General features: G+C 47.0%; 2 protein-coding genes across 2 annotated transcripts; both read right to left on the reverse strand.

Moving 5' to 3' along the window:
- Positions 1–114546: 114546 nt before the first annotated feature.
- LOC138296107 (zinc finger protein 879-like) lies at positions 114547–647317 on the reverse strand. Its single transcript, XM_069234965.1, has 7 exons — positions 647187–647317; positions 599482–599605; positions 513432–513542; positions 450841–450963; positions 348468–348572; positions 180917–181027; positions 114547–115417 (listed from the first exon to the last, which is right to left on the reverse strand). Exons 1-7 carry the CDS (start codon positions 647208–647210, stop codon positions 114693–114695), a joined length of 1323 nt encoding a protein of 440 aa, XP_069091066.1. The 5' UTR covers positions 647211–647317; the 3' UTR covers positions 114547–114692.
- A 207759-nt stretch (positions 647318–855076) lies between these two features.
- DACT2 (dishevelled binding antagonist of beta catenin 2) lies at positions 855077–931806 on the reverse strand. The gene is made up of 4 exons (XM_069234966.1): positions 931145–931806; positions 913010–913142; positions 903674–903973; positions 855077–858541 (listed from the first exon to the last, which is right to left on the reverse strand). The coding sequence occupies exons 1-4, from the start codon at positions 931376–931378 to the stop codon at positions 856734–856736; spliced, it is 2475 nt and encodes an 824-aa protein (XP_069091067.1). The 5' UTR covers positions 931379–931806; the 3' UTR covers positions 855077–856733.
- Positions 931807–1039608: the final 107802 nt, after the last annotated feature.

Below are 1039608 nucleotides of genomic sequence, written 5' to 3' on the forward strand. Positions count from 1 at the left end.
TTACCTCCACCAAACTTGGACTGAAGGATCACTGGACTGTGGGGGTCACTTGGATCCAGCTCCTGTGTTCTAGGGACCACGCTCGTCAGGATGAGAGGGGACCCAGAGGATCGGTGATGCAGTCTTTTGGTGCCTGCGTTAGCAGGGGGAAGATTCCGTCGGCCCACAGGAGATTTCTTATTGGCTTCCAGTGCGAGGGTGAAGGCAGACAGCCCTCAGAGCATGCACCACCAGGAAAGAGTCGAGAAAGCCGGAAAGATGAGGCACTACAATGTTGCTGGTAATTGTCTTGCTACTTTGTTGCGGTTCTGCAGGTGTCCTGGAGCAGTCAGCGGTCGATCCTTGGCAGAAGTCGAAGAGGGAAGTGCAGAGGAACTCTGGTGAGCTCTTGCATTCGTTATCTGAAGAATACCCCAGAGGAGAGACCCTAAATAGCCAGAAAAGGAAGCTTGGCTACCAAGAAAGGAGGTTTGGCTACCAAGAAAGGAGGTTTGGCTACCAAGAGAGGTAAGAGCCTATCAGAGGGGTCTCTGACGTCACCTGCTGGATCTGGCCACTCAGAGCAGTCCAGTGTGCCCCCAACACCTCTGAATCCAAGATGGCAGAGGTCTGGGACACACTAGAGGAGCTCTGGGCACGTCCCCTGGGAGGTACTGGTCAGGGAAGTGGTCACTCCCATTTCCTTTGTCCAGTTTCGCGCCAGAGCAGGGCTGGGGGATCCCTGAACCGGTGTAGACTGGCTTATGCAGAGATGGGCACCATCTGTGCCCATCAAAGCATTTCCAGAGGCTGGGGGAGACTACTCCTCCCCAGCCCTTCACACCTATTTCTAAAGGGAGAGGGTGTAACACCCTCTCTCAGAGGAAATCCTTTGTTCTGCCTTCCTGGGCCGGGGCTGCCCAGACCCCAGGAGGGCAGAATCCTGTCTGAGGGGTTGTCAGCAGCTGCAGTGGAAACCCCGGAAAGGCAGTTTGGCAGTACCCAGGTTCTGTGCTAGAGACCCGGGGAATCATGGAATTGTCCCCCCAATACCAGAATGGTATTGGGGTGACAATTCCATGATCTTAGACATGTTACATGGTCATGTTCGGAGTTACCATTGTGAAGCTACATATAGGTAGTGACCTATATGTAGTGCACGCGTGTAATGGTGTCCCCGCACTCACAAAGTTCAGGGAATTGGCTCTGAACAATGTGGGGGCACCTTGGCTAGTGCCAGGGTGCCCTCACACTAAGTAACTTTGCACCTAACCTTTACCAGGTAAAGGTTAGACATATAGGTGACTTATAAGTTACTTAAGTGCAGTGTAAAATGGCTGTGAAATAACGTGGACGTTATTTCACTCAGGCTGCAGTGGCAGGCCTGTGTAAGAATTGTCAGAGCTCCCTATGGGTGGCAAAAGAAATGCTGCAGCCCATAGGGATCTCCTGGAACCCCAATACCCTGGGTACCTCAGTACCATATACTAGGGAATTATAAGGGTGTTCCAGTAAGCCAATGTAAATTGGTAAAAATGGTCACTAGCCTGTCAGTGACAATTTGGAAAGAAATGAGAGAGCATAACCACTGAGGTTCTGATTAGCAGAGCCTCAGTGAGACAGTTAGTCACTACACAGGTAACACATTCAGGCACACTTATGAGCACTGGGGCCCTGGGTTACCAGGGTCCCAGTGACACATACAACTAAAACAACATATATACAGTGAAAATTGGGGGTAACATGCCAGGCAAGATGGTACTTTCCTACACCAAGTCAGCCTTGTCAGAGCACACTACACTGGTGTATTTTGATCCCCATAAAGAGTTGGAGTTATCCGTTGATGCCAATCCCACTGGTTTGGGAGCAGTTTTGGCGCAGAGACAATCAGATTGGGAGTGGGATCCAGTGGCTTATTCCAGCCATGCGTCAACAGAGACTGAACAGCGTTATTCTCAAATTGAGAAGGAGGCCATTGCAGTGCATTGGGGCTGCGGGCATTTCCACCTCTACCTATACGGACAGCCGTTCATAGTGCATACTGATCATAAGCCATTAATACCACTGTTTAATGGATCTTCTTCCAAACCCCCACCACGAATAGAAAAGTGGATTCTGCAGTTGCAGGATTATCGTTTTCAAGTGGTATACAGGCCTGGCTCTCTTAACCCAGCTGATTACCTGCAAGACATGCCCGACCAGCTACTCCTCAAGAGATTGCTGATGCAAATGAAGTTGAGGAGTATGTGAGGCTGGTGGTAGAAAGATCTCGCCCCTTACCTATTTCCATTGATGAAATCAAAGAGGCTACAGATGGTGATGAGTGTCTACAGCTTGTGCTGTCAGCCGTGGAGTCTCCGTACTCACAAAGTTTGGGAAATTGGCCCTGAACGATGTGTGGGCACCTTGGCTAGTGCCAGGGTGCCCACACACTAAGTAATGTGGCACCTAACCTTCACTAAGTGAGGGTTAGACATATAGGTGACTTATAAGTTACTTATGTGCAGTGAAAAATGGCTGTGAAATAACGTGGATGTTATTTCACTCAGGCTGCAGTGGCAGGCCTGTGTAAGAATTGTCTGAGCTCCCTATGGGTGGCTAAAGAAATGCTGCAGCCCATAGGGATCTCCTGGAACCCCAATACCCTGGGTACCTAAGTACCATATACAAGGGGATTATATGGGTGTACCAGTGTGCCAATGAGAATTGGTAAATTTAGTCCCTACCCTGCAGTGACAAATTTAGAAAGCAGAGAGAGCATAATCACTGAGGTTCTGGTTAGCAGAGCCTCAGTGATACAGTTAGGCACCACACAGGGAACACATATAGGCCACAAACATATTAGCTCTGGGGTCCTGTCTAGCAGGATCCCAGTGACATATCCAACACACTGACAACATAGGGTGTTCACTATGAGCACTGGGCCCTGACTAGCAGAATTCCAGTGAGACAGTAAAAACACCCTTACATACACTCACAAACAGGCTAAAAGTGGGGGTAACAAGGCTAGAAAGAGGCTACCTTCCTACACTCTGCCATCATCCTCATGCTCCTTTGTTATTACCTTACACCAGTCATTGTCCCACTCTGTTCTCACCTCCCTCTGCCATTAGCCTTCCACTCCTCGCTTGTTAGACTTCTCTGCCATCGCCATCTTCTTTGATCACCGTAATGTTCGGCTACATTGTATTCATTGAAATGCTGGTTTTTTTTTGCACATTTGTGCAAGCTTTACTAAGTAGTTGTGGCTGCCTATAGTATCCAACATTCAGTCTATCTTACAATGTGTGCAATTTTTTTTTTTAAATGTGGCAGACAGTGCATCATTTGTTTAAAAAATAAATAAATAAATATCTACAAGGGCCCATTGTTTTGTTCACAAGCTCCCAGCTAGTGCCACTGAAGTTCAGGGTACTGAATACCAAGGCTGTGTAGTCTCGATTACCCTCTACCTCTTCAATCTCTCACCAGACAAACCCTGCCACTTTCCTTACTGTTGGAGGTTCTTTTTCATTCCTGCATACTCCCTTTGTCATAGTTTTCCCTTGTTGCGCTCCCTCCTTCCCTCCTTCTTTCCCCCTAGTGGGTTTTTCTCTTGCTTGCTCTGGGTTAAAACTCTGATGAGGAAAAATAAGAGCAGTCTCCAAAATGCAAGAGGCCCCAGATGCAGCCATCAGCTCAAATTCAGCACTTGTGGAAGAGGAAAAAACAGCCTTTTCCCATGTTTCCATTAGCATGCATGCCTTTGCCGTGCAAATGAAGCTACGATGCATGCCTCTGCCACATATGGTAGCAATAGGTGAGATATGTGTATTTATAAGTCTGTATATAGAGAATATACATATACTGAATATTTTTTCAATAATGGAATTTTTAAAAGGAGATAATTCTAGAGTTCAGCGGTGGGTAGTGGTAAAACGTGGTGAAGGTAATTTTCGGATTTCGGGTGGGTAGGGCCGAGGAGGGAGGTAAAGGTTATTTTAGGGTTCAGGGAAGGGTAGTGGTAAAAGAAGGTAAAGGTAATTTTTAGGGCTTACGGGGTGAGTAGAGCTAAAGGAAGGAAAGGGTAAATTTATGGTTCAGGGAGGAAAGTAGTAAAAGGAGGTATGGGCAATGTTATGGCTCAGAAGAGGAAAGCGGTATTAGTAAATTTAAAAAGTAGGTTTGAGGTTACCCCCACAAAAAATAAATAAATGTATATAAATATATGTAGAATTATGTTATTTGAAATATAAATATTTATACACACTCACACATAAATAATCATACATAGACTTACCTTACCTGCATTTGCCATGCATGGTAAAGTCATGCATGCTTAAGGTACCTGCATGGTACAAGCATGCATGGTAATGGCTTTGTAAAGACATACATATGTGGCAGCGTATCATACTGAGTGTAGTACATTGGCTAAACTCATGACTACATACTGACAAACACTTTCTGTTACAGGCTGGGTCCTCATAACACTATAAACAGATATCACTAATCTCTACTGTAGTTCAAATGACTGACCCTCATGCTATATAAACAGAAGTCTGGAGTGATTGTATTAACCACCTCAGCTTTCCCAGCTGAAGAAAAGTATTTCTTATAGTTACATTAACTTGAATTGTTTTGTGACTTAGGTGTAGGCATTACACATAATATACAGCATAATATACAGCATGCTGCTGGTGAAAAGGCAACAAATTAGTTATAGAATACATTATTCTTTTTTATCTAAGCGTGTGGTCCTGCTCCCACACTCACTGATCCCTCCCATTGTTTTAGGAGCAGTTGCTGTGCTTTTTTATTTGCTGTCTGCACTGCTCCAAAGTCCGTGAACATGACTGAAAAACAAACTATTTACTCTATCTGTGCAGCATGTCACAGGGAGTCACCAAGATATGCTGCACAGATAAGAATAAACAGGTTAAGGCCTCACAAAATTTAACAGAGTGGAGGGAGGAGGAGTTCACGTCTCGCTGTCAGGCCTCCATACATACCTGTAGGAAGAACCAAGAAGTGCTATGAGGCATGGACATCGTTCTTGACACCCTGCTCCTCCAAGTAGCTAAAACGAACGTTGTCTTCAGCTGGTCCCAGAGAGACATGCATGGGAGGGCACCTTACAGTGTCCTTTGTGCAGACAGCTTTAATCAGACATTTTTAAAAAGTGCAACAAAAAAAAAAATCAGGAAAATAGCGATTCGTGAAATCATGAAAAGCTGGAGGCTCTGGTTAAGGTTCCATGCGAGTGTAGGCGCACTTCTTGGTGGCGCTATTGTTTTTGCCCCTTCTAGAAACTTTTCGATTACTGGGGAGGTGAGGAAGCTTTTCCCTATGCATCCCATTGTGTAGGCTGCTATAGCTGCTAGGTGTACTTTTAATGGCACATAAGTTAGGCTTTTCCCTAACAGGTGTGTAAGCTATCTGAAGACAGTCATTTCATGTGTCCTCCTGAAACAGACCAGATTTCTGGCACCATTTGGCTGTGTAACATTTCCTCGTTGTTGCTTTTCTTGTTTTCTGAGGACCACCAATGCTTTCTCTGGAAGTCCCAGGTGACCAAATTCTATGTTTTCAGGAGCTATGCCATTAGACTCAATGGGCCTCATTACAAGGCTGGCAGGCCGTGGAGAGTAGATGGCTGCAGTGTGGGCGGTCTCCCCCCGGCCCATTACGAGGTTTTTCACTGGGCTGACTGGTGCAAACCTCAGAAAACTGAGATTTCCGCCAGTCAGCCCAGTGGAAACCATGCGGCGGCATTGACCTCGTCTCATCATGGAACCGAGGCCAATGCCGTCGCACAGAGGCCCTTGGTGTGAGAGGAGGCCTCTTTTTGCATGGTTAGCCCCCACCTTTTTTGTCTGATGTTGATGTGTTCTAGAAGTTGGTAGTGCCCAGGGCCCCTGCTAAACAGGTTCCATGGGCCAGATCTCGTTCCCTAAAACTTGTGATGCTTGGCACAATTGATTACACTCTTAAATACCCCTGTATGTCCCTAGTAAATGGGTACTCCAGTACCCAGGGCAAGAGATAGGAGGAGTAGGCCCCTGGGGGCAGCAGCACGGATTGTGCCACCCCCAAGGGCCCTGCACCCAGATGCACCCAGCTTTGCCAATGCAGGCTGAGTGTACTGGGGAAACCCTGAAAGGTTAAACACGACATGGCACACTCTGTGTGTCCTGCCCACCATACACTGGATATGTTATGGGTAAGTCACCCCTTTAGCAGGCGTTTCAGCCCTAAGGCAGAGTGCACCATACTATAGGTGATGGCATAGCTGCATGAGAAATATGCCCCCACTGTCTCCTTGCTAAACCTGAGATATAGTGACTGAACAGAGCAGCCATTTTAATGTATGTACTGGGCACTGGTCAAGCACGTGTTCCCCAGCTACGTAACGGCCACCCTGCACCCTGGGTTGTTTGGTATCAAACAACTCAGAATATTAAATCCAAACTGATACCAGTGTTAGATTTAACCTTAAATTTACTAAGGGGCCACCTTAGAGGTGCCCCCTGCAAAAGCTAACCCTAACTGGCAGAGTTTCTGGCTGGTTCCATCCAGCCGCCACTCCAGACAGTCAATATACAAACCTGGGGGAGAGCCCTGGCTCTCTGGTTTGTAAAACAATACCCTTCCTGGGTGGAGGAGCTAACTCCCCCTCCCTCAGGAATGTGCAACACCCTGGCGGTGAGCTTCAAAGGGCTACAGCTCCTGAAACTCGAGCCCCAGGCCTGCTGTTAGCAGCAGAAGGCTTCCCCCTTTCCAAACCCCCCCTTTTGGCGGGAGCGAAGGCGGGAAGCCAGACAAAGGGTAGTCATATTGTCTGTCTGAATTTGTATTGACTTGTTCCACAATTGTTTCTTAAAGGCTTTTAAGGTTAGGTACACTCCCCTCAGTGGATTTATGGGTTGTACGGATTCCTTTGGTTTTCATACTCCTCTGATGTTGAGTTTCTCCGTAGGAGCTCCCCCTACCATATGTGAAGCTTCCCTGGTGCTGGTCACTGTTTGAGCTGGTGTCATAAAGGGTCTTCCTGTCATTACATTCACCTTGTTCTACCATCTCTTTTCCTCCTGCCCTCTGCGTGACAACCACTAGATCTTTATAGCTCCCCGTTGCTTGCGATCATTGGCTTTGGGCCCTTTCCTGGATTGGTTTCATGTGTAGCCTCGCATGTGGAGTTAGTAGTATGCAGGAAGCCATCATTCCTAATAATATCCCACCAGTCCTCACTGTCAGAGACTGATCCTTCTGGTAACAGAGAGCTTCTTGTGTTATGGCCAGTACTCTTTTCTCACACGGAAATGCCCTTGTTTCCACAGTACATATTTTTGCTCCCAAGAAGAGCTTCTCCTGTTCTGGAGTAGGTGAAGACTTCTCCATGTTTACTATGAACCCCAATCTGTGGAGCATCCTCATCTCTGTATTTAATCAGTCTCTGCGCTTGTATGCGGAGCTTGCTCTCCCCAGTCAGCTGTTCAGGTAGGGGCACACATGTATTCCCATTCGTCCCAGGTGGGTGGCTCCGGCTGCCAGACACTTTGTGAATACTCTGGGAGCCGGATACATGCCAAAGGGCAGCACTCTGAATTGGTAACGTTTTTTGTTTATTATGAAGTGCAGGAACTTCCTGTGCCTATGATTCATTGGAATGTGCAGATATACATCCTTTAGGTCTATGGTTGCCATGTAATCTCCTTACTGGAGTTGAGCCTCCCGTAGAGTTGTCATCTGAACCTTTGTGTTCTTATGAACATGTTTAAGAAGCAGAGGCCTAGAATGAGTCATAGTGACTTGTCTGGTTTCAGTGTCAGGAAGTATGTCGCGTAGATTCCTTGATTGATCTCTTTTGGGGGTACCTTTTCTATTGCCTGTTTTAGCAGTTCTTTTGCTTCATTTTAAAGAAAGACCTTTTTTTCTTTTGTGTGGATATTGTACTTTGGGTCCAGTTGGTGTCAGTTTTTCCTTGTTTATCCAATTGTCATGTTGCATTGTGCAGAGAATCAATTTTTCCAATGTGACCTTCCACTCCTGGTGGAAGCCTCCTATTCTTCCGACAACAGGTGTTGTGTATGGGTGGAAGTCCAGTTCTAGTGAGTTACCTGTCTGCTGTTGCCGCCCCTCAAGACGGCTGTCCTTTGCCTCTCCCTCATCTACTAAAAGACTGTCTCTGTGGAGCCTGAAATTGCCACTGTTGTTTGCGCCTGGCCGATATGTTGGAAGGTTTGATGTGATGCAACAGTTTGAAAACCTCATCTTCCTGTTGGTCTTCTAATAGGGGTCACTCCCCTTTGCTGCTGGCCCCTAAGCTATAGGGCTCCCATCGACTTGGCTGTGTCATTATCTTTTTTGATTTGTTGCAGTGTATCATCTGCTGCATTACCAAACAGGTGTTCTCTGTTGAAAGGGGTGCTGATAATGTTAGCCTACAGCTCGTTTTTGAACCCAGATATTCGTAGTCAAGCATTTTGCCATAGGGTCGTTAATTTCACCAGTTGTCTTGCTGCTGTGTACGTGGCGTCGGAATTTCATTAACTCAGCCATCTCCTCCCAGTTCTGATGGGCATACTTGTTAAGCAGGGCGTTGGAATTTGCTGGGTGCCACTGTGTTGCTGTTCCTTTCAAATGTTCTTCCCACCATTTCTATCCTTTGACTTTCTCTATCTGGAAGTGGTTGGTATATTTGCTCTTTTCCAGACGGTGGCTACAAAGATGGAGTCTGCCACCACATTGCTGCAAATGTATGCTGGGTCCTTTAAGGAACTTTCGTGTTTTTCTCAAGCATGGCTGTCACTGGCCTGCAGGATACTGTCTCTTTAACCACCTCTCTCCCCTGGTCCAAGATGCTCGGGAGCATCGGAAGAAATTGACTTCTCCTCGTCCAGTTGGACTCTATTCATCTCCTTCGCCTTCTTACCAGCTGTTTATTTATGGTAATGTCATCTGGGGTGATGGCCTCGATGGATAAGTGTCTACGGCTTCCTCAGGTGAATCTGCCTTGAGGTCTTGCTACTGTTCGACACCTTTGTCCCCTCGACATCCTGATAAAGGCCCTGTTCTGTCAAAGGCTCCTCTTCATAGAAGGGCTCCACTTGCATCTTAAGCATCAAAGGGCATTCCAGCTCCTAAAAGTCTCTCTTCCTGTGAGCTTTCCATCAAAGGTTTTGATGGTATACAAATTCCCCGGAGGGAGGCATCTTTTTGTTTCTTTTTTTAAGGCTTTGCAGCCATTTTGGGCTTGAGTCATCTTTTCTTGCACTTGATTTCGAGAGCACCTTCTTCAGCGTCTAGGGTAGACACTGCTCTCTACTTCTGCGTCAATGTTTTGGCTGCTGTTGACTGTGCCACCGTCTTCCTATCTTTATCTTGACCTTGATCCTCTTTCGATGCCGGTTCCTTCTCAAAGGCTTTTCTACCTGTTATCCTTTGTATGGGACCTGAGGGTTTTTTCCTGCCTCAACTCCTTTGGTTGGTGAGATTTTTGGCACTGAGGCAGTCTTATGTGGTTTAGAGGCTGGAGTTTTCAGCTTAACCACTCCCATTTTTTTTCAATGTTACCTGTGTGCACTTCTCCTTTGGTCTCTTGTGCTCTTTTTCAACATCGTTGATAACTTTTTAAGCATCAGAGCCTTCTTCTGCTTAAACAGCAGCATTATCCTCTTTTTCGCTAGACAGTCTAAGATCTCTTTTGTAAAGTTCTTTCCTTCTGCCCCCTGCATGACATGGTGTGCCATCCTTCGTTTCTCTCGTGTGCAGTATTTTTTGGTTTGAACTCTGTGTAGCACGCCTCGCAGGAGTTGGTCTTGTAGTCTACTGACAGAGATTGCACACCTAGTGGTTGTCCCTCTGGGAAAACCTATGGTGGCACTCTGGGTAGAAACAAAATAACGTGTTCTCCATTTGATGGAGAGCAGGGAGCCCCTGTTCACACATTCCCCATTTTTATCGCGATGCAAGCTCCACTTCTTTTAATATTTTTCCCATGTAATAACTGGAATATCTGAGTAAATCTCCCTTACTTCGTTATGGAGATGATGCTTCTCCATTTTCTTTGACAAAATCATGTTTTACTTCCTCTTCTTCCCCTCGGTGATTGGAGACATTCACAATGCTTCCAGACCCAACGGCATAAAAAAAAAACTGAGGATGGCGATCATGCGTCAGGACGTCCAGGGAGGGCGTCTGACATCAGAGGAGGCTAGTAGGGACCGTTGACCCCAAACAACAAAGCAGGCTTCTGGACCCAGCCAGTAGATAGTGAAATAATGTACAGCATGTGAATCCAGAAAAAGTTGCACTGCAAAACCCTTATAGCCCTTTAAACCAAGTGTACTCATGCACTCAGAGGCATTTGCAAAAGATGATGTCACTGTATTCCCAGTAAACCAAGATTACAAACTTTTCTTCCTTTGATCCTGTATCCCCTCTGGCTCCAGGGAAGGGTCGCTAGGAAAAAAAGAATGTGGAGTGGTTACTTCTTCCTTTCACTTTCTCTCATGCTCCACCCATTTCTGCTTCTCTCCTTCCAGCCCCCGATTGAGTGAAAATCACAGCCCAGACACCAAAATTGTGCATTCCTTTATTTCGCTCTCCTTCGCACTTAGAGGTCCTAGTCACTCACCTGGTCTGCCACAACTCTCTTGAGTAGTGGTGGGCTTTCTCGCAACCATGAGTAACATCTACCACTTGTCGTCGTCCTTGCAGTCAGTTGAGGCAACCTCCTCATCTGTTCCTTGGTCTGAGCCTGTGCTGTACTAGGTCTGCTTTGTTACCCTGTGTGAGGTCTTCCCCTCCCTGCCCCACATCAGTTTTCCTTATCGTTTCTTTGACCCGCTGTTCTTGCTCCCACCCCCTTCTTCTCCACCCATCAACTTCTTCTTCCTTTTTAACTTCCTCTGTTCAGCCCCCTTTCTGTGAAATGCTGTTCTTCATTAGTTTCACCATTTCCTTTTGCCTCCTCCCCTCAACCCTCCATTTTCCCGGGTCTGTTGTCTGTATCTCATTTTCTCCTGTTTTCACCCCTTCTCTGATGATCTGTCTGTTTCTCCATATGTTAGGCAGTGCATCTGGCAGTGAGGATGAGGAGTTTAGACTGCAGGTAACTTGCCCTTTTCCTCACATTTTTATCGTTTAAAAAATGACGGCGACCATTTTTAAGTTTTCTATTGTAAGGGCTCGATTCACAAAGGCAACTTTAGACCTTAAGTCCAAGTTTAGGCTTGAAGTCTAAGTTTAGACTTCAGGTCTTAACTCAGACTTCAGGTCTAAACTTAGACTTAGGCCTTAAGTTTACCTTTGTGAATCGGGCCCTATGTTTCCAAATGGTTCAGAGAGTCCTTGCTGCGTAGTCAACATACTTTGTTGCTGCAAATAGGACCTTGCTAGCAGAAATGCTTGTAGATTGTTTATTTTTCTCTTGAACATATGTTTAGAATCTGAATACAGTGTAGTATTTTAAGTTGTGTTTTGGAAAAAGTTAAATAGTTTGACATACTGAGTGTACGTTTACCTTGAATAGGCATTGAACTATATTTTTGCAGCACATTTTTGGAGTCATTAATTATGTGAGGAAACTGAAAGGATCTGCTTCATTGTCAAAGATTGTTAAAATATCCACAATCCATATCTTGTGCTTAACTCAGTGGTGATGTAAGGGTGAGTGATATGATTGTGAACTATATAATGCTGATGAATGTTTTATTACTGTTCTACGAAAAAAAAAACTTAAATGTATATCAGAATCAGAGAGTGTGTACTCACCAAACATATAAGGTAATTACCCTTGTTAGTGAAGAGGGTGATCTTTTATCATACTGAAATAACAGATTACATAGATACTATGTTTATGAAAATCAGAGTGGCGATATCCATTGTCTTGGTTTTCTCTCTCATCCTATTCATCTTTTCCTGCGTCTATCACTAACCAAATATTGCTAAAGTTTAGGGCTGGCTGTGGATACGTAGGAGTGATGAAAAATTAAAAGTTCCCGCTGGATCCAGAATATAACATTAGTGCATTCTGAAAGTTACCCAGGATACCGACTTTTGTGCTAGGGACAGCATCTTAACAGAAATTAGCAGACTGTGCCAGGACTGGCAATTTGCCAGGAATTACCAGCATTGTGCCACGGCCAGTATGGCGCCAAGAATTACCACCACTTTCTAAGTGGAAGCATGGTGCCAGACATTATACCATGGTTGTGCCATGGCCTGTATTTTATCAGATATTGCCACCAATATGCCAGGGATTAAGATCACTGTGATAGGGCCTTCACTTTTCCAGAAATTACCACAAATGTGTTTGTCTGCAAGTTGCTAGGTAATACCAGCGTTTTACCAGGAATAACCACGACTGTACTGGAATGTTAAGTACACAAACAAACAAGCAATGAAAGGATTGTTTACATTAATCTCTGCCACAGGCTATTGCTTGGGGCAAAATTGCAAACCACTTGTTTTTGCCTATTGGGCCACTCTAGACAGAGATCCATCCTATGCAAATCAGTCTTGTTCCTGCTCCAAAAAGAACAGTCTAGTCCGAACTGCCAGGCTGTCTCCCCTCCATAAAGCAACACAAGCAACCCATGTCTGGTTTGGACCGAATTGTCGTAACTGAGGTATAGCTTGCATCCCATGGCACAGTGTACAGGACCCACGTCTAGGCATACCCATTGCATATAGGGCACCTACTGTAAAAACAACAGCGATGAAAGGAATGCTTGAATAAACTCTGCCACAGGTGATCGCATGGGTTAGTAGTCTAGACCATCGTTTTTCGCCCACTATGCCACCCTAGGCAGAGTCCCGCCTTTCACAAACCAGTCTTGTTCCTACTCTAATAGGAAAAGTCCAGCCCGAACTGCACGGCTAGGTCCCCTCCAGGTAGGAACACAAGAATCCCCAGGCCAGTATTCTTGGGTGTGGTTTCCATGTTCACTGTGCCATAGGACTCATACTATACCTCACTAACGAGACCTAAGGAGGTTGAACCGGTTCTGTAAGAGCAGGATTAAGACTGATTTGCATACAACAGGCCTTTGTCAAGAATGGCATTGTTGGCAAAAAAAACAATGGTCTGGAATGAGGCCCTGAACGATGGCCAGTGGCTGAGATTAATTCCCCTGCCTTGATGTTTTTGTAATGGGGCTAGAATTTTGACTGGAATTACATCCAGTGTGCCAAGGCCATCATCTTGCCAGAAATACGACTGTTCTACCATGGCCTACATTTTATCAGAAAGTACAGCCACTGTTTGACTGCATGCTGTCAGGATTATCATCATTGTATTAGGGCCTGCATGTTTCCACGAATAACTACCATTGTATCAGTGTCTGCAGGAAGCCATGTTATTCTTCATTTGCAAGGGTCAGCAGATGGTTAGGAATTACAACCTTTGTGTCAAGTCCAGCAGTTTGTGTGGAGGCAGTGGGCAAAAAAACCTCACTTCTCACCTAAACACTCATTCAAACATATTAATGCACACACCAATGCGCACTTTCACATAGACAAGAATATGCATATAAATCGCACACAGACATACACAGACGCTCACTCACACACACAGTGTAGATACTTTTTTGGTTACTTACCTTTCTTCTGGCCCCTTGATGCCGTTCCGGTGGCAGGTCTCCTCTCTACTTACCCTAACACAGCTCTCAATCTGCATTTCTTGGAGGGAGAAGTGAATATGAGTGCCTTACATGGCTTGTAGTGGATGTTGAAACACAGTGGGTACCGAAAGGGAACGCCGAGAAGGGGGCATGAAGTAGAAGTGTGGAGGTGATATAGGATCGCAGTTGCACGGGTAAGGGTATTCAAGAAGTACTGCATGCTTGAGAGAGGGGATCAGGCTGAATTGTTGAACTGGTGAAGGATGTTAGCAGCTATCAGCTGTGCTGGAAAAAGTGGGGGGCAAGCACAATGGATGCAGTGGGGGAGATATTTTCTACCCTGTGCCAATGTACGTCCAGTGTACCTCCAAGGGTACGGGAGGCAGAGCAGGCATTGCAGCGAATGGACTTGTTCCAAATGTCCTTTTCTATCTATGGTTTGTCTTAGTGGTGCTAGGCAACAGGAGTCATTTAAAAGGTAAAATGATGACACCTAAAATGGAGAATATAAGAAGAATGCCTTCTCCCTCAACCTTATGAATTCTCCCAATGCGCCAGCATTCGACGGATAACCTTCCCAGCTCTCCACGTCGACAAGGACATCACAATTGCACAGCTCCACATGCGACTCCGTCTGACATCACCGTGACAATAAGAGGTCCTCGCCGGCATGCTGACGTCAGTTTCACCCATTTTTTACGTACCTTTGAGGCGAACAGGTGAAAATGGACCTCACGATAGCTCAAATTAATACATACATACCATATTGATGGTAACACAATTTCAACAATCATTTATATATAAAATTATTGAAACATATATACACCTGTAACACAGAAGTCTTGGTATGACCAGACAGGCAATGGGGAGGTGGGTGGGACTGTGAGGAATCCACAGGTAGCTAGTGTATCCACCAGAAAAAGCGTTACAGAAGGTAAGTAACTTGTTCTTCTGATGGATACAACTACCTGTGGATTCCTCACCTTATGAATAGAGTCCCAAAGCAGTACTGCACTCGGAGGTGGGTGCCTGACCGTTCAAACCAAGAAATCCTGCAACACAGAATGTGCAAAATGGCCGTCCCTCCTAACTTCCGAGTCCAAACAATAATGCTTTGCGAAAGTGTGGAGGGAAGCCGAACATGCTTCCTTGCAAATATCCACCACCAGAACACCTCTAACAGGGACGAAGTGGCAGACTTAGCCCTGGTAGAATGAGCTCTAATACCCTCAGGAGGAACCTTCTTTGCCAACGAGTAACAGATCTTAATGCAAAGAATGACCCACCTGGATATGGTTCTTTTATGGACCGCTCCGCCCTTCATCTTTCCTACATATCCAATGAAGAGTTGGTCCTCCAACCGAAAGTCCTTTGTTCTCTCAATATAAAAACTGAGAGCCCTTCTGGGGTCCAAACGATGGAGTCTTTCTTCCTCCTTTGAAGGATGAGGATGAGGAGGAGGGTAGAAAGAAGGAATGGTAATAGACTGGCCCATATGAAAAGGAGTGACAACTTTAGGGAGAAAAGCCGCCCTGGTTTTGAGCACCACTTTGTCAGCAAAGAATTAAGTAAAGGGAGGTTTAACACTAAGGGCCTGAAGCTCACTCACACACCTAGCAGACATAATAGCTATCAGGAAAAATGTCTTAATGACTAATCTTAAAGGACAAGAATGCATGGGTTCAAACGGTGAACCCATTAAAAAAGTCCAAACCAGATTTAAATCCCACTGAGGCATAAGAAACGGAGTGGGAAGAAATGTATTTGTTAAACCTTTCAAGAATCTAACAACAGTAGGTGATTTAAACAGGAAGGTTGATCCGGAAGGCAAAGAAAGGCTGACAGTGCCGACAAATAGCCTTTGACAGTCGCAACTGCACAACCCTTCTGTGCTAAAGTTGACGCAAACAACAGAACATCAGACAGATGGGCCCTCAAGGGATCAATTTGTTTCCCTCCACACCAAGCCACTAATTTTGCCCACCTGTCAGCATAAACAGTGTTAGTGGAGTGTCGCCTGGCCGATAAAATAACACCCACTACCGCTGGTGGGAGAGAGAAAGAACTCAGATTGACCCGTTCAATCTCCAGGCATGAAGGTACAGGCTCTGGAGGTGGGGGTGTAGAACCTGCCCCTGTGACTGCGAGAGGAGATCTGCCCTGAGAGGGAGACGGAGCAGAGGGCACAATGAGAGTTGGAGAAGGTCCCTGTACCATAGCCTTCTCGGCCAATCCAGAGCTATTAAAAGGACTTGAACCCGATCTTGACAAATCTTCCTCAGAATCTGAGGAATCAAGGGTATGGGGGTAAACACGTAAAGCAACTGGTCGCACCAAGACATCTGAAACGCGTCCCCCAAAGCTCCTTGCACTGGATACTGGAGGCTGCAGAACAATAGGCAGTGCGCGTTCTCCAGAGTGGCAAACAGGTCTATCTGCGGAGAACCCCACATACAAAAGATGTGAAGGACCAGATCCAGATGAAGACGCCACTCGTGATCGGCCGAGAAAAGCCGACTGGGACTGTCCGCACGTACGTTGAGAACTCCGGCCAGATGATTCTCTACCAAGCAAACCTGATGGTCCTGAGCCCAGGACCAGAGCCGCAGAGCCTCGCTGCAGAGAAGGTACGACCCCACTCCTCCCTGCTAGTTGATATACTACATCGCAGTAGTGTTGTCCGTCAAGACTTGAACTGACTGACCGCGAAGCGGCGGGAGGAAGGCCTTGAGAGCCAGACATATTGCCCGCAATTCTAACAGATTGATATGAAAAGTCCGTTCCACTGGAGACCAAAGACCTTTGATCTCCAGATCCCCCAGATGAGCTCCTCACCCTAGAGGGGAAGCATCAGTTATGACCCTGGCCACCACAGGCGGCAGTGAAAACGGCCTTCCTTGGGAAAGGTGCCGTCCACTGCCCAGCATTGTAGATCCGCTGCAGTGTCTCTGGAGATCGATATTGACTCCTCGAGAGCCCCTTTGTGTTGAAACCACTGCCTGCGGAGGCACCATTGGAGAGCCCTCATGTGCCAACATGCGTGAGTGACCAACAGAATGCAAGAAATGAACAGACGGAGCAGGCACAGGACCTTGAGGACTGGAACAACCGCTCCATTTTGAAACATTGGAATCAACGCCTGAATGTCCTGAATCTGCTGAGGCGGAGGATAGTCACGATTCAATGTTGTATCCAGTACTGCCCCTATGAACAGGAGGTGGTGAGAGGGCTCCAGGTGAGACCTGGGCAAGTTTATCGAAAAGCCCAGACTGAACAACAACTGAGTTGTCATCTGCAAGTGATGCAGCTTAAGCTCTGGAGACTTGGCTTTGATCAACCAATCGTCCAAGTAAGGGAATATCGATATTCCCTTCCTTCTGAGACTTGCTGCAACCACTGCCATCACCTTCGTGAAGACTTGAGGTGCTGAAGTAAGACCAAACGGAAGGACCGCAAACTAGTAGTGTTGCGACCCCACCACAAACCGGAGATACTTCCTGTGCGACTTGAAAATAGGGATATGAAAGTAAGCATCCTGCAAGTTGACAGACACCATCCAATCCTCTTTGTTCACAGCCAGAAGTACCTGCACTGGAGTCAGCATTTTGAATTTCTCCTGATTGAGGAACCAATTCAAAATCCTCGGATCCAGGATAGGTCTCAATCGACCATCCTTCTTGGGGATCAGGAAATATCTTGAATAACAACCCTGATCCCTTTTCTGCTCTGGAACCCACTCCACCACACCTTTGAATAACAGGATTTGAACCTCCTGCTGCAACAACAGGAGATGGTCTTCTGGACAAAACGAGGGATGGGGAGGAATGGTAGGGGGGAACCCCTGAAAAGGAAGAGCATATCCTTTCCTCACGATATTTAGAACCCAGGAGTCTGATAACTACCACTCACAGAGAAAAGGACGTAACCTCCACCCTACAGGAGAAGTGTGGCCCAAAATGTGCAAAAAACTAGGGCTGCTTCCCTTGTTGTTGTCCCCCAGAGCAAGAGGATGATGCAGGGTGCTGCTGGGTGGATCTACATGGGAGGCTGGCAGGCTGTTGGAATGCAGACTCTGGTCTCCCATGGGTAAACGGCTCCACGCCCAAACCCCCTGAACCTCCGAAAGGACCTGAAAGGGGTAGTAATGGAAGCCTGCAGACCCAGACTTCGCTGTGGCCCCACTGTCCTTAAAGCGTCTACAGCAGAGTCAACTTTAGCTCCGAGCAGCTTTTCTCAATCGAAAGGCAGATCCAATAGAGTGGTCTGGACATCCGTAGAAAAGCCAGAGAACCTCAACCATGCATGCCTCCTGGTAGTGATTGAGGTACCCATCGCCCTGGCCACTGAATCTGTAGAATCCAGACCAGACTGGATAATCTGCTTAGCCGCAGCTTTAGCGTATGACCGGAGCTCACCAAATTCTCCTTGCATCTCCTGTAGCAAGTCTGGAACCATAGCTTTAGCCGAGTCCATCAGGGTGTGGACTTATCTCCCTAACACACAAGTAGCATTTGCTGCTTTCAGGGCCATAATGCAGGAAGAACGAGTCTTCCTGGCCGACTGCTCCATTTTCTTGGACTCCCTGTCTGAAAGAATAACAGGGAAGGAGCCTGGTGCAGAACGTGTGGAACATGAGGCCTGAACTACCAAACTCTCCAAAGTGGGATGCTTTGACAAAAGTCCTGGATCTCCCGGAGCCACCCTATACTGACTTGCCATAGATCTGTTCACAGCTGGGGATGACACAGGCTTCCTCCATACCTCTACAATAGGCTCCGTAAGAGCATCATTAAATGGAAGCAGGGGTTCTGCTGAAGCCATAGAAGGATGCAGGACCTTGGTATTTGTTTTAACCTTAGCAGCCGGCAACGAAAGATCCAAGAAATTTGCTGCCTTCCTGACCACAGAATGGAAAGAGGCCGCTTTCTCTGTAAAATCCGCTGGAGATGAAAGATCCCACTCTGGGGAAATGTCTAGCCCACTGGTTGAGTCTAGGCCTTGATATTCCCCCAAGGGCTCAGCAATCTCTCCTTCTTCCGGTAGCTGTCTTTGATACTCCTGTTCCTCAGTGCTCTTCTGCGTGATCTCAACCTGGCCTCCAACCTCAGCGTCAACATAGAGTTAGCCGACGTCGATGACACCGGCTTCAAGACTGATAGACGCGGACCAGGAGAAGAAAGAGACACTACGATCCAATCTGGATCCATCCGGTGCCGGAGCTGATCCCATTGGTGCTGTGGACACCTGAGGCTCCGTCATCGGCGTCGACTGATAAAGCGATGTAATCGGCGACGCAGGTCTGTAAGGCAATGTCATCGGCACCAGAGGCCTTTGAGGCGAAGTCATTGGTGCTGAACCAGCACCCTCAGCTGGATACAAGAGCATGAACGGCGCTGCCTTATAAGGGGCCGGGGAACCCAATGTAAATGCCAAAGGAACAGTGGGACCAGCCGGCTCACCAGCAGGTGCCATAGCATTAAACATGTTAAACATGGCATTTGGGAAGGCAGGATACTGCTGATCTTCATGCAGCACTCGGCCGTCTAGGCATCAGAATCCTGCACCCCAGGCAAAAAGCGAGGACTCTCTTGAGGTGCAACCACCTCGAAGACCGATAGTGCCGGAAAAGCCTGAGGGCTTTGCGGCTGCTGAGTAACCGTAGGATTAACCTTCCACGTCGAACGGCGCTGTCTAGATGGAGACCTGGATCTTGATCGGCTTCGAGCCGAACAACGCCGTGAAAAGAAGTGTGAGAAGACGATCTACGATGACTTCTGTGGCCTTTCTTCGCTTTAGCCAAAAAGAGTTTGGCTTCTCTCTCCTTCAGTGCCTTCGGATTCATGCTTTGGCAGGATACACACTCCGACGTCATGCTCCGAACTTTAGCACCAAAGGCAATCATCGTGAGGGTCCGTAACCAACATGTGTCCCCCACACTCTCGACAAGGTTTAAACCCCGACTTCCTAGGAACTTGTAACTAGAGACAAAAGGGAACACCTTTGAAACTGTAGCAAGAGTTAGGAGAAAACCGTTAGCGTCGAAGGTAGGGAAAAAAGGGAACTGACGTCAGCACGCTGGCGAGGACCTCTTATTGTCACGGTAACGTCAGACGGAGTTGCGTGCGGAACCGTGCAATTGTGACGTCCTCGTCAACGTGGACAGCTGGGAAGAAGATTTTACATCGAATGCTGGCGCATTGGGAGAATTCATAAGTTGAGGAATCCACAGGTATCCATCAGAAGAACAAGTCTCTCTCTCCTTTACTAACACTCTTTCTGGTAGACACTCTAACCTCAGATTCCTCACCTTTCCAATAATTTCAGACACCAGACTGGATCCTGATTTCTTAAATCAACTGATCTCAACAGGTAGTGCCATCAGAGACGGCAACAACGTTGTGCCTCCCAGAAATGACAGAGTGGAGTCACATATAGGTGCCAGTCCTGCACATTGACTTCTTGTAAACAGCAGTACCCGAAGACGCGGATCAATTATGACAAATCAGAGAAGACAGTGTGTCACACTTAACGTAGGACCTTTTTTTACTTATAGTTTGTTGAAAATTTGTGGGTAAATACAACAACACAGGACATGTCTGCCATAGATCAACATGGAGAAATATAGGACCTATTAATACAAAAGCAGTGTATATACAGCGGCACCGGTAAGATGCTGTTGGAAAAATAAAAGATACACAATAGGTGCCCAGGTGCACTCTGAGGTTACCTACATGTTAGCCTGTCTAACAACAAAACAGACAGATACAGAAAGTTGGGAAAGGACAATAGAACAAATCTCAAAGCATAACAGTTCCTGGTCAGTTATGGTGAAATGGGTTTGAGGATAAAGATGTTATGCCTCCTTAGGGTATAGGTGGCGGTCTCAATAGATAAAGGGGTGAACCAAAGCACCCTCTGAAGGTTTCAAAGTGAAATTAGTCAAAGAGATGTAGGGCTTGCAGCATATGTGGGGTAAAGCATGTATATTCCAAACGGGTTGAGTAGTGGATCAGTAGACGCCAGATACACTGAAATTTAGCCTCAGTGTGTGCTAAGCAGTGCGACAGCTGCTCCATTGCCATGACATGACATAGACGAGTGAACCACTGAGCCATGAAAGGGGCGGAGCGTTGATTCCACATTAGTGCAGGGAGTTGTTATGCCGCATGAAGGATGTGACTGATAAGCGACCCAGTTACGGTCATCGATGCTAGTGTGAGAGGAAGTATACCAAGAACTGCCTAGAGATAAGAGGCAGGGAGTGGAAATCCTATAGTGGCTTTAATGTGTTTGAGGATTTTTTTTTTCAGTAAGTAGTGATGAGGCTACATGACTACCAAATATGACAGAAGTCTCCTACTACTAAGCCGCATCGTCAGCAGAGGGAGGACATGGAGGGGTATGTAGTGGAGGTGAGTTGGTGTATAATACCACATGTGTTTATATATCCTCTCTAAGAGATAAGCTTTGATAGGTCTTGGGTATCTCTCGCCAAAGGACATCCTACTGCTTAGGCGAAATGTCCTCTGTAGTTGCACCCTGCCAGTGCGATTGGTAGGAATAGCTTTGAGGTGCTGCTGAGTGATGCTGTGTTTGGTATGTTTTGGGTATCAGGCCCTGGGAGCCCGTGTATGCCCTTACCAATTTTTCAAAGGGGATGTATGGCCTAGTTGCTCCTGTGTAGTTGGACGGATGAAGCTCCCAGTCTCTTAAATGGCAGTACTGCAATCTCGCCATTTCTGGGATGTGGTAATCAGCTTTACATTGTTCAAAACGTTTGATGAATAGCCCTACAAACAGGTCACGTAGTGTCCAACATTCCCACTCCCCACAGCTAGGAAAAGACTGAAAGACTAAGGCAGCAGTGCTGGTGTAAAATTAGGATTACGTACACTAGGTGTGTTGGGGGATGGAAAGGTGGTGCGTTCCCTTTTGGTTACTAGCTTATCCCAGATGTCGAGCACCATCTTAGTGGGGATGGCCAGGTATACACTGTGAGGCTAAGCGTGCCCAGGTAACCAATCCAGATCTCACAAGGGCTGGCAGGCCACCACACGGTCCATGTGGAACCAGTGTTTATCACTCTTGCACTCCACTCATTCCGAGATATATCGTAAGAGGGCAGCGCAATAATATTGAAGAAGGTTAGGGCACGCTAGGATGCCCCTGTTCCGTGGCTGGATCAGTAGAAAGGTAGAATTCCTTGGTCGCTTGCCATTCCAAATAAAAGAATGGATGTTGCATTGTAAACAGAGGATATCCTCTTGGGGGATCGGAGTTCACAGGGTCTGGAAAACATATAAAGCTCCAGGAAGTATGCTCATTTTTACCACATTGATCTGGCCCAGCCAGATGTGTAGTGGTTTCCACTGCCGGAGATCTGCCAAGATGGATCTCCGTAGTTGCTGCCAGTTGGCCTGCGTTAAGGAAGACAAATTTGGGGTCAGATTGAGCTGTAAATATCAGATGCCATGGGACAACTGGAAGGGTACTAGGCTCTGTAGTGCATGTATGCCCTGCAGGGATATGGTCAGATTAAGCACGTAGGACTAAGTCATATTAATTTTGAAGACTGATACTGCTTCAAATTTGGTAAGGCACATGCTAATCGCTGGCAGAGAGGTCACGGGCTGCAAGATAGGAAGTAGAAGGTCATCTGCAAACAGGCTGATGTTATGTGTCTGCCGCCCAAATGGGATGCCCACCACATCTGCCATGTGGCAGATGGTGATAGCTAAGGGCTTTACCACAAGGGCAAATAAAAGGCGCTAAAATGGGCATGCTTGACGTGTGCCCCTTTGAATGCCAATAGGGTTCTTGTGATGCCTGTAGACTCAAATGACAGGTTTTGGGGCTACATAGGATGCCTTAATCTTAGATGTCATTTTTGGTCCTAGGCTTATTTTGCCCAAAACTGCCCTGAGGAAGGACCACTTCACCCTATCGAAAGCCTTCTCTGTATTTATGAGAGAAGGCAGTGTGATTTCTCAATCAGGTGCACAATCCAGTGCACTTTGTCTGCTCCTTGCAAATCACATAAAGCTCACCTGGTTGGGGTCAATAAGGCCTGGCAAGTGGGGCTCTATTCTAGTCACCAGGAGTTTGGTGAATAGCTTTGTGTACTTGATAAGAAACGCTATGGGGTGATTGGGAAGGGGGTTGCAGTAGTTAGGGTCCTTCCCCAGTTTAGGGAGATTTCCGCTGCTGTTGTAGTGGGCGTGGGGCCCATTTTCTCCATAAAGGAGTTAAACAGCTGGAGCAGACGGTCTTGATGTTCAGGCAAGCATAACCAGTAGCCCGTCAGGGCCTGGAGATTTACCAAGGGGGAGAGTTTGAATCATGTTACGGAGCTCTGAAAGGGTGATCAGTGCTTCAAGAAGTTCCACATGGTGGGGGTGGTTGGGTTCCCAGTCGCAGGCAACCAAATATTCCTCTATCAGGGCTGGAGAGATCTCACCACTCAGCTTTAGGGACTGGTAGTAGTCGTAGAACGCCCCTTGGTTGTCACTCTCAGTGACTGCCCAGGCTCCGTTGTGCAGTTAGAATTTAGCTATTTGTGCTTTAGCCCATGCCCGATGGAGCCGTCTAGCTAGCATTGTGCCTACTTATTCCCACCCTTCATAATAGGTTTAAGGGATAAAATAAGCGTTCCGCTCTATTGGTGAGAAGAGCACTCATTTGACCATGCAACACAGCAAGCTGTCACTTGTTGCGTCAAGTGGGAGTGGAGTGGTCACGCTGGTCCAGCACCTTAATCTCCGCAGCCAGGTTAGTCTCCACCATTTGTGTTTCTCTTGCTCTGGTAATGGCTATAGTGGAGATTACACGCCCTCCCCCCAATAGTTGCCTTGAAGCCATCCTAAAGCACGTACAGTGAAGTGCAAGGGAGGCCATTTAACTCACAGAAAGTGACAATGCCTTTGCGTATCTCCGCCACAATAGACCTAATTTTGAAGGTGCTGCTAGGGTAAGCGCAATCTTGCAATCACAGGGCTGCTGTGTACCAGACGAGTTGTACGTGGGCATGATCAGAAATTAAAATGTTCTAAAGGGTGCTGTGTCAATATTGCACAAGAGGGAATGTGTTATAAAGATATAATCAATGCATGAATAGGATGTATGGATAATGGTGTAGAATGAAGAATGAATAATCTTTACCGTCAGGGTGTTTATAGAGCCAAGTGTCATCCAGTCCCAGCTCTGTGATGTCCCTTTTAAGCAGAGTAGATATAGCCCCAGTGCCTTGGTACGTGGTTGACTTACGATCTAATTCAGGGTCCCACACTAAATTGAAGTCAACCCTGACGATGATGTCTCCTTCCACTCCCACCAGTTGATCATGTAGGACCCATCTCAGTTACAGTTCTTGTGCTTGGTTGAGTAAATAAATATTAAGGAGTGTGAGTGGTGTTGTGTCTTTGAACATGGCAATGCTAGGAAGCGTCTGTCTCCATTCCTCACAACTTTAGCCACAACCGCGCAAAAGACCGCCTTGAAGAGAATTCCCATGCCCAAAGTCTCGGCAGAAGTGTACGCCTAGTATTGCAATGGATACTTTGGGTGTGCCATCCGACTAGTGTCAGCCCTGAATGTCAGTGTCGTGTTGCAGTATGTAGCCCCATATCTACCTGCGCTTGATAGGCAAGATGAGGCCCCACACATTGAGAGAGAGCAAGTAAGTTCCCATGGCTGGAGTCATCTAGAAGCAGTACAGACTGTGAAGTCCGAGGGACAGAGTTGTGGTGGGTGGAAGGAGCCAAGGGGCCATGTTGAGGCTCAGGAGCAAAGAGCTGTACTTCACTCTGCTCTAGTGCCAAAAAGAGTGTACCGTTTCCCTGGTGCAAGGTCCCCCCCAGACGTCCATGTTGGTGTCCTGTAGGTAGTGTGCCTACCAGCGGAGGAGTGTGGTTATATTGTGTGCTGACTGTAAAACACGTATGCAGGAGCCCTGCGCAGAAGTCGACCTAGTAAAGAAAATCAAGCAGTAATAACCAATAACAGACCTAACCGGATCCAACACACATATCCCCTTCCCATGGGAATCAGCACAGAAATGCTCAACTCCACTTGAGGAGTCACCGCCTTGGGGTGCAAATCGTGAAAGTGTGGCCATCTTGGACAGAGTTCAGTTCTGAACTTGAGGGGGTTGGTCAATGCAGCCTACAGGCCCCCGTGTTGAGGAGCCTGCTGCTTGCGGTTGCAGAGTCTGACGGGATCAGTGAGGAGATGCCCTTGCCCCTACAGTCAAGGATCATGGCTTTACAAAGATCCCAGGAGAATAGCAAAGGAATGACCCCACTGGTATCAAATGTCCATCTCCCAGAGCTTGTCAGTGATCGGCTTGAAATCACGGTGCCAGCGGAGTGTGGAAGGGGAAAGATCATAGGAAGAGCTGAATGGTGTGACCCCAAAACAACAGGTAAGCCTTTACTCTGGAGGTACGCAGCATAGCCTCCTCTTCTGTGAAAAAATTGACACGTGCAAGTATGTCAGGGGTGGAGGCAGAGCCAAACGGTGAGCCCTATCCGGGGCCAGGGTTCTCAATGTCCCTGCAAAGCGCAAGACGGAGCTCCGTGGTGAACGCCATGATGTCAGATCCTTCAGGCCTTTGAGGGATAGCCCTGATGCAAATATGTCTGTTAGCTTCTGTTTTCCAGATCCTCTTATTTAGCTTGAAGCTCAAGTTGTTGGTCTTCTAGCGCAGCCACCTAACACTACAGCATTTACTGATCTTCAGATCGGACATCCACTGTTCGCCCCAAGTCATCAACATGTCCCCGATTTCAGAAGCGTCTCACCGAATGTCTTTAATACAGGATTTTAAGTCCACCTTGTGCAAGCCAACTTCCATGCGAATCTCCTGCAGGAAGTGATCCAGGTAGTCTTCTGTGAGGGGAGGTGCAGTTGAGTCCCCCCTACGAGTGCAGTTGATAGGTGCTGGATTTCCGTATACACTGTGGGGTTCTTGCTCCAGAGGGCAGTAACTGGGGTGTCCTTAGATGTTTTGGAGCGCAGCCTTGTGTCGGAGCGTTGTGGTGGCATATGGTAGGAGCAAAGTTGGACTGGGCTAGCACAAGTTGGGCAGGAGGCACTTGGAGGAGAGAATAACTAGGTTCCAGTGTTCCCACGCAGGCCAGGCAGACGCAGTCAGGGTAGCACTGGGTCACATTGCCTTCTAAGGATGTAGTGCTCCCACGACTAAGGGAGAGCCAGGGAAGGCCAAACACTCAGATTACAGTGTCACCACAGTCTTGCCCTACAGGCACGACCTAAGGAACAGCTTTTCCCATGCCAGTGCCACCACCATTCAGGTAAATCGTCTGCCCAGGCCAGCCTCCGTGTTCAGGGTCCACAGCATCTGCAGGACCACAGGCCAAACAAGAGGAGGGTCCATCAGCAACCCACCAGGAGCAGACCAAGAGGCCCACGTTCGCTCAGGGACCCGCCAGTGGTGAGTTCCAGATGTTAGCTGCAGCACGCGGGTCCTGCAGTCCCTGCTGCTGGGTGTCTACTCGTCACAGGTGACCCCCCTACTGTTGGCATCAAAGGAGTCCGGCTGGGCAAGGTTGATCACCAACATCCTCAGAGGGCATCCAGCAGATCGGGCTTGCAGGGGCTCCTAGCCGAGACAGGCTGTTCTTCAGGGTACGGCAGCTAAGTTTGGCAGTCTCACCACCACTGTGCCGCAGCAATGCACTCTGGGTCTGCACTGCCAGCCCAAGGCCTCCCTTTGAGGGCTCGGCTTGTTCTGGGGAGAAGAGAAAGCCTGCGTCAGCAGGCCTGGTATGTGCCCACCGAGGAAACTAGCAGGTGGGCTCTCCTGTACTCAATGTCTGTTCAGGGCCCTTTAGCTATAAAGCCTCAGTGCAGTCACTCTGCCCTTTGCAAGAACTGTAACCGCAATCTTCTGCATGTCCCAGCGGCAGGGTTCTCTGTCATTCCAGGGCCAGGTCAGACAGCTGCAGTTCTCCACACTCTAAAATGGCAGCTCGGCAGCACAGAGTTCCTCTTCTGGGTGCCTCTGGATACCTGTGGCAGGCTAAAGCAGTCACGCCCGGGGTCCTCAGGCGAGAGGTAGGCTGGCAGTCACTGACCCCAGGGTCATATGATTTGTTTCTTTTATCCCTGGAGGAGCAAGGGACGGCTCCTCAGACTGAAAGGCGGGCCCTCACCAGGTCCCGGTTGCAGAGGTGTAGCACATTCATCTTGACGGCCAGCTATGGGCAACATGGATACCCTCTCAGGTGCAGGGGAGGATCGTTGGTGCCCTGGCAGAAGTATCTGTCCGGCGACACCATCCTGGTGCTGTAGATGCCTGTAATACACTAAAAGTGGCCTGGAGGAAAGAGAGGAGACATGTATTTATATTCCATGCTTGGACATGCCACCAAGGGACCTTTTTAAACAGTTGTAGAGTCCACTCTACAGGATATGGATGATGGTGAGGAATCTGAGGGTTAGAAGGAGCATCCACCAAAAAGAGCATTACAGAAGGTGACTTGTTCTTCTGGAGGGTACTTTTAACTGCAGACTCATCACCTAAAGAATTGACACTCGGGGGTCATTACGTCCTAGGCGGTCTTTTTGCAAGACCGCCGAGGGACCGCCGTACGGAAGACCGCCTGTGCAGGCAGTTTGCCGCTCAGCGTATTATGACTGCTCTCTGTCGTTATTCTGACAGAGAGCCGCCAACAGCCATACTTGCGGGTGGCGGGGAAGTGGAGCTTGCTCCACCTCCACCGCCATACCAACAGAACACCCCCCAGCGCATCACGTCCTGTGATTCGCCGTGGCAGTGTTCTGTTGGCGATGTGGTGTTGGCGGAGCTGCCCCCATGGCTCCCGTCCCCTCCCGGAGGATCGACGGACCAGGTAAGTCGATCATCCATTAGGGGAGGGGGGAGGGGGGGATGTTGTGTGTTGTGTGCGTGCATGGGGGTGTGCGTGTGTGTATGTAGAGGGGGTGTGTGAGTGCGTGTATGCTTGCGGGGGTGTTGTGTGTATGGGAATGAGTGCGTGTATGTCTGTGGGTATGTCTGTATGGATGTGTGCGTTATGTTTGAATGTGGGTGTGCATGTCTGTGTGTGTGGATGTTTGCATGTATGTTGGTGTGTGTGCGTGTATGTGTGTTGGTGGTGCCTGTGTGCATGAGTAATGTGATGTTGGGGTCGGGGTGGGGAGGGGGGTCCTGCCACCTTTGGGGGGTGGCAGGGGTGGTGGGGGGTGTAGGGGAGGGAGTGGGGGTGGGGGTGGGGGGTGGTGGAGGCCCCTATCAGTGCCAGGGAAAGAATTCCCTGGCACTGATACTGCTTACCGCCATGGATTTCATGGCGGTTGAAACCGCTGGAAATCCACGGCGGTAAGCCGGGTCAAAATACCACTGGCGGTATACTGACGGCCGCCGAGCTGGAGACCCAGGTCTCCAGCCCGGCGGTCATCTCCGCCCTGGCGGGAGGGATGGAGAACCGGCGGATGACCATGGCGATAACCGCCATGGTCATATACCAAGGTAAGACCGCCGGTTCGCCGCCATCCGCCAGGGTTGGAATGACCCCCTCAGTCTCCTAAAGTAGCTCCTAAAAGGTGGACGGTCCGAGAAATAGACCCATACCAAAAAATCCAGCAGAACTGAGTGAGCAAAATGGCTCTCTGCAGACTTGACTGTTGAGGAATTAATGCTTGTTTAGTGCAGCCGCAGATGCCTATGTAGCTGCCTGATGGATGATCATTGAAGGAACACCCATGCCAAAGCAATTGTGGTAGACTTAACTCTTGTGGAAGGGACAGGTTATCCCTTGGAGTGCTTCTTCTTGACCACAACACACCACAACTTAAAACAAAACATCCTTTTCTGTACTGCCATTCCCTTAGAAGCAGCAAAGTCACAAACAGCTGGCTGTCTACACAGTATTCCTTCCTGTGCTCAATATAAAAGCTGAATTCTCTTTGGATCTACTAACTCAAAATAGGGGAGGGGAGATTTAATGAAAGGGCACCTGAACTTCCCCAAAAACAGCTTAAATAACTGAGAGGAGGCTTCTATGGAAAGTCTTAATGATACCTATTGCCTAAGAAATAGTTCTAATTATTTAAAAGGACTCTCACCCACACCGACGTGTGGCTTGCTTCCTCATCGAGTCCTTCATCTGGTACATCTAATATTACTGGGTGGGCTCCACCCTTCTTTTGGAAGGAAGTCTTTCATGTTTATCGCAAGGGATCTGAAGTTTTAAAATGGCCTGCAGGCAAATCCTTCTAACTTTTGGCTAATTAAAATCAGAGCTGGATGTAAATGGAGCTACTATCTGCTTCAACAAATGGCAGTCAACCGATTTTAACTAGGCAAATTTATCATAAGAATAAAATTAGAAGGAATTAACCGCAGGCCATTTAAAAATTTATGTGAATACCTGAGGGGCAGAGGTGAGGCTGAAGGGCAGGATAGCAAACTGGAAATGCTCCAACCACACCACAAACCGCAAGTAGTGTCAGTGGGACTGCAGGATGGTTAATTAAAGCATGTTCTTGAAAGTTCAAGGACATCAGTCGGTTGGGTCCATGGCAGAAAATGCATGTGATAGCGTAAGCATCTTGAATTTGCCCTTCCATAAGAAAGCATTTGAAGGGATGAGGCCCACTTGATGCCACTCCATTGGGGACTACAGACCCATGATCACCACCTCTCCTAGGTGGCTTTCCCAATACAGCGATGATGCATTTGAAAATACATTTAGGGCCATCTGTACAAACACATTTTCCCATAGACACAGAATGGGCAAAACTGTTTGGTACATTTGGCACTTAGTTCTTGGTGAAGGGGAGAGCAAGAGTGACCTGCCAAGAGGTAGGTGGGCACCCACCTACCATCACTGAACGCCCTGAAGGCCCAAGTGCTATGCCCACCAGATCAGGAGGCTGATGTGGAGCTGGCTGTCCAGCTGTGACCAGAAGCCTCTGATCTCCACATCTCTCAGGTGACCTCCCACACTCCAGCAGTGGCAAGTCTGTCACACTCTAAGGGTTGGGTGCGAAAGGGAAAGTGGACTGCTGTATATGATGTGGGTAGGAAATAAATGGCAGGGCATAACTTCTTTAAACAATCTTTAGCATCCACTGATATGAAGTGAAGGATTTTCAGCCAGGTAGGAAAAGCTGGATCCTGCTCCTACCGGGCGGCTGCAATCCTAAAAGGGGAAACTGGAGAGGATTGGAAGCCACGGAGGTAGGTGAGGAGAGGGTGGAATATTGCTGTCATTGATGGTGTGCATGTCCTCCGCCACAACCACATACTCAGAAGTGAAAAGTGTGAGCTAGTTACTGTACTGTACTGGCGGTAAGGGCTGCTGCTGTCAGGAAGCTAAGCTCTTTGAATAACCCCTCTACTTTTTATACTGCTGGTGGAACTGGTGGGCTGGCTAAAGTAACCCTAGGGAGCGAGGTATAACGTGGCTGTCCATGAATAGTTCTGGTGCCACACTTGCTTCCAACCAAAGGGGCCTGGATTCATCCATTAGGGGCACCTGGCCATCACCACAAATCCAGTCACACTCTTCCCGAGGTTATTCCCTACAATGACACAAGTGCCTATGGTGCAGACAATATACTCCATTGTGTCGAGATCAGCCAGTAGGATTTGTTGGCAACTTGTCCATCCAGACTCATTTAGGCAAAGGTTGTTCTGAACTCCTCATGGACAGCTGGCGAAATCTCGCTGGCTATGTCTCAAAGTGCATGCATGCGGTGGCCCAAAAGACAGACCACAAGAGAACTCGGGGCTTGACTGGTATACTCTCTTGGTGAATGAGTCAATGTGTTTTGACTCACTATCTGATGGACAAAAAGAGAGAGTGTTTGGGTTAACTTTGCTAGTGGATGCTCGTACAACAAATCATTCTGGAGTCAGATGCTGATCAGGAAAGTCAGGGTACCAGGGACAGGCCTAATGGCCATACCTGCCAACTATGGAACTGGGAAACAAGGTTCGAGTCCTAGCGCCAGGTCAGCTTCATGTGATTTTACCAGTAAAAGTAACAACTTAAAAAAGAACAAAAAGCCACCTAACAAGGCGACAGACTAGAGGAGTTGAGCATGGCTTTGTTCAAGTAGCCATCAAGGTGTCCTGCAGAAATTTAAAGGCAGTAAGAGCTCAGATAAGGCAAGCATTATGCCTGGCACACTGTCTTCGATGTATTTAGACTCTGTCTATGGAACCAACATAGTCATGAGTGGAGCTCAGGACAACAACTGAAGAATGTGGGAGCCTTAGAGAGGGAACATGGCGGCTGGCTGACGCGGAGCCCTGGGCCGGCCTGGAGGCGCGTATACAGAGCATGCACCACCCCTCGCCCAGTTTCTCGGGGTCGGCGGCCACAGCAGAGGTAACGAGGGACAGAGAAACTGCATCTTTGCTGCGCCCCGCTATTTGGATGCGGGCCACCCAGGAACTACACCGCGGAAGACGTGTTGTAGCAAAGATTCATCTTCGGGGAGAAAAGGGTAGGGTCAGCACAAGCTGCACTCCCGTTTCTTGGTCGGAGGACACTGCGAGGACGGAAAATAAGGACGTTTGGAGCATAGGAAAGATTCTGCCCTTCCATCAAGCTACTACACAGAATAGAGGTACTTTGCTTTTGCAGGGGGGGTTATATATATGTTTTAAACCCCCACAGCTGTTATTTCTCCGGTATGGAGTGGGTCCCCCTACTAATGGTAGGATGCAGAACACAAAAGGGGTGATCCTAGGTAGAAGGAGAGGAGGGGGTGGAGGTGGGAATAAGAGAAGTGATTTGGGCTATTCCCTGAGAAGTAATAAGAAAAACTCAAGCACAAAGAGAAGTTTAGTACCTCAGGTTGTATCTCTGCCCCCTGTAAGGGGCTGGAGAATTAGCGAATCGGGGGTGGCTGGGGAGCAGTCACCTGGGAAGACCAGTAGCTCTAGTCAACGAGGGGCTCGTCAGAATTCTAGAAATGTTGTCCCGGACTCCAGAAAAACCAAAATTACCTAGTCACTCAGGACATATTTTAAGATCCTCCCAGGCACGCAGGAGAAAGAAAAAGGGATGGAGGAAGCAGGTCTAGGGCCCCCTGAGGACAGCCCGGTAGGTGCAGTGGGGGCAGTATGGTCTTGCACATTGAACTCTCACCTAATAGGTTTCAGTTGCTTCAACCTCATGATTTACACCAGAGAAATTAGTGGCAGGGTCTCAGATCAAGAGGCAGCTCCTAGACTCTCTGCTAAAGGTCCTAGAAGGTGGCAAGATGGGAGACCAATAGATAAGCAAGGGGAGGAGGTGGTTCAGCACAACATTGAGGTAGCTCCCACCCAGTCCCCAAGAGATGAACTTCTAGGCAATTCTATTGCAGGGATGATACGGGACTTAGGAGGGGAAGTGAGAGGAGGCTTTGAGATTTCAAATACTAATCAAAAAGAGATTAGAGGTTTGTGTGAAATTCTCTGGCAAAAATTGGATGATTTAGCTGAGCGGATGGCTGCTTTGGAATGCGAGGTTTCTGATTTGAGGAGAGCAACTGAAGAAAACAGGGAGGCGATTCATCGGGTGAAACAGGGGGAAGAAAGTCTGCAAGTGAAGTTGGAAACAATGGAGAACAGAATGAGGAGAAATAATTTGAGACTGCTGAAAGTCACGGATAAACTGGAAAAAGAGTCCGCTTGATTAAGCAGGGTACCCAGATTGAAGAAGAGGAAGAAGTCTTATTAAAGGATATTCAGCGTGTGCACAGAGACCCCTTTAGGAAAACAACTAATAGGGATAAACCTAGGAAGATTTTGGTATGCTTCACACTTATGCTATTAAAGAACAGATTTTATCTATGGCGCTGAAGAATAAGACTGTATCTGCAGAGGGTACTGATTTTGAGATCAGATCAGATTTATCTACTACGACTCTGAACAGGCAATGGGAGCTGGGGAAGAGAATTGATGTTCTGAAACGATTGGGGGCTATGGCCCAGTTGAAATTCCCTGCAGCCCTGAAGGTGATGGTAAACAACAAAATATATGTATTTAAAGATATTCGAGAAGTAGATGGTCTGATTAAGTCACTGGATAAGGACTACCAGCCTTTGGGATAGGAGCACCTGTATGCATTTAGTTGTTCGATTTTTTTTCTTCGTTATCTCCAGACCAGTGGAGCCTTCCAACGGCAAGGAGCCGTGTCAGGAGACAGGGTGGGTTCTCTCAGGAAAAGGATGGAGGGGTTAGGGGGATATGGGGGTTGGGGAGGTTGGAGAATGGCACAGGGTGGGGAGCATGTGGGGAAAACAAAAACAAAAAACATTTGCCCTGATTCAGTTAGGAAATGGTTACTCTATTCTAGGGCAAGGGTGACAGTGTGCGTGAGGAGAGGATATTGGGATGAAGGATGAAGAATTAAGGCTTCTCTCTTGGAACGTAAACGGTTTGAGAGTAAGGGCCAGACAACAGAGGTTATTGCAATATTACAGGGACTCCCAAGCTACAGTGATAGTTTTACAAGAGACACATTTGTCCGGGGGTGAGTGCAGTAAGTTGTTTAAGCCACTTGGTTGGATTCAGCATATCTTATGCTCCTCCCAGGCGGGAGGTAGCAAGGGAGTGGCCCTATTAGTAAAGAACCATTGCAAGATCTCTTTTCAGTGGGGAATAGCGGACAGAGCCAGGAGGTGGATAATAGCGAGGTTACTGGCTTTTAATCAGCCCCTCTCGATAGTGGGATATTATGTGCCAAATAGGGATGATGTCCGGCCTTTGCGAGAAATATATTATCATCTGCTTCAATTTACAGATCCAATAATTTGGGCAGGAGATTTTAATACTGTTTTGGACTATGACCTTGATCGGTCTAAATCGAGCAGGGCGAAAATGAATGAGAAAATTAGATCTCAGGTAATGAATATGATGTCCCATTTTGGATTGCATGATATCTGGAGAGAGAGGATGGGAGCCAGGCAGGGTTATACTTTTAATAACAAGAAGTATAAACATCAATCCAGGATTGACTATGTATTAGTTGATGGAAGACTAAAGGATTGTGTTGAAGAGGTGCTGCATGTGGGAGTGCATTTGTCGGACCACTCAGCATTGAGGTTGTACTTCAAGTTTGGCAGGCGTGTAAGGCAGTTTAGGTGGACGGTAGATGGACTCTCCTCTTAGATTAAGCTATTGTGGGAGAGTTAAAGAAGGACACGGAAGAGTATTTTAGGCTAAATGAAGGCTCAGCAGCACCAGAGGTGGTTTGGGATGCCTATAAGGCATTTATGTGAGGCAGATTGATGAGAGCAGCCTCCTTTAACCCCTTCGCTGCCAGGCCTTTTCCCCCTCCTGTGCCAGGCCTTTTTTTGCCTATTTGGGGCAGTTCGCGCTTAGGCCCTCATAACTTTTTGTCCACATAAGCTAACCAAGCCAAATTTGCGTCCTTTTTTTCCAACATCCTAGGGATTCTAGAGGTACCCAGACTTTGTGGGTTCCCCTGAAGGAGGCCAAGAAATTGGCCAAAATACAGTGAAAATTTCGTTTTTTTCAAAAAAATTGGAAAAAGTGGCTGCAGAAGAAGGCTTGTGGTTTTTCCCCTGAAAATGGCATCAACAAAGGGTTTGCGGTGCTAAACTCAGCAGCTTCCCAGCTTTCAGGAACAGGCAGACTTGAATCAGAAAACCCAATTTTTCAACACAATTTTGGCATTTTACTGGGGCATACCCCATTTGTGCAATTTTTTGTGCTTTCAGCCTCCTTCCAGTCAGTGACAGGAATGGTCATGAAACCAATGCTGGATCCCAGAAACCTAAACATTTCTGAAAAGTAGACAAAATTCTGAATTCAGCAAGGGGTCATTTGTGTAGATCCTACAAGGGTTTCCTACAGAAAATAACAGCTGAAAAAGAAAAATATTGAAATTGAGGTGAAAAAAACATCAATTTTTCTCTACTTTTTACTCTGTAACTTTTCCCTGCAATGTCAGATTATCGAAAGCAATATACCGTTACGTCTGCTGGACTCCTCTGGTTGCGGGGATATATAGGGTTTGTAGGTTCATCAAGAACCCGAGGAACCCAGAGCCAATAAATGAGCTGCACCCTGCAGTGCGTTTTCATTCTATACCGGGTATACAGTAATTCATTTGCTGAAATATAAGGAGTAAAAAATAGCTATCAAGAAAACCTTTGCATTTCCAAAAAGGGCACAAGATAAGGTGTTGAGGAGCAGTGGTTATTTGCACATCTCTGAATTCCGGGGTGACCATAGTAGCACGTGAATTACATGGAATTTCTCAAATAGATGTCTTTTTTACACACACCCCTATATTTGGAAGGAATAAATGTAGAGAAAGACAAGGGGCAATAACACTTGTTTTGCTATTCTATGTTCCCCCAAGTCTCCCGATAAAAATGATACCTAACTTGTTTGGGTAGGCCTAGCACCCACGACAGGATATGCCCCAAAACACAACGTGGACACATCACAGAAAACAGAGCTGTTTTTAGCAAAGTGACTACCTGTAGATTTTGGCCTCTAGCTCAGCCGCCACCTAGGGAAACCTACCAAACCTGTGCATTTCTGAAAACTAGAGACCTAGGGGAATCCAAGGAGGGGTGACTTGTGTGGCTCGGACCAGGTTCTGTTACCCAGAATCCTTTGCAAACCTCAAAATTTGGCTAAAAAAACACATGTTCCTCACATTTCTGTGGCAGAAAGTTCTGGAATCTGAGAGGAGCCACAAATTTCCTTCAACCCAGCGTTCCCCCACGTCTCCCGATAAAAATGATACCTCACTTGTGTGGGTCGGCCTAGCGCCCGCGACAGGATATGCCCCAAAACACAACGTGAACATATCACAGAAAACAGAGCTGTTTTTAGCAAAGTGACTACCTGTAGATTTTGGCCTCTAGCTCAGCTGCCACCTAGGGAAACCTACCAAACCTATGCATTTCTGAAAACTAGAGACCTAGGGGAATCCAAGGAGGGGTGACTTGTGTGGCTCGGACCAGGTTCTGTTACCCAGAATCCTTTGCAAACCTCAAAATTTGGCTAAAAAAACACATGTTCCTCACATTTCTGTGGCAGAAAGTTCTGGAATCTGAGAGGAGCCACAAATTTCCTTCCACCCAGCGTTCCCCCACGTCTCCCGATAAAAATGATACCTCACTTGTGTGGGTAGGCCTAGCGCCCGCGACAGGATATGCCCCAAAACACAACGTGGACATATCACAGAAAACAGAGCTGTTTTTAGCAAAGTGACTACCTGTAGATTTTGGCCTCTAGCTCAACCGCCACCTAGGGAAACCTACCAAACCTGTGCATTTCTGAAAACTAGAGACCTAGGGGAATCCAAGGAGGGGTGACTTGTGTGGCTCGGACCAGGTTCTGTTACCCAGAATCCTTTGCAAACCTCAAAATTTGGCTAAAAAACACATGTTCCTCACATTTCTGTGGCAGAAAGTTCTGGAATCTGAGAGGAGACACAAATTTCCTTCCACCCAGCGTTCCCCCACGTCTCCCGATAAAAATGATACCTCACTTGTGTGGGTAGGCCTAGCGCCCGCGACAGGATATGCCCCAAAACACAACGTGGACATATCACAGAAAACAGAGCTGTTTTTAGCAAAGTGACTACCTGTAGATTTTGGCCTCTAGCTCAGCCGCCACCTAGGGAAACCTACCAAACCTGTGCATTTCTGAAAACTAGAGACCTAGGGGAATCCAAGGAGGGGTGACTTGTGTGGCTCGGACCAGGTTCTGTTACCCAGAATCCTTTGCAAACCTCAAAATTTGGCTAAAAAAACACATGTTCCTCACATTTCTGTGGCAGAAAGTTCTGGAATCTGAGAGGACCTACAAATTTCCTTCCACCCAGCGTTCCCCCAAGTCTCCCGATAAAAATGATACCTCACTTGCGTGGGTAGGCCTAGCGCCGGCGACAGGAAACACCCCAAAGCGCAACGTGGACACATCCTAAATTTTGGAAAAAAACAGAGGTGTTTTTTGCGAAGTGCCTACCTGTAGATTTTGGCCTCTAGCTCAGCCGGCACCTAGGGAAACCTACCAAACCTGTGCATTTCTGAAAACTAGAGACCTAGGGGAATCCAAGGAGGGGTGACTTGCGGGGCTCGGACCTGGTTCTGTTACCCAGAATCCTTTGCAAACCTCAAAATTTGGCTAAAAATACACATGTTACTCACATTTCTGTGGCAGAAAGTTCTGGAATCTGAGAGGAGCCACAAATTTCCTTCTACCCAGCGTTCCCCCAAGTCTCCCGATAAAAATGATACCTCACTTGTGTGGGTAGGACTAGCGCCCACGAAAGGAAAGGGCCCAAAACACAACGTGGACACATCACATTTTTTTATAAAAAGCAGTGCCTACCTGTGGATTTTGGCCTGTAGCTCAGCCGACACCTGAGGAAACCTAGCAAACCAGTGCATTTTTGAAAACTAGAAACCCAGGGGAATCCAAGATGGGGTGACTTGCGGGGCTCTGACCAGGTTATGTTACCCAGAATCCTTTGCAAACATCAAAATTTGGCCCAAAAAACACTTTTTCCTCTCATTTCGGTGACAGAAAGTTCTGGAATCTGAGAGGAGCCACAAATTTCCTTCCACCCAGCGTTCCCCTAAGTCTCTCGATAAAAATGGTACATCACTTCTGTGGGTAGGCCTAGCGCCCACAAAAGGAAATGGCCCAAAACACAACGTGGACACAACATATTTTTTCACAGAAAACAGAGGTATTTTTTGCAAGGTGCCTACCTGTGGTGTTTGGCCTGTAGCTCAGCCGGCCCCAGGGGGGGGGGCAGAAATGCCCTAAAATAAATTTGCCCCCCCCAACCCCCACCCTCCCCCGCCGGGAGCGACCCTTGCCTACGGGGTCGCTCCCCCTGCGTGACATTGGCACCAAAAAACAAATCCCCGGTGCCTAGTGGTTTCTGCCCCCTTGGGGGCAGGTTGACCTAAACTCAGCCAATCTGCCCCCAAGGGGGGCAGAAATGGCCTAAATACAATTTGTCCCCCAGGGGAGCGACTTTTGCCTGATGGGTCGCTCCCCATCTCTAAAAAAAAAAACAAAGAAAAAAAAGAAAAATTCCCCTGGCGCCTAGAGGTTTCTGCCCCCCCCCCCCCCAGGGGCAGATCGGCCTAATAATAGGCCGATCTGCCCCCGGGGGGGGCAGAAATGGCCTAAAATAAATTTCCCCCCCCCCCCGGGAGCGCCCCTTGCCTACGGGGTCGCTCCCCCTGCGTGACATTGGCGCCAAAAAACAAATCCCCGGTGCCTAGTGGTTTCTGCCCCCTTGGGGGCAGATTGACCTAAAATTGGCCAATCTGCCCCCAGGGGGGCAGAAATGGTCTAAATACAATTTGCCCCCCCAGGGGAGCGACCCTTGCCTGATGGGTCGCTCCCCATCTCTAAAAAAAAGAAACAACAAAAAAAAAAAAACACAAAAAAAAATTGCCCTGGCGCCTAGAGTGTTCTGCCCCCCCCCCCCCCCGGGGGCAGTTCGGCCTAATAATAGGCCGATCTGCCCCCCGGGGGGGCAGGAATGGCCTAAAATAAATTTGCCCCCCCAACATCCACCACCCCCCCGGAGCGACCCTTGCCTACGGGGTCGCTCCCCCTGCGTGACATTGGCGCCAAAAAACAAATCCCCGGTGCCTAGTGGTTTCTGCCCCCTTGGGGGCAGATTGACCTAAAATTGGCCAATCTGCCCCCAGGGGGGCAGAAATGGTCTAAATACAATTTGCCCCCCCAGGGGAGCGACCCTTGCCTGATGGGTCGCTCCCCATCTCTAAAAAAAGAAACAACAAAAAAAAAAAAACACAAAAAAAAAATTGCCCTGGCGCCTAGAGTGTTCTGCCCCCCCCCGGGGGCAGTTCGGCCTAATAATAGGCCGATCTGTCCCCCGGGGGGGCAGAAATGGCCTAAAATAAATTTGCCCCCCCAACCCCCACCCCCCCCCCGGGAGCGACCCTTGCCTACGGGGTCGCTCCCCCTGCGTGACATTGGCGCCAAAAAACAAATCCCCAGTGCCTAGTGATTTCTGCCCCCTTGGGGGCAGATTGACCTAAAATTGGCCAATCTGCCCCCAGGGGGGCAGAAATGGTCTAAATACAATTTGCCCCCCCAGGGGAGCGACCCTTGCCTGATGGGTCGCTCCCCATCTCTAAAAAAAGAAACAACAAAAAAAAAAAAACACCAAAAAAAAATTGCCCTGGCGCCTAGAGTGTTCTGCCCCCCCCGGGGGCAGTTCGGCCTAATAATAGGCCGATCTGTCCCCCGGGGGGGCAGAAATGGCCTAAAATAAATTTGCCCCCCCAACCCCCAGCCCCCCCCGGGAGCGACCCTTGCCTACGGGGTCGCTCCCCCTGCGTGACATTGGCGCCAAAAAACAAATCCCCGGTGCCTAGTGATTTCTGCCCCCTTGGGGGCAGATTGACCTAAAATTGGCCAATCTGCCCCCAGGGGGGCAGAAATGGTCTAAATACAATTTGCCCCCCCAGGGGAGCGACCCTTGCCTGATGGGTCGCTCCCCATCTCTAAAAAAAGAAACAACAAAAAAAAAAAACACAAAAAAAAATTGCCCTGGCGCCTAGAGTGTTCTGCCCCCCCCCCCGGGGGCAGTTCGGCCTAATAATAGGCCGATCTGTCCCCCGGGGGGTCAGAAATGGCCTAAAATAAATTTCCCCCCTCAACCCCCCCCCCCCCCCCCCCGGGAGCGACCCTTGCCTACGGGGTCGCTCCCCCTGCGTGACATTGGCGCCAAAAAACAAATCCCCGGTGCCTAGTGGTTTCTGCCCCCTTGGGGGCAGATTGACCTAAAATTGGCCAATCTGCCCCCAGGGGGGCAGAAATGGTCTAAATACAATTTGCCCCCCCAGGGGAGCGACCCTTGCCTGATGGGTCGCTCCCCATCTCTAAAAAAAGAAACAACAAAAAAAAAACACAAAAAAAAAATTGCCCTGGCGCCTAGAGTGTTCTGCCCCCCCCCCGGGGGCAGTTCGGCCTAATAATAGGCCGATCTGTCCCCCAGGGGGGCAGAAATGGCCTAAAATAAATTTGCCCCCCCAACCCCCACCCCCCCCCCCGGGAGCGACCCTTGCCTACGGGGTCGCTCCCCCTGCGTGACATTGGCGCCAAAAAACAAATCCCCGGTGCCTAGTGGTTTCTGCCCCCTTGGGGGCAGATTGACCTAAAATCGGCCAATCTGCCCCCAGGGGGGCAGAAATGGTCTAAATACAATTTGCCCCCCAGGGGAGCGACCCTTGCCTGATGGGTCGCTCCCCATCTCTAAAAAAAAAAAAAAGAAAAAAAAAAAAAATTTGCCCTGGCGCCTAGAGGTTTCTTCCCCCCCTGGGGGCAGATCGGCCTAATAATAGGCCGATCTGCCCCCAGGGGGGGCAGAAATGGCCTAAAATAAATTCCCCTCCCCCCCAGGGAGCGACCCTTGCCTAAGTGGTCGCTCCCTTTGCGTGAAATTCACGCAAAGAAAAAACTCCCTGGTGTCTAGTGGTTTCTACCCCCCTTGGGGGCAGATTGGCCTCATCAAAATAGGCCAATCTGCCCCCAAGGGGGGCAGAAATGGGCAAAATATAATTTTCCCCCAAGGGGAGCGACCCTTGCCTAAGGGGTCGCTCCCCACCAAAAAAAAAAAAAATGAAACAAACAAAAAAAAAAGGGTCCCTGGTGCCTAGAGGTTTCTGCCCCCCCTGGGGGCAGATCGGCCTAATAGTAGGCCGATCTGCCCCCAGGGGGGGCAGAAAAGGCCTTCCCGAAAATATGCCCCCCTGGGAGCGACCCTTGCCCAAGGGGTCGCTCCCTTTTGTCAATAAAAAAAAAAAAAAAAAAAAAAATCCCTGGTGTCTAGTGGTTTCTACCCCCCTTGGGGGCAGATTGGCCTCATCAAAATAGGCCAATCTGCCCCCAAGGGGGGCAGAAATGGCCAAAATATAATTTTCCCCCAAGGGGAACGACCCTTGCCTAAGGGGTCGCTCCCCACCTCAATAAAAAAAAATGAAAAATAAAAATAAAAATAAATGGTCCCTGGTGCCTAGAGGTTTCTGCCCCCCCTGGGGGCAGAAAAGGCCTTTTAAAAAAAATGCCCCCCCTGGGAGCGACCCTTGCCCAAGGGGTCGCTCCCTTTTGTCAATTTCTAAGAAAAAAAAAAAAATCCCTGGTGTCTAGTGGGGTTTCAAAAGCCGGTTTGCATGCAATCCGGCTTTTGAAACCCTCGGAGGGACTTCAAAGGGAAGGAAATACTTTTCCTTCCCTTTGAAGCCCCTCCGGGCCTCCCAAGTGATTGAAAAAGAAATGCTTTTGCATTTCTTTTTCAATCGCGCTGGAAGCAGAGCTTCCAGCGCGACGAGGGAGGCCCCTGTGACACATCAGCGCGCGCGCGCGCGCTGACGTCACAGGGGGGGGTGGGGGGGGGTCGGGGGTGGAAGGGGAAGGTCTTCCCCTTCCATCCCCGACTTGGGGGGGGAAGGGGGGTGCACGGGGGGCGCGCTAGCGCGCCCCCAAGTTCCCCTGTGCCATGGACGAGATGATCTCGTCCAAGGCACAGGGGAACTGTAGCCTTGGACGAGATCATCTCGTCCAAGGCACAGAAGAGGTTAAAAGGAGAGTATATAGAAATAAGATTACAGGTTTGGAAGAGCTTATACAGATAGCAGAGGAACAACTATTAGGCAAAGAAGGTCGGGAGGAAGAAAAGGAACAATTAGCCAGGACAATCCAAGAACACCGCAATAAACTCATAGCTGAGTTAGACAGAAGAGTCAAAGAGAGGTGTGAGGTCAACAAGAGGACCCTCTTTAAATACGGGGAAAACTGTGGAGAAATACTAGCGTGGCAAACAAAAGCTAAGCAGACGAGGTATAGAGTAGTGGAGATTCAGGGGGGGAACGGAGGATCTTCCTGTACAGTGAACAAGGGAATAGAGGAGGCATTCTGGAAGTACTTTCGGGATCTGTATGGGGAAAAGTTAAAGGCGCCTCCAGGGTGGGTCCAAGCCTGGTTGCAGGGTGTAGATCTCTTTTCCCTGGGTGATGAGGACGAGGATAGAGGGAACTTGAATGAAGGAATTAGGCGGGAGGAAATGGAAGGAGTGATAGCCTCTGGGAAATCTGGGAAGGCGCCAGGCCCAGATGGACTACCTCTGGAAGTGTATAAGGTTTTAGGAGATAGTATAACTGACATTTTGGTAGGATTGTGTGATGGTATTTTTAACCGGGAAGGTTCCTTGGACGAAATCACCTTGTCCTGCACCCGGCCCATGGGGGGAGCACTAGCGCTCCCCCGTGGGCCCCACAACCCCGGTCGTGGATGGAAGGGGAATCCCTTCCCTTTCCACCCCTGACCCCCCCCCTCGGCAATCCGATGAAGTCAGCACGTTCACAGCGTGCTGACGTCATCAAGTATTGCCGAGGGATGCGCTGGAAGCCATTTGCTTCCAGCGCGTCGGCGAGAGAGGACTCGCAGGTGAGTCCTTCCCTCTTTGGGGGCTTGGGGGTGGGGAACAGACACGGGGAAAGGAAAGGGTTTTTCCTTTCCCCCTATGCCTGTTTTCAGTGGATTTTTCCTCCATGATCGCGGGCAGGGCCCACGTTCGTGGACCAGGAATCCCCACTAGGCACCAGGGATTTCTTTTTATTGTTGGTTTTGGGAGCGACACCTTGGGCAAGGGTCGCTCCCATTGGGGACTATTATCTTCCTATTTCTGCACCCCCTGGGGGCAGATCGGCCTATTTTCAGCATGTTTTTTGGGAGCGACCGCTTGGGTAAGGGTCTAATTTATTTTCCTATTTCGGCCCACCCTGGGGGCAGATCAGCCAATTTTTCGGGCGATCTGCCCCGGGAGGGGGGCAAAAACCACTAGAGACCAGGGAAATTATGTTGGGCATGTTTTTTTGGGAGCGACCCCTTGGGCAAGGGTCGCTCCCATTGGGGGCTAATTTTTTTTCCTATTTCGCCCCCCCCCCCGCCCCCCCGGGGGCAGATCGGCCGATTTTTCGGACGATCTGCCCCCAGGGGGGGCCTAAAACCACTAGACACCAGGGAAATTATTTTCTTTGTTTTTGGGCAGTGACCCCTTAGGCAAGGATCGCTGCCCCGGGGGCAATAATTTTTGTAAATGTTTCGCCCCCCCCGGGCTAGATCGCCCATGTTTTTGGCCGATCTGGCACCCGGGGGGGTCAAAACCCACTAGGCACCAGGGATTGTGTGGTGTGTGTGTGTGTTTGGGGCACCCCTTGGGCAAGGGTCGTCCCCCCACAGGGGGGACATTTCGTATTGGCCATCTCTGCCCCCCTTGGGGGCAGAGGGGCCTATTTTTGTAGGCAGAAATCACCAATATGGCAGGGATTTTGTTTTTGTTCCCCTTTTTTTGTTTAGTGCTGGCGGTGCCCCATTTTGCAAGGGTCGCACCCTAAAGGGGGCACAGAGCTGTTGGCCATTTCTGCCCCCTTGGGGGCAGATCAGCCAATTCTTTTACGTCCATCTGCCCCCAAGGGGGGCAGAATCCACTTAGGCACCAGGGATCCTGTGTGTGTGTTTTGTGTGTGGGGGGCGGCACCTTTGGCAAGGGTCCCCCCCCCAAAGAGGGCACGTTAGTGATGGCCATTTCTGCCCACCTTGGAGGCAGATCAGCCTATTTTTTTTGTTTAGGTCCATCTGCCCCCAAGGGCGGCAGAAGGCACCAAGATGTCAGAGTTTTTTTTGGTTCCCTTTGTTTTTTTTGTGCTGGGTGCACCCCCATTCGCCCCCTTTGGCAAGGGCCGACCCCCAAACAGGGTACACAGCTGTTGGCCATTTCTGCCCCACTTGGGGGCAGATCAGCCTATTTTTATTTAGGCCCATCTGCCTCCTAATGGGGCAGAAGCCACTTAGGCACCGGGGACAATTTCTACGTTCTTGGTGGCGGGGTGTTTGTCAACTGGCGAAGTATTTGTATTTGTGATTATAACAGTTTATTTCTTCTTTTTGTTCTAGTTCAAAGCTTTTGCTTCCTTTGCTGTGGATCCTTGCGGTTTTGGCAGCAGTTGTCCTGCGGTTTGCATAGTTGCATGTTTTAGGTAAGTGAAAGCAATTTACTCCAAAGGAGTATTGTTGACATGCATGAATGAGTAGTTGCTGGTGAGTAGCTTTTTCAGGCAAGTGAGTGGTATAGTTTTTTAGTACATAACTCTTTCTGATAAAGCTACACTTTGTTTATTACTTATTTTAGTGCTAGTTGTTGTTGGCAATCCATTTGTTAGTGAGGATCATGGCTAGCCACAGACTGACTGCTCAGCAGGTTGTTGGCATGCTCTTTGAGTCGTCTTCAGACCATGATTACGAGACTGACTCTGCATCTGAGGCAGAGGAGGAAGTGAGAGATTCTGGCAGTGAGTTTTCTGTCCAAGAGTATTCTTCTGATGAGGAAGCTACTCAGTGCAGATGAGGACATTGATGTGCCAAGAGTGCAGCAGCCTGGGGCTGAAGGGTTTCCCATTAGAAGACCTGACACCTGGATTGCCCCAAACATGGATCAGCCACAGTTACCTGCATTTACTGGTCTCCCAGGGTGTAGAGTCAGTACGGAAAACTTTTTGCCTGTCCATTTCTTTCACTTGTTTATGGACGATGTATTTTTGGAAAAGATTGTGGAGCAGACTAAGTTGTATGCAGAGCAATATTTGAGGGACAACGCTGCCAGACTTAGGCCTCAGTCTAGACCTACTCAGTGGGTTCCCACATATCTGGAAGAGATGAAAAAGTTTTTAGGTTTGACTTTTTTGATGGGGTTGATCAGGAAGCCGTCACTGGCTTCTTATTGGTCTACTAGTCCCTTGATGGCAACGGCTATATTTCCTGCAACTATGACACGTAATCGCTATTTGCTTCTTCTTCGTATGCTGCATTTTGTAGACAATGCTTTAGCCTTGCCACGAGATCACCCTGATTGTGACCGTCTTTTTAAGATTAGACCTGTCCTTGATCATTTTGTAGATCGGTTTTCAGAGGTCTATGTTCCAGGCAAAGAGATAAGTGTGGACGAGTCTTTGGTCCTTTTCAAGGGGCGTTTAGTTTTTAAGCAGTACATTCCTAGTAAGAGGGCACGGTATGGGATTAAATTGTATATGCTGACAGAAAGCAGTACAGGATATGTGTATAATTTCTGGGTCTACACTGGTAGGGATTCCAGTATTGACATTTCTGGTTGTCCGGCCACTTTTGGAGTTAGCGAATAAATAGTGTGGGAACTTGGTAGACTGTTAACAAAGGTCACTATTTGTACGTAGATAATTTCTACACTGGAGTGCAGTTGTTCAAGGAGTTGTTTAGAGTGGACACTGTTGCTTGTGGCACAATCCGTTCTAACCGGAAAGGCTATCCAAGGGAGCTTGTCTGAAAAAAAAACGTGAGAGGGGACAGTGCAGTGCCTTGCGGAATAATGAGCTGCTAGCTCTGACACTTTCAGACAGGAGGGATGTGTACATGCTATCTACCATCCATGATGAGAGTACTTCCCCAGTGACTGTTTGGGGTCAGGTTGCGGAAGTGCGCAAACCTGCGTGCATTTTGGTCTACAATAGGCACATGGGTGGTGTTGACAGAGCAGATCAGAGGTTGGAACCTTACACTGCTCTTCGTAAGTCTTACGTGTGGTATAAAAAGTTGGCCCTACATTTATTTCATTTGGCAACTTTTAATGCTTTTATTATGTTCAAAGATTGTTTACCTGAGTCAAGGATGACATTTGTTAAATTTCAGGAGTCAGTGATAGAGAGCCTTATTGTGGTGGAACGGGCAAGAGTTCCTAGAGTAGAAGTGGTGGAGGAAGTGGCTAGATTGAAAGATCGCCACTTTCAAGATCACATTCCTCCCACTCCCAAAAAAGACTTGCCCACAAAGAAATGTACAGTATGTGCCCGGAGAGCAATCCGGAGGGAGAGCCGGATGTACTGCCCCGAATGCCCTTCAAAGCCTGGGCTGTGTGTGCCCGGCTGTTTTAGAAGTTACCACACTAGGAATTTTTTTGGGGTAATACCATGAGCGTAAACTGACCTGTTTTATATTTTCATATGTTCAGTTTCACTGTTGGCATTACTATAATGTATTTAGTTAGAGCTTTTGTGTTTGTAGTTTTGTACTTATTTAATAATTAGTTAGTGGTTTCTTTGTTGTTTATCAACGAAAAAAAGTGATGGCGGTGTGCGTGGGGTGGCGCTTGGCTGGTGGTGTGCGTGAGGTGGTGCTTGGCTGGCGGTGTGCGTGGGGTGGCGCTTGGCTGGCGGTGTGCGTGGGGTGGCGCTTGGCTGGCGGTGTGCGTGGGGTGGTGCTTGGCTGGCGGTGTGCTTGGGATGGCGCTTGGCTGGCGGTGTGCTTGGGGTGGCGCTTGGCTGGAGGTGTGCTTGGGGTGGCACTTCGCTGGCGGTATGGGTGGGGTGGCGCTTGGCTGGCGGTATGGGTGGGGTGGTGCTTGGCTGGCAGTGCCAGCCAAACGCCAGTCCACACACTCATCAGCTGGTGTGATTGCTGTATCAGGCATGTCGGCGTATGAAAGTGATGGGCCCTTGACTGGTGCTGTCTGTCGATGCGAGTGTTGTAATGTGCTGGGCCCGTGGCTGGCGGCGTGAATGGTCTTGTGCATGTCATGTATGAAAGGTGTGTGAATGGACTGTAAAGCAGTTGGTGCCCTGACGTGGCTTTACAGCTCACGAGCTGTGTGAGTCATTGGTTCAGTTTTTTGGCCTTTCAGTTATTACCAGTGCATTTCACTTTTGTGAAATCTCTTGTTAATAAAATTTTATCTACTGAACCATCACTCACCCTCGTGCCAAATCCAACCAGTATGTGTGGTAAAAATGTAAAAACCTGCTCTGCTGTAATCAGGCGTCGCAGCACACTGGTGACACACTAGGGGGGGTATTACAACTTTGGAGGAGGTGTTAATCCGTCCCAAAAGTGACAGTAAAGTGACGGATATACCACCAGCCGTATTACGAGTTCCATAGGAAATACGGCTGGTGGTATATCCGTAACTTTACCGTCACTTTTGGGACGGATTAACACCTCCTCCAAAGTTGTAATAACCCCCTAGGTGTCTCAGGTGGGACCCCGATGATGAAGCATGCCACCAACTTGGTTGGTGGGTGAGGGGTCTTTTTCACATAACCTAAGTGCGTTTCTTTTCACAATTTTTGTGTTTGGCACATCACAGACATATGTGGACACATCAAAATGATATATTACAAAACTACCTTTGTTTGTGGGGGAGGGGGCACCTATGTTTTTGGTCCTGGGTGTGGCCTTCATCTAGGGAAACGCACCAAACCCAGACATTTTTTAAAAGTAGACACCCCAAGGAGTCCAGGGAGGTGTGGCTTGCGTGGATCCCCCAACATTTTCTTACCCCGACTCCTCTGCAAACCTCAAAATTTGCTTAAAAAAGCTAAATTTTCCTGACTTTCGTTTCTACGATCACCGCTTCAACACAAAATTCCTACTCCCCAGCATTCCCCTCAGTCTCCCAAGTAAAATGACACCTCACTTGTGTGGGTCCCCAAAGCAGAGTCAGCCTAAAGATGTATAAAAGAAGAATATGTGCTTGTCAATTCGCTGTGCTATCCCCATAATCTCTACAAGTTTGTGGCCTTTTTCTGTTACAGGCACCTGGCCCAATCACACAAGTGAGGTATCATTTTTATCGGGAGACTTGGGGGAACGCTGGGTGGAAGGACATTTGTGGCTCCTCTCAGATTCCAGAACTTTCTGGCACCGAATATGAGGAAAACATGTTTTTTTGCCACATTTTGAGGTTTGCAAAGGATTCCGGGTAACAGAATGTGGTCAGAGCCCCACAAGTCACCCCATCTTGGATTCCCCTAGGTCTCTAGTTTTAAAAAATGCACAGGGATGGTAGGTTTCCCTAGGTGCCGGCTGAGCTAGAGGCCAAAATCTACAGGTAGGCAGTTTGCAAAAAACCTCTGTTTTCTGTCAAAAAATGGAATGTGTCCACGTTGTGTTTTGGGGCATTTCCTGCTGCGGGCGCAAGGCCTACCCACACAAGTGAGGTATCATTTTTATCGGGAGACTTGGGGGAACATAGAATAGCAAAACAAGTGTTATTGCCCGTTGTCTTTCTCTACATTTTTTCCTTCCAAATATAAGAGAGTGTGTAAAAAAGACGTCTATTTGAGAAATGCCCTGTAATTCACATGCTTAAATGGGCACCCCGGAATTCACAGATGTGCAAATAACCACTGCTCCTCAACACCTTATCTTGTGCCCATTTCGGAAATACAAAGCTATCAAGAAAACCTATTTTTCACTCTTTATATTTCAGCAAATGAATTGCTGTATACCCGGTATAGAATGAAAACCCACTGCAGGGTGCAGCTCATTTATTGGCTCTGGGTACCTAGGGTTCTTGATGAACCTACAAGCCCTATATATCCCCGCAACCAAAAGAGTCCAGCAGACGTAACGGTATATTGCTTTCAAAAATCTGACATTGCAGGAAAAAGCTACAGAGTAAAACGTAGAGAAAAATTGCTGTTTTTTTCACCTCAATTTCAATATTTCTTTTTTTCAGTTGTTATTTTCTGTAGGAAACCCTTGTAGGATCTACACAAATTACCCCTTGCTGAATTCAGCATTTTGTCTACCTTTCAGAAATGTTTAGGTTTCTGGGATCCAGCATTGGTTTCACGCCCATTTCTGTCACTGACTGGAAGGAGGCTGAAAGCACAAAAAATGGTAAAAATGGGGTATGTCCCAGTAAAATGCCAAAATTGTGTTGAAAAATTGGGTTTTCCGATTCAAGTCTGCCTGTTCCTGAAAGCCGGGAAGCTGGTGAATTTAGCACCGCAAACCCTTTGTTGATGCCATTTTCAAGGAAAAAAACACAAGCCTTCTTCTGCAGCCCCTTTTTACCATTTAAAAAAAATATATATATATATTCACTGTATTTTGGCTAATTTCTTGGCCTCCTTCAAAGGAACCCACAGAGTCTGGGTACCTCTAGAATCCCTAGGATGTTGGAAAAAAAGGACGCAAATTTGGCGTGGGTAGCTTATGTGGACAAAAAGTTATGAGGGCCTAAGCGAGAACTATTCCAAATAGGCAAAAAAGGCCTGGTACAGGAGGGGGAAAAGGCCTGGCAGCGAAGGGGTTAAGGAGGGGGCACTGTTTCCTCCTTCTTGGAGGAAGGCAACTATCACTTTAATTGCCAAGCCAGGGAAAGCCCCCTCAAGATGTGAATCATCCAAGCCCAGTCCTAGACCGGATTTTACCCACATTGCGCTCCAGAAACCACAAGGTCCTCCTCTTCTGTCAGATGACATCTTTCATGACCATCATGGAAGATTACTTTGCATTCCATGGCTTCAAACACCTCCGACTAGATGGGACCACTAAAGCAGAAGACCGTGGCTTGCTGCTGAAAACCTTCAACGAGCCCACCTTTGAGTATTTTGTCTTCCTGCTAAGTACTTGCACTGGTGGACTTGGCCTTAACCTGCAGTCTGCAGATACAGTCATCATCTTTGACAACTACTGGAATCCGCACCAGGTTACAAACCCATTGACTTTTTCTTATTTTGAGGGAGTTATCTTGATTTCCTGAGGTAAAGCATAAAAGAATGGGTGGATATATGAACTGTTTACTCATAAGTTGCTTAGCAGTGTAATGAGTCCTTTGATAGTGAGGAGATGATTTTATGCTGGTTATGCACACTTTGTTCCTGGAAATCAAAGCTGGATAACCTGTCTAGAGTAATTTCCATAAGACGTTTGGGTCATTGATGTTCTGTGTTTTTCATGGAAACACTTTCTCAAGTATGGAGGGGCATTACCAGAAACAAATGATGGTTTCCAAAAGAGCACAAGATGATGCGCAACTTGTAAGAAAGCTGGTGTTTTGGCTGCAATGCCTGGAGAGGATCCTGCTTGGTGTGCTGTGAAAGTGAGGATGGTATGGAGTAAACAGGAGATGAACTGCTAAAGATGTTTCTAACACAAAGCTATCTGTGGATGAACAGAATAGTGAACGGTGGGCGTGAGCCCTAGGATATTACCGAAGATTGCTTATAGTGAGACAGATAATCGGTTCCTGTTGTTGTGAAGGGTAATTTTATTGCAGGATTTGATAACGTGGTGCGCTGCATGGTTTGTTAGAGTACACCAGTTTTTGGTTTGGGTATTGCTAGAAAGTTTTATACTGTTGTATTCTTTGGAATCTGGCAGTGGTAGCAGCTGAAATTTACTATGGCTGTATATTATGAAAGTACCCTACAAGAGTTTTGTGTGGAGGGACATTTGTGAAGGAATGGTGGATGGCAGAGTGGAGTGCTTCTGAGCATGAGACTGCTACAAATAAATGTCATGTCATTTAGTTGGTGCTGCTGGGAAAGGCCAGTGGAGAATGTATTGTTGGGAAGGATCTTTATTCAGCAGTGGAACAGCAATCTTTCTCCTAGCTGACTGACCTACGTGGCATATAGAGGCAAACTGTGCAGTATATGTGATAATAGGCAAATTACGTGGCACTTGTGGCTATGTTATTGAGCTATTTTTACTTTTAACAGCCATAGATACTGATACAAGTGAATCCTAAATGGTTTAGAAAATCGAGGCGCCTTATGAATAGCTGGTCCAAAACACATATACTGGTATACACTTCAGAACAGTAACCTACAATTATCCAGAATTGGATCTTTCATGGATTGAAGAGTTTGAATACATTAATTTCCTGTTGTCGAAGTGGGAGAGACACAATCCCTCAGATTTTCACCATACGTCGTATGTGAAGGGAGTCTCAGTGAGTTCTGCTCAGTTTTTCTTCTTCAAGAAGGTATTTCAAGCTTATATTTCTACTATGTCTGACTCTAAAGGCCTTTTCTGCCCCTGCAAGACCTGTGGGAAGAAAAGGGTGCATGTGGATGACTCACAAAAAATTGCATTTCTCCAGATCTAATCTTTTGGGGGCAAAGGTTGATCTTTTCTAGAGGTGGAAGGAGGGTCCATGTGCCTCTTTTCGTGCCCAATGCCAGTATATTCAGATTTTTATACTGACCTTTGCAGGTGGTTCTGAGGCAAGTTATTCTCCAGTTTTTGGTACTTTACTGGTAGATGCTGTATGTGAAGAATCATAACTCTCCTCCTCCGATAATGGGCATTATCTTTGGAGCCACAGTAAAAGTCTGCCTTCCCTGTCCTTTAAAGTTTTCGGAGAAAAGGTGCAACATATTTTGCAGTCTCTCACCTAATGCTCTGGATAGAGGCAATATATACATGCCTTGTTTGGGTCCTCTGAATGGAGTCTTTTCTTGCAGCAGGTGTCACAGGCTCTGAAAAGTCCTTTTTTGGAAATATGGGAGCTACTGTCCAGTCAAAAATCAGTAGGCAGAAGAAATAATGCTTTTTCAGAAGAAAATTCCTTTGAAAAAACTGTGAGGAAACTGAGCTAAAGGAGACTCTCCATCACACGACATGCAGTAGAAAATAGTAGGGAATCAGCCTCTTTTGGGAGTGTTATTGAGGATGCTATTGTCTGATTGGTTATGGGTCAAATTTGGCTCTTTTTATGAAAGGACAGAGATAGGCTAATACACTGACTTGTCATTGCTATTATAGCCTGTGATGGTGATATATATTTCTTAAGGTTCAGTGGGACTCCCAGTAAGACAGCTGGGAATGGTTCAAGCATGTGAATCTATGAAGGATACCATTACTGTAGAACTACAGTGTAGGAGTCTGGCCCAGTGTGTGGTGGACACATATGGTGTTACACCTTATACTGGGTCCAGGCAACCCTTATTAGATAGTGTTAGTGTCTAGATAGCCAGGGCTCTACAGTGGTAGCTGTGGATGAGCAGCCAAAACTTGTCTAGGGGTAGTGTGAAGCACATGCAATACCACAGTAGTTACACAGTAACTTATCACACATGAAAGGAACCACACTGTGTTGCATTACCCATTTTCTGGGAAAGTAGTATTATTTGTTCACACATTTATTTCAGCTACCTGTGCCTGTTTTACTGTGGACTCTCTGTGTTTCAGGCAACCTGGCTTTTTAAAGTGGTGAATTTTTAAAATTCGTTTTGCCGTGACTGTGTGAATTAACTTGCTAGTTTGTGGCACATGACTTCATAAACCCCCCACCCCTGTCTTTTTTTAAGTACAAAGGCTACATACATCTTGCAGAGTGTGTTTTAGGTGACTGTTTTAATCTGTTTCTGTGATTTACATTGTGTTTAGAAACTGTCTGCTCCCCCTGTTTTTTTGCCTTAAAAAAAGCCACATTTCAGAGCGTGCGACCAGCGGTATTCCAGTGTTTGGTTTTAAACAATCTCTCCCTTACCTGGAAAGTAGACTCTGCTAGCTCGGAAGTGTGGATTCAGCCTGTCTGTATCCAGGGAGATTCTGAATAGAGCAGCAGCTGCCTCCTCTCTGGCCACAGGGACTGGACTTCAGTTAACTTGCTCCTTATATAAGTTCCTATTGGTTGTTGCATATGTTGTTGTAATAGGCTGTTGGGAGCTGGTCTTTCCATTGGTTGCTGGCTCCAGGGCTGGGGCTATGATTGGTGGATAGGGCTGAGAATCTGATTGGCTGTTGGTTCTAGGGCTGTGATTGGTGGATAGGGCGGAGAATCTGATTGGCTGTTGGTTGTAGGGCTGTGATTGGTGGATAGGGCTGAGATTATGTTTGGTTGCTGGTTCTAGGGCTAGGGCTGTGATTGGTTGTCAGGATTAGGGCTACGATTGGTGAACAGGGCTGGGTCTCCCATTAGTTGTTTGAATCAGGGTTAGAAATTCGATTGGTTAGAGTTAGGATCGGGTTCCTATTGGCCAGTAGGGCTCAGGGTGTCTCAGCCCGGGCGTCTCAGCGAAGGGCAGAGAGGACAATGGCAGTTGCCTGTTTGGGACTAAGGCCAGAAATGCTGCCCAATTCACTAATGACCAGGATTGATTTCAGTCCCTACACATACATCAACATGCAAACACATTATCTGCAAAGACATCCAACTCATGCATCACAAACTGATCGCAGACAGATTGCAATGTCCCATCACCCAACACAATACCCATTATACAACACATATCCTCCACAACTACAACAGTCAAACACCTGCATTCTAACAACAAACACGACTCTGTCCACTCCCACAAACACACCCACACAACACAAAACCACACTATACATTTCTCTCAGTCTCAGCCTTCCAGATACACACTCCCAGTTCATACTAACCAACAACACTATCCTCTGTTTGCTCCACACAGACCACCTTTCATCATAACAATGCCCAAACCCAGCCTTCCAACACATCATCTACAAACACCCTTCCCTTCCCTTCACCAATTACACACAACCATACAATCCCCACACTTCGCTCCACCATACATATTACCTCTTCCAGTCATCACAACCAACACTAACTCCCCTGACACACATCCATCGCCTCTTACACACCTCGCACATTCATCTCCAAAACACATCAACACCCCATCTAACACTCTAATTCCACTCACTAGCACTATCTCACATACAAATCCCTCACTAAGAACAACAACATCAATATCCCCTCCCACTATTCCACAAAAAGAATACAGACCACACACATCAGCACATCCAATCAACACAAACTTTCATTACACTTATCGTCATACCCCCTCCCACCCTCAGGACTACCCAAATAATACAAGTCCCGTCCTATCTTCACCCCTACTTTCTCACTCTTCACAAACACCTACCACAAGCACCCCAACCCAGCAACTTTCATCCACTCGCCTCTCCTCCATTGCACAATTTAGTCTTACATCATGATCCACATGCTCCTCAACCACCCCAACCCATACTCTATCCAAACTAAACAGCCGCAAACAAAATAAACAACATGCCACTCTGAACAACCTCGCATCCCCTTGTCTATTATATAATAAGACTACCCTACAAGAAACAGTACACTATTCATGTCTCTCTCTGCCACCAAGACCACCACCCACACACACAGACCTAACAAACTGCCTCCTTAACCTTCTGGAAGAGGAACACTATATTGAAAAGCAAGACTATGGTGAGCCTCACACAGTTATCACAACTAACAACACTCCTGTTTCAAGCTCATATGATACTACTTACCCTTCTCCTAAACAAAACAACACTGCCACTAACACACCTTTTCTAAACTGCCAGCTCATAAATGCTCAATCACTCTAAAAAAACAAGCACCACATCTACGACATGCTCACAGACACACAACCTGACTTAATATTCATAATGGAATCCTGGTTGGGAGATGACATGGCCCCAGTGTTGCACGAAGCCCTTCCCCCGGGCTATCAAACCATCACACAAAACCGTATAGGCAAGAGAGGAGGTGGACTAGCTATTATATTCAAACAGGCAATAAACCTCAGAAAAATAGACAACATTTCTATACAAGATTGTGAAGCCCTCCTCACCAGATGCCACCCTACTCCAACTTCCTCCTATTACTTTCTCCTTCTTTACAGACCTCCACCTAACAACTCCACATTCCCAGATGCTTTTCTAGATACATGCTCAAACCTTATTACACTATACTCCAACCTATGCATTCTTGGAGATCTAAACATTTGGTTTGACAAACCCAATATGCCCCTTCCAAAAGCTATCACCACTGGCCTAGTCGCATTGAACCTACATCAGATTGTACACAATCCCACACACATCGCTGGACACATCCTAGATGTCATTTTTGCTAAGCCTGAACTACTTACCGTTCATAGCATCACACCAATCACTTGGTCAGACCACCATTTGATAACTTTCCGACATAAAACTCCACAAATCAACACACCCCACAACTACTTACATACATGCACCTATCGACCATGGAGCAAACTCAATTTGGATGACTTAGAAACACAACTAACAGCCAACACAGATCTAGATACAATTAATTATGTGCCAAAACTTTATGAGTGGCTACAGGAAGCTTTTGATATCTTAATACCACTCAGCAAAACTAAACAAGACAAAAGAACACCAACACCTTGGAGAAACACAGAACTTAAAAAGATAAAGCAACAAATCACAAAGTTGCAGCGCACCTGGCTCAACACAAACAACAGTCAAGACAAACTGCAGCTACACAAACTTAACCGAATATACAAATCATCAATCAAAAAAGCTAAACAAAGGTACTACTCAGACAGAATTCAAAAAGCTCAATCTACAACCAAGGAATTTTATAAAATTCTCAATGAATTTCGAAAACCTACATGCATGGAAGGAAGTCATCCCACTACTCAAGATTTCACAAACAAATTGACAACTCACTACACAACCAAGGCAGACACATTGGACTCCTATTTAAAACAGAAGAAAACCATCAGCACCAACCCCTTTCCTAAAATACCTTCTAAGAATAAACCAACCTAGCCTCTACAGTCCTTCCAACAAATATCTCAAGGTGAATTTATGGATTTGGTCAAAGCAAGTAGACCTTCCGGTTGCCCTTCTGACCCTTGCCCACCACAAATCTTCAAGAACATTCTTCTATCTACTTCTGCTGCCACACCTGTAAGAAGAATCATCAACAACTCTTTGAACTTTTCCTATAGACCTGAAAAGGGCATACATACGACCGTTATTAAAGAAAACAAACCTAGATCCGCAAGACCCCAACAACTACAGACCAATCACAAATGGACCTATCCTGGGCAAACTGATAGAAAGAGCAGCATTCTCCCCGATGTCACAATTCATTGAAGACAATTCTATACTTTCAGACTTCCAAACTGGATTCCGCCCAGGAAGAGGCACTGAATCGGCACTCATAGCAATCTGGGATGATCTTAAAAACACAGTTGACCGCAATGGAGTTGCTGCACTACTTCTCTTAGGCCTCTCGGCTTCCTTTGATACGGTTGACCATGACACCCTAATTCAAAGACTCCACGAAGCCGGCATACAAGGGACTGCTCGTGACAGGATTACTTCCTATCTTCAAAAAAGACCTAATATCATCTACTTGCCCCCCTTCTCGTCCAAACCCTACCTCACAAAAGCAGGGGTACCCCAAGTATCAATCATCACACCTTTGCTTTTCAACATCTACATGATATCATTACCAGAACTGATCAATGATTTCTATCTCACATGCTACAACTATGCAGATGACACACATATACCACTTAAATTAGAATGCCCCAAAAACATTGAAAACTCAGAAATCTACAGTTGCCTCAGAGTTGTTGATCAGTGGATGACCTGCAGCCATCTCAAACTAAATACCTCCAAAACAGAAATAATAATTTGTGGTGACTGGAAAAGTTATGACCCTCTGTGCGTCTGGCCTGATGATCTCGCACCACCTCCTCAATTATCCAAGGAAGTAAAAAACTTTGGAATCACCAAGGATTCCAAGTTAACTATGAATGCCCAAGTGGCAAATTAGCACGAACAAGCTTCATCACCTTGAAGACTCTACGACGCATCTTCCCCCAGCTCGTATTTCCACACAAGGTGCAAGCTACTATCTTGCTTGTACTATCCAAACTGGATTATGCCAATGGCCTCTACCATAAATCATCTCTATCTATTACGAAAAAACTACAACATATTCAGAACTCCGCAGCCAGGCTACTATTACGTGTAAAACCGCAAGCCCACATCTTCCCTGCCTTGAGAGCACTACACTGGTTACCCGTTGCCAGAAGACGTACTTTCAAGCTGCTTTGTATCACCCACAAAGCTATACATGGAACAGGACCGCTTTTTATCAGAAACAAAATAACCAAATACATCCAACAAAGAAACCTCTGCTCAAGATTGGCTCCCCGCCGTAGAACACCAACAAACAAGAAAAAGACTATAGGTGGTACATCCTTCTCCGTTCAAGCAGCCAAACTATGGAATTCATTACTCCCAACTATAAGAGCCACAGATAACTTTCTTGTCTTCAGAAAACTACTCAAGAGTTGGCTCTTTCCTTCATAACCACCATATTCAAACAACTATGGACTGCATATGCCTAGGTTGATAAATATTTTTTCTGATTATGTGTCTATTTCTAGTTACGTATAGTTCTTTCGAAAATATGTATTGCTACTATGTCATAACAATAAAATACACACACACTCTTTAAATCTGTTTGACAAAGTATATTTACCCATGGTTCTAATTATGTATTGTATCTACATATATGTGGGCATATGTGTGTTGCTTGGCATGTTCGTGGGTCATTGAATGGCTCCTGGGTGGATTGTTATACTAGATATCTATGAATCCCTGCCCTCATCTTATCGCGCTTATCTACCCATCATCAGATGTCATTTCTCTATCTACCTATCCTCCATTCCCACTCTGACTCATCCCAAATCCATTGAGGAGGAGAAGGGAAGAGTCTGTGGAAGGGTTAGGGAGATCATAGTAGCAGGGTGAGATAAATGAGGGAGAATTTAGTAGGGTTGTTTGGGAGGTCATGATAGTAGAGTGAGGTTTGGTGAGTTAGATGTGGAATCGGAGGGAAGAGCTTAGGCAGAGTTATTTAGGAGATTAAAGTAGTAGAATGGTGTAGGAGGCTGCCCTGGCTTATAGTGGGTACCAGAGGTACTTAGACCTTGTGCCAGGTCTAGTTATCCCTTATTAGTGTAGAAGATGTGTTTCTAGCAGCTTCGGCTGATAGAAGGTAGCTATGGCAGAGAAGCTTAGGCTGAACTAGGAGACATGTAAAGCTCCTACTATACCACTGGTGTCATATGCACAATATCATAAGAAAACACAATACACAGAAGTACTAAAAATAAAGGTACTTTATTTTTATGACAATATGCCAAAAGTATCTCAATGAGTACTCTCAGTATAAGGATCAGATATATACACAAGATATATGTACACAATACCAAAATTATGCAGTAATAGCAAAAGGAAGTAATGCAAGCAGTGTACAATAGATTGCAATAGGAGCACATAGGTATAGGGGCAACACAAACCATATACTCCAAAAGTAGAATGCGAACCACAAATGGACCCCAAACCTATGTGAGCTTGTAGAGGGTCGCTGGGACTGTAAGAAAACAGTGAGGGTTAGAAAAATAGCCCACCCCAAGACCCTGTAAGGTAGGTGTAAAGTGCACCTACAACCCCCAGAGAGCACAGAAGTCGTGATAGGGGGAATCTGCAAGGAAAACCAACACCAGCAATGCAACAAAAGTGGATTTCCGGACCTGAGTACCTGTAAAACAAGGGGACCAAGTGACACATAGACTAAAACAACATATATACAGTGAAATATGAGGGTAACATGCCAGGCAAGATGGTACTTTCCTACACCCCCCCCCAAACGAAGGACTATAAGACTAGCCATGACCTGATGAGTCTTCATTGTCTAAGTGGAAATATCTGGAGAGTCCATCTGCATTGGAGTGGGTACTCCCAGGTCTATGTTCCACTGTATAGTCCATCCCCTGTAGAGATATGGACCACCTCAACAATTTAGGGTTTACACTTTTCATTTGTTTTAGCCAAAGTAGAGGTTTGTGGTCTGTCTGAACAATTAAGTGAGTGCCAAACACGTATGGCCTCAACTTTTTCAGTGCCCAGACCACAGCAAAGGCCTCCCTCTCAATGGCAGACCAACACTTTTCTCTAGGGGTCAACCTTCTGCTGATAAAAGCAACTGGTTGATCCTGGCCCTCAGAGTTAAGTTGTGATAAGACTGCCCCTACCCCTAATTCAGATGCATCAGTTTGAACAATGAATTTCTTGGAGTAACATGGGCTTTTTAGGACAGGTGCAGTGCACATGGCCTGTTTGAGCTCCTCAAAACCTTTCTGACAGCTAGCTGTCCACAATACCTTTTAGGCATCTTCTTGCTAGTGAGATCATTAAGTGGGGCTGCAATGGAGCCATCGTTTTTAATGAATCTCCTGTACTAACCAGTGAGGCCTAGGAAGGCTCTCACCTGGGTCTAACATGTAGGGGGAACCCAATCCATGATTGTCTGGATTTTCCCCTGAAGTGGTGCAATCTGTTCTCCACCTACCAGGTGTCCCAGATAAACCACCTTTCCCTGCCCTATCTGGCACTTTGAAGCCTTGATAGTGAGGCCTGCCTTTTGCAGGGACTCCAAAACTTTCCAAAGGTGGACCAGGTGATCATCCCAGGTGGAGGTAAAGACAGCTATATCATCTAGATATGCTCACTAAAAGCCTCCAACCCTTGCAGGACTGTATTCACCAACCTCTGAAAAGTGGCAGGTGCATTTTTTAACCCAAAGGGCATCACTGTAAATTGGTAGTGCCCTCCTATAGTTGAAAATGCAGTTTTAGCTTTAGCATCCTCTGATAATTTGATCTGCCAATACCTTGCAGTCAAATCAAAGGTTCTTAGATACTTGGCAGATGCCAGTGTATCTATGAGCTCATCTGCCCTGGGTATAGGGTGAGCATCAGTTTTTGTTACCTGGTTGAGACATCTAAATCATTTCCTAGTAGACAGTCTACAGGTAAATCTGAAGCAACCACAACTTTCTTTGGACCGGTAACCCCCACCCCCAACTGAGATTCACAACAGGCATGGGGTGGCTAAGAGTGTTGTTATAAGCGTCTGTCGCTTGGTACTGGTGACCAAGTAGGTGTTGTTCAGGGTGTACCAGTTTCTCTATTACCATGGTAACACTGGCACCTGTGTCCCTGTAAGCCTGAACCTCAACACCATTTATTAGGGGAAGTTGCTTGTACTTATCCATATTAAGGGGACAAGCAACCAAGGTGGCCAAATCAATGGCACCTTCAGAGACTAACACAGCCTTTGTGGTCTCCCTAACAAGACCAACCCCAACTAAATTACCAAAAGTGAGCCCAGCTACTCACTTGGATTTGCTATTAGTAGGTTTGCTCCCACCACCACTGCTATTACTAGGGGCACTAGAGTTTGCAGTAGCGGTTGTGGTAGTGGGAGGTTTGGTGTTTTTCTTTGGACAACTGGCATCAGTTGTCCAATGGCCTTTTACTTTACATAAATAACATCAAGGCTTTTTTACTTGATTTGAAGAGGATTTGGACCCACCAGAGTGTTTTTGTGGGCCTGATGAAGACTCAGTTTTACTTTTGTCCCCACCCTTGTCAGAAGACTTACCATCCTTCTTCTTGCCATCCTTGTCACCCCCTGTATGAAGTTTTCTGTCCACTCTTATTCTGACCCATTTGTCTGCCTTCTTTCCCAATTCTTGGGGAGAGGTCAGATCTGAGTCCACTAGATATTGGAGTAACAAGTCAGACACACAGTTATTCAGAATATGCTCTCTCAGAATAAGATTATACAGGCTTTCATAGTCAGCAACTTTACTGCCATGTAAACACCCCTCCAAGGACTTCACTGAACAGTCAACAAAGTCTATCCAGTCTTGTGAGGACTCTTTTCTGGTGTCTCTGAACTTAATCCTGTATTGTTCAGTGGTTAAGCCAAATCCATCCAAGAGTGCATCCTTCAAAACTGCAAAATTGTTAGCATCACTTTCTCTAACAGTAAGGAGCCTATCCCTACCCTTTCCATTGAAAGATAGCCACAATATAGCAGCCCACTGCCTTTGAGGGACCTCCTGTACCATACAGGTCCTCTCAAGTGCAGCAAACCACTTGTTAATGTCATCCCCCTCCTTGTAAGGGGGAACTATCTTGTGCAGATTCCTGGAATCATGCTCTCTAACAGGATTACTATCAGGAATACTGCTATTGCTGCCACCGTGGGGTCCAAACCCCGATCTCTGTCTCTCCTTCTGCAGGTCTAGGGATTCCCTGTCTAGAGCCAGCAGTTGCTGTTTAAGCTTCAGCCTGGTCTCTTCCACTCTCGACTTTTTGAGTTCCCTTTCTAACATGTTGTCTTCAGGGTGGGTGGGTTGGGAATGCTTGGACACTGAGGATAAATTGGAACCAACATAGGGAGATCTGTCCCTAACAGCTTGGATTCTGACAACCTGGCCTCCAGGAATAAAAACATCCCTACTATGACGGGAGCTCCTATTACTACCAGCATTGCTCTGAGGTCTGCTGACGGGCAGATTTGGAATAGAACCCTCCACACCTCCCTCAAGGGGTTCCCCTGAGTCAGAGTGTGAGCTATCTACTAACTTCTCAGTTGAAGTGCCAGCTAGGGACTTATCATTCTCGATGAGCAGGTTAAATAGAAATTCTATTGAAGGATTCTTTCCTATCACTAAACCTCTATCAATGCAGAGACTCCTTAGGCTCTTAAAGTTTAAATTGTCATATGTTGTATTGACCATTTTAAGAGAAGTTCCTACATCAGACATGATAGAAGAAGGTTTAGAGACAGTGAGAAGAGAGAAAAAGTTTCAGGACTTTTTAAAGAACAAAAAAAAAAAAACAGTTTTCAAACTTTTTGAAACTTTTTAAAAGTTTAGAAGTACTTTTCAGCACTTAGCAGACAGTGTAAGAGAAGAAAAGCAAAACGTTTTGGTTAGGTGTACATACACTGAACTTTTTTTGTATATTATTCTCTTATGAAAAGTACAAAATGACAAAGTGGTAAGTAGTTACAAGTACTTATCCCACCGCTGCACAACCAATGTAGGAGACTGGCCTGGCTTGTAGTGGGTACCAGAGGTACTTACACCTTGTGCCAGGTCCAGTTATCCCTTATTAGTGTAGAATGAGGTGTTTCTAGCAGCTTAGGCTGATAGAAGGTAGCTATGGCAAAGCAGCTTAGGCTGAACTAGGAGACATGTAAAACTCCTACTATACCACTTGTGTCATATGCACAATATCATAAGAAAACACAATACACAGATATACTAAAAATAAAGGTACTTTATTTTTATGACAATATGCCAAAAGTATCTCAGTGAGTACCCTCAGTATGAGGATACCAAATATACACAAGATATATGTACACAATACCAAAATTATGCAGTAATAGCAAAAGGAAGCAATGCAAGCAGTGTAAAGTTACAATAGATTTCAATAGGAGCAAATAGGTATAGGGGCAACACAAACCATATACTCCAAAAGTGGAATGCGAACCACAAATGGACCCCAAACCTATGTGAGCTTGTAGAGGGTCGCTGGGACTGTAAGAAAACAGGAAGGGCTAGAAAAATAGCCCACCCCAAGACCCTGTAAGGTAGGTGTAAAGTGCACCTACAACCCCCAGAGAGCACAGAAGTCGTGATAGGGGGATTCTGCAAGGAAAACCAACACCAGCAATGCAACAACAGTGGATTTCCAGACCTGAGTACCTGTAAGACAAGGGGACCAAGTCCAAGAGTCGCAACAGTGTCGAGAGTGGGCAGGAGCCCAGGAAATGCCAGCTAAGGGTGCAAGGAAGCTGCCACCGGATGGGAGAAGCTTGGTGTTTTGCAAGAACGAAGAGGACTAGGAACTTCCCTGTTGGAGGATGGATGTCCCACGTCGTGAAGAAGCTTGCAGAGGTGTCCCCACGCAGAAAGACCACAAACAAGCCTTGCTAGCTGCAAGGGTCACAGTTAGGGTTTTTGGATGCTGCTGTGGCCCAGGAGGGACCAGGATGTCGCCACTTGGAGGAGGAGACAGAGGGGGCGCCCAGCAAGTCAGGGAGCCCTCACAGAAGCAGGCAGCACCCGCAGGAGTACCGGAACAGGCACTTAGAAGAGGAGTGAACCGGAGTCCATCCGAAGTCACAAAAGGGAGTCCCACGACGCCGGAGGAGAACTCAGAAGGTTGTGCACTGCAGGATAGAGTGTCGAGGACCCAGGCTTGGCTGTGCACAAAGGAAATCCTGGAAGAGTGCACAGGAGCCGGAGCAGTTGCAAATCACGCGGTACCCAGCAATGCAGTCTAGCGTGGGGAGGCAAGGACTTGCCTCCAACAAACTTGGACTGAAGAGTCACTGGACTGTGGGAGTCACTTGGACAGAGTTGCTGAGTTCCAGGGACCACGCTCGTTGTGCTGAGAGGGGACCCAGAGGACCGGTGATGCAGTCTTTTGTTGCCTGCGGTTGCAGGGGGAAGATTCCGTCGAGCCACAGGAGATTTCTTCAGAGCTCCTGATGCAGAAAGGAGGCAGGCTACTCCCAGAGCTTGCACCACCATGAAACAGTCGAGAAACTCTGTATAGTTCTGCACAAACTCATTAGTCATCTCCCTCGCAGTAGTGTAATGGTTATATTCCTCCCCCACAATTTCTTGTATCCACCGTGCCCCGTATCGCTCTTATTCAGCCATGCCAAGAATCAAACTGCTTTATTGCCCACATCATATAGGCTGCATTGTGTGGCAAGGTACAATTTTTTTGCCTGTTGATGTGCATGGGCCTGGTATTCTTTAGAGTATCTCAATGGCACACATCGTAGATGAGTCCATTGTGGCTCCTGTCTTTGCTCCAGTTCTATCTGTTTTGTCTTAATCTTTTCTATTTCCTCTGCCTCCCTTTTCTTTTTGTGTGCTATACTAATTTGTGTTCACCTCTTAGTACTGCCTTTTATGGCTCCCATAGTGTGGTGGCTGATGACACAGATTCTTCATTCTCTTTAAAATAGAGCTTCATGTCCACTTTAATTTCACTGGCTATAACCTTGTCCCTGAGTTCCCAGGTGTTTTGTGCTTCAATTGTGATCCATAGTGGCGAGTGGTGTGATAGATTCCTGCCCATTTATTCTGCCTTCTTTATTTCCTGCACCTCCCCCGCCGGTGGAAGGATGTAATGTACCCTGGAGAAGACTTTGTGAGCCCACAAGAAGTAGGAATAAGCCTGATCAGTGGGATGGCAGTGGCACACAGTCTGACAGCACTAGGGTTGTGACGAAGCCTGAAAGTGTTGTTTCTCCCCTGCTCCCCGTAGCCTGACTGGTGCAATCTAAATGAGGGATCATTACTCCATTAAAATTCCCTCGTATGATGTGTCGAGTAGAGTCTGTTTCCAGTAGTATCCCTGGCACTTTATTCAAAGTTGTTTTCTGCAATCTTGGGGCGCATATACGCAAATCAGTGTTGTGTCCCTCCTACCCCACATTCCCTTAACCTCCACATGTGTCTCACTAGGGTCTGACCATGTTTTTTTGACTCTAAATGTTATTTTTAAGTCTAACATATCACTTTGGGGCCCCTTATTGACACAGGTTTTACGAGCCTGTTGCACCACAGCCTTTATCCCGAGCTGGGTGGAGTCCATTATTGTCCCAATTTTTAAAAAAGGCGACCGACATAACCCAGCCTGTTATAGACCAATCTCACTACTTGACACCCTTGCAAAGATTGCAGGTCGTATTGTGCTTAACAGGCTGCGGGAGTGGACGGAAGCTAATAACATATTAACGGACCTACAATATGGCTACAGATCTGGGATAGGGACTGTGGAACAGGCCCTGAATTTAGATATGTTGATTGGCAGATACACGAAGGCCAAGCCAGGTGCCCTATACCTTGTATTTGTAGATTTGACCTCCGCATTTGATTGCGTAATTCATAGTAAACTTTGGCCCATCTTGCAGCACATGGGGGTCGATAACACAATAGTTCACTTTATTAGGGAACTATATTCCGGAGCAACAGCTAGGGTACTCTTCGGGTTTCAGGGGAAGTGCACTTCCTCTTTTCCTGTAAATCAGGGGGTACGCCAAGGTTGCGTCCTTGCACCTCTCCTGTTTTCCCTTTACATCAATGAACTAGAGGCTGTCTTGTCCACAGAATGTAGAGACCTCCCACAACTTGGCTCCTGACAGATTCCAGCATTAATGTAAGCTGACGACGCTGTTCTCATGGCACGCACCCCACTAGCCATGCAGCGATTATTGGACATTTTTGCTAACTACCTGGAAGACCTAGGCCTCAAAATTAACCACTCGAAAACCTACATGATGACTTGCGGCATAAATTCTGGCAAAAAATCCCACATTACATTAAATGGCACTAAATTAGATGATACAGAAACGTTTTCATACCTAGGAATTATGTTTGATAACAAAGGCACTTGGTGGCAAGCTATTAATTCCAGGAAATAACTTTTCACGAAAACTATTATGGCTGTAAAAAAACGTTTCCAAAAAAGTTGGCAGGGCCACTCCCAAAGATATGCTGACAATTTACAACGCGAAATGTGTCTCTGTTGCAACGTATGGGGCAGGCCTATGGGGATATAGGAAATGTAATGTCCTGCAGTTAGTAGAAAACGATTTTTTAAAATCCATCCTAAGTGTTCCAAAATCTACCTCAACCATGGTGTGCCATTCAGAAATAGGGGTAACATATATTATAGACTTATTAAGCATCCAACCAATTTTACTCTGACATAAAGTGTGGACCTCTGAATCCGCAGGCTTAAATAGGGCTATTATAGCAGATGCACAATCACTAAACCACTCGTTGAAAATTCCTTGGCTGGATTATATAAGGAACTTTTTTATGGTCTTGGGATATCCAGAGTTTTATTGCACACCAGAAAAAATGGAAATACTTTCTAGGAAAGATCTGAAAAAAATGTGTCTCTCCTATTTGGCGGAGGGAAGGTGGGCAATAGAGTTGAAGAAATCAAGTGTGATGAGGAATCTTTTGCTTCAGCAATCAGACAGCATGGAACCATATTTAAAATATGTTCTGAACCCAAGGCATCGATATGTCCTCACACGCTTAAGATTAGAGACATTTCATCGACTCATCAGCTTTCCCCTTACCAACGATTGGAGCCCAGTGCTGGAAAAATGTCACTGTGATTTTAAATCAGATCAAAGTACAATGCATACTGTTCTATTTTGTACATTATACTCTGATTTAAGGAAAGTGTTTGTTATACCACTCTTAAAATTTTTGCAATTTACACAGTGTCGACCTGCTTTTTTTTATCTGCTGACCCTTCCATCAGTCCAAATTTGTAATTCCCTAGCGTACCTGTGTGCAGTTATGAAGTCTTGATCACATTTTTTGAGTAAATATAGGAGGTCTTCCATGTTTAAATGATTTCAGTAATGTCATTAGTTTTTATTTCCCAAAATGTTGCTTTTATTGTTCTTACTGTTACTATTGTTTTTAATGAGTAACTGATTCTAGACTCTTGTCGCAAATTTTATGGTACTGTTTTAACTTTTAGAAGTTTTATTTATTTATATTAAGTGGATGCTGACTGGTGTTGTTCTGTATATTTATGTGCTTTTATGATTGCGACAAAAAATCGAATAAAGTATTTTGATGATGATGACTCTAAATGTGGGTTTTTTCTTGATAAGAGTCGCAACTCCCCGGGCTCCAGTTGTAAATCCAGCGTGTGCCAGCATCTTATAGGGCCCTCTTCCCAAAAAGTCACATGTGCCATGTAAGTGCGTCTCCTGGAGGAGGACCAAATCTGGTTTCAATCTCTTTACGTATCCTTTCACTAATCCTCTTTTGATTTTATTCCCTAGGCTCTTTACATTCCATGACATTTTTTAACATTTCCTGTCATCAGACCTTTCTATCACATTCATCTATGCTACGTGGTGGTATGTGTGTGTAGGAAAGTACCATCTTGCCTGGCATGTTACCCACATATTTCACTGTATATATGTTGTTTTAGTCTAGGTGTCACTGGGACCCTGCCAGGCAGGGCCCCAGTGCTCATAAGTATGTGCCCTGTATGTGTTCCCTGTGTGATGACTAACTGTCTCACTGAGGCTCTGCTAACCAGAACCTCAGTGGTTATGCTCTCTCTGCTTTCTAAATTTGTCATTACCAGGTTAGTGACTAAATTTACCAATTCACATTGGCATACTGGTACACCCATATCATTCCCTAGTATATGGTACTGAGGTACCCAGGGAATTGGGGTTCTAGGAGATCCCTATGGGCTCCAGCATTTCTTTTGCCAATCATAGGGAGCTCTGACAATTCTTACACAGGCCTGCCAGTGCGGCCTGAGTGAAATAACGTCCACGTTATTTCACAGCCATTTACCACTGCACTTAAGTAACTTATAAGTCACCTAAATGTCTAACCTTCACCTGGTGAAGGTTGGGTGCAAAGTTACTTAGTGTGTGGGCACCCTGGCACTAGCCAAGGTGCCCTCACATCGTTCAGGGCAAATTCCCTGGACTTTGTGAGTGCAGGGACAGCATTACACGTTTGCACTACACATATGTCACTACCTATGTGTAGCGTCACAATGGTAACTCTGAACATGGCCATGTAACATGTCTAAGATCATGGAATTGTCATCCCAATACCATTCTGGTATTGGGGGGACAATTCCATGATCCCCCGGGTCTCTAGCACAGCACCCGGGGACTGCCAAACTGCCTTTCCGGGGTCTCCACTGCAGCTGCTGCTGCTGCCAACCCCTCAGACAGGTTTCTGCCCTCCTGGGGTCCAGGCAGCCCTGGCCCAGGAAGGCAGAACAAAGGATTTCCTCTGAGCGAGTGTGTTACACCCTCTCCCTTTGGAAATTGGTGTGAAGGGCTGGGGAGAAATAGCCTCCCCCAGCCTCTGGAAATGCTTTGATGGGCACAGATGGTGCCCATCTCTGCATAAGCCAGTCTACACCGGTTTAGGGATCCCCCAGCCCTGCTCTGGCGCGAAACTAGACAAAGGAAAGGAGAGTGACCACTCCCCTGACCTGCAACTCCCAGGGGAGGTGCCCAGAGCTCCTCCAGTGTGTCCCAGGCCTCTGCCATCTTGGAAACAGGTGTTGGGTGCACACTGGACTGCTCTGAGTTGCCAGTGCCATCAAGTGACGTCAGAGGCTCCTTCTGATAGGCTCTTACCTCTGTTGGTAGCCAATCCTCCTAACCTGGTAGCCAAACCTCCTTTTCTGGCTATTTATGGTCTCTGCTTTGAGGAATTCTTCCGATAATGAATGCAAGAGCTCATCAGAGTTCCTCTGCATCTCCCTCTTCACCTTCTACCAAAGGATCGACCGCTGACTGCTCAGGACGCCTGCAAAACCGCAACAAAGTAGCAAGACAACTACCAGCAACATTGTAGCGCCTCATCCTGCTGGCTTTCTCAACTGTTTCCAGGTGGTGCATGCTCTGGGGGTAGCATCCCTTCACCCTGCACCAGAAGCTACGAAGAAATCTCCTGTGGGTCGACGGAATCTTTCCCCTGCTAACGCAGGCACCAAAAGACTGCAAAACTGGTCCCCTGGTTCCCCTCTCATCCTGACGAGCGTGGTCCCTGGAACTCAGCAACTCTGTGCAAGTGATCCCACAGTCCAGTGACTCTTCAGTCCAACTTTGGTGGAGGTAAGTCCTTGCTTCCCCACGCTAGACTGCATTGCTAGGTACCGCGTGATTTGCAGCTGCTCTGGCTCCTGTGCACTCTTCCAGGATTTCCTTCGTGCACAGCCAAGCCTGGGTCCCCGACACTCCTTCCTGCAGTGCACAACCTTCTGAGTTGTCCTCCAGCATCGTGGGACTCCCTTTTGTGACTTTGCGTGGACTCTGGTTCACTCTTCTTCTAAATGCCTGTTCAGGTACTTCTGTGGGTGCTGCCTGCTTCTGTGAGGGCTCCCTGCATTGCTGGGCGCCCCCTTTGTCTCCTCCTCCAAGTGGCGACATCCTGGTCCCTCCGGGGCTACAGCAGCACCCAAAAACCTCTACCGCGACCCTTGCAGCAAGCAGGGCTTGTTGGCGGTCTTTCTGCATGGGAATACCTCTGCAAGCTTCATTGCGACGTGGGACATCCGTCTTCCAAAGGAGAAGTTCCCAGCTCTCTTCTTTCTTGCAGAACTCCAAGCTTCTTCCATCCGGTGGCAGCTTCCTTGCACCCTCAGCTGGCATTTCCTGGGCTCCTGTCCACTCTTGACACTGTCGCGACTATTGGACTTGGTCCCCTTGTCTTACAGGTACTCAGGTCCGGAAATCCACTGTTGTTGCATTGCTGGTGTTCGTTCTTCCTGCAGAAACCCCCTATCACGACTTCTGTGCTCTCTGGGGGTATCAGGTGCACTTTACACCTACCTTTCAGGGTCTTGGGGTGGGCTATTTTTCTAACGCTCCCTGTTTTCTTACAGTCCCAGCGACCCTCTACAAGCTCACATAGGTTTGGGGTCCATTCGTGGTTTGCATTCCACTTTTGGAGTATATGGTTTGTGTTGCCCCTATACCTATGTGCTCCTATTGCAATCTACTGTAATTCTACACTGTTTGCATTACATTTCTTGCTATTACTTACCTAATTTTGGTTTGTGTACATATATCTTGTGTATATAACTTATCCTCATACTGAGGGTACTCACTGATATACTTTTGGCATATTGTCATAAAAATAAAGTACCTTTATTTTTAGTAATTCTGTGTATTGTGTTTTCTTATGATATTGTGCATATAAAACCAGTGGTATAGTAGGAGCTTTACATGTCTCCTAGTTCAGCCTAAGCTGATTTGCCATAGCTACCTTCTATCAGCCTAAGCTGCTAGAAACACCTCTTCTACACTAATAAGGGATAACTGGACCTGGCACAAGGTGTAAGTATCTCTGGTACCCACTACAAGCCAGGCCAGCCTCCTACATTGGTTGTGCAGCGGTGGGATAAGTACTTGTAACTACTTACCACTTTGTCATTGTGTACTTTTCATAAGGGAATAATATACAAAACAGTTCAGTGTATGTACACCTAACCAAAAAGTTTAGCTTTTGTCCTCTTAAACTTTTTACAAAGTTCTGAGAAGTTTCTCTAAACTCCTAAAAGTTTTCTAAAAGTTAGAAAAGGTTTTTTCTCTGTTCTTTAAAAAGTACTGAAACATTTTTTCCCTTCTCACTGTCTCTAAACCTTTTGCTATCATGTCTATAGAAGACTCTACTCTTAAAATGGTCAATACTACTTATGACAATTTGAATTACAACAGCCTAAGGTGTCTCTGCTTAGATAGAGGTTTAGTGATAGGAAAGAACCCTACCAAAGAATTTCTATTTAACATGCTTATTGTAAATGATGAGTCCCAAGCAGGCACATCAAATGAGAGGTTAATAGAAGGTTCCCAATCTGACTCAGGGGATCTCCTTGAGGGAGGGTTCTGAACAGGATCTGCCCCCTAGCAGGACACCCAGTAATGTTGGTAGTAATGGAGGTTCCCATCACAGAAGGGAAGTCTTTATTCCTAGAGGCCAAGATGCTAGGGTTTAGTCAGTTAGGGACAGATCCCCCTCTGTTGTTTCAAACTTGTCTTCTGTGTCCAAGCATTCCCAACCCACCCACCCTGAGGATAACTTGTTAGAAAGGGAACTCAAAAAGTTGAGGGTTGAAGAGATCAGACTGAAGCTTAAACAGCAACAGCTGGCCTTAGATAGGGAATCCCTAGACACTGAAAAGGAGAGACAAAGGTTGGGGTTAGGACCCCATGGTGGCAGCAGCAGCAGTATTCCTGATAATAATCCTGTTAGAGAGCATGATTCCAGGAATCTGCACAAGATAGTCCCCCCTTACAAGGAGGGGGGATGACATCAACAAGTGGTTTGCTGCACTTGAGAGGGCCTGTATGGTACAGGGGGTCCCTCAAAGGCAGTGGGCTGCTATATTGTGGCTAGCTTTCATTGGAAAAGGTAGGGATAGGCTCCTTACTGTTAGAGAAAGTGATGCTAACACTTTTGCAGTTTTGAAGGATGCACTCTTGGATGGATTTGGCTTAACCACTGAACAATACAGGATTAAGTTCAGAGACACCAGAAAAGAGTCCTCACAAGACTGGACAGACTTTGTAGACTGTTCAGTGAACGCCTTGGAGGGGTGGTTACATGGCAGTAGAGTCTCTGGCTATGAAAGCCTGTATAATCTTATTCTGAGAGAGCATATTCTGAATAACTGTGTGTCTGACTTGTTACACCAATATCTAGTGGACTCAGATCTGACCTCTCCCCAAGAATTGGGAAAGAAGGCAGACAAATGGGTCAGAACAAGAGTGAACAGAAAAGTTCATACAGGGGGTGACATGGATGGCACGAAGAAGGATGGTAAGTCTTTTGACAAGGGTGGGGACAAAAGTAAAACTGAGTCTTCATCAGGCCCACAAAAATCCTCTGGTGGGGTGGTGGGTCCAAATCCTCTTCCAATAATCAACCTAAAAGGCCTTGGTGTTATTTGTGTAAAGTCAAAGGCCACTGGACAACTAATGCCAGTTGTCCAAAGAAAAACACCAAACCTCCCACTACCACAAGCCCTGCTGCAAATTCTAGTGCCTCTAGTCATAGCAGTGGTGGTGGGAGCAAACCTACAAATAGCCAATCCAAGGGAGTAGCTGGGCTCACTATTGGTAATGTAGTTGGGGTTGGTCTTGTTAGGGAGACCACAGAGGCTGTGTTAGTCTCAGAAGGTGCCATTGATTTGGCCACCTTGGTTGCTTGTCCCCTTAATATGGAGAAGTACAAGCAACTTCCCCTAATAAATGGTGTTGAGGTTCAGGCCTACAGGGACACAGGTGCCAGTGTTAACATGGTGATAGAGAAACTGGTCTACTCTGAACAACACCTACTTGGTCAGCAGTACCAAGTGATAGACGCCCATAACAACAATCTTAGCCACCCCATGGCTGTTGTGAATCTCAACTGGGGGGGGTTACTGGTCCAAAGAAAGTTGTGGTTGCCTCAGATTTACCTGTAGACTGTCTACTAGGGAACGATTTAGAGACATCAGCTTGGGCAGAAGTGGAGTTGGAGGCCAATGCAGCAATGCTGGGCATTCCTGGGCATATTTTGGCTTTAACAAGGGCTCAGGCCAAGAAGCAAAAAGGACAGGGTGACTTGGATCCTGGAACAATGGACCAAGTGCTCCCTTAAGCTAGGGGTAGCAAGGGTTAATCCCTACCCACTAGCCCTCCCCTCTACAAATGATTCTCCTACTGAGGAAGAAGAATTTCCTCCCTGTGCAGAACATTCACCAGATGAGCTGGCAGCAGACATTGCTGAGCTTTTGGGTGGAGGGGGGCCTGCCAGGGAAGAGCTGAGTGTGGCACAGCAAACCTGTCTCACATTTGGGGGCCTCAGACAGCAAGCTGTCAAACAGCAAAATGGGGATGTCAGCGACTCACATAGAGTTTACTGGGAGGACAACCTCTTTTACACCGAGGCAAGGGACCCAAAACCTGGAACAGCCAGGAGATTGGTCATTCCTCTGCAGTACAGAGAGTTCCTCCTAACTCTGGCACATGACATTCCTTAGGCTAGGCATCTGGGCCAGATCAAAACATGGGAAAGGCTTGTCCCTCTGTTTCACTGGCCTAGGATGTCAGGGGACACAAGAGATTTTTGCAAGTCTTGTGTGACCTGCCAAGCCAGTGGCAAGACTGGTGGCACACCAAAGGCTCCCCTTACTCCACTACCTGTGGTTGGGGTCCCCTTTGAAAGGGTAGGGGTTGACATAGTTGGCCCCCTTGATCCTCCTACTGCTTCAGGCAATAGGTTTATCTTGGTGGTTGTGGACCATGCCACAAGATATCCTGAAGCAATTCCTCTAAGGACCACTACAGCTCCTGCAGTGGCAAAGGCCCTCCTGGGAATCTTTTCCAGGGTGGGTTTACCTAAAGAGGTTGCATCAGACAGGTTTAGCAACTTCATGTCTGCATACTTGAAAGCAATGTGGAAGGAATGTGGTGTAACCTACAAATTCACCACTCCTTATCATCCACAGACTAATGGACTGGTAGAGAGGTTTAATAAACCTCTCAAAGGTATGATAATGGGACTCCCTGAAAAACTCAGGAGGAGATGGGATGTCCTGTTACCTTGCCTCCTTTTTGCTTACAGGGAGGTACCACAGAAAGGAGTGGGCTTTTGCCCCTTTTAACTCCTCTTTGGACACCCTGTAAGAGGACCACTAACACTTGTGAAGGAGGGTTGGGAACAACCTTTAAAAGCTCCCAAACAGGACATAGTGGACTATGTACTTGGCCTAAGATCCAGAATGGCCAAGTACATGAAAAAGGCCAGTAAAAACCTTCAGGCCAGCCAAGAGCTCCAGAAGCAATGGCATGACCAGAAGGCTATTCTGATCCAGTACCAACCAGGACAGAAGGTGTGGGTATTGGAGTCTGTGGCCCCAAGAGCACTCCAGGACAAATGGAGTGGACCCCATCTCATTGTTGAAAAGAAGGGTGAGGTTACCTATCTGGTAGACCTGGGCACTGCCAGGAGTCCCCTTAGGGTGATTCATGTCAACCGCCTAAAACCCTACTATGACAGGGCGGATATAACCCTGCTCATGCCAACAGATGAGGGACAGGAAGAAGTGAGTGACCCTCTCCCTGATCTCTTTTCCACCACTGAATGTGATGCTTTAGTGGAGGGAGTAGTTTTAGCAGATTGTCTGACTGCAGAACAGAAAGACAACTGCATAAATCTCCTTGGACAATTTTCTGAACTCTTTTCAATTGTGCCAGGCACCACATTCTGGTGTGAACACACAATTGATACTGGAGACAGCTTGCCTGTCAAAAGTAAAATCTATAGGCAGCCTGACCATGTCAGAGACTGCATAAAACAAGAAGTTCAGAAAATGCTTTATCTAGGAGTGGTTGAACCTTCTGAAAGCCCATGGGTGAGTCCTGTGGTGCTTGTACCAAAGCCTCACTCAAAAGATGGAAAAAGGGAGATGAGGTTTTGTGTAGACTATAGAGGTCTCAATCACGTAACAAAAACTGATGCTCACCCTATACCCAAAGCAGATGCGCTCATTGATACACTGGCATCTGCCAAGTATCTTAGCACCTTTGATTTCACTACAGGGTATTGGCAGGTCAAATTGGCTGAGGATGCTAAACCTAAAACTACATTTTCAACTATAGGAGGGCACTACCAATTTACAGTGATGCCCTTTGGTTTCAAGAATTCACCTGCCGCTTTTCAGAGGTTGGTGAACACAGTCCTGCAAGGGTTGGAGGCTTTTAGTGCAGCATACCTAGATGATATTGCTGTCTTTAGCTCCACCTGGGATGAGCACCTGGTCCATCTTTGGAAAGTTTTCGAGGCCCTGCAAAAGGTAAGCCTCACTATCAAGGACTCAAAGTGCCAAATAGGGCAGGGAAAGGTGGTTTATCTGGGACACCTGGTAGGTGGAGAACAGATTGCACCACTGCAGGGGAAAATCCAGACAATCATGGATTGGGTTCCCCCTACAACACAGACCCAGGTGAGAGCCTTCTTAGGCCTCACTGGGTATTAAAGGAGATTCATTAGCAGCCCCTCTTAATGATCTCACAAGTAAGAAGATGCCTAAAAAGGTATCGTGGACAGCTAGCTGTCAGAAAGGTTTTGAGGAGCTCAAACAGGCCATGTGCTCTACACCTGTCCTAAAAAGCCCATGTTACTCCAAGAAATTAATTGTTCAAACTGATGCATCTGAATTAGGGGTAGGGGCAGTCTTATCACAACTGAATTCTGAGGGCAAGGATCAACCAGTTGCTTTTATCAGCAGAAGGTTGACCCCTAGAGAAAAGCGTTGGTCTGCATAGAGAGGGAGGCCTTTGCTGTGGTCTGGGCACTGAAAAAGTTGAGGCCATACCTGTTTGGCACTCACTTTATTGTTCAGACAGACCACAAACCTCTACTTTGGCTAAAACAAATGAAAGGTGAAAACCCTAAATTGTTGAGGTGGTCCATATCTCTACAGGGAATGGACTATACAGTGGAACATAGACCTGGGAGTACCACTCCAATGCAGATGGACTATCCAGATATTTCCACTTAGACAATGAAGACTCATCAGGTCATGGCTAGTCTTATTGTCCTTTGTTTGGGGGGGGGGGGGGTTGTGTAGGAAAGTACCACCTTGCCTGGCATGTTACCACCATATTTCACTGTATATATGTTGTTTTAGTCTATGTGTCACTGGGACCCTGCCAGGCAGGGCCCCAGTGCTCATAAGTATGTGCCCTGTATGTGTTCCCTGTGTGATGCCTAACTGTCTCACTGAGGCTCTGCTAACCAGAACCTCAGTGGTTACGCTCTCTCTGCTTTCCAAATTTGTCACTAACAGGCTAGTGACTAAATTTACCAATTCACATTGGCATACTGATACACCCATATAATTCCCTAGTATATGGTACTGAGGTACCCAGGGTATTGGGGTTCCAGGAGATCCCTATGGGCTGCAGCATTTCTTTTGCCACCCATAGGGAGACCTGACAATTCTTACACAGGCCTGCCAGTGCAGCCTGCGTGAAATAACGTCCACGTTATTTCACAGCCATTTACCACTGCACTTAAGTAACTTATAAGCCACCTATATGACTAACCTTCACCTGGTGAAGGTTGGGTGCAAAGTTACTTAGTGTGTGGGCACCCTGGCACTAGCCAAGGTGCCCCCATATTGTTCAGGGCAAATTCCCTGGACTTTGTGAGTGCGGGGACACCATTACACGTGTGCACTACACATAGGTCACTACCTATGTGTAGCGTCACAATGGTAACTCCGAACATGGCCATGTAACATGTCTAAGATCATGGAATTGTCACCCCAATACCATTCTGGTATTGGGGGGACAATTCCATGTTCTCCCGGGCCAAACTGCCTTTCCGGGGTCTCCACTGCAGCTGCTGCCAGCCCCTCAGACAGGTTTCTGCCCTCCTGGGGTCCAGTCAGCCCTGGCCCAGGAAGGCAAAACAAAGGATTTCCTCTGAGAGAGGGTGTAACACCCTCTCCGTTTGGAAATAGGGGTAAAGGGCTGGGGAGGAGTAGCCTCCCCCAGCCTCTGGAAATGCTTTGATGGGCACAGATGGTGCCCATCTCTGCATAAGCCAGTCTACACCGGTTTAGGGATCCCCCAGCAGTGCTCTGGCGCAAAACTGAACAAAGGAAAGGGGAGTGACCACTCCCCTGACCTGCACCACCCAGGGGAGGTGCCCAGAGCTCCTCCAGTGTGTCCCAGATCTTTGCCATCTTGGAAACAGAGGTGTTGGGGCACACTGGACTGCTCTGAGTGGCCAGTGCCATCAAGTGACGTCAGAGGCTCCTTTTGATAGGCTCTTACCTCTCTTGGTAGCCAATCCTCCTAACCTGGTAGCCAAACCTCTTTTTATGGCTATTAAGGGTCTCTGCTTTGGGGAATTCTTCAGATAACGAATGCAAGAGCTCATCAGAGTTCCTCTGCATCTCCCTCTTTACCTTCTACCAAAGGATCGACCGCTGACTGCTCAGGACGCCTGCAAAACCGCAACAAAGTAGCAGGATGACTACCAGCAACATTGTATCGCCTCATCCTGCTGGCTTTCTCGACTGTTTCCAGATGGTACATGCTCTAGGGGTAGCCTGCCTTCACCCTGCACCAGAAGCTCCGAAGAAATCTCCTGTGGGTCGACGGAATCTTCCCCCTGCTAACGCAGGCACCAAAAGACTGCAACACTGGTCCTCTGGGTCCCCTCTCATCCTGACGAGCGTGGTCCCTGGAACTCAGCAACTCTGTCCAAGTGACTCCCACAGTCCAGTGACTCTTCAGTCCAAGTTTGGTGGAGGTAAGTCCTTGCCTCCCCATGCTAGACTGCATTGCCAGGTACCACGTGATTTGCAGCTGCTCCGGCTCCTGTGCACTCTTCCAGGATTTCCTTTGTGCACAGCCAAGCCTGGGTCCCAACACTCCTTCCTGCAGTGCACAACCTTCTGAGTTGTCCTAAGGTGTCGTGGGACTCCCTTTTGTGACTTTGCGTGGACTCCGGTTCATTCTTCTTCCAAGTGCCTGTTCAGGTACTTCTGTGGGTGCTGCCTGCTTCTGTGAGGGCTTCTCTGGGTGCCCCCTCTGTCTCCTCCTCCAAGTGGCGACATCCTGGTCCCTCCTAGGCCACAGCAGCAACCAAAAACCTCTACCGCGACCCTTGCAGCTAGCAAGGATTGTTGGTGGTCTTTCTGCCTGGGAACACCTCTGCAAGCTTCATCGCGACGTGGGACATCCGTCTTCCAAAGGAGAAGTCCCTAGCTCTCTTGTTTTTTGCAGAACTCCAAGCTTCTTCCATCTGGTGGCAGCTTCCCTGCACCCTCAGCTGGCATTTCCTGGGCTCCTGTCCACTCTTGACACTGTTGCGACTATTGGACTTGGTCCCCTTGTCTTACAGGTACTCAGGTCCGGAAATCCACTGTTGTTGCATTGCTGGTGTTTGTTCTTCCTGCAGAAACTCCCTATCACGACTTCTGTGCTCTCTGGGGGTAGTAGGTGCACTTTACACCTACCTTTCAGGGTCTGGGGGTGGGCTATTTTTCTAATCCTCACTGTTTTCTTACAGTCCCAGCGACCCTCTACAAGCTCACATAGGTTTGGGGTCCATTCGTGGTTCGCATTCCACTTTTGGAGTATATGGTTTGTGTTGCCCCTATTCCTATGTGCTCCTATTGCAATCTACTGTAATTCTACACTGTTTGCATTACTTTTCTTGCTATTACTTAGTTAATTTTGGTTTGTGTACATATATCTTGTGTATATAACTTATCCTCATACTGAGGGTACTCACTGATATACTTTTGGCATATTGTCATAAAAATAAAGTACCTTTATTTTTAGTAATTCTGTGTATTGTGTTTTCTTATGATATTGTGCATATGACACCAGTGGTATAGTAGGAGCTTTACATGTCTCCTAGTTCAGCCTAAGCTGCTTTGCCTTAGCTACCTTCTATCAGCCTAAGCTGCTAGAAACACCTCTTCTACACTAATAAGGGATAACTGGACCTGGCACAAGGTGTAAGTACCTCTGGTACCCACTACAAGCCAGGCCAACCTCCTACAGTGTGCTCTCTGCATCAGAAACCTTGTGCCTGTGTCTGAAATGTATTTCTTCCCCCAACTACTACAACAAACCACTCCCTCGCCCCGCACTCCTTCGCCCCCCACCCCCACACTTACTGTTTTCAGTCAACATGACAACTATGCCGCAGGAAGGAAAGAGGTATGTTGCCCTCCCTCCCCCACAGATCAAGATCCCTCCCTGTAACTTTTGAGACCTCTCAACTTTGGTACCTGTGAAGTCTCAAAACAGGTATAAGAATGTTGTGTCACCATGGGTTCCTTGGAGGGGTGGGGCATGTCTGGGACCCAATCTTGTCTCCCCGTGCTCCACCCAGCTCGTCAGTCCAATCACACAAAACAAGACCACGAGAGAAGTTGCCCATACAAACCTGGAAAAAGGTCTGGACCACTTCTCTCGTGGTCTTGTTCTGCGTGTTCCTCTTGGTGCTGAAGGCTGTCCCTCCTTCTGTGACTGATGAATGATTGGTCTTCGAAGTGGGACATTGTCTCGGAAGGGGAGTCCCCAATCTTTGCTTGTTGGACATACCGGTTGGACAATCCCTACTTAGTTTTTTTGGGCTAGCCCCTTCAGGATGGGCTCTGTGCTTTCTTCCTTCTTCTGGGGTGTCTCGTGGAGGTGGTGGGGCTCCTCTACCCAGGACCAGGCCTCCTCCAGTGTATTAAAAATATGGATTTACCATGAAATAGAACTTTCAGCTTTGCATGGAAGAGCAACATAGATTTGATTTTCTTTGCGGTCAGTTTCAACTTGAGTGCTTCAAAGGTACGTCTTTGCTTTTGCACCTCTCGGGACTAGTCCGGAAATATCATGATCTGTGTTTGGTCATATCAGTTTTCTCCCATTTTGTGTACTCCTGGAGGATCAGGACTCAGTTCTGATAATTGAGAAACCTGGCGATAAGAGAATGAGGTGGTGGTGCACCCACCGGTGGTTTGGCATTCAGGGCTCTGTGGGCTCACTCGATGACAAAGCAGGAGGAGAACCAGGTCACTGGGAAAGAGTCTTTTAGCCACTTTCTAGAAAGTATATTGCACTGGGGTTTTCAACTCCCTCTGGAAAGCCAATGAAGTGCAGGTTGTTCCTGCTCACGCAGTTTTCCGTGTTGTCTACCCTCCAGGCCATATTTTTCAAGGCCCCTCATAGTTCTATGACCTCGGCTCTTAGGGCAGTCGTCTCATCTTCCACTTTTGATATTCTGCCTTCCGCTTGGGTCTTTCTGTAACAATCCGTAGGTCTTGTCGGATTAGGGCGACTTCGGAACTGACCTCCCCTTTTTTCCCCTTTAGGGTGTCATGTGTGAATAGCCTCCAATAGTTCTGCTGTAGAGGCCATGCCCGGCACCTCCTCCCCAGAGGTGGCCTGTCACCCCACCACATTAGTGCATCAGTCCATTCTGCCTTGTTTCAATTGTTTGGGGTCTTTGGCCATATCAGATGGATGTCAGGGGGTCAGTGTTCACAGTGTATGCTCAGTAAGGGGTCTCTTCATGTTGATTTAGTCTCTAAAGATTCCCAGAGGGAGGGGATGGGTCCCAGAAGAGAAAGTGCCACTGTACAGTCTGGCTCCCTATGGTAAGTCACTTCTACCACTACGTCATTAAGGTTTGCCTTCTCTTGTTTTTGGTGTGTGGTCTGGTATTCCCTGCCACCCCAAGTTGGGATGTTGTGTTCGGCATTCTTCAGGTATCCCTAAATTGTTCAGGCTTGCCATGTCTCTGTCTCTTCCATTTATGAGGTACGCATGGTCTTCTGCCCCAATTCCCCCAATGTGACCACTATTTTCGCTGAGTTCCTCGTCTTCATCTCTGCCGCAAATGACATGTGGCTGTCTTCCCTATTGGTGGGCTGGAGTGTATAGAGTCCGTGTTCACCCACTCTGCACCCTGCATTTCATATCTTCCACTTCAGTGGGGGGGCTTTCATGTTTCTATGTGCGTTTCCCAGTGTTCAATTGCCCTTTAATGTCCCCTTCCTCTTCGCCAGATATTTGTGTCTGTCTTGCCGGGTTCTGTTAGTTTCTCTCCAGGATTTCATCAATTGCCCAGTGACGAGGCCGTGGAAGATGGGAATCAGGAATCACTCACCAAACAAGTATGTTCTGTATCACAGTGTTGTCTATGCCACCTGTGTCCCTGTGTTGCTGCTTTCACTGTATGGGATCTACAGCTCCGCTTTGTGCTGTGTGGGCTTAGTTGTTAGTCCCTTGGCAATTCACCTGGTTTCACTGCCAATGGCCTGATTACTCTGTTGTAGAGGGAGTTCACGCTGGGCCCTCTCTGCACCAGGTACTTGTATTGCCGGCTCTCCCCTGATGGCTTCGGGCAGGCAAGGGTTATCAGCCATCTGATCTGTAGCCCATGTTCCCCTCCTATGGCACTGTGGACTTAACTCTGGTGCTCCTGTCCTTCCCAGTCTGTGTTCACTGCCAACGCCCAGGTCTCTCCACCATGCCGCGACTTCCCTCCATCCCGCCGCGTGAATAGGTATTCACGCCGTTGGTGTTCTTTCAGTGGTCTCCACCTCTGCAGCAATAGGGCTTGTCTCCCGGTTTGAGGACCTGGCGCAGCAGTCATGGCAAGGGAGACACAGAACATGCACCGCTCTTGTCTAATCATGCTGCACCTCACTGCCAGCCCGCCACCTCCATATGCCGCTTTGGGGCTGTGGTTGTTCACTTCTGGTAAGTGGTATACCGGGGGAGCTAGTGGAGGGGTTCTGGAGCACTTCGCCTCCTGTAGTGTGTATGGAGGACTCACCCCCGCCCTCCCTTGGCTTGCAGCAGGCTCAAGTCAGGGTCCGGGACTTCGCCTCAATGTTGTGTTGGTAAGAGAGGGGGGGCATCGTCTGCTGTTCTGCTCGTGGTCAGGGGTGGGGAGTCTCGGCAATGCACACTTCACACCCCCAAGTTCCCTGCCCTTTACCCCATCTTGAGAGCCTCGGCTGGACCAGTGGGATACGTGCAGTATGTATTTTAAACCTGGTATGAGAGTTTTCAGTCCAGTTTTACCCACTGAAAGTCACTCTTTTTGGCATGGTTACCCCCACTTTTTTCCTGCGATCAGTGTGCTTAGACTTTCACTGCTAACCAGGACCCAAGTGATTATGCTCTCTCCCTCTAAATTTGGTTGCCTAGCACTTTGCACACCCCACAATTGGCATACTGGTGCCCCTTTATAAGTCCCTAGTATATGGTACTTAGGTACTGAGGGCACTGGGGCACCAGAGGTTTCCTAAGGGCTGCAGCATGTATTGTGCCACCCATGGGAGCCCCTGCAAAATGTGTTGGCAGGCCTGCCATTGCATCCTACGTGAAAAGGTGCAAGCACTCTTTCACCACAGGTCACTATACCAGGTCACTGTAAGTCACCCCTATGGTAGGCCCTTCTAGCCCAGAGGGCAGGGTGAAGGTCCCTGTGTGAGAGCAGAGGTGCCCCTTTGAATTCCAGTAACATTGCACTGGACTTCTTAAGTGCAGGGAACCATTTTACCTGTGTATAGGACACAGGTCACTACCTGTGTCCTGCTACATAATGATAACTCTGAACCTGGGCAGGTTTGGTATCAAACATGTTTGAATCATACCCCAATACTGTTGCCAGTATTGGTTGTATGATTCCATGTGTTGTGGGGGCTCCTTAGAGGACCCCCAGTATTGCTCCTACCAGTCTTCTGGGGTTTCTGGGCCAGCGCTGCTGCCAGCCCTCAGACACGTTTCTGCCCTCCTGCTACTTGATCAGCTCAGGCAGAGGAAGGCAGAACAAAGGATTTCCTATGGTAGAGGGAGGTAACACCCTCTCCCTTGGAAATAGGTGTCACAAGACTTGGGAGGGGTAGCATCCCCAAGCCACCTGTTGGCTTTGAAGGGCACATTTAGCGCCCTCCTTACATAAACCAATTTGCACCAGTCCAGGGACCCCCGGTCTCTGCTTTGGCACAAAACTAGACAAAGGAAAGGGGAGCGACCAAACCCCTGTCCATCACCACCTCAAGGGCCGTGCCCAAAGCTCCTCCAGGTGGACACTCCATTCTGCCATCTTGAAACCGAGATGGGCAGAGGCCCCTAGAAGCATCGGAGTGGCCAGGTCAGGCAGGTGACGCAACAGCCCCCTCATGATAGGTGGTCACCTTACTAGGTGACCAAGCCCCTTTTAGGGTTTTTTAGGGACTCCCTTCAGTGTGGGTCTCCAGATGTGACGTGCAAGACTCACCAGAACTCCTCTGCATCATTTACTTCATCTTCTGGCCACTGGAACCGCAACTGGACTCTTCAGGAACCGACAATCTGCGACTTCAGCAATGACTCCGCTTTGAAATACTGTTTCTCTGGCTCCTTTCAGCAATTAAAACACTTCCCTGGCTGTGCATCCTCTGAGGTCGGCAAGAACTCAGCCTGCACCAAGAAGCAAGAAGGAATCTTCCTTGGAGTGAAGGAGTCACTCCCCTGCATCAGCAGGCACCAACTGCAATGGCGACCGGCTGTATGGATCTGCTCTCCTCTAGAACTGCGTGGATCCTGCATCAGAGGTGGTGGTCTGGAGTGGTCCCCTTGGTCCTCTCAGCCAGCTGTCCAACTTGGGAAATGGTAAGCCCTTGCAGGACAGTTCCCCTGTGCAGCACGATTCTGGCAGCTACCAAGGCTTGTTGGCTCCTGCTCCAAGGGATCTTCAGTCTCCCAGTAGCCCAGGCCCCCAGCACTTCTTCCTGCAAAGCACTGACTCCTCTCTGCTGCTCCAGCAACTCCTCTTCAGGTATGCTGACTGGGCCTCACTGCAACTTACTGTACCTGCTGCCAGTGAGTTGCTTGTGGGGGCTGTGACTGCTTCTGTTGGCTTTCCCGACTGCTGGTGGTCACCTCGGACTCCCCTCCTTGGGTCGAGTCCCCTCTTCAGCCTTGCAACTCTTATTTTGCTACTCTTGCATTTGCCAAGGCTTAGTGGTGGTTCTTCTACACCACTGACCATCTGTGACCCGACAACCAACGTGGGACACCATTTGCACTGCTCCAAGGACTCCTCTTCAGTTCCTGGGCTTCACAGCGGGTCTTCTTCCCTCGCCAACCTGCTTGTTTGGTCCTGTTCTCGTACAATCCTTTTTCTAAGTCAGTCCTCCTGTTATTTCTTGGGAAACCCAGGTACTTACCTCTGCTCTTCTGGTCGCTGGGGGGTCACTCTGATATTCATCTCTTGGGGTTCCTAGTTCCTCCAGCTCCCCTCTAAAAACTCCACATCCTTGGGTGGGGGACTGTATCTCGCATTCCACTTTCTTAGTATATGGTTTGGCCCCTCCCCTACGGACCCTTGTATTTTCACCAAGTATTGCTAATGCTTTCTGTTTCTGTGCTATTCACTGATTGCTATTGTGTATGTGTATATATATATATATATATAGTGTGTAACTACCTCCAGTGGGGGGGAGGGGGGGAACTGCCTATGAGTATTCTAGTGTTGTGTTACTATAATAAAGTACCTTTATTTTTGTGACAGTGTGTGGTTCTTTCGTGTGTGATATGGTGCTTTGTGACTATAGTGGTATTAAATAAGCTTTGCATGTCTCCTACAATAGTCTTGGCTGCTCATCCGCAGCTACCTTGAGTGGGCTCTGGCTTCCTAGACACTGCCTACACTTCAATACTAGGGGATACCTGGCATAAGGTGATTACACCATAGGTGTCAACCACACACGAGACCAACTTCCTACAACGAGCTAGAGGAGCCAGCCTGGAAAGCTGTTAATCAGCCATTTTGCTGGCCATGCCATCTAGCCCAATTCTTAATCGACGCATACTAAACTTGCCAGTCATACAGCATAGGTCAGTGCAAGCCCTCTGCTAACAAATTGAATATGCACAAGATATTTGGTTAGTGCCTTCAAACTGGATTTGTTTTGTACACTCTATAACATGAATATACCTTATTTTTTTAACATCCTGAATTTGACTTGTGTTGCACTACCAGTCCATCAAGTTAAAAACAAATGTTCCTTCCTGTGGCCATGTTTCAATTATAGCCTTTTTGAGGGCTGCATAGTTTTATTTATGCATTAATACATTCCCAATGGGAGTGTATTTTTAACCTTATCCCAATGACAGTGCATGCTAGGATAAAGTTGTGATAGTAAAATATTAATTTCAAAGCTTTTATGCCCAGAACAACTTCACAATATATAGCTGTCTAGTTATTGAGAATGTGAACGTTTTACTGTGATGTAGCAAAGGCTTCTCTCTCCTTGGCTCACTCTCTCTTGTGCTCAATAAAGGCACTTAGTAGCTAGTCCCAGCAAAAAAAAAAAGTACGATTCATCACAATCTTGAAAGTGAAATTCTATTTGTATTGTCCATCCAATCTGATTTTGAATTTAAGCTCTGGACTTAATCGGCCTTTACATGTGGTGCTTAACCAACTGCACACATTTATATTTCTTTCACGCAGCAGGCACCCTGGTGAAAAGGCATGTTTCTTCTTTAGCTCTCTATGCCTTTCTCTGCTTCGCAGCAAGGATCACCTCCCCCTGCCCTCAGTGAGTGGCCACTAGAGCCAAGTTATGGCTGTCTTACTATGTAAAGCATCAGAAAGTTTGCTTTGGTAATCTGACCTACAGGAATGGCCCCTTGGAGCGATTAGAGCAGGCAGCCTGCTTTGCAGAGATATTGTTTATCACTGGTAGCTGATGTTGCAAAATTGTAGCTGCTTTATTCTCCTTCCTTGCTTGCTTTAAATCCACAGAGCATATTTGCTATGGCAGCGTTGCTATGGGCCTCGGAGCAATGGCCTAAGAGAGGGGAAAAATGAGGCAGAGGAGACACCTTGATTTGGGAATCAGAGAAATGGGAGGGAGACAATGGTGTGAGAGGGGAGTTAATGTGTTAACAAGGCTCAGAGGAGACATCTAGCTTCGCAAGGCAGTAATTATCATTAAATTAACAATGTTGGCACTGGGGCACTTCTGCTCAGGGGCCCGCATCACAATTATGAATATTTTAATTTAAAAAGTGGGCATGGGGACTAATTTTCTTTAGGGCAGATGGACCCTTATTAGAAATAGGGGTGAAACATGTTGAAGTCAGTTTTTTTTCAGACAGGGACAGAGCTTATTTCAAGACTGAAGTGATGGCCAGGCATTGTAGGGAAAGAGTGAAAGAAGAGGAGATAGCCTGCTTCTCAGGGCTGCAGCCATCATTAGTACAGTAGGTTTTGTTGCACTGGGGCCCACGTGACCCTAATTGTGTGGCGTAGTGTTTTTGGGCAATTCTGTTTTTGTTTGATACCATTGCTCTTTTATAAGTCTCACATTTAATGTGAATTACAAGCTACAGAAAAGCACCAATGAAACATTCTGGTAATTCTCGCTCCCTGTGATCAGCCATGCTCCTCCCATTCCCCACATCCTTGATATAAAGTTTTGGAGGGAGGCCCAACATTAACACGCTTTGCTAAAGGGGGTCTCTGAGCAAATAATTTTGAAGACCGCTGTTGTAGGGTGCTGCTTTTACACCCAAAGCGTACTTGGAAGGTCATGCTCTGAAGCATTGTTGCAAACAGTTCAAATAATTCTATCACTAGTGCTATTTTCCACATTTAATTATTTCTAATGGCATCTGCCTGTATTTAACATTTTTCCTTCTCAGCCAGCTGCTAAACAATGATTGTACGTAACACACTGTGTATCAGTTGGTATTACTAAAATTCACTTTCTCGCAATGTCATCTATGTTTTGTTTGAGTCGCGGTCTCAGTATTGTCTCATACTCAGAGCAGGGACAGCAGCCAGTGAGTCACTCAGGAAATTGTGTTCAGACTTCTGTACAATCCTTCTCGCGTGAGTGTGTACTACTAAAACAGAAAATGTGATGCAGTCTCTGAAGCAAGACTGTCCAACCAATAGTGGTCAATGATAGAAGGAGCCATGCCAACATTTTTGAATATTCACTACGGAAATGATTCCCATTCAGATTTGTCATAGGTAAATGTATCTCATGTGGCTATACTGAAATGTAATACAACAGTGGTTACTGTAGACTTGTTTAGGATAATACACTTTCTTAATTTGCAAGTGCAGAATTATGCATTTATAAAACATATACAAAAAAATTGAGAAGGAAATACACATCATTGTATTTGCAAAAATCATCCAAGGAAAACAATACTTAATACAATTTATTCACAAGGACCGAATAGGCGAATAAGTGACAAGTGCATATTTAAAGGGAGAAGCATGGTTCTCGATTCCAAGACATGGTTACTCTGGTCTTCTCTAGATTTCTCTAGAGATGATGTCTTCAATGAAGGTAGCTGAAGCTAGTACGTTGCGTACCTGTAAACCCAAAGGTATAGTAACTGCCTTCAGATATTCTAGATTATTTACAGAAGGATTCAGCAATATTTCAACAACTTGATCAAGGCACTGGATGGCCCTCAGGCTTGATATTATCCTAGAACACAGTAAGCACAAACTCAAGCAGATCAAAGAATTATAAAAGGCCATTCTAGAATGAGATTCACCAGCAGATGCCAAAAAAAAAAAAAAACCTAAAGAAAACAAACCACTGCCAAGCTCAACCAGATTGAACTCAATAAAAAAACTCAAACAACATCATAAAGGACATACAGCTCCTCATTGAGGGAAAGTGATAGAAGCTTGTGCGAACACTATAAGAACGAACAAAACAGTCACATTATCAGAATTATCAGCAGATTCATACAATCTAGATGTGGAACCGGGTGGCAGTATTGCATTACAGAACCCACAACAGACTTCTCTTTTTGTCCTGGGTCAACAGTGGAAGCGGGGAAGGGCACGGCATAGAAACAACTTCCCACCGGGCGAACGCCAGTTTTTAGCTGTTCTCTGCACTTTCTGTTCAACAGAGATTTCTATATTGAGCAAAGGTCTCTTATTTGTAACCAGTTAGAGATCAACTGGTTCTGCATACAACTGGTTCAGCAAACATACCGAGCTACTAAAATTCTTTTAGAAAATGGGACTTCAGACCTTTTTTGTTTTTTTAACCGACCATGAGCCCACTCCCAATTATGACATCACGGACTTCTGACTGAAAACCACATTACAACTACCTAGTGCACTGGTACCCCTGGAGGTAATACAATTTGAGAAACTATTGTTAAAAGATTTCTATCCTCTCAATCTCTCAATCTGAAACATACCTGTGGCCCTCACAATATTAGCCCTTCAGAACCCAAGACTTTTCTTTATCTGAAGAACAATAACATAATCACTGTAAAACCTTCCAAAAAAACAGGGGTGGCTGGTAATCCACGACAACCATGAATATGATCAAGATAGTAACTGACAAGTTAATAGTCATGAATACTATACACATCACCACAATTATTTGACAGAAATAAGGGATATCATCAATACTGTAACTTCAAAGTTTCTATTCTTGAACAAAAAAAAGCCTAGAATCCCTGTATTATATACACACACTTCAGAATGTGCATGAAAGCATGGGGAATCCTCCAGGTTGACCAATTCTCACTGGGCATGGCCCCATCCTGCCCCCCCATTTCTGACATTTGTGGGACCGCCAAAGGGGTCGCTCCCCAATCTGCACTGGGGCCCCACATTAAATCATGGTTGCCAGGCGGTGTGCCCATCAACAGGGGTCTCGGCTGAGATCCCACATGACTGTAGAGTCCATGCTGTGCGCTCTTACAACGCTGCATTGCGAGCAGGGTGATAAGAGTTGCTCACCTGGTGGCCTGGTTGAGGCCCGCTGAATATTAAATATCAAATATTACTCCAAGCTCTACACAGCAAAAGCAGGGGCACCAGGTCCTGCATTACAAGACTATCTAGATGACATTGCTATGCTCTGGTTGACATCCGCCCAACAACAGTTCCTTAGCGAACTCTTCTCTGCTGAGCAGGTATTGCAGGTGATAGATTCACTGGCTGGGATGCGTGCCCGGGTTGGATGGGTTTACCAGGGCATTGTACAAGAAGTATAAGGATATTCTTAGCCCTAGACTTAAATCAAGGGTATGCCGAAGCTCTCGAGGCTGGAGCTCTCCCTGAATCAATGAGAGAGGCGGTTATTACCCTTTCCCTGAGGAGGACCCTCTAGATTGTGGGTCTTATTGCCCCCTTTCCCGGATTAATTTTGACAATAAGATTCTGGCCAAAATTATCACCACCCATCTCTCACTCTTGTTGGATACGATTATCCCCCCCACTCAGTCTGGCTTTGTTCCACACCATTCTACCTCCATAAATCTTCGTACTATCTTTGCAGTGCTAAACAGAGTGTCCCCTGAAGTTTCGGCAGCGGTTGCCTTATTGGATGCCGAAAAGCCTTTCAATTCGCTTGAGTGGCCCTTTTTTCATGCTTAGTAAGCTCGGGTTTCCCCAGGGCTACACCAAACTGATTTCCCTGTTGTATTTGCGGCCCACAACAGCCATACGGCTTAATGGAGAGCTCTCCTCCTTCTTCCCCATAACACGTGACACACGGCAGGGGTGTCCTCTGTCCCCTTTGCTCTTTATTCTGGCAATGGATCCACTGGTGCGCCACTTACGTGAAGGGCATATCCACAGGGGACTGCGATGGACCACTGGACCGCTCTTGGTGTTGCTATACGCAGATTATATTTTGCTATTTGTTCATCATCCGTACGTTAACCTTGCACCAATATTGGAAGAAGTGACTCGCTTTGGCGAATTCTCAGGGCTGCATATAGATTGGAGTAAGTCGAAGCTTTTTCCACTGACTGACGTTACCCGTCCACCTGAGACAGAGTTCCTTTTGCCTTGGTGCTCTGACTCGGTGATATATACACAGAGAAAAGGAGCAAGTGCTACGGCTCAATTATGGACCTGCGATGGAGAGCCTCATCACCCTGGTGGACAGATGGGTAAAGCTGCCGATCTCTATGGCGGGCCTGATATCGCTCCTTAAAATGGTGGTTCTCCCACAATTTCTGTATCTATTTTTAAATATTCCGATCCAGCTTACTAACTCCTTTTTTGTGACACTTTGGGACGTCCTCTTCCCCGGGGGTGTTCTACTACATTGCAGAGATATTCAAACTCTTTCCATGACCATCTGTGTATGGCGTAAACTAGCTCTCTTGATTCACTGCAACACTTTGTATTCTCCAGCTCTGACACTGATTGATAATCCATTTATACCCATTACACAGGAGGCACTGGTTCAGTGTACATTAAGTACTTTTCAACTTCATACCTTTGGTGATGTTTTCCAAGACAACCACATATTTTCATGCACCACAGATACTCGATTCACAGATGCCACACAATTGCAACATTTTATACTATGTCGTCTACAACACGCTATGCGTACATGCTACGCTACCTCTCCATTAGCTCCTGCCGAGTTTGCATCACTTACCCGGTGGCTATGGGACGCGCTTGGTATCCAGACTCTATCTAGCTTGTATTAAGGCTATTCCGGTTCTGGATACTCAGCTCAGGGAATCCTGGGAGGGGGATCGAGGTCGCCCATTATCCCAGAAAGTCTGGGATGCATACTGCGCACAGACCAGGTTCGTTTCACCTAACCAGTGCCATAAGCTAGTCCACTTCAAGTTCCTTAGGAAGGCATATATCACCCCCAGGGACCCTGCCCGAATGGACCCAAGCTGTTCTTCCGCTTGCCCCAAATGCTGTGCTCCAATTGCTGACTCTTCGCACATGACTTGGACCTGCCCGAGAGTCAGCCACTTTTGGTGCAAGGTGTATGACAGATTGTCAGCCATTGTTGGTTGGCCTCTGCGACCTGACCCTCTTAAGGCCCTTCTCGGCTATATGGGTCACTGAAGTCCATAAGATGCCTCACTACAATCTCACTCCTATTGGCTAAACGGAGATAGCGGTGCGATCGGGATCCAAACTTGCGCCTAGCATACATTCTTGGTTGGCCAGCATCACGTATTGCAACACCAATAGCGAACTCTATGCCACATAGCAGCCTGTGATGTCTAGGCCTACAGATATTTGGCAGCCGCTGAGGGACTATTTGAATACACTAGCTGTAAGGAAATGCCTCCTTGGCATGGTTACTCCCTAACGGTTTGCCTTTGCTGATGCTAAGTTTTGATTGAAAGTGTGCTGGGACCCTGCTAACCAGGCCCCAGCACCAGTGTTCTTTCCCTAAACAGGACCTTTGCTTCCACAATTGGCACAGCCCTGGCACTCAGATAACTCACTTGTAACTGGTACCAAGGGCCCTGATGCCAGGGAAGGTCTCTAAGGGCTGCAGCATGTCTTATGCCACCCTGGGGACCCCTCACTCAGCACATGCACACTGCCTCACAGCTTGTGTGTGCTGGAGCGAGAAAATGACTAAGTCGACATGGCACTCCCCTCAGAGTGCCATGCCAACCTCACACTGCCTGTGGCATAGGTAAGTCACCCCTCTAGCAGGCCTTACAGCCCTAAGGCAGGGTGCACTATACCACAGGTGAGGGCATATGTGCATGAGCACTATGCCCCTACAGTGTCTAAGCAAAACGTTAGACATTGTAAGTGCAGGGTAGCCATAAAGAGTATATCCTGACCAGTTTCTTTCAGTCTACCACAACCAGACGAGTTGCTGGCCACATGGGGAGAGTGCCTTTGTCACTCTGTGGCCAGGAACAAAGCCTGCACTGCATGGAGGTGCTTCACACCTCCCCCTGCAGGAACTGTAACACCTGGCGGTGAGCCTCAAAGGCTCACCCCCTTTGTTACAGCGCCCCAGGGCATCCCAGCTAGTGGAGATGCCCGCCCCTCCGGCCGCTGACCCCACTTCTGGTGGCAAGGCTGGAGGAGATAATGAGAAAAACAAGGAGGAGTCACCCACCAGTCAGGACAGCCCCTAAGGTGCCCTGAGCTGAGGTGACCTTTAGAAATCCTCCATCTTAGCTTTGGAGGATTCCCCCAATAGGATTAGGGTTGTGCCCCCCCTCCCTACAGGGAGGAGGCACAAAGAGGGTGTAGCCAGACTCCAGGACAGTAGCCATTGGCTACTGCCGTCCCAGACCTAAAAACAGTAGTTAGGGGCACCCCATAACCCAGGAAATCAGATTCCTGCAACCTGAACTACAAAGAAGGACTGCTGACCTACAAGCCTGCAGATACGATGGACGACAACCGCTTTGGCCCCAGCCCTACTGGCCTGTCTCCAGAGTCAAAAACCTGCAACCAGCGACACATCCAACAGGGACCAGCAACCTCTGAAGCCTCAGAGGACTGCCCTGACCCCCAGGACCAAGAAACTCCAGTGAGCAGCGGCTGTGCTCAACAACAGCTACATCTTTGCAGCAAACAAAGAAAGCAACTTTCCAAGAACTCACTCTTCTCGCCGGAAGAGTGAGACTTCACACTCTGCGCCCGACGCCCCCAACTGGAGATTCCAAGAACAAACACAACAGGGAGGACTCCCCGGCGACTGCGACCCAGTGAGTAGCCCGAGACGACCACCCTGGGGCCACACAGCGATGCCTGCAAAGAGAATCCAGAGGCTCACCCTGACCGCGACTGCCTGTAGCAAGGGACCCGACGCCTGGACCAAGTACTGCACCCGCAGCCCCCAGGACCTGAAGGAACCGAACCTCAGTGCAAGAGTGACCACCAGGCGACCTGCTGCCTAGCCCAAGTGGTGGCTGTCCCGAGAAGCCCCCCCTGTGCCTGCCTGCACCGCTAGAGTGACTCCCGGGTCCCTCCACTGTTTCCTATCTAAAACCTGATGCCTGCTTTTCACACTGACCCGGCCGCCCCTGTGCCACTGAGGGACTGTTTTGTGTCCCCCCCAGTGCTAAAAAAAAAAAATCCTGGTCTGCCTCCCGAGAACGCGGGTACTTACCTGCTGGCAGACTGGAACCAGAGCAGCCCTCTTCTCTACAGGCCCCTATGTGTTTTAGGCACCTCTTTGACATCTGCACCTGACTGGCCCTGAGCTGCTGGTGTGGTAACTTTGGGGTTGCCCTGAACCCCCAACGGTGGGCTGCCTATGCCCAGGAACTGAGACTTGTAAGTGTCTTACTTACCTCACAAACTAACCATTACTTACCTCCCCCAGGATCTTCTGATTTTTGCACTGTGTCCACTTTTAAAATAGCTTATTGCCATTTTGACAACGACTGTATATGTTATTGCTCTAATTCAAAGTTCCTAACTGACCTGTGTGGAGTACCTTGCATTTTATGTATTTACTGCAAATCTTGAACCTGTGGTTCTTAAAATAAACTAAGAAAAGTTATTTTTCTATATAAAAAGCTATTGGCCTGGAGTAAGTCTTTGAGTGTGTGTTCCTCATTTATTGCCAATGTGTGTAAAACAAATGCTTAACACTACCCTCTGATAAGCCTACTGCTCGAACACACTACCACAAAATAGAGCATTAGAATTATCTAATTTTGTCGCTATCTTACCTTCTAAGGGGAACCGTTGGACTCTGTGCACACTATTTCTTACTTTGAAATAGTATATACAGAGCCAACTTCCTACACTAGCTACTTCTCCTCCAATGTCACAAACTTCTGCTGATGCCAGCTCACGTTGATTCCACTCTGTCCATATTATTCTGTCTCTTTCAATACCACTAGTCTTTTGTCTGCCAAACCTGATTGCGCCCATGGTTGCAAACGGCAATATATTATATATGATTTGTACTGATGTTCTTTCACATACATGTGGTACAGTTTCCATGTTTGAACAGCATTCCTATACGTCTGTTCTTTGATATGGTTTAAATGATAAATATATATTTTTTTTTAAAGAGTACACATTTCATAAGTGTGACTGAAGACTTGGATTTTGTTCCCAATAGAGAACTATTGAGGACTCCTGTTATTGAGTGCATGTATGCCAATATCCCATAAGAGGGTGGGATACAGGTACTTGAGACATTAGTTAATAAGAGACATGAACCAGTTGAGGTATCTACTGACTTTATTGAGTGCTGCTCTCACTAAAACATCTTTCTTTTCCCATGGTAAATACTATTGCCAACTAAAGCAGACTTCTTTAGGGGCTTCTTTTCTCCTCCAACTCTGCCGTCCGCTTTGTAGATTCGCTAGAATTGGCCCTTATTCTGAACACCACTAACATGTTTAATCAGAAAATCTGCATAGGGACGAGATGCATCAATGGTGTATTCTTGTTTTGGTCAAGCATCCAGATTGACTAATCTGACTTTATTGTAAGGTTGATAAAATAGTAACATGAAATTAACTTTACAGCAGCAGAGGAAAGATAGACTACCTAGGCTTCATGGTTAGGATCTTGGGGAATATGTTGTACACATCCCTCTTTAGGTAACCCACAGAGAGGAACACCTTACTACAAAACAACAGTTTTCCTCTCAGAGCTTTACAAGGCAGTCTCACATTTGGGCAGTTCCTATGTATCTGCAGGACCTGCAAATTCATGGATGACTTCATTAAGGATTCTGAAATGTTGTCATATAAACTGATTGACAGGGAATATCCCAGGAAACTGGTAACAAGTTTTCTCAAAAGGTTTTGGTACTCACACAGGGACATATATTGCTCCAACCCAAAAGTAAACAACCACTCAATAAGAATGTCTGTGTCACCATATCCTGACTCACTAACTAAATGATAAAAAAAAGTGTGAATCAGCATTGGTATGTCATGTGAACTGGTGAACCCTTTCTTGAGGTCCTCTTATTTTCTTTAAAGCGTGTTCACAATCTCAGAGACCTCTTAGCAAGGACATGTAAACTTGCTGACAACACCAACACAATGCAATCACTATAGAATGTACCATCACGTTAAGCTCATCATATTTGTTTCAACTGTGTTGCCCTGCCCACAATTTCACCACAAACACCAGTCTTCCATTGCCACCACATTAAACAGGACCTGGATTTCTTATCAAACTGTACCTTTAAGAATGTCATCTATTGCATCTGCTGCCCAAGCAACCTGATCTATGTAGGGCAGACCTCCCAAAAAACTAAAGGACTGTATCGCCTAACACTGGAGTAGGATTTTCAGTAAGGTACAAAGTGTCCCCCTAGTGGATCACTTCATATCAGTCAATATTAATGAACATGACATCCAATGGCAGGTCACTGACAGCGTAATAAGTTCCCCTGCGGTAGTGACATTGATCTCCTATGGAACAGACTGGACTGTAGACAGATCTTTTCTTATAAATCTACAACCAATGGTCTAAACACTGTGTAAGAATGGAATGGGTACTATGATTATGTACCTCTAATAGAATTCTTTAGAATAATATACATAGATGATTAAGGTCCTTCCCTTTGTTCATAACATAAACAGTATTCTGCAACCTTAAGCGATGTTGCAACCCATTGACCTACAACCCTTTTTTATCTGTTTGCATATGTTCTCATTTATGTTGCATATATTGCTACTCAATAGCCTGGTTGTGCACCTTTCAATTTTGTTATTTACTATACTTGTTCATGACATGTTGTTCAATAGCATCTCCAACATATGTGGTGTTTTGATATTATTATATATATATATATATATATATAATGTCACTTACCTAGTGTACATCTGTTCGTGGCATGTAGTGTTGCAGATTCACATGCTGTGAAAATCTTGCCATCTAGTGTTGGGTTTTAAGTGTTACAAGTTGTTTTTCTTTGAAGAAGTCTTTGATGATAGTGCACATGGGCATCAACTCCTTTGTTAGATTGTTTTCACGCAGAAGGGTGAAGTAAGGAGTGAAAGATTGTGTATGTACAACTATAGATATATAAGAAGTAACTAAGATGTCCATGCAGATATATACATATGTATAAATGAGTACTACAACGACTACAGGCTCCTGAGGAGGAGGGAGGGTGTATGTGAATCTGCAGCACTATATGCCACGAACAGATGTACACTAAGTGACATTTTCTGTTCAATAGCATGTGTAGCTGCAGATACACATGCTGTGCATAGACTAAAAAGCAGTTCTACAGGCTAAACACCGCTTATTTGGGAGGAGGAGTTGAAGTGGTTTGAAATAGTGTTTTTAACACTGCTTGTCCAACATTAGCTTGTTGTCTAAATGACACATCTACACAGTAATGTTTTGTGAATGTATGTGGTGTGGACCATGTGGCAGCTTTGCATATATGTGCCACTGGTATATTTCCTAAGAATGCCATGGAGGCACCCTTTCTTCTAGTGGAAAGTGCTTTTAGAGTTCTTAAAAGCTGCCTTTTTGCTCTAATGTAGCATGTTTGAATACATCTTACAATCCATCTAGCCAATTCTTGTTTTGAAATGGGATTACCTTGATGCGGTTGTTAGAAAGCAACAAAAAGCTGGTTAGTTTTTAACGTTTTTTGTTCTGTCTACATAATTCATTAGAGCTCTTTTAAGATCAAGAGTGTGTAGAGCTCTTTCAGCAGTAGAGTCTGGCTGTGGAAAGAATACTGGCAATTCCACCGACTGATTAATGTGAAAAGGTGAAACTACTTAAGGCAAACTTTTTAGATTTGTCCTAAGTACTACTTTGTGTTTGTGTACTTGGAAGAAGGATTCTTCTAGAGTAAATGCCTGAATTTCACTTACTCTTTTCAATGAAGTAATTGCTACTAAGAAAGCAACTTTTCATGTGAGAAATTGAATATCACAAGTGTGCATGGGTTCGAATGGGGGACCCATAAGTCTTGTGAGCACAATATTAAGATTCCATGCAGGAACTGGTGGTGTTCTGGGTGGAATAATGCGTTGAAGTCCTTCCATAAATGCTTTTATGATAGGAACTCTAAAGAGAGAGGTATGTTGTGTGTTTTGTAGGTCTGCTGATATGGCCGTCAGATGAATCTTAATAGAGGAAAAGGCAAGATTTGCTTTTTGTAAATAAAGCAAATAGCACACAATATCTTGTACTTATGCTTTGAGTGAATCTATATTTTTAGGTAGGCAGTAGTATACAAGCCGTTTCCAGTTATTTGCATAGTATTGTCTGGTTGTTGGTTTACATGCTTGTTTTAAAACATTCATACATTCTAATGAAAGCTGTAAATATCCAAACTCTACGGCTTCAGGAACCAAATTGCTAAGCTGAGGTCACTGGGGTTGGGACGCCTGATTTGGCCTCTGTTCTGAGTTAATAGGTCTGGCCTGTTTGGAAGCTTGTGATGGAGCACTACTGACAGATCTAGGAGTGTTGTGTACCAGTGTTGGCGTGCCCACGTGGGAGCAATGAGTATCATGGTGAGAGAAGTGTGACGCATTTTGTTGACCAGAAACTGAATTAACAGGAGAGAGGGAAAAGCGTAAGCAAATATCCCTGACCAGTTGATTCATGAAGCACTTCCCTTGGACTGAGGGTGTGGGTTTCTGGATGCAAAGTTTTGGCATTTTGATTTTTTGCTTGTTGCGAAAAGGTCTATGTTTGGTGTTCCCCACATCTGAAAGTAATATTGAAGTACCTGTGGGTTAATCTCCCATTCGTGTATTTGTTGCTGCGTCCTGCTTAGAAGGTCTGCTAGCTGGTTGTGTATTCCTGGGATATATTCCGCTAGTAGGTGAATGTGATTGTGAACTGCCCATTTCCATATTGTTTGAGCTAGAAGGGACAATTGGGATGAGTATCCCCACTCTTGTTTTTTTCAAATAATACATTGTTGTAATGTTGTCTGTTCTTATTAAGACTGTTTTGTGTATGATCTGAGGTTGAAATGCTTTGATGGCTAAGAACACAGCTAATGATTCCAAGTGGTTTATGTGGTAAGTTGATTTTATTGAGTCCCATTCCCCTTGTATCGTTAGATTGTTGAGATGGGCTCCCTAACCTGTCTTTGACGCATCCATTGTGATTATGGTCTGTGGCACTGGTCTTGAAAGGACCACCCTTTTGTTAAGTTGTTGTGATTCCACCACTGCAGAGATTTGTAAGTTTGGCGGTCCAACAAAACTAGATCCTGTAACCAACCCTGTGCCTGAGACAATCGTCGTGAGAGACACCGTTGCAGTGGTCTCATGTTTAGTCTTGCATTTGGTACTATTGCTATACATGATGCCATCATTCCCAATGGTTTCATGACAAATCTTACTGTGTAAGTTTGGCTGACCTGCATTTGTGCTATGAGGTATTGAAAAGCTTGTATCCGTTCTGGATTTGGGTATGCTAGTGCTGTTTGAGTACTGAGAATTGCACCTAGATAAGGTTGAACTTGTGCTGGTTGAAGATGAGATTTTTGGTAATTGATTGGGAACCCTAGTATATGTAGCGTATCTATTGTGTGTGTTGGCATTGTAGAATGGTAGTGGATTTTACTAACCAATCGTCGAGATAAGGGAAGACATGTATGTGGTGTCTTCTGAGGTATGCTGCTACTACAGCTAGACATTTTGTGAACACTCTTGGTGCTGCTGTTACTCCAAAGGGTAGTACTTTGAATTGGTAGTGGTTGCCTGATATTACAAATCTTCGGTACTTGCGGTGAGATGGATGTATGGGAATGTGGAAGTAAGCACCTTTTAGATCTAACGCAGTTAGGTAATCTTGTTTTTGTAGAAGGGAGTGACGTCTGGTAGAGTGACCATGTGAAAATGTTCTTATAGGATATATAGATTTAGAGGTCTGAGATCTAGAATGGGTCTGAAAGTACCATCCTTTTTTGGTATAAGGAAGTATAGCGAGTATACTCCTGTCCCTTGCTGTGAGATGGGAACCATTTCTATTGCCCCCTTGAGTAATAGAGCTTGTACTTCTTTTTTTAGTAGAACAGTGTGTTCTAGAGAGAGTCTGTGAGAATGAGGGGGAATATTTGGTGAAGTGGAGATGAGTTCTAGGCAATAACCATTGCGGCTAATTTAGGTTGCCCACTGATCTGTGGTGATGTTCTGCCAGTGAGAATGGAATTGTTGCAGTCTTCCTCCCACAGGAGACGTATGAGATTGTGGGATGTTTGGGAAGTCATTTTTTAGTGGGTGTGGAAGCACCCTTTGAGGCTGTAAGAACCTCTAAATGACCCTCTTGAATAGTACTGCTGTGCTTGTTTTGGATGGGAGGTAGAAGCCTCTGCAGTTTGGGTTTTATAACCTCCCCTAAACTGTTGTTTCCAAAAGGAACCCCGAAATGTGTGGTATAAAGAGCTCCCATGGCTTTTGCGGTATCAGAGTCTTTCCAGAGTTTTTCAATGGTTGTGTCTACCTATGGGTCCGAAGAGATGCTGTTTATTAAGTGGCATATTAAGCATTGCCTACTGTATTTCAGGTTTAAAACCAGAGGCCCTCAACCATGCATGTCGTCTGATTGTGATGCTGGTATTAATTCCTCTAGCTGCAGTGTCAGCTGCATCTAGAGCAGATCTAATCTGGTTATTTGTTATGGCCTGACCCTCTTGTACAATTTGCTGCACCCTCTGATGGTGGTCTTTGGGTAGGTATTGCAAGACTTCTTGCATTTCATCCAAATGTGCCCTGTCGTATCTCGCCAACAGGGCCTGGGAATTGGCGATAGGCCATTGGTTGGCTGCCTGTGTTGCCACCCTTTTTCCTGCAGCATCAAATTTCCTGCTCTCTTTGTCAGGGGGTGGGGTATCCCCCGAAGACTGACTTAGCACACTTCCTGGCTGCACTGACCACAATAGAATCTGGTGGTAATTGCTGTGTAATGTAGATTGGATCTGTTGGTGCATGCTTGTATTTCTTGTCAATCCTTGGTGTTAAAACCCTAGCTTTAACTGGTTGTTTAAATATTTTGTCTGCATGCCTAAGCAAACCAGGAAGCATTGGTAAGCACTGGTATTGCTTATGGGTTGAGGATAGTGTTTTAAAAAGAAAATCCTCTTCTAAAGGTTCTGCATGCATTTGTACCCCATGGTATGCAGCTGTCCTAGATATAACTTGGTTATAAACCGTAGTATCCTCTGGTGGGGATGGTTTAGTAGGGTAGAGATCTGGATCATTAGACGGTACAGGATCCGAATCATACATGTCCCATGGGTCTACAGTGTCCCTCTGTGAATAAGTATGGGAGTGTGATGGTGATGGTAGTGGAGTGATAGGTTGTGGTGAGAAAGAAAGCTGCAGTGAATGTGGTGGAGAAAGCTGAAGAGGTTTCGGCTTTTCCTTCCGCTTAAACATTTTTGCCGGTGGTGGGGCAGTATCAAGAGTCTCTTGAAATGCTAGCTTTCTTTTAGTCTGTGGCGGTGGAGAAGTAATCATTTTGGCAGTCTCTATCTGGATTTATATTCTTCTCCGCTTGCTGTCCATAATCTCCAAAATAGGTTGAATCTCAGATTCCTCTATTTGATGTTCAGAGGTTAGTTTTGTGCCCTTAGAGGAATGTTCAGTGAATGTTTTGGGCACATGTTTAATTCGGGCTGAAAGTCCTGTTTCTTCTGTATAGGATGATGTTTTTGGCTCCGAAGTGGATCCGAGGTGTTTTGGTCCCGAAGCCATTAGAAGAGGTTTCGGCTTCGAAGCTGAACGCATTATTTTCGGATCTGAAGATTGTGGGCATTGGCTCGGTTCGGAGGTTGAGGTTCGCATTTCCTTGCTCGACTCCCGACACCGAAACAGGCGTGGCCTGTTGATAGAGTGTTTTGGCCTTTTTTCGGTGCCGAACCCAGGGGTCGGTTGGCGATGGGTGGAACCATGGCATGACAGCAATGATGCACCCAAGACATTGCTTGATTTTTTAAAAGTGGGTGTTGGGGCAGGTGTACTCACATACTGCGCCGCTGCAATTGGCTGGCTATCGTCTTCTGATCTTTGTTCGGAGTCGGAATCGGGGATCGAAACTGGCGCCTGTGCCTGCTCCTCTTCGGGGGTGTCGGTGGTGGACTCTGTGTGCTTCGACACCATCTCCAGTCTTCGTGCCCTTCGATTGCGTAGCGTTTTCTCCAATCGAAACGAGTGACATGCCTCACAGCTTTCCTCACGATGTTCGGGAGAAAGGCAGAGTTTACAGACCAAGTGCTGGTCGGTATAAGGAAATTTTGCGTGGCACCGAGGACAGAATCAGAATGTAGTCCGATCCATCAGGCTATGGCGGAGTAGGCCCGAACAAGCCCAAGAAGGGCGCAAGCTCCTGAAAGGGCATTTTCTTGATCCCAACGGTACTATCGGATCAAGTGCAGAAGAAACCGCGTTCTAAACAATACCGACGGTATGAGAAAAGTTATTGTTAATATAGAGTTTCCGAATCGAAAGTCTTGGAGCGAGAGGGAACACGTCCGAACCCAACGGCGGAAAGAAAACAATCTAACAAAGGAGTCGATGCCCATGCGCACTATCGCCAAGAGGAGGAGTCACTCGATCCTGTGACTCGAAAAAAATACTTCTTCGAAGAAAAACAACTTGTAACACTCCGAGCCCAACACTAGATGGCGAGATATGCACAGCATGTGTATCTGCAGCTACACATGCCATCGAACATATATATATATATATATATATATATATATATATATATATAAAATAATATCACTTATCCAGTGTACATCTGTTTGTGGCATGTTCCGCTGCAGATTCACATGCTGTGCATTACTCTGCCATCTAGTGTTGGGCTTGGAGTGTTATAAGTTCTTTTTCTTCGAAGAAGTGTTTTCGAGTCACAAGATGGAGTGACTCCTCTTTGGTTCCATTGCGCATGGGCATCGACTCCATTGTTAGATTGTTTTCCCGCAGAGGGTAAGGTAGGCGTGATAGAGTATATAGGTAAAAGAAAAGAGATGTCCATGATAAGGCAAATATATACGTATATACATATGTACAAATGTTTGTAACTTAAACGACTAAAGGCTCCCGGGGAGGTGGGAGGCTGCATGTGAATCTGCAGCAGAACATGCCACGAACAGATGTACACTGGGTAAGTGACATTTTCTGTTCAATGGCATGAGTAGCTGCAGATACAAAGCAGTTTGTCCTCCCATAAAAATGGTGCTGGTTAGCCTGTAGGAGTTGAAGTTGTTTGAAATAATGTTCTGAGTACAGCTTGGCCTATCGTGGCTTGTTGTTGTGATAAAACATCTACACAGTAGTGTTGAGTGAATGTATGTGGTGTTGACCAAGTGGCTGCTTTACATATTTCAGCCATTGGTATATTGCCTAAAAAAGCCATTGTAGCACCTTTTTTCCTTGTAGAATGTGCTTTAGGAGTAACTAAGAGTTATCTTTTGGCTTTAATGTAGCATGTTTGGATGCATCTTACAATCCATCTTGCTAAACCTTGTTTTGATATGGGTTGCCTGTATGAGGTTTTTGGAAGGCTACAAACAGTTGTTTAGCGTTTCTGAATGGTTTAGTTCTGTCTATATAGTACATTAAAGCTCTTTTGATGTCTAATGTATGTAGAGCTCTTTCTGCCACAGAATCTGGCTGTGGGGAGAAGACTGGTAGTTCCACTGTTTGATGTATATGAAATGGTGATACAACCTTTGGAAGAAATTTTGGGTTTGTTCTTAGTACAACTTTATGCTTGTGTACTTGGAAGAACGGTTCTTCAATAGTAAAGGCTTGGATTTCACTTACTCTTCTTAAAGATGTAATTGCCACTAGGAAGGCAACCTTCCATGTTAAAACTTGCATTTGGCAGGAGTGCATGGGCTCAAATGGTGGTCCCATAAGTTGTGTAAGCACTATGTTTAAATTCCAAGAGGGGACTGGAGGTGTTCTGGGTGGAATGATGCGCTTTAAACCTTCCATGAAAGCTTTAATGACAGGAACTCTTAATAAGGAGCTGTGCTGCATATTTTGTAAATATGCTGAAATTGCAGTAAGATTAATTTTTATGGGAGAGAATGCTAAATTTGATTTTTGTAAATGAAGTAAATAGGATACATTGTCTTTTATTGATGCAGTCAGTAAGACGGTCTATATGTTTAGATTGACAGTAATATACAAATCTTTTCCATTTGTTTGCATAGCACTGTCTAGTAGTGGGTTTTCTTGCTTGTTTAATAACTTCCATACATTCTGATGGGAGTTGTAAATATCCAAACTCTACGACCTCAGGAGCCAAATTGCTAGATTGAGTGTCTTGGGATTTGGGTGCCTGATTTGGCCTTTGTTTTGTGTCAACAGATCTGGTCGGTCTGGGAGTTTGGAGTGTGGTACTACTGACAGGTCTAACAATGTTGTGTACCATGGCTGACGTGCCCATGTTGGTGCTATGAGTATCATTTTGAGTGAAGTTTGATGCAACTTTTTGACTAGAAACGGAATGAGTGGGAGAGGGGGAAAAGCGTAAGCAAATATCCCTGACCAATTGATCCATAGAGCATTGCCCTTGGATAGGGGATGTGGGTGTCTGGATGCGAAGTTTTGGCCTTTCGTGTTTGCGCTTGTGGCGAACAAATCTATGTTTGGTGTTCCCCATTGTTGAAAGTATTTTTGAAGTACTTGAGGATGAATCTCCCATTTGTGTGTTTGTTGGTGATTTCTGCTGAGGGTATCCGCTAATTGATTGTCTATCCCTGGAATGTAATGTGCTAACAGGTGAATTTGGTTGAGGACTGCCCATTTCCAAATTTTTGGGGTAGAAGGGAGAGTTGGGACGAATGTGTCCCTCCCTGTTTGTTTAGGTAATACATGGTTGTAATGTTGTCTATTTTGATAAGAACATTCTTCTGTGTGAGAAGAGGTTGAAAGGCTTTGAGTGGTAGGAAGACAGCTAACAACTCCAAGTGATTTATGTGTAGGTGTTTGTGTTTGGCATCCCATTGTCCTTGAATGTTGTGATTGTTTAGGTGAGTTCCCCAACCAATCATTGATGCATCTGTTGTAATTATGGTCTGAGGCACAGGGTCTTGAAATGGCCGCCCTTTGCTTAGATTTGTGGAATTCCACCACTGAAGGGACATGCATGTTTGGCGGTCTATCAACACTACATCTTGAAGTTGACCATGTGCCTGTGACCATTGTTGTGCAAGGCACTGTTGTAAGGGCCACGTGTTTAGTCTTGCGTGTGGAACAATTGCAGTACATGATGCCATCATCCCTAAAATCTTCATGACAAATCTGACAGTGTACCATTGATTTGTTTGTATTTGTGTGATTACATTTTGGAATTTTTGTATCCTTTGTGTATTTGGACATGCTACTGCTTGCTGAGTGTTTAGTATTGCACCCAAATACTGTTGTGTTTGTGCCGGTTGTAGATGTGATTTTTGGTAGTTTATTGAGAACCCTAGTGTGTTCAAGGTTTGTATTACATAATTTGTATGATTTTGGCATTGCGTATGACTTTTTGATTTTGTTAGCCAATCGTCTAGATATGGAAAGACATGTATATGTTGTCTTCCTAGGTAGGCTGCGACTACCACTAGGCACTTTGTGAATACCCTTGGAGCTGTTGTTATTCCAAAAGGCAACACTTTGAACTGATGGTGCTTTCCTTGAATGACAAACCGGAGATATTTTCTGTGTGCAGGATGGATGGGTATATGAAAATACGCATCTTTTAGGTCTAATGCTGTCATGAAAACATGTTTTTGGAGTAGTGGGATAACATCCTGTAGTGTTACCATGTGAAAATGTTCTGACAGGATGTAAAGAGTAAGGGTCCTCAGATCTAATATTGGCCTGAGGGTGCCATCTTTTTGGGGAATTAGGAAATATAGGGGGTTATTCTAACTTTGGAGGAGGTGTTAATCCGTCCCAAAAGTGACGGTAAAGTGACGGATTTACCACCAGCCGTATTACGAGTCCATTATATCCTATGGAACTCGTAATACGGCTGGTGGTATATCCGTCACTTTACCGTCACTTTTGGGACAGATTAACACTCCTCCAAAGTTAGAATAACCCCCATAGTGAGTAAACTCCTGTCCCTATTTGAGATTCTGGTACTGATTCTATTGCTTGTTTGAGTAATAGAGATTGGACCTCTTCTTGTAAGAGACTTATGTGTTCTGTGGATAGTTTGTGTGACCTTGGTGTTATATTTGGAGGAGTGTGTATCAATTCTAGGCAATAGCCATTGCGGATAATTGATAGTACCCAATTCTCTGTGGTAATGTTTTGCCAATTTGTGTGGAGCTGTTGCAGTCTTCCCCCCACAGGAGAGGTGTGGAGTGGAAGGGAATGAGAAAAGTCACTGTTTAGGGTGTTGTGTAGGTTGCTTAGAGGTCTGAAATTTCCCTCTATTTCTGAGTTCCTGTTCTCTATATTAACCCCTGAAACCACCTTGTTGGTATTGTGGTTGGTAGGTTGGTTGTGCCTGTAATGTGGATGTCTCTGTTGTCTGTGGTCTGAACCCACCTCGAAACTGAGGATTCCAAAAGGATCCCCTGTACGGTGTTGAGTATAGTGTGCCCATTGCTTTTGCTGTGTATGAATTCTTTATTAGTTTTTCTATGGCTGTGCCAACTTCTGGCCCAAAAAGATGCTTTTTATCAAATTCCATATTTAACACAGCCTGCTGTATTTCAGGCTTAAAACCCGAAGATCTGAGCCATGCATGCCTACGTATTGTCACTGCAGTATGGACACTTCTAGCAGCGGTGTCTGCTGCATCTAGGGCAGATCGAATTTGACTGTTAGTAATGGCTTGCTCTTCTTCCACTACTTGTTGTGCCCTTGTAAGGAAATACCTCCTTGACTTGGTTACCCCCTGACTTTTTTCCTTTGCTGATGCTAAGTTTTGATTGAAAGTGTGCTGGGACTCTGCTAACCAGGCCCCAGCACCAGTGTTCTTTCCCTAAACTGTACCTTTGCTTCCACAATTGGCACAGCCCTGGCACTCAGATAGGTCCCTTGTAACTGGTACCCCTGGTACCAAGGGCCCTGATGCCAGGGGAGGTCTCTAAGGGCTGCAGCATGTCGTATGCCACCCTGGGGACCCCTCACTCAGCACATGCACACTGCCTCACAGCTTGTGTGTGCTGGTGGGGAGAAAAAGACTAAATAGACATGACACTCCCCTCAGAATGCCATGTCAACCTCACACTGTCTGTGGCATAGGTAAGTCACCCCTCTAGCAGGCATTACAGCCTAAAGGCAGGGTGCACTATACCACAGGTGAGGGCATATGTGCATGAACACTATGCCCCTACAATGTCTAAGCAAAACCTTAGACATTGTAAGTGCAGGGTAGCTATAAGAGTATATGGTCTGGGAGTTTGTCAAACACAAACTCCACAGTTTCATAATGGCTACACTGAAATCTGGGAAGTTTGGTATCAATAAATGTATTGTAACATGCACCCAGAGGGCATCTTGGAGATACCCCCTGAGTACCAATCCGACTTCTAGTGTAGGGCTGACCAGTTTCTGCCAGCCTGCCACAACCAGACGAGTTGCTGGCAACATGGGGATAGTGCCTTTGTCACCCTGTGGCCAGGAAAAAAGCCTGTTCTGGGTGAGGTGCTTTACACCTCCCCCTGCAGGAACTATAACACCTGGCGGTGAGCCTCGAAGGCTCACCCCCTTTGTTACAGCACCTCAGGGCATCCCAGCTAGTGGAGATGCCCGCCCCTCCGGCCACTGCCCCAGCTTTTGGTGGCAAGGCTGGAGGAGATAATTAGGAAAACAAGGAGGAGTCCCCCACCAGTCAGTACAGCCCCTAAGGTGCCCTGAGCTGAGGTGACCCCTGCCTTTAGAAATCCTCCATCTTACATTTAGGAACAAGAAACTCCCGTGAGCAGCGGCTCTGCTCAAAAACAGATACATCTTTGGAACAAAGAAGCAACTTTCAAAGAACTCACTCTTCCCGCCGGAAGCGTGAGACTTCACACTCTGCACCAGACTCCCCCGGCTCGAAAATTCAGAGAACCAACACCACAGGGAGGACTCTCAGGCGACTGCGACCCTGTGGGAAGCCCAAGACGACCCCCCTGGACCCCCGCAGCGACGCCTGCAGAGAGAATCCAGAGGCTCCCCCTGACCGCGACTGCCTGTAACAAGGGACCCGACGCCTGGACCAAGCACTGCACCCGCAGCCCCCAGGACCTGAAGGAACCGAACCTCAGTGCAGGAGTGACCCCCAGGCCACCCTCTGCCTAGCGCAGGTGGTGGCTGTCCCGAGAATCCCCCCCCTGTGGCTGCCTGCACCGCTAGAGTGACCCCCGGGTCCCTCCATTGAATCCTATCTAAAACCCGACACCTGATTTGCACACTGCATCCGGCCGCCCCTGTGCCGCTGAGGGTGTGTTTTGTGTGCCTACTTGTGTCCCCACCAGTGCTCTACAAAACCCCCCTGGTCTGCCCCCCAAGGACGCGGGTACTTACCTGCTGCCAGACAGAACCGAAGCACCCCTGTTCTCCATAGGCGCCTATGTATTTGGGCACCTCTTTTACCTCTGCACCTGGCCGGCCCTGAGCTGCTGGTGTGGTAACTTTGGGGTTGCCTTGAACCCCCAAAGGTGGGCTGCCTCCCCAGGATCTGTTGAGTTTTGCACTGTGTCCACTTTTAAAATAGCTTATTGCCATTTTAACAAAGACTGTATATGATATTGCTCTAATTCAAAGTTCCTAATTACCTGTGTGGAGTACCTTGCATTTTATGTATTTACTTCAAATCTTGAACTTGTGGTTCTTAAAATAAACTCAGAAAATATATTTTTCTATATAAAAACCTATTGGCCTGGAGTAAGTCTTTGAGTGTGTGTTCCTCATTTATTGCCTGTGTATGTACAACACATGCTTAATACTACCCTCTGATAAGGCTACTGCTAGACCACACTACCACAAAATAGAGCATTAGAAGTATCTAATTTTGACACTACCTTACCTCTAAGGGGAACCCTTGGACTCTGTGCACACTATTTCTTACTTTGAAATAGTATATACAGAGCCGACTTCATACATTGGTGGATCAGCGGTGGGGTCTAAGACTTTACATTTGTTAGACTACTCAGCCAATACCTGATCACATGACTAAATTCCCAAAATTGTCATTAGAAACAGATTTTTGAAATTTTAGCTATTTTTCTAAATTTTTAAAAGTCCTGCTAGGGCCTTGTGTAAGTGCCTGCTAGCATTTCTTTTAGAGTTTAAAAGTTAGTAAAAGTTTAGATTTAAGTTCTAGGAGTAGTTTTTAGATTCTTGAAAAGTTATCCTAACTTTTAGAGAAATTATATCTAGCACAGATGAGATGGTGGTGGAACTCAATCTCACCCCTTACCTGCATCTAGGGTTGTCAGAGCTAAGGACTCTCTGTAAGTTAAAAAAATATAAAAACTGGGCCCAACCCTACCAAAGTTAAGCTCCAGGAGCTTTTGACACAGTTTGCAAAGGACCACCTCTCTGAGGATAATCCTACAGAGGGGGGAGCTAGTGACCAGGAGGATGATTCACTCCCTCCTGTCCTAGTTAGGGAGAACACGGTCCCTCAAACCCTGACTGCACAAGTGATAGTCAGAGATACTGGTTCTTCTACAGGGAAGACCAGTATCTCTGGAAGCATTGAGGGCAGCCTCAATGAAGATGACCTCCCGTTAGCCAGGATGGCCAAAAGATTGGCTCTGGAAAAACAGCTCCTAGCCATAGAGAGGGAAAGACAAGAGATGGGCTTAGCTCCCATCAATGGTGGCAGCAACATAAATAGGGTCAGAGAAAGTGCTGACATGCTAAAAATCCCCAAAGGGATTGTAACAAAATATGAAGATGGTGATGATATCACCAAGTGGTTCACAGCTTTTGAGATGGCTTGTGCAACCAGAAAAGTAAACAAATCTCCCTGGGGTGCTCTCCGTTGGGAAATGTTCACTGGAAAGTGTAGGGATAGACTCCTCACACTCCCTGGTAAGGATGTAGAATCCTATGACCTCATCTCATGAAGGCTACCCTGATTGAGGGCTTTGGATTCTCAACTGAGGAGTACAGGATTAGGTTCAGGGGGGCTCAAAAATCCTCGAGCCAGACCTGGGTTGATTTTGTTGACTTCTCAGTCAAAACACTACATGGTTGGATAAAAGGCAGTGGTGTAAATGATTATGATGGGCTGTATAACTTGCTTATGAAAGAACATCTTAAGTAATTGTTTCAATGATAAACTGCATCAGCATCTGGTAGACCTAGGTCCAATTTCTCCCCAAGAATTGGGAAAGAAGGCAGGCCACTGGGTCAAGACAAGGGTGACCAAGACTTCCACAGGGCGTGACCAAAAGAAAGGGGTCACAAAGCCTCCCCAGGGGAAAAATGTTGAGACATCCAATGGGAAAAAGTAAAGTGTCTTCTACAGGGCCCCAAAAACCTGCTCAGGAGGATGAGTCCAAAGCCTCTTCACAATCCTCATTTGGGTATAAGGGTAAAAACTTTGATCCCAAAAAGGCCTGGTGTTGCATCGGTACTCAGCATGGACACCAAACTGGAGACAAGGCCTGTCCCAAGAAAGGTTCCACAACAACTACTACTCCAGTTAGCACTGGAATAGCCAGTCACCAGGTGGGATCAACAGTGTGCCCAGAGCAAATCAGGGTTCACACTGAAGCTACATTAGTCTCAGAGGGTGGGGTGGACCTAGCCACACTTTCTGCCTGGCCGACTAACATGCAAAAATACAGGCAGCAGATCTTAATTAATGGGATTAGAGTAGAAGCCCTGAGGGATACAGGTGCCAGTGTTACTATGGTGACAGAAACTGGTTTCCCCAGTACAATACCTGGCTGGACAGACCTATCCGGTCACCAATGCTGACAATCAGACTAAAGTCCATCCCATGGCAATGGTAACTTTAGAATGGGGAGGGGCCACTGGCCTGAAACAGGTGGTAGTCTCTTCTGTTATACCAGTAGAATGTCTGCTTGGAAATGACCTGGAGTCCTCAGCATGGGCTGAGGTAGAACTCAAAACCCATGCAGCCATGCTGGGTATCCCTGAACTGGTGTGTGTCAAGACAAGGGCACAGTGCAGGGCTCAGGGTGAAAAAGAAGTATTGGAGTCTGGAATAATGGCCCAACCTTCCAAGAGAAAAGGAAAGAAGACTGGGGAACCAGCTTCAGCACAGCACAAGAAACAGAACCTCTCTTCCCAGGAAGATGTTCTATCCCGTGAGGGAACTGAGTCCATGGAGCTGGGACCTTACCAGGTTGAGCTCTTGGGCCCAGGGGGACCCTCAAGGGAACAGCTGTGCAAGCGGCAAGAAACGTGTCCCTCTCTTGAAGCCTTAAGACAGCAAGCAGCTCAGCAAGAAAAGGGAAATGTCAGTGGAACACACAGGGTCTATTGGGAAGATGGACTCTTTTACACTGAGGCAAGAGATCCCAAACAATTGTGCCATAAGGAGGGTGGTAGTGCCTCAGGAGTATAGGGAGTTCATTCTGACCTTAGCCCATGACATTCCCCTTGCTGGGTATTTGGGACAAACCAAGACATGGGAGACGTTAGTCAATCATTTCTATTTGCCCAATATGTCCCAGAAGGTAAAGTAGTCTTGCACCTCCTTTGTCACCTGTCAAGCCAGTAGTAAGACAGGTGGCCATTCAAAGGCCCCCCTCATTCCACTTCCAGTGGTTGGGGTCCCCTTAGAAAGAGTGGGAGTGGATATAGTGGGTCCACTTGAACCTTCCACAGCATCAGGGAATCCGTATATCCTAGTAGTAGAGGATCATGCTACTAGGTACCCTGAAGCAATTCCCCTTAGGTCCACTACTGCCCCTGCAGTAGCCAAAGCACTCATTGGTATTTTTACCAGAGTGGGGTTTCCTAAGGAGGTGGTTTCTGACAGAGGTACCAACTTCATGTCAGCTTACCTGAAACCTATGTGGAATGAGTGTGGGGTGACTTAAAAATTCACCACACCATACCATCCACAAACCAATGGCCTTGTTGAGAGATTCAACAAGACATCGAAGGGCATGATCATGGGACTCCCAGAAAAACTCAAAAGGAGATGGGATGTCCTCCTGCCATGCCTGCTTTTCACCTACAGAGAGGTGCCTCAGAAGGGGGGTAGGGTTTTCCCCCATTGAACTTCTGTTTGGCCATCCTGTTAGGGGACCACTAGCTCTTGTAAAAGAAGGCTGGGAGAGACCTCTCCATAAGCCTAAACAAGATGTGGTGGACTATGTACTAGGCCTACGTTCAAGGATGGCAGAGTACATGGAAAAGGCAAGCAAAATCCCTGAGACCAGCCAACAGCTACAAAAGATGTGGTATGACCAAAAGGCTGCTATGGTTGAGTTTCAGCCAGGGCAGAAAGTCTGGGTTCTGGAGCCTGTGGCTCCCAGAGCACTTCAGGACAAGTGGAGTGGTCCTTACCCGGTGCTAGAAAAGAAGAGCCAGCCTACCTGGTGGACCTAGGCACTAGCAGGACCCCCAAGAGGGTGATCCATGTTAATCGACTCAAACTCTTCCATGATAGGGCAGATGTAAACATGTTGATGGTTACAGATGAGGACCAGGAAGCAGAGAGTGAACCTCTCCCTGATCTCCTCTCCACTGGGCCTAAGGATGGCACAGTAGATGGAGTGATCTATTCAGACACCCTCTCTGGCCAACAGCAGGCTGACTGCAGGCAAGTCCCCCAGCAGTTTGCTGAATTCTTTTCTCTGACCCCTGGTCAGACACACCTGTGTTCCCATGATGTGGACACAGGAGACAGCATGCCTGTCAAGAACAAAATATTTAGACAGTCTGACCAAGTTAAAGATAGCATCAAAGTGGAAGTCCACAACATGCTGGAGTTGGGAGTGATAAAGCACTCTGACAGTCCCTGGGCTAGCCCAGTGGTCTTGGTCTCCAAACCTCGCACAAAAGATAGCAAGAGAGAGATGAGATTTTGTGTGGACTACAGAGGGCTCAATTCTGTCACCAAGACAGATGCTCACCCTATTCCAAGGGCAGAAGGACTCATTGACAAATTGGGTTCTGCCAAATACTTAAGTACCTTTGACTTAACAGCAGGGTACAGGCAAATAAGAATGGCACCAGGAGCAAAAGAGAAAACAGCATTCTCTACACCTGATGGCACTACCAGTTTACTGTGATGCCCTTGGCTTAAAGAATGCCCCTGCCACCTTCCAAAGGTTTGTGAATCAAGTCCTTGCTGGCTTGGAGTCCTTTAGTGCAGCTTGATGATATTGCTGTCTTTAGCTCCAGCTGGCAGGATCACCTGGACCACCTGAAGCAGCTCTCATTTTGCATTCAACCCTCCTGTGTTATAGATACCCTGAGCCCCCGATGATTCTGGCGCTCCTGGTAATTTTACCAGCAAGTAATCCTGGGACCAGCATTATTATATCTGTAAGTGCATGTAAGTTTCCGTATAGACAGATCGCATTATCCCTACTCAGAGATTTATTGAATACTTTCCCTTGCTTTCAGACCACTTGAGCCCTCTCCACTATTGGCGCTCCATGGTACTGTGACCCCCCACGGGATAAGTTTAGACCTCCTGACCCTGGGACATCCACATTTTCTGTAGATGCCATTTACCACCAGACGGTTTTTCGCACACTGGATTCTAGGTGAGTTTTGTTCCCTAAACCACCGATTTTATTGTTACACAAAGATTAATCAACCCCTGACTAATTTAGTGATTCATACTACCGTTAGGTGCTACCAGTCAAAATGTTGTTGTCCTGATGATGACCCCTCCTTGATTTACCTCCAATTCGGGGTCGAAACGTTGACATAACCTAAAGAGTGGATTATACCAATACAAAAGATTCTTTGTGAGTCTTCAGGGCTTCCTGGACCGCAGAAGCCACTGCAATTCCATAATTGTCTTCTGACCACTTCTTGCACATACTGTATATATCACCTTCACTCACCTGCAACTCAGCACCTTCACTGTTTTTAACAGGAGCACCTATCTAGATGAATGCAATTTGGATATACAGAATGACATGTTTAAAATAAATTTACATGCAGATTTCACAAACCACCCTATTAGAAAGATTGGCAAACCTGGGTCTCCAAAGGATAGCCCTATCTTGGATGACCTCTTTTTTAAAAGATCGCACTTTTCAAGTCTTCTTCTACATCTCTACATCAAAGTCTCATGCTCTTAATTCTGAAGTCACACAAATAGTAACCTTAAGCTCAATGCTATCTATGTTCATCCCCTTGCGAACATTGTGGAAAGATGCAGCCATACCGTGGTTCTCTATGCAGATGACACTCAAATCATCTCCGTCACCTGCTCAGGGCCAAAATTCCGATGCCCTGAAGTCCTGACTGGGTAAGATCTCATTCTGGATGAACACTTAACTCATTAAAGCTTACTGGCGACAAGAGCGAGGTGATGGTGATGTGTAAGAACTCCCTGCTATGGGACCCCGAGCGCTGGCCTGAACCCTTAGGCACTCTCCCAGAACCGGTCTTAAATTTAAAGAACCTAGGATTTTGGCTAGATGTCAATCTGTCAATGAAACCTTATATTGCCAGGTTAGCTTCTACCTGCTTTGCGTTTGGAAATGGCTGGAAATATCATCTGGATGCTCGGTTAATACCTCACCATTGTAACAAACATTTACAGTTTTCTTTCTCACAAAGCACATATCACAACATTCCTGGCACTGAATGAAACTACTTTGAGTGCCGATATACTGCTTATGAAAGAGCAGAATATTGTCACTCAGTGAAGCCAGTCTATAGATAGACAGAATTTTAATAAGAACAAAAGGTCTTGGTTAATGCCAGACCTAATAAGGGGTGCAGTGCACGCATGGTATATGTCCTTGCATTAGTGTAGATTTATGGCTTTCATGAATTAACAAGAATTTATAGAAGTAGGCCAGGAAATTGCACTCCTAGAAAATATTTGTGAACTGCATTTTAGCACAAGCAACTATGCATTTGTCAGTTTTGCTCATGAGAAAATCTGTTGATGTTTTATAAGTTCATTTTCTCTCACGCCACCTTTTTCCCAACCCTGAAAGAAATTTGATTTCTACTCTTGTCAGGAGTAAATGATCAACCTTTCTCAGTATGGCACAATAAAGGAATTGCTAGTATTCAAACCCTACTATATTATGATCTCAGGCAAACTCAGAAAGGCTATAATCAGAGCTTTTTTTATAATCAAATTGCTGCCATAATTTGTCACTTCACTAAGTGGCACCAAATGGACAAGTGAATTTTTTTACCGGGCAAGTAGATTTATGGAGCAATGGACATGCAGATATTTTATAAAATCTCACCCCTTTGCCTATGTTTCCCGTTTAACATACTGGGCTTATCCTTGCTTTTCTTTACTGTTATCCTGAAAATATGTCGTGGCTCCTGCATGTATAGAGAAACGCCAGACAGCTATATTTTAGTGCTAAACAGCAGAAAGAACATTATTAAAGTTACTCAACCCAGATACCACAACAGTCTCAAATCTCGAAGTCTTTCCTTTTTAAAAAAACATTTCTATAGTAGTTCTCAATACTTCACCTCGTATGCATGTTAAGTGCAGTTCTCTCTACACGGCACAATTTGGGAAAATCAAGTGTTTGCTGTTTTTATGCAGAATACATAGAAGTGCAATCCATACAAGAGGCATGTCAGTACCAATAAAACGTACAAGTTTGTAGGTGTTTACCTATGTTTGCAAGTAATCCCTGATATATCCGCAAACACTAAAAATTCTGAATGCAGAAAAACCACATTAGGAAAAGATCTTTGCCCATCCTGATTATGCACAGTACGATTAAGAATTTATATTTGCATAGCGGACAATGTGTACACCCACACTGAACTTTGGGCCACAAGCATCTTGTAACTTTGGCCCTTGAATTTTCATCTTTCAAAGTTTGAAAAGTGAAATGAAAAGTGGTATGCATTTTCTTCTGAAATAATGCTTTTGAGCGAAGCTGGGTAATATGCGTAAAAGTAGGTATATGAACATAGAGTAGTGTGAGATAAGGAGCGCACTTCTAAATATTGTGCACAGGTTTTCAGTTTATTGTTGGAACGGAAAAAGTTTGCAGAACAACAACATTTCTTCGTACTGTCCTTTGTTTTCCTTTCAGTATTTTCAAGGTAGAGTGGATTTATCTTGTTTTAGTATGGTTTTGCCACTCATGTAAATACTGTGACTGTGATGACCTTAGCTGCACACGGTTTTATCTGATTATTCTACAGCCTTTATTTAGAAGATATTTTAGGCAATTTACTACAAAAAGCAATCTGCTTAATTAGTATTCAGTTTATAATAAGTATTTACATTTCTGGCCAACGTTCATATTCACTAAATTCCTAGAGCTTATTGTTACGTCGAGCACTAGCATCCACTAAGCTTCTTGATGATATTGTAATGTATGCTGGAGATTGAAAGAAAAAGTGAGCCTATTATGAGACAAGAGAAGTCTTCAGTAGATTAGTACAGTAAACTATAATAGAGTCGACACTCGAGGGAATGTCACATTATTGCATTCTCTTTCTGTAGGTAAATCAACCAGTGCAACTGTTTTGAAAAACAGCATGAGAAAAACTCCTTTAGCTGCCACGTCAAATTTCCCAACTAGATCTCAGTGAATGAAGTCTGGGTTTTAATTTTGTTCCATCACAAAATTACAATATTCAAGGCCTACGATTCACTCACTGATCTGGAAATAATATGCTCAATTTAATGCATTCTCTCTTATTTCCCGTCAAAGTTTTTTGCTTGGGATATTTTATAAACGACTTTTTTGTCAGCTATATTATACTGAGGCCGTATTATTTGGCTGTTTTTTTTTTATTGCTGAAGTAACTTCATAACGCAGTAGAAATGTATACCACACTGGGTTTACATATTTTAGCAAATCATATTTTACTGTTCAGGTTAGGCTTATTTATTAGCTTATGCAGTCAATGTGGTCATTATATTTTACTTTCTTGTTTCATTCGTGTACGGTGGTGGAGTTGTTGTGTACACATTTGTATTTTCTCATCTCCCACATTCTAACTTGCCTAACCAGGAACTGTTTTTCTGACGGAATCTGCTTCTTCAGTGAAGTTCAGAAAAGTGGCCGGTGTTACCAAAACATTTCTTAGCACATATTTTCGTGGTATTTTATACCTTTTTCCTTCCCTGCTTGCCTAGTCACGTATATGCTGTTCTATAATCCCCATTTATATTAAGTAGCATATACGTCTCTATAACATTGCCAGGGTCTCTCTCCTCTCTTAAAATCTCTTGTGGTTCTACACGTTTAATTGTTTGCATTGTCAACAAAGGTTTGTTTCACCGAATTCAACATTTATTTCAGTTGTCAATTTTATCTATTTTCCCGATGTTATTCCTCTTTGTTATTGTTTGTGTTATCTTTCCTCTTGATGGTGGTGGGAGAGAAAGAGAGAGATTGAATTGAAATATATACACACACATTCTCTGTCTTGGAGGACTCTGAGCTATGTCGTGCATACCATTTTACATACACGTACTTCTCTTTTCTTGGAATCATTAACATGTTTACAATGGCCTAATATTTTCGCATCGTTGTTTTGTTATCAGAAACATTTGCATTATTACTATCAATTGCAAGACGTCTAATGTGGAGGCTAAAATGCGTTAACTTTTTTATTCTTGACAAATGTGACCATAATATAGACCAATATATACCAACTACTTTTTGAACTTTTGTGCTTTGGGTAGTATAATAATGTTATGCAACAAAACCCATCATGTGAAGGAAATTGTTTCAATCTCTGGTATGTATCTGCTGGTGCCTCTTTAGGTTAGATGTATTGATGAATCGACTGTTACATACGCTGCATATATAAGGCTTTTCTCCTGTGTGCAATCGCTGATGTACCACAAGGTGTGGCAACTGTCTGAAGGCCTTACCACACTGACTGCAAATGTATGGCTTCTCTCCAGTATGCACTCGCTGATGTATTATCAATGTTCGTGAATTCTGGAAACACTTTCCACATTCTCTACATATGTATGGCTTCGCTCCCAGATATGTTCCTTGATCGTTGTTGAGGTTTGTTGGTTTGTGTAATTTTTTTGCACATTTTCTGCATGTATTCTGCTGCAGCCTTCTGTTACCTTGATGATAAGCAGCGTCATTTCCTGACTGTTTAAAAGTATTTCCGCATTTGCTACAAATATACATTTTCAGTAAAGTTTGTGTTTTTTCATACAGATTTGAAGTTGCAGATCCCCTTAACGCTTTCCCACATTCAGTCCAGGTATACTGTCTGTCTTCTCTGTGAGCTTCCTTTTGTTTAAGACGATGTGGCATTAGATTTAGACTGGAGCCATTTTCACTGGAAAAAGAAAACGTTTCCCCTGGTTTGCTTCTATGATGGCTAACATTTAACTTGTTACTAAAATGTCTCTCATGTTCAGTGTTGGTAGATGTTCTTTTCCAGCTATATGCTTGCTGTTTTTTAACTGGATTTGATGACGAGCTGGTACCTTAAGTATGTGGAAAAACATTTTAATAATCAGCACAGAAACGGAAAAGAACATTTAGAAAAGCAGTAGCGCTGTGGTCTATCGTAGTGGCAGTACACAGTATCGTTCATGTTACTGTCACTAGTGCAATATACATTTACAACCGCAGAGAGAGCAGTTAAAGATTTTATCAAAATGTTTGAGGCAAGGTCAAAAAAAGGGATGCCACAGCAGTTTGTGAACTTCAATCGTGTACTTTGCACAGAGATCCAAACAAAACTTTTAAAAAAGAAAGCATAGATTCAGTACAATAGTGTTACGCAAAGAAACTTGTGATAGGCATCACACATGACAGGGCAGTTTGAGGTCTAGGTCTCAAAGCAGGGGACAATGTTTATGGCGTGGAAGATGAACATATTCGCAGGAGATTCAGAGTCATTCCAGATTTCTGCATAACCATGGACAATGTGAATCAGTTCCACTGAGTTTCAGTATGCAAATGAATTATATGTAGATATCATGATCTGGAATGGATATGGCCCTACTGGATCAATATAAGACACGCCTAGTTTATGATAGCAATTGGGACGCGCGCATTAAGGAGACGGAGGGGGCTGAAACCACAACGCCCAGGATCCTTTGCGGCAGGAAGCCGCGGTTGCTGTTTCCTTTCGCGCCAGGAGGTCCATAAATTCAGACTTGCCCTCCATTGCGCGGGACGCGCACATTAAGGAGACGGAGGGGGCTGAGACTACAATGCCCAGGATCCTTTGCGGCAGGAAGCCGCTGTTGCTATTTTCTTTCGCGCCAGGAAGCACATAAAATCAGACTTGCCCTCCATCTGCGCCCGTCCGCGACCGGATGAGGCTGGGCCGGGCTTACTCTCGTTTAGTGTTTATTATTATTATTTTTACTTTTTGATAGGTCAGCTTTGTAGGAAAGTACCATCTTGCCTGGCATGTTACCCCCATTTTTACTATATGTATGTTTGTTTTTGCCTATGTCACTGGGATCCTGCTAGCCAGGACCCCAGTGCTCATAAAGTATGCCCTGTTGTGTTTCCTGTGTGGTGTTTAACTGTATCACTGAGGGTCTGCTAATCAGAACCTCAGTGTTTTATGCTATCTCTGCTTTCCAAATTGTCACAGCAGGCCAGTGACTGATTTTACCAATTCTCATTGGCACACTGGAACACCCTTATAATTCCCTAGAATATGGTACCTAGGTACCCAGGGTATTGGGGTTCCAGGAGATCCCTATGGGCTGCAGCATTTCTTTTGCCACCCATAGGGAGCTCAGACAATTCTTACACAGGATTGGCACTGCATCCTGAGTGAAATAGCGTCCACATTATTTCACAGCCATTTTACACTGCACTTAAGTAACTTATAGTTCACCTATATGTCTAACCCTCACTTGGTGAAGGTTAGGTGCAAAGTTACTTAGTGTGTGGGCACCCTGGCACTAGCCAAGGTGCCCCCACATTGTTCAGGGCAAATTCCCTAGACTTTGTGAGTGCGGGAACACCATTACACGCGTGCACTACATATAGGTCAATACCTATATGTAGCGTCCCAATGGTAACTCCGAACATGGCCAAGTAACATGTCTTTCCGGGGACTCCACTGCAGCTACCTCTGCTGCCAACCCCTCAGACAGGTTTCTGTCCCCCTGGGGCCTGGGCACTCCAGTCCCAAGAAGGCAGAACAAAGGATTTCCTCTGAGAGAGGGTGTTATACCCTCTCCCTTTGGAAATAGGTGTGAAGGGCCTGGGAGGAGTAACCTCTGGAAATACCTTGAAGGTCACAGATGGTGCCCTCCTTGCAGGGATCCCCCCCCAACCCTGCTCTGGCGTGAAACTGGACAAAGGAAAGGGGAATGACCACTCCCCTGACCAGCATCTCCCAGGGGAGGTGCCCAGAGCTCCTCCTGTGTGTCCCATACCTCTGCCATCTTGAATGCAGAGGTGTGAGGGCACAATGGACAGCTCTGAGTGGCCAGTGCCAGCAGGTGACGTCAGAGACACCTCCTGATAGGTGCTTACCTTTCTCTGTAGCCAATCCTCTGTGGGCTAGTAAGGGTCTCTCCTGTAGGCATCTCACCAGATAACGAATGCAAGAGCTCGCCAGAGTTCCTCTGCACTTCCCTCTACGACGTCTACCAAGGATCGACCGCTGACTGCTCCAGGACGCCTGCAAAACCGCAACAAAGTAGCAAGACGACTACTAGCAACCTTGTTTCGCTTCATCCTGCCGGCTTTCTCGACTGTTTCCAGGTGGTGCATGCTCTGTGGGTAGCCTGCCTCCTCTCTGCACCAGGAGCTCTGAAGAAATCTCCCGTGGGTCGACAGAATCTTCCCCCTGCAACCGCAGGCAACAAAAGACTGCATCACCGGTCCTCTGGGTCCCCTCTCAGCATGAGGCGCGTGGTCCCTGGAACTCAGCAACTCTGTCCAAGTGACACCCATAGTCCAGTGACTCTTCAGTCCAAGTTTGGTGGAGGTAAGTCCTTGCCTCCCCACGCTTGACGGCATTGCTGGGTACCGCGTGATTTGCAGCTGCTCCGGCTCCTGTGCACTCTTCCAGGATTTCCTTTGTGCACAGTCAAGCCTGGGTCCCCTACACTCTAACCTGCAGTGCACAACCTTCTGAGTTGTCCTCCAGCGTCGTGGGACTCCCTTTTGTGACTTCGGGTGGACTCCGGTTCACTTTTCTTCTAAGTGCCTGTTCAGGTACTTCTGCGGGTGCTGCCTGCTTCTGTGAGGGCTCCCTGACTTGCTGGGCGCCCCCTCTGTCTTCTCATCCAAGTGGCGACATCCTGGTCCCTCAGGGACCACAGCAGAATCCAAAAACCCTAACCGCAACCCTTGCAGCTAGCAAGGCTTGGTTGTGGTCTTTCTGCGTGGGAACACCTCTGCAAGCTTCTTCACGATGTGGGACATCCATCCTACAAAGGGGAAGTTCCTGGTCCTCTTCGTTCTTGCAGAACACCAAGCTTCTTCCAACAGGTGGCAGCTTCCTTGCACCCTCAGCTGGCATTTCTTGGGCTCTTGCCCACTCTCGACACTGTCGCGACTCATCGACTAGGTCCCCTTGTCTTACAGATACTCAGGTCCAGAAATCCACTGTTGTTGCATTGCTGGTGTTTGTTCTCCTTGCAGAATCCCCCTATCACAACTTCAGTGCTCTCTGGGGGTAGTAGGTGCACTTTACACCTACCTTTCAGGGTCTTGGGTTGGGCTATTTTTCTAAAGCTCACTGTTTTCTTACAGTCCCAGCGACCCTCTACAAGCTCACATAGGTTTGGGGTCCATTCGTGGTTCGCATTCCACTTTTGGAGTATATGGTTTGTGTTGCCCCTATACCTATGTGCTCCTATTGCAATCTACTGTAACTTTACATTGCTTGCATTACTTCCTTTTGCTATTATCTGCATAATTTTGGTTTGTGTACATATATCTTGTGTATATTTCTCATCCTCATACTGAGGGTACTCACTGAGATACTTTTGGCATATTGTCATAAAAATAAAGTACCTTTCTTTTTAGTATAGCTGTGTATTGTGTTTTGTTATGATATTGTGCATATGACACCAGTGGTATCGTAGGAGCTTTACATGTCTCCCAGTTCAGCCTAAGCTGCCTTGCCATAGCTACCTTCTATCAGCCTAAGCTGTTAGAAACACCTCTTCTACACTAATAAGGGATAACTGGACCTGGCACAAGGTGTAAGTACCTCTGGTATGCACTACAAGCCAGGCCAGCTCCTACAACCACCAGGTACCCACCACTGTAAGCCGGGCCAGCCTCCTACAAGCTTTGGCTGTCAGATTCTAAATAAGACATTCCGTTTTTAACTTAAGTTTTGTTTGTCCTGATGGGGAAACGTAAAAGGGACCATGGAAAGGGGGGTCCCTGCCAGGAGGCCCCCGTTCCTAAGCTGATAACTAGTTATCTTACCTCCGTGATGGGTGTTATTGAGTCGGAGATAGGGAGTGTGGAAGCTACTTTAGAATCAACCCTGGAGAAGACTGGGAAAGGTGAGACGGAAGAAAAGTCCTCCCATGTAAAATCCTCAGTAACTAGGATAAGGAATCCCTGTGTCATAACAGACATGGACCCCCGAATTGATCAAATTACTCCTATGACCTCCAAGAGCCCACCCCTAAAAAAGAGCAGGCATGTGATCTCCCCCCATGTTGTAGACCTCCCTTTAGACTCAGCCTTGTCCACTGTAAAATCTAATGCACTTGGAAAGGACTTAGTAGGAACAGAGAACAGAAAGGGGAAGTCACAACCAAAACCATCAAAGAGAGCTGCTGGGAAACAGATAAGAGAGACTAAACCCCTGGAATTCTCCAATGATTACTTTAGCCAGCTCGAAAATCATTTTAGTGATAAAAGCTGTGCTCCTTGGTCTTGGAGAAAGTGGCTACTCTTGAGGAGAAGGTTGATTTTTTATCAATGGCAATGAAGCCATAATTATCGAGAGCAGAATTTCAGCCTAACTGTTGATCTTTCATGTCCATCAGTTCAGGTTATTTTGCCAAATCGAAAAGATAGGCTGTATCACGCCCAGAACTCCGCTTTAAAGCCCGTGAACCCGGTGCCCATAGATTATTCTACAAATATGCTATCTCAGCAGAGAATAGTCAAGCAGGAGGGTCTTGAGGGTTCGGCGCAGTCTTTGTCATCAGTGCCTACATTAGCGTATACAAGAGATCAAACACCTTACCCAAGGCTCCCGCTGGCTTACGCTCCATATTTCTTAGTTCTGGAAAATGTGCCTACATTAGGAAGTTCATATCCCGAATCTCATACGTCATTGCTAAATAAAGTTACACATTGGGTTGGAAAGCATTCAGGTGGAGGGCAGATCTTTTCAAGGATATTCCAACTGTAAGAAGGGTCCCCTGGGTCGATACATCGCCCAAGTCCTCAAAAGGGGACTGTATAATTATAAATTTCAAGAGCCCGTGGCTAGTTAATGCTTTGTATCATTACTTTTTAACCACAATTCAATTCACAGGATCCATTGAAGTACAACGCCTAACCGAGTTAATTTTTCCTTCATCCTAGCCTTATCTGTCTGATCCAACTGACTTTGGTAAACAGAATTTTAGCCATCCTTATGTCCCTGAGCTGCCTGATACCGCTCTGACGCTGTCCAATAGGTCTGAGCCCCTGGGCTCTTCTAGAGCAATTAGACTAACCAATAGTAACTGGGTCTTCTCTAGAGGAGAATCTAGAGACAAACATATTGCAGCAGCCCAATTTGTACTCCGAGGGAGCTTCTAATATATTTGATATGACAGGCTCAGGGATTATTTCCTGGAATGTGGCAGGACTAAGATCAAAAATGGGAAGCTCTGACTGGCTAAGATTAGCGACAAAAAACCTTTATATTTGCTGCCCAGAGACCTGGCCCATAGAGCCTCCTCATATTAATGGTTACACTACATATAGCATTCCTGCAATTAAGTCCCCCATGGATAGAGCTAAGGGAGGTCTGGCTACTTTTGTATCAGTAATGGCAAAGGGGGTGGACGTGTGTGTTATGGGTACATCTCCTTTTTTTTTTTGTTCTATTCTTGCAATTAGCAGTGTCATTTAATGTGTTGTTGATTAACTACTATAACAACACTTTTGACCTCTGCAATACTAGTGTGATTGATAACCTCGAGATGATGATATATAAGGTAATTAATATAAGCAAGAAGGAATTAAGAATAATATGGGTTGGTGATTTGAATGCTCATTTGTGTGAACCAGAGTTCTGAGATTGCTGTGGGCTTCTTGATGAATATGATTGCCCAATGCAGCATTTTAAACACTCTCCTTATGGGAACGCTATTAATCACGTGATAGCAGCCAATTCTTTGCTCTTTCCAAAACCAGTAGTAGAGGGGGTACCGACGTTTATAAGGGGAGATGCCCACCCCATAACTGATTTTATTATTTATTCTAGAGAACTCACCCCCTTTGTCGGGCAGTTCAGGGTGACGCTAACTTGTATTAGCAACCATAATCCTTTAACTATAGAAACAAGTTTGGTTTGAATAGTGACTTAAGAGTAGAGGAACGACACCCAGATATGAAGTTTTCAGCTCTGAAAGGTTTGACCATTAAATGGGGAACAGTAGATAGCAACAGTTTTTTTTAAATACTTAAGGTTGAATAAATGGACAAATGTTATGACAGCCCTGGGCGAAGATACGCCCCCCCACAAAATTATTCATGCCTTCTCTTCCCTGACAAGGTATATGACTGAAAAGCTGCAGTGTCCTAGTACCAACAGGGAAAGAGGACCTCAATGGTTTAATCATGCATGTACCTCCTCTCTAAAAAATCTAAAGAAAATAACCAATCTCTTCCCCCAAGATCGATATGCTATCAAAATTGCAAGAAAGAGATATAAGGATGTACTTGCTACTAGAAAGGCTGAATTGAGAGAGTCTGCTTGGGAGGAACTGATTGAAGCAAGTAAAAACAGAGATACAACTGCCTTTTGGCGAGTGATTAATTCCCCACTACTGAATGATAAGGCCAAAATGACTATGGACACTCATTCCAGCACAGACTTGGGTGGATTATTTTTTAAAAACTTTTATCATAGAGAATAATGTTTCTCACAATGATGTGAACTGTTCTATGACAATAACAGATGCTCCGATTAGTGTGGCTTTTAGTAATACAATAAGTGTAGCTGATGTAAAACAGGCTATCCAAGATTGCCCCTCTGACAAAGCCTCTGGCCCAGACAGAATTCCATCTGATTTATATAAAGCGCTCCCAGATTTTTGGGGACCACTGCTTACTAATGTTTTGAGGTCTGCCATGATAGGCCCATTAGTAGACACTTGGAGCGAGGCGATCATTGTCCCGATTTTTAAGAAGGCAGGCCATTTATGCTATCGCCCAATCTATCTTTTGGACAGCTCAGTTAAGATTCTAGGGCGAGTGCTTTTAAATAAGCTGGAAAACTGGGCAATGGAGACAAATTGTTTGTCAGAGGTGCAATTCGGGTTTCAACCAGGGTTGGGTACAGTCGAACAAACCCTGAACCTGACTTTGATAGTCCAAAAATACACTAAAGCTAAAAGGGGATGTGTACATTTAGCATTCATGGACTTGTCTTGTGCTTTCGACACAGTCAACAGAGAGAAACTGTGGACGGTTATGTTAAATATGGGGGTGGATAAAGATATAATTGTTTTACTTAGAAGACTTCACACTTGCACCTCTGCGCGAGTTCGATACTCCCAGGAGGGAGATTTAACAGAGAAATTCCCCTCATTAAAGGGGATCAGGCATGGTTGTGTGCTGGCCCTCTTTCTTTTCCTTCTTTATATAAATGGGTTAGAGAAATTTCTTTGTGAAATGGGGAAGGATCTGCCAATTATTAATAACTCCCCAATTCCAGAACTTTTGTACACGGATGACGCCGTTCTTATCTCAAGGACAGCAATTGGTCTCCAAATTTTACTGAATGCTTTTAACACATTTATGGGAAACCTCGGTCTTAAAACCAATAGATAAAAGTAATTTGCGATGAAGAGTGGGCCAAAGTTAGTAAAAAAACAAAACATTTATTTTGGAAGGGGAAGAAATACTTAAGGTCCCATATATTACGTATTTGGGGGTTCCTATTGACGTAGATTTTAATTGGAAATTTTTAGTAAATATACGTTTAACACAATTCCAAAGTGCCATAGATGCTGTTTTTAGATTTTCGAAAAAGTTGGGACATAAACCTGTAAAAGAGATGGTGACTGTTTTTATTAGTAAATGTCTCTCTATTGCGACATTTGGAGCAGGGGTCTGGGGTCATGCTGAATGTTCGAGCTTCCAGGTTGCGGAAAATAAGTTCCTAAGGAGGTTATTAGCAGTTCCGCAATCAACTTCAGTAACGTTGTGTCACGAAGAAGTGGGCTTGAGAGGTATATCTGATTTCATAAAGCTTCAACCTGTATGGTTATGGTTAAAAATTTGGTGAAAACCTGAAGCCTACTTATGTAGAATGGTGATTCAGGACTGCCTCTCATTATCACTAACATTGGCCATACCCTGGCTTAGGTATGTCCACTCTTCTCTCTTTTCCCTTGGATTAGGGGAGTTTTTCCTCAAGCCTGACCTTTTGACAAAGCTGGATATTAAAAGGGTTAAGGAAGTATATTGGCAGCAAATTTTTGATTTAAAGCTAAACACAGGTATAGATAAAAAATCAGGAGAGGAACCAGTCACAGCAATTACATCCAATGTTATACTTGGTTACTACCAGCCTTGAGCACAAAGGTCCTTACCAGGCTACGTTTGAATTCATTACATTACTTGGTAGCATTTCCCATTCGCGGAACTTGGTTCAAGAATCTTTCACCGTGTTGCTGTGATGGAAAAACACTTCAAAGCACCTTGCACTTTATACTCTTTTGCACTTTTTATGATACCCCAAGAAAAAGCTTTTTACGCCCCATTTTTTGTATAAAAACCATTAGAACTAGCCACCTTGCCTTTTCGCATTTACACAATCTAGGTGACGTAGAGACAATATAGGCTGTGATAAACTATATATATGCTGCTTTTAGAATTAAAAATTTGCACTAATAGTGTTATTTATTAATTTAATGCTAAGAAATTTGTATGTATGTATTTATTGTATGTCTTTTATGGTTTATATGAACAGAATAAAGTATTAAGGAAGAAGATAGCAATTGGGTACCAATGAATGCTGAGACTCAAACCGAGGATGTAACCTGAGACTTGTGAGACAACAAATGGTAAACTGAACCCTTGCACTCCATGGCCAGATTCTTAAAGCCCATGTATCAAATTTCAACTTTCATGGAATTCAGAGAATCCCCAGAGTCTTTGTAAATAATTGGATTAAAGATATACTCCAAGACTCAAAATTTATTCATGCAGTAGTACAAGTTACCTACCTTCGGTAACGAAATATCTGATAGAGACATATTCTAGTGAAGATTCCCTACCTTAGAATTTCCCGCAGGCATCAGCCTGGATCCAGAGATTTTTTCTTTGAGCAATACCCTTGCATGTCGGTAGGTGGCGTTGGTCGAATCTGCGGGCATCGTTGGCGTTGTAGTTGCCGTGATGACGTCTGGAGTAGTACATAGATGCCGCCTCAACGCAGTGACGTCGGTTTCTTTTAACGACTTTCCACGCCAAAGCACAGAGCCCCTGAGAACATTGAGATTGTTGCGCTAGAGCTAAGGACCTGAATGGGGAATCCCTGTCCCTAGAAATCAGTTTGCAAGTGGGAAGGATGGGTGGGCGGTAAGGAATCTTCAACTAGAATATGTCTCTACCAGATATTTCATTACCGAAGGTAAGTAACTTGCACATCTGATAGACTTCTAGTTGCACATTCCTTACCTTAGAATACATACACAAGCAATGCCAACCTCAGAGGTGGGCTGCGAACTAAGATCATACTAGGAAGTCCTGATGGACCGAACGACCAAAGCAACCGTCCTGACTGACCTGACTGTCCAGGCAGTAATGTTTAGCAAACGTGTGCAGGGATGCCAATGTAGCTGCCTTGCAGATATCCAGGACAGGAATTCCACGTGCTAACGCAGTGGAAGCAGCAGTTATTCTGGTGGAATGAGCGCGCAAGCCCTCAGGGGATTGCTTTTTGGCCAAAGCGTAGCACATCTAGATGCAAAGAATTATCCATCAAGAGATGGTACGTTTTTGCACCGCTTTCCCTTTCTTCAAACCCACATATCCAACAAAGAGTTGATCGTCCACCCGGAAATCTTTAGTACGATTGAGATAGAACGGCAACGCTCTTTTTGGGTACAGACGGTGGAGTCACTCCTCCTCATGAGAAGGATGTAGGGATGCATAAAAAGTAGGCAAGGTGATGGACGGTCCTACATGAAAAGGCGTAACAACTTTGGGAAGGAAGGAAGCCTTAATGCGCAACACCACTTTGTCAGGGTGCACAGACAAGTATGGGGTCTTCGAAGAAAGAGCTTGAAGCTCACTCACTCTGTGAGCAGAAGTGATAGTAACAAGAAGGACAGTCTTGAAAGTTAGAGGGCAATTGTGCATCAGCTCAAAGGGAATACACATTAAGTAAGTAAGGACAAGACTGAGGTCCCACTGAGGCATGATAAATGGAGTGGGAGGAAATAAATGGGTGAAACCTTTAAGGAATCGATTGACAATAGGAGACTTAAAGTGTGAAGGCTGATCAGGTAACCTAAGAAAGGCCCCTTTAAGGGTGCCCAAACCAGAGCCCTGCTGGGCTAAAGAAAGAATGAACAAGAGAACCTCAGACAGAGGAGCAGAGAGGGGATCAACAGATTTGTTGGTACACCATGACACAAATTTATGCCAACAACAGGCGTATACCGTTTTGGTGGAGGGACGCCTGGCTGCCAAGATAAAGTCACAGACTTCGGATGGAAGGTCAAAAGCCGTCAACTGCCGCCGCTCAGTCTCCATGCATGAAGGTGGAGATTGGACAGGTTTGGGTGGATAACCATCCCCTGCTGCTGCCACAGAAAATCATCCTGAAGAGGCAGTCTGAGTGGAGGATTGGTGGCCATGCTCAATAGCTCTGGATACCAAACTCTCCGTGCCCAGTCCAGAGCCACCAAGATAACTTGGGCCAGGCCGTTCCTGATCTTCTTGAGAACTCTGGGCAGAAGTGGTATAGGCGGAAAGGCGCAAAAGAGGCTGGAGTTCCACTCGAGACGAAAAGCGTCTCCGAGCGAGTGCTGCCTCGGAAACTCCAATGCCCAAAGCAGCTCACATTGCGCGTTCTCTGTGGAGGCAAACAGATCTAACCAAGGCTCTCCCCACTGCTGAAAGAGACCATGCGCCACCTCCGGATGGATACGCCATTCGTGATGGGCTATGCATCAATAGCTGAATTTGTTGCTCTGGCGTTCAGAGAGCCCGCAAGATGTTGAACCACCAGGGTAATGTCCTGATGTTCCAGCCATGTCCAGAGGCGTAGTGCCTCCTGACAAAGGGTCCAGGACCTTACTCCGCCCTGCTTGTTGCAGTACCACATGGCAGTCGTGTTGCCAGTGAACACTTGCACTACTTTCCCTTTGAGAGAGGGAAGAAATGCTTTCAACGCAAGCCTGATCGCCCAGAGCTCCGAGAGACTGATATGCAGCCCAGACTCCTCTGATCTCTGCCTCTCCTATGCGGCCGCCCCAACCTAGAAGTGACACATCTGTCACTATAGATAGATCTGGCTGGGGAAGGGAAAGGGATCTGCAGTGGACACTATGCAGATTTGAAAGCCACCACTGCAGGTCTTTCGAAGTCCCCACTGAGATCTGGACCATGTTGGAGAGATTTCCCTGATGCTGCCCCCACTGGAACTTCAAATCCCACTACAGGGCCCGCATATGCCATCTGGGATGTGTTACTAGCAGGATGCAGGAGGCCATGAGGTCCAGCAGTCTCACAGTCAGTCTCACCAGAACCGAGACGGAGGCTGAAAGATCAGAATCATAGCCCGAATATCTTGCACTCGCTTTTCTGGCAGTTAAGCCTGGAACTGTGACCAGAACAGCTCTGGTGAAAGGGAGCGTCTGAGAGGTAGTCAGGTGTGACACTGGCACAATGACAGTGAACCCCAGCGTGTGCAGGAGGTCGGAGACAACCTTTTGGGGGGAGTCCGCCTTTAACAGTCAGTCATCGAGGTAGGGGAAGACTGAAACCCCTAACCTGCGCAGATGAGCTGCAACCACCGCCATCACTTTCGTGAACACCCAAGGGGTGCTGGTAAGGCCGAAGGGGAGCACAATAAACTGATAGTGCTTGTGACCTATCACAAACCTCAGGTAACATCTGTAGGCAGGCAGGATGGGATGGTGGAAATAAGCGACCTGCAAGTCCAACTCTCCCATCCAGTCTCCCCGGTCCAAGGCAGACAGTACCTGAGCCGTGGTGAGCATTTTGAATTTCTCCTTCCTGACAAAGTAATTGACGTCCCGAAGATCTAGGATAGGACGTTAATCCTTGTCCTTTTTCAGCACCAGAAAGTAGCGGGAATAACAACCACAACCTACTTCTGGTACAGGGACCTTCTCTATGGCTCCCTTGGGCAAAAGAGCTGCGACTTCCTGGCGGAGAAGTGCCAAATGATCCTCCGGAACATCGCTGACTGATGGAGGCATAGTTGGTGGGGCAGATTCGAAGGGGAGGGAGTAGCCCCTTCGAACTATCAGCAAAACCCACCTGTCCATAGTGATGAATTCCCAGTGGGGCAGGTGATGGCGAATCCTGCGCAAACTGGATTGGAGTGAGAGGACGGACTAGGAGGGTTTGAAGGCTGCAGCGGGGGCAGGGGTGGACTGGGTAGACCTCTGGTTCTCTGTCCTAAGCCCAAGTTGGATTCCGCGTCCCCAGCCACACATCGGCTGAACAGCATGGGTGGCACAGAGGCTGGGATGGGGACCCGACAGGGAGCCCCTACCCTGGCCACGAAAAGGACAAAAGGCAGACTGCTGGGGGCGAGGGGCAGTGGAAAGGCCAAGGGACCAAGCCTTAGCCTGGGAGTCCTTGAACCTCTCCAAAGCAGAGTCCGCCTTGTCTGCAAAGACACAGGAGCCATCAAAGAGCATGTCCATAAGAGACTGTTGGACATTCCCTGAAAAACCCGAAGTAAGCACCCAAGCGTGATGCCTCAAGGCCACTGTTGTCGCAACCGATCTGCCTACAGAGTTGGTCGTGTCCAGCCCACATCTGAGTGTGAAATTCGTTCCATCTCTCCCATCGTTGACAGCTTGGGAGACGATAGCACGGGCCTCCTCCGTTATCTGTGGCAGAACTTGTGCAACCATATCCCACAGAGAGTGGGTATAGCCGCCCAAAAGGCAAGCAGAGTTCACGGACCACAGCTCAAGACCAGAGGAAGAAAACATATTTTTTCCAAATTGTTCCAGCCTTTTTGATTCCCTACCCGGGGGTGCAGAAGGGAATGTGCCAGAGGAAGAGGAAGCCTGGATGACAAGACTCTCAGGCGTGGGGTGTTGGGACAGGAATTTAGGGTCGTTCAGGGCAGGCCAATGGCGGCGTGCGGTAGTTCTGTTCACAGGAGCCCCTGTGTTGAGTTTGGACAAAGTATCCAAGAGGACATCGGTGAGGGCATCATTGAATGGCAGAAGGGGCTCAGATGTGGAAGCCCCTGGCTGAAGCACCTCCATCAGGAGATTTGACTGGACCTGTACATTAGGCAGCTCAAGGGCAAGGACCTCAGCCGCCCTACTGACCACCATAGAATAAGTTGCGCCCTCTGCCGTAGTCACGGTAGGACGAGACAGCATGCCAGCGTCTGGAGAAGTGTCCAGGCCACTGGCCTCACCCAACTCGTGTGCCCAGTCCAAATTAAGGTCAAATTAAGGCCATCCTGGTATTCAGAAGGGTCCAGAAACCCCTCCAATCCTTCCCTGAATTCGTACCCATAAGAAAAAGGGTCCAAATCTGACCTGGGGTGAGTAGGCCGCATAGAAGACAGAGACGGGGTCGACAGGGATGAGGATCGGGTCGACGTCGATGATGGGCACCACTGACGTCGAAAGCATCGGCAATCGAACCGGCGCCGGGGAAGGTCTCAGTGGTACCGGCATCTGTGCGGATCCGAGAGCAGATCCGCAGGGGACCTCGGTGGCCGGAGTCGAAGCCGCCGGCGCGGAATCTGAAGGCCCCCCGACCGAACCCCTTGGGCCCGAAAGCACCGTAACGGGGCGGTCTGCCCAAAAATGAGATGCAAGGCCTCATAAAACTCTTTCAATTGGGCAGGGGTCGCTCTAGCTCCCGGAAATTCAGGGAAGCGCTGAGCAGACCCAGGATCTGGCTCTGAAGACGGAGGCCCCTGAGTGTCGATGCTCCTCCCGCATCGCATGGGCCGAGCGACGGGGTGAAGTCGAAGGGTAACAGGACCACTTCAACGACTTCTTCAAAGTCCTTGGGCCCAGGTAAGAAGAAGAAGAATGGTGGTGGCTCCGTGAGCAGTCTCAAGACCGTCCCCTCGAGCGAGACCGGGACCTACGCAGAGGCGAGCGCGGGCCACAATGAGATGAGAGACAGGTCCCTCAAGGCCATCGGGTGCATGGCACTCGGAGCACGACTTCGGGTCATGGTTCCTCTCCAAGCAACTCAAACAGACACGATGCGGATTTGTCACCGACATGATGCAATGACAGTCCTCGCACGGCTTGAAACCGGTCTTCGGGGACATCTCGATGCACCAAAAACTCACCAAAAAACTCAGCAAAACGTTTGAAATCAGTCAAAAAGAGACCAGGGTAGCTCTCTCCGGAGCATCACGAGACGCGGAAAGAAAATAACTGACGTTACTGCGCTGAGGTGGAGTCTATGTACTAGTCTTACATCATCATTGCGACTATGACGCAAACGATGCCCACGGAGTCGACTGACGTCACCTACCGATGGATCTCCGGATCCAGTCTGACGCCTTGGGAAAATTCTAAGGGAAGGAATCTGCAACTAGAAGTCTCTATCACATTTTCTATCTGAATATTTTGCATGAGTAAACAATGGGGAAATGTGCATTTTCATATGATTATTCTCCTCCAAAGCCAAGAATGTTTTACCTGGTAGAGAAAATAATTTGACAGCCCCCTCCTCCTTACACACACATACACACACACACACAAACCCCCACTCCACCCCCCTACTAAACGTTGGGTATTGCCTCCAGCCTGGATTTATACCTACTCTTGTCTTTCACATAATTAGTTTTGTCTGTATTTTCACATTAAGAAACAATCTGCAAATTGTTGGAGGACATATTAAACATACAATAGAGTGTGAGTTCACTCAATAGGCCCAGTATCCCTTCCTGGATCAGCTACTTACCTATGCCTCAATCTACGAATGTGAGAAATCCACCTAATACATGGGTTTTCAGTATTCATAAGTGTTGCTTATTGTAGGAGGCTGGCCTGGCTTGTAGTGGGTACCAGAGGAACTTACACCTTGTGCCAGGTCCGGTTATCACTTATTAGTGTAGAAGAGGTGTTTCTAGCAGCTTAGGCTGATAGAAGGTAGCTATGGAAAAGCAGCTTAGGCTGAACTAGGAGACATGCAAAGCTCCTACTATACCACTGATGTCATATGCACAATATCATAAGAAAACACAATACACAGAGTTACTAAAAATAAAGGTCCTTTCTTTTATGACAATATGCCAAAAGTATCTCAGTGAGTACCCTCAGTATGAGGATAAGTTATATACACAAGATATATGTACACAAACCAAAATTAGGTAAGTAATAGCAAGAAAAGTAATGCAAAACAGTGTAGAATTACAATAGATTGCAATAGGAGCACATAGGTATAGGGGCAACACAACTATATACTCCAGAAGTGGAATGCAAACCACAAATGGACCCCAAACCTATGTGAGCTTGTAGAGGGTCGCTGGGACTGTAAGAAAACAGTGAGGGTTAGAAAAAGAGCCCACCCCAAGACCCTGAAAAGTAGGTGTAAAGTGCACCTACTACCCCCAGAGAGCACAGAAGTCGTCATAGGGGGGTTCTGCAGGAAGAACAAACACCAGCAATGCAACAAAAGTGGATTTCCGGACCTGAGTACCTGTAAGACAAGGGGACCGATAGTCGCAACAGTGTCGAGAGTGGGCAGGAGCCCACGAAATGCCAGCTGAGGGTGCAAGGAAGCTGCCACCTGTTGGAAGAAGCTTGGAGTTCTGCAAGAAAGAAGAGGACTAGGAACTTCCCCTTTGGAGGATGGATATCCCACGTCGCGATGAAGCTTGCAGAGGTGTCCCCACACAGAAAGACCGCAAACAAGCCTTGCTAGCTGCAAGGGTCGCAGAAGAGGTTTTTGGGTGCTGCTGTGGCCCAGGAGGGACCAGGATGTCGCCACTTGGAGGAAGAGACAGAGGGGGCGCCCAGCAACTCAGGGAGCCCTCACAGAAGCAGGCAGCACCAGCAAAAGTACCTGAACAGGCACTTGGAAGGAAAGTGAACCGGAGTCCACGCGAAGTCACAAAAGGGAGTCCCACGACGCCAGAGGACAACTCAGAAGGTTGTGCACTGCAGGAAGGAGTGCCGGGGACCCAGGCTTGGCTGTGCACAAAGGAAATCCTGGAAGAGTGCACAGGAGCCGGAGCAGCTGCAAATCACACGGTACCCAGCAATGCAGTCTAGCGTGGGGAGGCCAGGACTTACCTCCACCAAACTTGACTGAAGAGTCACTCGACTGTGGGAGTCACTTGGACAGAGTTGCTGAGTTCCAGGGACCAGGCTTGTCAGGATGAGAGGGGACCCAGAGGACCAGTGATGCAGTCTTTTGGTGCCTGCGTTACCAGGGGGAAGATTCCGTCGACTCACGGGAGATTTCTTCAGAGTTTCTGGTGCAGGGTGAAGGCAGGCTACCCCCAGAGCATGCACCACCTGGAAACAGTTGAGAAAGCCGGCAGGATCAGGCACTACAATGTTGCTAGTAGTCGTCTTGCTACTTTGTTGCGGTTTTGCAGGCGTCCTGAGCAGTCAGCGGTCGATCCTTTGGTAGAAGGTGAAGAGGGAGATGCAGAGGAACTCTGGTGAGCTCTTGCATTCATTATCTACAGAATTCCCCAAAGCAGAGACCCTAAGTAGCCAGAAAAGGAGGTTTGGCTACCAAGAAAGGAGGATTGGCTACCAAGAAAGGTAAGAGCCTATCAGAAGGAGCCTCTGACGTCACCTGCTGGCACTAGCCACTCAGAGCAGTCCAGTGTGCCCCCAACACCTCTGTTTCCAAGATGGCAGAGGTCTGGGACACACTGGAGGAGCTCTGGGCACCTCACCTGGGAGGTGCAGGTCAGGGGAGTGGTCACTCCCATTTCCTTTGCCCAGTTTCACGCCAGAGCAGGGCTGGGGGATCCCTAAACCGGAGTAGACTGGCTTTTGCAGAGATGGGCACCATCTGTGCCCATCAAAGCATTTCCAGAGGCTGGGGGAGGCTACTCCTCCCCAGCCTTCACACCTATTTCCAAAGGGAGAGGGTGTAACACCCTCTCTCAGAGGAAATCCTTTGTTCTGCCTTCCTGGGCCAGGGGTACCTGGACCCCAGAAGGGCAGAAACCTGTCTGAGGGGTTGGCAGCAGCAGCAGCTGCAGTGGGGACCCCAGAAAGGCAGTTTGGCAGTACCCGGGTACTGTGCTAGAGACACGGGGGATCATGGAATTGTCCCCCCAATACCAAAATGGTGTTAGGGTGACAATTCCATGATCATAGACATGTTACATGGCCATGTTCGGAGTTACCATTCTGACGCTACACATAGGTAGTGATTTATGTGTAGTGCACGCGTCTAATGGTGTCCCCGCACTCACAAAGTGCGGGGAATTTGCCCTGTACGATGTGGGGGCACCTTGGCTAGTGCCAGGGTGCCCACACACTAAGTAACTTTGCACCCAACCTTCAGCAGGTGAAGGTTAGACATATAGGTGACTTATAAGTTAGTTAAGTGCAGTGGTAAACGGCTGTAAAATAACGTGGACGTTATTTCACGCAGGCTGCAGTGGCAGGCCTGTGTAAGAATTGTCAGAGCTCCCTATGGGTGGCAAAAGAAATGCTGCAGCCCATAGGGATCTCCTGGAACCCCAATACCCTAGGTACCTCAGTACCATATACTAGGGAATTATATGGGTGTACCAGTATGCCAATGTGAATTGGTAAATTTATTCACTAGCCTGTTAGTGACAAATTTGGAAAGCAGAGAGAGCATAACCACTGAGGTTCTGGTTAGCAGAGCCTCAGTGAGACAGTTAGACACCACACAGGGAACAAATATAGGCCACCAACTTATGAGCACTGGGGTCCTGGCTAGCAGGATCCCAGTGACACATAAACACACTGACAAAAAGGGTTTTCACTATGAGCACTGGGCCCTGGCTAGCAGGATCCCAGTGAGACAGTGAAAACACCCTGACATATACTCACAAACAGGCCAAAAGTGGGGGTAACAAGGGTAGAAAGAGGCTACTTTCTCACACGTATACAGGTTAAATTTCCCAAATCATGAGTCCATGTAGCAGAATATCAAATTTGTCCCTCAAAACAGCACATGAGATGGGCAGGGTGTAATCTCATTAAAGCCCTAGCGAATTTTCTGGTGTGGAAAGTGTTGTGGTATGTTGAGGGTGAAATTTATGATTACTGGCCATTAAATAACATCATGTAGTATGTCACTTAAGTTAGGGAGTAAACAAATTAAATTATTTTAATGCTGCTAGGGCTCAGGAGGGAGAGGACAGGTACAGCTACTGGATGCAAAGAAATGGAAGAACAAAGTACTATATATAGGATCAATTGTTTGGTCCATGAATCAAGTGGATAAAGATTGTTTTCAGATGAACTGAGGAGGTCACTTTAGGTAACAGTCAACATCAGATTCCATGCAGAATCCTTATTCATGCTTGCACACCTGTTACCTACATTGGTGAGCCCAGTATTATAATGTAACTTTGGGACCAGGTGCTTTTGTTTTTTTCGCCATTTTTGGGATGCCTTTTACTTAATAAGTCACTTGTTGCAGTGATCTACACTGAGGATGGACTTTCAATTCATATTTTCCCTTTGATTTTAGGTTCAATTATGAGACAACTTCCTTGTTCCTTTTGTGTTCTTGTCCTAAAGAAAATGCCTCTAAGTCTTAAACAGTGAAACATGTAAATCTTCCCCTCACTTTGGTCTTCACATATCCATGAGATTTTAATATGTACAGGAGGGGGTGTACTCATTAAACCTTAACCACCGCCCTGCTTTCAGCGTCTCATCAGTAGGAAACACTTCTCTACACTGAAGAAAAACGTCATCAGTCAATGCAATAACTCCCTTCCCTTCTCATTACACACTGAGACATAGCATTCAGGTGAGTTTTCTGTAAGCCTGTCCAATTTACTTATTCATTTGTACCACTAGTAGCTTGATGAATAAATAATACCCAACATTGCCACCATGCCTTCAAGAAGCAAGCACCCCTCGTGAGACGGTAGGGACAGAGAAACTACTGCAGCTATGATCCCTGATGTTGCTTCTGTAAGGTGTCTCCTCGAACCCTTCTGTAGACTCAGTTGGATTGTCTACTGTATTGCTTGAATCATTATTTGGGTTGCCCGAGACAAAGACAAACTTCTAAAAGGTATTATGTAGACTTTTATTTTATTGAATATGTATTTCTCATGATATTGGGAATTACCATTTAGCAGTATACTTTTTGACTGATGTGGGTGTAGTAGTTATGACTGACTGGAGAGTGCCTCAATCGTTGTCCCTCTTGGATTTTTAAGTATTGACACAGATGGGTTACTCACCCTAAACACCAACCCTACGGAGACTCAAACAGGCCTACTGAGTAAGTAAGATCCAGTAGGATTCAAAGACCCCCTTATCATATAGGAAAAAAAGTGGTTAAACTCCTGGCATGGCTCATTAGGAGGGAACTGGAGGCTGGATGCATCTGAAGAATAGGAATAGGGTACAATTGTGATGGCGAGGTTCTTTTCTGCCTATTATCAAGGGTATTAGGTGTCCAGCTATGGCATGTCCCAAAGGGAGGCCATGTACTTTGATGTGAAGCTCCCAATGTGGCAGCTAAGCTGAACGAAGATTAACAGGCAAGTACTGGAGGTAGACATCAAGGAGGACAAGGTCAGAGCACAAACCGCTGAGTTAAGGTTCTACAGTGCTTAAGTAAAGTCTCCTATGGTATGCTAGCAGAGGGACTGATAATGGAAGACCAGAGAATGGCTACGGTACCCTTATATATGTAAGAAAGGTAAACCTATAGACTAGTGTACTGTGTCTGATCTCATTGATGAAGGTCAAGACGAAAGTCATTGCCAAACCAAACAGCAACTGGGGTAGTGGAAGAGCTAGTGAATGCCAGATCTTGGGGATTTTTGTCAATGATAGGAACCCAACTGAACGTTATATGACTGCACTGTCTAGATGTATCCAAAAAGGTAACTGAACCACTATTGATTTTATTGTTGACCGGTGAGAAGGCAATTGACTCAATGGAATAAGTTTCTGTCCTTTGTAATGAAAAAGATGGGTCTGTGTACCAACGCTTGCCTAATCAGAATTATTATACATGCAACCCGTTTGCATGGTCCAGGTGAATGAGGCATTGTAGTGTTGTTTCCTCTTGGCTAGGGTACGTGATAGGTCCTTTAATCAGCAGTTCTTTTTGTCTTGGTTTTACACCTCTTAGCCATGTGCGACAGGAGGGATGTGTTAGTCAGAGAGGCGCAGTAGGGTATGGAAAGGGAAGACAGAATGTGTGGATGATGTTTTCTTATATGGTGCAAATCCCAATGATGCCATTAAATGGGTCCTGAAAAGTTTAGCAATCTATGGCAACATCCGCGGTCCTGATGATTAGAAATAAATCCATACTATTTTAAATACATTTCTGGCAGCCTGCACATCAAGAGACAGTTTCAGTTTTTGGAATCAGAGAATGAGAGCACTGACAAAGTGGTGGGTAACCTTGGAGCTGTACACCTCAGGCTGATGGTGTTGAGTATCTGGAGGTATACTGGGTTACTAGGTAGCCCCGGCTGCTTGTGGATGTAGACCGTATGGTAGCCAAATGAGCTACAGCCCAAAAATGGGGAAGTGGATTGTATCTGTGACTGGAAATGTGGTGTAAGAAAGATATAGTTTTATAAACTATGTGTTATAATGTAAAAAAGCAAGTTCTCCACTTAGTCCATATTTCCAAGATTTCTTTATTGATTTTTATTATTGCTACTTTAAATACACCACATTGTAGCACTGCGCCCATAATTTATATTGCAGTACGAGCAATTATGACTACAAGCCTTGAAAAAGCAGATTCATTCATGACGTTTTTGGACAGGTGCTGCTTAAGTGCGTGCTAACAATGGCAGTCAGGAAGGGGAGGAACAATAAAGTAAATATAGAACAATAACTAAGGCAAACCTATGTGAGCTTGTAGAGGGTCGCTAGGACTGTAAGAAAACAGTGAGGGTTAGAAAAGTAGCCCACCCCAAGTCCCTGAAAAGTAGGTGTAAAGTGCACCTACTACCCCCAGAGAGCACAGAAGTCGTGATAGGGGGATTCTGCAGGAAGAACAAACACCAGCAATGCAACAACAGTGGATTTCCGGACCTGAGTACCTGTAAGACAAGGGAACCAAGTCCAATAGTCGCGACAGTGTCGAGAGTGGGCAGGAGCCCAGGAGATGCCAGCTGAGGGTGCAAGGAAGCTGCAACCTGTTGGAAGAAGCTTGGAGTTCTGCAAGAAAAAAGAGGACTAGGAACTTCCCCTTTGGAGGATGGATGTCCCACGTCTCGATGAAGCTTGCAGAGGTGTTCCCACGCAGAAAGACCTCAAACAAGCCTTGCTAGCTGCAAGCGTCGCGGTAGAAGTTTTTGGGTGCTGCTGTGGCCCAGGAGGGACCAGGATGTCGCCACTTGGAGGAGGAGACAGAGGGGGCGCCCAGCAACTCAGGGAGCCTCACAGAAGCAGGCAGCACCGGCAAAAGTACCTGAACAGGCACTTGGAAGGAAAGTGAACCGGAGTCCATACGAAGTCACAAAAGGGAGTCCCATGACGCCGGAGGACAACTCAGAAGGTTGTCCACTGCAGGAAGGAGTGCCGGGGACCCAGGCTTGGCTGTGCACAAAGGAAATCCTGGAAGAATGCACAGGAGCTGGAGCAGCTGCAAATCATGCGGTATCCAGCAATGCAGTCTAGCGTGGGGAGGCAAAGACTTACCTCCACCAAACTTGGACTGAAGAGTCACTGGACTGTGGGAGTCACTTGGACAGAGTTGCTGAGTTCCAGGGACCAGGCTCATCAGGATGAGAGGGGACCCAGAGGACCAGTGATGCAGTCTTTTGGTGCCTGCGTTAGCAGGGGGAAGATTCCGTCGACCCACGGGAGATTTCTTCAGAGCTTCTGGTGCAGGGTGAAGGCAGACTACCCCAGAGCATTCACCACCTCGAAACAGTCGAGAAAGCCGGCAGGATGAGGCGCTACAATGTTGCTAGTAGTCGTCTTGCTACTTTGTTGCGGTTTTGCAGGCGTCCTGAGCAGTCAGCGGTCGATCCTTTGGTAGAAGGTGAAGAGGGAGATGCAGAGGAAGTCTGGTGAGCTCTTGCATTCGTTATCTGCAGAATTCCCCAAGGCAGAGACCCTAAATAGCCAGAAAAGGAGGTTTGGCTACCAGGTTAGGAGGATTGGCTGCCAAGAGAGGTAAGAGCTTATCAGAAGGAGCCTCTGACGTCACCTGCTGGCACTGGTCACTCAGAGCAGTCCAGTGTGCCCCCAACACCTCTGTCCCCAAGATGGCAGCGGTCTGGGACACACTGGAGGAGCTCTGGGCACCTCACCTGGGATGTGCAGGTCAGGGGAGTGGTCACTCCCATTTCCTTTGCCCAGTTTTGCGCCTGAGCAGGGCTGGGGGATACCTAAACTGGTGTAGACTGGCTTATGCAGAGATGGGCACCATCTGTGCCCATCAAAGCATTTCCAGAGGTTGGGGGAGGCTACTCCTCCCCAGCCTTCACACCTATTTCCAACCAAAGGGAGAGGGTGTAACACCCTCTCTCAGAGGAAATCCTTTGTTCTGCCTTCCTTGGCCAGGGCTGCCTGGACCCTAGGAGGGCAGAAACCTGTCTAAGGGCTTGGCAGCAGCTACAGTGGGGACCCCGGAAAGGCAGTTTGGCAGTACCCAGGTACTGTGCTAGAGACCCGTGGGATCGTGGAATTGTCCCCCCAATACCAGAAAGGTATTAGGGTGACAATTCCATGATCTTAGACATGTTACATGGCCATGTTCGGAGTTACCATTGTGACGCTACACATAGGTAGTGACCTATGTGTAGTGCACGCGTCTAATGGTGTCCCCGCACTCACAAAGTGCGGGGAGTTTGCCCTGAACGATGTGGGGGCACCTTGGCTAGTGCCAGGGTGCCCACACACTAAGTAACTTTGCACCCAACCTTCACCAGGTGAAGGTTAGACATATAGGTTGCTTATAAGTTAGTTAAGTCCAGTGGTAAACGGCTGTGAAATAACGTGGACGTTATTTCACGCAGGCTGCACTGGCAGTCCAGTGTAAGAATTGTCAGAGCTCCCTATGGGTGGCAAAAGAAATGCTGCAGCCCATAGGGATCTCCTGGAACCCCAATACCCTGGGTACCTCAGTACCATATACTAGGGAATTATATGGGTGTACCAGTATGCCAATGTGAATTGGTAAATTTAGTCACTAGCCTGTTAGTGACAAATTTGGAAAGCAGAGAGAGCATAACCACTGAGGTTCTGGTTAGCAGAGCCTCAGTGAGACAGTTAGGCACCATACAGGGAACACATATAGGCCACAAACCTATGAGCACTGGGGTCCTGGCTAGCAGAATCCCAGTGACAGATAATAAACACACTGACAAAAAGGGTTTTCACTATGAGCACTGGGCCCTGGCTAGCAGGATCCCAGTGAGACAGTGAAAACACCCTGACATATACTCACAAACAGGCCAAAAGTGGGGGTAACAAGGCTAGAAAGAGGCTACTTTCTCACACTTATAGAGGTTAAAGTTCCCAAATCATGAGTCCATGTAGTACAATATCAAATTTGTCTCTCAAAACAGCACATGAGATGGGCAGGGTGTAATCTCATTAAAGCCCTGGCGAATTTTCTTGTGTGGAAAGTGTTGTGGTATGTTGAGGGTGAAATTTATGATTACTGGCCATTAAATAACATCATGTAGTATGTCACTTAAGTTAGGGAGTAAACGAATTAAAGTATTTGAATGCTGCTAGGGCTCAGGAGGAAGAGGACAGGAACACCTACTGGATGCAAAGAAATGGAAGAACAAAGTACTATATATAGGATCAATTGTTTGGTCCATTAAGCAAGTGGATAAAGATTTTTTTCAGATGAACTGAGGAGGTCACTTTAGGTAACAGTCAACATCAGATTCCATGCAGAATCCTTATTCATGCTTGCACACCTGTTACCTACATTGGTGAGCCCAGTATTATAATGTAACTTTGGGACCAGGTGCTTTTGTTTTCTTCGCCATTTTTGGGATGTCTTTTACTTAATAAGTCACTTGTTGCAGTGATCTACACTGAGGATGGGCTTTCAATTCATATTTTCCCTTTGATTTTAGGGTCAATTATGAGACAACTTCCTTGTTCCTTTTGTGTTCTTGTCCTAAAGAAAATGCCTCTAAGTCTTAAACAGTGAAACATGTAAATCTTTCCCTCACTTTGGTCTTCACATATCCATGAGATTTTAATATGTACAGGAGGGGGTGTACTCATTAAACCTTAACCACCGCCCTGCTTTCAGCGTCTCATCAGTAGGAAACACTTCTCTACACTGAAGAAAAACGTCATCAGTCAATGCAATAACTCCCTTCCCTTCTCATTACACACTGAGACATAGCATTCAGGTGAGTTTTCTGTGAGCCTGTTCCATTTACTTATTCATTTGTACCACTAGTAGCTTGATGAATAAATAATACCCAACTTTGCCACTATGCCTTCAAGAAGCAAGCACCCCTCGTGAGACGGTAGGGACAGAGAAACTACTGCAGCTATGATCCCTGATGTTGCTTCTGTAAGGTGTCTCCTCGAACCCTTCTGTAGACTCAGTTGGATCGTCTACTGTATTGCTTGAATCATACTAACTTCTGAAAGGTATTATGTAGACTTTTATATTATTGAATATGTATTTCTCATGATATTGGGAATTACCATTTAGCAGTATACTTTTTGACTGAGGTGTGTGTAGTAGTTATGACTGGCTGGAGAGTGCCCCAATCGTTGTCCCTCTTGACTTTTTAAGTATTGACACAGATGGGTTACTCACCCTAAACAACAACCCTAGGGAGACTCAAACAGGCCCACTGAGTAAGAAAGATCCAGTAGGATTCAAAGACCCCCGTATCATATAGGAAAAAAAGTGGTTAAACTCCTGGCATGGCTCATTAGGAGGGAACTGGAGGCTGGATGCATCTGAAGAATAGGAATAGGGTACAATTGTGATGGCGAGGTTCTTTTCTGCCTATTATCAGGGGTATTAGGTGTCCAGCTATGGCATGTCCCAAAGGGAGGCCAATGTGGCAGCTACGCTGAACGAAGATTAACAGGCAAGTACTGGAGGTAGACATCAAGGAGGACAAGGTCAGAGCACAAACTGCTGAGTTAGGTTCTACAGTGCTCCTATGGTATGCTAGCGGATGGACTGATAATGGAAGACCAGAGAATGGCTACGGTACCCTTATATATGTAAGAAAGGTAAACCTAAAGACTAGTGTACTGTGTCTGATCTCATTGATGAAGGTCAAGACGAAAGACATTGCCAAACCATACAGCAACTGGGGTAGTGGAAGAGCTAGTGAATGCCAGATCTTGGGGATTTTTGTCAATGATAGGAACCCAACTGAACGTTATATGATTGCACTGTCTAGATGTATCCACAAAGGTAACTGAACCACTATTGATTTCATTGTTGAGCGGTGAGAAGGCAATTGACTCAATGGAATACGTTTCTGTCCTTTGTAATGAAAAAGATGGGTCTGTGTACCAACGCTTGCCTAATCAGAATTATTATACATGCAACCCATTTGCAGGGTCCAGGTGAATGAGGCATTGTAGTGTTGTTTCCTCTTGGCTAGGGTACGTGATAGGTCCTTTAATCAGCAGTTCTTTTTGTCTTGGTTTTACACCTCTTAGCCATGTGCGACAGGAGGGATGTGTTAGTCAGAGAGGCGCAGTAGGGTATGGAAAGGGAAGATAGAATGTGTGGATTACGTTTTCTTATATGGTGCAAATCCCAATGATCCCATTAAATGGGTCCTGAAAAGTTTAGCAATCTATGGCAACATCCGCGGTCCTGATGCTTAGAAATAAATCCATACTATTTTAAATACATTTCTGGCAGCCTGCACATCAAGAGACAGTTTCAGTTTTTGGAATCAGAGAATGAGAGCACTGACAAAGTGGTGGGTAACCTTGGAGCTGTACACCTCAGGCTGATGGTGTTGAGTATCTGGAGGTATACTGGGTTACTAGGTAGCCCCGGCTGCTTGTGGATGTAGACCGTATGGTAGCCAAATGAGCTACAGCCCAAAAATGGGGAAGTGGATTGTATCTGTGACTGGAAATGTGGTGTAAGAAAGATATCGTTTTAGAAACTATGTGTTATAATGTAAAAAAGCAAGTTCTCCACTTAGTCCATATTTCCAAGATTTCTTTATTGATTTTTATTATTGCTACTTTAAATACACCACATGGTAGCACTGCGCCCATAATTTATATTGCAGTACGAGCAATTATGACTACAAGCCTTGAAAAAGCAGATTCATTCATTACGTTTTTGGACAGGTGCTGCTTAAGTGCGTGCTAACAATGGCAGTCAGGAAGGGGAGGAACAATAAAGTAAATATAGAACAATAACTAAGGCATATTCTTCTGTACATGTATTCAGGGAGACAGTCAAGAAATTGGGCATCATCACTGCATTTATCACATTTGGAAAAAGAATGCCACACAGATGGAATGCAGGAGACATCTCACAGAAAGCCAGTGGGGAAAGCTGGACCGCAACCGCTAAAGAAAGAGGGGCTTTCAGAATAACAAATTGTCCCATTACATAGAAAGGTTTTTTTTTCCAGAGGCCTGTGTCTTCCTGCACTCTCAGGTTGGCACTCTTTGCAGTACCCTAAACAGACAGACTACTACATGCCGTCACCCCAGGGAGAAGGGGAGCTTTCCTGCGGCGAGTGACAGTGAGCTTAGCCAAGAGCAGAGCTATGTCAAGGAAGTAAGCTATTGTTTTGTTTTTTCTTTGCACGTGGGTAGGAGCCCAAAGCACAAGTATCCCATCTGTGTAGGGCAGCCAACTCTGGTGGAAGGTGGCGACAAGAGCAGTAGGTGGTCGCCCCATGGAGGAACTTGTAGACCTTGCAGGAAACAGCTATACTCAATACAGCGTGAAGAATTGGATGCGTGTGAACCTTGCCTTTTGAGAGACAGCAGCCCTATAAGCCAGCACTCTGTACTATTGTTTGTCAGCAAAACCCAACCCAATTTCATGTTACCCTCAGTTCCGAAGGCTGGCAAGGGAGGCCAGTGTGCTCTGCGACAGACGTTGTCATCCAACTGATAAGCTTCCAACTATTGCCCATGGTGTGAAGGTACTGTATAACTGCATGAGTTCCATCCGACACCACAATCTCCCAGGTGAAGTGCAAAGCACAAGCTAGTGTGTGGTATGTTAGGAATTGCCTTTTATATATGTTATATTGGTGCACTAGCTCGTCAAAGGGTAACAAACTGCTGTCCTGGAAAAGATCGGCCACAGTTGTTATACCTTCAGCATGCTAGCGCTGTAGCACAGAAAATGTCAAAGGGCCCCAGAGCTGAGGGGAGCCCAGGAGGAGAATGGCAGTAACATAGGAAAGAGTTGGGCTGAAATGGGCAGGCTCTTTTGGAAGTAATAGTGTGCCACCTGGAGCAGACAAACTTCCAAACCACTCCACAGAGCTTTCTCATTGTCAGAGCAAATAGAATTACGTGGTATGGAGGGCTACATTGCATGGCAAGACGTCCAAATTATGGAGAACATTCTCTGACAGTGTTATTTTCATTCAATTAAGCTACAAGCATTTTTTTGTGTGAAATATGTACATTATGTGGCAGAAAAACTACATCTATAACTATGCAGCAAGTACTGCAGACACAGAATCACAAAATCACTGGTGCTCACGGCAGTCCATTGATGTAGCAACAATTTGTATATGAAAGTTAAACAAAAGCTAACCATTCTAATTCCAATTATCTGGAGGAGATGGAAGCCGGGTAAAAGACAATGGCCCTCATTCTGACCCTGGCGGTCGGTGATAAAGCGGCGGCCAACCCGCCAACAGGCCGGCGGTCCAAAATATGCAATTCTGACCCTGGCGGGAACCGCCAACACAGCCCGCCGCATTAACACTCCGCCCGCCACGGCGGAACAAACAAACAGTGCGGCGGTCCCCGCCAACAGCCAGGCGGCAGACAATGTACCGCCCACCCTATCACGACCCACCAATCCGCCACCTTTTCCGGGGCGGGAGCACCGCCGATAAAAACACGGCGGAAACAGACTACGAACGGGAAAACGCTCACCTCCACATACACCACGCGAGATTCCGGCAGTATGGAACCCGAGTTGCAGGTCATCCCCGCACTCCTATACCTGCTCCTGTACCAGGAGCACGCCCGGCGGCGCGGAAGACATCGGTGAGTACTGCACCTACGACACAGGGGAGGGAAAAGATTACCGGCACACACCCACCCACCCACACCCACTACAACACACACATCAATGCATTCCCACAGATCACTGTCACAACCCACAAACCCCCCCCTTCCGAAATAATGCAAAGACCAAAAGAAGAGATCTCAAACGGGCAGATATATTGAAAAATGGACAGCAGTAATCCAAATAAATAAATAAACTATGTACAAAATATATACAGCTACTAAATGTAGTCCAACCACTGTCCGTGGACCACAGGGGTCCTGAGCAAAGGGGCAAGGCCCGGTCCCACGACAAGAACTCCACGGAGAGAACACTGCAGGGGCATCAGAAAGAAAAAAGGACAGGCACCTCAGGGGGAAGGGAAGGGGGGCACCTCAGCCACTTGAGTACACAACGCCAGATCCACGAGGGGACTCCATGACCACTGGCCCATCCTGGGGAGAGCAAAGCCACAGTCCAAACAGTCCATACAGTGGGTGGCCTGCCCACTGGGCCATCCTGGGGAGAGCAAAGCCACAGTCTATACAGTCCATACAGTGGGTGGCCTGCCCATTGGGCCATCCTGGGGAGAGCAAAGCCACAGTCCAAACAGTCCATACAGTGGGTGGCCTGCCCACTGGGCCATCCTGGGGAGAGCAAAGCCACAGTCCAAACAGTCCATACAGTGGGTGGCCTGCCCACTGGGCCATCCTGGGGAGAGCAAAGCCACAGTCCATACAGTCCATACAGTGGGTGGCCTGCCCACTGGGCCATCCTGGGGAGAGCAAAGCCACAGTCCATACAGTCCATACAGTGGGTGGCCTGCCCATTGGGCCATCCTGGGGAGAGCAAAGCCACAGTCCAAACAGTCCATACAGTGGGTGGCCTGCCCACTGGGCCATCCTGGGGAGAGCAAAGCCACAGTCCAAACAGTCCATACAGTGGGTGGCCTGCCCACTGGGCCATCCTGGGGAGAGCAAAGCCACAGTCCATACAGTCCATACAGTGGGTGGCCTGCCCACTGGGCCATCCTGGGGAGAGCAAAGCCACAGTCCAAACAGTCCATACAGTGGGTGGCCTGCCCACTGGGCCATCCTGGGGAGAGCAAAGCCACAGTCCAAACAGTCCATACAGTGGGTGGCCTGCCCACTGGGCCATCCTGGGGAGAGCAAAGCCACAGTCCAAACAGTCCATACAGTGGGTGGCCTGCCCACTGGGCCATCCTGGGGAGAGCAAAGTCACAGTCCATACAGTCCATACAGTGGGTGGCCTGCCCACTGGGCCATCCTGGGGAGAGCAAAGCCACAGTCCAAACAGTCCATAACAGACTCCACTGCCACTGGAGGAGGCATGTTGGCCAGAGGACATCCTGCAGCCCTGCCCGAGACAGATCCTGCCCTGCCACGTCTGCCAAAGGGCCAGCGGTTCCTGCCTGGAAGGGCCCAGTTCAGCGGTTCTTGCCTTGAAGGGCCCAGTTCAGCGGTTCTTGAGACGGCGGTCCCCAGCGGAGCGGTGCTGGAGACGGCGGGGCCCAGTTCAGCGGTTCTTGCCTTGAAGGGCCCAGTTCAGCGGTTCTTGAGACGGCGGTCCCCAGCGGAGCGGTGCTGGAGACGGCGGGGCCCAGTTCAGCGGTTCTTGCCTTGAAGGGCCCAGTTCAGCGGTTCTTGCCTTGAAGGGCCCAGTTCAGCGGTTCTTGCCTTGAAGGGCCCAGTGCAGCGGTTCTTGAGACGGCGGTCCCCAGCGGAGCGGTGCTGGAGACGGCGGGGCCCAGTTCAGCGGTTCTTGCCTTGAAGGGCCCAGTTCAGCGGTTCTTGAGACGGCGGTCCCCAGCGGAGCGGTGCTGGAGACGGCGGCCATTCTATGGCCAACTGCTCATTGCCTGGTGGTGCCCTCCTGGGCAGCGGGGATGGTGCTCCTTCAATGCCCACCTGGGCTGTGGGTGGTGGGGCCCTCCTGGCCAGCTGGGCTGGGTCCTCCCTGGGCAGCGGCTATGGGGGTGGTGGGCTCTCCCGGGGCAGCTGTGCCGGTTCCTCCCGGGGCAGCGGCTATGGGGGTTGCGGGCGCCTCCTGGGCAGCTGTGACGGGTCCTCCATGGGCAGCAGGCCTGCTGCCTGACTTCTCCGCCTTGCTGCCCTTGCCCTCCTTAGTCGGGAGTCTGTGGCCCTTTCCTCCCTTTGGAGCTGTGGCTGTTGACGGTGGCTGGCTAGTGTCCTGGGGGGATATCGAATCCGGGCTCCGGCGGCGGCCCTTCCGCCTTCTGCTCCTCTTCCCAGGGGGTAGGCTGGCTGTCCCCTTGCTGCTGGGCGAAGATCCAGACCTGCGGGCTGGTGGGCTCCAATACCCCTGCACCCTTGTCAAGGGGGCTGCAGGGCTGGTGGTGGCTGAGGTGCTCTTTTTACCCCGACGAGAAGGAGGGGGGGGCTCAGGGTCAGGAAAGAAGGTAGCAGTAGAGAGATAGATTTTCTTGGGACAATGGAGAGTGGTAGGTACAGTGGGTATGGGAGTGGAGGGAGAGGATGTGGTTGTAGGCGAGACAAGTTTGCTGTCTTTGGGTGCAGGTGCAGGAGCGGGAGGCTGTCGTGAGGTGGATGGCTGTTGGGTGGGTGGGTGGCTGCGTTTGTGTGGTGTGGAAGAGGGGGTGACAGACACAGTGGGAGAGGACACAGGGGACGTGTAAATGGCAGTGGGGGTGGTGACTGCACGTGTGCGGACTGGAGTGGAGGGTATGCTGGTGATGGAAACACTGGCTGATGGTGAGGTGAATGAAGGTGTGAGTGTAGACGTCACAGGGAGGGAGGAGGGAGACGAGGAGGTGGGGGTCACAGAGGTGGTAGTGACTGTTGGCATGTCTGCATCGGAATGGTGCTTGTGTGAATGTCTGCGTGATCTGTGGTGCTTATGTTTGGATGAGCTGCTCTTGGGTGTTGAGGTGTGTGCAGGCTGGTCTGATGGTGTGGGTGGGACAGGCAGAGGAACAGGAGACTGGGAGGAGGGAGTTAGTAGAGGGAGGCAGGAGACAGGGACAATGGCTGCCGTCAGTGCTGAGGCCAGAGCCTGGAACGATCGCTAATGGGCAGCCTGACCCGAATGAATGCCCTCCAGGTACGCATTGCTGCGATGAACCTCCCTCTCCACCCCCTGGATGGCATTCAAAAGGGTAGTCTGCCCAACAATGAGCGTTCGGAGGAGGTCAATGACCTCCTCACTGAGGGCAGCGGGGGTAACAGGGGCAGGGCCTGAGGTGCCTGGGGCGAAGGAGATGCCCGGCTTCCTAGCAGAGCGGGCACGGGGTGAACGCTGAGGGGCTGCTGGGAGGGCGGAGATGGTGCGCTAGGTGGCGGCTGTACCTGTAATGGCGGGGGGCACGGATGGTGCCACCCCCGCAAGGGAGCTCCCTTCCGAGGACGTGTCTGTGTCGCTGCAGGGTCCAGTCGTCCCCGTTGTGGAGCTCCCCTCGCCCTCCGTCTCACTGGTCCAGTCAGACTCTGTGGCATGGCCCTCCTGGGCCATGTGAGATGCAGCTCCCTCCTGCCCCGATGCCACTTCTCCTCCGCCTGATGATGCTGATGCACACAAGCACAGAAAGACAAACAAAAAGGGGGGGGAGAGAGAAATAAAGAGATTTTGAGTACATGGATCACCAGTACAGTTAGCGGACATGACAGACACAGATGCCCCCTGCACTAAGTTGCGCACTTGGGGTCCGCTACGCATTCCGTGGAACATGCCCTACACGCCTAGAGTTGACAACTGCACCCATGGATGACACGGCCCAGGGATGGCTGTACTGACACACTACTGAGGGTGGTGGCTGGGGACACAGGGGCTTACGGGGGTGCCCAGCCTACAGATATCGCCCTGGCCTAGGGGGACCCACAGCCCTCCTCCCCCACCCAGACACCTCCACTGCGCGACAACAGAGTAGATAATGCTTGTACTCACCCCCTTGTGTCTGCTGTGCTGCCCTCACGCGCCCATCCAAATCAGGGTAGGCCACCGCCAGGATCCGGAACATCAGGGGGGTCAGTTGACGGCAGGCACCCCACCTACGTTGGGAGGCCATCCCCAGCAGAGACTCGGCGGTCTTCTTGGTCCCGCGGCGGATGTCCTCCCACCTCTTGCGGCAGTGGGTGCCCCGTCGATGGTGGACCCCCAGGGTCCGGACTTCCTTCGCGATGGCACGCCAAATCCCGATCTTCTCATGGGCGCGGACCTATGTGACACGTACAGGGAGGGAGAAATACCACGTTCAAGTTTGTCTGCATTTTCGTTGCCAGTGGCCCAACGCCCCCCATCCCCGCCAGGCCCCCCGCCAGGCCCCCCGCCAGGCCCAACATGCCCCCCATCCCCGCCAGGCCCCCCGCCAGGCCCAACATGCCCCCCATCCCCGCCAGGCCCAACATGCCCCCCATCCCCGCCAGGCCCCCCGCCAGGCCCAACATGCCCCCCATCCCCGCCAGGCCCCCCGCCAGCCCCAACATGCCCCCCATCCCCGCCAGGCCCCCCGCCAGGCCCCCAAGCCAGCCAGTGGCCCCAAATCCATATTGAATTAAACTCACTTGTTGGTCTGGAGGACCGTAGAGTAGCGCATACTGGGGGAGGACCCCATCCACAAGTTTCTCCAACTCCTCTCCAGTGAAGGCAGGGGCCCTTTCCCCAGTCGCAGCAGCCATTGTCCCTTCCAGACCGAGGTCACAGCAACACTTGCAGTATAGGTCCTCTCCTGTGAAAGTTCAAGTCGCAAGTGGATAAGTAGATAGGAAATGGCGGTCACGTCCGTGGCGGTGCGTACCGCGGCGGTGCGTACCGCCACCACCGGCGCCCTTCGCCATTGGCTCCTGAAACCCATAGACTTCAATGTTAACCAATGCGGCTTCGCGCCGCGGTCTTCGACCGCCGACCGCCGCGGTGTGCCACGCCAGCGCATTGACCTCACATCCCATTGTCACACTTCACAGGTCAGGCAGCCGCCATTTCGAGGGTCCACATGGCTCAATTTCAACTGCGTCACACAGGCCTAGGCCTTGCATAGCCACTCAGACACGCCATTCACTGCATAGAGAATCGTTTACTGTGCAAGCTGTGAGTACGTACCTGTGGGTTGCTTGACTCTGTGCTCCATGTTGTCCTTCCTAGGCACCGTCCGCTGGGTTTGGCGAGGAGACGGATGAATCCTCGCGTGTACCGACCGCTGGTGGACCTGTCGACAATGGAAGAACGCCACATTATCCTGACCTACCGGCTTGACCGTGCCACTATACATGAACTGTGTGCCCAGCTGGAGCCCGACCTGATGTCCCCCATCCGCCAACCCACAGGGATTCCCCCTCTGGTGCAGGTCCTGTCAGTACTCCATTTCCTGGCAAGTGGGTCATTTCAGACAACAGTGGGAATTGCTTCTGGGATGTCTCAGCCCATGTTTTCAAAGGTGTTATCCAGAGTGTTGTCTGCCCTGATGAAATACGTGAGGAGCTACATCATTTTCCCTGAGGTGGGCGAATTGGCTACAGTGAAGGGTGATTTCTACACCCTTGGACATATTCCCAACGTCACTGATGCCATTGATGGGACCCATGTGGCTTTGGTTCCCCCAAGAGACAGGGAGCAGGTGTACAGGAACAGAAAAAGTTACCATTCCATGAACATCCAGGTGGTGTGTTTGGCTGACCAGTACATCTCGCGTGTAAATGCCAAATTCCCAGGGTCAGTGCATGACGCCTACATCCTGAGGAATAGCAGCATCCCTTACGTGATGGAACAGCTAGAGAGACACCGTGTATGGCTATTGGGGGACTCTGGGTACCCCAACCTGTTGTGGCTACTGACCCCAGTAAGGAATCCCCGGACCAGGGCAGAGGAACGGTACAATGAGGCCCATGGGCGTACTAGGAGGGTGATCGAACGCACCTTTGGCCTCCTAAAGGCCAGGTTTCGGTGCCTGCATATGACAGGTGGATCCCTAATGTACTCACCTAAGAAGGTGTGTCACATCATCGTGGCCTGCTGCATGCTTCACAACCTGGCTTTGCGCCGCCAGGTGCCTTTCCTGCAGGAGGATGGTCGAGACGGTGGTGTTGTGGCAGCTGTGGAACCTGTGGAGAGTGACGAGGAGGAAGACGACGGGGCTGAAACAGACAACAGGGACAGAATCATTGAACAGTACTTCCAATAGGACACAGGTAACAATTCAAACATAATTTAGTAAATGTGAACTACTCTCCTGCATCTCTGCTGCCTGTCTATTTGCCCCAGTGTATGATGACTGAGTTGTGGCTTTTCCCTCCCTATTTCAGATCTGGGGTCCCCACTACGAGTCCTGTGCTTCGTTTCCCCATGGACTACAGCTTTGTGGCAGCTGTTTGTTGACTTCACTATGTACAAGGACATATTTGCACTGTCATGTCAATTACAATATTTTGAAATCACAGCCAGACTCCAGATAGTTTTGTGCAAAATAGGTGTTTATTTCAGTGCTCAAAATGGGATGGGTGGTTTCAAGTGGGTGGGGGCTATGGTGAAGGAATGTCCATGGCAGAGTCCAGAGTAACAGTCACACAGGTGCATTGTCCAGAGGCCTGTGGAGAGATGGAGCATGGGCAGTTCAAGGATGGACAGGGTGACAATGTGGGACAGTGGGATGACATCAGGTGGTATCCTTTGCTGGCGGGGGTCTTGACATCCTACTCTGTCTTCTTGCGAGATCTCAGGGCCCTCTTGCGGGGTGGTTCTTCTCCTGCAGGAGGTGGGGGTCTGGTGGGCTGCTGTTGTGCGGGGGCCTCCTGTCCACTAGCGCCGGCGGAGGTGGTTGGCTGTTCTTGGTCCAGGCTAGTGGCAGGGGCCCTTTGTTGTTGTGGAGTGTCCGTCCTGGTGTTGATGAGGTCCTGCAGCAGCCCTACCATGGTAACCAGGGTGGAGGTGAGGGCTCTGATGTCCTCCCTGTACCCCCGATAGTGTTCCTCCTGCAGTACCTGGATCTCCTGGAACCGGGCCAGTACCGTCGCCATCGTCTCCTGGGAGCGGTTGTATGCTCCCATGATGGTGGTGAGGGCCTCGTGGAGAGTGGGTTCCCTGGGCCCGTCCCCCCACCTTGTCGCACAGCTGCCCTCCGAGTTGCCCTGTTTCCCTGGGCCTCTGCCCCCTGGCCGGTGTGCCCACTACCACTGCCCCCAGGTCCCTGTTGTTGTTGGGGTGGTGGGTTATCCTGGGTGCCCTGTAGTGGTAGACACACCGCAGATTGACGCGCCCTGGAGACAGAGGCATGGGCCCGCTGGGTGGGAGCTGTGCTGGTGTTCCCAGAGGGGTTTGGGTCTGTAGTGGCCTGTGCCTGTGTGAGGGGAACCGACTGTCCAGAGGTCCCCGATGGTCCGGGCTGGTCATCAGTGTCCAGGTCGACAGAGCTGCTGTCATCGCTGACGGCCTCTTGGGTGGGGGGTGTGGAGAATTCTGGGCCCTCCGTGGCGGTGTGTTGACGGTCGGGTCCTGCAGGGGTATAGAGGTATGGTTATAGTTTCAATGTGTGGCATATGGGTGTATCTGTGGGTTCCCGTGTCCCCAAGTGCTGGCATTAGTGTGTGGGGGCTTTGGTGAGGGTGGCTTGTGGGGGGGATGTGTATATGCATTGGGCATGCTTTGGTGATGGGTGTCCATGCTTAGTGGACGCATGCAGGCCTAGGTTTTGGGATGTGTGGGTTGTGATGGTGAGACATTGGCAGGGAATAGGTGTGCTGGGGGTGGGGGTGAGGATGGTGGTGGGGGTGAGGATGGTGGTGGGGGTGAGGATGGTGGTGGGGGTGAGGGTGGGGTTCGAGGATGGGGGTGAGGGTTGGGGTATGATTTGGCATGCAGGTGGGGGGGAAGCAGTAGTGAAGGTTCAACTTACCAGTGTCCATTCCTCCGCTGACTCCTGCGAGGCCGTCAGGATGCAGGATGTTCAAGACTTCCTCCTCCCATGTTGTAAATTGTGGGGGTTGAGGTGGGGGTCCTCCGCCAGTCTTCTGCACGGCGATGTTGTGCCTGGATACCATGGAACGCACCTTCCCCCGTAGGTCGTTCCATCGCTTCCTGATGTCTTCCCGATTTCTGGGGTGCTGTCCCACAGCGTTGACCCTGTCGACAATCCTCTGCCATAGCTCCGTCCTCCGGGCAATGCTGGTGTATTGGACCTGTGTGCCGAAGAGCTGGGGCTCTACCCGAACGATTTCCTCCACCATGACCCTGAGTTCTTCGTCTGAGAAGCGGGGGTGTCTTTGGGGTGCCATGGAGTGGTGTGTATGATGTGTGGGGTGGAGTATGTGTAGTTAAGTGTGTTGAGTGTGGTGGTGTGTGTTGTTTTGTGTGTGGATATTGTGTGGGTGATGGTGTAGTGTGCCTCTGTGTGATGGTATTCTGTGATCGCTGATGTGTCTCTCAGTGCTTCTTTCTGAATTTTTTGTCGTAGGGGTTTGTGGGTGATGTGGGTGTGTGTTTTATATTGTATTGTGTGTGTGGGAGTGGTGTGTGTATGTGTATCAGGTGTGTGGAATTCAAATCGTCCAATGTGGCTGAGTTTTGTTCGTTTGTGTGTATTCTGACCGCGGCGGTGTGTACCGCCAATGGAAAACCGCGTTTGAAAGACCGCCGCGTGGATTCGTGGGTCGTAATGGCATGGGCGTATTTCTGTTGGCGTGACGGTGGAGGTTTGGTCACCTCCACTTTTCCGCCGACCGCTGGTCTGGCGGTCTGTTGTGGCTGTCGGATTTTCAGAGGTTTGGCTGCTGCGGGTCAGAATGACCGTGGCGGGTTACCGCGGCGGAATTATGGAGGATTTCTGACCGGCGGTAGGCGCCTTTTACCACCGAGGTCAGAATGACCACCAATATTTGGAAAGGGAATCTCAAAGGGCTCAAAGTACAGTACTATCACACAGCATAGTGCCCCCTTAACAAAATAAACACAAGCACTCAAGAATAATAGACTCAATAAAAATAGAAAGTGTGGGAGAAAAGGATGATTTGTCTCAAGTATACGAGAGCAGGTAACGAGCAGTAAAGGTATCATGATCCTAGTTCATAAACTTCTCGCAAATAATAAACAAATCAGTCACAAACACTCCACTATGAATTATCTGACGTGCACCAACAAAGGCTGTATGGAAACGCACAACACTAATCAATTGTACAAAGTTTAGCAACGACTCCAAAAACGAAAGCTAGCACTACCATAGCTGGCACCCACTTTATGTACAGCAGCAAATATCTGAGCAATAAAACAATGAGCAGGGTTACCCCATGACACAGTACACATCCAGATGACTTAATTTGGATGTTATAATATTTAATATCGTCCTTCCTTTTAAGCGCACCACTGTAGGGATAATTCCTAATAACAAACCAAATCATCAAGAAGTACGTGGGCCAGGGCAACACCCACAAACTGAAAACAACCTGACAGTGAGAAACGACTGCTCATGGAGTCTAAAGATATAAGCTTATCAACAAGGCCGTGGGCCAGGGCTAAGTCCACACATTCAAAACAACCTGCCATAGAAAAACTAATGCTTATGGAGTAACACAACATAACTATCACTTGGTTTTGGTAGTTAATCTACAGGATATAAATATACCAGTGGCCAAAATATCAAAGATAAAAACAGATGTATCTAACCTGCCCAAAAGACCCTTAAAACTCAAAATAATGTAATCTGGCTGATCGATTTTCCATCTTTCCTAATGCTTTCATTAGTACTGTCATACACAAGGCATCAATGATACCCTGAGGAGATTTAGTGCCTGATTTAGAGTTTGGCAGAGGGGTTACTCTGTCACAAACGTGAAGGAAATCCCATCTGGGGCATTACAAATTCCATAGGCTATAATGGAATTGTAATACGGCGGGCGGAATATCCGTCACGTTTGTGACAAGAGTAAACCCTCTGCCAATCTCTAAATCAGGTCCCTATTGTTCTAACCTGCAAAATCAATTATTGGTTAAGAATACTTGATGCCATTAGCCTGTATAATAGTGTAAAGAATGCTAAGGAACAAGAGACACTCCCATGAATATATTTGCAATTTCTAAATTTATCAGACATTACAAGTATGCTTACTCTACGACAATTTGTTTCTGACACCTAACTATTTATCTTTGATAAGCCTTACATTTAGAAAAGTGGCACTATTGTGGGGGTGTGGCTACTGCCCAAGAAGATGGTCGCTTAGAGCAGAAAGCTCCGCCGTGGCTTTTCCAGAGGCCATACCACATCCCGCCTTGCTCTCAGACGATCGTCAACATAGTGGAGATGGGGGCTCTGACTGACCTCACTTGGCTTGTGGGGGGGATGTGTATATGCATTGGGCATGCTTTGGTGATGGGTGTCCATGCTTAGTGGACGCATGCAGGCCTAGGTTTTGGGATGTGTGGGTTGTGATGGTGAGACATTGGCAGGGAATAGGTGTGCTGGGGGTGGGGGTGAGGATGGTGGTGGGGGTGAGGATGGTGGTGGGGGTGAGGATGGTGGTGGGGGTGAGGGTGGGGTTCGAGGATGGGGGTGAGGGTTGGGGTATGATTTGGCATGCAGGTGGGGGGGAAGCAGTAGTGAAGGTTCAACTTACCAGTGTCCATTCCTCCGCTGACTCCTGCGAGGCCGTCAGGATGCAGGATGTTCAAGACTTCCTCCTCCCATGTTGTAAATTGTGGGGGTTGAGGTGGGGGTCCTCCGCCAGTCTTCTGCACGGCGATGTTGTGCCTGGATACCATGGAACGCACCTTCCCCTGTAGGTCGTTCCATCGCTTCCTGATGTCTTCCCGATTTCTGGGGTGCTGTCCCACAGCGTTGACCCTGTCGACAATCCTCTGCCATAGCTCCGTCCTCCGGGCAATGCTGGTGTATTGGACCTGTGTGCCGAAGAGCTGGGGCTCTACCCGAACGATTTCCTCCACCATGACCCTGAGTTCTTCGTCTGAGAAGCGGGGGTGTCTTTGGGGTGCCATGGAGTGGTGTGTATGATGTGTGGGGTGGAGTATGTGTAGTTAAGTGTGTTGAGTGTGGTGGTGTGTGTTGTTTTGTGTGTGGATATTGTGTGGGTGATGGTGTAGTGTGCCTCTGTGTGATGGTATTCTGTGATCGCTGATGTGTCTCTCAGTGCTTCTTTCTGAATTTTTTGTCGTAGGGGTTTGTGGGTGATGTGGGTGTGTGTTTTATATTGTATTGTGTGTGTGGGAGTGGTGTGTGTATGTGTATCAGGTGTGTGGAATTCAAATCGTCCAATGTGGCTGAGTTTTGTTCGTTTGTGTGTATTCTGACCGCGGCGGTGTGTACCGCCAATGGAAAACCGCGTTTGAAAGACCGCCGCGTGGATTCGTGGGTCGTAATGGCATGGGCGTATTTCTGTTGGCGTGACGGTGGAGGTTTGGTCACCTCCACTTTTCCGCCGACCGCTGGTCTGGCGGTCTGTTGTGGCTGTCGGATTTTCAGAGGTTTGGCTGCTGCGGGTCAGAATGACCGTGGCGGGTTACCGCGGCGGAATTATGGAGGATTTCTGACCGGCGGTAGGCGCCTTTTACCACCGAGGTCAGAATGACCACCAATATTTGGAAAGGGAATCTCAAAGGGCTCAAAGTACAGTACTATCACACAGCATAGTGCCCCCTTAACAAAATAAACACAAGCACTCAAGAATAATAGACTCAATAAAAATAGAAAGTGTGGGAGAAAAGGATGATTTGTCTCAAGTATACGAGAGCAGGTAACGAGCAGTAAAGGTATCATGATCCTAGTTCATAAACTTCTCGCAAATAATAAACAAATCAGTCACAAACACTCCACTATGAATTATCTGACGTGCACCAACAAAGGCTGTATGGAAACGCACAACACTAATCAATTGTACAAAGTTTAGCAACGACTCCAAAAACGAAAGCTAGCACTACCATAGCTGGCACCCACTTTATGTACAGCAGCAAATATCTGAGCAATAAAACAATGAGCAGGGTTACCCCATGACACAGTACACATCCAGATGACTTAATTTGGATGTTATAATATTTAATATCGTCCTTCCTTTTAAGCGCACCACTGTAGGGATAATTCCTAATAACAAACCAAATCATCAAGAAGTACGTGGGCCAGGGCAACACCCACAAACTGAAAACAACCTGACAGTGAGAAACGACTGCTCATGGAGTCTAAAGATATAAGCTTATCAACAAGGCCGTGGGCCAGGGCTACGTCCACACATTCAAAACAACCTGCCATAGAAAAACTAATGCTTATGGAGTAACACAACATAACTATCACTTGGTTTTGGTAGTTAATCTACAGGATATAAATATACCAGTGGCCAAAATATCAAAGATAAAAACAGATGTATCTAACCTGCCCCAAAGACCCTTAAAACTCAAAATAATGTAATCTGGCTGATCGATTTTCCATCTTTCCTAATGCTTTCATTAGTACTGTCATACACAAGGCATCAATGATACCCTGAGGAGATTTAGTGCCTGATTTAGAGTTTGGCAGAGGGGTTACTCTGTCACAAACGTGAAGGAAATCCCATCTGGGGCATTACAAATTCCATAGGCTATAATGGAATTGTAATACGGCGGGCGGAATATCCGTCACGTTTGTGACAAGAGTAAACCCTCTGCCAATCTCTAAATCAGGTCCCTATTGTTCTAACCTGCAAAATCAATTATTGGTTAAGAATACTTGATGCCATTAGCCTGTATAATAGTGTAAAGAATGCTAAGGAACAAGAGACACTCCCATGAATATATTTGCAATTTCTAAATTTATCAGACATTACAAGTATGCTTACTCTACGACAATTTGTTTCTGACACCTAACTATTTATCTTTGATAAGCCTTACATTTAGAAAAGTGGCACTATTGTGGGGGTGTGGCTACTGCCCAAGAAGATGGTCGCTTAGAGCAGAAAGCTCCGCCGTGGCTTTTCCAGAGGCCATACCACATCCCGCCTTGCTCTCAGACAATCGTCAACATAGTGGAGATGGGGGCTCTGACTGACCTCACTTGGCCCACAATCCAGCCCCTGAGACAGCTGTAGCTTAATGGCTTGCCCAGAACCATATGGCGGCCTGAATGCACAGACAGTTCTCTACTGACCCTAAAATGGCCACCACCGGGACAAACACCCAAGAACAATATGTGAGTGAGTCTCTTTTGAACTGTATTGTATTGGAGATCCATCACACATTCCCATGGTATGTGCACATTTAAAATAGCAAGAGCTCCACAAACTGATAAAAACACCCATCTGACCTCATGATGCCCGCCATAATCACTAATCTTCGGATCGAGGGAAAGTGACCCCACCACACCAGTGCAAGTCTGCACAATATTGGTCCACCCAACTCATTTATGCCTTAGCCACAAAGAAAGATGGACCCTTCCCACCATCACTCTAATTTTCTAATTTGACTGGGATCTTCATCACCTAGCCCTACACTATGGGGGCTCATGGCATATCGCTCTTGAATTTATCCCACCGCTGACATGTCAGACCAGAGGTTTCATGAACCCAAGGGTACCAGGGGTGAATTGAAGGACACAAAACCTGCTACGAATAGATCCAAGCAAATGCCAACCATGCTCTGGATCTCATCATGCAGAAACTCGACGCTGGTGCAAACAACTAAAGACAGCAAAGACTCCCTGCAAAACAACCTCTCAGGTATTAAACTGGATATACCTTGATTAGGAGGGAGAGTAATGGAAGCAGAATCTTGTATTAGTCAACAAGAGGACTACAAATTAAACGCTTCAAAAACCCAGCCCGCCACCACTTCAAGATTAGTCAGAGAGAGAAACCTTAAGGACTTGGAAGACAGACACTGAACTGGGAACTCTTTGGTCTTCTAGAGGGTGTGGAGGATCAAGCCTCATCAAGTGTAGGCGTCACAGAAAAATGGACGTCACAAACTCTGGGCTTGAGCTTTAGTAAAGACTTCAAAATAACCAGAGCTCACAGAGTCCCCACCTTTAAGCTGAAAGGCAGCTCAACGTCCAGAGCTCTGATCTTCTGTCCTCTTCGATACTTAATCTTACCCCACATGAAGAAAGTACAAAGGATCAACTGGAACAGCTCCTCCATAGGTTATTCACAAGACTACTCCAAAGTTACGGTGAGAAGGAGGAAAGCTTTCATAACTCAAAGAAAGACTTTGAAGAACCTGGAGGTACAATTATCCTTCAATGGACCTGCTTGACTACAAACCACCTATAACTATAAAACCTCCATATTCGAGGATCCAGTGAGCTTGGAGTCTTTCACTGCAGAGATTCAGGACTTAAATATGAACTTTTAAGTTACCTCCTTTTGGTCCACTAACCCGCAGGTAATACATGACTATCCCTTAAAATCTTATGGCAAACTAATAGGGTACTAACTCCTCTTTAAGCTCATAAAAGCCCAAGCATCCAACAACAACCCAAAATGGCCTAAAATTCCTTTCTTTTTGACCAATTAACTATCTTGGTTCCAAAGCCCTACTCCTATAATACTGCCATACCACACTCTTACGGTCATGGTAATTGGTTCAATCTAATAACTAATAATCTACTACTCACTACTAAATCCACCACCTGGCTGGATTTACAGATTTAGTTGCATGCACCTAACCTCTAACCTACAGCTATAAGTTGTATCAAAGTTCCTAGTTCAATACATCAGCAGTAAGTGCTCATTTACACAAAGACATCTACAGTCAGGGGGTTGTTATGATAAGCTGTTGTCTTTACACAGACATGACAATCTGTAACAGTCCCTTATGCCATGTTGCCCATCACTTGTGTTGACCTAAAGATCTTTAAGGTCGCAATGACCTCACAATGCGATTATAGGTTTCCTCTTCTCCAAATATACACACAACACTTGGTATAACCATTGGTTGCTCAGTATAGCTAACTTTTTTAGCCTGATATATTGGGTCCCTAGATAGACCACCATTTGTCCACCTACAACATTTCTATTTTTAATGCCCCAGGCCAGCGGGTCCAAAACTGGACCTAAATGCTACTTTTGGTGAACTTGATGTATATTAGGCATAAAGGAACCACCCTCACCTGTTTAAATAATTCCACTAAATGACCAGTTTTATGTTGCAGTTACCAGCACGTTGCATTAATTCGAGTTTACAATATTATATGTCTAAAATGTTGGTTATTTGAAATATTTCACAACTATGCAGTACAACAAATTAGAAATCACCAATATCACATATCAGGCACTTTAAGATACTTTCCTTCTCCTCTCTAGCTTTCTGTCTGATTATTCAGCGATGATGGACAAGTTACTATACTAACTCAAGTGCGATCATGTAACCGTTATCTCCACCCTCAGCAACATGCATCCACTCCCCTTTTCACTTAGCTCTTCACACCATAACTTCATTCACTGGATAAGCCCAGTTCATGTACTCCTCATCCTAGGCCAATTCCAGGGTGTGGCACTCCCTTTTTGACTCTGAGGGCACATTCCCATGGCATCCATCGGCTTACCTCTCATTGCAATTAGCACCTCATTTGAGTGCCTACTCAGGTACATCGATTTCTGTTATTATTTTCCACTTCTTATTTATCTCTCTCTCTTCTTCTTTTCTCACTTCTTCCCTGCCTCCCCACACACCACACTTCCCCATACCCTTCATATTCCCTGACCCATACCCCTCCTCCCTTCCACAGCCCATCCATCCCCTGCACGTCTCCCACTCTTTACTCCCCATTCCCTCTCCCATGCCAGGTGGCATTGAGGCCTTCACTCTAACCTACCTGTCCACATCAAATCTACTGACAACCGCTACAAATCACAGAATTATAATAATGCATAGTGTAAAGATATTATCCCTCAACATGAAGGGATTGGGCCACCCTACAAAACACCAAAACATTCTGGACTACCTTCTCAAACTCAAGGGTGACCTGGTTCTCCTTCAAGAAAATAAGGTTGCCTTGAAGGAAGCCATACTTTTATGCAAATAAGAGTTTAACGACCTATCCTGTACCCCAGCTATCAAAACGAAAAATGACCTTATTACCCCGATATCTAATGCCTCAGGCCTACACATTACATCCTTAGAAGCAGACCCAGGGGGCAGATGGCTAATAACAAACCTCCAAAAAGATGATAAAGAGCTGGTGGTAGTAAACGCTTACACTCCTAATTAATGATTGTCCATCCTTCCTGTTACAGCTACATAAAAAACTAGTACACATCCTTCCAGCGACTTTAACCTCTCCGTGGGAAGGACATCCTTGATAGGAACTCCTCTTGCTGCTTTAGACTTAACAAGGATCACAAGCAAATATTAAAACTTTGCAGGCCCCTCGAGCTGAAAGATGTGTGGAGACTATTTCATTCTACAGGTTAAGACTATACTTACTTCACCCACCCACACAATTCTTTCTCTTGCATAGATTATATCTTAATAGAAGATGACCACGTCCCCTTAACATATAACCCCACAGTCAAACTGATCCTGGTTTCTGACCATGTATGCATTTCCCTCCTATACGACATTACCCTTCTCTGCAAAAAACATAATACGTGAAGAATGAATAACCTTTTCATTGAAGACCTCATCTCAGGTAGAAGATTAAGAAAGAAATCACACAATTTATTGAAATTAATAGAAACTCAGACCTTAACCCTGAAATTGCCTGGGGCACCCTGAATTTGGCCATATGATCAAATGAATACTCGAAGACTCAAACTTAAATAAACTGGAATAAGAAATACATTTACTAGAGAATGACCTTAAAGTAAAGCCAGACAAATCATGCCTCAATCATCTAACGAAACTGAAATATGAATTCAATAAAATCTGAAGCAACTAGGCACACATCATTGTACAAAAAGAACAAAGGCATCACTGTGTGTGGGAGCAATGGGGCAGGAAAAATTCTGGCCTTGTATCTTACACAAAATTTCGGTCAACCCAAGATAACCTCTATTATCAAGGAAAACAGCTCATCGTCTACCAAAGAAGCAGATATTCTCAACACCATTGAACCATTCTACTGCAACCTCTACTCTAAATGTAATAACACCTCCTACAAAACCTGTCTATAATATCTAAATAATTGCTATTTCAAAAATGGACAATAAAACCAAATTACAGCTAGAGGAGACTATTTCTCAAAGACAAGTCATAAAAGCAATCAAAATTCTAAAACCTGGAAAGGCACCAGGGTCCGAAGACTTCCCCGCCTCCTTCTACCAAACATGGGGTACATCCCTCATTTCCCCTGTGGAAAGCCTCTTCTCCCACTTTTCAAATACAGGAACGGTATCAGGGACTGTAATCCCCAAAGCTGGAAAGGACCCATCTTATCTCCAAGAATTACAGCCCAATCTTTCTAATAAATATTGACTGCAAAATATACGCAAAAATCCTAGCCCTCAGCCTGGAGCCCATCCTACAAACAACATTACACCCTTCACAAATGGATTTCATTAAGGATAGATTTAGTGCAGATAATATCAGAGTCTTCAGTCATGTCATTGAGAAAGCACACTCCCTCAACCAACCTGCATGTGCAAGTGCATTAGACTCAGAAAAGGCCAGTCTTTTTTTAAACTTTGTTTATTGGAGTTTCATGAAGGTACAACATTTGGCCGAACGTGATAGCTCTTGGCGCATGATATATATACAAATGTATACAGAACAGCTGGTTCGCAATCGGTAACATAATTAAGACATAACTTTTCTGTGTATAATGTTGACATCCAGCATATACAGCGCATAGATCTCGGTTGCATAGCCTTGCAGCCCCCCTCCCGCTCTGGCCATAGGACATCTGTGGCCATCGTTGCTTTTACCATTTAAACTATTAACGTTTTAACTAAAACTTGTAACGATGTGCTGTTAAGACATTTCGGTGCTATGTAATGGCTGGGGCATTCAAGGGTATCTGAGCTATCTAATTTGGGAGGTTGGTGTCCTCACTGTTGTCTCTCCTCGGCACCAGTAAGGGAGTGGGGCCCCCAAGGCAGTCCCAAGCACCATCCCCACTGAATCAGTGGATACAGTACACATGTGTTGGCGGCAGAGCAGTGGCCTCTGCCCCCTACCTCCCGCAGCTGAGATATCCCGTCTTCTTGGTGGCAAGGCATATGCTCCGTCATATCTCCGCTTCCCCTCGTATGGGTCCATAGTCCAGCACTAACAGGGGGTGCCCCCACCCATCTCCAGGACCCCATCTGCCTCTCATCTCAGTGCTTCCCAAGCCTACAATACCTCAGCCCACAACATGTCCTCCGAGCCTCCTCCCTGCCTAATGCGTGTAGTTCGGCCTGGGCCCAGGTTGATACATCCCGTTTCCAGTCCGCCAGGGCCAGGCCCGTGGGGGACTTCGAGGTCATAGCAATCCGACGCCTGAGCAACACCAAAGCCAGGTCCAGGAACCTGCTGCCAACTCTTTTGGAGGCAGGTCGAGCATGTAAACCCAACAGAAAGAAGGAAGAGTCCAGGTTCAATTGTGTATCAAAGGCACCCGTTAAGGACCCCAGCGCTCCCCGCCAGCACTCTATATCTCGGGGCACTCTCATATCACGTGGTCCAAGTCTGGATCCATAGCGTTGCACTGGGGCATTCCCAGGGTTCGCCTCCGTAGTAAGGTATGTTCTATGTACATAATTGTATTGAATTAAATGGCAATGTGTATTGTGCGATACCCTACGAGGGTGTGCTGGCACTTTCTGCTGCTCTGTGTCCGTCAACTCCTTGCCTATTGTCTCCTCCCATTTCACTCTTTGTGTTTGCAGGGAATCTAGCGTTACCTCAGTAAGGGCCCTGTAAAGCCTAGCAATCAAGTGGGTGTCCTCCCCTATTGTCAATAAAAGTTGGAGTATTCTATGCGTCTCTGGCTCTGCGTTCACCGTGGCCATAGTCCCCGTATAGCATGTGTCAATGTCTGGTATAAAAGAAATTGCCCTCCGGGACTCCACTCTCCTTTACCAGTGCCGTGAATGGGCGGAAGACCCATTCACAGAAGCAGTCTCCAAAGGTCATCACTCCTGCCTGTATCCAGGTCCTCATCTGGTTTCTCGATAGGGTGCAGTTCGGTGTCCCCAACGGTCTCCCTGTCAGTTGTATTTCAGGGGATTAGGCCACAGTCGCGCCCGTGTCTCGGACACCTTCTCCAACAGAACAAGGCCACCGTCAGCATGACATTCCGTGCCGGGAGATGGATCAGAGAGCTCAGCATTCATGCAACAGTAGGTCACCTCTTACCTCCACTCAGGATGTAATCAGATCAAGCCGGTTCTCACCCGCAAGCCACCTGGCAACCCACTGATGCTGACAAGACAAATAGTATAATTCAAAATCTGGTATGCCCAATCCACCTCCATCAGTGTGGCGTCGAAGACTGGAGAGAGATGTTTGCTGTTGGCCCCCATCCAAGAGGAGTTTCCCAGGGAGCGTATTCAGCTCCCTAAACCAACCCACCGGTATATTCACTGGGAGGTTAATGAAGTAGTATAGGAGACGGGGCAACATAATCATTTTGGACAGTGACTCACGAGCCACCATAGATAGCCTAAGAGAGCGCCAAAAAGCCTTGCACGACCTCAGAGACTGAAGAGTTTTACATAAGTTGCCATCCCGTAGGTCTCCCAGACCGAGGAACACTTGCATAGCCAAATACTTGAATGTGCGGGAGGACCATGTAATATCCCCAGGACAGGAAGGGGGACATTCTATATCCGCGGTCAGTGGAAAAACGTATGTCTTTTTCCTGTTCACTCTGAGACCGGATGGACCACCGAAGTCCTCGAGCAGATGGAGCGCCCAAGGGATCCTTGATGTACCATCCCGTAGGTAGATTAGTAGGTCATCCGCATAGAGCGATACAACATGGTCGGTAGAGCCCCACTGTACCCCCCTATCACGTCCCTCCATTCGGAACTGAGTCGCGAGTGGCTCGATAGCCAGGGCGAACAGCAAGGGAGAGAGAGGGCATCCCTGCCTGGTGCCTCAGAATATGGGATAGGGGTACAATACTGTTCTGCCAGTTCGGACCCTCACCATTGGGAGGCAATACGGTAGTTCCAGCCAACGCACCCAATTTTCTCCCAAGCCCATGTGCATCATTACTGCCCTTAGGTCGTCCCATCTTATTGAGTTGAACGCCTTCTCAAGGTTCACTGAGAGGAGTACAACTCTGGGGTGTCGTTCTTCGTGTGGCATATGTACAAGTGAAAATAGTTGCCTAAGATCCAGGGAGGTATAATGAGCAAGTATTAAACACTTCTGATTCTTGTGTATGAGGTGGGGAACATGCCGGAGTAGCCTGTTAGCTAGGGCCTTGGTCAAGATCTTGAAATCACAGTTCAACATGGATAAGGGTCTGAAGTTGGTCACCAAGGCATCATGTGATTTGGTCTTGGGTAAGGGGACCACCAGTGCCTCCCTCAATGTTTCAGGGAGCATGCCCCTTTTGAATGCTTCTTTAGAGCTTGACTAATGCGGAGGCGAGGATATCTGCATAAGTCTTATAGAACTCCATAGGGAGTCCATCTATGCCTGGTGTCTTGCCAGCTGCGAGTTGTGAAATGGCAGTTTTGACCTTGTCTAAAGTCATTGGCTCCCCCAGGGGATCCCTGTCAGCAAGCGCCAAGGTCCTCAGTGGGAGCGAACGTAAGCGCCGTCCAATGAATGTGGTAGGTCTTCCTCAGGTTGCCTATAGAGGAACGTGAGTATGTTTTGAGTGCTTCATTTATGTCGGACAGCACGTAAACATGACCCCCATCCGTCCCACGAACGCTTGTGATCGGGACACCCTCCCCACTGGGCCGCACCGGCCAAGTCAACATTCTGCTGGATCTACCCACCTCAGCATGAAGAGACGCTAGGTGTTTCTGGTAATCGTGGCAGCGCAGCCTTTAGGGTGGGATTGTAGGTCTTTTTTGTACTAAGGAGTTGTTGCCGTGACGTCTTGTCCTCGCCCTGTTCGTTGTCCCTGTCGTGTATCTTCTTTTCTAGGTGGTTTAATTCCAGTTCAAGGGTTTGTCTACTCCCCACCGATTGTCCCATACAGTAGCCTCTTGTCCTAACTTTTAGGGTTTCCCATTCAATGGCCCTCATTATGACACTGGCAGAAATTCCCACTTACTGACACGCTGACGACCGCCAACTTACCGCCGCCGTGGCGGATATCGTTCACCATATTATTACACACACACACACCAATCCGTCAGTATTAAGCCACATACACAAATCCGCCACACCAAAGGTCAGTGATAAACTGTGGGTATCAAAACCCACACCGCTACGCCAACATAACTACGCCCACCACATTATGAACTACGAATCACTACAGCGGACATTCAACGACTGGAAACCATACATACCGCCGCGCTCACAATGGCCACGCATATACAGAACAACACCATATTGGCCAATTCAAACAACACACACCTGACACCCATTCACGCACCACACCCACACCACTATAAAACACACACCCACATTACCCACAACCATTTACAAACAACAATTACTGGCAGGAGATTGACACCAAGACCACTGACAACTAGAGCCACACACTATTCATACCTATAAACCACTCATGCACTACACATCACACACCCTGACAAATCACCCAACACACCCTCACCAACGCACCTCACAGAACACCCATGGCACCACAAAGACACCCCTGTTTCACAGAGGCAGAGCTAAGGGTCATGGTGGATGAAATTGTCCGGGTAGAGCCACAGCTATTTGGAGCACAGGTGCAGCAGATAGCAATAGCTAGGAAGATGGAGCTATGGCAGAGAATCGTGGACAGGGTCAAAACAGTGGGACAGCACCCAAGAACTAGGGATGACATCAGGAAGAGGTGGAACAGCCTACGGGGGAAGGTACATTCCATTGCAGAAAGACACCAGCTCGCTCTACAGAGGACTGGCTGTGGACCCCCCCGCCTCCTCCCCCACAACTCACAACATGGGAGGACCAAGTCTTGGCAATACTGCATCCTGAGGGCCTGGGCGGAGTAGAAGGAGGACTGGACTCTGGTAAGTCAACTCTCTACTACTATCACCCCCCTACCTGCATGCCATCACATACCCTCAACTCCCATCACTCCACCACTTCCCACACAGCCCACCATCACATCTCACTCATCCCAATGCCAAGCCCTGCATGCCGTACCAATGCATGGATACCCCTCACAGCCCTGCATGGCCACTCATCACTAAAGCATGCACACCAAAGAGTACTAACAATCCCACCATACACTAACATACACAAGTGAAAGGTGCCAGGGCAAATCCAAACAGAGAGGGGAAGCCACGGATGTACAATATGTCAGACACAGAAACCATAACACATCATTTACATCCCCACAGGTACCCCAGCCAATGTCAGCGAAGAGGAAGTGCCAGCACTATCCCGTCCTGGCACCTCCATTGCATCAACTGAAGAGGCCTAAAGTGATGACAGTAACTCTGGTCTTCAGGATCTGGATGACCTACCTGGCCCATCAGGGACCACTGGACAGCCCACCACCACAGAGCCTTTGCCACCAGGAAACACCACCACAGCACCCACCCAGCGTACCCATACCTCTGTCCCCAGGACACATCAATCAGCAGTGTGTCCACCTCTACAGGGACCCCAAGGCACACCTCGCCCCCAAGACAATCAGGGACCTGGGGTCAGTGGCAGTGGGCACACGGTTCAGGAGACAGAGGCACAGGCCAACAGGGACACTGGGAGGACTACTATGCGCGAGGGGGAGGACAGGCCCAGGGAACCGAATCTCCAAGAGGCTCTCGCAGAGATCCTGGGAGCCTATCAACATTCCCAGGACACGATGGGCCAGATCCTGGATAATGTGGAGGAGGAACAGGCGGCTGCAGGAGGGACAGTACCAGGGGATCAGGGAGGACTTGCAGGCCATCAACAACACCCTGATCTCCATTGCGGGGGTGCTGGCAGACATAGCCAATATTATGAGGGAGGCAGTCTCACACCAGCAGACCCCTGCCACTAGCCAGACATCTGAACAGCCTTCCACCTCCATTGCCTCTAGTCGCCAGGAGGCCTGTCAGAGGACGAACAGGCCACCAGCACACCTCCCCCTGCAGAAGGTGAACCACCCGCAAACGTTCCCTGCGATCCAGACAGAAGCCAGAGACACTTGCCAAGACCCCCGCCAGGAAATTAGACTCTCCTGATCGTCACTCTTGCGTCCCAATCTATCACCCTGTCCACCCTGAACTGCAATTCTGCACCCCTTCCTATGTCCCCATGGACAATGCACCTGTGCTACAAACAGACTGGAACAATACCCTGGACTTTCCTCCATCATCACCCCATCCCATTGCACTTGCCCCTCCATATATTAGCACTTCCATAAACATCCTTTGGAAAAAAAAACATTTTGGATTATGTCATGTATATCAAATATGTATTAATTGTAACAGGTACAAACATTGCACATCAAATGTACAGAGAATAAGGACCTGTAGCTGGCTGTAGTGATCACACCAGGAGTATAAATAAGGTCACCAACTTCTGCAAAAAGAATTGCCAGAGGGAACAGTAAGTGAGCATAGAAGTTGCAAATATCAGCATGCCATTGGCACACAAATTAAAACAAGTCATTGAAATGTGAAGTAACACTGTCTTACCTGTGTGTCATTGGAAGTATTGTCGGATAACATTTGTTCTGTTGCCCTCATCCTCATCCTCTGCATCCTCATCCTCTCTGTCCAGAGGGTCTGCTGTTGCCAACGGGCATCTCCAGCCTCCTCCTCCTGCAGGAATGGGGCATGGCATCTGAGGGCCAGGTTATGCAACATGCAAAATGCCACCACTATCTGGCAGACCTTCTTTGGTGAGTAGCACAAGGATCCACCTATTAGATGGAGGTACCGGAACCTGGCCTTCAAGAGGCCAAAGGTCCTTTCAATGATCCTTCTGGTTCGCCAATGTGCCTCATTATAACGTTCTTCTAATCTTGTCCTTTGCATTCCTCACAGGGGTCAGCAGCCATGATATGCTTGGGTAACCAGAGTCACCTGCAAATATTGAGGGACAACATTTAGCCACACACTATCCTATATGGCCCACATTATACCCATACACCAACATCTACTGGGTGGGAACCAGGGCTCACCTATTAGCCACACCCTGTGCCTCTGTAGTTGGCCCATCACATTTGGGATGCTGCTATTCCTCAGGACAATGGCATCATGGACTGACCCAGGATACTTAGCATTGACGTGTGAGATGTACTGGTCCACCAAGCACACCATCTGAACATTCACAGAGTGGAAACTCTTACGATTCCTGAACACCTGCTCATTCTGCTGGAGGGTGGGGGGGGTGGGGGTGGGAGGGACAACAAATGCAATATGTGTTCCATCAATTGCCCCAATTATGGTGGGGATATGTCCCATTGCATAGAACTCTGCCTTCACAGTGGCCAAATCCTCAACCTGGGGTAAAACAATGTAGCTGCACATGTGTTTTATCAGGGCAGACAACACTTTTGTCAGCACTATTGAGAACACTGTCTGTGACATTCCTGCTGCCAAGCCCGCTGTAACTTGGAAAGAACCAGTTGCCAGGAAATGGAGTACAGATAGCACTTGCACAAGAGGGGGGATCCCAGTGGGGTGACGGATAGCAGATGTCAGGTCAGGCTTCAATTGGGCACACAGCATAGTGATTGTGGCCCTGTCGAGTCTATAGGTGAGTAATATGTGCCTGTCTTCCAGTGTAGCCAAGTCCACCAGGGGTCTGTACACGGGGTATGTCTCCTTCTCCTAATCATCCACAGCGGTAGGTATCTAAGGGACAAAGGAGTGAGCAGCCGGCCACAAACAGACCAATGGAACCAGAACAGAACTTTGTATCCTGTAAACATGAAATGGGTCATTGTGATTTGTCCAGTATGCGCTAATATCTCCTGTGACGCAGCATTATTCCAGGGCCTTACCTCCCCACCTCCCCTGAAATGGCATCTGCCTGTCCTGTGTGGAGGGACAGGTGGGAGTGAGGTAATTCCACTGACATTGTACGCCGTTGAGGGAGGCGGTTGGGAACTGCCATGCAACTCCTCATTGGCTAACATTGGCTAATGGTGATCTACGCTGGCAGTGACGGTATGCACCACCGCGGACGTGACTGCCATTTTCTATCAGATTCCTCACTTGTTACCTGACCTTCCATAGGAGAGGACCTACACTGCATGTGCTGCTGTGACCTGTGCGTGCCTGGAACCTACCAGGCCCGTGTGACCGGGGAAAGGGCCCCAGCCTTCACTTCGGAGGAGTTTGAGAGACTTGTGGATGGGGTCCTACCCCAATACCAACTGCTGTATGGGCCTCCAGACCAACAGGTAAGTACACTGTGAGCACGATGCATGTGGCATGAATACATGGAGTTGTGTGTGTGATGGCCTCATGTAAGGGGGGGTGGATGGATGTCCTCTTGGCGGTGTACAGGTTGTGTGCTGGGCCATGTGTGTGTAAATGGTGATATGAAGGGGTATTGTGGGCTATATGTGTAACAGGCAGGACTGTTTGTCTAATTCTATTTTCCTGTGTGTATTGCTTCTGCAGGTCAGCGCCCATCAAAAGAACAGTATATGGGGTGCCATCACCAAGGAGGTGCAGACCCTGGTGGTCTATGGCAGGCCAAGCACCCACTGTCACAAACAGTGGGAGGACCCGAGACGCTGGGCACGGAAGACAGTGGAGGCCCAGCTGGGGATGGCCTCCCAACGAGGAAGGGGTGCCCGTCGAACCCTGACCCCACTGATGGCCCGCATACTGGCGGTGGCCTATCCAGAGCTGGATGGGCGCTTGAGGGCAACACAGCAGCCACAATGGGATGAGTACAGTGCCCATCATTACAACTTATGCATGGTAGGGTGGTATCCGGTTGGGGGATGTGTGTCAGTGGGTGCCCATAGGCCAGGCCTGACATTGCAGCATAGGTCCTCTGGTGGCTAGGGTGCAGAAGGGCAAATTTAACTACCTAGCTTGTAGGCATCCACTACTGGTCAGTGCTGCGTGGATCATAGGGGTGCTGCATTTGCTGGTGTGTGTCCCTCCCCATGCCTTGGAGGCATGCTATTTCTATGGTAGTGCAATGCATATTGCGTAGACCTGTTCCCTGTGTGTGAGGGTGCTGTGTACGCCAACTGTGGTGTTGGTGCAGCCATTGACCCAGTGTACCCTTTGTTTCTCTCCCCCTTTTCTTGTTTTGTTATCCTGTCCTTATGTGCATTAGCATCATCTGGAGGAGGAGCAGAGGCACCGACGACGGAGGGAGCTGTATACCACAGGACCCTGGAGGCAGAGTCCACCGACGCTGAGGGCACCAGTGGGACGGAGGGCGAGAGGAGCACCACAGCGGAGACTGGAGGGGACAGTTCAGACACAGATACCTCCTCCGATGGAAGCTCCCCGGTGGTAACGGACACTTCTGTGACCACCCCAGCTACAGCTACATCTACCACCCCGTACCAGCACCGCCCTCCCAGCAGCCCCTCGAGTTGCCCGTGCTCGCTCACCCAGGAGGGTGGGCATCTCCTTTGCCCCAGGCGCCTCAGGCCATGCCCCAGTTAGACCTGCTGCCCTGAGTGAGGAGGCTATTGACCTCCTGAGATCCATCTCTGTAGGGCAATCAACCATTGTGAATGCCATCCAGGGGCTAGCAGCCCAGATGCAACAATCTAATGCATTCCTGGAGGGCACTCACACTGGATTGGCGGCCTAACAGAGATCGATTCAGGCTCTGGTCTCCTCTCTGATGGCAGCCATTGTCCCTGATTCTACCGTCCCCCCTCCAACTTCCACTGCCCAGTCCCACTCCCCTCAACCCCAACCTATCCCAAGCACACATACAGATGAGCATGCACACAAGACAGCACCCAAGAGTGTCACAGGCAAACACAAGCACCACACTTCATCCCACAGGCACTCACACAAACACCATCCAGTTGCAGACACACCAACATCCACTATTTCCACTGTCTCCCCCTCATCCCCCTCCACTACCTTCTTCCCAGCCACGTCCACACACACACCTGCATGTACTACATCATCATCATCCACTACCAGCATCATCACCACACCAAGAAGAACACACACCTCACTAGCAGACACCTCCACAACATCCATGCAGACGTCCCCTGTGTCCTTTCCCACTGTGTCTGCCCTCCACCTCCTAAGGTACACAAACGCAAGCACTCAGACACCCAACAGCCATCCACCTCACAACAGCATACAGTTCATGTACCTGCACCCAAAAGCAGCAGACAGACACCTCCAACAACCCCTCCCTTATCCTCCACTCTCATTCCTTCTCTCTATTCCCGCCCCAATGTCCCTAAAAAACTGTTCCTATCCACCACTGACCTCGTCCCTATGGCACCCCCCGTCATGCACTTATGGACAGGGTATCACAAACCCAGCCAAGCACCGCAGCCACACAGTCCAAGTCCTAATCGCACTCCCTCATGGTGGAAAGGGATCCAGGCCACATGTAATGAAGGGGAAGGAGCCTGCCACACGAAAGGCCAAGGAGTCTGCCCCAGCAGGCAGGAAGATCAAGGAGCCTGCCCCAGCAGGCAGGAAGGGCAAGGAGCCTGCACAAGCAGGCTGGAAGATCAAGGAGCCTGCACAAGCAGGCTGGAAGATCAAGGAGCCTGGACCAGGAACTGTGACGGAGCCCCCACCAACAACCATGGTTGTGCAGCCGTCCGAGGTTCAGGAGATTGGCAGGAGCCTCCCCCTACCGGAACCACCACCACTGTGCAGCCATCACTGCCAGCGGACGGTATGTAATCCTGCGTCCATGGGCTGCTGTGGACTCCAGAACCAGTGGGTATGACACCCACCTTATAGACTGTGGCCCATCACTCCACAGGATCAAGCACAGGGCACGCTGCCCCCTCCAGAACCAGTGGGTACGACAGCCACCTGAGAGACTGTGGCCTATCACTCCCCAGGATCAAGCACAGGGCATGTTGCCCCCTCCAGAACCAGTGGTCTTGTTACATCTCTCGGCTGAAGTGCCCCCCTCCCACATCCCCCCGAGGTGCCTGCCTATTTACAAACTGATGCCCCTGCAGTGTTCTCTCCGTGTTGAAGCAGGTGACATTTGTGGCCTTGGACTTTGGCCTGTGGCCAACGAAAATTGAGGACTGGGCTGAATCCCTTTTTCTGTACATATGTATATATCTATTATTTTGCCTAACTTATTATTTCTACTGTGCTGATCTTATTACAAACCTTTGCAAAATAGTTTTGTCCTTGCATTATTCAGCTGAGTTACACTGTCAAATTGTTTTTTTTAATGCATCTGGTTGTGTGTATGGTGTGTGTGTGGGGTGTGTGTTGTGCATGTGTGTGTCACTGTCAATTTCCTCCTCCCCCCTCCCTGGTGTGCTAGGCGGCTGTACTCACCGTCGTCGTCTTCGCCGGCGTTGGTGTTCGTGGTGGAGCAGAACGTAAAATAACATCGGTAACACATACAGGGCCTGATTCTTACCTTGGCGGTCGGCGGAGAGGCGGCGGTCGGACCGCGAACAGACCGGCGGTCCAAAAAATGGCATTCTGACCGCGGCGATCACCGCCGCGATCGACCGCCACTTCCCCACTCCGACCGCCACGGCGGTCATGACCGACGGGCTGGAGTTCGCACACTCCGGCCCGGCGGTCGACCCAAGACCGCCAACCGTATCATGACCCTGCTTACCACCGCGGTTTTTGGCAGTCGGGAATCGCCATGCGAACCATGGCGGTAGGCACTATCGGGGCCAGGGAATTCCTTCCCTGGCACTGATAGGGGTCTCCCCCACCCCCCACTGCCCCCCACGAGTCCTCCCCCCACACCCTCCACGCCCCTGCCACCCCCCAGAGGTGGTACGAACCCCCTGCCCCCCCCACCCCGACATGCACATACACGCACCCCGACATGCACGCACCCCCAACATGCACATATGCACACCCCCTACACACACACATACACAACGGGGGCACATACCCGCACACATACATGCCGACATGCGCACCCGCCGAACTACACACATTGCCCAAAGGCACAGCAGCACCCCCCGCCCGCATGCACGCACTCACACACCCCCTCTACACACCCCCATGCACGCACACATCACACAACACCCCCCCACCCCCTCCCCTCACGGACGATCAACTTACCTTGTGCGTTGGTCCTCCGGGAGGCGACGGGAGCCATAGGGACGTGACCGCCAACAGAAGACCGCCAACAGAAGACCGCCACACAGAAATGTGGGTCGTAATTCTGGGGGCGGTGTTCTGCTGGCGTGGCGGTGGAGGTTGACCAGTCTCCACTTTCCCGCCGACCGCCAGTGTGGCTGCTGGCGGTATTCCGGCGGAACGCTCCCAGCGGTCGGAATACGCGCAGCGGCATACCGCCGCGGTCGGCGGTCTTTGCCGCGGCGGTAACTCGGCGGTCTTGCGAAAAGACCGCCAAGGTCAGAATCAGGCCCACAGTTCTGGTTCCATGGCGGCATGGTTCTTCCCTGAGTCTCCAATGGTGAGTCCTTTCACTTCTGAGCTCAGTTTCCGCCAGGTTTTTGATGTTGTTGGTACCGCTCCGGTAAAGGTGGCGGAATGTCTGGTCATAATATGGTGGGCGGAACATTGACTTCCGCCTGGTTGTAGGCAGATCCCGCCGTTGTGGCTGTTGTTTCCACCCTGGCAAATGCAGCACTCCTGGTGTGGTACATTGGCTGTCTTTCGGAGATCCTTCCGCTGTGGTCATAATTTGGCATTAAGTACCACCAGCCTGTTGACTGTAGTACTGCCACTTTATCACCGACTGCCATGGTCGTAATGAGGGCCTATGTGTCATGATGCAGTGGACGCCTTATTAATGCTAAGATGTTCCAGGGGGTCACCTTTGGAGCCTCATCACAATGGTGCAAGTCAGAGTCAGTAGAGCGGGTATAATGGTCCAAGTTCCCTCCGCTGTGGTCTCAGTCAGGGTCCACACTCCGCAGCGATGCCAATGCCTCTAGGGCAGCTCTTCTGTCCAACGCTTTTTGTGCTGGGGTCAGACCAGTACTCGGTCGGACCCTGAAACGTCTCTTCGATCTTCTGCGTCCACACTATGTTGCCAGTCTCATTTTGGCTTGGGGGTCTCCCCCTGCTTTATGTGATTCCAGCCACTCCCATGCTTCTTCAGTGGTTTGGAAGAAGACAGTGTTTTATCCATGATTGCTCTCAGGTTGGCTGGGAACAGGAGCGAGTACTGAATGCCCCCGTCTCTGAGTGCTCTCTTCACTGTGCCATACGAGGCCCGCCTGGCCTGTACCTCCACCTTTAAGTCTGGGAAGAGGGTTACTGCTCCATTGTCGACACAAAATGGTCCGGCCTCTCTGGCCCGCTGCAGCAGTATGTCCTTGTCCCTGTAATGCAACAGCCTAGCCACTACTGTTCGTGAGGGACGGCCCGGAGCAAGAGGCCTCGCCAGCACCCGATGTGCCCTTTCCAATGCAAAGAAGGGGGTGAGTTGCTCTGGGGCAACCCTCGACCTCAGCCACTCCTCCAGGAAGGACAACATGTCAGTGCCCTCGACGCCCTCCGGAACACCAATAACTCGTACGTTATTCCTTCGGCTCTGGCCTTCAGCGTCTTCGGCTCGTCGTTCCAGCCATTGAATACGGTCGGTCAACTGTAAGACGGTAGCTTTAATTTCCTGGTGCGCTGGGGCCAGTTCAGTGAGCTTGGTTTCAGTGCACTGAACTCTGTCTGCTAATTTCTGGTGATTTGCTCTGAACAGGCCCAATTCTGTAGGCACCTAGCCAATTTCCCATTGGAGCGTTGTTTTTGGATTCCTCTATGGCTCCCAGGATCCTGTACAGCGTGGCCTGTAAAGAATGCAGACCAGGGATCTCCATGTCTGCTTGGGTCATGTCACTTGTGCGGCACCGCCCCTGTGACTTAGGTCTGTTCCGGCTTTTGGTTGTCATTCGGTGTGACAGGTGGTAGATTCAAAGGGAGGCCGGTGGGGGTCTCCCCGGTCTCGCTCAAAGTCGCCTTTCCACCCCTCAATGCGAAGCTGGCCAGTGGAGGGCCCAATGACATGGGATGGGTCATCGCCGGTAGTACCTTTTCCTGGTATGCTGTTTACCCTCACCGATGTGTCTGCCAAGGATGTGGAAATGCAGGTGTGTCCTAAAGCCAGTGGGCCTGTCTATTGCCCCTCGGGGGTGCTACATGTCTCTGTATTGGATCGTAGCAGTGGCATGGATTCATCTGGTGCCAAGCCCATATGGTCCCCAGTAGGGCCCTATCAGACTCCAGGGGTCCTGGTCTAAGGGCACACTGTACTCACGATGCCTCCGGGCGTCCAACGCACACCCCCACAACGTGTCCGGTCATCCAGCACTCCAAAGGCATCCCCCTCGCTGAATTGTACACTAGAAGTGTAGGGTGGCCCAGTCCAGCCTCTCTTCCGGTATTTACCGCCCCCCCCCCGGGCTTGTCGTTATTTATCGCTCTGATTGGCGAGGAGTCCCGTCTCACTTCCTCACTGCGTCTTTGCGGGCCCTGGGCCTAGAGCGCTACCCCGTTGCTTGGCCCCAGGTGCCGGCCCCCCTCTGCGCCTTCCTCACCTTGGGGGCGTCTCCGGGTCCTCCGAGCTGCACAGGTCTGTCATGGCCCAGCTGCCTTACCAGGCGCACGTTGGCAGCAGGTGCCGCCTCATCAGCTGCTATTGTTTCCAGTCCAATCTGTAAGGGGCCCATCTCGCTGCTGTAGTGTGTCGTTGCGGGCCCTGGGCCTTCATCGCTGCCCCACTGCCTGGCCCCGGTTGCTTGCCCCCCCCCCGCAGCCCCCTCCTCACCACGGGGGCACCTCTGGATCTCAGAGTTGCACCGGTCCGTCGCAGCTTAGCTGTCTCTCTGGGCACACGCTGCTGTGGGTGCTGCCCCTTCAGCCAAAGCATCCTGTCGCCCAGCTCGCTTGCAGTTCGCTCCACGCAGCTCCGACCCCACCACGGGTCTCCTAGTTATGTCCCCAGTAATCTCCTGCGATCAGTGCCACTTTCAGAGCCCCGATGGGGCAGAATCAACAAGATATTTGCCGGGCCGGAGGGGAGCAGAACATTCATGCATCTGCCGTTATCGCCGGTCAGGCCACGCCCCCCCGACACAGAAAAGGCAAAGGCCAATCTTGTGGTCTTTCCTACAAGCCATTCTTGCAGTATTTAACTTAGGAACCAATCTCTCTAAAATTATTTTGGCTCTACGCAAGGAACCCAGAGCCAAAATCAACATCAACAGAAACTTGTCACAAAGCTTCAGTCTGCAACAAGGAACTAGATAAGGTGTCCCCCCCTCCTCTTCCTACTTACTCTGGAACCACTGCTCATCAGAATTGAGGAGAACCTGCTCATTCTCTGCATCCATTTCCCATCCAGTTCACAAAAACGTTCTCCTTTTCATATGCAAGGCTACTTCCTCCCTACCCAATATCATATCAACAATAGATTATGCCATTGTCTCAGGCTAAACCCTAAGGGCAAAAGAGGTTTCACCATTGAACATTCATTGCAACAACTCAATTATAGGGGATCTTGGTCTTAAATGGGGCCCAGACAAAATAAGATACATAGGCACCTGATTCAATTGTAACATCAGAGAATCAATCGATCTCAATGAGAAAACTACCCTAACCAAAATTAAAGACTTCCTTGACAAATGGGAAGCCAGATTTATTACCTGGTGGGGGTGCATCAAGACAATCAAAATGATGATCTCCCCACTCATCAACTTCTTAATCAGCATGTCTCCAATACACCTATCAGATAACTTCTCATACTTAACAACTTTTTGTGGCAGTTCAAAAGCCCAAGAATAGCCCTTAAAAAATATGCATCCCAAAGCAAATTAGGAGACCTCAACCTCCCAGACTATCACAGATTCCAGACTGCCTACCTAGCTCGACAAGGACTCTACTGGCTGCAGCAAATTAGTATAACTCTCCCTGCTTGGATCACTATTGAAACATCTCTAGCCCTATCACTATGACTCACAGCACTTATCACCACCAAGACTATATAAACAGAATACTCAGCAAACATTCTTTCTCATACAGTACAAGTCCTATGGAACAAAATCACCAATAAGCTTTCTAACAAATGCACCACTCCAATTTTGTGTCAATATGGCATAATGATAACCTTAAATCAGAGGACAAAACAAGAAAAATGGGCACACAAGTGCATCCTCTTGATAGGCAACCTAGGTTCTCCTTTAGACCCCATTCCCTTCTCACACCAAATCTTGTCGATCTCGATTTCTACACATTAAAAAAAATTAAAGCTATTATCGCAAAAAACAAACCTTCAACATCACCCGACATTTCTTCAACATTGACGATTATTGCCAAGGAAGGACATACAGATTCCAAAATGTATTCCTTACTAGCCCCCATGACTTCTTCCCTAAAACATCCCATCCAAGGCAACTGGGAATTTCACTTATACAAAATGAACACCACATAGAATCCACCCTTGAATTGGCCATCAATTTGGACCAAACGCCAAACTAACATTGAATAAAATCACACCACCTCTTGCTCAATGTAGACTATGGGCCACCTACATGACCAACTGGACCCCCAACAAACTAGGTCTTTCAGATTCAGACAATTGTTGGAGCACGGAGGAAACGGGTGACCTTCTCTATATATATTCTACTAAATTGTACCCACTCCAAAAAACGTATCTCTTGTCCTCTGCCAGTATACTACCTTGGGGTATCCTGCAGCACAATAATGCTAATGTTTAACCCTAAAGCTCCTAAATCCCCAAATCCACCTCTGTTTCTTAAAATCTACACTGCCACATGCTCTAAAGACATCAGAAACTACTGCAATTATATGTCTTTGTGTCAACATGCCTATGATATTAACTAAGTTTGTACTATTGCTGCTCATCATACCCCATTATGTAATGGCTTTATTTCTTCCCTCTCTACTGTATTTCTATTGCTTGTTATATGGAGTCTCAATAAAGATATTTTGAACACAAAAAAAAAAAAGAAAAGAAAAGTGGTACTATTACGGTAACACTGTTTGCTGTGTTGTACATTAACCTATATGTGTAAAAGTGAATACTGAAGTAGTATCTTTAAATATGGAAGTATTTGTGGCAGATGATGGGCTGCAAAACAGCATATAAATATAGCCACAAAAGAGCATCATTTAGGCTAGGATGTAGATTGAAATGGTCTGTTCCACATGCAGAACAGTTAAATGCCAAGTGGAAATGCCAAGGACCTAGAAATAGCAAGGGCCCGATTTAAATAGTGGCAGAGAAATCTAAACCCCACAGGACATAATAGGATTGAGATTTTAGCAGACGGGATATCTGTCACCGTTGTGACAGAGTAACGCCTCCACCATTATCTAAATCAGGCCCTAACTCTCAAACTTGTTATGAAATTGTTTTAATACATGAGTCATAGAAAATGAGCAAGATTCGGCAAATGCTAGAAATGGACATCCATTTCCTATTGATGATCACCTTTAGAAGAGTTGCAAACTTGTCACAGGAACTAACTACTAATAAACAGAAGTCCCTTCCACTAATTAAGTGCCTTTCCGACAAAAAAAAGTTTATAGATGGCTCATGTTCTTTGAGTTATTTTACTCTTCTGCAATTAGGATCTGTATAAATTAATCTTACCTCACCTTGTGACTAGTTGGCATTTCCTCCAGCTATATTTTTGAAACTCTGAACCTGGGAATAAGTATGCTGTCTCCTTAGTCATTGGTATATTTTTACTCGTTGTTTGGTAGCAAAGTTTCTAATTTTTTAAAACACGTGAAGACCCTAAGCATACGAATGATGACCATATATAGTCATTTTGAATAGCTGCTGAAGAATAGTGTACCACAGGGGCTAAACTATACATCAGTGATAACAAGCATTGGCAAAGCCGATAGATCTCACCTATACAGCAGCTATTGGGTCTGGCAATGCGTTTTAGCCATGTTTTACATCACTGTGGCTGCTATTCGGCACAGCTAAAAGCTAGTGGCGTAGAGTGTCGTAAGGGAGTAGAATGTTGCAGTGTGGATTTGTTGGAGTGTTGTAGAGTGTTGTACAGTAGAGGGGAGTAGAGTTCAGTGGCAGAGGGTGTCAGAGTGCAGTGTCGTTTAGTGGAATGTCGTAGAGTGGAGTGGATTTAGATAGTGGGGTCGATAGAACAGGGGAGAGTGGGCTGGATTGGAGTGGGTGGACTGAATGGGGTTGATTAGACTGGAGTGGGGTAAATTATGGTGTGATGGATTAGACTGCACTGGGGCATGTAGATTGCATTGGAGCGGGTGGAGTGGTTTGGACTGACAGGACTAGGGTATGGTGCACTGGATTGGGGTAGGGAGGATTGGACTGGAGTGGGATGGGGTTTGGAGTGGTGTGGATTAAATTGTTTTGGGGTGGGTGAATTGCATTGGAGTGGATGGATTTGATTAGAGAGAGATGACTGGAGTGGGGTAAATTGGATTGGGGTGGTTGAGAGTGGGTGAATTGGAGCTTGGTGAATTAGACTGTATAGGAGTGGACTGGATTGCGTGGGGTGAACTGTGATGGAATGGGGTAGATTATATTGCATTGGATGGATTGGGTGGACTAGATGGGAGTGGGGTAGCTTGGATTCGAGGTTGTAGATTGGTTTAGAGTGGGGTGTATTAGACTTTAGTGGGTGTACTGGAGTGGGGTGGATTCATCTGGGGTGGGGTAGCATGGATGGATTGGAGTGGGGGAATGGATTGGACTGGGGTGGTCTGGGCTGGGGTGAGGTGAATTGGATTGGGTGGATTGGAGTGGAGTGGAGTGGGGTAAACGGAAATGTTGCGGATTGGACTAGAGTGGATTGAACTGGATTGGAGTTGGATGGTCTGGATTGGGCTGGGTGTACTGGAGTGGGGTGGACTGTATAGGGTTAAGGTGGAATGGATTTGAGTGGTTGAATTGGAGTAGGGTGGATTATATTGGTGTGGGATGGATTGTACTGGATTGGAGTGTGGTGGATTGGAGTAGGTTGGATTGGACTGGACTGGGGTGGGTTGGACTGGAATAGGTTGGGGTGGGTTAGATTGAAATGAGATGGGGTGTACTGGAGTGGGTGGGTTTAAATGGGATGGATTGTGGTGGACTGGATTGGAGTCAGTGGATTGGAGTGGGATGGTTTGTAGTGGCTATGAGTGTGGTGGATTGGGGTGGTTTGGATTGGGGTGAGGTGGATTGGATTGGCATGGGGTTGATTGGGCTGGGGAGGATTGGCTTGGGGTGAATTGGATTGAGTGGGGTGGATAGGAGTGGGGTGGATTGGACTGGATGGGGGTGAAAAGGATTGGGGTAGACTGGAGTGAGGCCGATTGGATTGGGGCGGATTGGAATGTGGCAGATTGGAGTGGGGACAATGGAATTGGGGTGGATTGGTGTGAGGTTAATTGGTGTGGGTCGGATTGGTTTGGGAGGACTGGAGTGTGGTGGACTGTTTTGGGGTGAGTGGTTTGGATTGGAATGGGGTGAATCAGACTGGGGTGGATTGGACTGAGTGGTATGGATTGGAGTATGGTGGACTGGATTGGGGGATTAATGTGGGCTGAGGTGGGAAGGATTGGGATGGATTGGAGTGGGGCAGATTGGATTGGTATGGGGTGGACTGGGGTGGACTGCACTATTATGTGTTAAAAGTGTTTAAGCATAATTTAGGAAATTACACAGCTTTGAGTTAAAAACAGTTGACAAAATAAATGGAAAAAGAGATAACTAAAGAAAATAAAAACTTTGCTATTTTGTTTGTCTTGCTGGGCACATTTATGCTAGTCACACGCCTTCTGTTTGCAGGGCTTTAATAGTTAAAAAGAAATACCTCAATCACGTCAGGAGCAGGGGATGAGCACCGATTAAGTTGACTCAATCAGTGCTTGGCTGCTCTTCCACTGAAAGGAATCACAATGATGCTAGGACTGCAGTGATCTATTACAAGGCTGTAAGGAAGAGTGTCATACAAGCTAACAAATGGTAAGCAATGAGCAAACTCCAAGCCCTTTTTGTTAAGAACAGTACATTGCAAGTGAGATGCATAAGCATGCGCATGCTACTGCAGGCTCAACCCTAAAAAAGGATATAAAAGGTTGTACATCCAAAGACATTTGAGTTATGATGCTTTTTAAATTCTAAAATGAAAATCAAGTTTTACTCACCTGTTGGCATACTGACACTTTTTCTTCTCTCATTGACCTGACTGTCTGTGGAGGAGCTTCCACTCTCTTCTTTAATGGAAAATTGAACAATTGATTTGTCAACCACTGCCACTGGAATGAAAATAAAAACCTAACCATTTAATTAATGTATACAGGTATATTATTACATCACATTAATACATTTACATTTTAAAGGGTGTGTCCTCTCTGGAAAAATGGAGAACGGAAGGGCAGTGATGAATATGTTTAACTCTACAAAAGTAAGTTATTAATTAGGAACAGACTGGATCAAGACAGGTGATGAATGTCACAGTAAGCAACAGTTAAAATGTTAGGAAAAAGGCTTGAGAAGATATCTGACAACAAAATCAGAGGTGAATAAATGATGAGGTAACAAGGGTATGAAGTAAATCTTATTGAGTGTTAAAACAATGTTGAAGTTCAATCCCTGTGGTGACAGAATATTAGGGCTCACTCAATCAAATCTAAACTTTACACAAATGAATCCCACGAAAGAAGCATTTCAAGCTCATCTGAGGAGATCATTTTTTCTGTACTTACCAGAGAAAGAAAATGTTTACCAACTCACAAATACATTTTTTATTCCATGGATTGTGAACTGATCAGAATCAAATCTCAATATTTAAAAACACAGGAGCCTTAGTAATTTACTAATGCTATAGTCAGAGCTACTTTCCCCAATTCTGCATAATGACAATCTATCAAAATTGTGTTGGACAACTGTTCAATCTTCAAACAAATGTTAGTATTGAGAAATATACATTTTGAATTATATTAATCAGTTCTTGACAAGAAATGACATATTTTAAACTGATTAAATCTCAATGATTCACATGCATAAATGGCCGGGTTAACCACCTTTGACTGTGCTTCTGCACTGAAGGTACTGATATGACTTTTTTGGACCTAGTTATTACAACACATTGAGCACAGAAAAAGTCTGAGATGTATTTCCATAAACGGTTCTCTTGTCTACTGCTTTTAGCTGTGGAGTAGGATTCCAACTTTTTTGAAATTATGAAAGAATTCATGGTGTACTTCTGAAAATCTGTCACTGTTGCAGATATCCAGAGTATTCAACTGCATAATCAATTCCACCTATGGTAGTGTAATAAGTACACATTGGCACAACCAGAAATGTGTTCAAAAAAGCATTTACACAGAGTTAATATTTCTTTAGTTTCTCCATGTGGAAAAAGGTTTCCCTTGTCGAAAGACATTTGCTACATCACTATCAATATTTACCATATATTCTCTTTATATTCTCATCTATCATATCCTCAAAACATATTTACTTTTGTCTTTACCAGGAGGGAATTTATAGGTTTCAGCATGGGAAACTATCTCTCCTTATAAAGTGTTTGTGATCAGGCGCAAGCATATATCTTTGTGGGTGTTCAACAACCATTACAGATGGGGCCACCCTGGATCGACAACAAACCTGCCACAAGTGCTAGACTAGCCCACGTGGACATTCTACCAACTGACCGACTTATTTTCAGGTATAAAATCTAACCTTTGGAATTTACCTTTTCAAGTAACACTTGCACACATAAGGAGCATAGAACACTGAGCAATCACCTCTGTTATTCATTCTCTATAGTGGTAATATGGTTTAACATTTCTAGATGCAGAACACAATTTCCCTCAAACAGGCCTTAACATTATGCACCCTCTTCCTAGTCCTATTTCTACCACTGGGGACTAATTTAGCAGTTCAGAGACATTAGTCCGAGGCAACATAATGGCCCTAACACAGGGCCTCAATACGAGTCTGGCAGTCTGATGCATTCCTGGTGGTCTGACTGCCAGATTACGACCCTGGCGGTCAGACCGACAGGAGACTGCTGCTACCGCTAGTAGTATGGTTCCCAAAGGGGTGACGGCGGTTGGAGTCATGGTCAGCCACATCAGTGCTGAGTTCAGTGCCGCTGTGCTGATCACGAGTCCCCTTTCCGCCATCCTTTTCATGGCAGGGTCCCCACCATGAAAAGGCTGCCAGAAAGACACTGCTGGGGACCACAGGGGTACCCCTGCACTGCCCACGACCATGTTGTGGGCAGTGCAAGGCCTCCCCTGCCCAACACCCTTAGAATGCATACTGTCTGCTACTGCACTGTTTCCACTGGGCTGACAGGTGGAAACCTAATATGGAGCCAGCGGAGGGAGGGGGGACAACATCATCTCTGCAGCGGTCTCTTCCCCACGGGGCTGGCGGTTGGCCCACTAACCTCGTAATGAGACCCAAAGTGTTCTGTAAGCATGGATTCTTTGGGCACATTACTTATGACCATAAGAATCATAATTATAACATAAATCTATAGCTCTGAAAGAAAATTAAGCGTTGAAAAACTTGTATAATAAACCTGGAAAGGCCGAAGTGAAAAAAATGAGAATTCCAATCTGCAGGAGGAATAAAAACTTATGCACGATAACAGAAAATATTAATAAGTCAAATGTAGTAGGTTAACAACGTCCCAAACATACTTTATTTTTTAATCTGTTTATAAACCTTAAACATGGGCATCCGGTGCTTATACTTAATGAGAAAGCATGAATAAGGAAAAATGGTCTTTTATTGATGTGAACCATGTAGGCATCAACATGCTTTTTACATTACTTCTAGTAGGGAAGTCACAGAACATGTAATCAATAGTAGAGACCTTGTGGAGCATCTGTAATTTTTCGGGAGATTGTAGTTATGCTAATTTTACAGCTTTGAGACATAGGGGCTCATTACGAGTTTGCGGTCGGACGAGCTGACTGTCAAACTCATGGGGATCAGGCAGCTGTCAACCCGGCTACCTCACTCCCGCCGTATTATGATGTACCCACTGGGCTGAACGGCAGGAACATCATATTACAACGTTGTTGCCTGTCAGTCCTGCAGGAAGACTGCTCTGGTATTGGTCTTGGCTCCCTTAAGGGTATGAGGAGTAGACCATGTGGCATCTTTACATACATCAGCCATTGGTACCTTTCCTAAAAATGCCATTGACGCACCTTTCTTCCTTGTAGAATGTGCTCTAGGAGTGATCAAAAGTAGTCCTTTTGCTTTTATGTAGCATGTTTGTATGCATTTAACAATCCATCTTGCTAAGCCTTGTTTAGATATAGGATTGCCTTTATGTGGTTGTTGAAAAGCAACAAAAAGTTGTTGTGTTTACCTAAAATCTTTAGTTCTATCTATATAGTACTTAAGAGCTCTTTTGAGATCTAGAGTATGAAGAGCTCTTTCTGCAACTGAGTCTGGCTGTGGGAAGAAGACTGGCAATTCCGCTGTTTGGTTGATGTGAAAAGGATATACTACTTTTGGTAGAAATATTGGATTTGTTTTAAGTACAACTTTATGTTTGTGAACTCGGAAAAAAGGTTCCTCAACAGTGAACGCTTGTATTTCACTAACTCTTCGTAATGAAGTAATAGCTACAAGGAAGGCAACCTTTCATGTTAAAAAATTTATTTGACAAGAGTGCATGGGTTCAAAAGGTAGGCCCATGAGTCTGGTAAGTACCATACTTAGATTCCAAGAAGGAACAGGTGGTGTTCTAGTTGGAATCTTAATCCTTCCATGAAAGCTTTAATGATAGGGACTCTGAATAGAGAAGTGTGTTGAATAGTTTGTAAGTATGCAGATATTGCAGTAAGGTAGATTTTAATGGATGAGAAAGCTAAATTTGATTTTTGCAAATGAAGCAGGCAGCATACAATATCTTGTATAGATGCTGTAAGTGGGTCAGTGTTTTTAGATTGACAGTAGTGAACATATCTTTTCCATATGTTAGCATCACATTGTCTGGTAGTAGGTTTACGTGCCTGCTTAAGCACTTCCATACATTCTGATGGAAGTTTTAGGTAACCAAATTCTATGACTTCAGGAGCCATATCGCTAAATTGAGAGCACTGGGGTTTAGGTGCCTGATTTGACCTTTGTTCTGTGTTAACAAATCTGGTCTGTTTGGGAGTTTGGAATGAGGTACTACAGACAGGTCTAGGAGTGTTCTGTACCAATGTTGACATGCCCATGTTGGGGCTATGAGTATCATGGTCAGAGATGTCTGACGTAGTTTGCTAACCAGAAAGGGAATGAGTGGGAGAGGGGGAAAAGCATAAGCAAATATCCCTGGCCAATTGATCCTTAGGGCATTGCCCTTGGATAGGGGATGGGGGTGTCTGGATGCAAAGTTTTGGCATTTTGCTTTTTCGCTTGTTGCAAATAGGTTTATTTCTGGTGTTCCCCACTTTTGAAAGTACTTTTGAAGTACTTGGGAGAGAATCTGATTGTCTATTCCTGGAATGTATTCTGCTAATAGATGAATGTGATTGTGAATTGCCCATTTCCATATTGTGTGGGCTAGCAGAGACAGCTGAGATGAATGTGTCCTGCCCTGTTTATGGTAATACATGGCCGTCATGTCTGTTTTTATCAGAACAGTCTTCTGTTTGAGAAGAGGTTGAAACACTTTTAGGGCAAGAAACACAGCCAATAATTCCAGGTGGTTTATGTGAAATTGTGTCTGTGCAAAGAAGACTGTGCACATTCCGAGGGTGCTGGGCAGTGGGGCCCTTGCACAGCCCATGTCATGTGCAGTGCAAGACCCCCCTGCACAGCTTTTTCACCAGCCTTTCCATGACGGTTGAACTGCCATGGAAAGACTGGCGAAAATGGGACTCGCCGTGGCTGAGCACGAGTCCGACTGCTGTCAGCCTGTCGAGAACCATGTTCCTGGTAGGGATGGCGGTCCAACCTCTAGGGTCTTAATGTAGCTGCCGGACCCCCCTAGAGTGCAGTGGTCTGACCGCCACCACAATTCTGGCAGTCCTTGGACCACCAGACTTGTAATAACGCCCTTAGTTTGTTCTTTGAGCTTTTTGAATGGTGAGGTTAAGATTTTTTCTAAAGTAAATAATTTACATATTGTTTTATTATATCTGTTTTATATAAGATTGGAGTTTTAATAGTTTGATATAATAAAATATGGGATTATATAGGATTTGTCATTTTGGTTAAGATTTTGATATCAACTTTTCTGGGACTTTTGCAGGTGCCTTTATATTTTATAGTATACTTTTGGCTTTTATTTCTAAGTAGTCTAGTCCTTTGTTGTTTATGAAAAACTTTATTTTAACCCTTTCGCTGCTATGCCTTTCCCCCACTAGTGCTGAGCCTTTTTTGGCTATTTGAAGTAGTTTTTTTGCTTGGGGCTCCATAACTTTCTGTCCACGTAAGATATCCACGCCAAATTTACATCCTTTTTTCCAAACATCCTGGGCATTCTAAAGATACCCAGGGTTTCTGGATTTCTCTTGTGGGGGCCAAGAAAATAGGCATAGTATAGCAAATTTTGAGTTTTTTGGAAAAAAATAGGGAAGAAGTGCTTTAGATAAAAACGTCTGTTCTTTTTCCTAAAAATGGCATTCACGAACAGTTTGCTGTATTAATGTCACCATCTTTCCATCTTTCAGGAGTATGCAGAGCTGAATCACAAAACTTGATTTTGTGCCATAGTTTGGGCATTTTTCTAAGAGGTTACCTATTTTCCCTATTTTTTGTGCTCTCAACCTTTATCCAGTTTGTGGTGGAAACCAGTGTGAAACCCAGGGGTGAGCCAGAAAAGCAATAGATTTCTAAAAAGCATTTGTGGCAACATTTTCATCTGTAACTTTTTGTCACAATGGCTGATTGACAAATACAGTACACACTGGCCCTCATTACAACCCTGTCGGTTGGTGGTAAAGCGGCGATAATACCACAAACAGGGCAGCAGAGAAAAAAATGGGATTAAGACCGTAGCGGAAACCGCCAACATAGACAACCACTTTAACACTCCGACCACCACGGCGGTGCAAACAAACAGCGCGGCGGACACCGCCAACAGACAGGCGGAATACAATGTACCGCCCACCCTATCACAACAGGCCTTTCAGCCACCTTTTCCGGGGCGGAACCAACATGAACAAAAGCACGACGGAAACAGTACACAGAAGGGAAACCACTCACCTCTCCACACCCCACAAGAAACCAGGACGCCATGGAGCCCGAATTGCAGATACTGCCGATTATGGTCTTCCTCCTCCTTTATCAGGAGCTTCAACAACGGCGGCGACGACCACAGTAGTACTGCACTTACAACACAGGGGAGGGAAAAGAGTGACACACACACGCAACACCCCCACCCTCACTCACAACAATATACACACAAATACATGCTGCAAACATTACATATACACCCCCTGGAATAACGCAAGGACAAAAGAAAATGATTTGAACGAATGTAATCATGTGAAATATCATTGTCAAAATTCAAAATCCACTATATACAATTATGTACACCAACTACACAAGTCCGGATAGTGCACCAATCATTGTCTGTGGACCACTGGGCCCAAAATGCATGGGCGAGGCCCAAACTAGATACCTGACTCCAAACGGAGAGTACACTGGAGGGACATCAGATCGAAAATATACAGGCACCTCAGGGGGAGGGGGGGCACCTCAGCCTGATGAATGCACAACGCCACTGCTCCACGAGGGGGCCCCATGCCCACAGTTTGGTCCTGGGGAGTGCAAAGCCACAGTCTAAGTTTTTCCAGTGGGTGGTTTGCCCACTGCTTTATCCTGGGGAGTGCAAAGCCATAGTCTCTCAAGTCTTTCCAGTGGGTGGTTTGCCCGCTGCCTTATCCTGGAGAGTGCAAAGCCACAGTCTCTCAAGTGTTTGTCTTTCTCCACTGTTTCTGGAGGGGGCTTTGTGCCCAGAGTGTTTCATCCTACCAAGGACTGAGGCAGCGGATGTATTTCTCCACTGGTTCTGGAGGGGGCTTTGTGCCCAGAGTGCTCCACGTGCAGTATGGCCGGTACAATACACTCACCTGGGTGTGTGTGCCACGAGATTGCAGAGGTACAGGTAGCATTGATACGCCATGGAGGCAGAGACATACCCCACACTGCTGTGGCTTCACATTTCATATGTAGGTGACAACTGTGATGACAGTGATGCTTCATGGAAGCTGCCCAGGGTCCTTGAACTCACCACCAGCCTCAGACGACTCATCACTGGCGATGGTAGCCATGTTTGCGGTAGTGCCACTGTCTGAGGACGTCGCGGGCCGCTGGCGGGGCTTGCGGCGGTGTCAGTCGTTGCGGTGCTTGCAGCGGTGTCAGTCGTGGCGGTGCTTGCGGCGGTGTCAGTCGTGGCGGTGCTGGCTGCGGGGTCTGTGGCGGCAGTGCAGGGCTGCGGGGTCTGTGACGCCGGGGTCTGTTGTGGCGGTGCTGGCGGCAGGGTCTGTGGTGGCGGTGCTGGCGCCGGGGTCTGTGGCGGCGGAGCATGTGTCAGCACCAACTGAGTGAGAAAGCAGGATGTCTCCTGCAGCCTCGGATGGCTGCCCACCGGGGAAGAGGCTGGGGACTGTTGCAGCGGCTGTAGACGTGCCGGAGGCGGTGCAGGTAGCGGTGCTGGTGGCAGTGTTCTCCACTGTACAGGTTGGCGTGGACGTGGACAGAAGGTGTGACACTGGTCCCTCAGTTGGTGCCACCATGCCCTCTCCAGATCTGCCCTTCAGTTTTTTGCCCTTCCCCACCTTTGATGGTGGCGCAGTTGTCTTGCCACTATCCCCTTTCATTTTCGCTGACCCCTTGGTGGCTGGTGGTTTCGGCTTCTCGCTCCGGGATGTTGCCACCTTTTTAACCTTGGCAGGTGGCAGAATGTCCTTGCCCTCGCTCCATGGCACACTGGCAGCCATGATGGTTGGCGCACTCCATGACCCCGCAGTTGCTGGCACCACTGTGCCTGGGGATGTGGTGGCTGAGGTGCTGGGCTGGGACCTGGAAAGCCTGGCCCTAGGGGAAGGACGAGCGGGGGGGGGCAGGTGAAGGGAAGAGGTCAAGGTTTGCCAGGAAAAGTTTTTTTAGACACACTGAGATGGGTAGATGGAGAGGGTTTGGGAGTGGAGGAAGAGGAAGTAGTTGTAGGAGGTGTACGTCTGCTGAATTTGGGTGACGGTGCATGGGCTGGAGGCTGTCGTTAGGTGGATGGCTGTTGGGTGGGTGTGTGCCTGCGTTTGTGTACTATGGGAGGAGGGCTTACTGACACACTGGGACAGGACACTGGGGATGTGTGAATGGTAGTGGGGGTGGTGAGTGCACGTGAGCGGTGTGTGGTGATGGGCGTGCTGGTGATGGAGGTAGTGGCTGAGGATGTAGTGCATGCAGGTGTGAGTGGAGACGAGACTGGGAGGGAGGAGGGAGACGTGGAGGAGGGGAACACAGTGGAGGAAGTGGATGTTGGTATGTCTCCATGGGTATGATGCTTGTGTGAGTGCCTGTGGGATGTGTGGTGCTTATGTTTGCCTGAGCCACTCTTGTGTGTTGATGTGTGTGCATGCTGGTCTGATGGTGTACTTGGGATGGGCTGAGGTACAGGAGATAGGGTCTGGTTGGAGGGGTGTGGCTGGACACAGGTACAATGGCTGCCATCAGTGTTGAGGCCAGAGCCTGAAATGCTCTCTGTTGGGCTGCCTGGCCAGAATGAATGCCCTCCAGGTATGCATTTGTTTGTTGCAAATGCCTCTAAACACCCTGGATGGCATTCAGAATGGTAGACTGCCCAACAGTGAGGGATCTCAGGAGATCAATAGCCTCCTCACTGAGGGCAGCAGGGCTGTCTGGGGCAGGGCCTGAGGTGCCTGGGGCGAAGGAGATGCCCACCCTCCTGGGTCAGCAGGCATGGGACACACGCTGAGGGGCTGCTGGGAGGGGGGGTGGCGGCTGTACCTGTTGATGCGGTGGGCACAGAGGGGCCAACCACCACAAGGGAGCTCCCATCAGAGGAGAAGTTGCTGTCGCTGGTCTCTGCTCCTGTCCCCGCCATGGAGCTCCCCTCGCCCTACGTCCCACTGGTGGCTTCAGACTCCGTTGCTTCACCCTCCAGGGCCAAGGGGGATGCAGCTCCCTCCTGCTCCGGTGCCAATGCTCCTCCGCTTGATGGTGCTATTGCACACAAGAACAGGGAGACCACAAAAAGGGGGGGAGGGGGAAGACAGGAGAAAGACATGTTCAGTGCATGCCACACCACTACCGTCGGCGGACACAACAGACACAGTAGCCCTCTTCACTATGCCATGCACTTATAGTTCCTAGATTAATCACATGCCCATGGGGTACAAGGCCTAACCCCGATTGCTGCACACCTGGGAGTCACAGGAGCCTGACTAGGTGTAGATGGCTCTAACCACTAGTGTGGTTGGGGTGGCCCATAGCCTGGCTCACAAGGGACCTTGCCTACCAAGATCGCCCTGGAGTAGAGGAACCCACTGCCCACCTCCCCCATCCAGACACCTCGTAATGCACGCAGTCAGCTGAATGAGAGTGTACTCACCCCCTTGTGGCTGCTGTGATGCCCTCAAGCGCCCATCCAACTCCGGATACGCCACCGCCAAGATCCGGGACATCAGGGGGGTCATGGTGTGACGGGCACCCCTTCTTGCTCCAGCGGCGCAGGTCCTCCCATCTTTTATTGCAGTGGGTGCTCCGTCTGTGGTGGACACCCAGGGTCCGGCCGTCCTTGGCGATGGCACGCCAAATAGCCTTCTTCTGGTGGGCGCTGACCTAGAGGAATAGTACGGGGGAAAGGAAATTCTTTACCCGTCCAGACCGTCATACTCACTGGCCCCCGTTCCCACCCTTGCCCTGACGCACATACACTCACCGTCCGCACATGCAGGCCTCAGCCCCCCCCATGTATCTTCCATCCACACCACTCCAAACAGGCATTTCCCATGCAGCATGCTCACAGTGTACTCACCTGTTTGTTTAGAGGACCCTACAGTTGTGTGTACTGGGGGAGGACCCCATACACTAGTTTCTCCAACTCCTCTGAAGTGAAGGCGGGGGCCCTTTCCCCAGACACATGAGCCATCGTCGCTTCCAGACACAGGTCACAGCAGCACTTGCAGTGTACGTCCTCTCCTGTTGAAGGTCAGGTATCAAGTGAGTGAACAGACAGAAAATTACGTTCATGTCCGCGGCATGCGTACAGTCACCACAGGGGTACATCGTCATTGGCTCCTCGGACCCATAGGGCCCAATTTTAACCAATGCTGAATTGCGCTGGGGTCTTCGACCGCCCACCGCAACGGTGTAGAACGCCAGCGCAGTTACCTCATATCCCCTTGTCCCACCTTACAGGTCAGGCAGCCGCCATTTCAGGGGGCCACATGGCATTAATGATAACTGTGTCACACCAATGTAGGCCTTGAATACACACACAGACACATTGCAGATTGCAGATTAATAAATGTGTGCAAATGATATTTTGGGATACCCCAGTGTTGGATGACTCTCTGCTCGCTGTTCTCCTGCATAGGGCACGTCTGCTGGGGCCGGTGATGAGATGGCGGCATCCTCCGGTGTACAGACCGCTGGTGGACCTGTCGACAATGGAAGAGAGACACATCATAGTCACCTACAGACTTGATCGTGCAACAATCCAGGAACTGTGTGCCCAGTTGGAGCAAGACCTGGTGTCAGCTATCCGCCATCCCACAGGGATACCCCCCTCTAGTGCAGGTTCTGCCTGTACTCCATTTTCTGGCAAGTGGGTCTTTTCAAACAACAGTAGTCATGGCATCAGGGATGTCCCAGCCAATATTCTCTAACGTGTTGTCCAGAGTGTTGTCTGCCCTGCTGAAACACATGCGCAGCTACATCGTGTTCCCTCAGGTGGAGGATTTGCCCACAGTGAAAGGTGACTTCTATGCCCTGGGACATATCCCCAACATCATTGGTGCCATTGTTGGGACACATGTGGCATTTGTACCCACCGCAGGAGTGAACAGGTGTACAGAAAAAGGAAGAGCTACGATTCTATGAATGTGCAGATGGTGTGTTTGGCAGACCAGTACATCTCCCATGTGAATGGCAAGTTTCCTGGCTCAGTGCATGACGCTTCCATTTAGAGGAATTGCAGCATCCCTTATGTGATGGGGCAACTCCAGAGACACCATGTGTGGCTAATAGGTGAGGCCAAGGACCCTATACAGTGTGAATAGGTGTCTGGGTATGGGGTTGTCCCTAAGGGTTAGTGTGTGTCTAACAGTTGTCCCTCGATATTTGCAGGTGACTCTGGTTGCCCCAACCTGTCATGGCTACTGACCCCTGTGAGGAATCCCAGGACAAGGGCAGAGGAACGCTACAATAAAGCACATGGGCGAACTAGGAGGGTGATTGAACGAACCTTCGGTCTCCTGAAGGCCAGATTCCGGTGCCTCCATATGACAGGTGGTTCTCTCTACTACTCACCAAAGAAGGTGTGCCAGATCATCGTGGCCTGCTGTATGCTGCACAACCTGGCTTTGCGATGGCAGGTGCCTTTTCTGCAGGAGGATGGGCCAGATGGTGGTCTTGTGGAGGCTGTGGAGCATGTGCACAGTGAAGAAGAGGAGGCAGAAGAAGAGGATATCAACAACAGAAACAACATAATCATGCAATACTTCCAGTGAAACACAGGTAAGAAGATGTCACTCCCCCCATATCTCATACTACTATTGGAGCTAGCATAAGTCTGTCATTTTCACTCAGTGTATGGACCCTGACTTGTCACTTTGCCTTTCCATTTCAGAGATGTGGGTCCCACTTTGTGCCCTCTGCTATATTTCCTCAAGGCATACAGCTGTGCTACATCGGTATGTGCACAAGTAAATGGACATTGCTATATTCCATGATTATTGCAAATACAAGTTTGTGAAAGCACAGACTGACTCCAGATTGTTTTGTGATTGAAATGTGTATTTCTGTGCAAATAAGTGGAGGGGGTTGTAAAACGGGCAGGGGGGATGGGGAAGGAATGTCTATGGCAGAGTCCAGTCTATTTGTTTCACAGGTGCATTGTCCAAAGGGGCATAGGAAGTGGAGCAATGGCAGTTGAAGGATGGACAGGGTGACAAAGTGGGACAGAAGGGTGACATTCAGGAGGGTCTTATTTCCTGGCAGGGGTCTTGGCAATGTTCTCTGTCTTGTTCCAGGATCTCAGGGACCGTTTGCGGGGTGGTTCTCCATCTGCAGGGGGTAGGGTGCTGGTGTTGTGTTCCTGTGGCTGGGCCTCCTGTCCACTAGCACCGGCGGTGGAGGGCTGTTCATCGTCCAGGCTAGTGTCAGGGGCCCCTTGTTGTGCCACAGTGTCCCTCCTGGTGTTGACAAGGTCTTGCAGCACCCCTGCAATGGTGACCAGGGTGTTGTTAATAAACTTCAGGTCCTCCCTGATCCCCAGATAGTTTTCCTCCTGCAGCCGCTGGGTCTCCTGAAACTTGGCCAGTACCGTTGCCATCGTCTCCTGGAATGATGGTAAGCTCCCACGATGTTGGAGAGGGCCTCGTGGAGAGTGGGTTCCCTGGGCCTTTCCTCCCCCTGTCGCACAGCAGTCCTCCCAGTTCCCCTGTTTTCCTGAGCCTGTGTCCCCTGAACCGTGTGCCCACTGCCACTGCCCCCAGGTCCCTGATTTTCTTGGGTTGGTGGGTTTGCTTGGGTTCCCTGTAGTGGTGGACACACTGCTGATTGACGTGTCCTGGGGACAGAGGGATGGGCCAGTTGGGTGGGTGCTGTGGTGGTGTTTCCTGAGGGGGGAGTGTAGGAGGCTGGCCTGGCTTGTAGTGGGTACCAGAGGTACTTACACCTTGTGCTAGGTCCAGTTATCCCTTATTAGTGTAGAAGAGGTGTTTCTAGCAGCTTAGGCTGATAGAAGGTAGCTATGGCAAAGCAGCTTAGGCTGAACTAGGAGACATGTAAAGCTCCTACTATACCACTGGTGTCATATGCACAATATCATAAGAAAACACAATACACAGAAGTGCTAAAAATAAAGGTACTTTATTTTTATGACAATATGCCAAAAGTATCTCAGTGGGTACCCTCAGTATGAGGATAAGTTATATACACAAGATATATGTACACAAACCAAAATTATGCAAATAATAGCAAAAGGAAGTAATGCAAGCAATGTAAAATTACAGTAGATTGCAATAGGAGCACATAGGTATAGGGGCAACACAAACCATATACTCCAGAAGTGGAATGCGAACCACGAATGGACCCCAAACCTATGTGAGCTTGTAGAGGGTCGCTGGGACTGTAAGAAAACAGTGAGGGTTAGAAAAACAGCTCACCCCAAGACCCTGAAAGGTAGGTGTAAAGTGCACCTACTACCCCCAGAGAGCACAGATGCTGTGATAGGGGGATTCTGCAGGAAGAACGAACACCAGCAATGCAACAACAGTTGATTTCCGGACCCGAGTACCTGTAAGACAAGGGGACCAAGTCCAATAGTCGCGACACTGTTGAGAGTGGGCAGGAGCCCAGGAAATGCCAGCTGAGGGTGCAAGGAAGCTGCCACCTGTTGGAAGAAGCTTGGAGTTCTGCAAGAAAGAAGAGGACTAGGAACTTCCCCTTTGGAGGATGGATGTCCCACGTTGCGATGAAGCTTGCAGAGGTGTTCCCATGCAGAAAGACCGCAAACAAGCCTTGCTAGCTGCAAGGGTCGCGGTTAGGGTTTTTGGGTGCTGCTGTGGCCCAGGAGGGACCAGGATGTCGCCACTTGGAGGAGGAGACAGAGGGGGCGTCCAGCAACGTAGGGAGCCCTCACAGAAGCAGGAAGCAGCCGCAGAAGTACCTGAACAGGCACTTAGAAGAAAAGTGGACCGGAGTCCACCCGAAGTCATAAAATGGAGTCCCACGACACCGGAGGACAACTCAGAAGGTTGTGCACTGCAGGTTAGAGTGTCGTGGACCCAGGCTTGGCTGTGCACGAAGGAAGTCCTGGAAGAGTGCACAGGAGCCGGAGCAGCTGCAAATCACGCAGTACCCAGCAATGCAGTCTAGCGTGGGGAGGAAAGGACTTACCTCCACCAAACTTGGACTGAAGAGCCACTGGACTGTGGGAGTCACTTGGACAGAGTTGCTGAGTTCCAGGGACCACGCTCGTCGTGCTGAGAGGGGACCCAGAGGACCGGTGATGCAGTCTTTTGTTGCCTGCGGGGGGAAGATTACGTCGACCCAGGGGAGATTTCTTCAGCGCTCCTGGTGCAGAGAGGAGACAGGCTACCCCCAGAGCATGCACCACCTGGAAACAGTTGAGAAAGCCAGCAGGATGAAGCGATACAAGGTTGCTAGTAGTCGCCTTGCTACTTTTTTGCGGTTTTGCAGGCGTCCTGAGCAGTCAGCGGTCGATCCTTTGGCAGAAGGTGAAGAGGGAGATGCAGAGGAAATCTGATTCGTTATCTGGGGAGATCCCCAAAGCAGAGACCCTAAATAGCCAGAAAAGGAGGTTTTGGTTACCTAGGAAGGAGGATTGGCTACCAAGAGAGGTAAGAGCCTATCAGAAGGAGCCTCTGACGTCACCTGCTGGCACTGGCCACTCAGATCAATCCAGTGTGCCACAAACACCTCTGTTTCCAAGATGGCAGTGGGACACACTGGAGGAGCTCTGGGCACCTCCCCTGGGAAGTGCAGGTCAGGGGAGTGGTCACTCCCCTTTCCTTTGTCCAGTTTCGCGCCAGAGCAGGGCTGGGGGATCCCTGAACTGGTGTAGACTGGCTTATGCAGAGATGGGCACCATCTGTGCCCATCAAAGCATTTCCAGAGGCTGGGGGAGGCTACCCCTCCCCAGCCCTCACACCTATTTGCAAAGGGAGAGGGTGTTACACCCTCTCTCAGAGGAAGTTCTTTGTTCTGCCTTCTTGGGCCAGGGCTGCCTGGACCCCAGGGTGGCAGAAACCTGTCTGAGGAGTTGGCAGCAGCTGCAGTGGAGATCCCAGAAAGGCAGTTTGGCAGTACCCGGGTTCTGTGATAGAGACCCAGGGGATCATGGAATTGTCCCCCCAATGCCAGAATGGCATTGGGGGGACAATTCCATGATCTTAGACATGTTATATGGCCATGTTCGGAGTTACCATTGTGACGCTGCACATAGGTAGTGACCTATGTGTAGTGCACGCGTCTAATGGTGTCCCCGCACTCACAAAGTGCGGGGAGTTTGCCCTGAACGATGTGGGGGCACCTTGGCTAGTGCCAGGGTGCCCACACACTAAGTAACTTTGCACACAACCTTCACCAGGTGAAGGTTAGACATATAGGTGACCTATAAGTTACTTAAGTGTAGTGGTAAATGGCTGTGAAATAACGTGGATGTTATTTCACTCAGGCTGCACTGGCAGGCCTGTGTAAGAATTGTCAGAGCTCCCTATGGGTGGCAAAAGAAATGCTGCAGCCCATAGGGATCTCCTGGAACCCCAATACCCTGGGTACCTCAGTACCATATACTAGGGAATTATATGGGTGTACCAGTATGCCAATGTGAATTGGTAAATTTAGTCACTAGCCTGTTAGTGACAAATTTGAAAAAGCAGAGAGAGCATAACCACTGAGGTTCTGGTTAGCAGAGCCTCAGTGAGACAGTTAGGCATCACACAGGGAACACATACAGGGCACATACTTATGAGCACCGGGGCCCTGTGACACATAGACTAAAACAACATATATACAGTGAAATATGGGGATAACATGCCAGGCAAGATGGTACTTTCCTACAGGGAGGCTCTGGTGGCTTGTGCCAGTGTCAGGGGAACAAACTGTCCCGAGGTCCCTGATGGGCCGGCCCGGGCTGGTCATCTTGATCCAGTTGTGCAGAGCTGCTGTCATCACTGTGGGTCTCTTCTGTGGGGGGACTGGATATGTCTGGTACCTCCTGTCCGGTGACGCTGGGTAGGGTGTCCTGCAGGGGTGTGACGGCATGATTACTGCATCTGCGTGTGCCATCGTGTGCAATGGGTGAGTGACCCTGTACTCCAGTGCTTGCACTCTTGGCTTGGTCCTTGTGTGATATTTGGTTTGGGGTCTGTGTGGGTATCTGTAGTGGACATGCTTTGGTGATGGGTGTCCATGCTTTGGTGTTGCATGCAGGGCTTGGTATTTGGATGTGTGAGTTGTGATAGTGGGGCATATGTGAGGTGTTGGAGTGATGGGGGTGAGGGTGGGAGTATGTGATGGTATGCAGGTGGGGGGGGAGGGGATAAGGTAGTAAAGATTTGCCTTTCCAAGGTCCAGTCCTCCTGCTACTCCTGAGAAGCCCTCAGGATGCAGTATTGCCAAGACTTGCTCCTCCCATGTTGTTAGTTGTGGGGGGTGGGGGGGCAGTCCTCTGTACAGCAATCTGGTGTCTGGATACCACGGAACGCACCTTCCTCCGTAGGTCGTTCCACCTCTTCCTGATGTCATCCCTAGTTCTTGGATGCTGTCCCACTGCGCTGACCCTGTCGAGAATTCTGCGCCATAGTTCCTTCTTCCTTGCAATGGAGGTGTGCTGCACCTGTGCTCCGAATAGCTGTGGCTCTACCCAGACGATTTCCTCCACCATGACCCTGAGCTCGTCCTTAGAGAACGTGGGGTGTCGTTGAGGTGCCATGATGTGGTGTGGGTGATGTGTGAGGGGATGTAGTGTTGTGTGTTCTTTGAGGTGTGTGGATGTTGTTTAAGTGATGGTGTTGTGCGTCTACTGGTGTTGTTTATGGTGGTGTCGCTCTCTGTTGTGGTTTCAGAATTCTGGTAGTAAGGGTTTGTGGGTGATGTGGGTGTGTACTTTGTATTTTATTGGGTGTGTGGGTGTGGTGTATGTATGTGAATCAGGTGTGTGTATTTCGATTTGTCCAATGTGGTTGTGTTTTGTAAATGTGTGTGTATTTTGAGCGCGGCGGTGTGTACCGTCAATGGAATACCGCGGGTGAAAGACCGCCGCGCTGATTCGTGGGCCGTGATAGTGTGGGCGTATTCCTGTTGGCGTGACGGTGTCGGTTTTGTTATCGCCAGTTTGTCAATGACCTTTGGTGTGGCTGACTTGTGTGGGTGTCTGTATTATGGCGGATTCCGAGCTGTGGGTCGTAATACCTGTAGCGGAATTCCACGGCCCCAGCGGGATGTTGCCAGTCATCTGCACGGCGGTAAGTGGGATTTACCGTCAGGGTTGTAATGAGGGCCATTATGTCTGCTAGACACTTCTGGTTGTGAGGATATATAGGGTTTGAAGGTTCTCCAAGAAACCAAGCTAACCAGAGCAAACAACTGAGTTGCACAACACAAAGGCTTTTTATTGAGTAACCAGTATAGACCAAATCTTATAGCGAAATGGCATACTGAAAAATGGGTATCAAGGAAACTCATGTATTTCTGAATGGTGCACAAGATATAGAGTTTAGGAGCAGTGGCTATTTCTACATCTCTGAATGTGTACGTACCAATGCTAGCGTATGATTTGAAGAGTATTTTTCAAAATGTCATCTTTCTTATACACCTACTTACATTTGAAAGGCACAAATGCAGCAAAATCCAATTAGTAATAGCACATTTTCAACTATTCTATGCTCCTACAAGTCTCTCAATAGAAATGGTACCTCACTTGTGTGGGTACATCAGTGCGCATGACAGGAAGCGTCCCAAAACACAACATTAATGCAGCGCTTTTTTCTAAAAACTGACCCTCTTTTTCTGTTGTGGGTAGCTCTAAATTTTGGACCCTAGCTGGCACCTAGGGAAACTGAGGCAACCTGTACATTTTTTAAAGCTAGACGTCTAGGAGTATCCAAGATGGGCTGACTTGCGTGCCTCTCACCACATTTTTTAACTCAGAATCCAGTGCAAACCTTAAACTTTGACTTTTAAAAAAAACACATTTTCCTCACATTTCTGATAGAAAGTTGATCTGCGGGAAGCCACAAACTTCCTTCCACCCAGCATTCCCCCAAGTCTCCCGAAAAAAATGGTACCTCACTTGAGTGGGTAGACCTAGTGCCCACAACAGGAAACGTCCCAAAATGCAACATGGACCCAATGCATATTTCCAATGAAAACTGACAGTCTTTTTCCGATGTGGGTACCTCTAGAGTTTGGACCCTAGCTCAGCTGTCACCCTGGGACACCAAGCCAACTTGTCCATTTTTTAAAACTAGACATCTAGGGAAATCCAGGATGGCGTGACATGAATGGATCCCATTAAGTTTTTTTTTTTACCCACAATGCCCTGCAAACCTCAAACTTTGCCTGAAATCACACATTTTCCCTATATTTCTGTGATGGAAATTTCCGGAATCCGCAAAATTCCTACCACCCAGCATTGCCACCACAGTAAACCCACTGGACTATATGCTGCAACAGGAACAAATCAAACCAAGGACAACGGGACTCATACTGACCTCGGTTGAATCCGTTCCCGTCACTGGCACTAGGCCCAGCCCCACAAGTGGGGCAGAGTTTTTATCGGCACAGGGGAGGGGGCAATGCTGGCTGGTAGGAATTTCATCCTCTCTTAATTCATCCAAATTTCTACTAATTATCCCTTGCCTCATTAAATTCCCTAATACATGATGTTCCTGATCATACAATACACACACATTGTTCTCATTAATCATACTAGCCATGCTAGAATGCCTAATTCATTTAATATGTTTTGAAATAGAACCAAACTCCTCAATATTAGGAATATTTTCTAATGGAAAACCAACATTTAAAATATTTATCTTCAAGAACCTAGACCGTGAAGAATTGACACAAAGGCAAAGCGTGTCAAACCATAAGAAAGTTAAAGTTTATTGTAGGTTATCCCCTCTGAGACCGAAGATGCAAGTCTGTGCAGGTATAAACATCTGTGACATTTGTTGTAGTAAGATACTCATTTAACAAACTGGCATATACCTTTTCACTAAAACCATCCCTGGAAATACCTCTATGACATAATCTTATCCCGAGTAGTATTATTATTGATATACAATTCAACTTCAGATTTAGGAAAAATAGTTCCAACTGAGGTGTGAAGGCTAACAAGAAAATCCTTAAAAAATAAAAAGCAGCTCTCCTTACATTTAGCCATACTTCTAGAAAAATCTATCAAAAAGAAAAAAATCTAAACTACTAAAATACAGTACAAAAATCATAAACTTCAATGTCTTCAAAAATTAGTATGTCACAAGTAAATAGTTCAGTTCAAGAAAAATTTTCACAGGTAAACCGAAGAGCTTCAACTGGAGACCTAAAGTACGAAGGTCTTATTTTATTTTTTAAAGTAAGAAAACGAAATTGTAGGATAAATAATGTAAGGACTTCCACACTCAAAACTCTACATTCACCTTCAGACCACCATCAAAAATGATTCATCATTGATTTCTCCAATTTCTTTTCACAACAGGTTCATTGTGGTTCTTACAAAACAAACCAATAGTCTTTGAAGTTAATTTCTTTTTGATCTGGTTCAATCTTGGTAAAGTATGCCCATTCAGGCACTTCCTATGTCTTGTTTGGTACGCTTAGTCTTGTGGATCTTCTGATCACCGTTTGTTCTGACTCTCTGTCAACCAAGTCTGTTTGCTTGTTCCCGCTCTTGTTCTGGCTCTTTTTCGAACGTTTCAAATCTATGAGCTTTTTTTTTAACACTCTTTTCCTTCCTCTAACTCTCTTATCCATTCATCTTAGCTCCAACTTTCATATTCAGACCCATTTTGGACACTTGCTGCACTTTCATTTTCACTTGGAACTTGAACTGTGCAGGTTTTGATCAGAACAACTTAATTTGCTCTTGGTGTTTCTGAAATACAACCTTTTGGTTTCTAATTTTCTAGAGTTAACATTTGTTGAGCTTGTTCTTTTCTTCTTGTTGCACAATTTTATCTTTTCCACCTCTATTTGGATCTATGTAGCTCATTGAGTTTGACCCGGTGAGTCAGCGGTTGGTGGTACCACTTCTTTATCTGTAAGTTTTCACTCTCTTTGTGTGAGATTCGTGCATCCATAGTGGCAAGCCAGAACACTTCACCGCAGTGTATGTCACAAGTATGATTTGATGGGGTCCACACCACCACCTCAGGCATCTCTTGCGAATGTGATTTTTCATCACAACTCAGTCATAGGTTCTAAGTCATTTCAAGGTTCTTCACTTGCTGAGGGTGTTTTGAACTTCACCTGGTGAGAGATAGCCCGTCCCACATCAGACAAACCTTTTCAATAGTCCAGAACAAAATCATCATGTTGACAAATACAGCTGAAGGAATACCAGCCAACCACATTACTCTGCCCATGATCACTTCATGGGGTAAGAGACCAGTCACTCTCTCTGGTGTACTTCTTATACTCATCAACATTAGTGGCAGGGCACAAGGCTATTTCAGTGACGTTGAGTTATACACTTTAGACAACTGGGCCTTCAGAGTACCGTTGACATGTCAAACAACACCTGATGCTTCTGGTTGATAGCTACAGCGAAATTGTTCTACTCTGAGAGTCATAAACTAAATTCTCGATAGTTCACTTTTAAGGTGACTGGCCCTACATGCTGCTAAAGGAGTAGGCAAAGCAAATCTAGGGATCAACTCTGTTAACAAGAGCTTTGCTACAATTAGGCTATTACACTTTTTCGCTGGACAGACCTCTATCCACTTGGAAAAAGACAATAACTAAAATATAATGTAGCCAATTGTATTGGGACATTCTCCACAAAATCAATGTATATACTGGTAAAGGAACCCAGAGAATGACCATGTGACATAAAGCCACAGGTGGCTTTTAGCCAAGATTTAACTATCGCTATTGAACACAACAGCGACAAATCCTCAGCTACATCTCCGAAATGAGGATTAAACCAACACCTGTTAAAACTCCATGACATGCCATGATGTCCAGCATGTGTAAAACAATGCATATATTTTGCTGTGTGATTCAGAATATAATTTGGCAAAACAAACCTCTCATCACATGGCCTCCATAATGGAATCTTATCTTTCCTACAACATCAGGCGCACTATTTTAAACATTTCACAATTTTTACAGTGTTTGTGCTGATGTAGACAAGAAACAATTTACACTTTTTTCCACAAGTACAATCTTGATTTGACTTTAATGTACTGGACATAAGAATACAGTATTGTGTAAATTCATCTACATACAGGTTGATAAACAGTGGCACCTAGACTCTTATGTGCTGCACATTACAGAACCTTTACTTCTTTTGACAACTGCAATGTGTTTAACAGTTCCAAAGTTCTTGACTCACTTTTAATGGGTGTGCCAAAGCATGTCATGGAACCCCTTTGTGACTAAAGCTGACAAAAATCACAAACTGTTCCAAAACCACATTGACAAGCAGAATAGTTGTGGTACTCAATCTATTAACCATGCACAATGCTCTTGTAATGGCAATTAATTGTGCTACTTGTTCCAAGATTACATTACACAACTATGTTGTTTCAACAATGTTTATTATTGTGCAAACTACATATGCTGCTCTCAATGTTCTTTAATAGTCTCTTGGACAAGAACCTTCTACAAATCAAATCAGCCTAGTCAAATAGTAAACCTTTAATGTCTGATCTAGGTTTGACACACAATTCTGTTTCTGAGCAACCTTTGACCCTGCTGCTGCAGGTAGGTCGCTCCCCGCTTTGCCCTCCGCGCCACCTCCTCTCTCACCGTTTTCTACTTTGCCTTTCCCGCCGCTGCGTCCCCTGCGGCCCCTCCCGCCTCCCCCCTCCTTCTCTCACCGTTTCCACTTGCCTTTCCCGCCGCTGAATCCCCTGCGGCCCCTCCCGCCTCCCCCCTCCTTCTCTCACCGTTTCCACTTGACTTTAACGCTGCTGCGTCCCCTGCGGCCCCTCTTGCCTCCCCCTCCTTATATCACCGTTTCCACTTGCCTTTCCCGCCGCTGCATCCCCTGCAGCCCCTCCTGCCTCCCCCCCTCCTTCTCTCACCGTTTCCACTTGCCTTTCCCACTGCTGCGTCCCCTACGGCCCCTCCTTCTCTCACCGTTTCCACTTGCCTATCCCGCCGCTGCGTCCCCTGCGGCCCCTCCCCCAGCCCTTCCATAGGACAAGCCCTCCCGCCTCCCAGCTGCCACTCCCACCCTCCCCTGCTCTTATGGGAGCCGCGGCGCGGCCAAGGCAAGCCCGTCTGCGCCCGTCCGTGCCTAGACCGCGCCCAGCGCCACCCCCCCTGGTCCGCGAGACCCCTGCACCTCCAGACGCCACTACACGGCCGCAATCCCAGACACATCACAGCATGCTCCAAGCCCTCACCAAGGAACACCCACGGACCCTTCGCATGCCGCCCCTGCAGATTCACCTGCGACAGAACAACAAAACCAACAAAGACCGAAACTAACCACCTCCACTGCATACTCCTCAACACCCGCTCCGCATGCAAGCACGCCATCGAGCTCTGGGACCTGCTCGACTCCACCGCCCCAGACGTAGCCTTCCTGACCAAAACCTGGTGGAACGACTCCTCAGCGCCCGACATCGCAATAGCCATCCCAGACGGCTACAAGATCATCCGTAGGGACCGCAACAACGGAATCAGAGGAGGCATAGCCATCGCCCACAAATCCTCCCTCAAGGTCGACACCCACACTGACCTTAAGACCCTTAAGACCGCCGAACACCTACACTTCCGCATCCACACCGACCCCAACACCACTCTCAGAGGAACGCTCATCTACCGACCCCCTGGACCACGAGCACCATTCAGCGAATCCCTCGCCGAACTCACCAGCCCCCACGCACTCACCTCAACGGATTACATCCTCCTCGGGGACCTAAACTTCCACCTGGAGAACAACAACGACACCAACTCCACTACTCTGATAGACAACCTCACCAACCACGGCCTCAGACAACTCGTCAACACACCAACCCACATCGCCGGCCATACGCTTGATCCCATCTTCTCCTCAAACGCCCACGTCACCTTCAACCATACCACCGTACTCCACTGGACTGACCACCACTGCATCCACTTCACCTACAAGAAACATACTGAGCACCATCGCTCCCAACAACCACCCCGCCAATGCTGGAGCAAAGTTACGGAAGACCAGCTTACCAACGCCCTCGTCCAGAACCCATCCCCAACTCCAACGACCCAGACACCGCCGCCCACAACCTCACCCTGTGGATCAACGACTACGCCAACACCCTTGCGCCACTCAAAAAACCCACCGACAAGCAAGCCAGAAGAAAAGCCACCTGGTTCACCGACGAGATCCTAAACTCCAAATGCAACTGCCGGAAGCTAAAAAAGGAATGGCTCCTCAAACACACACCTGACAGCCTCACAGCCCTCAAGGATGCCACCCGCAAGCACCACCAACTCATCAGACAAGCCAAACAATCCCACTTCAAAGAACCCATGGACAACAACGCACACAACAGCAAAGAGCTCTTCAGCATCGTGAAAGAACTCTCCAACGACAACGACATCCCTCCATCCCAAGAACTCTGCAACGCACTGTCCACCTTCTTCCACCGGAAGATCACCGACATCCACGACAGCTTCGACACCACTCCCACGCCAGACCCCACCCCCGAACACTCCACATGTGCAAACCTCCTGGACCAATGTGACGGACACAGAGACATGCAAGATCATGAACTCCATCCACTCAGGATCTCCGTCAGACCCCTGCCCCCACCACTTATACAACAAAGCCGACTCCGCCATCGCCCCCCCAACTACAGAAGGTCATCAACATCTCCCTCGAAACAGAGACATTCCCTGAAAAAGTGAAACACGGTGAAATCCGCGCCTTGCTCAAGAAGCCCAAAGCAGACCCTAACGACCTCAAGACCTTCCGACCCAACTCCCTGCTCCCTTTCCCAGCAAAGGTGATTGAAAAAATCGTCAACACACAACTAACCAGCCACCTCGAAGACAACGGCATCCTAGACCCCTCCCAGTCCAGCTTCAGACGAAACCACAGCACCGAAACCGCCCTTCTCGCCGCCACAGACGACATCTGCTGCCTTCGACACAGTCTGCCACCGCACCATGAAATCATGCCTCCACGAAACCGGAATTCAAGGAAAAGCCCTCGACTGGATCGTCTCATTCCTCTCTGGCAGAACCCAGAGAGTCTGCCTCCGCCCCTTCCGCTCCAAAGCCACCGAAATCATCTGCGGTGTCCCCCAAGGCTCATCCCGACGCTGTTCAACATCTACATGGCCCCCTTTGCACAAGTGGCCCGAAAACACAACCTCAACATTCTCACCTACGCCGACGACGCCCAGCTCATCCTCTCACTCACCAAAGACCCACGCACCGCCCAAACCAACTCCACGAGGGAATGAAATCCATCGCCGAATGGATGAGAAACAGCAGTCTGAAACTGAACTTGGACAAGACGGAGGTCCTCATCCTCAGACCCACCCCCTCCGCCTGGGACGACTCCTAGTGGCCTACCGCACTAGGAACCCCACTGACACCGTCCGACCACGCTCGCAACCTGGGCTCCGCAGAATCTACAAGTGGATCCCGACAGAAACAAGAAGGACAGTAACACAGGCCCTCGTCAGCAGCAGGCTGGACTACGGCAACGCACTCTACACAGGCATCGCAGCAAAAGACCTACCACGCATCCAAAACACCTCCGCCCGGCTGATCCTCAACGTACCCCGCCACAGCCACATCTCCCACCACCTGAGAAACCTTCACTGGCTCCCCGTGGACAAAAGGATCACTTTCAAGCTTCTTCCCCACGCTCACAAAGCGCTCCACGACACCGGACCAGCCTACATAAACAACAGACTCAGCTTCTACACCCCCACCCTGGCCCTCGCCGTCGTCCCCCGCATCCAAAGAAAGACCTCCGGCGGCAGATCCTTCTCATACCTCGCCGCCAAAACCTGGAACACCCTCCCCACCGCCCTGCGACAGACTCAAGACCTACTCACCTTCAGAAGACTCCTCAAGACCTGGCTCTTCGACCAGTAACAACAGCTCCTCCACCCCCCACACCCCCCAGCGCCTTCAAACCCCCACGGGTACGTAGTGCGCTTTATAAATCCTATGATTGATTGATTGAATGTATGTGGTAATGATCACAGTTATTATCCCTATAATTAGTATCCTCTCTGTCAGCCACTGGCAGACGTATGGAAGGACTGGCGGTACTGCAACATTTAATTGAAATGTTCTCAGCTATCAGAAAGACTTGCTCGTACTTCGTCACGCGATTGCTTGTCAAATGCTGAGTGCAAATATGGGTCAGCAAAATCTTAACAGAATGAGGGATTAACACAATAGGCATATGACACATCATAATCCCTTCCTCTGTTGGTTGGGTAAGGCAGGTTGCAGGAATGCTTCTCAGGCAACCCAGATGTGCAAGGCTGCTGGATCTAATGTAGCAGAATAAGTGAGCACCCTTATCTCTCATGACAAGATATTTTTTTCAAGACTAGGCATTCCACAAATGGGTGCAGTACAAGGACTCTAAGCCCTAGGAAGACATTCATACATTCTTTGTTTCATGGCGCTAGATCACTCACATCACTGTGAGTAAGCCTCTGTCAAGGCCTGGCAATGAGGGAAATGTTTGGAATCCACGGATGACAGTAGCCAACCATTCCCAAAAACATCACCACTGTGAGTTGTTGGTGGGTTCACTTTCAGAATCAAGTTGATGATTGTTGGAAATGGCCCTTTTAGCATGGTTATCCTCAAACATTTTGCCTTCTTACTCCTATTTTTCTGATCTTTTTTTGCTGGTTCATTGTCTCTGCACACTTTACCACTTCTGATCAGTGCTAAAGTGCAAGTGCTCCCTATGTATTTTGTATTGGTGATTGGGTTATCCAGAATTGACATATTTGATTTACTGGTAAGTCCCTAGTAAAGTGTACTAGAGGTTCCCAGGGCCTGTAAATCAAATACTTCAAGGCACTGCAGCACTGATTGTGCCACCCACATGAGTATCCCTGTGAACATGTCTCAGACCTGCCACTGCAGTGTCTGTGTGTGCAGTTTTAAACTGCCAATTCAACCTGGCAAGTGTACCCACTTGCCAGGTCCAAACCTTCCCTCTTTCTACATGTATGTCACCCCTAAGGTAGGCCCTAGGTAGCCCCATGGGCAAGGTGCAGTGTATTTAGAAGGTAGGACATGTACTGGTGTGTTTTAAATGTCCTGAGAGTGAAATACCACCAAATTTGTTTTTCACTATTGCACGCCCTATCTCTCTCATAGGTTAACATGGGGACTGCCTTTAAATATCTTTTAAGTGTGTCTTCCCACTGGGAGCAGATAAAGAAACAGAGTTTGGGGTCTCTGAGCTCACAATTTAAAAATACACTTTGGTAAAGTTTGAAAATAAGTAGGCATTTTCTTGCTTAAACCATTCTTTGCCTCTGCCTGCTTGTGTATTCCATGTCTGAATCAGACTGACAGTTGGGCTGTTGTGAATTCCCTTTAGACAGTGACACAAAGGGAGCTGGGGTGTAGCCTGCATACCCTGATGAGTCTCCTTGGCTAGAGTGGGGAGGGAGGAGCCAACACTTACACCTGAAAGGGCTGTGACTGTCCTCACACAATGAAGTCTCCGACCCCCTGGAGTGTGTCTGGGGCCGGGCCTGGGTAAGACAGGATCTTGTCAACAACAGAGACTTCCCTTCGAAGTTGGCCTACTTCAAAGGCAGAACTGGATATAAGTAGCAGACCCAAAAACCCTGACTTTTAGAACACTTCTGGATCAAGAGGTACCTCTGCCAAGGAGAAGAGTTGAAGAGCTGGAGGAGGAGTACTGCCCCTTTGCTGTGATGGCCTGCAGTTGCTGCTTCAGTCTTAAAGAGGACACAGATTGAATTTGCTGTGTTTCCTATTTTGAAGGTTCTCCAAGGGTTTGGAGTAGAGCTTGCCTCCTGCTGGAAGTCTCAGAGATATCAAAGACTTCAGCTTCATCTGCTACAGCACTAGGAACTGTGCGCTTTGTGCTGCCACAGAAGAAAAACCACAGCGACGCCTTCAACAATGCTGCCGACTGATCCTGACCTTACGACGCCACACAGATCCGTGCCCCACGTCTCACCATAACCCGGGTCTCACCGAAGACCGCACCTGACGCTGTCACTGAGCTGCTGCTTGCACCGTGACCTGTGGGCCCCACACTCCGCATCGCCTTGCTCACACTGCAGCCTTGTCATCCCCGCCGACACTGCTATGTGCCGACACTGGTGCTGCTGCCTGCACTGTGGCCCGAGGACACCACTTGTGAGGTACACAGAGCACCATCCCATCTCACACCACAGTCCAGGTCCACCGGTGCCAGCGCCATCTACTCCAGTGTTGTCAACAGATGCCCTTGTCTGCACCGCGACCCATGGGTGCTGCATGGAGCCTGCCCTGCACTGCACTGCCGCCTTGGGCCTACTGTCGACAGCTTCAGCAATGACGACACCACTGCCTGCACCATGACCTGGAGACATTGCACATTGCACTGCCCTGCTTCACACCGCAGCCCTGGTCTCACCAAGCTCACAGGACGTCATCACAGAGCCGATGCTGGCACCGGGACCTGTGGACATTTCCCATCGCATCGCCCCGCTTCACATCGCAGCCCGATGCCATCCACGTCAGCACTCCTGACTTTGTCATCAGCCCGGATTTCGATCTGCAACATGTGTGACTTTAAGGGACCGATGACCCCTGCACCGACCTCCGCCAGCGACGCCGCACTCCGGATCTCATCGCGAGGATCACAACTCCCTACATTTCCATTGTACTTTTTGCGGCTCTTCCTCATACTGTAGATGGCCCAAGGCCGACCTGAACTGTTGGATTTGTTGTTCACGATGCCGTGATAGTACCAGACGGAGCTATCGACTTCAAGGAACTGTATTTTTAAGTAATTCTTAAAAAGTCATATCTTTATTACTGTATGTTGAATTGTTCTCGATTTGGTCTTGTTTTACACAGATAAATATTGGCTATTTTTCTAAAACTGGTGTGGTGTCCTTTTGGAGTTTTTTCACTGTATTACTGTATTATGTGCAAATGCTTTACACATTGCTTCTAAGATAAGCCTGACTGCTCATGCCAAGCTACCAAGGGGGGAGAAATCTTGCAGGAGTTATCTAAGCTGGCTATCTCTCTTATCTTGACTAGAGTGAGGGTCCCTATTTGGACAGGGCGCAAACCGGCTACCAACTAGAGACCCCATTTCTAACAATGATTTTCTAGACACCTTCCTCACTCATTTTTTTATTTTCGGACACAAGTAAATAACCTCTTTTTGACAATATTGCAGTTTAGTCAAAGAGTCTTTACGACTACTTTCTCCAAGTTAGTTAACCAGTGCAATCGTCTCTAGCTTGTAAGCTTGTTTGTCTTAGCTGAAACCATGAGATCACTGATATATTGCATCAGCATTGAATTACAGGGTAATTGCACATATTAAATCTTTCTTTAGAATTCTGGAGAAGATTGATGGACTCTCTGTATAGCCCTGTGGGACTCAACACCAGACCATTAATCTACTTAAAAATCTGAACGCAAAGAGGTGCTAACTTTCCTCATGAAGAGTAAGGGACAAAAATGTTTGACCCAAATCGATGATGGCAAACCAATCTGCGAGAGCAGGGATTTGAAACAAATTGACAGCAGGATTTAGACCAATGGAGCTACAATATTATTTATTTTGCGCAGGTCTTGTACTATGTGTCATTTTCCATTTGTGTTTTTTAAGCCCATAATCAGCAAGTTGCAAGGACTTCCTGGCACTTCTTTTAAAATGACTTGCTAAATCATCTTCTCATTGACAGGGGCAATTACTTCCTCTGCTTAATGAGGACACACCGCAATTGGTTTCAATGTGATCAGCTATGGTTCTGCACTTTTTTATTAATCTCATTTTATTTACATGTAAAATCCCACAACTGCTCTATCACTGTGTGTCATAAATAAGGAGGCAAGTCCTCTTTTTTGGACTTCACTCTTGTCTCTTGTGATTTTGGTTTGAAATCAGAATCTCCATATTATGTTTGAATTGCTACACTGTCCATTATGCAATAAATTGCACAGTTAGTTCTGCACAAAACATAACAACCCAACAAATTCACAGGACTTGTGTCACATAATATGAACTGATGATCATTTTCATTTAAACCACATTTTACAGGGACGTTTGCTCACACCTTAGTATTAATTTGTTTACTGAATAAAACTACATTTGGACTTCTTTTCTTGAGTGGGCTGGGTTGGGAATCTCTGTTGGTCTAACAGTAAAGTGGGCAGCAGCTGTATCAATCAAAAATGATACTGCGTGGCCATTCACCTCACCACCTACGTATGGGCCACTCTGGTTTACCTCTGGGACTGCTCCAAGTACGCAATCGTCCTCATCCGTCAGGCATGATCAATGTGTTTGACTTGGTTCATCAGGAACTCTGAGTGCTGCTGCATTTTGTTGAAAATTGTTACTAATTACTGAAGGATTTTGTTGAAAACAAGGATTCTGTCAAAAATTCTACATTTGTTTCTGAATTTGTTCTGCATTTTATGATACATTGTTGGGGATAAATGTAGATTTCCATTAAACTGACTTAGATTCTGCATGTTTTGTACAGAGGTCAGTTGGGTTGGAACTACTGACTGTATCATTCCATTCTGTGCCATTCATGTTCTGTTGCAGCTGAGGAACCAATTAAGAGTCATTTTGAGCTCTTTCTGGATTATATACACACATTCTCATTTTCAGTGCCCAAACTTTTTCCACTAATGTGGCAAGGTATATTTCTTTGTGCATGTTAATGGTAGCATTGTCAATATCAGAATTACTGACAAAGATTTTAACTCTATCCTGTGGAGCATTTCCATTTTGCATACATAGAAAACATTACACTGCACACTAACTCTATGCATTACCAAAAATGCACCTGCAACAAAATCTGAACCAAAACCAAGTTCTGAAATGCGGTAAAGATTCTCACTTTTCTTACCACCTGGTCTGCACTAAATTCAGCTTTCCTTGATTTTCCTCAGTTTCACATCAGAACAATCACTACAATACTTTGCGTAATTCAATATTTCGTCCATGTCTGCCAACACATCACACTCTGAGTATGAGAACTCATACCTGTAGAGAAACCCAACACACAAACTGAGACAAATCCCTCTTAGGCAGGGTCTTCAACTCTGATATAACGTATGTATATCTGCATTAAACTATCATAATGAGGCTCTTGAGTCACCCTCAAAACTTTCAACAAATATATTTCTTTATGTAGAAATTTAGGGGGTCATTCTGACCCTGGCGGTCATTGACCGCCAGGGTCAACTACCACGAGAGCACCGCCAACAGGCTGGCGGTGCTCTCAAGGGCATTCTGACCGCGGCGGTTTGGCCGCGGTCAGAAAGGGAAAACCGGCGGTCTCCCGCCGGTTTTCCGCTGCCCTAAGGAATCCTCCATGGCGGCGCAGCTTGCTGCGCCGCCATGGGGATTCCGACACCCCATACCGCCATCCTGTTCCTGGCGGTTCGGCCGCCAGGAACAGGATGGCGGTATGGGGTGTCGTGGGGCCCGTGTAAGAGGGCCCCACAAAGAATTTCAGTGTCTGCTTAGCAGACACTGAAATTTGCGACGGGTGCAACTGCACCCGTCGCACCCTTCCCACTCCGCCGGCTCCATTCGGAGCCGGCTTCCTCGTGGGAAGGGGTTTCCCGCTGGGCTGGCGGGCGGCCTTCTGGCGGTCGCCCGCCAGCCCAGCGGGAAAGCCAGAATGGCGGCCATATGGCGGTTCAGAATGAGGCCCTTAGTCTTCAGAAGTTCAATTAGTAATTTATATTTCTCAATCACAAATGGAGATGGTCTAATGTAGGGAGATACTTATGGAGGTTCTGTATCAGACTAAATTATAATCCTTTGAACCCTATTCACAGTTTTAGGGATGATATTCTCAAACAAGATATTCAAGTCTTTCCATTCAAAATTTTGACAATTCTTTCTACCTCTGTATGCCACCTGTCCTGTTCTTAAGGTTTTGTAAAGTTTTTGGTGAATGTGAGAAGATTAGAACTACTCTGTGGCACATCCATCCACGTCTCTCAGCAGATATCCTATTGGCTCGGCTTCTGAGTCTGCCACCTTGCCAGGAGTAACGATTGCCGTCCCTCCACTGAGGCCATGACGAATATTAACAGATACACACTGTGTCTGGGACCTCTGGTTCTGTTGCAACTCCCACCTGTCTGGGTGTCATGTCGACCCTCCAGCCATACAAGCCACCTTCACAGCCCTCAAGGCTAGGGTTGGCAAGGTAGGTGTGCACATGGCAATGTTGTGCCAGGACCTGCGCAATGTAGTAGACAGGATCTCAGGAGCCGAGCATCATATATTGGAGTATTTTTCAAATGCCTCTTTGCATAATAGTCTCATGCCTACTACTTGTCTAGCCAACAAAACATTCTCCTTCTTACGGTTTGATGCAGGGAGGCACCAGCGACCACCTCATGCCCTCTCCTTATACTGTTTGTTCTGAAGGAGGATTTGGGGCAAAAGATAATTCCAGAGTTGAAGTATAGTGCGGGGGTGTTTTGGGGTTTTGTTTCAATGGTTTTGCTGTTTTGCTTGTCTTTCTTTGTTCTTGTTTCATGCACTACACTCCTACTTTCACCATTGTGATGCAGACTTGGCACTATTAGTTGCCCTTGTGACATCCTCTTGATTCACTGTGGCCTCCAAGTCGCCTTACACTGACCTCACTGTGACCCCCATGGTGTCACTTAGGATTATGACTTGGAAAGTTAACAGTTAACAGTATTAAGTGGACCGCAGTCCTCTGTTTTGCTAAATGCCATTCCCCTAACTGTGCTTTTCTTACCGGAGACGCATTCTCTTGGAACTCGCTGTCCGGCCCGGGCCTTTGTTTGGCTACAATATAGCAGATCAACCTGGTCACAGACAGAGGTCCAAGGGTGTCGCCATACTTCTACTACTTCTACATAGGTCCTTCCCCCTTCCAGTTACTCACTCAGTTTCAGACATAGAGGGGATGTATGTGCATGTGGAGGGCATAATGGATGGTAGACATTACAATTTCTTCTGTGTGTATGTTCCGCCCCATCACCTCCAGGTGTCCTTATCCTGAAAGCAGGGCGTTGTGATAGAATTTCCCCCAGGTCCCACTGTCGTTGCTGGTGCTTTTGATAATCTGATAAATCACAGCCGTGACATGACAGAAGCATGGGTGAAAAATCTTCACCCCACTGCCCCACAGGCTGAGCGGGCAATGCCCCTGGACTTCTGTGATGCCTGCAGGACACTCCACCCTAGGCGGACTGAATACATACATCTATGTGTGGCTCGCAGCAGCCTATCCAGAATTTACTATTTCTTTATCCTGGCCATGGAGCTCCCCAATGTTTAGTTTCCATGCATCCTTCCCCAAGGCATCTCTGACCCTGCCCGGTGGTGATGCAGCCTTAGGCCTATCTGGCATCTCAATGTCTTGTGCATGGTTGATTAGCAGTGTACCGATCATCTCTCCCACAAACTTTAAGCCTATTTTAATCTTAAAAAGGACTCTGTGACCTCTAGGGTTACCATGTGGATGGCTGGCAAGGTGGTAATATGGGGCAGGGCTAGGGCATACCACAAGGCCAGACTCACACTAGCCTTCAGCAGGTGGCGGAGCTTGAGGCAGAACTCTTACTACTAGAACACTGGTGCCGACATGCCAGGGACATCCACACTTTGTGACAGTTAGCGTACTGCAGAACTAACCTCAGTCAGTTATGTATGGAGGAGGTCAAGCAGTGCTGGACAACCTCTACAAGATGGACCTACGAATGGGGGGACAAATCTGGGGAGCTCCTCTATTGGCTGGTGACCCATGATGGACCCTCTGGACTGATTCCGTCAGTTCGTACTGCTTCGGGTGCATGGCTTACCTCATTGGTCGACACACTGCTTCAGCGTGCGCCACTTAGTATAGCTCCTTATATGACTGTTACCCCTAATTCTACTTGGAGGTTATGCTTTAGGGCCACTTCCCTATGGACCTAGACTGTGCCACAATTGTCAACCTCCAGAAACTGGGCAAACCCCTAGACGTATGTTTGTCGTACCCCCCTATTTCTCTCTACAATGCAGAATTAAAATCTTTGCTGAATCCTTGTCAAATGACTTCTGCCATTGCTATTCACTCAGACCTGCGCAGCTTCATGCCTCACCGAAGCACTAGACATTGAATCTGTCAAGGTACATTTCGCTTTGGAGCACCACCAAAGTTGCAGCGATCCAGTCACGCTTATGTTTCTGGATTTTGTAAAGCATTTGATTCCCTGGACTGGGGCTTTCTGGCCCAGATCCTCCCTTTCTGGGATTTGGACCACATTTCCAATCCTACATTAGGGTGCTCTCTGCTCATTCTCTGGAACAAGTCAGGGGTAACAGTCAGTTTAGTATCCTCTCCCTTCATGGTCAGCAGGGGTACCAGACATGGCTGCCCACTCTCCCCATTATTATTTGCTCTGGTTATTAAGCTATTGGTCTGGGTTTGCTGTTATGTTCAAATCTGGGGCTTCCAATGGCAGAACTGCCCAGATGATTATATTGCATTGTATACCGAACATGTTCTGCTCTTCCTATGTCAGCCTCACAGTACTGGACTTTGGCTCCTCCAGATGCTCCGCTCCGAAGGTGGTGCCTTGGGGCTGGTAGTCAATTGAGATAAATCAGTCCATGTTCTTGTTCGGAGTGGTCAGCAGGAAGTTGATTGGTAAGACTGTGGTGGTCATTGCAACCCTGGTGGTCGGTGTTAAAGCAGCAGTAAGACCGCCAACAGGCCGGCGGTAAAAAAAATGGAATTACGACAGTGGCGGAAACCGCCAACATAGCCACTTAAACACTCCGACCGCCACGGCGGTACAAAGAAACAGCGCGGCGGTCACCGCCAACAGACAGGCGGAGGACAATGTACCGCCCACAGGATTACAACCTACCAATCCGCCACCTTTTCCGGGGCGGATTCCCCACGAACAAAAACACAGCGGAAACAGGACTTCAAAGGGAAAAACCTCACAAGGAACCAGGACGCCATGGAACCAGAGCTCCACATTTTACCAGCCTTTATCTTCTTGCTCCTCTACCAGGAGCACGAACGCCGGCGGCGAAGACCACGGTGAGTACTATACCTACGACACACGGGAGGGAAAAAACAGTGACACACACATGCAACACCCCCACACCCACGACAACACACACACTAATACACCATGATACATTACAGTTACATCCCCCAAACCCCTCGGAAGAATGCAAAGACAAAAGGAAATGAGGTGAATGATTGCAATATATTAAAATTCAGTATTATAAAAATATACATACACTATTAACAAATATATACACCAATAATATGAGTCCAAGGTTTTACGCCATTTCAGTCCGTGGACCACTGGGTCCAAAATGCATGGGCGAGGCCCACACAAGATACCCGAACAAGACGGAGAGAACACTGCAGGGGCATCAGATAGAAATAAAACAGGCACCTCAGGGGGAAGGAAAAGGGTGGGCACCTCAGCCGGTTGAGTGCACAACACCAAATCCACAAGGGGGCCCCATACCCGCTGTTCAATCCTGGGGAGTGTAAAGCCAAAGTCTCTACAGTGGGTGGGTTGCCCACTGTTCAATCCTGGGGAGTGCAAAACCAGTCTCTCAAGTCTCTGCAGTGGGTGGGTTGCCCACTGTTCAATCCTGGGGATTGCAAAGCCACAGTCTTTCAAGTGGATGTCAATCTCCACTGGTTCTGGAGGGGGTCTTGTGCCCAGAGTGCTTCATCCTGCCAAGGACAGAGGTAGTGGATGTCTTTCTCCACTGGTTCTGGAGGGGGCCTTGTGCCCCAAGTGCTTCATCCTGCCAAGGACAGAGGTAGTGGATGTAAATCTCCACTGGTTCTGGAGGGGGCCTTGTGCCCAGAGTGCTCCATCCTGCTAAGGACAGAGGTAGTGGATGTCTTTCTCCACTGGTTCTGGAGGGGGCCTTGTGCCCAGAGTGCTTCATCCTTCCAAGGACAGAGGTAGTGGATGTAAATCTTCATTGGTTCTGGAGGGGGCCTTGTGCCCAGAGTGCTTCATCCTGCCAAGGACCGAGGTAGTGGATGTAAATCTCCACTGGTTCTGGAGGGGGCCTTGTGCCCAGAGTGCTTCATCCTGCCAAGGACAGAGGTAGTGGATGTCTTTCTCCACTTGTTCTGGAGGGGGCCTTGTGCCCAGAGTGCTTCATCCTGCTCATGGCGGCCTCAGTAGCGTTAGAGCTTTTGGCACTCATGAGCCTGCGGTGCTTGTTGCGGCGGTGTCCTTGGCAGTGGTGCTTGTGGCGGCGGTGTTTTTTGGCAGCGGTTCAGCTGCTGACGGTCCTGCCTGTGGCAGCGTGGCTGCTGGCGGTCCTGTCTTGGGCAGCGGTTCAGCTTCTGGCGGTCCTGTCTTGGGCAGCGGTTCAGCTGCTGGCGGTCCTGTCTTGGGCAGCGGTTCAGCTGCTGGCGGTCCTGTCTGGGGCAGCGGTTCAGCTGTTGGCGGTCCTGTCTGGGGCAGCGGTTCAGCTGCTGGCGGTCCTGTCTGGGGCAGCGGGGCTGCTGGCGGTCGCCTCCTGGGCAGCAGGGCTGCTGCTGGTGGTCCTGTCTGGGGCAGCGGGGCTGCTGCTGGTGGTCCTGTCTGGGGCAGCGGGGCTGCTGGCGGTCGCCTCCTGGGCAGCAGGACTGATGGTGGTCTTCTCTGCTGTGCTGATCTTCCCAGGCTTGCTTGTTTTCTTGTGAACCTTCCCCACCTTGGAAGGTGTTGCAGCTGTCTCCACACTCCCACCTGTACGCCTGGGAGCGGCTTTGGTGGCTGGTGTCTTCCCCCTCTCCCGCCGGGCGCTGGCCAACTTTTGATGCTTGACAGGTGGGGGAGTGTCCGTGCTGTGGCTCCTTGCCACACTGGCTGCACTGCTGCCTGGTGCACTCCATAATCCAGTGACTACTGGCACCACTGGTCCCGCCGATGTTGTGGCTGAGGTGCTAGGTTGGGACATAGGGAGGCGGGCCCTAGGAGACTGACGGGGTGGGGGAGGTGAGGGAAAGAGGTAAAGGCTGGCCAGGAAAAGTTTCTTAGGAGCACTGGGACGGGTAGATGGAGGGGGTTTGGGAGTGGAGGAAGAGGTTGTAGGAGGTGTCCGTTTGCTCACTTTGGGTGAAGGTGCATGCGCTGGAGGCTGTCGTGAGGTGGATGGCTGTTGGGTGGGTGTGTGGCTGCGTTTGTGTACCTTGGGAGGTGGCCTCACAGACACACTGGGAGAGGACACAGGGGATGTGTGAATAATAGTGGGGGTGGTGACTGCATGTGAGCGGGGTGTGGTGGTGGGTTTGCTGGTGATGGAGGTAGTGGCTGAAGATGTAGTGCATGAAGGTGTGAGTGGAGACGAGACTGGGAGGGAGGAGGGAGACGAGGAGGAGGGGGACACAGTGGAGGCAGTGGATGTTGGTATGTCTGCATGTGTGTGATGCTTGCATGAGTGCCTGTGGGATGTGTGGTGCTTATGTTTGCCTGAGCTTCCTTTGTGTGTTGAGGTGTGTGCATGCTGGTCTGATGGTGTGCTTGGGATAGGCTGAGGTACTGGGGATTGGGTCTGGGTGGAGGAAGTTGGAGGGGGGGGGCTAGAGACAGGGACAATGGCTGCCATCAGTGCTGAGTCCAGAGTCTGAAAAGCTCGCTGAAGGGCTGCCTGACCAGAATGAATGCCCTCCAGGAATGCATTGGTTTGTTGCAACTGCCTCTAAACACCCTGGATGGCATTCAAAATGGTAGACTGCCAAACAGTGAGGGACCTGAGGAGGTCAATGGCCTCCTCACTGAGGGCAGCAGGGGTGACTGGGGCAGGGGCTGAGGTGCCTGGCGCGAAGGAGATGCCCACCCTCCTGGGTGAGCGGGCACAGGGCAAAGGCTGAGGGGCTGCTGGGAGGGCAGTGCTGGAGGGGGGGTGGCGGCTGTACCTGTAGATGCGGGGGGCACAGATGTGCCCGCCACCGCAAGGGAGCTCCCATCAGGGGACGAGTCCGTATCACTGGTGTGAGCTCCTGATCCCGCCATGGAGCTCCCCTCGCCCTCCGTCCCACTAGTGAAATCGGACTCCGTAGTGTCGCCCTCCAGGGCCATGTGGGATGCAGCTCCCTCCTGCTCCGGTGCCACTGCTCCTCCGCCTGATGATGCTAATGCACACAATACAGAGAGACCACAAAAGCGGGGGTGGGGGTGGGTGAGACAGAAGAAAGACATGTTGAGTGCATGCATTACCGCTACCGGACATGACAGACACAGAAGCCCCCTGCACTACACCGCACACTTGGGGTCCACTATTCAATCCCTGGGACGTGGCCTACAAGGCTATGGCAAATAACTACACACATGGATGTCACAGGAGCCTGACTAGGTGTAGTTGGCACTGTACTCAGGTGGGGTGGGGTGCCACAGGGTCTGCCTGAAAAAGGGGACTTAACTAGCATACTCGCCCTGGCCTAGAGAAACCCACAGCCCACCTCCCCCAACCAGACACCTCCACTGCGTGCTCAATCAGCAGAATGAGAGTGTACTCACCCCCTTGTTGCTGCTGTGATGCCCTCAAGCGCACATCAAACTCCAGATACGCCACCGCCAGGATCCTGAACATCAGGGGGGCATGGTGCAACGGGCACCCCTCCCACGTTGGGAGGCCATCCCCATTTGGGCCTCCACTGTCTTCTTGCTCCAGCGGCGAATGTCCTCCCATCTTTTACGGCAGTGGGTCCTCAGTCTGTGGTAGACCCCCAGGGTCCGGACGTCCTTGGGGATGGCACACTAAATATCGTTCTTCTGGTGGGCGCTGACCTACAGGAATTGTACAGGGGGAAAAAGAGAAGTTATTACCAACTGCAGCGTCACAGTCATTGGCCCGCATCCCTACCCTTGCCATGTGGCACATGCACTCACCATCGTTTCATGCACGCCTCATTCTCCCCCCCCACATCTTTCATCCACACCACTCCACACAGGCATTGCCCATACAGCATGCTCCCAGTATACTTACCTGTTTGTCTGGAGGACCGTAGAGTAGCATGTACTTGGGGAGGACCCCATCCACAAGTTACTCCAACTCCTCCATGCTGAAGGCAGGGGCCCTTTCCCCAGATGCACGAGCCATTGTTTCTTAAAGACTGAGGACACAGCAGCACTTGCAGTGTAGGTCCTCTCCTGTCGAAGATCAGGTATCGAGTGATTGAACAGATAGAAAATGGCGGTCACGTCCGCGGCGGTGCGTACCATCACTGCCGGCGTACATTGGCTCCTGGGACCCTTAGGGTCCAATGTTAACCAATGCAGCATTGCGCCGCGGTCTTCGACGGCCTACTGCGATGGTGTACAACGCTAGCGCAGTTACCTCACATCCCATTGTCCCACTTTACAGGTCAGGCAGCGGCCATTTCAGGGGCCCACATGGCTTTATTTTTAACTGCGTCACACATACCTAGGCCTTGGCTCAACACTCATACAGGCAAATTTCGGGTATGAATAGTTTTCTGAGTAATCTGTGCTTACGTACCTCTGAGTTGGTTGACTCTGTGCTCGCTGTTGTCCTCCATAGGCACAGTCCGCTGGGACATGTGAGGAGAGGATGGCATCCTCCGGTGTACAAACCGCTGGTGGACCTGTCGACAATGGAGGAGAGACATGTAATCATCACCTACAGGCTTGATCGTGCCACAATCCTGGAACTGTGTGCCCAGTTGGAGCCAGACCTGATGTCAGCTATCCGCCATCCCACCGGAATCCCCCCTCAAGTGCAGGTGCTGTCAGTACTCCATTTCCTTACAAGTGGGTCTTTTCAAACTACAGTGGCCATAGCATCAGGGATGTCCCAGCCTATGTTTTTCAACGTGTTGTCCAGAGTGTTGTCTGCCCTGCTGAAACACATGCAGAGCTACATTGTGGAGGATTTGCCAACAGTGAAAGGTGACTTCTATGCCCTGGGACATATCCCCAACATCCTAGGTGCCATTGATGGGACATATGTAGCCTTGGTCCCCCCGCAGGAGTGAACAGGTGTACAGAAACCGGAAGAGTTACCATTCGATGAATGTGCAGATGGTGTGTTTGGCAGACCAGTACATCTCCCATGTTAATGCCAAATTCCCTGGATCAGTGCATGACGCTTACATCCTGTGGAATAGCAGCATCCCTTATGTGATGGGACAACTCTAGAGGCACCGTGTGTGGCTACTAGGTGAGCATCTGGAAAAAAATCAGTAGGAATAGTTGTCTGGGTCTGGGGATATCCCTAAGAGTTAGTGTGCGTCTAACAGTTGTCACACGCTATTTGCAGGTGACTCTGGTTACCCCAACCTGTTGTGGCTACTGACCCCAGTGAGGAATCCCAGGACAAGGAGAGAGGAACGCTACAATGAGGCCCATGGGCGAACTAGGAGGATTATAGAGCGGACCTTCGGCCTCCTGAAGGCCAGGTTCCGGTGCCTCCATATGACAGGTAGTTCTCTATTCTACTCACCAAAGAAGGTGTGCCAGATCATCGTGGCCTGCTGTATGCTTCACAACTTGGCTTTGCGACGACAAGTGCCTTTTCTGCAGGAGGATGGACCAGATGGAGGTGTTGTAGCAGCTGTGGAGCCTGTGGACAGTGAAGACGAGTAAGCAGAAGAAGAGGACATCGACAACAGGAACTCGGTGATCCTGCAATATTTCCAGTGAGACACAGGTAAGAAGACAAACCTGCCTTCTACATGTACTTTAACACTACTACCTCTCTACTGTCTGTCCTTTTCACCCAGTGTATGGTCACTTAGTTGTCACTTTCCCTTACAATTTCACAGATGTGGGTCCCACGGTGTGACATCTGCTTTGTTTACTCATGGACTATGTAGGAGGCTGGCCTGGCTTGTAGTGGGTACCAAGGGGTACTTACACTCTGTACCAGGTCCAGTTATCCCTTATTAGTGTAGAAGAGGTGTTTCTAGCAGCTTAGGCTGATAGAAGGTAGCTATAGCAGAGCAGCTTAGGCTGAACTAGGAGACATGCAAAGCTCCTACTATACCACTGGTGTCATATGCACAATATCATAAGAAAACACAATACACAGATATACTAAAAATAAAGGTACTTTATTTTTATGACAATATGCCAAAAGTATCTCAGTGAGTACCCTCAGTATGAGGATGGCAAATATACACAAGATATATGTACACAATACCAAAAATATGCAGTAATAGCAAAAGGAAGTAATGCAAGTAGTGTAAAGTTACAATAGATTGCAATAGGAGCTCATAGGTATAGGGGCAACACAAACCATATACTCCAAAAGTGGAATGCAAACCACGAATGGACCCCAAACGTACGTGAGCTTGTAGAGGGTCGCTGGGACTGTAAGAAAACAGTGAGGGTTAGAAAAATAGCCCACCCCAAGACCCTGTAAGGTAGGTGTAAAGTGCACCTACAACCCCCAGAGAGCGCAGAAGTCGTGATGGGGAATTCTGCAAGGAAAACCAACACCAGCAAAGCAACAACAGTGGATTTCCGGCCCTGAGTACCTGTGAAACAACGGGACCAAGTCCAAGAGTTGCAACAATGTCGAGACTGGGCAGATGCCCAGGAAATGCCAGCTGAGGGTGCAAAGGAGCTGCCACCGGATGGAAGAAGCTTGGGGTTTTGCAAGAACGAAGAGGACTAGGAACTTCCCCTTTGGAGGATGGATGTCCCATGTCATGAAGAAGCTTGCAGAGGTGTTCCCACGCAGAAAGACCGCAAACAAGCCTTGCTAGCTGCAAGGTTCGCGGTTAGGGTTTTTGGATGCTGCTGTGGCCCAGGAGGGACCAGGATGTCGCCACTTGGATGAGGAGACAGAGAGGGAGCCCAGCAAGTCAGGGAGCCCTCACAGAAGCAGGCAGCACCCGCAGAAGTACCGGAACAGGCACTTAGAAGAGGAGTGAACCGGAGTCCACCCGAAGTCAGAAAAGGGAGTCCCACGACGCCGGAGGACAACTCAGAAGGTTGTGCACTGCAGGTTAGAGTGTCGGGGACCCAGGCTTGGCTGTGCACAAAGGAAATCCTGGAAGAGTGCACAGGAGCCGGAGCAGCTGCAAATCACACGGTACCCAGCAATGCAGTCTAGCGTGGGGAGGCAAGGACTTACATCCACCAAACTTGGACTGAAGAGTCACTGGACTGTGGGAGTCACTTGGACAGAGTGGCTGAGTTCCAGGGACCACGCTCGTCGTGCTGAGAGGGGACCCAGAAGACCGGTGATGCAGTCTTTTGTTGCCTGCAGTTGCAGGGGGAAGATGCCGTCGACCCACGGGAGATTTCTTCAGAGCTCCTGGTGCAAGAAGGAGGCAGGCTACCCCCAGAGCATGCACCACCAGAAAACAGTAGAGAAAGCCGGCAGGATGAAGCGATACAAGGTTGCAGTAGTTGTCTTTGCTACTTTGTTGCCGTTTTGCAGGCGTCCTGAGCAGTCAGCGGTCGATCCTTTGGCAGAAGGTGAAGAGGGAGATGCAGAGGAACTCTGGTGAGCTCTTGCATTCGGTATCTGAAGAATTCCCCAAAGCAGAGACCCTAAATAGCCAGAAAAGGAGGTTTGGCTACCTAGGAAGGAGAATAGGCTAGTAACACAGGTAAGAGCCTATCAGAAGGAGTCTCTGACGTCACCTGAGGGCCCTGGCCACTCAGAGCAGTCCAGTGTGCCAGCACACCTCTGACTCCAAGATGGCAGAGGTCTGGGGCATGCTGGATGAGCTCTGGGCACCTCCCATGGGAGGTGCATGTCAGGGGAGTGGTCACTCCCCTTTCCTTTGTCTAGATTCGTGCCAGGGCAGGGCTGGGGGATCCCTGAACTGGTGTAGACTAGCTTATGCAGAGATGGGCACCATCTGTGCCCATCAAAGCATTTCCAGAGGCTGGCGGAGGCTACTCCTCCCCAGCCCTGACACCTTTTTCCAAAGGGAGAGGGTGTAACACCCTCTCTCTGAGGAAGTCCTTTGTTCTGCCTTCCTGGGCCAGGCCTGGCTGGACCCCAGGAGGGCAGAAACCTGTCTGAGGGGTTGGCAGCAGCTGCTGCAGTGAAACCCTGGGAAAGGCAGTTTGGCAGCACCCGGGTCAGTGCTAAAGACTTGGGGGATCATGGAATTGTCTCCCCAATGCCAGAATGGCAATGGGGTGACAATTCCATGATCTTAGACATGTTGCATGGCCATGTTCGGAGTTACCATTGTGACGCTATACATAGGTAGTGACCTATGTATAGTGCACTCGTGAAATTGTGTCCCCACACTCACAAAGTCCGGGGAATTTGCCCTGAACGATGTGGGGGCACCTTGGCTAGAGCCAGGGTGCCCACACACTAAGTAACTTTGCACCCAACCTTCACCAGGAGAAGGTTAGACATATAGGGGACTTATAAGTTACTTAAGTGCAGTGGTAAATGGCTGTGAAATAACATGGACGTTATTTCACTCAGGCTGCAGTGGCAGGCCTGAGTAAGAATTGTCAGAGCTCCCTATGGGTGGCAAAAGAAATGCTGCAGCCCATAGGGATCTCCTGGAACCCCAATACCATGGGTACCTCAGTACCATATACTAGGGAATTATAAGGGTGTTCCAGTATGCCAATGTGAATTGGTGAAATTGGTCACTAGCCTGTTAGTGACAATTTGGAAAGCAGAGAGAGCATAACCACTGAGGTTCTGGTTAGCAGAGCCTCAGTGAGACAGTTAGTCATCACACAGGGAACACATACAGGGCACACTTATGAGCACTCGGGCCCTGACTGGCAGGGTCCCAGTGACACATGCACTAAAACAACATATTTACAGTGAAATATGGGGGTAACATGCCAGGCAAGATGGTACTTTCCTACAGACTAGAGCTGTGTGACATAGGTATGTTGACATTACAATTGAAAGAGCAATTTGTCCCTGTAATAGCTAATACACTAATTCTAAATCACAGACAGACTCCAGATTGTTTCGTGCTTTAAGGGTGTTTATTTAAGTGCTCAATATTGGAGGGGGTTGCAAAATGGTGAGGGGTGATGGTGGAGGAATGTCCATGGCAGAGTCCAGTCTATCAGTCTCACAGGTGCATTGTCCAAAGGGGCATAGGGAATGGAGCTGGGGCAGTTTGCGGATGGACAGGGTGACAAGGTGGGACAAAAGGATGACATTCAGGGTGGTCTCATTTCTTCGTGGGGGTCTTGGCATCGTTCTCTGTCTTTGTCCTGGATCTCAGGGACCGTTTGCGGAGTGGTTCTCACTCTGCAGGGAGTGGGGTGCTGGTGTGGTGGTCCTGTGGCGGTGCCTCCTGTCCAGTAGCGCCGGCGGAAGTGGTGGGCAGTTCATCGTCCAGGCTAGTATTAGGGGCCCCTTGTTGTGCCACAGTGTCCCTCCTGGTATTGAGGACTTCCTTCAGCACCCCTACGATGGTGCCCACGGTGGAATTGATGGATATGAGTTCCTCCCTGAAGCCCAAATACTGTTCCTCCTGCAGCCGCTGGGTCTCCTGAAACTTGGCCAGTACCGTTGCCATCGTCTCCTGGGAATGATGGCAGGCTCCCATGATGTTGGAGAGGGCCTCGTGGAGAGTGGGTTCTCTGGGCCTGTCCTCCCCCTGTCGCACAGCAGCCCTTCCAGTTCCCCTGTTTTCCTGGGCCTCTGTCCCCTGAACGGTGTGCCCACTGACCCCAGGTCCCTGTTGTTGTTGGGGTGGTGGGTTAGCCTGGGTTCCCTGTAGTGGTGGACACACTGCTGATTGACGTGTCCTGGGGACAGGGGTATGGGCCTGCTGGGTGGGTGCTGTGCTGGTGTTTCCAGAGGGGGAACGCTCTGTGGTGGCCTGTGACTGTGTGAGGGGAACCGACTGTCCCGAGGTCCCAGATGGGCCGGGCTGGTCGTCTAGATCCAGTTGGACAGAGCTGCTGTCATCACTGTGGGCCTCTTCTGTTGGTGGTGTGGACATGTCTGGACCATCCTGTGCGGTGACGTTGGGTAAGGGTCCTGCAGGGGTGTAAAAGCATGATTATTGCATCTGTGTGTGCCATGGTGTGCAATGGGTGGCTGACCGTGTACCGCAGTGCTTGCATTCCTGTGTAGGACCTTGTGTGATGATGGTTTAGGGGGGTGTATGGGTATGTGCAGTGGCCATGCTTTGTTGTTGCATGCATGGCTTGGTGTTGGGATGTGTAGTCTGTGATATTGGGACATTTGTGAGGAGTTGGAGTGATGGGGGTGAGGGTGGGGGTATGTGATGGCATGCAGGTAGGGTGGGGGATATAGTAGTAAAGATTTGCCTTACCAGAGTCCATTCCTCCAGCTACTCCTGCAAGGTCCTCAGGATGCAGAATAGCCAAGACTTGCTCAGTCCCATGTTGTTCGTTGTGGGGGAGGAGGTGGTGGTCCGCCACCAGTCCTCTAAACCGCAAGGTGGTGTCTTGAGACCACGGAACGCACCTTTCCCCGTAGGTCGTTCCACCTCTTCCTGATGTCAGTCCTATTTCTTGGGTGCTGTCCCACTGCGTTGACCCTGTTCACTATTCTTCGCCATAGCTCCATCTTCCTAGCTATGGAGGTGTGCTGCACCTGTGATCCGAATAGTTGTGGCTCTACCCGGATGATTTCCTCCACCATGACCTTGAGCTCCTCCTCAGAGAACCTGGGGTGTCTTTGCCGTGCCATGGGGTGGTGTGGGTGATGTGTGGGGTGGTATGTGTTGTGATGTGTGGGGTGATATTTAGTGGTGTGTTCTGTGAGGTTCTTGGATGTTATGTGGGTGATGGTGTTGTGTGCCTGTGGATGATTGTAGATTGTGGTGTCTCTCTCTGGCCTTTTTTACGGGATTTTGGTCTTAGGGGTTTGTGGGTGTGTGTTTTATATTGTATTGGGTGTGTGGGAGTGGTGTGTGTATCAGGTGTGTGTATTTCGATTTGTCCAATGTGGTAGTGTTTTGCAAATGTGTGTGTATTTTGAGCGCAGCGGTGTGTACTGCCAATGGAATACCGCGGTTGAAAGACCGCCGCGTGGATTCGTGGGTCGTGATAGTGTGGGCTTATTCCTGTTGGCGTGATGGTGGAGGTTTTGTTTTTGCCAGTTTATCACTGACCTTTGGTGTGGCGGATTTGTGTGGGTGTCTAAATTTTGGCGGATTCCTAGCTGTGGGTCATAATGACCGTAGCGGAATTCCGCTGCCGCAGCGGTGTGTTAGCGGTCTTCTGCAAGGCGGTAAGCGGCTTTTACCGCCAATGTTGTAATGACCGCCTGTATTCCCATTAGTAGATTAAGCTTTCCTATTTAGGGATGATCATTGCTCTGAAGCACAAGCTCACTTTGTAGGAGGCTGGCCTGGTTTGTAGCGGGTACCTTGGGTACTTCCGCCTTACACCAGGTCCTGTTATCCCTTATTAGTGAAGTGTAGTAGTTTTCTAGCAGCTTAGGTTGATAGAGGAAGCTATAGCAGAGCAGCTTAGGCTGAACTAGGAGACATGCAAAGCTCCTGCAATACCACTTATAGTCACACAGTAATTATACACAAGTAAATACAATACTCAGTGTTACCAAAAAATAAAGATAGTTTATTTGGGTGACACAGTACCAAAAAAATATCTTAGAGGCAATACTCCTTCTGGAGGTAAGTATTATCCACAATATATACACTAGACACCAAAATAAGGTAAGTAATTAGACACAGAATAGTGCAAACAATAGGAAATGCTATAGAATGCAATGGGAGAAAATAGGTCTAGGGGCAACACAAACCATATACTAAGAAAGTGGAATGCAAATCACAAATTCCCCCCTAGGTAAGTGTAGTGTGTGCAGAATCGCTGGGAGAGTAAGAATACAGTAAAGGTAAATAAATTACCCCACCCCAGAGCCCAGAAAAGCAGAAGTAAAGTACTGCAAGTTTCCTTAGGACACACTAAGTAGGAAGTTGGCTCTGTAAATACTATTTCAAAGTAAGAAATAGTGTGCACAGATTCCAAGGCATCCCCTCAGAGGTAAGATAGTGGCAAAATTAGATAATTCTAATGCTCTATTTTGTGGTAGTGTGATTGAGCAGTAGGCTTATCAGAAGGTAGTGTTAAGAATTTGTTGTACACACACAGGCAATAAACGAGGAACACACACTCAAAGACTTACTCAAGGCCAATAGGTTTTTATATAGAAAAATATATATTTTCTTAGTTTATTTTAAGGACCACAGGTTCAAGGTTTGAAGTAAACACATAAAATGCAATGTACTTCAGACAGGTAAGTTAGGAACGTTAAATAAAACCAATACCATATACAGTGTTTGTTAAAATGGCAATAAGCTATTTTAAAAGTGGACACAGTGCAAAAATCAACAGTTCCTGGGGAGGTAAGTAAAGGTTAGATTGTGAGGTAAGTAAAACACTTACAAGTCTCAGTTCCTGGGCATAGGCAGCCCACCATTGGGGGTTCAACGCAAACCCCAAAGTTACCAAACCAGCAGCTAAGGGACAGTCAGGTGCAGAGGCCAAAGAGGTGACCAAAACACATAGGCGCCTATGGAGAACAGGGGTGCTCCGGTTCCAGTCTGCCAGCAGGTAAGTACCTGCGTCCTCGGGGGGCAGACCAGGGGGGTTCTGTAGAGCACTGGGGGGACACAAGTAGGCACATAAAACACACCCTCAGCGGCACAGGGGCGGCCGGGTGCAGAGTGCAAAGCAGGCATCAGGTTTTAGATAGGAAACAATGGAGGGACCCAGGGGTCACTGTAGCGGTGCAGGCAGGCACAGCGGGGGCTTCTCGGGACAGCCACCACCTGGGCTAGGCAGAGGGTGGCCTGGGGGTCACTCCTGCACTGAGGTTCGGTTCCTTCAGGTCCTGGGGGCTGCAGGTGCAGTGCTTGTTCCAGGCGCCGGGTTCTTTGTTACAGGCAGTCGCGATTAGGGGGGGAGCCTTTGGATTCTCTCTGCAGGCGTCACTGTGGGTGTCCAGGGAGGTCGTCTCGGGCTACTCACGGGGACGCATTCGCCTGGGAGTCCTCCCTGTGGTGTTTGTTCTCTGGATCTCGAGCCGGGAGCGTCGGGTGTAGAGTGGGAAGTCTCACGCTTCCGGCGGAAAACGTGAAGTCTTTAAAAGTTGCTTCTTTGTTGCAAAAAACTTGCTGTTGTTGAGCAGAGCCGCTGCTCACAGGAGTTTCTTGGTCCTTTAGTCCAGGGCAGTCCTCTGAGGCTTCAGAGGTCGCTGGTCCCTGTCGAATGCATCGCTGGTTGCAGGTTTTTGAGTCAGGAGACAGGCCGGAAGGGCTGGGGCCAAAGCAGTTGTTGTCTTCTGTCTTCTCTGCAGGCTTGTAGGTCAGCAGTCCTTCTTGTTTCTTCAGGTTGCAAGAATCTGATTTCCTGGGTTCTGAGGTGCCCCTAAATACTAGATTTAAGGGTGCGATATACAATGCTTACAGGATTCAGCACACAGTCTATTATCCTTGCTAATTACGTGTAAGGAGGATGATCCGTAACTTGATATTGTCTTGTATGAAATATCCAAAATCAAGGTATTCCAGCAATCCATTGTATTTGTGATATACAACTCTTTATTAATTCATGTTAATGATTCTTATCCACATGGAACTATCTGATGTGTTTCATCCTACCGGACTTCATCAGGGCTAAAAACATACAAAATATTTAACATATTATCCACCATGAACTCCCATCACCAATGCTAAATACACATAAAACCAAAATCATGTTCTTACTTCCATCTAATGCATTGCATTACTAAATTAACCTTATTGTGTCTCAACTTATTTGGAGGCTTGAAATTCTTATCAGAATTTATAACTTCCAGTGCACTAAATCACAAAAAGAGAAGAGGGAAGCCTTAATATTATGTATTCTACATAATTCATTGTTCATGATTTAATTACATCACATTGCTGAAATTCATTTTACGAATATTATACAACGTAATCCTTATTAATCTATTCTGAAAGAAACATTAAATTGCCACTGGCACTTGTATTTATAAACTATATAACAGACATCTCTAATTTAGATTTCGCTAATTAATATCATAGCCTTTACCAATGTTTTAAACATTCTTATTCAGTTAATGTAGACGAATAAAGCATTCTATTATCAGCCCGAGCAAGCCGGCTGACTACTGTCAATGATTGCCAAGTTTTGCTACATTAATGTCTTAGAACGCGAAAATCGAGGCATCGTTATTTTCTTGTCTATAGTGGCGGCCATGTTATAATATCCTCTATACTGAAGTGGCATTACCAATTCTGCTTCATATCTGTTTACCACCTTATTGCTACTGATATAGCATATCAATTAACTTTGTTAATTTAATTTATTTCAAAGCCATATAGACTATATATTTACAAGCTCTATTTTATTAACAAACATTTTATTATAAAAAAGTATTGTCTCAGGCTAACTCAAAGAACTAAGCTCTATTGTGTTACACTCAAAATAAGTCTTACCTATTCACACAGAGATATTCTTGCTGCGTCCATAATGCAATGTTGCTCCAACTTGTTAAATTTTGACCCGCTCGTGCAAAACTATTTAAATAGCACGACATTCATTATTTTCTGCTGTGTCGTGTTTCGCCTGCTCCATGTTTCATAAGTAAATACGGCGGCCATTTTAGAACATCCACCACACAATGAGAACAGATAAATTTGCTCTCAATGTGCAAATGAGGTACTTCTTTTTCGTTCATGGAACCTGATTTCTTCCACCATGGTAAGTTTCAAAATAAAAGTGCTGTTGTAATGTGCTGTTATAATGAACATTCACCTATACCACGCTCATTGCTGTCTTTCGAGTGATATCAAACAACTATTTACAGTTATATGATCATCACCCGCCTCCTATTTGGACGGAAAATATGGCGGACATTTTGAAATGTCCACAATATAAGTAGTATAATCTATTTCACTAAATATTTATAATCTAATGATATGTTGACCATAAACCTCAATGTTCTTTCCTGATGAAAAACTATCTCACAATTGTGGTGTTACAAATTGTGGTTGTCACTCTTAATCTTACGTTTATATATAATCAGATGGTCTTCTTACTACCAACATTTTATACCATTGTTTTAATAATCTCTCAGATGATATTTGTGTGTTGGCAGGACTTATTTAGTAATATCTTTTGTATATGTTCCATATTTTTATTAATTCTTACAACAAATCACATGCATTTATTATTCGCCAACTATCCATCATTTTAATTATCTCAGATTTAATGTTCTGATCAGTGAAACCTCCTTGTCGCAATCCATTCTCAAATACATCTGATGTGAACAAGAGAATTTAAATATACCAAATCTAAAAATCCTTTTATGATTTTCTCATGAGATCATAATGCATTGTCTTTTAATTCAATTCCCAAGAAGTAATGACATTCATTGTTTGTATTCAATCCTTCTTGTACAGTACGTAAGTGGCAATCCACCGTGCCTCTGCTTGTCTGGGCATGAGTTCTCAATCACCTCCCCTTTCCTGTTGTGATACATGCTCTAAACCATGAAACCAGATGTGATTATCTGTTGGGTGGGTTAATCGTAGATGAGTGGCTACTGGATATTTTATATCTCCTATGTATAATTTTCCACAGGAACATCCTAACCCATACACCATATTTGTTGTATTACAATTCATAAAGGAATTGATGGTGTATTCAACTTGAGTATTGTACCTGAATTTCAATGTTTTATTGATTCCCAATTTGCATATTAAGCATCCTCCACGTGTGAAAAAACCTACTGGTTTAGGAGGCAACCAAGTGGTGCCTTCGCATTTGTGTTGAGCATCTTTCACATAGCTAGGGTAAAGGATATTTTTCATACTGTTGCCTCTACAATAAACTATTCTCGGTTTCTTAGGAATAATTCCTTCTGCTAATCCAGTGGAACCTAACATATGCTAATTTTTCTTAAGTACATTATAGATGTGATTGCTGTATAAATTGTACTTAGTAACAAAACATATCTCGTTTTATCTTACTTTCCTAATTCTTATTATCTTCTTTTTTGCCATGGTCTTTCTTTAATGTCACTCTTCTATCTACTTTCATGATTTTAGTTCTAGCCCTTTTGAGAATACTCTCATCGCAACCTCTACTTAGAAATTCCAGCTCTATGATGTGCAATCTTTTTTAAAAATGCTCTTCCTGACTGCAATTTCGACGAGCTCGCATCATTTCGCCATATGGTATGGATTCTATGGTCCTCCTAGGGTTTGCACTTGTGGCGTGTAATACACTGTTACAAGCAGTGGATTTGACGAATATGTCACTATGAATCACTTTATCATCAATGTAAAGCTGTAAATCTAAATATTCAACCCTCTGTTTATCATATTTCAAAGTTAGTTTCACATTAAATCTATTATCATTCAAGAAAGAGAAATAGGCGAGGAGATTAGTAGTACTTCCATTCCATATCATAAAAATGTCGTCTATATGGCAACTATAGAAAATAATGTTATTTCCCCATTTATGTGCTGCATGGCCCCAGGCACGTTTCCCTTCAAACAAACCCATTAACAGGTTCGCATAAGACGGAGCAAACCTGGAGCCCATAGCCGTTCCTTGCGTCTGTAGGAACCATGTTCCATTGAACAGAAACACATTACTGTTAAGGACTAACTCAGCCATATCCAATAACATGTGTGTATGTTGCAAAAGGGTGGCATTTCGTTTATATAAAAATAATTTTAATGCTTCCATACCACACTCAATTTGTATGCAGGTATATAGGCTCTCCACATCCATTGTTACGAACATTAAACCAGTATCAGACCAAACAAAATCCTCCAGTTTGTTTAATAGATCTTTACTGTCCCTCAGATAAGATGGTAAGTTCTTCACATGGGGGTTGCATAAAGCTATCTATGTATTCTGCCTTATGTTCAGTGGCAGATCCATTGCTAGAAATAATTGCTCTCCCTGGTAGAAAATCACCAGGCTTGTGAATTTTCGGGAGCACGTATATGCATGGAAATCTGGGATTATATACTTTCAAATATCTATATTCTTCCTCAACAAGTAAACAGGATTCTAACCAATCAAGAAGTTTCACATTAATCCGTTGTTGTATTTCCATCATAGGGTTATTCTCCAATTTTTTGTAACAGGTATTATCAGACAATTGCCTCTCAATCTCTCTCAAATAGCCAATCTTATCCATCAGCACGATATTCCCACCCATATCTGCTTCTCGTGTAACTAGATCTTGGTAATTTTTTTAACTTGTAAGAATATCCTTTTCTTTCACTGTGAGATTAAAGTTATGAGGACATTTGTTATTCCTATAGTGTTGGTTGTCCTTGAGGGTGGCTACACCCTCTTTGTGCCTCTTCCCTGTGGGGAGGGGGCACATCCCTAATCTTATTGGGGGAATCCTCCAAAACTAAGATGGAGGATTTCTAAAGGCAGAGGTCACCTCAGCTCAGGACACCTTAGGGGCTGTCCTGACGGGTGGGTGACTCCTCCTTGTTTTTCTCATTATCTCCTCCAGCCTTGCCTCCAAAGGTTGGGGTAGTGGCCGGAGGGGCGGGCATCTCCACTAGGTGGGATGCCCCGGGGCGCTGTAACAAAAGGGGTGAGCCTTTAAGGCTCACTGCCAGGTGTTACAGATCCTGCAGGGGGAGGTGTGAAGCACCTCCATCCAGTACAGGCTTTGTTCCTGGTCAGAGTGACAAAGGCACTCTTCCCATGTGGCCAGCAACATGTCTGGTGTGTGGCAGGCTAGCAGGAACTGGTCAGCCTACACTAGAAGTCAGATTGGTATTCAGGGGGCATCTCTAAGATGCCCTCTGGGTGCATGTTGCAATAAACTGCACACTGGCATCAGTGTGCATTTATTGTGCTGAGAAGTTTGACACCAAACTTCCCAGATTTCAGTGTAGCCATTATGGAACTGTGGCGTTTGTGTTTGACAAACTCTCAGACCATATACTCTTATGGCTACCCTGCACTTACAATGTCTAAGGTTTTGTTTAGACATTGTAGGGGCATAATGCTCATGCACATATGCCCTCACCTGTGGTATAGTGCACCCTGCCTTTTGGCTGTAAGGCCTGCTAGAGGGGTGACTTACCTATGCCACAGGCAGTGTGAGGTCGGCATGGCACTCTGAGGGGAGTGCCATGTCGACTTTGTCTTTTTCTCCCCACCAGCAGAAACAAGCTGTGAGGCAGTGTGCATGTGCTGAGTGAGGGGTCCCCAGGGTGGCATAAGACATGCTGCAGCCCTTAGAGACCTTCCCTGGCATCCGGGCCCTTGGTACCAGGGGTACCAGTTACAAGGGACTTATCTGAGTGCCAGGGCTATGCCAACTGTGGAAGCAAAGGTACAGTTTAGGAAAAAGAACACTGGTGCTGGGGCCTGGTTAGCAGGGTCCCAGCACATTTTCAATCATAACTAGCATCAGAAAATGCAAAAAGTTAGGGGGTAACCATGCCAAGGAGGCATTTCCTTACACACTACAGGTTGTGATTAGAGTTATTGCAAGAACCAACCAAGTCTGCAGACAACAAATGGTGGATTCCTGGACCTGAAGACCTGAAAAGGAAGGAGACCAAGTCCAGAAGTCTAAAGAAGTTCCAGGAAGTCCAGGAGCCCCTGCCAACCCAGAAGAGGGTGCAAAAGAGGAGTCCCCGGTTGGACGAAGCCTGCACCCTAGGAAGATGCCAGCGGGTTCCTGCATGATGCAAAGGATGTCCAATGTCGTGAAGTTGGAAGCAGGTGAGTTTTGGTGCCGGATTCCTCCAACAAGCCTTGGTTCCGGCAAAGTCGCGTTTTGTGTCAAGTAGGCGCTATTTGGACCCAGGAGGGGCCTGGGGGCCTCAACTCTGTGTGAGAAGGAAGAGGGGGCTCTCAGCGCTTCAAAGAGCCCTCAGAGCACCAGATAGCACCCACAGGAGTCCCAGGACACGGGGAAAAAGGAGGTGCAAAATGCGGTTGGTGCAGCCGTACAAAGGAAGGTTCCACGCCACCGGAGATGAACACAGCGAGTTGAGCGTCGCAGGATAGATTGCTGGGGACCTGGGACAGGCTGCGCACAAAGGAATTTTGCAAATAGTGCAGAGAGGTCTCAGGAGGTGAAGAAGATGCAGTGCACAGGCGTACTGTCGTTCTGGGGGAAGCCAAGGTGCTACCTCCTCCAAATTGTGACAGCAGGACCTCAGGACAGTTGCATCGATAGGGTCCACTCTCTGTGTTCCAAGGAGCACGCTCGTCGTCAGGAGAAGAGTCCAAGAGAACCGGTTGTTGACTTACATGGTGCCTACTTCAGCAGAGGAGTGACTCAGTCACCCCACGGAAGACTTCGGTCCTTCTGGTGCAGGGTGAAGACAAGGAGTCCTCAGAGTGTGCACGCTGTGGAAACTGTCGCAGTTGCTGGATGGAGCTGAAGTTGCAGAGGAAAAATATCCCTTGGGGATACTTTGTTGCTGTTACAGCGGTTCCTGGAGCAGGCTGCGGTTGATCTGAGGTCAGAGGATGAAGTAGTAGTTGCAGAGGATTTCTGCTGGAAACTTGCAAGTAGAATCTGAAGAGAACTCAGAGGAGAGACTGTAAATAGCCCTGAGAGGGGGATTGGCTACCTTATCAGGTATGGACCTATCAGGAGGGGTCTCCGACGTCACCTGCTGGCACTGGCCCCTCAGAGCCCTCCAGAGTGCCCCCACAACTTGCAAAGCAAGATGGCTGAAGTCTGGAACACACTGGAGGAGATATGGGCACCAACCCTAGGGTGGTGATGGACAGGAGAGTGGTCACTCCCCTGTCCATCAAATCGATGGATTTAGGCCCAGATCTCTGTATTGGGGGTGAATGTTTGACATTGTTCAGCATTCCGTCCATCACTTGTTCTTTTTGCATTTGTTGCCCCAAGTGGGAAGGTTATGCCCAGACATGGGCCCCTTGCTCCCCATACCACTGGAGTCAAGCTAGCCTGGCTGATGAAGGGTGATACCCTGAAACCGGTCCAAGGATGCTTGTTTCCAGTCCAGGGAGGACCTGGCTTGGCAGTTTGGGCTGGACTGCTCTAATGGGGAACAGGGTCAAGACTAATTTGCATATGGCTGGTCCCAAACTGGAATGGCCTGGGTGGCAAAAAAAACGATGGCTTTAGGCCCAGATCTCTGTACTGGGGGTGAATGTTTGACATTGTTCAGCATTCCGTCCATCACTTGTTCTTTTTGCAGTTTCACGCCAGAGCAGGGACTGGGGGTCCCTCAACTGGTGTAGACTGGCTTATGCAAGGAGGGCACCATCTGTGCCCTTCAAAGCATTTCCAGAGGCTGGGGGAGGCTACACCTCCCCAGCCTGTAACACCTATTTCCTAAGGTAGAGGGTGTAACACCCTGCTCCCAAAGGAAACGCGTTGTTCTGCCTTCCTAAGTCTGAGGTGCTCAGACCCCAGGAGGGCAGAACCCTGTCTGTGAGGTGGCAGTAGCTGTAGCTGCATTGCAAGCCCTAGAGATCTGATTTGGCAGTACTGGGGTCCATGGTGGAGCCCCCAGGATGCATGGAATTGGCTCCCCAATACCGGATTTGGAATGGGGGACAACTCCATGATCTTAGACACCTTACATGGCCATATTCTGGGTTACCATTGTGAAGCTACATATAGGTATTGACCTATATGTAGTGCACGTGTGTAATGGCGTCCCACACGCACAAAGTCCGGGGATTTGGCCCTGGACAGCGTGGGGGCGCCTTTGCTAGTGAAAGGGTGCCCTCACACTTAGTAACTTTGCACCTAGCCTTCAGTAAATGAAGGTTAGACATATAAGTGTCTTATAAGTTACTTACGTGCAGTGAAAATGGCTGTTAAATAGTGTGTGCACTATTTCAAGCAGGCTGCAGTGGCAGTCCTGTGAAAGGGTTTGTCTGAGTTCCTTATGGGTGGCAAAAGAAATGCTGCAGCCCATTAGGATCTCCTGGAACCCCAATGCCCTGGGTACCTAGGTACCATATATTAAGGACATGAAAGGGGGGTCTAGTGTGCCAATTGAAATTGGTAAATGAAGTCACTAGCCTATAGTGACAAATGTAAAAGCAGAAAGAGAGCATAAGCACTGAGGTTCTGATTAGCAGAGCCTCAGTGTCTCAGTTAAGCACTATACACACACACACACACACACACACTAGGCCATAAACTATGAGCAATGGGGTCCTGATCAGCAGGATCCCAGTGAGACAGGCAAAAACATACTGATATATAGGTAAAAATGGGGGTAACATGCTAAGAAAGATGGTACTTTCCTACACACTTGAAGCTTGAACTTGTCACCATTGTTGCGCCTGACCCGTCGAGACTTGGCTAAGTGAGACACCCTCCCTTTTATTGTCCTGGAAAGAGTGGTGCCTTTCAAAAGGACTTAACTCCCACTGTTGCTTTACACCCTGCAATACTGTCCCTTCTTCATCCCCCAATCCTGGTTCAATGCTATGTCTGGGTTGATAATAAGCTTCTTTATGTGGGCAAATAAGACTCCATGAATAGTTGTCTCAAATTATGTTTAATCGCCCTTTGACGGCGGCATGGGGATATCCAACATTCGGCTACACTACTGGGCAGCTTCTCACAGTCAATGACCCTGATACTGCCTGGAAATCTCGCTTTTGGGCCAACAACATATCCTGCAATACTTATACGGCACCCTGCCTTCTTGCTGTTTGCCCGAGACCACTCGGATCACTGTCCTGTGTTGGCAACGAGCCCTTCCCCAGACTGACCGAGCTGATGCAGGCGACTTCCTTATGGCGGGACAGCTGGATGCCCTAGGTCTCACCAGGCAGGGATTTACTCGCTGGAAGCTCATTGGTATCTCCCACCTGGGGCCTTCTCGAGGGGTTCCCATATGAAGTTATTCCAAGATCTCCAGGAGGAATTCAGCCTCTATAAGACCCAAATCTACAGGTATCTGCAGTTCTGCCACACATTAACAGAATATCAATTGCTGCTGCGAGACCTGCCAGATTGTTGTCCCTTGGAGCCCCAAATCCTCTCATCATTACTGAGCCGGGAAGCATTTTGCTCCCTTATTGTGAACTCCCTAAAAACGTTTGGAGTCCTACTGTTTAAGTGGCAACACTGGATTGGAGACCTCAATGATAGCGGTCAGCGAGATGCTAGGAGGGCTCAGACCGAACTGATCATCCCCTCCTTTTTATGCCTCATCCAACTCAAATTCCTTCACACTGCATGCTATACCTCAAGACGGCCTAGGAGGATGTGTACTCTCTCTACGTCTGCTTGCCATCAGTGTGCAGCTGAGAATGGCGACTTCCTCCATATAGTAGAGCCTGTCCAGTCATTGCTCAATTCTGGTCTTCGACCTTTATGACACTATCTGAGATTCTGGGGAGACCTGCTGACTGTTCCTCTCATGTGGCATTGTTGGATCAGGGGACTCAGGAGCGAGTGTGTGCCAGTGGGCATAGGCGTTGAAGTAGCCAAGCGTGACATTGTTCGCCACTGGATATCGGCCATACTGCCAACTATTAAGGAGTGGTTTTCCATGATGGAGTGGTGCACTAATTCTGAAGAGTCCATTTATTCAGTCTGGGGGTGCACCCAGTAGCATGAGAGGATCTGGAGAAGATGGTGGGAAATCTGCAGCTTTCATAATGATTGACATGCAAACCTCCAATACTTCTGCTGTCTAGTGTCCCAATTGTGATTTTATCATACAAATACTGTGAACTGTTTAGATCTTTGTTGTCAAATCGATGAAAATTTGGTTTAAAAAAATAATAAAATCGACCAATGGTAATACAATTTCAAAACAAAACTTCAAACGCAACCTACAACCCAAAACAAACAAGAATAATGTATTTGTCTGCCTACCAGGATACAATACAGGAAATCAAACTGACTGCAAAACTAGAATACAGGAAATCAAACTCACCACAAAACTAGGGAAACACTGAAAACACCTTAAATCACACAAAGATTAATTTCTGACAAAGCAATATTCTACGTTTGAGTTTGTGCATCTATTTCACTTGCATAAAGAAATGAACAACACAACCCCGATTAGTTCATACTCAACTAGCCCATCAAGACCTTATATGATTTTAACATATAATGAAGACAACCTAAATATTTATCTTGAGCACTTGAATTTCTTTGACTTCACTAACCCAGAAACACATAAAATCACAACATTTTCAAAGACAAATATGAACAATTTCAGCAAATTGCACAAAACATTACAGTGCAATACAAATTTTTACTTTGCTGCTAGTGCAACATGAGACACAGAACCACTGATATAAGAGTACAGCAATTTTCACCAATTATCTCACTTGAAATCATGTGAGAAGCATAACAATCCACATAAAGCTGAACACATATGCAAGGCATCTCACTTCATAAAACCCTATTTATACTCACTTAATCTCTGACAACATCAACATGTCCTGTACATATGATGTACTACCACTGATGTATCAGTATTAATCCTCTTGATACCAAGACCTGAAGACAAAGGGAACCCTAACTTTAAAAATTTTAGGAAATTTGCCTAAACCACTGTTTTCTGAAATCATCCTCAGCTACCAAACCTGTCAGCCCCTTTTACCACTAAAATGTTGATAGGACGGTTCCGGCTATTTTTAAGTCCCAAAGGATGAGAGCCCTAGGCATGCAACAAAAAAAATCAGAAAAAAACCTGTAGAACCCAAACAGGAAAATACAGTGTGGAAAATACACACGGGACAAGGTTCAAGGGCAGAATAGGAAGGTTTATTTAAAATGTAGAACCATTACAAAAGGGAAATGGTAAGTCATTTCAAAATGCTCAAAATTCAAACAAATGTAAATTAGCAGGGGCAGCAGAAACTGAGTCCTATTCTCGTTATTAGCCAGAACTAAATATGGTCTGACACAAGGCAACTAATGAGTCAAAGAAAACACTGTCATAGGGACTGCTAAGTTTTAATGGCAAGAGAGAATTCCAGAAAAATATTTAAAGTTTAATGTCAAAAGACAGATGAATGTTGAGTCTACTCTCTAAGGAAAGGGTAAAGTTCTAAGTACAAGGTAAAGAACAGTCCATCATAAGGACATGCTCAACAGGAATCCCAGAAATGTCTGGCTCACTTCCTAGAAACAGCATATTAAATATGTTTTCAAACACACAAATCATACTATCACTCTGATGTGAAACAAATAATACATCAAAATAGCCAAAGGTAAGCGGAATACACACCACATGGAAAACAGGAACACTATCCTGCATGAATAATAATTATTGTTTTTTTTCCCTAAAAACTAGTCATAGTGGACAATGGTATACTGGAAATTAGATATGCAACATCAATTCGCCAGAGGAAGTGGCCTTGTGAAGATACAGTTGAGTTCTGCTCCTTTCTTTATGAACATCACGAACAAGAAAAATAACAAAATTCATGTTACCACAGAGTAGGACTGTAAAACTGGCTCAATTAGAAATATTTATTATAAAATGCTGAAGGACATATTTTAACTTGAGTTCTACAGATTTAGCAACAAGAAACTACATTTAAAAAGTGCAAAAGTACAACTCATGAAAATAGATTTGACATATTTACGTCAACAAATAAATGTTAATTTAAAACACCTAATTTGTTCATGTTAAATTTGCCAGATGTAGATACCCCACAAGGAAAGTGACTAAAAATTAAGGTTATGGAATATTGCAGGTATAGTTAGTAAACTGGAAGGTCCAGACCTTCATAGGTTTTATTATGCATGTTATAATTCAGTGATTCCTAATAGGTGTAGGAGGGCATCAGGACAATATGAAAGTTAAATAGGTTCCATAATTTGCATCCCATTCGCAACTGTCAATGATTATATACAAGCCTTAAAAATGAATGGTAATTCATGAGCAAATGGCCAAGTCCTAAATGTTTATAGTAAACTAAATTGCCCTATTGTGGACAGAGTGACTGTGAATGACCTGTTGTCACTCTTGTCTGACAACCCAGAAGCAGAAAGAGATTCTACAGACAACATGATAATTATGTGAGTTTTAACCCCACTCTTGAGGATGCAATTTGGCTCTCTAAGGAAATAATGAAAACTGATGGCTTCTTGGGTATCCAACCACCACTGTTTATGAACAGGGTCTGAAAATCAAATCAAATGTACTGAACTAAGGCTGAACCATGGGTCCCAGCCCTTAAATGGATGGTGTGCCTAGACAGTCTGTCAGCATACAGAAAGTACAATGGCTGCAGATACTGTAACTGGAGTTAGTCTGCCGAGTTGGGAGTGCTCATAATCCTTTTACTATTTTTCTTCTGTCAACGCACACCTTTAAACAGAGTAGCCCCTGATATACTAAGTAGATCTTAAATTAGGTGAAATTATAATAAAATGAGATTTAAATATCCAAAACTGTTTTGAAACATAAGTCTCTGCTCGCTAGGAAATGAATATGGCAAATGTGGGCCTTTATGACCCCTGTATTTATTGTGCTCTCTTCAAAAAGCTATTGGTTCAGATGGTGGAACTTTTGTCTTTTCCGTCAGGGCAAACAAAGTTGAGAAAAACCATTATGGGGTGGTATGTCTGAGAATCCCACTAAGTAAAAATGAGGCTGTTGCAGGTGGTAAAAAGACCTAAAAAAACTAACCTGGGGTGCTGGAGTGCAATGCGAGAAACCTATAAATAACTATTAAGCAGCAAAAACAACTTATTTGTAAATCACATCTAGGCTCAACTACTTAATGCAGTGGGAAAGCATCTGAAAGGGTATAGGTGGAATCTAGAATGTCATATCCTCTCTGCTGTCTGGCTTTTCCACTTGTCACAATTATACAAATACACTTCACCCATGGTAAGGGCTGAATGGCATAGTGTTACTATGGAAAGTATCCGTGTAACACCACTGGATACATTAACAGCTTTTACTAACGAGTATCCTCCAAGGAGGGTCCAACACTCTCTTACAAAATGCCCTGTTTTAAGGGATATGGGTTACCAAGGAGGTGTGGACCCCTTTTATTAACCTCAGTATGTATAATTTAGCCACAGAATATGGGTAACCCCATACTTCAACTTATAAAGTTCATGTATTAACTTTCACAATTTTAATTTAGATTGACATATCCAGACAGGTCAGTAGATTCAATTAAAATCTATTTTGAGGTACATAGATGATGAATAGCCAATGTAACATGCTTGGATGAAAAAACAACCGTCGACACGTGTTTCACCCCCTAATGATGTATATACCTGGGTCTTTTTCAAGGCTGTAGGATTACAAAAACAGATTAAGAACAGACATCCTTCTTGCAAGAGAACAGAAAAAATAATTACAAAATGTCACCTGAGTGCAGACAGCGAGATAAAAAGGGAAGAAAATTACCAAGAATATGACTAGTGCGAAACCATCTCATGAAAAAGTATATGAGATTAACAACCAGATGAGACACCACTGTGGATATGAAATTAGTCTAATTAAAAAAAAGGGTGCTAGTGAATGAGATGAATAAGGAAAACGATAAGTTGAACAGGCAAGAAGTGATCCCTGAAGGCAGAGAAGAGAAAGATATATTGTGCTCAAAATTAACAACACTTTCCCCAGTGAATAATACCTTAGACATTATAACAAGGAACAAGACAGAAATTGAGCTGATAAGTCATTAGAATCTATCATGCAATAATCCTCCCCTATCAGGTTATCATAAGCTAATACAATACCTGTCCAAATATTCTTAAAATGAATTCTTGTAATGCCTCATTATCATTTTTGATAACATACTTGAGAAGATCATTCAAGGGACTGGCAATGTCAGAGTTATGGGGTATAAATCTCAGATAGTAACCTAGCAGCCCTAAAAATATCCTATCCTCTCTTTTGTTGCAGGGGAATGGGGTATCAGTAACAGTTCTTACTTTCTAGGACTGAGGTTCAATGATCCAATTTCCTAGGACATAACCCAGGTATTTCATCTTACTATAGCCTGTTTGAGATTGTTTTGCATTAAATTTGAAAATTTGCCTCCTATAATTCTTTAACGACTGCTTTCAGATAATTCAGGCGTTCCTCCCAGGTGGAACTGAAAATGACAGTGTCCTACAAGTAAGCTGAAGAATCCCCCTGATGGCCTTTTAACAACTGATTCATGAGACGCTGAAATTTGTCAGGAGCCACATGAAGGCTAAAGAGGACTACCGCAAATTAAAATAGCTCAAAAGGGGTGGAGAAGGTGGTTTTCTCTTGGTCCTCTTTTTTAGTAGGTCTTGCCAGTACCCCTTTGTGAGATATATGGTGGCGATGTATTTGGTCTCGCCTAAATTCTCAATTAGTTAATCCATTCCGGGAAGGGGATGCGCATCAAACGTGAAGATGTTGTTGACAACCTTAACGTCTATGCAGAACCGTATGTTCCCACTGGGTGTCAGGACTAGGACAATCAGACAGTATTAGTTACTTTAGGAAGGATCATTTTTAACATTTGATCTGCCTCCTTCATGACAGCTATCTGTATAGCTGCCGTTTTTCTATATGTTTTTTGCTTTACTACTATACCTTCCTGAGTAGGAACAGCATGTTCTGCTAGAGCAGTTTTTCTAGGTAGAGCAGAAAAAATGGCAGAAAAAGTTTGTAGTGCTTGTTTTAAACCCTGATTTTGCTCTGTAGAAAGGGCTTCATTTCCAGGTAGTTGTTCCAGTGTAGTAGGTGTAAGGTCCTTGGGGTTTATGGGATGTAATTGTTTAGGGAGGGGTCCAAACTATTTCTTTAACATGTTTACGAGGAAAGTCTGTTCAATGTTAGGAAATAATTGTAGTTTGTAAGCAACCTTGCCTATTTTCTCAATGATTTCAAAAGGGACTTTCCATTCAGATTTCATCTTTTGTGTAAAAGTGGGCAAAAGAACCAAAACCCAATCCCCTACTTGATAGTTTCTCCACTTTTCCCCTTTATTATATATCTGTTCCAGCCTTCTCTCACTTCATTCTAGGTTTCTATGGGCAAGGTCTCGCAGCTTTGTGATACTCGTTTTAAACTGTGTAGTATAGTCAATTTTCCAGCTTCTTGTTCTATGTCTCTTTCCCATGCTTTTTTGGCGATCTCGAATAACGTTCGGGGTTTCTGCCCATACAATAAGTCAAAAGGGGAACAGCTTAGGCTATTTGGAACCTGTCCTGTCCTTGCAAGACAGAGAGTGAGGGGAAGCATCTGATACCAGTTTTTACCTTCCGCCAACAACATTTTCTTTAGGATAAATTTAAGAGAACCATTATAACGTCCCACTAATCTGTCTGTTTGGGGACGGTGCACAGATGTTTTAACTAGTTCTCTGGTTGCTAAGGATTTCTTTAGGGAAACCTACGTGACAAAAGACCTACAGCAAATATTGCACAATGTTCTTAATGTCTGGAGTACATAGGGGAAAGGCCTCTGGAATAATCAATTAATATAAGGGCATATTGGTGTCCCCTTGATGACTTGGGTAAAGGCCCAATAAGCTCAATCCCAACTCATGTAAAAGGGGTTCCTATAATGAGGGTAAAGGTTGCAAGGGTACTTTGGGAGGACAGTAGGGATTTTTTCGATGGCAGATTTCGCACTTCTGGCAGTATTTCTTTATGTGTGTGAAAATATCAGGCTATTAGAAATGTTGTAAAATTTCACATGTGGTTTTCTCTGACCCAGAATGACCTGCCAACAGATGGGAGTTGGTGTAAGACATGATGTGCTCCTGGAACTCCTCAGTAACTAATAACTGTAGTGACTCCGTAGGCCCTCCTATTCTATAAAACAGCCCTTTTCTAATCTGAAAGTGGTCTAGGCAACAGTCGGGTTCTGTTTGGCCCTGTCCCACGCCTGCTGAAGAGGGCATCATTTATCTGGGTTACCCTGAAGTTGCATTCTATCATCCATGGTTCAGGCATTAACACAGCATTCTGAGTGGAGGGTTTCCTTGCCCCGTTTCCTTTAATTCCATACCTCCCTTTAATTTTCTTGCTTGGGTTTTTAAGTTTTCAAGGAACATGTCTAGAAAATGTTGTTTATCAGTTCCCAGGATGATGTCTTCAGTAAGATTTCTAACAGACACTACTTAATCTTCTATTGGGTGATCCTTTGTTGTAGTAATTACTAAACGAGTTATCGGATATGATTTATGTCTCCACAAATACACATGCCAACGTGTTTGCTGGAGATGATCTGGGAAGGGAGAATGTATTCGCCTTGTACTACAGATTGTCTACAACTGAGTCAAGAAGGGCAGTTGCCCATTTATGATTGACCTGTAGACTTACATAAAAGCAGGAACACATTTCTTGGGTGCCAGTGTCTGGGGAAGTTTCAAGACTGTTGGCGTCATCCAATTCCTGAGCCCAGTCCATGTTCTGCTCATCTTGCTGGTATTCATAAAGGTCCAGCAACTCCTCCAATCCTTCCTTATATTCATACCCAAAGAAAAAAGGGTCTGAATCCAACCTGAGATGGCTAGGCTCTGTTGAAGTCGGAATCAGTATCAACTGACACCGTTCCAGCTCTGGGTCGTCAGGGATTAGGATGAGGTCGACGTAGATTGTGGGCCCAACCAACGTCGGGAATGTAGACGACTTCGGGTGCCAGGGAAGGTCTCAATGGTACGGCCGATGAGGATCAGACACAGATCCAGAGGGACCATTGGTGGCTGGAGCTGCTGGTGTGGACCTGAAGGGTCCCTCTCCGAACCCCCAGTCCCCCAAGGGTCCGCAGAGGGGTCGGACTGCACAGATATTCTTTTAGTTGGGCATTGGGTGCTCCCGCTCACAGAAATTCGGTGAGGTGTGGAGCGGACCGAGAAACAGGCTCCGTGGACGGAGACCTGGAGTGTTGACTCTATTTCCACATCGTGTCATCCGAGCGACGGGGTGAAGTCGAAGAATGTCTAGCCTTCATCGACTACTTCTTCTTACCTGAATGTCCCGATGATTTGGAGGACGACGAGTGGTGATGACTCCCCGGCCGGTCTCAAGAACTTCCCCTCGAGTGAGACCAGGAACGATGCGGAGCATCGGGCAGCCATGAGCTTTAGGGACCCGCTCCCTCAAAGCCTTCGGGTGCATGGCTCGGCACTTAGACCACAACTTTGGGTGGTGGTCGCGCTCCAGATACCACAAACAGGCCCGGTGAGGATCCGTCACCGACTATCCTCACAAGGCTTGAACCCTGTCTTCAGGGACATCCTAGATGCACCAAAAGTCACCGGAAAATTTAACAAAAGTGTTCAGAAAAATTCTCCGGATCCAGTCTGACGCCGTGGGAAATTCAAAGGTAAGGAATCTGTAAGTAGAAGTCTTTATCAGATCGAGATGTTGAATGAGTGCATGCATTATATGTCAATAGTTAGGCTGCACGCATTCTCCACCATGTGTTGCTTGGCTTATGAATTAAGGCACTACAACTGATATATTTTTGATTGCTTTTTATTTGTATAGTGTCCTATAAGTGAATTGTTCTTGTTCTCTTCTTTAACGGCTTGTTCTCCTCTCTTTAGGTCGCCTGGGAATCCTATCCGCCATCACTTTGGACAGAAAGGAGTTCTTGGGTATAAATAAGTGGTTCTCTATTGAGGCGAAGTCAGTATAAGAGGTCCAACATTCCACTTTCACAGGGCGAGATATTAATAATGAATAATTGAAAAAAGACAGAGGAGGCAAGCCAAAAAGAAACCTGAAGCATAAAAGAAAACTCACTGATTGTCCCATCCAGTTTTGTGGCAATTCCAGTCAACTTATCCAAATACAAATATGAGGAAAATGCACTCGGCACAATGCTACATTTTAAAAACAAAACACCACCTATTTAAGGCACCACCTCACTAAGAATATAATGATAACACCCTGTTAGGTATTTTTTGTCATGCATGCCCCATTTCTCTAGGTATCTCCCATCTCCTTTCGTTGTTCCCACAAACTCCCTCCCATTTCCTGGCCAGAGTCAGGAGGCTTGTACACACCTGTGGAGAAGTGTCGCTCCATGGTTAGAGCGGCAGACCCTGAAGCAGAGATCTGGCTCCAGACCAGGGTTTAAGTCCCGCTTCGGCAGGTCTTGGGCTCAATTCCCCTTGACCAGATAATTCTCGCCTTGGTGCCTAATCTAATTCATGGGTCCCACTCTGCAACTCTGGGCAATAGCTTGCTTAATCTCCACAACGGCCCCAACAGCGCTTGGATGCCTGGCTTCACCCTGGGGGTGCTCAGGAGTGGGCGCCTCACAGGGAAAAGCCAGGAGGGGTTCCATAGCGGTATGAGTACAGCGCCTTGAGACCCTAACGGGTGAGTAGTGCGCTATACAAGTGCTAATTTACATTTTACATTTACACACCTTACAAAGCCACACCACTCCGGGAGTGTGGTGGGAAAATGGGTGCTGCCAGTGTTCCTCATGAGGCTAGGACCATCTCACTTCCCTGTTCTGCTTTTCTGTAATAGCTATGGACTCTTCCCTGGCTCACAATCCATCCTTAGGGAAACTACCAAGCCTTTCCCCCAGCATCCCATCACACTTTAGGGCATCTTCTGGCTGCCCCTCCCAACTCCAGTCAACTCACATGTTCGTTACCGCCAATGTCCCTCTTTCTGCTGCCTGACCGTGCTTGTGCAGCTTCCGAGTCATAGGCCTGGAGAGATAGGACATTACTGTTGGTGCCATAGGCCCCTAGAGAAACAATGTGGTAGATTGTCCTCCCCTATCTTGTGACATAAAAATGTCAACCTGCAGAAAAGGAGACTTTTTATGGTGTTTCTTGATCCCAGGGCAGCATTTGATAATGTTGGGAGTGTCTTAATGTTTAAAGTACTGGAAAAATCTTAAATACCCTCAGCCCTTTTTATTATATGAAACAAATAAAGCTATGATTCGATTCAGTTTTGGTTGGGAACAAACAAAATATTGCCCGCTTAATATGAGAGTTAGAGAGGGATGCCTGCTAGCTCCTCTGTTCCTATTTTTGCCAATAACCTACCCGATCGTCCAGGTGATTGTAGTGTGTACTGTTCAATAACTGCATGGCAAACTCACTCCATGGTGATAATACAATTGTGAATGCTGGGGCCGAAATCACAAACACAATTGCTGGCACCAAAATCACAAAATGTTTACAGTCTTTGAAGATTACTGCCACATCCAGAGGTTAGAGATTAATGTAGTTAGGTGCAAAGATATGATTGCAGGTTTCAGATATCAACCAAAGAAATTATTTTGTATAAATGGAGACAAACTAAAGCTGACGGATTAGTTTGCGTATGTTTGTTCTGTGATCCGGGGAATGAAGGTGCTTCTAGGTGAATCTGATAGCCGTGGTTCCACTCCAAACTATAATAGAGTTCTAAGCCTGATTCTTCCCCGATGGGGCCCACCAGTAATACTTGGAGGGTTTTTTGACTTCCCTAATAGGGAACTCGGATTATCTTTTTTTCATAAGGATTAGGTACGTATTAAGGTCCTGAAGAATCGCATGAGATCATTTTTGACGAGAAAAGCGAGAAACATGTTGACCCTTTGATAGAGTGGCACAGGGATTCTGTGTTCTCTCTCTTTGTACCTTTCTCACTATGAGATCTATCTGTATATTTTTCAAGGGAGGGTAGACATTATTTTACCATATCCCTTTATTGTTTTTAATCATGTCAGTGGTTTTTGATATCTAGAATAAATAGTTGTTTTTTAACCCCTAGTCATTTTTACTTTTACTTTTTCTATACCAATCCTTCCTCATATCTTGACCGGTTTCGTAACAATTTTCAAAAGACCTCCGGCAAAGAGCCCCCTTGAGGGGCCCGTCAGGCATTGCAGGTCCGGCCTGACGAGGAGCATGGCCCTATGATGAAGCATGTCACCGTTAGGTGAGTGAGGGCTCTTGCTAGAACCCCTTCTCTTTTTTCCTGTCGGTGTTGGAACTGTGTGTATACCTTTTTGATCCATTATTGGGAGACTTACACACTGGACCAGGAGTTGTTTTCTCCGAATCTCCCATTCTTGCCCCTCATTTTTTGTTGTTGTTGTTCTGTGATCTATCAGAAAGTTCTCCAGCTGCCAAATTTTTTAAAAGCTTTAAGTGACTAGTCTGTTGACTGCTGCTTTTCATACAAAGTTGTGAAGGGACCCCTTAACAGAATATCTCAAGTTATAAAAGGGCAAAATCGGTGGCTGGAGCATTATGGATGCTCCTCCAGGGTAGTGGCAGCTGGTGGGCGGTCTGCGCATGTACATGAGGTGTACAGCAGGTCAATTTCTGACTTCCACCTGCCATGCTGAAATAGTGTGGTATTTATGCTGTTTCTTCATCTTCCTGACAATTACCTCCAGCATAAGCAGGGGATACAGTGTTCCTCACCACTCTTGAGCCACAGTTCTGGACAACTCTCCATCCTGAACGCAGGCTCAACTACCTTTCCCTTAAGCTTCAATGTTCATGTTTCTCCCAGGTAGTGGCAGCTTGTAGATGGCTTACGGAAGTGTAGGAGGCATGACATATTTAGGATTTAGGATTTTCTTAGTCACCACAGATTTTGCGCCTTTTGCTGGACCATATATTTTTACTGGTTTTAAAATTCTGTGCTCTTTACCCCCTTAACTAGTTGTAAAAGGGGGCACGATGCATCAAAGCAGTTGCAGCAGGTCTGAACCTGTATATTGCACAAAACGTTTCCACTTTTTTCAACCGCATTTTACAGTTTGGTATTTGAGACTTTTCATGGATTTTAATGAATGGTTACTTGGGAATTTATATTTATTGAATTTGAATTTAGGCGCAGAACACTTGAAACCTTAGTTAATTTTCCGGGAGTGGTAAAAAAACGGGCAAAGATGGGACGCCCTGCTTTGCGGGGGAACCATGAGGACTACAGCCCCCAGAGTTTTGTGCTGCAGGAGCCACTGCTTTTCGGCACCACAGGACACACTTATTCCATCTTTGTTGCCCGTTGCGTGGGATGCTTGCAGGACGTGCCTGGGCAACAGTGGAGGCTTGCGGGAGAGAAAAGGGGCGGCGTGACAGGAGGTATGGGGGGGACACAAAATATAATCATTTTAAATAGACTTACCTTTCCTCGATTGCTCCCAGCCTGCCCGGCATCAAATCCTAACGCTGCTTTCATGCTGCTGGCAGCATGAAAGCAGCATTATGGTGCTCCGAGGCAGGGTTAAAATCTCTGCCTGCTGTCTCTAACCCAGTAGTGCAGTGACTGCGTTGCTGGGTTGGAAAGAGCTCAGTGCGCATGTGTGTTTGGCAGGCCCAAGATGGCCTGCCAAACATACATGCGCACTAAGGGGGAGAGCTGTGCACTTCCGCTCGGTGCTCGTCACAGCCCGTGGCCCCACCCCTTTTACGAGAAAACAATAATAAACACAGTTTATCATCATTTTATTGTAAAACATTTGCAGCTGCTGTGCAACAGTTGCTGGCAGGGGTAATGCTCCTCTGCATAGCGAAGGGGCCGCCCCTGCCGGGCACGGCCCAGGCGAAGACCAGACCAAGAACGGGCCGATCATCGACCGGACGAGGCTGGGCTGGGACACCCCACTAACGTCCTTATTGCTAAAATTTTCCTGATACCTTCAGTAAGTGGATTTTTTCTGGTTAGCAACTTTGCTGCCCCAGCTGGTGCTAGGCCGTGGCGGCACTTAATCAGTGATTGTACTTATTTCCATTGTCTGCAGTGCCTGCTTATAGCGCTACCCAGAGGAAAGATGGGCAAACGGAAAGTAGCCGCAACACATGACAATTCCAAGGAAAGCAGCACACTAGATGGGTTTCTACAGAAGGCGGTCAGAGATTTAGTAAAGGAGATTGGATCGGCTGAACGACGGTTGTCTATTGTAGCCGCCTTGGTTGCCCCTGTATCGCCTCTTCTGTCTTCACCAATGCCCCAATTTAATTTGAGGTCTAATCAGCAGGGGGCTATGCAGGATGTTCACAAGAAGAGGTTGGCTACTAGCTTCACAGACCTTTCTACAGCTGATCCTTCCTTTGCTGTGTCTGGTCTTGTAGCTGTAACATCTGGGAATGCGACCTCTAAAGGGAAAAGGAAGCGTGGTGAAAAAACCCCAAGGAACAAACGTGCACGCAATGTTGAACCCACTAGCCCTGGAACAGAAAGGGAGGACTGAAGGGGCCAAGGAAGGCCCTGCTGGCTTAGTTGGCTTTACAGAGGAGCACTTAGCCTGGAGACTGCACCCATTTAAAAATTGCTTGCCAGCTACTGAAGAGAACTTGGGGGCAGTTGTTCAATTACACATCAATGATCTATTGTCTACAATTCTTTCCCTCCAGCTCTAGCACCCGATCAGTAGAATATTGTCTGGGATGCAGTCTGGGGCTCCACCCCTTCCAAATGGGACTCCAGCGTGCTTGGAGTCACACTGTAGCATTGATCATATTACTACTCCCGGACTTACCAAGAGGGAGCACGTGGTTGTACCCTCTGGTCCAGTCCTGGAGCAGTGGCAACTGAATAGCGAAGCCCTAAACAATAGGGGTGGTAGAGGGGTTTAATCAGTGGACAGAGGTGATAGGGAGGCTATCAACTGCCAGGGAGCAAATAACCGCAAGGAAGTACGAGGCAGTGAAAGGCGGCCTGAAAGTTTACATCTTCCATCTGAGGCCAGTCCGTTCTTGGCAGTTATCACCAATGTTCTTATCCTACAGTCAAATAGCTTGTAATCTTTTACTGAATCAAAAAAAAGCTTTTATAATGGCTACATATTAATGCCAACTTTTCATACTCACTAGTATCTACAATATTAATTGAGAGGGTGGCATGGGTGGGCATGCTGCACAAGTACTGTGAAGGTGCTTGCATTGTGATACATTTTACTTCTGCCTCAGTTGTCAACCAGATCTTTCTAAACTGCCGCAAATTAGTCCTATGCACAGGGGTCTTTTTCTTTGCAGACTTGCAGCTTTTTATCCCTGTCCAGGTTCTTTTCTTTCCAAGGGGCCAAAATCTGGCCCAGGGGAATTTGTTATCATCTGTAGCCAGGATGGTGCCCTCCCACCCCCACCATCTTAATGCTAGCTGGCGGTCTTCACCTGCATTGTCTGACATGGATTGACTTAAAGGTCTGGACAACCAGGGCCCATCGCCCCCCCCCACCCTCTTTTTCAGTTGATGTTCCAGGTTTAACTGAATTCTGCAATGCTTGCCCCCAGGGTGAAATGTTGCACATTTTGAATTCAATGGGAGTCCCTTTGGTACAATCACAAGCTACGTCGGATAATAAAGTTAAAATCATCAACTGGAATATAACAGGATTAGAGACTAAACGGTCTATCCCAGATTGGGGGGATTTTATAGATAAGCATATGATCTGTGTTTTCCAGGAAACGTGGGCTGTGGAGCCCAAGTATAGACCAGGATTCAACAGTTTTTGGGTTCCTGTGGGCAGGGTGTCTTCTGGTAGGCTCTCGGGGGCCTCTTAATCTGGCTTAGTGGATCCCTTAAGTGTAAGGGCAGAGAGCTGGACATGGGGTATGCGGATATACAGGACCTATTTCTGTCCACTCAGAAACAGCATCTGCCTTTATTGATAAACATCTATAATAGAAGTGTCGGAAGGAGTTGTGAATCCGAAACCCTATGGGTCTTGGCTAACATACTTGCTAGTTGTGATAGAGCCGAATGCAGGGGATTTTAATACAACCTTTGAGCCCTACTCACTGGCCCAGGAGGGTTATTGGGAAGAGGACAGTTTATGGGAAATCCCGCAATTAGTCAAGTGCAAAGGACGCAGATTGACCAGGGCTGCATTTCAGGTTGTTGGCATTACTCTAGCCTATGGCCTTCAGGCATATAATGGTCGCTCCTGCTCAGATGTAAATCCCTTCCCCACATTTAGATGAGGAATGTGCAGGAGCCATATAGATTACCTACTACTAGATACACGTCTGTGTGGTCACATGGAAGATATGGTAGTGGTGGAGCATGAAGAAAGTGACCATGATCCATTGATACTTTCTGTCAGGAGTTTGTTCCCCTTTATTGGGGCTCCTTTCTCTGGGGACTTCGACCAGCATCTTATTATGGCAAATAATAAACACAATGTTAAGTAGGAGGTGATAAATTCCTCTCCCTGCACTACTGCAACTATGTACCAATTATTGGCAAGTCCTCTGGAATCTATGCTTCAACATGGGCTGGATGATGAGAGGATATTGGTTGAGCACCTGAAAATATATGATTGCCTTAAAGTGTTGGTTGTTAAAGAATTTAAAGGCAAGAGAAAACCACAGCGAACTGGTGGGTGGTATACCAAATGATGTAGAGAAGCAAACCATAGGCTACTGAGGGATCTCAGAGGGGGAAACAGATGTCTGATTAAACGATCTAAAATAAGCTATAGGCTAGAGTTGAGTCAGGCTCAGAGACACTGGGAGGAGAAGCGCTAGGCAGCCCTTCTAAAAGCAGCTAGGAGCAATGACTCTGGAAAGTTTTGGAAGCTGGTAGCAAGTGAGAGTGGGGAATCCTAGCCTCTGACTGGGTATTCAATTCTACCTGATTAGTGGGTCCAACACTTCAGTTCGCTCTATTTCAGGAGAGATGAATCTGGACTTGAAAAGGAGAGTGTTTGCAGGGGAGTGCCCCTTCAATTAAGTTCACCTTAGCTGAAACATCAGCAGCCGTAACCTCCCTTAAGTGGGGCAAAGTCCCTGGTCATGATAAAATACCTGGGGACCTTTATAAGTCCAATCTTGATATTTGGGTACCCTATACCAAAATGGTTTTCAATGCAGTGGCTGCTGGTGCACCCATTGCTCATACCTGGAAGGGGGCAGAAATAGTCCCTCTTTATAAGAAGGGAAATCCTAGCAACTCAGCTAATTTCCGTCCGATAAGTCTGCTTGACAATCTGAAAAAGATTTTTGCTAAACAGATTTTGGAGAGGCTGAATTAATGGATTGAGGAAAGCGGGCCATTTCAAATTTGCAGACTGGATTCAGACCGGCACTAAGTGCCGTAGACCAAGTCTCGAGGTTTATGGTAATTAGATGGAAGACTGTGGATATTGGTGGAGGGAATTTATATGTTGTCTTCACTAATCTCCACGCAGTCTCCGATCTGGTCTCAAGGAGCCAGTTGTGGGGTATACTGAGTAAAATGGGCGTTCCACCTTGTCTTCTGAACTTGATTATCCGTCTTCATGAAGGCACATATGCCTGAATATAAAATTTTCTAGCTTACGCGTCAAGAATTTTCAATTCTATTAAGGACACGGAGGCGAGGATTATGTTATCTCTTTCGTTACTGACCCAAACAGCAGCCAATCAAATAACATTAACAAAAAACTTAAAATCCCATGATGCTCTAATGTCAGTGTCACATGCTCCAATCACCAAGTGTGACCTTCGTGTATAATAGCCATAACCTTCTTCATCATATCCTCTTTCTTTGTCGAAACAGATAACCTTACAACTTATTCCGCGAACTTCTTCTGTAGATGCTGGTTCATGATTCTTTTCATCTAAGCCAGACCTCTTAGAAACTCAACAAGAACTGCAAAACGAACCAAACATCCTATGGGCTGAGGAAAGGAACCGTCTTCCACCAAAGCCATCATGATAACACAGGAATTCTTCTGATCAGAACCTAGAATGAACAACAAATAATAATAATATCTCATATTGCCAGGTTAACCAGCAAAACATATTTTATACATTCTCCACAAATAACAAAGGGAGGTCATAAATGTATCACACTCATAAACTTATATACATTTGAGTAAAACGACATTATTCAATTAATGGGTGGGATAATCCTCGCCTCCGTGTCCTTAATAGAATTGAAAATTCTTGACGCGCAAGCTAGAAAATTTTATATTCTATGTCAGAACCGGAGGCTCAGATTATGCTAGTTCAAAGCTGATCAATAACCACAGATGCCACATTCACCACAGGTTTATAAAAGAACTTACGAAAAGTACATTCAGAAGATCAATCTGCTGTCTTCATAATATCTTCTAAACTAGTGCCTAATGTATAAGTTTTTGAAGCCATAGCCCCCTGACAGAATGGGTTCCAAATTGACTGGTATTGATACCTGCTTCACTCATTAACCATCTAATCCATCTCGCAAGCGTGGCTGAAGAAACAGGTTTAAATGGTTTCTGCAAGAAAATTAACAATTGACCGTCCATGGTCTGTCTAAACTCCTCAGTAACCAGTTCATAATCTTTTAAACATTGTACTACACATACTTTTGAATTATCTGGATACCAGGGGTAAGTTACTGACCTGCAATTAGTTTTAGATCTTCTGGAAATATTAAAAGTAACACCATTTGGAGAGTAAACTCTACCAGCCAAATCCAAAGCCTTGACATCCGAAACTCTCTTACATGAAATTAGGCATAGCAACATAGCTAACTTCGCTGAAAGTTGTTTACAAGGCAAATACTTGTTACTAGGCCAAGAATCTAAAATTTTTAACACAACATTCACATCCCATAATACCGAATACTTGGCCTGCGGAGGATTTGAAAATCGAATACCTCTCAATAGTTTACAGACCAGAGGGTGTTCCCCCACTGGTTTACCATCAATATGAATATGCCCAGCAAAACTAGCAGACCTAAAGTTATTAATAGTCCTATAGGCCAGTCCTGAAGAAGCTAATTCAGCCAGGAAATTAAGAATCAGTTCAATATTCAACTCCAGGGGATTGATACCCCTTCCATTGCACCAACTATCCCATCTACGCCATGCAGATGTGTATCTCTTGTGAGTGCTAGAGGCCCAGGTTTGCTTAATGAAGCCCTCAGCTTGTTGCGAAAGACCTGGGGTTTTCCATCTTGCCCCGGAACCATCCATGCCATCAACGTTAAATTCCCTGACAAGATCAGTGGATGTTGAAGGCCCTCCGGATTCAATAACAGATTCTGACGCGGAGGAAGGAGAAATGGTAGAGCACAAGCTAACTGAAGTTCGATCGGGAACCAGGGTTGAGACCTTCAAAATTGTGTCACCAAGACCAGATTTGATTTCTGTCTCCGAACTTGAGACAGGACCCTGGGAATCAATAGAAAAGCAGGACACACATAACCCTGAAACGGGGACCAATTCTGTAGAAAGGCATCCGGTGCCAACGCTAGAGGATCTGGTCTCCAGCTGAAACATTTCAGAATCTGAGTATTGAGGCGAGATGCAAAAAGATCTATCTCGCAAGGACCCCATTCCTGGATTATCTGTTGAAAAACGACTGGATCCAGCCTCCAATCGCTGGAGTCCGTCAGAAATCTGGAGTTCCAATCTGCAACAGTGTTCTGAGCTCCCGGTAGGTATTCTGCTAGAATTATCAATCGATGACTCAAGCAATAATGGTAGAACTCCTTGGCTATCTCCGCCAAGACCCTGGACTTCGTGCCCCCAAGCTTGTTGACATAACGCACTGCTGAGATGTTGTCCATTCTCAAAAGAATGCAGCAGTCTGTCTTGAGAGGAGACAAGCTCTTTATCGCAAACGATCCCGCTAGGAGTTCTAAGCAACTGATGTGGAGATTTTGCTCAGTCATTGACCAACGGCCCCCAGTTACTAAAGACCCGCAGCGGGCTCCCCATCCCCACTGACTGGCATCTGACTCTATCACAACTTCTGGGTGAGAGCCGAATATGGCTCTGCCATTCCAAGCCTCCATGTGGTGAAGTCATCACTGAATCTCTTCCTTGACTTCTGTGGATAGAGGAATCAAAGCCGAATAACTCAGACCCTGTCTTAAGTATTTGAGCTTCAATCTCTGAAGAGCTCGAAAATAAAGGGGGGCAGGGAATATTGCCTAAATGGAAGAAGCCAACAGACCCACCAATCGGGGAATGTTCCTTAGAGAGATGGTCAGACTGGTTAACGCTGACCGTAATTCCCTCTCGATATTGCGAATCAAACGAGGGAAGAATCAGTTGAGCCTGAATTGAGTCGATCTGGAATCCCAAAAACTCTATCACTTGGGTTGGACTCAACAACGACTTTGATTAGGAAACCCAAATCCTGAAATAGACAGATTGTCCAGTTCAGGTGAATCAGCAAAGACTGGGGATCCCGCGCCATCAGTAAGATGCCGTCCAAATAAATGATTAGCAGTACCCCTTAGGCTCTCAGCCGTTCCACCAACGGTCTCAACAGCTTCGTGAAGCACCAAGGGGCTGAGGACAGGCTGAAAGGAAGAGATGTGAATTCCAAACAATGACCTTGCCACTGAAATTGGAGGAATCTCCTGTGAGGAGGAAAGATCGGAATTGAGAGGTACGCATCCTTTAGATCTAACCGTACCATCCAATCTCCCTCTAAAAGGATATCTCTTAACATGTGAATCCCTTCCATCTTGAAGTGTCTGTACACAATCCAAGAATTGAAGTCTTTTAGATTCAAAACTAGACGATTTCCTCCTCCTTTCTTGTCTACCACAAAAATAGGACTGCAAAACCCAGAAGGATGGGGAGTTGAAAACACTACGGCCCCTTTGTCTAATAAAGCTTGCACTTCTACATCGATAAACTTCTGACTTGCGTGGGAAAAACTCATTTGCAACGGGGGAGCCAACTGTATCGGAGTGCTGATAAACTCCAGATGAAAACCTGTCACTGTTTGAAGAATCCAAGGATCTCCAGATAGGTTTTTCCAATTGTCCACAAACAATCCCACTCTTCCCCCAAGAATAACCTGAGAAGGTTGAATAAGGCTTACCAGAATAGGAGGCTTCTTGAATTGCTCCTTGTTGGCCTCTGCAATGTTCCCTGCGGAATTTAGGTCTACCACCTCTACAGCAGGTGGGATAGAAGGTGGTATCGGGTTGATCTCCGGACCATTTACCTCTTCCTCTAGGGTAATAGTTTTGGGGACTTCCAAAAGAGCCCCGGACGGGCATTCGTCCACCGTAACGCCCAGCCCTGACAAAGAGGCCTCGCTTAAATTTTTTTTAAGGGACATCTGCGCCTTGTCAGGGGTGGAAAAGGTAGAACAAAATTTCGCTAGTTCCTTAATAAAGGAAGAGCCAAAAAGAAGACCTTCAGCAGCTGGACCCGCTTCTGGCGAGGCTAAATCTACTAGTTTAGGATCCATACGCATAAGGATGGACTTCCTGCGCTCAGCAGAAATAGCACAGTTGGTGTTACCCAACTGGCATATTGCTCTCTGTGCCCAGCCCAATAAGACATCCGTATCAACTGGAATGCCCGACTCCTTCGAGACAACAGCCAAATCTAGAATTTTAGTCAGGGGGCCTGACATGTCAAGAAGTTTGTCTTGACACATGTGCCAAGATCTATCCAGACCTTTTTCAGGGTCCTTTGCAAACTTCTTCAGGAAGGTAACCATCGTAGGGTCAATATCAGGAGTGTCAGCCACGTTATTATCCAAATCTGGTCTAGGACATTCCGCCCTGAGGCGCGAGCGGACCTCCTTATCAAAACTTCTTCTTATATTAGCATGGTCATACTGCGCAACTTCGGAAGTAGGAAGCCAATTGGAGGACCTAGGATGTATAATCTCCTAACAAGTGATAAGAGGCTTGTTTCTTAGCTTTGTTACTAGGAGCCGGGTTATTTCTATCATCTGAATCTTGATCAGAAGAGTCATCTGATGAGGAATTGTCTAAAGTGCTATAATTATGCTCTGCAGTACGTTTCTTGCGCAGTTTCTTAAATACATGCGAATGTAAGTCCTCAGAGGGATCATCATTAGCAAGATTCTTTGTCTTAGCTTTAGATTTTGAAGCCATCCTAGGAGCATTTCCATCAGGTGCAGGTGTTGTTTTATTAGCCATCCAGCCTTGGGAATGAGCGTATTCGAACAACTGTCCTGAAAAGGGACCTAATGCTCTCACCAAGGCATCATTAACTGATTGTTGCACTCTAGTGTTGAGTGCTTCAACTAAATTAACTTCCAATTGGTTATCATCATCATCAGGATAAAATACTGCATCTTGGTCACTCCACTGAGCCATGGCACTTAATAGTGTAAAATCTGCAGAATAAATTTCAAGGGGGAGTGAAAAAAACCCTTACAGGCACCAAAAATTGTCAAATAAACTTTTAATAATAGGTGGAAGGAACCGCCTGATAATCACTCTAGGCACAGCCTTAATCGAATTTTACAACCCAGAAATAAGTTACTCTGGGCATCCGGGAGGCCCTTTTTAAGCCTGTAAGCTCATACAACGGTAATTGCCAAGACGCATTTGCAGTTATGAGCCGATCTCTACAAGGATTCGAGGAATAAGAGATCGGCTCGTAAAAACACGTGCGTTTGGTAAAGCGCGTTGAAAGTGAGAACAGACTACGCGCTGAGCGCGTTTAAAGCTCCCGCTCCTCTCACACTTAAAAGATTAAATTAAACGCACACACAGCGTTGGCAAACTGCTGAAACTAAATCATATCAATTAAACAAAGCGAGCGGAATCGCGTCGCTGAACGGAATCTGTAATAAACACAGTTAACAAGTAATGTTACATTATAATGATACAGAGAAAAGGGAAAAGGCACTTATCTGGCTGCGAAGCAGCAAAGAAAGAGGATAGGACGAAGAAAGTTATGGCTATTATACACTAAGGTCACACTTGGTGATTGGAGCATGTGACACTGACATTAGAGCATCATGGGATTTGAAGTATTTTGTTAATGTTATTTGATTGGCTGCTGTTTGGGTCAGTAAAGAAAGAGATAGCATAATCTGAGCCTCCGGTCCTGACATAGAATCGGATGCAGCAGCAACCGTGTATTGTCTGATCCAGTTATAACTGAGAGGGGAGTGCGGCAAGGCTGTGTTCTTGCCCCCCCCTCCTCCTATCCATCAATACCTGCATTGAGTACTTCATGAACGATTCTCTTCATCTGGCTGGTCGGAAAATACCAGGGATGTTTTATGCGGATGATACTCACATCCTGGCGAAATCGCCCAGGGGTCTCCAGAACTTAGTTTACAATTTCTGTTTGTTCTGCAAAGACTATGGACTTGAAGTTAATGCTGGGAAAGGGAAAATGATGATTTGTTGCCAGGGAAAGAAAAAGGTGAAGGTCATTATAACAATGAATTCTGTTAATTTAGAAACAGTCGCTGAGATAGATTATCTGGGGTCAGATTGATGGAATCTGGGATGCACACATCAGCAAAAGTTCACTTTAATTTGCCATGGGGAGGGGGGGAGCCCTGGCCCGGAAGGCCAAAGTTACTGAAAACCCTGATTAAATCTTATAATGGGAATATATAAAGGCCCAGGTCAGGAAAGCTGCCGTGTATGGAGCTGAACTGTGGGGTTTCACTACCCAGAATATCTTATTAGTAAAAAAAAAAAAAAAATTTAGGAAACCACACAGGGCTGGGGAAGGGCACCCGCTGGTACCTTTAAGACTAGATCTTGGGCTGCACACTATTTAAATCGTGCAGCCCTGAAGGCCCCTCTCTGCTGGATATGTTTTTGGAAGATGGAAGAACTGACACCCTACATGGATGGCTTCAGAGATATATTAGGGTGATCACACTGCTCGGATAAGGTCAGTTGGTTGCGAAAAATTAATTAAACATGGGCCAAATTAGGTTTCTCCCAGTCCTGGGAAAATCCCAAAGCGATTCCAGTCAATGCAGTTACACTGGTTAAGCAGAAATTTGTGAGTAAGACTGGCCGCCTGACAAATGAATTCCTGTTTGTTAAGCAGGAACCATGAGCTGAACCCTTTATGGATTTAACCATACCTGCCTGTACTCGCTCTCTATTCCTCCAGTTTAGGTATGGTACTCTAATTTTGAATGCTTACACTTTCCAATGGCTGCCGAATGGTCTTAGCCATTGCAAATGTAAACTATGTCTGGTAGGTGAGGAAACAATTGAACACTTTCTTTTCTTCTGCCTCAAATACATGGTTCCAAGAGAAAGTGGATTGTCCCCCTATGTAAAATCCTATCCCTTTATGATCGTGCCAGTGGCTACCGGATTTGCAAAAGTGACCCATCAACTGTGGTAGTATGTGCCATTTCCAAATACTTGTCGGCTGCTTGGTGTATTCATTGCAGAGCACTTAAGGTTCTTGGTAGAGATGGCCCAGAGTAAAAAATTCCACTACAGCACTATTTTGCACATGGCTATTGGTTTAGCCAGAAGCCTGAATGTTCCCTATCTTTTACCTATTTGATTGGAAATTGTATTCAATTCTAGGTATTACAATAAGAAGATTTGTACTGTGTATTGTGGGCCAAATTGTTGCAGATCCCCAGGGTTGCTTGTATTATGAATTACAGGAATTATTAACTGGTTATAATGATTGTTTTTATATATTCTACTTATAATGTACATTTTATATTATTCAAAAATGTATTTTTCTTCTTTCTAATTGTTTTGCTAATAATTTTATGCAGAACAATGAGATTTTATATTTCAATATGTAAAACTTGAAACTTGAACGGGCAAAGACCACACGGCCATTTATACCTAGATAGGACAACTAGAGCCGCCATTTTAGCACGGACACACTTGCAGCAGGTCTGAATCTGTATATGGCACAAAACTTGCCACTTGGCACATTTGTCAATTACACTTTACAGTTTAGACTTTTTATGTTTTTTTTTTAATAGTTAACTGGGAATTGATAGTAGAATTTAATTTGGGGGCTGAACGCTTGAAACCTTAGCTCATTTTCAGGGCGGTGGGAGCAGTTAAAAAACAGACAAAGACCACACAGCCATTTTTACCTTGAGAGGACAAGTGAGACGCCATATTAGGGCAGTGTGTGCTCTAGTTGTTCAGGCTGATGAATAAAAGGGGGCACATTGCGTGGACGTGCCAAAGGCAAGCCGGCCTGCACTCGTCAGCGTACCGGAAGAGACGTGCACCTGCCATGCTGCCCGTCTCCCTTTAACAGGTAAAAAAAAAAAAAAGCATACACTATCTCAAAGAGGCTCTTTGGATCCTTGCACCAGCTCACAAATGTGTGGTGTCTCCATGGGTATTGTCTTATAAAACCAACTACACCTGTCAGCTTTGTAACTTTTAGGTATTACCTCCATTAAAGGAGGGGTACACCGCTTCTCTGAGAGTTTCATTAAACGAAAAGAGCCACTGCTCCCTTGACTCACTAACGGGGCAGGAAATTGCTCCCTCCATAGCACCTAAGAAGTGCAGGACTCAGTTCTCTGCGGCTTTGATTAATGTTCGATCAGTACCACAAAGTACTGACCACATTTTTGATTTGCTGGAGGAGGATAAAATGGATATGCTCTTTGTGACTGAGTTGTGGTTCACTGAGGTCATGCACCCAGTCATCGCTCTGGCCATTCCCAAGGGTTTTACAATTTATAAAAAGGATTGGCCACAAGGCAGTCGAGGGGGCACTGCCTTGGTGCTCAAGGAAGCTGGGGAGTGCCACATGTTTGGGATTGATGGCCTAGATGAAGCTGAAGCAATGGGCTTTTGTGTCACTTAGTCTCCATAGCAATCTATGGCTGGTGTATTAATCTACAGACCTTCAGGACCTTTAATCCTTAGAGTCGGAGGTGGCTCACTTGGCCATAAGATATGCCCACTTTTCTGACCTTAGGTGACTTAAATATACATATGGACAGAGTAGGAGACAATGAGGCAAATGAGCTTAAAGATTTAGGGGGTCATTCTGACCCCGGCGGGCGGCAGGAGCCGCCCGCCTGGCGGGAACCGCCGAATGACCGCACCGCGGTCAAAAGACCGCGGCGGCCATTCTGGCTTTCCCGCTGGGCCGGCGGACGACCGCCAGAAGGCCACCCGCCGGCCCAGCGGGAAACCCCCTTCAACAATGAAGCCGGCTCCGAATGGAGCCGGCGGAGTTGAAGGGGTGCGACGGGTGCAGTGGCACCCGTCGCGATTTTCAGTGTCTGCAAAGCAGACACTGAAAATCTTTTTTTGCCCTTTTCTGACCGCGGCTTTACCGCCGCGGTCAGAATGGCCCAGGAAGCACCGCCAGCCTGTTGGCGGTGCTTCCGCGGTCCCCGGCCCTGGCGGGCATGGACCGCCAGGGTCGGAATGACCCCCATAATGTTCTCCTTAAATCTTAAGTAATATGTATTTAAACCAACACATCAGGCTGGTCATGTATTAGATCAGATATTCTCTAACAACACATTGCAAGTAGAGGACCGAATCCCTCAATTCCAGCCAGATCACTACTTGATCAAATTTTTGAGGCAGGTATCAGTCAAAACCAACAACCTAACCCAGACTAACTGACATGTGTTGCAGATAGCATTTTATAAAATTCAGCCATCAGAATTTACTCTTGCTTTGGAAGCTAGAAGGATGTAGAGCTGCTAGATAAATGGATTAGGGATGCCACTGATAAATCGGCACCACCTCTTCCTCGCAGAACAAGCAGAAAGAATCCCTCTTGTCCATGGTTCTCCAATAGTTTGGAAGCAGAGAAAAAACGATTTAATCCCTCTAGTCCATGGTTCTCCAATAGTTTGGGAGCAGAGAAAAAACGGTTTAAGTTACTAGAAAGAAAATAGCAGAAGGAATATAATACAGATATTAAGGAAAGTTATAAAGAAGCTTTTAAGAAACATCACCCCGAAACCAGAGGAGCTAAACATAATTATCTAGAGAACAAGATAGAGAAAGCAGAGAACAAAAACAAGGGAATTATTTGTGATTGTTAAAAGCTTTATGACACAGAGAGCAAATGTAAGGACCCACCACCCTTTAATGGATTGGTGTGAGCAACTGGCCACATATTTTCAGACACAAATCCAGATCATTCAGGCCAGCTTAGCCACTGGGATATGAGCAAAAGAAAACCATGTGATCTAGGACAGATCAGTCCCAACCAATCAATTAATGCAACTAGCTTTGAACCGCCTTCACTGGAGAGCTAGTTGTCAGCTTTGAGTACTCTGAAATCTGGCTCTCCATCGGACCCATGTCCACCAAATTTATTAGTGGCAGCAGCTTCTATTATTAACCCACTGGTTAACAAAGTGCTTAACATGCCTTTAGCAATTGGTACAGTACCACTGTTTTGGAAGCAAGCGAAGATTTTACCCCTGGTAAAAAAGCCATTGGCTGATCCAAGTATTCCAGCTCACTATAGACCTATCTCCTTGCTCCCAGAATTTTCTAAGATGCTTGAAAAGCATGTGATTTGGCAGCTTTCCCTCTACCTAGAAAGAAAGTATGTACTGCAATCTAGCCAGTCAGTATTGAGGCTCCAATTTAGTACAAAGGTAACGCTAATGGAAGTCTCAGAACAAATCAAAGGCACCTTAGACAATGGGGAGAAGGCTGTACTAATAATTTTAGACCTACCTGCAGCCTTTGACAAGGTGCCCCACTCAAGACTCCTAATGCGTCTAGAGGCAACACCAGTATCCAGACTGGCATTCAATTGGTTTGCGTCTTTCCTGCCAGATAGATGCCAGCAAATCTGGATCCCTCCCTTTTCTGCAGAACCATGTGAATTGACAGTGGGAATCCCACAGGGCTCAGCATTAAGTCCAACTTTGTTTATTTTAATATTACTAAGTCACCACTATGTAAGCCCTTGTACCCCAAAAGGCAAGGTGTACAATATCCAGAAGTATGACATGTAGAAATGTAATGTTTTCATGTCCTTACAGTTTCTAGCACGCAAAAGCTATTTTGCTGTGCACTTTCTCAGTGTACATCTTTTTGTGGCATGTTCTGCTGCAGAATCACATGCTGTGCATAAGGATTCCGACATCTAGTGTTGGGCTCGGAGTGTTACAAGTTGTTTTTCTTCGGAGAAGTCTTTTCAAGTCACAAGATTGAGTGACTCCTCCTCTTTGGTTCCATTGCGCATGGGCATCAACTCCATTGTTAGATTGTTTTCCCACAGAGGAGTAAAGGAAGGAGTAATAAGAGTATATAAGTATAAAGTAAGAGATGCCCATGCAAATGTAAATGTATATACAGGTGTAATAACTTAAACAACTACAGGCTTCCAGGGAGGAGGGAGGGTGCATTTGAATCAGCAGCAGAACATGCCACAAACAGATGTACACTGGGTAAGTGACATTTTCCGTTCGATGGCATGTGTAGCTGCAGATAAAAAGCAGTTTGTCCTCCCATAAAAATAGTGCTGGTTAGCCTGTAGGAGTTGAAGTTGTCTGAAATAATGTTCTGAGTACAGCTTGGCCTACCGTGGCTTGTTGTCGTGATAAAACATCTACACAGTAGTGTTTAGTGAATGTATGTGGTGTTGACCAAGTGGCTGCTTTACATATTTCAGCCATTGGTATATTGCCTAAAAAAGCCATTGTAGAACCTTTTTTCCTTGTAGAATGTGCTTTAGGAGTAACTAAGAGTTGTCTTTTGGCTTTAATGTTGCATGTTTGGATGCATCTTAAAATCCATCTTGCTTAACCTTGTTTTGATATGGGTTGCCTGTATGAGGTTTTTGGAAGGCTACAAACAGTTGTTTAGCATTTCTAAATGGTTTAGTTCTGTCTATATAGTACATTAACGCTCTTTTGATGTCTAATGTATGTAGAGCTCTTTCTGCCACAGAATCTGGCTGTGGGAAGAAGACTGGTAGTTCCACTGTTTGATTTATATGAAATGGTCATACAACCTTTGGAAGAAATTTAGTACAACTTTATGTTTGTGTACTGGGAAGAAAGGTTCTTCAAGAGTAAAGGCTTGGATTTCACTCACTCTTCTTAAAGAAGTAATTGCCACTAGGAAGGCAACTTTCCATTTTTGAAATTGTTGACATGAGTGCATTGGCTCAAATGGCAGACCCATAAGTCTTGTAAGCACTATGTTTAGATTCCACTATGGAACTGGTGACGTTCTAGGTGGGATGATGCGTTTTAAGCCTTTCATGAAAGCTTTAATGACAGGAACTCTAAATAAAGAGGTATGTTGTATATTTTGTAAATATGCAGAAATTTCAGTAAGATGTATTTTTATTGAAGAAAATGCTAAGTTAGATTTTTGTAAATGAAGTAAATAACATACAATATCGTGTATTGATCCTGTAGGAGGGTTTATATTTGTAGATTGACAGTAATATACAAATCTTTTCCATTTGGTTGCATAGCACTGTCTAATAGTGGGTTTTCTTGCTTGTTTAATAATTTTGATACATTCTGATGGGTGTTGTAAATATCCAAACTCTATGACCTCAGGAGCCAAAACACTAGATTGAGCGCCTTGGGATTTGGATGTCTGATCTGACCTTTTTGTTTTGTGTCAACAGATCTGGTCTGCATGGAGTTTGGAATGTGGTACTGCCAACAGGTCTAGTAATGTTGTGTACCACGGCTGACGTGCCCATGTTGGTGCTATGAGTATCATATTGCGTGAGGTTTGATGCAACTTGTTGACTAGAAACGGAAGGAGTGGGACAGGAGGAAAGTGTAGGCAAATATCCCTGACCAACTGATCCATAGAGCATTGCCCCTGGATAGGGAATGTGGGTGTCTGGATGCGAAGTTTTGGAATTTTGTATTTTCGCATGTTGCGAACATATCAATGTTTGGTGTTCCCCACTTTTGAAAGTACTGTTGAATTACTTGAGGATGAATCTCCCATTCGTAAGTTTGTGGACGATTTCTGCTGAGGATATCTGCCAGCTGATTGTCTATCCCTGGGATGCACTGTGCTAATGGATGAATTTGGTTGTGGATTGCCCATTTCCAATTTTTTTAGGCTAAAAGGGACAGTTGGGATGAATGTGTCCCTCCCTGTTTGTTGAGATAATACATGGTTGTCATGTTGTCTGTTTTGATAAGAACAATCTTCTGTTTGAGAAGAGGTTGGAAAGCTTTGAGTGCTAGAAAGACATACAGCTAATAACTCCAAGTGGTTTATGTGTAGCTGTTTCTGTTTAACCTCCCATTGTCCTTGAATGTTGTGATTGTTTAGGTGAGCTCCCCAACCAATCATTGATGCATCTGTTGTAATTATGGTTTGAGGCACAGGGACTTGAAATGACCGCCCCTTGATTAGATTGGTGGGATTCCACCACTGAAGGGACATATATGTTTGGCGGTCTATCAACACTAGATCTTGTAGTTGACCGTGTGGAACAATTGGAATATAAGATGCCATAATTCCTACAATTCTCATGACAAATCTCACAGTGTATTGTTGATTTGGTTTTATTTGTGGAATTAGGTTTTGGAAAGCTTGTATCCTTTGTGTATTTGGATATGCTAGAGCCTGTTGAGTATTTAGTATTGCACCTAAATACGGTTGTATCTGTGCTGGTTGAAGGTGTGATTTTTGGTAGTTTATTGAGAAACCTAGTGTGTGTGTGGTTGTTTTACATAACATGTATGATTTTGGCATTGTGCACGACTGCTTGATCTTATTAGCCAATCGTCTAGATATGGAAAGACATGTATATATTGTCTTCTTAGGTAGGTTGCCACTACTGCCAAGCACTTTGTGAATACCCTTGGCGTTGTTGTTATTCCGAATGTTAACACTTTGAATTGGTAGTGTTTTCCTTGAATTACAAACCTGAGGTATTTTCTGTGGGCAGGATGGATGGGTAATACACATCCTTGAGGTCTAAGGCTGTCATTAAATCTTGTTTTTGTAGTAGTGAGATGACATTCTGTAAAGTTACTGTGTGAAAATGTTCTGACAGGATGTAAAGATTGAGGTGCCTGGGGTCTAATATTGGTCTGAGGGTGCCATCTTTTTGGGGAATTAGAAAGCATACCGAATAAACTCCTGTTCCTATCTGAGATTGTGGAACTAATTCTATTGCTTGTTTGAGTAGTAGATATTGGACCTCTTCTTGTAACAGAATTCTGTGTTCTGTGGTTAGTTTGTGAAACCTTGGTGGAATAGTTGGAGGAGTGTTTATCAATTCTAGTCAATAGCCATTGCGGATAATTGATAGCACGCAGTTTTCTGTGGTAATATTTTGCCGAGTTTTGTGGAACTGTTGTAGTCTTCCCCTCACAGGAGAGGTGTGGAGTGGAAGGGAATGAGGGAAGTCACTGTTTTGGGTGTTGTGCAGGCTGCTTAGAGGTCTGGATTGTTCCTATATTTCTGGGGTATTGTCCTCTGTATGTGCCTCTAAAGCTACCATGTTGGTACTGTGGTTGGTAGGCTGGCTTTGTTTGAGAGGTTGATGCCTCTGAGGGCTATGTTCGGAAACCACCTCCAAATTGAAGTTTATGAAATTACCCCCTATATGGTGCAGAGTAGAGTGCACCCATTGCTTTTGCTGTGTCCGAGTCTTTTCGTAATGTTTCAATCACTGTGTCTACCTCTGGCCCAAAAAAGATGCCTTTTGTCGAAAGGCATGTTTAACACAGCCTGCTGTATTTCTGGCTTGAATCCAGAAGATCGGTGCCATGCATGTCTGCGTATAGTGATTGCTGTGTTGACCCTCCTAGCAGCGGTATCTGCTGCACCTAGGGCAGATCTTATCTGGTTGTTTGTAAGGGCCTGCCATTCCTCCACTACCTGTAGTGCCCTTTTTTGGTGTTCTTTGGGGAGATGATGTATTATAGCCTGCATCTCGTCCCAGTGGGCTCTGTCATAACAAGCTAATAGTGCTTGCGAGTTGGCTAAATTTCACTGATTTGCTGCCTGGGACGCAACTATTTTCCCCGCAGCATCAAATTTCCTGCTTTCTTTATCAGGAGGGGGTGCATCTCCTGAGGATTGACTACTTGTCCTCTTCCTCAAAGCGCTAACTACAACAGAATCAGGTGATACCTGATGGGTGATATAATCAGGGTCAGAAGATGCAGGTTTGTATTTCTTCTCTATTCTAGGTGTTATAATGCATGCCTTTAATGGTTTGTTAAAGATCTGATCTGCATGTTTTAATATGCCTGGGAACATTGGGAGGCATTGGTACCTAGAATGAGTTGAGAATAATGTGTTGAATAAAAAAATCCTCTTCTAGTGACTCTGTATGCATGGTAACCCCATGATATGCTGCAGCCCTAGCTATGACCTGGTTATAGATAGTACTATCCTCAGGTGGGGATGGTTTAGAGGGGTAGCTGTCTGCAACATTACTTGGAATGGGATCAGGGTCATAAAGATCCCATGGATCAACAGTGTCCTGTTGTAAGTCATAGGAATGATTGGATGTAGGAAGCTGGCTCTGTATATACTATCTCAAAGTAAGAGATAGTGTGCACAGAGTCCCAGGGTTCCCCTTAGAGGTAGAATAGTGGCAAAATTAGATAATTCTAATGCTCTATTTTGGGGTAGTGTGGTCGAGCAGTAGGCTTATCAGAGGGTAGTGTTAAGCATTTGTTGTACACACACAGGCAGTAAATGAGGAACACACACTCAAAGACTTACTCCAGGCCAATAGGTTTTATATTGAAAAATATATTTTCTTAGTTTATTTTAAGAACCACAAGTTCAAGATTTACATTAAACACTTTAAATGTAAGGTACTTCACTTAGATACTTTAGGAACTTTGAATACAAGCATATCATATACAGTCTTTGTAAAAATGGCACTAAGCTATTTTCAAAGTGGACACTGCAAAAATCAACAGTCCCTGGGGAAGGTAAGTAAAGGTTAGAATAGGAGGTAAGTAAAACACTTACAAGTCTCAGTCCTGGGGCATAGGCAGCCCACCATTGGGGGCTCAAGGCAACCCCAAAGTTACTACACCAGCAACTCAGGGCCGGTCAGGTGCAGAGGTCAAAGAGGTGCCCAAAACACATAGGCGCCTATAGAGAACAGGGATGCTCCGGTTCCAGTCTGCCAGCTGTTAAGTACCTGCGTCCTCGGGGGGCAGACCAGGGGGATTTTGTAGAGCACTGGGGGGGACACAAGTAGGCACACAAAACACACCTTCAGCAGCACGGGGCGGCCGGGTGCAGTGTGCAAAGCAGGCGTCGGGTTTTGTATAGCTTGCAATGGAGGGACCCAAAAGTCACTCTAGCGGTGCAGGCAGGCAAGGGGGGCTTCTCGGGACAGCCAACACCTGGGCAAGGCAGAGGGTCGCCTGGGGGTCAGGTCCTGGGGGCTGCGGGTGCAGTGCTGGTTCCAGGCGTTGCGTCCCTTGTTACAGGCAGTAGCGGTCAGGGGGAGCCTCGGGATTCTCTCTGCAGGCATCGCTGTGGGGGCTCAGGGTGGTCGTCTCTGGTTACTCACGGGGTCGCAGTTGCCGGGGAGTCCTCCCTGTGGTGTTTGTTCTCTGGATCTCGAGCCAGGGGCATCGGGTGCAGAGTGTGAAGTCTCACGCTTCCGGCGGGAAACGTGCAGTCTTTGAAAGTTGCTTCTTTGTTGCAAAAAAGTAGCTGATTTTGAACAGGGCCACTGTTCACGGGAGTTTCTTGGTCCTTTAGTCCAGGGCAGTCCTCTGAGGCTTCAGCAGTCACTGGTCCCTGTCGGATGCATCGCTGGTTGCAGGTTTTCGAAATTGGAGACAGGCCGGTAGGGCTGGGGCCAAAGCAGTTGTCGTCTTCCTCCTTCTCTGCAAGCTTGTAGGTCAGCAGTCCTTCTTGTTTCTCCAGGTTGCAGGAATCTGATTTCCTGGGATCTGGGGTGTCCCTAAATACTAAATTTAGGGGTGTGTTTAAGTCTGGGAGGGCAGTAGCCAATGGCTATTCTCCTTGAGGGTGGCTATACCCTCTTTGTACCTCCTCCCTGTGGGGAGGGGGGCACATCCCTAATCCTATTGGGGGAATCCTCCAAACTCAAGATGGAGGATTTCTAAAGGCAGGGATCACCTCAGATCAGGACACCCTAGGGGCGGTCCTGACTGGTAGGTGACTCCTCCTTGTTTTTCTCATTATCTCCTCCAGCCTTGCTGCCAAAAGTGGGGTCAGTGGCCAGAGGGGTGGGCATCTCCACTAGCTGGGATGCCCTGGGGCGCTGTAACAAAAGGGGTGAGCCTTTGAGGCTCACCGACAGGTGTTACAGTTCCTGCAGGGGGAGGTGTTAAGCACCTTCACCCAGTACAGGCTTTGTTCCTGGCCACAGAGTGACCAAGGCATTCTCGCCATGTGGCCAGCAACATGTCTGGTGTGTGGCAGGCTGGCAGAAACTGGTCAGCCTACACTGGAAGTCAGATTGGAATTCAGGGGACATCTCTAAGATGCCCTCTGGGTGTATGTTACAATAAATTGCACACTGGCATCAGTGTGCATTTATATGTTCTGAGAAGTTTGATACAAATCTTTCCAGTTTTCAGTGTAGCCATTATGGAACTGTGGAGTTCGTGTTTGACAAACTCCCAGACATATACTCTTATGGCTACCCTGCACTAAAAATGTCTAAGGTTTTGCTGAGACACTGTAGGGGCATAGTGCTCATGCACATATGCCCTCACCTGTGGTATAGTGCACCCTGCCTTAGGGCTGTAAGGCCTGCTAGAGGGGTGACTTGCCTATGCCACAGGCAGTGTGAGGTTGGCATGGCACTCTGAGGAGAGTGCCATGTCAAATTAGTCTTTTTCTCCCCACCAGCACACACAAGCTGTGAGGCAGTGTGCATGTGCTGAGTGAGGGGTCCCCAGGGTGGCATAAGACATGCTGCAGCCCTTAGACACCTTCCTTGGCATCAGGGCCCTTGGTACCAGGGGTACAAGCTACAAGGGACCTACCTGAGTGCCAGGGTTGTGCCAATTGTGGAGACAAAGGTACAGTTTAGGGAAAGAACACTGGTGCTGGGGCCTGTTTAGCAGGGTCCCAGCACACTTTCAATCAAAACTTAGCATCAGCAAAGGCAAAACGTTAGGGGGTAACCATGCCAAGGAGGCATTTCCTTACAGTGGGCGAATGTATTGGTGTAGGGCTGGTGGGAGGAGAGGTAGGTAGGTGGGGAGAATGAGGAGATGAATGAGGAGGAGAAGACTGAGGAGGTGGTGGTTTCTCCTTCTGTTTTGGCACTTTAGCTGGAGGCTGCATAGTCTCCAATTCCTCCTGAAAAGCTAGCTTCCTCTGTTTTTAAAGGAGGTGCTATGAGACTTCTACCTGTTTCTTTATGGATGTGGATCCTGGATTGCCTTTCATCCATAATTTCCTGTTCTGGTTCTACGTCTAGCTCCTCTTCAGAGGTTTTGTGGCTTTCTTTAAGTTTTTCCGAAAGTCTATGTTCCTCTGTATATGTTTGTTTTTTCGGCTCCGAAGCGTGTTTTATCGGGATCGAAAAAGATGAGGAGGAGGAAGATGTCGGCTCCCAAATGGGTTTTCTTATTTTTGACTCCGAAAATTGATGTTTACCGTAGTATGAAACGGAACTCTTTGTTGTTTCCGAGGTTTTCGGAGGAGAGGCCTTTTTCGGTGCCAAACTGGGGGGGTCAGTCACAGACAGTCTTTTTTCGGGCTGAGCCTTTGCCTTCCGACAGTGGCATACCCAAGGCCTTTTGTTTTTTCTTTTGTGAGGGTGCAGGGGCAGACGTACCCACATGCTGTCCGGCTGTGACTGGTCTGTATTCCTCAGATTCCTGCTCCGACTCAGAATATTGAACTGAAACTGTGGTCTGCATCAGTTCTTCTTCTTCTACGTCGAGATGTTCACCGCTTCTCGACGCCATTTCGACTCTTCTTGCCCTTCTGTCTCGAAGAGTCTTTTTCGATCAGAAGGATAGACAGGCCTCACAGTTTTCTTCCCGATGATCTGGGGAAAGGCAGAGGTTGCAAACCAGATGCTGGACTGTGCACGGGTACTTCTCGTGGCACCGAGGACAGAATCGGAATGGAGTACGATCCATGAGGCTTTGTGGTTCTAAAAATTCTGGACCCATGTAATTTACTTTGCCACAGCAGTACGATTTTAGTATCAAAAGACCGATAATGACTAGTACACTAAGCATGAGCATTTTCGCTCAATTCCAGCAGCGTTTTCACCTCGAAATCGCCATTTTCGTCCTGCACTCGTGGCTCCCATTTTATACACGGCAGCCATTTTTAAAAGTTGCCCTCACATAGGCTTATAATACAGTCAGATTTGATTCCAAGGACACGTACACCTTGATTGACTTTTCTCTGACCTGGGCAAGCTGGAACCATTGCCTCAGGCCAAACCTGTTTGGTCAGTCCCTCTCCCAGTGGCCGAATCAGATAGCATCAAGGCACACCAGGCCATAAAACCCTTATTATCGCTCACACACCCTGCCTAACTTGCTCACACCTGCACCTGCTCTTTTCTTCTTCTTACTTTACGAGGGGGAGGTGCCCGTTTTTATTAGGGGTCCACACTTATCTGATGTAAAATACTAGGCCTTGCCAGGTAATTTATTATGGGTTGGATGACATGAAATATAAGGTTTCATCATGACACTGTTTTTTCCTTTGTAGTGAAAACATGTGAATGACCAACCAAAATGTCAAGAATGTTTGCCTGAAGCTTAAAAAACTGTATATAAGGAAACCTGACTTTGCATTGAAACACAGTCTCCTGAGAACATACAAATCGTGCTGTTGTACTTCTAGGACGCTTGTCAATTGGTTGCAGCCAATAAATTCGATCTTTGACTTCACCTAGAAGACTCTGAGTTTCTGTAGTCTGAATCAGGAAAGTACCCGAGGTCTTTGGGTGTACCCTGGCACCACTGGGTTACCGGATCAGTACCGGTTCTGAAAAACCCAGTACCTCAGTTGGCGCCCAAACGTGGGGCGATACCAGCGGTACCGGTCCAAGCCTGAAGTCCGTGGGGAGCTTCGTGTGAAAATTCTGGAGGAAGGCCGCCACTTCATCGACCCCTGCATGTCGACGTGGTCCGAAAGTCTTTGTTGCGAGGTTCCCCGCTTCCCGACGGCTATGAAGGACTGCTGCCCTGGCTATCGCCCTGATTTGGACCCTTGATTTTTGGTAGAGCGAAACGATAAGACGAGTCTTCTGGTGACGTCATTGATATTTTCAGTTAAGTATAAGTGGAGCGTCTCCCAGTCCTTAGTTGGACACTTGGTTTGGTCCTTAGTTGGACACTTGGTTTGGTCCTTAATTGGACATTTGGTTTGGTATCCCTTTGGGATCACTTTGATTTGGAACTTGCAAGTACCAAAGCCGAAGGACTCGTGTATTCACGAGACTATCGTAAACGATAATCCTTTGAAGTTTGAAGCTAGACTAGTGAGCGAAGATGCCTGGTCTTAGCAGACTTGGAAATTTGTTTTGTCTTGGTTGTAAAAGGGACTCCCGGTTGGAGGACTCATGTCCGGTTCCTCCGATTGGAACTCCAACCTTTGAACTATATGTGAAGCACGGAGTGGGCCCCATCACGTTTAATAAAGTATGGGTCCGCTATTCTCGGAAATAATTGAGAAAAGTTTATTTTTTTTCTTGTAAATATGACTTACAACTAGGATCTGCAAACGGTTCTGTAAGTAAATTGCGACGGCGCTATTTATGAAAAATGGCTAAAGCGCGCTGTATTGTGTGTCCTGAGTGTTTTCTGTTTATATCTGAAATGAGCTCAATGTGTGTTTGTGGGTCTTCTTGATGTTTTCAGTTTGTTAAGTAAAATGTTGGTTAATTAATATTAAGTAGAAACTTAGAAAAAATCCAGAAATTAACTATGTGATGTGCTAACATAGCTATATGTTGCTCTTTAATTTATAGAATGAGCAATTGTGCACATATACAAAACTGCCGTTAAATGCTTAATAAATTAGAAAACACATTCAATAGATATAAATAGGGCCCCCCCCAAAAAAAACGAAATTATCTATTTTCAATTCAGCCAGCACTTTCCCAGTTAAACATGGGTGGAATTTTGCATAACCTTCCTTTTAAATGAAAGTGGCGCAAAAATGTGACGCATTTCAAGTTAGGCTTATGCGCTTAGGCTTGTGAGTTAATGTATCCCAAATAATAGGCAAGGGATGCAGCTTGCTTTTATATGTGGAATTATCAAAAAAAAGAATAATTGGGTTCTTATTTTTTTTTAAAAAGAAAATTATTAATTATGGAAAAATTATTTAAAAAATAAGTGCCTTTCAAAATCGTTTTTTTATATTTATAAAGCTTAATACCTATACTATGACCTCCTAACATTAAAATTTAATTTAAGTTATGTTGCACCGCTAAAATGACATTTGTATGTGCAATTTTCCCTTGGCGCAGGAGCAAACAAGCTCATTTCTATAAAGTATAAGTTAATATTTTCAATGGCTGACTCATGGATTGTGTAATAGACATTCTGGTAATGCATATTATGCAAGAAAATTGTAGGATATTGATTTTTTAATGCCTAAAATATCAAAGTCGATTTTGGGCAAAAGCACTGTTTAAACTGCATTTTCTTTCATTCAGAGTACTTTTTAAAGTGTCTCAGGCTTCAGTAAATGCATACATTTAGGTTTGATATATATTTGCAGGTTGTGCCTTCTTATGATTCAATGAGTCAATGTGCCAGTACAAAGGCTTGTTTTAATATCAAGGTTGAAGGTTCTAACTTCAGCTGGGCCTACTGAGACGTTCATTCATTCGAGGTTGATGAAATATGTACCATTGCATGGGATTGCAACAAGCATTTATTCTAACAACTGGTATGTGTGTTATTAAGGTTTGTGAATTATTCACAGTAAATGTAGTTTAATAATCTGGAAATAGAGATAATTTTTTTAGCGCCTAAAAAGGAATGTTTTTTTTTTTAAATAGAGTGAATTATTGCAGGTTAGAAGGAAAATAGGAAGGCCTACTGTCTTTGACAGATTCAGAGTGGCAGAAGCTAGGAGAGCTACAGAGGATGGCTCAAGTCACGCTGCTGAGATGCTATCTTTAGTTTTCCCATAAACAATGGAGGAGGCTGTCATGTTGACACCTGTGACCTTTTAACCCCTTCGCTGCCAGGCCTTTTCCCCCTCCTGTGCCAGGCCTTTTTTTGCCTATTTGGGTCAGTTCGCGCTTAGGCCCTCATAACTTTTTGTCCACATAAGCTAACCAAGCCAAATTTGCGTCCTTTTTTTCCAACATCATAGGGATTCTAGAGGTACCCAGACTTTGTGGGTTCCCTTGAAGGAGGCCAAGAAATTGGCCAAAATACAGTGAAAATTTCGTTTTTTTCAAAAAAATTGGAAAAAGTGGCTGCAGAAAAAGGCTTGTGGTTTTTCCCCTGAAAATGGCATCAACAAAGGGTTTGCGGTGCTAAACTCAGCAGCTTCCCAGCTTTCAGGAACAGGCAGACTTGAATCAGAAAACCCAATTTTTCAACAAAATTTTGGCATTTTACTGGGACATACCCCATTTTTGCAGTTTTTTGTGCTTTCAGCCTCCTTCCAGTCAGTGACAGAAATGGGCATGAAACCAATGCTGGATCCCAGAAGCCTAAACATTTCTGAAAAGTAGACAAAATTCTGAATTCAGCAAGGGGTCATTTGTATAGATCCTACAAGGGTTTCCTACAGAAAATAACAACTGAAAAAGAAAAATATTGAAATTGAGGTGAAAAAAACATAAATGTTTCTCTACGTTTTACTCTGTAACTTTTCCCTGCAATGTCAGATTATCGAAAGCAATATACCGTTACGTCTGCTGGACTCCTCTGGTTGCGGGGATACATAGGGCTTGTAGGTTCATCAAGAACCCAAGGAACCCAGAGCCAATAAATGAGCTGCACCCTGACGTGCGTTTTCATTCTATACCGGGTATAAAGCAATTCATTTGCTGAAATATACAGAGTAAAAAATTGCTATCAAGAAAACCTTTGTATTTCCAAAAAGGGCACAAGATAAGGTGTTGAGGAGCAGTGGTTATTTGCACATATCTGAATTCCGGGGTGACCAAACTAGCATGTGAATTACAGGGCATTTCTCAAATAGATGTCTTTTTTACACACTCTCCTATATTTGGAAGGAAATAATGTAGAGAAAGACAAGGGGCAATAGCACTTGTTTTGCTAATCTATGTTCCCCCAAGTCTCCCGATAAAAATGATACCTCACTTGTATGGGTAGGCCTAGCGCCCGCGACAGGAAACGCCCCAAAGCGCAACATGGACACATCCAAAATTTTGGGAGAAAACGGAGGTGTTTTTTTGCGAAGTGCCTACCTGTAGATTTTGGCCTCTAGCTCAGCCGGCACCTAGGGAAACCTACCAAACCTGTGCATTTCTGAAAACTAGAGACCTAGGGGAATCCAAGGAGGGGTGACTTGCGGGGCTCGGACCAGGTTCTGTTACCCAGAATCCTTTGCAAACCTCAAAATTTGGCTAAAAAAACACATGTCCCTCACATTTCTGTGGCAGAAAGTTCTGGAATCTGAGAGGAGCTACAAATTTCCTTCCACCCAGCGTTCCCCCAAGTCTCCCGATAAAAATGATACCTCACTTGCGTGGGTAGGCCTAGCGCCGGCGACAGGAAACAGCCCAAAGCGCAACATGGACACATCCTAAATTTTGGTAAAAAACAGAGGTGTTTTTTGCGAAGTGCATACCTGTAGATTTTGGCCTCTAGCTCAGCCGGCACCTAGGGAAACCTACCAAACCTGTGCATTTCTGAAAACTAGAGACCTAGTGGAATCCAAGGAGGGGTGACTTGCGGGGCTCGGACCAGGTTCTGTTACCCAGAATCCTTTGCAAACCTCAAAATTTGGCTAAAAAAACACATGTCCCTCACATTTCTGTGGCAGAAAGTTCTGGAATCTGAGAGGAGCTACAAATTTCCTTCCACCCAGCGTTCCCCCAAGTCTCCCAATAAAAATGATACCTCACTTGCGTGGGTAGGCCTAGCGCCGGCGACAGGAAACACCCCAAAGCGCAACGTGGACACATCCTAAATTTTGGGAAAAAACAGAGGTGTTTTTTGCGAAGTGCCTACCTGTAGATTTTGGCCTCTAGCTCAGCCGGCACCTAGGGAAACCTACCAAACCTGTGCATTTCTGAAAACTAGAGACCTAGGGGAATCCAAGGAGGGGTGACTTGCGGGGCTCGGACCAGGTTCTGTTTCCCAGAATCCTTTGCAAACCTCAAAATGTGGCTAAAAAAACACATGTCCCTCACATTTCTGTGGCAGAAAGTTCTGGAATCTGAGAGGAGCCACAAATTTCCTTCCACCCGGCGTTTCCCCAAGTGTCCCGATAAAAATGATACCTCACTTGTGTGGGTAGGACTAGCGCCCACGAAAGGAAAGGGCCCAAAACACAACGTGGACACATCAAATTTTTTTATAAAAAGCAGTGCCTACCAGTGGATTTTGGCCTGTAGCTCAGCCGGCACCTGAGGAAACCTAGCAAACCAGTGCATTTTTGAAAACTAGAAACCCTGGGCAATCCAAGATGGGGTGACTTGCGGGGCTCTGACCAGGTTATGTTACCCAGAATCCTTTGCAAACATCAAAATTTGGCCCAAAAAACACTTTTTCCTCTCATTTCGGTGACAGAAAGTTCTGGAATCTGAGAGGAGCCACAAATTTCCTTCCAGCCAGCGTTCCCCTAAGTCTCTCGATAAAAATGGTACCTCACTTCTGTGGGTAGGCCTAGCGCCCACAAAAGGAAATGGCCCAAAACACAACGTGGACACAACATATTTTTTCACTGAAAACAGAGGTGTTTTTAGCAAAGTGCCTACCTGTGGTGTTTGGCCTGTAGCTCAGCCGGCCCCAGGGGGGGGCAGAAATGGCCTAAAATAAATTTGCCCCCCAACCCCCACCCTTCCCCCCGGGAGCGACCCTTGCCTACGGGGTCGCTCCCCCTGCGTGACATTGGCGCCAAAAAACAAATCCCCGGTGCCTAGTGGTTTCTGCCCCCTTGGGGGCAGATTGACCTAAAATTGGCCAATCTGCCCCCAGGGGGGCAGAAATGGTCTAAATACAATTTGCCCCCCCCAGGGGAGCGACCCTTGCCTGATGGGTCGCTCCCCATCTCTAAAAAAAGAAACAACAAAAAAAAAAAAAAAACACAACAAAACAAATTGCCCTGGCGCCTAGAGGGTTCTGCCCCCCCCTTGGGGCAGTTCGGCCTAATAATAGGCCGATCTGTCCCCCAGGGGGGCAGAAATGGCCTAAAATAAATTTACCCCCCCAACCCCCACCCCCCCCCCGGGAGCGACCCTTGCCTACGGGGTCGCTCCCCCTGCGTGACATTGGCGCCAAAAAACAAATCCCCGGTGCCTAGCGGTTTCTGCCCCCTTGGGGGCAGATTGACCTAAAATCAGCCAATCTGCCCCCAAGGGGGGCGGAAATGGTCTAAATACAATTTGCCCCCCAGGGGAGCGACCCTTGCCCGATGGGTCGCTCCCCATCTCTAAAAAAACAAACAAAGAAAAAAAAGAAAAAAAAAAAAAATCCCCTGGCGCCTAGAGGTTTCTGCCCCCCCCCCGGGGGCAGATCGGCCTAACAATAGGCCGATCTGCCCCCAAGGGGGGCAGAAATGGCCTAAAATAAATTTGCCCCCCAACCCCCACCCCTCCCCCCGGGAGCGACCCTTGCCTACGGGGTCGCTCCCCCTGCGTGACATTGGCGCCAAAAAACAAATCCCCGGTGCCTAGTGGTTTCTGCCCCCTTGGGGGCAGACTGACCAAAAATCTGCCAATCTGCACCCAAGGGGGGCAGAAATGGCCTCAATACAATTTGCCCCCCAGGGGAGCGACCCTTGCCTGATGGGTCGCTCCCCATCTCGAAAAAAACAAAAAACAAAAAAAAAAAACACAACAAAAAGATTTGCCCTCAGGGTTCTGCCCCCCCCCCTGGGGGCAGTTCGGCCTAGTAATAGGCCGATCTGCCCCCAGGGGGGGGCAGAAATGGGCTAAAATAAATTTGTCCCCCCCTGGCCCCCACCCCCCCCCCCCGGAGCGACCCTTGCCTACGGGGTCGCTCCCCCTGCGTGACATTGGCGCCAAAAAACAAATCCCCGGTGCCTAGTGGTTTCTGCCCCCTTGGGGGCAGATTGACCTAAAATCGGCCAATCTGCCCCCAAGGGGGGCAGAAATGGCCTAAATACAATTTGCCCCCCAGGGGAGCGACCCTTGCCTGATGGGTCGCTCCCCATCTCGAAAAAAAAAAAAAAAAAAATTGCCCTGAGGGTTCTGCCCCCCCCGGGGGCAGTTCGGCCTAGGGGTCGCTCCCCCGGCGTGACTATGGCGCCACAAAACAAATCCCCGGTGCCTAGTGGTTTCTGCCCACTTGGGGGCAGATTGACCTAAAATCGGCCAATCTGCCCCCAGGGGGGCAGAAATGGTCTAAATACAATTTGCCCCCCAGGGGAGCGACCCTTGCCTGATGGGTCGCTCCCCATCTCTAAAAAAAGAAACAACAAAAAAAAAAAACACAAAAAAAAAATTTGCCTTGGCGCCTAGAGGTTTCTGCCCCCCCTGGGGGCAGATCGGCCTAATAATAGGCCAATCTGCCCCCAGGGGGGGCAGAAATGGCCTAAAATAAATTGCCCTCCCCCCCCAGGGAGCGACCCTTGCCTAAGGGGTCGCTCCCTTTGCGTGAAATTCACGCAAAGAAAAAATTCCCTGGTGTCTAGTGGTTTCTACCCCCCTTGGGGGCAGATTGGCCTCATCAAAATAGGCCAATCTGCCCCCAAGGGGGGCAGAAATGGCCAAAATATAATTTTCCCCCAAGGGGAGCGACCCTTGCCTAAGGGATCGCTCCCCACCAAAAAAAAAAGAAATTAAACATAAAAAAAAAAAAAAAAAGGTCCCTGGTGCCTAGAGGTTTCTGCCCCCAGGGGGGGCAGAAAAGGCCTTCTCAAAAAAATGCCCCCCCTTGCCCAAGGGGTCGCTCCCTTTTGTGTGTTTCAATAAAAACAAAAAAAAATCCCTTATGTCTAGTGGGGTTTCAAAAGCCGGATTGCAAGCAATCCGGCTTTTGAAACCCTCGGAGGGACTTCAAAGGGAAGGAAATACTTTTCCTTCCCTTTGAAGCCCCTTCGGGCCTCCCAAGTGATTGAAAAAGAAATGCTTTTGCATTTCTTTTTCAATCGCGCTGGAAGCAGAGCTTCCAGCGCGACTAGGGAGGCCCCTGTGACAAATCAGCGCGCGCTCGCGCGCTGACGTCACAGGGGGGGGTGGGGGGGGGGCGGGGGTGGAAGGGGAAGGTCTTCCCCTTCCATCCCGACTTGGGGGGGGAAGGGGGGTGCACGGGGGGCGCGCTAGCGCGCCCCCAAGTTCCCCTGTGCCTAGGACGAGATGATCTCGTCCAAGGCACAGGGGAACTGTAGCCTTGGACGAGATCATCTCGTCCAAGGCACAGAAGTGGTTAACTTAGGGCCTTGTCTCTGTGAAATGCAGAATGACCTTACGGGCCTCTAAAAGTGGGATTTCTGGTTTCTCCAGAAGAACATCAATACAATTAAAGAACTTAATTCCAAAGGGAAAATATAAAAAAAAAGGGGTTTCTTCGAATGTCCCAACATCATGTTAAATGCTCTGCAGAACTGATACATTTGTGTCTCCGCTCTAAAAAAATAAAATGATGCCTGCTAGTTGCTTTTATTTGACAGAAAACGAAGTGTTGCATTAAGTCTTAGACAGAAAATAAGATGCAGCCCTTTTTTTAAAAATTTTGAAGGCTACATGCCTTAATGAGAACGATTTGCCAATTAAGACTTATTTTTCACAGTGGAAATTGTAGGTGCCAAATTAATATGGAGTGTCAGTGTAACAATTTTTACTTTTAGAAAGGTAAAACTAAGGTGGCTTGATGTTGCGAAGTAACTGACAAGAGGGTAACAGTTAAGTAATGGAAATTTATTTTCATGTATTTGGTCCTATCATGAATTGTTCTTGCTGGTCCTGTATGTTAGAAGATAAACAGTAAAGTTATATTTGACAGCAGATTTCCATTGCCTGGTGATCTACTGTCAAAAGGAGGGTAAGGATTTTAAACCTGACAAATTAAACAGGCCCAAATATTGGGTTTTGGGCTGCAGGTTTACAGTGCATAAAGTACATGACATGGTGTTGTGTGTCACCGCTTATTCACACATGCTATTGTTTTGTCTATGCTTTTTGTGCTTGATACACAGCAAGTATATCTGATGGCTTGACGTTTTGTGCGTTTTTATTATTTTTTATTTGTTTTTTGCATGTTTGTTGCTGCTTTTGATACTATTACAAGCTCCCCTGTGTTGTGAGGGGATGGTCATGACGATGCCCATCGCTACGCAACAGTTGGTTGAACTTGTTCTGGTTACTAAATTCCACAGATAATGATATTTCATGCTGTGAACATAAAAGACAACACTTCACCAGTGAATGTCTATTTGGCTATAATGGTATTGAAGGAAAATAAAAAGAGATATACAGGATCAAAGTGTGTCACCTGCAGTTAGTCACGTTACTGCCCCTTCCCTTGAAGGAACAGGCAGCCCTACATTTATGTATCCTTGATTGGACCTAAGGATGAAATTATAGATCTGTGACTCAAGGTGGCCTAATTTCTATATTACATTAGTTAATGATGTTCTGTTTCCTAAGTAGCATATGGCTTTCGTTCCTTAAAAGAAAACCAGGTTTTCATTTTTTCCTGAAGAAGGAACTGAAACATTAGCTAGGAGTACCGTATATGGTGTAGTCGCCAACGGTAGAGTTAAAATTTGTGTAACTTTGGCCTTTGTGTATCACCCGTACTCTTGGTGTTGTGTCACATGCCTGACTATCACCCAAATAATTTTTTTTGTTCTTTCTATAGATTTTTTCTTTGGTTACTTCCCCTGACCAATGTCGCACCATGCTTAGTTATTGAGATTTTAGCTATGTCCTAGTCCCATTTCTCTTTTTCGAATTCCTTTCACCAGTCAACCCTTTTATTATTATTGATGTATTGTTCAGGTTCACATTTCCAGACTGCAGTGATGTACCAGGGACCCCCATGTTATGTATAATTCCCTTTGGTATGACCAGACTGGTTTTCAAGAATTTGCCTGCTTCAATGTTTTCCAGCCTGACTGTCAGGGTAGCGATAGTCTGGTTAACTGACTCAATATTATAGTAAGACAAGTTTTCCATCTCAATAGGAGATATCTTATGTTTACCTTTTTGAACATGACGAATTTTCAATGTCTATTTTAATTTGGTTTTCGGTTCCCTTCTGTTCCTGCTACTTTAATTTTTTGTGGGATCAGATGTGTCCTAATCATGCAAATATCAGGACCCTCTAGTTCTTGTCTTTTTGTTTGCACATTTGACTATTAGCCTGTGTATTGCATAGTGCACCTGATGCACAGTTTTTAAAGGAAGGTTTCTACATGTCCCTGATAATCGGTATCATGTGATTTCTCTATTGAGATGTTCTAAGGTAAGGAGGAACACCTAGACTTAATCATTGAGGCAAATATGTGTTTACCCCATTAGACAATGCCACTGTGTGAGGAAATCCATTCAGATAGAATTCTCATGTAGCTATAGATGGCAGAGAATAATGGAGAGAACTGAATTAAAGATGCTACAGACCCTGTTTTGCCCTTCTGCCTTTGTCTTTGTATTTTATGCCCATGGTGTATGGCTACTCCTTTGAAGATTGCAGACCACCTGCTTGCAGTCCCCTTGTTAAAAACCATGAACTGTTTTTGTACTAAATTGAAGGAAACTAACAGCTGTGGCACACTTCCTACGTCACTAGATTCTGCGGGTATCAAGTCATAATAACCTGCAGGACATTGATTTAAGCCTAATTCCCATCAGTGACAGCTACAGATGAAAGACGGACGTCTTGGCCCTACAGTCTCAGCACCCAGGAAGTAGCAAAGCTGGACAGCGATCGCCAGCGCATGATATCGTACTTGCTCCATCAGACGGCGTTGGACATCACAAAACCAAAGTTTCAGTGTAAAAGAACTAAAGAGAAGGATTCCTGTTGTTGATGGCAGAGCTGTTTTGAGGTTTCATTTCTCTACCTGTCATGTGCTGGTAACCTCTGACAGTGTGCAATCCCTTGAGCCCCTTGGCCTGAGTTTTGGCCACACCCCCCCTTTTCTTTGCTCCAACGGAAGAAGGGCAGTGCACCGGAGATTTCAAGTTTGGAAAAAGGCACTATATTGTGGTGCCCATGAAAGAGCAGCTTGAGCGTCCTCTGACACTAAATAATGAGTGTTGGAGTCTGAAAGTGCTGCTGAGCTTGAGCTATTTCCCAATTAATGGTGCTTGCGTCTGCACGAGATGATTTGTGCCCTTGATCAATGAAGAGCACATTGTTTTTAGTGTCTGCCACAGAGGAGAGACACTGGTGCATTGCTTTAAGACATTGAGACTTTCGAGTGAGCTGTGGGTGTTTGCCAGGAGGGCACTCCAACTAAGCAGTACTTTTCTCACGAAGAGGCCTGAATTGAGAGGCCCATGCGAAAGAAAACAACAAAAGAAAATTTGATGGACCATAGAAGCCTGCCAGAGAGGCTTTTTGAACGGACTCTGGGCATAGTTGGTTTCACAAGAGGTTTCCGTGTGATTGTATAGACTATGTGTTAGGAGACTGATTGTTTTGCTGGCATTGTTTTAAAGTACTATTCTGTTTAGTAAAAGCAGAATAAAGTCCATTTTCTGTGGAAAGAGTACCCCCTTTTCACCTTAGAGCATTGATGATAGTCACCACTGTTCCACCTGAACATACAAAAATTACTGAAATGCAGAGGAGCCCTAAAAATGTTACTAGATAATTTTAGGATTTGCTTTTTGGTTAGGGTTGTGAAAAATTATTAATTCATTTGTAAATAGTGGTCACTACTTTCTCCCGTTGTCTATATGTTCTTAATAACGTGTTGTCTAGTGTCTTTTAAACATGACGTTGTCATTTATGGGTGGGATTGTTTTTCTCTACTCAATTGACTTCTGCACCCACTTCCCAACCTGTGTCTTTTCCTACTATTGTTTCTTTGCACTCTTTTCACCCTTTTCCTGAACATGAGCAGGTCAGAAGATCAGAATTTGTAAGCAATTCTTTTGTACAGCTTCTGCATCAACACTAGTTAGTAGTGAACATCACTAATTGTTGGGTGTGTGATCTTATGCCACCTACTGCAGATAGAGGTATTCCTTATTTTGTCCTGCCATATGTGGCCTTTTGTGCTACTTCATGTTCGAGGAGACCTGTCCAGAGAGAGTTACCAAGTACTAGAATTTTGCTCCAGCAACATCTCCATGGCCTTATAAACATAGACCTGGACTCAGATTAGCATGAGAATAGGTTTATTACCTATGTAAGGGCAAAAGGAGGGTTTGTGGTTCTAAAAATTCTGGACCCATGTAATTTACTTTGCCACAGCAGTACGATTTTAGTATCAAAAGACCGATAATGACTAGTACACTAAGCATGAGCATTTTCGCTCAATTCCAGCAGCGTTTTCACCTCGAAATCGCCATTTTCGTCCTGCACTCGTGGCTCCCATTTTATACACGGCAGCCATTTTTAAAAGTTGCCCTCACATAGGCTTATAATACAGTCAGATTTGATTCCAAGGACACATACACCTTGATTGACTTTTCTCTGACCTGGGCAAGCTGGAACCATTGCCTCAGGCCAAACCTGTTTGGTCAGTCCCTCTCCCAGTGGCCGAATCAGATAGCATCAAGGCACACCAGGCCATAAAACCCTTATTATCGCTCACACACCCTGCCTAACTTGCTCACACCTGCACCTGCTCTTTTCTTCTTCTTACTTTACGAGGGGGAGGTGCCCGTTTTTATTAGGGGTCCACACTTATCTGATGTAAAATACTAGGCCTTGCCGGGTAATTTATTATGGGTTGGATGACATGAAATATAAGGTTTCATCATGACACTGTTTTTTCCTTTGTAGTGAAAACATGTGAATGACCAACCAAAATGTCAAGAATGTTTGCCTGAAGCTTAAAAAACTGTATATAAGGAAACCTGACTTTGCATTGAAACACAGTCTCCTGAGAACATACAAATCGTGCTGTTGTACTTCTAGGACGCTTGTCAATTGGTTGCAGCCAATAAATTCGATCTTTGACTTCACCTAGAAGACTGAGTTTCTGTAGTCTGAATCAGGAAAGTACCCGAGGTCTTTGGGTGTACCCTGGCACCGCTGGGTTACCGGATCAGTACCGGTTCTGAAAAACCCAGTACCTCAGCTTCCACGCAGACGGCCCGAATAGGCCAGAGTTGAGCGCGAGCAACCCAAAGGGCGAACAAAGTTGTTTTCCCGACAGTACTGCTGTGTCGATGGAAGGATATTAACCCGATCGATACAATACCGACGAAAAAAGAGTTCTACAGAGTTTTCCGAATCGAAATCTCAGAGCGAGAAGGAAACACGTCCGAACCCGACAGCGGAAAGAAAACAATCTAACAATGGAGTCAATGCCCATGCGCAATGGAACCGAAGAGGAGGAGTCACTCCATCCCGTGACTCGAAAACACTTCTTTGAAGAAAAAGAAATTGTAACACTCCGAGCCCAACACTAGATGGTGGACTACTAATGCACAACATGTATATCTGCAGCTACACATGCCATCGTAAATATATATATATATGGAAAATGTCACTTGCCCAGTGTACATCTATTCGTGGCATGTTCCGCTGCAGATTCACATGTTGTGTACTGTTCCTGCCATCGAGTGTTGGGCTCGGAGTGTTACAAGTTGTTTTTCTTCGAAGAAGTCTTTTCGAGTCACGGGACCGAGAGACTCCTCCATTTCGGCTCCATTGCGCATGGGCATCAACTCCATTTTAGATTGTTTTCCCGCTTGGGGTGAGGTAGGAGTGGTAGAATGAGAATAGTAAAGATGTCCATGCCATGGGATAGATATGTATGTACATAGTTTGTGCTAAAGGAATGTTTATTAACATATATACAATTTCTATTAGCAACTTAAACGGCTACAGGCTCCGGGGGAGGTGGGAGGGCGCATATGAATCTGCAGCGGAACATGCCATGAACAGATGTACACTGGGTAAGTGACATTTTCTGTTCGATGGCATGTGCAGCTGCAGATACACATGCTGTGCACAGACTACAAAGCAGTAATCCTCCCAAAAGCGGTGGTCAGCCTGTAGGAGTTGAAGTTGTTTGAAATAATGTTCTTAGTACAGCCTGTCCTACTGTGGCTTGTTGTGTTGCTAACACATCTACACAGCAGTGTTTGGTAAACATGTGAGGTGTGGACCAAGTGGCTGCCTTACAAATCTCTGTCATTGGTATGTTACCTAGAAAGGCCATTGTTGTTCCTTTCTTTCTAGTGGAATGTGCCTTTGGTGTAAAGAGTAGCTCTCTTTTAGCTTTTAGGTAACAAGTTTGTATGCATTTGACTATCCATCTGGCTATGCCCTGTTTGGATATAGGGTTACCAGCATGGGGTTTTTGGAAAGCAGCAAACAATTGTTTAGTTTTACGAAATGGTTTTGTTCTGTCTACATAGTACATTAGTGCTCTTTTTATGTCTAATGTATGCAGTGCTCTTTCTGCTACTGAGTCTGGCTGTGGGAAGAAGACTGGGACCTCCACAGTTTGGTTTAAATGAAATGGTGAGATGACTTTTGGCAGAAATTTTGGATTTGTGCAGAGAACTATTTTATGTTTGTGTACTTTTATGAAGGGTTCTTCGATAGTGAACGCTTGTATTTCACTAACTCTTCGTAGTGAAGTAACAGCTACTAGAAATGCCACCTTCCAAGTTAAGAATTGGATTTGGCAAGAATGCATGGGTTCAAAAGGTAGACCCATGAGTCGTGTAAGTACAATATTAAGGTTCCACGAGGGTACTGGTGGGGTTCTTGGATGTATGATCCTTTTTAGTCCTTTCATAAAGGCTTTAACCCCTGAGCTGCTGGGCCTTTCCCCCCCCCCAGTGCTGAGCCCTTTTTTGGCTATTTGGGGTAGTTCGCGCTTAAGGCTTCATAACTTTTTGTCCACATAAGCTAACCACGCCAAATTTGCGTCCTTTTTTTCCAACATCCTAGGGATTCTAATGGTACCCAGAGTTGGTGGTTTCCCCTGGAGGAGACCAAGAAAATAGCCAAAATACAGTGAAAATTTAGTTTTTTCCAAAAAAATGGGAAAAAAGGGCTGCCGAAGAAGGCTTGTGGTTTTTTCCCTGAAAATGCCATCAACAAAGGATTTCTGGTGCTGAAATCACTATCTTCCCACCTTTCAGGAACGGGCAGACTTGAATCAGAAAACCAAATTTTTCAACACAAATTTGGCATTTTACTGGGACATACCCCATTTCTACTATATTTGGTGCTTTCAGCCTCCTTCCAGTTAGTGACAGGAATGGGTGTGAAACCAATGCTGGATCCCGGAATGCTAAACATTTCTGAAAACTAGACAAAATTCTGAATTCAGCAAGGGGTCATTTGTGTAGATCCTACAAGGTTTTCCTACAGAAAATAACAGCTGAAATAAAAAAATATTGAAATTGAGCTGAAAACAACAGCCATTTTTCTTTATGTTTTACTCTGTAACTTTTTCCTGCAATGTCAGATTTCTGAAAGCAATATACCGTTTTGTCTGCTGGACTCTTCTGGTTGCGGGGATATAAAGGGCTTGTAGGTTCATCAAGAACCCTAGGTACCCAGAGCCAATAAATGAGCTGCACCCTGCAGTTGGTTTTCATTCTATACTGGGTATACAGCAATTCATTTGCTGAAATATGAAGAGTGAAAAAGAGGTATCAAGAAAACCTTTGCATTTCCAAAATGGGATCAAGATAAGGTTTTGAGGAGCAGTGGTTATTTGCACATCGCTGAATTCCGAGGTGCCCATACTAGCATGTGAATTGCAGGGCATTTCTCAAATAGACGTCTTTTTTACACACTCTCTTATATTTGGAAGGAAAAAATGTAGAGAAAGATAAGGGGCAATAACACTTGTTTTGCTATTCTGTGTTCCCCCAAGTCTCCCGATAAAAATGATACCTCACTTGTGTGGGTAGGCCTAGTGCCCGCGACAGGAAATGCCCCAAAACACAACATGGACACATCCTATTTTTTTTATAGAAAACACAGCTGTTCTTTCCAAAGTGCCTACCTGTAGATTTTGGCCTCTAGCTCAGCCAGCACCTAGGGAAACCTACCAAACCTGTGCATTTCTGAAAACTAGAGACCTAGGGGAATCCAAGGAGGGGTGACTCGCGGGGCTCGGACCAGGTTCTGTTACCCAGAATCCTTTGCAAACCTCAAAAAGTGGCTAAAAAAACAAGTTTTCCTCACATTTCGGTGACAGAAAGTTCTGGAATCTGAGAGGAGCCACTAATTTCCTTCCACCCGGCGTTCCCCCAAGTCTCCCGATAAAAATGATACCTCACTTGTGTGGGTAGGCCTAGCGCCCGCGACAGGAAACGCCCCAAAGCGCAACGTGGACACATCCAAATTTTTGGAAGAAAACAGAGGTGTTTTTTGAGAAGTGCCTACCTGTAGATTTTGGCCTCTAGCTCAGCCGGCACCTAGGGAAACCTACCAAACCTGTGCATTTCTGAAAACTAGAGACCTAGGGCAATCCAAGGAGGGGTGACTCGCGGGGCTCGGACCAGGTTCTGTTACCCAGAATCCTTTGCAAACCTCAAAAAGTGGCTAAAAAAACAAGTTTTCCTCACATTTCGGTGACAGAAAGTTCTGGAATCTGAGAGGAGCCACAAATTTTCTTCCACCCGGCGTTCCACCAAGTCTCCCGATAAAAATGATACCTCACTTGTGTGGGTAGGCCTAGCGCCCGCGACAGGAAACGCCCCAAAGCGCAACGTGGACACATCCAAATTTTTGGAAGAAAACAGAGGTGTTTTTTGAGAAGTGCCTACCTGTAGATTTTGGCCTCTAGCTCAGCCGGAACCTGGGAAAACCTACCAAACCTGTGCATTTCTGAAAACTAGAGACCTAGGGCAATCCAAGGAGGGGTGACTCGCGGGGCTCGGACCAGGTTCTGTTACCCAGAATCCTTTGCAAACCTCAAAAAGTGGCTAAAAAAACAAGTTTTCCTCACATTTCGGTGACAGAAAGTTCTGGAATCTGAGATAAAAATGATACCTCACTTGTGTGGGTAGGCCTAGCGCCCGCGACAGGAAATGCCCCAAAACAGAACGTGGACACATCACATTTTTTCATAGAAAACAGTGCCTACCTGTGGATTTTGGCCTCTAGCTCAGCCGGCACCTGGGGAAACCTAGCAAACCAGCACATTTTTTAAAACTAGAAACCCAGGGGAATCCAAGATGAGGTGACTTGTGGGGCTCGGACCAGGTTCTGTTACCCAGAATCCTTTGCAAACCTCAAAATGTGGCTAAAATACCACGTTTTCCACACATTTCGGTGACAGAAAGTTCTGGAATCTGAGGGGAGCCACAAATTTCCTTCCACCCAGCGTTCCCCCAAGTCTCCCGATAAATATGATACCTCACTTGTGTGGTTAGGCCTGGTGCCTGCGACAGGAATAGATCACACAACGGTCAATGTTGGTCCTTACGTGAGGCAGCTGTTGACCCTGGGGTGATCCATTCCTGACACAGGCACTAGGTGTAGGCACTCAAGTGGGGTAGTGTTTTTATCAGGACAGGTGAGGAGTCACTGGGTGGTAGGAATGTTGTGGATCCCAGCATATTCCTGTAGTTTGTGTGACAGAAATGCGAGAAAAGTAGAGTTTTTTTTCAACATTTCAGCTTTGCAGGGTATTCTGGGGAATCCACACAAGTCACACCTCTGTGGACTCCCCCGAATGTCTAGTTTCCAGAAATGTTTGGGTTTAGTGTGTTTCTCTATATGGCCGCCGAATCCAGGACCAAAAACACAGGTGCCTGCCTTACAAAACCAGTTTGTTTTGCCATAGACAATTTTGATGTCTCCACAATATGATTTGGGTGGTGGAATTTGGGGCTGAACTAAATTGGTGAGCTCCCAAGAGAGCACTCTCTCTCTGCTTGCCGCCGCATTCACCTGCTCTCTGGGTTGGCCTAACCCACTATTACCCAGTTGCACGAACAGCTTGCGAAGGGACAGCAGGACTGTCCTCATCACCTCCCTCATAATGTACTGGAAGAGGAGTTTTCGAATGGGACTCCTCTGACTGAAAAATCACTCCCAGAGTCTGCGCCATTGTCCTATCCCTCAGATGCTGTCTCAGTATCTGATGTCTCAGTCTCTGATCCTATGTCAGAGCGGTCCTCTATAACCCGAGTGCAGGCAGCAGTCATCCATCAAGATGCCATCTCTGCTATTGGCTAAACTGTTGCTCTAAAACACTAGCCTACGTAGACAGTCACAAAATCGATGGTGTGTGTGAGATACGTGCAACAGTAGAGGCCACCTTACCTGCGCTTCTTCCCTCAATCAGCACGTACTTTCAAGACACTCAAAAAACACCTTGTCACATACCATTCGTCACAGTCTTTAGCACCTCCTGCACCCAGTCCAACAATCATTATTGGTGCTCCCACTCCCTCCTCCTCGGATTCCCTCATTACCACCCAGCAAAAGTGCCCTTCATCTCTCCATAGACTTTACTAATGTACTCAGCTATTTACATAAAATACAGATGTGCTCTTTGCAGTAGGCATATAAAACTTCTGCGCTTCTTTATGGCACTAAAACTGCCACTAGACAAGTCGGACCCTTTTCCCCCCAGGGAAACCACACACATATTGACAAAAGTGATGTATATATGACAGCCAACCACCTGAAACTCAACTCAAGCAAAACCGAAATAATCCTCTTTGGCCCTCACCAAAAAAACCTGGGACCCCCCATGGTGGCCCACCACGCTAGGCCCTGCACCCACCCCCGCCAACTACGCACGCAACCTCAGCATCATCCTAGACTCCTCCCTCTCTATGACCCAACAAATCAACGCTCTTACCTCCTCATGCTTCAACAAACTCCGTATACTGAAAAACATTCAAATGGATCCCCACAGAGACCAGAAAAACTGTCACTCACGCACTCATCAGCAGCAGGCTTGATTACAGAAACGCCCTCTACGCCGGCACCACTCTAAAACTCAAGGGCAAGCTACACGCATCCAGAACTCAGCAGCACGACTCATCCTCGACCTCCACCGACACGAACACATCTCTCCACACCTCAAATCCCTCCACTGGCTCCCCATTGACAAAAGGATCACCTTTAAGATCCTCATACACAAATCACTCCACAACACAGGCCCTGCCTACCTCAACGAGAGTCACCTTCCACACCCCCACACGAAACGTCCGTTCAGCTGACCTCTCTCTCGCCTCTGACCCCCGCATCAAACACACCACCACCGGGGGCAGATCCTTCTCCTACATTGCACCCAAAACATGGAACGCACTCACAACCCACATTCGCAAGACCCAAAACCTACTTCTTTTCAGGAAGGGCCTCAAAACCTGGCTTTTTGAACAGTGAACCTCCTAGCCCCTTTCCCTCCCCCCCCGTCCCCCTCCCAGCGCCTTGAGACCCTCACAGGTGAGTAGCGCGCTTTATAAATCTCTTTGATACAGATCTACCTATATATATATATATATATAAATATATATCTACATAGATATATCTATAGATATATCCATGTACCTAGATATATCTATCTACATAGATATATATATATATATATATATAGATATATACATATATTTTTTTTTAGTTGTTGTATGGTTTCCTTGGGGGCCAAAATGGCCCCCAGGGAAACCCTACAACATCTAAAAAAAAAATTGCCCCCACAGGGGGTCACCCTGCCCACGGGCGACCCCCTGTCATTTCATTTTTTGTTTTTTTTTTGGAAAAAAAAAAAAAATCCCCTGGGGGGGGGGGGGGGGGGGGGGGGGGGTACGATCGCGCCCCTCCCCCCCCCCCCCCCCCCAGGGTGCACCTACCTTTTTTTTTTTTTAAAGAAAATTATGCCGGGGGGGGGGGGGGGGGGCCTTTTCCGGGGGGGGCCGCCCCCCAAAAGTGAAATCCCTGGTGTCTAGTGGGGGCCAGAAACAGTTTCAGAAGGCCTCGTAAGAAAGGGGAGAGTCTCCCCTTTCTTACGAGGCCTTTTCAAAATGTTTCCTGACCCCCCCCGATTGCAGCTGTGCTGCGATCGGGGGAGCCAGGAAACCTGAAAGTGTTTCCTGGCCCCCGATCACAGCACAGCTGCGACCGGGGGCCAGGAAACACTTTCAGGAAGGCCTCGTAAGAAAGGGGAGTGTCTCCCCTTTCTTACGAGGCCTTCCCGAACGTGTAAAAGGCCGTTTTCCCCATGAAAGCAGGAAGCGGCCGCAAGGCTGCTTCCTGCTTTCATGGGGAAAACACCTTTGCAACGTCAGCGCGCCTCGCGGCGCGCTGACATCACAAAGGGGCGGGTGGGGGCCGGGGGGAGACACGGTAGCTTCCGTGTCTCCCGGGGGGTGGAAAAAAAAAAAAAAAAAAATCCTCGGGTGCGACGCACCCGAGGATTTATTAATGCCCTTCCTGGTGTCGGCCACTGGTCGTGACCCGCACCAGGGAGGGTGTGTGGGCGTCGGCCAGTGGCCGACGCCCGCACTTAAGAGGTTAATAACTGGTATTCTAAATAGTGATTTTGTGTGTTTAATCTGCAAGTAAGCGGAGATTGCAGTGAGATGTGTTTTGATGGAAGAAAAAGTGAGGTTTGCTTTTTGTAGGTGTAGTAAATAACCTACAATGTCTTGTATGGAGGCATCTAACGGTATGATGTGTTTTGCCTGGCAGTAGAAAACAAACCTTTTCCATTTATTAGCATAGCAATGCCTGGTGGTAGGTTTTCTTGCCTGTTTAATGACTTCCATTCACTCATTTGGAATATTTGGATAGCCAAACTCTAAGACTTCAGGAGCCAAATTGCTAGGCTGAGCGTCGCTGGATTGGGGTGCCTGATCTGTTGTTTGTGTTGTGTTAACAGATCTGGTCTGTTTGGAAGTTTGATGTGAGGTACTACATTGAGGTCCAACAGTGTGGTGTACCACGGTTGGCGTGCCCACGCTGGTGCTATGAGTATTAGTTTGAGTTTGTTTTGACTCAGTTTGTTGACTAGGAAAGGAATGAGTGGGAAAGGGGGAAAAGCGTAAGCAAATATCCCCGACCAATTGATCCATAGAGCATTGCCCTTGGACTGAGGGTGTGGGTACCTGGACGCTAAGCTTTGGCATTTTGTGTTTTGTTTTGTGGCGAACAGATCTATGTCTGGTGTCCCCCACTGGCGAAAGTATTCTTGTAGTATCTGGAGATGTATTTCCCACTTGTGAGTTTGCTGGTGATCTCAACTGAGATTGTCCGCTGATTGATTGTGAATGCCTGGAATATATTGCGCTATTAGGCGAATGTTGTTGCGAATTGCCCAATGCCAATTTTTTGGAGCTAGGAGGCATAGTTGTGATGAGTGTGTTCCCCATTGTTTGTTTAGGTAGTACATTATTGTCATACTGTCTGTTTTGACAAGAATGTGTTTTTGAGCTAGAAGAGGTTGAAATGCTTTTAGTGCTAGGAAGACTGCTAGCAGCTCTAAGTGATTTATGTGTAGTTGTTTCGGTTGACTGTCCCATTGTCCTTGTATATTGTGATTGTTGAGGTGTGCTCCCCACCCCATCATTGATGCATCTGTTGTGAGAATGGCGTGAGGCACGGGGTCTTGAAAAGGCCACCCTTTGTTTAAAGTTACAGGGTTCCACCATTGAAGCGAATAGTTTTTTTGGCGGTCTATCAACACTAGATCTTGGAGTTGACCCTGTGCCTGCGTCCATTGTTTTGCAAGGCACTGCTGTAAGGGCTGCATGTGTAGCCGCACGTTTGGGACAATTGCGATGCATGATGCGATCATGCCTAGAAGTTTCATGACAAATCTGACTGCGTAGTGCTGATTTGGTTGTATCTTTGGTACCATGGTGTGGAATGATTGTACCCTTGTGACTAGCAATCGCTTTTTGAGTGTTGAGTGTTACTCCCAAGTATTGTTGTAGTTGGGATGGTTGCAAGTGTGATTTTAGGTAATTTATAGAAAACCCTAGTGTGTGTAGGGTATCTATTACGTACCGTGTGTGATTTTGACACTGCTGTTGAGTGTTGGCTTTTATTAGCTAATCGTCGAGATATGGGCATACGTGCATGTGTTGTCTCCTTATATGGGCCGCTATTACTGCGAGGCATTTTGTAAATACTCTGGGGGCTGTTGTGATCCCAAAGGGTAATACTTTGAATTGGTAATGTTTTCCTTGTATGACAAACCGGAGGTATTTTCTGTGAGGTGGATGGATGGGTATATGAAAATACGCATCTTTTAAATCCAGTGTTGACATGTATTCTCCCTGTTTTACTAAGGGGACTACATCTTGTAGTGTCACCATGTGAAAGTGTTCTGATTTGATGAATAGGTTGAGAGTCCTGAGATCTAAAATTGGTCTTAGTGTTTTGTCCTTTTTGGGAATAAGGAAATATAGGGAATAAACCCGTTAATTTTTCTTGGCGAGATACTAGTTCTATGGCTTGTTTTGTTAATAGTGCCTGCACCTCTGTTTGTAACATTGCTAGATGTTGCGACAACAGTTTGTGCGCTCTTGGGGGAATATCTGGAGGAAAACGTGTGAATTCTATACAGTAACCATGTTGGATAAATGATAGGACGCATGTGTCCGTGGTTATGTCTGACCAATGTTTGTGGTAAAATCTCAGTCTTCCTCCCACAGGTGATGTGTGTTGGGGGAGGCTGAAGGGCAAGACACTGCTTGTTATTAGTGGACTGCTTAGTGGGCTGAAATTTCCCTCTTGACCTTGGGAATTGTCCCCTGAAGGACCTGCGAAACCCCCCTCTCTGATATTGTGATTGGTAGGTGGGTTTTGTGTGAGAGGTGGATGTTTCTGAAGGCTGTTTTCTGAAACCTCCCCTATATTGCGGTTTTCTGAATGTCCCTCTGGGACGAGTAGAGCGATCCCATGGCTTTGGCCGTATCAGTGTCCTCCTTCATTTTTTCGATGGCTGTGTCCACTTGTGGTCCAAACAATTGTTGTTGATTAAATGGCATGTTTAGGACCGCCTGTTGAATCTCTGGTTTGAAGCCTGTGGATCTCAACCAAGCATGGCGTCTAATTGTCAAAGCAGTGTTCACTGTTCTTGCGGCAGTGTCAGCAGAATCTAATGCAGATCGTATCTGATTATTTGATATTGCTTGTCCCTCCTCTACCACTTGCTGAGCTCTTTTCTGATATTCCTTGGGGAGATATTGGATGATATCGCTCATCTTGTCCCAAAGAGCTCGGTCATAACGTTCAAGAAGGGACTGAGAGTTTGCAATGTGCCACTGATTGGCAGCTTGTGACGCTACTCTCTTTCCTGCCGCGTCGAACTTCCTACTCTCCTTATCTGGAGGTGGTGCATCTCCAGATGACTGCGAGTTGGCTCTCTTTCTTGCAGCTCCCACCACTACAGAGTCCGGGGGCAACTGTTGTGTGATGAACACTGGGTCCGACGGTGGTGGCTTGTATTTCTTTTCCACCCGCGGTGTAATGGCTCTCCCTTTCACGGGCTCCAGAAAAACCTGTTTGGCATGTTTAAGCATGCCTGGGAGCGTAGGAAGACTCTGATAGGAAGCATGCATTGTGGACAAAGTATTAAATAGAAAATTGTCCTCCAATGGCTCTGTATGCATGCTCACATTGTGGAATGTGGCTGCCCTAGCTAAGACTTGAGTATATGAGGTGCTATCCTCGGGTGGAGAGGTTTTCGAAGGATAGCACTCTGGGCTATTGTCCGACACAGGGGGATCGTAGAGCTCCCAGGGGTCTGTATCCTCTTGTGACTGCACAGTGTGTGTGGGTGACTGTGCAGTGGGCATTGCAATAGGTGACACTGTTCTTTGCAGAGAATGTGGCAGGGAATGTTCTGGTGAAAAATGGTGTGACAGAGATCTTTCTCTGGGTACTTTAGCCCTTGGCTGTTCAGTGTCGGTTCGCCCTTGGAAAGCTAGTTTCCTTTTGAATTTTAGGGGAGGTGCAGATTGGCTCTTCCCATTATCCTTATGGATCTGTATCCTTGCCTGTGTTTCATCAAACTCCTCCATCTGAAGTTCCTCCTCAAATCTGTGCCTCTCTTTTATTTGCTTTGAGAGTCCATGTTCCTCGGTCTACGAGACTTTTTTCGGCTCCGAAGCTAATTTTTTCGGCACCGAAATGCCCATGCTGACGGTAGGCCTCGGCTCCGAAAGACTATTGAGGCTTCGCCGACTCGACGAGTCGATGGCAAGTTTTTTCAGTGGTGGGATATGGTCTTGAGCCCGGAGACTTCGGCGTGATTTTGGCCTTTTTCGGTGCCAAAGGTGTTGCTTGGTCACCGCTGATTTTTTTATGGGTCGAGCCATGGCCTTCGGCAGTGGCATCCCCGAGGCCTTATGTTTCTTCGACTGGCTCTGGGCTTGGGTTGGGGGAGGCGTACTCACGTGTCGGCATGCTGTAGGCGGTTGGTCTGCGTCGGAGACGTCCGTGTCCAAACCTTGAATGGAGATAGCTATCTCCTGTTCTTCGACGTCGAGGTGCTCGGAACTTTTTGACGCCATTTGCATCCGCCTCTCCATCCGATCCCTCAAGGTCTTCTTCGATCGAAAGGACTTGCAGACTCGCAAGTATCTTCTCTGTGCTCCAGTGACAAACACAGATTACAGACCCGATTTTGGTCTGTGTAGGGATACTTGGCGTGGCACTGTGGGCAGAAACGGAAAGGGGACCGGTCCATTAGGCTCCGGCGTTTTCTGTGATCGGCCCGACCAGGCCCCGGAAGCCCCAAAGGGCCACTGAAGCTGTGTTTCGCCAGTGTTGCGGTGTTGATGCAAGATGTTTCCCGATCGAAAACAATACCAACACTTTTCGGTGAATTTTAGTCTTTTTCCAATTCGAATAACGGAGCGAAGAGGAACACGTCCGAACCTGATGGCGGAAAGAAAACAATCTAAGATGGAGTCGATGCCCATGCGCAATGGAGCCGAAAGGGAGGAGTCACTCGTCCCGTGACTCGAAAAGACTTCTTCAAAGAAAAACAACTTGTAACACTCTGAGCCCAACACTAGATGGCAGGAACAGTGCACCGCAGCTACATATGCCAACTAACATATAAATATAAAATGTTCCTAATAAAAATATAATATTTCTGGTCAACTAAAACATTTATTAAAACATGTTATGTGTTTGAAGTGAACTACTTTCCTTACTGTTGCAGACTAGAGTGAGATTAGTAAATGTAACCCCTCTGAAGTCTAAAGCTTTCTCTACTGTTGCATAGACCAGAGTGAGAATAGTACATTTTACCCCTTCGAAGTTCAACGCTTTCCCCACTGCAGAGCAGACTGGAGTGTGAATAGTATATTTAACCGTTACAAAGGTTACCGCTTTCCCTACTGTCGTACGGACTGAAGTATGAATAGTAAATTTTACCCCTCTGAACTCCAACATTTTCCATACAGTTGCACAGACTTGAGTTGGAACAGTAAATGTTAACTCTTCGAAGTCCAACACTTTCCCTATGGTTGCACAGACTGGAGTTGGAATAGTAAATTTTGCCCTTCTGAATTTCAATACCTTCTCTACTGTTGCACAGACTGGAGTGGGAATAGCACAATTTGACCCTTCCAAATTCCAACACTTTCCATACTGTTGCACTGACTAGAGTGGGAATAGTCATTTTTATCCCTATGAATTTCAATGCTTTCCCTAATCTGTTGAAAAGAATGGAGCGGTAAGATTTACTATTCCCACTCCAAAGTCCAACGCTTTTTCTATTGCTGCACTGTTGCACAGAATGGAAGAGGAATGGTGTCTCTATTGTTCCCAGACTTTCAATCCTTTCTAAGTTGAGCACAGTTTGACATGTTGGTGTGTATCTGGGCTTTTAACCACACCCACCTCACCCCCATCATTATCACTCGTTTGTGGGCTTGCCTTTCAGAAATCCTTTCTTTTCGTTAGTAACTGCTTTACGTTTGTCCCTCCTTAGGGCGGTTTTGTTACCACCTTTGGGACCGACCCTCTTACATGGATAATTGCACGTTTACCAATAACTTTGACTGTGAGCAAACTTCTTTTTCCTTTTGTCTCTATCCGACGCGCTCAAAGCGGCGCTTTGAATCGGCTTGCTTATGTCAACTATTTTACTTTTTATTTTCCGTTTGTGTGGCTAGAAAAGTCCAGAAAGCAACAGAGTTGTTTTCCACTATTACTACAACTATTTACATGAGCCGGCTTGGGGAGGTTACCTGAGACCATATTAGTTTTTTCACGATTCCCTTGTTTCTAAAAATATAGAGGAACTATGATGCATTATTGGTAGTTGAGATTTTCCAATTGGGCTGAGATGAAAAGGAGGTTTTCCTTTGGCTGACTTTTCTTTTGAGGGGAAAGGACTGTTATACAGAACTACTTGTACCTGGTTGCTCCTCAAGATCCGAAACATTGTCTACATTAGACTCAGATGACAATGTCCCCTGAAGTCTTAAACTTTCCTGGAGAATTGGAAGCTGGAGAAAAATGGTGGGAGACTGAAATTGATTTATTGAGAGATTTGGGTTTGGAGACGGGCTGTCCTAGCAATAGTATATTTAAGCCAAAATCAAAGTGTAACCCTTCCACCCCGCATGATAATATTTACGCTTTTCATGAAGCTGTAAATTTTGATTTGATGAGATTAAGGAAGGATAGTAGTAATACTTTTGCAAGCAATTTAACACCAGGTCAACGGGAAACATTAATTTCCTTAAGCAAAGCTTCTTCGTTTGTCATTAAACCAGCTGATAAAGGTGGAAATGTGGTTTTATGGGATTTAAAGAAGTACCAGCAAGAGGCAAATAGGCAGTTACTTCTCTCGAAGTGTTATGAGAAGTCAACAGTGACAGCATATCGGAATTCGGTGGTATCCTTTTCTGACTTACTTTCAGAGAGTTAGAATTATGGTCTTTTCTCTGATGATGAGCTACAATTTCTGACAGTGAAAAAAACAGTGGCACCATGCTTTTACATGTTACCAAAAATCCATAAGAATAGTAGTGACCCACCTGGGAGGCCTATAGTATCTGCGAAAGGGAGTCTCCTCGAAAATACCTCAATTTATCTTGACTATTTTCTATGTCCTTATGTATACAATTTGACTTCATACTGTAGAGATAGCATGGATTTCATCACTAAGATACATGATATACCTTGGAAATCTAGTTATATTATGGTGACTGTTGATTTGATATCTCTATACACCTTCATTCAACATGATTTAGGCATCCAGGCAGTTGAGCACTTTTTCAGAGATAAACCGATTAGGCTACATGAACATACTAAATTACTATTGAAGATGCTGAGGTTTTGCTTAGAGAATAACTTTTTTCTTTTTGAGGATCAGTAGTATAGGCAGGTTACAGGGACTGCAATGCGAAGTTCTTTCGCTCCAAGTTACGCATGCCTGTTTATGGGATGGTGGGAGACACAATATGTGATGTTGGATGAAAATGAGAATTGGTTTAAACATATCATTTTCTGGACTAGATATATTGACAATATCTTTATGATTTGGGATGGTCCAGAGGTAGTTTTGGACAGTTTTTTAAATTGGATTTCGAATAATGATTTCAATTTGAGATTCACGCATAAAGAACACAGGCAAGTATGGAATTTTTGGATATAGTGGTTACAGTGGAAGGGGATACTTTGCAGACTAACCTTTTTAGGAAGAGAACGGCATGGAACAGCATTTTACATGCTCAGAGTCATCACCCTCGAAAACTTAAGTGGAGTATCCCATATGGGGAGTTACTTAGAGCTAAAAGGAATTGTAGCTCGTCTCAGTTTTTTCAGCGCGAGCAGCAGAATATGATAAGGAGATTCAAGTCTAGTGGATACCCAATAAAAGTGATTCAGGAGCCTGTCAGAAAATAGCACAGGTAAAAAGAGAAACTTTATTAGTGCCTAAAGGCAGAAAGGAAAATTAGAAAACTCTTGCATCACAACATACAATATTGGCATCTAATAAGAAAAGACAGGATAACTGGCTGAATTGTCAGTCCTTATCCGAAAGTAACATGTAGGAAGAGTAGTTCTCTACAGGATATGTTAGTACACAGCTATTTAGATAAGAGAAGATAAACCTTTTTGGACAGCCAACGTGGCTTTTATAAATGTGCCAAATGTAAGGCTTTTAGAAACAGTGTGAATTGTAAAACATATTTGTTACCCACGGGAGAGGAAGTTAAGATCAACAAATTTCTAAATTGTAATCCTGATTTCTCGATATATGTCATCTGTTGCTCATGTGGGTTATGTTACCTGGGAAGTACAATCTTTTCCTTTAAAGAAACGATATTGGAAAATTGGCGTGCAAATAAAAACAAGGATGGGAATTATCCGGTAGCACGCCACTGTAACCTAGTACATGGAGGCCAAATTGAAAAAAATGTTTTTTGGCATTGACAGGGTTTTGTTAACCCCCCAGGGGAGGTGACAAGGAACGTATCCTCAGGAGGATGGAGTCAGAGAATATAACAGCAAATACCCGTGGGGTCTGAATAAGGATGAGGATCTTTTTGTTCTTTTGGGATGAGTTTGTAAAATTATGAGTAATTCAATGGTTATGAATAAATTCGAATTCTCGAAGTCACTTGGCTATTCACAGCTTACATCAAAGCAGTTTAGGTGCACAACCCAAGGAATATGATAAGGATATATGTTTTCTGTTTTGCCCCTTTTCTTTTCCCCTTTGTTTTTTTACAGATATCGATTTGCTTCAAGGCTCTAATGATGTAATAATTTAATATTATAAATTGACATGATGTTATTATTGGATATATTAAGTTTGAATACCTTGGCTGATTTACAGGATTGAGGGTAATATATACTCTAAGGAAAAATATTAGGAGTATTATTTAAGGATTCACCATTATTAAATGATTTATAATTATATTTTTTATTTTCATTTTTATATGTTACTATTCTTTATATAATTTATTTTGTATTTATTATTTCTCATTCATTCTTATTTTAAATTGTTTTCAGAACATTAAAAGTTAATAAGTCTAAACTTACTAACAAATGTAAAATCAAAGCTGAGTAGAATGTGTAAAAAGATGTTGAATACGATGGTATAGGGTAGAATTTCTTTGTTAGATATGTTTCTTTTATGTTTAGTATCCTGAGTATATATTTTCTATGGGGGATGGGGCTTTTGTAATAGACTTTGGCTGGAAGAAGACCGTATTGGTTGAAATGCCTTGCCGCCATTGATGTAAGCCATTAAATAATACGATTGGAGCTGTCTGGAGTGCTGGCGTTTTTTGGAATGTCTCAACGTGGGCAGTATAATTACGGGTCCTGCGCCCATAGCCGTGCATCGACTTCGGTTGGTGGGAACAGGAAAAAAGGCAGGAAATATATATATATATATATATATATAATATAATAATGTTTTTAAAGTAGTAAATTGCAAACAAATACAAAAAAATAATATATTATCAAACATTTGTTATAATAGTGGTTTTATATATATATATATATTGAAAATGTCACTTACCCAGTGTACATCTGTTCGTGGCATTGGTCGCTGCAGATTCACATGTTGTGCACAGTCCGCCATCTGGTGTTGGGTCGGAGTGTTAAAAGTATTTTTTCTTCGAAGAAGTCTTTCGAGTCACGAGACCGAGGGACTCCTCCTCTTTGCTTCCATTGCGCATGGGCGTCGGCTCCATCTTAGATTGTTTTCCCCGCAGAGGGTGAGGTAGGAGTTGTGTGTGTTAGTAATAGTGCCCATGCAATGGAATGAATAAGTATGTACAAATTAAGGTTAAGTAATATATATATATATATACACAAATGTTGAAGATAACTTCCAACGGCTACAGGCTCCCGGGGAGGCGGGTGGGCACATGTGAATCTGCAGCGACCAATGCCACGAACAGATGTACACTGGGTAAGTGACATTTTCAATTCGATGGCATCTGTTGCTGCAGATACACATGTTGTGCATAGACTAGTAAGCAGTTATCTCCCCAAAAGCGGTGGCTCAGCCTGTAGGAGTGGAAGTAGTCTGAAACAAAGTTCTCAGTACGGCTTGACCTACTGTGGCTTGTGGTGCGGATAGCACGTCTACACAGTAGTGTTTAGTAAATGTGTGAGGCGTGGACCATGTGGCTGCCTTACATATTTCGTGCATTGGAATATTTCCTGGGAATGCCATGGTAGCGCCTTTTTTTCTGGTTGAGTGTGCCCTTGGTGTAATGGGCAGTTGTCTCTTTGCTTTAAGATAGCAGGTTTGGATGCACTTAACTATCCATCTGGCTATACCTTGTTTTGATATTGGGTTTCCTGTATGAGGTTTTTGAAATGCAATAAACAGTTGTTTTGTTTTCCTAACCTCCTTTGTTCTGTCGATGTAGTACATTAGTGCTCTTTTGACATCTAATGTATGTAGTGCCCTTTCAGCTACTGAGTCTGGCTGTGGGAAGAACACTGGTAACTCTACCGTTTAATTTAAGTGGAACAGTGAAATAACCTTTGGTAGGAATTTAGGATTGGTTCTTAGTACAACCTTATTTTTGTGTATTTGGATAAAAGGTTCTTGTATTGTAAACGCCTGAATTTCACTTACTCTTCTTAAAGATGTGATGGCAATGAGAAATGCAACTTTCCAGGTTAAGAATTGTATTTCGCAAGAATGCATGGGTTCAAAAGGTGGTCCCATGAGTCTTGTCAAGACGATGTTAAGGTTCCATTAAGGAACAGGTGGTGTTCTTGGTGGTATTATTCTTCTTAGGCCCTCAATAAATGCTTTAATGACGGGTATCCTAAAGAGTGAAGTTGAATGGGTAATCTGCAGGTATGCAGATATTGCTGCAAGGTGTATTTTAATGGAAGAGAAGGCTAGATTTGACTTTTGTAAGTGTAGTAAATATCCCACTACATCTTTTGGGGATGCGTGTAATGGATGAACTTGATTATTATGGCAGTAGCAAACAAACCTTTCCATTTGCTTGCATAGCAGTGTCTAGTGGATGGTCTTCTAGCTTGTTTTATGACTTCCATACATTCTTGAGTGAGGTTTAAATGTCCGAATTCTAGGATTTCAGGAGCCAGATTGCTAGATTGAGCGATGCTGGGTTTGGATGCCTGATCTGCTGTTTGTGTTGTGTTAACAGATCTGGCCTGTTGGGTAACTTGACGTGTGGTACTACTGACAGGTCTAGTAGTGTTGTGTACCAAGGTTGTCTTGCCCATGTTGGTGCTATTAATATGAGTTTGAGTTTGTTTTGACTCAATTTGTTTACTAGATATGGAAGGAGAGGGAGAGGGGGAAAAGCGTATGCAAATTTCCCTGACCAGTTCATCCATAGGGCATTGCCTTGAGACTGTCTGTGTGGGTACCTGGATGCGAAGTTTTGGCATTTTGCGTTCTCTTTTGTTGCAAATAGATCTATTTGCGGTGTACCCCAAATTTTGAAGTAAGTGTTTAGGATTTGGGGGTGAATCTCCCATTCGTGGACCTGTTGGTGATCTCGAGAGAGATTGTCTGCTAGTTGATTTTGGATCCCTGGAATAAACTGTGCTATTAGGCGAATGTGGTTGTGAATTGCCCATTGCCATATCTTTTGTGCTAGGAGACATAGCTGTGTCGAGTGTGTTCCCCCTTGCTTGTTTAGGTAATACATTGTTGTCATGTTGTCTGTTTTGACAAGAACGTATTTGTGGGTTATGATGGGTTGAAATGCTTTTAGCGCCATGAATACTGCTAGTAATTCGAGGTGATTTATATGCAGTTTTGTTTGATGTATGTCCCATTGTCCTTGGATGCTGTGGTGATCGAGGTGTGCTCCCCACCCTGTCATGGAAGCATCTGTTGTTATTACGTATTGTGGCACTGGGTCTTGGAACGGCCGCCCTTTGTTTAAATTTGTACTGTTCCACCATAGAAGCGAGATGTATGTTTGGCGGTCTATCAACACCAGATCTAGAAGGTGACCCTGTGCATGTGACCATTGTGATGCTAGGCACTGTTGTAAGGGCCTCATGTGCAGTCTTGCGTTTGGGACAATGGCTATGCATGAGGACATCATGCCTAGGAGTTTTAAAACCACTTTTGCCTGTATTTTTAGTGTTGGATACATGGCCTGTATGACCTTGTGAAAATTTTGAACCCTTTGTGGACTCGGAGTGGCTAATCCTTTTGTTGTGTTGATTACCACTCCTAAGTAGTGCTGTATTTTGCACGGCACAATGTGTGATTTTTTGTAGTTGAGGGAGAACCCGAGTTTGTAGAGGGTTTGTATGACATACTCTGTGTGTTGTGAACACTTTGTTAGCGAGTTGGTCTTGATTAGCCAATCGTCTAGATACGGGAATACGTGTATTTGCTGCCTTCTGATGTGTGCGGCTACTACTGCTAGGCATTTGGTAAATACTCTTGGTGCGGTCGTTATACCGAACGGTAAGACTTTGAATTGATAGTGTATTCCCTTGAATACAAACCTTAGGTATTTCCTGTGCGAAGGGTGTATCGGTATGTGGAAATACGCGTCTTTGAGATCTAAGGTTGTCATGTAATCTTGTTGCTTTAGCAGTGGTAACACCTCCTGTAGCGTGACCATGTGAAAGTGGTCTGATTTGATGTAGGTGTTTAGTATTCTGAGGTCTAAGATTGGCCTCAATGTTTTGTCCTTTTTGGGTATTAGAAAGTACAGTGAATAGACTCCTGTGTTTATTTCTGTACATGGTACCAGTTCTATTGCTTCTTTTTGCAGTAGTGCTTGAACTTCTATTTCTAGGAGGTCTAAATGCTGTTTTGACATTTTTTGTGTTTTTGGTGGGATATTTGGAGGGATCTGTAGAAATTCTATGCAATAACCATGTTGGATAATTGCTAAGACCCAAGTGTCTGTTGTTATATCCACCCACGATTGATAAAACTGACTTAGTCTTCCCCCCACTGGTGTTATGTGGAGGGGTTGAGTGACTTGTACGTCACTGTTTGGTTGTTGGGGTTTTGGGGCTTTGAAATTTTCCCCGGTTTCTCGGGAATTGTCCCCCTCTGTACTGGCCCTGAAAACCTCCCCTTTGGTACTGTCCCTGGTAGGTAGACGGTGTTGATTGTGAGGTGCTGGCTTGTGTGGCCTGACCCCGAAACCCCCCTCTGAAGGTTGTTTTACGGAAGGTGCCGAAAGTGCCTCTGCTTTGCGGGGAGTAGAGCGCGCCCATGGCCTTGGCTGTGTCAGTGTCCTTTTTCAGCTTCTCAATCGCCGTGTCAACCTCTGGTCCGAACAATTGTTGTTCGTTGAACGGCATATTGAGTACTGCTTGCTGTATTTCTGGTTTAAAGCCAGACGTGCGTAACCATGCGTGCCTTCTGATGGTTACTGCAGTGTTTATTGTTCTTGAAGCTGTGTCCGCTGCATCCATAGAGGAGCGTATTTGGTTATTGGAGATGTTTTGTCCCTCCTCAACCACCTGTTTTGCCCGCTTTTGAAATTCTTTGGGTAGATGCTCGATGAGATGCTGCATCTCGTCCCAATGGGCTCTGTCATAACGCGCTAGGAGCGCCTGAGAGTTTGCGATGCGCCACTGGCTTGCAGCTTGTACAGCGACTCTTTTCCCAGCTGCGTCGAATTTTCGGCTTTCCTTATCCAGGGGTGGTGCATCGCCCGATGTGTGTGAATTGGCTCTTTTGCGAGCTGCTCCTACCACGACTGAGTCTGGTGGCAGTTGAGAGGTGATAAAAGCAGGGTCTGTGGGAGGTGCTTTATATTTTTTCTCTACCCTCGGAGTGATCGCTCTACTCTTGACAGGGTCTTTGAAGATTTGCTTCGCGTGCCTTAGCATTCCTGGGAGCATAGGCAGGCTTTGGTAGTTGCTATGGGTGGAGGAGAGGGTGTTAAAAAGGAAGTCATCCTCGACAGGTTCTGTGTGTAACGACACGTTGTGGAATTCTGCTGCCCTAGCTACCACCTGCGCATACGCTGTGCTGTCCTCAGGTGGTGAGGGCTTGGTAGGGTATGACTCTGGACTATTGTCTGACACTGGGGCGTCGTATAGGTCCCAAGCATCTTTGTCATCTTGGCTCATGGTGGTGTGAGCCGGTTAATGTGACGGAGTTTGTGCCGGTGATATCTGAGTTACAGGTGGAGGAGAGGGTGGCGGAGTTGCTTTCTTTGCCACCTTTGCTTGTGGTGTTAGTTGTTCAGTTTGGAACTCTAGTCTCCTTTTTCTCCTGATTGGTGGAAGAGTGCTAATCTTCCCTGTTCCACTCTGGATGAAGATCCTCTTTTGTGTATGGTCTACATCAGTAGTCTGTAACTCCTCTTCAAACCTGTGTTTACGCATTTGAGAGGACAATGATTGTTCCTCTGAATATGAGCCGGTAGTGGGTTCGGTTGCTGGTTGTTTTGGCACCGAAACTGTGTCTTTTTTTGTTTTCGGCTCCGAGGCGAATCTCTTCTTTTTCGGAGTCGAGCCTTCTCGGCGTCGATCATCCTCGGTGCCGCTGTCTCTGCGTCGAGCAGCGTCGGCTCCGCTTTCTCGGCGTCGATCTTTTTGGGCAACACTTTCTCGGTCCCGAGAATGTTGCGTGCCTGTGTCTCGACCCGAGTCGGACGATCTGGGCACCAGTTCGGCCTTTTTCGGTGCCGATGGACGGTCACCTTTATGGGTTGAGCCATGGCCAGTTGGCAGTGGCGTCCCCTGGGCCTTGTCTGTTTTCTTGTGCTGTGTGCTTTTCGACGTCTTACTCACAGTTTCGTCGACGTCGAATTCATCCGAGTCCGAGTCATGGATGGAGAAGGCTTCCTCCTCTTCTCCTTGTTCCTCGAACTCTCGGTGTTCTGTCGGCGTGGACGCCATCTGTAATCTTCTGGCTCGAAGGTCACGGAGCGTTTTTCGGGACCGGAACGCACGACAGGCCTCACAAGTTTCTTCTTTGTGCTCGGGTGACAGGCACAAGTTACAGACCAAATGTTGGTCCGTATATGGATATTTATTGTGGCATTTAGGACAGAATCGGAACGGGGCCCGTTCCATCGGTGTCGATGTTACACGCGGTCGGGCCGACCAGGCTCCAACGGGGGATCGAAATTACCCCGAAGGGCTACCGGAGCTCTTCACGATTCGGTGTCGATTCTAACTATCCCGATCCCGAGCGAAACAATACCGACGTAGTTTTTCGAAGTTTTGACTATCTTTCCGTCCCGAAACCCGGAGCGAAAAGGAACACGTCCGAACCCGAGGGCGGAAAAAAAACAATCTAAGATGGAGCCGACGCCCATGCGCAATGGAAGCAAAGAGGAGGAGTCCCTCGGTCTCGTGACTCGAAAGACTTCTTCGAAGAAAAACAACTTGTAACACTCCGACCCAACACCAGATGGCGGACTGTGCACAACATGTGTATCTGCAGCAACAGATGCCATCGAACATATATATATATATACACAAACATACAGCATATGTATTTATGTGTGCAAGTATATATTTATATATCATAATAAATGTTACTTCATTAAATGTTACTTAAATGTATTTAATACACATTAGATTAAGATTATGTATTATAATATTTTAGATTTATTTTTGTAAACAATATATTTAATTGAAAAACAATATTTTCCTCTATTTTTAACAATATCAGTGTGAAACAATATTTTTTTCGAAATTTTTGTACTAATCATTATACGTATAAGGAAACAATATTTGTGTTATCAATATTTTTGACAATATCTGTGTGTCACAATATATTTGTAATCAACGTTATGTCAGTGACCAACACATAACACCTGGGGTCCAATTGAAAGGAAGGGCCAGGGTGACAAGGAAGGGTCAGGGTGACAAGACAGTTCTTGTATATCCACTGTCTAGTTGCTGAAGAGCCCTGTTTTTTCCTACCAGACATCTGTCTCTAGCTATTGTGGGTACAGTGGCTGCTTCAAACTGTATTTTAGTTGTAGAGGGGCAGTACACTAGGATTACCACAGTACACTCGCCACACTGACACCCAGCTTTCACAGCTCAAGTTTAGCATGACCGAAGACTTTTGCCATCTTGAAAATGCTCTAAGTGGGAAGGGTTGGGTCTAGAAACTTTTACCCCATTGGTTAGGGAATGCAGAGAAGTCATTTCCACCCACTAGCTTGTATCAGCCATAAATGTGGCACCTCCACATCTTAAAAACACTTCAGGGCCTGAGGAACGACAGAAGAGGACTGAACCTGCTGTCTGTGACCTCAGAGGAGCCCCGAAAGATTGGATCTGCCCTCTCTTGCACCCAGGACAAAGAAACAGACTCCATGGGCCACAATGCTGAGCTCCTGTACAAGCACCAAGAGGCCTCCCCTGCAACTGCCCAGCTCACCAATGGCAACTGCTCCTGGACTGGACTCTCCTGGTGGCCTCTGCTCAACACCCTGTGAATCTGAAAGTGCCTTTGTTGGGGTCCTGTGTGGGAGGAAACTTTAGAAGAGTACTTCTGTGGTGGATTGGGACTTAAAGGATTAAGAGCCTGATTTAGAACTCAGTGGAGGGGAATACTCCGTCACAAACGTAATGGAAATCCAGTCCGCCTTAGTACAAACCCATTATATCCTGTGGAGATTGTGATACGGCGGATGGGATATCTTTCACGTTTGTGATGGAGTATTCCATCCACTGTGATCTAAATCAGGCCATAAGCCAGAAGGTAAAATCTTTGACCAGGAAATAATTGGGGTATCTAACCTGCATCTTATCACAGTCAGACTCAAAATGCACCTACATCCGGTGTACTGCGACCATTAACAATCACTGGCCCTTTGTGCTTCCTGGAGCTTCTTCTACTTAAAACGTTAAAAATCTGTATCTCCTGTTCCACTTATTGGATTTTTATCATTTTGGTGTAATTCTGTTTATTAAAGTTTGCTTAATGTTTCTAATTCAGTTAGGGATTTTTATTGTTTTGCATTTTTACTCTATCACTGTTTTGGTACAGCATAAATACTTTACAATTAGCAATAAATTAAGCCTGCCTGCTCTGTGCCTAGCTACAAGGGGGTTGAGCTTAGGTTAATTTAGTGACTTTAAGGGTTCACCCTGACAAAGACTTATTCACTAAGGTGGGTAGTCACACACCCCAATTACTTATCCAGTTTCTTACAGTGAATACCTATTTCTCCTATCTTACTGATTAAGGGTGGATGGGACATCGGAATTTCCCCATCTGCTCCTGTCAGCATGGAGAAGATCTGGCCCAGGCATAGTAATAGGCGAGTCAGTCAGTCATAAATCTTTCAATCTGGTTCAGAAAATGAGTATAAAAAGTAAAAAAGAAAGAAAAAAAATTCAATCACTACTAAAAACATCATGCATAAGTCCATAAATAAAACCAATACATACTCATCCTCGAATATTAGCATAACAAGTTCATTCAGTCCCTTTTACATAAGTTATTTTCCCTTCTGAATTTTATTACATTATTTTCCCTTATCTATTTCAAGTATAAAATCAACATATTTAACTTACACTGTATTTCAGCTTACCTCAAGTAAAAACAAATTTAAAAAAATCAATGATTACTGTGCATATCAATGTCTAATAGCTAGGGCACTTCTTATAAAATTCACAGCTGCAAAACAAACGTCTGGTGACTCCATTTGTTGCAGGAAAGTGAAAGCTCTTTCATGTTGCCTAATATTTACCGCTTTCAAAACCGGTAGTAAGAACCTCTTTCATGGAGTAGCATAAAATGGGCAAAAAAATAGTGTGCATAGTGCTTTGTAAAGTGTGATTATCACAGGGACCTTCTGGAAAAGATCTAAACTTGGTTCCTTGGCTAGGAAAGGCACATAAGAAATTAATAGTACTCAATCTAAACCTAGTCAGGTGAACTCTATATTGGGGGTTTCTAAAAAGCACAGGATATGGCTCCACAACACTAGTTGGGCACAACTCTAAATAGTCCCTTACTGTCTGCATGTTCATTGCTATTGAAAGGCATAATGTTTGCGCATTATCTAAAAAAGTGAATTTACCCTCTCTTTAGTGTGGGATGTAACTGTTGTAGGGTTAACAAACAGATCTTCCAAATCCAATATCTTAAAGGAGTGTTTAATGTAAATCAACCAGGGAATCCTTTCCACCCCAACCAGTGCAAGGCAGTCTCGAGAAGGCTGCTTCTGGTGATGAGCAGATCTTAGTCCACAGGAGTACAGGGGCAAGTTGTGCCACATCCTTAATGTAGTGTAAACCCAATTCCCAATGGCCAATAACTGAGGCTAATGAAGAAGGGGTGTGAAGGATGTGGCTTATAAATCTAATTTCGAGCGTCCGGAGAGTGTTGACATTGGCATATGCCCACACCCCTACTCCATAAAGCCCCACCGGGATCCATTTACTTTTGTACAAGTCTAACATTTCTTTTACTAGTTTTGCGCCCAACCTAGATGTAAAACAGACGACTGATTCTACAACACCCTGTACTTTGTGCACTCTGATCTTAAGTCAAATGGTATGCCAAGATAACTGAAAGTAAGGACTCAGGAGTGACCCCTCTAACCACGTGAGACCTGGATTTAGCTGTTTTAGGGACCAAACTATCATAAAACATTTTGTGGAATTTACCTTTTGGTCCAAGTTCCCCATAGAGACAGTAAAAGATTTGAGGAGTTGGTGTAGCCCATTTTCTGTCTGTGCTAGAAGTACTGCATCATCTGCATAGAGAAGGCATGGGATCTTGCGCCTGTCCACCACGGGTAAATCTTTACCATTCTTAGTCAAATATGTATCCAGCCCATTAGTATATAACAGAATGCGAAACGGAGCCAAGATGCAACCCTGCCTGACACCTCTCCTCCCCGGTTGATTTAATTGGGTCAGTACATTCTCCATTCTCAACTAAATGGATTCTGATACTGGTATTTGTGTGCATTCTTTTCAGCAAATCTAATAAAGCTGACTCGACCCCCATGGATTCCATCTTGGTCCACAATTTTGCACGATTGACAGTGTCAAAAGCACAGGATGGGTCCTTAAACGCTTAATGTAAGGCCCCTCTCCTGGCATTGACATACTTTCCCACTAGGAGTATCAAATTTAAGCACTGCTTCGCTGTGCCCACTCCTGGTTGGAAACCAAACTGCACAGGTGAAAGAATATTATTTAATTTCGACCATGTCTCAAACAATGCGCAAAGGACTCAACCTAGGATTCTGGAGGTGGTAACCAGCAGGGAGATCTGTCTGTAATTACCCGGATCAGCTTTATCACCCTTTTTGAAAATGAGGACGATAACCGGCTCCTTCCAGGAGAGGAGTAGGCGGCTGATTACTGCAGCACGGAGAACCTTTGTAATCAGAGGAGCCCACAGATCTATATTGGCCTTCAAAAGATACATGGGTACGCCATCTGGACCGGATGCTTTATGAGAGAGGCTTTTTAGGTCGAGTGCGCAAGCGCTTCCGACCAGTTCTAAGTACTGTGGGCTTTTAACAATGCCCATCACTTTCATTCTTTCACGGTCTTGCCTTTCAAAAATCCCTTGATGACATTGGTAAATACTTTACATTTGTCCTGCCTTGGGGCGGTTTTGTTACCGCCTTGCAGAGTGCCCCTGTTACCTGGATGACTGCACGAGTGCTGATATGTTTTACTGAGAGCGGACTACTATTCTTCTTCTAAGTATCTCCTTTGTGCTCATGCTGGTGGCGGCCATGACAGTTTAAATCGACTCGCATTGCCGTCACCCAGCACGGCAGCACCTCCCGCCCATCCCTCAGTTTCCTGTTCACGCCTGCCTGTCCCCAAAATCCCTCCCACATTGTTGCTTGTTTTCCACACTTTTGAATGTTTAGCCAAGTGGCTATGAAGCCTGTATCAACTTTTGCTTAAACTCCACCCAGTTGGACATGCACGATTGAAGACCAGGAAGGGGCAACAGCTCACGGGAGGCTGACATTTATAGAGCCAAAACTAGAATGCTGTGCTTGGCATTTACGTCCGGGTAGCACAATTACACGGCTCAACTTACTGATTTTTTTCCCAGCAAGTGCAGACATTTTCAGGAGTGCTGCTAAAAGCCTCGGTCACATCAGATTACAAAGTGCGAGTGCTGCAATCTCCAAACAGGTAGGTGCGCTGTCAATCACTACAACATTATAGATGTTATTAGGCTTACAAAGAAATGTTTCTTCCCCTGAAACCATCACACAGAATGGGTTTTCTAACTAAAATACTTAGAAGAGTAACCTTGTTGAAGTTTTATCTTACAGAGGTGTTTCGTAACTGACCTATTTAGTCTGGATGTGCGATGCTTAAAGTATTGAAGCTCATGTTCAGCTAATGGGATGAGGCAGCTGCTGTGCAGAAGACGAGTGTTCTCCAAACAGATGTTCTGTCAATAGGGCCTCTTCCCTTTAGTGATTAATCCACTTGAGCTTTGGGCCATTTCAAGAGCATAAGTACTATTTTTAAGTGTAATTTTTTCCCCAACAAGTAGGTCTTTTGTTTCAGCCATTTCATTTGTTTCTTTAATAATAATGTAAACCTGTTTAGTTAATTCCCTGCTGTTGTGATAGTGGTTTGCATGGGTCTTTTGAGTCATAACTTTTGTCTTGTGTTCAGTTTAAACAGTGTTGGGTATGTTGAATGGGAGTGTTGTCATAATAATGCTTCTTCATTGGTCGGTGGGTGCTGCTGACAGCCCACACCCCAATTCCAGGCTGGAGATAAGAGATGGGAACGGTTCAGATGTACTTAACTTTGAAACTTTGGGACCTAGGCATACAGAAGGAATAATGAACTGGGTACTCTCCCTGCACATTCGCATACTGCAGGTGTTTGCAGAACACCCACTTGTCTAAAGGAGAAGCAGTTGGGATTTCCATTTTTAATTTTGGGTTTCTTGCTGTAAATTACTGTCAACCAATAATGATGCTAATTTTACCGACCTCGAAAGGAAGACCCGTGACCTATTCACTTGTTTTCGAGGTACAGCTCACAGGATTTAACCATTTAGCCGGCAGATCTGGTCTGTGCGGTGTAATACCACATTGAAACGATGGTTTATACAATTTCACCGCTGCGCAATTACACTTTGTTTTTGTCTCTTTGATACTCAAAGTTCGACAGACTGACTTAAGTGTCCCCACCTGTGGCGGCGGGAGGGGGAAGCAACAAGTCACAAGAAGACATGCACCCTTAAGAGCTCTTGAGATTATGACTTGTCAACGTATTAATAAATGTCTACAGCGCGAATCAGGCACGCCATTGCCTTAGCAGTAAAAACAATGTTAACTTCTGGTTGAAATGCAAAGCCTACGCTCCAGAAAACAATCCTCTGGGCTCGATCTTATGCACAGCGTAGTAAGCGCCATTTAACATGTGGTTTTGTGTATTTTTTTTTAATTAACTGGTCCACTGTTATACAGTGTTTTCCTTCTATGTAACCCATGGAATTGAGGCACTAGGTTCAGATGTGCTCATCTTGTAACACCTACTGCTGCAATTGTTGTAGAATAACATTACTCATCTGTGCTGTCCTCACCGCCCATTTACATATACACGAGTGCTTGAGGCTAGGTCAGTTCTAGTCTTACACCGAAGTTAATTGAATCAACCAGTTCGGTAACCAGGCCAGTGTACTTTATAAATGATATATTGGTTGCCAAGGGGAGGGCCAGCCGAAGCGTGGGTTCTTGCATTACATAGTGTTTGCGAGGATCGTGAGCGCCAACAATCCCTTAATTGCAGGAAGTGCCTGGTGCAATTACCTTACAGAAGGGCTCTTCCTCGGCTTGTCTGTTGTTTACCCCTACAACGTGCTCCGTTAACCCCATGAAGTGCATCCTTTTGATGTCAAACAAACTTGTCTTTCCCACGTGAGGATTATATTGCAGCATTTTATAGCGCCTTGTATATCTAACCACTTTGGTTCATAATGAGGCTACTGCTGTGCATGGTCTGAAAGGTGTAGGTTGAGCAAGTTGTGTCTTGTGCCTATATGCAAGACAACTGGGATTATGCGATTCAGTGGTGTTTCCTGCATAATTATGAATTTGCATAATAATGAATCACTACCAATACAATGGGGGACGCCTGCATCGCCTGGAAGAACTTGTGCATATTCCAGGGGCGTAGCTAGGCAAGTAAGTTTGGGGGTGTAAGCCTCTAATTTCACAACCTTATGAAAAGCTGGACACAAGGGGACTTAAGAGGCAATATAAAGAGATATGAGTGCGGATTGTTAGGGGCACTTAAAACACAGTTGTTTTCAAACTAACCACGTTTTACGGCAGAGAGGAGACAGAGTTGTTTTTCAGCGTAGGAAGCAGGGGCGGCTGGTGTTCAAGGGCAAAGTGGCTGCACGCCTAGCCTTTTCTGGCCTCTCTAGTGAAGCATATATTTAAATACATTTTTCAAGTAAAACATTTTCTGCACAACATTTTCCGAGTGAAAGTTGTGCACTTCCAAAAGCCCCACTGCGCCTGCGTGAGTATGTGGCTGAAAGCTGCACAGTAGGGCTGACAGGGCTTGCCCACGCAAAGCCCTTATGTTTTCTCAGAACGCAGTGACGGCCCATGGCTTATCTCCTTCTCCACCAGGAGCACTGGTAGTAAATAGCCTGGAGCGTTTTTCTGTTCAGCCCGGCTTCCTAAAAACTTCATGCCACTCAGATATTATTACTCCACCCTTTCCCATATACTCAAATGGGGGGGGGTGATCAGAAGGCCTTACTGACCACGCCCCACTCTATGACGAAATGGTTGAGAAGCATGTTACCAGAGGTCACATTTTATTAAGAGAATATGGCATTGCAAAGAAATCCCCTTTTCCTGCATTACACGGAGTCTGTGGCAGAGAAATTGAATAAATACAATACATAACTTCATGCAGAGCTCTCTGGGAGACAGGAGTGTGACCTAAAGACCTCAAGTCATAAATATGACAGTGCACACAAGTAAGTTGGAGCTCTATCTTTTTTACAGAAAAAAATCTGTTCTCTCAGCTCCTTTCTCCCTTCCCTTCACTGCCTATGTAGGTAATTTCATCTCTCAAAGGCAGTAATGGTTCCAGTAATTTATCATGGCAAGTTATGCTCGTTTAATTTTTTCTGAACTAATGACTTGATATGTAATATTACACATGTAACCTGCAGCTCAAATAAAAGTGTAGCTTTTATCACTGAAACTGATGGATACTGGATGGGTGAGGCTATGTGTTTTTGTTTGAATAAGTGTTTGCAGGGCTTGACTGAGTGGCTGAGAAATTGTGGGTGTCTGTGTATACGAGTTGTGTGAATGGCAGTGGATGATAATGTGGATGAGTGAATGGGTAGGCGACCAAAGGCAGTGGGTGAGTACGTGAATGGAAATAAGTGGGTAGTGAGGCTCACTATTCCACCTTACAATTCAGTCTTGTATTTGTGCCCCACCACTGCTTTCAGTCACCAGCCACCACTGGTGGGAAGGTAAAAACACAGGTTGAAATCCAACAGACACCTCATCATACACGACTGAAAGCACTTATACCCAACTATTTACCAAATACATTTTTAGGGGTTTTAACTCCCCCACCCTCCCTATTCACATTACAAAAAGTGGTTCTCTACGCGGACACATTTAACCCTGTAGAAAGCCCCTTTTTTGTAATGATAATCCATCGTCAACTGCACAATCTGAAGGTGTTTACAGTTTGTTTCTAGCTCAAATGGCTCAGGTTGCTAAAAACATGTCAATATGTGCTGTATGTGGGTGTTTAGCTGGTTCCAGTAAGTGACATCTTTGCCGAGGTAGTGTTAATGTATAAAAATGAAAATAGGTAATACTATAATGAGCCGCATGATTTTTCTTTTCTGGCTGCATAATTTAGTTAACCCTGCTACATAAATTTCTTATCCCCGTCACATATTTACAGGGGTTCTGTCTTATATAGCATGCATGTGCTTAAGTTCTTCGGGCATGTCTGTACTGACTGCATCTACCTTTTACCAGCCTTTGGACTTATCCGAGTCTTCGGACGGTGGTAGAGACCTGGGCCATCCTCACCCAGTGGTTATCGGATACCTGATTTCAAGGGCCTGTACAGCAGGCGCAGTAACCCACTGGTCTTTTTTGCAGTTGGTTATGCAGTGCTTACATTGAGCCTAGGTGCCCTGGTCTGATGAAGTGCTCAATGAATCTCGTGAGCTGGGCACATACAAGCCAGGGCCTGAGGGGGGATCCTATTGCCGCAGAGCTTGCAGTCACTGTTCTAGGTTTGAACACATCTTGAAGGTAACACTTTGGCATGCAGCGGGTCTGTGCCGGAGTCCTTGCTTTATTAAATGGACTCAAACCCTCATTTTTGGTGGACCTGGAGTGATATAGGTGGCACCCTAGAAGCCACAATCGTGTTTGTGCATTCATTGAAAAACCTTGCCACCATTCTTTTCCATCTCTGTTGTCCATGAACAAAATGGTAGGGGAGCATTAAGAAAATATGTAAATCTTGTTGATTGCCTGGGTGAGGTGGTACGGGGGTAGGGTTGTGAGGTATTGCTGTTGCAGTTTTGTTACACATGAACACACCCTCCCCTGCGTAAGTAGTGACTTGCGACTGCCATCCGAAGGACTCTCGTAATACTGTAAACTGCACAGAATACCCCGTGCCCCCCTCTGACATTGCATAAACTGCCTCAGGTTTATACATGAGAACAAGCATTCACATGGAAAACAGTGAAAGGCCCATTTTGCCTACCTACAGGAAAGAGATTTCCCTTCCCTGTCTTACCTCATGTCATTTCCTCTTTTCAAACGGTCCCTAGTGCAGAAACTGTGTCCTATTGCTGCCTAGGCTGCTGTACCAGCCCCACAAATGCATGCTGCTAAGAGGTGCTCATGGCCAGCTGGGAGCACAACAGACTTGTGCCTGACTCTGCCCTTGCCCCACTGGCTTGATCTCCAACTTTGTGGTCAGATCGCAGGTCCTCCTTGCTCCTCTACCTGTTGTACAATCTGCTTTGAGAAGTTTCTCAAAGCTTAAATCAATTTTCTATATCCCATGCATGGAGGCAGGGCTGAAACCATAGCATCTGATTTTTAGGTCAAGCGTGCAAGCGCTTTGCCCTGTTGTAAGTATTGTGGGCTTTTAACCACACCCATCACTTTCACTGTTCATGGGCCTGCCGTTCACAAATCCTTTGATATCATTGGTATATGCTTTACGTTTGTTCGCCTTAGAGAGGTTATGTTACCGCCATGCAGACTGAGCCTGTTACATGGAAAATTGCACAATTGCTGATATGTGTGACTGTGAGAGAACTTCTTTTTCCTTTTGTGTCTCTCCTTTGCGTTCATGCTCATAGCGGCCATGGCGCTTTGAATCAGCTCGCTTATGTCAACTAATGTTTTACTTTTCATTTTCTGGTTGAGAAAGCCGTGCAAGTGTTATTTCCACTGTATGCCTCACCAGTGTGGTACTTGGTGGAAAACACAATTGCCATGTCTTCTACTGATTCCTAATGCAAATAAAGCCCACACTGCTATGTTTAAGTGTGTTGCTTATTGGTAACATTCCCTTATTTCTTAGGAGTTTTTCATCTAGCTAGACACTGCAATGTCCAATTTATGTGGCAAGAAAAGTCCAGTTAGGAATTTACAACGCCAAAAGCTCTAACAAGTAAATGCAAGACGTATTGCATTGTAAATGCTTGTTCTAATAGCAACCTCTACCTTCTTATGGTCAATAGAGCTACTCAATGCAACCCGGGAGCTCTGTCCTACAGCATTCCCTCAAGGTTTCTCTATACCACTCCTCTCCCAGGTCTTTTTATCACCAAACAATTCTGCATAATGCTCAACCCGGAACTCAGCTGGAATAACACATTTGCATTCATTGACCTCTGATCTAAAAGGGAATGGGCAATATCCTATTTCCCAAAAGCGACGCTGGTCCCCAAGTTTTGATGCTAATTCTAAATCATCTCAGGCTGATTTCCGGATATCAAGTTTTCTTGAAACTAATATCCTGCACCTTATACCTCGGGGTAGACTTAAAAGCTCTTTGCAGATTTAAGTGCACTGCCCTACATGCCTTGTCAAACCAGCTGCAACCATGATTAACCAATATGTACTTTTTAGCTCTTAATAACTTGGACACCCTGGCACAAAGTGTAGTAAATCCAGATATAATTAGTTCAGGGTCAACATCTAAGGATAGATAGATGGAAATTGCCAACTCCTTACCCTGTATAAGAAAGCACAGTAGTTGCCTGCCATTTACTTTTTGCAATTTCAATCTCATGCCAAAGTTGGGTGAAAAAGTCAATTCACCCTCAGCTCTTGGGCTTTTTTGAATTTCACCTCCAGTGTCAACTCAAGTGGACTATGGTTGCCTATGAAATTGCTCACAATCGTGAAATCCCCGATTAATGGGACTACATCAGTCACAACTATAATAATATCAATGAAGCTAGGCTTACATGACCACGAAAAGTAGGAGCCACTGAATAAAGATTAAAAAAAAGATTAGAAACAAAAAGCAAATCCTGTTGGATAAGTATCTTATTCAAGGCCTCCCCATTAGGGGTGTGCATGAAAAGTGAAATTAAATCCCCATTTGGGGCAGTTAATCCACACAAGCAGTGTCTACATTTAAAGAGTTTTAAATTAAAATCCCCTGCCCATAGAAGAGAAATTTGGTGATTTGTTTGAGAAAATATTTTCGAGAGGGAATATCCAGATCTTCCACCACCTCCGTCATGCTGTTATCAAAAATATTATAATAGTAGTTTACTATCACCAAGTTCCTGATCCCCCTGACAACTGTAGCATCTGAAACTGCAATGATTTATGTATCTCTGTTACTTTTACAAAAGGAAACTTTATACAGACAAGTACAGTCATCCCCCCTTTCGCACAACCCATTACTGATGGGACCACGGGCTACAGTATGTGTGAAAACCATCTTTGCAGAAAGAAACTGTCATCCATGTTTCCTGTAAGAGATCAGGTCATATTTGCTGCTTGCTATAGGTGAGCCAAGTCTGAATTGTTAAGTTTGCCCCGCACACCGACTAAGTTCCAAGATAAAACACTAATTGCTACCCTTGGAAACTTGTTTTTGCCCAGGCTGGTGTTATCGCCTACAACCAAATTGTCAAGCATCTTCCTTTGCCCTTCTAGTACAAACTGCTGGGTCTACCCCATAACTGGGCTGAAAAGTGCCCGTCGCCCGTTTTGTCAATCTATAATCTCCAGGTCTGTGAGGGGGACAAACCGATTTCGGGTAGAAATATAATAGCCCCCAAAAACCACCCTGGCCTGTCCTGAACCTAAATTGGGGGCCTACAAACTAGGCCTGGAGGTTTACAGAAAAACCATAGTGGTAAGGCCTGAATGCCCTTACTAGAAGCATATGTGTGGGTAAGGCGATTTATTAATGTCGCCACTAGTTTTAGGGCTTTAAAGTTTATCACAACAGTCTAAGTGGGTGCTATAAGGGGCGTGCACACTTTATTTTTTATTTTTTTAACTCTTGTCACAAGAATTATCTCATCATGCAAATCTTGCCCCCACCCTAGTTTTTCCTTAGCTCATGAACCACTTTGGATTTCAACTTTAGGGCATGTTCTTGCTTCCCAGGGTATAGAGATGGAACATTCCTTAAAATTACTACATATGATGTACAAGCCAGAGGCAAATGTAAATGATTTCGCGGAATAGTACAGACTGATGTACTTTCATGATCTTAGTTAGGTACTATTGGTGCCCCATCTGGTCCATAATGCCTGTCTTTTGGCAGAAGACAGTTCATCTGTCCTACATTTGCTACTCTCTGGTTAGCTGTGGCCTCTGTTTCCATGTGGGTGGGACATTTTACAATATTGCATGTTGGCCTTGCTATCACATTCTCAGCCTGGACTGACTGAGGGGAAAATCCTCTTGGAGTCAATTTATCTTCAATCGCTTTTAAGTGGCCACATATATCATCACAAAATATTTTAAGTTTTAAATCCAAATTACTTTAAAAAATCAGTACAGAATTTTTGGAAAATAGCCGCGGGCGGAAGCTTTTCCTGTGACATCTGCCCTTTTATGCCTTCAGCTACGTAACTTTTTTTGGGCCTATGACAGGTCTTATTCAAGGCAGGCCACTGAGCCATTGGGGACCCCTTGCTCTTACCAGCTGAGCTTTCTTGTATCTCATTTCTCTTGCTTTTGGTAAGGAGGTGAGTTAGCAGCTCTTACACCTGCATCAATGACTCTCAACTGGGGATCAGTACTAATGCAAGGATTTTGTATGGTGGGAATGTTACCGGTTAGCTCTACTTAGGCCCTGATGATTTTGGGGTGAGGTGGTGGGGGGCTGCCCCCTCTGATGTATATATGTCTTCTTCATTTATTACTCATACAGGTGAGGAAGCCAGCAATTTGTGTTGTACTTTATCTATGCGTTCCTCCACCAGAGCTAATTCCGTGTTGATTGCCCCCACTACTAATGTAAGATACGATGTGATAGATTATGTTTTCTGGGGGACCTTGGGAGCATCCCCCTTCCCATTGCCTGTTTTCCATTTCCTCATTCTTACTTGTCTGGGCAATCAGTGAGCTATAAGCGCAACAGAAGGGCTGACCAGGGCCAAGTGGGGTGGCCCAGTCCAACCTCCTCGAGGCTCTGATGGGCAGGTGGTGGATCTTATTTTATTTTCCTCATCTTTTATATCAGTCTTTTCCTCAAAAATACTTCATTATCCTCAGGCTGCTCACTTCCTTTTTGTCAAGAATAAGAACACAAAGAAGCAAGAGCAAGGAAGACAGTGGGTACAGACCTAGGGCTTAGAGCCTTGTATGTGGTCAGGCTTGGTCATCATGATTCTAGAGTTATGTATTAGGAACTCCAAGGAAGACTTGGAAAGTCAGTGTGGGTCAAAAGCAAACTGAAACTTCCAGGGCAAACAGTTAAAATTTAAATGTACCAGGACTGTTGAAAGGAATGTAATACCTTTTAATGTAAAGATAATACACAGAATGCCTATAGACTACCCCTTGGTACTGCCCCCACCCAATAGGGTGGGGATATAGCTGGACCATGGGCCTTAGTGGAGGCCACCCCCAGGGAGCAGAACCCGGGCTTATCAGGAATAATGAGGGGGGGGGGGGGGAGAGTAAGGCAGGCAGAGAAGTATGTATGGATAGGAAGGGAAACACTGGGTCTAGCCCAGTCGTAAATTTAAAGGGAGGAAAGTGGATGGGGGGTGGGAGGTATTTAATGGCAGGCGCCTGGTACGGCGCCCTCTTTCTCCTGGGGATTCTTACGAGTACAGAGGTGCTGCTGTTGCATTATCCGAGGTGAGGAGAGGAGGGTAGAGGGTGGGGAGCTGTGGCAGGAGATGGATGAAATGCAAAGCAGATTACTTTGAGTTGGAGAGTACGGAGTGCTGAGGAGGGTTATAAGTGGGGGAGCGAGAGCACAGGCGCTTAAGGATAGTTTAATTTGGGCCAGCATGAGATATAGCTATTCACACGCTCACCAAAAAGCAAATATTGCCTAGGCGTTAGGTCGTGAGTTGGGAACAGGCGGAGATGGCACTGGACATGTATGGGAAGTTTTCCCCACATCACAGCAACTGAATTTGGGACTAGTAGTTTCACTTTAGCCGTTCCGCAGATCGGCCTTCACTACAATTGGCACACTGGCATTTGCAGGTTGTGCATGGCGCTGCGTTGGTTGCTCACGTCTGAGGCATTGCTGCCTTTGACAGAACGCCGTTCAACAGTCGATCTGGAGTGCCACCTTGGACCAGCATATATTGCTGCTGGGATTATGGTCCGTAAACCGGATGGCCCAAATAGAGCTATAACGGGGCAAGTGGGTCTGAGGGCACCAAAGCTGGGGGATGCGCAAGGCTGGCTTTGGGGCAGCGCGATCAGTGCCATCACACTGTGGGCTGACTTGTGGAAGGGGGGCACATGTTGGAATGTATTATAGTTTATCCACACGATACGAGCACTCAGGCCACAGCGGTCAAAAAATAAAAGAAGGTGCAGAATATTTTACATATCTGGCAGATTGATCTCGGGGTAGTAGTACCTCTGCACTGCTTCTAGAACACGATTCTAGGGGAAAGACACCTGCGTGCCCTGTATGGTAGATGCCAGGTATTAGTATATACCTTGCAGTTACGAGTTTCAAATTATTTTAAACTGAGACAGACCGGTAAATTAGTGCGATTAAAAGTCTTTACGCACTCCGCCCAAGTGCTAATGAATAACGTCGCCCAAAGCGGAGCGCGAATCCTGGAATGCGGTCACTTCAAAGGAAGCCGTAAATCCTGGCTCAACATGGAGCCAAGTACAGGCCTTCCCCCCCCCCCTTTCAACTTCAGAGCAGGAACGAGTCTGCAAATAAAATCACACTCATGATTAGTTGGGATTGCACCCCTTTTGATGAGTGCCTAATGTTCAGCCTCACACAAGGGATTACGGCGGTGCCGCTCGGGCGGCTGACAGCTGCACCCCTTCATGCGAAGGAGAGCAAACAAGAGAACACTGGGCGGGGTATAGTAGTTACCTGGTCATAATTGAATACCACCAGAATATCGATGCCAGGCACGGGCAGATTGGGGGTAAAGGGCCCTGTACAGAGACACATAACTGCTGAAAGTTAGTTATAGTCACGAAAATAGGACACTGTTTACATTTCGAAGTGGTGAAACAAAACCGACGGAGCCTTCCTCTCCGAAGCCAAGCATGTATTTTAAAGGAAAGTTATGGTGAAGTGATAGCGTGCAGAGCGAGACGTTTTATAGAGATGAATAGACGCAATTGAGGCCGGCACTGTGAATTTAGTGAAAAGGGAACATTTTCCAGTAAAGAACGCTCGACACCCAGCAAAGCAACATTGATTGGACCTCGTAAAATATGCTGGGTCAGTTAAATGCTAACATTTGTACTCCGAACTCGGTTATATACACCGAATTAGAGTAATAAAAAATAAAAAAACGATTAATTTTCTTACAACTCAACTAAGACAGTTGTTTGTGAACAGAGGCAGCAGTTTTTAAGGAGGGAGGGGGGGTATCCTCGATAGGTCTTGGATCAAGGAGGGGAAGGGGCCTGGCTGGGGTGCTGTGTCTCCGCGCAGAGGGGGATAGAGGACTGTGTGGCGTCCAGTTTATTCACTAAATGCGGAGACAGACTGGTAAATTAGCGCGATTAAAGTGTTTCAAAAAGGTTACATATCTTGAACGTGATGTATTTATAGTGTATGGTGGTTGTTTTAAGAAACTGCGAACTACTTGCAATTAATTGTTTCAATTTTGTTGTAAAATGTTGGGTTTGGAATGCAGTATGCAGAGGCACTTACGGTTTAGGGTGGTTCGTTTTTGAGAAACTGCGAACTACTTGCAATTAATTGTTTTAATTTTGTGGGAGAAAAAAACGTTGGGTTGCTAATGCAGTGTGCAGTGGTTGGGTCATGGCTGACATTTACTTGCACTGGGGATGCAGTGCGGGTGCGTCTGCGGAGCAGAGCAACTTTAGGTGCACCTTGTGACTGCTGCAGAAGTGTAGTGGCGCGCGTTTAGAGAAAGGATTCTGCTGCTTTTATATTATAAGCAGTGCTCACTTTGGGCATAAAAATGTGCCGGTGTCTGAGGCTCTCCTGTGAAACATCGGCAGTGGCAGTTATATGTGCTTACACGGAATATTGAGGCAGCGTCGTGTGGAAGCCATCTCGGGCATAGGATTACAAACAACATCACGAGGGTCACATATTTTATTTTCAGTGAAATACTGTAAGGGAACACACGTCGTGTTTCTTTTTTGCAGCCAGCAGATTTAAGAGAAACGCTACGATGGTGTTTCCTCATTTGGAAACCTGATACTTTCCCAGTATCGTCTGTAGATGCAACTGCGGCAGCAGCTATAGGGAATTGGGGGGGGGGGGGGGGGGGGGGATGGGATGGGTGTATCCTCGATAGGCCTTGGATTGAGGAGGGGTGGATATATTTTGGGGGTGCTGGGTCTGCGTGGGTATCGTGCATGGCATGATTAGGTGCTATTTATATGGGATGCACTTACGGTGTATGCACCCCCACTCCCTCCAGCTAATCTTGAATGAGATGCATTTACGGTTTATGGTGGTTTGTTTTAGGAAACTGCGAACTACGTGCAATCCGTTGTTTCAATTCTTTATTTTTTTTGGGAGGCATGGACTTGGTGAAGGATTTGCGCAGGTCCGGGGAGGAGGCTAAAGGCTCAAGGGGGCGAAAGGATTGGTTAGGGCTAGGAGAGGCAAATGCTAATGTGTCTTTTCTGTTGTAGGATACAAATATGGAAGTAGTCCATCCACGAAGGAAAGGGGCAATGTTCACCTGAGCAAAGGCTGTGACAGTAGTGGGACAACCCAGGTCATCAGTGGCATATAAAGGGAACAGGAGCGGGCGGCCTTTAAAGGTGTGAACACTGAATACTGAGGCAGCGTAGTCCTGAAGCCATATCCGGCATCTATAACCAGTTTACAGCCAGTCTCTTCCCTTTCAGACCACTCTTGCAATCTTGCTTTCTCCCTGGGTGAGGCCTTTTCGTGTGGTCTTGTCCTTGAGATCCCGTGTTTCCCAGGTGACTGTTCATTCTCTATTGGGCAACATGAAATGTTAACAAAATCTTAGGCATACGGCATTTCAATAACCTGGTGTGAGGGTAATTGGCTGGGACCATCAGACAAAAGGGGGGGGGCACTATGGAACAATTTTCTCAGCCATATTGATAGCACATCTCTTGGCCCTCTTGCAGCGGGAGGAAGGTTGCAAGAAACTGTGTCAGGGGTTGGGGGGGGCGGGGATGGGGGCTTGGGAGAAATAGAGCCCTTCCAGCTCCTCCTTCCCCTTTCCCTGGCACGCCCGCACCGCTGCAAGATAGGTTGAGGTGGGGGGGGCGGGGGGGGGGGGGGGGGCTGTTTAAAAAAAAAAGTATCAAATAATACGGAGGATCAGAGTTGGAGTCAGGGAGTTGGTAAGGATTTGCGCAGGTCCGGGGGGCGAGGGGGAGAAGGCACAAGGGGGCAAAAGGATTGGGTAAGGCTAAGGGTGGCAAATGCTAATGTGTGTTTTCCGTTGTAGGATACAAAGAAGGACGGAGTCCATGCACGAGGTGAAAGGGGCAATGTTCACCTGAGCAAAGGCTGTGACAGGTCATCAGTGGCGTATAAAGGGAACAGGAGAGGCATTAAGGGTCAGGGGCAAAGTACGCAAGGTAAGTCTGGGAACCTTTTATAGAGCACAGTAGGTAGGCAGGGGGGAGCTTCAAGGGGTGGGGCATTTCGGATAGCCTTTCCCATGGTGATCGCGTCACAATACCTCATCACTTGACAACAAGGCGAAAAGGAGAATATGATGAGTGGTGGGTCACAAGGAAACGGCTAACAGTATTTTACCCCCAAGTAGTCAGATCCACTAACAATGGCAGCAAGTCAGATCCACTAACAATGGCAGCAAGCCAGATTACCTCTCGACTTGCTAACGCCTATTTCATTTTAGGTAACCTGGGAAAGGGGCCTGCGCCACACCGGTACAGAGAAAGGATGGCAGAGGATGGAGCACACCAAAGTATTGACGTAGAATTGGCTACGGAGGAAGAGGCGAGAGCTAGCGGGGTGTCCCAGGAGGTGAATCATCTGGATGGAGAGAATCAGAGCAATTTTGGTCCAACTTTGCAGCAACAGCCAAAGCCAATGGTTGGGGAGGTTGGGAGATGGCCATGGCCCTGACCCATATGCGTGCACCCACAGCCCATGGAAGAGGACATTCCGTGGACAAGGAGGAGCTACAGCCAAGAATGGTAGCAGTGACTGGTCATACGTACTCATTACCACAAGGGGAGCAGCCCGAGACTAAGGGAAAGGTCAAAAGGGCATCAAAAGCAAAGAAAACAAAAAAGGCACAAGAAGAGAATAGGTTGGGGGTTAGTACTGACCACAAGTTGGGAACCTCCCTCGTGCGGGTGCCAGTGCCACTTCGGCCAATTGGTGATGAGCAAGAACCTTCTAACGAAGGAAGTACACTAACACCAGAGGCTGATGATTTGGGTGAATTCCTCAAAAATGATGATGACATTTTTAAAGGAATGGAATGGGCAGACAAAAAATGCAACAACAGGGGTGGGGAACAGCAAGAAAGGGTTGAGGGCAGGTGCCTCGGGCGAGGGGAGTCCAACAGATGTGTGGGAGGTGGGTATGGAGGAGAATGGGGGTGATAAACCGCAAGTTCAATATGTGCTTGAGAGGACAGGTAGAGGTAACTCCAGGACACCCGCGGAGGACCCCCTGGCACACATAGCAGAGGTTAACAAACCTACTCCTGCACCACCCAAGGATGGAGGAGAGTTAGGATTGAGTGGGAGGCAGTCACTTGCATGGCATATTACACAAGGGGTTAAGGAGAGAGTGTGCAACAGAGAATTCATTGATATTTCCACCTTACTAGAGCATGTACGCAGGGGCGCGGATACTTTTAAAGGTTCTGTACAGGGCAAGGAGGGCACGGATAGGAAAAGGGTCAGACCAGAGGAGAATATTATGAACTGGCTGCATGCATTCGCCTTGTTAGCAGCCATATTTTTGGAGAGGTACCCAGAGCAGGGTCCAGCCTTGATTAGGTACAATCAGGCTATTCAAGAGAGGTTCAGGCGTTTTGGAGGTATGGGTTGGCTGCAACATGACTTAGCCTTTCGCCAGCGCATGGAGGTGACGCCAGGCATGTCGTGGGATCAGAGGGAGGGGGAAGAATGGATGGAGCTCATGGGGTCAGGAGCTGGATGTGGGGTGGGGACATCCAGGTTAGGATCTGGTTTACAACAGTGGCCCACAGCACTTTGGGGGCAGGGATTACAATTAAACAGTGCGCCAGCGCAATCTCTCTCTCAAGCGCACAGTCAGGACTGACTCCTCAGTTACTGACAGACTCACAGCAGACACAGAGCGGTCAGTTCCAAAATGTAGCCACCATTTCCTGGACACCTACTCACAAGGTTAGCGGTCCCCAACACCAAAGTTTGGGGTATGGCCCAAGTTATCTGCATCCTTTGGTCAGCCAAAGTCACCACCACACAGGATTGGGCTTAGGGCAACAGCAACGAGTCAATGGGCCGTCACAACAACAGTGGTTAGGTATGGGAGGGAGACAGCTGGTGCTTGGCGTGCCCGGCCAATAACCTAATAATAATTGCCCAGTCTCTGCAATGCACGAGGGGGGAGTGTTACATCAAGTTGGGAATGGCCAGGCAAATACCAAGCCTAGCTGGGATAGGGACCCACAGTCATTGGCTGGGATGAGCCAGCCATCTGGCTCCCTGCAGGCAACACAGTTGCATCACAGCATTCAACCACAAGGCAGTATGGCATCCCAGACAGTTAGCCACGGATCAGCGACTAGCCAAGGGCAGCTCATGGTCGGGCACCCCCAAACACCTTAGGGGCAGTTGCAGTAATTTTGGACTTCAAAGGTGGGAGACAGATTCAAACCTTTGCTCCAGTGGAAAGCTCGGGATAACACCTGCCGTCTTTTCAATGCAGGTAACTGTTCCTGGGGTGTGGCGTGCAAATTCGAACACGGGTGTTCCAGGTGCGGGGCCAGCCACCCAGTTTTCTCTTGCAAATCATTCAACAGAACAATACCTGGCGGCATATTCAATAGCCAGCCATAGAGGGGACCCGTTGACAAAAGGCCCATCCCCAATCCATTTTGACATTCTAGCAGCACTTTTAAACGAGTACCCGAAAGAAGATGAGAGGGAATTACTCTTCTGGGGTTTTAAGGAGGGCTTCAGAATACCTTACTCGGGCCCAGAGGCTGGGAGGTCTTCGAGGAACCTCCGCTCTGCACAGAAAATGCCAGACGCAGTGGCAGAAAAATTAGGAAAGGAGCTACATTGGGGTATCATCTCTCCACTAGGGATTGTACCCAAAAAAGAAGAAGGCAAATATCGGATGATTCATCATCTTTCATATCCAAAAGGAAATTCAGTTAATGATTGGCTGAGCCAGGACTTGTGTTCAGTCTCTTATGCTTCATTCGACGAGCCGATCGAGCTAGTCCGGGAGGCTGGTCTGGGTGCCCTTATGGCAAAAGCAGATGTTGAATCTGCATTTAGGCTGTTGCCAGTACATCCAGATAGCTTCCACTAATTGGGGTTTCAGTTTCAAGGAAAGCTATATTACGACAGGTGCATGCCTATGGGATGTTCTGTATCATGTGTGTATTTTGAGGCTTTTAGTTCGTTTCTCCAGTGGGCGACACACAGGTTGCAGCCAGCAGGCGGAAAGCTACATTACCTGGATGATTTCTTGTTTGTAGGTAAAGCCGACTCATCGGACTGTGCACAAGCGTTGGCGGCCTTTGAATCTGTTTCACAAGCATTGGGGGTACCGTTGGCTGTGTGGAAAAACAGAGGGCCCAACTATTAGATTGTCATTTTTAGGGATCGAGCTGGTCTCCAAAGAAGGGGTGTCCTGCCTCCCGGTGGGGAAGATACTAGATTTGGCAGCAGTAATGCAGAGGATGCTCGCGAAGGAGAAAGCAACATTAAAAGTCATACAGAAGCTGCTGGGGAAGCTCAACATTGCATCAAGGGTCATTCAGGTGGGAAGAGTCTTTTCAAGGAGGTTGGCATGCGCAACAGCAGGCATTACTAACAAGCATAATTTCGTAAGGTTGGGGGCAGGTCTGAAAGGGGACCTGCGTATGTGGCTTTCTTTTCTAGAAGGTTTCAAGGGAGTTAGGTTGTGGCCATCACCATGGACTACGAATGAGCAATTGCAACTGTACACAGATGCTTCCAGACTTGGGGGCTTCGGAGCGATATTGGGGACAGCTTGGTGCGCCAGGACATGGCCAACAGCTTAGCACAATGCTAAAATGATGGGAAATATAACCGCTTTGGAGCTCTTTCCCATTCTAGTGTCATTGCTGCTTTGGCCTGTTCGTCTGGCCAACAAAAAATTGGTGATGCGGTCAGACAATATGGCAGCTGTCCATGCCATTAATGTGCAAACAGCCTCATACCCCAAGGTACTGGGGTTACTAAGACAAATGGTGCTAACGTGCCTTTAGTACAATATTGAAGTTAGGGCTAAGCATGTGCAAGGGGTGCAGAATAAGGCAGCTGATGCTCTTTCTCGCCTGCAGTGGCAGAGGTTCCGGGCGGAGTGGCCAGAAGCAGACGAGGAGATGACACCCTTCAAAGAGGAGTTCTGGGAACTGCTTCAGTAGCATTACAGCTTCAGAGCATGGCGGAGAAAGCCCTAACGGTTGGCACAAGGCAACGGTACCTGAGTTGCGTAGAGACATTTGAAGACATTGCACCTGAGGTGGTTGATACGAATGAGGAATTTGAGGCATTGGTGGGACGGGTCAAACACTTTGTTGTATGGGCAAAGGGGGCAAAGAAAAGCAGGAATTGGGTAATGGAGCATTTGGCAGGGGTAGCACGCAAAGCAAAGCTGAAGAGTATGCAGGACCCAACACAAGGATTTTTGCTAAAGGAAGCTTTAAAAGGATGGGCCAAACATGAAGAAAAGAAACAGGATTCTAAGTCACCTATAGAATTTTCAACGCTAAGGGTACTGATTGACCACCTCCCTTTGGTTTGCCATTCACAATTTGAGACTTTACTATTTAGTACAGCGTTCACGCTGGCCTTTTTTGGTGCATTCAGGGTAAGCGAGCTGGTAGCCAGAGCCAAAGGGGACAAGAGTTGCAGGACCCTGTTGGTTAACGATTTAAACTGGGGCCCTCACAACATGACTATCCGAGTCAGGCAATCCAATACAGATCAATTAGGCAGGTGACAGAACATTGTACTGAGTGAGATGAAGAAATACAGCCCATATTGCCCAGTTCGACTCCTGGCAGGTTACATACAGGAACGGATTGGGGGCCAGGGTGAGCCATACCTCCTCACTCACAAGGATGGGACACCTTTGACAATATATCAGTTTAAGAGGGTGTTGGCATCAACTGTCAAACTAGCAGGGCTTCGGGGTGTCACTTCACCACACATTCATTTAGAATAGGTGCAGCCACGACAGCCTTCCAGGCAGGAATGTCAGGTAATACAATAAAAAAAATTGGGAGATGGGGATCTGATAGGTTCCGTTTGCATATACGCCCAAACATCCAGAAGTAATGGACGACGGGAAGGGTAGTCCAAGGAAGAACTCGAGGCGGATGTCTGAGCATGTGAGAAGGTAGCCTCTTTCTAGCCTTGTTACCCCCACTTTTGGCCTGTTTGTGAGTGTATGTCAGGGTGTTTGTCACTGTTTTCACTGTCTCACTGGGATCCTGATAGCCAGGCCTCAGTGCTCATAGTGAAAACACTATGTTTTCAGTATGGTTGTTATGTGTCACTGGGATCCTGCTGGTCAGGACCCCAGTGCTCATAGGTTTGTGGCCTATATGTATGTGTCACTGGGACCCTGTCACACAGGGCCCCAGTGCTCATAGGTGTGCATGTATATGTTCCCTGTGTGGTGCCTAACTGTCTCACTGAGGCTCTGCTAACCAGAACCTCAGTGGTTATGCTCTCTCATTACTTTCAAATTGTCACTAACAGGCTAGTGACCAATTTTACCAATTTACATTGGCTTACTGGAACACCCTTATAATTCCCTAGTATATGGTACTGAGGTACCCAGGGTATTGGGGTTCCAGGAGATCCCTATGGGCTGCAGCATTTCTTTTGCCACCCATAGGGAGCTTTGACAATTCTTACACAGGCCTGCCACTGCAGCCGGAGTGAAATAACGTCCACGTTATTTCACAGCCATTTTACACTGCACTTAAGTAACTTATAAGTCACCTATATGTCTAACCTTTACCTGGTAAAGGTTAGGTGCAAAGTTACTTAGTGTGAGGGCACCCTGGCACTAGCCAAGGTGCCCCCACATTGTTCAGAGCCAATTCCCTGAACTTTGTGAGTGCGGGGACACCATTACACGCGTGCACTACATATAGGTCACTACCTATATGTAGCTTCACAATGGTAACTCCGAATATGGCCATGTAACATGTCTATGATCATGGAATTGCCCCCTCTATGCCATCCTGGCATAGTTGGCACAATCCCATGATCCCAGTGGTCTGTAGCACAGACCCTGGTACTGCCAAACTGCCCTTCCTGGGGTTTCACTGCAGCTGCTGTTGCTGCCAACCCCTCAGACAGGCATCTGCCCTCCTGGGGTCCAGCCAGGCCTGGCCCAGGATGGCAGAACAAAGAACTTCCTCTGAGAGAGGGTGTGACACCCTCTCCCTTTGGAAAATGGTGTGAAGGCAGGGGAGGAGTAGCCTCCCCCAGCCCCTGGAAATGCTTTCTTGGGCACAGATGTGCCCAATTCTGCATAAGCCAGTCTACACCGGTTCAGGGACCCCTTAGCCCCTGCTCTGGCGCGAAACTGGACAAAGGAAAGGGGAGTGACCACTCCCCTGACCTGCACCTCCCCACGGAGGTGTCCAGAGCTCCTCCAGTGTGCTCCAGACCTCTGCCATCTTGGAAACAGAGGTGCTGCTGGCACACTGGACTGCTCTGAGTGGCCAGTGCCACCAGGTGACGTCAGAGACTCCTGCTGATAGGCTCCTTCAGGTGTTAGTAGCCTATCCTCTCTCCTAGGTAGCCAAACCCTCTTTTCTGGCTATTTAGGGTCTCTGTCTCTGGGGAAACTTCAGATAACGAATGCAAGAGCTCATCCGAGTTCCTCTGCATCTCTCTCTTCACCTTCTGATAAGGAAACGACCGCTGACCGCGCTGGAAGCCTGCAAACCTGCAACATAGTAGCAAAGACGACTACTGCAACTCTGTAACGCTGATCCTGCCGCCTTCTCGACTGTTTTCCTGCTTGTGCATGCTGTGGGGGTAGTCTGCCTCCTCTCTGCACCAGAAGCTCCGAAGAAATCTCCTGTGGGTCGACGGAATCTTCCCCCTGCAACCGCAGGCACCAAAAAGCTGCATTACCGGTCCCTTGGGTCTCCTCTCAGCACGACAAACGAGGTCCCTCGAATCCAGCGACTCTGTCCAAGTGACCCCCACAGTCCAGTGACTCTTCAGTCCAAGTTTGGTGGAGGTAAGTCCTTGCCTCACCTCGCTGTGCTGCATTGCTGGGAACCGCGACTTTGCAAGCTACTCCGGCCCCCGTGCACTTCCGGCGGAAATCCTTTCTGCACAGCCAAGCCTGGGTCCACGGCACTCTAACCTGCATTGCACGACTTTCTAAGTTGGTCTCCGGCGACGTGGGACTCCTTTGTGCAACTTCGGCGAGCACCGTTTCACGCATCCTCGTAGTGCCTGATTCTGGCACTTCTCCGGGTGCTACCTGCTTCAATGAAGGCTCTTTGTCTTGCTCGACGTCCCCTCTCTCTTCAGGTCCAACTTGCGACCTCCTGGTCCCTCCTGGGCCCCAGCAGCGTCCAAAAACGCCAAACGCACGATTTGCGCCTAGCAAGGCTTGTTGGCGTTCTTCCGGCGGGAAAACACTTCTGCACGACTCTCCAAGGCGAGAGGGATCCGTCCACCAAAGGGGAAGTCTCTAGCCCTTTTCGTTCCTGCAGAAACCTCAGCTTCTTCTGTCCAGTCGAAGCTTCTTTGCACCCGCAGCTGGCATTTCCTGGGCATCTGCCCATCTCCGACTTGCTTGTGACTTTTGGACTTGGTCCCCTTGTTCCACAGGTACCCTAGATTGGAAATCCACAGTTGTTGCATTGCTGGTTTGTGTCTTTCCTGCATTATTCCTCTAACACGACTATTTTGTCCTTAGGGGAACTTTAGTGCACTTTGCACTCACTTTTCAGGGTCTTGGGGAGGGTTATTTTTCTAACTCTCACTATTTTCTAATAGTCCCAGCGACCCTCTACAAGGTCACATAGGTTTGAGGTCCATTCGTGGTTCGCATTCCACTTTTGGAGTATATGGTTTGTGTTGCCCCTATCCCTATGTTTCCCCATTGCATCCTATTGTAACTATACATTGTTTGCACTGTTTTCTAAGACTATACTGCATATTTTTGCTATTGTGTATATATATCTTGTGTATATTTCCTATCCTCTCACTGAGGGTACACTCTAAGATACTTTGGCATATTGTCATAAAAATAAAGTACCTTTATTTTTAGTATAACTGTGTATTGTGTTTTCTTATGATATTGTGCATATGACACTAAGTGGTACTGTAGTAGCTTCACACGTCTCCTAGTTCAGCCTAAGCTGCTCTGCTAAGCTACCATTATCTATCAGCCTAAGCTGCTAGACACCCTATACACTAATAAGGGATAACTGGGCCTGGTGCAAGGTGCAAGTACCCCTTGGTACTCACTACAAGCCAGTCCAGCCTCCTACAGAGCAAAATGTAGTTTAATGTATAAGTAATTAATACAATAAAGCCATGACTGTTGGCGCAAACTTCACCTCCTCCTTTTTGTGTTTGTTTTCCTCCACAGAATGCAAAACCGTGTGGGTCATCGGGCACTCTTACATGTCCAGGGCAGCGGAAAGAGCTGGCAACAGCGGGGGGAATGCAATATTCTCGTTCCAGCGCACAAGGGTGGACTGGGTCGGAAAGCCTGGGCTGTGGTGGAGGTACTTGAAAGGCGTCATTCAGGCATGCCAAAAGTGAGCAACAAACCCAGATGTGTTAATAATTCACTTAGGTGGGAATGACCTCCCAGATATGGGCAGGGGCAATTTGTTGCGAATTATGAAGGAATCTCTCACCGAGTTGACAAGGACCATGGATGCCACAGAGGTGTTATGGTCAGAGATCATTCCCAGAAGGTCTTGGAAAGGGGCTCAATCCCAAGACGGTATAGAGTTGTCAAGGAGGAGGCTAAATGGCCTCATGACCAAATTCCTGGTGGGGATGGGCCTAGGTGGGATTAAGCATAGTTTAATTAATTTGCGGCAGCCAGACTATCACGGTCCAAATGGGGTACACCTGTCGGATATTGGGGTGGATATATTTTTAAGGAACATAAGGGCAGCATTGAATGCAAAAGGTTATTGGTAGAGGGGAAGAATTGAGGCGCACCTAAGGCGTGGGGGGGCCTTGCTGGAAGCGAAAGCTCCCAGCAACACATGGCGGTACTTACAAGGCGATCCTAAAGAATGATGTCTACTTGCGTGAGGGGAACAGGCCACAAACAGGTGACAGCCAGGATCCAGGGTGGTACTGGCAGGCTACCACAATGGCCTTGTGTGTTGAACCGGAAGGAAACAATCAAGGGTACAGCCGGTGTCCCTAAGAAGTTGGGTAAAGGTCACTTGGCTGGAAGCTGACGCTTGCCAGGAATAAAATAATATTGGTACCGGAAGTGAATGGTCACCCGGTGGGCTGGAAGCAGACGCTTGCCCTAAAAAGGTGTGGATGTGCCGGAAGTGAAAGGTCACCCGGCTGGGTTGGAAGCAGACGCTTACCCGGAAACAATTAAGTGTTGCACCGGAAGTGAAAGGTCACCCGGTTGGGGCTGAATAGTTACACCTAAGGTGATAGGGCACCTGGGGGGGCAAAACGGGCCAGCACTGAATGTGGGGCACAGTGTTTGGGAGGCCTGTGAAAAGAAGGGCAAAAGCCCTTGCAGTAAAAATAAAATGATGGTCGAAGGATCGCTTGTAAGTCAAAAAATTGCCTAATAAACTGCAGCCTCAATTCTTCCATAAAAGCGAAATTGGTGTGGTCTGAGTTTTTGGGGGATTAGCGGGGGTGGGGGTGTGTGACCAGTGCGGGGTGCCGCCGCTATGCCCCTTGGTACTGCCCCCACCCAATAGGGTGGGGATATAGCTGGACCATGGGCCTTAGTGGAGGCCACCCCCAGGGAGCAGAACCCGGGCTTATCAGGAATAATGAGGGGGGGGAGTAAGGCAAGCAGAGAAGTATGGATAAGAAGGGAAACACTGGGTCTAGCCCAGTCGTAAATTTAAAGGGAGGAATGAGGATGGGGGGGTGGGAGGTATTTAATGGCAGGCGCCTGGCACGGCACCCTCTTTCTCCTGGGGATTCTTACAAGTACAGCCCGCAGAAAAGGCTGGGCGCAGAGATCGAGTACGTTAAGGGATAAATGTTGCAGAGGCAGGTAGACTTACAGGAGATCCTTAGGCGTATGGCCCGCGGGAGGGGAACAGGCCACAAACAGGTGACAGCCAGGATCCAGGGTGGTACTGGCAGGCTACCACAATGGCGTTGTGTGTTGAACCGTAAGGAAACAATCAAGGGTACAGCCGGTGTCCCACAAGAAGTTGGGTAAAGGTCACTTGGCTGGAAGCTGACGCTTGCCAGGAATAAAATAATAGTGGTACCGGAAGTGAATGGTCACCTGGTGGGCTGGAAGCAGACCCTTGCCCCAAAAAGGTGTGGTTGTGCCGGAAGTGAAAGGTCACCCGGCTGGGTTGGAAGCAGACGCTTACCCGGAAACAATTAAGTGGTGCACCGGATGTGAAAGGTCACCCGGTTGGGGCTGAATAGTTACACCCAAGGTGATAGGGCACCTGGGGGGGGCAAAACGGGCCAGCACTGAATGTAGGGCACAGTGTTTGGGAGGCCTGTGAAAAGAAGGGCACTAGCCCTTGGAGTAAAAATAAAATGATGGTTGAAGGATCGCTTGTAAGTCAAAAAATTGCCTAATAAACTGGGGCCTCAATTCTTCCATAAAAGCGAAATTGGTGTGGTCTGAGTTTTTGGGGGATTAGTGGGGTGGGGGTGCGTGACCAGTGGGGGGTGCCGCCGCTATGTGCCTGCAGATAGAGATGCAACAATTCCACCCGAAACTTGTTATATTTTTCCCACGGAACGAGTGGGCCAAAGCTGGCTTATGACCTGTCACTCACTGTTTCCACTTCAAAGGGAGGAGAAACTGCCCAGACTTACCTGAACAGCCTTTCATTGGCCAATATATGAACTTTGCGAGAGCAGCGCCGTATGCGCACTTACCCCTGTCCTACTTTGTCTTTGGTTAGCTTCATGATATAACCTGAAAAACAGATTATTCCATCTAAGTGCTCTTAGCTGCAAGTGCCCACACTTCCCTTGAAGAAGGGAAGCAGAAGGCTCTTTCATCTGTGGGTGAATGTCAAAACCAGCAAATTATAAATATATGTACTGGTTTCCTCATTGCCAGTTCGTGCTTTGCTGTAATTGTCATGGAGAAAAATATCAGTACTATTCCTTTTTATTGAATATGAAATGCAGAGTTTTCCTGGCAGGTTTGAATGTGTGGCTTGACTTGGGTGCCTTTCTGACTGTGCCACTGGAATCAAGCTAGCCTGGCTGAAGAAGGGTGATACCCTGAAACCGGTCCCAGGATGCTTGTTTCCGGTCCAGGGAGGTCCTGGCCTGGTAGTTCGGGCTGGACTGTTCCCATGATGAACAGGGTCAAGACTGATTTGCATATGGCTGGGTCCAAACTGGGTTGGCATGGTGAGCAAAAAAACAATGGATTAAACCCAGATCTGTGACTGGGGGTGAGTGTTTGCATTGTCAGCACTCCGTCCATCATCCTTTTGTGTTTCTAAAGTTGCCCTGAATTTGTGGTTTCGCAGTTACACACAGAACAGAATGTTAACCTAGCTCTATCAGTTGCTATACATTTCTGGACATGTTTTCTTTATAAATGTGCAATGACACACTGATGACTGCTATGCAATACTCGCTGCTAGTAGGCAGTATTCAAAAACATGAATACTATACATATACAGTGAATATGTTTGAATAAAAATACATGATTTCCTGGGATGTTGTTTCTACATAAGAACTGTTACATAAACATAACTGACTGGAAAAATAATAGTTATGTAAACAGATCCTACTTCCTACTATCTCTTAATAGTAAAATATGCCAAATAAATCCTTGTTACTAACTTCTACTTATGAGTATTCTTTACTAACAAAAAATTCCTTTCTGAATCTTTAAGAGAAACTAAAGGCAAATATTGCTGAAATGTCATCTTTCACATAGCATGATTTTCTGTTAAGTTTGGAAGTCTTGCAAATGATTGATACTTTCCCTAGACAACAGGCTTTATTTAAGGTTTGGTGGTGTGTGTAGCATTACTGGCATTCATGCTGCCCCACTAAACTTCTGGTTTACTCACTCTATTTAGAGTCATGGAAACTACTGGCTAACCGCTGAGGGAAACCTATGATCCAAAGGTCTGTCCGCCAGAGAACCGCTGGGCCAAAGTGACAGTGATCCCACCTATTTAGAGCAAGACGAGTCACAAATTTTACATACCTGTGTCAGTGGATAATAAATGAAAGCCCTTATACTTAGGGAAAACAAATCCCTGCATGTGGGGGCATTATTCTTTTTGTTTTCAAGACAGAAACTCCAAGTTGAGAGTCTCCAAAATGAAACAGTTTGCTGAGCAGGCGCTTTAAACATAAGGCTCACTTGGCAAACAGCATTTTTACTGTGTAACATATTGGATACTGTCAATACAGATTCAAACATTAAAATGTCACTCCCTGGCTAACGTGTAGCTGCAAAAACATATTGATCATTCAAAACCACGACCTTTTGCCCTGGCCCAGTATTAGAAATCTTAGATGAAGTATATAAAAGAGAAATAAGGTGGTGTCTTAAAGGCACAGCTCTCATAGACTTTTTAACAGCTGGGATTATTAAAGCCTGGCCCAAGGTAACTGGTATGTTTCCTATACCAATAGTTGCATTAAACGGGTAATTCAAACAAGACGTTAGAGGTCTGGAAGCAAGTTGGGCAGATCGCACTAGGCACCAGGGATGTCCAAAAATATATATGTGGGTGGAAGTGCTCCTTGGGCAAGGGTCGTTCCCCTGAAGGGGGAATTTTTTCTTTAACACGGTGCAACCATCTGTTGCATGATTCCAGCTCCCGACACAAGTTCACCCGGTGAGGAGACAAAATCACACAGTGGCAGGCAAGGCGAGCTGGAAACCACTAGAAAGAGTGGTTTTCTAGCTCGTCTTTTGAGGTTGTAACTAGGCAATGTCCATTAAGGGGTGTTGAAATACACCAGGACATCACCAGCAGCCTCAACAACCTTTTGTTCTTGTTTTCTTGGTGTAAGGAAGAAGTCGATGGGGCGGTCCTCTCAAGACATTCTCATCATAAAGCCCCACCACCTCCAAGTTACGCTTCCTCCTCACAGAGACAATTTTATTCACAAGTTGGTAGGTCTGTGGATCAGTCATTTTTTAGGCAGATCTGTCCCACGGATGGGGTTGCAGAAAACCACTAGACATCAGGGAATATGTTTCTGTAAGAATGGGAGCTGCGACTGGGGTAAGGGTTGCTACCCTATGTAGTTCCAATGCTTTGCCCTTGGTTTCTGCCCCCTCGAGCCAATATTTAATGCCAATTTACCCTGCTTCATTGTGCTTTATAATGTAAACTGTCTTATTTCTGATCATCATATCCATTTGTGAACTTAATCTTTTAATTTACCTTTTTATTGTAGTCCAAATCTTTTGATTTCCTTATTGGCAAATCCTGGCTGTGGTTTCAGTATCACTAGATCTGCAGTTTGTGTTTGGTAAAGAAACATTTTGTTTGAAAGTTTACTTCAAATGAATATTATTGCCCTTCTGCTTTAATTTGTTTTTAATCATTGTAATAACTTTAGCATAATTAGCTTATGTTTATTGTGTTCCACATTCACTTTGGATTTGTGCAAGATTTATAATGTGTTGCTTTGTGTATATTTTGTTTTCCTTCCTAGTGTGATATTTTTTAGTGCTTGCTGTGTCTGTGCAGAGATGGTGCAGCTGATCATTGTGTAGTAGAAAGTTTATTGTGTGGTTTATTTTGATAGCTTCTTTCCAGATCGCTTTACAGTTATATGCAGTGTTTGATACAGCCACCGTTTGCTGAGTTTTAATTTGACGCCCTGTTGTCCATTGTTTTCTGTTTTTAGTGATTGTTTTATTAGTAAGCATAGTGGCTGACCACCCAGCATTTTGTTGGTTTGCTTGTCAAATCTGCCTCCAAGCTCTTAGGCTGACTCTGCAACTGAGGCAGAGGACGAAGTGCAAGGTTCTGGCAGTAAATTTTCTGTCTGAGAAGAATCATCTGATTATGAATATACTATTAACGCAGATGAAGAGCCTCAATTAGGGGAGGACACTGACTCCGAAAATGCAGCATGAACAAGATGGATTGCAGCCAGGGTCTGGAAGACTTCAGATTGGAAGTGGTGAACCCTGTGTTGCAACTAACTTGGTGCAGAATGTTTTGCCTCTCCCACAGGAAGTCTTCACAGTAAGGTTCTCCAATAGACCTTTCTCCCTCCAACATTTTACTCTTCCCCACAGGGCACACGGGTCTCAGGAAAGTAGGCAGGCACTGGTGCTCCAGGTTGCAGGGCAGGTGGCCATGGTTTTGCTGGGTGATGTCCCCTCACCCAACAGGGAGACTAGAAGGCCTTTGTCCTCAGTCCTGGTCACAGGCAGAAGACTTGCACAGCTTCCCCATCTCACACAGCCAGTTTGATTGCTTGGCAGATGACAGTTTTGGATCTTAACCTCCCCTTCTTGTCAATCAATCATAGGATTTATAAAGCGCACTACGTACCTGTAAGGGTTTCAAGGCGCTGGGGGTTGGGGGGGGAGGAAGAGTTGTTGTTACTGGTCGAAGAGCCAGGTCTTGAGTCCATTTACTGACACCAAAATGTGATTTAGGGTTTGAGTCTTTGAAGTTTCATGTTGGGGCTTTGGCTCTTTTGAAGTGTCTACCTCTTTTATTCTTTCCCCTTGAAAAGATGTTTGGCACAGCAGAGAAGACTCCAAAGCTGACAGACCCACAATTCATGAATGTTATCAGAATTCACGCCTGGATGTCAGCACAGTGATATGTGCATGAAAAGGGTAATCCTGGGCTTCCAGCCATTCTCTTTATATTTCCCTTATCAACCCCATTGTCTTCCTGAGATGTATCCAGGCCCCTTCCTTGTGATATATCAATGAATCAAATAGCAACCTTTTGAAGTGTAAAGGGAGGGCCTCTTTCTTCTTTCCCCCAGTGCTTGTCCCACCCAGAACACAGGAATGCAGCAATACACAACTCTGTCAAAGGGGAGGGGATCCTCTCCGCCTCATGCCTTCACCAGGCAAGTATGGGCTTCCCAAAATGGAACCCAGTGTTCTCCATGTAATGTACCATTGCAGGCAAACTTGGACTCAGTGTACATTCACAAAACACTTAATTTCCAGTACTGGTATACATGCATTGAGCACACACATGCAGTCTGTGTGCACTGCTCAGTACTGTAGCTTCTCTGTATTGTATCAGGTTGCACTATTAAACACACTGTGCCAGCATACACACTCACCATGTGCTTGTTGCCCAACACGTCACCCTTCATGTATTGTACTCCACAAAAGCACACATACAACCAGCACATGCCTTCCTTGCACACGCCATGCTCAACACTGCATCATTTATGTCATTTATTCCTTACAGGCGTATATCCATTTGGCACATATACTACACAGTTATGCTCCATGCCTGTAATGTAAATTCCCAGGCTCACAGAGCCAATGTAAGGTCACTACTCCTGTGCTGCGCAGCACTCTATCTGTAGGAAAGTACCCTCTTTTTGGCATGATTACCACCACTTGTTGCCTGCTGTCAGTGTGTTTTAACTGTTTTTACTGGGATCCTGCTAACCAGGACCCAAGTGATTTTGTTCTCTTCCTCTAAATTTGGTTGCTTATGACTTTGCACACCCCACAACTGGCATACTGTTGACCCTTATCCCTAGTATGTGGTACCTAGGTACCCAGGGCATTGGGGCACCAGTGGTTCCCCATGGGCTGTAGCATGTATTGTGCCATCCATGGGAGCCCATGCAAAATGTGTCTGCAGGCCTGCCATTGTAGCCTGCGTGAAAAATGCATGCACCCTTTCACTACAGGCCACTGCACTAGGTCACTGTAAGTCACCCCTATGGTAGGCCCTCCTAGCCCAGAGGGCCGGGTGCAGGTACCTGTGTGTGAGAACATGAGCAGAGGTGCCCCTACGAACTCCAGCTCCATCACACTGGCCTTCGCAAGTGCGGGGAAGCCATTTTACCAATGTACTGGACACAGGTCATTACCTGTATCCAGCTACATAATAGTAACTCCGAACCTGGGCATGTTTGGTACCAAACATGTTGAAATCATACCACAATACTGTTGCCAGTATTGGTTGTATGGTTCCATGCACTCTGGGGACTCCCCCAGGATTGCTCCTACTAGTCTTCTGGGGTTTTCTGGGCAACCCGCGCTTCTGCCACCCTCAGACAGGTTTATGCCCTCCTGTTGCTTGACCAGCTCTGCTATAGGAAGGCAGAACAAAGGATTTCCTGTAGGAGAGGAAGGTAACACCCTTTTCCTTGGAAATAGGTGTTACATGGCTTGGAAGAGGTAGCGTCCCCAAGCCACTGGTATGCTTTGAGGGGCACATTTAGTGACCTCCTTGAATAAACCGGTTTGCACACGTCCAGGGACCCCAGGTCCCTGCTCTGCCACGAACCTGGACAAAGGAAAGGGGAGTGACCATTCCCCTGTCCATCACCACCCCAGGGGTGGTGCCCAGACCTCCTCCAGGTGGCCACTTGATTATGCCTTCTTGAATTCAAGGTGGGCAGAGGACCCTGGGAGCATCTGAGTGGCCAGGTCAGGTAGGTGACGTCACAGCCCACTCCTGATAGGTGGCCACCCTGCTAGGTGACCAATCTGCCTTTCTGGGCTATTTAGGTTCTTCCTCTGGGGCGGGTCTCCAGGTTTAACGTGCAAGATTCCAGCAGGACTCTTCTGCATCGTTTAGTTCATCTTCTGGCCACTGGGACTGCAACTGGACCTTCCAGGAACCGACAATCTGCTACTTTAGCAAGAACTTTACTCTACAACATTGTTTCACCGGCTCCTCCCAGCAGCTGCAACATTTCCATGACTGAGCATCCTCGGAGGGCGACGAGTCTTCAGCCTGCACAAGAATTAGGAAGAAATCTCCCTTGAAGTGTAGGAGTCACTTCCTTGCATCTGCAGGCCCCAACTGCAACACCAACCGGCTGCATGGATCTTCTCTCCTTCGGAGCTACCTGGGTCCTGCACCACAGGTTTTGGTCTGGAGTGGTCCCCTTGGTCCTCTCTACCAGCTGTCCAGCTTGGGAGATGGTAAGCTCTTGCCTCTCCTTGCAGGACAGTACCACTGTGCACCGCGACTCTTATAGCTACCAAGGCTTGCTTGTTCCTCCTCCAAGGGATCATCAGGCTCTGTGTAGCCCCGGCCCCCAGCAACTATTCTTCGAATGCATAGTCCTCTGCCTGCTGATCCGGCGACGTGGGACACTTCAAGTGTGCTGAGTGGGCCTCACTGTGACTGTGCCTGATGCCCATGGGTCACATGTGCGAGCTGCCTCTTCATTTTGTGACTCTCCCATCTGCTGAGGGTCACCTCAAGCTCCCCTCCTTGGATCGAGTCCCCTGGACATTGCTGGTCCTCTTCAGCCTTGCAAAACCTTCTTCTCCGACTCTTGCATTTGCCAAGGCTTGTTGGTGGTTTCCCAGCACCACTGGCAACAGCCGGACACTCCATCTGAAACTGGACATGGGCCCTTTCCTTTGCAGGTCCTCTTCTGTCAAGATCCACCTTTGGGTTCTTCCAGTCTTGTCTGAGTCTTGCACATTCCTTTTCCAAATTCCTCCTGTAGGTTTTGGGGAAAACCTGGTACTTACCTCTGCTCTCCTGGTCACTGGGGGTCACTCTGGTACTCACATCTTGGGGTTCCTAGTTCCTCCAGTCCCCCTCTACTGATTCCACTTCCTAGGGTGGGGGGACTGCCTTTCACATTCCACTTGTTTAATATATGGTTTGGCCCTCCCCTAGGGCCCTCACTATTAGCTATTGCTTTTTGCCAGTGCCTAGTGCTTTCTATGCAATTTACTGATTACTAATGTTATATAGTAGTGTGTTTGCTCACCTCCAGTTGGGGTATTGCCTATACAGTATTTTAGTATTCATGTTACTATAATAAAGTACCTTTATTTTTGTAACACTGTGGTTCTTTCATGTGTGTAAGTGCTGTTTGACTATAGTGGTATTGCATAAGCTTTGCATGTCTTAGATAAGTCTTGGCTGCTCATCCACAGCTACCTCCAGTGAGCCTTGGCTTCCTAGACACTGCCTACACTTCACTAACAAGGGATACCTTGCATAAGGTGATAACACCATATGTGTTCACCACACACCAGACCAGCTTCCTACAATATCTCCCTTATCTAGACCAAGGGTAAGTTAATCACACAGCAGCGGAATGTTTAAGAAAGCACCTAATTCCAGTAACAGGGTAAAAAGGACCTGTTCACTACTACTGATCACTACATGGTATGGTGCCAACACTGCACTCATGCTGTTTAACTCCTGCAGCCTTCCACCACTATGAAGGTAGTGCGACCCCTCCTTGTCCAACAAAACTGCAATCCATGAGAAAGGCCTATGTCATGGTGCACACACGATTCAGGTTTACTTACGACAAGAATCAACATTAGGGAGCCTTCCAATAGTACAGTTGGGTACTCAGGGCAGGGGTACACATTTTTAACCATGCAGAGGTATTTTCAGTTTCAACAACATGACTGTAAACGTCTCTTGAAGATTCGGCCTGTCCGTGACCATTTAGTACATCTTTTCTAAAAGATCTATAGATCTATGTATCAGGTCAACATGTATCTGTGGACAAGTCTTGGGTCCTATTCAGAGGCTGCTTGATTTTGTTTATGACAGTACATAATGAGCAAGAGAGCCTGTTGTGGTATTAACCTGTATATGTTGCCTGAAAGTGTCACTGGATATCCGTATAAGTGCATGGTGTGCACTTATATGGATTCTATAGTTGGCTTGCTCCCCTCACCTTTGATTGTCCTTCCATTTTTTAAGTCAGTGAAAAAGTTATGTGGAAACCTAGCAGAACACGTTTTGAAAAAGGTCATCATTTACACTTGAACAATTTTACAGAGGAATGCAATTATATAAGAATTGTTCAAAGTGGGCACTATGGCATGTGTACAATCAGCTCTTAACTGTTAAGGTTATCCAAAAAAGCTTGTGTGTAAAAAACTTCAAAGGGGGCAGAGTAATGTATTGGTATGCAATTAACTACTTGCTTTGATAGAGAAGAGATGGTCACACGCTCACAACTATTCACGATGAAAGCATTGTATTGGGAGCAAATATCAGAGCAGAAGGCATCTGACATTATGGTCTGTATTGCTATATATTTTCTGTTTCATAGCAGGTGGCCAATTGTTTTATATCTTTAGTAACGCCTGTTGTGCATGCAGTCATATTTGTTTTCTATCTACCAATAGGTGGATTATATACATTTGAAAAACAAACTGAAAATAATGTGATGTATTCAGGTGAATATTTTTTTTTTTCTGCATGTGCTGTGTTATTTCTAGGAGTGTTTTAGAAATGGAAGTGGTTGGTGGTGTGTTGTGTACTGGTGGATGGCTGGTGGAGTGCGCAGTGAAGATTGACTGCCTGTGTATGTGTGTGTGGTGGTGATAGAGAGTGGGGTGTGCCTGCGTAGTGGCAGTTAACTGCCGGAATGTGTGTGTGTAATGGGGTTGATAGCAGAATATGTGCGTGGTGACTTGATGGTACGGTGTTTGTAAGTAGGCTGATGTTTGGATGATCGTGAATGGTTGGTGTGTCAGTCATGTGGACATATGAAAGTGAAGGGCCCTTGAATGACGGAGTCTGTTGATGCGAGTGTTGTACTGTAGTGGGTCCACAGCTGGCAGTGCAAATGGATTTGTGTGTGTTACGCTTGAAAGGTGGGTGTATGCTTGTAAAATGTTTGGCGCCTTGATGTTCCTTTATAGCTCATAAATTGGGAGTTATACATTCAGGATTATGACACTAAGGGAATGTTGTGCTGCGTGGCTAAAAACATTGGAAAAGCCAATAGTTTTCAAAGGCGTGACCTTAAACAAAACTTGTTAATGGGAAACAATCAGTGGTAGGAAATGTGTGGCTTCCCAAGAATTCCAGAACTTTCTTAAAAATGTAAGGAAAATGTGTGTTTTTGGGCAAATTTGAGGTTTGAAACGGCTTCTGGGTAAGAAAATGAAAGTGATGTAAATTACGCACCCTTGACTCGCCCACATGTTTATTTTTCATAAATGTCTGGGTGTGGTATGTAGATGCAGGCTGAGCCAGGACCCATAATGCCCTGCTACCCACATTGTAAAAAAATGGGGTGTTTTGTGTTGCATACGGTAGGCTCAGCCACAGAACTGGGGTATCGCTTTTATCATGAGACGTGTGGCAACACAGAATAGTAGAACATTTATTATTACCAACTGGATTTCTCTTCATTGTGGCTTCCAAATGTAAGCCAGTGTGATAAAAAAAAATCTATTTTACAAATGTCCTGTGAAACACATAATTGTATGTGCAACCACAAATTCAGAGGTGTAGAAACAACCACTGTTTCTAATTCAGTACTTAGCGTACATTTCAGGAATAGATAGGTCTCATTCATACCCATTTACATGCTTTATATTTTACCATAGGAATTTATGTATAGTTGTGAGACCATGAAACATCATTGTAAGATGCTGCTTAGTTGCTGGCTCCTGGTATTGCATACTTTTCTGGACCCTACAAACTCTATGTACTACTGCACCCAGAATGGTCTGTCAGACATAACGGTATATTGTTTTTGTAAATCGGCCGTTGTGACAAGGAGTTGGGCTGTTTCCCTACTCATTTTCATTACTTTATTTCAAAAGTGTGCGTCAATTGGAAAATCTTGAGGGATCTACACAAATGACTAGATGATGAAGTCAGAATTTTGTCGACTTTTCAAAAATGTATAGCTTATAGGATCATCCAGAGATTTCACACTGCAACTAGGTTAAAACCACCAAAATTAAGCAAAATGGATTTCCTCTTAAAAAAAAAAATGCAAACCTTGTGTAAGAAACTTTATTTTGTTGATAACTAAGATTGTTCCTGAAAGCTGTGAAAATGGTGGCACACGCACTACAAATCTTTCTTTGATAAAGGTTTTAGAAAAAAAGCCATACACTCTTATGCACAGCAATTTTTTTCTTTGTTTCCCATTTCTCACCAAAACCACAGAAGAAGCAACATTTAGCTATATTCTGGGAATTTAATCGGGCCGCTGCAGGGAAATGGACAATACCTGGGTACCTTTAGAATTCCCCACAATGCTGGAAAAAAAGAACACATATTTGGCATTGATACTTTATGTGGTAAAAAGTTATAACGGCACAAGCACAAAGTACCCCAAATAGCAAAAATAAAAAAAGGGCTTAGCATGTTATGGGGAAAAAGGTTACCAGTCAGGAAGCTGGTTTGGCTTCGGGCTGTAGCCCTTCTATTATGTCAATGAAAAGTATTTATTTTTTAAGATAATTTGTTTTTAAGTCCGCGGCCCCAGCAATTGTGACTTCCTGCGTTTATTTTAATCAGAAAATAATGCAGAACATCAGAAGAGTTGCAGCCATGGACACAAAAACAGGACTACTGAAAAAAGGAAAAACCCAGGCCACTGACATAATAGATGGTCTACAAAACCAAATAACTTATGCTTTGCCGGTATCATACATGTCGAGAATGGTCATGTAAAGGACGAGGCTTCCCCAAAGGTTATCCCAAACAAGCGTTATCCAGCCATTATAAGAGGAGCTGATGGAATGCAATGTGTTAAAAAAAAAGCTTACCACCCGCCCAAACCCTGTAAGCTACTGAAAGAAGCTGGGAGGCTAGTTGTTTTGATGTCAGACACTTCCAATGGGTAAACACAACAGCTGTTAAACAGCCATCTGATTGTCAGGCTTGAACGTGAGTCTTGAGAAAACCATTTTTAAAAGTCTACTTCAATTAAAAAAAAAAAAGATGAACGGATTCATGTATACAGGAGGTATGCCATAAATATATGCACGTTTAATGGCTGACTTTATACATGTAAAATAATCCCTCATGAATTGAAATACAAGCACTTCATAGAAGGATACATTATTTACCAAAGAGCCAATGTATCAAGGCAAGAGATTAATTCTCCTGTGGAGAAAACCAGAAGCACTCTATATGTAATTTTTTAAGAATTAGTAAAATGTATGGCAGTCATCTATAAGCGTATCTAACACGTCACAATACTTCACAATTATCAGCTGCAGAATTTGCTTTAATCCTCTTCCCCTCATTATCACTCACAAATGTACCAAATTAAAAGCAATTATCACTATTCAGAACAATATTAAGTGAATCCTAGCCAAGGTGAAACAAGTAAGTAGCGTTCCTCTCAAATAAGAGCCTCACAGACAGAGAGGAGCACCAATGTGAAAAAAGCTTTGGCAAAACAAATAAATCTAGCGATGGTTCCCAGCCCTTTGGTTTTGGCAATTTTGTTTTTGTAAATCTTTATTAGAACATTAAAATGACAAGACTTCCACTGAAGACAATGGAATCGCTCCTGGCTTATAATGGCTGGTTTAAGCATTCTGCTCCAACATTCCAATGTTTGTCTTTCTGCTTCTCCATTTCTAATTTAGAATTTTTTATTTCAATTTAGTACATTCTACCCTTAGTGGGTGGGATGTTCTAATAGCCTCATAGCTGTTTTGCCATGGCTACACCTGATGTTAAAGGTCCTCACCCTTGTTATACTAACTTGAGTCCAGGGCTTTCAACAACCAGTATAGCTCTTGGCAGCGGGCTACAGTATAAAAACTGTAACAAAAGCAAAAAAAACACAACATTAAAAAAAATACATTGGCCCACCAATTCCTGACAATGAAACGGAATACTTTTTGTGTGGGTGCTGGGTAGTGTGCCATCACTGACGCAGAAGCGAACCAATAGCTGAAGTGGGCTGACCGGCTGCCTCACGTAGTATGTTGCAGTAAGTGGAAGAAAAATGTGTATGATGCTACTACAGAACAATGAATGAAGTGGGCTGGCCGAAAGAATATGAAATATACATTTTTTGTAAAATTAAAAGGTTTGGGCTAACACCAGAACTAATAAAACAAACCTTGTTGAGTTACAGGATCTCATAATAGACACTGACTAGTTGAATTTGTTACTGTGTTTCTCTAGTTAAATACATATACTGACCATTTTGCAGTAAAGTGTTAGAGCTGGAGGGCTGAATGATGAACCATACGTTCACACGAGGCAGTCAAACAAAAATTATATAAATGGGAGATGCGAACAAGGGGGAAAACTGAGTCTTGCAGCAAAAGTACTACTTTCCTTGAAGTGCTGCATTGTGAGAAATGCTCCCATCAGTTAACTCCCTTCAGTCAACTCTCATGCCAGTAACAGACCAATTCCTATCTTTCATAGCTGTTTCATCCCAGAAAAAACCTTGTTCCCTTTTCATTCACATACCTGAGGTGTTGCTTACTGCTAATAACAAGTGTTAGTCGTGACAACTGCTGATGTCAATGAACACAGTACTCCCAATGTGGCTGAACTACGGCCTCATAGAACACTAATAGAATTTAGAATTTCGAGCTCAAATGCCCTGTTAAAACAGGGGATAGAAAGAGGCCCAAAATGCTCTGCTTTGGAAGCTGCGGCGTGACACACTGCCTTTATACTATATGTATCATTTTTATATCCCAAACATTTTACTTTGAACTGTATCATGTCCATCTCTATATGTTAAAAATTGTCCGGTATATTGTTGTTGTCTTCATACGTCCACATGCTTTTATTCATAGTAAACACCAACCTAGCACCAACATGTCCATTTGCAAATGTTTCCATGTATTTCTGCTGATGTATCTCACGAGTAGTGCTTACAGAATGATGTTCACTAGGGAGTATCTAAAAATAATATTTTTCTTCCTAAATGTCTAATGCTTGCCAAGATGTATTATTTGTTTTTTTTTTATGTACAGAATCAAATACAATTAAAGCAAGAGAGGACCTTACGTAGAATGCAGATGTAATTTCGTTATCCTGTTTATATGATTCTGAGAAGATTACCACCATTTTCTCACCTGTGGGACAACTAAAGTTCTTCTCAAAATCCAGACAATCCATTGCATAGATGTGTCCCTCTTCTTTCATCGAAAACGCAACATGTGATTTGGCAACCATGCGCTCTGAACATAAAATTAAAAGACTTTATATTATTGAAACAGCCTGAAATGAACAGCATTTAACGAGGTCACAAAGTCAATCAAAATAATACAGAACGGGGACAAACAAGTTGATAGGCGCTATGTGGGTATGAGCTCATACCATACAAACCTATGTTAGGCTAAACTTATGCTGAAAGGGGCACGAGTAAATGCTTAAAAATATATCTTCGACTTATTTTAGAGGGAAGAATATAGCGCCTTGCCACTGATTTAGACAACTGCACTTTTCACCCTGTTATAGTCCACGTTGAAACTGGTGAGGATGTGATGAAACAGTCAGTATTTCACAACCAGCACGGCTCTCAGCAGATGGCTTTAATGCTGTGACATTTCACTCGTCGAAGACATGTTGTTAAAAGTAAAAAAAAGTAAAAAAAATAAAAAATTTAACAGAAGTTGAAACAATGGATGCTGGGGCAAACTGCCTTTACCAGCTCCCGAATGTTCTTTGCCAAAAACTGTCTTCAAATGAACACCCAACACGCCAATAAAATGCTATTGTCTGCGCCAGTAGGTGTTAACGCATATTAACTGCCCTTCGGCAATCATGTGCCTAAAGCTAAGATAAAAAATGAAGGAATTAGAAAATACCATCTCTGCCCAAATGAAATAGTTATATGCAGACAAACTGGTCAAATGCTTTACTCTGCTTCATGCCTGTCACTTCACTGAACAAAAAACACTAGTAAATGCAAGGGTGCTAAGCCTTCTGTTTAGATGTACTCGTTTAAAAATTCGAGACAAGTTGCTAACATGAGAGTTTTTGTCTACTGAAAAGTAATAAAACATGCATAAAACTTAAAAGTAGAGATTATAAAACAGGTTATTATAGGTGATCGTTTAAGAAAGTCAAGGATTAACGATTTTTCTTTTCATTCAGTGGCACGTTTTCAAATTCTAGTGGCTCAGTCATTCCAGGAGTAGTGCCACTTAGATATTATAGGGCTAGCAAAATTATATTAGTGTAAATGTTACGTTTAAAGTGTTTGGGTCTTTCGAATGGCCAATTTGATTGATTTCTCCCATCGTTTGTACTACTGGTGCTACGTGAGTGAGAAGATGAGTTGTGATAATAGAGACAAAGCACTCTATTTAACAGATGACTATTACGACATTTTATTGCACTTTAACTTGACAATAGCCATACTCTATTTGGTAGATTCCCAATTTGATGCAAGAGCGTCTTTCCCAGATACTACACGTCTATCCGGTCTAACGCTTTCTCAGCAGCCAGGCACATGAAAGCTTTCTCACTAAGTATTTTGATATTATCATTTTTAATTACATGCCGCGTATTTCACTCACCTACTGTTTTATTATAAATACATTCTGATCTTCAGCCTGAAGACTAGTGCTATAGTATACACCTTAAAGGTCCATATTCAAAACACAGTGTACCTATTTAGTAATTTAATGATTTGCAATGCCCTGCATGCAAATTAGGTGAGGACTAGAGCAAGCATGTTTTCCCTCCCTTTGCTTTTGCTAGCAGACATCAAACAAGTAAGCATGAGCTGTTGAGACCACACATCCACCGCACACCAGGGAAATGAACCAGTAACAAACTACAGGGGCACTGGGTGAAGCCCCATAACCTTTGCGCCATCATACAGTAGTGCTTTGCCAGCACTCATAGTACTCACGTGTGCACCTGCAGAAGGCACCACATGAAAACACTATGGTGGTCATTATGACATTGACGGTGACAGTTAAAGTGTCAGTAATACCTCCAACAGGCTGGTGCTAATTACCGCCAAATTAAGACCATGGCGGTGAGAACTCCATTAAACAGCCAATGTACCACACTATCCGCCAGGGCTTTAACACCACGCACCACGGCGGTAGCTGGCAACAGCCAGGCAGAAGACAAGGTACCGCCTGTAGGAGGCTGGCCTGGCTTGTAGTGGGTACCAGAGGTACTTACACCTTATGCCAGGTCCAGTTATCCCTTATTAGGGTAGAAGAGGTGTTTCTAGTAGCTTAGGCTGATAGAAGGTAGCTATAGCAGAGCAGCTTAGGCTGAACTAGAAGACATGCAAAGCTCCTACTATACCACTGGTGTCATATGCACAATATCATAAGATAACACAATACACAGATATATTAAAAATAAAGGTACTTTATTTTTATGACAATATGCCAAAAGTATCTCAGTGAGTACCCTCAGAATGAGGATAAGTTATATACACAAGATATATGTACACAAACCAAAATTAAGTAAGTAATAGCAAGAAAAGTAATGCAAACAGTGTAGAATTACAATAGATTGCAATAGGAGCACATAGGTATAGGGGCAACACAAACGATATACTCCAAAAGTGGAATGTGAACCACAAATGGACCCCAAACCTATTTGAGCTTGTAGAGGGTCGCTGGGACTGTAAGAAAACAGTGAGGGTTAGAAAAATAGCCCATCCCAAGACCCTGAAAGGTAGGTGTAAAGTGCACCTACTACCCCCAGAGAGCACAGAAGTCATGATAGGGGGATTGTACAGGAAGAACAAACACCAGCAATGCAACAACAGTGGATTTCCGGACCTGAGTACCTGTAAGACAAGGGGACCAAGTCCAATAGTCGCATCAGTGTTGAGAGTGGGCAGGAGCCCAGGAAATGCCAGCTGAGGGTGCAAGGAAGCTGCCACCGGTTGGAAGAAGCTTGGAGTTCTGCAAGAAAGAAGGGAGCTAGGGACTTCTCCTTTGGAAGACGGATGTCCCACATAGCGATGAAGCTTGCAGAGGTGTTCCCACGCAGAAAGACCACAAACAAGCCTTGCTAGCTGCAAGGGTAGCGGTAGAGGTTTTTGGGTGCTGCTGTGGCCCAGGAGGGACCAGGATGTCGCCACTTGGAGGAGGAGACAGAGGGGGCGCCCAGCAACTCAGGGAGCCCTCACAGAAGCAGGCAGCACCCGCAGAACTACCCGAACAGGCACTTGGAAGAAGAGTGAACCGGAGTCCACGCAAAGTCACAAAAGGGAGTCCCATGACGCTGGAGGACAACTCAGAAGGTTGTGCACTGCAGGAAGGAGTGTCGGGGACCCAGGCTTGGCTGTGCACAAAGGAAATACTGGAAGAGTGCCCAGGAGCCGGAGCAGCTGCAAATCATGCGGTACCCAGCAATAGAGTCTAGCGTGAGGAGGCAAGGACTTACCTCCACCAAACTTGGACTGAAGAGTCACTGGACTGTGGGAGTCACTTGGAGAGAGTTGCTGAGTTCCAGGGACCACGCTCGTCAGGATGAGAGGGGACCCAGAGGACCAGTGTTGCAGTCTTTTGGTGCCTGCGTTAGCAGGGGGAAGATTCCGTCGACCCACGGGAGATTTCTTCGGAGCTTCTGGTGCAGGGTGAAGGCAGGCTACCCCCAGAGCATGCACCACCTAGAAACAGTCGAGAAAACCATCAGGATGAGGCGATACAAGGTTGCTAGTAGTCGTCTTGCTACTTTGTTGCGGTTTTGCAGGCGTCATGAGCAGTCAGCGGTCGATCCTTTGGTAGAAGGTGAAGAGGGAGATGCAGAGGAACTCTGATGAGCTCTTGCATTCGTTATCTGAAGAATTCCCCAAAGCAGAGACCCTAAATAGCCAGAAAAGGAGGTTTGGCTACCAAGGAAGGAGGATTGGCTACCAAGAGAGGTAAGACCCTATCAGAAGGAGCCTCTGACGTCACCTGCTGGCACTGGCCACTCAGAGCAGTCCAGTGTGCCCCCAACACCTCTGTTTCCGAGATGGCAGAGGTCTGGGACACACTGGAGGAGCTCTGGGCACCTCCCCTGGGAGGTGCAGGTCAGGGGACTGGTCACTCCCCTTTCCTTTGTCCAGTTTCGTACCAGAGCAGGGCTGGGGGATCCCTAAACCGGTGTAGACTGGCTTATGCAGAGATGGGCACCATCTGTGCACATCAAAGCATTTCCAGAGGCTGGGGGAGGATACTCCTCCCCAGCCTTCACACCTATTTCCAAAGGGAGAGGGTGTAACACCCTCTCTCAGAGGAAATCCTTTGTTCTACCTTCCTGGGCCAGGGTTGCCTGGACCCCAGGAGGGCAGAGACCTTTCTGAGGGCTTGGCAGCAGCAGCAGCTGCAGTGGAGACCCCGGAAAGGCAGTTTGGCAGTACCCGGGTACTGTGCTAGAGACCAGGGGGATCATGGAATTGTCCCCCCAATACCAGAATGGTATTGGGGTGACAATTCCATGATCTTAGACATGTTACATGGCCATGTTCGGAGTTACCATTGTGACGCTACACATAGGTAGTGACCTATGTGTAGTGCACACGTGTAATGGTGTCCCCGCACTCACGACGTCTGGGGAATTTGCCCTGAACGATGTGGGGGCACCTTGGCTAGTGCCAGAGTGCCCACAAACTAAGTAACTTTGCACCCAACCTTCACCAGGTGAAGGTTAGACATATAGGTGACTTATAAGTTACTTAAGTGCAGTGGTAAATGGCTGTGAAATAACGTGGACGTTAATTCACGCAGGCTGCAATGGCAGGCCTGTGTAAGAATTGTCAGAGCTCCCTATGGGTGGCAAAAGAAATGCTGGAGCCCATAGGGATCTCCTGGAACCCCAATACCCTGGGTACCTCACTACCATATACTAGGGAATTATATGGGTGTACCAGTATGCCAATGTGAATTGGTAAATTTAGTTACTAGTCTGTTAGTGACAAATTGGGAAAGCAGAGAGAGCATAACCACTGAGGTTCTGGTTAGCAGAGCCTCAGTGAGACAGTTAGGCATCACACAGGGAACACATACAGGGCACATACTTATGAGCACCGGGGGCCTGCCTGGCAGGGTCCCAGTGACACATAGACTAAAACAACATATATACAGTGAAATATGGGGGTAACATGCCAGGCAAGATGGTACTTTACTACAGTGGACTTGGCTAAACTGGAGGACAGGCACATTATAGTCACCCATAGACTGGACAGGGCCACTATCACAGAGCTGTATGCCCAATTTGAGCCTGACCTGATATTAGCTATCCGTCATCCCACTGGGATCCCCCCTCTTGTGCAAGTGCTTTCAGTGCTCTGTTTTCCTGGCACGGGGTTTGGCTAATAGGTGAGCCAGAGTCCCCACCCACTGTATGTCGGTGTATGCTTTCAAGTGTTAACCCCATAGAATTGTTAGGCTAATATTTGTCCCTAAACATTTGCAGGTTACTCTGGCCACCCAAACCCATCGTGGCGTCTGACCCCTGTGAGGAATGCCAGGACAGGGGCTGAGAACCGTTATAATGAGGCACATGGGCGAACCAGAAGAATAATCGAAAGGACCTTCTGCCTCTTGAAGGCCAGGTTCAGGTGCCTCCATCTGACAGGTGGACCCCTGTGCTACTCACCCGGTAAAGTCTGCCAGATAGTAGTGGCATGCTACATGTTGCACAACCTGGCCCTCAGACGACATGTGCCTTTTTGCAGGAGGAGGAGACGGGAGATGCCCCTGTGGCAGCAGTGCACCATGAGGTGGCAGAGGATGAGGATGTGGACAACAGGACATCAGTTATATGTCATTACTTCCAATGACACACAGGTGAGACATTGGAACTGATCATTGCTCTGACTATTGATTTCATCTATGTGACTATGGTATGATGGAATTCACTTCCTCTGCATCTCAACTTCAGGGATGTGGAATTTCTATAGCCCGACACCCAGGACATATTGTTTCAGGTCAAAGGCAACAAGTTTTCATGTTTATTTTGTCCTTGGGACAAGTAGACCCAACCCCCCAATAAGTCTGCAGTTGAGGTAATATGTGTGTTAAACTTATGTTAATGCTGTTCAAATTTGTATTTGTGGTTCATTATGAGAAGCCTCATTATTAGTGCGAGCACTGTAAATAAATGTTTAAGGTCACACTGCACTACTGAAAATGTACATGTGTAAGAAGTTTAACAATATGAGGCTAAGTATAATGCTCCCCTAATGCTCTCTGATTAGATGTAGATGTTTGCAGAAGCTTGTAAGCAAGAGTGATAATTCTTTGCTATCAAAATAAAATGTTCAGAAAAAATGCAAGTAGGAAAAAAATTGTTTGGCTACTATGAAATGTTAGGTGCTATTTCTTTGAAGCGTCATTTAATAAAATGTGTTAATGCATGCTAGTATTTCCAAACAATATTCCTAATGGAAACTCAGGCCCTCAATTTGACTTTGGTCCTCGTCATTTATGGACGGAAGTCTGACTCCGAAGAGGCAGTTGCATCGGCAGCAACACTACGGCAGCAAGACTCCGCCCACCATATTAGAGCCGTAATATGACTTGGCGGAGTCATGCTGGTGTGGTGGTGCTGGCGATGTAAGACCGCCAGGACCCATCCCCTCCAAGGCGACCTCCTTGACGGAGAACGTTAGTGATCGTCCGAAAGAGGGGTGTGGAGGGTGAGGAGTGTTGGGTGCATGTGTGTGGTGTGCGCGTTTATGTGTGCGAATGGGGGTATATGAGTTTGTGTATGTGTGCGAATGGGGGTGTATGAGTGCATGTCTGTGAGTGAGTGAATGAATGGGGGTGTCTACATGTATGCAAGTGAAAGGGGGTGTGTGTCTGCATGTATGAGAGTGAGTGGGGGTGTCTTTGTGAATGTATGTGTATGCCAAGGGATGCGTATGTGACTGCATGCGTGCGTGAAGGAGTAGTGGGGGTGTTTGTAAGTGTGTGGACCGGTGGAGAGGATGTGTGTGGACGTGTGGGTGTTGTGTGTGCCAGTGACAGTAATAGGGATTCCTGTCACCGGGTGACTCTCCGCCGGGGTTTTCTGAGGCCTGCAGCGAGGTTGGAGGTTCTCACCACCGGCCACGGCGGTGCGACCACACCAGCGTGCCAGGCAGCATTGTGGAGGTTTGGCATCTGCCAAACCCCACAACTTGTGATGTGGAAGTCTTTACCACCGGCGAGGCTGGCGGTCTGATGATCACTAGCCTCATAATGAGGGCCTCAGTGTAACCATTTTCAACACAATTTGGGGAAGCATGAAAATAAACAAGCACTGGCAACCAATCTGAAATTTTTTGCGAGTCTTTTGGTTTTGTCAATGAATGAATTGTTTTGACATGGATTCTGTAACACTGTATTGGTGCGAGAGCTGCCAGGCACTCACCATTGTAGCAAACACTGGCAAAAAGAAAAAAAGGTTTTGATCTCAAAAAGCACACATTGCCACCAGTGGTGTAACAAATGCCCGCAGTCCCCTCCAGGAGGCCCCCTCACACAGCACCTGCCTTGAGTAAGTCTGGAGTGGGGCAACCCTTCAATTTCCTTACGCCACTGATTGCCACAGTAGTTTGGCCACTGATTGCCACAGTAGTTACTGGCACTGAACAGAATTACTCTGTGTGCCAATGTGCTCCTTGTGGAAAAGGAGAATGCGATCACTCACAGTAAAGCCAGCTGATAGATAGATGGAGAAATAGAAGTTTAATAAAAACATCTTTGCTAATGTCAGACCTAATTAGGGACCCAATTCTTAAAGAAAGTCACAGTGTGCACCCATGCTATGTCTTTGCATTAGTGGTTTTCATGAATTCACTAGAACTTACAGCAGTAGACCAGGAAATCGTACTCCTAGAAAATATTTGTGATCTGTGTTTTAGCATGAGCAAATATGCATGTGTAGATTTGCTCACACGAAAATCTGTTGAACGTTTACAAGTTCACTTTCCCTCCAACCACTTTATTCCCAACCCTGAAAGAACTTCTACTTCTGTCACTGTCAGGAGTAAATTTCCAACCTTTCTCATTATGGGCAAAGATTAGAGGAGAGCCGATGAAAAAACATGCAAATTAGTAGTTTTGCAGACTCAAAGACTTTTCAGCCCTGAAACTATTGCTTTCTGCTTCCTCCGGCTCCAGTGTAAAGATCTGTGGAATGGTGGCAAAATAAAGAAACTGCTATAGTAAGGATTGAAATTCTAAGTATTCAACCCTACTATAGTAGTAGCACTGGCATAATCAGAGGGACTATTATCAGAACTCTTACATAATGAGATGGCTGCTATAATTTGTGGCAGCATTACATGGAACCAAAGTGACAAGTAGATTTTTTTTAGAGGACAAGTAGATTTAACAAGCAACCTGTCCCATGGACAAATAGATATTGTATTAAGTTCCACACCCCTGAACTTACTGTCACCTATGGCTTGCCATTTTACAAATGTTGGTGAGATGACAACAGTGCCCTGATGTGATTACTACAGACAGTTACAGGTAATTAACTGAATGCTATCACAGTGTTCAGATCATTTGCACTATATGTGACTGTTCCCCTAAATGCACATTCTCAACACATAAAACACTATCAGTCAAGTTGTGTTCAAGGGTGTTTATTGTGGTGCTATAAAATTGAGGGAAAAGTGCAATGGAATTGTGTGATGTTAGAGAAAAGTCCAGGGTATTGTCCCAGTCAATTTGTAGCACAGGTCCATAGGAAGGGGAGCAAAGGCAGTGCAAAGAGGACAAGGTGACAGGGTGGGACACAAGGGGGACAATCAGGAGAGTCCCATTTCCTGGCAGTGGTCTTGGCAAGTGTCTCTGGCTTCTGTCTGGGTCGCAGGGAGCGATTACGGGGTGGTTCACCTTCTGCAGGGGGAGGGGTGCTGATGGCCTGTGGGTCCTCAGGTGGGGGCCTCCTGTCCACTAGCTGCACAGGAAGTAGAGGGCTGGTCAATAGACTGGCTAGTGGTAGAGGCCCGCTACTGTGCTGTTGATTCCCTCATGATATTGGCCATGTCTGCCAGCACCCCTGCTATGGAGATCAGGGTTGTGTTGAGGGCCTGCAAGTCCTCCCTGATCTCCTGATGGTGTTTCTCCTGCAGCTGCTTGTTATCCTGCATGTTGTCAAGGATCTGGCCAATCGTGTCCTGGAATTGTTGGTAGGATCCCAGGATCTTGGTGAGTGCCTCCTGGTGGAGAGTTGGTTCCCTGGACCTGCCTCCCCCTAGCGCACAGCGGTCCTCCCAGTGTCCCTGTTCCCCTGTGCCCCTGTCCCTTGAATGGTGTACCCACTGCCACTGACCCCACTGGGCATTGTCTTGGTGGTGAGGTGTGGAATGGGGCCCCTGTACAGGTGGGCACACTGCTGATTGACGTGTCCTGGGCACAGAGGTGTGGGGACGCTGGGTGGGTGCTGTGGTGTTGGATACTGATGGGGGAGGCTCTGTGGTGGACTGGGAGTGTGCTGGGGTGACCGACTGTCCAGTGGTCCCTGATGGGCCAGGCTGTTGATCCGGATCCTGAAGTCCAGAGTTACTGTTTTCACTGGGGCAGCTTCTGTTGGGGGACTGGATAGTCGTGGCACCTCCTCTCCGCTGACATTGGCTGGGGCACCTGCAGGGATGTAAGTGATGTATTATGCTTCATGCCTGTGACTTTTTGTACATCACTAGCTTCCCCTCTATTGTTGCTGTTGCCCTGCCACCTTTGATTGAGTATGGTGATGTATTGTGGGATTGTTAGTTCTCCTATGCTGTGCATGCTTTGGTGATGGATGTCCATGCAGGGCTGGGAGGGCTGTCCATGCTTTGGTATAGCATGAATGGCTTGGCATTGGGGTTAGTCAGATGTGTAGGTACAGTGTGTGAGATGGAGTGAAATTATGGGAAGGTGAGAGTGTGAGATGGCATGCAGGTATGGGGGTTGATAAGTAGTAAATGTTGACTCACCAGTGTCCAGTCCTCTGGCAACTCCAGTGAGTCCCTCTGGATGCAGTAATGCCAAGACTTGCTCCTCCCATGCTGTGAGGTGTGGGGGAGGAGGTGGGGTTCCACCGCAAGTACTCTGTATGGCAAGCTGGTGCCTTGCTGCAATGGAACTCACGTTCCCCGTAGGTTGTTCCACCTCTTCATGATGTTGTCCCTTGTTCTTGGAAGCTGTCCCATGGCGTTCACCCCGTCCACGATTCTCCACCATAGCTCCATCTTCCTGCAATGGATATTTGCTTTACCTGTCCTCCAAACAGCTGTGGCTCTACCCCGACTATTTCCTCCACCATGACCCGCAATTCCTCATCTGTGGAACGGGAGTGCCTTTGTGGGGAAATGGGTGTTGTGTGATGTGTGTAACTGTGCAGGTGTTGGGTACTGTGGTTGGGTGTGTGTAGTGGGGTGCGTGAGGGATATATGGGCGTGTGTCTAGTTGTCGCAGTGGTCTTGGTGTCAGTCTTGTGGCAATAATTTGTATTTGTAAAGGTTTGTGGGTGTGTGTTTTACAGTGTTGTGGGTGGGTGTGGTGTGTGTCTCAGTGTCAGGTGTGTGTTTTTGGTATTGGTCAATGTTGTGTGTGGTTTAGTATTTGGGTGTCCAGTGTGTACTGCCAATGGTTTACCGCCATTCAACATCTGTCGTGGTGATTCCTGGGTCATGATGTAGTGGGTGTTGTTTTGTTGGTGTAACGGTATGGGTGTTGGTACCGCCACTTCAGCACTGACCTTTGGGATGGCAGATTTGTATATGTGGCAGTGTTCTGTTGGATTGGTGTGTGTGTCTCATAATAAGTGGGACGGATATTCGCCACCGTGGCGGTAGGTTGGTGGCCGTCACCGTGACCAATGTCACGATGAGGGTCTATGTTACTTTCAAATCTTGCTTTCATGCACTGTCAGTGCATCTGCCAGCCCTGCTAAGCCCATGATGGACAGGAGAACTAGGGGGTGACAGAGGGCTGAGCCACAAACCACCTGTTTAAGGGGACAGTATTTTGCTGATGGATCTCTGGATTGTACATGGTTGATGGACTGGTTTAGTACTGTACCCTTCAACTAGGTATAATGCATGGCAAACATACAGTATGTTATAGTAAATAGTGTGCTAAGAGTGTTCATCATAAAGCCCATCTAACCTATTGGAGGCAGGAAAAATCGTTAGAAGTGGAATTCTAAAGCCATGTCCTAGCTTCTTCCACTCATTTTAAAGCTGGCTGGGAAAAGGGCTTTCGCGCTGGTCCTGGACTGCTTAATGTTGCTCCTGAAGCTCTAATCTACTTCCTATTTACAACGTAAATTCCTTGCTTGACACCTGCCATGGTAGAGTGAAGGCCACCCGACCTGAAACAGCCTAACAGTAGAGGAACCAAGAAGAGCAACAAAAGATGCATTATGGTTGTAATTCTTGGCAAATGGGGGACATCTATGAGATGATGGTACCCATTCTTAGCACAAACTGTGGCACTTCCGTATTGGTTGTTCTTCTCGCCATATGGGGCATCCATGGAATGATGGTGCCCTCCCTGGCAAAATGCACGCCCTGGAAAACTGGTGGTACTTCTTCGTATAAGGCGGGTATCTACAGCATGATGGTACCCCCATCAAGCACAAAACGCTGGCCGTATTGTTGGTAACTGTTCTAGATGGGGAAATGAATGATAAGATGGTGACTACCCCGGGCAAAAAGCTAGCTCTGTCATATTCATGGCAATTCTTGACATAAATTGGGCATCCAAAACATGAAGGTACCAACTGTGGCAAATGGTAGCTATGGCATACTGGGGCCTACCAATATTTTTGCTAGCTCTGGCATAATTATGGTAATACTTAACATATTGACCCCTGTGCACCCTCTACATAATGCTGGCCCTTGTGTGATGGTGGTAATTCCTGGCCTTTTGTAATGACACATACCACTGGAACGCAGCTGGCCATAGCATAATATTTTAACTTTAGTTATTGATGTCCTTAGCAGTCTGCAGGCAAAAGCCTCTTGTGGACCATAACATTTGCTTGACACAAGTTAGATTTCCTGTCACATATTTGCTTCCTCATTATTCACTGGGTTTCCTTGTTCTGTATAGGTTTTCCCTCCCCTGAAGCTTATACTCTACACCATCCTAATGATTGGTAGTCTTATATTTCCACTGCTCCATATCGAGCAAGTTGTTTTTCATTTTACTTTCTTTCAGCACTCCACAAGAGTGCACATGTTTTCTAGCTCTCTGATCATACTCCACTATGAGGCTAGTCATCAAATCAATACAATTAAATCATGGGAAGCACATTAAGCTCCATGAGAAAAACAAAGATTGGTTAAGTTTGAAACCAAAAATGTTTAAGGATTAACAGGTTTACAAATTCAAATCATCAAATGAGATGTCAATCAGTAATCAATACATGAATGCATTGAGTAATTATTAAGTTCAAATCAGTCAAAGTAAGATAAATGATGGGACAAATTAGCATAAAGCTGTCTCAAAAGAGAAAAGGTTAAGTAAACTCAGTTCTTCCATAAAGACAGCACCCTACCCTAGGGACAAATGCATGTCTGCAATATGGCTGAGCTGTAGTCTTACTCCGCACTACCTTAAATCACACAATTCTAGAATCCGATATACCTACACATGGTTCCCCTATAACACTCCATTCAAGTTAAGGTACACAGTGATAATTTAAGCTCATTATTTTCTCAGGATCGTTCACAATAAGGATTCTCTAATCGTCTTTCAAACTTACAGTTGTCTGCAACATACAAGGCACACTGGACCAGCCTGTACTTTGCAGATGCAGTGTAACAGCTAATTAAAACATTCTACAGTTATCATGTGAAATAAAGTTCACATGAGAAAAGAAACAAGGATATACGGCAATAATAAATTCAGTTCTCCTAGAAATAAAAAAATACATATAATATGAAACAAGCCAGTAACCAGACATTAATCATCCTAAAATGCAGCCCTACATTAGCTGTGGTCAATTTAAACGTGAACAATACGCAGTTAATGCAGTTACAAGTGTATGTTTATGTCGATATAATACAAAACATTTAATATAAAAAATAACCACATCAATCCTCCCTTTGGTGACTCTAAGACTCACCACACTTTACACACACACACTGATTTTCAATTCTCTCCTTAAATAACAAATGTTGATTTTTGCAGCTTGCATCTAGATCACACTAGATCCTTCAATTCAGCATACATTTTTACATTGAAGGTCTTCAAGCTCCACATCAGTGTGTTTCCTTTTTTCCCTTTAATTCAGACAACTGCTTTTTCCATCGCATTTTGACCTACCCTTTGCAGTAATAATTTGTTGTTCCCCGTATGAAAAGAAATAGGCAAATCACACAAATTAGAAAGATTAATATTTGGGTTTGTACCCTATTTATTATTTCCCTGCCAATATCACTAAACGATGTGTCAACCTCAGATGATTCTTTCCCTATTGCTTTCCAGGCATCCATTTCACCCAAATCCTTCACTTCCCCAGAAAACTCTGGCATGTTAGTTATAAACGTGTTAATTTAATTCCCTGTGTGGGGGATGGAAGTGCAGCACTGCTAAACATGTATGTTTGGCAGACTCCTCCCTCTTTCACAGGTATGATATTTTAGGCAACCCATTCTGCACAGCCACTGCTCCTATAGTTAAGGTCAGTGTTAATAGCAATTAATGCTGCTGCAGTATTGGTAGCAAGACAATCTATCAGGTAGACAACTTTCTAATCTGGCAATTTAAAACGATATCCACAGGAGAAATAGCAACAAACATATTATCTACTAATTACAAAGCACTACGTACAGCTCATGCTTGAGTGATTATCATCGTATCATCAATGTCACTTACATGATACACCTTAGGACACACTAAGGCACAATAATTGCTATCAATCCAGCTCGCTGGAAGTTTGAAATAAGCAGTTTTCTCCACACACTTAATAAACTCCTATAATAACTGGATCCCTTCCTGAAAACATCTGCTCACCCCTACCTTTTGATTTCTGTACAGATTAATTCCAACCCACCATCTGAACCCTATGAACCTGTTCTTTTGGTGTCAAGAAGCACAACTTTTCCTTTCTTCATAAATCTAAATTTAGTTTTGGATATATTCCTGACTATCATCATTTCTTTTCCCAACCCACCTTTACTCATTTCTTCAACCTTCTCTCTGTCTTGGCCCTCCTTTAATCCAGCTCCTCTACAAAGTCATTATGAGCTATGCTGAATTTACATGCAGCCTAGCATTAGGCAAATGAGTCATATTAATTGGTGTAATAAGACTTAAATATTGACACACCTTTTCCATGGACCTGGCACCAGCATTTGGATTTAAATTTCTAAACACAGGCACAACATCTAAAAATAAATTAAAGTTAGAGAAATAATAGTGAAAACAAACTTGTTGATAAAAACAAACTCATAGATAAGCTGTACGTTAATGCATAGGTCAATGGTAAGTGGTGGTACGTCACACCAGCTGCAACTGAAGTTGGTAAATATGTGCATTTGTAGCAATCTCTAGCTCTCTTAACTTTAGAATACTCATGTAGCAAACTAAAAAAAAGAAATTCTTGAAAAACTTCCCTCTGAACCAACTTTATTCAAAATCTTCATACTAAATATACATTGCTCCTCTACATAGGCTTAGTTTTGTTTAAAGCATGCTCAACAGAAGAGGAGTTAAGACTCACTGGTAAACCAATCATTAGCATGCCTATGGCAAATACCACTACTATTATTAGCACTCTACTTCTTTTCAGTACACGCAACACCATGGTTTCTCTCAAGTCGGGCAGAAAATAAAAATAAAAATTTGAATTTTACTTGTTGCTTCCACTATGCGTATCAGCAAAACGTCCATCTTGTTTTCAATTCAAGCCTGTTAGTTCAGTTGACTTCAGAACTAGAATTAGGACTAGGACTACAATCTACAGCTGGAGATTCTAAAAGGGGCAAAAATCCTACTCTTCTTTTGGAACCTATGGACCTAGTGTCTTCAATAAATACCTAGGATGCAAGATATTCAACTTCAGGGATTGAACATGTCTCTTGGATTCAGCCGAACAAAAATATCAATAAATCTTAGTTGTGGTAGCACTGTTCATGGGGGCTTTTCACAAGCACTTTGATTCGTCTCAGTGTTATAAGCGCTCAGATAAGGCTAGCTTTCACCAAAGTAGGTCCATTCAGGAGCTGAGTACCTCTGACTATGCACTCACTGTCCCTCTGATCTTCTGACTTCTGTCACTGTCACGTTGCTTGGTTGGCTTTGTTTCTTCTCGGAGCGTTTCTGGGATGCCTTCTTTAGATGCAACAGCTGTCAGTCTCTCACCACTTTTGGATATCTCTTTCGCTCCACTTTGCATTCTACCAGCTGAAGTGTTTGCACCTAGACAGGGCTTCGTGGAATTCAGCTCCTGGCATGACTTCCTGACATGTTTTTTCACTAGGATTCAAGCTCCTTGACTAAGGTTGGGCACTGTTCTTGCCTTGAAGGTGGGATCGCCAAGTCAACCTGGTGAGAGACACAATACACCATATCAGCCAATTCTTTGAGGTAATCAAGAAGCGCAGCTGCTGGCATGATAGGAAGACTCACTGCTCTTCCCATCAGAATTATGCGTGTGTTTGTGGGGGGAAAGAGGAGGGGGGGTCCAGTCCTCTAATCAGGAGTGCTTTGGAGAATCATCAAAACCAGGGGAAAGGTGTCTGGCCATTTCATGGAGGATGATGTACAGATTGTACTGTCCATTGACTTGTTCCACGACTCCAGATGCCTCTGTCCTGTAGCTACAGTGAAATCTCTGTTCTACCAGGAGTGCTACAAACAACAGTTTCATAACTTCATTTTTAAAATGGATCCCACGATCTAACTCAAAAGAAACTGGTAAACGGAACCTGGAAATCATTTCCCTCAGTAATAATTTGGCAGTGTGAGACTGTCAAACCTCCTCGTCAGGTATGCCTCAACCCAACGAGAAAAAATACAGACTGCCAATATATTGCAGAGTCCACTATAGATGGGCATCTCAATTAAATCTAACTGGATTCAGGGACCACCTAATCATCCTATGTGTCTCTTTGCCATGACTGTCTACTTGACCACATTTAACCGCTGGCAAGTAACACACCAATGACACAAACCTTTGTACAATCCATCCAATCACATTGAAATGGGTACTGTATCAATATGTCTTGAAGAGACGGACCATAGTGTCTCCCCTTATTTAGGTTGGACTGTGGATATGTCTTGCCATAGGTGATAAAATAGCATCAAACAAACCAGGTCTTACTTCTGTTGAAACCCAAACCTCATCCAGATTATTTACACATCCTGTCCATATCACTTTTATTGCTCATTTTCTAGGGATTCTTCCTATATCAAGTCAAAAGAACTTTATTTCGGCTACAAGAGCCATAAAAGCGCATAGCAGCAATAAATACAAATAAATACACAAAGTAATAAATGTAACAATACATATAATGATAAAAATGGAATAAAGATAAAATCACTCACAAAGTGTGATGGGATAGTCTTGATGGAACCATTAAGCAGATAAAAATTATCTTCTAGCAATCCAACTAGCACCTAGGAACTTGGCAACGGCGAACACTAGCGTTGGCCTAGTGTCTGATCTGAGGATTCGCAGGGCTATTTCACAGCTGCGGACTCCCAGCAGTCTGCACGCCGGGGACTGCCATTTCCTACGTGAGGCGGCGTACGCGGGGCAGGCAAAAAGGATGTGAGGGAGGTTCTCAATGGGGGTTTTGCAGGCTGGACAAGCAATTGATTCTTTGTGTGACCAGCGGCTGGTGAAAAGTCTTAGTGGTAGCGTTCCAATGCGGAGCTGAAAGTACAGTTTCCTTTCCCTTGGGACCGTAATTATGTCCCAAAAGGCCTCATACTTGCATGTTTCTTTTAAGTTAACAAAGTCACAAGATAATGTAGTGTGAAGTGCAGCCCCTAGATCTTCGTGATCTGCCATTTGCCAATATCGTTTCTTTAGTTTGCTTTTTTGAGGGAAAGACGGAGGTGGTTGGTGAATTCCATAGTTCACTGAGCCCGAGTGAGTAAAGTGACCCTTGATGTATCGTAGCCAGGGGATGCTGTGAAGATTATCAGTTTTTAAAATAACCTGTAGGGCTTCAGTAAAAGTTTCAAGCTCTGGGGTAGTCCAGAGACGCCGCCAGTACAGGAGAGGGCGTAGGCGGGCTTTATGACCGATGCGTTTTATGCCAAGATCCTTAAAAAGGGGGAACAGTGGAGTGCTTGGCGGAAGGGACACAAGGTTTCTTAGGAAGTTGTTTTCAGCAATGGTTATGTCTTGGATTTTGGCGTAACCCCATAGTTCAGCCCCGTAAAGTGCTGAGGTCACAGCCTGGGCTTCGTTTGTCTGTATTGCTGGGCAAATTGGTTTTGTGTGTGAGAGGTGAAAGTTTTTAATAGTACCCCTGTTGTTTGCTTTAGTTTTAAGGCTTGCTTTCCTATGTGTGATTTCCCAGACATGTTGTCAGTCAATGCTATACCCAGGTAGCTGAAAATGCCCACCTTCTTAAGAGTGGTGCCCTCTAGTGTAAACTTCCCTCTAAAAGATCTATGGGGTTTGAGGGTCATTAGTTTTGTTTTAGAGGCGTTAATTTCAAGTCCCCGCGTTGAGCAGAATTTCTCAAAGCACGTGAGGAGTTTCCTTAGTCCACTAGGGGTCTTAGATATCAGAAGAGTATCATCTGCAAAGAGCATGACAGGGATTTTTTGTGCGCCAAGTGATGGTGCGTCAGCCTCTACTCTAAGCAGGGAGGGGACGATTTCATTGATATACAGATAGAAGAGGGTCGGGGCAAGAACACAACCTTGCCGCACACCCCTTGATACATGGATTCTATCAGTTAGTTGCCCCTTGTTGTCCCACCTCACTCGTGCGTAGTTGTCCTCGTGGAGCCGTGTCAATAGTGCTAGGATATGCTCCGGGATTCCCATTCGGGAGAGAGTGTCCCATAGTTTGTTGCGCGGTACTAGGTCAAAAGCAGACTTTAAATCCACAAAAGCTACATATAGGCTCCATTTACCAATGAGCACTGTATTCCAGTATAAAAATAGGAACCTGAGGGCTTTGTCAGTGGTAGATATTTTTTTCCGGAAACCGGCTTGGAGGGGACTAAGGATATTATGTTCAGTCATCCAGTCTTCGATCTTTCCCAAGAGGCAGTGGCAGAAGACTTTTTGCACACAGTCAATTAGACTAATTGGTCTGTAGTTGCAGGGGAGTGATCTGTCACCCTTTTTAAAGATCGGGACAACAATAGCCCCTTTCCAGGACTCAGGGATAGGCGCCCTGGATGCTATTGCGTTCACTATGATGGTGAGGTGTCTTGACCAGGATGCAATGTTGGTTGAGAACAGGTCTGCTGGGACACATTATCCAAGCCGGGGGCCCTGCCGCGTTTTATGGTGCCTAGGGAATATATTATGTCACTGGGGCACTTCAGTGGTGGGTGCTAGAGAAGTGGTTAGGCAGGGGTCCATGTGAACAGGAGTGGGGCTATCATGGGAGTACAGCCTACTACAATGATCTACCCAGTCTTTCGGGGCGATGTTGGTTGTAATGTTCAATCCACTGCTTTCTGGGCCTCGCGCTGCCAGGGACCAGAACAGACTACAATTCCTCTCGCGCACAGCGTCGCTAAGTGCTGTCCACCACTTATCATCTTGGTCACGCTTGGCTTTGCGTAAGGCTGACTTGTAAGGCTTCCTATCTAGGCGGATGGGGTTGGCATCCTTGGATTTAATAGCTTGGATTAAGTGCTTGCATTAGGCTGACTTGTAAGGCTTCTTATCTAGGCGGATGGTGTTGGCATCCTTGGATTTAATAGCTTGGATTAAGTGCTTATTTAGGGACCGGCACATTTTATTGAACCAGCGGTGCCTACCTTTGGGTCTCTTGCCATCATGGGCTGTGGATACTGAGAAGTGGGCTGCGATATCCCTGAAGCAAGAGGTGTGAATTAAACTTATTTCCTTATAGGAGATTGCGGGACCCACCTCTAGGTTCATTAATGTAGTCTTTAGGGTGTTATTAGCTGCGTTGATGAGTTAGGGCCGAGCCGCAACCTTGTCCCACTTTAGGTGTCGTTTGTCGTTAACCAGGCTAATACCCTCTGGTGCTGCTATTGAGGAGTTAATCGTGGGCGAGTGGTTGCCCAAAGCTAACATATGGACAGAGAGAGGATTATGATCACTTTCAGTTCTTTCAATGATCGTCATGTCGATGACTAGGGGCCATAATCTTATGTCAAATAGACAGTAGTCGATTCTGCTGGTGTGGTTGGTTTTATTGAATGTGTGATGGCCGTTGGCGTCTGATTTGGTTCTGCCATTTAATACCCCAAGCCCAAATTCCATGGTCAGTGACTTAACTTGGACAGCGACCTGCGTCCATCTCTTGATGGGTGGAATGGACAGGGCGGGGATAGACCAAGCTCGATCCTCCTCGTCTGTGGACCTGAGATCATCCCAGTCTAGAGGTTCGAATGTGACATTAAGGTCACCTGCCACAATGGTTTTATGATGGCGGGGACAGTTTTGCAAGAGGGCTGCCAGGACACAAAGGGTTTTGGAGACTTGACCCCCCCTAACCCCTCGAGTGTAGATATTGAAGATGTTCACAACAGTGTCAGGCCCGAATGATAGGCGTAGACCTAACATGTCGGGAGAATCGGTGGGTAGGTGTAATATACGACAGTTAAGTGAAGTTCTGATCCAGATGGTCAAGCCTCCAGAAGGCCTGCCTCTGGTACTGGGCATGGTAGGGATGTGGAAGTTTGAATAGCCTGTTCGAAAAAGTGGATCAGTTGACCATGTCTCTTGAAGAAGACATATGGCATATTCTTCAATAAAAGAGGTAAAGGATGGAAGAGGAAGAATAGATTTCAAACCTGCCACGTTCCATGAGACAAGTCGTACCCCAGTGAGTGGAGGAGCTATCCTGTCTAATGGCCTGGTATTTACATAATTAGCTGCCAGAGGTTGAGTGGAAAGAAGTGGATCAATACCAGTGTTGGTCAGTGAGACCTGGGGTGAGTGGTGATGTTCCTCTAATGGAGCTGACCTGGCCCTGGTGAGTGAAGTGCTTGCAGGCTTAGTTATCGGTTCTTGATTTGGTGGGCAATATTCCTTCAAGATGAGAGATGCAGTATTGTCATATTTGCACAGTAAGCCGTCAGAGGTCTGGGGGAATATGTCATGAGAGGGAGAATAAGTACTTGCACTGGTAGTGTTAGGGATTGCAGCAGGCCTGGAGGTGATTGATATATGTTGGTTGCATGGTTTTTCAGTATAGATTTTAGATGAAGCTTTAAGTCAATCGTTCTCACCAAGGGTAGATAAATTATTTGCTGTGCAGTAGCTCAGGCAATTCCCGTAGTGCGCGGGTGGCCTAGGGTATTTGAACTGGATGCACGAGTGTGCTGGTGGGCTTGTTCTTGCATCTAGGGCCACCAAATTGTCCACCATAGTCCCGTCCTTGAGTGTCAGTTTTAAAATGTCAAAGTGTGTTCCCGGGTCAGGCCATCTTACTACATTAATTATGTCCTCACGTATTACAGAGCGACAGCCTCTTACATGGCGAATCCAGTGAATTGCCTTGTTTTTGATAGAGTCTACCCCTTCCTTTTGAGTTGATGTGTTTAACTTGGGAACGTTGACCATTAGAACTACATTTCCTGATTGAGACCAATCAATGGCAGGCTGTACAAAGTATTTTGGGGCAGTATTGCGCATGAGTTTGGGGATTTTGTGATGGTAGTCTAGTGTATTTCCTACGCCTAAGCTGTTATGCAAAGGAGGCTGGTGGAAGTTCTTGGTTTTAACACCGGCTGGGAGGAGGCCATCACAACTGGGTGCTGGAAAAATGGGCAGAGTCATTGCCTGGTAGGGTTGGGCTTTGGGTAAAGTTCATGGTGGCCGTGTCATCCTAAAGAGTTAACGGTTTTACTATTGAAATTAAGGAGTTAACCATGAGCTTAAGTTCTAGTACTTCCTTTTTTAATTCTTGTATGCATTGAATGTGCTGTGGGTTTATGTGAGTTGAGGGTGTGTTTGCGGCTACTAGCCCATCCACCCTGGTACCTGGGTCGAGGTCATCATGTGATTCTAGGGCATTAATTAACGGGTTAAAGCGGTTGCTGCACTGGATGAAATCGTTAGATCCCAGTGGTAGCTCGTTCACTAGAGATGGAGCAATGTGGGTGATAACATTCCTGCCCTCTCCCTGCCCTGTAGTGGCTGTGTCCTGTTGCCCACGTTTCACAAAAATCTCAGCAATTTTCTTTGGGCCAGCCCTCCTTTTGGTTGGGGAGCGCTCCCCCGTACCGTTAAAGTTATTTCCCTGAGGAATAGTTAAAATTCCCTCGCTTTCACCCAAAAGAATCAATTCTGTCCATAACGCAGTTACTAGCTGCATGCTTGTGCCTTTTCCGCTTAGCTTTTAGCACTGCCCCTGCCCCAGCCTCTATTGCTTTCCTTTTACTCATCTGGGACTGTTATTGGTGATAAAATGTTCTATAGAGTATCAATATAGCGATGCAACCTACAGGATGGCACGGTTTTGGCAATAGTGCGTAGAGCTAAGATCAATGATGTCTATTTGAATGGTCAATGTTAGGGGGGTGGCCCAACCCGGCCTCTTCCGGGCTCTGACGGGCACGGATGGGCCTGCCCTTGGCCCGGGCTTCGCCCACACGCGTCCCGCGCAGCGAGGTGCCCCCATGCGCTTTATAGTGCTCGTTGGTGTCAAGTGGGTGCAGGTGAAAATGGCCGCCTCCTGGGGCCTCAAAGCAGCTTGGGATATGTAGTCCCTCTTAAGTCTTTAGCGCGTCTTCCTATATCAACCTCGGGGCGTCCCAGGATTCAATGGTGGTGTACAAGAACAATTTTGAAACCGCATCACTCTCAGATTCTCAAGACTCTTTCTGATTGAACATACAGGGCTCAAGATTTACAACCACTATTTCTGTAGGAAATTAGAGAGGTTCAAGCAGATCCATGAGCTATTTCCCATTTCTTAATGGGGAGCCAGAGGAGATCAAGCAACCCCTAAGGGACAACAATTGTTTGAAATTATGGACCACGCCAAAACCAGTGCAAATGGTGACTCCCAGACGGTTAAAGACACAGGATGCTCTAGTAAGAACCATCAGTTCAGCCACCTATGCAGACGTTACAAGGCACAAATAGAAGGCGTCCACAACACATTCTCAGGTGTACACAGAATTAGCAGCTTTCAAAATTCCTCACCAATCTCTTAATTAAGAGCAGTCCATAAATAAGGTAAAATGAAGCTCTTCAAAAGGGCGTCTTGAATGTCAGGTCTTAGTTTGGTACACAACTCTGTAATATCTAGACTGTCACGGCCAACCCCATCATCATACATATCATTTTATGGAAGTGGCAAAAGAATAGAGGGGTTAGTAAATTGCAGCATTTGAAAAATACATTCTCCACGGTCAAAATTACTGTTTCATACTTTGTTTAAGTTAAAACACATGCTTTATTCGATCAATCAATCATCAAAGCGAATATACAATAATAATAAGAATAAGGATAAGACCAATAATGATAATAGTAATATAAAACATAAATAAAAATTATTATGGAACATGGATAAAAGCATAGTCTGATTAAAATTCTCAGTACACATAATACACATAATACAGTTTCAACCCCCCTCCTACAGTTATTATAAGAGTAAAAGAGTAAAAGTAGGGCTCTAGATTAAAACACAGTCTTTACAATGGAATTATGTATTCGCCATGCTACTAATAAATATTTACTAACAGCAAGTATTAAAACTGTAGAATGGTGACTTTTTAGAATCCTCAAAGCAGAGGCACAGTCTCTTATCCCCATTTCACGGCAAATATGACAGATCCACTTAGACCTAGGAAGGGAGTAAGCAGGGCAAAAAAACATAAAATGTTCAACCGTTTCCGATTTTGCACCACAAACTGGGCATGTACTTGTATCTGTTTTTGTACCCCATCTGCACATCAATGACTTCAACGGCAGCGACCCGAAACGGAATCTGGCATATAAGCTTTTACTGAGGATGTCAGGAATATTGTCTAAATATGGTTCAAATTGTGGATACCACTTAAAATCTGTGAAGCGATTTGTTAAAGTGCCATAAGTTCTGTGGGTAATATAATCATTGCATACATAGGACCAATATATGCGTTTCAGCACAATGGAGTGAGCCTTTTCTAGTTTATGGGGTTCCTCCCAAAAGTGACTGAGGCCGAGTTTGTTAAACCAACTAGATACATGTTTGACCCAGGGAATAGAGGTTGAGTTAGAACACATTAGCAGGTCGTGGAGTGAGGTCTTATAAACGTCTAATTCGGGGTTAGTCCATAGTCGTATCCAATATAATAATGGTCTTAAGATAATTAGATCAGCTATGCGTCTCAGGCCCAAGTCTAAGAACAGTGGTATCAGTGGAGTACTAGGAGGACAAGCACACAAGGACCTCGCAAAACTGTTCTCACTAATAGTGAGCCTGTTACAGTCAGAAAAACCCCAGACCTCTGCTCCATATGCGGCGGCACCCTGTGCTCTGGCGATGTAGATCTTAATTGCCGGGGAGACAGTTTTTGCTGTCGTACCCCTGTAGAAGCGCAGGATTGACGCCGCACCATGCTGCAGGCGACCCACACTTTTATTGATCTGTTCTTCCCAGTTCAGATTATCAGCAATCCTTACGCCCAAATAATCAATGGAAGAAACCTTACCCAGGAGGTTCCCTTCTAAATGGATAGTACATTTCTTCCGCACTCCTGAGCGGAACGCCATTAGCTTGGTCTTTTTATGGTTCAGCTCTAGGCCGTAATCTCGACAAAAGGAGTTAAATCTATTGATAAGAGTTTGAAGGCCCATGGGAGATTTAGAAATAAGAAGAGAGTCGTCAGCAAAAAGGATTGGAATTTTTTTAGCGCATAGGGTGGGGGCATCATTCTGGCACTTCATTAAAACCTGTACAACCTCGTTAATAAAAATAGAGAATAAAAATGGTGCCAACACACAACCCTGGCGAACACCCCTATTTATGGGGATTTCGTCCGTTAGTTCGCCTAGGTTCCCCCATCTCACCTGCGCATATGTGTCCTCATGCAACCGCTTTAAAAGTTGGATTAGATTGGCCGGAGTACCTATTTTTTGTAGCACCTCCCACAACTTTTCCCTCGGGACCAGATCAAATGCTGATCTCAAATCGACGAAGGCGATGTATAATGGTTGTTTAGCCAGGGCTGTATACTTCCAGTACAGGATGGCCAGTCTAAAGACCTGGTCTACTGTACTGGTCCTTGGTCGAAATCCAGCTTGAAGAGGGGAGAGAATGTTCTGATCTTTGGCCCAATTGGTTAATCTACCTAGGAGTTGCTTGGCAAATATTTTTTGGATGTTATCAATTAAACTGATTGGTCTGTAGTTTGTCGGAAGGTTTACGTTACCCTTTTTATGGATGGGGATAATTTCTGCACCCTTCCATGTCATGGGGATCTGCCCCCCTTCGGCAATTTTATTGGAGAGTGTATTGATATACCAAGTCCAGACTATTGGTTCAGACGAGTAGAGATCCCCCGGAATTTTGTCTGGGCCTGGAGCTTTTCCAAGTTTTAAAGAAATAATAGCATTGGCTGTTTCTTTGGTAGTAAAGCAGATGTGGCTCTTAAAATCCTGTGAGCCCCCTACAAGAGGAGCTGGTCCATAATGCTCATCAGGGGTAGAAAGAAAATCTTGGCCTGCTTCCCCTGTAACTAAGATTGTGGGGGTCTCAATTTTCCTGTATAAGCCCGAGAAATGCTCAACCCATTTTTCTGGCTGTATATGGCTTCTCACACCAATCCTGCCCTCTTTCTCTCGTTTACCTAACAATTCCCAAAACAATTTATTATTGTTGGATTGAGTAGCATCCAATACGCCCTGCCAAGTTGTATCTTCCCAGGTTTTTTTTGCTCGGGTGATGGATTCTTTGTAAGTACGTCTAGCTAATAGTATTTCCCCATGCGATCCGTTCATGAGGGCACCTTTTAATCCTTTCTTGGCCATGTGGCAGGACTCATCAAACCATGTGTTAGAAGTAGCTCCTTGGTGTCTTGCCCCAACCTTCCTATAGAATATACGTTGTAATCTTATGATCATATTTTCGTGTATGGATAAGAAGGGGATATCATTGGAATCATGGTCACTGTATGGAGCAAGGATATCTATAAAAGCCTGATAAATCTCGCGTAACAGGTAGAGGTTTGACTGGACCTTTGGCCACCTGACCTACGTAGATGTGATGTTCATGGTAGGAATAGGGACCAAGGTCGTTTGTTTGTTCAAAGTCCTACCAAAAACATCACCTGACATAGAGAGTAGCAAGGGATAGTGGTCACTTTCGGTTCTAACATCCACCTTCATATCATTCAGAAAGAGACACAGTCTCACATCCACTAGAAAATAATCGATTACGCTTGTAATTGAACCACGTTTAAAAGTGGGTGCAGTATCCAGGTCAGAGGGCATGCAGCCATTACATGCCCTGAGACCATGTTTCAAACAAAGGGATGCCAATTGGATAGCTACACGAGAGTCAACACAGTTATTATCGCTAGTCAGCTGTACAATCCCCCATGTTTGGTCTTCATCCTCTGTGAGACCAGTTAGTATCACAGAGGGTTCAAAGGTGCAGTTTACATCCCCAGCTAATATTAGGTAGGAGGTTGATTGCAAAATGTCTAGAAAATCAAGAAGCTGTTTTAAAACTTGGGACTCAGCCCCTCGCGAAACCGAGCGGGCGTAAATATTGACAAACGTTATGGTGAAATCCTGTTGGAACGTAATTTGTAGCCCCATCAGATCTGGGCTATCAAACTTTAGAGTCTTATATGTGCACTGCACAGTTTTGTTTATTAACATCAGAAGTCCTCCTTTAGCTCGACCCGTCAGTTTTGTGGAGGGTTGAGCAGCCACATTAAAAGAAGGAAACCCATCTAGGGTAGTCAGCTCTTCAGTCCATGTTTCTTGAAAAAGACATATGTCTTGGGTGTTGTTATACGAGCACCAGTCAGTGTCGTCTAATTTCCTCCCAAGGCCTGCTAAATTCCATGTCATGATTGATATGCCTTTTTCCTCAAGGACCGGGGTTGGTGGCTGTGGGTTGAGCCTCTCAGGAATCAACTCTGTATCAGTAGGTCCATCAGAAATCGTCGGACTGGGTTCCGCTAAACTAATCCCGAGAATTGGTCCCTGGGCTATTGCCAGTCATACTGGGTTAGGCCGGATAGAGCCAACATGCCTGGACTGAATACTAGTTGCATTGTTACGTGAGTAATCCGAAATTTGTAGTTGGCCTTCCATCTCCAGTGCTGTCTCTAAGGTGATGTACCCCCTTCTTTGTTCCATAAGATGGAGAGTTCGGTCATTGAACAGAACAAGGTTTTCTACCAGGGATCTTTTATGGAACTCGATTGAAATTACGTCGTATGTTGATCCTAAGGGACACCACCGCTTAGTGTTACAGATATCTGAACGTATAACTGATAGACAGTTTCTTTGGTGTCGTAGCCAGTGGATTACTTTGTTGACCCTAGACTCATGATCCTCACGGAGTCCAGGAAGCAGTTTCGGGACTTGTTTAAAAAAAAAAAAGAGTATTAGTTCCAGGCTTGAGGCATTGGGGTTTTGACAATAAAACTGGATCGTGAGGAGTCCTCTGAAGGGAAGGGGCATTAAAACAACCGGGAGCGTGTTTGGGAGCGAATAGGTCACTGTCATTAGGAATGACATAGGACCTCCTGAGTGGGAGATTGTCAATCTGTTTATGGCTCTTTGATGGCAGGTAATTTGAGGGCCCTGAGGGGAATTTATTAATGGCACTATGGTTTCCCATAGTATCCGCCTCTTCTAATGGTCTTTTACAATATTGGCTCGCCTGTGTGGTGTTGGATTCTGAACGTATTACGTTCCCTTCTGAGCCAACCCGATATATCTTCTCCTTTTGATGATCAGTAACCTGGCCCCCCTGTGCAAGCTGGATTGATAGTGTTGGATCAGGCATTGTATGGCCTATATTCACCTCTTCATCCCTATGATTGCACTTGCATCCACACTCTAAGCTCTCCCGGAAGCATTTGGCCAGTTGTAAAACCAGGGTCCTAACTTCTTCTATTCTCTGAAGTATAAGGGCATTGCTGGGCTCAGTGGCAGGGTGCATTGAAAGGGAGAAAGGGACTGGTTTTGGGGTGCAATGGATAGCTTCTTTGCTGATATCGTCTGTTGTTGTATCAAGAACTCTGGGAGTTTCGTCATCCTCGGCTAGGGCCTCAAACCGGTTTCTACAAGGTATATTCGAGATCAGATTGATCGCAGGACTCGGTGATATGGCAGGATTAGGGATGTTGCCCTCTGTTTCCACATGGGGAGATCCACACCTGTGCACCAATACATTTGTCGTATTTGTTGTATCATTTGAGGGGGGGACGGATAGCAGGTGCGTTGTTAATAAAGTTGCACTGTTTTTGGTCAACCCTGGGTCCAGACCTTGATCCTTTGACCTTTTCTTAAAATAGTCTTGTATCTTCCCAGGTGGAACTAGGGCATTTTTTCCGAGGGAGGCACCATTATGATTGGGTGAACAGTTTAAAATTGCCTCAACCTCATCAAACAACTGGTCTATCTCCTCGAAGGGTTTTTTGGGCTTGGTGACCAATTTAGCAGTGCGCTTCCTCTGCTTTTTACTGTCTGACAAAGGGTCTAGAGAATCAGCAGCTTTCCTTTTCCCCATGGTGCCTGTAAGGTTGTGGAATACCAGAAAATATATAAGTTAAAGCTTACTTGGTGTATTTAGACAGTGGATGAAAGAGTTGGCCCAGCCCAGCCTCATCCGGACGAAGACGGGCGCAGGACCGGCCCGCCCTTTGCCCGGGCGCCGCCTGCGCGCGTCCCGCGGGCGGGAGCGCAATAGTAGCTTTTTAAAGGGCTCCTGCCCTTGGATCTGGCCGCCGCTGCCTCCCGGGTAAATGCGCTTCCCGCTGGGCGGGAGCGCGATAGTAGCTTTTTAAAGGGCTCCTGCCCTTGGATCTGGCCGCCGCTGCCTCCCGGGTAAATGCGCTTCCCGCTGGGCGGGAGCGCGATAGTAGCTTTTTAAAGGGCTCCTGCCCTTGGATCTGGCCGCCGCTGCCTCCCGGGTAAATGCGCTTCCCGCTGGGCGGGAGCGCGATAGTTGCTTTTTAAAGGGCTCCTGCCCTTGGATCTGGCCGCCGCTACCTCCCGGGTAAATGCGCTTTGTAAGTTTGCTATTTGTCATGTGATGTCTTAAAGTATGGGTCAGCAAGATTTAAACTGAACGTGGAACAATTACAATAAGCGAGTAGCCCACAAAAATGCCCTTGCACTGCTGGATATTGATACCCGCTGCAGCCAATGCCTTTAGGCATTCAAGCAGCAGCTACTCGAACAACGAAAGCAGAGTAATAAGCCATGGGTCCTTTGGCTTCAACATAAGTTTGTGTCAACATAGACAACACACACCCATCACATTTCTGACACGACAGAATCTTTGTCATAATCAGGCATTCCTAAGGTTGGTGAGTGACAAAGTATCTCCATGTGCTCTAGTAAGGCATGCATGCAGTCGTTGTCCCAGGGTAGTAGATCAGACACATCCTTGTGTGTAAGCTCCACAGAGGCTTTGCCACAAAGGAAAAGTTAGGAATCCACTGACAAAAGTACCCATGCATTCCCAGGACCATCCTGACTTTTGCTGTCTTTGGAAGTTTCATTCTTAAGACTGTAGAGGTATGCTCCCTGGAACAACTTCCTAGCTCTATTGTGATATCCCAGATATACAACCTTCATCTGACAGTACTGTAATTTTGTAGGGGACACCTTTAATCCGTTCTCTGCCAAATGGTTCAGCAGAGCAATGGTGTTTTGCTTGCATGCATCTTGCATTACCGACACCACCAACAGGTCGTCAATGTGCTGGACCAGAAGCAAGCTGCATGACAACTGCAAGGTCTCTAAATTTTTCTTCAGTATCTGAGTGAACTTTGAGGGGCTCTCTGTACACCCCTAGGGAATTAGGCACCACACAAGAGTTTTTACCAAAAAATCAGAACGCGAAAAAGAAACAACTATCCTTATGCACAGAAATGAAAACGAATGCTTGTCACAGATCAATGGCAGAGACCCACTCAGCATCAGATCGATATTGGAAAAGTATAATGGAAGGAATCAGTGCCACAGTCATAGGACAGCAATTTAATTCTGTGGCCAATGTTACATTTGCGCGCTCCCTGCCACTGGAATTCAATTCTTATTCTTTCTATTAATCAAGTGTGTGCGCACTGTCCCACTTGGCACATCTATTTGCCTCCACCCAATGGATAGCCACACTCCAATTTTTGATTTTTTTGTGGATATTGTTCTTGTGCATTAAATCAGCGACCATTTTGGGTTAACAGAGGTCATTTCCAGGATACATGCAAGGTCATGAATGAAGGTGATGAATATTGGGTTCTTTAAATTAGTGGCCCCTGTGGGATAATGGTGATTATTTCCAGGTTACACGCAAGGTGTTCAGAAAGACAGTGCACGCAGGAGCGCAGGCCTTGGAATTAAAGTTTTGGTGTATTAGCGTACACATTTTACTGACTGTTTAAGTTTAATGTAAAATGACGGTCTTTTCATTTTTGTTTCAGTGTTTGCAGGTTTGAAGCATGGCCCCAAGCACAGATAATTTGGGTTTGTTTAAGCAGGAGCATATTATCATACAGATCATTCTTTCACTGACCATCACGCATTGCATCTACTGCGGTATTGTACAGCACTGACATTGTGTATGTGCTGCTGGTTTCATTTCTTGAGCACAGAGGTTTGAGCACTTTCCAGGCACGGAGGACTATTCACCACGTATCATTTTGGGGAGGGGCAAAGGCAAGGTAACATGGTGACATTTGATGAGCATCATTAGCATGCACGGTGAGCCACCATGTAATACAGTTTGTAATATTAGAGGCATGGTGTTATTGTAATAATTTCGGTGGTATCACAAGTGTGCATGGTTTTAACGATAGCCACAGGTGAGGAGGCACTGAAGAATCTATTTGGTTTGGTTTACTTAGTTTCTAAATGAGCACTGTTTCCTATTGTGTGCTATAAATATATATATATATATATATTCATGGAAAATGTCACTTACCCAGTGTACATCTGTTTGTGGCATGTTCCGCTGCAGATTCACATGCTACGCACAGGTCCTGCCACCTAGTGTTGGCTCGGAATGTTACAAGTTGTTTTTCTTCGAAGAATTCTTTTCGAGACACGGGACCGAGTGACTCCTCCTTTTCAGCTCCACTGCGCATGGGCATCGACTCCATCTTAGATTGTTTTCCCGCAGAGGGTAAGGTAGGAGTGATAGAGTGTAAATAGAGAGATGTCCATGCAATGGAATAGAGATTTATCTACAAAGTTTAACTAAAGGAATGTTTATATACATATGTAAACATTTTTATTATAACTTAAACGGCCACAGGCTCCTGGGGAGGAGGGAGGGCACATGTGAAGCTGCAGCGGAACATGCCACAAACACATGTACACTGGGTAAGTGACATTTCCCATTTGGTGGCATGTGTAGCTGCAGATACACATGCTATGCCTAGACTACAAAGCAGTAATCCTCCCCAAAGCGGTGGTCATGCTGTAGGAGTTGAAGTTGTCTGAAATAATGTTCTTAGTACAGCCTGTCCTACTGTGGCTTGTTGGTTTGCCAACACATCTACACAGTAATGCTTGGTAAAAGTATGAGGTGTGGACCAAGTGGCTGCCTTACACATCTCTGTCATTGGTATGTTTCCCAGAAAGGCCATTGTTGCTCCTTTCTTTCTAGTGGCGTGTGCCTTTGGTGTAATGAGTAGTTGTATTTTAGCTTTCAGGTAACAAGTTTGTATACATTTCACTATCCATCTGGCTATGCCTTGTTTGGAGATAGGGTTACCAGTATGGGTTTTTTGGAATGCGATGAACAACTGTTTAGTTTTACGAAATGCTTTTGTTCTGTCAATGTAATACATTAGAGCTCTTTTTATATCTAATATATGCAGTGCTCTTTCTGAAACTGAGTCTGGCTGTGGGGAGAAGACTGTGAGTCCCACTGTTTGGTTCAAATGAAACGGTGAGATGACTTTTGGTAGAAAATTTGGGTTTGTGTAAAGCACAACTTTATGTTTGTGCACTTGAATAAAGGGTTCTTCAATAGTGAAAGCCTGTATTTCACTAACTCTTCGTAATGAAGTGATTGCCACTAGAAATGCTACTTTCCAAGTTAAGAATTGGATCTGACAAGAGTGCATGGGTTCAAATGGTGGACCCATGAAGTCGTGTAAGTACAATGTTAAGATTCCACAAGGGTACTGGTGGAGTTCTTGGAGGTATGATTCGTTTTAGGCCTTCCATGAAGGCTTTAATGACTGGTATCCTAAATAGGGATTTTGTCTGTTTATTTTGCAAATAAGCAGAAATTGCTTTGAGATGTATTTTGATGGATGAAAAAGCTAGATTTGCTTTTTGTTGGTGGAGTAAATAACCTATGACATCTTGTATGGACGTATCCAAAGGTGTTATGTGTTTTGCTTGGCAGTAGAAAACAAATCTTTTCCATTTGTTAGCATAACACTGCCTGGTGGTAGGTTTTCTTGCCTGTTTAATGACTTCCATACACTCTGTTGGAAGATTTAGATAGCCAAACTCCAAGATTTCAGGAGCCAGATTGCTAGATTGAGCATTGCTGGACTGAGGTGTCTGATCTGCTGTTTGTGTTGCATCAACAGATGTGGCCTGTTTGGGAGCTTGACGTGTGGTACTATTGAGAGGTCCAACAGTGTGGTGTACCATGGTTGGCGTGCCCACGTTGGTGCTATAAGTATTAGTTTGAGTTTGTTTTTACGTCGTTTGTTGACTAAAAATGGAATGAGTTGGAGAGGGGGAAAAGCGTAAGCAAATATCCCTGACCAGTTGATCCATAGAGCATTGCCCTTGGACTGAGGGTGTGGGTACCTGGACGCGAAGTTTTGCCATTTTGCGTTTTGGTTTGTGGCGAACAGATCTATGTCTGGTGTCCACCACTGACGAAAGTGTTTGTGTAGTACCTAGGGATGTATTTCCCACTCGTGAGTTTGCTGGTGATCTCGACTGAGGTTGTCTGCTAACTGATTGTGAATCCCTGGAATTTATTCAGCTATCAGGTGATTGTTGTTGTGAATTGCCCAATGCCAAATTTTGTTGTGCTAGGAGGCAAAGTTGTGATTAGTGTGTTCCCCCTGTTTGTTTAAGTAGTACATTGTTGTCATATTGTGTGTCCTGACAAGAATGTGTTTGTGAGCCAGAAGAGGTTGAAAGGCTCTTAGTGCTAGAGAGACTGCTAGCAGTTCTAAGTGATTTATGTGTAGCTGCTTTTGCTTGCTGTCCCACTGTCCCTGAATACTGTGATTGTTGAGGTGTGCTCCCCACCCAATCATTGATGCATCTGTTGTGAGAATGGCGTGAGGAACAGGGTCTTGAAAAGGCCACCCTTTGTTTAAATTTGTGGGATTCCACCACTGAAGTGAATAGTGTGTTTGGCGGTCTATCAACACTAGATCTTGGAGATGACCCTGTGCCTGCAACCATTGTTTTGCAAGGCACTGTTGTAAGGGCCGCATGTGTAACTGTGCATTTGGGACAATTGCGATGCATGATGCCATCATGCCTAGGAGTTTCATCACAAAACGGACAGTGTAGTGCTGATTTGGCTGTATTTTTGGCAACATGGTATGGAATGATTGCACCCTTTGTGGGCTTGGACTTGCAAGCGCCTTTTGAGTGTTGAGTGTAGCTCCCAAGTACTGCTGAATTTGGGATGGTTGTAGGTGTGATTTTTGATAATTTATTGAAAACCCTAGTGTGTGTAGGGTATCTATTACATAACGTGTGTGATGTTGACACTGTTATTGAGTGTTGGCTTTTATTAGCCAATCATCGAGATATGGAAATACATGCATATGTTGTCTCCTTATGTATGCTGCTACTACGGCAAGGAATTTAGTAAAGACTCTGGGGCTGTTGTTATCCCGAAGGGTAATACCCTGAATTGGTAATGTTTTCCTTGTATAACAAACCTGAGGTATTTTCTGTGAGCTGGGTGAATGGGTATGTGAAAATTTGCATCTTTTAAATCCAGTGTTGACATGTATTCTCCCTGTTGCAGCAATGTGGAAGTGTTCTGACCGAATGTAGAGGTTGAGAATCCTGAGATCTAATATCAGACTTCGCATTTTGTCTTTTTTGGAAATGAGGAAGTACAGGGAATAGACACCTGTTCCTTTTTGATGACGAGGCACTAGTTCTATGGCTTGTTTGAGCAATAGTGCCTGCACCTCTGTTTGTAACATTGTAAGATGTTGCAATGAAAGTTTGTGCGCTTTTGGGGGAATGTCTGGAGGGAACTGTGTGAATTCTATGCAGTAACCATGTTGGATAATGGATAGTACCAATGTGTCTGTTGTAATGTTTAACCATTGCTCGTGGAACATTTTCAGTCTTCCTGCCACAGGGGATGTGTGTTGGGGAACGGTGAAGATAAAGTCACTTTGTTGTTAGTGGGTTGCTTTGAGGATTGGAATTTTCCCCTAAATTTGGGAAATTGCCCTCTGTAGGATCCTTGAAATCCCCCCCTTTGATACTGTGTTTGGTATGAGGGCTTTGAGTGTGAGGTGGACGGCTTGGAGGGCTGTGGCCTGAAGCCTCCCCTATACTGAGGCTTCCAAAATGTCCCTCTGTATTGGGATGAATAAAACGCTCCCATCGCTTTAGCAGTGTTGGCATCTTTTTTCATTTTGTCTATGGCTGTGTCCACCTGTGAGCTGAATAATTGCTGTTGGTTGAAGGGCATGTTGAGGACAGCCTGTTGGATTTCAGGTTTAAAACCTGATGATCTGAGCCATGCATGCCGCCTAATGGTGACTGCCGTATTTATGGTCCTTGCGGCTGTATCAGCAGAGTCTAGCGCTGATCTTATTTGATTATTTGTTATCACCTGTCCCTCCTCTATCTGCTGAGCTCTCGTTTGGTGTTCCTTGGGGAGATGTTGAATAATGTCCATCTCATCCCAATGAGCCCTGTCGTATCTAGCGAGGAGGACCTGCGAGGTCGATATGCGTCACTGATAGGCTGCTTGTGACGCTACCCTTTTTCCTGCCGGATCAAACTTTGTACTTTCCTTATCTGGAGGGGGTGCATCTCCCGAGGACTGCGAGTTAGCTCTTTTCCTCACCACGCTGACCACTACCGAATCTGGGGGCAGCTGTTGCATGATATACACTGGGTCTGAAGGTGGTGGTTTGTATTTTATTTTCTACCCTTGGGGTTATAACTCTTCCCTTAACCGGCTCCTGGAATATCTGTTGGGCATGTTTGAGCATACCGGAGAGCATGGGTAGGCTTTGGTATGTTGCGTGTGTTGAGGACAATGTATTGGATAGAAAGTCGTCCTCAAGTGGTTCCGTGTGCATGCTTACATTGTGGAAAGCTGCTGCCCTAGCCAAAACTTGTGTGTAGGAGGTGCTATCCTCAGGTGGAGAGGGCTTAGATGGATAGCATCTGGGCTGTTGTCTGACACAGGGTTATCATAAAGATCCCATGGATCTGTGTCTTGCTGTGACTGCATAGTGTGTGTAGGAGACTGTGCAGTGGGTGTAGCAGGTGGAGAGACAGTTCGTTGAGGAGAGTGAGGAGGAGACTGGGCAGGAGAAAACTGGCGAGGCGGAGATTTCTCTCTTGGCACTTTAGCCTTTGGCTGATCAGTGTCCAAACGTCTATGGAAGGCGAGTTTTCTTTTAATTTTGAGGGGAGGAGCTGTGAGGATCTTGCCAGTATCCTTGTGGATCTGTATCCTGGCTTGTCTGTCATCGAAATCCTCCATTTGTTTCAGCTCTTCCTCAAATCTATGGCTTTCTTTAAGCTGTTTCGAAAGTCTATGCTCCTCTGTGTACGACTGTCTTTTCGGCTCCGAAGCCGGTTTCTTCGGCACTGTAAGGCCCAGGGTGGTAGTTGGCCTCGGTTCAGAAGGGGACGTTTGGGGTCTCAACTCGATGGGTCGGTGCCGTATGGTTTCGGAGCCTGTGTCTCGACTCGAGTCCAAAGACTTTGATGCGGGTGTGGCCTTTTTTGGTGCCGAAGGTGTTACTTGGTCACCGCTTGATTTTTTCCGGGTGGAGCAATGGCCTTCCGGCAGTGGCGTCCCCGAGGCTTTCTGTTTGGTCTTGGTCTGGGTCGGGGCAAGCATACTCACATGCTGGCCCGCTGTCGGTCGACGTCGGATTCTTCTGAATCGGAACCCTGAGCGGAGATGGCAATGTGGATCATCTCCTCTTCTTCCGCGTCGAGGCGTTCGGTGCTTTTGGACGCCATCTGTAGCCTTCTCGCCCTTCGGTCTCTCAAGGTCTTCTTGGAACGGAAGGATCTGCAGGCCTCACAAGTATCCTCTCAGCGATCTGGAGACAAACACAGATTAAAGACCCGATGTTGATCTGTTTAGGGATACTTGGTGTGGCACCAAGGGCAGAATCGGAACGGGGTCCGGTCCATGAGGCTTCAACACTTCTTGCGGTCGGGCCAACCAGGCCCAAGTTGGGCGCGGGTGCCCCAAAGGGCAACCGAAGATGTGTGTCCGCCGGTACCGAGGTGTCGATGCAAGATGGGGCGCGATTGAGAACAATACCGACGAATTTCAGTGAATTATACGTTTTTCCGACTCGAACAACCGGAGTGAAGAGGAACACGTCCGAACCCGATGGCGGAAAGAAAACAATCTAAGATGGAGTTGATGCCCTCCTCCTCTCGATTCCATTGCGCATGGGCATCGACTATTGTTAGATTGTTTCCCCGCAGAGGGTGGAGGAAGGAGTGATATTATAGAAATACAAAGAGTTGTCCATGCAAATGTAAATGTATATAGATATATACAAATGTTAAAAACATAAACGACTACAGGCCTCCGGGGAGGAAGAAGGGTGCATGAGAATTTGCAGCACTACATGCCACAAACAGATGTACACTGGGTAAGTGACATTTTCCGTTCAATGGCATGCATAGTAGCTGCAGATACAAAGCAGTTAGTCCTCCCAAAAAGCGGTTAGTCCTCCCAAAAAGCGGTGGCTAACTGTAGGAGGCTTGCCTTGCTTATAGTGGGTACCTTGTGGTACTTACACCTTGTGCCAGGGACGCTTATCCCTTATTAGTGGAATAGAGGTGTTTCTAGCAGCTTAGGCTGATAGAGGTAGCTATGGCAAAGCAGCTTAGGCTGAACTAGGAGACATGCAAAGCTCCTACTATACCACTTATATAGCACAATATCATAAGCAAACACAATACTCAGAGTTACTAAAAATAAAGGTACTTTATTTTAGTGACAATATGCCAAAAGTATCTCAGAGGATACCCTCACTTAGGAGGTAAGTAATATACACAAACCCAAAACAGGTAAGTAACAGCAAGAAAAGTGGTGCAAACAATGTAGAATCGCAACAGGATGCAATAGGTAGACATAGGCCTAGGGGCAACACAAACCATATACTCTAAAAGTGAAATGCGAATCACAAATGGACCCCAGGCCTATGGGAGGTTGTAGAGGGTCGCTGGGACTGTGAGAAAAAAATAAGGGTGCCCAAAATACCCCACCCCAAGACCCTGAAAAGTAGGAGTAAAGGTACCCTACTATCCCAGAAAGACAGTATAGTCGAGATAGGGGATTCTGCAAGAACCACAACCACCAGCAAAACACTGAAGATGGATTCCTGGACCTGAGGACCTGTAAAAGAAGGGGACCAAGTCCAAGAGTCACGCAAGTGTCCGGGGGTGGGGCAGGAGCCCACTAAACCCCGGAGGAAGGTGCAAAAGGGCTGCCTCCGGGTGGAAGAAGCCAAAGATTCTGCAACAATGGAAGGTGCCAGGAACTTCTCCTTTGGCCAGAAGATGTTCCACAGCATGCTGGAAAATGCAGAAGTGTTCCCAAGCAGAAATACCACAAACAAGCCTTGCTAGCTGCAAGAGTTGCAGTTGAGGATTTTTGGCGCTGCTGGGGACCAGGAAGGACCAGGATGTTGCCCCTTGGAGGAGGAGTCAGAGGGGGCGCTCAGCAACTCAGAGAGACCCCACAGAAGCAGGCAGCACCCGCAGAAGTACAGGAACAGGCACTTAGAAGATCTGAGGACAGCGGTCGACTCAGAGTCACAAAGGAGGGTCCCACGATGTCAGAGTCCAACTCAGCGAGTTGAGCAATGCAGAACGGAGTGCTGGGGACCCAGGCTCGGTTGTGCACAAAGGAAGTCTTGGAAAAGTGCACAGAAGCCCAAGCAGCTGCAGATCACGCAGTACACAGGATTACTGTCTGGCGTGGGGAGGCAAGGACTTACCTCTACCAAATTTGGACAGAAGGGCCACTGGACTGTGGGAGACACTTGGACCCAGCTCCTGTGTTCCAGGGACCACGCTCGTCAGGATGAGATGGGACCCAGAGGACCGGTGATGCAGACGTTTGGTGCCTGCGTTAGCAGGGGGAAGATTCCGTCGACCCACGGGAGATTTCTTCGGAGCGTCTGGTGCAGGGTGAAGGCAGACAGCCCTAAGAGCATGCACCACCAGGAAACAGTCGAGAAAGCCGGCAGGATGAGGAGCTACAATGTTGCTGGTAGTCTTCTTGCTACTTTGTTGCGGTTTTGCAGGCATCCTGGAGCAGTCAGCGGTCGATCCTTGGCAGAAGTCGAAGAGGGAAGTGCAGAGGAACTCTGGTGAGCTCTTGCATTCGTTATTTGAGGAATAGCCCAGAGGAGAGACCCTAAATAGCCCCAAAAGGAGGATTGGCTACTGAGAAAGGTAAGCACCTATCAAAGGGGGTCTCTGACGTCACCTGCTGGCACTGGCCACTCAGAGCTGTCCATTGTGCCCCAACACCTCTGTATCCAAGATGGCAGAGGTCTGGGACACACTGGAGGAGCTCTGGGCACCTCCCCTGGGAGGTGCTGGTGACAGGAGTGGTCACTCCCCTTTCCTTTGTCCAGTTTCGCACCAGAGCAGGGCTGGGGGATCCCTGAAATGGTGTAGACTGGCGTATGCAGAGATGGGCACCATCTGTGCCCATCAAAGCATTTCCAGAGGCTGGGGGAGGCTACTCCTCCCCAGCCCTTCACACCTATTTCCAAAAGGAGAGGGTGTGACCACTCCCCTGACCAGTACCTCCCAGAGGAGGTGCCTTTTGCAGGGCCTCCAAAACCTTCCAAAGGTGGACCAGGTGCTCATCCCAGGTTGAGCTAAAGACAGCAATATCATCAAGATATGCTGCACTGAAAGCCTCCAACCCTTGCAGGACTGTGTTCACCAACCTCTGAAAAGTGCCTGGTGCATTTTTCAAACCAAAGGACATCACTGAAAATTGGTAGTGCCCTCCTATAGTCTGCCAATTTGATCTGCCAATACCCTGCAGTCAAATCAAAAGTGCTAAGATACTTGGCAAATGCCAGTGCATCAATGAGCTCATCTGCCCTGGGTATAGGCTGAGCATCAGTTTTTGTTACCTGATTGAGACCTCTGTAATCTACACAAAACCTCATCTCCCTTTTTCCATCTTTTGTGCGAGGCTTTGGTACAAGCACCACTGGGCTAGCCCATGGGCTTTCAGAAGGCTCAATCACTCCCAGATCCAACATTTTATGCACCTCTTGTTTAATGCAGTCTCTGACATGGTCAGGCTGCCTATAAATCTTACTCTTGACAGGCAGGCTGTCACCAGTATCAATTGTGTGTTCACACCAGGATGTTGTACCTGGCAGAATTGAAAAGAGGTCAGAAAATTGTCCAAGGAGATTGATGCAGTTGTCTTTCTGTTCTGCAGTCAGACAATCTGCCATAACTACTCCCTCCACTAAGGCATCTTCTTCAGTGGTGGAGAAGAGATCAGGGAGAGGGTCACTCTCTTCTTTCTGTCCCTCATCTGTTGCCATGAGCACGGTGAGATCAGCCCTGTCATAGTAGGGTTTCAGGAGGTTGACATGAATCACCCTAAGGGGACTCCTGGCAGTGCCCAGGTCTACCAAATAGGTAACCTCACCCTTTTTCTCAACAGTTTTTTTTTTTTGTTAAATCTTTTTATTGGTTTTATATTTCAAATATGTGATACAATTTGTGCAATTGTCAACATCAGGATCAACTAGAACATTTATCAGCGTTAAAACCCTTTAACAACCCCAAACCCCACTCATTGGACGCGTCCCGGATCACTACCATTCCTTCAGTATCATTACTTGCTGCAATTGCTGAAAGCTTTAGCGTGTGTTAACTATCTGAGGGGTGCTCGCGCGTGACCAGTGTGGACCTTTTTTGTTGAGCCTGCGGCGCTTGTCACCTAATAGTGACCCCGCTTAGGATGGTGTTAACGGGTGATGGCGGAGGTGGAATTTTAACCTATGTGTTGTAGTTATTGTTGCACAGCTGGTCTGGCGGGATAACTATGCAAGAGGGGGTGGGAGTGGGGGGCGGTCGGTGCTGTTCTGTCATGTTTGGCCTCGCTTCAAATTTCGCGGTATGCGGGGGTAAATTATATCGCGCTTGTTCCTATTGTGTGCTCCCTAGGTCAAGGGGGCTTATCATAGTTTTTTGCCTCTAGTTTTGTTAGCAGCGCTTCCCAGATGGTGCTCCCTGTGTGGTGTTGCCCCTCTTGCGTCAGTTTCTTTAATACCCGGTATTCCATGCGAGTCCAACGTAATGTTAAGCTGTACCAGGCTTTCCGATCGGGAGCGATGGGGGCTTTCCAATGCATTGCTATCATTCTTTTATATATTAAGCAGGCTAGGTCTACAAATTTGTGCAGGTGTCTTTGTTTCTTAGGTCTAAGCCTCAGCCCCAGTAGGCAGGACTTAGGGTCTACTGCCAATGTGAGCCCCGTTATTTCAGAGATCCCCTGTATCACCTCTGTCCAGGCTTTTTGTATTTGAGGGCACTCCCATACCATGTGGTAGAAGTGTGCTTACGCCGCTTTACATCTAGAGCATGCCGGATCAGATTCTGGGAACATTCGCTTTATCCTGGCAGGGGACAAGTAGGTTTGATGTGTGAAGTTGAACTGGGTGTACCTGAATCTGGGATTCCTAGATACGCCCCGAGCATGATACAGGGCTTTCGGCCCAACAGTTTGTGGGATCGGGTCGGAAAGGATGGCGTTCCATCCCTCCCGTGCTCTCTCCGCATGCGGCTCGAGGGGTTTGTTAAGGACTTTATACAGGCTTGATATTATTTTTATTTGAGCATTGCATTGTAGGAGATGATGAATTACAGGGGAGGTCTCCGGTTCTGAGGTACCTGCCCCCCACGTTTTTTTAATTGCGTGGCATATAGCGTGGTATGTCAGGAATTGGCCTGGCTTCACCTCCGTAAGGGCGTGTATGGCCTCGAATGACATTAATTTACCATCTTCGAAACAGTCACCTACTGTCTGCACTCCTGCCTCTATTCATGCCAGCAGTGTTTGCGTACCGGGTGCTTTCCACCCCGGGAGGTGGACCAGTGGGATGTGTGGGGAGTAGGGGGGCTTGTCGCCTCTACTTTTCACGTATTTAGCCCAACATGCATGCGCCACTGCTAGCAGTGGGCTCGTGGGGTCTGTCCTGGTGCGTTTGGATGACAGCCAATTTAGCAGGGGGGTCCCCTTCAACCAGGGCTCCAGGCACACGTACTCTACCAGCGTTGGTCTATGAAGCCAATTCTGAACCCACTGCAGTTGTGCAGCCGCATAGTAGTATTTGAAATTGGGAGCTCCCAGACCACCCAGGTCCACTGGACGCTGTATGGTGGCCAGGGCCACGCGCGCTCTGCCACCGCCCCAGATGAGCCGCAGCAGGGCTGTATTTAAGTTGCCAAAGAAGCTTTTGGGGATGATTATTGGCAAGGCCGCGAAGTAATATAATAGCCGAGGCAAGATTAGCATGTTTGCGATCGCTACCTTGCCTGGTGGCGAGAGCGGGAGTTTATGCCAAAATTGCAATGAGCCTTTTATGGAGGACAGTGCCCTCCCCAGGTTTCCATCTCTGAGATCTTCTGTGTCATGGTATACATTTATCCAGAGGTATTTGAACGTCTCCGGGCACCATTTTAGACACCCCAGCTGAGAGGGGTCCAGTCTATCTGATGGCCACTTTACTAAAGGGAATGCGCATGACTTTTCCCAGTTCACAACTAATCCCGATATTTCCCCGAATTCGGCCAGTAAGGATATTACTAAGGGAGCAACCTCGCGGCTTTTCCGGATATATATTAGGGCATCATCTACATATAGCGAGATCGTGTGGTGGAACCCGTTCCTGATTATTCCCCAATCGCGTTCCATGAGACGCACTCTTGCCGCTGGTGGTTCCATTGCTAAAGCGAACAGTAGTGGGGATAGGGGGCAGCCCTGTCTCGTGCCCCGGGAGATCGAAAAGCTGTCGGAGATCACACCGCCCGTCTTCACCCTTGCTTGTGGGCTGGAGTACAGTGTACGGACCCAGCGTATATAATTGGGGCCTATCCCCATGCGGGTCATAGTGACCAGGAGGAAGTCCCACTCAAGCATGTCGAATGCCTTTTCAATATCCAGTGAAAGCACCATTTCTTCATATGCGTCTGGGGGGGTGTCTCCTATTATGCCCAGTAGTCTGCGAATGTTTAAAAAGGTGTTACGCCTTGGTATAAAGCCATTCTGGTCAGCGTGTATCAAGGAGTGCATAAGGGGGGCTAGTCTATTTGCTAATATTTTGCCTAGTATTTTGCAGTCTAAGTTTAGAAGTGATAGTGGTCTATAGGATTTAACATCCGTGGGGTCGCGACCCTGTTTGGGGAGCACCACTATCATAGCTTCTCTCTGGGAAGTAGGCAGGCGTTCTTTAGTCCATGCTTCTACAAACACCTTCAACAGGTGAGACTTTAGGCAGGGTAAATAGGTGGTATAATATTCCGACGGGATCCCGTCTGTTCCAGGCGCTTTATTTCTGGGCATCTGTGCCAGGGCTATTTCTATTTCCCCCATTGTCATGGGAGCTTCAATTATTTCCCTGTCTGTTTGTGACAGCTGCGGCAGGAGAGAGCCAGCGAGGAAAGCCTCAAGTTGTGAAGCAGTGCATGAGGTACATTTGGTATACAAATTTGAGTAATAGTCTCTAAACGTCGCATTTATCTCAGTTTGTGTGGTGACCATAGCGTGTGGGCCCACACGTATGGCCCCTATTGGGGAATACTGTCTATCCTCTCGGAGCAGCCACGCTAGCATTCTTCCCGACCTATCCCCTTCTGTTTGCAGCCTCATTAGATGATAGTTATACTCGTGACAGCGGAGTTTGCTGTCCGCGTCGTCGTATTTTGAGCGCCTATCCTTTAGGACAGTGTGGGGAATTTCACCTAGCGCTGCTGCTATTTCTGCTGTTCTGAGCTCCTTCTCTAATTTGCCAATTCCCACCTGTAAAGCGTGTCTTACTCCCCATGAGGAGGATATGCATACTCTGCGGACCACTACTTTGTGAGCATCCCATTCAATCACCCTAGTTGTCGCTGTCATGGCGTTTGTCTCCCAATATTGGCTTGTAGTGGATTTCAATGTTTCGGCAAATGCCTGATCTTGTAGCGCTTCCACTTGGAGCCGCCAAGTGGAAATCGCCTGGCGTGTCTTACCCCAGTTCAGTGTGACTCTCAGTGGAGCATGTTCCGACAGTGTCTACGCCAGGTATTCTGACTCGCTGACTAGTGCTCCTATATCCCGGGTGCCTCATATTATGTCTATTCTGGTATGGGTGTTATGGGGTGCTGAGAAGAATGAATATTCCCTCTGCTGTGGGTGCCCGACCGCCATATGTCGTGCAGACCCATATCACTTGCCCAAACCTGTAGGGGGCCGGGGGTTTTCCTATTTGCCATTGAGCTCACTTGAGCGGGAGGTCTGTCCAGTGTTACGTTAGGTGTGCTATTAAAGTCCCCGCCCCAGAGGGCCGGTACCATTGGGTTGGACAGTAATGTGGGTGTGAGGGAAGCCTGCAACCCCGCTATTTGGGGCGTATATGCCGATTACAGCTAATTGTCTGCCCTCCACTACCACATATCTGCCTCCTTGGTCTATTTTATGTGCCGATATAAGGAATGGAACTCCCGCTGCTATCCAGACCAGTACCCCTCTCGCGAAGGCCGAGTACGCAGTGCCTATCAGTTGACCTCCCCATTTCGCGCGCAGCTCACGTAAGTCCGCCTCGAGCACGTGTGTCTCTTGTAGGATGGCTATGTGCACTCCAAGTCGCCTAAGGCGTGCGTAAACTCTGGTCCGCTTGCTCAGTGCTCCCAGACCCCTTACATTCCATGTTACTATGACATATTGGGTTTTGTTGTGCCTCCCGTGAGGCGCCATGCAGAGATTTGGGGATAATTCTCTATTCTTGAGTACCGACCCATAAGGTTGGCCCACCTGGTCACTGCCCCTCTGACAGTGCTATTTGTTAAGGATAGCAGGTGCAGCTGTGCACTTTGGGGGTGATTCTGATTCTGGCGGGCGGCGGAGGCCGCCCGCCAGAATTCCGCCCCCATTATACCGCTCCGCGGTCAGAAGACCGCGGAGGGTATTATGAGTTTTTCCCTGGGCTGGCGGGCGGTCTCCAAAAGACCGCCCGCCAGCCCAGGGAAAAACTCCCTTCCCACGAGGATGCCGGCTCGTAATCGAGCCGGCGGAGTGGGAAGGTGCGACGGGTGCAGTGGCACCCGTCGCGTATTTCAGTGTCTGCAAGGCAGACACTGAAATACTTTGCGGGGCCCTCTTACGGGGGCCCATGCCGTGCCCATGCCATTGGCATGGGCACGGCAGGGGCCCCCAGGGGCCCCGCGACCCCCCCTACCGCCATCCTGTTCATGGCGGCTTTCCCGCCATGAACAGGATGGCGGTAGGGGGGGTCAGAATCCTCATGGCGGCGCAGCGCGCTCCGCCGCCATGAAGGATTCCCCCGAGCAGCGGTAAGTCGGCGGGAGCCCGCCGACTTGCCGCTTCTGACCGCGGCTGAACCGCCGCAGTCAGAATGCTCGTGGGAGCACCGCCAGCCTGTTGGCGGTGCTCCCGTGGTCGGTGGCCCTGGCGGCCACCGGCCGCCAGGGTCAGAATGACCCCCTTTGTGTTTTGAGTGATTCCAGCGCGTACATTTTTACTAAACTACTAACCCCACCCACTCGAAATGTGTCCCCAACACTACTTACAACTACTAAACCCATAACCGTGTGTAATAACCCGTATCCGATTGGATTTCCATGATGGAGTTATCATATCTACCAGATGTGGCTCTTATGAGGGGCTCACATCCTGCCGCAGACATAGTCTGCTGATACCTTTGGGCTCCCCCGGGATGTGAATCTATTCCGCCCTCCGCCCCAGTGCCAACCACCGCCCACCCCCGCCCGGCCCCCCTCAGGTAGCCTTTCATTTATACCAAAGTTACTCTTTGTTGGAGGCTCATTTCCTCAGGGCCCTGGAGGCGCTCCCATTATCCCAGTGGCTCACTGAGAACTGGCTGCGTTGGGGCCTGCGGGCCAGCGGATTGGATGTGTGCGGCTAAAGTTCATCTGCTGATCTGGGGGTGACCCGCAGCCCGCTCAGTTCTCCTGTTATTGTGGATGTGGAGCTGGCCGTATCAGAGTCCGATTCCATCTCAGGAGGCTTCCTAGCGGTCGCAAAATTACTTTGCATGTGTAAGGGGGTCTCTTTGAGCACTCTTTCTTCTGCTGCTTGCAGGTCGTTATGTTGGCCCCTTGCATGCCTCTTGGACCGCCTCTTCGCAGCCATGTCCAGGCATCCTCAGGGGTGGTGAATATGTGGATACGGTCCTCCGTTATCTCCCTTAGTTTCGCGGGAAAAAGCAAGGCATACTTTATGTTGTGTTCACGCAAGCGTTGTTTTATTTTAACATAGGAGTTGCGTTGATTTTGCACCTCCTGTGTGAAGTCCGGGTATGCGTTAATAGTCGAGTCCTCGTATTTGAATGGGCCTCTGTTTCGGAATTGTTGTAGTATTGCATCCCGATCCCTGTGGTTTAGGAATCTAGCGATCAGTGATCTAGGCGGCTGGCCGGGGGCCCGGGGTCTGCCAGGAATTCTATACGCCTGTTCCACAGAGAAGAACTTGGATGTAGTCCCGTTAAGCACCTCCTCGATGAGCCACTGCTCCAGGGAAATTTCCGATTCTGATTGCCGCATACTTTCTGGGAATCCTAGGAAATGTACGTTGATGCGGCGCGCCTTGCTCTCCATTTCTTCCGACCTCCTCCAGAGCACTTTCAATTCTGCGTCTAGTCGCTGAATCTGTTTTTGGTTGCCTTGAGCCACTGGGGTTAGGACAATGAGTTCTTCTTCGGCCGTTTTCACTCTTTCAGCTAAGTTTCGGTGGTCCACACGTAGAAGATTCAGGTCTTGAGAAACTGCATCTTTTCTGTTTTCCAGGGAGGATTTAGGGGGTCATTCTGACCCTGGCAGTAAAAACCGCCAGGGCCAACGACCGCGGGAGCACCGCCAACAGGCTGGCGGTGCTCCCTTGGGCATTCTGACCGCGGCAGTACAGCCGCGGTCAGAAACGGAAAACCGGCGGTGTCCCGCCGGTTTTCCGCTGCCCTTGGGAATCCTCCATGGCGGCGCAGCTTGCTGCGCCGCCATGGGGATTCCGACCCCCACACCGCCATCCTGTTCCTGGCGGTGTTGGCCGCCAGGAACAGGATGGCGGTATGGGGTGTCGTGGGGCCCCTGGGGGCCCCTGCAGTGCCCATGCCAATGGCATGGGCACTGCAGGGGCCCCCTAACAGGGCCCCACAAAGATTTTCAGTGTCTGCTTTGCAGACACTGAAAATCGCGACGGGTGCCACTGCACCCGTCGCACCCTTTCCACTCCGCCGGCTCCATTCGGAGCCAGCATCCTCGTGGAAGGGGGTTTCCCGCTGGGCGGGCGGGCGGGCGGCCTTCTGACGGTCGCCCGCCGGCCCTGCGGTTACCGCGGCCGGCGGGAGTCAGAATGACCCCCTTAGTGTCTATAATCGCCTGTAATACTTTCTCAAACTGGGCAGAGTGCGTCATGAGAGTGTTTTCTAGGGACTGTAGTGACGGGTTATTCTGCTGGTCGTTGGGTGTTGTTCCAAGAGTATTGTGGTCCGAGTTCTTCGAAGACTTGGCTCTGCCGGCCATTATGGCTGTCCGGGAGTTACCTTGTGATGTGCTAGATCGCTCACTTTGACGCTGTCAACTCGGCGGACTGGTCTTTTGTCTGCTGCACTCGGTGTAATGTTTAACTCTTGGGGAGCCAAGCAGGAGCTTATTCTTTACTTTAAATGACCAGTGCATGTGACTGTGTACGCTCTGCGCGGGGCAGCGGGGGCCGGGTCCTCCCACGGCCTCGGCTTTGAGTTGCTCCTGGGCTGTTTGTGGCAACACTGTTGGAGGTGCGACCCGTTTTAGGCTGTAATGGGATGTCCGTGCCCTCCGGGATTCCAGCGAAGTCCGGCGGTAGCCGCGCTCCCGGAGGGGAGAAGGGGCAAGGCTGGAGGCAGGGGGGGACGCGCACCAGGGCGTGTCCGAGGAGGGGAGCGGGCGTCCGACCCTTCAGGGGGGATCCACGTTGGCTCCCGTGAACGCTGAGGAAGGCCCACGGGGGCAGAGGGCGGCCGGTGTCCTGTCCCCCACGGGCAGTCGGCGGGGGGGGGGGGCCCGGTTTTGCACCCACGTTTTCGGTCCGGGCCGAGCACCGGTACAGAGCTGTCTGTCAGGGCGAGGTCGGTGGGGACTCTGTGGTGCACACTGGTCCTGGGCCACCTCCTGGGCTCAAGCGCTGCGCGTCACCTTTTTAAGGGCGCGGGTCGACCATTGGAGTGGTGAAGCGACCCCCTCACGTATTTCCAACGACCCCCAACAGGCCTCCTCCTCACCTCGGTGCGCTGCTCCGCTTGAGCGTTCCCGGCTCCTTCCTCGGCCCGCAAGCCACGATGCACTCAGATCCAGTCAGCCCAGTGTGGGGGCACTTTCTCCCAGCGCCGCTGCTCGTTGCAATGCGTCGCTGCAGTGGTATGGCCCCGTCTTGGGCTCCCGTCTCAGCCCCTCGCTGATTATCCTTTTTCTCTCTTTTTTTTTTTTTGTCTGCTCTGAGTCCTCGGCCCCCCACTGGCCGATCCAGGATCAGCAGAGTACAGGCAGGCGGACGCGTTCTCTGCTCCCCGGCTCTCGCAGCCGCAAGGGAAGCCAGGCGGCACGGGCAACGCCGGGCGGGGGCGGGGTTAGGCCCGCCGGCGCCGCTCCACGCCGTTGGAGCCGCGTTTAGGCCGGGGTCCGCAATTCGCGCCCCCCGGCCGTGTAGGCTGACTACCGCGCCGCGGCCGTACTCTGTGCAGCGCCCTGCCCCCAGTCAGCGCTCTGGGTGCCTCAGCCACGCCTGAGGCAGTGCCCGGCCCTCTCACGGCGCTCCAGGCACCGCAGCCACGTCGGAGGCAGCGACCAGCCACCGCTCGGTGTACCGACCCGTCCAGGGCAGTCCGCTGCTCCCGATGCGCCCTCGTGGGCCCGGGGGTCACCCTACAGGATGTGTTTGGCGAGCCCTGGATGGAGCGCACGCTTTAGGCGTCCGTCCTGGCCACCATCTTGGCTCCTCCCCCCTTCTCAACAGTTAGATGGGGTCCACTCCATTTGTCCTGGAGTGCTCTTGGGGCCATAGTCTCCAATACCCACACCTTCTTTCCTAGTTGGTACTGGATCAGAACAGCCTTCTGGTCATGCCATTGCTTTTGCAGATCCTGGCTCGCCTGAAGGTTTTTACTGGCCTTTTTCATGTACTCAGCAATTCTGGATCTTAGGCCAAGTATCTGTGCCCATCAAAGCATTTCCAGAGACTGGGGGAGGCTACTCCTCCCAGCCCTTCACACCTACTTCCAAAGGGAGAGGGTGTAACACCCTCTCTCAGAGGAAATCCTTTGTTCTGTCTTCCTGGGACCAGGCTGCCCAGGCCCCAGGGGGGCAGAAACCTGTCAGAGGGGTTGGCAGCAGCTGCAGTGGAGACCCCCGAAAGGCAGTTTGGCAGTACCCGGGTTCTGTGCTAAAGACCCGGGGATGCATGGAATTGTACCCCCAATACCAGAATGGTATTGGGGTGACAATTACATGATCCTAGAAATGTTACATGGCCATGTTCAGAGTTACCATTGTGACGCTACATATAGGTAGTGACCTTTATGTAGTGCACGCGTGTAATGGTGTCCCCGCACTCACAAAGTCCGGGGAATTTGCCCTGACCAATGTGGGGGCACCTTGGCTAGTGCCAGGGTGCCCACACACTAAGTAACTTGGCACCTAACCTTCACCAAGTGATGGTTAGACATATATTTGACTTATAAGTTACTTATGTGCAGTGAAAATGGTTGTGAAATAACGTGGATGTTATTTCACTCAGGCTCAGTGGCAGTCCTGTGTAAGAATTGTCTGAGCTTCCTATGGGTGGCAAAAGAAATGCTGCAGCCCATAGGGATCTCCTGGAACCCCAATACCCTGGATACCTAGGTACCATAAGCAAGGGAATTATATGGGTGTTCCAGTGTGCCAATGAGAACTGGTAAAATTAGTCACTAGCCTGCAGTGACAATTTTAAAAGCAGAGAGAGCATAAACACTGAGGTTCTGGTTAGCAGAACCTCAGTGATACAGTTAGGCACCACACGGGGAACACATACAGGGCATACATTATGAGCACTGGGGTCCTGCCTACCTAGTAGCATCCCAGTGACACATAGGCAAAAACTAACATACATACAGTGAAAATGGGGGTAACATGCCAGGCAAGATGGTACTTTCCTACACTAACCTGTAGGAGTTAAAGTTGTTTGAAATAATGTTTCTAAGACAGCTTGGCCTACAGTGGCTTGTTGCTGTGAGAACACATCAACACAGTGGTGTTTTGTAAATGTATAATGGGCTGACCATGTAGCTGCTTTACATATATCAACCACTGGTATGTTTCCTAAAAAAGATATTGATGTACCTTTCTTTCTTGTAGAATGCGCCTTAGGAGTGATCAAAAGTTGTCTCTTTGCTTTGATATAACATGGTTGTATACATCTAACAATCCATCTTGCTAAACCTTGCTTTGATATAGGATTGCCTGTATGTGGTTGTTGGAAAGCAACAAAAAGTTGTTTTGTTTTCCTAAAAGCTTTAGTTCTGTCTATGTAGTACATAAGAGCTCTTTTGAGATCTACGGTATGAAGAGCTCTTTCTGCCACAGAATCTGGGTGTGGAAAGAAGACTGGCAATTCTACTGTTTGATTGATGTGAAATGGAGCTACTACGTTTGGTAGAAATTCTGGATTTGTTCCTAGTTCAACCTTATGTTTGTGCACTTGGAAAAAAGGTTCTTCAAGAGTGAATGCTTGTATTTCACTAACTCTTCTTAAAGAGGTAATAGATACAAGGAAGGTGACCTTCCATGTTAAAAATTGAATTTGGCAAGAGTGCATGGGTTCAAAAGGTGGTCCCATGAGTCTGGTAAGTACAATATTTAAATTCCATGATGGAACAGGTGGTATTCTGGGTGGAATAATGCGTTATAATCCTTCCATGAAGGCTTTGATAACAGGAACTCTAAATAGAGAAGTATGTTGAATAGTCTGAGATATTGCAGTAAGGTGTATCTTGATGGATGAGACAGCCAAATTAGATTTCTGCAAATGAAGTAAATAGCATACAATATCTTGTATAGATGCTGTAAGTGGATCTATGTTCTTAGATTGACAATAGTAGACAAATCTTTTCCACTTGTTTGCATAGCACTGTCTAGTAGTAGGTTTTCGTGCTTGTTTAATTACTTCCATACATTCTGATGGAAGATTTAAATAACCAAATTCTATGACTTCAGGAGCCAAATCGCTAGATTGAGAGCACTGGGGGTTGGATGCCTGATTTGACCTTTGTTTTGTGTTAACAATCTTGTCTGTTTGGGAGTTGGGAGTGAGGTACTACAGATAGGTCTTGTAGTGTTGTGTAACAAGGCTGTCATGCCCATGTTGGTGCTATGCGTATCATGTTGAGTGACCTTTGATGTAATTTGTTGACTAGAAATGGGAGGAGCGGGAGAGGGGGAAAAGTGTAAGCAAATATCCCTGACCAATTGATACATAGAGCATTGCCCTTGTATAGGGGATGTGGGTGTCTGGATGCAAAGTTTTGGCATTTTGTGTTTTCACTTGTTGCGAATAGATCTATGTCTGGTTTTGCCCCACTTTTGGAAGTACATTTGAAGTACTTGGTAGTGAATTTCCCATTCGTGTGTCTGGTGTCCCCCACTTCTGAAAGTACCTTTGAAGTACTTGAGAGTGAATCTCCCATTCATGTGTCTGTTGGTGATTTCTGCTGAGGAGATTTGCCAACTGATTGTCTATCCCTGAAATGTATTGTGCTATTAAATTGATTTGTTTGTGAATTGCTCATTTCCAAATTGCTTGGGCTAGAAGGGACAGCTGAGATGTATGTGTCCCTCCCTGTTTGTTGAGGTAATACATGGTTGTCATGTTGTCTGTTTTTATGAGAACATTCTTCTGTTTGAGAAGAGGTTGAAATGCTTTTAGGGCAAGGAACACAACTAATAATTCTAAGTGGTTTATGTGTAGCTGTTTCTGTTTGAATTGCCCTTGAATGGTCTGATTGTTTAGGTGAGCTCCTCAACCGATCATTGATGCATCTGTTGTAATTATGTTCTGAGGCGCAGGGTCTTGAGACGACCGCCCCTTCATTAAATTGCTGCGATTCCACCATTGAAGGGACATATGTGTTTGGCGGTCCATCAACACTAGGGCCCTGATTCTCACCCTGGCGGTAATTACCGCCAGGGCGGAGGTCGGCGGTAGCACCGCCAACAGGCTGGCGGTGCTCCGCCGGGCATTCTGACCGCGGCGGTACAGCCGCGGCCAGAAGCGGAAAGCCGGCGGGGTACCGCCGACTTTCCGCTGCCCGTCTGAATCCTCCATGGTCGGCGGAGCGCGCTCCGCCGCCATGTGGATTCAGACACCCCCTACCGCCATCCTGTTCATGGCGGCTCTCCCGCCATGAACAGGATGGCGGTAGGGGGTGCCGCGGGGCCCCTGGGGGCCCCTGCAGTGCCCATGCCAATGGCATGGGCACTGCAGGGGCCCCCGTAAGAGGGCCCCGCAAAGTATTTCAGTGTCTGCTTTGCAGACACTGAAATACGCGACGGGTGCAACTGCACCCGTCGCACCTTCCCACTCCACCGGCTCAATTCTGAGCCGGCATCCTAGTGGGAAGGTTGATTTGCCCTGGGCTGGCGGGCGGCCTTTTGGCGGCCGCCCGCCAGCCCAGGGCAAATGTCAGAATCACCGCCGCGGTCTTTCGACCGCGGTGCGGTGTTCTGACGGCGGTACCTTGGCGGACGGCCTCCGCCGTCCGCCAAGGTCAGAATGACCGCCTAGATCTTGAAGTTGACCATGTGCTTGGGACCATTGTTGTGCAAGGCACTGTAGAAGGACCTCATGTTAAATCTTGCATGTGGGACTATTGCTATGCAAGATGCCATCATTCTTAGAATCTTCATGATAAATCTTACGGTGTAGTGTTGATTTGGCTGTATGAGTGGTATTAAATTTTGGAAAGCTTGTATCCTTTGTATATTTGGATACACTAGAGCTAGTTGAGTATTTAGGATAGCACCTAGGTACGGTTGTACTTTTGCTGGTTGAAGGTGTGACTTCTGGTAGTTTAGAGAGAACCCTGGTGTGTGCAGAGTTTCTATCACATAACAAGTGTGTTTTTGGCATTGTGTAAGATTGCTTGATTTTATTAGCCAATCGTCTAGATATGGAAAGACAAGGATGTGTTGTCTTCTTAAGTAAGCCGCTAATACTGCTAGACACTTTGTGAACACTCTTGGAGCTGTTATGCCAAATGCAAAACACCTTGAACTGGTAGTGTTTTCCTGCTACGTCAAACCTAAGGTATTTTCTGTGAGCTGGGTGGATGGGTATGTGAAAATGTGCATCTTTGAGATCTAGGGCAGTCTTGTTTTTGCAGTAGTGGAATAACATCTTGCAGAGTTACCATGTGAAAATGCTCTGACAAGATGTATAGATTGAGGGGCCTGAGGTCTAATTTGGGCCTGAGGGTGCCATCTTTTTGGGGAATTATGAAGTATAGTGAGTATACTCCTGTTCCTTGTTGAGACTGTGGAACTAATTCTATTGCTTGGTTTAACAGTAGAGATTGTACTTCTTGTTGTAACAGAACTGTATGTTCGGGGGATAACTTGTGATATTGTGGTGGAACGTTTGGAGGAGTGGATATTAGTTCTAGGCAATAGCCATTTTGGAGAACTGATAATACCCAGTTGTCTGTGGTAATATTTTGCCAATGAGAGTGGAACTGTTGTAGTTGTAGAATATAAAGAATGTCTTGGAGAAGGCAGTGGTGGTGGGCTGTTGTGAGGTGAGAAAGATAATTGTGGAGATTGAGGAAAAGAAGTATGGAAAGATAGTGGCTTCTCCTTTTGTTTTTGCACCTTTGCTGGTGGTTGTACAGAGTCCAATTCCTCTTGGAAAGCCAGCTTTCTTTTTGTCTTTAAAGGAGGTGCAGTGATAATTCTTCCTCTCTCCTTATGGATATGTATTCTGGATTGTCTCTCATCCATAACCTGTAAAACTGGTTTAATTTCAGGCTCTTCCTCAGAAGTCTTATGAGATTCTCTCAATTTTTTCGATAGTCCTTGTTCCTCTGTATATGAGGATTTTTCGGCTCCAAAGTGTGTAGTTTTTTCGGTCCCAAAAAGGTAGTCGAAGGTCTCAGCTCCAAAGCTGATTGCTGAATTTTCAACTCCATAGAATGGGCTCTTTTACTGGAGTCCGAAAGGGTGCCTTTAACAGATTTACTTGACTCCAAAGTAGACGGAGGAGCGGCCTTTTTCAGCGCCGACCCCAAAGGACAGTCGGCAACAGTCTTTTTTCGGGCCGAACCATAGCCTTCCGGCAGTGGGGTACCTGAGGCCTCTAAATGTTTTTTGTGGAGGGGTATAGGGGCAGACGTACTCACATGCTGGCCAGCTGTGATGGGTCTGTCATCTTCCGACTCTTGTTCGGAGTCTGCGTCTCGGATGGAGACTGCTGTCTGCGCCTGCTCTTCTTCCATGACGTCGAGATGTTCGCTGCTTTTCGACGCCATTTTGAGTCTTCGGGCTCTGCGATCTCGGAGGGTCTTCTTTGATCGAAATGATCGACAGGCCTCACAATCTTCCTCCCGATGGTCTGGAGAAAGGCACAAATTATAAACCAAGTGCTGGTCTGTATAGGGGTACTTCGCGTCGCACCGAGGGCAGAATCGGAATGGAGTCTGATCCATCAGGCTTTCCTTGCGGTAGGCCTGAACAGGCCAGAGTCGGGTGCACACGCCCGAAGACTGGAAAAAATGAGGTTTCCGACGTTTCTACCAATTCGATGCTAGATGGGAAACTCAATAGAAACCATACCGACAAATAAGAAGGTTTTCTGTGGTTTTCCGAATCGAAATCTCAGAGCGAAAGGAAACACGTCCAAACCAGCCCACGGAAAGAAAACAATCTAAGAATGGAGTTGATGCCCATGCGCAATGGAACCGAGAGGAGGAGCCACCATCCCGTGACTCTGAAAACACTTCTTCGAAGACAAACAACTTGGAACACTCCAATCTGCAGCTACACATGCCATCGAACATTATATATATATATATATATATATATATATATATATATATATATATATATGGAAAATGTCACTTACCTAGTGTACATCTGTTCGTGGCATGTAGTGCTGCAGATTTAAATGCTGTGCATATCCCGCCATCTAGTGTTGGGCTTGAAGTGTTACAAGTTGTTTTTCTTCAAAGAAGTCTTTTTGGAGTCACGGTATCGAGTGACTCCGCCTCTCGGTGATAGTGCGCATGGGCATCGACTCCTCTGTTAGATTGTTTCCCCACAGAAGGGTGAAGTAAGGAGTGAAAAATTGTGTATTTACAACTATAGATATATAAGAAGTAACTAAGATGTCCATGCAAATATATAGATATATACATATGTACAAATGAGTACTATAATGACTACGGGCTCCCAGGGAGGAGGGAGGGCGCATGTGAATGTGCAGCACTACATGCTACGAACAGATGTACACTAGGTAAGTGACGTTTTCCGTTCAATGGCATGTGTAGCTGCAGATACATATGCTGTGCATAGACTAAAAAGCAATTCTCCTCCCACATAAGCGGTGGTTAGCCTGTAGGAGCTGAAGTGGTCTGAAATAGTGTTTTTAGCACTGCTTGTCCAACATTGGCTTGTTGTCTAGATAAAACATCCACACAGTAATGCTTTGTGAATGTATGTGGTGTGGACCATGTGGCAGCTTTCCATATATCTTCCATTGGTATATTTCCTAAGAATGCCATAGAGGCATCCTTTTTCCTAGTGGAATGTGTTTTTGGAGTTATTAATAGTTGCCTTTTTGCCATAAGGTAACAATGTTTGAATACATCTCACAATTCATCTAGCTAATCCTTGTTTTGAAATGGGATTACCTTGATGAGTTTGTTGGAAAGCAACAAAAAGCTGAATAGTTTGCCTAAAATCTTTTGTTCTGTCTATGCAATATACTAAAGCTCTTTTAAGGTCAAGAGTTTGTAGAGCTCTTTCAGCAGTAGAGTCTGGCTGTGGAAAGAAGACTGCAATTCCACGGACTGATTAATGTGAAAAGATGAAAACACTTTAGGTAAGAATTTGGGGTTTGTCCCAAGTACTATATGTACTTGGAAGAACGGTTCCTCTAGATTAAATGTTAGAGTTTCACTTACTCTTCTTAATGAAGTAATTTCTACTAAGAAAGCAACCTTCCATGTGAGAAATTGATTAGCACAAGAGTGCATGGGTTCGAATGGTGGGCCCATTAGTCTTGTGAGTACAATATTAAGATTCCATGCAGGAACTGGTGGAGTTCTGGGTGGAATAATGCGTTTAAGTCCCTCCATTAATGCTTTTATGACAAAACTCCAAAGAGAGAAGTATGTTGTATAGTTTGTAGCTACGCTGATATGGCTGTTAAATTAATTTTAATAGAGGAAAAGCAAGGTTTGCTTTTTGTAAATAGAGCAAATAGCACACAATATCTTGTACTGACGCTTTAAGTGGATCTATATCTTTAGGTTGGCAGTAGTATGCAAACCGTTTCCACTTATTTGCATTGCATTGTTTGATTGTTGGCGTACGTGCTTGTTTTAGAACGTTCATACATTATAATGGAAGCTGTAAATATCAAAACTCTATGACTTCAGGAGCCAAATTGAGTACACTGGGATTAGGATGCCTAATTGGACCTTTGTTCTGAGTTAACAGATCTGGTCTGTTTGGAAGTTTGTGATGGGGCACTACTTACAGAACTAGGAGTGTTGTGTACCAGTGTTGGCGTGCCCACGTGGGAGCTATGAGTATCATGGTGAGAGAGGTGTGACACATTTTGTTGATTAGAAATGGAATTAACAGGAGAGGGGGAAAAGCATAAGCAAATATCCCTGACCAGTTGATCCATAGAGCATTGCCCTTGGACTGAGGGTGTGGGTGTCTGGATGCGCTCGCTTTCCGCCCATTTTCAGCTCTTCTAAGCTGTTCTTTTCCTGCTGCTGCGTCCCTGCAGCCCGCCCCCCTCATGTCCCCATTCGCCAACCGCTCCCGCCTCCCAGCTGCTCTTCCTTCCCACCTCCCCTTCTTAATGGCGGCTTCTGCGCGGTGCACAGAGTGATCCCTGACCTGCTTTTAAGGTCAGAGCTCGCTCCAAACGCCACGCAGCTCCACCAGACTGTGCCCGTGCCCTCTACCCCGCCCTCGCTGCGAGTTCGAGGCCCTCCACCACCCACAGGCACCCGCCTGCACCTCATCCCTGGTGTCTAGTGGGTTTCTGTACGTATTGTATCTGTCTTTGTTTTGTGCCATTTTCTATGCTTTTTCCTAGTTTCTTAGCCTCTTTTCCTCTTTTGGGCCTTTGCGCTTGCTTTCCGCCCGTTTTTGGCTCTTCTAAGCGGTTCTTTTCCCGCTGCTGCGTCCCCGTCCCCTTGCGCCCCCATTTGCCCACCGCTCCCGTCTCCCAGCTGCTTCTCCCTCCCACCTCCCCTTCTTAATGGCCGCCGCAGTGCCAACAAACTCCACGCCCTCAACTCAGGCCGCTCCACCGCCTGAGTCAAAGCCACCCCGAGGCACACCCACGGACCCTTCTGTCGGATCTGCAGCTTCTCCTGCCCCCAAGCCGCCAAGCACCATGCCAGGACCACACACAACCACTTCAGCTGCATCCTCCTTATCACCTGCTCTGTCCACAAGCACGACGTCAAACTCTGGGACCTACTCACCTCTTCTTCCCCAGGCATCGTCTTCCTCACCGAAACTTGGATGAACCCCTCCTTGGAACCCGACATCGCCATAGCCATCCCTGAAGGCTATAAGATCACCCGTAGAGACCGCACCAACAGACCGGGAGGTGGAATCGCCATAGTCCACAAGAACACCATCAGAATCTCAACCAACACCGATGACACCCTTGATGCCGCCGAACACTTACACTTCCAGATTCACATCAACACCAACACCACCCTCAGAGGAACCCTTGTGTACAGGCCCTCAAGCCCCTGACCACAGTTCAGTGACTCCATCACCAACATAATCAGCACCCAGGTCCTTGCCTGTACAGACTACATTCTCCTGGGCAACTTGAATTTCACCTCGATAACGCCCGCAACAGCAACTCCACCGCTCTGATCGACAACCTCGGTCTCAAACAATCTGTCACAACGCCCACCCACTCCGCCGGCCACGCGCTCTACTCCGTCTTCTCCACCAGCAGCCTCATCACCTTCAGCCACACCACCGAACTCCACTGGACCGACCACCGCTGCGTCCACTTCACCTTCCAGAAATCCGCCTCTCACCACCGCCCACAACAGATCCCCTGCCGCAGCTGGGACAAGATCTCAGATGACCAGTTGATCTCCACCCTTGCCCGTGCCCCGCCACCTAGCACCACCAACCCCAACACAGCCGCCCTCAACCTCAGACATTGGATAGACGACTGCGCCAACACCCTCGCTCCGTTCAGGAAATCCTCCAACAACCGTACTAGTACCAAGGCCATCTGGTTCACCACTGACCTTCAGGCCTCCAAGTGGGAGTGTCAGAAAATTGAGAAGAAGTGGGACCACGAACAAACAGAGAGCAACCACGTCACCCTCAAGACAGCCATCCGCAAGCACCACCAGCTCATCCGGACCACCAAAAGATCCTTCTACAAGGATCGCAGACAACAACGTGCACAACAGCAAAGAGCTCTTCAGCATCGTCAAAGAACTCACCAACCCCAGGTCCTGCTCCATCGACCCCCCTCCTTCGCAAGACCCCTGCGACTCCCTCGCCACCTTTTTCCATCGCAAGTTCATGGACATCCACGGCAGCTTCAACTCCTCGACCCCCACGACCACCATGGCCACCACTAACCCCAACGCACCCAGCCACACCAACCTCCTGCTCACTTGGACCCACATCAATGACGAAGACACCATCAAAACGATAAGCACCATCCACTCCGGATCACCCTCCGACCCCTGCCCTCATTATGTCTTCAACAAAGCAAGCCCCATCATCGCCCCCCAACTCCGTATGATCGTCCTTCGAGACCGTCACCTTCCCGGAGAGTTGGAAGCACGCCGAAGTCAACGCCCTGCTAAAGAAACCCAAAGCAGACCCAGGAGACCTCAAGAACTACTGGCCCAGCTCCTGCCTTCCCTTCCCACCGAAGGTCATCGAGAAGATCGTCAACGGCCAACTGACCCACTTCTCCCAATCCAGATTCCATAGGAACCACAGCACCGAGACCGCCTTCATCGCCGCAACCGACGACATCAGGATCATGCTCGACAAAGGCGAAACCGCTGCCCTCATCCTCCTGGGCCTCTCGGCTGCTTTCGACACCGTCTGTCACCACACCCTCCGCACTTGCCTCTACGACGCAGGGATCCACCACAAGGCCCTGACTGGATCACATCCTTCCACTCCGGCAGAACTCAGAGAGTCTCCGTCCCTCCCTTCCTGTCTGAAGCCACCAAGACCATCTGCGGTGTTCCCCAAGGATCCTCTCTAAGCCCAACCCTTTTTAACATCTACATGGCACCGCTCGCCAACATCGTCCGATCCCACAACCTCAACATCATCTCCTACGCCGACGACACCCAGCTGATCCTCTCGCTCACCAAGGACCCCTCCACCGCCAAAACCAACCTCCACAACGGACTGCATGCCATTGCCAACTGGATGGAGAAGAGCTGCCTCAAACTGAACTCGAACAAGACAGAGATCCTCATCCTGGACTCCAACCGCTCTGCATGGGATGACTCCTGGTGGCCAGCCACTCTAAGAACCGCACCAACACCCACCACCCACGCGCGCAATCTAGGTTTCATCCTAGAGTCATCGTTCACCATGACCTAGCAAGTCAACGCTGTCTCATCTTCCTGTTTCAACACCCTCTGCATGCTTTGCAAGATCTTTAGATAGATCCCACCGAAACCAGAAGGACGGTCACCCACGCCCTCGTCAGCAGCAGACTGCACTACGGCAACACGCTCTACGCGGGAACCATGGCCAAGGTCCAGAAGAAACTGCAACGTATACAGAACGCCTCCGCACGCCTGATCCTCAACATTCCACGCTGCAACCAAATCTCAGCCCACCTCAGGGCCCTACACTGGTTTCCCATCAACAAGAGGATCACCTTCAAACTCCTCATCTACGCCCACAAAGCTCTCCACAACACGGGCCCTGCTCCGCTCCGCCAACCTCGCCACCGTCCCTCGCATCCATCGAACTACAGCCGGCAGCAGATCCTTTTCCCACCTTGCCGCCAAGACCTGAACCCCCTACCGTCCACCTATAAGAGACCCACGACCTTCAGGAAACACCTCAAGACCTAGTTATTCGAGCTGTAGCAAACCTCCCCCCACCCCACCCCCAATCAGCGCCTTGAGACCCTAGCGGGTGAGTAGCATGCTTTACAAATGATTGATTGATGCGAAGTTTTGGCATTTTGCATTTTTGCTTGTTGGCCAAAAGTCTATGTTTGGTGTTCCCCACATTTGAAAGTAATATTGAAGTACCTGTGGGTGAATCTCCCACTCGTGTATTTGTTGCTGTGTCCTGCTTAGAAGGTCTGCTAGCTGGTTGTGTATTCCTGGGATATATTCTGCTAGTAAGTGAATCTGATTGAGAATTGCCCATTTCCATATTGTTTGAGCTAGAAAGGACAATTGGGATGAATGTGTCCCCCCTTGCTTTTTCAGATAATACATTTTTGTCATGTTGTCTGTCCTTATTAAGACTGTTCTGTGTATGATCTGAGGTTGAAATGCTTTGATGGCTAAGAACACAGCTAATAATTCGAAGTGGTTTATGTGATAAGCTGATTGTGTTGAGTCCCATTCCCTTTGTATGGTTAGGTTGTTGAGATGGGCTCCCCAACCTGTCACTGATGTATCTGTTGTGATTATGGTCTGTGGCACTGGGTCTTGAAAGGACCACCCTTTTGTTAAGTTGTTATGATTCCACCATTGCAGAGATTTGTAAGTTTGGCGGTCTAACAACACTAGATCCTGTAACTGACCCTGTGCCTGAGACCATTGTTGTGAGAGACACGGTTACAATGGTCTCATGTTTAGTCTTGCATGTGGTACTATTGCTATACATGATGCCATCATTCCCAATAGTTTCATGATAACTCGTACTGTGTAAGTTTGATTGACCTGGATTTGTGATATGAGGTATTGAAAAACCTGTATCCTTTGTGGATTTGGGTAGGCTAATGCTGTTTGAGTATTGAGAATTGCACCTAGATAAGGTTGAATTTGTGCTGGTTGAAGATGAGATTTCTGGTAATTGATTGTGAACCCTACTGTGTGTAGGGTATCTATTATGTATTGTGTGTGTTGTTGACACTGTAGAATGTTGCTGGATTTTATTAACCAATCGTCTAGATAAGAGAAGACATGTATGTGGTGTCTTCGGAGGTAAGCCGCTACCACAGCTAGACGCTTTGTGAACACTCTTGGCGCTGTTATTATCCCAAAGGGTAGTACTCTGAATTGGTAGTGGTTGCCTGATATTACGAACCTTAGGTATTTGCGGAGAGCTGGATGTATGGGAATGTGGAAGTAGGCATCCTTTAGGTCTAACGCGGTCAGGTAATCGTGATTTTGTAGTAGGGGACTGACGTCCTGTATAGTAACCATGTGAAAATGTTCTTGACAGGATATATAGATTTAGAGGTCTGAGATCTAGAATGGGTCTGAGAGTACCATCCTTTTTTGATATAAGGAAGAATAGCGAGTATACTTCTGTCCCTTGCTGTGAGATGGGAACCATTTCTATTGCCCCTATTAGTCATAGAGATTGTACCTCTTGTTTTAGTAGAGCAGTGTGTTCTGGAGAAAGTTTGTGAGAACGAGGGGGAATAGGTGGTGGAGAAGAGATGAGTTCTAGGCAATAACTATTGTGGATAATTGAAAGTACCCACTGATCTGTGGTGATGTTCTGCCAGTGAGAATGGAATTGTTGCAGTCGTCCTCCCACAGGAACCGTATGGGATTGTGGGATGTTTGGGAAGTCATTGTTTAGTGGGTGTGGCTGTCAATTTTCCTCTGGCTCTGAAGTTCTGTCCTCTGTAGGAACCTCTAAATGACCCTCTTGAATAATACTGCTGTGTTTGTTTTGGATGGGAGGTGGAAGCTTCTGCAGTGTAGGATTTAAAACCTCCCCTAAACTGTTGTTTCCGAAAGGAACCCCGAAAAAATGTGATATAAAGGGCTCCCATGGCTTTTGCAGTATCTTTCTAAGTTTCTCAATGGTAGTGTTTACTTCGGATCTGAAGAGATGCTGTTTGTCGAATAGCATATTAAGCATTGATGATGTATTTCAGATTTAAAACCTGAGAACCTTAACCATGCATGTAGTCTGACTGTGATGCTAGTATTAATACTTCTAGATGCAGTCTCAGCTGCATCTAGAGCAGATCTAGTCTGGTTATTTGTAATAGCCTGTCCCTCTTCTACAATTTGCTGTGCCCTCTTTTGGTGTTCCTTTGGTAGGTATTGCAAGAATTCTTGCATTTCATCCCAATGTGCCCTGTCATATCTTGGCAACAGGGCCTGGGAATTGGCAATACGCCATTGGTTGACTGCTTGTGTTGCCACCCTTTTCCCAGCAGCATCGAATGTTCTACTTTCTTTGTCAGGGGGTGAGGTATCCCCTTAAGACTGACTATTAGCATGTTCCTGGCTGCACTGACCACAATAGAATCTGGTGCAGTTGTTGTGTAATGTAGAGTGGGTCTGTTGGTGCAGGATTATATTTCTTGTGAATTCTTGGAGTTAGAACCCAAGCTTTAACTTGTTCTTTAAATATGTCATCTGCATGCCTAAGCATACCAGGATGCATTGGTAAGCACTGGTAGTGTTCATGGGTAGAGGATAGTGTATTAAAAAGAAAATACTCTTCTAAAGGTTCTGCTTGCATTTGGACCCCATGGTATGGAGCTGCCCTAGATATAAACTGGTTATAAACCGTACTATCCTCTGGTGGTGATGGTTTAGTAGGGTAGAGATCTGGATCATTGGATGGTATAGGATCCGAATCATACATGTCCCATGGGTCCACCGTGTCTCCCTGTGAATAAGTATGGGAGTGTGATGGTGACGGTAGTGGTGGTGGGGTATTAAGTGGTGGTGAGAGAGAAAGCTGCGGTGAATGTGGTGGAGAAAGCTGAAGAGGTGATGGCTTCTCTTTTTGCTAGAAAATGTTTGCTGGCAGTGGGGCAGCATCAAGAGTCTCTTGGAATGCTAGCCTTCTTTTAGTCTGTGGAGGCGGAGAAGCAATAATTTTCCAAGTCTCTTTGTGGATTTGTATTCTCTGCTTACGGTCCATAACCTCCAAAATTGGTTGAATGTCAGATTTCTCTATTTGATGTTCAGAAGTTGTTTTGTGCCCTTAGAGGATTGTTCAATGGATATCTTGGGCATATGTTTCAATCGGGTCGAAAGTCCTCTTTCTTCTGAAAAGAAGGATGTTTTCGGCTCCTAAGCGGTTCCAAGGTGTTTCGGTCCCGAAGATATTAGCCGAGGTTTCGGCTCCGAAGCCAACACATTAATTTCAGATCTGAAGATTGAAGGTGTCGGATCGGTTTGGAGGTTGAGCTTCTTATTTTCTTGCTTGACTCCGGCACCGAAACAGGTGTGGCCTGTTGATGGGGTGTTTTGGCCTTTTTCAGTGCCGAACCCAGGGGCAGGTCGCCAATTACTTTTTTTCGGGTGGAACCATGGCTTGGCAGCAGGGATGCATGCACCCAAGGCCTTGCTTGATTATTTCAAAGTGGGTGTAGGGGCAGGTGTACTCACATACTGTTACGCTGTGATTGGCTTGCTGTCGTCTTCTGATCCTTGTTCGGAGTCGGAATCTGGGATCGAAACAGCCATCTGTACTTGCTCCTCCTCTAAGGTCTTGGTGCACTCTGTATGTTTCAACGCTATCTCGAGTCATCTTGCCCTTCGATGACGCACTGTCGTCTTCGATCGAAACGTACGTCAAGCTTCACAATCTTCCTCATGATGTTCAGGAGAAAGACAAAGATTGCTGGTCAGTACAAGGGAATTTAGTGTGGCACAGAGGAGAGAATTGGAATGGAGTACGAACCATCAGGCTATGACGCAGTAGGCTCGAACAGGCCTTTTCTTGATCCAGACGGTAGCATTGGATCGATGGCAGAGGTAAACACGTTCGAAAACAATACAGACGGTATGACAAAGTGAATATAAAGTTTCCAAATAAAAAGTCTTGGAGCGAGAGGGAACACATCCGAACCAAACAGTGGAAAGAAAACAATCTAACAAAGGAGTCGATGCCCATGCGCACTATCACAGAGAGGAGGAGTCACGCGATCATGTGACTCGAAAAATACTTCTTTGAAGAAAAACAACTTGTAACACTCAGAGCCCAACACTAGATGGCGGGATATGCACAGTATGTGTATCTGCAGCTACACATCCCATAGAGTATATATATATATATATATATATATATATATATATATATATATATATATATATATATATATATATATATATAGAGAGAGAGAGAGAGTGTGAGAGTGAGAGTGAGAGTGAGAGAGAGAAACCCTTGATGAAGGGTCCCATGGCCCAAAATGCATTGGGTACAAGAAATCACCGGTTGATGTATATGAGATTGGTCTGCTGTATATGACGATACTCCGCAAATAAAGATGTTATTATAGGAGTGAATGGAAAAGAAAGATACGCATGAAGACCATTATTAAAGAATGCTTACAAAGAAAAGTTGTTGGAAGATGATTGAATATCTCTTTTTAATGAGGATTCCATGAACCCTCGGGTCGTTGGAAAGTGTGTCTGGGGCTGGAAAGTGGGTGCACTACCAGCGTGAGCAGTAGTAACCTCAACTTCATTCACCTTACACACATCGTGAACTATCCTCCATTTTTCCACTTCTGCAAACCTATCATAGGTGCGTTGCAGGAACTCCCTAATATCTCTTTCATGATGCTATGCATAATTCCAGTCACTGACACTCCGGGATACTCTGCATTCGGCTCTATTGTGATTTTCACAGGTTCAACATTTTTAATCAGACCAATGTCATTCTGTGAAATCCCAGACTTCCTCTTTCACTGAATCTCTTAAGTCAGGAAGTAAGTCTTGTTAGGACTTGGAACAACCCAACAGCTGTTTCTCGTGATATTAGCCTAAAGTCTACATCCTCATCTTGTGTCTGGAGTAAAACCCTTTCCATTGGATTGGCGGAACTAGAGTCACATATTACTAATTGATGATCTTCTAACAGCGGCCCTATTTTTACAGGACCTTTAGCTGAATCAAGGTTTGTACTTTGTTAAAAAAGCCTACAAACTGGGGTTATTTTCCTGAGAGGGGTAGGTTTGGGACCTCAAAAAGATGAGCAGGTAGGTTCAGTATCAATCGAAAATGATATTGGCTGGCCATTCACCTCTTCTTCTATGTATACCCCATTATGGTCTACCTGTAGAACTGCGCCAAGCATGCAATCCTTCGCCACTCCCAGGCATTGTCACTGTGACTGATCAGAATCCAGTACTGCGGGACTGTTGAAAACCAGGAACCATTGGAGATTTTTATATTAATTGTCAAACCTTTGGATTTGGATTAGAACTGTACCTTCGGTTTAGCCATGATTTGTTGCATCACTGAGGCTTGGGGATTCATGGCATTATATGACCTTTGAACCTGCATATACTGCCTTGACATTGCATTAATGTGCAGTATTAGAACACCATTTTGTACTTGATTTGGGTTCAATGTGCATTCTCTTTTCCAGTGGCCCACCTTATAACAAATGTGACCAGCAGTAATTTTCTTCAACATGTTTATATCCATTCTTGCATTTTCATCAACTGCCATTCTGCAACCCCTGCCTTGCAGTCCAAAATTCCCGTTTGTGGCATGTGACCACCACCTTGATAACCAGTTCCCTGTATTTATCCAATGAACAGAGTTATGCCCTGAATCTGATGCATACTGACCATTCTGACATCCTTTGTGAGCCAATTTAGTCTGAGTCAAGAGGAATTTCTTCTTGTTCTTCTTCTGCTCTACCTCTATGTTGTCACTTCAGTATTTCGCATACCACAAAAAGTCATTGAGGGCCTTCGACTGCCAACAAATTACATTCTGCTGTATATGTGAGCTAATTTCCAGACACAAATCTAAAAGGAACAGGGACAAGAACCCACTAACATTTTCCCTTTCTGGGTTTTCAATGGCTCCCAAGGGTATCCAAGTGTTATATGAGCACCAGTTACATTACACAAGGTCACATTCTTTTTTTTCTTCTTTCTTTTTAGGCACAGGGAGATTATGTGATTTGCCACAAATCACAGAATGTTGAGCCTTTGAAGGCGAGACTCAAACCTGGTTCCTCGGTTCAAAAGTCAGCAACCCTGGCTTTCACCGCACATTATCCCCCTAAACTTTCATAAATAAGCATGCACAGACCTCTCAGACTCCTAAACAGTTCTTGATATTTAAAGCCAATTGACATCCTTCTGTGTGTCCTTCACTTTCAAATGAGAAATAACTTGTCTCTACTTATCCATAACAGGAGGAGACCGTGCATCTCTTGGCAGCTCAGAGTCTGGCTAACCTAAAACCACCTTACGCCCAAATCCTTGGGATCACAATGTCAAAGAAAGTCCTCCAAGGCACTTTTAAGATCTTCCCTATTCTGTCCACTGAAGTATAACCATTGCTATGGAATCTCCTACAACTTTGGAAGTTGGGTTGTCAATGTGAAACAATCACCATGACACCAAGGCACATGAACATACTCATCTCTATCCACCTCGCTCAAATGGGTATTCTCGGATTCCATTGTTACCAACACTTGTTCCCTCTCCCGTCATCTTCCTTTTTCCGTTTCTTTTCATTTGTTGCACATCAGTCCTTGTACTTTTGTGTCTCCCCACTTCCTGATACATTCCACTAATTCTTTAACCTGAATTTTCTCAATTTCTTTAATACATCTTCAGCTATGAACATACTTTAAGTTTTGATTCTTACTCAAATCAACTCCAAACTCTGTAGCCAGCTCTTCCAATCTTTCATGTTCTTCACAAGCACACTTTGCAGCTTCCCTACTCAACAATGTACGCTATTCTTCATTATATCCACCTATGAAAGACTTCCCTTTGCAAGCTCCTAAAATGCCTTTACCCTTAAGAAGGCCAATTATCTATGTGGTGCCGCATTTTCTTGAACAATAGGCAAAATTATAGGAGGTACACGTCCTCCTATGCGAAATCGTACTCCTAGATCTAGTGTAATGCCAGTATCAGATGTACTAGGGTCTGAGGTGACTACTGATGCACCTTAGATGGTACTAATAACAGCAGGCTCTCAAATATGAATCTTGAACAACAAGGGGTAAGCCTCCCTCCAGGGAAACCTGATCAACAGGTGCATCTGCACCCATGTTTGTTCCCTCCTCATAAAGCTCCAATTAGGGGCTGCCAGTTTTCAGCAGTCTGATGAACAACATTGTGTGGAAGAAGACAGGAATTAAGCAAATTCTCCAAAGATTCATCATCTGTATCAAAGTTGCTCTCATTCTTTTCATCCCTACCTGCCTCTTGTGAATTATTTCTATCTGTTCTATCTTTTGCTATCTTAGAATGCATCCCTATGCCTCCAATCACATTCTCTCTCTCCTATGGATCCACATTCCACTTTGCCTCCATCTAACTATGGGCCTGATTTTCCCACTTGGGTTCTATATTTCTCCTTTTCTTTTGCATGTGCAGCTAATTCTCATGCATTCAAACCTACATATTAAACAGGCCTTGGTGGGGAATGTATTCCATACAACACTTCTCTTAAATTCTCCCTTGTCCTCACATTAAATGTACCATGTGAAGGAAATTGCAAACACCATTCATTTGCTGTAATCTTATTCCATTGTTTGATCAAAATACAAGTGTGTACACTGACCTTGGTAATCATACAGTGTGCGAGTGTACCCTCTGGAAGAGACTCCTTGTTAGAAACTGGGTCTCTAGTTGGCAGAGGTATACACCCTTGTCCAAGTAGGGACCACAATCCTAGTCAGGGTAAGTCACAACACAATCCAAATAATCCTGTGCTCACCCTGTGGTAGCCTGGCACAGAGCAGGCAGGCTTAACTTAAAAGGCAATATGTAAAGTATTTTATCAATAACTCATACAGTAACACAGTGAAGACACCACACAGGTTTAGAAAAATAGATAATATTTATCTGAATAAAATAAGATATAAATGACAAAAATCCAATATGAACAAGTCGAGATATCACTTTTTAAAGGTTTAAAAGAGTCTCAATCTTTAAGAATCAGTGGTTGTATCCTTGTAACACACAGTGCCTGGGATGCGTCAAAAATAACAACAGACAGTGGCCCCATAGGTGAAGATGCATTGAAAAATAAGGTGCTGCGTCAAATTTTCTGGTGCGGCACAGCCGGTGTGTTCTTTCTACACTGCAAGGTGATGAGTCGATTTCCGGGAGTGCAGCGTTGGTTCCTCACTGTGATGTGGGGATATTTTGACACCCAGGGACGATGCGCTGAAAATCCTTGATGCGCTGGTAAGAAGGAGCAAGTAGCGTTGTCGATCCAGTAGGCGATGCAGCAAATTTTCAGCTGCAAGGCAGGCGCTGCATTGATTTCTGCAGGTGTTGCATCGATTTTCCGATGTACAGGGATTCTCTTCTCTGGAGTGAAGCCTTTCTGGCCCTGAGACTTCAGAACAGGAGGCAAGCTCAATCCAAGCCCTTGGAGAGCACTTTTGGGGAAGGCAGAATCCTTCCAGCAGAGTCAGAGGCCAGCAGACAGCAGGGCAACAAGCAGAGCAGCAGTCCTCAGTAAAGCAGTCCAGATAAGTAATTTGGGCAGCCAGGCAATCCCTCTATCAGAGTCTAGGTGTAGATCTAGAAGTGTCTGATTTGGTAGGGTCAGAGACCCAGTATATACAGGGAGTGCAGAATTATTAGGCAAGTTGTATTTTTGAGGATTAATTTTATTATTGAACAACAACCATGTTCTCAATGAACCCAAAAAACTCATTAATATCAAAGCTGAATATTTTTGGAAGTAGTTTTTAGTTTGTTTTTAGTTTTAGCTATGTTAGGGGGATATCTGTGTGTGCAGGTGACTATTACTGTGCATAATTATTAGGCAACTTAACAAAAAAATATATATACCCATTTCAATTATTTATTATTACCAGTGAAACCAATATAACATCTCAACATTCACAAATATACATTTCTGACATTCAAAAACAAAACAAAAACAAATCAGTGACCAATATAGCCACCTTTCTTTGCAAGGACACTCAAAAGCCTGCCATCCATGGATTCTGTCAGTGTTTTGATCTGTTCACCATCAACATTGCGTGCAGCAGCAACCACAGCCTCCCAGACACTGTTCAGAGAGGTGTACTGTTTTCCCTCCTTGTAAATCTCACATTTGATGATGGACCACAGGTTCTCAATGGGGTTCAGATCAGGTGAACAAGGAGGCCATGTCATTAGATTTCCTTCTTTTATACCCTTTCTTGCCAGCCACGCTGTGGAGTACTTGGACGCGTGTGATGGAGCATTGTCCTGCATGAAAATCATGTTTTTCTTGAAGGATGCAGACTTCTTCCTGTACCACTGCTTGAAGAAGGTGTCTTCCAGGAACTGGCAGTAGGACTGGGAGTTGAGCTTGACTCCATCCTCAACCCGAAAAGGTCCCACAAGCTCATCTTTGATGATACCAGCCCAAACCAGTACTCCACCTCCACCTTGCTAGCGTCTGAGTCGGACTGGAGCTCTCTGCCCTTTACCAATCCAGCCACGGGCCCATCCATCTGGCCCATCAAGACTCACTCTCATTTCATCAGTCCATAAAACCTTAGAAAAATCAGTCTTGAGATATTTCTTGGCCCAGTCTTGACGTTTCAGCTTGTGTGTCTTGTTCAGTGGTGGTCGTCTTTCAGCCTTTCTTACCTTGGCCATGTCTCTGAGTATTGCACACCTTGTGCTTTTGGGCACTCCAGTGATGTTGCAGCTCTGAAATATGGCCAAACTGGTGGCAAGTGGCATCGTGGCAGCTGCACGCTTGACTTTTCTCAGTTCATGGGCAGTTATTTTGCGCCTTGGTTTTTCCACACGCTTCTTGCGACCCCGTTGACTATTTTGAATGAAACGCTTGATTGTTCGATGATCACGCTTCAGAAGCTTTGCAATTTTAAGAGTGCTGCATCCCTCTGCAAGATATCTCACTATTTTTGACTTTTCTGAGCCTGTCAAGTCCTTCTTTTGACCCATTTTGCCAAAGGAAAGGAAGTTGCCTAATAATTATGCACACCTGATATAGGGTGTTGATGTCATTAGACCACACCCCTTCTCATTACAGAGATGCACATCACCTAATATGCTTAATTGGTAGTAGGCTTTCGAGCCTATACAGCTTGGAGTAAGACAACATGCATAAAGAGGATGATGTGGTCAAAATACTCATTTGCCTAATAATTCTGCACTCACTGTATACCCAAAAGTGCCTTTGAAGTGGGGGGAAACTTCAAAGAGTGATTTTGAAGTGTACAAGTTCCCCTTTCAGCCCAGTCCTGTCTGCCAGGATCCCTGTGAGGGGTTATCAGTCCTCTGTGTGAGGGCAGGCCACTAGCCTTTGAAGTGTAAGAGAGAGCCCATCCACCCTTCCTGCCCAGGAAGACCCATTCAGTGTGCAGATGAATTCAGATGTGACTGAGTATCCTGTGTTTATGGCTGTTTGGGTGGAATGCACAAAGGGATCCGTCAACCAGCACAGACAACACATGAATTGGAGACAGGCTGTAAGGCACAGATTGCAGTAAGTGCAGAGAAATGCCCACATTCTATAAGTGCCATTTCTAAAATAGTAATATTAAATCTAACTTCATTTAAAGCAGAATTTTCTATTACCATTCTTGCCATACAAAACATGTCAGGGCTACTCCTTCCAGATCACAATCTACCACTTAAAAGTATATGGGGGCAGTTCTAATGCTAGTTTATGAGAAGAGCAGGCCTCACAGCAGTAAAAACTGAATTTGCAACCTTTCCATTAGTAGGACATGTAAAACACATAAGTACATGTCCTGCCTTTTACTTACATATCACCCTGCTCGATGGGTTACCTAGGGCCTACCTTAGCGGTGACATATGTAGAAAAGGGAGAGTTTAAGGCTTGGCAAGTAGTTTTAAATGCCTCTTTGAGGTGGCAGTGAAACTGTACACACAGGCCTTGCAATGGCAGACATGATTAAGGGGCTACTTATTTAGGTGGCACAATCAGTGCTGCAGGCCTCCTAGTAGCATTTAATTTACAGGCCCTGGGCACCTCTAGTGCACTTTACTAGGGACTTACAAGTAAACTAAATAGTCCAGTTGGGTAGGAACCAATGTTGCCATGTTTAGGGGAGAAGGCACATGCACTTTAGCATGGGTCTGTAGTGGTAAAGTGAGCAGAGTCCTAAAACTGACAAAAACAGTCAGAGAAAAGGAGGAAGGCAGGCAAAAAGTTGGGGGATGACCACCCTAAGGCTGTCAGGTCTAACTTTTCTCACCCTCACAAACAGATGTTCTCGCCCCCTTTCTCGGATCTTATTTTATTAAGTTATTTCATTTTTAGTTCCCACACAAGCAACACTGAATCTGTAAATTTCAAATTGAAATAACCAGCGGTTATCAACAAATCACAATACAATGCAAAACAACACAAACATCTAATCCCAGTGCAGCACACAAGCCGAACATCTAACGACGTAACTCGCAGCACCACACAACAGCTCTCATACCGACCACCTTTGTATCAGTAACATTAAAAAAAATATATAATAATAATAGGGTGAGGCCAGCAAGATAGCAGGCTAGACATGCTCCTGTGAAGCTCTGGCTGGGCCTACCAATATCTTAGCATAATCCCCACCCCCTGAAAGCACAGGACCCCACAAACAATAAGAAAGATTCCCCCTCGTCTATATTCACAACGTGATTCAGGCGATATATCAGAATGGTGATCCATTAGAAGGAGCGGCCGACCGAGGTAACAGGCCGCGAGGAGTGCGCAAGATGGAGGCTGTTCGCACATAAAGGGAGCTCCACAACCTGCTTGCCGGATATACGGATGATCACTGCACCCGCAGCCAGCGAGGCAGGATGTGAGTCAGCAGCAGCGGACCACAGGTGAGCCTCCACAGAAGAGAAAGACCAATGGGCTGGATTTGCTGCCAGAGGCCGGCTTGGGGACACGGAGGTGAGTGCCCGGCCTAGAGGGAGGAGAGCTGTCTGTGCCTGAGAGGCGGCGCTAATCCAGAGCGGACAAGCGGCCTTAATTAGGAGTGAACAAGCCGCTGCGATCCAGGGGCTGGACTCACAGTTTGACAGCAGCACAAACCCCTGCGTTGCCCCCTGGGAAGCCTTCTTTGACAGCGCTTGAGGACAGCCTCACAGTCTTTGGGGAGTCAGACTACTACACCCCGCCTCCGCAAACCTAGGGGATAAGCACAGTGGAGCAAATATTGTCGTCCTCCGTATGACAGGGGGTACTATGAAAAGAAGACAAGAGATCTCAAGCACACCTTCACCCCAGAGATTGTCTTGGATAAACTGATCCTGGAAACACACCAAATGCGCTCCTTGATTGATATCAAGGTGAAAGATAAAGAGACAAAGATATCGAGACAGGGGAAACTGGGCAAATGTACTAAAGTGACAGAACACCATCATCCGGAGGGAGCGCAGTCGCAACCACTGGATAACGCATCGCTTTTGTCGGCAATCAATCAATCAGGGGTGACACTGGAGTCCCGCATTGGGGAGGTATGCTCAGAGGTTACTCTACTGAGGCAGGACTTACGTAGCAAATGTAGCAGAGAGCCAGCTGCAGAAAGCTGGGTGTCAGAGCTGGAGAATGTCCAACATGTACTGGCCCAGGGGGCTGGGAGAAACCTAAACAGTTGTGAAGGACTTGTGGAGGGTTGACGACGCAGAAAACTGTACGAGGTGCAATAACCTCCGCTTCGTAGGGCTCCCGAAGGTGGGTGAACGCCATAGTGTCCTCAACTCTTTGACAACCTGGATATGAACCACTTTTCCAGCGAACGCGCTCTTGACTTGCTTTGTTATTGAAATATCCCACAGGGCACTGACGGCCTAGCTCCCGCCAGGCGCCCCACCAAGACCGATAACAGCCAAAGTTCTCAATTTCCAGTATAAGGATATGCTGCTCCAAGAGGCCAGGCGACTGGGTGAGATTAAATACGATTCCTCAAAGATAATACTTTTTCCGGACTACTCCCGTGATATGCAGAAGTAATGCAGGTCAGTCAACGCAGTGAAAGCCAAACTCCATACCATGCAATTAAAATATATGTTGCTCTTCCAGGCCAAATTAAAAGTCATATACAAAGACAAAACATACTTCTTTACTACCCAAGAGGAGGCATGGGAATGGTTGGAAGAAAGACAGCCACTCCGTCCACAATCTGGACCATCAAAAAGGGTCAACGATGTGCTATGCTCTCAGCCAACAGAGTGGTCCTCCGCAAAGAAGCATAGAGAGTGGTATAGTAAACCAGTGAACAAATTCCAGAAGACAACGGGCAAGCCGTAAGTGGAGGAAATACCCCCATCGGATGCAGAGGGTGATGTGGGAATGGACGAGCAACAATCCCCCCTGAGGGAAGCAGACAACGAAAAGACCTGGTCGCAACTGGAGTAAGCAGCAGAGCAGGACTGCAATAAAGAACTCTCCCCCGAGACTTGCTAGAGAGGGACAATGATGAACAAGGAGAAGTCTAGTCAAGTAGAATGGGATTGATGAAGAAATGGGGGTGAAAGTAGGTCACCAGTCTGGAAGCAAGCATTTATTGGTTAGTTTGTCATATTAGGTAAAAATAAAACTGGGCACACTGTTCCTAAAAAGAAGGAAAAAAGAAGACACAGAGGCACTTCTAAATTTAGAAGCTAAAACACTCACACATCAATTAGATGTCATGCTTCTGCTCGTCGTCGGGCATGGCCCCCTCAAGGGGGCTCTATGCCGGAGATCTTTTAAAAGTGAGTACCACAAAAATGAGTAGGAAAACAAAAACAAACAAAAAAATCTGACCTACTGCTAAGAACAGAGAGCTAGAACATTAAAATTGGCCTGAGAACCACCCTGCAACAAATTTATTGTGAATGATGGATCTCGGCCAAGGTTAAAAACAAGGGGAGTATAAGGGAAAATCAGGATTCCGAGGAGTAGCGATTCTGGTTACGAGGACACCCTGTTTCAAATACAGAAAAAGTGGGTAGACCAACAATGGGCATATAAAGCAGTCCAGGGTCTCTGGGGTAGAGAAACTGCCACCATTATCAGAGTATATGCTCCCATCACACCTACAGCAACCCACCCTTCAAAAAGTGGCATCCATCCTACTGGAAGCCACTTCCTCCCTCCATATCACTGGGGGAGATTTTAACAATAATATGTCACCGGGATGGATAGGTGCAGGGGTTCATCAGTAGCGAGTGGGATCACACCTTTGGCCAGATTCGTAGACTCCCTGGGTCTTGTGGACCTATGGCGCCGTAGGCACCCAGGGGACAGAGCCTACTTCTACCACTCATGGGGCCTCTTCTAGATTAGTCTATATATATATCTGCCCCAGCACCTATTTTATGGCACCTGAATGCTTGGGAACTGCGAGATGCAGTGACCCTGAAGGAGATCCAAGTGGACTCTGAACTCTACAGAGAATAAGGACACTGTGGAATCGGTAGTAGTGAGCTGCAAAGCATATAAAACAGTGATGCGGGATAGAATACAAAACATTACTGCCTATAAAAAGAAAAAGTTAATAAGAGATCTGGAAGGACTAGAGCTTTGCATCTTGAAGGCAGAAAAAGGAAATACGAATGGACCAACAAACGGCACAAAACACATACTTGATGCCCTAAGAGAGGACTACAAAGTGCAGGCGACTGACAAAGTGCGCAAACAGATACTGGTGGTCCAGCATCGCCTGTACGAAGCCAGGTATAGGCAGGTAAACTCCTGGCCTGGTTGGGGTGCAGCGAGAAGGAGAACCGATGGGTGCAAGCTATAGAGCAGGCGAAAGGGGAAATGTATGACTCGGATGATGACAAAGAGAGGGAGTTTGTGAACTATTATCAGACCCATTACAAGACATGACCCTTAGCAGACCAACCTCAAATAGAGTTACCTGGCAGGTATAGAACTGCCCTCTCTCCCCGCAGATGATAGAGCAGCCCTAGACTCAGAGCTATCCCTGGTAGAAGTACATGACGCAATATCCAAATTGAACCTGGGTAAGACTCCACGACCGAACAGGCTCCCAGCTGAATTCTTTAAAAGAGAGCCAGATATTCTGTCCCGCACCTATTGTGCATGTACCAACGTGCCCAGGATGACAACATCCTTCCCTCAGACCTTCGTAGAGCCACTATAGTGGTAATCTACAAGGAATGCAGGCCACCCACTCAATGCGGGTAACTTAGACCTTATTTAACATTGAGACCAAGATATTGGCCACCGTGTTGGCTAATAGATTGAGAAAAGTAATCACCATTAGTACACAAGGATCAATCAGGCTTTAGGCAGAACGATCAACCAGAGGTAACCTCCACAGACTCCATAACTGGATGGCAGAGGTACGTAGGAGGAACGACCTCCATCTGTTCCTTTCACTTGATGCAGAGAAGGCCTTTGATTCCGTGCATTGGCCCTTTATGATGCAAACCCTGCGACAAATGGGATTTGGATCCCAGTTTATGAGATGGGTGGCTCTGCTCTACACAAGACCTGAGGTGGAAGTAAAGGTAAACAGAATACTTTTTCAGGAATTTCCCAAAGAGAGAGGAACCCGACAGGGCTGCCCTTTGTAATCCATCCTGTTTGCTCAGGTATTGGAACCCCTGGTGAGGGTGATACGCTCCCATCCACAGAGCTGGTGATTTGGATACTCTGAGCCACCAAGCACTCAGGAGAAGAGTAAGCTATATGTTGACGTAATTCTTTTGACCTCACTCACCCCCATGACTCAATGCAGGCAGTATTTCAAACTTTTGAGCGATATGGAGAACACTCTTGGTATGCTATCAACTGGGACAAATCAATCCTATTCCCAGCGGGGGGTGCCTTACTCCAACAGACAAAGCAGAGTACCTGAAGACTGATAGGGAGGGCTTCAAATGCCTGGTTATTTATGTTACAGTAACAAGAACGAAGTATATAATGGAATGTATGCTGAATACCTTTGAGTTTCCAGGTAGCTGCAGAGCGGTGGAAAATACTCTCTCTCACGCTTCTGGGGAGAGCTACAATGTTTAAAATGATCACCCTCCCAAAATTCCTATATGTCCTTCAAAACACCTATTACTCGATACCTTATGAGCCATTTGTTTAAATTGAGAGAATACTGTGAAAACTATTACCAAGAGACACTCACCACCGAATAGCTCTACGAGTCCTGCAACACAACCAATATAATGGGGGTATAGCCCTTGCAGATGTCTGTGTATACTACTGGACCTCCCATCTATCAGTTATGAACAAGTGGGACATGTAGAGGGAAACAATCCAACTTATGCCCTAGAAAGGCAGCCGCTCCAAACACACTCTTATCACCACTATCTCTATGGAGGGAGCGGCACAAGCCTCCAGTTATCAGCTACAGAGTTTGCACTAGAGACATGGAAGAAGGCGACCAAATGCCTCTGCTGGGCAAAAAAACGGACATATGAAACTCTGCTATTTCTAGGGAACAGTTTTAGGGAACTTAGGAAATTGAAAGGTTTTGCTGCCTGGGGTCACATAGGCATCTCAAAGCTTACAGACATCCGGAACGACAGAACCTTGATGCCCTTCCCAACCAGTCAGGCAGAATTCCAGCTTAGCAACACACATTATTACAAGTATCTGCACCTCAACCATGCATGGAAAGCAGGAGAACATATCCTTAGATCTTCCCAAATATGCCCCTTTAGAGTGTAGACTACTACAGGAAGCAATACCAGGCAAGACAGTGCCCACTATCTACAAAACCATCAATAATAATATGCCCAACACCCTCCATGAGCTCAGAAATAAGTGGGATAACGGAGTAGGGGAGCTAGAAAATCTAGACTGGGAGGCAGCTCTGATGTTCCTACGAGAGGTAGCAATCAAACTACGACTGAGATTTATTCAGCTTAAAAGGTTACACCAAACATATTGGGATAGGGCACGAATGCATAAAATGGGAAGAGCCCCCTTGCCAGATTGTTTACGATGCAAGGAGCAGACAGGCGATTTCTTCCATACACGCTGGGAGTGCCCAAGACTATGTTTATTGGGTAAAGATTCTTTCTGAATTGGGTACCGTAATAGGGGCATGGATACCAGAAGACCCCAAGTATATTCTATTAGAAATACCCAATGACATAGATCTTCCCCCGTCATAAGTTGATATTTTGCAATCTGGGCATGGTGCTAGCAAAAAGAAATATAGTGACACATTGGAGCTCTCCTGAGACACCTACATTGCAGGAATGGGAAATGGGTATGTACCTCCACATGGTGGCGGAGAAGGTTACCTACAAGAGTAGGGGTTGCCTGCGTAAATTTAGAAAAATATGGGGTGCTTGGATAAGATTATTATGGATTAGATACACAAGAAACAGCACAGGAAGAGGGCCATGATTAAAATGTCTGACCAACTAGACTGGCTGTCACACTCTCATTAACCTCCCCTGATTAAGTTGAGAGAACATATAGTATCGGTATGAGTAAGGAAATGTAAATCATTTAGTGGTACACATGCTCATCCGCTGGTTGCTATGCAGCGGTTGGTGCAATGTTTGGCACAATTTTATAAAATGCAATATATGGAAAATGTCACTTACCCAGTGTACATCTGTTTGTGGCATGGGACGCTGCAGATTCACATGCTGTGCATTATCCTGCCATCTAGTGTTGGGCTCGGAGTGTTACAAGTTGTTTTTCTTCTAAGAAGTCTTTCTGAGTCAAGAGACCGAGGGACTCCTCCCTTTCGGCTTCATTGCGCATGGGCGTCGACTCCATCTTAGATTGTTTTCCCCGCAGAGGGTGAGGTAGGAGTTGTGTATATAGTAAAAGTGCCCATGCAATGGAGTGAGTATGTATGTACATAATGTGTATAAAGAATAGTATATATTTACAAATTTACAAATGTACAAGTTTCATCAACTTATAACGGCTACAGGCTCCCGGGGAGGCGGGAGGGCGCATGTGAATCTGCAGCGTCCCATGCCATGAACAGATGTACACTGGGTAAGTAACATTTTCTGTTCGATGGCATGTGTAGCTGCAGATACACATGCTGTGCATAGACTAGTAAGTTATCTCCCCAAAAGCGGTGGCTTAGCCTGTAGGAGTTGAAGTTGTCTGAAATAATGTTTGTAACACAGCCTGTCCTACTGTGGCTTGTTGTGTTGTTAACACATCTACACAGTAATGTTTTGTGAATGTATGAGGCGTAGACCATGTTGCTGCCTTACAGATTTCTGTCATAGGTATATTTCCTAGAAAGGCCATTGTGGCGCCTTTTTTCCTAGTGGAGAGCGCCTTTGGCGTAATAGGCAAATCTCTTTTTGCTTTAATATAGCATGTCTGAATACATTTCACTATCCATCTGGCAATGCCTTGTTTGGAAATTGGATTTCCTGCATGAGGTTTTTGGAAGGCTACAAACAATTGTTTTGTCTTGCGAAATTGTTTTGTTCTATCAATGTAATACATTAGTGCTCTTTTGATGTCTAATGTATGTAAGGCTCTTTCGGCTACTGAGTCTGGTTGTGGAAAAAAGATTGGGAGTTCCACTGTTTGGATTAGGCGGAACAGTGATATAACTTTTGGTAAGAACTTTGGATTTGTACGGAGCACCACTTTATGTTTATGTATTTGTATAAAGGGTTCTTGTATAGTGAATGCTTGTATTTGGCTTACCATTCTAAGAGATGTGATAGCTACTAGGAAGGCTACTTTCCAGGTTAAGTATTGCATGTCACAAGAGTGCATGGGTTCAAATGGTGGACCCATGAGTCTTGTTAATACAATATTGAGGTTCCACGAGGGAACTGGTGGTGTTCTTGGGGGTATGATTCTTTTTAAACCCTCCATAAATGCTTTGATGACTGGGATTCTAAAGAGTGATGTTGAATGTGTAATCTGCAGGTAGGCAGATATTGCTGTGAGATGTATTTTGATAGAAGAATATGCTAGTTTTGATTTTTGTAAGTGTAATAAATAGCCTACAATGTTTTTTGCAGAAGCATGTAGTGGTTGAATGTGATTGTTACGCAAACAAATGGAAAAGATTGGTTTATTACTGCCATAATAATGTCTTGTAGTCGGCTTTCTAGCTTGTTTAATGACCTCCATACATTCTTGTGTAAGGTCTAAATGTCCAAATTCTAAGATTTCAGGAGCCAGATTGCTAGATTGAGCGATGCTGGATTCGGGTATCTGATCTGTTGTTTGTGTTGAGTTAACAGATCTGGTCTGTTTGGTAGTTTGATTATGAGGTACTACCGACAGGTCCAGTAGTGTTGTATACCATGGCTGACGGGGCCCAGGTTGGTGCTATCAATATTAGTTTGAATCTGTTATGACTCAATTTGTTTATTAGATAAGGAAGGAGTGGGAGAGGGGGAAAAGCATAAGCAAATATTCCTGACCAACTCATCCATAACGCATTGCCCTTGGACTGAGGGTGTGGATACCTGGATGCAAAGTTTGGGCATTTTGTGTTTTCTTTTGTTGCGAATAGGTCTATTCGTGGTGTTCCCCAGCTTCGAAAGTAAGTTTGTAGTATCTGGGGATGAAATTCCCATTCGTGTGTTTGTTGGTGATTGTCGGCTAACTGGTTTTGAATCCCTGGGATGTACTGTGCTATTAGGCGAATGTGAATCGCCCAATGCCAACTCTTTTGTGCTAAGAGACACAGTTGTGATGAGTGTGTCCCTCCCTATTTGTTTAGGTAATACATTGCTGTCATGTTGTCTGTTTTGACAAGAATGTGTTTGTGGGCTATTTCCGGTTGAAATGCTTTCAATGCTAGAAACACTGCTAACAGCTCTAAATGATTTATATGCAGTTGCTTTTGTTGAACGTCCCATTGTCCCTGTATGCTGTGCTGGTTGAGGTGTGCTCCCCATGCTATCATGGAAGCATCTGTTGTGATCACGTATTGAGGCACTGGGTCTTGGAATGGCCGCCCTTGGCTTAAATTTATAGGATTCCACCATTGAAGCGAGGAGGGTGTTTGGCGGTCTACCAACACTAGATCTTCAAGTTGACCCTGTGCTTGTGTCCATTGTGTTGCTAGGCATTGTTGTAAGGGACGAATGTGTAGTCTTGCGTTTGGGACAATGGCTATGCATGAAGACATCATGCCTAGGAGTTTTATTACAAACCTCACTTGATAGTTTTGGTTTGGGTGCATGTTTAGTATTACATTTTGGAAGGCTTGTACCCTTTGTGGACTTGGAGTGGCAATCCCTTTTTGTGTGTTGATTGTTGCTCCTAAGTATTGTTGTATTTGACACGGATGTAGATGTGATTTTTGGTAGTTTATAGAGAACCCTAGTTTGTGAAGGGTTTCTATGACGTAGTTTGTGTGTAGAAGACACTGTTGCTAAGTGCTGGTTTTTATTAACCAATCGTCTAAGTAAGGGAATACATGCATGTGCTGTCTCCTGATGTGAGCAGCTACTACTGTAAGACATTTTGTGAATACCCTTGGGGCTGTTGTTATGCCGAACGGTAACACTTATTGGTAATGCACGCCTTGGATTACGAACCTCAAGTATTTCCTGTGGGAAGGATGTATGGGTATGTGGAAATAAGCATCTTTGAGATCTAATGTTGACATGTAGTCCTGTTGTTTGAGCAAGGGAATCACGTCTTGAAGTGTCACCATGTGAAAGTGATCTGATCTGATGTAAAGATTTAGGTGGTCATTCTGACCCTGGTGGTCTTTGACCGCCAGGGCGGAGGACCGCGGGAGCACCGCCGACAGGCCGGCGGTGCTCCAATGGGGATTCCGACCGCGGCGGTAAAGCCGCGGTCGGACCGGCACCACTGGCGGGGTCCCGCCAGTGTACCGCGGCCCCATTGAATCCTCCGCGGCGGCGCAGCTTGCTGCACCGCCGCGGGGATTCCGACCCCCCCTACCGCCATCCAGATCCCGGCGGTCGGACCGCCGAGATCCGGATGGCGGTAGGGGGGGTCGCGGGGCCCCTGGGGGCCCCTGCAGTGCCCATGCCACTGGCATGGGCATTGCAGGGGCCCCCGTAAGAGGGCCCCTACATGTATTTCACTGTCTGCTGTGCAGACAGTGAAATACGCGACGGGTGCAACTGCACCCGTCGCACAGCTTCCACTCCGCCGGCTCGATTCCGAGCCGGCTTCATCGTGGAAGCCTCTTTCCCGCTGGGCTGGCTGGCGGTCTGAAGGAGACCGCCCGCCAGCCCAGCGGGAAAGTCAGAATTACCGCCGCGGTCTTTCGACCGCGGAACGGTAACCTGACGGCGGGACTTTGGCGGGCGGCCTCCGCCGCCCGCCAAGGTCAGAATGAGGGCCTTAGTGTTCTGAGGTCTAATATGGGTCTCAGTGTTTTGTCCTTTTTTGGAATTAGGAAATACAGGGGGTAAACACCTCTTCCTTTTTGATGGTTGGGTACTAGTTCTATTGCTTCTTTTTGGAACAATGCTTGTACTTCTAGTTGCAACAGATCTAAGTGTTGTTTGGACATTTTGTGTGCTCTTGGAGGCACATCTGGTGGTAAATGTAGGAATTCTATGCAATAGCCATGTTGGATAATGGCTAGGACCCACGCGTCCATAGTCAAGTGTTCCCAGTTCTGGTAATAATGTGTGAGTCTCCCCCCCACTGGTGTTGTGTGGTGTGGGTTTTTGACATTGAAGTCACTGTTTGGTTTGTGGGGTTTTTGGGCTCTGGAATTTCCCTCTTGTTTTAGGGAACTGTCCACCCCTATATTGTCCTCGAAAACCTCCTCTCTGATATTGGCCCTGATATGTGGGTCTGACTTGTGAGGTGGAGGGCTCTGTGGTTTGGGCCCGAAACACCCCTCTAAAGTGTGGCTTCCTAAAAGTGTCTCTGCTCTGTGGTGAGTAGAGCGCGCCCAGGGCCTTGGCAGTGTCCGTGTCTTTCTTCATTTTTTCTATCGCTGTATCCACCTCCGGCCCAAACAAGTGTTGTTCGTTAAAAGCCATATTCAGCACAGCCTGCTGGATTTCTGGCTTAAATCCGGAGGTCCGTATCCACGCGTGTCTTCGAATGGTTACCGCCGTGTTTACTGTCCTGGCCGCCGTATCCGCTGAGTCCATAGCCGACCTTATTTGGTTGTTGGAGATAGTTTCTGGAACTCCTTGGGAAGGTGTTGAATGAGATTTTGCATTTCATCCCAATGTGCCCTGTCGTATCTTGCCAGTAGAGCTTGAGAATTGGCAATTGGCCATTGATTGGCTGCCTGTGCGGCCACCCTCTTGCCTGCTGCATCGAATTTCCGACTTTCTTTGTCGGGCGGTGGTGCGTCTCCAGACGTTTGTGAGTTTGCCCTTTTTCGGGCTGCTCCTACTACCACCGAATCAGGAGTTAACTGTTGTGTGATGTACACAGGGTCCGTAGGGGGAGGTTTATATTTCTTCTCCACCCTAGGTGTGATGGCTCTGCTTTTGACTGGGTCCTGAAACACCTGTTTGGCGTGTTTTAACATGCCTGGTAACATTGGCAAACTTTGGTATTGGCTGTGCGTAGATGACAGGGTGTCGAACAAGAAGTCATCTTCTATGGGCGCTGCATGCAATGCTACATTATGAAAAGAAGCTGCCCTGGAAACCACCTGCATGTAAGCAGTACTGTCCTCAGGTGGTGATGGCCTTGCCGGGTAGCAATCAGGACTATTATCTGAGACCGGTATCATACAAATCCAATGCATCTGGGTCATCTTGGCTCATCCCTGTGTGCGTTGGTGACTGCATCATTGGGGGTGTTGCTACTGGGGTCAGATATGGCGAGTGCGCTGGCGATTGCTGTGGCGAAAACTGTGGTGGTGTTTTTTCTTTAGCCACTTTTGCTTTTGGCTGGATTTCCGCCTCTTGGAATGCGAGCTTCCGCTTCATCTTTATTGGAGGAAGAGTTCTGATTTTCCCCGTGTCTTTTTGTATATGGAGCCTCCTCTGGGTATGGTCTGGCTCTCCCATGTCCAGTTCTTGTTCAAATCTGTGGCCTTGTAATTGTGTGGAAAGGTCTTGTTCGTCTGTATAGGAGTTGTGTTTCGGCTCCGAGGCTGCATGTTTCGGCACCGAAATCTTTTCGGCAGTCTTTTTAGGCTCCGAGGAAACCTTTTTGGCTTTCGGGGTGCCGATCTCTCGTGCCGAGTCTGGTTGGAGCCGGTATCTCAGTGCTGAGTCTGTTCGGAGCCGGTATCTTGACCGGAGTCGGATGTCTTCGGCTGCTGGGAGACCTTGTTCGGTGCCGATGTTTGGTCACCGTGTTTTCGGGTTAAGCCATGGCCTGTTGGCGGTGGCGTCCCCTTGGCCTTCATTATTTTCGAGTGAGTTTTTGCCGGGGCTGGTTTACTCACAGTTTGTTGCGTCTTCGGCTGCTCACTCTCTGACTCGTCCGAGTCCGAATCTGGAATGGAGAATCTTTCTTCTTCTTCGACGTCGGTGTGACCGGCCGGTGTCAACGCCATCTGAAGTCTTTGAGCTCTTCGATCCCGCAGTGTTTTCTTGGATCGAAATGCCCGACAGGCCTCGCAAGTATCCACTTTGTGTTCGGGGGACAACACAGATTATAGACCAAGTGTTGGTCTGTATAAGGATACTTTGCATGGCAGTTGGGGCAGAAGCGGAAGGGGGTCCGGTCCATGAGGTTTGAAGATGGATGCGGTCGGGCCGACCAGGCCCTGCCGAGGAGTGGAAGCCCCGAAGGGCCACCGGAGCTCTTCTTTCTTCAGTGTTGATGTGCTAGCACTAACCCGGTACCGAGCGCAAGCAATACCGTCAAATTTTCCGATGGATAACTATCTTTTCCGAACCGAAATACGGAGCGAAGAGGAACACGTCCGAACCCGATGGCGGAAAGAAAACAATCTAAGATGGAGTCGACGCCCATGCGCAATGGAGCCGAAAGGGAGGAGTCCCTCGGTCTCGTGACTCGAAAAGACTTCTTCGAAGAAAAACAACTTGTAACACTCCGAGCCCAACACTAGATGGCAGGATAATGCACAGCATGTGTATCTGCAGCTACACATGCCATCAAACATATATATATATATTTTTTTTTAAATATATTAAACAAACTGATAAAACAATAACACTAATAATAATAATAATAATAATAGGGAATAGTACCCTACTGGCATTATCACACACAAGAAGTAAATTCTCAACCAAAGGGAATTTACTCTGACGAGTATGGTCTACTCCTCTACATAAAAGATCAAATGAACATCAATTTCAAATAGTACAACCTCATAATAGAAGTGTAATAGATTCCTATCTTGGTTTGTTTGATGGCGCCTCGCAAACCAAAACTTCAACATTAACAGACAAGTCAAATACCTTTCAATATATCTTGCCTAGCCGGCTATATCTTGGATTACGGCTAATCTGATAATCAGACTTCAAATCTTGGCAGTAAGTGTACTGGTCTTCATAAGCACGAGCAATAACGTGAGAAAGTACTTAAATTTCTCAAAAACTACAAACACCAATATTCTCGACAACTCCAATCAATAACGCATATGTCACATACACTGCTAGGATACCGCAACAGATTTCAGGAGCCCTGGATCACTGTGAACAATATGAATGGGACCAGGTAAGCTCAAAAATGTAGAGTGGGTTAGAGCAAATTTTTGGATTTAGGTTAGATTTTCAGTCATCTAAGCCTCAGTGGGAACCATCCTCTGACACCAACTTTGTTGAAACGTTTTTCTATGTGTATATTCAGGGCCCATAAAGAGCTATCTGGTGAACTGAAATCCACTACTGAGGCTATTCATCAAATCAATACAATTAAATCATGTGAAGCACATTTGGCTCCACAAGGACAAGAGTGGTTAATATTCAAACCATAAAGGTTTAATAAAGGATTAAAAGGTTTAAATATTCAAATAATGAAATTATCTGTCAATAAATAATCAACACATTAATACATTTAGTATGAAGTTCAAATTAGTCAGATAAATGAGGGGCCAAACTAATAGAAAGCTGAATCAAAAGGAAAAAGGTTAAGTAATTAGTTCTCCCATAAAGAGTGCCATCCTCTGCTTTAAGTTATCTTTACGTGGATAAGGTATGTCTGCAATATGACTGAGCTATATTGTTTCTCTGCACTAGCTTAATTCACACAATTCTAAGATTTTTTTTTTTTTTTTTTTCTAAGACGCCTTACAAATTCTACTGACCCACTTCCTATGGCGAGTGAGATTTTATCAGGCCAAGATATTATTAGGACCTACTGGTACGCACATTTGTTGTCTGTTCAAGGACATATGTCAAATGTCAGTTTGTTTTTTAACTAATAGCTGCTGGTCTTATCCTAAAAAAAAGTGTTTCTTTTTTTTTCTCTTACTACACTTAGATGATTTTGTAAACTGAGCTGTCTGAGAATCATTGTGAAACAAAGGACTGTAGCATGTCAAGCTTTTTCTGTTACACAACATTTAAATAGTTTCTAAATAAACAGTACAAATATTCCAAAATATATCAGGAATTACAAATGCACTTTGTTTGTAATTCAGAAGTGAGGTGCAATGATTTAAATAGGAGTAAAACAAATCAGAACACTTTACTTGGTGATGTCCAAATGACAAATATTTGCAGAAACACGAAGGGATTCACGTTGGAGACTGAGTGGAAAAGAAGGAAATGGGAGAGCTAGCACCCCATTTCCTTTGATTCCGCCATCTCAAAGCAGGTGGTCTCTCCTGCTACAGTCGGCTTGGTGGAACAGCACATTGTAAGGTGCACAGCACTACCCTTGTCTGCGCTTCCCTCTGACAGCTGCTTTTCCCCAGCTGCTGTCAAGGCATTCAGCGGATGGCTTGCGGTGCCAGCGGGACTCTGGCGGTCTCTAGTTGAGCAAATCGCCAACATCATAACAGGGAGGTCGGACCGGCATGACAGTTCCCAGACCACCAAACTCGTAGTCAGGCCCTCAGTCTATTAAACAAGAGTTTTTTGTATAGCAGACATGCTGCACTAACATATTTAAAGATGCTATCATATGTGACAATGAAGAAAAGCAGCACAGTGAATTAAAATATTTGCCTAGGATTACATAATTTGAATCCGGCCGTCCTCTTTCAGTATTTTGCTATGTCTATCTTTGCCAAGATCATCCCGATTCCCTCAAGGATTCATTCGCCTCTGGTTCCCCCCCAAATCTTTTAGGACCCTTGAGACGGCAATCCCAGGTGAGGCCTCGATCCGTTGACCCAGCCCATCAGGGAGAGATTGGAAGATGGCGAGTCTGTATTGCAGAATAAGTGGGCATTCCCACACAATATGGAAGAAATTTCCCATGCTGTCCTGCCATCTAGTTCAGTTAGATTCAGGGAGCCTTTTCACCATCCACAACTGTCAGGGTGTGAAATATGAGCAGAGTAAAACGGGTATTTAGATGAGGTGTATGCTAGACAATATTGCCAGGGTATGTGGTGCCACAGATGTTTGAGTCCAATCCACATCATCCAAAGGTACTGAGCTCAGGACGAGTGGTTGACAAGGGCTCTATATACATGTGAAATGTGCCCCCCCCCCCACCCCCTCCCCCTGATGGCCTGGCAAGGCATGCCTGAGCTGAAGATAACAGGAGAACTGAGACTTATGGAGAGAGAATTTAGGATTAAAGTTAGCAAAAGTTTTCAAGTGATCTCCCTCCCACACATTGCCCAATTTTGACACACCTATTCCATACCAATCCTTAAAGCCTTCCATCTGTGACACCTGCCAGTCCAGAGCGGCGTCTCCAGCTTCACCCTGCAGTCCCAACCAATCCAACTCAGCGCAGCCCTTCAGCTCTTGCGCACCACTCCGGTCACTTCCGGGAGGGACCACGGTACAGGCATCATGTATAACAGGCGCGTGAGGATGTTGAGACCTTTAAGTGAGATTTTCATTCTGAAGGCCAGGGCCACTCACCCTCCATGCACCCAGTCGTTCGTTCACCACCAATGTATGTGCAACCTACCAGCAGAGACAAATGTCAGCCATGGCCAAAACCCAGTCAAATGATGATCTGACACTCTTGGCAAAGCCCCTATTAAAAGTTGGGCTTTAGCACTGATGGTAGCAAGCCAGTGGTTTGGAATAGAGAAAGGGTAGTTCTGGACGGTATCCAACAGAAGTGGGAGGATCATAATTTTGTACAAGGCCACCCTCCCCAACGGACTGAGTGATAGCTTGATCCAACTATCAAGGTCTATCACTGCCCGGTCTATGGATCTGAGGTTAAGGCTCCAAGCCAAGTCGGGTTCCAGGAACATTTGGATCCTCAGGTAGTGGAAGCTGAGGCACCTTATAGGGAAGGCTTGGGTACTAGCTCTCATCTCCCCGTCACCCCGCAGAGGGATCAGTATCGATTTAGACCAATTCAGTTCATGTTTAATCCTAAGACAGACCCAAAGGTGTCCAAAATGGACAGAGGGCAGGGTCCGGTTTCCGTCAGACAGGCCATAAATAGGAAGACATCATCTGCATACAACGCTATCCTGTCTTCTACGGCTATCCCACAGTTAAAACTCCAGACCTCAGCATTGTATCGTATCCATGCCAATAATTGGTTCAATCATGTGGGCAAAGAGCAGTGGGTGACCGGAGACAAACCTGCCTCGTGCTTGTCCTGAGCAGAAACCTGGTTCTCCCCATTTACCCACAACTGCACATGCGGTTCAGCATTTAAGACCTGGATATAGGATTGGAATCAAGCACCGAAGCCCATTTTAGCCAGGACCTCCTATAAGAAGTTCCAATCACGAGTCACAGGTCTTCTGGAAGTGAAGCAGCAGGGCAGTAGTACAATGCAACGACACAGTGAGGCAAGGCAAGATGAACATTCCTGATGCAGTGTCTTGTGCCATGGAGGGGGGAGGGGGAGTAAAGTTGAACTGATCAGAGTGGATCAGCCGGATGAAGACATAGGTGATCCGTCGCGCCAACACTTTGGCGAATAGGTTAACCTCTGCATGATGAGGGAGATGGACCAGCAGGAGATGCCCCCGTCTGACGGCATGCCAGGTTTCAACAATATCACAATGGTGGCTAAGTCCATCTCTGCGAGGAAATGCCCCTGTTTGATAGTTTCAACCTACATAGCTAAGACAGGAGCTGTAATGATGGAACACATTCTATGGTGAAATTCTATACGGAACCTGTCGGGCCCAATGTTTTACCTGTAATGAGTTCTGTTAGGCCCTCGTTAATCTCCAAGACGGTCAGTGGCTGGTCTAGGGTCTCAAATTCTAAAGTGGCAAGTCTGGGTAGAGGAATATCAGCAATGACTGGGGTATATGTCTCCTGCTCCAGGCATGTGCGCTCAGCATAGAGAAGACTGGAGCAATTCGCAAATGAGGGGGCTCTGTCAGGGCCCAGCATGGCACTAGTAACGCCCTCACCACATTAGGCACTACCCTAAATTCCAGTTAATTTGCTAGCCAGTGAATGAGTTTGCCGGATTTATTGCCCCACTCAGACACACCTGGTCGAAGTCTCCCAGTGTCAGCGGTTTTGTCAAAGCACAGTAGACACAGCGTTCCCCTCCAATGCGAGGTACGGGCCTAGCAATTCGGTTACGTTATCTTAATATACAACGATAGAATACACCTTTCTAATTGTATCACTCAGTCCTGCGTCTCACGGAAGTGGCCTCCCTCACACATTCCATGTAATGAACATGAATTTACCTTGTGTCCCTGTAATAGCCATAATATTGTGTGCTATGGGAAGATTTTCACAGTGTTCGAAAAAGCCATTGTAAAAGAAAAGTACAACCAGCGATCATGGAACGGTGTAGTAGGAAAAACTGACCCCCATCTCAAAAACTCTCTCCCCTGTGTGTTAACATCCCAGCCTCGGTTCAGCCGCTTCTTCCTTATGTATACCCTGAAAAGCAATGTGACAGAAATTATATGAATGTAAATCACAGGCAAGCCTGGCACTCAACAAAGAGCAGGTATGAAAATTAACACACAGACTATACAATAGGGCCAGAGACACATGGGCACTGCAGATAAATGCTTTATTGTGCGATTAATAAAATCATTACAATAGAATCATAAGTGCATATTTTTTTCTTTTTATGTCCGCACTGCAGATGCTTAATATAGCCCTAGGGGCAGTAACAAGAGATATTTCAACCCATTTCAACACTCAGGGCGGTCTGAATAGGTTGATCAGCCGTGACCACATAGTTGTGTGCCCTGTGCAAGAATACCGGGAGTAGTTATCTCAGATCAGTTTCTCAACTGTCTGCAAGGTAATCAGAGGGATGACACTTGAGTAGAGTGGGTGTCTTTTGAGTCTTCCTCCGAATCCTGTCACATGCAGAACCCTTGCGAAGAGTAGGGTGGCAGCAGTCTCAATGGCAGCTCTGCAGCCCTCCAACGCCTGCATGGGTAGGCCCTTAATATTTCAGCCACGTCAGGACAGGGAGCATGGACGCTGTTGGCGCTACCTAGACCCATAACTCTCTTGACTGCAGAACAGTCCCTGACTTGTACCCAGGGTCTTGGCCTCTTCCGGTCCTGTAAATAAGAAAGCTTTGTCATCATCAATTATCCTCAGGCAAGCCTGGAATAAAAGTGCATATTTAAGAGACGGGTCTTTCAGACTCTTTCTGACTGCAAGGTAAGATGCTCAGCACTGTTGGACTGCCAGTGCAAAGTCTGGTAAAGTTGAGATCTTGGAGGCACCTACAGTGATAGAAACCCTTTTCTCTTGCCTTCTGGAGTGTAAACGTCACAGTCTTGGTAGTCCGATACTTTGGCAATAATTGGTCTGAGGAGTCTCCTCGGTGTATGTCTTCTCGCTGGGATGCGTTGAGCTCTCTCCACTGCATACATGATGGAAAGGCCCTTATAGGCTATATCAGAATAAAGACACTTCAATGGCATTATGGTCTTCTGTATTCGCCAAAATACCAACATTTTGTATATTCTTACATCTAGAGTCTCCTTCCAATCTGATCCAGTCTATAAGTTCTACGACTTGTTTATCAGATTCAGCACACTGAGGATGAAGTTTGTTTATAGCTTGGTCATTGAAAATCACCTTTTCTTTCATTTTGCACTGGTCGTCATGTAGGTGGTTTAAGTCTACTGAGATTCCATCTATTTTGACTTTCATTGCAATTCTGGAGTCAGTTACCGCTGCGAGTATTTGATCACATTTTTTTGTGGAGACAATGGTGTTCCAGCTGGGACAGGAGATGTAACTTGGTGTTTTCAGGAGAGGATCCCTGAGAGGTGTGAGTCACAGCTGACATGTTCTTGGCAGATCTGAGGCTCACCACTGGTTGTTGCACTGTAAGGAAAGGAACAAAACAGGCACCCTGTGTACTAGCCAGCTAGTGGTACCTGGTACTGGCAAAAGCGGGGTCAGCCTCATGCAGTGTCAAGCAGCCATATATAAGCCAAGGCTCATAGGAGAATGAAAAGCGATGTCCGCCAGGCACCCAACTCCAGCAGCAACAGTAGCAAACTCAAGCGGATACTGTGTGCAGGGGCGGTGACAGCAGATGTTTGTAGGGGTTGTGTCGGAGTTATTGTAGCGCACCACAGCACAACAGTGGTTGTGTCAGAGTTAGTGTAGCTCTCCACAGCACAACAGTGGTTACATCCGCACAAAAGGGAACAGTAATCCACAAAATGAGCAGAGCCTAGATCCCAGAGACAACGGTTCAAGCACCCAGGAGAAGAGGTAGAGGGGCTGGAATCTAACACCCCCACACTAAAAGGGATTTGGAGCAATGCCCCCCTAATAAACCAGATGCATATGGGCTGGAATAGGGTGCCAGGTAGAAGGGATGTCAGACATCTTCAAGGAATGCTGGTACGTGACCTGACAGACACCCAACCCTACCGAGGCTGATAATGGAGAGGGCCGGCATGTCCACCCAACAGCACAACAGAGCAGTCCAGATGAAGCCCATTTTTGGGGCATTAGTATTATAAGTCTCCTCTAAACTATCCCCTAGTGGCAAATAGGTAGAGGGACCAAAATCTACTCCCCAGGCCAAAGACCACACCGGTCAATGGGTAGAGAGCCCACTCAAATGCAACACTGTCAGTAGGGACCAACAGACAAAAGCAATGCTTACCCTCTAGCAGGTGAGGACTCAGGTTGGCAAAAAAAAGTAGTCTATTATAGGGCCCAGCCCTGAGTGAAGTAGCATTTGCCGCTGGAAGATCAAGCCCCGCACAGCTCAGCCCGAGGCAAGTGCTCCAGGTCGAATAGGCAACCAGATGATGAAGTTGTGCCTTCCAGTGGTGGTCCCTGGGCCTTAGGGGAGAGGGCCCTGTCAGTTTACTCCCCTTAGTCTAGTGCCTGACTCATTGATCTTTTAAGTTGCTTCTGGAGCATTGCCATCATCACAGAGCCATAGCCCAGGTGGAGGAGCAAGTGAGAGGAATGAATGGGCCTTGTCTGCATGCAAACTGTTGTACATCCCAGGCTTGCTGGGCGCTTCCCCTGGGCCAGATCAGCGACACCGCAGGTCATCAGGAGGTCATCAGGAGTCCCTAGCTCGCAACATGGTCCAGCCCGAGCAGCCTATAGCAGGGAGGTGCAGTCAAGTGGGCCCCTCTAGGAGCACAGGCTGCTGCAGGGCATAGGCCAATAGGATTTCAGGCCAGCCCACCAATGCAAAAAGAACCGTTGATGGACATAATGTAGAACAAATCAAAAATTCACCCTCAGTCACAGATCTGGGTTTAATCCATCATTTTTTTGGCTCACCATGCCATTCCAGTTTGGACCCAGTCATATGCAAATGAGTCTTGACCCTGTTCCCCATGGGAACAGTCCAGCCCAAACAGCCAGACCAGATCCTCCCAGGACCAGAAACAAGCATCCTGGGACTGGTTTCGGGGTATCACCCCTCTTCAACCAGGCTAGCTTAAATCTGGTGGCATAGTGAGCGCGGGACCCACGTCTGGGCATACCCTTCCCACTTGGGGTGACAAACGCAAAAAGAACAGTTGATGGACGGAATGTAGAACAAATCAAACATTCACCCCCAGTCACAGATCTGGGTTTAATCCATCAGTTTTTTTGCTCACCATGCCATTCCAGTTTGGACCCAGTCATATGCAAATCAGTATAGACCCTGTTCCCCATGGGAACAGTCCAGCCCGAACTGCCAGACCAGGTCCTCCCACCAATGCCACAGGTAAGACAGACAGTGGCCTCAAGAGATCTCGTCCTACCAAGTGACCCGGTCCGGTTAGTATTGCGGGAGCTTCTCAGCACTTGGTACAAGGCGGAAGGCAGGAGTTTTTGACTCCTCTGCTCCACAGTGGTTAATGTTCAAGTGTGCAGTGGGGTAAGACAAGAGGGTTTCTGCACCAGGTCAATGCGGATACGTAGGCTGAGTGCAAAGCCAGTCCAGAGCATGTCCATCATCTTTGAGGACTAGCCACACCCCTGAGAAAGCAGTGGTTATTGTGAGCCCAGGGTGATCAGTGGGTATTTTGAGTGCAAAAGGGAGCGCAGTGTGCACTGTGAATACAGGGTGAGCAGCGTTTACTGTAAGTGCTGAGAGACAAGTGAAGATTTTGAGTCCACAGAGAATGGCTATTACTATAAGTGCGGAGAGCGGAGGTAACAGGGCAAGTGATGTGTATTGTGGGTATCGAGAGCAGTGTGGATTGTGAGTGCAGTGAGAACTGAGTTTTGAGTACAGAGAGAGCACTGAGTACTGTCAGTGCAGACAGAGTGGTAGTTACTGTGACTTCAGAAAGAATAGTGATTATTGTGAGTGCAGGGGAAGCAATGTGTATTCTGCATGCATGGAGAGATGTATGTATTGCGAGTGCAGTGAGAGCTGTGTGTATTGTCAGTGCAGGGAGGGGGCTGTGTATTGTGAGCAGGTTGCATTGAGTGCAAAGTGGGGGGCTGTATTGTGAGACCATGAAGAGTGGTGTGTGTATAGTGCGTCATCCAACACACCTGATTCTCTTTGGCTGCTTTATACGAGGAGATGCAGAAATCAGAGCGCCCCACCTCAGGAGACAATGCTTTATTGCTGGAGCATATTGGCTCCCACGGTCCAAACTTAAATTTACTTTGCTCCAGGATGATGCTTTTGCTTGTCCTCTCCTCCCTGGGGGCCGCCAGGACTGTCTTAAATCCGGTGTGGCAAGGAGTAGACTACTCAGAGGGACTGTGTCAGCAACCCAACTTTGATGCTGCCACTCATGCACTGGTATCAGAAGCCAATACCACCAAAGATCCTTCCTCTGGATCACAACTGTAATCCATCTAGGAAGACACTCAACTCTATGCTGGGTTGGTCCAGGGCTGGTGATGCTGCACAGTTATGAGGCTCCCCCCTCCGACCTCTCTGCAAATGGCCCTGCGTTTGCTGGCTGCACTCCTGCTGGTGTTTCCTCAGAAGTACAACCTAGCTTCCGTATCAGATACAGGACAGACCAAATCGACTCGCTCTGAGGCCTTAGAATCTAGAGTGACCGCAACACTGACGCTCATGGATAAACTCTACAATTTACTGCAAGCCATCAATTCCTCGCAGGCAGCTCTGGAGACCAAGGTGGATATTAATGCCATAGATTTTGGTTTCCTCCAAGCAGACCAAAAGAACCTGACAGAGAGAGTGTCTCAAACAGAAACAACAATGGCATAGCTGGTCCCGACTACACAAGGCCATCCAATCCAACTACAAGACGTGAACATTTGTCTACATTTCCTCGAGGGTCCGGCAGGGCATTCAGAGGACTAACCGTTGCATTATTGGGTTGCCTGAGGAATAGAGGGAAATAACCCGGTACAGTTAATTGAACAAAGGTTCAAATTATTTACTCTGCGTTCCTGCCAAGTGTCCTCCTCCACGTGTGTCCCCTGACCTTTGCTTGCCTATCATCTATGCAACAGGGACAAAGTGCTATTAGCGACAGGCAGGACGTTTAGAGTTTGAGAACTGGCAGTTACTGCTTTTCCTAGATCAAACTCTTGCCATGCAGTATCAGTGCCCCTCCTTCCTACATGTCAAGAGAAAGGTCAGGATATAGGTGTTAAGAAAAACCCTCCTCTTCCCTGCCAAACTAAAAAATCATGTAAAATGTGAAAACATTCTTTTTCACTGAGCGAGAAGCTGTCTGGGACTGTTCTGAGAAAAGAATTTGCCCCTTGCAGAAGTCTGATTGTCACGCCAGGTGTGCTAGAGACTGAGGAGACAGCTATCGCTGCTAGTGGCAGAGATTGTGAAGATGGGCGGCACCCTCTTTTATGCTTTCTTCTGAACATTCCCTTGATAGTAGGAAAACTGCCACCTTCAGAGACTCTGTCTCACCCTCCAGACTTCTCTTTATCAGATGATGGCAGCGTATCCTCATCACCAGGCCTCATGGAATATCATGCCTCCTTACCAGTGGTGGCCCCTCACGCAGACCTACCCTGAAGTACAGAGCATTTACTGGAGACCACTGTCCACTTGGCTATTCCTGAACTGACCACAACCCTAATGAGTCACCGGGACCGTCCCCTCAGAGCATTTTGGTGACCCCTCCCTCATTCAGATAGGGACCTCCCCTCCCAGGGGACAACAAATGTCGAAAGGGCTCCCCCTCCCCTCCAGCTCTCATTAGCCTGGTATGCATCATTAGCCCAGAACTGATTGCCAACCACTGGGTGGTACTACTTGCACGCCCCCTTACTCCTTCGCCTCTCCTGAATTATGCACCTAACCCAAGAGTTGTGGGTGTCCAGCCAATTGCTCGCCTTTTTTTAAATTTTTTATTTACTCTTTAAATCCTCCTGTCCTTATACCTCTCCTTGCAAGGTCGGGAGTCATTCTCCCCAATGCCAAACAGATTAACTTGGGGGCATTCTACCCACATTGCATCCTTCTCAGTATGCTCCTGCCTATTCTTGATATCCTCTCTCACATAATTTCTTTGTTAAGCAACTTGAGGCCTACAGCCTAACCACTTGGAACACAAGGGGGATGCACACAACCAGCTATCGCCACAAAATACACTCCTTCCTTGCCCACATAGGGGCGCATAACTCCTTTTTGCAAGAGACACATCTCCCCCCACTAGAGTGTTCTCAGCTTCAAAAACACTGCCAAGGGCAGATATACACCACTGGCTATTCTGCCTACGCAAAAGGAGTGTCTATCACAGTCTTAGACACAACCCCTTAAAGATCATACACCCCATTACCACAAGCACCCACGGCAACCAATGCTCAATCCTTGACAGACTGGCTGTACTACTGGAGTTAACTGACATTTGGAGGCAGCATAATCTCAACCTTTGTTTATATTCTTACTACTCATCTCCATATGCAAGTTGATAGCAATGTCATAGCATCCCATCTCTGATTGTCCCCTTCCCAATCTAATTACTTGGTTAGGCAAATGTCCTTGTCCACTGGTGACCTAACTGCAATGGGAGAGACTGCTCTCTCCAAATCCAACTTGGCATCCCCAGGGCACTACCCTGGTGGATCCCCCTTCAGGGACTCACTGGCTTCCTGTACAAATGACTACATTGAAACAAATATCGGTTCCACCACTTCTCACTCCAGGGAGTGGGCTACCCTCAAAATGGTCTTCCACTGCCACTGCCTACACGAAGCCTTTCATAACCACAAGCTGACAGAGGATGCCACTAGAGCCCTGGACTGGGCAGTTCATCCTGTAGGGGTGCCCTTGCTACAGACTGAGCCTTTGAGGTAACTCTATGGGAGCAGCTCCAGCACTTCAACTATAGGTAATGTATTGCTCATATTCATACTTAGGGAGACAGAGTGGGGAAACTGTAAGCCTGGCTAATTTCCAGACTTCTCCCAAACTTCTATTGCCAAACTTAGGCACCCACCGGAGCACCTGTATATTCCCCAGGAAGAAACTGCTCTTCTACACTTGCCTTTACACAGAATCCATGGAGAACCTTACTCCACAAATTGCTACTTTTCCATCAGACTTACCACTCTCCTGAATTTCTCTCAAAACCCCCAAGACTTAAACAAACCAATATTCCCCCAGACGCCAAAACAGTAATTCGAGTCCTCCCAACTGGTAAGACACCAGGGACAGAAGGTCTCTCGCTCAACTTTTTCTGAACATTCACTGGCCTCCTTGCACCTAAGCTGGAGGAGCTTTACGCAAAGTCCCTGACAGAAGGCATCTTTCTGCCCTCCTTCAGGGAGACCATACCTGTCCTCATACTGAAGTGTGGGCAAACTCCAAGCCAAACCCATCCTCATATGGCTCTATAGCCATTACTAATTCAGACTATAAAATCCTTGGAAAGATTTGTGCCTCCTGTATCCTCCCACTGCTTTCCCCAGTAAGACATTCAGAATGGATTCACACCTTTAAGGAACACCTCCCTATATCTTTGCCAAGTATATCACATAGTGGAGGCGCCCTAAACTCCCATACCTGGTTTAGAGCTGCTATGATGAGTCTAGATCCTGAAAATGCATTCAATACGATTTGCTGGGAGTATCTATTCAAGGTCTTGTGGAGTGTCGGGTTTGGCGCCTGTATTATTCACTTCAGCAAAATATTCTAAAAACACTCCACAGTGCTGGCCGGGGAAACTGCACTTCCAGATGGGAACCAGGCAGTTTGCTTGTATGTGAAAAAATCTGATGCAAATCCTGGAGGAGTTCACTAAACAGTCAGGTCTCGAAGTGAACTGGCCCAAAGCTTGTATCTTCCCCCTTAGGTCTGGGCTTCCTTAGGCTCAGCCGGACCCTGTGAAGAGTCCTGTGTGCTGGGAAGAAATCATGTTCCGGTACTTGGAAATTAGGGTATACAACAAGGACTAGGACCCCTTGGAGGGCAATCTCACCGGAGCGATGATGTCCACTGCATCTACTGGTGTCCTTTTGGAAATCTCTTCCCATGGCTCAGATCGTGCTCAATGCCCATTTCAAGATGATTGTCCGACCACGGCTCCTATATGATTTTGCAAATCTACTTCTAGTCCCAACCCTGGGTTTTTTCCTAGACACACAATTAGGCAAACTTATTTGGCACACCAGAAGGAGGAGGGTGACCCTTTCCAAGCTGGTAGGTAACAACTCACAATGAAATGTATTATCTTGCTGCACAACACCAGTGGCTGAGCAGATGGCAGTCAGGCCTCTCCCTTAAGGAGGCGGCCTCTGTGACGTCTCCGCTGCTTCTGCAGCACATGAATATCCTCTTGTGTACCAATACCCAATCACAGCAATCACACCCAAAACTTCTCCAGATGGACCTTAGATGCTACATTAGCGCTCTTATGTTAAGAAAGGCAATTTCATATGTCCAGGCTATCCGTCTGCTGGATCCATTGATTCCCCTGGGACCATTAACAATCTAAGTGCATGCAGACCTGGAATAAAATGAAAGGCTGATGCAGATAGATCATTTCACGAAAAGGAATGGGTGTCCATGCTATAAGTCCCTTGCTCAATTAGCTAGATGCAAAGTTCAAATTAATACAGAAGTATATACCTCAAGTAGCTGGTAGCTGACCTTTCTCCCACAGCCATTAATACTTTCCCTGAGAATCACCAACTTGCCCCCTTTGATTTGCAGAGACAGCTGATATCACACACAAGTTGTGCTTTACCATTCTTGGGCCCCTTTGGAACAATGTAGTTTAACATCTAAGTCAAACAAAATCAGTCTGCTTCTACCATCCAGTGGCAGCTTCTTTGCACCCTCAGCTGGCATTTCCTGGGCATCTGCCCACTCTCGACTTTGTGGCGACTCTTGGACTTGGTCCCCTTGTTCCACAGGTACTCTCATCCGGAAATCCACTTTGGTCGCATTGCTGGTGTTGGTCTTCCTTGCAGAGGTAACCACTGAGGTTCTGGTTAGCAGAGCCTCAGTGAGACAGTTAGTCATCACACAGGGAACACATACAGGGCACACTTATGAGCACTGGGGCCCTGGCTGGCAGGGTCCCAGTGACACATACACTAAAACAACATATATACAGTGAAATACGGGGGTAACATGCCAGGCAAGATGGTACTTTCCTACACAACCCCCCCCCCCCAAACGAAGGACAATAAGACTACCCATGACCTGATGAGTCTTCATTGTCTAAGTGGAAATATCTGGAGAGTCCATCTGCATTGGAGTGGGTACTCCCAGGTCTACCAGTTCCACTGTATAGTCCATTCCCTGTAGAGATATGGACCACCTCAACAATTTAGGGTTTTCACCTTTCATTTGTTTTAGCCAAAGTAGAGGTTTGTGGTCTGTCTGAACAATGAAGTGAGTGCCAAACAGTATGGCCTCACCTTCTGCAGTGCCCAGACCACAGCAAAGGCCTCCCTCTCTATGGCAGACCAATGCTTTTCTCTGGAGGTCAACCTCCTGCTGATAAAAGCAACAGGTTGATCCTGGCCCTCAGAATTGAGTTGTGATAAGACTGCCCCTACCCCTAATTCAGATGCATCAGTTTGAACAATTAATTTCTTGGAGTAACATGGGCTTTTTAGGACAGGTGCAGTGCACATGGCCTGTTTCAGCTCCTCAAAAGCTTCCTGACAGCTAGCTGTCCACAATACCTTTTTAGCCATTTTCTTAGAGGTGAGGTCATTAAGAGGGGCTGCTATGGAGCAATAGTTCTTTATGAACCTCCTGTAATACCCAGTGAGGCCTAAGAAGGCTCTCACCTGGGTCTGAGTTGTAGGGGGAACCCAATCTATGATAGTTTGGATTTTCCCCTGAAGTGGTGCAATCTGTTCTCCATCTACCAGGTGTCCCAGATAAACCACTTTCCCCTGGCCTATCTGGCACTTTGAAGCCTTGATAGTGAGGCCTGCCTTTTGCAGGGCCTCCAAAACTTTCCACAGGTGGACCAGGTGATCATCCCAGGTGGAGCTAAAGACAGCTATATCATCTAGATATGCAGCACTAAAAGCCTCCAACCCTTATAGGACTATATTCACCAACCTCTGAAAAGTGGCAGGTGCATTTTTCAAACCAAAGGGCATTACTGTGAATTGGTAGTGCCCTCCAATAGTTGAAAATGCAGTTTTTGCTTTAGCATCCTCTGATAACTTGATCTGCCAATACCCTGCAGTCAAATCAAAAGTGCTTAGATACTTGGCAGATGCCAGTGTATCTATTAACTCATCTGCCCTGGGTATAGGGTGAGCATCAGTTTTAGTTACCTGGTTGAGACCTCTGTAATCTACACAAAACCTCATTTCCCTTTTCCCATCTTTGGAATGAGGCTTTGGTACAAGTACCACAGGAGAGGCCCAAGGACTTTCAGAGTGCTCAACCACTCTCAGTTCAAGCATTTTCTGAACCTCTTGTTTTATACAGTCTCTGACATGGTCAGGCTACCTATAGATCTTACTTTTGACAGGCATGCTGTCTCCAGTATCTATAGTGTGCTCACACCAAGAAGTGGTACCTGGCACAGTAGAAAAGAGTTCAGAAAACTGACCCAGGAAATTTATGCAGTGGTCTTTCTGCTCAGCAGTAAGACAATCTGCTAAAACTACACCTTCCACTAGAGCATCTTGTTCTGTGGAAGAGAAGAGATCAGGGAGAGTGTCACTCTCTTCTTCCTGTCCTTCATCTGTTGCCATGAGCAGGGTGAGATCAGCCCTGTCATAGTAGGGTTTTAGGCGATTGACATGGAGCACCCTAAGGGGACTCCTGGCAGTGCCCAAGTCAACCAAGTAGATGACTTCTCCCTTCTTTTCAACAATAATGTGGAGTCCACTCCATTTGTCTTGGAGTGCTCTTGGGGCCACAGGCTCCAAGACCCACACCTTCTGTCCTGGTTGGTACTGAATCAGAACAGCCTTCTGGTCATGCCATTGCTTTTGGAGCTCTTGGCTGCCCTGAAGGTTTTTACTGGCCTTTTTCATATACTCAGCCATTCTGGACCTTAGGCCAAGTACATAGTCCACTATGTCTTGCTTAGGAGCTTTTAAAGGTTCTTCCCAACCCTCCTTTACAAGTGTTAGAGGACCTCTTACAGGGTGTCCAAATAGGAGTTCAAAGGGGCTGAAGCCCACTCCTTTTTGGGGTACCTCCCTGTAAGCAAAAAGGAGGCAAGGTAACAGGACATCCCATCTCCTCCTGAAAAAGCTAGCAAGGCTTGTTTGCGGTCTTTCTGCGTGGGAACACCTCTGCAAGCTTCTTCACGATGTGGGACATCCATCCTCCAAAGGGGAAGTTCCTAGTCCTCTTCGTTCTTGCAGAACATTAAGCTTCTTCCAACAAGTGGCAGCTTCCTTGCACCCTCAGCTGGCATTTCTTGGGCTCCTGCCCACTCTCTACACTGTTGCGACTCTTGGACTTGGTCCCTTTGTCTTACAGGTACTCAGGTCCGGAAATCCACTGTTGTTGCATTGCTGGTGTTTGTTCTCCTTGAAGAATCCCCCTATCACGACTTCTGTGCTCTCTGTGGGTAGTAGGTGCACTTTACACTTATCTTTCAGGGTCTTGGGGTGGGCTATTTTTCTAACCCTCACTGTTTTCTTACAGTCCCAGCGACCCTGTACAAGCTCACATAGCTTTAGGGTCCATTTGTGGTTCGCATTCCACTTTTGGAGTATATGGTTTGTGTTGCCCCTATAACTATGTGCTCCTATTGCAATCTACTGTAACTTTACATTGCTTGCATTACTCCCTGGTGCTATTACCTGCATAGTTTTGGTTTGTGTACATATATCTTGTGTATATTTATTATCCTCATACTGAGGGTACTCACTGAGATACTTTTGGCATATTGTCATAAAAATAAAGTACCTTTATTTTTAGTACTTCTGTGTATTGTGTTTTCTTATGATATTGTGCATATAACACCAGTGGTATAGTAGGAGCTTTACAGGTCTCCTAGTTCAGCCTAAGCTGCTTTGCCATAGCTACCTTCTATCAGCCTAAGCTGCTAGAAACACCTATTCTACACTAATAAGGGATAACTGGACCTGGCACAAGGTGTAAGTACCTCTGGTACCCACTACAAGCCAGGTCAGCCTCCTACACATGCGACTAGCTAATTTGGCTCTAATCTTTGAGTTATACTCTTCCATTGAAAATCAAGAGCCCCCCCCTTCTCTGGCAGCATTGTCTCAAACTCTCCTCAAAAGGGGTAGTGCAGAGGATTCCGCTCCGCAAAGTGAAGAGGCCAGAGGGATCACGAAATGCCCCCTAGTGAGAACTTGGGAGTCACTCATAGAGTGATTAACAGCTATTATGACTGAGAGGACCTCCCTCAGAGCTTCGCTGGCTGCAATGTTGCCTTCCCTGGGTGAAAGGTTGCTTTGCAAAGCTACTAACTTAGATTTGGCAGTCTAGCAATTTCACCAAAGTGCTAATCCCATCAATCATCGGAGCTAATGCCTTTTCAAACTTGCAAATGAATAGAAACACCAGACTCCATACATGTATAGGCCATTTCTCTTCCCCAGTCCACTCCCTTCCCACCCTTAGTTCTATCCCTAGTTCTATCACTGTTTACCTTTGTTTGTTCTGCTGTGTTTGTTCTTACAAACATTAGAAGAAATCACTAGCAATTTGCTGAATGTTTTTCATTCTTTTATGGATAACTTAGGTCTGGCAGTTAACCAATCTAAATCTTTCATAATGAAATGTGGACCTAGGCAGACAAAGACAAGAAAATCCTTGCTGGGAGGTGAAGAAATTGGAAATGTAAGGTTTTTGTAATTTCAAAGGTCTATAGATGCGGTCTTTAGGTCTGGGAAAAGGCTGGGTGATGAATCTGTGAGGGATATGCTTAGCATTTCTAAAAGCAAATGTGTCTCTATTGCCCTATTTGGTGCAGGGATTTGGGGATACATTAATTGCACTTTATTGCAGACAGCCCAGAATACGTTCATACACATATTACTGGCAGGATCGCAATGCACTGCAACATCTTTCTGCCACAAGGAGGTGGGGCTGACTCTTTTATAAGCTCTAGTTAAATTACAACACTAATTATTATGGGCACGTATCTGGATGAACCCTAAGGCCCACCTGTGCAGATCTCTTGCCTCAAGACAGATGGAGCTCCAGAGATTCCCTGACTGAACTATGTTCAGAAGAGATCTGAGAGAATGGGGTTTTCATCGTTTTACTCCGACCAGGACACCCTGGCAAGCATGTCCTTGAGCAGAGTGAAGGAACTGTGTCTGGAGTTTATGCTTAATGAATGCTCACAATCCAACCATGAGGAAGGGGGAGGCCCTAGAAATATGGAGCCAGCCTCCATGGCACTTTATTTACAGGTTGTGAATAATAAGAGGCACGTTTTTGCTGGCCAGATTCCGTCTCACAACACTGCACTTTCAGTTGGCTTTCCCTAATGGAGGAACATGGTTTTCATCTCTTCCACCATGCCATTGCGAAGCCTCAGCAGATCAATCGACAATGCATCTGACTTTATTTTGTACATTCTATGCGAAGGTGAGAAAGTGCTTTCTGCGCCCACTTCTGCTGGGCGTTGGCTTCAGGCTGATATGGCAGCGTTTGCCTATTTGCAAGGCCTGGGTAAGGATGAAGTAATTGTAGCCATGCTGAATTTAATTTTAAGTGTTTGTCACTTATGGAGCTTTGTTCTGCTGTGTTAGTTCTTACTCAGGCTGTCTTGGCAACTTTATGTTCAAATTACTTGGTTAAAATTTCTCTTTGAAATGTTTTGTGAACATGAAGACCTGTATTATGTTTGCCAATATAAGAAAATCATAACATGTGAAATAAAGAGGCGTGTAATGGAAAAGTCACTAGGCAAAAAGAAAAACAAAGTGCAAACTTTAGAAGAAGTCACTAGCAATTTTCAAGGTACCTTCAGAACTTCTCTAAGGACTTTTTCCAACTTGAAAATTGTCGCAGATTTGCTCTTTTGGGGGCAGCGGTAAATGCCTTTCCAAGATGGAACAATGAAGGGAACAACCCCAAAATTGGTATAGGTGTTGGGGAGGAAGTTTCATTACAGGAAATGTTTTCCTCTGTGGAGGTTTCTTTTTAATGTGCCACTGCACAGAAGTGTGGCATTTCAATCTGCATAATTGCACAACATGCACAGTTACCCATGGAACAACCCCTCTGTACTGGCAAGAAAGAAATTCATAAACACTTTTCTGGAGTACACCTAGAAAACCGTAATTGTTGCACTTTTCAGTAGTACTTTTGGCACGTTTGTGAATTTATTAGGAGTACTTCTGGCATGTCTGTGAATTAAAGAAAGCCAAATCTGCATGTAAGTAATGTAGTCAATCTGAAGACGCTGGTTCTTTCTCTAGTGAGCTCTGTGTACAATACAAGTAGTTTTAATCCAGAGGCAGGTCTTGTTTGTTCTCCAGTGTCTTCCCCATTTGTGAATATTTTAATATATTTGTTAAATCGAAATATTATTTTCAGGTGTTAAAAGGGAGAATCATGGTGCCTGTAATCCATTAAACCATAATATAACATACATGTAAATCCCATACCTTCTTCAACTGTGATAATACAATCATTTTTTTCCCTCTCTTCCGAATCCGGGTGATAATTCAGACACTTGTTATCCTCTTTGTTTAGGTAGACTTGGGCATACGGATTATCAGTCGTATCACCTATTACGTGAAGAAAAACGTACATGATTTAGATGCTTATGTGCATTTAGTCACTGTGGGCTTTTTATTACCATATTTACATTTATTACGCTCCCTTCACTATCCGAATCTCTCTTATGCTGATTTTATTTAAGTTTTTTCATACTTACGAAGAAACAATGCCTTCTTATGAAATTTGCCAGGAGATATTTAGATGTACCTACATATGTCATTGGGCTACTTCACTTTAAATAATTTATTTTCGTCAACGACCTTAAAAGCAGCAAGAATATATAAAAGTATTATATCACTTGTTTATCAATTTCGTGACAACAATCTCAAACCCATATTCAAAATTCCGTACTACATTTATAAAATATTTATAAAGAATTTAAATGATATAAAATCATGTATTAAAGTGTAGCTTTCATAAGAGTAAAAGAAAACTTATTAATATGCTTAAAAATTACTTGGCTTAAAAGTCAGTGAGTTATATAAACATTACGACAATAGTAATTCTACCATGGTAATAAATCAATAGGAGTGCAAGAGTACATTATTGAATAACACTATTGTGCAAACTATCCAGCAAAGCAGTGCTGTCATTTACTGTTGCCCGAATAGTTGGTGGTTCCTATGCACAGTGGTAGCAGCTACTGCTTGTTTTAATAACCTGGTGCTAATAGGACAGATCAGAAATTAGGCAACAGAAAAACCAATGCATGGCCCGGTATCTTATCTGCAGACCCTCAAGGCCAGTTTATAATGATATATTCCCAAATATCTAGACATATATAGGGCAAAAGAGAAGACGGTTGTCTGTTTTATCAATTTCCGTGCAAGCTTGGCAGAGTGCACTTCCCTCTGGGCGACTCCTCCATTTACTAATGAAAGATGCTAGTGGTAGGGTTCCCAGCTGAATCTCATGGTGAACGGCGGGTCGATCTCATGAAGGAATGTTTTGAATTTTGGTTCATGTTTTTGATTTTAGAGGTACTCCGACACTCTGCCATGGCTTGGAGTAATTTTGACCATTTGTGGTCCCAAAAAAAAAAGTTTTACCTTTTTAGTGGAAAAGAGGTAATGGTCTCAGGATGTTGCCAGAGATCAGGCAGTCCCTATATGTGGAGGGTCTGTTTAACATGCTTCAGCCACGGCAATACAGCAATACTCCTTGGCAGTCTAAGAATATCCTTCAACCCATTCCTACAGGGTTCCAGCTCAGGATTCAGCCATAGTCTTACCCAATAAAGGATGGGTTTCAGTCGGACTTTCCAGTGATCGGTTGGATGTCCAAATCCAATAAAAAAAAAAAAAGAGTTTTAGTGTACCCCTCCAAAAATTATTTTTGGCTACCCCCAGAGCCTCTACCTTCTTGTAGCCCCGAAGTTCAGACCCATAGGTGGCAGCAGCCACTGCTTGGACTCTCCACATTTCCAATAAGGGAGACATCTGGTGAAAGGAAGTATTTTTTGCAAAGCTCAGCACGGCGGCTACTCAATGGTTGAGGAGAAGCTGTTCCATGAGCTGGAACCAGATAACCGAATACCCAAATAGTCAAAGTTTGATACCCTCTCCAGATTTACTCCCTCCAACCTCACTACCCACGAAACTGTCAATGGAGATGTATTGCCATAAATTCTGTTTTATTGGTTTTTATGGCTTGAACATTATTAGAGCAGAAAAGACTAAGGGCCTGCTTTATATTTCAGTGAATGAGTTACTCCATCACAAACGGTGATGGGTATCCCGCCGGCCGAAATATAACTCCCACAGAATATAATGGAATTTATATTTCAGCGGACAGGATATCTGCCACCGTTGTGACAGAGTAACTCGTCTGCCAAATATAAAGTGGGCCCTAAATCTATCAAGCAAAATTTCCAAGCTCTTTGGGGTTTTCAAAACCAAGAAGGTGGCGTCTGCAAACAGGAGCGGGATCTTGGTGCCACACAGAACTGGGGAATCATTTTCACAGCCCATTAAAAACTCATCATTCATGAATAACAAAACAAACAAAAAAAAAGTGTTGGGGCAAATACCCATCCCTGTCTAACACTCTTGTCGACCGGTATGGTCTCATCTAATTTGAGCATAATTCTTGGTGTGGAGATGCACTATAGTTTTGAGTAATGTGGAGGGAGGCCCAGGTCTCTCAGGACAGCGGAGAGTCTATGTCTAGGGACCATTTCAAATGTAGGCTTGAGGTCCACAAAGGCTACATAAAGATTCCCTCTGTTTATGTCCACTGTTTTCCATCTCAGCATTTGGAATCTAAAAAACTGGTTTACAATGCTCGTTTTGGGGCAGAAACCCATTTGGGATTAGGATAGTATGTCTTCTATCCAGGAATTCAAGGGCAAAATCTGTTTGCTGAAGATCTCCTGGGCTGTGTTGATCAAGCATATGGGCTGATAACTGGCTGGGTCAGATTTCAAACCCCTTTTGTGAATAGGGAATATTTCTGCTCCCCTCCATGTATGGGGGATTGGTGCACAAGCCAAAATGGCATTAAAGACTGTTTAGGATGAGACCCAGATATCCGGCTCTCACTTATACAAGTCACCAGGGATCTTAGCTGGGCCTGGCTTTCATCTCACAGATAGCTTCCTTTGTCTCCTTGTGAGTGAAAGACGCTATGGCATTGGACATCTCTTGCCTGGACCCCATGGAATCATCTGTTGAGATGTGACGTTTCCCGGTCAGTTATATCAGGATCAACGTTAGTGGTACTGTCCACACTACAGAGGGACTGGAAGTGGACAACCCATTCCTTGGGTAAAATATTGGATTATGGTATCATCGAATTGGCTTTACTTCTATTGCTGTGCATATGCCAGAAAGTTGCCTGATGCCGGATTCTTATTCCGGATAGCATCCAGGATATCCCTCATAAAGAATAGTCCCTGGTTATTCTAGCCTGCTTAATGGTCTCATCATATCTAACCCTAGCTGCCTGAATCTGAGTTTGGGGTTGGGAGGTTGGGGAGGGTGTGGGGGGGAAGTCAAGAACAGGTAATACTTTTAACCAAGGGGGATTTGGCCAAATCACTCTTGGTTAAAAGTATTGCTATAGTTAATTCTTTAGGCATTACAAAAATGTACACTAATATTAAATTATGAGAGTGCTAAACTAAAGGCTTTGCTTATGCATATTTTAATCTACAGTTAAGATTAAAAAAAACATATAAAATAAAAAATGATGGCAGAAAAGCGAACTCATTTCTTAAGGTTTCTCAATACTGAATACTGAAATAAATATTTTTAATCTTTATAAACAGTATGGTTTATTTTTCAAATACAATACAACTTAAAATGAACACAGAGGAATACTTGTAGGTAATTAAAATAATAAAACAGCAGAGGAGGTGTCAGCATTTACGGGAAAACACTTGCTATTTAATTTCCGCACAACTCAGAAGTGGAACAATGTTTCAATTTTGATGGCAGCAGCAGCCAGGGTAGCGGATTATATGCTTCTGGGAGAAAGGACATCTTTCCAGTCATTTTAAGTATAATTTATGTCTCAAACAAAGGCAGACTGAGTGTAGCAGCCTTCCTCAGTGCCATAAATGCGCTGTCTGTGTACCAAAGCCTATGTCATGCAACATGAGGCAGGCAAGAGGTAAAAAAACTGTGGTTTTCAGTCAAACATGGCCAAACTACAAGTTGCTGGTCTTTGACAAACAGGCTGGGAGGGTTGGTAAGGAACATGGAGAGTCTAGGAGGTGGTGAGTGAGAGGGAAAGCAAAAGCAAAGGAGAGGGAGGAAAAAAGGCTTGCACTCTTAGAGTACAAAAGAAAAAGTAGCTCTCGGCAGTGAGCCATGGAAGGATACTAATCAAAAACATGACAAAGAGCTAAAATTTGGAGAAGGGACAGCAGACGAAGACGGAAAGCCATCAAATAAGAAGTAAGCAACTTAGATAAACAAGAAAGCAAACTAATGATAAGCAGTGGGCTGACCCAAACACCACTCCAAGCACTGGTAAAGTACACAATTGATCTCTGACAATAGACGCACAGCTAAAAGCTGTCCATAAGCGGCATAAAAAAACCAGCTAAGACTACTTAAACACTTTACATCCAGGAAGGCTGGTGGCACTCTGAACAGGACAGTACACTCAGTAAGAAGGAACCAAAGGTTACTGCATGGGATATCTTTTTCTAAACCAGTTTGAGTAGTCCAAAAGGAGTACCCACAATGCTGATAATTACCCTGTAAGTATCTATTCGTAGCATGTAGTGCTGCAGTTGCAAGATGTTTTTCCTAAAGACGTTTTATGGTCAACATCATATCTCCCCCTCCTCCTGGAGGTATTGCACATGTTCAACGCCTCCTTTGTTAGATTTTAATGTTTTTTCCTTGCCATGCAGGAAGTGAGAATATAGGTGGTCATTACAACCCTGGCGGACGGTGTTAAAGCTGCGGAAATACCGCAAACAGGCCGGCGGACAAACAAAAGGGAATTATGACCCTGGCGGAAACTGCCAACAAAGACAGCCACTTTAACACATCGCCCACCACGGCGGTACAGACAAGCAGCGCGGCGGTTACCGCCAACAGACAAGCGGGAGACAATGTACCGCCCACACTATTACAACCCGCCAATCCGCCACCTTTTCCGGGGCGGATTCACCGTGGATAAAAACACAACGGAAACAGCTTTTGCTATGGGAAAACGCTCACCTTAACACATCCCACGAGGAACGACGACTCCATGGACCCAGAATTACAAATACTCCCTGCCCTTGTCTTTCTGCTCCTCTACGAACAACAGCTACGTAGGCGCAGAAGACATCGGTGAGTACTGCACCTACGACACGGGGGAGGGGGGAGGCAAAAGTTAGGGGGACACCCACCAAACACCCCCACCCTCGCATATTACAACATACACACCAATGCATTCACAAAAATAACAGTAACAACCCACAATCCCCCCGGAAGAATGAAAAGACAATGCGAAATTCGGTCAAACATTATACTGTGCCAATATACATGTCATACAAAAATATACAGATATATATTAGAAAATCACTCATAATTATATACAATACGAGAAGTAGTGCAGATATGTACACAACAATGTCCGTGCACCAACAGTCCAAAAATCCATGGGCGAGGCCCACAAACGACACCTGACCACAATCGGAGAGAACACTGCCGGGGCATCAGATAGAAATACTACAGGCACCTCAGGGGGAAGGGAAGGGGGGGCACCTCAGCCAGATGAATGCAAAGCCAGATCCACGACGGGGCACCATGCCCATTGATGTATCCTGGGGAGTGCAAAGCCACAGTCTTTCAAGTCTCACAAGTGGGTGGTTTGGCCACTGTTCAATCCTGGGGAGTGCAAAGCCACAGTCTCTCAAGTCGCTACAGTGGGCGGGTTGGCCACTGTGCCATCCTGGGGAGTGCAAAGCCACAGTCTCTCAAGTCTTTTCAGTGGGTGGGTTGCCCACTGTGCCATCCTGGGGAGTGCAAAGCCACAGTCTCTCAAGTCTCTACAGTGGGTGGCTTGCCCACTGTGCCATCCTGGGGAGTGCAAAGCTACAGTCTCTCAAGTAGATGCAGTTCTCTACTGGTACTGGGTGGGCCTGGTGCACATACTGGATGAGTCGCCCCGTGAAAGTTCATGTCCTGTCACTGTCCCAGCTGCACATTGGATAAGGATGCCTGATGTGGCGGCCTTTTCATTCCTACACGGTGCTTGTCCTGTTCAGCGGTCTTCACATGGCGGTTTTGCCCTGTTCAGCGGTGCTTTGCCATGGTGGTCTTTGCCCTGTTCAGCGGTGCTTTGCCATGGCGGTTTTGGACTGTTCAGCGGTGCTTTGACATGGCAGTCTTTGCCCTGTTCAGCGGTGCTTTGCCATGGCGGTCTTTGCCCTGTTCAGCGGTGCTTTGCCATGGCGGTCTTTGCCCTGTTCAGCGGTGCTTTGACATGGCGGTCTTTGCCCTGTTCAGCGGTGCTTTGACATGGCGGTCTTTGCCCTGTTCAGCGGTGCTTTGCCATGGCGGTTCTGGACTGTTCACCGGTGCTTTGCCATGGCGGTCTTTGCCCTGTTCAGCGGTGATTTGACATGGCGGTCTTTGCCCCGTTCAGCGGTGCTTTGCCATGGTGATTCTGGACTGTTCAGCAGTGCTTTGACATGGCGGTCTTTGCCCTGTTCAGCGGTGCTTTGCCATGGCGGTCTTTGCCCTGTTCAGCTGTGCTTTGCCATGGCGGTCTTTGCCCTGTTCAGCTGTGCTTTGCCATGGCGGTCTTTGCCCTGTTCAGCTGTGCTTTGCCATGGCGGTCTTTGCCCTGTTCAGCGGTGCTTTGCCATGGCGGTTCTGGACTGTTCAGCGGTGCTTTGCCATGGCGGTTCTGGTACGGACATTGGTGTGTGGCATGACGTTCCCTACACTGGGCATTGGTGTGTGGCATGACGTTCCATCATTGCCCAGCGGGGCTGTGGCAGCCGGGGCCCTCCAGGGCACTGACTCCGGCAGTGGTCTCTGGACCAGTGACGATACTTGGGCCCTCCAGAGCACTGACTCCGGCGGTGGACTCTGGACCAGTTACGATACTAGGGCCCTCCTGGGCTGTGACTCTGGCGGTGGACTCTGGATCAGTGACGATACTTGCGCCCTCCTGGGCTGTGACTCTGGCGGTGGACTCTGGACCAGTGACGATACTTGGGCCCTCCTGGGCTGTGACTCTGGCGGAGGACTCTGGACCACTGACGATACTTGGGCCCTCCTGGGCTGTGACTCTGGCGGTGGACTCTGGACCAGGAGTCTTAACACGGTCCCGTCATCCAGTCTCCAATTTTAGAGCCTTTACAGGGGGTGGGCTGCCAGTGCCTTGGCTCCGGGTCCTAGTGGCCGGTGCACTCCACAATCCCTGAACACGCACCACTGGTATTGGAGGCTTTTTGGCTGAGGCGCTACGACGGGACTGATGAATTGGAGGGGGGAAGGTCAATTTTACAGAGGGACAGTTTCTGACGAACACTGGGATGGGTAGCTGGAGGGGGTCTGGGAGTGGAGGAAGAGGAGGTGGTTGTCGGAGGTGTTACTTTAGCTGTTTTGGGTGCAGGTGCAGATACAGGAGGCTGTCGTGAGGTGGATGGATGTTGGGTGAGTGACTGTCGGCATTTGTGTACTTTGGGAGGGGGCGTCACAGACACACTGGGAGAGGACACAGGGGACGTGTAAATGGCAGTGGAGGTGGTGAGTGCAGGTGAGTGGCTTGTGGTGCTGGGTGTCCTGGTGCGATTCCTGGTGCCTGTAGATGTGGTGCATGCAGGTGTGTGTGTAGATGAGAATGGGAGGGAGGAGGGAGAAGAGGAGGAGGGGGACACAGTGGAGACAGTGGATGTTGCTGTGTCTGTATGGGTGTGATGCTTGTGTGAGTGCCTGTGGGATGTGTGGTGCCTATGTTTGCTTGAGCTACTTTTGGGTGTTGACTTGTGTGCATGCTGGTCTGTAGGTGTGCTTGGGATGGGCTGGGGTACAGGGGATTGGGTCTGGGTGGAGTAAGTTGGAGGGGGGAGGCTCGACACAGGGACAATGGCTGCCATCAGTGCTGAGGCCAGAGATTGCAGGGTTCGCTGAAGGACAGCCTGACCAGAATGAATGCCCTCCAGGAATGCATTACTGTGTTGCAACTCTCTTTCTACACCCTGGATGGCATTCACAATGGTAGACTTCCCAACAGTGAGTGACCTGAGGAGGTCAATGGCCTCCTCACTGAGGGCAGCAGGGGTGACTGGGGCAGGGCCTGAGGGGCCTGGGGTGAAGGTGATGCCCACCCTCCTGGGTGAGCGGGCACGAGGCGAACGCTGAGGGGCTGCTGGGAGGGTGGTGCTGGTAGGGGAGGTGGCAGCTGTACCTGTAGAAGTGGGGCGCACAGATGGTGCCGCCACCACAGGGGAGCTCCCATCGGCGGACGAGTCCGTGTCGCTGGTTGGTGATCCGGTGGCCGACGTGAAGCTCCCCTCGCCCTCCATCCCACTGGTGCATTCAGAGTCCGTGGTGTGGCCCTCCATGGCCATGTGGGATGCAGCTCCCTCGTGCTCCGGTGCCACTGTACCTCCGCCTGTTGATGCTGATGTACAAAAGGACAGGGAGAGCAGGAAAAGGGGGGGAGACAGAAGAGAGTTTTAGTGCATGGTATTCCGCTACCGTTGGCGGACAAGACAGACGCAGCAGCCCCCTGCATTAAGCCGTGCTCCTGCCCTCTGCACACGCAATTTCTGGGTTACGGCCTACATGGCAATGGTGGACAACTGCGCAGATGGATGCCACAGGGGCAAATATACCTCGACTTGGCACTCTGCTGAGGTGGGGTTGAGTGCCACATGGCCTACATTACGGAGGGGCTTTGCCTACCTAACTCGCCCTGGCCTAGGGACACCCACAGCCCACCTCCCCCACCCAGACACCTCCACTGCACGCAAAGGCCGCAGAATGAGGTTGTACTCACCCCCTTGTGTCTGCTGTGATGCCCTCAAGCGCCCATCCAACTCCGGGTAGGCCACCGCCAGGATCCGGAACATCAGGGGGGTCATGGTGCGACGGGCACCCCTCCCACGTTGGGAGGGCATCCCCAGCTGAGCCTCCGCCGTCTTCTTGCTGCAGTGGCGAATGTCCTCCCATCTCTTCCGGCAGTGGGTGCCCAGTCTGTGGTGGGCCCCCAGGGTCCGGACCTCCTTGGCGATGGCACGCCAGATGTCCCTCTTCTGGAGGGCGCTGACCTACATGATATGCACAAGGGAAGAGGAACAGTCATTACCAACTGCACCGTCGTTGTGAGTGGTCCCCTCCCTACTCTGGCCATGTGGCCCATTCATTCCCATGCATTAATGTTCTATGAACTGTGCCCCCTTCCCTCTTCCACCCAGCCCTCTCCACCCAGGCCTAGCCCATACAACGTGCTCCCTGTGTGCTCACCTGTTGGTCTGGAGGACCGTAGAGTAGCGTGTACCGGGGGAGGACCCCATCCACAAGTTTCTCCAACTCCTGTACAGTGAAGGCAGGGGCCCTTTCCCCAGACGCAGCAGCCATCGTTGCTTCCAGACCGAGGTCACAGCAGCACTAGCAGTGTAGGTCCTCTCCTGTCGAAGGTCAGGTATCTAGTGAGTGAACAGATAGAAAATGGCGGAGACGTCCGCGGCGGTGACGTCCGTGGCGGTGCGCATCATCACCGCCGGCGCACCTGTTCATTGGCTCCTGGGACCCATAGGGTCCACTGTAAACCAATGCAGCATTGCGCCGCGGTCTACGACCGCCTACCGTGATGGTGGGCAACGCCAGCGCAGTTACCCCACAATCCCATTGTCCCAGTTTGGAGGTCAGGCAGCCGCCATTTCAGGGGCCCACATGGCTTCATTTACTACTGCGTCACACATAGCTAGGCCTACACTCAACACACATACAGGAAGGGTTTTGTGAGTGGTGTAGTCTTGTGTGTAACTGTGGGTACATACCTGGAGGAATAGTGACTGGTTCTTCGCTGTTGTCCTTCGTAGGCACCGTCAGCTGGGACATATGAGAAGATGGCGGAATCCTCCGGTGTACCGACTGCTGGTGGACCTGTTGACAATGGAAGAAAGACATGTCATTGTCACCTACCGGTTTGACCGTGCCACTATCCAGGAACTATGTACCCAGTTGGAGCCAGACCTGATGTCACCGATCCGCCATCCGACTGGAATCCCCCGACGTGCAGGTGCTGTCAGTGCTCTATTTCCTTGCAAGTGGGTCTTTTCAGACAACAGTGGCCATGGCATCAGGGATGTCCCAGCCTACGTTTTCCAACGTGCTGTCCAGAGTGTTGTCTGCCCTGCTGAAACACTTAACGAGATACATCATTTTCCCTCAGGTGGAGGATTTGCCTACAGTGAAGGGTGACTTCCATGCCCTTGGACATATCCCCAACGTCATAGGTGCCATTGATGGGACCCATGTAGCTCTGGTCCCCCCCCCACAGGAGTGAACAGGTGTACAGGAACAGGAAGAGTTATCATTCCATGAATGTCCAGATGGTCTGTTTGGCAGATCAGTACATCTCGCAGGTAAATGCTATGTTCCCTGGCTCAGTGCATGACGCCTACATCCTGCGGAATAGCAGCATCCCTGATATGATGGGTCAACTCCAGAGGCACTGTGTATGGCTATTGGGGGACTCTGGTTACCCCAACCTTTCCTAGCTATTGACCCCATTGAGGAATCCCAGGACCAGGGCAGAGGAACGGTACAATGATGCCCATTGGCGGACTAGGAGGGTGATCGAACGCACCTTCGGCCGCCTGAAAGCCAGGTTCAGGTGCCTCCATATGACAGGTGGATCCCTATTCTACTCACCGAAGAAGGTGTGCGACATCATCATCGCCTGCTCCATGCTCCATAATTTGGCTTTGCGACGCCAGGTGCCTTTTCTGCAGGAGGATGATTCAGATGACGGTGTTGTAGCAGCTGTGGAGTCTGTGGAGCCTGTGGACAGTGATGAGGATGAAGCTGAGGAAGAAGAAAACGACAACAGGGAGTCAGTCATACAGCAATATTTCCAGTGACATACAGGTGAGAACATTTTCTGGTTTAACATTACATTAACTTTCACACGTCTACCTCTATCCTGTTTTTCGATTTCATTCACTATTTGTTAACTGAGTTGTACCCTTCCATTACGGTTTCACAGGTGTGGTAACCTACGTGTCAACTGCTTGCATCCTTCAAGGGCTTGTGATGTGTGACATAGGTATGTTAGCCTTACACTGGTACAGCCATTATGACACTGTCATTGATAATACAAAGTACAAAATCATAGACTGACTCCAGATTGTTTTGTGTTTCAAGGGTGTTTATTTAAGTGCTCAAAAAATGAAGGGGGGTTGTAAATTGCTGATGGTAGAGGAATGTCCATGGCAGAGTCCAATCTATTAGTCTCACAGGTGCACTGCCCATCTGGGCATAGGAAGTGGAGCTGAAGCAGTTCGAATATGGACAGGGTAACAAAGTGGGACAGTGGGAGGACAATCAGAGTGGTCTTATTTCCTGGCGGGGTCTTGCCATCTTGCTCTGTCCTGTTCCTGGATCTCAGGGACCGCTTGCGTGGTGGTTGTCCGTCTGCAGGGGGTGGGGTGCTGGTGTGGTGGTCCTGTGGTGGGGCGTCCTGTCCACTAGCGCCGGCGGAGATGGTGGGCATTTCATCGTCCTGGCTAGTGTCAGGGGCCCCTTGGAGTGCCACGGTGTCCCTCAAGGTCTGCTGTATGTCCTTCAGCACCCCTACGATGGTGCCCAGGGTGGAGCTGATGGTTCTGAGCTCCTCCCTGAACCCCAAATACTGCTCCTCCTGCAGCCGCAGGGTCTCCTGCAACTTGTCCAGGACCGTCGCCATCGTCTCCTGGGAGTGGTGGTACGCTCCCATGATGGAGGAGAGGGCCTCGTGGAGAGTTGGTTCCCTTGGCCTGTCCTCCCTCTGTCGCACAGCAGCCCTCCCAGTTCCCCTATGTTCCTGTGCCTCCGTCCCCTGGACCGTGTGCCCACTACCACTGCCCCCAGGTCTCTGTTGTTGTTGGAGTGGTGGGTTACCCTGGGTGCCCTGTAGTGGTGGACACACAGCTGATTGACCTGTCCTGGGTAGGGAGGTTTGGGCCCGCTGGGTGGGTGCTGTGCTGGTGTTACCAGAGGGTGGAAGGTCGGTGTTGGGCTGTGCCTGTGCAAGGGGAACCGACTGTCCTGAGGCCCACGATGGTCCGGGCTGGTCATCAAGATCCAGTAGGGCAGAGCTGCTCTTGTCACTGTGGGCCTCTTCTGGGGGTGGAGTGGTGTTGTCTGGACCCTCTGGTGTGGTGACGGTCCTTCGGGTTCCTGCAGGGGCATAAGAGCATGATTATTGCATGTGTGCGTGTAATGGTGTGCAATGGGTGGGTGTGCGTGAACCCCAGTGCAAGCATTCCTGTGTGGGGGCTTGTGTGATGATGGTTGGAGGGGTGTTGTGGGTATGTGCAGTGAGCATGCTTTGGTGAGGGGTGACCATGCTTAGTTGTGTCATGCAGCGCTTGGTGTTGGGATGGGTGGTTTGTGTTATTGGTACATTAGTGATGAGTTGGAGTGATAGGGGAGGGGGTGAGGGAGGGGGTGTGTGATGGCATGCAGGTAGGGTGGGGGATATGATAGTTAAGATTTGACTTACCAGTGTCCCATCCTCCACCGACTCCTCCGAGGCCCTCAGGATGCAGGATGTTCAAGACTTGCTCCTCCCATGTTGTTAGTTGAAGGGGAGGAGGTGGGGGTCCGCCGCCAGTCCGCTGTACCGCGATGTTGTGCCTGGAGACCGTTGAACGCACCTTCCCCCGTAGGTCGTTCCACCTCTTCCTGAAGTCCTCCCTATTTCTTGGGTGCTGTCCCACGGCGTTCACCCTGTCCACTATTCTGCACCATAAGGCCCTCTTCCTGGCTATTGATGTGTGCTGTACCTGTGAGCCAAATAGCTGTGGCTCTACCCGGACGATTTCCTCCACCAAGACCCTGAGCTCCGCCTCGGAGAAGAGGAGGTGTCTTTGGCGTGCCATGGGGTGGTGTGGGTGTGGTGTGGGGTGGTGTATGTGGTGATGAGTGTGGTGAGTGTAGTGGTGTGTGGTGTTTTGTGCGTGGATGTTGTGTGGGTGATGGTGTTGTGTGCCTCTGTGTGATGGGGTTGTCAACTGCTGTGCTGTCTCTCTGGCCTTCTTTCAGAATTTCTGGTCGTAGGGGTTTGTGGGTGATGTGGGTGTGTGTTTTATATTGTATTGGGTGTGTGGGAGTGTTGTTTGTATGTTTATCAGATGTGTATATTTTGAATTGTCCAATGTGGCGGTGTTTTGGAGATGTGTGTGTATTTTGAGCGCGGCGGTGTGTACCGCCAATGGAATACCGCGGTTGAAAGACCGCCGCGTGGATTCGTGGGTCGTAATAGCATGGGCGTGTTTGTTGGCGTGGAGGTGGAGGGTTTGTTTCTGCCAGTTTATCACTGACCTTTGGTGTGGCGGTGTTGTGTGGGTGTCTGAATTTCGGCGGATTCCGAGATGTGTGTCATAATAGCTGTGGCGGTCTACCGCGGCCGCGGCGGTGTATTGGCGGTCTTCTGCACGGCGGTAAGCGACTTTTACTGCCAATGTTGTAATGACCCGCATGGTCTGCTAAGTAAGTGTTTGGTATTGAACATGCTGAACGTCCTGGGTATTTGTGTCACTAATAGGTGCCAGGAAGGCGGGCAGGTGCATGTGAATCTACAGCACTACACGCTATGAATAGATGCTTACAGGGTAAGTAACATTCTTCATTCACAATATGTGTTAGCTGCAGATACACATGCTAAGCATAGACTGCAAAGCAGTACTCTTCAGTGGCTTTAGGCATCGGTGCATTTGCTTCAAGTAATGTTTGTAGAACCATTTGTCCCACTAGATGATGTTGTCTGGCTTGCACATCTACACAGAAGTCTTTGGTAAAAGTGTGTGGGTTTCTCCATGTTGCCACTTTACATATGTCTGTTATGGGGATATTTCCTAAAAATGACATTGACCCACCTTTTTTTGTGATGAATGAGGTCTTGGCTTTGTAGGTAGTGTTTGTTTTGCATTGATGTAGCAAATCTGTGTACTTTTTGCTATCCATCTAGCGATTCTAGCTTTTGAGATAGGATTGCCTTTCCATGGATTTAAAAAAGCTACAAATAGTTGCTGTGTTTTTCTGAAGGTTTTTGTTCTTTCCACTTAGTACGTAAGGGCACATTTTACATCCAGTGTATGTAATGCTCGTTCTGCGACTGTTTCTGGTTTTGGAAAGAAAACCGGTAAATACAATGTTTGATTTAAATGGAAAGGAGATATGACCTTTGGCAGAAACCTTGGGTTTGTGCGTAGGCAAACTTTGTTTTGGAATACTTGAAAGTAAGGAGCCTCAATAGTAAGTTCATGTATTTCGCAGACTCTCTGCAGTGATGTAATGGCCACAAAGAATGGCACTTTTCATATTAAGAACTGTATTTTGCATTTGTGCATTGGTTCAAATGGTGTGGACATTGGTCTTTTTAACATAATGTTCAGGTTCCGCCGTGTTACAGGAGGTGTACCCTTTTGAGTCCCTCCATGAATGCTTTTATGACAGATATTCAAAGAAGGGATTGGTGTTTTCGGTTTTGTAGGTAGGCTGCAACTGCTGCCAAATGTAGGTGTACAGATGTGTATGCTATATGTGCTTTTTGCAGACGTAACAAGTAACACACAGGTTATTGTTCAGATGGTGAGGATAGGTTTATGTTGTTTGAGGCGTGATAGTGAATAAAACGTTTCCATTTTGCTGCATAACATGCCCTTGTGATTAGTCTTCTGTCTACCTTATTTATATGACCTCAGGAGCCAGATTGCAAGATTTAGTTGCTGAACACTGGGGTGCCTCACTTTGCCCCCCTGAGTGAGAAGATCTGGAATGTTGTGTAGCTTCTAGCGAGGTAGTAGAGAGAGCTCCAGCAGAGTTGTGTACCAAGGTTGACATGCCCATGTTGGAGCTAAGAGTATCATAGTTAGTGAAGTCTGTCTGAGATTCCCTACTACATAAGTGATGAGCCAGATAGGCGGACAAGCGTACGTAAATATTCCTGACCAGTTAATCTATAGTGCATTTCCCTTAGATTTTCGGTGTGGGTGCCTGGATGCAAAGTTTGGGCATTTTGTGTTTTCTACAGTGGCAAAGAGATCTACTGTTGGTAGCCCCCACCACTGGAAGTATGTTAGTAGGGTTTGAGTGTGGATTTCCCCGTCATAGACTTGTTTTTGCATTCTGCTTAGTAGGTAACTAGTAAGTTGTCCACTCCGGGTATATAAACTGGTACAAGGTGGACTTTTTGTTTGTTGGCCTATTGCCATTTTGACTTGTGCTAGCGGAGATAGTTGTAGTGAATGGGTCCCTCGTTTCTGAAAGCAGTACATTGCTATCATATTTTCTGTTAATAGAAGGACATTTTTCCCAAGATATGTTGGGTAGGAATGCTCTGAAAAGCCATTTCAAATAGCAAGTAGTTCTAACATATTAATGTATAATGTCTGTTGTTGTGGAGTCCAATGTCCCTGAACCACAATGTCCTCCATATGAGCACCCCAACCCATGAGTGAAGCATCATTTTTAATTGTTGCCTGTGGAATTGGGTCCCTGCTGGCTCTTCCCATTTGTTTGTTCTGTGAGTTCCTCCACTGTAGGGCCTGATGGACCCTGAGTGAAACCAACACTAGATCCTCCATGTCGACCCCTGCTTGTGACCACTGTGATGTTAACAAAGTGGTACACTTCTGTTGGGGTTTCATATTACACTTGGAACTATTGCTATGCAAGAAGCCATCATACCTGGAAGGCACATTACCCTTTTGATTGTTAGGCGACAATGTGGCTGAAAAAAGACAAGTTGTTTTTGGAAATTGAAAGCCCTCTGTGGGTTGGGGTATGCTTTTGCTGTGATAGAATGGAGTATGGCTTCAAGATAAGGCTGTGTCTGGAGAGGCTGTAGATGGGATTTGGAAACACTGATTGTAAATACCAACTTGTGTAAAAGGATGGGGGCGTGGCCAGGCAACATGGCCGGCGGGACGTGCTCCTGGTGAGCTCCCGATCCCTGGCAACATCCCCCTCGGATGTTTTTGCCCTCCCGGTGGAGTCTGTGCATTCCTGTGACGGCTGGTTCTCTCCGCCTACCTAAATTCGTCGGAGACGGGCTGCGGCGGTGATTTCAGCCTCGCGCAGGACCACCGCTGCATCCTGGTGCTGCGATTGGCACCTGTGAGGAGTGTGCCCCTCCCCTGGAACTCCTGTCGGCACTGTGATCGAACGGGCGTTCCTCTTACCTGCTGGTGGCCGGTTGTTCCCGCCGCTGGTGCTTGGAGGGGACGGGCTCCTGCGGTGATCGCGGCCTCATGCAGCATGGGGTAGGCTGGGCGCGTGGGGTGGCGGCTGCAGCCTAGCCACGCAATCGGAGCCGGTGAGTGGTGTGCCTTCCCCAGCAACTTCTGCCTGGCTAAGGTGATCAGATGGGGATTTCCTGTCTGCTGGTGGCTTGCTTGAGGGGCTGAAAGAGGAGAGACGATCCGGCCCGGATTGGGTCTGCCTGGTGAGCTGGTGCCGAACCTTGAGGACTGGCAGTGATGTCTTTCATGTGGAGAAGGAAGTGTGCCTGATTCTCTGGGCATACCTGGAGGGCGATTGGGCTGCGGTGCTGGAGACAGAGGCTGTAATCCTGCGCAGACCCTGATTGGAGCTTCTACTTGGTGCCTGTGTTCCTTGGTGGTTATTTGGACGTATGGGGCTGGAGTAAAGGGCTACCTGGATGGGGAGCTCTCATCCCTGACTCGGTGGGGGATTTCAAGTATTTTGGATCTTCTGTTTGGCCCCGCTGGGCTGGAGAGTGAGCGGACTGTGGTGACGCTCTTTTTGGACCTTCGCTTATCAGCGTCAGATTACCCCTGTTGTTGCTGGGGTGTTTGGGTGCCCAGGAGGTGAGAACTGGCCTTGGATGTTGTGAGCTGCAGGTGACCCTTTCTCATATTGGGCTTAGCCTGGAGGACGCAGGCTGCGTGGTGACTGCCCTGTGATGGGACGACATCGGAAGACTGATGTGTCGCAGGGCAATACCATGGAACAATATACCACTTCTGTGCCCACACCGCAGCGTGTCACCCGGGTGGTGGGGTCAGATGACGGACAGAGTGGGTTGTTGCCTGTGGAGGAACCATACCGAGCAGAAATTCTCACAGCCATTCAGGGTAGAGAGTCGCGCTAGAGGGTAAGATTGAAACGGTGGCGGTTGAGGTGAACCTGCTCAGAGCAGACGGAGGGCTCAATTGTGGAGCTACAGGCGGAGGTGGGAACTCTACGAAAGCAAATGGCACAGGCTGGCTCTACAGTTGGCAGACTGGAAGCGCGGCTGGAGGATGCTGAAGGTCGCTCCCGGCGAAATAATATTAGACTGCTGGGCTTCCCAGAATGGTTGGAGGGGACTATGGTCGAGGCCTTCGTGGAAAACTGGATCAGGGATGTGCTGCATCCTGTGGGTCTCTCCAGAGTGCTTTTGGTTGAGAAGGCACAAAGAGGGCTTGTGGTGCCGCCTTGGCCTGGTGCGCCTCCGAGGGCCATCATTGCTCGCCTTCTGAATTACAGGGACAGGGACTGTGTTCTGAGGGCAGCTCGTGACTCAGACAAGGCGGTGTTTGAAAATGGGAAGATTTCCATTTATCCTGATTACACCAACAAGGTTTAGAACTCGCAAAAGAGTTTTTTGACGGTGAAGGCGAAGCTCCGCGCAATGAACATCAGATATATGCTTTTATATCCAGCGCGTCTGAAGGTACTCTCTGGAGGCAGGTCCCATTTCTTTCAGCAACCAGAGGAGGTTTGCAGATGGCTGGAAATGTGGGATAAGGCGATGCTGGGCAGGCCGAATGGGGCTCGTGGAGTGGTGAATCGAGCCTCTGGGACTGACGGATCTGATTGGCGGAATCGTGAGGGAGAACGGATGACGGATTCTATGGATCAAGGAGTGGTGGTTGTCCCTGCCCCTCGGGTCGAGATACAACAAGATGGAACAATGGCCGTGGTTCCCGATGAATCAGTGTCTGGCACTGGTGCAGGGCCGGACTTGGACTCTTCAGCGACTTCCATGCAGAGCTGATTATCCGTTTATGGAGCGATCTTCCTGGTGAACTGGCATCTTCTGGGAGTGGCTGCTTATAGTATGGTCCCGCTAGGCATTAATGCTGGGAGGGGGGCTGTTCTTTTAATGTCTTTTTGCATTGGCGGTTTTTGGTTGGGCAAAGTGCTTTGGATGCCGGGGTGAGGGGTTATCACTCCACAATTGTGGTAGGCCTTGAACGGGGGGTTGGGGATTAGGCTGTAGTCCTGACAGCATTTATAGATTGGACCTGCAGTATCATGGTTCGTTTCAGTTGTTATCCTGTATGTCCGGGGTGAGGGTGGGTTGGTTGTGTGGTTTAGTTGACACAGTTCACCGATATTCATTGTTGGATTACAGTGCAAGTGCTATTGCGTGATAGGCATTGGATACCTCTCTCCGATTAGGGGGGGCTCCATAGTGAGTGATTTGGGAATTCAGTATCAATATGGGTCGCCGACTTAACATAATGACTTGGAACATCAGGGGCTTGAAGAATTATACCAAGAGATATAGGGTTCACTCATTTTTAAAGAGGCAGAAGGTGCAGATCACCTGCCTCCAAGACACGCATATGACGGAGGAGGAGGCGCAGAAGGTATCTAAGAAATGGCGGTGTCAAATGTTTTCTTCCTCCTTCTCCTCCTACGCGAGGGGTGTGACAGTGTGGGTGGCTCCTGGGGTTCCCTTTACCCACACGTATAGTGAAGCTGATGTTGAGGGAAGGTATGTTCTTATTGAGGGCATGCTGGATGGTTTACCAGTCATCATTCTTAATACTTATGCACCCAATGTTGATGATCCCTTCTTCTATACCAAAATTCCGGAGATTCTGGGGGAAGGTGTGGACAGGCCTATTATTTGGGCAGGAGATTATAACTGGGTGCTGAGTGGCGAGTTGGATCGAGACCCCTCGAGATGTGATACTAAGCCTCAGATGGTGAGATCACTTGCGGATGTGATGCAACAGTTGGGGCTGTGGGATGGTTGGAGGCAGTTGCATCCGGATGGTAAGGAGTTTACCTGTCATTCTAGAACACATCATACTTATGCCCGGTTAGATAGGTTTCTCCTGGCTGGCCTTCATGAATCCTAGGTTTTGGAGGTCACACATCTGGGTCGGTTTCTATCTGATCATGCTCCTGTAATAATGCAATTGCAATGAGGGGTGGAGGGTGCTTGTACTGCACATAGTTGGCGACTACCAGCAGAGTTTCTTGCAGATGTGGGGTCCAGAGAGGGCGTGGGTGCAGCTATTACTGATTATATGGAGTTGAACTGGAACACGGTTGCATCCAGGGGATTGGAATGGGAGGCCATGAAGGTGGTGGTGCGGGTGTGTGCATTGGGACTGTTGTGTAACCATTTGTGGAGTGCGCAGGCGCATGGAGAGTGAGCTGTCTGGACTGGAGGAGAGATTGGGTGCCCTGCAGCGGAAGCTCGCAAACACTAGAGAAGCTGAACAGGAGGAGCTTAGACTACGTAAGGCGGTTAAGGATTGCTGGGTCTCCTTGAGCAGGGTTACCTTCAAAGCATACAGGCAGCGACTACACCGTGAAGGGGATAAGGCTGGCAAGCTTTTGGCATGGATTTTGAAGAGGGAGGTAGAGTCCCCCCATATGCATATTCGATCTGCGAAAGGTGAGAGAGTTACAAATCGGGCAGACGTCTTGGTGGTTCTGGCAGAACACCTGAGGGCAGTTTCCAGGGCTGGACCGGCTCCGCCGGGAGAGGGTGTTGGGGGTTTCTTGCAGCAGATTTGCCTTCCTAGTTTGGATGTGGAGAGTAGAGAGACTCTGGACGCGGTGATTACTGTTGAGGAGCTGAGTGAAGCAATCACAGCGATGTCCAAATCTAAGTCTCCTGGTGGCGACGGGTTTCCTATTGAATTGGATCAGACGTTTCCGTTGACTCTGAGGGAGAAGCTTCTGGAAGTGTTTGAGGAATCTCGTGAGTGCGGCAAGTTGCCAGAATCAATGCCACAAGGCATAATCTGTTTGTTGCTTAAGCCGGGAGGGGACCCCAGTTATCTATCGTCGTATCGTCCACTCACGATGTTAAATAGTGATGTAAAGATCCTTTGCAAAGTTCTAGCCTCCTGACTTAGAGGGTTGATTTTGGGACTGGTGCACGAGGACCAGTGTGGGTTTATCCCTGATCGCAGCATGTCTTACAGTTTGCGTCATCTGGCACATGTGCGTTACGAGACGGAGAGTGAGAACACTGAGATGGCATTGGTGTCTCTGGATCTTGAGAAGGCCTTCGATACAGTTGAGTGGGGGTATCTGCTGGAAGTATTGCAGGGTATAGGGTTTGGTCCTGGTTTCTGTGCCTGGGTGAGGCTATTGTACACTGCTACTACTGCACGGGTACGAGTGGGGGGGGGGGGTACTGGCGGATGCCTGGGAGATTGATAGGGGTACGAGGCAGGGTTGTCCGTTGTCATCTCTCCTCTTTGCTCAAGCTGTGGAACCACTTGCAATATGGCTTCGGGGGGATTGGGGTGGGGCAGCCCACTCACATGGTTTCTTTGTATGCAGATGATGTGCTAGTGTACCTGGGACCCTAGTGTCTCAATTCTGTTGTTGTTACAAAAGATGGACATGTTTGGGGTTGTGTCTGGCCTGAAAGTCAATCAGAAAAAAATTGCTCCTGTTCCCTCTAGGTTCCCTCCCTGGAGTCCCTCGGGCAGTCTTACCTGAGGCCGGCCTCCGAGGGGAAACTGAGAGTTTCCGTTATTTGGGTATTTGTGTCACCCAAACGGTGGCTGCGCATAACACACTTAGGGCCTGATTACAACTTTGGAGGACGGTGTTAAACCGTCCCAAAAGTGGCGGATATACCATCTACCGTATTACGAGTCCATTATATCCTATGGAACTCGTAATACGGTAGGTGGTATATCCGTCACTTTTGGGACGGTTTAACACCGTCCTCCAAAGTTGTAATCAGGCCCTTAATGTCAAACGGGTGGTCGCTGGTCTGGAGCGCTCGGTCTCTTTTTGGAATAAATTGCCTCTATCTGTCATGGGTAGAGCAGCGATAGCAAAGATGGTTTTTTTGCTGCGGTGCCTTTACTTGGTTCAAAATTCTATGTATCCATTGTCCCCTCAGTTCTTTCGTAGGCTGGACAGCCTTTTAATTTCATTGGTGTGGGCTGGGCGACGTAGTAGAGCGGCATTGTCGGTTTTACAGGGTACACTTGAATGTGGAGGGATGGCGATACCCAATCATAGACATTACTATTATGCGGCCCATTTGCAGTTTGCTGCTAAGTGGCTGACAGGTACTGATAACTGGGAGACAAAACTGTTTGCTGAAGTGTTGGGTAGACAGGCACTGGCATATCTTATGATGGCAGGTGAAAGGTCTGCCACTATCGTTCCACGATTGGCAAGGGTCACTGCCGGGATCTGGGAACGGGCCGTCAATCATGTGCTTAAACGGGCCCCTTTTGACTGGGAATTGAGAATATGGGATCTTCAGCCCTTCCGGGAAATGGAGCAGTTGATGTCTGTGGAAGCCTGGAAAACGGGAGGTTGTGCAGTAGTGGGTGATCTTTATCCTACCGGTGAGTTCATCTCTTTTGCTGAGTCTATGGATTTATTCGGTCTGGGACACGGTCAATTCCTTCAATATGGTAAGATTGAACGTTTGGCGCATGAAATTGGAGTGGGTTCCCGGTGGCACCTGTGGCCTCCCGGTACTACATGGCCTGCTTAATAGGGGCGATGAGTTGCACCTGATTACTCGCTTTTATAAAGCACTCCGTGAAGACCAGGTGGTGGTGGTGGGAGTGAGTCGCAGGGCTTGGTAGAAGGATCTGGGGGCTCATCTGCCTGATTGGGACTAAGTGTTGTCTATGGTGCGTAAGGTATCGTGTAACAATAGATTTAAGTTGCTTCACTTTAACTTTGTACATAGGACATATCTCACGCTCAGCCGTTTAAATAGGATCGACCCGGGACGCAAAGTAGGGTGTCCTCAGTGTGGCTTGATCAGTGCCTCTTTCTTGCACCTGTCCTGGGCTTGTAGGCCAGTGAGCAGGTTTTGGTATGATGTGGTGGAAAGGGTTGTGGATGTGACTGGCCTGGGGATAGAGGTGACGCCAAAGGCTTGTCTGTTGGGAGTGTTCCAGAAACCTGATAGGTCGGACTATTCCATATAAGCTAGAGCAACTGGCGCTGGTACTGGCTAGGCGTAGGGTAGCGATTGGATGGATGAGCGCCCGGATTCCACTGCTTTCTGAGTGGACACGAGACCTACTAGAATGGGGTGTGGCTGGGGAGCAACACATGTGCTGCACGCGCAGGGATGACAAGGTGGTCACTGATTTGGAGATGTGGGGCTCTATGCTGGAGCGAGTTTCTGGTCTGATGGAGGTGGTCTCTGCTGACAGTACTGAGGATGAGGGTGGGGATGGTGTATAATGTATCCAGTGTTTTGGAGACAATCAACTATGGTATCTGCCTTAGTACCCTGATTTCCCATAGATCGCATATTGTGTTTGGTCTCATGTGGATTCCTAGTGGTGAGCGGAGTGACCGGGAGGGGTGGGGTTTCTTCCTTGTATATGGAATAAGACTGGCCCATGTTTGGTACATGCTTGATTTCACCATTATGATGTACCACAAACTACATATCCTTTTCTTATTGGGCATGTCGGCACTGCACTGTCTGTTTACAGTTTATAATAATCAATAAAAACTGTTTTTAATATAAAAAAAAATAATTGTGTAAAAGAATGATTGTGTTTTGAGGGTCCTGTAGACATTTTGGTTTGCTGAAACTCTTGATTAGCCGATCGTCCAGCCAAGAAAATACGTGCATGTTTTCCCTTCATAGTTTTGCAGCTACTACAGCTAGAACTTTTGGAAAGACCCATGGAGCTGTGGTTACCCTGAATGGTAGCACTTTAAGTTGATAGTGACAGCCTATCTGCGATGTGCAGGGTGGATTGGAATATGAAATCAGATCTAATGCAGTCATAAAGTGTTACCATGTGGAAGTGTTCAGATATAATGTATTGATTGAGAAGGCGTGAGTCCAGTCTTGGACGTAGTGAGACATCCTTTTTGGGTATTAGTGGATATATAGAGTATACCCCCTTATTGCGATGTTTGAATGGGACAGGTCTATGGCTCTTTTTTGTAACAAGGCTTTTACTTCTTTCTGTAGCAGATGTAGATGCTGTGGGCTTAGTATATATCTCTTCAGTGGGATACGTGGGATATTTGGCGGTTGTTGTTTTATCTCCAGGCAATAACCCTGACTGACAATATCTAACAGCTGTTGATCGGTTGTTATCACTGACCACAACAGATGGAACTATTGTAGCATTCCCCAAACAGGTGATTTGTGATTGGGGGTGAGTGTTGGAGAGTTATTGTTTGGTATTAGAGGCTCCTTTTGAGGGTGTGCCTCTACCCTTTCCTCTGGATTTGTAGCCACCTCTATAATACAGTTGCCCTGCTTGTTGGTACTGTTGTTCTTGTCATTGATAGGTGGGAGTCTCCATGGTGGTAGTTTTTGAGGCCCCTCTCCCTTGGTATCGGTGAAAGGGCTTTTGCTTTTGTTATGTTTTTGTCTACCTCTGGGCCAAAGAGATGCTCTCCATCGAAAGGGATGTTGAAGATGTGCTGCTGCACTTCCAGCGAAACCCCGATATGCATAGCCATGCATGCCTATGAAGCATAAGCGGAATTAATGCCTCTTGTAGCAGTGTTTTCACTATCAAGTACACTCTTGATGGTTGCATTGGAGATTTGTTTTCCTCCAGCCACTAAGGCCCTCATTATAACGCTGGCACTTGTTGTTAAAGTGGCAGCAATACTGCCAACAGGCCGACGGTAATTACCGCCAAATTATGACCATGGCGGAAAGATCTCCGATAGACAGCCAAAGTACCACTCTGACCGCCAGGGTAGAAACAACAGTCACCACGGTGGTAGCCGCCTACAGCCAGGTGGAAGTCAACGTTCCGCCCACCATATTAAGACACAGCAAACCGCCACCTTTTCCAGGGATGTACCAACGACATCAAAAGCCTGGTAGAAACAGAGCTCAGAAGGGAAAGGACTCCCCATTGGAGACACAGGGAAGAACCACACCGCCACGGAGCCCGAGCTGCATATCTTCCCCATGATTTTCTACGTGCTGCTCCACCACGAACATCAATGCCGGCAAAGATGACAACAGTGAGTACAGCTGCCTAACACACAAGGGAGGGAGGGAAAACGACAGTGACACACATGCGCAACACCACCCCCCCCCCCCCAACACCGTACACACAAACAGCTGCATCACAAAAACATTTTTACCCCATAACTCGGATGAATAATGCAAGGACAAAACGATTTTGAAAAAGTGAATGTAATGAGAGCAACACATCAAGAAAAATAAGTTAGGCAAGATAATAGATATAAGCATGTGTACACAAAAAGGGACACAGCCCAGTCCACAATGTTCGGAGGCCGAATTGCCACAGGCCAAAGTCCAGGGCCACACATGTCACTTGCATCAACACGGAGAAAACACTGCAGGGGCATCAGTTAGTAAATAGGCAGGCACCTAAGGGGGACGGGGGCACCTCAGCCGGGAGATGGAACAAGACCACTGGTTCAGGAGGGGGCAACATGCCCTGTGCTTCACCCTGGGGAGTGCAAGGCCACAGTCCCTTGTGTGGGTGACTTGCCCACCTGCTGTGGAGGGGCCAACATGCCATGTGCTTGATCCTGGGGAGTGCAAGGCCACAGTCTCTTGAGTGGGTGACATGCCCACTTGCTCTGGAAGGGGCAATATTCCCACTGCTTTGTCCTGGGAGTACAAGACCACGACTTCCCTGCTGGTTCTGGAGGGGGGCCCATGCCCTGTGCTCTTGATCCTGGGGAGCCTTGGCTACGTGGGTGTCTTACCCACTGGTTCTGGAGGGGGCCCATCCCCTGCAATCTTGGACAGCTGCCCACTGGAGGTGGTGCTGCTGGTGGGGGTGCCTGCCCATACCATGCAACCTCATACGACTGCACAACCATGGTTGCTGCCTTGCTCTTCCTGCCTGCTGGGGGGATGGGGGCTCCTGCCCATCACCTGCAGCCTCAGACAGCTGCCCACTGGAGATGATGGTGGTGTTGTGGTGGGGGGGGGGGGGGGGTGGAGGCGCCTGCCCATCCCATGCAACCTTGGACAGCTGCACAACCATGTTTGGTGGTGGGGGCTCCGTCACAGTTCCTGCACCAGGCCTCTTGCTCTTCCTGCCTGCTCATGCAGGCTCCTTGCTGTTTCTGGCAGCTGGGACAGGCTCCTTTCCCTTCTTGCCTGCTTGGGCAGGCTCCTTGCTCTTTCTGGCTCTTTTTCTTTGAGGCTGCCTAGTGCAGGCTCCTTCACCTTCAGGACATATGGCCTGGGTCCTCTTCCAACACGATTGGGTGTGGTGATAACGGGGCCCGTGGACTGCGTGGCTGAGGTACTTGGCTGGGTTTTTCCCACCCTGGCGATACGTGCTATGTGGGGGTGAGGGGTGTTTGGGGGGGTAGGGTAGAGAAGAGGTCAATGGTGGATAGGAACAGTTTTTTAGGGACATTGGGGTGGGAAGAGGGAGAAGGAATGGGAGTGGAGGAAGAGGTAGTGGTTGTTGGAGGTGCCTGTCTGCTGATTTTGAGTGAAGGCGCATGGGCAGGATGCTGTTGCGAGATGGATGGCTGTTGGGTGCTTGCGTTTGTGTACCTTAGGAGGGGAGGACAGACAATGAGAGAGGACACAGGGGACGTGTGCTTGGCTGTTTTGGAGGTGTCTGCCAGTGAGGCATGTGTTCTGCTTGGTGTGGTGATGATGCTGGTAGTGGATGATGTAGTGTATGCAGGTGTGAGTGTAGACGGAACTGCGAGGGAGGTGGAGGAGGATGGGATGTTTGTGTGTCTGCATCTGGATGGTGTTTGTGTGAGTGCCTGTGGGATTAAGTGTGGTGCTTGTGATTGCCTGTACCACTCTTGTGTGTTGTCTTGTGTGCATGCTGGTCTGGCTGTGTGCTTGGGATGGGTTGGGGTTGAGGAGAATGTGACTGGGAAGAGGAAGATTGAGAGGGGGAGGGTAGAAACAGGGACAATGACTGCCATCAGAAAAGAGCCGGAGCCTCAATCAATCTCTGTTGGGCCGCCAATCCAGTGTGAATGCCCTCTAGGAATGCATTAGTCTGTTGCATCTGGGCTGCCAGCCCCTGGATGGCATTCACAATGGTTGACTGCCCTACAGAGATGGATCGCAGGAGGTCACCAGTCTCATAAATCACGGCAGCAGGGCTAACTGGGGCAGGGCCTGAGGTGAAGGAGATGCCCACCCTCCTGGGTGATCGGGCACGGGCAACTCGCTGAGGGGCTGCTGGGAAGGCGGTGCTGGTACGTGGGGTGGTGGATGTACCTGTAGCTGGGGTGGTCACAGAGGTGTCCACCACCACCAGGGGGCTCCACTCGCCCTCGGTCCCACTAGTGCCCTCACCATCAGTGGTCTCTGCCTCCTGGGTCCTGTGGGATGCAGCTCCCTCCATCGCCGGTACCCCTGCTCCTCTGCCAGATAATGCTAATGCACATCAGGACAGGGTGATAAAACAAAAAGGGGGGGAAGAGACAAAGGATACACTTGGTCAATGGCTGCACCAACACCACCGTTGGCGTACACAGCACCCTCACACACAGGGAACAGCCCTACGCAATATGCCATAGCACTACCAAATAAATAGTTAGAAGACAAGCCATGATGAGGGGCACACACCACCAAATGCAACACACCTGGGACCCACCCAGCCCTGACCAGTTGTGGATGCCTACAAGCTAGGTAGCGAGATTCTCCCTTCTGAACCCAGGCCACCAGGGGTCCTATGCTGCAATGTCAGGCCTGGCCTAGGGGCACCCACTGACACACATCTCCCACCGGGATACCACCCTACCATACGTAAGTTGCAATGATGGGCACTGTACTCATCCCCTTGCGGCTGCTGTGATGCCCTCGAGCGCCCATCCAGCTCAGGATAGGCCACTGCCAGTATGCGGGCCATCAGGGGGGGTCAGGGTTCGACGGGCACCCCGTCCTCGTTGGGAGGCCATCCCCAGCTGGGCCTCTGCCGTCTTCCGTGCCCGTGTCTCAGATCCTCCCACCGTTTCCGACAGTGGGTGCTCCGCCTGCCGTAGACCCCCAGGGTCCGCACGTCCTTGGCAATGGCACAACATATACCCTTCTTTTGAGGGGCGCTGACCTGCAGAGGAAATACACACAGGAAAATAGAGTTAGTCAAACAGTCCTGCCTGTTACACTTATGGCCCACCATGCCCCTTCACATCACCATTTACAAACACATGGCCTAGCACACAACCAATACGCCGCCCAGAGGACATCCACCCACCTCCCTTACACGAGGCCTTCACACACACCACTCCATGCGTTCATGCCACATGCATTGTGCCCACAGTGTACTCACCTGTTGGTCTGGAGACCCATACAGCAGTCCGTACTGGGGTGGGACCACATCCACCAGTCTCTCCAACTCCACCGAAGTGAAGGCTGGGGCCCTTTCCCCAGTCACACAGGCCATTGTAGGTTCCAGACACAGTTCACAGCAGCACATGCAGTGTAGGTCCTCTCCTGTTGGAGATCAGGTAGCAAGTGAGGGATGAGACAGAAAATGGCAGTCACGTCTGCAGAGGTACATACCGTCACCGCCGGCGTAGATCACCATTGCCCACTGTAACCCATAGGGCCCAATGTTAACCAAGAGTTGCACAGCAGTTCCCGACCGCCTCCCGCAACAGCGCACAACGTCAGCGAAATTACCTCACTTCCACCTGTCCCACCACACAGGACAGGCGGACGCCATTTCAGGGGGGGGGAGTGGCAGGCCCTGGATAATTGCTGCGTCACTGGTGAAATTAGGACAGACTGTCCAAATCACACATACCCTTTACAAGTTAACACCATGCAAAGTTCTGTTGTAGCCCCATTGTTCATTTTGTGACCGGCTCCTCACTCTTTCGTCCCATAGATCGCTACCGCTGCAGATGAATAGGAAATGGAGACATACCCCCGTGTACAGGCCCCTGGTGAACTTGGCAACAATGGAGGACAGGCACATTATCCTCACCTATAGACTTGACAGGGCCACCATCACAGAGCTATGTGCCCAATTGGAGCCTGACCTGATATCTGCATTCCGTCACCCCACTGGGATTCCCCCCCCCCACTTGTGCAAGTTCTATCAGTGCTCAGTTTCCTGGCAACTGGTTCTTTCCAAGTGACAGTGGGCTTGGCAGCAGGAATGTCACAGCCAATGTTCTCAATAGTGCTAACAAGAGTGTTGTCTGCCCTGATTAAACACATGTGCAGCTACATTGTATTTTCCCAGTTTCAAGATTTGGCCACAGTGAAGGTCGAGTTCTATGCAATGGGACATATCCCCAAAATAATTGGGGCGACTGATGGAACACATATTGCATTTGTTCCCCGCCCCTCCAATCCCCTTGTAACAATGAACAGGTGTTCAGAAATCTGAAGAGTTTCCACTCTATGAATGTACAGATGGTGTGCTTGGCGGACCAGTACATCTCACACGTCAATGCTAAGCATCCTGGGTCGGTTCATGATGCCTTTGTCCTGAGGGATAGCAGCATGCCAAATGTAATGGGCCAACTACAGAGGCACGGGGTGTGGCTAATAGGTGAGCCCGGGTTCCTACCCAGTATATATTGGTGTATGGGTATGGTGTGGGCCATATGGGATAGTGTGTGGCTACATGTTGTCCCTCAAAATTTGCAGAAGACTCAGGTTACCCCAACCTATCATGGCTGCTGACCCCTGTGAGGAATGCCAGGACAAAGGCAGAAGAATGTTATAATGAGGCACATGGGCGAACCAGAAGGATAATAGAAGGGACCTTCGGCCTCCTGAAAGTCAGGTTCCGGTGTCTCCATCTGACAGATGGATCCCTGTGCTACTCACCCAAGAAGGTCTGCCAGACAGTAGTGGCATGCTGCATGTTGCACAACCTTGCCCTGAACGCCATGTGCCTTTTCTGCAGGAGGAGTAGGCTGGAGATGCCCGTGTGGCAGCTGTGGACGCTGTGGACAGTGAGGATGAGGAGGCAGAAAAGGACAACAGAAAATCAGTGATCAGACAATACTTCCAATGACACACAGGTAAGACAGTGTTACTTCACATTTCAATGACATTTGTTTGAATTTCTGTGGCACTGGCATGCTGTTTTTTCCCACTTCTATGCCCACTTACTGTACCCTTTGGCAATTCATTTTGCAGATGTTGGTAACCTCAAATAGGCTCCTGGTGTGATCACTGCAGCCAGCTACAGGTCATTAATCTATGTTCATTTTCTGTACAGTTGAATTAAAATGTTTGTACCTGTTTAAATGAATACATACTTGAAAAATTTGACATACTCCAAACTTCTTTTTTTTCCAAGGGTGTTTATTGTAGTGCTAAAATATTTAAGGGCAAGTGCAATGGGCTTGGGTGATGATGGAGGAAAGTCCAGGGTATTGTTACAGTCTGTTTGTAGCACAGGTGCATTGTCCAAGGGGACATAGGAAGGGGAGCAATGGCAGTTCAAGGTGGACAGGGTAACAGAGTGGGACATAAGGGTAACAGAGTGGGACATAAGGGTGTCAATCAGGAGAGTCTCATTTCCTGGCGGGGGTCTTGGCAAGTGTCTCTGGCTTCTGTCAGGATCGCAGGCAACGTTTGCGGGGTAGTTCTCCTTCTGCAGCAGGAGGGGTGCTGGTGGACTGTGAGTCCTGTGGCGGGCCTCCTGACCACTAGCGGCAGGGGAGGTAGAAGGCTGTTCAGATGTCTGGCCAGTGGCAGGGGCCTGCTGTTGTGTGACTGCCTCCCTCATAATATTTGTCATGTCTGCCAGCACCCCTGCTAAGGAGATCAGGGTGTTTTTGACGGCCTGCAAGTCCTCCCTGATCCCCTGGCACTGTCTCTCCTGCAGCCGCCTGTTATCCTGCACATTGTCCAGGATCTGGCCCATCGTGTCCTGGAAGAGTTGATATGCTCCCAGAATCTCTGCAAATGCCTCCTGGAGAGTCGGTTCCCTGGGCCTGTCCTCCCCCTGGCACACAGCAGACCTCACAGTTTCCCTGTTGGCCTGTGCCTCTGTCCCCTAAACCGTGTACCCACTGCCACTGTCCCCAGGTCCCTGATTGTCCTGGGTATGAGGTGTGCCCTGGGGTCCCTGTAGAGGTGCACACACTGCTGATTGACGTGTCCTGGGGACAGAGGTATGGGTACACTGGGACGGTGCTGTGGTGGTGTTTACTGATGGGGCAGGCTCTGTGGTGGTGTGTGACTGGGCCTGGGTAACCGGCTGTCCAGAGGTCCCCGATGGGCCACGTTGGTCATCCAGATCCTGAAAACCAGAGTTGCTGTCATGACTGTAGGCCTCTTCTGTTGGGGGACTGGATATTGCTGGCACCTCCTCTCCGCTGACATTGAGTGGGGTACTGTGGGGATGTAAATGATGGGTTATGGTTTCTGTGTCTGACATATTGTGCATCCATGGCTTGCCCTCTTTGGTTGCATTTGCCCTGGCAGCTTTCACTTGTGTATGTTGGTGAGTGGTGGGATGATTAGTTGTCTATAGTGTGCATGCTTTAGTGATGAGTTTCCATGCAGGACTGTGAGTGATGTCCATGCATTAGTAGAGCATGCAGGGCTTGGCATAGGGATGAGTGAGATGTGATGATGGGGTGTATGGGTAGTGGTGGAGTGATGGGAGTGTGGGTGTTCGTATAGGGGAGTGATAGTAGTAGAGAGTTGACTTACCAGAGTCCAGTCCTCCTCCTACTCCGGCTAGGCCCTCAGGATGAAATATTGCCAAGACTTGCTCCTCCCATGCTGTTAGTTGTGGGGGGAGGAGGTGGGGATCCACCGCCAGTCCTCTGTACAGTGAGGTGGTGTCTTGCTGCAATGGAACATATCTTCCCCCGTAGGTCATTCCACCTCTTCCTATGTTATCCCTAGTTCTTGGGTGCTGTCCCACGGCGTTGATCCTGACCCTGTCCACGATTCTACCCCATAGCTCCATCTTCCTAGCTATCAGTATCTGCTGCACCTGTGCTCCTAATAGCTGTGGCTCTACCCTGATGATTTCCTCCACCATGACCCTTAGCTCCTCCTCTGTGAAGTGGGGGTGTATTTGTGGTGCCATGGGTGTTGTGTGAGGTGTGTAGGTGAGGGTGTGTTGGGTAATGTGTTGGGGTGGGTGCATGAGTGGTGTATAGGTGTGAGTAGTGTGTGGCTCTAGTTGTGTGAGTTGTCTTGATGTGTCTGCTGGCAATGGTTTGTAATGGTAAAGGGTTGTGGGTAATGTGGGTGTGTGTTTTATAGTGGTGTGAGTGGGTGGGTGTGGTGTGTGTATGGGTTTCATGTGTGTGTTGTTGGAATTGTCCAATGTGGTGGTGCTTTGTTTTGTGTGTGTCCATTTTGAACATGGCGATATGTACCGCCAATGGTTTACTACCGTTGAATGTCCGCCGTGGTGTTTCGTGGGTCATAATGTGGTGGGTTTTGTTCTGTTGGCGTACCTGTGTGGGTTTTGATACCGCCAGTTTATCACTGACCTTTGGGCTGGCGGATTTGTGTATGTGGCTGAATATTGATGGATTAGTGTATGTGTGTCATAATATGGTGAATGGATATCCGCTGCGGCAGCGGTAAGATTGCGGCAGTCAGCGTGGCGGTAAGTGGGATTTACCGCCAATGTCATAATGAGGGCCTAAGTATTCTCTCCCTCAATATTGTTTGGGGAGATGTTGCATTAAGTCTTCCATTTTGTCCCAAGTAGCCCTATTGCAGCGAGGCAGTAGCCATACTGAATTTGCCATTAGACAGTGGTTTCTGTGTCCTATTTCTACTCTTTTACCAGCAGGGTTGATGCGCTTACTCTCCTTATCAGGAGGTGGAGCTTCCACAGTACCCTGGGATGCTGTTCTTTTTCTTGCTGTCATGACCACTAAGGAGTCTGCTGTAGGGTGACCCCTGACATATATTGGGTCTGAAGGTGAAGACCTAAATTTTGTTTCAATTTGAGGCGTAAGCACCATGGATTGCAGTGGGACCTTAAAAATGTCCTTTAAGACATTTAGGGGGTCATTCTGACCTCGGAGGTAAAAGGCTCTTACGCCGGTCAGAAGACCGCCATTCTACCGCCGCGGTAAACCGCCACGGTCATTCTGACCCACAACTGCCAAGCCGCCAAAAACCCGACATCCACGGAAGGCCGCCTCATCAGCGGTCAGCGATAAATTGGAGATGACCAAACCTCCACCGTCACGCCAACACAAACACGCCCATGCCATTACGACCCACGAATCAACGCGGCGGTCTTTCAACCGCGGTATTCCATTGGCGGTACACACCGCTGCGCTCAAAATACACACCCAGCTCCAAAACACAGCCACATTGGACAATATGAAATACACACACCTGATACACATACAAACACCACTCCCACACATCCAATCAACTATAAAACACACACCCACATCACCCACAAACCCCCACTACTAGAAATTCGGAGAGAAGGCGAGAGAGAGAGAGAGAGAGCACAGCTATCGAAAACCCCAACACACACAGAGACACAACATCATCACCCACACTACATCCACGCACAAAACACCACACACCACCACACACACCACACTCATCACCACAAACACCACCCCACACCACCCCATGGCACCCCAAAGACACCCCAGGTTCTCGGACCAAGAACTCAGGGTCATGGTGGAGGAAATAATTAGGGTAGAGCCCCAGCTATTCGGCACACAGGTGCAGCACACCACAATAGCCAGGAAGGCGGAGCTATGGCAAAGGATCGTCGACAGGGTCAACGCTGTGGGACAGCATCCCAGAAACCGGGAAGACATCCGAAAGCGCTGGAACAACCTACGGGGGAAGGTGCAGTCGATGGTGTCAAGACACAACATCGCTGTGCAGAAGACTGGCGGCGGACCCCCACCCACTCCACCCGAATTCGCAGCACGGGAGCAAGAGGTCTTGAACATCCTGCATCCTGAGGGCCTCGCTGGAGTAGGCGGAGGAATGGACTCTGGTAAGTCTAATCTCAACTACCTTACCCCCCCCCCCCCAACCACCAGCATGCCAACCCACACCCCCACCCTCACCCCCAACCCCCCAGCACACATCCTCCCTGCCAATGTCTCACCAGCACAACCCACCCAACACAACACCAATCCCTGAATGCCAACACAAACCATGGACACCCATCACCTAAGCATGACCACTGCACATACCCATCCCCCCCACAAACCACCCTCACAACTCCTCCCACAAGGGAATGCCAGCACTGGGGGACAAGGGCACCCCCAAATCGCACGCCATGGCACACACAGAAGCAATAACCATACTCTTTTACCCCTGCATGGCCCGAATGCCAACACACCGGCCAGGAGGGTCAAGATTTGTCCATCCCGCCCCCAGAACAGGCCCCCAGTGATGACAGCAGCTCTGTCGACCTAGAACCTGATGACCAGCCCGGACCATCGGGGACCTCTGGACAGTCGGTTCCCCACACACAGACACAGGCCACAGCAGACCCAACCCCCTCTGGGAATACCAGCACAGCTCCCACCCAGCGGGCCCATGCCTCTGTCTCCAGGACGTGTCAATCAGCGGTGTGTCCGCCACTACAGGGCACCCAGGCTGACCCACCACCCCAACAACAACAGGGACCTGGGGGCAGTGGTAGTGGGCACACCGTCCAGGGGACAGAGGCCCGGGGAAACAGGGGAACTGGGAGGGCTGCTGTGCGAGAGGGGGTGGACTGGCCCAGGGAACCCACTCTCCAAGAGGCCCTCACCACCATCATGGGAGCATACCACCACTCCCAGGAGACGATGGCGACGGTACTGGCCAGGTTCCAGGAGATCCAGGCACAGCAGGAGGAACGGTACATGGGGTTCCGAGACGAACTCAGGAACATCGATTCCGCAATGGGGACCATCGTCCTGGCCCTCAACCAGATAGTCACCACATTGCGGGACCATGTGGCACCCCAAAGGGCCCCTGTCACTAGCCCGGACCACGAACAGCCTACCACCTCCGCTGGCGCTAGTGGACAGGAGGCCCCCACACAACGACAGGCCACCAGAACCCCACCTCCTGCTGAAGATCAACCACCCCGCAAGTGGAACCTGAGATCACACAAGAAGACAGAGTAGGATGCCAAGACCCCCGCCAGCATAAGATACCCCCTGATGTCATCCCACTGTCCCACATTGTCACCCTGTCCAACCTTGAACTGCCCCCTGCTCCATCCTTCCACAGGCATATGGACAATGCACCTGTGCGACTGAGAACTGGACTCTGCCACGGACATTACTCCACCCCCACCCATCACCGTTTTACTATCATGGACCCATATGCAGCACTTAAAATAAATCACAATTGCACTTCAAAAATCAGGAGTCTGCTTGTATTCTTTACAAATGTATTACACATAACGGTGCAATAATGTTCAGTCACATTGTGATGACAACATACCAATGTCTATAAGCATTAGTCCATGGTCAAACAAAGCAGCAGTCACGCTGTGGGTCATACAGCTCTGAAAAGGGAAGGGAAAGTCAAAAATCAGTTAAAAGGAACTGGGGGGAAACACAGAAAGTAGAGATGCAGGAGGGCAGAAGTAAATGTAAAAAGGCGTGGGTGATTCTTACCTGTGTGCTACTGAAAATACTGTTGTATAACTGTGTCCCTGTTGTCCGTGTCGTCCCCGTCGTCTTCCTCCTCTTCACTCTCCACAGGCTCCACAGCTGCTACAACACCACCATCTGGACCATCCTCCTGCAGGAAAGGCACCTGGCGTCGCAATGCAAGATTGTGAAGCATACAGCAGGCCACGATGATATGACACACCTTCTTTGGTGAGTACATTAGGGATCCACCTGTCATATGCAGGGACCTAAACCTGCGTTCCTCTGCCCTGGTCCGGGGATTCCTCACTGGGGTCAATAGCCAAGACAGCTTGGGGTAACCAGAGTCACCTATTAGCCACACACGGTGTCTCTGTAGCTGTTCCATCACATAAGGGATGCTGCTATTTCGCATGACATACGCGTCATGCACTGATCCAGGGAACTTGGCATTTAGATGGGAGATGTACTGGTCAGCCAAGCAGACCACCTGGACATTCATCGAATGGTAATTTTTTCTATTTCTGTACACCTGCTCATCGTCTTTTGGGGGTACTAAAGCCACATGGGTCCCATCAATGGCACCAATGATGTTGGGGATATGTCCAAGGGCATAGAAATCACCCTTCACAGTGGCCAAATCACCCTCCTCAGGGAAAACAATGTATCTCCGCATGTATTTCATCAGGGCAGACAACACTCTGGACAAAACCTTAGAAAACATAGGCTGAGACATCCCTGATGACATGGCCACTGTTGTCTGAAAAGACCCACTTGCCAAAAAATGGAGTACTGACAGAACCTGCACCAGAGGGGGAATCCCTGTGGGTTGGCGGATGGGGGACATCAGGTCAGGCTCCAGCTGGGCACACAGTTCATGTATAGTGGCTCGGTCAAGTCGGTATCGAAGTATAATATGTTGTTCTTCCATTGTCGACAGGTCCACCAGCGGTCGGTACACGGGAGGATTCATCCTTCTCCTCGCAAGTCCCAGCGGACGGTGCCTAGGAAGGACAACATGGAGCACAGAGTCAAGCAACCCACAGGTACGTTCACCCAGCTTGCACAGTACACGAATCGCTATGCATTGAAAGGCTTGTATGAGTGGCAATGCAAGGCCTAGGCCTGTGTGACGCAGTAGCAATTAAGCCATGTGGGCCCTTGTAATGGCGGCTGCCTGACCTGAGAAGTGTGACAGTGGGATATGAGGTCAACGCGCTGGCGTGGCACACCGTGGCGGTAGGCGGTCGAAGACCGCAGTGCGAAGGCGCATTGGTTAACATTGAACCCTATGGGTCTCAGGAGCCAATGACGATGTGCGCCGGCGGTCGCGGTACGCACCGCGGCGGTACGCACCGCCGCGGGCGCGACCGCCATTTTCTATCTGCTTAACCACTCGAGACCTGACCATCCACAGGAGAGGACCTATACTGCAAGTGCTGCTGTGACCTCGGTCTGGAAGAGACAATGGCTGCTGCGACTGGGGAAAGGGCCCCTGCCTTCACTTCAGAAGAGTTGGAGAAACTTGTGGATGGGGTCCTGCCCCAGTATGCGCTACTCTACGGTCTTCCAGACCAACAGGTAAGTACACTGGGTGCACGTTGAATGGGCTATGCCTGGGTTGTGTATGGTGGATGTAAGATGGTGGGGTGGGGAGCGAATGAGGAGTGCAAGGCACGACAGATGAGAGCATGTGCCACATGGCAGGGTTGGGGAGGGGGGGCAATCACATCTAACATGCAGAAAAATGATGAAAATTCCTTGACCACCCTGTAGATGTCAAATAGGTCAGCGCCCATCAGAAAGTCGACATTTGGCGTGCCATCGCCAAGGAAGTCCGGGCCCTGGGGGTCCACAACAGACGGGGCACCCACTGCCGAAAGAGGTGGGAGGACATCCGCCGCGGGACCAGGAAGACCGCTGAGTCACTGCTGGGGATGCCCTCCCAACGTAGGAGGGGTGCCAGTCGTACCTTGACCCCCCTGATGTCCCGGATCCTGGCGGTGGCCTACCCCGATATGGATGGGCGCGTGAGGACATCACAGCAGACACAAGGGGGTGAGTACCAGCACATTCTGCTATCTTTACACGCAGTGGAGGCGTCTGGGTGGGGGAGGAGGGCTGTGGGTGACATTAGGCCAGGGCGCTTTCTGTAGTGTAGTCCCCTCCTTTAGGCATGGCCCTGTGCCCCAGCCCCCCACCTCTGTAGGGTGCCAAGTACAGCAATCCATGGTCCAGCATCACCCATGTGCCATTTGTTGTCCATAGACCTGTTGGCCTAGTCACAAGTACTGAGTAGTGTACCCCGATTGCGCGGTGTAGTGCATGAGGCTCCTGTGTCTGTCCTCTCCGCCAACGGTGTTGACAATGCATGCACTCAACCTGTTTTTATTTCTCCCCCCACCCTTTTTCTTTATCTTCTTGTGCATGTGTGCATTAGCATCATCAGGCGGAGGAGAATTGGCATCGGAGCACGAGGGAGCTGCAACTCACAAGGCCCCGGTGGGCCATGCTACAGACACCGAGGTCACCAGTGATACAGGGGGGCGAGGGGAGCACCACAACGGGGACCCGTGGTGACACCAGCGACACCGACACGTCCTCGGAAGGAAGCTCCCTAGCGGTGGCGGCAACACCCGGGCCCCCCGCCTCTACAGGTACAGCCGCCACCCAGCGCACCAGCTCCGCCCTCCCAGCAGCCCCTCAGCCTTCGCTCCGTGCCCGCTCGCCCAAGAAGGCGGGCATCTCCTTCGCCCCAGGCACCTCAGGCCCTGCCCCTGTTACCCCTGCTGCCCTCAGTGAGGAGGTCATTGACCTCCTACAGACCATCATTGTTGGGCAGTCTACCCTTTTGAATGCCATCCAGGGAGTAGAGAGGGGGGTGCATCGGAGCAATGCATACCTGGAGGGCATTCATTCGGGTCAGGCTGCCCATCAACGATCGTTCAATGCTCTGGCCTCAGCACTGACGGCAGCCATTGTCCCTGTTTCCAGCCTCCCTCTTCTAACTGCCTCCACCCTGTCTCTGTCTCCTGTTCCTCAGCCTATCCCATCCACACCATCAGACCAGCCTGCACACACCTCAACACCCAAGGGCAGCTCATCCAGACATAAGCAACACAGATCACACAAGCATTCACCCAAGCAACACCCAGATGCAGACATGCCAACAGTCACTACCACCTCTGTGTCCCCCTCCTCCTCGTCTCCCTCCTCCCTCCCTGTGACGTCTACACTCACACCTGCATGCACACCACCATCAGCCAGTACTTCCATCACCAGCACACCCTCCAGTACAGTCCGCACACGTGCAGTCACCACCCCCACTGCCATTTACACGTCCCCGGTGTCCTCTCCCACTGTGTCTGTCACCCCCTCTTCCAAGACACACAAACGCAGGCAGCCACCCACCCAACAGCCAACCACCTCACGACAGCCTACCTCACAAGCACCTGCACCCAAAGACAGCACACCTGACTCTCCTACAACCACATCCTCTTCCTCCACTCCCATACCCACTACACCTACCCTTTACATTGGTCCTAAAAAACTTTACCTCTCCAAACTTAACCTCTTTGCCCCACCTGACCCACCCCCTCCATCTGCTAAGAGTCCCAAGAGCACCTCAGCCACCACCAGCCCTGCTTCAAGTGTCACCATTGTGCACGGGTTTTGGAGTCCACCCTTTCCCAGCACTGATACATCGGCCAGCAGCAAGGGGACAGCCAGCAACCCCCCTGGAAAGAGGACCCGTAAAATCAAGGGCCGCCGCGAGAAGACTGACACGGCTGCCCCCAAGGAGCAAAGTCCTGGGCCGTCACCTGCCACAACATCCAGGGGAGGCAAGGGCCAGAGAGCCTCATCGAAGGAGGGCAAGGGCAGCAGGGCGGAGAAGTCAGCCAGCAGGGGCGCGGACCAGGAGGGCCCCACAAGCCCCATCCCGGGTGTGAGGGAGGACACCCACGGGCCCAGGACTCCGTTACAGAAGGGTCCAGCAACTGCACGGTCGGAGGGCGACTAAGCAGGGAGTCCTGGCCAGGTCTGGCTCCCTTGAATGACTGGACAAGCACCGCTGAAGAGGGCCCCGCCGTGAAGAAAGGCACCGCTGAAGAGGGCCCCGCCGTGCAGAAAGGCACCGCTGAAGAGGGCCCCGCCGTGCAGAAAGGCACCGCTGAATAGGGCCCCGCCGTGCAGAAAGGCACCGCTGAAGAGGGCCCCGCTGTGAAGAAAGGCACCGCTGAAGAGGGCCCCGCCGTGCAGAAAGGCACCGCTGAAGAGGGCCCCGCCGTGCAGAAAGGCACCGCTGAAGAGGGCCCCGCCGTGAAGAAAGGCACCGCTGAAGAGGGCCCCGCCGTGAAGAAGGGCACCGCTCCGCTGGGCCCCGCCGTCTCAAGCACCGCTCCGCTGGGCCCTTCCTGTCAAGCACCGCTCCGCTGGGCCCTTCCTGTCAAGCACCGCTCCGCTGGGCCCCGCGTCTCAAGCACCGCTCCGCTGGGCCCTTCCTGTCAAGCACCGCTCCGCTGGGCCCTTCCTGTCAAGCACTGCTCCGCTGGGCCCTTCCTGTGAAGCACTGCTCCGCTGGGCCCTTCCTGTGAAGCACCGCTCCGCTGGGCCCCGCCGTCTCAAGCACCGCTCCGCTGGGCCCCGCCGTCTCAAGCACCGCTCCGCTGGGCCCTTCCTGTCATGCACCGTTGGCCCATTGACAGTGCTGGTTCTGTGTCGAGCTAGTGTTCACACTGCACTCGGGGCACCCTGCCTCCTCCATGACCAGTGGAGTCTGTTCTCCACCTGATGGACTGTGGCTTTGCACTCCCCAGGATGGCACAGTGGGCATGGTGGCCCCTTCGTGGTTCTGGCGTCGTGGACCCCTGTGGCTGAGGTGCCCCCCCTTCCCTTCCCCCTGAGGTGCCTGTAGTTTTGTCATCTGATGCCCCAGCAGTGTTCTCTCCAACGGACTCAGGTCTCCTGTGTGGGCTTTGCCCATGTGTTTGGTACACATTGGCCCACGGACTGTGGATATTTGACACACTGAGCAGGACTTATTGACTTTGTACATAGCTTTCGCACTGTTCATGATTTTTGCTTTGATATTTCATAACGATAATTTTCCATGACTTCAATGAACCTAATTTGACATAAATTTAATTTAAAATGTTATTATGTCTTTGCATTTTTCAGGGGGGTTTGGGGGGAGTCACTCAGTTGTTGCTCTGCATTGGTATGTTGATAGTTGGGGGGGGGGGGGTGTGCCCGTAACCTTTCGTCCTCCCCCCTCCCCTGTGTCGTAGGTGCAGTACTCACCGTTGTCTTCTGCGCCGGAGTTCGTACTCGTGGTAGATGAGCAGGTAGACAAGAGCTGGTAGGATGTTTAATTCGGGTTCCATGCTGTGCTCCGTCCTCGTGGAGTGTATAGAGGTGAGCCTTTTCCCGTTCTTAGTCTGTTTCCGCCGTGTTTTTATCGGCGGGGCTCCCGCCCCGGAAAAGGTGGCGGATTCGTGAGTTGTGATACTGTGGGCGGTACATTGTCTGCCGCCTGCCTGTTGGCGGTGACCGCCGCGCTGTTTGTCTGTCCCGCCGTGGCGGTCGGAGTGTTAAAGTGGCAGGCTGTGTTGACGGTTCCCGCCAGGGTCAGAATTCCATTTTTTTAACCACCAGCCTGTTGGCGGGTTGGCCGCCGCTTTATCACTGACCGCCAGGGTTGGAATGACCGCCTTAATCTAGAACCAATCATAGGAAGATACTGCACTCTGTGCGCAGTGCGCGAAAATATCTCCAACAAAATATCTGTTTCTTCCTCTGTGGTCTGCATGGGGAGTTTATGATATTCTGCAGCCCTTTGTATGACACTATGGTAAGATGAAGTGTCATCGGGTGGGGAGGCTTTTGTAGGAATTGGCGGTTCTATATCGGTGTCAGGCAGAACCACATTATAATCATTCCATGGGTCTGGGCTGAGGCGGGTTTTCCCCTGTGAATCAGAATCCTAGTCCTCTGAGGGCTATCCATGCCCCCTTCTTCCTGTGTAGGTGAGAGTGATCTCGATTGTTGGGACTTTGGTTGGCTGAATTTAATGGGGCTTGTGGCCCTATGTTCAGTAGCCACTCTCTTTGGTGGTGGTCATGGGACTTCCAAGACTTGTGCATGTGTTTTGGAAGTGTCTGTATGTGGTTTCTTTTGCTATATTTTTGTAGTCCTTCAAAAATTGCCTTCTTCTTGTGGCACTTTTTTTGTGGTGCCTTTGCTGTTTCTTTGGCACTGTTAGCATGGCCGAGGAAGGTGCCTTTGGTCTTTGCTATGTATGAAATGTGTTTTTTTTTTCCCTGGCATCGGAAAGTGTCCTTGTTCCCTTTCTTTTGTCAGTGCCGAATGTCTAGATTCCAAGAGACTCGCTGTCGAGCATTTTTTCAGATCTGATGACTTCTCCAGCTCAAAGCCGGGTTTGTCTTCTTTGGCGCCCATGTGTGCTTTGGTACCGAGGTAGTATCGGTGCCATCCCCATGTTTTGGCCTTGTTGCCTGATCAGGATCGAGAACATTCTTCCCAGCTCTGAGGAGTGCTTGCCATGTCAACCAGAGCCCGAGGGCTGTGGCACACCATGGCGTGGAGGCAAACGTGCATGTAATATTTTCTTCATTCGTGTTGGGTCAATTGTACTCACAGCCTTTGGTGTCGTCTGCGCTTATCCTTTTAAGATTAAGAGGGGTGTTAGGCAAGTGTGCATTCTTGCACCCTTTTTATTCACACTTTATGTGAATGGCGTAGAAAGGTTTCTAGCCACATAATGACTTGCCTTTGATAGGTGCCCACCTGATTTCCACCTTACTATATGTGAATGATGCCGTTTTGCTGGCAAGACCCTGCACTATTATTTGTGACATGGAACAGCCAAAACATGCTCCCATACTATCAACTATAAATGGTGCCCAGATTAGTAGAGTGTATATTTTTACGTATCAAGAGATTCAAACTGATTGTATTTAAGAATATATTGAACCGGCAATCTGCCTCAAAGCTGGGCTCCAAACCTTTAAATGAGATGTGTACCATCTACAAGAGTAAGTAGATCTCTGTTGCCAGTTGTGGCACAGGCCTTTGGGGTTACATATATAGTGAGGCATTACAAAAAGTGGAGAACTCCTGTTTAAGAAGGCAGCTTCCTGGGCCCCAGGGTTGTTCCTCCTGCATCTGCCATAAAATAAAATTAGGGCTGGCTTATATAGAAGATATGATAAAACTGCGGTTAGTGGTTTTGAAGTCAATTTTGACTAAACCCCAAAACTTAATAGAGCACCTATGAAGGATTGTTTATCTCTTGAAAATGTTTTTAATATTCCTTGGTTGGGCTATATTAATAAAATGTATCGAATTTTTGATGACTGACTTTTACAGATCTGGATTCTACTGGTTTTTATCCTAAACTTAAAATGAAATATCTACTCAATCAAATAAAGGACAACTAGAGAGTTTGCAGGGTTTGAAAAAATGCACTCTTTTTTTTTTTTATTATCCAGTGAGGGCATCCAACAATAACTTAGATGGTATCAAATCACAGATATGTACCGCCCTACCAACTTTCATTTAAATATTGTACATTTTATGATGACTTTCCTTGAGTGTGGTCAATAGTCACTGGACTCTTCATATTGTGGTTGTGAGTAGATACTCAAGTACTACCATTCCCGGAGATGAGTCTGTGAACCATTTTCAAACGGGAAAGTCCTGCAGGACTGAATAGTCAAAATGCCCATCTCTACGGACCTGACTGTCAAGGCAGTAATTTTTAGTAAACATGTGCAGAGAGGGCCACGTTGCTGCCTGCAGATGTCCAGGACCTCAACTCCACGTGTTAAAGCAGTGTTGACAGCTTTAAGCTCTGGTGGAATGAGCTTGCAAGCCCTCAGGGGGTTGTTTCTTGGCCTAAGCATAGCAGATTGTGATGCAGAGTACGACCTAACTCCTAATGGTTCGCTTCTGCACCGCCTGACCTTTCTTCGCACCCACATACCCCATGAAGAGTTGGTCATTTACCCGGAACTCTTTTGCTCGGTCATGGTAGAACGCCTATGGTCTTTTTGGGCTTAGGCAGTATGTTTTATCCTCTTCCTTAGAAGGATATGAAGGTGCATAAAAAGTAAGCAAGGTGACTGACCGGCCTACATGAAAAGGCGTGATCACTTTGGCAGAAAAGAGGCCCTAGTGTGAAGCACCACTTTGTCAGGTTAGAGAGGTAGGGCAGCTTAGATAATAAGGCCTTCAGCACGCTCACTCTGCGGGCAGATGTAACTGTCACAACAAATGCTGTTTTTAATGTAAGAAGCCTGAGGGGACAGTTGCATAGAGGTTCAAAAGGAGCACATATCAAAAAGGTCAGAATCAAATTAAGATCCATAATGAATGGGGAAGGAGGGAAGAGATGAGTAAGACCTTTCAGGAATCTATGTAAAACAGGAGAGTTAAACAAAGAGGGTTGATCAGGCAACCACAAAAATGCTGAAATGGCATTTATATAGCCCTTAAAAGTATCCAAAGCAGAGCCCTGCTGGGCAAGGAAAAGAATTAACAGTAGAACCCCAGAAAGAGGGGAAGAAAGGGCATAGTCTTGCCTGTGCACCATGCAACAATTTTCTTCCACTGACAGACGTATACTGTTTTGGAGGAGGGACGCCTGGCTGCCAAAATGATGTTACACACTTTGGGAGGAAGATCAAAAGCTGTCAATTGTCGCAGCTATAATTCCATGCAAGAAGGCGTAGAGTGGACAGTTTGGGTGAAAAACCCTCCCCTATGCTGCAGCAGAAGATCTTACCGAAGGGGCAGTCTGATAGGAGGATCAATGGATATGCTTAACAGCTCGGTATACCAGACTCTCAATGCCCAGTCCGGAGCCACAAGAATTACTTGGGCCCGGTTGCTGTTGGCCTACTTGAGAACTCTGCAAAGAAGTAGTATGGGCGGAAAGGTGTACATTCAAGACGAAAAGCATCTCCCAGCGAGTGCTGCCTTTGGAAACTCCAGCACACAAAACTGGATACACTGCAAGTTCCTGGTAGAGGCGAACAGACCTAACTAAGGCACTATCCACTGCTGAAAAAGACCTTGTGCAACCTCCGGGTGGAGACGCCATTCATGACCTGCTATGCATTTTCGGCCGAGTTTTTATGCTCTGGCGTTCAGGGAGCCCACCAGATGTTGAAACACTAGGGATATGCCCTGCTGTTACAGCCAAGTCCAGAAGCGTAGAGACTCTTGACAAAAGGTCCACAACTCCACCCTGCCCTGTTTGTTGAAGTACCACACTGGTGGCAGTGTTGTCTGTGAACACATGCACTAGCTTTCCCTTGATGGAGGACAGGAAGGCTTTCAATGGGAGTCGGATCGCCCGGAGCTCCAGCCGACTGATGTGGAGTATGGATTTCACTGCAGACCCGATTCCTCTGATCCCTGCCTCTCCCACATGGCCGCCCCATCCCAAGAGTGATGCATTTGTCACTACTGTCAGATCTGTTTTGGGAAGGGAGAGGGATCTGTCTCTGACCAAATCACTGTTTGTTAACCACCACTGCAGATATTTCACAGTCTCCTCCGAGATCTGGACCATGTTGGAGAGATTCTCCTGATGCTGTGCCCACTGGAACTTGAGGTCCCACTACAGGACCTGCATATGCCACCTGGCAATGTCTCATCATCAGTATGCAGGAGGCCATGAGTTGCAACAGACTCAGTCAGTCTCAAACTGAACTGTGTCCAGAACAGCTTCGATGAAGAGGAGCATCTGAAAGGGAGTCAAGTGAGACTTCTGCACATTTATAGTGAACCCCAGCGTATGCAGGAGGTTCGCCGCAGTCTGGAGGTGGGAGATGACAGCCTGGGGCGAGTCCGCATTCAACAGCCAGTCATCGAGATAGGGAAAGACGCCACTGATCTCCGCAGATAAACTGCAACCAACACCATCACCCTGTGGAACAAGGCCAAAGGGAAGGATGGTGAACTGAAAAAGCTCATGGCCTAGGGTGAACGCACAAGCAACGTCTGTGGGGAGGCAGGACGGGGATGTGGAAATAAGCATCCTGCAAGTCCAATGCTACCATCCAGTCTTCTGGGTCCAGGGCAGACAAGACCTCAGCCAATGTGAGTATTTTGAATATCTCCTTCTTGAGGAAGAGGAGATTGAGGGCTCGTAGGTCTAGAACAGAGCTAAGACCCTTGTCCTTTTTGAGAACCAGAAAGTAGGGGGAATTACAACCACAGCCTACTTCTGACACTGGAACCCTCTCTATGGCTCCCTTGCCCAAGAGAGCTGCAACTTCCTCTTGGAGAAGGGACAGCTGGTCCTCGGTCATTCGGTTGTGGGATGGTAGCAAGGAGGGAGGGGTACTCTTAAAGGGTAGGAAGTAACCCCTTCGAACGATCTGCAAAACCCACCTGTCTGAGGTAATGAACTGCCAGTGGGGCAGGAGATGGCAAATTCTTCTACCAACTGGGTGTCCATGGCGGTAAAGAGGCAGACTCGGAGGGTTTAGAGGCTGCTGCAGGAAGAGGGGGTCACAAAAGGAGCAAAAGACCGATTTTTGGGAACTGGTGGCAGCCGTGAGGCCCAAGCCCCTGGCCGTTGCCTGAAAATCCTTAAAACGCTTGAGCGCCGAATCTTCATTGCCCCCAAGAGAAGGGTGCCATCAAAGGGCAGGTCTATAAAGGAAGCTTGGACATTCCTCTAAAAGCCAGATGTCCTCAGCCAGGTGTGGTGCCTCAAGGCCACTGTCGCTGTAACAGCTCCGCCTAGAGAGTCGGTTGTGTCCAGTCCGCAACTAACTGTGAATTTTGCTGCATCTCTCCCTGCTGCCACAGCCTGAGAGAGTACAGCACAAGCCTCCTCCAGGACCTGTAGCAGCACTTGGGCAACCGTGTCCCACAGAGTCTGGGAATAACGTCTCAAAAGGCATGTGGTGCTCATGGACCACAATGCCAGGCTCGCAGAACAAAACATATTCTTCTCAAATGAGTCCAGCCTGTTTGATTCCCTGTCTCTGGAAGCAGTAGGGAACGCGCCGTGGGAAGTTGAAGCTTGGAGCACCAAGGGATGGGGTTTTGCATGAGGAAGGTCGGTCCCCAGGTGCAGGGTGATGGTCGCGGACCAACGTCCTATACTGGGTTTAGACCAGGTACCCAAAATGACATCTGTGAGGGCATCTTTGAATGGGAGCAGGGGTTTGGATGTGGAAGCTTACACTTGCAGCAACTGTGTCAAGAGATTAGTCTTGACTGGCACAGAGCGAAGCGGACGGTCCAAGACCTCAGCCACCCTCCTCTCCATCACTGCGTAAGAGGCTCCCTCCTCAGTAGCCATGACAGGGGGAGAAACTATACCAGTATCTGGAGATGTGTCCACACTGCTGGCTTCATCTAAATCCTCAAGCCAGTCCATTTCCTCCTCATAAGGCTGATATTCTAAAAGGTCCAGCGACTTCTCCCAGTCTTCCCTGAGGCCTAGCCCCAAAGAATAGGAGGCAGAGTTGGGTGGCGCCCCTCCAACTTCGTGTCAGTGTTAGGCATGGGGATGGTGGTGCCGGGAGCGTCGGCATCGAGACCAGTGCCAGGGAAGGTCAAGGTGGTATGATTGGTGCCAGTCTGGATCCAGGACTAGATCCCAGGGAGCCCATCAGTACCGAGGCTGAAGCTGCAGGTGCGGAACCCAATGGGGGCCTCTTCTGACCCTGCAAGGCTTGAAGGCGTACCAGTATGGTCACTGTCCATAAATGAGATGCATGCCTTATAAAATTATTTTAATTGGGCAGGGGTTGCTCCAGCTCCTGGAAAGTCAGGGAGATTCATAGTTAGCCCAGGCGCAGCTTTCAAACAACGAGGACTAGAATTACGACATTCCCTCGTTGGGTCGACCAACGGGCAAGAAGTCTAAGAACGTTTTGACAACTTCTTGTGCCTCAACTTACCTACCCACCCCGAGGACGTAGAGTGGGATGCCAACAACTTTGGACTCCATGACTGGTCCCCAGGACCTTCCTCTCAATCAAGAGCTCGACCTGCACGGAGTCACATGGCAGGCCGCCATCAGCTTTAGGGACTGCTTCCCCAAAGCATTCAAAGACAAGGTCTGGCACCCCCATGCTGAGTTCACCAATGGAAAGCAATGTTTTATTTGAGGGTGGGCTCAGGGTTCTCAGAACCACTCGCAGCTAAGAGTGCAGAAATAGTTTTCTGGCCAATCACAGGCCATCACACGGTTGGTATACTGATGGAATATATTTTAGTGATCCTGACTGGCTGTTAGCACAAGAGTGCCGCAGTTCGATAAATGTACATTTTTATTTAAGGCCTACTTGTCTCATGGACAAAAATGAAATAAGAACTTCTTGCCCCTGTAGAAAATTCCAACATCTCCGGCATCTGGGGATAGAAATCCCACATCCCTAAATAAGGAAAAGTTAATTACCTGTAAACCTACTTCTCTACCAGGGGTATCCTTATGTGAGTCATACGCACTGAATAGTCCCACTCGCGCATGCGGATCTAGGAGAACTTATAAAATACATGTATGCATATATCCATCAATCTAAAGAGATAGAGACTTCTAGTTGCAGATTCCTTACCTTAGCATAGATATCCAAGTAATACCATCCTCGGCGGTGGGCTGTGAACAAAGATCATACTAGAAAGTCCTGCAGGACCGAACGGCCAAAGTAACCGTCTCTGCAGACCTGAATGTCCAGGCAGTAATGCTTTGTGAACGTGTGCAGGGATGCCCATGCTGCTGCCTGGCAGATGTCCAGGACAGGAACTCTGCGTGCTAATGCAGCGGTGGCAGCAGTTGATCTGGTGGAGTGAGCATGCAAGCCTTTAGGTGGTTTTGTCAAAGCGTAGCACATTGGGATGCAGAGCCGCACCCATCGTAAGATGGTTCGCTTCTGCACAGCACGCCCTTTCTTTGCATCCACATATCCTACAAAGAGTTAATTATCCACCCGGAAATCTACAATGGTACAAATGAGGTAGAATGCCACACTCTTTTTGGATCCAGACAATGGAGTCCCTCCTCTTCATGATAGGGATATCGGGGTGCGTAAAAAGTAGGCAAAGTGATGGACTGATCTATACGAAAAGATGTAACGACCTTAGGAAGGAAGGAGGCCCTGGTACGAAGCACCATTCTGTCAAGTTGGACAGATAAAAATGGGGGCTTCGACAAAAGCTAGAAGCTCACTTACTCTGCAAGCAGAGGTGATGGCAATCACAAGAGCAGTTTTTAGTGTGAGGGGCTGCAAGGGGCAATAATGGAGTAGCTCAAAAGGGGCACACACAAGGTAGGTAAGAACCAGGTTCAAATCCCACTAAGGTATTACGTACGGGGTAGGTAGGCACAAAGGGGTGAGTCCCTTAAGGAACCTTCCAACAATGAAAGACTTGAATAGAGAAGGTTAATCTGGCAATCGGAGAAAGGCCGAGAAGGCAGATAACTAGCCTTAAAGGGTGCCCAAAGCAGAACCCATAGATAAGGTTGATCTGGCAATCTGACAAAGGCCGAGATGGCAGATGAGTAGCCTTTAAGGGTGCTCAAAGCAGAGCCCTACTGGGCAAGAGAAAGGATGAACAGTAGAACCTCAGAGAGGGTGCAGAAAGGGGATCAATAGATTTTTTGGTACACCATGCCACAAATTTGTGCCAATGACAGGTGTATACCGTTTTGGTGTACAGATGTCTGGCTATGAAGATCACATTACAGACTTCGGGCGGAAGGTTGAAAGTTGTCAACTGCTGCCGCTCAATCTCCATGCGAGAAGGCAGAGACTGGACAAGTTCGGGTGGAGAACCGTCCCCTGCTGCTGCAATAGAAGATCCTCCCAAAGGGCCATGCTTAGGATACTATACTCTTCGTGCCCAGTCCACAGCCACAAAAATTACTTGGGTCTGGTCGTTCTTGATCTTCTTCTGAACTCTGGGCAGAAGTGGTATTAGCGGGAAGGCATTAAGCAGACCTGAGTTCCACTCGAGAAGAAAAGTGTAGCAAAGCGAGTGCAGCCTTGGAAACTCCAATGTGCAAAACAGCTGACATTGCACATTGTCGGCAGAGGCGAACAGTTCTAACCAAGGCTCCCCCCACTGCTGAAAGATCTTGCGCCACCTCCGGATGGACATGCCATTCATGATCGACTATGCTCCAACGGCTGAGTTTGTCTGCTCTGGTGTTCAGAAAGCCCGCCAGATGTTGAACCCTGCGGGGATGCCCTGGTGTTCCAGCCATGTCCAGAGGCGCACAGCCTCTTGAAAAGGCTCCACAACACCACTCTGCCCTGCTTGTTGCAGTACCACACAGCGGTGGTGTTGTCTGTGAACACCTGCACCACTTCCCCTTTGAGAGAGGGAAGGAATGCTTTCAAGGCATGCCTGATCACTCGGAGCTTAAAAAGACTGATGTGGAGTCCAGACTTTGCCGGAAACCAGAGGCCTCTGATCTCCGCCTCTCCTTTGAGGCCTCCCCATCCTAGGAGTGATGCATCTGCCACTACAGTGAGTTCTGGCTGAGGAAGGAAGAGGGATCTGCTGTTGACCTGATTCAAAAGACACCACTGAAGATCTTGAGCAGTTCCCTTCAAGATCTGGACCATTGTCAGGGAGATACCCCTGATGTTGCGCCCACTGGAACTTCAGGTCCCACTGCAGAGTCTGCATATGCCATGTGGCATGAGTTACTAGCAGGATGCGGAAGGCCAAGAGGCCCAGCAGCCTCAGATTCATGGTCACAGAAATCCAGGATAGAGGCTGAAACATCGGTATCATAGCCTGAATATCCTGAACTCACTTTTTGGGACGATAAGCCCGAAACCGCATTGTGTCCAGAACAGCTCTGATGAAAGGGAGCATCTGAGAGCAAGTCAGGTGTGACTTCAGCATCTTTAAAGTGAAGTCCAGCGAATGCAGAAGGTTTGCTGTAGTCTGAATCTCGTAGACAACAGTCTGGGGCATGCTCGCTTTCAACAGCAAGTTGTTGAGGTAGGGGAAGACTGATACCCCTAACCTGCGCAGATGAGCTGCAACCAGTGCCATCACTTTCATGAACAACCGAGGGGCGCTGGCAAAGCCAAAGGAGAGCCCTATAAATTAAAAGTGCTTGTGACCTACCAAAAATCATAAATAACGTCTGTGGTCAGGCAGGTCGAGTATGTGGAAGTAGGCATGCAAGTCCAACGCTACTATCCAGTCTACATGGTCCAGGGGGGACAGGACCTGAGCCAGGGTGAGCATTTTGAACTTCTCCTTACTGAGGAAGCGATTGAGGGCCCGGAGGTCTAGGATAGGGCGAAGGCCCTTGTCCTTCCTGGGCACCAGTAGAGGGACTGACAACCACGACCTACTTCTGGTGCAGTGACCCTCTCTATAGCTCCCTTGGCCAAGAGAGCCACGACTTCCTGGCAGAGAAGTGCCAAATGATTTTCCGTTAAGCGATCATACGGCGGCGGCATGGGCAGAGGTGTAGAGTTGAAGGGGAGGGAGTAGCCCCTTTGGACTATTTGCAAAACCCACCTCTACGTCGTGATAGATTCCCAGTGGGGGAGGTGATGTTGGATCCTGCCTCCAACTGGTCGAGGATGCTGCGACTGACTAGGAGGGTTTGGAGGCTGCAGTAGGGGTGGACTGGGCCGACCTCTGGCTCCCTGACCCACGAGCCCATTGGATTCCACGTCTGCAACCATGCAGAGTTTGTGTCCCTTCTCTGAGCACAAAAGGGGTGAAAAATGAACTGTGCTGGGAGAGGTGCTGCTGCGAGGCCAAAGGACAGAGGCGTAGCCCGGGACTCCTTGAAATGCTCGAGCGTCAAGTCCACCTTCTCTCCGAAGAGACGGGTGCCATTGAATGGCATGTCCATGAGAGACTGTTGGATTCCCCGAAAAGCCAGATGTCCTCAACCAGGCGAGGCACTGTAAGGCCACCGTCGACGCAAAAGATCTGCCAGAGAGTCGGTCATGTCCAGCCCACAATGTATTGTGAACTTGGTTGCATCCCTTCCATCAGCAACGGCTTGGGAGATGAAGGCCCAGGCCTCCTCCGGGACCTGCAGCAGCACTTGCACGACCATATCCCATAAGGAGTGGGTGTAGCGGCCCAAAAGGCATGCAGTGTTCATGGACCTCAATGCCAGACTGGAGGAAGAAAACATCTTCTTCCCAAGCTGATCCAGTCTTTTTGATTCCGGTCCAGAGGGGTGGATGGGAATGTGTCAGATGAGGAAGAAGCCTGGATGACAAGGCTCTCAGGCGTAGGTTGTTGGGACAGGAATTTAGGGTTGTTCGGCACAGGCAAATTGCGGCGGGCGATCGTCCTATTCACAGGACGCCCCTGTGTTGGGTCTGAACCATGTACCCAGTTGGACATCCATGAGGGCTTCATTAAAAGATAAAAGGGGTTCTGAGGTGGAAGCCCCAGGCTGGAGCATCTCAGTCAGGAGGTTAGTCCACAGCTCGAGGACAAGGACTTCAGCCGGCCTACTGACCACCATGGAATAGGACACCCCCTCCTCCATAGCCACGGTAGGGGGAGAAAGCATGCTAGCGTCTGGCGAAGTATCCAGACCACTAGCCTTGCCCAATTCTTGTGTCAAGTCCAAATCAGGATTGTCTAGCCGGTATTCTAGAGGGCCCAGCGACCCATCCAAACCTTCCCTGTACTCGTATCCATAATAAAAAGGGTCAGGATCGAACCTGGGGTGAGTAGACCACATCGACGAAGTATCTGGCGACGCTGTTCCGACTCCGGTTCGTCAGGGATAAGGATTGGGTCAAAGCGATTATGGGCCTAACCGATGTCGGGAGCGTTGACGTCTTTACTGGCACAGGGGAAGGTTGCGTTGGCATGACCGGTGTTGGTACGGATCGGATAACGGACCCGGCGGGTCTCTCAGTGGCCAGGGCTGAAGCTGCCGGCATGGAACCAGAGAGACCGCCGCCCCGACCGCACAGGGCCAGAGGCCGCCGTGGGGGGGGTGGGGGGGGGCAAAGGGGGGAGGGAAACGAATGGTCTGCCCAAAGATGAGGCGCATGGCCTCATAAAACTCTCTCAGCTGGGCAGGAGTGGCTTTGGCTCTCAGAAACTTGGGGAGGTGCTGAGCCGACCTAAAAGTAGGCCCCGCGGATGGAGGCCTTGAGCATCGCCACTCTTAACTGCTTGGCATCAGCCAAGCAACGGGGCAAAGTGGAAGAACGTTGGCCTTCTTCAACTTCTTTTTCTTTTAACCCGAGGACTTAGACTGGGTCGGCTAAGAGCGGTGGTGACTCTGAAAGCAGTCTTGTGACCTTCATCTCGCACAAGACTGGGAGCGATGCGGAGTCGAGCGTCGGGCCGCCATGAGCTTAGGGACCGCTCCCACAAAGACTTCGGGTTCATTGCCCGGCACCCAGAGCATCACTTCGGGTCGTGGTCGCGCTCCAGTCATTACAAGCACACAAGGTGTTAATCCATCACCGACATCATTCGGTGACCAGAGCAGCAAGGCTTAAAACCGGTCTTCTGTGACATCCTAGAAGCACCAAAAAGTCAAAAATATTGACAAAACAGTCAAAGTTGGTCAAAAAATGACTAAGGGTAACTCTCTGACTCTGTGAGTAGGCTGGCGCAGAAAGAAAAGAATTGGCGTCAGTGCGCCGGGGTGGCACTTACATACGACTGCGATGTTATCACGATGACCATTACGCTAACGACGCACGCAAAATCGACCGCAATGGTACTGCTTGAAGAAAAATCTCCAGTTCCAGTCTGACGCCTGGCGAAAATTCTATAGTAAGAAATCTGCAACTAGAAGTCTCTACCACACAAATAATTTACACTCATAACAATTGCGGCCAATAAATAGGCTAGGAATTTCAAATGTAATTTTCATTTTAACAAAGAAACATTTGATTTTTTTTTTTTTTTTTAAAGAAAAAAGAAATGAAGGACAGAGTTTGCCTATAGGCTCCAAGGAATACACTGAGCTCATACAACTGGTGCTGTGCTTTTAAGAACCTCACAGTATCATAAGATCCCATCATAGCCCACGGGTGACATGTCAGGTCTTTTTTTTTTTTTTTAACAATAAAGGAACCTGGTTTAAACTCAGTAAGGTCTGTAGTATTTACTGGGGAGGAAGGAAGTTTGCTTATGACTTTGATGGGGATACCCCAGGAAGATAATTATGATTACAGGTAAGTAACTTTTCCTTCTCTTCTAAGGGATCCTCATCAATAGTCATTAGCACTGAATAGAATAGCAAGCCCATAGAATTGCAAGCCCATCCATCAGAGAGCAGACAAGAAACACAGACAACCCCAATAATCACCCAAAAAGATTCCTCAATGACTCCTGCTCTATTTGAGTATCTTCCCTGGAGTCTGAATCAAAACAATAATGTCTTTTAAAAGTATGGACAGACCTCTAGGTCGCTGCTTTGCAAATCTCCAGAATTGGGACATTCGGAAGAAGGGCTATAGTAGCCGCTTTACCAAGAGAAGAACGAGCTTTTGGACTACCAGGTAAGGGTTTCTTCAATGACTGATATGCAAAACTAAAACCATACAATAAACTATCCATCTTGATTAGGACAGTTTTGCAGAAGGTAAATCAGTTCTTACTGGTCCATAATTTGTGAAAAAACAATCTGATTTTTTTTTAATGTCTCTAGCTTTGTCCAAGTAGAATTTCAGCACCCACAATACATCAAGGGAGATATATCCACCGGAGTGGAAGGATTTGAAAAAAAGGTAGGCAAATAAATTGTTTAATTAATGTGGGAATAAGAGACTACTTTAGGGCGCAAACTAGGATGAGTTTGCATTACAACTATGGTCTTGTGAAATAATGTATATGGTTTATTTTGTCTAAGACAGCTGTTTTCCAGGTAAGGTGTTCCAACGAAGTCTTTTGAATAGATTCAAAAGGAAATCCAATTAGTTTAGCTAAAACAATGTTAAGCTCCCATAGGGGAGAAGGAGATCTAACTGGCGGAAAAACCTTTTTAATACCCTCCAAGAAATCCTACACTACAAGATTTTAAAAATGTACTGTAAGAAGTTATGACAGTGATGTGTGTCTTAATAGATGAGTACTGTAAATTAGAATTTGATAGATGAAGCAGGTAAGGTAACAGCACTTCAACATGACAAGTAAATGGATCAAAGTTATTTTGAATACACCAAACACAAAACCTCTTACATTTAGATGCATAGGATTTTCTTGTGGAATGAAGGCTAGACTCTTTCAAAGTGTCCATACAGTCTTGTTCCAACTTTAGATGAACATATTGTAAGAATTCAGGAGCCAAGCAGTCTATCATAACGATGGAAGAACTGGGATTGAGAATCTGACCTCCCAACTTGTAAAGGAGATCCTGCCTGAACAACAACCTCTTCAGCAGGCGCTCATCGAAGTGAAGAAGATCCATGAACCACCATTGATGAGGCCATTCCGGTGCTTTTAATAGCATTCTGGTCTTGGATTTGTACAGCCAGAGCAAGACTGCCAGAATAAGAGGGATCGGAGGAAAAATGCAGAGAAATGTCCTTGATCAATCCAACAAAGGGGCATTCCCCTTTGACCGTAGTCAGTAAAATGTGGAGGCGTAGTATTAGCATTTTTTGTTTTCTGCCTCTGCAAACAAGTATATTTGGGGATAGACCCATTCCTGAAATAATTCCTCCAGTACTTTTTCATTTGGAACACATGGTTCTCAAGAACAATAGGACTGAGGGAATCTACTTCTGTGTCTGAACACCTGGAAGGTGTACTGTTTTAATTGTTAGGTTCCTCGCTATGAACCATTTCCATATGGTCTGCAATTCAAGGGACAGAGGTCTGGAGTGTATTCCCCCTGTTTGTTCAGGTAATGCATTGTTGCCGTATTATCCGTCTGAACAAACACTGAGTTTATGTTTATTGTAGGAAGGAAGGACTTTTTAGCCAGGTGAAGCTCTCTAAGTTATGGCAGGCTGATATGGTAAGAAGCTTGTTTGTCAGACAATACTCCTTGTGTCTGTAAATGGACCATGTGAGCACCCCATCTCTGAAGGGAAGCATCTGTGACAAGAGATTGGGTCCGGAGATCCCGATTAAAGAGAATCCCCACCTTTAGATGTTTGAACTTGGCAGATCATGGGACAGACTAGAGTACAGACTGAGACAGAGTCAGTTTCTGTTCCGACCTGTTTAAGGACTGCTTCCAATGATACTCAAGACAATGTTGTAGTGGGAACTTTGAGAATGTAAGATGCCATTGACCCCAATAGGGACTGTATCTGTCAAGTGATAGATGCGTCCGATGAATAGATGAGTCATTCACCTGAAGGATACACTTTTGCAAATTAGGTATCCAAAACAGCACAAATATAACATATATCTTTTGGATAGTGTTAGAAATTAGGTTTCTAGTTGGCAGAGGTATGTACTCTGTTCAAGCAGGGACAACAATCCTAGTTCAGTAAGTCACCAAAACACCCAAAATTAACCTGTGCTCCAGCCCTGTGTGCTTGGCACAGAGTAGTGAGGCTTAACTTAAGAGGCAAGTATTTGTGCAGCACTTCAAACAGTAAAACAGTGAAAACATCACACAAAAAGTTACCACACCTGCTTAAAACAATACATCTTAATTTAATGAACAAAACAAGACCGAAATGACCAAAATCCAATTAGTAGAACTCAAGATATTAATTTTTAAAGAATAAACTTAATTGTAGTGCTTAAAAGCATAATGCATCAACCAGGGCTATGTGGTCACGCTAGAGCGGGTCAAATCTGAAAGATAGGCCAACCACAATGGAGCATGGGTCAGATGCAGAAACCACCCTTGGCCTGCTGAAACGGTATCTTGGTACGGAGTTGCGACAAAGTCGAGAGCAAGCTTCAGGAAGCAAAGGAGGGGAAGTGCTGGCATCGATCCTGTGGATGTGGGCAATACATCAGCTCCAAGCCACGCAAAGTTGGAGATGTGTCGGGAATGAAGCCGATGTGTTGCACAGATAGCAATGTGGTGTTACAGATTCTCGCAGGTGCGGCAATGCGTTGATGGAAATGCACCAGTTCTAAGGATTTTGGACTGGAGAAACACTTTATACACACTTCCAAGAGGCCAAGACTGGTTTGGCACCACTTGGCAGGGTAAGACTCAGAGATGGCTGACTCCAGGTGCTGTAGGTGATATGTTGGAAGTCTTTTGTGTCCCTGAGACTTCAGAAGAGCAGGAGGCAGGCCAGCAAGCTTTTGGAGTCATTCTGGTTCTGGGTTAAAGAGTTGCAGGCCCAGTCCTTCTCCCCCAGGCAAGGAGAGCAGCAGGTCAGGACAGAAAGCCAGCAGTTCTTCCAGAGCAGCTGTCCAGCAGAGTAGCAGTCCTTGAAGTAGCTGAGCAGTCCTTCTTCTTGGCAGGTTCAGAAGTGTACTGAAGTGTTGTCTGAGGTCCAGTATACTTTGGTGCCCTGGTTCTGGAAGGTTGGAGAAGTTTCTAGACAGTGAATTCCAAGTGCACAGAACTGCCCTGGCTCCAAGCTGGCTGGAGTGACAATAGACGGATGTTAAGCCCTTTGCGTGTGGACAATGCATAGCCTATTCAGGGTTAAGTGGGAATCTGTGACCAAGTCACCCACTCACATCCTTCCAAGGATGGCCCATCTGGATGTTGATGGCCCTTTAGTCACTCCTTAGCTCCCCTTGTGTGTGGCTGTCTAGAGGGAATGCACAGGCTCAGCTGCCACCCCACCCCAGACATGCTTTGGGGACAGGCTGCAGGCACACAGGGCTAAAAGGTAGAAAATGCCCAATTTCTAATATGTACATTTTCAGAAATAAATTTAAAATCCGTCTTCACCAGGAGTTACGATTTTAAATTGTTATTCCAGAGACAGCAAACTCAGGTGTCCCATCTTTTCCCAACTGGGAATTAAACTCATGAAATGTAATTCGGTAATCCCAATGTTATCCTATGGGAGAGATGGGCCTTGCAGTAGCGAAAAACACATTTACGTTTTCCACTACTAGGGTATGTAAAACTTACAAGTACATGTCCTAATTTTTAAATACACTGCACCCTGCCCTTGGGCTACCTAGGACGCACCTTAGGGGTGACTTAAATGTATTTAAAAAAAAAGTTTGGGCCTCACAAAAGGGTTAACTTTCCAGGTCGACATGGCAGTGTAAAACTGCACACACAGGATCCGCTATGGCAGGCCTGAGACATGTCTGAAAGGCCATTGAAGTGGGGGGCTGTAGGAAAGTACCATCTTGCCTGGCATGTTACCCCCATATTTCACTGTATATATGTTGTTTTAGTCTATGTGTCACTGGGACCCTGCCAGGCAGGGCCCCAGTGCTCATAAGTATGTGCCCTGTATGTGTTCCCTGTGTGATGCCTAACTGTCTCACTGAGGCTTTGCTAACCAGAACCTCAGTGGTTATGCTCTCTCTGCTTTCCAAATTTGTCACTAACAGGCTAGTTACTAAATTTACCAATTCACATTGGCATACTGGTACACCCATATAATTCCCTAGTATATGGTACTGAGGTACCCAGGGTATTGGGGTTCCAGGAGATCCACGGGTGCTGCCAAACTGCCTTTACGGGGTCTCCACTGCAGCTGCTGCTGCTGCCAACCCCTCAGACAGGTTTCTGCCCTCCTGGGGTCCAGGCAGCCCTGGCTCAGTAACACAGAACAAAGGATTTCCTCTGAGAGAGGGTGTTACACCCTTTCCCTTTGGAAATAGGTGTGAAGAGCTGGGGTGGAGTAGCCTCCCCCAGCCTCTGGAAATGCTTTGATGGGCACCAGATGGTGCCCATCTCTGCATAAGCCAGTCTACACCGGTTCAGGGATCCCCCAGCCCTGCTCTGGCACGAAACTGGACAAAGGAAAGGGGAGTGACCACTCCCCTGACCTGCACCGCCCAGGGAGGTGCCCAGAGCTCCTCCAGTATGTCCCAGACCTCTGCCATCTTGGAAACAGAGGTGTTGGAGGCACACTGGACTGCCCTGAGTGGCCAGTGCCAGCAGTTGACGTCAGAGGCTCCTTCTGATAGGCTCTTACCTCTCTTGGTAGCCAATCCTCCTTCCTAGGTAGCCAAACCTCCTTTTCTGGCTATTAGGGTCTCTGCTTTGGGGAATTCTGCAGATAACGAATGCAAGAGCTCACCAGAGTTCCTCTGCATCTTCCTCTTCACCTATTACCAAAGGATCGACCGCTGACTGCTCAGGATGCCTGCAAAACCGCAACAAAGTAGCAAGACGACTACTAGCAACATTGTAGCGCCTCATCCTGCCGGCTTTCTCAACTGTTTCCAGGTGGTGCATGCTCTGGGGGTAGCCTGCCTTCACCCTGCACCAGAAGCTCAGAAGAAATCTCCAGTGGGTCGACGGAATCTTCCCCCTGCTAACGCAGGCACCAAAAGGCTGCAACACTGGTCCACTGGGTCCTGACGAGCGTGGTCCCTGGAACTCAGCAACTCTGTCCAAGTGACTCCCACAGTCCAGTGACTCTTCAGTCCAAGTTTGGTGGAGGTAAGTCCTTGCCTCCCCACGCTAGACTGCATTGCTGGGTACTGCGTGATTTGCAGCTGCTCTGGCTCCTGTGCACTCTTCCAGGATTTCCTTCGTGCACAGCCAAGCCTGGGTCCCCGGCACTCCTTCCTGCAGTGCACAACCTTCTGAGTTGTCCTCCGGCGTTGTGGGACTCCCTTTTGTGACTTTGCGTGGACTCCAGTTCACTTTCCTTCCAAGTGCCTGTTCAGGTACTTTTGCGGGTGCTGCCTGCTTCTGTGAGGGCTCCCTGAGTTGCTGGGCGCCCCCTCTGTCTCCTCCTCCAAGTGGCGACATCCTGGTCCCTCCTGGGCCACAGCAGCACCCAAAAACCTCTACCGCGACCCTTGCAGCTAGCAAGGCTTGTTTGCGGTTTTACTGCGTGGGAACACCTCTGCAAGCTTCATCACGACGTGGGACATCCATCCTCCAAAGGAGAAGTTCCTAGTCCTCTTCTTTCTTGCAGAACTCCAAGCTTCTTCCAACCAGTGGCAGCTTCCTTGCACCCTCAGCTGGCATTTCCTGGGCTCCTGACCACTCTCGACACTGTCGCGACTATTGGACTTGGTCCCCTTCTCTTACAGGTCCTCAGGTCCGGAAATCCACTGTTGTTGCATTGCTGGTGTTTGTTCTTCCTGCAGAATCCCCCTATCACGACTTCTGTGCTCTCTGGGGGTAGTAGGTGCACTTTACACCTACTTTTCAGGGTCTTGGGTTGGGGTATTTTTCTAACCCTCACTGTTTTCTTACAGTCCCAGCGACTCTACAAGCTCACATAGGTTTGGGGTCCATTCTTGGTTCGCATTCCACTTTTGGAGTATATGGTTTGTGTTGCCCCTATACCTATGTGCTCCTATTGCAATCTATTGTAATTCTACACTGTTTGCATTACTTTTCTTGCTATTACTTGCCTAATTTTGGTTTGTGTACATATATCTTTTGTATATAACGTATCCTCATACTGAGGGTACTCATGGAGATACTTTTGCCATATTGTCATAAAAATAAAGTACCTTTATTTTTAGTAACTCTGTGTATTGTGTTTTCTTATGATATTGTGCATATGACACCAGTGGTATAGTAGAAGCTTTACATGTCTCCTAGTTCAGCCTAAGCTGCTTTGCCATAGCTACCTTCTATCAGCCTAAGCTGCTAGAAACACCTCTTCTACACTAATAAGGGATAACTGGATCTGGCACAAGGTGTAAGTACCTCTGGTACCCACTACAAGCCAGGCCAGCCTCCTACAGGGGCACAATCAGTGCTGCAGGCCCACTAGTAGCATTTAATTTACAGGCCCTGGGCACATATAGTGCACTTTACTAGGGGCTTATAAATACATTGAATATGCTAAGTGTGGTTAAGCCAATGTTACCACATTTTAAGGAGAGAGTACACGCACTTTCACACTGATTAGCAGTGGAAAAGTGGTCAGAATCCTAAAGTCACAAAATGGGTCCAGGAAAAATGGAGAGGCAAAAGGTCTGGGGAAAGAGCACCCTTAGGTTGACAGGTCTAACAGATAGGATATACTATTAATTTGTTTATAATGACCTGAAGAATTAGACATGAAAACGTGTCCAGACATATGTGGTAATGCATAAGAGTTATTTTCTATTAGTCAGTCATCTAGATAGTGGTAGACAAATATCTTTTGCTTTCCTGGATGTGCTGTGACAACAATCATGCATTTTGAAAAGGTCCTTAGGGCAGACTTTAGTCCAAAAAACAGAAATAAGAACTGAAGATGCTTGGAGCCTACGACGAATCGTAACATTTTCAATGTTTCTGCATAGGTATGAGAAAATAGGCATCTTGAAGGTCTTATAGCACAGATAGAGTCTCCTTGGGGTAGCTGGGGATGCATTTGGGTGCACTGAAGTTAAAGTAGTAGTGGTGGGCATTGTGATGTTTCACTTGTAGCCCCTCTCGCTAACACATGATTAAAAGTGGAGAGATCGTCTACTGGAGTGACTCTAGATGAAGGAGAATCTGTTAGGGTTGGAGGGTAATCCCTTATAGGAGACTGAGGTTGTTGGTGAGACTGAGACCCTACTGATTTTCTGCTTCATTGTCTTGAGTGACAAGAGCCAGATGTTGCAGTAGATAATATTTTGACTCAGAACCAAGAGTATCCCCAAATCCACAAACCTAAACTAAGCTTCAGATTTTTTAGGGACTATACCCTAAACACAAAATGCAACCAAATCTGGTCTGACCATGCAATCCACTAAAATATTAACAACTGTACTCTAGTGAAGCCTCAAGACCCCAGAACATATGTATCAAATCTGCACCTACTGATCGGCATCTAGGACAGAGATCACTAACCCGTGGGTATATCCTATGAATAAGTTAGAATGTCACATAATAAGACACTGTGGCTGAGTGCTCTAAAATCTGGGTCACTGCTTGTCAGCAAACTGTTCCTGCAAATCCTTCTCCCACTGGGATAGCAGTGTCACAAATGTTGTTGTGATTTAGTTCACTGATGTGCAACACAGGAAAGTAATGGCTTAGCAATAGGACTCAGGACTCAGCTGTGTTTTTAAGGGGATAGGTGGTTCGGCTCTGCATCAACACACCTTCTGTGCTGAATAGTAGATCTCCAAACAACCTGATTTTATGATCATCAAATAATCCTCTAGTGTCCACACGAGCATCACACCAGACGGGTACCGCCACAGTATTTGCTAATTTCTCAAACTCTGGATACCACCACAGGTGAAAAGTTGGTGCTTATGCCAGCCGCTGTACGATGCAGACACACAATCCATCCATGACAAGCAACTGACAACAAGCGGGTCTACACTTGAGTGTGTTTCCCATGATACACCACCATTGAAACCAACCGTCTCTCAGCAAATTCCTGACCAAACAACAATGATCTGTTATTACTTATAGGGGCACACCAACGAGCAACCCACTGCAACTGCCAGCCATGTAATAGCACTCAAGGTCCTGTACATTCGTACCACTTTCCGCACCTGGTAGCTGTAGTTTTCTCTGCACAATTATATGTCGTCCAGCCCCTCCCATAATAATTCCAAGAGACGGGAATTCAACATTTTAAAAACCCTGAAGGAGCGATTATTGGCACATTTGAAAAAAAAAACAATACACAAGTCTGGGGAAGACCACCATCTTGCACCAGGCAATCCTACCTATTTCAGACAATGGTAACTTGTTCCAATAACGAACAGACTCCTTTAGATTAGAAATCGCTTTCCCCACATTACTCTCCAAGGTGTTAACATCTCTAAGATACACCTGTATACAAAGATACCGGAATGCGACTCCCTCCCTTCTTAATAGCAAATGTGGTAAGTGTGCCACATCTGTCCCCTCATACAAGTGAAACAAGCACGACTTAGGGCCTGAGATTCATCTAAAAGAACACTAACTGGTTAAGTAACAGAGCAACAGCAGTAACAGGATTGTCAACATACATCAGTATATGTAGTCTGTATATCAAGATAGCAGATGACAACACTCACAGAGAGCAATCCCCCTGTTTAGCTCCTCCCTATGCAGAACAGCTATATACTTCATGGCCCACAAGCCTGGTTTTCGTAGAGCTTCTTTTGAGGTCACTGATAAAACTGGGGAAGTGTTTAATGTATGTGCAGTGACGAATTTGCACATTTAAGGAAATCTGACCAGCAAAGAATTTAAAAGCCAGGTAAATCCAATTCAGCACCCAAAAGCAACATTTGTGTAGCCTCAGCCAAATAAAGAGACTCCCCTAAATACCCAAAAGTACTCACCATGCACAGAAGCCTGGAACCAAGTATAAGATCCATTTCAGAGAATGGAGTAACAGCTATAACATTAACAGAAATTCGTAATACAGTTAAAAGTGAATGATGGAATTTTGAGACACATATATTAAAATAAAATCACTTAAAACACACAAGTCATACCGCAGAGGGGAAAGTGAGAGCTGTCCCACATGAGTTCAAGTGAGTTGATCAAACATTCTGACAACAAAGCTTCTGAGCATTACTTGTGAGAAGAGTGATTTCTCATAACTATAGTCTGATTAGATACAGTGAAGAGACAGGTTACAAATAGTATGTAGGCATTCATTATGCTCAACCCATTGGACTGTACAGTTATGTCAAGTGTTCCTATCTCTATCAACGAATGTCCCAGCTAGAAGAAAAAATCTACCACCATTTTAATCTACCGCTTTTTCCACAATTTCATATGGAGTATTCTAACAAATTGTTTTCAGTTTCCCTTCCACACTTCCATAATTTCTTTTCCTTTTTGTAATGTTTTAGCGTCTTTGCATCTTTTCTATGCCATATATTCTTCCCCATTTGTCTCCTCTCCGCATGACCTCCATCTCCTACAAATACATTGTTCATAGTTTGTGCTCTGGGTTGAGACTTGCTTTGCATGGTACTTACTCCATATACCTCAATTACTTGATATACATTTTTCACTGCAATACAGAAACCATGCATATCCCCAGCTGCTGTCTACCAGGAATGGTTGCTGGGGTGCTGCATTTATTGTACTCACCACTTAATCAAGGTTTACAGGAACTTACTTGACGAATGGCTCAAATCACACCTTCTTTCCACGCTCCCAGGGTTCAAAGAACACAGAACTTCACTTTCTTTTGCTAATAATGTAACTACAGTGGTAGCAATCAAAGGGCCTGCAATTGGAAGTGAACAGAAAAGAACAAATTATCGGCAGCCCTTCATGAAACAGCCAACATCACTAAACCCAAATTGTATTTATTTTATTACTGTCTTTCATGTACCATTCTTTGAATTGTGGCACGACTCTGGGATATCATCATCAACTGCATGTCGCTGAGTGATGAATAGAAACCTCATTTGTTTTAAGAGATTGGTGAAGCAATACATTACAACATTACATTTGGCTCTATAGAATAAAAAAAGAACAGCATACAAAGGAATAGGGACAATTCTTCAGCGTTCAATAGAAGACACTGAGCATTATGTATGATGATCCAATAGCAGTGTTACCTCTAACACCCACACAAAGTATTAGATATTCTAGTCCTGGGCTTTTAACAACCTAATGCAATCTGGATCTTAAAGGCTTGTTTGACTTCAATCTGGTCAACCTGTCTGAAAACAAGGATCTAGAAAAAAAGGCCCTGGTCTTCTATATGTAGCCCAGAAAGACATGGATCAAACGGTACAAATCGGCCACACATTCTTGAGAATGGTTCTATTCAATAAACCTTCATTGGCATCATAGACCCAAATGAGCAGAAAACAAAATTAAGTTGTGCTTACAACACTCGGTTTGAAGACTAGGGGCCTGATTTAGATTTTGGCAGATGGGTTACTCCATCACAAAGAGGATGGATATCTCGTAGGCCGAAATATAAATCCTACAGGAAATAATGGGATTTATATTTCGGCAGACTGGATCTCTGTCACCGTTGTGATCGAAAAATCCATCTGCCAAAATGTGAACCAGGCCCTATGTATTTCTTAAAATATTATCTACACTTAACATTTCAAAAACAAAAATCTAACATAGATTTTAATAGCGGGTGTACATGAAAATATTTTACCTGTACATAATTGAAGCAAGATTTAAAAAGGGAACTGTAGTCTTCTGAACAGTCTACTCCCTCCCCCCGTATAGTACATTCTGGGCTAGAAGTCTAGGAAACATGGGGTCATGGCTGATACTGATTGTGGCAGAATACACCAATTTAATCTTGCTGCTGCTGCTAGTAAACAATAGACAAGGTTGAATTTGGATTATATACTGCACCATGGGTTCTAATTCATTTGGTAACAATTGGCCATATACAACAGCTTCCAGATTACTAAGCTACTTTTCACAAGTAGCTTCACACATTTTTAAAAACAAACAATTTTAAAAAATGAACGCAATGGTTATTCGTAATATTAACATTTGGGATCTTTGCGAGTAGGTTCTGATATTACAGAAACATATTTAGGCGAATAAAAGCTTAATTTTCAGCTTGCAAGTATATAGGATTTCCAAAGTGCCAAATGCAGAGTATCTCCTTCTCACGTGATCAGACCAATGTTTTATTAGCTGGACCTGCTTCCTTGGCCAAAAAGGTGGAGGTCTAATGGAAGTGTTAAATGTGTTGACTCAAATTCACTAGCTTGTGCAAAACAAGGGGTGCTTCAGACCTCCACTAAGGCGATGTCCTTGGAAAAGTGATTGGTCTACCTGCCCTCATTAATTCTTCTTTGCTCAAAGTCCTCTACCAGTTGCCTCCACTGCCTCGCTTCAGTGAAAAGGGGGAGAAAATCAGCCTATAATGAACAACTGACTTCCTAAAGTCCTTAAAACTGTTAGACAAAAACTATAGAGTAAATGGCCATAGAACAAGTTGCCAGAATCTGTTAGTATTACAATAGTATTTGTAGCAAAAAAGTTATTACATAACAGTCATCTAAGACAGAGAAAAACAACTTAATAGTCATGCTGCAACTCTTCAAACAAAATGTAATATCTAGGATGCTCTGAGGAAGGTACTTGGCAGAAGGAACAGCACGTACAGCTGTACTCTTTATGATAGTTTTACTTAGACTGGGTATTTTCTCAGCGGTCATAACCCTATTTAATGTGTGTAGGAAAATGGCTCCCTGTTGCAGTTACCCCCCACTTTTTGCCTGATACTGATGCTGACATGACTGAGAAGTGTGTTGGGATCCTGCTCACCAGGCCCCAGCACCAGTGTTCTTTCACTTAAAATGTACCATTGTTTCCACAACTGGCACACCCCTGGCACACAGATAAGTCCCTTGTAAAAGGTACCAGTGGTACCAAGGGCCCTGTGACCAGGGAAGGTCTCTAAGGGCTGCAGTATGTGTTGTGCCACCTTTAAGGACCCCTCACCTAACACATGCAAACTGCCATTGCAGATTGTGTGTGTTGGTGGGGAGGAAAAAGGCAAAGTCGACATGGCATCCCCCTCAGGGTGCCATGCACTCAAAATACTGCCTGTGGCATATGTAAGTCACCCCTCTAGCAGGCATTACAGCCCTAAGATAGGGTGCACTATACCACAGGTGAGGGCATAGCTGCATGAGAAATATGCCCCTACAGTGTCTAAGTCTATTCTTAGACATTGTAAGTACAGTGTGGCCATATTAAGTATATGGTCTGGGAGTTTGTCAAAAACAAACTCCACAGCTCCATAATGGCTACACCGAATACTGGGAAGTTTGGTATCAAACTTATCAGAATAATAAACCCACACTGACGCAAGTGTTGGATTTATAAAAAATGCACACCTGTATTTTACCCAATCATTCAGTGCAGGACTGACTGGTCTGTGCCACCCTGCTGCTGAGAGACGAGTTTCTGACCCCCTGGGGTGAGAGCCTTTGTGCTCTCTGAGGCCAGAAACAAAAGCCTGCACTGAGTGAAGATGCTTAACACCTCCCCCCTGCAGGAACTGTAACACCTAGCAGGGAGCCTCAAAGGCTCAAGCTTCGTGTTACAATGCCCCAGGGCACTCCAGCTAGTGGAGGTGCCCGCCCCCTGGACACAGCCCCCACTTTTGGTGGCAAATCCAGGGGAGATAATGAGAAAAACAAGGAGGAGTCACCCACCAGTCAGAACAGCCCCTAAGGTGTCCTGAGCTGAGGTGACCCCTGCCTTTAGAAATCCTCCATCTTGATTTTGGAGGATTCCCCCAATAGGATTAGGGATTTGCCCCCCTCCCTACAGGGAGGAGGTACAAAGAGGGTGTAGCCACCCTCGAGGACAGTGGCTACTGCCCTCCCAGACCTATACACCCCCCTAAATTCAGTATTTAGGGGCACCCCAGAACCTAGGAAACTAGATTCCTGCAACCTTAACAAGAAGGACTGCTGACCTGAAGCCCTGCAGTGAAGACGGAGACGACAACTGCTTTGGCCCAGCCCTACCAGCCTGTCTCCCAACTTCGAAGAAAACTGCAACAGCGACGCATCCAACAGGGACCAGTGACCTCTGAAGCCTCAGAGGACTGCCCTGAACCCAAGGACCAAGAAACTCCCGTGAACAGCGGCCCTGTTTAAAGCCTGCAACTTCTTTGCAGCAAAGAAGCAACTTTCAAAGACTGCAAGTTTTCCGCCGGAAGCGAGAGACTTCATACTCTGCACCCGACGCCCCCGGCTCTATATCCAGAGAACAAACACCACAGAGAGGACTGCCTGGCGACTGCGTGCACGTGAGTAGCCAGAGACGACTCCCCTGAACCCACCCCAGCGACGCCTGCAGAGAAAATCCAGAGGCTCCCCCTGACCGCGACTGCCTGTAACAAGGGACCCAACGCCTGGAAACAACACTGCACCCGCAGCCCCCAGGACCTGAAGGAACCGAACTTCGATGCAGGAGTGACCCCCAGGCGACCCTCTGCCTAGCCCAGGTGGTGGCTGTCCCGAGAAGCCCCCCCTGTAACCCTAGAGTAACTCCCGGGTCACTCCATTGTTTTCAATCTAAAACCCGACGCCTGCTTTGCTCACTGCACCTGGCCGCCCCTGTGCCGCTGAGGGTGTACTTTGTGTGCCTTCCCATGGCCCCCCCGGTGCTCTACAAAACCCTCCTGGTCTGCCCCCCGAAGACGCAAGTACTTACCTGCTGGCAGACTGGAACCGGAGCACCCCTGTTCCCCATAGGCGCCTATGTGTCTTGGGCACCTCTTTGACCTCTGCACCTGACCGGCCCTGAGCTGCTGGTGTGGTAACTTTGGGGTTGCCTTGGACCCCCAACGGTGGGCTGCCTATGCCCCAAACTTGAGACTTGTAAGTGTTTTACTTACCCTCAAAACTAATCTTTACTTATCTCCCCCTGGAACTGTTGATTTTTGCACTGTGTCCACTTTGAGAATAGCTTATTGCCATTTTTTACAAAGACTGTACATGATATTGTTTTCATTCAAAGTTCCTCAAGTATCTAAGTGAAGTACTTTACATTTAAAGTATTAACTGTAAATCTTGACCCTGTGGTTCTTAAAATAAACTAAGAAAAGATATTTTTCAATATAAAAACTTATTGGCCTGGAGTAAGTCTTTGAGTGTGTGTTCCTCATTAATTGCCTGTGTGTGTACAACAAATGCTTACCACTACCCTCTGATAAGCCTACTGCTCGACCACACTACCACAAAATAGAGCATTAGAATGATCTACTTTTGCCACTATCCTACCTCTAAGGGGAACCCTTGGACTCTGTGCACACTATTTACTTTGAAATAGTATATACAGAGCCAACTTCCTACATTGGTGGCAGCGGTAGGACCTAAGACTTTGCATTTGCTGGACTACTCAGCCAATACCTGATCACAAGACTAAATTCCAAAAATTGCCATTAGAAACTGACCATTAGAAAAAGTACCTCTGAAAACATTAAGGGCAGCCTCAATGAAGATGACCTCCTGTTAGCCAGGATGGCCAAAAGATTCGTTTTGGAGAAACAGCTCCTAGCCATAGAGAGGGAAAGAAAAGAGATGGGTTTATCTCCCATCAATGGTGGCAGCAACTTAAATAGGGTCAGAGAAAATACTGACATCGTAAAAATCCCCAAAGGGATTGTAACAAAATATGAAGATGGTGATGACATCACCAAATGGTTCACAGCTTTTGAGAGGGCTTGTGCAACCAGAAAAGTAAACAGATCTCACTGGGGAGCTCTCCTTTGGGAAATGTTCACTTGAAAGTGTAGGGATAGACTCCTCACACTCTCTGGAAAAGATGCAGAATCTTATGACCTCATGAAGGCTACCCTGATTGAGGGCTTTGGATTCTCCACTGATTAGGTTCAGGGGTGCTCGAAAATCCTCGAGCCAGACCTGGGTTGATTTTGTAGACTACTCAGTGAAAACACTGGATGGTTGGGTAACTGGAAATGAAGTGCATGACTATGTTGGGCTTTATAATTTGTTTATGAAAGAACACGTTTTAAGTAACTGCTTCAATGAAAAGTTGCATCAGTATCTGGTAGACCTAGGTCCAATTTCTCCCCAAGAATTGGGAAAGAAGGCAGATCACTGGGTCAAGACTAGGGTAACCAAAACTTCCACTGGGGGTGACCAAAAGAAAAGGGTTACAAAGCCTCCCCAGGAGAAAGTGGGTGACACTAGAAACAAAGAAAAAGAGTTATCTGTAGGCCCCCAAAACCCAGACCAGGTGGGTGGGCCCCAAAACACAACCCAAAACAAAGGTGGGTACCAGGGTAAGAACTGGGATGCCAATAAGGCATGGTGCCAAAATTGTAGACAGACAGGGCACCACACCAAGGACACTTCTTGTTTCAAAAACAAACCCCCCAGCAAAATCCCAGGGGTGACCAGTGTAGCCATTGGGGTTGACTCCTCAGATGAGGAGGTCTTCATAGCCTTCAACTGGAAAAGGGGCCCAACAGGTGCGTTGGAGATTCCAGAGGGAAGTAGACACTTCCACCACCTACTGGTGAATGGAATCCCAGCCACTGCCCTGAGAGACACTTGTGCCAGTCACAATATTGTGTATGACAGGCTGGTGTTCTCGAACCAGTACATCCCAGGTGAGACTGCCAGAGTAAGAGTTAGCCCAGACAGGGTCACAGATAGGCCTGTGGCTTTTGTGCCCATAGAAGTGGGTGGGACTTTTAGCTGGAGAAGGGTGGTAGTCAGTACAGCCCTTCCCCCTTGATTTTCTCCTTAGAAATGACTACCCAGACGTTAGTCAGAGCCCAAGAGAGGAACTGGTCCAGTGCCAGTCCTCTCCCAAGGATTCTGGAGGTGCTACCCCTGCAGTAACGGCAAGTAGGCTCGAGAAGAAAAAGAAAAAAAAACAGAGTAGGAAGGGTGGACAACCTTTAGCCAAGCTTCCAGCAAGCCAAGGATCTTCTGCTCCTTGCTGGATACTTTTTGCTGAGTTGTTGTCTGAGTGATTGCTAAAGTGTGTTTTCTCAGGGAAATTTTCAGAAAATGTTCCAGGAACAGACTGAGCTGTTTGACCCACCCAAGAAGAAACTTAAAATGGAGTAGTCTGAGGGCAGAGTATATTGAAGTAAACCTATCTAGGACCTTCCTTACGCTGGTTGTGGCAAATGTCCAGGTGTCTGAAATCCTGGCCCAGATGTATATCACCAAACCTTACAACAATGTGGTACTGTGAGATTACAGGTACACACTCATTATATGATAAATGAGGATGATCAGGAAACGTTTTTAAAGCAACCTTTGGAAGTGATAACCACTTTCAATCACAGATGCTTACCTCTGTTCAAGTGGGTAGGGCAGACTTAGAGTTAGGGTGCAGTTAAGATTCTACCTGATATTTCCCAAGTTCATTAGAAGCCAGGTGTGACAATGTTCTCTTACACAGAGTTAGGAACGTAACTGAACTCAATCTACGGTGAACAGACAATTCCCTTAAACATTCTTTCTGGCCTTTGGTTTGGGTTCTTGACTGGCTACAGTATGACAGATATGTAACAGATTAATATAGAAAAGCAAAGACAGGAGGCCCACAGACTGCCATATTACCGCACACAATACGCAGCACACGTAAAGTCAAGGGCAGGATGGCTGTCGATGAGAAATATAAGTGCTTAGGGAGGAAAAGTGTGGTTGATGAAGTTGCATATAAAGTTACATTACTAGATCCAGCAGGATGAAATATATTGATTTTCGTCCATCATTATTTCCACAAGCGTCGCAGATACTTTTCTGAGATGTAAACCAAAGGTACCTTCACAAGAATTTGAGGATGAATAGAAACAGGAGACTATGTGCACGTTTCTGAAAAGAAAATTAAGTGAATGTTTGCAAATATATTAAAGTTGCACCAGTTCAGTTCTAACAATAAATAAGAATGGTTTACTTGTAAACTAAATCCACACTGATTTTGATGAGGTTGTATACTTCTGACGTCCTTGAATTTACACTAGGGATCCCAATCCTGAATGTATATATTTCTTTATTTCTTATGAATATGTATTTTTTGTTTTTGTTTTATTATTTACCTTATCAATGTTTGAAACAGTGATTTTGATACTACAATTTTGGGGGTTTGTGCTTTTTATTACTGTTGCATATTTTATTCATGAACAAAATGTTTTTCTGTTTCTGGACCGCTTTGGGAAAGTTATTCAATGTTTATGTACCTTTGAAAAAAAATAGAGAATTGTGATACAAAAATGGAGTAGACAGCATATTATTTACCGAGTAACACCACGCGTGTTTATATCCCGGAGCATTAATTTGATCTACTGCTTGCAAACTGAAGAAATAGACAACATTGCTGCTCAATAAGAAATCACAGTATCATCGCGAAGAAAGGGCAGATGAAAGGCCCATATAAACCAAAGGTAGTTCATGTATATTTATCAGGTGCAAGCAGAATACAGCAGTTAATGAGCACAAAAGTCAACACTTGAGTATTTATGGTGCAATAGCAATGTTTCCGGTTAAATATCCTTGATAAGCGGAGAAAAGGAAAGACTCTCTCCAATGTTAATTTCATTTGCTGACAGTGTCAGTGAATGAAAGGGGAAAGGCACCCTACTCCTCTTACGTCACCACTACCATAGATTCTCTGAAACTGAAATGAGGAAGGCTGTATGGAGGGAGCATGCCAACTACAAATGCATGATACTAGTCCGTAGGGAGTCCTTCGGTAGCCTGAGTGAAATAATGCTGGAAATACTTCTGTTTAGCTGCATGATGCCCACTTTAGCTTCTTCTCTGATGTGTTTGAATTTACCTAGCATATCAGATCACTGGGACTGCTATAATTGGAGTCTCAAGAGTATATGTGTTAACATTTTCAATCTGGGCTCAATACAATAATCAATTTAGATTTACTAAGTTAAAGACATCAGATTTTTGTTCTACTTCAGCCCAATTATGCAACGTGTTAAGTTTTTCTCTCTCTTGTGTCATGCATTTGTTGACTTTAGCTTCTGCAGCTGCTTCTACCAATTAGTGACTCTGCATTTATGCTGTGACATCAGCACATCAGAAACATGTAGTGGGTGCAATAACAATAGATCAAAGTTATGGGGATCAAAGGCAAGCCTACCAATTATCAAGCATAGACCAAAAGCAGGGTGGGAGATGCCACCCCTGACAGAACTCGCAAGCGAAAGTAAGAATTTGTAATCTTTTGACCTAGAAGTGTGGTATGATAGAAGTAACAAATTCCTTTCAGTCCGTGGTCACAATCGCCTCACAGGATAGCACAAAAGCGCCTAATCAACTGTGCCCTTATTATAAAACAGCTTATTAATTAACAGGGTTTCTGATTTTCAGTTGAAAACTATTACAACCATGAAAAACACCAGCAAATGGAACATTTGTTTTTCAGCAGAAACTAGAAAACACTGAATTTGGCTGAACCGTTATCCCTTTGGCACCTTAAGGTACCAAACAGTTTGAATGCAGCCCCTACCTCTAAGCACCTTTCTACGATGAATGATCCCGCTATGATCCACCTGGGCAATGCTAAGCCCCTTAATATGCCCTTGTGGGCATCTGCACCTATACTCATTGTGAGCTGGACAGAGCTTTCCTTTCTAAAACCTTAGGTATAAGAATTATGGCAATAAATATCACTGTGAATAGAGGTATCTCCAAAATCAATGTCCTCCCTTACAAAATACAACACTAAACACTCCTGGTATTAGGAGGATTCAGGAGCCATAACATGAACATGTTCACTGCTAATGAACCATTCAAAGAGGTTCATGTGCTGGTTTTGGTGAAACTGCACAGCGTTTAGTGCATATATTAACTCAGAAGGTTTATGAGCTAATGATCTATATAGAGGACAGCTGGTATTTTCCTAGTACAAGCTGCACATGATGCAGCTGCGGCAAAAAAAATTGCATAGACCCGTTGTGAGCCTGCACACAGATGTAAACTGCAGCCCCAGAGTAACAACGTTCAACTTTCATTTCTATTGCTTCTATGTCAAAAAGAACTTGGTGTCGAAACAAGTCTTCATACTAGGGAACATCAAATGTGCAAAACACAATGATCAGCTTTGAGGGAAACATACTCAACAGTGCGTGTCCTTTCCCCCAAGATGGAGAATGCACTACAACAGTGCACAATGCACAGAATACAAAGGTAAGGTGCCTCGTGGAACTGTCACAAAATGCCTGGCAGGAGCTAAGACCCTGTAATGCTTAAAAAAAACTAAAAACAAAGACCTACTCACAGGTTTGCTAAAAGTCAATGCAAAGAAGTTCTCAAATACACAGAATTCCACAGACATGGCCCACAACTGTAAAAGGAACTTATTTCCTGTTTCAAATTGCATGCACAAATAACCCCGGGCTCCTGTATGTGAGGAAGAATCTTAACTACCTTAACTGCTTCTTCATACAACAACAGTCTACTGTAACCAAAGTCCTTATACCTAATAGTATGCATATCCAGATTTGCCTTCAAATGAGGCCAGTCACTGAAAGATTCTGTAGTCCACACAAGATCTAAATTGAGTAATCCAGCTCAGAAAACAGGAATTGATATGAGACATACCACCGGCAATCAGGCACTTCGTGTGTGCTGACAAAAAAAGAATTACTTAGGTCTCAAGTCACCCTGGATTCTACAGAACTTTATGTGCTTTGACACACAAAATGTGATCTATATGATTGTTTGCATATACAATTTAAAATATATTGGGATGGCCACGAGAAAATCACAAACGCAGATAAATGAACACAGGAGGACATTTAGGTGTACGAAAACCCCACAAAATTGATGCAACACGTTTTGGTAAATGGACACTCTTAAAATAATTTTGAATAGTCACTCATTGAAAATCTTCTCCCAGGGAATGGCGTGGAATCGAAACTGCTCCTATTTGAACAGCACGGAATTTGCGGTTTAAAAACAACCAATTGCAGTGTCCACTAGATTTGGGGGGCTGTTTGTTCCAATTGTTTTGTTTTAAACTACCATTTTGTTTTGTTTATTTTTATCGTCTTCAGGGAAAATCCACTGATGGAGCAGTACAGGCATGAGAGCCTTATGCTTCATCACTCTGCAGGACTGGGATGTAGAGTAGATAGGGATTAGAACAGTCCAGAAAAAAGGCTATTGACATGCTTGGGGCATTTGGAAGGACGAAACATGTTGGTGAATTTGACTGGATCGTTGTCGCCTAGTATTTGAACAGACATCCACATTTTAATCATATCCAGGGCACCCCATTATTAAAGAGAGATAGCCTGAAGGGTATACCCTAAAATATTTTAAATTGCTGTAGATCCTTGTTCATAGAGAGAAAACAGACATTAAAAACTCTTGGCGAGCGGTGAGTCGCCTAAGTAGTATTTATTAACTTGGTTAAATAAATAGATCCAGAGTTTGTCCTTTTTATTAATGAACCACATTCTTACATGCAAACATCTTCCCCAAACCACAACTGAACTTATCTCTGTGGTTCATTCTTCTAGCTGGGGGATATTTAAAATCCTTCTATTTTTTCACTATTCTAGCAGCCAGAGGGCGCAAAGAAAGACTGCAACCTTCTGTAGTTTGGTTAACAAGGTCCACTTTAAGCAGATTTGTGAGATATGATTTGGCAGATTTTTTGACATGCTGTCTGATAACATCATTCACTTTAACTTGCACGCGTGAACATGTGCTGCCACGTTCCTACAGTATATGGTTTGTACAGCATGGGCAACAGTCATTCACTGAAACAAAAATTAAACTTTTGGCGCACAATAGTTTTCCCCATTTCTAGTTTCTCTTACTAAAGCCCTACTTCAGGCCATTTGCTTTATGTTTCACCAAAAGTAGCTTTATCATCTAGGGTTGACAAGAGGATGGCATATGTTACAGAGCTCGTTACTTTTTCAAAGATATTAGTTATGATGAAATAGCCTCTAATCGTATCCCAGGTATTTTGATTACTAACCAACTAGTGTCTTATGAGCAAATATTTCAAATAAAAGTTTACTGGGTCAAGTCAAATTCACCCTTTAACTCTAGAAAGAATGCAGTATAATCTCCTTGGAGATATCCAACAACAGCAGTTCCACTCTCTTAATTCCTTGTGTGAAGTAAAGAACCATTCTCAGATTATTCCATAATGGGGTTAATTAATGGCACCTGGGAATTTTAAGCTTTTTCACAACTATCACAAAAAGCATGAACATATTTGAAAGTACTTTACATTTTGAAATATCTGCGGTGATCTTAAAGACACATCCTTTCTGGTTCTTAAGACCCACCATGTGTTTTCTTATACTATTATCCAGTTTATTAGTTCACTCTAAGCTGATCAGCCAATCACATACACCCCACTGATGTGGCTAAATAATATATCACAAGATCTGGAAAACCCAGCCCCTTTGGAACAGAGTGTGGCACTTTTTCACAGCAATATAGCTCTATAAAACGAGCAAAGAGAAAGGGAGGTAGGGGATTCCCTGTCAGATCTATCCACTGATGCTTGCTTGCACTCAAGCACGTTGGTATAGGCCAGCAGTTTTCCTGCTGAGCAGGGAAGGTATACCTATTCTCTTGAGGATGTTCTATTACAGAGGTATTTAAGGGGAAGGTGCTTTCGGAAAGCCTAGAATATTTTCAGATAAATACAGGTTTGGTGTCCAACTGTGAGGTACTGTGGGAGGCCGCTAAGGCCTGCATTCAGGAAATCTGCATGTATAAGAAATCAAGAATTCTCAGATTGATCAATGTAAAGCTTGATAGGCTAGAAGCAGAGATCCAGAATCTGAAGCATGCAGTCAGGATTTATAGGGAAGGAAAAAGCCCTGTCAGGACGCAGGCCAGAATTTTATAGCTGGTTTGGTTCACTGATGACATCACCGTCAGAGACCTCGGACAACCACAAGCTATGAGACCCCCCCAACCCCTTAACATGCTAGTCCATTTCAGAAAAGGCTACAGGCAGCTGTAAACTTCACAGATATTCTAGTCTGAGATACAGGTGTCTAGATACCTTGACACACTGACCCTGCATGGTTAGAAAATAGGGACAGAGACATCTTCTCTGTCAATCACAGTAGAAGAGAAAGCTTCATTAAAGATATGCCAAGTAGGAGGACAGCAGTAGCAGACAACCTTATGGTGGACGTTTAGCAAGAATACACTAACATCCTGTCTCCTCCAGGGATGTGGAATTCCTATCACCCGACGCCAGGGACTTATTGTTTAGGGTCAAGGGCAACAAGTTTTCATGTTTATTTTGTCCTTGGGACAAGCAGGCCAACCCCTGCAGCACAAACACTTTGGCTGCCAGTTTGCAGAGAAGGGAACTGTTTGCAGTTGAGGTAATGTTGAGGTAATATGTGAGTTCACATTAATGCTGTTCGAACTTGTATTTATGGTTCATTAATGAAAAAACTTCATTATTAGGGAGAGCACTGTAAATGTGCGTTTAAAGGTCACACTGCACTACTGACAGTGGTTCTAGTTAAAAATAAAAAGTGCACACATGTTTGAAAGGTTTAACAATATAATGATCCCAGAATGCTCTCTGATTAGATGCAAATGTTTGCAGCAGCTTCTAAGCAAAAGTGATGATTCTTTGCTTTAAAAATAAAATGTTCAGAAAAAAAATCCAAGTAGGAAAAAAAAACGTTTCGCTACTATGAAATTTTAGGTGCTATTTCTTTGAAGGGTCATTTAGTAAAATGTGTTGATGTATGCTAGTATTTCCCCAAAATATTCCTAATGGAGAATCAGTGCCACTATTTTGAACAAGATTATGCGAAGCATGAAAATAAACAAGCACTGGCAAAGCCAACCGATCAGACATTTTTGGGAGTCTTTTGATTTTGTCAGTGCGTGTCTTGTTTTGACATGGCTTTTGTAACACTTTATTGTTGTGTGAGCTGCCAGGCTCTCACCATTGTAACAAACACTGGCAAAAAGAAAGCTTTTGGTGCACAAAAACCACACGTTGCCATCAGTGCATAACAAAGGCCCCAGACCCCCCTCCTGGGGGCCCCCTTAGCACAGCACCTGCCGTGAGGGAGTCTGGAGGAGGGGCCTCCATGTTCTTTGCAGGGGTGCCCTCCTCCATTTTTGTTATGCCACTGATTGCCACAGTAGTTCCTGGCACAGAACGAAAAAGCCAGCCAATAGATAGAAAGAGAAACAGAAGTTCAATAAAAACAAAATGTCTTTGTTAACACCAGACCTAATTAGTGACCCAATTCTTAAAGAAAGTCACAAAAGTGCACCCATAGTATACGTCTGTGAATTGGTGGCTTTCATTAATTCATAAGAACTAAGAAAGTAGATCAGGAAAACGTACTCCAAGAAAATATTTGTGAACTGTATTTTAGCACGAGCAAGTATGCATGTGTAGATTTGCTCATGTAAAAAACTACTGAGCATTTACAAGTACACTTTACCTCCAACCACTTTTTTCCCAACCATGGAAGAACTTCTACTTCTGCCATTCCCAAGAGTACATTTCCAACTTTTCTCATTATTGGAAAAGATTAGAGAAGAGCTGCAAAAATCCTATAAACATGCATGTTAGTAGGTCTGCAAACTCAAAGGCATTGCACCCCTGGAACTACTGCTTACTGCTCCCTCTAGCCCCAGTATGTAGATCTGCGGAAAGGTGGCAAAATAAGGAAATTGCTATAGTAGTAATTTTGGTTGCAAGTATTCATGCCCTACTATAGTAGTAACCCTAGCATAATCAGAGAGGCTATTATCAGAGCTCTTACATAATGAGATTCCTGCCATAATTTGTCGCTGCACTACATGGCACTAAAGGGACAAGTAGATTTTTTTTTACAGGACAAGTAGATTTTAGAAGCAACCGGTCCCATGGATAAGTAGATATTGTAATAAATTCCACACCCCAATCCTCACAAACACTGTTTGAGAAAAGACACACTCAGACAGCTACAGCCAACTCTTTGAAACAGTAACTGCTGCACTCTTAAAAACTGAATAAACCGGAATCATTACATATGTCATGGTTCAACACTGACACTATAGTTTTAGCTAAAATTATAGTCAATTGTCTATTTCTATATTTGCCAGCATGGTTCCAAGTGATCAAGCAGGTGTTAACCTAGGCAGCTTGACAAAGTATTATCTATGCCTGTCTTTTGCTTCCTCTGATCAGCTTCACCTTGATGTCAATGTAACTGCAGCCTTTTAAGACACTCCTAGAGCTTTCAATTCAATTTCAAGTGGGAATATGCAGTATGTAATGAGAAGGATAGGAGTAGGGGACGCTCTACTGCCCTGAATATATCCTTTTTAGGGTCGAGCCTGCGTTGCATGCGCTCGCGCATGCGTATCGCAGCGAGATGCTTTTGTATTTAGAAAAGGGCTCGGCGCCCTGTCAACTTCACGTCAGTGTTTTTTATTGGTTCATGGGCTTGCCTAATAAAATCTGCTTGCTTTCAATAGTCGAAGGCAAGCATACATCATGCCTTTTCCGGTGGCTAGCCCTCCTCGAGCGCAGCGACCAAGTACAGAAAACATGCGAGGCTCGCTGTTTTCCATCGGGCTCGTGGACTTCTTTTTCTCTAATTTACAAGCGTGATCTCGCTTGGCAGAAGACGACGGCTTTACATAGTTAATTTCACTTTTTCGGGTTGTGTACATAAATGCACTTTTGCCCGATAGGTGAAAAGTCGGGTTTACAACGCCATCAGCTCTAACATGAGCAAATGCGAGACGCGTTGCATTGTAAATGCTTGTTTTATTTGAATCCTACTGCCACAGTCATAATCAATGTAGTTGTGTCTCAACCATTTACTGTTAGGCTGGGACACATCAGGGATTTCCACTGTCCCTGTCATTTTATTTTTATGCAGGTAAACCAATGGATCAGATCCCTCTCTCCTTGGTCGGCCACATTTCCATTATAAAAAAGATGGTCCTTCCCAGACTTCTCTAGCTTTTTGTCAGCATTCCCATTCAGTAACATGTTTTTTTTTGTTTGTTTTTTTAAACACAGTGAGGTCCTGGACAACAAAACGTGGGGACCAGTAAATGCCACCATTCTAACACACTAACGTGTTATTTTTCTTATTTTATTTCACACCATGAGGTCCTCAATGGTAAAAATTGTGTGAGCCGGAGAATGGCTGAGAGATAGGATGTCCTCACTTTGCCGAAAGAGGCTAAGAGCTTCTCTATCTTTGATCTAAAACTGTATTTCTATGCCACACAAGGGCATTTTTTGCATTTCTGGCTACAAGGTCCCTGGGACCTGCTGCATCTTACAATGGAGAGGGATAAGGTATTGTCATGCCCACTGGTGAATGCGGTGCTGCTTCCATCTTAAATAATTGCAAATGGGATGGATTCAGTGAAGTGCACAACTGATGGGTCACATCATTTGGCATGGTGACATGGTGTAGTGCAGCTTCATTGTCCCCTACTCCCCCAGTTCCAGCTCCAATTGAGGACTACCACTAGATCCCTTTCATTTCTGAGCCAAAAGTCAAACTACAACTGGCCTGGCTGGTGGGGGGTCTTTGGGAGGGGAGTCTGTTTGAATTGTTTAGGAGATCTCTTCTTTGGGGATATCTTCAAGGAACAATTTAGGGAAGACAGGGTGTTGATGAGTCTACTAGATAGCTACCTGTACTACTGACTATAAATAACTATGAGGCACTGATCCTGCAGTCCTGGAGGTGCCTCAGAGCTCCCCCCATGAGCTCTTACATAGATAAATAACAATGTATGCATCTTGCTGAATCTAAAGACACTTCTTACCACACTTTCTTGGAGGCTGACTAGCAGAAGAATTGTTGGGTGACCAATGGGCTTTCTGCTGGGTGCAAATACAGGCACACCGGCTTCCGCATTTTAAATTCATTCAGTGTTTCAATTACACATCAGCAATATTGCATATTGCTGTATTGTTGCCACTACCTAGGATATAAAAGGGATATCTCACTCCCCTAATGCTCCTGTTGGCCAGGCACAGGATACCAGAGTGCTGTAATAGAGGCGTATTCCCTGCACAGGCTTGCTGGGCCAGAGACTTTATTTTCTGTGATGACTCCGCTGACGCATACTCAAATAGTCTTCCTTCTGCAGGGGGACCCTGGGATATAGAAGAGTCTTTGAGACAATATTTGCAACTATGAGGACAAGACTGATCGATCATAGCTACTTGAGTGTTATGGATTCTTTCTTTTTTGCGGCTATAGTAGGTTAGTCAGTGGATGTGATGTGCAGAGCTTGCTTGCGGCTCCTGTCATCACCAAAATCCTGTCACGGGGTACCAAGACGTAAGACTGTTTTGATACAAGACAAGTGCACAGAAGAGTAATGACTGATCTAGTTCCTCTTCTGTTTATATACTATTGTGCATAAAATGCACGAGTCACTACTTTTTGGACTGATTATTTTGGCAAGAATTCTCTTTTCATAAAATCCCACAGACTGTCATGTTTGCAATGGGATACCTAGGTTATGTTATGTAGCTACATGAAGTAAAACAATAAAAACAATAAGGGTCACATTTATCACAGATTATTTACTTCTAATAAAATCGAAACACTAATATAGGAAACACATCTAAAGAAGATAAAAGCGGACTAAGTTTTGAAACATAAAAAAAAAAATTGGAAACAAGTTTCATTCTTAAACAGTACACATTCAGAGTGCCATTTAAGTATTCCACTAAGTGTTACTTTTTAAATTGCATTTATTCCCTGGGTTGAGATCCAGAGGAAATGGCCTGAAAACATTCCGAATGGAAAAGCAAGCAATCAGTGTGACTAGCAAAAGACCATTACAATACCAGTAATGAAATATGACAAAGGAAGTGATATAGATTATGCTGCTTCTAAGTGTTAGGAGAACATAAAGTTGAGAGTGATATATGTGAATTAATGAACAAATGCAAACTGCAAAGCCACACTGGAGAAAAACAAATCATGGAAAGCCAATTTTAAGCAAAAAATATTTTAAGGAAATACAAATAAATCAAAAATGAAATAAAAAAACTAAGGGAAGAATGTTCAGGAGAAATCCAAAATTACAATAAACCTGGGTTGAATGTAGTTGTATTGAGGGTTTTTTGGGTTTGGGCAAAGGAGATGTTTAGGGGTGATGACTGGTCTTTAGGGCTAACAGTTCAGGCATAGAAGGGTTTTTTAGGGCTAAGGGATTACTGGCGTAAAGGGGTGCTGAAGGTTTTTCAGAGATCAGGAATGGGTGGGGTTTAGGGTTGGTGAGGGGGTTTTAGTTTTGATGGATGATTGGAGTTTAGGGGTGTTGGAATGAGTTAAGAGCTGGTGAGGGTTTTAAAGCTCAGTGATGTGTAGGGCTCAGGGCTGGTGAGGGATCTGAAGGGTTCAGCAATGGGTGGAGTTTATGGGTGCTGAGGGGCCATGGGGCCACCGAATGGATGCAGTTTATTGTCAGCAACAGTCAGAGTTCAGGGATGTGTGAAGTGTAGGTGATAAGAGGGGTTTTAAGTGTTATGGGATGGGTGGGCTTGGCCTAAAAAGGGTTTTTAGGGTTCAGGAGTTGATAGAGCTTAGGACTAGTGAGGGGTTTAGGGTTCAGGGATATGTGGAGTTTCGTAGTCAGGGATGGGTGTATTTAAGGTTACTCCCTAAACATTTGGTGGGACTAAATGCTTAGGACTGGAAACCTGAAGCATGTTATGTAGTGTGACAAAGGTGGGAGGCTCATCAGGGAAAGTAGGAGTAGATGACCTGGAACGGCTCTTCAGCCTTAATATAAATGAACACATCTAAGGGTGAGGATGGAGTGTTCCCCCATGTATTCAGCCTGCGCAAGTATGTAGTCCTTAACATACAGATCCCCCAGTGAGTCAGCCACCTATGTTTGAATTGACAACGCCATAGAGCTTCATAAGTGACCTGTAACAGGGGATGGTATTTCAAATGAAGTAAAGGGGAGTAAAGGAGACATTTTCCCACCTTACGACACGGTCTCTGCCAGCCTGTGGTGGTGCAAGCAACAGTAGACCAGGTGGGGACAGACACAGCAGACGGAACACCAATATGAGAGGGTAGAGGAATGGGGGCTATATAGCCTAGATAGACAGCATAATGATAAAGAAAGGGAGTCACCTGTACCAATGAATAGCATGGTGAGACTGAGCATAGAGATAGTAAAGCTCCATTTCGGCCTCAAAACCCCCTCCAGAAAGGGTAGAGTATGAACATCCCATTGAAGTTGAGGCTGTCCCCACACCCAAGCCAGCAATTGTAGCTGATTTTTAAGCATGCAGAAAAATGAGTAAGGTAAATGGACAGGAACTTTCAAAAACAGGTATAGTAGTTTAGGAAGGATTACAATTTTTTTTAAAGCTACTCATCTAGCCAGGGACATAGGGAGGGAGATCCATTGTGTGACATGATCAGTGATGGTACTCCGTGCCACACCATAGTTTAAACAAATCACTGCTTCTCTATCTCGGGAGAGCTATATCCTGAGATATTTGAGTTTTGAGGAGCAGCACTGAAGCAGGAAATTAGGGAAGAAGGGCACTGTATTTGTTGAGTGAAAAAATAGAAGAATTCTCACAACTGAAAAGCCACCAAAGGCAATGATCTCCTGCAGCACAGGATTGAGGCTGAGATGAGGGTCATGCAGATATAAGGTAACATCATTAGCAAATCATTTTTTTTATAGATGCCAACTGGGGTAGCACAAAGGTGCTTCTGTCGCAGTTTGGATGCGAGTGGTTCAACCACCAGGGCACATAAGAAGGGCGAAAGAGGGCACCTCTGCCAAGTGCCACTGGTTATGGGAAATGGGAACAAAACAGCACCATTTATCTGGACTTTGGGCAAGGGAGCTGTACGGAGCAGTTGAATCCAAGACAAATACATGCGGAGAACCCCCATCCTACTAAGGATAGCCATTAAGTAGTCCCATTCAAGGGAATCAAAAGCCTTTGTTGCATCTAAGAAGATTGCCACTGCAGTTAGGTCAGGATAAGGTCTTGCACAACTGCGAACAAAGTGCGCAGGTTATAGTATGTAGCTATTCCAGGAATTAACCCAGACTGATCAGGATGCAATAAATGGGGCATAAGAAGATTCAGTCTGCAGTTAAATAAAGAGAGTGGTCTATAGGATTCACAATGCTTCAATGCTTTACCAGGTTTGAGCAAAGTAATAATGAGTACCTCCCTCTGGATCGCCTTTTTGAAAAACAGCAAGCGGCTGGAGAGTCAGGAGGTTATTGTAAGTTTTATAAAACTTAGCTGGGAGCCCATCGGGTCCTGGGGCCTTACACAATTGTAACTGCTGTATCACCTCCTGAATTTCATCCAGTGTGAAATCTTGCTCTAGAAACATACATTGAGCATCGCTGAGCCACCCCAATGCTACATCATTTAAATAGGAACCCACATCTATGGATGCAGTACGCTCGGAGGTGAGGAGGGAGCGGTAGAAACCAGTGAATATTTGTAGACTATGTGCAGCTGATCATATGGTCCCCAAATACCGACCACATCATTAGCCACCCAAGAACAGCAGAACATGGTAGCCAGGATCTTCCCAGGCTGTTCTCCTTTCCCAGAAGCTCGAGCAGTGGCATATTTGTTGTGAAAATGGCATTCCCTATCCCCGTCATCCTGCTACTCGGTTAAAGTAGTCCTTATCTGTTAGGCTATCAAGGGTTCTGTAGCACTGGCCTGAAGAGCCTCTAGTCTGGCCAACAAGCGCTGTAACAGAGCAGGATGGTCACGAAGAGAACGAACACCACTGCTTCTAGCCAAACAAAGACCTTTAACTGTAAACATAAACAACCTCCATGATCGTCAAAAGTTGAGGAATAGGGTTTGCGTTGAGAGTACAAAGTCAGAAATCTCCTGCCGCATTTCTTTGGCAAATTGGCGATCAAGCAGCATAAGTGGGGAGAGGCGCCAGTTAGAGCACAGTGTCATGCTTGTCAAAACAGACAAGGTGAGCATCACAGGGCAGTGCTGTTAATGGGTACACGACAGGTGACCAACATCCGGTACCCAGGGTGCCAGACCTCTAGACAGCAAACAGTAGTCTAGCCTGGACCAACTACCATGGGCTCCCGAACAGAAGGTGCCCTACCTGGCTAGGGGGATGACGAACATACCATATGTCCAGGAAGTTATCGTCCGCATCGTGTCCTGAAGATCTTGAGATTAAACACTTCCGTAGCTAAGTGGGATATGCGAGCAATCCTCAATCTCATTAAATTATGCAGCTGAAATTGCCACCTCATAATAACAAAGAGGGCTTAGTAGAGACAATGTGGCCCAATAGACAGTCATTTTTATTAGGGCCATAGCAATGGACTATGGTGATAGTATGCAACAGTAGCTTACCCCAGGTAATTACATATCTACCTTGGTCATCAGTCTTGGAACTATGCGATGTATTTGGGAAGCCCCGTCTCACTAGGATTACCATACCCCTGACATAGAAGGAATAAGAAGAGAAGCATAGGTAAGATGTTCATTTTGTCACAAAGGGGTGGGAACCGTGTGAGGCCAGATGTCTCTCCTGTAATAATGCAAGCTGAATGCCATTCCCATCTAAATATGACAAAAAATGCCTACGTCTACATTCATCACCAAATTCACGCACGTTCCAGGTGACACATTTGCACAGTGTGTGGAAACCTACGGCGGGATCGATCACTTCAGAAGGCACAGAAGTAGTGAAAAAAACAAAGGAGCATGACATCCAAACTGTGAGCGGGCAGTAATAACAGCCAAGGGTCATGATAGTGCAGGGCGGCTAAAGCTCGCATGAACAGCAAGCAAACCAGAGAAACAACCCTTCACCCACACCAACATTCCCTAGTTGACAGTTAATCATTCCCTCCCACCCACCAAAAACAGGGCTGTCCCATGACAGAAAGACAAACAAAATGTGCAGAATACAACTGTTCAAATGACTTACAACCAAAGTTCAAGGGACAAATAATGGGGCTCATCCAAAGAGACAGCGAAGCAACCCTCTGTAAGGTGAGGGTTCTAGTGGAAACAGAAGTCAGACCCCTGGCTAGTGACTAAAATAACCAGTAATACAACAGAAGAGTGGCCTATTTACTAAAGACAAAACAGAGGAGGACAACATCTGGACTATATGAAGCATAAGATAACATGGACCAGGAGGCCCACTCCACAAACCAATTAACAGTTATATCTAGAACAGTCCAGTGCAGATAGTGGTGAACCTGCACAAGATGAGGCAGGAGAGCGAGCTTCATTAGAATGTCGAGCCAGTAGCTTTCTCAAGTATTCCGAAACATGTTGAGGAGTGGTGAAGACATGCTGGCCTTACTGGACAGCTATTCTCATATGAGTTAGGTACAACACAGCATCGGGTATGGGCAGCGTGTTTAAGACAGTGTTTAATAGGGAGACACTTGTGGCAGCCTCCTGGACGGTAGCTGGGAAATCCAGAAATAGGGAAATAGTATTACCATAAAAAAACAGGGAGTGTTTCTCACGTGCCAAACACAATGCGATGTCCCGGTCCCTGAAATGCAGAAGACGGGCAATGATGGGTTGCACCTGAGGCTTGGAAGGGGGCCTGGCAGCCAAATTGCGATGTGCCTATTCCACAATGAGGAGGCGTGAGAGAGAGACAGCACCAAGGAGGAAGATTAGGAGTCTCTCCACTCAGTTTTTCAATTCGCCGGTGTTAGTGGACTCAGGCACACATAAGATGCTTAAGTTATTGCAGCGCGACATAGCCTCAAAGTCTTCATTCTTGGCAACAAGCACTTTTAGTACACGTTTCAGATTGAGGAGGGTATCTTCCTGAGAGTTAACAGTGTCTTCCACCAGTGACATATGCTGCACAGCCTCTTTTAGCCTGCCATCATGTTTTACCAGTAGTGCCATCCATACAAGCAACCAGGGGTTCCATTTTAGACTAAATGGAATACAAGCTAGAATGCATGGCAAGGAGCAAATCCCTGAAGTCATCAGCAGTGCCTTCAGGTGTAGGGGCCGGTGAGTCCACAGGCTCAGGGCCGAGACATGAGGTGTGCCACAAGCATCAAAAAAGTTTCAGATGCTGACCATCTGCTTTCCCCGTGATGCATCAGTGGGATATTAGGCCGACGATAAAGACAAGACACTGACATTGGACAACACAGAGCACCAGATCATACTAGGGCACACAGGTGCCAAATCACCTGTCACAAACACCGGTCTCGCCTCACCCCTGTACTCACCCACTTGCAGACCAGGCAGGCCCTCATAATGAGCACAAGGCGGCGGAGCAGGAACAATGCAGGCATCAACATCACAGAGAGCAAATATGGGCCCAAGCTCCGGTAAACACATTTTCATTACCTTCCAAGATGTATACAGATCCCACCTCATCCACAAGGAGGCCTAAAACAAGGGGGAATGGGCAGGATTAAGACTAGGATAAATGGGGGGTAAAATCAACCCTTCAGGAGGCAGACCGTATAAGTCAATGCGTGGGAGACAAGCTTCACACCAGAATAGAGACGACAGTCCAAAAGTCTCCTGAAGGGGCTCCAATTCATGGAAGCAGGGTGCTGTGCATTGGGGGAAGTAAGCCGTATCAGCCACCTCTCTAAATAGCTCTGCTTGGGTTATTGGTTGAGGGCCCGCATACAGAAAAGGGGCCCGCGCCAATGCAGGATGTGGGGTGTTGGGCCCGCCCACCAACAACATGGCATCAGGCTAGAGAAATAACAGAGCAGCCCTGCGACAGACAGCAGAGCAGCACTAGCTAGGTCACCACGTACCACCCGCACACCTAGGCTTTGGGGATGGAGAAAGGCTGCCCCCACCTCACCAGCAGGCCCTGCCGAATGCTCTATTCCTGCTCACTCACAATTCAAGGGGGCAGAGATGTCCCCAAAGCTCCCCAACCAGAGCGGCACAGGAGGCCGGGGCCCACATGGCCTAGAAGGCGGTAGCGGCAGCAGGCTTCACACAGCAAACAGCACCACACGGGCTGCAAGAGTGGGCCCAAACTAGCAGCAGGGGTCCCCAGCCCAATCTGGCAACATCTGCCAGTCATTGCTGCGTTGAAAAGGGGGAAGGGGAGGATGATGTCAGACTGACATCCCTCGACTGCAAAATCCTCAATTCAGTGCAGCCATCTTGCACGCCAGCTATTTGGTACCCCCAAGCTTCACTTCCTTTTCTTTTCTATGGAGCATGGACCAAGCACAGATTGCTTGATCTTACTTAAAATTAATTCGCTGCACGTGCTGTGATTGAGGTATTTTTTTTCTTTTTTTGCAGCTTTATACAGCGCATACTCAACCCGAACATACTGGAGCACTTTACATGAGCACCAGTTGCATTACACAAGTCATATTTTTTTTTTTTTTTAAGACACAAGGGGATTAAGTGATTTACACAATTATAGGATGTTTAAGCCGATGTGGAGACTCAAACTTGTTTCCCCTGTTTCAAAATCAGCAGCTCTCACCATGCAGCAACATTCTTCTTTCCCCTCCCATGCATCCCTTCTTTGTTTTGTGTCTTTGGGCTGCTAGTATGAAGTTAGTGAGAGGTGAGGCAGTGTGTCACTGTACTTGGGAGCTACTGTTACTGCTTCCAGGCTAAATTCACATAATTATTATCTCCAGGTAGTTTTGCATGCACCTTGGTCCGTGTTTACCAGCACAAAAATAGAAGCATCCCAGGGTGGTGGCTACTTACCAGGTATCGTCTCCATATCATCAAAAACCCTTTGTTTTGATTTTGGGATTCAGGAAGTGTCTGTGTTTTGCTCTATGTAAAAAAATTACTTTGTCAGAAAACGCGTCTCTTTGTATGTTAAGAAATAAAAGTCAGTATTGGTGGTGGCAGCTGGGGTAAACATCCCCCTCTGGTATTTCTGTGAATTCTGAGCCTTGTAGGCTGATGAATATAAGCTGAAATGTTTTGAGCTCTACATGACAAATACACAAAGGAAATCATGATGCAATAACAACACCTACATCTTTAGTCTTCCCATGTAAACATCACTTAAATCCTCATTTATGCATTTACTTCTGTCTGTTTTGGAGCATTTACAACTCATCATTTAATATTTTGAGGGGCATCAGTATCTTAAAATATGTTTCCAAGGAGAAGTTAATCAGAGTTCTTAAGTTCCAAGGACCATAGGTCTGAGGTCATCAAGTTCCGTTGTTTGCTATATATTCTGGGACTTGTGATTGGTCGCTGGGTGCTTCACCATTATCTAAGTGTAGCCATTGTTGTTTGGTGGTTCATACTGAAATGTTCTTAACAATCGTGGCTGCTGAGCTCACCTGACAAAACTGGGCAATTTCTTTTAAATGTCACCAACCTCAGAAGGACAGTGTTCACAAGTGTTGATTCTGTCATCAATCCTTTTTTAACTTATTCCTGTCAACACTTTTGAGAATCTCCACGGGATTAAATCTGGATTTCTGCATCTACATTGATAAACCCCCAAAATGTTCCTCTGAAATCACAAGGTGTGGGATGGCTCCCATCAAATTATGCATTGTTATTTCACATTCAAACAGATCTCCAAAATACAACTCGGCCTAAATGAATCAGACTTGTAGATAGGCCTCTGGGACCAGCTGATTATACTTCGATTCTGATCATCAGTCTTATAGCAGCATTTTCATTTCTAACTTTAATTTTAGCAATGCTGCACAGTCACACTGCTGGATAACATGGATAAAAGACATTGGCAAAACCAATATCTCTTGCATAGGCAAGACCTGTTGGTTTTGAGAATGCTGGCTACTGTGGTGACAGTGTTTGGTACAAAAAAAAAAAAAAAATCCATTATGTTACTAACCTGATGGTACCATAGCTAATAACTATCCACAGCAGAATGCACTTTGTGTCACATGGACAATCAGTAGTTGGTATAAGAAGGGGGCGTGGCTTGAAACCTATGCTGTAGGACTTTGCCTTTGAAGCTCCCAAGCCACTCGGAGCCCGATGCCTCATTATCTTGTTAGGTTTAGGCTTGAGACCCAGAATGTGAAGGACTGTGACCCCCTGGGGTGAGCAGAGCTGCAGTTCAGGACGGGTCGTACCCGAGGATGGCTGGAGGTGCCGAGAGAGGAGGCGACCACAGCTACAACCAAAATGGCACCTGTAGGGAAATGCCTCCCTTGGCATGGTTGCCCCCTAACTTTTTGCCTTTTCTTGATGCTAGTTATGATTGAAAATGTGCTGGGATCCTGCTAACCAGGCCCCAGCATCAGTGTTCTTTCCCTAAACTGTACCTTTGTTCCCATAATTGGCACAGCCCTGGCACACAGATGAGTCCCTTGTAACTGGTACCCCTGGTATCAAGGGCTCTGTGGCCAGGGAAGGTCCCTAGCGGCTGCAGCATGTATTATGCCACCCTGTGGACCCCTCACTCAACACATGCACACTGCCTCACAGCTTGTGTGTGCTGGTGGGGAGAAAATGACTAAGTCAACATGGCACTCCCTTCAAAGTGCCATGTCCTCAACCCACTGCCTGTGGCATAGGTAAGTCACCCCTCTAGTAGGCCTTACAGCCCGAAGGCAGGGTGCACTATACCACAGATGAGGGCATAGTTGCATGAGCTCTATGTGACAGTGTCTAAGCCAAACCTTTGACATTGTAAGTGCAGGGTATCCATAGAGTAAATGGTCTGGGAGTTTGCCAAAAACAAACTCTGCAGTTCCATAATGGCTACACTGAAATCTGGGAAGGTTGGTATCAAACATCTCACCACAATACATCCACATTGATGCCAGTGTGGGATTTATTGAAAAATACACACAGGGGGCATCTTAGAGATGGCCCTCGTATACCAGTCCAAACACCACTGTTAGGCTGACCAGTTCCTGCCAGCCTGCCACAACCAGACAGGTTTCTGGCCACATGGGGTGAGTGCCTTTGTCACTCTATGGCCAGGAACAAAGCCTGCACTGGGTGAAGTGCTTCTTACCTCCCCCTGCAGGAACTGTAACACCTGGCGGTGGTCCTCAAAGACTCATGCCTGTTGTTACAGCGCCCCAGAGCATCCCAGCTAGTGGAGGTGCCAACCCCTCTGGACATAGCACCCACTTTTGGCGGTAGGTCCCGAGGAGATCATGAGAAAAACGAGGAGTCACCCACCAGTCAGGACAGCCCCTAAGGTGTCCTGAGCTGAGGTGACCCCTTCCTTAAGAAATCCTCCAACTTGGTTTTGGAGGATTCCCCCAATAGGAATAGGGATGTACCCCCCCTCCCCTCAGGGAGGAGGCACAAAGAGGGTGTAGCCACCCTCCAGGACAGTAGCCATTGGCTACTGCCCCCCAAACCTAAACACCCCCCTAAATTTAGTATTTAGGGGCGACCCTGAACCGAGGAAATCAGATTCCTGCAACCTACAAGAAGAAGAAAGACTGCTGACCTGAAAGCCCCGCAGAGACAACGGAGACGACAACTGACTTGGCCCCAGCCCTACCGGCCTGTCCCCAGACTCAAAGAACCTGCACAGTGATGCAGACTCAAAGAACCTGTACAGTGATGCATCCAGCGGGACCAGTGACCTCTCAGGACTCAGAGGACTGATCTGCACCTAAAGGACCAAGAACTTTCCGAGGACAGTGGCTCTGTCCAGAAACAGCAACAAAACAGGCAACTTTAAAGAGACTATAACTTCGTGGCAGAAGCGTGAGTCTTCACACTCTGCACCCGACTTGAGTTCAGGACAAGCAACACTGCAGAGAGCACTGCCAGGTGACTCCAACGACGTGGACACCCTGAGTCGACCTCCCTGCATCCCCACAGCGACGCCTGCAGAAAGGATCCAGAGGCTCCCCCCGACCGCGACTGCCTGGTAACAAAGGAACCCGATGCCTGGACCAAGCACTGCACCCGCATCCCCCAGGACCGAGCGGAACCACCTACCAGTGCAGGAGTGACCAGCAGGCGGCCCTTATTCTAGCCCAGTAGGTGGCTGGCCTGAGAAGCCCCCCTGTGCCCTGCCTGCATCGCCAGAGTGACCCCCGGGCCCCTCCATTGTTTTCTACGGCAGACGCAACACCTACTTTACACACTGCACCCGGCCGCCCCTGTGCCACTGAGGGTGTATTTTGTGTGCCTTTGTGTGTGTCCCTCCCCAGTGCTCTACAAAACCCCTCTGGTCTGCTCCCCGAGGACGCAGGTACTTACCTGCTAGCAGACTGGAACTGGAGCATCCCTGTTCTCCATAGGCGCCTATGTTGTTTGGGCCCTCCTTTGACCTCTGCTCCTGACAGGCCCTGTGTTGCTGGTGCTGTGACTTTGGGGTTGCCTTGAACCCCCAACGATGGGCTGCTTATGCCCAGGAGACTGAACTTGTAAGTGCTTTACTTACCTGAAAAATTATTACTTACCTCCCCAAGGAACTGTTGATTTTTGCAGTGTCCACTTTTAAAATAGCTTATTGCCATTTTAACCAAAACTGTGTGTACTACTGTTTTAAATAAAAGCTCTATACTTACCTGTGTGAAGTACCTTACAATTTATATACTTACCTAAAATTTTAATCTTGTGGTTCTAAAAATAAATTAAGAAAATATACTTTTCTATATAAAAACCTATTGGCCTGGAGTTAAGTCTTTGAGTGTGTGTTCTTATTTATTGCCTGTGTGTGTACAACAAATGCTTAACACTACCCTCTGATAAGCCTACTGCTTGACCACACTATCACAAAATAGAGCATCAGTATTATCTAATTTTGCCACTATCAACCTTTAAGGGGAACCCTTGGACTGTTGTGTAGCCATTTTAGCTATAGCTTCACGCACGTTATTTTAACATACTAAGCCAAGCCACTGTGCACTTTAACCTAGATATATTTTACTCTGCTTCATCTATTATTGTTACAATAGCCACTTTTACGGTCTTGTTTTATTTTCTGTTTATCTAACTATTTTCGCCTAGGTCAGCACTCTGTTCTCAAACAAGAAAGTCTTGCTCACTCTGTGCTTCTCCAAAGGCTATAGCATGGTACATTACCGGTGAAAGTGGTAGAAGTTTAGTCTCCAACATTCGTAGAAAACACACATTCTTATGTAGGGACATTTTCCCAGAACATCAGCTGTGTTGTTATAAAAACACTTCCTTGTCCCTTACACGTTAGAGGGAGATTCCAGCTAGAGAACCACAACTGTATGCTGATTGCCGAATGCTTCACTACCGATGCTAATGCAGACCGCAGGCCTTTGCTCAGTTATGGGGGATGATGTCTTCCCAGGGGAACCTGAAGGCCAGAATTAGAGCTTAACATGTTGTGCTCTATCATAGTCTAGGTAGGAGTTAGTCTACTGACAACAGTGACAATAAGATAGCGTTATTTCTATGCTTCACTCTTCTCGTAACAATTTTAATACCGTCATGTTGTATCATCCTGGTTATTGCAGCTCACGCTTTGCTATCTAAGATACAGTCGTTTTATTAAACTCATTATTGAAACATATACAGCCTCTGTTTGTCATTTATATGAGACTAAATGTAACCGAGAGAAACGGATGAGATCTAAGGGACCACGGCTTCCCAAAGAAACCAATTATGTCATACATTCGGCTGCCCAGTCATCCCTATCCTTGGGTAGAGATGAGGCAGTGCAAGTTAGCTGGAGCAAAACCCAGATTGGAGCAACAGGTGTCACCCGCAATAGGTCAGACTCAGTCTCCCACACCACAGGCGATTCTGCCACTCAAACTCCACTAGTCTCATTATAATAACGAGAGCCTACACGACATGGCACCGCCAACATTTGGTCAGGCTCTAATTTTCGGGTCCTCCGGAGTATCTCTGTCTCATTATATACAATGATGCCTCAATACTGTATACAGAGACGTCTGTGGTACTGAGGATTTCCACTCCAACTACGTAAGCTATCCTATTTGGGGATGGAGGTTGTTCAAGCTTGAACTTTAAAAGGAGAAACCCTATTTGGTGTGCCTTCTCTGAAAATTTATAAGATCTAGTATGGCAAATCCACAGCAGATAGCAATAGCAGTCAACATGAGACAACCTCTGACTGCACACTTACTAGCAGACGGCCTAACGGCCGAGGGGGATCCAGACACATTTGTGGTAGACGCCCATCCAGCTTATAGAACAGAACTCTTCTATTCTTGGGTCACATTTCCAGCAGTTGATGGGAACACAAATACATTTGATCACTATACACAAGCAAATGCACCTGGACAATATAGGGCATATGCATATTTAGAAATACCATTATCTTATCAAGAACATAATAATTGGCTTGATGGCGCCTTACCCCACACAATATTACCAGTAGAGTTAGATCCTCTGAGTAACAATGGTCCTACCTGGCCTTTATTGGCCACTTATATACCACATCCTGCAGTAGCGAGTTTAGCAGTAGCTGAGGTTCGTCGCTTATATGCTGAATTAACAGCAACATATAGACGATTAGTACAGTTTGTGATTCAAACATTAAATAAAAACCCAGCACATGCTGCTCCAGCACAAGCAAATGCAGGAACACCAGGTATAAACCCTGCAACTGTACATTCAATCATGGGTAAAGTACCTGCCAAACGAGAGGAAACTCCGTTGTGGTAAGCACAAAAAATAAATGCACTGGAGGCAGTATTTCCCTATATGGGACCTCAGGATAAACATAGAATTTTAACGATGTGCTAATACTTGGGGCACAGTATTTGCTGCGCTGTATTCAACTGCACACGGTACACCAACACTTGCCAATTTGCCGGAAGTGTTGAAACAAGTTCAAGATGAATAGAGGGCTGCCCCGGCCCTGGACTTGGGGATGCAATTAATGGGCACTTTTGCCACAGTATCCTCAATCATTTTAAGTAATCTTAAAGGGGAAGCAGTCGCACTAGCAGTGCGCATGCGGCTCCGTGACGTTCCTCAACAGGATCAGGAACGTGAGCTGCCTAAAATTATCGCAGAGACCTAATCTAGTACTGGTCGAGATAGTTTAGGGGCCAGACCATCTAAACCACAATTTCAGGCCAAATCTAATAAAGATTTTTCCAAGCAAGCTCCTGAGGGTACTAAGAAACACTGGAATAAAAAACAACAAACTCCTAAAAAGAGAAGGGAGAATCTCCACGTATGGAGACCCCACAGATTAGAAATAATCTCAGAAACAGAGATAATATAAAAACGCCTGATAGATATCAATATACTGATACAGGCCAATCTCGTTCCTTTCAGGACTCATCGGAAAAACGAAATGAGAGAGGTGGGCGATCAGAGCGAATAATAGAGTACGTGAAACCGAGACAGGAATCACAACGCTCATCAGAGATTTCTGTTAAAAAGGAAGAGAAACCTGCCCAACAAAAACACCAATTCAAAAAGAAAAAAGTGGCGGCAGTCGCGGTCCGACATGCCACTCAGGAAAAGGGTCCTCTTGAACAGGAAGTGGGCTCCAGCACTGCTAGACAGCTCGGCAGGGGTCACAATAGTTTGCCGGAGCATCTGGAGGTGAAAGCAACTGATGACTTTATACAAGTAGAAACTGCGGACATGCATGTCTCCACGCCTGATAGGGTGTATAAGGTAATGCTACAGTTAGAAGGAGACATTGAGCGCATAATAGACGCAATCTTTTGGGATCGCATAGTAAACATATATGATGTTTTGTTGGCCGAACAAGATTGGCCACCTGTATTTGTCCGTACCTGCCCATATGGAAAAGACGTTATTAAACCTTCCTTCTCGCTCCTTGTTCCAGAGGAACTCGCTGAATCCTATGCCATTGATTGGGCTTTGGCACATGCACTTGCGCTACATCGCAATCACGTAGGATGGGATAAAGAATCCCCCTACCATATAATTCCTATTAAAAATAAACCACAACCTCAGTATCCAATAAAACATGATGCTAAAGCACCTGTGAGGGAAATACTCACACAACTAGAGTACCAGGGCGTAATTGAACACTGTGTCTCCCCAATGAATAATCCATTATTCCCAGTAGCTAAACCAGACCATTCATACAGAATAGTCTTAGACTACAGACACTTAAACAGTCACACACGCACATATGCTATACAAAACTCACATAGCACAGCACTAATGAACAATATAGTGTGTAAAAAATACAAAACAACACTGGACATTTCCAATGGTTTCTTCTGCCAGAATATAGCACCTGAGAGTACAGAATTAAGTTTCAGTGCACTAGGCTCCCAGAAAAAAGTCTGTTGTTTACCTCAGGGATATAAGAACAGCCCCGGACTGTTCGCAGCTTGTGTGACAGCAATTCTGCACGAGATTGGCCCTGAAGCATTGTCCTATGTAGATGATATCTATATTACAGATGATGAATTGCTACAACATTTCAGATGGGCAGCCCGCATTGTCGTAGGATTTGCTGAATTTGGTTACAAGTTCAACTTTAAAAAAACAAGAATTGCCTTCCTCAACGTCCTGTTTCTGGGATATGAGCTGTCAAGTGAAGGAAAGAGCCTAGCGCCACAGTTCTTAGAAAAATGCACACAACTACAACCTCCAAATACGATTAAAAAACTCCAATCTCTATTGGGTTTTTTTAAATTTTGGCAGAACGTACATTCCAGATTATGCCTCATGCATAAAACCTTTATATGATTTGATACGTCCTGATTTTTAAAGTAAATTTTGGACAATTGAGCGTACATGCATTCTTAGAGAACTGCAGACAGACATGCTTGCAGCACAACATTTACACACAAGGGACAAGAAAACACATTTGGTCAGAGTAATAGCTGGTGCCATCGGTTTCACCAATGCGACATTTAATGAAGGTGAGACAGTACCTACTGCATACAAATCACACTTGTACTCAGCAGCAGAACAACGCTTTGCTCTCACTGCTGTACAGATGGCGGTCATTAAAGAAAGACCTCTAGCCCAGGGTAAACGCATAATTGTTGTTTCCCCGATTCCAGCCCTAGAGGCTGTTACAAAAGCCAGCATTCCAAATGCAAAAGCATTACATCCATGCTGGATACAATGGGCCACGTCTTTGACAGCCACTGATTTAGACTACATTTTTGACCCAAAATTACAAACTCAAGAATTTTTGCAGTATGAACTAGAATACCCAATTCCAGCAAACACACTGCCTATTGATGGCTCTGCACAACCTGCAATTGTCACAAAGCACCAATATTCTGCCGCTTGAGCTGTTGTAAGCGGCTATATGGAGGACAATACATTTTGTCCCCTACATACATTTACGCAAACCCTAGGGGATTGCACAGCACAATTGGCAGAGCTAAAAGCTCTGTTGATGGCACTGGAACATACGGATCCTGCACAGCCAACGCTGATTGTTTGTGATTCGTACTATTGTGTCCAGTCCTTCAATGAATACCTGTATTACTGGCACCAGAATGGGCTGGCAGATTCTAAAGGAAACACCATTAAACACAGACTTCTGTGGGGGAAAGTAACAGATCTGAAAGAAACGCTACCAAATGTCCATGTTGTACACACACTTGGACACCAGCGCGTTGGAATGCACGTTGAGGGGAATACATTGGCTGATGATGCCGCAAAGTCAGCAGTGGCTGGCAGCTGGTGCTACAGTAACTCATTTGAGTTCAAAACCGGACGCAGACATATGGGCTGCCGTGACAGCTACAGCTGATGGTATGCCTTATCCAAAATGATTTCCTGACAAATATTCCTACCGAATGGGAGGTATACTGAACACTGATGTTAAGATACCAGGCGTAGGGGTACAAGATATTCCCAACAGCGGTAAAAGATCACAAATAATTAAAGCAGCGGATGAAGGGGTGGCATCTGCCCATGCTGGTGTGGCGGCTACAATTTCAATCTTACAAGCCCGCTATTGGTGGCCAGGCCTCTACAAAGAGACCAAGCAGTATGTCCTTTGCTGTGAAATCTGCCAACAAATCAATGTTTCCACTGCCAGGTGCCCGCTGCAGACATCCCTCTTGATTTCAAATAAACCATTACAATGTGTGTTCTTGGACCATTGCGGTCCCTTAACACCGATAGTGCATACAAGTATATATTATCCGTTGTTGATTCTTGCTCCAGATTTTTATGGGTGCGGCCACAGCGCTCAGACTGTTATTAAAGATTTGCAAGTCTTTATCGGTACATATGCGGTTGCGGCTTTCCACTCGGCCAGGGCCCTGCTTTCGCCTCAAGGGCATTCAGGGACGCCATGGCTTCGTTGGGGGTCCAACTCCAGTACTCGTCTCCATTTCACCCTGAGGGAAATAGTGTTGTGGAACAATTAAACCGGGATTTAAAGCAATTCTTAAAAGCCAGTCTCTTAGGTACGGGTCGTAGTTGGCTTAATCACCTGTATGGAGTTCAGAAGCACTTAATCTGCCTAGAAGGTCCCTGGGGGGAGTCGTACTTCACATGAGCGCCTGTTCGGAACTCAAATGTATGTTCCTGATTTTGATGGTCCTGGCGTGGAGGCGGCAGAAACACCTTTTGACATAAATGAACGTGTCACTCTCTTACAGGAATTGCAACAGTTCAGCGATGACAATTCTTCTATCAGTGCTGCCTCCACAGGAATCAAGGATGTACCTGTGATTCCTACAATCAGGGGATCTAGTACGTGAAAAGGTCGCTGTAAAAAAGGAAGGTCCTTCGTATTGAGCACCGGTCCCAGTCTTGGGGATACACGGTACCAGAACTGTAATTCTACCACCGTTGACAGGTGCCAAAGAAAATCTTTTTTTCTCCAACGACAATGTCAAACTACACCATGTGGCCGATCCTGCACAGCAGACCAAGACGAACACCCAGTAGTTCCCGAATCCCTCTCAGTACTGGTCAAGGCGTTCCTCTACAAGTTGTAAACAGCAACACAGACATCTCTCCAAGATTGGGAAGGGTGAAAATTATCTTGCTTTGGTTCCACTCACATTAAATAATACAGAAATAGTTGATCGCTTCGATACAACTTCAACACAAACGGATGATGCAATTTATTCTGTGCCACCGCAAGAAACACCAACTCCACCAATGAACACAACGCCAGCTTTTGCATGAACTGCTTCTGGATATTTTGCCAACATCAATAATGACGTCTCAGACTCATTTGCCGCTTCGACACCTGAAATGTCAAACACACGTAAGCTAATGAACTGGCTTAAAACAACATATTTTATTTTTCCATGGAACTATCTATGGCTTTCCTTCACTGTACTAGCTTTCCTACTTTGGATTGGTTTTGTTATCACTTTCTTTTTATTAATACATGGTCATTTTCTCCCTGAAAAATCAACAGTTGAACTGGTGGATGAGGTCCTAAAACCACATTTTTCATCATACAAGGTCCGAACAGACTTATCTTTTGTAAACACTTCGCAATACCAATTCCTGATGGGATTGTTTGGGATAAAGTAATATTTGATATATACGTCCCACGGAAGTTATTCAAATACCATGTGTTCAAATTTTCAATTAATGATATTATAATGATACCAGGCATTGTTTCTGATGATTGGAATGTTGTAAGGAAATGCCTCCTTGACATGGTTACCCCCTAACTGTTTGCCTTTGCTGATGCTAAGTTTTGATTGAAAGTGTGCTGGGACCCTGCTAAACAGGCCCCAGCACCAGTGTTCTTTCCATAAACTGTACCTTTATCTCCACAATTGGCACAACCCTGGCACTGAGGTAAGTCCCTTGTAACTGGTAACCCTGTTACCAAGGGCCCTGATGCCAGGGAAGGTCTCTAAGGGCTGCAGCATGTCTTATGCCACCATGGGGACCCTTCACTCAGTACAGGCACACTGCCTCACATCTTGTGTGTGCTGGTGGGGAGAAAAATACTAAGTCGACATGGCACTCCCCTCAGAGTGCCAAGCCAACCTCACACTGCCTGTGGCATAGGTAAGTCACCCCTCTAGCAGGCCTTACAGCCCTAAGGCAGGGTGCACTATGCCACAGGTGAGGGCATATGTGCATGAGCACTATGCCCCTACAGTGTCTAAACAAAACCTTAGACATTTTAAGTGCAGGGTAGCCATAAGAGTATATGGTCTGGGAGTTTGTCAAACACGAACTCCACAGTTCCATAATGGCTACACTGAAAACTGGGAAGTTTGGTATCAAACTTCTCAGCACAATAAATGCACACTGATGCCAGTCTGCAATTTAGTGTAACATGCACCCAGAGGGCATCTTAGAGATGCCACCTGAATACCAATCCGACTTCTAGTGTAGGCTGACCAGTTTCTGCCAGACTGCCACACACCAGACATGTTGCCAGCCACATGGGGAGAGTGCCTTTGTCACTCTGTGGCCAGGAACAAAGATTGTACTGGATGGAGGTGCTTCACACCTCCCCCTGCAGGAACTGTAACACCTGGCGGTGAGCCTCAAAGGCTCACCCCTTTTGTTACAGCGCCCCAGGGCATCCCAGCTAATGGAGATGCCCGCCTCTCCGGCCACTGTCCCCACTTTTGGCAGCAAGGCTGGAGGAGATAATGAGAAAAACAAGGAGGAGTCACCCACCAGTCAGGACAGACCCTAAGGTGTCCTAAGCTGAGGTGACCCCTGCCTTCAGAAATCCTCCATCTCAAGTTTGGTGGATTCCCCCAATAGGATTAGGGATGTGCCCCCCTCCCCTCAGGGAGGAGGCACAAAGAGGGTGTAGCCACCCTCAAGGACAGTAGCCATTGGATACTGCCCTCCCAGACCTAAACACTTCACTAAATTCAGTATTTAGGGGCACCCCAGATCCCAGGAAATCAGATTCATGCAACCTGAAGAAACAAGAAGGACTGCTGACCTACAAGCCTGCAGAAAAGGGGGAAGACGACAACTGATTTGGCCTCAGCCCTACCGGCCTGTCTCCAACTTAAAAAACCTGCAACCAGCGACGCATCTGACAAAACCAGCGACCTCTGAAGACTCAGAGGACTGTCTTGTACTAAAAGACCAAGAAACTCCTGTGAACAGCGGCCCTGTTCAAAACCAGCTACTTCTTTGCAACAAAGAAGCAACTTTCAAAGACTGCACGTTACCCGCCGGAAGCGGGAGACTTCACACTCTACACCCGACGTCCCCGGCTCAAGAACCAGAGAACAAACACCTCAGGGAGGACTCCCTGGCAACTGCGACCCCGTGAGTAACCAGAGACGACCCCCCTGAGCTCCCACAGCAACGCCTGCAGAGGCAATCCAGAGGCTCCCCCTGACCACGACTACCTGTAACAAGGGACCCGACGCCTTGAACTAACACTGCACCCGCAGCCCCCAGGACCTGAAGCAACCGAACCTCAGCGCAGGAGTGACCCCCAGGCAACCCTCTGCCTTGCCCAGGTGGTGGCTGTCCCGAGAAGACCCCCACCGTGCCTGTCTGCACCGCTAGTGACCCCCGGCTCCCTCCATTGCTTTCTACCTGAAACCCGACGCCTGCTTTGCACACTGCACCCAGCCGCCCCTATGCTGCTGAGGGTGTGCTTTGTGTGCCTACTTGTGTCCCCCCAGTGCTCTACAAAACCCCCTGGTCTGCCCCCCGAGAACGCAGGAACTTACCTGCTGGCAGACTGGAACCAGAGCACCACTGTTCTCCATAGGTGCCTATGTGTTTTGGGCAACTCTTTGACCTCTGCACCTGACCGGCCCTGAGAAGCTGGTGTGGTAACTTTGGGGTTGCCTTGAACCCCCAACGGTGGGCTGCCTATGCCCCAGAACTGAGACTTGTAAGTGTTTTACCTACCTCCTAATTTAACCTTTACTTACCTCCCCCAGGAACTGTTGATTTTTGCAGTGTCCACTTTGAAAATAGCTTATTGCTTTTATTCAAAGTTCCTAAAGTATCTAAGTGAAGTACCTTACATTTAAAGTGTTTACTGTAAATCTTGAACCTGTGGTTCTTAAAATAAACTAAGAAAATATATTTTTCAATATAAAAAAACTATTGGCCTGGAATAAGTCTTTGAGTGTGTGTACCTCATTTATTGCCTGTGTGTGTACAACAAATGCTTAACACTAACCTCTGATAAGCCTACTGCTCGACCACACTACCACAAAAGAAAGCATCAGCATTATCAAATTTTGCCACTATCTTCCCTCTAAGGGGAACCCTTGGACTCTGTGCACACTATTTCTTACTTTGAAATAGTATATACAGAGCCAACTTCCTACAGATGTGAAAACAGTTGATTCTATGATAACTGAATTACAATATTATACTGTATTTGAAAAAGAAGATGTTTATCAATCTAAAGAAAATTATGGTGATATGTTTTGCTATAATTATTATGGCACCATTTCATACATAGAGCGAGCAGCCCCAAAACTGTTTTTAATTATACACAATGGGAACATATTCCGACTCCACCACAAGGGAGTTCCAAAACATATTCTGAAAAGTTTACATATCTTTCTGGGCACAATGTAAAAAATGCTGAGTCGGATTATTTTAAATTACCACCTACTAAAGATATACATATACTATTGACGAATACGAAATTTATATATTCGGAATTCTTTGTTTCCCGGTTGTCTATAGAAGGCTATGAATACTGGCTGAAGTCGATTGACTTAAAAAGTGTATGGGGAACTAGACATTGACAAATAAGGGGGAAGGAAGCTTTATTCAGAGCATGCCTGATACCTGTTCAAATTATATTCTTAAATGAAACAATACAAACAAGTTGTTTAGGCTAAACAAAGATTAAAGAATTAAACACGCCCAGTATACCTGCCCCTGCAAAATTCTATAAATGGCAGAAATATACAAATGCAACTGAAGATCAGCTTGACGAATGGGTCCAGAATGGTACATTTAATGTTTCACTGACACGTCCTAGTGGACGGTTATTGTAGCCAATAGATATCAATGGGTGTCACCATCGTTTTATCAACTACTCAGGGGGTTTTAGAACTAATAGGCCGGACCCTCGCTTTATATCATCCGAACATGCGGGTACCGTTACAACATATAGTGTAGGAAAACTATGCCAGCAATGGTTAAGAACTTACTCACTAGATGCGGTTAGAGAACATCTCAGTCTCCTGTCTAATAATACTGACTTACAGGACTTCGTGTTAGGCCCCAGAAAACACCACAGAAAGCATTTCTTATATGAAGTATATAATGAAATTTGGAAGCTTTCCCAACAAGAAGCAGCTGCCCGGTTAAGGCAAATAGACAAGGAAAATCTAAAAAAGGCATTGGCTGTTGTAGATAATGGGATTAATACCCTGTCCAGCCGAATATACACCTTAAATAACATTGTTCTTCCGCTATAGCCATCATGCAAACAGATATGTCTTCCATGGATAGAGTCAGTTAAGGTCCATTATGCAGTTGGGTTGGACGCTTCATACACTGAAGGCGGGTCGCATTCCCGGACAGCATGTCAGCGCAAGGGAAATATTTTCTTCCTTTAATTTAACGCGACAACAACAAATGGCTAAGAAAGAAGGGACTTATGTCATGCTAAACATCGAGAAATTGGAAAAGTTGCCTTTTACTGTGGCTGAAATACCATCTGCTGAGTGGCTAATACACGGGGTCATCAATCTGCCTATTTCTACACTTCAATTCACCTCCTGTTTAAAACACATTCCAGTGGGCAGATATGAAAGGCTGGGAGATAGTTACCTCCATGACACAAGGGGGCGGGGCCAGGTCCCCCTTTAAATCTGCACAGCGCGCCCGCTTCGCGGGTCGCGCACATCGAGGACTGCTTTCCGGCACAAGGGGGCGGGCCAGGTCGCCCTTTAAATCTGCACATCGAGGACTGCTTTCCAGCACAAGGGGGCGGGGCCAGATCCCCCTTTAAATCTGCAAATCGAGGACTGCTTTCCGGCACAAGGGGCGGGGCCAGGTCCCCCTTTAAATCTGCACAGCGCAACCGCTTCGCGGGTCGCGCACATCGAGGACTGCTTTTCGACACAAGGGGGCGGGGCCAGGTCCCCCTTTAAATCTGCACAGGGCGCCCGGGCAAATCCCGGGCCAAGGGTGGGCCCGTCCTTCGCCCGTCAGCGCCCAGAAGAGGCTGGGCTGGGCCACATCTCTTAATTTTTGTCTTCCGTGTTGTGCTTTTCAGTGGTGCTGAGTGAGTTTTTTGTTTTCCCTCAACATGGGAAAGCGTAAGGTCCGCTCTAGCCCCGACCCAGCTTCAACTAAGTCTAAAAGCTCCAATTCCAATAGAGCAACGCAATTCCACTCTAAATGTTTCTCTAGAGAAATTGATAACTTAATTGAGGAAGTGGAATCTATCCTTAAGGAAAAAGAGGGCAATGTCCGTAAGAGACTGAAACCAGGATCTTTACTCCCGTTTTTAACAACAGGCCCTAACAACTCTACCGATGTACGGCCTTCGAAAACCCCAGCCTTTGTCTCTGCTTCTTCCAGTTCGACTTGTTTGGCCAACCCTTTGTCTTCGCTTGACTTTAGTTCCAATTTGGATGTAACTTCTTCTGACCCCATCCTTAATGGTATTCCTTGTGTGAATCGGTTTTCTGTCTTGGACCAACCAGAATTGGTGGGTGTCAAACAGCCTTTGCCCCCTGTGTTTCTTAATTCCAATTGTGATCCTCCCAGCGAAGATGTCTTAACAATGGTTTTTAGTTTGAAACGTGAAGTTGGGGAACTGAAGAGTCTACTGTATGAGGTCCTTAAACTCCTCAAAAAACCCGATTTAACCTCTCCGTGCATTTCGATCTCAGCGCCAGCACAAGCTTCTTGCCCTTCGGTTCCTGTTGCCCTACCAGTAGATTTTCCACTGCTACGGGAAGCTGACAAGGGTCCCAGTTATAGACCTCATCACGGAAGCCATTCGACCTTTGCTCCAGCTCCTCCCTGATCAATCTATGGCCCATTCTATCCACGTGTTCAAACAAAATTGCATTGACATGTGCAATGTACCCCAACTCACACCTCATATGAGGGAAGACACTTCTTCTCTTATTAATAAGGTGTCGTATTGGATTCGCCACACTAGGGGTTGGGCTCCATTATCCACGCTGATATTGTCTTTGTTTCACGTGTGCGAGGTTGCCCTGGTGGGCGGGACACCATTAAACTCAATCTTGCCAGCCCCGCTTTAGTCAAGGGGCTTTTGCAGATGGAAGCTCGCAATCTACCAAGAACGGACTCTGTTACATTCTTTAGAGAAAGCTTGCCTGCTACGGGACACAAGAACTCTTCCTCTCGTCTACCTAGGGTTAGGTTGGGGGTCTATGCACTTGGGTCAAGTTGACTGAGGTGGGCAGCGTAAAGGAAATTGCGGTCGACTCTTGCGACATTCTAGCAATAGCAATATGGCCAAACTTAGGTACTCCTGTGTTATGCATTAATATTTATAACAGACCAGGTCCCTCTAACTTTCAGTCTGACACTATTCATCTGCTGCATAATCTCCTATCTGAACTCCATTTCAAATATTGTGTTATTATCGCAGGTGATTTTAATGCTCAAATTGAATTTGACTCAGCTTTTGCCGAGTCTATTCAGGCTGAAGATGAAGTGTGGAATGTTCCCCCGCTTTTAATTCAACCAGTGTCACGTATTCCTCCCTCTAGGGTGTCGCAGATAATAGATCTTGCAGTAACACATGGCCTTCGCTTCGGAAATGGTCGATTTCCAAATGACAATCCTGTTAAACCTACCTTTTTCAGAGGCTCCTATAGCAGTATCCTGGATTATGTCATTTTTGATCTACGAGTTTGGCATTTTATAATTAATGTAGAGGTGGGTTCTCGGTGTACTAGTGACCATGCCCCTTTACAAATTGTTTACAATGCAACTCTTCTTAAAGGGCACGCTCCACTTTATGTCTCGGATGCTTCCAAAGATTTGCTGGAGTTTTCCAGCAATAGGCGCGTGGTGAGATGGTCTTCGTTTTCGAAATCCAACCTGCTTAATGATAAGCTTCGCGCCTTAGTCTCCTGCCATCAGCTCTTCGATGACCTTACTGTATTATCTCCCTCAGAAGTTATGTCTTCTCATGTGGCTCTTTTTGCGGATCTCAAGGAGCTTTTTACTAAATCTCCTACAACCCAAAATAAATTTCCTGTACCTAATTGCAAATGGTTTGATAAGGAGTGTCGGGAGGCCAAAAGCCTTCTGTCCAAAGCTTTAAAGCTAAAGAGCCGGGACGCCATCATACATGCGAGAAGAAACTATGTTTCTACTTGCAAGTTATCTAAACTTAAATATGAGGAAAATCTATGGGAGCGTTTGGCGGAGGCGGCCAGTGCTCGCGATGCCAAACTTTTTTGGACTTTGGTTTCACGTAGAGATCCCGCCCTCTCATCTATTCCTGAGTGCCATATTGATGCAGAAACTTGGCTCTCCCCTTTTGGGGAACTGTATGGGTCCTGCCCGGATTCGGACAATACTCCTATTGATTCTTTTTCGTGTCTTCCTGTTGTGCCGCCCTTTACCCTAAAAGAAACAGAGCTGGCAATTTGTGCCCAAAAAACGGGGAAGGCTCCTGGTTCAGACGGTATTCCTTCGGATTTGTATAAATCAGACTTATCCGTATGGACCCGGTACATCAATAGGGTATCGAATATTGTTTTGACAACTCGATCCTACCCAGACTCGTGGAAGGTGGCTATTATCGTCCCCATCCACAAAAAAGGAGATAAGAGCTCCCCAGGAAATTATAGACCTATCAGTCTATTAGACAACTTGCAAAAAATATTTTCTTTCCAGCTGCTATACAGATTAAAATGCTGGATAACGAAAACACAGGTTTTAAGTCATCTTCAGGATGGATTTAGGGACAAGGTCAGCACCATCAATCAGGTCTTCCGATTTACTACCATCAAGTGAAAGACCGTAGACGCAGACAAAGTCCATCTATTTGTGGCCTTTGTTGATCTGAAATCTGCATTCGACCTTGTCCCGCGTGTCAAACTCTGGGAGGTCCTGAGCAATACTGGAGTTCCAGGTTCTATGATCAATATTATTAAAGATCTTTATTCTGATAACTATGCCAGAGTTCGCTGGGGTCCGGCTGGCGTTCTGTCCCCAGCTTTTCCAACTGCTTGAGGTTTGAGGCAGGGGTGCGTTCTTGCGCCTACCCTATTTCTACTGTTTATTAATGCATGTATTCCATACCTCTCAGATTGCCACGGCGATGCCCCAAGTTTGGGTGGGCAGAAGTTCCCTTGTCTTCTGTTTGCGGAAGACACCCTGTTACTCTCACGAACTGCCATGGGCCTTTCCCGATTGCTCTCTCGGTTTACGGAGTTTTGCAAAGACCATGGGTTGGAAATCAACTCAGCAAAAACAAAATACATGGTCTTTGGGGACAACAGGTGTAAAATGAAGAGGCCGGTATACCTAGAAGGCGCTCCCCTGGAAAGAGTGGGCACCTTCGACTACTTGGGTATTAAATTGGAAGACTCGCATCTTTGGCATGCTCACCGCCAGAAATCTTTATTGTGCTTGAAGCAAAGGGCGGGTGGTATCTTAAGATTTGCCTCTAGATTTCCCAAATTTGCAATGTCTCCCGCCCTTGAAATATACAAATCTCAAGGCAGGGGGGCCCTATGTGGTGCCGAACTTTGGGGCCATTGTAATCTGGTGAACTTGGCAAGGGCAGAAAATCAATTCTTGAAAATGTTGCTAAAAGTTCCCTCCAGTACTCCAACCCTGCCCATCCGAATGGATCTAAACCTTTTTTCTATCTCGCAGATTGCTGCTTTGAGGCCCCTTGTTATTTTGGATCCGGCTTTGGTCAACAGACGCCCTTTCTCCATTTCGTTGCGGGGTTCTTAAATTGGTGGGACGTAATACTATCATCAAAACTAAATGGTGTGCTTATGTCAAACAGTCTTTAACACACCTTGGTCTAGGGTCCTATTGGCTGGATCCATCCTCCATTCCTAAAAATGCAGTGCAGGTACTGAAGGATGCTTTTTGGCACAATGTCCAGACTATGCAATTTATTAAGACTGTTCCGCTGTCTATGTCTGATAGTTATTTATCAATCAAATGTCATTACGAATTTGAGCCCTTCATGGAAATAGCACTATCTCCACTCACACGAGCTCTTTTTGTCAGATTCAGAATAGGGTCTCTCCCTTTATGCTCTTTAACATACAAATGGCTTAGTTACACCAATAGATCCAAGTTCTGTCCGATGGGCTGTAAAAGTGAAGAGTCAGTTTCACATGTTTTTTTTCATTGCCATGCATACCACAAACAAAGAGTCCTTTGGATCATCCCGCTTTCTAAATCTATAGGTGTCAGGTCCTATTTTCATGCTGAGAGAATTTTAAAATCTGACTCATCTGTCCAGGTATTCTTACCAGTGGCAAAATTTCTCGAATCAATTTGGCGTTTTAGATTAGTAATTTTAAAGAATAAGACTGGGTAGCTAACTTTTAGATCTATTTATGTATATTTATTGACTTTTGATGTTTGATTTTAGCACTCAATTATTTTATTTTTTTAGCATAATGATATTGTTTTATTATACTATTGAGTATTTATGGATCCAGGGAATTGGTCCCTTGTTGAGTGGAACCTTTTATTATTAAGAGACACATACTCTGATTACTTTGTTTGGATCTTAACTTTTCTCTACCTTTTTAATTTTCTCTTGCGCTTATATTTTTAGTGTTTCTTAATCTTAAAAACTCGATGTCTGTACTGTACTTTTATGTATGTTTTTTACTTACTGAAATAAAGTTAAATGAAATGATACCTCCATGAGGTGTGGGAGCTTCCCTTCTCATACAAATGTCTCAGTGGCATGAAAGAAGTCTTTCTCAGCGGTAGTGAACGTGAGACTTCAGTCAGCCACTTGATGGTTTGTAAACAGCTGTCCTTGCATGAGGTGTGTAACGCGTATGAGGCAAACTTGGCTTGTTATCTGAAGGGCGTTCCAGTCCCCTTGATTAGACCTACGTTCCAGGTGCTTTCAAACAGCAGCAATGTTCTCCTCAACGATGAAGACTGTTGTGGGATGCAAGGCGGAATAGTTTATGTTGTTTCGGTCTCTAAGATAGTTACATCCTGCGGGAACGTACTCTTTGCACCCACTAAGATAAAAGAAGTAGCTGACATTTGGCCTCACAATGCTACTTCAAATGTGAATTATGACAAGTTGAGCAGACTCAAGGCTTTGTGGTTTTAAAAGCATGTGGCCCTTACATCTGCATGCGAGACCTACACACTTCAGGTGGTGAGGTCATCAGAAGAAATACAGTTCCTTTTAAGTACAAACTTTCCGAGACACTTTGGTGAACTCGTGGGACGGATATTTAATGCGTCCAGTACAACTGGAATCGCTCATTTCTTTAAGGCTGTTGGTTCTGGTTTCATTCACACCTTCTCCTCCATGTTCTGTTTAATACTATCAGCCATCCACTCAATTTTCTATAGCATTTTCGGGGGATTTCCGATAACTTTGGCATTATTAGCTGGCATTCTGCTGTTGCTATTATTTATGCGCAATGGCTGTCTCGCCGCAACAAGGAGGAATGAAAGCACTTCCATCAGTGCAGCTGTGTCGTGAACGCATGATGCAGTGTTTTGGAGCAACACTCCTGGAGCAATATGAGTGTGGCTGGTCTCTGTCATTCAGACCAGTTTTACATTGTGTGCAGCCCGTGTTTCGGTGCCTCTGGTGCTCTTTCGAACACGCACTGGAAGTCTGTCTTTCTACGCAGCGCTTGCTTTCATTGGACGCTGATCTGTTGGAGTTCTCGCTGAAGGTTCATTACCAGACATGCGTATTGAGGTTGCGTTTGCTACCGGAAGCTGCTTATGAGTTGCCCTTTCTGGAGGATGTGGCTCGTGACTCATCATTGGGCACACCACGGAATGCCGCCTTGGCTGAGGCTATGGAACACGACTGCTCCTTGATCCTTCTTGGCGATGACTTTCCAACTTTAACATCAGCCAAAGTAGAGGATTTCCTGTCCTCTATGGTGCCGGAATCGATAGGAACTTTTCAAAAATAACTTTGCCTTTTGAAATTCGGTTTTATGCCACATGTTCATGTTTTAAATTAACCTTCTTTATGCTTACGTGTCCCTTTGACTTGTCATGATTGACATCGTTTTTACATATATATCCTGGGTTGAGCTTTTAGTAGCAGTTTTATATGTCTTTGAACCACCTTCAACCGACAAGGGGAGGGTGTTGTGTAGCCATTTTAGCTATAGCTCCACGCTCCTTATTTTAATATACTAGGCCCTGCCACTGTGCACTTTAACCTAGATATATTTTATTTGGCTTCATCTATTATTGTTACAATAGCCACTTTTACGGTCTTGTTTTATTTTCTGTTTATCTAACTATTTTCGCCTAGGCCAGCACTCTGTTCTCAAACAAGACATTTTTGCTCACTCTGTGCTTCTCCCAAGGCTACAGCACGGTACATTGCCGGTGAACGTGGTAGAGGTTTAGTCTCCAACATTGGTAGAAAACACACATCGTTACGTAGGGACATTTTCCCAGAAAATCAGCTGTGTTGTTATATAAACACTTCCTTGTCCCTTACACGTTAGAGGGAGATTCCAGCCAGAGAACCATGACTGTATGCTGATTGCCGAATGCTTCGCTACAGATGCTAACCCAGACCGCAGGCCTTTGCTCAGGTATGGGGGATGATGTCTTCCCAGGGGAACCTGAAGGGCAGAATTAGAGCTTAACATGCTGTGCTCTATCATAGTCTAGGTAGGAGTTAGTCTATTGACAACAGTGACAATAAGATAGCGTTATTTCTATGCTTCACTCTTCTCGTCACAATTTTAATACTATCATTCTGTGTCGTCCTGGTTATTGCAGCTCACACTTTGCTATCTAAGATGCAGTCATTTTATTAAACTCATTATTGAAACATATACTGCCTCTGTTTGTCATTTATATAGGAGACTAAATGTAACTGAGAGAAACAGATGAGACCTGAGTGACTACGGCTTCCCTGAGAAACCGAGTATGCCATGCGCTCAGCTGCCCAGTCATCCCTATCCTTGGGTAGAGATGAGGCACTGCTAGTTAGCCGGAGCATAACCCGGATTGGAACGACAGGTGTCACCCGCAGTGGGTCAGACTTAGTCTCCCACACCACGGGCGATTCTGACACTCATAATCCAGTAGTCTCATTAGAATAATGAGAGCCTACGTGACAGGACTCTGTGCACACTATCTCTCACTTTGAGATAGCATATAAAGAGCTAACTTCCTACAGCGCCCATGTCCAAGAAAGACTACGGGAGATGAGAGCACCATCTCCCCCCCCTCCCCACCCCCCACACCCCCACCCACGACACCTGCACCCCTGAGATACAGCGGAACGCAGATGATTCCCAAGACAGATGGGAATGGTTGGGGAAGATCACATCCTCGGCCAGTAATGACGTACTGCCTGCACAGCAACTAGAGGTGAGAGGTTCCCGACCGCGTTACAATAGGGAAGCAGCCCTCGGCACATGCGAAGATGCAGTTGGGGAGTCACCGGAAACCCCAGCAAGAACTTGTTTCCCCCGAGGGCCTGGACCCACTGTCCGATGCATCAGCACCTTGAGCGCTAAAAATCATCATCCTCCATTCATAAAAATGGGCCAGCGACAGGGGCAGAGACATTGGGATCTGCCGGCCTCGATAAGAGCGGCCCTGACCCACAGGCAGATTCTCCGGATGCGCCTGCCATCCCATGGATTAGGGCGTCATATGTAGGGAACACAACTTACATTAACTATATGCGTTCAAGGGCATCTGAGACTCCAGGTAACTGTGGCTGAGGGAAGACTACAGAGTGTGGGAGAAAATTGCGGCTGGGGAATACCAGTGGGAATGCGTGCCATGCCGAGACTGGTCAGTGGCACATATATTGCCATGACAATGCCCTAAATCACTGAGGCCACACCACTGGGACGGGAAAAAAAACAATATTGGGCACTGCTAGATACCAAGTAGGAGCAGCCTCGGGAAAAGCTAATAGCAGTACTCTCTGGCTCCCCTACATACCCTAATGCTGCAAGGGACAAGATCCTGATAACAAAAGGAGTAGTACAAAGTTCAGGGAGCAGGACCTGCTGCAAAATAGCGAGATGTGTCGATTCCACGGCCCCCCCACCCTGTCCCCAGGCTCCCTAAAAACACCCATTCCCCTATCTAGCCTTAGAGGGGAAGGAGAAGATCTTGATGGAGAGGACTATCAGCCTACAACTAGATAGCTACATGCCAGACGAGAACCCAGGAGGCAAGACCCAATGATAGTTGATTGAAGGTCTGATATTGTGACCTCATAATATAATTCCTCACTGGCAGAGACAAGGCGGAAATCATTGCTCTAGTGTACACAATGGTGCGTCCTCACACCGTCAAGGCCCACCTCCCCGTGGCAGGGGAATGATGGGGCAGGGGGGTAAATCAAAGACAAAAGGCATGGGAAAAAGCAACAATGGTGAATCTTTGGCGACGCATACAACGACCATTCTACAGGTGATTAAAGACACTAAGTCATCTCTAGAAACCCAAACAGCGGCAGAGGTAAATTAAGTGGGACTGCTGAAAGATGACCATAGGAAACTGGCTGATCAGAAGACAACATAGGTGTAACTCTGCCACAAGTGAAAGAACTTACAAGAAATGGGCTAAACTACAGAAGGGAATAAAACAATTGGCAGGCAGACTGCAGGATGCAAAGGGGAGGTCAATTTGACACAATGTAAGAATAGTAGGGGTGCCAGTAAAATCGGGACCCAATACTGAATTGCTTGTGGTAGAATGGCTGGATAAAACCATTCGACATGGTAAAGCATCCTGATTCTTCTCTGTAGAACAGGCACACAAAAGTCCAGCCTAGGCAGTGCAACCGGGAGCCAATCTATGGCCGATTATAGTGAGAATGATGAAATTCAGGGACAAAGACATATTTCTCCAGACAGCTAGGAAGCATGGCCCACAGACACGAAGTGCATTTGTATCCAAACTTAGTCCAACGCCAACGTGGGGCTTTTGTGCCTGTTAAGAAAGTATTAAGACTACTGGAACTCATATACTCACTTCTCTACCGGGCAGGGCTGAGGGTGGAACTGGAGAGGAATGCTAATTTTTTGCTCACTGTGCAAGACCGCTGATCCTGGCTGGAAAACCGTGGTCTGAGGTCAGGACCCCCAACAAGGGAGGCCAGAGATGATAGGTGGAAGTCAGTGCCCTCGAGATGACAGACTAGCAAAGGGAAGAACAGTACCTCTTCTCTCATCAAAGAACAGATGAAGGCAGCCCAGGAGCAGACTGTTGCAACATTGCTCAGATAAAATCAACAACAACAGGTGGCGGTCCCCTTGCTGGGAGATGAGGGAGATGGCAGCAGCACGGAGTGAACAGACAAGGAGCATGAAACAGAGGAGGACCAGATGCCGGTGGTAACACCTATGACATCAGATCAATTGGGGTAAGAAGGGCATAGAGGATAGAAAAGGGCTGGAAATGGCCTCGGGGGTAAAGAAATCAGAGCGCTGCCATAAATGTGGGAGATAATCTAGAGTCTGCCTACTGTGACAGCTGAAATAGGGCAAAACAGATACAAAGGGCAGGCAAGCTGCACCCGCATAACAATCTCATAAGTTTGTTGTTAATGTTTCTGTTTGGGGTCTATACATACCGTACATTCAGGGGTAGTTAGTTTGGAAATCACCACACGATAAGGTAGGGAGGGGGGTGAGTTAAGGGGTCCTTCACAACACCAAGTCAAATGGATGGTTTGGATACATCCCCATCATGTTGAGGGGGTGGGGTTCAGACCCAGTTACACATACTCCGACCACATTCACCATGAAACTTCCACAATCAATAACAATGTTATGATGGAACGTCAACGGCATTGGCTATATATAAAGCGGAACCTGGTACAAAGAACGATTAACAGACGTAAACCTGACTTTGTTTACTTACAAGACACACATTTGATCAATAAGCAGCACTGCAGCATGGGGAGGGGAAGGTACAGACTGGCAAGACACGCACAATATTCTTCAGGCTTGGGGGGGTAATAATTCTGATCATGAAAACACTCCACTTTCATGTCAAACGCACATGGACTGATGTGCATGGGTGCTCCACTGCGACCTCAGGTAAACATGAGGGGAAGGAGACGTTATTAGTTAATATATACCCTACCTCAAGGCTTCGGACAATAACACAAAGGAATGGGGGCACTGTACTGTTTGAAGTCCCATCGGCATTGGTGATGCTGGAAGGGGAGGGGGGGGGCGGACTTCAGCCTGGTACTGGACACAACAAAGGACAGTATGCGCTACCAGCAGAGGGGGAGGCAACTAGAGGAGAGCTGGAAGGCTTCACTCAAGCGTTGTGACTCTTCGACACATTGAGGGAGATTCATCCTGAAGATAGAAGATTTTCATTTTATTCTGGACCTGTAGGAAAGTACCATCCTGCCTGGCATGTTACCCCCATATTTCACTGTATGTATGTTGTTTTAGCCCATGTGTCACTGGGATCCTGCCAGGCAGGACCCCAGTGCTCATAGTATGTGCCCTGTATGTGTTCTCTGTGTCGTGCCTAACTGTATCACTGAGGCTCTGCTAACCAGAACCTCAGTGTTTATGCTCTCTCTGCTTTCCAAATTTGTCACTGCAGACTAGTGACTAAATTGACCAATTCTCATTGGCACACTGATACACCCATATAATTCCCTTGTATATGGTACTTAGGTACCCAGCGTATTGGGGTTCCAGGAGATCCCTATGGGCTGCAGCAATTATTTTCCCACCCATAGGGAGCTCAGACAATTCTTACACAGGCCTGCCACTGCAGCCTGCGTGAAATAACGTCCACGGTATTTCACAGGCATCTTACACTGCACATAAGTAACTTATAAGTCACCTATATATCTAACCTTCACTTAGTGAAGGTTAGGTGCCAAGTTACTTAGTGCGTGGGCACCCTGGCACTAGCCAAGGTGCCCCCACATCGTTCAGGGCAAATTCCCTGAGTGCGGGGACACCATTACACGCGTGCACTATACATAGGTCACTACCTATGTATAGCGTCACAATGGTAACTCCGAACATGGCCATGTAACATGTCTAAGATCATGGAACTGTCACCCCAATACAATTCTGGTATTGGGGGGACAATTCCATGATCCCCTGGGTCTCTAGCACAGAACCCGGGTACTGCCAAACTGCATTTCCGGGGTTTCCACTGCAGCTGCTGCCAACCCCTCAGACCGGATTCTGCCCTCCTGGGGTCCAGGCAGCCCTGGCCCAGGAAGGCAGAACAAAGGATTTCCTCTGAGAGAGGGTGTTACACCCTCTCCCTTTGGAAATAGGTGTGAAGGGCTGGGGAGGAGTAGCCTCCCTCAGCCTCTGGTAAAGCTTTGATGGGCACAGATGGTGCCCATCTCTGCATAAGCCAGTCTACAACGGTTCAGGGATCCCCCAGTCCTGCTCCTGCGTGAAACTGGACAAAGGAGAGGTGACCAGTACCTCCCAGGGGAGGAGCCCAGAGCTCCTCCAGTGTGTCCCAGACCTCTGCCATCTTGGAAACAGAGGTGTTGGGGGCACACTGGACTGCTCTGAGTGGCCAGTGCCAGCAGGTGACGTCAGAGACCCCCTCTGATAGGATCTTACCTTTCTTGGTAGCCAAACCTCCTTTTCTGGCTATTTAGGGTCTCTGCTTTGGGGAATTCTTCAGATAACGAATGCAAGAGCTCACCAGAGTTCCTCTGCATCTCCCTCTTCGACTTCTACCAAGGATCGACCGCTGACTGCTCCAGGACGCCTGCAAAACTGCAACAAAGTAGCAAGACGACTACCAGCAACATTGTAGCGCATCATCCTGCTGGCTTTCTCAACTTTTTCCTGGTGGTGCATGCTCTGGGGGTAGCCTGCCTTCACCCTGCACCAGAAGCTCAGAAGAAATCTCCAGTGGGTCGACGGAATCTTCCCCTGCTAACGCAGGCACCAAAAGACTGCATCACCGGTCCTCTGGGTCCCCTCTCATCCTGACTAGCGTGGTCCCTGGAACACAGGAACTCTATCCAAGTGACTCCCACAGTCCAGTGACTCTTCAGTCCAAGTTTGGTGGAGGTAAGTCCTTGCCTCCCCACACTAGACTGCAAACCTGTGCACTGCGTGATTTGCAGCTGCTCCGGCGTCTGTGCACTTTTCCAGGACTTCCTTTGTGCACAGCCTAGCCTGAGTCCCCAGCACTCCGTCCTGCAGTGCTCAACCCGCTGAGTTGGCCTCTGACATCGTGGGACCCTCTTTTGTAACTCTGCGTGGACTCCGGTTCACAAATCTTCCAAGTGCCTGTTCAGGTACTTCTGCAAGTGCTGCCTGCTTCTGTGAGGGCTCTCTGAGTTGCTGAGCACCCCCTCTGTCTCCTCCTCCAAGTGGTGACATCCTGGTCCTTCCTGGTCCTCAGCAGCACCCTAAAACCTCTACCGCGACTCTTGCAGCTAGCAAGGCTTGTTTGCGGTATTTCTGCGTGGAAAAACCTCTGCAAGCTTCATTGCGACGTGGGACATCTTCCATCCAAAGGAGAAGTTCCTAGTCCTCTTCCATCCGGAGGCAGCTTCCTTGCACCTTCATCCGGGGTTTTCTGGGCTCCTGCCCCCCTGGACACTGTCGCGACTATTGGACTTGGTCCCCTTGCTTTGCAGGTCCTCAGGTCCAGGAATCCGTTTTCAGTGCACCGCTGGTGTTTGTCATTCTTGCAGAATCCCCCTATCACGACTATTGTGCTCTCTTGGGGTAGTAGGTGTACTATACTCCTACTTTTCAGGGTCTTGGGGTGGGTATCTTGCACACCCTGACTGTTTTCTTACGGTCCCAGTGACCCTCTACAAGCTCTCATAGGTCTGGGGTCCATTCGTGATTCGCATTCCACTTTTGGAGTATATGTTTTGTGTTGCCCCTAGACCTATGTTCACCTATTGTAATTCTACACTGTTTGCATTACTTTTCTGACTCTTACTTACCTATTTTTGGTTTGTGTACATATAACTTGTGTATATTACTCACCTTCTTACTGAGGGTACTCACTGAGATACTTGTGGCATATTGTCATAAAAATAAAGTACCTTTATTTTTAGTAACTCTGTGTATTGTGTTTTCTTATGATATTGTGCATATGATATAAGTGGTATAGTAGGAGCTTTGCATGTCTCCTAGTTCAGCCTAAGCTGCTTTGCCATAGCTACCTTCTATCAGCCTAAGCTGCTAGAAACACCTCTATTCTACTAATAAGGGATAACTGGACCTGGCACAAGGTGTAAGTACCTTTGGTACCCACTACAAGCCAGGCCAGCCTCCTACAGGAGCCCATAATATGCACTACAGCTTGGATTTCTTTTTCTACAGACGAATCACTCACAAGGTTTAGTACAGCGGCTTACTTGGCCAGGGGTCTTAGTGACCAATCCCCATTTCAGGTGACGTTAACTCTTGAAACTCAGAAACCCAGACACTCATGGAGAATGGTGACATGGTGTCTGACAAATAAGCAGGAAGTTAACCACTTTGATAAATCATCTAAAAAATGTTGTTGGAAAATAAAAATACAGTTTGGAGCCCAGTAACACTGTGAGAGACATACAAAGTTACGAATGGGGGGGGGGATTAGTGGGGTCATCATTTCCGGGGATATAGGTGATAGATGGCTAAGGCATGCCAGATGGGAAAATTGATGCAGCTAGAAAAGGATTATGCAGGAGCACCGACCCACTCAGGTAAAACGACCCTGGAACTGAAGAGGGTGGAATACCAGCAGTGACAAAGCATGGGGCAAGAACATCCTATTTAGCAACGCAGAAGCAGATTTATGGGGGGGGGGAATAAAACAGGCAAATTGCTTGCATGGCTGGGAGGTAAAGAAAGAACAAATGAAAGTCAGGGAACTAAATACATATATTAGGATTACAGTAAGGGGAAGTGGTGAAATAGTGGAAGTATTTGCCAAATACTTGGAACATTTTCAGGACTCCCACATAAGCACCCCCAAACACGAGGTACTAGATTTTGTTTATGACTGCCCCATAGATAGATTAAGGGGAGATCGAATTAAAGATCTAGAAGCTGATATTGAGGTCGAAGAGGTGTCATCAGCAATGGGCCAAATGCAAGCCGGTAAAGCCCCAGGACCAAATGGATTCCCAGTTGAACTATTTAGAAGGCTGCAGAAGCGAGCAGTTGTTCCACTGCAGGCGGCATATATGAGACCGTTCCAGGAGGGGAAACTGCTGGGCGACATGGGCACTGCAATGGTAGTAATGATACCAAAGGCAGGCAAACCTCCAGACAGCCATGATTCGTAAAGGCCTATAACGCTTCTAAATGCCAATGTTAAAGTTCTGGCAAAGCTTTTAGCGAACAGGCCGAGGACAGTGGTAACATATTTAGTACACCAGAATCAGAAAGGATTCATGCCGGGTCGCTTGACCAGGTTGAATATAAGGCACCTCCATAATAATTTAGAGTCTGTCCGAAGTTCACCAGCAGGGAAGGTAATTGCTTCCCTGGACACAAATGAAGCCTTTGATTCTACTAAGTGGGCCTATCTGCTAGGGTCCTGACAAAGATGTGATTTGTTCCTAAATATATTAAGTGGATCAGACTTTTGTACAACCGACCCAAGGAATGATTGCTTGTTAATGGTCATACCTTGCAAGAGTTCTGCATCCACAGGGGTACACGGCAAGGTTGTCTGCTCTCACCAATGTTAGGTAATGTTGAGGTATTGGCACCATGAGTGCTGGTGGATGTCCAGGTGTGGTGCTGGCCCGGGGGGATTAGAGAAGTAGAATGCATCTCACTATATGTAGATAATATACTACTTTACTTGACCAATGTGACCCAATCGTTAAATAGGCTTTGGGAAATTTTTTACACTTTTGGTGAAAACTTAGGTTTTGCCATAAACTGGGATAAATAACTACTGTTCCCTATAGAGGATCATATCTTGGGGGAAGTCTCACCCTGCCAGTTCAGATACAGGAGACAAAGTTCAATTATATTGAGATTTGGATAACTCTTAATCCAGATTCCTACTATGAAGCTAATCTTAAACCCCTTCTCCACCAACTGGAGCAGGCAACTGGAGCAGGATGCGTGCCACTAGCAATCACTGCCGCTATCTTTATTAGGGAAGGCTGCCATATTTAGGGTGGTGGCACTCCCTAGTTTCCTCTAAATACTCCAGAATACCCCAAACAAGATGCCAGAGAGTTTCTTCTCTAAGATAGATAACTTACTATAGACTCTGCTATGGGCGGGAGGGCAGTCTTGAATATCAATGAAAGCCCTTCAAAGGTCAAAGATTGAAGGGGGCATCGTCTCACGCAATATACAGAATTTTTATGAGGCAGCACAAATGAGCGTGGCGAATGATTGGGCATATACAGTCACTAATAACCCTGCATTTCGCAAAGACAGGATGGGCATGGGGGAAAAAGTTAAACCGGTTATGTGGGGATAAATTATCTCCAGAAACAAGCCCAGTGATGAAGACGATAGTGGGCACCTGGAAAAGACTGACAAGGGAAAAAGTATGGGGCCACAGACTAACTTCTAAAACACCACTGTGGGAGGGCTTTGAACTATGAGTTGTAGTGGCGCTGAAGAGATTTAGGGGCTGGGATGCCAACGGCCAGTCTACACTGGCAGATGTATGGGATGCCAATGGAGTGGTCCCCTTTTCCTGCTCATAACAAGAATACCAGATGCCAGATACACAGTGACTCTAATATGGTCAGCTGTCTCATGCTCTTAGGGAAAGTATGTCATTAGAAGACGAAAAAGAGGAAGACTCCCCATTAGAAGCCAGGCTACTACATGGGTGGGTAGAAAAGAAACTGGTCTCATTGACCTATGGTACAGTGATGAGAAATACAAAGACCCTTCTGCTGAAGTTACAGGATAAATGGGTGCAGGACCTAGGGGACTTAAATGAGGAATACTGGATAGAAGCGGAGTTTCCCATGAAGATGGCTATAAAAGCGAGTATTAGATTGATCCAGCTGAAGCTATTACACAGGATACATTATATGTGAAATCTATTATTTAGAATTGGCTGGGCGGCGGACGTGTATTGCCCAAGTGGCTGTGGTTTGGAAGGTACTTTTCTTCACGTACTGTGGAGCTATCCTTTTATACAACAGGTCTGGAAAACGGTGGGGAAATCACTAGGATCTGCCAGTTCGATTGGTACTACTGGGTATCTGGGGAACTGCTAACCATTTCCATCACCAAAAACTGCTTATTAATCTGGGCTGTATGATAGCAAAGCGAGATGGTGTTCAAAACTGGGGATCTAGAAGTCCACCAAGCCAGGGAATTGGGGGTGGAATTTTGCAAAATCATTGAAAAGGAACTATACAAAGAGAGAGGGTGAATGAAGAAATTTGAAAAAAATATGGGCAGGATGGTTCATGGAAATGGTTTGAGAGGAGTGGTCTAGACAGATACTACTCACGCTAAAGATCATGGTATCGGTGCTGGGCATTGGGTAGCAATTATGCTACTGTGATTCATGGAATAATCAGTTTGAATGCAACTGGGGAAATATTTACTGTTGGGGGAATCAGAGGGTAGTCGAGGTTGTGGGTGGGATATTTACTGTTTTGGATGTCACGGTATAGTAAAATATAAAGAAAAAAAATAGTTGGATAAGGAGAAATAAATAATTTTTCTATTTTTAAAAACGAAACATTTGCTTTTCTGTGAATTAGATGTGCATAAGCTGGTTTTAATCACGGCAAGATGGTTCATACTAGAACAATCAAATGCCACAACACAGACTTGAGCTGACTGCTTATTAGCAGTATGTTAAAAGGCCATTTTGCAGGGCATCGAGACTCTGGTGTTATGAACTGTGATGAAGAAATAATGGCCCTCTTTTCCTTTATCTTACCTAACCCCTCTATGTTTTCTTACTTTATTTGGATGAATTAGGCGCATACAAGCTTAAGGTATTAATGTTCAAAACTGCATGCATGTTGGTGTACACGAGTAACAGAACATTATCAACTAACTGTATCTTACACTTTACTCTTAACCATTAAGTTGCTTTTGGCAGGTGTACTGAAAGTGATTACTCTCCTGAATAATGAGCGACGGTTTACTCCAAAATGCATAGCAAGCTGTACTATCCATGTGGCACTGAATCATAAGGAGCCTGCAGTGGTTTACTTTTGAACATCTACTCAATGAATATTATTTAAAAAAGGTGATTTTTAAGAAGAAATACACAGCAAAAAAAAAAAATTGAATTTGTTGTCTCACTACACAAACAGACTGATCAAATGTATTGTTTGGGTTAAGATGTGGTCTGCTGCACCAACAGTTTTTTTTTGCCACAAGGTCATTTACGGTTTTATGCGAGGTTCCTACAGATGGGGTACAGGTGATGGCACAGCTAGCATTTCTGTTAGTTATTCACAACCTTTTGGTTACAATTTGTAAATGTCAATAAATATGGGAAGAACCTTCTTATTATAGTGTTTAAGGCAGATACCGATCCTTTGGTGCTCCTAGTAAATTTTAGCAATCTGTTTTAGACCAGTGGACGTTAAGAGGGCCAACCCGGACTCTGAATGTAACACAGTAATGGGTGCTGGGACAAAATGATGGTCCTCATTACAGGTATACGAGTTGTCCCCTGATGTTTAATGTGGTAGACTAATTCATCTTATGTAGCTCTCTTTTTATTGAGTAACTTTGGCCTGGTTCTCATTTTGCTGGGAAAATTAAAAGACAGACCACCAAAGTTTATGTACTACAGAATTTTACCAGCTCCAAAAAGGAACACTTTTTATCTAATATGCAACGTAGCTTCATGGTGGGTTTGGAACCAAGAATTGTTTATTGATCGCTTATATCACAGTACAGAAGAATGAGAGGTACACTATTTTTTTCAGGCTCTGCAGCCAAGATGACTATGGCATTAGGTGTCTGCTTGAGGAAAATGCATTTCATATGTTAAAGGATGACAAATGTAAATTATTAACTAATATAACTGGATAGTAAAAGTGTATTTCACAAACTAAACTGTTGAAAGGTTAAAATGTAATGCCTTAGCACTCCATTGACAAACAGAGAGTAAACATGTACCACACACACTGAAGGAAATGGATGGTAAAATGTAACACTCAAACGTCCTCAGTAGGAACAGAAGGTAATGTGTAATGCGAAATTCAGAGACAAATGTGTATGGCCCAGATAATACCCCACTTTGTTTAATAATTAATAAGGTTGTATAGCACAACATTAAGGGCCTCATTACATCTTTGGCGGTCTTTGGGAAGACCACCACAGTGGCGGCCGGCAAAAGACCGCCATGTTGGCAGTAATGCAACCGCCGTATTAAGAGTCACACTGTGAAGACTGCCAAAATTCCGACACTGCCAGGATACTGGAGGAAGGGAAAGAGACGGTCCCACCACCAGCACTGCCAGTCCGACAAAAATCCACTCACCAGATTACAAGCCACCAATCACCACAGCGGTCTTTCCATGGTGGAAAACCATTGGCAGTGCGAACCGCCGCGGTCAGAACTCACATCAGTCAGAACACCACACCACATTGGATAGTTTGAATATCCAATACCTGACACATCCACACACCGACAAACCTACTCAATGCACTATATAATACACCCCTATACAACCTACAATCCTTTGCAACAAAAATGCCATTCAGATACCCAGAGTGTAGGCAATATTATAGAGCTAGCACCTTTACACAATAGGCACACATACACATCACACTCAGCACGCACCCCACACCAGCACAACTAACCCAATACAAACATCACTAGCACACATAATCCGCCACAACCGTCTCCCCCTCACAATGCACCACCCACACCTCACCAATTACCCAACACTTGCACCCTTACACTCACAACACCCCCAAACACCGTTAACACAACCACTACCATGTCACCACAAAAACATCCACGTTTCGCAAACGAGTGGAGGGTCCTGGTGGATGAAATTGTCAGGGTAGAGTCACAACCATTTTGAACGCAGGTCCAACTAACATAAATTGCCAAGAAAATTGAGTTGTGGCATAGGATGGTCGACAGGGTCAACTCAGCAGGCAGCCATCCACACACAAGGGACAACATCAGGAAGAGGTGGAAAGACCTACGGGCTGAAGGTGTGTTGCAAGGCATCATGCCACCAGATAACCGTGCAGAAGACTGGCAGTGGGCCACCACCTCCTCCCCCACAGTTCACAACGTGGGATGAGAAGGTCATGGACATACTGCATCCTCATGGCCTGACTGGAATACGTGGGGGACTGGAGTCTGGTAAGTACCCACTACAGTTATGTCACACATTTGTCTTATCCTGCATGCTACCTTACCACCCAAATACTTCCTAATTAAGTAAATGTACCACTACACCTCCCACCTAATGCCCTTCTCCTGCATGCCACCACTCCACTCACCCCAACTGCCCGCACAGCCCTTGGGAATGGCACGTTAACTACTGGCTAATCATATCACTACGACTCCCAGAATGCACTAACCCATCATTCAGAAAAACTGGAATGTGCAGAACACATCACACGTAAGGCATGTACAACTAAAGTACTAGCTACACCATCTACATTGTTCTAGTGTGGACCAGTACATGGCAATAACAGCAATGCAATGGCACACTGACAATAGCAAACAGCTGAGTAACCCTTCCTAATGACCATAGATCAAATATCCCAAGTCTGAAATAGACTGACCTGGGTTGGAAAGTAAGATGGTTAAGTCGAAGCACAGGCACAACATCTAGATACAGGACTATTACCCTTGCATACTCACACTGTGATCCCACTAGGACAGCATTGTGCAGCTTCATTGTGTGACATCTAGCATGGCTGAATACTCACTAGGTAACTGAGGTGAACAGTCATGTCAATTAGACAAAGCAATGACAGCTCCCAGCATGGAGTATGGAAATAAAGTCACAGAGTTGTATGTACAACACAGGTATGCTGTGCAGCATGCCAATGTCACTGCAGGGAATCATGTAAAGTGACCGTCAGCAGCTCACAAAGAGGCAAGCAAGCACACAATCTAACCTGAACTCTGTGTCTCAAGTACAGTTCAATCTATTGTGTGCCACACAGTACAGGGACCTGAGTCGAACCTTAACATCGCTAACAGTGACGTACCTGCTACCACTGGGAGTGGGCATACCGTCCAGGGGCACAGGCACCTGGGGGTAGGGTGCGTGAAGGGGATGCTGTGGACCAGAGGGTGGGGCCACAAAGGGACTCCACTGACCAGGAAAACATTTCCGAAGTCTTGGGAGCATACCAAAATTCCCAGGACAGGATGGGCCAAATTATAACCATGTTGGGGGAAATCAAAGGCTGCAGAGGGAAACGACCAGGAAGTCATGCAGCAGTGGCAGGCACACAATGTCACCATGTCTACCATTGCACGGGTGCTGAGGGACATAAATACCACCCTCATTGGTTTCTCAACAGACCATCAGGTCCCTTTCACTAGCTACGTAACATCTACCCCATCCACATTTCTGGCAGCTAGTGGAAGGGAGGCCCTACCAGGGGAACCACAAACCTCAGACACCCCTCCATCTGTAGCAGAAGAATCCCCTAGCAAATGTGGGCGTCAACCCAGACATCCTGCTGGAGCAGATGCCAAGACCAAACCCACTGTCAAGCAGTGAACCTCTCCTGATTTGTCACCTGTGTGTGCCACTGAGACACCCTGTGGACTGTTCTGAGACATAACTCATTTTTCCCATTGTACAAGGACACTTGACCTGTGTAACCAACTGGTGTAGCAACTACTCTGATGAATCCATCTACCATGACCTCACTCTTCACTTTTTTCCATTTATGTACTTTTATTTTGATATTTTAGCATTCTGAGATGCACAATAAATCACAATTGAACACAGCTACTGTATATGTGTCTTTTATAATACATCCACAATTGTCATGTTTGACAACTGTGGCCTGGCCATGCCCCCCTGCATCGAACAGCCAGTGTAATGGTCATCAGAGGGAGGCTCCTTCAGCAGAAGACACATGACAACAGAAGTGTCACAGGACAGATGTCAGAGAAGTGGATATTGAGGGCAACGTAATAGGATAGTCAGTATGTCAATCTGCAAATAGAGCATGAGAGAGAGTACCACTGGAATGGAAGGAATGGTGGCATACAATGCACATATACAGGTAATAGAAGACATACCCATGGCCAACTACCTACAAATCAAGGGTCCCCAGAATAGGCCTACATATCACCAAGTACAGGCTCTTCACATACCCACACCATATCTACATGAGCACACAAAGCACATCACTGAGGAACCCAGTTCTTCAACCATGCATCAGCATAGGCCCCATGCCTGTAGGATTGTCAGTCACCTTTGTCAGTATACAGTTACCTGCACCTTGGACAGCAACGTCAGATAATAAACACAGCTAAGTCCCATTGCCATCAGAAAGTACCCCAGCCTTTGTGAAGCCAGAGGCCATGATCCAACCATCACACATGGGCCACAAACTTCAACTGACACGTAATACACTATTTCACATCACCCCATCCCCACTGGTAATAGGTAAGGACTAAGCAGTCACAATCCCACTTGTATGAAGGAAGTACTAACAAGGTACTTTCCACTGTAACTATATCCGTTTTACTGTCAGGTACACCTCTAATATCTGTCCCCATTTACCATTGGCTACTGACAAAGAATACCTCAAGCCTAGGTTGCAGAGGCAAACACGAAATGGCATTTTCAGTGAGTGGAAGGAGAAGAGAATAGGAAAATGCAAGAAACATACCTCAGTGCTGAATAGTCCATTACAGAAGTGCTTATTAAGATCAGATATAACAATAAATGATATAGCACACCAAACTGTACAGTACACTTTACAATCAAACAGTCTGCATCCACAACTCACCCATAGGCATTGGAGCTCCTGACACCACCACTGATGAATCAAGTCAGGAGGTGTAATGGCGGCCATCTACTTCAAGTTGTGCACATTCAACACATCAAAGGGTCCACTTCACATACCTTTATGCCAGTGGAAGTACTGATTGATGAGATCTGCCCAAGAGTCACTTGCTCCCTCTTCCTCTCGCTCATCACTTGCCATATCAGCATTTCCAGCCACTAGTCCAGCTGCCCCCCCCTCATCTGCTATCAATAGTATCGGACATCTTAGGGCTAAATTGTGGAGCATGCAGCAGGCAACGATTATTTGGCATACTTTGTGGGGAAAGTAGAGTAGGACTCCTACAGATTGGTCCAGGCACCTGTATCTTGCTTTCAGAAGCTCGCTCGATTACACGCCTTGTCCTCCTCATTGTAACGGAGTACCTCTGTCGTGGCTGGGTATCTCACTGGTGTCAAAAGCCAAGGGCGGTTTGGACAGCCTGAGTCACCTGTGAACAAAATGGTTGAACAAATCATAAATAGTACCTGCGACTGCTATAATGTATAACGCAAACTTACCAATCAGCCAGGCCCTCTCTTTTTGTAGTCGTGGCATCAGATGTGGGACATTGCTGTTGCGCATGATCTAGGAATCATGAACAGACCCATGAAACTTGGCTGTGACTTGAGAGAAGTACTGGTATGCCAGACACACCACCTCTATGTTGATTGAGTGGCAGTTCGTCCTGTTCCTATACACCAGTTAATTGGCACTGTGAGGGACCAGGGCTACATGGGTGCCATCAATTGCTCATAACACATGAGGAATGTGTCCCATCTCATAAAAGTCTGCCATCACATAAGCCAAATCTGCTAGTTGGAAAACCTGTTGTAGCTGTCCAGGTGTTTCAACAATGCACACAGTACATCCTTCAACACCAGACTGCACATGCGCTGAGACATCCCTGCTGTTAAGGCAACATAATTCTGAAATGACCCTGTGACTAGGAAGTGTAGCACTGAAAATACTTGAACAATGGGAAGTATGCAATAGACACTGGGAATTGCAGGCATCAGATCTGGCTCCATCTGAGTACAAAGATCTATGATGTAAGGACAATTCAGACGATATGTCTGGATGACATGTCTTTCCTCCACGGTTTCCAGGTCTACTAGTGGACGGTACACTGGTGGCTGCCTCACTCTCCTCACAGCAGCATAACTATGTTGAGAGCAGACAATATACTATGAGTAATATAGTATGCACACAACATTAACACACTGTAGATCACCTGACACCTAAAATCTGTAGAGGATGCGTAGCACTTCTGACATACAGTAGAGACCATAGAAATGCACCTAAATCACCATCATTGCTGCACATTGGCTAACATGTAAATTGGATTTGAAACTAATGTAGGTGTACATGTGTAAGACTTAGCTGTCCTGCACTATTCACACATATGTTTTGGAATCTACCAATATTTACCTGTGGCTTATGTACCTCAGATTAGCTTTCATCATTTTTCACCATATATTCTTCCTCAACACGTCATATTGACGATATTGACAGAATATGTAAAACAACCACGATGGGGCTACATACGGACACACTGCATTTTGAGGAAGTAAGTGATTGAGGCAGATAGGTAAGCACATCCATCAAGGACATGTACCCAAAATGTCAGGCGTCTGAGCTATTGTAGTGGACAGATGGAAGTGACCTTGGTCGGCCGGCGGAAATCATCATGGCAGTAGGCGGAGTGCAACTTGCCATTGGTTAACATTGCTGCCTTTGGCTGACTTCGACCAATGTATTCCTGTATGTGGTGGCTATGACCACCATTTTCTGCAGTGTTGCTCACTTGATTCCTGACACTGTTGACAGCAAGACCTCTAAGACGTGAGCTGCTATGTACTGCTCTGGGAGCCATCATGCCATGTCCTGCAAGTGATTGGGCCCCTGCCTTCACCCCGGAAGAGCTAGCAAGGCTAATGGAGGAGGTCCTACCCGTTATGGACAGCTATATGGGGCACCAGAGGAGCAGGTGAGTCAAATGCCGTAGCCATGTGTGATAGGTGTTGTGTGTGATGTTGCATTTGGCATATAAACTTGTGAGGGAGTAGATAGGAAAATGTAAAGCTGGGTGAGTAGAGAGGATGGGTATGTGTGCCTACCTGCTGTGACTGATGTGCACTGACCACTCCCATTGGTATGGTGCATGTGTACATGACTTTCTCCTTTTGTCTGTGTCATCCATACAGGATACAGCCCATCAGAAGAAGGGGATTTGGCCATCACCAAGCAAGTGCGGACCCTGAGGGTCCAATGCTGGCGGAGCACCCATTAAGATCGCCGAGGCCCAGCTGGGAATGTCCTCTCAATGAGGGAGGGGTGCCTGTCGGACCTGCATGGTCTGCATTTTGGCAGTGGCCTGCCCTGAGGTGGATGGGCGTTTGAGGGCAGCACAGCAGCCACAAGGGGGTAAGAACCAACTGTAACCTTATACTTGGCTCAGGTTGCACTGTGTTTGCTGTCACACTTTAGCAGCTATGACAATGTAGCAGGTGCTACATGTATGTAGAATAGTGGGAATAAATACTACTCACATTGCCTGACTAATAGATGGAGATCTGACATGTGGGTTGGCCATGTGTACGTTTAGATCACCTGAGTCAAGTTATACCTATGACTCCATATGGAGATGCACAATTGACATTGCCACATGTGACTCCAGCCAGTCATATATATGTATGTAAGGTGTTGTTTCATCCTAGCCATCTAGTATTTCCAGGTCCATACAGCTCAGAATGTGAATATGTAGCTCAAAGGTGTCAGACCACTCCCATCTGTGTGGGTAACATGTATTAGCCACTGAGCGCATGACATATATGGTACAGGTCCTAGTTACCTTATGTCCTGGTACTGGTATTGACTTCATGTGAGAATGGAATCTCAATCAGTCAACTGATAGGACCATTGTAGGACTGTACATATGGGTTTGTGGAGGTGTCCCCATTGTCCCTTCATTATCATCTTATGGGGATGGAGGGACATCCAGCTATGGCTGTTTCCATTTGGACTTACCATGCTTTTCTATGCCATCGAACTAGAGGCAATTCACTATTATCCCAATGCCCTTGTTTCAGAGGAGGTAAGTGTTTAGGCTATCCTACCCTATGACAATGTGCAATGTCCATCATATGAGTGCCAATGGCCTACCAATGCTAGTGCAACATATGTTATTACCCGCATACATCATGTCACAATGGTTACTTGGGGGCAGATGTTGTTGAGTGGGACAATCCTTGCTAATCTTGGCCTAGCTGCTGTGGAGAGGCTGGACAGGAAATGGTTTTCGTTTACTTCGAGATCATATGGTTTGGCTGAACTACTTCTTGTCATACAGGTGTTGCTGTTGTGGGAAATGTTGTAAGTGTAATGGCAATCATGTAGGAACATGTGTACATTGCTTTATCAGTGGGATATATGTGTCGTCTGGACTTAGGTACAGGTAATCACATGTCAGGAATGGTGTGAGTGATGCTGGTTTAGTCATGTTGTCAGGTCGTGGAACTGTATCTGCATATCAGGTGGAATTTGTAGGAAAGTACCATCTTGCCTGGCATGTTAACCTCATATTTCACTATATATATGTTGTGTTAGTGTATGTGTCACTGGGATCCTGCCAGCCAGGGCCCCAGTGCTCATAAGTATGCCCTGTATGTGTTCCCTGTGTGATGACTAACTGTCTCACTGAGGCTCTGCTAACCAGAACCTCAGTGGTTATGCTCTCTCTGCTTTCCAAATTGTCACTAACAGGCTAGTGACCAATTTCACCAATTCACATTGGCATACTGAAACACCCTTATAATTCCCTAGTATATGGTACTGAGGTACCCAGGGTATTGGGGTTCCAGGAGATCCCTATGGGCTGCAGCATTTCTTTTGCCACCCATAGGGAGCTCTGACAATTCTTACACAGGCCTGCCACTGCAGCCTGAGTGAAATAACGTCCACGTTACTTCACAGCCATTTACCACTGCACTTAAGTAACTTATAAGTCACCTATATGTCTAACCTTCGCCTGGTGAAGGTTGGGTGCTAAATTACTTAGTGTGTGGTCACCCTGGCACTAGCCAAGGTGCCCCACATCGTTCCGGGCAAATTCCCCGGACTTTGTGAGTGCGGGGACACCATTTCATGCGTGCACTATACATAGGTCACTACCTATGTATAGCGTCACAATGGTAACTCCGAACATGGCCATGTAACATGTCTAAGATCATGGAATTGTCACCCCCAATGCCATTCTGGCATCCCCTGACTCTCTAGCACAGACCTGGGTACTGCCAAACTGCCTTTCCCGGGGTCTCACTGCAGCTGCTGTTGCTGCCAATCCCTCAGACAGGTTTCTGCCCTCCTGGGGTCCAGCCAGGCCTGGCCCAGGAACGCAGAACAAAGGACTTCCTCAGAGAGAGGGTGTTACACCCTCTCCCTTTGGAAAAAGGTGTCAGGGCTTGGGAGGAGTAGCCTCCCCCAGCCTCTGGAAATGCTTTGATGGGCACAGATGGTGCCCATCTCTGCATAAGCCAGTCTACACCGGTTCAGGGATCCCCCAGCCCTGCTCTGGCGCGAAACTGGACAAAGGAAAGGGGAGTGACCACTCCCCTGACCTGCACCTCCCAGGGGAGGTGCCCAGAGCTCCTCCAGCGTGCCCCAGACATTTGCCATCTTGGATTCAGAGGTGTGCTGGTACACTGGACTGCTCTGATTGGCCAGGGCCAGCAGGTGACATCAGAGACTCCTTCTGATAGGCTCTTACCTGTGTTACTAGCCTATCCTCCTTCCTAGGTAGCCAAACCTCTTTTTCTGGCTATTTAGGGTCTCTGCTTTGGGGAATTCTTCAGATACCGAATGCAAGAGCTCACCAGAGTTCCTCTGCACTTCTCTCTTCACCTTCTGCCAAAGGATCGACCGCTGACTGCTCAGGATGCCTGCAAAACCTGCAACAAAGTAGCAAAGACGACTACTGCAACCTTGTATTGCTTATCCTGCCGCCTTCTCGACTGTTTCCTGGTGGTGCATGCTCTGGGGGTAGCCTGCCTCCTTTCTGCACCCGGAGCTCTGAAGAAATCTCCCGTGGGTCGACGGAATCTTCCCCCTGCAACCGCAGGCAACAAAAGACTGCATCACCGGTCCTCTGGGTCCCATCTCAGCATGACGAGCGTGGTCCCTGGAACTCAGCAACTCTGTCCAAGTGACTCCCACAGTCCAGTGACTCTTCAGTCCAAGTTTGGTGGAGGTAAGTCCTTGCCTCCCCACACTAGACTGCACTGCTGGGTACCGCATGATTTGCAGCTGCTCCGGCTCCTGTGCACTCTTCCAGGATTTCCTTTGTGCACAGCCAAGCCTGGGTCCCCGACACTCTAACCTGCAGTGCACAACCTCCCGAGGAACATCTGATAGCACCTGTATTGGACTGCCACATGTGTCTTCATCAGAGATAGTATCCATTTTGGCATATATCTACAGAGGGTTCAGCAAGGCATGTGATTGGCTTGGCAGGTGCTCTGTCTTCTGTGAATATAGTTGTCTCTACTTGCATGAGACATGACTTATGGACATGGGCTGGTCTTGGTCTGGTGTTGAATTGGAAAATGCATGATATGGTGTGATAAGTCAACTATTCTGCCTAACGGTGATAGGAGTATGGCGATTAATGAACAAGATTAGGCCAGTTTTCCACCAGTGGACAAAGAACAGGTGTTCTGTTCAGTGGGAAACTGAATTAGCAATTAAGACGCCTTTAAATCTTATCTTATTCGTGTCACATTTTCTATCTGTTCAGAGACAGAGGTCAAATGTCAGTTTGTCTTCTTGCAATGGAAATACTTTTCCTTGTGATAGCAGAGTTCCAGGATTTTGTAGGGTGAACTGTCTGACCTATGAAGTGAAAGGTTTTTGGTGTAGGAGGCTGGCCTGGTTTGTAGTGGGTACCAAAGGTACTTACACCTTATACCAGGTCCAGTTATCCCTTATTAGTGAAATGTAGTGTCTAGAAGGCAGGCTGTCTAGAGGTAGCTGTAGCCAGAGCAGCCAAGGCTGAACTAGGAGACATGCAAAGCTCTTGCAATACCACTGAAATCGCACAGTACTTACACACATGAAAGACAATACTCAGTGTTACAAAAATAAAGGTACTTTATTTTAGTCAAACAGTGACAAAAATAATTAGGAGGCTATATTCCCTTGGGAGGCAAGTAAATCACACAATATATACACTAGTAAACAAAAACAGGTTATTACACCATAGGAAAACAGTGCAATTAGTGAAAATCACCATAAGTTGCAATGGGCCTAGGGGAAACACAAACCATATACTAAAATAGTGGAATGCGAAAGTCGGTTTCCCACCTAGGAAAGTGTAGTGTGTAGAGGGGCACTAGGAGTGTAAGAAAACACCAAAGGTAAGTAAAATACCCCCGCCCTAGAGCCCAGGCAAGCAGGAGTAAAACACAGCACGTTTCCTAAAACACACTAGAAGTTGTGATAGAAGATAATGCAAGAACCAGAAGAGACTGCAAGACACCAACGATGGATTCCTGGACCAGAAGACCTGTGGAAGAAGGGGACCAAGTCTAAGACGCACTGAAGAGTCCAGGAAGAACAGGAGCCCCTGCTAACCCAGATGAAGGTGCAAAAGGAGAACTACAGGTGAAAAGACAAAGACAGATGCAGACGCGTGTTCCTGGTTGGTGCAGAAGATGTCCCACACCAGATGGATGAATGCAGTCTGGTTTTCATAGCTAGATTCCACCAACAAGCCTGGCACATGCAAAGCTCGCCGTTAGCAGGAAATGGCACTGCCCGGGACCAGGAGGGACCTAGTGGCCTCTACCCAATAGAAGGCGACAGAAGGGGGTCCTCAGCAAATCAGAGAGCCCTCAGAAGACCAGGCAGCACACACCGGAGTCCCACAGCATGGGGACAAGGAAGTTGCAAATAGCGGTCGTTGCAGCACTACATAAAGGGATCCTGCACTACTGGAGAACAACTCAGGAAGCTGAGCATCGCAGGATAGAGTGCTGGGGACCTGGGCAAGGCTATGCACTAAGGAGTTCCTGGAAAAGTGCACAGAAGCCCTAGAAGCTGCGGAACATGCTGTGCACAGGAGTACTGTCTGGCACGGGGAGGCAAGCTCTTACCTCTACCAAATTTAGACAGCTGGACCTTTGGGCAGTCAGGGTCACTTTAGCCCACCACCTGTGTTCCAGGATCCATGCTTGTCGTCAGGAGAAGGGACCCAGAGTACCAGTCGTCGTTGCAGAGAGGTTCCTGCTAAAGCAGGGAAGTGACTCCTTCACTCCACTGGAGATTCCTTCAATTCTTCTGGTGCAGGCTGAAGACAGGCAGTCCTTGGAGGATGCACGGCCTGGAAACTTTTGCAGTTGCTGGCAGGAGCTGGAGTTACAGAGTTGAAGTAGTGGCCTTGGATACTTTGTTGCAAGTTGTAGAGTTCCTGGAGCAGTTCTACGGTTGATCCATTGGTAGAAGATCAAGCAAAGGATGCAGAGGAGCCCTGCTGGAGTCTTGCAATCCTTTGGTACCCACTACAAACCAGGCCGGCCTCCTACACCAAAAGCTTTTCACTTCATAGGTCAGACAGTTCACTGTACAGTTCCTACTCTCCTTTCCTTTGTCAAGTTTCGTGCCAGAGCAGGGACTGTGGGTCCCTGAACTGGTGTAGACTGGCTTATGCAAGGAGGGCACCATTTGTGCCCTTCAAAGCATTACCAGAGGCTCTGGAAGGCTACCCCTCCCAAGCCTGTAACTCCTATTTTTAAAGGGAGAGAAAATGCTTTGTCCTGCCTTCCTGGGACGGAGCTGCTCAGACCCCAGGAGGGCACAACCCTGTCTGTGAGGTGGCAGCAGATGTAGCTGCAGTGGAAGCCTCAGAGAGCTGGTTTGGCAGTACTGGTGGTACATGGTGGAGCCCCCAGGATGTATGGAATTGGCTCCTCAATACCAGATTTGGAATGGGGGTACAATTCCATGATCTTGGACACCTTACATGGCCATATTCGGAGTTACCATTGTGAAGCTACATATAGGTATTGACCTATATGTAGTGAACCGCATGTAATGGCGTCCCCGCACTCACGAAATCTGGGGATTTGGCCCTGGACAGCATGGGGGCGCCTTTGCTAGTGCAAGGGTGCCCTCACACTTAGTAACTTTGCTAGCCTTCAGTAAATGAAGGTTTGACATATAGGTGACTTATAAGTTACTTACGTGCAGTGAAAATGGCTGTTAAATAGTGTGTGCACTATTTCATGCAGGCTGCAGTGGCAGTCCTGTGAAAGGGTTTGTCTGAGCTCCTTATGGGTGGCCAAAGATATGCTGCAGCCCATAAGGATCTCCTGGAACCTCAATGCCCTGGGTACCTAGGTACCATATACTAAGGACTTATAAGGGGGATCCAGTGTGCCAATTGAAATTGGTAAATTAGGTCACTAGCTTATAGCGACAAATTTAGAAGCAGAGAGAGCATAAACACTGAGGTTCTGGTTAGCAGAGCCTCAGTGACACAGTTAAGCACTACTGACGACACACACATTGGGCCACAAACTATGAGCACTGGGGTGCCGACCAGCAGGATCCCAGTGAGACAGGCGAAAACATACTGACATACAGGTAAAAATGGGGGTAACATGCCAAGAAAGATGGTACTTTCCTACAGGCGTCCCGCAAGGCTCCTCTCTGAGCCCCACTCTCTTCAACCTCTACATGGACCCCCAAGCCACCATCGCCAGTCACCATGCACTCAATATCGCCTCATGCGCTGACAACACTCAGCTAATCATCTCCCTCACCAACGACCCACAAACAGCCAAAGCCAACTTCCAGAACGGAATGATGGCAGCCGCCACCTGGATGAAGGAGAGCTGCCTCAAGCTAAATACAGAAAAAACAGAATCCTCGTCATCGGCAACAGACCCTCAGCCTGAGACATCTCCTGGTGGCCCACAGCCCTCGGAAGCGCTCTGGCCCCCACCGACTATGCCTGCAACCTCGGAATTATCCTGGACTCAACACTCCTGATGAACCGTCAAGTCAGAGAGATCTCCTCCGCCTGTTTCAACACCATGCACATGCTCCGGAAGATCTTCAAATGGATCCCAACCAAATCCAAAAGAACAGTCACCCAGGCCCTCGGCAGCAGCCACCTGGACTACGGCAACGCACTCTACGCCGGAACCATTACCACGGTACGGAAAAGATTGAAACGCATCCAGAACGCCTCTGCCAATCATCAAGAACACACAGCCACACCTCCGGCCTACTGAGAGACCTGCACTGGCTCCCAACTGACAAGAGAATTACATTCAAACTTCTCACACATGCATACAAAGCCCTCCACAATGTTGGACCAGAATACCTCAACCAGAGACTCCACTTCTACACGCCCACCAGGCAGCTCGCGCCGATGCCCTCGTCGCTTTCCCACGCGTCAGGAAGGGAACAGCAGGAGGAAGGTCCTTTTTCCACCACACCGCAAAGACCTGGAACTCCCTTCCCATCTACCTCAGAAGATCTCCCACTCTATCACAATTCAAATTCACCTGATCCCCTCTGTTCATTGACATCCACTCACTTATTGCATCCCCCGCACCTTGAGACCCTAGCAGGTGACTAGCAGCTCTTTATAAGTATATTGATTGATGGATGTGTATGTTGTGTGTGCGTAGGTACATTGGCATTTTGCACCAGAGACAAGTAAGAGTGCGTGTACTCACAGTTGCTGTCATCGTTGCTGGTTCCTGAGTCGTTGGAGAGCACTGAGACCGCCCTCATCGCCACCACTGACGACTTCCGGACCCTGATGGACAAAGGAGAAACAGCCGCCCTCATCCTCCTGGACCTATCAGCAGCCGTTGACACGGTCTGCCACCGTACCCTATCAGCATGCCTCCATGACGCCAGTATCCAAGAGAAGGCCCTGGCCTGGACCACATCCTTCCTCTCCGGCAGAACCCAGAGCGTACGCCTCCCACCCTTCCGCTCCAAAACCACCGAGATCATCTGCGGCGTCCCACAGGGATCCTCCCTCAGCCCGACACTGTTCAATATCTACATGGCCCCCCTCGCCCACGTCGCACGACAACACAACCTCAACATCATCTCCTATGCCGATGACACCCAGCTGATCATATCCCTCACCGAAGATCCCCACACCGCCAAAGCTAACCTCCACCGAGGAATGAAGGCCGTAGCCGACTGGATGAAGGACAGCAGACTGAAACTGAACTCAGACAAGACGGAGGTCCTCATTCTCAGACCCACCCCATCAGCCTGGGACGACTCTTGGTGGCCCACGTCACTAGGCACAGCCCCGGAACCCACGGACCACGCACGCAACCTGGGGGTCATCCTCGACTCCACTCTCTCCATGACCAGGCAAGTCAACGCCGTCTCCGCGTCCTGCTTCAACACCCTCCGTATGCTCCGCAGGATCTTCAAATGGATCCCCCTCGACACAAGAAAAACCGTTACCCAGGCCCTCATCACCAACAGACTCGACTACGGGAACGCCCTCTACTCAGGAACTACAAACAAGCTCCTGAGACGACTCCAACGCATCCAGAACGCCTCTGCCCGACTCATCCTCGATGTCCCCCGCCGCAGCCACATCACACTCCACCTGAGAGGCCTGCACTGGCTCCCCGTCAACAAAAGGATCACCTTCAAGCTCCTGATCCACGCACACAAAGCACTGCACAACACCGGACCCACCTACCTCAACAACCGACTCAGCTTCCACACCCCCACCCGAAGCCTCCGCTCAGCCAACCTCGCCCTCGCCACAGTCCCCTGCATACGAAAAACCACCGCAGGCGGCAGATCCTTCTCCTACCTCACCGCCAAGACCTGGAACACTCTCCCCACCATCCTACGACAGACCCAAGACCTGCTGGCCTTCAGAAGACTACTCAAGACTTGGCTCTTCGACCAGTAGCACCCCCCCCCCTCCCCAGCGCCTTGAGACCCTCGCGGGTATGTAGCGCGCTTTACAAATGCAGTGATTGATTGATTGATTGATTGGTTGGGCGAGCAGGAGCAGCGGGAAGACGTATAGTTTAGGTTCCATGATGGCTCCAGACAAGAATGGCTTCCTGAAGGTGAATGTCTCCTTTTATAGAGTTGGTTACTGCCAGGGTTTCCGTGGTGGTGCGACCGCGGCAGGAACCTTGGCAGTGTGCAGTCTTGTAAAATGTCCGGTGGGAACACGGCCTCCGCCGGCCTGCAGGTGGCTACGGTCATCTGTGGCGGCCTGACCGCTGAGGAGGTGAATTGGGTGTATTCGGTTGTGAATACCGCTATGGTCATAATTTGGCGGTCTTCTCCCCCAGCCTGCTGGTGGTCAGACCGCCACGGTCAACATGGCAGTCATGAAACCGCCAAACTCGTAATGACCCCCTAAGTAACAAAATAATATCTTGCAATAAAATTGAATGCAGAATATTTACTACCATTATACTGTCAAGGTAGGTATACAAATGATAAATGAGTACTATGGGACAAGTATATCAATATTCTTCTTACACAGAATGGCACTATATAAGAACTTGTTGATTATCATTTTTTTTTTTTTTTTTTTTTCAAAAAATGATTTCACAATCAAGCTTTCTTTAGAATATATTACTACCAATATTGTGTTTCCTGATATTGAACTTATGCAGAAATAACAGACTTCAAAGCAGTATTTATAGGAATCCAACTGCGTCTTGTCACCCTCACCATCAGTTCACAAATATTTCTTATGGAGAGCTTTTTTGGACTAGAGGGAATTCTAGTACTAAAGAGAAATATGAAACACAATGCCTAAATACTCTCAATACATTTAGAGAGAGGATACTTTGATAATGTGCTCTTAGAGGATTAGTAAAAAATTGACAAGATTGATAAGCAGGTGCTGTTAACTAAGAAAGTCAAGACTAGTGTAGCCACAGAACAATGTGTGTGATTTATAAGTACAGTTTCTTTGTATAGAGAGCAAGAAACATACACACTGTGAAGCAGTTGATTTTCTAAGACCACAAATCACTTTTCAGATATCAAATCCCCCCTTAAGAAAATGCTGAGCCTGAGTAATAATATCAAATATCAAAACAAACGAATACTAGCTGGTTACTAAGTTTTCCTTCTGGTTTTAAACATGTGGCTCATACATGTGTTGCAAATACGTTACAGCTGAACTTACAGAATTTCATGATATGGCTAATAATAAGACCTATTCTATTTTTTTCCCTTTATGAACTGTATGTAATTCAACATACTGTGTGTACATTATATTTGTATATGCATGAAAATGTATGTGGGTTCAACAAAAAGATCATTGAAAACCTGTTAGACAGAACATCTACGAGCATCAAACAAGGAGGTTTCATACCCCGTTGCAAACCATTTATGACCCCGACATGAGCCAAGATATTAGTAGTAGTATCCAACAACCGAAGGGGGAGGTAGTGATCAGATCCATACTTTGGGAAAATGTGAGACTAGCTGATAGACTGACTGAAAAGTGCTGAATCTGCAGAGGCTGAGTAAAAGGGGGTAGTTCCTAAACTCGTTTTCCCTATGAGATTTCCTTTAGGGATTTTAGACAGCCTTAACTGCTGGATGGAATTACACCAAATTTGGCAGAAAGCTTGCTCTTGGTGCAGAAAGATCTCTTTTTGTGATTTGGTATAGGTCCCTTCAGTAGTTTTGGAATTATTATAGAAAAAAGGGTTGTGTATCTCTAGTGATGCAGGTCCACAAGCCAAATGCAAGACTCTGATTGGCTGGCCGCAACCTGAGAGAAAAGTTGTAGCTGCCGTTTTGTTTACTGGCTTGGTCCGGTGGAAAAAAATCAAAATGAAAAGTGATTAAAGGAGTCAGGATAGAGGTATCCTGACCTCACAGTACTGATGGAAGGGTCTCTTAAGGACCCTTCATGTGCAACAAAATGTCCAGAAACTTTATGTTGGGGGCACACAGGGATAGGTGCCGCATGAGCCGCAGCAGTTGGATTAACATATGGTAATTATTACTTTAAGTAAGAAAGGAAACACATAAATTCACTAAAAAAATAAAATAAAATAAAACATTAAAAAAAAAAACGTAGAAATTCACCAAAGGCAAAAACTAATGTTACAGGGACATTATAATCAGGCTCAGATTTTACACACATAAAACCATATTAATTCAGCTGACAGAGTTACTTCAAGTAACTATAACTTGTGTCCTAAGGTAAATATAACTCGCACCCTTGCATTGCACTATTGTCTCATCAATAATTTTCCTGCAAATGTTCCAATGGTATTATCAATTATGTCATAGAAGATGTCATGATTGATGCAATATCTGGGGCAATTAGCAGTGCATGCCGAGGGGCCAAGTTACAGTTACCTTAGGACACGAGTTATTGTTATTAGAAATAACTGCAACTATAATAACTGAATTTATATGGTGTTGTGTGTGTAAAATCGGACACCAAACTTTAACATTCTTGTAACCTTTGTTTTTTAGTGAATTTCTAAGGTGTTTTCTTTAACCATATTTCCCAACTATAATGTCTCTATAACCTTTGTTTTTTCAGTGAATTTCTAGGGCTTTTTAAACATTAAGTAAAAGGTTCATCGCAATTTGGGGTGTTGGGGGGTAGTTGGATGCAGGGCTTGCTTATTGTACTGCCCCCATGCAAGCTTGATGCTCCCCCCCACCCTTGCAATCAATTTTCCAACTCCATGCCCCAGCTCCCTTAATGCCCTGTGTGGCTATTATTCTGCCACAGCTCTTCCTACCTGCCCTGAAAATTTAGCTTGCTGCACCATCCATCTACTCCCTACCCTCTGTTGTCCAAGTCCATGCACCAGTCCCCTCCCTCCTGCTCTGCATAGTCCGATGTGCTGCCACTGCCCTCCATTTAGCTTCATGCCCGTGCCCACTCCTCCAGCTCCATGTTGCCCAATTCTATGCCCCACTGTTGCCCTTCTGCTTAGCCTCCGAGCATAGCTTGCTGTCCCTACCCTCCTTTCCCCTGCCCTACTATTTCTATGTGCTTGCCCATGCTCCTCCTTTTTGCCCACAGGGACCTGCCACTGCCTCTCCTATCTATTCTGAGTGTACTGTTGAGCTTGCACTGCAACACCCACCTGTCTAGCATGGTCAGATGACTGCCGCCTGTCCCTGGCACCTCCACCCTGCATGTCCAAGTACCATGCCCCTATTCCCTCCCTCCTGTCCTCCATGGTGCATTTTGCTGCCACTCACTTCTGCCCTCCATGCTCTGTTGTGCTGCAACTGCTCCTCCTTCCTAACCTGCGTGGTCCTTATGAAGGACCTTACTCTGCCCTTTCTTGCCTGTGTCCAGCCCCTACCCATCCCTTCTGAAACCCATGGCCCTTTGCGCATGTCCCTCCCTCTTGCCAACCATGGCCGTTGTGCTGCTACTAACTGTCCCGCTTGCCCTGCATGGCCTTCTGTGCTGACAAAGCCCTTACCACCTACCCGGCGTAGTCGGCTTGGTGCCATTGATGTCCTCCCACCTTCCCTCCGTTGTCTGTGTGTATGTCACTATATTCTCACTGTTGCCCTCCATGGTGTGCTGTGCTTTCAGTGGCCATCTCACCTGGCCTCCATGGTTAGCTTGCTACTCCAGACCTGCCCTCCTTTTTAGGTCGATCGCACAAGCGCTTTGACCTGTTGTACATATTCTGGGCATTTAACCACAGGGAGAAGCAAGCATGGTTTGTAGTGGGTACCAGAGGTACTTACAACTTATACCAGGTCCAGTGATCCACCTTAATAAAATGTAGGCAGTGTCTAGCAGCTTAGGCTGTCTAGGGGTAGCTGTAGCAGATCAGCCGAGGCTGAACTAGGAGACATGCAAAGCTCTTCCAATACCACTACAGTCACACAGTACTTGTACACAATAAAAGACAATACTCAGCGTTACCAAAAATAAAGGTACTTTATTTTAGTGAAACAAGGCCAAAAATATCTTAGAAGCAATACTCCTTCTGGAGGCAAGTATTATAAACAATATATACACTAGACACCAAAATCAGGTAAGTACACAGTCACAGAATAGTGCAAATAGTGAAAAACACAATAGATTGCAATGGGCCTAGGGGCAACACATACCATATACTATAATAGGGGAATGCAAATGTCGGTTTTCCCCCCTAGGCGAGTGTAGTGTGTAGAGGGGAGCTGGAAGTGTAAGAAAACAGCAAAGCTAAGTAAATTACCCCACCCCATAGGCCAGGAAAACAGGAGTCAAATACAGCAAGTTTCCTCAGAACACACAAAGTCGTGGTGAAGGATTATGCAAAGACCAAGCAAGACTGCAAGAAACCAACTATGGATTCCTGGACCCGAATACCTGTGGACAGAGGAGACCAAGTCCAGAAGTCGATGAAGAGTCCAGGAAGAACAGGAGCCCCTGCCCACCTAGACGAAGGTGCAAAAGTGGATTCTACGGTTCGAAGAAAAGTACACAAATGCACCAAAGAAGACAGCTGTGCAATCCTGCTTGGTACAAGAGATGTTCCACGTCGTATCGTCATTCACGCAAGAAGGCATTTTGCATCAAAGAGGCGCTGCACAGGCCCAGGAGGGACCTGTGGGTCTTGACTCGGACTGAGGAGACAGAGGGGGCTCAGCACTTCAGAGAGTCCTCTGAAGACCAGGCAACCCCCACAAGAGTCCCAGGACACGGGTACAAAGGAGTTGCAAAGTGTGGTCGTCGCAGCACTACACAAAGGGATCCCACGCTGCCGGAGAACAACTCAGGGAGCTGTGCGACCCATGATAGAGTGCTAGGGACCTGCCTTACACTGTGTACGAAGAACTTTCAGAAGTAGTGCACAGAAGCCAAAGGAGCTGCAGAAGACGTGGTGCACAGGGGTACTGTCTGGCACAGGGAGGCAAGCTCTTGCATCCACCAAATTTGGACAGCTGGACCTTTCGACAGTCAGGATCACTTTGGTCTACCACTTTGTTCCAGGGATGACGCTCATCGCAGGAGAGGAGTCCCAGAGTACCGGTTCTCTTCGCAGAGAGGTGCCTGCTGAAGCAGGGAAGTGACTCCGCAGTGCTTAATTTTTAACTAAAGAGGTGCCAGTGCCGGTGCTCAAAGCCCTTCTCTTAAACACGAGACTGCTGTAATTAAATCTGCCAGCACTGAATACTGAGGCAGCGTAATCCTGAAGCCATGTCGGGCCTCTTCAATCCATTTACGGCCACCCCTGCCCCTTCAGTTCATCCTGCAACTTTCTACTTTCTCCCTTTGTGACGCTTTTTAGTTTTTTCTTCTTCTGTCTTTCCCATACGTGTCTTTTGCTGGCAGCAAATGCTTGAGGCATAAGAATAAGCCCCTGCCCTCACAAATAAGTGCCGGTGCTCAGCACCGGACACAACAAGCACAAATTAAGCACTGTGACTCCGTCACTCCACAGGAGATTCCTTAGGTTCTTCTGGTGCAGGGTGAAGACAGGCAGTCCTCAGAGCGCACAGGCAGTCCTCAGAGCGCACACACCTTGGAAACTGTTGCAATTGCTGGCTTGCGCTGAAGTTGCAGGTCACAGGAGTCTTCCTGGATACTTTGTTGCAGTTACAGCGGTTCCTGGAGCAGTCTGCGGTTGATTCGACAGTCAGAAGCTGAAGCAGGGAATGCAGAGGAGTCCTGGAGGAATCTTGCAAATTGAATCTGAGGAAACACCCAAAGGAGAGACCCTAAATAGCCCTGTGGGGGATTGGCTACCTACCCAGGTATGCACCTATGAGGATGGGCCTCTGACGTCACCTGCTGGCACTGGCCACTCAGCGGTCTCCAGAGGATTCCCAAACCTTTAAATCCAAGATGGCTAACGCCAAAGACACACTGAAGGAGCTCTGGGCACTATCCCTGGGGTGGTCATGGACAGGGGAGTGGTGACTCCCCTTTCCTTTGTCCAGTTTCGCGCCAGAGCAGAGACTGGGGTCCCTGATCCGGTGTAGGCTGGATTATGCAAGGAGGGCACCGTTTGTGCCCTTCAAAGCATTTCCAGAGGCTCTGGGAGGATACCCCTCCAATGCCTGTAACACCTATTCTCCTAAAGGAAATGCTTTGTTCTGCCTTCCTGGGATTGAGGTGTTCAATCCCCGGGAGGGCAGAAACCTGTCTGTAAGGTGGCAGCAGCTGGAGGTTGCAGTGGAAACCTCAGAGAGCAGGTTTGGCAGTACTGGGGGTCCATGGTGGAGCCCAGAGGGTGCATGGGATTGGCCTCCCAATACCAGATTAGGGGGTCAACTCCATGATCTTAGACACCTCACATGGCCATATTCGGAGTTACCATTGTGAAGCTACATATGTATTGACATATTTGTAGTGCACGCTTATAATGGTGTCCCCGCACACTCACGAAGTCCGGGGAATTGGCCCTGGACAGCGTGGGGCACCTTTGCTAGTGCAAGGGTGCCTTCACACCGTAACTTTGCACCTAGCCTTCCGTAAATGAAGGTTAGACATATAGGGACTTATAAAGGGGGTCCAGTGTGCCAATCAGAATTGGAATATGGAGTCACTAAACTATAGTGACAAATTTAGTACACAGAGAGAGCATGAGCACGGGAGTTCTGGTTAGCAGAACTCCAGTGACACAGTCAAGCATACTGACTACGAATATAGGCCACAAACTAGGAGCACTGGGGTCCTGGCTGGCAGGATCCCAGTGTGACAGGCAAAACACACTGACAAGACAGGCAGAAATTGGGGCTAACATGCCAAGAAAGATGGTACTTTCCTACACAGGCTAGCAGGATCACAGTGAGACAGTAAAAACACACTGACAAACAGTCAGAAATTGGGGGTAACATGCCAAGAAAGACTGTACTTACCTACAATCACGCCCACCTCACGCCCATCACTTTCACTCGTTCATGGGCTTGCCTTTCAAAAATCCCTCATCACCATTGATAATTGCTTTACGTTTGTCACGCCTTGGGGCAGTTTTGTTACCGCCTTGCCGACTACCCCGTTACACGGATAATTGCACGACACCTGATATACCTCAGCGTGGGCTATTTTATTTATTTTGTCTCTCCGTTTCGTGCTGCATGGCGCTCACCGCACGAACAGGCACAACAGTGCGAACTTGATCAGTGGAATTGGAGCGCTAGTCACATTGTTCAATTAATCAGAGTCATTTTTTGTGGCTCTCCCCTTAAAAAACGTGAAATTGGAAAATGCTTTATATGAAACAGAAATCCTGAAACCGAAAGCGGCTCTCCGAGCACAGTGGGAGAGCTGATACTACAACATTCACTGCACTAATGCTTTGCAGGGCATTACTTTTACAAAACATTTTTGCTCATAACTCAGCCTGTAGTGGTCGTAGGGCAATGGGACCACCAGCAACATGTTCCCAACAACGTGTTCTTTCTGTCTACATCATTCCTGGGCCTACACAATAGATTAGTGGGGACCCCAAAATAATAACCCAACCCACCCTTCAGTGTCTTTAAAGCTTTCTCATGGCTAGAACTTTTGTTTTACAGCTGGGAGAAGTTTTGTTTCAGAGGCCTTGTTTGTAATATCAGATACATGTTTATATGATAATTGTATATGTTTTAATAATCTCTCCTTTTTACAATCATAACCATGATTCAAGCCAACTTAACATCCTTATTACACTATGACTGTTTGAACACTCTTGATATGTTTGGGTGACCCTTCTAGTTTATTTCTCCACTGTGGCTGTCTTGTGTCTATTTTTAAGGAATTGTGTTAGCCAGCAAGCTACTCTGATGGTGGTGTGGTGAAAGTGGTTTCTATTGGAATGGACATGGCAGATATAATATAGGATGCTAAATGGCAACATTTTCAAATTTTGCTGCAGATAGAGGAAGAAGATAAATGGAAGTGCTTTAGTTATAAGCAGGGCCACTGGAATTATATGTCCGGAAAAGACAAAATTCAAAGGCAGGGTTGACCAATTTATGTAGCAAGAAAAGTCCAGTTATGAGTTTACAATGACAATAGCTTGAACTCAAGCAAATGCGAGGCTTACTGCATTGCAAATGCTTTTTCCATGTGCAGGCCCCTATCCCCTCCCTCTTGCCTTGTCTGGTCCATTGTTGTGTCCCTGCCCCTGCCCTCCTGCCCTTCATGGTTCTGTTATGCTGCAGCTGTCGTTCCTGTCTGCCTGTTATGGCCAGCTTGCTGCCCTTGCCTTTCCCCCCCTCTGCTCCCTGTTATCCATGTGCATGGCCCTGTACCCTCACTATTGCTTTCAATGGTCCGTTGTGTTGTACTGCCGTCCCGCTTGCCCTGTGTAGTGTATTGTGCTGCTGCAACCCCTGAAGCCAGTCTTGGTACCCCTTCCCATCTCCCTCCTGCCCTCTGTTAGCCAAGTCTATGTCACTACCCCAAACCTCCTGCCCTCAGTAATCCAATGTGCCATACTTGCCAATATTTTGAACTTGGTAAGAGGGAGATTTAAAAAAAAACAAAAAAAAACTGGGGAATTTATTTTCCCCACTAACTTATATTGGGGAAATTTTAGTCAGGAGACCGATAAAATAAATCCCTTTTGGGCTTAAAAACACTGGGAGTCTCTTGCCTGAATCGGGTCTATTGGCATGCATGGTTGTACATGCACTGTCTCTTCCTTCTGCCCTCAATAATCTACTATACTGCCACAGACTCTCTTGCCTGTCCTGCATGGTTGCCCCTGCCCCCCTTACCCCTGCCCTCCATCATCCATTGTGGCCCCCTCCCACCTGTCCAGCGTGGTCAACTTGTTGCCTCCGGCACCCTCCTACCTGCCCTCAATTATCAGGGTCCATTCCAATGACATCTGCTTTCCCCCAGAGTATTCTAATGAACAACTAGATTGCTAAGATTCTAGATTTATTACAAAAATGTGGCACGCCTGAGATAATGAAACTGCAATACCTAGGGCAATTCCTTTAGAAATTATAAAAATGAGAGGGTCTTATTCCCATGGTTAGTGCTCTAAAAAACTAAAATGAGGACATATTTTCGGAGTTCTCACATATTGACAAAGCTCTTTAAAATGATTTGCTATCTTGATGTTTTTAATCCAGTTAATCACTTGATTATATGTTACAATTAGGGGATAGAATGTGACATCACAGCCAGACTTTGCAACTGGCGAACCAGGTTCGAGTTTCGGCATCCTGTGATTCTAGACAAATCACTTAATCTCCCCATGCCTAAAGCCGAAAAGGAATGTGTCCTTGTTAAATGTAACTGGTGTTCACATGAAGCACTCCAATACCTTTGGGTCAAGTCTGCAACCCATAAAACTGCATTAAAAAAAAAAAAAAGAGTGTTTTTCACACTCCTCTTATTGGGCTATACTTGGGCTACATTTGGGTGATATTTGTGCTACATTTGGGTTCTTTTTTATGAAGCTCCCTAATCTCCTCATTTACTGCTGCATCTTCAGTAAAAAAATCCTTTCAGTTCTTCACTTTGATTCCATCAATATGGTGGTCAGATATGCCACACTAGTGACATAAATTCAGAACGTTAGCACTCTAGTTGTTCATTAGAAAGAACGCTGTAGTAAACTGCTGATCACCAGGGAGTTCAATAGCAGTCTGCGGCTAGTGTTAAAAGTGCATGTTTCAGTCTACATGTCACAATGTTTTAATGAAATAGAAGAGGGAGCTAACTGAGAACTCACTTAACACGTGTCCTACATTTTCTTTCCATGGCACTAACCATAATTTCTATGACAAAATGAAACCCCTTAGTTTGCTCCTTTCTGAATTAAATGTTTTAAGTTTTACCATTCTGATCCAATCAAGGTGGCTTCAGGTGTGCACACTTTTGTCATAATTAAGATTGTTAGCGCTCTAGTTGTTCTTTAAAAAGCTTTGGATGACTGCAGTAGAACACAAGGGAATAAAGTGGCAGGCTGCTCCTGTTGGAAGTACATGTTTTACTGAGAATGTCAGGTTTCATTTGCATATGGCTGAGAAAGATAATGTGAATTTACAGAAAATATGCTCTTATTTTATCTTCTTGAGCACCCTTCATAACTTCCATGAGAAAATCATGAGAAAACAGTTCTCTTTCAAACATGATTCATGACATTCCAGCAGAAGGCTTTTTCACAAGGTGAAATAAGCTCAGCAACAAATGATTTATAGTTTAACTAAAATCTGTTATCACCCTTTGTACGTTCTCCTTTTTGTGACCCTCAAAACCTGCCTTTCACTACAACGCATTTCAATTGGGTGCTATCATGTATATTGGTGGTAAGTGCTGACAGCCAATCAGAACTCACCATGAGATCTGTGCTTAGGCTCCACCCAGATATACAATTTCTTTTTACTTTAATATCTTAAAAACTACTGAACGGATTTATACCAAATCACAAAAGGGTAGCTTTCTGGACCAAAAGATACCTTTCTACAAAATGTGGTGTAAGTCCGACCAGCGGTTCGGGCTGCAGTCATGTCTACAATCTCGATGGAAATTAACATGAGAAACACATTTATTTTTTACCCCCCCCTTTACTCATGCTCACCATCCCCCCCCCCTTTTTGCTTAACAGATCACCCGGAAGTCTGCCAAGCACACAAAACCCTAGAGGGCAGTTATTGGGAGAAATTTCATTAAGATTTGTCAAACTGCACCAAAGATATAGCCAACTCAAAAAACACTTTTCCTATGAAAACTAGGTCCTAACTATAACCACCTACTGCCGACCGTGCCCTAAGATAACTATAAATTGCGCCCTCACCATGCACAGTTTTCTCATCAATAATTTTACTGCAAATGTTACAGTGATATTATCAATGATGTCATAGAAGATGTCATGAGCGATGTAATATCTGGGGTAATTAGCAGTGCATAGCGAGGGCTGAGTTAAGGTTGCTTTAGGGCACAATTTATAGTTACTTGAAATAACTATCTATAACAGCTGAATTTACATGGTTTTGTGCATGTAAAATCTGAACCTAACTATTACCTCCCTGTAACCCTTGTTTTTTTTTTTTTGCAGTTAATTTCTAAGGCTTTAACATTGGTTGAGAGTTAGGTGCAGGGACTGGCCTGGCATTGTGCTGCCCCCGCCCAAGCTTCATCCCCCTCCCCCCCTTGCCATTCATTCTCGAAGTCCTATGGAGACTAGGTCCTAACTATAACTAACTACTGGTGAACACTAGTAAATCATATATATATATATATATATATACACACACACACACATATATATATATATATATATATATACACACACACACACACACACACACCACACACATTTTTTATTGAAAAAACAAAGGTTAAAGTAACATTATATTTACATGAATTTCTCAGTAACAATGTTAATGTTTTATGCTACAAAAAGAACAGAAATTCAGCAGTTATAGTTAGCAGCACTAACTATAACATACGGCTTTGTCATGCACTGCTTTTGACCTCACGACATCACACATTACATGTTTCTATTGTATCATTTATGACATCATTGATTACATCTCATATGACATCATTGATGACATCACCAAATGAGTCTGCTAGTTTGTGTTTTAGTTAACATAGTGGTATGTAACTACCATAATACTATTCTACATAATTTTGTACATCCTAGATCCAGCTAATAGGTTTAAGTGTTTATAAACTGCATGTTTTCCTAATGTCCCATGGCTGTATAGAGGTATTGAACATGTTATACATTTTTGCATTCAAGAGTAACTGTTTGCAAATAACAGAAGACCTGAATTTATTATGCTCCCCCCAACATTTTTGTTCTGCATAAAAAGCTTCCAACAAGAGAAGGATTCTTTGTAGTAGATACTAACTTTTAGAAGCAGCCTTGAGTTACTGGCGAGAATAGTTTCAGCATGATAATTTATACTTAACATAGAAGCCTGGGTGTACCACGTAGTAACCTATGTACATGTCCTTATCTTGATTTGGACAATGGGTATCTGTAAAGTTTTCACCACAGTACAAAGTGTGCAGGTAGTTTAATCTTTATCACCTTCAGATTTTTTATTTTTTATTTTTAGCAACTAGTGTCTTTTTGACAGCTGTTGCATAGCGTGTAAACTGTTCCCAGTAGATTCTTTTTAGTACTCTGTGGTATGTTTCTGTGGTATGAGAGTTTCACTGGTTTGAAATAGTGTGGTACAAAGTAAACTCTCTCCATAGTGTCAATACTGTTTACAGTACCTACTTCTCTACTCATATTAAATGTACTTATCAGTATAGATTCAATGAGTGTCATGGGTTTGATACAGATTAAAGGTGTATGTAGTAGGATATTTTTTATGATCTGGCATTCACTATTTTGGCTTTCTGTCAACAATTGTATAGATAGTGAACAGTGCAGTCAATGAGTGTTTCCCATATACCTGTGATTGATTGTTAATTTGACCTATGGTGCCTGTATAGTATGTGCTATAGGCTGAATGTTGCATATAATGCTTGTTTTAACATCTATAAGTTGTATGTGTGGTTGCAGTAGTAATGGATGGTTTTCTCCTGATCTATTTTGTACTTGCTGTCAGGCCTATCATTTCATACTAATTTATAGAGCAATATGTGTGAAAGTTAAGTTTGGATGATATAATCAATGATGTAATAGATTATGCCATTTGAGATGTCATTGGAGATATAAATGAAGTGGTGTTAACTACAACTGCTGAATTTCTATGTTTTATTAGTTATTTGTTTAGAACTTTAATGTTGTCACTAATAAATTCAATCTGGAGTTCAATTCAGGTGCCTCAGATTTTTGTTTATGGTAACTACACAAAGGTACATGTAGATGCACTATTCTTAGTTACACCGTACTTATACGAGCAAGGTACATTGATGTGAAGGTAAGAACTGTAAATAAAGATATACACACGCACACAGTATCTGCACTTTAAATTTTGGTAGGGCACTATTAAGACAGAGAATACGAGAATGAGTTGCTCACAAACTCTATGTTAACGTGATTTTCCCATTATTTGTCATTCATTTTTATGTTGATTAAATAAAGACGGGAAAACACACAAGTGTAGTTATTACAATGCTAACACTTCAGTCTGGGAGCACACAAAACTCAAACATAAAAAGTGGAGGTACTGAAGGGCTGTTTGTCAAACTACTGTATTAATGGACCCCTTTTGGAACCACTGAAAAGGTCAGAGTCTCAGCTCAAGCTACTTATGACATCCAACAGTTGAAAGAACCAGAGAACCATATACCAGTGCAATTTAATGAGAGTTCCACTACAGAAGTCGCATAAGGAGGAACAGAAGGAAATGTGTAAATTGCATTCACAATTAGATAAAACATGCGCCTCACTTTGTAAGAGGGGCATAGTTCATACAGTTGACATAATAGTTGTGTATTCTTTTTCTGTATCACATTTTCTTCTTCTAGTCCGACTGCTTGCAAACAATATTACATTGCCACTCATGCCGTTAATGTAATCAAGAATTTACATTGGGTGACTCTGACATTCTCCATTCCTCTAACTCAGACACATAAGATGGTTAAAGCTACTCCATGAGAATAAAATGTGACACTATGTCCTGTGAAGAGGAGGCGTTCTAAAGTTAAGATATGTCTACATTAAATGCCCAATGTTTTATGTTGTCCTTTCTATTCTTAAATTCACACATAAAATCATGTACAATCTTACATGTCAGAAAAAAATTCTGTGGAACTCAAAAATAGAGGCAGATAAGAGGCATTAAATAAAAACATAAGCTGAGAATACTGAAATTGTGGACAAAGGAAAAGGAACGTGCCACAGTAAAAATGAAAAAAGAAAGGTTTACCTAGCGAGATCAAGGCATGGTGTACTTCCTTCATAACATTCTTGTAAAGTTCCTTCTGCCATTCATGTAACAGCTTCCACTCATCTTTGGAGAAGTAGGCGGTGACATCAATGAAAGCTGTTGTCTGGGAAAAAAAATGCAGCAACTTAATTCAAAGAAAGATTATTTATTGCAGATACAGTCAATTCAAATGAAACAGAGGATGGCTGCCTTTAACCATCAACTTTGCAATACTAACCCTTTCCTTTCTTCCAGAATAGATAGGAATACTTGTGGTATGAATACAATAAATTAACAAAAGCTTTTATGTAAGCTATATAGTGGTATCCAAAACATTCAGACCGAAAGAAAACTGCATTTAAAAAACACCCATAAGAATTTTGAAACACTGTTAAGGTGTGGGTATTATTGGCCTGATAATATACAAAAATATGTGTACAGGTATTTCACTGCATTCTCCTGTCAGTAATTGTCAGGTATGAAGTATGGTGGTAATGGAATGTCGTCTAATTTCTGAAGGAAAATACTAAAGCTGAAAATTAGTAAACTGGATACCTTTACACTACCATACTAGGGAGAAGAAAATTCCACCAGTCGATTTTTCTCTAGATTTAGGATATTCTTGCAGAAAGTGGGGACAATTCTATAATAACCAAACTCTAATTCGGGCCTTAAGTTTGTAATTATGCCTTAACGCATAAAATATTTATACAAATGCTAAATGCGGCTCCAGAAAATTCTTTTTTAGATTTAACAAATCAAGACATCCTTAAATATGCACTTGCATTTTTAGGCTACATGCTCAGAATCTACACATCCTTTAAATCAAATCCTCTTCATCATGACACATAAAAAGTCATGCTTCAGTCTTTGGTAGGGCCCACAAAATTTACTTTTTGGGGATTTAGAAGCAAGAGCATTTTACCACCTTATGTTAAAAACCTCAGGCTCATTGTCTAGGATGTTCCACCCCATATGTCCGACTATACCCTCTACTCACCAAACGTCCTCATGGCATACACAATATTTTCATCCTCTTAAAAGAAGGATCCAAGGACGTTTGAAGACTTTTCTAGAAATGTAATTTTGACTGGCAGTTCTGTTCTCTCCATGTTCTTTAATAGTCTAATGATACCAGACTCAGGACTCTCAGAATTTAAACGTTTTTGTCCATGCAACTTCTGGCCCCATTAGACTATGATGGCTTAAGGACCACTGTGATACTGCTGCATGCCAAGCAGCATTGAAAGAAAATGGCACGTCAAAAAGAGGAATAATTTCTGATGAGGATCACACCCGGATACTATTAATAAGAATCAGTTTCAGCAAGTATATAGAATTCACACTATGTGGTTTTTGATTATTCCTGTCCTAATCTACTGGTTTCAAATCAATAACACTCAGGTGGAAGCCTGCAGGAGTGTGGAGAAAAGAGTCTACAAAAAGGAAACATGCTTTCATTTTCATTTTGTTCTCATAGTACAGCTCCAGTAGAACATCTCTTTTGCCTGCCCTTTTTCCCCTAACAACTCTCACAGCATAACATACACAGATTTCCCTGGGGAAAGCTGGGTCTTACACCCCCGACTCTGGTTTGACTTGCACTTAAATTCAAAGGAGCATGACACATTTTGTAACAACTTTGTAATTTGGAACCTTAGTGCCTTGTTTCAACAAGCACCTGAAGCCGTAATTGACAAGGTCTATGAGGAATACATTTATGTCAGACAATGGGTTCATAAAGTATAAAGCTTTAAAGTGCACTCCTGAGCAAGGCATCAGTTATAAACGACATCTACCTGAGTTACCGGTTGTAGGAAAGTACCATCTTGCCTGGTACGCTACCCCCATTTTCACTGTATGTATGTTTGTTTTTGCCTATGTGTCACTGGGATCCTGCTAGGCAGGACCCCAGTGCTCATAATGTATGCCCTGTATGTGTTCTCTGTGTGGTGCCTAACTGTATCACTGAGGCTCTGCTAACAAGAACCTCAGTGTTTATGCTCTCTCTGCTTTTAAAATTGTCACTGTAGGCTAGTGACTAATTTTACCAATTCTCATTGGCACACTGGAACTCCCTTATAATTCCCTTGTATATGGTACCTAGGTACCCAGGGTATTGGGGTTCCAGGAGATCCCTATGGGCTGCAGCATTTCTTTTGCCACCCATAGGGAGCTCAGACAATTCTTACGCAAGACTGCCACTGCAGCCTGAGTGAAATAACGTCCACGTTATTTCACAGCCATTTTTCACTGCACATAAGTAACTTGTAAGTCACCAATATGTCTAACCCTCACTTGGTGAAGGTTGGGTGCCAAGTTACTTAGTGTGTGGGCACCCTGGCGCTAGCTTGGTACGGGGCAAATGCATTCCCTCATTTGCATGGAGTAACACCCCGACGCAAATGAAGGAAAACCCTCTTTGTTTTGCGCAGCGCAAAAATGTGCACCAACAGACACCATTACACGCGTGCACTACATAAAGGTCAATACCTATATGTAGCGTCACCATGGTAACTCCGAACATGGCCATGTAACATGTCTAGGATCATGGAATTGTCACCCCAATATCATTCTGGTATTGGGGGAACAATTCCATGCATCCCCGGGTCTCTAGCACAGAACCCGGGTACTGCCAAACTTGCTTTCCGGGGTCTCCACTGCAGCTACTGCTGCTGCCAGCCCCTCAGACAGATTTCTGGCCCCCTGGGGCCTGGGCAGCCTGGTCCCAGGAAAGCAGAACAAAGGATTTCCTCTGAGAGAGGGTGTTACACCCTCTCCCTTTGGAAATAGGTGTGAAGGGCTGGGGAGGAGTAGCCTCCCCCAGCCTCTGGAAATGCTTTGATGGGCACAGATGGTGCCCTCCCTGCATAAGCCAGTCTACACCGGTTCAGGGATCCCCCAGCCCTGCTATGGCGGGAAACTGGACAAAGGAAAGGGGAGTGACCACTCCCCTGACCAGCACCTCCCAGGGGAGGTGCCCAGAGATTCTCCAGTGTGTCCCAGACCTCTGCCATCCCATCTTGGATGCAGAGGTGTTGGGGCACAATGGACAGCTCTGAGTGGCCAGTGCCAGGAGGTGACGTCAGAGATCCCTCCTGATAGGTGCTTACCTTTCTCAGTAGCCAATCCTCCTCTGTGGGCTATTTAGGGGTCTCTCCTCTGGGCTATTCCCCAGATAACGAATGCAAGAGCTCACCAGAGTTCCTCTGCACTTCCCTCTTTGACTTCTGCCAAGGATCGATCGCTGACTGCTCCAGGACGCCTGCAAAACTGCAACAAAGTAGCAAGAAGACTACCAGCAACATTATAGCACCTCAGCCTACCGGCTTTCTCAACTGTTTCCTGGTGGTGCATGCTCTGAGGGCGATCTTCCTTCCCCCTGCACTGGAAGCCAAGAAGAAGTCTCCCGTAGGTTGACGGAATCCTCCCCAAGGTAACGCAGGCACCAAACTTCTGCATCATGGGGGCGGAGCCAGCCGGCGGGCAAGATGGCCGTCACTGAGTGAGGCTCCGCCGGACTTGGGGCTCCTTTCGACATTTCTCCTGCCGAAGCGGCTTGAATAGCGCTCCCCCCGGCTGGGAGACTTTCGGCTGGGACTGGTGCCCCCGTTGGTGTTGGGGCCCCAGCTGCAGACGGGCCTCTTGGCCGGATTGCGAAGGCGGGCCCTGCTGGTGTCGGGCCCGCGAGCAGAGGCGTGCCCAGCCCGCGCGGGCCACCTCGTGCTGCTGCGGGAGCCCGGGGGGTGTTTCTTGGCCCCCGCTGGAGAGGGGCACGTGGTGAGAGTCACTGGGGGGGCCCTCGGCAGTCTTGTCAGGCCATGCCCCCCCCCCCCCGGAGAGCTGCGCCTCCGGCGGCCGTGGCCTGATGCAGCCTTGCTGCGGGCGGGGCACCGAGGACGGCGGGGCCTGCTCCGCCTCCGGGGAGGGTGCCGAATTGCACGAGCCCGGCGTCAGCCGGTGGCAGCCTCCTGGGCAGCGTGGCTTTTGGAGTGAGGAGGCCCCCCGGAGTTGGTGGCAGTGGGGCCTCCTGTGCAGGGGAGTGCCTGGGCTTTGGGCTCCAGGGACGTGCGGGCCTGTCCTGGGCCTCCTGTTGTCTGCCCTAGCCGGGAGGGCCTGGAGGCAGTGATCGCTGGTCGGATTGGGCCGGGGGGGGCGCCGGAGGTATTTTTTGCCACATTTTTAGTCCCCTGCAGTGAACTGAGGCCCCCTTTGGCTCGCTACTGCCGCTGGTGGGCCTGGAAGTGGTGACGGGGGCGCCTTGGGGGTGGCGGCGGCCTGGGGGTGCCTCTGGGTGGCATCTTGCACCATCTGAAGAGAGGGACTTACCTGGAGGATCCCTGGTGCTAATTTTGGCGTGTGTGCTCATTGGCTGAGGGGACCTGTCTGGCCTTGGGCTCCTCGGCGGAACGACGCCTGGGCCCCATATTTTTTGATTTTTATATTTTTTGTGTGACCTGTCTGCTCTTTGGTGGTTGGTGGCATGATTTCAGTTGGGCTTGCAGTGGTGCAACTATGGGCAAGGCGGATCAGCGGCAGGCCAAGCTGTCCTTTGATGGTGTCAAGCGGAAGGGGGGGCCCCCCTGCTCCGCTGCCTGGAGAGGTGCAGACGGATGATGGGCCCTCAGAAACTTCAGTTAAATCTATGTTTCTGGACCTTAAGTGTAGCTTGACGTGCATTGATACTAAGCTTGATAATCTGACGGAGCAGATGGACCGCATCAGGGCCCGGGCAGATGACCATGACGCCCGCTTTGACCGCCTTGAGGCGCGTACCTCGGAGATGGAGGATCAGCGGCAGGGTGAGAGAGAACACTTGCTGAAGATGGAGCGGGTCCTGGAGGTTATCAGGAACAAAAATGAAGACTTGGAGGCGAGGTCCCGGCGTAATGACGTCAGGCTGATTGGTCTTCCTGAGTCCACAGACATGGGTAGGATGGAGGACTTTATGGAGAAAATACTTTCTGACTTGTTTCCTGGTGAGTTGTCTCGCATGTTGGTGGTCGAGTGGGCTCATCGATCGTTGGGCCCTAGGCCCCCTCCTGGGACTCCGCTGCGTCCTGTTATTTTCCGTCTTTTGAATTACCGCGACCGAGACACTGTGTTGCGGTTGGCCAGAGAACGGCGCCCGGTGATTTATAAAAATAGGGAGCTGCAAATTTTTTCCGGACTACACCCCAGGTGTGCAGGCGGCGCGTAAGGCGTTCCTGCCGATTAAGCGCTCTTTAAGCTCGTTTTTCTCTCATTTATCCGGCGAAGCTTCGGATACAGCATGGGGGCACATTACATTTCTTTACGGAACCGAAGCTGGCGGCCAGATTTGTCAAGACGCTTCCACAGAGAGCTGCGGCTGGGGAGTCTGGAGATCCTGGCTCGGAGCGGGCAAACCTTAGTGACACTGATTTACTATTTTGGGCCTTGTGATACTACTGGGCCCTTGTCTCCTTAAAGTGCCTTGCTGCACTGCCTTGTATATTTACTCAAGTGCTGCTGTGTCGGTTTATCCATTACTTTAACCCTTTGTCCCTTCCTGCTCATCTGCGTTGCGGATGGGCTGGACGGCTCGACTCGCGCCCCATGGATGAGTCCTTTTGTTCAGCCATGTTGTGGGTTCCCGATCCCTTTGGTAGGGAGATGGGGGGAGGGTTCTACTTTGGCCCGTTTGGGGGGTCTGCGTGGGTGGGGGTGCGTTTGTGTTGTGGGCTCGTTGTACCTCTGACGTTTGGATCTGGTATCTTTGTCTATTTGTGTTGATTGAGTCTGTTGGATGGCGGCGGGTGACTGTGGCGGGATGCATGGAAATGTTGCTGTGACGTGATGGGAGATAATGATGGTGGTTAATTGCTTGACTTGGAATGTGTGTGGTTTAAATGATCAGCGTAAGGTGCATCTTATGTACGCCTACATTCAGCGTCATCAGATTGATGTACGTATGCTTCAAGAGACTCACTTAGTGGCCTCCACGTTGAATCGGCTGAAGGCTGGGGGGGATTGGTGAATGCCATGGAGCGGTGTACTCGCGTTATGCCAGAGGGGTGGCGATATGGTTGCGTAAGGGGTTGCAGTGGCGTACACACCGGGCTGTACTGGACCCGAATGGACGTTATGTGTTGTTGAGCGGGACGCTGTTAGATAGACCTTGCCTGCTGGTGTCGGTTTAGGGCCCTAATGTGGATGACCTGTTTTTTTTCAGTGAGGTGTGGTGCCCGATTGAGTCACCGGGGGGTGGGGCTGTGATTTTGGGGGGGGGTATGGGAGACTTCATTGTGGTTTTGGACAAAGAGAGGGACAGAGAGAGTGGGGCTAGGCCCCGACACTCTGCTTCTGCTGCTACCTTGATGACTTTGATGAGTGATGGTGGTTTAATTGATTTATGGAGGCTAAGCATGGTGATTGACGGGAGGGCACGTGTGTCAACTATGTGCATAATAGCTGGTCCCGTTTGGACCGGTGGTTGGGAACTAGAGATGTCGAGATGTGGATGCAGTCAGTGGAGCATCTGGCCCGGATCCTTTCGGATCATTCCCCGGTTAAGCTGCAGTTGTCGATCCCTGGGATCCCTAGCATGGCATTTGCTCGGCGCTTGCCGCGGGGGGCCACTGGGACGAGGTGTTTCGCGAAGAGATTTGTGAGGCCATCTTACATTATTTCACTGAGAACTCTGGATCGGTTAGTTCGGCTGGCATGCTGTGGGAGGCTTTTAAAGTGGTTATTCGGGGAGAGTCCCTTTCCAAGCAGCACGGTGTGCTTCGCTCTCTGCGCCGTGAGTTGGCAGGACTGGAGTTGCAGATAGCGGAGCTGGAGACGAAACTAGTGGAAGATTGGGCTGGTGAGACGCTGGCAGCTTTACGCGAGGCGGTCTCGCGATATGAGGAAGCCTCCCAGAGGGAAGTTTGTTTCTTAGGGCGATACGCTAGAGCCTGGCGTTACGGGGAGGGAGACAGGGCAGATCGCACACTGGCGAACATGTTGCAGAAACCTTGGGCAAGTGACTACGTTACTGAAATTGACGGACAGGGGGGTGAGCGGGTAGTGGGCATGGAGGGAGTCCTGAAGGTTTTTAAGAGTTATTTTGAGGATTTGTACTCGGCCCCCGCTGAGTTGCATCTTGACGCGGTTCACGCTTATTTTTCAGAGATTAGCTTGCTTTGGTTTGAAGAGGCACATATAGCTTACTTTGATTAACCTTTTTCGGTGGATGAGATCAAAGCCGTAATCAGTGGATTGCCTGGTGATAAGTCCCCTGGCTTGGATGGCTTAACCGCTGCCTTCTACAAGGAGTATTCCGAGATTTTGGCCCCTCATCTGCAGGAGGTCTATGCTGAGGCGCTGGAGTCTGGGTCTCTTCCTGCCTCCATGCGAGAGGCATTGATCGTTACGATACTTAAGCCTGGTAAGGATCCCTGTCGTTGTGAGTCGTTACGCCCACTCTCGAATGTGGATAACAAAATTCTGGCTAAGTTGTTGGCGCTGCGTCTGAGGCCGCTGATGTCGCGCCTGGTGCTTCCCGATCAGTCTGGATTCGTACCGGAGCGGTCGGCAGCACATAATTTGCGTACGTTTTTTGCGGCTCTGGGTGGCCTTGCGGCGGAGGATGAGGCGGTGACGGTGTTCCTTGATGCAACAAAGGTGTTTGATTTTTTGGCATGGCCCTATTTATTTGAGTTGTTGGGTAGGGTGGGTATGATTGGCCGTTTCATAAAGTTGATTTGTTTTTGTTGTACACGGATCCAGTTGCGAGGTTACAGTTGAACGGCTGTATCTCAGCTCCCTTCCCTGTGGCTCGGGGGACTCGGCAGGGGTGCCCTTGTCCCCCCTACCTTTTGCTATAGCGATAGAGCCACTGGCGGCCTACTTGCGGCAGCATCATAATGATAAGGGCTGCAGTTCAGGCAACGTCCAATTTTAATTTCAATGTACGCGGATTATATTGCACCATAAGTGCGGGAGCCGGGTGTGAATCTGGAGGTCTTGCTCGCTGAGGTTGTCCGTTTTGGTGTTTTCTCAGGCATAACGATAAACTGGTCGAAGTCGGTTGTGCTTCTCCTCACGTGTGGCACGACACGTGTTCGGACGCGTTATCCTATTGACTGGGCGAATGGCCCGGTTCGTTATCTGGGAGTTTGGTTGAGTTGTGATGCGGAGAACCTTTGGATGACCAACTATGGCAAATTAGTGGCTTGGTTGGAAGATAGACTGGAGGTGTGGCGTTCGTTGCCGTTCTCGTTTCTTGGATGCATTGGCCTGGTAAAGATGGTTGTGCTGCCTAAGTTCTTGTATCTGTTTGTTAAACTCCCATTGGCGCTAACTGCTAGTTTTTTGCAGAGGCTTAGATCAGCTTTGATCCGGCTGGTGTGGGCAGCCCCGGATTTCCTGGGAGAAGCTGACGTTGCCGTTCGAGATGGGGGGTCCAGCCGCCCCTGATCTGGAGCTTTATTATTTTTGTGCGCAGGCTTATTTTGCGTACTACTGGATCCGACCTATCAGATACTTGCCTCATTTTGCGGCCGAAGACGATGCGATTTGGCCAGATCGGCTGCCAAGGCTTCTTGGATGTGTGTCCCGGACTCGTTCCAGGGCGGTCAACAAAGTTGCGTGTACTTCTGGGGCGTGGACTGCTTTGGCGTACCGTTCGGGGGTACGTGAACCCTTTGCTCCTACGATGCCAGTGTTGGACATCGCTGATGAGATGTCCCGCGACGCGCGATTGAGGGAGTTTCTCGTTGACTCGGAGCGGTCCTTGTTGGGGGACTGGTTTGTGAACGAGCGGTTGATTTTGCTGGAGGAGGCGTTGCGGCCCGGAGCTGATACTGGGCTACATAGGCTGTATTTACTTCGTATATATGCGATTCTCCGTGCGCGATTTACTGGACTTCCGTCGCTGCCTAAGACCTTTCAGCAGCTTGAATTGTTGTGGCACGCACAGTCGCCGCGTAGGCTTATTACAAAATTGTATGGCTGCTTGCAGGAGCAGCGGAAGGCGGTGGTGGAGGCTCCTAAGATTAAATGGGAGAAGGACGTTGGGGAGGCTAACACTGAGGCTATGTGGAGAAGCTGTTGCGCACATGAGAGCCTTGTCGCCAAATTATAGGCTGCGGCTCATACATTTTAAATTTCTGCATCGTTTATATTATACCCCTCGCGGCCAGTGTAATATGGGGCTCCGGGAGGATGCGCATTGCGAGCGCTGTTCTGCCCCGGATGCGGAAGTTTTACGTCTGGCATGGCACTGCGGAGCGGTGCGCTCCTTTAGGGGAGAGGTGATGCATGTGATAGCTAGTGTGACTGGATTGGATCTGCCTTTTTCTCCAGTGCTGGCGCTGCTTGGGCTGCTGGATGGGGTCCCGTCGGAGTGGAGGCGTCTGGTGGGCATGTTGCTTTTGCTGGCGAAGAGAAGAGTGGCGATGTGCTGGGGGAGGGGCTGGGTCCCGCAGAGATCTGATTGGCTACGTGATGCTGCGTTTTGCCAGGAGCAGCTGTCAATTTTTTGGGAACGGACTCCTGCGTGCTCTCGCCCCAGAGACATTTGGGCACCTTTTTGGAGTCCCAGGGTTGACTTGGGAAGACTTGGAGAGTGCGCATGGACGCACCCATGGATGTTTGCCTTGAATGCTGTTCTTTGTTGTGTAATATGTGATGTATGATGGATGATCCTGCTATTTGAGTCTGCCCTGCCGCCTTCTCTTGTACGTTATTGTGTTTATTATGGAGTTGTGCCCGGAGAGCTCATGTATTGAATTGTATGAAAATGCAATAAAGGTTGTTTAAAACAAAAAAGCTATCCAGGGGTAAGCACAGGTTAATTGAGTTATCTTTTCTGATTACCCCCCTGCAAGGGACTGAGGCTGTTGCTTGACCAGGTCTCACTCTCCAATCAACAACCACATTTCTCCCAGTGAGGTTTATACCAGATGTGGTAAATACCTCTAAGTTGTTTTTCCTTGCAAATGAGACATAACACACAGAATCTGCATTTATTTTGTATGGTACCTATGTTAAGACTGAAAGAAGGGAAAGGTATAGCACAGGGCTTTCAAATGCAAATATATTCAAAGAAAGTGTATTGATTCAAAGTAAGGAGTGAACATTTAGTAGAAAATGGCAAATCACATGTCTTGGTTCAAACCAGTGGAAGTAGTGTCCCATGCACCCCAGCATTACAGCACTTTACAGGGGTGTTAATTCAATAAAATATCTACTTGTCCATGTGACAGGTGGCGTCTTAAATCTACTTGTCCCTTTGGTGCCATGCAGTGCGTCGACAAATTATGACATCATGGCTCTTACATAAACAGATTGCTCATAGCTTCTCTGATTATGCCAGGGCTACTACTATAGTAGGGCTTGAATATTTGCAATTTCGATCCCTACTATAGCAATTTTCTTATCTTGCCACCTTTCCGCAGATCTACATACTGTGGCTGGAGGAAGCAGTAAGCAATAGTTCCAGGGCTGGAATGCCTTTAAGTCTGCAAACCTATTAACTTTCATGTTTTAGGGATTTTCACCAGCTCTTCTCTAATCTTTTCCCATAATGAGAAAGGTCTGAAATTTACTCCTGGCAATAGCAGAAGTAGACGTTCTTTCAGGGTTGGGAAGAAAGTGGTTCTAGGGAAAGTGAACTTGTAAACGTGCAATAGATTTTCACATGAGAAAATCTACACATGGATATTTGTGGGTGCTTAAATTCAGTTCACAAATGTTTTCTAGGATTGCAATTTCCTAGTCTACTTCTGAAAGTTCTTGTGAGTTCATGGAAGCCACTAATTCAAAGACATATACCATGGGAGCACATTTGTGGCTTTCTTTAAGAACAGTGTCCTTAATTAGGTCTGCTGTTTAACAAAGACATTTTTTAATGAAACTTCTATTTCTCCATCTATCGTCTGGCTTTACTGTGAGTGATCGCATTCGCTCTTCCACAAGGAGCATCTTGACAACTGGAGTGGGCCCCCTGCAAAGAACATGGAGGCCCCCCCTCGAGACTCACCCAGGGCAGGTGCTGTGGTGAGGGGGTCCCTTTGAGGGAGGCTGCAGGGCCTTTGTTACACCATGGTGGTAATGTAAGCTTTTTGAGATCAAAAACTTTTTTTTCTTTTTGCCAGTGTTTGTTACAATGGTGAGGGCCTGGCAGCTCCCACATCAATAAAGTGTTACAAAAGTCACGTCAATACAAGAAACGCATTGACGAAACCAAAAGACTCACAAAATGATGTTGGATTGGTTGGCTTTGCCAGTGCTTTTTTATTTTCATGCTTCTCATAATCTTATTGAAAATCTTTACACTTATTTTTCCATTAGGAATATTTTTTGAAAATACTAGCGTGCAACAACACATTTAACTAAGTGACGCTTCAAAGAAATAGCACCAGAAATGCCCTGTTTCTACAAACATTTGCATCTAATCAGAGAGCGTTCTGGGAGCAGTATACTTAGCCTCATATCGCTAATTTTTTCAAACGTATGTACACTTTTTTTCCCCTCACTGGAATCACTGCTAGTAGTGCAGTGTGACCTTAAAACATTAATTTACAGTGCTCACCCTAGTAATGAGGGCTTTTCATTAATGAACCATAAATACAAGTTCAAACAGCTTTACCAAATGGACACACATACTACCTCAACTGCAGACAGTTCCCCTTCCCTGTAAACTGGTAGCCAAAAGGTTTGTGCTGCAGGGGGTTGGGCTTACTTGTCCCAACCCCTTGACCCCAAACAATATGTCCCGGGTGTCAGGCGATAGGAATTCCACACCCCTGACTTTAAGCAGTGCGATAAATAGGTAAGTACTCTAAGGAAGTGAGTAGTTATGCTTGCTCTGAGGAGGTACAGTTCACTGCTTTAAACATGGCAGGTACTGTCAGTAATGAGTACTAGCACTTCTTTAGTTACAAAGGGAGACTAACTGTACTCCTGGGGCATAGCACAATGCATTTAATGGGAGAGTACCAGCATTAATTTCTGAGGAGCAAACAGGTAGTCTAAATAGCGAGAACCTGCACTTCTAGACTTCCATTTCCTGTACTGGTACAGAGTAGTTGCACTTTAATTTGAAAGGGATAGTCCCAGTACTTCTCAGCAGGGGTACACGCAATACTTTTAATGAGCGAGTGCGGACACTAGCAATAGCAAAGAAGTACGCTAGAATGGGGAGTACCTGTATTACTATAGTTTTACTGATTATAAGGCTGTACAGCACCTTAAACTTTTAAGTACGGGCACTGGTGGTGGCCGACGCCCACACTCCCTCCACAGAGCATCTGTCGGCCGTTCGCTGACACTGTGGTGGGCTTTAAATGACTGTTTGGTGCTCACACCAGAGGGTATCCTTTTCCTTAATTTAGAGGTCGGCTGTGGGAAGAAGAGTTTCCCCAGGAGCAGCAGTCTGTGTTTTCTTCTGAAATTATGATCAGCATGCATAGCGTACTGTAATTTCTGGGAAAGTTAAAGTGAAATGAGCCAATCGACTTGCTTCACTTTCAGTACACCAGTGTTCAGGGGCATAACTCAGCCCCACAAGAACAGATTTGCATAAGGGAGGTACAGGTGGAAGGGGACAATGTCCCCTTTCCAATGGTATCTCTTCTTCGTGGATCCCTGCTCTTAGGGGTTGCTGCAGGAAGGTGATCCTCAAGTAGGGATCCACTCACTTGACATCAGTAATGAAGACTGCGGGGGCAGGTGGAGACTTCCCCCTGGGCATGTGCCTGTTTTCTGTTCCCATTAGTCTTTCTGCTCCCAGAAGTCAGAAAGTCCACTAGACACTAGGGATTGATACAGTGGAGTCTTTTATGGGGGGGGCGCAGGCCCAATGGCATCTACCTATATCCCCCCCCCCCACCCAAATAGTCTTTCTGCTCCCCCATGTTGGGTGGAAAGGGTTTTTTTCCCCCCAATCAGCCCCCTCTGGGGTTTAGGAAAAGAAACCTTATTTGACACCAGGCACCAGAGATGTTTTACTTGGCAGTATTTTGTTTGTGGGGTGTGTGGGAGGCAGTTCCATTGGAATGGGTTGGTGCTCTCCACTTATCTTGGGCCCAGTTAATCCTTCTACCTAGGTGTCGCATGGTTCTGTTCAACCCTAGTCGGACCCCAAGAAGGACAGAAAGCCTACAAGACCACCAGAGAAAATATGGTTCTCATGAAAGAAGAGGTGGGGCTGCCGTCCGCCAAAGCATCACGCTGTGTCCCTACCCCAGAAGGCAACCAACAGTCTCCACCACAACCCCCAAAGTAGATTGAGGGAGATTGCCACCAATTTGCCCCCTAGTGGGCATAATGCTCACTAGACCACAGGGATATATTTTATTGTTGTAGAAAAATAATATCATGTGTGGATAGAGCACCCTAATGTTGGGCCCAACATTTAGCCCTACACCACCAACAGTCTTGTTGGGCGCCTGGGATACAGATCCCCAGTCCCATGGCAAGCAAGAGGAAATTTTTATTCTTTCGGCCATAGTTTTGACATATGGATCAGAAGAGTAGGAGTAAATCCAAATTTTCTACTACTTGCCATGGTGAATGGTTGCACAATTCGGGTCTGTGCTCTGCCACCAAGGGAAACCAACTAAGCCAAACCATTTTGAAAACTAGACACCCAAGGGGCTCTGGGTGTGCCGTGCATGGATCCCACAATGTTTTCACATAATGCCCTGCAAACCTCCAACTTTGCCTAATCATACATATTCCTCCCTATTATGTGAAGGAAAGCTCCAGACACTGTGGGGAATCCTAAATGCCCTACCAACCTGCGTTCCCCCACCTGTCCGATAAAAACAGTGCCACAAGTGTTGCTGATCACTTACAACATAAAAAGCCGCAAAACTCACAGTGGAGAAATTGGCAATAGTGAAAGCAGCAGTACTAGCGCCCAGGTGGGACGGTTGCCCAGACATTTCTGAAAACAAGACTCCAGCGTGGGGTAACCTCTCATGAGAACTCCCATTAACTCTGGTTTGATCTGTCCTGCTGCAGGCGCTAAGCCCAGCCACACAAGTGGACTAGCATTAATATCAGGATAAATGGGGGAATGATGGGGATCATGGCAGATTCCATTAATTTACATCACAGAAACGCATAGAGAATTTTGAGTTTTAGGTAAAGTTTGAGTTTGCAGCACACTGTGGGTAAGACACCACTGTGGGATCCACTCGAGGCACACCACCATAGACTTCACCCAAGTGTATAGTTTTCAGCAATGGCTGGGTTTGGTAGGATTCCTTGGGTGGCTGCTGAACCAAGTTCCAAATATTGTTGCTACCCCCATTTCCAAATCAAATGTTGATTTCTCCACATTGTGTTTTGGGCCCTCTCATGTCACAGGCGCTAGGACCACACACACACAAGTGAGGTACCATTTGTTTCGGTAGATGTGGGGGAATGATGGGTGGTAGGGAATTCATGGCTTCCTGCAGATTCTAGAACTTTCCCCTCACAGAAATGTTAACGAAAATGTGGATTTGTAGATAATGTTTGAGGTTTGCTAGGGCTTCTTGATGAGAATGTGCTCTGAGATCCACACAAGTCATCCCGTCCTGGACACCAGAGAGCCTCTAGTTTTCAGAAATGTCTGGATATGGTAGGTTTTCCTAGGTGGTAACTGTAAGCGACCCACATTGCAAAATAGCATGGATTCTGCTGGGTGAAATGTGATGTCACCAGGACGAGTCTAAAGTTGCTTTGTGCCGCAGGCACTAGGCCAGACACGCAAGTGGGGTACCATTGTTAATTGGGAGAGGTGTGGGAACACAGAATTGTAGCACATGTATTATTACCAATTGTTCAGTTCAGTTTAATTTTCAGTAATAATAAAACAGACCACGATGGGATAGTGCAATTACATATGACAGGACATCATAAATTAATACAGGTTCATCTAAAATCCTTGAATAAAAATACAATCATCATAAACATAAAATGCTGTCACCAAATACAGTACGTAAAATTGCATCTGTCAGGTAGCCTGCCAGCAGGTTTCTCAAACATATGGACGAGTCAAAGGAGTATAATAAAAGTAATTTTCACTTCACACAATAGAAGTATGATCCCAGCTAGAAACATATTCCATCTTTGTATTACATTTGCTATTAGCATGGTACATCACAGTCCTATCAAGATGTCTGGGCATCATACATAACATGTTAAATCAAAACATATGGAAGGACGCAACTACATTATTAAGCTACCTAAGAAATTTCTTCGCCCTTAACACCAATGATCTTCTCAGAACCAACTGACATGGGAAAGTGCTGTGCATCAGTGCAATGGCACAAGGAGTACATAACAAGTAAGGGCTTTAAAACAGAAAACCTATGTTGGGAATAAAAAGTACACAATTACATGACATGTAAAATGCTCTGTGCAGATTTCAGATCACGTGGACAGGGTGGAAAATCATGTGACCAGTCGTTACATTGAGGGAACATGACAAATCTATGAAAAAAACTTACCCGGAACTTGAGAATAAGAAAATACTGATACTGTGGTACACTGTACAGCAAAAAATGTCTGACTGTCCATAGAAGGGATAAGTTTCATATATGAGGCCACAGTGGAGAGTACCACTACCCTTGCCCACCTCTCTTCCTCCCAATGGGTATAACACATTGCTCTAAGTATTGTTTTTTTGTCTAGCACAGGGAAGGATCAAAGAGGATCTATAAAATAAATCCTGCCTATACAGAGCCATCGCCAGATCCCTAATTCCCCTCAACCACAGAATCTCTAGTCTTTGGGACAATTGTCAATTAACATTGTAGTGACCTGGGGGGCTCATTGGTTCAGACCCTATACCATAATATCCTTGGATGGGTTCTGAGGATATCTTCAGTATGTTGAAGCCCTAGATCCCTATGGGTAATAAAGGAGACGGTGGGAGAGAAAGTAAGCATTGTGTAGATTTATTTTCCGTTACCTGTAGGAGGGGTGCTGCCTGTATACTCCAGATTCCTGCCTCGTATGTTGCTACGCCAACACATTTTGTGCAATAAATGGCCAGCATATGGCCATGTGATTTTTTGCCTAGTTTGGCTGAAAAGGAGAAGACAGCATTAGGGCTCCTTGCCGATTGATTATTCCTATTTCCTAGCTGTGGCTGCCAGGATACCCTGCAGTTATAAGTAACCCCTAAGTAACTAAAAGCTGTCCATTTGTTTGACAGGAGTTGCTGATATTAATCAGCATGTCTAGCCCCTCCATAAAGGATACAAAGGCCTCCAAGAGCTGCTGAAACCAAACAGATGTGCAGCCCATAATAACTCGATCGTCTGCATACAATGGCGCCAGGATTGGGTGTTTCCCAATCTGGGGCATATTGCTGCACCTAGCTACGAGATCTGTCTCCAGATGATTAATATATACATCCTTGCCTGATGCCCCTGCGCAGCCTAAGGCTCTCAGAACACTCAACCCCCAGCCCGAACCTTACCACAGCACTGGAGTCACAATAGACTTCTCTGATGGTACTGATAATGGAGCGGTCAATGCTCAAGTCTTTTATAATGCCCCATAATCTAGAATGTGAGACACGACTGAAGGCACTAGACAGGTCCATCAAACCCAAGTGCAGTGCTGCACATCTTGTATTAGTATATTTCCCTAGAAAGAAGAAGACTGAGACAAAACCCATACTGGATGCCTTTAACAGTGCCACTCTCCTCAGCCCAAGCCTCAAGGCAAGAGAGTAAAACACGACCCAGTAGCTTCACAGTAGAGTCCAGGAGAGAGATTAGACTGTAGCAGTTGGGGTCCTTGTGATTACCCTTTTTAGAAATCTGAACAATTATTTAGTTGGACCATGACAGTATCTTAGTGGATGGCCTGACAATTCTTAGGACATTGGTTACCAAGGTAGCCCACAAATCTAAATTGTTCTTAAGAGATCTAAGGGCACCCCATCCGGGCCTGAGGCCTTGCCACTAGGGCTGGTCTTAATAGAGGCCTCAAAAAAATCATAAAAATGTTACTAGACCTGCAGGTCGAGTAGCTTGAATATTCTACTCGACCTAACTATAATGTACTTGACCCAGAAACGGGTCTCAAATTGTGTGATCCTAGGCAAATATTGTATTTTACAGTCACCTTTTTTTTCTTTCTCACATGAGTGCACCTTCAAAATATGTCAGTTCAGCATTTCTGCCGTAAAAAAAAAAAAAAATCCTCTTTTGTTTGATTAAATGCACTAAGGGTCTGATTACAACTTTGGCAGAGGGGGTTAATCTGTCCCAAATGTGACAGATATCCCGCCCCGCCGGATTACGAGTCCATTATATCCTATGGAACTCGTAATATGGTGGGTGGAATATCCGTCACATTTGGTACGGATTAACCCCCTCCGCCAAAGTTGTTATCAGGCCCTCAATGTTTGCTACATGTGTAATAAATCTAGCCCACATTTAGGGTACACATGCTTCATGCATGACTTGCCTCTTAGTTTACTAATAGCTTTGACATAAGGGCAGGAGTGTTTCTCAGTTTATGTTTAAACACTCACTTTTAAAAAATATATTACTAAAGCATAATGTGGTAGCCCACTGTCATTTACAGAGAGTAAGAGGGAATATTTAAGAGCCCCTAGCACCACCGAAGCGTCACATGTTGTGACGCTCTGGTGGTGCTAAGCACTGCTCCATATTTACAAGGAGGTGTAATGCCACTTTCTTGTGGCGTTACGCCTCCTTGTAAATATGGGCCCCTCCGACGCAGTTTTCTGTATCAGAGGTGCGTGCACTGGGTGTTGCTGTGGGCGTTCCACCGCAAAACCCATTGCTTTTGACAATGCCTCAGATTTACGAGCTGTTGTAAACCTGAGGCAGTGGCGTTAGCATAGCAAAATAAGGAGGAATGGTTTTATTCCTCCTCCTCGTTTTTTTTTTTTTTTTTTAGCAAACATAGAAGAAGCAAAATGCCATGGGCGATTGTTTATGTGCAAGAAGGTGTTCTTTCCTGCACATAAACAATCATTCAAAATGATGCTTTGGTACTTCATTGTGCACATATTTTTTTTCATCACACAGAAGTACAAAAAAATGCTACTGAAATATATTTTGAAATGTTTGTAAAGTTGACTTAGTTACATAAATGTTGTGTGTTAGGAAAAAAATGATACCAAAAGCGTTTAATTTCACATAGGCCAGACAGTTCACCTTACAAAATCCTGGAACTCTGCAGTCACAAGGATAAGTATTTGCATTGCAAGAAGACCAACTGACTTTGACCTCTGTCTCTGAACACAGAGCAAATGTGACAAGAATAAGATCTAAAGGCATCTTAATTGCTAATTCAGATTCTGACTGAACAGAACACCTATTCTTGTCTACTCGCCAGAAGGGTTGAGTGAATCTAAAAACAGCTCGACCTCATAATTTAATCTCCCCATTGAGAGTGGTTGAGTAGATTTTACAAGCCCTATAATAGCCACTAGCACCTCTTCCAGCAAGAGGCAATACTTTTGAAGAAAACATTCCTTTGCTGCATTGAGAAATCACCATCACAGCCTATGGCATCATGAATAGAGTAGATCTTCCCCAAAAGAGTGGCCGACTTGTGGCCAGTTACAGCAGATTCATCATCATCATCATCATCATAGCTTTATTTCGGTAAAACACAAATACCATAAAAGCACATCACAAAAAATCACAATTTTACAAAAATAGACTATAGATAAAAGTCCTTGAATGTAAAACATTTTCCCTTTAAGATCATACCATATAAAATCGTGATAGAAAAAAAATATTAAATTTTCCATAATAAATATCGTGACACAAATATATTCCTAATTAAAAACGACAGATGGGTTCAAATGAAAGTACAAAGCATTCCCATTATGAACTCCTATTAATGGGATGATTTTAACATTTTTGTTCTAACACACCAAATTTCATCTAAATAGCTTGCTAAGGCAAATGCCACCGTGCCTTTGGTATTAGACCTAAAAATTCTGAGGGCAGTAAAACGATTCTGGAAGCCCATGATTCTACAAAGAGGTACAATCCATTTGATTCGTTGTTTATCATAAGCAGGACAATGGAATAGTACATGTGCACTACATTCAGGAAGGCAGCAGTCCATCGGACAAAGATTGGCATAAGGATCATCTTTAGACCAAGTACAGGTGAAAGAACGCAGCGGTAGCGAGCCTAGCCTGAATCTGATGTAAAGGGCGCGGGCTTGAGGGAATGTAATCAAATCCATATATGATTCAAACTCGTAGTGACATTTGACTGATGTAAACTTGTCCGTCAAACTACCTAGAGGGACCTCTGCTAAATTTCCCACTTTTAGCCACTGCCAATATCCATCCTTTACAACTTGTGCCGCATTTTTGGGTAAATCATTAGGGGCCATCCAGAAATGGGCGATCCCCAGTTTAGTCAGACTAGCCCTGACATACTTACACCAGGGGATTTTTGTCCATGTAGTTTCCACTAATCAGAACTTTCAACCATGTCCTATACGGGCTAAGTGTATCCAAGGACCATATTCTGATCCAATATAATATTGGTTTCAGCGCTGCTATATGAGCAATAGAATCAAGGTTCACGTCCATGTGTACAGGCAATGTAGGAGAACTAGTGGGTATTCTGAGAATAGACTTTATAAAAGAGTTTTCAGGAATCTCCAGATCCTTTAGGTTACCATGTCCCCATAGCTCCGCTCCATAAAGAGCATTCCCTCTTGCTTGTAGCTTGTGTATTTCCATTGCTGGAGTGATTGCGAACCTAGGGGACCTGTTTGCAAATCTCAGTACGCCACCCAGGTTCTGCTTCAGTGACATATGAGCCCTTGCTATCTGAGCCTGCCATCTATGCGTATCCTCCAGTCTAACCCCCAAATACACAAATTCAGCAACTCTCTCCAGCTGTACCCCTTCCATAGAGATGCTCTTTCTTACTTTATGTTTGTTATCACCAAAGATCATGTACTTTGTTTTTATAGAATTCACTTCAAGACCGTGATCTCTACAGAAGGATGTGAATTTTTGGAGTAAGTTTGCTAAACCAGACGCAGTTTGGGATAGCAATGATGTATCGTCCGCAAAGAGCAGGCATGGTGTCTTCACCCCCCCTAATTTGGGTGCATCGTCATCACAAGCAAATAGATAAGGAATACAAGCGTTTATAAATATTAGGAAGAGGGTTGGGGCCAAAACACACCCTTGTCCCACTCCCCTTTTAATTGGGATCTCTCTTGTTACTTCCCCATTTGCTCCCCATCTAACTTTGGCAAAGGTCTTATTGTACAAGCTTTTGATTGTATTTAATAGCGTACATGGGAGTCCTGCTCTATCCAGTATCTCCCATAGCTTTTGGCGTGGGACTAAGTCAAATGCAGATCTAAGATCCACGAAGGCTACGAATAACTTCCCTCCTTCCAGGTCGACAGACTTCCATTTAATCGTGAGGAATCTAAATATCTGGTCAATTGTGCTAATTTTTTCCCTAAAGCCAGCTTGGAAGTCACTCAGGATTTGTGATTCTTACATCCATACCTTGGTTCTCATCAGGATCTGATGACAAAATATTTTTTGGAGGTTATCCAAAAGACTAATTGGCCTGTAATTTATTGGGTCAGATCTATTTCCCTTTTTATAGATAGGTATAATGATAGCACCCCTCCAGGTGCGAGGATAATTTCCAGTGGCCAAGACTGCATTTGATACTTTATTTATATATAGGACCCATATCTCTGGGTCAGATTTATATAAATCAGCCGGAATACCATCGAGACCAGGAGCTTTTCCTGTTTTTTGGGCCATAATGGCCTCTCTTGTTTCAGATCGTGTAAATGGCATAGGGTTATTCTCAGAGAGAGAACCCAATTTGTACACCTCAGGATCATGAGCTTCCTCTTCATAGAGTTTCGTGAAGTATACAGCCCAAGTATCGGCAGGGATATGGCAGTCAAGTCTGTTGCCCTGGTTTCGCCCATTGGAAGCTACCAAGGACCAAAAGAGTTTTGTATGCTTTTCCGTGGCTGCTGTCAATAGATTCTGCCAGGCCTCCATTTCCCAATTGTTTTTGGACATGCTTTATTGTTAACGCATAATCTCGTCTGGCATTCGTTATCAGGGTTTTATCTCTTGATTTGATCGCTTTGATCAGGCCATTTCTAGCAACCCTGCATGTTTTGTCAAACCACCTGTGACAGAAACGCACTGGGTGTTTGACTTCTCTATTAGTTTTTAGGAAAAGATCCCGAAGAGTAACAAATAATGCCGTATGGAGACTCAGGATCTCATTTGGAGAATGGAAAGAAGGGGTTTCAACAAGCTGATGTGTTGATACGATATCATACATAGGGGGTCATTCTGACTCCCGCCGGGCGCGGTCACCGTGCGCCCGGCGGGAGCCGCCAAAATACCGTACCGCGGTCGGAAGACCGCGGCGGGTATTTTGAGTTTTCCCCTGGGCTGGCAGGCGGCCTTCAAAAGGCCGCCCGCCAGCCCAGGGGAAAACGACCTTCCCACCATGAAGCCGGCTCGTAATCGAGCCGGCGGAGTGGGAAGGTGCGACGGGTGCTACTGCACCCGTCGCGTATTTCACTGTCTGCTATGCAGACAGTGAAATACAAGCGGGGCCCTCTTACGGGGGCCCCTGCAGTGCCCATGCCATTGGCATGGGCACTGCAGGGGCCCCCAGGGGCCCCGCGACACACCCTACCGCCATCCTGTTCCTGGCGGGCGAACCGCCAGGAACAGGATGGCGGTAGGGGGTGTCAGAATCCCCAAGGCGGCGCAGCAAGCTGCGCCGCCTTGGAGGATTCTGACGGGCAGCGGAAAACCGGCGGGAGACCGCCGGTTTTCCTGCACTGACCGCGGCCAAAGCGCCGCGGTCAGAATGCCCTGCGGGGCACCGCCGGTCTGTCGGCGGTGCTCCCGCCGACCCTGGCCCCGGCGGTCTGAGACCGCCGGGGTCAGAATGACCCCCATAGTCTTCTGCAATTTTGTTGACTTTTGGAAGCACTCCCATTTCAAGGTACGCTTGTTAGAGGAGAGTGTTGGGGCAGAGAAACTCTCTTGTTACAATGGGTATCCTCATTTTCTAGAACTAGGCCCTCATAGGTGACTAAAATTGGGGTGTGGTCACTTGTATACTGTCTTCCTACATGCATATCATGTACACAAAACCAAATTCTTGTATCAATTACCGCATAATCCAATGTACTACTATACTGGCCTCTAAAAAAAGTGTGCTTAGCAGGTGTGTCGGAGGGAAAACGGCCATTCGCGGGGCGAAGGCCATGGGTGATCATAAAATGAATAAATTGGAGCACTCTACTGTTTGACCTGACCCGTTTCTTTAGAGAGGAAAAAGGCGGGATATTCCATGCTGCATCTTCTAATTGAGTTACTTCTGAGAAAGTACAATTTGGTTCAAGTGTTACATTTAGGTCCCCTACAATAAAAATAAAATGCGAATTTATATGTTCTGAAACTAAGGCATTTAATACATAAAAGGTTTTATACAATTTGTTTGGGGGACCTGGTCTATTGTAAATGTTAATACATAGTAGAAACGAACCACACTTCTGCTGTATGGATAAGGCCAATATGTCCTCTGAGTCCACTTCAATTTCTTTAATTTTCCCCTTGACTGTAATCTTCAGCCATATAATAAGCCCTCCAGCTGGTCTCCCCATCGGGGAAGGACTTGCTGATTTGCAGTAGGATTTGAAACCTTGCCTAAGTACATTATCTATCATCCATGTTTCTTGAAAAAAACAAATATCAAAGTTGTCGATGTAGACCCCCCAGTCTGGATCAGCTAATTTAGTATGAATTCCTGCCAAATTCCATGACAAAAGGTTTGGAGTTAAATGCCCATCGCTTACCGTCTTCTTCAGTGAAGGTGCAGGACTACATATGTTACCATTTGGGTTTTTAGAGTTAGAGTTAAATAAAACCTCTTTTGTACCTGGTAATGGAGATTTCTCCCTCCTTTCAGCAGGAGGCTCTGATGGGGCCCCCTTTTCCCCAAGAAATGTAAAGTTGGTGGACTCCCTTTGGTCCTGTTCTGGAATAAGTCAATCAGATTCATCTGCCAGGGGTAATTGGACAGGACTCTTTAGTGTTGTTGAAACATTCACGGGGGATTATCCTGGTTGTTGGATTGCACCAAAGGTCTCTTAGAAGCTCGTGAGTTCATAATTGGCACGCGGTCTTCTTCGGGCCAACAACTTTTGAAGTAGATCTTCGAGCCATTTTTCAAAGGGTTTCTCATTTCTAGAGATAGAAGACCCCTTACCAGATCAGGGGTAGATAATGTCAGCTTTATCGTATCACATTGGCCTACCGAAGCGGGATATCGCTGGGCAGAGATTATGTCTGAGTGTATTACAGAGCTACATTGGCGAGTGTGCCGAATCCAATGTATAACTTTATTTTTTAGAGACATCATGTCTTCTTTAATATCTGTTGCTACGGATGGAACCCTGCACATATAAATTGAATAGTCACAGTCTCTAGGCTGGAGTGCATTATGTGCGGAATTTACAACCCTTGTATGCTTTGGGTGGGCTAATATTGGTACACAAAGATTTTTTTTTGTTCCAAAGGGACTACTCTGGCAAGATGATAAAGCAGAGTTTGCCTGAGCCGGGGCACTAAGTGGCAGTAGCAAGGATTTTTCCTTAATTTTCCCAGGAGCAGGTGCTTTGTAAGGCCTAATTTTAGTGGATGGCTCATGATTATTTAGATTGCAAAGTTCCATAGAGGTACTTTTGGAACGAAGTAAAGACAAGACATCAGCTAAAGAAGACTTCAGGTCTTTCACTTCTTCTTTTAATTCTACAACAAGAGTTAACAAGTCCTTCTGCGTGGAAAGAATAGAATGTTGACTAGTGGCTTGATCATTAGAAACACCCAGATCATCGTTAGGGCCCAGGGACTCCAGAGCAGAGAAACGGTTTGAACATGGGATCTCATGGACAATCACACTTCTGGCTGGGGTTTCCTCCACACTTAACTAGGCTCCATGTAGGCCCCCTTTACTTTGGCAATGCAAGGGCCTCGGAATGACATCGCTGGTAAGGATCTTTCCCTTGTCACAGGGTTTTAGGAAAGTTTAAAGGGAGCCATTTAAGCACTTTTGTGGTTCTTTATCTTTTTTGGTCAGCAAGGCCTCCACTTCCTCTATTAACATGTCAATATCATCTGCCACACAACCAGACGGAGCGCGAGGAGTTTTAAACAACTTGGGAATCTTGGGCTGGGCATTTCCCCCTAATGGGCTATTTCTGGCTTTGCGTTTCCCCATAGGAGCTGTTTGCTAAAACTAAAAAATACCTAAAAGTCTGGAAAGAGGAAATGTCTACACAGAGTTTAAATTGTAGAAAATCCTACCTTACAACAAAGGGGGATTGCCCAGCCTGGCCTTCTGTCGGTCTCTGACGGGCACAGCCGGCCCGCCCTTGGCCTGCGCGCGTCCCGCGCTGCGGGATGTTGCGGCGCGCTTTATAGCGCCCGCGATGCAGTGTTCAGCCCCCTCCGGTTGAAGAGTGCTCCTGGGACTCGTAGTCCCACCAGGAGCCAGGTGTCGGGATGGAAAGATGCCCCGGGGTGTTGCGGCGTGCTTTATAGCGTCTGCGATGCAGTGTTCAGCCCCCTCCGGTTGAAGAGTGCTCCTGGGACTCGTAGTCCCACCAGGAGCCAGGTGTCGGGATAGAAAGATGCCCTGGGGTGTTGCGGCGCGCTTTATAGCGCCCGCGATGCAGTGTTCAGCCCTCTCCGGTTGAAGAGTGCTCCTGGGACTCGTAGTCCCACCAGGAGCCAGGTGTCGGGATGGAAAGATCCAGTCCAGTGCCAGTCACAAGCCTTCTTTTTGCATGGGCCCAATGTTTTAAAATGTCTACCACAGCATCAAGCCGTCCATTAGCTTCATGATCCGCCGAGGAAGTTTAGAGTAGCGTTCAAATATTAGCTGCATTTTTGTCTTAACAGGTCGTTAAGTATATGTGGCGAGAAAATAATTTCCGCAGCGTAACCCACAGTTATTAGTAACGTCAGGAAGCTTTCTTTGGTGCGTCTTCAGTCCGGTGTGGCTAAAACGTCTGCGTGCCCAACCTCTCCCCGACACCGTACTCGAAATCTCCACTGAGACTACGAGAAAGCGAAACCAAAAGTGTCTAACTAGTCCGTAAATGATGTCACTGCTGCTACAGCAGATTCAATCACGGGTTCTACACAATTGAGAAATGGTTGGTTAATAATACTCCAGAATGCCTTCTCGTCCTTCTTGGAGGAGGCTTTATGAAGATCCTCCAAGGTGTAGGAAGGTACCATCTTTCTTGGCAGGTTACCCACAATTCCTGCATGTTTGTCAGTATGTTTTGCCTGTCTCACTGGGATCCTCCTAGCCAGTGCTCATAGATTGTGATCTAATGTGTGTGTTGTCAGTAGTGGTTAACTGTGTCACTGAAGTTATGCTAACCAGAACTTCAGGGCTTACGCTCTCTCTACTTACCAAATTAGTCACTATGGTTTAGTGACTATACATTCCAATTCCAATTGGCACAAAACACCCCCCTTATAAGTCCCTAGTATATGGTACCTAGGAAAACTGGGCATTTGGGTTCCAGATCGTTATGGACTGCAGCATTTCTTTTGCCACCCATAAGGAGCTCAGACAAACCTTTCTTCAGGACTGCCACTGCAGCCTGAGTGAAATAGTGCACACACTATTTCACAGCCATTTTCACTGCACTTAACTTATAAGTCACCTATATGTCTAACCTTCATTTAATGGTTAGGTGTAAAGTCACTAAGTGTGTGGGCACCCTTGTACTAGCAAAGGTGCCCCCACGCTCTCCAGGGCCAATTCCCCGGACTCCGTGAGTGCGGGGACACCATTACACACGTGCACTACATATATGTCAATACATATATGTAGCTTCACAATGATAACCCCGAATATGGCCATGTAACATGTCTAAGATCAGGGAACTGTCCCCCCATTTCCAAATCTGGTATTGGGGGGCTAATCCCATGCATCCTGGGGCTCCACCATAGACCCCCAGTACTGCCAAACCAGCTCTCTGAGGTTTTCACTGCAGACCCAGCTGCTGCCACCTCACAGACAGGTTTCTGTCCTCCTGGGGACTGAGCAGCTCAATCCCAGGAAGGCAGAACAAAGCATTTCCTTTGGAAAGAGGGTGTTACAACCTCTCACTTTGGAAATAGGTGTTACAGGCTTGGGAGGGGTAGCCTCCCAGAGCCTCTGGAAATACTTTGAAGGGAACAAACTGTGCACTCCTTGCATAAACCAGTCTACACCGGTTCAGAGACCCCCAGTCCCTGCTCTGGCGGGAAACTGGACAAAGGAAAGGGGAGTGGCCACTCTGTCCATCACCACCCCAGGGGTGGTGCCCCGAGCTCCTCCAGTGTGTCCCTGGTGTTAGCCATCTTAGATTCTAAGGTGTTAGGGCACTCTGGAGGCCTCTAAGTTGCCAGTGCCAGCAGATGACGTCAGAGACCCCTCCTGATAGGTACATACCTGGGTAGGTAGCCAATCCCCCTTGCAGAGCTATTTAGGGTATTTCCTCTGGGTGTTTCCTCAGATTCAGCTTGCAAGACTCCTCCAGGAATCCTCTGCTTCAGCTTCAGCCTCTGACCGTCGGATCAACCGCAGACTGCTCCAGGAATCACTGTAACTGCAACAAAGTATCCAGGAAGGCTACTGTAACCTGCAACTTCAGCTCCAGCCAGCAACTGCAACAGTTTCCAAGGTGTGCACGCTCTGAGGACTGCCTGTCTTCATCCTGCACCACAAGAACCGAAGGAATCTCCCGTGGAGTGATAAAGTCATCTCCCTGCTTCAGCAGGCATCTTTCTACAATGAGGACCAGTAATCTAGGACTCCTCTCCTGACGACGAGCGTGCTCCCTAGAACACAGGTGGTGGACCAACATGATCCAGACTGTCCTATGGTCCAGCTGTCCAAATTTGGTGGACGTAAGAGCTTGTCTCCACGTGCTGTGACAGTACCCCTGTGCACTGAGCCTTCTTCAGCTCCTTGGGCTTTTGTGCACTTCTTCCAAGATTCCTTTGTGCACAGTGTAGCCCAGGTCCCCAGCACTCCACCCTGCGACGGAAAACTCGCTGAGTCCCCTCTGCCTCCTCAGTCAGAGTTGAGGCCCCAGGTCCCTCCTGTGTCCAGACAGTGCCATTTTGATGCAAACTGTGACCTCGCTTGAACCAAGGCTTGCTGGACGAATACCGCGACGCAAACTGCCTGCATCCAACATCACAACGTGGAACACCACCTGCATCACGCAGGAACCCGCACCCATCTTCTTTGGTGCTCTTCTGCAGACTTCTTCCAACCGGAGAATCCACCTTTGCACCATCTTCTAGGTTGGCAGGGGCTCCTATCCTTCTTGGAATCTTCTGCGACTTCTGGACTTGGTCTCCTCTCTTCGCAGGTCATCAGGTCCAGGAATCCACCATTTGTTGATTGCAGTCTTGCTTGGTTCTTACAAAATCTCTTATCACAACTTGTAGTGTGTCCTGAGGAAACTTGCAGTACTTTACTCTTGTTTTTCTGGGCTCTGGGGTGGAGTATTTTAATTACCTTTGGTGTTTTCTTAAACTCCTAGCGTTCCTCTACACACTACCCTTGCCTTAGGGGGAATTTGTTATTTGCATTCCACTTTCTTAGTATATGGTTTGTGTTGCCCCAAGGCCTATTGCATTTTATTGTATTTTCTACTATTTGCACTATTCTATGACTATTTACTTACTTGATTTTGGTCTCTAGTGTATATATTGTGTCTAATACTTACCTCCAGAAGGAGTATTGCCTCTAAGATATTTTTGTCCTTGTATCACTAAAATAAAGTACCTTTATTTTTGGTAACACTGAGTATTGTCTGTTATTGTGTGTAAGTACTGAGTAACTATAGTGGTACTGCAGAGGCTTTGCATGTCTCCTAGTTCAGCCTAAGCTGTTCAGCTACCTCTAGACCATGGGTACTCACATTTTCTCAGGGGCCGCACTGCTTGGTCTGTGATGTGACCAAGGGACGCATTGATGCCAGCAGGGTGGCAGTCGGAGGGCTGGGGGTGGGGAGAGATAGTGGTAAAGTGGTGTAGAGAAGCTTATTTATCCAGTGTCTGAATTGCACAATGTGTAACCAGAAACAGGTATAAATTCAGGCTTCTCCACTTAACCAAATTGTGTGATCCTAGGCAAATGTTTTAATTAACTTGAACTCCTTTATTCCTTTTTCTTCATCATCACATATAAAGACCTTGAAATACCTCATCAGATTGTATGCTGTATAAAACTTTGTGTCTGATTTAAGAAACTATAATGTTGTTCATGTATAATATAAATCCAGGCCTCCCAAAGAATTCACATAACAACTCACTTGCCTCTTAGTTCACAATTCGCATTGTTGTCAGGGTCTTGAGCGGAGGGGCGAATGATAGTTTTCAAACAAGAATTTAGAAACTATCACTTTTAAAAAATACTTCTCAATGCAGTGATATCATCTTGTGTACTAAGGTGAAGCGGTTCTGCAGGTTAATGAAATCCACTTTTTAAATGTCAGTCAGATCATACTTTTATACTTTTGCTGTAAAATGTATTTAATAATGAAGGTGTTTCTAAAGTTAAGAGGTCCTGGACACCCTCGTTACTCCTGTTCTTGAACTTCAAATACCCTCCAAATACATACTTTCCTGTTTCTATAAAAAAAAAATTGTGCTAGTGCCGAGTCGAATAAACAGCAGCACAGTGCTGCTGTTGACCTGGGGGCCGCATGTAAATGTCAAAAGGTCCGCCTGCGGCCCCCGGGCCGTACTTTGAGTATCACTGCTCTAGACAGTCTAAGCTGCTAGAACACTGCCTACATTTCACTAATAAGGGATAACCGGACTTGGTATAAGGTGTAAGTACCTTACGTACCCGCTACAAACCAGGCCTGCCTCCTACACTGGTGGTGCAGCGGTGGGATAAGTACTTGCAATTGCTTTAACACTTTGTTACTAGTGCTTTTCACAAGAAAAGTGTACTCCAATACTTAGAGCGCTACATAATTGTACCTAGAAGTCATTTTTCACTTTCTAAAAAGTATTTTTTTTAAACTTTCTCTAAGTTTTGAAAAGTTTTTCTTTTCCCTAAAAAGTTAGGCCAAATAGTTTGCTATTTTTTTCTCTTCTCCCTTACCTCTTTCGGTCACTATGTCTGTTGTAGAGGCTACTGCCAAGGTTGTAAAGACAACATATGAAAGCTTGAATTTCAAAGGTTTGAGGGGTCTCTGCTTAGAAAGAAGTTTAGGGATTGGGAAGAACCCCAACAAGGAATTTCTCTTAAATCTCCTCCTACAGGATGACCAGGGACATACCACTGGTCAGGTACAGTCAGAGGGGGGCAGACGGAGATTCCACCCAGATAGATTCAGGAGACCATTCGGAAGATCTAGAGGAGGGTCCTTCCACAGATCTTTCCATCAACAAACCTCCTAGTATGCTGGTAGTAGGAAGGGGTCACACACAAGTAAGGCACCCTTCACACCTAGAGGCCAGGTAACTAAAGTTACTCAAGTTAGGGGAAGATCTTCCTCTGCCATTTCCCAGGTCACTTCTGTATCAGAGGCATCACACACATCCAACCCTGAGGACCAGTCCCTAGATAGGTAACTCTGAAAGCTGAGGTTGGAGGAGGCCAGACTGAGGCTACAGCAGCAACAGTTTGCCTTAGACAGGGAATCCCTGGCTGTGGAAATGGAAAGGCAGGGGTTGGGGTTCGTTCCCTATGGTGGCAGCATCAGTAGTTTCAGGAACCCCAGTGTTAGAGAACATACATTTGATTCCAGAAACATGCACAAGCTTGCCCCCCCTTACAAGGATGGGGATGACATTAACAAGTGGTTTGCTGCACTTGTGAGGGCCTGTAAAGTTCAGAGGGTCCCTCAAGCACAGTGGGCTGCAATCCTGTGGTTGTCTTTCACTGGCAAGGGGAGAGATAGCTGTCTGAGTCATCCTCAATGACAATAAGGAGGCTATCATGTTCTGAAAAGTGCACTCTTGGATGGTTTAGGCTTAACCACTGATCAATATAGAATCAAGTTCAGAGAGACCAAAAAAGAGTCTTCACAGGATTGGGTAGACATTGTAGACTGCTCAGTGAAGGCCTTAGAAGGTTGGTTAAATGGCAGTAAAGTGACTGACTATGAAAGCTTATATAACCTGATTCTGAGAGAGTATATTCTTAACAATTGTGTGTCTGATTTGTAGCACCAATATATTGTGGAGTCAGATATGACCTCTCCCCAAGAATTGGGAAAGAAGGCAGACACATGGGTCAGAACAAGGGTGAGCAGAAAAGTTAATACAGGGGGTGACAAGGACAGCAAGAAGAAGGATAGAAAGTCTCATGACAAGTGTGGGGACAGGGATAAAAAAAAATCATCAGTCTTCATCCGCCTACAAAAATTATCTGGTGGTGGTGGGTCCAAATCATCTTCACACAATCAGAAAAAGCCTTGGTGTTATCTGTGTAAGAACAAAGGCCATTGGGCAATTGACCCCACTTGTCCCAAGAGAAACACAAAGCCTCCCACCACCACAACCCCCACTGCTTCTACTAGTGCCCCTAGTAATAGCAGTGGTAGTGGGAAAATAGCTAAACAAAGGGTGTACCTGGGCTCACTTTTGGTAATGTAGTGGGGGTTGGTCTAGTTAGGGAGACCACTGAGGCTGTTTCAGTCTCTAATGGTTGCATTGACCTTGCCACCTTAGTAGCTTGTACCCTTAATATGGATAAGTAGAGGCGTGGCTTCGGGCGTCAAGATGGCGGTCGCACTCTGAGAGTGCTCTGGACCCCTCCGTCATCCGCCCTCAGAAGCCGCCATCGAGAGGTCTACCATGCTGCCCTGGCCGCCCCTGTGAGCTCCTGGACCTCGGGGAGGCCTCCGGCGCTAGCGCTGGCTCAGTCCGAGCCGGGAGAGCTGTGAAGGCTGGATACGACCGGGTCGGTGGGTCTCCTAAGATGGCGGCCTCCTCCGGCGCCGGTGCCGTGTGCGGGGCTGGAGTGCCTGGGGCGAGCTGAAACCTGGTGCCCCCGGGGGACGGGAGAGCGACGAAGCCGGCGTTCTCCGTTGGTCCTCGGAGGGCCGGACTATGAGGTGCTGGACCCGTGGGCCCGGCGAGAGGCCCGGAGAGAGTGAGCCCCGGGAGAGGGGCTCCCCTGCCTGACTCGAGTGGACGTGGTCGGGCCCCTGGACAGGGGCTTGCCCGCTAAGAAGACCGCGCGGAGTGTCCTACGGAGGGCGTCTGGACCGGATTCTGCAGTCCGGAGCCCACGGGCCGGCTTGTGATACCCTGCCTATGCGAGGGGAGAGTAGCGAGGACGACGTGGAGGAGGTGAGCTGTGCGACTACGGGGACGTGACTGTGCGGCACGGCCGCTGATCCTGGGCGACCGGGGTGAAGTGGACGCCTGCGGCCCCCCCTGGTCCGCCCGCGCAGGAGCGCAGTTGCCCCTCACGCCAGAGAGGAGAGGAGGAGGGGAGAAGAGAGATCGGGGCCCCCCTCCCCATAAGTAAGCAGCGTAATGGGAACTCAGTAGGGCGCAGCGGGCCTGAACATTAAGGCTGTGCCCTGCGATTCACAATCCCTAATTTTAAAGAGACTCCCCAAAGGCTTGCCCCTATTCCTCAGCCGCAATTTTGATAAAGCACGCCAATAACCTCGGAGATGGGAATTTAATTGCGACGCGCTGGGGCTCGCGGATGGTCATCGAGCCCCACGACTTCCCGTCTTTCCAAAACTGTCTGATAGGAGAAGAAACCGGCCACGGGGTAATCCAGCTACACATGACTGAGTGGAAGCCAACAAATTCAAAGGTCCTTGACATATTTCGCTGGCACACCCTGTTGGGGCCCGACCGCTGTGTCTTCCCTGTAGATGCGCTTAGGGTGCTGAATTTGGACGGAAGAGCTGCATAATTCGATCTGGGTTCTCCATCCCCTCCCTCCGAGATAACATGGGGAAAGACAGAGCAAGTAAACACCCTCCACCCTCTCAACCAAAGATTGATCAATTTGCAACGCCAACAGGTCCGAGAGGGGGCGGAGAGACAGCCGTGGGGGACCCAACACCAGACGGAGTGAATGCCATCCTCCTGGCAATCCAGTCTTCGCAATCAGCTGTAGAGACTAAAATCGGAGAGGTGCGTGAGGAGATGGGCCTTATCAGGCAGGACCTCAGAAATGCGGCAAATCGGATCACTAACGTGGAGGGCAGAGTCTCCTGCAACGAAGACGAACTAGCTGACCTTAGAACCAAGGTGGCCCAGTTACAAACTCGAACAGCAGAATTACATAGCCGGGCAGAAGATGCGGAAAATCGATCGAGACGAAACAACCTACGTTTTGTAGGATTCCCGGAAGGCGCGGAAGAGAATAAAGCCACAGAATTTTTAGAGCAATGGATCAAAAGCTGGATGCCAGACCAATCTCTTTCACCTTGGTTTGCAGTGGAACGTGCGCACAGGGCCCTTGGTCCTCGCCCCCCTCCGGGCGGTCCAAAACGGGCGATGATTGCCCGAATCCTCAACTTTAGAGATCGTGACAATATCCTCAAAGAGGCGAGGCGCTCTGAAAATCTTCAGTGGGACAACTACAAAATCTTAGTATTTCCAGACTATACCCGGGAGGTCCAGGTCCGCCGCCGCTCATATGAGCAAGTGAAACAAAAACTTAGGGCGATGCAGCTTTCGTACATGCTCCTTTTTCCTGCGAGACTCAAAGTTATTATGGCAGACAAGGCGTACTTCTTCGATTCCCCGGAAGAGGCATGGGACTGGCTGACTGAGGAGGGAGTCGGGGCTCGGAGGGGCCCGGCGGCGCGAAGAGGGGAGCCCTTCCGGGGGGATCCCCCCCCCGCTGGTGGGCCCTGGCGGGGTCGTAAACGTACTAGGTCTCGAAGAGGAAGACGAGGACACTTGGACACTTCTGTGAACGGAGAGGCGGTGGGAGAGGCTGGCCCACAAATGGGAGGGTTGCCCGTTGAGTCTCCGACGGGACAGATTCAGGCGCAGGCCGAGGAGGAGGGCCGTCTGAGTCAATCCCCAGCGCTTGGCTGACGTGTTCCATGGAGCCCCGAATGGAGCGCATGGGGAAGTTTGGAGAGTCTGGTCCACCTTGAAGAAACCCGTGATGGGCTACAGCGGGGATACAGGCTCCCCTCAAGTACTGTAAAATATGGCTTGACTTCTAGTGAATAATTGTAAATGATCCGTCTTACTGGAGGGGTCCATCACTCCACTCCTATGGCAGTCCGTATGGCTGTCTTGTTTTGGTTGACGGTTAGGGCGACAGATGCTTCCTGGGTGGGAGTATGGGGTGGGGGGCGGTTTTGGGGGAGGAAGGTTAAGTTAGGGTTAGATAGTTGTATTTTGAGTATTGCGTTATTAAGTTTTAATTGGTCATTCCTTAGCCCACTGACTGGCATCCAAAGCTGTAAGACTCCTACGCAACCCACGTCTGGTCCGCATTGACACAAATCATTTCTTGGAATGTGAACGGGCTGCTAGATAAGATCAAGAGATCTGCAGTAATTAACACTCTCCGTAGATATTCCCCATTGGTAGCCCTATTGCAGGAAACACACCTCATGGGAACTAAATGCCCTATGTTGGCCCGAGGGGGATTTGATAGGGTCTATCACGCAGGCTTCTCTAGGGGATCAAGAGGGGTAGGTATCCTGCTTCATCGCTCACTACCCATGGTGGTAACATCTACGAGATCCGATCCACAAGGCAGATTCATAGTAGTCTCAGGACTACTTCGTGGCGTGACATTGAATCTTGTATGCGTATATGCCCCCCCAGCGGGATTTGACACCTTCTTATGTTCACTTCGACATGTGGTGGCGGGACTCCCCCAAGGAATCACAATAGTAGGAGGAGACTTTAATGCAGTTCTAGACCCTAGATTAGATGTGTCAGGAGATGTCACAGCGGGCAGGTCGGCCCGAGCCACAGGCCTTAAGAGTTGGGCAGACAGCTTAGGCCTATGTGAAGTGTGGAGAACTTGGCACCCTATGGAGCGTCAATATACGCACACGTCTGCTGCCCATCAGACACACTCTAGAATTGATCTAATATTTATGCCGGCCATGGACTTCTCCGGTGTCACGGGAGCAGAGATACTGTCCCGTGGGGTGTCGGATCACGCACCGGTGCGAGTCCGACTGGGAGGAGTAGACCTCACCAGGCGCCCGGTATGGCGCCTAAATGCTTGGCTCTTGCAAGATGAAGATTGTGTCCTCGAGATTAGAGATCGTCTCACGCAGTACTTTGAACTGAATGTGGGAACAGTCCAGTCGTCAGGCACGCTATGGGCTGCCTACAAGGCTACCTTGAGAGGGCAGGCTAAGTGCCTCTTGCGAGCACGTGAGCGCATTCGTGAGTCACGTGTGTCCGAGTTAGAAGCGGTAGCGTTAAAACTGGAACGCCAGCAAGCAGTCTTATCCGAAATCCCCACATTGAGGCAGCTCACCAGGGTCCGAGAAGAAGTTAAACACCTAACACTTGAGTCAGCGAAGCATATGTGGAGGGCATCGTCCGCCCGAATTTATGGCTGGGGGGACAAAAATGGGAAGCTCTTACACTGGTTGGCCACTCGACCCTTAGCTAACAGAATCATTCCCGAAATTAGAGATAACACAGGTACCCTTCACAAGACACCCATCGAGATTGCACAGAGTTTTGCTTCCTATTATGCATGCCTATACGCAGAACACCCCCGGCCTACGGTTGAAAAAGCTTCCCCCCTCCTAAACGACATAACACTCGCCAGAGTGTCTCAGGCGACTAGGGACAGGCTGGACGAAGCACTTGACCTAGCGGAAGTAACAAGTGCGATTGCCAGTCTGGCTTCAAGCAAGACACCAGGTCCGGATGGGTTTCCTGCGGAACTGTACAAGAAATGTAGTGACATTCTGGCCCCACACTTACTTGAGATGTATAGAGAAGCCAAGCAGAAAGGTCACTTCCCCTCAGGGATTGACCTTGCTACAATAGTAGTAATCCCGAAGACCCAGCCCCCATCGCCAAATTGCTCGGCTTATCGGCCTATCTCCCTCCTCAACACTGAGATCAAGGTGCTAGCCTTGATCCTTGCCAATAGATTAAAAGAGGCAATGCCCGTCTTGGTGCACCCTGACCAATGCGGCTTCATGCCTACGCGGAGCACCAGGCACTGTATTAGGCGTCTACATTTAGCCTTAGCACACCGTAAAATCCTGTCACACACCCCTCTAGCGCTGCTCCTACTTGATTTCGAGAAGGCCTTTGATACAGTGGATTGGTCCTATCTTGAACAAGTACTTATTAAAAACGGCCTTGGACCCAAGTTCCGAGGTCTTGTGGGACTGCTCTACTCTAATCCGACGGCTCAGGTCCAAGTAAACGGAGTGGTCTCAGGGGTGTTCCCGATCGGGCGTGGTACCAGACAAGGATGTCCACTATCCCCCTTACTCTTTGCATTAATAATAGAACCCCTGGCGAAGTTATTTCGAGAGGATCCTCTGATGGAAGGCTGGTCTTGGCCAGTGTGTCCAGAAGACCGTGTGGCACTTTATGCGGACGATGTCCTATTATACATAGCCAATCCGGCCAGGAGCGGTCCCCGTATCATGCAAATTCTGGATGTCTTCTCGGAGGCATCGGGTCTCGCCCTAAACCCCCAAAAATCCCTGTTGGTTCCGCTCCATCAATCTAGAGATTGTATGGACTGGCAACAAAGTATTCCAGTGCGAAGAAATAGCTTCAAATACCTGGGGGTGCATGTCGCAATGCTCCCTGAATTAGCATGGGAGCTCAATGTCACACCTTTAACCAGAAGAATCAAAGACGATCTTCAACGTTGGAAGGACCTTCCTCTTAATTTGCTGGGAAGAATCGCACTCTATAAGATGATGGCCCTTCCCAGACTTCTCTACCTCCTTCAAAACTATCCTAACCCTATCCCCATGAAATGGTTTAGAGACATGGACTCGCTAGCACGCCAATTTCTATGGAGTGGTACCCGTCCCCGGCTAGCGCTTAAAACCTGTCAGATAGATGTTAATGAAGGGGGCTTGGGAATGTCTAATGTCCATTACTACCACCTGGCGACGCAACTACTAGTGATCAACGACTGGTTGGGGGGGGGTTGGACAGATCCGGCGTACCGTCTGGAACTCCAGACATTGACCTACCCCAAGATCTTTGACGCCCTATATGGTGGTAAGATCACTCGTGAGACCCCTGGGGTGACAGGGGTGGTGCTGCAGGGATGGCGGACGGCTCAAAAGATCTCGGGATGGTGGGGACGCCTTACTCAGCAGACCCCACTGTGGCGGGGGACCTGCTTGGGCGAAGTTGTGGGTCTTGAGGGATTCCAGAAATGGGATATTATAGGCATCTCTACTCTGGGTGATGTATGGGAGGGCACGAGCATGCGTTCCTTTGAGGATCTCCAAGAAATCTTTGCACTAAATAAGACACAGTTCCACAAGTACCTCCAAGTACGACATGCCCTTCTGACGCAGGTCCAGCCAGGGAATAGCATACCCGTAAGCAGTCCTATGGAGAGGAGGGCTCTGATGGGGAATCTGGGTAGGGGAGGTGTCTCCCAGGTGTATCGCACATTAATCTCTACTACGGCCTGCTCCCTGGAGGAACTTCGTCAGAAATGGGAGGGATGGGTGGGCCCTCTTGAAGAGGAGGACTGGACTGAAGCTTTGGCAGCTCCCCACTCCCTGACTATGACGACACGTCTCCGACTAGTACAGACATATTATCTTCATACTGCTTACCTTGCACCCTCCAGATTGCACAGAGCAGGACTCCGGCCTACGGCTGATTGTCCCCGCTGTATGAGCCCTAAAGCTGATTTTTTCCATATGGTGTGGTCATGCTCGGTTATCAGTACATATTGGAAGATGATCTTGCGTGAGGTCTCGTTGATTCTGCAAGTTGACGTGGCGCTGACACCATTGACATCCCTATTAGGGGTTATGGGAGAATCGGGACTACGTAGAGCAGAACGTACCTGGCTGGGGGTGGCATGCCTAGTGGCCAAAAGAGACATCGTGGCGGACTGGAAAGCCACTATGGCTCCGGCCCTGACCAAATGGAGGAGGGGAATGGACTGGTGTGCCCAATGTGAAAAGCTCGTATATGAGGTTAGAGGGTGTCCGAGTAAGTATAACAAGATCTGGGGGAAGTGGGACGGAATGACATTTTAACCCCCTGGAATGCGGACCGACATAGTGGAAAGAAGAACCCTTACACACTCCACCAACTCCTTTGGAGGGAAATGAGACACATACGTGGCACGTTGGTATTGACATGTACCGTCTATCTACTCAAGGTGCTGTCTGGGGCTTTGGAGCTGACCACTGTTTGGTGCCCATTGGCGCCTTGTTACTTTATTTTTAGTATATAATTGTATTGTTTGTTTTGTATTACTTTATTTTATTGCAAAATCAATAAAAATTCGTTATAATATGGATAAGTAAAAGCAACTACCCCTAATAAATGGTGTTCATGGTGAGGCCTACAGGGACACAGGTGCCAGTGTCACTATAGTGATGGAAAACTGTTTGTCCCTGAGCAACACCTATTTGGTCATCAGTACCAAGAGACAGACGCCCATAACAACACTGGTCCAAAGAAGGTTGTGGTATCCACTGACTTACCAGTAGAGTGTCTCTTAGGCAATGATTTGGAAACTTCAGCTTGGGCTGAAGTAGAGTTGGAGGCCCATGTAGCCATGCTAGGTATTCCAGGGCATATCTTTGCTCTTACCAGGGCTCATACCAAGAAGCAAAGAGGACAGGGAAACTTGGATCCTGGAACAATGGACCAGGTGCTCCCAAAAACTAGGGGAAGGAAAGGTAAACCCTTGTCCACTATCCCTCCCTCTCCAGAAGATTCCCCTTTTGATGAAGAGGAGTCAACTCCCTGTGCAGAACTTACACCAGAGGAGCTTCAAGCTGACACAGCTGAGCTCTTGGGTGAAGGGGAGCCTGCTAGGGAGAAACTGAGTGTGGCACAGCAGACCTGTCCCACACTAGATGGTCTAAGACAGCAATCTGTCAAACAGCAAAATGGGGATATCACTGACTCACACAGAGTTTACTGGGAGAACAATCTCCTTTATACTGAGGCAAGGGACCCTAAACCTGGTGCTACCAGGATACTAGTCATCGCTTTACAATATAGGGAAATCCTCCTAACTCTGGCACATGATATTCCCTTGGCTGGACATTTGGGGCAAAGTAAAACATGGGACAGACTTGTTCCTCATTTTCACTGGCCTCATATATCAGAAGACACCAAGGAGTTTTGTTGCTCCTGTGTGACCTGCCAAGCCAGTGACGAGACTGGTGGCAACCCAAAGGCTCCCCTAATCCCACTGCCAGTAGTTGGTGTGCCCTTTGAGAGGGTATGGGTTGATATTGTTGGCCCGCTCGACCCTCCAACAGCTTCTGGTAATAGGTTAATCCTTGTGGTAATGGATCATGTCACTGGATACCCAGAAGCTATCTCTTTAAGGACCACTATAACACCTGCAATGGCAAAGGCCCTTCTGGGAATATTTTCGAGGGTGGGCTTCCCTAAGGATGTAGAATCAGACAGAGATAGTAGCTTCATGTCTGCATACCTCAAAGCTATGTGGAAGGCATGTGGGGTAACATACAAATTAACACCACACCCTATCATCCACAAACAAATGGGCTGGTTGAGAGATTTAACAAAACTCTCAAAGGCATGATCATGGGACTCTGAAAAACTCAGGAGGATATGGGATGTCCTCTTATGCCTCCTTTTTGCCTACGAGGTACCCCAAAAAGGAGAGGGCTACAGCCCATTTGAACTCCTCTTTGGTCACCCTGTTAGGGGTCCCCTTGCTTTTGTGAAAGAGGGGTGGGAGCAACCATTGAAGCCCCCAAAACAAGACATTGTGGACTATGTACTTGGCCTAAGATCCAGGATGGCTGAGTACATGAAAAAGGCTACTAAGAACCTTCAGGCCAGCCAAGAGCTTCAAAAACAATGGCATGACCAGAAGGCTGTCCTGACTAGGTACCACCCAGCACAGAAGGTGTGGGTTTTGGTCCCTGTGTCCCCAAGAGCACTCCAGGACAAATGGAGTGGACCCCATCTCATTTTGGAGGATAAAAGGTGAGGTCACCTATCTGGTAGACCTTGGCACTGCCAGAAATCCCCTTAGGGTACTTCATGTCAACAGCCTTAAACCTTACTATGATAGGGCAAATGTAACCCTACTAATGGCCACAGATGAGGGGCGGGAAGAAGAGAGAGAGACCCTCTCCCTGATCTCTTCTCCAACACTGAAGCTGACGGCTTAGTGGATGGAGTTGTGCTTGCAGACTGCACCACAGCAGAGCATAAGGAGGACTGCAAAAACATAACTAGGCCACTTTTCTGACCTCTTTTCACTCATACCTGGTACCACTACTTGGTGTGAGCATACCACTGATACTGGAGGCAGTTTACTTTCCAAAAGTAAGATTTATAGGCAGCCTGGCCATGTTAGAGATTGTATTGAATCTGAGGTGCATAAATCTTGGACCTATGAGTTATTAGGCCCTCTGAAAGCCCCTGAGCCAGGCCAGTGGTGCTTGTCCCCAAACCTCATAACAAAGAAGGAAAGAGAAAGATGTGGTTTTGTGTGGACCATAGAGGACTTAATACTGTAACTAAAACAGATGCTCACCCTATACCCAGGCCAGATAAGCTCATAGATACACTGGCCTCTGCCAAGGATCTAAGCACCTTTGATTTGACTGCAGGGTATTGGCAGATCAAGTTATCAGAGTATGCTAAGCCAAAGACTGCATTTTCATCTATAGGAGGGCATTATAAGTTCACAGTTATGCCCTTTGGTTTGAAAAATAGACCTGCCACTTTCCAAAACTGGTAAATACAGTCCTCCATGGTTTAGAAGCTTTTAGTGCAGCATACTTAGATGACATTGCTGTATTTAGTTCTAACTGGGATGACCACCTGGTCCACCTGTGGAAAGTTTTGGATCCCCTGCAAAAGGCAGGCCTAACTATCAACGCTTCAAAGTGCCAGATAAGGCCTGGGAAAGTGGTTTATCTAGGCCACCTGGTAGGTGGAGAACAGATTGAACCACTACAGGGGAAGATCCAGACAATAATGGACTGCGTTACCCCTACTACTCAGACCCAGGTCAGAGCCTTTCTAGGTCTAACTGGGTATTGCAGGAGGTTCATTAAGAACTATGGCTCCATTCTTGCCCCTCTTAGTGACCTCACTTCCACAAAAGTGCCTTAAAAGGTATTGTGGACAGCCACCTGGCAGAAAGCTTTTGAGGAGCTTAAGCAGGTTATGTGTACTGTGTAGAAGGCTGGCCTGGCTTACAGTGGGTACCTTGTGGTACTTACACCCTGTGCCAGGTCCAGGTATCCCTTATTAGTAGTATAGAGGTGTTTCTAGCAGCTTAGGCTGATAGGAGGTAGCTATGACGAAGCTTAGGCTGAACTAGGAGACATGCAAAGCTCCTACTATACCACTTATATCAGATGGCACAATATCATAAGAAAACACAATACTCAGAGTTACTAAAAATAAAGGTACTTTATTTTTATGACAATATGCCACAAGTATCTCAGTGAGTACCCTCAGTAAGAAGGTAAGTAATATACACAAGTTATATGTACACAAACCCAAAACAGGTAAGAGTCAGAAAAGTAATGCAAATAGTGTAGAATTACAATAGGTTGCAAGAGGCAAGCATAGGTCTAGGGGCAACACAAACCATATACTCCAAAAGTGGAATGTGAATCACAAATGGACCTCAGACCTATGGGAGCTGGTAGAGGGTCGCTGGGACTGTAAGAAAACAGTCAGGGTGTCTAAGATACCCCACCCCAAGACCCTGAAAAGTAGGAGTAAAGTCCCCCTACTACCCAAATAGGACCCAATAGTCGTGATAGGGGTATTCTGCAAGAACCACAAACACCAGCAAAGCACTGAAGACGTATTCCTGGACCTGAGGACCTGTGAGGCAAGGGGACCAAGTCCAAGAGTCGCGATAGTGTCCAGGGGGGACAGAAGCCCAGGAAACCCCGGATGAAGGTGCAAGAAGGCTGCCTCTGGGTGGAAGAAGCCGAAGATTCTGCAGCAACGAAAAGGGCTAGGAACTTCTCCTTTGGATGGAAGATGTCCCATGGCGTGCTAGATGTTGCAGAAGTGTGTCCACGCAGAAATACCGGGAACAAGCCTTGCTAGCTGCAAGGGTCGCGATAGAGGTTTTTGGGTGCTGCTGGGGACCAGGAAGTCGCCCCTTGGAGGAGACAGAGGGGCGCTCAGCAACTCAGAGAGCCCCCACAGAAGCAGGCAGCACCCGCAGAAGTACCGGAGCAGGCACTTAGAAGATTTGTTAAGCGGAGCTGACTCAGAGTCACAAAGGAGGGTCCCACAACGTCGGAGTCCAACTCAGAGGGTTGAGCACTGCAGGACGGAGTGCTGGGGACCCAGGCTAGGCTGTGCACAAAGCAATCCTTGGAGAAGTGCACAGAAGCCGGAGCAGCTGCAAATCACGCAGTACACAGGTTTGCAGTCTAGAGGGGGAGGCAGGGACTTACCTCCACCGAACTTGGACTGAAGGATCACTGGACTGTGAGGGTCACTTGGATATAGCTCCTGTGTTCCAGGGAACACGCTCGTCAGGATGAGAGGGGAACCCAGAGGACCGGTGATGCAGTCTTTTGGTGCCTGCCTTAGCGGCGGGAATTTTCCATCGACCCACATGAGTTTTCTTCTTGGCTTCCAACGCATGGTGAAGGCAGACAGCCCCCAGAGCATGCACCACCAGGAAACAGTCAAGAAAGCCGGCAGGATGAGGCGCTACAATGTTGCTGGTAGTCGTCTTGCTACTTTCTTGCGGTTATGCAGGCGTCCTGGGGCAGTCAGCGGTCGATCCTTGGCAGAAGTCGAAGAGGGAAGTGCAGAGGAACTCTGGTGAGGTCTTGCATTCGTTATCTCAAGAATACCACAGAGGAGAGACCCTAAATAGCCAGAAAAGGAGGTTTGGCTACCAAGAGAGGTTAGAGCCTATCAGAGGGGGTCTCTGACATCACCTGCTGGCACTGGCCACTCAGAGCAGTCCAGTGTGCCCCCAACACCTCTGTTTCCAAGATGGCAGAGGTCTGGGACACACTGGAGGAGCTCTGGGCACCCCCCTTTCCTTTGTCCAGTTTCGCACTAGAGCAGGGCTGGGGGATCCCTGAACCGATGTAGATTAGCTTATGCAGAGATGGGCACCATCTGTGCCCATCAAAGCATTTCCAGAGGCTAGGGGAGGCTACTCCTCCTCAGCCCTTCACACCTATTTCCAAAGGGAGAGGGTGTAACACCCTCTCTCATAGGAAATCGTTTGTTCTGCCTTCCTGGGCCGGGGCTGCCTGGACCCCAGGAGGGCAGAATCCTGTCTGAGGGGTTGGCAGCAGCAGTAGCTGCAGTGGAAACCCCGGAAAGGCAGTTAGGCAGTACCCGGGATCTGTACTAGAGACCCGGGGGATCATGGAATTGTCACCACCAATACCAGAATGGTATTGGGGTGACAATTCCATGATCTTAGACATGTTACATGGCCATGTTCGGAGTTAACATTGTGACACTATACATAGGTAGTGACCTATGTGTAGTGCACGCGTGTAATGGCGTCCCTGCACTCACAAAGTCCCGGGAATTTGCCCTGAACGATGTGGGGCCACCTTGGCTAGCGCCAGGGTGCCCACACACTAAGTAACTTGGCACCCAACCTTCACCAAGTGAGGGTTAGACATATAGGTGACTTACAAGTTACTTATGTGCAGTGAAAAATGGCTGTGAAATAACGTGGACGTTATTTCACTCAGGCTGTAGTGGCAGGCCTGTGTAAGAATTGTCTGAGCTCCCTATGGGGGGCAAAAGAAATGCTGCAGCCCATAGGGATCTCCTGGAACCCCAATACCCTGGGTACCTAAGTACCATATACAAGGGAATTATATGGGTGTACCAGTGTGCCTATGAGAATTGGTAAATTTAGTCACTAGCCTGCAGTGACAAATTTAGAAAGCAGAGAGCGCATAAACACTGAGGTTCTGGTTAGCAGAGCCTCAGTGATACGGTTAGGCACCACACAGGAACACATACAGGGCACATACTATGAGCACTGGGGTCCTGCCTAGCAGGATCCCAGTGACACAAGGGCTAAAACAAACATACATATAGTGAAAATGGGGGTAACATGCCAGGCAAGCTGGTACTTTCCTACATACTGCACCTGTCCAAAAAAGCCCAAATTACTCAAAATAATCCATTGTCCAGACAGATGCTTCTGAACTGGGGGTTGGGGTAGTGTTATCACAACTGAAGTCAGAGGACCAGGATCAACATGATGCTTTTACCAGGAGGTTGACCCCTACAGAAAAGTGATGGTCAGACATAGAGAGAGAGGCCTTTGCTGTGGTCTGGGCTTTGAAGAAGTTGAGACCATACTTATTTGGGGCTCACTTCATTGTTCAGACAGACCACAAACCTCTCTTATGGTTAAAACAGATGAAAGGTGAAAACCCTAAATTAATGAGGTGGTCCATTTCCCTACAGGGGATGGACTTTAAAGTGGAACACAGACCTGGGAGCAATTACTCCAATGCAGATGGACTCTCCAGATATTTCCACTTCGACAATGAAGACTCATCTGGGCAAGGTTAGCCTTATTGTCCCTTGTTTTGTAAGAGGGGGAGTGTAGGAAAGTACCATCTTTCTTTGCATGTTACCCCCAATTCCTGTATGTTTTGCCTGTCTCACTGGGATCCTGCTAGCCAGGACCCCAGTGCTCACAGTTTGCGGCCTAATCTGTGTGATGTCAGTAGTGCTTAACTGTGTCACTGAAGTTATGCTAACCAGAACTCCAGTGCTTATTCTCTCTCTACTTACCAAATTAGTCACTATAGTTTAGTGACATCATATTCCAATTCCGAATGGCACACTGCGCCCCCTTATAAGTCCCTAGTATATGGTACCTAGGTATTCAAGGCATTGGGATTCCAGGAGGTCCACTGCAGCCTGAGTGAAATAGTGCACATACTATTTCACAGCCATTTTCACTGCACTTAAGTAACTTATAAGTCACCTATATGTCTAGCCTTCATTTAATGAAGGTTAGGTGCAAAGTTACTAAGTGTGTGGGCACCCTTGTACTAGCAAAGGTGCCCCCACGCTGTCCAGGGCCAATTCCCCGGACTCCATGAGTGCGGGGACACCATTACACATGTGCACTACATATATGTAGCTTCACAATGGTAACCCTGAATATGGGCATGTGAGGTGTCTAAGATCATGGAATTGTCCCCCCATTTTCAAATCTGGTATGGGGGGGGCAACTCCATGCATCCTGGGGCTCCACCATGGACCGCCAGTACTGCCAATACAGCTCTCTGAGGTTTTCACTGCAGCCCCAGCTGCTTCCACCTCACAGACAGGTTTCTGCCCTCCTGGGGACTGAGCAGCTCAATCCCAGGAAGGCAGAACAATGCATTTCCTTTGGGAGGAGGGTGTTACACCCGCTCCCTTTGGAAATAGGTGTTACAAGCTTGGGGGGTAGCCTTCCAGAGCCTCTGGAAATGCTTTGAAGGTAACAAACTGTGCCCTCCTTGCATACACCAATCTACACCTGTTCAGGGATCCCCAGTCCCTGCTCTGGCGCAAAACTGGACAAAGGAAAGGGGAGTGACCACTCCCCTCTCCATCGCCACCCCAGGGTTGGTGCCCAGAGCTCCTCCAGTGTGTCCCTGGCATTAGCCATCTTGGATTCCAAGGTGTGGGGCACTCTGGAGGACTCGGAGTGGCCAGTGCCAGCAGGTGACATCAGAGACCGCACCTGATAGGTGCATACCTGGGTAAGTAGCCAATTTCCCTCTCAGGGCTATTTAGGGTCTCTCCTCTGGGAGTTTACTCGGATTCAGTTTGCAAGACTCCTCCAGGAATCCTCTGCTTCAGCTTCTGACTGTCGGATCAACCGCAGCCTGCTCCAGGAACCACTGTAACTGCAACAAAGTATCCAGGAAGGCTACTGTAACCTGCAACTTCAGCTCCAGCCAGCTTCTGCAACAGTTTCCAAGGTGTGCACGCTCTGAGGACTGCCTGTCTTCATACTGCACCAGAAGAACCGAAGGAATCTCCCATGGAGTTACGGAATCACTTCCCTGCTTCGGCAGGCACCTTTCTACAATGATGACCAGTACTCTGGGACTCCTCTACTGACGACGAGCATGCTCCCTGGAACACAGGTGTTGAACCGACGTGACCCAGACTGTCCTAAGGTCCAGCTGTCCAAATTTGGTGGAGGTAAAAGCTTGCCTCCCCATGCTGCGACAGTACCCCTGTGCACTGCGTCTTCTTCAGCTCTTTGGACTTTTGTGCACTTCTTCCAAGATTCCTAGGTGCACAGTGTATCCCGGTCCCCCAGCACTCCAACCTGCAACGCACAACTCGCTGAGTTGTTCTCCGGCGGCGTGGGACCTTCTTTTGTTGTGCTGCACCAACTCCATTTTGCATCTTCTTTGTCCCTTTGTCCTGGGATTCCCGTGGGTGCTGCCTGGTCTTCTGTGGGCTCTCTCCAGTGTTGGGAGCCCCCTGTGCCTCCTCAGTCCGAGTTGAGGCCCCCAGGTCCTTCATGGGTCAAGACAGTCCCATTTTGACGCAAATTGCAACCTCTCTTGAACGAAGGGTTGCTGGACGAATCGGGCGACGCAAACCACCTGCATCCAACATCTCGACGTGGGACAACACCTGCATCACGCAGAAACCCACAGCCATCTTCTTTAGTGCTCCTCTTCAGACTTCTTCTAACCGGAGAGCCCACTTTTGCACCATTTTCTAGGTTGGCAGGGGCTCCTGTCCTTCCTGGAATCTTCTGTGACTTCTGGACTTGGTCTCACCTCTTCACATGTCTTCAGGTTCAGGAATCCACCATTTGTTGATTGCAGTCTTGCTTGGTTCTTGCAAAGTCTCTTATCACAACTTGTAGTGTGTCTTGACAAGGCTTTGGGAGTTGATCACTAAGAATGAGGTTATGTAGTTGGTGTCTCGTTGCCTTAGTTGCTAAATCTGCCGACAATAAGAAAATCAATACCTGATCCCTCACACTACCCCACAAAGGTTCTTGGAAACAAACCATTCATAGTGCTAACCTCATTAGCAAAGCACATATTACATTTCATCAACGAACAATTAATAATATTCCCAAATACATTGTGAGCAAGATGAATTAAAACATTCCCTTCAATGTCAGTTAAACCACAAGCATCTTTGTACACAGGAGGGCAAAGGCGAACATTAAAATCACCCCCTCATAACCGACCCAGCTCACTACCTCTTCTGGGGTAGAATGCATAAAATCAAAGTCTAGCTTCAACAGAACACAGCCTTTATCTGCCGCTGGGATATTATTATAAAAGGTACGGATGCCTAGTCGATATCCTGACCCAAATTCCAGGACAAGGACCTGATAAAATGGTGTACTAACTTCATGTAAGACAAGTTTGCATTGACCAAAGTCTAGATGTAAATCGCCAAGCCCCACCTAGGTCGGCCAGATGTAGAGGAAATTCCAGTTAAGTGAAACGTTTTAAAACCGTAAATATGTACAGGGGACACAGTCCACGTTTCCTGGAAACATAATATCGTGAAGGAGCTCACAAAGTGTGTCCATGTCTGGTTATCAATTTTCCGCAAAGCAAAAGGGAGAAATCTGGAGTATTTCCACTTTTGTTGTCACGATCGGATGTTAATTCATAACCCCTTGACAGTCGGGCTGGTGTTATGTCGCCATTTTTGCGAGTGAGGCTGCTATCAGCTTTCTGAATCCAATGGATGTCCGCTGCGGTGGTGACTTGTTTGACAAAAAAAATTGAGAGAGTGCAGTCATAAAATGTCTTGATCTGACTCTCAAGCTATATTCAACAGCAAAGAAGACCCTGCTGTGCAAGATCGCTTTTCACTGGAGTTGCCGGGAGAAGCACTATTGTACTTGGAAGGGGCATGCTGTGCAGCTCCCCATGGTTTCATATATTTTGGACAGTTTGGGGGGCTTTTGAGCCCATTACGTCAATTTCTATCAGCTGTGTTTGAGAGGTGACTTGAATGCGGAGTTCAAATAGTAGGGATTGTGTTACACAACCTGTGTCGAACGTCAGCTCCGACTCCGAGCTCTTCCTGGACCTCTAAGGATCTCGAAACAGACGGTATTTTTATCTTAAAAGGGAGACAGCCCTACCTGGGCTGCTTCAAAAGGAACACTTATGGAATCATTAAGAGTATTAATGCAGGTCTGCTAACTGGTATACTCATACATTTGGTATTAAAAAATCACTGCATGTCGTCCATGTAAATTTGTTCATGAGGACAATGAATCACGCGACTCAACTGGAACCAGAACCACGTTTCTCAGCGTGAGCTTAGTAGAGCTGTTTTTCAAACTACGCACATGCGATGCAGTAGTTCAAAACATGTTAGCGGTTTCTGTGTAGAATGCATATTAGTAAATTCAGGAGACTAATTTCAGACGCGGATAAAATGCTCTAAATGAGGATCTAAGCCTTAGATCCTTAGTAAGGCATACAGAAAAAAATAAACACAAACCCAAAAAAGCAAATATAGATGCACTCACCTCATCTGAACGCTGTTGAGACATTTCTCTACTAAATGCGGTTGCTTTTACCAGCTGGAAGGCTGTTACGTTGCTCTTCAAAAATCGACGAGTCCAGAGTATTGAAGCGCACAACGATCCCGTGATCACGTTTTTTTTTTTTTGTATAAATAGAATGCGCATGCCCAGAACATGAGACGTACGTACCGATATACCAATTTGCTATTAGACTGTCTTAAGGTTTGCAATTCGTTCGTGTGCTTCACTCTTTAAGCAGTGCTTCCCAAACTTTTTAGATACCACGACCCACTTTTCAGTACCGCAAAATTTCGCGACCCACCTTATGGATATGGATATACGATTTTATTAGGTAAAGATGCATCGTGTTTTTTAAATAGTACATTTTCCATTGAAATGGTCTCTTTAGTGCTTTTAACCCCTTCGCTGCCAGGCCTTTTCCCCTCCTGTGCCGAGCCTTTTTTTGGCTATTTGGGGCAGTTCGTGCTTAGGCCCTCATAACTTTTTCTTCACATAAGCTACCTATGTCAAATTTGCGTCCTTTTTTTTCCAACATCCTGGGGATGCTAGACGTACCCAGACTTTGTGGGTTCCCCTGAAGGAGACCAAGAAATTATCCAAAATACAGCGAAAAAATCGTTTTTTTTTTTAAATTGGAAAAAAGGGCTGCAGAAGAAGGCTTGTGTTTTTCCCCTGAAAATGGCATCAACAAAGGGTTTGCGGTGCTAAAATCACCATCTTCCCAGCTTTCAGGAACAGGCAGACTTGAATCACAAAACCCCATTTTTCAACACAATTTTGGCATTTTACTGGGACATACCCTATTTTTACTATTTTTTGCACTTTCAGCCTCCTTCCAGTTAGTGACAGAAATGGGTGTGATACCAATGCTGGACCCCAGAAACCTAAACATTTCTGAAAAGTAGACAAAATTCTGAATTCAGCATGGGGTCATTTGTGTAGATCCTACAAGGGTTTCCTACAGAAAATAAAAGCTGAAATAAAAAAAATGTGAAATTGAGGTGAAAGAAAAACAGCAATTTTTCTCCACGTTTTACTCTAACTTTTTCCTGCAATGTCTGATTCTCAAAAGCAATATACCGTTACGTTTGCTGGACTCTTCTGGTTGCAGGGATATATAGGGCTTCTAGGTTCATCAAGAACTATAGGTACCCAGAGCCAATAAAGGAGTTGCACCTTGCAATGGGTTTTCATTGTATACCGGGCACACAGCAATTAATTTGGTGAAATATAAAACGTGAGAAATAGGTATCAAGAAAACCTTTGTATTTCCAAAATTGCACCAGATAAGGTGTTGAGAAGCAGTGGTTATTTGCACATCTCTGAATTCCGGGGTGCCCATACTAGCATGTGAATAACAGGGCATTTCTCAAATAGACGTCTTTTTTACACACTGTCTTACATTTGGAAGGAAAAAATGTAGAGAAAGACAAGGGGCAATAACACTTGTTTTGCTAGTCTGTGTTCCCTCAAGTCTCCCGATACAAATGGTACCTCACTTGTGTGAGTAGGCCTAATGCTCGCAACAGGAAACGCAACGTGGACACGTCACATTTTTACACTGAAATCTGATGTGTTTCTTGCAAAGTGCCTAGCTGTAGATTTGGGCCACTAGCTCAGCCGTCACCTAGGGAAACCTACCAAACCTGCACATTTTTGAAAACTAGACACCTAGGGGAATCTAAGATGGGGTGACTTGTGGGGCCCTCACCAGGTTCTGTTACCCAGAATCCTTTGCAAACCTCAAAATTTGTCCAAAAAAACACTTTTTCCTCAAATTTCGGTGACAAAAAGTTCTGGAATCTGAGAGGAGCCACAAATTTCCTTTCACCCAGCGTTCCCCCAAGTCTCCCGATAAACATCGTACCTCACTTGTGTGTGTAGGCCTAGTGCCCGTGACAGGATATGCCCCAAAACACAATGTGGGGACACATTACATTTTCCCAAAGAAAACAGACCTGTTTTTTTGTAAAGTGCCTAGCTGTGGATTTTGGCCTCTATCTCAGCCGGCACCTAAGAAAACCTACCAAACCTGTGTATTTTTGAAAACTAGACACCTACTGGAATCCAAGATGGGGTGACTTGTGGGGCTCTCACCAGGTTCTGTTACCCAGAATCCTTTGCAAACCTCAAAATTTGGCCAAAAAAACTCTTTACCTCACATTTCGGTGACAGAAAGTTCTGGAATCTGAGAGGAGCCACACATTTCCTTCCACCCAGCGTTCCCCCAAGTCTCCCGATAAAAATGGTACCTCACTTGTGTGGGTAGGCCTAGCGCCCGTGGCAGGATATGCCCCAAAACACAACGTAGACACATCACATTTTCCCAAAGAAAACAGACCTGTTTTTTGCAAAGTGCCTAGCTGTGGATTTTGGCCTCTATCCCAGCCGGCACCTAGGAAAACCTACCAAACCTGTGTATTTTTGAAAACTATACACCTAGGGGAACCCAAGATGGGGTGATTTGTGGGGCTCTCACCAGGTTCTGTTACACAGAATCCTTTGCAAACCTCAAAATTTGGCCAAATAAACACTTTTTCCTCACATTTCGGTGACAGAAAGTTCTGGAATCTGAGAGGAGCCACAAATTTCCCTCCACCCAGCGTTCCCCCAAGTCTCCCGATAAAAATGGTACTTCGCTTATGTGGGTAGGCCTAGCACCCGTGACAGGATATGCCCCAAAACACAACGTAGACACATCACATTTTCCCAAAGAAAACAGACCTGTTTTTTGCAAAGTGCCTAGCTGTGGATTTTGGCCTCTATCTCAGCCGGCACCTAGGAAAACCTACCAAACCTGTGTATTTTTGAAAACTAGACAACTAGGAGAATCCAAGATGTGGTGACTTGTGGGGCTCTCCCCAGGTTCTGTTACCCAGAATCCTTTGCAAACCTCAAAATTTGCCAAAAAAACACTTTTTCCTCTCATTTTGGTGACAAAAAGTTCTGGAATATGAGAGGAGCCACAAATTTCCTTCCACCCAGCGTTCCCCAAGTCTCTAGATAAAAATGGTACCTCACTTGTGTAGGTAGGCCTAGAGCCCGTGACAGGATATGCCCCAAAACACAACGTAGACACATCACATTTTCCCAAAGAAAACAGACCGGTTTTTTTTTGCAAAGTGCCTAGCTATGGAGTTTGGCCTCTAGCTCAGCCGGCACCTAGGAAAACCTACCAAACCTGTGCATTTTTGAAAAGTAGACATCTAGGGGAATCCAAGATGGGGTGACTTGTGGGGCTCTTCCCAGGTTCTGTTACCCAAAATCCTTTGCAAATCTCAAAATTTGGCCAAAAAACACTTTTCCCTCACATTTCGGTGACAGAAAGTTCTGGAATCTGAGGGGAGCCACAAATTTCCTACCACCCAGCTTTCCGCCAAGTCTCCCGATAAAAATGTTACCTCACTTGTGTAGTTGGGCCAAGTGCTTGTAACAGGGAAGAGCCAAAAACATGTCGAAATTGAGAAGGAACCAAAGCGGGTCCAAAAGGGCAGTTTGAAAAAAAAAACATTTTGAGGCTGACAAGTGCAACAGAATTTCTATCAATATAGATGAGACAATGCTGGGTGGTAGGAATTTTGTGGATTCCTGCAGATTCCCGAAGGTTCCATCACAAAATTGTGGGGAAAATGTGTGATTTCCAGCAAAGTTGGAGGTTTGCAGGGCATTGTGGGTAAGAAAATGGTGCGGGGTGCCTGTGTAGCACACCACCCTGGAATCACCCAGATGTTCCATTTTCAGATGTGTCTAGGTCTCGTGGATTTTTCTACATGGCAGAGTCCCAAAGTCCATAAAGTGCAGCCCTCACCATTCCAAGTGGGACGATTTTGAGAGTTAGCTAAGCTCTCATGGCCCAAATGTAAAACGAAAACCGAAAATAATCAAATGTCCTCTTGCTTGCCGTGGGAAAAGATTTTTTAGTGTGCGGGGAGAGCTGAGAGACTGTTACCCCTTCAGTTGGGGTGGGGGCATAACCAGGCCCATACTGGTTGGTAGCCATCACCCCACTATTGGTGGTTTGGGTTCCCTTTGAAAGGGTAGGGGTTGACATAGTTGGTCCCTTTGACTCTCCTACTGCTTCAGGCAATATGTTTATCTTGGTGCTAGTGGACCATGCCACAAGATATCCTGAAGCTATTCCTCTAAGGACCACTTGTGAGAAAGTAGTTTCTTTCTAGCCTTGTTACCCCGACTTTTGGCCTGTTTGTGAGTATATGTCAGGGTGTTTTCACTGTCTCACTGGGATCCTGCTACCCAGGGCCCAGTGCTCATAGTGAAAACCCTATGTTTTCAGTATGTTTGTTATGTGTCACTGGGACCCTGCTAGCCAGGACCCCAGTGCTCATAAGTTTGTGGCCTATATGTATGTGTTCCCTGTGTGATGCCTAACTGTCTCACTGAGGCTCTGCTAATCAGAACCTCAGTGGTTATGCTCTCTCTTTCCAAATTGTCACTAACAGGCTAGTGACCAATTTCACCAATTCACATTGGCATACTGGAACACCCTTATAATTCCCTAGTATATGGTACTGAGGTACCCAGGGTATTGGGGTTCCAGGAGATCCCTATGGGCTGCAGCATTTCTTTTGCCACCCATAGGGAGCTCTGACAATTCTTACACAGGCCTGCCACTGCAGCCTGAGTGAAATAACGTCCACGTTAATTCACAGCCATTTACCACTGCACTTAAGTAACTTATAAGTCACCTATATGTCTAACCTTTACCTGGTAAAGGTTAGGTGCTAAGTTACTTAGTGTGTGGGCACCCTGGCACTAGCCAAGGTGCCCCCACATCGTTCAGGGCAAATTCCCCGGACTTTGTGAGTGCGGGGACACCATTTCATGCGTGCACTATACATAGGTCACTACCTATGTATGGCGTCACAATGGTAACTCCGAACATGGCCATGTAACATGTCTAAGATCATGGAATTGTCACCCCAATGCCATTCTGGCGTTGGGGAGACAATTCCATGATCCCCCGAGTCTCTAGCACAGACCCGGGTACTGCCAAACTACCTTTCCCGGGGTTCCACTGCAGCTGCTGCCAACCCCTCAGACAGGTTTCTGCCCTCCTGGGGTCCAGCCAGGCTTGGCCCAGGAGGGCAGAACAAAGGACTTCCTCAGAGAGAGGGTGTTACACCCTCTCCCTTTGGAAAAAGGTGTCAGGGCTGAGGAGGAGTAGCCTCCCTCAGCCTCTGGAAATGCTTTGATGGGCACAGATGGTGCCCATCTCTGCATAAGCCAGTCTACACCAGTTCAGGGATCCCCCAGCCCTGCTCTGGCGCGAAACTGGACAAAGGAAAGGGGAGTGACCACTCCCCTGACCTGCACCTCCCAGGGGAGGTGCCCAGAGCTCCTCCAGTGTGCTCCAGACCTCTGCCATCTTGGAAACAGAGGTGCTGCTGGCACACTGGACTGCTCTGAGTGGCCAGGGCCAGCAGGTGACGTCAGAGACTCCTTCTGATAGGCTCTTACCTGTGTTGCTAGCCTATCCTCCTTCCTAGGTAGCCAAACCTCCTTTTCTGGCTATTTAGGGTCTCTGCTTTGGGGAATTCTTTAGATAACGAATGCAAGAGCTCATCTGAGTTCCTCTGCACCTCTCTCTTCACCTTCTGCCAAGGAATCGACCGCTGACTGCTCAGGAAGCCTGCAAAACCGCAACAAAGTAGCAAAGACGACTACTGCAACCTTGTATCGCTGATCCTGCTGCCTTCTCGACTGTTTTCCTGGTAGTGCATGCTGTGGGCGTAGTCTGCCTCCTCTCTGCATTAGAAGCTCCGAAGAAATCTCCCGTGGGACGACTGAATCCTCCCCCTGCAACCACAGGCACCAAAAGAACTGCATCACCGGTCATCTGGGTCCCCTCTCAGCACGACGAGCGTGGTCCCTGGAATTCAGCAACTCTGTCCTAGTGACTCCCACAGTCCAGTGACTCTTCAGTCCAAGTTTGGTGGAGGTAAGTCCCTGCCTCCCCACGCTAGACTGCATTGCTGGGTACTGCGTGATTTGCAGCTGCTCCGGCTCCTGTGCACTCTTCCAGAATTTCCTTTGTGCACAGCCAAGCCTGGGTCCCCAACACTCTAACCTGCAGTGCACAACCTCCTGAGTTGTCCTCTGGCGTCGTGGGATCTCCTTTTGTGACTTCGGGTGAGCTCTGGTTCACTCTTCTTCGTAGTGCCTGTTTCGGCACTTCTGCGGGTGCTGCCTGCTTCTGTGAGGGCTCCCTATCCTGCTGGGCGGCCCCTCTGTCTCCTCACGCAATTGGCGACATTCTGGTCCCTCCTGGGCCACAGCAGCATCCAAATACCCTAACCTCGACCCTTGCAGCTAGCAAGGCTTGTTTGCGGTCTTTCTGCGTGGGAACACCTCTGCAAGCTTTTTCACGACGTGGGACATCCATCCTCCAAAGGGGAAGTTCCTAGTCCTCTTCGTTCTTGCAGAACCCACAGCTTCTATCATCCAGTGGCAGCTTCTTTGCATCCACAGCTGGCATTTCCTGGGCATCTGCCCAATCTCGACCTTGTCGCGACTCTTGGACTTGGTCCCCTTGTTCCACAGGTACTCTCGTCCGGAAATCCACCTTTGTTGCATTGCTGGTGTTGGTCTTCCTTGCAGAATTCCCCTATCACGACTTCTGTGCTCTCTGGGGAATATAGGTGCACTTTACACCTACATTTCAGGGTCTTGGGGTGGGCTAATTTTCTAACCCTCACTGTTTTCCTACAGTCCCAGCGACCCTCTACAAGCTCACATAGGTTTGGGGTCCATTCGTGGTTCGTATTCCACTTCTGGAGTATATGGTTTGTGTTGCCCCTATACCTATGTGCTCTCATTGCAATCTATTGTGACTGTACATTGCTTGCATTACTTCCTTTTGCTAGTACTGCATATTTTTGGTATTGTGTACATATATCTTGTGTATATGTGCTATCCTCATACTGAGGGTACTCACTGAGATACTTTTGGCATATTGTCATAAAAATAAAGTACCTTTATTTTTAGTATATCTGTGTATTGTGTTTTCTTATGATATTGTGCATATGACACCAGTGGTATAGTAGGAGCTTTGCATGTCTCCTAGTTCAGCCTCAGCTGCTCTCCATAGCTACCTTCTATCAGCCTAAGCTGCTAGAAACACCTCTTCTACACTAATAAGGGATAACTGGTCCTGGTACAGAGTGTAAGTACCCCTTGGTACTCACTACAAGCCAGGCCAGCCTCCTACATTGGTTGTGCAGCGGTGGGATAAGTACTTGTAACTACTTACCACTTTGTCATATTGTACTTTTCATAAGAGAGTAATATACAGAACAAGTTCAGTGTATGTACACCTAACCAAAACGTTTTGCTTTTCTTCTCTTACTCTATTGCTAAGTGCTGAAAAGTACCTCTAAAACTTTCAAAAAAGTTCTAAAAAGTTGAAAAAGTTTGTTTTTCTGTTCCTTAAAAAGTTCTGAAACTTGTTCTTTCTTTTTCTGTCCCTTAAACCTTTTCTATCATGTCTGGTACAGGTCCTACTATTGATCTGGTCAGCTCTGCTTATGACCACCTTAGCTGGAAAGGTGTAAGGAGTCTCTGCATTGATAGAGGTTTAGGGGTAGGGAAGAATCCCTCTAGAGAATTGTTGATTAACATGCTCATTGAAAATGATAAGGCCTTAGCTGGCACATCTGTTGAGAAGTTAGGAGATAGTTAACACTCTGACTCTGGGGCAGCCCCAGCAAGAGTGTTAGATGGTATTCTTTCCAACTTGCCCCTTAGCAGACCACCTAGCATAACTGGTACTAATGTGAGTTCTCATCACAGTAGGAATGTCATTCCTGCAGGTCAAGTTGTTAGAGTGCCAACTGTTTTTTTTTTTTTAATATGTTTTTATTAATAGTTCGCTGTTTACTTTTCACAGTTACATTTATGGGAACATATAATCCACGTTATTCGCAACACTTAAAAGGATACTTCACTTTGCATGTTTTCACAGATGTCTCATGTCATGTTTTAACGCACAATTAGGTTTATATCCAATTTCTGTTGCCTGTTAGCTCTAGGGTTCTATATTTGTTTCCTTGAGTGTCTAATTCCTTGTCTCTTTGTTACCCAATTGTTTTACATGCTCATTTAACAGCTTCAACTTGAACTTAACTATGTACACACTTAATGGCTATTTGTGGGTGGTTTTTGTGTTAGGTGGTGAAAGTCACTCCCGGTGGGGGCTATATCTGGAGGGATAGTCATCTGCTATATGCGTTCTCCTACTGCTCCCTGTGTGCGATTGTACTCAACTCATCTTTGCACCTTGCAGTTTATCATGAGTTGTCATTGTTCTTTACTAGCTATTTCATTGTTATGTTTTCTCACTCTCGCCAGCAGTGTTCCTAGGTTTATCCTTTATCTCCTTACAGTATCTGTTTAGGTTTCCATTTCTGCTGGTGCTGTATTGGGATTTAATGGTTCTTCCCCTGTGTTATTCCAGCCCAACAATAGTTCTTCCCAACCTGGGGCCACGGGGGTCTGCCGGATACCCTTTGCTTCTTCAGTCTTTAAGACCTGCAATTCTGCTCCAGCCCACCTCTTGACGTCATTTTTCCATTCAGCTAATGAGGGGGGGTTAGCAGCTTTCCAACCCCTCATAATTAATCTTTTGTAGAGGGCCAGGGCAAGATCCAGGAAGCGACTCCTAATCTTCCCTAGTTGGATATCTGTCTTTAGGCCCAACAGACAGACATCGGGGGCGAACGGCAGTTCCGTGTCATATAGTCTTGACATGCTCTCTATTACTACCCTCCAGCCCGCTTGTAACCTTGCGCATTTCCACATCATGTGGTCAAAGTCTGCCTCGCCCTCACCACATCTGGGACATATCTTAGGGGTTCCCCCATATATTCGGAACAGTCGGTGAGGGGTAAGATAGGTTCTATGCAGGTAGTTATATTGGATATATTGTAGCCGGGTGTTACGCGAGATCTTCCGGGGATAAGCCAGAGCTCTGTTCCAGTCTGCCTCAGACAGTGTATGTCCGATCGTTTTCTCCCACTTCTCTCTAAGTGAGTGCAGGGGATCCAATGCAGCTTCTATCTGGGCTCGATATATTTTCGTGATTAAGTGGGATTCTTCTCCCAAAGTCAGCAGGAGGTGCAACACTCCGTGGGTCCCGGGTTCTGCATTAATCGTATCCCAGTGGCCTTTCAGAGCCTGCACCAGCCTCCTGTACATCAAAAATTGACCCTGAGGGACCCCCTTCCCTACCAATTCGCTGAAGCTCTGTAGTTTACCTTCCCTGAAGAGCTCCCCCACTGTCACCACTCCCGCATCCCCCCATGGGCCCAATCCCCGGCCCCCAGCCCCAGTTCCCTTCGGTTCCACGAGCAATACCGAAATCGGTAGTGCCGGGGAGTAGGGTGGACCAGCTCCAGTCCTGCTCGCGCATCTTTTCCAGCACAACTTTGCGGTGTTAGTCATTATGTTGTCTCTAATGGGGGGCAGCTTCTTCTCTATCATACGTGCTATTATTCGGTCTATTATCATCAAACCGTGGGGGTTAATTAGGTCCAGCTGCCCCTTGCCCACCATCCATCCAGCCACCCACTGCAGTTGAGATGCCAAGTAATATGCCTCAAAGTCAGGAGCCCCTAATCCACCCGCTCGCATCGGTCTGCACATGGTAGTCAATGCTGTACGTCTCCGGCCCTCATCCCATACCAATTCCCGGAGCAGGGTGTTCAGTTCACGGAACCATGCAGGGGGGACCCATACCGGTAGGTTAGCAAAGAAGTAGAGGAGGCGGGCAGCATCACCATCTTAGACAATGCCACTCTGGCCATTGTTGTTAGTTTGAGCGACTGCCAAAACCCAACTGAGGCGCGTAGGGATCGGAGCCCCCCACCCAAGTTGCTATCTCGAAGGTCGGCCAGCTCATGAAATATTTGGATCCCTAGATATTTGATAGTCCGAGGGGCCCAGTTCATATCTTTCGGACATGTTTCAGGGCGCATGATATTTGGTAGTATGGGGAAGACAAATGTTTTGCTGCGGTTAAGATGAAGTCCCGACAATTCCCCGTAGCTCTCAAGTATCTTTAAAACCCACGGGAGGCCACTGGTTCCGTCTCTCAAATACACCAGAATATCGTCCGCATATAGGGAAATAATATGCTCGCTTGGACCCAAGTTAATTCCTCTCCCGACTCCTTCCTGTCGCATTTGGGCTGCTAGAGGTTCAATTGCCAGGGCAAACAGCAGCGGCGATAGAGGACATCCCTGTCTGGTTCCTCGATACACCGGGTATGTGTCAGATATCGTTCTGCCCGTCTTCACCCTAGCCAATGGGGAGGAGTACAGTAGGTCCACCCACTTCACCCAGTTTTCACCTAGTCCCATCTTTAGCATCACAGCCCTAAGGTAGTCCCACCTGATCGAGTCGAAGGCCTTTTCGAAGTCTACCGCTAATAAAACCCCTGTCGGAGGCTTCTCTGTTGCTGGCATGTGTAAGATGGTAAAGACCCTCCTCAGGTTCAATGAGGTGCTGCGACCAGGGACGAAACCATTCTGGTCTGTATGCACCAGTGTGGTCATTAGGGGGATCAGCCTGTTAGCCATGATCTTACTGAGGATCTTAAAGTCACTATTCAGCATTGATAATGGGCGGAAGTCGATCACTGGTGCTTCCCTGTTTTTTGTTTTAGGTAGTGGTATCACCAAAGCCTCCCGTAATGTGCCCGGTAGCTCTCCTCGGCGTAATGCCTCCGCGTATACCTCAGCCAGCTGGGGTACTAACAATGTCCTATATTTTTTGTAAAAGTCCATTGGAAGGCCATCGGTACCAGGAGTCTTTCCAGGAGCCATTTGCGATATAGCCTCACTTATCTCCTCCACTGTTACAGGTCCCCCTAGGCTATCCCTCCCCACATGGTCTAAGGCTGGGAGAGCGATTCGCTGTAGGGAGTCTCGGAAGGCCTCTACCCCCACGTCGTGGGGTTTCCTATACAAGTGCATGTAGTATCCCTTAAAAGCTTCGTTGATTGGGCCTGGACTTCGCCTGCATATTCCCTTTTTGTCTTGTACACTTGTGATGGGCTCTCCCCCTCCGCTTGAGCGTATCAGCCAAGCTAGGAGCCTTCCCGATCTACCCTCCTCTGATTGCACTGATGCCAGGTATTTTTGTGTGTTGTGACACCTAAGTTGTGCCTCGATCTGGGAATGCTCTCTGCGGGCCCGCTTGTATTCCTCATTCTCCTGGGGTCCAATATCTTGTCTCACTTCCCATTCGTGTATTTTCTTCTCTAAGGAGGTCAATTCCCTTTCAAGTGTGCGTTTCACCCCCGCTGTCTGACCTAGGCAAAATCCTCTCGCTACTACCTTAAGTGTTTCCCATTCTGTGGCTCTGGTTGTGGCGGATTCACTGTTAATTTTGATATGTTCTGCCAAATGACTTTGAAGGGCCTCTCTATACGACTGATCCTCTAACGCAGTGGGGGACAGTCTCCACGATGGGATTGGGGGTCTGTCCTCTATAATACTCAATGTGATCAGCAAGGGGTTATGGTCTGATAGTGTGCGGCCAAGATACTCTGAGTGGGTTACATAACGCGCAAGGCCCGCAGTGCATGTCATTCTGTCAATTCTGGTGTGCAGCCGGTGGAGGCCTGAATAATAAGAATAGTCCCTGTCTTTTGGGTGCTGTTCCCGCCAAACATCCACCAGCCCCCAGGAGCCCAGCCATTCACAGAGTTTTTTGGCTGTTCTAATGGACCCTGCGCCCTGTAGTGGCGGGGTCGATCTGTCCATGTTAATGTCCATTACTGCATTGAAGTCCCCTCCCACTATTAATTCTCCTGTGCTTTGGCGGGTGAGGTGGCTTGATAATTTGGTCAGGAAGGGGACTTGGTCCTGATTGGGAGCATAAATACAACTTATAACAACTGGGATACCGTGTAGCCTCCCCTCTAGCACCACAAATCTGCCCTCTTGATCTATGGCAGTTGAGTCTATTATCAGTGGGACCCCAGCTCTGACCCATATCAATGCTCCCCTCGCATATGCTGAATACTCTGTGGCAACCACCTGTCCCCTCCATCTGCGTCTCAGTTTCTCAACCTCTCCAGCTATCAAGTGGGTCTCTTGTAGCATTGCCACTTGCACCCCTCTTCTCTTCAAGTAGGAGAGGACTCTGTGTCTTTTGGCCGGAGTGCTCATCCCCCTAACATTCCATGTTAAAAGATTATAGTTTGCCATGTTAATAAGTTAATTTTATAATAGCGTCCCTGGCGCCCCCAGAGTACCGCTCCATTCCCACCCATGTTCAAACCTTTACTGCTATCGTATATCGTCACCCACTTAGCGAAGTTAACTAATAACTGTAAAACCCAACTCCCCCACCCCAGGGCGCCTACCAACCTGCAGGCAGCCCAGAAAATCACGCAACAGTGCAACTTATTTAAACATATAGCTACAGTTCTCGCCAGGCTAGCTTAGTCCAGCGAGTTACTGGTTCGGGGGGCGGTCAGGTCCGGAGGGGCCTCATATTCTTCTGTTGTGCCGCTACACCAGGCCAACTGTGCAATGTTTATCCAAGCTCATCCGCGGACCGCGGCGTCACCTTGGGAGCATGTGTCGAGCAGGTCGAGTCTCCAGCCGAAGACACCATTGTACCGTCTGAATCTTCTCCTGAGTCCTGCGGGGGTGAGGCTCCAGCTCCAACTCGGGTCGCCGCCTCCAGAGCCGCTCTCTTATCTTTTTCCTTTTGCGCTTGTGTTGGCGCCAACTTCGGTCGGATCCCGGGTTTTCGCGCCCCTGGAGATCGGCGAGCTCTGCCCGCAGTCGTGTTCTCACCACTGGGTCGTCCCACTTGGAGCCCTTGTTTCTCGAGCCATTCCCATGCTTCCTCCGGAGTTTGGAGGAAGGTGGTTTTCCCCTCCAGTATCACTCTCAGTCTGGCCGGATACAGCAATGAATATTGAATCCCTTCGTCCCTAAGGGCCCTTTTGACTGCCAGGAACGAGGTTCGCTTGTTCTGAACATCCAAAGTGTAGTCTGGGTATAGCGTCACCTCCCCATTCGCTATCTTGAACGGGCCCATCTCTCTGGCCTTCTGTATGACAGTGTCTCTGTCCTTGTAGTGCAGTAATTTGGCAATTACCACACGAGGAGGCCTACCGGGGGCGAGAGGCCTTGATGGCATTCGGTGCGCTCGCTCCAGCGTGTAAAAGGGCGTTAGGCATCCAGGTGCCACCGTTGTACTAAACCACTTCTCCAAGAAGTCCACCATGTTAGTTCCCTCGACTCCCTCTGGAAGGCCCACTACGCGCACGTTGTTCCTTCTATTTCTGCCCTCCGCGTCCTCAGCCCTTCGTTCTAGTCGTGTTACTCTAGTGGTCAGGGAGGTCACCTCAGCTGCTAGATCCTTCTGTTGCGGTTCAACTATTGCCAATATGGATTCCGTTTCCTTGACTCTGTCCGCAAGTTTGCGGTGCTCTGCCCTTAGGAGGCCTACTTCAATTGCTACTTGGCTGATTTCGTGTTGTAGCGTTGTCTTTGTGTCTTCAATCGCCCCCAGTATTCTGTCCAGGGTTTCCTGTACATTGGTTTGCGAGTTGGATTGTTCTTCCACGTCTTTGCGTGTTGGAGGGGGCGCCATGTCCATGACCTTCTTCTTGTGACGGGCTCTAGGGGGCATCAGCCAAGCCGCGCGGGGGAGACCGCGACCCCAAGGCGTAGGCCCGAGTCTCTTCACAGGCCCTCTTTCCACTGTGATTTCGTGCTCCGGCAGGCGCAGACCCAGTCTCGGTCCCTGGATGGGTGTCAGAGAGGGCCTGTACGTCCACCCCCTCTGTACTTTGCTGGGCTCTGTGTTCGTCTACTACGGCAATCACCCCCGGGCGGCTCTAGCCACAGGGTTAATCGTTCTCTCTCGCTGGGGCGGCGTCTTTTTTTCTTTATTATTTCCTATTTGGGTCCTGCCACTCTTCTATTACCTTATTTTATTTTTTTTTATTTTTTTTCCTTCCCACTGTCTTCTTTTTCCTTTTCAGCACGATTCTTTCACATGTTTTTTTTTTCTTTTTTTTTTTTTTTTCTCCCCCCGACGGTTTACTTGCCCCCGTGGGTAGTGTCTTGTTGGGGGGTCTCCTGCTGCTCAGTATCGTTTCTGCGCTCCCGCGGGAGTGTCACTCAAGTCCCGGTCACTCTCCCAACAAGATGGCGGTACCGAGCCCCCTCCACCGGGGGCTTCCAGCTCGCGCTGCGTCTCCCGAGACCAAGTGCGGCTCAATTCCAGCTTCTCTTCCCCTCAGAGGGGGTTCCCGGCCCCCCGTCCCCCGCACCAGGGTTTCATCAGGCGGGGGCGCCCCTCCGGCCCGGGACGGCCGCGCTCGCCCGTCCACAGCCCTCTGCCTCACCTGAGGCTGCGGCTCACCGCAGGAGGGAAGGCCGCAGGTCCGCTCCGGAGCCGGCGAGCCGATCCCGCTCTCCCAAACGTCCCGAATCCGAAGCGGGGAGCCCAACCGCTTCCAGGCTCCGTCCGCGGATCAGCAGCAGTCTTTAGGTGTTGCCTCGCCCGGAGACGGCTCGCTTACCGGTATAAGTTAAAGCGGCCCCTCCGGAGCGAGGAGATTAAGCGTGCGCCATCTCCCGCAGTTGGCCACGCCCCCGTTAGAGTGCCAACTGTTAGGGACATTTCTCCCTCTGTTCATTCATACCATTCTTCTGTGTCTAAGCATGTCCAACCCACCCACCCTGATGACAGAATGTTAGAAAGTGAGCTCAATAGATTGAGAGTGGAAGAGACCAGGCTGAAGCTTAAACAGCAACAGCTGGCTCTAGACAGGGAAACTTTAGACTTAGAAAAAGAAAGACAGAGGTTGGGGTTTGGACCCCATGGTGGCAGCAGCAGTATTACAGATAGTAATCCTGTAAAAAGAGCATGATTCTAGGAATCTGCATAAGATAGTTCCCCCTTACAAGGAAGGGGATGACATTAACAAGTAGTTTGCTGCACTTGTGAGGGCCTGTGTTGTACAGGGGGTCCCTCAAAGGCAGTGGGCTGCTATCCTATGGCTATCTTTCAGTGGAAAGGGTAGGGATAGGCTCCTTACTGTGAAGCAAAGTGATGCCAATAATTTTACAGTTTTAAAGAATGCACTCTTGGATGGATTTGGCTTAACCACTGAACAATACAGGATTAAGTTCAGAGAAACCAGAAAGGAGTCTTCACAAGACTGGGTAGACTTTGTTGACCATTCAGTGAAGGCCTTGGAGGGGTGGTTACATGGCAGTAAAGTTTCTGACTATGAAAGCCTATATAATCTGATCCTGAGAGAGCATATTCTGAATAACTGTGTGTCTGATTTGTTACACCAATATCTAGTGGACTCAGATCTGACCTCTCCCCAAGAAATGGGAAAGAAGGCAGGCAAATGGGTCAGACCTCTCCCCAAGAATTGGGAAAGAAGGCAGGCAAATGGGTCAGAACAAGAGTGAACAGAAAAGTTCATACAGGTGGTGACAAGGATGGCAAGAAGAAAGATGGTGAGAAATCTCAGGATAAGCATGGGTATACGGGTAAAACCAAAGATCCTTCTTCAAATCCTAAACACTCTTCAGGGGGTGGGGATAAAACAAATTCTTCCTCTTCTTCTTCACAACCTACACACATTAAAAAGCCTTGGTGCTTTGTGTGTAAAAATAAAGGCCATAGGCAAGGGGATAAGTCCTGTCCAGGTAAACCCCATGAGCCTACCACCACTAATACATCAAGCTCTAGTGCCCCTAGCAGTACTGGTACTAGTGGTGGGACTGCTGGCAACAGTCAAGCTAAGGGTGTAGTTGGGTTCACTTATGGGTCCATCATAGAAACTGGGGTAGTCAGTCCCAATACAGTTTCTGTCACACCTAGTGGCATTGGCCTTGCCACACTGGCTGCTTGTCCCCTTACAATGGATAAGTGCAGACAAACAGTTTCAATAAATGGTGTTGAGGCCCAGGCCTACAGGGACACAGGTGGCAGTATCACTTTGGTGAATGAAAACCTAGTGGCTCCTGAACAACACATCATTGGACAACAGTATAATATTATTGATGTCCATAACTCCAAGAAGTTTCTTCCCTTATCTATAGTTCAGCTTAGTTGGGGTGGAGTTACTGGCCCTAAGCAGGTGGTAGTATCTCCTAGCTTACCTGTAGACTGTCTCTTAGGTAATGACCTAGAGGCCTCAGGTTGGGCTGATGTAGAGTTTTATACCCATGCAGCCATGCTGGGTATCCCTGAGGAATTGATCCCTCTCATTTCTACTGAAATGAAAAAGCAAAGGAGAGAAGGCCTGAAAACTCATGATCCCTCTCCAACAACAGGTAAAAAGGGTATCACAGTATCCCCTAACCACCCTGCCATTCAGGATACCATTCCTGTGGTGGGAGAAACCTCTCCTGGGGTGGCACCTGTTCCAAGGGAATCATCAGCTGGCATAGCTGTACTCCCTGAGGTGGAAGTACCTCTTTGTGGGATAACTAATATTGGTGAGAAAAAGAACACCATTTTAGTTAACATGGAGCATCCCTCCAACCCTCCCAGAGAAACTTTAGTGCAGAAACCCTGCACTGCCTCACAACACTTAGGACAGCAGCCCTGCCCTAGTGTGAGAGCTCATAGGACAGCATCCCTGCCCTGCTCCAACTCAAGAGAAACAGCATCCCCGTTCTCTCTTCCAGCCATATGGACAACGTTTTTGCCCAGCTATGGCTTTACTGAGACAGCATCCCTGTCTGGCATTCTCATCACTAGAAATAGGTCCAGCGGACAATTCCCACTGCTCTAAACTAAAACTTACTGATAGAAACTCTGAAAATATATCTTCACATTGTTGCTTAGCTAAACAACTTCAAACAGGGTGGTTTACATCCCCACAGGGAAGTAACCATATAGTGGATGATAATGGGAGTAACCAGTCTATTGCAGAGCTACTCTCTACTTATCACCACTTAGACAATAAAGTCTCAACTGGCCAAGGTTAGCCTTGTTGTCCTTCGTTCGTTTGGGGGGGGGGTTGTGTGAGAAAGTAGCCTCTTTCTAGCCTTGTTACCCCCACTTTTAGCCTGTTTGTGAGTATATGTCAGGGTGTTTTCACTGTCTCACTGGGATCCTGCTAGCCAGGGCACAGTGCTCATAGTGAAAACCCTATGTTTTCAGTATGTTTGTTATGTGTCACTGGGACCCTGCTAGCCAGGACCCCAGTGCTCATAAGTTTGTGGCCTATATGTATGTGTTCCCTGTGTGATGCCTAACTGTCTCACTGAGGCTCTGCTAACCAGAACCTCAGTGGTTATGCTCTCTCTTTCCAAATTGTCACTAACAGGCTAGTGACCAATTTCACCAATTCACACTGGCATACTGGAACACCCTTATAATTCCCTAGTATATTGTACTGAGGTACCCAGGGTATTGGGGTTCCAGGATAGCCCTATGGGCTGCAGCATTTCTTTTGCCACCCATAGGGAGCTCTGACAATTCTTACACAGGCCTGCCACTGCAGCCTGAGTGAAATAACGTCCACGTTATTTCACAGCCATTTACCACTACACTTAAGTAACTTATAAGTCACCTATATGTCTAACCTTTACCTGGTAAAGGTTGGGTGCTAAGTTACTTAGTGTGTGGGCACCCTGGCACTAGCCAAGGTGCCCCCACATCGTTCAGGGCAAATTCCCCGGACTTTGTGAGTGCGGGGACACCATTTCACACGTGCACTATACATAGGTCACTACCTATGTATGGCGTCACAATGGTAACTCCGAACATGGCCATGTAACATGTCTAAGATCATGGAATTGTCACCCCAATGCCATTCTGGCATTGGGGAGACAATTCCATGATCCCCCGGGTCTGTAGCACAGAACCCGGGTACTGCCAAACTGCCTTCCGGGGTCTCCACTGCAGCTGCTGCTGCTGCCAACCCCTCAGACAGGTTTCTGCCCTCCTGAGGTCCAGGCAGCCCTGGCCCAGGAAGGCAGAACAAAGAATTTCCTCTGAGAGAGGGTGTAACACCCTCTCCCTTTGGAAATAGGTGTGATGGCTGGGGAGGAGTAGCCTTCCCCCCCGGCCTCTGGAAATGCTTTGATGGGCACAGATGCTGCCGATCTCTGCATAAGCCAGTCTACACCGGTTCAGGGATCCCCCAGCCCTGCTCTGGCGCGAAACTGGACAAAGGAAAGGGGAGTGACCACTCCCCTGACCTGCACCTCCCAGGGGAGGTGCCCAGAGCTCCTCCAGCGTGCCCCAGACCTCTGCCATCTTGGATTCAGAGGTGTGCTGGCACACTGGTCTGCTCTGAGTGGCCAGGGCCAGCAGGTGATGTCAGAGACTCCTTCTGATAGGCTCTTACCTGTGTTACTAGCCTATCCTCCTTCCTAGGTAGCCAAACCTCCTTTTCTGGCTATTTAGGGGCTCTGCTTTGGGGAATTCTTCAGATACTGAATGCAAGAGCTCACTAGAGTTCCTCTGCATCGCCCTCTTCACATTCTGCCAAAGGATCGACCGCTGACTGCTCAGGACACCTGCAAAACCGCAATAAAGTAGCAAAGACGACTACTGCAACCTTGTAACGCTTCATCCTGTCGGCTTTCTCGCCTGTTTCCTGGTGGTGCATGCTCTGGGGGTAGCCTGCCTCCTTCTTGCACCAGGAGCTCTGAAGAAATCCCCTGTGGGTCGACGGAATCTTCCCCCTGCAACCGCAGGCAACAAAAGACTGCATCCCCGGTCCTCTGGGTCCCCTCTCAGCACGACGAGCGTGGTCCCTGGAACTCAGCAACTCTGTCCAAGTGACTCCCACAGTCCAGTGACTCTTCAGTCCAAGTTTGGTGGAGGTAAGTCCTTGCCTCCCCACGCTAGACTGCATTGCTGGGTACCGCGTGATTTGCAGCTACTCTGGCTCCTGTGCACTCTTCCAGGATTTCCTTCGTGCACAGCCAAGCCTGGGTCCCCGACACTCTAACCTGCAGTGCACAACCTTCTGAGTTGGCCTCCGGCGGCGTGGGACTCCCTTTTCTGACTTCGGGTGGACTCCGGTTCACTCCTCTTCTAAGTGCCTGTTCCGGTACTTCTGCGGGTGCTGTCTGCTTCTGTGAGGGCTCCCTGACTTGCTGGGCGCCCCCTCTGTCTCCTCCTCCAAGTGGCGACATCCTGGTCCCTCCTGGGCCACAGCAGCATCCAAAAACCCTAACCGCGACCCTTGCAGCTAGCAAGGTTTGTTTGCGGTCTTTCTGCGTGGGAAAAGATGTTTTAGTGTGTGGGGGGAGAGCTGAGAGACTGTTACCCCTTCAGTTGGGGTGGGGGCAAGCTTCTTCACGACGTGGGACATCCATCCTCCAAAGGGGAAGTTCCTAGTCCTCTTCGTTCTTGCAGAACCCAAAGCTTCTTCCACCCGGTGGCATCTTCCTTGGACCCTCAGCTGGCATTTCCTGGGCATCTGCCCACTCTCGACACTGTTGCGACTCTTGGACTTGGTCCCCTTGTCTTGCAGGTACTCAGGTCCGGAAATCCAATGTTGTTGCATTGCTGGTGTTGGTCTTCCTTGCAGAATCCCCCTATCACGACTTCTGTGCTCTCTGGGGGTTGTAGGTGCACTTTACATCTACATTTCAGGGTCTTGGGGTGGGCTATTTTTCTAACCCTCACTGTTTTCTTACAGTCCCAGCGACCCTCTACAAGTTCACATAGGTTTGTGGTCCATTTGTGGTTCGAATTCCACTTTTGGAGTATATGGTTTGTGTTGCCCCTATACCTATATGCTCCTATTGCAATCTATTGTAACTTTACACTGCTTGCATTACTTCCTTTTGCTATTACTGCATATTTTTGGTATTGTGTACATATATCTTGTGTATATTTGGCATCCTCATACTGAGGGTGCTCACTGAGATACTTTTGGCATATTGTCATAAAAATAAAGTACCTTTATTTTTAGTATATCTGTGTATTGTGTATTCTTATGATATTGTGCATATGACACCAGTGGTATAGTAGGAGCTTTGCATGTCTCCTAGTTCAGCCTAAGCTGCTCTGCTATAGCTACCTTCTATCAGCCTAAGCTGCTAGAAACACCTCTTCTACACTAATAAGGGATAACTGGACCTGGTACAGAGTGTAAGTACCCCTTGGTACCCACTACAAGCCAGGCCAGCCTCCTACATTGGTTTTGCAGCGGTGGGATAAGTACTTGCAACTACTTACCACTTTGTCATTTTGTACTTTTCATTCAAGAAAAATATACAAAACAAGTTTAGTGTATGTACACCTAACCAAAACGTTTTGCTTTTCTTCTCTTACACTGTCTGCTAAGTGCTGAAAAGTACCTCTAAACTTTCTAAAAGTTTGAAAAAGTTTGAAAAAGTTTTTTTTTCTGTTCTTTAAAAAGTCCTGAAACGTTATCTCTCTTCTCACTGTCCCTAAACCTTCTTCTATCATGTCTGATGTAGGAGCTTCTCTTAAAATGGTCAATACAACATATGACAATCTTAACTTTAAGAGCCTAAGGAGTCTCTGCACTGATAGAGGTTTAGTGGTAGGAAAGAACCCTTCTAGAGAATTTCTGTTTAACATGCTCATTGAGAATGATAAAGCACAGGGTGGCCCTTCATCTGAGAAGTTAGTAGATAGCTCACACTCTGACTCAGGGGAGCCCCTTGAGGGAGGTGTACAGGGTTCTCTTCCAAATCTGCCCCTTAGTAGACCACATAGCAATGCTGGTAGTAATAGAAGCTCTCATCATAGTAGGGATGTTTTTGTTCCTGAAGGCCAGATTGTTAGAGTGCAAGCTGTTAGGGACAGGTCTCCCTCTGTTAATTCCAACATATCCTCAGTATCCAAGCATTCCCAACCCACCCACCCTGGAGACAAAATGTTAGAAAGGGAACTCAACAAGTTGAGAGTGGAAGAGACCAGACTGAAGCTTAAACAGCAGCAGCAAGCTCTAGACAGGGAATCCCTAGATCTGGAGAAGGAGAGACAGAGGTTGGGGTTTGGACCCCATGGTGGCAGCAGCAGTATTCCTGATAGCAATCCTGTGAGAGAGCATGATTCCAGGAATCTGCACAAGATAGTTCCCCCTTACAAGGAGGGGGATGACATTAACAAGTGGTTTGCTGCACTTGTGAGGGCCTGTATGGTACAGGGGGTCCCTCAAAGGCAGTGGGCTGCTATCCTATGGCTATCTTTCAATGGAAAGGGTAGGGATAGGCTCCTTACTGTTAGAGAAAGTGATGCCAATAATGTTGCAGTTTTGAAGAATGCACTCTTGGATGGATTTGGCTTAACCACTGAACAATACAGGATTAAGTTCAGAGAAACCAGAAAAGAGCCTTCACAAGACTGGATAACCTTTGTTGACTGTTCAGTGAAGGCCTTGGAGGGGTGGTTACATGGCAGTAAAGTTTCTGACTATGAAGGCCTGTACAATCTATTTCTAAGAGGGCATATTCTGAATAACTGTGTGTCTGACTTGTTACACCAATATCTAGTGGACTCAGATCTGACCTCTCCCCAAGAATTGGGAAAGAAGGCAGACAAATGGGTCAGAACAAGAGTGAACTGAAAAGTTCATACAGGGGGTGACAAGGATGGCAAGAAGAAGGATGGTAAGTCTTCTGACAAGGGTGGGGACAAATCTAAAAATGAGTCTTCATCAGGCCCACAAAAGCACTCTGGTGGGGGTGGTGGGTCCAAATCCTCTTCTAATCAAATCAAAACGCCTTGGTGTTATTTATGTAAAGTAAAAGGCCGTTGGACAACTGATGCCAGTTGTCCAAAGAAAAACACCAAACCTCCCACTACCACAACCCCTACTGCAACCTCTATTGCCCCTAGTAATAGCAGTGGTGGTGGGAGCAAACCTACTAATAGCCAATCCAAGGGAGTAGCTGGGCTCACTTTTGGTAATTTAGTTGGGGCTGGTCTTGTTAGGGAGACCACAGAGGCTGTGTTAGTCTCTGAAGGTGCCATTGATTTGGCCACCTTGGTTGCTTGCCCCCTTAATATGGATAAGTACAAGCAACTTCCCCTAATCAATGGTGTTGAGATTCAGGCGTACAGGGACACAGGTGCCAGTGTTACAATGGTGATAGAGAAGCTGGTACACCCTGAACATCACCTACTTGGTCACCAGTACCAAGTTACAGACGCTCATAACAACACTCTTAGCCACCCCATGGCTGTTGTGAATCTCAACTGGGGGGGGGTTACTGGTCCAAAGAAAGTTGTGGTTGCCTCAGATTTACCTGTAGACTGTCTACTAGGAAATGATTTAGGGACATCAGCTTGGGTAGAAGTGGAGTTGGAGGCTCATGTAGCAATGCTGGGCATTCCTGGGCATATTTTTGCTTTAACCAGGGCTCAGGCCAAAAAGCAAAAAGGACAGGGTGACTTGGATACTGGAACAATGGACCAAGTGCTCCCAAAAGCTAGGGGTAGCAAGGGTAAATCCCTACCCACTATCCCTCCCTCTACAGATGATTCATCTTCTGAGGAAGAAGAATTTCCTCCCTGTGCAGAACCTTCACCAGATGAGCTGGCAGCAGACACTGCTGAGCTTTTGGGTGGAGGGGGGCCTGCCAGGGAAGAGCTGAGTGTGGCACAGCAAACCTGTCCCACATTAGAGGGTCTCAGACAGCAAGCTGTCAAGCAGCAACATGGGGATGTCAGTGACTCACATAGAGTTTACTGGGAGGACAACCTCTTGTACACAGAGGCAAGGGCCCCAAAACCTGGAGCAGCCAGGAGATTGGTCATTCCCCTGCAGTACAGAGAGTTCCTCCTAACTCTGGCACATGACATTCCCTTGGCTGGACATTTGGGTCAGATTAAAACATGGGAAAGGCTTGTCCCCCTGTTTCACTGGCCTAGGATGTCAGAGGACACAAGAGATGTTTGTAAGTCTTGGGTGACCTGCCAAGCCAGTGGCAAGACTGGTGGCACTCCAAAGGCTCCCCTTATTCAACTGCCTGTGGTTTGGGTTCCCTTTGAAAGGGTAGGGGTTGACATAGTTGGCCCCTTTGACTCTCCTACTGCTTCAGGCAATAGGTTTATCTTGGTGGTAATGGACCATGCCACAAGATATCCTGAAGCTATTCCTCTAAGGACCACTTGTGAGAAAGTAGCCTCTTTCTAGCCTTGTTACCCCCACTTTTGGCCTGTTTGTGAGTATATGTCAGGGTGTTTTCACTGTCTCACTGGGATCCTGCTAGCCAGGGCCCACTGCTCATAGTGAAAACCCTATGTTTTCAATATTTTTGTTATGTGTCACTGGGACCCTGCTAGCCAGGACCCCAGTGCTCATAAGTTTGTGGCCTATATGTATGTGTTCCCTGTGTGATGCCTAACTGTCTCACAGAGGCTCTGCTAACCAGAACCTCAGTGGTTATGCTCTCTCTTTCCAAATTGTCACTAACAGGCTAGTGACCAATTTCACCAATTCACATTGGCATACTGGAACACCCTTATAATTCCCTTGTATATGGTACTGTGGTACCCAGGGTATTGGGGTTCCAGGAGATCCCTATGGGCTGCAGCATTTCTTTTGCCACCCATAGGGAGCTCTGACAATTCTTACACAGGCCTGCCACTGCAGCCTGAGTGAAATAACGTCCACGTTATTTCACAGCCATTTACCACTGCACTTAAGTAACTTATAAGTCACCTATATGTCTAACCTTTACCTGGTAAAGGTTGGGTGCTAAGTTACTTAGTGTGTGGGCACCCTGGCACTAGCCAAGGTGCCCCCACATCGTTCAGGGCAAATTCCCCAGACTTTGTGAGTGCGGGGACACCATTTCATGCGTGCACTATACATAGGTCACTACCTATGTATGGCGTCACAATGGTAACTCCGAACATTGCCATGTAACATGTCTAAGATCATGGAATTGTCACCCCAATGCCATTCTGGCGTTGGGGAGACAATTCCATGATCCCCCGAGTCTCTAGCACAGACCCGGGTACTGCCAAACTACCTTTCCCGGGGTTGGACTGCAGCTGCTGCTGCTGCCAACCCCTCAGACAGGTTTCTGCCCTCCTGGGGTCCAGCCAGGCTTGGCCCAGGAGGGCAGAACAAAGGACTTCCTCAGAGAGAGGGTTTTACACCCTCTCCCTTTGGAAAAAGGTGTCAGGGCTGGGGAGGAGTAGCCTCCCCCAGCCTCTGGAAATGCTTTGATGGGCACAGATGGTGCCCATCTCTGCATAAGCCAGTCTACACCGGTTCAGGGATCCCCCAGCCCTGCTCTGGCGCGAAACTGGACAAAGGAAAGGGGAGTGACCACTCCCCTGACCTGCACCTCCCAGGGGAAGTGCCCAGAGCTCCTCCAGTGTGCTCCAGACCTCTGCCATCTTGGAAACAGAGGTGCTGCTGGCACACTGGACTGCTCTGAGTGGCCAGGGCCAGCAGCTGATGTCAGAGACTCCTTCTGATAGGCTCCTACCTGTGTTGCTAGCCTATCCTCCTTCCTAGGTAGCCAAACCTCCTTTTCTGGCTATTTAGGGTCTCTGTTTTGGGGAATTCTTTAGATAACGAATGCAAGAGCTCATCAGAGTTCCTCTGCACCTCTCGCTTCACCTTCTGCCAAGGAATCGACCGCTGACTGCTCAGGAAGCCTGCAAAACCGCAACAAAGTAGCAAGACGACTACTGCAACCTTGTATCGCTGATCCTGCCGCCTTCTCGACTGTTTTCCTGGTGGTGCATGCTGTGGGGGTAGTCTGCCTCCTCTCTGCACTCGAAGCTCCGAAGAAATCTCCAGTGGGACGACGGAATCCTCCCCCTGCAACCGCAGGCACCAAAAGAACTGCATCACCAGTCCTCTGGGTCCCCTCTCAGCACGACAAGCGTGGTCCCTGGAACTCAGCAACTCTGTGCTAGTGACTCCCACAGTCCAGTGACTCTTCAGTCCAAGTTTGGTGGAGGTAAGTCCCTGCCTCCCCACGCTAGACTGCATTGCTGGGTACTGCGTGATTTACAGCTGCTCCGGCTCCTGTGCACTCTTCCAGAATTTCCTTTGTGCACAGCCAAGCCTGGGTCCCCGACACTCTAACCTGTAGTGCACAACCTCCTGAGTTGTCCTCCGGCATCGTGCAATCTCCTTTTGTGACTTCGGGTGAGCTCTGGTTCCCTCTTCTTCGTAGTGCCTGTTTCGGCACTTCTGCGGGTGCTGCCTGCTTCTGTGAGGGCTCCCTATCTTGCTGGGCGCCCCCTCTGTCTCCTCACGCAATTGGCGACATTCTGGTCCCTCCTGGGCCACAGCAGCATCCAAAAACCCTAACCTCGACCCTTGCAGCTAGCAAGGCTTGTTTGCGGTCTTTATGCGTGGGAACACCTCTGCAAGCTTCTTCACGACGTGGGACATCCACCCTCCAAAGGTGAAGTTCCTAGTCCTCTTTGTTCTTGCAGAATCCACAGCTTCTACCATCCGGTGGCAGCTTCTTTGCATCCACAGCTGGCATTTCCTAGGCATCTGCCCAATCTCGACCTTGTCGCGACTCTTGGACTTGGTCCCCTTGTTCCACAGGTACTCTAGTCCGGAAATCCACCTTTGTTGCATTGCTGGTGTTGGTCTTCCTTGCAGAATTCCCCTATCACGACTTCTGTGCTCTCTGGGGAATATAGGTGCACTTTCCACCTACATTTCAGGGTCTTGGGGTGGGCTATTTTTCTAACCCTCACTGTATTCCTACAGTCTCAGCGACCTTCTACAAGCTCACATAGGTTTGGGGTCCATTCGTGGTTCGCATTCCACTTTTGGAGTATATGGTTTGTGTTGCCCCTATACCTATGTGCTCTCATTGAAATCTATTGTGACTGTACATTGCTTGCATTACTTCCTTTTGCTATTACTGCATATTTTTGGTATGGTGTACATATATCTTGTGTATATTTGCTATCCTCATACTGAGGGTACTCACTGAGATACTTTTGGCATATTGTCATAAAAATAAAGTACCTTTATTTTTAGTATAACTGTGTATTGTGTTTTCTTATGATATTGTGCATATGACACTAAGTGGTACTGTAGTAGCTTCACACGTCTCCTAGTTCAGCCTAAGCTGCTCTGCTAAGCTACCATTATCTATCAGCCTAAGCTGCTAGAAACACCTCTTCTACACTAATAAGGGATAACTGGTCCTGGTACAGAGTATAAGTACCCCTTGGTACTCACTACAAGCCAGGCCAGCCTCCTACATTGGTTGTGCAGCGGTGGGATAAGTACTTGTAACTACTTACCACTTTGTCATATTGTACTTTTCATAAGAGAGTAATATACAAAACAAGTTCAGTGTATGTACACCTAACCAAAAAGTTTTGCTTTTCTTCTCTTACTCTATTGCTAAGTGCTGAAAAGTACCTCTAAAACTTTCAAAAAAGTTCTAAAAAGTTGAAAAAGTTTGTTTTTCTGTTACTTAAAAAGTTCTGAAACTTTTTCTTTCTTTTTCTGTCCCTTAAACCTTTTCTATCATGTCTGGTACAGGTCCTACTATTGATCTGGTCAGCTCCGCTTATGACCACCTTAGCTGGAAAGGTGTAAGGAGTCTGTGCATTGATAGACGTTTAGGGGTAGGGAAGAATCCCTCTAGAGAATTGTTGATTAACATGCTCATTGAAAATGATAAGGCCTTAGCTGGCACATCTGTTGAGAAGTTAGGAGATAGTTCACACTCTGATTCTGGGGCAGCCCCAGCAAGAGTGTTAGATGGTATTCTTTCCAACTTGCCCCTTAGCATACCACCTAGCATAACTGGTACTAATGTGAGTTCTCATCACAGTAGGAATGTCATTCCTGAAGGTCAAGTTGTTAGAGTGCCAACTGTTAGGGACATTTCTCCCTCTGTTCATTCACACCATTCTTCTGTGTCTAAGCAAGCCCAACCCACCCACCCTGATGACAGAATGTTAGAAAGGGAGCTCAGTAGATTGAGAGTGGAAGAGACCAGGCTGAAGCTTAAACAGCAACAGCTGGCTCTAGACAGGGAAACTTTAGACTTAGAAAAAGAAAGACAGAGGTTGGGGTTTGGACCCCATGGTGGCAGCAGCAGTATTACAGATAGTAATCCTGTAAAAGAGCATGATTCTAGGAATCTGCATAAGATAGTTCCCCCTTACAAGGAGGGGGATGGCATTAACAAGTAGTTTGCTGCACTTGAGAGGGCCTGTGTTGTACAGGGGGTACCTCAAAGGCAGTGGGCTGCTATCCTATGGCTATCTTTCAGTGGAAAGGGTAGGGATAGGCTCCTTACTGTGAAGGAAAGTGATGCCAATAATTTTACAGATTTAAAGAATGCAGTCTTGGATGGATTTGGCTTAACCACTGAACAATACAGGATTAAGTTCAGAGAAACCAGAAAAGAGTCTTCACAAGACTGGGTAGACTTTGTTGACCATTCAGTGAAGGCCTTGGAGGGGTGGTTACATGGCAGTAAAGTTTCTGACTATGAAAGCCTGTATAATCTGATCCTGAGAGAGCATATTCTGAATAACTGTGTGTCTGATTTGTTACACCAATATCTAGTAGACTCAGATCTGACCTCTCCCCAAGAATTGGGAAAGAAGGCAGGCAAATGGGTCAGAACAAGAGTGAACAGAAAAGTTCATACAGGTGGTGACAAGGATGGCAAGAAGAAAGATGGTGAGAAATCTCAGCATAAGCATGGGGATAAGGGTAAAACCAAAGACCCTTCTTCAAATCCTAAACACTCTTCAGGGGGTGGGGATAAAACAAATTCTTCCTCTTCTTCTTCAGAACTTACACACATTAAAAAGCCTTGGTACTTTGTGTGTAAAAATAAAGGCCATAGGCCAGGGGATAAGTCCTGTCCAGGTAAACCCCCTGATCCTACCACCACTAATACATCAAGCTCTAGTGCCCCTAGCAGTAGTGGTACTAGTGGTGGGACTGCTGGCAACAGTCAAGCTAAGGGTGTAGTTGGGTTCACTTATGGGTCCATCATAGAAACTGGGGTAGTCAGTCCCAAGACAGTTTCTGTCACACCTAGTGGCATTGGCCTTGCCACACTGGCTGCTTGTCCCCTTACAATGGATAAGTACAGACAGACAGTTTCAATAAATGGTGTTGAGGCCCAGGCCTACAGGGACACAGGTGCCAGTATCACTTTGGTGAATGAAAACCTAGTGGCTCCTGAACAACACATCATTGGACAACAGTATAAGATTATTGATGTCCATAACTCTACTAAGTTTTTTCCCTTAGCTGTAGTTCAGCTTAGTTGGGGTGGAGTTACTGGCCCTAAGCAGGTGGTAGTATCACCTAGCTTACCTGTAGACTGTCTCTTAGGTAATGACCTAGAGGCCTCAGGTTGGGCTGATGTAGAGTTTTATACCCATGCAGCCATGCTGGGTATCCCTAAGGAATTGATCCCTCTCATTTCTACTGAAATGAAAAAGCAAAGAAGAGAAGGCCTGAAAACTCATGATCCCTCTCCAACAACAGGTAAAAAGGGTATCACAGTATCCCCTAACCACCCTGCCATTACCATTCCTGTGGTGGGAGAAACCTCTCCTGGGGTGGCACCTGTTCCAAGGGAATCATCAGCTGGCATAGCTGTACTCCCTGAGGTGGAAGTACCTCTCTGTGGGATAACTAATATTGGTGCGAAAAAGAACACCATTTTAAGTAACATGGAGCATCCCTCCAACCCTCCCAGAGAAACTTTAGTGCAGAAACCCTGCACTGCCTCACAACACTTAGGACAGCAGCCCTGCCCTAGTGTGGAGCTCATAGGACAGCATCCCTGCCCTGCTCCAACTCAAGAGAAACAGCATCCCTGTTCTCTCTTCCAGCCATATGGACAACGTTTTTGCCCAGCTATGGCTTTACTGAGACAGCATCCCTGTCTGGCATTCTCATTACTAGAAATAGGTCCAGTGGATAATTCCCACTGCTCTAAACGAAAACTTACTGATAGAAACTCTGAAAATATATCTTCACATTGTTGCTTAGCTAAACAACTTCAAACAGGGTGGTTTACATCCGCACAGGGAAGTAACCATATAGTGGATGATAAAGTAAGTAACCAGTCTATTGCAGAGCTACTCTCTACTTATCACCACTTAGACAATAAAGTCTCAACTGGCCAAGGTTAGCCTTATTGTCCTTCGTTTGTTTGGGGGGGGTTGTGTGAGAAAGTAGCCTCTTTCTAGCCTTGTTACCCCCACTTTTGGCCTGTCTGTGAGTATATGTCAGGGTGTTTTCACTGTCTCACTGGGATCCTGCTAGCCAGGGCCCAGTGCTCATAGTGAAAACCCTATGTTTTCAGTATGTTTGTTATGTGTCACTGGGACCCTGCTAGCCAGGACCCCAGTGCTCATAAGTGTGTGGCCTATATGTATGTGTCCCTGTGTGATGCCTAACTGTCTCACTGAGGCTCTGCTAACCAGAACCTCAGTGGTTATGCTCTCTCTTTCCAAATTGTCACTAACAGGCTAGTGACCAATTTCACCAATTCACATTGGCATACTGGAATACCCTTCTAATTTGTCACTAACAGGCTTGTGACTAAATTTACCAATTCACATTGGCATACTGGTACACCCATATAATTCCCTAGTATATGGTACTGAGGTACCCAGGGTATTGGGGTTCCAGGAGATCCCTATGGGCTGCAGCATTTCTTTTGCCACCCATAGGGAGCTCTGACAATTCTTACACAGGCCTGCCACTGCAGCCTGAGTGAAATAACGCCCACGTTATTTCACAGCCATTTACCACTGCACTTAAGTAACTTAGAAGTCACCTATATGTCTAACCTTTACCTGGTAAAGGTTGTGTGCTAAGTTACTTAGTGTGTGGGCACCCTGGCACTAACCAAGGTGCCCCCACATCGTTCAGGGCAAATTCCCCGGACTTTGTGAGTGCGGGGACACCATTTCACGTGTGCACTATACATAGGTCACTACCTATGTATGGCGTCACAATGGTAACTCCGAACATGGCCATGTAACATGTCTAAGATCATGGAATTGTCACCCCAATGCCATTCTGGCGTTGGGGAGACAATTCCATGATCCCCCGAGTCTCTAGCACAGACCCGGGTACTGCCAAACTACCTTTGCCGGGGTTCCACTGCAGCTGCTGCTGCTGCCAACCCCTCAGACAGGTTTCTGCCCTCCTGGGGTCCAGCCAGGCTTGGCCCAGGAGGGCAGAACAAAGGACTTCCTCTGAGAGAGGGTGTAACACCCTCTCCCTTTGGAAAAAGGTGTCAGGGCTGGGGAGGAGTAGCCTCCCCCAGCCTCTGGAAATGCTTTGATGGGCACAGATGGTGCCCATGTCTGCATAAGCCAGTCTACACCGGTTCAGGGATCCCCTAGCCCTGCTCTGGCGCGAAACTGGACAAAGGAAAGGGGAGTAACCACTCCCCTGACCTGCACCTCCCAGGGGAAGTGCCCAGAGCTCCTCCAGTGTGCTCGAGACCTCTGCCATCTTGCAAACAGAGGTGCTGCTGGCACACTGGACTGCTCTGAGTGGCCAGGGCCAGCAGGTGACATCAGAGACTCCTTCTGATAGGCTCTTACCTGTGTTGCTAGCCTATCCTCCTTCCTAGGTAGCCAAACCTCCTTTTCTGGCTATTTAGGGTCTCTGCTTTGGGGAATTCTTTAGATAACGAATGCAAGAGCTCATCAGAGTTCCTCTGCACCTCTCTCTTCACCTTCTGCCAAGGAATCGACCGCTGACTGCTCAGGAAGCCTGCAAAACCGCAACAAAGTAGCAAAGACGACTACTGCAACCTTGTATCGCTGATCCTGCCACCTTCTCGACTGTTTTCCTGGTGGTGCATGCTGTGGGGGTAGTCTGCCTCCTCTCTGCACTAGAAGCTCCGAAGAAATCTCCTGTGGGATGACGGAATTCTCCCCCTGCAACCGCAGGCACCAAAAGAACTGCATCACCGGTCCTCTGGGTCCCCTCTCAGCATGACAAGCGTGGTCCCTGGAACTCAGCAACTCTGTCCTAGTGACTCCCACAGCCCAGTGACTCTAAAGTCCAAGTTTGGTGGAGGTAAGTCCCTGCCTCCCCATGCTAGACCGCATTGCTGGGTACTGCGTGATTTGCAGCTGCTCCGGCTCCTGTGCACTCTTCCAGAATCTCCTTTGTGCACAGCCAAGCCTGGGTCCCTGACACTGTAACCTGCAGTGCACAACCTCCTGAGTTGTCCTCCGGCGTCGTGGGATCTCCTTTTGTGACTTCGGGTGAGCTCTGGTTCACTCATCTTCGTAGTGCCTGTTTCAGCACTTCTGCGGGTGCTGCCTGCTTCTGTGAGGGCTCCCTATCTTGCTGGGCGCCCCCTCTGTCTCCTCACGCAATTGGCGACATTCTGGTCCCTCCTGGGCCACAGCAGCATCCAAAAACCCTAACTGCGACCCTTGCAGCTAGCAAGGCTTGTTTGTGGTCTTTCTGCATGGGAACACCTCTGCAAGCTTCTTCACGACGTGGGACATCCATCCTCCAAAGGGGAAGTTCCTAGTCCTCTTCGTTCTTGCAGAATCCACAGCTTCTACCATCCGGTGGCAGCTTCTTTGCATCCTCAGCTGGCATTTCCTGGGCATCTGCCCAATCTCAACCTTGTCGCGACTCTTGGACTTGGTCCCCTTGTTCCACAGGTACTCTTGTCCGGAAATCCACCTTTGTTGCATTGCTGGTGTTGGTCTTCCTTGCAGAATTCCCCTATCACGACTTCTGTGCTCTATGGGGAATATAGGTGCACTTTACACCTTCATTTCAGCGTCTTGGGGTGGGCTATTTTTCTAACCCTCACTGTTTTCCTACAGTCCCAGCGACCCTCTACAAGCTCACATAGGTTTGGGGTCCATTCGTGGTTCGCATTCCACTTTTGGAGTTTATGGTTTGTGTTGCCCCTATACCTATGTGCTCTCATTGCAATCTATTGTGACTGTACATTGCTTGCATTACTTCCTTTTGCTATTACTGCTTATTTTTGGTATTGTGTACATATATCTTGGGTAAATTTGCTATCCTCATACTGAGGGTACTCACTGAGATACTTTTGGCATATTGTCATAAAAATAAAGTACCTTTATTTTTAGTATATCTGTGTTTTGTGTTTTCTTATGATATTGTGCATATGACACCAGTGGTATAGTAGGAGCTTTGCATGTCTCCTAGTTTAGCCTAAGCTGCTCTCCATAGCTACCTTCTATCAGCCTAAGCTGCTAGAAACACCTCTTCTACACTAATAAGGGATAACTGGTCCTGGTACAGAGTATAAGTACCCCTTGGTACTCACTACAAGCCAGGCCAGCCTCCTACATTGGTTGTGCAGCTAAGTACTGGGATACTGGGATAAGTACTTGTAACTACTTACCACTTTGTCATTTTGTACTTTTCATAAGAGGATAATATACAAAACAAGTTCAGTGTATGTACACCTAACCAAAAAGTTTTGCTTTTCTTCTCTTACTCTGTTGCTAAGTGCTGAAAAGTACCTCTAAAACTTTCAAAAAAGTTCTAAAAAGTTGACAAAGTTTGTTTTTCTGTTCCTTAAAAAGTTCTGAAACTTTTTCTTTCTTTTTCTGTCCCTTAAACCTTTTCTATCATGTCTGGTACAGGTCCTACTATTGATCTGGTCAGCTCTGCTTATGACCACCTTAGCTGGAAAGGTGTAAGGAGTCTCTGCATTGATAGAGGTTTAGGGGTAGGGAAGAATCCCTCTAGAGAATTGTTGATTAACATGCTCATTGAAAATGATAAGGCCTTAGCTGGCACATCTGTTGTGAAGTTAGGAGATAGTTCACACTCTGATTCTGGGGCAGCCCCAGCAAGAGTGTTAGATGGTATTCTTTCCAACTTGCCCCTTAGCAGACCACCTAGCATAACTGCTACTAATGTGAGTTCTCATCACAGTAGGAATGCCATTCCTGCAGGTCAAGTTGTTAGAGTGCCAACTGTTAGGGACATTTCTCCCTCTGTTCATTCACACCATTCTTCTGTGTCTAAGCATGTCCAACCCACCCACCCTGATGACAGAATGTTAGAAAGGGAGCTCAATAGATTGAGAGTGGAAGAGACCAGGCTGAAGCTTAAACAGCAACAGCTGGCTCTAGACAGGGAAACTTTAGACTTAGAAAAAGAAAGACAGAGGTTGGGGTTTGGACCCCATGGTGGCAGCAGCAGTATTACAGATAGTAATCCTGTAAAAGAGCATGATTCTAGGAATCTGCATAAGATAGTTCCCCCTTACAAGGAGGGGGGTGACATTAACAAGTGGTTTGCTGCACTTGAGAGGGCCTGTGTTGTACAGGGGGTCCCTCAAAGGCAGTGGGCTGCTATCCTATGGCTATCTTTCAGTGGAAAGGGTAGGGATAGGCTCCTTACTGTGAAGGAAAGTGATGCCAATAATTTTACAGTTTTAAAGAATGCACTCTTGGATGGATTTGGCTTAACCACTGAACAATACAGGATTAAGTTCAGAGAAACCAGAAAAGAGTCTTCACAAGACTGGGTAGACTTTGTTGACCATTCAGTGAAGGCCTTGGAGGGGTGGTTACATGGCAGTAAAGTTTCTGACTATGAAAGCCTGTATGATCTGATCCTGAGCGAGCATATTCTGAATAACTGTGTGTCGGATTTGTTACACCAATATCTAGTGGACTCAGATCTGACCTCTCCCCAAGAATTGGGAAAGAAGGCAGACAAATAGGTCAGAACAAGAGTGAACAGAAAAGTTCATACAGGTGGTGACAAGGATGGCAAGAAGAAAGATGGTGAGAAATCTCAGGATAAGCATGGGGATAAGGGTAAAACCAAAGATCCTTCTTCAAATCCTAAACACTCTTCAGGGGGTGGGGATAAAACAAATTCTTCCTCTTCTTCTTCACAACCTACACACATTAAAAAGCCTTGGTGCTTTGTGTGTAAAAATAAAGGCCATAGGCCAGGGGATAAGTCCTGTCCAGGTAAACCCCCTGAGCCTACCACCACTAATACATCAAGCTCTAGTGCCCCTAACAGTAGTGGTACTAGTGGTGGGACTGCTGGCAACAGTCAAGCTAAGGGTGTAGTTGGGTTCACTTATGGGTCCATCATAGAAACTGGGGTAGTCAGTCCCAAGACAGTTTCTGTCACACCTAGTGGCATTGGCCTTGCCACACTGGCTGCTTGTCCCCTTACAATGGATAAGTACAGGCAGACAGTTTCAATAAATGCTGTTGAGGCCCAGGCCTACAGGGACACAGGTGCCAGTATCACTTTGGTGAATGAAAACCTAGTGGCTCCTGAACAACACATCATTGGACAACAGTATAAGATTATTGATGTCCATAACTCCACTAAGTTTCTTCCCTTAGCTATAGTTCAGCTTAGTTGGGGTGGAGTTACTGGCCCTAAGCAGGTGGTAGTATCACCTAGCTTACCTGTAGACTGTCTCTTAGGTAATGACCTAGAGGCCTCAGGTTGGGCTGATGTAGAGGTTTATACCCATGCAGCCATGCTGGGTATCCCTGAGGAATTGTTCCCTCTCATTTCTACTGAAATGAAAAAGCAAAGGAGAGAAGGCCTGAAAACTCATGATCCCTCTCCAACAACAGGTACAAAGGGTATCACAGTATCCCCTAACCACCCTGCCATTCAGGATACCATTCCTGTGGTGGGAGAAACCTCTCCTGGGGTGGCACCTGTTCCAAGGCAATCATCAGCTGGCATAGCTGTACTCCCTGAGGTGGAAGTACCTCTCTGTGGGATAACTAGTATTGGTGAGAAAAAGAACACCATTTTAGTTAACATGGAACATCCCTCCAACCCTCCCAGAGAAACTTTAGTGCAGAAACCCTGCACTGCCTCACAACACATAGGACAGCAGCATTGCCCTAGTGTGGAGCTCATAGGACAGCATCCCTGCCCTGCTCCAACTCAAGAGAAACAGCATCCCTGTTCTCTAATCCAGCCATATGGACAACGTTTTTGCCCAGCTATGGCCTTACTGAGACGGCATCCCTGTCTGGCATTCTCATCACTAGAAATAGGTCCAGTGGACAATTCCCACTGCTCTAAACTAAAACTTACTGATGGAAACTCTGAAAATACATCTTCACATTGTTGCTTAGCTAAAAAACTTCAAACAGGGTGGTTTACATCCCCACAGGGAAGTAACCATATAGTGGATGATAAAGGGAGTAACCAGTCTATTGCAGAGCTACTCTCTACTTATCACCACTTAGACAATAAAGTCTTAACTGGCCAAGGTTAGCCTTATTGTCCTTCGTTTGGTGTGGGGGGGGGGGTTGTGTGAGAAAGTAGCCTCTTTCTAGCCTTGTTACCCCCACTTTTGGCCTGTTTGTGAGTATATGTCAGGGTGTTTTCACTGTCTCACTGGGATCCTGCTAGCCAGGGCCCAGTGCTCATAGTGAAAACCCTATGTTTTCAGTATGTTTGTTATGTGTCACTGGGACCCTGCTAGCCAGGACCCCAGTGCTCATAAGTTTGTGGCCTATATGTATGTGTTCCCTGTGTGATGCCTAACTGTCTCACTGAGGCTCTGCTAACCAGAACCTCAGTGGTTATGCTCTCTCTTTCCAAATTGTCACTAACAGGCTAGTGACCAATTTCACCAATTTACATTGGCATACTGGAACACCCTTCTAATTCCCTAGTATATGGTACTGAGGTACCCAGGGTATTGGGGTTCCAGGAGATCCCTATGGGCTGCAGCATTTCTTTTGCCACCCATAGGGAGCTCTGACAATTCTTACACAGGCCTGCCACTGCAGCCTGAGTGAAATAACGTCCACGTTATTTCACAGCCATTTACCACTGCACTTAAGTAACTTATAAGTCACCTATATGTCTAACCTTTACCTGGTAAAGGTTGTGTGCTAAGTTACTTAGTGTGTGGGCACCCTGGCACTAGCCAATGTGCCCCCACATCGTTCAGGGCAAATTCCCCGGACTTTGCGAGTGCGGGGACACCATTTCACACGTGCACTATGCATAGGTCACTACCTATGTATGGCGTCACAATGGTAACTCCGAACATGGCCATGTAACATGTCTAAGATCATGGAATTGTCACCCCAATGCCATTCTGGCATTGGGGAGACAATTCCATGATCCCCCGAGTCTCTAGCACAGGCCCGGTTACTGCCAAACTACCTTTCCCGGGGTTCCACTGCAGCTGCTGCTGCTGCCAACCCCTCAGACAGGTTTCTGCCCTCCTGGGGTCCTACCAGGTTTGGCCCAGGAGGGCAGAACAAAGGACTTCCTCAGAGATAGGGTGTTACACCCTCTCCCTTTGGAAAAAGGTGTCAGGGCTGGGGAGGAGTAGCCTCCCCCAGCCTCTGGAAATGCTTTGATGGGCACAGATGGGGCCCTTGTCTGCATAAGCCAGTCTACACCGGTTCAGGGATCCCCCAGCACTGCTCTGGCGCGAAACTGGACAAAGGAAAGGGGAGTGACCACTCCCCTGACCTGTACCTCCCAGGGGAGGTGCCCAGAGCTCCTCCAGTGTACTCCAGACCTCTGCCATCTTGGAAACAGAGGTGCTGCTGGCACACTGGACTGCTCTGAGTGGCCAGGGCCAGCAGGTGACGTCAGAGACTCCTTCTGATAGGCTCTTACCTGTGTTGTTAGCCTATCCTCCTCCCTAGGTAGCCAAACCTCCTTTTCTGGCTATTTAGGGTCTCTGCTTTGGGGAATTCTTTAGATAACGAATGCAAGAGCTCATCAGAGTTCCTCTGCACCTCTCTCTTCACCTTCTGCCAAGGAATCGACCGCTGACTGCTCAGGAAGCCTGCAAAACCGCAACAAAGTAGCAAAGACAACTACTGCAACCTTGTATCGCTGATCCTGCCGCCTTCTCAACTGTTTTCCTGGTGGTGCATGCTGTGGGGGTAGTCTGCCTCCTCTCTGCACTAGAAGCTCCGAAGAAATCTCCCGTGGGACGACGGAATCCTCCCCCTGCAACCGCAGGCACCAAAAGAACTGCATCACCGGTCCCCTGGGTCCCCTCTCAGCACGACGAGCGTGGTCCCTGGAACCCAGCAACTCTGTCCTAGTGACTCCCACAGTCTAGTGACTCTTCAGTTCAAGTTTGGTGGAGGTAAATCCCTGCCTCCCCACACTAGACTGCATTGCTGGGTACCGCGTGATTTGCAGCTGCTCCGGCTCCTGTGCACTCTTCCAGAATTTCCTTTGTGCACACCCAAGCCTGCGTCCCCGACACTCTAACCTGCAGTGCACAACCTCCTGAGTTGTCCTCCGGCGTCGTGGGATCTCCTTTGGTGACTTCAGGTGAGCTCTGGTTCACTCTTCTTTGTAGTGCCTGTTTCAGCACTTCTGCGGGTGCTGCCTGCTTCTGTGAGGGCTCCTGTCTTGCTGGGTGCCCCCTCTGTCTCCTCACGCAATTGGAGACATTCTGGTCCCTCCTGGGCCACAGCAGCATCCAAAAATCCTAACTGCGACCCTTGCAGCTAGCAAGGCTTGTTTGCGGTCTTTCTGCGTGGGAACACCTCTGCAAGCTTCTTCACGACGTGGGACATCCATCCTCCAAAGGGGAAGTTCCTAGTCCTCTTCGTTCTTGCAGAATCCACAGCTTCTACCATCCAGTGGCAGCTTCTTTGCATCCTCAGCTGGCATTTCCTGGGCATCTGCCCAATCTCGACCTTGTCGCGACTCTTGGACTTGGTCCCCTTGTTCCACAGGTACTCTCGTCCGGAAATCCACCTTTGTTGCATTGCTGGTGTTGGTCTTCCTTGCAGAATTCCCCTATCACGACTTCTATGCTCTCTGGGGAATATAGGTGCACTTTACACCTACTTTTCAGGGTCTTGGGGTGGGCTATTTTTCTAACCCTCACTGTTTTCTTACAGTCCCAGCGACCCTCTACAAGCTCACATAGGTTTGGGGTCCATTCGTGGTTCGCATTCCACTTTTGGAGTATATGGTTTGTGTTGCCCCTATACCTATGTGCTCCTATTGCAATCTATTGTAACTTTACACTGCTTGCATTACTTCCTTTTGCTATTACTGCATATTTTTGGTATTGTGTACATATATCTTGTATATATTTGGCATCCTCATACTGAGGGTACTCACTGAGATACTTTTGGCATATTGTCATAAAAATAAAGTACCTTTATTTTTAGTATATCTGTGCATTGTGTTTTCTTATGATATTGTGTATATGACACCAGTGGTATAGTAGGAGCTTTGCATGTCTCCTAGTTCAGCCTAAGCTGCTCTGCTATAGCTACCTTCTAACAGCCTAAGCTGCTAGAAACACCTCTTCTACACTAATAAGGGATAACTGGACCTGGTACAGAGTGTAAGTACCCCTTGGTACCCACTACAAGCCAGGCCAGCCTCCTACATAACATATAAACATGTATTAATAATTTCTAACTAGTATATCTGCTTCAACATTATCGCACTCTCCGTGCATTGAGGTAGGTGTTTAAAGTGTCTCGTGCCCCACGTGATGGATTTTCCAGGACAATGCGCTGTCACCATGTGTCCTTTGTACGTCACGACCCTTAAAGGGTTGACAGCAAAAGGAGTGCCTGTTTTATGCTCCCATTTCTGTTTGAGCAGTGCCAAGTCCCCTTTCTCAAAGACGCTTTCCTGGTAGGGTGACCTGTTGTCCTGGATTTCCCAGGACTGTCCGAGTGTCCCGACGCTTCTCTTAATTTTAAACAAATGTCCCGGTTTTTGGGACAAAGGTCAGATCATTACATAAATGTTCTGGTTTTTGGGTCAAATGTCAGATTATCTAGGGAAGCATAAGTTACAGGTGTGCTCTCCTTTAACAGAAGCCTACAAAGTATGCCATAATTAAAGTAATATATCTCTTACTGTCAGACAACACAGTCCCCAGTCTGCTCCCAGCAGAGAGACGGAATAGGGAGCAGAGAGAGGTAGGTGAGGGTGGGTTGGGGGTGCAGGGTGGGAGATCAAGCCATAGCTAATTTTATATGTGTAGTCTTGTAAGGGTGTGTGTGTGTGTTTGTGTGTATATACTGTACATATATATATATATATATATATATATATATATATATATATATATATATATATATATATATATATATATATGTGTAAACACAAACATGAATAGGAACACATTCACAAAGCTATGCAATAAAACGGGACATGCCAGATATAAAAGTGAGTGTAAAGTCTTTAGTCCTTCCATTATGTCTAACCAGGCCCACTATTTGCTCCTCAAAATCTGGTCACCCTATTTCCAGGGCTTGTCAGCGCTCAACTGCGTATGTTTTCACTTTGCACTTTTAAGAAGCATCAGTGACACAAACCTTATCAGCATTCATTGATTGGTCTGATGTCAATTGTGGTAGCTTGGTTCAAATGACTCTCCCAAATAGCAAAGTGTCAGGGTTCTCACCAGTTGTGGAGTGAGGAGTTGATGTATAGGCACAAAGTGCTGGGTACAGAGCTTGACGTAGATTGATTCCCTCCATCGATGCTCGCTGAACTACCCTCTTGAGGGTGCCCATAAATCATTCAACAACACCACTGGCTTGGTGCCAGAAAAATGTACTCTTTCGATGTTTTTTGCTTTTGAAAGGCAGGCCATTGTCAGATTTAAGAATAGCAGGGATGGTCCACGCTGTAAAGATGTCATCAAACCACTCAATGACTTTGTCATGGGCTGTTGATGATAAGTCTTCCACCAAAGGAAAACATGAATATTCATCCATAACTACCATGATATGATGTCCATTTTCTAGAGGCCCAAATAAATCAATTGCAACTCTTTCCCAGGCATGTGCAGGAAGATAAGACATTGTTAGTAGATGCTGCGTCGCCTTGGGAGATAAACAGTTACAAAGATGGCAAGCTTTTAGCTCTCACTCAACTTGTTCATCTGGGCGAGGGAACCACACACGGTCTCTTAGGGCTTTTTGGTGGCTACAATGCCACAATGTTCTTCCTGGGCTACCTCGATGATCTGTGGTCTCAGACTCTCAGGTATTACAATTCTTGAGCCTCTCAATATGATACCCTCTTGGGTGACGGATATCTCATCCTGTAGCTTTTTGAATTTCTGTTATTCAATATCAGCAGTATAAGGTTAAACACCTGTCTTCCAATATTGCATTGTAGTAAGATCTTTTAGGATGAGCATATCTTCATCTGCCTTGATAGCAGCAATAATCTGTTCAATGAATAGAGCTGCTGGCGTGCTGGATCTCACAACGAAATTGAGATACTCTTGAGCCTCTTTGGATGTCGAACTGCGGTGCTGTAGCTGCACTCTTGAAAAATAATCGCAGGATTTTTGTTTTCCCCGACTTGTGTACAATCACGTAATCATACTCTTGCAATTGCAACCACCACATCTCAATGCAAGGGGGCATCTTAGATTCGGGTTTCCAAAAATAGTGTGCAATGCCTGGTGGTCTGACCTGATAGTGAAACGTTTCCCACATAAAAACATATGAAAATGTTCACGGGCCCACACTACAGCCAGACTCTCCGTCTCCGGCTGAAAGTAGGCACATTCTGTTTCAGATAGGCTTCTACCGGCATAGGCCACCATGTGTCTTTGGGCATATGATGGCTATTGTGCTAAGCAAGGATTGTCCTTAGCCCAACTGGGCTCCCATATGTGATCTCACTATGTAACCTTGGGTCAAAATAGGTGTAGGAAAGTACCATCTTTCTGGTCATGTTACCCCCAATACCTGCCCATTTGTCAGTGTGTTTTGCCTGTCTCACTGGGATCCTACTAGCCAGGACCCCGGTGCTTATAGTTTGAGGCCTATGTGTGTTGTTCGTGTGCTTAACTGTGTATCTGAGGTTCTGCTAACCAGAACTCCAGAGCCTATGCTCTCTCTACTTACCAAATTTGTCACTACACTTTAGTGACTCCAGATTCCAATTCTGATTGGCACACTGGACCCCCCCTTATAAGTCCCTCGTATATGCTACCTAGGTACCCAGGGCATTGGGGTTCCAGGAGATCCTTATGTACTGCAGCATTTCTTTTGCCACCCATAAGGAGCTCAGACAAACCGTTTCACAGGACTGCCACTGTAGCCTGTGTGAAATAGTGCACACATTATTTCACAGCCATTTTCACTGCACTTAAGTAACTTATATGTCTAACCTTCATTTACTGAAGGCTAGGTGCAAAGTTACTGTGTGTGAGGGCACCCTTGCACTAGCAAAAGTACCCCCACATTGTCCCGGCCCAATTCCCCGGACTTCGTGAGTGCAGGGATACCATTATAAGCGTGCATAACATATATGTCAATACATAAATGTAGCTTCACAATTGTAACTCCGAATATGGCCATGTGAGGTGTCTAAGATCTCAATCTGGTATTGGGGGGACAATTCCATACACCCTGGGGGCTCCACCATGGACCCCCAGTACTGCCAAACGAGCTCTCTGAGGTTTCCACTGCAGCCCCGCCTGCTGCCACCTCACAGACATGTTTCTGAGCAGCTCAATCCCAGGAAGGCAGAACAATGCATTTCTTTTGGGAGAAGGGTGTTACACCCTCTCCTTTTGGAAATAGGTATTACAGGCTGGGGAGGGGTAGCCTACCCCAGCCTCTGGAAATGCTTTGAAGGGGACAGATGGTGCCCTCCTTGCATAAGCCAGGCTACACCAGTTCAGGAACCCCTTTTCCCTGCTCTGTCGCAAAACTGGACAAAGGGATGGGGAGTGACTACTCCCCTGTCCATCACCATCCAAAGGGTTGTGCCCAGAGCTCCTCCGGTGTGTCCCAGACTTTAGCCATCTTGCTTAACAAGGTGGGGGGGCACTCTGGAGGACTCTGAGTGGCAAGTGCCAGCAGGTGACATCAGAGACCCCTCCTGATAGGTCCATACCTGATAAGGTAACCAATCCCCCTCTCAGGGCTATTTAGGGTCTCCCCTGTGGGTTCTCTTTAGATTCTACTTGCAAGTTCCCAGCAGGAATCCTCTGCAACTGCTACTTCATCCTCTGACCTCTGATAAACCGCAGCCTGCTCCAGGTACCGCTGTAACAGCAACAAAGTATCCAGAAGGGATACTTTTCCTCTGCAACTTCAGCTCCAGCCAGCAACTGCAACAGTTTCCACGGTGTGCACGCTCTGAGGACTCCCTGTCTTCACACTGCACCAGAAGGACTGACGAAATCACCTGTGGGGTGACGGAGTCACTCTCCTGCTGAAGCAGGCACCTTCTAGGTGAACTACCGGTTCTCTTGGACTCCTCTCCTGGTGACGCACGTGCTCCTTGGGACACAGAGGGTGGACCTCATCGACACAGACTGTCATGAGGTCCTGCTGTTCCAATTTGGAGGAAGTAAGACCTTGCCTTCCCCCAGAACGACAGTACCCCAGTGCACCACGCCTTCTTCACCTCCTGTGGCCTCTGTGTAATTTTTGCAAAATTCCTTCATGCACAGCCTGGCCAAGGTCCCCAGCACTCTGTCCTGCAACGCTCAACTCGCTGAGTTGTTATCCGGCAGCATGGGACCTTCCTTTGTAGTGCTCCACCAAGCACATTTTGCACCTCCTTGTGTCCTGGGACTCCTGTGGGTGCTATCTGGTGCTCTGAGGGCTCTCTGAAGTGCTGAGAGCCCCTTCTTCCTCCTCACACCGAGTTGAGGCCCCCAGGTCCCTACTGGGTCTAGATAGTGCCTACTTGATGCAAAACTCGACTTTGCCGGAACCAAGGCTTGTTGGAGGAATCCAGCGGCAAAACTCGCCTGCATCCAACTTCACGACGTGGGACATCCAGTGCATCATGCAGGAACCTGCTGACTTCTTCCTAGGGTGCATTTCTGCAGTCTTCGTCCAACCAGGGACTCTTCTTTTGCACCCTCTTCTGGGTTAGCAGGGGCTCCTGTCCTTCCTGGAACTTCTTTCGACTTCTGGACTTGGTCTTCTTCCTTTGCAGATCTTCAGGTCCAGGAATCCACCATTTGTTGTTTGCAGACTTGGTTGGTTATTGCAATAACTCTAATCACGACTTGTAGTGTGTGCTAAGGAAACTTGCAGTACTTTACTCCTGCTTTTCTGAGCTCTAGAGTGGGGTCATTTACTTACCTTTATTGTATTCTTACTCTCCCAGCGATTCTCCACACACTACACTTGTCTAGGGGGGAATTCATGATTCGCATTCTACTTTCTTAGTATATGGTTTGTGTTGCCCCTGGACCTATTTTCTCCCATTGCATTCTATAGCATTTCCTATTGTTTACACTATCCTATGTCTAATTACTTACCTTATTTTGGTGTGTAGTGTATATATTGTGTATAATACTTACCTCTATTGCCTCTAAGATATTTGTGGTACTGTGTCACTCAAATAAACTACCTTTATTTTTGGTAACACTGAGTACTGTCTTTATTTGTGTATAAATACTATGTGACTATAAGTGGTATTGCAGGAGCTTTGCATGTCTCCTAGTTCAGCCTAAGCTGCTCTGCTATAGCTACCTCTATAAGCCTAAGCTGCTATAACACTACTACATTTCACTAAAAAGGGATAACTGGACCTGGTGTAAGGTGCAAATACCCAAGGTACCCACTACAAACCAGGCCAGCCTCCTACATCATGTGATAATTCTGTTTTGACTTTTGATCTTCTTTGCGAGCAGCTAACCCTATGCTGCTCTTTAGTCGATATCATCAACGCACATCCGTCTTCTTCGCAACTGCTTGATAATAATGTAGAACAGCCTTTATATGATGAACTTGAAGATGATTGACTGTGCTTGGTTTCTACTTGTCATAACTGATTATGCCTTATGGCCTTTTGGGCCTGGCGAGAATACTTCTGGAACCTGCTGGCATCAATTTTCACATCTCGCTTTGGTACATTTGGTTTCTTTTTCATTTTGTAGACCATTATGAAGTGATTTTCTATTTGGTAAACTTTGCACTTCTATCTGATGGCTGGACATTTACCCCCTGGGGAAATGAAAACCCACATAAGAAGCATACTTTTTTCTTCTTCAGAGATTTTGACTTATGTGCATCTATTCTGTGGTTTTGTTTGCTTTTCATGATCAACACTGATCCATTACGTGCTAATCCTGCTTCCATGTCAGCAGCTTGTCGATTTGCTCATTCTTCTGCCCTTGCAGCCATTAGCATTTTCTGTAAGCTGAGTGGCTCTTTCAACATGCATCTTCTGAAAGAATCTAAAAGGCAGCCATCAATGATTCGTAGGAGCATGGCTTCTTCATCATTAAAGTCACAGAACTTAGAGTGTTTGAGAAGTACATCACGTCTCTCAAAAAATTCATCCATTGTTTCACCAGCTCGCTGTAATGCATGGTTGAAGATGCACCTCTCAAAATCGACATTCTGGATCGGATTGATCTTGGCATCCAAAGCTTCTTTTATCTTTTTCTATGATGTTGCATCAGCTTGGGAGACTTTCTTTGGCACTTCTTTCTCTCCATCACCGGCAAGGTTTTTCAAATATTCAATGATTTTCTTACTGTCTTTTTCTCCTATTGCTTCTATGCAGTCATTGAACATTTCGATCTGTGCAGTCCACGTGGCACCAATGTTCTGTTTCTTTGGAGTCTCAAACAAAGGTGGTGCCTTCAGGAATGTAGCCATGTCGTACTTTGCACTTTCTTCTATCACCAATGAGAGCACGTGCTGTTCAGGCAGCATTTTTCTTGCAAAGCAGGACTGGCAACCTCTCAACGCAACACCCCTTTGATTGGGCCTGGTCACCACTTCCAATTATCAAGGTTGTATAGCACTTCACTCGCTTGTGAAGTCTGTTTTCGTACCTGGTCATCATTGGCTTTAGCGTTTGCTTCAAATTGATGATGCCTCTATGTTATGGCGCAGCACAGTATCTCTCCTTTCAGCTTTACTAGCAGGTTTTGGTGGGCTTTTCCAATGCGCTCTTCTGCAGGGCCTCAAGCTACTTTGATGTCTGTGTACCGGCTGGAGTGGGGCTTTGAATCCACATACGTCAGTTGTGGACCACTTTGCATCGATTTGGGCCACACTTGGCATGCAAGAACAGCTTGGTGCTCATTTGCAAACTCTAAGGGAGAGCAGCTTAATTTCTTCAGGGCACTTATCCTCTACATGTCGCCAGTTGTATCATCCTTCTCAGCCCAGGAGCAGGTAAATGAATACGCCACACACAAAGCACTGTAACAGACATCTTTATTCTTCCATATTCTAACACTCTTTTCACTCACTGCATCATAACCTTTAATAACTATACCTTAACACCTCCTATTCACTTACATAATTCATGTCTAGAGTCCACCCAAGAACGCGAGGGCCCTAGCTTGCATGATATCAAAGGCACTACAGTCTCTAAATTTACACAGCCATACAGTTTTATAAATAAAACCATGTTGCACACAAATGATAATGTGTGGAATGGGGGCTCAGGGAGGATCTATGCTTGATATCTCCCCCCAAAGCGTGGCGGGTGAGTGGGAATGTGCAGGTTTTGATTGGTAGGTTTCAGCGGGGGCAGAGCAAATATGCTTTTTGTGGTATTATCTGGGTGTAGGACGGCATCTAGGCCATTGTCACACCCAGGGGCAGGGCTACTTCAAGTAGCAAAGGTAGTGTTCCTACCCGTAGGTCAAGGTATTTTTGATAGACACATGAGCAGTTTCTAGAGTGTAATCATTATTGATTCTCTCTTGGGGACTTGGTATTTTTAATATTAGGATGGCCCAAGATAATAAATAAAGTGTTGAGGTGCGCAGAATTTTGCATGAGGTGGGCTAGGAGGATTTAATAAAAGATGGCGTGTTAGAGCAGGCTTGGATGGGCATCAAGCCCATGGAAGAGGATGTGGCAGAACAGCCAAAGCTGCCTATTTTGGATCTAGGGAACCAGGTTCTAGTCTCGGTTTTGCCAAAACATACTGTGAATCTGGGAAAATCACGTAATCTCCCTGTGCCTACAAAAAATGAATGTGTGCTTGTGTAATGTAACTGGTTTTCATGTAAAGTGCTCCAATACCTTCGGGTCGAGTTCGCACTATATAAGAAAAACCTGCAAGCTCCATAAATGTATGTATGCAGAAGAGGTCACTGCTGCAGTCTTTGCCTGCTCCCCTCCATGTTGCTCCAGTTTGAAATAACCAAGGGCCATATGTACGAACACATTTTCCCATTGACACAGAATGGGAAAAACCCTTTGCTACATCTGGCCCCAAGAGTGTGGCAGACCAGCAGGTGAGCAAATTACCTGACAGTGCGGTCGATGCAGGATGGGGTGAAGAAAAGCATTTTTGTTCTGTTCAGAACAGGAGAAGAGGAGCAGCATGCATTTCGCACAGATGAGGTGCTTCGCTGAGGGAATGCATTGGTTGTTTGGGGTGGGATACATACCTGGGAGGTGCGGTGAATGATGCACAGCATCAGAGGGTAGGAGCACTGCAGACAGCCAATGGAACACGTCATTTATTGGAAGAAAGGCTGCCCGCAGCAGTCAAGAAGGTGCTGCAGATGCTAGGGGAAGAGGATCCAATAATATTGGAGTTCGGACCAGATCTGGATCTAGTAGGTGAGGGCACAAGTGTTTCTTCTGATTTGGGGCTATTTAGGTGCTAACGTGTCCCTTTATGACTAATTTACTCACTCTGGGACTCGTTTTAGGCCAATTAATCTTTTGACCCTGATTGAAGACACCTTAGGACAAGATAACTAATCAGCATGTCAATCAATATGTCAATAACGTCATCAATAATTACCATAATAAGACAATTCTGATTAGTCAAAGACATTAATAAAATTCAGAAACTACCATAACCTTGCAGTTATGAATAACCACACCAGTTTAGTACTATTATATGAAGTTTATTCCCCATTGATTACAATTCTACTAGTAAGTTTATTAGTCTCAAAACCAAAAAAACACATTAGCATAGTCATAATATGGCAACTCTGATAAGATTTCATCAAAGCAAGCATCACGAATATTAGAATATAGCATGACGTCACCATAGGTTATCCTTAGCAGAGTGTCATTATCACATTATTCAACAAAGCATGGATTCAGTCATTTGTCTATTTGCGTCTGTTTAGTATACCCCTCATCTAATCTCGAATTAGCATTGGCATGTTGGGTTTCATGCAAAACAATTTAGCAACACCAATTTAGAAAACATCTAACTAGGGCCTCTGTCAAAAGAAGCAGTTGGTACCTAGAAAGGAAAAGCAAACAGACATTTACAATATCATTGTCATATAATTACCCTCCGTATTGGGTCAGCATACAGGTTCGGTTTTCATCCTCAGGACATCAGTTGATTCGCCATCAGCCAGGAATTCAGCAGTCGGGTAAAAGGGACACTTCCCTCATAAGGAGGTAAAGTGTAAACGGGCAATATAAGGACAAGGATGGTTTGAAAAACCAAACAGCAAAGTCTCTATGCAGAGTAACAAAGTGTCTGGGTCATAGCCAAAGTGTCTGGGTCATAGCAAAACGCAATAGTATCTCCCTAACTAACTCATTTCCTCGTGTCAAGGGTTTTTATCCCTTTTCTGTTGTATAGTCCCCTAAAATGTAATTGGTTGGGGTTGGCACCCCACTATCTCCCTCCAATAGGGTTTCAATGACTTCATTAAAATTGTCACCCCATAACAGTTCTCTCGTAGTTTATTGGTCCTTATGATTGACGTTTCCAGCAGGTAGAATGTCCGGTATGATTTCATACTCTTGTGGTCCTCTTTGCATCTTCAGTCAGTGGTTCCATTGTCTGTACCGGTTCAGGCGACCTTGTACCTGCGACTAGTCTACACTGTTGCATTCAGCAAGAATGTTTCACTAAGCAAGTCGAGTTTAATGAGAACGGATCTACTACAGTTACATTCATCTTCTAGCTTTGGAAAAATACAAGTTCATGTCCTTCAGCAAGTCAGCACACTGCACGTTAGAAAAACACATTTAATATGAAACCGGGCAGCTAGGCCTCGACTCATGCTAACTAAGGCCTAATGATTTATTAGCAGAACGTTAACATATAACCTTTTATATTAGTGCAAAATCATACTTTAACATAACATTTCATCATTATTAATCAGTTTCATTAGTCATTGTATATATTGACGGCCACTCTCCGTGGGCACATTTCAAGCGCACGTTTAGCAAAATACATTAATACATTTTCTATGTGGCATTATTACTCATTAGTTCATAAACATTTCATATTAATTTCTAAGTATATTAGCTGCGCTCTCTCAGTCCCTCCTCTGATGGCACTTGTCATCACACAAAACCTTTCCTTTCACAACCTTTCATTTTTCTTAATATACGCAGTTCAACCTCTTCCCCGTGTGATTTTTCCCAAATTTCTTGGAACATTTTCTCATTTTCCTTCTCTTCTTTTCTTTTATTGCGTTTTGCCAAATCTCTTTTAATTCTTTTACTAATTTTTCATGATAACCATAGTCCGAATAAACAAGTCAGCACAATCAATATACCCCCCTATTATATTTGCAAGAACCCCATTCCAAATACTACTAAACCAATTCCCTACTTTAGTAATTCCTTTCCCAACTTTTTCCCAAACTCCAGGTTTCTTCAGCTCCTTCAAATCTGCACTATCTCTGCTTAGGTTAGTAAGCATACCTCTAATCTTTCTACTATTATCAGGAATGAATGCACAACAATGGCGCTCATTAAGCATCTTACAGACTCCACCACTCTTTGCTAAAAGAATGTCTAAAGCAACCCGGTTTTGAAGAGTCATAGCTCTTTCCGCAGCAAGTTCAGTATCCATCAGGAGTATAGCCCCTGTGAAGTTTGTCAGCATGTTATCCACAATAGTAGACAACTTTCAAATCTTTATGGAATTTAGGATAACCCCTACTGAAGGAATTATGCCTTCAAATATGCCACCAACGACAGCAGCCGCTGTCTCTCTCTTTTGTCTAGTATGCTGTAATTCAGACATTTTAGGAATTTGCTTTAAGTCATCAATCTGGTAGATCTTGGGAAAAACTATTCCCAAATGACATGTCCCATACCATCCCTTTGGAAGACGGTAATAAGCATTAAGGTGGTCATTACAACCCTGGCGGACGGTGCTAAAGCTGCAGAAATACCGCAAACAGGCCGGCGGACAAAAAAAGGGAATTATGACCCTGGCGGAAACTGCCAACTAAGACAGCCACTTTAACACATCGCCCGCCACAGCGGTACAGACAAGCAGCGCAGCGGTTACCGCCAACAGACAGGCGGGAGACAATGTACCGCCCACAGTATTACAACCCGCCAATCCGCCACCTTTTCCGGGGCGGATTCACCGTAGATAAAAACACGGCGGAAACAGCTTTTGCTATGGGAAAACGCTCACCTCAACACATCCCACGAGGAACGAAGACTCCATGGAGCCGGAATTACAAATACTCCCTGCCCTTGTCTTTCTGCTCCTCTACGACCAACAGCTACGTAGGCGCAGAAGACACCGGTGAATACTGCACCTATGACACGGGGAGGCAAAAGTTAGGGGGACACCCACCAAACACCCCACCCTTGCATATTACAACATAAACACCAATGCATTCACAAAAATCACAGTAACAACCCACAATCCCCCCGGAAGAATGAAAAGACAATGCGAAATTTGGTCAAACATTATACTGTGCCAATATACATGTCATACAAAAATATACAGATATATATTTGAAAATCACTCATAATTATATACAATACGAGAAGTAGTGCAGATATGTACACAACAATGTCCGTGCACCAACAGTCCAAAAATGCATGGGTGAGTCCCACAAACGACACCTGACCACAATTGGAGAGAACACTGCCGGGGCATCAGATAGAAATACTACAGGCACCTCAGGGGGAAGGGAAGGGGGGGCACCTCAGCCAGATGAATGCGAAGCCAGATCCACAACGGGGCTCCATGCCCATTGATGTATCCTGGGGAGTGCAAAGCCACAGTCTCTCAAGTCTCTACAGTGGGTGGGTTGCCCACTGTGCCATCCTGGGGAGTGCAAAGCCACATTCTCACATGTCTCTACAGTTGGTGGGTTGCCCACTGTGCCATCCTGGGGAGTGCAAAGCCACAGTCTCACAAGTCTCTACAGTGGGTGGGTTGCCCACTGTGCCATCCTGGGGAGTGCAAAGCCACAGTCTAACAAGTAGATGCAATTCTCTACTGGTACTGGGTGGGACTGGTGCCCATACTGGATGAGTCTCCCCATGAAAGTTCATGTCCTGTCACTGTCCCAGCTGCACATGGGATAAGGATGCCTGATGTGGCGGCCTTTTCATTCCTACACAGTGCTTGCCCTGTTCAGCGGTCTTCACCATGGCGGTCTTTGCCCTGTTCAGCGGTGCTTTGCCATGGCGGTCTTTGCCCTGTTCAGCGGTGCTTTGCCATGGCGGTTCTGGACTGTTCAGCGGTGCTTTGCCATGGCGGTCTTTGCCCTGTTCAGCGGTGCTTTGACATGGCGGTTCTGGACTGTTCAGCAGTGCTTTGCCATGGCGGTTCTGGACTGTTCAGCAGTGCTTTGCCATGGCGGTCTTTGCCCTGTTCAGCGGTTCTTTGACATGGCGGTTCTGGACTGTTCAGCGGTGCTTTGACATGGCGGTTCTGATACAGACATTGGTGTGTGGCATGACGATCTCTACACTGGGCATTGGTGTGTGGCATGACGTTCTCTACACTGGGCATTGGTGTGTGGCATGACATTCCATCATTGCCCAGCGGGGCTGTGGCAGCCGGGGCCCTCCAGGGCACTGACTCCGGCGGTGGTCTCTGGACCAGTGACGATACTTGGGCCCTCCAGGGCACTGACTCCGGCGGTGGTCTCTGGACCAGTGACGATACTTGAGCCCTCCTGGGCTGTGACTCTGGCGGTGGTCTCGTGACCAGTGACGATACTTGGGCCCTCCAGAGCACTGACTCCGGCGGTGGTCTCTGGACCAGTGACGATACTTGAGCCCTCCTGGGCTGTGACTCCAGCGGTGGTCTCCTGACCAGTGACGATACTTGAGCCCTCCTGGGCTGTGACTCTGACGGTGGCCTCCTGACCAGTGACGATACTTGGGCCCTCCAGAGCCATGACTCCAGCGGTGGTCTCTGGACCAGTGACGATACTTGAGCCCTCCTGGGCTGTGACTCCGGCGGTGATCTCCTGACCAGTGACGATACTTGAGCCCTCCTCGGCTGTGACTCTGGCAGTGGTCTCTGGACCAGTGATGATACTTGGGCCCTCCTGGGCTGTGACTCCGGCGGTGGTCTCCTGACCAGTGACAATACTTGAGCCCTCCTGGGCTGTGACTCTGGCGGTGGTCTCTGGACCAGTGACAATACTTGGGCCCTCCTGGGCTGTGACTCCGGCGGTGGTCTCCTGACCAGTGACAATACTTGGGCCCTCCAGGGCACTGACTCCGGCGGTGGTCTCTGGACCAGTGACGATACTTGAGCCCTCCTGGGCTGTGACTCCAGCGGTGGTCTGCAGACCAGTGACGATACTTGAGCCCTCCTCGGCTGTGACTCTGGCGGTGGTCTCATGACCAGTGACGATACTTGGGCCCTCCAGGGCACTGACTCCGGCGGTGGTCTCTGGACCAGTGAAGATACTTGAGCCCTCCTGAGCTGTGACTCCGGCGGTGGTCTCCTGACCAGTGACGATACTTGAGCCCTCCTGGGCTGTGACTCTGGCGGTGGTCTCTGGAACAGTGACGATACTTGGGCCCTCCTGGGCTGTGACTCCGGTGGTGGTCTCCTGACCAGTGATGATACTTGAGCCCTCCTGGGCTGTGACTCCGGCGGTGGTCTCCTGACCAGTGACGATACTTGAGCCCTCCTGGGCTGTGACTCTGGCGGTGGTCTCTGGACCAGTGACAATACTTGGGCCCTCCTGGGCTGTGACTCCGGCAGTGGTCTCCTGACCAGTGACGATACTTGAGCCCTCCTGGGCTGTGACTCTGGCGGTGGTCTCTGGACCAGTGACGATACTTGGGCCCTCCTGGGCTGTGACTCCGGCAGTGTTCTCTGGACCAGTGACGACGGTGCTGGCAGTTGTGTCTGGACCGCCGGAAATTATGCCGCACTTCTCTGCCGTGACACTCACAACAGGCTGGCAATACTTCCTCTGGACCTTCCCCACCTTTGGTGGAGTCACAGCTGACTCACCAATCCCCTTCGAACCCATGTCAGTTGTTGTCCCACCATGAGTCTTAACACGGCCCCATCGTCCACTCTCCAATTTTAGAGCCTTTACAGGGGGTGGGCTGCCAGTGCCTTGGCTCCGGGTCCAACTGCCTGCCCTAGTGGCCGGTGCACTCCACAATCCCTGAACATGCACCACTGGTATTGGAGGCTTTTTGGCTGAGGCGCTACGACGGGACTGATGAATTGGAGGGGGGGGCAAAAAGGTAAATTTTACAGAGGGACAGTTTCTGACGAACACTGGGATGGGTAGCTGGAGGGGGTCTGGGAGTGGAGGAAGAGGAGGTGGTTGTCGGAGGTGTTACTTTAGCTGTTTTGGGTGCAGGTGCAGGTACAGGAGGCTGTCGTGAGGTGGATGGATGTTGGGTGAGTGATTGCCGGCGTTTGTATACTTTGGGAGGGGGCGTCACAGACACACTGGGAGAGGACACAGGGGACGTGTAAATGGTAGTGGAGGTTGTGAGTGCAGGTGAGTGGCTTGTGGTGCTGGGTGTCCTGGTGCGATTCCTGGTGCCTGTAGATGTGGTGCATGCAGGTGTGTGTGTAGACGAGACAGGGAGGGAGGAGGGAGAAGAGGAGGAGGGGGACACAGTGGAGACAGTGGATGTTGCTGTGTCTGTATGGGTGTGATGCTTGTGTGAGTGCCTGTGGGATGTGTGGTACCTATGTTTGCTTGAGCTACTTTTGGGTGTTGACTTGTGTGCATGCTGGTCTGTAGGTGTGCTTGGGATGGGCTGGGGTACAGGGGATTGGGTCTGGGTAGAGGAAGTTGGAGGGGGGAGGCTCGACACAGGGACAATGGCTGCCATCAGTGCTGAGGCCAGAGATTGCAGGGTTCGCTGAAGGACAACCTGACCAGAATGAATGCCCTCTAGGAATGCATTACCGTGTTGCAACTCTCGTTCTACACCCTGGATGGCATTCACAATGGTAGACTGCCCAACAGTGAGTGACCTGAGGAGGTCAATGGCCTCCTCACTGAGGGCAGCAGGGGTGACTGGGGCAGGGCCTGAGGTGCCTGGGGCAAAGGTGATGCCCACCCTCCTGGGTGAGCGGGCACGGGGCGAACGCTGAGGGGCTGCTGGGAGGGCGGTGCTGGTAGGGGAGGTGGCGGCTGTACCTGTAAAAGTGGGGCGCACAGATGGTGCTGCCACCACAGGGGAGCTCCCATCGGCGGACGAGTCCGTGTAGCTGGTTGGTGATCCGGTGGCCGACGTGAAGCTCCCCTCGCCCTCCGTCCCACTGGTGCATTCAGAGTCCGTGGTGTGGCCCTCATGGCCATGTGGGATGCAGCTCCCTCGTGCTCCGGTGCCACTGTACCTCCGCCTGTTGATGCTGATGTACAAAAGGACAGGGAGAACAGGAAAAGGGGGGGAGACAGAAGAAAGAGAGTTTTAGTGCATGGCATTCCGCTACCGTTGGTGGACAAGACAGACGCAGCAGCCCCCTGCATTACGCCATGCTCCTGCACTCTGCACACGCAATTTCTGGGTTATGGCCTACATGGCAATGGTGGACATTTGCGCACATGGATGCCACAGGGGCAACTATACCTCGACTTGCCACTCTGCTGAGGTGGGGTTGAGTGCCACATGGCCTACATTACGGAGGGGCCTTGCCTACCTAACTCGCCCTGGCCTAGGGACACCCACAGCCCACCTCCCCCACCCAGACACCTCCACTGCACGCAAAGTCCGCAGAATGAGGTTGTTCTCACCCCCTTGTGTCTGCTGTGATGTCCTCAAGCGCCCATCCAACTCCGGGTAGGCCACCGCCAGGATCCGGAACATCAGGGGGTCATGGTGCGACGGGCACCCCTCCCACGTTGGGAGGCCATCCCCAGCTGAGCCTCCGCCGTCTTCTTGCTGCAGCGGCGAATGTCCTCCCATCTCTTCCGGCAGTGGGTGCCCCGTCTCTGGTGGGCCCCCAGGGTCCGGACCTCCTTGACGATGGCACGCCAGATGTCCCTCTTCTGGTGGGTGCTGACCTACATGACATGCACAAGGGAAGAGGAACAGTCATTAGCAACTGCACCGTCGTTGTGAGTGGCCCCCTCCCTACTCTGGCCATGTGGCCCATTTATTCCCATGCATTAATGTTCTTAGAAGTCTGCCCCCTTCCCTCTTCCACCCAGCCCTCTCCACCCAGGCCTTGCACATACAACGTGCTCCATGTGTACTAACCTGTTGGTCTGGAGGACCGTAGAGTAGCGTGTACTAGGGGAGGACCCCTTCCACAAGTTTCTCCAACTCCTGTCCAGTGAAGGCAGGGGCCCTTTCCCCAGACGCAGCAGCCATCGTCACTTCCAGACCGAGGTCACAGCAGCACTAGCAGTGTAGGTCCTCTCCTGTCGAAGGTCAGGTATCTAGTGATTGAACAGATAGAAAATGGCGGTGACGTACGCGGCGGTGCGCATCATCACCGCCGGCGCACCTGTTCATTGGTTCCTGGGACCCATAGGGTCCAATGTTAACCAATGCAGCATTGCGCCGCGGTCTACGACCGCCTACCGCGACGGTGTGCAACGTCAGCGCAGTTACCCCACAATCCCATTGTCCCAGTTTAGAGGTCAGGCATTTCAGGGGCCCACATGGCTTCATTTACTACTGCGTCACACACAGCTAGACCTACACTCAACACACATACAGGAAGGGTTTTGTGTCTGGTGTAGTCTTGTGTGTAACTGTGGGTACATACCTGGAGGAATAGTGACTGGTTCTTCGCTGTTGTCCTTCGTAGGCACCGTCAGCTGGGACATATGAGAAGATGGCGGAATCCTCCGGTGTACCGACCGCTGGTGGACCTGTTGACAATGGAAGAAAGACATGTCATCGTCACCTACTGGTTTGACTGTGCCACTATCCAGGAACATTGTACCCAGTTGGAGCCAGACCTGATGTCACCGATCTGCCATCCGACTGGAATCCCCCCTTACGTGCAGGTGCTGTCAGTGCTCCATTTCCTTGCAAGTGGGTCATTTCAGACAACTGTGGCCATGGCATCAGGGATGTCCAAGCCTATGTTTTCCACTGTGTTGTCCAGAGTGTTGTGTGCCCTGCTGAAACACGTAAGGCGATACATCATTTTCCCTTAGGTGGAGGATTTGTCTACAGTGAAAGGTGACTTCTATGCCCTTGGACATATCCCCAACGTCATAGGTGTCGTTGATGGGACCCATGTAGCTCTGGTCCCCCCCCATAGGAGGGAACAGGTGTACAGGAACAGGAAGAGTTATCATTCCATGAATGTCCAGATGGTCTGTTTGGCAGACCAGTACATCTCGCAGGTAAATGCTATGTTCCCTGGCTCTGTGCATGACGCCTACATCCTGCGGAATAGCAGCATCCCTGATATGATGGGTCAACTCCAGAGGCACCGTGTATGGCTACTGGGGGACTCTGGTTACCCCAACCTTTCCTGGCTATTGACCCCAGTGAGGAATCCCAGGGCAGAGGAACGGTACAATGATGCCCATGGGCGAACTAGGAGGGTGATCGAACGCACCTTCGGCCTCCCAAAAGGCCAGGTTCAGGTGCCTGCATATGACAGGTGGATCCCTATTCTACTCACAGAAGAAGGTGTGTGACATCATCATCGCCTGCTCCATGCTCCATAATTTGGCTTTGCGAAGCCACGTGCCTTTTCTGCAGGAGGATGATCCAGATGACGGTGTTGTAGTAGCTGTGGAGTCTGTGGAGCCTATGGACAGTGATGAGGATGAAGCTGAGGAAGAAGAAAACGACAACAGGGAGTCAGTCATACTGCAATATTTCCAGTGACACACAGGTGAGAAAATTTTCTGGTTTAACATTACATTCACTTTCACACGTCTACCTCTATCCTGTTTGTCGATTTCAATCACTATTTGTTAACTGAGTTGTACCCTTCCATTACGGTTTCACAGGTGTGGTAACCTACGTGTCAACTGCTTGCATCCTTCAAGGGCTTGTGATGTGTGACATAGGTATGTTAGCCTTACAATGGTACAGCCATTATGACACTGTCATTGATAATACAAAGTACAAAATCATAGACTGACTCCAGATTGTTTTGTGTTTCAAGGGTGTTTATTTCAGTGCTCCAAAAATGAAGGGGGGTTGTAAAATGGTGATGGGGGATGGTGGAGGAATGTCCATGGCAGAGTCCAGTCTATTAGTCTCACAGGTGCACTGCCCATCTGGGCATAGGAAGTGGAGCTGGGGCAGTTCAAATATGGACAGGGTAACAAAGTGGGACAGTGGGAGGACAATCAGGGTGGTCTTATTTCCTGGAGGGGGTCTTGCCATCTTGCTCTATCCTGTTCCTGGATCTCAGGGACCGCTTGCGTGGTGGTTGTCCGTCTGCAGGGGGTGGGGTGCTGGTGTGGTGGTCCTGTGGCGGGGCGTGCTGTCCACTAGCGCCGGCAGAGGTGGTGGGCATTTCATCGTCCTGGCTAGTGTCAGGGGCCCCTTGGAGTGCCACGGTGTCCCTCAAGGTCTGCTGTCCTTTAGCACCCCTACGATGGTGCCCAGGGCGGAGCCGATGGTCCTGAGCTCCTCCCTGAACCCCAAATACTGCTCCTCCTGCAGGCGCAGGGTTTCCTGCAACTTGTCCAGGACCGTCGCCATTGTCTCCTGGGAGTGGTGGTACGCTCTCATGATGGAGGAGAGGGCCTCGTGGAGCGTTGGTTCCCTTGGCCTGTCCTCCCTCTGTCGCACAGTAGCCCTCCCAGTTCCCCTATGTTCCTGTGCCTCCGTCCCCTGGACCGTGTGCCCACTACCACTGCCCCCAGGTCCCTGTTGTTGTTGGGGTGGTGGGTTACCCTGGGTGCCCTGTAGTGGTGGACACACCGCTGATTGACCTGTCCTGGGTAGGGAGGTTTGGGCCCGCTGGGTGGGTGCTGTGCTGGTGTTACCAGAGGGTGGAAGGTCGGTGTTGGGCTGTGCCTGTGCAAGGGGAACCGACTGTCCTGAGGCCCACGATGGTCCGGGCTGGTCATCAAGATCCAGTAGGGCAGAGCTGCTATCGTCATTGTGGGCCTCTTCTGGGGGTGGAGTGGTGTTGTCTGGACCCCCTGGTGTGGTGACGGTCCTTCGGGTTCCTGCAGGGGCGTAAGAGCATGATTATTGCATTTGTGTGTGTAATGGTGTGCAATGGGTGGGTGTGCGTGAACTCCAGTGCAAGCATTCCTGTGTGGGGCCTTGTGTGATGATGGTTGGGGGGGTGTTCTGGGTATGTGCAGTGAGCATGCTTTGGTGATGGGTGACCATGCTTAGTTGTGTCATGCAGGGCTTGGTGTTGGGATGGGTGGTTTGTGTTATGGGTACTTTAGTGAGGATTTGGAGTGATAGGGGAGGGGGTGGGGGTGGGGGTGCGTGATAGCAAGCGTGTGTTTTTCTAATCCCTTTTCTAGCCTTTCCTTTAATGCTTTCCGTCTATCAGCAGTGTGATCTAAGAAGCTCTTTTCTACAGGTGTTAGCAAGCAGGTTAGATTATTGCGGTGCGCATAAGCTGTCCCAAATGTCAGTGTCGGCTCAAAGAAACCCCTAACTAATTTTATGCTGTGTTCTTAGCTAATTTATTTAGAAACTCAATCACAGGCACAAAGGAAAACACTACATCTAAGTTAGAATAGAAGTATTGAACATGTTCTTGATCATAGAATCTTGTTAACAGCAAACTACAGCTTATCCTCGTAGGTAAGTGGCAGACTATGATAAGTAACCCCTTCTTGTACTGACGAAGGAATCTTGCACACATAGCAATTCTTCGCATCCATTGTGTCAACATACTCATTCAGCAAGCGATAGAAGACATTAGTAGATAGTTCCCCTTTTTAATTAGTTCCCTAATGCAAGTATTTTATATCCTGCTCAAACTTCTCCCATGGTGTTAGTGTAGCAGTCTCAGGATTTGAAGCATTGTTAGTCACTTTCTTATCCACCAATGGCATTCCCACAATCACAGCTATTATCACTACCGCACACATAACTCCCACACCAACAACCAAACGTGCATATGTCCTACCCCTATTACTATTATCTCTAGTGTAACTCATGATCTGTAAAGAATCAGATAGCAGAATAATACAAAGCAAACCATCAGCTTGAGGATGATATAAAAGCTTTTTTTTTTTTCTCTGTGCAAAGTCTCTCTCTTTCTCTGCGAGTATTTACAGTGTTTCACTCACTCCAGGACCCCTTTGTCAAATCAGGTTAGCAGCTTGTCATAATCAGTTTTTCAGAGTCAATTCAGGTTAACAGTGTCACATCATCCGGTAATTTATCAGTCTCTTTTCTCAGCTTTTCAGCTTTCAATTTCAATTTCAATTTAACACAGTCTCTTTCTAAAGTTTAATTCAGGTGCCGTAGTATTGACCTGGAACCTCTCGATCAAAACAGAACGCCAAGAATTCTTGTTGCCATTCAGATGATGTTGCATACGCCCACTCAGGACCTGTGTATCTTCTGTTTGCAACTCTCTTTCTTTTCAGTCTGCGATCACCCTGCAACTCTCCTTCACTAAGATCTTCTTTCCTGGTTGTGTCAACTTCTTCCTCTATTGTTTCATTAGGGATCACTTTCCCTCCTGCAGCTTGTGGCTCCGGCCAATTATCTCCTTTAAGTGTTTTCTTTCTGCTTGGCCTTTCAGGACGTTGAACAGCGCCCACCTCTTGTGCTATGGTGTTTTCTCTTGAAGGCTCTGCAAGTGGCTCAGGAGGAGTCAGAACACCTCGACTTCCTTCTGCCTCACTCCCTTCGCCTTCAGGGTCAGTTATGGGCTCAATTTCAAACCCGTATCAAACCTGTATCCGTCTGCTTCTGGGAGAACCTCTCTTTGTGTCGGTTCCCCTGTTGCCCCAGCTGAGATAGGCTCACTGTCACTCCTCTGGATCTCGTTTACGGTTTAAGTGATTAAGCCGTCTTCAGCGGGCCCTCCTTCAGTCTCAGTTCCCCTTTGAATACTCTCCGGCCCTGAGACTTCCTTCTCTGCAGCTGTTGTTTTGGACACTTCAAGTTCCTCATCAGTTGGACATGTCACCTTCTTTGTGTGACTGGCATGTATCCAATTTGGAAGACCTGCACATTTCACAGCAGTAGTGGTTATCAGTACCACTTGATACGGCCCCTTCCAATGTGGCTCCAAACACAACTTCCTCACGTGTTTCTTGACAACAACCCAGTCACCGGCTTTCAAGGTGTGACCTAGATCACTTATCGGTGGCAATGTGGTATCCTCCGCCTGATGAGAGAAAGAGCGGACCACGTCAGCCAGACCCTTGCAGTAGTCCAACACCATATCATCTGGGATATTAACAAGAACATTTGCAGGCACTGCGGGCAATCGCATAGCTCGGCCCATGAGAATTTCATGAGGAGACAGTCCTGTTTTCTTGTCAGGTGTGTATCTCATTGACATCAACACTAAGGGCAATGCATCTGGCCACTTCAAATTGGTAGCTGCGCAAATTTTTGCCATTCTCGACTTCAAGGTACCATTCATCTGCTCCACTAGTCCTGATGCTTCAGGGCGATAGCTACAATGCAACTTCTGCTCAATTTTTAATGCAGCACACAAGAGCTTAATCACCTCATTGTCGAAGTGTCTACCCCTATCTGATTCTAAAGAGACCGGAAACCCGAAACTAGGTATTAACTCCCTAAGCAGCAGCTTTGCTACTGTGAGACTGTCATTCCTACGTGTAGTGTAAGCTTCAATCCAGTGGCTAAAAATGCACACAATCACCAACACGTATCTCAGACCTCCACACACAGGCATCTCAATAAAATCCATCTGCATTCTGCTAAATGGACCTCCTGCTCTCCCAACGTGGCTCAAATTCACCACAGTCCCTTTTCCTGCATTCATCTGCTGACAGATGATGCACCTGTGACAGATAACCTCTGCAGCTTGTCTGAATTGTGGATTGAACCAATCGATTTTGAACAACCTGATCATTGCGTCTCTCCCAACACGTGCTTGGCCATGGTAAAACCTCGCAAACTGTGACATAAGACTGATTGGCAAACCATTTTTCCCTCCTCTGAAACCCATAAGTCATCAGATCTCTGTACGCATTGCATTCTCTGCCAGGAACGTTTCTCCTCTTTTAAAATCAAGGATTTTAGCTCATCTAATGTGTCAACCACCCTTAATGCATACCCTGTGCATGTTTTATGGTAACAATTCCCACTGATCTCGAAACGATATACAGTTCAATGCACAAAACCGTGCGACTTGATCTGCATAGCTATTTCCCATTGACACAAAATCTTGTGACTTCACATGAACATTGCATTTCACCGCGGCATTTTCAAGAGGTAACTGAATCGCGTGCAACAAATCCTTAACCTTTTCGCCATTTTTCACTGGAGAACCAGAAAGGTCATGAAACCCCTCTGTGACCACAACTGGCCAAAATCATGTACAATTCCGAATCTATATCTGCTGTCAGTATAGATAGTGACTTTTAGGTTTTCAGCTCCGTGGCATGCCCTAGTAAGAACAATTAATTCAGCTACTTGAACAGAGTACACTCTTTCGAGCCAGGAAGCTTCAAAGATACCAGTGATTGTACACACGGCATACCCAGCTCTCAGTACTCCTACTGCGTCTCTCAGGCATGAACCATCAACAAAGATAATGTAATAATTTTCTTCCAGTTGGGTATCTTTAATATCAGGCCTTGGTTTGGTGCACAGATCTGTTACCTCAAGACAATCATGTTCTACCTCCTCAGCATCATCAATGTCTGCATTTTCAATAGGAAGTAAAGTTGCCGGGTTCAATACAGTACATCTTTTAAGGGATACATTAGGTGTCCCCAGTATAATTGTTTCGTATTTTGTTAATCTGTCTTGTGCTGTGTCTTGGTTCGGGTTAACAAAATTTCAACTGAATGGGGGACCATTACTGTTAAAGTATGTCCCATCACTATTCCTTCACACTGGGTGAGGCTTTGACCAACTGCTGCAACTGCACGCAAACAACCCAATAAGGCTGCTGTGACTGGGCCAAAGTAGCTGAAAAATATGCTACTGGGCGGTTTGCACCTCCATGGACCTGTGTCAGGACAGACAAAGAACAAGCATCACGTTCATGACAAAACAGTACAAAAGGCTTTGTGTAATCAGGCATACCTAAAGCTGGTGCCCTGCACATACTTTCCCTCAATTCCATGAATGCCTTCATCTCTTTCTCGGGCATGGCTATGGCACCCGGGCCATCCTGAACTTCTTTGACAGTCAGTCTCACCAATGGTTTAGAGATAATTGAGAAGTTGGGGGTCCACTGACGACAGTAGCCCACCATTCCCAAAAACATCCTAACGTCTCTTTTTGTTGTCGGGGATTCATCTGCAGTATGGCTGTCACCCTTTCCTTGGATATTTTTCTTGACCGTTTCTCAATCAGGTGACCCAAGTATTTCACCTCTTTCTGACAGTATTGCAGCTTCTTTGGGGACACTTTGGGGGTCATTCCTACTTTGGCGGGTGGCGGAGGCCAGAGTACCCCCGCCAGAACACCGCTGCGCGGTCAAAAGACAGCCGCAGTGATTCTGGCTTTCCTGCTGGGCTGGCGGGCGACCGCCAGAAGGCCGCCCGCCAGCCCAGCGGGAAAGCGCCTTCAACGAGGAAGCCGGCTCCGACTGGAGCCGGCGGAGTTGAAGGCGTGCGACGGGTGCAGTAGCACCCGTCGCGGCAGACACTGAAATTCTCAGTGGGGCCCTGTTACGGGGGCCCCTGCAGTGCCCATGCCATTGGCATGGGCACTGCAGGGGCCCCCAGGGGCCCCACGACACCCCATACTGCCATCCTGGTCCTGGCGGCCAAAACCGCCAGGAACAGGATGGCGGTATGGGGGTCGGAATCCCCATGGCGGCACAGCAAGCTGCACCGCCATGGAGGATTCCCCTGGGCAGCGGAAAACCGGCGGTACACCGCCGGTTTTCCGTTTCTGACCGCGGCTGTACCGCCGCGGTCAGAATTGCCCTGGATGCACCGCCAGCCTGTTGGCGGTGCATCCGCGGTACCCTACCCTGGCGGTCTCGGACCGCCAGGGTAGGAATGACCGCCTTTATGTCCGTTCTTTCCCAAATGGTTTAGTAAGGCAATTGTGTCATACCTGCAGTCATCTTTTGTTCTGGACGCAATCAACAAATCATCAATGTATTGTGCTAAAGTCGAACTGAAAGGCAACTCTAATGATTCCAAATCCTTCTTCAATATCTGATTGAAGATGGAAGGTGACTCAGAAAACCCTTGAGGAATTCTGCACCAACTGTAAACCTTATCCAGGAATTTGAAACTGAAGAGAAATTGGCTATCCTCATGAAGAGGCACTGAAAAGAATGCTTGAGACAAATCCACAACTGTGAACCACTCTGCATCACACGGAACCTGAAACATGATCACAGCTGGATTTGGCACTATTGGGCAACACTTTACCACAATCTCGTTTATTTTCTTGAAATCTTGCACAATTCGAACCTTCTCACAAGGCTTTTTCAGACCCATTATTGGTGAATTACACGGGCTACTCAGCACTTCTTTCAGAACTCCTTGCTTCACAAAGTCCGCAATTATCTGCGCTACTTGAATGCCACGTGGTACTGCGGTACCTGGGGAAACACTGCATTTGGCTCCACTCCACTTTAACCGGTTCTACTCTTTTTATTAGTCCCACTTCTTTTCCTGTCAGGTCCCACACTTTCTCTGTCACTGTTCCCTGCAACTCAGGTGGTAAGTCAGTCACTGCAAGCATCGGGAATAGGGTTATGAAAGGGTATTCCTCATTTGCGGTCTCCGTCTCGAACTCTGGAAACTGACCATCATCTCCTTCATCATCACTGTTTATCTGCACCTCAATCCCTTAATTGGAACAGGTAATTGAACACCTTGTTTTGCACAGTAAGTCTCTTCCCAGTAAGGATACAGGACTCGAGTCACAAACTACAAATTTGTGTAATCCCTGGAAGTTATCAATCTCAACTTGTACCGGATCTGTAATCGGATTTGTCAGGAACTGATTTGCTACTCCTACCACCCTTATGGTACGCCCCGAAAGTGGTAATTTCTGAACCTCTGCACTTCTGACTGTAGAACGTGTAGCTCCTGTATCAACTAGGAACGAAACCTTATGACCCATCACCTTTCCCTCTACATAGGGTCCCCTCTGGTCTTCTTCTAGGGACGCTGCAAGCCTGCGCTCCTCACTGTCTGAACAATCATCCGACCATTCATCGTTTATTCCATCCTCACCATGCAATGGGAACTGTTGTACTGTGTTATTTTGACTCATCGTTTGACCTGTGACCTGTTGAGGAAGCATCACCTGTTTGTTGTCCCATTGGAGCTAATGGTATCTGCATTTGCTGTCTAGGTACCATGGGAATCTGCTGTTGTGCCTGCTGCATTTGTGCTGGTTGAACACGTGGCATTTGCATCTGTTGCACGGGTTGGAGACCCTGCATCTGCACCATGTTATTCTGAAAATGTGGATTTTGGCCCCTCATTTTTGGACCCCTCACATTTTGAAATGTACCGACATCATTGCCTTGTTGAACAACACCATCCTGCACCACCATTGGGCATTCCCGCTTTCAATGCCCCACGCCCTTGCACACGTGACATGGTGACACCTTTTTCATCCCCTGCAAATCATTTTGAACCACAACAGTATTTATATCTGGACCACGGTTCACAAAACCTCCTTGTCCTCGGCCTCATGGTTGTGCCTGAAACATTCCATTCCCCTGCGGTTGCTGCTGTATCACCTGCTGTATTCCATTTCCCTGCATCCCTGCTTGCGCTGCCTTAATCTGCATCACCATCACCTTCTCTTTCAACTTTCTCTGTTCCAACTCAATCTCGTCACTACAGTATTTTGCATACTGCAACACCTCATCAATTGGCTTCGCCTGCCAACAGATCAAATGATTCTTAATCATCTGGCTAATTTCTGGTCTCAGCCCTTCAACAAACCTGAACATAAGATGGTTCATGTCTTTCGGCTCAATGACCTTAGTGCCACTGTAGTGTTTGAATGCTTTCAACAATCTCTCATAATAAGCATGAATCGACTCTTTGGCCTCCTGTGATGTTCAATCAATTTTCTGCCAGTCACTTTCGGCGACACTTTCTGCTTCAAAAACTCAATCTCTTTATGATAATACCTCATCACTTCTGCGGATGGTGCTCCAGTAACCTTATCCCTTGCCAACTCCTCTGTCGGCCAATCTACGCCCCTCTTGCACTCAAGCCATAAGTCAGGTGGAACTATAATTTCAAACAGGGTATTCAAGTCCTCCCAGAGACATTTTGCAAGCTTCACAAATCTGTCCGTCTGCTGATACCACTCTATCGGCTTCTCCCTCAACCTGGGGTAATCATTTGTGAATAACAGAATGTCACCCCTAGACCACAGTACATGGACTAGAACCCCTCCGACTGTTTCTCTCATTGGTAAAATTGTTATTGTCCCCTGGTCTGGTGCGGCTTTAGCCTGCTTTGTTTCTGGACCATCATCTTTCTCTTTATCTCTCTTCTTTGCCCATCTGCCTTCCCATTTCTCTAAGGCCCCCCCCCTACATTTGTGCACTCTGCAGTATTTCTTTAAGATGTGCTTTAATTCCGGTATATCTCATGTGCTCGAAATCTTTAGGCTCAAAGTCTAATCTGTAGCTTCTTTTCAAATGTTTAGTACTCTCAATGTCTATGCCGTATTTATCTGCCAGGTTTGCCAACCTCTGATGCACCTTGCTCACTTCTTTAGTTATTTTGGGGCACAGATACCTCAATTCTGCTTCCGTGTATGACTCTAGTCTGTTCACCCCCATTGTTCCTTCCACTAGTTCCATGGCTTCTACCCCCAGTCTCACAAAATTCAGGTATTCTTCCCTTTCTGACCTCTCTGCGGTCACTGTAGTAGTCTGCGGAGTGTTGAGTTTGTCTAACCACTCGTTCAATTGTTGCGCTGTTAAGCCTTGCAACGAAATATTTCCAGACTGCACCATTGGTGTCTGGGTCGTATTTGTACTCATTACCTGTAAGGTTAGTGTTCCCAAACCTGCTTGCCTCATTGTCTCCAAAGGAACCCCAATCGGACTAAAGTCTAACAAGGATCTAGACCTTTCGACTTTCTGTTCTCCCTGCAAGTGTTCTATGGACCCTCCTCTTATTGCCTCTTGGGTCATTACTCCCTGATCACATACGCCAGGCTTACCTTGCACATACAGCGGTACTGGTGGACCAACAGTAACTGGTCATGATATAGCAGTTGGTGTCTGGCCAAGTCCCAAACCCTGTGGAGCATTAACTCCCATAGCTTGATTCATCATTGGTGCTGTAGCTACTGACTGCGGTCCTGCAACTGAAGTGTAACTCGGAACCACCTGTTGCTGCGGCTGGGGCAGCAATTGCAGAGTTGGCTCAATCTGCACTAACTTTGATCTCGTGTATACCGGATCAGGCGGCACCATTAGACTCGTAGTTGTCTCTAATACTGGATAAAGCCTCTGAATCTGTGGTGGCTGCAACTGTATCTGTGTGTCTGGCGCCGTGGGTACACTGACACCATTTTGTATCAAGACTGTATCACTTGTCTGCACTGTACTTGTGATGACCTTATTTTGTGCCGGGTCTTCAGAACCCACACTAGTGCTCTGTACGTTATCATTTATGGCATATGATGGTGGGCGGTCATGTAATAACTGATTTAGAAACTCTTCATCGTCTGAATCATCTGCGTCTGCCCGAGACCTCTGAGTCTCCTTTGGCTTACTAGAGCCCTTGTCTGTCTTACAAGTGGCTTTCTTTCCCTGTGTCTCATCTTCTTGTGTTATTGCCGGAAATTTTTTAAGTCCGTCATCTATTCCCCTTCTCCACATCTTGGTCTCATTATCCCATCTAGCCTCAGCTAAAGTCTTTTCTGCTCTTTTCATTCTCCTTTCAAATTTCTGCTGTCCCTGTCGTATGGCCATCAAATCCCAGATTGATAATGCCTCATACTGAGCTGGTCTCTGTGGTGGTTTTTGTACACTCAACATCATTCACAAATTCTCCAAAATTCTTACATTAAACATTCTGTGTTCCGGAAACACCAAACATCCCTCCTTCTCTGTCAATTTGCACCACTGTTTTAACCAAAAACATGGTGTGACTCCCTTCTCCTCCATTACAATATAAGCTGGAGTACCCTCAGGCGGTGTAGGGTCCCCCACTCTCGCAGTAATGTATGTATCTCCCCTCAAAGCACTCTTCAGAGCCTTGAAAAACTTCATTTTATTCTGCTTTAGAATCTAATCAGGAAATGACTTTAATTCCCAGAACATTCTTCACCCACATTTCTCAACCAATTGCCTCTCACGGACGGCTGCCAATCCGTGCGCGACCCCTCTCAGCAACTGACCTATCCCAGCGCGGCACAAATGACGTCACACTCACACACACTGCAGCTGACAAAGTCTTGCGGCTTGTCCTCCTCACACAAAACTAATGCAATATATTGTGAGCACCTTTAACAACAGAACCCAAATTTGCAGGTTTACTACAGGAAGGGTACCACAATCGCTTCAGAACTTTACAGAGATTTCACTTGAAGCCTCGGCCGCTACTCTCTCCTTCTCAGCTCCCGTACTTGCAAGCAGAATTCGACCCGCAAATCCTACTCTCGACTTGTCAATGGTTTGTTCTAGTGCACTTTAGAACTTGCCAAATCTCCATCGAAGGTTTCACTCACACAATTTGACTCAAACTCGACTTGTCAACCACGCCTGATTGACCTATTAAACTGCACAAATTACAACATAAACCCAAGTGTCTCCTACACTTGTCAATATACTCCGGAGTCTTAGTCCACAACGGGTCCGTACATCACCAACAACCACGTGGATAATTTTTTGCACAAATCGCCACACTCACATGAAGTCTGCCGACTTCCCTGCTCTCATACTGCGGAGTACGCCCTCTCCTACTAAAACAACATTACCTGACCTAAATCCACACAAACTTCAAAAATCACCTGCAATATGCCTAAGCTAAGCAAGCGCAAATTCCAGACCACACATGCTAGAACGCCGAGAACATACCCAAATCACTTAGTCGAGCTCCGAGATTCCGGGAAAAGTCATGGGGAATTTAGAAACACATCATACCTCCAATTTGCATTATTTCAAAAACACTTTTAAACAATGGTCCCTCGCCCTAGGGCCCCAAAGGGCCAGAACCTGGTCCCTCGTCGTAGGGCCCCAAAGGGCCAGAACCGTCGCTCTGCTACCAGAACTGCTAACGCGTCCCTTTATGACTAATTTACTCATTCTGGGACTCGTTTTAGGCCAATTAATCTTTTGACCCTGATTGAAGACACCTTAGGACGAGATAACTAATCAGCATGTCAATCAATATGTCAATAACATCATCAATAATTACCATAATAAGACAATTCTGATTAGTCAAAGGCATTAATAAAACTCAGAAACCACCATTACCTTGCAGTCATGAATAACCACACCAGTTTACTACTATTATATGAAGTTTATTCCCTATTGATTACAATTCTACTAGTAAGTTTATTAGTCTCAAAACTAAAAAACACATTCGCATAGTCACAATATGGCAACTCTGATAAGATTTCATCAAAGCAAGAATCACGAATATTAGAATATAACACAACGTCACCATAGGTTATCCTTAGCAGAGTGTCATTATCACATTATTCAACAAAGCATGGATTCAGTAATTTGTCTATTTGCGTCTGTTTAGTAAACCCCTCATCTAACCTCGAATTAGCATTGGCATGTTGGGCTTCATGCAAAACAATTTATCAACACCAATTTAGAAAACATCTAACTAGGGTCTCTGTCAAAAGAAGCAGTTGGTACCTAGAAAGGAAACGCAAACAGACAATTACAATTTCATTGTCATATAATTACCCTCCGTATTGGGTCAGCATACAGGTTTGGTCTTCATCCTCAGGACATCAGTTGATTAGCCATCAGCCAGGAATTCAGCAGTCGGGTAAAAGGGACACTTCCCTCATAAGGAGGTAAAGTGTAAACGGGCAATATAAGGGCAAGGATGGTTTGAAAAAACCAACAGCAAAGTCTCTATGCAGAGTAAACAAGTGTCTGGGTCATAGCAAAACGCAATAGCATCTCCCTAACTAACTCATTTCCTCATGTCAAGGGTTTTTATCCCTTTTCTGTTGTATAGTCCCCTAAAATTTAATTGGTTGGGGTTGGCACCCCACTATCTCCCTCCAATAGGGTTTCAATGACTTCATGAAAATTGTCACCCCATAACAGTTCTCACGTAGTTTATTGGTCCTTATGATTGACGTCTCCAGCGGGTAGAATGTCCGGTATGATTTCATACTCTCGTGGTCCTCTTTGCATCTTCAGTCCGTGGTTCCATTGTCTGTACCGGTTCAGGCGACCTTGTACCTGTGACTAGTCTACACTGTTGCATTCAGCAAGAATGTTTCACTAAGCAAGTTGAGTTTCATGAGAACGGATCTACTACAGTTACATTCATCTTCTTGCTTTGGAAAAATACAAGTTCATGTCCTTCAGCAAGTCAGCACACTGCACGTTAGAAAAACACATTTAATATGAAACCGGGCAGCTAGGCCTCAACTCATGCTAACTAAGGCCTAATGATTTATTAGCAGAACTTTATCATATAACCTTTTATATTAGTGCAAAATCATACTTTAACATAACATTTCATCATTATTAATCAGTTCGTTAGTCATTGTATATATTGGCGGCTACTCCCCGTGGGCACATTTCAAGCGCACGTTTAGCAAAATACATTAATACATTTTCTATGCGGCATTATTATGCATTAGTTCATAAACATTTCATATTAATTTCTAAGTATATAAGCTGCGCTCTCTCATAGGCATAAAGGAGTTCAACAAAAGAGACAGATTTTGAGCACTGTATTTTACAGGTCAGATTTATTTGTGAGGCAGTTTGGTCTCATGATCAACAAGGTTCAGAGATGGAACGTAAAAAACAGGGAGCCTTCTCAACATCAATGCTGCATTGACAGGGGCAACAGGAGAGGTCTGGGGCAGACTAGGTTTCAGATCAGTTTGGATATTCAAGTAGAGAAATGGGCATTGTTTATGCAGTGGCGCAAAGGACAGTTTCAACAAGGGGGTGAAGGACAGCTTGGCACAGCTGTAGGGGCTCCTGGGGGTGACCTGACACTGGTTGGGTGGCCTGAGTGGAATTGCTGCGTCCAGAACATTTAAAGAATCCAGGGCTGTTTTTCAGATGCCTGTCATTTCCCGAGCAACCTGTAGGCATCAGCTAGAAGAGAGGAAGGAGTCCAGATCGACTATCCTAATGACGAGGGAGTGACCGACAGCACCCAGTATGGATGATGGAGGAGTGGGTAATGGAGAGATGCCCAGTACGAATACTGGTTAGAGCGACAAGGTGTTGCCGAGTTTGGATGAAGAGCTATTGATGAAGGGAAATAAGGTAAGTGTTCATTTCTGGAGAGAAAGAGTGGTTTACCAAAGACGGGTAGGGATGAGATTAACAGAGGTCAGAGTTTTGCAGGGCAGGGGCAAAAGGAAGAAGTGGCGGTGTATGACAGGAGGTTCCACCAGAAGGAGGGCTGAACAGTGGTTGCTCAGTGACCTTTGTGGACACAAGGTCTTAAAACTTTGTGGGCAGGTTTCTGATGGTAAACAAATACTTAATTTGGTGTCTGTGGGTGTTGATGATGGTTTGATGAAGGAAGTGCTGTAAGTCTTGGTTCCAAAAGGTAAGGACAATGGCACCAAGGAAAGTAACAGGCCAGTTTCGAATTGGGGTAGCGTGAAGGAGGTGAATTTGGAAATAACAGGCAAAAATGGGAAGTCGCTAGAGGATGATGGTCAGTGTGGGGGAAGTGTAAAAAACAAGAAGTTGCCCTATGTGGGTGTGTCTGTGCCTTTGGGGGTGCATTTGATACAGGCTACACAAGAGAAAATCTGGAAATTTACATAGAGAGGGGCAAGTCAAAGAAGGGTCAAAGGAAGAAGAGTGGGAGTTGGCAAGATGGCCTAAGGTCGCAACCACTATTGAAAACTGAACATCAGCATTCTTAATTTACGCTAGTGTTTTTGTGAGCGCCATCCGGAGCTAGGCATCACAATTTTAAAATATATGGACGTTGTATGGAGAGCTTAGCTTCATTTTGGTTGTTTCTCGTAGTTCAGATACAATGAGGAATTCAGGGCGAGATTAGCAGTAAATTCGGACAAAGATTGGGGCAAAATTGATAATTAATTATGGATGCAGTGGATGAGGGCTGCCAGACCCATACCGGAGGTACACAGACCCATACCGGAGGTACACACGGCAAGCGGTCTCCCGCTACAATACAAGCCCTTTCTTGGGCGTCCCACCAGTGGCAGCTTGCGGAAGGGAAAAGGGGTGGGGCAGCGTGTGGTGGGAGTTGGGGGGACAAGAATAATTAAAAACAAAATTAAATAAAAAAAATCTTACCTTATGCACTGTGCGGGTGTAGCTCTGCTCCGCTCCTCTTCTGCAGCCACAGGCTCCCAGCCTGCCCTGCTTCCAATCCTAATGCTGCTTTCATGCTGCTGGGAGCATGAAAGCAGCGTTAGGATTGGATGGAGCACCCAGCCAGGGCGCTTGAGGCAGAGTGAAAGTCTCTGCCTGCTGTCTCCAACCCAGCAATGAGGTCCCTGCATTGCTGGGTTGGAGAGAGCCCAGTCTGCATGTGTGTTTGGCCGGCCCGAGACAACTGGCCAAACATACATGTGCACTGAGGGGGAGTGCTGTGCACTCACCCTCCGTCTCTTCACATCCCCATGGCCCGCCCCTTTTACTATAACACGATAATAAGCATAATTTATTATAGTTTTATAGTAAACGTTTTGTAGTTGCTGCTGCTGGTGGGGGGACGACACTTCTCCGCCATGGAGAAGGAGCTGCCCCAGCATTCCACCCAGTTTGGGATGGGCACTGCAGAAAGGGGAGACTTGCCTCAAAATGGTGCATGCTGGTCCTTTAACAGGGGGAACTGCTACAGACTTCAGTGCCGTTTCAAGCATGACTATGGCAATTGTGGGGGAAAGCATCCAGTTTTGCAATGCTGTGGCAATATCTCAATTTGCTGGCAAGGTCAACATGGGGTGGAAAAAGGGATAGGAGATAGTTGGTGGCAAAAGGGGCCTACTACAGTTGATGTAGGGGCATTAAGCAATTGGTTACAGTTTTATCCTCAACAACAGGAAGCAAAATGTTTGTTTTGGGGTTTCAATGAAGGTTTTCGTTTATGTTATCAAGGTCCCAGGTAGCAGAGGTGGGCTAATAATCTAAGATCAGAATTGGCCAATTCTGAGATTGTGCAGCAGAATCTGCAAAAGGAAGTGACTGCTAGAAGAATTGTAGGTCCTTTTGACTATTGACCAATGAGAAATTTGTCAATGTCTCCTTTGGAGATGGTCCCCAAAAGACAGCTGCATGAATACAGATAGATTCATCACATGTCTTGACCCCAAGGTGAGTCAGGGAATGATCATATAGCGAAGAATGACGTGATGGAATGCTATTCTTAAATAAATGAAGCAATCACATTAATGGTGGCATGTGGCGAAGGTGCGGGAATGGCAAAATCTGATATTAAGTCTGCCTTTTGACTTTTGCCAGTTCATTCAACATGATTTCTCATTACTTGGTTTGCGGTATGATGGAATGATTTATATTGACAGAATGTTGCCCAGAGGTTGCTCGGTTTCTTGTTCTTCGAGATATCTAGTTGCTTTCTGCAATAGGGTTTCCAGTTCAAAAGTAGTGTATGCTATGCCACACATTATTTGAATGGTTGTTTTGCTGGTGGGCAGAAGTACCTCAGTTTATGGCAAATCTGGGTGTGCCCTTGGCTTCAATAAAAACTGAAGGTCCCATTGCCATCATCACCTTCTTGTGCATGAGTTTGATTCAGTGAATATGGAAGTCCGTTTGCCACAAGATAAGGTGCAAAAATTGATTAAGCCTTTGGAGGAAGTGGTGGATTGATCAAAAATTGAATTGACAAAGTTGCAGCAGCTCCTGGGTCATTCAAATATTTTCCTGTAGAGTTGTTCAGGTGGGGTTTTTCAATGGCTAAGGCAGTGCCTCCGCATCACAGAATGCATTTGCAGGCACTTGTGAAATCCAACTGTGTGACTATGCTATCTGTGGAGGAGGAGTGGCTTTGCCAGTTTCAGATACTTTTAGACTCAGCTTAGCACATGGTTTTGGGCTGTTTTGGGACGTCTGTTGGGTGGCAGAATCTTGGCCCCATAGTTGGTTGGTCAAAAAGAGAAGCATTGCGTTCTTGGAGTTCTTCCCTCTCTTACTGGCATTGGTTTTGTGAGGGAAGCTGTTAGCAAACAGAAACGTTGTTTGCAATGTGAACAATACAATTGTGGTCAACTTGGTTAACTCACAAAGAGCAAGAGATGAGAGGAGCTGCATATATTGAGTATTTTCTTGCTGTATTATCTGAAGTTCAACATTCTGTTTAAGGTGAGACATACAGGGCATGGATAATAGCACTGTGGATGCATCGTCTCATTCGCAGTGACAGAGGTTCCGTGGACTTGCGCCAGGGGTGGACACAGTGAGAACCAGGATGCCTTGGGAGCTCTGGGAGCTAGGAATCTGAGGGTCCTTGAGCTTATTGAGAAGTCAATAATGTATTCCACCAAAAAACAGGCATGGGAGAAGTTCTTCGATTCAGTGGTGTTAAGGAGAGTGTTGGATCCCTCTGCTTTTTCCTTGAGACAAACTGACAGTTAATTTTGTAATCGGTCAGATTATGCGTGGCCATTCTTCTGTTACCATTGCTGGTGAGATGGGCGGGAGAGTGTCTTTCTACGGTAAGCGTTTTTGGTGATATGACCCCATGGAAAGAGAAGTGTGTCAGAGGTCTGTAGCAGGTCGGGGTAGGGAGGGTGGAGCATGGATTGACAATCTGCAAGCTATTTCAGGTAAGCTACTTTGGACATAATTGACAGTTCGTACTTGGTCTGCTTTTCTGCTTGAGAATCAGCCTTGTTCTTGCTATGCAGTTTGGCTTTTTTATGCAGCATTTAGGATTTCTGAGTTGCTAGGACTGTTGGGGCATCGGGGTCTATTGAGATGTCACATGACAGCTTTGGCTACTGAGGTAAGAATTTGGTTGAAGCATTCCATGATGGACCAGTTGGGCCTGGGGCAGGAGATAGATTTGCTAAAAGGTTCTTTTGCGGCTTGTCTGGTGAGTAAATGGTTGCACTTTGCTCGTTTTTTGGGTGGTTCTGGAATTTGGGTTTTTGTTCATGAGGACAGTTAATTTTTTCAGGTTTTGAGGAAGGTATTGGCACTACTGGGTTTGAGGACAGCAGATTGTGGGACTCATTCTATTAGAACTGGTGCTGCTACTGCAGCTTGGACTATGGGTATGTCCAATGGACAGGTGAAGTCATTGGGTAGATGGAGATTATAATGTTATAAATGCTACAGTCACCCTTGTCTTCTCTAATGATAATATTGGCATGCACTGGGGTGAATTGTTGACTTTTTGTCGAAATGGGTGGCCAGACCTATTGGTTATTCATTTAGAGGAAATGCCCTGGTTTCTCTTTCTGACATTGGACTCTTGAAAGCTTTGAAAAGGTGACTTATGCTTGATCCTGGAAAGTTGGTCTAGCACGCACATCATGTGGAATGAGTTGGTGCAGAGACGAGTTTGGACAGGGGTAAGGACACCTCATGCAGTTGAAAAAGGTAAATAGGGAGATGGGGAGCTTTGGTAAGGGTTTGGGTATTACAGTACTGAAGCATGAGGAGTTAATACAGGAGGACCAGTCTTTTTGTTTTCAGGACCGTGTCCATTTGTCAGTTTTTGGCAAGTAATTGTTATAGCTGAGTTAGCAATTGCGTTTGTGGAGCTAAGGCAGGAACAAGTTCACATCAGAATATTTTTTCCTGGAGTATGGTAGGAAACCTCCTCCAGGTTTTTCTGGTTGACATTGTTGTATAGGGGTAGGCTCAAGTGGGGAGTGAACACAGCTCATGGACGACAGTGATATAATCAAGGAGCAAAAAGATGGATTGGGTGAAGGGAACACTGAAGTGTTTTTTGGTGTCAGCAGTTGGGGCATGAGTTGTGTCACAGGTTTGGGGCATGAAGGGAAGACTTTGGAGGGAGGGTGTATTTAGGTTTTAGAATGTGTGGGGGGATCAGGAGTCTTACAATGGATTAGTGAGGTTTTCTATTTTATTTTAGGCTTTTTGCCTAGGGAGGTTTTTTGTTCATGGTTACGGGCCTCATTTTGATCTTGGCAGAGGGAAATACTCTGTCACAAATGTCACGGATATCCTTTCCGCTGTATTATGGTCCCATTATATCCTATGGAGATCGTAATATGGTGGACGAGATATCTGCCACGCTTGTGATGGAGTAACCCCTCCCCTGAGATTTAAATCAGAGCTCATATGTTTTATGCCAGACCCATTATCTTAAAGCATCCTTTTACTCATTAACTTTGATTTAGCATGTTCCTTTTGTGCACCGTCTTGCCCGATGAGGGCTACGGGGGAGTTATGCTTTCCTTGTCTCCCCAGGCGTGTCAGGCAAGTGGTGTGGTCCTGGGAACATGCAGGTTTTAGATTGGTGGGTTTCAGCAGGGGCAGAGCAAGTCGGCTTTTTGTGGTATTGTTTGGGTGTGGGATGGCCTCTTGGCCATCTTCACACCCAGGGGCAGGGCTCCTTCAGGTAGTGCCACCCACCTGCCCTCCCTCAGAATAGACGTTTCAGATTTAGCCCAAACATTTATATTTAGTTTGTTTTCTTTTTCTTGAGGCTTGGCAATAGGTCATGATTGTTTTTATCAAGGCAGGTCCGCATCCTGTGTTTTTGTGTTATGTTGCAATTTAAAGGGTTGCTGTGGGTAGGCAGGTCTGGACGAGGGCAAGGGCAATAGAGCAATAGGGCAGTCATATTGGTGGAGCTGAAATGGGGAGTGAACACAGCTCAGAGAGGTTTGGGATATGGTCGAGGAGCAAACGGATGGATTGAGCAAAGCGAACACTGGAGCATTTTTTATGTCAGCAGTGGGTGCAGGAGTTGTGTCACAGGGGCATGGAGCGAAGACTTTGGAAGGAGGGTATATTGAGGTTTTAGAATGGATAGTGGGGATCAGGATGTTTACAGTGTATTAATGGAGTTTTCTATTTTTGTGAGGCTTTTTCTCTAGGGGGAATTTTGGTTCATGGTTATATGTTTTATGCCAGACGTGTTCTATGAAAGGAGCCTTTTACCGCTTAACTTTGGTTTAGCGTGTTCCTTTTGTGGGCCATCTCGCCTGAATCAGGTTTCAGTGAATATTTATTATTTGGTCACCTGCATCATCAGCAAGTAAAGTGTCTTGATTTTGTTCTTATCCTATTAAAACCTGTGTCAGCTCAGAATTAAAAAAGTGCTTCATTTTGCTTTCCCAACTGCTGAATGTGTACAGTTCTTTACCAGGTATTTACTTGTTGTTGTGTGTTGTGTGTGTGTTGTCGTGTGTTAAAAACTACATCCTTCTCCTTCCTTATACACTTCATGTACCCCAGCGCGATTGCCATGTAATTCCTTTCTTTTTTAATCTCTGACTGCAAAGTGAGAGGTGTTAGTAAACACCAGTCTGTGTTAAAATATAAGCAGCAGAAGATGTATCCTAATATTTGACCTCTGTGTTTGAAACACAGCATAAGTGACACAATAAAAACAGAATTTAAACACATCTTTATTTATTGTCTGGACTTTGGTGACTCGCCAAAAATTGGCACAGTTTGGGAAACACTGCCCTATAGTGAAAGACTTTCTATTTTTTTTGTAAGTTTAATGACACAAACAAGGTTGTGCAGCAGCGTCTTGTAGCACAATGCAACACAGATGATGTGAATGATGTAGCGCATTTCTCTAATCAAATTAAATAATTTCTAATGACCTGTAGAGCTTTAGTGGCACAGAAGTCAGAATTAGGTGACTTTAAATCGGCATTTAAAAGCCTTACCGAGATGCACTAATATGCATTTAAAAGTGTACACTTTTTGTCTTATGCTTGACATTGTGCCTACCACGGGTTGACATCGTCCTTATCATGGCAGACATTGTGCCCAACTGTGTTTAATAAAATGCTAGCATGATTTATAACAATGTTTGAGAATAATTAATCATTAAAGTGAATTATTATGAGTAGAAAATAATTATGATGATATTGATTTATGTGAGTTATTAGTTTAAAATTACATCTGTGCAGAAAAATAGATACACATCTCAGTCATATTTAGTGTAATTCATTTACAAAGATTGCAATAAATATTGAATTGCTTCCCCTGTTTTATGATATCATTTTAATGAGATAAATTCATGAGTTTTCATATTTTGCATGTTTTATTAATGGTTATATTATTTCATTGAATTTCTTGTGTTATCATAACTAGGCCTGAAGTTTCATATTTGCAGCAGTAATGAAAAAAGCTTAATCATTTCTTTCCCTTTAAACTGAATTCTTCCATTAGGTCGTCTGACATGTTTAGTAAAGAGTTCTTTTGTATGATGTGCAAGCCTTTTCCCACTAACCTTGAAACTGTTACACCGAGAGCTGGAGATTTTAACATTAGGACAGACACCATTGTTCAATACTTTTGGACTCATGTAAATCGCTGGAACTGTCGGGAGCAATGGGAAGATTTTGGAAGTTATCAACTAGTGTTTAGGCCTGGGTGGAGTTTGCGTAGCAGTGCTGCGCGGAACTATGCGGAGTCAAGAAAAAAGTCTAAAAGTCCATCGTACTAAGCGCAGTTCTGCTAGCGGACAAAGTTTCTTGCCACGCCCGTTTGCACCACGTTTAACTTCACTGGCAATGCGAAGTTGTACCTCGCGTTGGAATTCTCGCACAAACAGCACCACTCGGTTCTCATGGGTGCGGCCATCTTATTTTTTTTTGCTTGTGGTGCTGGGGCCTACTTTTCTATCCGTCTATATATCTACCATCCCTCTGTTTTAAAACCTATTTTCCCCTAGTTTAATTTTATTATACTACCTTTTCTTTTTATATTTTAACTTTTCTCCTAATTTTGTTGTGGTTTTTTTGTGACTTTTTAGCTTTTCCTTTTTTCTCTTAACTTTTTTCCCTTCTTTTAACTAATCCTTCCTTCCTTATCTCTCCTCTCACCCCCAAGTCCCAAGCGCCATGACACAGCAGGGGAGCTGCAGTGCCAGGCCCTCCTCTGTCAGCCGCTTTCCTTGCCAACCTCGGCGATGTCAAGGGGTGAAGCCCCTTGCCATATTTTCAGGGATGGAGGTGACTGCCTTGGTGTTCCATGTGCAGCACCACCTCCCCGGCACCTTGGCAGCAGGCGGCAGGCCCGGGTCTGGGTACAGTCTCCAGGAGCCTCAGCAGCCCTGGAAGAGGGTGCGCCGCAGCTCTGGCACACCCAGCAACAGCTGACGCACTGTGGGCAGACATCCTCGATCAGGAGATGGACCTGCTAGGCGTGGAGGTTGCGGGGCTCGGTGAGTAAAAATGTATTATTAGTTGTGCTCTATGCTAATTGTTTCTTCCCAAATAGCAAGCATTCTGCTCACATGCAGGTAAGTTAACTTTATGTTACAAATATAATATTATGAGATCATCATCTAGACAGGTGTTCAGCGCTACCTAATTGTACTTCTTTTTGGTGCTTGCTTAGGATGCTTAAGAAGTAATGCAGATATTCCTTCTGTGTCCTGTCGAAGATAGTCTAGACATTAATATATTAGTATTTGTGATTTTGCATGTTCTCTCACTTCTCTGTGCCTTTCTTTTTTGTAGCTCGTACAGTGCTAATTGCCAAGCAATTTCCTAGTGATGTGTGTAGTAGTTTTGCATGCATCCAATATATGCATTGAGAGATTGAGAATGAAATGAGGACTATAGAAATCATTCATTGCACATTAATAGTAACTCCAAAATGTAGTTTTGGAAATTAGGAATAGGGTTAGGAAATTTGAAATAGGATGGTCTTTGATACTATTATTATTATAATACAGACCCCCTAAACCTCTGATGTAGAAATGCTACTGCGTTTGCCTTTCCCTTTAAAAAAATTAATATGCTTGGAGAGATTATTTATTAACAATAGCACTAATCTTTTCTATTTTGTTTCTTACATCATCCAGCATCCAGGACCAGGAGGAGGGCTGTTGTTGAGGCGGGTGAGGCAGCTGAAGGTGGCCCCTCAACAAGTGCCAGTGCAGATGGCTCTGTTGGCCCCAGTAAGTCCTCCTGTTGTTGTTAATATTAATATTTATTTCTATAACTTTTACCACTCCACACTTAGAGTTATATTCTACCTTTTTACTGTGTTTGTCTCCTAATTTCTTTCCAACTCTACTTCGATTTATCTGTTTCCTAAAATCTTCTTATCCCTGCACTATCCTATTTACTTATTTTCTATACTTCAAGTTTCTTTACTTAAAATTGTCTGGCTATGATAGTCTGCCTGTAGCTTCCTTGCTTTTGCTTTGTCAGTGAGCTTTCCCTCTCCCCTTATGTATCTTATCTTGTGGAGTGGTGGTAAGGCTCAGAGAATACATGTACTGAAGATTGCATGCCCATGTAAGGTATTCTACACATGGTTCGTGAGAAGGCTTTCTTTTTCTTACTTCAGCTCAATCATTAAAAAAGGGTGTTTTTGAACATGGTCCTGTAATTGTTGTTACCCTCCAATGTTTTTGTATGTATTATTAGTATACTAGCAGTTGAGGACCGTGCACCATGGTTGGAAGTATGAGGAGGATGGCTCCATTGCATCAGCCAACCAAGACCATGGGGGTCATTACGACCCTGGCGGTCGGTGGTAAAGCGGCGGTAAGACCGCAAACAGGCCGGCGAAAAAAAAAATGGAATTATGACCATCCGAACATGCACATATACACACCCCTACATGCACACACCCCGAGCATGCACATATACACACCCCTACACGCACACATACACCCTGACAACACATACCCGCACACATACAAACAGACATGCACACCCCCGCACGCATACATTCACTCACTCACCCCCTCTACAGTCTCACACGCACACCCCCATGCACGCCCACAACACACAACACCCCCCCACCCTCTTCCCTAACGGACGATCAACTTACCTTGTCCGTTGATCCTCCGGGAGGGGACGGGATCCATGAGGGCAGCTCCGCCACCAAAACACCGTCACCAAAACACCGCCACACCGAATCATGGGACGTGATTCAGTGGGCGGTGTTCTGTTGACATGGCGGTGGAGGTTGAGCAACCTCCACTTTCCCGCCGTCCGCCAGTATGGCTGCTGGCGGCTTTCCGTACGAAAAAGGACGGCGGCCTGCCAGCGGTCATAATACGAGGCGCAGAAGACTGCCACCACTGGCGGTCTTCAGCACGGCGGTACTGACCCCCCATATGTCCTTCATTGGCCAATTCTTGCACCTTTTTATTTCTCTAGAAAAACTCTGATTCATCAGTAGCTAGTTCAGCCCCTCCATTGCCATTTCTTTTACTTAAGTACCTGGCTTTTAAAACATTTCCAAACATCAAAATGCCCATCTGATATTTTGATAGAAGAGAATCCTTACCCAAAATATAATTATGTATTTTTGGTTGTATTCTGCTGTAGGGGAAGGTGTATCTGGCGCCTAAATTGTGTCATTTTGTTTTCTAGCCACACCGACCACCAGTGCTGGGGCCTGCAGCACCAGCACAGACGCAGCTGCGGAAGCATAATATGGGGTAGTAGTCTCTGTGGCAGCAGTGGCGGGCGGTGATACGTCCTATTGCTTGCTTTTTGACAATTAGCAATATACGCACTACAAGGGGTTGTACTAGTGTTGTGGACTCGCTCATCAACACTCTGCTTTTGAAGATGCAATGGGAGTTAAGTAAGCATTGGGCTCTTCTAAGTGCAACTCAGCAGACTAAGGTTTATAAAATGAACTTGAACTATGATGTGCTTTGGAAAATTTATAAAAGGATGGAATTAGAAAAAATGGATGGCTGAAATATGAGTGAAAGGATGTGTGTGTGGACGAAAGGGTGCAAAATAATGATCATATAGCTGGGTGATGAGGAGGATGATAGGATGCATGTGTGGATAAAGGATGGATGAAAGGGTATATTGGTGAAGGATGCCAGCCCAGGTGGATGAAAGCGTATGGGTGAAAGGATTCCATTCCTGGATGGGTGAACGGAGTCCTCGGTGGGTTACAAGTCTTGGATGGGTCAATGGGTGAAATGATGCATGGGTGGCAACTGGGTAAAAGTATGTTAGCAAACGGTTAGTAGAGAGCCATGTTTGGAATTTTGATGGTTTTAAGTGGCAAAGGACTGGATCAGAGAATGTAAAACTTAGCTTAAATGGTGGGTATCAAAGGCAAGCATGAAGAAGAATAAGAGTTCTAGAAGAACACATTTGCAATGATGAATAGATAAATGCTTGGAATGAAGAAACAAGGGAGCTCTTCTGGTTAGGGGCATTCTTCTCACCTACTTTACTTGCTTGGAATATTTTTCATCAAAGGTTTGATGCAAAGGCAGAATATTCCCTTGATTCACAGTATTTTTCAAGTGAGGTAGGTAATATGTATCCCAGCATCACTTTCCCATCGCCTCCCTAACTTGCTATGGCCTTTCACCAGTGCCACCTATGATGATGACCTAACAGCTGCAGGGTTCAATTCGGCAGAATTAGCTCTGCAGTGTCGGCTGTGCAATGTGTGTCTGTCAGCTTAAGTTAAGTTAATGTGTCAAACACTTTTCAATGCATGGCAATACCAAAAAGGTGTGTTTCCCTTTCTTCCCAGTGCCCACTGTGTCAGTCACTTCCTAGTACTTCACTCCTTTACTCTTTCTTAAGTTCTGTCCCAGACTTCTGATTAATTTGAAAAATTCAATCTTTGGTTGCGCCACACTTTTCAAGCCAAGTGATAGATATAATTCATTATGGCTTCCATACTGGATTTACTTCTGTTCTAATTTTACCCTTTCAATATTTGCCAACCACAATGAGTCATACTACTAGCCAAACCTTAGCCACACAATGGTGATGATGAGGAATTGATTGATCTGTAAAGTGTGTACTCTACCTACCCATCCTAATCCACTCTACCTTGCCCTGCAGTTGAGCACGTTAAAAAGATTCCTTTCCTTACTGAAAAGCAAATGTATTTTTTGGGAAAAAGTAGTTAATGCAATTTGTGGTAGAGGAGAGGCATGAGGACAGTGAGTAAAGTAGTCTGTAAGTAAGTGCCTTGAATTTCCAGAATGGGATAGTCTGTGACAATGTGAATGCACCACATACATCTAAATCCCATTCCTTAATCCTTTTTCCTATACTGCAGTGCATCTCTTCTCCCTCCACCTACTTATGGCAGACAGGATGTCTGCATGATTGATTATATTATGTGGCATGTTTCATTCTTAGTATTCATCTGCCTTGTAGTCCAGACACAAAGAAGAACAGGGCCATTGGAAAAAAATAATTTTCTAGTACAGCTGCATCAGCTCCAGACAGTAATGAGTACGACTATGGCACTAGCTGAGCTAGCAATGCCACCATTAATTCAGCACACTAGAAGAGAGAATACCCATACTCCATAGTGCATATTATGGCTGTGACAGTTATTGCCTTAAAATTGAATGGCCTGAAGTCACCACCAAATGTACTGCTATTGTATGTGCTCAGAGCATTGTTTACAAGTTCTCTTTTTTCTTTCTTGACATAGCTCGTCCTGCTGTTCCACCATCACAGTAGGAAATAGCCGCCCGGCTAAGGCGGATAAAGCTGGAGGCCATACTGTAGGAAAGTACCATCTTGCCTGGCATGTTACCCCCATATTTCACTGTATATATGTTGTTTTAGTCTATGTGTCACTGGGACCCTGCCTGGCGGGGCCCCAGGGCTCATAAGTATGTGCCCTGTATATGTTCCCTGTGTGATGCCTAACTGTCTCACTGAGGCTCTTCTAACCAGAACCTCAGTGGTTATGCTCTCTCTGCTTTCCAAATTTGTCACTAACAGGCTAGTGACTAAATTTACCAATTCAAATTGGCAAACTGGTACACCCATATAATTCCCTATTATATGGTACTGAGATACCCAGGGTATTGGGGTTTCAGGAGATCCCTATGGGCTCCAGCATTTCTTTTGCCACCCATAGGGAGCTCTGACAATTCTTACACAGGCCTGCCAGTGCATCCTGAGTGAAATAACGTCCACCTTATTTCACAGCCATTTACCACTGCACTTAAGTAACTTATAAGTCACCTGTATGTCTAACCTTCACCTAGTGAAGGTTGGGTGCAAAGTTACATAGTGTATGGGCACCCTGGCACTAGCCAAGGTGCCCCCACATCGTTCAGGGCAAATTATCCGGAGTTTGTGAGTGCGGGGACACCATTACACGCGTGCACTGTACATAGGTCACTACCTATGTACAGCGTCACAATGGTAACTCCGAACATGGCCATGTAACATGTCTAAGATCATGGAATTGTCCCCCCAATGCCATTCTGGCATTGGGGGGACAATTCCATGATCCCCCGGGTCTCTAGCACAGAACCCGGGTACTGCCAAACTGCCTTTCCGGGGTCTCCACTGCAGCTGCTGCCAACCCCTCAGACAGGTTTCTGCCCTCCAGGGGTCCAGGCAGCCCTGGCCCAGGAAGGCAGAACAAAGGACTTCCTCTGAGAGAGGGTGTAACACCCTCTCACTTTGGAAATAGGTGTGAAGGCTGGGGAGGAATAGCCTACCCCAGCCTCTGGAAATGCTTTGATGGGCACAGATGGTGCCCATCTCTGCATAAGCCAGTCTACACCGGTTCAGGGGTCCCCCAGCCCTGCTCTGGCACACAACTGGACAAAGGAAAGGGGAGTGACCACTCCCCTGACCTGCAACTCCCAGGGGAGGTGCCCAGAGCTCCTCCAGTGTGTCCCAGACCTCTGCCATCTTGGAAACAGAGGTGTCTGTGGCACACTGGACTGCTCTGAGTGGCCAGTGCCAGAAGGTGACGTCAGAGGCTCCTTCTGATAGGCTTTTACCTCTCTTGATCCTCCTTCCTAGGTAGCCAAACCTCCTTTTCTGGCTATTTAGGGTCTCTGCTTTGGGGATCTCACCAAATAACGAATGCAAGAGCTCATCAGTGTTCCTCTGCATCTCCCTCTTCACCTTCTGCCAAAGGATCGACCGCTGACTGCTCAGGACGCCTGAAAAACCGTAACAAAGTAGCAAGACGACTACTAGCAACCTTGTATCGCTTCATCCTGCCGGCTTTCTCGACTGTTTCCAGGTGGTGCATGCTCTGGGGGTAGCCTGCCTCCTCTCTGCACCAGTAGCTCTGAAGAAATCTCCTGTGGGTCGCCGGAATCTTCCCCCTGCAACCGTAGGCACCAAAAGACTGCATCACTGGTCCTCTGGGTCCCCTCTCAGCACGATGAGCGTGGTCCCTGGAACTCAGCAACTCTGTCCAAGTGACTCCCACAGACCAGTGACTCTTCAGTCCAAGTTTGGTGGAGGTAAGTCCTTGCCTCCCCACGCTAGACTGCATTGCTGGGTACTGCGTGATTTGCAGCTGCTCCGGCTCCTGTGCACTCTTCTAGGATTTCCTTTGTGCACAGCCAAGCCTGGGTCCCAAACACTACTTCCTGCAGTGCACAACCTTCTGAGTTGTCCTCCGGCGTCGTGGGACTCCCTTTTGTGACTTTGCATGGACTCCGGTTCACTCTTCTTCCAAGTGCCTGTTCAGGTACTTCTGCGGGTGCTGCCTGCTTCTGTGAGGGCTCCCTGAGTTGCTGGGTGCCCCCTCTGTCTCCTCCTCCAAGTGGCAACATCCTAGTCCCTCCTGGGCCACAGCAGCACCCAAAAACGTCTACTGCGACCCTTGCAGTTACCAAGGCTTGTTTGCGGTCTTTCTGCGTGGGAACACCTCTGCAAGCTTCATCGCGACGTGGGACATCCGTCTTCCAAAGGAAAAGTCCCTAGCTCTCTTTTTTTTTGCAGAACTCCAAGCTTCTTCCAACAGGTGGCAGCTTCCTTGCACCCTCAGCTGGCATTTCCTGGGCTCCTGCCCACTCTCGACACTGTCGCGACTATTTGACTTGGTCCCCTTGTCTTACAGGTACTCAGGTCTGGAAATCCACTGTTGTTGCATTGCTGGTGTTTGTTCTTCCTGCAGAATCCCCCTATCACGACTTCTGTGCTCTCTGGGGTAGTAGGTGCACTTTACACCTACCTTTCAGGGTCTTGGGGTGGGCTATTTTTCTAACCCTCACTGTTTTCTTACAGTCCCAGCGACCCTCTACAAGCTCACATAGGTTTGGGGTCCATTTGTGGTTTGCATTCCACTTTTGGAGTATATGGTTTGTGTTGCCCCTATACCTATGTGCTCCTATTGCAATCTACTGTAACTTTACATTGCTTGCATTACTTTTCTTGCTATTACCTGCATAATTTTGGTTTGTGTACATATATCTTGTGTATATAACTAATCCTCATACTGAGGGTACTCACTGAGATACTTTTGGCATATTGTCATAAAAATAAAGTACCTTAATTTTTAGTGCTTCTGTGTATTGTGTTTTCTTATGATATTGTGCATATGACACCAGTGGTATAGTAGGAGCTTTACATGTCTCCTAGTTCAGCCTAAGCTGCTTTGCCATAGCTACCTTCTATCAGCCTAAGCTGCTAGAAACACCTCTTCTACACTTATAAGGGATAACTGGACCTGGCACAAGGTGTAAGTACCTCTGGTACCCACTACAAACCAGGCCAGCCTCCTACATTGGTTGTGCATCAGTGGGATAAGTACTTGTAACTACTTACCACTTTGTCATTGTGTACTTTTCATAGGAGAATAATATGCAAAACAGTTCAGTGTATGTACACCTAACCAAAATGTTTTGCTTTTCTCCTCTTAAACGTTTTACAAAGTTTTGAAAAGTTTCTCTAAACTTCTAAAAGTTTTCTAAAAGTTAGAAAAAGTTTTTTCTCTGATTGATTCTCTAAAAAGTTCTGAAACTTTTTCTTCCTTCTCACTGTCTCTAAACCTTTTACTATCATGTCTGTAGAAGACTCTACAGGTTCCCATTCTGACTCTGGGGATCTCCTTAAGGGGCGTGGGGAGGGTTCTGTACCAGATCTGCCCCCTAGCAGGACACCTAGTAATGTTGGTAGTGATGGAGGGTCCCATCATAGTAGTGGAGTCTTTATTCCTGGAGGCCAAGTTATTAGGGTTCAGTCAGTTAGGGACAGATCCCCCTCTGTTGTTTCCAATTTATCTTCTGTGTCCAAGCATTCCCAACCCACCCACCCTGAAGACAATATGTTAGAAAGGGAACTCAAAAAGTTGAGCGTTGAAGAGACCAGACTGAAGCTTTAACAGCAACAGCTGGCCTTAGATAGGGAATCCATAGACTTGGAGAAGGAGAGACAGAGATTTGGGGTTAGGACCCCATGGTGACAGCAGCAGTATTCCTGATAGTAATCCTGTTAGAGGGCATGATTCCAGGAATCTGCACAAGATAGTCCCCCCTTACAAGGAGGGGGATGACATCAACAAGTGGTTTGCTGCACTTGAGAGGGCCTTTATGGTATAGGGGGTCCCTCAAAGGCAGTGGGCTGCTTTATTGTGGCCATCTTTCAATGGAAAGGGTAGGGATAGGCTCCTTACTGTTAGAGAAAGTGATGCTAACAATTTTTCAGTTTTTTTGGATGCACTCTTGGATGGATTTGGCTTAACCACTGAACAATACAGGATTACGTTCAGAGACACCAGAAAAGAGTCCTCACAAGATTGGATAGACTTTGTTGACTTTTCCGTGAAGGCCTTGGAGAGGTGGTTACATGGCAGTAAAGTTTCTGACTATGAAAGCCTATATAATCTTATTCTGAGAGAGCATATTCTGAATAAATGTGTGTCTGACTTGTTACACCAATATCTAGTGGACTCAGATCTGACCTCTCCCCAAGAATTGGGAAAGAAGGCGGACAAATGGGTCAGAACAAGGGTCAACAGAAAAGTTCATACAGGGGGTGACATGGATGGCAAGAAGAAGGATGGTAAGTCTTCTGAGAAGGGTAGGGACAAAAGTAAACATTCTGAGTCTTCATCAGGACCACACAAATCCTCTGGGGGTGGTGGGTCCAAATCCTCTTCTAATAATCAACCTAAAAAGAAGCCTTGGTGTTATTTGTGTAAAGTCAAAGGCCATTGGGCAAGTGATTCCACTTGTCCAAAGAAAAACACCAAACCACCCACCACCACAACCCCTGCTGCAAATTCTAGTGCCCCTAGTAATAGCAGTGGTGGTGGGAAATCTACTACTAATAGCCAATCCAAGGGTGTAGCTGGGCAATGTAGTTGGGGTTGGTCTTGTTAGGGAGACCACAGAGGCTGTTTTAGTCTCTAATGGTGGCATTGGTTTTGCCACCATGGTTGCTTGCCCCCTTAATATGGGTAAGTACAAGCAATTTCCCCTAATCAATAGTGTTAAGGTTGAGGTGTACAGGGACACAGGAGCCAGTGTAACTATGGTGATAGAAAAACTGGTCCATCCTGATCAACACCTACTTGGACAGCAGTACCAAGTGACAGACGCTCATAACAACACTCTTAGCCACCCCATGGCAGTTGTGAATCTCAACTGGGGGGGGTTACTGGTCCAAAGAAACTTTTGGTAGCCACAGAATTACCTGTAGATTGTCTACTAGGAAATGATTTGGAGACATCTGTTTGGCAGAAGTGGAGTTGGAGGCCCATGCAGCAATGTTGGGCATTCCTGGGCATATTTTCGCTTTAACCAGGGCTCAGGCCAAAAAGCAAAAAGGACAGGGTGACTTGGATCCTGGAACAATAGACGAAGTGCTCCCTAAAGCTACGGGTAAGAAGGGTAAATCCCTACCCATTATCCCTCCCTCTACAGATGAGGAAGAAGAATTTCCTCCCTGTGCAGAACCTACACCAGAGGAGCTGGCAGCAGACACTGCTGGGATTTTGGGTGGAGGAGGGTGTAGCCGGTTATCGGCTAACACGGCTTTGGACTCCTCCAACTGGCGCTGTTCACGCGCGTCGGAGGAAAGCGGCTGCCGTTCCCATGGCAGCCAGGGGGCAGACCCCTGCGCCATGCACCCGGATTTCCGGGTCCCGGGGTCCATAAAAGTGGACGACGGACTACGGGACGGGGAGGAGGAGAGCATCGAGGACGCGACTGAGGATGCCAAGAAAGGAGAAGAGAAGCCGGACGCAGGAAGAAAACGCGGAGAAGGAAGGGCTGGGAACTCCGACGTTCCCACTGAAAGAACGGGCCCCGTGAGGAAGGACAGCAGTGAGGAGACGCACAATCACCGCCACATCCCAGGAGGGGCGTGGCTAAACAAGGTGCGGTCCTTGTTTAAAGGACAGAGCAAAGAAACACGAAAAAGCTGGGGCGGAGGGGAGGAGGGCAGGGACGGAGGAGGAGGGGTTGAGAGGGGAGCAGCTGGGAGGTTTTGAGAGGGGAGTAGCTGGGAGGGAACGAGAAGGCCCAAGAAGGACAGAAAAACGGGTACTACACGAAATTAAGTCTTTAGAGTGTTCGGAGGTGCAAGACACTACTTGGGAAGCACGAAAGGGGCGTGTGAGTGAACAGCACCTGATTTCTTCCCTTTCCACACACACTCGGGTCTCTCTCTCTCTCTCTCTCTCTCTCTCTCTCTCTCTCTCTCTCTTTCTCTCTCTCTCTCTCTCTCCCTTCCAGTCTCACTCTTAAGATAAAGCTATTCATACATACCCTGACTTACCTTCCCTCTCGTTCCTTTTCCGGTACGCTTGGGAGTCCACCAGGGAATCATCGCCAGTCAAGAAGGGAACCTGGGAGAAACACCAAGAGAGACATTATGGGAGAGAAACACACCAACACACCAATTTAATATTGTACAGAACTCTTAAATAAATTATCACCTACACACACTCGAGTATCAGAGTCCTTCATATCACCTAATGTAACAGGGGACTTGCCAGGGAAGAGCTGAGTGTGGCACAGCAAACCTGTCCCACATTAGAGGGTCTCAGACAGAAAGATGTCAAGCAGCAAAATGGGGATGTCAGTGACAGTCACAGAGTATACTGGGAAAACAACCTCTTGTACACAGAGTCAAGGGCCCCAAAACCTGGAACAGCCAGGAGATTGGTCATTGCCCTGCAGTAGAGAGAGTTTCTTCTCACTCTAGCACATGACATTCCTTTGGCTGGGCATTTGGGCCAGACGAAAACTTGGGAAAGACTTGTCCCCTTGTTTCACTGGCCTCATATGTCAGAGGACACCAAAGACTTTTGTAAGTCCTATGTGACCTGCCAAGCCAGTGGCAAGACTGGTGGCACTCCAAAGGCCCCTCTAATTCCACTTCCAGTGGTTGGGGTGCCCTTTGAAAGGGTAGGGGTTGACATAGTTGGCCCCCTTGACCCTCCTACTGCTTCAGGCAATAGATTTATCCTGGTGGTTGTGGACCATGCCACAAGATATCCTGAAGCCATACCTCTAAGGACCACTACAGCTCCTGCTGTAGCAAAAGCCCTCCTGGGAATCTTTTCCAGAGTGGGTTTTCCAAAAGAGGTGGTGTCAGACAGGGGTAGCAACTTCATGTCTGCATACCTAAAAGCAATGTGGAAGGAGTGTGGTGTTACCTACAAGTTCACCACCCCTTACCATCCACAAACAAATGGTCTGGTTGAGAGGTTTAATAAAACTCTCAAAGGTATGATAATGGGACTCCCTGAAAAACTCAGGAGGAGATGGGATGTCCTGTTACCTTGCCTCCTTTTTGCTTACAGGGAGGTACCCCAGAAAGGAGTGGGCTTCAGCCCATTTGAACTCCTCTTTGGACACCCCGTAAGAGGTCCACTTACTCTTGTGAAGGAGGATTGGGAACAACCTTTAAAAGCTACTAAACAGGACATAGTAGACTATGTACTTGGCCTAAGATCCAGAATGACTGAGTACATGAAAAAGGCCAGTAAAAACCTTCAAGCCAGCCAGGAGCTGCAAAAGCAATGGCATGATCAGAAGGCTGTCCTGATCAAGTACCAACCAGGACAGAAGGTATGGGTATTGGAGCCTGTGGCCCCAAGAGCACTCCAGGACAAATGGAGTGGACCCCATCTAATTGTTGAGAAGAAGGGTGAGGTTACCAATTTGGTAGACCTGGGCACTGCCAGGAGTCCCCTTAGGGTGATTCGCCTAAAACCCTACTATGACAGGGCTGATCTCACCCTGCTGATGACAACAGATGAGGGACAGGAAGAAGAGAGTGACCCTCTCCCTGATCTCTTCTCCACAACTGAAGCAGATGCCTTAGTGGAGGGAGTAGTTTTAGCAGATTGTCTGACTGCAGAACAGAAAGAGAACTGCATCAATCTCCTAAGCCAATTTTCAGACCTCTTTTCACTTGTACCAGGTACAACATCCTGGTGTGAACACACAATTGACACTGGATACAGCCTGCCTGTCAAAAGTAAAATTTATAGGCAGCCTGACCATGTCAGAGCCTGCATCAAACAAGAGGTACAGAAAATGTTGGATTTAGGGGTGATTGAACCTTCTAAAAGCCCATGGGCTAGTCCAGTGGTGCCTGTACCAAAACCTTACACCAAAGATTGAAAGAGCGAGATGAGGTTTTGTGTAGATTATAGAGGGCTCAATCAGGTAACCAAAACTGATGCTCACCCTATACCCAGGGCAGATGAGCACATTGATACACTGGCTTCTGCCAAGTATCTTAGCACTTTTGATCTAACTGCAGGGTATTGGCACATTAGATTGGCAGAAGATGCTAAACCAAAGACTGCATTTTCTACCATAGGAGGACACTACCAATTCACAGTAAAGCCCATTGGTTTGAAAAATGCACCTGCCACTTTTCAGAGGTTGGTGAACACAGTCCTGCGAGGGTTGGAGCCTTTCAGTGCAGCATATCTAGATGATATTGCTGTCTTTAGCTCAACCTGGGATGATCATCTGGTCCACCTTTGGAAAGTGCAAAAGGCAGGCCTCTCTATCAAGGCCTCAAAGTGCCGGATAGGGCAGGGGAAAGTGGTTTATCTGGGCCACCTGGTTGGTGGAGAACAGATTGCACCACTACAGGGGAAAATCCAAACAATCATGGATTGGGTTCCCCTTACAACTCAGACCCAGGTGAGAGCCTTTTTAGGCCTCGCAGGGTACTGCAGGAGATTCATCAATAATTATGGCTCCATAGCAGCCCCTCTAAATGATCTCACAAGCAAGAAAATGCCTAAGAAGGTGTTATGGACAGCTAGCTGTCAGAAACTTCTGAGGAGCTCAAACAGGCCATGTACTCTGCACCTGTCCTAAAAAGCCCATGTTACTCCAAGACATTCATTGTTCAAAATGATGCATCTGAATTAGGGGTAGGGGCAGTACTATCACAACTGAATTCTGAGGGCCAGGATCAACCAGTTGCTTTTATCAGCAGAAGGTTGACCCTGAGAGAAAAGCGTTGGTCTGCCATAGAGAGGGAGGCCTTTGCTGTGGTCTGGGGACTGAAAAAGTTGAGGCCATACCTGTTTGGTACTCACTTTATTGTTCAGACAAACCACAAACCTCTACTTTGGCTAAAACAAATGAAAGGTGAAAACGCTAAATTGTTGAGGTGGTCCATACCTCTACAAGGAATGGACTATACAGTGGAACATATACATGGGAGTACCCACTCCAATGCAGATGGACTCTCCAGATATTTCCACTTAGACAATGAAGACTCATCTGGACAAGGTTAGTCTTTTTGTCCTTCGTTTGAGGGGGGGGGGTTGTGTAGGAAAGTACCATCTTGCCTGGCATGTTACCCCCATTTTCACTGTATGTATGTATGTTTTAGCCCCTGTGTCACTGGGATCCTGCTAGGCAGGACCCCAGTGCTCATAGTATGTTCCCTGTATGTGTTCCCTGTGTGATGTCTAACTGTATCACTGTGGCTCTGCTAACCACAACCTCAGTGTTTATGCTCTCTCTGCTTTCTAAATTTGTCAATGCAGGCTAGTGACTAAATTGACCAATTCTTATTGGCACACTGGTACACCCATATAAGTCCCTTGTATATGGTATTTAGGTACCCAGGGTATTGGGGTTCCAGGAGATCCTTTTGGGCTGCAACATTTCTTTTGCCACCCATAGGGAGCTCAGACAATTCTTACACAGGACTGCCACTGCAGCCTGAGTGAAATAACGTCCACGTTATTTCACAGCCATTTTTCACTGCACATAAGTAACTTATAAGTCTCCTATATGTCCAACCTTCGCGTGGTGAAGGTTGGGTGCCAAGTTAGTTAGTGTGTGGGCACCCTGGCCCTAGCCAAGGTGCCCCCACATCGTTCAGGGCGAATTCCCCGGAATTTGTGAGTGCCGGGACACCATTACACGCGTGCACTATACATAGGTCACTACCTATGTACAGCATCACAATGGTAACTCCGAACATGGCCATGTAACATGTCTAAGATCATGGAATTGTCACCCCAATACCACTCTGGTATTGGGGGGACAATTCCATGATCCCCCGGGTCTCTAGCACAGAACCTGGGTACTGCCAAACTGCCTTTCCGGGGTTTCCACTGCAGCTGCTGCCAACCCCTCAGACAGGATTCTGTCCTCCTGGGGTCTGGGCAGCCCCAGCCCAGGTAGGCAGAACAAAGTATTTCCTCTGAGAGAGGGTGTTACACCCTCTCCCTTTGGAAATAGGTGTGAAGGGCTGGGGAGGAGTAGCCTCCCCCAGTCTCTGGAAATGCTTTGCTCAGCACGGATGGTGCCCATCTCTGCATAAGCCAGTCTACGCCAGTTCAGGGATCCCCCAGCCCTGCTCTGGTGCGAAACTGGACAAAGGAAAGGGGAGTGACCACTCCCCTGACCAGTACCTCCCAGGGGAGGTGCCCAGAGCTCCTCCAGTGTGTCCCAGACCACTGGCGTCTTGGAAACAGAGGTGTTGGGGGCACACTGGACTGCTCTGAGTGGCCAGTGCCAGACTCTTACCTTTCTTGGTAGCCAATCCTCCTTTCTTGGTAGCCAAACTTCCTTTTCTGGCTATTTAGAGTCTCTCCTCTGGGGAATTCTTCAGATAACGAATGCAAGAACTCACCAGAGTTACTCTGCACTTCCCTCTTCGACTTCTGCCAAGGATCGACCGCTGACTGCTCCAGGACGCCTGCAAAACTGCAACAAAGTAGGAAGACGACTACCAGCAACATTGTAGCACCTCATCCTGCCAGCTTTCTCGACTGTTTCCTGGTGGTGCATGCTCTGGGGATCACCTGCCTTCACCCTGCACTGGAAGCCAAGAAGAAATCTCCCGTGGGTTGACGGAATCTTCCCCCTGCTAACGCAGGCACCAAAAGACTGCATCACCGGTCCTCCGGGTCCCCTCTCATCCTGACGAGCCTGGTCCCTGGAACACAGAACTCTATCCAAGTGACTCCCACAGTCCAGTGATCCTTCAGTCCAAGTTTGGTGGAGGTAAGTCCTTGCCTCCCCACACTAGACTGCAAACCTGTGTACTGCATGATTTGCAGCTGCTCCGGCTCCTGTGCACTCCTCCAAGGATTCCTTCGTGCATAGCCTAGCCTGGGTCCCCAGAACTCCATCCTGCAGTGCTCAACCCGCTGAGTTGGCCTCTGACGTCGTGGGACCTTCCTTTGTGACTCTGAGCCAGCTCTGGTTCACAAATCTTCTAAGTGCCTGCTCTGGTACTTCTGCGGGTGCTGCCTGCTTCTATGGGGGCTCTCTGAGTTGCTGAGTGCCCCCTCTGTCTCCTCCTCTAAGGGGCGACATCCTGGTCCTTCCTGGTCCCCAGTAGCACCCAAAAACCCTACCGCGACCTTTGCAGCTAGCAAGGTTTAATTGCAGTATTTCTGCGTGGGAACACTTCTGCAACCTCCAGCACGCCGTGGGACATCTTCCTTCCAAAGGAGAAGTTCCTAGCTCTCTTCGTTGTTGCAGAATCCAAAGCTTCTTCCATCTGGAGGCAGCCTTCTTGCACGTTCATCCGGGGTTTCCTGGGCTCCTGCCCCCCCTGGACACTATTGCGACTCTTAGACTTGGTCCCCTTGCCTTGCAGGTCCTCAGGTCCACGAATCCGTCTTCAGTGCTTTGCTGGTGTTTGTGGTTCTTGCAGAATACTCCTATCACGACTATTGTGTCCTATTGGAATAGTAGATGTACTTTACTCCTACTTTTCAGGGTCTTGGGGTGGGGTATCTTGGACACACAGACTGTTTTCTTACAGTCCCGGTGACCCTCTACAAGCTCCCATAGTTCTGGGGTCCATTCGTGATTCGCATTCCATTTTTGGAGTATATGGTTTGCGTTGCCCCTAGACCTATGTTTGCCTATTGCATCCTATTGTAATTATACACTGTTTGCATTACTTTTCTAACTCTTACTTACCTGATTTGGGTTTGTGTACATATAACTTGTGTATATAACTTACCTTCTTACAGAGGGTACTCACTGAGATACTTGTGGCATATTGTCATAAAAATAAAGTACCTTTATTTTTAGTAACTCTGAGTATTGTGTTTTCTTATGATATTGTGCATATGATATAAGTGGTGTAATAGGAGCTTTGCATGTCTCCTTGTTCAGCCTAAGCTGCTTTGCCATAGCTACCTTCTATCAGCCTAAGCTGCTAGAAACACTTCTATTCTACTAATAAGGGATAACTGGACCTGGCACAGGGTGTAAGTACCACAAGGTACCCACTATAAGCCAGGCCAGACTCCTACAGGCAGCAGCTGGGTCTGCAGTGAAAACCTCAGAAGGCTGGCATGGTAGTACTGGGAGTCCAGTGTGGAGCCCCCAGAGTACATGGGATTGTGCAACCAATACTGGAATCAGTATTGGGATACAATTCCCAGTTGTTGGACACCTTACTTGGCCATATTCGAAGTTACCATTGTGAAGCTGTGCGTAGGTATTGACCTATGTACAGTGCACACTTAAAATGGTGTCCCCGGACTCACGGAGTCTGGAAAAATGGGACTGGACGACTTGGGGGCACCTCTGCTAGTGCAGGGGTGCCCTCACACAGGTACTTTGCACCCAGCCTTCAGGGTTGGAAGACCTCATATATAGGTGACTTATAAGTGAACTGGTGCAGTGAAAATGGCTGTGAAATAGTGCATGCACAATTTCACACAGGCTGCAATGGCATTCCTGTAGAAGCCTTTGTATGGGTTCCTTATGGGTGGCAAAAGAAATGCTGCAGCTCATAAGGATCCCTTAGAACCCCAATGCCCTGGGTACCTATGTACCATATGCTAGGGACTTATAAGGGGGGTCCAGTATGCCAATTTGGAATAAAATACTAAGTCACTAGTATGTAGTGACAAATTTAGAAACAGAGAGAGCATGAGCACTGGAGTTCTGATGAGCAGGACTCCAGTGACAATTTAGAAAACAGTGAAACACACTGACAAGCAGGCCATAAACCATAAGGACTAGGTTCCTGACTTGCAGGATTCCAGTGACACAGTCAAAAACACACTGTCATCAGGCAGAAATTGGGGGTAACATGCCAAAAAGATGGCACTTTCCTACACATGGCAACTTGCGACCACCTTTTAATGTGTGGAATGTCGAGGGAAGATTTGGACCACGCCCTATCCTCCTCACAAGTAAACCCAAGATCATTCCATTCAAGAGGTCCGAACGTGACATTAGAGTCACTTGCCACAAATGATTTTAAAGTGCCGGGGACGTTGCCTTAGGAATGTCTCCAAAACGCAGAGGTTATCAGAAGCCAAACCTCCCCTTACCCCTCTTGCATAGGTGTTAAGAAAAATCATGCCCACGTTTGCCCCAAACAGTAACAGGATGCCTAGTATGTCAGGGGAGTCAATGGACAGTACAACAAGTAAATCGTTCACATTTAAATCAGATGAGCTACATCCTAAATGGGGGGGGTAAGCTGAACCTTACGATGCAAGAAAAGCCTAGGATGTTTACACTGTATGCAAGAATGCCTAGGGGGACTTGTCCTAGCATCTAGGGCCACCAAATTGTCTACCATACTATTGTCCCTGAATGCTAACTCAGTCATATCATAATGTGTATCAGGATCAGGCCTTCTAAGACCCTCAATTATATCCTCATGTATCACATAGTAACAGCCTCTCACATGACGGATCCAATGAATTGCCTTATTTCTGACAGATTCTCCCCCTTCCCTAGAAGCCGCTGGATGTAATTTAGGCACATTAACCATCAAGACAATAGTAGTAGATTTGGACCAATCAGCAGTAGGGTGTACAACACGATTAGAGACAATGTCATCCACAGATTTGGAAAATCGACAGCAGGATATTGATTCCTTAACCGAGCCCAGACCATTACCTGTAGGAACCTGTCTAGAGTTCCTAGTCCTGCCACCGGCTGCATAGTGATCATCACAGGGAACCGACCTCAAGGCGGCAGGACAAGTAACAGAAGTATGATTCTTAGTGCAGGTAGACAGAGGCAATTTAGGCGATGTAGCCAAGAGGCCTGAAAAACTGTGCTTCGAACTATGAACACGATCTAAAATGGTTGTCGCATCTTATGGCAATCACTGTTTAACCATAGATGTTAAGGTATGTACCATAGATTTAAGCTCAGCTACTTTACACTTTAGATCTTGTATGTGGGAAGTGTACTGGGCTTCAGACATAACAGGGTTTGTATTCAAATCTTGTATTACATCTGCCATGGTACCTATGTCAGGATCATCATGTGGATCTAAAATATTGTTTAAAGGGCTAAATTGATTGCTACAATGAAGGATATCACTATCAACATACAATGGCTCATTGATGATCAAATAGGTAAATAATACATTCCCGGTTATAAATGCACCAGTACAGTGGGACCTAAAAAGAATCTGCATCAGAAAGACAAAAAAATGTTAGGGGGGTGGCCCAGCCCAGCTTCCTTTGTGCTCTGATGGGTGTGAATGGGCCCGCCCTTGGCCCAGGATTTGTCTGGGCACAGCCCATGCTCGTCCCGCGCTACGGGAGAATGAAAACGCTTATGAGCGCTTGTCAGTGCTGGTGTGCCAGTGGGCCTGGGACTGCCTCCTGGGGCCCTGGGCCTGCTGTGACCTGTAGTCTCTCCTCAAGACTAGATTCAATGTTGTTAGCGTCCAGCACTGCGGGAGAATGAAAGTGCTTATGAGCACGAGTTAGTGCTGGTGGGCTTGGGACCGCCTCCTGGGGCCTGGGCCTGCAGGGGCCTGTAGTCTCCCCTCGAGACTGGATACGCTGCTGTTAGCGTTCCTCACTGTGGGAGAATGAAAGCACTTAAGAGCTCGAGTCAGTGCCGCTGTGCCTGTGGGTCTGGGACTGCCTCCTGCGGCCCTGGGCCTCCTGGGACCTGTAGTCTCCCCTCAAAATTATATTTGATGCTGTTAGTGATGAGGATCAGAAGAATCGGTGATCAGACATGCTGGAGGGAGTAAAAATGTTTTTAGCTATAACAGAAGAAGGTGATGGGTGTACAAGAACTAAAATAAAAAAGAAGCAGATAGCAGAAAGCAGATGAGAATAAAAAGACAGCTGCACAAGAGAGTGACTAGAGATAAGAAAGACAGCTGCACAAGAGAGTGACTCAGAAGATGAGTTTATAAGTCAGTTTTTGATGAATAGTCCCTGAAGGAGGCTGGCCTGGTTTGTAGTGAGTACCTTGGGTACTTACACCTTATACTGGGTTCAGTTATCCCTTATTAGTGAAGTAGTAGTGTTCTAGCAGCTTAGGCTGATAGAGGTAGTTATAGCAGAGCAGCTTAGGTTGAACTAGGAGACATGCAAAGCTCATGCAATACCACTTATAGTCACACACTACGTATACACAAGTAAAGACAATACTGAGTGTTACCAAAAATAAAGGTAGTTTATTTGGGTGCTACAAGGCCAAAAATATACTAGAGGCAATACTCCTTCTGGAGGTAAGTATTATACACAATATATATACTAGACACCAAAATAAAGTAAGTAATTAGACATAGGAGTGTGCAAACTATTGGAAATGCTATAAAATGCAATGGGAAAAAATAGGTCTAGGGGCAACACAAACCATATACTAAGAAAGTGGAATGCTGTAGGAAAGTGCCATCTTGCCTGGCATGTTACCCCCATATTTCACTGTATATATGTTGTTTTAGTGAATGTGTCACTGGGACCCTGCCAGCCAGGGCCCCAGTGCTCATAAGTGTGCCCTGTATGTGTTCCCTGTGTGATTACTAACTGTCTCACTGAGGCTCTGCTAACCAGAACCTCAGTGGTTATGCTCTCTCTGCTTTCTAAATTGTCACTAACAAGCTAGTGACAAATTTCACCAATACACATTGGCATACTGGAACAACCTTATAATTCCCTAGTATATGGTACTGAGGTACCCAGGGTATTGGGGTTCCAGGAGATCCCTATGGGCTGCAGCATTTCTTTTGCCACCCATAGGGAGCTCTGCCAAACTACCTTTCCCGGGCTTTCACTGCAGCTGCTGGCAACCCCTCAGACAGGTTTCTGCCCTCTTGGGGTCCAGCCAGGCCTGGCCCAGGAAGGCAGAACAAAGAACTTCCTCAGAGAGAGGGTGTTACACCCTCTCCCTTTGTAAAAAGGTGTCAGGGCTGGGGAGGAGTAGCCTCCCCCAGCCTCTGGAAATGCTTTGGTAGGCACAGATGGTGCCCATCTCTGCATAAGCCAGTCTACACCGGTTCAGGGATCCCCCAGCCCTGCTCTGGCGCGAAACTGGAAAAAGGAAAGGGGAGTGACCACTCCCCTGACCTGCACCTCCCAGGGAAGGTGCCCAGAGCTCCTCCAGTGTGCTCCAGACCTCTGCCATCTTGGAAACAGAGGTGTTGCTGGCACACTGGACTGCTCTGAGGGGCCAGTGCCAGCAGGTGACGTCAGAGACTCTTTCTGATAGGCTCTTACCTGTGTTGCTAGCCTATCCTCCTTCCTAGGTAGCCAAACCTTCTTTCCTGGCTATTTAGGGTCTCTGCTTTGGGGAATTCTTTAGATAACGAATGCAAGTGCTCATCCGAGTTCCTCTGCAGCTCTCTCTTCACCTTCTGCCAAAGGATTGACCGCTGACTGCTCAGGACGCCTGCAAAAACGCAACAAAGTAGCAAAGACGACTACTGCAACCTTGTATCGCTGATCCTGCCGCCTTCTCAACTGTTTCCTGGTGGTGCATGCTCTGGGGGTAGCCTGCCTTCTCTCTGCACCAGGAGCTCTGAAGAAATCTCCCGTGGGACGACGGAATCCTCCCCCTGCAACCGCAGGCAACAAAAGACTGCATCACCGGTCCTCTGGGTCCCCTCTCAGCACGACGAGCGTGGTCCCTGGAACTCAGCAACTCTGTCCAAGTGACTCCCACAGTCCAGTGACTCTTCAGTCCAAGTTTGGTGGAGGTAAGTCCTTGCCTCCCCACGCTAGACTGCATTGCTGGGTACCGCGTGATTTGCAGCTGCTCCGGCTCCTGTGCACTCTTCCAGGATTTCCTTCATGCACAGCCAAGCCTGGGTCCCCGACACTCTAACCTGCAGTGCACAACCTTCTGAGTTGTCCTCCGGCATTGTGGGACTCCCTTTTGTGACTTCGCGTGGGCTCTGGTTCGCTCCTCTTCTAAGTGCCTGTTCCGGTACTTCTGCGGGTGCTGCCTGCTTCTGTGAGGGCTTCCTGACTTGCTGGGCGCCCCCTCTGTCTCCTCATCCAAGTGGCGACATCCTGGTCCCTCCTGGGCCACAGCAGCACCCAAAAACTCTAACCGCAACCCTTGCAGCTAGCAAGGCTTGTTTGCGGTCTTTCTGCGTGGGAACACATCTGCAAGCTTCTTCACGACGTGGGACATCTATCCTCCAAAGGGGAAGATCCTAGTCCTCTTCTTTCTTGCAGAATCCACAGCTTCTACCATCCGGTGGTGGCTTCTTTGCACCCTCAGCTGGCATTTCCTGGGCATCTGCCCTCTCTCGACATTGTCGCCACTCTTGGACTTGGTCCCCTTGTTTCACAGGTACTCAGGTCCGGAAATCCACTTTGGTTGCATTGCTGGTGTTGGTCTTCCTTGCAGAAACCCCCTATCATGACTTCTGTGCTCTCTGGGGAATATAGGTGCACTTTACACTTACTTTTCAGGGTGTTGGGATGGGCTATTTTTCTAACCCTCACTGTTTTCTTACAGTCCCAGCGACCCTCTACAAGCTCACATAGGTTTGGGGTCCATTCGTGGTTCGCATTCCACTTTTGGAGTATATGGTTTGTGTTGCCCCTATACCTATGTGCTCCTATTGCAATCTACTGCAACTTTACATTGCTTGCATTACTTCCTTTTGCTATTACTGCATATTTATGGTATTGAGTACATATATCTTGTGTATATTTGGCATCCTCATACTGAGGGTACTCACTGAGATACTTTTGGCATATTGTCATAAAAATAAAGTACCTTTATTTTTAGTATATCTGTGTATTGTGTTTTCTTATGATATTGTGCATATGACACCACTGGTATAGTAGGAGCTTTGCATGTCTCCTAGTTCAGCCTAAGCTGCTCTGCTATAGCTACCTTCTATCAGCCTAAGCTGCTAGAAACACCTCTTCTACACTAATAAGGGATAACTGGACCTGGTACAGAGTGTAAGTACCCCTTGGTACCCACTACAAGCCAGGCCAGCCTCCTACATTGGTTGTGCAGCGGTGGGATGAGTACTTGTAACTACTTACCACTTTGTCATATTGTACTTTTCATAAGAGAAAAATATACAAAACAAGTTCAGTGTATGTACACCTAACCAAAAAGTTTTGCTTTTCTTCTCTTACACTATCTGCTAAGTGACGAAAAGTAATCCTAAACTTTCAAAAAAGTTTCAAAAAGTTGAAAAAGTTTTTTTCCCTGTTCTTTAAAAAGTCCTAAAACTTTTTCTCTCTTTTATCTGTCCCTAAACCTTTTTCTATCATGTCTGATGTAGGAACTCCTCTTAATTTGGTCAGTACAGCTTATGACCACATTAACTTTAAGGGCCTAAAGAGCCTATGCATTGATAGAGGTTTAGTGGTAGGAAAGAACCCCTCTAGAGAATTATTGTCTAACATGCTTATTGAAAATGATAAGGCCTTAGCTGGCAGTTCAATTGAGAAGTTAGGAGATAGCTCACACTCTGACTCAGGGGAACCCCCAGTAAAAGTGTTAGAGGGTGCCCTTCCAAATCTGCCCCTTAGCAGACCTCCTAGCAATGCTGGTAGTGTTAGAAGCTCCCATCACAGTAGGGATAGTTTTGTTCCTGCAGGCCAAATTGCTAGGGTGCCAACTTTTAGGGACATTTCTCCCTCTGTTCATTCTCATCATTCTTCTGTGTCAAAACATTCCCAACCCACCCACCCTGATGACAGGATGTTAGAAAGGGAACTCAATAAGTTGACAGTGGAAGAGTCCAGACTGAAGCTTAAACAGCAACAGCTGGCTCTAGACAGGGAATCCCTAGACTTAGAAAAAGAGAGACAGAGGTTGGGGTTTGGACCCCATGGTGGCAGCAGCAGTATTCCAGATAGCAATCCTGTGAGAGAACATGATTCTAGGAATCTGCATAAAATAGTTCCCCCTTACAAGGAGGGGGATGACATTAACAAGTGGTTTGCTGCACTTGAGTACAGGGGGTCCCTCAAAGGCAGTGGGCTGCTATCCTATGGCTATCTTTAAGTGGAAAGGGTAGGGATAGGCTCCTTACTGTGAAGGAAAGTGATGCCAATAATTTTACAGTTTTGAAGAATGCACTCTTGGATGGATTTGGCTTAACCACTGAACAATACAGGATTAAGTTCAGAGAAACCAGAAAAGAGTCCTCACAAGACTGGGTAGACTTTGGTGACTATTCAGTGAAGGCCTTGGAGGGGTGGTTACATGGCAGTAAAGTTTCTGACTATGAAAGCCTGTACAATCTAATCTTGATAGAGAATATTCTGTATAACTGTGTGTCTGATTTGTTACACCAATATCTAGTGGACTCAGATCTGACCTCTCCCCAAGAATTGGGAAAGAAGGCAGACAAATGGGTCAGAACAAGAGTGAACAGAAAAGTTAATACAGGGGGTGACAAGGATGGCAAGAAGAAGGATGGTAAGTCTTCAGACAAGGGTGGGGACAAATCTAAAAATGAGTCTTCATCAGGCCCACAAAAACACTCTGGTGGGGGTGGTGGGTCCAAATCCTCTTCTAATCAAATAAAGAAACCATGGTGCTATTTATGTAAAGTAAAAGGCCATTGGACAACTGATGCCAGTTGTCCAAAGAAAAGCACCAAGCCTCCCACTACCACAGCCCCTACTGCAACCTCTAGTGCCCCTAGTAATAGCAATGGTGGTGGGAGCAATCCTACTAATAGCCAATCTAAGGGAGTAGCTGGGCTCACTTTTGGTAATTTAGTTGGGGTTGGTCTTGTTAGGGATACCACAGAGGCTGTGTTAGTCTCTGAAGGTGCCATTGATTTGGCCACCTTGGTTGCTTGTCCCCTTAATATGGATAAGTACAAGGAACTTCCCCTAATAAATGGTGTTGAGGTTCAGGCCTACAGGGACACAGGTGCCAGTGTTACCATGGTAATAGAGAAACTGGTACACCCTGAACAACACCTACTTGGTCACCAGTACCAAGTGACAGACGCTCATAACAACACTCTTAGCCACCCCATGGCTGTTGTGAATCTCAACTGGGGGGGAGTTACTGGTCCAAAGAAATTTGTGGTTGCCTCAGATTTACCTGTAGACTGTCTACTAGGGAATGATTTAGAGACATCAGCGTGGGCTGAAGTGGAGTTGGAGGCTCATGCAGCAATGCTAGGCATTCCTGGGCATATTTTTGCTTTGACAAGGGCTCAGGCCAAAAAGCAAAAAGGACAGGGTGACTTGGATCCTGGAACAATGGACCAAGTGCTCCCTAAAGCTAGGGTTAGTAAGGGGTAAATCCCTATCCACTATCCCTCCCTCTACAGATGATTCAACTTCTGAGGAAGAAGAATTTCCCCCCTGTGCAGAACCTTCACCAGAGGAGCTGGCAGCAGACACTGCTGAGCTTTTGGGTGGAGGGGGGCCTACCAGGGAGGAGCTGAGTGTGGCATAGCAAACCTGTCCCACATTAGAGGGTCTAAGACAGAAAGCTGTCAAACAGCAAAATGGGGATGTCAGTGACTCACATAGAGTTTACTAGGAGGACAACCTCTTGTATACAGAGGCAAGGGACCCAAAACCTGGAGCAGCCAGGAGATTGGTCATTCCCCTGTAATACAGAGAGTTCCTCCTAACTCTGGCACACGACATTCCCTTGGCTGGACATTTGGGTCAGATTAAAACATGGGAAAGGCTTGTCCCCCTGTTTCACTGGCCTAGGATGTCAGAGGACACAAAGGATTTTTGTAAGTCCTGCGTGACCTGCCACGCCAGTGGCAAGGCTGGTGGCACCCCAAAGGCTCCCCTTATTCCACTGCCTGTGGTTGGGGTTCCCTTTGAAAGGGTAGGGGTTGACATAGTTGGCCCCCTTGACCCTCCTACTGCTTCAGGCAATAGGTTTATCTTGGTGGTAGTGGACCATGCCACAAGATATCCTGAAGCAATTCCTCTAAGGACCACTACAGCACCTGCAGTGGCAAAAGCCCTCCTGGGAATCTTTTCCAGGGTGGGTTTCCCAAAAGAGGTGGTATCAGACAGGGGTAGCAACTTTATGTCTGCATACTTGAAGGCCATGTGGAAGGAATGTGGTGTAACATACAAATTCACCACACCTTATCATCCACAAACAAATGGACTGGTAGAGAGGTTTAATAAAACTCTCAAAGGAATGATAATGGGACTCCCTGAAAAACTCAGGAGGAGATGGGATGTCCTGTTACCTTGTCTCCTTTTTGCTTACAGGGAGGTACCCCAGAAAGGAGTGGGCTTCAGCCCCTTTGAACTCCTCTTTGGGCACCCTGTAAGAGGTCCTCTAACACCTGGAAAGGAGGGTTGGGAACAACCTTTAAAAGCTCCTAAGCAAGACATAGTGGACTATGTACTCGACCTAAGATCCAGAATGGCTGAGTACATGAAAAAGACCAGTAGGCTGTTCTGATTCAGTACCAACCAGGACAGAAGGTGTGGGTATTGGAGTCTGTGGCCCCAAGAGCACCCCAAGACAAATGGAGTGGACCCCACATCATTGTTGAAAAAAAGGGAGAAGTCACCTACTTGGTTGACTTAGGCACTGCCAGGAGTCCCCTTAGGGTGCTCCATGTCAATCGCCTAAAACCCCACTATAACAGGGCTGATCTCACCCTGCTCATGGCAACAGATGAAGGACAGGAAGAAGAGAGTGACCCTCTCCCTGATCTCTTCTCTTCCACAGAACAAGATGCTCTAGTGGAAGGTGTAGTTTTGGCAGACTGTCTTACTGCTGAGTAGAAAGACCACTGCATAAATCTCCTGGGTCAGTTTTCTGATCTCTTTTCTACTGTGGCAGGCACCACTTCTTGGTGTGAGCACACTAAAGATACCCGAGACAGCATGCCTGTCAAAAGTAAGATCTATAGGCAACATGACCATGTGGGAGTGGTTGAACATTCTGAAAGCCCATGGGCCTCTCCTGTGGTGCTTGTACCAAAACCTCACTCAAAAGATGGGAAAAAAGAAATTAGGTTTTGTGTAGATTACAGAGGTCTCAACCAGGTAACTAAAACTGATGCTCACCCTATACCCAGGGCAAATGAGCTCATACATACACTGGCATCTGCCAAGTATCTAAGCACCTTTGATTTGACTGCAGGGTATTGGCAGATCAAGTTATCAGAGGATGCAAAAGCAAAAACTGCATTTTCGACTATTGGAGGGCACTTCCAATTCACAGTAATGCCCTTTGGTTTGAAAAATGCACCTTCCACTTTTCAGGGGTTGGTGAATACAGTCCTGCAGGGGTTGGAGGCTTTTAGTGCAGCATATCTGGACGATATAGCTGTCTTTAGATCCACCTGGGATGATCACCTGGTCCACCTGTGGAAAGTTTTGGAGGCCCTGCAAAAGGCAGGCCTCACTATAAAGGCTTCAAAGTGCCAGATATGGCAGGGGAAAGTGGTTTATCTGGGACACCTGGTAGGTGGAGAGCAGATTGCACCACTTCAGTGTAAAATCCAAACTATCATAGATTGGGTTCCACCTACAACTCAGACCCAGGTGAGAGCCTTCTTAGGCCTCACTGGGTATTACAGGAGGTTCATTAAGAGCTATGGCTCCATTGCAGCCCCACTTAATGACCTCACTTCCAAGAAAATGCCTAAAAAGGTATTATGGACAGCTAGCTGTCAGGAAGCTTTTGAGGAGCTGAAACAGGCCATGTGCACTGCACCTGTCCTAAAAAGCCCATGTTACTCCAAGAAATTCATTGTTCAAACTGATGCATCTGAATTAGGGGTAGGGGCAGTATTATCACAGCTCAATTCTGAGGGCCAGGATCAACCTGTTGCTTTTATCATTAGGAGGTTGACCCCTAGAGAAAAGCGTTGGCCTGCCATAGAGAGGGAGGCCTTTGCTGTGGTCTGGGCACTGAAGAAGTTGAGGCCATACCTGTTTGGCACTCACTTAATTGTTCAGACAGACCACAAACCTCTAATTTGGCTAAAACAAATGAAAGGTGAGAACCCTAAATTGTTGAGGTGGTCCATATCTCTACAGGGAATGGACTATACAATGGAACATGGACCTGGGAGTACCCACTCCAATGCAGATGGACTCTCCAGATATTTCCACTTAGACAATGAAGACTCATCAGGTCATGGCTAGTCTTATTGTCCTTCATTTGGGGGGGTTGTGTAGGAAAGTACCATCTTGCCTGGCATGTTACCCCCATATTTCACTGTATATATGTTGTTTTAGTGTATGTGTATAGGAGGCTGGCCTGGCTTGTAGTGGGTACCAAGGGGTACTTACACTCTGTACCAGGACCAGTTATCCCTTATTAGTGTAGAAGAGGTGTTTCTAGCAGCTTAGGCTGATAGAAGGTAGCTATGGAGAGCAGCTTATGCTGAACTAGGAGACATGCATAGCTCCTACTATACCACTGGTGTCATATGCACAATATCATATGAAAACACAATACACAGATATACTCAAAATAAAGGTACTTTATTTTTATGACAATATGCCAAAAGTATCTCAGTGAGTACCCTCAGTATGAGGATAGCAAATATACACAAGATATATGTACACAATACCAAAAATATGCAGTAATAGCAAAAGGAAGTAATGCAAGCAATGTACAGTCACAATAGATTGCAATAGGAGCACATATGTATAGGGGCAACACAAACCATATACTCCAAATGTGGAATGCGAACCACGAATGGACCCCAAACCTATGTGAGCTTGTAGAGGGTCACTGGGACTGTAAGAAAACAGTGAGGGTTAGAAAAATAGCCCACCCCAAGACCCTGAAAAGTAGGTGTAAAGTGCACCTATATTCCCCAGAGAGCACAGAAGTCGTGATAGGGGAATTCTGCAAGGAAGACCAACACCAGCAATGCATCAAAGTGGATTTCCGGACGAGAGTACCTGTGGAACAAGGGGACCAAGTCCAAGAGTCGCGACAAAGTCGAGAGTGGGCAGATGCCCAGGATATGCCAGCTGAGGGTGCAAAGAAGCTGCCACCGGATGGTAGAAGCTGTGGAATCTGCAAGAACAAAGAGGACTAGGAACTTCCCCTTTGGAGGATGGATGTCCCACGTCGTGAAGAAGCTTGCAGAGGTATTCCCACGCAGAAAGACCGCAAACAAGCCTTGCTAGCTGCAAGGGTCGCGGTTAGGGTTTGTGGATTCTGCTGTGGCCCAGGAGGGACTAGGATGTCGCCACTTGGATGAGGAGACAGAGGGGGCGCCCAGCAAGTCAGGGAGCCCGCACAGAAGCAGGCAGCACCCGCAGAAGTGCCGGAACAGGCACTACGAAGAGGAGTGAACCGGAGCGCACCCGAAGACACAAAAGGGAGTCCCACTATGCCGGAGGACAACTCAGGAGGTTGTGCACTGCAGGTTAGAGTGTCGGGGACCCAGGCTTGGCTGTGCATGAAGGAAATCCTGGAAGAGTGCACAGGAGCCAGAGCAGCTGCAAATCATGCAGTACCCAGCAATGCAGTCTAGCGTGGGGAGGCAAGGACCTACCTCCACCAAACTTGGACTGAAGAGTCACTGGACTGTGGGAGTCACTTGGACAGAGTTGCTGAGTTCCAGGGACCACGCTCGTCGTGCTGAGAGGGGACCCAGAGGACCGGTGATGCAGTCTTTTGTTGCCTGCGGTTGCAGGGGGAAGATTCCGTCGACCCACGGGAGATTTCTTCAGAGCTCCTAGTGCAGAGAGGAGGCAGGCTACCCCCAGAGCATGCACCACCAGGAAAACAGTCTAGAAGGTGGCAGGATCAACGATACAAGGTTGCAGTAGTCGTCTTTGCTACTTTGTTGCGGTTTTGCAGGCGTCCTGAGAAGCCAGCGGTCGATCTTTTGGCAAAAGGTGAAGCGAGAGATGCAGAGGAACTCTGATGACCTCTTGCATTCGTTATCTAAAGAATTCCCCAAAGCAGAGACCCTAAACAGCCAGAAAAGGAGGTTTGGCTACCTAGGAAGGAGGATAGGCTAGTAAGAAAGGTAAGAGCCTATCAGACGGAGTTTCTGACGTCACCTGCTGGCACTGGCCACTCAGAGCAGTCCAGTGTGCCAGCAACACCTCTGTTTCCAAGATCGCAGAGGTCTGGAGCACACCCTTTCCTTTGTCCAGTTTCGCGCCAGAGCAGGGCTGGGGGATCCCTAAACCGGTGTAGACTGGCTTATGCAGAGATGGGCAGCATCTGTGCGCATCAAAGCATTTCCAGAGGCTGGGGGAGGCTACTCCTCCCCAGCCTTCACACCTATTTCCAAAGGGAGACGGTGTCACACCCTCTCTCAGAGGAAATCCTTTGTTCTGCCTTCCTGGGCCAGTGCTGCCTGGACCACAGGGGGGCAGAAACCTGTCTGTGGGGTTGGCAGCAGCAGCAGCTGCAGTGAAACCCCGGGAAAGGTACTTTGGCAGTACCCGGGTCTGTGCTAGAGACTCAGGGGATCATGGAATTGTCTCCCCAATGCCAGAATGGCATTGGGGTGACAATTCCATGATCTTAGACATGTTACATGGCCATGTTCGGAGGTACCATTGTGACGCCATACATAGGTAGTGACCTATGTATAGTGCACACATGTAATGGTGTCCCCGCACTCACAAAGTCCGGGGAATTTGCCCTGAACAATGTGGGGGCACCTTAGGTAGTGCCAGGGTGCCCACACACTAAGTAACTTAGCACCCAATCTTTACCAGGTAAAGGTTAGACATATAGGTGACTTATAAGTTACTTAAGTACAGTGGTAAATGGCTGTGAAATAACGTGGACGTTATTTCACTCAGGCTGCAGTGGCAGGCCTGTGTAAGCATTGTCAGAGCTCCCTATGGGTGGCAAAAGAAATGCTGCAGCCCATAGGGATCTCCTGGAACCCCAATACCCTGGGTACCTCAGTACCATATACTAGGGAATTATAAGGGTGTTCCAGTATGCCAGTGTGAATTGGTGAAATTGGTCACTAGCCTGTTAGTGTCAATTTGGAAAGAGAGAGCATAATCACCGAGGTTCTGGTTAGCAGAGCCTCAGTGAGACATTTAGGCATCACACAGCGAACACATACATATAGGCCACAAACTTATGAGCACTGGGGTCCTGGCTAGCAGGGTCACAGTGACACATAACAAACATACTGAAAACATAGGGTTTTCACTATGAGCACTGGGCCCTGGCTAGCAGGATCCCAGTGAGACAGTGCAAAACACCCTGACATATACTCATAAACAGGCCAAAAGTGGGGGTAACAAGGCTAGAAAGAGGCTACTTTCTCACCCCCCCCCAAACGAAGGACAATAAGGCTAACCCCTAAGTGGTGATAAGTAGGGAGTAGCTCTGCAATAGACTGGTTACTCCCCTTATCTTCCACTATATGGTTACTTCCCTGTGGGGATGTAAACCACCCTGTTTGAAGTTTTTTAGCTAAGCAACAATGTGAAGATATATTTTCAGAGTTTCTATCAGTACGTTTTAGTTTAGAGTAGTGAGAATTGTCCACTTGACCTATTTCTAGTGATGAGAATGCCAGGCAAGGATGCTGTCTCAGTAAAGCCATAGCTGGGCAAAAACTTTGTCCATATGGCTGGAAGAGAGAACAGGGTTGCTGTTTCTCTTGAGTTGGAGCAGGGCAGGGCTGCTGTCCTATAAGCTTCACACTAGGACAGGGCTGCTGTCCTAAGTGTTTAGAGGCAGTGTAGGGCTGCTGCACTAAAGTTTCTCTGGGAGGGCTGGAGGGATGCTCCATAAGTACTAAAATGGTGTAACTTTGCACACCTGGCTGTGGTAGCTGAGAACTCCCTTGGTACAGGTTCCACCCCAGGAGAGGTTTCTCCCACCACAGGAATGGTATCCTTAGTGGCAGGGTGGGGAAGGGATACTTTGATACCCTTCTTACCTGTTGGTGGAGAGGGATCCTGAGATGTTAGTCTTTTTTATCTCCTTTGCTTTTTCATTTCACCAGAAATGAGAGGAAGGAATTCCTTAGGGATACCCAGCATGGATGCATGGGTCCTAAACTCTACCGCAGCCCAACCTGAGGCTTTTTGGTCATTCCCTAAGAGACAATCTACAGGTAAGCTGGGTGATACCACCACCTGCTTAGGGCCAGTAACTCCACCCCAACTAAGTTGAACTACAGCTAAGGGGAGAGACTGAGTGGAGTTATTGACATCAGTAAATTGGTAATTCTGTCCAAGGAGGTGTTGTGCAGGTGACACCAGGTTTTCAGTCACAAAAGTGATACTGGCACCTGTGTCCCTGTAGGCCTGGGCCTCATCTCAATTTCTTAAGATTGCATGCCTGTACTTATCCATGTTAAGGGGACAAGCAGCCAAGGTGGCAAGGCCAATGCCACCAGGTGTGACAGAAACTGTCTTGGGACTGTCTACCCCAGTTTCTATTATGGTCCCAAAAGTGAACCCAACTACACCCTTAGTTTGACTATTGCCAGCAGTCCCACCACTATAACCACTACTGCTAGAGGCACTAGAGTCTGATGTCTTAGTGATGGTAGGCTCAGGGGCTTTACCTGTGCAGGACTTATCCCTTGGCCAATGGCCTTTACCTCTACAAGGCGTTTTCTGATTGTGTGAAGAGTTTAAAGAAGATGAAGAAGTTTTATCCCTACCCCCAGAGGAGTGTTTTGGGCCTGAAGAAAGATCTTTGTGTTTACTTTTATCCCCATGCTTGCCCTGAGATTTTTCACCATCTTTCTTTTTGATGTCTTTGTCACCCCCTGTATGAGCTTTTCTGCTCAACCTTGTTCTGACCCATTTGTCTGCCTTCTTTCCCAATTCTTGGGGAGAGGTCAGATCTGAGTCCACAAGATACTGATGTAACAAGTCAGACACAGAATTATTCAAAATAGGCTCTCTCAGAATTAAGTTATATAGGCTTTCATAGTCAGTCACCTTACTGCAATTTAACCAACCTTCTAGGGCCTTCATAGAGCAGTCTACAAAGTCTATCCAGTCCTGTGATGACTCCTTTCTGGTCTCTCTGAACTTAAGTCTGTACTGTTTAGTGGTTATGCCCAGACCATCCAAGAGTGCATTTTTCAGAATTTGATAGTTATCTGCATCATCCTCTCTGACAATAAGGAGTCTGTCTCTCCCTTTACCAGAGAAGGATAACCAAAGGATAGCAGCCCACTGTACACGAGGGACCCTTTGAACTTTACAGGCCCTCTCAAGTGCAGCAAACCACTTGTAGATGTCATCACCATCCTTGTAAGGAGGGACAACTTTGTGCAGATTTCGAGAGTCAAATGAAGGTTCCCTAATATTTGAATTTCTAAAACTGCTGCTGCCACCATGGGGAACTAACCCCAAACCCTGTCTCTCTTTCTCCACAGCCAGGGATTCCCTGTCTAAGGTCAATTGTTGCTGCATTACCTCAGTCTGGCCTCCTCTAACCTCAGCTTTCTGAGTTCCCTATCTAGTGACTGGTCTCCAGGGTTAGAATTGTGTGGAGCCTCTGAAACAGAGGTAACATGAGCGTGTGCAGAGGCAGATATATCTATTACAGGGGCCACTCTAGTGGCCTGGCCTCTAGGGATGAAGGGAGCCCTACCTGTGTGTGAACCATTCCAACTACCAGTTATACTAGGGGGCTTATTGACAGATCTGTGGAAGAACCCTCCCCAGGATTGTCATTTTGCTCCTCTGAGCCTTCCTGGTTGGAGTCATCCTCTACCTCTTCCCCTGTCTGATCTGGAGCAGTGCTGAGTACCTAGTCATCTTGGAGGGGAAGATTTAAGAGGAATTCCTTATTGGGATTCTTCCCAATCCCCAAACTTCTTTCAATACAGAGACCCCTCAAACTTTTAAAGTTAAGATTTTCATATGTTGTTTTCACAACTCTAGGGGTAGCATGTACAGAAGACATATTGAAATAGAAAAACAGTTTGGGAAAGTGAGTAACAAGTTAGTAGAATAACAGAGCTAACGTTTTAGAGAAAAGAAGAAAACATTTCAGAACTTGGTAAAAACTTTTTCAAAGTTAAACAGAACTTTTAAAATGTTAGAAAAATACTTCTAGGTATATATTATATATGCTCTAAGTATTGGAGCAAGCTTTTCCTATGAAAAGCACAGGTAACAAAGTGGTAAAGCAATTGCAAGTACTTATCCTACTGCTGCACCACCAGTGTAGGAGGCTGGTCTGGCTTGTAGTGGGTATCTTGGGTACTTACACCTTAGACCAGGTCCAGTTATCCCTTATTAGTGAAATGTAGTAGTGTTCTAGCAGCCTAGGCTGATAGAGGTAGCTATAGCAGAGCAGCTTAGGCTGAATTAGGAGAAATGCAAAGCTCATTCAATACCACTTATAGTTACACAGTACTTATACACAAGTAAAGACAATACTCAGTGTTACCAAAAATAAAGGTATTTATTTGGGGTACACAGTACCAAAAATATCTTAGAGGCAATACTCCTTCTGGAGGTAAGTATTATACACAATATATACAATAAACACCAAAATTAGACAAGTAATTAGTTTCAGGACAGTGGAAACAATAGGAAATGCTATAGAATGCAATGGGAGAAAATAGGTCTAGGGGCAACACAAACCATATACCAATAAACTGGAATGCGAATCACGAATTCCCCCCTAGACAAGTGTAGTGTGTGCACATTCGCTGGGAAAATAAGAATACAGTAAAGGTAGGTAAAGTACCCCACCCCAGAGCCCAGAAAAGCAGGAGTAAAGTACTGCAAGTTTCCTTAGGACACACTACAGTTCTTGATTGGGATTTTTGCAGTAACCAACCAAGTCTGCAAACAACAACTTCTGAATTCCTGGACCTGAAGACCTGCACAAGAAGGGGACCAAGTCCAGAAGTCGAAAGAAGTTCCAGGAAGAGCAGGAGCCCCCGCCAACCGAGAAGAGGATGTAAAAGAAGAGTCCCCGGTTAGTCGAGGACTGCAGGAATGCACCCTGGGAAGATGCCAGCCGGTTCCTCCATGATGCAAAGGATGTCCCACGACGCGAAGATGGATGCAGACATGATTTTGTGTTGGAAGTCGCCAACAAGCCTTGGTTACAACAAAAGTGCCTTTTGCGCATAAATGGCGCTGGCTGGACCCTGGAAGGCCCTGAGCACCTTAGCTCTGTGTGAGACGGAAGAGGGGGCTGTAAGAAGGTAGCCTCTTTCTAGCCTTGTTACCCCCACTTTTGGCCTGTTTGTGAGTATGTCAGGGTGTTTTTACTGTCTCACCAGGATCCTGCTAGCCAGGGCCCAGTGCTCATAGTGAAAACCCAATGTTGTCAGTATGTTTGGTATGAGTCACTAGGATCCTGCTAGCCAGGACCCAGTGCTCATATGTTTGTGGCCTATATGTGGTCCCTGTGTGGTGCCTAACTGTATCACTGGGGCTCTGCTAACCAGAACCTCAGTGTTTATGCTCTCTCTGCTTTTAAAATTGTCACTGCAGGCTAGTGACTAATTTTACCAATTCTGATTGGCACACTGGAACCCCCTATAATTCCCTAGTATATGGTACCTAGGCACCCAGGGTATTGGGGTTCCAGGAGATCCCTATGGGCTGCACCATTTCTTTTGCCACCCATAGGGAGCTCAGACAATTCTTACACAGGACTGCCACTGCAGCCTGAGTGAAATAACGTCCATGTTATTTCACAGCCATTTTACACTGCACTTAAGTAAATTATAAGTCACCTATATCTCTAACCCTCCCTTAGTTAAGGTTTGGTGCAAAGTTATTTAGAGTGAGGGCACCCTGGCACTAGCCAAGGTGCCCCCACAATGTTCAGGGCAAATTCCCCGGACTTTGTGAGTGCGGGGACACCATTACACGCGTGCACTACATATAGGTCAATAACTATATGTAGCGTCACTGTGGTAACTCCGAACATGGCCATGTAACATGTCTAGGATCATGGAATTGTCTCCCCAATAACATTCTGGTATTGGGGGGACAATTCCATGCATCCCCGGGGCTCCAACATTTAGCCCGGGTACTGCCACACTAACTCTCAGGAGTTTTCTCTGCAGCTACCAATGCTCCCAACCCTCAGACAGATTTCTGCTCTCAGGGTCCTGGGCAGCCCAGTCCCAGGATGTAGGAGGCTGGCCTAGCATATAGTGGGTACCTTGTGGTACGTACACCTTGTGCCAGGTCCAGTTATCCCTTATTAGTAGAATAGAGGTGTTTCTAGCAGCCTAGGCTGATAGAGGTAGCTATGGCAAAGCAGCTTAGGCTGAACAAGGAGACATGCAAAGCTCCTACTATACCACTTATATCACATAGCACAATATAATAAGAAAACACAATACTAGTTACCAAAAATAAAGGTACTTTATTTTAGTGACAATATGGCAAAAGTATCTCAGAGGATACCCTCACTTAGGAGGTAAGTAATATACACAAATTATATGTACACAAACCCAAAACAGGTAAGTAACAGTAAGAAAAGTAGTGCAAACAATGTAGAATCACAATAGGATGCAATAGGTAGACATAGGCCTAGGGGCAAAACAAACCATATACTCCAAAAGTGGAATGCGAATCACGAATGGACCCTAGGCTTATGGGAGATTGTAGAGGGTCACTGGGACTGTGAGAAAACAGAAAGGGTGTCCAAAATACCTGTAGGAGGGTGGCCTGGCTTGTAGTGGGTACCAGAGGTACTTACACCTTGTGCCAGGTCCAGTTATCCCTTATTAGTGTAGAAGAGGTTTTTCTAGCAGCTTAGGCGTCGGAGGACAACTCAGCAGGTTGTGCACTGCAGGACGAGTGCTGGTGACCCAGGCTAGGCTGTGCACGAAGGAAATCCTGGAAGAGTGCACAGGAGCAGCTGCAAGTCATGCGGTACACAGCTTTGCAGTCTAGTGTGGGGAGGCAAGGACTTACCTCCACCAAACTTGGACTGAAGAGTCACTGGACTGTGGGAGTCACTTGGACAGAGTTGCTGTGTTCCAGGGACCACGCCCATCAGGATGAGAGGGGACCCAGAGGACCAGGGATGCAGTCTTTTAGTGCCTGCGTTAGCAGGGGGAAGATTCCGTCGACCCACGGGAGATTTCTTCGGAGCTTCTGGTGCAGGGTGAAGGCAGACTGCCCCCAGAGCATGCACCAACTGGAAACAGTCGAGAAAGCCGGCAGGATTAGGCGATACAATGTTTCTGGTAGTCGTCTTGCTACTTTGTTGCGGTTTTGCAGGCGTCCTGGAGCAGTCAGCGGTTGATCCTTTGGTAGAAGGTGAAGAGGGAGATGCAGAGGAACTCTGGTGAGCTCTTGCATTCATTATCTGAATAATTCCCCAAAGCAGAGATCCTACATACCCAGAAAAGTAGGTTTGGCTACCAAGGAAGGAGGATTGGCTACCAAGAGAGGTAAGAGCCTATCAGAAGGAGCCTCTGATGTCACCTGCTGGCACTGGCCACTCAGAGCAATCCAGTGTGCCCCCAACACCTCTGTTTCCAAGAGGTCTGGGGCACACTGGAGGAGCTCTGGGCACCTCCCCTGGGAGGTACTGGTCAGGGGAGTGGTCACTCCCCTTTCCGTTGTCCAGTTTCACGCCAGAGCAGGGCTGGGGGATCCCTGAACCGGTGTAGACTGGCTTATGCAGAGATGGGCACCATCTGTGCCCCTCAAAGCTTTTCCAGAGGCTGGGGGAGGCTACTCCTCCCCAGCCCTTCACACCCATTTCCAAAGGGAGAGGGGGTAACGCCCTCTCTCAGGGGAAATCCTTTGTTCTGCCTTCCTGGGCCAGGGCTGCCTGGACCCCAGGAGGGCAGAAACCTGTCTGAGGGGTTGGCAGCAGCAGCAGCTGCAGTGGATACCCCGGAAAGGCAGTTTGGCAGTTCCCGGGTTCTGTGCTAGAGGCCCGGGGGATCATGGAATTGTCCCTCCAATACCAGAATGGTTTTGGGGTGACAATTCCATGATCTTAGACATGTTACATGGCCATGTTCGGAGTTACCATTGTGACGCTATACATAGGTAGTGACCTATGTATAGTGCACACGTTTAATGGTGCCCCTGCACTGACAAAATCCGGGGAATTTGCCCTGAACGATGTGGGGGCACCCTGGCTACTGCCAGGGTGCCCACACACTAAGTAACCTTGCACCCAACCTTCACCAGGTGAAGGTTAGACATATAGGTGACTTATAAGTTACTTATGTGCAGTGGTAAATGGCTGTGAAATAACGTGGACGTTATTTTACGCAGGGTGCAGTGGCAGGCCTGTGTAAGAATTGTCAGAGCTCCCTATGGGTGGCAAAAGAAATGCTGCAGCCCATAGGGATCTCCTGGAACCCCAATACCCTGGGTACCTCAGTACCAATTACAAGGGAATTATATGGGTGTACCAGTAGGCCAATGTGAATTGGTAAATTTAGTAACTAGCCTGTTAGTGACAAATTTGGAAAGCAGAGAGAGCATAACCACTGAGGTTCTGGTTAGCAGAGCCTCAGTGAGACAGGTCAGCATCACACAGGGAACACATACAGGGCACATACGTATAAGCACTGCCTGCAGGGTCCCAGTGACACATAGACTAAAACAACATATATACAGTGAAATATGGGGGTAACATGCCAGGCAAGATGGTACTTTCCCACACCTACTACCCCAGGAAGACAGAATAGTCGTGATAGGGGATTCTGCAACAAAACACTGAAGAAGGATTCCTGGACCTGTGGACCTGTAAAGGAAGGGGACCAAGTCCAAGAGTCACGCAAGTGTCTAGGGGGGGCAGGAGTCCACCAAACCCCGGATGAAGGTGCAAAAGGGCTGCCTCCGGGTGGAAGAAGCCAAAGATTCTGCAACAACGGAAGGTGCCAGGAACTTCATCTTTGGTCAGAAGATGTCCCACGGCGTGCTGGAGGTTGCAGAAGTATTTCCACACAAAAATACCTCAAACAAGCCTTGTTAGCTGCAAGAGTCACGGTTGAGGATTTTGGATGCTGCCTGGGACCAGGAAGGACCAGGATGTCGCCCATCGGAAGAGGAGACAGAGGGGGTGCTCATCAACTCAGAGAGCCCCCGCAGAAGCTGGTAGCACCCGCAGAAGTACCTTAACAGGCACTTAGAATATCTGGGGACAGCAGCCAACTCAGAGTCACAAAGGAGGGTCCCACAACGTCGGATTTCAACTCAGCGAGTTGGGCAATGTAGGATGGAGTGTTGGGGACCCAGGCTAGGCTGTGTACAAAGGAATCCTTGGAAAAGTCCACAGAAGCCGGAGCAGCTGCAGATCACGCAGTACACAGGATTACTGTCTGGCGTGGGGAGGCAAGGACTTACATCCACCAAATTTGGACAGAAGGGCCACTGGACTGTGGGAGACACTTGGACCCAGCTCCTGTGTTCCAGGGACCACACTCGTCAGGATGAGAGGGGACCCAGAGGACCGGTGATGGAGAAGTTTGGTGCCTGCCTTGGCAAAGGGAAGATTCTGTCGACCCGCGGGAGATTTCTTCTTGGCTTCCAGTGCAGGGTGAAGGCAGACAGCCCTCAGAGCATGCACCACCAGGAAACAGTCGAGAATGCCAGCAGGATGAGGCACTACAATGTTGCTGGTAGTCGTCTTGCTAGTTTGTTGCGGTTTTGCAGGCGTCCTGGAGCAGTCAATCCTTGGCAGAAGTCGAAGAGGGAAGTGCAGAGGAACTCTGGTGAGCTCTTGCATTCGTTATCTGAGGAATAGTCCAGAGGAGAGACCCTGAATAGCCAAAAAGGAGGTTTGGCTACTGAGAAAGGAGGCTTGGGTACTGAGCGAGGTAAGCACCTATCAGGAGGGGTCTCTGACGTCACCTGCTGGCACTGCCTACTCAGAGCTGTCCATTGTGCCCCAACACCTCTGAATCCAAGATGGCAGAGGTATGGGACACACTGGAGGAGCTCTGGGTACCTCCCCTGGGAGGTACTGGTCAGGGGAGTGGTCCTTTGTCCAGTTTCACGCCACAGCAGGGCTGGGGGATCCCTGAACCGGTGTAGACTGGCTTATGCAGAGATGGGCACCATCTGTGCCCATCAAAGCATTTCCTGAGGCTGGGGAAGGCTACTCCTCCCCAGCCCTTCACTGCTATTTCCAAAGGGAGAGGGTGTAACACCCTCTCTCAGAGGAAATCCTTTGTTCTGACTTCATGGGACCAGGCTGGCCAGGCCCCAGGTGGGCAGAAACCTGTCTGAGGGGTTGTCAGCAGCAGCACCAGCTGCAGTGGAAACTCCGGAAAGGGAGTTTGGCAGTACTCGGGTTCTGTGGTAGAGACCTGGGGATGCATGGAATTGTCCCCCCAATACCAGAATGGTATTGGGGTGACCATTCCATGATCCTAGACATGTTACCTGGCCATGTTTGGAGTTACCATTGTGACGGTACATATAGGTAGTGACCTATATGTAGTGCACGTGTGTAATGGTGTCTCCCAAAGTCCGGGCAATTTGCACTGAACAATGTTGGGGTACCGTAGCTAGTGCCAGGGTGCCCACACACTAAGTAACTTGCCACCTAACCTTCACAAAGTGAGGGTTAGACATATAGGTGACTTATAAGTTACTTATGTACAGTGAAAAATGACTGTGAAATAATGTGGACGTTATTTCACTCAGGCTGCAGTGGCAGTCCTGTGTAAGAATTGTCTGAGCTCCCTATGGGTGGCAAAAGAAATGCTGCAGCCCATAGGGATCTCCTGGAACCCCAATACCCTGGGTACCTCAGTACCATATACTAGGGAATTATATGGGTGTTCCAGTATGCCAATGTGAACTGGTGAAATTGTTCACGAGCCTGTTAGTGACAATTTGGAAAGCAGAGAGCATAACCACTGAGGTTCTGGTTAGCAGAGCCTCAGTGAGACAGTTAGTCATCACACAGGGAACACATACAGGGCACATACTTATGAGCACTGGGGCCCTGCCTGGCAGGGTCCCAGTGACACATAGACTAAAACAACATATATACAGTGAAATATGGGGGTAACACATGCCAGGCAAGATGGTACTTTCCTACAGTAGGACATCTATTGCAGTTTTTTACATTTCCTGATAGTGAAATACTGGCAAATTCATTTTTCACTATTGCAAGGTCTATCTCTCCCATACGTTAACATGGGGACTGCCTTAAATATCTTTTAAGTGCAGTTTCCCATTGGGAGCAGATAAAGAGTTAGAGTTTGGGGTCTTTGAACTCACAATTTAAAAACGCATCTTATGGTAAAGCTGGTTTTCTGGGCATTGTCTTGCTTCACCATTCTGTGTCTCTGCCTGCCTGTGAAATCCATGTCTGGGTCAGATTGACAGCTCGGCTGTTTGTAAATTCCATCTAGACAGTGACAAAAAGGGAGTTGAGTAGAGTCCTGCATATCCTGATGAGTCTCCTGGGCTAAAGTGGGGAGGGAAGAGCTGCCACGTAAACCTGAAAGGGCTATGCCTATCGTCACACAATGCAGTCCCCCCCCACACCCCAGTGTGTGTCTGGGACCAGGCCTTGGCAAAGCAGGATCTTGTCAACAACAGAGACTTTCCTTTAAAGTTTGCCTACATCAAAGGCAGAAATGGGTATAAGTGGTGGACCCAAAACCCCAGACTTTTAGATTACTTCTGGTTCACAAGGAACCTCTGCTAAGCAGAAGAGTTGAAGTGCTGGAGGAGGAGTACTGCCCCTTTTGCCTTTGAGTGTGCTTTTCTGGGTTGGCCTGCAGTTGCTGCTTCTACCTTAGAGAGGACAAAGACTGGACTTTGCTGTGTTTTCCTGCTTGTGAACTGTCTCCAAGGGCTTGCGGCCTGTTTTGAAGTCTCAGGGCCATCAGTGACTTCCTCTGCTAGCTCCTGGACTCTCTTGCTGAGACTCCTACCCTGCCAAATGGTACCCTATCCCGTCCCCAGGCCCTTCAAAGGAGAAGCTGGTGGAAGCAAGGCTGAAATCTATGCACTGGAGCTGAGGGGGAAAAAACTTGACGCAGCACCTGCCTCGCAGCTGAAAAATTTAAGCGCCACCCGCTTGCGGCTGGAAAATCAACACAACACCCGCTTGCGGCTGCCAAAATCGACTCATCACCCATGCAGCATGGCTCTCTGCCATTGTGCATCAGGATTTTGCATGCATCATCGCTGAGCGTCACACCACAGTGAACCCGCACTGACCCACTGCTGCCCATTCGGAAAGCAATGGATCCCTCTTCTGTGGGAGAGAGAAATTATTCATCCCTCACCCGACCCGAGAGGATTAGATGCAAGGCATCACTTATGAGTCAGGAACCGATGCATTGCTTGCTGTTCTGATGCACACTCGCTCGTGCGTCTTTATTTTTGATGCATACCAGGAACTGTGTGTGAAAACAACACATCCATTGATTTCTATAGATTAAGACTCATTTGATCTTTGAAAATTCATATCTTTGCTGTGTATTTTGGATTTTTGTTGTTTTGATCTCGTTTGATTTATATAATTATTGGCTACGTCTCTAAACTGGTGTGTCCCTTTTGCAGTGTTTTCACTGTATTACTGTGTGTGTTCGTACAAATACTTTACACATTGCCTATGATATAAGCCTGACTGCTTCTGCCAAGCTACCAAGGCGGTGGGCAGAGGTTGTCTGAGGAGTATAACTCGCTTGCCCTGACTAGAGTGAGGGTCCCTGCTTGGATAGAGTTCAAACTGACTGCCAATCAGAGACCCCATTTCTAACATTGGTGACCAGTGGTGAGGATAGGACTTGTATTTGTACTTGACATACAGTGATTGGTCTACACTACTGTTTCGGTCTATACCATTGTGTGGCCAAATACTATTTGTTTTTCTCTCTGTGGATTTTTTTCTTCTTCCTTTTTGTTCTTTTTTCCCTTGGGATCTCTCTGCCTTTTTGGAAATCTTGCATCTTTATTGAACCTCACCCATGGTGCAAGTCTCAATCTGGGGATGCACCAGCTGTTGCTACAAAAGTTGTGTTTGAGTTGGAGAAACTGGGGCAGTATACAGTGGCTTAGGTTAAACAATTTTGCAAAGAGTTTTCCTGCCTAATCAAAAGCTCCACTAGGAAGCAGGAGCTGCAAAAGGCGCAGAGGGCTTGGTTGGCAGCTTAGGAGGCTGGAGGGCACGCAGAGAAGGAAAATGTGGATGAGGAGGTGTAGAGTATGCATGATGTTGTGTTGAGTAACCCTGACCTGCCTGGTGGGAGGGCCTCCAGGGCAGGCAGTAGTGTTTCTTCCAAAGGTCTCACACCAGAGGAGTTGCAGGACAGACAAGCAGAGAGAATGCACCAATTCGAGTCGAAGAAGCTTAAAATGGAAAGGGAAAAGAACATGCTAGTCATAGAACAGAAAACAATGGGGGTCATTCAGACCTTGGCGGACGGCGGAGGCCGTCCGCCAAGGTACCGCAGACAAATGACCGCACCGCGGTCAAAAGACCGCGGCGGCCATTCAAACATTTCCGCTGGGCCGGCGGGCGCTCTCCAAAAGAGCGCCCGCCGGCCCAGCGGAAATGCCCCTGCAACGTGGACGCCGGCTCAGAATTGAGCCGGCGTAGTTGCAGGGGTGCGACGGGTGCAGTGTCTGCAGACACTGAAATACACAGTGGGGCCCTCTTACGGGGGCCCCTGCAGTGCCCATGCCATTGGCATGGGCACTGCAGGGGCCCCCAGGGGCCCCGCGGCACCCCCTACCGCCATCCTGTTCCTGGCGGGTGGATGGCGGTAGGGGGTGTCAGAATCCCCATGGCGGCGGAGCGCGCTCCGCCGCCATGGAGGATTCCCCCGAGCAGCGGGAAGTCGGCGGGAGACCGCCGACTTTCCGCTTCTGACCGCGGCTGAACCGCCGCGGTCAGAATGCTCGTGGGAGCACCGCCAGCCTGTTGGCGGTGCTCCCGTGGTCGGTGGCCCTGGCGGCCACCGGCCGCCAGGGTCAGAATGACCCCCAATGTCTTTGGCTCGTGAATTAGGTTTGAGAGAGCTGGACCAAAGGAGCCAGTCCAGCAGGGATGGTGGCAGCAATATTACAGTGCAGCCTGAAAGGAGGCTACTGTAGGAGGCTGGTGTGAGAAGGTAGCCTCTTTCTAGCCTTGTTACCCCCACTTTTGGCCTGTTTGTGAGTGTATGTCAGGGTGTTTGTCACTGTTTTCACTGTCTCACTGGGATCCTGATAGCCAGGCCTCAGTGCTCATAGTGAAAACACTATGGCCCTCATTCTAACCCCGGCGGTCTCAGACCGCCGGGGCCAGGGTCGGCGGGAGCACCGCCGACAGACCAGCGGTGCCCCGCAGGGCATTCTGACCGCGGCGGTTTGGCCGCGGTCAGAAAGGGTAAACCGGCGGTCTCCCGCCGGTTTACCGCTGCCCTTAGAATCCCCCATGGCGGCGCAGCTTGCTGCGCCGCCATGGGGGATTCTGACACCCCCTACCGCCATCCTGTTCCTGGCGGTTCGCCCGCCAGGAACAGGATGGCGGTAGGGGGTGCCGCGGGGCCCCTGGGGGCCCCTGCCGTGCCCATGCCAATGGCATGGGCACGGCAGGGGCCCCCGTAAGAGGGCCCCACAAAGTATTTCAGTGTCTGCCTAGCAGACACTGAAATACGCGACGGGTGCAACTGCACCCGTCGCACCTTCCCACTCCGCCGGCTCAATTCTGAGCCGGCATCTTAGTAGGAAGGTTGATTTGCCCTGGGCTGGCGGGCGGCCTTTTGGCGGCCGCCCGCCAGCCCAGGGCAAATCCCAAAATACCCTCAGCGGTCTTTCGACCGCGGAGCGGTATTTTGGTGGGGGAACTTTGGCGGGTGGCCTCCGCCGCCCGCCGAAGTTAGAATCACCCCCTATGTTTTCAGTATGGTTGTTATGTGTCACTGGGATCCTGCTGGTCAGGACCCCAGTGCTCATAGGTTTGTGGCCTATATGTATGTGTCACTGGGACCCTGTCACACAGGGCCCCAGTGCTCATAGGTGTGCATGTATGTGTTCCCTGTGTGGTGCCTAACTGTCTCACTGAGGCTCTGCTAACCAGAACCTCAGTGGTTATGCTCTCTCATTACTTTTAAATTGTCACTAACAGGCTAGTGACCAATTTTACCAATTTACATTGGCTTACTGGAACACCCTTATAATTCCCTAGTATATGGTACTGAGGTCCCCAGGGTATTGGGGTTCCAGGAGATCCCTATGGGCTGCAGCATTTCTTTTGCCACCCATAGGGAGCTCTGACAAATCTTACACAGGCCTGCCACTGCAGCCTGAGTGAAATAACGTCCACGTTATTTCACAGCCATTTTACACTGCACTTAAGTAACTTATAAGTCACCTATATGTCTAACCTTTACCTGGTAAAGGTTAGGTGCAAAGTTACTTAGTGTGAGGGCACCCTGGCACTAGCCAAGGTGCCCCCACATTGTTCAGAGCCAATTCCCTGAACTTTGTGAGTGCGGGGACACCATTACACGCGTGCACTACATATAGGTCACTACCTATATGTAGCTTCACAATGGTAACTCCGAATATGGCCATGTAACATGTCTATGATCATGGAATTGCCCCCTCTATGCCATCCTGGCATAGTTGGCACAATCCCATGATCCCAGTGGTCTGTAGCACAGACCCTGGTACTGCCAAACTGCCCTTCCTGGGGTTTCACTGCAGCTGCTGCTGCTGCCAACCCCTCAGACAGGCATCTGCCCTCCTGGGGTCCAGCCAGGCCTGGCCCAGGATGGCAGAACAAAGAACTTCCTCTGAGAGAGGGTGTGACACCCTCTCCCTTTGGAAAATGGTGTGAAGGCAGGGGAGGAGTAGCCTCCCCCAGCCTCTGGAAATGCTTTCTTGGGCACAGATGTGCCCAATTCTGCATAAGCCAGTCTACACCGGTTCAGGGACCCCTTAGCCCCTGCTCTGGCGCGAAACTGGACAAAGGAAAGGGGAGTGACCACTCCCCTGACCTGCACCTCCCCTGGGAGGTGTCCAGAGCTCCTCCAGTGTGCTCCAGACCTCTGCCATCTTGGAAACAGAGGTGCTGCTGGCACACTGGACTGCTCTGAGTGGCCAGTGCCACCAGGTGACGTCAGAGACTCCTGCTGATAGGCTCCTTCAGGTGTTAGTAGCCTTTCCTCTCTCCTAGGTAGCCAAACCCTCTTTTCTGGCTATTTAGGGTCTCTGTCTCTGGGGAAACTTTAGATAACGAATGCATGAGCTCAGCCGAGTTCCTCTGCATCTCCCTCTTCACCTTCTGATAAGGAATCGACTGCTGACCGCGCTGGAAGCCTGCAAACTTGCAACATAGTAGCAAAGACGACTACTGCAACTCTGTAACGCTGATCCTGCCGCCTTCTCGACTGTTTTCCTGCTTGTGCATGCTGTGGGGGTAGCCTGCCTCCTCTCTGCACCAGAAGCTCCGAAGAAATCTCCCGTGGGTCGACGGAATCTTCCCCCTGCAACCGCAGGCACCAAAAAGCTGCATTACCGGTCCCTTGGGTCTCCTCTCAGCACAACGAGCGAGGTCCCTCGAATCCAGCGACTCTGTCCAAGTGACCCCCACAGTCCAGTGACTCTTCAGCCCAAGTTTGGTGGAGGTAAGTCCTTGCCTCACCTCGCTGGGCTGCATTGCTGGGAACCGCGACTTTGCAGCTACTCCGGCCCCTGTGCACTTCCGGCGGAAATCCTTTGTGCACAGCCAAGCCTGGGTCCACGGCATTCTAACCTGCATTGCACGACTTTCTAAGTTGGTCTCCGGCGACGTGGGACTCCTTTGTGCAACTTCGGCGAGCACCGTTTCACGCATCCTCGTAGTGCCTGTTTCTGGCACTTCTCCGGGTGCTACCTGCTTCAGTGAGGGCTCTCTGTCTTGCTCGACGTCTCCTCTCTCTTCAGGTCCAATTTGCGACCTCCTGGTCCCTCCTGGGCCCCAGCAGCGTCCAAAAACGCCAAACGCACGATTTGCAGCTAGCAAGGCTTGTTGGCATTCTTTCGGCGGGAAAACACTTCTGCACGACTCTCCACGGCGAGCGGGATCCGTCCACCAAAGGGGAAGTCTCTAGCCCTTTTTGTTCCTGCAGAAACCTCAGCTTCTTCTGTCCAGTCGAAGCTTCTTTGCACCCGCAGCTGGCATTTCCTGGGCATCTGCCCATCTCCGACTTGCCTGTGACTTTTGGACTTGGTCCCCTTGTTCCACAGGTACCCTAGATTGGAAATCCACAGTTGTTGCATTGCTGGTTTGTGTCTTTCCTGCATTATTCCTCTAACACGACTATTTTGTCCTTAGGGGAACTTTAGTGCACTTTGCACTCACTTTTCAGGGTCTTGGGGAGGGTTATTTTTCTAACTCTCACTATTTTCTAATAGTCCCAGCGACCCTCTACAAGGTCACATAGGTTTGGGGTCCATTCGTGGTTCGCATTCCACTTTTGGAGTATATGGTTTGTGTTGCCCCTATCCCTATGTTTCCCCATTGCATCCTATTGTAACTATACATTGTTTGCACTGTTTTCTAAGACTATACTGCATATTTTTGCTATTGTGTATATATATCTTGTGTATATTTCCTACCCTCTCACTGAGGGTACACTCTAAGATACTTTGGCATATTGTCATAAAAATAAAGTACCTTTATTTTTAGTATAACTGTGTATTGTGTTTTCTTATGATATTGTGCATATGACACTAAGTGGTACTGTAGTAGCTTCACACGTCTCCTAGTTCAGCCTAAGCTGCTCTGCTAAGCTACCATTATCTATCAGCCTAAGCTGCTAGACACCCTATACACTAATAAGGGATAACTGGGCCTGGTGCAAGGTGCAAGTACCCCTTGGTACTCACTACAAGCCAGTCCAGCCTCCTACATTGGTTGTGCAGTGGTGGGATAAGTGCTTGAGACTACTTACCACTATTGTCATTGTACTTTTCATAAGAGAAAAATATACAAAACAAGGTCAGTGTATATACACAATAGCCAAAAAGTTTTGCATTTCCTCTTTTCACTCTTTTCTAAGTGCTGAAAAGTACTTCTAAACTTTCACAAAGTTCTTAAAAGTTTAAAAAGTTTTTTCTGTCTTTCCAAAAAGTTCTAAAAACTTTTTTCTCTCTTTCTATCACTTTAACTCTCTCTAAAAAATGTCTGGCACAGGCCAAAGTGTTGATCTGTCCAAACTTGCATATGACAACCTTAGCTGGAAAAGAGCAAGGAGTCTCTGTATAGAGAGAGGTTTGAGTGTAGGGAAGAATCCTTCCTTGGAACTGTTACTTAACATGCTTAGAGAACAGGATAAGGCCATAGGTGCCCCATCTGTTGAAAAAGTACCTAATAGTTCCCAATCTGATTCAGGGACTCCCCCAGGAAAAGATTCAGGAAAGAAACTTCCTAGCCTGCCCATTACTAGACAATCTAGCATAGATGGTAATGATGATGAGCCACACCAAATAAATAGTGTTGTCTCACATCATAGCAAAAGCATTTATTCTCACCATACTGGTAGTAATGTTTCTGTAAACCAAGCTGTTAGGGTGGCTTCTGTAAGGGACAGGTCTCCTTCTGTTCATTCCCATCATAGCTCTGTTTCTAGAAATGTCCCTCCCACCAACCCTGATGACAGAATGTTAGAGAGGGAACTCAATAAGTTGAGGGTGGAACAAACCAGACTGAAGCTTAAAAAGCAACAGCTGGATTTGGATAGACAGTCTTTTGAATTAGAGAAGGAAAGACAGAAGTTGGGTTTAGATACCCATGGTGGCAGCAGCAGTATTCCCCATAGTCATCCTGCAAAAGAGCATGATTCCAGGAATCTGCACAAGATAGTTCCCCCTTATAAGGAGGGGGATGACATTAACAAGTGGTTTGCTGCACTTGAGAGGGCCTGTGTTGTACAGGATGTCCCTCAAAGGCAGTGGGCTGCTATCCTATGGCTATCATTTAGTGGAAAAGGTAGGGATAGGCTCCTTACTGTGAAAGAAAATGATGCTAATAATTTCCAAGTTCTTAAGAATGCACTCCTGGATGGTTATGGCTTAACCACTGAACAGTACAGGATAAAGTTCAGAGAGACCAAAAAGGAGTCTTCACAAGACTGGGTTGATTTCATTGACCATTCAGTGAAGGCCTTGGAGGGGTGGTTACATGGCAGTAAAGTTACTGATTATGAAAGCCCGTATAACACAATCCTGAGAGAGCATATACTTAATAATTGTGTGTCTGATTTGTTGCACCAGTACCTGGTAGACTCTGATCTGACCTCTCCCCAAGAATTGGGAAAGAAGGCAGACAAATGGGTCAGAACAAGGGTGAACAGAAAAGTTCATACAGGGGGTGACAAAGAAGGCAATAAGAAGAAAGATGGTGAAAAATCTCAAGATAAGCATGGGGATAAGGGTAAAACCAAAGATCCCACTTCAAATCTTAAACACTCTTCAGAGGGTGGGGATAAAACTAATTCTTCCACTTCTTCTCAACCTGCACACATTAAAAAGCCTTGGGGGCATATTTATACTCCGTTTGCGCCGAAATTGCGTCGTTTTTTTTGACGCAATTTCGACGCAAAACTAACGCAAACTAACGCCATATTTATACTATGGCGTTAGAGGCGAATAGCGCCAAAGTTCCCGGAATGTGCGTCATTTTTTAGCGTGAACCCCTTCCTTGCGTTAATGATATGCAAGGGAGGCGTTCCCGTCTAAAAAATGACTCCCAGGCCTTTACGTGGTATTTATACTCCCGGGCAAAAGAGACGCCCGGGAGTGGGCGTTGCTAAAAACGGCGCATTTGCGCCGCTTTTTAACGCCTGGGTCAGGCATGGCGTTAAGGGACAAGTGGGCTCAAAATGAGCCCACAGTGCCCTCCCCTGCCCCCAGGGACCCCCCCTGCCACCCTTGCCCACCCCAGGAGGACACCCAAGGCTGGAGGGACCCACCCCAGGTAAGTTCAGGTAAGTATTTTTTTTTTTTATTTTAATAATTTTTTGTGGCATAGGGGGGCCTGATTTGTGCCCCCCTACATGCCACTATGCCCAATGACCATGCCCAGGGGACAGAAGTCCCCTGGGCATGGCCATTGGGCAAGGGGGCATGACTCCTATCTTTACAATGATAGGAGTCATGTTGATGGGGGATGGGCGTCGTTAAAAAATGGCGCAAGTCGGGTTAAGACGATTTTTTCGACGTAACCTGACTTGCCCCATTTTAAGACGCCCATGCGCCATTTTCCCCCTACGCCGGCGCTGTCTGGTCTACGTGGTTTTTTCCCACGCAAACCAGGCAGCGCCGGTCTGATTGCGCCGTCTAACGCCATTCCATAAATACGGCGCCCGCATGGCGCTTCAGAATGGCGTTAGACGGCGCAAAACTTTTTGACGCTAAACTGCGTTAGCGCAGTTTAGCGTCAAAAAGTATAAATATGGGCCTTGGTGCTTTGTGTGTAAAAACAGAGGCCATAGGCCAGGGGATAAGTCCTGTCCAGGTAAACCCCCTGAGCCTACCACCACTAATACATCAAGCTCTAGTGCCCCTAGCAGTAGTGGTACTAGTGGTGGGACTGCTGGCAACAGTCAAGCAAAGGGTGTAGTTGGGTTCACTTATGGGTCCATAGTGGAAACTGATGTAATCAGTCCCAAGACAGTTTCTGTCACACCTAGTGGCATTGGCCTTGCCACACTGGCTGCTTGTCCCCTTACAATGGATAAGTACAGGCAGACAGTTTCAATAAATGGTGTTGAGGCCTTGGCCTACAGGGACACAGGTGCCAGTTTCACTTTGGTAACTGAAAACCTAGTGCACCCTGATCAACACATCATTGGACAACAGTATAAGATTATTGATGTCCATAACTCCACTAAGTTTCTTCCCTTAGCTATAATTCAGTTTAGTTGGGGTGGAGTTACTGGCCCTAAGCAGGTGGTGGTATCACCTAGCTTACCTGTAGACTGTCTCTTAGGTAATGACCTAGAGGCCTCAGGTTGGGCTGATGTAGAGTTTTATGCCCATGCAGCCATGCTAGGCATCCCTGAGGAATTGTTCCCTCTCATTTCAAGTGAAATGAAAAAGCAAAGGAGAGAAGGCCTGAAAACTCAGGATCCCTCTCCATCAACAGGTAAAAAGGGTATCACAGTATCCCCTAACCACCCTACCATTCAGGATACTATTCCTGTGGTGGGAGAAACCTCTCCTGGGGTGGCACCTGTTCCAAGGGAATCATCATCTGGCAAAGCTGGACTCCCTGAGGTTGAAGTACCTCTCTGTGGGATAACTAACATTGGTGAGAAAAAGAGCACCATTTTAGTTAACATGGAGCATCCCTCCAACCCTCCCAGAGAAACTTTAGTGCAGAAACCCTGCACTACCTCACAACACTTAGGACAGCATCCCTGCCCTAGTGTGGAGCTCATAGGACAGCATCCCTGCGCTGCTCCAACTCAAGAGAAACAGCATCCCTGTTCTCTCTTCCAGCCAGATGGACACAGTTTTTGCCCAGCTATGGCTTTTCTGAGACAGCATCCCTGTCTGGCATTTCCATCACTACAAATAGGTTCAGTGGACAATTCCCACTGCTCTAAACTAAAACTTACTGATAGAAACTCTGAAAATACATCTTCACATTGTTGCTTAGCTAAAAAACTTCAAACAGGGTGGTTTACATCCCCACAGGGAAGTAACCATATAGTGGATGATAAAGGGAGTAACCAGTCTATTGCAGAGCTACTCTCTACTTATCACCACTTAGACAATAAAGTCTCAACTGGCCAAGGTTAGCCTTATTGTCCTTCGTTTGGGGGGGGGTTGTGTGAGAAGGTAGCCTCTTTCTAGCCTTGTTACCCCCACTTTTGGCCTGTTTGTGAGTGTATGTCAGGGTGTTTGTCACTGTTTTCACTGTCTCACTGGGATCCTGATAGCCAGGCCTCAGTGCTCATAGTGAAAACACTATGTTTTCAGTATGGTTGTTATGTGTCACTGGGATCCTGCTGGTCAGGACCCCAGTGCTCATAGGTTTGTGGCCTATATGTATGTGTCACTGGGACCCTGTCACACAGGGCCCCAGTGCTCATAGGTGTGCATGTATGTGTTCCCTGTGTGGTGCCTAACTGTCTCACTGAGGCTCTGCTAACCAGAACCTCAGTGGTTATGCTCTCTCATTACTTTTAAATTGTCACTAACAGGCTAGTGACCAATTTTACCAATTTACATTGGCTTACTGGAACACCCTTATAATTCCCTAGTATATGGTACTGAGGTACCCAGGGTATTGGGGTTCCAGGAGATCCCTATGGGCTGCAGCATTTCTTTTGCCACCCATAGGGAGCTCTGACAAATCTTACACAGGCCTGCCACTGCAGCCTGAGTGAAATAACGTCCACGTTATTTCACAGCCATTTTACACTGCACTTAAGTAACTTATAAGTCACCTATATGTCTAACCTTTACCTGGTAAAGGTTAGGTGCAAAGTTACTTAGTGTGAGGGCACCCTGGCACTAGCCAAGGTGCCCCCACATTGTTCAGAGCCAATTCCCTAAACTTTGTGAGTGCGGGGACACCATTACACGCGTGCACTACATATAGGTCACTACCTATATGTAGCTTCACAATGGTAACTCCGAATATGGCCATGTAACATGTCTATGATCATGGAATTGCCCCCTCTATGCCATCCTGGCATAGTTGGCACAATCCCATGATCCCAGTGGTCTGTAGCACAGACCCTGGTACTGCCAAACTGCCCTTCCTGGGGTTTCACTGCAGCTGCTGCTGCTGCCAACCCCTCAGACAGGCATCTGCCCTCCTGGGGTCCAGCCAGGCCTGGCCCAGGATGGCAGAACAAAGAACTTCCTCTGAGAGAGGGTGTGACACCCTCTCCCTTTGGAAAATGGTGTGAAGGCAGGGGAGGAGTAGCCTCCCCCAGCCTCTGGAAATGCTTTCTTGGGCACAGATGTGCCCAATTCTGCATAAGCCAGTCTACACCGGTTCAGGGACCCCTTAGCCCCTGCTCTGGCGCGAAACTGGACAAAGGAAAGGGGAGTGACCACTCCCCTGACCTGCACCTCCCCTGGGAGGTGTCCAGAGCTCCTCCAGTGTGCTCCAGACCTCTGCCATCTTGGAAACAGAGGTGCTGCTGGCACACTGGACTGCTCTGAGTGGCCAGTGCCACCAGGTGACGTCAGAGACTCCTGCTGATAGGCTCCTTCAGGTGTTAGTAGCCTATCCTCTCTCCTAAGTAGCCAAACCCTCTTTTCTGGCTATTTAGGGTCTCTGTCTCTGGGGAAACTTCAGATAACGAATGCATGAGCTCAGCCGAGTTCCTCTGCATCTCTCTCTTCACCTTCTGATAAGGAAACGACTGCTGACCGCGCTGGAAGCCTGCAAACCTGCAACATAGTAGCAAAGACGACTACTGCAACTCTGTAACGCTGATCCTGACGCCTTCTCGACTGTTTTCCTGCTTGTGCATGCTGTGGGGGTAGCCTGCCTCCTCTCTGCACCAGAAGCTCCGAAGAAATCTCCCGTGGGTCGACGGAATCTTCCCCCTGCAACCGCAGGCACCAAAAAGCTGCATTACCGGTCCCTTGGGTCTCCTCTCAGCACGACGAGCGAGGTCCCTCGAATCCAGCGACTCTGTCCAAGTGACCCCCACAGTCCAGTGACTCTTCAGCCCAAGTTTGGTGGAGGTAAGTCCTTGCCTCACCTCGCTGGGCTGCATTGCTGGGAACCGCGACTTTGCAGCTACTCCGGCCCCTGTGCACTTCCGGCGGAAATCCTTTGTGCACAGCCAAGCCTGGGTCCACGGCATTCTAACCTGCATTGCACGACTTTCTAAGTTGGTCTCCGGCGACGTGGGACTCCTTTGTGCAACTTCGGCGAGCACCGTTTCACGCATCCTCGTAGTGCCTGTTTCTGGCACTTCTCCGGGTGCTACCTGCTTCAGTGAGGGCTCTCTGTCTTGCTCGACGTCCCCTCTCTCTTCAGGTCCAATTTGCGACCTCCTGGTCCCTCCTGGGCCCCAGCAGCGTCCAAAAACGCCAAACGCACGATTTGCAGCTAGCAAGGCTTGTTGGCGTTCTTTCGGCACGACTCTCCATGGCGAGCGGGATCCGTCCACCAAAGGGGAAGTCTCTAGCCCTTTTCGTTCCTGCAGAAACCTCAGCTTCTTCTGTCCAGTCGAAGCTTCTTTGCACCCGCAGCTGGCATTTCCTGGGCATCTGCCCATCTCCGACTTGACTGTGACTTTTGGACTTGGTCCCCTTGTTCCACAGGTACCCTAGATTGGAAATCCACAGTTGTTGCATTGCTGGTTTGTGTCTTTCCTGCATTATTCCTCTAACACGACTATTTTGTCCTTAGGGGAACTTTAGTGCACTTTGCACTCACTTTTCAGGGTCTTGGGGAGGGTTATTTTTCTAACTCTCACTATTTTCTAATAGTCCCAGCGACCCTCTACAAGGTCACATAGGTTTGGGGTCCATTCGTGGTTCGCATTCCACTTTTGGAGTATATGGTTTGTGTTGCCCCTATCCCTATGTTTCCCCATTGCATCCTATTGTAACTATACATTGTTTGCACTGTTTTCTAAGACTATACTGCATATTTTTGCTATTGTGTATATATATCTTGTGTATATTTCCTATCCTCTCACTGAGGGTACACTCTAAGATACTTTGGCATATTGTCATAACAATAAAGTACCTTTATTTTAAGTATAACTGTGTATTGTGTTTTCTTATGATATTGTGCATATGACACTAAGGGGGTTATTCTAACTTTGGAGGAGTGTTAATCCGTCCCAAAAGTGACGGTAAAGTGACGGATATACCACCAGCCGTATTACGAGTTCCATAGGATATAATGGACTCGTAATACGGCTGGTGGTAAATCCGTCACTTTTCCGTCACTTTTGGGACGGATTAACACCTCCTCCAAAGTTAGAATAACCCCCTAAGTGGTACTGTAGTAGCTTCACACATCTCCTAGTTCAGCCTAAGCTGCTCTGCTAAGCTACCATTATCTATCAGCCTAAGCTGCTAGACACCCTATACACTAATAAGGGATAACTGGGCCTGGTGCAAGGTGCAAGTACCCCTTGGTACTCACTACAAGCCAGTCCAGCCTCCTACAACTGGCCTGGCTTGTAGTGGGTACCAGAGGTACTTACACCTTCTGCCAGGTCCAGTTATCCCTTATTAGTGTAGAATAGGTGTTTCTAGCAGCTTAGGCTGATGGAAGGTAGCTATGGCAAAACAGCTTAGGCTGAACTAGGAGACATGTAAAGCTCCTACTATACCACTGGTGTCATATGCACAATATTATAAGAAAACACAATACACAGATATACTAAAAATAAAGGTACTTTATTTTTACGACAATATGCCAAAAGTGTCTCAGTGAGTACCCTCAGTATGAGGATGATAAATATACACAAGATATATGTACACAATACCAAAATGATGCAGTAATAGCAAAAGGAAGTAATGCAAGCAGTCTAATGTTACAGTAGATTGCAATAGGAGCACATAGGTATAGGGGCAACACAAACCATATACTCCAAAAGTGGAATGCGAACCACGAATGGGCCCCAAACCTATGTGAGCTTGTAGAGGGTTGCTGGGACTGTAAGAAAACAGTGAGGGTTAGAAAAATAGCCCACCCCAAGACCCTGTAAGGTAGGTGTAAAGTGCACCTACAACCCCCAGAGAGCACAGAAGTCGTGATAGGGGGATTCTGCAAGGAAAACCAACACCAGCAATGCAACAACAGTGGATTTCCGGACTTGAGTACCTGTAAGACAAGGGGACCAAGTCCAAGAGTTGCAACAGTGTCGAGAGTGGGCAGGAGCCCAGGAAATGCCAGCTGAGGGTGCAAGGAAGCTGCCACCGGATGGAAGAAGCTTGGTGTTTTGCAAGAACGAAGAGGACTAGGAACTTCCCCTTTGGAGGATGGATGTCACACGTCGTGAAGAAGCTTGCATAGGTGTTCCCATGCAGAAAGACTGCAAACAAGCCTTGCTAGCTGCAAGGGTCTTAGTTAGGGTTTTTGGATGCTGCTGTGGTCCAGGAGGGACCAGAATGTCGCCACTTGGATTAGGAGACAGAGGGGGCGCCCTGCAAGTCAGGGAGCTCTCACAGAAGCAGGCAGCACCCGCAGAAGTACCGGAACAGGCACTTAGAAGAGGAGTGAACCGGAGTCCACGCAAAGTCAAAAAAGGGAGTCTCACGACGCCGGAGGAGAACTCAGAAGGTTGTGCACTGCAGGTTAGAGTGTTGGGGACCCAGGCTTGGCTGTGCATGAAGGAAATTCTGGAAGAGTGGACAGGAGCCGGAGCAGCTGCAAATCACGCGGTACCCAGCAATGCAGTCTAGCGTGGGGTGGCAAGGACTTATCTCCACCAAACTTGGACTGAAGAGTCACTGGACTGTGGGAGTCACTTGGACAGAGTTGCTGAGTTCCAGGGACCAAGCTCGTCGTGCTGAGAGGGGACCCAGAGGACCGGTGATGCAGTCTTTTGTTGCCAGCGGTTGCAGGGGGAAGATTCCGTCAACCCACAGGAGATTTCTTCAGAGCTCCTGGTGCAGAAAGGAGGCAGGCTACCCCCAGAGCATGCACCACCTGGAAATAATCGAGAACGCCAGCAGGATGAAGCGATACAAGGTTGCTAGTAGTCGTCTGGCTACTTTGTTGTGGTTTTGCAGGCGTCCTGAGCAGTCAGCGGCCGATCCTTTGGCAGAAGGTGAAGAGGGAGATGCAGAGGAACTTTGGTGAGCTCTTGCATTCAGTAACTGAAGAATTCCCCAAAGCAGAGACCCTAAATAGCCAGAAAAGGAGGTTTGGCTACCTAGGAAGAAGGATTGGCTACTAAGAGAGGTAAGAGCCTATCAGAAGGAGTCTCTGACGTCACCTGCTGGCACTGGCCACTCAGAGCAGTCCAGTGTGCCAGCAACACCTCTGTTTCCAAGATGGCAGAGGTCTGGGGCACACTGGAGGAGCTCTGGGCACCTCCCCTGGGAGGTGCAGGTCAGGGGAGTGGTCACTCCCCTTTCCTTTGTCCAGTTTCATGCCAGAGCAGGGCTGGGGAATCCCTGAACCGGTGTAGACTGGCTTATGCAGAGATGGGCAGCATCTGTGCCCATCAAAGCATTTCCAGAGGCTGGGGGAGGCTACTGCTCCCCAGCCATCACACCTATTTCCAAAGGGAGAGGGTGTTACACCCTCTGTCAGAGGAAATCCTTTGTTCTGCCTTCCTGGGCCAGGGCTGTCTGGACCCCAGGGGGGCAGAAACCTGTCTAAGGGGTTGGCAGCAGCAGCAGCTGCAGTGGAGACCCCAGAAAGGCAGTTTGGCAGTACCCGGGTTCTGTGCTAGAGACCCGGCGGATCATGGAATTGTCTCCCCAATGCCAAAATGGCATTGGGGTGACAATTCCATGATTTTAGACATGTTACATGGCCATGTTCGGAGTTACCATTGTGACGCTATACATAGGTAGTGACCTATGTATAGTGCACGCGGGTAATGGTGTCCCGGCACTCACAAAGTCCGGGGAATTTGCCCTGAACAATGTGGGGGAACCTTGGCTAGTGCCAGGGTGCCCACACACTAAGTAACTTTGCACCCAACCTTCACCAGGTGAAGGTTAGACATATAGGTGACTTATAAGTTACTTAAGTGCAATGGTAAATGGCTGTGAAATAATGTGGACGTTATTTCACTCAGGCTGCACTGGCAGGCCTGTGTAAGAATTGTCAGATCTCCCTATGGGTGGCAAAAGAAATGCTGCAGCCCATAGGGATCTCCTGGAACCCCAATGCCCTGGGTACCTCAGTACCATATACTAGGGCCATTGTTTCCCAATCTGTGCGCCGCGGCTCGCTGGTGCGCCATCAAAACTAGCCAGGGGCGCCGCACACAGTTTGGGAACCACTGAGCTATTTATAGCCCTTGGGCCAGTTCGTACAAAATAAAACTACTCAGTTGTAGCAGCTCTTTTTTAATTTTGTCCTTGAGCGCCCTCAGGTGGTTAAACACAACTAAAGTGATTCTACATTTCACACTATTTAAACAGTTACGTTATAACTACATAAAAATTAGACCTGCCCATTTTACTAGGGTTACCGTCAACCAATATTTTCCCCTTACTAAAAAACCCTATGCATGCTGTAATTAAACAACTGTTACATTTTTATTTTTTACAGTTATATATAGAATTACAATACCTTCATTGGCGTCATCCCAATTCTTTTCAGGGAGAAAAATGGATGTACTCCCTAGGCCAGGCTTACATCCCCCACCCGCCAACAAAAAGTAACATAATGGGGAGCCGCAGCCAGTGGCCAATAGATCAAGGGAGCCGTGGGTCGAAAATGTTTGGGAACCACTGTACTAGGGAATTATATGGGTGTTCCAGTAAGCCAATGTGAATTGGTGAAATTGGTCACTAGCCTGTTAGTGACAATTTGGAAAGCAGAGAGAGCATAACCACTGAGGTTCTGGTTAGCAGAGCCTCAGTGAGACAGTTAGTCATCACACAGGGAACACATACAGGGCACATACTTATGAGCACTGGGGCCCTGCCTGGCAGGGTTCCAGTGACACATAGACTAAAACAACATATATACAGTGAAATATGGGGGTAACATGCCAGGCAAGATGGTACTTTCCTACAGCTACACATCCCAAAACATGTAGTGAAAGATTACAGGGGTACGAGTCAGCTCTCCACATGAACATGGTCCCTGAGGTACACTGGGGGGTAGGCCTGTGGAAGAACTTTGAGGTAGAGGGGAGGGACACCCTGACATCCATAGGGGATCCTCAGGGACTCACCTATTCTATCATGAAGGACAACCTACTCACTAGGTATGGTCTCGCCCCTGGGAAGTACAAAGAAAAGTTTAGATCCTATAAGAAAAAGGAATCCCAAACTTAATTGGAATGTGTAGATTCTTTCTTCAGGACACTGGATGGTTGGGTGAAAGGCAGTAAGGTAACAACGTATGAGGGGCTGTATAATGCGATTGCATGGGAGCACTTGTATAGTGTAGTGTGAGGAGGCCTCTTTTTGTATGGTTCACCCCCACTTTGTGCCTGATGTTGATGTGTTCTAGAAGTTGGTAGTGCCCAGGGCCCCTGGTAAACAGGTTCCCTGGGCCAGATCTCTTTCCCTAAAACTGTTGTGATGCTTGGCACAATTGGTTATACTCTTAAATACCCCTGTAAGTCCCTAGTAAATGGGCACTCCAGTACCCAGGCCAAGAGATATTAAGAGTAGGCCACTGGGGGAAGCAGCACTGATTGTGCCACCCCCAAGGGCACTGCACCCAGCATTGCCAAAGCAGGTTGAGTGTACTGGGGCCACCCTAAGGGATACATTTGACATGGCACACTCTCTGTGTGTCCTGTCCACCATACACTGCATATATTATGGGTAAATCACCCCAGAGCAGGCCTTTCAACCCAAAGGCAGGGTGCCCCATACTATATGTGAGGGCATAGCTGCATGAGCAATATGCCCCCACCTTGTCCTTGCTAAACCTAGGACATAGTAAGTGAACTGGGCAGCCATTTTAACATATGTACTGGGCACTTGTCAAACAACAGTTCCCCAGCTACATAATGGCCACTCTGTACCCTGGGTTGTTTGGCATCAAACAACTCAGAATATTAAATCCAAAACTGATACCAGTGTTGGATTTAACCTTAAATGTACCCAGGGGCCACCTTAGATGTAGCCCCGTGCAAAAGCTAACCCTAACTGGCAGAGTTGCTGGCTGGTTCCATCCAGCTGCCACTCCAGACAGCTAATATACAAACTTGGGGAAGAGCCCTGGCTCTCTGGTTTGTAAGACAGTGCCCTTCCTTGGTGGAGGAGCTAACACCCCCTCCCTCAGGAATGTGTAACACCCTGGTGGTGAGCTTGAAAGGGATCCAGCCCCTGAAACTCGACCCTCCAAGCCTGCTGCTAGCAGCAGAGGGCTTCCCCCTTTGCAAACCCCCCACTTTTGGTGGGAGCAAAGGTGGGAAACCAAACAAAGTGTAGTAGGAGTGGCCCCACTGAGCATGCACCACCCCTAAGGGCTTGCATGCGAAGTGGACCCTCTGATTCAGATTTCTCCATCTTGGAATGGAGAGAAACAACCAATGAGGTTTAGGGAAGTGACCCTTCCCACAGGAAGTGGTCACTATAGTGGGTGTAGCCACCCAAGGGTAAGTGCCCCACTGAACACTGCCAGGTTCCCCCTAAAACACCCATTAAATTCAATATTTAGGGTGCTCCCCTAGACCAAGTTTTTAGATTTGAAAAGGATTTGAAAAGGACTCGAAGAAGATTCCAAGAAGACAAGAAGAACAGCACCAGAGAAACCGCCAGGATGAGAACTGAGGACCTGCTGCACCAGAAGAGGCGCCAAGACCCCTGCTTGCTGCACCAGAGTCCCGACAATCGTGACAGCAGAAGAGATGAACACTGGACTGACCCCAAGAAACCAAGGGGACCTCCAGGCTTCAAGGATCACCCCAGATCTCCCACCTGAGTGAAGGCATCACTCACGAAAAGCAAGTAAATTGCAAAAGACCAAGAAACCAGTGAGGGACACTTCACTGTGTCGCCGATATCTCTGAGACTGGAAGACACACAGACAACAGTCCAGAAATGCCCTCCCAGCTGTACCAAGTTTGGTGGCGGTGTGACCCCTGGTGGCTGAGATGGAGCAATACCCTGGTTCCCGGTCAGCTGACATCGGACCAGGAGAAAACCAGCTCCCCCAGAGCTAACAGAGGATCAGGAGGAAGCCCCAGTCGAGGGACTTCAGGAACTGCCTGGAACTCTGACCAGAGTGCCCCTGTTGTCCTGCAAGCGGTCCTCAAAGAGACTTACCTCCAGCTCCAGAGGACTCTGTTGCGCACAGCATCCAAGACCTCCAAAACGCCCTGCACATGGCCATCCTGGGCCTTGCATCGCGGGTTCTGCTGTGTGCCCCGGGTCCCCAGCCCCTTGTGACCTCGACAGCCAAAGGGGACCCTCAGGCACCACTTTTAATTTGCAAACCAGCTCCTTTTCCAAGTGGCCCATCCAGGTGGCCCTCTGCCTGTGCCAATAATTGTTTTAATGCTGCTCCTGCCGGAACCGGGAACTGTCCAACGCTCTCCAGCTGACACAAGGTGCCCACCAACCACTGCGACCACCCTGCAAAAGAAGAGACTGTTAACTCACCTGTACGATTTCTAATGCATTTTTAAAAGTGACTGCCTATTGATTCCAATAGTGCGTAATTATGCACAGAAAGACTAACTTTGCTAAAACTTTAAAATGTCATAACAAGAAAAGTACTTAACCTATTCTGAAGATTTTGGTCTTAAAATGTATATAAAAGTCTGAAGTATTTTTATTAATTCTGATCTAGAGTTATTAATTGAGTGAGTGTGGTGCATGATTGGATTTGCGAGTACAGCAAATACTTAGCACATCTCCTGGATTAGCCTAACTGATCGACCAGCTACCTTAAAAATTAGAGCATTAGGTGGTCTGATTTTCTACCCCTGAAAACTAACATGTGGTTGTTCAGACCCCCTGCATAGTGTACTTGGTTTTTCACACTACATGGAGGGCCAGCCTTCAACATTTGGTGTATAAACGGTGGGATAAAGACTGTGTTTGCTGATACCACTTTTACAATTGTGTCAACACATGAATAACTCTCCAAATTGTCTTTTAGATAGTTGTTTTTGATTTTTCTAATTGACTAACATTTTTAAAAAAAAATTTAAAGTAATTTCTAGGACCCTGGCTAGGTCTCTACAAACTTTAGAAAAAGTTTAAGTCTTTGCTTTAGTTGGTTATCCAAAAAGGGGGAAGTTCTAAATTCCAAAAAGGTCCAAACTTTAGTAGGATAAAAATATCTGATTTGGAGTCAAGTACCCAGGAGCACAACCTGGAACCGTATGAGGCATATAGCTATAACCAATTAAGGAAACTCTGCAGACTTTACAAAATTCAAACTGGAAAGAGCCCCAGAACAGAGAAACTTAGGTTTCTGGTGGCCCAGTACGAAAAAGAGCACCCCTCAGCTGATGATGATGACTCTGAGGTGGATGAAGATCCTGTGGCAAATGGAGATAAGGGTAGCTCCTCTTCTCCCACAAGCTCTATAGCACCCACAGACACAGACCTGGAAATTGCAGGCTGGCCAAAAGACTGGCTTTAGAAAGTCAGCTTTTGGAGATAGAACAAAAGAGAAAAGAGATGGGCTTGGAGTTCATCTCTGGTGGCAGCATACAAGTGTTGAAAGAAAAAGCTTTCAACGTTAAACTCCCAAAAGGAGCTGTCCCTCCCTTCACTGAAGGGGATGATATAGTGAAATGGTTTTCTGCCTTTGAAAGAGCCTGTATTGGGTGGGAAATGGAAAGAAAACACTGGGGCACACTGATGGGGGAGTTATTCTCAGGAGAGTGCAGGGATAGGGTCCTGACACTGAATGAGGCAGATTCTAAATCCTATGACCCCAGGAAGGGTACTTTAATTGAGACCTTTGGATTTACAACTGAAGAGTACAGGATAAAGTTCAGGGAGGCACGAAGATCCCGAAGCCTAACCTGGATTTAATTTGTGGACTATTCAGTAAAAATGCTGGGTGGTTGGTTAGCTGGGAACAAGGTACAAGATTATGATGGGCTGTATAATTTATTTTTGAAAGAGCATCTTTTGAGTAATTGTTCCAATGCAGACTACATCAACATCTGGTAGACCTGGGTCCACTTTCCCCTCAAGAGTTGGAGAGAAAGGCAGACCATTGGGTCAAAACAAGGGTTACCAAAACTACCACTGGTGGGGGAGACCAAAAAAAGAGGCCAAAAAGCCTCCCCAAGGGAAAGATGGGAGCCAGGGTAAAAACAACAAAAAGTCTTCTCAAGGCCCCCCAAAATCTTCACAGGCGGGTGGGCACAGAGACTACTCACAGACCAAGGGAGGGTACAAAGGTAAACACTTTGACCCCAAAAAGGCTTGGTGGGTAAGACAAAAGGGCACCAAACTGGAGACTCTGGCTATGAAAACAAAAAGAATGCCTCTAGTCAACCTGCAGTAAATGCAGTTGCTAATATCCAGATGCGGTCAGAGGTGTGGCTTGACCATGTCAGTGTCCCCACAGAGACAACCTTAGTCACTGAGGGTGGGGTAGAACTATCCTGTGCTGCTTGGCCAAGTAATATGTCCAAATACAGGCAGCACTCTGAGATTAATGGAGAGAAAATAGAAGCTTTGAGGGATACAGGGGCTAGAATCACTATGGTGTCTCAGCACCTGGTCCCCACAACTCAGTTCCTAGTAGGGAGGTATTATCCTGTCACCAGTGCTGACAATGAGACCAAGTTCCATCCCATGGCTATGGTAAACTTTGAATGGGGAGGAGTAGCAGGGCAGAAAGAACTGGTTGTGTCCTCATCCATCCCTGTAGATTGCCTACTTGGTAATGATCTGGAGCATTCCCCCTGGGCTGGGGTAGAGCTAAAGACCCATGCAGCAATGCTTAGAATCCCTTAGTGGGCGTGTGTCAAGACTAGGGCACAGAGCAAACTTCAGAGAGAAAAAGGAGAGCTGGATCCTGAAATAGTGGACCAGCCTCCCAAGAGAAAAGGCTGGGGGACTAGCTTCACAACAGATCCAAAGACAGGATCCCTCTCCTCAGGAGGAGAAGGAGTCACCCACCGTAGAGGGAACTGAGCCTGAGGAGCTTGGGCCTTACCACCCAGAGCTCCTGGGCCCAGGGGGACCCTCTAGGGAAGATCTGTGCCAGGCACACAGAGAGTGTCCCACTCTTCAAGGACTGAGACAACAAGCTGCTCAGGAGGAGCTAGGAAATGTCAGTGGTACCCACAGGGTATACTGGGAGGAGGGGCTCCTGTACACTGAGGCCAGAGACCCCAAGCCTGGAGCAACCAGGAGGGTGGTAGTGGCCCAGAAGTTCAAAGACTTCCTTCTCACTTTAGCCCATGACATGCCCCTAACAGGGCATCTGGGTCAGAACAAAACATGGAGTAGGTTGGTTAACCAGTTCTACTGGCGAGGTATGTCCCAAAAAGTGAATAACTTTTGCCAGTCCTATCCCTCCTGCCAAGCCAGAGGCAAAGAAGGTGGGCACTTAAAGGTCCCTTTAATTCCACTGCCTGTGGTTGGGGTTCCCTTTGAGAGGGTAGGGGTTGACATTGTTGGCCCCCTTGACCCTCCAACAACTTCAGGACATGGATACATCCTAGTGGTAGTGGATCATGCCACTAGGAATCCTGAGGCTAATCCCCTTAGGACCATCACTGCACCTGCAGTGGCCAAAGCCCTCCTGGGTATCTTTACCAGGGCGGGGTTCCCTAAGGAGGTAGTATCAGAGAGGGGGGTCAAACTTCATGTCTGCATCCTTAAAACATATGTGGCAGGAATGTGGAGTGACTTATAAATTCACTACCCTGTACCATCCACAGACCAATGGGCTGGTAGAAAGGTTCAACCAGACCCTAAAAGGCATGATTGGAGGACTCCCTGAAAAACTCAGAAGGAGATGGGATGTCCTTCTTCCTTGCCTGCTGTTTGCCTAAAGGTAAGTGCTACAAAAAGGGAGTAGGTTTTTCACCCTTTGAACTTTTGTTTGGGCATCCTTTTAGAGGACTCTAGGAAAGTACCATCTTCCTTGGCATGTTACCCCCATTTTGAACTGTATGTCAGTATGTTTTTGCCTGTCTCACTGGGATCCTGCTGTTCAGGACCCCAGTGCTCATAGTTTATGGCCCAATGTGTGTGTCTGTATATTGCTTGACTGTGTCACTTTGGCTCTGCTAATCAGAATCTCAGTGCTTATGCTCTCTCTGCTTTCAAATTTGTCACTATAGGCTAGTGACTTCATGAACCAATTTTAATTGGCACACTGGACCCCCTTATAAGTTCCTAGTATGTGGTACCTAGGTACCCAGGGCATTGGGGTTCCAGGAGATCCTTATGGAGTGCAGCATTTCTTTTGTCACCCATAAGGAGCTCCGGCAAACCTTTCCACAGGCCTGCCATTGCAGCCTGCATGAAATAGTGCACATACTATTTCACAGCCATTTTCACTGCACTTAAGTAACTTATAAGGCACCTATATGTCTAACCTTCACTTGCTGAAGGTTAAGTGCAAAGTTACTAAGTGTGAGGGCACCCTTGCACTAGCAAAGGTACCCCCACATCATTCAGGGCCATTTTCTTGGATTTATGAGTGTGGGACGCCATTACACGCGTGCACTACATATAGGTCAATACCTATATGTAGCTTCACAATGGTAACTCTGAATATGGCCATGTAAGGTTTCTAAGATCATGGAATTGTCCCCCCATTCCAAATCTGGTATTAGGAAGCTAATTCCATGCACCCTTGGGGGCTCCCCCATGGACCCCCAGTACTGCCAAACCAGCTCTCTGAGGCTTGCAATGCAGCTACAGCTGGTGCCACCTCACAGACAGGGTTCTGCCCTACTGGGGTCTGAGCAGCTCAAGGGTCTTTATTTCTTCTTCATTCCAAGTCTGCAAGTCTTCAATTGGAGCACAGATATCTCACAACAAGTGCCGCAAAGCATCTCTTTAAGGATTTATCTCCCTACGCTGGGCGTCATTATTCCCTCCCCTGAGCTTCACCAGATTTGAAGGAAGGGCCTTGGAGCCTGTCGCACTATGAGGTCTGGTAACATAAGGAAGGAGCACCCAAATCCTCAAAAGCGCAAGAAGTGCCGCCGTGGCGTCGATGTGGGTATTGCCACCTCACATTCACCATCAGCCTCTGAAAATTGGACTTGTACCCCTTCCCCCACTGTAATTACAGCAGCCCTTCTTCCACCGGCTGCTGATCCGCCTAGTTCAACAATTTTGAAGTCTCAACTTTCCATTGTCCATACGCCGTATCCATGCCCCTCGACGCTCTGTGAGTCTTCTCTTCTGACTTATTTTAAGAAAAAACCTAAGTTGGAACTTTTGGCAAATGGTGGGGAGATCAAGCCGGAGTCAGGCCGGAGGGTTTCCATGGAGCCTGCAGTCACTGATCCTTTACCCATTGCTTGTGGTGTTTTGAGAACAACGGCACAAGTCCACTGCCCAGTTTCACCAGGCTCTTCCCAGTTAGCATCTCAGGGTGAAGTTAGCCATTCACCTCCCCATGAGGACCAGCCGGCCGCATTTTTGCCGGTGACACAAACTTTCACCAATTATTATCTCCAGTGACCATTCTTTAAATGCAGGGGAGTTGGTGCCTTCTTTAGCAGCCTCTCCAGCAGTTCTCCATCGGTTGGCCGGGCAGGATAGGCTGACTGCAGGCTGCTGCAGCTCCCCACAGGATCACAGCATCCCCCGCCATCCAGCCCCCCGGCAGTCCAATGGACCCGGAGTTCAACTGGCACCATTCATCCAATGTTACCATTAAGGTCTTCCAGCTGGGCTGCTCTCAGCCCGCAAACTGAGTTCATTAAAGGCAAGTTCAAGGACCTATCGCTCCTTGACCTTTCCTGTCTTCATTCTGATTCCATAAGCAGTGCTGACAGGGAATTCAACCCTGTGCCCTCTCCTATGATCACAGTAACTGGCTCTGCCTGGCCTCAGCTTTTGCAAACTCTCCAATCCACTGTGCTGGCTTTGAACTATCACTCCGACAAACTGGACGTCCAAGTTGATCTGCTGAATACACTGGCCTCTTATGTAGCTGGTATTGATCAAAAAATTTAAAACCTCAACCAGCTAATTACTAGAGCACAGACAAGCTCCAATTTTGTGCAACCAACATGCTGCTGTTCTCCAGTCATTGAAAGCCTTTCATCTTTAACCACCTTTTTAAGTTTGGTTGTATGTGAAATCAAGAGGCTATCTTCAGTTCCTGGACCCCGGATGCGCCCGCCGAATCTAAGCTCCCTCTCTGATTTGGCATAGGAGCCCACTCAACCAATAACATTGGACGATTATTTTCCTCCAGCCAAGAGAGTAACCCCCATCAATCTTCCTCGGCCAGTTGCTACTGGAGTCCTGGAGCATGTCATTGCGGCCAACTTTGCTTCCACGATTTCTCCTTTATCTGAACTTGAATCCACGGTGTCTGTCTCTCCCCATCTTCCCTCCATTTCTGCACAACCTGCTTTAGTTCAACCAACGCCCTCAGGAGCTGATCCCATGGCTCAACATCTATTGAGCAAGAGGGAAAAAAAAGACTCTGTAAACAACAGAACAATAGGCGGAGCCAACCACCACAAGGATTTTCAACAAATATTCAACTGTCGATTCATCCTGAGGCGCAGCAGCTCTTGCAGTTGCAGGTGGCCCCTAGGGCAACTTTGCCACCCAATCCCTTGTTGACCTCACCCGTTGGCCTCCCCTCCAGATTGAGCCTGCTAAGGACCCTTCAGTTGGCACTATTGTGCTGGAAACTGAACTCCTCTTCAAGGACCATTTGATCACGGCTGAGAAAGGCAACTTAGGCAGTGTGTCAGTTGCGATAGCCCCATAATTGGGGTAGTGGTGTGTTTGCTCACTCTGCCACTACACTGTTTGTACCCAAAACTGTTTATTGGAATACTGATGGTGATGTTTTGGACTTTGGTTCTTCAAATTTCTTTAATTTATCATCTGATAACAGAAGCAGCCTTCCTGTAATTTTTCCATCAAACCACCGGTCCGTCTCTGCCAATATTACGGCCTTGGGGGGCCCTGTGGACCGATTCAATGTAGAGGAACAGTTACAGCCTTCATTCCCCCTGTGTCCCTCCATGACTCTATCGGAACACTCAACTTTTAAACTTGTGTTTACCCCAGAATATCGCTCCAGGAGCCCTCATGACATACTGAATAGGGGAATATTCTAAGACTCTTTAATGCCATCCCGGATCTTAACTACATTGGTTCTAAGGACATTGCGTTTATTTAATTCTTGGACTCTAGGGGGCCCTTCCCAAGGGACTCCACCCTGGTTTCGTTAATTTCTGCCACAATAGCTCAGTTTAATCTATCTAAGAGAGAATTATTTATTTCATGGGGCATCACAATAACTCCCTACAAGGAGTCTGGTTATCCTGTGTTACTATCATAATCCGAATGTTCAGCGGCACCCATAGTATTGAAGCCTTTTTCAATTTTGAAAAATGCCCTAGGTGGCACTTCTACTTTTAATGGCACGCCTCATACCGGTTCTGGTTCCCAGGGGTCCTCTAATTGGGATTGGCTGCCATCTACCCTCTTGCATGGGCGTCTCCATTGACCCCCACGGGTGGGTGGTTCTGTTCAAAGACCTGGGTGTCTGTCCTTATGTTCATAGAACATCAATGGGGTTGTCCATAAGTTTGCCTCCGCTGACCTTCTAACATTTTTGAACAGATACGATGTAATCACCCTTCAGGAAACCAAGGTTGAGCACAGTTGTCCGTTGCCAGGGTATTTACAAATATGGAAATCTGCCCATAGAACGAGCAAGAATGGCCATGCCAAGGGAGGATTGGCAATATATGTAAATGTTAAATTACATGGGAGTATATGGCCATTGGTTTGGGGTGATAACTGGATCCTGGGGATTGTCATCAGGAACGGGACTGCGCAGCAGACACTCATAGTAATTAATGTTTACATTGCTCCTGGAACAAAGAAAAAAGGGGCAGGCTGTCTCGACTGATGCAGATTGTGGGCAACTTAGTTGGGGAATACCCATGTGCTAATTATCTTATAACTGGTGATTTTAATACAAACCTGTTTCAGGATACAATGTAGGCTCTTGAGTGTCCTGATTGCAGTAACCGCCAGATAATTCCCAAACAAATAAGGCCTCAGGGTTGTATGCATTGCCCGTTGGGAGAGTACTTACTAATGCACCTTAACAGCATGGGCTTTAAAGTTTTGAATGGCCATTTACGTGACGATGCTCCCCCGTGGACAAGATCAGATGGTCGAACCCGCTCCTATTTAGACTCCCGGAGTGAGAGCGATCATTGTCCACAAACTGTATCCATCAAATCTAAATTTCCTGTGCACGATGCAATGCGGGCAGTGGGTGGCGGTGTTTGTTTCGAGTGACTAAAGCGTATAAAATGGAATGCTTCTATTGGCTGCATAGTATTGACTGAATGTATAATTTTTTTTTACTCTGAGGGATCGGGCTGTGTGCCCCCAATTAAGTTATTGGTTAAACTTTCTTGCCTTTTATGGTCAAAGTTCCACCAATCTGCACTTAACCGTGCTCCATACCGGTCCTTTGTTATCTCTAGGGAAACCAGGAATATAAAGAAAGCGTGTAATAGGCTAGCAAGGGCAATTAGAAAAAGCCCAGATTTTGAGTCTTTATTCATTGAATACAAACAACTGAGGAAAGATTATAGGAAGGCTGTTTATGATGACTATCAGACCTATCTTAATCAGTTTTGGGTTAAACTTTTAAGCGCAAGCATAGATCGAAATTCTATGAAATTTTGGTCCCTTATCAACAATCTAAATAGCAACCAAAGGGGCATTGGCGTTTTTGATATTTCAGAAGGGGCTTGGACGTCTTACTTGACTACCCACTTTTCCACTAGCGAGCAGGATGGGAAACTGCTGGATGAGGGGACCCATAGATCTACTCTTGCTTTGTTTAAAATGTGCCCCTTGTTTACAGGGTCTTTAATTCCCTCGCAGGGAGTGAAGAAGTTTTTTTAATTACGTCTGCCCTATATCATCTCGAGGGCTATGCAATTTGGAGCCCCCGGTCCCAACGGCCTCCCACAGGCACTATTCAAACAGGATCCTCTCTTTTGGGCTAACTATTTTGCATATTTGTTTGAGCACTGCCTCTTGACTTCAACAATACCTGAGTCCTGGCATGGTGCCATCCTTCATCCTCTATATAAAAGTGGTTCATTGTCAGACCCCGTCAACTTTAGGATGATAGCCCTGCTGGACAATGAGGCTAAGTTCTATGCCAATCTTTTGTTGCAAGATATTCATGCTTGGGCTGAATCGAAGGCTTTAATTCCCATTGTTTAAACAGGGTTTTCTGCTGGCTCAGGCACTTCAACTAATTTATTAGCACTTTCTATTCTGATTGTCAGGGTGATTTTGTCAGGTCTGATGCTGAATTGCTGTTTTGTGGATTTTAAGGCGGCATTCGATCAGATCCCCGGGAGTGCCCTGTGGGCCAAACTACAAAACTGGGGCATCCCTCCAGTACAAATACACAAAAAGAGAGTACTGGGAGAATAGCTGGCCCACACCGTCTCCCTAGAAGAAGCTATATAAACACTGAAGGTGTGGGGTAGTAGGAACTAAAAAGGGGGATGCTGTGTTGTCACACAGGAGTCAAGGGGAGTTTCCTTTACGGACTAGGTGGTCTCACACACATAATAGTGTCTTGCTTCATCATATGACCACCTAGCCCCACCCAAGTAAGATGATACTACTTGGGCGGACTCAACCTCTTGGTTAAAAGAACCAGAGGGAGTGCTGAAATTAAACTGACTGGATAGTTACAGTGATCCAGATAGGGTGAGTAATAAAATTACCGAGCAAGTCACCGATAACTATTCCTAATTTTAATGGTGGTGTATGCTGGTAAGACTAAAAAATCTATATGGGGGAAGAGAGGCTCGTTAGAGAATAATGTCTCTAGGAGTCTAAAAAGAAGTACATAGGACCAACATGTTTCTGCCCTCACTGTGTGCTGGGAAGTCAGGGGCATTCGTCAGGGTCGGAGCACATGTAGTCAGTGGGGTGCTCAAAGAGAATGGTGTGGCCTACCTGAACAGGTAGTTCACGGTGGGGTAGGCCCCGGGCAGAGGGGCGGTATGCCTCAGGTCTGGCTGATGCCGGGGGGGGTTTTCCCTTGTAGTCACACTCACTCCAAAGGGAATACCATGGGGGGTACCTACATGCCGGAGCCAGGCCGCTCCGGCATGTAGGTACCCCCCATACCGCTGCCCGGGGCCTACCCCACCGTGAACTACCTGTTCAGGTAGGCCACACCATTCTCTTTGAGCACCCCACTGACTACATGTGCTCCGACCCTGACGAATGCCCCTGACTTCCCAGCACACAGTGAGGGCAGAAACATGTTGGTCCTATGTACTTCTTTTTAGACTCCTAGAGACATTATGCTCTAACGAGCCTCTCTTCCCCCATATAGATTTTTTAGTCTTACCAGCATACACCACCATTAAAATTAGGAATAGTTATCGGTGACTTGCTCGGTAATTTTATTACTCACCCTATCTGGATCACTGTAACTATCCAGTCAGTTTAATTTCAGCACTCCCTCTGGTTCTTTTAACCAAGAGGTTGAGTCCGCCCAAGTAGTATCATCTTACTTGGGTGGGGCTAGGTGGTCATATGATGAAGCAAGACACTATTATGTGTGTGAGACCACCTAGTCCGTAAAGGAAACTCCCCTTGACTCCTGTGTGACAACACAGCATCCCCCTTTTTAGTTCCTACTACCCCACACCTTCAGTGTTTATATAGCATCCCTCCAGTACTCCTGGGTGCTATCATAGAACTCCATACAAACACCTGGGTCCGTGTTGGTGATGGGTGCTCCCTCTCTAGAACTATTCCCACCACCCGTGGTGTGAAACAGGGTTGTGTACTTACTCCCCTTCTTTTTAATCTGTTCATTGCAGACATGTCAACATCTCTTGACGCCGTTAACTCTCATCCCCCCAAGATTGGTGGCTTTAGGCTCAGTCATCTGCTTTATGCCGATGATCTTGCACTATTTAGTTGCACTAAGATTGGCCTCCAACGGCTGCTTAACCAACTTGCATCTTATACATCCATGAATCAATTAGAAGTTAATTTGCTTAAAACAAAAGTGGTCTCTTTTGGGAGATAAAAACACTCGGGCTTTAGTTGGTATTATAAAAGCTGTAAACTTGCTTCCGACTAGTGTTATAAATATTTAGGGGTACATTTTGATTCTAGGGGCAGTTTTGTTAAACATAAGAAGGACATTGAACTCAAAGCTGTGCCATTGCAGGTGGCTTTCTATAAATTATCTAAAGTTGTAAAGAGGCCGACCCTTCTTCCCCAAATGGAAGTTATGAGAGCAAAGATTATCCCTTTGCTGCCCTATGGTCAAGAAATTTTGTTGGTCAAAGGCTCTTGCCTAATAAATAGGCTGGTCAATAATTCATTCATTCAGTCCCAGGAAGGCAAAACAAAGCATTTCTTCTGAGATCTGGGTGTTACACCCTCTCCCTTTGGAAAAAGGTGTTACAGGCTGGGGCAGGGTAGCCTCCCCCAGCCTCTGGAAAAATGTTGAAGGGCACAGATGGTGCCCTCCTTGCATACGCTAGTCTACACCGGTTCTGGGACCCCTTGTCCCCTGCTCTGGACTATGCACCATGCATTTTAGGGCTGTCCCTCTGTATTCTTGTTTTTTTATGTATTATGTGGGGTTCCGGGCTGGGTGGTTTGTTTTATCTTTATATCTCAGGATTGTCTTACACTTCTAGACAGGAATGTCTTCTTTTAATATGTTGTGTGTTTAATTTATGGTGTGTTTTTAGCATGAATTCAGTCTCTGAGAGTATTTATTCTCAATTGATTTTTTGCTTCCTTTTTTGTTTATTTGTATTGGATTTTATTATCTGCACAATAAATTATTGATTCATTCAGTCCCAGGAAGGCTGAACAAAGCTTTTCCTATGAGAGCAGGGTTTTACACCCTCTCCCTTTGGAAATAGGTGTTACAGGCTGGGGAGGGGTAGCCTCACCCAGCTTCTGGAAATGCTTTGACGGGCACAGATGGTGCCCTTCTTGCACAAGCTATTCTATAGCAGTTCAGGGGCCCCTTGTCCCCTGCTCTGGTGCGAAACTCGACAAAGGAAAGGGGAGTGACCACTCCCCTGTCCATCACCACCCTAGGGGTGGTGCAGAGAGCTCCTCCAGTGTGTCCCAGACTTCAGCCATCTTGCTTTGCAAGATGTGGGGGCACTCTGGAGGGCTCTGAGTGGCCAGTGCCAGCAGGTGATGTCAGAGACCCCTCCTGATGGGTCCATACCTGATAAGGTAGCCAATCCCCCTCTCGGGGCTATTTAGGGTCTCTCCTGTGGGTTCTCTTCAGATTCTACTTGTAAGTTTCCAGCAGGAATCCTCTGCAACTACTACTTCATCCTCTGACCGCAGATCAACCGCAGCCTGCTCCAGGAACCGCTGTAACCGCAACAAAGTATCCACAAGGGATTCTTTTCTTCTGCAACTTCAGCTCCAGCCAGCAACTGCAACAGTTTCCATGGTGTGCACGCTCTGAGGACTCTCTGTCTTCATCCTGCACCAGAAGGACTGAAGAAATCTCCCGTGGGGTGACGGAGTCATTCCCCTGCTCACACAGGTACCTTCCAAGTCGACGACAGGTACACCTGGACTGCTCTCACAGTGACGAGCGTGCTCCTAGAAATACAGAGAGTGGACCCCATCGACACAGACTGTCCTGAGGTCCTGCTGACGCAATTTGGAGGAGGTAAGACCTTGCCTTTTGTGAGAGCAACAGTACCCCTGTGTACCGCGTTTTCTTTACTTCTTGGGGCCTCTGTGCACTATTTGCACCAAGCAGGAACCCACAGCTGTCTTCTTTGGTGCATCTTTGACTTTTTCTTCCAACTAGAGGTTCCACTTTTGCACCTTCATCTGGGTTAGCAGGGTCTCCTGTTCTTCCTGGACTCTTCAGATGGTCTTGGACTTGGTCTCCTCTCTCCACAGGTCTTTAGGTCCAGAAATCCATTGTTGGTGTCTTGCAGTCTTGCTTAGTTTTTGCATTATTCTTTATCACAACCTTTGGTGTGTTCAGAATAAACGTACTGTATTTTACTTCTGTTTTCCTGGGCTCTGGAGTGGAGTACTTTACTTACCTTTGGTGTTTTCTTAAACTCCCAGTGCCCCTCTACACACTACACTTGCCTAGGTGGGAAAACGAATTTCGCATTCCAATATTTTAGTAAATGGTTTGTGTTCCCCCAAGGCCCATTGTAACCTATGGTGCTTTTCACTATTTGCACTATTTTCTCACTGTTAACTTACCTGTTTTTGGTTACTAGTGTATATATTATGTAATTTACTTACCTCCTAAGGGAGTATAGTCTCCAAAGTATTTTTGGCCTTGTGTCACTAAAATAAAGTACTTTGATTTTTGGTAACACTGAGTATTGTCTTTCATGTGTATAAGTACTGCATGACTACAGTGGTATTGCAAGAGCTTTGCATGTCTCCTAGTCCAGCTTTGGCTGCTCTGCCTACAGCTACCTCTAGACAGCCTGGCTTCTAGACATTGACTACATTTTACTAAAAAGAGATAACTGGACCTGGTATAAGGTGTAAGTACCTTAGGTACCCACTACAAACCAGGCCAACCTCCTACAATGATGGGATGGAGGAGGAGAGTCAGCCTCTTCCTGATTTCCTGTCTTCCCAGGTGAAAGATGGGTCTGTGGAGGGTGTAAACCTCTACCCAACACTGACCCCAAAGCAACAGAGGGACTGTCGCCAGTTATACTGGCAGTTTGCTGTAGGAAAGTACCATCTTGCCTGCCATGTTACCCCCATATTTCACTGTATATATGTTGTTTTAGTCTATGTGTCATTGGGACCCTGCCAGGCAGGGCCCCAGTGGTAATAAGTATGTGCCCTGTATGTGTTCCCTGTGTGATGCCTAACTGTCTCACTGAGGCTCCTCTGCTAACCAGAACCTCAGTGGTTATGCTCTCTCTGCTTTCCAAATTTGTCACTAACAGGCTAGTGACTAAATTTACCAATTCACATTGGCATACTGGTACACCCATATGATTCCCTAGTATATGGTACTGAGGTACCCAGGGTATTGGGGTTCCAGGTGATCCCTATGGGCTGCAGCATTTCTTTTGCCACCCATAGGGAGCTCTGACAATTCTTACACAGGCCTGCCAGTGCAGGCTACGTGAAATAACGTCCAAGTTATTTCACAGCCATTTACCACTGCACTTAAGTAACTTATAAGTCACCTATATGTCTAAAATTCACCTGGTGAAGGTTGGGTGCAAGGTTACTTAGTGTGTGGGCACCCTGGCACTAGCCAAGGTCCCCCAACATTGTTCAGGGCAAAGTCCCCGGACTTTGTGAGTGCGGGGACACCATTACACGCGTGCACTATACATAGGTCACTACCTATGTATAGCGTCACAATGGTAACTCCGAACATGGCCATGTAACATGTCTAAAATCATGGAATTGTCACCCCAATACCATTCTGGTATTGGGGGGACAATTCCATGATCCCCTGGGTCTCTAGCACAGTACCCGGGTACTGCCAAACTGCCCTTCCGGGGTCTCCACTGCAGCTGCTGCCAACCCCTCAGACAGGTTTCTGCCCTCCTGGGGAGCAGGCAGCCCGGGCCCAGGAAGGCAGAACAAAGGACTTCCTCTGAGAGAGGGTGTAACACCCTCTCCCTTTGGAAATAGGTGTGAGGGGTGGGGAGGAGTAGCCTCCCCCAGCCTCTGGAAATGCTTTGATGGGCACAGATGGTGCCCATCTCTGCATAAACCAGTATACACCGGTTGAGGGATCCCCCAGCCATGCTCTGGCGTGAAACTGGACAAAGGAAAGGGGAGTGACCATTCCCCTGACCTGCACCTCCCAGGCGAGGTGCCCAGAGCTTCTCCAGTGTGTCCCAGACCTCTGCCATCTTGGAAACAGAGGTGTTGGGGGCACACTGGACTGCTCTGAGTGGCCAGTGCCAGCAGGTGACGTCAGAGGCTCCTTCTGATAGGCTCTTACCTGTCTTGGTAGCTAATCCTCCTTCCTAGGTAGCCAAACCTCCTTTTCTGGCTATTTAAGGGCTCTGCTTTGGGGACTTCTTTAGATAACGAATGCAAGAGCTCATCAGAGTTCCTCTGCATCTCCCTCTTCACCTTCTACCACAGGATCGACCGCTGACTGCTCAGGACACCTGCAAAACCGCAACAAAGTAGCAAGACGACTACTAGCAACCTTGTATCGCCTCATCCTGCTGGCTTTCTCGACTGTTTCCAGGTGGTGCATGCTCTGGGGGTAGCCTGCCTTCACCCTGCACCAGAAGCTCCGAAGAAATCTCCTGTGGGTCGACGTAATCTTCCCCCTGCTAACACAGGCACCAAAAGACTGCAACACTGGTCCTCTGGGTCCCCTCTCATCCTGACAAGCGTGGTCCCTGGAACTCAGCAACTCTGTCCAAGTGACTCCCACAGTCCAGAGACTTCAGTCCAAGCTTGGTGGAGGTAAGTCCTTGCCTCCCCACGCTAGACTGCATTGCTGGGTACTGCATGATTTGCAGCTGCTCCAGCTCCTGTGCACTCTTCCAGGATTTCCTTTGTGCACGGCCAAGTCTGGGTCCCCGACACTCCTTCCTGCAGAGCACAACCTTCTGAGTTGTCCTCCTGCGTCATGGGACTCCCTTTTGTGACTTCGAGTGGACTCCAGTTCACTTTCCTTCCAAGTGCCTGTTCAGGTACTTCTGCGGGTGCTGCCTGCTTCTGTAAGAACTCCCTGAGTTGCAGGGTGCCCCCTCTGTCTCCTCCTCCACGTGGCGACATCCTGGTCCCTCCTGGGCCAGACCAGAACCCAAAAACCTCTACCACGACCCTTGCACTAGCAAGGCTTGTTGGCGGTCTTTCTGCATGGGAACACCTCTGTAAGCTTCATCGCGACGTGGGACATCCGTCTTCCAAAGGAAAAGTCCCTAGCTCTCTTCTTTCTTGCAGAACTCAAAGCTTCTTCCATCCGGTGGCAGCTTCCTTGCACCCTCAGTTGGTATTTCCTGGGCTCCTGTCCACTCTCAACACTGTCGCGACTATTGGACTTGGTCCCCTTGTCTTACAGATACTCAGGTCTGAAAATCCACTGTTGTTGCATTGCTGGTGTTTGTTCTTCCTGCAGAATCCCCCTATCACGACTTCTGTACTCTCTGGGGGAGTAGGTGCACTTTACATCTACCTTTCAGGGTCTTGGGGTGGGCTATTTTTCTAACCCTCACTGTTTTCTTATAGTCGTCCCAGCGACCCTCTACAAGCTCACATAGGTTTGGGGTCCATTCGAGGTTCGCATTCCCCTTTTGGAGTATATGGTTTGTGTTGCCCCTATACCTATGTGCTCATATTGCAATCTACTGTAATTCTACACTGCTTGCATTACTTTTCTTGCTATTACTTACCTAATTTTGGTTTGTGTACATGTATCTTGTGTATATAACTTATCCTCATACTGAGGTTACTCACAGATATACTTTTGGCATATTGTCATAAAAATAAAGTACCTTTATTTTTAGCAATTCTGTGTATTGTGTTTTCTTATGATATTGTGCATGTGACACCAGTGGTATAGTAGGAGCTTTACATGACTCCTAGTTCAGCCTAAGCTGCTTTGCCATAGCTACCTTCTATCAATCTAAGCTGCTAGAAACACCTCTTCTACACTAACAAGGGATAACTGGACCTGGCACAAGGTGTAAGTACCTCTGGTACCCACTACAAGCCAGGCCAGCCTCCTACATTTGCCTCCTTGTTTTTCTTGACCCAGGGGTCACTCATCTGTGTACTGATGACATGGACACTGGGGACAGTCCACCTGTGAAACACAAGATTTACAGGGTAACTGACAAGGTCAGAGCCAGCATCAAGGATGAGGTTTTCAAGATGATAGTGTTAGGGGTAATTGAGTTCTCCAGCAGTTCTTGGGCTAGCCCAGTGGTCTTGGCCCCAAAGGCTACTACCCCTGGTGGCACTCCAGAATTGAGGTTCTGTGTGGACCACTGTGGATTAAATGCTGTCACTAGGACTGACGTGCACCCCATCCCCAGAGCTGGTGAACTCATAGATCGTCTAGTTCCTCAGCATATTTGATGGCAGATTGCGTTAACTGATAGGGCAAAGGAGAGGTCATCATTTTCCACCCCAGAGGGGCATTACCAGTTCCGGGTTATGCCCTTTGGGATTAAAAATGCCCATGCCACCTTTCAGAGGTTGGTCAATCAGGTTTTGGCTAGGCTGGCGGATTTCAGCGTAGCCTACCTGGATGACATCACAGTGGTCAGCTTCAGGTGTAAGGAACACCTGCAACACCTCTGTGAGGTGCTGAAGGCTCTGCAGAAGGCAGGCCTCAATATTAGGGCCAGGAAGTGCCAATTATGGCAGGGAAGTGTTTTACCGGGGACACCAGATGGGGGTGGCCAGGTGGCACCCCTGCAACCAAAAAAGTGAGGCTATTTTGGCTTGGGAGCCCCCCCAAGACTCAGACAGAGGTAAGAGCCATTGTAGGTCTCACCGGCTACTAGAGGAGGGTTGTTACGGGGTATTGCACCATTGCTGCCCCTTTGACTGAGCTGACCTCCAAAAAGCAGCCCAAGAAAGTGATCTGGACTAAGGCTTGCCAGACCACTTTTGATACCCTGAAGGCAGCCATGTGCACGGCACCCGTCCTGAAGGCACCTGACTTCTCCAAGGAATTCTTTGTGCAGGCTGACGCTTCAGGGCATGGTGTGTGGGCAGTTCTAGCACAGATAAATGAAGAGGGCCTGGGCCAGCCTGTAGCCTTCATTAATAGGAGGTTACTTCCCCGGGAACAGAGGTGGAGTGCAATTGAGTGAGATGCTTTTGCTGTGGTGGGGTACTGAAAAAGCTGAGGCTCTACTTGTTTGGGGCTCACTTCCGGGTTCAGACAGACACACAGGCCCCTCAGATGGTTAATGCAGAAGAGGGGTGAGAACCCAAAACTGTTGAGGTGGTCCATCTCCCTACAGGGAATGGACTTTATGGTGGAACACGCCCTGGTACAGAACACGCCAATGCTGATGGTCTGCCCAGATTCTTCCACCTTAGTGGTGAGAACTCCCATGAGGTTGGGTAGTTATCCCCACTTTCAGCTGGGGAGAACCTGTGTTAGACCTGGCATTCTTGGTTTGGTTTCCCCTATCTTTTTGCCTCTGCTTCCTGTGGTTTTGACTGTGTGCTGCACTTCATTTTTGCTGGTTTTGGAACTCTGGGTACTTTACCACTTCTGACCAGTGGTAAAGTGCAAGTGCCCTTTTTGTAAATTGTAACTTTAATTGGCTTTTCCATGATTGGCATACTTGATTTACTAGTAAGTCCCTAGTAGTGCCCAGGGCCTGTAAATCAAATGCTACTAGTGGGCCTGCAACACTGATTGTGCCACCCACATGAGTAGCCCTGTAAACATGTCTAAGACCTGCCACTGAAGTGTCTTAGTGTGCAGTTTTGCATTGCCAATTCAACCCGGCAAGTGTACTCACTTGCCAGATCTAAACCTTTCCTTCTACTACATGTATGTCACCCCTACGGTAGACCCTATGTAGCCACATGGGCAGGGTGCAGTGTATTTAAAAGGTCAGACATGTACTGGTGTGTTTTACATGTCCTGATAGTGAAATACTGCCAAATTCGTTTTTCACTATTGGAAGGCCTATCTTTCCCATGGGTTAACATGGGGACTGCCTTTAAATATCTTTTAAGTGCAGTTCCCATTGAGAGCAGATAGAGATGGGGCATTTTGGGTCTCTGAACTCACAATTTAAAAATGTGTCTGTTGGTAAGGTTGGTTTTTGGATTGTCAGTTTGAAAATGCCACTTTTAGAAAGAGGGCATTTTCTTGCTTAATCATTCGGTGCATCTGCCTGCCTGTGGAATCCATGTCTGTCTGGGTCAGAATGGGCTGTTTGTGAATTCCCTCTAGACAGTGACACAAAGGGAGCTGAGGAGTGTCCTGCATATCCTGATGAGTCTCCTGGGCTTCAGTGGGGAGGGAGGAGCTGGCACCTACACCTGAAAGGCCTGAAGGGGCTGTACCAGTCCTCACAAAATGCAGTCTCTGACCCCCTGGTGTGTGTCTGGGGTCAGGCATGGGCAAGGCAAGATATGGTCAACAACAAAGACTTTCCTTTGACGTTTGCCTACTTCAAAGGCAAAAATGGGTATCAGTAGTGGACCCCAAACCCCAGACCTTTACATTTCTTATGGATCAAAAGAAACCTCTGCCATGGAGAAGAGCTGGAGGAGTATGGCCCCTTTGCCTGTGAGTATGCTTTGCTGGGTTGACCTGCAGTTGCTGCTTCTACCTTAGAGTGTGCTTGGACTGAGCGTGCCACTTGAAGTCTCAGGGCCATCAAAGACTTCCTCTGCCAGTACCTGGACTCTCTTGGTGAGACTCCCTGCCTGCCAAGTGGTGCCCTATCCAGTCTCTGGGCCCTTGACAGGAGAAGCTGGTGGAACCAAGGCTGAAATCCATGCACCGGAGCTGAGCGGGAGACAAATCAACACAGCACATGCATTGCAGCAGAAAGATCGATGCACCACCCGCTTGCGGCTGGAAAATCGACACAACACCCATGCAGCATGGCTATTTGCATTTGTGCAATTGTGCAGCAGGATTTTGTATGCATCATCTCCGGGCGTTGAAACCACAGTGAACCTACACGGACCCACAGCTGCCAGTCTGGAGATCGATGCATCTCTCTTCTGCAGGAGAGATAAACTATGCATCGCCTACCCTGTAGGAGGCTGGACTGGCTTGTAGTGAGTACCAAGGGGTACTTGCACCTTGCACCAGGCCCAGTTATCCCTTATTAGTGTATAGGGTGTCTAGCAGCATAGGCTGATAGATAATGGTAGCTTAGCAGAGCAGCTTAGGCTGAACTAGGAGACGAGTGAAGCTCCTACAGTACCACTAGTGTCACTTGCACAATATCATAAGAAAACACAATACACAGATATACTAAAAATAAAGGTACTTTATTTTTATGACAATATGCCAAAGTATCTCAGAGTATACCCTCAGTAAGAGGATAGCAAATATACACAAGATATATGTACACAATACCAAAAATATGCAGTATAGTCTTAGAAAACAGTGCAAACAATGTATAGTTACAATGGGATGCAATGGGGACACATAGGGATAGGGGCAACACAAACCATATACTCCAAAAGTGGAATGCGAACCACGAATGGACCCCAAACCTATGTGACCTTGTAGAGGGTCGCTGGGACTATTAGAAAATAGTAAGGGTTAGAAAAATAGCCCACCCCAAGACCCTGAAAAGTGAGTGCAAAGTGCACTAAAGTTCCCCAAAGGGCATAGAAGTCGTGATAGGGGAATTCTGCAGGAAAGACACAAACCAGCAATGCAACAACGATGGATTTCCAGTCGAGGGTACCTGTGGAACAAGGGGACCAAGTCCAAAAGTCACAAGCAAGTCGGAGATGGGCAGATGCCCAGGAAATGCCAGCTGTGGGTGCAAAGAAGCTGCTACTGGACAGTAGAAGCTTAGGTTTCTGCAGGAACAACAAGGGCTAGAGACTTCCCCTTTGGAGGACGGATCCCTCATGCCGTGGAGAGTCGTGCAGAAGTGTTTTCCCGCCGAAAGACCGCCAACAAGCCTTGCTAGCTGCAAATCGTGAGGTTAGTGTTTTTGGATGCTGCTGTGGCCCCAGAGGGACCAGGATATCGCCAATTGCGTCAGGGGACAGAGGGGGCGTCGAGCAAGACAAGGAGCCCTCTCAGCAGCAGGCAGCACCCGGAGAAGTGCCAGAAACAGGCACTACAAGGATGCGTGAAATGGTGCTCACCCAAAGTCGCACAAAGGAGTCCCATGTCGCCGGAGAACAACTTAGGAGGTCGTGCAATGCAGGTTAGAGTGCCGTGGACCCAGGCTGAACTGTGCACAAAGGATTTCCACCGGAAGTGCACGGAGGCCGGAGTAGCTGCAAAAGTCGCAGTTCCCAGCCATGCAGTCTGGCATGGGGTGGCAAGGACTTACCTCCACCAAACTTGGACTGAAGAGTCACTGGACTGTGGGAGTCACTTGGACAGAGTTGCTGGATTCAAGGGACCTCGCTCGTCGTGCTGAGAGGAGACCCAGGGTACCGGTGATGCAGTTCTTTGGTGCCTGCGGTTGCAGGGGGACGATTCCGTCGACCCACAGGAGATTTCTTTGGAGCTTCTAGTGCAGAGAGGAGGCAGACTACCCCCACAGCATGCACCACCAGGAAAACAGTTGAGAAGGCGGCAGAATCAGCGTTACAGAGTTGCAGTAGTCGTCTTTGCTACTATGTTGCAGTTTTGCAGGCTTCCAGCGCGGTCAGCAGTCGATTCCTTGGCAGAAGGTGAAGAGAGAGATGCAAAGGAACTCGGATGAGCTCTTGCATTCGTTATCTAAAGAATCCCCAGAGACAGAGACCCTAAATAGCCAGAAAAGAGGGTTTGGCTACCTAGGAGAGAGGATAGGCTAGCAACACCGAAGGAGCCTATCAGAAGGAGTCTCTGACGTCACCTGGTGGCACTGGCCACTCAGAGCAGTCCAGTGTGCCAGCAGCACCTCTGTTTCCAAGATGGCAGAGGTCTGGAGCACACTGGAGAAGCTCTGGACACCTCCCAGGGGAGGTGCAGGTCAGGGGAGTGGTCACTCCCCTTTCCTTTGTCCAGTTTCACGCCAGAGCAGGGCTAAGGGGTCCCTGAACCGGTGTAGACTGGCTTATGCAGAAATGGGCACCAAATGTGCCCATGAAAGCATTTCCAGAGGCTGGGAGAGGCTACTCCTCCCCTGCCTTCACACCATTTTCCAAAGGGAGAGGGTGTAACACCCTCTCTTAGAGGAAGTCCTTTGTTCTGCCATCCTGGGACAAGCCTGGCTGGACCCCAGGAGGGCAGAAACCTGTCTGAGGGGTTGGCAGCAGCAGCAGCTGCAGTGAAACCCCTGAAAAGGCAGTTTGGCAGTACCAGGGTCTGTGCTACAGACCACTGGGATCATGGGATTGTGCCAACTATGCCAGGATGGCATAGAGGGGGCAATTTCATGATCATAGACATGTTACATGGCCATATTCGGAGTTACCATTGTGAAGCTACATATAGGCAGTGACCTATATGTAGTGCAAGCGTGTAATGGTGTCCCCGCACTCACAAAGTCCGGGGAATTGGCCCTGAACAATGTGGGGGCACCTTGGCTAGTGCCAGGGTGCCCTCACACTAAGTAACTTTGCACCTAACCTTTACCAGGTAAAGGTTAGACATATAGGTGACTTATAAGTTACTTAAGTGCAGTGTAAAATGGCTGTGAAATAACGTGGACGTTATTTCACTCAGGCTGCAGTGGCAGGCCTGTGTAAGAATTGTCAGAGCTCCCTATGGGTGGCAAAAGAAATGCTGCAGCCCATAGGGATCTCCTGGAACCCCAATACCCTGGGTACCTCAGTACCATATACTAGGGAATTATAAGGGTGTTCCAGTAAGCCAATGTAAATTGGTAAAATTGGTCACTAGCCTGTTAGTGACAATTTAAAAGAAATGAGAGAGCATAACCACTGAGGTTCTGGTTAGCAGAGCCTCAGTGAGACAGTTAGGCACCACACAGGGAACACATACATATAGGCCACAAACTTATGAGCACTGGGGTCCTGACTAGCAGGGTCCCAGTGACACATAACAAACATACTGAAAACATAGGGTTTTCACTATGAGCACTGGGCCGTGGCTGGCAGGATCCCAGTGAGACAGTGAAAACACCCTGACAGACACTCACAAACAGGCCAAAAGTGGGGGTAACAAGGCTAGAAAGAGGCTACTTTCTCACATACCCCACCAGAGAAGAATTGATAAAAGGCCTGACTTGCAGGTCATGAATCGTTGCATTGCTTGGTTTTCCGATGCATGCTCGCCCGTGTGGTTTTATTTTTGATGCATACCAGGTACTGTGTGCAAAAACAATGCATCCATTGATTTCTATTGATTAAACTCTATTTTATCTTTGAAAATTCTTAACTTTGCTTGTGTATGTTGGATTTTTGTCGTTTTGAGGTCTTGTTTGATTTAGATAAATATTGGCTGTTGCTCTAAACTGGTGTTGTGTCCTTTATTTTTTTTAGTGCTTTCACTTTATTACTGTGCGTGCTGGTACAAATACTTTACACATTGCCTCTGAGATAAGTCTGAGTGCTTGTGCCAAGCTACCAAGGAGGTGAGCAGGGGTTGTCTGAGGAGTGTAACTCCCTTACCCTGACTAGAGTGAGGGTCTCTGCTTGGACAGAGTGCAAACTGACTGCCAACCAGAAATCCCATTTCTAACAAGGGGGTTCCACCCAGGATGTTCCATCTATACTGCATGTCACTTTGCAGCAGACCTCAGCCTTTGTGTCTCTACACCACCTAATCAGGAGGCTGGAGGCTGACCTTGTTCTAAGGTAATGGGGGTAGGGGCGGCTTTCATGGACATGGCTTGGGCAGATTAGGTTTATCATTCTTTGATCTTAGGGCAGAAAGTATGCTTTAGAGAAGAATTTGCATATTCATCTGTTTTGCAAAATGTTGGGATTATTCATATTCAGTATGTTTATTCTGACAATCCTAATTTTGTCTCATCATTATCCTAATCATTGCAGCCCAATGCATTTTATCGTTGTAGGAGGCTGGCCTGGCTTGTAGTGGGTACCAGAGGTACTTACACCCTGTGCCAGGTCCAGTTATCCCTTATTAGTGTAGAAGAGGTGTTTCTAGCCGCTTAGGCTGATAGAAGGTAGCTATGGCAAAGCAGCTTAGGCTGAACTAGGAGACATGTAAAGCTCCTACTATACCACTGGTGTCATATGCACAATATCATAAGAAAACACAATACACAGATATACTAAAAATAAAGGTACTTTATTTTTATGACAATATGCCAAAAGTATCTCAGTGAGTACCCTCAGTATGAGGATGAGAAATATACACAAGATATATGTACACAACCCAAAATTATGCAGATAATAGCAAAAGGAAGTAATGCAAGCAATGTAAAGTTACAGTAGATTGCAAAAGAAGCACATAGGTATGGGGGCAACACAAACCATATATTCCAAAAGTGGAATGCGAACCACAAATGGACCCCAAACCTATGTGAGCTTGTAGAGGGTCGCTGGGACTGTAAGAAAACAGTGAGGGTTAGAAAAATAGCCCACCCCAAGACCCTGTAAGGTAGGTGTAAAGTGCACCTACAACCCCCAGAGAGCACAAAAGTCGTGATGGGGGATTCTGCAAGGAAAACAAACACCAGCAATGCAACAACAGTGGATTTCCGTACCTGAGTACCTGTAAGACAAGGGGACCAAGTCCAAGAGTCGTGACAGTGTCGAGAGTGGGCAGGAGCCCAGGAAATGCCAGCTGAGGGTGCAAGGAAGCTGCCACCGAATGGAAGAAGCTTGGTGTTTTGCAAGAACGAAGAGGACTAGGAACTTCCCCTTTGGAGGATGGATGTCCCACGTCGTGAAGAAGCTTGCAGAGGTGTTCCCACGCAGAAAGACCGGAAACAAGCCTTGCTAGCTGCAAGGGTCACAGTTAGGGTTTTTGGATGCTGCTGTGGCCCAGGAGGGACCAGGATGTCGCCACTTGGATGAGGAGACAGAGGGTGCGCCAGCAAGTCAGGGAGCCCTCACAGAAGGAGGCAGCACCCGAAGAAGTACCTGAACAGGCACTTAGAAGAAAAGTGAACCGGAGTCCACCCGAAGTCATCATCATCATCATCATACAAAAGCTTTATTCGGTCTAAATAACCATCAAAGCAATAACTTACAACAGTAAAATCATGATCTTTGCATAATAAATATGTAACAACAAGACTAAAGGATAAATAAAGAAAATAAGATAAAATACTATAAAATGAGGAGTCTACAAGAAAAATTACAATAAAATCTACATAAGCGTCCCATCCTATAAGTGAGGAGCAAGAGTCAAGGTTCCATTTGTTAACAACTTTGAGCTTCTTCATCAATGATTTGTTAAAAAAAAACAACAACAAAAAATTCAATGAATAAAACAACTTGAGTTAAATAAGGTAAAATCAGGGATCAGTTAATATCAAATCACTATAAACCATTTTCTTTAAAAAAAATGTGCGTGTGTACCAAGCGGACGCAAGGAACTTGCTGACCGCACAAGTCAGGGGAATGGAGCAATCTCTCAACATCAACCTAAGGGCATCTCTACACGTTCTTAGCCCCATATTCCTACAGGCGGGACGAAGCCATTTCCGCCGAGCCATACCATAGGCAGGTCAAATAAACATAAAGTGCACCACAGTTTCCACAGAACCATTACAGCAAGGGCATTTATCAGATGACAGGGAGGAGCTCCATGAACTAGAAAAGGACTTCAAAGGGAGGCTTCTATACCTAAGACGAACATACAAACTTTTGCTTAGTTGATCGGTAATTAGGTCCAGGAAGGGTTCGAAGTGGGGAAACCACTTGTAATCAAGGAAAAGAGACGTCAGCCTACCATGTGAGGTGCAAGACAGGTGTTTCTCCCTAACATGGGACCAGTAAACAGATTTCAGATGGTCCTTATGGGCCACCAAAGGGAGTCCCACGACGCCGGAGGACAACTCAGAAGGTTGTGCACTGCAGGTTAGAGTGTGGGGGACCCAGGCTTGGCTGTGCACGAAGGAAATCCTGGAAGAGTGGACAGGAGCCGGAGCAGCTGCAAATCACGCGGTACCCAGCAATGCAGTCTAGCGTTGGGAGGCAGGGACTTACCTCCACCAAACTTGGACTGAAGAGTCACTGGACTGTGGGAGTCACTTGGACAGAGTTGCTCAGTTCCAGGGACCATGCTCGTCGTGCTGAGAGGGGACCCAGAGGACCGGTGATGCAGTCTTTTGGTGCCTGCGGTTGCAGGGGGAAGATTCCGTCGACCCACGGGAGATTTCTTCAGAGCTCCTGGTGTAAGAAGGAGGCAGGCTACCCCCAGAGCATGCACCACCAAGAAACAAGCGAGAAAGCCGTCAGGATGAAGCAATACAAGGTTGCTAGTAGTCGTCTGGCTACTTTGTTGCGGTTTTGCAGGCGTCCTGAGCAGTCAGCGGCTGATCCTTTGGCAGAAGGTGAAGAGAGAGATGCAGAGGAACTCTGGTGAGCTCTTGCATTCGGTATCTGAAGAATTCCCCAAAGCAGAGACCCTAAATAGCCAGAAAAGGAAGTTTGGCTACCTAGGAAGGAGGATAGGGTAGTAACACAGGTAAGAGCCTATCAGAAGGAGTCTCTAACGTCACCTGCTGGCACTGGCCACTCAGAGCAGTCCAGTGTGCCAGCAACACCTCTGTTTCCAAGATGGCAGAGGTCTGGGGCACTCCCCTTTCCTTTGTCCAGTTTCGCGCCAGAGCAGGGCTGGGGATCCCTAAACCGGTATAGACTGGCTTCTGCAGAGATGGGCAGCATCTGTGCCCATCAAAGCATTTCCAGAGGCCGGGGGAGGCTACTCCTCCCCAGCCATCACATCTATTTCCAAAGGGAGAGGGTGTTACACCCTCTCTCAGAGGAAATCCTTTGTTCTGCCTTCCTGGGCCAGGGCTGCCTGGACCCCAGGGGGGCAGAAACCTGTCTGAGGGGTTGGCAGCAGCAGCAGCTGCAGTGGAGACCCGGAAAGGCAGTTTGGCAGTACCTGGGTTCTGTGCTAGAGACCCGGGGGATCATGGAATTGTCTCCCCAATGCCAGAATGGCATTGGGGTGACAATTCCATGATCTTAGACATGTTACATGGCCATGTTCGGAGTTACCATTGTGACGCTATACATAGGTAGTGACCTATGTATAGTGCACACGTGTAATGGTGTCCCCCACTCACAAAGTCTGGGGAATTTGCCCTGAACAATGTGGGGGCACCTTGGCTAGTGCCAGGGTGCCCACACACTAAGTAACTTTGCACCCAACCTTCACCAGGTGAAGGTTAGTCATATAGGTGACTTATAAGTTACTTAAGTGCAGTGGTAAATGGCTGTGAAATAACGTGGACGTTATTTCACTCAGGCTGCACTGGCAGGCCTGTGTAAGAATTGTCAGATCTCCCTATGGGTGGCAAAAGAAATGCTGCAGCACATAGGGATCTCCTGGAACCCCAATACCCTGGGTACCTTAGTACCATATACTTTGGAATTATAAGGGTGTTCCAGTATGCCAATGTGAATTGGTGAAATTGGTCACTAGCCTGTTAGTGACAATTTGGAAAGCAGAGAGAGCATAACCACTGAGGTTCTGGTTAGCAGAGCCTCAGAGAGACAGTTAGGCATCACACAGGGAACACATACATATAGGCCACAAACCTATGAGCACTGGGTCCTGGCTAGCAGGGTCCCAGTGACACGTAACAAACATACTGACAGCATAGGATTTTCACTATGAGCACTGGGCCGTGGCTAGCAGGATCCCAGTGAGACAGTGAAAACACCCTGACATATACTCATAAACAGGCCAAAAGTGGGGGTAACAAGGCTAGAAAGAGGTTACTTTCTCACACCAAGATACCCACTACAAACCAGACCAGCCTCCTACAGGGGCCACTGAGTATTTTAAGGGGAGGCTGGGAGAGACCCCTCAAAGGGCCCAAACAGGACATTGTGGACTATGTGCTTGGCCTACATTCCAGAATGGCTGAGTACCTGGAGAAAGCCAGAAAAAAACTTCAGGCCAGCCAAGAGCTTCAAAAGCTTTGGTGTGAACAAAAAGCTTCAATGGTGGAGTTCCAACCAGGGTAGAAAGTTTGGGTGTTGGAGCCTGTTGCTCTAAGGGCCCTCCAGGAAAAATGGTCTGGGCCCTATCCCATGCTTGAAAGAAAAGGGGAGGTCACTTATCTAGTCCACCAGGGCACTTGCAAAAACCCCAAAAGGATCATTCATGTCAACCACTTAAAACCCTACTTTGACAGAGCTGATGTGATAATGCTCATGGTCATAGATGAGGGACAGGAAGATGAGAGTGAACCTCTCCCTGATCTCCTCTCCACCCAAATATGGTTCTGTAGATGGAGTGATGTTGTCAGACACCCTCTCAGGACATGGGCAGACTGATTGCAGGAAAGTGCTAAACCAGTATGCTAGGCTTTTTTCTCTGACCCCTGGAAAGACAAACTGGTGTACCCATAATATGGACACTAGTAACAGCCTTCCGGTCAAGAAAAGTTTTTACAGACAGTCTGACCATGTCCGAGAAAGCATAGAAGCTGAAGTCAAGAAAATGCTGGATTTGGGTGTCATTGAACCTTCAGGGAGCCCCTGGGCCAGCCCAGTATTGTTAGTCCCCAAACTCACTCTAGAAATGAGGTTGTGTGTGGACTACAGGGGCGTCAACTCAGTAACCAAAACTGATGCATACCCAATTCCAAGAGCTGATGAGCTCATAGACAGTCTAGGGGCAGCCAAATACCTGAGTTATTTTGATTTAACATCAAGGTACTGGCAGATTGGCCTGACCCCGGGAGCAAAAGAGAGGTTAGCATTCTCTACTCCTACTGGGCGTTATCAGTTCACTGTTATGCCCTTTGGACTCAAGATTGCACCTGCCACCTTACAGAGGTTGGCGACCCAAGTCCTTGCTGGGCTGGAAACTTTTAGTGCAACTTACTTAGATGATATAGCTGTCTATAATTCCACTTGGCTGGATCACCTGATCCACCTGGGAAAGGTCCTTGAGGCCTTGACAAAGGCAGGCCTCACTATCAAGGCCAGTAAGTGCCAGATAGGGCTGGGAAAAGTTGTGTACCTGGGCCTCCTGGTTGATGGAGGCCAGGTACAACCTCTACAACCCAAGATTCAGACTATTCTGTTTTGGCAAGCTCCTACAACCCAGACCCAGGACAGGGCATTCCTTGGCTTGACTGGATATTATAGGAGGTTTGTGAAGGATTATGGAACCATAGTTGTCCCCTTCACAGAGCTTACCTCCAAGAAGATGCCCAGAAAGAGCAACTGGACAGTGAGTTGTAAATAGTCCTTTGACACTCTGAAGAAAGCCATGTGCTCTGCTTCAGTACTTCAAACACCAGACTACTCAAGGGAATTCATAGTCCAGAGAGATGCTTCAGAGTTGGGGATAGGAGCAGTCCTCTCCCAAAGGAATGAAGATGGACATGACCAGCCAGTTGCTTTTATTAGCAAGAAGCTACTCCCTAGGGAAGAAACATTGAGTGCCTTAGAGGGACGCCTTTGCTGTGGTTTGGGCCCTGAAGAGGTTGAGGGATACTTGTTTGGCTCTTACTTCACTGTTCAGTTGATCACAGGCCTCTCAGGTAGCTCCAACAAATGAATGGTGAAAATCCCAAACTGCTTATGTGGTCCATCTCCCTACAGGGAATGGACTTTAAAGTGGAACACAGAGCTGTGACTGCCCATGCCAATGCAGATGGCCTCTCCAGGTTCTTCCACTTAGAAGATGAAGAATCACTAGGGAAAGGGTAGTCTCATCCTCTTTAGTTTGGGGGGTACTGTGAAAGGAGGCCTCCTTTTGCATGGTTAACCCCTACTTTCTGGCTGATGTTGATGTGTTCTAGAGGTTGGTAGTGCCCAGGGCCCCTGCTAAACAGGTTCCTTGGGCCAGATCTCTTTCCCTAAAACTGTTGTGATGCTTGGCACAATTGGTTATACTCTTAAATATCCCTGTAAGTCCCTAGTAAATGGGTACCCCAGTACTCAGGGCAAGATATATTAAAAGTAGGTACCTGGGGGCAGCAGCACTGATTGTGCCACCCCCAAGGGCCTTCCTTGCACCCAGATGCACCCAGCATTGCCAATGCAGGCTGAGTGTCCTGGGGAAACCCTAAAAGGATAAATTCGACATGGCACACTCTCTGTGTGCCCGGTCCACCATACACTGCATATATTATGTGTAAGTCACCCCTCTAGCAGGCCTTTCAGCCCAAAGGCAGGGTGCACCATACTATATGTGATAGCATAGCTGCATGAGCAATATGTCCCCACTGTGTCCTTGCTAAACCTAGGACATAGTGAGTGAACAGGGCAGCCATTTTAATGTATGTACTGGGCACTGGTCAAACATGAGTTCCTCAGCTACATAATGACCACTCTGTACCCTATGTTGTTTGGTATCAAACAACTCAGAATATTAAATCCAAACTGACACCAGCATTGGATTTAACCTTAAATATACCCAGGGGCCACCTTAGAGGTGCCCCCTGCAAAAGCTTACCCTAACTGGCAGAGTTGCTGGCTGGTTCCATCCAGCTGCCACTCCAGACAGCCAATATACAAACTTGGAGGAGAGCCATGGCTCTCTGATTAGTAAGACAATGCCCTTCCTGGGTGGAGGAGCTAACACCCCCCTCAGGAATGTGCAACACCCTGGCGGTGAGCTTCAAAGGGCTACAGCCCCTGAAACTCGACCCTCCAGGCCTGCTGCTAGCAGCAGAGAGCTTCCCCCTTTGCAAACACGTTTGGTGGGAGCAAAGGCAGGAAACCAGACAAAGGGTAGGAGGAGTGACCTCACTGATTATGCACCACCCCTAAGGGCTTGCATGTGAATTGGACCCTCTGATTCAGATTTCTCCATCTTGGAATGGGGAGAAACAGCCAATGAAGTTTAGCTAAGTGACTCTTCCCACAGGAAGTGGTCACTATAGTGGGTGTAGCCACCCATGGGTAAGTGCCCCATTGGACACTACCAGGTTCCCCCTAAAACACCCACTAAATTCAGTATTTAGGGGGCTACCCTAGACCAAGTTTTTAGATTTGAAAAGGACTCGAACAAGATTCCAAGAAAACAAGAAGACCAGCATCAGAGTAACCGCCAGGACGAGAACTGAGGACCTGCTACACCAGAAGAGGTGCCATGACCCCTGCTTGCTGTACCAGATTCCCGACAATCGTGACACAGAGAAGGAGCTGAACACTGGACTAACCCCAATAAACCAAGGAACCTCCAGGCTTCAAAGATCACCCCATATCTCCCTCCTGAGTGAAGGTATCATTCAAGAAAAGCAAGTAAATTGCGAAAGACCAAGAAACCAGTGAAGGCCACTTCACTGAGTCACTGATATCTCCGCGACCAGGAGTCACAGATGGACCCAACGACACACAAACAACAGTCCGGAAGTGCCCCCCAACTGTACCGAATTTTGTGGTGCTGCAACCCCTGGTGGCGGAGATAGAGCAACACCTTGGGTCCTGGTCAGCTGACATCGGACCAGGAGAAAACCAGCTCCTCCACAGCTAACAAAGGATCAGGAGGAAGCCCCAGTCGAAGGACTTCAGGAACACCCAGGACCTCCGACCAGAGTGACCCCGTTGTCCTGCAAGCGGCCCTCAAAGAGACTTACTTCCAGCTCCAGAGGACTCCGTTGCGCACAGCCTCCAAGACCTCCAAAACGCCCTGCACCCAGCCACTCTGGGCCTTGCATCGTGGGTTCTGCTGTGTGCCCCGGTTGCTCAACCCCTTGTGACCTCGACAGCCAAAGGGGACCCCGAAGCAACAGTTTGAATTTGCAAACCAGCTCCTTTTCCATGTGGCCCATCCAGGTGGCCCTGTGCCAAGAACTTTTCCAATGCTGCTCCCACCGGAACCAGGAGCTGTCCAAAGATCTCCATCTTCCACAAGGTGCTCACCAACCACTGCGACCACCCTGCAAAAGAAGAGACTGGTAACTCAACCGTACGATTTCTAATGCGTTTGTAAAGGTGACTGCCTATTGATCCCAATGGTGTGTAATTACGCACAGAAAGATTAAGGGCTTGATTCTAACTTTGGAGGACGGTGTTAAACCGTCCCAAAAGTGGCGGATATACCACCTACCGTATTACGAGTTCCATAGGATATAATGGACTCGTAATACGGTAGGTGGTATATCCGCCACTTTTGGGACGGTTTAACACCGTCCTCCAAAGTTAGAATCAGGCCCTAACTTTGCTAAAACTTTTAAAAGTCAACACAGGAAAAGTACTTAACCTATTCTAAAGATTTTGGTCTTAAAAATTATATAAAGGTCTGAGGTATTTTTATAAATTCTGGTCTTCAGTTATTCATTGAGTGTGTCATATGTCATGTGGCCTATATGTGTTGTCAGTATGCTTGACTGTGTCACTGGAAAATCTGCTGGCCAGAACTCCAGTGCTTATGCCCTATCTGTACTTTATTTTAGTGATAATATGCCAAAAGTATCTCAGAGGATATACTCCCTTAGGTGGTAAGTAATATACACAAAATATATGCACACAAACCAAAATCAGGTAAGTAACAGTTAGAAAAGTGCAAACAATGTAGAACACAATAGAATGCAATAGGGAGAAATAGGCCTAGGGGCAACACAAACCATACACTCCAAAAGTGGAATGCAAACCACAAATGGACCCCAGGCCTAGTGTAGTGTGTAGAGGGTCGCTGGGAGTGTAAGAAAACACTAAGGGCCTTATTTATACTTTTTGGTGCAAAACTGCACTAACGCAGTTTTGCACCAAAAGGTTTTGCACCGGCTTGCACCATTTTTTAGCACCAGCTGGGCACCATATTTATGGAATGGTGCAAGCCGGTGCAAAGGGTAGGCTACCTTAAAAAAAAATCACGCTAGGCATGTTTGAGTTAAAATAAATTATTCTGACCAGATTAGCATCATTTTTTGATGCTAAGGGGCATATTTATACTCTGTTTGCACTGAATTAGCGTCATTTCTTTTTTACTCTAATTCAGTGCAAAACTAACTCCATATTTATACCTTGGTGCTAGACCCGTCTAGTGCCAAATTTATGGAGTTAAAGTCATTGTTTGGAAGTGGAAACCTACCTTGCCTTAATGAGATGCACGGTAGGCGTTCCCGTGCAAAAAATGACTCTATGGCCTTAACGCCATATTTATACTCCCATGCAAAAATGGTGCAAGAGAGGGAGGAGGGGTCAAAAAATGGGGCAAAGCAAGATTTGCCCCATTTTTTAAGACCTGGGTCAGGGCAGGGGTTAGGGGTCCTGTGGGCCTATTTCCATGGTGGAACACCATGGAATAAGCCCACAGGTGCCCTCCCCAGGCCCCAGGTGCACCCCCACCCACACCAGAGGGACTACGGAGGATGGGGGACCCTATCCCAGGTAAGTACAGGTAAGATTGCATTTAATTTTATTATTATTTTTAAAGTGGTATAGGGGGCCCTGAAATGGGCATGGTAGGTTTAGCACCATAAAATGACGCTAATCTGGTTAGAGTCATTTTTTTTAACTCTAACCTGCCTAAAGTCATTTTTTGGTGCTAAACCCTCTTCTTCTATACTGCCAGCCCCACCCGACTAAAATCATTTTTTTTTACTCTAGCCTACCCTTTGCACCGACTTGCACCATTCCATAAATATGGTGCCCGGCCGGTGCACAGAAATGGTGCAAGCCGGTGCTAAACATTTTGGTGCGAAACTGAGTTAGTGCAGTTTTGCAGCAAAAAGTATAAATAAGGACCAATATTTTGTAAGTTTGCACCACTTTTGCGTCAAAAAATGACATTAATGCGGCGCAAAAAAAGTATAAATCAGGGCCTTGGTGCTAGACGGGTCTAGCACTAAAGTATAAATATGGAGTTAGTTTTGCCACGAATTAGAGTAAAAAAAAATGACACTAATTAGAGTAAAAAAATGACACTAATTCGGTGCAAACAGAGTATAAATATGCCCCTAAGGGTGTCCAAGATACCCCACCCCAAGACCATGAAAAGTAGGAGTAAAGTTACCCTACTACCCCAGAAAGACAGTAAAGTTGAGACAGGGGATTCTGCACGGACAACAACTGACTGCAAAAAAACTGAAGAAGGATTCCTGGACCTGAGGACCTGTAAAGGAAGGGGACCAAGTCCAAAAGTCACGCAAGTGTCCAGGGGGGCAGGAGCCCACTAAACCCTGGATGAAGGTGCAAAAGGGCTGCCTCCGGGTGGAAGACGCCGATGATTCTGCAACAACAGAAGGTGCCAGGAACTTCTCCTTTGGTCAGAAGATGTCCCACTTTATGCTGGAGGATGCAGAGTTGTTTCCACGCAGAAAGACCACAAACAAGCCTTGCTAGCTGCAAAAGTCACAGTTGAGGATTTTGGGTGCTGCCAGGGCCCAGGAAGGACCAGGATGTCGCCCCTTGGAGGCGGAGACAGAGGGGGCACTCAGCAGCATGGAGAGCCCACGCAGAAGCAGGCAGCACCCGCAGAAGTACCTGAACAGACACTTAGAAGATCTGAGGATGACAGTCGACTCAGAACAACAAAAGAGGGTCCCACGACGTCGGAGTCCAACTCAGCGAGTTGGGCAATGCAGGACGGAGCGCTGGGGACCTGGACTAGGCTGTACATAAAGGAAGTCTTGCAAAAGTGCACAGAAGCCCGAGCTGCTGCAGATCACGCAGTACACAGGATTACTGTCTGGCGTGGGGAGGCAAGGACTTACCTCCACCAAATTTGGACAGAAGGGCCACTGGACTGTCAAAGACACTTGGACCCAGCTCCTGTATTCCAGGGACCACACTCGTTAGGATGAGAGGGGACCCAGAGGACCAGTGATGCAGAGGTTTGGTGCCTGCGTTAGCAGGGGGAAGATTCAGTCGACCCACAGGAGATTTCTTCTTGGCTTCCAGTGCAGGGCGAAGGCAGACAGCCCTCAGAGCATGCACCACCAGGATACAGTCGAGAAAGCCGGCAGGATGAGGGTCTACAATGTTGCTGGTAGTCTTCTTGCTACTTTGTTGCAGTTTTAGCAGGCGTCCTGGAGCAGTCAGCCGTCGATCCTTGGCAGAAGTTGAAGAGGGAAGTGCAGAGGAACTCTGGTGAGCTCTTGCATTTCTTTATTTGAGGAATAGCCCAGAGGAGAGACCCTAAATAGCCAGAAAAGGAGGTTTGGCTACTAAGAAAGGATGCTGGCACTGGCCACTCAGAATAGTCCATTGTGTCCCAACACCTCTGAATCCAAGATGGCAGAGGTCTGGGACACACTGGCGGAGCTCTGGGCACCTCCCCTGGGATATGCAGGTCAGGGGAGTGGTCACTCCCGTTTCCTATGTCCAATTTCGCGCCAGAGCCGGGCTGGGGGATCCCTGAACCGGTGTAGACTGGCTTATGCAGAGATGGGCACCATCTGTGCCCATCAAAGCATTTCCAGAGGCTGGGGGAGGCTACTCCTCCCCAGCCCTTCACACCTATTTCCAAAGGGACAGGGTGTAACACCCTCTCTCAGAGGAAATCCTTTGTTCTGCCTTCCTGGGACTGGGCTGCCCAGACCTTAGGAGGGCAGAAACCTGTCTGAGGGGTTGGCAGCACCTGCAGTGGAAACCCTGGAAAGGCAGTTTGGCAGTACCGGGGTCTCTGCTAGAGACCCAGGGGATCATGGATTTGTCCCCCCCAATACCAGAATGGTATTGGGGGTGACCATTCCATGATCTTAGACATGTTACATGGCCATGTTCGGAGTTACCGTTGTGACGCTAGACATAGGTAGTGACCTATGTGTAGTGCACGTGTGTAATGGTGTCCCCGCAGTCACAAAGTCCGGGGAATTTGCCCTGAACAATGTGGGGCACCTTGGCTAGTGCCAGGGTGAGCACACACTAAGTAACTTGGCACCTAACCTTCACCAAGTGAGGGTTTGACATATAGGTGACTTATAAGTTACTTATGTCCAGTGAAAAATTGCTGTGAAATAACGTGGACGTTATTTCACTCAGGCTGCAGTGGCAGTCCTGTGTAAGAATTGTCTGAGCTCCCTATGGGTGGCAAAAGAAATGCTGCAGCCCATAGGGATCCCTTGGAACCCCCAACACCCTGGGTACCTAGGTACCATATACAAGGGAATTGTATGGGTGTTCCAGTGTGCCAATGAGAATTGGTAAAATTAGTCACTAGCCTGCAGTGACAATTTTAGAAAGCAGAGAGAGCATAAACACTGAGATTCTGGTTAGCAGAGCCTCAGTGATACAGTTAGGCACCACACAGGGAACACATACAGGCCACAAACCTATGAGCACTGGGGTCCTGGCTAGCAGGATCCCAGTGACACATATCAAACACACTGACAACATAGGGTTTCCACTATGAGCACTGGGTCCTGGCTAGCAGGATCCCAGTGAGAGAGTAAAAACACCCTGACATATACTCACAAACAGGCCAAAAGTGGGGGTAACAAGGCTAGAAAGAGGCTACCTTCCTACACACATGGTCAAAAACAAACATACATACAGTATAAATGGGGGTAACATGCCAGGCAAGATGGTACTTTCCTACAGCAACGACGACTGATACTCTGGGACTCTTCTCCTGTCGATGAGCGTGATCCCTGGAACACAGGTGGTGGACCAAAGTGACCCTGACTGTCCAAAGGTCCAGTTGTCCTAATTTGGTGGAGGTAAGAGCTTGCCTTCTGGTGCAGCAATAGTATCCCTGTGCACTGCATCTTCTGCAGCTCCCTGGGCTTCTGTGCACCTCTTCCAAAAGTTCTTTTTGCACAGCGTAGCCCAGGTCCCCAGCTCTCCATCCTGCAGTGCACAGCTCTCTGAGTTGTTGTCCGGTGGCGTGGGATCCTCCAGTTTAGTGCTGCAACGACCGCACTTTGCAGCTCCTTTGTCCCCATGTAGGAGGCTGGACTGGCTTGTAGTGAGTACCAAGGGGTACTTGCACCTTGCACCAGGCCCAGTTATCCCTTATTAGTGTATAGGGTGTCTAGCAGCTTAGGCTGATAGATAATGGTAGCTTAGCAGAGCAGCTTAGGCTGAACTAGGAGACGTGTGAAGCTACTACAGTACCACTTAGTGTCATATGCACAATATCATAAGAAAACACAATACACAGTTATACTAAAAATAAAGGTACTTTATTTTTATGACAATATGCCAAAGTATCTCAGAGTGTACCCTCAGTGAGAGGATAGGAAATATACACAAGATATATATACACAATAGCAAAAATATGCAGTATAGCCTTAGAAAACAGTGCAAACAATGTATAGTTACAATAGGATGCAATGGGGAAACATAGGGATAGGGGCAACACAAACCATATACTCCAAAAGTGGAATGCGAACCACGAATGGACCCCAAACCTATGTGACCTTGTAGAGGGTCGCTGGGACTATTAGAAAATAGTGAGAGTTAGAAAAATAACCCTCCCCAAGACCCTGGAAAGTGAGTGCAAAGTGCACTAAAGTTCCCCTAAGGACAAAGTAGTCGTGTTAGAGGAATAATGCAGGAATAACACAAACCAGCAATGCAACAACTGTGGATTTCCAATCTAGGGTACCTGTGGAACAAGGGGACCAAGTCCAAAAGTCACAAGCAAGTCGGAGATGGGCAGATGCCCAGGAAATGCCAGCTGCGGGTGCAAAGAAGCTTCTACTGGACAGAAGAAGCTGAGGTTTCTGCAGGAACGAAAAGGGCTAGAGACTTCCCCTTTGGTGGACGGATCCCTCTCGCCTTGGAGAGTCGTGCAGAAGTGTTTTCCCGCCGAAAGGACGCCAACAAGCCTTGCTAGTCGCAAATCGTGCGTTTGGCGTTTTTGGACGCTGCTGGGGCCCAGGAGGGACCAGGAGGTCGCAAATTGGACCTGAAGAGAGAGGGGACGTCGAGCAAGACAAAGAGCCCTCACTGAAGCAGGTAGTACCCGGAGAAGTGCCAGAAACAGGCACTACAAGGATGCGTGAAACGGTGCTCGCCGAAGTTGCACAAAGTAGTCCCACGTCGCCGGAGACCAACTTAGAAAGTCGTGCAATGCAGGTTAGAGTGCCGTGGACCCAGGCTTGGCTGTGCACAAAGGATTTCCGCCGGAAGTGCACAGGGGCCGGAGTAGCTGCAAAGTCGCAGTTCCCAGCAATGCAGCCCAGCGAGGTGAGGCAAGGACTTACCTCCACCAAACTTGGACTGAAGAGTCACTGGACTGTGGGGGTCACTTGGACAGAGTTGCTGGATTCGAGGGACCTCGCTCGTTGTGCTGAGAGGAGACCCAAGGGACCGGTAATGCAGCTTTTTGGTGCCTGCGGTTGCAGGGGGAAGATTCCGTCGACCCACGGGAGATTTCTTCGGAGCTTCTGGTGCAGAGAGGAGGCAGACTACCCCCACAGCATGCACAAGCAGGAAAACAGTCGAGAAGGCGGCAGGATCAGCGTTACAGAGTTGCAGTAGTCGTCTTTGCTACTATGTTGCAGGTTTGCAGGCTTCCAGCGCGGTCAGCAGTCGATTCCTTATCAGAAGGTGAAGAGAGAGATGCAGAGGAACTCGGCTGAGCTCATGCATTCGTTATCTGAAGTTTCCCCAGAGACAGAGACCCTAAATAGCCAGAAAAGAGGGTTTGGCTACCTAGGAGAGAGGATAGGCTAGCAACACCTGAAGGAGCCTATCACAAGGAGTCTCTGACGTCACCTGGTGGCACTGGCCACTCAGAGCAGTCCAGTGTGCCAGCAGCACCTCTGTTTCCAAGATGGCAGAGGTCTGGAGCACACTGGAGGAGCTCTGGACACCTCCCAGGGGAGGTGCAGGTCAGGGGAGTGGTCACTCCCCTTTCCTTTGTCCAGTTTCGCGCCAGAGCAGGGGCTAAGGGGTCCCTGAACCGGTGTAGACTGGCTTATGCAGAATTGGGCACATCTGTGCCCAACAAAGCATTTCCAGAGGCTGGGGGAGGCTACTCTTCCCCTGCCTTCACACCATTTTCCAAAGGGAGAGGGTGTCACACCCTCTCTCAGAGGAAGTTCTTTGTTCTGCCATCCTGGGCCAGGCCTGGCTGGACCCCAGGAGGGCAGATGCCTGTCTGAGGGGTTGGCAGCAGCAGCAGCTGCAGTGAAACCCCAGGAAGGGCAGTTTGGCAGTACCAGGGTCTGTGCTACAGACCACTGGGATCATGGGATTGTGCCAACTATGCCAGTATGGTATAGAGGGGGCAATTCCATGATCATAGACATGTTACATGGCCATATTCGGAGTTACCATTGTGAAGCTACATATAGGTAGTGACCTATATGTAGTGCACGTGTGTAATGGTGTCCCCGCACTCACAAAGTTCAGGGAATTGGCTCTGAACAATGTGGGGGCACCTTGGCTAGTGCCAGGGTGCCCTCACACTAAGTAACTTTGCACCTAACCTTTACCAGGTAAAGGTTAGACATATAGGTGACTTATAAGTTACTTAAGTGCAGTGAAAAATGGCTGTGAAATAACGTGGACGTTATTTCACTCAGGCTGCAGTGGCAGGCCTGTGTAAGAATTGTCAGAGCTCCCTATGGGTGGCAAAAGAAATGCTGCAGCCCATAGGGATCTCCTGGAACCCCAATACCCTGGGTACCTCAGTACCATATACTAGGGAATTATAAGGGTGTTCCAGTAAGCCAATGTAAATTGGTAAAATTGGTCACTAGCCTGTTAGTGACAATTTGAAAGAAATGAGAGAGCATAACCACTGAGGTTCTGGTTAGCAGAGCCTCAGTGAGACAGTTAGGCACCACACAGGGAACACATACATATAGGCCACAAACTTATGAGCACTGGGGTCCTGACTAGCAGGGTCCCAGTGACACATAACAAACATACTGAAAACATAGGGTTTTCACTATGAGCACTGGGCCCTGGCTAGCAGGATCCCAGTGAGACAGTGAAAACACCCTGACATACACTCACAAACAGGCCAAAAGTGGGGGTAACAAGGCTAGAAAGAGGCTACTTTCTCACACCCCATGTCCTGGGTCTCCCGTGGGGGCTGCCTGGTCTTCTGAGCATTCTCTGAAGTGCTGAGAGCCCCCTCTGTCTCCTCAGTCTTAGTTGAGACCCCCAGGTCCCTCCTTGGTTCGGGCAGCTCCTCTTTGACGCAAACCGCGTACTTGCGTGAACCAAGGCTCGTTGGATGACTCCAGCGATGCAAACAGCCTGCATCGAACAACTCGACGTTGGACATCTCTTGCACCAAGGAGGAACCCGCAGCTATCGTCTTTGGTGCATTTCTGTACTTTTCTTCCTACCGGAGAATCCACTTCTGGACTTGGTCTCCTCTCTCCACAGGTCTTCAGTTTGAGGAATCCATCTTTGGTTGCTTCCGGTACAATTCTAATTCTTCATCATGACTTGTAGTGTGTTCTGAGGAAACTTGCTGTACTTTACTCCTGCTTTCCTGGGTTCTGGGGTGGGGTACTTTACTTACCTTTGGTGTTCTCTTACACTCCCAGCGCCTCTCTACATGCCACACCTGCCTAGGGGGGAATTCGACATTCGCATTCCACTATTTTAGTATATGGTTTGTGTTGCTCCTATCTATTGTATTTTTCACTATTTGCACTATTCTTTGACTATGTACTTAACTGATTTTGGTTACTAGTGTATATATTGTGTATAATACTTACCTCCAGGAGGGGTATTGCCTCTAAGATATTTTTGGCCGTGTGCCACTAAAATAAAGTACCTTTATTTTTGGTAACACTGAGTTTTGTCTTTTATTGTGTATAAGTACTGTGTGGCTATAGTGGTATTGCAAGAGTTTTGCATGTCTCCTAGTTTAGTCTTGGCTGCTCTGCTACAGCTACCCCTAGACCGCCTAAGCTGCCAGAACACTGCCTACATTTCACTAATAAGGGGTAACTGGACCTGGTATAAGGTGCAAGTACCTTAGGTACCCCCTACAAACCAGCCAGCCTCCTACATATAGGCCCTCATTACAACCCTGGCGGTAAATCCCGCTTACCGCCGTGCGGAAGACTGCCAACATACCGCTGCGGCCGTGGAATTCTGTTACAGGTATTACGACCCACTACGACAGCTCGGGAATCCGCCACAATACGGACACCTACACAAGTCCTCCACACCAAAGGTCAGTGATAAACTGGCGATTCCAAAACAGACACCGCCACGCCAACAGGAATACGACCACACTATCACGACCCGCGAATCAACGCAGCAGTCTTTCAAACACGGTAATCCATTTGCGGTACACACTGCCATACTCAAAATACACACACACTTACAAAACACAACCACATTGGACAATTCGAAATACACACTACCTCATACACATACACACACCACACCCACACACCCAATCCAATATAAAAGACACACCCACATCACCCACAAACCCTTACTACCAGAAATTTAAAGCAGGCCAGAGAGATACATCACCTTAAACAACAGCGGCATCCACAGACACACAACACCACCACTTACACAACATCCACGCACCTCAAACAACACACACAAACACGTCCCCTCACACATCACAACACACACCACCCCACATATCACCCACACCACATCATGGCATCTCAACGACACCCCAGGTTCTCTGGCGAGGAGCTCAGAGTCATGGTGGAGGAAATCGTCCGGGTAGAGCCACAGCTATTCGGATCACAGGTGAGGCACACCTCCATTGCAAGGAAGATGGAGCTATGGAGGAGAATCGTCAACAGGGTTAACGCAGTGGGACAGCATCTAAGAAGACGGGATGACATCATGAAGAGGTGGAATGACCTACGGGGAAAGGTGCGTTCCGTGGTATCCAGACACCAGATTGCTGTACAGAGGACTGGCGGTGGACCCCAATCTCCTCCCCCGCAACTAACAACATGGGGGGAACAAGTCTTGGCAATACTGCATTCTGAGGGCCTCGCAGGAGTAGCAGGAGGACTGGACTCTGGTAAGGCAAATCTTTAACACTTTATCACCCCCACCCCACCTGCATGCCATCACATACCCCACCCTTACCCTCACGCCCCTCACCCCAACAACCCACAGATACCCCACCAACACAACCCACACATCCCAAAAACAAGCCCTGCATGTAACACCAATGCATGGACACCAATCACCAAAGCATGTCCACTACAGAGACTCACCCAGGCCACAAAATCACCAATCATACAAGGGCCAAGGCAATAATGGAAGCACAGGAGTAGAGGGTAACTCACCCATTGCACAAGATGGCACACACAGATACAATAATTATGCTTTTACACCCCTACAGAACCCCTACCCAATGTCACCGGACAGGAGGTGCCAGACATATCCAGTCCCCCCACAGAAGAGGCCCACAGTGATGACAGCAGCTCTGCACAACTGAATCAAGATGACCAGCCTGGCCCATCTGGGACCTCGGGACAGTCGGTTCCCCTGACACTGGCACAAGCCACCACAGAAACACCGCCCTCAGGAAACACGAGCACAGCACTCACCCATCGGGCCCATCCCTCTGTCTCCAGGACACGTCAATCACCAGTGTGTCCACCACTACAGGGAACCCAGGCAACCCCACTAACACAGAGGTCGATCAGGGACCAGGGGGCACACAGTTCAGGGGACAGAGGCACAGGACATCAGGGAAGCTGGGAGGACTGCTGTGTGATAGGGGAAGGACAGGCCCAGGGAACTCACTCTCCACGAGGCCCTCTCCAACATCATGGGAGCTTACCATCATTCCCAGGAGACGATGGCAACGGTACTGGCCAAGTTTCAGGAGACCCAGCGGCTGCAGGAGGAACACTACCTTGGGATCAGGGAGGACTTGAAGTCCATTAACGACACCCTGGTCACCATTGCAGGGGTGCTGCAAGTCCTTGTCAACACCAGGAGGGACACAGTGGCACAACAAGGGGCCCCTAACACTAGCCTGGACGATGAACAGCCCTCCACCTCTGCCAGCGCTAGTGGACAGGAGGCACCGCCACAGAACACGACACCAGCACCCCACCCCCTGCAGATGGAGAACCACCCCGCAAACGGTCCTTGAGATCCAGGAACAAGACAGAGAACATTGCCAAGACCCCCGCCAGGAAATGAGACCCCCCTGAATGTCACCCTTCTGTCCCACTCTGTTACCCTGTCCATCCTTAAACTGTCATTGCTCCACTTCCCATGCCCCTTTGGACAATGCATCTGTGAAACAAATAGACTGGACTCTGCCATGGACATTCCTCCACCATCTCCCCAGCCCATTTTACAACCCCCTCCACTTATTTGCACAGAAATAAACACACTTCAATCACAAAACAATCTGGAGTCTGTGTCAAAACAATCTGGAGTCAGTCTTTGCTTTTACAAACGTGTAATAGCAATAACCATGGAATATAGCAATGTCAATTTACTTGTGCACATACCAGTGTAACACAGCTCTAGGCCAGGAGAAAACATAGCAGAGGGCACAAAGTGGGACCCACATCTGTGAAATGGAAAGGTAAAGTGACAAGTCAAGGTCCATAGACTGAGTGAAAATGACAGACTTATGCTAGCTCCAACAATAGTATGAGATGTGTGAAGCAGTAACATCTTCTTACCTGTGTCTCACTGTAAGTATTGCATGATTATGTTGTTTTGAGTGTCGATATCCTCTTCTTCTGCCTCCTCTTCTTCACTGTCCACAGGCTCCACAGCTGCCACAAGACCACCATCTGGTCCATCCTCCTGCAGAAAAGGCACCTGCCGCCGCAAAGCCAGGTTGTGCAGCATACAGCAGGCCACGATGATCTGGCACACCTTCTTTGGTGAGTAGTATAGGGAACCACCTGTAATATGTAGGCACCGGAATCTGGCCTTCAGGAGGCCAAAGGTGCATTCGATCACCCTCCTAGTTCGCCCATGTGCCTCATTGTAGCGTTCTTCTGCCCTTGTCCTGGGATTCCTCACTGGGGTCAGTAGCCATGACAGGTTGGGGTAACCAGGTTCACCTGCAAATATCGAGGGACAACTGTTAGACATTCTCCAACCCTTAGGGACAATCCCATACCCAGACACCTATTCACACTGTATTGGGCCATTTGCCTCACCTATTAGCCACACACAGTGCCTCTGGAGTTGCCCCATCACATGAGGGATGCTGCTATTCCTCAAAATGTAAGCGTCATGCACTGAGCCAGGAAACTTGGCATTCACATGGGAGATGTACTGGTCTGCCAAACACACCATCTGCACATTTATCGAATGGTAGCTCTTCCGGTTCCTGTACACCTGTTCACTCCTGCTTGGGGGTACTAATGCCACATGTGTCCCATCAATGGCACCAATGATGTTGGGGATATGTCCCAGGGCATAGAAGTCACCTTTCACTGTGGGCAAATCCTCCACCTGAGGGAACACGATGTAGCTGTGCATGTGTTGCAGCAGGGCAGACAACACTCTGGACAACACATTAGAGAACATTGGCTGGGACATCCCTGATGCAATGGCCACTGTTGTTTGAAAGGAACCACTTGCCAGGAAATGGAGTACTGACAGGACCTCCAGTAGAGGAGGTATCCCTGTGGGATGGCAGATAGCTGACATCAGGTCGGGCTCCAACTGGGCACACAGTTCCTGGATTGTTGCACGATCAAGTCTGTATGTGACCAGGATGTGTCTCTCTTCCATTGTCGACAGGTCCACCAGGGGTCTCTACACTGGAGGATTCTGCCATCTCATCACCTGCCCCAGCAGACGTGCCCTGTGGAGGAGAACAGCGAGCAGAGAGTCAGCCAACACTGAGGTATCACAAAATGTTATTTGCTGAAAATGTATAAATCCACAATGTGCCTGTAACTGTGTGTATTCCAGGCCTGGATCGGTGTGACGAAGTTATTATTTATGCCATGTGGCCCCCTGTAATGGCGGCTGTCTGACCTGTAAGGTGGGATAAGGTAATATGAGGTAACTGCACTGGCGTTGTACACCGTCGCGGTGGGCGGTCGAAGACCGTGACGCAATTCAGTATTGGTTAACATTGGGCCCTATGGGTCCGAGGAGCCATTGACGATGTACGCCGGAGGTGACGGTACGCACCTGCGCTGACGTGACCGCCATTTTCTGTCTGTTCCCTCACTTGATACCTGACCTTCAACAGGAGAGGACCTACACTGCAAGTGCTGCTGTGACCTGTGTCTGGAAGTGACGATGGCTACAGTGTCTGGGGAAAGGGCCCCTGCCTTCACTTCGGAGGAGTTGGAGAAACTAGTGGATGAGGTCCTACCCCAGTACACACAACTGTATGGTGCTCCAGACAAACAGGTGAGTACACTGTGAGCATGCTGAATGGGCAATGCCTGTTTTGAGTGATGTGGCTGGAAGAAACAGGGGGAGGGGCTGAGGCCTGCATGTGAGGATGGTGAGTGTATGTGCCTCATGGCATGGGTGGGAACTGGTGGGCAATGAGTATGATGGTCCGGCCGGGTGAATAATGTCCTTTCCCCCTGTACCATTCATCTAGGTCAGAGCCCACCAGAAGAAGGCTATTTGGCGTGCCATCGCAAGGGACGTCCAGACCCTGGGGGTCTACCACAGATGGAGCACCCACTGTCGTAAAAGATGGGAGGACCTGCACCACTGGGGCAAGAAGGCGGTGGAGGCCAAGCTGGGGCTGGCCTCCCAACGTGGAAGGGGTGCCCGTCGCACCATGACCCCCCTGATGTTCCGGATCCTGGCGGTGGCCTATCCGGTGTTGGATGGGCGCTTGAGGGCATCACAGCAGCCACAAGGGGGTGAGTACAGTCTCATTCAGCTGACTCTGCGCGCATTACGAGGTGTCTGGGTGGGGGAGGTGGGCTAGTGGGTTCCCCTAGGCCAGGGCGATCTTGGTAGGCAAGGTTCCTTGTGAGGCAGGCTAAGTGGCACCTCAACCCCACTAGTGTTAAGAGGCATCTACACCTAGTCAGGCTCCTGTAACTTCCAGGTGTACAGCAATTGGTCTTAGGCCTCGTACCCCATGGGCAAGTGAAATATCTAGGAACTATAAGTGCATGGCATAGTGCAAAGGGCTGCTCCATGTGTGTTGTGTCCGCCCACGGTAGTGGTGTTGCATGGACTGAACATGTCTTTCTTCTGTCTCCCCCCGCTTTTTTGTGGTCTCCCTGTTCTTGTGTGCAATAGCATCATCAGGCGGAGGAGCATTGGCACCAGAGCAGGAGGGAGCAGCAACCCACTCGGCCCTGGAGGGTGAAGCAACGGAGTCTGAAGCCACCAGTGGGATGGAGGGCGAGGGGAGCTCCACGGCGGGGACAGGAGCAGAGACCAGCGACAGCGACTTCTGCTCTGATGGGAGCTCCCTTGCGGTGGCGGGCCCCTCTGTGCCCACCGCATCAACAGGTATAGCTGCCACCCCCCCTACCAGCACTGCCCTCCCAGCAGCCCCTCGCGTCTGTCCTGTGCCCGCTCACCCAGGAGGGTGGGCATCTCCTTCGCCCAAGGCACCTCAGACCCTGCCCCATTCAGCCCTGCTGCCCTCAGTGAGGAGGCTATTGACCTCCTGAGATCCCTCACTGTTGGGCAGTCTACCATTCTGAATGCCATCCAGGGAGCTGAGGGGCATTTGCAACAAACAAATGCATACCTGGAGGGCATTCATTCTGGCCAGGCAGCCCAACAGAGAGCATTTCAGGCTCTGGCCTCAGCACTGATGGCAGCCATTGTCCCTGTGTCCAGCCTCCCCCCTCCAACCTCCTCCACCCAGACCCAATCCCCTGTACCTCAGCCTATCCCAAGCACACCATCAGACCAGCATGCGCACACCTCAACACACAAGAGTGACTCAGGCAAACATAAGCACCACACATCCCACAGGCACTCACACAAGCACCATACCCATGCATGCATACCAACATCCACTTCCTCCACTGTGTCCCCCTCCTCCACGTCTCCCTCCTCCCTCCCAGTCTCGTCTCCACTCACACCTCCACACGCACTGCCACATGCACCACCTTCGGCACGTCTACTGCCGCTGCGACAGTCCCCAGCCTCTTCCCTAGTGGGCAGCCATCCCAGACAGCAGGAGACATCCTGCTTTCTCCCTCAGCAGGTGCTGACACAGACCCTGCCGCCAGCACCGCCACCACAGACACCGCCGCAAGCACCGCCGCCACAGACTCCGCCGCCAGCACCGCTGCCACAGACCCCACCGTCAGCACCACCACCACAGACACAGCCGCAAGCCCTGCCAGCGGCCCCGCATTGTCCTCGGACAGTGGCACCACTGCTGACATGCCTACCATCCCCAGGAGGCTGGAGGAGAGTTGCAGGACCCTGGGCAGCTTCCATGAAGCATTACTATCATCACTGTTGGCACCTGCAGGTGGAAGGCGAAGCCGCAGCAATGTGGGGTATGTCGCTGCCTCCATGGCGTATCATGCTACCTGTACCTCGCCAATGTCGTGCCACGCACACCCAAGTGAGTGAATTGTTCTGGCCACGCTGCATGAGGAGCACACTGGGCACAAAGCCCTCTCCAGAACTAGTGGAGAGATACATCCACTACCTCTGTCCTGGGCAGGATGAAGCACTCTGGGCACAAAGCCCCCTCCAGAACCAGTAGAGATTTACATCCACTACCTCTGTCCTTGGCAGGATGAAGCACTCTGGGCACAAAGCCCCCCTCCCGAACCAGTGGAGAGATACATCCACTACTTCTGTCCTTGGCAGGATGAAGCACTCTGGGCACAAAGCCCCCTCCAGAACCAGTGGGGACTGTTATCCACTTGAGAGACTGTGGCTTTGCACTCCCCAGGATGGAGCAGTGGGCAAACCACCCACTGGAAAGACTTGAGAGGGTGTGGCTTTGCACTCCCCAGGATGGAGCAGTGTACAAACCACCCACTGTAAAGACTTGAGAGACTGTGGATTTGCACTCCCCAGGCTACAGCAGTGGGCAAACCACCCACTGTAAAGACTTGAGAGACTGTGGCTTTGCACTCCCCAGGATACAGCAGTGGGCAAACCACCCACTGTAAAGATTTGAGAGACTGTGGCTTTGCACTCCCCAGGATGGAGCAGTGGGCAAAGCACCCACTGGAAAGACTTGAGAGACTGTGGCTTTGCACTCCCCAGGATGCAGCAATGGGCATGGAGCCCCCTCGTGCAGCAGTGGCGTCGTGCAGTCATCGATCTGATCTGATTTGATGCCCCAACAGTGTTCTCTCCGTTTCCAGTCAGGTATCATGTGTGGGCCTCGCCCATGCATTTTGGGCCACTGTGGTCCACGGACAATGATTGGTGCACTATCCGGACTTGTGTAGTTGGTGTACATAATTGTATATAGTGGATTTTGAATTTTATTAATGATATTTCACATGATTACATTCGTTCAAATAATTTCCTTTTGTTCTTGCGTTCTTCCAGGGGGTGGGGGGAGTGTATATGTAATGTTGCAGCATGTATTTGTGTGTATAATGTTGTGGGTGAGGGTGGGGGTGGGGGTGTTGCGTGTTATGTGTATGTGTGTCACACTCTTTTCCCTCCCCCTCCCCTGTCTTGTAGGTGCAGTACTCACCATGGTCGTAGCCACCGCCGTCTTTGGTGCTCCTGATAGAAGAGAAGGAAGACCAGCATCGGCAGTATCTGCAATTCGGGCTCCATTGCGTCCTGGTTTCTCGTGGGGTGTGGAGAGGTGAGTGTTTTCCCTTCTGTGTACTGTTTCCGCCGTGCTTTTGATAGCATTGGTTCTGCCCCGGTAAAGGTGGTGAATTGGTGTGTCATAATAGTGTGGGCGGTACATTATCTTCCGCCTGTCTGTTGGTGGTTCCCACTGCGGTGTTTGTTTCTACCGCCGTGGCGGACGGAGTGTTAAAGTGGCTGTCTATGTTGGCGGTTTCCGCCACAGTCGTAATCCGATTTTTTTTCCGCCGGCCTATTTGCGGTATTACCGCTGCTTTAACACAGGCTGCCAGGGTTGTAATGAGGGTCATAGTCTTTGTTTTCCAGAGCTGCACCAGCACCTAATTGACAGCAAGGTGACTGACTACAGGAAGCTTGCCCAGGAAGTGGACTGGTGGGAAAGCACCAGGGTCCAAAAGAGGTATTGGGGAGACTCTGCCAAAGGTGAGCTGTCCCCATAGGAAGAAGTTGGGGGTTAAGGTTAAACAAGGGGAGTTCTCTAAATGGCCCCAACCCAGTTTCCAAGGTAAAGATTCCCAGCCCCCAAGTGAGAAGAAACAATGGCTCTCTACAGGAAAGGATCCCTGCAAGTGTTTGGCATGTGATCAGGTCGGTCACATGAGGGGGGGACCCCAAATGTCCCAAGTGGACACCGGCACCCACTTGTACTCAATCACAGGGTTTGGCCAGTGTAGCGTTTGGGGAGGAGTTGGTTCCAGAAGAAAGGTGGGAGCCAGCTGAAATGACCCTTGTCTCGCTAGGGGACAGTGAGATGGTACAGAGGACATTTGTGCCTAAGAACACTAAGAAGTACAGGCAGTTGCGTGAAGACCTGGAACACCCTCCCGACCCCCCTGCGGCAGACCCAGGACCTTCTCACCTTCAGGAGACTCCTCAAGACCTGGCTCTTCGAACAGTAGCAGCACCCCCACCCCCTCAGCGCCTTGAAACCCTAGCGCTCTATAAAATATTATGATTGATTGGTGACCATCAATGGACAGAGGGTGGAGGGTCTGAGAGATACAGGAGCCAGTGTTACTACTGTGAGGTGTCACCTGAGGTCTGAAGAGCAAGTAGTTACCCATGTAAATCACCAAGTATTTGCTGTAGACAACTAAGAGTGCCTGTGTAAGGTGGTGAAGGTTCCCTTTGAGGGGGGAGTCTCAGGTTCCTTGAAGATAGCTGTGCGTCCAACCATGCCTTTTGATTGTTTGCTGGGCAATTACTTGGAGGATTCCCCTTGGAGTGAGGTGGAACGCAGGTCACACTTGGAGATGTTGGGTTTGCCTAGGGGGGGGGGGGTGTGACCACCCAGTCTATGGCAGCCCGTCAGTGTGATCAGAAGGACCTGGAGCCTCAAAGAGTGGCCCAGGAGCCTGCCTGGAAGAGGAAGGGCCAGGGGCATGGGAAACCCGCCCCAGAAGCTGTCCAGGAGGTGGATGAACCTGAGGGGGACGCCCCGGAGCCTAGAGGAGAACAACTGGTTGAACTGGGGAGGTGCCCGAGCTGACCCATTGGCAGCAGGAAGGGGTTCCCACCAGGGAAGAATTCTGTGAGGCACAGAATTCATGTCTTATTTGCAAGGGTCTATGCGACAGGCTGCAGAACAGGCATCTGGCAAGCAGTCTGGATCACACTGGATCTATTGGGAGAATGGTCTCCTGTATAGTGAGCCTAAGGTTGCTGAGCATGGGGCAGGACGTGTGCTGGTGGTACCCCACCGCTTCATTGCCTTCCTACTGGGTCTGGCTTATGATGTGCCTTTAGCAGGACATTTGGGGCATGACAAGATCTTTGAGAGGCTTCTCAACCACTTTTACTTGCCCCAAATGTGCAGGGACTCTGACGCACTTTGCAGGTCTTGCCAAACTTGTCAGGTAAGTGGCAAGAGTGGGGGGAAATGCAAGGCCCCCCACCAACCTCCCCCTCCAACCTTTTACTGTCATGAGCACCCCTTTTGAGCAGAAGAGCATTGACATTGTGGGGCCTCTGGATCCCAAGACAGCAATGGGCAACAGGTTTATCCTGGTCTTAGTGGACCATGCCACCTGGTACCCGGAGGCCTCCCTCAGAGGTCAATGACAGCCCCTGTGGTGGGTCGGGCATTGATGGGGCTTTTTACCTGCATGGGGTTCCCCAAGGAGGTGGTATCTGACACAGGTACCAACTTCATATCTACCTATATGAAGTCTCTGTGGAAGGAGTGTGGGGTAACCTACAAGTTTAGTGCTCCTTACCACCCCCAAGGAAATGGGTTGGTTGAAAGGTTCAGCCGCACCTGGAAGGGCATGATTATGGATCTGTCAGAAACCCTGAGGCATAAGTGGGATGTCCTCTTGCCATGCCTACTCTTCGCTTACAGGGAAGTACCACAGAAGGGATTTGGTTTTAGCCCCTTTGAGCTGCTCTATGGTCATCCTGTGAGGGGACCTCTGAGTCTGATAAAGGAGGGCTTGGGGAAAACCTCCAGTAAGCCCCCGCAGGACATGTTTAGCTACGTACTGGCCTTTCGAAACCAGACTGCATGCTTCAGAAAACTAGCACAGACAAACCTAGAAGCCAGCCAGGAGGACATGGAACGACGGTATGACCAGAATTCCACTCTGGTCGTGTTTCAGCCTATACATAAAGTGTGGGTCATGGCCCCAGCGAAGCCTTGTGCTCCCCAGGACAAGTGGCCTGGGCCTTTAGAGGTGGTGGAGCGCAAGAGTGATGTCACCTATCTGGTGAACTTGCAGACTCCCAGGAACCCTTTGAGGGTCCTGGATGTGAACCACCTCAAACCTCACTTTGAGAAGTCTGAACTGACTATGCTCTTGGCAACAGATGATTGTGAGAAAGTAGCCTCTTTCTAGCATGGTTACCCCCAATTTTGGCGTGTCTGTCAGTGTGTTTTGACTGTCACTGGGATCCTGCTAGTCTAGACCCCAGTGCTTATAGTTTGTGCCCTACATGTCAGTATGTTTCACTGTAGTTTGTCAATATGTTTGACAGTGTCACTAGAGTCCTGCTAACCAGAACTCCAGTGCTCATGCTCTCTCTGCTTGCAAATTCCACTCCAATTGGCAAAACGGACCCCCCTTATAAGTCCCTAGTATATGGTACCTAGGTACCCAGGGCATTGGGGTTCCAGGAGATCCTTATGGGCTGCAGCATTTCCTTTGCCACCAAAAGGAGCTCATACAAACACTTCTTCAGGACTGCCATTGCAGCCTGAGTAAAATAGTGTAAGCACTATTTCACAGCCATTTTCACTGCACCAGGTCACGTATAAGTCATCTATATATCTAACCTTTAGACCCTGAAGGCCAGGTGCATAGTTCCTGTGTGTGAGGGCACCCCTGCACTAGCAGATGTGCCCCCACGTCGTCCAGGTCCATTTTTCCAGACTTCGTGAGTGCGGGGACGCCATTATAAGTGTGCACTATATATAGGTCAATACCTATATATAACTTCACAGTGGTTACTCTGAATATGGCCATGTGAGGTGTCTAACAACTGGGAATTTTACCCCAATACTGATTCCAGTATTGGTTGCACAATCCCATGCACTCTGGGGGCTCAACCATGGCCCTCCAGTACTGCATACCAGCCTTCTGAGGTTTTCACTGCAGCCCCAGCTGCTGCCACGTCACAGACAGGAATCTGCCATCCTGGGGCTTGAGCAGCTCAATCCCAGGAGGCAGAACAATGCATTTGTTTTAGGAGAGGGGTGTTACACCCTCTCCCTTTAGAAATAGGTGTTACAGACATGGGAGGGGTATTCTCCCAGAGCCTCTGGAAAGGCTTTGAAGGGCACAGATGGTACCCTCCTTGAATAATCCAGCCTACACCAGTTCAGGGACCCCCAGTCCCTGCTCTGGCATGAAACTTAACAAAGGAAAGGGGAGTGACCACTCCCCTGTCCATCACCACCCCAGGGGTGGTGCCCAGAGCTCCACCAGAGTGTCCCTGGGTTCTGACATCTTTTTTTGAGGATGGTCAGGGAACTCTAGGAGTATCTGAGTGGCCAGTGCCAGCAGGTGACGTCAGAGACCCCTCGTGATAGGTCCATACCTGGATACGTAGCCAATCCCCCTCTGAGTGTATTTAGGGTCTCTCCTCTGGGTGTTTCTTCAGATTCGGATTGCAAGACTCCAGCAGGACTCCTCTGCAACCTTTGCTTCACCTTCTACAGTCGGCTCAACCGCTGACTGCTCCAGAAACTCTACAACCTGCAAAAAAGTATCCAAGAAGTCTACTGCAACTCTGTAACTTCAGCTCCTGCCAGCAACTGCAACAGTCTCCAGGTTGTGCACGCTCCAAGGACTGCCTGTCTTCATCCTGCACCAGAAGGACCGAAGGAATCTCCCGTGGATTGATAGAGTCACTTCCCTGCTTCAGCAGGCACCTCTCTGCAGCGACCACCGGCACTGTGGGTCCCCTCTCCTGATGAGGAGCTTGGATCCTGGAACACAGGTGGTAGACCGAAGTGACCCAAACTGTCCAAAGGTCCAACTGTCAAAATTTGGTGGAGGTAAGAGCTTGTGTCCCCGTGTCAGACAGCACCCCTTTGCACTGCTTGTTTTGCAGCTCCTCAGGCTTCTGTGTGCTTCTCCAAGGAATCCTTCATGCACAGCCTAGCCCAGGTCCCCAGCACTCCAGGACAAGTGGCCTGGGCCTTTAGAGGTGGTGGAGCGCAAGAGTGATGTCACCTATCTGGTGAACTTGCAGACTCCAAGGAACCCTTTGAGGGTCCTGGATGTGAACTGCCTCAAACCTCACTTTAAGAAGTCTGAACTGACTATGCTCTTTGCAACAGATGATTGTGGGAAAGTAGCCTCTTTCTAGCATGGTTACCCCCATTTTTGGCATGTTTGTCATTGTGTTTTGACTGTGTCACTGCGATCCTGCTACTCATGACCCCAGTGCTTAAAGTTTGTACCCTACATGTCAGTATATTTCACTGTAGTTTGTCAATATGCTTGACTGTGTCACTGGAGTCCTGCTAACCAGAACTCCAGTGCTCATGCTCTCACTGCTTGCAAATTTGTCCTTACATACTGGTAACCCAGTATTCCACTCCAAATTGGCAAAACGGACCCCCCTTATAAGTCCCTAGTATATGGTACCTAGGTACCCAGTGTGTGAGGGCACCCCTGCACTAGCAGATGTGTCCCCACGTCGTCCAGGCCCATTTTCCCAGACTTCGTGAGTGCGGGGACACCATTATAAGTGTGCACTATATATAGGTCAATACCTATATATAGCTTCACAATGGTAACTCTGAATATGGCCATGTGAGGTGTCTAACAACTGGGAATTTTACCCCAATACTGATTCCAGTATTGGTTGCACAATCCCATGCACTCTGGGGGCTCAACCATGGCCCTCCAGTACTGCCATACCAGCCTTCTGAGGTTTTCACTGCAGCCCCAGCTGCTGCCACGTCACAGACAGGCCTCTACCATCCTGGGGCTTGAGCAGCTCAATCCCAGGAAGGCAGAACAATGTATTTCTTTTAGGAGAGGGGTGTTACACCCTCTCCCTTTAGAAACAGGTGTTACAGACATGGGAGGGGTATTCTCCCAGAACCTCTGGAAAGGCTTTGAAGGGCACAGATGGTGCCCTCCTTGCATAATCCAGCCTACACCAGTTCAGGGACCCCCAGTCCCTGCTCTGGCATGAAACTTAACAAAGGAAAAGGGAGTGACCAGTCCTCTGTCAATCACCACCCCAGGGGTGGTGCCCAGAGCTCCTCCAGAGTGTCCCTGGGTTCTGCCATCTTGTTTTGAGGATGGTCAGGGAACTCTAGGAGTATCTGAGTGGCCAGTGCCAGCAGGTGACGTCAGAGACTCCTCGTGATAGGTCCATACCTGGATACGTAGCCAATCTCCCTCTGAGTGTATTTAGGGTCTCTCCTCTTGGTGTTTCTTCAGATTCGGATTGCAAGACTCCAGCAGGACTCCTCTGCAACCTTTACTTCACCTTCAACAGTCGGCTCAACCGCTGACTGCTCCAGGAACTCTACAACCTGCAACAAAGTATCCAAGAAGTCTACTGCAACTCTGTAACTTCAGCTCCTGCCAGCAACAGTCTCCAGGTTGTGCACGCTCCGAGGACTGCCTGTCTTCATCCTGCACCAGAAGGACCGAAGGAATCTCCAGTGGAGTGAAGAAGTCACTTCCCTGCTTCAGCAGGCACCTCTCTGCAGCGACCACCGGCACTCTGGGTCCCCTCTCCTGATGAGGAGCTTGGATCCTCAAAGACAGGTGGTGGACCGAAGTGACCCCAATTGTCCAAAGGTCCAACTGTCCAAATTTGGTGGAGGTAAGAGCTTGTCTCCCCGTGCCAGACAGTACCCCTTTGCACTGCTTGTTTTGCAGCTCCTCTGGCTTCTGTGCGCTTCTCCAAGGAATCCTTCATGCACAGCCTAGCCCAGGTCCCCAGCATTCTATCCTGTGACACTCAGCTCCCTTAGTTGTTCTCAGGCGGCGTGGGATCCCTTTGTGTAGTGCTGCGACGCTGCGATTTGCAACTCCTTTGTCCACGTGTCCTGGGACTTGTGTGGGTGCTTCCTGGTCTTCTGAGGGCTCTCTAAAGTGCTGAGAGCCCCCTCTGTCTCCTCAATACAAGTTGAAACCTCCAGGTCCCTCCTAGCCCAGGCAGCACCTTTCCCTGCCAAACGCATCTCTTGCCTGAGCCAAGGCTTGTTGGCAGAATCCAACAACAAAAACCAGCCTGCATTAATCTACTGAACGTGGGACAACTCTTGCACCAAGCAGGAACCCACAGCTGTCTTCTTTGGTGCATCTTTGACTTTTTCTTCCAACTGGAGGTTCCACTTTTGCACCTTCATCTGGGTTAGCAGGGTCTCCTGTTCTTCCCGGACTCTTCAGCTGGTCTTGGACTTGGTCTCCTCTCTCCACAGGTCTTCAGGTCCAGGAATCCATTCTTGGTGTCTTGCAGTCTTGCTTGGTTTTTGCATTATTCTTTATCACAACTTCTGGTGTGTTCTGAGGAAACTTGCTGTACTTCACTCCTGTTCTCCTGGGCTCTGAGGTTGGGTTACTTACCTCTGGTGTGTTCTTAAATTCCCAGCACCCCTCTACACACTACACTTGCCTAGGTGGGAAACTGAATTTCGCATTCCACTATTTTAGTAAATGGTTTGTGCTCCCCGAGGCCCGTTGCAACCTATTGTGATTTTCACTATTTGCACTATTTTCTGACGGCGGTTTACTTACATGTTTTTGGTTACTAGTGTATATATTATGTAATTTACTTACCGCCTAAGGGAGTATAGTATCCAAAGTATTTTTGGCCTTGTGTCACTAAAATAAAGTACTTTGATTTTTGGTAACACTGAGTATTGTCTTTCATGTGTATAAGTACTGCATGACTACAGTGGTGTTGCAAGAGCTTTGCGTGTCTCCTAGTTCAGCCTTGGCTGCTCTGCCTACAGCTACCTCTAGACAGCCTGACTTCTAAACACTGACTATATTTCACTAAAAAGGGATAACTGGACCTGGTATAAGGTGTAAGTACCTTAGGTACCCACTACAAACCAGGCCAGCCTCCTACAATGATGGGATGGAGGAGGAGAGTGAGCCTCTTCCTGACTTCCTGTCTGCCCAGGAGAAAGATGGGTCTGTGGAGAGTGACTGTCGCCAGTTATACTGGCAGTCTGCCTCCTTGTTCTTCTTGACCCAGGGGTCACTCATTGTAGGAGGCTGGCCTGGCTTGTAGTGGGTACCAGAGGTTCTTACACCTTGTGCCAGGTCCAGTTATCCCTTATTAGTGTAGAAGAGGTGTTTCTAGCAGCTTAGGCTGATAGAAGGTAGCTATGGCAAAGCAGCTTATGCTGAACTAGGAGACATGTAAAGCTCCTACTATACCACTGGTGTCATATGCACAATATCATAAGAAAACACAATACACAGAAGTACAAAAAATAAAGGTACTTTATTTTTATGACAATATGCCAAAAGTATCTCAGTGAGTACCCTCAGTATGAGGATGAGAAATATACACAAGATATACACAATCCAAAATTATGCAGATAATAGCAAAAGGAAGTAATGCAAGCAATGTAAAATTACAGTAGATTGCAATAGGAGCACATGGGTATAGGGGCAACACAAACCATATACTCCAAAAGTGGAATGTGAACCACGAATGGACCCCAAACCTATGTGAGCTTGTAGAGGGTCGCTGGGACTGTAAGAAAACAGTGAGGGTTAGAAAAATAGCCCACCCCAAGACCCTGAAAGGTAGGTGTAAAGTGCACCTACTACCCCAGAGAGCACAGAAGTCGTGATAGGGGGATTCTGCAGGAAGAACAAACACCAGCAATGCAACAACAGTGGATTTCCAGACCTGAGTACCTGTAAAACAAGGGGACCAAGTCCAATAGTCGCGACAGTGTCGAGAGTGGGCAGGAGCCCAGGAAATGCCAGCTGAGGGTGCAAGGAAGCTGCCACCTGTTGGAAGAAGCTTGGAGTTCTGCAAGAAAGAAGAGGACTAGGAACTTCCCCTTTGGAGGATGGATGTCACACGCCGTGAAGACGCTTGCAGAGGTGTTCCCATGCAGAAAGACCGCAAACAAGCCTTGCTAGCTGCAAGGGTCGCGGTTAGGGTTTTTTGAGGCTGCTGTGGCCCAGGAGAGACCAGGATATCGCCACTTGGATGAGGAGACAGAGGGGGCGCCCAGCAAGTCAGGGAGCCCTCTCAGAAGGAGGCAGCACCCACAGAAGTACCTGAACAGGCACTTAGAAGAAAAGTGAACCGGAGTCCACCCGAAGTCAGAAAAGGGAGTCCCACGATGCCGGAGGACAACTCAGAAGGTTGTGCACTGCAGGTTAGAGTGTCGGGGACTCAGGCTTGGCTGTGCACGAAGGAAATCCTGGAAGAATACACAGGAGCTGGAGCAGCTGCAAATCACGCGGTACCCAGCAATGCAGTCTAGCGTGGGGAGGCAAGGACTTACCTCCGCCAAACTTGGATGGAAGAGTCACTGGACTGTGGGAGTCACTTGGACAGAGTTGTTGAGTTCCAGGGACTATGCTCGTCGTGCTGAGAGGGGACCCAGAGGACCGGTGATGCAGTCTTTTGTTGCCTGCGGTTGCAGGGGGAAGATTCAGTCGACCCACAGGAGACTTCTTCAGAGCTCCTGGTGCAGAGAGGAGGCAGGCTACCCCCAGAGCATGCACCACCTGGAAACAGTCGAGAAAGCCGTCAGAATGAAGAAATACAAGGTTGCTAGTAGTCGTCTTGCTACCTTGTTGCGGTTTTGCAGGCGTCCTGAGCAGTCAGCGGTCGATCCTTTGGCAGAAGGTGAAGAGGGAGATGCAGAAAAACTCTGGTGAGCTCTTGCATTCGTTATCTGGTGAGATCCCCAAAGCAGAGACCATAAATAGCCAGAAAAGGAGGTTTGGCTACCTAGGAAGTAGGATTGGCTACCAAGAGAGGTAAGAACCTATCAGAAGGCGCCTCTGATGTCACCTGCTGGCACTGGCCACTCAGAGCAGTACAGTGTGCCACAAACACCTCTGTTTCCAAGATGGCAGAGGTCTGGGACACACTGGAGGAGCTCCGTCACCTCCCCTGGGAGGTGCAGGTCAGGGGAGTGGTCACTACCCTTTCCTTTGTCCAGTTTCTTGCCAGAGCAGGGCTGGGGGATCCCTGAACCGGTGTAGACTGGCTTATGCAGAGATGGGCACCATCTGTGCCCATCAAAGCATTTCCAGAGGCTGGGGGAGGCTACTCCTCCCCAGCCCTCACACCTATTTCCAAAGGGAGAGGGTGTTACACCCTCTCTCAGAAGAAGTCCTTTGTTCTGCCTTCCTGGGCCAGGGCTGCCTGGACCCCAGGAGGGCAGAAACCTGTCTGAGGGGTTGGCAGCAGCAGCAGCAGCAGCTGCAGTGGAGACCCCGGAAAGGCAGTTTGGCAGTACCCGGGTTCTGTGCTAGAGACCCGGGGTATCATGGATGAATGGCATTGGGGTGACAATTCCATGATCTTAGACATGTTACATGGCCATGTTCGGAGTTACCATTGTGACGCTGTACATAGGTAGTGACCTATGTACAGTGCACGTGTGTAATGGTGTCCCCGCACTCACAAAGTCGGGGTAATTTGCCCTGAACGATGTGGGGGCACCTTGGCTAGTGCCAGGGTGCCCACACACTAAGTAACTTTGCACCCAACCTTCACCAGGTGACGGTTAGACATATAGGTGACTTATAAGTTACTTAGGTGCAGTGGTAAATGGCTGTGAAATAACATGGACGTTATTTCACTCAGGCTGCACTGGCAGGCCTGTGTAAGAATTGTCAGATCTCCCTATGCGTGGCAAAAGAAATGCTGCAGTCCATAGGGATCTCCTGGAACCCCAATACCCTGGGTACCTCAGTACCATATACTAGGGAATTATATGGGTGTACCAGTATGCCAATGTGAATTGGTAAATTTAGTCACAAGCCTGTTAGAGACAAATTTGGAAAGTAGAGAGAGCATAACCACTGAGGTTCTGGTTAGCAGAGCCTCAGTGAGACAGTTAGGCATTCCACAGGGAACACATACAGGGAACATACTTATGAGCACTGGGGCCCTGCCATGCAAGATGGTACTTTCCTACACTCATCTACTGTACTGATGACGTGGACACTGGGGACAGTCCACCTGTGAAACACAAGATTTACAGGGTGACTGACAAGATCAGAGCCAGCATCAAGGATGAGGTTTTCAAGATGATAGTGTTAGGGGTAATTGAGTTCTCCAGCAGTCTTTGGGCTAGCCAAGTGGTCTTGGCCCCAAAGGCTACTACCCCCGGTGGCACTCCAGAACTGAGGTTCTTTGTGGACCACTGTGGATTCAATGCTGTCACTAGGACTGACGTGCACCCCATCCCCAGAGCTGATGAACTCATAGATCGGCTAGGAGCTCCAAGTTCCTCAGCATATTTGACTTAACTTCTGGGTACTGGCAGATTGTCTTAACTGATGGGGCAAAGGAGAGGTCATCATTTTCCACCCCAGAGGGGCATTATAGGTTCCAGGTTATGCGCTTTGGGATGATAAATGCACCTGCCACCTTTTAGAGCTTGGTCAAAAAGGTTTTGGCTGGGCTGGCGGATTTCAGCGTAGCCTACCTGGAGGACATCACAGTGTTCAGCTTCAGGTGTAAGGAACACCTACAACACCTCGGTGAGGTATTGAAGGCTCTGCAGAAGGCAGGCCTCACTATTAAGGCCAGTAAGTGCCAATTATGGCAGGGATGTGTTGTACTGGGGACACCAGATGGGTAGTGGCCAGGTGGCACCCCTGCAACCAAAAAAGTAACATTATTTTGGCTTGGGAGCCCCCCAAGACCCAGACAGAGGTAAGAGCCTTTCTAGGTCTCAGCAGCTACTAGAGGAGGCTTGAAAAGGGTATTGCACCATTGCAGCCCAAGAAAGTGATCTGGCCTGAGGCTTGCCAGACCACTTTAGATACCCTGAAGGCAGCCATGTGCAAGGCACCAGTCCTGAAGGCACCTGACTTCTCCAAGGAATTCTTTGTGCAGGCGGATGCTTCAGAGCATGGTGTGGGGGCAGTTCTAGCACAGCTATATGAAGATGGCCTAGGCCAGCCTGTAGCTTTCATTAATAGGAGGTTACATCCCCGGGAACAGAGGTGGAGTGCAATTGCGTGAGACACTTTTGCTGTGGTGGGGCACTGAAAAAGCTGAGACTCTACTTGTTTGGGGCTCACTTCTGGGTTCAGACAGACACACAGGCCCCTCAGATGGTTAATGCAGAAAAGGGGTGAGAATCCAAAACTGTTGAGGTGGTCCATCTCCCTAGAGCGAATTGAGTTTATGCTGGAACACGGCCCTGGTACAGAGCATGCCAATGCTGATGGTCTGACCAGATTCTTCCACCTTAGTGATGAGAACTCCCATGAGGTTGGGTAGTTCTCCCCACTTTCAGCTGGGGAGAACCTGCGTTAGGCCTGGCATTCATGGCTTAGTTTCCCCTATCTTTTTGCCTCTGCTTCCTGTGGTTTGACTGTTTGCTGCACTTAATTTTTGCTGGTTTTGTAACTCTGGGTACTTTACCACTTCTGACCAGTGCTAAAGTGCAAGTACTCTTTGTGTAAATTGTAACTTTAATTGGCTTTTCCATGATTGGCATACTTGATTTACTAGTAAGTCCCTAGTAGAGTGCACAAGAGGTGCCCACGACCTGTAAATCAAATGCGACTAGTGGGCCTGCAACACTGATTGTGCCACCCACATGAGTAGCCCTGTAAACATGTCTGAGACGTGCCACTGCAGTGTCTGAATGTGCAGTTTTGCACTGCCAATTCAATCTTGCTTTACTCACTTGCCAGACCTAAAACTTTCCTTTTACTACATGTACGTCACCCCTAAGGTAGACCCTATGTAGCCACATGGACAGGGTGCAGTGTATTCAAAAAGGTAGGACATGTACTGGTGTGTTTTACATGTCTTGATAGTGAAATACTGCCAAATTCGTTTTTTACTATTGCAAGGCCTGTCTTTCCCATGGGTTAACATGGGGACTGCCTTTAAATATCATTTAAGTGCATTTTCCCATTGGGAGCAGATAGAGATATGGCATTTTGGGTCTCTGAACTCACAATTTAAAAATGTATCTTTTGGTAAAGTTGGTTTTTGGATTGTCAGTTTGAAAATGACACTTTGAGAAAGTGGGCATTTTCTTGCTTAACCATTTTGTGCATCTGCCTGCCTGTGGAATCCATGTCTGTCTGGGTCAGAATGACTGTTGAGCTGTTTGGGAATTCCCTCTAGACAGTGACACAAAGGGAGCTGAGGAGTGTCCTGCATATCCGGATGAGTCTCCTGGGCTACAGTGGGGACGGAGGAGCTGGCACTTACACCTGAAAGGGCTGTGCAAGTCCTCACACAATGCAGTCTCTGACCCCCTGGTGTGTGTCTGGGGTCAGGCATGGGCAAGGCAAGATCTTGTCAACAACAAAGACTTCTCTTTGAAGTTTGCCTACTTCAAAGGCAGAAATGGGTATAAGAAGTGGACCCAAAACCCCAGACATTTACATTTCTTATGGATCAAGAGAAACCTCTGCCACGGAAAAGAGCTGGAGGAGGAGTATGGCCCCTTTGCCTGTGATTGTGCTTTGATAGGTTGACCTGCAGTTGCTGCTTCTACCTTAGAGAGTGCTTGGACTGAGCTTGCCCCTTGAAGTCTTAGGCCATCAAAGACCTCCGAGTCCAGTACCTGGACTCTCTTGGTGAGACTCCCTGCCTGTCAAGTGGTGCCCTATCCAGTCTCTGGGCCCTTGAAAGGAGAACCAAGGCTGAAATCCATGCACCGGAGCTGAGCGGGAGACAAATCAACACAGCACATGTCTTGCGGCAGAAAGATCGAAGCACCACCCACTTGCGGCTTGAAAATTGACACAACACCCATGCAGCATGGCTATGTGCCATTGTGCAGCAGGATTTTGTATGCATCATCTCCGGGCGTTGAAATCACAGTGAACATGCACGGACCCGCGGCTGCCAGTCTGGAGATGGATGCATCGCTCTTCTGCGGGAGAGAAACGATGCATCGCCTACCCGACCAGAGAAGAATTGATAAAAGGCCTGACTTGCAAGTCATGAATCGTCGCATCGCTCGCCCGTGTGGTTTTATTTTTGATGCATACCAGGTACTGTGTGCAAAAACAATGCATCCATTGATTTCTATTGATTAAACCCTATTTTATCTTTGAAAATTCATTACTTTGCTTGTGTATGTTGGATTTTTGTCGTTTTGAGGTCTTGTTTGATTTAGATAAATATTGGCTGTTGCTCTAAACTGGTGTGGTGTCCGTTTTTTAGTGCTTTCACTTTATTACTGTGTGTGTTGGTACAAATACTTTACACATTGCCTCTGAGATAAGCCTGAGTACTTGTGCCAAGCTACCAAGAAGGTGAGCAGGGGTTGTCTGAGGAGTGTAACTCCCTTACCCTGACTAGAGTGAGGGTCTCTGCTTGGACAGAGTGCAAACTGACTTCCAACCAGAGACCCCAATTCTAACAAGGGGGTTCCACCCAGGATGTTCCATCCATACTGCACGTCACTTTGCAGAAGACCTCAGCCTTTGTGTCTCTATACCCCCTGATCGGGAGACTGGAGGCTGACCTTGTTCTAAGGTAATGGGGGTTGGGGCGGCTTTCATGGACATATCTTGGGCAGATTAGGTTTATCATGCTTTGCTCTGTTTAGGGTAGAAAGTATGTTTTAGACAAGAATTTGCATATTCATCTGTTTTGCAAAATGTTGGGCTTATTCATATTCACATTCTTTATTCTGACAATCCTAATTTTGTCTCATCATTATCCTAATCATTGCAGCCCAATGCATTTTTATCGTAGATTGCAGTCTTTTCAATATATGTATCGAAAACTGTCCTGCATCTCCTTTCTTGTCTGTATGTTCGTAAGAGACCATTTCTAACAAGAGAAAAGGGTAAGACTTGTTGCACTGCCGTTTCCCTGAGAGGAATTCAGAGTCCATGCACTAGGCTGCCAGAAATCATCTTTACTGTTTGTGTTTTGATGAGGTGCTGGTAGAAAGCCAGAAGGGTTTGGCCAACAACAGCCAACTGGTGTAGGAGTGACTCAGTTGCCTACAATCAGAGGTGCTGCCACCCCTAATCCAGCAGTCTTGTAGCGATATAAGGGTCCTTACGATATGGTGCCACCAACGATGGTGTAGGCACTAATTTACGAGTCTCCTGAGTATCTCTGTCTCACTCACACTAAGGTACTCTAAGTACCATTATACGAAGATGTCCATGGTCTTAGGGACAATCCACCTTTGCTGAACAGAGAGTACCTATCTAGACTGTATGTTGTTCAAGGTTGAATCTTAAAAATCATTCATTCCCCAGTTGGTGTTCCCAACTCTGATAGACATCAGAGATTTCCTGCAGGATTATAATTATTGTTGAATACGAGTAACTGGCATTTTGTGCCTCAAATACTAAATTGTCTGTTAATTTGGCCTGCCTGTTGGCCTGCTTTGCTTGTCATCTTCAACATTTTATCTCTTTTATGTATATTTTAACGTTTTTAGTGTTTTAAGTTTTAGGTGCATTTAAAGGACAACACTCTTGTCCTGACAATGGGAATGGTGTTGGGGGTTCATTTTACACTCTGCTTGGGCACCTATATTTTGACTTAGCTTAGGCCTGCGGCCTGTGCCCTTTTACATACATATGTTCCCTGATTTCAATTATTCCCTTTATTCATTTTTACTTAGCCTGCTTTTAGCAGGGATGTTTTATTTTCTAATCAGCTGTAACTGTGATTCTGTGAAAGCATTGTTATTATTATTCTGTGCACAACATTTCACCATGTACCCTTGTCCAAGGTTGACGTGTCTGAGTATATGACAATCCCGCAAGCATTTGCCACCACAAGAGTTTGTAATCAGGCACCTACCCACGTCAGGCCTTTTTCATGGAACAAAAATAGGTTTTCATATAAAAAGCACAGTGTAGGTCAAGAGACAACAGGGAGGTCATTCCAGCCAGGATACCATCTATGCTACATCCCATTTCATTGCTGTCCTCTGCCCTGTCTCTAGAGACAACCCAGGAGACAACAGGCGACCCCTAAAGAAACTGGACTAGCTGTAAAGAGGAAACAATTAGATCCCCCCAAATTAAGTCACTATAACTTCTATCAGTGATTTTCTGTACCTTTCACTCTCTTACCAGTCACTTCTGCAGAAAATAAAGGTTTAGATATTCTGAGAAGTCCACGTTCTCAACACTTAGAGATCCTTAATCGTAGGCAAAAATACTAAGAATAGAAGAGCATCGCAAATCCAAATCAATATCAGAACTCAGCGTCAGTCTTGGAGTTGCACTGGGACTCCTACCGGTACTTACCGCAGACAGCTGTTTTGGATGGAATAGCTCGTGGAGGCTTGGGGCACTGGTGACTGTCGTGACAAGGTACTGCTTGGTGGTACATGTGATGGGGAAAATGCCATTCTATACACAAGGAAACTATCCTGGAAAGAGGAAGAAGTTATAAAGAATGTCCATGGTAGTGTAGCGAGCATGTACAGCAACATCTTTCTTTGGAACACTTTACAAAAAGAATCAGGAGTGTTAGAAATGGGGTCTCTGGTTGGCAGTCAGGTTACACCCTGTCCAAGTGGGGACCCTCACTCTAGTCAGGGTAAGAGAGTCACACACCTAAGATAATCCCTGTTCACCCCCATGGTAGCTTGGCACAAGCAGTCAGGCTTATCTCAGAGGGAATGTGTAATGTATTTGTACACCCACACACACACACAGACACACACACACAGTAATACAGTGGAAAAAAACCACAAAAGTACTCAACACCAGTTTGGAAAAATAGCCAATATTTAGCTGAGTAAATCAAGACCGAATCGACAAAAATCCAACATATGCAAGTAAAGATATCAGTTTTTAAAGATGTAGAAGAGTCTTAGGCGGTCATTCCAACCCTGGCGGTCCGAGACTGCCAGGGTTGGGGACCGCGGGAGCACCGCGAACAGGCTGGCGGTGCTCCCATGGGCATTCTGACCGCGGCGGTACAGCCGCGGTCAGAAACGGAAAACCGGCGGTGTACCGCCGGTTTTCCGCTGCCCTGGGGAATCCTCCATGGCGGCGCAGCTTGCTGCGCTGCCCTGGGGATTCCGAACCCCATACCGCCATCCTGTTCCTGGCGGTTTTGCCCACCAAGAACAGGATGGCGGTATGGGGTGTCGTGGGGCCCCTGGGGGCCCCTGCAGTGCCCATGCCAATGGCATGGGCACTGCAGGCGCCCCCGTAACAGGGCCCCACAAAGATTTTCAGTGTCTGCCATGCAGACACTGAAAATAGCGACGGGTGCAACTGCACCCGTCGCACCCCTTCCACTCCGCCGGCTCCATTTGGAGCCGGCATCCTCATGGAAGGGTGTTTCCCGCTGGGCTGGCGGGCGGCCTTCTGGCAGTCGCCCGCCAGCCCAGCGGGAAACCCAGAATAACCGCGGCGGTCTTCTGACCGCGCAGCGGTATTCTGGCGTCTCCCGCTGGCCCTGCGGTTACTGCGGCCGGCGGGAGTCAGAATGACCCCCTTAATCCTGAAAAATCAGTGATTGTATCATTATAACACAGAGTACCTTGGATTCATCAAAAACAGAGATGATGAGGAATGCAAAGAAGGTGATGCGTCGGAAAAGCAAGTGATGCTTCGATTATTTTCACACTTGGACAGGCGATGCGTGGATTCTTTTCCCACCCGGCTGACGATGTGTTGATTCTCTGCCCACCCGGCTGGTGATGCGTGGATTCTTTTCCTGCCAGACTAGCGATGCATCGATTCCTGGTTGCGGAGCAACGCCAATGAAGAAAAATGATGCAGAGGGATGAGGGATGATGCATGGAAAATCCCGGTGTATGACAATGATGGAGTCACGCTGAAGCAGGCGATGTGTCTATTTTTCAGCCAGGAGACAGGCTCTGCGTCAATTTTTCAGCTGTGGCAAAGGTGCTGCATCTATTTTTCTGCTGCAACAGCCTCGGTGCATGGATTTTTACTCAGGTTACCAGCTTCCACTTCTAAGGGCCCAGGGACTGGATTGACACAACTTAGCAAGTCAGGACTCTCAGCAGAAGAGCCTAGGCACTGGCAGATAAAGTCTTTGATGCAGCTGAGACTTCACAACAGGAGGCAATCTCAGTTCAAGCCCTTGGAAAGCATTGGGAAGCAGGATGTACAAAGCAAAGTCCAGTCCATTCACTCCCAGGACAGAAGCAGCAAGCAGCAGGCCAGCACAGCAGAGCAACAGGTAGAGTGTCAGTTCCTCCTACAGCATCCAGCTCTTCTTCCTTGTGGAATGTCCTCAGTCCAGAAGTGTTCTGAAGTTGTGGGGTCAGCAGCCCAATACTTATACTCATTTGTGCCTCTGATGTAGGCAAAATTCAAAGGGAAGTCTTTGTAGTGCACAAGGCCCTGCCTCTCCCTGTCATGGCCACAGACACACTCTAGGGGGTTGGAGACTGCTTTGTGTAAGGACAGGCACTCCCCTATTCAGGTGCATGTGTAAGCTCCTCCCTAAGACTCCTCAGGATATCCATACCTCAACTCCCTTGTGAGACTGTCTACAGTGAACTCACAAACAGGCCAACTGTTAGCCTGACCCAGAAGTGTTTTCCACAGCCAGGCAGAGGCACAGAATGGTTAAGCAAAAACATGCCCACTTTCTAAAAGTGGCATTTTCAAACTTATAATCTAAAAATCAACTTTACCAAAAGATGTATTTTTAAATTGTGAGTTCAGCGACCCCAACCTCCGCTCTCTATCTGCTCCCAATGGGAAACTGCACTTAAGAGATACTTCAAGGCAATCCCCATGTTACCCTAAGGAAGAGATATGAGTTGAAATTTTGAAAAACAAATTTAGCAGTATTTCACTATCAGAACATGTAAAACACACTAGCACATGTCCTACCTTTTAAATACACTGCACCCTGTCCAAGGGGTTGCCTTGGGGCTACCTTAGTGGTGACTTACATGTAGTAAAAGGGAAGTTTGGGCCTGGCAAGTGGGTACCCTTGCCAAGTCGAACTGGCAGTTGAAAAACTGCACTCAGACACTGAAGTGGTAGGTCTGAGACATGTTTACAGAGCTACACATGTGGGTGGCACAATCCGTGTTGCAGTCCCACTAGTAGCATTTGACTTACAGGCCTTGGGCACACTTAGTGCACATTACTAGGGACGTACTAGGAAATCAAATGTGGCAATCTTGATGAAACCAATCACAAATGCAATTTACACAGGGAACTCTTGCATTTTAGCACTGGACAGCAGTGGTAAAGTGCCCAGACCACTAAAGTCAGCAAAAAAAAAAAAAAAAAATCATCATAGGATCAAGAACAGGAGGTCAGGAGCAAAACATACAGGAGAGATCACACCAAGAACTGACCAGTTTAACAAGGAGCATGGCAATCCTAAGATGCCTTTTATTTCTTCTTGGACATTGCACTTTTGGAATAATAGAGGAAGGGATAGTGCAAAGCCGAAACAATAAATCACTATATGAGTACCAGCCAAGGCAGTTGGTGTTTTCTCTTGCTCTTTACATAGTGCACAACCAGTCTTCTTGAGTTGTGCATCTTTCTTGCTTTGCTGCTACTCAGTTATCTGGGCTAGTTTTTTTTATTCCTTTCCTCTCTCGGTAGGAGGCTGGACTGGCTTGTAGTGAGTACCAAGGGGTACTTACACCTTGCACCAGGCCCAGTTATCCCTTATTAGTGTATAGGGTGTCTAGCAGCATAGGCTGATAGATAATGGTAGCTTAGCAGAGCAGCTTAGGCTGAACTAGGAGACGAGTGAAGCTCCTACAGTACCACTAGTGTCACTTGCACAATATCATAAGAAAACACAATACACAGATATACTAAAAATAAAGGTACTTTATTTTTATGACAATATGCCAAAGTATCTCAGAGTATACCCTCAGTAAGAGGATAGCAAATATACACAAGATATATGTACACAATACAAAAATATGCAGTATAGTCTTAGAAAACAGTGCAAACAATGTATAGTTACAATAGGATGCAATGGGGACACATAGGGGCAACACAAACCATATACTCAAAAAGTGGAATGCGAACCACGAATGGACCCCAAACCTATGTGACCTTGTAGAGGGTCGCTGTGACTATTAGAAAATAGTAAGGGTTAGAAAAATAGCCCACCCCAAGACCCTGAAAAGTGAGTGCAAAGTGCACTAAAGTTCCCCAAAGGACATAGAAGTCGTGATAGGGGAATTCTGCAGGAAAGACACAAACCAGCAATGCAACAACGATGGATTTCCAGTCGAGGGTACCTGTGGAACAAGGGGACCAAGTCCAAAAGTCACAAGCAAGTCGGAGATGGGCTGTTGCCCAGGAAATGCCAGCTGTGGGTGCAAAGAAGCTGCTACTGGACAGTAGAAGCTGAGGATTCTGCAGGAACGACAAGGGCTAGAGACTTCCCCTTTGGAGGATGGATCCCCCACGCCGTGGAGAGTCGTGCAGAAGTGTTTTCCCGCCGAAAGACCGCCAACAAGCCTTGCTAGCTGCAAATTGTACGGTTAGGGTTTTTTGGATGCTGCTGTGGCCCAGGAGGGACCAGGATGTCGCCAATTGCGTCTGGGGACAGAGGGGGCGTCGAGCAAGACAAGGAGCCCTCTCAGAAGCAGGCAGCACCCGCAGAAGTGCCGGAACAGGCACTACGAAGAAGAGTGAAACGGTGCTCACCCGAAGTTGCACAAAGGAGTCCCACGTCGCCGGAGACCAACTTAGAAAGCTGTGCAATGCAGGTTAGAGTGCCGTGGACCCAGGCTTGGCTGTGCACAAAGGATTTCCGCCGGAAGTGCACAGAGGCCAGAGTAGCTGCCAAAGTCGCGGTTCCCAGCAATGCAGTCTGGCGTGGGGAGGCAAGGACTTACCTCCACCAAACTTGGACTGAAGAGTCACTGGACTGTGGGAGTCACTTGGACACAGTTGCTGGATTCAAGGGACCTCGCTCGTCGTGCTGAGAGGAGACCCAGGGGACCGGTGATGCAGTTCTTTGGTGCCTGCGGTTGCAGGGGGAAGATTCCGTCGACCCACAGGAGATTTCTTCGGAGCTTCTAGTGCAGAGAGGAGGCAGACTACCCCCACAGCATGCACCACCAGGAAAACAGTCGAGAAGGCGGCAGGATCAGCGTTACAGAGTTGCAGTAGTCGTCTTAGCTACTTTGGTGCAGTTTTGCAGGCTTCCAGCGCGGTCAGCAGTCGATTCCTTGGCAGAAGGTGAAGAGAGAGATGCAGAGGAACTCTGATGAGCTCTTGCATTCGTTATCTAAGGAATCCCCAAAGACAGAGACCCTAAATAGCCAGAAAAGAGGGTTTGGCTACCTAGGAGAGAGGATAGGCTAGCAACACCTGAAGGAGCCTATCAGAAGGAGTCTCTGACGTCACCTGATGGCCCTGGCCACTCAGAGCAGTCCAGTGTGCCAGCAGCACCTCTGTTTCCAAGATGGCAGAGGTCTGGAGCACACTGGAGGAGCTCTGGGCACCTCCCAGGGGAGGTGCAGGTCAGGGGAGTGGTCACTCCCCTTTCCTTTGTCCAGTTTTGCACCAGAGCAGGGCTGAGGGGTCCCTGAACCGGTGTAGACTGGCTTATGCAGAAATGGGCACCATGTGTGCCCATGAAAGCATTTCCAGAGGCTGGGGGAGGCTACTCCTCCCCTGCCTTCACACCATTTTCCAAAGGGAGAGGGTGTAACACCCTCTCTCAGAGGAAGTCCTTTGTTCTGCCATCCTGGGCCAAGCCTGGCTGGACCCCAGGAGGGCAGAAACCTGTCTGAGGGGTTGGCAGCAGCAGCAGCTGCAGTGAAACCCCAGGAAAGGCAGTTTGGCAGTACCAGGGTCTGTGCTACAGACCACTGGGATCATGGGATTGTGCCAACTATGCCAGGATGGCATAGAGGGGGCAATTCCATGATCATAGATATGTTACATGGCCATATTCGGAGTTACCATTGTGAAGCTACATATAGGTAGTGACCTATAAGTGGTGCACGCGTGTAATGGTGTCCCCGCACTCACAAAGTCCGGGGAATTGGCCCTGAACAATGTGGGGGCCTAGTGCCAGGGTGCCCTCACACTAAGTAACTTTGCACCTAACCTTTACCAGGTAAAGGTTAGACATATAGGTGACTTATAAGTTACTTAAGTGCAGTGTAAAATGGCTGTGAAATAACGTGGACATTATTTCACTTAGGCTGCAGTGGCAGGCCTGTGTAAGAATTGTCAGAGCTCCCTATGGGTGGCAAAAGAAATGCTGCAGCCCATAGGGATCTCCTGGAACCCCAATACCCTGGGTACCTCAGTACCATATACTAGGGAATTATAAGGGTGTTCCAGTAAGCCAATGTAAATTGGTAAAATTGGTCACTAGCCTGTTAGTGACAATTTGAAAGAAATGAGAGAGCATAACCACTGAGGTTCTGGTTAGCAGAGCCTCAGTGAGACAGTTAGTCATAACACAGGTAATACATTCAGGCACACTTATGAGCACTGGGGCCCTGGCTGGCAGGGTCCCAGTGACACATACAACTAAAACAACATATATACAGTGAAAAATGGGGGTAACATGCCAGGCAAGATGGTACTTTCCTACAGTCTCCCTTTTTTGTTCTTTCCTCAGAGTTCTTGGATGCATTTTTAAAGTCCCCCAAGAACATCCTCTATCAAGACGCCCAACGAGTGAGTTCTGATATTTGTATTCTTGTTTGAACTGAGACAAATACATTTTCCTGTTCGCCAGTTACTTTATTTCATCTCTCTCAATCTTTGATGGCACACGTTTGGCATCCATGGACACAATTTACTCTATCCCCCCTTATATTATTGCCATGTTTACCAAAACACACTGTTTGTCAGCACAGCTCCTATCCTTTATTGACAATTTAGGACTTGGGGAGACTGTGGGTCCAGCAACGATTCTGGTTTATATAAAATCCCCTTTAGCTTACTGACAATACCTCTCAAGCTTCCCAGATGTACCTAAACTCAACATGTGGACCAGTAGCATATCGCTAAATGCCCCCCACACCCCTACCGCTAATGCAGAATGTGATGAGGGGCCCCTGAGGTTTCCTAGATCTCACAGATATTCATGGACTTTGTGGTGAATGGTGGCTCTTTGAAGAGTTGCGGCCTACTGGAGGGTGTGTCCACAAAGGCCTAAGTAACACCCCTGATGTGGCCCAGCATACGCTTGAACATAAGAGAAACCCTTCAATTAAAGGTAGGTGAAAAATCCATTTATTAAAGGTGGGTGATGTAACAATGACCAAATGTTTTTTTTCTGTAAATTCTCATGCCCCAACACTGCTGAGGTGAGTTCCGACTACTTAAAATTCAACTGAAAAATCCTCAACTGTTTCTCTCTTGCCTTAAAATATGCTACTAACGTAAAGATTCTCTTTTACAGCTCTCTGGGATTGTCAAGCTAACTGGACAACCCAGGGTTCACATCAGCAATCACTGAAGTCCACTTTCCCGCAACTCAGTTTGAAAATGAAAACGTATAAACAGCATTGCTACCAAAGAGCGTGACCCAGCCCAAGGTAGCTAATGTGCTATAGTTAAGTAACTTGAAGGTCGTTTAGTATACTAAAAATGCATGTTTTATCTTACGAGCCTAAAGAACATTTGCTTGAAAAGGCTTCGGTTCTGTAATCACCTCACTGACGTTTTAAACAAGTACTTTGGAAGTAGTGTTGCTACCAAAAATGTGTAGGTATTTTTATTAATAACCTGGTGCATGTTTCCAATAATGCCAAAATAACATACGGAACCAGCACAGCCAGACATTAAAATCCTAATAAATCTTCTCAAACGAATGTTAAGATATTTATTAGCACATTGTTTTATATGACATTTACACTGATGTGAAACTAAAACAGAAAGACAGACCTTACAGTATACAATCAAACACGTGTTTGCAGTTATTAACAAAAGAAAGGGCCCTTGGTAAATACTTGGGGTCACTTCCAGTGCATTCAAATATGTGAACTGTTGGAGGTCCTTTTGTTTTGCTAAACCAAAGCCAGCATGATGTCTCCCATTGTTATTAGGAAAACAGCTCCTCAATCTTTCTTTCAGTCTCCATCTCGCTACACAGCCACTAGCCAATGTTTATACCATTGTCATAACTTTAAAAGATGCAGGCTGAAATCTCCTAATCTTTTTCTTTAGAGCTTTTGAAGCTTTGATGCGATAGATCTTTGGTTCTGGTAGAGGCCTGGTGGTACGCTGGGCAACTGCTGGCAATCTTGCAGGTGCCTCAGCCCAAACCAACCCAGCCTCATTAATGTCATCGTAGTCAAGAGTGAGGCTGCTACCACTACTGACTACATCAGACTCACTCTGACTCGACTCACTGTCCCCAAACCGGTTTGAGGTGTAGTTACTGTCCTCATCTTCACTGGTCTCGAAAATGGTAGAGTGGAATAAGGAGGCACAGTCAGCTGAATATTCAGACTCACTTTTTGCGTAGACACCAGGATGAGGTAGTCTTGATCTTGCCCTCAAGCGTACTGTGTGAAGGACACCAGCTCTCCTGGTAGGCTGCTTTGGTGGCCCTACACCAGCCGCAAAGCCATCCTGAATGTTGGCAAAATGGGCTCTTGTTGATATTTCAAATGTGGACTGCCAGTTGCGCTGCTTTCTCTTTGTAGTATTAACAATGTGTGCGGGTTCAAGCAAGTGTATTTCATTAACTGATGCTCTATAGACTTCAGCTTTAGGAATTTCATAGGGCATTCTTAACTGTACAGGTAACAAACCGGACTCTGAACAAGACTTTGCTGATATATCACCCATATACGTGGGTCTTCTGACCAGGCTTTTACCACCATGATGTCTACTAGCATGTGTCCACTCTGCAGCTGCAAGCTTGGTTACTGATTTGAGTCCCTTTGGCCTTTCAAGACCAGGCAAATGTTTTCCAGGTCTCAGCAACTTCTCACTGTTTCTTCGTTTCACCTTCACTGCTTTTGTTTTAGAGCTTGAAACCCTCACTTTTAGATTATGGGATTCTGCAGGCATAAACTGTGGTTGTACAAATTCAGTTTGTGCTGGAGGTTCTTGAACAGCCTTTGCAGGCTTTAAGATGCTGTGTTTTTTGTTGACCCTACTGGTTAAAATCAATTTGGCTGGTGAAGGTGATGGGTCATGACTGGACTTCTCTGAACAAGTCTGTAAACTAGAGGAGGAACTTAGCTCAGAACAATGCCCTCTGGCCTCCCTCAGCAGAAAACCACTTATTTTTGACCTTCCACGAAAAAAGTTATTCATAGCGTTTGAATGTGCAGCGGGGAGACTGAAGGGCTTTTCACTGCCAGTGCACGTTGGAAGCTCTGGCTGATTTTCAAATTCCTCATCAACCCTCTCTTGTCTTAAATTATTGTAAATTGCCTTGAGTCCTTCACAAGACCCTCTTTGTTTCTCCAACTGACAGCAGCTGTCCGTCTTCATCATATTGATGGTGGGTTGTATAGGAAGTATTTGGTTTCGCTCAGGTGGTTGGCTCCTGTCCAGACCACAGCTGCGGGCATTTGCTTGATTGCTGGTGTCTTTGCACCTGCGTAGTTGCACAAGTTTTTTGATGTAACCGCCAGGCCTGGTTTCATTGAGAGGCCTTGCCTGAAGTGTTACATTTACCTTGAGTGTGCTGGAGTGAGCAGACCGCCTGAACTCAGCAATGTCATCAGTATACTGGGATTCTCCAATCAAGGAAAAGAGAGGGCTTTGAAGTGCCACAGCATGAAGTGGACTTGGGTAAGGATAAACCTCACTACTCATTTTAGAAATTAAATCTTTCTCGTATTTTGAGTCCATGAAGTGGTGCTGAATGTCGCTTCCACGACACAAGGAGGACACGGATTTCAGGTCCACAGTCTTGATAAATGCGGGGTGCATTGCTATTATGCTCTCCGGGTCACCTATTGAGGATTAAAAGATGAGGTTATATTAAGACACAAAGGGCAAAATTAATAAAGCAAGTTCCATAGAAAGACTTTTTTTATTAACTCATAATGAACTAACAATAATACTTTACACTATAAATAAACCATTGCATTTTTATATATATATAAGCTATGTAAAGGTATTGACATCCTTAATATACAAAACAAACGACTGAAGGTTACAGTAATAAGAAACACAATATACAAGTCAAGCATTCCTCTGCTGAAAGAATCACCAGAAAGGTCAGCACGAATAGGTGATGTTGAGAAGAGGCTCATAAAAAAAAATTCAAAAATGTTCACACAAAATGTACTGAATGCCTCGAATGACCTCATAAAAAAGTGATGGTGGGAAAAACACTGAGTTTACTTCTGAAAAAAGCAGTGATTGAGATTCAATCCCCCACCGCATAACCCTATCCTTTTAACCTTGCTATTGGTCTGTGATGAAACAGGCTTTTTGCATGTTTGACTGTACTTTCTGACCCCATTTCGACTACTAGGCACTGGTGTAATGGCTTTGAAATGCCATGAGTCCTGCTTATCAGGACTCGGTGTGCGTACTCTAACCCTTAAAAAGGCACATGGTTGATTGGCTCATGCCCAACTGACAAAGCTTAACATACTAGGGATGTAAGTTAAACTGTCACTGGTGCACTGCAGCAGTAATTGTGCCACCACGAGTACAGCAAGGTAAAAAACTTGTCTCCCTGACTGCCACTGCAGACCAGTAGGAAAGTTTTAACTGCTAACTTGAGTCTGCTATTTAAGGAAATGGCAAAGCCCAAACCTTTCACCCCTACAACAGGCCTCTTGAGCCCTAAGGTAGGGTGCAATATATTACAAAGCAGAATCTGTGTTTTACAGGTTCTGACAGTAAAATGGTGGTTTTCACTGCAGGAGAGGATGATAGACCCAGTAGCAAGCACAATTACAGGCTGACACTTCAATCCTGCTAACTTCTGATTGGGACTACTGAGATGGGTACTTCAAGATATCAAAATAATTCAGTGCATTAAATCTGATTTAATGGTTACATCGCATGTCCTGTCACTGATGGCCAAGTACAACTTAAGCAAGTTGCCACTTTGGTTGCTCAAAGTTTCCAGTGTCCATTTATGATTACACACAAAGACCATCCTTCCAGAAAACCATTTGCCCTCCTGGAGAGACATGTCAATGACTCGGATGTAGCAGAAACTTCAGTGCTGTCCCTCATGTCACAGAAGTCATTTATATGTGACAGTGTATGCATTATGTTAACTAAAGTAATAATGCTTAGACTGTAGAATGATACCCTACATCTTAAATGTGCATTTGTTTAGACTGTAGACTTCAACCTATGTGGTTTTGAAGTTTAATGAAATGTTTGAAGAATTAAACTGATATGATGTAATTTAGACTCTGGTTAATACTATGCATTGAAACAATATTGAATTTATAATGATAAATGCTTTTAATATACGTGCAAAATTAGAGAAATGCAGTTGTACATTAAACTGAATTAAATATATTGACAGTCATTCCGTTTAAAGCTATTGTAATGAAAGTTAATGAAGAATTATTAAACCAGAATTTATAGTTTTTTAGTTTGCATATAGAAATGTGATTTAATTGATGTAATATTGTGCTGTATAAGCTCACTTTCATTAGCTTGAGGGAGGCCTGCCAGGCCCTGTATTTCGTGACTGTGTAGAAAATGTCAAGCCATTTCATTAACTTGAACTTTCCATTCAGACTTCGTTCCCATGAAAAGATAGGTTTGGCAATAGATTTCTACTGTTTCACTCAGTGAGTTGCACAAATTTTACCTTGGATGTAGAACATACTGGACTGTGGACTAGCAATTTAAACGCCTGTTTCAATCATGTGCAGAGCTACATAGATGGATGCTGTTCTCATGACAGACCTGGGAAAAAAGTGTTTCAACTTGGACTTGTGTGATAGATTTCTATTGGATGATGCCCTTTTAACGTCAAAAGAACTGTTGTCCTGAACAAATCAGATTGATGTATGAACTTTGATATATCGATGACCAGTTGGTCTTTGGCCAGAGATCTTTTCAGAATTCTTGAGGGTGAGAATCTGAGGTTCTTTATCTGGATCCTGAATGCTGAGCCCCCTGGAGAGGTACTTTCCTATCTGCCTTTACCCCTTTGAAGCCCCTGCTGATAATTAGAGATTTTCTTCCAAACCCCTCGAGAAGACGCCTGGTCGAGCTTCTGACATATTGACACTTTCCCTTTTTACCTATCTTTTGCCCACCTTACTTAGTCACTTTTGCCTGAAATGACCTTTTCCCAAATTCTTTTTGCCCTTTTTCTTCTTTTTGTCTTTTACCTACACGTGTTCCCCCCCACAAGTTTTTCCCTGATTTGGTTAACTGTAGGGCTTTCCCTGTGCCCAGCTAAATTGAACTCTGCTGATTTGAAATTGTCTTGATGCTTGTCAAAACTGAGCAACATTTGTTTTCTGTCCACCAGATCATTTTATTAATGTTCTGTATTGTATTTGTTGAGTGTCTAGTTCTAATAATGTTAGTACACCTGAACTTATTTCAATGCCTTGGACAACCCTTGGATATTCTGTATATTTTTAACTTCCTCTTGCACATTGTCTACATGACTTTGATCTTGAGTTTGTAATAAATAACCTAACTTTATTCCTGACTGGAGTTTTCCTTGTATGACCACATTGGTTATACTGAGTACTTAATGGGTTTGTATTGAAATTGTATTGTATGGTGTTAACATTCCTATGCAGGGTCCAAAGATCTGTCAACCTCGATGAGCATTGATTCCTGTGAAGGATAAAAATGCTCCAGCAGATCTGGTAGCAGGGGATGGTTTGTCCCACAAGGAGGGAGAACCATTCAAGTGAAGTGCTAGGGAGACAGGATTGGTCCCATGCAATTGCCCACCCCAAACATTTTTCACACCGAATTCTGTCCCCTGGACATGGTCCATTCCAAAGACTGATGAAATTCCAGTGTTGTGCCTACAAGAGACAGAGGAGTGAGTAATAATAAGGTTTCAAGCTTGCATTGCAGTAGGATGCTGGCCTGCTGTGTGGCGGGTACTCAAGTTACTTACACCTTATACCAGGTAGTGTAGGCAGTGTCTAGAAGCCAGGCTCTCTAAAGGTAACTGTGGCTGAGCAGCCAATGCCTATCTAGGAGACATGCAAAGTTCATGTAATACCACTGTAGTCACACAGCACTTACACACATGAAAGAAAACACTCAGTGTACAAAAAAAGGTACTTTATTTCTGGCACAAATCACCACAAAATACTGGACAGGTGACCCACCCTTAGGAGGTAAGTAACACACTAAATATATACACTAGCAATAAAATAAAAAATAAAAAAAGGTTAGAAAACAGCACAAATAGCAATAACCAACAGCGACCCTATGGGGAGCACAAACCACATACTAAAATAATGGAATGCGAACAAGCTACCCCACCTAGGTAAGTAAAATGGGTAGAGGGGAACTGGGAGAACTAGAAAACCACAGAGGTAAGTAACACAGTACCCCCTCAGCGACCAGGAATGCAGGACTAAATCACTGGATTTTCTCCAAACCACCCAAAAGGAGGAAAAGAAGAAAAAAAAGGACCCATAAAGGACTGCAAGAAAACCAGTGGTGGATTCCTGAACAAAGAAGACCTGTGGAGAGAGGTGACCAAGTCCAAGAGACACAGTGGAGTCCAGGTGGAGTAGGAGGTACTACCCACCCAGCTGTGGATGCAGGAGTTGGTCGACGGAGATGAAGAACAGGTCAGAACTGTAGCGCTGGAACAAGTGAAGAGTTTCTGATGGATGCAGAAGATGTCCCACACTGGAAGGAAGATTGCAGATGGGTGTCGGTGCAGGATTTCCACCAACAAGCCTTAACAAAGGCAAACTCGTAATTAGTGGAAAAGAGGTGCTGCTGGGGACCAGCAAGGCCCAGGAGGACTCAACCCAGGAAGGCGAGTCACAGGGGACCCTCAGTGTTGCAGAGAGTCCACAAGAGCAGAGGCAGCACCCACAGGACGGGACACAGGAGTCGCAGAACGAGCCCATGCAACACTACAAAAGAGGATCCCACACCGCATGAGATCCACGCAGGGGGCTGTGCTTTGCAGGATGAAGTGCTGGGGGCTGGAGCTACATGTCGCCTGAGGATCCTTTGGAGGAGATGCAAACAAGCCTTGTCAGCTGCAAGAGACACAGTGCACAGGGGTACTGTCCTGCGTGGGAAGGCAAAGGTTTACTTCCACCTAAGATGGACAGCTGGCAGAGAGGACCAAGAGGACTACTACGGACCACGACCTGTGATGCAGGATCCACGCAGCTCAGCAGGAGAGAGGATCCACGCAGCTGGTCGTTGCTTGTCATCGGTGCGTGTGGTTGCAGGGGAGTGACTCCTTCAATCCAAGGAAGATTCTTTCTTCTTCTTGTTCAGGCAGAAGAGTTGGTCTTCTGAGGATGCACGGTGAGGAAATTGTTGCAAAGCTGGCAGGAGCCCTGGAAACAATGTTGCTGAAGAGCCATTTCTTCTTAGAAGCAGCTTGCCGTGTCCTGGAGGTTCCAGTCGCAGTTCCGAATGCCAGAAGTTGAAGTGAAGGAGTCCTGCTGGAATCTTGCAAGCTGAATCTGAGGACCCACACAAGAGAGGGCCCCTAAATAGCCCTGAAAGGGGGATTGGTCACCTCACCAGGTAAGCACCTATCAGGAGGGGACTCTGACATCACCTGCCTGGCCTGGCCACTCAGATGCTCTTAGAGTTCCCTGCCAACCTTAGAAACAAGACGGAAGAACACAGGTACTCTCTGGAGGAGCTCTGAACCAGTGTGGACAGGTTTATACATGGAGGGCACCAAATGTGCCCTTCAAAGAAAATCAGTGGCTTGGGGAGGCTACCCCTCCCAAGCCAGTCACACCTATTTCCAAAGGGAGAGGGTGTTACCTCCCTCTCCCAAAGGAAATCATTTGTTCTGCCTTCCTGGGCTTGATCAGATCAAGCAGCAGGAGGGCAGAAACCTGTCTAAGGGGTGGTAGCAGTTGGGCTGCCTGGAAAACCCTGTAAGACAGGTGGTAGCAATGATGGGGGTCCTCTAAGAAGCCCCCAAAGCGCATGGAATCATACTTCCAATACTTGCAACAGTATTGGGGTAAGATTCCAACATGTTTGACACCAAACATGCCCAGTTTCGGAGGTACCATTGTGTAGCTGGACATAGGAGTAACCTATGTCCAGTACATGCGTAAAATGGCATACCCCACTCACAAAGTCCAGGAAAATGGATCTGGAGTTTGTGGGGGCACCTCTGGTAGTGCAGGGGTGCCCTTACACACAGGTACCTTCACCCTGCCCTCTGGCCTGAGAGGGCCTACCATAGGGGTGACTTATGGTGACCTGGTGTAGTGGCCTGTAGGGAAAACTGGTACATGCACCCGTTTCACGCAGGCTGCATTGGCAGGTCTGCAGAACCCTTTGCATGGGCTCCCTATAAGTGGCAGGATAACGGATGCAACCCCTAGGTAGCCCCTGAACCCCAATGCCCCCTGTATCTAGGTACCATATATTAGGGACTTACATGGGGAGAGAGGGGACCAATATGCCAATTGTGGGAAGAAAAGGTTATTATCAACCAAATTTGGAGGAGAGAGCATAATCACTGGGGTCCTGGTTAGCAGGATCCCAGTGAACACAGTCAAACTCACTGACAACAGGCACAAAATGGGGGTAACCATGCCAGAAAAGAAGGCACTTTCATACAATTGCTTTTGGTCTGATGATTGCTATAAAGTGTGACGTTCTGAAGTGTTTTGCTGAGTCGTCGTACCCATTTGATTGTGGCACTTTTTGCTAACAAATGTCTGCAGTTGTTGTTTCTGTTGACAGGTCAAACGTGTCCTAAGATCCCGGGATAACGCACAAGTGTAGAAGACACTTGGTTAATTTATTGTCTGCAGCGAGGTACTTGTCATGAGAAGTCACTGACAGTGCCAATGGTTCTTGAGTGAGTGCGAGTTTTGGTTGGTATTAAGTGAATTCTTAGTGCAAATGGGGGATCTGTATCAAATGTAGTGAGAATTTCTGACCAAGTTTTACTTTCTGTGTAATAGTGACAGCTACAGGCGGTAAGTGTATTTCCATACAGCTTTCAAGTGTTTGAGTTCCTAACCTGTAGTGTGCAGGAAGGTTGTTGGCTTTTGCTTGCAATATTTTGCGTTAGGTGTGTGCAAGCGATTGTGTGAGAGACAACTGTGAAGTGACTGCATTGCTGAAGGAAATGAGTGTGACATCATTATGTGCCACGCTTGTATAGGTCAGTTAATGTGAAGCTGAGCTGGTATTGGTGGACAATGTTGAATTGCTACTGGTTGAGAGCATTGAAAGAAAATTATTGTAGGATTGAAGTTACTTCCTGATTCAATCGAAAGGTTATTGAGATTAACTGAATTTGATTAAAGCTTTGAAAAATGTCATTTTCAAAGAGTTTGTTAAGGGGAGATGTATTTATTTAAAAGAGATGGTGTAGAGGCATCACCCGAATGAACTCCAGGTCGTTATGTATTGTCTGTAAAAGGATTTCATGCATGTTTGTGGCTTGAAAAGTGATGCAAGATTGCTGAGAAAAAAGGAGCTTTAGCAGTTCCCTATTATGGAACATATAATCTAAGGATTTTAAACAATTTGAGCCCCTTATTGTATGAGATGAGCGCCTCCAAGACTCATACAATTTGAAGTTCTTAGTATTTGGGAACTCATAGCATGAGAGAGATTGACAAACAAGAATGAGAACATAATTCAGAAAGCAATAAAGATACTTGCAGAGGCTAGATGGGATGAAGAGCAGAAAATGTGAAGAGCAAATGTGATTGAAGATGTCAGAATGTATCCTACTATTTCAAATTAAGATGATGAAAGCACTAAACCAAAGGCTAAGTAAAAGACAGGAAAGGCAGAACAAGCAACATAAACTGTGGATAAAGGGACAGTGATATATCAGAGTAATTCAGTTGATGAGTTTATAAACCAGATCCTGATGAATCTTCCACATCCGTACCACTCAGTGAGGTCGGAGCAAGTAGTGAAGCAGCACGAAATGTAACCTTGAATGTACCAACTGCTCCAGTTCCACAGACCCCAAATCAGATAGTGCCAAGAACCCCTGCAAGTTCAGTGACAAAAAGTCCTGTAGCGAGTCAACCTGTTCAGAGTTCAGTGACACATATTTATGTAGCAAGTCAACCCATTCAGAGTTTTAATGCAGTTCAGCCTGTACCGGATTCTAATGTGACCCAGAGAGTCCAGTCACCTTATGTGAATCTGCCCATGCAAAACTGTACCTCAAATCAACCTGTGCCAAAGTTTAGTCCAGTTCAGTCAATGCCAAACGTCACCCAGAGTCAACCAGGACAAAGTTTCAGTACTGTCTTAAAAGGACAGAGTGTAGGAATGGCAATTTTTCAAAATTAGACAAATCATATGGGTCCAGATGCATTAACAGTTCCCTTGACTATGTGTCCTGCTGTTCCTTTGTATGCTCCAGACACGTCTGGAAGCAATGCCCTCTCAATAAATGTCAAAACTGTACCTGATACACTAGTTACTTCTGGTGTGATACCACCAATTAATATGCAGCGATCAGTATATTCTAATAACTCAGAGATGGAGAGAACAGCTTCTCTTGTTAGACCGTTAACCCCTACACGAATTGCAGATCCAAACCAGATGATAAGTTAGACAAATGCAAGGTTTCCTCAGGGAACCCCACCCTTTATTGTGGCCAGACAAGATCAGATCCCAAACGTGATTTGCAGCACTCCACAAGGAAGAGTACCATTCAACACTCCAGAGAACATGTCAACCTTTAATACTCTGAAATGACAGAATGTAGAACCGCTAAGAGCAGAAGTACCCCAGAATAACAATATAATCTTGTGAGGTTTCACTGTGCAGCAGCTAAGTGATTGGTTAAACAACTTGAGTCCTGAAGGTGCAACAGATATGACAAACGGTATTGCTAGAACAGAAGAGACTCTGAAGAGAGACAGATCAGTGAATGTCCCAGACTGAAATTGGAATTGAATTAAATTATATTGGGAACGTCAGATACAGCCGAATTGGAAACCTATACAGAAGAGTCTGATAGTCAAAGATGTATCCATTCCGGTACCATTGGATGAAAACTGCATAGCTGCCTTCACGGAGCTTAGAGGAATCTTATGCTGAGCCCCAGCTCTGGCAATGCCTAATTATAACAAATGCTTTTCTTTGTTTTGCTGTGAGAGGGATGGATGTGCTCTCTCAGTTTTGACACAGTTGCATGAAAATGGGAACAAGCCTGTGGCTAATGTTTCTGCCACATTTGATCCTGTGGCTTCAGTGCTGCCTGGTTGTTTCAAGGCAGTCACTGCTTTGAGAGGCAGCATAGAACAATGTGAAGGCATTGTTATGAGTCAGCCCCGGTGTGTTTTAATCTCCCACGCTGTGGAAATATTATTAACCCGTACAAATATGCAATATTGGACCAGGTATGAGCAAATGATCCTTGCATCCCCCACTGTTAATATCAAAATGCGTACAGTTCTGAATCCTTCTACGTTGTTGCCAAAGTCTGTTGAAAATGTATATGACAGTGAGAATGAAGTTGATCATGACTGTACTGATGTGACTGAATTGTCCACCAAACCAAGACCTGGCAATCACTTACAGTTAATGGGACATCATGAATATATCATGTTTGTTGATGTTTGAAGAGATAAAGATGGTACCCTGAGAGCTGGTCATGCCGTTTGCACGGTCTCAGCTGTTATGAAGCCTCCTGGCTTCGGGAAGTCTTTTCTGCCCAAGTAACTGAATTGGTCGCTCTTACCAGAGCATGCTGTGTTTCGGAACAGCTTAAATTGACAATTTTCAATGATAGTCAGTATGGTTTTGGTGTTGTTCATGATTTTGGACAGTTGTGGTCCCAGGGAGGGTTTAGGACCTCCTCTGGATCCCTTATCTGAAACAGTGACATTATTTACAATCTGTTGAATGCATTACAGCTGCCTGCAAAAGTAGTTGTCGTCAAGTGCACAACACCTAAGAAATATACTGATTATTTAACCTTAGCCAATACATATGTGGATGAAGTGGCCAGATATGGTGCCCTCAGTTGTACTCCTTTAATGGAGAATGGGGTAATGACGCAAATGATGAGGCAAGTAAACAATTTCCTGCTATCTGCTGTTGATATGATGGAGGAAGTTAATAAATTGCAGGAAGTGACAGACGAAGAGCAGTAAAGTTGGGTCAGAACAGGATGTGTCAAGAGAGAGGAAGATGATATTTTGGTTTCAAGGAATAGAAGAGCAGTGTTGCCAAATAGCTTGCTGTCACCCATGTCTAGATACTATCATGGACAGGCACATATAGGCTAGTGATGCAATGATCAGAACCTTTAGAGAAACATGGTTTAATCCCAGATTCAGAGTGATCACAGAAGCCGTGTGCCACAGATGTGTCTCCTGCCAGTAGATGAATGTGGGAAAACGCACAGTTGTCACACTAAGTCATACAGGTAGATCATTTATGTATGCATTTTTCCACACTGGGTTGAAGCCTACCCAACCAGGAGAAATGCTAATCTCACAGTAGCAAATCTGTTACTTAGAAAATTGATTCCGCGATTCGGATTCCTGAGTCAAATAGAGGAACTCATTTCAACAGTGATGTCCTGAAAATATTGTTTGTGGCATCAGAAGTTTAGCCAAGGTTGCATTTTAGCTACCAACTTGAGGCTCCAGGACTTATAGAGCAGATTAATGGTTCCCTGAAGTCCAGATTGGTAGTATGTGCAATTACTACTTTGAAATGGCCAGACGCGTTGCCTCTTTCCTTGATGAGTATGTGCAGTACCCCCAACAGAAAGACTGGGTTGCCCCCTCACTAAATTATCATGGGGAGGGCCATGAAACTGCAGCACTGCCTGTGAATATGCTAGTGAACATTACTAATGACTTGGTCCTGGATTATTGCAAAGGTCTGGCTGATGTGGTATGTTCTTGTCTAATTAGGCTGGAGAAGCTACAGCCTCAGCAGGAGCTTTTGTCATGACCTATGCCAAGGCGACTCGGTCATGGTTAAGAAGAATGGAATGAAAACTTGCTTGGAACCACATTGGAGAGGCCCTACCCAACTGGTTTTGGTAACCACTACAGCTGTGAAGTGTGCTGGTCTCCCTATCTGTGTACATGCAAGCCATACTAGCAAAGTTCCAGGGCCCTTAGATGATATAGCACCTGTTCCTGAAGGTTCGGTTACAATAAGCCAGAGGGATCAGGTTAGTTAAGCTGTTGGGACTGGACAAGTGGCTGCTACAGCACAAGTGCGGTCTGATGGGGATCTGACCGAGTCAACAACAGTGGAGGGTACAGAAGGGTTGAAACAGAATCAGTTGACTCATGCGAGCTCGGATGCTGATGAAGGATCAGTTGCTGTAGATAAAACAGCTGTAGCAGGAGATAACTGGCCTAAAGACCAAACTGTGCCAGCTGTACAAATGCCTCAGACTACTGCCGAGGAAACTGAAGAGTCGAGTCAAAGTGACAGTGATGCGGAGGGTCGTGTAAACAAAAAATCAAAGAGAACGAGAGTACCCAGCTGAAAATACACAGCACATGAATGGAAATTTTGTACTACAATGACAGGGAGAGGGAGTTTACAGCCTACTGCTTTAACAATTCAAATCCAGTTCAAGAATCTTGATTTTAAAATTGCAGTGGAGCTCAACTTTGAAATCTGATTGTTACATGATGAACATTACGTTTTGGAAGTGATTATTAGTGATTATGAGCTGTGCCTTTATTAGAGACATTTGAACCTTTTTAGTAGATGCCCTGAACATCTGCAGGTAGAGAAAACTCTTGATGAACTTTCTAGAAGATCAAGAAACTTTTTGTTAATAATTGCACCTTAAGGCTGTTTTTGATTTTTGCTTTGCTCATCTACAAAAAGAATTGAAAGGAGACAGATACACTAAAGCCGCTTTGCATTTTTTAAAACATTTTTTAATTTTTATATTTCTAAATTCAAACGTTCGGTCTGAAATTAGAGAACTCGTGGAGTTGAATCGAAATAGAGGTAGTAAATGTAAACACATATGTATAGGTTTAGTAGCAGTGACAGTTATTACGATTATGTTAATGCTTATTGGCTTAAGCTTGCCCATAGCAAACGTTTCAGAGACAATTATATCCACGTGTCCTGAATTTAGCTAATCCCATTGCAGATCAGATCCACTTTACAATAATGAGAAATATTTGCAGATTGATGGGTCTAGAAGTGATTTATCTGCAAATGTGTATTACAAATTATAATACAAGTACGTAGATACCATGGAAGCTAGAGATTGCTATGTTTGCACACATTTGCCTTCATCAGTAAGTGGGGAATCAGTATCATAGTTTACCCCTAACCTATGGGATTTCCTGTAGCCTGTTTTTACACTGTTGTGTCAGTAGGAGTCTTATCAATACATTTATTCAAATTATGACCTAGTGTTTTCAATTGTTCCCATCATGAAAAATGTGAGCAGCATTGCAAATAAGAAAGCACTGATACAGTGGAAGGGTTCTTTGAGGTACACTGAAATGTGATACAGCTTATGCCCACAAGAACAATCTGCCTGCATTCTTAGTCTAGTAGAGAAGGAATTCAATGGACAAGTTGAAGAGAGGAAAAGACTTATGAAAGCTAAAATAGAAAAGGGAGTAGTTTTACATAATTGGGAAAAGAATGAATCTCACACAGTAGCTGGAAATCAATGATTCCTGGCTACAGATTGGCAACATGTAGTTAAGTTATGTGTATATAGACCTAGAACAAATGCGGACACACATTCTATAGGAACTAGTAAATGTAGACATGTGTTTCTGTTTAAGATTATTTGGACTTTTAAGTTGAATGGACAAGACTCTGCTGTACCATGTGTTTATTTCATATGTGGAAAGAATGCCTATTACAAGCTGCTGTAAGGCTGTTATGGTACATGTATCTAGGAGTAGTTTTTCCAAAGATTTATAATGTGGACGATTTTAATGACCCAGTCTGGAGTGAAAAATTAGACACCAGAGTCAAGTGCTTCAGATTGTAGGAGATATTTTGGGTGTTATAATTACATCAGTAGGTTTTATTTTGAATGATGTGAAGATTAGAAAGTTGTCAACAACAGTTGATAAGTTATCTACAGACACTGCAGGTGCCATATTGTTAATGGACACAGAAATGGTTGCTGTGATATCAATGGTTTTGCGGAATCACTTTGAGTTAGACATTCTTCTCACAAAGGAAGACAGAGTGTGCAAGATGCTGCATGCTCAACAATGTTGTACTTACATACATGACCATAGTAAAGCGATAACAAAATACAGTGCAAACATGAGTGACTTGAAACAGGGCCTGCAAGAATTAACAGTAACAGGTGCATGGGAAGCAATCAGTAATGGTTTTTCAGCTATTGGAAAGTAGTTTGGAAACCCAGGGAGAGAAATTGTGGGAACCATCTTGAGACCCCTATTGATCATGGTTTTGTGTGTCCTAGTTGTAGTTGGTCTTTACAAATTATTTAAGAAGCTGAAGGAAAGAGGAGCTAAGAACAAGCAGAGAAAAGAGGAGATTGAAATGGATAATAAGAGGAGCAAATACTATAGTAACATCAAGCAGTTAGAGGACTTCAGAAGACCTTACCTGAATAAGTCTCTGAAATGTTAAGCTGTCCCATTGAAAATGAGTATTAGAGTATTTTGTGATGGCTTGATTCCCCATCAGAAGGGGGACTGATGCAGCAGAAACTTTAGTTCTGTCCATCATGTCATAGAAGTTATTTATATGTGACAGTTTGTATTATGTTAACTAAAGTACTAATGGTTTGACTGTAGAATAATGCACTGACAGGCCATTTTAAATAAGCATTTCTTTAGACTGTAGCCTGCAACATAGGTGGTATTGAAGTTTAATTAAATGTTTGAAGAATTAAACTGACATTATTATGTAATTTAGACTCTAGATTAATAGTATGTATTGAAACAATATTGAATTTCTAATGATTAATGTGTTAAATATGCGTGGAAAAATGGAAAAAAGCAGAGCAGTTCTATGTTCCTTTCAGACTTCATACCCATGACTAGATTAGTTTGGTATTAGGTTATTATTGTTCACACATAGAGAGTTGTACAAATTTGGTCTTGGATGTAGAACACCTTGAACTTCGGATGAGCAATATAAACATTTGTTTCAATCTCATGTTGAAACACACGGATGGATGCTGTTCTCAAGACAGAAATGGGAAGAAATGAGAATGTTAATGAGAATGTTAACAATATGGAGCCATGTGATCGATTTCTATTTGATGGTGCCCCTTTAACATCTAATGAACTGTTGTCCTGAATGAATCAGATTTCTGTATGAACTTTGATATATTGATGACCAGTTGGACTTTGGTCGAAGATCTTTTCAGAAATCCTGAAGATGAGACGCTGAGCCCCTTTTTCTGATTCCTGAATGCTGAACACATAAAGGTATTTTGCTCTCAGCCTTTGCCCCTTTGGAAGGCCTGCTGAGAATTAGATATTTTCTTTCTAACCCCTAGAGAAGACTCTTGATCAAGCTTCTGACATGATGATGCTTTCCCTTTTTACCTATCTTTTGCCCACCTTAGTCACTTTTTGCCCAAAATTACCTTTTTCCAAATTCCTTTTGCCCTCTTTGTTCCTTTTGTCTGTTGCCCTCATGTGTTCCGCCCCACACGTTTTCCCCTGATTTGGTTAACCGTAGGGTTTTCCCTGTGCCCAGCTAAACTGAATTGTCTTGATGCTTATCAAAACTGAGCAACGTTTGTATTCTGTCCATCATATAATTGTAGTAATGTTCTGAATTGTATTTGCTGAGTGTCTAGTTCTCTTAATGTTAGTATGCCTGAACCTACTTTGCCACCTTAGGCAACCCTTGGTGATTCTGTATCTTTATAACTTCATATTGTAAATTGTTTACATGACTTTGAGCATAAGTTTGTAACAGATCCCCTACCTTAATTCCTGACTGGAGTTTTATTTGTATGGCCACATTGGTCATACTGTGTAACTTAATGGGTTTGCATTGAAATTATATTGTATGGTTCTACCACATCCTATGCAAGGTCGAGAGATCTGTCGACTTTGATGAGCACTGATTCCTGTGAAGGACTGAAAATGTTGCAGCAGATCCCATGAAAGTTAACAATATAGGCCTAGCACTGGGTGAGGTGTTACTTCCACTGGGCAGCTAGACATGCAGGGGGTTGGCTCAAAAGGAGAGTTTCAAAGGGCATGCCACTTCCGTACGGCAACTGGTGCACACAAAGGAGGGACTGCTCTACTGTTTTGGTAGACAGGCTGGCAGTGAGGACAGAGAGGGAAAACAGTTGCCAAATTGGTTTTCCATTGGGTGTGTAGCCCAGAAGTAGTCACAACCTTTGTGTGGGCCACCAGGTTCCACACACCAAGAGAGGGGTTTAACAATCTTGGGATTGGCAGAGTAGAGCACTCTGGAACAGCTAGATGCCACACACCACTGGAAGTTGGCGTCAGGTGGGAGGAAACTGAGTAGCCCATTAGCTAGTGACCTCAACCTCCCCTAGGGGCACTTTATGGACATAAAAAGGGAACCTCTGGCACCCAGAACAAAGATCTCGCTTGGCTTGAGAAGAAGACTGAAAAAGTCTGCCCTATTGACCTTGGAACTGGCAAAGAGGCTGCACCGAAGTTGGACTGCATCTGCTGCTCCTGGGGCTTGCAAAGATAGGACTGAGCCTATGGTGTGCTGCTCTTGGAGAAGTCATTGCCTGAGCCCAGCAAGAAGCAGAAACTACAAGAGTCAGTTAGCTAACTTCATGCCTGGCAGTGTTTATTGCCCAGATCATATGATCATTGGTCCTATCACAGCGCAACTTAGGAGACCAAGACCCAAAGCTTAAACGTAGACTGAGGAGAATCACTGGAGTGCAGTTTAGTCACTCAGAAGGAAACGTATTACCAACAGAAGGAAATCTCTGGTTTTGTTGTGCCCGGTGACCAGCACTCCAGTGGAGACTAGACTTCAGTGGACCAAAGACAATGTCGCACCACCAGGATTGTGGCCTGAGGAGTAGCCCCAGGGAGGCCCCCATCAACCACACAGCATCTTCAGTTTCCTAGAGCATCTTCAGCATCTTGTATCCTTTGTATCAGGACCACTCCATGGAAGTCAATGGTAAAGAACCAATGACACTGGACTGAAGACTGCTTTTTTTACCAAAGTAACTGCTTCTTTGGACTTTCTTGGTCCCCTTGGCTGGCTCCTCATTGGAGTTGGGTTAACTTTTGGTTGAAAATGTTTCTAAGTGTCAAATTTGTTGGATTTTCAATGCTTGTACGCAGTAGTGAAAAGTCTTTATCAATTGTTTCTGTAAAAAGGTAAATCTTCGGAACACCCAAGTGGATCTTTTTCATTTTGGTGTCCATAAATTCATGAAAATACAACCTATTTTTTATAAATTGGGGTTAGATTTCTTGAGAGTTGTTTCTTTCCTCTTCAGAGTATTGGTGCTGTTCAGCTGCTCGAGACTTGTTCATTCGTTGAAGCCTGACTGCTCGAAGCCACACTGAGCCAGGATTGAGATAAGGATTTGACAAACAAAGCCTGACTGGTCCTAGATGGCTTAGCATTGTATTACATGGTGAAGCCTCACATACACACCATATAATATGCACAATTTCCTCACAGGGGTAACTGAAGAAGTGCTCAATGGGCACAACTTAACAATTTTGACTAGCTAATAGAGCCATTTTCTTAAATGACTAGTTACAACAGAACCCCTGAACAAAGACCAACAAGAAATACCAAATTGAAGACCATGCTTACTTGGGATTCAGTAAGGTAGACCAAATGTTTATTTTCATTGAAGGTCCAGCGTAAGTTTGTTGGGTGGACTTCAGTTGTTAGCCTTTCTTTGCAATGTGTCACCCTTCAGGTTTTTAATGTGTTGATGTATTGGATGATTCATACTAATTCAGCTATAGTTTGACCATGGAGAGGCTAAAATTAATAATTAAGGGTCTGATTTAGAGTTTGGCGGAAGGGGCTACTCTGTCACAAACATGACGAATATCCCATCTACTAAATTACGATTCCATTATTTCCAAAGGAAATTGTAATACGGCAGATGGGATATCCATCACACTTGTGATGGAGGAACCTGTTCATCAAACTCTAAATGAGGACCTTAGTGTCCTGACTATTGTGGGGTTTTCCGAAAGGAAGACAACTTAAAAAAAATATATAAAAACGCACTCCTCCAATTAGTTATTTAGGTGAAGGAAGCATATTAAGACGTTAGGGCACCCGGAACAAGTACGGCTTGTTTCACCCCTGGGTACAAATATATGCCTCTGTATTAAATAACTGAGACTGCTCTGTGGATTTTCATGAAACGCAGCTGAGTTTTAATAATCATAAAACTCAGAAAGTCAGATGCGAACAATTTAGATGTGTTACTTTCTACAGCTCAGCATAAACCAACAAGGAAAAGTCAGACTGAGTCTTAACATGTGAATGAAAGTTATTAATACACCCTACATTTTTGTAGCATCTGCTAATACAATCCTTATTTTAAACTAAGCACCTTGGTGTGCCCTATGGACTACAACATTTCCCCAGCAACAAAGCTGTTGGCAGAAATAGGTAAATGTTAAACCCTTTCTAGGTGTGATGGGCCATCAGTTTTTTTTTTAACATATTTTTATTGCAGTTTTAGTTATCCACTTAACATGTAGTCATGGTACAATACAACAAATAGCAGCTATTATTGTTTCGATACAGTGGTTCAACCTAAACCATACATTCCTGATTCCCTAGAAAACTGGGACCCTAAGAACTCACCCAACTTCCCTCCCTTTATCCACCCCAACTTCCACCTCCTCCTTTTAGTGAGCCCATTAGTATATTGCGAGAGGAGCATTGTGCGTTGGGTTCAGAGACATATTTCCTCTCCTTATATGTGGCAGCTTCAAGTTCCCTGACAGTGTAGTGTAAAGGGTCCGCCAACAGGTGGTGCGCGATCAGGTCCTTATAGTCTGTTATTCAGTCATTCAATCAAGGGACCAGTTCAGTCGGGATCTCCTCCTCCAAAGCATCCATTACTGCCTCCCATCCTTGCGTTATTTCTGGTAGTCTCATTCCTCTCTTGGCGCCTCTGTAGAGAACATCTCCCTCACATCTAGGCCATTTTTTCAATTCCCTTTTCCACTGGGATAGCCTCGGTCCTGTCAGATTTTTCCAGGCCATTGCAATTTCCCTCTTAGCCAGCACGTAGGCCAGGTCCTGAAATCTGCTAGTTACTTTCGTCTTGGACGTATGTGGAAACCACCCGAGCAAGCAATGGCCTATTGCTTAGGGGATCTCCTTGCCTGATTCACCGCTTCCCAGAACACCTCAAGCATTGAGCAGTCCCAAAACATATGCTTGAATTCTGCTCCCAGCAACCCGCACCTAGGGCATTCCACTCCCTCCGTTCCAGGAATAAATAAGCCTGATGCAGCACATAAAAGTTAATGAGCTTAAATCTAGAGTTTCTAGTCATTTTGGGGACCCCCTCCAGTATGTGCTCCCAGTCCTTGTCAGAAATATTGGCGCTCAGATCTCTCTCTCAAGTTAGTCTAAGTTGTGTCAATGGAAGGGTCTTGTCAGCCCGTATCCTGCCATATAAATTTGACACTGCTTTAAACTTGCCGGCGGAGGTCGCTATGTAGGTACAAGTTGTCTGTGTCGGGGGCTCTCTCAATCCCTCCCACCAGTGCCACCGAATACTAGCCGTGAGTGAGCCTTAGTGTAAGAAATGACCCTTAGGCAAATCAAACTCCACTCTGAGGTCCTCAAAAAGTATCATCGTCCCCTCCGTAAACAGTGTTCTCACCGTCTGAATTCCGGCCTCCACCCAGGTTTGAAGCCCGCCCCAGTTGCTCTGATGAGGCAAAGCCCGCAAGGACAACAGAGGCAGCTCCAGGAAATAGGGGGTCTTTATCTTAATTTTATGTAAATAGCTTTTCCAGCATTGAATCAAAATTTTAAACTCTGGGGAATCCCACGTTTTGCCATGACCATTGTCTCCAGTTCCCGAAAGGTTTCCCTGGGTATCCACACTGGTAAGGCTGTAAAGTGATATCATAGCCTAAGCAGGACTACCATTTTGATAATCGCTACTCTACCTGCTACAGACAATGGCAATGTTTGCCAGAAAGCCATACTGGACCTGACGGACCGTAGTGTTCCCCCTATGTTACCTTCGAGGATGTCTTGTGGGTAGTGGTACACCTTAACTCCCAAATAAGAAAGGCATCTCAGCTCCCATTTAACCATTCCCAGTCCCAGTGGAGACACTACCGTGGGTCTTAGCGGGAACAACCTGGTTTTATCCCAGTTTACTCCCAGTCCTAAATGTCTAGCGAACTGAGAAAGCATCAGCTGTGCCGAAAATCAGCAGATCATCAGCATATAAGGCAATTTGGTGTCTCCCCACTCCTGCCCCTACTCCCTGACCTCCCCCCACTGCACGCCGCGGCTGCCAGCGGCTCCATTGCAACGCAAAGAGCAGCGGAGATAGGGGGCAGCCCTGACTAGTGCCACGCTCCACCACATAGCTTTTTGATATTGACCGTCCGGTGCGCAACCTGGGGTAGGCTTGGTATACAATAACCTCACCCATGCAATATATTCAGGACCCAGTTCTTACCTGGCCATCACTGCATAAAGGAACCCCCACTCTAGACTATCAAAAGCTTTCTCCATATCTACTGCCAACACCCCGGGTGATATGCCATCCAAATTGTGGTCCCTGATGATTGCCAACAATCGACAAATGTTATCCGCTGTGTTTCGACCAGGGACAAACCCTGCCTGATCTGGGTGTATTATTTTTGTCATGTGTGAGAGGAGTCTTTTAGCCAGGATCTTACTGAGGATCTTGTAGTCCAAATTCAACATGGATAAAGGTCTGTATGCGCCACACTCCGTAGGATGTTTATCAGGTTTTAGCAGAGGTACCACTATAGCCTCTCTCGCTGATGCCGGTAGTACTCCATGCTCCTTGGTAAGCTTATAGAGGGTCTCTAGCCTTGAAGCCAGTAATTCTACATATGTAGCATAAAACTCGACTGGGAAACCATCTGTCCCTGTTGTCTTCCCCCTAGCTAATTCCTTGATGGCCCCCTTGATTTCTTGCTGAGTGATGGCCTCTCCCAACTGCCCTGCTATATCAGGTGTTAATGGTGTGAGTTGCATCTGGGCTAAGTAACCCTATGTGGATTTCCTTTCATACTGGAGGTTACTTTTATATAGTTGTTCATAGAAGGTTAGGAAATGCAAGTTAATTTGTTCCTGTCCATATATGTGGTCCCCCTGTTCTGTTTTCAATTCCAGTATGGTTGAGCTTCTCTGAGTTGGTGATATCACCCATGCTAGCACTCGGCCTGCCTTGTCCCTCTCCCTGTGGGCCCTTGTGATATAGTTCCTCGAAGCGCATCGGAGGCGGCAGGAGGCGGAGCCACACAGCGTTAGGGCAGGAGCCCTTTAAATTAATCTCGCGCTCCCACCGTCGCGGGAAGCGCATCGGAGGCGGCAGGAGGCGGAGCCACACAGCGTTAGGGCAGGCGCCCTTTAAATTATTCTCGCGCTCCCGCCATCGCGGGAAGCGCATCGGATGCGGCAGGAGGCGGAGCCACACAGCGTTAGGGCAGGAGCCCTTTAAATTAATCTTGCGCTCCGGCTGTAACGGGAAGCGCGCGGGCGGCGCCCCGGCAAAGCCCGGGCCAAGGGCAGGCCCGTCCTTTGCCCGTCAGTGCCCGGAAGAGGCTGGGCTGGGCCACACTTCTTAATTTTTTGTTTTTGTGTTGTGCTGACCAGCGGTGACCAGCGGTGCTGAATAAGTCTTTTCCTTTTTCACTCCCCTACTCTCTATTTAGCATGGGAAAGCTTAAGGTTCGTTCTAGTCCTGACCCAGCTACAGTCAAATCCAAAAGCTCCAAATCCAATAGAGTAACGCAAATCCATTCTAATTGCGTCTCTAGAGAAATTGACAACTTAATTGAGTAAGTGGAATCCATTCTTAAGGAAAAAGAGGGCAATGCCCGTAAGAGACTGAAATCAGGATCTTTACTTCCATTTTTAACAACCAGTTCCACTAACCCTACTGATATACAGCCTCAGAAAACTTTAACCCATGTTTCTGTCCCTCCCAGCTCGACTTGTCTGGCCAATTCTTCGCTTTCGCTTGGTATAGGTTCCAATTTGGATGTAATCCCTACTGTTTCCATTCTTAATGGGATTCCATGTACAAATCAGTTCTCTGCTTTAGACCAACCAGAATTGGCGTGTGCCAAACAGTCTTTGCCTTTGGTGCCTTCTAAATCTATTTGTGATCCACCTAGTGATGATGTCTTAATACTGGTATCTAGTCTCAAGCGTGAAGTCGGGGAATTGAAGAGTCTCTTATTTGAGGTCCTCAAACTCCTTAAAAAATCTGACCTAACTCCCCAGTGCACCTCGAATCCAGTGCCAGCACAAGTTTCTCGGCCTTCGGGTCCTGTTGCCCCGCCAGTAGACTTTCCTCTGCTACGGGAAACGGTTAAGAGTCCCAGTTATAGACCTCATTATGGAAATCACTCGACCTCAGTTCAAGCAAATTCGTCATCCTCTCCTTCTAATCCGGGTCAATCTGCGGCCCATTTTACTTATGTGCCCAACCAAAATTGTATCGACATGTGTAATGTCCCTCGACTTTCACCTCATACGAGGGAAGACACTTCTTCTCTTATTAACAAGGTGTTGTATTGGATTCGCCACACTAGGGGCTGTGGCTCTATCATCCACGCTGATATTGTTTTTGCTTCTCGTATGCGAGACCCTGGTGGGCGTGATATTATTAAACTTCATCTCGTTAGCCCCGCTTTAGTCAAGGGGATTTTGCAGATGGAAGCTCGTAACTTATCAAGAACAGACTCTGATATATTTTTTAGAGAAAGTTTGTTTGTTACGGGTCACAAGATTACGTCTTCTCGAGTCAACGCAATTCTTCCAAATGCTTCTGTTTCTGTTTCAATTGTCCCCCCTGGCTCGTTACCTTTTCCTGGCGATGGGGCTGCTCTGGTCTGTAACAACAAAGGTACTTTCACACGAGACCCCGTCACCTCAGGGGACACATCAGATGTGGATTGACTACCCCATTCTAATCTTTGCAAACACAATGTTCCACATGTCCGGGTAGCGACACTCCCAAGATCTTCATTCGGTTTGGGTGCCAATACTATAAGGGCTTCACTTTGCATTACTAATGGGACTTCCAACTCAGCTCCTGTTGTTGACTCTTATATGCCAGTTTGCAGCACTACATCAAGGAGATTACTGTCTTGGAATGTGGCTGGCATCAAGAGCAAATTATCTGATCCGGACTGGGGGGCTTATGTTGAATCTTTTTCCATATGTATGTTGCAGGAAACTTGGTCTACGGATTGTGTGTATAGGCAAGGCTATTGTTGTTTCACTAAAAAGGCGACTCAGTCCTCTAGGGGAAGGGCGATTAGGGGTCTATGCACTTGGGTCAAGCTGACTGAGGTGGGCAGAGTTAAGGAAATCGCTATTGACTCTTGCAACATTCTTGCAATGGCAATATGGTCTATCACAGGTACTCCGTTGTTATGTAGTAATATTTATAACAGGCCAGGCCCTTCTAACCATCAGTCTGATACTATTCATCTGTTGCACAATTTTTTATCTGACCTTTATTTTAAATACTGTGTTATTATTGCAGGTGATTTTAACGCCCAAATTGAATTCGATTCAGCTTTTGCCGGGTCTATCCAGGCTGAAGATGAAGTATGGAATCTCCCCCAGCTTTTAACCCAACCAGTGTCATGTACTCCTTCCCCTAGGGTGTTGCAGATAACAGATCTTGTAGTAACATATGGCCTTCGTTTTGGAAATGGTCGATTTTCAAACAACAACCCTGTTAGACCCACCTTTTACAGAGGCCACTATAGCAGTATCCTGGATTACGTTATTTTTGATCTGCGAGTCTGGCACTTTATAATTAATGTAGAGGTGGGTTCTCGGTGCACTAGTGACCATGCCCCTTTACAAATTGAATATAATGCAACTCTTTTTTTAGGGCTCACTCCACCTCATGTTTCAGATGCTCCCAATGACTGGCTGGAATTATCCAGCAATAGGCGTGTGGTGAGATGGTCTTCGTTTTCGAAATCCAATCTGCTTAATGATAAGCTCCGCGACTTAGTTTCCTGCCACCAGCTCTTTGATGACTGTATTGTCCTATCTCCCTCAGAAGTTATGTCCTCTCATGTGGCTCTTTTTGTGTTTCTCAAGGAGCTTTTTACTAAACCTCCCTCAACCCAAAACAATTCTCCTTTGCCTAATTGTAAGTGGTTTGATAAGGAGTGTCGGGAGGCAAAGAGCCTTTTGTCCAAAGCTTTAAAGCTAAAGAGCCGGGATGCCATTACATATGCGAGAAAAAACTATGTTTCCATTTGCAAGTCATCCAAACTTAAATATGAGGAAAAATTATGGGAGTGCTCGGCGGAGGCGGATAGTGCCCGTGACTCCAAACTTTTCTGGACCTTGGTCTCACGCAGAGACCCCGCCCTTTCAACTATTCCTGAATGCCACAATGATGCAGAAACTTGGCTCTCCCACTTTCAGGAACTCTATGGGTCCTGCCCCGACTCGAACAACACTCCTATTGATTCCTTATCGTGCCTCCCCCCTGTGCCGCCCTTTACCCTAAAGGAAACAGAGCTGGCAATTTGTGCTCAAAGAACAGGGAAGGATCCTGGCTTAGATAGTGTTCCAACGGACTTGTATAAATCAGACTTATCTGTTTGGATCCGGTACATCAATAGGTTATCGAATATTGTTCTGACAACTCGATCTTACCCAGACTCGTGGAAGGTGGCTATTATTGTCCCCATACACAAAAAAGGAGATAAGAGTTCCCCCGGGAACTATAGACCGATTAGTCTATTAGACAACTTGCAAAAAATATTCTCCTTCCAGTTGTTATCCAGATTAAAATACTGGATAACAAAAAAACAGGTTCTAAGCCATCTCCAGGCTGGATTTCGGGACAAGGTTAGTACCATTGATCAGGTCTTCCGATTTACTACCATCAAGTGGAAGACCGTAGACGGAGACAAAGGCCATTTATTTGTGGCCTTTGTTGATTTGAAATCTGCGTTTGACCTTGTACCGCGTGTCAAGCTTTGGGAGGTCCTGAGCAATATTGGAGTTCCGGGTTCTCTGATTAATATTATTAAAGATCTTTATTCTGATAACTATGCCAGAGTTCGCTGGGGCTCGGCTGGCGACCTGACCCCAGCTTTTCCTACAACACGAGGTGTGAGGCGGGGGTGCGTCCTTGCGCCCACCCTATTCTTATTATTTATTAATGCATGTATCCCATATCTTTTTGATTGTTATGGCGATGCCCCGAATTTGGGTGGGCAGAAGTTCCCCTGTCTTTTGTTTGCGGATGACACCCTGTTACTCTCACAAACTGCCATGGGCCTTTCCAGATTGCTCTCCCGATTTTTGGAGTTTTGCAAGGATCATGGGTTGGAAATTAACTCAGCAAAAACAAAATATATGGTATTTGGGGACAATAGGTGCAAAATGAAGAGGCCGGTATACCTAGATGGCGCTCCCTTGGAAAGAGTGGGCACTTTAGACTATTTAGGTATCAAATTGGAAGACTCACACCTTTGGCATGCACACCGCCAGAAATCTTTATTGTGCCTGAAGCAAAGGGCGGGTGGCATCGGAAGATTTGCTTCTAGATCTCCCAAATTTGCAATGTCTCCCACCCTCGAAATATATAAATCTCAAGCCCGGGGGGGGGGGGCCCTATATGGTGCCAAACTTTGGGGCCACTGTAACCTGGTGGATTTGGCAAGGGCGGGAAACCAATTTTTGAAACTGTTGTTAAAAGTTCCCTCTAGTACTCCATCTCTGCCCATCCGTATTGGATTTAAATCTTTTTTCTATCTCGCAGATTGCCGCCTTAAGGCCCTTGCTATATTGGATCCGACTTTGGTCAACAGACGCCCTTTATCAATTTCGCTATGGGCTTCTCAAACTGGTGGGCAGCAACACTATTAGAAAAACAAAATGGTGTGCTTACGTCAAAGAGTCCTTAATCCATCTAGGTCTAGGGTCCTATTGGTTGGACCCATTTTCCATTCCTAAAAATGCTGTGCAGTTACTGAAGGATGCTTTTTGGCATAACATTCAGATTGTGCAATTTACTAAGATTGTCCCGCTGTCTATGTCTGATAGTTATTTATCAATTAAATGCCACTACGAATTTGAGCCTTTCATGGATATAGCACTATCCCCATTTGCGCAAGCTCTTTTTGTTAGGTTCAAAATAGGGTCCCTTCCTCTGTGCTCCTTAACGTACAAATGGCTCTGTTCCACTAATAGATCCAAGCTTGGTCCGATGGGTTGTCAACATGAAGAGTCTATTTCACATGTTCTCTTCTATTGCTATGCGTATCATAAACAAAGAGCTTTTTGGATCATTCCGCTCTGCAAATCTATAGGCGCCAGGCCCTATCTTCATGTTGAGAGAATTTTAAAATCTGATTCATCTGTCCAGGTAGTTTTACCAGTGGCAAAATTTCTCGAATCAATCTGGCGCCTTAGATTATTAATTTTAAAGAATAAGACTGGATAGCTCATTTTTAGATCTATGTATGTATATTTATTGACTTTTGATGTCTGATTTTAGTATTCAATTTTTAGTATAAAGACATTGTCCTATTGTATTATCGAATATCTATGGGCGCAGGGAATAGGGTCCTTGTTGAGTAGAATATTCCATTTTTAGGAGACATACATTTTGATTATTCTGTTTGGATTTTAACTTTCTTTTATCTTTTTAAATTCTTTATTGTGCTTACATTTTTAGTGTTCTATCAATCTTAAAAATCAAAAAAACTTTTTGATGTTTGTATTGTACTTTTATGGTATGTTTTTTACTTACCGAAATAAAGTTAAATGATGATGATGATATAGTTCCTATAATCAAAGTAGCGAAGACGCTCTACGCATTCCGCTACTGTTTCGCTAAGCTCCAGTATGGTGTGCTGTAGTTTGGATTCTCCGGTCTATTCTTTTCAGCCTCCCTCAGAGTATCTTCCGCCGCCTTAGTATCTCTAAGTAGTGTTCTATGGACCCCTACAGCTCCTGCTATGCACCTTCCTCTCATCACTACTTTAAATGCATCCCATTCAATCAAATGACTACTGGCCGTGGCCTCATTGTCTGTAAAGAATTGAGTAATGTGCTGTTTCAACTCCCCCTGATATTGTACGTCCTCTATTGACTCTGGTTTCAGTTTCCATGTGGGGATACGAGGGAGAGGTAGGCCCCATTTCAGTGACAACAAGAGTGGGTTATGATCTGAGAGCGTGTGAGCCAAGTACTCAGCATTATGTATATGTGGGAAGCCATCCGGTGTGCAAAAGAACACATCCAGCCTGACATGTAGCTTATGTAAACAGGAGAACGAGTAGTCCCTGGTGTCTGGATGTAACCGTTACCAAGCATCTACCAGGCCCAAATGTGACTGCCAGGGTGTAAATTGCCACGCCACTCTAATTAGCAGAGAATCATGCAACGGGGGGTGCGAGCGGTCTAAGGCGGGGTTTGCCACACAGTTAAAATCCCCCCGAGAACCAGGGTATGTTGCAGGTATGTGGCCAGGAGGCCTGATATGCGTGTAAAGAACTCACTTTGTTCCGAATCTGGTGCATAGACATTAATCATTGCTAACTCCCTGCCCTCCAGTCGCCCCCGAATTGCCACAAATCGCCCCTCCGGGTCAGTAAGACTATCCAATAACTGAAATGGGACCCAGCCCTTATCCATATCAAGGCCCCCCTTGCAAATGCAGAATATGTAGTATAATATACTTGGCCCCTCCACCGTTTCTGTATAGCTTTCCCTTCTGCTTGCGTTAAGTGCGTTTCCTGGAACATTGTAATCTGAATCCCCGTCCTCTGTAAGTATGAGAAAACCTTATACCTCTTGACCATCATAGGCATGCCCCGGATATTCCACGAAAGGAATTTATATGAATCTAACATAGCCATACCATTGTGTCATCCACTGTTGTTCTTGTGCCCAACACTTTACCACAATCGATGAATGAGATCCCTGCCCTTCCGCGCCACTGCTCCAGCTCTACTGCTACCACTCTCTGTGACTCACATGATCCAATAATCTTGAATGACTCTCATCCAAACCCAAACAGTTACTTCAGCTAGTCTATCAAAACTGGGGGCAGTCCTCTAGTTCTTGGAGAGGAGTATGCCACATTGCCTATCCCCACCCCCGGACTACTAATCTTCAGGGAGTTTGTGGGCCCAGTCCTCCCTCTTACAGATTCAGCCCTCTCCAGCCATGTCGTTCACCGCTGCAGGGGTGCGGGTCGTTGTTGTACAACTCTTGGTAGCCATTCCATGGCCATACTGGATCCTCCATATAAGTCCAGAGTTGTGTGGATCAGATGATGAAGTCCGACGTCCCCGGAGTCACCTCTGGACCTGACCCATCTGTTGCGTGCAACACTTCTGAGTCCTGATCTAACCCTGATTGGTCCAGCTCCTCATCTGCCCTTATGTGAGAGTCGAGGTCTGAGCCGCTTAGTGATGCCACTGCTTCCATTGCTTTCTGACTTTTTTTTTAATCTCTTTATTAGAGGGACTCCCCAATTTACGATTCCTGTTATGTCTGATTCCCCTTTGACGTCGCATTTGCGGGCCCTCCACCCGATGATCCTTCTCTGGTGTTGCCTGTGAGTCAATCCACTGCCACACTTCGTCAGCTGTGGTAAAGAACTGTGTGCCCTCTTTAGCCACCACTCTAAGTTTTGCAGGGAACAGCATTCCATATTGAAACCCTAATTGGCGTAGTTTTTGTTTTGCATCTCGAAAAGTGGCCCTCTGTTTCTGTACTTCCCGGGAGAAGTCTGGGAAGATACGGATCGTATGATTGTCTATCGTGCGGTCCCCATTTTTCCTGCTTTGGTTTAGCATATAGTCCCTGTCCCTGTAATGCAGCAACCGAGCTAACATCGGTCTTGAGGGAGCTCCCGGTGGCGGGGGGCGCGCCGGGATCCTATGGGCCCTCTCAATCGCAAAAAAGGGAGCAAGTCCCTCCTCCGCCACTTCCTCTTTAAGCCAGCCCTCAAGAAACTCCACCAAACTATTTTGTTCCGATGTGTTCTGGTAGACCAATCTCCTGGATATTATGTCGCCAGGATCTGTTTTCCTCGTCCTCTGCCCGCAGTTCCAGGTTGCAGATTCACTTCTCCATCCGCTGCGTGATCTTAGTTGTGTCCGTAACCTCAGGCAGGAGTTCTTTGACTTGTTTTTCTGTGGTGGATAACTTTTCAGCCAGGCGGTGGTGGTGGTCTCTGAGTATTGTGAAATCTGTAGCCAGGGCATCAATTTTCCCCTCCAGGGCTTCACGAGATGCTGTTATGGCCTGTAGTACGTCCTGAAGAGTGGGGTCTCTGGTCTTTTCTGCAAGATGGGTATTCTTGGTTTCCCATGGAACTACCATTGCGTCCACAGCAGCTCTGTCTATTTGTTCTGTATCCTTCTTATGACCAACCTTATCCATCTCTGGAACTCCACCGCTAGTTCTCCACGGTATTAGAGAGTGGGTGCAGCAGTCCCCCTCTTCTTTATTGTCTCCCCGAGCCCCTAGTCTCTCCTGTTCGCAGAGGATATCTGGTTATTTCGCCTTTTATCGTGTGCTCTGTAGATTCGGCCTCATGGATGTATTGGGGGGCTTTTTCCAGTCCCTCACCCGTCGTGGCCTTCCCAGTTCTGCGCCACTAGAAGCCTGTGTCAATGCTGGGGGTTCCTTTCGCTTGAGGTTTGAAGGTGCGGTCTGTATTTGGAATCTCCCCCTTCTCTTGTCAACGAATCGCCCTCTTGTTCTGCTATAGCAGTGGAATTTGGGATATCTCCTCCCTCTGCGCAAGTCTCCTTTCCCTGAGTCTTATCAGGGCAGAACCCCAGCAGTTTACCCACTAGGGCTCTGGTCACTCTCTTGGGCCCACCGTAGTACTCACAGTTCTGGGCTAGCTGGGTAGGTCTCCTCTTGCCCCTGCATATCTCCTGCATGTCTGCTGTCCGTTCGCTGGTGCTTCCAGGACGGCCCCACTCCGCCGCACCCTGATCTGGGGCAGTGGAGCATCTTTATTTGTTCCGCCGCTGTGAGAAGGTAGCCTCTTTCTAGCCTTGTTACCCCCACTTTTGGCCTGTTTGTGAGTGTATGCCAGGGTGTTTGTCACTGTTTTCACTGTCTCACTGGGATCCTGATAGCCAGGCCTCAGTGCTCATAGTGAAAACACTATGTTTTCAGTATGGTTGTTATGTGTTACTGGGATCCTGCTGGTCAGGACCCCAGTGCTCATAGGTTTGTGGCCTATATGTATGTGTCACTGGGACCCTGTCACACAGGGCCCCAGTGCTCATAGGTGTGCATGTAGATGTTCCCTGTGTGGTGCCTAACTGTCTCACTGAGGCTCTGCTAACCAGAACCTCAGTGGTTATGCTCTCTCATTACTTTCAAATTGTCACTGACAGGCTAGTGACCATTTTTTACCAATTTACATTGGCTTACTGGAACACCCTTATAATTCCCTAGTATATGGTACTGAGGTACCCAGGGTATTGGGGTTCCAGGAGATCCCTATGGGCTGCAGCATTTCTTTTGCCACCCATAGGGAGCTCTGACAATTCTTACACAGGCCTGCCACTGCAGCCTGAGTGAAATAACGTCCACGTTATTTCACAGCCATTTTACACTGCACTTAAGTAACTTATAAGTCACCTATATGTCTAACCTTTACCTGGTAAAGGTTAGGTGCAAAGTTACTTAGTGTGAGGGCACCCTGGCACTAGCCAAGGTGCCCCCACATTGTTCAGAGCCAATTCACTGAACTTTGTGAGTGCGGGGACACCATTACACGCGTGCACTACATATAGGTCACTACCTATATGTAGCTTCACCATGGTAACTCCGAATATGGCCATGTAACATGTCTATGATCATGGAATTGCCCCCTCTATGCCATCCTGGCATTGTTGGTACAATTCCATGATCCCAGTGGTCTGTAGCACAGACCCTGGTACTGCCAGACTGCCCTTCCTGGGGTTTCACTGCAGCTGCTGCTGCTGCCAACCCCTCAGACAGGCAGCTGCCCTCCTGGGGTCCAGCCAGGCCTGGCCCAGGATGGCAGAACAAAGAACTTCCTCTGAGAGAGGGTGTGACACCCTCTCCCTTTGGAAAATGGTGTGAAGGCAGGGGAGGAGTAGCCTCCCCCAGCCTCTGGAAATGCTTTGTTGGGCACAGATGTGCCCAATTCTGCATAAGCCAGTCTACACTGGTTCAGGGACCCCTTAGCCCCTGCTCTGGCGCGAAACTGGACAAAGGAAAGGGGAGTGACCACTCCCCTGACCTGCACCTCCCCTGGGAGGTGTCCAGAGCTCCTCCAGTGTGCTCCAGACCTCTGCCATCTTGGAAACAGAGGTGCTGCTGGCACACTGGACTGCTCTGAGTGGCCAGTGCCACCAGGTGACGTCAGAGACTCCTGCTGATAGGCTCCTTCAGGTGTTAGTAGCCTTTCCTCTCTCCTAGGTAGCCAAACCCTCTTTTCTGGCTATTTAGGGTCTCTGTCTCTGGGGAAACTTTAGATAACGAATGCATGAGCTCAGCCGAGTTCCTCTGCATCTCCCTCTTCACCTTCTGATAAGGAATCGACCGCTGACCGCGCTGGAAGCCTGCAAACCTGCAACATAGTAGCAAAGACGACTACTGCAACTATGTAACGCTGATCCTGACGCCTTCTCGACTGTTTTCCTGCTTGTGCATGCTGTGGGGGTAGTCTGCCTCCTCTCTGCACCAGAAGCTCCGAAGAAATCTCCCGTGGGTCGACGGAATCTTCCCCCTGCAACCGCAGGCACCAAAAAGCTGCATTACCGGTCCCTTGGGTCTCCTCTCAGCACGACGAGCGAGGTCCCTCGAATCCAGCGACACCGTCCAAGTGACCCCCACAGTCCAGTGACTCTTCAGCCCAAGTTTGGTGGAGGTAAGTCCTTGCCTCACCTCGCTGGGCTGCATTGCTGGGAACCGCGACTTTGCAAGCTACTCCGGCCCCTGTGCACTTCCGGCGGAAATCCTTCGTGCACAGCCAAGCCTGGGTCCACGGCACTCTAACCTGCATTGCACGACTTTCTAAGTTGGTCTCCGGCGACGTGGGACTCCTTTGTGCAACTTCGGCGAGCACCGTTTCACGCATCCTCGTAGTGCCTGTTTCTGGCACTTCTCCGGGTGCTACCTGCTTCAGTGAGGGCTCTTTGTCTTGCTCGACGTCCCCTCTCTCTGCAGGTCCAATTTGCGACCTCCTGGTCCCTCCTGGGCCCCAGCAGCGTCCAAAAACGCCAAACGCACGATTTGCGTGTAGCAAGGCTTGTTGGCGTCCATCCGGCTGGAAAACACTTCTGCACGACTCTCCAAGGCGTGGGGGATCCATCCTCCAAAGGGGAAGTCTCTAGCCCTTGTCGTTCCTTCAGTATTCACAGTTCTTCAGCCTAGTAAGAGCTTCTTTGCACCAACCGCTGGCATTTCTTGGGCATCTGCCCATCTCCGAGCTGCTTGTGACTTTTGGACTTGGTCCCCTTGTTCCACAGGTACCCTCAGTCAGGAATCCATCGTTGTTGCATTGCTGATTTGTGTTTTCCTTGCATTTTCCCTCTAACACGACTATTTTGTCCTTAGGGGAACTTTGGTGCACTTTGCACTCACTTTTCAGGGTCTTGGGGAGGGTTATTTTTCTAACTCTCACTATTTTCTAATAGTCCCAGCGACCCTCTACAAGGTCACATAGGTTTGGGGTCCATTCGTGGTTCGCATTCCACTTTTGGAGTATATGGTTTGTGTTGCCAATATCCCTATGTTTCCCCATTGCATCCTATTGTAACTATACATTGTTTGCACTGTTTTCTAAGACTATACTGCATATTTTTGCTATTGTGTATATATATCTTGTGTATATTTCCTATCCTCTCACTGAGGGTACACTCTAAGATACTTTGGCATATTGTCATAAAAATAAAGTACCTTTATTTTTAGTATAACTGTGTATTGTGTTTTCTTATGATATTGTGCATATGACACTAAGTGGTACTGTAGTAGCTTCACACGTATCCTAGTTCAGCCTAAGCTGCTCTGCTAAGCTACCATTATCTATCAGCCTAAGCTGCTAGACACCCTATACACTAATAAGGGATAACTGGGCCTGGTGCAAGGTGCAAGTACCCCTTGGTACTCACTACAAGCCAGTCCAGCCTCCTACAGCCGCCTCTGGGGTCCCTTGCTAAACCGGGGCCTCCCGTCCCCATATGGCCGATCGTTGCAACCCAGGGAGTCCTCCGGCCCAACGCCTCACTCCGCTCTGGGCCAGTGTCACCCCTTGTGCTATTTTCGGTGGTGTGCGGGGTGTTTGGCGGTCTTAGGCCGCACCCTCCTCGACTGGGGCTGCCTGCTCCATCTCTGTGGTCGTGGCGCCATCTTGCGTTTCTCGCGGCTCCCGGCTGCACGGCAGTCTGGCCCCGATCCCAGGGCGCTGCATGCACTGACCACCCTGCAACTGGCACCGGGCCCCCCGCACCCCAGAAATGTGCCTGTGGGGGCTGGGGACTCTCTGATAATCAGGATGTGCCGGCGTGGGGGATTTCAGGCAGGAGCCTTATGGAGAGACTTCTTCCGCCATTGGCGTCTGGCCACAACCCCCCGTGATGGGCCATCAGTTCGGAGAAGATTCGGTAAGTGAACCTGGGCTCCAATGGAAGAAGAAAAAATGTTTCTGAGAGAGATGTGATTAGTAACAAAGCCATAGTGGCTCACACACTGATGATAATTGGGTCTATTCAAAAATATATTTTCAGCTGCAATTGTACGTTTATGGCTGGAAAAGCACTCATTTACACATGCAAAGACATAAGGCATAAATGCATAGACTACTGTAGTGGAATCCATCATAGTAAATCCCACTTTAAGGTGGGAAGTGGACATTCCAAAGCGTGGTTTGGGACATCTACATGTATGGGCATCCCCAACCTTCAGCCCAAACTCATCCTGCCCTGGAAGGGCTGAAGTAACTTGATGGGAATGAGAATAGACAACCACATGATTTTTAGGTAGAGCCTGCAGGCAGCATGCATTCACTGTCGCTTGACAACCTGTTGTGCTTTAAAAAAAAAAAAAAAAAAACTGTAAAAGGGGTTTTTAGCCTGCCCATTGCTCACCGTTTATTGGCATCATTATCACTCTTCTTTGCTGCCTTCTAATTCTGCAGCACGTGTGATGCGTCAATTCCTTTTCTTTCTTTGGCATATTGACCAAGTACAGATTGATAGAAAGTATTTGTCCACTGCTCGGTCTGTGATTGACACATTTTCATCAGTGGCAGCTGATTCCTTTTTAATGTGATGGGGCAATTAGGCAGGCCTTCCAGGAATGTTCTTAGGTGCAACACCAAAGTTCATAATTGGGGTCCGTAATAAAAGTGTTTATAATGTGCCATGATTTGGAGCTCTGGAGTTGAGGCTGAAGGCAGTGTAAGTTTCTCACACTGACTGGCATTATGTAGAAATAAATAAAACAGTATAATAAATTAAAAAATAAAAACATATTTACCTACTCCAGTCCCATAGTTTGGCAGAAGGGGGTCTCCAAGCCAACTCCCCTAAACAAACCAGATGCTGCTCTCATGCTGTTAACCAGCATGAGAGAAGTACTAGGATTGGCTGAAGTGAACTGGCTCAGTGCTCCTACAGGCACTGGAAGCCTATGCTTGCTCTCCACCCAGCTGTGTAAGACAGCTCGGGTTGGAGAGGTTTCAAAAGTGCATGTCAGACTGGCCATCGCAAGACAGCCAGCCAAAGTGACACGCGCACTTTAAACTTTTGAGTGTGCACCAATCCTCCTCCCCTGCTGCCAGTCAGCAGTGATGGCTCTGCCCGAACACCTTGCTCAGGCTGGCAGGCTGCACTGAAAAATAAAACAGTAATAAAACTATTTTATTACCATTTCATTTTTATGTTTGCTGCTCTGGCAGTGGGGTGGGCAACAGTCCTCTGACCTAATAAAGGCACCGCTGCTGATTTTTTATAAAAGCAGGAACTCAACTTGACCCAAAGGTATTGGAGTGCTTTACAAGAGGACCAGTTGCATTACACAAGGACACATTCGTTTTTTTCTTTACTCACTTTCTGTTTTGAGAGCTGCTGTCTTTCTTCTTCCCCATATGTCCCTTCGACACTATTTACTAGCACTGTCTCTTAAAGAGTGATTAACTACAGGGCAGAGTTCAGAGTGAGAACTGTGCTAGTGGATGGGGAGGTAGCCCTTTACGGCAAAGCCATTTTATTTGCGCTATTTACACCACTGTAATAGAACACGTTTTGGACTATGCCTACAATAATTTTGTTCACTGGAATGAGCACATTGTGCATAAAAAAATAATTCACTTGTAGTACTCACATCACTTTTCTCTATGACACTCCACTCTGACATTCAATGCCACTTAACTTCACACCACTATGCTCTATGTCACTTCACTCTAGGATTCTCACTCCATGGCACTCTATTCTACTCTACGACACTACTCTACGGCACTTTACTCCACTCTATGATACTTTACTCAAAGCCCCTCTGCTCTACCTTGTGCCACCTGACACTACAACATTGATCTGCTCCCTGCTACTATACTGTAAGCCACTTTTCTCCAATTTATGTCTCCATTTTCTATGCCACTCCACTCTGTGAAACTCCATGACACTCTACTATTCTCTACAACACTGTGCTCTACAACACTCTACTCAATGACACTCAACCACATGAAACTCTATTCTATTACACTCCCTGCCACTCTACTCAACACTATTTTACTCGACTCTACGCCACTTCACTCCACACTGCTCCACTCTACTCAACAAAACTCTATGACACACCACTCTATGATACTCTACTCCACCCTAAATAAATCCATTCTGTGACACTTTACTCTATAACACTCTGCTATCAACTGTCTACTGTCTACCTATTGGCTCATTTATGTATTTTTCTGTGGTCAATGTGATTTAGGTATGATTGTACAAAATTATAATTTTAATGTAGCCATAAATTTGGGACTTTGTAAGTTGATTGTTTGTAGTTTTAAGTGTTTAGAGGTTGAAAAGAATAGGAACTGAAATATTGTTTCTTTCCTTAAAATGACTGAATATGTGAAACTTGTATAACAGGATTGCTTTTTTTGAAGTCTGTTTTGCCATGTCGGCAAAAAATCAAACTTCATAAATTAAACTTTAAGCTTACAACACTATACATCACTCCACCCTACTCTATGACATTTTAATCCACTCTACAACACCGCATGCCAATTTAATGCACGCCACTTTAATCCTCTTACCGCCACTTAACACCACTCCACTCCCCCACTATATGCCACTCTACAACAAGACACTGTACTCTCCTATATGGTACTCTTTGGCACTTCGCTAACACACTACTTCTCTCTACATCACTCCATACTAAGCCATGCCACACCACTCCACTCTATAACACTCTTTGACACTCCATACTACTCCACTCTATGCCACTATACTCTACACCATCCTAGGCCGCTCTACTCCAGAACACGCCACTCTACACTACTCCACAACACTCTATGACACTTCTCTACAAAAATCTATTCCATTCTATGCCATCTCACTCTACAGTATTCTACTCTATGCCACTCCGCTCTGTGCCACTCTAATCTATAACTGTCTACACAACTCTATGCCACCCCATTCTATGTCACTTTATGCCATTCCACTCTATGCCACTTCACTCTCTGCCACCCCACTCTCAACACTCTAAATAACTCTATGCACGTCCACTCTGCAACAATTTAATCTACAACACTGTACTCCATTCTACACCACTCGACTTTATGTCACTCAGTGCTCCATGCCACTCCACTCTCTGACACTCCACAACACTACACTTTACTCCACTCTATACCACTCTCCCCACTGTACTCTAAACCACTCAACTTGAAGACACTCCACACTATGCCACTCCCCTCTACCCTACGACATTCCACTCTATGCTACGTCACTCTACCACACTCCAATCTATGACACTCTACTACACTCTTCTCAAGGCCACTCTACACTACTTCATGACACAACGTCACTATACATCAGTCCATGGCACTCTATGTCACTCCAAACCATGGCACTTCACTCTACACCATGCCACTCTATGCCATTCCATCCACCGCCGCACCACTTTACAACACTCCACTTTACACTATGACACTCCATTCTACAACACTTAACTCCACAACACTATATTCTACACCATTCTATGCCATTCTATTCTCAGACATTCCACTATATACCACTCCACTGTTTGTGACATGCCACTCTACTCCACTCCACTTCTCTCTACTCAATGCCACTTTGCTCCACTCCACTTTACTCCACTCTATGCCACTCCACAACACTAACTGCTACCTCACTAAATGACAGTCCACTCTATGACAATCTACTTCCCCCTACAAAACTTCATTCTATTCCACTCCACTTCACACCACTCACTCTAGGCCACTCCACTCTATCACATGCCAATGTATTCCACTGCACTCTACGACACTCTACACCACTCCACTTTACAACAGTGTACTCACTTTATGCCACCTCACTCTATGACACTCCAACCAATAACACTCTACTCCACTCTATGCACCTGCGCTTCACTTCACTCTATGCCTATCCAATCTACATCACTCCACTCTAAAGCACTCCACTCTATGACACTCCACTCTGCAACACTCCATTCTATGACAATCCACTCCAATCTATGTAACTATGCCACTCCACTCTATCACTCCATGCCACTTTACTCCATGACACTCTGTCATTCCTGTTTTATGGTACTCTATGACACTCCATTCTATGACTCTCTACTCCACTCTATGCCACACCACTCTATGCCACTCCAGTCTATGCAACACTCTACAACACTCCCCAACACTTACTTCACTCCACTCTACCACACTCTACTTTACACCAGACCACTCCAGTCTAAGACACTCCACTCTAAACCAATCCACAGCACTCAACTCTATGACACTCTACTTCATACTACCCCACTTCACTCTACCACACTCCAATCTATGACACTCTATTTCACTCCGCTCTACGACACTTTGCACCACTCCACTGTATGCCACTCCACTCTGACATTCCCTTCCGCTCTACAACACTCCACTCTGTGCCACTCCACTCCATGACATTCTATTCAACTGTATGCCACTCACTCTGACACTTAATGCCACTCCACTTAACCACACTCCATTCGATGCCAGCACACTCTATGACATGCTAAGACATTTCCCTCTACCCCATGTCACTCCACTCTGACATTCTACTACACACCATTCCACAACACTCCACTCTATGCCACTCTTCAGCAATCAAATCTATGCCACTCCATTGTAGGCCACCTCACTGTTTGTCACTCAACTCTACATTACTCTACTCTGCTGTATGACATTCTACTCCACTCTATGCCATTCATTCTACGCAACTCCACTCTAAGCCACTCCACAAAACTTCACTCTATGACACTCTACTTCACTCTATGCCACTTCACTCTACCGCACTCCAATCTGCAACACTTGACTCCACTCTAAGAAACTCTACGCCACTCCACTTTTTGCCACTCCACTCTACGACACTCCACTTCACTCAATGCCACTTCAGTACATGCCACCCCACTCTACGACACTCCACGACACTCTTTCACTCTGAATCTGTACTCTACTCTATGCACTCTACAACACTCTAATCCTCGCTATGCCACTTCACTCTGCATCATTTTAACCTATCACACTGTACTCCACTCTATGTCACTCCACTCTACAACTCAACTTTCCACCTCTCCATTCTATGACACTACACAACACACTACACTTTACTCCACTCAACAACTCTCCCCACGCTACTCTACACCACTCCATTCAGCTCTAATGGAACACACTCCAACCTATCCTACTCCCCTCTACTTCATCACATTGCAATCTATGATACTCTACTCCACTCTATGCTACTTCACTCTACCACACTCCAATGTATGACACTCTATTACACTACACTTTACGACACTGTATGCCACTCCACTCTACCCCACTGTATGCCACTCCACTGCATGACACCCCTTCTACTCTACAACACTGCACTCTACGCCACTCTACTCTACTACATGACACGCAACTCCATTGTAAGCCAGTCCACCCCACTCTATGCCATGCCCCTGTATGCCACTCCACTCTATGAGATGCACCTCTATGGCACACTACTCTAAAACACTCCACTTTACTTCATGCCGCTCCATTCTACGTCACTTTAATCCACTCCACAACACTCAACTCTATGCCATTCTACTCTTAAAAACTCAATTTTATACCACCCTACTGCTTGTCACTCCATTCTGACACTCTACTCCACTCTACTGTAACACACTCTACTCCACTCTACCGTACCACACTCTACTAGATGCTATACCACTCCACTGTAGCCAGTCCACTCCACTCTATGCTACTTCACTATGACACTCCAATCTACAACACTTCACTATGACACTCCACATCACACCACCCTATACCACTCTAGGCCACTCCACTCTATTACATGCCAATGTATTCCATTCCACTCTGTGGCACTCCACTCTACACCACTCCACTCTATGACAGTCTAATCCACTCTATGCCACTTCACTGTATGCCACTCCCATCAATGACACTCTACTCCACTCTATTCCAATTCACTCTATGCTATTCTACTCCACGCCACTCAATGACACTCCACTCTAATCAACTCTACACCACTCCACTCTAAGCCACTCAACTCTACTCCACTCTACTGTACCACACTCTACTCCACTCTACCGTACCACACTCTACTAGATGCTATACCACTTCACTGTAGCCAGTCCACTCCACTCTATGCTACTTCACTATGACACTCTAATCTACAACACTTCACTATGACACTCCACATCACCCCACCCTATACCACTCTAGGCCACTCCACTCTATTACATGCCAATGTATTCCATTCCACTCTGTGGCACTCCACTCTACACCACTCCACTCTACGACAGTCTAATCCACTCTATGCCACTTCACTGTATGCCACTCCCATCAATGACACTCTACTCCACTCTATTCCAATTCACTCTAATCTATTCTACTCCACGCCACTCAATGACACTCCACTCTAATCAACTCTACACCACTCCACTCTAAGCCACTCAACTCTACGACATGCGACTCTATGCCACTCCAATGTACTCCACTGTATGACACTCCACTCTATGACTCTTGCCCCACTCCACTCTACAACAACCTACTTCAGTCCAATTTACATAATTCTATGCCACTCAGCGCTATGCCACCCTACCCTATGTCACTCCATGCCACTGTACTACACAAAACTCTATGTCATTCTACTCTATGATACTCTATGGGTGTCTACTCCTTCTCCACACTACTCCACTCTACAATACTCTACTTTACTCTATGCCACACCACTCGACACTTCTCTATGCCATTCCATTATGCAACACTATTTCACTCTTCTACACTCCACAACACTTCTCTCCACTCTACTCTACACCACTCCACTTTACTCCTTAAGACACTCCACAACACTCTATGCTACTTCACGCTACCACACTCCAATCCATCATTCCAATCCATCACACACTACTTCACTCACCTCTAGAACACTTTATGCCACTACACTGTATGTCACCACACTCTACCTGACTACACTTCACTCTACGACATGCTGCAACATTCCACTATACTCTATGCCACTCCAATTGATGACACTCTACTCCACAACATTCCACAATACTCCAATCTATGCCATTCCACTGTTTGCCACTCCATTGTATTCCACCCCACTTCATGCCACTGAACTCTACACTACTCTACTCAACTGTACAACACTTTACTTTGCCATTAACTCCACTCTTCTCCACAACACTTCACTCTACGAGACTCTACTTCACTCTACACTACTTCACTCTACCACACTCCAATCTCAACACTCAACTCCACTCCATGAAACTCTATGCCACTCCACTGTATGCCAGACGAGTCTATGCCACTATACTCTACTCCACTCCATTCCACCAGCTGTGTTCCAGGGATCGCCCTTGTCGACAGGAGAGGAGTCCCAGAGTACCGGCCGTTGAGGCAGAGAGGTGCCTGCTGGAGCAGGGCAGTGACTCTGTCACTCCACGGGAAACTCCTTCTGTCCTTCTGGTGCAGAGTGGAGGCAGGCAGTCCTCAGAGCGTGCACAACGTGAACTGTTGCAGTTGCTGGCTGGAGCTGAGGTTGCAGGGTCACAGTAGCCTTCCTGGATACTTTGTGCAGTTACAGTGGTTCCTGGAGCAGCCTGCGGTTGATCTGACAGTCAGAAGCTGAAGCAGGGGATGCATAGGAGTCCTGGTGGAGTCTTGCAAACCAAATCTGAGGAAACACCCACAGGAGAGACCCTAAATAGCCTGAGAGGGGGATTGGCTACCTAACCAGGTATGGACCTATCAGGAGGGGTCTCAGAAGTCACCTGCTGGCATTGGCCACTCAGACGCTCCCAGAGGGTCCGCACAGCTTGGAATCCAAGATGGCTAACGCCAGGGACACTCTGGAGGAGCTCTGGGCACCACCCCTGGGTTGGAGATGGGACAGGGGAATGGCCACTCCCCTTTCCTTTGTCCAGTTTCGCACCAGAGCAGGGACTGGGGGGTCCCTGAACCGGTGTAAACTGGATTATGCAACGAGGACACAGTTTGTGCCCTTCAAAGCATTTCCAGAGGCTCTGGGAGGATACCCCTCCCATGCCTGTTACAGCTAATTCCGATGGAAGAGGGTGTAACACCCCTCTCCTAAAGGAAATGCATTGTTCTACCTTCCTTGGATTGAGCTGCTCAATCCCCAGGAGGGCAGAAACCTGTCTGTGAGGTGGCAGCAGCTAGGGCTGCAGATGAAACCGCAGAGAGCTGGTTTGGCAGAGTTGGGGGTCCATGGTGGAGCCCCGAGGGTGCATGAATTGGCCCCCCAATACCAGAATTGGATTGGGGGGGTTCAATTCCTCAATCTCAGACACCTCACATGGCCATATTCGGAGTTACCATTGTGAAGCTAGATATATGTAGAGACATATATGTAGTGCACACTTATAATGGTGTCCCCGCACTTACGAAGTCCGGGAAATTGGTCCTGGACAACGTGGGGGCACCTTTGCTACTGAAAAGGTGCCTTCACACACAGTAACTTTGCACCTAGCCTTCAGTAACTGAAGGTTAGACATATATGTGACTTATAAGTTACCTGGTGCAGTGAAAATGGCTGTGAAATAGTGTGCGCACTATTTCACTCAGGCTGCAGTGGCAGTCCTGACGGAGTGTTTGTATGAGCACCTTATGGGTGGCAAAAGAAATGCTGCAGTCCGTAAGGATCTCCTGGAACCCCAATGCCCTGGGTACCTAGGTACCAAATACTAGGAACTTATAAGGTGGGGTCCAGTGTTCCAATCTGTTTTGGAATATGGAGTCACACTAGACTATAGTGACAAATTTGGTAAACAGAGAGAGCATAAGCACTGGAGTTCTGGTTAGCAGAACTTCAGTGACACAGTCAAGCATACTGACAACACATACAGGCCACAAACTATGAGCACTGAGTCCCTGACTAGCAGGATCCCAGTCCGACAGTAAAAATACACTGACAAACAGGTAGAAATTGGAGGTAACATGCCACAAAGGATGGTACTTTCCTACATGCACCCTACACCACTCTAAGCCACTCCACTCTATTAGATGCCACTCCATTCTACTCCATGCTACACCAATCTAAGCCCCTCCACTCTATTAGATACCACTCTATTCTACTCTACGACACTCTACTTTACACCATTCCACCCTGACAGTCTACTGCACTCTATGCCATTCGTCTTTCCACCACTCCAATCTATGACACTGTAGTCTACTTTACACCACTGTATGCCACTCTAATCTACGTCATTCTGTGCTACTCCACTGTATGTCACTCTACTCTACGCCACTCTACTCCATACCACTCCACTGTAAGACACTCTACTCTATGACACGCCACTCTAGTCCACTCTATGCCACTCTGACACTGCACTCTATGACCCCCTATGCCTCTCCACTCTATGGCACTCTACTCCACTGCATGCTAAGCCACGCTATGGCACTTTACTCCACTCTATGACTCTCCACTCTGTACCACACTACTTCACGCCACTCCATGCCACTCTACTCCACAACACTCTACACCACTCCACTCTATGATCCTCTGACACTTCACTGCATACCACTCCACTTTATGCCACTCCACCTACTCCACAACACGCTGCTCATTGACATTCTACTCTACGACACTGTACTCCACTGTGCACTCTGTGCCACAGCACTCTAAGACATCCTATGTCTCTCCACTCTACGCTACTGCACTCTGCAACACTCTAATCCATTCTACTCATTTCTAACCCACTCTCTGCCATTCCACTCAACTCAACACTATTCCACTCTAAGCCACTCTCCTATGCCATTAACTTCATAACATGCTGAGCACCAGCCACTCTGGGGTACAATATGGATAAAACACATTGCCAAAGTCAATAGCTCTCACAATGCTTGATCTGTGATGTAAGGAAAACAATTTTCCAAGGGGAAAGTGTTTTTCCTGAGAAAAGATAGGCATTTGCACAGGTGAATAGGAGCCCTTTGGACATGTCCCTTTACATTCTCAGGATTATGCGTGGAAACCTGCGCCCCTCACAGCTTTTCTGGTATAGTACTAAGAATGTCGCTAAGTACCAAAAAAACAGAGGAAAACACATTTAGCCACAGGCACCGGTATTTTTACCTTTTTTTGTAAATAGGACTCTATAATTTCAATTTCAAAATCCAAATAATATTGTAAAATTAAACTTCTGTTATCAAAAGAACAAAATATTCAACTGGCATAATGAAGAAATTGTAAAGTCATAGTTCACCACAATCCAGACTACCTCAAATACTGCATGCCTCATCAGCTGTTGGGCAAAGGATTTTCCAACCCTTAAGGCCTCATTTACGAGGACAGTGGTGCAGGGCACTGCTGCACTGCCCTGCGCCACCGCAGAACGGTAAAAATGCTCTGAATCGACAAGATGCTGTGCATTTCTGTCCTATCCCCCTGCACTGGTGCACAAATTGCTGCCTAGCGCCAATGCAGGCAGCCTTGTACCATGGTGCAAGGACTTCATTTTGGAGATGATTGTTTTTATGCAAGAAGGGATACCTTCCTGCACAAAAACAATCACAAAAGGTGTTTCCCTATTTTTATGTGTGCCGCAAAATACAGCGCACACAGAAAGATGAAAAAACAGAGAGAAAGATAAAAATAAAGATATGTTTCCCTGTTGCGTCATTCTTACACCACCCCTGAGATGGCTTAGGAATCTGATGCATTCCCAGACTTGTAACTGGGAATGCATTGGATTCCTTCCGGTTCCACGTCCTATTGAATGGCAACACCCCAAGCAACACCCGTGGAACGCCCCTTTCATGCAGTGTTATGCGAGAAAAAGGTCCATATTTACAAGGCCATGAGAAGCCAAGCAAGGTAGCTTTTGTGGCCTTGTACATATGGGCTGGTACACTGCGCCACCAAAGCATGAAAAGAAAATATTGCTTCGGTGGCGCAGTGTGCCGCTAGGGCCTTGTAAATGAGGCCCTTAATATTTTGGGGGTAAGAGGAAATCAAAGTTAATTGGTACGTATTACACCCCTACTGGGATGCCTGTTCAACCATTACAATGGACTATCAAACTATGACAGAAGGTAAGGCAGGTACAGACTTAGCCAATCTGCCACTCTGCATTTCCCAGGTTTTCTACAGGCTATGGGCTGCTTTTAGTGCTGGATGGACTGTCATGAAAGGCATATGACCCCATTCTATTCACGAATCTCTTGCATTGTGGGCTAGTTTGAACATTTTTGCAAGGGTGCTCCTGGTTTCCAGTTTGTCTCTTCCCACAGGGTCATCTTTCTGGGAGATGGTATTTGAAAAGGGGGCAAGAAGCAGAGAGAACCAGACCCCTGTTCACAGACCTATCTTTTCCCCTGAATTGCACCTTGAAGGCTGCAGGTAAAGTACCATGTTCGAGCCCTTAACATCCATGTGATTGCCTTCCAGGTCCTGGCTACTAAGAACCCTTGAGCACTCAGACCTAGCCTAAAAATGAATGATTATGTTACGTATTGAATGTAGTACGCAGCTGGTGATGCCGTCTCCTCATCTAAATGCAGGTGTATGCTTTAGGAATTGTACTATACTTTCCATACATCTTTTATGGAGGAGCTACTGCTCCTATAAGCATTCTTGCAGATAATAGAAACACCATTTCCATTATAAGTCTTAGGACATCATTTACAAGGGCACTGCTCCACTGAAACATCACTTTTACCGACATTCCAGTAGCGCAGTGCCCTGCCCCATATTTACAAAGATAAGTTAAGGCACTTTTTGTGGCTTAACGCCGCTTTGTAAAGATGGCCCCTTTACACACATCACTTTGAGTGAAAGGGGCATGCAATGGGTGTTGCTGTGGGTGTTCCACTGCAAAATCCATTGCCTTCTGACGCTGCTCAGATTTACGTTGTAAACCTGAGCCAGCACCAAAATCTATTGCCGCCCCAGGGGTGGCGTTAGCATGGCGCAATGAGGAGAAATACTTTTAGTTCTCATTTTCAAGCCATTAATGATTGTTTATGTGCAGGAAGGGGTCCCTTCCTGCACATAAACAGTCATTAAATAATCAAGATTTGCTACTCCTATGTGTGCTGCATTGTGAAACACATATAGGAGTAGCAAATCACCATTATTGATTGCTTATATGCAGGAAGGGTCACCTTCATGCATATAAACAATTATTGCCTGGGTTATTGCTAGGCAGCTAATTTTAGTGCCAGCGCTAGGGAAAACACAGGGGTGCATCATATTGTATTAAATACGGCACATCCCTGCGTTTCTGAAGTGATGCAGAGTGGTGCTGCTGAATTTGGAGCAGCTGTGCCACTTCTTAGTAAATGAGGCACCTAGTGGCTAATCAACACTGTACTGTCTTTTCTAAAACGTATTAATTAAACCAATCACTTTCTAGCGTATTTATTGAGTTAAGAAAAGAGAATGTTACAATTGGAAGTTGGCCTTGGAGGTAAAAAAGTTAATTAGCTTAGTTTCGGAGGCACTGTGCACTGCAAAAAAAAAGGAAAAAAAAGGGGGGAGTACGAGGCCATGCTTGGAACAGGTAAAACATTCACAGGTAGAACAAGTAAGTATATGCAGTTAATGGTAAACACACATAAAATGAAAATAAAGCCATAAAGGGAACAATTAACAAAGAATGTGAATTAGTAAGCCTGTGCTACTACTCTACACACTCATAAATGCCTTTGTGAATTAGCTCTATCATTTGGAATATAGTCGAGTATGAATAGTCAAAAGAGACCATTGTTTTCTGAAGTTGCTACTTGTATATTATTACATAGTATACATTGTTATCCCACGCTAGTTAGGATGCTTATGGTGGCCAGATTGTGATAGTAAGCATGCAGGAGCGAGGGACGGGATATAGGGGTCAGGCATTGATAGCTATGCTGAGTCAGGAGGAGAACGTGAATTTCCTACATTGGTCTGTGACCAATGTTTTGTGGCAAAACTGGCAAGACAAATTCTTGTGAAGCAAATTTCTCTGATGAAATAACTTTGTATTAGTGAATCAGCTAAGAAATTACAGTTATTTTGAGACTAAGAAGTTAATATTATAGTCACTACCTGTTGAAACTGGCCTTGGTCGGGGCCTGGTTGCGTTGCTTTGATGTTCAACCCTGGTTCTGATCCGGCACCCATCCCTAATATGTGCCCCCTGCCTCTGAAGTTTTGCAGAGGCAACTGCTGTATGCACAGTGGTTTCATCTGCAGATCTGGGCCTGTGATCAAATACGTTCAGTCTCGTTCGAAGCTGCTGGGCACACGGAAGAAGGCTACCATGAGAGGAAGACATGGACTCACTGCAGACAGAGGTACTGGAGGTGGACAGGGAACAGGAACCACCATCGCTGAGCTCATAAAATCCTAAGAGAGAAGGGAAAATTGGTGAAAGAAGAACAGTGTAAGAAATGTCATCTTCTACTAAAAACTGGAGCACTAGGGTAACATACTAAGGAGGGCTAGATCGAACAGCAATTAAGCAGAGTTGATGATATGCTGTGGAGAATACAGATATCAGAAGTATAACAAATTTAACGTTTAGTCATCATTAAAAAAAACTTATTGTGCACTATACAAAATGGACAAGATAAAAAAAACTAAATGGATAGGATAAGGACATGAAATTCAACAAGCCACGCAAAACCAAACATATGTTGTAGACGCCTTGGACCTTCTGGGATTAATCCATGCTGTATTGAAAATGTGTTGCTGTTTCTGTGCAGCTGAGCTCCTCACTACGTGCCACTAGTCTGAGCGTTCTGGTTTCAAAAGCAATGTTAATTTTTTACACTGTTTCCTCCAGGAGGTTTTGTGTTCATTTTGCTGCTGAATGTTTTCTGTTAGATCTAATTTGCAAATAGACATGTTGACACAGGTGACTACCTATAGTATGACTCTGGAGATATTTGCATGTTTCCTGGTTGTTCTTGAAGCAGTCTTTAACAGTACTTTATTAACGAAAAGGTTTTGTGTTCTCCAGGTGGGTGTTCTTCGCTCTAACCACTACGTTCACTGCTGTGGTTTAAAAATTCTGCATCATCACTGCAAGGATACCTGATTTGCCTTTTTTAGCCACAAGACCACATTCTTCGCTATTGTTTTTATTTTATTTTACCTATTACATGATTGTCAGTCGTTATCAATTGCCTCTCCAAAAATACGTCCTATCGGATTCGTACGGGGCACAAAAGATAGAGGAGTTTTCAGAGTTCACACCCCAAAATAAGGCACCTACCTTTTGTGAGATATACTGAAACGAGACCAGTGACAAGCACAGCACTCTTAACCATTTCTCCACAATGACGACTACGGGACAGTGGCTCCACACTTAGGAAATCGAATACCGTTTAAATGCCATGTTCAATACACCCTTTACCTTTACTGAGCTATGGTACCAATGCATTATGCACAGTTAATTCTAGGAAGAAAGATCCAGGCAGTGAGCACCTAGATGTAAGTCACTACATCATCCACACAGTTGTCTTATGATCAGTAATTGACTAAAGAGCTATCCTCATCACAATAATTCAAGCTGCAATTCTACTTGCAGGTGCACGTACACTCATATAACTTCAGTATTTATGTGTCCTGTGGTCATTTTCAAGGCATGTAGTGATAAAAATGAAAAGTCATGAATGTACCAGTCCTCACACTAGTTGCTCCTAGGTATAAATCTTCTCACTAAGAATTGACCTGAGGCTATCAGTGGTACCAAAACCCATAGTGAACCTGAACTTCACGTCTGCAAGAGTTACAAGCATTTGCAATGCAATGGGTCTCGAGTTTACTCGAGTTAAAGCTATTAGCGCTGTAAACTCCTAACCAAACTTTTCTTGCTCCATAAACTGAAAAGTAAAACAGTTTCACATAAGCGAGCTGACGGCCACCATGAGTGCAAAGCAAACACACAAAAGGAAACAGAAGTCCGCTTCCAGTGAAACTTATCGGCAAAAGACCAACTACCCATGTAACAGGCAAAAGTGCAAATATCCATGTAACAGGGTGGATGCTATGGGAACACATTTTTAGTGTTCTACCGAAAAAAAGGCAAAGAGTGAAACAAAGCAGAATCTACTAAAATATCAATGGGGCTGGTCCACCTAAAACTGATAGCATGTCTGTGTACATAGACAAAGAACAGGGAAATACTCAATAAAAATCCTGAAATGATGGACTTGTTACAGGGTACAAAATATTATTTTATGAAAATGAAAGTGTGTCTTTGCCTGGGCACGGAATGGTTTAACATAAGAGAAAATTAAGCGCTTGGTGTCCCTGCCACTTGAGAATGCTACAGTCATGTCTATGCCTGGGCGGGACTAATTGACAGGGCAGGGCCATGCATTGTAAAGACTAATATGACCATTATGTGACAGAGTGGAAGAGCCCTGGTTCTCCAAAATATGTACTGGTGGGCCCACTGGCCCCGTCCCCCAGCGAAATGTAACCACTGGGTTAAGGAGAGGGCACTGCATGGCTGTCCCGAGAAGCCCCCCCTTGCCTGCCTGCACCACTAGAGAGAACCCGGGGTCCCTCCATTGTTTCCTATCTAAAACCCGACGCCTGCTTTGTACACTGCACCCAGCTGCCCCTGTGCCGCTGAGGGTGTGTTTTGTGTGCCAACTTGTGTCCCCCCCAGTGCTCTACAAAACCCCCTTGGTCTGCCCCCCGAGGACACGGGTACTTACCTGCTGGCAGACTGGAACCGGAGCACCCCTGTTCTCTATAGGCACCTATATGTTTTGGGCACCTCTTTGACCTCTGCACCTGACCGGACCTGAGCTGCTGGTGTGGTAACTTTGGGGTTGCCTTGAACCGCCAAATGGTGGGCTGCCTAATCCCCAGGACTGAGACTTGTAAGTGTTTTACTTACCTCCTAATCTAACCTTTACTTACCTCCCCCAGGAACTGTTGATTTTTGCACTGTGTCCACTTTGAAAATAGCTTATTGCCATGTTTACAAAGACTGTACATGATATTGTTTCCATTCAAAGTTCCTAAAGTATCTAAGTGAAATACTGATGTAAATCTTGAACTTGTGGTTACTACAATAAACTAAGAAAATATATTTTTCAATATAAAAACCTATTGGCCTGGAGTAAGTCTTTGAGTGCGTGTTTCTCATTTATTTCCTGTGTGTGTACAGCAAATGCTTAACACTACCCTCTGATAAGCCTACTGCTCGACCACACTACCACAAAATAGAGCATTAGAATTATCTAATTTTGCCACTATCTTACCTCTAAGGAGACCACACTACCACAAAATAGAGCATTAGAATTATCTAATTTTGCCACTATCTTACCTCTAAGGGGAACCCTTGGACTATGTGCACACTATTTCTTATTTTGAAGTAGTATATACAGAGCCAATTTCCTACAGTACTCCACACTAGGGCCCAGGAAAGCAGGAGTAAAATACAGCACGTTTCCTTAGAAAAAACTAGGAGTCGTTTTTAAAGGATTATGCAAAAACTATGCAAGACTGCAAGACACCAACAGTGGGTTCCTGGACCTGAAGACCTGTGCAGAGAGGAGACCAAATCCAAGAGCAACTGAAGAGTCCAGGAAGAACAAGAGCTCCTGCTAACGCGGATGAAGGTGCAAAAGTGGATTCTCCGGTTGGAAGAAAAAGTAAAAGATGCACCAAAGAAGACAGCTGCGGGTTCCTGCTTGGTGCAAGAGATGTCCCACGTTGAGTAGAAGAAAGCAGGCTGTTTTTTGTCGTTGGATTCTGCCAACAAGCCTTGGCTCATGCAAAAGACGCATTTGCCGGAAAAGGCACTACCTGGTCCTAGGAGGGACCTGGGGGTCTCAACTCAGACTGAGGAGACAGAGGGGGCTCTCGGCATTTCAGAGAGCCCTCAGAAGACCAGGCAGCACCCACAGGAGTCTCAGGACACGGGGACAAAGGAGTTGCAAATCGCGGTCATCACAGCACTACACATAGGGATCCCACGCTGGTGGAGAACAACTAAGGGATCTGAGCATTGCAGGATAGAGTGCTGGGGACCTATGCTACGTTGTGCACAAAAGATTTCTTGGAGAAGCACAAAAAAGCTCTAGGAGTTGCAGAACACATGGTGCACAGGGGTACTGTCTGGCTCAGGAAAGCAAGCTCTTATCTCCACCAAATTTGGACAGTTGGACCTTTGGACAGTCTGGGTCACTTTGGTCCACCACCTGTGTTCCAGGACACACGCTCGTCATCAGGAGAGGGGACCCAGAGCACCGGTCATCGCTGCAGTGAGGTGCCTTCTGAAGCAGAGAAGAGACTCCGTCACCCCACTGGAGATTCCTTCAATTCTTCTGGTGAAGGATGAAGACAGGCAGTCCTCAGAGTGTGCACGACTTGGAAACTGTTGCAGTTGCTGGAAGGAGCTGAAGTTACAGAGTTGCAGTAGCTTTCTTGGATACTTTGTTGCAGTTGTAAGGTTCCTGGAGCAGTTCTGCAGTTGATCCAACAGTAGAAGGTGAAGCAGAGGTTGCAGAGGAGTCCTGTTGGAATCTTGCAAAATGGAATCTAAAGAAACACCCACAGAAGAGACCCTAAATAGCCCTGAGAGGGGGATTGGTCACCTAACCAGGGAAGCACCTATCAAGAGGGGTTTCTGACGTGACCTGCTGGCACTGGCCACTCAGATGCTCCCAGAGATCCCTGACCATCCTGAAAACAAGATGGCAGAATGCAGTGACACTCTGGAGGAGCTCTGGGAGCCACCCCTGGGGTGGTGATGGGCAGGGGAGTGGTCACTCCCCTTTCCTTTGTCCAGTTTCGTGCCAGAGCAGGGACTGGGGGTCCCTGAACCGAGGTAGACTGGATCATGCAAGGAGGGCACCGTTTGTGCCCTTCAAAGCATGTCCAGAGTCTCTGGGAGGATACCCCTTCCATGCCTGTAGCACCTATTTCCAAAGGGAGCAGGTGTAACACCCCTCTCCTAAACAAAATGCATTGTTCTGCCTTCCTGGGATTGAGCCGCTCAAGCCTCAGAGGGCAGAAGCCAGTCTGTAAGGTAGCAGCAGCTGGGGCTGCAGTGAACACCTCAGAAGACTGGTATGGCAGTAGTGGGGGTCCATGGTGGAGCCCCCAGGGTGCATGGAATTGGCCCCCCAATACCAGAATTGGATTGGGGGTACCAATTCTCAATCTTAGACACTTCACATGGCCATATTCGGGGTTACCATTGTGGAGCTACGTATATGTATTGACATATATGTAGTGCATTCTTATAATGGTGTCCCTGCACTCATGAAGTCTGGGAAATTGGGCCTGGAGGACATAGTGGCACCTCTGCTAGTGCAGGGGGGGGGGGGCTCCCACACAAGTACTATGCACCTAACCTTCAGGGTCCGAAGGTTAGCTATACATGCGACTTATAAGTGACCTGGTTCAGTGAAAGTTGGCTATGAAATAGTACTTACACTATTTCATTCAGGCTGCAATGGCAGTCCTGAAGAAGTGTTTGTATGAGTTCCTTAGGGGTGGCAAAATAAATGCTGCAGCCCATAAGGATCTCCTGGAACCCCGATGCCCTGGGTACCTAGGTACCATATACTATGGACTTATAAGGGGGGTCCAGTATGCCAAATTGGAGTGGAATACTGGGTTACCAGTATGTAAGTACAAATTTGGAACCAGAGAGAGCATAAGCACTGGAGTTCCGATTAGCAGGACTCTAGTGACACAGTCAAGCATACTGACAACACAGTAAAACATACTGACATGTAGGCCACAAACTATGAGCACGGGGTCCTGACTAGCAGGATTACAGTGACACAGTAAAAATACACTGACAAAGACTGACAAACAGGCCAAAAATGGGGGTAACTATGCTAGAAAGAGGCTACTTTCTCACACAGTGCTCGATTACCACGCAATGTGGACTCTTGCTTAGTTATACAAGAGAATTTGGGGGTGATTCTGACCGCGGCGGACGGCGGTCGCCGCCCGCCAAGCGGTTCCTGCCGAAAGACCGCTCCGCGGTCAAAAGACCGCGGCGGTCATTCTGGCTTTCCCACTGGGCCGGCGGGCGACCGCCGAAAGTCCGCCCGCCAGCCCAGCGGGAAACACCCTTCCCACGAGGACGCCGGCTCAGAATGGAGCCGGCGGAGTGGGAAGGTGCGACGGGTGCAGTTGCACCCGTCGCGAATTTCAGTGCCTGCAAAGCAGACACTGAAATTCTTCGTGGGGCCCCCTTACGGGGGCCCCTGCAGTGCCCATGCCATTGGCATGGGCACTGCAGGGGCCCCCAGGGGCCCCGCAGCACCCCCTACCGCCATCCTGTTCCTGGCGGGAGAACCGCCAGGAACCGGATGGCGGTAGGGGGTGTCAGAATCCCCATGGCGGCGGAGCGCGCTCCGCCGCCATGGAGGATTCTCAAGGGCAGCGGGAAGTCGGCGGTACACCGCCGACTTTCCGTTTCTGGCCGCGGCTGAACCGCCGCGGTCAGAATGCCCAGCGGTGCACCGCCAGCCTGTTGGCGGTGCTACCGCCGACCTCCGCCATGGCGGTAATTACCGCCAGGGTCAGAATGACCCCCTTTATGTTTCAATGCTCCCATGCTACGGCTGGTATTTTGAAAAACGGTCAACAATTTCAAGCTAAGACATCGACGTAGCTGCACAGCCTAAGGTGGTCTATGCAATTTCAGCCAGTCAGTAGGTTTGGCCTAGTCAGTTCTCGAACGGAACCTGCGATGTGCTTTTGTTGTATATGGTATAATTGTAGCACACAGTAAGGCACACAATGAGTCACACTGCAGTGCCTGGTAGGTCTTAATGCACTGCTAACGTGGTCCCGGTAAAAATACAGGTGCCTTGTTTGGCAGAAGATTAGTTTGTAATGAGAGTGTGTTTGTATGACAGCTTCAACTGTAATTATGTTGCTGTCTTTTGTTTCTTTTCTTTTATCGAGCACAACGGATCACATGTGAGCAACACTCAATGAAATATTTATGTCCCTCATTGTATCGCATAGTAACCATTGCCTTCATTTGTTTGTCTCTGAAGTAACTGTGAACAATATGTGTACAAACAAGCCAGTGTGTGTAAAGAAGAGGCAGATACAAAGGTTGAAACAATGAAGCGAGACATAGGGAGGTTATTACAAAGAAAGCAGGATCATATTTCTTTTCTTAGCCCTTAAGCCTGTCAGTGTTTATGTGTGTACATGGAAAATACTAGATAAGTTTATCTAATGCCAATAGTCCCTAGGTGAATCGTTTTTTAATTATTTTTTTTTAAACGAAGGTATGAATGTGCAAACCTTTACGCCATACAATGTTTCAAGTGGCACGCTATTCAGATATATTTAAATACATATAGTTACAAACTCTTCTCTTTGCATTGATGCATATGAATAATATAGGTTTAGTTCTCATAGTTCCTCAAGGTTTGTATGGAGCCAACAAGCACAAGTCCTACTTGTGAAATTTATTGGCTTTGTCTATGCTTGTAGTGCGAAGGACCTGGAGTGCTGGGGGGCAAGTGGGCACTCGAAGGAAGATGGATTGCCTTTTCTAGCGAGGAAGGTAGGACTGAGAATAGGGTAAGCAAAACAGAGGGAGATGAACTAGCCCCTCATGTCCATTCCAAGGCAATCTCTGACGTCAGTGGAAGGAGGGTACATACCACCAAACCAAAAACACGCTGAAATCAAATTGCTCCCTTTGGTTGTACAAATGCATGAATAGGAAGGAAAGTCATAGAATCAGGAGCATAGAAGAGAAGTGAGAGAGACAAGACTGACATCCTAACAGAGTAAGGGATTCACCCAAACTCCACTCTATATATTTTTGCACTCACGGCCGGTCTTTGACAATCGATAGCTAAAGCAGTACGCAAGACCTAAAAAGGTTGGTAAAGGAACAAATCATGGCAATTTGTAAATTTGTACCTTTGACATAAGCAAAAGAAAACAAAAGTAGAATTCCTTTCTCGACTAACACATTAGTGTATGATATATCTGAGCAAACACTCCCACAACTCCAAATTCCAGTACATCCCCCCACTGCCTCAGATGCCGAGTGCTGCACGCCGATATGATCCACATCTTTTGGGGTTGTCCTATAGTAGCCACTACATGGAAGGTCACTGATGTTCTCTCCGAAATAACGGGCAAACCAAAATACACACCATGGAGGGTGCCATGTTGTGTCTGTTTAAAAAGCGGAAAATTCAAAAAGCCACCAATAGATCTGCCTGGGACTTCTCATATTCACACATTTTACAGCAATGCATTGGAAAGCAAGCACCGTTCCACCCATACAGCATCTGGTATGCAGCGACCTCAAAATGGGGCAGGGCGGAAGCTGTTGCGTTACATCGTGAAGAGGTCCCAGGGCTCTGTAGCATACCCCTGGAGGCATCCTGGGATGTCCTGCTAAAAGTACTACAGAGACATCAAGGTGCTTAGACTACTTGAGAAGTGGTTACCATCACTCTTCAATTTATCTTGCTGGGAACTGCCTGACCTGAGGCCCTGTCGTCTCCGGCAGACAGCCCCCCTCCCCCTTTCCTGGCAATTTGACACAGTTGTCATTCATGACGGAGAGCGGACGGGGCTTGCCAATGGGAACTATGCCACCTGAATCGCTTATGTTGTTGTTTTTCAACTATACGCCCATAGCCAACACCTACCATGTAACACCACTGTTTGTATTATCTGAATGCCATGCGGTGACCTGAAGTTTGTTACCCCTTTTTTCTTTATACATGTTATTACAGAACCATCGGCTCCAGCCACATGGCCAAAGCATCTACCAACCAGAAAGTGTACACAAATGTTGATAACTGATGTGACAGATTGTGCGATGCTTGAATTATTATGTCAAAATCAAGAAAAATGGTTAAAAAACACACAATAATGTATGATTATTACTTGTAAAATTCTTAAAAACAGCAACTTTTGGGAAGATGTTGGATGGGGGCAGACAATATTGGCATCTGCTTAACCATAGAGATATGTTATGTTTCTGTGACAATAGCAGACCATTGATGTTTTAGGGGAAATTAAATGCAACACAAAACGTATCATTGACTTAGCAGAGGAGTAAGTACTTGGCAAGTAGCAACTATCTGATTGCAGGCATATTGGAAACTCGATGTACCCAGGAAGACAACCTTTTAAAAAAAAGGTGATATTTAGCTGAGCTTGTGCGTCAAGGTAAACCTTGCCACCAAATTTCCCTAACACAATATTTATAACTTAAGGGACCTGCGTTAGTCTTAAAATACACCCATGAACGGTACGCTCATTTGTACCTGGCACGATCTCAGATCTAACTTGACATGCTGATTTTGCTCAAAGTAGCTTGAAATGGTTTACAATGCAGCCATGATCGCTCGCCCACACTAGAGTTTTTTTTTCAAACAGATATATGTATGTTATAAAAAGCATTACCTGAGCTGGGCCTGCTGTCACTGTCGATGTGTTCACTGGATGCCTTGTTGACATCTAACTTCAGTTCACTGATTTGCTGATCCAGCTGATCAAGATGGTATTTTAGACCGATGTCCTGTCTCCTTAAACGTGACTAATGAACAAAGGAGAGGAGATGAAGAGTGACAATTATTAGCTACACAAAGGGGTTCAATACACAGCTACACAAGTGCTCATCTATATTGAAAATATTTTGGTTATAACATAACAGACACAACAACCGACAAGGTTGAGATGTGGCTAAAGTGTGGGGAAACCCTGATCCTGGGATCTTTCCTATGGGCTACAGCCGCTGTTAATCCCATCTCTGCTGATCCGTTATCTTCTCCCAATAGTCTCCACTTTCATACTCTTAACAGTGTTGTAAAGCCACTTTGGGAGCTCGTCCAAGTTTCACACACAATGCGTTATTCCTTTTTAACTTCTTCCTCATAACATGTGACCCTAAGAGGTAGAAAAGCTGGGGATAGCTAGCTCCTCCAACAACGCACAACACTTGAACTTGTAACCAGAGAGCACAGGGGAAAGTGAAGCGATCAGGCATGACATCAGTACTGAGGCAGACACAACAGGTCAAAACACAATGTACACCATACCCACAAGGGCGTTGTGAGTGTAGGATAACCAGCAATTTTGAACATTAAGCTGCGGGAGAACTTGCAACAAATCTGGGTTATCTCTGTCCAGATTCCACACAGAAGCGTCCTCAGTTTTGGGCTAATTCACCACGTTCCAAACGTTGCCAAAGGGTCTGAAGAAACAGGACATTAAAAAAAAGCTTTTGAACATGACCAGAGGAACCTTGCTCTGTGGGATATCAAGAGTTGCACGACTTAAACCCTAATAAGTTCCAGTGAACTAACTTCATTTAATAACCGCTTAGGGTCTCAGTACTACTATTAATGTTTCATGCTTTGCATACCAGGAGACTCTTATTTTAGTTAGTGCAGTGGCACTAGGATGCGTGATGTAAAGCTAATATTTTAGTTTATTTGTAAAATGATCTAATTTATTCAGCAGTGCCCGCTGTGAGTAATATGTTTGAGGTGAGAGCTTTTAGTTCACCAGCGCTGGTGTGTGCTTATTTGTCCACACACACTGCATCTTCGCCCATATTACCTCAAAGGTGATAAGTAATGGTATGAAATGTGTAATGAAGGTCAAGTATTATAAATAGGATATGGTGTGCAAACCACGCATACGCAAGTTATTATAGGACAGCAGCCATATCATGTGAAACAGACAGCAGACAATGGGCAATATGTACAAACCATTTTTGTCGCTTTTAACAGGAAAAATGCTTTTACATATGTACAAATGCTAAATTATGATTTGGTAACTTGCTACCAAATCGCAATTTGATTTAGCAGTTCGGTATTTGGAGGGGGTGCGTTTAGGGCATCCCTTCCAATTACCGAATTGCACTGCTATGTATGACTGTTTTGCGAATGAATTATGGTCCCCCCCAAAAATATTTTTTTATTAAAGGTAGTGGTAACAATTTGCAAATGGGAAGGGGGCACATGGGACCCCTTCCCCTTTCCGAATGTAGAAAAAAAATTAGGAGCAGGTAGTGGACTGACAAGACCACTACCTACTCTTAAAAATTGAAACTTAAAAATGTTTTTTTTCATCTTAAACACATCCCTTTTTCCTTTAAGGAAAACTGGTTGCATTTTAAAAAAAAAAAGAAAAAAAAAAGTTTGCTTTATTAAAAAGCAGTCACAATATGGTAGTCTGCTGACCACATCAGGCTACCATTTCTGTGATGGCGGTAATTCCTAATGGGTCTCAAATTGCGACCTACCTCAATAATATTCATGAGATGGGTCGGTTTGCAAGCCATTAGGAATCTCTAAATTAAATGCAATGGGTTTCATATATAAGGAACTGGTATTTCCTAATTGTGTTCCACAAATATTCACAATAAGGAAATCACAATCCCTACAATTTGCACATATGGCCCCATGTTCTTTACATGGATGTCATCAGCATCCTTGCCCTATTTCAAGCGCTCAAATATTTAGTGAATTAAGATATTATATTGTTCTCTGACTCTAAATCTTAAGCACATCACCTTGATGATTCCTCCACCCCATTCCTGAACACATGGGTATATCATTCCGTGTTAAAGGTATACAACAAAAATAGGACCTTGAATTGTCTGTGCTAATATATCTGTGCTAATCCCAGGCAGAACGTCCATAGTTCAGTTTTTGCCAAATTTGGTGTAATTCCACCCTGCAGTTCAGGATGTAGTCATGTTCAAAATCCCTATAGGATTTATAATGGTAAATGCACTTTTTTTACCCCTCTTTTACTCAGCCCACGTGATGAATCACCCAAACACTATAATCAAATGAATATTTTATAAATTCATTCCAATGCGCTGTTTAACACAAGTGATGGTCTTGATTTTTAATTAAAAAAACTATTTAAAACAATTCACATGTGTTTGAGCCTTTCTTATAACATTTTTCAGGCCACAAAGTGCAGCCATACAACCCACCGCAAGGGGACTCTGCACTCCAACTGAAGAGCATAGCAATCCAGTTAGGAGTGCTTTAAACACTATGGCAAGCTCTCCTGAGATTGTGGATTAACCCAGGAGACTTACTTTTGTTTTAAAATGTTTCTGGAGGGGTGCTGCTGCACTCCCTGCAGGCCATCACAAGAGTAAAAAAACATGTTTGGTGCCCCTGCTCCTTCTAGGGGCACCATCAGCAATAAATTATTATCTATGAATGGAGTAGGGCATTACGGGGTGCTCCTTGCCAAAGCAATTCATCATTAGTGTTTCCTGCCATTCATTTCTTTATTTTTTTTTAGTTTATTTTTTATAGTGCCCTGCTGACCCCTGGTGCACCTGCACCATTTTTTAATGTTGGGGACCACAAAGGGAGCCCAAAATTCATGCAGCCCCAGCCAGCTCCCTAGTCAGCAACATGTTGTGTGCTGATGGGAGCCAGCTCCATTATATTACTCCCACACAGGAGGGAGGAGCATTTTTCACTGCTCTTGTCCTGCTCAAGTATGGGGACCCTGGAGCACTACAATCGAGCTATGGGGATGGGTTCCACGGACCTGATCTTGGGTGAGGGGGACCCCACACATACCCCCTTCCCCCAAAAAAATACATTGACCTTGGGACTTCTTTCAAGATTTGGGAGGGAGGCCGCGTGCCCCCTTTTCCTTATTATAATGAAACATCCCAATGGTACGGGGCCTCTTTGATGCTTGGGGAGGGGGGATGCATGCTTCTCTCCTGCTTATGTAAATACCAACCCAGTCGAATGGGGCTCCGGGATCTTCAGCAGCTCGGGGAGGAAGCCGCCTGGCCTTCTCCAAAAAGATAAAGCGTCCACCCCTGGACCCTGGCCCCCTAAGGTGGGTCATTTGTTTTGAAAAAACATTTGTGGCTGGCATTTTTTTTACTGTGAACCTGTGGGAGAAATGCAGTATCGCGCCGAGAACAAAAGCCGCAGGGGGTCCCTAGAACTCCCACCAAACAAGGGCAAAGGGGGAGTAGCTATTCCTACCCTGTCCCCTTATATTATCTTTGTTAAAAGGTTTTAGAACAAGGGACCACTTCCCCAAGACCTGTAATGGCTGCTGCAACATTCCTTTTCATACTCAACCAGTCAATCAGAGAACAAACTCTAGCGGGAGCTCCCACTCTTGTAGGAGCAAGGTGGGCAAAAGGAAAAAAATTCCCCCTCCGCCACTCAGATCACTCTAATTTTTAAAGCTGTCTGCTTGTGAATTCCCCTCAGAGTCTCATGAACTCAACTGCAAGTTATATGAAGATTCAAACTTTAATTTCTGAAAAACTACTGAACGGATTTACACCAAAATACAAAAAAGCACCCTTTTGAAATAAAATCTAGCTTTCTGCCAAATTTGGTGGAATTATGTTCAGCCATTTTTTCTGTGCCGCTGTTCAGTTTTCCTATATAAATTGTACGAAGGGACTCACTTTTTTTCAGCCCCTGCTTGACGGATCACTCTGAAATTTTCAAGGAAGGAGCTGAGGTGGATGAACTTTTTTGGGAAAGTTTCCTGAATATGATATTGTGGCTTTACAAGAGATATGGGACACTGTGTGTTTTTCCTGCCCCACATTTTTGCATGCTATTCTTGCCCGGCTGTTACTTCCTCACATGGTAGGCAAAGGAGGGACTCTCTGTTTGGATAAACCTCAACCTGAAAGTGAAGTCATGGTCTTAGATACGGGAAAGTTCAAAGTTTATGGCACCATTTATTAAGAACAGCCCCAAGACTTTTTGTTTTCATCTAATTAATTTTTATAATAATGATTCTGTGAATCCATTATGTATCCCCTTTGAGTGCTTATTTGATGTTCTATTGGATTTGAGGCCCATCGGAGTCAAGAGTATGTCACAATGCAAACTATCTCATTTGTGGGGACTTCAATGCTAAGTTGGGGTCAAACTTAAGGCACAGGGTTTGGACAGTTTGGTACCCTCTAGTATGAAACTGGATAGCAGGGGGAAGGAGTTAAATAGTTTCTATGCTGTGAATGATTTAGTTGATCTTATCAATTTGTTTAACTTGGAAGGGAAAACTCTGGCCTCTTACAGAGGACATGGTAGGATCTCGATCATTGACTTAGAAAGTTTTCACATAATGCCTTGTATGTAAGAGGGCACTTTCCAGTATTAAAATCTACCCCTCCTGAAGCCACTCTACCCATTTCACAGCATACTAGTGATGGCTGACGACTAGGGTCACCCTTGCTATGCTGTTAAAAGTCCCATCTTCTGGTGTTTCTGGATTGTTTGTCTGATGTTTGTAAGTTGAAATTTCAATCTCCTTTGAGTCCCTTAATATGATAATCAGGCAATTATTTATACAGCCAATAAAAAACAAGCACCAGAACCCATGTTGGTTTGACTTCAATTAATTGCAGCCAAAAGCAAATTAAGAAAGGTTCTTTCCAGAGCCACGGAATACCCTGTTTTGGTATGTGAGGCCCACAAGTCCTATAAAAATACCTCGAACTCTAGAAAGAAACCCTTGTGTAAGTGGGATTGGGAGCACCTGGACAGTGCAGCGGTTGCCAAGAACAGCAAAATGTTTGAGGACACTGTGAATAAGCTTAAACAGAAGGAGTTTCCACCCAATCCCCTTTTGAATTGCAGTGTCCTGAATACTGCTCTGCTTGGGCATTTTAGTGCAATTTATCAGTTGGTGGAAGATGGGTGTTTGAAGGCTGAGCTGAGAGGAAAATTCCTCTATTCATCTGCTCTGTTCATCACTTTGCAGGGAGTGGTGTTGGCGATTAAGCAAAGGGCAAATGGCAAAGCTCCAGGGCCGGACGGTGTCCCCATGGATCTAATTAAGTGCAACACAGATCTTTGGGGGCCTTTGATAACAAATGTGTTTAATTAAGCGGTAAGACCAGTACTTCATGGTCTCTCTACGTAATAGTTTCAATCTTCAAAAGGGAGACTGTATGTCACCAAGGTGCTATCGCCTGATCTCCCTTATTGGCAGTTCAGTTAAAGTTGTTAGGCGAGTAATATTCAACTTGCTGAAGGAATGGGCTAACTTCAATGATATTTTGTGCCCCTTTCAATTTGGCTTCCAACAGGGGCTATGTACGGTGGAACAGTGACTAAACTTTAATTTGATTATTGGTAACTATATGATAGCTAAGCGCTGTCCGCCGTACCTGGCCTGGTCAACAGCCTTTGACTGTGTTAACAGGGCCAAGTTATGGTTGTCGCTGTTGAACCTAGGAATGAAGGTTTCACTGGTGGACTTTCTGTACACACTTATTGAGAACCTGGAAGGGAAGGTTCCGTATGGCCAACTGGGAGAACTGTCAGACTCTTTTTGTCTATCCCAAGGGGCAAGTCAAAGATCTGTCTTGACCCCCTTGCTCTTTAATATTTACATTAACAATTTGTGTTATGCCTTGGTCAAAGCCACTAGTGACCTCCCATGGAATGCCCAAGTTTTTGCACTGGCACTGCTTTATGCAGACTACGCAATGCTGATGGCATGAACACCAGCAGCTCTCCATCTGTTGGTGGAATCTCTCATATCTTAATATGGATGATTTAGATTTATGCACACATTTTCGAAAATCGCACATAATGGCATATGGACCAGGGAAGAAAAATACGTTTACTTTTAGGGTGAAGGGACAAAGTTTAAGTTGTGTGAATGATTTTAACTATCTGGGGATTGTCTACAGTCACTCTGATTCATGGCAGCCACGAATGAATCACTCATGATTGAAGACTTGGAGGGCAGCTGGTGCTTTATTTAGCCTCCCACAGACAGCCGGTGGGGGGGGGGGGGGGAGTAGTTTTACCCTTTTTGAATGTTTCAAATTCTGAGTATACTCCAGTGGCTCTTTACAGTATAAAGCAGGGATATGGGGCATCAGGCTGTCTCTAGCCTGCAGGTGGAGGAAAATCCTATTTGCAGTCAGCTTTTGCATTTGCCTCCTACGAGCTCAAATTTTAAAATGTATTCAGAGCTCCTATTATAGGTCATTGTGTGGGCTAATACTGAGGCTAGCTTGTCAGAAACATTGTCCAAGATTTCCTCAAAACAGGCAAAGGGTTAAAAATCCCCTGGATAACTTATGTTAAAAATAAATTTAAAGCAATCAACTTACCTGATTTACTTGATGCACCAAGCACCATAAACAAAGAGGATAAGCTGTTGTTAAAGTGCCAATTTCTAGAATGCTGTCACTCCCAGAGGCCAGAAAAGGAAACTAGTAAAAACACCATTAGGGAGTACCTCAGCCTGTATATACCTGAGCAGGCGCACATTATTTTGCATATTCATTGTCTCGGTGGGAGAGGTCTTTATTATTTTGTTTTAGAGGACGTTCTGTGATGCGACTTCTGAACTTTCTGGATTCTGATGTCTCTTGGGGGTCACCAGCTCCAGCTTGTCCCTGTGATTAAATATCTGACCAGACCACAACGCTCTTTATGTTTTTCTGTCCCTAGTAATGGTACCCCTGGTATTTAGGGCATGGGTAATAAAGAGAGCCCTTAAGGCTGTAGCATAACTTATGCCACCTTAAGGGACCCACACACAAATTGCACAGATCCTGCCATCACAGACTGAGGCCCTCATTCCGAGTTTGGCAGGCGACCTCTGCTGCCCACCAAACTTGTCCCGCCACCAGACTGACTGTGCGGCCAGAACACCACTGGCCCTATTAGGAGTTCACCGCAGGGCCAGCGGGCAGAGACAGCGTTTCAGCCCACTGACCCTGCGGTGAACAGGGCCTTAACACTGACGCAAACTCGTAATTGAGCCAGCGCCAACGTGGCGGTGCGGCGAGTGCAGCAGCACCTGTTGCACTTTCCATTGCCCGTAATTTGGGCAGTAGAAAGCATGATGGAGCTGTCCGTAGGGGCCCCTGCACTGCCCGTGCCAAGTGCATGGGCAGTGCAGGAGCCCCCATGGGTCCCCCGAGACCCCCTTTCCACCAGCCTTTGCGTGGTGGGGCTACCACCATGCAAAGGCTGGCAGAAAGGGGACTCGTAATCCCCAGGGCAGCACTGCAAGCAGCACTGCCCTGGCGGATTACAACCACAGAGACCTCCAGGCTATTGACTGGCAGTAACCTGGTGGTGCTGGGGGTCTGAGAGTGGTGCTTTCGCCACGGTCGTAATGTTGCGGTCCGACCGCCAATTTCGGTGGAGGTCCGACCATGACCCTGGCTGTCTGGTGACCGCCAGGGTCATAATGAGGCTCTGAATATCAGGGTGCAAGCCCTTAGTGAAAACACGATGTGGCACACACATTGTGTGCCATGCCAAAGTCACTGCTTACATTATAAGTAAGTCACCCCTTCAGCAGCCCTTAAAAGCCCTAAGGCAGAGTGGATTATAATACATGCAAGGATATATCTGCATGAGCAGATATGCCCCTGTGATATCTAGTTCCATTCCTAGACATTGGAAGTGACTAGGCAGCCATCCTAAAGCATGTACTGGACACTGGTCAGCATGAGTGACCCAACTACATGATGGTTGGATGGAAAATAGTGGTGCTTGGTATCAAACACTGCATCTTAATAAATCCATACTGATGCCAGTACTGGATTTATTATGACATGCACCTAGAGGCCACATTAGAGGTGCCCCTTGAAACCTAATAGTCCTCTAGTGGGTTGGCTGACTGGTTTCGACCAGCCTGCCACCACAGATGAGTTTCTGACCCCTTGGAGGTGAGAACCTCTGCTCTCCGAGGTCAGACACAACACCTTCTCTAGCAGGAGGTGTTATTGCCTCCTGGCAACAGGATTGGTAGTACATCTGCACACCAAGGCCAGGGACTTCAAAGTCCTTGCTGCCTTTGGTATTCGGCCCCCACTTCCCCCAGACCTGGGAGAGGCAACCCCTGCTGTGATGCCCATTTGGCACCAGGACAGGTGGGAAAATTAATTGTACAGGAGTGTTGCACTGCCAGGCTGGACACAACTCTGGGGTAACCAGCCTGAAGGGAACACGAAATTAGGAATTCCATCATCTGGTGTGTGGTGCAATTAGGAATTCTGAGACAGGATGATGCCCACTCCCTGAAGGAGGTGGTCATCTAGGGGGGGTGTAGTGGCCGCAGGAAGAAGAAGGACCTGAAGAGACGCAAAAAACAAGAACTGAGGAGTAGCTCCAACCCTGCTTGCTGTCTTCAACAACTGTGCCAAAGATGACTTGCCCTGTAGCTGTTCTGGCTCCAAAAGCCTGGAAGGACTTCCAGCACTTCAAGAAGTAACCAGGATCTCCCATGGAGTAGCAGAGCTGATTCCCAGCACCCTACAGGCACCAAAGAAGAAAGACTCATGAGGACTGCCACAGCACAACACCAGACAGCACCACTGCACCTGAGCCCCCTAGCCTGAATTGAAGTGGGCCAACACTGTCAGCGTGGCCCCCAGGTCCTCCAGTGCCAAAGCCCACCTTGACTTTGCCAACAGTGGACTTCCCAATACTGCCTGCAGTCTCTTTCTGCAGGCCCCCTCCAACCGGGAGTATACCCTGCACCGGAACCTGATGCCAAAAGACACCACTGCACTTGAGCCCCACAGCTTGAGGAGAAGTGGACCTAGGGCAGCTCTATGTGCTTGATAATCTCAAGGGTTGAGCCACACTGTTGGTTCCCCCAGACTAGCCACCCCATCCCTACTTGCAGCCCCTTTCTGACTGGACCGATCTTCATGAAGTGAATGGGACACCCAACGCTGTAAGACACCAGTGCACCAGGATGCCATAGAGAACCCCCCCAAGGTGAACTGCTGGTGTGGCCTTGGACCTTGCCCCATGCTCACCTCAAATCCAGAAGAACAGTACTGTAAGTTGTTGCTGAGTGCCTGAATGCTGCATCTGTTTCTTTCCCACAGGATAAAATTGGGACACTCGATGTTCAGATCAGAAAGTAAATAGAGGGCTAAGTGCAATAGGATGGTTATGCTCATTGGGAGGGGGGAGGGAGGGTTGAAGAAGAAATCTGTTTAGTCTTATTGTTGTTTTTAAGTTGACTGTGATATTCTGAATATATTTGAGATGTTTTTACCTGTGGATCTTTTATGGCCTTTGTGCCAAATAAAGTAATTTGAATTTATACACACAAACACTCACACATTTTCTGTACATACGTTGAGCTAGGAAATTGTTCCCCTGAGCATAATATTTTAATACATATTCAAAGAATAAACGTGCATGGGATTTTGCTTTTTGCCACAGAGATATTACATATCATATTTGCAAAAATACTGTTACAATATTTAAGGTAACGACATAAGGAACTTTAAATGCATGCTTAAAGTAAATGGCTAGAATGTGACGCCTACGGAAGACCTGTTTGGTCTACATTTACAGGCTGAACGCCGAAAGCAGGCATCACAAGCATGAACACACACACGGCGGTGTGTGCAAAGCCGATGGCTTGGGCAACCAGCAGACACGGCGCCCTTTAGTGGCACAAGTCGGGAGGGTGTTAAGCCCCGTTAGACATAAACACCTTCAAAACGATCAAACAAATCTGGTGGCACATTCCAAATACACACTCGTTTTGTTTTTCGGTTTAACGAGGTTCCCGCACCCCCTAACAGCGTGTCATTTTCCTGGGGAATGAGGAAGAAGGGCAGACAGAGTGGCGTGGGTGGGGGCGCACATACCCTTGCCCTCCTGCTACCTGTCAGACTCACCAAGCCAGGAAATCAGGCTGTGCAGTTAAAAAAAATTGTTTAATGATTAATGTCGTTTCTTTGATCTGCCCCCAAGGAATCTGGTTTCTGTTTAATGCTAGAAAGGTCACAAATGTTGGAGCTAAACGCGCGGATTATTCATTAGGTCCCAGGCGGCCCTCTTTTCTCCCAGCAGCTCTCGGGGACACTCTGAGCACTGCGGCAGCCTTGGTTAGGACAGCCCAGCCCCCATTGTGTTTATTTGGTGCTACCTCAGTCGCTGGGGGGTGCCATAAAAAGTTCTTGTCTAAGACTTTTGTTAACTAAGAAAAGGAACAACCCTTGTTAAGTCCTACTCAACAGCACCGCATTCCAAATGAGCGGCGACAGCACTTCCTCTGAAATACAATGGTTTATGACTGGTCAAGTTGTATTAAAGAAGCTATTGAAAAAGTGCTTATCTTTTTATTTCCAGGGGCCTGTTATCTGAGAAGTATTTAACATTCCAAGAACACATGAAAAATGTCATTTTGAACTGCACTCGAAATCGAACTTGTTAAGTGCGTCTGATGTTTTCAGTAAAATGGTAAGAGACTGCTACTTTTGCACCCGCTGTCTATAGCGCGCCTGTTTGCGTATTTTGCTTCAAAGGGCTCAACAAACATCGAAAGGGAAACGTTAATCGGTTTCCAAAATGCGCCCTCGGCTATCCCCTTAAACGCCGAGAAGACGATGCAGAAACAATACAACACATGGAAGGGGCGGCAGCCTATAAAAGCAGAGGAAAACTCTGGCGACTGTAAAAGTGTATCTGGAGAAGTACGCGAGAATATATATTTTTTCAAATGCCTGCAATGGTAGAAGTGACATGACACCAAACATGGTTGCCCTCTAGCAACCCTAAGGTCACTCAGCCTCCTCTTTGCTGGTAGGTGTTGGACAATGCAAAAAGTAAACAGGGCTCTGAGGGCCATTTACTTTTGTTGTTGCTGCTGCTTCTTTCAAGTAATACTCCTGAGGATGGGGGGGGGGGGGGGGGGCGGTAAGGGCAGTGCCAGGGCTATCATGTGTCAAGCCAGGGTTGCCAACTGCCACCAATGGGTACCTCTAACTGACGTCCATGGAAGAGAGTCCGTAACAGTCGGGTGGCATTAGAAGTAACTTGCATTTTTACTCTCCCATAAAGATTCAGGGTGGATTGAAAGGGTGAGGGAGATCTCCGGGACAGGATCGTGGCTGTGGTTTTACTTATCCAGATGTTTTATGAGAATTCACACACGTTGCCATACGGCAGCTTAAATGCACTATATCACGACTACACACACATTTACGTAGCTGTATATGTAATGGATTATTAAGTATCAGTGATTTATAAATAGTGATGAATTTTTATGGTTTAATCTCGCTTTTGCACTTTGAGGGACTAAGCCAATTGGATGTTTTCAGATTTACCTTTATGCGAAGCCAGATTCTGCAGATGCATAGGCACTCTCTTAAATATGCTTTTGCGTGGTGTGTTTGACATTGAATTTATACCTAAGCACTCTTGGCAGACTGCATATACGTTTGCTTTTTCATGTTTTTTCTTTGAACCCAACACGTTTGCTTTTTCATGTTTTTTTCTTTGAACCCAATCAAGTCATATTTTTCGTGCTCATTGCTATCTGTCCTTTTTTCTATTGAGGTTATGTGTGCGCAGCTGGGCTGACCTGACAAATTTTGGCAGGTCAAACTTGAAGAAACTTTTCTTAAATTTGGAGCAGCGACTACCGATTTTGCATGTTAATGCTAATTTTTAGGCTAAGATATAAACAGCACACTTTTGCTGGCCCTTTATTGTCAGGGTCTATGTTTAGCAGTCCTGCAGGGTGTTTTCACTCATGAATATGAGACGATCCTTGCTGATGCGCTTAAGTACTTGCACTGTTCCTCTTGTGGGTCTCAGGCCTAATAAGCAGTAGTGAAATCTCGGTGCAGGATACTATAACTCAGAGGTAGTCTGTGATGGTTGGGTGGAGTTGCTCATGCAAGACACAACTGTTGTGGTTTAATGCAGAATATTACAATATTTCAAATGAGATACATTGTTTTGAGTTTGAAACTTAAGCCACGTGTTTTAATGTAACCACACCCACTAACTGCATCTCTGCTTGACCTGAGCCTTCTGGACTCCAACGATTCTTCCTAATGGACGTCAGTCAAGGGTAGTCAGGGGCTGCAGTCACTACCCTTGATTTTCTCTTTTGCATCCCTGGACTTATGGGTTATGAAGACAGCACCGGCACAAGGGTAAACAAGGTTCTGCCGTAATGTGCAGACTTTGCACACTGAGCTCTTCAGTAGCGAAGGACGGGTTTAAGTACAAAGGATCAATCCCATGACGTTATCGATGGTTAAAAGAAGAGTGTGGGATATTAGTTCCGCTACCCGTGGCCTTTCGGTGAATCAATGTCTATTATCTTCCTACTGTATATCCTCTTCGGGCCCACTAGTGCCTGCATGTTATTCTCCAAGTTTCTGCAGCTTGAAGATAAAAAGAATATTAATCAACAGGTGTTATGAGTATTTGGGGTAGACCGACATCTGCTGGTAATGTGAGAGTATGAAACAAAATATCACAGAATAAATGTCCTGACCCAAAGATACTCTCTGCTGCAGAATTCTACGCTCAATGTCAGGAAAAATAGTTAGCTTCGGGACAGCTTGGTGCAAGCTAACGGCTCTTCCTTTAGATGACTGTAGGAGGCTGGCCTGGCTTGTAGTGGGTACCAGAGGTACTTACACCTTGTGCCAGGTCCAGTTATCCCTTATTAGTGTAGAAGAGGTGTTTCTAGCAGCTTAGGCTGATAGAAGGTAGCTACGGCAAAGCAGCTTAGGCTGAACTAGGAGACATGTAAAGCTCCTACTATACCACTGGTGTCATATGCACAATATCATAAGAAAACACAATACACAGAAGTACTAAAAATAAAGGTACTTTATTTTTATGACAATATGCCAAAAGTATCTCAGTGAGTACCCTCAGTATGAGGACAAGATATATGTACACAAACCAAAATTATGCAGGTAATAGCAAGAAATGTAATGCAAGCAGTGTAAAGTTACAATAGATTGCAATAGGAGCACATAGGTCTAGGGGCAACACAAACCATATACTCCAAAAGTGGAATGCGAACCACGAATGGACCCCAAACCTAGGTGAGCTTGTAGAGGGTCGCTGGGACTGTAAGAAAACAGTGAGGGTTAGAAAAATAGCCCCCCCCAAGACCCTGAAAGGTAGGTGTTAAGTGCACCTACTACCCCCAGAGAGCACAGAAGTCGTGATAGGGGGATTCTGCAGGAAGAACAAACACCAGCAATGCAACAACAGTGGATTTCCGGACCTGAGTACCTGTAAGACAAGGGGACCAAGTCCAATAGTCGCGACAGTGTCAAGAGTGGACAGGAGCCCAGGAAATGCCAGCTGAGGGTGCAAGGAAACTGCCACCGGATGGAAGAAGCTTGGAGTTCTGCAAGAAAGAAGAGGACTAGGAACTTCTCCTTTGGAGGATGGATGTCCCACGTGGTGATAAAGCTTGCAGAGGGGTTCCCACGCAGAAACACTGCAAACAAGCCTTGCTAGCTGCAAGGGTCAGGGTAGAGGTTTTTGTGTGCTGCTGTGGCCCAAAAGGGACCAGGATGTCGCCACTTGGATGAGGAGACAGAGGGGGCACCCAGCAACATAGGGAGTCCTCACAGAAGCAGGCAGCACCCGCCGAAGTACCTGAACAGGCAAATAGAAGAAAAGTGAACTAGAGTCCACCCGAAGTCACAAAAGGGAGTCCCACGACACCGGAGGACAACTCAGAAGGTTGTGCACTGCAGGTTAGAGTGTTAGGGACCCAGGCTTGGTTGCGCACAAAGGAAATCCTGGAAGAGTGCACAGGAGCCGGAGCAGTTGCAAATCATGCGGTACCCAGCAATGCAGTCTAGCGTGGGGAAGCAAGGACTTACCTCCACCAAACTTGGACTGAAGAGTCACTGGACTGTGGGAGTCACTTGGACAGAGTTGCTGGGTTCCAGGGACCACGCTCGTCATGCTGAGAGGGGACCCAGAGGACCAGTGATGCAGTCTTTTGTTGCTTGCGGTTGCAGGGGGAAGATTCCGTCGACCCACAGGAGATTTCTTCAGAGCTCCTGGTGAAGAGAGGAGGCAGGCTACCCCCAGAGCATGCACCACCTGGAAACAGTCGAGAAAGCCGGCAGGATGAAGCGATACAAGGTTGCTAGTAGTCGTCTTGCTACTTTGTTGCGGTTTTGCAGGTGTCGTGAGCAGTCAGCGGTCGATCCTTTGGCAGAAGGTGAAGAGGGAGATGCCGAGGAACTCTGGTGAGCTCTTGAATTTGTTATCTGGTGAGATCCCCAAAGCAGAGACCCTAAATAGCTAGAAAGGGAGGTTTGGCTACCTAGGAAGGAGGATTGGCTACCAAGAAAGGTAAGAGCCTATCAGACGGAGCCTCTGAAGTCACCTGCTGGCACTGGCCACTCAGAGCAGTCCAGTGTGCCACAAACACCTCTGTTTCCAAGATGGCAGAGGTCTGGGACACACTGGAGGAGCTCTGGGCACCTCCCCTGGGAGGTGCAGGTCAGGGGAGTGGTCACTCCCCTTTCCTTTCTCCAGTTTCGTGCCAAAGTAGGGCTGGGGGATCCCTGAACCGGTGTAGACTGGCTTATGCAGAGATGGGCACCATCTGTGCCCATCAAAGCATTTCCAGAGGCTGGGGGAGGCTACTCCTCCCCAGCCTTCACACCTATTTCCAAAGGGAGAGGGTGTTACAACCTCTCTCAGAGGAAGTCCTTTGTTCTGCCTTCCTGGGCCAGGGCTGCCTGGACCCCAGGAGGGCAGAAACCTGTCTGAGGGGTTGGCAGCAGCAGCAGCTGCAGTGGAGACCCCGGAAAGGCAGTTTGGCATTACCCGGGTTCTGTGCTAGAATCCCGGGGGATCATGGAATTGTCCCCGCAATGCCAGAATGGCATTGGGGTGACAATTCCATGATCTTAGACATGTTACATGGCCATGCTCGGAGTTACCATTGTGACGCTATACATAGGTAGTGACCTATGTACAGTTCACGTGTGTAATGGTGTCCCCACACTCACAAAGTCTGGGGAATTTGCCCTGAATTATATGGGGGCACCTTGGCTAGTGCCAGGGTGCCCACACACTAAGTAACTTTGCACCCAACCTTCACTAGGTGAAGGTTAGACATATAGGTGACTTATAAGTTACTTAAGTGCAGTGGTAAATGGCTGTGAAATAACGTGGACGTTATTTCACTCAAGCTGCACTGGCAGGCCTGTGTAAGAATTGTCAGAGCTCCCTATGGGTGGCAAAAGAAATGCTGCAGCCCATAGGGATCTCCTGGAACCCCAATACCTCAGTACCATATACTAGGGAATTATATGGGTGTACCAGTATGCCAATGTGAATTGGTAAATTTAGTCACTAGCCTGTTAGTGACATAATTTGGAAAGCAGAGAGAGCATAACCACTGAGGTTCTGGTTAGCAGAGCCTCAGTGAGACAGTTAGGCATCACACAGGGAACACATACAGGGCACATACTTATGAGGACGGGGGCCCTGCCTGGCAGGGTCCCAGTGACACATAGACTAAAACAACATATATACAGTGAAATATGGGGGTAACATGCCAGGCAAGATGGTACTTTCCTACAATGACGGGGTTACTTCACCACAAGTATCTGAATAACAAACTTCAATATCAAGTGGTAGCTATTACTTGTACAGCCGGTTCTGTATTTAAATACCCATTCTGACACGAGGGGGGTGTTAAATATCCTTTTCATGGATACTGTTATCGCCTTTTTCGCTGACACATCAAGGTCACCGTGAAGTAACACACCATGCACCCTTAAGTTCTTTAAATAGACCCGTGCAAAAATACAAAAGAGAAACAGAAAGACGTGGTTCAGAAAGTCTCATTACTGCGTGTCACATTTCAGTTCGGCGGCCTATGCAAGCAAAATTACTAGTGTCTCAGGCGTATCGTAACCGTCTTCCTTCTATGTTAACGAGAGCGCATAGTTTACATTAACAAGATGGACGACTATCAATGGAGTATGACCTTGATTAGTCTCTGGATGGTCCCACCAACTGAGCGCAGGAAGAAGCTTCTCCCGGTGAACTCACATCCTCTGTGTTTTCACACCTGACCTGATTGGTAGCTGGGGCCCTGTCTAACACCCTCATCGGGAGGGGGTCAAGGATTAACTAGAAGTCACTGGAGCGTGTAATTACCAGTACAGAGGAGTTTAATCCCTGGTGCCCTGCATTTGTGCTGGAACGCAGCCCTTATCAATCGTCATTTAAATTGAAAATAGTGTAACTTTCACTCTGCTTTGGTGTGGCGTACTTTCAAAGTTACGATGCCGTACATCTGATAATCCTCCAGGGGATTGTGGAGGCGATGCGTTGTGCCCCTTCTATTCCACAAACCCTGTTTCTAAATTAAAAACCGCCACCCCTCACATGCAGCATAATCATCACCTGTGAGTCTTGCCCCCTCTGTAGTGGAAATCGAGTTGCCATCTCGATGGAGTGCTTTTTCAGTGCTAGTAATAAAAAACCCCCGCGTTTATTTTCAGAAAAAAGGGGAGAGTCGGTTATACGACTGTGCGCTGATTATACTTGAGCGAAAGGTTATGTCATTGTGATTATAAGTGAGTCAATGCCCCCATTAACCCCAATAATTTCATACAAGCAGCGCCGGGCACAAATGTATTGGCCATGATGTATACAGTGACGCAGCAAAGATGCCACTGGCCCAGTAAAAGCAACATAAATAGCCCAATCGGTTCCTGCGGGTAAGCCAGTAGAATACAACCACAATTTGGGAGCAATGGGCCCTTCACATCGCTGGCTCCTGGTGCCACCTGCTACACCATTGATAGTTAGGCCCCTGTTTCCACCCCTGAACTTTGTAGCTCGTGTGAAGAAAACACCACAGAGGGAAATACCATTGTGTTAGTGTGTGTTAAAGTCAGTTTGATATGTGTATAGGTGCCTGTGGATCGTTATTTTTAGTGTAGCATGTTTGCTAAGGGCCCGTAATGGAACCAAAGAAAAGGGGCCAGACTATCCCCCTTTAGGAAATCAAAAGACATCTGGAACTGGTGTGCATATGGCATCTGACGTTCCTAGACCCTGGTGTCACTGTACCTGCTGCTCTAGTGACAGTCTCGTCGTTACTGGTGTCTGTGCCTATACATACTGCCGCAGAGCATCATATTCCTACGTGTTAAAAAGGTTCACATCCCTGTCCACACATTTTGCTGCTATTTTGGCAAGCTATACGATATACCCTGAATACCTTTTCGTACTTCCATAACATCGGAGCAGCAACGCTTCACTTCTTGATACATACAGAGCGTGTGACTAGTTCATGGGCAAAGCCTCCTTTTACGGGCACTAAACACTCAGCACCTAACATTTGCTGCTTAAAGCAGTGCCCAAGTTGTTGCATATCATCGGTCGAAGCGAGGGACTGACATAAGTGAGCATCCCCCATACGATGCTTATACACTTCTGTCCCTTTACTCTCCATTTTGCGTTTCTCTCCTGACCTGTTGAATCCTGTTTGCCTGCTCTAAATTGCCTGGAGAAGCTAGAAAAGGCGATATAGGCGTCAGCAGTTGCCCCTGTCCCAAAAACGCCCTCCAGAACACTGAGAAGTGCCAGGTAGAAAATATGATATGTGTGGGTCTGGCTGATGGGGCCTGTCACCCTACCCCTGCTCTATTTGCCCTGCCTCGCCCATTCTCAGTGACAGGCGTTCGTTATTATAGTATCTACTGACGCATCGATCAGTGTATCAGTGTATCCTGCCCCCACTTGCCCGCTCCATGGTACTCACCAGCTGCTCCCTGAGGGCGCTTAGACTGTTCTCCAAGCGCAGTTCCTTGCTGCTGCCTCCCGGTTGGGCTGGGGATCCAGCGGCAGGGTTCATTGCCAGTGCCCGGACCACCAGCTCCTGTTGCCGGCTCCGAAGCAGGTGTAACTCCCGCAGCCCGGCCAGGGTGGCCTGCAGTCGCTCCCCTACGCGCTGCCGGTCCAAGCCTCCCCGATCTGCAACGCACCCTGGTTGCATGTCCGCCTCTATCCGCGGCCCCAGAGCATTGCAGGATACTCCAGCGGGGGTCGGCTGGGGAAAGACGGCACAGACGAGAGGAGAAATGACAAAAGACAAAGGGCAAGGCCACGGGAAGGGTGAACAAAGCGTAATTAAAAAGACAGGGGGCACTGAATGGCACTGGAAACGAGAGCACAAGGAGAGTAGACAAGTGAAAGAAAGTGAGTGTGGGGGAGGGCACCAGTGCTCAGGAAAGGGCAGTAAAGGCCTTGGTTTAAGAATCAGTCTCTGTAGGCCATGGACAACGGCTCGGGGAAAACTTCCAGGACAGAAAGTTATACTTCTCGGGGCTCGACAAGAATCTGTTCTGAGACCCGCAGCAGGTCCACTCTGTCTACCACGGGGGAGCAGGCGTGTTTTGTGTAGGCCCCGCCCCTGCAGTGGGACTCGCCCCAGTTAATCGCGGGCCAGCCATATCTAGGTTCACGCAGGGCCTGCCCTCTCCTCCCACCCTCTGTCACCCTGCAAACCTAATCCACACCTAGAGTAGGACATTAACGCCCCCTCCGGGAATGAGTTGTGGGCCTATCCATTCACCCAGGGAGGTGAAGAGAGGAGGGAGGCTCAGCATGTCTCGTCTTGATGTGTTTGGTGTCTGTAGCCTGTGGGGCCAGACGCAGTAGGGGTTTGGGAGACAATCACTCTAACTCCTTTTTTTTGAGGGGGGAGGGAGGCAAACAATTCCAGATGACCTTTAGCTACCGGAACTCTTCATTCAGATGTGAAATGAGTACATAAAAATGCACATTTGTTAGTGTTAGTTTATTTCTGTAAGTTTTATTTGAGAGAGAACTAGGCCCAAAAGAGCGCCAGAGCCCTTCACCTTATAACAGTCGGTCAGTCGCTTTAGATGTCGGTACGAAATCTGCAGATGTTTTGCACTACACTACCTGTCTACAAGTAAGAGCTTTGCGCCCATTTTGTAACTCTTCAACAAAAGTCATCCATTTAAGTTCTTGCTGTCTGTTTCGCTGTCCTTCATTCTGTTTCTCTGCCTCATGGTTCGTAATCCTGTGCGTGGGACAGATAGAGGAAAATCCCACGCGTCGTAGAGTTGCGCCTCTGATTTACACAGATTTCCCTACCACCTCAAAATTGTTCAAGAGTAGAGGCTACAGACGTGGTGTATTTTCATGTGTCTAAGCAGGATTTGTCATTCGAATATTCTGCCCATCTTGCTTCACTCAACTGAAATAGTAAATCAAACTTTCTCAGACTGTATATGACATCTCAGGTCAGGAAAAACATTTTGTGGATTAGTACCCTCGGTTTTATAATCCACCTATTCAATCTTCAAACATCTCTCTGCATCCATGTCGTAATCGATTTTGTGCTCTACACTCATGAATCCCGGGCCAGTCACGAGTAGGACCAAATGACCTGGTAGTAGGGATGTTAAGGGATGCAGCAACCACAGCCCACAGTGCGGGAGAACCAGTTTGGTAAGGAATGCACAAATCACATAAGGAATCAATATTTGATACAAAGTAGCCTGTGCCTCGCAGACGAAAACAAGTATTTACATGTCAAAAGCATATTCACAACCCTAATAATGGTGTTAAACCAGGCTTGTAAAGGACAGACACAATAGCATAACTCGTCTTGAACGAAATACATTTATCATAAATAAATGTTTTTATTGATATAAAATAACATGGATGTGTTTAAAAATGAAAGAATATGCCATCACATTATTCTATCTAAAGAAGTTTATATTTATAACCTGCCAATTGCTTATTGGTTTACAAAATGTAATCCAAAACTCAAAGAAAAAAACGGGTTTCAAACATAGAAATAACGTTAAGCATTTAGGAACCACAATATGAGCGCCGCAACCAAAATCACACCAATTTAAAATATTTAATGGTTTATGTGTTAAGTAAGTATGTTGGCGTTTCAGCACACCCAAAACGCAATGGCTGTCTTTATCGGGATTACAAGAATTAACTATGAAATTGTTGCAGCAGGAAGAGATTTGCACCGTGCAGATCCTTGGTGCAAACACAAGTCCAAGATGCACTCAAGCAGATGGGCTTTTAGTCCAGGGCTGAGGTTTACCATCAATTAATAAAACATACATCAGTAACAGCAAAGCACATTTGAGCATAAGTGTTATTAGCAGATTATCAATGTTACAAACTCAAATCATTCAAGTTAGTCACAAATCTCACATCATTGGGTAAACAGTGATGGTCAGTTCCATTCAAACGAATTAAAATATAGCAAATACAAAGCTGGTCTGTTAAAGGAGTCATTAGCAAATCCAGTATGTCCAGTTTCCATTAAGAAAAAAAATACCCTAGTGCTCAGCTACGAAGTCTAGTGAATTGGTTAAATCAAGCAGAAGGTGTCAGCAAAAAAAGCCTCTAAAAGGCAGACTCCAAAGAAGAGTCAGTCAGCTAAAAGGAAAAGGATTTGCTGATGAGTTTAACACTGTGAGCAGGAGTAAAGGCAAGTAACAGGTCTCAAGAAAATAGAAAGGGCATTTGCTCTCAAGCAAGGGGGAAATCATATTCGAGTCTAACTAGCTCAGCTTTGCACAATTAAAACTTATAATTCTGTAAATCTGCAACACTCCCACTCTTCCCAAGGAGATGAAACCAATGAAGATCCAGAGTTTCTAGATATCACGGTGCTGCCCTTCATCCCAGCCATCACACAATGGAAGATTTCAGCAGCATGGCCTTCAAAATATATCTCTTAATAGGTTTAATAGTTTGACTTTTTAAACTGAGGCCTATATTAACTAAGGCTTACTTAACTTGAACATATCTTAGCTATGGTCAACTATAATGTGAGAATCACACTTACATTGTTGAGCAAGTATATATACCCTATGTCCCCATGTTGACCAAACCATCCTGATCACTAACTCATTATCTTGGACACAGGTTTCCTAAACCATATGTAACTCAGTAATTGCGTATCACAGTTATCCTGCACATGTGTGTGAAGAAGTAGCCTCTTTCCACCATGGTTACCCCCATTTGTGGTATGTTTGTCAGTGTGTTTTGACTGTGTCACTGGGATCCTGCTAGTCAGGAGCCCAGTGCTTATGGTTTATGGCCTGCTTGTCAGTGTGTTTCACTGTTTTCTAAATTGTCGGAAAGTACCATCTTGCCTGGCATGTTACCCCCATATTTCACTGTACATATGTTGTTTTAGTCTATGTGTCACTGGGACCCCGCCAGGCAGGGCCCCAGGGCTCATAAGTATGAGCCCTGTATGTGTTCCTTGTGTGATGCCTGACTGTCTCACTGAGGCTCTGCTAACCAGAACCTCAGTGGTTATGCTCTCTCTGCTTTCCAAATTTGTCACTAACAGGCTAGTGACAAATTTACCAATTCACATTGGCATACTGGTACACCCATATAATTCCCTAGTATATGGTACTGAGGTACTCAGGGTATTGGGGTTCCAGGAGATCCCTATGGGCTGCAGCATTTTTTTGCCACCCATAGGGAGCTCTGACAATTCTTACACAGGCCTGCCACTGCAGCTTGAGTGAAATAACATCCACGTTATTTCACAGCCATTTACCACTGCACTTAAGTAACTTATAAGTCACCTATATGTCTAACCTTCACCTGGTGAAGGTTGGGTGCAAAGTTACTTAGTGTGTGGGCACCCTGGCACTAGCCAAGGTGCCCCCACATCGTTCAGGGCAAAGTCCCCGGAATTTGTGAGTGCGGGGACACCATTACACGTGTGCACTGTACATAGGTCACTACCTATGTACAGCGTCACAATGGTAACTCCGAGCATGGCCATGTAACATGTCTAAGATCATGGAATTGTCCCCCCAATTCCATGATCTCCCTGGTCTCTAGCACAGAACCCTGGTACTGCCAAACTGCCTTTCTGGGGTCTCCACTGCAGCTGCTGCCAACCCCTCAGACAGGTTTCTGCCCTCCTGGGGTCCAGGCAGCCCTGGCCCAGGAAGGCAGAACAAAGGATTTCCTCTGAGAGAGAAATAGGTGTCCGGGCTGGAAATGCTTTGATGGGCACAGATGGTGCCCATCTCTGCATAAGCCAGTCTACACTGGTTTAGGGATCCCCCAGCCCTACTTTGGCACGAAACTGGACAAAGGAAAGGGGAGTGACCACTCCCCTGACCTGCACCTCCCAGGGGAGGTGCCTAGAGCTCCTCCAGTGTGTCCCAGACCTCTGCCATCTTGGAAACAGAGGTGTTTGTGGCACACTGGACTGCTCTGAGTGGCCAGTGCCAGCAGGTGACGTCAGAGGCTCCTTCTGATAGGCTCTTACCTCTCTTGGTAGCTAATCCTCCTTCCTAGGTAGCCAAACCTCCTTTTCTTGCTATTTAGGGTCTCTGCTTTGGGGATCTCACCAGATAACGAATGCAAGAGCTCACCAGAGTTCCTCTGCATCTCCCTCTTCACCTTCTGCCAAAGGATCGACTGCTGAGTGCTCAGGACGCCTGCAAAACCGCAACAAAGTAGCAAGACAACTACTAGCAACCTTGTATCGCCTCATCCTGCCGGCTTTCTCGACTGTTTCCAGGTGGTGCATGCTCTGGGGGTAGCCTGCCTCCTCCCTGCACCAGGAGCTTTGAAGAAATCTCCTGTGGGTCGACGGAATCTTCCCCCTGCAACCGCAGGCACCAAAAGACTGCATCACTGGTTCTCTGGGTCCCCTCTCAGCACAACGAGCGTGGTTCCTGGAACTCAGCAACTCTGTCCAAGTGACTCCCACAGTCCAGTGACTCTTCAGTCCAAGTTTGGTGGAGGTAAGTCCTTGCCTCCCCATGCTAGACTGCATTTCTGGGTACCGCATGATTTGCAGCTGCTCCGGATCCTGTGCACTCTTCCAGGATTTCCTTCGTGCACAGCCAAGCCTGGGTCCCCAACACTCCTTCCTGCAGTGCACAACCTTCTGAGTTGTCCTCCGGCGTCGTGGGACTCCCTTTTGTGACTTCGGGTGGACTCTGGTTCACTTTTCTTCCAAGTGCCTGTTCAGGTACTTCTGCGGGTGTTGCCTGCTTCTGTGAGGGCTCCCTGAGTTGCTGGGCAGCCCCTCTGTCTCCTCCTCTAAGTGGCGACATCCTGGTCCCTCTGTGGTACTGAAAATTCTGGACCCGTGTTATAAACATCGTCGTATCACAACGATTTTGGTATCAGCAGACCGAGAATGATTAGAATAGTATGCACAAGCATTGTATTCATATTCGGGTGACGAAATCACCCGAATATCAGAGTTTCCGTCCTGAACCCTCGGGTTCCATTTAAACGACAGCCATTTTGTGATTGCCCTCACATAGGCCAATGACTAATGCCGAAAACGAGTCTGAAGGACACGTACATCTTTGCTGACTCCTCTGTGACCTGGGCAAGCTGACTCCACTGCCTGAAGCCAAACCTGTTCGGACAGTTTCTTTCCCAGTGGCCGAATGAGATTAGTATCAAGGCACAACACATCATAAAACCTTTCATCACACACAAACCATGCCTAATCTTACACGCACCTGTCCCTGTTTCTTTCTTTATGACTTGCTTTACAAGGAGGAGGTGCCTGTTTATATTGGGGGTCCGTCGATATCTGATGAAAGTACTGAGCCTTGCCGGGTAATTGATTGAGGGCTGGACAAACTGAAATATGGACTTGTCATCATAACCCTGCTATTTCTTTGTAGTGAAAATATGTGAATGGTCAACTGTAAAATAAGGAATGTTTGCCTAAAGCATAATATTTTGTATAAAAGAGAAGGTTAGCTTTGCAAGGAGAGCAGTCTCCTGAGAATATACACTGTGTTGTACTTCTAGGATACCTGTTACTGGCTGCAGCCAATTAACAAGATCTTTGACTTCACCAAGAAGACTCTGTGTTTCTGTAGTCTGAAACAGGAAGGACTCGAAGTCTTAGGGTGTGTTCCCTGGCACCACTGGGTTCTGAAAAACCCAGTACTTCAGTTGGTGCCCAACGTGGGGCGATTTCAGCGGTACCGGTCCAAGCCAGAGGTTCGTGAGGAGCTTCGTGTGAAAATTCTGGAGGGAGGCCGCCACTTCATCGACCCCTGTATGTCGACGTGGTCCGAAAGTCTTTACTGCAAGGTTTCCCGCTTCCCGACAGCTACGAAGGACTGCTGCCCTGACTATCGCCCTGTTTTGGACCCTTGATGATTTGGTAGAGCGAAACGATAAACGAGTCTTCTGGTGACGTCATCGATACCTCAGTTAAGTATAAGTGGAGCGTCTCCCAGTCCTTAGTTTGGTTCTTAGTTTGGTATCCCCTTGGGATCTTTGATTTGGAACTTGCAAGTACCAAAGCCGAGGGATTCGTGTATTCACGAGACTATCGTATTCGATAATCCTTTGAAGTTTGAAGCTAGACTGGAGAGCGAAGATGCCTGGTCTTAGCAGACATGGAAATTTGTTTTGTCTTGGTTATAATAGGGATTCCCGATTGGAGGACTCGTGTCCGGTTCCTCCGATTGGAACTCCAACCTATGAACTATATGTGAAACATGGCATAGGCCCCCTCACATATAATGAAGTATGGATCCGATACACCAGGAAAGATGGTGTTTTAAAATGGCCCCAATATGGTAGTTTTGACACAGAGATTCTGGATAATCTGGAGGTTAAACTTTTTAAGAAGAAAGCCCGGCCGGCGATGTTTGACTCTTTCCGCCTATGGCGTAAGGAAGCCAAACAGAAGGAAATTAAATTAGCAAAGAGAAATAAGAGGGAAGAGGGTATCTCGATAATGCAAGCTGCCATGCAGTTTAAAGATGATGAAGAAGAACAGATGAATGAGCAGTTGCACAGGCAACGTAAAATGGTGACCGATAAATTTATCCAGTTTTTCCGCTTCTTCAGCAAGATGCAGCAAAAGAACTTGAGAAAGATCCTTTAATGTCACACTTGTTGAGTTCGCCACCCCCTTATGCGCAGAATGCTACAGCACCCCGCAACCTTTAGCTGTGCAACCTCCGGTTATTGTGCCTCAGGTTCTTCCGCAGCCGCCAGCTCCTCTTCAGTTGGCTCCTACTACTATGGCGCAGCCCCTTCAAGGGCCGCCGACTTCGCTACCTGCTCCATCTGTACCTCCTACGACTTTATGTACTACATCGACTGCCTCTTCTGGTGTTCTTCCTGATACTGCCTCTGCGTCTGCCTCTGCGTCTGCCTTGCCTCCCTCTGTTTTTCCTCCTGTTCTTTCATCAACTTCTCCTTCTGTCCAACAGAGAATGACAGATACTGTTGCCAGCCTTATATTTCCTCTCTATGGGTCGTCTGGTGTGACCCCAGATTCGGAGCGTAAGCAGTCGCGTAGTCAACTGCCTAATTCTCGAGAGAGAGAAATGTTTGACCGTATGGCGCGTAAATGGGTTGTTTACCCTTTAAGATACGATGTAGAGTCTGTTATGGATGTCTTCCGTCAATGGGAAGCACCGAAACAAAGATACGTTTTTGAGAAAATGTGTGCTTTCCTTTGTGAGGAATTGGAGGATAATGATTTGGAAACAAATCCGCCTGATTTGTGCCGTGTACGGTTTGAGTTTGAAAAGGGCACGATTGTGGGTTCCGATGTTGAGAAAGCAGTTGCGACGTTGTTGTCCTTTAGGAATAAGGATCCTTCTCAGTCATTGTTCCAACATGACTCCTCTGTTAAAAAAAAGGTTCGACAGTACCCAATGAGAGAAGTCCCTCCGGTATGGAAGGACGCCGTTGCGGCTGATGTTGCTAATCAAATTGATGCTGTCCCAGCTCATTTTCAGCGTGTTTGGGTACATGTTCCGTGGAAGCGAGCTGAAGTTTTAGCCCTTAAGCAGACTTTGCCTGATCCCCGTAAAAACCCTGCAGGGTATTATAAGGAATTATCACAGACTGCAGACTCATGCATTATGAATTTAGCCGACATAGACATGTTATTTGGGAATGTTGTTCCACAGCCTTTGTGGGGATTGATTCGCCATACAGATCATACGCAAGAGTTAGGTGACTCATGGGCTAATATTAGTGCTGCAAATGATAGACAAGTTGGTGGTGCCAAGCCTGAGCCTTTGGTAGCAGAACTGCCTGCTAGGATCATTACTTACATGAAGACTTTATTGCCTGCGATGCGTGTGAATTGGGATAAATTGTCTGCGTGTAAGCAGAAGAAAGATGAAACAGTGTCTGATTTCTTCACCAGGTTTGAGGAAACGTTTATCGACCACAGTGGTCAAGATATGAGTACAGAAGGTGGTCAACGGTTGTTCGTCGACAAGTTTGTGCACAATTTGCTTGCCGAGCTGTGTAAGAAATTGAAGGATTCAGAGAGTTCTTGGGCCGTTTCCTCTTCAGCACAAATATTGGCTACTGCAAAGTACTACGAAAATAGGGATAAAGATGAGAAGGATAGAGCAGACAAGAAAACTAAAGAATTAAAGACGAAGGTTCTTTTACAACAGGCGTATCCGCCACGTGGTGGTCAGAGTAACTATCAGCAACCTCAACAGTTCCAGAGAAACTCGCAAAGGTTCGAGTTTTCTCAACTACGTGTTCCTGTAGGTCCCAATCAGTGTTCATATTGTAAAGAAGAGGGTCATTTCAAATATAGTTGTCCTATTTTGTTACAGCGTACGAATGGTGCTTCTGGCGCAAGAGGTCGAGGTGTTCACCAAGCTCCTAGAGGTAGAGGACGTGGAAGTTTCCCCAAGAACACGTGTTCCTTTCCGTCTCAAAACTCAATGAATAGTTTTGACCAGCAACATAACGCGTCTGGTAGGACGGCTCATTACTATGCTGACGACTACTATGCAGAAGATGAGAATCTGGAAGGTAATAATTGCTAGGACAGCCATAGACAAAGAGAGGGAGTTTTTTTTAGTTCCAGTAGATCAGAATGGACCTTATGTTAAGGTGATTACATCAGGTGTGTCGGAGCCTTTTCTGTTGGATACTGGTGCTACAAAGAGTTCTATTATGCACTCAAAACTCCCTGGTGCACCTTTGTCTGGCGAGATGAATGTTTCAGTAGGTTTTTCTGGCGCCCCGGTTAGGAACCCGATTTCTAGTCCTATGTCCCTTTCTGTTGGACCTTGTGAATTGGAAGCACCCCTTATTCTGACGACAGGTTGTGGTGAAAACTTGTTAGGATTGGATTTGTTGAAAAGATTGTATGCAACATTATATTGTTCTCCTTCGGGAGTACAACTTACACTGGGTAGGAAAATGGTCTCTCCAATGTATTTGTCGAAGGATAAACTTCCGAAAAATTGTCGTTTCTTCCTGATATCATTTGGGCTACTGGTCCTAATGATGTGGGTCTTTTGGAAATACCGCCTTATGTTGTGACATTGAAAGCCAATGTTAAATTACCACGCATTCAACAATACAAGATCTCTACTGAAGGTGAAAAGACGTTGCTAGCAATCATTTATGATTTAATTGAAAAAGATGTGATTGAAGAGACAAGAGGCAACATTTGTAATAGTCCTGTTCTGCCTGTTTTGAAACGTACTGACCCCTCTAAGCCACCTGTTTACAGGTTCGTGATTGATCTTAGAGAGGTAAATAAAATAGTTGTGCCACAGTTTCCAGTTGTTCCTGATGTCACTGCCCTATTGACTATGATTCCAGCTTCCGCCACCTGGTTCTCGGTGATTGACTTAAAGAATGCTTTCTTCAGCATCCCGATTGCCGAGGAGAGCAGGGATATTTTTGGTTTCAGTTTAGGAGGCCGAAGTTTCCGCTTCAAACGCGCTCCTCAAGGCTACTGTGAAAGTCCATCAATATATAGTCAGGCTTTAAAAACACAGCTTGATGCAATTGTTTTACCTGACGGCGCTACCCTTATTCAGTACGTCGATGATTTGCTAGTCGCTACAGATACTGAAGAGATTTGTAAAGAAGCCACCTTGTCGTTGTTGCGTCATTTGTCTGATTTACATCACAAAGTGTCCCTTTCAAAACTGCAATATTGTCGACAAGAAGTGACCTACTTAGGTCATCTCTTATCGAAGGAGGGAAGGAAACTGACCTCAGAAAGAATTCAGGCAATTGCAAAATTGAGTGTGCCAAGGACACAGAGAGAAGTACGTGCTTTCTTGGGCATTACATCATACTGCAGACAATGGATACCGAATTTTTCTTTGCTGGCCAAACCTTTGTTAGCATTGACCTATAAAGATACACCGAACCCCGTTCCGTGGTCTGAAGATTGTCAGAAAAGATTTTCCGAATTGCGTAATGCATTGTGTTCGGCTCCTGTGTTGGGTACCCCCGACTACAGTAAGCCCTTTACACTGTATGTCCATGAGAAAGAGGGTTGTGCATTGTCAGTGCTGACACAGTCTTTTGGAGACAAGCAGCGCCCATGCGCATATTTTTCATCGACTTTGGATCCGGTAGCTAAAGCATTGCCGAGTTGCTTGAGAGCCACAGCGTCAGCAGCTGTTTCTATTCGACAGTCTGCTGGGTTAGTGATGAATAATATGTTGATTGTGATGGTTCCACATGCAGTGGACACATTGTTAAACAGGACCAAGACACAGCATTTAACTAGTGTTCGATTGTCAGGTTACGAGTTGACACTGTTAGCGAGTCATGTGCACATAAAGAGGTGCAATACATTGAATCCAGCCACGTTATTGCCGATTTCAGTAGAGACAGATGATGTTGAACAACATGATTGTTTTCTTAGGACAGAAGAAGAAACGAAAGGGAGAGTAGATCTTAAAGATACTCCTCTTGTAAAGTGTGATGGTACCTTATGGGTGGATGGTTCATGCTTCAAGCTTCCGAATGGTGATACGACTGCAGCATATGCTGTCACAACTTTGCATACGATTGTTGAAGCTGCACGTACAGTATACCACATAATTCAGCTCAAGGAGCAGAGCTGATTGCACTTACGAGAGCGTGTGTGTTATCGAAAGGAATGAAAGTGACCATATATACCGACAGCCAGTATGCTTTTGGTGTGGCCCATAGTTTTGGACGATTGTGGAAAGAACGTGGGTTCCTGACTTCGCATGGAGCAAAAATTCAGCATGGTCAGTTGGTGAATGAGCTTCTTGAGTCACTGACCTTGCCATTACAAGTTGCGATTGTGAAATGCAGTGCACACAAGAAGGTTACTGATGATGTCGGTCGTGGCAATGCATTTGCTGACGAAATCGCAAAAGAAACAGCAAAAGATGTGATGAATCGAATGTATGTTGCAGGCCCCGCAAGATGGGTTGGTGACGTTGGAATGTGTGAAGATACGATGGAGGGTGTGAAGTCTCTTCAAGCTGAAGCTTCAGAGAAAGAGTTGAATGTGTGGAAAGAAAGTACGGGTAAATTGGATGAAAATGGTTGTTGGGTTGACTTGTCAGAACATCAGCGATGGTTGTTACCCGATGCGTATGTGCTTGCAGTGGTGACAATGGCTCATGGAATGGCCCATATCAGTGTGAAAGGGATTTGTAAGTTGTTGGCTCCAGTATGGCAAAATGCTGGAATTCCTAAATGTGCAGAGAATGTGGTCAAGAATTGCATGGTGTGTCTGAAATACAATCCTGGTAGGGGAACCCCAACTCCAGCTTGTCATTTTGCACCTCCAACGTATCCGTTCGAGGTTTTGCAGCTAGATTTCATCCACATGGAAAGGTGCAACAATCTGAAATACGTACTCGTTGTTGTTTGTGCTTTTTCAAGATGGGTAGAAGCATATCCCTTAAAAGACAACACTGCCTTATCCACAGCTAAAGCCCTTGCCAAAGAATTCTTCCCTAGGTTTGGAATGCCGAGAATGGTCTGGAGTGATAATGGGAGTGAATTTGTGGGTCGAGTGATGAAAAAAGTATGTGAGGGGCTAGGTATCCAGCAAAAATTCCACGCTGCAAATCACCCCCAATCAGCTGGACTAGTAGAGTGCTATAATGGCACGCTAAAACTGAAGTTGGCAAAGATACAAGCGAGCTCTGGTCTTAAATGGCCTGACGCTCTGCCTTTAGCACTCCTATCAACAAGAATGACTGTGCATTCGCGAGTGGGACTTAGTCCCTATGAAATTGTGTTCGGCCGCCCGGCCAACATATGGGGAGTGCCAAGACCAACAAAATTCAGTGAGATCGAACACCCTGTACTGCTTGATTATTTGTATGAATTGACGGTTAAATTGCGTGTTCTACACCAACAGGTTCACGATACTCTGCCTCAGGTCTCTGAAGCTCCAGGACATCTTATCGATCCTGGATCATGGGTGCTGGTCAAGAACTTCCAGCGGACAAAGAATGACCAGCCCCGTTGGACCGGCCCCCACCTCGTCCTTCTCTCAACAAGATCAGCTGTTCGAGTGGAAGGGAAAAAGAACTGGATCCACGGCGTACACTGCATGAGGGTCCCTTTTCCTCTACCGTACGACCGGTGGGTCCAGGAGGGGATCGATGACTCTGAGACTGAGACTGTGCCTCTATTTTTGCCATTTAGTGATGCACGTGTAAAAGGAACAATTTCTGAACGTGAAAGTGACAATAATTTGCAAGAAGCTGTGCCACCGTCAATTCGATTGAACACTACAGAGCCTGAACTCTTGTTCCAGAACCAGACAGTACCTGGAAAAAGCCGTTATAATTTGAGACCAAGAACTAAGGACAAATAATTTTTTTCCCGTTCCTTTGCTATTTTTTTTTTTTAAGTGCGGCTCTCTCATCTGAGAAACTTTCTTATTTTTGTTTTTTTTCTTTTCGAACCGCCATCCAGGTTCAGCTGTAGGGTTGTGGTTGCCCAAGTCTTTGGAGTGCAGCTGAAGACGTTAGGTCGACAGTTCTGGTCGGTCTAAGGGAGTTGCCCTGGACTGACAGAAGCATTCCATAGCATAGAACACCCTACCACCACGAGCAGCAATTAGAGAGGATGGAGTTTTTCAAGAATGAGAGACCTGCCAGACAGATGGACTTTAAAGCCAGAATGTGTATAATAATGACAAAGAAACGATTTTTGATATTATGTATTTTCATGTTGCTTAGTGTAATGACGTTTTTAATAGGATATGTTTTATTCTCTTTTCAAGTGACATTTGCACCCATTACACAGCCCATACCTCCTTCTACTGTTTCCTCGCATTCTTTTCACCCCCTGCCTGAACACGAGTCTGCCAGAAGATTAGAATTTGTCAACAATTCATTCATTCAGCTTCTACACCAACACCAATTAGTAGTGAACACAACTAACTGTTGGGTGTGTGGTCTTATGCCTCATACTACTGATAAAGGTTTCCCTTATCTGGTCCTGCCTTTCAGCCATAATGGTTCTGTGTGGGCATATAGAACGGTGTTCATTTACGCATATGAAGCCAACCCCCTACGTTCTGTGAAAGATAATCCTAAGAATAGTGCTCTAGCTAAGGGTATAGTAGATATGATTAGGGAAGATATTTCCTATGAGACTATCCCGAGAGATGAGACACTAGCATATATTGGATGGAACATAACAGGATATGGAGTTACTCTGAGTGGGAACCAGCGAGCAAAGAGATCCTCCCCGATTTGGATTGTACCCCATCAGGGTCACCTATGTCTGCAAGGTAATGGCAAGAATCCCAGGGCTCAGTTAGGGAAAAGTATCTGCACTGAAACATATGTTTTTGCGTCTCAGACTTCTCCTTCGTTCTTAGCAGCTAAGGGTACCTATTTCATCTGCCATAATAGAGCCTATACATGGTTGCCCCCTGACTTCTCAGGCACATGTTTTGTTTCGTTCCTGTTACCTCCCACCTACATGGCCGCGGCAGATTACCATAAGACAAGGATAGTTAGAGGTGTCATAAGTAAAGAAGACACTACAGGACAAGAATTTGGAGATTTCGTAAAGGGTATTCTGCAGTTTTGGGGTCCTATGGTTAACAGCAGGAACATAAGGCAATTGACAAAGGTGGTTGAATCCACGGTAGTTGAAACCGCCAGTGCCCTTGGTAATTTGACTGCTGAGCTCCAGTCGGATCGCCTTATGACTCTTCAGAACAGGGTCGCATTAGACGTCATACTTGCAGACCGAGGTGGGGTATGTAAAGTGATCCAATCAAGTTGCTGTGTTTTCATCCCAGATAACGCTCCAACAGTCTACCAGGCCATTTCCAAACTGCAGAAGATCTCCGAATCTATTCACGTGGATAAAGGAGATTGGTCATTGATGGGGTGGTTCTGGGAGCTGATATCCGCCTGGGGATGGAAGACTCTGGTAGTCATTGGGATGATCTTAGCCATTCTTTTCCTGTCCTGTCTGTGTGTACAGTGTGTTCCTGCAATATGTGGCCTCTGTGCTACATCGTGTGTAAGGAAACCTGTATCAAAAGACGAGCTAGGTAATAGGATGATGCTACAGCAACATCTCAACGACTTTATGAATATAGACCTGGACTCAGATTAGCATGAGTATAGGTTATTGCCTATGTAAGGGCAAAAGGAGGGTCTGTGGTACTGAAAATTCTGGACCCGTGTTATAAACATCGTCATATCACAACGATTTTGGTATCAGCAGACCGAGAATGATTAGAATAGTATGCACAAGCATTGTATTCATATTCGGGTGACGAAATCACCCGAATATCAGAGTTTCCGTCCTGAACCCTCGGGTTCCATTTAAACGACAGCCATTTTGTGATTGCCCTCACATAGGCCAATGACTAATGCCGAAAATGAGTCTGAAGGACACGTACATCTTTGCTGACTCCTCTGTGACCTGGGCAAGCTGACTCCACTGCCTGAAGCCAAACCTGTTCGGCCAGTTTCTTTCCCAGTGGCCGAATGAGATTAGTATCAAGGCACAACACATCATAAAACCTTTCATCACACACAAACCATGCCTAATCTTACACTCACCTGTCCCTGTTTCTTTCTTCATGACTTGCTTTACAAGGAGGAGGTGCCTGTTTATATTGGGGGTCCGTCGATATCTGATGAAAGTACTGAGCCTTGCCGGGTAATTGATTGAGGGCTGGACAAACTGAAATATGGGCTTGTCATCATAACCCTGTTATTTCTTTGTAGTGAAAATATGTGAATGGTCAACTGTAAAATAAGGAATGTTTGCCTAAAGCATAATGTTTTGTATAAAAGAGAAGGTTAGCTTTGCAAGGAGAGCAGTCTCCTGAGAATATACACCGTGTTGTACTTCTAGGATACCTGTTACTGGCTGCAGCCAATAAACAAGATCTTTGACTTCACCAAGAAGACTCTGTGTTTCTGTAGTCTGAAACAGGAAGGACTCGGAGTCTTAGGGTGTGTTCCCTGGCACTACTGGGTTCTGAAAAACCCAGTACTTCACCTCCTGGGTCACAGCAGCACCCAAAAACCTCTACCGCGACCCTTGCAGTTAGCAAGGCTTGTTTGTGGTCTTTCTGCAGGGAACACCTCTGCAAGCTTCAACACGACGTGGGACATCTGTCTTCCAAAGGAAAAGTCCCTATCTCTCTTCTTTCTTGCAGAACTCCAAGCTTCTTCCATCCGGTGGCAGCTTCCTTGCACCCTCAGCTGGCATTTCCTGGTCTCCTGCCCACTCTTGACACTGTTGTGACTATTGGACTTGGTCCCCTTGTCTTACAGGTACGCAGGTCCGGAAATCCACCGTTGTTGCATTGCTTGTGTTTATTCTTCCTGCAGAAACCCCCTATCACGACTTCTGTGCTCTCTGGGGGTAGTAGATGCAGTTTACACCTACCTTTCAGGGTCTTGGGGTGGGCTATTTTTCTAACTCTCACTGTTTTCTTACAGTCCCAGCGACCCTCTACAAGCTCACATAGGTTTGGGGTCCACTTGTGGTTCGCATTCCACTTTTGGAATATTTGGTTTGTGTTGCGCCTATACCTATGTGCTCCTATTGCAATCTACTGTAATTCTACACTGCTTGCATTACTTTTCTTGCTATTACCTGCATAATTTTGGTTTGTGTACATATATCTTGTGTATATATCTTATCCTCATATTGACAGTACTCACTGAGATACTTTTGGCATATTGTCATAAAAATAAAGTACCTTTATTTTTAGTACTTCTGTGTATTGTGTTTTCTTATGATATTGTGCACATGACACCAGTGGTATAGTAGGAGCTTTACATGTCTCCTAGTTCAGCCTAAGCTGCTTTGCCATAGCTACCTTCTATCAGCCTAAGCTGCTAGAAACACCTCTTCTACACTAATAAGGGATAACTGGAATACCTATGCACAGCTTCACAATGGTAACTCCGAATGTGGCCAAGTGTGGTGTCTAACAACTGGGAATTGTACCCCAATACTGATTCCAGTATTGGTTGCACAATCCCATGCACTCTGGGGGCTCCACAGTGGACCCCCAGTGCTGCCATACCAGCAGTCTGAGGTTTCAACTGCAACCCCAGCTGTGCCACCTTACAGACAGGCTTCTGACCTCTTTGGGCTTGAGCAACTCAATCCCAGGAAGGCAGAACAATGCATTTCCTTTAGGAGAGGGGTGTTACACTCTCTCCCCTCTCCCTTTAGAAATATGTGTTACAGGTATAGGAGGGGTATCCTCCCAGAGCCTCTAGACATGCTTTGAAGGGAACAGATGGTGCCCTCCTTGCATAATTCAGTGTACACCAGTTCAGGGACCCCCAGTCCCTGCTCCTGTGTGAAACTGGACAAAGGAAAGGGGAGTGACCACTCCCATGTCAATCACCACCCCAGGGGTGGTGCGCAGAGCTCCTCCAGAGGGACCCTGGGTTTTGCCATCTTGGATTCCAAGATGGTAGGGAACTCTGGGAGCATCTGAGTGGTCAGTGCCAGCAGGTGACGTCAGAACCCTCCCCTGATAGGTGCTTACCTGTATAGCTTACCAATCCCCCTTTCAGGGCTATGTAGGGTCTCCCTCTTGGGTGGTTCTTCAGATTCAGATTGCAAGACTCCAGCAGGAATCCTCTGCATCCTTTACTTAACCTTCTTACCGAGGAAACTGCATCTGGGCCCTCCAGGAACTCTACAACTGTAACAAAGAAGCAAAGACAACTTCTTCAACATTGTATCTTCAGCTCCTGCCAGAAAGTGCAACTGTTTCCCGGTAGTGCATCCTCAGAAGACAGCCAGTCTTCAGTCTGCACCAGAAGAACAAAATAATCTTCCTTGAAGTGAAGGAGTCACTTCCCTGCTTTAGCAGGCACCCCTTGTAGGAGGCTGGCCTGGCTTATAGTGGGTACCTTGTGGTACTTACACCCTGTGCCAGGTCCAGTTATCCCTTATTAGTAGAATAGAGGTGTTTCTAGCAGCTTAGGCTGATAGAAGGTAGCTATGGCAAAGCTTAGGCTGAACTAGGAGACAAGCAAAGCTCCTACTATACCACTTATATAGCACAATATCATAAGAAAACACAATACTCAGAGTTACTAAAAACAAAGGTACTTTATTTTTATGACAATATGCCACAAGTATCTCAGTGAGTACCCTCAGTAAGAAGGTAAGTAACATACACACGTTATATGTACACAAACCCCAAACAGGTAAGTAACAGTAAGAAAAGTAGTGCAAACAATGTAGAATCACAATAGGATGCAATAGGTGAACATAGGTCTAGGGGCAACACAAACCATCTACTCCAAAAGTGGAATGCGAATCACAAATGGACCCCAGACCTATGGGAGCTTGTAGAGGGTCACTAGGACTGTAAGAAAACAGTCAAGGTGCTCAAGATACCCCACCCCAAGACCCTGAAAAGTAGGAGTAAAGTTCCCCTACTAACCTAATGGGACACAATAGTCGTGATAGGGGTATTCTGCAAGAATCACAAACACCAGCAAAGCACTGAAGACAGATTCCTGGACCTGAGGACCTGCAAGGCAAGGGGACCAAGTCCAAGAGTCACGATAGTGTCCGGGGGGGGGGCAGGAGCCCAGGAAACCCCAGATGAAGGTGCAAGAAGTCTGCCTCTGGGTGGAAGAAGCCAAAGATTCTGCAACAACGAAAAGGGCTAGGAACGTCTCCTTTGGATGGAAGATGTCCCACGGTGGGCTGGATGTTGCAGAAGTTTTTCCACGCAGAAATACTGCAAACAAGCCTTGCTAGCTGAAAGGGTCACAGTAGAGGTTTTAGGGTGCTGCTGGGGACCAGGAAGTACCAGGATGTTGCTCCTTGGAGGAGGAGACAGAGGGGGCGCTCAGCAAGTCAGAGAGCCCCCACAGAAGCAAGCAGCACCCGCAGAAGTACCAGAGCAGGCACTTAGAAGATTTGTGAACTGGAGATGACTCTGAGTCACAAAGGAGGGTCCCACGACGTCGGAGTCCAACTCAGAGGGTTGAGCACTGCAGGACAGAGTGCTGGGGACCCAGGCTAGGTTGTACACAAAGGAATCCCTGGAGAAGTGCACAGAAGCCAGAGCAGCTGCAAATCATGCAATACACAGGTTTGCAGTGTAGCGTGGGGAGGCAAGATCTTACCTCCATCAAACTTGGACTGAAGGATCACTTGCCTGTGGGGGTCACTTGGATATAGCTTCTGTGTTCCAGGGACCATGCTCGTCAGGATGAGAGGGGACCCAGAGGACCAGTGATGCAGTCTTTTGGTGCCTGCATTAGCAGGGGGAAGATTCCCTCAATCCACAGGAGATTTCTTCGGAGCTTCTGGTGCAGGGTGAAGGCAGGCTACCCATCAGAGCATGCACCACGTGGAAACAGTCAAGAAAGCCGTCAGGATTAGGCGCTACAATGTTGCTGGTAGTGGTCTTGCTATTTTGTTGCGGTTTTGCAGGCATCCTGGAGCAGTCAGTGGTCGATCCTTGGCAGAAGTCGAACTCTGGTGAGCTCTTGTATTCGTTATCTGAAGAATACCCTAGCGGAGAGACCCTAAATAGCCAGAAAAGGAGGTTTGGCTACCAAGAAAGGAGGATTGGCTACCAAGAGATGTAAGAGCCTATCAGAGGGGGTCTCTGATGTCACCTGCTGGCACTGGCCACTCAGAGCAGTCCAGTGTGCCCCCAACACCTCTGAATCCAAGATGGCAGAGGTCTGGGACACACTGGAGGAGCTCTGGGCACATCCCCTGGGAGATACTGGTCAGGGGAGGGGTCACTCCCCTTTCCTTTTTCCAGTTTCGCACCAGAGCAGGGCTGGGGGATCCCTGAACTGGTGTAGACTGGCTTCTGCAGAGATGGGCACCATCTGTGCCCATCGAAGCATTTCCAGATTCCGGGGGAGGCTACTCCTCCCCAGCCCTTCAGACCTATTTCCAAAGGGAGAGGGTGTAACACCCTCTCTCAGAGGAAATCCTTTGTTCTGCCTTCCTGGGCCGGGGTTGCCCAGACCCCAGGAGGGCAGAATCCTGTCTGAGGGGTTGGCAGCAGCAGCAGCTGCAGTGAAAACCCTGGAAAGGCCGTTTGGCAGTACCGGGGTTCTGTGCCAGAGACCCGGGGGATTGTGGAATTTCCCCCCCAATACCAGAATGGTATTGGGGTGACAATTCCATGATCTTAGACATGTTAAATGGCCATGTTCGGAGTTACCATTGTGACGCTACACATAGGTAGTGAGCTATGTGCAGTGCACGCATGTAATGGTGTCCCCTCACTCGCAAAGTCCGGGGAATTTGCCCTGAACGATGTGGGGGCACCTTGGCTAGTGCCAGGGTGCCCACACACTAAGTAACTTGGCACCTAACCTTCACCAAGTGAGGGTTAGACAGATAGGTGACTTATAAGTTACTTATGTGCAGTGTAAAATGGCTGCAAAATAATGTGGACGTTATTTCACTCAGGCTGCAGTGCAGGGCAGGCCTGTGTAAGAATTGCCTGAGCTCCCTATGGGTGGCAAAATAAATGCTGCAGCACCTTGGGATCTTCTGGAACCCCAATACCCTGGGTACCTAAGTACCATATACAAGGGAATTTTATGGGTGTACCAGTGTGCCAATGAGAATTGGTAAAATTAGTCACTAGCCTGGAGTGACAATTTTAGAAAGCAGAGAGAGCATAAACACTGAGGTTCTGGTTAGCAGAGCCTCAGTAATACAGTTAGGCACCACACAGTGAACACATACAGGTCACAAACTTATGAGCACTGGGGTCCTGGCTAGCAGGATCCCAGTGACACATATCAGACACACTGACAACATAGGGCTTTCAATGAGCACTGGGGCCTGGCTAGCAGGATCCCAGTGAGACAGTAAAAACACCCTGACATATACTCACAAACAGGCCAAAAGTGGGGGTAACAAGGCTAGAAAGAGGCTACCTTCCTACACCCCTCTGCAGTGACGACCAGTGGCTTGGGTCCCCTCTCCTGAAGAAGTGGGTGAATCCAGCAAAACGGGTGGTGGACTGAAGTGGTCCCGATGGTCTTGACATCAACTATCCAACTTTGATGGAGGTAAGAGCTTACCTCCCCACGCAAAACAGTACCCCATGTACCACGTGTTTTGCAGTTGCCAAGGCTTGTTGGCATCCTTTCACAAAGTTCTTCATGCACTGTGCAGATCCAGGCCCCAGCACTCCTTTCTGTGATGCACAGCCTCCTGCGTGGTTCTCCGGCGGCGTGGGATCCCTTTGTTTAGTGCTGCATGGGCCTCCTTTTGGACCTTCTTTGTCCCCATGCTGTGGAACTCCTGTGCATGCTGCCTGGTCTTCAGAGGGCTCTCTGAGTTGCAGAGAGACCCCTCTGCCACCCCTTCCTGGGTAGAGGCCATCAGGTCCCCCCTGGTCCAGGGCAGCGCCATTTCCCACTAACCGTGAGCGTGTGCCAAGGTTTGTTGGTAGAATCCAGCAATTCAAACCAGACTGCAATCATCCATCTGGTGTGGGACATCATCTGCACCAACCAGGAACCGCATCTGTCTTCTTGGGTGCAGTACTGACTGTTCTTCTTCACCAGTGGTTCCTCTTTTGCACCTTCATGCTGGTTAGCAGGGGCTCCTGTTATCCCTGGACTCTTCAGTGATTCTTGGACTTGGTCCCCTTCTTCCACAGGTCTCAAAGGGGAGAGTCGGTTATACGAATAGCTGAAGTGCGCTGATTATACTTGAGCGAAGGGGTATGTCATTGTGATTATAAGTGAGTCAATACCCCCATTAACCCCAATAATTTCATACAAGCAGCACCTGGCACAAATGTATTTGCCATGATGTATACAGTGATGCAACAAAGATGCCACTGGCCCTAATAAAAGCAACATAAATGGCCCAATCGGGTCCTGCGGGTAAGCCAGTAGAAGACAACCACATTTTGGAAGCAATGGGCCCTTCACATCGCTGGTTCCCGGTGCCACCTGCTACACCATTGACAGTTAGGCCCCTGTTTCCACCTCTGAACGTTGTAGCTCATGTGAAGAAAACACCCCAGAGGGAAATAACATTGTGTTAGTGTGTGTTAAAGTCAGTATTATATGTGTATAGGTGCCTGTGCATCGTTATATTTATGCTGTTGTCAGTGTAGCATGTTTGCTAAGGGACCTTAGTGGAACCAAAGAAAAGGGGCCAGACTGTCCCCCTTTAGGAAATCAAAAGACATCCAGAACTGGTGTGCATATGGCATCTGACGTGCCTAGACCCTGGTGTCACTGTACCTGCTGCTCTAGTGACAGTCTCCTCGTTACTGGTGTCTGTGCCTATACAGACTGCCGCAGAGCATCATATTCCTACATGTTAAAAAGGTACACATCCCTGTCCACACATTTTGCAGCTAGTTTGGCAACCTATACAATATACCCTGAATACCTTTCTGTACTTACATTATATCGGAGCAGCAACGCCTTCACTTCTTGATACATATAGCGCGTGTGACTAGGTCATGGGCAAAGCCTCCTTTTACGGGCACTAAACACTCTGCCCCTAACACTCTTGCTGCTTAAAGCTGTGCCCAGGTTGTTTCTTATCATCGGTCGAACTGAGGGACTGACATAAGTGAGCATCCCCCATACGATGCTTATACACTTCTGTACCTTTACTCTCTATTTTGCCTTTCTCTCCTGACCTGTTGAATCCTGTGTGCCTGCTCTAAATTGCCTGGAGAAGCTAGAGAAGGCGATATAGGCATCAACAGTTGCCCCTGCCCCAAAACCGCCCTCCAGAACACTGAGAAGTGCCAGGTAGAAAATATGGTATGTGTGGGTCTGGGCTGATGGGGCCTAACCCCCTACCCCTGTTCTATTTGCCCTGCCTCGCCCATTATCAGTGACAGGTGCTAGCGTGCCTTGTCCTTAATAAGTAAACTTACAAGGGGATGCGCATAGGTCGATAACATTTTTGATTCGCATGGAGTATCCTAGCTAGGGTATGGTCGGTGTTCCAAATGGTCAATACTCAAAACTCAATAAACATTAGTCATCATTAATAATGAATCAATGAAATGTCACACTATGACATTTCAGTCATGAATAACAACTCGATATACGCTTTAGTGATTTTATTTCACTATTAGTTACAATACTAAGTCAGGATAGTAATTCAACGCAATTCAGTTCAATAAAAATCCGTATTAATTCAGTAGAAGGTGCCAAAAACATAATCTAATCAAAACTTGCATCAAAGCATATTCTAAATAATTAGCATAGGTCAACAGAAGAAACAAAGGCAATAGATTATTTCTAATGAAACTTTTCAGCAAAACAGTTTGTCAACCATTTGTTTCTGAATCTGTTAATCGTCATATAAGAGAACCCTCATCTAACCCAGATTATCATCAGCATGTGGAACTTCATGCAAAAACAATCTAGAACAAGAATTTTGGAAAACATCTAGCTAAGAAGGCTATTTAGACAGCGCAGTTGGTACCTAGAAAGGAAAGGCACAAAATATAATTCAGTCACTTTGTCATATCTACCTATCCACGGTATGGATCAGCAACAGAGTCAGTCTTCGTCTTCAGGTCATCAGTCGATCAGCATCACATCAGGCTCTCAAGAATATGAGCCCAATGACAGAATCTCGAATCACCTCTGTGATCTCGCAGTCTCTCTCCCCTAACATCTAGCATCTCCAATCTAGCATCTCTCTTCTCGTCTCTCTATCACGTTGTTATATCGAAGTTACCCAGACTATCCCCCAATTTCCAAATGATCAATTAATCACAAGTTATGACTCTATCCAATAGTTGTACTATTCCAAATCTGTGTATTCTAATATTTCACAGTTCACATGTCGTTGATTGGTCTGCTTTACAATGTCCTCATCATCCGGCTCGTCAGGTATCAAAAATGTTGCATCTTCTTCTCCAGTCAGTGCCTTCATTGTTCGAATCCTGGTAAAGTACATCTCATGCACTTTATACATTATTGGTTACAATTACTAGAACATCATCTCCTGTCCGTTGGTTCTCACAAAAAGGTCTAGTTATGCATTTTATTAAAACAATGAGCAGTTCACGGTCAGTTCATTTCGTCAGCATACTCCTACTAGACGTTAAGAAATTCAGCTTTCTGCATGAGGCCTGGCAAGACAAGGCCAAGACACTCGCTAAATTGAGGCCTACAGTTATTGCAAGACATAAGTTATAACTCTCAATATGACATATTACTACATAATTTTAATTCGTTTTCCATATTTCATCTATGCTAATTACTAATTAAGTACATTTCGTGAATCCTGGTGGCCATTCTCCGAGGTCACAATTTCAAACGTGCACATTATTTTTCTACGTTAATCATTTTCTAACAAATTCGTTATTAGAACATATAAACATTCATTAATAATTTTTAATTAAGTCATTTGTGTTAACAATCCCTCCTCTGATGACTAAATATGTCATCACACTACTTTTTCCCTCTAACATTTTATAGTACTATTTCTTCAGCATTTTGTCTTCTTCTCAAATCTTCCCTATAGATTCTTTCCCTGTTTCGTTCTTCCCTCCTCAGATTATTTTTAGACCATTTCAATTTAATCTTTTGACATAGTTGACATAATCCCCATATTCCTAATATGCAAGCAATTACAATCAATATTCCCTGTATAATTTTTAGTAGTACCCCATTCCAAATATTACTAAACCAATTTCCTACTAAAGCAAATCCTTTTCCTACCTTTTCCCACACACCGGGTTCCTTCAATTCCTTCAAATCACTACTTGAGTTAGTCCGGTTAATATGTTGGGGCCAGATGTCTGAAACTTTTTTGCACTCGCAAACGGTGCGAATCGCAAAATTCGGCCATTTGCGAATGCAAAAACGTGGTATGCGATGCATGAAAGGCATTTGCAGGCCAAAAATAAGAAATCGCAAAAATTTTGATTTTTTGCGTTGCGACCTGGTTTTGCGAATCGCATTCTGCGATTCAGTATTTCCAGTAGGAAGTTGCGAGGCGCAAATTGCGATTCGCAAAATCCAAGTCACAAATCGATGCATCAAAAAATCGCAAATTGCGATTTTTCGTACAATGGCATTTTGCACATGCAAAATACCACTAAGTGAAACCAGGTGGTAACCAGGTGCAACCTATATAAAGAGGCCCGGAATGCCTCAAACTCTTTTCCACAATGGCTGCACTCTACGTCATGGCGAGGAGGATGAGGATCTTGGCAGGTTGGAGGAGAGGGAGGAGGAGACAGGATCGCATTTTCAGAGTGCGCATTACACTTTTTAACTTGACAGGGAGGAAATATTTGAGAGGTATAGGTTGAACTCAGCCATGATACTTGATCTGATAGCTGAGCTACAACCCATACTGCATCGCAGAACACTAAGGACTCACAGCATTCCCATGCATGTGCAGGTATTATGCTCCCTCCACCTACTCGCCTCAGGGAGCTATCAAGGGGTCATAGCAGCAGCTGTAGGGGTATCACAGAGTACCCTCTCTAGATTTTTCAATGCATTTATCAATGCCATGCTGAGCAGGATACACCAGTACATCAAATTCCCCCACACCCCACAGGATATACAGTAGACAAAAATTGATTTTTACCAGATAGCACAGTTCCCCCACGTCCTAGGTGCCATAGATGGGATACATGTGGCAATCTGTCCACCATCAGCCACAGAGTATGTGTACCGCAACCGTAAATACCAATATTCAATGAATATACAGGTGATTTGCAATGCCTCCTATATCATAACTGATCTTGTAGCCAGGTACCCAGGGAGCACCCATGATTCGTACTTATTTCGCCATAGCGGCATTCACACAAGACTGCTAGCTGGGGAGTTTGGAGAAGGATATCTACTAGGTATTGTCCCTCTATACAATGGCGCATTGATGGCGTGCTGATGTCAGATGGCTCAGTTACTCATCATATCCTCTGTCCCTTCCAGGAGGCAGTGCCTACGCAGTGCGCACCTACATGATGACGCCCTACCTCAATCCTGCAAAACCTGCTGAACGGAGGTACAATGCAGCACACAGGGCGACCCGCAACGTGGTGGAGCGCACCTTTGGACTGCTGAAGAGTCGCTTCCGGTGCCTCCACAAAAGTGGAGGAGCACTACAGTACAGCCCAGAGACCACATGTACAATAGTGGCTACTTGTGCAATCTTGCACAACATAGCTACCACAAGGGGCATACCAGTAGAAATATGTGAATCTGAATCTGATGAGGATGATGATCCCATACCACCCCTACAGCCAGCAGACAGGACCAGTGCAGCAGAGGGAAGGCAAAGGCGTGCTGACATCACACACAACCATTTCAGATGTAAGTATGAATAAGACAAATGCACTGACAAATGTACATGTAGTGAATTAAATGTATTACCTTAATGTCAGGTAATGTTAGTCCAACGAATAGCAAAAGAAATGAGTTAAAAAACTAGAGACAATAGAAGTTCAGAGTAATGCACTCTTACGTCATAGTGAACTCATTACCCCTCTGGCCGCTACAGTTACTTTTTTGCGGCCACGCACAGCACTCGGGTGCCCAGTTACCTCACTGGCACCTCGATTGTCCGCCTCAGTGGCAGTGCTGTGCCTGGCACTGCGCTGTCTGGTGTCCATTGCGGGTACAGCTAGACTGCTGAGGCTGGAAGTGTCCTCTGTGTCCCCCAGTGCAAGCTCACTAGGTGTGGCTGACCTCTGTCCCATGATATTATCAATCACATTTGTGATTTGGACAAGTCTGTTAGCCACATCCCTGCTGCTGTGTGCTGCATCTCCCTGTGCAGCCACTGCACAACGTGCAATCAGTGAGGTTGAAGTAGCTACCCTGTTGACAGAGCGACAGAAGCCCCCGAACATGTTCATGAATCTGTGCTCCTGTCTGCGGTGGCTCACCCTGTCATGGCACAGCTCCTGGCATAGTTCCCGCACAGCAGATGTGAGCTCTCTTGTGTACTGCGATGCCTGCACCTGTCCCTCATGCAGCAGTTCTATATTTGCATTCAGGCACTTAAGCTGGCGATGCAGGCCCCCCATGGTGGCGTTATGTTGCTGCATTTGTTTTTGTAAGCCAGTTATCCTTTTTTTCTGTAGGTGCTGCTGCTGCAACATAGCTGCTGCCAGCCCACCAAAGAAGGAGGGACCCTCACCTGCCTCATTCTGCTGTGCACCGGCATTTGTCGCCATCCTGCGGGGTGCTTTGTGGTCTGCTGAAAACTGGTCTCCTGCATCTGGGTGCGCCTGCCAGTTGGGGATGGTGTAATTGGCCCTTCCTGCTGCTCATCCGAGTCCTGACTGAGCTCTGGCAGTGGCAGTGCCCTGGGCCTGCGTCGGAGTGGCGCAATGGTGAGAGACCCAGTTGTGTTTGAATCAGAGGCTGGATCGGTGTCAGTCTTGCCTATGATGGCTGATGCTGTGGCTGCTAGACCTGGCCCACCTGCAACGACAATATGCAGCATGCCAGTTATGTTTGTTGCAAGTAAGGGCACACAATGGTAATAAAGGTACAGGTACTTCTCTTCACTGTGTTGTGTGTGTTGTGTTCTTCTGTATGTCGCTCTGCCTCTTACATTGTGGCCCATATTTATACTTTTTGACGCTAAACTGCGCTAACGCAGTTTAGCGTCAAAAAGTTTTGCGCCGGCTAACGCCATTCTGAAGCGCCATGCGGGCGCCGTATTTATTGAATGGCGTTAGCCGGCGCAAGCAGACCGGCGCTGCCTGGTGTGCGCGAGAAAAACCACGTACACCAGGCAGCGCCGGCGTAGGGGGAAAATGGCGCATGGGCGTCTTAAAATGGGGCAAGTCAGGTTACGTCGAAAAAATCATCGTAACCCGACTTGCGCCATTTATTTTCGACGCCCATCCCCCATCAACATGACTCCTATCATTGTAAAGATAGGAGTCATGCCCCCTTGCCCAATGGCCATGCCCAGGGGACTTCTGTCCCCTGGGCATGGTCATTGGGCATAGTGGCATGTAGGGGGGCACAAATCAGGCCCCCCTATGCCACAAAAAAAAAAAAAAAAAATACTTACCTGAACTTACCTTAATGTCCATGGGATGGGTCCCTCCGTCCTTGGGTGTCCTCCTGGGGTGGGCAAGGGTGGCAGGGGGGGTCCCTGGGGGCAGGGGAGGGCACTCTGGGCTCATTTTGAGCCCACTTGTCCCTTAACGCCATCCCTGACCCAGGCGTTAAAAAGCGGCGCAAAAGCGCCGTTTTTGGCCACGCCCACTCCCGGGCGTCATTTTTGCCCGGGAGTATAAATACCACGTAAAGGCCTGGGAGTCATTTTTTAAGACGGGAACGCCTCCCTTGCATATCATTAACGCAAGGAAGGGGTTCACGCTAAAAAATGACGCACACTCCGGGCACTTTGGCGCCCGAAGCGTCTAACGCCAGAGTATAAATATGGCGTTAGTTGGCGTTAGTTCTGCGTCGAATTTGCGTCGAAAAAAACGACGCAAATTCGGCGCAAACGGAGTATAAATACGGGCCTGTATGTGCTACTTTCAGCTCTGGATTGTGGACTGCCACTCCCATAATGCATTGTTGTGCTGCTACTAAGATGTGGAATGGACTACTTCTCACAATGTTTTACATTACTTGCTAATTCCCAAGGGGCTTTTGTGCATACACATATGGGGTTACAATTCAATATTGCACTTACCTTGGCTGGTACTTGGTGTGCCGGAGGTGTCTATATCTGTGACCGCAGTCACCGCTTCAGAGAGGAGTGTGGACTCCACTAGGTCCTCTAATGGGGTGGATGGTGCCTCTGTGGGTGGAACTCCTCCTGTTGCCCTGGCCTCCTGCATTCTTCTTGCCACCCTCTCCTTCGCACGGGACCGCAGGTCATACCACCTCTTCTTAATTTCGTCAACCGAGCGCTGTGCCGCTCCAATAGCGCAGATTTTGGTGTGTATATCTTCCCAAAGTCTCCTTTTCTCACTCTCCGGCACCTGGAGTGAGCTTTTACCAAAAAGGCGGCCATGGCTCCTGACAGGTCCTGTCAGGACCTCTAGCTCTTGCTCACTAAATTTGAGCTTCCTCTTTCTCTCTCCCTTCTCCTTTCCTTGGGCTGAGGTGTCCATCCTTGTTCAGGTGTGCTGCCTCCTTCAGAGTGTTGCTCAGTGTGGCTGGGCTGCTCTCTCTGGATGCTGGTTTAGGTGTGGCACCTGAAACTGCCTGGGATGACTCACTTCCTGCTTGTGATGTCATCAGGCTCCTCCAGGTGTGCTTTCTCGAAATTTCTCGCAATTTTCAATTTTCAATTACCGAATCGCAATTTGCGAAAAAATGCAAATTGCGATTCGGTAAATCGGCCTTGTAAACCACAAATAGCGATTTTTAAGAAATCGCTAATTCCAATTTGCAATTATGTTACATGGCCTATTGCGACTCGGAAATAGCGATTTCTTAAAAATCGCTATTTGCGATACGCAAGGCCATTTCAACATACATATGGCCCTAAGTCTCTTATCTCCTTACTGTTGTTAGGAATGTACGAACAGCAATGCTTAGAGTTAATCATTTTACAGACTCTGCCGTCCTTCTCTAGAAGGATGTCTAAAGCAAGACGATTTTAGAAGAGTCATAGCTCTAGCCGCAGTCAATTCAGTAGCTATCAGGAGTATTGCCCCTGTAAAATTTGTCAGCATGTTATCCCCAGTAGTAGACAATTTTCGTATCTTGATCGAATTCAGGATGACTCCCAGTGAAGGAACCACTGCACCAAATATATCTCCCACGATCGCAGAAGAGGACTCCCTCCTCTGTCGCTTATGATGTAATTCAGTCAATTTTGGAAACTTTTTCAAATCCTCAATCTGGTAAATCTTTGGGAAAACGATTCCCAAGAACATGTCCCATACCATCCTCTTGGAAGATGGTAATAAACATTAAGTCCACAAATATAGTACATACCTGGAATCGCAGGGTCCTGACCATTCAGCATAAAAGTCCATTTACTCTGAAACAAAAACACATGCCTACATTCACTTGTACCCACAAATAAAGTGTCAGTGCATAATTTTGGCCTATATATACAAAACTTCCCTACATGCAATGCATCTAAAGCTAGTTTCCCTTGCGTCTTAATTGCAGTGTAAACATAATCATTCTTGTAAGTCCTTTTTTCTAAACCTTTTTCTAATTTCTCTTTTAATGCTTTTCTCCTATCATCAGTATGCCCCAAGAAGCTTTTCTCTAAAGGTGTAACCAAGCATGTTAAGTTATTTTTGTGAGTGTAAGCAGTCCCAAATGTTAGTGTGGGCTCAAAGAATCCTCTAACCAATACTATGTCATGGTTCTTAGCTACTCTACTCAGATACCTAGGGATAGGAACAAATGAAAACACTACATCATAATTGGAATAAAAATACTTAATATACTCCTGATCATAGAACTTTGTTAGTAGCAGACTACAACTTATCCCGTAGGTTAATGGAAGACTATGGTACGTAACTCCTTCTTTGATTGATGAAGGAATTTGCGTACACACTAGACAATCCCTTGCATCCATCGTCTCAACCTACTCTTTCAACAAGCGATAGGAGACGTTAGAACAAAGTTCTCCTTGAGCATTAGTATACTCATGTAAATATTTCTCATGTGACTTAAACTTCTCCAAAGCCGTTAGAGTAGTAGTCTCAGAAGCAGTAATATGGATGCCTCCTTTCATGTCAAGAACAGACATTACCACAATCACTACTATAAACAAAATCCCACACATAATTGCCAATCCAGTGCTCATATATTTACAGCGCTTAGCATCTCTAACCTGATTATTGTACTCAGCCGTGATCTGTAAAGAATCAGAAAGCAGAAGTAACTTAGAAAAGTGCAGCAAAAATCTAAAATAGACAATTCTTCTTTCAATGGTTCGGTTTCACATCCAGGAACCCTCTTCCCTTGTCAAAAATCGATTAGCAGCTTGTCACATCTGGTTTTTCAGATCAAGTCAGGTTATCAATGTCTTTTCCAGTTTGCTTTCGACAGTTTCTTTTCTCAAAATAATTCTTAGATTAATTTCAGCAGTTCAATTCCTTACTCATCTTCAGGTTACATCAAAATATTGACTCAGAACTTCCCTATCAAAACAAAAAGACATAAACTCGTGTTGCCATTCGTTTATAGTTGCATATGCCCATTCAGGACCTGCGTAGCTTCGACTTGCTATTCTCTTTCTCTTTCTCTTCAACTTTCGATCACCACTCAACTCTCCTTCACTTAATTCTTCTTTTCTCATAGTATCTATTTCTTCCTCTATTGTTTGATCAATAGCCACTTCCTTCCTTTTCTCTACTTGTGACTCAGGCCAATTATCTCCTTTCCTCGAATCTTCTGTCAATATTTTTCTCAGGATTGGAATCTTCTCCTTTTCTTTTTCTATGGTGTTTTCTCTTGATGGACCTGCAACTGGCTCAGGAGGAGTCAGATTACTAGGGCTTTGATCCAGCTCTACTCCCTCCCCTTATTGGTCTGGCACTTGCTCTGTTTGTTTTTTAGAATCGTCTACTTCTGGGAGAACCCCTGCTGTGCTAGGCTCCCCCGCTGCAACCGTCAAGACTGATTCTTTTACACTCTCCTGTAATTCTTCTCCTTCGTCTCTTACAGGGGTAATAGAACTATCTTCCACGAGTTCTTTTTCGATTTCAGGTTCTCCCTGCTCTTTTTCTGGTTCAGGTGCTGCAACTTGTTTCACAGTTGTTGGTGCTCTCAACAACGCTTCTTCATGATCCAGCGGATATGCAACTTACTTCGTGTGACTCACGTGAATCCAGTTCGGGATTCCTGCACACTTTACAGCTGTCGTAGTCTTCAAGATCTCCTGGTAAGGTCCCCGCCAACGAGGCTCCAAATACGTCTTGCGCACGTGCTTGCGGACAGCAATCCAGTCGCCAGCTCTTAGGTTGTTCCCAGGATCGTGAATTGGTGGCAGTGTGGTGGCCTCCACCTCCTGAGAGAAAGAGCAAACCACATCAGCCAGATCCTTGCAGTAGTCCCACCATATCATCTGTAATATTGACAAGTGCCTTGGCTGGACCTGATGGCAACCTCATTGCTCTGCCCATAAGAATCTCGTGGGGGGACAGTCCTGTCTTCCTGTCAGGTGTGATTTTCATTGACATCAGCACCAAAGGCAATGCAGCTGGCCATTTCAAAGTCGTAGCTATACACATCTTTGCAATTCTTGATTTCAAAGTACCATTCATCAGCTCCACTAGTCGTGATGCTTCAGGGTGATAGCTACAATGCAACTTCTGCTCAATGTTTAGTGCTGCACACAAAAGTTTAATGATCTGATTATTGAAGTGTGTTCCCCTATCTGATTATAAAGAGATCGGAAATCCGAATCGTGGTATCAACTCTCTAAGCAACAGCTTTGCTACTGTGAGGCTATCATTCCTGCATTCTGCTGAATGGACCACCTGTTGTTCCAATGTGGCTCAAGTTCACCATGGTCCCTTTATCCGCATTTAATTGTTGACAAATAACACAGCGATAGCATACTGCTTCTGCTGCTTGTCTAAACTTGGGGTTAAACCAATCAATTTTAAACAAATGAACCATGGCATCCCTCCCAATGTGTGCCTGACCATGATAGTACCTCGTCATTTGTGACAGTAAACTATTTTGCAGAACCATTTGACCCTCTTCTGATACCCATAGCTCATCCTGTCTCTGGACACACTCCATTTTAAGCCATTACCTTTTCTCCTCCTTGTCAACATTACCTTGCAAAGTTTTCAATTCTTCCATTGTGTCAATCGCCTTTAATGCGGAACTTGTACATGTAGTGTCTTCTTCAGATATCAATTCCCACTTGTCTTTGAACGATATACAGTTCAGTGCGTAAAATCTTGTAACTTGATCCACATATCCATTTCCCAGTGACGCGTAGTCCTGTGACTTTGGATGTGCACTGCATTTTACCACAGCAATTTCTTCAGGCAATTGTATTGCGTTCAGCAACTCTTTTATTCTTTCGCCATTTCTCACTGGTGAACCAGTAGAGGTTAGGAAACCACTTTGTGACCACAATTGACCAAAATCATGAAGAATTCCGAATCTGTATTGGCTATCTGTATAAATAGTGACTCTCAGTCTAATAGACACATGGCACGCTCTAGTAAGAGCAACCAATTCTGCTACTTGTGCAAAATATACTCCTCGAAGCCAAAAAGCTTCTAAAGTACCTGGAATTGTGCACACGGCATAGCCTGCTCTCAATGTTCCTGTACCATCTCTGAGACATGAACCATCAACAAAGACAATTTGGTCATTTTCTTCCAATCGAGTATCTCTGATGTCGGGTCTCGGTTTTGTGCACAACTCAGTTACCTCGAGACAATCATGCTCAATGTCTTCCTCTTTTTCAATTTCGACAGTATCACTTGGAAATAAAGTTGCCGGGTTCAGCATTGTACATCTTTTCAATGTTACATTTGGAGCACCTAAAATGCTCGTCTCATACCTTGTCAGTCTGGCATCAGTCAAATACAGGGGGTGCAGAATTATTAGGCAAATGAGTATTTTGACCACATCATCCTCTTTATGCATGTTGTCTTACTCCAAGCTGTATAGGCTCGAAAGCCTACAACCAATTAAGCATATTAGGTGATGTGCATCTCTGTAATGAGAAGGGGTGTGGTCTAATGACATCAACACCCTATATCAGGTGTGCATAATTATTAGGCAACTTCCTTTCCTTTGGCAAAATGGGTCAAAAGAAGGACTTGACAGGCTCAGAAAAGTCAAAAATAGTGAGATATCTTGCAGAGGGATGCAGCACTCTTAAAATTGCAAAGCTTCTGAAGCGTGATCATCGAACAATCAAGCGTTTCATTCAAAATAGTCAACAGGGTCGCAAGAAGCGTGTGGAAAAACCAAGGCGCAAAATAACTGCCCATGAACTGAGAAAAGTCAAGCGTGCAGCTGCCACGATGCCACTTGCCACCAGTTTGGCCATATTTCAGAGCTGCAACATCACTGGAGTGCCCAAAAGCACAAGGTGTGCAATACTCAGAGACAGGCCAAGGTAAGAAAGGCTGAAAGACGACCACCACTGAACAAGACACACAAGCTGAAACGTCAAGACTGGGCCAAGAAATATCTCAAGACTGATTTTTCTAAGGTTTTATGGACTGATGAAATGAGAGTGATTCTTGATGGGCCAGATGGATGGGCCCGTGGCTGGATTGGTAAAGGGCAGAGAGCTACAGTCCGACTCAGACGCCAGCAAGGTGGAGGTGGAGTACTGGTTTGGGCTGGTATCATCAAAGATGAGCTTGTGGGGCCTTTTCGGGTTGAGGATGGAGTCAAGCTCAACTTCCAGTCCTACTGCCAGTTCCTGGAAGACACCTTCTTCAAGCAGTGGTACAGGAAGAAGTCTGCATCCTTCAAGAAAAACATGGTTTTCATGCAGGACAATGCTCCATCACACGCGTCCAAGTACTCCACAGCGTGGCTGGCAAGAAAGGGTATAAAAGAAGGAAATCTAATGACATGGCCTCCTTGTTCACCTGATCTGAACCCCATTGAGAACCTGTGGTCCATCATCAAATGTGAGATTTACAAGGAGGGGAAACAGTACACCTCTCTGAACAGTGTCTGGGAGGCTGTGGTTGCTGCTGCACGCAATGTTGATGGTGAACAGATCAAAACACTGACAGAATCCATGGATGGCAGGCTTTTGAGTGTCCTTGCAAAGAAAGGTGGCTATATTGGTCACTGATTTGTTTTTGTTTTGTTTTTGAATGTCAGAAATGTATATTTGTGAATGTTGAGATGTTATATTGGTTTCACTGGTAATAATAAATAATTGAAATGGGTATATATTTTTTTTTGTTAAGTTGCCTAATAATTATGCACAGTAATAGTCACCTGCACACACAGATATCCCCCTAACATAGCTAAAACTAAAAACAAACTAAAAACTACTTCCAAAAATATTCAGCTTTGATATTAATGAGTTTTTTGGGTTCATTGAGAACATGGTTGTTGTTCAATAATAAAATTAATCCTCAAAAATACAACTTGCCTAATAATTCTGCACTCCCTGTACTGTGTTTTCGCCCTTTTCAGTAAAATCTCAACTGAGTGAGGGACCATTACCGTCAAGGAATGTCCTATCACCACTCCCTCACATTGTGAGAGACTTTGACCAACTGCGGCAACTGCACGCAAACAACCTGGTAAGGCTCCTGCAATTGGGTCCAAGGTAGCTGAAAAGTAAGCTACTGGGCGATAAGCACCTCCATGGACCTGTGTCATAACAGACAAAGAAAATGTATCACATTCATGACAAAACAATGTGAATGGTTTCGTGTAATCAGGCATACCCAACGCTGGAGCGCTGCACAAACTCTCTTTCACCTCATTGAATGCTTTAATCTGTTCCTGATCTAATGTTATGGGATCAGTGACATCCTTATGTGTCAGTTTCTGCAATAGTTTGGAAATCTCAGCAAAATTTGGAATCCACTGACGACAATAACCCACCATTCCCAGGAACATCCTGACATCCTTCTGCGACGGCGGGGGACTTCTCTGCAGTATAATTGTAATACTTTCTCTGGAAATTCTCCTTGACCCTTTCTCAATTTGGTGACCCAAATATTTCACCATCTTCTGACAGTACTGCAATTTTAATGGTGATACTTTATGACCAAATGTTCCCAAATGATTCAATAGGGCAATCGAGTCCTACTTACACTGGTCCGTTGTTTTGGATTCAATTAGCAAATCATCAATGTATTGTACCAGAGTCAATTGAAACAGCAATTCCAATGACTCTAGGTTCTTTTTCAGGATCTGGTTAAACAAGGATGGTGACTCCGTGTACCCTTGAGGAAGTCTGCACCAACTATAGACTATCTAAGAATTCGAAACTAAAGAGAAACTGACTATCCTCATGAAGAGGCACAGAAAAGAAGAGTTGTGACAAGTCAACCACTGTGAACCATTCTGCATCACATGGGATCTGTAACATTATTACTGCTGGATTTGGCACCATGGGACAACATTTGACCACCATGTCATTTACCTTTCTCAAATTCTGCACAATTCACACCTTCCCACATGGCTTTTTCAAACCCATTATTGGAGAATTACATGGGCTGCTCAGCACTTCGTTCAAGACTCCCTGCTTCACAAAGTCTCCGAATATCAGTGCTACTTTCGTCAAGACATCTTGTGGCATATTGTACTGTGGAAGCTGCGGGAACACCACATTCGGCTTCAAAGGAACCTTAATCGGCTCCACTTCCTTGATCAAATCCACTTCTTTACCTGTTAGATCCCACACGTTTTCTTGTACTGTTCCCTGAAAATCTGAATGAAGCTCTTTTACTGTAAACATCAGAAAAAGCTCAATCAATGGGTACTCTTCATTGGTAGTTTCACTCTCAGTTTCTGGAGTTAGTTCTTCTTCATCATCACTATTTGTCTGAATCTCTATCCCAGCAGTTGAGCAAGAGATCGAACATTTGCTTTTACACAATAAGTCCCTTCCCAGTAGGGATACTGAACTTGAATCACAGACTACACACCTATGCAGTCCCTGGAAGTTGCCAATCTCAACTTGTACTGGATCTGTGATGGAATTTGTCAAATGCTTGTTCGCTACCCCCACAACCTGAACTGCTCTTCCTGAAAGTGGTAAATTCTGAACTTCTGCACTCCTCACTGTGGAGCGTGTAGCCACCAGAAATGAGACCTTATGACCCATCACTCTTCCTTTCACAAACGGTCCCCTCTGATCTACCTCTAAGGAGGCTGCAAGCGTGCATAGCTCCTCATCCGAACTATCACTCATCCATTCAACATTTATTTCATTCTCACTGTTTAATTGGAATCGTGCACTTTGTTACTACTTCTGTCTTGTCTCTGACCTGTGACCTGTTGAGTAAGCATCATTTGTTGCTGCTCCATCGGGGCTTGAGGTATCTGCATTTGCTTTCTAGGTATCATAGGAACCTTCTGCTGCACTGGTTGTAACTGTGTCAATTGTGCACTAGGCATTTGCACCTGCTACATGGGTTGAAAATACTGCATCTGATTCACATTATTCTGAAATTTTGGATTAAGACCTCTCATTCTCAGTATTCGTTTATTTTGAAATGTATTGACGCCACCACCTTGCTGAACAACACCTTCCTGCACCATCTTCGGACACTCCCGCTTCCAGTGTCCCCCGTCCCCCGAGTATGCATGTATTGACTCCTTTACCTTCTGTACTGTCCTGTCAATCCTTTGCCAATCAATATTTTTAGGTGAAATTCTCGTCTTCAGGAACTCAATCATCTTATAACAATGCTTCATTACTTCAGGAGATGGTGCACCTGTAGTCCTATCCCTTTCTGGTTCACTTGTCGGCCAATCTACAGCTCATTTGCATTCAACCCACAAATCAGCTGGAACCACTATTTCCAGTAAAGTATTCAGGTCTTCCCACAGACATTTTGAAAGTTTTACAAACCTATCTGTCTGCTGGTACCATTCGACTGTATTCTCCCTCAAATTTGGATAATCATTTGTGAATGACAGAATATCACTTCTGTGCCAAGGAATGTGAACAAACTGCCCTCCTGGAATCTCACTCATTGGTTACATTTTTACTAAATTTTTATCTTTCTATGCTCTTTCGAACCCTTCTTGTGAATCTCATTTCCATTTATCCTTCTTCTTCGCCCATCTGCCTTCCCACTTTTCTAATGCTCCCCATATCTGAGCACTCTGCAATAATTCTTTAAGATGTGCTTTCATTCCGGCTGACCTCATGTGTTCAAAATCCTTTGCCTCAAAATCCAACCTGTATCTCCTTTTCAAATGTTTTGTTTTCCCAATTTTAATATCATGTTTTTCTGCTAAATCTGCCAATCTCTGATGTATCTTACCCACCTCTCTTGTGATTCTCGGACATAAGTATCCCAGCTCTTCTGTATAGGATTCTAACCTAGTCACCCACATTGATCCTTCAACCAGTTTGGTTATTTCCGTACTCAACCTAACACGATCAATCTTCTCTTCACTTTTGGACATATTTTGTGGGGTGTTCAGGCTATCTAACCACTCATTCAACTGCTGCGCTGTCAATCCTTGTAACGTAATGTTACTTGCATTTGGTGATGGCATCTGCCGCACTACTGCGCCTGGAGGTTGCGGTGTCAGAGCTTCAAGCTCTCACTTTCACTCTGGCCATTTACAGTATCGGGAAGTGCGACTAGTGGACCGAGATCCATCAGTGGCCTGGATCCATCAAAGGTCTGACCCACGGAAGAAACTACCTGCACATGTTCTCTCACCCACATCCTCACGAGGCTCTGTGACATCTCACCCTGTTCTCCTGTGTTTGATTGCTTCTGCGCAAACAATGGTACTGCTGGACCAACAGTAATTGGCAGCGATATTGCATCTGGAGTTACTCTAGCTCCTGCATTCTGTGGAAGAGTTACTCCCATACTCTGATTCATTACCGGAGTCAAATCTGACTGTGTCCCTGTTAATGGTGTAAACCTCGGCATACCCTGTGGCTGTGTGTTAGGGTTTGTGCACAGCAAAGAGCATGTCCCCTCTCACTGCACTAGTGGGTTCTGTAATAGCTCCCTTTTAAACTTACTATTCAAACCCTTTCTTGTTATCTCACCCTTCCCCCCCCTTAGGCTTCTGTGTATGTTGTTTAATGTGCTGTTTTGTTTACACATTGGGCCTTGCTTTTACCAAGGCTTCTTTAAAACACTCCTCCCTAGGCCATGTGTTAATTCAACTCATTTGCATAATAACTGAAACTCTGCACACCTTTCAAGAACATGTGCAGCATGTGAGGACCACACCCAGCCCTTCAAACCACACCCAGCTCTGCTCACCTTTCAAGAACATGTGCAGCATGTGAGGACCACACCCAGCCCTTCAAACCACACCCAGCTCTTCGAACCACACCCAGCCCTGTCTATAAAAGGCAGCCCCCGAGCCTCACCCAGTGCTTGTGCTCGTCTACCTCCCGCTTACCTGAGAACAGATCCCTCGGCGCTGGCACTCCTGCTCTCTACAGACTTTCATTGGCTTCAATGGGCGCAGCTGCTGGCTCTTCCTTCTTCTGGTTTCCGGTTCCTCCTTGCCTCAGCCTCTCTCCTACAAACAACCTGCAAAAGAGAAAGAAGACAAGGTTAGACTGATCAGTATCTCTTGCCAGCAACAAGTAAGTGCAAAACTTTTTATTACCTGAAGGAACTTTGACAGCAATTTCTGGATTCGTGTGTGGACGGTTTGAGGCGAGATACCTTCCACGAACATTGTGATTCAGGCTCTTTGTTGCAAGAATACCTTGCGGAGCTTTGTGAAACAAACATTGTTTTTTTTTTATGGAACTTTTAAGAATCGAACAGTGGAAACCATTAACAGCAAGGCAAACAGTAAATCAAGGACTTGCACAAATTACATGCTGTATTTTGATGTAAAAGTACAGTATTTGTTTTCCAAAAGATTCTGGAGATATGGGAAAAGTGAGTCTGCTATTGGGAATTTAGGCTTTAGTTATATTAAGATGAATGTTTGATATTGGTAATTCTGATAACGGTATTTGTTTAATGTTTTAGAAGCTTTACAGTAATAGAAAGCACATCCCAGAGCAGTAACACATTCCAAACCTGGAAACTCGAGACCAGGATCCAAGAGGTACTTTTAGAAGAGAATTTCTAATAAATAAAGGGATAGTCAGGAACCCATTTAGGAATAGGTTGCACTTATCTGTTCTTTGTTTATGTTTCATTAGGCACCAGTTTCTACAGAAGTCAGAAAGGGCCGCAGATTTGTGCAGCACTTCAACAGTGGAAACGCAAGAACGGTGTTGTCTCTCTTTTTTTTATTTTATCCACTTCCCCCCTACCCTTGAGCTTCTGTTCTTAGTGCACTGTGTTAAAAACTAGTGTGCTGGAACAAGCAGTTTCAGGGTGGGGTCGGATTGTCTTCAACCTCCATCAGAACTGAACAAGAACTCAGGTGAGCTGGGCTTTGACAGAAGCACAAGCCCTAAAAAATTTCAGTTCTGGTGGACGATGAATACCGGGGAAGAAATAGAGGGCATTGACGTCACGGATATGGCGCAGGCCCTAAATGAGGACTTGGCTCATAATGAATCAGTGTCTGGCATCTTACAACATATGCAAGAGGAAATAGAGAGATTAAAGATGGAGAATACCTCTTTAAAACAGGATTTAAGCAGGTATAAATTTAGGGGATCTCAGTGGAACACAGCTTTTATGCCTTTGTTTAAAACCACCTCAGAGACAGGGGCGCCATCAAAACATACAACTTTGCCTCCCCCAGTTGAGGTTACTGTTAATGTTCCTAATGCTGTGCCCTTAGCAGCACCTGAACGTTTTCATGGAGATAGTAACAAATTCCATGTTTTTATCCATCAATGTCAATTACACTTCGTTTGTAAGCCACAACAGTTCCCTACTGATGCTACGAAAGTGGCATTCGTCTTGTCTTATTTGGGTGGCACAGCAGCCAATTGGTCAATTCCTTTTGTGGATAGAGATGATCCCATCCTCCATAATTGGAATCAATTTAAACGTACCATGACCAGCCTTTTTGCAAAACACACTTTCATGCAGGCAAGTGATAATGAGCTTTTAAATCTTAAACAAGGTAACAAGGATTTATTGACCTATCTCACTAGTTTTAATCGTTTACTCACCGAGACACAGTGGCCAGAAGGAAAGCGTGTCTCCCTTTTTTATAAAGGTTTGAGAGACGAGTTAAAAGACGCGCTGGCTCATATCGTTGATTTGCCAGAAGACTATTCGGACTTTGTAGATTTAGTTGTGAAATTAGAACATAGACTAGGAGAAAGAAAGGGAGATAAATACAAACTGGAATCACGGTTAACTTTTATTAAACACAAGAAGAAAGACACAGATAATAAACTCCCTGAACCTGAGCCTATGCAAATAGGGACACTCAGAGGTCCACTCACATCAGAGGAAAAAGAAAGAAGGAGAAAACTTCAATTATGTTTATATTGTGGCAGGGCAGGTCACTTTGCCAGAGAATGTCCAGTAAAGCCTAAAACTCCACAAAAGGGTGCTGTTTTCTCCACCTCCTCAACTGAATCGGGAAACGATTAAGCTCGACAAGGGGAGAGGTTACTTGTTCGAGAAAACATCTTAATCAAACCTCTAATGCTGCAGCCTTCATGGTACCGCACATACCTAGACATTTCATAATTCAGGTCGTTTTAATTGTTACTACCCAAGTGAGGCATTCTCTCCCTGTCCTACTGGACTCAGGCGCGACAGGAAATTTTGTGGATAATAAGTTAGCTGAAAACTTAGGACTTCCTATGTGCCTAAAGCCTTGTCCAGAAGCAGTATGTGCAGTGGATGGGTCAGAATTGACCTCTGGATTAATCACAAAACAAACAAGTCCACTTGTTATGGTCTGTCAGAACGGGCACACAGAGGTGATTAGCTTTGATCTGATAGATACTCCTAATTTTGGTTTGATTCTCGGGGTACCCTGGTTAACAACTCATAACCCAAAAATTGACTGGGTGAATAGAACTGTTACTTTGGATTCCTCTTTCTGTAGAACCAATTGCTATCAAGAAGCAGGTACAGAACAGAGCACAGTATTACACTGTGCTAGTGTTACACAAGATGAACCAAGTCTCCCTCCTGAATATTCTGACTTTAAAGACGTCTTTGATCCAGTAAAGGCTAGTGTGCTGCCCCCACATCGGTCTTATGACTGCCGTATAGATCTTATCCCAGGGGCCCCTTTACCTAATAACAGAGTATATGCTTTGACTGACGAAGAAACCAAATACTTAAGAACCTACCTAGATGACCTACTACAGTCTGGGTTCATCCGTCATTCCACATCTCCGGTATCATCTCCACTCTTTTTTATCCCGAAGCCGGATAAATCCCTGCGCGCGTGTATCGATTATAGAGGACTAAATAAGGCTACAATAAAGAATAAATATCCTCTTCCTCTAATACCTGTGTTGTTGGATCAATTAAGACATTCTACTGTATACACTAAACTAGATCTGCGGGGAGCTTACCACCTGGTCCGAGTAAAAGAGGGGGATGAGTGGAAGACAGCTTTCAAGACAAAGTTTGGTTTATTTGAGTACACAGTAATGCCCTTTGGGTTATGTAATGCCCCTGCGGCCTTTCAGTTCTTTATAAATGAGGTCCTACACGAATTCCTGGACGTTTGTGTCATAGTATACATAGACGACATCCTCATTTACTCTAAGAACTCAGAAGAACATACCCAACATGTTCGTGCAGTATTATCAAAGTTAAAAGAAAATCATCTTTTTGCTAAGTTAGAAAAGTGTACTTTTAATGTCAGCAAGGTGGACTTTTTAGGATACTGCCTGTCACCTCAAGGAATAACTATGGATGTAAAGAAAATCAGTGCTATTGCTGATTGGCCAGAACCATCCTCTGTAAAAGATATTCAGAAATTTCTGGGTTTCGCCAATTTTTATAGGAGGTTTATTGCACATTTTGCAGACATTGCGGCCCCAATAACTACCTTGTTGCGGAAAGGGCAACGATTTCTTTGGACTGATGAGGCGGCACACGCCTTTCAACTCCTAAAACAAAAGTTCACTTCAGCCCCAATTCTGAAACATCCTGATCCTGACTTGCCCTTTTTTGTTGAAGCGGATGCTTCACAAGTAGCTTTAGGAGGAGTTCTCTCTCAACGAGATATAGTAGATGGCCAGTTACATCCTATAGCCTTCTATTCCAAAAAGTTATTACCAGCTGAACAAAATTACACTGTGGCTGAAAGGGAACTACTAGCTATCAAAGTAGCCTTTTCAGAATGGAGGCATCATTTAATGGGAGCCAAGTACCCAGTTACAATCTTTTCTGACCATAAGAACCTACAGTTTTTTGGATCACTTAAAGCACTAACACCACGTCAGATGCGCTGGTTAAATTTTTTTAGCACATTTGACTTTGTTATAACCTATAGACCAGGTGCACAACAAATTCAATCTGATGTGTTATCTAGATACGGACATACCTCAGACATGAAACAAGATAAAATAGGAGAACCCATTATTCCTCCCCAAAAGTTTTTGGCACCAGTACAACAGAAGGATTTCATCACAGATCTATATAATGCACACATGCAAATAGCACCTCAGGATTGGTTAAAGGATTCCCATAACACAATACAACGAGGTTTATTGTATCACGACAACATGCTGTTAGTGCCCACCTCTGAATTACAAACACAGGTGATAATTTGGCATCACGCCTCACCGTTGGCAGGTCATCCTGGTTGGGTAAAAACCCTGGAAAATGTGCAAAAACACTTTTGGTGGGACACTATAAGAAAGGACATTAAGCAATTTGTCACTACCTGTCCAATTTGTGCAAGACATAAATCTTCTCATAAGGCCCCTGACGGCTTGTTAATACCAATGCCAACACCCAAGCAACCTTGGCACACTGTGAGCCTAGACTTTATTGTAGGCTTACCACCTGTAAAATCCTTCACAACAGTGTTGGTTATAGTGGATTTTTTATCTAAAATGGCACATTTTGTACCATTACGGAAATTACCCACGGCGGCAGAATTTGCCGATATTTTTATAAGGGAAATTGTGCGTTTACATGGTTTGCCAAGCAAAGTGGTGTCAGATCGAGGGAGCCAGTTCAACTCTAGATTTTGGAAAAAATTATGTGAAAAACTGAAAATAGATGTGGCATTATCCACTGCTTTCCACCCAGAGACAGATGGACAGACTGAACGACTGAACCAAACCTTACTTCAAACGCTACGTTGTTTATTGGCTGATTATTCTAGTGAATGGTTGGAAGCTCTCCCTGTAGCGGAGTTTGTTTATAATAATACTGAGCATTCAGCTCTACTTTGCTCACCATTCTATTTCTTGCAGGGGTATCATCCAAGAGCTATACCCATTTTGTTAGAAGAGTCCCTATTGCCTACAGTAACGGATAGACTAACGAGGTTAGGTGACATACAAGACAAAGCCAGGAAACATTTATTAAAGTACAAGGAAAGCATGAAAAGACAAGCAGACAAACACAGATCTGAGGCCCCAATGTATAAAATTGGTGACAAGGTATGGCTCTCCACAAAGAACCTAAACATAGAGGGATCCCGAAAGCTGCAACCACGTTTCATTGGACCCTTTAGTATAACTGCCATAGTAAACCCGGTAACAGTAAAATTAGATTTACCAAAAGAATATCCAGTACATACTACATTCCATGTGTCCTTGCTTAAGCCGTACAACCCAAAAACCCGACCTGAACCACCACCTCCACCCATACCAATTAAGGGAAATCTAGAATATGAAGTGAAAAGCATAAAAGACTCAAAAAGAATTAGTGGACGTCTGTTTTATTTAGTAGAATGGAAAGGATATGATGAATCTGAGAATTCATGGGAACCAGCATCATATGTACATGCCCCACAGCTGATTAGACGGTTTTATTTAAAAAACCCAGGAAAACCCCGTCCTGTAGGAGGGCCTTTGAGGGGGGCAACTGTTAGGGTTTGTGCACAGCAAAGAGCATGTCCCCTCTCACTGCACTAGTGGGTTCTGTAATAGCTCCCTTTTAAACTTACTATTCAAACCCTTTCTTGTTATCTCACCCTTCCCCCCCCTTAGGCTTCTGTGTATGTTGTTTAATGTGCTGTTTTGTTTACACATTGGGCCTTGCTTTTACCAAGGCTTCTTTAAAACACTCCTCCCTAGGCCATGTGTTAATTCAACTCATTTGCATAATAACTGAAACTCTGCACACCTTTCAAGAACATGTGCAGCATGTGAGGACCACACCCAGCCCTTCAAACCACACCCAGCTCTGCTCACCTTTCAAGAACATGTGCAGCATGTGAGGACCACACCCAGCCCTTCAAACCACACCCAGCTCTTCGAACCACACCCAGCCCTGTCTATAAAAGGCAGCCCCCGAGCCTCACCCAGTGCTTGTGCTCGTCTACCTCCCGCTTGCCTGAGAACAGATCCCTCGGCGCTGGCACTCCTGCTCTCTACAGACTTTCATTGGCTTCAATGGGCGCAGCTGCTGGCTCTTCCTTCTTCTGGTTTCCGGTTCCTCCTTGCCTCAGCCTCTCTCCTACAAACAACCTGCAAAAGAGAAAGAAGACAAGGTTAGACTGATCAGTATCTCTTGCCAGCAACAAGTAAGTGCAAAACTTTTTATTACCTGAAGGAACTTTGACAGCAATTTCTGGATTCGTGTGTGGACGGTTTGAGGCGAGATACCTTCCACGAACATTGTGATTCAGGCTCTTTGTTGCAAGAATACCTTGCGGAGCTTTGTGAAACAAACATTGTTTTTTTTTTATGGAACTTTTAAGAATCGAACAGTGGAAACCATTAACAGCAAGGCAAACAGTAAATCAAGGACTTGCACAAATTACATGCTGTATTTTGATGTAAAAGTACAGTATTTGTTTTCCAAAAGATTCTGGAGATATGGGAAAAGTGAGTCTGCTATTGGGAATTTAGGCTTTAGTTATATTAAGATGAATGTTTGATATTGGTAATTCTGATAACGGTATTTGTTTAATGTTTTAGAAGCTTTACAGTAATAGAAAGCACATCCCAGAGCAGTAACACATTCCAAACCTGGAAACTCGAGACCAGGATCCAAGAGGTACTTTTAGAAGAGAATTTCTAATAAATAAAGGGATAGTCAGGAACCCATTTAGGAATAGGTTGCACTTATCTGTTCTTTGTTTATGTTTCATTAGGCACCAGTTTCTACAGAAGTCAGAAAGGGCCGCAGATTTGTGCAGCACTTCAACAGTGGAAACGCAAGAACGGTGTTGTCTCTCTTTTTTTTATTTTATCCACTTCCCCCCTACCCTTGAGCTTCTGTTCTTAGTGCACTGTGTTAAAAACTAGTGTGCTGGAACAAGCAGTTTCAGGGTGGGGTCGGATTGTCTTCAACCTCCATCAGAACTGAACAAGAACTCAGGTGAGCTGGGCTTTGACACTGTGCCTGTGGCATCAATATCAGAATCGGCTCAGTCTGGACCAACAATGGTCTTGGAGCCACTTGTTCCGTAGGCACCACCAAGTTTGAAGTTGTCTCCAGAATTGGTACATCAGGATAAATTCTCTGTATCGGTGGCGAATGCATCTGTGCCTGGACTACTGAAGCAGTCAACACGTTAGGAGTACTCTGCACCACACCTTGTACCTGTCCATTATCAACCTGTACTAGACTCACTGTCCCCATTGCCTGTGCCGGGGCAGTTGGAGCAGAGCTAGTACTCGGACCCCCCTCATCCACCGCATATGGTGGAGGTCTGTCCATCAGCATCTGAGTAATAAGATCCTCGGCATCTGAGTCTTCCTCTGCTATGGAAGCCTTTTTCACCTTTTTACTCCCATGATGAACTCTTGTCACTTTAGCTAGCCTCATTTTTCCCTTCCATCTCATCTTCCTCTGTGATAGCAGGGAACAACTTAACATCCTGCAATGTCACTGTTCGCCACTTCTTCTGTTCCCAATCCCATCTTCTTTTCACTAGAGACTTCTCTACCTTTCTTATTCTCCTCTGAAACTTTATTTCCTGCTGCTGTCTTGCTATCAGCTCCCAAACTGCTAATGGCTCAAACTGTGCCGGTCTCGAAAGGGGCCTTGTTTCATACAACGCCATCCGCAACTGATCTAAAATCCTCAAATTAAACGTTACATGCACAGGAAACGCTAAAGCTTCTTGTTTCTCTGTCAATTTGCACCATTGCTTTAATCAAAGACATGGCACAACACCTCGCTCCTCCATCACAATGTAAGCCGGAGAATTTTCTGGTGTTGTAGGCTCCCTCACAGTCGCCTTAATGTATGTATCTCCCTTCAGGGCGCTCTTGAACGCTTTGAAAAACTTAATCTTTTCTACTTTTGGATATTCTAATCAAATCAGGAAATGACTTGTACTCCCAAGATTCCCTTCACCCACGTTCTCAACCAATTGTCTCTCACGGATGGTTGCCAATCCGTGTGCCACCCTTCTCACTAACCAACCCATCCGAGGGCGGCTCCACTGACGTCACACTCACACATACTGCGGCTGACAATAACTTAAATTCACACAAAACGAATGCAAATTATTGCGTGCACTAACCAAACCAAATCTGCTGGTTTCCTGCAGGAAGGTAACACGATCGCTTCAGAGACCTTACGGATTCTCACTGATGGCCCTTTCAATCATGCAGCTATTCCTCTTTCTCAGTCTCCCACATTCGCAAGCAAAATTTGACCGGCAACTTTTACTCTCAACTGATCAATGGGTCTGTGCTAGTGCACACAGGACTCGCCAAAACTCAGTCGAAGATTTCTCTCGTCCACTTTAACTCTCACTCCAACTTGTTGACCACGCCCGATCAACCTACTAAACCAGACAGGTTACAACATATAACCAAGTGTCTCCTTCACTTGTCAATATACTCTGGAGTCTTAGACCACTCAGAGTCCATACATCATCAACCACAGGGACAATTTTTGAGCATGAAGCGCCACACACAAATGAAGTTTGACGACTTCCCTACTCTCACACTGTGGAGTACGCACATTCCGACTAAAACTTCATCTGGAGTACCCAGACTCTCTATTTTCCCTCACATACGTCACAATTCACCTGCAATTTGCATAAGCTGTGCAAGAGCAGCCTATCACTCTCACTCTATCACTAAAACGCCGAGAACATACCCAACAGTACTAGCAGGATCCAGGATCTGGGAAAGTCATTTCTGGGCTTAAGGGGACATCATCTTTGCTACAATTGCCATTTCAGAAAAGAAAATCCAAATCTCAATACTGAATAACTAACCAAACTTAAACTACCACCATAACCACCTAACTAGTTCTCCAAGAAAACTAACCATCAAGCAGCTACCAAAAACTGCTAGCGCGCCTGGTCCTTAATAAGTAAACTTACAAGGGGACGCGCATAGGTCGATGAACTTTTTGATTTGCATGGAGTATCCTAGCAAGGGTATGGTCGGTGTTCCAAATGGTCAATACTCAAAACTCAATAAACATTAGTCATCATTAATAATGAATCAATTAAACGTCACACCATGACTTTCAGTCATGAATAACCACAACTCATTATACGTTTTAATAATTTTATTTCCCTGTTAGTTACAATACTAAATCATGAGATTAATTCAACGCAATTCAATTCAATCAAAATCCATATTAATTTATTAGGAGGAGCCAAAAACATAATCTAATCAAAACTTGCATCAAAGCATATTCTAAAGCATTAGCATAGGTCAACAGAAGAAACAAAGGCAATAGATTATTTCTAATCATGGAGTTCAACAAAACAGTCCGCCAACCATTTGTCTCTGAATCTGTCAATCATCATATGAGAAAACCCTCATCTAATCCAGATTAGCATGAGCATGTGGCTCGTCATGCAAAAACTATTTAGAACAAGAATTATGTAAAACATCTAGCTAAGAAGACTATTTAGACAGCGCAGTTGGTACCTAGAAAGGAAAGGCACAAAATATAATTCAGTCACATTGTCATATCTACCTATCCTCGGTATTGATCAGCAACAAAGTCAGTCTTCGTCTTCAGGTCATCAGTCGATCAGCTTCACATCAGGCTCTCAAGAGTATGAGCCCAATGACAGAATCTCGAATCACCTCTGCGATCTCGCAGTCTCGCTCCCTAACATCTAGCATCTCCAATCTAGCATCTCTCTTCTTGTCTCTCTGTCACGTTGTTGTATCGAAGTTACCCAGACTATCCCCCAATTTCCAAATGGTCAATTAATCACAAGTTATGACTCTATCCAATAGTTGTACTATTCCAAATCTATATATTCTAATATTTCACAGTTCCCATGTCGTTGATTGGTCTGCTTTACAATGTCCTCATCATCCGGCTCGTCAGGTATCAAAAATGTTGCATCTTCTTCTCCAGTCAGTGCCTTCATTGTTGGAGTCCGGGGAAAGTACATCTCATGCATATTATACATTATTGGTTACAATTACTAGAACATCATCTCCTGTCCATCGGTTCTCACACAAAAGGTATAGTTGAGCATTTTATTAAAACAATGAGCAGTTCATGGTCAGTTCATTTTGTCAGCATATTTCTATTACACGCTAAGAAATTCAGCCTTCAGCATGAGGCCTAGCAAGACTAGGCCAAGACACTCGCTAAGTTAAGGCCTACAATTATTGCAAGACATAGGTTATAACTCTCAATATGACATTTTACTACATAATTTAAATTTGTTTACCATATTTCATGGTGTATGCTAATCACTAATTAAGTACATTTCGTGAAACTGGTGGCCATTCTCCGAGGTCACAATTTTAAATGTGCACATTATTTTTCTACGTTAATCAAATTCATTATTAGAACACATAAACATTCATTAATAATTTTTAATTAAGTCATTTGCGTTAACACAGGCGTTTGTTATTATAGTATCTATTGACGCATCGACATTCATGCTACTTCATATACTAGTCGTATCAGTGTATCCTCCCCCCACTTGCCCGCTCCAAGGTACACACCAGTTGCTCCCTGAGGCCCCTTAGACTGCTCTGTAAGCGCAGTTCCTTGCTGCTACCCCCGGTTGGGCTGGGGCTCCAACGGTAGGGTTCATTGCCAGTGCCCAGACCACCAGCTCCTGTTGCTGGCTCCGAAGCAGGTGTAACTCCTGTGGCCTGGCCAAGGTGGCCTGCAGTCGCTCCCCTACACGCTGCCGGTCCAAGCCTCCCCAATCTGCAACGCACCCTGGTTGCATGTCCGCCTCTATACGCGGCCCCAGAGCATTGCAGGATACTCCAGCGGGGGCCGGTTGGGGAAAGACGGCACAGAGGAGAGGAGAAATGACACAAGACAAAGGGCAAGGCCATGGGAAGGGTGAACAAAGCGCAATTAAAAAGACAGGGGGCACTAAATGGCACTGGAAACGAGAACACAAGGAGAGTAGACAAGTGAAAGAAAGTAAGGGTGGGGGAGGGCACCAGTGCTCAGGAAAGGGCAGTAAAGGCCTTGGTTTAAGAATCAGTCTCTGTAGGCCATGGACAACGGCTCTGGGAAAATTTTCAGGACAAAAAGTTATACTTCTCGGGGCTCGACAAGAATCTGTTCTGAGACCCGCAGCAGGTCCACTCTGTCTACCACAGGGGAGCAGGCGTGTTTTGTGTAGGCCCCGCCCCTGCAGTGGGACTCGCCCCAGTTAATCGCGGGCCAGCCATATCTAGGTTTACGCAGGGCCTGCCCTCTCCTCCCACCCTCTGTCAGCCTGAAACCTAATCCACACCTAGAGTCAAAAAGAGAAACGCACTAAGGCCTAAGCCAACGCCTGATTAAACAAGGGAAAATGAAATACACTTATCTTGTCTCATTTCGCGCTCCTGCGCACTGTCCCTCGAGGCCCACAAAGTGATTTCTGCTTGACCAGCAGAATCTTTTAGTCTGCCCTCCAAACTGCGGGGCGGGGCGGTGTCTTCCCTTTGTTAAGGTTTGTAAATTACTTTTGCCCTTGCTGTGCCCCCATTGGCCCGATGTCCTTGAGGGGCTCCTCTCTCTCCCTTGAGGAAGATGCCGGATGTCCATTGTTGGTTTGCCACTGAGGCGGCTTTAAACTGTAATTTCCGGGTCCCGGGCTGCGGTTAATGCGCCGGACACTGATGCCCCCTGCGGGGACGGCCCTTTGCCAATCCACACCTAGAGTCGGACATTAACGCCCCCTCCTGAAATGAGTTGTGTGCCTATCCATTCACCCAGGGAGGTGAAGAGAGGAAGGAGGCTCAGCATGTCTCGTCTTGATGTGTTTGGTGTCTGTAGCCTGTGGGGCCAGAAGCAGTAGGGGTTTGCGAGACAATCACTCTAACAACTTTTGTGTGTGTGGGGGGGGGGGGGCGCGCAAACAATTCCAGATGACCTTTAGCTACCGGAACTCTTCATTCAGATGTGAACTGAGTACATAAAAATGCACATTTGTTTGTGTTAGTTTATTTCTGTAAGTTTCATTTGAGAGAGAACTAGGCCCGAAAGAGCGCCAGAGCCCCTCTCCTTATAACAGTCTGTCATTCGCTTTAGATGTCGGTACGAAATCTGCAGATGTTTTGCACTACACTACCTGTTTACAACTAAGAGCTTTGCGACCATTTTGTAACTCTTCAATAGAAGTCCTCCATTTAAGTTCTTGCTGTCTGTTTCGCTGTTCTTCATTCTGTTTCTCTGCCTCATGGTTCGCAATCCTGTGCGTGGGACAGACAGAGGAAAATCCCACGCGTCGTAGAGTTGCGCCTCTGATTTACACAGATTTCCCTACCACCTCAAAATTGTTCAACAGTAGAGGCTACAAACGTGGTGTATTTTCCTGTCTTAAACGGGATTTGTCATTAGAATACTTCACTCAACTGAAATAGTAAATCAAACTTTCTCAGACTGTATATGACACCTCAGATCAGGAAAAAAAGTTTTTGTGGATTAGTACTCTCTGTTTTATAATCCACCTTTTCAATCTTCAAGCATCTCTCTGCATATATGTCGTAATCGATTTTGTGCTCTACACTCATGAATCCCGGGCCAGTCACGAGTAGGACCAAATGACCTGGTAGTAGGGATGTTAAGGGATGCAGCAACCACAGCCCACAGTGCGGGAGAACCAGTTTGGTAAGGAATGCACAAATCACATAAGGATTCAATATTTTATACAAAGTAGCCTGTACCTCGCAGACGAAAACAAGTATTTACATGTCAAAAGCATATTCACAACCCTAATAATGGTGTTGAACCAGGCTTGTAAAGGACAGACACAATAGCATAACTCGTCTCCAACGAAATACATTTATCATAAATAAATGTTTTTATTGATATAAAATAGAATGCATTTGTTTAAAAATGAAAGAATATGCCATCACATTATTCTATCTAAAGACGTTTATAATTATAACCTGCTAATTGCTTATTGGTTTACAGAATGTAATACAAAATTCAAAGAAAAGAACGGGGTTCAAATATAGAAAGAATGTTAAGCATTTAGGAACCACAATATGAGCACGGGGACCAAAATCACATCAATTAAAAAATATTTAACGGTTTATGCTTTAAGTAAGTATGTTGGCGTTTCAGCACACCCAAAAGGCAATGGCTGTCTTTATCGGGACTACAAGAATTAACTATGAAATTGTTGCAGCAGGAAGAGATTTGCACCGTGCAGATCCTTTGTCCAAACACAAGTCCAAGATACACTCAAGCAGATGGGCTTTTAGTCCAGGGCTGAGGTTTACCATCAATTAATCAAACATACATCAGTAACAGCAAAGCACATTTGAGCATAAGTGTTATTAGCAGATTATCAATGTTACAAACTCAAATCATTCAAGTTAGTCACAAATCTCACATCATTGGGTAAACAGTGATGGTCAGTTCCTTTCAAAGTAATTCAACTATAGCGAATACAAAGCTGGTCTGTTAAAGGAGTCATTAGCAAATTCAGTATGTCCAGTTTCCATTAAGGGAAATACCCTAGTGCTCAGCTAAGAAGTCTAGTGAATTGGGGAAATCAAGCAGAGGGTGTCAGCAAAAAAGCCTCTAAAAGGCAGAATCCAATGAAGATTCAGTCAGCTGAATGGGAAAGGATTTTCTGAGGAGTCTAACTCTGTGAGCAGGAGTAAAGGCAAGTAACAGGTCTCAAGAAAATAGAAAGGGCATTTGCTCTCAAGCAAGTGGGAAATCATATTCAAGTCTAACTAGCTCAGCCATTGTAGGAGGCTGGCCTGGCTTGTAGTGGGTACCAGAGGTACGTACACCTTGTGCCAGGTCCAGTTATCCCTTATTAGTGTAGAAGAGGTGTTTCTAGCAGCTTAGGCTGATAGAAGGTAGCTATGGCAAAGCAGCTTAGGCTGAACTAGGAGACATGTAAAGCTCCTACTATACCACTGGTGACATATGCACAATATCATAAGAAAACACAATACACAGGTATACTAAAAATAAAGGTACTTTATTTTTATAACAATATGCCAAAAGTATCTCAGTGAGTACCCTCAGTATGAGGATGAGAAATATACACAAGATATATGTACACAAACCAAAATTATGCAGATAATAGCAAAAGGAAGTAATGCAAGCAATGTAAAGTTACAGTAGATTGCAATAGGAGCACATGGGTATAGGGGCAACACAAACCATATACTCCAAAAGTGGAATGCGAACCACGAATGGACCCCAAACCTATGTGAGCTTGTAGAGGGTCGCTGGGACTGTAAGAAAACAGTGAGGGTTAGAAAAATAGCCCACCCCAAGGCGCTGTAAGGTAGGTGTGAGGTGCACCTAAAACCGCCAGAGAGCACAGAAGTCGTGATAGGGGGATTCTGCAAGGAAAACCAACACCAGCAATGCAACAACAGTGGATTTCCGGACCTGAGTACCTGTAAGACAAGGGGACCAAGTCCAAGAGTCGCAACAGTGTAGAGAGTGGGCAGGAGCCCAGGAAATGCCAGCTGAGGGTGCAAGGAAGCTGCCACTGGATGGAAGAAGCTTGGTGTTTTGCAAGAACGAAGGGGACTAGGAAATTCCCCTTTGGAGGATGGATGTCTGACGTCGTGAAGAAGCCTGCAGAGGTATTCCCACGCAGAAAGACTGCAAACAAGCCTTGATAGCTGCAAGGGTTGCGGTTAGGGTTTTTGGATGCTGCTGTGGCCCAGGAGGGACCAGGATGTCGCCACTTGGATGAGGAGACAGAAGGGGCGCCCAGCAAGTCAGGGAGCCCTCACAGAAGCAGGCAGCACCCGCAGAAGTACCTGAACAGGCCCTTAGAAGAAGAGTGAACCGGAGTCCATGCGAAGTCACAAAAGGGAGTCCCACGACACCGGAGGACAACTCAGAAGGTTGTGCACTGCTGGTTAGAGTGTCGGGGACCCAGGCTTGGCTGTGCATGAAGGAAATCCTGGAAGAATGCGCAGGAGCCGGAGCAGCTGCAAATCACGCGGTACCCAGCAATGCAGTCTAGCGTGGGGGGGCAAGGACTTACCTCCACCAAACTTGGACTGAAGAGTCACTGGACTGTGGGAGTCACTTGGACAGAGTTGCTGAGTTCCAGGGACCACGCTCGTCATGCTGAGAGGGGACCCAGAGGACCGGTGATGCAGTCTTTTGTTTCCTGCGGTTGCAGGGGGAAGATTCCGTTGACCCACGGGAGATTTCTTCAGAGCTCCTGGTGCAGAGAGGAGGCAGGCTACCCCCAGAGCATGCACCACCTGGAAATAGTCGAGAAAGCTGGCAGGATGAATCGATACAAGGTTGCTTTTAGTCGTCTTGCTACTTTGTTGCGGTTTTGCAGGCGTCCTGAGCAGTCAGCGGTGGATCCTTTGGCATAAGGTGAAGAGGGAGATGCAGAGGAACTCTGGTGAGCTCTTGCATTCGTTATCTGGTGAGATCCCCAAAGCAGAGACCCTAAATAGCCAGAAAAGGAGGTTTGGCTACCTGGGAAGGAGGATTGGCTACCAAGAGAGGTAAGAGCCTTTCAGAAGGAGCCTCTGACGTCACCTGCTGGCACTGGCCACTCAGAGCAGTCCAGTGTGCCACAAACACCTCTGTTTCCAAGATGGCAGAGGTCTGGGACACACTGGAGGAGCTCTGGGCACCTCCCCTGGAAGGTGCAGGTCAGGGGAGTGGTCACTCCCCTTTCCTTTGTCCAGTTTCGCGCCAGAGCAGGGCTGTGGGATCCCTGAACTGGTGTGGACTGGCTTATGCAGAGATGGGCACCATCTGTGCCCATCAAAGCATTTCCAGAGGCTGGGGAAGGCTACTCCTCCCCAGCCTTCACACCTATTTCCAAAGGGAGAGGTTGTTACACCCTCTCTCAGAGGAAAGCCTTTGTTCTGCCTTCCTGGGCCAGGGCTGCCTGGACCCCAGGAGGGCAGAAACCTGTCTGAGGGGTTGGCAGCAGCAGCAGCTGCAGTGGAGACCCCGGAAAGGCAGTTTGGCAGTACCTGGGTTCTGTGCTAGAGACCCGGGGGATCATGGAATTGTCTCCCCAATGCCGAGACAATTCCATGATCTTAGACATGTTATATGGCCATGTTCTGAGTTGCAATTGTGATGCTATACATAGGTAGTGACCTATGTATAGTGCACGCGTGTAATGGTGTCCCCGCACTCACAAAGTGCGGGGAATTCGCCCTGAACAATGTGGGGGCACCTTGGCTAGTGCCAGGGTGCCCACACACTAAGTAACTTTGCACCCAACCTTCACCAGGTGAAGGTTAGACATATTGGTGACTTATAAGTTACTTAAGTGCAGTGGTAAATGGCTGTGAAATAACGTGGACGTTATTTCACTCAGGCTGCACTGGCAGACCTGTGTAAGAATTGTCAGAGCTCCCTATAGGTGGCAAAAGAAATGCTGGGTGTACCAGTATGCCAATGTGAATTGGTGAAATTGGTCACTAGCCTGTTGGTGACAAATTTGGAAAGCAGAGAGAGCATAACCACTGAGGTTCTTTTTAGCAGGGCCTCAGTGAGACAGTTAGTCATCACACAGGGAACACATACAGGGCACATACTTATGAGCACTGGGGCCCTGGCTGGCAGGGTCCCAGTGACACATAGACTAAAACAACATATATACAGTGAAATATGGGGGTAACATGGCAGGCAAGATGGTACTTTCCTACACAACCCCCCAAACGAAAGACAATAAGACTAGCCATGACCTGATGAGTCTTCATTGTCTAAGTGGAAATATCTGGAGAGTCCATCTGCATTGGAGTGGCTACTCCCAGGTCTATGTTCCACTGTATATTCCATTCCCTGTAGGGATATGGACCACCTCAACAATTTAGGATTTTCACCTTTCATTTGTTTTAGCCAAAGTAGAGGTTTGTGGTCTGTCTGAACAATGAAGTGAGTGCCAAACAGGTATGGCCTCAACTTCTTCAGAGCCCAGACCACAGCAAAGGCCTCCCTCTCTATGGCAGACCAACGCTTTTCTCTAGGGGTCAACCTCCTACTAATAAAAGCAACAGGTTGATCCTGGCCCTCAGAATTAAGTTGTGATAGGACTGCCCCTACTCGTAATTCAGATGCATCAGTTTGAACAATAATTTCTTGGAGTAACATGGGCTTTTAGGACAGGTGCAGTGCACATGGCCTGTTTGAGCTCCTCAAAAGCTTTCTGACAGCTAGCTGCCCACAATACCTTTTTAGGCATCTTCTTGCTAGTGAGATCATTAAATGGGGCTGCAATGGAGCCATAGTTTTTAATGAATCTCGTGTAATACCCAGTGAGGCCTAGGAAGACTCTCACCTGGGTCTGTGTTGTAGGGGGAACCCAATCCATGATAGTTTGGATTTTCCCCTGAAGTTATGCAATCTGTTCTCCACCTACAAGGTGTCCCAGATAAACCACTTTTCCCTGCCCTATCTGGCACTTTGAGGCCTTGATAGTGAGCCCTGCCTTTTGCAGGGCCTCCAAAACTTTCCAAAGGTCGACCAGGTGCTCATCCCAGGTGGAGCTGAAGACAGGTATATCATCAAGATATGCTGCACTAAAAGCCTCCAACGTTTGCAGGACTGTGTTCACCAATCTCTGAAAAGTGGCAGGTGCATTTTTCAAACCAAAGGGCATCACTGTAAATTGGTAGTGCCCTCCTATAGTTGAAAATGCAGTTTTAGGTTTAGTATCCTCAGCCAATTTGATCTGCCAATACCCTGCAGTCAAATCAAAGGTGCTTAGATACTTGGCAGATGCCAGTGTATCTATGAGCTCATCTGCCCTGGGTATAGGGTGAGCATCAGTTTTTGTTACCTGGTTGAGACCTCTGTAATCTACACAAAACCTCATCTCCCTTTTTCCATCTTTTGATTGAGGCTTTGGTACAAGCACCACAGGACTCACCCATGGGCTTTCAGAAGGTTCAACCACTCCTAGATCAAGCCTTTTCTGAACCTCTTGTTTTATGCAGTCCCTGACATGGTCAGGCTGCCTATAGATTTTACTTTTGACAGGCATGCTGTCTCCAGTATCAATTGTGTGTTCACACCAAGATGTGGTGCCTGCGACAGTTGAAAAGAGTTCAGAAAACTGTCCAAGGAGATTTATGCGCTTGTCTTTCTGTTCTGCAGTAAGACAGTCTGCCAAAACTACTCCCTCCACTAGAGCATCCTCTTCAGTGGAGGAGAAGAGATCAGGGAGAGGGTCACTCTCTTCTTCCTGTCCTTCATCTGTTGCCATGAGCAGGGTGAGATCAGCCCTGTCATAGTAGGGTTTTAGGCGGTTTACATGAATCACCCTAAGGGGACTCCTGGCAGTGCCCAGGTCAACCAAGTAGGTGACCTCGCCCTTTTTCTCAACAATGAGATGGGGTCCACTCCATTTGTCTTGGAGTGCTCTTGGGGCCACAGGCTCCAAGACCCACACTTTCTGCCCTGGTTGGTACTGAACCAAAACAGCCTTCTGATCATGCCATTGCTTCTGGAGCTCTTGGCTGGCCTGAAGGTTTTTGCTGGCCTTTTTCATGTACTCAGCCATCCTTGATCTGAGGCCAAGTACATAATCCACAATATCCTGCTTAGGAGCTTTTAAAGGTTGTTCCCAACCCTCCTTTACAAGTGTGAGTGGACCCCTAACAGGGTGCCCAAAAAGAAGTTCAAAGGGGCTGAAGCCCACTCCTGTTTGGGGTACCTCCCTGTAGGCAAAAAGGAGGCATGGTAGAAGGATATCCCATCTCCTGCGGAGTTTTTCAGGGAGACCCATAATCATGCCTTTGAGAGTTTTATTAAATCTCTCCACCAGTCCATTTGTTTGTGGATGATAGGGTGTTGTGAACTTGTAAGTTACAACACACTCCTTCCACATGGCCTTTAAGTATGCAGACATGAAATTGCTTCCCCTGTCTGATACTACTTCCTTTGGGAAGCCCACCCTGGAAAATATTCCCAGGAGGGCCTTTGCCACTGCAGGTGCTGTAGTGGTCCTTAAAGGAATAGCTTCAGGATATCTTGTGGCATGGTCCACTATCACCAAGATAAACCTATTGCCTGAAGCAGTAGGAGGGTCAAGGGGGCCAACTATGTCAACCCCTACCCTTTCAAAGGGAACCCCAACCACAGGCAGTGGGATAAGGGGTGCCTTTGGAGTGCCACCTGTCTTGCCACTGGCTTGACAGGTTTCACAGGACTTACAAAATTCCTTTGTGTCCTCAGACATCCTAGGCCAATGAAACAAGGGGACTTTCAGCACTTAGAAAAGAGTGAAAAGAGGAAATGCAAAACTTTTTGGCTATGTGTATATACACTGAACTTGTTTTGTATATTTTTCTCTTATGAAAAGTACAATGACAAGAGTGGTAAGTAGTCTCAAAGCACTTATCCCACCGCTGCACAACCAATGTAGGAGGCTGGACTGGCTTGTAGTGAGTACCAAGGGGTACTTGCACCTTGCACCAGGCCCAGTTATCCCTTATTAGTGTATAGGGTGTCTAGCAGCTTAGGCTGATAGATAATGGTAGCTTAGCAGAGCAGCTTAGGCTGAACTAGGAGACGTGTGAAGCTACTACAGTACCACTTAGTGTCATATGCACAATATCATAAGAAAACACAATACACAGTTATACTAAAAATAAAGGTACTTTATTTTTATGACAATATGCCAAAGTATCTTAGAGTGTACCCTCAGTGAGAGGATAGGAAATATACACAAGATATATATACACAATAGCAAAAATATGCAGTATAGTCTTAGAAAACAGTGCAAACAATGTATAGTTACAATAGGATGCAATGGGGACACATAGGGATAGGGGCAACACAAACCATATACTCCAAAAGTGGAATGCGAACCACGAATGGACCCCAAACCTATGTGACCTTGTAGAGGGTCGCTGGGACTATTAGAAAATAGTGAGAGTTAGAAAAATAACCCTCCCCAAGACCCTGAAAAGTGAGTGCAAAGTGCACTAAAGTTCCCCTAAGGACAAAGAAGTTGTGTTAGAGGACTAATGCAGGAAAGACACAAACCAACAATGCAACAACGATGGATTTCCAATCTTGGGTACCTGTGGAACAAGGGGACCAAGTCCAAAAGTCACAAGCAAGTCGGAGAAGGGCAGATGCCCAGGAAATGCCAGCTGTGGGTGCAAAGAAGCTTCTACTGGACAGAAGAAGCTGAGGTTTCTGCAGGAACAAAAAGGGCTAGAGACTTCCCCTTTGGTGGACGGATCTCTCTCGCCGTGGAGAGTCGTGCAGAAGTGTTTTTCCACCGAAAGAACGCCAACAAGCCTTGCTAGCTGCAAATCGTGCGGTTAGCGTTTTTGGACGCTGCTGTAGCCCAGAAGGGACCAGGAGGTCACAAATTGGACCAAGAGGTAGAGGGGACATCGAGCAAGACAAGGAGCCCTCTTAGCAGCAGGTAGCACCCGGAGAAGTGCCAGAAACAGGCACTACGAGGATGCGTGAAACGGTGCTCACCCGAAGTTACACAAAGGAGTCCCACGTTGCCGGAGACCAACTTAGAAAGTCGTGCAATGCAGGTTTAGAGTGCCGTGGACCCAGGCTTGGCTGTGCACAAAGGATTTCCGCCGGAAGTGCACAGGGGCCGGAGTAGCTGCAAAAGTCGCGGTTCCCAGCAATGCAGTCTAGCAAGGTGAGGCAAGGACTTACCTCCACCAAACTTGGACTGAAGAGTCACTGGACTGTGGGGGGTCACTTGGACACAGTTGCTGGATTTGAGGGACCTCGCTCGTCGTGCTGAGAGGAGACCCAAGGGACCGGTAATGCAGCTTTTTGGTGCCTGCGGTTGCAGGGGGAAGATTCCGTCGACCCACGGGAGATTTCTTCGGAGCTTCTAGTGCAGAGAGGAGGCAGACTACCCCCACAGCATGCACCACCAGGAAAACAGTCGAGAAGGCGGCAGGATCAGCGTTACAGAGTTGCAGTAGTCGTCTTTGCTACTATGTTGCAGGTTTGCAGGCTTCCAGCGCGGTCAGCAGTCGATTCCTTGGCAGAAGGTGAAGAGAGAGATGCAGAGGAACTCGGATGAGCTCTTGCATTCGTTATCTAAAGTTTCCCCAGAGACAGAGACCCTAAATAGCCAGAAAAGAGGGTTTGGCTACCTAGGAGTGAGGATAGGCTAGCAACACCTGAAGGAGCCTATCAGAAGGAGTCTCTGACGTCACCTGGTGGCACTGGCCACTCAGAGCAGTCCAGTGTGCCAGCAGCACCTCTGTTTCCAAGATGGCAGAGGTCTGGAGCACACTGGAGGAGCTCTGGACACCTCCCAGGGGAGGTGCAGGTCAGGGGAGTGGTCACTCCCCTTTCCTTTGTCCAGTTTCGCGCCAGAGCAGGGCCAAGGGGTCCCCTGAACCGGTGTAGACTGGCTTATGCAGAATTGGGCACATCTGTGCCCAAGAAAGCATTTCCAGAGGCTGGGGGAGGCTACTCCTCCCCTGCCTTCACACCATTTTCCAAAGGGAGAGGGTGTAACACCCTCTCTCAGAGGAAGTCCTTTGTTCTGCCATCCTGGGCCAGGCCTGGCTGGACCCCAGGAGGGCAGCTGCCTGTCTGAGGGGTTGGCAGCAGCAGCAGCTGCAGTGAAACCCCAGGAAAGGTAGTTTGGCAGTTCCAGGGTCTGTGCTACAGACCACTGGGATCATGGGATTGTGCCAACTATGCCAGGATGGTATAGAGGGGGCAATTCCATGATCATGGACATGTTACATGGCCATATTCGGAGTTACCATTGTGAAGCCACATATAGGTAGTGACCTATATGTAGTGCACGCGTGTAATGGTGTCCCCGCACTCACAAAGTCCGGGGAATTGGCCCTGAACAATGTGGGGGCACCTTGGCTAGTGCCAGGGTGCCCTCACACTAAGTAACTTTGCACCTAACCTTTATCAGGTAAAGGTTAGACATATAGGTGACTTATAAGTTACTTAAGTGCAGTGTAAAATGGCTGTGAAATAACGTGGACGTTATTTCACTCATGCTGCAGTGGCAGGCCTGTGTAAGAATTGTCAGAGCTCCCTATGGGTGGCAAAAGAAATGCTGCAGCCCATAGGGATCTCCTGGAACCCCAATACCCTGGGTACCTCAGTACCATATACTAGGGAATTATAAGGGTGTTCCAGTAAGCCAATGTAAATTGGTCAAATTGGTCACTAGCCTGTCAGTGACAATTTGAAAGAAATGAGAGAACATAACCACTTAGGTTCTGATTAGCAGAGCCTCAGTGAGACAGTTAGTCACTACACAGGTAACACATTCAGGCACACTTATGAGCACTGGGGCCCTGGGTTACCAGGGTCCCAGTGACACATACAACTAAAACAACATATATACAGTGAAAAATGGGGGTAACATGCCAGGCAAGATGGTACTTTCCTACACACACCAGCACCCCACCCCCTGCAGATGGACAACCACCACGCAAGAGGTCCCTGAGAGCCAGGAATAGGACAGAGCAAGATGGCAAGACCCCCGCCAGAAAATGAGACCACCCTGATTGTCCCCCCACTGACCCACTTTGTTACCCTGTCCATACTTGAACTGCCCCAGCTCCACTTCCTATGCCCAGATGGGCAAAGCACCTGTGAGACTAATAGACTGGACTCTGCCATGGACATTCCTCCACCATCACGCATCCTCATATTACAACCCCCTCCTAATTCTGAGCACTTCAATAAAAAACGTTGAAACAAAAAACAATCTGGAGTCAGTCTGTGAGATTGTTAATATGTATTATCAATGACAGAGTCATAATGCGTTCCCCATTGTAAAGCCAACATACCTACGTCACACATCACAAGTCCTTGAAGGATGCAAGCAGATGACACACGTTGGTAACCACACCTGTGAAACCGTAATGTAAAGGAACATCTCAGTTACCAAATACTGGTTGAAATCGACAGACAGGATAGAGGTAGACGTGTGAAAGTTAATGTAATTGTAAAAATGAAAATGTTCTCACCTGTGTGTCACTGGAAATATTGCTGTATGACTGACTCCCTGTTGTCGTCTTCTTCCTCAGCTTCCTCCTCATCACTGTCCACAGGCTCCACAGGCTCCACAGCTGCCACAACACCGTCATCTGGACCATCCTCCTGCAGAAAAGGCACCCGGCGTCGCAAAGCCAAATTATGAAGCATGGAGCAGGCGATGATGATCTGGCACACCTTCTTCGGTGAGTTGAATAGGGAACCACCTGTCATATGGAGGCACCTGAACCTGGCCTTCAGGAGGCGGAAGGTGCGTTCGATCACCCTCCTAGTCCGCCCATGGGCCTCATTGTAGCGTTCCTCTGCCCTGGTCCTGGGATTCCTCACTGGGGTCAGTAGCCATGACAGGTTGGGGTAACCAGAGTCCCCCAATAGCCACACACGGTGCCTCTGGAGTTGACCCATCATATCAGGGATGCTGCTATTCCGCAGGATGTAGGCATCATGCACTGAGCCAGGGAACATAGCATTTACCTGGGAGATGTACTAGTCTGCCAAACAGACCATCTGAACATTCATGGCATGATAACTCTTCCTGTTCCTGTACTCCTGTTCACTCCTGTGGGGGGGGACCAGAGCTACATGGGTGCCATCAATGGCACTGATGACGTTGGGGATATATCCAAGGGCATAGAAGTCACCTTTCACTGTAGGCAAATCTTCCACCTCAGGGAAAATGATGTATCTCCTTACGTGTTTCAGCAGGGCAGACAACACTCTGGACAAAACGTTGGAAAACATTGGCTGGGACATCCCTGATGCCATGGCCACTGTCGTCTGGAATGACCCACTTGCAAGGAAATGGAGCACTGACAGCACCTGCACGTCAGGGGGGATTCCAGTCGGATGGCGGATTGGTGACATCAGGTCTGGCTCTAACTGGGTACATAGTTCCTGGATTGTGGCACGGTCAAACCTGTAGGTGATGATGACATGTCGTTCTTCCATTGTCAACAATTCCACCAGCGGTCAGTACACCGGAGGATTCCGCCATCTTCTCACATGTCCCAGCTGACGGTGCCTACGAAGGACAACAGCGACGAATCAGTCATTTTTCATCCAGGTATGTACCCACAGTTACACACAAGACTACACCAATCACAAAACCCTTCCTGTATGTGTGTTGAGTGTAGGCCTAGCTATGTGTGACGCAGAGGTAAATGAAGCCATGTGGGCCCCTGAAATGGCGGCTGCCTGACCTCTAAACTGGGACAATGGGATTGTGGGGTAACAGCGCTGGCGTTGCACACCGTGGTGGTAGGCGGTCGTAGACCGCGGCGCAATGCAGCATTGGTTAACATTGGACCCCATGGGTACCAGGAGCCAATGCACAAGTGCGCCGGCGGTGATGATGCGCACCGCCGTGGACCTCACCGCCATTTTCTATCTGTTCAATCACTAGATACCTGACCTTCGACAGGAGAGGACCTACACTGCAAGTGCTGCTGTGACCTCGGTCTGGAAGCGACGATGGCTGCTGCGTCTGGGGAAAGGGCCCCTGCCGTCACTGCTCAGGAGTTGGAGAAACTGGTAGACGGGGTCCTTCCCCAGTACACGCTACTCTACGGTCCTCCAGACCAACAGGTTAGGACACAGGGAACACGTTGTATGGGCTAGGCCTGAGTGGAGAGGGCTGGGTGGAAGAGGGAAGGGGGCAGAGTTCAGGGAACAATAATGCATGTCAATGAATGGGCCACATGGCTAGAGTAGGGAGGGGGGCCACTCACATGGACGGTGCAGTTGGTAATGACTTCTCTGCTTCCCTTGTGCATGTCATGTAGGTCAGCGCCCACCAGAAGAGGGACATTTGGCGTGCCATCGCCAAGGAGCTCCGGACCCTGGGGGCCCACCAGAGACGGGGCACCCACTGCCGGAAAAGATGGGAGGACATTCGCCGCTGCAGCAAGAATACGGCGGAGGCTCAGCTGGTGATGGCCTCCCAATGTGGGAGGGGTGCCCGTCGCACCATGACCCCACTGATGTTCCGGATCCTGGCGGTGGCCTACCCGGAGTTGGATGGGCGCTTGAGGGCATCACAGCAGGCACAAGGGGGTGAGTACAATCTCATTCTGCGGACTTTGCGCGCAGTAGAGGGGTCTGGGTGGGGGAGGAGGCCTGTGGGTGTACCTAGGCAAGGCAGAAACACTAGGCCCCTCTGTAATGCAGCCCATGTGGCACTCTACCCCACCTCAGTAGAGTGCCAAGTCGAGGTATAGTTGCCCCTGTGGCATCCACGTGTGCAGTTGTCCACCATTGCCACGTAGGCCATATCCCAGAAATTGTATATGCAGAGGGCAGGAGCACGGCGTAATGCAGGGGGCTGCTGTGTCTGTCTTGTCCGCCAACTGTAGCGGTATGCCATGCACTCAAACTGTCCTGTCTTTCTTCTGTCTCCCCCACCCCTTTTCTGCTCTCCCTGTTCTTTTGTGCATCAGCATCATCAGGCGGAGGTACAGTGGCACCGGAGCACGAGGGAGCTGCATCCCACATGGCCATGGAGGGTCACACCATGGACTCAGAATGCACCAGTGGGACGGAGGGTGAGGGGAGCTTCACGTCGGCCACCGGATCACCAACCAGCGACAAGGACTCGTCCGCCGATTGGAGCTCCCTTATGGTGGTGGCACCATCTGTGCGCCCCACTTCTACAGGTATAGCCGCCACCTCCCCTACCAGCACCGCCCTCCCAGCAGCCCCTCAGCGTTCGCCCCGTGCCCGCTCACCCAGGAGGGTGGGCATCACCTTCGCTCCAGGCACCTCAGGCCCTGCCCCAGTCACCCCTGCTGCCCTCAGTGAGGAGGCCATTGACCTCCTCAGGTCACTCACTGTTGGGCAGTCTACCATTGTGAATGCCATCCAGGGTATAGAACGAGAGTTGCAACACAGTAATGCATTCCTGGAGGGCATTCATTCTGGTTAGGCTGTCCTTCACTGAACCCTGCAATCTCTGGCCTCAGCACTGATGGCAGCCATTGTCCCTGTCTCTAGCCTCCCCCTCCAACCTCCTCCACCCAGACCCAATCCCCTGTACCCCAGCCCATCCCAAGCACACGTACAGACCAGCATGCACACAAGTCAGCACACACAAGTAGCTCAAGCAAACTTAGGCACCACACAACCCACAGACACTCACGCAAGCATCACACACATACAGACACAGCAACATCCACTGCCTCCACTGTGTCCCCCTCCTCCTCTTCTCCCTCCTCCCTCCCAGTCTCGTCTACACACACACCTGCATGCACCACATCTACAGGCACCAGGAATCGCACAAGGACACCCAGCACCACAAGCCGCTCACCTGCACTCACCACCTCCACTGCCATTTACACGTCCCCTGTGTCCTCTCCCAGTGTGTCTGTGACGCCCCCACCCAAAGTACACAAATGCCTGCAATCACACACCCAACATCCATCCACCTCACGACAGCCTCCAGTACCTGCACCTGCACCCAAATCACCTAAAGTTACACCTCCTACAACCACCTCCTCTTCCTCCACTCCCAGACCCCCTCCAACTACCCATCCCAGTGTCCGTCAGAAACTGTCCCTCTGTAAAGTTGACCTTTTTGCCCCCACCCCCCCTCCAATTCATCAGTCCCGTCGTAGCGCCTCAGCCAAAAAGCCTCCAATACCAGTGGTGCATGTTCAAGGTATGTGGAGTGCACCGGCCACCAGGGCAGGCAGTGTGACCCGGAGCCAAGGCACTGGCAGCCCACCCCCTGTAAAGGCTCTGAAATTGGAGAGTGGACGACAGGACCGTGTGAAGCCTCCTGGTGGGAAACCAACTTACATGGGTTCCAAGGGGATTGGAGAGTCAGCTGTGACTCCACCAAAGGTGGGGAAGGCCCAGAGGAAGTCTGGCCAGCATGTTGTGAGTATCACGGCGGAGAAGGGCACCATCATTCCCGGCGGTCGAGACCCAACCGCCAGCACTGTCGTCACTGGTCAGGAGACCACCGCCACCGCCGGAGTCATAGCCCAGGAGGGCCCAAGTATCGTCACTGGTCAGGAGACCACCGCCAGAGTCATAGCCCAGGAGGGCCCAAGTATCGTCACTGGTCAGGAGACCACCGCCGGAGTCATAGCCCAGGAGGGCCCAAGTATCGTCACTGGTCAGGAGACCACCGCCGGAGTCATAGCCCAGGAGGGCAAAAGTACCGTCACTGGTTAGGAGACCACCGCCAGAGTCATAGCCCAGGAGGGCCCAAGTATCGTCACTGGTCAGGAGACCACCGCCGGAGTCATAGCCCAGGAGGGCCCAAGTATCGTCACTGGTCAGGAGACCACCGCCACCTCCGGAGTCATAGCCCAGGAGGGCCCAAGTATCGTCACTGGTCAGGAGACCACCGCCAGAGTGATAGCCCAGGAGGGCCCAAGTATCGTCACTGGTCAGGAGACCACCGCCGGAGTCATAGCCCAGGAGGGCCCAAGTATCGTCACTAGTCAGGAGACCACCGCCGGAGTCAGTACCCAGGAGGGCCCCGGCTGCCACAGCCCAGGTGGGCTATGAGGGAACGTCATGCCACACACCAATGCCCAGTCTAGGGAACGTCATGCCACACACCAATGCCCAGTCTAGGGAACGTCATGCCACACACCAATGTCCGTACCAGAACCGCCATGGCAAAGCACCGCTAAACAGTCCCGAACCGCCATGGTGAAGACCGCTGAACAGGGCAAGCACCGCCATGGTGAAGACCACTGAACAGGGCAAGCACCACCATGGTGAAGACCGCTGAACAGTCCAGAACCGCCATGGTGAAGACCGCTGAACAGTCCAGAACCGCCATGGCAAAGCACCGCTGAACAGTCCCGAACCGCCATGGTGAAGATCGCTGAACAGTCCAGAACCGCCATGGCAAAGCACCGATGAACAGTCCCGAACCGCCAAGGTGAAGACCGCTGAACAGTCCAGAACTGCCATGGCAAAGCACCACTGAACAGTCCCGAACCGCCATGGTGAAGACCGCTGAACAGGGCAAGCACCGCCATGGCAAAGCACCGCTGAACAGGGCAAGCACCGCCATGGTGAAGACCGCTGAACAGTCCAGAACCGCCATGGCAAAGCACCGCTGAACAGGGCAAGCACCGCCATGGTGAAGACCGCTGAACAGGGCATGCACCAGGTAAGAATGAATAGACCGCCACATCAAGCATCCTTATCCCATGTGCAGCTGGGACAGTGGCGGGACAGGAACTATCACGGGGAGACCAATCCAGTCTGGGCACCAGTCCCCCTCACGAGCCACTGGCGGATGTTATCTACTTGCGAAATTGAGCCTTTGCACACCCCAGAATGGCACAGTGGGCAAGCTACCCACTGTAGAGACTTGAGAGACTGTGGTTTTGCACTCCCCAGGAAGGAACAGTGGGCAACCCACCCACTGTAGAGACTTGAGAGACTGTGGCTTTGCAATCCCCAGGATGGCAAAGTGGGCAAGCCACCCACTGTAGAGACTTGAGAGACTGTGGCTTTGCACTCCCCAGGATGGCACAGTGGGCAAGCCACCCACTGTTGAGACTTGAGAGACTGTGGCTTGGCACTCCCCAGGAAGGAACAGTGGGCAACCCACCCACTGTAGAGACTTGAGAGACTGTGGCTTTGCACTCCCCAGGATGGCACAGTGGGCAAGCCACCCACTGTAGAGACTTGAGAGACTGTGGCTTTGCACTCCCCAGGAAGGAACAGTGGGCAACCCACCCACTGTAGAGACGTGAGAGACTATGGCTTTGCACTCCCCAGGAAGGAACAGTGGGCAACCCACCCACTGTAGAGACTTGAGAGACTGTGGCTTTGCACTCCCCAGGATGGCACAGTGGGCATGGAGCCCCGTCGTGGATCTGGCTTTGCAGTCATCCGGCTGAGGTGCCCCCCCTTCCCTTCCCCCTGAGGGGCCTGTAGTATTTCTATCTGATGCCCCGGCAGTGTTCTCTCCGATTGTCGTCAGGTATCTTTTGTGGGCCTCGCCCATGCATTTTTGGACTAGTGGTGGACGGACATTGATATGTACATAACTGCACTACTTCTTGTACTGTATATATTTCTGCAAAATTTTCGTATATATCTGTATATTTTTGATAAACTTGTTTATTGCAACATTACAATGTTTGAACGGATCTCGCTTTGTCTTTGCATTCTTCCGGGGGGATTGTGGGTTGTTACTGTGATGTTTGGAAATGCATTGGTGTGTATGTTGTAATATGCGAGGGTGGGGGTGGCGGTGTTTCGTGGGTGTCCCCCTAACTTTTGCCTCCCCCATGTCGTAGGTGCAGTACTCACCGTTGTCTTCGGCGCCTACGTAGATGGTGGTCGTAGAGGAGCAGAAAGACAAGCGCTGGGAGTATTTGGAGTTCCGGCTCCATGGAGTCCTCCTTCCTCGTGGGATGTGTTCAGGTGAGCGTTTTCCCATTGCAAAAGCAGTTTCCGCCCTGTTTTTATCCACGGTGAATCTGCCCCGGAAAAGGTGGCAGATTGGCGGGTTGTAATACTATGGGCGGTACATTGACTTCCGCCTGTCTGTTGGAGGTGACCGCCGCGCTGCTTGTCTGTACCGCCATGGCGGGCGGTGTGTTAAAGTGGCTGTCTTTGTTGGCGGTTTCCGCCAGGGTCATAATTCCCTTTTTTTGTCCGCCGGCCTGTTTGCGGTATTACCGCAACTTTAACACCGTCCGCCAGGGTTGTAATGACCCCCTCAGTTTTACTTTTGTCCCCACCCTTGTCAGAAGACTTACCATCCTTCTTCTTGCCATCCTTGTCACCCCCTGTATGAACTTTTCTGTTCACTCTTGTTCTGACCCATTTGTCTGCCTTCTTTCCCAATTCTTGGGGAGAGGTCAGATCTGAGTCACTAGATTTTGGTGTAACAAGTCAGACACACAGTTATTCAGAATATGCTCTCTCAGAATAAGATTATACAGGCTTTCATAGTCAGAAACTTTACTGCCATGTAACCACCCCTCCAAGGCCTTCACTGAACAGTCAACACAGTCTATCTAGTCTTGTGAGGACTCTTTTTGGTGTCTCTGAACTTAATCCTGTATTGTTCAGTGGTTAAGCCAAGTCCATCCAAGAGTGCATCCTTCAAAACTGCAAAAGTGTTAGCATCACTTTCTCTAACAGTAAGGAGCCTATCCCTACCCTTTCCATTGAAAGATAGCCACAATATAGCAGCCCACAGCCTTTGAGGGACCCCCTGTACCAAACAGGCCCTCTCAAGGGCAGCAAACCACTTGTTGATGTCATCTCCCTCCTTGGAAGGGGGAATTATCTTGTGCAGATTCCTGGAATTATGCTCTTTCACAGGATTACTATCAGGAATACTGCTGCTGCCACCATGGGGTCCTAACCCCAATCTCTGTCTCTCCTTCTCCAGGTCTAGGGATTCCCTGTCTAGAGCCAGCTGTTGCTGTTTAAGCTTCAGTCTGGTCTCTTCCACTCTGAACTTTTTGAGTTCCCTTTCTAACATGTTGTCTTCAGTGTGGGTGGGTTGGGAATGCTTGGACACTGAGGACAAATTGGAAACAACAGAGGGAGATCTGTCTCTAACAGCTTGGACTCTAACAACCTGGCCTCCAGGAATAAAAACATCCCTACTATGATGGGAGCTCCTATTACTACCAGCATTGCTATGTGGTCTGCTGAGGGGCATATTTGGAACAGAACCCTCCCCACCTGCCTCAAGGAGTTCCCCTGAGTCAGAATGGGAGCTATCTATTAACTTCTCAGTTGAAGTGCCAGCCAGGGACTCATCATTCACAATGAGCATGTTATACAGAAATTCTCTTGTAGGGTTCCTTCCTATCACTAAACCTCTATCTAAGCAGAGACTCATTAGGCTCTTGAAATTTAAATTGTCATAGGTAGTATTGACCATTTTAAGAGCAGACATTATAAAAGAAGGTTTAGAGACAGTGAGAAGAGAGAAAAAGTTTCAGGACTTTTTAAAGAACAGAAAAAAAACCTTTTGAAACTTTTTGAAACGTTTTAGAAGTTTTAGAGTACTTTTCACCACTTAATAGAAAGTGTAAGAGGAGAAAAGCAAAACGTTTTGGTTAAGTGTACATACACTGAACTTGTTTTGTATATTATTCTCTTATGAAAAGTACACAATGACAAAGTGGTAAGTAGTTACAAGTACTTATCCCACCGCTGCACAACCAATGTAGGAGGCTGGCCTGGCTTGTAGTGGGTACCAGAGGTAGTTACACCTTGTGCCAGGTCCAGTTATCCCTTATTAGTGTAGAAGAGGTGTTTCTAGCAGCTTAGGCTAATAGAAGGTAGCTATGGCAAAGCAGCTTAGGCTGAACTAGGAGACATGTAAAGCTCCTTCCATACCACTGGTGTCATATACACAATATCATAAGAAAACACAATACACAGGTATACTAAAAATAAAGGTACTTTATTTTTATGACAATATGCCAAAAGTATCTCAGTGAGTACCCTCAGTATGAGGATGAGAAATATACAAAAGATATATGTACACAAACCAAAATTATGCAGATAATAGCAAAAGGAAGTAATGCAAGCAATGTAAAGTTACAGTAGATTGCAATAGGAGCACATGGGTATAGGGGCAACACAAACCATACACTCCAAAAGTGGAATGCGAACCACGAATGGACCCCAAACCTATGTGAGCTTGTAGTGGGTCACTGGGACTGTAAGAAAACAGTGAGGGTTAGAAAAATAGCCCACCCCAAGACCCTGTAAGGTAGGTGTGAAGTGCACCTACAACCCCAGAGAGCACAGAAGTCGTGATAGGGGGATTCTGCAAGGAAAACTAACACCAGCAATGCAACAACAGTGGATTTGTGGACCTGAGTACCTGTAAGACAAGGGGACCAAGTCCAATAGTCGCGACAGTGTCGAGAGTGGGCAGGAGCCCAGGAAATGCCAGCTGAGGGTGCAAGGAAGCTGCCACCAGATGGAAGAAGCTTGGTGTTTTGCAAGAACAAAGAGGACTAGGAACTTCCCCTTTGGAGGATGGATGTCCCACGTTGTGAAGAAGCTTGCAGAGGTGTTCCCATGCAGAAAGACCGCAAACAAGCCTTGCTAGCTGCAAGGGTCGCGGTTAGGGTTTTTGGATGCTGCTGTGGCCCAGGAGGGACCAGGATGTCGCCACTTGGATGAGGGGACAGTGGGGGCGCCCAGCAAGTCAGGGAGCCCTCACAGAAGAAGGCAGCACCCGAAGAAGTACCTGAACAGGCACTTGGAAGAAGAGTGAATCAGAGTCCAAGCGAAGTCACAAAAGAGAGTCCCACGATGCCGGAGGACAACTCAGAAGGTTGTGCACTGCAGGTTAGAGTGTGGGGGATCCAGGCTTGGCTGTGCATGAAGGAAATCCTGGAAGAGTGCACAGGAGCCGGAGCAGCTGCAAATCACGCTGTACCCAGCAATGCAGTCTAGCGTGAGGAGGCAAGGACTTACCTCCACCAAACGTGGACTGAAGAGTCACTGGACTGTGGGAGTCACTTGGACAGAGTTGCTGAGTTCCAGGGACCACGCTCGTTGTGCTGAGAGGGGACCCAGAGGATCGGTGATGCATTCTTTTGTTGCCTGCAGTTGCAGGGGGAAGATTCCGTCGACCCACGGGAGATTTCTTCAGAGCTCCTGGTGCAGAGAGGAGGCAGGCTACCCCCAGAGCATGCACCACCTGGAAACAGTTGAGAAAGCCGGCAGGATGAAGCGATACAAGGTTGCTAGTAGTCGTCTTGCTACTTTGTTGCGGTTTTGCAGGCGTCCTGAGGAGTCAGCGGTCGATCCTTTGGCAGAAGGTGAAGAGGGAGATGCAGAGGAACTCTGACGAGCTCTTGCATTCGTTATCTGGTGAGATCCCCAAAGCAGAGACCCTAAATAGCCAGAAAAGGAGGTTTGGCTACCTGGGAAGGAGGATTGGCTACCAAGAGAGGTAAGAGCCTATCAGAAGGAGCCTCTGACGTCACCTGCTGGCACTGGCCACTCAGAGCAGTCCAGTGTGCCACAGACACCTCTGTTTCCAAGATGGCAGAGGTCTGGGACACACTGGAGGAGCTCTGGGCACCTCCCCTGGGAGGTGCAGGTCAGGGGAGTGGTCACTCCCCTTTCCTTTGTCCAGTTTTGCGCCAGAGCAGGGCTGGGGGATCCCTGAACCGGTGTGGACTGGCTTATGCTGAGATGGGCACCATCTGTGCCCATCAAAGCATTTCCAGAGGCTGGGGGAGGCTACTACTCCCCAGCCTTCACACCTATTTCCAAAGGGACAGGGTGTTACACCCTCTCTCAGAGGAAATCCTTTGTTCTGCCTACCTGGGCCAGGGCTGCCTGGACCCCAGGAGGGCAGAAACCTGTCTGAGGGGTTGGCAGCAGCAGCAGCTGCAGTGGAGACCCCGGAAAGGCAGTTTGGCAGTACCCGGGTTCTGTGCTAGAGACCCGGGGGATCATGGAATTGTCCCCCCAATGCCATAATGGCATTGGGGTGACAATTCCATGATCTTAGACATGTTACATGGCCATGTTCGGAGTTACCATTGTGACGCTGTAAATAGGTAGTGACCTATGTACAGTGCACGCGTGTAATGGTGTCCCCGCACTCACAAAGTCCGGGGAATTTGCCCTGAACGGTGTGGAGGCACCTTGGCTAGTGCCAGGGTACCCATGTACTAAGTAACTTTGCACCCAACCTTCACCAGGTAAAGGTTAGATATGTAGGTGACTTATAAGTTACTTAAGTGCAGTGGTAAATTGCTGTGAAATAACGTGGACGTTATTTCACTCAGGCTGCACTGGCAGGCCTGTGTAAGAATTGTCAGAGCTCCCTATGGGTGGCAAAATAAATGCTGCAGGCCATAGGGATCTCCTGGAACCCCAATACCCTGGGTACCTCAGTACCATATACTAGGGAATTATATGGGTGTACCAGTATACCAATGTGAATTGGTGAAATTGGTCACTAGCCTGTTAGTGACAAATTTGGAAAGCAGAGAGAGCATAACCACTGAGGTTCTGGTTAGCAGAGCCTCAGTGAGACAGTTAGTCATCACACAGGGAACACATACAAGGCACATACTTATGAGCACTTGGGCCCTGCCTGGCAGGTCCCAGTGACACATAGACTAAAAAAACGTATATACAGTGAAATATGGGGGTAACATGCCAGGCAAGATGGTACTTTCCTACAGTCATGCACAATTAAAACGTATAATTCTCTATAATCTACAACACTCCCCACTCTTCCCAAGGAGAGGAGACCAATGAAGATCCAGAGTTTCTAGATATCATGGTGCCGCCCTTCATCCCAGCCATCACACAATGGACGATTTCAGCTGCATGGCCTTCAAAATATATCTCCTAATAGGATGATTATTTTGACTTTTTAAACTGAGGCCTATATTAACTAAGGCTTACTTAACTTGAACATAATGTTACTGAAAATATGGAAAAAGGAGAAGGCCCACTTTTGCTAATGCATGAATTAGGAGGAAAATGTGCAGAGTCGCACATGATCAGAGAAGAATACAGGCCCAGAATGCTCATGGTGTCCAAATAGAGAGCTCAGGACAGAAAGCATAGAGGCAAGACAAGGACAAGTAGAAACACTTATTCATAATGCAGCTGCAAGTACAAGGCCATAGAAAGCTTGAGTCATAACTTGATAACACATACACGCAGGGAGGGCACACATTCCAATCCACGTTGACAAGGGAAGGATACACCATGGTGGTTTTAGAAAGGGAACACGATAAGCTTTGATGCTTGAAAGCCAGCAGCTGTGCAAGGGAGGCCAGACAGAAATGCTTCGAAGTCTGGAGTTAGTTGAAGGAGAAAGTACCGATAGGCTTCAGAACGTGAGATAAAAGACATTGTGGTTTATTAACAAACGTGCTCCTGACAGATGTGTAACCTTCGCTTTTCTGTAAATGCGTAATTAGATGCTTTCTCAAGGAGAAATATGGCTTTATGCTAACGTAGGTAGGGATACAATGTACCAAACAGGCACTTAAATCAAAATGCATGGCAAGTGATAAGATGCATTCAAGGTCTCGTGAACATATAAAAAGGGCTGTTTGAACTGACAAAGTTGAGTGCGGTATCAATCACAGAGCTGTGCTGCCCTCCCAGCTGTTATTTATTAATGCTCATATTTTTTGCCAAACAGAGTCGTATCGTTCTTTTATTCCTGACCCTACAACATCTGGCTTAGCCAGCCAGGAGCTATCTTCTCTTCCCCTGACTGCAGCTGAAGGAGGTACCGCCTGCACTGCTTGAATAGAACACGGCGTGCAACAAGAACAGGTGAGCTTACACCTGCCTATTCAAGCAGGCAGTCGGGAATTCCAGATGTTGCTGTCCTAAAGGGTGGAGAGAGGTTGGGCTTCGTACCTTATTATTTTTTTATTGCATGATTCTTTTTGGCAACTATAATACGACAAAACACATGCATTGTTTATGTGGGGTTTAAATGCAATGTTATGTTGTTATGCTAAAAATGAACTGTGATTACCCGGTCAGACCGGAAGACTAGTTAGGGGGTTCAATGCAATGTTTTGTTGGTATAGTACAAATGAATTGTGATTTCCCGGTTAGACCGGAAGACTAGCTAGTGCAACAGGTAGCAGTGCATTACCCAGGGGGCAGCCCCTGGAAGAGACATTAATTTGGGAATGCATACCAGGTATCCCGGTTAGATCCGGAGGATCAGAGTAGAAATAGTGAGGTGGAACGAGTAACAAGTGTGAAGTCTGACGTGGTAAGAGACGGTCGCTTTACCAGCGCCAGCAAACTTTGTTCTGAGTGAGTCAGACGCTCGGTTCACCAAATTCCCAGATTTAGTAACATCTGGAAGGCATCTTTGAGGGAGAGCGACCAAGGCTGAGATATCAGTGGAATTTCTGAGCACAGTCAGACCCTTGGTTGTAAATCTAAAAAGCGCGACAGTGACAAGTGGATGTATTTCATGAGTAATGAGTAAAAAAGAGGACAAAAATAGTACAGTGTTTTACAATCATGAGGGTCACGTTATAGAGAAAAGGCAGGTGTCCCCACCAGTTGTCACGCAGTCAGATATAAGTGAGTAGGAGGTGGTGCGAGATCTCTGCCATATTTTTGACATCCCAATAGACACCCTTAAAGCGTCACGTAAGTGGGAAATAATTAGTGTAAATAAAAACACAGGGGGCCTGAGCAAACAATCCCAAAGTAAGTAAAGGTTGATAATAAATCCCTATGAGTGAGGTTGATGATTCTCTGCGGCAGGAGACAGATACTATTGAGTTAAAAGTAGTATTTAAATGGGCTCACGGGCAACCCCCAGGCCCATGCGACACCCCGCGGTTTGAAAAAATAACACAATCACCCCTTATATTAGAGGCTCTTCTTGATGCATTTCTCACAGATATTCGTAATTTCACAACCTTAAACAATGAATGGCTCAACACATCCTGAGCACCACAAGTAGTTATCTACATACATGACAACGTTATAACACGCATTGCGTCACCACTAATTGTAGGGAAGTACCATCTTGCCTGGCATGTTACCCCCATTTTCACTGCATGTATGTTTGTTTTTGCCTATGTGTCACTGGGATCCTGCTAGGCAGGACCCCAGTGCTCATAATGTATGCCATGTATGTGTTCCCTGTGTGGTGCCTAACTGTATCACTGAGGCTCTGCTAACCAGAACCTCAGTGTTTATGCTCTCTCTGCATTTTAAAATTGCCACTGCAGGCTAGTGACTAATTTGACCAATTCTCATTGGCACACTGGAACACCCTTATAATTCCCTTGTATATGGTACCTAGGTACCCAGGGTATTGGGGTTCCAAGAGATCCCTATGAGCTGCAGCATTTTTTTTGCCACCCATAGGGAGCTCAGACAATTCTGACACAGGACTGCCACTGCAGCCTGAGTGAAATAACGTCCATGTTATTTCACAGCCATTTTTCACTGCAGATAAGTAACTTATAAGTCACCTATATGTCTAACCCTCACTTGGTGAAGGTTGGGTGCCAGGTTACTTAGTGTGTGGGCACCCTGGCACTAGCCAAGGTGCCCCCACATCGTTCAGGGCAAATTCCCCAAACTTTGCGAGTGCGGGGACACCATTACACATGTGCAATATACATAGGTCACTACCTATGTATAGCGTCACAATGGTAACTCCGAACAAGGCCATGTAACATGTCTAAGATCATGGAATTGTCACCCCAATACCATTCTGGTATTGGGGGGACAATTCCATGATCCCCTGGGTCTCTAGCACGGAACCTGGGTACTGCCGAACTGCCTTTCTGGGGTTTCCACTGCAGCTGCTGCTGCTGCTGCTGCTGCTGCCAACCCCTCAGACAGGATTCTGCCCTCCTGGGGTCTGAGCAGCCCTGGCTCAGGAAGGCAGAACAAAGGATTTCCTCTGAGAGAGGGTGTTACACACTCTCCCTTTGGAAATAGGTGTGAAGGGCTGGGGAGGAGTAGCCTCCCCCAACCTATGGTAATGCTTTGATGGGCACTGATGGTGCCCATCTCTGCATAAGCCATTCTACACTGGTTCAGGGATCCCCCAGCCCTGCTCTGGCGCGAAACTGGACAAAGGAAAGGGGAGTGACCTCTCCCCTGACCTGTACCCCCCAGGGGAGGTGCCCAGAGCTCCTCCAATGTGTCCCAGACCTCTGCCATCTTGGGAACAGAGGTGTTGGGCGCACACTGGACTGCTCTGAGTGGCCAGTGCCAGCAGGTGATGTCAGAGACCCCGTCTGATAGGCTCTTACCTCTCTTGGTAGCCAATCCTCCTTTGTTGGTAGCCAAACCTCCTTTTCTGGCTATTTAGGGTCTCTCCTCTGGGGTATTCATCATATAACGAATGCAAGATCTCACCAGAGTTCATCTGCACTTCCCTCTTCGACTTCTGCCAAGGATCGACCGCTGACTGCTCCAGGACGCCTGCAAAACCGCAACAAAGTAGCAAGACGACCACCAGCAACATTATAGTGCCTCATCCTGCCGGCTTTCTCGACTGTTTCCTGGTGGTGCATGCTCTGGGGGCTGTCTGCCTTCACCCTGCACTGGAAGCCAAGAAGATATCTCCCGTGGGTCGACGGAATCTTCCCCCTGCTAACGCAGGCACCAAAAAACTGCATCACTGGTCCTCTGGGTCCCCTCTCGTCCTAACGATCGTGGTCCCTGGAACACAGAAGCTATATCCAAGTGACCCTCACAGTCCAGTGATCCTTCAGTCCAAGTTTGGTGGAGGTAAGTCCTTGCCGCCCCACACTAGACTGCAAACCTGTGTGCTGCGGGATGTGCAGTGGCTCCGGCTTCTGTGCACTTCTCCAAGGATTCCTTTGTGCACAGCTTAGCCTGGGTCACCAGCACTCCGTCATGCAGAGCTCAAACCTCTGAGTTGGACTCTGATGTCGTGGCACCCTCCTTTGTGACTCTGAGTTGTCTCAGGTTCACACATTTTCTAAGTGCTTGTTCCGGTACTTCTGCAGGTGCTGCCTGCTTCTGTGGGGTCTCTCTGAGTTGCTGAGTACCCCCTCTATCTCCTCCTCCAAGAGGCGACATCCTGGTCCTTCCTGGTCTCCAGCAGCACCCAAAAACCTCTACCACGACCCTTGTAGCTAGCAAGGCTTGTTTGCAGTATTTCTGCATGGAAACAGTTCTACACCCTCCCGCATGCCGTGGGATATCTTCCTTCCAAAGGAGAAGTTCCTTGGTCTCTTCGTTGTTTCAGAATCCTAAGTTTCTTCCATACAGAGGCAGCCTTCTTGCACCTTCATCCGGGGTTTCCTGGGCTCCTGCGCCCCTGGACACTATCGTGACTCTTGGACTTGGTCCCCTTGTGTTGCAGGTCCTCAGGTCCAGGAATCCGTCTTCAGTGCTTTGCTGGTGTTTGTGGTTCTTGCAGAATCCCCCTATCACGACTATTGTGTCCTACTGGGGTAGTAGGGGTACTTTACTCCTACTTTTCAGGGACTTGGGGTGGGGTATGTTTGACACCCTGACTGTTTTCTTACCCTTTGCATTCTATTGTAATTCTACACTGTTTGCATTACTTTTCTTACTGTTACTTACCTGATTTGGGTTTGTGTACATATGACTTCTGTATATTACTTACCTTCTAACTGAGGGTACTCAGTGAGATACTTTTGGCATATTGTCATAAAAATAAAGTACCTTTATTTTTAGTAACTCTGAGTATTGGGTTTTCTTATGATATTGTGCTATATGATATGAGTGGTATAGTAGGAGCTTTGCATGTCTCCTAGTTCAGCCTAAGCTGCTTTGCCATAGCTATCTTCTATCAGCCTAAGCTGCTAGAAACACCTCTATTCTACTAATAAGGGATAACTGGACCTGGCACAGGGTGTAAGTACCACAAGGTACCCACTATAAGCCAGGCCAGCCTCTTACACTACTGTTTTCTGAAGTCTCAGGGCCAGAAAGAATTAGGGGGTCATTACAACCCTGGCGGACGGTGTTGAAGGTGCGGTAATACGGCAAACAGGCCGGTGGACAAAAAAAGGGAATTATGACCCTGGTGGAAACCACTAACAAAGACAGCCACTTTAACACTCCGCCCGCCACAGTGGTACAGACAAGCAGCGCGGCGGTCACCACCAACAGACAGGCGGAAGACAATGTACCGCCCATAGTATCACAACCCGCCAATCCGCCACCTTTTCGGGGGTGGATCAACCGTGGATAAAAACACGGCGGAAACAGTTAGTGCTATGGGAAAACGCTCACCTGAACACATCCCACGAGGAAGGAGGACTCCGTGGAGCTGGAATTACAAATCCTACCGGCCCTTGTATTCCTACACATCTACGAAGAGCAACGCCAGCGCCGGCAAAGACAACAGTGAGAACTGCTCCTACGACATAGGGGAGGGGGGAGGCAAAAGTTAGGGGGACACACATGCAACACCCCCACCCCCACCCTCGCATATTACAACACACACACCAATGCATTCAAACAAATCACAGTAACAACCCACAATCCCCCCAGAAGAATGCAAAGACAAAACGAAATCAGTTCAAACATTGTAATGTATCAATATACATGTCTCAAAAATATACAGATATATTATAAAATCATTCAAAAGTATATACATTACGAGAAGTATTGCAGATATGCACATATCAATGTCCGTGCACCACTAGTCCAAAAATGCATGGGCGAGGCCCACAAAAGATACCTGTCCACAAACGGAGAGAACACTGCCGGGGCATCAGATAGAAATACTACAGGCACCTCAGGGGGAAGGGAAGGGGGGGGCACCTCAGCCGGATGAGTGCAAAAGCCAGATCCACGATGGGGCTCCATGCCCATTGATGTATCCTGGGGAGTGCAAAGCCACAGTCTCACAAGTCTCTACAGTGGGTGGCTTGCCCACTGCTTTATCCTGGGGAGTGCAAAACCACAGTCTCTCAAGTCTCTACAGTGGGTGGGTTGCCCACTGGACCATCCTGGGGAGTGCAAAGCCACAGTCTCTCAAGTCTCTACAGTGGGTGGGTTGTCCACTGTACCATCCTGGGGGGTGCAAAGCCACAGTCTCTCAAGTCTCTACAGTGGGTGGGTTGCCCACTGTACCATCCTGGGGAGTGCAAAGCCACAGTTTCACAAGTAGATAACAGCCTCCACTGGTTCTGGAGGGGGACTGGCACCCAGACTGGATTAGTCTCCCCTTGACAGTTCCTGTCCCGTCACTGTCCCAGCTGCACATGGGATAACGATGCGTGATGTGGCGGCCTTTTCATTCTTCCCCGGTGCATGCCCTGTTCAGCTGTGCTTTGCCATGGCGGGTCTGGACTGTTCAGCGGTGCTTTGCCATGGCGATTCTGGACTGTTCAGCGGTGCTTTGCCATGGCGGTCTCTGGACTGTTCAGCGGTGCTTTGCCATGGCGGTTCTCGACTGTTCAGCGGTGCTTTGCCATGGCGGTCTCTGGACTGTTCAGCTGTGCTTTGCCATGGCGGTTCTGGACTGTTCAGCGGTGCTTTACCATGGTGGTTTTCGACTGTTCAGCGGTGCTTTGCCATGGCCGTCTCTGGAATGTTCAGCAGTGCTTTGCCATGGCGGTTCTGGACTGTTCAGCGGTGCTTTGTGCCATGGCTGTTCTGGACTGTTCAGTGGTGCTTTGCCATGGCGGTTCTCGACTGTTCAGCAGTGCTTTGCCATGGCAGTGTCTGGACTGTTCAGCGGTGCTTTGCAATGGCTGTTCTGGACTGTTCAGCGGTGCTTTGCCATGGTGGTTCTGGACTGTTCAGCGGTGCTTTACCATGGTGGTTTTCGACTGTTCAGCGGTGCTTTGCCATGGCCGTCTCTGGACTGTTCAGCGGTGCTTTGCCATGGCGTTTCTCGACTGCTCAGCGGTGCTTTGTCATGGCTGTTCTGAACTGTTCAGCGGTGCTTTGCCATGGCGGTTTTCGATTGTTCAGCGGTGCTTTGCCATGGTGGTCTCTGGACTGTTCAGCAGTGCTTTGCCATGGCGGTTCTGGACTGTTCAGCAGTGCTTTGCCATGGCGGCCTCTGGACTGTTCAGCGGTGCTTTGCCATGGCTGTTCTGGACTGTTCAGCGGTGCTTTGCCATGGCTGTTCTGGACTGGGCATTGGTGTGTGGCATGATGTTCTCTGGACTGGGCATTGGTGTGTGGCATGACGTTCCCTCATTGCCCAGCGGGGCTGTGGCAGCCGGGGCCCTCCTGGGCACTGACTCCGGCGGTAGCGGTGGTCTCCTGACCAGTGACCATACTTGGGCCCTCCTGGGCAATGACTCTGGCGGTGGTCTCCTGACCAGTGACGATACTTGGGCCCTCCTGGGCACTGACTCCGGCGGTGGTCTCCTGAACAGTGACGGTACTTGGGCCCTCCTGGGCAATGACTCCGGCGGTGGTCTCCTGACCAGTGACAATACTTGGGCCCTCCTGGGCAATGACTCCGGTGGTGGTCTCCTGACCAGTGACGATACTTGGGCCCTCCTGGGCAATGACTCTGATGGTGATCTCCGGACCAGTCACGACGGTGCTGGCGGTGGCGTCCCGACCGCCGGGAAGGATGCCCCCCTTCTCCGCCATGATGCTCACACCAGGCTGTGCAGACTTCCTCTGGCCCTTCCCCACCTTTGGAGGAGTCACAGCTGACTCTGCAATCCCCCTGGAACCCCTGTGAGTCGTTTTGCCTCCAGGAGTCTTCACAGGGTCCCGTCGGCCACTTTCCAATTTCAGAGCCTTTACAGGGGGTGGGCTGCCAGTGCCTTGGCTCCGGGTCACACTGCCTGCCCTGGTGGCCGGTGCACTCCACACACCTTGAACATGCACCACTGGTACTGGAGGCTTTTTGGCAGAGGCGCTACAACAGGACTGATGAATTGGAGGGGGGGTGGGGGCAAAAAGGTCAACTTTGCAGAGGGTCAGTTTCTGACGAACACTGGGATGGGTAGTTGGAGGGGGTCTGGGAGTGGAGGAAGAGGAGGTGGTTGTAGGAGGTGTCACTTTAGGTGTTTTGGGTGCCGGTGCAGGTACTGGAGGCTGTCGTGAGGTGGATGGATGTTGGGTGTGTGGGTGCCCGCGTTTGTGTACTTTGGGTGGGGGCGTCACAGACACACTGGGGGAGGACACAGGGGACGTGTAAATGGGAGTGGAGGTGGTGAGTGCAGGTGGTGAGCGGGTTGTGGTGCTGGGTGTTCTGGTGCGACTCCTGGTGCTTGTTGATGTAGTGCATGCAGGTGAGAGTGTAGACGACACTAGGAGGGAGGAGTCAGACAACGAGGAGTGGGACACAGTGGAGGCAGTGGGTGTTGGTGTGTCTGCATGTGTGTGATGCTTGTGTGTGTGCCTGTGGGTTGTGTGGTGCCTATGTTTGCCAGAGCTTCCCTTGTGTGTTGACGTGTGTGCATGCTGGTCTGTAGGTGGGCTTGGGATGAGCTGGGGTACAGGGGATTGGGTCTGGGTGGAGGAGGTTGGAGGGGGGAGGCTAGACACAGGGACAATGGCTGCCATCAGTGCTGTGGCCAGAGATTGCAGGGTTCGCTGAAAGGCAGACCTGACCAGAATGAATGCCCTCCAGGAATGCATTACAGTGTTGCAACTCTCTTTCTACACCCTGGATGGCATTCACAATGGTAGACTGCCCAACAGTGAGTGACCTGAGGAGGTCAATGGCCTCCTCACTGAGGGCAACAGAGGTGACTGGGGCTGCGCCTGAGGTGTCTGGGGCGAAGGTGATGCCCACCCTCCTGGGTGAGCAGGCACGGGGCCAACGCTGAGGGGCTGCTGGGAGGGCGGTGCTGGTAGGGGAGGTGGCGGCTGTACCAGTACAAGTGTGGCGCACAGATGGTGCCGCCACCACAAGGGAGCTCCCATTGGCGGACGAGTCTGTGTCGCTGGTTGGTAATCCGGTGGCCGACGTGAAGCTCCCCTCGCCCTCCATCCCACTGGTGCATTCTGAGTCCGTGGTGTGGCCCTCCATGGCCATGTGGGATGCAGCTCCCTCGTGCTCCGGTGCCACTGTACCTCCGCCTGATGATGCTGATGCACTAAAGAACAGGGAAAGCACAAAAAGGGGGGGGGGAGACAGAAGAAAGACAGGTTGAGTGCATGGCATACCGCTACTGTTGGCGGACAATACAGACACAGCAGCCCCCTACACTACGCCGTGCTCCTGGCCTCTGCAGATGCAATTTCTGGGTTCTGGCCTACATGGCTATGGTGGACATCTGCACACATGGATGCCACAGGGGCATGTATACCTGTACTTGGCACTCTACTGCGGCGGGGTAGACTGCCACATGGCCTGCATTACTGTGGGGCCTAGTCTACGTATTTCTGCCTGGCCTAGGTACACCCACAGGCCTCCTCCCCCACCCAGACCCCTCCACTGCGCGCAAAGTCAGCAGAATGAGGTTGTACTCACCCCCTTGTGTCTGCTGTGATGCCCTCAAGCGCCCATCCAACTCCGGGTAGGCCACCGCCAGTATCCGGTACATCAGGGGGGTCATGGGGCGACGGGCACCCCTCCCACGTTGGGAGGCCATCCCCAGCTGAGCCTACGTCGTCTTCTTGCTCCAGCGGCGAATGTCCTCCCATCTTTTCCGGCAGTGGGTGCCCCGTCTCTGGTGGGCCCCCAGGGTCCGGACGTCCTTCGCGATGGCACGCCAAATGTCCCTCTTCTGGTGGGCGCTGACCTACATGACATGCACAAGGGAAGAAGCGAAGTCATTACCAACTGCACCGTCAATGTGAGTGTCCCCCCTCCCTACCCTAGCCATGTGGCACATTCATTCACATGCATTCATGTTCCATGAACTCTGCCCCCTTCCCTCTTACAACCAGCCCTCTCCACCCAGGCCTAGCCCATACAACGTGCTACCTGTGTATTAACCTGTTGGTCTGGAGGACCGTAGAGTAGCGTGTACTGGGGAGGACCCCGTCTACCAGTTTCTCCAACTCCTGAGCAGTGAAGGCAGGGGCCCTTTCCCCAGACGCAGCAGCCATCGTCGCTTCCAGACCGAGGTCACAGCAGCACTTGCAGTGTAGGTCCTCTCCTATCGAAGATCAGGTATCTAGTGATTGAACAGGTAGAAAATGGCGGTGACGTCCGCGGCGGTGACGTCCGTGGTGGTACGTATCATCACCACCGGCGCACTTGTTCATTGGCTCCTGGGACCCATAGGGTCCGATGTTAACAAATGCAGCATTGCGCCGTGGTCTACGACCGCCTACCGCGACGGTGTGCAACGGCAACGCAGTTACCCCACAATCCCATTGTCCCAGTTTAGAGGTCAGGCAGCCGCCATTTCAGGGGCCCACATGGCTTCATTTACTTCTGCGTTCCACATAGCTAGGCCTACACTCAACACACATACAGGAAGGGTTTTGTGTTTGGTGTCGTCTTCTGTGTAACTGTGGGTACATATCTTTATAAAAATTGACTCGGTCATCGCTGTTGTCCTTCAGGCGCCGTAAGCTGGGACATTTGAGAAGATGGCGGAATCCTCCGGTGTACGAACGCTGGTGAACCTGTTAACAATGAAGGAGCGACATTTAGTCGTCACCCACAGGTTTGATCGTGCCACTATCCAGGAACTATGTACCCAGTTGGAGCCAGACCTGATGTCACCAATCCGCCATCCCACTGGAATCCCCCCTGATGTGCAGGTGCTGTCAGTGCTCCATTTCCTTGCAAGTGGCTCTTTTCAGACAACAGTGGCCATGGCATCAGGGATGTCCCAGCCTATGTTTTCCAACGTGCTGTCCAGAGTGTTGTCTGCCCTGCTGAAACACATAAGGAGATACATCATTTTCCCTGAGGTGGAAGATTTGGCTACAGTGAAAGGTTACTTCTATGCCCTTGGACATATACCCAACATCATAGGTGCTATTGATGGAACCCATGTAGCTCTGGTCCCCCCCCACAGGAGTGAACAGGTGTACAGGAACAGGAAGAGTTATCATTCGATGAATGTACAAATGGTATGTTTGGCAGACCAGTACATCTCCCAGGCTAATGCTATGTTCCCAGGCTCAGTGCATGACACCTACATCCTGCGGAATAGCAGCATCCCTGATATGATGGGTCAACTCCAGAGTCACCGTGTGTGGCTATTAGAAGACTCTGTTTACCCCAACCTGTCCTGGCTATTGACCCCAGTGAGGAATCCCAGGACCAGGGCAGAGGAACGGTACAATGAGGCCCATGGGAGGACTAGGAGGGTGATCGAACGCACCTTCGGCCTCCTTAAAGTCAGGTTCAGGTGCCTCCATATGACAGGTGGTTCCCTATTCTACTCACCGAAGAAGGTGTGCCAGATCATCATCGCCTGCTCGATGCTTCACAATCTTGCATTGCGACGCCAGGTGCCTTTTCTGCAGGAGGATGGTCCAGATGACGGTGTTGTGGCAGCTGTGGAGCCTGTGGAGCCTGTGGAGCCTGTGGAGCCTGTGGACAGTGATGAGGAGGAAGCTGAGGAAGAAGACAACAACGACAGGGAGTCAGTCATACAGCAATATTTCCATTGACACACAGGTGAGAACCATTACATTCACTGTCACACGTCTTCCTCTATCCTGTGTGTAATTTCATAGCATTATTTGGTAACTGAGTTGTTCCTTTCCATTACGGTTTCACAGGTGTGGTTACCAACGTGTGTCATCTGCATGCATCCTTCAAGGACTTGTGATGTGTGACATAGGTATGTTGCCTTTACAACTAGAAACGCTTTTTGACACTGTCATTGATAATACATATTACCAAATCATAGACTGACTCAACATTGTTTTGTGGTTCAAGGGTGTTTATTGAAGTGCTCAAAAATGGAGGGGGGTTGTAAAATGGTGAGGGGTGATGGTGGAGGAATGTCCATGGCAGAGTCCAGTCTATTAGTCTCACAGGTGCACTGCCCAAATGGGCATAGGAAGTGGAGCTGGGGCAGTTTAAGTATGGACAGGGTAACAAAGTGGGACAGTGGGAGGACAATCAGGGTGGTCTCATTTCCTGGCGGGGGTCTTGCCATCTTGCTCTGTCCTGTTCCTGGATCTCAGGGCCCGCTTGCGTGGTGGTTGTCCGTCTGCAGGGGGTGGGGTGCTGGTGTGGTGGTCCTGTGGCGGGCATCCTGTCCACAAGCGCCGGCGGAGGTGGTGGGCAGTTCATCGTCCTGGCTAGTGTCAGGGGCCCCTTGGAGTGCCACGGTGTCCCTCAAGGTCTGCTGTACGTCCTTCAGCACCCCTGCGATGATGCCCAAGTCGGAGCTGATGGTCCTGAGCTCCTCCCTGAACCCCAAATACTGGTCCTCCTGCAGGCGCTGGGTCTCCTGAAACTTGACCAGGACCGTCACCATCATCTCCTGGGAGTGGTGGTATGCTCCCATGATGGAGGAGAGGGCCTCGTGGAGAGTGGGTTTCCTTGGCCTGTCCGCCCCCTGTCGCACAGCAGCCCTCCCAGTTCCCCTGTGTTCCTGTGCCTCCGTCCCCTGGACTGTGTGCCCACTACCACTGCCCCCAGGTCCCTGTTGTTGTTGGGGTGGTGGGTTATCCTGGGTTCCCTGTAGTGGTGGACACACTGCTGATTGACCTGTCCTGGGTACGGAGGTTTGGGCCCACTGGGTGGGTGCTGTGCTGGTGTTACCAGAGGGTGGAAGGTCAGTGTTATGCTGTGCCTGTGCAAGGGGAATCGACTGTCCCGAGGCCCATGATGGTCCGGGCTGGTCATCAGGATCCAGTAGGGCAGAGCTGCTATCGTCACTGTGGGCCTCTTCTGGGGGTGGAGTGGAGTTGTCTGGACCCTCCGGGGTGGAGACGGTCCTTCGTGATCCTGCAGGGGCATAAGTGCATGATTATTGCATGTGTGTGTGTCATGGTGTGCAATTGGTGGCTCACCGTGTACCCCAGTGCAAGCATTCCTGTGTGGGGGTTGGGTGATGATGGTTGGGGGGGTGTTCTGGGTATGTGTAGTGAGCATGCTTTAGTGAGGGGTGACCATGCTTAGTTGTTGCATGCAGGGCTTGGTGTTGGGATGTGTGGTTTGTGTTATTAGTACCTTAGTGAGGAGTTGGAGTGATAGGGGAGGGGGTGAGGGTGGGGGTGTGTGATAGCATGCAGGTAGGGTGGGGGATATGAAAGTTAAGAATTGACTTACCAGTGTCCATTCCTCCACCGACTCCTCCGAGGCCCTCTGGATGCATGATGGTCAAGACTTGCTCCTCCCATGTTGTTAGTTGTGGGGGAGGAGGTGGGGGTCCGCCGCCAGTCCGCTGAACCGCGATGTTGTGCCTGGAGACCGCTGAACGCACCTTCCCCCGTAGGTCGTTCCACCTCTTCCTGATGTCCTCCCGATTTCTTGGATGCTGTCCCACATCGTTGACCCTGTCGACTATTCTGCGCCATAGCTCCATCTTCCTGGCTATGGATGTGTGCTGCACCTGTGAGCCAAATAGCTGTGGCTCTACCCGTAGGATTTCCTCCACCATGACCCGGAGCTCCTCCTCGGAAAAGCGGGGGTGTCTTTGGCGTGACATGGGTTGGTGTGGGTGATGTGTGGGGTGGTGTATGTGTTGATGAGTGTGGTGATGTGTAGTGGTGTGTGGTGTTTTGTGCGTGGATGTTGTGTGGGTGATGGTGTTGTGTGCCTCTGTGTGGTGGGATTGTCTAATCTGTGCTGTCTCTCTGGCCTTCGTGACTAATTTTTGGTCGTAGGGGTTTGTGGGTGATGTGGGTGTGTGTTTTATATTGCGTTGGGTGTGTGGGAGTGGTGTTTGTATGTGTATCAGGTGTGTGTATTTGAAATTGTCCAATGTGGCAGTGTTTTGGAGATATGTGTGTATTTTGAGCGTGGCGGTGTGTACCGCCAATGGAATACCACGGTTGAAAGACCGCCGCGTGGTTTCATGGGTCGTAATAGCATGGGTGTGTTTCTGTTGGTGTGGAGGTGGAGGTTTTGTTTTCGCCAGTTTATCACTGACCTTTGGTGTGGCGGACTAGTGTGGGTGTCTGAATTTCGGCAGATTCCGAGATGTGTGTCATAATAGCTGTGGCGGAATTCCGCGGCCGCAGCAGTGTATTGGCGGTCTTCCGCACGGCGGTAAGCGCCTTTTACCGCCAATGTTGTAATGACCCCCTTAATCTGTTCAAGGAAACTCCCTGTGTCCTGAAAATCAATGCACAGCCTGCCGGAAATGCCACACAGCCTGCCAAGTGGCGAGAAAATTGCTGCACAGCTGACCCAGATCGACGCAGCCGACTTCTCGAGCTAAGATCGACACAGCACCTGCGTTGCGACCGGAAATTCAACACACGGCCATGGTGGAGCAATGCAGCCCGACTTCCTGAGTGAAGAATCGATGCAGTGCCTGCTGTGTGACAGAAAATTCTATGCATCGTCTACCAGATCAACACAATGCCTGTGACTTCTTCCCACACACCCACAAATTTCCCTGCATCATCCCTGGATGTCCAAAGGCCCCTGCATCACAGCGAGGAACCCAGACTGCACACTGGAAATCGAAGCAAAGCCCCTTGCAGCATGGAAAGAAACAACTCATCGTCTGTGCCGCGTCAGAAAATAAAACCCTCACCTTATTTTTCCACACATTTCCTTCTCTGCTGTCTCCGTGTGTGGTAATTTTGACCCAAACCAGGAACTTTGTGGAAACAAGAGACAACTGTTGCTTTCTAAGATTAAACACTTTTTATAATCTTGCAAAAGTGATATCTAAGTTTGTGCTTCTTGAATCTTTATTGTTTTGACCATAATTTAACCAGATAAATATCTTATATTTTTCTAAACCTGTGTGGTGTATTTTTGTGGAGTTTTCACTGTGTTACTGTATGATTTATTGCACAAATACTTTATACATTGCCTTCTAAGTTAAGCCTGTCTGCTCAGTGGCAAGCTACCGGAGGGTGGGCACAGGATAATTTGGATTGTGTGTGACTTACCCTGACTAGGATTGTGGGCCCTATTTGGACAAAGGTGAATACTTCTGCCAACTACAAACCCCATTTCTAACAGGAATGTACCACAGCAGAACATAATTCCTGTTCCTGTGTAGCTCTTCTGATTCTCCATAAGAGACAGCAGTCAACAAACCCAGGAAGTACCAGAAGACTCCAGTGTGCTCAGGAGCACCAGGAGATTTTAAAGTGGCTGAGGCATCAAGTGGAATTCAGTAGATGAAGGTCCAAGGTGGAAGCAAAAGCCTTCTACACGGTGAAGAAGGAAACACAAGGGAATATGGGAAAATAAAACAAAGTTGCACGGAAGTCCAAATATGGTGAGCATGCTTGAATATACAGAAATAAAACAACTAGTCCTTGTGTGTCAACTTGTTTCCACTACCTGGCTATTTAAATTGTCTTCGATGCAGTCCTTCTGTTTTGATTAGTTGCCGCTTTCCGACTGACTTGGAAGACCCGCATCGTGTAGCTCCGCCCTTAGCTGTGGATTTCCAGTCTTCCACTGTCACCATACTTTTGTTCTCAGTATTTTCTTGTGAGTACTTGCTTTTCCCAGGATTTATTCTCATCATGAGTGTTATCCCGACGAGTCAATGACAATCAGCACAAGAAGTTCTGGCATCCCCCTTGAAGGCAGTCTGATGTGCTTGACCGACCACCACCATTCCAGAAACACGTGGCACAGCACCCTTCTTTTACTTGAGTCCTATACAGCTGCTCTGCCCACGTAGAGCAACTACGTTGAAGTTCAATTGTGAGTTGTCTCAGTGTTCCCTATGGCCCAAGTTTCATATTCGCATTCAGCTCACTTGGGCAGCATGGTGGCTTATATGGGCAGTATTACAGGTTACTGTGGCAATAGCCCCCCGCCATGTGGGTACATAGAACTCACTTGGGCAATTTAGTCTGTTATTGTGAGCAGTGCTGTAACTATATCGGGCAAGAAAATCTATAGTTTTAATTGTATTTCATGTCCTGCAGCAGGGCTTGTTGACTCGAGCCATTCGTGTTTCTTTTCTTAGTCTTACAATTGATGTTCATTTCATAGATACATTTATAGCAACACAGAGAAGTAAACAACACGTTGCTAATCCACCGAATCCAACCCTGTTCTCGTTTTTTATTTAAAGAAGTAGTACATTTTCAAAGTGACAAACTCAAAACTATTTTTAATATGTTTTAAATATGTCAGCAGACGTGTGTATGTTTAAATTCGTTATTTCGTTTACCTGAGACATGATGCCATTAGAGAATAATAGTTCATTTGCTCGTTTGTCCCACAATAATTTGTCTATTGCCGAAAGTATTCTCATAAAAAGATGAGGTTTAGAATGCGACAGTGTGAGAAGGAAAGAATAGGAGCCTTAAAGATATTTATGTAGATATTTTAACGTTTTTAGTAACGTATGTATTCTATTCTGGTGCACATACGATTTGTGGAGGGTGTGTGGTTTTCTCCAAATATGCAATAAATCGTCATCAGTTATGGTAAGCCTAAGCTATGGCTTAGTAAATTATGATTATTTTTATGACTATTCTCCCTAGAAGATGCTAGAATCAAAAGCATGCTTCCCTGGCACATGATATTCTCGTTCTGATGGATACGTTTATCCGCAGATCTTTCACGTAGTGAATCTCCCCAGGTCTCGATCCTGAAACTCCTGTGATAGCTCCTGTACACAAGTGACTCAACCAGCCCCCATCACAAATCTCTCCTGTCTTGGGGCATGACGCCACAGAACCAAAAAAACGCACCACTCTGGTGGGAATGGATCCGGAGCACTACATCACTAATCTAATTTTTACACTAAAGTTCTCCAAATTGTGATTTTCACAGTGTACAGGATGTTGACCCTGATGAGGAGAGGATTTAAAACATGTTTTGTGCGAAAATTATTAATCTGACGTGGACCTGCATGACATCTGATTATGAAGTCTCTGTATCAAACATGGCTCCAAGTCATGCAACAAATGCTCCAGGATGCACCTGAAGGTCACCTGGGAGCAAGAGACAAAGCTTAATGTTGCAGAACACAATAAGTGAAGCCTGGCGTGGTCCAGGTCACCATGGTCGAGTAAGTCTAAGAACAACTACCACCACCCGGCCCCTGCTTCATAAACAGGTCACACAGTCTGCATACGTCTCAGACATGATGAATCTGGAGCTCATGCATCCGGAGTTCCTTGCACCATCGTCTACTCCGCTGCAAATCGATGACTTCAAAGAGGTCGTGCTACACTATTCAAAGTGTTTCCTGAACCCTCTGGCATGTCTTCCAGCCTACAGTCAGAATTCTATGGGTAGAGCCTCCCCTGGCATTGATTGACTCCAGACAAAGCCAGCCCTGCATGCTGCCAGTGCTCAGCTGAGACTTAACTTCCCCAGCCACGTTTAACACAGAGCGCCTCATTTACGAGGTCCTAGCAGCGCTTTTTTTTTTTTTACACTCCGGTGGTGCAGTGTGCCAGCCCATATTTTCAAGGATAAGCAAAGCAACCTCGTGTGGCTTTTCTTGGCCATGTAAATATGAACCACTTTCAGCCATAATACTGGGAAAGGGGTGTTCCATGGGTGTTGCATGGGGTGTTCCCACGCAACACCCATAGATCTCCAAGGAATCTGACCCATTCCCAGATTTACTAGTCTGCGAAGGCATTGGATTCTTATGCCACCTCAGAGGTGGCATAAGAGTGACGCAACAGGGAGAAATATCTTTATTTCTCCTTGTTTTTTCTCTTTCTATGTGTGCTGCATTCTGCATCACATATAGAAAGATGAAAACATCTCTTGTGATTCTTGTGATCGTTTTTGTGCCAGAAGGTTCCCTTCCTGCATAAAAACAATTATCCCCATAGCGCAGGCACTCTTGCAATATGGTGAAAGGGTGCCCGCATTGGTGCATGGAAACAATTTGTGCACCAATGCAGGGAGAGAGGACAGAAATGTGCCATATCCTGTAGATACAGCACTTTTCTGCCCTTTTCCAGTGGTGCATGGTGTCACTCTGCACCAAGGGCCTTGTAAATGAGGCACAGGATATTCTTCCCGCAGTGCCAATACTGGCCCAGTGGTGCCAGTTCCAGAACCTTGATCTGCAAAGCTTGACTGATGTTAAGGTACGCTGTATTAAAGTGAGTTCTTATGTTGAAGGGGCATTCTTTCCATTTCCTCTACTTTGGCATCAGTATTTCCAGAGAATGGAGGACATTTTTGGATTTAATTCAGACACTATGCAAGGCCTTTAACATATTTCATGAGATGAGACAATGAGGAGGAGGTAGATGATTTGCTCCCACTTCATTATATGGATGCCACATTTCATTTTGAATTGTAACATGCCAGATTAGTAGGAAGGGATACCTTTCCTCATCAGTTTAAAAGTGACAGTTGTCCCACCCCGGAAGTGATGTCACTTCCGTGACTGGGACTTCTGGTGCCCCTGAGAGCCCACCCCGGAAGTGACGTAGGTGTAGGGGTGTCACATGGTTTGTGACCTTATGATGTCACGTGTTAGCCCTATGCATGGGTCCTAGCCCCTGGGTATTGGTCTATGGGCTGTGAAAAATGTATGCCTCTGTGTTGTGCAACCAGTTTCAGAGCCTAAAAAGACAGGTCTGGGCATGTCAGACATTCAGGCCCAACTGGCTGTTTGGGGGCCTCCTCACAGGGTGGGGCATTGGGGGTTGTAAGGCCAAACCTCTAGACTGCCGGCTAATCCAAAAAGAGGAGCAGGTCAAATGGTGCAAAGGTCGTGACATATGGCTAGCGGCACTTGTAACCCCAGCAACGTATCAGAGACAGCATGGCGGGTCTGTGACCGTTGTGTGTTGTAGAGACGAACGCCCTTTTTTCGTAAACGTAGAATACATATAAGGAGCTGGTTAGAGCTGCATGCCAAACGGTGAACCATTGATGAAATAGCTTGTCAAGGCGCTATGAAGAGATACAATCTGCTCGCCAGAAAAGCCGCCTCCTCAGGGGCCCTGAACACTATCGGTAGATATTATTGGACCCTAACACCTTTTACGATGGATGAGAATGCACAGCCGGCTGCCCTTAATGATGGGGATTCCAACTTTACCGGTTTTCAAGAGGAACTTTGCCAGTGGCTTGAAAAGCTCCAGTTTAAGGATTTGCTGCAACTGATATCCCCTATTAAGGGTGACAGCAGCGGCAGCGAAGCCTCGACAGATGAATTAAGTGATGCAGCCAACTTCATCGACATTGAAGATGTTGAAGAATATGTAGCACCACCGAATTCACCCGTCTATGAAGACATGGGCTTTCAGGAGGACCCAGACCCAGAGGCAGTTATTGTACAGCCGCCCAGTGTAAACTCAGACGCCGCTTATACCCAACGGACCTATGTGACGCACAAGATTTCATAGCAGCCGCAGAGTGTAGTGAAAATGCAGAGGTTAGTAGAACTCTATAGACAATTATCATGGATACGCCAATATCACACTTTTTAACTAATAATTTGTCTTTTGCTTTCTGTTTGAACTGCAGAAAACAACTGCAGAAAGAGAAGCTCTAGGGTGGCCAGCACCAAAGGTTAACAATGTGAATTTGCACTGCTTATGCTGTTCCAGACAGTCTGAAAGTATTACAAGCCAGAACAAAGAGCAGCGTAAGAAATGTGTTTGCACCTACAATAGCAACGATTTTGAAAAGGAAACTCCGGGCATACCGTATGACGCCATATGGCCTGTTAAAGGTTTTGCGGTGACCGTTGTGAACACGTGTGTTAAACATAACTATTATAACCTGTGTTACGGGCATAAAATTAACGAACCTCAGCAGAAGGCTCAAGACTGTCTATACGAGTTGTACACTGCAAGCACAATTCGCCACATTTGTAGCCGGTTAGACCCCCACAGGGTATATAAGTTGTTAAGGGGGATGTGTGGGCTGTCAGCTGTGAAGAAAGGTGTCCACGGTGATATGATTAAGGTCTTGGCAGCTGCTGTCAATGAGATATGATACGCTGCTGAGCCATGCTCAAAACTCGAACGTATGCAGGGGCTATGTCCCTATTATGACAAAAGCTTGATAGAAAGTGTCATAGAAAGACGAATGTGTGACATTTATTATAAAAACAGAAGAATGAAGTCTTTAGCCCTACGAAAAAAAAAAAAAAAAGCCGGCCATAACTCTGTTACTCAACGCTCCATACTTACTCACTTTTAAGACGTGAATCAGAGTGTCGCGGGGCAAGATGTCTATGAGTTACACACAGGCTACATCTGTATCGGGAGATTGATATATGAGCTGGTTAAAGAGAGAATAGCTGAAATATACCCTGTTACTCTGCGTTATCTGAACATTACGGAACGGTCGGCCTCGTTGCAGTGCAACAGTCCTGTGTGTATCGCCAACTGGTGTATCAATGCACGGCTACCCGCAGAGGATAAATACTGGAGTGCGGCCCAAGACCGGACGTGTGAGTTAAGACTTTCACCACTGACTGGGCTACACAGTGCTTTGGAGCTCATGACTGAAGATTATTTCACAAATAAAGGTCCTGTATTGTCCGACCTAGAACTGTATGAACTACTTAATGCTGTCAGTATCCTGAGCATCCAGATTTATAGGCGAGGGGAGCGCGAGGTCATGTCTAAAGCTATTGAGTGTGTAGCCATAAAAATATCAAAGCTTGTGACGCTGAGACCTAGTAAAAGGAACCGCTCTGAGTAATATGTGTAACCTGTGTCGTACTATGTATACGTAGTCAAAAGATCTCAAGGTGTCCAGTAGTCTTTTATGTTTTTTTTTTATGTTTAATAAAACGACCTTACACAAAACAAATGTCTTTCATTTCTTGGTTGCTCTGTGTGACAACATGACGGGGCTGCTTTAAGGAGGCTTTATTACGATGCACATGGGGTTGGAAGCTTCGGAGGCTCCAAAGCTCTATTTAGAAGGGCTTGAGTTGAAAATGAATCTTTAAACCGATCAAGGGTGAAGGAATGGTTAGCGGGGGAAGAGGTGTATAAACTCCACAAATCAGCCAGGAGATGTTTTAAGAGGAGGGCCACAGTTGTTGGCGCGCAGCTAGATGATCAGTAGCAGGCGGACATAATCAGTCTTCAAGATCTAGCAAAACATAACAGTGGCGTGATGTATATATTATCAGTCATAGACGTATTGTCCAAGTATGCCTAGGCAGAGGCGTTAAACAATAAAAGTGGTGCCAACCTCACAGCCGCCTTTGAAGACATCTTCGCGAGAGGCCGAGTACCTCAAAAACTACAAACAGACGTTGGAAAGTAATTTTTAAACAAACCTATTCAGATATTATTAAAGCAGCACGCTGTTCAGCATTTTGTAACACACACAGAGGTAAAAGCAGCGGTTGTAGAGCGTTTTAACAGAACTTTAAAAACAAAGATGTGGCGATATTTCACAGCAAACAATACCTACAGATACGTGTATGTTCTACATGGTTTTATAGATGTTTATAATGCCAGTTACCATAGAACAATCAAAATGGCTCCCGTGGAGGTAACCACTGATAATTCGTTAACGGTGTGGAGAACCGTGTACGGCAGTTGCCTCATATCGAGTGTCAAGAAACCTGCTTTAAAAGAAGGGGATCATGTCCGGGTTTCAAAGTTGAAGGGTGTATTGACCAAAGGCTACCAACAGACATTTAACAATGAGATATTCACAGTGGAAAGTGTGGAGCTAAAAGAAGGGGTATATATTTACAAGTTGAAGGACTACGACGGTGAAAGGGTAACGGGTGTCTTTTACAATGAAGAGTTACAAAAGGTGCCCTACGATCCAAACAGGGAGTACAGGGTTGAAAAAGTTCTGAAAAGGAAAGGCAGCGGAGCAAAGAGCCAGGCACTGGTCAAATGGCGGGTGTGGCCCGAGAAATATGATAGTTGGGTTTTGGCCAGCTCGCTGCACGGTGTGTGAGGTCGCGCTGTAAGCGCAGAGATGGATACATCACCTTTTTATATCATGCTACCATCCAACGCCTCGAAGGACATGTTCCCCAACAATCAGATTTCTAGCTATACGGTTAAACTGGCTAAGCCGGTGGACCTGAAAGGGCCCTGGGAGGTGGCCCTAATGGAGATACAGTACCCTAGAACTTGGAATACATTTACAAAGCACAAGGCAAAATTTAATGTAAAGCACTCTCAGTACTTCCTGAGCTTTCCCGTGAGTTTCCCACACAGGTATTACACCACCGTTGCGGTGGTGGTCGAGGCCATCAACGGAGCCATAGCCGGCATTGAAGAGTATGCAAATATACATCTGGTGTCGGATAACGTTAGAAGAAAAGTGTTACTCAAAGACCCGGAGCTCCATACCAGGTTTACCTGTACCAGTAAATTACAAAGGGTGTTAGGGACTATGCAACATGTGAAAAGACAGGTGGATCCTAACCCTACGTGCCCCGATATTAATGGGGGGGTTTATACACTCTACGTGTATAGCGACATCGTAGAACTGCAGGGGGTCAGGGATAGTTATTCGCCGTTGTTGAGATGGATCCCTGTGCAGGGGAAAAATAACACAATGGTTAATATGCAGCATCACAAACTCGATTATGGGGCAATTTCTAAAAAACATTTTGACACTATAACCATCATGGTCTACGATGACCAGTCAGAGCCGGTGGCCTTTAAATACGGAAAAGTTATTGTTAAGCTTCATTTAAGACCACGTCGCAACAGTGACTATTAGGCAGTTGCAATGGTCATCATGAAAACATACGGGGATCCCTCCATGTACAGGGACTATTATAGAGTTCAGGCTGGCTATGGAGGACCACGCCCTATTTTCAAGGGGCCCCTGTTAAGTATGGGGCCGGATTGGGGGGCTTCTTTCAGAGTTTGTTTAGGCGAGCCATGCCCTTTTTGAGAAGAGGGTACGAAATTGCAAAACCTCATGTTAAAGCGGCTGCTACGAACATACCCCAGGACGTCGTGGGCTCTGTAACTTCGGCTGTCGCCGAACACATGAACAAACAGCCCCAAGGAGGAGTTGGACTGATGTACAATGCACGTGCGGGGGTTAAAAGTAAGCGAAGGGCTTCGAGGCATAGTGGGCTGCCGATGCCATACAAGAAGCAGGGGACTTCTTCAAAAGGCCCACACAAAAGAAGAGTCGTAAGACGGAAGAGATCTTCCAAGAAGAAGAATATTTTTTAAAGCAGCTATCATGGTCTTCGTACACTGCGCCTTGGGGGAATGCGCTAAATCTGAGCTAGATCTGTTTTCCCTTAAACCCACACAGACCAGCATCGAGAACAGTTTTTTCATGGAAGTATCGCTTTTAGCTGCTCTGGCCTGGCTTGTAGTGGGTACCAGAGGTACTTACACCTTGTGCCAGGTCCAGTTGTCCCTTATTAGTGTAGAAGAGGTGTTTCTAGCAGCTTAGGCTGATAGAAGGTAGCTATAGCAGAGCAGCTTAGGTTGAACTAGGAGACATGCAAAGCTCCTACTATACCACTGGTGTCATATGCACAATATCATAAGAAAACACAATACACAGATATACTAAAAATAAAGGTACTTTATTTTTATGACAATATGCCAAAAGTTTCTCAGTGAGTACCCTCAGTATGAGGATGACAAACATACACAAGATATATGTACACAATACCAAAAATATGCAGTAATAGTAAAAGGAAGTAATGCAAGCAGTGTAAAGTTACAATAGATTGCAATAGGAGCACATAGGTATAGGGGCAACACAAACCATATACTCCAAAAGTGGAATGCGAACCACGAATGGACCCCAAACCTATGTGAGCCTGTAGAGGGTCGCTGGGACTGTAAGAAAACAGTGAGGGTTAGAACAATAGCCCACGTCAAGAGCCTATAAGGTAGGTGTAAAGTGCACCTACTACCCCCAGAGAGCACAGAAGTAGTGATAGGGGGATTCTGCAAGGAAGACCAACACCAGCAATGCAACAACAGTGGATTTCCGGATTAAGTACCTGTAAGACAAGGGGACCAAGTCCAAGAGTCGCGACAGTGTCGAGAGTGGGCAGGAGCCGAGGAAATGCCAGCTGAGGGTGCAAGGAAGCTGCCACTGAATGGAAGAAGCTTTGTGTTCTGCAAGAACAAAGAGGACTAGGAACTTGCCCTTTGGAGGATGGATGTCCCACATCGTGAAGAAGCTTGCAGAGGTATTCCCACGCAGAAAGACCACAAACAAGCGTTGCTAGCTGCAAGGGTCGCGGTTAGGGTTTTTGGATACTGCTGTAGCCCAGGAGGGACCAGGATGTCGCCACTTGGATGAGGAGACAGAGGGGGCACCCAGCAAGCCAGAGATCCCTCACAGAAGCAGGCAGCACCCTCAGAAGTACCGGAACAGGCACTTAGAAGAGGAATGAACCAGAGTCTACCCGAAGTCAGAAAAGGGAGTCCCACGACGCCGGAGGACAACTCAGAAGGTTGTGCACTGCAGGTTAGAGTGTCGGGGACCCAGGCTTGACTGTGCATGAAGAAAATCCTGGAAGAGTGCACAGGAGCCGCAACAGCTGCAAATCACGTGGTACCCAGCAATGCAGTCTAGCGTGGGGAGGCAAGGACTTACCTCAACCAAACTTGGACTGAAGAGTCACTGGACTGTGGGAGTCACTTGGACAGAGCTGCTGAGTTCCAGGGACCACGCTCGTCATGCTGAGAGGGGACCCACAGGACCGGTGATGCAGTCTTTTGTTGCCTGCGGTTGCAGGGGGAAGATTCCGTCGACCCACTGGAGATTTCTTCAGAGCTCCTGGTGCAAGAAGGAGGCAAGCTACCCTCAGAGCATGCACCACCAGGAAACAGGCGAGAAAGCCGTCAGGATGAAGCCACACAAGGTTGCAGCAGTCGTCTTTGCTACTTTGTTGCAGTTTTGCAGGCGTCCTGAGCAGTCAGCAGTCGATCCTTAGGCAGAAGGTGAAGAGGGAGATGCAGAGGAACTATGGTGCGCTCTTGCATTCGGTATCTGAAGAATTCCCCAAAGCAGAGACCCTAAATAGCCAGAAAAGGAGGTTTGGCTACCTAGGAAGGAGGATAACGCCAACGCAGTTGTGCGTCAAAAATTTTAACGCCGGCTAACGCCATTCCAAAGCGCCATGCGGGCGCCTTATTTATGGAATGACGTTAGCCGGCGGAGCTGACTGGTGTGCGTCAAAAAAAATGACTCACACCAGGCAGCGCCGGCGTAGGGGAAAATGGAGCTTGGGCTTAAAAAATGGGGCAAGTCAGGCTGAGGCAAAATGTTTGCCTCAACCTGATTTGCGCCATTTTTTACGATGCCCAACCCCCATTGAAATGACTCCTGTCTTAGCACAGACAGGAGTCATGCCCCCTTGCCCAATGGCCATGCCCAGGGGACTTATGTCCCCTGGCATGGTCATTGGGCATAGTGGCATGTAGGGGGGCACAAATCAGGCCCCCCTATGCCACAAAAAAAAAACAAAAAAAAAACTTACCTGAACTTACCTTAAGTTCCCTGGGATGGGTCCCTCCATCCTTGGGCGTCCTCCTGGGGTGGGCAAGGGTGGCAGGGGGTGTCCCTGGGGGCACCTCTGGGCTCCTTCCGAGCCCACAGGTCCCTTAACGCCTGCCCCGACCATGACGCAAAAGCGGCTGGACGTCATTTTTTTTGACCCGCCCGCTCCCGTGCGTCATTTTTGCATGGGAGTTTAAATAAGGCGCACATGCCTTAGAGTAATTTTTTAGAAGGGAACGCCTACCTTGCATATCATTAACGCAAGGTAGGTGTCCACGCTAAAAAATGACGCAAACTCCAAGATCTTTGGTGCTAGACGGGTCTAACGCCAAAGTACAAATATGGAGTTAGCTTTGCGTCGGATTTGCGTAAAAAAAAACTACGCAAATCCGGCGCAAAGAGAGTATAAATATGCCCCTGAGTCTCCATCAGGCCCACAAAAATCCTCTGGTGGGGGTGGTGGGCCCAAATCCACTTCCAATTATCAACCTAAAAGGCCTTGGTGTCATTTGTGTGAAGTCAAGGGCCATTGGGCAACTGATTCCAGTTGTCCAAAGAAAAACACCAAACCTCCCACTACCACAACCCCTGCTGCAAATTCTAGTGCCCCTAGTAATAGCAGTGGTGGTGGGAAACCTACAAATAGCCAATCCAAGGGTATAGCTGGGCAATGCAGTCGGGGTTGGTCTTGTTAGGGAGGCCAAAGAGGCTTTTTTAGTCTCTGAAGGTGCCATTGATTTGGCCACCTTGGTTGCTTGTCCCCTTAATATGGATAAGTACAAGCAACTTCCCCTAATAAATGGTGTTGAGGATCAGGCCTACAGGGACACAGGTGCCAGTGTTACCATGGCCATAGAGAAACTGTTCTACCCTGAACAACACCTACTTGGTCACCAGTACCAAGTGACAGATGCTCATAACAACACTCTTAGCTACCCCATGGCTGTTGTGAATCTCAACTGGGGGGGGGGGTTACTGGTCCAAAGAAAGTTGCGGTTGCCTCAGATTTACCTGTAGACTGTCTACTAGAGAACGATTTAGAGACATCAGCTTGGTCAGAAGTGGAGTTGGAGGCTCATGCAGCAATGCTTGGCATTCCTGGGCATATTTTTGCTTTAACCAGGGCTCAGGCCAAAACGCAAAATGGACAGGGTAACTTGGATCCTGGAACAATGGACCAAGTGCTCCCTAAAGCTAGGGGTAGAAAGGGTACATCCCTACCCACTATCTCTCCCTCTACAGATGATTCTCCTTCTGAGGAAGAAGAATTTCCTCTCTGTGCAGAACCTTCACCAGATGAGCTGGCAGCAGACACTGCTGAGCTTTTGGGTGGAGGGGGGCCTGCCAGGGAAGAGCTGAGTGTGGCACAGCAAACCTGTCCCATATTAGAGGGTCTCAGACAGCAAGCTGTCAGGCAGCAAAATGGGGATGTCAGTGACAGCCATAGAGTTTACTGGGAGGACAACCTCTTGTACACTGAGGCAAGGGACCCAAAACCTCGAGCAGCCAGGAGGTTGGTCATTCCCCTGCAGTACAGAGAGTTCCTCGTAACTCTTGCACATGACATTCCTTTGGCTGGGCATTTGAGCCAGATCAAAACATGGGAAAGATTTGTCCCCCTGTTTCACTGGCCTAGGATGTCAGAGGACACTAAAGATTTTTGCAAGTCTTTTGTGACCTGCCAAGCCAGTGGCAAGACTGGTGGCACTTCAAAGGCTCCCCTTATTCCACTACCTGTGGTTGGGGTGCCCTTTGAAACGGTGGGGGTTGACATAGTTGGCCCCCTTGATAGTGCTTCAGGCAATAAGTTTATCTTGGTGGTTGGGGACCATGCTACAAGATATCCTGATGCAATTCCTCTAAGGACTACTACAGCTCCTGCAGTGGCAAATGCCCTCCTGGGAATCTTTTCCAGGGTGGGTTTTCCTAAAGAGGTTGTATCAGATAGGGGTAGCAACTTCATGTCTGCATACTTGAAAGCAATGTGGAAGGAATGTGGTGTTACCTACAAGTTCACCACCTCTTATCACCCACAGACTAATGGACTGGTAGAGAGGTTTAATAAAACTCTCAAAGGTATGATGATGGGACTCCCTGAAAATCTCAGGAGTAGATGGGATGTCCTGTTACCTTGCCTCCTTTTTGCTTACAGGGAGGTACCCCAGAAAGGAGTGGGCTTCAGCCCCTTTGAACTCCTCTTTGGACACCCTGTAAGAGGTCCACCCACTCTTGTGAAGGAGGGTTGGGAACAACCTTTAAAAGCTCCTATATAGGACATAGTGGACTATGTACTTGGCCTAAGATCCAGAATGGCAGAGTACATGAAAAAGGGTGAAATCAGCCCTGTCATAGTACGGTTTTAGGCGGTTGACATGGAGCACCCTAAGGGGACTCCTGGCAGTGCCTAGGTCAACCAAGTAGGTGACCTCGCCCTTCTTATCAACAATTAGATGGGGTCCACTCCATTTGTCTTGGAGTGCTCTTGGGGCCACAGGCTCCAATACCCACACCTTCTGTCCTGGTTGGTACTGAATCAGAACAGCCTTCTGGTCATGCCATTGCTTTTGGAGCTCTTGGCTGGTCTGAAGGTTTTTACTGGCCTTTTTCATGTACTCGGCCATTCTAGATCTTAGGCCAAGTACATAGTCCACTATGTCTTGTTTGGGAGCTTTTAAAGGTTGTTCCCAACCCTCCTTCACAAGTGTTAGTGGACTTCTTACAGGGTGCCCAAAGAGAAGTTCAAAGGGGCTGAAGCCCACTCCTTTCTGGGGTACCTCCCTGTACGCAAAAAGGAGGCAAGGTAACAGGACATCCCATCTCCTCCTGAGTTTTTCAGGGAGTCCCATTATCATTCCTTTGAGAGTTTTATTAAACCTCTCTACCAGTCCATTTGTTTGTGGATGATAAGGTGTGGTGAATTTGTATGTTACACCACATTCCTTCCATATAGCCTTCAAGTATGCAGACATAAAGTTGCTACCCATGTCTGATACAACCTCTTTTGGAAAACCCACCCTGGAAAAGATTCCCAGGAGGGCTTTTGCCACCGCAGGTGCTGTAGTGGTCCTTAGAGGAATTGCTTCAGGATATCCTGTGGCATAGTCCACTACCACCAAGATAAACCTATTGCCTGAAGCAGTAGGAGGGTCAAGGGGGCGAACTATGTCAACCCCTACCCTTTCAAAGGGAACCCCAACCACAGGTAGTGGAATAAGGGGAGCCTTTGGAGTGCCACCAGTCTTGCCACTGGCTTGGCAGGTCACGCAAGACTTGCAAAAATCTTTTTGTCCTCTGACATTCTAGGCCAGTGAAACAGGGGGACAAGCCTTTTAATAAAGGGAGCTCTGACAATTCTTACACAGGCCTGCCACTGCAGCCTCAGTGAAATAACGTCCACGTTATTTCACAGCCATTTACCACTGCACATAAGTAACTTATAAGTCACCTATATGTCTAACCTTCACCTGGAGAAGGTTGGGTGCCAAGTTACTTAGTGTGTGGGCACCCTGGCACTAGCCAAGGTGCCCCCACATCGTTCAGGGAAAATTCCCCGGCTTTGTGAGTGCAGGGACACCATTACACATGTGCACTATACATAGGTAACTACCTATGCATAGCGTCACAATGGTAACTCCGAACATGGCCATGTAACATGTCTAAGATCATGGAATTGTCACCCCAATACCATTATGGTATTGGGGGGACAATTCCATGATCCCCCGGGTCTCTAGCACAGAACCCAGGTACTGCCAAACTGCCTTTCCGGGGTCTCCACTGCAGCTGCTGCTGCTGCCAACCCCTCAGACAGATTTCTGCCCTCCTGGGGTCCAGGCAGCCCTGTCCCAGGAAGGCAGAACAAAGGATTCCCTCTGAGAGAGGGTGTTACACCCTCTCCCTTTAGAAATAGGTGTGAAGAGCTGGGGAGGATTAGCCTCCCCCAGCCTCTGGAAATGCTTTGATGGGTACAGATGATGCCCATCTCTGCATAAGCCAGTCTACACCGGTTCAAGGATCCCCCAGCTCTGCTCTGGTGCGAAACTGGACAAAGGAAAAGGGAGTGACTACTCCCCTGACGAGTACCTCCCAGGGGAGGTTCCCAGAGCTCCTCCAGTGTGTCTCAGACCTCTGCCATCTTGGAAACAGAGGTGTTGGGGGCACACTGGACTGCTCTGAGTGGCCAGTGCCAGCAGGTGACGTCAGAGACTCCTTTTGATAGGCTCTTACCTCTCTTGGTAGCCAATCCTCCTAACCTGGTAGCCAAACCTCCTTTTCTGGCTATTTAGGGTCTCTGCTTTGGGGAACTCTTCAGATAACGAATGCAAAAGCTCACCAGAGTTCCTCTGCATCTCCCTCTTCACCTTCTACCAAAGGATCGACCGCTGACTGCTCCAGGACACCTGCAAAACCACAACAAAGTAGCAAGACGACTACCAGCAACATTGCAGCGCCTAATCCTGGCGGCTATCTCGACTGTTTCCAGGTGGTGCATGCTCTGGGGGTAGCCTCCCTTCACCCTGCACCAGAAGCTCTGAAGAAATCTCCCGTGGGTCGACGGAATCTTCCCCCTGCTAACGCAGGCACCAAAAGACTGCAACACTGGTCCTCTGGGTCCCCTCTCATCCTGACGAGGGTGGTCCCTGGAACACAGCAACTCTGTCCCAGTGACTCCCACAGTCCAGTGACTCTTCAGTCCAAGTTTGGAGGAGGTAAGTCCTTGCCTCCCCACGCTAGACTGCAAAGCTGTGTACCGCGTGATTTACAGCTGCTCCGGCTCGAGTGCACTCGTTCAGGATTTCCTTTGTGCACAGCCTAGCCTGGGTCCCCAGCACTCTGTCCTGTAGTGCACAACCTTCTGAGTTGTCCTCCGGCGTCGTGGGACTCCCTTTTGTGACTTTGCATGGACTCTGGTTCACTTTTCTTCTAAGTGCCTGTTGGGGTACTTCTGTGCGTGCTGCCTGCTTCTGTGAGGGCTCTCTTAGTTGCTGAGTGCCCCCTCTGTCTCCTCCTCCAAAAGGCGACATCCTGGTCCTTCCTGGTCCTCAGCAGCACCCAAAAACTTCCACCCCAACCCTTCCAGCTAGCAAGGCTTGTTTGCTATCTTTCTGCGTGGGAACACCTCTCCAAGCTTCATCGCGATGTGGGACCTCAGTCTTCCAAAGGAGAAGTCCCTAGTCCTCTTCTTTCTTGCAGAACTCTAAGCTTCTTCCAACCGTTGGCAGCTTCCTTGCACCTTCAGCTGGGGTTTCCTGGGCTCCTGCCCCCCTGGACACTGTTGCGACTATTGGACTTGGTCCCCTTGTCTTACAGGTACTCAGGTCCAGAAATCTGTTGTCAGTGCACTGCTGGTGTTTGTTCTTCCTGCAGAATCCCCCTATCACGACTTCTGTGCTCTCTGGGGGTAGTAGGTGTACTTTACTCCTACTTTTCAGGGTCTTGGGGTGGGGTATTTTTCTAACCCTCACTGTTTTCTTACAGTTCCAGCGACCCTCTACAAGCTCACATAGGTCTGGGGTCCATTCGTGGTTCGCATTCCACTTTTGGAGTATATGGTTTGTGTTGCCCCTATACCTATGTGTTCCTGTTGCAACCTATTGTAATTCTACACTGTTTGCATTACTTTTCTTGCTCTTACTTACCTAATTTTGGTTGGTGTACATATAACTTGTGTATATAACTTATCTTCTTACTGAGGATATTCACTGAGATACTTTTGGTATATTGTCATGAAAAAAAAGTACCTTTATTTTTAGTAACTCTGTGTATTGTGTTTTCTTATGATATTGTGCATATGATATAAGTGGTATAGTAGGAGCTTTGTATGTCTCCTAGTTCAGCCTAAGCTGCTTTGCCATAGCTACCTTCTATCAGCCTAAGCTGCTAGAAACACCTCTTCTACACTAATAAGGGATAACTGGACCTGTCACAAGGTGTAAGTACCTCTGGTACCCACTACAAGCCAGGCCAGCCTCCTACAATGACCGCCCTTCAAACTCCCAGCTTTCATCGGCTGTTAGATGGTGGGCGTAAATGCAGTTAGGCCGGTGCACACCGGTCTCTTGCATACCCTCTATATCAAATACGATATAGTCTTCTGTTTTTTTATGGAGGTAGCCTCCCAGCATGTAACACTTGTGTGTTGTTCCGGCTATAAAACCTGCTGTACACCTGGGACATTGCATCCCTTTACAATTGTGTTTGGCAGCCTTGTAATGGCTGCAAGCCCCACAGTCCGCTTTGCGGTCGCACTGTGCTAGGCTGATGTGCACGTTTAAGCAGTCTTGTGACCGACAAAACATCTTACACGTGGTGCAGTTCACTTTCTGAGCGGCGTCGTTGATGCACCCGTCCCTCTGACACATTTTACAGTGCATTTCACACTGATGTTTGGTCCGGTTGTATATGTGATCTCAATGCTCACACACATACTTGGCGCCTAGAAAACCCTTCAGCTTCAAGACATCGTAAAAATTGTTTTTATGATGTAGCACATAAACGGTCTTGTTTTTCACACCTTCATTGGTAGTGAAGTACTTCAAAGAACCGTTTTGGTATAGAACTTTTACCGTAATGGCAAAATGGTTCTCAAAAAGACCGAGGTCCCCAAAACCAACCAGTCTGTCGGGCCGTATTTGAAGCGCCTCATGGGCTGCTGCTGCCATCGACATAATGACGGTGTGTGGGGTAGCACGGTCCACCAACAACCCTGCAAACTGTACATGACGCTCTTTAAGGTTCTGGAAGCACCACCCTCACGACCCCTAACAACGAGGGCGATGATTCTAAAGGTCCCGCACGCCAGTAATTCAGCCTTGCTCTGTAAAAGGTTAGAGAGGTTTTCTAAAAACGTCACAGCGTCAAACACATCCTGAGACGACCGTCTGGTGAACAGGGGACTATTGAGGCCCTGTCCCTGAAAATGCATCTGAAAGAAATCGTTAGGCTCCACATCGTGTAACAATCGTTCTATGAGCATTTGCACATCCTGGTGTATAGCTATAACACCATGATCGGAGGAGTTTAGGCGATCAAGGTTAACAAACCTAAACTCCTCATAGTGCTCTGTAACGTTAAACCGCTCTACAATGCACCTATACTGTCTCACACTTTCTATAAACACTGGCTCTTAACCCTCAGCATGAGAATTGTTGTGGTTGGAGGGTTCCCCGGGGTATCAACCACAGGTAGTTGGCTATGGTTAGCTGTAGGTGTGTTTTTATACCTTCGGGTGACGCAGATTCTGGCTTTCTAGCGCTACCAACCCACTTCTGTTTCTTACAGGTCCAATTGGTTTTTGCTAACCGCTCACCACCTATCTGAACAACATTTAGGGGGCTTACAAGTGGTGACCTGGACCTTTCAACTAATAAATGGGGGGGATCCTTTAGATAGTTCTGGGCTGAGTCGGCTCTGACCATCACCCCCTGAGGACCTGTAAATGCACGTAGCAACTCCTAACACTATATTTGAGGCCTTATGGGATGTGGTTTAGGTGTTGAGGGTTCTATTTTTATGTGTTTAAACCGCTAGGTGGTGGCTCACACTGCTTCTGAGTTTTGAGCGCCCGTAAAACCCTTAGAGCTTTACTGAGCAAATACTGGGTCTTCTTTTTATATTTAGACCTAAGGACAGCTGTATTAGTAAATGCGGGTCTTACAGTCCCTAGGTCTGCATGCATGCCTAGTCACGCTAGTATGTTACTTATGTCCGCAACTGCTGAATCGCAAGCTTGGACCACCTCGGTTCCACACTAAGCCAGCCGCTGTACTAAAGCCCTCACGGTCGCTCTGGATGCCCCTGTATTACAGCCGTTCTTAGCCAGTTTTTAGATAGAGTCTGAATTTTAACTGTCTAACAGACTGATGTATTTCTTTTATATAGCTGTCCAGGGCGATAATATGGTTCGAAGGGTTGGTTTCTGGGTCATTATTTGAGACATTAGCGGTATGATTGCCAACTCCCTGAACAGCCACTGTTATAGGACCGTGGTTAACATTATTAACCCCATTCTGTGCGGATGGACGGGAGATGGGTAACAAAAAAAAAAGAGTTCCAATGTGAACACCCCGGGGTTTGAGAGGCCTGATCGTCGCTAGAGGGTATTCCAAAACTCAGATTTTGTGATCTGCTACATCCTATACTGTGGGCGGGGTATATTGATGAGGATGGTGGAGACCACTGCACGCAGGCACTGGGTGCGGGGCTGGTGGGTCGTATGCCCCTGGGGGTGTAACGGGGACATCAGACATGGGGAGGTTAAATGTTTATCGTAATAACTCATGGCCTCAGATGTAGAGGCAGTGCTTTGGATGGGTGATGCTAATTGAGACCCTGCTGATTGCAACCTTGAGGGGGCCGTCTTAGAAGTGTCACAGGGCATTGCGGGGGCTTCAGAACTCTCTGCAGTACCAGCTAGCGCCTTAAGAAGTCCTATACAGTGGGAATAAGGACCGTTTACTGGGTGATCATTTTCCCATTGCGGGTCGTGTAATCGAGGTGGGCTAGTTATTCAGACTGGCAGGTTTAGGGTGGTGACAGACCCATCTGTATTACAACGTTGGGGCTTAGGTGGAACAGGCTGAACCTTAACAAAAAATGTAAAAGATAGGTCTAAAGGCACGGCTTTTAGCTCAGGGGTCTGTAACTTCTTCTTATGATTCTTTAATGACAAAGAATTTATTTTAGGATTGCTGAACTGCTTAGGGGCCCCTCCAGAGGCTTCACACGGTAAAAGCTGCTGTGTGTTTGAGATTGTAAGCATGACAATGTCAGAGTGTCCAAGCCACCGCCCGGTGTAGAAGTGTTCGTGGCACTGGTCAAACCCCCTTTATGACTCATGGTGTGGTGTAGTTAAGAGCTATACCTAGGGCATGACCGGTGTCTGTTGAGCTGCTGCAGGGTAGGTCCTGTGGTCCTGCGATGTTCGCGAATACGGTTGGCGCTATGGGGTTTTGAGTGGTTCCGGTGTTGACCTTTAAAGACGTCATTGACTGTTTAGTCTGATGCCTGACACCTCCGGGGCTCTTATGTGATGACTCTAGGATGTAAAGATAGCAAAATACATATTAGGGATTGTTATAGCCACTATACCGAGGGGGTAAAAGAGGTTTGAGACACACTAAGGCTTGTATACAGCTGGTCCTACAATTTCTAAAACTCACCTGGGGTTTTCGGGCGTGAGGGACCCTTCTTAATAGGCGGGCCGTCCTTAGACTCTGGGGACTTCCTTTTGCGGACAGTGTTTTTAAAGTCCCATCCAGATTCTGGGTCGTTACCCCTGGAGTCGCTTCTCCCACAGGGGGACCTCGGGATAAAAAAATATATATATGTTACATTTACAATATAATACATAGACTATACGAGCTCCCTGAGGGTTCCCATTATGCAGTGTTTGTTGTGGTTTTTAGGTTTTCAAGGCATTTACACACGGATACCTTTATTTACCTGCAAAAGCTCTATCCAGAGATGTTGTGCTTGGACCGTCTTGAATCTGGAGGATCTGCTGCAGAGCGTCAACCGCAAACTGTAGTTCTGCATCATAATCTGTACAAGCACACAAACACATGGGAAACCATTAATGGTAAAATAAAAAAAATAACAATCATGACAGCTCTGTTTAGAATGACCTGTAACTCACCCTGTTGCATTGTCTCCATTTCCGCTGGGGACGTCGCAGGCTCTTGGAGGTCTTACGTACAAGAGAGACAGAATTGACTTTAAGCACAACGTATTTAATGTTATATGCATAAGCCCTTCATAAAACCAAAGTGTTGAAAATAAATAAATAAATTAATTTTAAAAAAAAATAAAAAAAATAAAAAGGCTCTCAAGATTCCAGATGTTGAACCCCTATGTTCTGGAAGTATAATACACAGAGCCCTTTGTAAAGCTTTTCTCAAAAACTATACAGTGTTTAATAAACAAAGTCCATATGATGGCACTCTTGCACAACATAAGCTCTAGGATTGTCTCTATAAGGCATTATTTATATAATTCTGAGGGCTACACAATCTTATTTTACTCATATTACAATGCGCCC

Source organism: Pleurodeles waltl, chromosome 5 (genome assembly GCF_031143425.1).
Source record: "Pleurodeles waltl isolate 20211129_DDA chromosome 5, aPleWal1.hap1.20221129, whole genome shotgun sequence".
NCBI classification, from domain to species: domain Eukaryota; kingdom Metazoa; phylum Chordata; class Amphibia; order Caudata; family Salamandridae; genus Pleurodeles; species Pleurodeles waltl.

Excerpts from the sequence above, each read along its gene's own strand:
- LOC138296107 (XM_069234965.1), bottom strand. The coding sequence starts at position 647,210 with ATGTCTCAACAGCGTTCAGATGAG. Across the intron at positions 450,964-513,431 it reads TGATTTGAGCCATTCGTCAA|GTGATACGACTGATAATCCG; the intron begins GTAAGTTCCTGT and ends TTCACGTAATAG. Across the intron at positions 348,573-450,840 it reads TATTATCACAGTTGAAGAAG|AGCGCATGGTTGCCAAATCA; the intron begins GTATGGGATTTA and ends TTTTATGTTCAG.
- DACT2 (XM_069234966.1), bottom strand. The coding sequence starts at position 931,378 with ATGCAACCAGGGTGCGTTGCAGATCGGGGAGGCTTGGACCGGCAGCGC. Across the intron at positions 903,974-913,009 it reads TGACAGCAGGCCCAGCTCAG|GATTTTATGAGCTCAGCGAT; the intron begins GTAATGCTTTTT and ends CTTCTCTCTTAG. Across the intron at positions 858,542-903,673 it reads ACCAAGGCCAGTTTCAACAG|GTGACCCGGAGAGCATAATA; the intron begins GTAGTGACTATA and ends AATCCTCAATAG.